Source organism: Stegodyphus dumicola, chromosome 3 (genome assembly GCF_044657685.1).
Source record: "Stegodyphus dumicola isolate Sdum_Otavi_A_Nest chromosome 3, ASM4465768v1".
In the NCBI taxonomy this organism is placed as follows: Eukaryota; Metazoa; Arthropoda; class Arachnida; order Araneae; family Eresidae; genus Stegodyphus; species Stegodyphus dumicola.
In genome coordinates this window covers 73,141,078-74,294,510 of record NC_140770.1, presented here as the reverse complement: position 1 = coordinate 74,294,510, position 1,153,433 = coordinate 73,141,078, and the positions used below count along the sequence as shown (strand labels likewise).

At 32.3% G+C, this 1,153,433-nt stretch overlaps 1 pseudogene across 1 annotated transcript; it reads left to right on the top strand.

Moving 5' to 3' along the window:
• The first annotated feature begins 439,423 nt into the window (after window positions 1-439,423).
• Window positions 439,424-1,116,847, top strand: LOC118195081 (5-hydroxytryptamine receptor pseudogene; annotated as a pseudogene). Its single transcript, XR_015040225.1, has 6 exons — window positions 439,424-439,557; window positions 616,207-616,255; window positions 750,163-750,228; window positions 882,528-885,598; window positions 989,942-990,216; window positions 1,112,423-1,116,847. The product of XR_015040225.1 is annotated as a 5-hydroxytryptamine receptor pseudogene (transcript).
• The last annotated feature ends 36,586 nt before the right edge of the window (window positions 1,116,848-1,153,433 follow it).

The window sequence follows — 1,153,433 nt, the reverse complement described above, 5'->3', positions numbered from 1 at the left end:
GTTTCATGTTTCTCATTAATTTTATTTATGCGCAATACATATTTTGCAGACGGGGGAATTGCATTTTATGACATTTATCAGCTAAGCTATGCAGATATTTTCCCGGTTATAATATAGAATGCTTTATCGTGACTGCTTTACATTACATTATAAACTGCGGATTAATTTATCCACAAATTATTTATTTCTTGCATCCACACTAAGAGTAAGAGGGTCAAGGTTTATGCAAAATATCATAATGAAATAAATGCTTAATTTTTGTCAAAGGTATACCTGATATATTCTTTAATGCATCTTTCTCTAGATTACAAATTAATATAAACATAAAATTGTGGAAAATATTTAGCATAAACTACAAACAACGTAAAACCTGAGAAGATTTAATAGGTTTTATATGTTTGAAAATAATATAAATTTAACGCAAATTTTATCAAAATCACAAAATTGAGTTCAAAATAGCAGACGTTTTCAGTCATTTTGGATTCGTGTAACTTTTCTAAAAATAATGCATTAAAAATACCATGAGCGAAATTATCAGATATTCCTATAATTTTGTAATGTTGCTTGATGATTTACTGTCGTAAATTACTTCAAGCCGTGTGTTCCCACGATGTATTTCCTCGAAATATAGAAAAATATCTTATATTTGTGTTCAAGAATGTAAGGTTAGTTTTTTTAAAGATTAATTAAAACACTTATGGATCTCACTTGCAAGCTAGAGTTTCGTCTTCTTGTACATAAAAAAGCAAGTGCTAGTGAATGGGAATTTAGAAATGCATTTGCCATTAATCAAAAATATGTAGAAATTTAAAAAAAAAATCTCATAGAAGAAATTTTATGGCATTTGGACCAAAAGGTATAGAAATACACTTAAAATGTAGGAAATTTATATCGTCTTATTAGGAAAACACTATGATATCACCATCATTTGAAGCATTAGCTGACAGAAAAGCGCATGTCCATGTAATCAAGCAGTATAAAAGACGTTTACTATCTATTTCTGGTAATTTATGCTTCAAGATAGGGAGTTTGACAACGGCCAAACAGTAAAAGCTTTAACCTTGTGAAGAGCCTTGCGTAGCGCTCGTTATCAGATGTGATTAGAATAATAATGATCGGAGGTGAGAAACAATAAAAGACAAATTGTAGACTAACACTGATACCAGGGGAAATGAAAAATATTCTTTTAGTTTAAAGACAGCAAAAAGCAAAAGGCCGAGATCAATGACAGTTACCATATGCTTTTAATGAGTAATATTGGACAGCATTTAGTATTCAGGATATAGCAGAAAATATGACACGATTTCAAGAGGTAATAGAGAGATAGCATTTTATCTGTTACAGTCCGTATATACCAGTATTATTTAAGTATCTTGCATTAGAATGGAAGAATAACAACGGGATTCTTTAAAGGTGATTTCTGTACGATTAAGGCTTAACTATTATTGCGTGAGTACGGGTTCGTAAGAGACTGAATGCACACAGGTCCAATGATAAAATTTATTTTATCAAAAGAACACTTCAGAGTTCTGGAACATTTCACAGAAATACTCGCACAGGTGTTCACACTATCACAGAGTACAATTAGTAATTACACTGCAAACTACTAAAAACATTAAACACAACGCTGTGCAAAGAGCATCTAAAAGACGAAGCTTTCACGGATATCTCAATACTCCGATGACGTTCTGAACTAACAACTCAAAACATCAACCGAGAGCATATGCTATCTTCGGTCTTATATAGTTTACACCCGCCCGCCGAGGTATTTCTAGTACTTTCTGCTCCTCGAAATTACTGGAAGGCCTATGAGGTCCGAATATAGTTACAGAGCATCAATTAGAATTATTCAGTTAAATATACATTATTATAAATTACAGTTATACAGGGACACACCAAAATGTCGCCAAATGGTCGCGGGAGTTTTGTGACTTCTTGCCAAATTTGGCTACACAAATTAGTCGCCAAAACCTTTGCTAGCTTGGTGTTATCTCACCACATTAGCGAAGATAGCCATTTACTCAATATTAAATTGACTTGTCCCTATATTCTTATTTTTTCGGCATAGGATCTTTTCTCTCAGCTTTTCATGTTTATACGGAAAAATACAAAGATTTCGCTTATAATTTCACTAAAATTGTCTATATATGTACGAAATTCGTAACAGTATGCTTCGATGGTGCAAAAAATTGAAAAGTTGGCGATACTGCGTCTTACACTTCTAACAGTACATATGTTTAAACTCACTCGCGTTTTTGACATACTGTGACTGTGTTAAAATCAATAAGATGAGAATGTTTGAGAGGAATGCATGCGGACAATACCAGTTAAAATCCTAAAGTATGTGAAGAATATTTGTAAGATCCATGATGACTTGAAAACTCACCCTAAAATGGACCACACTTAATAAATTTAATGAGCGTTTCTGTGATGCAGCAAATTTTTCAGAAGTTCTTATTAATGAAATCATTTTAGCAGATAATTTGATCAGACCGTTTGTTAACCATACATCTAGCGATCACAACTTCGTAATCTCAACGTTAAATTGTTTTCTTGAGCGGCGTGACTTTTGTGTCTCATAGCTTTCCATTAGATTCGCACACATGCAGTAGAGGAGACAATGGTCTTTCCATTTTTATATCACTTTCCTCACAGCTTTTGGAGTTTCAGGTCAAAGTCATGTGCCCTCAAAGGTTTAATTTTTCTATCAAGCTTACTAAGGTCCCTTCTGAGGATACATAAGCAACTTAATCCGTATCATTACCCATTCAATCCTCAGAATCAGAACTAGTGATGAACTATGATTATAATGCTTCAGTTTAGCTTCGCCATTCAGAAACATAAATATTGAGCGAAATATTCAATTACCATAGATTTCCAATATTCGCAAGATATATGCTCACATTTGGGCAAATGAATTTCATGTTGGGTAATCTTAATAACTCAAATGAGGAAATTAATATAGACAACGAATACCTACAATCAATAAATATATTATTACCAATACTGCACATAACTACTTAATATGAAACAAAGATGGTAGTTGAATATAATACTAATAGACATTTGCTTCCTTGATATCTTTATTATATTTATGAAAAAATATAGATCCTGCCTAATAAAGCGATATCAAGTGAAACATCAAAGAAAGAAAATATCTTTTTATCATGGAAAGATTTTGTCAGCAGAAATCCTTGAGTTCTTTCAATATGATTTAGCTTTCTTTCAGAAGGGACACAACTGATTTTATCTAATAAATGAGTTCCACATTAAGATGCTTTACTTTCTCTAGTGATGAAAACGTTAATCTATTACAGCATCCATTATTAATCGTATTATGCAAAATATTCTAATACAACTCAGAATTTATGATCTCTATCTGAGATCATATATAGAATCCTGAATTTTGTCTACACAGTTATTTTGAGAGTTTTTTCATTAGTAATAATTACTTCATAGAAATTATCAACAAAACAACTAAATTTAAGTTGCATATAACTGTTGTGATAGATGCCCTTATTTCAGGTATCATTCGGGAGAATTTTTATTGATATTTGAATCATAATTCGAAACAACTAATGCATTCATCTCTAAAATAGTCTCTGTACGTTTATATACATTTTCTCTTTCTTTTGTTTCGCAAAGCTTCTTTTGATCTCTCACGGATGAAATTTTAGCTTATAATAATCTCGGTCAACTTTCATGCTATTTTTATCTTTAATTTTAAAATGCCTTCGTGACTGTTAATACTAGCAAATTGCTTTAAAACAAGAAAATTTATTTCGTACATCTTTACCTAAATAATTTCAGTATTAGAACGCTTATTCTTTGCAATAAATTAAAATATGTTTTTCCATTATTTACTAAATTTTTAGAGGATTTGGTATAAGAATTTTCATATCTAACATTTAATGTGTTAAAAGGCAATCAACTCTCCGTTCTCGAAGGTTCTGCATTCATTAGATGGGGATCACGCATTTTTCCATTTCCGAAAGGAAAAACCGTTAAAATCGTTCTTTCTCATTCTCTCTATTTCTGGAATGTTCTCTGCTTAAGGGAGCTTAATATTTGAGATAATTGTTTAATTACCACAGATTTCCGATATTCACAAGATATATGATCACATTTGAGCAAATGAATTTCGTGCTGGTAATCTTAATACCTCAAATGCGGGCATTAATATAGACAACGAATGCCTGCAATCAATAAATATATTGTTGCGTTATTTTCTTCCTTCACGTTCGTATGGGGTTCGTAGATTTGGAGTAAATAACGACGACACTTGATGAAGTATCGAAACACACTTTTTACCAATATTCTCAGGGCAGTTCCAAAATCACTTTTACAGTCGTCGAAGTGTTTTAAACACGCTGGAACGTTCAGCGACACAGCCTTCAGGCAACAACGGTGGAGACAGCTTCACTGCAAAACACCAGAGTACAGCTTCCGACTCTGTTTGGTAGTTCTCGGAACGCCACGTACTCTCGAGACTCTCCACGCGATGGTCTCGACGATATACAAGAGTATAGCTCTCGACTCAGCACAGTCTAAGAAAAACTCGACTGTGCACTAAATCGCGATGCACTAAAAGACTCTCTCGATGCACTCGACGACCAACTCGGCGTTAGATTTTGAGACACTCCCTCAATGACTGATTATCAGCTCGCTAGAAGAGGCACACACACTAACTGACTGAGGATCAGCAGGGTTTATATAGGTTTCAGCTTGTGTTCGAGAACATTGTGGGCTAAACTAGTAAAAATTCGTTCTAGAAGGTTCTCCATCCGTCCATGGTATATCGCCAATTTTGTAGCCAAATGGGCGATTTATCGTCAAATGGAGCAACCTTAAATCTGCTTTGCGGGGAAGCCATCTTACCGCGTCTGTACATTTCGTAACAATATCATTGCCAATATTGCCCACAACTACTTAATATGGTGTGGTGTGTATTTAATTATGGCAAAGCACACGAGGGCTATCTGCCTAAAGGGAGGGATGCCTTTCCTGGAGGACTTTCTAAGGGAAACTGGCTCGTATACACGTTACACATGGGGAAAACCACGAAAACGCCCATGCAGCCAGCCCGTTCGCGGGATTCGAACCTCAGACCGAACTACCAGTGTTCAGCGTCTTTACCGCTCGGCCGCTGGTGGGCCCTACTTAATATGGAACGATGAGATGATAATGATGATAATTAATGAGATGATAATAATAAAGCTTTGCTTAAACTTTGCCTTACTAATAAACCTTTGCCTAAACTTCAAATATTATAATTATCGTTTGCTTTTACAGTTATATGTAAACAGTTAGAAACCAGATCTTCCAATTAAAAATTACAATAAATAATGTTATGAATTGCACTTATGATTAAAAATAACATAACAAATCCTCTTTCAGTTAAATAATAAAATATTACAAAGTACTATAACCGTTACTATATGATTAACTACAATGATCCATTGTAGTAAACACAACAAAAATAAGGGAAACTGAGTGAGGAATAACTAGCAGTTTGTCAAATTCTATACCTAAACTTCAAGTCCCCCAACGAGAAAAATTTTGAGTATATTAACTTGAAATGAGAAGTATGGATAAGACAACTTAGTACTCCAAAAGATAATCTGACATCTGCTTTATGGACATAGTTTCATTAGCGTAAACGAGTAAATTTAACGTGGCTTCTGTCTTTATGTCTCTCATTAATTACTGTGCAAATAATTTAATTGTGTACGAAAAAAAAGCGAAACATTATTTAACAAGAAATAAAGAAAATCAGAAATGCATTGGACCTTTTCAGAAGAAAAATCAAGAGAGTTAAATCTAGAAATAAGACAAGAAACAAGATCGAAACAGAAGTATAATTTCACAGATATCGATAATTCCAAAAAGAATTACCAAAGAATACCTACAAGATAAATTAATTTATTATATACCAAAACATACGAGAACTAAAATTCTAACCAACTGGAAGAAGTTGCAGATTTTTTAATAAAATAAAAAGCATATGGCTAAAAGCTATGAAAGGAGGATGAGGCTTGAAAAAGAAAAATCATGAGAACTACTCGATTCTTGAGAGGAAAAGGGAGTCATAGAAAGACACTAGACATTTAAACAAAATATGGTACTGTAGGAAAAATGAATCGTTCTTTTTTAATAATAAATATCTTTTTATATTTGAGTTCAAAAATGTTTGTAGGCAAAAGATTTCTCTAGAAATTTTAAAAGAGAGCTATATTGTTCTTATTCAGTGGAAGTATAAAATGTACGTATCTAAATACATATGTTAAATGCGAATGATTAAACTGGATGAATTCAAAAAGAAGAGAAGACTTATTATTTTTAAAATACTTAATAATATATACTTAAAAATTATTTAAAACTCAAGAATTCAGAAATAGAATCTGATTATTCTTCCTCTTGTCCGCAAGTATATTAGTGGGAAAATAAATCATGCTTTATTTCCTAAATTAGTTTACTGAATATTTGACAAAAATTAATATAGCAATGTTTTAGTTTTAATGTATAGAATAGTATAATTCTCTTCATCGCAACTTTCATCTTTGTCTCACACATCAGAGAATATCCTATGGGTATTTTATTTTCTGACAGTGATTGGTAGTATTTCAGGCCGTTTTACGATTTGCAGAAATCCTGAATCCACTGCACATTCAGGAAGGAAAATACCTTTTCCACTTTTGTATTATATCATCGAACACTGAAAATGAGTTTTCACATTGTCAATAACTCCAAATTCTGATCTGCATGTGTGCACCTTTCAAAGAAACAAGTCTATTTTTCCGAGACTATTTCATATCTCAGTTCTCTTTATTCTTGTTGATACAACAAAGTATATCAGAACTGAAAATTTATCAGAAAATACAGAATGATATATTGAAATACCTTTGTTCCAGGAATGCTATTATCTTTGTTATCCCTTTTCCAATAGAAGCCATATATGCTTCATAAAATGTTTCCATTTCAGCAGGAAATTTCGTATACTATTAATCGACAACACACCATCCATTTTCTGTCAAAAAATGCATATAACTTTTAGAGATATATTATTCTTCTTTCTTCGTTCTTTCAACTCAAGTGTGGTCTTCAAAATTACGATGAATTATATTGGACTGTTACCAACATTCCGAAGTATTGTCTTTGAAACACACTCATTAAACTATGCAGAAAAGATATATCCTTGCGACATTCTAAAAGAGAATTATCACATTTTTGGTGTTCGTTACGTTGAGAAAAAGAATGATTTCATACAATTTTAACTAAACAGAAAAGGTAATCACATCGTTTAAAAAAGATTTGACAATAATCCTTGTGCTCTTTTTTCACAAATTTTCAAAAGTCGTTTAAATACTTCATGCATGCAGTAGATATCGAGAAGCAATTTAACAATTTAATGAATATGCAAGGAATGTTTTCTTCTTTACCTAGTGTACTTTCGTGACGCAATTGGAAGTACGTCCATCTAGTATAGAAAGATCTGGAGAAAACATCTTGTTAAGGTCATCGCTGATTTTTCATGTTTACTATTTCAATAAATACCTCATCGTTCTACAAGACGAACGAGCTAAATGTGGTTAATGATAATTCGTCACCACCTACATTTTCAGGCTGGGTTCTCTCCTCTTCGGTCGTCCATTAAGTAGGTGAGAATTTTAAAATGTTGTGTTTCCTTACCTCGAGCCTTCGTGGTGTATTTAGATGTCTGTCTGGCTAACACCGGAAGGTCCGGAATTAGACTTTCGGCGAGGGCATCGCTGTTTTTTCACGTTTCCTGATTCGAGAATATTAATAGTCTGTGTAATTGTACTTCCCATATTAACACTTCAACGTCCATACATTTTTCTATATGAACTATATGAGCAGAGTACAGATATCTAACTGATTCACATTCTCCAATACATTTTCTGTACCAAGTTCTTCTAAGTTTGTATTAGCAATGAAGGGAGAAAATAGACATCTTTGGCCGTTTCTTTTCCTTTCAAGGTAGTAAATCAATACTCTGTTATATTAAAGTTTTTACACGTCGAAGTTAATCCAGATAAGCTATTTGTGAGGTTCTAGTTATGTAAAAGTTTATATCAGTGTCCGCTAGTCCTCACTAAACTGACTACTGAGTTATCGCTCTAATCTGAATTAAGATGATTAAGTCCTGTGAAGGTCAAATTATATTTTTATTAAATCTTTCAATTTGAGAAAAACCATCATTTCTGCTTTCAAAGAAAACTTCGTCACTTATTGTGTTTTAAGTAACTTATGTTGAAATTCAAATTCGAGATAACGTAGTCGCATGACTACACAAAATGAATGTTTAAGCTGGCTTAAATATTGCAACTACGTGCATTTAATGTCGGCTAGCAAAATAGATGAAACCTGAATAATCTCTGGCAGAGCTGGCGAGAGGATGTAAACTACAGGTAAGTGCGCAAAATCTCTAAAACGTTCAAAGCTCTAGACTTAAAAACTCAAACAAGTAATATAAGGTCGTGTGAGGATTACGGAAAGAGATTATAATAAAGGTTTAAATAATAATAATTAGTTAATTAATATAAAATACATATAAATTTTACTGCCATATTTAGTTGTACAATGCTAAACATTTTTTAAATGTTGAGATTACTATCATCAGTAGCAATACCAAAATACTGGAAATCTGGCAAACCATCGCATGATTATTTGTAGTGTTAGGAGCATATGGAATTTGATATTCCTACCCTTTACTTCTTTTGAACGTAAAACGTTTTGCTATTTCAAAATCGTGAAAGCGTTTGCCGTTCAGCCTAATTAAATGCAGTAATTTGAAAGACATATGATATTTAAGAGTCCATTAAAATGTCGCTAATTCTGCACGTTTTACTACTCCATGATTTTTGGCACAAAATTTTTGTCCAGCCTTTATGAAGCTCCTGCAGCTTCCATGCTTTGCACTGTCTAAGGATATGTCTGTTTCCTGCCATGTGCAATGGAAAGTTAACACTTATGCGCTTTATAGTGTCATTTTGGTTCAAGACATCGAAGTTACCGATAGAATTTATTTCTCAAATTTTCTGTTTCAGTCGACACCAGCAGTGTTTCCAAAATCGTATGCGGAAGTATAAGCGAAATACTTTTGCATAGACGACATTGCGATCGTCAGTTGGTGTTTAACACGGCTGTTGCTGAGCCCTGCCTCCTTATCCATCTTCATTGCTTGATAATTTACATCTTAAAACAATTTCAGCATTCAAATTTCTATTCGATTTATTGCTGATGCAGGCTTTGAAAAAATTATTGAAGTTTGAATATTGTGGTTGCAGCATAAAATTTAGTATATATTAGTTGCTCAAACTTTCAACCAAATATAAGAGGCAAAGAATTCCTTCCTCATGATATAATCAGAACAAAAATTTCAAATTACCCATTATTTCAAAGAATAATTTGAATTTATGTCTTAACTCTAAACCTTTGCCAGTAACATATCTTCTTGAACACCAGAAGGACCTCGTGTGGAAAAGACGCAATCAGTGGCATACATCTTATACGAATCAAAATTACTTGAATGGCCGGGCGTTTGTTCCCCTGATTAAAGTCGCTAATTCAGTTGTTTGATCCAAAGCATTTATAGGAAATAAAACGTGAGGACGACGCTGTGGTCTTTTTTTGCATTAAATTCTTCTCAGCCGTAGGAAAGAAATACGCATTTTGTTCCAAATATGACGGGAGCCTCATTTGCATAACATGCATAGTTATATCATCCAATAAACCTTCAGCGATTAAAACATCTCAGTTTCCGCCATACTGGGAGAAGCGTATGATATGATCTAAATCCTTCGGTTTTTTCCTTTTCTTATCATTTCAAGTGCTACGACAAAAGTAGCTTCCATAAACTTATGTTTAAGAATACAGTTTCTGACTTCATTCATTTAAGAGGGTTTCCATTACGTTCAAATAAGAATTTATTCTCATTTTGTTTTAACAGTGATCATTCTGCGAATGTTGCTTCAAACACTGTTGGCCTACAGCAGGTATGCAGCGAAAATATACAGAGAGCGGGTATGCCATTATATATATATATATATTAGTAAAATTAGAATACTATTGAATATTGAGATGCGTATACAATCTTCGGGGATAAAAAGAAACTTATGAAATTGACTGTTTACAAAAGTAAATTTTCAACCGAGGTTGAGAAATTGCGAACCCACTTGGAGAGTAATTAGTTTATTTGAGAGCAAGAAACATAAAGATTCATCAGTGCTCCCCACTTGAATTTCGGGCATTTAGATTGCTAGTCTGACGTACTTTTTAATTACATTACGAAAGCAAACGGTAAAGAAGGGGAAAGTTCCGTACACATTTAAAGATGGAATTAACGGACATTCATTGCAATTCAACAAAAAAGCAAAATTTCTTTAAGAGTATAACCCTGAGGTTTACAAATATTTATTTGCGCCGTTCCCGAAAACCGGAAATTTTCATCGTATGTGATTTCCATGCCCGGTAGCATGCATGAATTGAACAAGTTTTCTCATTTATTAAAAGACAGAAGTCTGTAGCAATATCTAGGTTAGCAGACATTCATCTGATCTCTGTTTTGTAAATAAATAATGCGAGCAGCAAGTCTCTAGATACCCGACAGCTGCTGCTGGAAAATGAAGCCGGATGTCGGAAAAGAAACAATAAATGTTTACTATTCTGAATTCCTTATATTCCTTTTATTTAAAGAAGCTATAGTATTAGACAAGATTTTTATGTACTTATTCATTTTTAATTACTTAATTGAGTACGAAAATCACATTTTTTTCTTCTTGCGTTCCGCACTATTGGACTATTTCGATTACTTGAGTTTGACATACGTGGTTTAGAATTCCACAGAATTTGCTAGAAGTAAACACGGCTGATTTTCCTTTCTAGTAATGATTGTGTAGACGTGAAATTCGTCGTGATTCAAAATGGACGTGAATCCATTTTGAATATATGAATCATGGTGCATTTCTTTTTTTGCAGTCCTGAGGTCTCCTTTATGAAAAAGTAAACATTAAAAAATATGATAAAAGCGTGTGTTTTTTTTTTTCGAAATGACACTCGAGAGGAATGCGAATGACATTGTTGCAAAAGAAATGCACAGTTACGAATGATCACAAATTAGATAATAATTGACCAGTACGGAGAAAAACAAATGTGTAAGCACAAGTATGGGTATGAAACATTTCACTCTGCTTTTGAAAAAAGAGAGCGTTGTAACAGCATTAGAATGCTATAGTAAGAATGCGTACAGAAAATCAAGCGATCAAACATTAGTGATTCGATTAAAATCTATGTTTTTTTTTTTGGATTTGTGAATCTGATTACCTCCGCATAACAGAAATTCCATTATATGAATTAATATTTTATAAACCAAGAACCTATTACAGAAAAATGAGTTAGTTTCCAAAAGTAAACAAAATAAATTATTGCTATTTAATCACTAAATATATTTATTAGAATTACTATTTATTTTCAGTTAGGAAATTTTCATCTCATCTTGTGCATGTTTTCATATTCTCTTGTGTATGATATGCATATTTAATCAGTTACAAAGGTCAACAATTTGAAAATAAAAACATGTTGATTTGGGAACATGTATTGTTTCAAGATCAAAAGCGGAAAAAATCTGCCATTCGGTACCTTTAAGAAGCGATTTTCCAGTCATTTGGGCCAGTCGGTGGCCGAAATGTTTTCTGAACAATGACTGAAGAGTGGTATTTCAACCCGGGACAAATTCCGGTGAATGGGCTAACACCATGGACAATTAATTTAGTGGCTCTCTCCATGTATAACGTAGACAACAGGAATTTGTTTAGAAACTTCTGCAAGGAAACATTTTTCTTAGCAGATAGCCCTTGCCTACTTTTCATAAGCAGACACTCCTGTGTATCGAACAAAAAATGTCGTATTAGCTGGTTGGCAGTTTATTTTTCAATACCTACTGAGCATGCGAAAAGTTCTTATATGTGTAACATAAAGGTCCTTACAATTTAATAAAATGCCACGTAAGTATATAGTGAGTTATACTGAAGAGGTTGGAATATGTCACTTTGTATTATGTAATTTATGCTTCTCAAACTCCCTTGTGAAATTTTTTCTAACATTTGAGATGCTCCAGATGTGCATGTTTCACTTAAGCACTGGTTACATAAAACACTCTTTAGAAAAAAAAATACAAACTAAATGCACAAAAATGCAAAATAAATGAAAAACTGACATACACCAAATTACGAAGGAATTTCAACATTTTAGTTAACAAAATACTATTTTATTTCTTTCATACAGTTTATCCCATTTTTATAGCTCATTTACGGTTCTTTGTGACATGATATGTCGTTTTATAGAGATTTTTGGTCAATATTCTTTTTTATGTTTATAATGTTTAATAATTCAGAAAAAAGAGTTATTTACAACGCAATAATTAACAATGTTCATGAATATTTTAAACAGTTAATTAATTGCATATTCTACCAACAAATTATTCGCAACATTTTTTAAAGGCTAATTGTTAAATTGATGATTGATAACGAATGATAATGGCACATTGAAAGATTGTCACAAATAACAAAAGGAATTAACATACAATAAATTATTCATACGAAAATACAGGCTTCTTTGTTATATTACGTCTAACAATAACATATTTTACTGTAGACATCTGTATTGAATTATGTATACGTGTAAATCTCTTTTCATTTGTAGTTTGAAAGTTGTGTTCGAATATATCTGATCAGTTTTAATGCCGAAGTCTAAATTTCCAGAACACTTTTGCTGTTATTTATGACACAGGAATTGTTCTATGATCACCAGTGCGTGCCTGAGGATTACCACAGGGCTAAAGAAGAAAAGAAAAATTGACAGGTTGAAACGACCCACAAATTGACATCGTAGATCAAAATCATAGCTCTATAACAAATGACATCTCGGAAAAAGAAAAAGTATCGGGGAAAAGTTAAGTAATGGGATTTTCTTGACAGCAAGTAGGAAGGCAATGACCTTACATAATAAACTTCATTTTCGCCCTACAGCTCTATTTCCATTACTTCAAAAAAGAGTTTACTATTAAAAATTCCAAGAAATTAAAAAAGAATTAAATATATAAATGTACAGCAAGTTATTAAAATTGCTGTTATTTCACGTTTAGCTTACAGCTTAACATGTGAAGGAGGTGGTAGGTAAACAATATTATTAGGACGACTTCTTTAAGAATTTATTCCCAGAACTTCAGTATGGAAAACATAAAATGAGATATTTGAGATGAAACTTTTGTTGCTTTTTAGCCCAAAGGGATGGTAGCCCAGGAAGGCTATTCGTTTCGAAAAGGCATTTTGTGGCTATTCTATATAAACGGCGAAACACTTTTTAAGTTGTTGCCACCAAACGTAACCGCCCTGTAGAACATTCAAACAAATTAAATAATGAAGAATCTGCATGAATGCATGTATGTTTCTCACATTCTAAAAAAAGGCGGTACCTAGAGCCCTCGAATTTTAAATAACGAGCATAGGCACCTGGACGCTCGAATTTGTTTTATTATTTCATATTTTAAATATTCTATTTCATATTTTGATTTTTTTCATTTTTTCATTTTTGATTAACAAACTCAGTGATTTCAAAGCGCGCAATGACAACACTGTTCGGGAAAAAAAAAAAATATTTTCAGCGCCTGAGACTATATATCGGAAATTCTAAAGATAATCTGTTTTTAACTATTTTTATACAAATACTCTCGAAACTTGTATGTGTATGTAAATAAAAAAAAAGCTCTCTGAAAGCTTTCAGATTCCTTTTTAATACTTATCTCACTTGTGTGATTGTAACATCAGAAGAAACCCACGGAATTTATCGTGGCAAGGAGTGCAAGACTGAGCCTGTCGTTGCCTGTATGCATCATACAGGTGACAGTACGACTTTGCTTAGTTCCGTCCCCAGGTTTGATGGAAAACACACCGGGGGACGGGTCCGAGGGTCTTCCACCCTTCTTCTCTTACCATCGAACTCTTGAGAGGACTTTCGGCTTGTTGTATATTTAGAGAGGCCCCCATGATGCACAGACACTATACACTTACAAACATCGATGCCTTCTCGGGGATTCGAACCTAGGCTTTTCGGTATGGCAATCAGGTCGCTAACCACAGTTCCGTTTGGTCTGTTGAAATGTTTAAATTAACAACGAAAAGCATTTAAAGGGAAACATAATATGATATCTTACCACTAGATAATAACAGCACATGATTAATAACACACTTTGTAACAGAACTATTTAACTGTAATCGAGCTATTTTATTGAACGACATGAACTATTTAACTGTAGCCGAACTATTTTATTGAAACGCCATCTAGTGGCGAAGAGAAAACACGGCAGTCGACTTCCAGCCGCCATGATGATAGGTTACCATGTACTAGGAATCTCTGTAATTCTAATGTTTGATTTTCCATTCAATATATGTTTCATTTTTATGCATATTTGTTTTGTTTGTAACCGTTCCTGTGTGCCCTGTTAATAAATACCTCTAAAGCTAGCAGGCATTAGTCTCTATTGAGGAGCGGCTGCATCACAACCTTTGGTATTTACCAAAGAAAAGAGTTAATTTTTTATGATATAATTATAGTTCTCTGAGTAGAATTCTTACAAAGGAAGTTTGAAATAAACAGTTTCTCAGAAATGGATGACAAAGATTTCTATTTTGACCGACCAGTTAAAAAATAATACGCTGTGAAATCTAGTTTTAGAAATTGGTTGTGTGTATAGTAAAGAATATGAAAAAACTGTAACCGTATCAACGTTATAGCCCTTAAAATCTCATTTCATCACATATGTTAGCAACCATACCAGCTTAGCTTTCATTTAAATTGATATCCTTATATGTAAAATTCTTGCAAGCTAGAGTTTGACAGCAAAGCTTCTATCATTTTCTCCTCTTGTAAAAATGGTCTCAAAAATCTCCATTCCAGAATTTAAGACGCATATCTATCTTAAGTGACATTTGGATTCAGCTCTCAAAATATTTTCGTTTATTGGACTATGGCAATGCATGCTAGGCTATCTGCCAATGGGGGGGGGGTCAAACTTTCACAGAAGACATTCTAAATAAAGTTCTCTTTTATTTATATTTTGCGCGGGATAATCCTCGAAAGCTCCCGTGCAAACAGTTTATTTTCAATGATATCTGGTAGAACTCATACTGCTCGATGATATTATTCATTTAGCTACTTATAACTTATAAACTTAGGCCTCAAAATATTAAAATAAAAATATGTCAAGAAATTTTAAGTTACTTGTGGAGTTTAGTTTGTTTGCTTGATTAATTAAACTAGTGAAACCATTCGTTTTTTATTTACTTGCAGAACATTATAAAAATGTAATATTCTTTCACTTTTCATTAAAACGTGTTACATAACCACATGTTATCTAAATAGCTAATATATTTGATTTTTTTCTTAGCTGCTACTTGAAGTTCGAAGACTTATCTTTCAAGGAAACTTTTGTAACCAAAGGTTTGAAAAATATCATCATGATGAACAGAGGTTTTGTCTGATTTATAGAATATTTTATTTAAAATGAATCACTTGACGAATTTTAATAAATATTCTAGATTCAAATATCTTATCATTTATGTTTTCTTACGTTTTAGTGGGGTGCTAATTTTGCTTTGTTACTGATGCTTATTAACATAACATTAAATTAATAATATTTCTTTCTTTAAGGAAATAAGAAATATTTTTGAAGCATTTGATACTTTGAAATATGCTTTATCATTCTGAGGATTTAATTTTTGGAGAAACTTCTAATATTTTGAATCTGAAATGCTCTGAAGTGTCATAGATCACAGTGGTCCTGTTTAAACGCATACGCGAAACGCACTTTTATAAGGGTGTTAAAAATCTTTTAGATAACCAATATTAATTTATTTGACAAGTGGTTTGGATTTTTTCAATAGAAACATTTTACTATTAATTTCGGGTAAAGTGAAAACACTTAAAAATCATGTAATCACTTTATCATGTAATACGACTTTTAAAATTATATTTCTTACACGCATATATAACATCGTAATTTGATACTAGTTTAGTTGAATAGCTGAAAGGAGATTTAACACCTCTAGAGGTATAATTATATTTTGATATCAAAAACGTCTATAAACATACGTTTATATTAGTGAATTATAAAACGTCGCGATGTAATTAAGATGTTAACACCCATTTAGAATGAAAACATATTGATATCAATTTCAGTAAAGCTTCCAGTGATAGATTTTAAGACTGCTTCCCGTCCTGAGTTAGATTTTAAGATGTTGATCAAATATGATGGATGCCGGTATGTGTTACTACTATGAATATTGGTTTTACGACAGAAGGTGTGTATTAAAACCTATCGTAAATACTATGACAGTAATAATACATTTACATGAAATTTAAGTTCAAACTGCAAAGAAGTTGCCAAAGAAATACATGTGAAGAACAAGTGAAATGTTAAAACTGGGTTTATTTTGGTCTGAATGAACTTGTATAAATCTGTTTTGAACTTGAAAGCACTAATTATTATAAAGGCTTCTTAGACCATCTAAGAAACATTGTGCAGAATAATGGATATCATAACAATGTTGTGTGTCATACCTTTATTTGGGTATGGCAGTATCGATAAAATAAAAACATTCCGATATGTTCTCGTCCATTTTATTATCTGGATCTGATGTTGTTCAAATAATGGCTCTATCTTAAAGCTGAAATGACTACAAAAAGGTAAACGTTTTGCATCGATTTATAAAGTCAGCTCAGCCGAAATGATGCATTTTAAAACATTCCGGGAAGAAAATTTCAATAAATGTTGCAAGAAGTGACAAGAATGATCGAGTAGATGTGTTAGAAGAGACAGATAATATTCTGAAAGGAATTAAGTAAGTGCACAAATTCCATTTTATTTAAACATACAGAATATTTTTATCACATTATTATTTACGTGTCATCAGTATAATCATTTATTGGAAAAATTTGCTGAGGTTGCCTTTAGAATAAAAGTTTCGCTTCATACAATTCAAAGCGTGTTTAAAATTATCTTGTTTCAGTGCTACATATAGAAATCAACCAATAAACTTATTTTATATCAAAACGTTTCTCATGCAATTCTGTTTTCGGTCATTATATATAAGTAGTAGTAACAAAGTCTATATTTTAAGTAACGATTACATGGGCATAGAAAACTTTCTTACTAAATTCAATTATTTAATTGTCTTAGGTGCACTTCCCCTCTTTTAAGAGAAATGTTTTTTATTGTGCTTTTATAGCTTTAAATTGAATATAGTTGTTCATTTATTACATTAAAACATTTCAAATTACGTATACATCTATTATATTAAAACAAATGCAAAATAATAATAGTAATAACAAAAAGAAAAGGATTAAAAAATAAGCAAGAGTTATAATAGAAGAATTCATGCATATCATAGCTTACACTCAACAGAGAAAAGCAAAGAAAGAATAAATGTAGAAAACATTTATAAAACATAATTAAACGGGATGCAAAGAATAAGAATGAGAGAAGATAATATGGCTCTTGAAACTAAACAGACTCATATATTAATAACAAGGATAGGGGAAAACATGCACTAGATTGTTATTTAAGTTATAGTCTGAGTTAATTTCAGTTTCTTGTCTTAGAATACCCTGATTAATGTTTCAAATTATTTATTTCAACTTAATATATACAAATGAGTATACATAGCCATTTTAGTATTTTCAAGTGAAATCGCATGTTTTAAGAATTTGCTTTTTTTAAGGCATAAACCATATTTTACGGCATTCGTAAATGGAAAACTGAATAAAAATATACATTTATTTTTTATGTTATAGATTTTCTAATCCATCTCATTAAGATATGAGCTTTCTCTTCTAAACCTTATTTGGTTTATGGACTTTCATCCTTTACATCTGTCTATTTTTTTAAATATTAAACATCTGCGTATTTACTACTTATTTATTCGTCTAAATTCCTTAAAATCATATTTTATATATACATATGTGTGTATGAATATATAATAAGATTAAATTTCCAAGTATGTATATATATACAGAAATTTCCAAGTGTGTATATATATACAGAAATATATATACAAAAATTTATCCTTATATTTATCTAAGAATGATATTCAAAGTTAAAAATACTTATGCATGCTGGTGGCGCTACTACACCTGTAAGTGTTAACAGTAGGCATTTGATATTCCTCTTTTGCTTTCGTCGTAAGAATTAGCATATTCCTCTCTTCTGCTCCTGGTGTAGGAGATAGCACATTCTCCAAGCATTTTGGACATCCATGTTTCGAATTTTAGTGATTGTACGGCTTACTTTTCATGATTCGAAAATCTAACAGTTCATAGTGCGAACTAAAATATACTGGGAAATAATTTCTCCCCATTTGCATTTATTCGACGGAGTTCCGTATTCATATATACGGGAAGAATGTAAGGAGTTATCGCACTTCCTGTGCCGGTTCGTACGGACAGTGACAATAACTCAGCTAATAGTTAGAAAATCTGTGTTTCAAATTCCAACTCATGCATGGTTGATATTTGTTGTTTTCCTACTTCGAAAAACACACTAGCCTCAACAACGTGAAAGGTAATAATGCAAAAATGTTAAAACGCGGCTGGCTTCCCGCATGCAGTCTAAAGCAATTATCAGTCCCAAGTAGCACAGCAACGTCGTAACGACGTTGCAAAAACGTTGCAATATGTCGTTTTTAAGACGCCCATATGTCTGTGAAATTCAACTGTTTTGCAGTCGTTGCAAAGACGCCTTTATTGCGTCCTTGTAGATTAGGTTTTTGTCGCATAGACGTCGTTATTGCGTCTTTCGCAGGTCATATTTTGGCTGTAAAAGCATCGTATCACGACGTTTTAAAGAAGCCTAAATGGTCGTAAAATTCCATTTTTTTTGCAACAGTTGTTAAAATGTCGTTATCCTGTTCTTGTGTTACATATTGATTTATGCAGAAAAATTAGCTTAATAGCTAAAACATTTTTCTTCTTTTTTAAAATTTTGTATTCATTGTATTTATCTAAAGTTTAAATATTTTATCATTTCCTGAAAACTAGAAGATAATATATTTTTTTCTTTTGACTAAATATGCATACTTAATAATAGCCTTAATTATTTTCAGTACTTTAAACTATATTTTTTAAATAACTTAAATTCTAAATTACGATTATTTAAGATTTCACCATTATTTCCCTTAAGTGAGAAGAGTAATTATGAAAGTGTTTATTATAAATATATAACATTAATAGCAGGGTCCCCGACTATGGATCAGTTTATCACGAGGGTTCTTTGTCTAGAAAACACGTTTTAGGCAGACCTAGAGTTACAACATATGCGAGAAACCGTTATTTAGCTCTTTCGGCCGAAAGCAGGAGTAACATTACTGTACCTCAGCACATGACAGATTATTTAGTGGTAACAATAACAGGAACAAGAATCTCAGCTACTACAGTGCGCAGACGCTTGCACAATGCAGGTCTGTTTGCAAGACGGCCAGTTCTTTGTGTCCCCTTGACCCAAGGACACAGAGGTGCACGTATGGAAACATAAGTTGGGCAAGAAAATACGTTTCCTGGACCAGTTAACAATGGTCGTCTGTCACAAACGAGTCCAAGTTCACATTGGAGAGAAATTCAGATCGTCAGATGATCTGGTGGGAACAAGGCACGAGATACAACCTATCCCACATTGTGGAAAGGTATAGTTACAGGAGGTGGGGAATAATGATTTGGGTTGGGATCTCCCTCGGTGGTCACACTTACCTGCATTCGTTGCTTGCAGGAACTTTGACTGTTGTGAGATATCGACATGGGATCCTTGATCAATATATCCGCCCATATGCAGCTGCTATTGGTCCTGGATTTCTTCTGATGAACGACAATGCTCGACCGCAACGAACTCGGTTTGCTAAAGAAAATCTTGATTGTCACAGTATGGAGTGGATGGAATGGCCAGCTCATTTCCCAGACCTGAATTTGACAGAGTATCTTTGGGACTACTTCAGGAGACCGGTTGCTGCCTTAAGTCTTCCTCCAAGATCGTTGGATGAGCTTGAACAAGAATTGCTTCCCATTTCACTGACGGACAACTTAATTGACAGCATGCAACGTCGTTGCCGCCAATGTATTGCAGCTAGCGGTGGAACACTTCTTATCAAAACCCATTTTTGTAATGTTACCACTCAATTTTTCCTCAAAAATCTATGATGTACTGTTCTTCCATGAGGGCAATTTTTTTTTTAGTTCATGTTTCTGTTGAACTTTAGAAACATTCTATGTCGCATTCGTTAAAAGACTGCTTCTTAGTGAACATGCCCTGTGAAGTTCTTGTTTCTATGTTATGTTACTTCATTCTTAAATTAGACATACATGCTATTCCTTAAATTTTGGAGTACAGTGTATATACAGGGTGCTCCATCAAGACGGCCCAAATTTTGCACAGCCGAATTCCTTGTTTCAAATATAATAAAATGCTCAAATAACTGTACATATATGACCCATAGTTTTGGAGACAACTGCGAAAGAAACATATGACGTCAAATACGTAACATCGCCTATAATGGTTCTAGCATGATAAATCCTGTACTTGACTGGCTAGACCGCTGGATTGGATGTGAAAGTCTGGTTTTATGGCCGCTATGATCGCCAAGTCTGATACATCTGCATGACTTCTTATGAGATCAAATGAAAGAATTTTCTATAAAGTCTTATCAAATTTGTCTACCTACTTACTATAGAAAGCCACTGAGTTACTCTTCTTCATGCTGCTTGTACTTTGGTGGACGCCATGCTATTGCAACAAGTGGAGTCAGCCATTCTACGCTCGCTCCTACATGATTTCATATGGGTGACATCTTTCAATGTAAAGGTAAGTCGTATCCAGATACGACATCATACTTTTTCTTTCGCTACAGTTCTTCGGGCATATTTTCTCTATTCGAAGCTACCCTATATATATGATACTTCTGTGTGGATGATGACTAGAGGATTCCAATTAAAGAACTGCATAGAAAAATGGATGACACATTGAAGGGAGACGGAAACTGAACACATAATTTTATTTCGTAATTAAACAATTTCACATATTACCTCAGGCGCAATGTACACCGCAAAATTTTGAAAACTTACATTTTTTTTCCTTTGAGAACATACAGACTCCCCGTGCACCACATATGTACAACACGGGGCTTACAGAAGTAAGTTAACTAGAACATTAAAGATTACATGTATAAATAAACATTAAAAATTACATGCATAAATAAAGCGAACAAAAGCAGAGAACAGCAGTCTGGACTTCACGAAAACAGATAAATTCACTGGCCAAGTCACTCCGAACATTTTCAAATCGTTCTGTAAGCATAATCTAGGGCCATCAAATGTAGGGCACGAGAAAATCAAATGTTCCACATCCTGAGGAACTCTTTTTGAACATTCACATAAATTGTTTGATCGTAGATTAAAACGAAACAGATAGCTTGCAAATTTACCGTGACCACATAAAAACTGAGACACTTTAAAATTTAACGAGAGGAAAGACTCGGAATTCAGTCTATGGTAAATAGAAGGAAGGAACTTTTTGGTGACTTCCGCATTACAAGATGAAATGTATTCCTCATTCCACATAGCTAAAAGCTTTTTATAATGAAAGGACTTCCAATAACTCTTTGGAATGCTAATGTTGATATCAATGGGTAAATTTAAGGCATCTTTAGCTAAGAAATCAGCTCTTTCATTTCCGTAGAAACCATGATGAGCACGCACATAAGCAAAGAAGATATCAATACCTCTAATTCTAAGTGAACTAACATTTACTAGGGTTTCGATAACTAATTTATCGCAGCTGGTAATACTGTTCAAAAGTTGAAGAGAAGGAAGAGAATCAGAACAAATAAGGTACGTTGAGGATGCTGTCTCATGATCCTGGATCCACTTGACGGCAAGATAAATGCACAGAAGTTCTGCTTGAAAAACTGTACATTCATTCCGTATACGGTGTCTAAGAAAACAAATCTCGGAATTGCCTTCAAAAAGAACAAATGCAAGGCCAACCTTGTTGTTCATCTTGCTGCCATCTGTAAAGAAAACCAGATGAAAATTTATTTCAGCAGTCTCTTTATAATCGCAAAAATTTATGGGTTCTAAAGAAGCGGGATGAGGAAGATCAGTGAAGGGGACAATTCCATTAATACAGTCTTCCGAAGCATGAGTTGCCAATGACTCAAAAATATTATTCTTATATGCAATTTCAAAATCAATAGGCGGAACTCCTGCAAGAACAAAAGTAGCCTCATAGCTTAAGGTTCTATAACCACTAATAAAAGAAGAAGAATTCTCCGTTGAATCTTTCTTAAATTTCTTTTGTTAACCTTCTTGGCAAGAACATGTTCCCAAGCACGACAGCCGTACGAAATGAAAGGTACAATACACTGCTTATACATGAGTTTCTTAACATCGTAGCTTACTCCAAAAGTATTTTTGGCAATTCGGTGAAAGCCATTAATAATTTTTTCACATTTAGCAGAAAGGAATTCAATGTGCTTTTTCCATGTTAATTTTTGGTCAAGAATGACACCAAGATATTTAACATTTTCTACAAATTCCAACGGAGAATTATCGAGCATCAAAGAAGCAATATTTTGTTCATCAAACGTACTGGGAACAAGCATAACTTTACTTTTTGAAGGATTGAAAGTGAGTTTATGAGAAATCGCCCAACTGGAGACAAAATCTAGAACTTCTTGTGCTCTCAAAAGAATGTTATTCAAAATCCTTCCTTGGAAAATTAATAGTAAGTCGTCTGCAAACGCAATTTTTAAACAACCGTCGAGATGACTTGAAAGATCATTTATGATTATGTTCCAAAGAGTAGGTCAGGATACAGAGCCTTGAGGACAGCCTTTTTCTAGAGAATAAACCTTAGCTTCGTTCCCAAGCTGAAGCTCAGCAGTCCTCTCGTTCAAGAAGCTTTTAAGAAGGTTATAGATATTATGTGGTATACCAGCATCTTTTAAAATTTTTAAGATAGATGGCCACCAAGCATTATCAAAAGCTCCTTTGAAATCCAGGAAAATAAGAAGTGTAGTATACTTCATTTTCTTTGCACACTGCAAGATATTACAAAGGCGAATAATGGCGTCTTCAGCGGACTTCCGAGGAGTAAATCCGAACTGAGAATCATTATAAAAGCATTTTTGTCTCAAATACCAATTTATTCTGTTAATGAAGAGAGTTTCAAGACATTTTCCCAAAGTAGGCAAAAGACTAATGCATCTAATATTATCAAGATAAGGGGTTCTTGTATCTAACGTTTTAGGAATCAAAACAACCCGAGCTCTCTTCCATTGTGCTGGAAAAACTGCTAATTGTAAACAAAGGTTGAAAAGTTTGTGTAGAAATGTGCTATCCACCGCATGAAAGTGCTGTATCATTTCATTAGAAAGAGAGTCAAGCCCAGGTGATTTGTTCTTCTTGAGATTTTTAATAACACTGTTAACTTCTGAAGTAGAGAACAGACAGTCCATAAAAGAAATATAAGGTCCATCAGACTCAGTGCGCATAGTTCTATGAGAATTTCTATCATCACGCGCATTATCTCTTGGGAAATTCTTTGTCATTATAGCAACAATTGTATCACTCAAACTCGAAGTAACACTGCCATCCGGAAGTTTAATTCCCGAAATCTCAATCCTTTTCGCAAAATTGGTCTTGACCCCATACTTATATATAGATTTCCAGACATTGTGAACAGTAATAGTTGATAGAAAATTTCTCCACGACTCAAGCTTAGCATTAGCTAATTTAGCCTTGTACTTATGCCGCAATTCGAAATATTTAATTTTATAAATATTTTTAAGAAGACAGTTTCTTTCTCTCTGGAATCTACGCCTAGCAGCATTTACATGCTTTCTATAACAATCAATTTCCTTAGACCACCAAGGGACCCCATTCTTCTTACTTTTCTTCATCGGAATTGAATGTAAAGCACAATTAAAAACAACGGTAGAAAGTCTGTTTACAACATTTTCTAATGCAATACAATCAGAGCAACTGTTAAGAAGGATATTCAAGTTACACAATTCTCTCTTACAAAGTTCAGTAAATAAAAACCAGTTCGCTCTTTTTAAATTAAAAGTACACAAATTAGAAGATATAATCGGACGGCATAAAACAAGTTCAAAGATAATCATTTTATGGTCAGAAAGAGAATCTTCCTCAGAGATATCCCAACCTTGAACGTATGGCAGCAGTCCTAAGCTACAAAGCGTAAGGTCAATATAACTCGAGCCTTGAGTGGAACAGACAGTAGGTCCGCGATTTTCATTAAGTAGAAACAAATGATTCGCACTAATAAAATCACTAAGTTTCGTTCCCCTAGCATCAGTAATAGGACTATGCCAAATCGCTGATTTGCTATTCGAATCCATACCACATAAAAAATTGCATGGTTTCTTCATCGTTAAAATTTGTGAAATTTTTAATAGTTCTATGTCAATATTAGTTTGGGGCTCGAAATAAGCGGAACAAATAGTCAAGTCAGATCCATTGATTTTTATATCTAAAACAACAGTATCATAAACTGTATGATTTAAGTCCAAAAAAGGAGAAAGATTCTGGTTGCGAACAATAACAGCAGACTTGACAACTTCTGCTTCGGAATCATAGTAAACTTTATATTTTATTGGAAAGCCAGGAACAACACCTTTATAAAAGTGCGGCTCCTGAATCAGTGCGACATCAGTGTCATTTGCCTCCATATATAAAATAAGTTGCTGAGTAGCAAGTTTTGATTTGTGCAAATTTATTTGTACAAAAGAAACAGACAAATTGTCGGACTTACCCATAATAAATTTTTGAAGCTGCAAGATTCATCATAAATGTATGGCTGGGGCAAGTTCCAGAAAATGGCTTATGATTTACATCAACTTTCTTAGATGCATTTTTCGTCTTTTTATTAAATCTTATGCAATTAATACACACTTGCACTTCTTTTTTATCACATTCTGAACTCTTATGCTCACCAGAGCAGCAATAACAAGCCAAGGGATTTCTGCAATCAAGACTTCTGTGGTAGCCTAAACATTTAAAACATCTATTTAAAACAACAAAATCTTCAGCTTTACACATATTCCACATCACTTTAATACGCCCAAAATTTAAAATACGCTTGCGCACAGAAGGATGCACCTCAATAACCACGCTTCTCTCACGTTGAAACTTTTTTAAAGTAAAGCGAACTTTAACGTCTTTCCAAGTCTCTTCATTCACGGTAATTTCAGGATTTTGTTCTTCAATAATTTTTAACAGTTCATCATTACTAATGCTGTTTGGCACATTTTTAAGTAAAACTGTAGGATATTTTCGTCTTGGAATAGAGGGATTCAAAATAGATGAGTCTTCCTGCAAAGCAGTAAGCAGTTTTTCTTTATCATATTCCGAAGCACATTTCACCATTACTTTATTGTTATGAACTGTTCGAATATTGCTAATTCCAATTTTATGTTTCCGAGGGTTGATTTCAGCTTTAAGGAGCTTTTTAACTTCATCAGATGTACAGTTTTGGGCACTCACAAAAACACAGCAATCTGAATCAGTCTGATTTGTCCCAACAGATGGCGCCACAGCATTAGCATACGATTTCGTTTGCATGACTGAATTCAATAAGCTTTCTTTACAAGCTTCACGAAAATTTACAGATTTAATATGCTCAACATACCTAGTAATCAAACTTTTAATCTCACCCAAAGCCTTCTTCGCATCATCACGAATCTGTGGATTCATATTGCATTTCGATACGATGGCCGATTCCACCTTTTGAAGCTCATTGTCCAGAGCTGCATAGAACTCGTCACCATCACAATCCGCCATGTTGGCGTTTATCGAAAACTTACATTATCCGACAATCTAGGCAAAGCAACACGTATAAGCAGCAGCAAGCAGAGTAGGGTAAAAACAAATGACGTACGCAAAAGTACCAGTGATATTTATAGTTAATTTTTTTTACACCGATTGGCTGAAGATATATTTCATTGCCGTATGATTACATAAACGTGAAACGGATTAATTTCCAGATGGCGCACTTTAGATTCGCATATTAATTCTTTCTAGGATAGGAAGGCTATGTAGCCCAATTAAAGTTAATAATTTTGCATTTCATATTTTTTTTATCTTCCATATCCCCCCTTCAAAGAGAAAATGGCTCAGCGATAGAAGAGCCTGTTTATAAAAAGCATTAGAGAGTTAGCAAAACAAAACATATATAATTTTTAAAGAAAAATACAATTTTTATCAAAATTCTCAACAAAGCATTTTAACCAATGAAGGCAAATTTTAGAATTCTGAAATTTTTAGGCCCTTATTCTTTTAGGCCGTTTGCAAGAAGTAATTAAAAAAGTACCCGCTTCTTGAATATCTTTACTTCAGTAACATAAAGTATTTACTTTCAGAAGTCTTGAAAAATGTTTTACAGAAACACTTGTATTCAATATAAAACCCAAACATTTCCTTATTGTAAAGAATGTAAAATGAACTTTAAACATTCAAAATATAAAAACAGTAAGAAAATACAATGCGACAATGAAATGAGTTTTATTAAAATGGGCAGGTCATCACAAAGCGAATCATCGTAAATATAGCTGCTGAATGTGAGATGCTTAAAAAAACAGCAAGTAAAAACCTCCGTTGTCATATGCAAGATAACTGTCATTAGCAATGTATAAATAGAATAAAGTTAATAATTTTAATGTTTGGCTACACAATTCTTCATATTACATAATGAATATAGAAACATAAGTATACAAAAATTCAAACTCAATTTAAGACAGATAACTTGTTAGTTCAAGTTCGATCCTACATATTTAGTGATTGAAAAGAACTTTTCCATTACTATACAATAATAATAATAATAATAATAATAATAATAATAATAATAATAATAATAAATGAATGAAGCCAGACTGAGAGAAAATGAAATTTAAAATTAATTCACAATAACTTTAGAATCTTCATAATCATATATGTTCCAGGAAGGAAGGCTTTTCAAAACTTTACACTCAATATCACAAATATAAATGTTTTAAATAATTACAAATAAATTACAAAATTTTATACTTAATTTTCATCATTATAATTTTCGTTTTAACATAACTATGGGTGCGACAAAAGCTTAAAAATTCTAGGTGTACTTGCCATATTTTTAAATAACAGAAGATACAGCTTCACGTCGAGGCATGAGCAAGCCAGGCAATAGCGAGCAGAGGAAAAGGGTTTACGTAATAGGAGCAGTGGTATTTATAGACATATTTTCTTTAATCTGATTGGCTCAAAAAATGCCACATTCGGACATGATTATAACACGAAACGGATTAATTTTCAGATGACGCAGTTCAGATTCATGTATTAAAGGGGACACAGCCAAATTAAAGTAAGCAATTTTGAGTTCCCTATTTTCCTCTTATATATATATATAAACGTGTGTGTGTAAGTATAAAACACTGTTGCCACGATAACAAAATGACAATAATTGCAACATTTATATCAGCCCTTATATGTTTCCTTTCCTTTATTTATTCTTTACATAATGTGACGTAGGTAAATTTTATAATTTGTGTAACTCCCGGAACATGTGGATATTCTAAATTGCTGCATCAATCTATGTCATAAGAAAGTAATGCCCACCAAAAATTATAAGACTGTGAAGTAAAAATTCGTTTCGAATCTTCAATTTCAGTTTCAGTGTCTTCATCACATTTGCGTCCTGACCGCATAATATTAAAGGAATATATTCTCTAGAAAAACGCTTAGCTCAGCAGCTAGCAGCTGCTTCCCTCAGTCATCGCCTCCACGTTTATCTGATTCGAATAAATTATCACACACACACATCTACATACATACATACATACATACATACATACATATATATATAGAATATATATATATATATATATATACACACTCACGTTTGTGAAAATTGCAACACCAAGAAGGAATCGTCATAATTGAATGCAATTTAATACACAGTTGAGTGGTAGTGGTACAAATAAATGATTAAATGTTCAAAGCAAACAAACAAGAACAAGAGATCAGAATCAGTATTTTGTGTGGCCACCACGCGCCGCAATAAGTGCTGCTACACGTCGTGGCATGGAGTCAAACAAAGTTTGAATGTCTGACTGAGGAAGAGCATTCCATATCGTTTGTACGCGTACCCAAAGTTCGTCTGCAGACGCAACAGGACGAGGATCACGAGCAAGACGCCGACCAATGACATCCCACACATGTTCAATTGGCGACATATCCGGGGAACACGCAGGCCAAGGAAGAAGCTGTACCTGCTGCGCTGCAAAGAAGGATTTAACAATCCGAGCAGTATGAGGGCGGGCATTGTCCTGTTGAAATACAGCGCCTGGCAAGCTTTGAAGTAAGGGAACAGCTTCGGGCTGTAGAACTTCACGCATATACCGGTTGCTGTTCAGATTGCCCACAATTCGTAGCAATTGAGATCGTCTATGATATGTTATGGCGCCCCAGACCATAACTCCGGGTGTTCGTCCACTGTGGCGTTCGATAATGCACTCCGGAAGGTGGCGTTCACCGGCATAGCGTCTGACACGAATGCGGCCATCATGGTACCACAAATTAAAGCGGGATTCGTCAGAAAACACGACATGCTGCCAATCAGCACGCCAGTCTCTATGCTGATTGGCCCATTGTAGCCGCAGGCGGCGATGATCGTGCGTTAGGGGGATCCTGTATAAAGGAGTCCGTGCGCGCAGTCCACACTGCAGCAGACGTCTAAGAATTGATGAAGCACACAATGAAACACCTGTAGCTATTGACCACAGTGCTGCCAATTGTCTAGAGGAAGCTGTACGGTCCGTCCGCGCCATGCGGACCAGGTGTCTATCATCGCGAGTTGACGTCACATTTCGGGGTCCACTCCCGGATTTCCAAGTTGTCCGACTGTGAGAACATTGTGGCTACATCGATTATTGTATCGTTATCACGCGCGAGCACGTGCGTCGAAAGGTATAAATACTGGAAGGACTGGTTTGTCTCTCTCTCTCTTTTTCGTTTTTCCCCGCTTGCTGGCTGATGTCGTTTTAGCGAGTGTGTGGTTCTTCGGGCCACACACACTCAGCAGTCGCCATTTGTTCCTGTCTAATTTTGCCGAGAAAGAAGCAGAATGAAGAAATCCAGTACTTAAAGTAAAAGTTTGATTTGTGAATAATATGATATACGCACAAGTGTGTGGAATTTGTGAATAAAATAAACGCGCAAGCAGAATATAAATAACTGTTCGACTTCAAGATGTGATTGACCAGCAATGTGTCACCACGTGCGACGTGTGTCAAAATCATATGAATGTAAAAGGAAAAAAGAAGAGCTTATAAGTGTGTAACCAGACAGCGCGATAATATGAAGATAGAATGGATCAAGTCTCAACCGCAAAATTATTCGATGGAACAGGATTGCGCGAATAGTCACGCGTCGGCACTCCACGGACATTCCATTTGAGTTATCGCATTGCGAGTATCTAAGTTATGATATTTTAGTATGTATATGTGTGTGTTAAATGTGTCTTATTTAATCCAGAAAGTATGTGTATTAAAATAAATATGAGATTGGAAAAAGAAAATATTCGGCTCATGCATGCATCAGTGGGTAAGTCTTGTTAATCTATTTAGTAATGATTAAGCAATGTACTAAACACCAAATTTTAGTTTAAGTATTTACGCAAAATTAATTTGTACTTGATATTCTTAGTATCGACACTTTATACGATCACGGCCAGCAACACCACATTTATGGTGCCGTGACCAGGATTATAATAATAAAGGCACATTATGGTGCCGTGACAAAAAAAAAAAAAAAAAAAAAAAAAAAAAGAAAAAAAATGGGAAATTAAGTTTTAACTGTTTCATTTCAGGTAGAGAACCATTTTATGCTTATGCCTAAAAATATAACTACACATGTGATCCCAGTTTGATAATTGCTTAAATATTTTGAATTTTGTGATGATGTCTGATATCAAATAGGTGAATATTAGTAATGATTGGATAAAATTTTGAATTTGGTGTTTATCTGATATGAATCATTAAGAAAAAGTTGAAAATTGCATATGTAAAAAAATATATATATATATATAGAATTCTATATGACTGTTTCCTGCTAATGTGAAATAATTGAATGATAAAAATAGATATGTGAAAATGGTAATATCAATTCAAAATTGGTCAGTATTTAAGAAATTATTCCTGAATGTATATCATATCGTGTGGTAAGGAGTATGTAATAACTTGTATCCATGTGAAAAATTTCGATAAGTTACAATAGTGTATTTATGAATGTACTATACATTAGAAGTAATAATAATAGTAATTTAGAATGGTACTAAAGTATAGTAAATTGATTCAGAATGGCTAAGAAAAATAATGTAATGAATATGAGTCTGGCTACTGCTCTGCCTACTTTTTCAGGGGAGCATGACGAAAATATAACGTTTTTTTTAGATCAGTTATGCCAAATGGCAAATTTAGAGAACTGGAATGAGAACAGAAAAAGTTTGGTGTTAAAAATTCAATTGAGGGGTAAAGCATTAAAATTTGTAATTGATAATGAATCGTGTAAAGATATGTCATTTGATGATTTAAAAGCGTTACTAAGTAAAAAATTTGCAAAATCTCAGTCATTTGACACAATTCAAAATAACTTTAACTCAATTAGACAGACCCCAGATCAGTCAGTCGAGGACTTAGCGGAAAAAGTGAATACTTATGCCACAAAATATTTTGGGTGCTATCCTAGTTCGAGTGAAGAGGTACATAACCTCACTCAAAAAGCAATGCTTTCAAAATTCTTAGAAGCTCTCAGACCAGATTTAAGACTGGAGGTTAAAAAACTAGGACCTATTGATTTTGCTACTGCTGTTAAACAGGCAAAGAACATAGAAAAAGCATTGGAGGATTCTGGAAATAGCTCACAGACACATGATTTTTCACCTGAATTAAATACATTAATTATGCAACAAATGCAAAATAATAGAGCCATTGAGGATTTGTCAAAAAAATTCAATGAAATTTTACCTAATGGTAGTGTAAACCATGTAACTAGCCTAGAAAATAATGCTACACAAAGTAGTAGTAATAGAGAGTCTTGTCATATTTGCCAACAGAATCATTGGACTACAGAGTGTCCTTATTTTCCTTCAAACAATAATTTTCAATATTATAGACAGGATAGAAACAACCAGAGAAGAAATTTTTATAGGGGTAACTTTATCAATAGAAGGAATAGATATAATAGTCGCTATGCTTTCACGCAAGGTAATAGACTACAGAACAGTAATAGAAATAGGCCACAATACAGAAGATACAATACTCGTACAAATAATTTAAACTAATGAAGGGTACTTGCAGATCTCCCAGATACACGAAGTATTACTCAAGTGCCCATAAAAAAATTTGGGGGAAACAAGACAAAATAAAAAAAGTAAGGAACTCAAATAGGCTAAATACACATGAAAGATTCCGACACAAAATTAAAGAAAGTAATGAACAAAAATTGGTAGCTTCTTGCCAGACTAATAGTATCACAGAATTACCAGTAATAGAAATCAAATTTGGCGACTTTGTGGTAGAAGCATTACTTGATACAGGTGCAAATTTAAGCTTAATACAGCCAGACACCTTGCAAGTGATAAAAAATTACACAAAGATTCATTACTTAAGCAGATCTGTAAGAATACATACGCTAAATAATGCTACTATCCCATATGTATCTGCTGTAAACTTAAAATTTCGTTTAGGAAATAAATGGCTTGCCAACCAATTTTTTGTTACACAACATAATTGGAACACAAATTATCAAATGATTTTAGGGTATGATTTCATTCAAAAAAATAAGATACTTATAGATGCAGATAAAAGTCAGTTAATCATTGATAACACATATTTTGATCTTTTGGACAAAAGAAAAAACTGTACTAATATTAATGCAAAAAAGGTAGACAAGAATAGTAGACCAGAGGAGTCTGGTATTGTAAGAGTAGTGTTGAATACCAGAATTGCACCAAATACAGCAGAGATAGTAAAGTTAAGCATTCCAATTAATATGCAGAAAGAAAAGCAGATAATGTTCTCACCAGACAGGCGAAAAGTGGGCAAGATAGGTGTGACTGATTCAATTCATGAGATAAGTGACAGGCAATATATATTCACCATAATTGAAAACAATTCCAATGCCGCAATTATTCTAAGAAAGGGTGAAAAGATTGGTAAGGTATATAAAGTCGAAGAAAAACAATTTGAAAAACCTAGAGAGCAACAAAATTTGCAGATTAACCATATAACTTTAAAAGAAATTAAACAATTAAGAAAGGAGGAATTAAGCCCAGATGATTTTGATTTAAGTCATTTAGAAGCAGAACAAAAAAATAAGATGATTGAAATGCTCATGAAAAATTCAGCTGTGTTTTCAAAATCTTACACCACTCTGGGTGAGACCGATGCTGTGGTGCTACAATTTAATTTATTACATAACTTTCCAATTCAAACTAGACCATACACTATTCCTCGCATTGCTAAAAATATGCCCAAGAGGAGATAGCCAAATTGTTAGAAGCAGGTATTATAGAGCCATCGACATCGAGTTACAGTTTTCCAGTAATTTTTGTCAAAAAGAAAGCACCACCTAATACTGATCCTAGCAAATTAAAATTTAGAATGGCAGTAGATTATAGATTGTTAAATTGCATAACTGAATCATATCAAATATGTCTACCTAAGATTTCAGATATTTTGCATAATATAGCAGGTAAAAGTTATTATTGTGTGCTAGATCTTAAGTCAGCATTTTTTTCAAATAAAGTTAGATCAGAAAGATAAAGAAAAATTAGCCTTTTGCACGGAACTTGGCAATTTTCAACCAACTCGGTTACCTTTTGGTGCAAAAAATTCATCTGCTTATTTCCATACTCTAATATCAAAATGTTTAGGTGAATTGCAGGGTCCAAATTTACAATATTTTCTAGATGACATAATTGTTGCAGCTAACAGTATAAATGAACTAGTAATTATTTTACAAAAGGTGTTTGACAAGTTAAAAAAATTTAACATTAGACCCAGCCAAATTGCAGTTATGTAAACAAGAGATTACGTATTTAGGTTTTTCGGTTAATAAGAATGGTTTTGCTCCTTCAGAGGAGAATATTCAGAAAGTAGCCAAATTTCCTAGGCCAAGAAATGTGAAAGAGGTTCAAACATTCATAGGCATGGTAAATTATTTTCGACACTTAATTTTTAATTATGCAGAAATTGTCAAGCCAATAGTAAATTTAACAAGAAAGAATATACCATTCGTGTGGAACCAGAGATGCCAAAATGCATTAGATAAAATACAAGAATTAATTTTAGAAAAACCCACAATAAAAAACATAGAAAATGATAAACCTTTATATTTAGTAACCGATGCTTCTAGATCAGCCATTTGTGGCATATTAATGCAAAAAACTGATGAAAAGTTTTTCCCAGTACAATTTTACTCAAAAATTTTAACACCTGCTGAGGCTAGATATCCTTCAATTAGGAGAGAACTTTATGCAATCTTCAGATCAGTAAAGCAATTTCACGAACATCTGTATGGGAAAAAATTTATAATATTAACGGATGCTAAACCTCTGACTTTCCTTATTAGTCTTAACAAACAGCCAGATATTGTAGCACGTTGGTTGTTATATTTACAGGAATTTCAATACACGATGGAGCATATTCCTGGTTTAAAAAACCCAGCAGACTACTTGTCAAGAGTTTCAGAGGATGTAGTGGTAAACAATGTAAATATATTTAAGACCAATGATAATTTGTCTATTCAAAACATAATTAGTAAACAGCAAAGTGATCCAGACATAAAATCAATTATAAAAAAATTACAGGACAACCACAAAGAAAGTGTAGAACAATATTTTATTGATAGTCATACAGATGTAGTAATGATAAAATTAAAACCTGTAAATATGAGAAAGAAAGACAGAAGTATCCAGAATAAAATTCTAATTCCTAAGGCATTAATTAAAGATGTATTACAGACAGTTCATGCGCCTCACTTTGGTATTCAAAAGACATATGAGTTTGTAAAGGCAAAGTATTATTGGAAAGGTATGTACAGCGATACGAAAAGTTTTGTAGAAAATTGTTCAGATTGCTTACAAAATAAGTCTAGACCTCACAACACTCTGCCACGTCTAATTCCTAAGAAAGATCTTGCTCCTGGAGAGATGATAGCTATAGACATAGTTGGTAAACTGCCAAGATCCATAGATAATAAGTTTTATGTACTCACTATCATTGATCATTATTCCAGATATTTGGAAACAGTTCCGTTAAACAACTGCACTTCTCAATCCATCATAAAATCTTTAAATGATTATTTTGCCAGATTTGGCATTCCAAAAATTTTGTTATCAGACAACGGTTCCTATTTTTGTTCCACAGAATTTACTCAATTTTTAAAATCGCTTAAAATAGAACACAGAAAAAGTTCAATTTATTATCCGCAGTCCAATGGGTTGATTGAAAGAGTTCACAGGGTAATGAAAGAATCAATTGCAGCAATATCAAACAAAATATTTGAATGGCCACAAAAAGTACTGATGTTTAAACTGTATTATAATAATGCTAAACATTCTGTAACTCAATTTTCACCAGCAGAACTATTTTTCGGTAGAACATTAAATACTCCCATAGATAGCAATGATCCTCTTAAATTAGCAGAAGATTTCCAGGAATATTCCAAAAGAATAAAGGAACAATTGAGTAGAGATAAGCAACAAGTAAAATTAAATGAGGATGAATACTTTAATTGTGCAAAAAAATATTTGAAAGGGAGAAAAATTCCAGAATTGAAATCAGGGGATAAAGTTTTTATGCAGGAATTTACTGATCGAAGGGTGCTACATCCAAAATACAAGGGGCCATATGAGATCATTAAAAAGCTACGAAATGACAATTATATAATACAATTAGAGAATAAAACCACTAAAGTTCACGTAAGTAAATTGTTTTTACAAAAGCCTTCAAGAGTAGATTCAACACAAAATGAGGATTAGGAGTATAACACAATTGTTAATTGTAGATCAGCAAATCAAAAAAAAAAATGTAAAGACATTGTGATTATGATTAGAATGTAGCATGTGTACAAGCTAGATATTGAATGATGATCATGTGTGGTATGGATCAATTTAGTGTAATAAAGCGCTAATTGCACGATTTTGGTAGAGTTGGCTGGTCCATATACCAGAAGAATTGAATTGTACTATGCAGGGTCTCATTGATTACTAGGTAGCAAAAAAAAAAAAAAAAAAAAAAAAAAAAAAAAAAAAAAAAAAAGAGTGTGGTTCAAATCTCCTTGTCTTACTGCTGAATCAAATTGAAGGTATGTAATTTAATAGTGGATCTAATACAAATGTAGCTTGTAACAATGTCATGACATATTGGTATATGAAATGTATATGTAAAATGAATATGATCAAATGATAAAAGTAGCTATGTAATGAAATAGTGAATGTGATTCTAAAATGTAAAGAATGAAATAAGGTAAACAATGGTGAAGAGGAGTTCCATCAAAATTGATAATGTAAATGTTCTTTGTTTAAGTGATTGATTGGATATTTAATCATATGTGAATTGTAAATTATGTGTCTTAAGTGCCAAATTTTCAGGCCTGGAATCGCATCTGTGGTGATATTTTAGGAAAGAGTAGACATGCATGAGACGTAAAAGAAGAATACTAATGTAAAAAATATATATCACAAAATGTTTAAAATGCTGTGTTTTTTTTTTCAAGCAATGTGAAATATTAACGTGAAATATGTATGATAGTGCATACAAAGCTTAACTGTGTTCATAGAATGAGGAATGTATGGAGTGCCAACGAAATGATAAACTGCAGTGCCTTTGCAAATGATGTAAAGATTGGTGTGAAATGCAGACGCAAGTTCAAGTGTGTCCAGCAGAGATGGATTTCATTTGTCCACTGATGGGACAAATTTTTTTTTTCTTCGGCCGAAGGGAATGTGAGAACATTGTGGCTACATCGATTATTGTATCGTTATCACGCGCGAGCACGTGCGTCGAAAGGTATAAATACTGGAAGGACTGGTTTGTCTCTCTCTCTCTTTTTCGTTTTTCCCCGCTTGCTGGCTGACGTCGTTTTAGCGAGTGTGTGGTTCTTCGGGCCACACACACTCAGCAGTCGCCATTTGTTCCTGTCTAATTTTGCCGAGAAAGAAGCAGAATGAAGAAATCCAGTACTTAAAGTAAAAGTTTGATTTGTGAATAATATGATATACGCACAAGTGTGTGGAATTTGTGAATAAAATAAACGCGCAAGCAGAATATAAATAACTGTTCGACTTCAAGATGGGATTGACCAGCAATGTGTCACCACGTGCGACGTGTGTCAAAATCATATGAATGTAAAAGGAAAAAAGAAGAGCTTATAAGTGTGCAACCAGACAGCGCGATAATATGAAGATAGAATGGATCAAGTCTCAACCGCAAAATTATTCGATGGAACAGGATTGCGCGAATAGTCACGCGTCGGCACTCCACGGACATTCCATTTGAGTTATCGCATTGCGAGTATCTAAGTTATGATATTTTAGTATGTATATGTGTGTGTTAAATGTGTCTTATTTAATCCAGAAAGTATGTGTATTAAAATAAATATGAGATTGGAAAAAGAAAATATTCGGCTCATGCATGCATCAGTGGGTAAGTCTTGTTAATCTATTTAGTAATGATTAAGCAATGTACTAAACACCAAATTTTAGTTTAAGTATTTACGCAAAATTAATTTGTACTTGATATTCTTAGTATCGACACTTTATACGATCACGGCCAGCAACACCACACCGACATTCGTCCGTCCACTGCTACCAAACGCGCATCACTGTGCTGCTGTTACGCTGCACACGAGAGGCTACTGCACGATACGACAATCCAGCTTCACGAAGGCCGATGATTCTCCCTCGTTCAAACTCTGTAAGTTGTTCAAATCTCGCTCTCTTTCGTCGACGAGGCATAAGTACAGATTGAGTTAACGTTTACCACTAGCAGATAACCACCGATAACCATACACGCCTCGCTACAGCCGTCTATTTATTCGGATCCATCAGCCGTTCAGAGGGCGCTGCTCAGCATACGCATGCGCTACGGATTTGCAATTCTAATCATTTGCATATCATGCGCTACTTTGCATTTCCTGAAAATTTCAGCTCACTCGCGTAAGTCCTTCATGGTGTTGCAATTTTCACAAACGTGAGTGTATATATATATATATATAGAAAATATATATATATATATATAGAAAATATATATATATATATAGAAAATATATATATATATATATAGAAAATATATATATATATATAGAAAATATATATATATATATATATATAGAAAATATATATATATATATATATATATAGAAAATATATATATATATATATATAGAATATATATATATATATATATAGAAAATATAGAAATAAAATATAGAAAATATACATATATATATATATATGGTCACTTTTATTATATATATATATAACAAAAGTGACCATCTGTTGTACCAGGAAGGCGCAATTTAATAATAATGTGAAGCAAAAACTTGGAAATCAAATTCGAAAGAGAAATAAATTAATGCAAAAACATAATAAGAATGTAAGCAAAAGTTGACATTTCCTTGGTTTTTGTAAAGGATCAGGAAGAAAAAAATATTAAAAGACCTGTGTTTGTGAATTATATCTAGATAAATTGCAAAAGGAAAGTAATCAAATGAAAATACTCGCTTTTTACATCAAAGTAAAAATAATCAAATAATTATATTTATACATTTAACATTAAGATTATTTTACTGTTCTAATGCATATATATGTATCTGCACGTATTTACTGTCTCGCAATACATGCAAACTTCTGATAAACGCGAAGCTGTATGATTTCTTTCGTGAGTTGACCATTTCCTAGCATCACCTTTCAGCTACAACCGAAAGATTTTCTACTCAAAAAGATGCCGAGTGAACAATCAGTGAAGCTGCAAAATCAGCAGATGTTTCCCCAAAGGCTTTTTTTTATGTATTTCTTTGGATTCCGTGGCAAGAAAGATACCTTATGCTGCAAAGCTCATTAGGAGCAGAACCTTTGTTTCTGCCTTTCTCAGTCACTAACATTCACGCCCTGAGTGATTCTGATCTTGCGTAAGAACTTCTAGTATCCACTTTTCAATTTGTTACATGTTCGAGTTGAACATCTTGCATTCAAGATTTTATTTTGAATATCCGAAAAAGATCTTTTAACGGAATTTGAAACCTGTGTTATCTTTGTCTTGATAATATTCTTAGAATTTATGCTTGCCTAAAAAAGTTTGTTACTCCTAACAATCTCAGTTTAAAATTAAACTTTAATAACAGATTACTTTAACTAAACCAGCCTTTTTTCTTCAAAATCTATATATCCCATAGCTTGTGTTTTAACCGCACGAAGTAAACTTCTTCAAGATATTGTTTCCGATTTTCGGATGTGTGCAGAAAAAAAAATAGAATTATTGCCTCTTGAGAGAAATTTGGAAATCGAATTATAAAATGGACTTACTTTACATGATTATCTGAAATATTGAATAAATTTCATTTGTACAATATTAACCCTTTCAGTCCTGAGTTTTTTGAAACGCTGGCGGAAAAAGTATCTAGAAAATATTTTTTATAAGTGTTAGAAGAACTCCCTTCCGGATTGGATATAGAGGTTAAAGATTCCGATCAACTGTTGTTTTGACAAGATGATTTTTGGAATTTGCTTCTCCGATATTTGCCAGAACTGGCTCGTTATCCGAGCAGAGGGAGCCTATTATCTCGATGACGAAAAGAAAGTTTACCTTACAGAGAATGTGCAAGATCTCATGTCTCCTATTTGTGATCTCATCTGTATTTGGTAACCTCGGGTACATATAGCTAGACAAGATTGTGTAGCATAAAATCAGGGATTTCACGTCAATTTACCGTAGATCTGCTTGGTAGATAATTACAGTTACTGTTGCAAATTGGTTCAGTCTTAAACTCTGCTGTCCAGTGGTTTACAAAGTGAGCACAAGATGGCTTTTCCATATGGAAGGTTCACATAGACCTTGACCATCTCAAATCCTTTGCTGTTATCTGTACCTACTAAACAAGGATTCAGGATGCGCTTCATGTAAAGAAATATAGTTTTTCCTCTACATCATAGCCGATAACATCTTGATGCAGATTATTTATCAAGTTTAAGACTATGGCATAGCGAAAGATGTGTGTCGATAATTATGGCGATACGGGCGTCTGCTTCTTAGTTGAAGTCATCATAAAGTTCTTGCAATTTCGAAATGAGGTTGCATACGTTCAAAAGCGTGATCTTGACAGGGAAACTGTTTCTCAACAGGTGTCTATCCATCATTGGCAGTATTGACCACTCCTTGGGCTGTGGATTCATAAGTATGTTTTAAAATTCGAGCTAAGTGCTATATTGAATTGCATTTAAGGTGCTATACCAAGGCACTAAAGGTACCTACCGATCATTAGCGTTTCTAATTTTTAGCGCTAAAAAGGGATGTATCTTACACATAATAGGGATCTCATATCTTATTGATGACAAGCATTTCCTCGTAGGTTTTAGGACATAATTTTCGAAAAGGGGAGCAGAGCCTGCTGTGTTTTTATAGAAAATGATAGGTGGAACAAAGCGAACCCGAAAGTATGGCCATCTCTCGAGAAAAATAGTAACGAAATGTGAAAAATTAAGATATTGTAATTCTAAAAGTGTTCGGAAAGAGTGGATTGAAATTAATGTTATTAATTAAGTAAGATTTTGCGAATGAGGAAACCTCGAAGAAATGCAATTCACCAACTGAATAAGCTTTATGGACAAGGACCCTAGTAGAAGACCCTAGTCAAAACTATGATTTAGCTACATTTAGCTATGTAAATATGTTTATTTGCTCTTTTCAAACATAAGATTCATTGACACGAAATCTGCTTGAAAAAACTTGACACAAAGTTTTACCGCTCTTTTAATTTCGCCCATATGTCTGAAATCACACTAATAACCACTGAAATAACCCTGATATGCATGATATTTTCCAAGAATTAAAATAAAAGGGAACGAATTTTATTCTTAGATGAGAAGGTGACCGGAAGTTTTGGAGAATCTGTGCAATTTTATGATTGATAGAACATAGTCCACGGAACACAACCACGATGGAATTTTGATAGTTTCAGACGGTTAATGTCAGTGTGGTTTCGGGTGTATCGCCCAAATAAAAGAGCATTAAAACTACTCGTTAAGGAAACTTATGTCAGAGACATGAAAAAAATAATGCATAGCTAATTATATTAGACAAATAATCGTAATTCTGATTTTGGACCTACAAATGTTATTCATAAATCTTCTTCAATAGGTGAGTTGAATTTCCTTGAAGCAATTCACATTTCCAATTTTTTTTATTTAATCATATCAATTTAAATTTTTCACATTTTATTACTACTGTCTTCGACAAATCGCGCTACTTAATGCCCGTTCCACCCATTATTTTCGATAAAAATATGGTCCTCATTATCCAAAAAAATTAAGCAGCAGTTATCGGAACCTGCACTTGGGAGGGTGACCACTTCACGTACCTCTAACTTTGATTCTGTGCATTATCGATTCCATATAATGAACTCTACACAGTGTATGTATGTAAGTATTTATTTTATCCGTTTTACAATCGTCTTCCACATTCTATTTTCTATTGTAACTGCATTTACTTGTGTATTTACTACTCTGAAGGACTTCGTATGATTTTACTAAAATCAAGCAGAAATTCGCAGGATTTCCACCTGAGTGGATGAGCATATTACGTGACTTTGAACCTTTGTATTTTAAAGATGCGCGTTTTAATATTGAACGCTACATGATGTAAATATGTAATTACCTTTAAAGACAGGTTCAAGCATAATATTTTATGACTTTTTTTCGTTTGTTACTTTATATATATTACTTATATTTGTGCATATATTTTACTTTTCTGCATTGATCTTAGAACTCTACTCAGATAATCAGATGTCATATTATGCATACCTGAAAACCGGTCACATTTCTCTTCCACACTTGCTACTCTATCCTACTCGACCCACATTCTGGATTAGTATACTTGAATCGCCGTAGAGTCATCAAGATAGCTGGAACATATCCTGCGTAATGCACGAGAATCGCGGCGATCAATGACAGTTAAGGATCCTTTTTCTATAACTAATTTTTTCCCTTATGATGTGTGATAAACTTTCGTTCAAAATCTGCGCCATAATAAAGTTGCTGTTTTGCATAATTTTGAGTCCCATTTATATATTTAACTAACCAGAACGCTGGTGGGAATTATATCACATGAGGTGAAATTTTCTGTTGAGAAATAATTTTCTTGATAATATCAATAGGAAAAGGTGTAGAGTCATTAGGCTATTTGAAGCTGATGTGAAAAATTTGCAATGTCATTGAGGACACTCGAACCTGGAACTCTCGAATACAAGACGAGCGTGCTAACCGTTACACCGCGAAGGCATGCAGAAAGGAGGGATAAAATACACTCATCCTTTTAAAGGGCGACTGGTAATTAGGGGACTCAGTCGCAGAATTCTAATGGTAAGGAATTGTCTTGCACCACCGTTTTTTAATACGGGCGCCAATGTAGAGTCACTAGGTTTTTTTTTTCTGAAGCAGGAAAATTGCAAAATGAGCAATGCACTCGCCGGGACTCGACCTAGACCCTCGACTACTCTTCGAATGTGCTAATCGTTACACAACGAAGGCATGCAGAAAGGGGGGAAATACCTTATAATGGAATTAGCGATCTTGGCAATTTATAAGTAATTAAATATTATTTCTTTATACCACCATAGAGAAAAATTTCTACGTACCTCCGATAAGTTAGTTTTGAAAAGATTTGAAATAGTAGATAAATATGAATTTTTAAAGAAGCTTTTTACCTTACCCTTTAAACATTTCATTTTCAAATTTTTCTGTTTTTCCTATTTAAAAATGCTTGCATCCTAAAAACATAACTAGAGTTTGTTAGCAAATAAAAAAATCATGTCTCATAAAAATTTCTTCTTGATTTCATATAATGTAAAAGCATTGCTCACCAAATTCCAGGAAAGGATACTGCTAAACGTTTAGAAATTAGGCATCTAGAATTTAATTTCTGAAGTTTCAAAATTGATGAATAAATTTCACTTGCACAACTTTTACTCAAACAAGCATATTTGGATTTCCAAAATAATTGTTACCACCAGTCTCAAGAATTAGACATGTGAAGATCTCAAATCCCATTTTCGTTGATTTTATGTGAAGTATTATGAATTAAAATTATCTAAAACTTTAAATTTTCCAGTTTAATATTTAAACTTCTGTGTTGTTGATACTTATGATCTGTTTGATATTAATGATGGAAATTTAGCTATAGCTCATCGAGGCATGAATTCCATTAATACTATTATTCATTTCGCTTTTGATTTTTAGACATGCGATTTCCTTTCTTTCTTCGACATCCTGGTCTCACGTAATATATCTAAGTTTATTATTTCGCGAAGACAGGCCTTCACAGTTTTGATTCCGCGTTCCCATCTACTGTGGGGCAAAAGAAGGCGGCTGAAAATGCTATAAAATTTACCTGTTTCGGTGGTGATCTCTTTCTTATTATCTTAACTTTTATCTTTCTTTGGATAAACTTCGTAAATGTAGTTGTGCAAAAGGTGTTTTGGGTGACATTTTCTCTGCTCGATTCTGCATGACATTTTCAGTAGCAAGTTTCTGTGACTCTTCATGAAATTATTCCTTTGTTTAATAACTTAACTGCATTAGCATTCATCCATCACGAAGTCTGTATTCATTGTCGAGTACCTTGCTAGAATTCATTATCGAGTACCTTCCTACCTAAATTTGACCTTATGCCTGATTTTGAATCGGCTAGGGGGGCGGGGATGTGCCCATATCTTTACCTTGCTAGAATGAAGGAATTTTCCGTAAATTTAGAAGGACGCTAGAGGTAAGTTCTTTGAAGCATTATTCACTTCGGAAACAGAAGAAGAGATACGGCTGATAAACCAAGCAATATCTTTCAGTTAAAAATTTGCTAGGCAGTTTTAATCCTTACCGCTTGGAGAATCGTATTACGATTCTCTAAGTGTTTAGGCGTTTCGTCGATAACTAATTAATGACTTTCATGATGTATTAAGATGTTTACTTCTTTACTATGTCTAATTCTTCACTCGTGAGTGTCATTCATCTTTAAAGCGGTGTTGCCATTTTTATTTTCGGAGTGATTGGATATGTGGTTAAATTCTTAATGCAAATTACGATTCTGAATAAATGTTAATTTCACATGCGACAGATGCTACCTTTTTTTGCACTATTTGAGGTTTTTGGCATAGGTAAATTGAAGTTAATCCATTACTAATTTGGGTTAATACGGTACTCCAAGTAAAATCTATTTCTCTTCTATCTGGATTTTGTTGATCACAACGCAGCCATAGAAAAATAACAATTATCGCTTAATAAAGATAAATAATGATTTTTTAATACTTTGATAATTCCCGGCATCATACCCATCTTAATTCCCTACTACATCTTCATAATAATCCTTCATCAGTCTGCGTTCCACTCACTTCAAAGTATATCATTCTGTTAAATAAAAGTTGGCTTCACGTTATTCTAACTTTTTCAATTCAATCAAAATGTGTTACTACAAGAACATGAATAAATTTCACATTAGTCAAATCAAATCAAGAACTCCGTTTGCAATTGACAAAATTTCCGCATCTTACTTCATTGACGAAGCAGTTGAGAAAACGTTTTCTCAAAACTAGAAAAAGGCATTCTTTTGTTCCGAGCGATTATGAGAATTCGGTAGTTTTCTTTTCTTTTTTTCTGTTAGTTATAAAATTGCACATATATTACATATAAATTTAGCTCTTATGCCTTCTCTTCTCCTGCATATAATATCCGTTGTATGATCTAAAATATCTGCAATATTCTTTTTAATGTCCTTAATATATAAAGATCACACAAAGAGAACTTTGAAATTTTACGCTAAAAAGTATCAGTCTTTAAGTTTGGAAAACCGAAACTTGTAAATCCTGCACATTGCCTTTCATTGCCGGACTGAAAGTCATATTTTCCGTTTTCATGTAGATAAAACTTCTTTTCTCGATGAATTAGCTATCTAGGAGGCATTTCTTATTCATAAAAATGTTGATTTTTGCTAGTGATCGCAATTCTAATCTGTATTTACCTATAGATTTTCAAGAACTTATTCTCCCAAGTTGATTTTCTTTCATGCTTCGATCAATAGATGGTGCCAGTGACTGCGTTTTCTACGATTTAGCCAGAATATTCTTGAAACTTTTATCAGTACTTTTCAGGCAGACACACATTTATCTCTCTTCTTTTTTATTCTCGCAGTGAGGGACTCTATTTTTTGAAGCTATAATCCTGCACGTTTAATGATTTTACGTCGATTTTCATTGCTTATCATCACTGTCTTTAACATGACTATGGAGTTGGTTATATATTCCTAACTAACAATTTTCATGTCAATAGCTCATGCATGCATTTTTGCACATATTACGTATTCTGAATGTACGAAAAGCTACATGTATGTGACTTTGTGTTGTATGCAATTAGTATATACTTAATGAGTTAAATCTGTTCAACACGAAGAATATATTCACAAGTTCTTTATAAAAGATGCATCTGCCAAAGAATCAACAGCATTTGTAGTTTAAAGTATAATTTAAGCTTAAAGTATAATTTAAAATCATTCTTTTCTTGTTTAAAGTGTAGCTGAATTATTAAAGTGTCTGCACTACTAAACACCATTGCCTTATAGTGTAACACTTTTGAGCGAATTAGTAGTTTAAAAAGAGTTTGCAAATTCAACCAAACGTTATAAGTGAAATGCGATAACATGCGTTACCGGTAATTCAGTTTTCGGTAATTTTCCATGAGGAATGAATAATAAAATAGGTAAAGTATAAATATTAAATCAACTTCTGAAAAATCACGTAAAATTTCATATTGCTACTTAACACAAAAATGAATAATTTGCTTTAAAAAAAGATATACATTTTATATTTTTTTAACTTTGCATTATTACCTTGGGATGACTGAAAATTTTAAATTAAACTTCTTAGTCGAAGGAGTCTGAGTTGGATTTTTTTAGAAATGTGCGAAAGGTCCCTTGTGAACAAATACCCTATAGATAGGAAATCGCTTCAGAATTTGAAATTGGCTATTTGCCACTCTCAAACAGTAAAGATTTCTCCTTTTTTTCCAGGCGCCCAGTATAATAAGATATGATCAAAATTCCATACTACTTTGGTAAAAACTAATGAAATGAGAACGGGTAGAAAAGAAATTTATCTCCTCGAAATTGCTTTGGGTTTTTAAAAATAAGACCTCTCGATAGCGTGAATGTCGAATTACTTTTCGGCTTCTGATATAATGATAGAATAGATTTCGGGATATTTTTTTCCCTTTTCAGATTCGCTTTCCATGATTAGGGATAGGTTGAGTTCAATCGATACAGTCTTAGACTTGAGAACTTTTAAAAGGCTATATTGGGTTTTGGAGTATAGTACTCCCTCGTTGAAATGCACAGAAAGAGACAGGTATTAACAAATTTTGCAAGAAGGCACGTATTAAAGTGAAAGAAATATATTAACTGAATTAAAATCTGTTCCTGTATTATCTGCAAATTATCTGTAATTATCTGTAAATATTATTTACAGATGAATTTAACAAGGGTATGAATACTTAATAAATAAAGCGTTACGATATATTATGTAAACCTTTACAAAGTACACTGCTTATCACACACAAAGGCAATGTATAACGATATTGTACATATTAGTAAATTGAAATCATATCAAACTTCTACACACATTTGCTTATTTAACACACATGTTAGGCTTTGAATAATCAGTATTTTGTTGTAATTTGTATTATTTTAGGATTGTTTGGGTGACAATCTGGTAATAGCCGATATGATACTCTTACAAGCTCATTGTCTTGTATTGCTTTTATATGTGTTCAATATTATCTCTTCTCAAAATCATTAGCTCTCCAAGAATGAAATCAATTTTCTATAATCATAACACATACACCTGAAAATCGTAGATAGACTAGAATAGGCTATTAAAGCTTGTGAAATCAAACTTGAAGCATCAAGATTACGATTAAAACAGTGAGTACATCGGAAATAAATGGAATTTTTTTTTATATTATTAGAGAATGCAACGCTTAATAAATTTTTCGCATATATCGCAATATTGTTTCATACCCTGTGCAAGATGGTTAACCAGAATTTTAGGGATATAAGTTCCACGGGAATCATATCATAAAATCCTACGAAAGGAATTCTGTATATAACCGTAAGCAGTATCATATAAATTTTCAATGGAATACATTGCAGATGATTTATCTGACGGATTTATTAGCTCAATATTTTCGATTCTAAGAAATTAATTTAGAATTTTTTTTCGCACATTACTTGCTTTGAAATCGTTGAGACTGTTAATCGAAAATTCCTTAAATTTTTGCAAAATTTGAAATGCATAATAAAATACTTAAAAGCAGCATATCTTCAGAATTTCCGATAGACAGTCTCATTCGCTAGAGATAAAAGTGTTTTATTGCGTATAGTATTGCCAAGGCTATCTGAGAATCATTGAGTTTTTTTAAACCAAAACTTATTAAAGTTTACAAACTATGAAATATATAATGGAAAAACGTTCGAAATACAAACTTCGGGCTTCCAAGTGCCCATTATCGGATGGAGGACTATGTTAATCAAACATTGATGGCTCTAGGTACCCTTGTTTTTTGAGAATGCGAGAAACATACATGCATTCATGAATTTTTTTGTTATTTAATTCTTTTAAATATAAAACAGGGCGATAATATTTGGTGGCAACAATTTGAAAAATGAAACGAACATTTATAATCCATTTCCCTTTTCAAATGTTTCCCACCCCAGACAGACGCAAAATGCAGTTTCAAGACTAATAGCCCTTCTGAGGTAACGTTGCTTTCAGCTAAAAATTTTATTGTTGAATGCGAAATTTCAGAAACGATAACTAAATTTTTCTTTATGTTTCATTTCATCGTAATGGTTACTTAAATTGTATTCTGCTTGAACTAATAGTTCCTTAATAAAATTAAAACATATAATTTCCTTTTCTTGTAATATCTTAGAAATGCATTTATCTCCATTTATCTTGAGAAATACATCCTTCACCGTCCACTATTCTTTTACCATTTGCTAAAGACATAGCTTGCAGTTATTCTCTTAATTAAAATCTTTGTTTTAATTTGATTTACAGCTTTAATGTAAAGAGCTGAATTCTCATAGGAAAACATCACTCAATATTTATGCACGATCGCTATTAATATAACGTAAATACAACAAAAAGAATAAATAAACAGATTTTAAGATATATTAGTTTCTCTCCGTTTGTCTAGTAATATAAAAAACCCTGCATCCAGTCATAACCAACTAGCGACTTAGTCAAGCAAAATATATATCAGAAGTACCAACTCAACAGAAAATCGGAAATATCAAAATACGGAAGTGTAACGGAAGCGCAAAGCACACTAGGGTTATCTGCCTAAGGAAGAGGGATGCCTTCTTGGAGGTCTTTCTAAGGGAAATATCTGTAAAGCGGCTTGCATAAAAGTTACAGATGAAGAAAAGCATGGAAACGCCCATGCAGCTAACCCGTGCGCCTGGATTCGAACCCAGGTAGGAGCTACCTTTGTTCAGCGATTTTACCGCTCGGTCGCTGGTGGGCTCTGAAAAGTCTTTCAGTCACACGGCATTTAGATGCACACATGCAGAGATCAAATCCCCCAACTTATTTATTCTATTTCCTTTTCCCTTCAATAGCAGAAGCCATACCTTTATGTCTTTTAAATTATAAACACCACTTTAAAAAAATATATCTGAAATGCATTTAGGGCCATGTAAAACTGCTTGAGGTTGGATGCATCTGCCAGCTTGGCTTGAGCCAACTGCCTTACAGTGTAATTTTTGGATTACTCTCCTTATCGGATATGAGATACAATTTTTTTCTTTTAACATATAGATTAACATTAAAATCAGGTTAAATGGTACTTTATGAAAGAGGTAAAAATACATTAATTAGAAGAAGCTCCTAAATGTAAATAACAATTTCACAGTAAAATTATGTCTTAGTAAGTACTTAACTCATATTTTTCTTACATTTAACTTATCTTTAGAAACTGCGAAACAGAACAGCGCAAGATATTTTTCAACCGAGGGGAAATATTTATGTGGTATTTTGCTACAATTCGTAACTGTGAAAAATTCCATTCGTGCATTATTTCTTCAGAATCTGTTTTAACTGCCATGGAAAGATGAAACTTAAATATTTCTATGAATCATTTTTCCGACTTTCAGAATTTAACCACAAAATATCACACATCTAGTCCACAACAGTTAGTGAAGGTTGATTAAATTAGATAATTTTACTTTAGTTGCTATCAAGAAGCTTTCAGATAAGAAAATTTTGGTTAATGCAATTTTATAGAAATAAATATTGAACATAAAGATGGAGCTGATAAAAATAAATTTTAATAAAATAAATGGATATATTACGCCCAAAGGGACGTTTTCTCATTTACATACATCTACATGTTTCAAAAGCATGGACTAATGCCCGTTTGGGCTAAAAAAATTATAAGCAGCATATTCTTAGAATTTCAGATAGACAGTCTTGCGCGCTGGGGACAGAAATGTTTTTCCGCACAGTTGTTGGCACTGTTAGCTTTAAAATCATTGAGTTTGTTAATAAAAATGTCGTTAAAATTTTACAATAAATGAAATAGACAGTAAAACAAGTTCGAAATCCCAAATTCCGGTTACCAGGGGCCCATATTCAGATAGAGGACTACGTTATTCAAAATTTGATTGCTCTAAGTGCCGTTGTTTTTTCACAATTCAATGCATGCAAATTCTTCATCTCTTAATTTTTTTAAATATAATACAGGACGATAATATTTGGTGCCAACAATTTGAGAGTGAAAGAGACAGTTATAGTGAACCGACATTAAATGCCGTCTTGAGAACAATAGCCCTTCTGGACTAATGTCATTCTCAAATAAGACTTACGGATGTATTTGTTACATTTTTATACTTCTTACTCTCATAAAACATAGTTATATATTTACTTATCTAAATGAAATCATATTTTGCAGTTAATCTGAGAAAAAAATAACTTAGAAAAGAAACAAAATTAACACATCTATTTATGGAGTAGAATTACAGTTTTCCTGTTCAAAATTCATTGCAGTACATCCTTATCCATTCTACCATACTGCGGAATTAGAATTTAGGTTTTTAAAATTATGAGAAAGAGAATAATTATTATTAAATATCCATTTGTCAAATCATATGTTTCGTGATGAAACAAAACTGTTGTAAAAATATTAAAATAGATGGTTAAAATAGTTTGATTGTTTCCATTAACATTGATTTTTATTTATTTATTTACCTTAGGTAAGACCTGAAGATGACAGGCGATTGAGCTACAAATATTTTACACTAAGTCTTTTCATCATGCGATTTCTTTCGTTTGTTGAGTCAGAATATAATAAAATTTGAAAAAATAATGGCCTTTTCCTTCCACCCTACAGCGCGCACGGACGAACTCACTCGCAAATATATATATGTAATGTTTTTAAGCATAGAAGAGGAATCACCTTGTAGTGGTTGCGGCTTACAGATGAAGATAACAAAACATGAACTTGACGAACTAACAGTCTTTATTTTCACGCATATAAAATCATCTCAGTAGATATTTATCCAATTATAATGAAATATGATAAATTGCTATGTACCCGTACATTGGTTTTTCAAAATTAAGACGCATTCATTTAAAAGCGAGGAGATATTAGCAAGCTGGCAGAATAATGCCGTAATTAGCTCTCCAGAGGTAAGTACGAAAGTTATACGAAAGTAGGTGTGATTCTAGAGACAACCGATGATTGGTTAATATTAGTTTTAATTGCCCTTTTCTAGTGGCGTTACATAACGTAGAAATATCTCGAATTTGGGAGAACAGATGAATTTAGGAGGAGATTACCAAATCTAGAATGTTAATTTTGAGGTCGCCAATTATTTTTAAGGCAGCCATCATATTTTGTTATATCATATTTATATAAACAGCGTGATTAAAAAATATCTGGCAAAAATGGAAAGCCAGATACAGATAAAATACAGGGATAAATACAGGGAAATAAGCAGATTATTTAGATCGAAGTGCATACGGCAATGTCATGTGCAGGTGGTATTTGAGTTATAGCGCAATAGGTAAGATCTTATTGCTGACATGAATAGGCATTCCCCGAGTGGTTTATATTTTGTATGAACATCGTGTTGATACGAAGAGATTTCAGTTTGTTATTGAAGTATTTTGGTTTTCCTCTGCCATTCCTTCATATCACAATAACCTGCTTCAGGATTTATATATGCATCTTATAAGATGTTTTCTTTTCGACAAGCCGTTTGAGCTAAAAAAGAACTCTTTTTAGGTACACAAACATTGCAAATACCTTTCAGTATGGGTGTGTTGTTTGTAGAAATCATTTCATACGAATGTTTAGTGATTGTTTTTTATTTCCATATTAAATACTATCCCATTTAAAATGTCCTTTTTGATTGTATAATAGGTATAACGACCCATTTTTTATTCTTTCAGCCTTGTGAAATTTGGAATTTCGTCTAAATGCCCTATTATATTTTTATCACATACATTATTTTTAGTTTTAAGATCTCTATTTTTTAGTCAACATATGTAATTTTTATATGCTGTTTCATTCACTCTATTTATCCGCTCATACACTTCGTTATAATTTAAATTAGGATTTCGTCTCGTTTTGTCTCGTAAAAGTTGCGTAACAGATCCTATAAACGAGTGTCCAGGTTTCAGAAGGTGAATTGTTAATTAAATTATTAATGATGAATTTTCCCTTCTTCTTTTATGTAGCAGGAAAGCATTCTAGTAGACATTCAAGTTCTTCTTTCTCAGATACTTTTTATGGGTGACAGAACTGTAAATCTTTAATAAATTCTCGCTCTTTTATCAAAACTTAATCCTGTGTCTTGGTATTAGTTTTCAAAGAATTTAAGAGAGATGTATTAAGTATGTTTATATGCATCTTTCTTTCTGAAAAATTTAACGATTTATCTAGAATTTCGATTATTTTTGATAAAATACTTAATGCAGGTGAAGAGGAAAGAACGAAGGCAAACAAGGAACTTGCGCTAAACAAAAATTCAGAGACTGATAATGATAAACTGACATCATTACAAACTTCATAACTCTTGCGATTAAACGTATAAACAATATTCCAGTTTGTTTTCCACTTTTATAGAGTTAAAATGTCTTCAGTAACCCACTTTAGGTTTTCCTTAAGTCAAACATGACGGTGGTATTTTTTATAACACTTATTATATATTTTCCTAAATTTTTCCCTTGTTAATTTCCCTATAATTTCTCTCGGAATCTGTTGCATTTCTTGCGATTATAACTCAAAATAATATGGAATAATTACATTTTATCCATATTTTCTTTAGGAATTCTGTAATAGCCTTGAGCTAGATAAATCAAGCATGCGCTCTAGTGTCTATTGAAAGAGTGTGATTTTTTAATACTTGTCTGATCTTCAGTAACGCAATCAATGGTAAAATATTATGCTTTTTTATTCGGGTCTAAATCTTGTAATTGCACAAATTTATCCGTTGAAAGGTATTATTTGTTATATTTATTATGTTTTTGTAATATATTATGTTTTGTTATATTTATTATGTATTTATTATGTTTTGTAACTCTTTTGTCAGTTTTTATCGGTGGTAAAATTAATAAGTTCCCATTGAATACTTTCGAAACTTTTAAATTTCCAATTAAATCCGTATATTTACCTTCATGAATATTTTAGCACATATGTAAAACGTTTCATAATTAAAAAGTCTCCTCAGTAAAAAATTCGTTAAAACATTTGTTTCCTCCGATCCAAGTATTTCTACAATCACGAGTCTGAAAGGGTATATGGGTGTTGGAGCTTTTTAATTCAGATCTGAATTCTTTTCTTCTTCATCATAATTTGTAATTTTTATCAGTTAAAGAGGGAGAAAGTTTTGCATGACGAAAATTTTACTTGGTGGTAAATGAGCGAGCGATCCTAAAAAGATTTAAGAAAAATTTAAATTGAAAGAAAAGCTAGCTGTTTGCATAAATTATGCTCTCTAGGCCAACACTCAAGTTTAAATGACGCTCTTTTTAGAATATTATAAGGTATTTCTCCCGCTTTCATAATGTGCTTTCGTAGTGTAGTGGTCTGCACGCTCGGCGAGTATTCGAGAGGTCCGTGGTTTGATTCCCGGCATTGCTCATTTTTCAAGTCTCCTGCTTCAAAATACCTAATGTCTCTACAATATTAGATTGAGTTTAGGGTGTCTTGGAGGTCTAATGAGTCAGAGTTGCTAACATTTGACTGCGGGCAGGTTTAGGGTTAGGTGGTAGAATTATGCCACTAATAGAAAATACACTGTCTCGATCTTAAACTTCATTTCTTCTGGAAATCGATGGGGGAAGAGAACTTATTCATGGAATAAATAAGTGGCATGATGATGTATATAAATTTAAATGAAATGTTTAAATAAAAATAAGAAAATGTAAAGTTATATAAAATGTTTTGAAATTTTTTTGTTAAATTTCTTTTCCTTCCAGATGTCTGGAAGGACCTGAGTTGCTGGCATGTTGCATTTTGATGAGGATAAAGCTCTTTGTATTTTAAAAGGTAAAACTTTTTATTGCATTTAAAATTTAACTTTATTTTAAGAGGCTGGCTCTGAGTTCTTAGAAAGTTCGTAACTAGGTTGTTATGGACCTGCTTTGCTTTCAGATCACACTTTCTTGGCAAAATGCAAATCGTCTAGCGTGCGTGTATTCAAAAATTAGGTAGAAAGAAGTTAGTATTTAAGGATAGGTTTTGGAAGGTGAAATGAGAAAGCGTTTTGCCTTCCTGAAGGCTAGGTTGCTACTTTTGATTTTCTCGATTAGATTTATGTGGCTTTGAGCTATTCTTGCCATTAAATTGTTTACGTCGATTTGTTTCGAGTCAGAGCCATGTTGCGCGCTATAGTTAAAGTGTGAAGCTGTTAAATTAAATTAAATTTTATTTAATTTAACCGATACACTACGAAGGTATGCTGTAAAGAGGCACAAAATACCATATACTCCGATGGGGTCTGACCATAAGACCAACTTGTTTGGTGAGGCGGGTCGAGCTGCGTCCAGTTCTGGTACCTTATATACTTATCCTTTTAAAGGGTTACTGGGGATTAGGGGACCCAATTGACAACTCTTAGGGGTAAAGAATCATCATTCACTACCTGTTTAGTTTACGAGCCACTGTAGAGACATTTAGATTATTTAGATGCAAGAGAGAGGAAAAATGTGCAATGCCCTGACCGGAACTCGAACCTGGTTTTCTCGAATCTATTATGAAAATACCTCATAACAAGAGCTGGAGGACCTTTATACTCTACGACATTTTAGCATTTTCAATATTTTGAAATACTTTTTGTTGAGAGACAGGGCATGCGGATGCAAAATCAGTTTAAGTTCAACTCCTGCGAATTTAAGTTCTGATGCCACAGGAATAAAACCCTTAAAGGTGAATCTGAGGCTAAGGATGAAGAATGCACTTTTTGTAGAAGTAGACACACACTTATTTCTTATCGTAAAATTTTTCAGTGTCAAAGAAATTAGCTACTATGTAATTTCTCTTTTGCAAAAGCCTTAGAGTTAAAGATGTCTAATAATAGAAGATTATTGGCGGCTGTTCTGCCTCTATAGAAATCACTCCGTTATAGCGATATTATGCTGTCTTTCCAAAATAATACACTATACGATGGTTTACCATTTTTCAATTATCTTGCAGACACAGTTGATAACAGCAATCTGTCAATAGTTAGAAGGACTCTTTGTAAATCTTTTCGGCTTATCTATGGGAATGACTACAAATTTCTTTCATGTACTGGAAAAAATAAGCTTCTTTCATATTCGATTGTAAAGTGCGACAAAGGCAGTCAGTGATTTACTGAGGAGATGCTTTAGCATTTCATAACTGATGCCATGGGTACCTGGGCTAAATGTATGCGTTTGCCAGGAAGCTCCTTTCAGCTTAAGCATGCTAAAATGACCGTTGTAAGGTTCCGAATTTGAATCATTTAATACAAAGGGAAATTACTCAGAGTGTAGCTTGAAAGGAAAAAAGTGATGGCGGATACTTGCTGCCACTTGAAACAGCAGCAAAGGTATAATCGATAGCTAGTACGTCTTTCCGTGGTGCTAATCACTCAGCCATCGTTCTAGAAAAACGGAAGCGGTCCTTCATATGTTCCGCACCCTTTTCTATCTTTTCTCCAAACTCGTTTACATGGCTAAGAGGGCGTTATTAAGGATATATAGAAGATCCATGAACCTGTCTGGCTCTGATGTTTTATTTTTCCTACATTCGCTTTCGAAGTTTTGAAGGCAATGAGGTTTGGTAAAGGGGGTAGCTACGAAAAACTCTTCAAGTTTTTCTCTTTTATTCCACAGTTTCCTAGGACTCACAGTTCCATTTAGTTTTGAATATTTCGACAATATTCCTCATTTCATGGGTATAGGGGCTGATCTGCTTGCAGAATTGTATCAGTAACTGATGTTCATTGTAGCATCATCGATAGGCACAACGTTTACTATTTCCTTCCTGAGCACTGTACCAACTGAAAAGAGTTCCCATTCTGCCCTAGCAAGTATAAAATGAGCATATATTGGCATGGGTTTTACTCTTTCTCGTGCGAGAGATACAAGAATGGTAAAGGGATCGCTATTTTAAGGATCATTCCGAACATTAAAACTACAAAATGACGAGATAGATTGTGAGCATATCGCAATATTGAGAACATGGATATCCTCATATGCTCATAAAAGTAAGTATTCTGTTCTTTATTTTGTAGACAATGACGTCTCCAATCATTTGTTCAATTTGCCTATCTCAAGGATTCATGTCCTTACCTCTCCAATGTGGACTCTGCGTACTAAGAATCCCTGTAATGAGAAAGGAATTCAGACAACTGCTCTCTAAGGTCATCCGAATTTCCTTGATTAATGTTGTCGTTTGGAGGAAATAGACAAAACAACTGAAACCAACATAAGCAAGATTTTTGCATAGCTACAACTTAAAGGGATGTTACCAAATGTAGTTTAATCGACGGATTGTGGAGTGAGGTAAGGAGCCTTAAGTGTCCAGGATCACACTAAACTAACAGATTAGCTTTCCGTGTGAAAGAATAACCTTGAAGCTTTGTTAGTTATTGAGGTTTCTGTATCGTTTCTTGTCCTCATGATTGCCACAACTATGTTCCTCATGATTGCCACAACTGTGCTTATACATTGGCACTCAGGGATTCATTGTGCTTATGAACAGTGAATGCCTGAGTGCCAATGTATAAGGAGTTACTGAACTTCTCCATGCATGCTTTTCGGATAACATATCTAGCTAGCGTTTGGAAGATCAGTAATTCAAATTATGGTGACAGCATAGCTGATTTTTTGTGGTTCATTTTACGGAAGATTTAATGTCTCTGCAAGGGCATACGGACTAAACATATAATACGCGATTATTCTTAACCACTTACAACTGATTCAACGTATCTTTTTCCAGTCCACAGTCGCTCTTTATGTGGCGCAAACTGTAACAATTTTTTTCTACGTGCATGTTTTCGTTGTGTAAAGGTTAGCAAGTCCAGCTAGATAATGGGAAATCGAGGGTAGAATCCAACGAAGATACCTTATTTTTAGCGTTTTTCGCTCCGAAAAAACAACAAGTGTCTCAATTGAGTTAAAAACAAATAACAGTCATTTTACAGTTTTTCAAACATTTTTAGAAACATGTATTATAAATTAGGTGGATAATTGCATTTTGTGCAACATCTGTTCGGCAGCAATTAACCTGAATAACACTCGACAAACAGGCGAATATGACGTACCTTGTATTCAGCAAGCAGATTATTCGTATGCTATCTAATGACAGATTTGAAAACATTAAATAGAAAATATATCAATAATCATACACGGAGTTAACTTCTAATTTAGCTTCATGGATTTTGTTGACTTTTAATCAAGTTATCAAGTTTCATGCAAAGACAGAAGTCTTAATCAACATCCTGAACATAATGTTTAAACAGTAGGAAACAGAGAATTTCCCTTTTCCAAGGTAGATAGATAGAAAGAATAGAAAGAATTTTAATTAAGATACGTGAAAAAAATTTTGAGTTTCTACATATTCTGAATAAAGCGACTGATGGCAGAAGATTACTTTAATAACAGTGTTGAGGTTTTAGTAATAGGAACAACTCTCTTTAAATGTTTTTTTTTAAAGAAGAGGGAACAGCGAAAATATAGTAATAATAAAAGCTGGAATTTTAATAACAAAGGTTTTTATGAAGCTAAAAATAAAATATTTCACATAAGCTTTTAATAATATTTGTGCTTTTCTTCCCAAAAAACGTCTGGGGTTTCTAAGTTTATTTCTTCGGGTGAAAATAAGGTATAGTATTAGTTTTAAGATTAATTATCTCTTAAACTACCATGAGGTATTTAACAGTTTTAATGTTTTCGATAAATAACTATAAACTAAGAGCATCAATATGAAACATATGTTCAAAAGACGAATTATTATGTAAAATTAGCTAAAATTTTGTATAAATGTTATGGTGAAATATGGTTAGTTCTGAAATCTTCTGAAAATGACAAGATGTTTTTAAAAAATATTAAGCAAACTTATTTAATGCCTTTTATACAACATGATGATGGATTATGTTGATTATAATTGCGAAATTATCCTGAAAATTGTGAAACACGGATAAACAAATAAATCAGATGCAAATGCATGCATACTTGTAACATTTCTTTACGAGTTAGATTAAATCAGTAAGAGTTTTGTTTTCTTTTCAGTCAAAAGAGACTTTGTCCCTGAGGGACTATTGTTTTCGTTTTGCGATTTTGCAACGAATCCCTCTGAATGTTCATTTACTTTTCAAACTGCTGCCACCAAATATTACCGACCTGTATCACATTTGAAGAAATTAAATAATGAAGAATCTACATAAATATCTGTATGTTTCTCGCATTGTGATAAAACAACGGTACCTACAGCCATCAAATTTTGAATGATGTAATCCTACTGTGAATATGGGCATCTGGAAGCCCAAATTTGAAATTTATATTTTTTTATTATCAATTTCATATTTTGTAAAATTTTAACGAATTTTTGATTAAAAAAATAAAGGATTTCAAAGTGAGCAATATCAACGTTCTACAGAAGAAAGATTTTTATCTCCAGCGCGAGAGACTGTGTATCGGAAATTCTAAAGATATGCTCAATTTAAAATTATTTTGCGATATTGCTCCTGAGCTGAATTTTATGGTTTAAATTCGAAAAACATAACATTTAATAAATAAAGGTAACACACAAAATGTTAAATAAAAGCCCCTTTATACGTTATTTAAAATCTGAAAACCTTCGGATTTTCTTTTTTTTTCTTTTCATATTTTAAATAACTTCAAAGTAACTGAAGAAATCCATGCATTTTAACTTTAGAGATGAATTACTTAAATGAATCAAGTAATGAAATTGAATTTTGATGTCTCCAATGTGGAGTAAAGTAATTCATCTTTAAATAAATTTAGAGATGAAGTACTTTATGAATAAAATGACACAGATTTTTGAATCAATTCTGTTTAGATTTGGTAAGGCTATTTTACTTTATTTAGCATCTATTGAATTAAAACAAATAGTAATAATTGGCCTGTAATATTAAATGCTGGAATTGAATGTAAGGATTTTTAGTCATATATGATAATTATTGTATTTTTTTAATTATTATATCCGGAGACATAATCACATATGAAAGTTTATGGGAATAAAAAGTGAACAGGTCAGATAGTCCGCTTCACCTGACATTCTTGAACACACGGCAACACTGGTCTAACTTCTAAATGCCCATACACCCTGATACATATATATAAGAAATTTAGAACTAATATTTCACAAAGACCAGAAATTGAAATTCATAATTAATAAATTTCAAATAATCATAGAAATGCAACAATAAATTAAAACATTTTAAAACCAAAACATTTCATACAGGCAAAGACACTCTTAAAAATTATGAAATTTAAAGAAAAGTGAACAAAAACAGAAGAGGAATTCAATCAATCTCAGTATCACTTCATCAGGGTGGGGAGGAACTTTGAAATTAATTGAAATCTCTCTTCTACAAACATCCTTGCTGTCTTCTATCCAGAATTAGCAGATGAACTATTTCAATGCACTTAAATTACATTTATAATAGTTCCTCCGAAAATTCTGGCCCTTCCCCAAGGGAAGGGAAACAAATAATTTCTAATTATAAACATTAGAATAATCTTAAAAAAAGAGAATTCTATCCCTTTAAAAGAATTGAAAACGAAAGTGAAAAACAAATGTGAAAAAACAAAATACTTCAGTGAAAAAATTATAAATTTCAATTTCTGAGCTTTGTGAAATATTAGTTTTAAATTTCTTATGTTTTATCTATTGTATTTATCTTGTTATTTATTAAATAAATATAATGATTGTTAAAGTGGCGACGCCATATTTGTATTATGTAACCGTTGCTCAGCAACGTGAGATATTGTTTTAAAATGATAATTCTGAAGTTTTTACCAGCTAGTAGTATGAATGTTTTGCCACTAAAGAATTTCTTCAAATTATCTATCTCCGTGAACTAGAAATAAAATGTATGTTCTAATAAGAAGATTGCCTGTTATATATATATATATACAGGAATGAAAATGTTAGAGTTAGACGGTTATTCATAAATACATTTTGCTCATACATTTTCATTCTAATTTCTATGAATTTTCCCGAGAAAATGTTATTGAAAATAATTATGATATTCAAGAAATCTTCTGTAATCTAATAAGCTTCTAATTTTTTAAATATGTTATTTAAAATTCGTAAATTTGTGCCGTTTCTTCTTAAAGTTACTCAAGATATAGTTTCCAAAGAGACAGATATTTTAAAACTAGCAGTAAATTACTTTTTTAGCAGTTCTAGAAGACAAATTTGACTTTATAAAAATAATAATTATTATTATATGTTTGACCTTAGAAATACGCGTATTATTATATTGTTTCTTTTCTTTTGACTAGTATAAATGTTGTAAGAAAATGTTGAGATCCTGGCGGCATCATTATTCCTGCAGTCACCTTCAACGTCGCCTTAATCTCTAAATTGCTTCTGCATTACGGAAGCATTCTTAAAATGTTTCAAGAACTTATCTCGACGGATTTGGAATAACATGCGAGTTGATTCTTGGAAAAAAAATATGTCGCATTTAGAGTGCATGAATTAATTACCTATGGTAGCGAGTTGCCTCAAGAATTATTATTCTAGGAACATTCGGATATGCGATTTGTTCCTTTTCCCCACTTTTCCATGTTTTGAATTTGCCTACCAGGTTACACTGGCTCATTTCCAGGAATTTTGTCTTTATTTTTAAGAGTTTTTAGATAGAAAGTAAAATATATTTTTAATTTTATCAAATTATAAAGCAAAGATTTAAGAATCTTACGAGTTAGAATTAATTTAGGATACAGAAAAGAAAATCTTAAATACTGGTAAAATAAACCCAAGCGAGAGCCAGCAGTTTTAACAAACTCCATTAGATTGTCACTGGACTTTTCGATCCTTATATAATTGTAGAAAAATTTCAAAATTCGTAAATAATCTAGAAATTTTTAATGAATAGCAAGTGAGAATATATAGATTACTGACCAGCAGTACCTCCAAAATAAACTCACTGTAAATATTTACGGGACATTTGAAGAGATGAATTTCAAATCAACAGTTTGCGTGTCAAGGCCATTTCGGTAAATAGTTCGAAGCTGTTTACAGTAGCTGAAACTTTAATTCTCCATTAATACTGAAACGATTTAGAATCTTCTGAAACTCCTTAAGTCGAAAACCTTCGTATTGCACATCATCTTTAGCGGCTGAAAAATATAACAATTGTTTAAAGACTTACTGGAAAATTAATATTCTGAATTATTTATTCATATTCTAAATATTTTATTATTTTGTTACTTACTTTTGTGCAGAAGTAATTAATTTGACTTATTGATGTTATCAAGTATTTATTTACTTTAATTCATAATTAATAACAAAAGTTTTTGTAAAGATTTTTATCCTCTTGTTAAACTCTCAGATGACTCTGCTGTTGTACTCATTTCTGCTAACTTATTACTTTTTGTCTTTTCATCTATATTATTAATCATCATTTTCTTCGCACTTAATGCTGTATAAAATTCAACCGAAGAATTGCAACATATGTTTATAAATCCCACTGCAGTGGTAAATGTTGTTACATTGCATTTTTATATTCTTTCAGTCTTTCTCAGTTCATAGTTTAGTTTTCTTAGTAAACCAGATTGCAAAATACTTTTTTTGTCTTTTTATTAAGAACGTTTTGCGTGTTATCTTAATTTATTAATTATCCCACTCTTCGCAATTACGCCACATAAAATTTGTTTCAAAAGCAAAATAAATAAAAAAAATATTTAAAAGCAGCATATCGTTAGAATTTTTGGTAAACAGTCTCGAGCGCTGCAGATAAAAATGTTCTATTCCGTACAGTGTTTCCACTGCTCGCTTTCAGACAGTTGAGTCTTTTAATGAAAACTTCTTTAAAGTTTTATCAAATATGGAATAGATGGTAAAACAAAATCGAAAATTCAAAATTCAGCCTTCCAGGTGCATATGTTCGGGTAGTGAACTAAGTTCTTCAAAATTTGATGGATCTACTTAGGTTCGTTTTTCCACAATGCGAGGAATATGCATACATGTATGATCCTTCATTATTTAATTTCTTTAAAAATAATACAGAGTGATAATATTTGGTGGTTACAATTTAAAAAGTGATTCGCCTTTCGTAGTGAATCAACGCAGAATTCCATTTCGATACTAGTAGCTCCTTTTGGGCTAGTAAAAAATGTAAAACGTTTTTTGACATAATATCAGATCAATGAACTAAAACGGAAAAATAATTCTTTAACCTTCATAAAAAACAATGTGATTGGTCACGTAAAATTATGAATGATTATTTCATTGGTCTTAGGAAACTAAAAATAAAATTGTAGACAATGGGGGATTTTAAATCAAAATAGGCAAATAAATTTAACTATTCGAATAGATGATGACTTCATTTAACATCGTTTATAGGTTTGCCACCTACATTCAATTACTATTTTAATAAAATTCAAATATGGGGGCTATATAATTTTATTATTAGTCACGCAGGACGAAGTATATTACGATAATTAAAAAAGTATTTGTTAGATTTTGGAGAATTGAACTAATATGGCACTATTTTTGTGAAAATTTATATATTCGATTTTATACTTTTTTGTATAAGGAATGCGGGAAAATACAAATAAAAAAAAATACTGCTTGCTGAGCTTCGGAAAATTACTTTTAAATTTTCTCTAACCAGAGAGATAACGAAAACTAAGTACACATGATGTAGTACCTCTTATTTAAGGTTTCCCACTCAACAAATCAGGCGTAATCAATGGGGTAATTTATATACATTCAAATTTCTGTTTGATTCAGAAAATCCAAATTTATTATCCTATAAAACTGCTAATAATGCGAGATTAAATCTTTTGACGCGAACTTCATCCTTAGCAAATAAATAAATTAAATTTAAAAATTAAATAATAAAAATAAAAAAGTATATTATATATATGAAAGTTTTCATATTTCGTATTACGCCCAAAGGGGCGTATATATATGAAAGTTTTCATGTTTCGTATTACTCCCAAAGGGGCGTTTTTTAACGTTTTGTGGGTTACCTTTATTTATTAAATATCATGTTCTCCGCATTTGAAGCATAAAATTCAATTCAACAGCAATATCACAAAACAATTTTAAAAAAGCATATCTTTATAATTTCCGATACACAGTCTAGCGCGGCTGGAAATATTTTTTTCCCCGTTCAGTGTTGCCATTTTTTGCTTTGAAATCTCCGAATTTATTAATAAAAAATTTTGTTAAAATTTTAGAAAATAGGATTAAGATAATGAAACACATTCTAAATTTGGGCATCGAGATGCCTATATTCGAGTAGAGGACGGTGTTATTCAGAATTTGATAGCTCTAGGTACCGTTGTTTTTTCCCAGTGCAAGAAACATAACTACAATCATGCAGATTCGTCATTAATTAACTTCTTTAAATATAATGCAGGGTTGTAATATCTGGTGGCATCAATTTGAAAACTGAAACACCGTTTATAGTTAACCAACGCAAAATGCCCAAACGAAATTAATAGCCCTTCAGGACAAATTGTAACTTTCGGCTAAAAAAATTGAAAATTTACCAAAAGTATGTGGAAAATTACGATTTGTCCGATGCTGCAAAGATTAAAATTCTGCACAGATTAGTTTGTGGGCTAATCAAGAACATGTAAAATACAATTCAAAACTAAATAAAGTAGATTTATATCGGAGCGGAAAACAACTCCTGAGGAATAGTCTGTTGTGAAAGCAATAGCACAGTTTTGAAAAATTTCGAGAAAGCTGCATTAGCAAAATATTGCAAAAAATTAACTTAAATTAATTAAGAAAGATATACTAGAAATAAGCAAACAGACAAGTACTACGAGGCGTATTCGAAAACTAAGTACCGTTTTGAAAAAAAAAAAAAAAAAACCAAAAAAATAGTAAAACAATTTTTTCGAATCCAATTTTATTTTTACATGAAAATACATGTCTTAAACTATTTTTCAACATAGTTTCCGCCAATGATCAAACACTTGTCATAGCGGGTGACCAGTTTTTGTATACCATCGTCAAAGAAAGTTCCCGCCAGTTTCGATAACCACGACTCCACAGCATTTTTCGTGTCATCGTCAGTTCCAAAGCGCTTCTTGTGCAGGAACAAGTGATAGTTGGAAGGCGCCAAGTCCGTGCTGTACGGCGGGTGATCGAACTGCTCCCAATGAAATTGTCGAATTAACGATTGAGTGACACCAGCAGTATGGGGCCGAGCATTGTTATGGAGCAACACAATTCCTTTACTGAGCATTCCTCTTCGTTTGTTTTGAATGTCACGCCTTAGTTTTGTTAAAGTCTCACAATATCGTGCCGCATTAATGGTTTCACTTCTGGGGAAAAATTCAGTAAGCAAAACGCCTTTCCTATCCCAGAAGACAGTGCACATGATTTTTTGTGATGACATTGTCACTTTGAACTTTTGTTTTTTCGGAGAATGAGTGCGTCTCCACTCCATCGATTGTTGTTTCGATCCTGGTGTGAAATGACACACCCAAGTTTCATCACCTGTCACAATTTGGTTTAAAAAGTTTTCTCCCTCATCACTGTACCGCGTGAGAAATGTCAGGGCACTACCAAGTCGCTTTGTTTTATGAACATTAGTGAGCATTTTTGGAACCCAACGGCAACACAGTTTGCGATAATTCAAGCGGTCAGACACAATTTCGAACAAAACAGTACGTGAAATTTGCGGAAATGCCTCTGAAAGAGTTGTCATTGTGAAGCGTCTGTTCTCATGAATTGCTTCATCAACTTTCCTTACCAAATCATCGGTGACAACAGAAGGCCGACCACTCCGAGCCTCGGCGTGGACATTTGTTCGACCTGCATTAAACATTCTTACCCACTTTCTCACAATTCCATCACTTATCGCGTATTCACCGTAAACTTCTGTCACTTGACGATAAATTTCGGCCGGTTTAATATTCCTCGAGTTCAAAAATTTAATCACGGCACGAATCTCACAGTCAGAGGGAGAACTAATTGTCTTAAACATTTTGAATATGCACAGCAAATTGAAACCACAACATAGATAGTGATAGGGATAGTGATAGTGATGGAGGACGTGGCCACCACCCCTTTACTATTAAGTTAATTAGCATATAGGACCACGTCCGCCCTTAAACAGAGTAAAGCCAGAGAGGCCACATGGGAGGCTTGCACAAGGCGCCCAAACCCAACGCTTGGACCATCCGGTTGGCAGTTCCTCGAACCAAATGCCACCGGGTAGATACCCGTCCAAAGTGCCCGGGTCCAGTGTCCAGTGATTATTGAATCTTCAAAAATAGCATTGTACATGGCTAAACAAGGGCAGATATACATTAGTAGCTATTTACATGCTTCTGTTAATATATATTTGCTGATATGCAATCCAGCACTGTTACATACATATACTTTCTAAATACCTACATGACATTACCTTAATTTGCTTTGGAATAATAAGATAGAGCTAGTATATACACCTAGCACAATAATAATAACAACAACAACAACAACAACAACAACAACAACAACAACACCAACAACAACACCAACAACAACACCAACAACAACACCAACACCAACAACAACAACAACAACAACAACAACACCAACAACAACAACACCAACAACAACAACACCAACAACAACAACACCACCAACAACAACACCAACAACAACAACACCAACAACAACAACACCAACAACAACAACACCAACAACACCAACAACAACAACACCAACAACAACAACACCAACAACAACAACACCAACAACAACAACACCAACAACAACAACACCAACAACAACAACAACAACACCAACAACAACAACAACAACAACACCAACAACAACACCAACAACAACAACACCAACAACACCAACACCAACAACACCAACACCAACAACACCAACACCAACAACACCAACACCAACAACACCAACACCAACAACACCAACACCAACAACACCAACACCACCAACACCAACACCACCAACATCAACACCACCAACACCAACACCACCAACACCAACACCACCAACACCAACACCAACACCACCAACACCAACACCACCAACACCAACACCAACAACAACAGCAGCAACAGCAGCAACAGCACCAACACCACCAACACCAACACCACCAACACCAACACCACCAACACCAACACCACCAACACCAACACCACCAACACCACCAACACCAACACCACCAACACCACCAACACCAACAGCAGCAACAGCAGCAGCAGCAGCAGCAGCAACAGCAACAGCAACAGCAACAACAACAACAACACCAACACCAACACCAACACCAACACCACCAACACCAACACCACCAACACCAACACCACCAACACCAACACCACCAACACCAACAACACCAACAACAACAACAACAGGACACGCTTGCTTACACTATATACACACATCGCAGACATATCTAGATTACTTATGCTTGAATGATACTGATTTACATTGAAATTAGCTGATATACTGACCAGTTATATTTATACATGGCATAAGTCTGGACCTATGTCCATTACCTTATCTACTATATGAGTAATTTTGTTGGTCTGGTGTCGCTGCTTGATTATAAATCTGTTGAATGCCTCCCTGTTCGTTTGCGGGAACGGAATGTGCATTCCTTCCGTGAGAGGACATTTGTGAACGTAGTGTTCTGCTGTGCCCAGATCGCCGCAGCAGCACTGATCTGAATTGGAGATTCCAAATCTCTCGAAATATACTGGAAAGGGCCCATGCCCTGTGATATAGTATACCATTTGTGGCCGTGTAACCAGTAGTTCTTTATCTACTTTAGGCAGAAATATATGTGCTCGGCGGCCTGTGTCTTCGTTGTCCCACGCTTGAGCTATGGCACGCAGATTTCGTTTTAAATGAGAAACCGGCCATGGGATTTGTACTGGGACTGCTTCGACGTTATGGGCTGCTTCTTTTGCAAGCCGATCTGCAGTCTCATTACCATGATTCCTGATTTGGGCTTTCGTCCATTCTAGATTAATTTTTAATTCTTTATGAGCACGGAGGTATTCCTTAATAGCTGCTATTATTGGAGAACTGTGGGTGGGGTTAAAGATGGCGTATAACGTGGACAGGCTGTCTGTTATTATGTAACTATTGTATAACCTCTGCTGAATTATCGCTTGCAGTGCATAGCTTATAGCTGTGGCCTCGCTTTGGAAGACACTATTGTGCGCTTCCAAATGCCCCTTCCATTGGCTTACTATTCTACCCTCTTTAAGTGCTGCATATGCACAGCCCACACTGTCGTCTATCTTAGATCCATCCGTATAATAAGTAACATCTATGTTCGTGGATCTTGTGGTCTGCTTTAGGTTGACATTAACACCTCGTCCTTGCAAAGACGGGTGCCTGTCAAGGCTGATGACTGCTCTTTCGAGGTTATCTGCAGTAAACACCTCTTCGTCAAATTGCGTTGTTTGGCCGAGTTGCTTGATTATCTGGTACGTAGCTTCCTTCTCAACACTAATGGACAAGGGTAGTATGCCTGCCAGGACTGCCAGTACATTGGTCGGGGAAGTTCTAAATGCTCTCGTGATATTTAATAAAAATGGCCGTTGGATGCTTTGCAAATGCTTTACTTTTCTGCCCTGCATCGGTAAGGCCCAGACAGCTGCTCCATATGTCACGATCTTCTCAGTGACAGTGTTATAGAGGATCTTGAGGATATGGGGGTTGAGACCCCAGCGATATCCTTTCATCATCTTTGTGCTGCTGAGCGATGCTTGCTGTGCGCTGTTTTAGGGAGAGCACATGCGTTATCCAATTCAGATTGTCATCAAATATTATTCCCAAGTATTTGAGTTCTTGCTTGATTGCAAGTCGTTTCCCATTGAGCGTGATGCGTGGTTGTCGCGTTAAGGAGCCTCCCTTTTATGGAATCAATAAAACTTGGGATTTTCTTCGGCAATTTTCAACTTCAGCGTTGCACATCGCTCCTGAAAGAGGTCGCAGGATTCTTGGCAGTTTCTTTGCAATTGCTCTCTAGTGGGGCCTTGTACTATTAGTGCCGTGTCATTGGCATATGCAACTATTTTCGTGTGACTTGGCCACGGCTGTGTAAGTATACTATTGTACGTTATGTTCCATAGGAAGGGTCCCGCGCAGGAACCCTGCGGACATCCCCTTGTTTGATTATTTTGTAGTATGCCACTGTTATGCTGCAGAATTAGTTTTCGTTCTGCGAGATAGTTCTCCAGTGTCCGATAGATATTCCGTGGACAGCATGAGTTCCTTAGTGTCCCTAGAATTGCCGGCCACCACAACGTGTCAAAGGCACTTTTGAGGTCGACTGAGATGAACGCGGTGTGATGACCGGACAATCTGTTTTGTAGGAAACATTCTTTAACCTTCATGAGAGCATGAACTGTGGATCTGCCTGTGCGGAACCCATATTGATCCTCGCTCAGGTAATTACTAGAGTGCAAGTGATGTCGGAGCCTGTTCACTAGCAACTTTTCAAATGTTTTACCAAGGGCTGATAGTAAGCATATTGGTCTGTAGGCATCCGCTCTTCTCGGATCCTTGTTCTTTTTAAGGAATAGAATTACTTGGCCGATCTTGAAGCACCTGAGAAACGTGCCGGTACCTAGTAGCTTGTTGAACAGCTGTCGAAATAGATTGATATTCGAACGCACAATGAGTTTAATTATACGATAGTCTACTCCGTCCGGCCCAGGTGCTTTCTTTTGCGGTAGGCACTTTAAGACGTGCAATATTTCTTCTTTTGTGAAACAAGCATCTTCTGCAGTATCAATGTCCGAGGTAACATATCGGATTATTCTATGTGCTTGCGTGTCTTCGGAAGGGTCTTCTGTGGCGAAGACCGCCTTCACGATTTCTGCAAGCATGGTCTCTGTGAGTTTATTGGAGATCTCTGGAACAGGTAGCAGAACCACAACATAGAGCAACCAAAATGACGACAATTGAAAGTCAGTGAACAAGAAAAACTAGTGCGCATGCGCGGGACGCTTACCACAGCGCTGCGACGGTGCTAGAATGAAACGGCACTTAGTTTCCGAATACGCTCCATGTATTAAATAAAACTATTTACAAATATTTTCATAGCCTGAAATCGTACATCAAATCAATTTGGAAGAGAAACATGCTGAACTAATATGGAAAGAAAACAGGTTTAGAATATGTTATAAATTCGAATAATCACTATCGATACCGTGGGCTTTCAGACAAAGGCAACCACTGCATTCTTTTCTCTTTGTTCTGCCCATTACTTTCTATTTAAAATGGTAGTCTCTTCTTCACGCTTTGCAACATTTTTGGCATTAAAGTGGGTGGCCTTTCGTATTACCTTCGAAATACTGAATAACTTCCAGAGACTTCCAAATTAAGGCCAATCTAAGGTTGCATTTTTGCCTAATTTTAAAAGTGCAATGAGTAATTTCAAGGCCATTAGAACGGCATAAGAGTAAGGATTTAAGTAATAGTAATACAGTAATAATACGAAAATGTACACTAGTAACACATTTATAAGCAATGTAGTAAATAACCAGATATTCGTTTTGATCAAAACACGTGCCTTTTAAGCAATTCGCTTTTACGTCAAACACGAAAGTTTTATTCTTTTGCTCATCGATAAGTATAAAGTTTTGAGCTGCGATTGTTGCTATACTCGAATAATTCCTGAATATGTCAAAGAAACCTATTTTTGCATGAAAAGAAGAAATTATGCAAACGCATTCATATTTCAGAATTTTCTGCTTTCAGGTACTTTTATTTGAACACTTTCGCCTTTCAGCTCTTCGATCGTATTCAAAGATATGGGATAATGTGAATTATTCATGAAACCTTCATTTTCCAAAAGACGAAAACTTTTTTTCAATCATGAAAACATAGTTCACTATTGAAATCAACTAGGATATTTAGAGTAGAAATGTATTGCTGCCTGTCTGATGCTTGACTGACAAAGAAGTATTTCAAATGATTGTAATATCCTCTTATTCAGTTTTTATAAGTGCTGAAAAAAATTCAAAATTTTAATTTGTTTCGTTTTTTTACATGAAAAATTACATAATACTACTTTAGCATGTATAAAGTTCTAAAAAAATATTGAGAATAAGATCGAAATTGTAATAATATCAATTTAAAAGAAAACAAAAAATCTTAAATATTTCAAATTTTAGTGGTCATCCTCTAGGTTTTGTTATGTTTTTTTAAGCTGTTGCTAAATTCCGCAGTCTAGTCAGGTCTTGAACTTACAGTAGGTGTAAAATGGGAGTTCTTCATCAGCGGAACATGATTTATGGCTAGTGACGTCATACAGAGGGAGTGGCCAGAGGAAACGTCATCATTGACAACAGATGGCACAGAAAATGACGTCACGAGTAGAGGTGAGTTGTTACAGGCTTTTAACAATGCATTTTATTATTTCCGCTTTACTTACACTATCACCCTTTGTGATGCACTATACTTTAAACTGTATTATGCCTGTACTGTAACACTGTAAACAATGTATACATGGTTTTCTGCATATACACAACATTCCTGAATAAATATGGATAAATGAGATAAATATATGTATATACATATGTTCTATATAAAAAGATATTTGCAAATTTTTCGATTTCTTAGCTTTCTGAAATTCTTCAAAGCATGTCGTACCTTTTTGATAGAAGCACAAACCAACTTTGCAGGTTTTGAATACAAAATTTGTTTTGTGCGGTTTCTTGTTCCGTGCAACAATATGTTTAGAATTCCAAGTAAAAACTTGAGGCTGCGTAAAGGAGCCTGGGTAAGATGGATCATCAACCTTCTCAACAATTAAATGAGTTTAATCCTACATATCACAATAGAATTACACAAGTGTTTCAGGAGCATATATCTCAGTATCGCTGTTATCTTCATGCTCTGATTCAGAATAAGAGGGTAACTCATGAATCACTTTTGCGCTTCGTAAAGAGTTAGACCTCTGCTCGCCATTTATGGAAAATTAATAATAAAAAATTCACTTTAATTAAAACTAACAGTAAAGAAAAATAAGCTATAAGATATACATATACAAAAAACATCTACACAATTATTGTAAATAAACGGGAATCAGACTAAACTGCGACAGCAAAAAATTCGCGCAGCTTTGAGTAAAGATGACTCGAGTTACTGATAAAATTCCCGCCTGAAAACTACTCACAAAAATTTCAAAATACCCATATCAGGGCTTTCATAGCACAAACCTCACCTCGCCCCTCAAGACTGCTTTGTTTGAATTTATTCTCCCATAACAATGGAAATAGAAAACATATACAGCAGATGTTTTCTCCTAAGACAGGTGTTGTGATGCGTAATAGCATGAGATCGCTGCTGAATTCGCAGTGTTCCCGCTAATCGAACACTCCGTTTTATTCAATGATTCTGTGCATGCTTTTTGTATGAAAAATGGATATATATATATATATATATATATATATATATAACAAATAATATAGAGTACAGACATCAAAATTATACAGAAATGTTTTTGCAAAGAAATTTTTTTGTATCACCAAAAAAAAAAAAAAAATATAGAAAATTACTAGAAAATGAGTGGATTTTAATAACACATCATAAATGAAAATTCTGGGTCTGCTTGTGATATGCTGCCATCGACTATTTAAGACGAGAAGTTTGAAGTATATTATAAAGGCATTTTTATCCATTTATGGTTGAATTTAACGGTTTCAGAAGCGATTTAAGTTGGGTGTTCCACGTAGTGGAAAACTGAGCAACAAAGGCATAAGAATGGAAAATGCAGATTCTTCATTATTTAATTTCTTTAAAAATTATACAAACCATATTATTTGGGAGAACAATGTGAAAAGTGATACCCATTTTATAGTGAACCGAAATAAAATCCAATTTCGAGATTAATAGCGAATTTTGGGCTATTACGTGCATATGTTTAAGAGATCTATGGTATCAGACTGTTTGAGAGACTTAAATTTAGTTTCTTATACACTGGTCTTGCACTTTTGCTTCCAATTAAAATTGTCTTAAAATAAGAAAAGATATACAACTTTACGAAAACACTTATAACACTAACGGTAACGGTAACCTGTAAATGCAAAGTATCTTTTTATATGACTGTTGTTGAATAAAAAATGCTGTTCAAGCTTGTGCTTCAGACATTTACATGCAGCATCTAAAGCACCAGGAAGCCAGATACATTGTTACTAATTGGTGTTTAGACATGCAGAGCTATTACTCTTAAAACGAACAACTTTTATTTTGCAACTTTACTCTATATCTCATAAATATCTGGCTGAATTAGCACAGCAATACACATTGATAATTTATCTAATCAGTAAATTCATTCTCGTATATCTTCGACATTTTGACCGATATTTCATGAACAAAACGAATTTAGATATCCTTACTGATAGAAAGAGTTTTCATAGTATTATGCGGCTTATTTTGAGAAAATTTTCGGTTTGAAATGCATGTCTAGAATTCGATAATTAATGAAGTAAAGACTCCAATCGCATTTTTTTAACATCCTCTTTGCGATGCAGAATATATAAAATGTATGCAAATCTTTCTTCTTTATGCTATAGAATTAAAAATATTGTGAAAGTTTACTATACTCATTTATCTTAACAGCCTAATTTTGCAGACTATTTCTTACCAAATCTCCCGTATACTGTATTTCTGATTTAATCTGTCATATTGCTAAAACATGATTAGATTTTCATTAGGAAACAACCCTATCGGGCCGCCACATGAAAATTAAATAAAGATCATTTTAAAATATTCACAGTAGATGATATAAAACGTGGTTACAATTAAAGTTCCACTTTGAAATGTTTATAAAATGAAAACTGCTGTATCGAATGTTATCAAACTTGGTGATAATGTAAAGGAGGTTATGAGAATTTATTTTCCGCGAAAAAAAAAGTTTAAAATCTTATTACCAGGGAGAAAATGACGCTGTACGCAATATTGTTAAACGAAATAGGAGACGAAGACATCGGTTTAAAATGTGTTTAATCATTTCTGAAAGATGTTACAAAGCAGGTTCAATGCGACCTTCACCATTTTCCGAAAGCAAGCTAAATCCTATTGCTGCATTCTCAACAGAAGCTGTTAGCATATCAGGAGAAATGTTACCGACATGTCGGTATAGCGCATCTTTCAATTCCGCAAAATCGTTTAGATTACCAACAATAAACAGTTACAAGCCAATGTGATTTTGTTTAACCCCATAAACAGTTTCGTTTTAGAAATGACTAAAAACGTTTTAACCGATATCTTCATGTCTTAGGGCCGAATTCAGGCTTCTAAAATCGCAAATTAGCGATCTGTAAGAAAAGAATTTCCGGAATGCTCGCACTTTTGCGAGCGATTTGCGATCTCACATTTTCTATTTGCTAATCTGTGGTTTTCACCGACGGATTTCTCCGTTACACTGATGGAGCACTTGACTTTTATCGCCTTTAAATTTTAATTTTCTTTAGATTAACGTTCCTTAAAGATATGCAACATGTTAAACCGTGTAAACGGTTAAGTTTGATTACAACCCTTATTTCATTTAACAATATTGAATGCAGCGCCATTTTGACCTGGCAGTGAGTTTCTGAACTTTTCTTTTTATCGTGGAGAAAAAATTCCCATGAAATCCTTTACACGATTATCAAGTTTGAAAAAATTTCGTTCAATAGTTTTCCTACTATGACCATTCCAGAGGTAAACTTTTATTATATCCACCCTGTATTTTATTTTTAAACAATTACTGCCATATTCTTGTGTAACATATTAGCTAATTTAATTTGATGTTTAATTTTTCCAACTGATTAACTTTTAATGTAAGGTGGTTTTTATTTAAATTGGTATTATTATTTTACACTTTGAATTTATTTATTGTTTTTAAGATTTTAAGTGCTGAGATTTAGGATATGAGTTGTGACTGTTTAACTAATAGGGTAATTGGCGATGATTTCTCTTTTAAAACTTTCAAGAAGAAAAACTTACTATTTAATTTCTGTTTGAAACCTCAATTCGTAACTTTTAAGTTTCATTTAATTTTATTCTTTTGAACTAATTGAGGTTTGATTTGTTTGGTTATAGAGATTTTTAACCTTAATGATTATAATTTTAAATTTTGATTTTTGTGTTAATAACTAATGATGTTTAAACTTAATTGTTTTGCGAAATTTAATTTACTTTTTTCCAGTTCTTCCTGCAAAATTAAAGAATCTTTTGTTTATGGCTGAGCTAACTGTGTCTGAATTCTAGATTTTGCCTGGAATATTCTTATCAATTTTTTCGAAGGGAGAATTTTACTTCTGGATGATATTTTCGAGGATATGAAATGTAGAATATCTTACGGCTGTTCGAAAGTGGGGCTTGACTGTAAGGCTATCAAATACATTATATTATGATGCGTTCAAGGATAGGGGAGACGTTTTATGAGTTCAGCTTTTGACTTGGTAAGAGTAGGCTGTGATGAGGCTAAAGAATGCAATAACTTTAAGTGGAAACTTGAAGACATACTGTTTCGGGTGGAGCAGGTTCGGTTGTTGGCATTTGTTTTAAGGACGGAATATAGAAAATTGTTAAAAGAATCAATTTTAGCCAATTTCTGGTAGACCGTTTCGGAAGCATCCCTGAAGATGCTACTATTTTCTACCAGAGGACGGTGACTCTCTTGAATTTGCCTGATATTAAAGTGGTGAGTTCCTCGACTCAGAGGAAATCGTCGTAGTTGTGCAAGAGAAGAATCATAGATATCCTGGCTTTTGAGTGAAGAAAGAAGGAATGATGGATGTGGCAATAAGGAAAGGAAGAAGAATACTTTTGCACATTTTGCACATTTCCACCAATATTAATTTTTATGATTTTCTCCTTGTTTAGATACTTGTGTCGGAACCTTTGTTTTCCGTGTGATGATATTCCTCTCTAGAAAGAAAAGGTCATCCAAGAATCTTCTAGAAATTTAAACATGTAATTAGAAATGGGCATGATAAGAATTCCCAGTAATATGCTGGTCAGTTTAATTTGAAAAAAAAATTGCATAGTTAAAAAATTGTATTTCCTTTATAGTGGAAAAATGTTTTAGCAAAATTTGAATTCATTTATTCTTTTTACCTGGTGTTAACCGTATCAGTTGTTTGCTTTTCGATTTATTTAACGCAAATATTTTCAGAAACATAAATTACTTGGTGCCCACCGCACTTTTATTTTTTTTCCAGTTGTTTAACTGTTGCCTGTACTATTTCAGAAATCATGATACGTTTTGCAGTAAATTTTAAAGGTAAGAATTTGTAAAGAAACTAAAAATTGGGGATGCCCCCCCCAATGTTTATTAAGGTATGTGAATTTTGATTTTGTTATGAACTATACCTGCAATAGCTAAACGCATTGTCTTCTTTCATATTATAACATTATGTCGCTTATATTATAACTGAGGCTGTAAACAATATCATCAAAAGAACTAAATAAATATTTTTAAAATTAAATTAAAACAAGCTTGTTCATTCAATTTGTTTAGTTTTACACAATTCATTTATTTAGAGTGGACTACAGAGCGTGTTCATACAGTTTTGTAACGATTTTACAAAGATTTATATGTAAACAACCTTAAGATTTTATTTTCCAATATGTTAAATCTGATAGTCTTTCTGTTGACTTATCATATTACATCTTGATTTCTAAGATAAAAGTCAATTCCTTAAAACATCAAGGTTGATTTTATTCTACTCCTCCTTCACAATCTCTCCGAGTCCATCCAATCTTTTGAGATATTCCTTATAAAGAGCTTGTTTTAAAATTTTAAATGCACAGTAATCCATAGGAGACACATCAAGGGACTTAGGTTGGTCGCATTTAAAGGGAATAGTTTCAATTCCGGTTTCATTTTCCAATTTTTGAAAAAAAAAAAAAAAAAAAAAATAGAGCAGTTGATTTAGAGGTATGGGTTGGAGCCTTGCCCTGATGATGGAACATAACAGAATGATTGGATAAAGAGATGGAACTTCTTTAAAAACAGATTTTTAAATTTTTTCCTACTTTCCATATTTTAGGTTTAGCTTTATAAGAGAATCTAGTAACAACCATAAAACCTTTCCTTGTTTTTTCTGAACCACTATATTAAGTATTTTGCTCCTCTTTTTCGGTGGTAAATGGATCTTTTCCTTGCAATCAGATAAGTAAATCCAAATCTCATCAATTGTACTATATATTTCCATTTTTCACCTCGAAGTAATTTTCATACAGCAATCTGTACATAGTCTTATACTAAGAAACATATTTACGCTATGTTTCGGCGTCAGGCGATGAACATCATGTTTTGTTTTTCATTTTGATTTGCTTTAAATCATATTTTACAATTTTTTTCACAGTTCCTACAGAGATATTTAACGATTTTGCAATAGATCTTTAGGGGCCTGTATTTTCCTTTAAAACATGAGACTTTAAATTTAGTAAAAGCTGCACATACCTTTGTTGGAAATGCATTTTGTTTTTGAAATTTTCCCAGTCAGATGTAAACTTGGACTTTTTTCCTTTCATGATAATTATGGCACTTATGTTACGTGTAGAAAAATTAAAACCATGCTTAGCGCAGAAATATAGCCTTCGATCCACTGTTTATTTTTCAGCGACATTTTAAAGAAAATGACATTTTTAATGCTGCAGAGTATTAAATCTTATTCCAATTTGATGCCAAACACCTTTGTATTTTAAAATTAATATTAAAATTCATGGAAAAAATCAAAATTCTTACAAAAATGTGTAACCACCCTTCGTATTTACTGGGCTATAGCATCTACATTATTTTTCACAACGCAATGCTTTATTTATGTTATAATTTTCGGGCACCTATTACTTGCGTTTGAATTGCTTCGTGTTTTATGTTTATTGCACACTGCTAAGAACTATAACAATATTCAAGAAAATTGCCTGTAAAAGAATGATCAACGATTTTCCTCATACAATGGGCATACACTTCTTATGTCAACCATGAGACTGAGAAGACTTTCCTCCCATGTGTAATGTGGATACGAGCCAGTTTTCTTTAGAAAGTCCTCTACAAAGATAGCTAGTCCTCGAGCGCTTTTCCATAACCAAGTAAACTATAAATATGATAAAGGCTTAATTTAAAAGTCAATTCTGAATTAGTGACATCTAAATTAATACTTGTTCGGTGTGTTATTTTATCTTAATAGTTAAGGCTGCTTACAAGTCTTTCTTATAGCTTTTAGGAGGTGCATCTGATGCACATATTTCTCGAAGAAGTAAACGTGGAACTAAAGAAATAAAAAGCTCAGTTTGAGTTTCATAACCTTAGCAAAAGTTTTGTTTCATAGAATGTCGAAATTTATGTGCTTCAAAGCATGCACGATCATTTGTCGGTGCATACTAACAGTCACATAGCACACTAGTTCACTAACGAAACTTTTGAACTTCTAGCCAAGGCGAAAAGCGATAAACGCAAATACAAACATAAGAGAAAAACTTTGAAATCGGAAAGCTGCTGGAAGAGAAAGTATGGATGCTCAGGAACTAAATAGTTTCTTTTCCTGTACCTGAGTTTATCGAATTATTCTGTAAATGCTTTTTCGGCCAACTTACCTGATTTGTTCGAATGGTACGTAGCTAAAGCGAAATGACAATGGATAGTGTGCAACTCATATGCTTTCAACAGACACTGGAGTCTATTGGTTTCCAAAAGCACTAAGATCTTCAAGTTCAGTGAATGTATATAAACATTTGATTTCAGTCGTGGTGGAATACACAAATTTGTTTCGAAGGTCTTTAACTATTATATTGGCTATATTAGTCCTTTATTAAGACCATCTATCATGCAGATAGCAAGCATGACCAGAATCATTTAAGAAATACCGTTTGTCTTCCTATGATTATGGAATCATCTCGTCTGAAAGTTTATCGAGACTTTACATCGTGTATTACTGGCAAGCCACCCATTGAAAAGTTTGGAAGAAATGGAAAATATTTAATTATTCCTTCAAATCTAAAGGAAAAGGATCACGTGAATGAAATATTGCAATCACTATTAGAATCAAACATAAATGAATAGAAAACTAAAATATTAAAAGATGTAAATCCAGAAACAAAGATTACATATCACTGCACCAACAATAAATTATATGTACCTTATAATTTAAGAATCACAAAAGAGTGAAACGTATGATAACATTCAATGGAAATTCAAATATTATTATACTAATAAAAGAATTATTTTTTGCAATTTTGTTTTCATTATTTTTTTTCAAATTTTATTTTAATAGATTTGTAAAAGAGAAAGATAATCCTATGCGCTCTATTTCCCAGCCGCAGAAGAAACTAAATTTAAAAATAATAGTAGAGATATTTAAACTTTATCTACATGCGTTAGATTTATTGTCCAACTTATTACTTTCAAAATGGCAGCGTACTATGCTATTTATAACATATAATTATTTTAATGAATTCAATCTTCCTAAATTTCATACAGAAGGTTTCGCGATGTTTATCTCATAGCGGTAGACTGATATTCTTAGTCACTGTAGTGGCATGATGGTAAGGATGGTGGCTGCCATAGCCAGGCCCAGATTCGATTCGCGGAAAGAGCTTGGATATTTGCAAGACTATAGTGTCTTTGTACCATAGCGGTACTTAAAATACTGTGGAAAGAAAAATTCTCTCGAGAGGCTAGAGGGAGCGGACGAGAAATGGGAGACACTTTCCCGTTTCACGCAGATTCTCCTTTAAATCTGGAGCGGAACTAGAAAAATTAGTACTAGGGTGACAATACTAATCCTGCGGCATACCTTCCGTCTTGGCCACAACAAAATTCGTGGATTTAAATCAAATGTTGTTTGTAGTAGTGAAGCAAATCACAATGGAAAATGTTCGAAGTAATTGTGGCGCATCTGTTTTAATAATCAGCGCTTTCTCAAATCGATATAAAAGTATGATAGTGTAATTAAATATGATCCTGACATAACTTCTCTCATATGTTTTATTTTTATTACCTTTCGCATTACGTTTTCTAAGCCAATGTGATATTTTAACCATAGATTGGAGAAATTCACTAAATCATATTTAATTCAGAAAAATCTAGCACATTGTTTCATTAAGCAATCTTTTCAGAATTTTCTCAACGTTCCGGAAATAAAGAGCCATTTTACTTCAAGTCATGAAATATTCTGCGGGCTAAATATAAAAACACAGGCTCCTAATGTATCGAAATATTTCAGATCACGTACTTCTAGTAATGGAACGGGCTCTTAAGATCAACTACCGGTTCCTCTTACGTGATCAAGTGAGCTCAATGAGATCTATTAAAGCTTTGAACCCAAGAGCTTAATCAAAATTTTATTGTGCAAAGCACATTTAACATCATCTTAAATAAGAATGCATTCTGTTATTATGGGAAAGATTTATGCTACTCCTGGAATAAATATCTATTGATCGGAAAGAATGGGACACCTGAAATATGAGAGTAGCTTTTAAAATATATCTTAAAACATTTAGCATCTTACGAATGCGAAGAAAGTAGTAGACTGCTTAGAATAACTTTTGAAAGACAGTAGAATGTTCAAATGCAATAAATTTCATCGTGCTGAATATATTTAATTGAGGTTATGTATACACGTTGTTAGAATGCTGTAGGATCTGTTCAACTTTGGATAATTCTAATAATTATGTTTTAAATAATATCATACTGAACAGCAAAGAAGTTGGTTAACAGTAAAAAAAATGTAATAAAAAGAAATATTACAAGGAAAGTAGTATAAGATAATAAATTTACTGAATCAACACTTTGCAAACTGACTTAAAATTTAATTAACAACTAAAGCTTCCTTCGTAAATTTCAGTTATTAGAAAAAATGTTTAGGACTCGTAAAATAAACTAACTTTCAGTTATAGAGTGTTGGCATGTTTTGTCAAAAGGTGACAGCATACCTTTATTTTTAACCGCTAAATAAGTCCATTTGCAAGATAAACACAAGTAAAAACATACCGTTGGAATCAATATATTCTGAAAGTCTTCTGTACTGTTTGCTCGTTTTACGGCAATATTGCAACTCACTTTGGGCCTTTTTGAATATTTGCTAAATTTACTGATTCTAGGTAAAGATGTCTGATAGAAAATGAAAGGGAAAATCAGAATAATTCTCATGTAACAAAATTTTACTTCGCACTATTTGTGAGATTAAAGAATTCACTATGAAGAAAAAAAATCTGTGAAATAAAAGTTCGATTTTTCAAATTAAAGAGTGTTATCTTAAGATAAGTTATCAAATTTAAAGCTAATGACTGAAAGTTAAAAAGGAAGTCCATGTTAGAGAATTCATTGCAGATACTGAGATTTCATGCTCGATATGAAGGCGAAAAAGTATTTTTACACTAATGCTAATTCAAGAAAAAACTATTATCAGTATCATGAGTGGTACATTTAGGCACGAGTGGTCATTTTCAGATACTTTTCAAATCCAGTTTCTTATATAAGTAATTTAAACTGATTAACAATTTTACTAATTCAATTTATTTGCATGGGGAGCATGTCTTCGTCTCGAATCTAGTTCAAGTCTGCTTTAACTTCAAACAAAAAATATGTGATCCTTCAATGACTTCAACGGACTGTTGAAGTTTCAAAGTTTGGTTCGATATATCTGATGTCATAAGAAAAAAATAGATCACTTTATGAAATGGTGTCAAAATTAATTGGTAGGTCACTCATGCACACACACACGCACACAAATTAGTATTTCCATATCTGGCAATTAATAAAAAATCTGCCTTGGACGATCAAATATGAACGAGTCTTTACTAGTTGAGCTTTAGATATTTATATGTTCTGGGGCAGTTAAGGGGTCGTTAGTTGTATATGTCTTTAGGCAGTTAGGTGGGGTGGTTAAGTCTATAATAAGTAAACTACACCAGCCGGCTTGCTCCGTGCGATATTTAGTATCCTTTGCGGTGAACGAGAGTGCAACGAGTTCATACAAGGCCGTGAGGCTTAAGCAAGGTTACGAATCAAGGCTAACCCTGCCGTCCTCGCACCAGTGCGACTAATGGAGGCATTTCAAGTGTTCGTGAGCATATTGCATGTGATCGACGCTGCACAGTGTTTCAAATATCGGAAGAACTCCGTATTAGCTATGGAAGTGTCCAATCAGCTATTAGAACGCTGTTGGAGTTCAGAACAATCTCAGCTCGTTAGGTTCCAATCGTTGTTCTGCGATGATGATCAAAATGCTGCACGAGTTACCATTTCTCAGTGGCTTCAAATTCGCTCTGAAGAAGAAGCTTTTTTGCATAAAGTTGTTATCTGTAACATGGGTGCGAATACAACGAAATATGGGTGCATCATTACACTCCCCAACAAGCATGGAGTAGAGAAGAAAACCCCAGTAAAGCCAAAATTCGATTATCTCGGGAAACTGTTGGCCATGGATTTTCGGGACGGGGTTCCCTATTGGTGCATTTCTAACACTGGCGCATCCTGATACTGTGGTCTCTTGAATAAAGTTAGACTTCAGTATCGACGCAAAAGACGAAGTTGTCCCTTCCACGGGGTGTTGATCCTCTACGGCAAAGCTAGACCCTCTACAATAGGTGCAACGCAACGGGAACTGATGCAAGTTCACTGGAAAACGCTTTATCATTCACCTTACAGCCAAGATTTATCGCCATGAGATTATCAGATCTTTGGACCCTTCAAAGAAGCTCTTGTAGACAAGCGATTGGAGTCCAAATATTAAGTGGAAACATTCGTATGCAGCTGGTTAGATACCCGTCCAAATTCACTCTACGAGAACGGAATGAAAAAATTGAGAAAGTATTGGGAAAAATGTATCATAAAAGGAGGATATTATTTAGAAAAATTAATTTGTAGACATGTAAATGTTTCCTATAAAATAAATTTTTCTAAACAAAACTTGTTTGATTCACCCTCATAATTTTAAAACTATCATATTTAGAGTTAATTGTAATTATAATGTGAAATTACTTGATTTAGTTTTCGTTTTTGAATCAAATTCACAATACTGTAAAAGTTTTATTATATAAATTACACAGTATTAACGTTATGGCTCATATACAATTCTCCAACTGGATATCTTCATATAAAATGCATATTTATGATTAGAATTGGTTACGTTAATGTTAAATTGTTTCTTCTTTAATGGTGAATCAATTTCTAAATGCTTCTTCATTATTATTATACTTCACCTTTTTAAGCATTTTATTGCATTCAGTTTTTTCTGTGCAAAGAATTTATAGAATCTCAATTTTCCCGTATGATACCAGCTGTAGATTCTCATAAACTAACGCCTGGTAGACGCTAATTTGGCTATATCTACTCAGTATGTTTCGAATAATATTCGCCTCTCTTCAGTCCTTCAGTACACAGCATTATACATTTACCGCTCGGCACGGAAAGTATGAATCGGAAAATTTCTCCAGTAGAGAATAAAGTTACAATATTATCAGGAGTATCGAGCAGATTGCTGACTCCAGTCTATATATTCTCCAGTAAAGAATGAAGAGAGTTAGGTAAAAAAATTTGCGAAGTCGGGGACTTTCGGAATATAAAAGGTGAAGAAAATTTCATATCTAATCTGCCTTATTCAGTGAGAATGCATTTATTTCTCCCAAGATATGAATGGTTTCAAAGCAAATGTGCAATAATTCTTGTAATGATTATCTTAAATATTGCAAAAGATCTAGAGCAGCGGTTCTCAATCTTTTGACTAATGAGTACCATCGAAACAAAAACTAAACAAATTGTAGTACCACCACTGTATTTTACAATGACTATTTTTCCATTTTTCAATAGAAACATTAAAAAAAATATTTTTCCATTTTATACACTGTGTAATTGCAAGTGTTTTCAGTAACCAAAGTTCAGTTTTTAATATAACATGTCCAAAACACAATAGTGTTTGGACTTGGGTAAAATCTTACTCCGTTTCTCTAATTTCGATTTCAAACTCGGGCAGTTTTTAAATTTTGAGGTTCCTATATTTTTAATACGGCATTTTATCAAGTAGTTATCTGATAATTTTCCTTCGGAATTTAGGTTATACTTTTTGGGTTTATGTATTACAGTATTTTCAGATGCAGTCTATTCAAAATTCTTTAGATTACTTTATACTGTCCATTTTTTCAGTACGAAATTCAAATGACTTGAAATCCAGAAATTGTTTCAAAAAGAATTCTTTCTGTGGACCTTGTGAGCTTCTTAAATGGTTTGTGATGAAAGCGCGATTATTTGCTCACACACTACACTTCATAACTCACAAAAGTACCTTCAGTACTGTCTGAAATAAGATTAAGAAAATTCACGGCAACTATCAGAAAAGTTTTCCTGAATGCTGAATTTTACTGAATTACTGAACGTTTTCTGAATTTTTACGCAACATTTCTTGATTCAACGCACTACACTTATAAGGTACTTCTCCCGCCTTCCTAGCGTGCCTTCGTGGTGTAGTGGTCAGCACACTAAGCCGGTATTTCAGAGGTCCGTGGTTCGATTCCTGGCGAAGGCGGTTGCTTTTTTCATCATTACGTCTTTTCCAATTAACCTTATGTCTCTACACACTGAAATGGGAGATTGTCTCACACAGTCTGGGAAAACGTAAGAGTTTCTGAGATTGTTTCTTATTTCATTTTAAACTTCAAACTTTTGCAATGGAGAGTTGTGCTTAGAAACGAGTACAGAATGTTAATCTTAAACTGAATGCAATTATGATTATTAGAAAAAAATAATGATTCATTAAGTAACCGATTGTTTTTATACATTATTATGAAATATTTAAAACATTTTCGTGCAATGAGAACATTTTTTATACTTTCTTGTGTTGTTTTCGGGGGGGGGAACCTTTTAATTTGATAAACAAATAGACAATCCCATTTTACATTCCTCCATTTCATAAAAACTGTTTTCTTCTAGGTCATGATTAATATGTTTTTTTATACAGTAGTTACCCATGCAATATTTTATTTCAGTAGGAACGATTATTTTATAGCTTCAGAGCCAGAAATTCAATTAGAAATTTTCATGAGAGAAATATTATCCTATTTGAAAAGAGAAAATTAGTACCGTCTGTGGCTTGCCAATGAATAAAATCTCGTGAAAAGATATATATCTAGATGTACACTACGTATATCTTCACAAACTAAAATCACGAAAAGTGATAAAAAGACAGAAATATGTAGGTAGTTTTGAGATGATGTGATGATGTCTTTTTGATAATTCATGAAGAGTGTAAAAGTGACAAGTTATCTATAAATAAGATATAATAAATTGAAACTAACGCCATTTTATTAATTCTAGAAATAATTATCTTCCTGATCTATTAATTAGTAACGGTATTATGAAATATCAAATTAATGAGACATAAAAATTGAAACTTGAATTTTTATGTTTTTAACTATTAACATGATAGCTTTTCTTTTATTATTCGTTTTATTCTTGCACAAGTAGATGGTATGTACGTAAGGAATTATCGCATTACCTCGTGTGCACTATTTTGGTGTAATTGGCTAGCAGATTAGATACGAAATGGGAAGATCTACAGTTCGAAGATCGGGAAAGCCACAGTAAAAATTTACATCAGCAACAAAGAAAAAAAAAATTGATAGTCTCTACAGAGACAATCGAGATAAAATGTGCTCAGTGGTTACTCGTTATCATTTCAATTTGGCCAACTAGGTCTCATCTGTCTACCTAATGTATCTTTAAGCGAGGCAGAATATATGGAATTATCCCATTCCTTTTGCGCATATTCTCACGTTCTAGAATTCTCACCATCTAGAATATTCATTGTGTAGGTATATTAACATGTTCAGTTAACCAATAAAAGGTCCATAGCTCGAATCCCGAAAGAGTACAAGTGATTTCTCACATTTTAATGCTCCCAAAATATATTCCTTGGAGTGTGTGCGACTTAAAACGAATCGGGGGTATTTCTTCATTATTCTGATTTGGCGAACTAAGTTTCGAGCTTCTCTTCCTTTTATGGGTGGTGGTGGGTGGGGAGAGATTAAAGAAGTTATCATACTTTCCCATGCATACTCTGAAGGGTTTTAATTATTTTTTACCAATAGTTACTTTAATTTGTGTGGCTTTCCCCTCGTTAGCATCGCCAGCATGTAAATGAGTTAGGGAGAGTATTTAAAATGTTGCAGCGAAACGTTTAGTCAGAGCGTAATTTCTCGATTGTGAGTGCACGCTACTACTTTCTTCCAGCTGTTAGTCTTAATATCGGCTCCGCATTCTTGCCGTCGAATTATTAATATACCCATATAGGTTCTATGTCAACCTGTTAGTTCAGATTTAATTGTGTAGTCTTGCACTACTCTTCACCTTTAAATTTAGTGTTATATTATCCTTTAAGTTCTCACCGCATGTGATCGCTGTTCGTATGCACTTTAGTCCTTGGCGTCTGTAAATTATATTGTATTCAATAAATGATCTTTTACGCCCTTCCCCTGGTTATGTTCATCTTCCGGCCTGTGTAAGAATTCGCAAGGATCACCATTAAGGTGGATATCTAGTTGCATTTTTTATGATAGCTAAACGAGTTATATCTTACGACTCTCGTGGTGCAACTTCTTAAAAAGCCCAGATAAAGACTGAAAGATATATGGTTGAAATCCAGACGAGTATACAGTTGATTTTTCGTTTCCTGCTCTGAAAATCTTACTGCTATCCACATGAAAGTAAAATTAAAAAACAATCTGAAATGTTTCAGATTTTAAATTACATCCAAAGGCGCGTGTTTTAAACATTTTTGTGTGTTACCTTTATTTATTAAATATCATTTTCTTAGCACTTAAACCACAAAATTCAGTTCAAGAGAAGTATCGCAAAATAATTTTAAAATGAGCATATCTATAGAATTTCCGATACACAGTCTCGCGCCCTGGAGATTAAAATGATTTTTCTGTACAACTTGCCATTGCTCGCTTTGAAATCCTTGAGTGTGTTAATCAAAAATTCGTTCAAGGTTTACAAAAAATGAAATACAGACTTTGTTCTTGAGAACACATAAGAAATTTATAAAATTATGTAAAATATTTTGTGTAATTTATTCTTATAAATTAGACTGTTTATCTTCCAGCTAATTTAAAATTACGTGGAAGGTATATCTTTACTTGAACTATGAAGCGACTAAGTTCAACTTGGATCAATAACTACACACGAAAAGGGTAAAAATACATTTTTATTCAACTCAACAAATATGTACAGATGGCACTGCTAGTGCTTACAGGGCCTCGCCAATATTTTTAGAGGCTACTCAAAACATAAAACATGAAATTACAACTTATCCTAATTTGAATAATCAGCCGAAGCTGCACAGAACTATTTAAAAGCGCAGGTGGCTCTTGGCCCTATACTACCGTCGTAGACTAAGCGGCAATAAATATCAGAGCCATAAAATAGCAAGCTTACGTAAAAGAGAAACAAGGTGGCCGAAAGGCAGGACACGCTCGGTATGAAGTAACTCAGATACCGGCTTCAATAGTAGCTTTCTACACTACTTTGCATAATGCGAGAAACTAAAGTCTCATTCTGGCAAGAAAGCTTGGGTTTAAAATGTGAGATTTAGGAAAGGTTGCTTCCGAAATAAAATTAACCGCTAATAAAATTAAATAAAACCCCACAAATAAAAAAGCAGACTTTTTATGTAGCATGATTACGAATATATATGCATATTTTTGGTTATATTAAAGTATTACATGTTTCTTCTCCATAGTATATGCACTCAGTAGGAGCCCGTTAAATTGTGATCACGTTTATCCACGGCGGTTTTGATACAATTCCGAATGGTAACATTAGATGATGAGTAGTTGCCTTGAACTAAAAAGCATCAGCTTTGTATAATAAACTTTATTGTTATTCTAAAAGATGAAATATTTAAGAGAAAAATTGCCTGCAGCGCAGTGCGGCTAAGAACGCTATTCTACTGAAACATAAACATGAACAACTGTTGCCACTCACACAAACTTAATAGTAAATAAAGCACGTTGCCAGTAACAAGATTATTGCAAAAATCATAACATAAAATTAAGCAGTGAGGAAATAAAATATACAAAGAAAAAAAGAAATGCAAATATTAAATATGCATCCAACATTAACTCCCACCCTTGCCATTGCATTAACAATAGATCATTCCCGATGCAATGGCAATGGTAAAAGTTTTACTATAGGTCTTTTAAAATAACCATTATCAGTTTTTACTGTAACAACTCTAACAATGCCATCCTTTCCTGGATGGATTTCAACAATGCGACCTAAAGGCCAAACACCAGGAGGCATGTTGTCCTCCTTAATTAATACAATATCACCTACAGACAAATTTGGAAGTTGTTGCTTCCATTTGTATCTTTGTTGTAAGGAATTTAAATACTCCTTATAATATCTCTTCCAAAAGCCTTGTTTCATTCGCTGTAATAATTCCCATCGTTTTAATAAAGTGGGTTTGGAAATATTAGAAAAATCCTGTTCTGGGATGCTAGTAAGAACATCCCCAGTTAAAAAATGTGATGGAGTCAAAGCATCTAAATTACCTACATCATTGTGATTAGTTTTAGATAAGGGGCGTGAATTTAACACAGCTTCAATTTGAGTTAGTAAAGTAGTTAATTCTTCAAATGTTAACTTTGTCTCTCCTATCATTCTTTTCAAATGAAATTTTATGATCCCTGATGCCCACAAACCACCAAAGTGGGGAGAAGCAGGTGGAATAATTTTCCATTCCATAGTATTTTCAGCCAAATAATTTAAAATCAATTCATTGCTGTTAAGTGAAAGTAGCAGAGTTTGCAATTCGGACAATTTTCTTTTTGCGCCAACAAAGTTCGTACCATTATCCGAAAATAAGTATCGAGGTGTACCACGCCTCGATACAAATCGCCTAAGAGCAGCAATGAAAGAATCTGCAGTTAAGTCGCTAACTACCTCAATATGGTAAGCTTTGGTAGCTAGACATACAAACAAAGCTATATAACCTTTAGTGGTCTTAAAGCAACTACCTTTGTAACATTTCAAAATTACAGGACCGGCATAATCAATACCTGTGCTAAAAAATGGTCTCTCAAGTATTACTCTTTGTTTTGGCAAGTTTCCCATTAACTGATTATTAGATGACAATTTATATCTGTGACAAACAATACATTTATGGATAAAAGATTGAATAAGTTTCTTACCATTTACAATCCAATAGCTTTGCTTTAAAATGTTAGCTAGTAAACTGGGCCCTGCATGCATATAAGTTACATGATATTGTTTAACAAGCAACAAAGCAATCCTGTGTTGACCTGGTATAATTATGGGATGCTTAGCATTGAATGACAAGTCAGAATTTTGCAGCCTACCTCCCACCCGTAAAACACCATCATCTTCTAGAAAAAGGAAAAAGTGAGCTTAAAACACTTTTAGGACTTAAAGATGAATTATTTTTGAGATCCTTTATATCTTTATGGAAGTGCACAAACTGGATCCATTTAATGATCAACTTCATAGCTGCTTGCCTTTCATTAGATGAAGGTACTACTGCAGGACTTTTTAACCTATTATATTCCGAACCAAAGACCCGTTCTTTACACCTAGAAATAAATCTTAAACAAAAAGAAATTACATTAACTATTTTAGATAAAGAAGAACAGTTCTGAAATAAATTGTCCAGAGTGTCATTAGTCAAATAAGCTGTTGTACAAAAAATTGATTTTGTCCTTTGTTCAGTTAAGACAGTTGCATCACTGTTAGTCTCATTACTGACAGAACATTGTAGAGGCCACTTTGAACTGTCGAACGCTAAGAATAATGGCCCATGCCACCATAGGGATATGTTCGGTAGAACTTTAGGATCGATTCCTCTAGAAGGAAGATCGGCAGGATTCTGTTTCGACGAAATATAGCTCCACTGTTGATAGGGAATAGCATCTAATATTTCTGAAGTCCTGTTTGCCACAAAAAGCTTCCATTTTCGAGGATGAGCTGCTAACCGACAGAGAACAACCTTAGAGTCAGTCCAAGCGTGAAAGGAAATTTCAGTACTGGAGAAGGCTTTACGGACAGCTTTGATTAATCTGGCAAGGAGCAATGCACCTAGGAGTTCCAGTCTAGGTATGGACACTTGTTTAATGGGAGCAACTTTGGTTTTAGCAACCACCAAATTGACTTCATTTCTGTCGTGAGATGTTGGTTGAACACAGTAGATAACAGCAGCGTAAGCAGATTCTGACGCGTCACAAAAACCATGCAGATAGATGTGGTTAGACGTAGTTTGAAGCCACCTTGAAATTTTAACATTTTTGAGAGCCTTAAGATCTTCTTGAAGTCGCTGCAACTTCTCTTCCCATTCTTTAGGCAGTGGGGCATCCCAGTCAAGTTTTAAAAACCACAATTGCTGATAAAATATTTTCAACTTGACTGTACATGGTGATAGCAAGCCAAGAGGATCAAAGATTTTAGAAGATTGAGAAATGAACCTTCTTTTAGTAATTTCAGTCCCCAAATCCATAGAAATGTTAAATAAAAATACGTCTTCTGTAGAGTTCCAAAACAGCCCTAAAGTCTTGGCACATTCATCTGAGTGAACTTCCAGGTCACCTTCTCCATGATTATCAATGGATAAATTTTCGAGAAGCTTTGAGCAGTTTGATCTCCATTTCCTTAAATTAAATCCACGTTTCTCTAATAGCTGTGAAAGCTTAGAACATAGGTCAACTGCTTCCTCTAAATTGTTTGCTCCAGATAAACAATCATCTACATAGAAATCATTTTTAAGAACGGAAGATACATGAGGATGATCCTGTTCTGCATCCAAAGCAATTTGCCACAAACAGCGTGTTGCTAAAAATGGTGCAGATGCAGTGCCATATGTAACTGTACATAATTTATATGTCTGCATTTTTGAATTAACAGATTCTCTCCAAACAATTCTTTGTAAATGTTGATCCTCATTATCTACTAAAATCTGGCGGTAAATTTTTTCTATGTCAGCAGAAAAAGCTATTTTATGTATACAAAAGTTGAGCAATATTGAAAATATATCTCGTTGTAGTGTTGCACCTACCCCTAAAACAGAGTTCAAAGAAACTGAATTTTTAGGTTTACATGAACCGTCAAATACTACACGAAGTTTAGTGGTAGAGCTACTTGGTTTAACAACAGCATGATGCGGTAGATAATATACTTGCTTATTTTCTTCATTCTCAACAACTGGAACCATATGATTTAAAGTTTCGTATTCTTGCATGAACTCCTTGTATTGCCTACAAAGTTCTTTATCTAAATCAAATTTTCTTTCCATGTATAGAAGACGAGAAATAGCCAAAGTTTTGGAGTCGCCTAACTCTTCAGCATTACTGAAAATGGGCAGTCGGACAACAAATCTGCCATTTCCGTTTACTCGATAATTTTCTTTAAAATGCTTCTCACAAAACTCTTCTTCAATCGTTGATTTCTGATTTTGGAACGTTAATTCTTCCAACTCCCAAAAACGCTTAAGTGTTGCATCGACGTTATCCTCAATATGTAAACTAATGCGAATAACACTAATGGGATGCGGAGTATTGCCTTCTGTTTTAATTCTGCCTGATACAACCCAACCAAAAATAGTATTTTGCGCAATTACATTTTTATAGCCAACAATCTGCCCTGGCTGAAGCAGAGAAAAGAAATAGTCAGCTCCAATTATCATGTCTATTTGTTTGGGCGTACTGAAATTCGGATCTGCAAGATTAATTGAATTCAAATAATCAAGGTCCTTGCTATCTTGCAAATCAATCTTTACTGAAGGCAAATGCGAAGTTAATTTTTTAAGAATATATGCTTGTATTAAAACACCATTTTTTTTCAACTCAGATTTCGGAAACAATTTTACATTTACATAACCACGAGTCAAAGCTGCTTCAGAATCACCAAGTCCCTTTACGCAAATACGGGCATTTTGTCTGCGTATATTTAATTGTCGAATAAATGATTCACTGATGAAAGAAGCTTCACTTCCACTGTCAAAAAGAATGATACATTCGTGACCTTGACCAGCAGAATCGTAAATTATTACTGCCGCCGTTGGTAAAAATGAAGCACTCTGACCCTGAATAGAAAAACTCGAAATATTATTTTGTTCGTCTGAATTAGAAATTTGTTCATCAGATGGAGATGAATTTGACACAACTACGTTATTACTTTTAATATCTTCATGCAGTAAAGTATGGTGTTTTGCTTTGCAAATAGAACACACATTCTGCGATGAACAAAATTTTAATTGATGATTTCCGAAACAATTGAAGCATAATAAATTCTTGCGAATGATATTTTTCCTAGTCGTAATATCTGCACCTTTAAATTTATAACACTTTGATAAAAAATGAGAACCATTGCAATGCTGACATTTTAGAACAGAATTTTTATTATTATGTGAAACATTCTTCGAAACAGAGCACTGATTTTTATGCGATACTCGCTTTTCAGTATTATGAGTGTTTAACATTTCAAGTGAAACACATCTTGAGTTTAAGAATTCCAAAAAACATTCTAAGGTAGGAAATTCTTCTTCACCATTTTTTTGTGACCATAAATGGCGCATTTCCGGATCGACTTTTTCTAACAAAAAATAAATTAGCCAAACATCTCTAGACGAAGCCTTTTCGCCAAGAGATTTTAATCCACGGATAACTTCATCAGATGTATCAGATAGTTTTCTTAGATTAACAGAATCAGCGCTAGTAATTTTGGGTTGCTCAAGAAATGTTCTGACAAGCGACATTACAATTTGATTTTTTCTATCATAACGATTCATCAGTTTATCCCAAGCCTCATCATATGTAGCTTCGGAAATCGGAATGTGCTTAATAATAGCAGCTGGTTCGTCTTTTAAAAGTCCTATCAAATATTGGAATTTCTGAATTTTTGCTAATGACTGATTGGTATGAACTGTCGCCATGTACAGATCTTTAAAATTAAGCCAATCAGTATATTTACCATTGAAACTCGGAATGTTTAAACGCGGAAGTTTAAAGCTAGCCTCAACTGCAGTGGGATTTGAAATCAAAACATTCCTGGCCGTTACGGATTCAATGGCGGATTGATACATTACTTTCGTTTCAAAATATTTAGCTTCGAATTCAGCAATTTCAGAAGCTTCTTCGGGTAAAGCAGCATCATATTGATCAAATTCTTTAAATATTTGTTCAATTCTTTCTAATCGTGCTTTTAATTCCGTTAAACTTAACTGATTACTGAAACTATTGTGAAGCCGCGTTAGGGTAGATTTCGTTCGTCCTCTTAATCTTTTAAGATCAGATTCACTTAATTCTGTCATTATTACCATGAATAATGATTAATAAGCACAAATAACTTCAACAAGATACTTAAGCAGCAAAAAATATTTCCGCTTATCTTTCTGACGTCACGCAGACGATTCGCAGTACCAGTACTTAAAAGTTCGTTAAACACGGTTCTAAAGCATATAATAATAACACATTAAATAGCATTAAATGCCTCACCTGGGGAACCAAATAGTTGCCTTGAACTAAAAAGCATCAGCTTTGTATAATAACTTTATTGTTATTCTAAAAGATGAAATATTTAAGAGAAAAATTGCCTGCAGCGCAGTGCGGCTAAGAACGCTATTCTACTGAAACATAAACATGAACAACTGTTGCCACTCACACAAACTTAATAGTAAATAAAGCACGTTGCCAGTAACAAGATTATTGCAAAAATCATAACATAAAATTAAGCAGTGAGGAAATAAAATATACAAAGAAAAAAAGAAATGCAAATATTAAATATGCATCCAACAATGAGAAAAAAATTCTCTCAAGCCAGCAATAAAATTTAACTGATTTAATGTAAGCAAAAACATATAAAGGTTTATTAGTGTTGCCATTGCTCGCTTTGAAATCGTTGAGTTTGTTAATCAAAAATTCATTTAAGTTTTACTAAATATGAAAGAGATAATAAAACAAATTACAAATTACAAATTTGTGCTTCCAGATGCACATATTCGAGTGAAGGACTACGTTATTCAAAATATGATGTCCAAATTTTTAACAGTTTAGGAAAAATGTTGTTACTAGTAAACTGTATGCAAAAGTTATGTAAAAGTTCATTTATGAACTGTGTCTAAGGTTTCAAGAAATTGGCCGATGTTGTACCTTAATCTTAATATTAGGAGGGCGCTCCTAATATCAGTATGTAGGGTTTATATTTATTTTAATTAACATTTATTTAAAGTTTAAGCTATCTTTCCTGTCAAGCCTTTACTTTCCCCTAGAATTGCCAATGCCAGAGTATGCAAATTGTGGTAGAACGCGCAGTATATTCAAATTTTAGCAGAAGTAAGTTGAGTTTAAATAGAAGGGAAACGAGTTTGTAAATGTGATTCTTGAATCGCTAACGTGAAGGTTGCTAGGTAGAAATTTAAGAACCGCGCTTTTCAGCCTGTGTGCCTATCTCGACAGTTCGCTGAATTATTCAACTTCTTAACCAGTAAGCTCGCTAAATCTCAGCTATATTTTAGAACGCGATTAGATTAGTTACGATTTCAGAGCCTCGTAGGTAGTGATCTAGTTGTTTATTCATCCTGTCATTAATTTTTAGTTTCACATTTCTGTTTTTGTTAAACCGCCGGGTCGGCGTAGTTTGTGAGCGTCAAGTGAACGCAGCTTTTTTTTTTTTAAGTGGAATAAACAGGGCTTTAAACCCTTCTTACGTGTTTGTGTAAATTTACAGTTCATAGCAGTCACTACCACAGTTGCTGACAAGTTGGGGCCACTCAATACTTCAGGTATTTATAAAGAATTCACCGATTTCATTTTAAATATTTTAAGAAAGTATATGATATGATGTGCTTGTTCTTGAAAGCTCCTGATAGATATCTTCTTCTATCGACATCTTCGGTCTGAAGAAAAGAGATCTGTGTCAGATTGTCTGATCATTCTCGAAACCAACAAAGTTAACAAAAATTTGCACAAAACTAAACAAATTCTATATTTTGCCTATTTTTTTAAAAGATTTTACTAAAATAAAAACTAAGCAATTTTCTGATTTAAACCCGTACTTGGTGATATTTTTCAGTCATTTCGCAGTTTACATTTATTTTGACCTTAATTGGAGAATTTAATTTGACATGAGAAATTTATTATACAACAATTGATAACATTAACCGAATTGCTGATCAAAATAGGCAATGTATATCCTATGTTTTTGTGTGCAAACGAGCTGAACATCAGCACTTAAATAACAATATCCGAATGATAAAATTAACCTCTATTACAATAAATGACGTCTTCCATAACTTCATATAATAAATAATAATATTAAAATATGACATAATTGTTAAGAACTATTACCACTGTTCTTAATACCAATGAATTATGACATTTTTAAAAGCTTATTTCCCTCTTTTCGTATTTATTGTCAACTACACCAAAGTTAATATACATCTATTTAAATCCTCTCGTACCTAATTATTGCTGACGCATAAAATGTTTAATTATTTTGATCTTAATTAAAACTAGCTGTGACAGCAAGTAATTTCAGAAAAGAGCGTCAGTATGATTTATTTATTTCTTAATAGTCTTATTGGCTGTCTCGCAAAAATTCCGTAATGATATTTTTTACAAAACTCCAGAACACTCATTTTTTCTCATTCGTTTTTAATCTTAAGGATATAGCATATATTTATTTAAAGAATTTAATTAAACACGCTTCTATAATCCCCATCTCATCATCTGGTGATAAAAATCTGATTAAGTACTTGCGGTACGCTTTTTAATTTAATCTTTATTAAAACCCAACAGTCATCTTTATTAAAAATGAAGACATTTTAGATTATAGTATGGATTCCGTATTTAAAACCTTTGAAATATTCCGGCGTCATTTAAAATGCTAATGCTTTGATGTCCATGAAAACTGATTTTGTAACATTTTCACTTTAACAATAAAATGTTGTTTGAATTTGAAATGCATATATAAATATAAGACATGTAAACAAACACTAAAATCTTCAACAAAACAAATCACATTTTTTGCAGTTTATCATACTGTTAGTTCAAAGAGAATGCAAAGAGAGTTAAGCTTAGGAATGATTAAAATTTACCCAAAGAATTAGCAAACAGAAATATATAATAAAAATGCATGCAATAAACCTGAAAAAAATCAATTGATAATCTTTTTGTAACAGCAGGAGCGTATTTAATATTTCAGGCTTGAGAAAAGAAAAAGAATAAAATGGACTAAATAAAAGATGAAACAATGAAAAAGAAATCAAAGGCAACACACACACATACGAAGATATAAATTTCTAGTAATGAAAAAGTGAATCGTGGTGGTTAAATTGTTCATTAAAGTAGACCTGTGTAATAATGAATATGGTGGGCCCGCAATAACCCAGAAATACTTGATAACGTACAGGATGAAATGTGTGATCTGAAAAAAAAATGGAATTAAAATAACTTACCCCCAAATAATACACTTCAAATAATGTGAATTAAGAGAAATTTATTATATCTTGACATCGTGAAATTTTAAATTAATACCACTATAAATCAAAAAAACATCGCCAGACAGAAGATAATAGACTGTGGTAATGCAACTGCAGTACATGTTAGTCCTACCATTTTGAATCCTAACCTTTCGTACAAGAAATGCGTAATATTCCAATCAAGTAACTCCTAGTTCATCTTCGTTAAGCAAAGTTTCATGATAACAAAAATCAATTTTTATAACGGAGGAAATTGAGTTGACTGGTTATTCCAATATATTTTTGAAGAAACACAATGCGAATTCCGCACTATTAGGAAGGTGCAACACGTGCACATGAAGTCCTTTCGAGGATATTTCAAGTAGTAGAATATCATCAATTTACTGCAGAAGTCAGCATCTAGATAAATTTAGTTGAATCTTCAGTGCTAATTTCTATTTTCTAGGCAAAATGCATTCACTTCAAACTATATGGAGATAGTCGTCAGAAAGGCACGAAAAAGAACAAAATTGCAGACACGCGTCATCCGCGGTGAGAACGGCCAGAAACCGTCCTATACCTTCGGAGAACAGCAGAAGAGAGAAAACCGGTTGTAGTGGTCAATCTCGCTCTGTCACCGAGCGGTCGCAGTGAACAGACTTGATGTCGAATAAATGTGGAGGCTTGCCTGCACAACCTGCATGGCTACGACAAAGTGTGGTTTTGTTAGAACTATAGATAAAGCAAAATAGTCAAGTAGCTCGAATACAATTGTAAAAAAACTCTAAATCATCAATACTATGTATTTTGACACCTCTCATCAGCTCTAACAAAACACTTCTCCTCAGCTCTCAGCAAAATTATGAAATTGTCGGTAATTAGCGATGTACAGTTCAGATGGTATCTACTTTTATTATCTCATTAATGACTATTCAAAGTTATCATATCTAATGAAGCCTTTGTAGACTTCGCTCAGTAGAGTATCGAGATGATTAATATAGTTTTGCAATAGTACATGAAACTCGTCTTGTAAAGACATTACGTTAATTGGAAGCAGAAAAGATGAAAAATCTGCAACCGCCTTCGCCGGGAATCGAACCATGGACCTCTTAAATACCCGCTCAGTGTGCAGAACCACTACACCACGAAAGCACGCTAGGGAAGTAGGTGGTGTGGTGTGGTGGTGTATTTAAATATGGCAAAGCACACTAGGGCTATCTGCCTAAGGGGAGGGATGCCTTCGTGGAGGACTTTCTAAGGGAAACTGGCTCGAATACACGTTACACTTGGGAAAACCACGAAAACACCCATGCAGGCAGCCCGTTCGCGGGATTCGAACCTCGGATCGAACTACCATTGTTCAGCGACTTTACCGCTCGGCCGCTGGTGGGTCTAGGGAAGTAGGAGAAATACCTTATAGTCTAAGTTTTGTGACTAGGGAAAGGTTTTTACCATAAGGTAGATGTTTGCTTGGATGATTTTTACCATAAGGTAGATGCTAGATACCCACTAAGCATACCATAGTCATGCTGAATCATATTCCTGCGATGTATAATTCTCCTAATTGCATTGTTAAATTTAATTTTTTTCTGAGGTCCTGTATGTTAAAAATTAACAGTTTAATACAAAATGTAGGGAAGGATATCAAATATATTCATTAACTAAAAAAACATGTGTTTAAATTGATACTAATTTGAAAAGACTTATGTTTAAAAACTAGCAAATTAATTTTTTCCCTGCAGGTGAACTGAATAAAATTTTGCTAAGAAAGTTAATTAGCAGCTTTAAAATAGCTCCTAAATTCTTCCTCCTAAAACCTTGCTCTTAAATTCTTGTTTTCACATTATGAACGTTTCTTTATTTGCATCCAAGAGACGGAATACAGGATAATACTAAATAATTCATAAAATCTGGGATCTATTTAAACAAAATAAGATAGTACTATTACAGAAACGACTTATTTGGTGATTAAAAATATAAACTAGTTTTTATGCTCAATTTATAGAATTACAGCACGACACTTTTACGATACAGCCTAAAGTAAAGTGCAAAATAAATACCCGGAAATTTTTATTACCGCAAATCATTGCACCTCATTAGGGAAGAGAAGCTGCTCTCATTAACATGAGACTACTAATTGAAAGTTTATCTACTTAATTATTGCGTTTGAAATTAAATTGAATCATAAAACATTTAATATTTAACTTTACATTTAAAAGCTTTTAGTAAATTAGGGTAAATGTTTCCGGATTCTATAAATATCTACAGCTAATTTAAAGCAACTTCTAATGAAATTCAGATGACAGGTTTTGATGCCTCAACATTGTAATTAAATTTTAAAGGCAGAAAATATATTTAATCTGTTTCCGAATAAAAAATCTATATCTGCTTTAGAACTGAAAGAAATACCCAAATTAATATATTTAAAAAGTTTCAATATCTTCATTTATTTATAATCTTCTCAGCCTTCCAATCATGTCATAAATAATAGAAACTATACGTGTGATATTATTAGAATTTATGGCTATTACCATCATAATCCTGGAACAGAATACACATTGAGAGTAAAAATTTTAGAACAACATTTTAGAGCAGTAGTTCTCAAATTGTGTTACGGATAATCCCAGAGGTGCGCAAGAGGTTTCCAGGAAATACTGAGCCAGCTGTCAAGGAAGATCTCAGAAAAAAGATAGCCATTTATGCCATGGACTTTTTGATATACATTGGAATCTCGAGATACGAGCACCTCTATATAAGAGAAATTCGAGATACGAGGAAATATGAGCGAATCATTTGTCTCTAAATACGAGCATTGACTCGAATAACGAGCAATGCGCCAGGCGTGTTGGTATGCATGGCGCTATTTCCCTATCAGGGTCGACTTGAGGAATCCCCTTGTCAGATCACTTGGTGTTCTTTGAACGTATTTGCGCGCATGTGAGTTAACCGTTTTTTACATTTAACGTGAAAATAATTATTTCACGATATCTCTCGAAAAGATTATTGCCTCAGATAGTGCTGCAAAGAAAAAGAAGGAAGCCACGACCGTTTAAATTAAGAAAGAAATCATAGATAAACATAAGCGGGGTGTAAGAGTGATGGAATTTCGACATCGAAAATCTACACTATTCTGAAGAAGCAGAAAGAAATTAAGAAACTTGATGTAGGCAAAGGAGTTATCGTTACTTCCAAGCACCGTTCAAATCCCTAGAAAATGTTAAGAAGCTGTTGTTGGTATGGATTAACCAGAAGCAGTTAAAGGTTCGGTGTCGGAAGCTATCATAAATGTAAACTACGGTTTACCTGTAAACTACGGTTAATAAATAACACTGGTAAATAATATTATAAATGTAAACTACGGTTTACATTTATAATATTATTTATGAAATAATATTATAAATGAAACTACGGTTTACATTTATAATATTATTTACCAGTGTTATTCATTAAAAAAATTGATTTTTATGTTGATTTCCATTATTTTCAATAGGAAAGTTTGTTTCTGGATATGAGAAATTCGCTGTCTGAGCTCAATGCAGGAAGGAATTAAACTCGTATCTTGAGGTTCCACTCTATAAAATAACCATGCTGGGCTAAATTGGGAGTCGTACTCGGTCATGAATTAAGACCTACACAAGCAGCTATCAGAAATCTATTATATACAGCTTACTGCAGAGTTCGTCAGCGAAAGAGTGATTGAGACCATTGAATAATGAATGGTAGTTCAACACGAATTTGAATACTGCAAACTTAATGGTTGCGTGACTATTTTTGTGGTTTTCTTCCTTGAAAGATGAATACAAGCCAGTTTCCCCTTAAACTTTTCCAAGTATCCCTCTCGTATCAGACATCTCTCGCGTGACTTGCCTTAAAATAATATCATACAACTAACCTCCCGTAGAAAATCATTCCGGTATTAACTCTTTAAGATACAGAACTAAGATTAAAATTTTATAGGTTAATGTTAAAAATTCACAACGTCAAAATTCTTAGATATCATAATCCTAAGTGCATCACCTAATTGCAATTTTTTCCTTATTTCTCGGCAATTTAGTTTTAATAGACTGTATGTGTATGGAAATATAGTCCGAAGAATATTAAATTAATATAGCAGATTTTTTCACTGATTAATTACGTTCGGAACAGTTCATTTGGAGTTCGAATAGACCAATGTTATTTACAAAAATCCTCGAACTACAGAATTAGTGTTTTAGCATAATTTCGGCTTGTAATAGCTGCAAATGTTTAAGTTTATGACACGAATAAAACTTGATGTGTTAAAATTATATACTCTTAAAATATACACAAGAAACGTCAAAACTTTAATATCCTCCGTATAGTAGAAAGAACGTACACAATACGTATAAAAAGTTCTTTTATTCAGATGGAAGAGTTATAAGGTATTTTCTCCCCCCTTACCGTGTGGTGAAATTGGATAGTACTTCCGGCTGGATATCCAAACAATAAATCTACAAAAAGCTATCAAAATGTTTTTTTATACGTAATTAAATTTAAAAAAAAATTGAGGATTTTTGAATGGCTATTGTCAATCAAATTCGTAAAGCCAGAATACATTAAATTATTACAGCTACTTAAATGCACAGAATTAAGCAAAAAAGCAAACTTAGACTGCTTAAAACTCTATTGATTTTTAAAAGAAATTTGCCATAGATTCAGGTTCTTTACAGGAAAGCTACTTCTGAGAAAGTCAGTTCCCTAAGGGATAATTTTCTTGTTTGCAAATCACTCGAAAGAAAAGACGGTCAAATTTGTCCGTTAGAAAATGGGTAACTGGCAGCCAGAAAGAGGATTTATAGGAAAACTTCTGAACAAAGAAACCTTAGGTAAAAATACAGTAACACCTTCTTTTTAGTTTTTCCCTATCGTAAACATAGAAAGTTACTTATTTTCTTGCTTACTAATTAGATGAATCGGTTTAGAACTCACTGAGAACCCGATTCAAATGAAAGGACGATACTTTGTCAAAAATATTCTTTTGTGCATATTTTACTCATATTTTGTGGTAATAGCAAGCAGATACGGAATTAAGAAAAAACCAATAGATTTTGACGAAAATGGTGTTCGTATTGCGACGTGAAGACAAAAGTTTCTGGAAAACGTCTTCCTTCTTCCTTTTCGACTACATATCTTTTAGAACTATTCTTGGACCAGTGAACCTCAACAAATTCAGATTTAGGGAAACTCCTTCCTGCGAGTGCAAAGCATGGAGGTCTTACCTTTCTCACCTCCATGGTGCAAAGAGGTGGGCGACACTGACTGTTATTACTTTCATTGAGTTAATACAAGAGTCTGTCAGTTAAAGATACCAACGGACCGTGCCTGGACAACATGGATGTCCAACACATTAAAAGAACGTTTTCAACCCAAAGGGGCGGTAGAGAAGAATGGCTATTAGTCTCAAAACGGCATTTTGTGGCATTTCACTATAAATGGCGAATCACTTTTGGAATTGTTGCCACCAAATGTTATCGCCATGTATTATATTTAAAGAAATTAAATATGAAGAATCTGCATGAATGTACGTATGTTTCGCGCATTGTGAAAAAACGGTGGTACCTAGAGTTATCAAATTTTCAATAACGTAATCCTCCACCTAAACAACCTAAACATGGGCAGCTGGAAGCCGGAATTTTGATTTCGCTATTGTTTTATTATCTATTTCATATTTTTTTAAACTTAAACACATTTCTCATTAACAAACTCAACGATTTCAAACCGATCAATGGCAACACTGTACGAAAAAAAAAACATTTTAATTTCCAGCGCACGATACTGTCGATTGGAAATTTAAAAAATATACTGCTTTTAAATATATTGTAGTATTGCTGTTGAAATAAATTTTATGTGGTGTAAGTGCGAAGAACACAATATGTAATTAATAAAGTTAAATACATAAAACGTTAAAAAATGTCACTTTGAGTGTAATGTAAAATCGGAAATCTTTCAGATTGTCTTTTTTTCTTTAATTTTTTATTTCCCTTACATTTTTATAGAATTTTAGCATTAAGTCTTAAACTATCAGTGAATAGGGGCAAAATGCATATTCAAATGCTTACGTTTCTAACTTACTGGTAAGTACAGTAGAATCTGGTAAGTACAGTAGAACGTGAACTGGATCTTTTGCAAAGATTAGTATTATTTAGTAGTAATTATTTCCTTTCTGGACAAAACCATATTCGATTATAATAGTAAGCAGTATAGAATATAGATGTAACTAATAAGAGTGCTTTCTTATGTACTGTTTCCTAACGATACGGTTTCTATTGCATATCACAATAATATTTTGTATTTATCTGCTTATATATATTTCCTGCATCTATGTGTTATTGCTTGTATGTTCGCATTTTCGTGCCTCTGTAATGCATCTGTATGATACTGATTTAGTAAATTAGCTGATTTTACTTATATTTTGCAATGGAGTTTGTAGAATTACCATTACGGTTTCATAACGCTAATGGACTTTAGGAAATACTTTTATTTGCAGCCTAACAGTGGGGTACTTTGTTTATTACTAGATTATTATTAGTATCGTTTTGTCTATGTTAAGACGGATAGTAAATTTCCCCGCTGAGATGGTACATATTTCCATTTGTTCGCCTCCATAGTCCGAAGAAATTTCATCGGCTCACACACTCATTCACTCACCTGATTAATTCTGGAATCACATTAATTATACTTTTGAACCAGCGCTAGCTTTTTTCAATTTAACACAAAAAAAGAAAAAGAATTACAGAGTGACTAAAGCAAAAAATAAAATTGTAAAGAAAATAAATGGACAGAGCAAAGAGGAAATAAAAGCAGTTTCTGTTATCGACTAAAATTGTTCCTAAATCCGAAGTCTTAGGTATTGTATGCTTCTAAAAGTGTTGGAGAAAAATAGATTAGAATTAGTTCACTACATTAACTACAGAAGTTTACTTTCTTTTAAGGTAAACACATCCTCAAAAGTTTATCCTCTTGGTAAAAAGAAGGTAAACATCTGAGGATATGAAAAGCCTCAAGCAAATTTAGCTTTGTTAATGACATTAATTTATAGAGTCTAGTATTTTCTGCTAACTGCAAACTTCTGACAGACTTGACGCGAATAATCGCTAAGTTACAAGAAAACAAAAGTTTTAACAAAATTTGTTATCTAATCGAAATAGAAAATAAATGCACGATTAGTGCTTAGAAATCTGCCAACCACTTGTGGCGATGTAACTTAAAATAACAAAAAATTCAAATTTAAAATTTAGTAACTAAGGATTACATAAATCATTTAACGCACTTTGGATCAAATTCTCACCCGCGAAATATTTAAATGTCGACAATTGCAGTGCAAACCCAATGAATGTAATCTTAACCGCGCTAGCAGAAACCTAGTAACTTGTCCTCGAGAGGCAGATACATGCACTGTCTTACAATCCGAAACGCTTACCTTAAATACTCTCGAACTAATTTGCACTGCACTAGGGAAATGAAAAGTGAAGTGACAGTAAAGATCTAAAAACTAAAATAGCTGGTTTTTCAAAATAATAACAACCTTACAATTTTCAATTCCGACTTTTCAAACGCTTTCAAAATCCTATGGTCTGTTAGTTTTAATTAACATTATCTGTAATGTGGAAGGTATACTTAAATGATATATTTTCTAAGGGAAGCTAGTTTTTATTCGTTTCATACATAAGAAAACCATAACAAATATCTAAATATTATTGTTGTCCCGCGAAAAGAATCTTTAAGTAAAGAGCAATCATTGCAACCGGAAAAAGAACTAGCGCTATGCACAGACATAGCTTTTGAAAAAATGTGAGAAGTGAAGCAAATAAAAGATATAGTTATCTTAATCTGAACTGAGATTGAATTCATTAAACCCTTAAAACTACAGGGACACAATAAAACGGTATTCGTCTGTTTAAAATAAAAATTCCTTGAGAAAAATGAATTTGTGATAGAAGAGTGATTTTTAATACGATCACAAAAATATAATTTTAGGAAACATTAAACTTCATACATAATTTAAATGAACCTCAAACGCGTTTTTGATATTTTGTATCAAAAGTAATCCATGTAAAAAAAGACTATTTGCTGAAAAAATGGAGTCCTGATGTGAATGTTGCGTTTTGAATTCTTGTATGAAAAATGCAAGGTAATGTCTAGTCTTTCTCAAAAATGGGAAAATAATTTTTAAATAATACTTTAAGATTGCGTAGTTTCTTGTTGCCCTTAAAACTGTTTATGATAATGACAAATAATTGTCATATTTTGAGTCAGCGAAAGGGAAATCTACTGGAAACAATTAAGTAAGTTACAGGAGCAAATTTTTAAATGCAGAACTACGTAATTAATTTTTCTTAAATTTTTAATAACATATAACATAAGTTATATGGCATACGTCTGGTACCCCATTTACAAATTGTGCTGAGTTTTTTCCACGCCGATTGCCGAGCATTTGTTTAGAGGCAATTCGCAAGGTGTAAAAGAAATCTATGAGCATTTATCTGTCTCGTGACAGAGAACGTTTATTACAGTGGAACAAAATGGCTAGAACGATGCACCCGTGAGAAGGAGGACACAGAAAAATAATTTTTCCTTACATAGGAGTCTTAATTCAGACGTTGGAATTCAGTCAACTAACTGTACGGAATGTAAAGTCATGTTTTTCCACACAAAATTATATTTTGAAAACCATGCTTTCTTGTAATTATAATTTAGCATTTCAAATATGCATGCGGATAGCTTTTGATTAATCTCATATCTTTTTAACATAAAAGCAAGCACATTGTGTAACAAAATCAATTGTGCACATTAGTTTTATTTACATCAAAGATAAGGTATTTAGTTCCTTAAAATGTTTTTATATAAAATACCAAATGAAAACTTCAAGCTTTAGATCTGTCCATCTTTGTGTCTGAAGTAAAATACGGTATGTTATTTTAAATATAAGTAAACCTAATATCTTAACATGAATATGAAGGCCCTTCGATGCAATGCTGGTTAGGAAGAGCATATTAAATGATAATAAACAAACCTGTGTTTTTGCTCGAATGTGAAACGAAATCTGTCGTGCCATAATTTCATTCTTTGATAAAAAAAATTAATAGACTTTATGAATTAAAAATTTACTAAGCTTCAAATAGTCATTAACGTCACCATCGAAAAGTCTTTATCCTTCAGAGATAAATTCAAATTTAATAGCTTAAAATTATTTTTTTAAAGAATGAAAATATATTCGCCGCTATGTCAAATGAAACATATGTATTTGAAAATTAATTTTCAGTTTTCTCACTTTTTGAGTCATTTATAATCTCTTTTGAAAATATCTGTTTTAAATTTCGTGGATAAACTGTCTACTTCTAAGGAGTGCCTTTACAATCTCAATAAAGTAATTATATGGACGACGATTGGTGTGATGTCTTCAAAAGTGCAAAAATTTCTTTCGAAAGAATAATGGAAAGCGCTAAAACTAATGAATTCATTAACAATCAAAGAAGAAAAATAAACTTTTGATTCATTGGTTAAACGCAGTGGCACAATTTCACTAATGAGCTGCGTTATTTTTACGGCCGAAAATGAAGAAGTGTTAACAAATTTACACTTGGGATGCAATCTCATTAGAACAGCTTAATTTAGTTCTTACCCAATGTCCCGTTCTTGGTTTTCAAAGAAAAACAAAAATCTCTGTGGAAAAGCGAGAATAGCAAATGTATGATTACAATTTCATTTTTTTTCCCTTTCTTTTTCATAAGCACACTGCATTGATGTTTTACTTACAGATCAAATACAATTTCTGTATTTTTTTTAAATGAAATTAAGGTCAAGAAAGACAGCGAAAACATCATGCAAATGGAAGCTCTAACAGGAAAACGGTCTGGGCAAGTGTTTCCGATACTATATTAGGTAAAACGAAGTCATGTGGAGTCATTAGGTAATTAGTCTGGAACAGAAGTACAGGAAAAATGTGCAACACCCCCCTCTGAAGCTTGAACTCCGGACTTCCCGATAGCTAGACGGAGGTGTTTCTAATTGCACCACGAATGAGCGCGGTAAGATGGAGAAAAACCTTATATTGTTTCTCTGAAACTGTTGCTTTTTTAATTTTGGAATTGATCGCTTAACGATTATAATGCCACACGTAATTTTTTTTAATTCGTTTTTCGAATTTCATGGTGCTATAGAACTGTTAAATACTAGAAATATGCATTCCCTCTACGTGTGCAGGCTACTCATATCGTCATAATGCTTATTTATTAATGGTTTTAATTCATATGTGTTTCTTTGAAAATTACTTAAATAATTTAACTGCAATTTCTTCCGATGGAGCTGATATCATGTTAGGAAGAAAATGAATCATTGTATTCCTGTAAAAATTTCATAACACTATTATATGGTGCTGTTATAAATTGCAGTTAGCATTAGAAAATTTGATAAGCTATATTAATGAAATTATTTATTTTGAAATATTTCTTGATGAATTATATGCTTTTTATCACCCGTCCCTCTAAAATTAACGAAACTTATATGAGCTTGGACTTTGAGCTCTAGCAGATAATTTATTAACAGCGTTTTCCTTTGCGGAGGAACTATTTTAGCTAAAGGCAAATATTTTGCTTCGAAATATAAAGGCATATATTTCTCGAAACCGAAAGCTGAAAGTGTAATTTTTAAAACATCTAGGATTGCTCATCAACGTACCATACAACTATCATATATTATCATTTGGGGATTTTGATATTTCTTTTAATCGGAAGTAAAATTTTCCGTTAAAAATGGACATTTTATTTCTATAGGATAAAGTACGACCACTTTGCTAAACGTTTCACGGCTCGCCACTGATTGCAAATAGAAAGCTACTAGTATGTCCATCTACAAGCTTTTTTTCGGGGGCCTGTTTCCCATGAAGAGGTAATTTCAGCAAGGTCATAGTGGTCAATGTTAACATCTGTTTCTCTACAGCACAAGAATTTTTCATTTTCATGGATCAAGAACGTTTCCACGGTCATGGTATTCGTCATGGAATATGAATATTCACCTTTATCTTCAACCGTAAAAAACTTCCTTTTATTATGTCTAAAGACGACTTAAATTTTATAGTTCTTTACTTGTGCTACCCTGTCTTTTCATGTATTATCTTGTACAGCAACAAAGACAAAAGTTAATAAATTTGTAGCAGATTTAGAAATTCCTGGAGAATAACTATTAATTAAGGCGAAAAATTTCCAGAAAATTGTTTAACATTTCTTGATCTTAATTCAATTTCTCGTTAAAAAGCTCTTTAAAAAATATTTCTTTTATTTAAAACAACAATATACAAATTTTGAAATAACGTTATTTCCTTTTTTGAAGTGCAGTTCTGTCCTGAAATTCAACGCCTATAACTTACGTTTAAAGGATTGAATTTGCATTTTGGACTACCTGGTTTTCAGTCAAAGCAGAAGTATTTGAAAATTTATAAGCAAGTTTAAATATCTGATATACGAATGGTACTTTTTTCGGTTGTGGGAGTGCATTTTATACCACATTAACTGGAAAACTTAAACTGGAAAGGAATTTTAAGATACTTTTCTGAATACATTATCCAAAACAATGTTTTCTCGCCAAGAATAAACCGCAAAGCTCTAATTTACATGCATTGTTAAAGGATTTAAAATCAGTTATGATATCCACGTATGTTAAATTTGCAACAAACCGAAACACAGTTTGCTAAAAGCAATTTATGTAAATAAAGTCATTTCAGTCTTCAGCACTAACTTTAGATATCATACATACCATGAATTATTCAATGCGAAATCTCATTACTTTATTCTGGCAACTGTGTGATTGATTAACCTAAATCTATGACGTCAGTTACTTATTCTGTTACGCCTTGATATTTTTTTTTCTGTTCATCAGAAGCAAAGAGGAATTATTTTACTTTATCTTTTCCTTGTTGCATATTCCTTCTGTTACATTTCTACCATAATACAACCAACGCTCTGTTTTCAGAGATAACAATGAATGTTCGAAAGCTATTGTTTTAAATCATTTATCATTTTCATGGATCTGCTGGATTGAGTCACTGCACTCTAGGGAAACATAAATTAGAATTAGCTTTGTATTACGATTTGCGGCGTTTAGCTCAGAAATTTAAGACATGTTTTCTTTGAAATATATTTCAGACTTAAAGGACAATGCTGAAAAAATAAAGATGCATAGACGTGCTTAGACCTGAGTTATTGTCTGTGCGTAAAGTGAAATACCGTCATTCTTCAATTCAAATGCTTTGAGAGAAAAATACGTACTGCTGTTGTAAGATTTTTACTGTCTGTCTACATGACATACTATATCTAACAGATTTGCCATGAACTGAGTACCGTATTTCATTGTATTTATAGCTTTAAGATATATTACAAGCAAATTGTTACTTTTAGTACTAAACTTTAATGATTCCGAGGTCAGAAAAGCTAAAATTTTATATTTCATTTTTTTCTTTCTGGTTTTGTTCCTTGATAGTTCGAAAATTGTGCGAGGGATAAAAATAAATTTAACTACCTATCAAGTTGTCTCACCATGTATTTCAGGGTTAATTTGCTTTGGCTTCGCTGAAACATTCCACGTTCGATCTCTCGATTTAAAATCTAATGGAAGATTTATTTTTAAATTTCTAATCCGCAATTATCTTCTCTTGAAAGCGTCTTTAAAACATGAAACTAAATAATTAGATAAACTAAATAGTTTTTCATTCTTGATTTGCAATAAAAATTCAGATTTTGGGAAGACAAAGTCTAGAAATTAAACATACTATTTTCATATTTCATATGTACTTGCCCGTGAATAGCTTTAGAAACTTTAATATTTATATACGCAGAGGAAAACCAATCCGCTTATTCTTGTCTAGCCCAGTTTCGTTTGGGATCTTATTTGGAAAAGTTCAGCTCAAAAAGAGATATTTTATGAAAACCTATCCTAAAAATGAAATATGTTTTATAGTCATTTTATAACGTATTTCTCCTGCCTTCATAGCAGGCCTTCGTAGTGTAGTGTTGTTATGAATTTATTAGATATAATTATTGCTTTGTACAATTATCACGTATTAATTTATTGTGAATAAGGAATTTGTAATGTTCTTATTTAAGAATAAGTGTTTAATATAACGTTTTGTATAAACCTTTCGTTCGATTACGGCAAATCTCTGTTAGGTTGGCAGACAGCTAAAAGGCGAGTTCTTATTTCTCACGGAGCGGTCAATTTGCAGCGAACTGCAATTTCTTCTTCTTTTCTTTCAGGAAGGTTTGAATACGTGTTTCGGGTTTGAGGCGAAAAAGTATTTCGGCTTTTCTGAGGTGGAAAACTGTGTGATATATTTATTACCTACTGATGTCGCAAGTTTGACTGAATTACGATTGAAAACGTTCTTGTGGTTGCGCAGGAAAGAAAGGTTTGTCATCTTGAAAGAGAGTTCTGAATTTTCTTCGAACTTTGATCGTTGTTTATTGCCTCTGTTCAAGTTGGCTAGGAGAACATCAAGTTTTGTTTAAGATTGGTTAATTTTAATTTTCTAAATGTTTCAGCCAAAAGTGAATTTAGAGGTGAATACGTTTCTAGTGAATAGTGAATACGCTTTTAGCGTCAACCGAGGTTTCTTAAGCAATTGTACGAGAGGCAGGAGCGAGGATAACGCAGTTTTTTTTGAACGAGTCCTTACCAACTCTTCTGAAAGGGATCAGGAAAAAAAATGCGGCGGCCCCTCGGCGGTCGACCGTGGTTTGAAGTTAAAAGATATTACTGCGTTCCCTTGGTTCTGGATTCGGGGACCTATCCGAGCTCGTGCGGGCTCTGTTTTCAGAGTGATAGGCAGCGGTGAAAGTTTTTTCCTGTCCTACTACATATTGTTTTGGATTTCGTCACTGTGTTTATTTCCTTGTTGAAAGAGATATATATTTACTGACGAAAATATGGGAAAAGGGAGTGGCTTATTTTCCAGTTATAATTCCAAAAGTTCACGCTGAAGATACAGATTAGTGCTGAGATTATGGACTGTCGTCATCTCCACTTGACTGTTTGCCTGCCTTTATCCACATCGTCAGCATGATCATTTTGTGAACATCATAAGGACGATCTTCGTATTTCTTGAAGGCGTTGCTTCACCCTCTAGGATGCCACTGAAGAAATGTAAAGAACGAATATTTCTCCTACAGCTTACCTTATTCGACTCGAGTTTTTGGATGATTGGTCAAGGAGTATCAGTTCAAAGGCCATTTTTATGTGGTTTTCGAAAACCTCTATGCTGAGCGGGCAAGATTCTTTTATGAACACATGTGTTTCAAAAGTTGTGAGTTTTTTTAAATTTTTCTTTTGCTTTTCCTTTAATAATTATCCTTAGCACTTTGGAATGACAGCTAAGCTTGAGCTGTCATTTTTATATAGATGAAAATTTGAATATGTGCTGTTAATCAATTAATAGTTGAGAAAGTGATTTTTATATTTTTTAATGTTTAATTGTCATGAGCTATAATTTAAATTAATTAGAGGGAAAATAAATATATCTCTGACGTAATTGTAATTTCAGTATTATATCAAGTAATTTAATTGATTACTAAATGTCAGAGGATAAATTGTTCCACACTCTAAATGTGAATTATTGATTATTGATAATGACAGATAAGCCATCAAATGAGAAAATTATAAGTAATTTTTTAGATAATGTTTTTAAGGGTAGTCTATCTTAAATTATAATATTTGGGAATATTAAATAACTGTTTTATTAATTTAATTATTGTATGTTTTATTTTGAGTTTCATTTGGGGTCTACTGTCAGTCACCCATGTGATCCTTTCGGAAAACATGGTTAGTTGTATTCGATGCTGGGTAAATCTTATTATGGTAGTAGAAAATTTAATTTTAAGTGTTTTGTGACTATACGATCGGCTTAGCTAATTTATTTGAACTGGTGATTAGACTTCTTTAGTGTGGGATAATATCTACCCTAGTGTTTTGAAGAGCTCTGTGGAGTATTTTAATTGTAATGTGTTTTATGGCTATTTCTAGATTTGTATTGAAATTTATATGTTTTCAGGGTGGAGATTTGAATTAGTTTAATTTTAGTGAGAGATATCAGATTGACGAATTAGTTGCGAAATGCCTTTCTACATTTTGTTTTAATAAATAATATTTGAGATTCACGAATGTGTTGTGGAAATGCATTTTACAGTTTTGATAAATAATATTTGATTCTAACAAAACACCAGGGAAAATTTTATCTATTAATTCTTTAATTTAAAGAGTTGAGAGTGGTCTGTTAAACTTAATTTTTCTCTGGTGTTGATTTGGGTGAATTTTCTTTAACTTAAAATATAAGGTATTTCTCCCGCCTTCTTGACATGCCTTCGTGGTGGGCGGGTCTGCACGCTGGGCGCGTATTCCAGAGGTCCTCGGTCGGCGTTGCTAATTTTTCACTTCTCTTGCTTCCAAAAAAATCCTAATGCCTCTACAAAAGTAGTTTTGTATTTAAAAAAAAAAAAAAAAAAAAAAAAAAAAACTTATTAAGTTAAGGAAGAGTTTTACTTATCAGAGTAATCGTAGTTAGTAGGTTTTTTTTTTGGGGGGGGGGGTCGACTAAGAAGTCAATTGAAAAGTTTATTGTAAAAGTAATTTTAACGTTTTTGTCTATCTAACTGTGTTCAGCGCGCTCGACGCGTATTCGATAGGCCAGTGGTTCGAGTCCCAACGAGGGTATTGCTCATTTTTAACGTCTCCTTGCTTCCAAAAAATCCTGATGTCTCTACAGTGGCGCCCGAAATGAAAAGGTGGCGGATGATGATTCTCCATCACCAGGATTGGCGATTGGGACCCCTAATCCCCAGTCGCCCTTTAAAAGGAGGAGTATATAAGGTATTTCTCCTGCTTCTTTGTATGCCTTCCTAGCGTAGTGGTCAACACGGTCGAGCTTATTCGACAGGCCCGTTGTTCGAGTCCTAGCGAGGGCATTGCTCCTGTTTCATCTCGCCTGCTTTGAAATTGCCTAATGTCTCTGCAGCTTAAAAGATTTTTAACACATGAATCTTAAACAATGAACGTTATCACATCAATACGCGTGCGTAAAAGTATGGTTAAAATATCAGTTTGTAAAACTGTGAGAATATATCTAGCCAGAAAGCAAGTTTTACATAGTTATACACACACATACTTTGTGTATTATAATGTAAAAGAGGCAAACTGATAATGAAAAAGTTTGCATTTCACTTAGCTTGATTAAATTTTAACCTAAAATCTAACCTTCTTAATTAATATTCTTAAAAGCATTATTTCTAGGTAAGGAGAAAATTCGGCGCTTCTAGAATTGAATTACAAAAATACAAAAGCATGGAACTTTATGTCAGTTAAAACTGGAAATATGTCTAAGATCAAAGCTTGCGAAAGTAAAGGTCTGACTCTTGTGGATACGAGTGTGTGCGTGCGGTTATATATATATTTATATATATAATATAAATAAGGTAATAAGGGACCTTACTAAAACTAACAATGGGGGGCAATTAATCAACAGGGGAATTCTAAGTAAAGCATAAAATATGAATTAAGTTTATTTAAAAAAATATACATTTTTTCATCAAAAGTTCTTAAAAGTTTAAATCATTATAATTACCCATTTGAGGTAAATTACAATTGCAAATCATATAAATAAAATCATTAGTAATTAAAGGTTTTATAGAACAATCAAAATTTCAAATTAAAAATATAATATCACTTCAATTAGGAAGCAAACAGTTTACAAAATACGACTAGATATTTACCATTTTACAGGTAAACAGTTTTTGAATCAAGTAAACATTCCGAATAATTCAATAATGATGTGCATTTTATACTTATCATGGTATTTTAGCATAAATGCGTATACTGGTTGATGTTTTAGTACCTTATATTCTGTAAATTTACTTAGTGACTGATATTTTAGTACGTTATACAATGTAGTATTTTATCAAGACTAATTCTCTATTAAAATATCAAGGACAGCACATACAAAGCAGCGCAATGAACGCGAGATGAACGCCTTGTTGGAGAAAATTTTCAGAAAGACTAGTTTGACTTGAGTTACGCATGGAAAGCAAACGGATCTTTAATGTTGACATCAAAACACGTTGAAGATAAACGGAAAATAAATTATTCTGCTTTTCGGTGACATTATTGATGGATTACACATGGAAGCATAAAAGCAGAGATTTGTGCTATCTGTTGGTATGACAGGAGACAGGAACGGATGAGGCTGTCGGGAATTCGGGAAATTTTCTGAGGAACCGGTGTCTGTAGAGCATCTTCGTCGCCTGATATGGATAATTTGAAAATGAATGACATATTCACCATAATTGTAGGTTTCATGCGGTTAAATGCGGTCGTTGAAGCTTTTATTCCTAGATTGCGTTTATTCCTAGATTTGCAAAATTATTCCTGCTGTTTGTAAATAAAATTAATAAAAAATTCCTTAAATTTAAGGATAAGGAATAGTGGCATATTTTTAGATGCATTCTGAAAACTAAATATACTAAATCTCTGTCTACAAGGTAATTCTTTGACTTTCTGAATGTCCGTGAGAAATTAGAGGAGTCTGAAAAAAGCTCCGTTTGTGGATTAGTTGTATAAAACGGAAATTTGTTTCACCATTTGAAACTTTAAAATCCTTTATAGGTGAAAAATAGTTTCGTTACTCGAAACGAATTATGCAGTGACATATGTTCTCATTCTAAGGTCACAATATGAAACTTATTTTGCAAATGTTAAATATAACGAATTTGCATAAGTCATTGATTCCTTCTTTTGCGGTATTGAAAAACCGCAAACCTCTTAATGAATGAAAAACAAAAGTTAGTTGAACTCTAGTTAACATCAGATTAAAAACTGAATTCCTAGTAAAATGTATCGTTGATTTCTGGACTTAATTATGTTGATTTCTGGACTTAATTATGTTGATTTCTGGACTTAATTTCTGGATTATTAATGAAAATGAAATATAGGGATCTGTACAATGGTTCTTCAAAAATTATAAATCAATTTCTGTATAGGTATCTGTGTAAGAAACGATTTTGATAATTAACTTAAATAAATGTAAAGGACAATCTCAACTTAGTGCTAGACTGAGACATAAGCTTATCAACATACATCAGACCATAGAACAGCTGTGGAAGAACCGGCAGGCTCATCTAAGTCATTAATATGAGTACCAACAATTATTCAGCTTTTCATGAAGGAAATAAAGTTTATCCAACCACTAAAACCCTTGAATTATTAAAAATAAATATAACGTTTCTTAAATAAACTTCGTTTATTAATACCAATATAATATTTGAATTTTAAGTAACTGCAACTTAAAAATATAAGTATATTGGTAGTAATATATGATAAAGATTACTTTAGAAAGGGACAATAGTAAAGTGTTCTGCAGAAAATCATAATATATAAAAGAGATCACCTTTTGAAAACAGTTTGAGAAAAGCTGTTCTAAACTTTCTAATCTCGTCGTCTTTAGCTTTTCGGAAATCCATAACTGTTGGATCAAATTCTTTTCTCCATAACATAAAAGCAAATAATTTTCATGTCCGAACACACTGAGAATTTCATAACGGTACCTTACGATAAATTTCCCGTCACCTTTATGCAATTCGGTAATTCTTCGTCAAGATAAATATTTTCACATGGACGTTCGGGCATCCTGGCGAACAATAGTCAATTTGCTGTAAATTCCCAGCACTTCTTTGGAAACTGACTGCGCCGGTCAGTTCGATACCATCCGCTGCTGATTGGAGAACACTAATCTCTTAATTTCCTGCCCAAACGGATCACGTATGTATATTGATATGATTTACATAGTTAGTTTTCTTCATTTTAAAAATTCTTTATTTTATTAGACAGAGGTGGGAGGGTTAATCTGTTTATCCATAAAGCATGAACATTGCAATTCGAGGATACAGCCGATATGGATTGATCCTTTGCATATAAAGGTTATCCATCCCTTGAATAGACGTATTAAATCTGACAAATATTAGGGAAAGCAGCAATGCCACTTAACAAGGTGATTAGAATCAACATCGCTCATGCTTTTCTTTTTCTTTTTCCCTTTCAAAAAATGTAAGAGTCCTTTATTATTTTACACATCACCCGACATATATTCCTAGATTCCCGTGTGTTTTAAACTTAATGGAAATGGTATAATGGCCTTTTGTCTCTAACACAGAGCATCGATCTGATAATTATCGACAGCATGTGTGGCATCCTTGGCTAAAGCATCCGCCCTCTCGGTGTTGCCTCGAAATTTTACAATAGTTTTTTGATTAGCAGGAGAACTTTATTTAAAGTGACTTGATCAAGTGTTTTAACCACGTAATATTTTCTGGGAATTTATTTAATTTACTTAACAGTTCATTTTGAAGCAATTTTTCCTGTCGCTCTTCCTTTCAACTCACGCTTTCTTACCAGCATGTAAATGATCTAGCCATTGATAAGTGATTCAAATGAGGTAGTGATGTAGAAAGAAGTTAATATTTAAAGGAAGGTTTTAAAAGATGAATATGGAGCGTGTTCTGCCTGTTTGAAGGCCACGTTGCTGCCTTTGATTTACTACCCATTAATTAGATTTCTGTGACCTTGAGTGCTTCATGCCATTAAGCTTGTTTACGCCGACTTTTATGAGTCAGAGGCAACTAAACTTATAAGGTATTTCTCCCGCCTTCGTAGCATGCCTTCGTAGTGTACTGGTCGGAGCGTATTCGAGAGGCCCATGTTTCGAGTCCCGGCTAAGGCGTTGCTCCTTTTTTATCTCTCCTGCTTCGAAATAACCTAATGTCTCTACAGTCAAACCCGGACTAAAAGGGTGGTGGATGATGATTCTCCACACCCAGGATTTGGCGACTGGGTTCCCTAAAAACCCCAGTCGCCCTTTTAAAGGAAGAGTATATAAAGAATTTCTCCCGCCTCCTTAGCAAGCCTTCATAGTGTAGTGGTCAGCACGCTGGGCGCGTATTCCAGAGGACCGTGGTTCGATTCCCGGCGAGGGCGTTGCTCATTAGTTTATGCTACCAAAGTATACGAGATATTCTAACCTTTTCTCAAATTTTTGTAAGATCTGTCTTTATCGAACAAAAAGTCAATTTTTACACTCAGTTCAATAATTATTAGTTCTTTGAACCCTAAGCAATAAATAATTTCTAGACAACTCTACATTATATGTAGTATGCAACCTAGTTAATAATGTTTTAACGTGGCCAAGAAAACCTTCTAAGAAACTTTTTCTCCCCATGATGCAAAAAGTAAAAGTCAATGAATTAACAAAAACTATGAAAAATGCTCAAACTTATCTCTAGTCCTATTTGTTTTCATAACGTATGTCGCTCTTTCGTGAATTTTCTGTTCAATGAGGAACCTAAAATAAAGTAATCCAGGGAACGAGACTCTATAAATCAAACAGAACATTCATTATACTAAACATAAGGTAGCGTTACGTAAAACAAAAGAAAATTAAAGGAAGTGGTCCACACCTCTGCGTGACCTATAGTAAATCTAGGAATAGGCTTTCTGGAGCAATAGTAATAATGGCATAGCTGAGTGATTATTTGTAATTACTAGTAAAAAGCTTAATTTTGCAGCTTCGAATAGCTGGAGAGCGATATACAGGTACCGCTTCCAAGAGGCTCTCCATTACTAGGTATAACTTCCATGCAACACTCTACCAAGTACAAAAGTGCTCAAAATAAAGAAAATTATCCTTATTTTGGGGATGAATTGATGTTTTGAGTTACACAGTTTGTCTTTTAAATACTGGTCCTCTCCAAGAATCAAACACTACACTGTGCAGAGAAAGAAATAGCAATTATACTGAGTCAATCATACCCCACCAAACTCATCTGTCAGGAAATCCGTTTTCTTGATAATCTCACGCACTTATACACTGCTAGTCATTCTAAATGGAACACCAGAAAGGGATGATCTAACGAACGTCAAAATCACACGAAAAGAATAAGATTTTGGTATATGCAAATGATTAGTATTTCAGCGCATTTAGACGACGTTGGTGGGAGAAACGACACTTGAAGCACCTCATAAAAGAAAAGTGGTCTAGGGGATTTCTTATTCGGAACGAGTTTTATAAGGTCGAAGTTTGACCATAATATCGTCTTATACCTCGAATAATAAAAAAAAAATGCTTACCAGCAAGTGTCTGAATTCGATAGAGGCAGGATCGTTGCCTATCGCTAATGTAAATTATCGTTTCATGATGTCGCACATCGCAATGATCGACATCCAAACACCAAACACAGTCATCAGAATGCACTACATGCAAGATCTTAACGCCCTCCCATGACTAACGCCCGGGAGGAAACACATATTGCGAAATAAGCCGTGAAAATCCGTATAACCATATCAGAGACCATTAGTGAGCAAACGGGCATGTTTGCAGCACGCCAAGTATCCTCTCGTACAGAGTGTCGACGTTTGCAGCAGCGTGAACTAACATCACGGTGACCAATACTTCGACTTCTGGTAACAATGCAGCTTAGAGTAAGACGGCGACTCTGGTGCGTCGAAGGACAAAGCTGGATACAGGAGTGGCATAATGTCGTCGTTTCAGACGAGTCACGGTTCTGCTTGCAGTATTCCGATGGCCGTACACGTGTCTGGAGACTCCGAGAAGACCGCACGTCGCCTGCTTGTATTTGATGTCGGAATAGGGTCTCTACACCCTGGTGTGAAAGTTTTGGCAGCCATTGGATACACGACACACCCATCTCTAGTTCGGATTGACGGTAATGTGTACGCAGATGGGTACATTTCTAACATCTTACTTGCAATAGGTTTACCTTATCTTCGTGTTCTGACCTTCCTCGATACACAGGGTATTCGATTGCTGCTCTGGACTGTGAGGTCTCTAGAACTGTCACCCATTGAAGACATCTGGTCATGTGTTGCTGAGAGACTAGCTCGACACCGTTCTCCTACTAATACGGTTGATGAAGTGTGGCATAGACTTGAAACAGCATAGAATGAGTTGCCCTTTTCCATCATCCAAGCCCAGTTTGACTCCATGCCTGACATGGTAAGTGCCGTTTTAGCTGCCAGGGGTGGCTAAAACGGCACTTAATTTTCTTAAAGTAATTTCTAATAATTTCGCCCCTTCTAAACCCTTAAAATGCTTACAAATTTAATAATTTTGGCCATACTGTTTACGTACAATAAATATCTTTTTTGTATTTGTTTTCGTTCAAGGTGTTGCAATTTTAATGCCCAGCAGCGTAGTTAAATGAGGACTTTATATTGCTGACACATGATATATGAATATAGATGAAAACTTTGAAGAATCAAAAAAGGAAACTTATTTTTAAGAATTAATTTTAGGGTAGGTATGTACTGTTTATCAATTAAACGGTTTTGGATAACTTACTTTCGTTGTTAAATTATATTTTTCGTTGTACCGATATTACTCTGACAATGTTATTTTTTACTTGGTAACCGGAATCAGTGCGATTAGGAGATATTTCTCTCTGTTTTGCTTGTTCTCTCTTTTGGATTGCCATTTGTTATTTTTAAGCGGTGAAAAGAGAATCTCTCTTTTATTTTCATTATGCTGTAACATTACTGAATCTTGAGTGATCATGATCACAGCTGGAACTGGTTATGCGCAATGCGGAATTTGTGCAATTGTTTGATTTTTTAATATGCGTATGTGTGTGTCTGTGTGAAACAGATCACTGTGTACATCTAGAGAGCAACAAAGCAAAAACTGGAAAAGGGATTTTCTTGAAACATAAGAGCTTTATATTTTTAATGCCTAATACAATTCCTAATAATTAAAATTTTTTATTTAAAACTGCTAACTTTTTATAGGTTTGTAATATTTGCGGACATACGATAAATATCGATAGTTTGAGAATTTTTTTTAAATAGTCTCCAACTTGTATATAAGTAAATTTTGGCACTTTTTTGCGTCCAGACATTTAAAGCTAAATGCTGTGATGTTTATATAATTCTTCATATTTTATTTTTGTTTGTTTGTTTAAATGTTTCACTTACTGTAGAACAGTAACATCATTCCTCTGATACTTTCCATATGCGTTGAAAGTTTGCATAATTTTTCAGTCATCATTCATGAACTCTTAGCGGAAACCATGCGCTTTAAATATGAAGATCATTTCTATACGATTTTCATTATTATTATTTTAATGGGAAATTACTTTCTTCTGTTTGAAAAAAAGTCTGTGAAGGTTTCGCAAGTCGCTCTACATAGTGGCAGCATGCGTTAACTTTAAATTTTGGTGCACTGAAACTGGAAATTTTGTCTTTTCTTCAGTTGGCTGAATTGATTCTTTTAATTAAATTAATTAAGTTTTGTAAAAATTAAAAAAAAATTATCACGAAAATTATTTTTAAAACTACTTTTAACTGCATCTGGAGTCTTAAGTTTTTTTTGTATATTACAATTTTTAATGAAGACTGCAGTTAGATCCAAGATCTCCTTTGATATGTTTTCTCTTGGGAAGACAAACAACGGGTTTATTTTGTTTTCTATGAGCCGTACCTGGTTGCATCGAGTCATTTATCGATCCTCCTCCGTTTAGGTATTAATCTTGAAACTCCCCAAATCTAAACCTTTTAATAACTCTTTCATTATTTTATTAAACATAAAATACCATCAACTGAGAAGTATTTTTACTTGCGATGATTTTGTTACTTCAGAAATTCACTGCTCAAATCTCCAGGAAAATTCTATCTCTTCTTCCAATTTTCTTTCTTCTTCCCCGCTGTTTTCAAATAGAATGTTAGACGAGGTCATGGGCTCATGAATTACTTGAGAAACTATTTTTGGATAAGTATGAATTGCATTTTAAAGACTACTGCATGTTATGCACTTTTTTCTCTCTGGGACTGTAGTAGGATGAGAACTGAAGTGAAATGATTTGTTCTGCAAGACTCGTTAAACCTGTAATATTTTCGGTTTATTTCTCTATAATACATTTATTTGGGATAGAAAAATTATCCTGAAAATAAAAAGAACAGACCTGAATAGAAATATATTGTTCCAGGCTTGATCTTCTCGAAACTGGAATCGGAGGCGAATTGACAGGTTGAAAAAATACCATCCTGAATCGTCCATCCTGAAGTCCGAAGAGGCCTTTAAAATCATTAATAAATTTTTAAAAATCACAAACACATCTTGCATCTTGAAAGAAGAGTCTAACAACATTCAGGCAAGGAGCAACTTTCCATTTCGTAAATAACAACTAATTTCTAAGCTTCAGTGCTATTTTTGAGAGAGTACTTCTTATATTCAGCCAAATTCTCATCCTAAGTAATTTTTGTTTCTATGATTTGAAAAATATATTAAAATTTAGATTTACACTTAAGCGTATGAAATGTCGATTTTGTTTTTAGGAAAAAATACCGTTTAAGAAATTGTTGGCTTATGAGGCATGCTTTTTTCATTCTTTATTAAGTGAAAACAACGTTTCTACTAATAAAAGATAGTAATAAATGTAAATCTCAGAGACAAAAGGTCTTGGAAATTAATGATGAATGTCGAAATATGCATTCATTAAATCATTTGTATACTTGATAACTTGTTTCACAAAATGGCTCTAAATATGAATTTTATTTCCTTTCTCTTTACGATAGTAAATAATTTCGTTTTACAACAATAATAACAAGCAATTGAAATTTCATTTTAAATATGAATAACTTGCAGATACGTCTTGAGAAGCTTAAAACAATTATATAATATTCTAGGATCCAAACCTTGGTAATGAGCTACATAAGAGGATTTCTGAGAGATTACAAGTGCTTAATTATTAATGCGAAATCCCGTAATATATAGTCGCATAACAAGGTTATGGAACGTAATTCGAGAAAGCATATTAACATTAATAATCCATGATACTTCATACATTTAATGCATGGAGATAGGTTAAGACAGAAAACAACCTTGAGTATCGGGGGCACTTCCTTTCTATTTAGCTCGCATATCTAATCGTCTACTTCGCTATCAATTATGTGCAGCTATCAGCCCAGAGTTCTAAACAAACATTTAAGTGTATAACAAATAAGAATAGGATGTAGCTAATGCAAGAACATTTCCTTTTCTAGAAACAAATTCAAATATGAAATGTTTTAAGAAGTAGTCATTAAAGCAACCCATGTTCTTTGGTTTGATTTGAAAAATTTTAAAGTAAAATAGAGATTTCTTTGTAGGTGAAAGACACGTTGGTCTGAACTAAGAGAAATCTCGAAGGCTTGATAGAAGATACCAAAGTAAGTCAAAGAAATCAATCCAAGCAGTTTTATGTGGGTCTAATTAGATAAAGTAATATACAAAATATCATTATTTGTGATATGTCATTCATTTAACACAACTAAGGCGTTTAGGTACATTAAGGCGTTTAGTACAGTTTTATTAAATAATCCTAAGTTAGAATACATATGAAATCTTTATTTAACAAGTTGTAGAATTTACTTAACTCAAGGAAAACACAAATTAAAATAATCAGTCTTCACAAACATTTAAATTGAAATGTTGATAAAAGAACTTACAAGAGACTCATTCATAATTTTTAAATACATTCAGGCTTACCTGTTAGGCAATAATATCAGGAGTATATTCCAAAACGAAGATAACATGGCTGAAAACAAAATCTGAGGTTTAAATACAAAATCTTTTAAAGATGTGTGCATGAAAATATATGAATAACCTTTTCTCGCCAATACATCGTTTAGAGCTTGTTTTTTTTTTTTTTTTTTTTTTTTTTTTTTTTTTTGACACTACCGAGGTTCATTATACAAAAGTGACACTAATTTATTACAACAATTTGTCAAATAACTTGAATTTGTTAATTAAATAAAGGTACAACATTCATGGTCTATAATGATATAATCAGATAACAGTTATATAAACAACTAAAGCTTTGCTACGCTGTACATTCAGGATAGTACAACGGTCAAAATGTTATGTGAGATCGTTGCAATGATTTTCTTATCCCGTTTCATTAGCTTTATAAAGCGAACTGAAGCTTTCAAATTATATCCTCTACAGTTTTTCCCCAAAGAGGGTTTTAACATATTTTCACTACAAATGCGATATGTTTAATATAAGATAACTAAGCGGAAGCTTCAATTTTGTTGCAATTACGAAAACGTTCACATTTGTAGATTTTCCTTTTTAAGAGGGAATTTAGAAAGTAGGTTATAATTACATCGGGTGGCTGTCTATCCCTCAGCTGTTTGCAGCACAAGTCAGATAAGGCGTCTGAATCTTGGACAGGATAGAACTTCTTATGTCTTTCCTAATTTTTATTTTAATAACAGGACATTTCTATGATGACAGATTGGGAGTAGTATTCAGCTAATATATTCCACATATCTTCAGTAGTACGTTCTAAATTATTTCTTTGTCTTCGGCTACTAAAATCTAAATACAGATCTTTCTGACCCGTAGCACCTTTTATTACTCAATACTTTATTATTCTCTTACATATTTTCTAATGTGCCAGTAGAAGGGAACGGAAGATGTAAACAAAACATAAACCGTTTTAATATAAATAACAGGAAATGTTTTGTAAAAATATAAGTTTTCATTTCACATTTTCATTTTTCAACAAAATTCTTTCATATAGTGTTTAACTGCTAATTAATTTAAATTAAATTCTGTTCTCAACTACCTTTCGATTAACTTTATTTCGAGGTTAATTAAGCTATAGATAATCTAACTAAATTTAACTTTTTAATGTATAAATATCAGTGCGATGAAAGAATTAAAACTGCTAATAATTAAATAGAAGACTACCTGAATAAAGGTTTTAAAAAATATTCAAATATTTACTTAATATCGTTATTAAATCGCATTTTCGAAGTGAAGCTTTCAGTCTTTTTATATATTACAAATTACATGAAATACTTGAAAATTTTGCCAAGTAGTGATTGATCATTTATGCTTTTGTACCTCAACAATATGGTATATGGTTTCTTCAAGAAATTAAAACAAAATAAAATTCAACACCTGAAAAATACGTAAATATAGAAATGAAATTAGCATTGCCTGACGGATCGCTGCTGTAACTAAAGTTTATAAAAGTACTGCTACTTTCATTATCCTTTCATGTTTCCATTTGAAAACGTCTCATAGTAATTTACAAACAACATGCTTTTTTATGCAGATGTTGAAAAGATAAAATAGTTCGAAATCCAAAAACGTATATCCCAGATTTCTCAACCGAAACTGAATGACATGCAATATTAAAACATTTCACAGTTATTGCCGAATTGCAGACGAAAGCAAAGAGTAGATACTGCACTAAAAGCACAGGCTTTTAAAATTATTAAAATGCTGCTTATAATTTTAAATAATTTCCTCTTCATTAAGTTTTACTCATACTCTCGAATACAACAAAGCGAGTTGAATTTATTTAAAAAATTAAGTTATGAAATTTACAATCTGAATGTTACTGTCTTATTTATTATCTGTAATAGTTTTACCGTTAAAAGTAATGATAGAAAAAATAGCATAAATATAAATTATTATTATCATATAGGGAACGCTTTTAACCCCATATTTTAGTTTATGCGATCCAATGAAATGTTTGGGAATGAATCATTAATTACGTAGCAAGTAAAGGAAGAAATCCAGACTAATAATTAGGACAAATAAGCAAACATTATTGTCAAACTGAAAAATCTGCTTCTCTCAACTATTCATTAAGTATTTATGTTTATCTATTCATTTGATTTGTAATCAATAATAGTCTTACCATTTCGATCTGAGACACTCTATGAAAAAGAATGATTTAAAATCTTAAATCTTGCGGTAATTGAGAATTTGCTAAATATTAAACTTATGGCAATACAAACCATCAGACAGCTGAATAGAAAACGCAAAACGGAAAATACAAAGTAATAAATAGACAGAAAACAATTTTCAAAGAATGCGAGTGCCAATAATTGTATTTCAAAATATAAAATTCAGGGAAATTCAAATGGTATTTTTACAAAAGGTTTCAGAGTAAAAGCAAACAATTAAACGAATTCGGAAAAATAATTAAAAGTTTTTAACGAAAAGCGAAGTTTTGAACATTCTTTTAAAAGATTTTAGCTATAAAAGAGAGTGTGTAGCCACAAAGAAATTGCTTAGTTTCTTTTTTGTATTATTCATTTTATTGAAACAAATCCAAGGAATATTTTTCTGCGCTCGGAATCCGAATTCGTTTGACTGCTTAGAATTTCTATTATTTCCTTTTTGGAATTCTTCAGTCATTTAAAGAACTCTACATATTTTTAAAGTCGTAAAAACCTTACATTCTTCGTATAGAAAGGTTTGTATCAAAAAATATTTCAATAGAAGTTTCGGCTCATTGAAACTACAAAGTAAATATGCAAAAGTATTCGTCTAGGTTTTTGTCTATAGTTATTTACAAATTTTGTATTCATATAATCTATCCAAGAAAGGTTATGAATTTAATGTTTTAAAAGTGAAAATTACTTAATAGTGTAATAAAATAATTTAATAGTATAACCCAATTTCCTTCAAGTGCGTCTCCTAGCGGCTACAGGAAGGAATACAGAGTTCTATAAATAATAAGCAAACAATGAATGAAATATAACCACTGCAAGACAGATTTCAGAAAATGGTAGATGGCAGCAAAAAGGAAAAGTTAAAAAAAATTAAGAAACAGCAACTGATATAACAGAAAAAAGAATTGTTATGGACACCACATGACTTCCTTGCACGACAATTATATACATTTTTTGCGGTATTTCATTTAAACTATTACTTCTCGCTAAAGCAAAAAATACATTAAAATCAAAGCATCGTCATTAAAAAATTGTAAAATACAGTAAAGCCGAAAACACTAAATTTAGTTAAAAACAGTTAAAAACATTTTGCAGTTACAGTTAGAATTTCTATGCAGAAACAGACAATTCTCCCAACGAGCAGAAAGACAAAATTTTCGGGTCGCAAAAATTTGAAGTTTACTTTTAGTCTCATTAGACAGAGAGACACATAAGTTTGTGAACCAACTGAGTTAATTCGCTATAATACTACGCTTTTCAAATGTAAACAAATTAGCATCAATTTAGGCTTAACTCTATTTACGCTTTTAAAGTGTTAATAATTCTACAAATATTGCATGCAAGTTAACTAAAAATATTAACCGGAACATAAGAACAGCATTAGTCAATAACGTAAATAACAAACATCATTTCCTAGCATATAATAATAAAAAACAGAGCTCAACGAGCCGGGTAAGAGGGTGGGTATATATATTTATATATAAGTTAAAAGAAAATTCCTAGTTCGTACGCCAAAAAGTTGCTTAGATACTGTGGTTCCTTGACAATATGAATGTAAGTAAAATAAAGTGCAATGAAAGGTGTAAATATAAAAGATCAACTAAACAATAAAAACACTTGAATATTTACAAATAAAATTCAATACTAATTGTAAGTAATATGCTGATCAAAGTAAGGCATATTTTAAACATTAGAATTAAAGTGTGACAAAAGACTTAAGTAACAATATAAAAACAAAGAAGCGCTAAATGGTAGATTAGCTCAATTCGAATCTCAGTAAGGACTCTTCAGGGGAAATTTGTTTTAATTATTTTCGAATCCAGCTAACTCAATATCGCGTTTCGCCGAAACAGACAATTGAAACTGTATACGAAACTTCTTTTTAAATATTAAGTGAAAACACTTAGTCATAAACTTTAGTCTCAATTCTCTGTTCCAAATTCCCGACGCGTCCGCTTGAAGAAACACATTAAGGTGTAATAATAACTATACATAATTGACCGGTAATGCCAATGTACAGAATAAAATAAATAGCGATTTTCTTTTAGTAAAAAAATACAAGATTTTATGGGAAGACCTACTAGCTTATAGAATTTAAACTTTGCGAATGTACCAAAAATTAAATTTAAAATTTACAATTTATAATAAAACAAAGAAAACTAAAAAGGTTTTTGAAAGGGTCTTGCTAAGACCAAAAATCAGTTCTCTTTTCTTTAATTATATATATATATATATGTTTGTGTAGTGAAGCAATCTTAGAAGTAATCAACAAAGTGGAATGCTGAAATGTTGATCCATAATGAACAGGATACTGGCTAAAGAGCCAGATTGAATCCAATTTATTTAAGTAAGCATGTTGCGCCCACAAATAATTTGGCACATCATTCGTGCCTATTTCAAAATATTTATATTTTTGATAATTTTGCAGTAAGAAGACAGTAGCATGTAGCAAGTGCATTCTGTTCAGGATGAAATCTTAGTTCAGATTACGTTAGTTTTGGTTCTCAATGCATTTTGATTAGACAATCAATAACTGATGTAAAATTATTATTGGCTGTTTGAGTTTAGTTCCATATACACCATCAGTCTTATGCAAGAGTCAAATGACATGGATTAGTCTCGAAATCATGCAGTGTAAAAAAAGATTCTGATTTTTAGAATACAGAAGGGAAATACCAAATGAAGCACTAAAGGGCTATTGATAATTTTAATTACAAATGATCTTTTACAGATTTACTTCTATTTTATACACACACACACACATCCACACATATATGCGTTTAGTGAAGTTGATTGCAACACAAAACGGAGGTGCACAACTAGATGTTGTAGCTGTCCTATACGCAATAGTTAAACGTTCTACGGCTAAACGACTTTGAGGTATGCGCTATACATAAACACTTACGGACAGATATCTCGAAAAATTCCCTTCTGAATCCATTTTAAATCCATTTACAATTCCCGAAGAGTCCTTTATCTTGTACGTACTTACATATGTCACACAAAAAAATCTCGTTAAAATGGATTCAAGATTACAATATTCGTTTTACTTTACAAGATAGTAAAAAGAAAAAAACAATATTTTAACGATGCTGAAGTGTACAAACAGTACTTTATATGTGTCAACAGTGGGGCAGGTATTGCGTAGATGTTTTGTCTTCTGGCTTTAGACTTTTGCATGTCTGGTAATTATTTCTTTTATGATGTGAATTTGAAATGTGAAGGCATTTTAACAATAGAATTTCCTGTTGTAATGCTAATACACATACCTTTAGAGTAATGCCAGTTTTGAAGGACAAGAATAAAATATTTAAGAAGCTACAACGCTTACAATATTTGCAGCCTGGGTTGTAGTGGTACATAAATGAAAGTGTCCAACGTAATAATTAGCACGAATAGTAAGCAATATACCACTGATTGAAGTTGGAGCTCAGTCCTGCATTACGAAACCATTGTTGCTGCGGTTTTGAAGGCAATAAAAGTTTTAGTGCTTAACGTGAGAGAGATATATCTTCCTTCTTTGGATCGAATTGCAAACTCCAGACATTGCTCCTCATTCTTGATTCTGATAAAGTATTAAAATCATGAATAAAAATATTGGTTGGAGCAATAAAAAATCTATCAACTTATTTTTAGCATTTTAAATAACAGAATACTCGAGAATTCTATTAAGAGTTTATATCTTTCAAAAGATTATACTTAATCCGAACACAAGACGCTTCACTTCGCAGTTTTTGGATTTCAGCCAATACAACTCTTTCACCATAGATATATATTTGTTGAAGTCTTTTATACATCTAGTTCTCTTGGGTACACAATGGAGACGAGCCTGATAAATAGAAACTCTTATTTCTCTTTTTATATCTTTAGTGCTGGAATGGGCTTTAGCGTTGAATTAAATATTGGAATCACAAGAACTAAGCTGAATTTTTGAACACTTGTTTCTCGGCTGTACATCGAGAAAAGATCTAATATTATTCCGAATATTTTCGAGGCTTTCCAGACATTCTTTACACGTAGCAATGAAATTCAAATTTAAAAAAAGACAACTTTATAAAAATTACAGTTTAAGGAATTTCACATCTAAGTAGTTAATAAATGTCCTCGTGAGGACAACTTAAGGTAACAAAAATGAAATATATTTTTTCGTATATGGAAGCATATAAAACAAATAAAGAACTGAAAAAATTATATCTAAATTAGTAAATTTTTTGAAGGTTTAAATCTGCTTTAGTTTACAGGCGCAAACTTCCAAACTGGAGATTAAAATTTTTCTAATAAAAATGTTGAGAACAGATTCTATATTAAAAAACATAAAATTAAAAAAAAATTTCTTAAAAATGATGATATCGTGTCATTAACATTTTTTTGCTGGAGACGTGAAAAATTAGCAATGTCCACACCAGGACTTGAATCTGGTGCTCTCGAATATGTGCCGAGCGTGCTACCGTTACACGACAGCATACTGGAAGGAGGCATAAAATGCCTTACATACTGCCCCTTTTAAAGTACAACTGAGGATTAGATGACTCAATCTCCAAATCATGGTGATGAAGAATTATTGTTCACCACTTTCTAGTTTAGGAACCACTGTAGAGTCATTAAGGTTTTTTGAAGCAATAGTACATAAAAAATGTGTCAGACTCGGTCCTCTCGAATGTACGCCATGTGTGCTACCGTTATACGATTAAGCAAGCTGAAAGGAGGGAGAAAAATGGCTTATAAAGCATTAAAATGTCCATGGAATTTTTTTTAAATGAGAATAAGTATAAAATGACTTTTTTGACGACTTTCACTATTTTTAACAACACGATGGTAAAATATCAAATTTAAGAAAATATATAGTAACGACAAATTCTGTGTTAATGAAATTTTATGCCCGGAATAGGACAAGTTATAAAAATTTTATTTTTTGAATAGAAAAAGTATATTTAAACATAAACAACAAGCTTATATTTAAACATCAGCAATAAGCTTATATTTACATTTAAATATAAGCAACAAGGATCAAATGAGGGCAATTCGAATTAATAATATAAAAGCCCACATGCATATCATTATCGTTTGGAAAGAGCCTTTGAAAATTGATGACTAAGCTTTGAAAATCTAAATAGTCATCGTGAGATGAGAAATTGAAACCTATCACAAGATAGACACTTTTATTTATCATAGAGTAGACTTTTATTTATTTTAGGATTAGAAACTTGATAGAGACTTCTATTACTTCTTTTATTTCAGCTACTTTTGTAAACGTAACAAGAGGAACCATCAAATTCATTTCTATGGCAACTTTACAGCCGTTATTATCAGTTGTGTATAACATACTCAGATTTTTGTTCCCTTCAAATTCCAGTTCAACTTTAAAGCCTGTAATAACTTTTCTGTATTCGTCAAAGAAGTTAAACAAAGTTTCAAGGGTGTATAAACATTTACAGCTTGAAGGTGCTTTGTAAAATCGAAACTGCCTGCAAAATTTTGGTTGTGTTTGTAATTTAGTTTTGTCAGTCTTACACATTTTAGTAACATCTGATAACCTTTTTACATTTTCATTAGTTCCAGAATAACTTGGAAAAAAAAAAGCGTTTGTATGGTCGGATATATCTTTGGGTAGTAAAACGATGTGGTAGTCTAAGAATTCGAATAATCTCTACTGAAGCAATTTAAGCTCTGGGCTTGTAACATGAGAGATGTCGCTGCGCATCCCAGGATTTCCAGGGGCAACGTAGAAGTAGCAAAATTTGCCTAACCCGCGATTTCCCGCGGGGATGAATTTTTGCCGTCTATTTAACTGTACAACCCCTCCTTTCCCCGTTCGAGGTTTCCTTTCGGCTTTTCTGTGATGTTTAATTGTTTATTTAGATGTGGGCTAACAGATTGCGTTGGTTGTCCACATTTCTGCCATATATACAAGAATATGTAATGTAGCATTATGAGCGCGCTTTTCAGGGCTCTGAGATATCTGGCAGGAAGCGTTTCGCGCGTGGATATAACCTATATTCCTGACAATACTTCCGACACTGATAGAAGTTCTGACTCTGATTTCATGTATATTGTAGATAGTTATAGCGAAACTGATGAGCATGTCTCGCATTCCTCTGCTGGTAGTGATGAATCTGAAAATTCAGTTTCTATTGAAAACGTTCAACAGTGGTGCAAAATTCATATATATGTTTTGATTGATTGAAAAAATTGATATATATATATATATATAATATATAGTATATATGTCTTACCTTGGTATTGTATTAAAATAAATCATAATTTAACCAATATTAATTTTCAAAATTTTTCTTTTATATCATTATTCTTCAATTTTAGTATTCTGACAACCTTTTTCTATGATCTAATTCTATATTAGAAAAAACTCTTACAAAAAGTTTTTGCATATTTTAACTCTAAAATATATGTAGATCTTAAATATCTTATAAAAATACGCAATTTTTCAATCTATTTTGATAAAAAGTACGCAGGGAGAGGGTTACTGATTTTTCTCTATTATTTCATCCTATTTTTAAACACTCGTTTAAATCAAAAATATTTCATTAACAAATGTTACCTGATCATTCAGCTGGTTTTTACGATTTAAGGATTTAAAGTCTCTGATTTAAAAAAAAAAAAAAAAAAAAAAAAAACCTATTTGAAAACAGCAAACAATCATCTGAATTCTTCAATTTTTTATATTTAAAATTATTTATATCTCAAATGTAATAATCGTATCAGTCAAATCAGAGATACTTTCCGGTTACTTCGAAATAAAATGTGGCTTATAAATTTCTAAACCTTTACCTGTAATCGAGAGCATATCTATAACTATACTATCAAATGATTTAGTTTTTTCTAATGTTACATTGACAATTTCGGCTTAAAAGTCTTTAAGAAACCTCTACTTTGAATCTTTTTACTCCTGCTATAATATCTATGAGGAAACATTTATAGAAAAGAAACACTAAAAAAAATATAAATATAACTAAAACTAAAATAAGACGAAAATTAGAATAAAAAATATATAAATTAATTATAAAATAATTAAATTAAAACTAAAACTGCTATAAAATTACAACTAAAAATGAAGTTATAAATATCTTTAAATATCATCTTTCTTCAATTTCAGATTCAAACATTAAACAGCATTGCACTTCTTGTTCAGGTTTTAATAACTCTTTCTTTTTATTTGTAATTTCCATGGTTATGATTTTAATTTCTACATATTTTATATTAAAGAATGTAGGCTTATCAAACATTTCTACAATTTGACTCCCTGATGGAAAGTATTTGTTTATTTATGAAAGAACAACATCCGATGTCTTACTGTTCATTAAAGCTACTTTGGTATTATCGCAGTGAATGTAGATATTGTCATTTCCGTTTGTTATGTCGCGGATGTATTATTCTCCGGCCTATTCGCCTTCTTTATAAATTTACAGTGTACTTTCAGATAAATCTATTTTATATCTGGTCAATAATTTGATATTATATCGATGTCTAGCTCTTAGGGCGCTAAACAGAATGGGTAGTTCATATTTCTCTGTTTTTTCTTCAACTTTGTTGGTCCACCAGCGGCCGAGCGGTAACGTCGCTGAACACTGGTAGTTCGGTCCGAGGTTCGAATTCCACGAACGGGCTGGTTGCATGGGTGTTTCCGTGGTTTTCTCCATGTGTAACGTGTATACGAGCAAGTGTCCCTTAAAAATCTTCCACGAAGGCATACTTCCCTTAAGGCAGATAGCCCTCGAGTGCTTTGCCGTAATCTAATAAACAAAAACCAAACTTCAACTTCATTAACGAAATAACCTTCTAAATATTCATTATCTCTGTAATAGTGTTATTTACATATGGAATAAAGAAATCAAACCACTGAAATCCATCAAAGTATTTAGAAAATCTATAACTGTTATTTCCATTTATATTGGCGATTTCTTAAGCATCTTCCTTGCTGTTCTTTTATTATATAAATTTTATATTACACTGGTCATCATTAATTAACGAAAAATCACAAAAATGGCGATTACTGAATGTAGAAACATGACAATTACTCGATGCAGTTACATGTAGAAATTAGTGAAACTGACCCACCGTTTACAACTCATAGCAAGGTATGAAATAATATGAAAAGAAATTACGAGGCAATTATGGTGTCATAGATATTAGCATATGTGCAAAATGAACAAATCGGATGTCGCAGTTTGATATAATGCAGTTCAGTCTGGAGTATGATTTTCCCTAGAAGCGATACAAGAGATACAGCTGCGATGCTGTCAGTTAAGCAAGAGCCATAGCTCTTGAAAAAGCAGCTGCAAGAGTGGAAAGGGTCTGAAGAGGTTGGATTGACAGTAGCTATAAGTCTTTAAAAACCATCCTAAACATGGTCGATAGAATTTAGGCCCAGTGATCGAGCTTGCCACTCCAAGCTCTGAATTGTTTGCTGCTGAAGATAAACATTCACGATGCAAGCCCTGTGCAGAATAGGGTTGTCATCTTTTAGCAGAAAATTAGAACTTATTGACCCGGGTTAAGGGCCCACATAATCATTAAGGATGTTATCTCTATAAATATGAGTATTCTTGGCTACACGTGGAAAGACCTTGTGATACTTCTTTGGCGAAATGAAGCAACTCCAACGATGGAACACAGCAATAACTTTTATTTAACACTAAAAAAAAAAAAAAAATGGCGACATACAAACAAGAAGAGAAAACATATTCTAACATTTAAAAATAATTTACATTCTTCGTGCGAGAGTCGCACGTGGCACTCGAGTCTGGTTTCAAATATTGCCATTCACAAATACCTTAATGTTCATCTATTTGAATTATTTAAACTACAAGATTTTAATATTATTTAAAGCTGTTACAACCTGGATGTCTGTGAATCCACGAAAGATATAATACCCCAAACAACTCACACAACCGAAACCCTTTTGTATGCTTTTCATTCTTTTTCTCTCTTGCTTATATTTTAGGATTGTTCATTTTTAGCGAAATAAAATTCGCGTTATGCAAATTGTAATTTACATCATGCAAAAATTTCTTTCGCTATAATGATAAAAATAAAAAATTATGACCAAGAAGAAAAGATTACAGATCCGATCTGAGTCGAGGAAAACAAAAGTTATAATGAGTTTACTCTGGAAAATTTTAAGATAAATTATATACACATTCTTTGTCAGAAAAGTTCCAGGACAAAGATTGTAAAAAATAGAAAGTTGCATTTTACCAAGTAATGATCTTAGCTGTCATCAAAGCAGTCTCTTTGACTATGTACACACAACACACAACTGCCAAAGTTTCTAGAGGTCTTCGAAGCAAGCAGGGAAATCTTCAGCAGTGATATTTTCAAGGTCATTTGTCACAGCTCGTTGAATGTCTGCAGTAATCTTGATGAAGCTTTCCTTTCAGCCATCTTTACACTCCCGGAAACAAGAAAAAATCACATCACAATAACATTTGAAACAAATGTGGGATCACTTCTGACTCTATCCAATAGTTTTGCAGAAATTCTTCGTCTTTCTGTTCATCTGTTAGTGTCTTACATTAAGTTTCCGTTTCCCTAAATCTTCGCGTAAAATCTCATGACAAACATGACGATTCAAATTCAGTTCTAATATCATACGCACAGTTACACGACAGTCTTCTTGAAATAACTGCCTTACACGCTCCCAGTTTCCATCGGTATGTTCTATAGACGAGCGACCATCTCTGGGATTGTCTTGTACTGAATCTCTGCCTTCATGAAATCTTTGGCAATCAAAAACACGATTTCTTGAAAGTGCCTCGTCTACATTATGCTTTCTTAATCACGTTCCACGTTTCACTATAGGTTTTCGCAAGCTTTACTAGAACTTAATATTCATGCTTTGCTCACAATCAGCATCCATTGCGTCACCTTACTGACTGTGACAATAATCCGAACAGTGTGTTGCTAAGCACAGCCCTGCCCCCTAGTAAGTTTGCGCAAAAACATAGCGTAGGTTATGTCAAGTAAGTATACAAACCATTTGCTCTTTTTTGGTACTGCAAACTCATAAATAAAGAAAAATTATCCAGGAACTTTTCTCATAAAGGATGTACGTACTGAAAATATTCATAAATATAGATATTAGTATTTAATTGAAAAATTTAAAAGATTCGAAGGTATTCGAAGAGACGATATAAATTTTACAACCGATAAAATTTTACAAAAATAACTGTTATGAAACTGCATTACATATAACAAACATTCTTTGCAACAGATGACTTAGAAGAATTTGTGCAATTAGAAAATTTAGATGGGAATAAAAAATATAACTGTATAAGATGATTCTCTTGCTGATGATCAGACAAGTCATACTTTTCCGGCAGACACAAAAACGGGTCCATTAATTATCTAACTAAAGCGTGTTACAGCGTTCATAAAGAAATGAGAATTAACACTAATTATTTTATATTTTTTAATTTACAAATGAAAGAAATGAAACAAATTATGAGAGAAATTGATGGGAAATTAACAAGAGCAACATTTAGTGAAATGTGTCATAGATGTACTAAAGAACTTATTGTAATGTCATTATGTTCGATTTAAAAAAAGTCAAATAGATTACAGATGAGACGAGACAAATTAACATGAGAAATAGAAATTAATTTAATGCTATAAGAATGAAAAAGGAATTAGAAGCCCCGTTATACATTTATCGCAAGAGTTACAAAGTTTATAATGGTATCAGTTTATGGTTCTTCAGTCCCTAAATTTTTATTTAAAGCAAGTTTCTAATCCGCCTTCGAGTTTTGCCTTTTGTTGCATTCAGTATTGTAGCGGAAATTCTTATAATTCTAGTTAAATTGTTAAACACTTCAGAAAAAATAGGAAGAGGAATATGAGCACAGTTATAAACCTTATGAACCTCTGAAAGCAATGGTAGAGGAAGAAATTTTAGTAAAAGAGCGAGAATTTATTAAAAATGTACCATTTTCTCAACTGAAAGGTCTCTAAAGCCTGAAAATGAAACATTGAAGGCTTCTGACATTTTTATACTGTATAAATGAAGAAAGAAAACGATGTCATTAATAAACAAATGAACCATTCAACTTTTTAAATGCATTTGCCTGGGCGCAGAAAGCAGTCTCTTTGGCTATCTACACACAACTGAGCCTGGGACTCAGCTTTTATGGGACTAAACGAGATAAAATTCTGATTTAGCTTATAAAAATGGTCTAAGCCCATAAACAGAGTGGACGAAACAACATACAAATACGATGTGATACGATGTGTGGTATTTAAAAAATAGGGATACGAAAACTACAAATAATGCATATGATTAAAGTATGATAGAAGATTTGGACACAATTCCAAATCCCACATTTCGTAGAAGAATAGAAAGTAGGTCGTTAGAAAAAAGCAAAACGAATTTGGGAATAGGATATTGTCTGAAATACAAATAAAAAACAAAAAACAAAAAATTCGCATGAAACCATTTCTAGAAACAAAAAACATATATTGGATGTCAACTTGCGATGTTTCTGGCTCTAAAATTAATCACGTTTCTAAATAAAACGGCTTCTCAAAAACAAAATAATCAAAATTAGCTCAATATGTATATTATAACTCTCAAACAAGATAAAGGGCATGCAAGGATTGTAGAGGAAAATAAAAATGCCTTAAAAAGAAACTGAAACCTTCGTCTCAAAAGAGAAACTGAAACCTTTTTTAACAAGATAACTTATACTAAATATAAACCACACATTAGAAATTTTAGAAAGCGAAGAATATATGTTTCCAGCATTCAGAATGCCTAGAGCAATGACGGAAAGAAAATATATTATATCTGAAGCCTTTTAATAAACAAATATAATGTAGGAACCAATTATTATTTATAAACCATAATTGATTGTTTTAGTAAGAATGCATGGAATATTGCAATAAACAGGAAAACAAATTAAAAAGGCGTTTAGAACGACTTTTAAAGAACGAATTCCCACGAGGATACAGACCAATAATGGTACAACGGTTATCAATAAAAATACTTAACCATAGTTTTGAGATAATAATATTAATTGGTGCTCTGCATAAAATGTAGAAATCAAATGTGAGATAGACGAGAGACTTAACAAACGTTGAAAGAAATCATTAGGATATATTTAGATACAAATGGCACTAAACGATATATAGAAGAGTTAGCTAAAAATTATAATAATTCGCATCACTGATCTCTGAAAATGACACTTTAGAAGTATTTTCTTAAGATAACGAAGCTGTAGCTTATAAACATTTGCACGAGTCTATAGAAATTAAAATACAGAAATTGAAAATTGGCGATACTGGGCGAATTCTAAATTTAAACTTGCTTTCACTAGAGGGTACTAAGTTTGGTTGATGGCCAATCCACTTAACCGACACAAGCCGGTTTTATAAGGCTCTAGAGAACAACGCCTAACCAGGGGGCATGATTTGCTCCTTTACTAAAGGGTATGATACTACATTTACAGAAGAGCTTTTTATTATTTTTCTAGGTTTAAACGTGGATCCTAGTAGTAAAAGATTGTAAGATTTGAATAATGAGGAAATTAAAGGAATTTTTTTATGAAAAGGAATTAGTTAACTATGATAGAAAAGATGAAATTTATAAAACTAAGTAATTAATAAAGGGAAAAGGAAAGAAACTGTTTTTCAAATGGAAAAGTTATCCAGAATATTTCAATTCCTGTACTGATGAAAGAAATCATTTAAATAAATTTCTTAAATCTCTTAAAATAATAAAACTATTTTACATTCTGAAAAATACTTTTATTGCTTTATATATTTAATTTTTTAAAGTTTATTTAGATTTTTATCTTCACGCTTTTTAGAAATATTTATAAAATTTTTCATTTTTAAAAAAAAATTTCTCCTTTTTTTAATATTTAATTTTTAAGACCTTGTAGAGATATTAAGTTATTCCGAAGCAGGAGACGTGAAAAATGAGCAACGCCCTCGCCAGAACTCGAATCACGGACCTCTCTAATACGCGCTGAGCGTGCTGACCACTACATCACGAAGACATGCTAAGAAGGCGGGAGAAATACCTTATAACCATTTTATTAAAAAAAATTGAAACTTCCTTAAAGTGTCCTCGTGAGATTAATAATGTTTTTAATGCAGAATTTTCTTACCATTTTACTGGAAAATATTTAATCTCCAATTTAAAATCCTTTGGTCCTTTTATTTGGAATCTTTTTATAAATAATTTGCTTTGTAATTTGAGAAAATTCCAGAAATCGCTAACCAAATCGCTTTTGCAGATGATTTACATGTTATTGTGTAATGCAAGAACATTAATGAAGCCAGTGCTCATTCTCAGAATACTTTAAACTATAATTTTTCTGATTGGTCAAAGCACTGCAAGCTTGAATATATGCTTTCAAAGTTGAAAGTTATGATGATACACAAAAACTCAGTGTTGTTTTCTAAACTTTCTTTAACTCTTGGGAGTGCAGTAAATTGAGTATTGAAGAAGTACAGTAAATTAAATATTTAGGAATTTTTGTGGGAAATAAATTAAATTACATATTTTTTATATTTTCAGTAAGAGTGAGAAAGTTTTAGGTTTACTGCAAATTTCAAAGAACACTTATGGGATTAAAAGAGATGCTCTCAAACTGATTTATAATCAGGACTCATTTCCTATGCCATAATAGCTTGGAAAATTATTTAAGGAAGGAAATAAACTTCTTAGAATGGTTCAAATATTTCTCCTCTCCGCATTATTCGTGGTTACAGGACTGATAGTTTTGAGGCTACATTATTTATTTCTGGTCTTCCGCTTATTGATTTTATAATCTTAAAGGATCTGGATGTTAGAGATAGACTATCTAATAACAACCCTTGCGATACTTTCATTTTTAAATTTGCCTCATCCTTCAGATAGAAACTCTGTGACAGTTGTTATTCACGACAATAACGCTTTTCAAGAATATAGAATTATTTGTTTCGGTAGTAAGTTAAATGGAAAGGCTCTCTTTGCATTTGTTACTTATGAAGATGGCAGGGAGAATACAGCTGTTCAGTATAGGATACCAGATGTAATTTCTGTTTTCAAGTCGAGCTTCTGAGCTTAAATCTTCCCATTAAATGGTTACAAAACTCTCTTCGTAAGAATGAGACTTCTAATATCTCATTTGCACAGATCCACTTTTTTCTGTCTCTCTTCAACGTGACACACTATGAACTGACAAAATCTTGGCGGAAATTCAGTCTATACTACATGCGACTGGACATATCTCAGATATTCATTTTATCCATGTTCGAGGCCACAGTGGATTTTCGCGATAATGAAAAGGCTGGACATGTGGCTAAGCATGCGACAACATTATTGATTTAATGTTGTCTTCTCCCAAGACTTGTTGGAAGCATATGGCTTGGGGAAAAACCGTGCTTGACTGGAATGCTAAAATTCTTACTTCTTCGAAGGCCCAATGGACAAGGAGATTTTTACCACGTGTTTTCAACCACTTATTTTCAACCGGATTGTAAATTTACTCAGATTTTGATCGATCATGGCTGTTCAGTTTAAAAAATGTTTATACCTTATTTTATCATTTTCTATAGATGGCGCTGCTGATATTTCTAAATATGTTGCTAGCCGAAAGTCCTCTCGAGAGGTTGGAGATAAGGTAAAGGGGATGGGAAATCCTCGGACCCTTTCCCTGGGGTGCTCTTGATCAAAATTGGGGGCAGAACTGAGCAAAGTCATACTCTCATCTGTATGGTGCTCAAGGCTCTTGCAAACGACAGGCGCAATTTTGCACTCCTTGCCACGATGAACTTCGTGGCTTTGTTCTGCTGTTGGTTCCAGAAAATTGAGATAAGTAAAAACAACAGATTTGAAATATTGCAAAATTACTATCACTTATAATGTATTACAAATGGGTAGCATTTTTTAACTCTAATTTCATTTCTATTAAAGAAGTTCGGAATATGAATACATGCATGGGATAACTCTTACCGTCTTCCGTGTTTTTGTTTGCAATTATTAAAATAATAATTTTACAATGATTGTTTGATTTTATTGTAAAAGTTAAATTAAAATTTGTTGAAATAAATTCAAACCTTTTATATGAATTAACATGTGAGGTATTCAATGTAATTCTGAAATATTCTAACTAATTCATGTTAATCAAACAAAAAATACATAACGAAAAAAGAGCTAGTACTATTCTTACGAAATTTAATCCATATTTTACAGCTCATAAACGTACTTATGAAACGTACTTATGTACGCTCATACGTACTTATGAATGAGAAATTTATGGGTGGGAGGAAAATCACCTCTAGAATTCATCTCTTTCTTTTTTAATTTTATTTGATGGATTTAGAAATTTTGCGTCTTAAATTAAAGCCTATATTTTGCATTAATTACATATACTTAATACATTTTGGTTGAACATCTTATTTATTATGCGTAAAATATTTAAGCTCTGAATGTTACTTTGCTGTCTACAAATAGCTGTTGTGTATATGTTGATTGTGTATCGTAGTATAAATGCATATCGCATACAAAAGTACCAATTTACTGTTTAATTTGCTAACGACATGCACAATATTTGCCATGAAGTATTCGCCGGAGTAACTGTAACAGAAAGAAATATTCTTTTCTTTCGTACTATGTTTGTCTGTATCACTGATTCTTATTGGAATCAGCGTTATAAAACCTTAAAATTTAGTTAAACGATTTAAGATATTCCCAAAAAGAGAAGTACATTAAAAAAAAAAAAAAAAAAAAAGGCTAGTTGCGCGTCGTAATTTTGGTGAGGTACGATAAATAAAGTTTTAATACTTTATAAATCAAAATTAAGACATCTTTTAAATAATCCTTAGCATATTTTCAAAAATGGCTTTATTTCTTCTAATTTTGCAAAACAGAGGGGAGAGAATATATAGCATTTTTCTATTATAAATGTGTTTTTAAGATACAATTTTTAAAAATTTTGATTTATAATTTAAAAGCGTACATAGCATTTCAACCTAAAACAATAATTCGTTCGACACCCAATTAGCACTGACAGTTATAATTTTACAGATCTGAAATTATCAGAAAATCCTAAATAAAGCAATTCAATGAAACTAAAAATAAATACGTTTTATTTTTAAAATGATTCTTTCTGCCCTTCACTAGTCTGAAACTATAATGCATCTAAGATACTAATGTGATCTCATATTTTTCATAAATCTCTATAATCAGGTCCTTCACAAATTTATTTCAAATATGACATTATTATTTGTGTTCGATTAAACAATCTAATTTGTGACTTTAAATAAAAGCATTCACTTTAATTTTATCTAAGAAAAGAAATCATACAAATATATCTATATGAAACATAACTGAGAAGTATTGAATTGATTATATATGATTGATGATGAGTATTATATATATATATATGATAACATAAATTATTTTTAAAGCTCTTAAAATTCTAATGCTTCACGAAGTCCCTTTACAAATTTGGCTTCTTTGAAAACTTAATATCAAATAATCTAGTACTGGAACATCTACATTCAAGGAAAATATATATTTCTTACTTGAAATGCTTGAAATTTGAAATGATCTTACACAATAAAAATATAACAGAAATGATCTTTAATTTCTATACCTGCCAAATGTAAACTTCGAATTATATAAAATTTGAATTAAACAGTATGAAAGAAAAATTAGAACGTCACGTTGAGTACAGTCAAATTGTTTTGTCTTACAAATTTGGCCTCTTTGAAAACTCAATATCAAATAATCTAGTACTGGAACATCTACATTCAAGGAAAATTTATATTTCTTACTCGAAATGCTTGAAATTTGAAATGATCTTACACAATAAAAATATAACAGAAATGATCTTTAATTTCAATACCAGCCAAATGTAAACTTCGAATTATATAAAATTTGAATTAAACAGTATAAAAGAAAAACTAGAACGTCACATTGAGTACAGTCAAATTGTTTTGTCTTTCAATTCATGCAATAATGAATCGATTAGAAAATGGAACTTCATTTTCTTTCCTTTCGGAAATCAGAATTGTAATTTACCTTTACTCTCCTTTTGAAAATAAAAAAATTGTAATAATTTAACCTACCAGTGGCATTTGAATCATATGGAAAGTTTCAACACTAGTACATTTTATTTTAATCAAAATTGTGTAATACTTATATGAGATTTAAAGAAAATTTCTTTGTAAAAATAGCATGATACATGGCTTTAAAAATACTTTATTAATTTCAGTTAGTTAACAAATTTTTACTAAGTAAAGTTCACGAAATAGTAAAAATACATTGAGAACAATTGATCAAACAGCATCCATTCTATGAATATTCTCGGAACTCTAGAGAAGTATCAAAATATAAGTTTAAAGCATATTTTTAATGTCTTTCTAATTATTATAAGCAGTATATAAATATAATTTGGAATATAAATGGAAGAACATTCACTGCATGGATTATCACTGCATGGATCCTATATTGCTCAGACACTGTTTAGCCCGGAAAGGAAAAAAAAGCCTTATCATTAATGCATAAATTAATGCAATGCATAATGGATATCCTTAATGCATAAATTAATGCAATTTAGTGACGTTAGTAATCACATATTTTTTAAGGCATGACAATTCTGATTGTTTCGTAGCTCAAAACAAAATAGAATTTACGCAGTGATATTTGAAGTCTATGCAATATCCTATTTTTAAAAGAATGTTTTATTAGAATAATGAGCTACTAAAAATCGATATGCATCTTAATTGTATTATGATACTGCCGCAAATTTTTAGTAAACTATTTATTGACTGAAAAACAACAATTATTATTGACGTAAAATATAATTAAAATTAATAATTAAATATTAATTAAATTAAAAAATACGTTTTTAGTACCAAATCACATAAACCTCAGATATAAAATATCGCTTTAAACATTTTACCTTTGCGCAACTGTTTTCTATAAAAATTTGGTTATGAATGGAATTTTATCGCAATAAAAACTATCATACAAATACTTTGAAAGGTATGCGGGGTTATACAGAAGATAATAATTATTGCACCGGATGAGCCAAATAAATTAATATGCAGTATATTTACAGAAAATACACCATATTATATTTGCGATATATATATTACGTGGTGTTGTATTTTGTAGGGGCAAAAGGTGAGCGAATTATTTATCTTTCATTTTAAATGTGACTGACGTGCTTGAACTTACGAGATTAGCCAAGATGATGCTTAACATGCAGTAGGAAATTAGAACTAAAACATGGGCGGCTGCTTACCAGATTGCCTTGAACAGTGATTTGGAACATTGGATCTTGAGCTTGAATATTGGAGTTTGAACTTGAACATGTGAGTTTTAAGGCAGGAAGAAATGGAAGAAAATAAATGCTTATAATTGGAGACATCCCGCAGAAGAACACCTTCTAAAAGGGTTTCCAATAACACCTCGATAAGAGCTGTGGAAGCCTTCCAAACAGCAAGCAGTTCGAGGTAATGAGTCTAGTCGGTAAGACTGTACACTATTTCGCTTCCCCTATCCAACGTACTATCATCACACCATGCGATCATATATATAGCAATGTTTTTGACGCATAATGATATATATGGCATGATCATATACACATCAGTAGGATAATATTGTTACGTTATTTACTTCCTTCACGTTCTTACGGGGTTCATAGATTTGTTGTGAATAACGACGGCACTTGATGAAATATCGAAACACACTTTATTTACCAATATTTCTCAGGGCAGCTCCAAAATCACTTTTACAGTCGTCGAACTGTTATAAACACGCTGACACGTTCAGCGACACAACCTTCACACTGTCAGGCAATAACGGAGGAGACAGCTTCACTGCAAAGCACCAGAGTACAGCTTCTAACTGTGTTTGGTCGTTCTCGGAACTCCCGTACTCTCGAGATGCACTCGACGATACACAAGAGTATAGCTCTCGACTCAGCACAGTCTAAAACAAAACTCGACGATGCACTAACTCGCGATGCACTAAAAGACTCTCTCGATGCACTCGACGACCAACTCGGCGCTAGACTTCGAGACACTCGCTCAATGACTATCAGCTCGGTAGACAAGGCACACACACTAACTGACTGCGGACCAGCAGGGTTTATATAGCTTTCGGCTTGTGTTCGAGAACATTCTAGGCTAAACCGGTAAGAATTCGTTCCAGAAGGTTCTCCATCCATTCATGGCATATCCCCAATTTTGTCACCAAATGTCGCCAAATGGGCGATTTCTCGTCAAATGTTACAACCCTTCTTTCTCTTGCCATTTTATGACAACCCTAAAACTGCTTTGCGGGAAAGCCATCTTACCGCGTCTGTACATTTTGAAGCATGATCATATATGCAACATATATATGTATAGTATATGCATTTTGACTGACGCATGGTCATATAACCATGTATTTATTTCACTACTTTCTTGACTAGTTTACTTTTCATTTTAAATAGGCTAAGTTCAAAATAGTTCAATAATATAATTCGCTTAACGTAAATAATGTGTTTTGTGAAATTAAATTTTCTATAATTTTAAAATAAAAATCATAATTATTTTTGAAGCTTTCAAAATAAATATCAATTTCTATCCGAAAATGAAATTAATTCTAATTCATAATAACAGTAAAAATTATCATCTTGGATGCTAAAGATGAAATTTATTCACAAGTAAAATGCATTTGAACGTAGCCTGACAGCATATATTTCAAAATCAGAGATTAATCTATCATTCTAATGTAATAAACATTGAAGCTTGAATTATATTCATCGACCGACAAAGTTTCGTCATCAGTCACATATATTTACTTCCCTCATGGTAATTATAACCTAATGCAGGGAGAATTCGTTCCGTAATTGGCCGTACACTCTCGATAATCAGATAGGCTTGTTAATGGTGATAGTAACTAATCTATTCCTTTACTCCTGTTGGAGATTTTAACAATCTTCTTACAGCCGAGACCAAAGTGGCGATTATGTGAGTTCTTTGTTTGCACTTGCAGCAAAGCGGGCAGAAGTAAATGAATACTTAATTTGCTTTGGGAGGACTTTTCTCCCATGCATAGCAGTCATTTGTTATTCTTAAGTAGTGGGAGTTTAAGTCTCTTTTTGACATGACCTGCATTTTCTTAGACAAATGAGCTCTTTAGGGCATGCGAGATTTTGAAACATAGCGTTTAGTAAAGAAGTGCCAGTTCCGAATTGCCTGAGCGAAAATTATTTCACTTTTGCATAAGTAACTTTGAATGCTTCTACCTATTAAGTAAAATGCCTAGAAGTGGAAATGTCACGTGTTTTAAGGTACGTAGGAGAATTTGTCGTTGTCACAAACCAGAGAAAATTAACATACTTGCTTGAATTCCATTGAGAAATGAGACTAATTTTAACATAAGTAAAAGCTTTTCGTTTCTGAGATTTTGTGCTGTTATGTCATGGATAAATCATGGTATGTTTCTTGCATTTATATTAATGAGATTAAAGACCGATTTTGATAATATTAGCTTCAGGCCCCAGAGAGCCAAGTACCGAATGATTCGCTAAATAGTTTTTTTTCAATTCCCTTGTATTTATGTTCTCCAAACCTTCAAACATTTTAACGAAGCAATTTATCTTGAATTTACCAATGAATTCTCTAAGTGAATGATAATGTATTTGAAAAGAGGCAAAATGTTTGAGAAAATATAATTTCCATTATTTATTCACAGAATCAAACTATAACAATGATTGAAGAAATCATTGCAATTAATGAATGAGTTGAATTTGATGGTGGATGATGCAGATGATGTTAAAGAATAAATGGATTTAACTATAAATAATTTAAATGCAACACTCTTCTTGAAATTTAGTATAAAAGATGCTCATATTGAGAAATAGCAAATATTTCACGGAAAAAGAAACAGCAAATATAAATGGAATATTTCCAAAATAAAGAAAGATAAAGAAGATAAATTTCCAAAAGAGCAAGAAAATATTTGATTGAAATTTTCACATATTGAAATCCTTTAAGCATCAAGTAATGGATGTGGATTCAAGTGGTAATTGAAGCACGTTGATTTCCAGGTTTTATAGGTTTTGTTTTATTTGATTATGGTAAAGCACTCGAAGGGTATCTGTCTAAATGGAGGATTGTCTTCGTGGAAGAGGTTCTAAGGTAAATAGGCTGATATACACGTTACACATGACAAAAACCACGAAGAAAACCTATGCAGCCAGTCCGTTAGCAAGGATTTGAACCCCGGTGTGAACTACTAGTTTCGACCCTTTTTTTGGTAAGCTCTGTTGGGTTGAAAGAGACCAGTTTGCTTATGCTCATAAAATTTATTCTGATATAAAAAAGAGGACATAGAAAGGGGGAAAAAAACTAAACTTTTTTAAACGACTCTTCATAATTTTTTTCATATTTTCTTTGCACCGTACCAGCGCTTCTCAACCTTTTTTGCACCGTACCTCTTCACCACTATCTAGAAGTTCATCACCACTCCTTTCCAAAAACTTAAAAAATACATATATATTGCTATAGATTTATTTTAACGTGTTTTGTTTTAATTGCAAAGTGTAGAAAATACTGATGAATACCAAAATTTGAGTAAAATTAGCTTTTCTATATTCATAAATAAAATTAAATACTGAACAGCGTGACCACATTCCTCTCCCTGAAAGTATGAAATTCCTACGTAGGAGGAACTCTCCCGTGGTTGCACTAGACGTAAAGCGCTTACAACAAACAAAATAATTGTATTTTCCCTTTTTTTACTTACTTATTTACTTTAATTCTGAATTGCTTTAACTTGATTGTGCTAAGGTATTTTTTTACTTAGTTCGCGAACTTTTATTCAGGCTGCAAGAACTATTTTAATCAACACGTCATTGCTTCGATTAATATCTGTCCTGCACTTCTAAACATTTAAATATAAAACAGTGAGGAATGTCAACTTCGGCCAGCCTTTGTGTTGTTACCGCATGAGAAGTATTTTGACCAACTGATGAGTTTGAGGTTTAATTGAATATTAATTAATAATCGTTCAAGTGGCTCAACCAAGCACACATATCCAAATTAAAACTTCTAAACAGCAGGTAACTGCACTCACTATTGCTTATCGTTCAGCGAGAAGCAGAAGTAATTTTTAGTTTAGTTCTTCATTTCAAGCTGAAGTCAAAAATAAGACTTTAGTTTATTTATCTGTATTGTATTTACTTAGTCTTCTGGTATTATTAATTGAAGAAAGGAGGAAAATCCGTCGAGGAGTCTACAGGTTTATACTCATATTTCGAATATGCCAAGTAGAGTTTAACCTTGCAGCGTAATGCTTTTGATTAAATTTATTAGTAGTGGGAGTAAACACTAGAAAGCAACCCAAGTAGCACACGACGTTACAACGACGTTGCAAACTGGTCCGAGAGGTTGCAAAGTGATCGTGGTAACTTTTACGACGTCTTTACAACGTTGCGAAGACGCAAAATATTTGCCGTTGCATCTTGGCAATTTGTCGACGTAGCTGAAACGTCATGATATGACCGCTTTTAGACGTGGTCGTTTTAGCATTTTTTTTAGTTCATCAGCATTATTTTTAGAATGAAAAGGAACTAAATCTGCCCTTTCAAGAATCTGAAGTCCGCATAAGATTTACTTTGCAATGTTGCATTACTTTATTTCATCTAAATATATTTATCTAAGGTAGATTCATCTAATCAAATGTAAATTTAATATAAATAATTTTTATTTCTTAAATTTAATTAGTACTAAAAAATACGTGCTAAATAATTGTTTAAAATTTTGTTAAAATAATTAATACTTAAAATATTCTTATAAATATTATAGCAAAATATTTAAAAATGAAACTAATCTATAAAGTAAGTTATCAAATTATGCATTTTATATAATTTAAAAGAATCGTATTTCCGAAATCAATGCAAATCACATGTTAGCAATTATTTCACTACTGAATATGACTTTATTTCTGATTTTTTAAGTAAGGACGAATTCAAGGCAATCCAATATATATGGCGGAAGGAGATGCAGACCTGTACGTTATTTACTGGATGCTTAATAAGCGAACATCTCGAGATTTGCGCGCTTTGACTAGCAGCCAATTTCGAAAAACTGCGCAATTAATTCAGATTCTAGCAGTTCTTTCAAGTCATTAGGTAAAGATGCCATCTGTAAGGCGTTTGAACAGATTTACTTCATGTTTCAAATTGAATCAAGCAGTTACTGATATAAATAATATTGCTTATATTAAAAGTAAATGTAATGCACTGTCAATCAAAGAACGCATTGTGAATCTTCTCAATGTTCTGTATCCACTTACTTCAACTACCTTCAGCGAGTGAAATTATCTTGAGAATGATGAATTTGTGCTTATTTTGTGAGTGTATCTAGTGTTCGTGAAACAGTGTCTTTGTGGTCTATAATGATGTGTGGAATAAAGTATTCGTGAAATAGTGTCTTTGTGGTCTATAATGGTGTTTGGAATAAAGTATTCGTGAAATAGTGTCTCCGTGGAAATAGTGTCTATCTCCAATCGCTGTGTTTCCAACGGTGCAATATTTGGATAAACGTATTAGCTTTGTGCTTCGGCTATAACGTCTTAAGTGCTATATCGCATATCATTCATATTAATCGATTATTGTGTTCATATTGAAAAGTTGGCTTTCATAATTAATTCGTATAAAGCCAAAAATAACATACAACGGTAAGCCACTTTCTGGTTTTGCTTAAAATGCAATCAATACAGAAGCAACAACAATTGAAGCTGTTATGGTATGTTCATTATTTTCAAAATACAAAGAAATTATTGGTATTTTGAAACTGTACTGTATTTACAAATACAGTTTCTGTACTGGTAAACTTAAAATGACTGCTGAAGATGAAATAGATTTATGTATTATATAAGAAATTCATTAATTATTAAAATTAATAATAATCCACATTCTATAGTATATTGTCTTCTGTACAGTATGCAGAAAAGGTTCATGATTTTAAAGTGTATTAGATGTATGATCAAAAAACTAGTGTTAAAGAAATATTAGCATTTCTATGAAATATTGTAATCTATAATAAGTCTATATATATTATAAATAATATTGCGTCTTCGCAACGTTGTAAAGACGTCGTAAAAGTTACCACGATCACTTTGCAACCTCTCGGACCAGTTTGCAACGTCGTTGTAACGTCGTGTGCTACTTGGGTTGCTTTCTAGTGTTTACTATAATTATGTGATATTTAATTGTGTAATATTAAAAACACTAATATTAAAACACTAAACACTAATTTTTTATTGATTGCAAATTGCAGTTTTATTACTTTTCGTTTGGTATATATTCTTCCAAACACTATGCAATTCGTGTTTTTTTTTTTTTTTTTTATTTTTATTTATTTTTTTTTATTGCCGTTATGTATGTTTATTAGATTGTCTCAATAAATGAATGTTGGAAATCAGGTTTTATTTTTTATTAAATTTAAGTATATTCTATTGCCGTTATGTATGTTTATTAGATTATCTCAATAAATGAATGTTGGAAATTTAGATTTTAGTTTTTATTAAATTCAAGTGTATTCTTTTTTCTTCGCTTACTTTTTAAGTGCTTGTGATAACAAAGAAATTCATAATAAATTAAAACAAAAAGTTTCATCGTGTGCTGTTTAACGAAGTACTTACTTTAACGTTCTTACTTACTATCGTTTACTATATTATTTCAATTATTTCTGTACAGTAACAAAAAGGAAACTTATTGATTATAAAAAGTGCATGAAATAATCATTGTAATCCCTCACTATTCTAAACTGTAGAAATTAAAATTAATTAAACACATTAACATATGATAAAAAGAAATGGTGTTAAGAATCATCAGCATTACTAGTAAATACTGCAATCCATAGTTATTGCACTTTTAATTGTTTACTATTTAAAAAACAGAAATATTTTTTATTAATTGGAAATTTTTCTTCTGTTACCTTCTTTCACTACTAGTTTCAAACACTACTAGTTCATATTTTTTGTTAAATAGTGCTGTCATGTATGTTGTTTGTTAGGTTAATATTTCATTTTAGATATGAATATGGGAAGTTATTAGATTTAGGTATATTTTTGATCACATTTATTAACTACTTTCTACTGTCTTTCATTTGCATATCTTAGAGATATAGAAGTTAATGGTTATATTTTTTACTCTGAAACGCGAATAAATTTATTTACACTTGAGTTCAGGTAAAATACTAATTATGTAACCGCTTCCTAATTTATCATAACCGGGGAAATTCTCAATGTCTCTGAGATTTAACAGAAATAAATGTGATAATGCTGTTATCAGAAAAGTTTTTTTTTACCCACATATATATCTTTAATTTTATTTATGTCCAACGGAGTTTTATTTACTTAAAACCTACTATTAATGTTATATATTTATAATAACGACGTTCATAAGTACTGACATTTAAGGAAAAAAATGACGAAATCTTAAATAATCGTAACTTAGAATTTAAGTTATTTAAAAAATATAGTTTAAAGTACAGAAAATATTTAAGGCTATTATTATATGCATACTTAGTCTAAAGAGAAATTTAAAAACTTTAAAGTACTGAAAATAATTAAGGCTATTATTAATTATGCATATTTAGTCTAAAGAGGAAATATTGTATTATCTTCTGGTTTTCAGGAAATGATATAATATTTAAACTTTAGAAAAATACAAGAAATACAAAAAATAAAAAATATATATATATATTAATTATTGAGCTTATTTTTCTGCATAAATCAATATGTAACACAATGACATAATAGTGACATTTTCCCAACTATTGCAAAAAGGTGGAATTTTTCAAACATTTAGGCGTCTTTAAGACGACGTGATATGATGCTTTCACAGCCAACACAGCCAAAATATCACCTGCAAAAGACGCAATAACGACGTCTATGCGATAAAAACCTCATCTACAAAGACGTAATAAGGACGTCTTTTCAACTGTTGCAAAACAGTGGATGTTCGCAGACATCTGGGCGTCTTAAAGACGACATAGTGCAACGTTTTTGCAGCGACATCCGAACGACGTTGCTGTGCTACTTAGGAAATTTTTCAACCGTTACAAATTATTGATGGCCCATACATACAATTAAGGAATAACATGAGGGAAACAAGTACTTTGTACAATATAATTAAAATGTGTTTCGCTATGTTTGCAATCGATCAGTAATGTCTCGAAAAAGTCATATATCTACTAGAACAAAAAGTTTCAACTTGGAAGAAAAATAATAAAACAGCGAAACGCAAAAGAAATGTTGAAAAGCAAAACTAACTAAAAGAATAAAAACAATTGCGGCCTTTGGGAAATGTTAAACTGATCTAACAAATTCTGTGACACTTGGTTACCATGTTCTTTGCAGCTGTTGTCATTGATGGCCGATGCCTCAGTTGTGGCTGTTACAGCCATACTGCATTGGCGACGCGATTATGGTCTTCAATCACAGCTTTTATCTTCCTCTAAATTTCACTCCAGCTGAAAGTAGCTACAGCACACACGATAGGGAACTACTCGCTATCTGCTGCGCTGTTAGACATTTTCAACATAATCTTGAGGGTAAAAGATTTTACAATATATACAGATCATTGTCCTCTAATATTTTTGTTTAGAAAAAATTCAGGTTCTGCATCAAACAGTCAAATTAGGCAAATGAATTATATTGCCTAATTTAGTACTGACATAAAATAGGTTTTTCGACCATAAAATGACACTGATACAAATTACTGTCATTAAAAAGCTGGATGTAACAAGTTATGCACACATTGTTGAATTTTAGTATAATGATCCCGAACTGAATCATCTGCTGTATACTGAAAGTAGCTCATTTAAAACTACAAAATATGGAATTGCTTCTTGGTATAAATATATACTGTGGTATTTATGTACAAATTATGTGCGGCATTTAGAGAAATGACACCGGTACCAACATCAGCTCACGTTAACAATACATATTTCGTGCACCTAGCTTTAGAGTCATGCACTCACGTGTTTGGTAGGCACGTTGCACCGAGCCCACCATTGAGCCCCCGTATGATGGACCATTTAACGTAGTAAAAGGGTTTAATAAAAATTTTACACTTCTCATTAAAGAAAAGGAATCAATGATTGACATATCGATCACCTGAAACCAGTAGTTTTGGTTTCAGACACTCCAGCGTCCGTTACCGTTCCTCAGCAGAAGCAGATTCTTACAGTAAATCCATCAGGCACCACGGCTGAAACATCTGTGCCAGCGAACCACACAAACCAGTGTATACTACTGATTCTAGCAGATGTATCAAGTTTAACTTCAGGTATCTCTGATATCTTGTACTCTTTCGTGGAGACTTACCACTTATAAACTTTTTTTGTCTGCTCGTGGCCGGTGTCTGGCCGCTGCTCGTTGGTTAATGTTTAAATATTTAACCTCTTTCGAGATGTGATTTCCTTTTTGAATTGTTAAACAAAATTAATTTTAGCTGATAGTTGAAGTTTTTGTGATTCTTAAATTTTTTCTGATGACTTTCTAATGGAGTTTAATGCCAGTAATATATCGCCCTATCTCTTTCTAATTTGCAGCAGGGGTTAAAGTAAATTTTATGTTGTTTTCGGCACTAATTACATTTCATCAGAATAACCTTGGTCCTACTCGTAATTGTGACATATAAACTACTCTCAAACAGACACATTTATTAGCTCACAGGAGCGTTAGCTCAGAAGGACTACTAATTTTGTTTTTTCATTTTGCGTCGATTCACTTTAAATGTCCGTATCACTTTTCACTTGTTATATTTAAAGAAATTAAATAATGAAGAATCTGCATAAGTGTATGTATGTTTCTCGTAGTTTGATAAAACAGCTGTAGCTAGAGCCATCAAATTTTGTAAAACGTATGTCTCACCCCAAATAGGGGCATCTGGAACCCAAATTTGGAATTTGATTTATTATCTATTTAATATTTTGTAAAGAATATGTGAGTTTTTGATTAGGAAATTCAACGATTTCAAAGACAGCAATGGCAACATTGTACGAAAAAAAAAACATTTTTTTTCCTCCAGCGCGCGAAACTGTTTGTCTGAAATTCTAAAGATATGTTCTTTTAAATATTTTGCGATATTGCTATTGGATTGATTTTATGGTTTAAATACGAAGAATATGATATTTAATAAATAAAGGTTACGCACAAAACGTTAAAGGAACCTTTAGCGTAATATAAAATCGGAAAGCTTTAAAATTTTTATTATATTTTATTTTTAACTTTTTATTTTCATTATTTTTATCTTTAAGAGGGTTAATTTTAAAGTTTTTTAATGAAATTAATGGAAAATACTGTAGAAGTGCTTTGTTTAACATCTCTAATGTTGCTGTTGTTTTCTCCATACAACATGGAACAATGGTTATCAGAGCCTACTCCAAAGAGAAATTGGACTTCTGTTTTCCGCCCCCAATTTTAAGGAAGAGCACCGTTTCTTTTACCACCAATCAACAAGAGAGGACTTTTGGCTCGCTGCCTATTTCGCGTGCGCCATACCGCACTACACATTTACAAACATCCATGTCTTCTCCGGGATTCGAACCCGGGTCCTTCGGTAACGTAGTAGGCTGCAACCAATTCTGCATGGATATATCTATACCTGGGTCGGAAGCCAAATCAGCGGTTTACCTCCCCTAACCACTATACCGTCTGGGCGACTAATATCTCTGATGAATAATGTATTTATTAATGAAGACATTTGTAGCAATATCTGATTTTAAACTGCCTGGAAATCTAATTTTTCAGACCAGAAAGATTAATCTGTTTATCAAAATAACGCAAATAATAAATGAATAAAACATTAGTTCAAAATATATCGATTGGCTGAATAATGAAATTTGTTAAAACTATCGTTCAGTGTCATTAAACGATTTCTAATTATGAAATATCTCTTTCCATATAGATAGTACGATGGAAATAAGCTTACTTTTCTTACATAATTAGTGTCTAATATGGAGCGAGCAATAAAACGAAGAAAATTAAGAGTTCGATTAAAATGATTAATGATAACAAAAATGAAGATCTCATTTTTCTTGCCTGAAATCTAAACAATAATCCGCTGACAAGCGCTATATTACTTAAGAAAAATTGGAAAATTATAATAAGTGTGTTGGGTTGCAAGAACTCGAAGAACGTAAATAGTGTAATTATCGGTTTAATTCGCCGATGTAAATTTATGTTCCCTGCCTCCAGTAATGTTGCGCATAAACGCATTTAAAATAGATATCAGAGCATTTTAAAACACAATATGCTTTTTTATTTATATTCTTCTTTGTATTAAGTACTTGAAATAATTTAATACTTATATAAATTATATGGTTCTCTGAATGAATTGCCAAACTTGTGAATGATTAGTATATTTTTTCCAATATTTTGCAAAGCATTAAGGATTTAATTCTGTTAGTTTCTTAATTAAATTTATAGTATCGTCAGCTACGCCATGTCATTATTGAATCGAGGAATTCTTAATGCATTTATATTGGAAATGGAAGCAATTGTAGAAACTCACTATTGTAGTTCTTTTTTGTTTAAGTAGAGACACGTTCCACAATTTAATATCTTATGAGCTTAAACATTTCGCTTTATAAATCATATTTGAAGTAAATGAGGACATTTTGCTGGTAGTTATTTTGCTGTTAGAAAGCTCGCTACCAAATTATGCAATTAATTTTCTGTTGCTCTTTTATAAATGGTATAGTTAAGAAACTGAAATGGAATAATATGTTGTTAATTTTTAAAGAAATTTGATCTCCACAAAAGGAAAAAAAAAAGATTTCAACAACGGGAAAATTCATCTGCTTGCCCCATTTCGCTAAAAATATGTGATATAAGGTAAACACAATCAAAAATAATAATGAATGATTATCATCAAAATGTTAATACAGATTTGTGATTATTATTATTAACGTAAAATAATGTGAGTAATTAGAAAATTAATAAATATGATAGACACCGTTTAGCAATCAGCAACACCGGCCTCTTTTTTTAATAATGAAAACCTTTTTAACCTAGCCGCCCAGTCAGTATAGTTGTCAGAGAAGCTGACTGCGATTCCTAAGAGCCTGGGTTCGAATCCTGGAGAAGGCATGGTTGCAAATGTCCGTCCCTTAATAGGAAAGGCGGTGGTGGCCCACCTATTAGGTGCCTTCATAATAACGAGACCACCACATCCAGCCTTGTATAGATTCCATTAACATGAAAATATTTCTAACAGAAAGAAAGTGTTTTTTTTATTTATTTAGTTATAATAAAGTTCAAAATGTTGTTTTTGTGAAAAAAAATAAAGCACCTTCTAAAGCAAACTGGATTGTATTACATGGAGTAAACATGAAGGCGGCCACCCAGCCAGCCTATTCGCGGGGAGTCAAACTACGGTTATTCAGACCGGTAGTATTTGGCCACAACTGGGTGCTAATATTTTCTTGATTCAAGACAAAACTGTGCAGTTGTTAAAAACTGAAAATTAAGGAAACATTGTTACATTTAGAATTAACAGGAAAATTTTTTTTTGAAAAAAAACGTTTCCTTTCTGCTTTAAAAAAAATACAATACAGGTTCAAAATGTAACATAACTTCTAGATTAACACATTTATTACCTAATCGTACATATTAGAGCATATTTTACTTATTACTAATGCATTATACATTTGTTTAGTTGTTGTATTTAGGTACTTTAAGCAAAGCAGTAGATATCCACTTTTCTGAAGAAGGATTTATTGCTGGATGAAGTTTTAAAGTAAGCCAACTTGTCACATATCCAAATACCCATGGAAACTTCATTTGATCGAGTAGAACCAAAGTTAAACGAATAACAAATTGGTGCAAAATTAGGAAAGAGGAGCTATGGAAAATAATTGTAGTTTAAGGTAGATTTTATATGAAACTCTATATCGATTTCAAGAACACCTTGCACAGCCCCTGTCGTTTGAGGCCAAGAAACTGGATTTTAGGCCATTATACATTATGCATTATACATTTGTTTAGTTGTATTTATGTACTTTAAGCAAAGCAGTATATATCCACTTTTCTGAAGAAGGATTTATTGCTGGATGAAGTTTTAAAGTAAGCCAACTTGTCACATAACCAAATACCCATGGAAACTTCATTTGATCGAGTAGAACCAAAGTTAAACGAATAACAAATTGGTGCAAAATTAGGAAAGAGGAGCTATGGAAAATAATTGTAGTTTAAGGTAGATTTTATATGAAACTCTATATCGATTTCAAGAACACCTTGCACAGCCCCTGTCGTTTGAGGCCAAGAAACTGGATTTTAGGCCGAAGCCAAGAACCAAACAAATAGCTAATGCACGAACCAGAAGCGTAAAGCCATCTACTCAGTAAAACGGAAAGCAAAATATAATGTAAAACTAAGATACTAGAATTTAAAAAATTTTGAGACTGCTGAGATAACGATTAAAGCACATATGCAGTACAATATTTTGGAAATTAACTCAAATAAATAAATCTTCAGTAATCAGGTGTAAAAGAGTGATGCTAAGCCCCAGAGAAAAACAAAGCAAGAATTTATTCACAAACACCTGCATGATGATGATTATAGTAATTCACTACTATAATCAGATATTAAGGGGTGTTGGAAACCCCTATATCGACAATGTTAAATTCACCATTTTCGATGTACCTTTTCTCAAATTCTGCTGTATATACAAGCTTGAAATTTTTTGTGTAATTAACGTATACCTATCTGATTATAATAAAATGAACTTTTGAAGCATTTTGAATTTTAGAGTACTTACAGAATATTTTGTTAGGCATAGTCAAATTTAGCACTTCTCTCACACGCAAAAAAAAGTTTTAATTTTTTTCCCCTTAATTTATCCCAAAAAGACTGAAGTGAATTAGTCAGGCTGCAAAATAATACACTAGAACTGTTTGACTGAGGGAACTTATAAAATGGATTACTTTCCATTTTCTTTTGTTAAAAGTACTTCATGTGGTAAACGTAGAACATTCAAAAGAAGAAAGCCTCCAAGGGGACTTTTTGGATATTTGTGCATTTTAGTTTTAAAGGCGTGGTAGAAGCAGATTTAGTAATGTTCATCAAAGTTAAAACTGTTTGCCTACATGGCGCCAAGCTAAAAATGTTTAAATTATCAAATTAAAGGCATTGAAATAATCGGAAAATGGAAGGCTAAAAAAGGAAACTTTCCTTGTCTAGAATTATAATAGGAAAGTTTATCGTTAATTTTGCAAGATCAGATCTTTTAGCTTTGGCATTTTACTCTAAAATGAAGAAAATTATAACTGAAATATGCAATCGCATATAATTAATATTTCTGAGCAGAGTTTAAGTAATGAAATTAATTTTTTTGTTCAGTCATGTTTAAAATGTTTTCTTTTTTAGTTGATTTAATCCAGATACGACATGTTTTTGTTCAAGTATTTTTTTCTCAGGAATTAAAAACGTTCTGCGAATACACATAAAACGTTAATACTTGTAAACTTTTCTAATAAAGAAAAAATTTAAAATGAGTAGTTTTTTTAATCTAATTCTATCAGCATAAATTTCAATACTTTTTCTACCTTTCTAATAAGAACCTCAAATGAATGGCTCAGCTAGATTAAATGGGATTTAAAGACATATCCGTACATTTGGGAGCTTTACGTTGAAGCTCAGAAAAATAAAAAAATTAGAATGCTATAAGTAGAATTAATACATCGACTTTTTCAAGCTGCAACTAATTAAAAATGTTGTATATTTTTTTGTGAAATTTAATACGCGTCTTCAATTTCACCCGTACCAATTAACATTTTTAAGTGAATTTTTTTGAGCAAATTAGTTTTAACATGCATGATTTCACTATTTAAACGATTAAAAGAAACTAAAACATTTAAAATACACATAAAAAGTAAAAGATATATTCCCCAGTTAATTTAATTTGTTTATCGCTGACATCGCATTCGGCAGTTTTAAGTAATTTAAAATTCAGATCAACATTAAGCAGTAAAATTAAAAAAATTAACTCTCAGCAAAGCTGTATATTTTACAATGCAATTTTCTTCTAATAAAGTTAGAAAATGTCGGCAGATACTAAATAATTAAAATATATAAGTTAAGGTAATTTATACAGCATCTCAATTACATTTAAAATATTCCTTATAAACAGCATTCAGAGAAAAAGAAAATACAGTGAAATTGTCCTCCTCTTCCCTACACGACAATCTCTAAAAATGAGCAGTATTTTTAGAATGTAAAGATACAACGGCATTAGTATTTCTTATAGCATTCTATGAGGCCACCGTTCCGTAACACGACTTAATAGACATTTAATCTCTAATATGGCGACTACAAACATATTCGAACTAAATCCAACTAACAGATAAATCAGACCTTTCCGCTCTTATTATTATTAATGCGTTCCGCCCTAAGACACTAGACGAAAAGGAGGCATACCTTCATGGAGGACATTCTAAAGAAAATCGGCTCGTATTTAACATGTTACAAATGGAGGGACACGAAAACTTCCATGGAGCCAGCCTGTTCGCGGGATTTTAACCTCGAACCGAACTACCAGCATTGAAGGATTTTACCGGTCGGCCGTTAGTGGGCCTTTCGCTTTTTATTGCAATCTCAAAAATGATAGTATACTGATCAAAGTAGATAATCATTATTTCAAAGCGGTTTGTCTTGCTATATACGGCAAAGCGCACGAGGTTTATAAATATAAATATTCATATATATATATATATATATATATATATATATATATATTCATCATACATTATATATATTCGTCGCATAATTTCTCATATATAAAATTTGCTCGGTAAACAGTTTTCGTTATAGGATTTTTCACATATGTACATGCGAACACTTAATTTTCTGCGCGAGCAGTCGACATTATTTAATAAACAAGTGCTGAAATGATGCTAAAAGCAATTTGTCTCTTTTTCTGATGGTGTACCAAACTGTCATTTTGATTTCGAAAATGGCAATTTGATGCATGTCTATGCATGCTTTTTACCAAATAAACTTCGTAACTCTTAAGCGAATGGCATTATATTCAAATGTTTTCAAATAAAAAAAGTATTAAGTTTAGAAACATAGTTAGAAGTTGCAAGATAGTTTACGTTAATTAACAAAACACTATGATTTAAAACTTTACTATAACTTCTTCTTTCCTTAAGCCTTTTCTAAAGTGCAAATGAGGGTAATATTATTTAATGCGGAAGTTTTTGAATATTATAGATATAGTGCTTTTCGTAGCGATCCTTGCAGCTTTATTTTCTGCGATCAATCTCTACGACTTAAGGGGGCTTATACACCTTAAACCCCGTATGATTTTCGAATATGTGACTGTTGCAAGAATTGGGATATTTTATTTATTTTAAAAGCGATTACTTCCAACTTTTTATAGCTGACTGGATAATATAGCTGCTTTAGGAACTACTAACCAGAAAGTTTGCGTTGCCACAAATATTTTTGTAATTTAATCCGCTTTGTGACAAAATATTTCGTCAAGTTTCCACTTTGAGCGCATGATATTTTAAAAATGCCCAATGGTACATACTTGAACTTTGATGGAATTCTTTATATGGGCACTATCTTCTAACTGAACCAAAAATATGGTGAATATTTTAATATTAAAAAATTTTATGCACGAAAACATTACAGATTTTTTTAATAAAATACATTTTATAAACTCAATTCCAAATAAAATAAAAAAATAACATGAAATTCTTAGAATTGTTGGTTCACAGTAGTTTTCAAATGCTAGAAAAGCTACATATTAAATATGGAATTAAATTATGCAACAGAATGTTTTAAACCGTGCGCGCAAGGTGGAAACATGACGAAAAATTTTGTAACAAAGTAAATTAAATTATAAAAATATTTGTGGCAACACAAACTTTCTGATTACTATTTCAGAAAGCAGCTATATTATGTAGCCAGCTGTAAAATGTTGGAAGTCATTGCTGTTAAATTAAATAAGTCATCCCAATTCTTGCAACAGTCACATATTCGAAGATTTTATGGGTTTTAAGGTGTATGAGTCCCCTTAAGACTCTGGCTTTAAACGTTTGCTATCCGATGTTAAACTGCGCTATTATATAAGGTATTTCTCCCCCTTTCATAGTGTGCCTTCGTGGTGTAGTGGTTTTGCACGCTGGGCCGGTATTCCAGAGGTCGATGGTTAGATTCCCTTCGAAGGCGTTGCTAATTTTTCATCTTTCCGGCCTCCAAAAATATACCTAATGTCTCTACGTGGTGGATACCCGAAGGTACAGGAGTATTGCGTGCAGGCATAAGTTCTGTTTTTCGTTGATTTCAAGGTTAAATAAAAATATTATTTTAAACTTTCACAAAACTTTATCCAACTATTTCGGACGAATCATTAAAGATACTGAAGATATCTTTAGATACCTTGTAGAGACATTAGATTATTTCGAAGTAGGAGACATGAAAATTGAGCAATGCCCTTGCCGGGACTCCAACCTCGGACTTCTCGAATACGCGCCAAGTGTGCAGGATATTACACCACAAAGGCATGCTAAGAAGGTGGGAGGAAAACGTGCTCTCTCTTTAAAGCGCCGTTCCCACTGGGGTTTATCTGACCTAACGGAGTCAGTTCCATGTGTCGACTAGCTCCGCTGCGCTTGCAGTTCAGATTTTTCAACTTGCTGTCCTATGGGGAAAAACTGGTTTTGGAGATGGGTCGACTACGTTAGTTGTGTTCGTTAGCTCAGATAAATCCCAGTGGGAACGGCCCTTTAAAGGGCGACTGGGGATTACGGGATCCAATCAACAATTCCTGGTGGTGGAGAATCATCACCTACCACTTTTTTTGGGTGCCAGTGTAGAGACATTAGGATTTTTGAAGCAGGAAGACGTGAAAAATGAACAACGTCCCTTTCTAGGACTCGAACCTCTGACCTGTCGAATACGCGCAGAGTGTGCTGACCATTATACCACGAAGGCATGCTAAGGATGTGGTAGATATATCTTATAACTTTTGTCAACGAGATAAACAGTCTTCGACAGAAGAATATTTTAACATATCAAGAGCGTGTCTTAAATGTTAGTACTGAAAAAAATTTATGAAGTAAAGTTCTTTGGCTTTTTAACCTTACATGAAAGATCCATTTTCAACATTTTATAATAGACTATTTTATAATATCAGCTGTAAAGTAACTTATATATTCACGTATTTGTTTGATACAGGTTTCGCTACTTATTACCGTAATTTTTGATTTTGTCAATATAACACTAGCTGTAGTCAACATGCCATACATATTCTTCAGTTTTTTTATTTTTTTTACCAGCCCCCCCTCAAATGCTATGAAATCTATTATGTGAATCATTAATCACTGTCACTGATTCGCTATTATCTAAGATAATCTCCACAGAATCCCAAATTTATCCAGAATCATAAATCGTTCTTTAAAGGAGCGTTCACATAATGGTTTAGTTGTCACAACTGACATCGTATGACATGACATCGTAACTAACATTAACGATGTCACAACTGACATCGTCGTAAGGCATAAAAGTCACCAGTTTCAGTCACACTTGTGACACAAGGTCTAATCATAACCCATCACAGAAGCTAAAATTTGCGCATGCGTGAATCTGCAGCTGACACAAATAGCATGTCGATTGGATGCCGGTTCGTGTTTGTTCCACTGTGATTGACTGATTTATATTCTGTCTTGGAGTAAAGTTTATTAGTTTTCGAACATTTAGACAAAAACCTTACATCATTTTGAGTGACCTAGCAAAGACTAGTTACCTAACAATAAAGTTCGTCTTATATCATTTGTGACTGTGTAGCGACATTAGGTTATTTAGAAGCAGAAGAGAGGAAAAATGAGCACTGTCCTCGTCGGGACTTGAAACCCGAGCCTTTTGAATACCCGCCGAGTGTGTTGACCATTACACCACTAAGACATGCTAAGAAGGTTGGAGAAATACCATATATACGCACCCTTTTAAAGGGCGACTGGGTATTAGGAGACCCAAACACCAAATTCTTGTTGTGGAGAATCATCATTTACCACCTTTTATTTTATTTCTATCGCCATTGTAGAGAAATTAGATTATTTGAAGGAGGAGAGATGAAAAATGCTAAGGTGGGATAAATACCTTATAACTGTAAAATGTTCCATTAATAAGCGCATACTTTGCTTGATACTTTTTAACAACGCTTTTTTTTTAAATATGAAAGAAGAGAAGAAAGCCATTATTAAATTAAAAATTAAGTAATATTTAAATTAATTTTGTATAATTTTGATCACCTTTCAGTAAAAGACATATTTCACTTTTATGGAAAATTGCGTATAATTTCTATAAAAATCATTATTAATCACATAAGTCTTCATTAAGAATCTTCTATGATAAAACATATAAGAAAACCCATCACGGAAAATTAATCGGGATATCTATTCCCAATTTGTACACCTTCTGGAATATTTTAATTAAATTGAATAATTTTGTAACTATTCTAGACTTTCTATGTAATCAAATATGAACTGTTTTCTGGTAGGTATGCTGTAAATGACATGACATCAGAACTGAGTGCAAAGATACAATGTATTTAGACGACCTCTGGTTTAGTTTGGTAAATCACAGCTGAAGGACTAGAGGAAATGTAATCTTTCTAGTGAAGAAATGGCGTTCGAAGACAATGGACATCATAAGAACATATCAAACGAAGAATATAGCAAATGCGAATGCAAGAAGTCTTTTTATTTTCTCCAGCGAAATAAAAAAAGTGTTTGCTTATAAAATTCCATTCAGTTATTTTAAAATATGATGGAATCAAGATGCGTTGAAGTGTTTTATTGCTCTATTAAATATTGTATTGACCAGTGTAAATGAGCATACATCAGAGTCAAATGCTTTCAATCAGTGGCGGAAATTTCAATCAGCAGCATTTCTGTCAGTCATACTTTAGACTCTTTTAACGCAAACCAACTCTGTTCAATACCAGTTTCTGTCCATGAGTTATGACCAATATCAAAATGTCATCGCAATAACATCGCACTCATGAACCATTCACTAACAGTCGAGAGTGCTGCATCTTTGTTCGATAATGCTTTTGCCTGCCATAATTACTGTGAATGTTCAGGCGAGATTGCAGAGACTGAATTATGCATTCAGCCTCTAGGTTTGCTGTATCAAGATGCATAATTGAAGTTTTCATCGATAGCTTGAACAGTTTTGGTAAATTAACGTTTTAAATTAACGTTTAATTAACGTTTGGTAAATTAACGATAGTTCTAAAACTATCCATTACATTGCAATTCTAAACTAAACAACTTAACACAAACATTGAGTTATTGATTTCAGGCAGTTATGAAAATAATAATACGATGGTTCACGTTTAATAAAATATGCAATTTACATATTTAATCATTCGCTGCGTTGCAAATGTAGAACAGATTATTGTCTTGTAGCAGAATATATCTTCTTCAAGAAGAAAAAAATTGATTAACAACGTCAAAAATAAAGAAAGACTCCCCCTCCCTCTTCAGAACAGAAAATTGTTAAGGAATTTGGAACGTGAACCTGAGTTACATTATAAATTCAAGTGTCAAGGAATATCCTAGAATCTAGAAGTCCATAAATTCAAAAATCAAAAAGTTGTGCAAAGTTACAAATTTGTGATAATGTGTTGATATTTGAGAGATCTGCCTAGAACTGCTTTTTTTTACTTATATCTAGATATTGGAAGGTTATAAATCAATGATCTCTACAAATTAACCTAGAAGATTATATTTCTAATATAAGATTACATTGCCTTAAATAAGAATCAGGAATATAATCCAATGAATTCTTTTTTCCATTGACACAGAATTATTTGCGTAGAAATCCTGTACAGAAATGTTTGCGTGGAATAGCAGGTTTAATAACATTAATTTTCTTTCCAGGCAATGCTATATGAAATTAAATTATATAAGGTATTTCACATGAATTATCAAAATGAACTTTTATAATAAATTACAGAATTTTTTCCCTAAAAGACTGAATGTTTGTAATGAATTATTATTACGAATATTAACGATAAATCAATTGCATTTTGATGCTTTACAGAACCAGAAACAGAATTTCAGAATTCCTCTGTGCTGTCAATTAATATATTACATAAGAAATGAAAATTCTAATTTCTGATTTTCAGCAAAATATACGAAGGTAATCTGCTTAATTTGTCTTCGAGAATTGACTGATATCATACCAGGGTTGCAAAACTTTCCATAAAAATCCAGTGAATGCTGACAATTTCAGTTTAATTATATAGGGTGGTCGCGATCATGAGCACAGACATGCATTCGCCATTCGGGCCGATTTATTGGCGAAATAGGGTGAATGGACATCAATCATGTCTTAGGGAATTTTTTCTTACTCATATTTTTCCCTTGTTAGTTTCACTGTGTTCAAAGAACAGACACTTAAGGAGGCAGAAAATTACTTTTAAATAATCTAAGATTGGCACTATTTGTAATTAATTGTTTTATTACATCGTATTTTATTTTGTGCATTTGCATATTTATTCGTATATCGGGAAACATAATGTGTGTTTTTATAACTTAATTTGGCTATTTATACATAATTGTATGATAAAATACAATAAATAATTATTGTTATACAATAATTATCATTACAATTATTTACTTATTGTATTGTTGTTCCGTGACTCCTGGCTCGTAATAGATTGAATGTCCACCGGTGAGATGATAGGTTAATAAAATGTATTCTATCAAAATAAAATACTTCCTCAAAAGTCCCCAAAGTTTCAGCAGAAATACTCATACGGGTGCCCGCAGTATCACACAGTAAATTCAAACTACTAAATATATTAAACGCAACTCAATACAAAGCGCATCTAAAGAGAAAGCTAAACTGGAAATATTTCCGACCTCACGCTAAATCAACAAATCACAACAACAATAACGAAATAACTAAGAGCAGATGCTCTCTCTCTGGCCTCACATAGTTTTCAACGGGCCACCGAGATATTTCTAGTAATTTTTGCTTCTGGAAACTACCGGAGGGCAATATGAGTGTCGATTTACGGTTACAGATAATATAGTGGTCAATTACATTTATTCAATTTTAATACCTATTAGGGTGATACAGGGACCGCAGCAAAGATGTCGCCAAATTATCACTACGTTTAACGAATTGTGGGATTTCTCGCCAATTAACGAGATACCTATTTACTCAATGTAAATTAAACTTGCCCCTGTATTCTTAATTATCTGGGTTAACTGCTCTTTTCGAGTTACATTACGAAGCAAAATACAATTTCACATATAATTGCACTAAAATCCTCTATGTACAAAATTCGTAACATTTCCCCCTTCCCAATGACTGCACGTCTCGGGCAGTACAATCCCTGGATAAGAGGCCATACTTACAACTACAGGGAATCAGTGCAATACTAAAACATTAATTTCAGTAAATAACATAAAACAAAACAAATATTAAATCAATAAATGAGTGCACAAATTTATAGACAAATAGAGCCATGGGCGTATACTATGTACATTCTATGGACTACATACTATGATCATAGCAAGAAGCTAGCCTGTTACAATGAATGACTTTAGGATTAGTGTTCGATGCCTCACGGATGCAAACATGACTTCGTTCAACCTGTTTAGGACTGTGTAAGAACCATCTTTGGGTGAGTATAGTTTAGGAGGAAATCTTTTCGAGTCAGATTACACAACAAAACCTTGTCTCTTTCATTTAATCGATGTTCTTTAGCTCTCTTGTATGCATATAACCTTATTGGTTATGCGCTATTAACTTTACTACTGTAGATCGCGTTTCGAATCGGGTCTTTATCTTCTTCGTCGCCAAAATGACTCGCTCTCGTTCGAAATGATGCATCATTTCAAACCGTGCTCGGAAATCTTGGATGCTCTCCTTAGGCAATAAAGCCTCATCCGGAGGGCGACCTTACAAGAGATCACAAGGGAGACAAAGGTCATGGCCGAAGAACATCTGACATGGGGAATAGCCGGTAGTCTCGTGGACAGCACTGCGGTAAACCAGTAAAAACAGTTGTAACATTTGTCCCAGTCCTTTTGGTTACTGGAAACAACCAGGAAAACGTTATTAAGGATGGTTCAATTAAACTTCTCTACCATACAGTCTAACAGGGGAAGAACGGTGTCGTTTGGGTTTTGTCAATACCGAGAAGCATATAAAATTCTTTAATTACAGCCCAGGGAAAATTTATTCCTTGATCGTAATGTAACTGAAGAGGTACTCCGAATCTGAAACTCCAGTGCTATATTATTACCTCTGCCACCATGACAGTCTCTTGATCATAACCAGGATACGCTTCAGGTCTTTTGGTGAAATAATCAATGACAAAGAAAATATATTTGTTGCCAACAACACTTCGTGGCAGAAGTCCCAGGATGTCAAAAGCGATACGTTCAATAGGCGCTCCTACACTGTAATGTTGTAGCTTCTCTCGGGTGCGTATATTTTGTCCTTTCCGACCCGCACAGGCATGGTAATTTCGGAACCCATTTTGCAAGTCATCCTTTGTGTTTTACAGGCGAGACTCTATCGAACTTTCAGCAACGTCTTAATTATTCCGAAGTGGCCTCCTGCAGGGCTGCTCTGTAGTTCTTTAAGGATTTCCGGGATCCAGGATCTTGGTAGTATTAGCGGCCATCAGACAGCTTATCTATCAGATTAGAATTTCAGGTACAAGACTCCGTTTCGAATATGGAGTAAGTCCCACAGAGCCTAATACTGCTTTGTCGTAGGTCTATAGATCGAAATGTCCTTCCAGGTATGTTTACTGTTTGAAGACCGTATTAAGTCAATATAAAGTTGCCGTCTTCCAACTTCTCTTTCCGGATCGATTTTTCACTTCGTGGGTCTCGATGAGCCGTTGTTGGCTTGTCGTGCAACCGGATTAAGCAGCTCGTATTTCGCTTCGACACTGGAACAATATCGGAAGATTTCTGGGCAGGGTCTTCTAGAAGTGCGTCTGTGTTTCCATGTGATGATCCCTTCTAATGACGTAGCGTTATGGCATGTTCCTGGAGTCTCTGTGTCCACCTGCCTTTTTGGGCTTCAGGGCTCTTGAAACTTAATAGCCAGGTCAGCTATACATGATCTGTACGAAACATGAGTTTTCTGTAATAGGAATAACGATGGAAATGGAATACTATGGCGAGCAACTCTTTCCTCGTCACATTGTAATTCCTCTCCGGTTTAGACAGACACATGCTCCTGTAGGCCACAACTCGTTTTTGACCGTTTATTTCTTGGGACAAAACTGCACCGATACTCATTGCCCCCATCCGTGTCGAGTATAGATAGTTTCTCGAGATGAGGATACGTCAGGATTAGAGCAGTTATTAAAGTAAACTTCAGTTTTAATTTAGAAGTGAAACAACAAAAATCAGTGATATATTTGTAAATTTTCACAGAGCAAACAAATAAGCCTGTTTGCAAATCCTGTAATTTAGGAAAAGTAACACGTCCAACAAATATTAATTTACAAGTCAAACAACAAAAATCAGCGTTATATTTGCAAATTTTCACTGAAAATAGACTTGCCTGATATCATTATTATCACTTGAGATTAAATTCATAAATCAGTTAATAAGTTAATAAGCCTTATTTTTCTGGCTTTTTCAAGCATTTCATGTTACATTATACAAAAGATACTATATTTTCACTAAAATTATTTACATAAATTCATATTTAGGAGCAATATACTGTTTTAAGATTTACTTTTATCTAGCCTTACAGTATTGTCAATTAGTTGAATACATAGAATATAGAAATAAGAACAGTGAATCGGCTATTAAGGCATTTCGCAGTACTTAGTTTATTTAGAGACTATGCTTATTTTATTTAGGAACTGCACTTATTTTATTTGAGAATCGTTTATTTAGGAACTGTTAAAGAACTAATGAAAGTTGTAATTAAACTTGCGATACCATAATCAAAAACGGTTATTAATTCAATTTTAAATTAAATTTAATTTTAATTTGTAAAGAGAAGGTTGCATGCAGTAATTATCCATCTTTAATATTTAAATAAATAAACAGATATTTAAATTCGAGTTTAGTTTTAGATCAGGACTGGTTATTTGTTTCAGTATCTATGGTAAATTGCAAAAGCTGCTGTCCAAACACTTCATTTATTTTGTTGTACTTTTGAATCTGTTTGCTTTGGCAGATTTGGTGGTGTTTTAATATTAGCATGATTGTAAATGGTTTGACAAAATATTATTTTTAATAGGACGTTAAAAACTGCACCGATTACGCTTATGTAATATAAACCTAAATAGAGGGTTATTTGACCTTGGTTCTATGCTTCATTTCAGTCCAATGGAAAAAGAAGTCTGAATCAAAATACTAAGTATAAAATATTACTGCAGTTTATGCTTAGGATACTAAAGTTAATGTTTCAATTTTCTTCTCAGTTATCGAATATTTTAAACTTTCACAAAATGCTAGAAATTAAATGTATATCATAAAACTTTTCACACATGACATATGATAAATTTTGCTCTGCAAAAAACTTAAAATATAACTTTTTGTGAATGGAAATATAGCAATATTTTATGCTCGTAATACCAATTTATACAGTAATATTTCACTGCATACGTGATGGTAGTATTCCCGTACAGTGCTACGTTAGCTTCGAAAAGTATGCATTACTTCTCTTTTCTGTCAAAGCATTATTTTATTTTAAGCTCTTTTCCCTCTCATCTATCTTTACTGCATACCGCAAGTGAAATCTTTCTACTATATGAAAAGCAATTTTAGAAATTTTCGATGCAGCAGCGATAAAACATTTCTTCTACATCCCATTTTCCTTGTCAGAAAATACGGGTTGCTTTTGCATATATATCAATAAAATTTTATAATACAGTTTTGAATCTTGAGAACAAACATTGTTCACTTCAGTTTTAAATCATATAATATTTCCAAATATTGATTACTCTAGGGACAATGACAAGTTAAGAATTTCCGAATTTCTAGTATTATTATTGAAATATTGAGACGTTCTTCTTTTCCGCTCACTGAATGTTGCTGGTAGAACAAACTGCCTTCTCATTACAAACACGAGAATCTTAATAAGTTAAATGGGTTTTCCTCTACAATAATCTTTATCTATTATAATAAAAAGATTTTTCTTTATTTGTTTGCTTTGCTTTGTGTATAGACAGCTAGATCCAACGTTAAGAAAACTGGCTTGCATTTTGATCAAGCGAGAGAGGTGCGATATCGAAGTGAGTTTTTCAAAACTCAATTCAAATCTTTTTATTCGCTGTCGAAACGGTTTGTTGTAGGATTTACTCTCATATCTTGGATTAAATAACTGTTAATATACTCAGATTTTAATTGGAGCCATAGTGTGGTGAAAATTTTTGTATGTAGTAAAAATACTTGTATATTTTAATTTCTTATGTAATGAAAATGTGTTAATTTCTGTAGGCTATGAGAAATATTTAATATAATTATTCAGGTGTATAAGTGATAACCAAATTTTGAATATCAATTTTATCAGCGATGAAATTATAACAGTGATTAAGAGTACATCACGTTGTTTCCGCAATAACCCGAATGATAGGGATAAAATATGTGACCTACGGAGGATAGCAAAATAAAGTACTTACCCCAGACGTTGTGACAGTTGAAGAAGAAAATACAAGTTATTCGTTAATTCGTTCAAAAATTTACTCTATTTATCTTTCCTATCAAAAATTTTTATTGCTGAGCTCACACAAATAAACAAGAAAATTAAATAATCAGATCATAACTATAGTCCTAATATAAATACAGAGCGTCCACTCGTTTATCGATACACTACAGAGCACTATCCATTTGCATCACTTTCTATAAATCACGAAAAACCTGGAATCGAAGATATATGTAGACCAGAAATATACTTATCTTGAAATTTCTTTTGATTTTGAAGCTTCTACCAGTGAATTAATTTGGAGCACTGCACCACGTGGCGATAGAAAATGGATGAGTCTTAAATTGCACAATGAGATCGTTCATGATTCTTGCTAAAAAAACATCATTCCACCCAGGATGAATTTTCAGCAACTGCATAGAGAATGAATATATTCAATAAAAAACTACAGTTGGCTTTCTATAAATCAGAATCCATATCATCGGACTTTTCAGGAAAGTTACACGTGCATCATGAAACGAGGTCGTAGGTGAAGAGACAGTCAGTGAAGAGACAGGCCGAAGCCCGTCCTTCACCCTTGAACTCCCAGCAGCAAAAAAGGAGAAACCGGTCCAACAACTGCCACCAAGGGCTTGGACGAAACGATGACGATTCTTGAAGCGATAGTTTGATGATAGATGCCGGCTTGCTAGCACACATAGACACAAAAACATTTAAGAATGTTTGTTTCGAGTTTCTAGGCTAATTGTCCAATATTTGGCGATTTTTTAAATATTATTATTTAAATTATTGTATTATTATTTAAATATTATTAATTTTTAAATTTTAAATATTGCTCAATTTCTTTTTACCATTATGAGTCCATTACTTTAAATTTCAACATAAAATAATTCATCTGTTAAAATACTTGGAATTTTAACAGGATATAAAACGTATTCTTCTCCTTTGTTTTAAAAGAAAAGTTATAAATTTAATTAGTAGGTTAAACCGAATAATTAATTTATTTAAATACTTAATAATATGATTTCAAAGAGACGAGAGGTTATTTTCCTTTAATCAAAACCCAGATTCTGTGCTTTGGAATTGTTGGAAGGCGAATTCACGTCACCTTCATATTCCCATATTTCATGATGTTATAAACCCACTTTTTTCCCGTTACTGTAAAACTTATTTGCAGAGACTTTAGGTTTGCTATTTATATGCCATTTATTAGGTGTTCTCCCATCAGCACCACATTTTAATATAAGATTTTAATTATATTATCGCTACACGTAACATACACTGCAGAACAGCAATTTCGTTGTCACTTGTTTTTGACTAACGTTTGGCTTCTGAAATGAAACATAACCTCAGTTTTTGTCTATCAGGTCAACTTTGTAAGCTACAAGATACTTTCTCATTGTTTTAAAAATCATGCAAATATGCATATTATGGAATATAAATGGGTTAAATTTTGTCATACAAATAGTAATTTCTTTTTGCCTTGGTTTTTATCTCAGTTTCGTACATCACATCTACCTTGGTTTCTACCACTGTTTCGCACATCCTACCTACCTTGGTTTCGTGCCTTCATAACCTTCAAATCTTGGTGAAATCGTTCACCCTGCTTATCACTGACTACAAAATGTTTCGTAAAATTATGCAATCTGAAGCAATTGTTAAAAAATTCAGTTTAATGCTCATGTTGCATATTTGATACTCGTGCTTACAAATGTACTAATATTTGTCCTTAACTGGAAATAGTAACAAAATTGCATGTAACAATACAAATCGATGTTGTTTAAGTACATACGACACGAACTGGCAGAGACAGACAGAAAATAATTCAGTTCATATGAAAATAAAAACTAAGCACTGCTTGCTAACATTGTAAACAAACAAAAATCGGTCTTTACGTCGAAATGCGCTTCGGTATATCAGAGCGAACCACAACGTATTACTACAGTGTCGCAAACGTGAGGAAATAGTCCAGAGAAGTATGCACCTTTCTCTAGTCACACGTAAGGTGCCATTCATTCGGCGCTAACTGAGAGTTTGTGTCAGCCATTAGGAGAGCAGTAGTAATTACTGTGAGCCATGCTCTGTGTCGTGAAGAGTGGGAGCACTCACATAAGGTGTATAGAAAGATGCGGTAGAAGAAAACTAACTACATTTATGAAATCAGCATGTCTGTTTTACTTTGAAACAGTTGAAACATCGAACTGAACAGAAACTGTGTTACAAGCTGTTCCCGAGTGCTATAATTTAGAATAGCTTTTGCAGTTAGTCTTCATTTTTACATTATTAACTTCATATGTTCTTGAAGAATTTTTTTTTAATTTTAGGTTTAATAAATCCATAAAATTTAATTTACTGACATTTAGAAGTACTTGATGGCAAACTATTTTTTCCACGTTATATATATATTTATGCAAATGGATTTCATGCGAATTGTATATAAAAGTTATTTCAAAATTTGATTTTCTTAATTTTATTAATATGCATATTATATTCTTTTCTGCTGGTTAAAAACAGATTTCTTACTTTTTAATATTTTTTTTGTAATTAATTTAATTAAACATCTTGTCATACTTCCTTCTCGACATAAATTTAGCGAATTACTGGTGAAAGAACTTCAGATTTCTTACCTTCATGCTGGCCCTTCTTTATTATCACACCTCATCAGGCAATCTTACTGGATAATTGGAGGAAAGAGACTGATACGCAGTTGTGTCAACCATTGCTTAATATGTCATCGATTTAAAGCTGCTTCAAATCCGCAATTGATGGGTGACTTACCTGAACATCGTGTGACTTTGGAACGACCTTTCTACGCATCTGGTGTGGATTACGCTGGTCCTATTACCATGAAATTTAATAAAGCTCGTGGTTCTAAAACAAAGAAAGGCTATATAGCTCTGTTTGTTTGCTTGTCGACTAAAGCTGTGTATATAGAATCAGTCAGTGACCTGACTGCAGATTCGTTTATTGCGGCACTTAGACGTTTCATTTCACGTCGCGGTGCGCCACGGCACATTCACAGTGACAACGGTACCAATTTTGTAGGAGCATGCCGAAAACTACAAGAACTAAGTCAGATTTGGTCTTCCTTGTATGCAACAGAATCGGTTTCCCGAGAACTAACTAAGTCATCTATTGAATGGCATTTTATACCGCCTGCTTCGCCCCACTTCGGTGGAATATGGGAAGCCGGCATCCGCTCAGCGAAATTTCATCTGAGAAGAGTATTGAAAGAGACTTTTTCAACTTACGAAGAGTTGTCAACACTACTTACCCAGATCGAGACTATTTCCAATTCACGTCCACTTACTCACGTGAACGATACTGATATTGACTCTATTAATGTTTTAACCCCTTCTCATTTTATTACTGGTGATACTTTGACTTCCTTTCCAGAAACACATCAGTCCGTGGTTCTTGTCATCGAAGATGGATCTCCACCTTTAGCTTGGCCTATAGGACGGATCATCGATGTCCATCCGGGCAAGGACGGATTAGTTCGCGTAGCTACAGTCAAGACTAAAACTGACTAATTAATAAACTTTCACCTTTGCCTGTGTATCAGGGCTAAACCTGATAGGGTGGGAGTATGTTCACTTCCGCGCCTATCGAATTAGTTTCTACCTTTTCGTTGCCCTGCGTTGGCAACACACTTTTGAGATTTGTCGTTCGTAGAATTCGGTCGCTAAAAGCGTAGCTGACCTATAACTGTTGTAATTCCTATTTTATGCTTATCTGTACTCCTGAATTATTACTAAATGTTTCGTGTGAATGTTATATTATTAAATGTCTTCAGTTTGATTTAAACACACCAAGAGTCGTTGAATTTATTAAGGAAATTTAAAACCGAAACTGCATCATCCATGTCGGCGCCATTCTAACACAGGAACGTAAACGTGCATATTATATTCTCTTCTGTTGGTTAAAAACAGATTTCTTATTTTTTAATATTTTTTTATTATTAATCTCACTTTTCTAAACACATTTTTGCTTTAGATGCATCAACATTAACAGAATCTTAGGAATCTTAATAGAAAAAACAAAAATTTCTTTCAGAATTGTTAATTACGAAAAATAACATTACTTGGGATTTTTAGGTATATATATATATAATGAAGTTTCAATGAAGACAGGGTTAGAAAAAATTATTCTAAAGGCCGATATTATGATTTAGATTGACATTAAAATATTCATTTTACGTTTTGTTTTAAAAAACATAGAGGTTTTCATCGTTTATTATGTTTAAAAAAAAAGTAATTTTCGTCATTACTATGAAGTTTAATTTTTTATCAACAATAAAAAAGTTTAAATAATTTGTAAAATAATCTGTTTCTTATACAACATAGATTTGATGGAAACAAAGATGGAAGAAACATACTTAAGTTTGTTTTATACGTATATTCAGTTATTTAAGCTATATATATATATATATACGTATACATAAGTATGTCTTACACTTAAGTATGTTTTTTCCATCTTTTAGTGCTGACTATTTTCCCTTAGTAATTTTATGAGCTTCCCTGATACTCTGTTCTTCATGAGCAAATAGTTTACCTTCCTCTTTCTCCTTTGAAAATAAGTACATTGTAAGTGCATTGCCTGAATGTAAAATGCTTTAATTTCTAGTATCTTTCCAAAATTTAATTTGTATTATTATTTATATGGCATATAACAAAATGATTATTTTTAATTAAATTTGTGAAAATCATAATATTTTATATTGTACATACAGCTGAAATAACAAGAATTTCAGAAGTCACCTAAACAATCTTACCATTCTAAAACTTAGAGAGAATCTCTTCATTAGGAATATATTTGTTTAAAAAGTTTATAGAGAATAAAAATAAATAACAGTTTAAAGTATTAACATTCAATGAAAAGCATTTTTTTTAAATATTTCAATCAACATGCTGTTCAGGTTTCGAAATCCAACTATTTAATTTTACTCGTGTCAGCAGCTTGAAGATATTAAGACTGATAAATCACTGAAATATATCTTTTATATTTTTGCCTTAATACACTAAAATTATTCCTCTTTTTAATGTATCACTTTAAAACTGTATGAACAAAAATGAGATTTTTTAATAACTTATTTAAATTTCGATGTATAATTTATATCATGGATCCTTTCATCTTTCCAAGATCATTAGTAAGAACACATGATATTGATGTTGTTTCTCATTATTTAGTACAAATATTCATGTTTCTTTTAAAGAAAGTTGTAAAATAAAATTGTTTTTCAAAAACGTTTGACCAATACTCAATAATTTATAAGAGTAAAATTATTATTATTATTCAGAAGTTATTTTTTAAATTGTATTGAGAGTTGAAAGAATACTTTATGAAGTAACTTAATCGAGTTAATATTTCTACAGCATACTATTTTATATGGCTTAAATGACTGAATGATTGAACTAAATATGTTTAGGAAAATTTTTAGATATTGTTTTTACTCCTATAACTTACTGATATGCTGAAGATTGAGATTGAATGAACAAAAGGTACAACAGAGTACTGGAGCGTACTTATAAAAGTTATTTTTTAATTAATTCCATGCATTAATTTTATATACTGCGATATTTATGAATAAATGAAAAACAATATACTCCTGGAGGACACCAAACATTACAAATCTGATCTCTAGAGATGTTTCATACAGTTTTATTGTAGATATGAGCTAGAAAATTGTTACGTTTCTCCAGCTTATAGCAAATATAAAACTATCATACTTCAGATTTCAATTTGTTAGCGATAATATTTCTTCTCGCTACTTCCATGGAAGTCCAAAAGAAGTACATTTTGAAGAGTTTTGGAGATTCCCAAAAGAAATAGAATAGAAAGCTCTAGTTTTGTGCATTTCATTTAACTTTTTTCCAGAATGAGAAAAATACAATTTTAGGTTTCCTGCTGAAAGAATTGTTTCAGGATCATGCTATACTTTTTTATGTTTTCAAGATTTTGAGCTTCTGACACAAAATAAATTCCTTCCAACACACAACGCTAACTTTCAAAAATGCGTCCAATAATGCAAAGACGGTGGAAAAGCCAGAACAATGGAAAATTTAAATTGGACTTTCATATTCGCTTTCCGGGGGAATACCTAGAGTTTTATGCTAACCAGGATGGAATGATAGAATGGTGAATTTCAAAACGAACCCTTAAAAGTGAATTTTCCAGAGTCTGATGGTTACGTTTCCTTTTGTTTCAGTAAGAATAGTTTTTTTCTATTCGCTTAGTAAAAAAATATTGAAAGTTTCCAGACAGTTCAAATTTTCAAACAAACTCAAAGAAAATCACAATAATTTGCATAAAAATAAGAAAATAGCATTGGTTGACTGGTAACTGTAAAGCAATACCATCATACAATATGCTGACCTTTTTCAGCTTTTTTTATGTTATTTTCACACCTTTAAACGTAAAAAATAATATAGTGAAATCCTTACATTTATTATTATATTGTTTTAGCTACATCTGTTGCTTTTTCTTTTGAGATTAAATTACTGTTCAGATTTATTTATTTGTTTCCTTTGAGACATACTGGATGCTTTTTCCTTTCAGATTAAATTTTTAAATGAACTCATTTAAGTAAAGCTAAATGATAAAGATTTCGATTGTTCTTTCAATATTGCTTTAATTTTAAATGTTTTGTCAGATATTATTGAAGAAATTATTGACAGTTTTATATAGGATAATTAAAACATCGTTTCTGCTTACCTTGGATTATAACAACAAATTAAGAAAGAACGCACTCAGCAAAGGGAACATGGAACAATATTCATTTATTTGTGCCTGCCGTAGATCGTTTTTAGAGCACATCATTTTATGTGCCACACATTGCTCACTACAGATAAAGTATTCGAACTAAATATTGGAACGAATATTAGCACTAATCGTTTAAAATTCTTGTAGATAACAAAATTCTTGTTAGAATATTTAGGAACAACATTCTTCATCCTCTGTTTGTAAAAACGTGTATTTTTTTATTCAGGACAAACAATGATTTCCAATTACCCTTTACACTAAATGCAAGAATAGGTCCAGGTTTACAGTATTATATTTCTCTGAACAATTATCGATTTCAAGTTACTGGCCTTTTTTCACCAAAGATCATTATCTGAGGTTTCAGTGCATGTTTTGTCGCAATTTCTGAACTTTCGACACAAGTATTTTACATAAAATGTTACACTTTGATCATGGTTTATTTTCTATTTTAAAATGTACATCGAACCTGATTTATTTTCATCTAAGTGATTTTAATCTTCATCAGCTAGAAATCAGCATACGTTTGCTTCTTTTCAGACATAAAAGCCAGAATTCTTCCATTCAATGTAATTTCGCTTTCGTAGAGAATTTAATTGATTTATTAATCAAAGAATTTTTGCAACAGACGTTTCACTAAATTCTTATGATATTTTAATTTAATTTTGAAGAATCATGGTATGGAAGGAAACTCTAAAATCCCGATCTTAAAGAATGATTTTGATGATGAAGATACGAACAGCCGACTCAGCTCATGGCCATCCTTGGAAATATATAGCAATAAATTCCACGTCTGCGTGGCAAATATGAACAACTTTTTTATTCTATATCATGGGCCTAGTCAGATTGAAAAAGCTTAACATAGTTTTGGTAACTAAAGTAAAGATAGAAAGGAAGCGACTAGTACTTGTCTGGATATCTACCTGAGAACATGTCGCTCGCTACTGTACTACTGTAACTCTTGCTTCATTTATTATCATTTCAGTTAATGTTCTGCCTTCAGTTTTAATTCTATTCTCCATGTTTACTGCCTATTTGCAATCTAAAAAAAATTTAATTTCACTTAACTTCCTTTCTTAAAAATTTATTACTACTCATTTAAGTCCTTCTATTTTTTTAAAATTTTATGTGGTCTTAAAAATCCTTAGTCTCTCTCCTCTCCCAAATGCACACCACTTATAAATATATTCATTGCACCACCTGTTCTATTAGAATAACTACGGAAGTCACGTGCACTAAAGCTTTGCTGGAGAATTTACTAGATATCAACATTATTAATGGAATACTATGTTTAAGTCATATTTTTATGGATTCTTGTTAATTAAGCTTGGAACTGAATTACTTACCCTTGGAATTCTTGTTAATTACCTTTGGAAAGACCTATTCGAGCATAGAAATCTTTCAGAGACAGGCTTGTTTAAGAGAATCATTTCAATCTTAATCAAAATGCTGTATTCGCTTCATCGGATCTCAATTATCACTATTATTAAATAACGTATTAAAATTATTGTTTTCACCCAAAGATATTTCGCACATTTTAACTCAAAGGAAACCAAGCATCAATTTCAATTCATTGCTTTTTTGCCAGAATTAATATTTACTTTTTAGAGTGTAAATTTGTCACCATTTCAGATTATGCTCATTTACTTCTAATTTAAAACTTCTTATTTAGAATTTATTCTGTTTGACACATTCTTCAGGACTTCTATAAACAGCGAATGAAGTCTTAAATTTTTTTGGATAAAGAATATTTCTTCCACGTGGTATTGTGAGATTGCTCTCCTGATGACCCACATTTCACGCAAATGTATTTTGAGGTTAAAAGACTGCCTTTTAAAGCTTACTGTAAAAAGGAAAGTTTTCATCCATCGCAATCCATTCATAGATTCATGTACCCACATTCCCATTTTCTCATTTATACAAAGTCGTAAAAATGAATATTAAAGCTATATTTACCATTTTTATGGATCGGCTTACTGAAAATTCCGCTCTGATTTTCACCACATTGTTTCTTCCATTTCAAATATACTTTCTGCTTCTTTATTCATTGTCGAAACGAAAATTTTATAGCTTTTGTAGATTTATTCATCCCAATTGGTCCACACTCAAACTTTCCATTATTCATCCTCAAAGCTACACCCTACTACTTAGTAACATATTTTTGTGAAAGGATAAGCTGCTTGTTAAGCTACGAGTGTTAACTGATGTACGAAACGATTTAGCGCTGTTACAAATCGGATAAAATTTATTCTCTTGTTGCGTTAGCCCATAAAAGCAAAGTGGAAGTTTTGTTATGCAGAAACAAAACTATCGAATTAATGAGCATTAAATACACAGTAAATTGAATCTCACTTCAATAAGTGGAAGGATAAGCAAGCGAGAAGAAAACATCTTATTTTACGGAGGAAAAGGCGATTTTTTTCTCATTTTCCTGTTTCTGAATGAGTAAGACATTTTTAAACTAAGATAAACATTTTTCAGCCTACTTATGCTTTCAGCGCCATTTGCTTTTTATAGAAAAGATTAAGGTTTATTCCGTAATACAAATCATCTACATTCCTTTTTGTTATAAATATCCTGATCTTCAGTTTCCATTTTTTGTTATAAATATCTTCATCAGTTTTTCCTATTCATCTTTTCTCTTATAAATGTAGAATTTGACTTAATTCACAGCATGAGAGCACGAAGTAATAGTTAAATGGTTTATTTAATAGAAAGAAATAAAAGTAAATAAAGATGAAGTTAACGGTATGCAGGATTAACATAATGATGTAAAGGCATAACATCGAAAGCACAATTAAAGTTCATAAACTCTTGAAGACGTGTGAGCCGTCTGCTCACGTCTGCCTTCCACTCTCGACCAGGTCTCAGCGCTGTCTGGGATGATTCTTACTGCGCTGGGCTGTGATGGTATACTGATGACGTCATAACGGGCAATTCTCATTCAGCATTGGACGGTATGATTTCCCACAGCTTCGGCCAGCCTGAAGAGGCATCGTCCTCGATGTCTGTTGAATAGACATCACCATCATGTACCTGCAAAGATAATAAAAAAAAAGAAAAAGAAAAAAGAGAGTATCAGGTCCTTAGGTTTTGAGCTGATACAAGCATGGAATCAATTTGACCATGGCTTCATATGGTCAGCCGCAGTAGATGTCAAATTTGGTCCTTCATGGCATCCTACTTTCTCGACTTCATATCTATCATTTGATCGAACAGCTATGATTTTATACGGTCCATGAAACTTAGGTCGTAGTTTCAAACCAGTCCCATATTGAGTTCTCTGAATGGCTACCAAGTCACCAATCTTGTATAGTTTCGGTTTCTTACGTTTCTTGTTGAATTGTTTTCGATTCTCTTCTTGTATCTTCAAAATGTTGTTTTTCGCATCTTCTCTCATTTCATCACGTTCTTGCATCAATTGTTTTAGATATTCTTCATTCAATATCTCACTAATTCTCAAATCTTCTTTATTCTTCATTTTCGTGCCTATGAGAAGCTCAAACGGTGAATATTTTGTACTTCTCGTAGTTGTACTGTTGATTATTCTCTGAACATCTGAAACATATTTAAACCATTTCGTTGAATCTTCATGTGATAATTTTGACAAAACAGGAATCAAAATTCTATGAATTCGCTCAATTTGTTCGTTACCTCTTGGAATACCGGTAGTAATTTTGACATGTTCTATTCCTTCTTCAGTACAATAAGCTAAAAATTCTTTCGATGCAAAGGCACTACCTCGATCTGAAATGATTCTGGCTGGATTTCCAAATACAGTCTGTTGTTGCTTCAATTTTGAAATAACTTCTTGCGTAGTTGGTGATTTCACTGGATAGAACCAAGTAAATTTCGTAAAAGCGTCGACAACAGTTAGAATGTGTTGGTTTCTCTTGTTCGTCGATGGAAGAGGTCCAATAAAGTCGATATGATACGTACTCAAAGGAACGTTTTCTTTTGGTACAGGATGAAGAAATCCTTCTGCTTTTCCTTGCTTCTTGTTGTACAGTATACATTCTATACAGTTAGCAATTACTTTTTCAACTTTACATTTCAGTCTGGGAATATAGAATTCTTGCTCTACAGCATTCACGGTTTTATCTACAGCAAAGTGACCTTTTTTATGTACCTTCTGTATGATTTCGTTCTGTAAGGATTCTGGCACTACTAGAAGATCTTTACCATTTTCAAATTTGTACAAAATATCATTTCTCACGAAGAATCCATTTTCTTCTCCCTTCTCAACTAAATTCTTGATTAATTTCACATGTTCATCTTCATTCTGTTGTTGTACTAACCGAATCTTCTCAGTTACATCGGATGTGTATGATGTTAAAATTAAAGCATTTCTACTTAAAGCATCAGCATGTTTCATTTGGCTTCCTGAACGATGTACAATTTCGTAATCGAATTCTTCAATAAACATTGCCCATCTTGCAATTTTAGGAGTTAAATCTTTCTTATCTAAAGTTTTCTGAAAAGCACTACAATCAGTTACAATTTTGAATTTAGTCTCTAACAAATAGTTTCGAAATTTCTTCAGAGCTTCTATTACTGCAAGGGCTTCTAATTCGTAACTACAGAGTTTCTCTTGCTGCGGTGAAGTCTTCTTACTCATATACTGGATTGGGTGATAATTACCATCATCAGACAATTGGAGTAATACCGCACCAAAGCCTTGACTACTAGCATCAGTATGAAGTTCTAATGGATATCCTTGCCTAAATATGTGTAGAACAGGTGCCTGAGAGAGAATTTCTTTTAGTCTGCAAAATGCTTCCTGTTGTTCGGAATCGAACTTAAAACCAATACCTTTTCTAAGCAAGTCACTAAGAGGTTTAGCTATTTTAGCATACTGAGGAATGAATTTACGAAAATATCCCGTTAGTCCTAAAAAGCTTTGTAGTTGTTTACAGTTACGCGGTTGTGGAAAGTTTCGAACAGCAGCAGTTTTGGAAGGTGATGGTCGAATAGTTCCGTTTTCAATTACATGTCCCAAAAATTCAATTTTACGTTTTAAGAATTGGCACTTTTTGAAATTTATTTGTAATCCATACTCCGAAGCAGTTTTGAATACTCTTTCGAATTTGTCTAAACATTCAACTTCATCATTAGCCGGTATGACTATATCATCCATATAAATAATTAGTACACCTTCATTTAGCAAGTCACGAAATACTGAATAAATGTACCTTTGAAAAACATTTGGGACTAATACATAAACCAAAAGGAGCTTTAAGAAATTCGTAGATACCATTATGTGTTACAAACGCGGTATATTTGGTGCAATTTTCGTCTATGTCTACATGGAAAAAGCCATTTTTCAAATCTAGTGTCGTGAAGACTTTTGACTGTTCTAAGCGATCAAGTACTTCCGGAATTAAAGGCAGTGGAAATTTGTCTTTAATAATCTTCTTATTCAATTTCCGATAATCTATACATAAACGTTTCGAATTATTACGCTTGTTACACAAAACAATAGGCGCCGAATAATTAGAATTGCTAGGCTTTATTATGCCCTCTTTCAACCATTCCTTAATTTGATCGTCAACAATTTTTTGTTCCGCGAAAGACATGTATCTTCTATTTTGACAGACAGGAATATCATCGCATAAATTTATTTGCATCTTGAAGTCAGATTGTCTATTTTTCCGAGGCTGGTACGAATTAATTAAATTACACAGTCTTTCTTTATGTTCTGCATTTGAAATATGCGATAAATCAATCTCGTTGACAGAAATAGCATTCACCAGATGTGAAAGGTAATTAAACGTCGAGCTACTTCCGCTTTCGGGACTTTTGTTTACATTAACAGAGACGCCAGACGATCGCGAAGGATCATAAGCATTCTTCAATGAGATAGCAATATTCAAATTTCCCATAACGCAACGAACGTTAGAATTTCGATATGACTCAGCAGTTATCAAGTTTACATTACTTTTATTCCGATGAGAAATTATTTGAAGGCCATTCTCGGTAAAAGAGAAGTTAAACTGATTCAATACATCTAAACCTAATACAATTTGATTACATAATGACTTAACAACATAAATTTTCGTACGAAGTAAAAAACTATCAATTGAAATATCAGAAATAAAAAAAGCCGATAGGGTACGTTTGTTTTGATTCAATTCCGTTTAATGTGATATCACTACAATTTAAATTAGGAGAACCAATCTGCTTGTGTAACTCTACGCTGCATATCGTTACATCTGAACCAGTGTCAACTAGACTATCAACTAAATGATTATTTATTTCTACAGTCTTCATAATTCTATCCTTGTCACAAATTCGTTGTATTAAAGCTGCTTGATGTGTCTCGGTGGTCTGATCTGGACAGTCCGTTGAATAATGCCCGAACTTCTTACATTTTATACATTTTACACCCTTCGATTTGTTTACACAATGCTTAGAATAATGCCCAAATTCCTAGCAATTAAAACATTTGACCTTATTAACGTTAGATTGATTTCGGTTTGATGACGAAAGCTTACTTCTATCTTTAACTTGAGTGTCTACTTTCGGTTTCGGATTTTTAAACTTATCATTGTCCGATCTCATTTTATCATAAATTTTAAGCCTTTGTTTAAATTCAGATATTGTTCCGCAACCATATAGTATAGTTTTCCTAACCACAGAATCGGGAATACCATCAATAACATATTTAATTAATGAAGCATCTTCAATGTTACCTCGCGAACACATTTCTTTCATTTTCAAAAAATACTCATCTAAAGATTCATTAGGCATTAATTTACGTTTACATAACATTTCATGCAACTCAGCAGAATTAAAAGCTTTACCATATTCAGATTTCAAAAGCTTTTTTAACTTACACCAGTCATTAACTTTAGGTTCACTCTGAATAAATAGTTTCGCTTTACCTTTTAATGATCTTTTAGCAAAAACTAATTTATGCAAATCACTCAATTTCAAAGAGTTTATAACATCTTCAAATTCATCAATCCATTTATCAACATTTTCATATGCATTACCAGAAAAAGGATTAACAATACTTTCAATATCAGAAAAACTAAGATGAGGTTTAAAATGATCTTGAATTGGAAGCTGCATAGTGTTGTTTACTTGAGATTCGTTAAAACCAGGATTGTCTCTTTGATTATCCTCAAGCATTACTTCAGAAATTTTATTAATAGTTTCATCTTCAATATCACTATTTTCTTCATGCAAAATATTTTCAAATAATACAGATAAATCACATAGGAAAGAGACAATTCGGGTTACGACTTCCGTTTTTGAACCTTTTGAATTTTTGCACAGTACATTGCAAATTTTAATTAACTCATTCAAAGTAAAACTATTCTGCACTGCATCTATTTTCTTATTAAATTCTTCAGAATCTGGTTTAAATATAAAGCCAGAAAATTCATGTAATCTTTTCCGGTTATTTCGATCTCCATCAGTATTAAAAATAAGCTTATGCAAACTTTTGATTTCAGAACTTTTACTGTTCTTTAAAGCTGCTTCCAATTCTGGAATTTCTACTAATTTCATATTGGAAAGAAAGTTTTGTACTCACCCGACAGATGATCGTCGTCAATTGGGTAATCACACTTTATACGAGTAATCCAATAAATCGAATAACTTGTGACAACAGTTCACTCAGTTCACAGTTCAAAGCACAGTTCTACTACTCGAACATTTTGGAATTCGAGGCCGCACGGTTGGTCGCCATATTTTTTTGTAGAATTTGACTTAATTCACAGCATGAGAGCACGAAGTAATAGTTAAATGGTTTATTTAATAGAAAGAAATAAAAGTAAATAAAGATGAAGTTAACGGTATGCAGGATTAACATAATGATGTAAAGGCATAACATCGAAAGCACAATTAAAGTTCATAAACTCTTGAAGACGTGTGAGCCGTCTGCTCACGTCTGCCTTCCACTCTCGACCAGGTCTCAGCGCTGTCTGGGATGATTCTTACTGCGCTGGGCTGTGATGGTATACTGATGACGTCATAACGGGCAATTCTCATTCAGCATTGGACGGTATGATTTCCCACATAAATATCTTCATTATTCCTGTTTAGCTGAATGCATGGTATTCATTCCGCAAAGAAAAAGGAGTCGAGGATGACATAGAAAATTCATCTCTATGATTCATGGCTATCATTTTTACATGCTCAAGTTACGGTACTTCCTTAGTTTCGTACTTCTGAAAAAATCACGAGCTACATTCTCGTGTGATGCCTTTTTCAGAATAAATAATTTTCACCTTAACTGCGATATCGTGACATGATGTTAAATGAGAATGGCAGTGAGATTCATGTTGTCTGCAGAAGTAAAAGAATCACTGATCGATATCTATACTGCACTTTGTGTTGTCCTTCAAGAACATAGAACTTCGTTGTTACTCTTAAGCGAACTATGTTCGCTCAGTGTTTTAAGTGAATTTATTGAAAAGCAATCCAAAATAACTAGGAAACACAGGTTAAAAAGTAACTTTATGGATATATATTTCTTGTCTTATACTGAAGTCAAATATAATTCTTATGTAGTGTTACTATTACCGAATTTAGCGAACTTTCTATTTGGCGCACATTCTACTTGAGATAGAAAATGTGAATTAACTTATTTCATTATCAGTTCCGTCTTTATGCGCATATTACCTAGACATCAGTCTTAGCCTAAACACTTGAACTATGGGTTAAGCATTTATTATGTAACATATCGCACTTTTTTCAACTTCCACTCTCTCTTTTGTTTTTCTTTTTGGTATAATGAACTGTTGTATAGTAAGTTTCTATACGAGGTATTACTCATATCAGTTATTACAAATTTCGATTACACAACTCTTTTATGATTTAATTAAGGTGTAACATATTTATTTTTGTGGATAAGGTTACCGTAAGAGAGGTTTAAAGTCAGTTCTTCAATTTTTGTCATTAACTCGGGCGGAGAGGTCAGAATTTTGAGTAATATTGAAATATAAAAATACTATATATCGTTGCTTGTATTTTAAATTTATACAATTTAAGCAGCAAACTTTTACCCTTTTTAAATTTTTCAGATGTGGTTAAATTCTTTGGGTAGCTAAAAATTGTCATTCTTTTAGCGTCTTTTGTTTAAAGATGACTGCTGCTTCCTGTCTTGTGGTGCGGTGAATTGCGCGGGAAAAAGGATTGCTGTTAATTTCAGGGTAAACGTGGCGGAGACGGGGTTGATGTATGATTTTTTCCTTGAACTACTGAGGAAAAAAGTGAGTTTTTTTTTTTTTTTTTTTTTTTGGTACTGTTTTATTCTTGGCGTTAAGAAGGAGTGATTCTCCTCAGTTTTAGTGATTTTGTAGGCATGTGATGCCTGTATGGATTAAAAACGGACTGCAAGGAACTTCCCGGAGGTGTAATTAATAGTGTATCGATTATTATTGCACTGTGATAAGATCGCATACATGTTTTTTGTCTAGAATGAATGATTTAAGAATGCAAATGAGATTAATTTCTCTTTCAGATCAGTGGTGAAATCCTGGTGCAATGAGGTACCTTTGTTAATGAATCCAGTTGAAGTCTTGAAGGTTACTACAAGGGACAAAGTGGTAAAAGAAGGTCATCAGGGTCAGAATATGGACATCTTTGTTATGTGCGACTGAAAGAATCTCCCTTCCCCAGGAGTTCAGCGCAGGTAACGACACAGGGAGATATAAAAGGTTTCTCCTAAGAAGAGCGAGGACTTTCCTGCTGGAGCTATGGGCATATTGGCCCGCTAGAAATACTCCTCGTGTATAATGTTAGTAGTGATAGAGCATTTTTCCTGTTAACAAAATTCTGAAATTACGGGACTGAATGTATCCAAGTCGCTCATCGTCTGGATATGCACTTGTTAATGTTTCTATTTTATTAAAAGTCATATTATTGCTATAACTTGAATCAAAAGTTCCTTTCAACTCTGTGTTACAACTCTGGGTTTTGTGTAGCGGTTTCTGCCACTACACCTCATAATATATATATAGTCTTTAATAAACTCTTAGCGTGGATAAAAATTAAGGGGTGTTTGCTTGAACTCATGCCTATTTTTTATTGTGCTCCCATAACTCTTGCAACCAAGGGTTTGTTATTTTTAACACAACGCAATTTTAAGTTTACAAAAATTCTGGATTCCGATATACTTGAAGTGAGATGACTTATTGTTAAGAGATGAGGTTAAATCCTCTGATTGATTCTTTACAGGATTTACCCACTAGATTACGTCTCGAACCAACTGATTCAAGGTACCATCACTTTTCTCCTAAGGGGTTTTGTTGATAACGCCCCAACCGGTAGTTAATCAACTTGTTTGTTGCCGTAAGCAAGGTATACACAAAATTAACTGCGGTTGCTTTTGTCAAACTGGTTTATAGGAACACACAGTGGCATTTCCTGCATTTTGTTTCACATTTAAAGAAGCTACAATGAGATAATTTTTCACCTTCCTTATTTCAAATCGCGCTTGTCATATTACGTATTTATTGTACAGTGTATTACATTAGATAACGATTATTACATTAGATTACGTTAGAGTAAGATCAAGAATAAGTCTTAGAAATCTGTGCTTCGAAATTCGCATCAGATAACTCAATCCAAAGTAACTTTCTCCACATTTTTCCAATAATTTTACTTCTTCCGATTACTTTTTGTCCTTGGTACTCGAACGCTTAAGAACATTATTTTTCCCCTGCACAGACACACACATATATCGCATAGCTTTGGTTTTATGAAATTTATAAGTTACGCTAGGTAATTAGGAGAAACAGAACAATTAGGAGAAGCAGAACGGAAAAATTAATGGAAAGAAAGAAATATTAACACTTTTCATGGAAAACGAAAAAATTAATTGCTTTGATGAATTACTAATAAATGTTGACATCAAAATTAGAGAAACTGTGAAATAATACGAAATTTATTACCTATAAAAATTCGCATCAGCTGTTTGTTATGTTTTTACGTTTTTCTCCACCTCCATGCATTCAAAAATGCTTGGTTTAATCCTATACGGTACACTCGGGATTTGGCGACATTGACATTACAAATGTTTTAGCGAGCCCGATAAATATTTTTTTGTAAATATAATCCTGTGAACATTGTTCGTAATTCTATTCGGTTGAAATAATTCTTCTAGGCCACTTAAAAAACAATTCTACTAAATTATCAGAAGAACCGTCGAAAGGTTTAATGCACTCGTATAAGATGCTGAAAGTTACACTGCATTGCTCTTCAACCGAGGACATTCCATGTACATTATTTACTGGATACTTATATAAACGAACATCTCGAGGTTTTACGCGCTTTGGCTAGCTGCCAAATTTGAAGTTGTTAACTGCGTAATTGCTTGAGATTCCAGCAGATCTTTCAAATAATTTGGTAAAGTGCCATCTGTAAGACGTTTGAAAAGACTAACTTCATGTTCGAAATTGAATAAAGCAATGGCTGATCTAAATAATATTGCTTATATTAAAAGTTAATGTGACGCAATGTCAATCAAAGAACGCACTGTGAATCTTTTAATTGTTCTGTCCGTATACACTAACTTCAACTGCCTTCAGCGAGTGAAGTTGCATTGCTATGAGCTCCTGTTTGGAAGCCTCTGAACTGAGGAGAAATCATAGTGAGAATGCGGAATGAGAATGATTTACAAGAAGACACAAAAATTTTGGATACACTATTAAGAAAGTATCGAATACAACGTGCGACAATGCTAATCGTGAACATAGTGTTCGTGAAATAGTGTTCTGTTTTGGTGTTTTATGCGTTACCGGTGGATTATTTCACAAGTGCACATCTGTGTAGCCACAGAGGGAGTGGCTTCTAGGATGGACCAATCAGCATCTAGTAATATTTCTGTCATGTCTCATGACATTTCACGTGCTTTAAGATGTGCAAGATGGTTGAAAATATTCTGCCACACAATTTTCTGTACAAAATAATTAAAGCATCGTCGATAGCTTCTGAAACTTTTCATTGCGAAATTGGATCAAATATAGGAAATTATGAAAATTTGACTACCTGGTTGAAATAAATACAAACACATGTTGGTTACTTAGCAAAAATATGGATGCGAAATATTATTGAAGTGGTAAAGAACATGAAGAAAGAAATATGTGATAAACATCTGAGCCCAAATGCAATCTTTACATAAAACTATGCGTATGAGAAAATATTTACACCAATTATATATTTTTGCGTGCGTACGGGTTCGTTATGAAATGAATGCACATGTCCGATGAAAACTGAACAAAATTTATTATTTTTACAACAAAAATGCTTACATTTCCTCAGATATTCGTTCGGTATTATATCGCAGTAGTTATCTGTTAACTACTCAAAAGTTCTTCAAAACAGCTAAAGAATGCTAATCCGCATATTCGCTACAGTCAACAAGAGCAGTTTTTTAAACAAACTCTTAAAACAACAACAGACTAACTAACTAAAATCCATTGAATGGAAAACGAAATCGAGTGAATGGTTAGGCGGCATTTAGTAGCCTCTGCTACTTTAACCGTCTCTTTTGGAGATATGCCCTAAGGCGTTGGGAAGAATTAAAAATTAAGGTGATTTACACCGCACCTACAAAGGTGAAGCAGGAACATGTGCTAATGCACGTGAGTTGGTCAAGTAGACTTTGAAGAAGGAGGGTTCAAGTATCTGGCCGCTGTACAAGCTGTGATGTATCTTCACTAGTATGAAGAAAGATGATACGTCGAGGCCAGTCACGTGGGTGGTCACCCACCCAAGTACTGACTCCGAGCTCTGCTGCTGTAAACAGGGGAACCTGTATGTTGAAAAAGTGAAAAGAAATCGTAAACATAGTGAAATTCCCTCAAATGCTTCTAAGCTGGTGATTACTCTTCACTTTCAGCAAATCTCATCAGTGTCATGGCTGCTTTGAACCCGGCAGTAAACTTCTCAGCCGTGGTTTTTGCAGCGCGGATCTTCTCAACGTGCTCAACCATACTTTTCAGAATTTTTTTTTTGATTTTAGGATCTTGGATACAGTTTATGATATCCTTGTACTCTGTGGGTGGGTTTTCCAATTTTTACCTTACTCTATCACTGTAGAGAGGTTTCATCTGGGTTTTAGTGGTGTCTTCCTCTGTTTCGATGAATTTCGGAAAATCTGCCGGCGTAGGGATCTTAGTTGCTGGCTTCGCCTGCTGCTTCTTTGCTTCATATCGCTTCTTGTACACGGGGCAACCCCTGTATGAACTTACATGCGGTAGTGAGCAGAAGAGTTAGGTTTTTCTTCTGTCTTTAGAGGGCATTCTTTACTTCTATGGTGCTGTCCACACTTGCAGCATCGCTCAGGATTTGAGCAAAGATGTTGCGAATGTCCATATTCTTGACATCTATGAATTACGCGTTTTTTCGGGGCAAACTTCTCTATCTTGACATTAACACTTAACATATTGTTGAGTCCATGAATTGCCCGTCCTTCCTTCGTTTTCTTCAGCTCCAACAGGAAAATCGGAAGTTTCTCGATAGCGTCTCCTCTTCGTCTGGAAAACTGCTTGACTTTACTTATCGGGAATTTCCTTCTCTCCAGATCTGCCTGGATTATTTCTTCCTTCATCGTCGATGGGAGGCCCTTAAGAAAACCTTAATAGGTTTTTCGCTGAGTAACTGGAAAGTATGAAATGGTATATTTCTTTTCTGCAAAACCAGACTTGCTTTTCTGTAACCGTCTACTGACTTTAAATTAACATATAGTAGTTTCATTTTCATATTGGTTTCGAATTCTTCATTGCAGGTATTGATAAGGATTTCATGAATTTTAGGCCAATCCACTTCGCTTTGCTGGAAAACTATTGGGGGTGGAGTTTTCTCTTTTTCGGCTCCTCCATCTTCTTCCACACCTTCTACTTCACTTAGCTGCTCAAATCGATTTTCCGTCATAACTTCCATTGGAGCTTCGTTTTCTGATACTTTCGCGGTTTTCTTAGGAGAAATCCATTCTTGTTCCCTGTTGTCTGTTCCTCTTTCAGTTATCTGCCCTGGATAAAATTTTTTCGTGAATGTCTCTACATCCATATCACCCTTAGTTCTTTTATGAAAGTAATTGCAAATTACGTCAAATCCAAATTTCGCAATCTGGTCCCGGATTTCTTCTTCAGAACATGACTTGAATTTTGGGATGTCCTCATCATTTCCCATTGATAAATCTTCTGGTGTCTGTTCATCAGTAGCTTCTCCATTCGGTGTTTGAATGTCTCTTTTTTTCCTTACCAGGTTTAACATCTTTCTTCTTACTTGGTTGTTCGCTTTCCGTATCTGACATAGTTTTCGCCTTTTTCGCTTTACTTTTCTTTTCTTTGGCCATAAGGATGAAATCTTTCTTCAATGGATATGTCTTGTTGGTTTTGGACGAACGCTCGCTTCGGTAGTCCTCTTCATCAGAACTATCGAGTGGTGTCCTATAAAAGGACATTTTTGTTTTTCGGTTTCGCAAATCAATGACTTATTTGTAGACACAAAAATTTTTGACAACAGCATACGTTTAGAATTCCCAGTAGACTTCATATTATGTCCTCGAATTTGCATTGAATGGAGAGGTTTTCCTCCTTTTTATATGATTTTAAATTGCGCGTGAGAATTTTCTGGAACTTTCTCGAAATCAAAAAGAGATATTTATTTATTAAATGTTAAATGCACGTGCTCTCGTATTTCTAATTTTCCGGCTTAGCTTTCCTATAATATTCGTCACGCGCTACACTGCACGGGGAATACAACAATTTAATTTATTATTCAACTAACATTGGCTATTTAAATACCAAATACGTAACAATATGTAAATAGAATTCAGCACTTTTTATCGCAGTCTATATGAAAAAAGATGTTCTATAATAATAACCAATGCAGACTTTTATTTAAAGTGAACTTTACTAATTTGCCTTCTTATACATTTAGCGTGTTAAATTTCATATTTAATAACTGCTCACTCTTAAATGTACTTTCTACACAAGAAATACTCATCAAACAGAGTGAATTTATCGTATTCACAACGAGTATATTCAATTTATTCACATATAATTTTTGATGTTAACAATGGATATAATCAGTTCATGTGTATTCTGAATCGTACACTTTAAAAATCTAAAGAATGCAAGCACTGAAATAAGAAAACACTAGATTCATTGTAACACTTTCAGTCATTCTCAGCTCAATTAAGAAATACATACACTTGAATTCTCTTAATCCGCATAATATGCTGTGAACCTAATATTAATGTGTGATAAAAATCGCGAAACTGAAATGTCAGCGATTAATCAAATTCAGAAACGAAAGCACTACGAGATTTTCTACTATTACGCCATATATATATAACTGCTAAACAAATACAAATTAAAACGTAAATTAAAACTCACATGCACGAAGATTTAGAGTCACAAGAGCAATAAATAGCAGCTCATTAGTCCGTTTTCGAAACCCCTCCCTCAGTGGCTACGCTGATGTGCAATTGTGAAATATGCTTACCGGTGATTAAAGAGTTACATGGTAGTGATCTCCAATCTTCTGTGGTTCCAGCGGTGCAATATTTGGATACCCTAATTAGCGGTGTGCTTCGGTTATAACGTTCTAAATCCTATATCGTATATCATTCATATTAATCGATTATTGTGTTTATAAAGAAAGGTTGATACTCAGAATTAATTCATATGAAACCAAAATTAACATACAATGGTAAGGCACTTTCTGGTTTTGCTAAAAATGCAATCAATGCAGAAGCAACAAAAATTCAAGCTGTTATGGTATATTCATTATTTTCAAAATACAAGGGAATTATTGGACTGGTACCAGTACTTAATATGACTGCTGAAGGTGAATTAGATATATGTAATAACAAGAAGCAATACATTAAAATTAATAATAATGCACATTCTATAGTATGTTGTCTTTGTAGAGTATGCAGAAAAGGTTAATGATTTTAAAGAGTGTATGATATGTATGATCCAATAAAATAGTGTTAAGGAAACATTAGCATTTCTATGAAATACTGTAATCTGTAATTATGTGATATTTAATTTGTTTAATATTAAAAAACACTAAAAATTTTTATTGCTTGCAAATTGCAGTTTTATTACCTTTCGTTTGGTATCTATTCTTCCAAACACTATGTAATTCGCGTTTTTTTAAATATTGCTGTTATGTATGTTTATTAGATTATCTCAATAAATGAATGTTGGAAATTAGGTTTTATTTTTTATTAAAATTAAGTATATTCTATTTTCTTCGCTTACTTTTTATGTGCATGTAATAACAAAGAAACTCATAATAAATAGAAAAAAGTTCCATCGTGTGCTATTTAACGAAAATTTTACTTTAACGTACTTAGCTTACTATCGTATACTATATTATTTAAATTATTTCTGTAGAGTATCAAAAGGAAAGTTATTAATAATAAAAAGTGCATGAAATAATCATTATAATCTCTACCACTCTTCTAAAATGTAGAAACTAAAAAAAGTAAATACATTAACATATGGATGAAAAAAAATTGTGTTCATCAGCATTACTAGAAACATCAGCATTACTAGTAAATACTGCAATCCATAATTATTGAACTTTTAATAGCTTACTGTTTAGAAAACAGAATAAGATTTTATTAATTGGAAATTTTCGTTCTGTTGCCCTCCTGCTGCTATTTATACTTTCAAACACTGTTGGTTCATGCTTTTTCTTAAATAGTGCTGTCATGTAGTTGTTTGTTAGGTTTTTATTTCAATTTATATATAAATATGGATTTTTTTTGTTTATCATGACAGGGGTAATTTTCAATTACTCTTGAGATTTAACAAAAATAATTCTGATAATGCTGTTATAATCAGACACGTTCTTTATTTTACCCACATATGTATCTTTACCTTTATATATGTCTAATTGAGTTTTGTTTAATTAAGACACAATAACACGCCGAACAAACACTAATTCAGAAGTCAAACAGCAAAAATCAGAGTTATATTTTCAAATTTTCACAGGACTAGTTTCGATGGCTTTACAGAACCACCATAATCAGCTGCAAAAGCGCAAATGAACGACATAGGATATAATGATCAGATAAGATAAGTAAGCTGGATAGAAAATAAGCTAGTGGCGCCATCCTTTGATGAAACCAGAAATAAAACATAATTTCTTTAAAGGCCGAAGGCAAAGATGGATTGGAATTAGGATCGTTAACTAGAACAGAGAGATTTTTTGAATGTGAGATGCCTCTAGAAAATCCAGTTCTCCAATGAAAGATGTTTTTTGAATAATTTTGGCAGCAGAAAACTTGAAAGTGTGATTTTGGGACCAACAATGTTGAGCAACAGAAGACTTCTGTGTTTCCTTTCTTCTAACATATACCTCATGTTCCTATCTTGCCTCATGTTATATCTTTTCCTATCTTGTTCATTTGCAGGTTTTGCAGCTGAGGATGGTGGTTCGGTAAAACCATCGAAACTAGTCCTATGAAAATTTTGAAAATATAACGCCGATTTTTGTTGTTTGACTTCTGAATTAGTATTCGTTCGGCGTGTTATTGTGTCTTAATTAGGCATACCATTGTTAGCGATGTATATATAGGAAAATGGTGCGCCTTAGAATGGATGACATGCAATAATTATATAACAAGGCAAGACGTATTTAATCTTAACATACTACTTAGTACCTGCATTTTTGCATTTTTTAATCATAATCTACTAAGAGAAAAACTATTAACTCGCTACCATGATAAACATAGTTAGATTCCAAAAACTGAAAATATTGAAATAAAATGTCAGATATAATGTGTTTCCTTTTTTCTAACATATGCCTCATGTTCCTTGGCGCGAAATTTGAAGGCTGTCATAGTTTGGCCAACGTCAATTAAACCACACTGGCAAGGAATCATGTAAATACCCCAGGAATTCATATCCGGATTGGGGTCCTTGTGTATGGAACTAGGAATTTTATTCATGAGAGAATAAACGACCCGAAAGTTAAATTTCTGCAAAATACAGGGTGATATTTTTTAAAGTGACAGTGTTTGGAGCGCCCTGTAGCGCGATCTAATAGCCGAAATGGCATCAAACTTGGTATTTAGACTAATCAAGACATGGGATATCAAGACATACAATCGTACAGTTAAATTATTAAAGTTTATTTACTACATTAACTTCCCCGGTGAGGAATTAGACCACATTCACATTCTGTGCACAACATTCTCCACAGCCGTATGTAACATATCACAAGGAATATTCCGCACTGTCTTTGTTATGTTGTCCTTTAGAATAGATAAATTTGATACTCCAACAGCATAAACTTCAGATTTCAAATAACCCCAGAGCCAAAAATCGCATGGCGGAAGATCAGGGGAACGAGGCGGCCATGCAGCTGGAAAACTGCGACTTATGACTATCATCAATGAAGTTTTGGCGCAACAGCTGCTTTACCTTATTACTAATGTGTGGCAGACCACCATCCTGCATAAAGATTGTCTGTTGGAGACGGTTTCTTTGCTAAATTTGTGGAATAACAAACGTTTGCAGCATTTCGTGGTACCTTTCTGCATTTATGGTGCACGTTTGGGATCCTGTCGGAGTGATGGTCTCAAAAAAGAATGGCCCGATTACGAATTCGGCTGTGAAACCACACCAAACAGTGACTTTTGGGGAATTTAATGGGATTTCGTAATGTGGGGCTTTTGGGGAATTTAATGGGATTTCGTATTCACGGTGTGGGGCTTCTCAGAAGCTCAAATTCGGCTATTTTGTGTGTTTACAGACCCATTGAGATAAAAATGGCACTCATCTCCCCACAGAATGTGCCATGGGAAAGCATCATCAATTCCTACCCAGGCCAGAAACGATAGAGCGAATATCACTCGCTTATCATAATCACTTGGTTTCAGTTCATGCAAACGGTTGATTTTGTAGGGGTAAAATCCACTAACGCGCAGACAGTTGCCACATCAGTTATTACATCTTCTGATACTGGTTTAGTCCTCTCCCAGCGCGAATGATCAGTGACTCCGTTTCCACGAACTTCATAATCATTTCTCATCAAGACCATTCAGCGATAAACGCCCCTTTCGTCATTTTTTTCTCTCACGAAGAGCTGCGGATGCATTACATTGATTCATGTAATACAGCTTCACCAGTAACGCACGTTCCGGTGATGTGAGACTCATGTCCACTGGAGCTCGTTTACTTCAGCTGAGATTATTTGGCGGAGCTGTCTACTACTTGCTTTTATACTTCCTATTGCTGGCGCTGTCATCGCACAACATTTGCATTTTTCTTTGATACCCGTGTTTTATGCTAATTCTCGTTATTGTAAGCTACAGCAGCGCCACAAAATGCCCTAGCGGTGATTTTTGGAAGGAAGTTTCTTTTTATGGAATGCTTTTCCCCATGTCTTGATTAGTCTAAATACCAAGTTTGGCGCCATTTCGGCTATTAGATCGTGCTACAAGGCGCTCCAAACACTCTCACTTTAAAAATGATCACACCTATGTGCAACTTTATAGCTAATTGATGGAAAGAAGGGAACGACAACAGAATTTTTATAATCTCCTAAAACAAGAGTGTGCCATTTAGTGTCTTGAGAATTTTTTAACTGCTTGATTAATAATGTTGGGTGAAAAGCCCCTGTCAACAGCTATTGCTTTTAAATAATTTAGTTCTTCATCAAGGCATAGTTTGGATGAGCAAACTTGAAGAGCACGGAAAACGTTTTCCGACAACAATAAGGCTAAAGGCAAAGATGGTATGGTTCCTCAACGTAGACGATACTTTTACCCTATTTGAAGGTTATAAAAATGATTTATATAAATCTCTTTCAACAATGAATTTCACTGATTCTGCTATTCAGTTCACTTTTGAACTTGAGACATGCAATTCTCGACCGTTCCTCAACATTCTGGTCACACGTAACACATCCAACTTCAGTACTACGGTTTACCGTAAATCTGCATTGGTTTGCTTTCAACCACAATTTAAATCATGTCATCCGACTAAAAAAAAGTTATTTTCATTTTATTCCTATGTTTTCCGTGCTCTCCAAGTTTGCTCATCCAAACTATGCCTTGATGAAGAACTAAATTATTTAAAAGCGATAGCTGTTGACAGGGGCTTTTCACCCAACATTATTAATCAAGCAGTTAAAAATTTCTCATCTAAACACACTAAAATGCACTTTCTTGTTTTAGGAGATTATAAAAAATATGTTGTCCTTCCCTTCTTTCCATCAATTAGCTGTAAAGTTGCACATATCTAGCAGAAATTTAACTTTCGGGTCGTTTATTCTCATATCAATAAAATTCCTAGTTCCATACTCAAGGATCTTATTCCGGATATGAGTTCCTGGGGTATTTATAGGATTCCTCACCAGTGCTTTTTAATTTACATTGGCCAAAATAAGAGAGCCTTAAAATTTCGCGTCAAGGAACATGAGGCATATGTTCATATGAAAAGAGGAGGAGAACAAGGAGGAGAAAAGGAACATGAGGCATATGAAAAAAGGAAACACAGAGGTCTTCTGTTGCTCAACATTGTTGGTCCGAAAATCACACTTTCAAGTTTTCTGCTGCCAAAATTATTCAAAAAACATCTTCCATTGGAGAACTGGATTTTCTAGAGGCATTTCACATTCAAAAAAATCTCGCTGTTCTAGTTAACGATCCTAATTCCAATCCATCTTTGCCTTCGGCCTTTAAAGAAATTATGTTTTAGTTCTGGTTTCATCAAAAGACGGCGCGACTAGCTTATTTTCTATCCAGGCTTTCTTATCTTATCTGATCATTATATCCTATCTCGTTCATTTGCGCTTTTGCAGCTGGCGATGGTGGTTCGGTAAAACGACCAAAAATAGTCCTGTTAAAATTTGAAAATAAAACGCTGATTTTTGTTGTTTGACTTCTGAATTAGAGTTTTATTTACTTAAAACCTACTATTAATGTTATATATTTATCATAACCACTTTCATATTTACTCTCACTTAAGGGAAAAATGATGAAATCTTAAATAATTGTAACTTAGAATTTAAGTTATTTAAAAATATAGCTTAAGGTACTGAAAACAATTAAGGCTATAATTAATGATGCATATTTAGTCTAAGGAGAAATTAAAAAATATACGGCTGAAAGTAGGGAAAATAATTAAGGCTATTTTTAATTATGCATATTTAATCTAAAGAGAAAAAAGTGTAGAAAAATACAGGGAATGCAAAATTTAAAAAAAAATGAAGAAAAATATATTAGTTATTAAGCTTATTTTTCTGCATAAATCAATATGTAACACAAGGACATAATAACGACGTTTTCACAACTGTTGCAAAAAGGTAGAATTTTGTGAACATTTAGGCGTTATCAAGACGTCGTGATACGATGCTTTCACAACTAAAATGCGAAAGACGCAATAACGACGTCTATGCGACAGAAACCTCATCTACAAAGACGTAATAAACACATTTTTGCAACGGTTGAAAAACAGTGGAGTTTCGCGGACATCTGGGCGTCTTAAAGTCTAAAGCGTGTTATATTGCAATGTTTTTGCAACATGACTCGCAACCAGTCTGCAAGTCAGTTGATATTGACTGATCTAGAAATGTGTATGGATATGTATTATATGTAAGATAAAGAATGTGTAAATCAAAATTATAATTTAAACTAACAGTGCCTCTTAATTCCCCTTTCCTATTCTAAAAAAGAAATACCTTTTTCTGTACTGCGTCATTTCTAGATCTGACCATATCTTTTAAGACTTGCATAACGCTAATATTTCATTTCATCTTAATACCTTAACAAACGAAACAATAAATCATTTTACTGACTCATGTTTGATGTGAAATATGTATATCTCTTTTATATTTTGGTTATAATGTACGTTTCCACAATAATTTTAATATTAATTCCTACAGTCGTATACATACAGACAAACCCGTCTTGGTTATAAAATATAAGAAATAAATTAAAATAGATTTTTGAGACAAAAAGTTTTACTAACATGTTAGAGTGACAGTTAAAACAAATACAACAGAACACAAACACTGTAGCTCTCAGAAAATTCAGAACAAACGTTCAATTCAAATTGTAATATTACCGTATTTACAGGAGTTTTCCTTCCTTTTATTACTAATTTTATAGTCCAAAAATAAAGAGGAGAAAATTATACAAATAATTTAATTTCCAAAGGACGCTGCTACAATAAAACGTAACAAATAAAAAGTAGTCATGGATAAATTACAGGTAAATATCATAATATTATTTCTTCAAAAGAAGCCTAGATTCCAATAAGAATACATAATATTATTAATTAAGATAATTTTATTTTCGCTTCCCGGTAACTTGAAAGTCCCACATTAGTATTGCTTCCTCTGCTACCTCTTAGACTTTAAATCATCCATAAACACTTAGAGAATTTGTATGTGAAGTTGACTCAGGGAAATCGTAGATTGAATGCCAGTTAATGTTTGTTTCGCTATAATTAGTCGGTTCTTATATTAAGCCGGTATAGGGTTCAACTGTTATAAAGGAAATGTTCAGTATGATCTTCGTAGGTAGTTTGAAAATTTAGAGCAGCTAGTTATCTAAAGGAACTGAGGAAGGAAAAATTAGGGAACGATTCTTGCAATTTTCGAAGCATTTCAGAGCTTCAACTCGGTTTTAAAAGATTTCGCTAAGCAGTTGTAGTGAAAGTAGTTGAAATCGGTACTTCATTAACAGGTAGCTATATAAACGTAATTTGTCAGCAATAATATGTACAGAATATAGAGCATATATAGAGTAATTTGCCAACAGAAATTTTCTCTGGAACTCAAGAAAGTTAGTAGTTAAATGCAATAATTAATTTTCGCCCTGGTTAGACTTGTCAGAAATTAGGCAAAATTGCAAGGTAACTGGGATAAATAACCTGAAATTTTATTTATCGTTTATTTAATTTTTTATATTTATTTAGCATCAGTTCCTTAGCATCATAGAAAAGGATCTATGAAATACATCGACCTAATTGTGCACATACAACATAGGCAAACAAATTTTATATTTGATTTCGAATTTATGGATATTTCATCGTTGCTGATAGTCGCAGTAACTCTGCTGCAATTAATTATTCGTGCGCGTTTCATGTAGTTTATTCTGTTATTTCGCAGAGGAATGTTGTTTAAGTATGTTGATCCATTTTTGATTTGTATATATTCCTTTTCAGAGATTAATAATAATAAAATACATATAAATAAAATTTCTCTTACATAAAGGCTCAAAATTTTTACAACAGAAACATATATCAAAGCTACATTTTTCCTTTTAAATTCAAAATATCATAAAAATTGCAACAAAATAATCAAAGTAAATTCTTTATATTATAATTATTATTTTCAAAGAGAACTGTCATGTTAGCATGGCGTTAAAGTCATTAGTTAGCATGGCATCATTTAAAATGTTGTCTAGAAGCAAATCGTTGCGAGAGGCTCATGGTGGGGAAAGAGAGACAAGAGATCGGTCTTTCGTAGTGTTACAATCAAAACTGGGGTTCAGAATCCTCTTTCTTACGGGCGTAAAGCGGTTGTTCTCTCTATTGCATCCTGGATAACGTTCTCAAAGATAAAATGGCTAAATGGTAGAAGAGTTTGGTCATTCGTAAAGATAGATTCTCAAAGTTTCAACATTAGTTTCACGAAGAGCTGCTCCGTTTCCTTATATACATCTGTATACTGATAAAATACATTAAAATTTAGTGTGAGTTATTCCATGTTTCTTGGAATGCGTTTTACCTATTATTGAATATTAACCCATTTTATCCCAATTTATTTATTTTGTTCAAATTTGAAAAGAATGATATTTTCTAAGGTTAATTAAACCTAGAGAAACTAAATATAACAAAATTAGAATTTTTTTTATATTTTATATAAGAAATATAGCTCGTCCTCTAAATAGGACATTGGGATAAAGGGGATAAAATTTGCAATTACTAATTTTTAGTGTTCTCTTCAATGACGAAAAGTGACTTCCGTGTACAAATTTTACTTTATTCGACTAATACTTCCTTATTTACAAGATAGTTCACCAGTATTCACTTTTCAGATGAATTTCACTCTAAGCTTGATGGAAAGGTCCAAAGCAAACCTGACAAAGTGTTTTGTCACATTTGCCCCAGTATGTTTTTGGTGTTTTCCTTTGCAGCTCACTCTTTGAAAACGACGATGTTTTTCTCGCTTTAGTAAAAAATTACCAACACTATATTTACGAATGTCTTCTTTTGCATCAGAAGGTACAGTCCAGATCCTAGGTGTACCTTTTGTTCTTATCGCAGTTTCTTTTAGATAAACTGTTGCTACAGCTCTTCGGAACTCCTTCAAGTTTAGAGCTTCATTTTTGTTCAGAGTTTTGTGAATTATCCAGGCGTTTACCATAACCATATCCAGCGAACGTATAAAAAGTGGTCAGTACCACATTTTCCCACGAAATTTAATGGAAAAAAGTCCAGCCAACCAGTAGTGGTGATTTACACCGCCCATATGTTTGTTGTAAGAATTAATCAAATTCGGCATCTTTACGATAACTTTATCTTTGTGTTCTCTCACTCGCTTCTTCAGATCAAAGAATGGTTCTAAAGTGCTGAAATTTTTAGCAACATTGACAGTATATTATCATTCAATCGCACCAGTAAAATCTCAGATTTCTCGCCAAATTCAAAATCAGACGTGCCTCTTCCTTTCTTCCGCATAGACTTCTAAAGGAAACTCGTGGTTTATTCGATTTTGCGCGTATGGTTACTGTAGCTCGGAATCCCTGTTCACCAAGACTTTTCAAAAGATAAATGTTAGTAAAAAATTTTACCAAAATATAAAGTGTAGCTTGAAGGATTCATAATATTCTGTGCTAGTTTTATCACAAACCGAGTACCAAGAGAAGTATCATTTCTCGCATCAGATTCTTTACCGCATCTGACCAGTAGTCAAGTTCGCAGGTATTTTAATGATAACCAGTTAGAAGCAAAATTACGATAAAAACACATAGTTCGTTGGCAGTGGTCAAGAAATCGTGTTCGTTTTTTACATCTGTTGCATATCGCAGAGTTTCTTTTACATTGAGATCGTATACTTTACTGGAATAAAACTGCTCAAAAAGCTCTGATAGAGTTTTATTTTTCAATGCAGTTTCCATCTGCTTGAACAAGCACTTGCAATTAATTCATCCTGTGTTTTTCATTTTGTATATTGTGGTGATTTATTCTTTATCCAAGATGATTGGTGTCTTTTAGCTTTTTTTCTACTCTTTGTTGTGGAAACACTAGAGCTTGTGGACGGTTCAGGCTGGAAACAATCTTCAGTTATAACCTACAGAGACCCAGAAACATCGGTTACAATAATATCACCAGTATTTACTTCATTCTCATCCCCTTCATCTTCGTCAGTTAGTTCACTGGCATCTGGTGGTAACACAGCAATTTCAACTTCACTCTCATCTGAATCTAAACTATTTAATAGTTCTAATGCTTCCTCTAACTTCAGAAACCTTTTCACTGACATAAATCAGCAGGGCTGAAACACTAGAATTTTTTTACTCTTATTTATAAAGAGGGAAAGAACGCGTCAATTGCATACTTATCGTCTCATTGTCCTATTTAGAGGACAGTTAAAAACAATGTGCTAAATCTCTTCTAATAACAATAAAGCTTTCATCAACCACCAGGATGATAAGGAAAGACTACTTTCACATACAAAATGCCCAACCGAGTGTCCAAAGTAAACTGAAAACGAATTCTGTAACCACGAAGATATGATACAAACCACGCCCACTAATGCGATGAATAATCAAAATGTCCAGAGGAAGTAGGAGGGAGCGAGACACATAACTCACGCTAGCAGATGCTGATACATATCCCTACATATTCCAGCTGGCAAAATATTCGCACCAAGCAAATACTGATTTCTACATGCTATTTTTCAGCTGTCCTTTAAATAGGACAGTGGGATAAAATGGGTTAAAAAAATTATCACTTTAAAGAGATTCATTGAACTGAGTTATAAAGTTATCATTGGCTGGGTGCAAGAGGAAGCATAAAAAATAGAAATAGAAATATTAACACCAAAAATTAATTTTCGTTTATTTAACTTATTTATATTTCTTTCTTAATCCTGAGTAAGCTGTCTGAAATTCCCAAAACACTTTGAATTCCATATTTCCTAGCACAGTTGTTAACACGTTCATTAGCACCCGGTTTTGAATTTTTTTAAATATACGCATATTCTTCTTTTTTGTCAATATGTTCAGAGAATGAGCTGCCGTAAACTTCTGTAAGCTGCCTTAAAATGTTGTTGTCCACTAAGTGATTGTTTTCATTTTCCCAGATTACTGGCAAACACCAACCTTCCCAGATTACTGGCAAAGGTCACGCTGAATATATCTCTCCAAACTGTTCAACTCTATACTAGCTTAATACAAGAACCAACCAATCGAAACAGGCAAACACACAGTAAACTATAATTTCGCTAAGCCATTTGAACATTCAGATTCCTTAATTATTTACGGATGAATTAAAGCTTAAGGAAAACAAAGACAGCAAATGGACGAGATTCAAATTACAGGGCAGTAGAAATAAAGATATCTTATTAGATAATATTACTATGTAATCTTATCGGAATGTAAGTTCATTTTGAAGATATAATATTACTATAAATACCTGAAGTTTATCCATGACAGCTTTTCATTTTTTATGTTCTTACTACAACCTGTCGTAATAGAATTATTCGCATAATTTACTCATCTTGATTTGAAAATTAGTAAAAACAAGGGAAGAAGTAAGGTAGGTGGAATTACCAACAATACAGTGTAAAATAGTAATATTTGGTGCAGCATACCACTATAATGTATATGTTATCGTGAAAGACTGAAATTGGAGAATGTCGACCGGAGAATGTTAACATTCACCAAATACGTTGGTGAAAAATCGAATATTGCACTACATTCTTGTATATTCGGACTCTCACCGGTGTATGTCGACAATCACAGATATGCTCTGGTGTAAGTAGAAAAGAGAGGTCATAAAGTGCCATAATAGTTTAAGTTGTTGCAATAAATAAGATTTGAATCACATAATTTAGTAAGTTTTTTATTCCTGTTATTTTATTTTCTCATTTAGAACGTGCTTAATTATATTATTTTACTTTCTCATTTTGAATGTATTGTGTGCTTTAGGTTCTCATGATCTTAAGTTCTTATTTCAAGTCTCAAGTGCGTTTATTCGCGACTGAATTACGGAGAAGAAAATATAATATTGTTATATGTTCAACATTCACCATTAGTACATGGTGAATGTCGACAATGACCGGTGCAAGTCAGAAATAAGAGTATTTGGAAAATATTTCGGACCATACACCAAGAGACTATGCGAATGTTGACATTCACCGGTGAAATTCGACATTCTCCAGATTTCAGTCTTTCACCGTAACATATATACTAATAATGCTCAGCTTTTCTCCAGAATACTTAGATGCAATATGAATTCTTCACGTGCTGTTTGCTTACTCCCGATCATTTTTCAGACATTTTTTCATCCCTATTTAAATTCACAAAGAAGTTTCATGTCATTTATTTTACATAATTCTGTTAAAATTCCCAATCTCAGAGCAATTTTCCTTGGATTAAATACACGAAGAATGAATGATTCTGAGCTCTTGCAACCTGAAACTCTTACTGACTTTACATCCCAGAGATATACTGAATGTATAATACATTATCAGCGAAAACTGTTAAGACCTCCGCCTCACTGAAGAACGACCAGCGTTATTCCGATCTCTGACAGGAAAAGTAACTTACGACTTCATCGATTTGTCTATGCTATTAACCTGTTCGCTTGGGAAAAATTCGATAACCGAATAACCTAACTCGCTTTCTCATCAACTGAAGTTAATGGGTAACAACATAGCTTTACTTCCTTTTAATGTTTCCCATGCACAGAGCTGAACATTTCTCTTGCGAATTTGTCAGTCTGCCAATAATCGATAGTTTCAAAGAGAATATTTAAAGACCAATATAATAGCGGGGGGTATCTACGAAGGTCCTTGTCCGTACTTTCATTCTATAAGCTGTTTATTCAATGCCTGGGAAAATGTAAAGCGAATGTCATCTAAGTTAACAGTTTAATTTATCAGAACTTTTAATCCAGAATAAAAGTTTCATCTTCTTTCAGATTTCGCAGTATGTTGTTTCAGATAGTTTTTATTAAAAAGAAACAATAACTAAAATAGTTTTAGGAGAAATAAATGTAAAACAGAAATACGTTTCTGGATAAAAAATTTTCTTTTTGCCTGTGTAATGAATAACTAAAAGAGCATTTTGGGAAAAGAAAGAATTGTCGAAGATCCAACAGAAATGGAGACATCCTTTACAAAATCCTTTTTAATCATCCTCATTACCTGCATGCTCCCGAGTTCATCCCAAGCAAAATCCTGACATTTTTGGATATTTTTGTCTTTTCTGCAAATATCCCCCTCTCTGCAGAAGTGATAACTGACCTCTCCTCGCATCACGTACCGGGAATAATTTACACAGGCATCTACAAAGAACGAAAGCGAAAACATCAGAAAAATATTGAATAGTTTGCCTTTCGTGAGAAAACATCCTCCTCCTCACAATTGCCGTCGCATCCCCCTCTGAATTTGATGAAAAAACTAGTTCCAAAATGGAAACAATTATTTTTAATCTTTTCTATACATGCATCTGAAACGTCCGTATATACGGATTCCTGTTGGACTAGATTTCCTTCCCCTGCCACGTTTAATGCTATAAAGTTAGCAATAACCTATATAAATGCTATGATTACCTCTCCCTTGGAGATCTATGCGTTTTCACCCACTGTATACAGTATACCTTGAGGGTAGGATTGCAAGTGCAAGCATCAATAGCTAAGCGTTGACGCTAAATGTAAGAGATATAAGGTGCTTCAAATAAGAAAGCTACTTTCGTCGATTCAAAAGAATGATTCGTATCAATAAGCTTTGCGCTAGTGTAATGGGGGAAAGCATCTGGTAGAAAATCGACGCAGGATTTCGGGAGACCTGCCAATATCTGAATGCATGGGCGATAGGGGCGACTTCGCTGTCAGTGAGCTAAAATACGTTTTAAAATCTGAAGGTGCGTTCATTTCGGTGTTTATTACCTCATCCTTGAACTGAATACGACTTTATTCTCTACAGAGACACCATCTGTGCTTTGTTACAAGCAACTGGCGACCAAGAGCAAGTTTTTGCATGTTTTAGAAAAAGATTCTCAAAGCCGAAGAAAAACTGCCTTATCACAAGAAAAAGATATATTTGCAATTGTGGAGGTATTTCTATTACTACATTTTAGACAAAGCTTTCCTATCAACTTTTTATCAACTTGCACTTGTCCGACCGCAATTTCGTGCTGCGTACTAATCAGTTCATAGCATAATTTCAAAAAACCTGGAGTGTAAGATGGTTAAACAGGTAGACCGTTTAATTGGATTATGACATGGAAAGTCGAAAGAACGCATAGGAACGTTGATCCACTTCAAAGACCTTGTGCAGAAAATGCAAAAACTGTTTGAAAAGAGAGGAAGAATATGGTTAAAAGTCTCGGTAATCAAACTAATTAAATTAACAGACTCCGTAATATCAGAGACTGATAGTCAGATTCAGATGGAATATCCTGAATTGAGGACATTAGTGAAGATAATAGGAACAACTAATGGAAAACCTAGCTGATAAATAATGACAAGGGCTTTTTATTCCGAGGATAAAGGGATATTGGGCTTTGTGGTATTCACTTCACCTGCGAATTAATTGACAAAATCAGAATAGATGTGAAAATCTGTAATGGATGCGGAGCTCGAACAAGCCTACAAACAAGTATATGAAGAAGATTACAGCCCATTAATGCAGAATTATCAGTCAAAATGATTGCTCTGGATATTTCAGGTCCTTTTCTTCACAGATCTAAAGGCAATAAGTATATAGTAGCTGTTATGGACTACTTTAGTACGTAGCCGGAAATTTATACCATCCCTGATGAATAAGCTTTAAGGGCCAATGACTCTTACTATTCACTGGAGCCAAAACACAAACTAAAAAGCTGTAATATTTAAACCATAATGTAGAATTGTCAACGTGGAAAAAAACTGAAATAACACATTTTGTATCCATGCTTTGAAGTTGGAGTAAAATAAATTTTGGAAACTGGCCCATGATGCTCTTTCACAAGTTTCCTGTCATACTTGTGAACCGATCATTCGCGCTTTGAAGCAATTACTCTTTCATTCACAGGGACATTTATCATGAAATTTTCCAAATGACTGAAATTATCTCAAGTTCAATTAATTGTATTCAAGAAAATACAAGATATTATGAATTGGTGCACGCATATTTGTAAAATGATTGAAGAAGACCTGCAGATGACAAATTTAGGAACTCATAAGTCTAACATAGTCCAAATAATATTAATGAACATAGTTTTTATTTTTACATTTTGTTTTTTATTTTCGTTAATTTATTTATTTTTTTTTTTTGCTAATATACCATATTATCGGAAATATTTACATTTTGTTCATTAGGTTATATCGATGTAGGAACGTTAAATATGTTCAGTGTCTTCACCGGACGTCTTTAATACGCATCGACCTTGCTACCAGTTACACCACGAAGGCACGCGGAAGAGGCGAAAAATATCTTATATACTTTTTTTTATTTTGTTACATTGGTTTGGAAGTATATCTATCTATATAGATATACAGCTCTTAAGAAAGTCCAAAAAGAATTCTTAAAATTAAGTTTAAAAAAACACTTTAGTTTCGATTTGACCTTTCAATTTTATCAATTATGTAGATATATAAGTATATAGATAGATACATAGAAGGAGCCTGCGTGAGAGGGAAAGAGGGTGAGTGTCTGTGAATGCAGTATATACATATAAATAGTATATATATATATGTGTAGGTATAAATTAGTACGGTTTTTAAAACAGAGAAGGAGAATTAAAGGGTTATCATTAGTTTAAATTATAAATTTGATTTACATATTTTTTATCTTACATATCCCCCCTCCAAAGAGAAAAGGCTTGGCGATAAAAAATATGTAAATCAAAATTATAATTTAAACTAACGATAACCCTTTAATTCTCCACCTCTGTTTTAAAAATCGTAATAATTTCTCTGGATTACGTCATTTCTAGACCATTGCATTTTGCATAGCGCTGATGACGTAATAATTGGGAACTGAAACTTTAATCAAAACTTTAAAACCTCAAAACAAAAATTCTTTCTTCATGTGCTTCCATACTGGATAACTTCGCTCTTTAGCTGCTGTCTCTATAGTGCTTGTACGCAATTTCGCTGGTTCGCTTCCTATTGCAATATTATAAAAAATGTAAATGTTCTTGAATAGGCACGACTAGAGGTGCCTAACAAACTGTGGCCACATGCAAATAAAAATGGAATTAAAAGTGCCTCTTCAAGTCTTTTAGATATTACGAAGTCAACATATTAGCATATTACACAATCAGAATTCTTCCTCTTCGTAATGGATCTACCATCTATCCTATATAGCTACTACGCGTCGACGCTGGTCTGTTTCTTGCTGTTATTCATCTAGCAAATTTATTCGTCTATTCTTGTTATTATATCTATATCTATATATATATATATATATGCAATAGTAACAATTTGTCTAAATATTTGTTAAGTAGTTATTTCTAAAGCCGTGTACTATTTAATATTTCGATTGCGGTATATTTTTGTATTTAACGTATGTGAAAACGAAAGAGGAAGAGTATCTTTGACTGCAGAATATATGAAAGCTGATATATATTATCAGTCTTTGTAAAGATTTGTTAAAGTAGTTATTTCTAATGCCGTGTATTATTTAATATTTCGATTACAGTATATTTTGTATTTAATGTAATACAAAGTTTTCCGATACTTTTCATACGTGTATGTTTAGTGGATTTTATTTCCGTTCGCCTGAGCAGTTCAGTTTTCTCTTTTTGATAAGCAAAACTAATGCCTTGGGAAATATGCTGCTCGGAATTTCGAGCTTGGTATTTCCAGTCTAGTGATTTTGATTCCCTTAACTTGGATCAATATCATCGTCTGATCCATCAATTATTTTGGCAGATTGTTAGATGTTATCTGCCTTAAAAGAGGTATCATAAAAGATAATCAATGTACAAAGACCCAAATTTGAAATGCGAAGGAGTGTATAATGTAAGAAAATGCAGATTATCCTCGGTAATATGGACTGATGACATCACCATAACTCAAAATGCCACTAAAACGGTTGGCTGCATCATTTAGAGACGGCAAATGTTGTATATAAAATATGTCGTCAATTTACATAATACGCTATCTTCTTTAAGTATTTTTCCACACCTTAGTGAATTTAATGGTATATAAAAGCAACAAAGAATATTTCACTGTTACACCATTTATTACGCAGGGAATGCTTACAGTAGATTTAAGGATAAAGTTGAGGCGCTACTTAAGTTACATTTTAATATAAATGGAATATCGCATGTTGTCATAAAAATAAATATAAGAAAGTTAACAAAATACGATTTCAAATATATTTCGCAACTTCACAATTTTTGAAAATGTCTTTAGATAATTTTTCAGCATTTTTAGATTGCAGAGTTTTGATTACAATTCTCTGAAATCGTCTCAAATTCACAATTTTCTGAAATCGTCTCAAAATTAATAGCTGTAATATATTTCTGCTGTTCAACTTGCAGAAAGCAAATACATCTGTCAAAGTTTTAATGAAATCAGCTGTTGAAACTTGGTTGGACACGTGCTTTCAAGTCAGAAGGAAACTTTAGAAATTGACGCGATTATAAGATTAAGTGGTGTTTTGAAGGCATTTAAACTATCTGTATAACCCTTGTACAGACTTTTGAGTTTTCGCCTCAGTTGTCATTACAAAGTTTTCAGAGATAAAAATTACTGTTATATACTCAAAAGTTCGTGCTTTTAATACAGAATTTTGTTTAATCGGAACTCGGTTAGTTAGAACTCTAGAACAACTGATTAAGAATTAGAAATCATAATTCTAATTAAAAAGACTACATTATTGTTATGATTATTATTTTATAAACATAAATCTTTGTCTGTTACTTGTATTTTAAAAGTTGAACTATATAACCTAAAGGAGGATCAAGAGTGCGAAACAATTCCAAGAATATAGGTTTTGAAGAACTGGTAAGTGGAAATGTAAATTGATTTAATGGAACTGTTCCACTCTGCACCAAAGCAAAAGAATTGCTGCATTCTATAAACCTTAATAGTAAAAACCTGTCATATAAATTAGAGTTCTTTAATCAAATACCAAAAAATAACTGAATTTTTACGGCGTTTTTGAAGTTTAGACAGAATGATAGCTTTCAAATTAGTTTATGATTAAAAATTAATGTTAATTAATTAATGTTTAAAATAAATTAAATAACTAAATGTTAATTAATGTTTAAAAATACAAAATGTGTTTTTTAAATGTTCGATCTGATAGCCTTTTTTCTGGGGTAGTCTGCGTTGTGATGTTTATGACAGAAGGCCTTTTTTTTAATTTCCGGGAGCATTGATTGCCGTTCCTTTTCCACTACTCTCCAGAGATCATTAATCGTGGTGGGGCATCGCTTAAAAATCTCTTCATGGGAGCAAAGGCAAAATTAGTCCAGAAGTTAAACCAGCCCGTAGGCCCAAAGGAGACTTTTCAGGAATACGTAGTAAAGGTATATATGGATTACCTATATCAGTCTTCATCTTTCAAGGAATGCAGTGGTCGTTTTTGAAGTGTAACTTGTTGCTCTGTATTGATGAGATTTCCCTCTTTGAAAATCATTGGGATAAAGAAATGGAATAACTTTTGTAAACAACGGGCGTAAAACGTTTTCTTGATAATACGTCGAGTTGATGTGAACATCTTTCTTCCATTCTCCTTATTGCTAATTTCCTATTATAAGAGAATCCATTATAAATTCCTTGCCTAAACTTTCTTTACATTGACGGAACCAGATTTGTACATAGTTTCGCAATGTATTTCCATTTATTTCTTATTAAATAGTTTTTCATAGTAGGTTCTAGAAAATATTATGCTTTGAGGCACGCGCCTCGGCAGAAGCTGCTTATGAATTTTTAGCTTTTTTAAGTTGTTCACATGTAGAGTCATTAGATTCGTTTGAAGCGGGAGACAAAAATGAGCAATGCTCTCTCCGGGACTCAAATCTAGACCTCTCGCATACGAGCCGACTGTGCTACCTTTACACCACGAAGTCATGCAGAAAGGAAGGGGAAAACGGCGAGTAAGGATTAGGAGACCCAGTCGCCAAATCCTGGCGGTGAAGAATCATCATCCACCACATTTTAGGTCGGGCGCTACTGTAGACACATTTGAATTATTATTATTATTATTATTATTTTCAGGAGATGTGAAAAATGTGCAATGCCCTCGCCGGGACGAGAACATGGACCTCTCGAATATGCCCCGAGCGTGCTACCTTTATACCACGAAAGCATGCAGAAGAGAGGGAGAAAATACCGTATAAACGTACGTTTATTATTAAGTTTATTGTTCATACAGATGCATTTAAAAGACATTGAAACTGATTTCTGCACAAAATTTTGCTTATTGTCAACGATTTAAGTATAGAAACATTAGAAACGGTACGCACCTTTTTCAAGTATCCGTTTGGAATTTTCTTTCCTTATACAAGTACTTTACTAGCGTTTGATCCCATTGCGATTTATAGTGTTGCTTAGTTTGCATTTAGAATGTTTAATATGAAGTTTTTCGAAACGTTTTTAATTTTAGAACAGGACTATTTCTCATAAAAAAGGCAAAATCATATACTTCAATCCACAGCTTGTTTACACGCGATATTTCGAAAAAAGAATATATTTCAAAGTACCAGATTATATTTCCACTGCAAATAATAAGTGTTTTCACAAACGGATTTTCTTCAAAACATTTGGTTTTTTATTGTTTACAAAAATCTTTCAAAATACTTGAAAGCACCGACTTTAGCTGGAGACACGAATGAGCTTGAGGTGTAAATAGTCTAATAGTAGTAATTTTAATAGTCATTTAAGAAGCGATTTATAAATACTTCATCGAATCATCACAAGCCCCATTGTTCTTAGGAAAGATTATACAATCTTGCGTATTTTTCTTCTCCTCAAAATATGTCGACAAAGTGCTCATTTTTAATGAATAATTACGCTATTGGGAAAGAAATCACTTAAATGGAAAACAGTAAAGTAAAGTATTTGTAGTGTAATTTTAAAAAAATAATTTCGAAGGTCTGTAATCAGAATTCATTTTTTAAATTAACCGACCTGTAAAAGATATCGTTATACCAGAATTTCAAATTTTTATGATTGATTTATAGCTTAAATATGTAGCTGCGCACTTCATATTTCATATTCCTACTTAATCTTATTCTGAAACAACATATGTACTAGACGTCTACCTTAAAAGCAAGAAAAGTGAGTTTTATTTTCGAAAATATGTACTTTCTGACGGAAATGTTTCAGCAAAACATGCAAATGCGTTTTTTACCTATGATGTGTGTGTTTTTGAAATGCTTAAAGTTTCCACTTGTTTTGACGTCTTTCGAAAATAGAGAGCTTGCTCTTATTCGATAAACAAAAGCATAAGTTAGATTTTGTTTCCTAAAATGTTGAGATTTGCATGAAACGTAAGATTTTTTCACTTGATGTGTAACATGTTCATATTTTTCACTCCAAATGCTCGAAGACCATAATTTTTCTTGTATACAAATTTAACGCATTCCAATTCTTTTGCTAAGCGCATAATAAAATGAAACTACGATTTAAAATTTTTATTCTTGTAGTAACCAGGGAGTTCAAGAAATGCGGTAGTGAAAGCGGTTAATTACCTTGGCACAAAACCTAAAATGTTATATGTCAAACGTATGATCTTTATATCCTCTATTTTTTTCATTTCAGAATAAGATTTCACAAGCGCTTAAAATAGTTAATTCATGTTATGATAAAATCATGAAACAAAACGCAATGAAAACCATCTGAAATAATAAATTGATGGATATTACTTTCTGCTGGTATGAGAAGGTGCATAAAATTCACAAGATGAAACTATAAAACTTGTTAAAATCAGAATACATATAGGTATTTAAAATCATTTCTAATTAAACAGTAAAAAATAGTCTCCTTGATTGAAATATTCAAACAAATTAGTATTTACGTCTTCACCAGTTAAAAAGATAAGACTTGCATCAGGACCATTAAAACACTTAACAAAGACTGCTAAAATATGGACATTCGACCAAAATGTGTTGTACCGACACAGACACCCGGCGGCTTACATAGCTTACTCAGATATTGTCCGAAACCCACATTAGTCTGGGACAAGCAGCTCCTGATTCTTCAAGAGCACCATATCGGAAGTTCATTTAGAGATTTTTTTATATAACTACATGCCAACATTGATTCACTAAAGTATCAGTATAACTCTTTCGTTAGGACACATGTTGATGCGCTCAGGTAAATTGAAACCTACCTTCATATGCAGATTTTTTAACTAGACCGGAATTTTATTCTTTGTTGTAAAACTGTAAATTATTGCCCTTAAATTGATTTAAATATAATACCGAATTATATTTTAAAGCATGCATGCTATGTATTTTTATCTTATCTGAATTTCTTCTGAGTTTAGTTGAAATACAAATACTGGGTTTGAAATTAAAGATGGAAGATATTTTGCCAGGCTTGTAAATTTCCATATGAATTGAAAGTTCAATACATTACCTCTTGCAAACGTTTTTCCTATGGACCTTTTTTATAGTTGCCTACACCAATAATATAATATCCGTTGCAACGCAAATATTTTAATTTATTGAATTTTAGAATAATGCTATTGTAACGCAAATATTTTGATTTATTGAATTTTAGAATAATGCTATTGTATGCCACGTTCTGACAATATCATATGTATTGGTAATAGTTGAGAATAAATTGAGTTGTTATGGTAAATTTCAGGGGTTTAAAAACATAAATTTCATTGCACAATTATTTATATGTCTCTTCACTTGGCTATGAGTTATTTCACTTGTCTAACATTATAACATTAGAGCAGTTATCGTGGCCAAGGCGCAAACCGTACGTTACGGTTAAACTCGTCCCAGTGCTTCGGAATACCAGTTTTATGCTTTTATATTTTTATTTTGTTTTTAATTTCTGCTTAATGACCTACTATATTATCCAAATTATTTTATATTTGTAATATTCAGAATTTTCCTGTGCAAAACAATTGGTGTTCTGCTGTTACAATTACAAGAAATAAATCCTCCGCGTTTTCTACGCAGTTTTATTTTTTTGTTTATTTTGGCTTACATTTCGTATGTTGTTTTATATGTGAGTGGACAGATGTGTTTATTATTTAGACACATTCTGCTGATAAAACATTTTTAAAATTTTAACAAATTTATGCCTCCGATACTGATTATTTAGAACTTCAGGTTTTTTTTTTCAAATTTAATATACCCACTCCGGCATGTAGGGGTTGGACTGAAAAAAACAGAAATTCCTTTGATTAATTTTCTATTGTTCTATTTTCTGTGGTTAATAATATGTGGGGTTATCAGTTCAGAAACAAGCTGGAACATTTATTTCTGTCTCTGCAATAACACTGATGATGGAGCGACCAGGGAAGTAAATAACATTTATCCTTTATGCTTTTTTTTCTACTGTTTTCATTTTTATTTTGCACTGCTTTTGTATCTTTTCATGAATTCTGTCACTCTGCTTCTGGATGCCGATTTTCATGGTTTGCTCCATGGTGGAATTGAACATTTTATCTAAAGTTTTTAATTTGCAATTTTAATGATTTCAGGTAGTGTAAATTGGTAAAATATTTAATACATTTTATAAGATATCTCATGAAATCCAAACAAAAACCCCTAAAAACTGCGTTTGTTGCTTTTAAATTCGTTTGTATGTTACTCTGTAACAAATTAAAGTTGAAAGTTAAATATCCAACCTTTATTGAATGGCAACACACTGTATCGTGAAAGATATTATTTGTAAAAGAGGTTGCCAAAATGGAGAGAAAAATGTTTTATTTCAAACAGCGTTGCCGCTCTTGTAAATATTTGAGTTTGTTAATCAAAATATCATTAAATTAGTACTATATATGAAATGACTAAAAGTATTTTTTTTACTGACAATGGCATCACATTGCTCTTAAGTAGCTGAGTTTGTTAGTTAAACTAAAAGATAAAATAAATATTTTCCATTTCATTGAATGGCAAGAGTTTGCCAAAATGGAGAGAAAAATGTTTTATTTCAAACAGTGTCGCCGCTCTTGCAAACATTTGAGTTTCTTAATCAAAATATCATTAAATTAGTACAAAATATGAAATGACTAAAAACCAAAATTTGGAATTCAAAATTCAGACTTCAAGCTCTATATGTTTCGTTAAGAACTATTTGTCTTCAAAATTTGGTGGCTGTAAGAGCCGTCTTTTTTCCACAATCAAAGGAACATACATATACATATAGATTCTTCATTACTTAATAGCAGGTATTGTCACCAGCTTGTGAAATACTTTCTCATTGGATACTCAGTAATTAAACGAATAATCATTTCAAATAAATGCAAATTGAATAATAAACAATAACAAATTTTATATCTAAACGTAAAAGTGTTTCTTTGTTTGTAAAACTAAATCAACACTGTGTTGAATTTTGTCAGCAAGTGCAGTTTGTACATGAAATATATATATATATATATATATATTGTAAAGCATATATAAATCTATCTATCTCTCTCTATATACATATATATATATATATATATATATATGAAGAAGATGAATTCGTAATATAACTTCTTTTTATGTGTTACATACTTAAAACAAATGCAGAAATTTAATGGCATGATCGACTACAAATGTAGTATTTCATAGTTTAAATATTCAAAAAACGAATTGCTCAACGGACAACAAGGCAAAAGTTTCTCGTGTCCAGGCGTCGTAATTGAGATTGATAACGAAGAATAACGAAACAGTTACTTAAAAGTTTAAGGTTAAAAATGTTTGAAGTCTTGATAACTTAATGTTTGTTTTCTAAAAGAAAGCGATCTCTTTAACACAAAATTATCTGAATGAAAGGAGAATCCTTCAATACACTGTTAACAGTTGCTTTACAATTAGCTTCTTCCCATAATTGAGGGTTACAAAATCTTTAGTTGAAGGACTTAAAAGAGAAGTTATAGAACTAGGGATAAGTAAAACTTACGTAACCACGTTTTAGCCATTTTTTATTGATGTGAAGCCTGCCTTTCATGTATTGTGAATATAATTTTCCAGTAAAGAACAGGGTAAATTTAAACAGTAAATAACAAAGAAAAATTTAGAAATTTATCTTAAGTAAACATTAAAGTTGCTTCAAAAAGTACTTGAAGTACAATGTAGAAGGCGAAGCTGTCTTAATTTGAAAAATATTACAGCTTTCTACTTATTTTCTTGTATAAAAAGAAATTCCGAGTAATTTAACAAGTGGTAACAAAATTCATTGTGATAAAATTGTACTTTCAATTTTCCCCTCTTTATTAAAACAAAAATATGTGTCTGCTTACGTCTAACGCTTGCTCATGCACATAATTGAGTAAATGTAAGCAGTCCATAAAAATGTATATAGTTTTTTAATCCTAAGGTTGTGCGAATAAGGAAAGAAACTTGTTGCCTCCTAAAATCTTCAAATAGATTCCCTGATGAAGATTGCATTGAATTAATTCAAAAATCTTTCTTAGAATTTTGAGTTAAAAAACTGTCACTCTTAGCAGTTCTGTAACTATTGTTACTAGACTTGATTGTTGGCATCACACGGATGCATTAAGAAAATGTTTGTCAAAATTGTATAAATTTTGTAATCCTTCCCAAGTCTTTCTCATACCCGTTAATTTGCAAAACCTAACATCTGGATAGCATTGAACGTTTGGATTGGATTGGATTGGATTACTTTAAGTATGGCAAAGCACACTAGGGCTATCTGCCTAAGGGGAGGGATGACTTCGTGGAGGACTTTCTAAGGGGAACTGGCTCGTATACACGTTACAAATGAAGAAAACCACGAAAACACCCATGCAGCCAGCCCGTTCACGGGATTCGAACCTCGGACCGAACTACCAGTGTTCAGCGACTTTATCGCTCGGCCGCTGGTGGGCCCATTGAACGTTTGGAAAATAGGCGATGGTATTTCGACTAGCTGTGACGGTAAATAAATCAAACATACCTGAATGCTATGCCTTTGTATAACAAATGTCAAACAATTTCTGCACTATAATTATAAAACATGCTTTCGATTTGTGAAGGGGTTGTACAAGCGCTGATCAGTAATTCTAGAATTCAAAAGAATTAATTAATTGAAAAAGCTTATATAAATGTATATCCATAGATGAACACACAGCAAATGAGAACGAAGAAAAATTTAATGAAGGCAAATTAATTTATGATGAAATTTTAGTCCCATAAACATTTTTCAAGATGTCCCGAAAGATGTGTAATAAGCGACAACTGCTCCGACAATTTATTCTGCAACGTGCAATAGAAATGCCGCCTTTTTTTGATTTACTTAGTTGTAAGTTTAAAGTAAGCTATTGAGAATTTGTGAATTTTACAAACAACACATGCACATACACACACGCATATATATATATATATATATATATATATATATATAATAAGAGTTTATAATTAAATCAATTAAGGTGGCTAATCAAATAATAGTAAAAAATATTGCAAAATTAAAAACAAAAACAAAACAAAAATATAATTTTTTAAATTTTGATTTATATTCTTCTTGTTCGGTAGTTTACTAGCTTTATTGATGTAATTATTACCTAATGATTCCACAATCATGCTGCGCGACATTAATAAATTATAATTCCTAAACTCTATTATAAATTCGAAAACTTCATAGCGTACATGCTGATCCATAAAGAAGAAGAAAACTGGTAATCGTATACGTGCAGTAAAAAGCAGCTTGAAACTGTGGCGAATTTAAGTATTCCTTTTTATTTTGTTGATCAAACATTCTCATAAGACAACATAAAAAATTTGAAAACAATAAGCAGGTCTGTTTCATAATTTACTAGATTTTTGAAGAGAGCAAGCGTTAGCATAATATCTAAAGCTTAGATCTAGTTAGCAGGAGTTGGAGAAGAGAAATGTATAACGTTTAGGATAAAAACTTCAGAGTTAAAAAAAAAAAAAAAAAAAAAAAAAAAATTAAAGAGAAATTTTAAATTACGTCCAAAGGAGCGTTTTATTATCATTTTGCGTATTACCTTTATTTATTAAATAGCACTTTCTTCGCACTTAAACAATAAAATTCAGTTCAAGAGCAATATCGCAAAATAGTTTTAAATTGAGCATATCTTTAGAATTTCCGATAGAGTCTCGCGCGCTGGAGATAAAAAATGTTTTTTTCTGTACAACGTTGCCATTGCTCGCTTTGAAATACTTGAGTTTGTTAATCAAAATTCGTTAAAGGTTTACAAAATATGGAATCGATAACAAAACAAATTCCAAATTTCAAATTATGTCTTCCACATGCCCATATTCGCAGTAGGATTACCTCATTCAAAACTGGATGACCCTAGGTACCATTGTTTTATCCCATTTCGAGAAACATACATACATTTATGCAAATTCTTCATTAAATTTCTTTTAATTTTATTTAATTTTACAATTTAATTTAATTAGTCCCTCAGGGACAAAGCTCCTTTGGACTAAAAAAAAATTTGAAAACGTTCACGTTTTACATTACACCCAATTGGGCTTTTTTAACTTCTTGTGTGTTGCCTTTAATTATTAAATATCATGTTCTTTGCACTTAAAGCATAAAATTCAATGCAGCAGCAGTATCGGAAAATAATTTTAAAATGAGCATGTCTTTAGAGTTTCCGATACACAGTTCCACGCGATGGAGATAAAAAGTCCCCCCCCCCTATTGCTCGCTTTTAAATGAATTTGTTAATCAAAAATTCGTTAAAGTTTTACAAAATATGAAATCGATAATAAAACAAATTTCAATTTCCAGATTTGAGCTTTCAGATGCCCATATTCGGTGGAGGATTACGTTATTCAAAATTTTATGGCTCTATGTACCGTTGTTTTATCACATTGCGAAAAATATACTCACATTTATGCAGATCATTCATTATTGAATTTCTTCAAATATAATGCAGAACTCTAACATTTGATTGCAACAGTTTGAAAAGTGAAAAGGAGATTTATAGTGAACCAACGTAAAATCGCTAAAGGAAAGCAATAGTCATTCAGGCCCCTTTGGACTAAAACGTTTAATCAAAATTTAGATTTACGAATTTTTTATCTTACACGCACATACATAGAAATATCTATATAGATAGCATCAGAACATGAAAAATATGTGATAAACCTGTGAATTGAAATATGCAAAAGTAGAATAATAAATAAGACAAGACCCTTTGAGTTTCACCCTTTGACATAAACCCTTGGTGTTTCCTCTCATTAGACATGCTATGCATGACACACAGTCAATCATTACTAATCATGCTTTTGAGGGTACATCTTAAACTTCTGTAACGCAAGAAAACGTAAACAATTTATACTGCCAACGCAAAGCTGAAAATTATTGATTATAAGACAAAACTATAATGTTAACATCAGAAGCCTTTTATAATTAAAAGTTGTTAACTTAAACTATTGAAAGCTAGTAAAAGCTGTTAAGGTAAATGCTAAAATATGAGTTTAAAGCCTACATGACTTAAAAAAAAAGTGAAAAAGGATTCACGATATACGAATTTGTATTGCATTATACGTCAACAACATTATGATACTTAATTTTAATGATGCATTTATTTACATAATAGCAAACATGAAACTAGAATCTTTTAATTCAATAACAATGAAAGGTATGCAAAACAAAATATTTAAACAACCAATAGAGATGAAACAAAACTATAACTGCGCTTTTAATTTCTTATGAATTTCGTAACCTCTGCACACTTTTCATGCTTCTATGCACTATGTTCATTTCTTCTCTAGCCAATTACGATTACATTAATCTCTGAAAAGTAAGATAATCATTAAAGTACTATTTTGAAATCTGTTAAGGCAAAAGGCATAAGTCTTGTGACAGTTCAGCTTAGTGTGTTTATTGAATGCCAAGTATAAGAAAATGCTCTGTTTGAGACATTTGCCGCCCTCATTTACCATCGACATTTCGTCTTCATCATCACTGACAAACTCAAAATTTTCATCACATGTATAACCGCGGATAATGAAAATGCTGTTTCAACATATTTGATTTGACGCAGATATTCAAGATTTTATTCGGAAACACAGCTTAGCTTCTACTACTTACATTATTCCATAGGCATTGCGGATATTTGCATAACCTTTTTAAACTTCTCCCCTTTTATTTACATACTTTATAGCCACATAAAAGTATACATTTTCGCAGAAAACATTTTAGTACCAGATTCTAGATGCTGTATTCATAAAACTTTTCGAAAATCCTCTCTTTGAGGCTATAGATATGTTGTGTTATGTGTCAAAAGAATGATTGAGCTGATGGATTTAGAAGGCTTTTTGAAATGGAGGTAAACTTAGTTTATGAGAATATTTTATAAGTATTTTTATTAAGGCGAAATTCTGTTTAAAATAATGCCACAGCAGGAGTATTTGTATTTTAACACACTCAAACATTGATATTTCCCGTAAACAAATTCTAGTGTCAAAATACGCTTTCTTACCCCCATCTGAAAGAATAATTAAATATATTTTGAGAGTATAATAAAGGAGAATATATTTTACTTTAAATTTAAAAATTAAAATAGAAAACTGTACAATAAAAAAATCATATAAACAATTTTAGAAAATCCGTTTCATTAATGATAATTATGGAAGTGTAAGCAATATATTTAAGGCCGAATTTCCGTTTGGTTCTTTTAAACTCCACGAAACCGCAAGTCAGTAGCATTTTTCCAAAATAATGTTTAGGCATAATCTTTAGCTGCAACAAAGAGAGAATGATGATTAAATGGCATATAAATCAGAATAAACATTTTCTAAAAAAATCCGAAAGTTTTCAAATTTTATATTACGCGCAAAGAGGCCTTTTTCTAACGTTTGGTGTGTTACTTTTATTTATTACTCGTAAATATCATGTTCTTCGCACTTAAACTATAAAATTAAATTCAACAGAAAACTCACACAAAAATTTTAAAACAGCATGTCTTTAGGATTTCCCATACACAGTCTCGCACCTTGGAGATAATTTTTTATCCGTACAGTGGAAAACTATTTATCTGTTATTGTAAAATTATTGCCATGGTTAGTTTAAAATCGTTAGGTTTTTAATCAAAAACTGATAAACTCTTTACAAAGCATGAAATACATAATAAAGCAAATTCCAGATTCCATGTTTGGGCTTCTTAATTATTTAATTTCTTTGAATATAATACAGGGCTCTAAAATTTGGTAGTAACAATTTAAAAAGTTATTCGTCGTTTATAGCAAATTAATTTAAAATGCCAAAACGAAATTAATAGCACTTTTGGGCTAACACCCTTTGGGATAATAATCCAGTTTCTGAAAACAATTAAGTTACGTTTTAGCATACTATAGCAAAACTAATAATATTTTGAAAATATTAATTTTCTTTGGAAGGAACATATCAGTTTCGTAAATTTAACAACAACGATTTTTTATGATTTCAAAATGTTCGTCCTATGTCCTGTGTGGAGTGCCTATTATTTTTTATGTGTAGTATAATTATATACGTAATTACAAAAACATTTTATGTTATTAGGGTTTCAAATGCTATTAATGTATTTCCAGTAACAAAGTGTTTGGCAAGCTACATAGCTACTTCAAAGAGGAATACCTTTCTGTGCCCGAAGGCACTCTAAGTGAAATAGACAAGAAATTGCAATAAAAGGTAGTTACCGTTAATTGAAAGTTCGAACTATATGAAGTTACTTTCATTTTACTCTTTAAAGTGAATACATAACAGCTTTAAGTTAGTTTAGTAAGTAATAAAAAATTAATTTCAGGACAAACAATTTTATATTTTATATTTGGAAAGAACTTTTTTGAAAACCGTGAATAAAAAATTCTTTGCAAGCCATCAGAAGTATTGTTTTCAAGACATTTAGATCCGAATGATTATCTGCCAGATCATGATTTCGTGATTCTCAGGCGAAATAATATTAATAATATTTGGAAAATTATCCGAAACGAAATTCCAAACCTATGGAAAGGTGCTGATAATGGCAGTAACTTCAGAATATATCTTACCTAATAAATTGCTTTGACAATATGCATAATATACCAGATTTTTTTATATTTTTTACTATTAGTTTTTTAAATATTACGTGCTCCCCCCTTAGGCACAACACGCAAAGGGAGGGATGCCCCGTGGAGGTCTTTTTAAAGGAAACTGGCTCGTATCCATGTTACACATGGGGAAAACCACAAAAACGCCCATGCAGCCAGCTCGTTCACCGGAGTTTGAACCCCAGACCGAACTACCAGCGTTCAACGGCTTTTATCGCTCGGCCGCTAATGGCCATTATTTTGCTATTAATACATATTTTCTTCGCATATTAAACATTCAGTTCTCAAGAGCATTGAATTGTTAAATCTTCAACGGAATCGATCCCGGTTCGTGCAATAATTCTGCAACTTACTCTTCAGATTACAAAATCCGCACAGAATTTCATTTTATATTGGCGTTAATATCGAAAGTTTGAATTTTTTTCCGATTTCAATGTTTTTTTTAATTTAATAAGGTATATAATATTTTTTTATTCTTTGATCATCATTTATTTGATCCTTCTTTACTCCTGTGCAAAGATTAGGTATCTTTCTTACTGGAAATAACAATAATTTTAAATATGCGCATGCCAGTCAGATGTCATTATTAAAAATATGGAAATTTTGGAAATTAACTAGAAATTGCCAATTCATTACGCTTTAAATTACTGCAACTCACCCGAGAGATAAGGAAAAAGTGTCTTAGAAATGATAAATGCTAACGAGGACCAATTTAGACGATTTGAAACATATTTTATAAATTCTGTATTTAAAATTATATTTAAAGATTGCCAGAAGCATCGTTAACGATTGCTAAATATTCCAACTGAAGAGGAGAAATAACAACCAAAGTATAGTTTAAAGTCTTTTCAGTTGACTGTCAATTTATGAAGCTGTAGGAAACCAGAAGTGCATAAATTAAGTGTAATTACCCACGCAGTCTGAACTTTGAAGCATAGTTTCAGAGACGTAGGAGGAAATGAAAGTGGCTTTTCCTTTTTACAATTTCCTCCTACTAATTTCTGCCTTTCAATTAGAAATGTTTCAAAATTCATGGCTTTAGGGTAGCAAATTCTAAATCAACGTCTTTATTTTAAGTGATAAATGTTTCAAGAAATTGCTTATATAAATATACTAAGCAAATATTACAGAACAGAAATGGACGCAAAAACAAAAATATTGGAGAACGTATTTTTTATTATGCTAAAATTAAACTGAATTTTCTTCATTAATCAAATAGTTACAAAATGCTTTAATATTTTAAACATAATTTCAAAGTTTAATTTTATGCTTTAATTGAATATATTATAAAATTTTAGTTTCTGGATTTAGTAATAGTATAATCTGATCAATAGTGCAGAGATTTTTGTTTTCAAGATTTCTGAACTATTTTAGACTGTAGTTGTTGAGTCCTTCATCGTTTCTGTAGATTTAACGTATTTATCCACTACAATCACTTCACTATAACCGCACATTAAACTACTATTAATGAAAAATAAAAAGAAAATAGTTTCGAAGTTAAAAGTACATTCCGCAATCTTTATTCAAAAGTAACACTATAAATATGCAACTTCATGTATAAATAACCTCAAGCCTCCGTTACTAAGCTTATCCTTTAACGTGTGTAATATCAAAATAGAACAGGATTCCTAAAACTTGCTTGAAGATTGGGCAAAATTTTGAAACGAATTAGGTAAAATTTGAAATTAATTAGGCAAAATTAATTAGGTACAATCGAGTAAAATATTCTTGTAAATTCTGCATTTTAGCGATGAGTTTGCAATATGCTGCCAATATGGCCCATTTCTCGCAGGCAGGCCGCCATCAACATATTTGATGGCAGCCTGCTTGCGAGAAATTGTAGAAGAAGATCAGTTTACAACCACTGGAGAGCTTGCTAAGGAGTTAGATGTTAATACCATGTTCATTACTCGCGCTGTGCAAGTTCAATAGCTGAATGCCGCATGAGTTGACTCAAGCAGATATGGACAGACGTTTTTCGAACCGGCACGAAATAGCTTGAATATTAACGCAAGGACAAAATATTGAACCGGATAGATACTGGTGTGAATGAGACGCCCCTTTTTGGATCATAAGATCACTTTGTGATTAGGCGGGTTGGGGCGTTCTAGCAATCCTAGACACTTGTGATAAAATGTGAACTTAGTTTGTTGTGCGCCCGGTGAGCGCGTTGGCAGCGTCGCAAAACGCAATTTGACTAATAAAAGAATCGTGCTTTGTACCAGGTGGGACGACCGTAGTATTATCCATAAACAGTATCTCGAAAAAAGTAAACCTTTAACTGTAAGATGTATAAAGAGAAGCTCATCGGCTAGAATCTATACGGATTCGAATGGTATCTCGAATAAGTGCTTTATGTCTGTGATCTCAAGATTAACTTTCTAGAACTTTTTAAACTGAAATGCCTTCTAATGCACTGGAGATCTGTAGTCACAAAATGAAGAAGTTAAGATCACTAAGATCCCATTTTTGCTACCTTGTTATATAATTTGTCTCTTTTTTTACTTGTCATATACTATATATCATTCTTAATACTTATTAAAGCTTCAAAGTATTTACGTATGAAATCTTAGTACTCAGTGCAACAGATAATTTCAGAATCTATAAGGGAAAAACGGAGGGTATAATTGTTTATTTTTTCGCCAATATATTCAATAAAATTAAAGACCACTAAGGTGATAGTTAACAAATATTCAACACAGACGTACAAATACATAGATACTGTCAGCAAATAGTAAAACTGATTTCCGTTACAGTAGTGACTGATACTGTTTAGTGATACCTCAGACAAATGAACTTACAGTGAACAATTACTGACCATTCAACTTATCTGCCCTTCGTAGAGTAATCGGAGAGAGAAGATACTTATAGGAATTTTCAGATTTTGCTTCTTTTGGACTTACCAAATGGACACTTAATCTCGAATCTTCGAACAATTTCAACAATTTTGGAAATATTTCACTGTACGTCCTAAAGGACGGTTTAACAGAAACATGGTACAACTATTTTTATCAATGATATCTATTACCAACTGAAAATTTCCTACACTAGAGCAAAAAATACGCAACAGAGAAAAACATTCATTATAGGCATACACAGAGAATAACTATTTTGAGAAATTTACAAGAATAAAATTTTTATGTTGATTTAATCAAATATACTCTTACGATTTCTTTTAGAATATGCGTTTTAAGATTGAAACCTTATAAGAGTTGAAAATTTTGTGATTTGAAGTCAGAAACATGACACTTTGCCGAATTTAAATAACAAAGTCCCTCTATATTCGTAAAATTTAGAAAACGTATCAAATAAAGTATTATTTTATACCACTTAGAAATGCTGCATCGAAAATCATCTAGCATGTCAAGAATGAGACTGTTAATGCATATTATCTTTAACACGCGATTTCCGGTCAAAAGTTCCAAATGTAAACTTTTCAGAAAATTAATCGATTTTATTTGGGACAGTCTGCATATATTTGGCAACGTTTGCAGCAATGTTAGCAATGTCTTTCCTCATCATCTCAAAAGGAAGGAAAAAAATCTTTTCATACATCACAACAGAGACATCGCTGTTTTATTGTTCATAAATAAACATCGTGCTTGAATACCAAAGGAAACCGACAAACTTATTTCTCGTAAAATTGTATTTCCCTGAGTAAATGAGAATTTGGTTTTAGTCAGTTACAGTTTAGCTTTTTAGAGTTAATACATTACTCATAGTACAATTATAATTACCAGTGTTATGTCCGATTAGGTGCTAGCAATATTTTGAAAGTCACACAACTCAGGAATTGAAATTCTGAATGTGAATACATCATTCACTTAGATCCAAGAATTTACTTGCGATCGATATTTCTAGTTCCTAAAACAGATGTTTAAAAATTTATGAATACCTAAGCAATAATACATAGCATCAATTTTCACTGAAACTTCATCTTCTGATAATACCCATAAGAGAAAATGGATTTTACTTTAAAATATCTAAATTTAACATTAAATAAAACTAACACCGTAATGAACCACTTCAGTAATAAAATATTTTATCAACTCCTTAAAATTGATAACGAACCCTTTAAAATGCATGTTTCTGTATATTTTATTCAGAAAATTATGAAAAATATCCTATTAGATTGTTAAATTAAACTTTATTAAACTTGTAAAAGGAATGATCACGATATGCTCAGAATGTAAAGAGATTGAATTTTTGACGCCCAGTAGGAGGCTAAAGAGGCGGTGTTTGCGGGAGGTACTGGTTGTGAGGGCTGTCAGCTGCAGAGTTTGGTGGAAGTCAGTCGCCCTTGAGCCTTTCCAGCGCACAGATTGCTCGTGAAGCAGACACGCTTTTGAAAAATGGCGTTAAGTTTTCGGAATGCACCGGAGTGTCGTGCAGCGATACGTCATATGTTGTGTGTAAAATTAACAAATCGGCAACTGAGAAGCTTGACATGACACAAGAAGCTTACGGGAAGAATTCTTTGTCCAAGCGTCAAGTGTTTAGGTGTCTATAATTAAAGCGCTTTTGGACACTGATCGTAGGATGTGTGTCCGAATGATTGCAGAGATGTTGGAACTTACAAAATTAATTGATTGTTCATCAAATCGGCAGAGAAGAACTTCAAATGCGAAAATTTGTGTCCTTTTAGTTGCCAGAAATTTGACCGACGGACAGAAAAAAAAAGTCATGAGTCGATTTCGCGTGAATTTTTGGAGTATGCTACAAGTGACCTTAAATTTTTGAAGCCAGTGATTACCGGTGATGAAAGAGGGATTTTTCAGTATGATTCTGTAAAAAGACACAGAGTGCAGAGAGTCAAAATTTTCAATCTCCTGGTCAAAAGAAGGCTCGAGTGAGCAAATCAATAAAGTATATGCTAATGCCTTCTTTAAAACCAAGAGAATAGTGCATAAAAATTTCATGCCAACCGGATAGGCAGTTAATGCAGATTTTTACAAGGAAGTCTTTCAACGGTTGAGGCATCAAATTACGCGCGTCTGCCTGGACAATTGGATTCTGCACCACTATAATGCACCGGTCCACACTTCAAAGTGACTCAATTTCTGGCAAAACACAACGTCATAATTCTGCTCCAACCACCGTAAAGCCCCGATCAGTCACTATCAAAACTTTTTTTCTATTCCCTCGGTTAAAAATCCAGATTAAGAGATCATCGTTTTGACAATCCTGAGAATTTGCAGAAAAAAGTAACGCACGTTCTGAACATTCCAGTTGAAGACTTCCATGTGAGCATCAGTGAATGGCAGGGTCACTGGCAACGGTGTGTTAATGCAGGAGGAGGCTAATCCGTAGAATATTAAATGTCTGTAAAATTATCTTCAGTGAGTTTTATGAAATCAGTCTCATTACTTTCTGGGCAAACCCTATAGCATCAAAGAATTTGTCAAAGAAACATTTAAAATTCGGATTTATTTTGTCTTTAATCATCCCTACTTAATGGGACTTGGTACCCCAAAATCGACGAACGATTAACGAATTTCAGTTTTCTTCTGGAAAAATACCTTAATACCCTTACTATACTGAAGAGAAATTTTGAAATGAGCTGACCGTAACAAATGGTATAAAAAGGTTTTTAAAAATCTTGACAGCCCTTTAAATGCCACACTCGCTCAGTGTTTATTTTTTTTTTAATTTTTAATTTTTTCAGTAACTTACTAAAAATCAGTGTAAATGAAAAGGAATGTATTTAAATATGATCCCAAATATCAACAAACCCTGTTTATGTGTATAAACTGATTTATTTAAATAGAAATTGAAGTTGCAAATTTTTTTCATCTTTAAACTGGCAAGTTTATATATTTATATTGAGCTCAGCAAATAATTTTATGTGTATTATCAGTCAACTTTGCTATGCTTATTCAAAAATTGAAATTATTTGTGATGAGACACGAACAGAAAGAGGTGGTGTAATGAAAGTTATCACGTTTCTTACTGTAGCATTATTGAAATAGTACTGGAACAAACATTAAACTCTTTAATTAATTGAAATGCGCATAAATTAATTTAAAATTGCAATTTATATACTGGAACAAATACCTAAAATAAGAGAAGAAATCATATAGGCTACTGAGTGGTTTTAAATAAAATGTTTTATGTCTGTTAAAATTTCAAATTTTGCTTTTTGAAAAAATGAATAAAACGGCAAATTTATATTAATATTAATATTGATTATAATTGTTTTATGAAACATATTATAATTAATTAATGCATTAAAATTGTTTTGAACGTATTTTAAAAAACAAAAACAGGCAAAGAAAATTCTACTTGCATTTTATGATTTTTGCAATATTTCTAGCCAAATAAGGTTTTAAACAAGAGCTTGTAATTTACGTTTATATTAATCACTTGAGGAGTATTAGGTTTTATGTTATATACTTATATATTGAAATTCAGTAATAAAATTTCTAAAAAATTTGAAATGAATATTTTATGAAGATTCAGAGAGTTTACATTCTTTAAACTGCGTTTTCTAAGTTTGCAATTTTTCAAAATATCCTTTTATTTAAAGTCCTAAAACGTGGATTAATATTTAATATTTTTATTATTTTGCTTATTTAAAATTATATACTTGATAAAAACAAGGATGGGTTTGAAAAATAGTGAAAAAAATAATTATTGAAAGTGAAAATCTGATTACGATCATATTTTTTTATATAAAAATTTTCTTTTTATTTTTTTTTCTCAGAAACCTTTCATTAAATACAAAAATCAATCCTTAACGTTCACTTTCAGAATACTTTAATAAATACAAAAAAAATTTGGGTCAAAAACATTGAAAATTGGGGGAGAATAAGGAACTTTTACTTTTTGAATGTTTTTTCAAAAAATTTAAATTATAAAACATTACTAGCAAAAAGTATTTTTTTCAGCTTAAAATCATTTTATTTTATAAAACCGATTAATACTATTCATAAAAAGTAGATGAAAGTTCTGAAATAACACTTAAAAAGAATTTAAAAAATCAAATGGTACCAAGTAACTTGGTTTCAATTACATAAGACATATCATTAACTACATCAAATAAATAAATTACTCCTGTGTACAGTACTCAAAAATATCAGCACGTACTCAATATAGTATTTTAATGGTCTGTAAGGGATAATTTATTTTCACCAATAGTAATTTAAAATAACGGAACACACTGTATTTCATCATAACCATTATTATATTTTCCTTAACTAGGTAAGGAACGTCAAAGGTATAGAAGATAACGCTTAGGTTGAAAATTATCAAAGTGAGTTTGAAGTGAATATGCCCGAATTAAGGTCCCTACAACACGGTTTTACTATTTTTACAATGATGTATGTTAGTCTGTGTTTTTGTGTATGTGTGACAATTTCTTCGCCCACGATAGCTCTTATATCAAGTTTCCAAAGATTTAAATTTTCCATATTTAAGCTTTCTGCATTTCTATAAAAAGTTGATAAGATTTGGGGTAAAATAAGACAACCAGAAAGGGTACTTAACTTACAAGCCATAACAGGTTAATAAAAACTGTATTAAAATCTAATCCAAAGCTTTTCAATTTTAGTATTTAAGATTTTTACATCAATGGGATCAACATATTTGATTTTGGCTAAAACTGATAAATCGAAACTGATACTATAGTAGAAGCTATGGACATATTTTTTCGCGAACATATATTATGATAAAAATCCAAAACTTCTCAGATTTGATATTTAAAACTCGTATATGCGTAAACGATGCATATACAATCATAGTTGAGAAAAACATACTAGACTTTGATCATATATGATAAATCGGAGATGGGAATTTACTTGGAATTCTTAACATATTTTCAAGCACTCATATAAAGTAGTGATTAGATTTTGGGTAAAATTAGACACCTAGAAGTGGTACTTTGCATGAAGTCGATAACGGTTTTTAATGGTCAACCGGAAATGGTTATTTACTTGAAACCTATAACAGTTTTTAATGAACATCTGTATTAAATATAATCCAAAATTTTACAATTTTAGCATTTTAGATTATTTTCATTAATACATAATTTAATTAATTAAAACTTAACTCAATTATGCAATTTATTTTATTAATGAGGACAATATATCAGATTTTAGCTGAAGTTCATAAACCGAAAGGACCGAGCAGATCGTCGTAAAAAATGTGGTATTAAAACAGGTATGTGATTGCGAATAACATGTTGTATTTATAAGTATCAAATATGGTATTGGAATTACGCTAAATTCAACGAGAATAAATTAAATATTAAAACGAACTGTCGGTTTTTAATTATTAAATACATTGCTCTCGCTATGAAGCAATCACATGCATTACCCTCAATTTTCAATTTCACGTTTTTCTCCCTTTGTGGCGAATCACTTTTCAAATAAAAAGTTGCTGTCATCGCTACGTATTATTTAAAAGAAATAATAAAGCAAATATAAGCAACACAACGGACATAAAAATATATGGCAACACTTAATACTCTCTTGGTAATTCTAAAGACATGTTTCTTTCAAAGATTTTGGGGCTTCGTTGTTGAATTTTATATGGGGGTATGTGCGAAGAAAATGTCATTAATTAAATAAAACTAATAAGAGACAAATAAAACGTGCATCATCTTAATTAAGGAAACTGAATACTGATATCATGAATGAAAACAAGGTTGAAAAAATGTACAGGAAAGCTTAACACTTTATCTCAGAGGTTCTCAACTGGAGTGGAAATTCTCACAGAGGGGATTTCATAGTTTCAGTGGGTTAAGTATTGTGGTCAGGTTATTTTTAGCTATTAAATGTTGTGTTTCAGTTTATTGAATATAAAAAAAACTACTCTTATGCAAGTTTGGGTATTTGCCAACATTTTAAAATTTAATTTATAAACTTCATTAAAATATTCTAAATTAAATAAATGCATATATGTATTTTTCGAATTAAGGAAAGGAGGTGAGGTGATCGTCTAATGATGAAGTAAACAGCTTGAGGACGACTGCTTTATTGGGAATTCTAAATATATGCTGCCTTTAAAAATTGGTGATTGTTAAGTGATTTTTTTTAATACAGAACATTGTGTAACTACAGGATATACTGCGATGAATACAAAATTTTCAAATCAAACCGCGAGAACGGATGTGTACATGGGCACCCATAGTTATCCTTTTCCATTTTATGGGAGAACTGAAGAATAAAAAATTAATAGTTTTTATAATTAACACTGAGCCATAAAATTTATGAACAATATTAAATTTGTATTTCCAAGCGATCGACCAGATGTAATACCTTACTTAATTCTCGTTGCTATTTGCAAAATGGAACTGGCGAGAGATTATGTCTTGGCTATATCAGATACTTAATGTTTCAAATGACTCTGTTCGGATTTTTATTAAAAGTTGTAAAGAAGTGATTTTGATTGGGAAACAAATTCAAAACAGTCGCCTCACAGGAGTAGCTTGCAGGACTCCTTCATCAAAGCAACAGATCAGTTTCAGAGGATTATGCTTGAGGGGTGTTGGAACCCCAAAATTTTCAAAAAGTTGTGATTTCGAATTTTTGCATTTTCAAATTCTCTACACTTTTATCTTTCTAAAAATACCATTCTTTAATCTCTATGAAAATTAGAGCTGTAAAAAAATCTAGTTTTAATATGTCATCGACTGCTTTGATCAATGAGGATTTTTACATAAAAACGCGTTTTTCTCCAAACGTGATTTTTTTATACTCGATGTACCTTTTCTCAGTAACTACTGCTTACAGGTATCTAAACGTTTTATGCTTACTTATTAGGTTTTCTAATACTTACTGAAATGAGCATTTTGTGATAAATTTAAAATTAAAGAATTAAAAAGTTTTTTGTGTGAGAAAAGTGCTAAATTTTACTATGCCTAACAAAATATTCTGTAAATTACTCTAAAATTCAAAATGTTTCAAAAGCTCATTTCAGTATAGTCAAATAGGTATACTTTAATTACACAAAAAATTTCAAGCGTGTATCTACAGCAGATTTTGAGAAAAGGTACATCGAAAATGACCAATTTAACATTGTCAGTATAGGGGTTTCCAGTACCCCTTGAGTTAATAACCATATCATAGTAATTAATGCAATTATTAGTGAAGAATACAATATAAGTGAATGGGCATTTCTTAATCCTTTTATATGAAACATATTAATTTCTTTAAAGAATTTGTTTTTTATGTGGTAATTGCAAATAGTTTAATGAAAGTGTCTTCATATTTCAAAATTCCTCTTCTTAAAGCTGAACTTATTTACTCTCATGATTTTTGTATCATATATATGTAATGATAGCACAAGATATTTGAATACTCGATAACATCCAACTTTTAGAATCATAAATTTGCAGATACTATTTTACAGAAATCCAGCTGAGGAATAAATGTTCTATTGAGATTAGTAGCACGTAATATAATCCTGTACGACTAATAAATGTAAGATTAACAAACTTTTCGAATTGCTGATGTAGGAACCCTACGACGTAGATATGTAGAAATACTGATGGCGTAGACACTTGATGCTTAGATAAGGTCACCAGACATCCCGCCTTTGGCGGAACAGTCCCGATTTTTAACAATTTTGTCCCACGTCCCGCGGCGTTTTAAAATTATCCCGATTTTTGGAAAGAATGCACTACAAGCTAGGGAACGGCGGAAGAATACGGTTTTTTCGGCGGCCATATGGCTACTTCGCCAGGATATGAGTCTTACACTATTTTTGTTAATTTTATAAAGTTAAATTTTAATAATAACTAATAATTGTTGACAACTAATTATTGAGAACTGCTTTATCAAAGTTCGCATCGTTGATCAGTTGTTAGAATTCGACCACCATTGTTTGGACTTAATGGCAAATTTTGGTATTGTCAATGACGAAAACATTTTGCAACTGCCTCTCAGACGATACACATCGTACTGCGTGCTAGTGCTAGTTAAACAAGTGATGTCAACAAATCAGCTATTCAAGTAATTTAGGTACGTAATCTATTTATTTATTTCATAAGCACATAAATTTTCTTGAATTTAGCAGACAGTACTCTTATTATTTATATTTTATAATGGCAGCAAAAGGTCTAGCGTCGGCCTCGAAAGTGATGCTTATGACTTATATTAAGGCAAATTCGATGAAAAATAATACAATTTAGTATTTTTATTATTTAGAAAGAAATATAGGATTAAAATTTAAATAGTTTTGAAAATATAGTTACTTTATAACAAACAATTTAATTTTAAACTAAGAATAAAATTTGTTTATGTAATTATGTACCTATTTACTGTGTTTTAAACAATATATATAGATAAAAATTTATAATACAATTTATAATAAATTACTTCTTTAGATTTTTAACATAATGGGTAAAAACAGAAGATGTAAATTCAAAGATGATCTAAGAAGTGAATTTCCTTTTGTTAAAAAAACTGAAAGCGATTACGTGCTAAATGTGAGAAACGTAATGGTGAATTTTCTATTTCGCCCGGCTGGAAGAATGATATTTCAGAGCACTCGGGGACACAGAAACATAAAAAATATTTAAATGCTACTGCATCTTCCTCGAAAATTCAGTAATTCTTTCAGAAAACAATTTATGGAGACGAAGAAATGAAATTAGCATTAGCAGAAGTACTTATGTCTTTTCATGCTAATATGCTAATAATCACAATCACTCTTTCAGATCTTGTACATCAGAAATTGTCCAAAAGTTATTCAACAAAAAACAACAGCAATCTACTAAAAGAATTCACTCAAATGAGAAATATGCCAAAGAATAAAATAATACTATACGTAATTTTTTAATGTATTATAATTGTAAATTGTACTTATGTTAAAATTTAAAAACGTATATTCCCATACTAGTTTCACGTTCTATTTTTCTTCATAGCATTCCCGCTTTAGCAATGTTAAAATCTGGTCACCTTATGCTTAGAGCGTCCATCCATTTTGATGAAGAAACAGTTGAGCCGAATCAAATTCCACATTTATTTAAATTTAAATTTTGTACCCATAATTCACTTGGCACTCCAAACGTGCCTATTTCCAGAAAAATTTTGATACTATTGTGATATAAGCGATCATTGCAACGCATAGATGATTGCAGCAAAGCGTCTTAACAGGATGAAAGCAGAAGCCAGAAGAGAGATAGTGTCGCAGTAGTAATGCGAAGGAAGAAGGGAGGGAGGCTAAAGTTTCAGTTTTAAGTTTTGGTTTACAATTTGGTGATTGGTCAAGAGACATCTACATTAAGCGTTACGTAAGACTGCATGATTAATTTGAATGGCGCAGTTTTGCCTTATGGCGCTATTTCTAAGACAGAAAGAGGAAGTTACGAAATTAAATAAGAAGTAAAAGAGGTTATAGCCAGTTAAAATTAGAAGTTTGCTTTCATATTTTTTACCTTACATATATATTTTTATTTTACTGAGAATTTTGCATTAGATATTTTAAAATGCACAAGGGTACAGCATCTGAACAACATGAACAGCTTAAACAACATCTGAAACTGCAGTTTAAGTTTATACAAATGAAGCAAACTAACTTAAGACTGTAAATTTTTAAACTACGTTCTAAACATTTCACTAACAACAATTCTTTCAGTTACAAAGCTCTTGACGCGTTACATACAATGTTCTATGCAATCAAAAATTTTATTGGTGTTAAAAAATTCAAAAAATCAAATCTTATAATACATTACATTAACGTATATCTGCAAGCGCACGAAAAACGTTATGTCAATAATGAATAAACTAATCAATCCTTTCCTTACTACGTGGCATGGCAGATTGATATATTTCATAAAATATAGTATTATGCAACGTAGTAGTATGCAAAGGCCATATTTGGAAACATTTTGTTACGAATAATGCATGATTCCATTACTTGGTGACTCACACAAGCTTGCCAGTTTGCCAAATCTGTTTTAGCTTTTCTACGAAATGCGTCTAATAAGCACTGATCTTTTAGAAAAGTTTTTCGGGAGTGTAAGAGGGTCAGTGTGTTAGAAAAGTAATATATTGTGATCATGTTTATGAATTTTTGCACTGTAAAAATTTTAATTAAAGAAACATTATTCAATTTTTACATTATCGGTGGTTATTTTTCTACGTAAAGCGAAATCGTAAATATTTGATCTATATCTTTATTAATATCGACACTATTTTCATATTAAATATCCTATATAATTAACATAATTTTCTTCTGTTATAATATAATTTTGAGATAAAACTGTATTACAGTAAATTTAAAACCTGCAGAAGTTTTTCAAAACACTAAATCCAGAAATTCTTTGTACTAACATTTCTTTTCTCCTCTGTTGTTTACTTTTAAAAAAATAAACATGAAACTTTATCCCCGTGATTTTAGATTTTGTTTTGTTTCGATCATGTCTTTAAGAGGATTTTTCTAGTCTATTTTTAGAAGGAAAATAAAGACTTTACTTGTTTTATTACTTTGAATTCAGCTCACGTGTTTATGAATAAAATAATAAATTTTAGAATGATAGCCAAGGCTATCCCTTACTGCTTAAATATCCGAAGCGTTCCCTCCAACGTATTTATTCTTTACATTTTCTTTAAAGCTTTAGTGATACAAAGCGTGTTAGGAATAGTAAACAACTTTACATGTCTGTAGTAGCGAGTAAAGGAATGATGTAAGTTTTTAAGGTTACAAGACACTTAATCAGAGGCAACGTATGGTATGCGTTTCTCTGGGAGGTATGAGATGAGTTATTTATCGAAACGCAAAAACATTATCAGTAATGCCGGAAGACAAAACATGTTATAAAGAATGAATACTGATGATGTCTACATCACTGAATAAAAGGAAAGGTAACTGCCAAATTTTGAATATGGTCTTTAATAACCGAAATGTGTACATAGAATGAAAATAAGGTAGAAGGAATAAAAGAAATTAGTTGCAACTTAGCTGGATATTTCACGATTTCTTATACATTCTGTTTTGCTCAGTTTTCTCTCAACCTCTTTCGTATAAAACGTTTGGCAACCAACTATAATTTCAATACTGACCCTTTTCTTTTGTTACAGTTGTGAAATCCAAACAAGTTTCAGTGTGGGGTTTGTTTAAAATTTTTATCCTTTAGGTTTTTTAAGTATTCTTTATATAAAAATGGATATGCAATTAAAAAGTAGATTACTACAGTGAATTGAAAATGCTGTGGATGATCGCTTTGATTTGGCATATGCACTACTCAATTCCAACTTCCACGGAGTAGCTGGGTCTAATAATCTAGTATTTTATAAAGTTGTGACTGGTAAGGTATAGTTTGACGGAAGTACGAAGTAGCGAAGTAACCATCTCCCCAAACGGAAAGAATATTCTGATAAATATTTAAATTATGGATTTTCGTTAATAGGAGATGCAAACAGCCTCAATCATATTTGTGTATTTATACAGGCATATTTTATCTCAAGTGGAAGAATAAAATCTTCATTATTTTTGCGTCATTTGAAAAACCGAACACCCTGATTAGAAATATGAAGGAACGAGTGGCAAGGCATTAAAATGTTTTATAACATTTTCATACAATAAGTTTATGAAAGAGTATTCTTATCTTATGTATTAATATTAATACATCAGAAGATGTATCTTATGATTTAAAATTTTACCTTTCCATGTTTGATTCTGACTTGAAAATGTTGAAATTAGTAAAACAGACACAAAAGATTCAAAGGTCATATAAAAAATTAGGACTGAGCAAAAAATCCAATCTACCTTTCTAATGTTGTTGCTAAACCCTTCCTTCTCCAATCTAAATAATTGTTCTAATTGCATAAATCATGGGTTATACTGAGTAACATAATGTGTATTACTCAGCATGTGATGTACGTATGATATTTATATGTATTATACATACATCGCTAGTACCGTACTGAATTGCAAATCTTTGAGAGTGTCTTCATATATAGTGAATAAATAAGCGAATTCCAAGCATTTCCAAAATTTTTGAGCATTTTAATGTTTTTGGAACAGCGTTAAGTTGTTTCAGTAACATTCAGAGCTTTCTAGGGTAAGGGTTAAAATTAGTTCCACACTGACTCATGGGAAATAGTGTCCTGCTATCAATCGATCCGCAGATCAAATGCAGTTCTGGATAGGATTACGTTCATTACGCGAGCACTACTAATGGTTCCATTAAAGGATTTACAACAACATTTAAACTGCCATTGGTTTCAAAATGCGTATCGAAATCTATTGACGCCTTCATAAATTCTCCTATTTAAATTTAAGCTGTGAAGAAATAAAACAAGGAAAATATTTTTTCACCCATAGTTCACTTCGCAGTAAAAGGAATTTTCTTAAACGAAGTGAGGAGGATGATTGGATTTCAAATCCTTTCATTGAAGATTTCCTTAATGTGGCCTCAAAGTTACTGTTTCTGAGATAGAGCAGTTTAATGATTGTGTTTTTAAGATCTCATTCATTGACAGTTTAGCAGTATTATGGAATTAAAATAATGTAATTGCAAGATATCGTGTTTGATTATTGGCTAAATAGGATCAGAGATAGTTCCGATGGGGAGTTTGAGAATTTATAACCATTAATTACAAAGTGATATTGAAGGATATGTGATAGAAAAAAGTTGGAATCCACTGGTCAGGCATTAATTAAATATCTTTGATTTGTGAAATAACAGTTTTTATTTTATAATGTATTTCTCCCGTCTTCCTAGCATGCCAGGTTTTCACGCTGGACGCGTATTCCAGAGGTCCGTGGTTCGATTCCCGACGAAGACGTTGTTCATTTTTCAATCTCTCTTGCTTCCAAAAACCCCTAATATCTCTACAACTTCCACTATTTACACTAATAAATAACGGATTAAAAATGAGATATTATATTCAAATAATTTATAAATATTGCATAATTCTCCTTTAACTCTTTCGGATCGGTAGAGAACAAAATCTGCTCCTCTCAAACATTTGAACTCCCGTACCCACCAATTTTCGTTGGGGTGCATTTCCTTCACATATGCCAAGTAGAATGTTACAGTGTTAACATTAACCCATTTAGCTGAAGCGATTACATCTGCCTCCGGGATCTTTATGCGGTTTCCCTTTAGGGCAGGATTCCAACTACAAACATCAATAGCTAAACGTTTACGGTAAACAAAAGAGTGGGAATGGGCATTCAAATAAGAAATCTACTTTTAATCGCTTCAAAAGAATGATTGCTACGACATTTAACAACTCCCGAAAACAATAAGCCATGCACTAACGTAATGGAGGAAAGCATCAGGAAGAAGAGGGGCCCAGGCATTCGGGCACTCTAACCATGTCTGAATGCACAGGCATTTCAGACGGGTTCGCTCTTAAAAATGTTAAATTAAGTATGTGAAAAAGAAATACAATATTTTACCATTACATGAGTTTTTTAATATTAATATTTTGTCTTAAAACAGTGAAGTTTTCAGATTTTGATATTATTATAATTCCAGGAAAACTTCTAAACTATTTTTAGTTAGAAAATAATAAGCGCATGTGTTTAAGTAAAATTGTAAAAGCTGTCGAAACATTTTTATATCATTTTGCAAAGTAAAAGAGTTTTGCAATCACGAAAAATTTCGGGTATCATATATCAATGGAATATTCATTTTGGCCGCTACCAAATCCACTTTGAGTACTTCTTTCTAGGGTGTTTGTACGCACGAACAGAATGAAGGGCTCTTATCTCCCAAATGGATTGTAGAATGGATTCAAAATGAATAAAAAAGTAGTTTTTTTCGTTACATCTTCTTAAGCACGTATGTATGTGTGCATATATTTTGCATAACTCAAAAATGATTAGCCAAAGAACGCTGAAATTTCACAAATGAGACTGCTACAACATCTAGGTGTGCATCTCTCTTTTTCATTGCAATCGGTAGCACCAAACGTATCCAGTCCTTACAATCAATTAAGTTCAGCAAAAAATGCGTTTAATTAATTATGCTGTACAAGTCATGTGGTGTCCACATCAGATTTTTTAACTATGAAAATTCGTATATTTCAGGCTATTATAGATCATAGAAATGTTTTGATTTCTAATGTCATCTATCATAAATTTCGTTTCTATAAACATATCTATAGATATGAATAAACGTTTTTAAAATGAGAACTGTCAAGTCTAAACATCAATGTGTGCATATTATATGTAATATTAATAGTTAATGGAGAGACTAATGCATTTTTCCATCGACGTATGATATGTAAGATATTATTAATATTACTTTATTGACTACGATGTTCTGTAGAGCAAATAAAATGGAAATAAACTAAGCTATGGAGCTTCTTGTCAGTTTACAACAGCATCATGTCTTAAGATTAAGACGAGATTACAATAGCAAATTGTACAAACCTACACACATATTAGACCGGAGTAGAAAACTATCTAACTTCTCAATATTTCCTGGCTTTTTAAAATCTTCTGCAACTCTATCACTACTCTACTAAGGACGTACACAGCTAAACAGCAGAATAACGGAACAGGAAAAGGCATTGAATTTTACGCGTCAGCACAGTTAAAATTAGGATGTAATATTTACCGTACTTTTCCAATCAGCTCAAGCTAAGGTTACATCTTAGTTTCAACTGTGCTTTGCAGTTCACCGCATCTCGTCCGAGCAGTATCGTGACTAGCACTCTGACCGGCAGAGGTTTTCGCTAAGAAAGCACAAATTCCCCAAAACTACTAACTTGAATTTAATGTAAAAATTTTCGCGGCATTTTACACCTGGATATGTGCACTTTTAATATATTGCCATAATTTCTTTGACATATTTTAATATGCATGTATATATACGTTCTTACATATATTACGAAAATTATTCTAGGTCGCATATACGGCCTTGCCGGTTAGAGGGATAGACAAGCAACATCGTATAGAAATTAATGAGAAAAACATAAATCATATATGTCACAAATGAAAATTAATGAATTATAGTAACATATTGCATTATTAATTTAAAGTAATAGATAAATAAAAATTGTAAAAAGCATTTTTTAATTAATGCAGTAGTAATTACATTTAGTTATATTAGTAATAAGTATATTTAGTAATATCCTTTTTCACACTGCTGAAGATTCATCATTGAGAGATTTTCTCACTTATTATTTATATTAGCTTTATCTGCAAGAGGCATTTGAAAATGCTTCGCATTTGCATTATTAGTACGTTTGTACTTTTATATGTTGCATGCAATTGTAGTTCCCCAGATCTCATTTTGTAAATAACTTTCACGTACCCACATGAAATCATTTTATGCATCAAAGTGAGCTCATAATGATTTTTCAAGATATTCAAGCAAATAGTTAATAGTTCCGGAAACCTCGTTTTGTGGTCTTCTGAAATTACTTCAATAAACGAATGTAAACATATATTATAGAATAGTACATTATAAAACAATTGTATATGAAAGCTTATTAATGCTATTACACAAAAAGTCAATGCTGCCATTTAGTGATATCTTTATGCATGAACATCTGCTTATGTCGAGATAATTAAATGTATCATTTAGATTACCACAGAAGATACTAAAAACTGTTCGAAGAATAAATCTAGAATTGTGTAAGTATAAAAGTAAATAACAGAAAAACTTGCGAATCTCAGTTTTTTGATTTCCCGATAGATGTAAGATTTAACTTTACTTTGAGAAAACAAGAAAAAGCTTTCTTACTACAAGAATAGAATTTCAAACAGAAGCCTACGCAGTGATCTTTCGAAAGAACAGAGGATGGAAGAAAATTTACGAAGCAAGGCTTACAAACTTTTGTTTTGGAATCACGGTATATTTTTTAAAGTTTTAAAAAAGAAACTGTTCAACTTTTGAAGTTAAAAAAACTTATTTCTGTCGTAGGGGGGGATGTTGAAAGAGTAAATCATACACATAAGTTCTTAGGTATTATCGTGTAACAACGAAAAACGTATTTATAGAAAAATATACCAGTCATTATTAACTTCTTAAATCTCTACATAATAGTGTCTTTTACAATGTAGCCAAGTGCAAGATTTTTTGATTGATCGCTTTGTTCATGTTAGAAAATTCATATTAATTTTGTATATGGTTAATAACAGAAATTTAATACGTTATAAAATACTTTTAAATGTTAGTAAATAATAGTTTCTAGAATATTTTTGAAAACATTACTTTTATTCGTTTAGCTGCAGAAAATTGATACCATTGAAACACTTAACAATGGTAAAAAGTTGAGAGATATCATTAAATAAAATCTATTTATTTCAAAACAAAATGTTGCATATTTAATAGTACCTAATATCTAAAAATCCCTCAAAATACTTTTATACTCTGGAATTCTCGTTTTCAGATTCTTAATGTAGAGTATGTTAGTTTTCTGTAATAATTTTCTACTTCTCAACAACATCTTGTGCAACCTCAGTACAACATTCTCGAAAACGCGCCGTTTTGCAAAATCTGCTTATTTCTGTCGTCCATATCTGCCCATACATTTTTACCACATATTAATCTATATAAAGTAAGAGAGAGTGAGCGATAGGCTGATTACAAATGAGGCTTAATGTCATTACTATATGTATATAACATATTTTCTCACGTGTTTACTTCCAAAATGTAATAAATATTCCCACAGTTTTCCTCTTTCAATTTTTATGATGGATTTGTCTCTTTAATGACTGTTTTTGGCTATTAACAAACTCTCGCTTACTACTTGAGAAGGTCGCACCAACACTTTCCTTTTCAGCTGTTGAACTTTATGCCAGTCTAATACAAAAACCGACAAATCACAGAGAAGCAAACATAAACTGACATTCAGTCTACGATTTTTCACTGAATCAGCAGCGCATTCACCTTCTCTAATTAATTGTGGAAGCTTAAAAGAAACAACAATCGAACTGTGTTATAGGGAAGTAGAAATGATGATATCTTATTTGATATTTTAATACTAACATTACGACATGTTCTTACCAAAATAAGAGCTGTTTCTTTTAAAGAAATAATGTTGCTATAGCCCATGAATATTTTTCATTTATTATGTTCTATTAAACAATGCAAATCTTTGTAGAAAATGATATCAATATTTGTTTGCATGTCAATTTATTCGATAAATGTAGTGATGAGTAAATGAGTTCATATATAGTTCTTATAAAAGTGTTTCCCATCTAAATGAAATCTTGAGCAATTAATATCTTTCGCATTAGAGCCGATCTCATTAATTATTTAATATGGGCTACATTTCTGTATTACTAAGATGGAATTCCGAATGCATGAGATAAAATTAGTTTTCGTAATAGTAAAGTTGTTGTAAATCTATCTGGGGAAAAATAAAACTGATTTTAAAATTTAGTTAAATTAAATTAAAATTAACGCAAAATTAAAAACTGAAAATCTGGAACTGAGAATTACAAGGATGTTTAATCTCACACTTTGTTTGTCAAATTTTCTATCTGTGTATAAAAACAAACAGTTTTTACGAGGAATAATATTTTTCTCTTTTACACGGGCATTAAATTCAGGAAAATGTATTGTTTTGATGATAAAATTGCACATTTTTTTCACTTATTCGCTTTTCACATATATAGCAAAGTTGGGAGAACAACTTAGAGAGAAATTAATGAATATTGCTTTGGTATTTGTTAATTAAATTTTAAGAATTTGCGATTATAAATCATTCTTCAAACTATTTATGTACAAAGAGAAATGAAAAATTGCGCATATGGTGCGCAGCAACGTTTAGAAAATTGAAATATATTATTAATGTTTAAAACCAATTCCCATGTCACTGGAACGAGCCCGTTAATGACCGAGTAAATAAATGTAACAGAACACTGGCAGAATTGGCTGCCTAGCAGATTGAATGACATTTTACTATTACATAACGTGAAAACAAGTTTGCTTATAAATTAACTAGCCGATTTATTTCTTAGTATTGTTAACTGAATCTTTACAGTTTTGGTAATTAATATCTCTGTAAAATATATAAGATAAATGTCCATAATGCTGATTTTTGATGAATTAATATATAATATAGTCATAGTTTGGAAACTATTATCTTTTGTCAATATTATTCTTCATCAGCTTATATTTTACAGTGTATTACTGTTTTGAAAAGGAACATACGGAATTTATTATAATTCTCTTTAAGTATAAATAATGTGCATTATTTCTATATAATAAAAGCTATTTGAAAATATTATACTGCGATGAATTTTGTTTAAATGGTTTTATTTAACATTGTATTTGTCTGCTGGGTGAAATTTGAATCTAATTTTTAATCCTCTTCTATCGACGGCATTTTCCAGAATTTTTCACATATTTTTATAATGATAATGCAATATTTAATATGGATATTCTCCAAATTTTAAAATTTATTCATCTACCGGGAGATGAATTATTCTCGAATATCATTAGTTGAGAGTCAAACTATTCTACAGAAATTTTCGATTTTAGCTGTAGGGATGGATAACAAAAAATAATGTGGCAAATGAAAACGTCTTGGAATTTTTGACATAATTTTTCAAATTCTGGAAATTTTAAAAAAGAAATTTTTATCTATTGTACAGTTTTTACCAGCATTCTATATTTTAATTAAAAAGATTTAATTATTCATTATTGACAGTCTCGGAATAATAATATAAGATCCCTAATCAACCATAAATTTAAATCTTAAACGTGATATGTGTCATAGCATAGATCGGCAGGCAATAACAGAAAAATTTGGCATCTACTATCCCGGTAAAAAGGAATAATTGTTCTGCATTCAAAGGGCTTTTTTTCTTTCTTTATTATATTTTCCGCATTTTATTGATTAAAAGTTTGAAATCTACATACATAAAGAAGAGTGTTCGTCCATTTGCATTTTATGCAAATCTGAAGTTGTATTTCGATCTTAATGCAGTTTGGCTCAATTGATCTTCAAAGCAAGAGGAAAGCCATTGTCTACATAAGGTTTAGAAATACCACCCCACAGGGTTCACTGTGCGAGTTTGATGAATTTTTGATTAAAAGCTTTGTGTTTTAACAGTGATTAAAATTCTACTCTGCGAGGAGTAGTATATTTATGTCTAAAATTTATTGAGAAAACTCCTTTATATAAAAGAAATATGTTGCCCCTAGACAAAACGGCATATATTTGTTTTTCGAATTTAATAAAAAAACTCATTTAACAGAAATATATTGCCCCTCTCTTCGAATTAAAATATGTTATAACCTTTCACGTGTCTACACGTTATTGTTCAGCGAAGAACAAGATATTTAATTTTTATTTCGAATTTCTCTTAATAATTAGCAATCTTAGCGATTTAAAAGCAATATGAGGAAATTTTGCAAAGTTTCAAAATCATAAGAAGGTCACTGCCTATATACGAAAAACCACACTACGGTGTCCACACTCGGAAAGTTTATAGTAAATTACAAAATCTTTAAAACCATCATAAGTTCATAGTTCCTAATAACATGTAGAGTTTTGCCATAAATTTTTTGTTTGTTACATTATTCGTATTTGCTGTATTATTTCTTTAAAAAAAAGATGCTGCCACCAAATATTTTTGGAATGTGTCATTTCTTTAGAATTAATACATTGCGTTGCGATAATATAATAACCCTTCATAGGAAACGATCCGGAGAAATAAGAAGAGAGCCTAAGTTCCAGATCAGCCCACCATATGTGTAATTGACGACATTAGCAGTGTCTACATTATGCATGCAACTAATCTTAATGCTGCGTACTTGAGCTGCTGTACCACATGCTATATGACTGTACGCATTTGTACTCAATTGGAGCATTCTATTGTCGCCAGGACTAGCCAAAACTCTTTACGGAATATTGCAATTTGTAGCGGAATTTATACAGTTACTTCGGAAGCTGGGTATTTCGGACATGTGGTTATTAAAGAGACTCTGTCAAGACACTGACTGTGCTGAATGAGGATTTAGCAATGTTTTGTTGTGATTCTGTGTTTACAGAGAATGTTTACTTGAGAAGTCAGTGATAACTTGGATATAAGAAGTTAATCTGATGCATTATACTGAACAATATCAAATAGGTATATTAATGTACATCATATGTGCTGTTCACATATTTGCAAAATTCCTGTGTAGTATGTAGTAGTCACTTGTATTAATCATTTATGTATGGTTCGCTTACGCTGCTTCATAACTGAAGGTGATGCTGAGAAAGATTAATCAGTACTTAGAGTTGGAAATTTATGTGTTCATTGAAAAACATGTGCGGTTCATTTATACACAGAGCACCGTTTTATCTGCTTGGCATTTCACGTGAGTTTTTGTATGCATTGAAGCTATTTAGTTAACAATTGTATCAGCAACAAGAAAACAAATCAGCAGTGCCTGCTCTTTTGTGCTTCGCTTTAAGTAGGAAGTTTTATATCTCCATCAAGAATTATTTTTCCTTGAGCCTTAAATGTAGAGAACGTGTGAAACACATATATCGAAGTCCCTAGGAAAAGGTTAATGATGTAAAAGTGTTCGAGGAACAGCCCACCAGCGGCCGAGCGGTAAAGTCGCTGAACACTGGTAGTTCGGTCCGAGGTTCGAATCCCGCGAACGGGCTGGCTGCATGGGCGTTTTCGTGGTTTTCCCCATGTGTAACGTGTATACGAGCCAGTTTCCCTTAGAAAGTCCTCCACGAAAGGCATCCCTCCCCTTAGGCAGATAGCCCTAGTGTGCTTTGCCGTATTCTCAATACACACACACACACACATGTTCGAGGAACAACTGTGTGAAAGCTGTCCGGAAGCAGACAGGAAAACGGATTGCTTGAAAATAATCAAATGAACATTGACAAAGATTCTTGATACGCACCTCCCAAAGCAACCTACTAATATTTTTTGCCATGACATTATAAGGTATTTTGTCCGCCTTCTTAGCGAGCCTTTGTGGTGTAGTGGTCTGAACTCTCAGCGCGTAATTGACAGGTCCGCGGTTCGATTGCCGGCGAAGGCGTTGCATATTTTTCATCTCTCCGGCCTCAAAATAGCCTAATGAATCTACAACATGAGCTCCATCAAATCCACAAAGCCTTAAATCCTTTTAAGCAAAGTTATTATCAGAGATGCACAAAGCGATAATTCAGACCTTATCTTGGGTTACAGAGCGGAAATTTTAACCTAGAATGCGTACTTCTTCAAGACAAATATATTTCTATTAACGGTAAAGGTATCTTGCAGCTTGTACAAGCAGCATAACATGGTAATTGGCAGATAGTGCTAGATAAGTACATTTGGAGGGAAAGGAATTGCGACATTAATGCTCTCTGAACATTTGGCTGAAAATAATAGACCTCTGTTAGTCACAGAACAGAAGCAAACCTTTGACACCTTTCAATGTCATTCAGGCTGGAAATGGTGACGTTGTTTCTTTGACGCACCAGGAGGACTAGAGAAAATAATTTTTTAAATACTTACCTGGGAGATATTCGCCAAACAAGTTATATTGCCTTGGCTATGGCATTTTCGAGGGTAACAACAGCGCTATTGATTGGCTGTTGTAGGGCTTTCACTTTTTAAACTTCGAACCTGCATGTTTCAAATCGCTTCATTTGCAAGTTTAGAAAATTCTCTGGGTCAAGCTCAAGTAGTGAAAACTGACAGTTTGGGACGAATGCACTAAGATCCAATATTGCACTTTGCATGACACACGTGGAAACCGGGTACTCGTGGGCTATGTTTCCTCGTTCTGGTAGAATTATTTTCGACAAATTGTCTGTGATTCCCTGCTCAAGACCAGTGGATGAACGTAATGCCTGTCGTAAGTATTTGCCTTTTTGAGACAACGGCAAAATTAATCTCAAGACAAATACAATAGCATACTTACGAATAAAGAAACATATTCAGGTAAGTTTTACACAACACTTGTTATCATTTGGCAATGCAGAATTTAATGTCAACTCTACTGCTCGTCAGACTTTGTTTCAGATTTTTGCAATATGGTAAAGTCTGTCGACGACCTAATAGCTTAAGTTTCTTTCAGAAATGTAGGAGAAAATTACAACTCGCAGCGATAGCTGTGTGAAACTGCCATTTTAGTGCCAAAAACAGCAGCTTTAAATATGTTAAAAATCTTTTACTTAGCATTCTTCCCCATTCTTCCATTTTTTCGTCTGTTGATTCAGTAATGGATACAGAGCAAGCTGTGCATTACCTGATATAGTTTAAATTTGTATAATCTTCCAGGAATACCACTAAACAAACTGATAAATAAAAGATCTTTATCATTTTATTAGATAGCATAGACTGGCTGAAACTACACGAAGTAAAAAACATCACCGCAAAGAATATATTATCGAATATCATAGAGACCATCATCATCACGGGCAATATCGAAGATAAAGGCGTATTCATTCCTTGTGTTCCACTGATATCCAGTGATTCAAATATGACTTTCAGTTTCAAGCAATTGCAGTTTACAACCCGGATTGCATTCCTGGGAGTATCAACAAGGCACAGAGGAGTTTGTGTAGGAGGTATTAATATGGAAACAACAAATTTTTTACATGACAAGTAATACGTGGCTTGCTCAAGAGTCAGCAGGCGTGTTCAAGAGTCGTCTTTGTTATTTAACTTCCGATGAATAGGAAAATGACAGTGAGTACTCCTATGTTTTGCAATAAAATAAGGAACAAAATAAGGAATAAAATTTTTGTCTAAAAATGTGTTAAATATTGTTCGACCGCAGTAAAATATTTCGCAACTCCTATTGCACCAAAATAAAAAGAAAATCATTGTATACCTGCAATTTCAAGAAACTGCGCTCCACCTTCTGAGTGAAAACCTTTTTTACGTACGTAACACGTGAGTATTTTGGAGTATTTCAACTTGTTATTTAAAATAAAATTTTGCTACTCCAGTATATTTATTTGACTATTTCGCGTATTTGTGTGGATTTTATGTATATTTCTATCACTGATTTAGTATTATTGGTTAAAACTATATTAAATTTATCAAAGATAACAAAAATAATTTTAAATCATTATTAATTAAAGACAAACTTTATTTGAATACTATTTAATCAAAAAACTATTACATCTAGTTCATGTAATTTACACGGCAGCATTTACTGTTAAGTAATTGGTATTTATTCATAATTCAATTAGACACAATGTGTGCCATTAATGTACACTGCGGAAAAAAATGGGACATTTCATATCTCCCGTTCTAACTGGGGCGATTGACAAAATTCATGTTGTGTTTTTCATATGTCCAAAGCGCGACTGGTATATATAGTACATTTACATATAGCATTGTTCTAACATAGGTATTTTGACACAAAATTAGACTTTTTCTGAAATAACATATCAATGTTTTTCCATATTTCGATTCTACGACTCAAATTATGCCTAGATATTAAATTTTGTAAGTTTTGATGCGAAATTTACGGAGAAATTCACAAATTAATCTTGCCACACTTTTTTCAGTTCGCGCCAAGAATACTTCGGTTGGCGAACTTCTTAATATATGCAATTAATTTTCCTTTCCCTACGATTATGCCGAAGCGTAAGAAAGGCAGCTCGTTCCTACCGTTTTACATTGTGCATGAGTGGAAAAATAGTCACATCGTTTGTACTTTCATATCATTTTAGCAAAGTGTCTAAACCACATTTGATGTTTTATCGCTTTCACCAAATATGCCAAATTTCAAAACGCGCCAATATATAAATTCGCGTATATCTTCGTAAATTTTGAATAAAAATTCTAATTTTTTGCAGATATGCTTAGAAATAATATGTCTACTTTAAGATGATTGCAAAAATTTTATAGATTATAATTCAAAACGTTTTTTGAAAAATTTATAAAAATGATTTAAAAATATAAATTTTAAAAATAAATCATAAAGAATGGGTGAATTTTATTTGGAATGAACCTGAATTTCGAAATGCGAAGGGAAGAATCAAATACATTCAATAAAAAAGAGATGTTATTAAATATATACAAGATTTAATTAATGAATTGAAATATGGAAAACATTGTCATCTTGTTTCCGAAAATGTCTGATTTTGTGTCAAAATACCTATATTAGAACAATGCTGTATATAAATCTAATACATATCCTAAATTGCGCTTTCGAGACATGAAAAATGCAAATTGAATTTTGTCAATCGGCCCAGAAGAACGTGAGATATCGAACTGTCCCATTTTTTTTCGCAGTCTACGTGATCATATTAATTTGTTAATGTTTCCACTATTTATTCGTAGCATTATCCAAATTTACAGCAGCTGAGTGATTAAAACTAATGAGTATAAACATGCTAAGCATTAGTTCTATTGTAAATAGGGTATTTTTGCAGATTTCGCAACGGTGCATCGTAAATGCGATAGAGCTTGCTTCGCAGAAGTCTCCACGAACGTATCTGCCGAAATCAACATTTAGACCCTTATTGTTAATGGTAATAATATATTTATCTACTCTTAGAGCTTATATTACGGACAATGCTATACAGATTCGAATATAATGCACGCATTGCGATTGAATGTAAGGATATGTAACGATGTTAGTCATTTTTTTCTACCTTACTCCAATTTAAATATCGCATCTTCAGACATTTTACTTTTTTTGCCATGGGGATAGCTTCAAACTAAAAACTGTGGCTTTTCGAATACTGGAGAGTGTCACAATCTTCGAATGTATTTGAGTTATTCTGTTTAGCATTTGGAATAAAATAATTCGTTTACATATTTTATTAATATTTAACTAAGAACCCACTAGCCATGAGAGATGGGCTTAAGTTAGAATCCCAGAAAGAGTACTGAGGGATTGCACAATTGCGCATGCAGACTTTAAAATGCCTTTGAGCCGAAAGTTTCCTACAAGAGCTCATGATACAAAGCTGTAACAGAGTCCTCCATCAAAAGTGGATTGGAAATAAATGAATTAATACTGTCACCTTACAAGCTGCTAAAAGTTTTAGTCTGAAACAGACGTTTCATAGACCAAATTAAAACTATGTTCAGATCAGTAGTTTTAGACACAACCACAGCAACTTAGTTTAAGTTAGTGTTACATGGCTTTTTAGGAAGGACACCATAACAATATTAAATTTTCTGAACAACCTAACCTAACTCAAATAAACTAGCATTGCGTTGTGTTTGAAAATCGAAAATACCCTCGTGTTGACAACTCGTGAAAAGTCAGGTATAAGGTAAAATAAAACATACAATTAATTATTCCAATGAAACATGACATTTATTAATAAAGAGAAATTATGTAAATTCAAAAACCATTAAAATGATACTGAGAAAAATCTTCACTTAAAAAAAAAGCATTTTTATGGATTTATACCCGGGTTAAAAAAAACGTAGGATATAAAATATAATTTGTTATTACACTTATTACTATTTAGTTTAACATTTTTCAGAATCTATTATTCCTTCTTAATCAATTACATAAATTGTTTCATGAGGGTTATTTTCTAAAAACATTTAGTAGAACAAATTATTTTTCAACAGATTGCACGTAAAATTAATTATATAAGAACGAAAAACAACTTTTAACAAAATTCCCTGAAGGAATTTCGCACTTAACTGAATTAATATAAGAAGAAATGGCTTAAATGTACCAACTTAGCACTAATTCGATTCTTCAGTAAATATTACTTAATCTAGGTGACTTTTAATAATCATTAACTTTAAACAAAATATTTTCTATCCTAGAATCTTAGTTAACTTAAAAAAATTCTTATCATCTCATAAGTTACCATTAACTTAAACTCTTTGAAATTATTGCATGAGTTAAACAATCATTACTCTTAACAAGTTAGTCAATCAATCCATATTTTCAATTTAATCGATGCAAGGAAGATTAGCTATTGAAAGTGAACTTAGTTTAAACAAAATTAAAATGGAAACTACATTTATATGTACGACTGGCGAGAGGCATCAAAGACATGATCGGAACTGGACTCAGATGGAATAGTCCGAATGAATAGCCTTCGCAAATGGACAGGGGCTGATAGTGTCCGTAAACTTCTCGCAGCTTAAGGGTGAAGATGGAGCCGGAAGCATCGGCATTGAAGAAGGTCATCTCCAGTTGATAAAACTTGAGAGGCAGTATATGGAGTCTGACGGATTCAGGAACTGACATTAGGAGATCAGAAATACTCATTTGAAGTGTAGACAATTATGCTCCTTGATGAAGATTGAGAGTTAGCGTATGGAGTCTGAAGGATTCATGAACTGAGATTCGAAGATCGGGAATACTCATTGAAGTCTCTACAATTAAATGTCTAACTTTAAAATTTGTAGAGATACCCCTTTACCGGGAGTATCATACCAAGATCACCTGATAGCAGACAAACGGTTGAAAGTAGCATTTTTGTTTTTCTATGAACGGTGCTGCGAATTTACTCATGAGCCAAACAAACGGTTTTCTGACCAAAGCCACGAGAACGCAAGCAGGTGCCTACCATCGCTAAATTTTACTGCAAGCGAAAACCATGTTGATGGGCCTCAAGCAAATAGAGGCGAACGAAGGAGCCGAAGCAAGACAGAAACAACAGAAATCAAAGCGAAGTCACAAGTGCGAAATCCAGAAAATGCATCTGCATATAGATGTGACAGGACTGCCATATTGGCTAACATAGGCCTGAAAAGATAAAAAATCCAGTTGTTAAAACCACCGCCTTACGCTATGCAAAATTTCTTCCTTTTTTCAAGCGTTGATCTGAAAATAAACTGAATACTCGCCAAATTCACGCTAAGTCTAGCGCCAAGCCTGGAACAGGTGCAAGTCAAAGATGATGAACCTAAATATCTCTCCGCCGCAAATCACCTACAGCGTAGGCCAAGAACCAGAAATTCTGTTAAAAATGAGCTTTTCTAACACTTTTTCACCCACTATTTTTACAGACAATGATATTGTAAATTTTCGTTAAATAAATTATCATAACTTCAAATCTGTTTAAGCTAGAATCATGCAAGTGATCTCAAATTAAAGAGCTAAATTTTCTGCTTCTATTGGTATTACATAACAATGGTTAAACTTAGATTAATTCATATAAAATCAGTTTTATAACTTAAAAATTCACCCAATTCCATTGTGTGTTTCAGCAGGTTTACAAGTGACGAGTGAAACGAATTTGCCAAATCTTTCGTACAAAAATCCCAATTAAAATTAAACCAATTCAGTACAAATATTAATTAAAATACATGTTGTGTAGCATAAATTTAGAATATTAATTAATTAAATTTTTAATAAGCTGTAATTAAAATAATTAAGTGAATTTGCTACAGAACTTAAAATATATTACAGCGAATTTTATTGCCAGAAAACATCTTTATATATAAATGCGGTATTTTTACTAAATTTATAATTAAAAACATAATTTTATTTGGACATTATTGTTATTATTTTTCCCACTTCATTTTTTAAAATTTAAATGAAATTTCGATTTATTTTGTAATAGGTATGTATCACAAGAAGACACAGAAAAAATCAAGATTTAAAGATAAGTATATTTCAGCATTTTACATACAGATCAAATCTTAACTGAGTATCGAAGATACAGCTAAGACGAATTCATCCGATGATTAATGATATTGCCATCACTCATGGAACCTGAATTCCAGCAAATATTGCTTACTTGATTTTCTTTGATGTCTGAAGCTATGTTTTAATATTTCCTGCAGTAGCACTTCTTCAGGTAGTGTAAAGGAAAGTTGTCTTCCCTGTTATTTATAAAATACCACTATTTTTATTATCTTTATTGAATTAGCCGAGCGGAAAGAATTTCGAAAAGGCAGTGCCTGTAGCATTAAGTGGAAGGATTTAGCTTTTCGCCCTTGCTATACTCTGAAGACACGAAGAATTTGACGAGAAAATGCACCTGTCAAAAAGTTACGGAAGTGTCAAAACAAAGAGTAAGAAGGCAGAAGCATCTCATAATGCGCAAAAGTAGAAGAATCCCATAAAACTTACTTGAATTTGATTTGAGCACGAATGCGAACCACAATAGTAAAGCTTATCGATCTTTCTGATTTCATGTTAGGATGTCAAAGATGTTACCGTAGAGATCACTGTTTTATGGCAGTTTTCATAGCTTCGTCACTACTTTTTGATCATTTCAATTTTTCTTTGTATAAAGGTTTATTCAAAATTCCCAACATTAGGTTCATCAGTCAAACAAGTGCAACGTGCACTTCAGCAATTTTATTACTTTGGAATAGTTCAAAGTACTTTCTGCTTTCTAATTTTCTTAAAATTAAAGGTTTAGAATGATGGTACATCAAAAATACGTCAATGAATTCACCTGTTCAAAATATATCCAAATTCATTTTAGTTTACCTCATTTTGTTTATATGAAAAGGACTTACTGTCACTCTGTTACTGTAGCTATTTCTCTTTCTATCAATCTTTTGGTTGCTACATACGTTGATTTTAATGCCATGTATCTTCTTTCATTATTGTTCATCAGTTTGAGAAAATATTTTATTGTGTCACATAAAATATATTAACTTTTATAAGTGCCATTTTGTCTTTTGAATTTTAATTATCTTATTAATAATGAAACTTTAAAATAATACAATTCATTAAATGAATTTATCGTATAAAAGTAATAAAAATACCAGAAATAAATTGCTTTGATCCTTCAATTTAAATCGGCTAATTTTATTTTCGCAATACTCAGAGGACCGCATTTTTTCAAATACTGAATTTCTTCTATATTACGTATGCACACACACAAAAGAAAAAAAATAATATCAAATTTAGTTTTAAATTTTAATCTGTAAATAAGTATTTTATAGCGAATAGCGATATCATAATCATAATATGATATGGGATAATGATAATAATCATAATAATATCATAATAATAATTAGTAATCGTAATAATATGGGATAATCATAATGAGAATGATCATAATATGATATGGGATACTGTGGGATAATGATATGGACGCACATATAGCTCTCAAAAGTCCTCTCAAATATATTTTACTCCCAAATGCATTATGATTAAATAATTTTACATTTGCTGAAAATTATTATAATTCCATTCTTTAGTTCGTTATAAAGATCAAAGAGAGGTATGCTAATTTATACGATAAACTAATTTGCTGAATTGCATATTTTTTTAATGTAATTGTTCTGATAATGGTAGATTTCTGCTAACGAATAGATAGTTAACTTACTAACTAGATTCTCCCAGTTCTAAATATAATATTTTTGTAGCCGGACACATAAAGAATCAGTAATGAATTTTCCGGCTTCGAATTCTAGACCTTCTGATGCAAGTTGCAAATATTTCTAACAGGAAAGGAAGGAGAAATTTCCTTACATTTTCCCCGTCATAAACGCTAGGTGGGAAAGGAGGGATCTATTTGCCAAATCTAGGTAACGTCGAATTATTATCTACAACATTTTAGTCGGGAATAACTCTAAAGCCAGTTTTGAAGCAGGAAGGGCGAGAGAAGGAGCTTTACTCTCCATGGCTTCGACATCTGGATCTTTGACTGCTTTCTGGACATGGATACTGTTACACCACGAAGAAATGCAGTGAGGAATGAGAAAATCTATTATTTGCTTTGCTTGCATAATTTCTATTTTTCGGAGGAATTTAGCTATCAGTCTATCAGGGATATGTATGAAATTCCCCATTTTACTGTACACATACAATATGGAATACAAAGAGTTTCACACAATTTCGATATACAAATATTGTTATAACATACGGTGACTTACTATAGCTTAAACAATTTTTAAATCCTTCATAGAGTTTCAGTACAAGGAATTCAAAAATAGATAGAGTTCTGAGACACGTATAATAACTGCTTTTAGAATTGCAGCAAAGTACATTTGTTACTTAAACTGAGCTGAACCCTTGGAGCTATTTATTGGAGAATTTAGAGAATATCCTTGTTGAAAAAGAAAGTATGTGCTAATAAATTAAAATCAATTATGATATTCTGTACTTAAAAAAACTATATGTATAAATTATATAAAAATTATGTGAAAGAAATATACGTATAAATTAAATAAAACGAAAACAATTGACAAATATTTAATAAAGTGAATAAAATTCATATTATTTGCTACAAGGATTAGTTCTCTGAACATATACATATGAGTAATTTATACGTAAAAAGTAGTAATGTGTAGGTATATAACAGTGATTATTTATATGATTTTCATTGTTTTAATGTACTGCTGATTTCATTAGGTTCAATAAGTTACTATTAATATAAAGATTAGAGTATTGCGTGGTTGACTCTTTTTATTTTTTGTATTTTATCTGCCAGCAGCAAGGTTTGGCTTTGAAATTCTTGTTAGACACCATTCCTTAACAAAAATGCAACTAATATAGTGCCATGGCAATCAAGAATCCATATAAGCACCCATTCCTTGTATTTCTTTTATGATCAACAGGCATTGAAAAGAGATCAGCATATGCACCGGTGGGAAACGAAATTCCAACATCAAGAAGGAGCTATACGAGATAAAAGAAATTTGGGATGTTTGGTTTGCACATATGGAAAGATGATGTCTTTTTAGATTTCGACCTACATGAATCGATGTGAGGTTAGTACCGCCCTATGAACGTGCAAATCACATTTGCTATAAATATGTGATTAAAACTTCCTATGCTTTATTGATCTTCCGGAGTAGATACCTGACAGCGATTTGAGTGAAGAATGCCTTTAAGGAGATGATGAAATTCGTATCAATAGCTTATTGAGTTTAACAACCCTTTAATAATGTAGGAGAAGCTGGATTTTTTTCCGGGTAATGCAGAAAAACTGACAGGGATGTATGCGGGTGTTGGCAGCAGTGGACTCGGCAAAAGGTACTGACTTAAGAAGGTCGGGCTCCATCTGCACACATGCGTACCACTTATTCAAAGAGAAGACCATCATATTCATATACACCGTATGTCTATGTCGCACATCACTACATCTGGTTCAGACATTCGAGATTTTGTTGGCACCAGGGTATCACAGCGAATAGCAAATCAATTATTTGATGGACTGCTCCAAGCTAAACGCCCTGTGGCAGCCTTACTACTAAATCCAGTCACCATCACCTGTGACTTCAATGGTGTCAAGCTAAAGCTTGTTCGAGGGCGAAGCGGAGAGCTGCTGTGTGCTCAGATGGGAGCAGTTTCGGTCTTCGTGAAAGCCAGCGGAAAGCCTGGGAACAAGCTGTCTCCGACATAGACGTATTAGACCTACAACAGATGTCAGCTTTAGGGTCCAATTTCTTATGACAACAGGAACGCTCTCGTCGTTAACCCACACACCTTGTCTGCACGATAGAATGGGGATTACACTTGTTCTAATATTCTTGAGCAATAATACAAAAGACAATTTAGAGCAGGATAATGCTCTTTTTCTGCTATTAGCCGACATGCTCTACAAAACGTGAATATGTTGCCTTATCCTGCGAAACCACCGTCGTTCTCCCATTAAACACATATGGAGCGTGACTAAACAATATATATACAGCGTCATACACAAACAGCGTGGACCATTGTTGATTTGACAGACCAAGTACAACAGACGTGGAACTCCATCCCATAAATTGGCGTACGGGCCTGTATGACACAATGCATAAGCATTTGCGTGCTTGCATTCAACATCGTGGCAACTGTACTGGCTATTACTGTGCCAATTTTCACGCTTGATGATAGGAATCTTTTCGCTCATACTTTTACCAATGACCTTAAACTATTATTCAAATAAATATGTTAGCTAGATTTACTTTGCCTACATTTTGTTCCTCAGAATGCATTTGCTCTTAGTGTGAGTGCATTTCTCATCAGTTTATGTTTTTTAATTCTTTACATACTGACATTCACCTATTTTTTAATTTATGATTTCGGATAAGCCAATAGGAACCTAGCACAAAATTTATTTCTGGATGTGTGCTTGCTAGTTTTGCTAGCAGGTCACGCGATTCATTCAGCTTATCTTTAACTTGTTTCAATTCAGTCTTCTCTACACTATTCTTAACACGTATTCTAAAAGCTCGTTCTAGCTTTAATGCTCCTTTAGTTTATAAGTGTATATTGCTTCAGATAACGTAAGGGTGGATTAATGTTTTCTTGAATAGGATCTTAAAGACAAAATTTCAAAAAGCTTAATTATTAGCCTATATTTATTATTTGTACTATTATTACTCGCAACACTGACAGACAACTGCCCTCTGAAAACCATTCAGATCAATATTCCATAGCAGTAAATGTCTGGGATTTACCAGATAGTGCCTGAAGTTAAGATAGCAGACCTTCAATATTCATTCATCATTCTGTATAGTGCAGCCAAGCCAATAAGTATTATAAAATGAACTAACATATATATTGCACCAAGGGGTATGGGTATTAGATTATGTAAAAGCACTTTAACAAAATCACTTCAGAAATGAAATTAATGTAAAATACATAAGATTATCAATATGTAATAATAGCACATTTATGTGAGTAGTAGTACAGGAAAGTTATATGCACATTATAGAATTGAGCAATACATTACAGATATTACAATTTAAAATTCATAAGATTAAAATAATCTAAAATTACTAAAAAGTATATTTGCACGGTAGAGTATCTTATGTTTTCAATCCGATAAATTCTTTTCCATCATGAATATATTGTTTATCTAACATTGCTAATAACGTTAAATTAGTATCTATGAATTCATTTATGACATTTACTTTGCCCCCAAATGAACAATATCTTGAATTCATTCAGTCATTGGTGATTAGAGCAGATTTTTATAAAATTTCACTATACTTCATTCTGCATTCTAGTCATGGTTTGTTTGCTTAAATACGTCCAAAGGCAAAATGATCATTTAATTACCTCCGTAGAATTTCCAAAGAAATTGGCCCGTATTTATTCAGGTTTTAATACATGACAAAACTCTATAGGAATGTAATGCTGGTTTTTTATACGTTTCGACAGCAAATGATGACTTAAAAATTCTACATAAACTGAAATAAGAATTGGAAATGTAAAATTAAAGAAATTGGCTCTTCTAAAACAAATATGTCAGTTCATATTACTGGGTAGTATGCGAATTAACCGTCAACATACTTATCGGCTTTAATAGTTTTTCCCCTTTCAGAAATTTATTTTCAAAAACAGTATTAGATGATATTAATTTTAGCAAGTCTCTTGAAAACTAGTTATTAATAGTATTTCCTACAATATATTTAATAAAAATTGAAAAAAAAAAAGAATATCCAACTTAAAAAAAAGTTAGGCTTTGAAAAGTATCCGTCAATGAAATGCGAAATTCCCTATAGAGGTTAAAATTTTTAATGAGTAATGATCCCATTGCACCTTCCCCTATTTAAAATCACGTGGAGAATTTAAATAATCTAACCATCCGAGGAACGAGACGCTGTCTAGACAGGTTTTTAGAAATAAAAATATATGTCGATATTTGAAGGATGAAAAACGTAAGTACCACAAAAAAGACGTTTATGAAAATTTAAATTGCTGCTTTTCAAAACAACAAAAAAAGCTAACATTTGACATCCCTAATTTAATTAATTTCACATAGATTCGCATATAGAATGTGCGCAGGTTACTGTAGTGTAATAATTTTCAGTAACTCAGTTTTGTAAAATATGAGCTTGCTGTCATTAGTATCAAATTAAAATACAATTTACATTTTGATTTTTCATGGTATACATTTATCATTTTCAGAATGTCACGTTGAACAGACATTAGGATTTCTGGAAGCAAGAGAGATAGAAAAATTAGCAAGGCCTTCGCCGTGAATAGAGCCGCGGACCTCTGGAATTCGCGCCCAGCGTGCAGACCACCACACCGCGAAGGCATGCCAGGAAGGCTGGTGAAATACCGTATAAGGTCAACAAATTTAAACCATCAAATTTGGCCCCATTTAAACATATGCTCTGAGAAGATTGGACAGTGTGTCCTGCAAACATTACGTTTTTAATACAATAGGCATGATAATTGATTAGAAATGCTTTTCGGGAATGCCCAAGGCCAATAGTCATCTAATCGCTCATTTTGTCACGTTTCTTAGGGTACATCGCAGATATATCGCAACCGGGAAGACGGAAAGAGGCACACTTACCTTACGTAGGTTCAGGTTAGTAGCTTATCTTCACTATCTGTTATATTATCCACTCAATGCACACTTTATTTTATTTAGAAGTTTATTTCTCTCTCCATACTGTCTCAAACTAAAATTAAAAAACTTCTAAATTGATAAAACAAGTTAAATGTAAATAATGTCTAGTTTGTTCACGCAAAAATAACAGCTTCAGCAGTAGTGAAACTATCCAGCCTCTAAAGATTTGGTCTACTTACAATTTCATGTATTTTATAAATGTTTTATTTTGTCATTTAAGATTAATTTCTGAAAATTAATTTTAATGAATTTTAAGATTTTATGAAATAATTTTGAAAAGATGTTTCGATTTGCATATCTTTAAAATCTTGTACACATCGCACAACGCTTGCCAAATGTCACAGCTGTGGCGCTAATCTAAGGTATGCGACGACTCACATACTCACAAATTCTTCATATTATGCTAACAACAGTAAAAATTACAGATAATTGCGTTTGAGCAAAATACATACTATAATGTGGCTTAAATATATAACTGCAAAATGTGAACATTTTATGGAGAGTTTTAAGTTGAAATACAAAAGGAAATTTTAGCTGTATATAATTCAAAAGGAACTTAAAATATTGTGAATGTAATGGTTAAACAAATTCATTTAACCATTTCCAAATCTGTAAGTTGTATGAGCTAAATGTGTCTAAAGTTGAATATTTATTGGAAATTACAGAACGAAATTTCAACTGCCCATTTTTTAAAAATATATGAGCACTCTTTTAACTTCGTAATTTACTTTATTTGAAGACATACTAAACAAATTGTATACCAACTGTTGAAAATTTCAACGAAGCATCCAAGTGATTATGGCAAGTTGAATTTCGTCATTATAATTTCTATAACGTTAGGTCTCGGAAAAATTTATTTATATAAGAAATAACTTTACCGCCTATACAGTTCTTATAGTTAATTTTACATAAACATCACTTTAGTGTAATAAGAGTTTAACTGGAATGCTTTAAATTTTCATGAAGAAAGTTAATAAGCTTTAATGCACAGATATATAGCTTTATTTACTTCTACAAAGCAACGGAAAGTTGCAGAAATGTTCATTAAAATGGGAAGTTCTGTTTAGTAATAAAATACATTTTGGCACAATTTCATTAAATATACCGCGCACTTTAAATTAGTAAAATAAAATGTGTAATACTGTATAATTAAAATAAAAAAATAATAATAATATGCCAAGATTTCAGTCGATAATATTTCATAAAATTTTTTAAATCACCATTTTTTGTATTTTATACGATGCCTTGGGTCGTGTAGTGGCTGTAGAACACTAACATCTACGTAGAAACTAAACATGTGTGTTTGAACCCCACATAAAATTATAAACATAAAATTTGAATGTACTTGTGATATCCTGCTTCCTTTCTTGAGGTTATAATATCGGACTGCACCGCATGGTAGGTCCTGGTCGAAGTTGTTTATGGTAACATGGTTAAATGGCCGATTGTTCCGGTGATCCAGACAAATGCCTTCGATGAAGTATCCAGTCAATGAATATGAAACAATATGTTATTTAGTTTTTATTATTGCATAACATGTGTCCTTATTCAGCTCTTTTGAATTATTTTAAATTGTAGGTGTGGAAACAATAGAAATTAGAAATAATTTAAAATTCGAAAGTATTACTTAAATTAAAGTCTTAATTCGAAATTACTTTTATAATTACTAATATTTCAAGATAAACTTTATTTGCTTATTTCATAATTATTATTCACATTAGTTTAATCGTTATTTTGTAACTAACTAAGGTAATCTGTTATACTAATTTTAGAAATATTTTTAATTACTTATAGATTACAGCTATATAATCAGGAAATTTGATGCTTGCATTTGAATTATAAAGTATTTGTTTAAAGACAAAGTTGAATAACTAGCAAGATGTGAATGCAGCCAAATAATAACATGCCGTTAAAACTTTACACAAATTTCTTTCGCATAATGTACACATTTTTTTTTTTTGCTATAATTAGATAGTACTGCAATATAAAGGACAGAAAGCGAAAATTTCTAACTGTAACCTATTTCGACTGATTAAGAGTTAAACTTTAAGTACAAATTTATAATTGAATGTTATCAATTTAACATGAATATGAGTTTCACTTACATTATTTTAAATACCTGCAAGTGACCGCTTTCTATTTGGAAGGATATATGATGCCATTTGTTAAATGCAAAGCGTTAATAAGAACGTTATTTTAGCATTCGTAGGAATTGCCACCCTTTGAAGGGCACCGGTATATAATATATACCGGTTGTTTGTTAATTTTTTAACCTCCGAGAAAATGCTAATTTTCTCCACCAAAAGCTATAGTCGTAAGTGTCTAGTGTTTCCTTTCGATTCTAAATGGCAGCTTCACCCTATAAATGCTCAATATTTTGAAGTTATAAAATTAATATACCTCGTTCCAAGGTATCATGTCTGAAAGATTGATAAATTCTATTGGAGGGAAAGAAAAAATTAAAAATCTGCATGACGTACTCATGCTGAATCTTATATATTTACTTCATTTGAGTTAGAAGAGATCAGTCAACAGAAGATTATTTATACGATTTTAAAACTGGTATATGACATATACTAATTATATATAATTTTGTACCATTCCCATACATATATTCGTATCTGCAGTGTTTATTTTCATTTATATTTTTTTCCTGTATTCAGAACTCAACATTTTGTAACTGTATATATATTAACTGGTGCATAACTGTTATCTCTACTTTAGCGTTAATATATATTAACAAAGTTTGTATAATAAGTATAATCAACCATACATAATGTTCAGTAATTCCTGTAATTATCATACAAAATGTGCGTGACCATGTAAGAGTTCAAGTCATTCAGAACTATTCAAGTATTCAGAACTCAACATTTTGTAACTGTATATATATTAACTGGTGCATAACTGTTATCTCTACTTTAGCGTTAATATATATTAACAAAGTTTGTATAATAAGTATAATCAACCATACATAATGTTCAGTAATTCCTGTAATTATCATACAAAATGTGCGTGACCATGTAAGAGTTCAAGTAAAAAATTCTGGGAAAACATTTTTTTGAAAGAATCGATAAATACCGTCTGATCCTCTGTCACCTTCTACGGCGAGGAGCAGCGGATAGTAGAAGGTTGCTGCAGGAATAACAGTAATGCTGTGAGGCTTTTCTAAGTCAGTAGGGTAGGCGGCCATTCCTTGTAGAGTTTCGGGTGTTCTCTCTCAAATTTGGGGTGGAGCTGCACAGTTAGTGCGTAGAGCTAGTGGGACTGTACCTACAATCTACAAGCTACCCAGTTAAAAGGCTTGTACCTGAACAACCTATGGTGAAATTCTAGTGCCTTACCCACTTGTACCTGTTGCTTTCAAGTGCCATCTCGGAATACGAAAAACAGTCTAGAGTCTAAGAGAAGCTATTTAAAGATTTGTAACTGAATATGCCGAGTCCTGTAACACTTGCCAACTAATTAACGATATTAATTATAGTCCAGCAGAGTACCTAAATACCATGAAAGTAATGTCTCCTAAAGAAATCGTAGGAGTTGATCTGTGTGTCCTTATCTAAATAGTGAATATATATGCAGACTTTTGCACATGATTGTTGATCATTTTTCGATGTGGGACAAGCAGACAAGCGTCCGTAAAACTGTTGCATGTTCCGTTTTTAAACTTTATTAGAATGTGAACGTGGAATAACTAACCTCAGACAGTAGACCATAATGCATAATTGAAAGTTTTCATGAAACGGTGAACGGGTTTTGAAATAAAGTATTTTAATATGATCCCTTGTCGACCGCAGTCAGATACCGCAAAGCTTGTAAACAGAAGTATAGCTAAATTATCCGAAGCTATATGAGAAATTATTACCAACGCTCAGATAGGTGTTGCTATGAACTTTCTATAATGTATTTCTATTATTATCTATGAAAGACCTGAAGAAAACCTAAGCTTCGTAAGAAAAACAAGGTTGTAAGATTAAATCTATTTAACATTGAGGTAAACGGCTATCTCGCTAAACTGGCGAGATAGGGCTAAGCCAGAGATGATTTTGGCGAATAATTTTTGTAGCCAAAAGTTGCCAGTCTTTCCGAGGATTTGGCGACACTTTCAACCTGTCCTCGTATAACTATAATTGGCCCGATGCTTTTGTAATTCTAACTGTATTCGGCTGTATGTAACTGCAATTGTATATGCGTCAGTATTTGATTCGTTGGTATGTTTTTTATTGAAATTACAGTTTTAGTATTCTGACATTTTTTAGTTTTAGGTATAACTCTCTGTCTGTACTGCCCGGAATCTGCAATCCTTGCGAAGAATGTAATATAATGGATTTTGAATTCTGTAATATGAACGACTTCAAGAAATACAAAGCTGTGCCAGAAAACTAAGTTTACAAGGGTTAATAGCATTTTTAATACGGCTAAATGGCTATCTCGCAGCATTGGCAAGAAATTTCCAAGTTGGCGATTATTTTGGCAACAACTTTTTGTCGCTAAATTTGAAGAGAAGTCACCAGGCCTTTCGACTATTTGGTGATATCCTGGTCTGGTCCCTGTATAACTGTAATTTGCTAGTGTAATTGAATAACTGTAATTGATCCCAATGTGTAACTATAAATGAATCTGGCACTTAAACGTAACTTTTAACCGTATATGCCGTTCTGTAATTTGGAGAAATGGAAGGTATTGGTGATTTCTCCGGCGGCCAGGGGAAACAAATTAAGGATGGAGAATGCATCAGTTTTCGGTTTTAAGTTCAGAGTATTGAAATTAATTTTTGCGAGCATCGCTTTTTATACGATTTTTGCATTGCGTTGTATGTAACGTTTTTAGTAGTTTGAAGTGATAACTACTAATTGTGCTCTGTTATGCTGAGGAGAACTGTACGAGTACGTTTTAGAACATTCCAGACTTATAAAATGTTTCTTTTGGGTAAATACGTATTATTAAGCTATCGTCGGTTCTGCGTACATTCAATCCATTACGAAGCCGGTTTCACGTAACAATAACCACTGATAAAACGTCGGCTAAATTACTTCTTCATAGGAAGTTGATTAAGCCTTTCGATGAACTCTTTTTTGTTGACAAATGATCGATACATCCTCCATAAGACTTTGCAATCTTAATTCGGACTATTATATTACTAGATTGACAAGGCTATGACTCGCTTGTCAACAATGACAAGCGATGATTCATAGTCTAGTAGGATCTTAAGGAAATTGTTTTAATATTGTAAACAGTCAAAACCCTACCAAATTCTTTATTCCGAATTAACGGATAGTTATAGCTGACTGCTAACTTAAAACGAAAGGTATGGGTTTCCTGTTCTCACGTAAGACCTTGGCTGTAACTGTCACTATTCCCTTTCCTCCGTGGCTGAATTAACGGTCGACCTCATAGCCTCATAGCATCACTTTGCAGGCAATCATCTAAATGAGCAATGGTTTCCTCCACATCTTTTCATGAAGGCTTAACCAACAAATTTTCGGCCCTTAGGGTACATAACAATGTTTTCTACTTATAAACAATAAAAACAGCTTTTCGGAGAAAGCAATATATGCAGATTTTACAGATGACTTTCGGATAAGTACCGGAGACGTTACCTTTAATATTAGTTTTTCTTCTGAACTCCGACTGTTGCAATGTTCGGCTGTCATACGAAAGAACAATACCTATGCATTTAATTTATCATAAATTTTTAAAAGATTCAATTCAGATAAAAATCCACGGATGGCATCACAATAAGTATGATATGTTGTAACATATCTATAATATCCGTCAGCAGAAATTATTACGGCTGTTATCTAATGAATTTCATTAGCCCGATCATTTGAAAGAATAAAAAGCTAAAAGAATGATGATTTAATGTACTTATAATGCTTAGGAATGGTTTTCATATTTGAACAAGCAGAAAATAATAAATAGATTAAGCCGGAAAATTTTCGGGTAAGTCAAGAGAGAAAAATACCAAAGAGGGATTAATAACAAACAGTAATTTAACAGCTAAACTTTATTTGCTAAGTATAAAAAATCATTTTTTAATTGTTGCTCTATGTTATCACCTCCTACTGCCGTATACATGTTCCACGTCCCAAAAGTTTCGTAATCCCATGAGTAGAAAAATGAAAGCGTTTTGGCTGCATAGCATAAACTATCGTGCACAATGTCAACCACTTGCTCATTTGATTTGATTTTTTTCTGCCCTGAATTTTTTCTCAAGTTCATGGATAGGATTAAAGCCCAATGATGATAAAACTGGACTTATATCGATTTTTAAGGTATGAATATATCTGACGTGGAATGATGAATTTGTTGGTCAAAGTTCTTACAATGATTTCTTTTGGAAAATATTTTGAAACTCCTGCTCCAAACTGTTTGGTGGAAATAACAGAAAAGACAGAGAGAGAAAGTACAAAGATATCGAAAAGCTCAAAAATCAGCTAAATTGATTATTATAAACTTAATTGCAGTTCTAATAACTTCACCGTCTATCGCTAGATGGGACTGTAATGATCCTTCCCGTTATTTCTTCCACCGTCATATTATATCTGGATTAGTGACTTTTTCTCTTTCTAGGCAGATATGTCGTTTTACCAAAGAAAGAGACATTTTGTTGTTGATTAGTATTTTAGTGTTATCTTCATGTTGAATTGCATTTAAAACAATAGTAAATAACCCAAAGTATCAAAACGTCATTATACAGTTTATTATGCTTTTTGAAGTCGATGAACATGAGTGTGGTGACTTCGTGGTTTAATAAGGCACCATTTAGCAAGACGAAACAAACATTTATTAAATATATAATTCAAAGCATAATATAATAGTTACTCAGAGCAGTACGTCGCTCCTACCGCATAGTACAATCTACTACCTTCCTCTTCCGAGGCTAACATGCAACTCTTAATAAATACATTAACCCTTCTCGAAGAAGAGCTACCTGCGCCAAGCATGCTCTGTTGATCGCCAAACAGTCGCCAGATATCACACCCCCGTCGTAAGATTGTTGTTGATATTATTTACAAATCAATCAGCAATTTGGAAACTAAAATCTAGCAACTGTTTGTTGCTAGATCAACAACAACATCAACGTGAAAAAGAAAAAAAACTACATATACTTTTATACATTCTATCCTAATTTTCAAATCTCAATTACTATAGACATACCTCAATTTACTACATAAACATAGATAACACATTTTTATATATAAACAAATATAAATCATTTTTAACTTCACTTGTTCCGAACCTTATTATTATTGTAACAATTTATCAATTCTTAATTCAAAGAAACCAAGTTGATATTTTCTTTTATAAACATGTTAAAATATACCCTAGTATTATTCCAATGATGACAGTAAAATTATTAAGTTTCTTATATATATATAAAATTATATTCTTAACATTCCTTTTAATTAATGATGCTGCAGCATGATTTAAATCCTTGGGAGACAAATATCTAAATTTACCACTTACCTCGAATATTTGTTATCCAATAATTTCTCTATCTATTTCAAATTACATAAACATCTTATTTGCACAAAATTGTAAAATGATTATGAAAAGCAAAGAAAACTATCTAATTATTAATTATACAAAATGTTCGTGAATAATGTTCAAAGTTCACAAGTGGGAAGTCTGGATAATGCATCCGCGTTTGACAGTTTTTTTCCAGGGCAATGTTCTATTTCGAGATTATATTTCTGCAAAGCTATGGCCCATCGTTGTAATTTGGACGATTGCGGAGCATTTCTCACTATAAAGGCTAGAGGATTATGATCAGTCACAATTTTCACTGATGAACCGAATATCCAAGGTTCAAACTTCTTCAATGCCCATACTATAGCATAAGCTTCTCGCTCTATAGTCGGCCAGCTCTGTTGAGGTTTCGATAATTTCTTGCTCGCGTAGCAGATGGGAAACTGCTTCTCTCCCCTTTGCTGTGACAAACATGCACCTATTCCGATTTGGGATGCATCAGAATGAATGACAAACGGATCCTGCAGTGTTGGGGTGATCAGCTCCGTTAACATCGCTAATCGTTCCTTCAGTTGTTGAAATGTTGACTCATGAATTTCTTTCCATTCGAGTATTTCCGGTTGTTTATTTTTCGTGAGTTCTGTGAGTGGGTAGGCGATCTCTGCATACCCTGGGATATAATCGCGATAATAATTACATAATCCTAACAGACTTTTAAGATCTCTTTTCGTTTTCGGCGTTTCCAGCTTCTTGATTGCCTCTATTTTCTCGGGATCTGGTTGATGTTTTCCTGATCCAATGATGTGTCCTAAATATTTAATTTGAGGTTTTGCAAACGAAAATTTCTTCGAATTGATAGTAAATCCAAGTGACTCTAGTTTGGTAAAAACTTTATCCAGATGTTGGAGATGAGTGTCGAAATCCGTGGAAAATATAGCTATGTCATCAATATAGGCTCTTGAAAATTGTTGAAATTCTTTCAGCGCGTTATTCATTACTCTCTGAAAAGTTGCTGCTGCGTTCCTTAATCCAAAGGGTAGCACTTTAAACTGATATTGACCTCGATGAGTTTTGAAGGATGTGTACTCTTTACTTTGTTCCTCCATGGGAATTGCCCAATATCCTTTCAGCAAATCTAAAGTTGTTATGACGTTGGCTCTTCCTATACTGTACATTAAATCAATGGCATTTTGCATAGGAAAGTCATCTGGCTTCGTCACTGCATTCAAAGCTCGATAATCTAAGCACAATCTGATATCTCCATTTTTTTTGCTTACACAAACTACTGGATGAGCTATTTCTGCATTACTTTCTTCTATTAGTCCCGATTTCAATAATTCTTCTACTTCTTCATCGACCTTGGGTTTCAATGCTTCAGGAATCCTATAAATGTAAGGTTTCTTCCTCTCCATATTGGGTATTAATCTAATTTTATCAGCTTCAACTTTAGCTATTTTCAGCTTTCCGGTGAATAGTGCTCGGTGTTTGTTGATAAGAGCTATCAATTTTCTTCTCTGCTGCGGATTCAAATTTTCTAAATTCAGATTTGCATCTATTTTAAAATCTTCCAGGGGGGTCGAGAGATCTTTTCCTGGTAAAGTTATAATTTCTCCAAATTCTTCTTCATTTTCAAATATCACTCCAACTGCATTGACACTAGCTTGTAATTTTCTAATTTTATTTGCATGAACATGTTTGATCTTTCCATCAGGTAGTTTTACTTTATAGGAATGAGGTGGGCAATGATTCACGATTTCTCCTGGACCAGTCCATCGTGCATAGTGTTTGTTATTTGAATCTGGTATGAGTAAATAAACTTGTTCTCCGATTTTGAAATTTTTTGGTATTGATCTCCGATTAAAGTAGTCAGCATATTTTTGTTGTTTATCACTTGCAATTAAATTGGCTTGTTCGGCTGCTTGTTCTAACCTTATTTTTAAAAGTTGTAAGTAATCCACTGCCGATTCACTTAGATTAGGTGGTATAGGTATTTCTCCTGACCATGAAGACTTCAGTACTGCTAAAGGACCTCTTGGTTGTCTTCCATACATCAGCTGAAATGGTGAGACACCCGTGGTGCAGTTTGGTACTTCTCTGTATGCAAAGAGCAGGTATGGGATGTGCTTATCCCAATTCGAAGGATCAGTCCTGATGACATGATGTAACATTTGCTTGAAGGACTTGTTCCATCTTTCTACTAATCCATTTGAAGCACTGTAAGCAGGTGTAGAGAACCTAGGGTGAGAACCTAGTCTTTTCTGGAATTCTTTAGTTAATTTTGAAACGAAGTTACTTCCGTTGTCACTAGCTATTGTATTAGGGATTCCTGTTCTCATGAAAATCTCCAAAAGCGCGTCGCAAGTGGCTTTTGCTGTCAAGCTTCTCAGTGGAATGGCTTCTGGCCATCGGGAATGTTGATCTACCAGACATAACACATATTTATGTTTCCTAGCAGAGGAAGGTTCAATAGGTCCAATAATGTCGATGTTAACTGTTTCGAAAGGTAATCCTGGCCTTCTGACCGGTGTGATGGGAATCTTGTCAGATCGCTTTTCTGGACTTTTCAACTGACAATCTTTGCACGTTTTACAAAAGGTTTCAACATCTTGTGCTAATCCAGGCCAATAAAATGAATATCGTATTCGCTCCTTTGTTTTTCTTATCCCAAGATGTGCACCGAAAATGGAACTATGTGCTAATTCCAACACTTGTGCTCTTCTACTAAGTGGAAGCACTAACTGAAAAACATTCTGTCCTAATATTTTTTCTTGGTGATGTAAAAGATGATCAATAAATAAATAATTTCCTTTTTTTTTATTGCTAGCTTCCATGCTTCTCTCAGCGAGGGACAGTTAACTTGCTCTTCGCGTAGGCGTTCAGCAGACGATAAGTCTGTGTTTACATAAACACTCGCCTTCTTGACTTCCTCCTCTTCGTTTTTCTCCTCCATAAGCATTAGCGGGGGGGAATCGACGCTGTCGTTTGACTGTGCATTGGCGAATAAAGTTTGTAAGTTTTCGCTTCCGTAATTATTTCTTTCTGCGTTTGGTTCTTCTGCCGCAGGATTAATCAACAGTTCGTATATTTCTGGAGTTATTAGGCAAGGCACATTTAGCTTATCAGTCACTGCAATTAATGTATCCACAAAATTAAATATATTGCTTCCATGATCTTTATGGTAAATAGGTACACGGCAAACTTTTGCTTCAATTGGTTGTCCGAAAGCAGGTGTTAGCAATATTTTACCTCCTTCTCTCTCCTCTAAATTTGGAATGAGCGATGAATGTACGATCGTTATCTGCGTTCCAGAGTCTACGATAGCTTCGATTTTCTCAGAGTTAATAAAAATATCTACTTTTTGCAGTGGTTGAACGATGCGTTCTGCGAATTCAGATCGTAGATGGGATGAGTCTACTTTAGCTACGATGGCTTCTTCTTTTGATGTTCTGTTTGAATTTTTTTGAGTTTTGGAATCATCCTTTCCCTTCTCATTTACTGCAGTTTCGTTCTTTCTTCTTTTGTCTGGACAATCTCTCGCGATGTGTTGATAATTTCCACAAATATAACATTCTTTTCTTCTCGCGTGAAATCTTTCGTGTTTTGGATATTCTTTTCTCATGGGTGGTGGAATATATTTGTCGTGTGCACATGTTGTATCCAGGAATCTCGGTGATCGCTTAATTCCATTTCGAACTTCGTCGAAAGATTTTCCTTTGGCCGTGAAATAAATATCACATTCTGTAGCTAATTCTTGAGGCTTCAGCCATTTATTTCCTTGGCGTATTGCGACGTGTGCAGCTGTTTCTTCATCTAATGCTTGGAATAATTTATCGGAAATAATTAACTCCTTGAGTGTTTCGAAATCCTTTACTTCTCTTGACTTGCAGTAATAGTCCCATGTAGCTGTTAGTCTTGAAGCGAACTGGATATGCGTTTCGCCGGAATAACGTTTAGTTTTTCTGAAGTTTTCTAAACAGATTTGAGGAGTAGGTTGATATTCCTTCAGAACAAGAGTTTTCACTTTTTCGTAATTTTGCAGATCTTCCTCCTTTATATAAACAAGAACATTTGAAGCTTTTTCTCCAATTAATTTCAATAATATTTCTGATTTGTATTCTTCAGGAACCTTCTTGTGCTTAAATGCTCTTTCGATAGAATCGAAAAATATATTCCATTCTTCTGCTCTCTTCGGTACTGGTATAGTCAGTGTTTCTACTCCTTTGATCAGCTTGTCCAGGGAAATTTCGGTTTCTCGTTCTGTGTTTTGTATTAAAGGTGTTGGACTTCTACTTCCTTCATTTTGAGTTGCTCGAATCTTCGCTAGTTCTATTTCGTGTTCTCTTTCTGTTCTTATTCTTTCTTCTTCCATTTGCATTCTTTCCATTTCTTCTTTTCTTTTTCTATTCTCCACTGTAGTAATCAGAATTTCTTTCACGAAATCAGCATCTTCGATGTATTCCTTGCTATTCTGTAGTTTGTGTTTCAGTTCTACCAGCTTCAAATCTGGGGATGCTTCTTCGCCAATTTCCAATAGAACTGTTACTAAATCCTCTTTCTTTGCGTTTTTGAACATTTTCTTCTATTTCCCTTTAGAATCAACCCTTTCAAACTCTCGATTAAATAATTCTCACGTTTTTACTCTCTTTTGCAAATGAACACTTCTTTCGTTAGTTAGGCTTAACTTTACGCCTCTTCCGTTTTCAACGCTCTAAGCTTCTAACCTCTCTGGTTTTCTCGTAAGAGAGCGTGTTGTGATGACTTCATGGTTTAATAAGGCACCATTTAGCAAGACGAAACAAACATTTATTAAATATATAATTCAAAGCATAATATAATAGTTACTCAGAGCAGTACGTCGCTCCTACCGCATAGTACAATCTACTACCTTCCTCTTCCGAGGCTAACATGCAACTCTTAATAAATACATTAACCCTTCTCGAAGAAGAGCTACCTGCGCCAAGCATGCTCTGTTGATCGCCAAACAGTCGCCAGATATCACAATGAGTCTTGGTTCCAGCGATACTATGCCACTTGTCACATATGAAATGAAACCATACAGTATGCTTTTTGTCATCAATTATATAGTAGGTGTTTCCAGTGTATAATTTTGAAAGTAACATGTCCCAGATTTGAAAATTTGTCATCAAGACGTACCTTAAATATTTGATGGACATTTACGAACTCCACTCATCAATGAGCTCATCGCACTGCACTTACGCACCGCAGTCGGCACAAACAAACACTGTTCGCTTTACAGATTTACGACTGACAGATATGGCAGATATTTGGGAAGAAAGAATTTCTTAATCTCGCAACAGCCGAAGGGTTAACTACAGGTCCGTATAAAGAATTCGCGTTCACTGAAGACCTCAAAGGAATATTAGGACTGCGGTTAACACCAGCACACCAATGCTTCACAAAGTAGCCTCAAATATGCTAAAAGATCGCGTGTACATATTTCTGAACAGAGCTTCCATTTTGGGAATATTCTGTACAGATATGATTTTATGTGGTATTTGTTGGACGGAAAGCAACAATCATTAATAATAAGTATTCTCTATGTAATTTCTGAATAAGCCACGGAATTTACGTGTTTACTCTATGCGAGCCATTGTGGTCTTCCTTAGCACAACTATTGACAAATTTAAACATGTACGTGTTTCCTCAGAGAATCATGAGTGGGTTAGGCTGTAAGAACGAAACATATAAATTCCTATTAATATATGAATATCCTATGTGCCTTTGAATTTTGAAAGAAAACTTTACTGTAATGAGCATTGAGAAAGAAAAACAATACGAAAAAAGGTAAACAAATTAGGTATTGATATACTAGGGGTATAGAGTGAGATTAAAGGGAATACTAAAATTATTATCCTAGAATCTAATATTGCGGCATAATTTACTTTTATACTCTACATCCCTAAATGCATATTGATTTCTTTATGAATGCAGATATTCATAAATGAGTGAATAAAAATGAATAATTCATCTACAGCCAATGTAAATGGAATCTTATTACCTTAATCAAATTTTAAGTGGAGTAATAATTTAAAATATATTTCGACTGACAAGAAGCATCTCGACAAAATAACATTTTGAAATATATTTTGATTGACAAGAAACATCTCGACAAAATAACATTTTGAATTATTACTGCTGGTAATTAAGAAATAACGGCCATTAACGGATCATAAGTTACGTTCACAATACTTTAAAGAAATGATATGATATAATTTTTTTTCAAATAACTTTAAAGAAATAATGTTCAATAATATCCAAATATCTCTAACTCTACACTAATATCTAAATATTTCTAAAGCTACTGCTTTAAAAAACATGTGTGATTTTTTTACGGTATAATGCATGCATTAGAAAAAGAAATCCGTACTGCGGTTTGCGAAATTTGGAGTTTTACAGTTTTTGATTAATCGTCATTTAATAAATCTGCCTCCTTCTCTGAAAAACAAGTAATCCACTAACTCATCTAAAATCAGTAGTTATATGTTTCATAGATGGTGAAGCTGTAACAAACATGCCAGGCATGTTAAATAAGGGAACTTTGCTGGTAATTTAGTGGTTTATAAATTAATATAGTTCATACACATTTCAATTATTTGAATTATATTTAAAAATGTATTGCAGTATGTGTGTTTCAGCTTTATGTGAAAAAATACAGTTTAAAAATGCGATTTTTCTCCGTATCTGCTGATGATTCATATATAGAAGCAAATACATTTATAAATATGTTTGCTCCTGCATGTAGGAACATATAGCCCGTACCTGATTATACATTTACATAATTTATATAACCTGTTTCTGTTAAATTATGCATGTGTTGAAGTAGGACTTAAGGCCACCTGAAGAAATAAATGAGCCTAAATAGATTGTAATATCAATGAACATTTTTAATGACAGAGATTATCTTAAACATAGTTGCATACAGCAGAGAAAAAGGCGAAGAAGTAAGAATGGTATACATATACATACATACGTAATAAACAGTTACGTCATCATTCATCACCGCGCGGATAAACGCGAACGGCGCATGCGTCAGGAGAAGCTCTCTTAAGCTAAACGTCGTATTATAATTTATGATACAACAATCCCCCTTTCGACGTTTGGCGGCTGAAAAAAATAAACATTAATCATTTATAGTTATTCCAATTAATTTACAGCACTTAGAATGTTTCGAAGCAGTCAATGTTTTTGTCAGTACATCAGCAGGCATTTTCTCTGTTGGCACATATTTAACGTCTATTTCATTTCTTTCATAAATTTCACGAATGAAATGATGTCTAATATCTATGTGTTTAGTGCGTGAGTGATAAACAGCATTTTTCATAAGCTTCTGTGCACCTTGATTATCACAATATATAATGGTTGGATAATCAGCAGTAAAATTTAATTCTTTAAGAAAACGACGTAAATAAACTGCTTCTTTGGCACTTTCTGAAAGACTGATGTACTCTGCTTCAGTGCTTGATAATGCAACAGTTTGTTGCATTCGTGATTCCCATATTATCGGATTTCCAGCTAGCTTGAATAGGTAACCTGTATACGATTTTCTAGTATTAACATCAGACGCCCAGTCGGCATCGGTATATCCAATAAGTGCTTTTCCAGTCTTTCGAAATTTTAAACAATAATTTTTAGTTCCTTTTAAGTATCGAAGAACGCGCTTTGCAGCCAACCAGTGTAATTTTCCAGGATTGTTATTAAATTGGCTCAGGTGACTGACGGCATATGTAATATCCGAACACAGAAAACAGTAAACACAGAAAGATACATAAGCGAACCAATTAGACGGCGATAAGGTACATTGTTCATTTCTTCCTTTTCAGTTTCAGAAGGACACATTTTACTTAATTTTATACTAGGATCTAAAGGAGTTGCTACTGGTTTTGCATCTTGCATATTAAACCTTCGTAGAATATTATCAATATATTTCTGCTGAGATAAACTAATAGAATTATTATTTACATCTTGATTAAATTCTATTCCAAGACAATAATGAAGTTTGCCTAAATCTTTAACATGAAATTCTTTAGAAAGATAACCTTTAATTTCAGTATATAAATCACAGCTATTTGTTGCTATTATTAAGTCATCCACATATAAAATTAGAATTAACTCACCTTGAGATGTTTTCATCCTGTATACACACTTATCTGATTGTAATGGTTGTAATCCAAAGTTTTTGAGTTTTTTGTCTAATTTTTCATACCACTGTCTTCCACTTTGTTTCAAACCATAAAGAGACTTTTGCAAAGCATAAACATAATCAGGATTATTTTGGTCTTCAAAACCTTTAGCTTGTTCCATGAAAATTTCTTCTTTTAAATCTCCGTTAACATAAGCCATAACAAAATCTAGTTGATATAACATAAGGTCTTGTTCAGCACTGTATGCAATCACAGTTCTTATAGAGCTTGCTCTGGCTACTGGAGCAAATGTTTCATTAAAATCAATTCCAGGTTCCTGTGCAAATCCTCTAGCAACCAATCGAGCTTTTCTCTTTTGAACTGTTCCATCTGCATTATATTTCGTTCTAAGAACCCAGCGACATCCTATTACCTTTTTGTTGTGTGGTCGCTTTACTAATTTCCATGCACCATTTTTAACAAGTGCTTCATACTCACTTTGCATAGCCTTATGCCATTCTTCAGCATAACTTCCATTTAATGCTTCTTCTAATGTCGGATTTGTATCTTCTTCAGCAATTTGTGCTTCTTCCTTTTCTATGTTTATATTGTGGTACTCCTTTTTTGGTCTTCCTGGCTTCCCAGTCTTGACTTTCTTTGGACGACCTGGCCCCCTTTTAATCTGCATTTCAGGTAGTGCTTCGGAATCAGAATCTTCATTATCAGATGATTCAGCAGATGATTCTGCCACATTTGAGGGGTCTTCTGTTATTTCATCAGCCGATATTTGATTTACATTCAGAGGTTCTTCCTTCTTTTTATCAGGAATATTTTCGAGAAATAAAACTTCTAAATCTTTATCATAATTAATAGAGTTTTCAAATTCATCAATGAATCTAACATCTCGGCTTATAACGATTTTTCTGGAATTTTTATTCCACAGCCTGTATGCTTTCGATTCATTTGAGTATCCTACAAATATATGTTCTTCTGAACGAGGATCGAATTTCCCTTTAGACCTTTTATTAAGTACAAAACATTTCTGTCCGAATACTTTGAAGTGAGATACAGTTGGCTTGATGCCAAAAAATAATTCATAAGGTGTTTTGTTTACTCCCAGGCTTCGATTTGGGCAACGATTACGAATATAAACAGCACAGTTCAAGGCTTCAGCCCAAAAGGATTGGGGAAGATTACTTTGTAGTAACAAACATCTGGCCATTTCAGTTAAAGTGCGGTTCATGCGTTCAGCTCTCGAATTCTGTTGAGGAGTCATTGGTGCAGAGAATTCTCGTTTAATCCCGCATTCTTGAATATATTTATTAAATTCTTCTCCGCGATATTCGAGACCGTTATCAGTCCGAAGGATTTTTATTTTCTTTCCTAGACGATTTTCGACCGCAGCTTTGTATTTAATGAATGCATTTTTCACTTCATCTTTAGTTTTAAGAAAACTGACTTCGACATAACGCGATTTGTCGTCTATGAAAGTAACAAAATAACGCGAACCAGCATGGGATGGGACTCTCATAGGTCCACACAAATCTGAGTGAATCAAGTACAGTAATTCATCACTTTGAAATTTTGATTCTTTTTGAAAAGGTTGCACAGTTTGTTTACCTCTGATACAGACTTTGCAGTCTTTTAGAGATTCAGTGTTATTAAAATTTAAATTTCTAACCATGTTATCAGACTTAAGTCTTTTCAAATCAGACTCATTTAAATGACCTAATTTAAGATGCCACTTTACAAAATCACTTACCTGTGCTATTGCAGCTGTTTCAGTGCTTGGATGTATATAATAAAGATCACCATGACGAATAGCCTGCACTAGTATAGATCCATTTGGTTCTATTATTCTAGCATGTCGTTCTGTAAAAATCACTGAACGATTATTTGCAGTAGCTTTAGATGTTGACAGCAAATTACATTTTAATTCCGGAACACATAACACATTTTTGAGCGTAAGTTTAATTGTCTTATTTCCGTTAGGTACTGTTATAAGGACAGTTCCAATTCCTGTAATTTTTGATGTTTTGTCAACTGCTAACTTTATGGTTGAATTCGTTCGAGGGTGAAATTCTGAAAATAACCTTCTGTCATTGCACATGTGAGATGTACAGCCACTATCTAAGCACCATGAGGAGGTCTTCTGATAAGCATTGTTTACTGCTAAACTAATCTGCTCTTCATAATTAGAAGCCATCATAGAACCTTGATTTCCCTTATTTGATTGCGCATATTTTCTATCAGCTAATTTCTTTCTGCATTCAGATGCCTTGTGCCCAATTTTCGAGCAGTAATTACACTTCAAGTTCCGAAAATTTCTTTCAGCTGGAAAATTTTTTTTGAATTTACCTTCCATTTTTCATTTTTCTTCTGTTCTTGATTTCTTCTTTTATAATCAGTATAGTATGCATTCTGTGAATCTTGAGATGTTTTCCCTTTTCTTGCTTCCCATTCTTCTAACATTTTGATTTTCAAAGATTCGGGACTAGGTAACTGATCTCTTGATTCGATGGCGCATCTAAAATTTTCAAAATTTTCTGGAATACTGTAGAGCAGAAGAATCGATAATAAATCATCAGCTATGTCAATTTCCATTTGTTTAAGCTTATCAACTATTTCGAAGAAATTATTCAAATGTTCAGACATCGTTTCGCTTTCCGCCATTTTTCTAAATAAAAGCTGTTTTAATAATGTAGCCTTCTTCGCAGGTCCTTTCGATTCATATACTGATTTGAGTTTATTCCACACAGCATTTGATGTCACACAATGCTTTATATGACACAGTTCACTAGGATTAATAGCAAGAATTATATCTGCGCGAGCTTTTTGATCAGCTTGGAGCCATTTCTTTTCGTCTTCGGTTCCTTCAGCAGGTTTTAGCACTTTACCGGTTACATAATCCCAATGGTCGTTTTTAATCAATACTGCTTCTATTTGTAATTTCCAACTGTCAAAATTATCTTTTCCGAGCTTTTCTATAGTAGTCAAATGCGACATAATGTAATACAGTCTCTCACAGCCAAAAAAACAAGATTGAGCGCTATAAAAATAGGCTTAACTGAACGCTGATCAGTTCTTACCGTTGATTAGACGTAACAGTTCTTGTACTGAATTAGGCTTAAGAGTTCAATGCTCGAAAACTTCAAAATGTTCATTTTAAAATGAGTATTTTGCTAATTAGGCACAGTTGAAACGTTCCTGGGCCCATAACCATTGAAGAAATAAATGAGCCTAAATAGATTGTAATATCAATGAACATTTTTAATGACAGAGATTATCTTAAACATAGTTGCATACAGCAGAGAAAAAGGCGAAGAAGTAAGAATGGTATACATATACATACATACGTAATAAACAGTTACGTCATCATTCATCACCGCGCGGATAAACGCGAACGGCGCATGCGTCAGGAGAAGCTCTCTTAAGCTATACGTCGTATTATAATTTATGATACAACACCACCATAAGCCTTGTGACAAAAATAATTAATTTGATAGTTATCTGTTCTCACATGAAATAAAAGAACAACTCCCAGAATTGTTAAAAATGTACTATACTCGGTGTACAGCTGTTTATTTACGTACAGTGTCTAACGATCTGTCGTCGTATAAGACTTTAACGATTCGGTGAATAGAGTATATAATTTAATACAATCATTTCAAACTGGCAGCCCGCGGACCGCATTCGGCATCGATAGCAATTTTATGATATCCAAGAAGATATTTCAATTATGAATATGTTTCAAATACAGTGTTACAGAATTTTTAGATTTTCAATTATTTAAAGCTCGAATACGCAATGACTGCCACCAACTGCCTTAAATGCTCTTCCATTGCTCTTCTCATTGGCATTCAATCCCACTACTGACGCCAAACAGTCTTGTGTGCGGAAGGTTTCGTAACATTACAAATTTTATTAATTTTTATTCGTACTTGTCAAAATATAAACAACTTCATCTACGAATTGTTCCTTTAAGGATAATCTTTTTGTTCGGAAATATATTTATAAGTCAACAGTGTTTTTCACACACTTGAAAATTAATAAGAAAAAAATCGACCTATAAGCATCTGTAATCTTTGATGAAGATAATTTCTAGTAACTTCTTTTGAAGGCTACAAAATTTATCAAAATGAAACCCGGTCAAGCATTAAGAAATAGTAATAAATAAATAATAATTGTTTAGATACAAACAATAAATATTTGTACTTATATGTCGAAGAAGATAACAAATAACAAGATGTAATCAACAAAAATATCTTGCAGTACCAAACTTGAGCTTTCAGATACAAAAAAAAGTATGATTCTTTTTTTTCCTTTTGCGATATGATTATTATTTTTATTTATATATGTTTAGAAAAGTACTTAATAAATCAAACATAAAAATTTATTTAAAATGTTTTTATTTCATTAAAAACTTCCGACCGATCAGCTGTTTGCAGATCGTGCATGCGGCCCGTGAGAAATTTGAGTTGAATATACTAATTTGGTAAACGAAGTTAAATTCTTTATATGATATAAAACTAGCCACACACACTTATAGTAGCTAACCAAAGTGGGGCAGATTTCTAAATTGATGTTTTGATTTAAAAAAAAAAAATGTTACATAAAAGGGAAATTTAACACGGAAAAGTTTTCTGCAAGCTTTTGTTCAAGTTTCTTGTGGCTTGAACTTATGCAGAGATTTCAAATCGAACTTAAATAAAGTTTATTTTCGAATTAAATTATCGATTAAAGTTATTAAAGAAACTGGTTTCTAATTATAAAAATCAATATGACGTCAGGAGCCTATAACTGGTGCCAAGAACTTGTGACTTGGAATGTTGATTTTAAAGTTAAAATGCCTGAATACGATAAAAATGTTGAAGATACTGCACAGGAACTGTGTAAGGTAAGTGACAAAATTCCTCCATTATGGTTGGATCGTCCAGAAATCTGGTTTTCCAAGTTGAGGCTCAGTTTTACTAAATGGATTTGCTTCGGAAAAAAACAAATTTAACTACTTAGTATCAAAACAGTTAGAACTCAAATATATTGAGAACATCTGGAACATTGTTTGCTAAATATTCAGAATCCAAAACAAGGTTTCTGGATTTATTTAAGAAAAGTGAAAATACTCGAATTAAAAAACTTCTTACAGAAATCGATTTAAGAAACTTAAAACCCAATCAATTATTACAAAAATTAAAATGCGTTGCAACGTCGGATCTGTCCGAAAAGTTAATCAAAACTTTATGGTTGGAGAAATTTTCGGATTGTACGCTTAATATAATACTTGTTAGTGACAAAGAACTTGTCACCAAGTTCGCTGATAAAATTTCAGATATGACATCTTCTAATCAGATTGTGTACCAACAAGTAGTAATTGCTGGAATACAGAACTGGTAATTAAAATTCAATCCCTTGAACAGCGAGTTGTCGAAATGACTGTACATCATATATCAAGACTACGATTTAGGAACGACTCTCAGTCCCGCAGACGATCTCGATGTACTTCTAGGAAAAGATTTAATCCGAAAGAAAAATATTGTTTGGCTAATCTTTGGAATATAGTAACAGGTAGTTTAACGACATTTTGGTAAGGCGATAAAGGTTACTAGCTGGGACTTTAGCAATAATCTGAGAAGTACACAGTTCGAATCCCAGATTATATTGTCTCAGAGAAATGAGAGATCATGAGACATGTCATGTGATATTTTCCGGAAAATTCCGATCGTGATTTTAGGTAATAACCACTTAGAAAAAATTTCGATGCTAAAGTGCAGAATCGCCCACTTATTTGTTTGGCGTTTTTTACAAGAGTAAGAAGAATTGGATTTTTGTCAATTTTCTTTGACTTCTTAAGTGAAAATAGGTCGATGTGTAATTGGATAAAGGCAAGCGTGTGCGCAATGCCATATTTGTGCAATTCTGGGATGTTTTTTACTACCTTGTACGAAGTAAAAAGGAAGTATTGTAATCGCGAAAAGTTTCAGGCAGCATATTTCAACGAAAATATCCATTTTGACCGCTTTCGAATCCAATTTAACGATGTTTTCGCGTGATATCTAGACGTAAGGACAGAATAAAATACTCTTTTCCTTCAAAAAAATTATAAAACTGCTTTAAAATTAATTCTGAAGAGAATTTTTCGGGGCGTCTGTACGAACGTGTACGTACGTTCGCCCGTACGTACGTATCTCGCATAACTCAAAAAGAGTAGCCTCAGAACGTTGAAATTTTGGATGTAGGACTGCTATAACATGTAGATGTGCACCTCGTATTTTGGTTGCAATCAGCCGCACCAAACGTATATAAATATATTTAGATATATATCCACTCTATTACCCGGCTCAGTAATCTCAGTTTCTTTACTCTTATATGTTTGTAAATTGCACATTTTTTTCTTTAAAAATGACTGAATTATATTGCTTTTATCTTCCGGTTAAGGATTTTATGCCTTTAGTAAATCTGTGTGCAATATTTTTAGAATTATCAGCAATTTTAAAGTTGTTTAATTGCCGCTTAGCCTGTTTTTAATGGCGGCCATTGATGTTTACATTTGAAACAGGAGACTAGTGGATTTGTTGCCAATCTAGAGAAACTTAGCCTCGCAACAACAAAGATAACGCATTCATTTATTATTTACAATTAAATCATGCTTAATACTTTCTGGAATTTTTTCGAGGAAATAAGCGTTTGAGATTTACTTCGTAATTTTTAATATAGATATTTTGAGTTATGTATATTTGCCTTCTCGCGACGTGAGAACTGAATTAATTAAATGAGAAATACTCAATCGTCTGTAAAAAAATGTTTCTTTTTTGTTTTGTTTGATTAATTTTTTATACATAGTTAGTTCTAGCTTTATTATAGTATTTGAATAGAACATGTGGCAACGATTAGATAATTCTTTAAATGATATACATTTTGTGCATTCTGAGTTATAATATGAATGAAATATAATACTGTTAAGTAAACCTAGCGCCAGATGTCGCTATGGTAAACAAAGTGAATTTTAAAGAATGCATTTATTATATTGTGGTTTATGCGCTGTCGGCGAAGTAGGTTTAATTCAAACTAATAAGTTTAAATAAAATGCAAGAAAAAATGCGTATAATTTAATATTCCGTACAATGAAGTCCTGTGGTGTACACATCAGATTTTTTAAGTGAAAATAGGTCGACGTGTACATGGATACCGCGTATGTGCAATTCTTAAAAACGCGCAAAGCAATGAGCGATTCTGCACTTTCTCCCAATTTCACATCTAATCTTCGTCACGGTTAAGCCCTTTTGTTCAATAAAAGTGCTAGCATAAGCGCAATTCGGCTAGCAGATTGTTGGAAAAAATGTTGAGTAAAAAAAAAAAAATTTTTTTACATCGTCAAAACAAAATGAGGTCCGAAAAAAAAACAAGCAGGTTGCTGTAGCAGATTTGGTCGCCAAAAATTTGCCAAGTTATCATAATCCGAAGATTCACCTATTGTTTTTATTATTTCCGTTTTGGCAACAAATGTCATCAGGATAAATGTGCAGCCTTGCAGTTCGTCAGCTGATAGGTCATCCAATCAGGGAAATGACAATGCGTAGTAGAGAAGGCGGCAAGCTCTACTGTAGATAATGTTACACAGTGGCGCCAATTTCGCCTATTTATCAGAGATAAAAAATTAAAAATTCATTTCTTAGTGGGCCCACCAGCGGCCGAGCGGTAAAGTCGCTGAACACTGGTAGTTCGGTACGAGGTTCGAATCCCGCGAACGGGCTGCCTGCATCGTTTTCGTGGTTTCCCCATGTGCAACGTGTATATAAGCCAGTTACCCTTAGAAAGTCCTCCACGAAGGCATCCCTCCCCTTAGGCAGATAGCCCTCGAGGCTTTGCCATAATCCCACTCACGCACACACGCACACATTTCTTAGTGGATAGTGCTGCAGACGTTAGCATTTTACGCGCTTCAACACAAGAAAAACAATCCGGGGATTTCAAGTTGTATTCAGCGAATGGTATCGAAATCGAAACATATGGTATAAAAATGTTAACATTTGATTTGGGACTTGAACGTGAATTCCAATTTCCATTTATAGTGGCCAAAATTAATATATTTTAGTAGCTGATTTTCTTAGCAAATCTAAATTCATCATTGATTTAATTTGGCAAAAGACTGATTGTTGGAGTAACGCAACTAAAGGTAACTGGCGAAGTTGCTTCTATCAGTGAAAACAGTGAGATCGGTACAGTAAGCCATGCAACAAAATTTCATAATCTTCTAACACAATACCCAGACTTATGCAAGCCAAATTTGTTTTCATCAGGTTTAAAACATAATGATCAACATCATATTATAACACATGGTCAACCTGTGCATTCTAAAGGAAGACAATTGGATCCTCGAAAGCTTGCAGTAGTTAAGCAAGAGTTCTAATTCATGTTGCACAATAGCATAATAAGACCCTCAAGTTCTTTTTTTTCAATGGGCAAGTATTCTTCATGTGATACGTTTTGCCCATGTGGAGATTATTGACAGCTAAACCATAGAACAGGTCTTGATAGATATCCTATTCTTAGGATAGAGGAATTCCATCATATTTTAAAGTGTACAAATATTTATTCCAAAAGTGTGGTACAAATATTTGTTATTAAGTGCCCATTTCCGAAGAAAACAGATGTAAAACTACTCTTTTTATTCCGTTTGGATTATACAAATTTATTGTCATGAGCTTTTGCTTGGGAAATGCACCAGTAACTTTTCAAAGGTTATAAGTACTGTTCTGTCTTGTGTAAATTTCGCTTTTCTTTACTTAAATGACATTCTGATAGCATCTATTAGCGAAGAACAACACAGAATCCATTTGAAGCTAGTCTTTGAAAGATTATATGTCTATTGACTCCCCATTAACGTTTCCAAATACATCTTTGGCACATAAGAAATATAATAGTTAGGTTATTTAATTATTACTCAAGGTTCAAGAAATTTAGCTGACAAAGTCCAAACTATTGTTAAGGGGTATCAGCAACCCTATACCGAGAATGTTAAATTGGCCATTGTACCTTTTTTCAAAATCTGCTGTACATACACTCTTGAAATATTTTGTGTAATTAAAGTATACCTATCGGATCATATTGAAATGAGCTTTTGAAACACTTTGAATTTTAGAATAATTTACAGAATATTTTGTTAGGCATAGTAAAATTGAGCACTTTTCTCACACAAAATTTTTATTCTTAGTTTATCACAAAAAGCTCATTTCAGTAAATATTAGGAAACCTAATAAATAAGCAATAAAAATTTTAGATACCTGTGATCTGTAGTTCCTGAGAAAAGGTACATCCAGTATAAAAAACTCACGTTCCGAGATACGTGATTTTTTTATACTGGATGTAAAAATCCCCATTTATCAAAGCATTCGATGACAAATTAAACCTCGATTTCTTACAGTTCTAATTTTCATAGAAATTAAAGGATGGTACTTTTATAACGGTAAAAGTGTAGAGAATTTGAAATGCAAAAATCCGAAATCAGCATTTTCTGAAGATGTTTGGGTTCCAACACCCCTTAATTACTAGCTTCCAACAACCATTCACGAACTCAGAACTCTCGTAAGCCATATTAAATTTTATCGGCGATATTTAAAAAATGCATCAAAAATCCAATCTCTCCTACGCGACTAACTTAAAGGAACCTGGAAAAAAGATAAACGGAAAATTCAGTGGACAGATGAAGCTAAGGAACAATTTCAGCGATGCAAAGATGATTTAGTCAATACAACACGCTTATCATTCCCGAATGATAAACTATCTCTGTCCTTATATAAAGATGCTTCAGACTCGGCGATTGGAACAATACTTCAACAATTTGAAGATAAAGAATGGAAACCTATTGCATTTCATTCCAAAAAACTAAACGAAGCACAAAAGCATTACAGTACTTATGATGGAGAGTTACTAGGAATTTACCTCTCTATCAAATACTTCAAATTTTTACTGGAAGGAAGAACTTTTAAAATATTCACATACCATAAACCCATAATCTTTGCATTTAAACAAAGGCCAGAAAAAGCATCATCTCGTCAACTTGTACATTTTCAATACATTTCTCAATTTTCAACTGATGTACAGCACTTAGAAGGTCGAGACAACATCATTACAGATACATAATATAGAACTAAAGAAATTTCTCTGAACGACTATGATAAAATTGCAGATGAACAAATTATGGATAAAGAATTTAAAAATTTTAAGACATCAGCAATTTCCTTGAAATTCAAGCAGTATACACTACCTTCTGGGAAACCATTGTGGTGTGAAACTTCAACAACATCAACGAATAATATCAGAGCATACATTCCTGACAGTTATCGCAAGCTAATATTTAAAATATTTCGTCAAATGCATTACGCAGCCCATTCTGGCATTAAGTTACCTGTAAAGATTTTATCGTCTAAATTTATTTGGCCAAGTATCCGTAAAGATGTGCAGCTTTGGACTTGCATGGCTTGCCAGAAAAGTAAAATTAATCGGCACAGAAAATCAAGTTTTCCTGATTTTCAACTGCCTTCAGAAATATTTTGTGACATGCATATCGATCTTATTAGACTCCTTCCACCATCAAATGGGAATATTAACTGCCTCACGTGCACTGCCCGGAACTCTAGCTGGATGGAAGTGATTCCGTTTAACAACAATTCAGCAGACACAGTTGCCAAAGCAATTTATTCTAACTTGATTTGATGATTTGGTACGCCATGTCGCTTAGCCACAGATTGTGGACCGCAGTTTAGTTCAGAGTTGTTCAACAACCTATCAGAAATGTGTGGAATAAAATTACAACATACAACGGCTTACCATTCCTAAGCAAATAGGAAGGTCAAGCGCCTCCATAGATCTCTCAAGATTGCACTTATCCCACATAATAGCCTGGCCTTGAGTGAAGCACTTCCAACTGTTCTTCTTGGCCTACGTACAGCTATGCAAGAAGACTCTGCATACACCATTACACAAATTGTTTATAGACAAAATATACAATAACCAGGAGAAATGTTCCAAGATAGCACAACTCCTACACCACCTGATATCTTTGTCAAGCAGCTAAAAAAATATGGAACAAATTGGATCAAGAACACTATCCGATAAATATATCCAAACCTTGGTACCTTGATGACTACGTACCCAGCATAGAGAAACTTGTCTGGATGAAGCCAGGTTAATAAGCATTTCTTTTAATGAGGAGATGTGGAAGGCTTGCGTGCAGTTCTTTTTCAGGGCCTGTAGAAAGCTCATGCTGTCAGTGTAGAAGCTGATGGATGGAAAATTGGTGATATTCAAAGATATATTAAAATTCTTCTAAAAACACAACAACAATTAACTTGCTGTAGTAATAATAGAAAACATTTGAAGGGTAGCTATTGATCTAGCAGCTGAAGTTAAATGACCATACTAGACAAGTTATTGCTACATCTCAAGACACTCACATATTGAGAAGTTTTAAACAACCTTTGTATTCAATCTTGAATATAAAATATAAAAGACACGATTTGTGCTGCAGATAAATCGTGGCAATAAATTAAACAACAACAATCAAATTAGTTTAAATGCTGATAAATAACTAAGCTGATTTAATAAACTAAGCTGGGCTGAATATTTTATCGACGTGAAAGTCTAAAATCTCGGCGCTCGAGAGAAGGTAAAAGCCAAAATAAGCACTTTTTAAATAGAGCTGGGGAAACTTTTAACAGCGGGGACAAAATACCAGAAACTCTCTAAGATTCAAAAATACTTAGAATAAAGAAACGAGAATTATACTGCGAAAAAAAAATAAAAAAATAAAAAAGGACAGTTCTGTATCTCCCGTTATACAGGGCCGATTGACGAGATTCAACTTGCGTTTTTATGTCTCGAAAGCGCGACTATGTTATATATATTAGATTTATATATATCACTGTTTTAGTATGGGTATTTTGACAAAAAATCGGACTTTTTCTGAAAGGATATGCAACATTTTTTCCATATTTCGATTCTAGGACTTAAATTGTGCCAAATTGCCAAGTTTTGTAAAAATTCGCACGAGTAGTCTTTAAAAAATTAGCTCTCAGAATTTTAGCTCCTCAATATTAAATGAATTTGATATAAATTTATTAATATCTCTTTTTTATTAAACTTATTTGATTCTTCCTTTCATATTTCGAAAATTCGCCTATTTTTTATAATTTATTTCTTAAATTTACATTTTTTTTTATAAATTTTATAAAAACTCCAATTATAATTTATAACATTTTTACCATCATCTTGTAGAGATATTAGGGTTTTTTGGAAGCCAGAGAGATGAAAAATATGCAACCGCATTCGCCGGTAATCGAACCACGGACCTCTGGAATACCAGCCCAGCGTGCTGCCGTTACACCACGAAGGCACGCTAGGTAAGTGGGAGAAATAACTTATATATTCCCCTTTTTAAAGGGCGACTAGGGTTTTAGGAGACATTAGGGTTTTAGGAGACATTGGGAAGTGGGAGAAATAACTTATAATCTTAAAGTAGATGTATTTCTAAGCATACCTGCAAAAAATTACAGTTTTTTAATTCAAATCTTCCGAAGATATACGTGAATTTATGTATTGGAGCGTTTTGAAATTTTATATATTTATTGAAAGCGATAATAATATCAAATGTCTTTTAGGCACTTAATTTTTTTAAATATATTTTTAAATATATTATATTTTAAATATATAAATTATAAATTTCATATCATTTTAAATAATTTTTTAAAATGATATGAAAGTACAAACGATGTGACTATTTTCCCTCTGTAAAAAGCTGGGACGCCATGCCTTTTTTTTCCGCTCCTGCATAATGGAAGGAAAATGAAAACAGGTTGCCATATCTATTGAGAAGATCGCCAAGTGAATTATTTATGGCGTGCAAATGGATAAAAATGCGTCAAGTTAAATTTTTTAATTTCTCCGTAAAATTTTACAAAATTTAATATTTAGGTATAATTTGAGTCGTAGAATCGAAATATTAAAACAAAAATGGTATGTTATTTCAGAAAAAGTCACATTTTGTGTCAAAATACCTATGTTAGAACAACGCTATATATAAATCTAATATATATCCTAAGTCACGCTTTCGAGATATAAAAAACGCAATTTGAATTTCGTCAATCGGGCCAGTATAAGGGGAGATATATAACTGTTCCTTCTTCTTCTTCTTTTTTTTTTTTTTTTTTTTTTTTCGAAGTGTACATTTTATAATACGAGAATACCTTATTAAAACGACTAACCGAAATCTGGAATTTTTTTTTTCCTGTAGTAAAGAAAACTAGACTGGGTCTTGATTTGATCTGATACTTACGAGATAAGATGCGCCGAATTAAATGTTTTTTCATTCTTTAGTCCAAAGGGGCGATCTGCCCAGAAGTACTATTAATTTCGTTTTGGGATTGCGTTGATTAAGTACAAGTGTTTTTTTACTTTCAAATTATTGCCAACAAATATTAGAGTCATTTATTATATTCAAAGAAATTAAATAATGAAGAATCTGCATAAATGTATGCATATTTCTCGCATTGTGATAAAATTTTGAATAACGTTATCCTCCTGCGAATATGGGCATCCGGAAGCCCAAATAAGTTTGGAATTTGGAATTTGTTTTATTATCGATTTCATATTTTGTAAACCTTTAACGAATTTTTGATTAACAAACTCGGGGATTTCAGAGCGAGCAATGGCAACGTTGAACAGAAAAAAACATTTTTTATCTCCAGTGATAGAGACTGTGTATCGAAAATTCTAAAGATATGCTCATTTTAAAATTATTTTGCAATATTGCTATTGAACTGAATTTTATGGTTAAGTACGAAGAACATGATATTTTATAAATAAATGTAACACACAAAATGTTTAATAAAAAGTCCCTTTGGACGTAATTTAAAATCTGAAATCTTTTATAATTTTTATATATATTTTTTTTTTAATTTGAACAGTTTTTGTGGAATTTGACAAAAAATCTGAACTATCTTTACTATATCTGAAGAACATATTTTTCCCACGAAGCTTCCTAAATCGTGTGCTAAAATATCAGCGATAGAACCTGCAAGTAAAGCAACCCATGAATAAATATGGTATTACATTTTGCTATTTACTAAAAGTACAGATATTATTATATTACTCGCACTTTTTGAATGATACAAATAAATATATATTCTAAAAAGGCATTTATGAAAATATTTTAAGCTTTTGCTAATTAAAAATCATATTGCTCTAATGAACATTACCATAAAAGCTGTCTCTCAGAACTCTCCCCACACATGATAACTATAAGGAACGATTAATAATAAATTGACTCTGAGACAGACTCATGCCAAACTCTGCTTAATCATGATCTCAACAATTTTGGATACTTCCTTTTTAGTTAGAGCGAATGTCAACGACAATCACCTGCAAAGTCATATCCAATCATTTTGCCTTGAAAGGAATGCCTTCGTCGAATCATTATTCCCCAACCTCTGTCACACATCATAGTCAAAGCAAGATTTGCTACAGGGGAAAAGGGGAAAGAGAAATACCGATAAAAATGAAGAATTTATTTCGCAAAGTTTGACATTTGGATGAAAACTATTTCAATAATCATTGTTACCCGTCATAATTTATAACGATGATTTCATTGGCGGTTAAATGAACTAAAGTTATTTGTCGAAGCAGTAAATACGTTTCAACTTCTGTTTCAAAAATTGAATGATTTAATAAATAAACATTTTTAGGTGATAAACATTGTGACAAATTTCATCTTATATTTTTCAATTTTCTAAAGTTATAAAAGGAATAGGTATTGAAGTTTTTTTTTAAATAAAAGTATGATTTCCACATGAAATTAAAATACTTTCAAGTAATATTCAAAATTAAGATCTGATCACACTGCGCTCTTGATGCCGTTGAACCACGTAAGAAAAATACCTGGATATGAATTCAAATGAACTCACTGATAACTTCGGAAAATCTTTTGTTTATCCAATAAGAGCACTTGCTTATTGAGCATTTGCCACTCCCAAGGCCAGAAGTTGTGGCCCTTTTACTTTGGAAGCACCTAATAAGCGGCCACCTTTACAACCATATCTTTTCCGGGATTCGAACGCAGGCCATTCGGTATCGCAACTGGCTTACCTAACCACTGCACCGTCTGCTTGGCCTTTCTAAAACTCTGAGAATAAAAAACTTTACAACCTTGCGGTGTATGGTGGTTTGGGTAGTAGATATTTTGGATCATAAACTAAAAGTTAAGTTTATATGTGGCAGACCAGATTCAATATTTCTAAGCCCAAGTTTAAAAAATCTGATGTGTACACCACATGAATTCCTTGTATGGAATATTAAATTATACGCATACTTTCTTGCATTTCATTTAAACTTATTGGATTGAATTAAATCTACTTCGCTGACAGCGTATAAACCACAATAGAATCAATGCATTCTTTAAAATTCAAATTTTTTTACCATAGCGACACTCTGGCGCTAGATTCACTTAACAGTATTAATAATTATATAACATTTAACTTATATAATAATTGCATAACGGAAACTAAGTTAACTGTTATATAATCCAATAATTATATAACAGTTAACTTATATATTTCGTTAATATTATAACTCATAATGCACAAAATTTATATCATTTAAAGAATAAAATTATCTAATTGCTGCCACATGTTCTATTTAAATACTATAATAAAGCTAGAATGATGTATAAAAGAAATTAAGCAAACAAAACAAAAAAGAAACAGTTTTTCACAGACGATTGAGCATTTCTCATTGAATTAATTCAATTCTCCCTTCGCGAAAAGGCAAAAATACATAAAAACTCAAAATATCTGTATTAAAAATTACGAAGTAAATCTTAAACACCTATTTCCTCGAAAAATTCCAGAAAGAATTAAGCATGATTTAATTGGCAATAATAAATGAATGCGTTATCTTTGTTGTTGCGAAGCTACGTTTCTCTAGATTGGTAACAAATCCACTAGTCTCCTGTTTGAAATGTAAACATCAATGGCCGCCATGGAAAAAAGGCTTAGCGGCACTTAGACAACTTTAAATTTGTTGATAATTCTAAAAATATTGCATACAGATTTACTAAAGGCATAAAAACCTTAACCGGAAGATAAAAACAACATAATACAATCATTTTTAAAGCGAAAAATGTACAATTTACCAACATATAAGAGTAAAGAAACTGAGATCACTGAGCCGGGTAACAGAGTGGATATATATATATATATAAATATATTTATATACGTTTGGTGCGACCGATTGCAACCAAAATACGAGGTGCACATCTACATGTTATAGCAGTCCTATATACAAAATTTCAACTCGCTTTTTGAGGCTACTCGCTTTTTGAGTTATGCGAAATACGTACCTACGTACGTTCGTACGTACACACGTACGTACATACGTTCGTACAGACCCCACGAAAAATTCTCTTCAGAATCAATTTTAAAGTTTTATCATTTTTTTGAAGGAAAAGAGTATTTTATTCTGTCCTTACGTACAGATATCACGTAAAAGCATCGTTAAATTGCATTCTATATCAGTGAAAATGGATATTTTCGTTGAAATATTCTGCCTGAAACATTTCGCGATTACAATACTTCCTTTTTACTTCGTACAAGGAAGTAAAAATAGCAGATTTATAAAATCAAGTGATTTAATAAAATACTCTTATAAATGTTGAGATAAAAACATATGTAAAATTCACATGATTTGAGACGTGAAACAAGGATAAAATCATAAAACATGAGATACATTAAAATGGACAGTAACAAAACATTGAGAAACATCTTAAACATTAAATCAAATTAAGACCCGCATCTTTCAGGCACTGAAATAAATTGTATTGACCTCTTTTACGAACATTCAGTCAAGAAATACGTCCCAGTTTCTAAAATGCTTCAGCTGGAGTTTTTTAAGATTAGGTTACTGAATTAAAAACTGAAAAACTAATGAAACAACATAACAGTTAGGGCAAATAGATTCACTCTCGGATTTTAAAAGAGAATTATGCGCAACTTTACAACGACCAGTTCTAAGACGAGGTTAAAATTACTTTCTCCCCCTCATCTCCAGTAACCTTCCGATATTCTACTCATATTTGAGCTTTCAACACTATTTACTTACGGGAAAATTGCATAAAAATTGCTGCCACTTATTTATGATTTTGCTTCTGATCATCATGTTGATATGTCTGAGAGGAACAAGCCGAGTACAGAATTACAGAGTAGATTTTTCTGTAATGTATACTAGCTTCTACATCCCCATATATACTAATGGCTTAATACCCATATATTCCGCAACCACTAAAGAATTTGACATTTGCGTATAGTTAAATTCCAGTGAATGTTCTTCCAGTGAATGAAAATGTGTTGTTCTTCTGGACAATTTAACATTACGCGAATATGTACAGTAAAATGCCAAAATATGTGACCAAGAGAAGAAAGCAGTGGTGTTAAAAAAGTGATGCATTGTTATTTGCTCTTTATAACACTCTTCAATTTCAGCGCTTTTAAGTTAGCTAAAAGATTTGGAATTATTAATAAATTTTTATTAAATCTGATCACATGTTTCGAATTTTCACCAAAGATGTTTATATTTCAAAAGATTACTTTTTATCACTAAATTTACATTTATTTTATATATAAGATTTACTTAATTCATTTTCTTTCGCAAATAACTGAATGATAAAAATAATGTGTGCTATGACAAAATAAACATGGATAAAAAATTTTCAATGGAGTTTAATTTTAGGAAATGTTCTTGTATATTTACAAATTTTGTTTTAAATTTAAATTAATCATTAATACATTTTTAGATCTTTAACAATTTGAGATTGTTCGTATTGAAACCAATAATTGGCTAAGCAGTGTTCTTGTTCAATTAGCACGTTAAAAAAAAAAAAAAAAAAAAAAAAAAAAACTCCTGTTCTATTCTAGATATGAATGGAGTGTTAGATACACTTTGATGTAAAAATATAGTTCTTTTGATGAAAAGGAATCAATCTTTCCTTGAAGACATATTATATCTTACAACATAAATTTTTATCATAGTATTATAACAACAATCATACTTTTGTCCTCCTCTATGTTAGTATCTTATCTGACCAACAGTAGTTTGGGAGAAATTATCAGTCGAAGTTCACAAAAAGGATGTGATGGTTCGCAAATAATTAACAAGATAACCATGTCATTTTTCAGGATTAGCAGGTCCATATAGTGCATACGGATATGCCCATTTTTGAAACGCACGAACACAAAATACACATAGAACATACACAGCAAATCATTTTCCCCCATCAGTTGATATATGGCAGTTTGAAAAAAAATCATTCACTTAAAACTACAATAAACCAGAGTTCTGTAAGCAAGAAATGTTACTTTTCTCTTTTCTTAAATATTTGTAGATATTTATTAAAATTTCAAAAACATGTTATTAATGAAATAAACATTTAAAAAGGGTGTCAAAATGTGAAAATTTGATACATTTGCAATTTATAATTTTTTTAATTTTGAAATCGGATTTACTAGTTTTATTAAAGTAAAATATAAAACTGTAATTAAATTCCCTATCTAAAAAACAGAACTTGGAATATGTAGCTTTCTTCTCACAGTAATAAATTTTCTTTTAAAAATATCTCTTTCTTTCAAATTAATGACTGAGAAAAAATGTTTCATAATGAAAAAAGGATTTGGGTTAAAACATTCAACATAATTCAAATTGTTTCTTATGGCTTGTTAATTTGTTACATAAAAAAGGTGACGTGTAGCAATTTGCATAATAGCATTTTATTCTCTTTTCTTCTCACGTCATAAAATTCATAAAAAGAATTCCCTTGAATAGAATATCAAAAGAAATCCCCGAGGTTAAACACAGAGAGCAGTAAAATTTAAAAATTAGACATCAAAGAAGCAATTCAAACAAGAGAGCAAAAGTTTCATTTTAATAAAAAATATTGATATGAAAGACAACATTTCTTTCAACCCATGAATATCAATCACATACGTATTAATATTAATGCATCTTCTCAAAATTTAAGTAATTCAACTATTTAAACCCAAATGAACGTAATATTTTTCGTGAAAAGTATGTTTATACGAAAGCTTAATGAATGTTTTAATATGCAATTTTTCCTTCGTTACATTTTCCAAACTTTTATACTTTGATTAGGAGGTGAATTATTGTCATAGAGCTGGGAATAGCTTCCGTTTTTAATTTCCGTTAGTAATGCATTAATATGATGCAGTATTTAGATTAATTCTCAAAAGAAATTCAGCATGTAACTGAATGTACTTATATATTTTGCTTTTAATTTTGGGAGTAGTTCATATTTTTTTTATCTACTCAGTTACTAAATTTAAAAACATGTCAGACAGGAAAATTCTTGTTTGTTTTGTGTAATTATTTGAAACTTTTCTGCTTTGATACACTTGAATATCAGATCCATAATTTACTCACTTTGCTAAGATTTGCAGCAACTTTATAATGATAACAAAATCTACTTCTAGTATTTCAGCTCTAAGTATAGTTTGTTTCAGTAAATGAGAAACTCATGGGACTAAATGTATCCAGGACGAGAGAAAAATATTATTTCTTAGATTCACAGAGTGTAAAAATATAATTATGAAAGATTTTAGGAAGTAAGAATGCGCTTTTATATAACGCCTAGTGTTTTACGGATATTTTTATGCCTAAGTCAGTGCTCCGCAACCTTTTCTCACCTGCGACGCACAAAAAATCTTTCTGGAATTTCGTGGCACACCAAAGAGTTCCGAGTTATCAAGGAAGTGCCGAAAAAATTTAAATGCTGACACACTTACAATCACACACACAACCACACAACAGTGAAATATATAAAAACATTTAAAATAGACATTATTAAGGGAAAAAATTGTCATTGTGTATTAAATACATGATAAAAAATTGCAAAATGTCAAATACATGTATTTGTTTGCGGCACACCTATATCCTACTCATGGCACACCAGTGTGCCGCGGCACACCGGTTGCGGAGCACTGGCCTAAGTTACGCGTTTATGAGAGAGAATATTTATTTATGAGAGTTATGAGTTTATGAGAGAGAATTGAAATTAAGATCTATGTCAGTTTCACTATAGGTACCAGTTTGCTTTGGAGATATTAATTTTAGATTTCTTTGAAATATTAATGTCTAAATCAATATAAAATATTTTGCTAATTCTTTTAATTTCAATATTTTGGGCCAATTCAATATTTTTAATTTCAATATTTCAGTTTTTGCAGTCATTAATTTTAGGTTCAATAGAGTCTTTCAAACATGATCTGACAAGTGTGTTCTGGATAAAAAGATGAAGTATTAAAACATCATTGATAAGTAAATAAATTATTATGTAGTATGTAACTATTTTATTATGTATTTATATACTGCATAATAAATTTGAAATAACAAGTTGAAATTTAATTTTGAAATAAAACTAATGTCTTTTCATTTTCTCCGTTCTCAAATTTTATTTAGAATTCAGTCAGTCAACCAGTGCATTGTGTTTTGATTTACGCAGTAAGGAATTTGTATTGTGAATTTAAAACATGAAAAAGTGATTCTATACTGCGTCTCTTTCTTCAAAACCACTGATAACAGCAATAAATTATTTCACTACATTTGAAAATTCCCAACAATGCATAAAGATGAGTGGAGATGAATTGTATATTTACATTTTGGTTATATGTATTTTAGCACGCTTAAGGAATACAGTTACTGCATTGAAGGTTTTGAAGCATTTTCGGAGAGTTGCTGTTATTCCCCGCAAATTTAGAAGAAAATGTGTCAGTCAGGCTTTTCAACTCATTCGTGGAACGCAACTGAGAGTTCATAACTGGAGTAAAGATATGATTACTGGATTGGTGTGTAAGCAAATTGTCTTTCCTGCACAGATTTAACATCAAACATGGTGCTGAAGAAAGTGGTCGATGTAATAAACCATTCTTGTGTAATTAAGACACAATAACATGCCGCACAAATACTAATTCAGAAGTCAAACAACAAAAATCAGCGTTATATTTTCAAATTTTCACAGGACTAGTTTCGATGGATTTACCGAACCACCATCCTCAACAGCGAAAGCACAAACGAACGAGATATTATATAATGATTAGATAAGACAAGAAAACCTAGACAGAAAATAAGCCAGTGGCGCCATCTGTTGATGAAACCAGAACTAAAACATAATTTCTTTAAAGGCCGAAGGCAAAAATCGATTGGAATTAGGATCATTAACTATAACAGAAAGATTTTTTTGAATGTGAAATGCCTCTAGAAAATCCAGTTCTCCAATGGAAGATGTTTTTGAATAATATTGGCAGCAGAAAATTGAAAGTGTGATTTTCGGACCAACAATGTTGAGCAACAGAAGACTTCTGTGTTTCCTTTTTTCTAACATATGCCTCATGTTCCTTGACGCGAAATTTTAAGGCTCTCTTAGTTTGGCCAATGTAAATTAAACCACACTTGTAGGAATTCTTTAAATACCCCAAGAATTCATATCCGGAATGGAGTCCTTGAGTATGGAACTCGGAATTTTATTGATGGGAGGAAAAACGACTCGAAAGTTAAATTTCTGCAAAATATGTGCAACTTTATAGCTAAATGATGGAAAGAAGGGAATGACAACAGTTTTTATAATCTCCTAAAACAAAAGTGTGCCTTTTAGTATGTTGAGATGAGAATTTTTTAACTGCTTGTATAATAATGTTGGGTGAAAAGCCCTGCCAATAGCCATTGCTTTTAAATAATTTAGTTCTTCACCAAGGGATGGTTTGGAGGAGCAAACTTGAAGAGCACACGGAAAACATAGGAATTGAAATAAAGCTAAATTTTGTTTAGTCAGATGATATCATTTAAAGTGTGGTGGAAGGTAAACCGAGGAAGGTTTACGGTAAGCCGTAGTACTGAAGTTGGATGTGTTACGTGTGACCAGAATGTCGAGAAACGGAAGAGAATTGCAAGTCTCAAGTTCAAAAGTGAACTGAATAGCAGGATCAACAGAATTCATTGTTGAAAGAACTTTATTTAAATCATCTTTATTACCTTCAAACAGGGGACTGAGAGGGCTTCCCATGGCTAATCCCTCAGTTTGCTTGTAATATTTATTTTTGAAAACAAAATGTTTTTGTTTCAAATAGAGTTGAGTGAGAGAAATTAGCTCATCAATTTCGATGCAAGAGAAATGAAATTCGCGAAGTCTGGTTTCTAGACATCTTAATGCATCCTCCACTGGGACATTGGTGAATAATGATTTTACATCAAAAGAAACCTTGAGTAAATTTCTAGGAGAAATGTTTTTAACCTTTTTTGCAAACTCTATTGAATTTTTATGGTGTAAATGTTATTGTCTAATAGAGTTGAAAATCTAGAAACTAAATATTTAGCTAACGGATTCGATGCAGTACCTAAATTCGATACAATAGGGCGGAAAGGAATTGCACTTTTATGAAGTTTGGGAAGAGCATATAATTTGGCACAATTCGTAACAGATGGGATAAGCGAATGTTTTAAGTTGCTTGAAATGATTTGTGAAGATTTGACCGCAGTTTTTATTTTTGACAGGTCCGAAGGTGAAGGATCTTTAGGGGTCGGATTATATGGTCCTTCGTTTAAGAGTTTAGTGACACCATCGATGTAAGTGTTCTTATCCATGACGACTATCTGACCACCTTTGTCGCCCTAAAAATGATAATATCCGGGTTAGAATGAATTTTGCGCATTGTATCGCTTTCTCTCTCAATTATATTTGGTTTTAAAGGTTCATTATTGAATTTCACGTTATGAGCAATAAGAGGCCTAATCATTTCTTTCTGTGAATCTGAAACTTTACTGAACTTGAACTTTTTCGATAGGAGCCAAAATCTTTGGAATCGAGGGTTTACAAGTTTGTAAGAAGTTAAAATTATATTATAGAATTCTCTCTTGTACTTCGGATAAACTAACATTAGAAATATTAACTATTGGCTTAATGTTTACAATGGGAAGATTTTTTGAACTACTTGAACTGGAAGACTGTAAAAGAAGTTTTTCGAATTTAACTGCAAGGGTGTTTTTATGACGGTTAACTGCATTCTCCGTTTTAGACCAAGACGTTTGTTTAAGGGCAATGAATTTTGGATATGAATTAGCGAGTTCCAGATGAAGCTTATAGAGCTCATGCTCAATTTTGGACAATTGTTGACGTGTATCCCTTACGATGGATCGAAGTAAGGCAAGTTGGCAAATTAACAGAATTCTTGAAACGCGACTGGATGTTTTTTGATTACATTTGATTTGAATAAAATTGGGGATCAATTTTTACTTCCTTGTACGACGTAAAAAGGAAGTATTGTAATCTGGAAAAGTTTCAGGCAGCATATTTCAACAAAAATATCCATTTTGACCGCTATCGAATGCAATTTAACGATGTTTTTGCGTGATATCTATAGGGAAGGACAGAATAAAATACTCTTTTCCTTCAAAAAATTATAAAACTGCTTTAAAATTAATTCTGAAGAGAATTTTTCGAGGTGTATGTACGAACGTATGTACGTACGTACGTATCTCACATAACTCAAAAACGAGTAGCCTCAGAACGTTGAAATTTTGTATATAGGACTGCTATAATAGATGTGCACCTCGTATTTTGGTTGCAATCGGTCGCACCAAACGTATATAAATATATTTATATATATATATATATCCACTCTGTTACCCGGCTCAGTGATCTCAGTTTCTTTACTCTTATATGTTGGTAAATTGTACATTTTTTGCTTAAAAAAGGATTGTATTATATTGTTTTTATCTTCCGGTTAAGGTTTTTATGCCTTTTATAAATTTGTATGCAATATTTTGAGAATTATCAATCATTTTAAAGTTGTCTAAGTGCCGCAAGCCTTTTTTATATGGCGGCCATTGTTGTTTACATTTGGAACAGAGACTAGTGGAATTGTTGCCAGTCTAGAGAAACTTAGCTTCGCAACAATAAAGATAACGCATTCATTTATTATTGCCAATTAAATCATGCTTAATTCTTTCTGGAATTTTTTCGAGGAAATAAGTTTTTAAGATTTACTTCGTAGTTTTTAATATAGATATTTCGAGTTTTAATGCATTTTTGCCTTCTCGCGAAATGAGAACTGAATTAATTCAATGAGAAATACTCAATCGTCTGGGAAAAACTGTTTCTTTTTTGTTTTGTTTGCTTAATTTCTTTTATACATCATTCTAGCTTTATTATAATATTTGAATAGAACATGTGGCAACGATCAGATAATTCTATTCTTTAAATGATATAAATTTTGTGCATTATGAGCTATAATATGAATGAAATATATAAGTTAATTGTTATATAATTATTGATTATATAAATGTTATCCTAGTTTTCGTTATATAATTATAAGTTAACTGTCATATAATTATTAATACTGTTAAGTGAATCTAGCGCCAGAGTGTTGCTATGGTAAACAAATACTAGAGTGAATTTTAAAGAATGCATTTATTCTATTGTGGTTTATGTGGTGTCGGCGAAGTAGATTTAATTCAATCCAATATGTTTAAATGTAATGAAGAAAAAATACGTATAATTTAATATTCCGTACAAGGAAGTCATGTGGTGTACACATCAGATTTTTTACATTTACACTTAAGTAAAAAGTCAAGTTGATTCAGGAATTATTGCCATTTCAGGCATAATTTGGTGAAACGATTAACGGATGAGGGCATGATAGGTTCTAAACCTCTTGATCATGCAAGGATACACAGTATTTATCATACTTAGATTCTTACAATCAGCGCATAGTTACAAGTAACCTAAATATAGTCAATGACGTATCATAGGGACATCTGATAAAAAAAAGCATCAAATTTAGGCCTACTTACCAATTTTAAGAAGCCTTTTTGTTTTAAAATTATTGAAAATAACCTTGATGATTTCCTGTTTAACAAGTAGCTGCAAAACTAAGTTCGCCAACGGAAATTCTTAGAATGGAAAACTTCAGTTTAAGAAACGGTCAACTTAGGCCTGAATAAATTTCCTTAAAGGAAAATGTTTTTGGCCTAAGCTCAAAAAGAAAATTTTTATATTAAAACAAAATTTCTAATTACCAAATACACAAGACAAGTCATAATTTTAGCATCATATGTAAATTATTCTGTTGTAACTTTTTGAATCTGAACTACAAGAGTTATATACAATATAGGAAAGAATAACAATAGAACAATTTTAATGACTGTTATGTCGCGAATTTCAATTACTAATATGTGTTTCAAGTCACTATTATTCTAATATTTTTATTTGTATACATGTGTATTTTAATCTGGAAAAAAAGTATTCTTAAGCTCTTAAGTTTTTACTTAACTCATTATTCTTGAGTTGGAAGTGTGACAAAGGCGAGAGACGGTTGCGAGGACACACATCTGGTTTATTGGTTATAGCCTTTTACTAACAATGGAGGCAGTAGCGCCCTTTTAACTCTTGGCGTGTGAAACGGAAATCGCTTTCCTTTCGCTTTGTTAAAGTTTGCAGTTTTCTTACTTCAAGACAGTGGGAGGTGTACTAAGTTAGATAATTGGATGCTCGTAAAAGCTAGTTTCGCTTGTTAGTTGGGGGGTCTATTTCTTTTTCTCACGTTATGAGTGCAGATGTTTTTCGGATTGCATTGTCAGATTTTCTGGTGTTTGATTCGTCATGGGTGTGTCATTTTCTCAATTCAGATAACGTAAAATTCCGGGATTGGTATGATTTAATTTTATGATTTTTTTGAAAGCCTATGAACTCACAGAGGCGGAGAAACCGAGATTTCCTGGGTGCTTGCACCAGGCTAGAGATGATTCTGTTTCCTGATTCTTTCAAGCTAAGAGTAAGAAGAGGAGTGGGGGCTTGACCCCTTGCGTGTCTTGCTCTTGCGGGCGCCGGCTATTGCGTTGGATTTGGAGACATTTGAGTTGCGAAGATGTAAGGCAGTAAAAGAAAAAGTTCGGTGCGGCTTTGCCTCCTGCGGGAGGCTTGCGATTCGGTCTGAGGCGAGATTTCTCGCCGCTTTCCCGCTGATGAGAATTTGTTCGCACGGAGAAAGTGCTCTACGCACAATTTGATTTTACCGTTTCATCGTGTATTTTGTTATCTTTGAATTGTCATGTTAGAGGCTTTCCAGTTAGAATTGTTCGTCATAGACAGGAGAGATTGGTTACAATTAAGAAGTTTGTGCCAAAAGTGCTCTACCCAAAATTTAGTTTCGCCGCTTCATCGTGTATTTTGGAGAACATGAATAGTCATGTTTGAGACATTCCAGTTGAAGAAATTTGTCATGAGATACAGATTTGTTCCAGAAGGAGGTATCATGCTTCCCTTGTTCCTGAGATCAATGGACGCTTCTGAAAGTGTTTTGACAGAAAAAAGATTGGACACTAAGATGTTTTCTTTCGGAAATTGTCTCTCACTTAATGGACATATTTAAGGCGGTTCCTGACTCAATGGACACTTCTGAAAGTGTTTTGAAAAAAAAAAATTGTTTTAGCTCATTTCCAAGTGTATTGGACACTAAAGATTCTTCAATCCAGAAAACTGTCTTCCATCTGTGAGTGATTTTTAAATTTGTCTACCTCTCTATCTTTTCAAATTACTTAAACGAAAATTATTTATTTTATATATGTAAACTACTAAATGATTAGAATATTTTGAATAATGACTAATTAATTTAAAGTCTGTAAAGGAAGGTTTAAAGATTTGTTTTACCGGCTTAATTAGTGAGCTATTGAACGTCAAAAATAGTAAACTTACAAATTAATATGAGTATGTTAATTTTGGAATGAGATATGTGTTATTTTCTATTTAAGGTATATTAATTTTTGTAAGCTGTAAATGCGTGTGACATTATGTGTTACTTTTCAGAGTAAAAATATGTTGTAGGATACTGATCAGTTATCCATTATTTAATTATATAATATATTCAAGAATTTAATAAATGTGTGTTTAAAATTAAATTGCATTTGTGTATTTATGTAGCGTATAATTTACTGCGGTCTGTCATGTCCCTCCATTTGTTTGAGCCGGGAGGCTTTTAAGAAACATGGAGTTTAATTGAATTTGGAGTTATTGATATTTCCTTTTGCATAGGTTACTCACAACGCAAACCTCAAAGTTAAATTGTACTATACCACTATACGATTAATTGATATATATGATATACTATTGTTTATTTGATTGATCTTTTAATTATTAAGAATTAGATTTACTATACGAATGTTTATAAGAATGTCGAAATGATATATGAATATTATAAATTAGATTTTGAATGTGAATTATTTGATTTTTTTTTTTTTTTTTTTTTTTTTTTGGTTAATTTATCCGGCACCACAGTCAGTCAGTTAAGTTTAAGTTATAAAGGAATAAGGTATTAAAACAGCAACATAAATTTTTACTGTATAACATTGGTGCCGTGACCAGGATGACTGGCAGACCAACACATAAAAATTTTCAGATATAACATGACCATCTAGCATGTCACAAAAGCTTTAAATGTCAATTAATTTTTAATTAGTATATTTTCTAACTTATAAGCTCGACCTAACTTTCGAAAGTTACCAGTCAACACCAGATTTATAACTAATGGTACCAGAAACCACAATAAATGGAGTAGAATACAATCTTTCTGTTACATTTTTTTCTCTTAAAAAACTTATTTATGTATTCCTTATTTTGAAAATAATAAACGCCACTTCTTTTAGACTATCAATAACCACTTCCTAGTGCTTAAAAGTGTTCAGAATACTGAATTGCAAAATATCGATAGCTGTGATTAACAACCTTTATACAGTATAGCATCTAGTGGTTTTCACAAGCGTAATCTAATGACACTCTAGAAGACTGTGGGAAGAATTAAGTACGAAAAAAATCCAAAGAATGGTACAAAGAACCCTTTATTAACTCAATATAATCACAGACGGCGCCGATTCATGCTTACAGAAGCGAAAACTTTTGCTTAACTAAGAAAAGGTAAAGATGAACTTAAAATTAAATGTAGTAAGTTTAGCCTATCGTCTCGCAAGATACTTTAACGCGAAGAATGGCTCTGACTCGTAAAATCCGGCGTAACAAGTCTAATGGCCAGAAGCGCTAAACGCCAAAGAAATCTAATCACTAGTAAATCAAGATAGCAACGGGGTTTTCAGGCAGGCATAACTCCCTCTAAAATCACCTTCCAGAATCTTCCCTTAAATACTACCTCGTAATACATGCGTGTTAGCTTATTAACATTATGGCAAGAAAGCTTGGGTTAAAAAACAAGAGTTAAGGTAAAGTTTCATTATGCCACTTAAAGAAATTTACAACAGTTAGTTACATATAATAATTTACAACAGTATATATTATAATATAATAATTACAAAAGCATTCTATTACTTTCACTAATTTCAAGATATGCTACCTATTTTGGATCTTAACAAGTGGAAGGAATATCTTAATTGCTCCCTGTTTAATAATTACATAAAATTTCGTAATACTATTTATCCTCAAGATAATAGCATTCCATTGGGAACCAATGATTCAACTTATTTACTAGAGAATACAACGTTCATTTTCTGCGGACTTTCTTAAGATCGGAAGGAGAAATATCCAGATTAAATTACAGATTTACGGCCCTCTTATTGTTTTGACTCACTCTTCTTTTATCTTACACATATAGATGCATAGACAGAAATAGAGTACTTTATAGACACATTAGGTATTTTTTAAAAGCAAGAGAGATGAAAAATGAGCAAATACCTGATATGGTACTCCCTCTTTTAAAGAGCGACTGGGAATTAGGGGACCCAATCGCCAAATCCTGGGGGTGGAGATTCATCATCCACCACCCTTTTCGGGCGCCACTGAAGAGACATTAGGTATGTTTTTGAAAGCAGGAGAGATGAAAAATTGGAACGCCTTCTCCGAGAGTCGAACCACTTTTCTCTCAAATACGCGTCGAGTGTACAGGCCACTACACTACGAATGCGGGAGAACTACCTTACAACTTAAGCAAAAATTATTAAGTTACCTTTCAATCTCATTCAATAATTCTTACTGCATATCGTCTGCTATATATATCTAAACTTTCTGTTTCAAATATATTAGGATATAATGTGCTATTTGGAATCCATCGCTATATGAGGTCAGCATTTTAAATTGCTTAATATTTGCTGGAAATATATAGAAATCGAATATTTGAACCCTGAATTGAGGTATGCAGCTCAGGTGAGCCAATAACAAAACAAGTTATTGAAATAACGAAGCAGGACTGTACTCAAACATCAAGTGAGGTTATATCCTAATGTTTACTGAGTAATGCATAAATCCACTATGAAACGCAGAGACAGAAGATCCCTATTTGGCCACGTTTACAACTGAATGAGTGAGTGATCTGCGCAGAATTGATAAAAAGTGGATCTGACAATTTGGTAAGTTAAATTAGAGTTAATAATAATAATGATGAAAAGAAAAATCTGAAAGGTTGCGGATTTTAAATTGCGTCCAAAAGGGCGTTTTTTAAACATTTTGTGTGTTGCTTTTATTTATTACATATCATATTCTTCGCACTTAAACCATAAAATTCAGTTCAGGAGCAATATCGTAAAATAATTTTAAAATGAGCATATCTTTAGAATTTCCGAAACCCAGTCTCATTCGCTGGAGATAAAAATGTTTTTTTTCTGTACAAAGTTGCCATTGCTCGATTTGAAATCCTTGAGCTTGTTAATCAAAAATTCGTTAATGTTTTACAAAACATAAAATCTATAATAAAACAATAAATTCTACAATTCGAATTTGGGCTACCAGATGCCCATATTCGGGTGGAAACTTTCAATATTAAAAATTAGATGGCCCTAGGTAACGTTGTTTTCTCACAATTCGAAAAACATATATACATTTATGCAGATTCTTCATTATTTAATATCTTTAAATGCAATACAGGGCGATAACGCTTGGTGGGAACAATTTGAAAAGTGAAACAACGCTTTTAGTGAATCAGCGCAAAATGCAAAAACGGAATTAATAGTCCTTCTTGGCAATTTGCCTCTTTGGATTAATAATAATAATAAAATCCTTTCTCGGAGTAATGTATATATTGCTCATAAACTACTTATACTAGGTTTAAAATTTAACTTCAAACGGAAAACTACCCAAATCTCATGTCAAAAATTACCTATAAATTAAACAATCTTCAGATCCCAAATATAAATTCCATTAAGGGCACAATTAGTCTGAAAGAATTCCAAAAGAAATTTCGATGAACAGAGTCTTTTAATACCTAACTTCATTAAAGGGAAGTCAATAGTTTCATAATATTATCCTCTGTTAGTTCAATATATATAATCCAATTCTTTAACGAATGATTAAGCATATTTTTATAGATGATGGTACATGTTATTATCTTTCACACTGTCGAAGAAAAAACGGAAAGTGGATTTTTCTAATAAGTTCTTTTTTGTATAAATATACGTAAAAAGACATTTAGAAATGATTTTTATATAAGCAAAAATTTTTATATAAGCAAAAATTTAATGCAACTTCCTGTTGCATAAAGTTTATATATTAAAAATTTCCATTAAGCCATTTTAAGAAAAGTTTAATTTCACGGAAAATAAAAGCATTCGTTTTTTTCATCTGCCATCAAATATCTCGAAACAACATTTGGAATCTTCGTAACTAAAAGTAATATTCTGCGTTTTTCCATTGCGACGCAGTTTGATCACTTGAAGCCGACTTGAGTGGATTGGAGAATCCATTAGCAAAATTAATGCTTTAGCATCCCTTTCTGAAGCAAGTTTCTTGCAAAAAGTATGTGCCTAAAAAGGAAATGGCGTAAGACTCCGTGATGTTACTTTGTTCAGAGAGGATGAATCCACACTGATATTTAATTTCATTAATTGCATAAAATTTTATACATATCATATCATAAAAGGAAGCGTGTTTAAACAGTGGCTTCTATACTCCTGCGGTAATCTAAACATACCATGCTTTTTCTTTTCATTTTCTTGATGAAATTTTAAGTTAAATTTGCTACTTTTGCTACCTTTGCGTTTTACAAGTATTTGCTGAGCGCCCTGTTTATCAAGAATCTCTCTAAGATGAATACTAGGGGTTTTGAAAACGTATATAAAGATCAGTATTGAATATTATCTTGCTGAGACTGTCACATGCACTGAAGATAAGAATCAGATAGAGCATTTAATACCCATCGTAAATATGCTCATATGTTCATTGCAAATTAAGTCTGATGCCGCTTTGTGCAATAATTGTTTTACCTTGAATACTTTTATAAAAATAGTAATATTTAAATTCATAGGAATGTTAATTTTATCGTTGGTTCATTTGTATGAGCTTCTAAACGTTAAATAGCAAATATCGATAAAGGATACATTTCTGAACAATACTGAACATCATAACGAAGTAATAATAACAATGAAAAAAATCTGAAATCTTTCACATTTATTACGTCCAAAGGTGCGTTTTTTAACCTTTATATACTTTATATATATATTACCTTTATACCTTTAAAGGTAACACATATATGGTTATTACCTATCTGTAATAAATATCATGTCTTACCTTTATATAAACCTTTACATATTTAAATATCATGTGTGTTACATTTAGATATTAAATATCATGCTATTTGCACTTAAACTACATGAAATTCAATTCAACATCAATATCACAAAATATTTTAAAACAGTGTATCTTTGGAATTTTAGATAAGCAGTCACTCCCGATGGGGATAAAGATGTTTTCTTCTCGTACAATGTAACCATCGCTCGCGTTGATATTGAGTTTGTGAATCAAAAATTCGTCAAAGTTGTACAAAATATGAAATAGATAATCAAACAAATTTGAAATTCAAAATTCAGGCTTCCAGGTGCCCATGTTCGGGTGGAAGATTACTTTATTGAAACTTTCCTGGCTCTATGTACAGTCACTTTTTTCACAATTCGAGAAATACGCGTACATTATTTAATTTCTTTAAATATAATATAGGGCGATAATATTTGATGGCGACAATTTAAAAATCGGTACGCCGTTTAAAGTGAGCTGACCCAAAATACCATAATAGTAACTTAAAATGTAATCAAGACCTAAATTTGGTTTATTTTTTCTTTTCCAATTTTCATTTTTACTTCTATAGACAATATCTAATGTCTAAGGAACCGTTCCGAATGCTTACTCGCTTTATGTACTGTCACCAACATACCAAAATTATGCAATGTAAATATGGATATATTTTAACGAAGTGTAGTCGTATCCTTTACCAAAATTACGCTTTTCTACTAGCGCAAAAATAATTAGATGAATGTTTTTGATTCACTAACGTAAAACGAGTTGAAGGGTATCTACATAAAGAATGGTATGCCCTCGTGGAGGATTTTATAACGGAAACCGGCTATGAGAACATGTAATGCATGACAAAAAAGGGAACGGCCAGTGTAGCTGGCCAGTTCGCTAAGATTTGAACCGGAGTTCAAATCTTAGCGAATTGGTGTTCAGCAATTTTACTCATTCAGCCATTAGTGGGTTGGTTATTATTTGACCGTTCTGCTAAAGATTATGTATATTGTTGTTACTTATGCTCACTTGTCTGACGTAGTCAGCCTAAGCCCACGAAATTCCTCGTGACAAGGAACGCTAGATTACTCCAGCCGTTGGCAATAGCCTTCAGCACCTAACAGGTGACAGTGCAATTTGGCTCAGTTCCCCCCTCAGTTTTGATGGAGAGCAACTCGGGGAACGGGTTCAAGTGTCTGCCACCCCACTCCCTTTCCACCAAACCACACGAGAGGACTTTCGGCTAGCTGCATATTTAGAGTGCCCCATGCCGCACAGACACTATACATTTACAAACATCCATGCCTTCCCCGGGATTTAAACTCAGGCCCTTCGGCACGGAAGTCAGCGACGCTAACTACTAAAAATTATCCGTATGTGTACGAAATTCGTAACAATATAATATGCGCAGGTGGGTGCCAGTTGGGCGCCAAAGATTATGTATTCATTTTGTATGTTGTTATGGTGAACTCTACTGCGAAGGTGAATTTGAACTATGGTTATAGTAAAAAATAACAAACAAAATAATATTATAGTAGGTAGTTTCCTAACTTTATTTTTAAATATTTTGTAATAAATACAGCGATACTCGCTTACTCTGAATTTTTAGCCCTCTTTACTGCATCATGTTCATTCTTACATGTCTTTCCAGGAAAAATATGTAGTGAACATTCAGTAGAACATACTACTCTAATCTGAGATATATTTAGGTTAAAATTAACTTAGCGAGGCAAAAAATGAGTTATCTAGCTACTTCAGAACTGAATAATGGACTTTAAACGGATTGACACTTTTAGTCATTCATTGGCACAATGAAAAACAAAATCACATTTTCTGATAAAATTACATTTACGGGCCAATTTAATGATACTCCAATTTAATTATATCCACTTTCTGCATCAAATTTAAAGACATTATTTTATTATTTTACAAATTAAGTGATTTTTTTAGCTTAAAAATGTATTCACTGCATTAATTATATTAACTTACGCGTCGATTTATTTTGCGAGGTATTTTGGATTTAAAACGTGAGAGTTACTGCAGTTTTATAAATCAGGATGTCTCTATATTTATAAACCATTTGGCACATTTAATTCCTCGCTTATATTTGACATTACTTTTAAAGTAACATCACGTGAATTACTAAATATCGATTTTATATTCCATAACATATGTAGATACTGCTATGAAAATACCCGGAACATACATGAAATTTAACCCGAATCCAAAATGCTCATATTGATGTTCAGCAGCGGCAAACAACAAAATTCTACATTAATGATGATTTCAGTTGAAAAGGAAGTTTATGTACAGCAATCAATATATTATTTAAACACGAACATTCTAAGCTATTTAATGATTCGGAACTTATTTTTAAACAAAAATACATTAAATTCAGGTTAGGATATTGATTATTTGAAAGACCTTAATATATGTATTATTCACGGGTTTTTCTACCGAAATAGAAGTAAGCGATCCGGAAATAACCCTAGTATGGGTTGTGCTATAAAGCATTTAGTAGAAATAACTTTAGCATTGAATTTACATGTGGAAGTTGCACTGACGTATTATCTAAGCTACATGACCCAATACTTCTAATGGATATTTTTTTACTTAACCTTTTACCACAAATATCGTATTTTTCTGTTATTATTCAAATATGTAATACATATTTTTTGTTCACAAACGCATAATTAATATTTTGTTCCTTTTCTTTGAAAAAGCTTTAAGCTTCTTCTGACCCAGGTTTATGAAGCTATTTTAAATATTAAAACATCAATAAAATTACTACTTTGAGCTCACTATGTATTGTTGTATATATTTTCCATCAATTTGATCATGATGGTCTGGTATTTATTTCCATATAGATTTTTTAAACTGCTCACAAACCAAAGCAGTAATCACTTAGAATGCAGTCCAGTTGCACTAAGCCGAATAACTGCATTGAATAACTGACTGCAATGAATACCTTCAATGCAGTCAATTTTTATAGGGCTGCCTTTCAGAAATCTTCGAGAAAAATCGCTGCTAGGATTTCGAAAATGTGTTTTCCGAAAACTTACAGAATGTCGACGAGCTGGCAACAAAAATTTATGCTAGTACTTAAACTTCATACTAAGTGTCTCTGAAATTAAATGAGCTAAGTTTGTAATTTAAACTTCGATGTATTTAGAATTACGAGACCAAAACAATAAATAATACATGAGATAAACGCTTAAGTTGTCTTAAAACGCAAAACTCAAGTAACCTAAGTGGTCGAAAATTTAACTTGTGTAAAACAGCTAAACTTGTTTCTTGTTCAAACTCAATAAAGACACCTATGCATGTTATATTGTTACGAATTTCCTACACATACGGATAATTTTACTAATGAAATTATTGTATTTCCTGATTGATGTAACATGAAAACCTAAAGAAGCGAAGCTTATCGGTAAAGTAAGATAGGGGCAAGTCTATTTAATATTCTTACGAATTTTGTATGTAGATAGAGGATTTTAGTGCAATTATATGTGAAATTGTTGTATTTTTCTGGACAATGTAAAGCGAAACATTTAAAGACAAAAGCTATTCCGGAAAAGTAGGAATACAGGGACAAGTCCGTTTAACATTGAATAAATGGGTATCTCTGTAATTTGGCGAGATAATGCCAAACTGACAACTGTTTTGGAGAACTATTTTGTCGCCAAATTTGGAGACATTTTGGCCTGGTCTCTATATCACTACAACAGGTACTGTAATTCATTAAATGTAATTCGTCAGTATATTATCTGTAACCGTAATTCGACCCTCATATTTCTTTCTAGTAATTTCGAGAAGCAGAAAGTACTAGAAATATCTCGGTGGCCGGTTGAAAACTCCGGCCTTATGTAGTTTTCACTCAACACTCAGTTGTTGGTGTAGTTAATGTTGCGAGTTGTTAGTTCAGCATGAGATTGGAGATATTTCCAGGTTAGCGTTTCCTTTTAGATGCGCTTTTCATTGCGTCGTGCTCAACTTTCTGAGTACTCTGAAGCGTAACTACTGATACTCTGTGATAGTGTGAACACCAGTACGAGTATTTCTGCGGAAAATTCCGGAACTCTGAAACCCGTCATCGGACGTGACTGCATTCAATTTATTATGAACCCGTACGCACGCAACAGTATTAAGTAAATGGTTATCTTACTAATTTGGGGAGATGTCGCCAAGCCGACAACGGTTTTGGCGACACATTTGCGAGATAGCCATTTGCTAAATGTTAAATACAAATGCCAATATGTTCATGCTTTCCCGGAAAGCTTCTCAGCTTTAGATTTAAACAGAGAGGCACAACAATTTCCCGTATATTGAGAAAGTTCATGGAAGTATAAAATATGGTAGAGAAATGCATATAAATATACTACGAATTAACTTTCATAATGCGGGAAACATATCAAAAATTATTTTAAATAAGGCGTATCATTTATTTGACAAGGTGTTATTATTACGGCAGTGACAAAATTTCCTTAAAATATCGAAATGGCAAAATGTCATTTAACATCTATGTAATCACTTAATTAATTGCCATTGAGATAAGTATTTGCATTCTTGATAATTACTCTTTTAACTAGATAATAATTTTAAAATGTTCGATTTGTTTCATAATGTAACTTTACCCTATTTAATTGAGAAGTTTTGAATATCTGAATGATCCATACAATTAAGTTTTAGTTCGAAGTTTCCTTTCCTCACATTTTAGTATTTTAGGTTTATAGAAAGGAGTTAAATATCAGAAAAGCATACTTTAAATTTCCTATTTGTTTAAGTGTGAAAACTATAATGTTCAGCATGCGATTAACACGACTTTGCAATTGCTTGAAAGTACATTTATTTCGTAAAACTTCAGACTGAATTTTGTCTTAGGGTTTTTTTTTTTTTTTTTTTTTTTTTTTTTAAAGCATATTTTGAGACATGAGAAGTCTGAAATATGTACAATGCCCTCACAAAGAATTGAACTCTGGAGCCCTTGAATACGCGTCGAGTCTGATTCGAGTTACACTACGAAGTCATGATTGGAGGAGAGTATAAACACCTTATATATTTCCCCTTTTATAGGGCGACTGGGAATTAGGCGACTCAGTCGACAAATCCTGGTGGTGACGAATTATCATCCACCGCCTTTTAGTTCAGGTGCTACTATAACTTTCCTTAAGGTTGGCTGTCGTAAAATATACGTTCTGCCAAAAAAGTCAGAATTAGGTGTAAATAACCCTTTATTAACTCAAATAAAGGGTAAAAGTAGGCACCCACTCTTTGCAATCAAAATCCAACACTTGTGGCCTAACACTAAAGGTTAGGAATAACTTAAACGGCTTCAACGGCTAACTATCGCGCAAGTTGGCTCTGACTCGAAAGTCGGCGTAAACAAGTCTAATGGCAAGAAAAACTTAACGCCATAGAATTCTAATCTCTGAATGAGGGTTTTTAAAATTTGTGCCATAATAGTTTAAGTTGTTGCAATAAATAAGATTTGAATCACATAATTTAGTAAGTTTTTATTACTGTTATTTTATTTTCTCATTTAGAACGTACTGTATAATTCAGTAAGTTTTTAACTTCTATTATTTTCTTTTCTCATTTTGAATGTATTGTGTGTTTTAGGTTCTCATGTTCTTAAGTTCTTATTTCAAGTCTCAAGTACGTTTATTCGCGACTGAATTACGTAGAAGAAAAAATAATATTGTTATATGTTCAACATTCACCATTAGTACATGGTGAATGCCGACATTGAAGTCAGAAATAAGAGTATTTGGAAAATATTTCGGTCATACACCAAAAGACTATGTGAATGTTGACATTCACCGGTGAAAGTCGACATTATCCAGATTTCGGTGTTTCACCGTAATATATACATAAATTACAAGTTTTTATTTAAAACTTTCTCTGGCCAGAAATATTGCAAAAAAAATCATGAAGTAGGATTTTTCTTTGCTTGGTTCTGTAAAACACGTCTAAGCAAATTTAATGTATGAATTAAATACGATATACTTTCTATAAATGCTAAAAGATTTATAAACAATATTAAAAATATTAATTTGTCGTTTTAATCACTTTTACAAAAAGCAAAATTTGAAATTTGAACATTTCCTTTAAAATCGCTCAGCAACGTATTTGATTTCTCCTCTTCATTTAGCCATTTGTTGTCGTATATAAATTGCATTTAAAATTATTTAAAGAATTTAATGTTATTTAACGGACGATTGTCAGGAACCCGATAACTTTTACTACGCCACCTCTTTCTGTTCATGTTTTATTACTAATAATTTAAATTTTTGAAGAAGCATAGTAAAATGCAAAACTGTCTGATAATACGCATATAAATACTATTTGCTGAGCTGAATATACATGTATATATGTATATATATATATGAATATATATGGAGATATATATACATGTACCTGCCAAATTAAAAGTGGGAGAATATTTTTTCCAACTTTACTTGGTATTTAAATTTATTAGTTTATACATATAAACAGAATTTACTAATAGTTGCAGTCATATTTAATTGCACTCTTCTTCTTTTACACTAATTTTTAGTAAGTTACGGAAACAATTAAAAAGAAAAAAAGATAAACACTGAAAGGGTGCGACATTAGAAGGATTGTTAAAATTTTTTAAAGCTTTTTTATGTGATTTATTTCGTCAGTACTTTTCAATGTTTCTGTTCAGTGTAGTAAGTTTATTAAGGTACTTGTTTAGCAGCAAATTGAAATATCGGATATTTCATCGGATAAGGGTACTAAGTCCCCTTATGTTTTAGAGATGAACAAGAAAAAAAATTCACGTTAAAATAAATAAGTGATGACGGACGAAAATAAAGTACATGCTACGTAGTTTTAAATTTAAAATATTGGCAAAAAACCTCTTCGCAGTACATTTAGTCAACATTTTCAGTTTTGTTTTAAATTATTACAAAAATAATATTGATATAGAGGATTATACAGTTTATTTTATCTGAAAGTATTGAGGCGATCTCCAGCTGTGTCTTTCCCAAAAATTAAACAAATTAATTTTGGTATGAGGATACTTATGTTTTGTTCTTGCAGGAGAGGATCGCCTGTTAAATTATTAAAACAGGTTTGCAAAGTAATTTATTGTTAGTATCAGTAAAAATTTTTAGTGATTGTTTTTATCTATCTTTAATTTTCAAAACGTATGCTGAATGCTCAATCATTTCATATAAACTGAGACTCATGCTGCTATAAAACAATATGTAATAATAAGGTTATGATTTGCTTGATATTATTATCTTCAAAGGACATTCTAAGGCAGATCTTTTATATATTTACGATGCTGTTAATTATCGATATATCTAATCACTTCTTGTATTATAGAATCTAAACAAATGTCATAATCAGTTTAATTTAATTTTCACTATTTTGTGAAAGGAAACAATTCATAATAGTACTAGTAAAAGTAATATGAAAGGATTCAGATTCTAAATGGCAACACACAAGTGTTCTTTTAAAGCATATTATGGTTTATCAGTAGGGATTATCAATAGACATGGTCTAGGTGAATTAATAAAACATTTTCTAAGATATTAGATAAACAAACATTTAGACAAACATAGGAACATTATATATCTTATGTGTATTTGAAAAATTAAATAGTGTATAAAGCAATTCTATAAAAATATGTTATGCTTTGAATTTAAATACATTATGAATCAAATAAACCATATTGAAAAGTTAAAAAAAAATTGGGGATGATAATATATTAAATCATTGGGATATGACTTTGAGTAAAAATTTGGAAAAAAAAGTGAAATTCTTCAAATTTTATATTACGCCTAATGCGACTTTTTTCAGCTACACAGATATAGACGTTTTGAAAGCATTTGGACTAAAAATGTAGCATTTCGTTAGAATTTCTCACAGTCTCGCGCGATGGAGATAAAAATTTTTCTTTCTTTTTTCCAGTACAACATTGCCATTGCTAAATCTTTGCCTCTGTTGATCGCAAATTCTTTAACGGTTTACATACTATGGAATAGGCAATAAAACAAGTTAAAAATTCGACCTTCCAGGTTTCCATATTCGGGTAGAAGACTATGCTATTCAAAACATGATGGCTAGGTATCGTTGTTTTTAACGGTGCTAGAAACATACACACATTTATGCAGGCACTTCATTAGTTTATTTCCTTAAATAAAATATATAGCGATAATATATGGTGGCAACAATTTGAAAAGTGTAACGAGCAGTAAACAGACGCAAAATGCCATTTCGATACTAATAGCCTTTTTTAGCTAATGCCCTGTTTGGCTAATAAAAAAGAAAGAGATAAAAGAGGAAAAACTGAAATAGCTTATATTTTAACGCTCGTCCGAAAGGGTTTCTTAAGGTTTTTCTGTGCGCTCATTGAGTTCGAAATCTAGCAGTGCGATAGCTCGCAGATACTCCTACTATCAAATTTCTTGTCTTTTTGGCTTTATTATTAAACATTGTTTTCTTCGCACTTACGCGATGTGCAGGGTTTCTAATTTTTTCAGTCTTTTCTCAGTTTATCATATCAAATATAGTAAGATCATACCGCATCATATAGTATGACAGATTGCAAAACTTTTTATATTTTTTATTATTAAGGTTTTGTGTGTAAAACTTATTAGTTAAATATCATGTTCTTCGCACTTACGCCACATAAAATTCAAGTGAATTCGCAAAATATTTAAAGACAGAATATCCTCGGAATTTCCGATACACAGTCTCGCAAGCTGGAGATATCGGTGCTTTAATTTGTTTGGTGTTGCCACTGAGCGCTTTCAAATCGTTGAGTTTGTAAAATGTTCATAAAAATTTTCTAAAATATGAAATTTGAAATTCAAAATTAAAACCTCGGGCTGCCAAGTGCACATGTTCGGTTGTTATTCAAAAACTGATTGCTTTAGGTACCATCTTTTTTTTTTTATTATACGAGGAACAATCATACATAAATGCAAATACTTCATTATTAAACTCTTTTTAAAAATAATACGAGGCGATAATATTTGGTAAAACAATTTGAAAAGCGATACGCCGTTAGAATATAAAGGAAAATTCCATTTTGAAAATAATAGCCCCTTTTGAGCTAATAGTTGTTACTTATGTGAAAAAAAGAATAAGGCATGTGATTTGAATGCATTTTGAAATATAAATATGTCATAAAATCCTCATTACATTATTATTGCCATGGAATTCTGTAAAATCAGTCAAGAAATGTTGATTTTACGGGGAGGTATTTTATTCTTCACAACAATCGAAGCTATGTGCTAATATTTGCATTACCTCTTGGGAAATACTGCTAGAATGAACTGCTGGCGATAAAATAGTTTCTGGTCCCTATGAATTGGAAACGAATTTCTTGCGATCATAAAGAAAGATCTACTGCATTCACCTAGCATTTTATGTTTGCTAAAACCACAAAAATGTCCTTCAAGGGCTTATGGAACTTTTACATGAACTAGCACTTAGTAAATGGGAAAATAGGAGGTGGTAAATGTGATCAAATTTCTGGATTAAGTAACTTTCTGTGAGTCACGCAGCCGGAGAAAGTGAATCTGGTGTACTGAATTTTGATAAAAAATTTTAGATTTATCAAAAGAAATTGTTATTCTTCCACAAATTCTTTAATGGATATTCTAAAATTCTAATAGAGTTTATTATTCATAAAATAAAATTATGCAAGAATAGAGTAGAGAATTAATTCAACAAAGAGTAGAAAATATCTGAATAAAATTATTTAAGCTTTTAAACACTTTTTTTTAAATCATTTGATGAAAAGTCTTAAATTAAGAAATGAAATAACTTTTTGTTCCCCCAATTAATATAGCCATGATTCCTCCCAAATAGCAAAGCTAGTTTTGAAGACAGATAATCATAATTAGTTTATTAAGTGAGGTATACTTCTTTGCACCATTTTATTGAGTTTTCCAAGTTTTTTTCTTCTGCCATATATTTAATATCTGAGACGATGCTTCTAATTTGCTGAAACGCATTTCCTTTAACTCATTATCTTTATTAATACGCCTCATTATCGAGCCACCATATTTAAAAAATTAATTAAATAAGTTTAAGAAAATTACGGCAAGAGTTTGACAGTTCTCGTAATATTCTCTCATTGATTCCTATAATTTTAAGTTGCTATACAATTTTAAATTAGCAAGTTTTATCGTTTTTGCGATTTTTTTTAAATTTCCGTTTCTTTCGATGTATTTTAATACAATGCCTTAGAAAACAAATTACAAAAATATTAAATTAGACATCATGATTTTATGTAAACGTTTGTACATGATCACGTTTAAAGTCACGTTTAAAATCACACTAAAATCACGTTTAAAGTCAGTACATGATAAACTGTTACTCGAAAACTATATATTCTTTATAGGATATATAATTGTACTGAATTATTTGAATTTAAATTTCATATATGATGTGTAATGTTTCTGACATATGATAGATTACGATTGTATCCATTAACCACAGCATTATGCTATTTATATTTGCGAATGAAGCTATGGTCGTTAATCACAGAACCGTACTACTCAGGAAAATTCTACAGTTGTAGCACGATATTACGTTTGTCATCAATTTGAGTTTCCCACTCAAACAAGTTCAGAACACTTACGCCAAGATTCATATTTTGTATATTGCATAGCGAACTTTAAGGTAGAAGTAAATTTTCTGGTAACGGATTTCTTTCTAGACGATATTTGACACTGGGAGTTGAATGATTTGTTCACTCGTAAAGGAATTCCTAAGACTTTTATTTGAAAACATTAGTCGGCATTAAAAACAGTTCCAACGGCAGGTTTTAGCATATATCTTTCTATGTTGTTGTTGTACTGTTCATGAAGTTCTTGGTTGAAGAGTGGTTGAAAGAGCCTCGCGGAGATTGTACTTGTATATTTGTTTTTATGTTATTATTTATTATTTCTGATTGATCACTATTTATCGTTACAGAAGAGAAGAAAAATTAAATTGTATTCTAAATAACGTTATTAAAACAATACTTAAATTCTGCATTCAATTATAATTAACAGAATTTTGAAGAACAGAATTCAGGTTTGCAATCACTATAATGAAGGAACATTTTCTCTTAACCCTTCGGAACATGGTATATTTTGTCATAGCTTCTCTACTTCATGGCATACGCAATTAGTGTCAACACTTTAAGCAAATTTATACGTGTTACGTTAATAAAATATATTGAATTTTGATACTTATGATACAATAAGTATCAAAACTTAATATATTTCATTATATTAAAGAATATATGTATATAAATTTCATCATATTACTGGAGTTTATAAGCTAAACACTTTCCTTTGCTGTAATATTTATGAAAAAATCGTTATATATTTTGTGCAGTTTTAATAGCTATTTACTATCTTAAATATTCAGTCATGTATGACATAAATAATATAATGTTATATGAAAATATAGTATTTATAATTAAGTATCACCGAACAAAATGTTATGAAATAAAATTTCAATTTTGATAACTGACAAAAGTCAAGTTTTATTTGTCATTGTTATAGTTAATGACATATTTGCTTACCACATGAGGAAATACTTGTGTTACAGTTTGCTTCTAAAATTTCAATTTATAAAAATCTAAATTTTTAATAGCCAAACCGATACAGGTAAGGTAAATTACTCTGCCTTATTATTTTAAATATGCGACAGCAAAATTGAAATCTTCAGAATTCAGTATTAATTTATATATTTTTATTGTCACTAAAGTCAAATGTAAAATATTATCAGCTAATCTAAAGGTATAATTTGTTCAATAAAAACAGCTAAATTTTATCATTTTATTCAACAAATTAATTTTAACGAAATCTACTGTTTATTATTAGAATATTCTTAATCATTTTCATCGGTGATGGTTTGATGAAAGAAGCATTTTTGTCAGTATCCAGAGCATTATATGTATGAAAAGTTATTAGTTTAAACCTTGTAATTATATTTATTACACCACCAGGAGCAGTTTATCTGTTAACATCATAAATATTTACTTTATAGGGTAAAGTTGCTATCGATGGACCGGCTCCTTCGTTGAGTCTCCTTCATTATTTTTTAGTTATTGACAATAGGCGCTACCCGTTGACTGACTTATACTACAGTAAGTCTGAAACCGTAATCTAGACTGGGAATTGCTCTACGCTCTAAAAATTTTGCTTTACAAGAAGGTAAGGTTATTGTACTTTTTTTTTCTAATTTATGAATGTAAAAAATATATAGATATCAGTGAGACGTTAATTGTGTTTTATTTGTTACTGATAACATTTTAAACTCTTTTAAATCCGTGTTATTTGTCTATTAACAGTAGTGGTTTACTTTGTTATAACCAAGTCGCGGCCGTATATACATACCGACTGCTAGCTGCCTTCAATGAGCCAGCCTGCATTTTGTGAAAGGGCTGGTGACCCAACCATAGAAACCATCTCGAAGCTAGTATTTTGTAACTATTCAAGTTGAAGAATAAAATGACTCTACATCTTATTTAGTAAAAAGCTACCAGGAATAATTAAATCTATAATTAGATAATGATCTTATTTTGTTTGCTATAAAAATAATTATAAGCTAGTAATCTAATTTTAATCTAAAGCGGAGTATCCTTAATTCGTGTGTAAAATGAATATTTTATTGAAATTATCGCACAGGTTTTCATTCTTCTTGCGTAATTTATTTAATTGCGTAATTTATGCTTCAAATTATATCAGCACAATGAATAGATTAAGGAATGTGCAAAGTGCAGAAATTAAGAAGTTCAATGGTTGGGTAAGTGTAATTCCTACTGTTATGTTATCAGCAAGAAGTTTCAATAATGCACGCTTGTTAGAGAATTTACAGTTTAGACAACAGAAAGCTGACATTAAATTTATGATTCACATTACGTACTTTTGCTATATGACAATTGCTTTGTGCTTTTCCGTCGTATATCTCTGATTATGATGTTAACCTTATAAAATCGACGGCACCTTACATTCGGTTAGTGTTATGTTCTAGATGCCGATAGGAATCATATATGGTAAATAGGAGAAAGATAATTCGGGTCTTGCACTTGACTCAGTGCGAAATCGTGACCTGGGCGTGAATGCTACTGCCAGAAATTTTGATATTCCAAGAGCAGCCTTGCAGAGACATTTAAACAAAACAAGTTGTTTTGTATTGAACCATAAAACATTATAGGTGGAACGCATGATCTACACGAAAAAGTGGAATATGCACTAGTGTCGCATGTCATTCCAAGGCTGTAGGATTCATTGCCAGCGGAGAATGAGGCTGTACTACATCAGATTGTTGCGCATTTACCGCTGGATAGTATGTACCACCACTTCGAATTTACAAACGTACATGTTCTGCAGAAGGATTACAAGGTAGAGCTCCACGAGAAACAATTTTTGAGCACAATCCCGAAAGTGGATTCATATATAAAGACGTATTTTTATGGTGGTAAAACATTTCATCAAAACGGTTAACCCTACTAAGGCGAAAAAAGTTTTACTCCTTCTAGATAGACATCGTACCGATATCTGAAATCTGTAAGCATTAGAAATTGCTCTAGAAAATAGTATAATTAAGCTTTCACTTTTGGATCACACCATCCATAGACTGCAACCCTCAACGTTTCGTTCATTAAGTCATTGAACAGTTATTACATCAATGAAATGGAGAAGTTTCTACAAAACCTACGGAAAGAAGGGAAATTAGAAGTTATCACACAGTTCCATATAGAAAAATTGTTTGGGAAACCGTATAGAAAAACAGCAACAGTAGAACGGCAATTAAGGATTTTGATAAAACAGGAGTTTGGTTGATGGACGAGATGTATTTGAAGAATCTCATTTTGTTGCAGCAGTACAGTTTGGAACAAATGATTTTCATGTTGAGAAGTTTTTGACATAAGCCTAACTGCTTCCAATAATGGATTGTCACATGAAATGCAGGCTTCTTATAGAAAATATGTTGCAACCACCAATGGAACAGAATCCGAACTGCTTCCAGCTGGTGCATCAACATTATTGTGAAAAGTTAAAGATTTTTTAGGTTTAATTGCTCCGATTCCATGTAAATTCTTAGTTGGAAAAGGCTTAAACCCCAGAAACAATATTTATAACAAGTAGCCCATGCAAGCAGATTCTGTAAGAGGCTGAAAAATAAGAAAGAACATGTACCACTGTGAAAAGACGACATCAAAGTTTCGGAGCGGAGAAGACAGCAAAGCCTAAACTTTTATTGCCTTCAGTAAATAGGTCTATCAATTCCGAGGAGGATTCATGGTTTTGTTCTATCTGTCGTGATGACTTCAAGGAAGACTTGATCCAATCGTGTAAAGTGTGCTGGTCTCAGAAAGGGGATCAAAATGTACTAATACGAAAAAGGCAACTGAACTCATAAAGAACGTTTAATTGATGCAGTAATTCGAGTAGATTTATAGCCTAATATTAAAAGTAAACTTAATATTTATTTTATGTTATTTGAAATTTTTCATGTTATCGTTAGTATTATTTCAAGTTATCGTTAGTGTTATTTCAAGTTATCGTTATACTAGACCTAACTATAAACAATCCTCAAATTCTCATTTTAGTAAAGTGTTTAATCAACAAAACTCAATGTTATTTCGTAGATTTTCACAGTAGGTCTATTTTCTGATTATAAAGATTAAATTAAAATCCAACTCTTTATTGCTTGTGAATAATGCCAATTTATCAGTATGTTTTAATGCATTTTCAGTGGTCTGTGTTAGTTTCTAATCAGCATTTGGTATTCATTAATCATGCTCAAAACAGTTTTAAACATTTTACTGACTTGTATTAAGATGATACTGTATTAAAACAGGTGACAGGTGAGAGCAGGTCCGGACACCCGGACGGCTTACATAGACTAGTCGGGTATCGTCCGCAACCCGCAACTATCTGAAGCTACACTCCGAAAACAATACAAGGGCAAAGTACATGGCCATACAAGGGCAAAATATGTATTAAATAAACAAGGCAACAAGGGCAAAATATGTAAAAATACTGTATTAAAACAATAGCTCCCGGCATATTCATATAAACTCGCCGCTTCAATGAAGGCGACCGGTTTCTTCATCGGACTAGTGGCATATACAGTGGTAGCCAAAATTGTAGACACTTTTGGAAATTTTTCTGTCTTTGAACTTTGTATGCTTATAGAAAATGTTACGTTTCGAAAAATGCGAACTTGTATATATCATTTTAAAGAGAATTTATTACTGAATTCAATACAAAACACAAAATTCAATTATTTGCAATACAAAAAAAGTTATATGTACTTTAATATAAAAAAACTCAGTTATGAAGTGGTTTGTTATGTCTAGCTTTTCTGGCCAATCACTGTTCTTGTTCTGAGAACGAATCATATGTTAGTAACTGCCAGTAGAAGCTCACATCATGTTTACACTTGAAACAATTCCTTATTTTGCTTTCTTCTGTAGAAGGAGGACCTGTTTCTTATACATTGCAATTACAAGTAGGAATTTTTGTAAAAATTTTTAATATTTAGTCAAGAAGCAATGACATCAAATAAAAGAGTAGATTGGACACCTAGAAAGAGATGTAATATTATTTTGTTACGAGAAAGTGGTCTTTCCTATGCTGAAATTGCAAGACAGTTGGGTGGTTCAGTGACTACATCTGGAGTCCGAAAGTTTTGTTTACGATATCAGGAGACAAATTCAATAAAAAACAAAGAAGGAAAAGGCCGAAAAAGGTGCACCACATTTATTGATGACAGAAGAATAAAAAGACTATATCTCCAAGATAGAAAAATGTCATCAGCGGCCATCACAAGTGATCTGAATGATGCTGGTGTTTCTTTCAGTTCAAGAACAATCAGGAGAAGATTAACAGATGTTGGACTGAGAGGTAGAATTCCACGAAAAAATCCTTATCTTAATTTTCAGCAACGAAAAAAAGACTACAGTTGGCAAAGGAACACATTAATTGGGCAGATGATCAGTGGTCACAAGTTATATGGATGTGATGAAACTAAGATATCGTTATTCGGTAATGATAGGCGAAAATATGTAAGACGTAGAATAGGAGAAGAGCTACATCCTGACTGCATTTGAGCAACTGTGAAGAACCCAGTTAGTGTTATGATTTGGTCATGCATGTCAGCAGATGGTATTGGTCGCCTTCATGTCATCGATGGGACACTGAATGCCAGAAAATACATTGACACTATTCTAGAACCAAAACTTCTACCTTCCATCAGAGATCTCTTTCCCAACAATGCTTCGTTTATTTTTCAGCAGGATTCTGCTCCCTGCCACATGGCCAAAATATCGAAAGAGTGGTTTCGTACAAAGAGCATTAAATTGTTGTCATGGCAAAGAAACAGTCCTGACCTCAATCCTATCGAAAATTTGTGGCACCGTTTGAAAAATCTTGTCCGTATGAGGCGCCCATCAAATAAAAGGGAACTAATTGAGGCTATAATTGTTTCCTGGCATCATGTAATAACGTAAGAAGAGCTTAAAACTCTTGTCAGCTCAATGAAACGTCGATGTGAAGCTGTAATCAGAAATAAAGGGTAGCCTACTAAGTACTGATAACTCACTGCAATCATCACTATCTAATGTATATCGATAACTATTATCGTTTAACTTTTTTTGTATTGCAAATAATTGAATTTTGAGTTTTGTATTGAATTCAGTAATAAATTCTGTTTACAATGATATATACAATTTTGCATTTTGTGAAAATTAACATTTTCTATAAGCATACAAAGTTCAAAAACATAAAAATTTCCAAAAGTGTCCACAATTTTAGCCACCACTGTATATTTATTTTTCTAATATTTACTGAACACTTCATAATTATAACATCTATTCCTAGATATGTGTAGTATGGAAAGTAATATTTATATTAACATGTACGAAATTGTAAAACTGGAAAACCTGACGATTTTAAGGATCATTTTATAAAAGTATCTCATTGATAACAACGTTCCCGTCCATCAACGCATCACTTTAGTATGGTTCCTATTTTGTTTAATCTACTTTCCCAATTCCTTTTGTTTAGTAATTAGTTATCGAAAGAACAATAGCTTCTTTAGATAAATTAATTAAATAATTTCTAAATGCACCGAAGAATATTCTTTTCATGTTTCCATTCCTCCATTCATTCAAAAAATGAAACTATGCAAGAAACTAGCCAAGGCCGTTATATGAAAAGAAAGGCTTCTTTTCGGGACTACAAATGAAGTATGAACGTAAATTAGTTTCTAGCTTTGACAAATTTTAGTCTTTCGTTTGAATAGACGATATTAAGATGAGAGATATGGTGGAAATAACCGTTGTATTGCAGGCGGAAAAATATCCAAGCAGTGGAAACTACTGTTTTAAAGCATCCCAACATTGTTGACATTAAATCTCGCTTTTTATTTAGAATGATGTTTGTTTCGAATATTATAAGAATTATTTGCACGAAGGCGTATTTTCGAATAGCATAATAGTAACACTTTTCAGCTAAGTCACTAAATAACATTTGCAACAAAATTTACTCTGGAATGAAACCTTTGCTCAAATTTAACTTCTCGGATATCAAAATATACACGAGAAATATTTTGTTTTTCCTGTCTGTTTCAAACTGCAACTCTCATGGAGGACGCTCTAAGGGAAACTGGCTCGTATACCCGTTATACATGCGGAAAACCACGAAAACGCCCATGCAGCCAGCCCGTTCGCGTTATTCGAACCTCGGACAGAACTACCAGTGTTCAGCGACTTTACAGCTCGGCCACTGGTGGGCCCCCGTCAAACAGTTGAAAACATCGAGGGATTTAAAAACAATTGCTAAAAATTAAGAATTTGAGTTATAAATTTCTATTCCTGCTTAAATCGAATTAAAAGAAATACACACGCATACTCCACCACATTACTTTGTCATTGACAAACATTTTGTGTACAGAACCTGAACTCGATAGCTTATGAGGTCAACAATCGGTGGCAAAATCCCACCCTCAGTGAAACGACGAGTTAAATAAATAATAATTTAAAATATATAAAATTTTTCTTGTTGAAAGGAAAAGTTTGATTCTGGCAACATGTTTTATTTTCAAGAAGCACTTTAATAAATAAACTTTCGACTATTTTCCTTGTTAACTAAAAACGCCATTTAACATTCAATGTTCATCATTTTCTGTAAATATTTAGCGATAAATTGAATAGTCTGTTAAAGTATTTTACTTAATGAATTCATTATGAAAATTAAATAATGCCTCTCATTTTCCGTCCTTTTTTTCGAAATATAAATGTAACTCAGAGAGGAATAATAATAATAATAATAATAAATTTGCTTAATGTTTCTTCAATACCAACACCTGTTTCCAAAAACAATATCACTAATATTAATAAAGGCAGAAACATAATCATAAAGTTAATTCATTTTAGCATGAGCATTGAATTTAACTAAAAAAACTTTAGATCGTTTAGATGAATTAACGTTTAAAGCGCAACAGCTGTAACGTTTATGCTAAAATACTGGTTATTCGGCATTAGGATCCACAGTCCAAAAAATGAGAATCTGCTGCTAGGAATTGCAAAGTTATCTTCATTATAAAAATCTGAATCTTTATTCTTAAATATTGCATATTGTGTCAAAAAGAGAAATATTTTGGAGACAAGTACAGCAGATTAAGAGTTACTTTACTGTAATCTGCAAATAAGGAAGGGAATGAAAAACTGAAACTTTTAGTTACAGGAAAGAGCACACATCCATGGTATTTTAGAGGTATTAAATGACTAGAAGAAGACTTCGATTTTGGCAAGAACTCACAGATGACCTCAGATACTTTTGAATAGTGGCTGAAGTATTTAGATAAATATATGACTCTACATAAACGTAAAAATACTCTGGTGATAGACAATTGCAGTGCTAACCCTCAAAGTATATAAAATAAATACAAAAATGATATAGTTTATTCTCTCATCCAAATGCACATCATCGGCTGAGCGGTATGTTCGCTATATACTCCTAGTTCGGTCCGGGCTTGGAATCCCTGCCAACGAAGTGACTTTAAGGCTTTTTGTGTTTTCCCATGTGTAACCTGTTTACGAGTCAGTTTCCCTTAGAAAGATCTTCCACGAATACAACCCTCCACTAATTGTAAACCAGCTTTCAGCCAAATACCGGTGCGGAAATGCAGTCTATGGATCTTCCGGAATAAAAAGTATTAAGACGCATTATAGCAAAAGAAATTTGAAGAAAGTACTAATGGAAACTGCGAGCAAGGAAACTCTGCGTGTAATAAATTTCAGTGACCAGAAAAAGTAATGAACAATTACAAGATTACTTAAGAACTGTTGTTCCTAACAACCAAACCAACCAAGTTAACTTATAATTCCTCGAAACGTATTTATCTAATTTTTATATGTAACTTTGATCACATTTTAACCCTTTGCGGCATGGTGTGACCGGTCTAAGCACAACTAAAAATTTCCTTTTGTACGCACAGAAAAATTCATGGAAAACGATTTATAGGTGACTATAGGTTATTCTGAACCTTCTTGATTTAAAGTAGATGGCAGCTAAACACAAACCCGTCCATGTAATTTAGCCACGTTTAGTTTTTAAAGACACTTATTTTTCAAAGAAATCTTCCAAGTTCTTTTTTTAGGGTATAAAAGGAATTGCTTGAAAAGAAATTTCTATGTTATGTTTTGGCTGTATGCTGATCTCTTTATTCTATATTCGTTTTAAATCGTTACCTTGAAATCTTGCGTAAAATCGAACGGCGAACCTCAGGTGTTCTCAGATGGAGCTCACCTAGAAACTAGGAGAACTGAGAAACTGTATTCTTTGTTTCTCCGCATCTCATCGGTCAGTTCATTGACAACAGAAAGGTGGGTCCACATTCTGTGTATCATTTCCTGTTTTTCTCTTTCTTCTTTTCTCTGTCTCCTTTTTTTTAGGGGGGGGGGACTTAACATTCAATGTTCATCATTTTCTGTAGATATTTAGCGATAAATTGAATAGTCTGTTAAATTGAATAGTCTTAAATCACTAGAAGAAGACTTCGATTTTGGCAAGAACTGTAGATATTTAGCGATAAATTTGTTTGTTGGTTATCAACTAACAAATTGTTGGGGATGATTTTCTGAAGGTGAAAGGTAATTTTATCAGTTAGCTGTTTAAATTTTCACTAGAGCAGTTCTCTTTTTCTCTTTTGCTTTCGTTCAAAGTTTCGCTAGCTCTACGTTTTATAGTTTTGAGTTGTAGATTTTTATTTAATTTTATTTTATAGTTTATAATTTATAATTGTAGATATAATATTAGTTTATTTTTCGAATTTTTAACTATTTTCCAAACGGATCGGAGAGGGCTGACATTTTCTGAAGCACTGAAAATGCTACACGAATTGCTTTCAGATGGTGAATCTGATACGGATCCTGGTACATGTGCAAAAAATGCAATATTGGGTTGTGCATTTTCACAGGTGGTGTCACAGGTCCAGGAATATCACTTGAGACTAGTCGAATGAAGAGACACTCATGACGTACTATTTTCAGTGTCATTTGTGAACAAAGATCACTTGGACACGCCTTAACCTAGTTGCGTTCATTTAGGTAGATTTCGCTACCATTATTTGACGTCAGGAATCTTTTAATATCTCATATAGCCATTATCCAATGAAGCAGTGCATTCACATGAACGGCAACGAATTTGAATATAACCAATTCACTATTAACTGGGAACGGATTCAGGCTTTGTCTCAAAAAGACAAAGTCTTATTACTGCGGAACAATGAAAAAATTATTATCGCAGACCTTCAAAACAGAGTAAATGTTTTGCAAGAAATGTCAAAAAGAGAATAAAATGAATGATCAACAGCAATAGCCGGTGATATCACATATTTATTAAAAGATCTTCAGTTTGCATAAATTTTAAAGAAGTTTGTTTATTGCAGTTGCTTTCATAAATATTTGTGTCGCAAAATTAAACCTTGTATGGAATATTTGTTTAAACAATGGAAAAAAGTTTCATCTAGTGTTTATTGAAATATCAGCAACAGTACTTGAGAATTTATTTCTAGATTTTCAGGCAAAAAAAATTAGATAGTTATATCAAACGAAAAATTTGCATAATTTAACATTTAGTCTCGATTAACAGCGTGTTGTGTTGTCTTGAGGCGGAGATGATCTCAGTTACTGCAGATAACCGAAATTGTACTGTATATTCATTAGATTGAAATTCGCATGGAATCTAAATACGTAGTTGCGATTTTGAACTACCAGTCTCAAATATTAGCATAGTGATGATCTATTACTAAATATTGATGTTTCTAAATTGGGGGAAAGACAAACATACGATATGAGCCTCTCATGCAGAAATTAGCATTACATTACCTTGCTCATCTGCCATTTTCAGCTGTCATCGAAACACAGAATGATGAAGTCATTAATTTCAATATGAATCCTTATTCAAATCTGCAACTAAGAAATCGTTAATTTTTAACGAACTGTTGCCTTAAATTGTGGATTTACAAAGGTAATCCAGCATAACTGGGAGAGTGAAAAGGCATTATTAAACGATGCTTTTTATGCTGTCTTAAACGCCTGTCTGGTCTACAGGCAGAGTACTATAACGGCTGCCTCTGACGGCTTTCAGTATTATTGAAGGTATTCTTCTTATTATTATGTTCTTCTGCAGCTGATGTGCCAACTTTAATATATAACGGAAAAAATATTGCATTATAATTTATTAAACAATTTATGATTTTTATTTTTATGCGGTTTTAACCACTAAACAGTTCCTAAAACTCAGTTGTTCATGTATGCATGCACAATAATACTTGACTGCACAAACATTGCATCCGCGATAAGAGTCAAAAGAGCCTATAGGTAAATGTAGTGTTGTAAATGAATGAGATCGAAGAAAGGATGGTCCAAAGGCACAGTAATCTTGTTTCAAGTTTATGTACTCATGTCAACGCTAGTGAGTTCGAAGTGATGTTATCAAAGTAAATAAATATATCTATTGCTATATTACAAATATAGATTCAGAAAATTATATAATCTAAATGATATCAGCACACAAATGATTTTCTAAGATATCTTACTACCGTGCTAAACGTTATACTTATATAATTATAAAGTATTTTCTCCCTTCTTTTTGCATGCCTTGATGGTGTAATTGGAAGCATACTCGATGCGTATTCGAGGCGTCCAGCGTTCGAGTCGAAGTAAGAGCATCGCACATTTTTCACCTCTCCTGCTTCTCCAACATTTTTTTTAAAAATAACTTTAATGACTCTACAGGTGAAGCAAGAACTATAAAAAAAAGTATGATGGATGATAATTCGTCACCACCAGGTTTTGACGATTGGGTCCCCTCATCCCCAGTCGCTCTTTAAAAGGTTAAGTATACTATAAGGTTTTCTCTCCCTCCTATCCACATACCTGCGTGGTGTAATTGGAGGCATGCATGACGCGTATTCGAGATTTCCAGGATTCGAGTCCCGGAAACGGCATTACACATTTTCCATGCCACCTGCTTTAAAAAAAAATAATGACTTTAAAGTGACGCTCGATTTAGCGACTGTGTTTCCTATCCCCAGCCGCTCTTTTACAATTTTAGGTTCTGTATAAGGTATTTTTTCGATAAGGTTGTATATAAGGTATTTTGTCGCTTCCTTTTGAATGCCTTCGTAGGGCAATTGGAAGCATACTCGTCGTATATTTGAGAGGTCCAGGGTTCGAATCCTGGTAAGAGCAGTGTACATTTTTTACCTCCCCTGTTTCAAAGTAACTTAATAACTCTATAATGATTAAAAGTCCAGTGTTTATGTGCAGTAAATTTTATATGTTAAATATTTTATTGCCCTGGAGTTCATGAAACTGCAATTTGAAATATATATAAATGAAATTAAAACACTTTTACGAAATTACTTTTCTCAATGTCAACATAGGACTCAAGAAAGGTTAACAACGTGATTGTCAAAAATATAAAATTCAGATCATAGGGGCAGCTTTCAATAAGTTACTATTTTATTACTTTTAGATGCTTTCGGGTAGGAGTCAAAACCATTTATGTAGAGTGCAATGAGGTTGTTAAGTGAATTGTTGTTAACTTAACAACCTTTACAAATTAATATGGCTGCTGTCACAGATTTTGAGAATAGGATGGATTAGATTAGTCTACATAAACCTTACGATAAAGCTTCGAAATTTTACTTAAAATTTATCGTCGTAATTAAATCAAAGATACTTTTAATTCTGAGGGGCTTTTCCAACTCATTCCGTTTAAATAAAGCCCGCAATGTCCGACGTATTTACTTGAGGGCTTTCTCTGCATTTCATGAGTTCTCTTACTTCATTAAGGGAAGAGAATTGCCTCAGTTTTGCTTCGCATTTAGCTGCTTAATCGAAGGTCTTATTAAGCTGGCTAATTTTCTTTCCTTTATTCTGGAACTTAGCTCTATGGAGCTACTGTAATCAAAAGGTAGCCTAAGGTTATATGAAAGAGAATGATTCAATCGATGGTCATTATTGTTTTACAGTTTTAATAATATTTTGAAATGTAGGAACAAATTTAATCAATGCGCTCTTATTCTATTTAAAATAATTAAAGCACGGGTGGAAGCAATTAGGAAATTCTACATTTTGATTGTATTAGAAGTAATGTTGTTGTAAACTATTCAATAAAGGGCTCGTAATTGCATTTAAATGCAATTCGAATAATTCACATTGCGAAATATGTACGCCCTGGAAGCTTTCACGAAGAAACTCGTAGTTAAATAAAAACACTATTCTTAAACCAATATGATTCGGTATATTTTCAATCAGAGAAATTCTAATAATTTAGAGACAAAAGAGCATAATTGCAGTCTCCGAGCTTCTACCGGCATTCTGATAATTTAAGCCTTAAAATACTTATTCGTCAACATCGAAAAGTTTTCAGCTCTAAATAAGAGAACTTATGATTTTTTTAAAATAGTTTTGATCCTTTATTTTCCAATAAAAAGCGAAAATTAAACACGTAATTTAATGTATTATGTCATTTAAAATTTTGTATTTTAAACAAATTTCAGACGTTTAACAGAACGGATTAAACATTAATTTGATAATATTTTATATTTAAAAAATTTATAAAGCTCAAAGATCAATTTTAAAACAAAGATGAATTATTCTTAATCCTGATTTTATTATTTGTGCATTATCGCTTTTCATCCATAGAGCTTAATATTTGGGTTCTGACAATCGTAGAAGAATTTTACTTACGCATCGTTCATTAAGGTTAAGTTAAAGCAAAATCTCATTGAAACAGCAATTATAAAAATGTTTGGTGAAATGCTCGAACCAAACATAATCTAAAGAAAATTAGCCAACCAGTCGGCAGAGTGGCAAAGACTGCTAAAGCCTGGCTGTTTGACCCTGAGGTCTCATCCCGGTAAATGGGCGGCTGTTTAGGTTTACCTCATCTGGGTAACGCTGAATGTAAGTTTCGCTTCTCCACAAAGGTCTCTCTCCTCACAGACCTATAGCTCTTGCGTGATTTGTCGTATTTTCACAAACAAAAGCAAATTTTCTCAACCATTGCTTCCTTATCCCTATGCCCACTAATGGTATTACCAATAAAACTGTTGAATTCTACTAGATAGAGTAGAGCTTTTTTTTATTGGAGCGAAGTGTCTTAAGGCGTGGCTGTTTTAGTGGTTCGGCAGGGTGTTTTCAGTGCTTTCCTTATCTGACAAAAACAAACGACGAATCACTTTTCAAACTGTTGCCACCAAATGTTACAGTCCCGCATTATACTTCATAAAATTAGGTAACGAATAATCTGCATAAATGTATCTATATTTCTCGCATTGTGATAAAACAAGGTATATAGAGCCATCGAATTTTGAATGACGTAATCCTCCTACGAATATGGGCATGTGGAAGACCAAATTTGAAATTTGAAATTTGTTTTATTATCTATTTCATATTTTAACTTTATATTAACTTTTATTTATATTTATTTTATTTTATATTAAACTTTAATGAATTTTTGAGTAAAAAACTCAACGATTTAAAAGCGAGCAATGGCAACACTCTACGGGGAAAAAAACCTTTTTATCTCCAGCACGCGGAACTGTGTATCGGAATTTCTAAAGATATGCTCATTTTAAAATTCTTTTGCGACATTGCTATTGAGCTAAATTTTATGGTTTAAGTACAAAGAACATAATATTTAATAAATAAAGTAACACACAAAGCGTTAAAAAAACGCTCCTTTGGACGTAATTTAAAATCTGAAACCTTTCATATATATATATATATATATATATATATATATATATATATATTTTTTTTTACATTTTTTCGTTTCTAATTTATGAAGCTGATGGTGGTCTATAATTTATCATTCTATTCATCTCTTGTAATGCTTTATTATTTCAAGGAACCTCTCCAGTTAGTTTCGAGCAGTCCAGTTGTTCAATTAGTATTCCATGTAAGGATTTCACACGACTCAAGGCGACATATACTTGACCTACTGCGAAGAGTTTTCGTCTTAGATATATTACTGCATAATCTACAGTGTTCTTTATTTATAAGGGACGTATTAAAAGGTTATATTTTAAACATATATTATTATCCCGTTAACAAAAATATGGTGAGAATTTTCGCTACGTAATGGGGCATTAATTACATCCGCTTCATCCAACTTTTTAAAACAATTTTCCATACACTTTAAAAATCTTTAGAACTCTGTCTTGCTGCTTCTACTTATTTTTTGTTAAATATTAGAATCCCATTTATCACAGTCATGTACTATTATTTATAAGTTGTTCTAAAATTAATTTTTGCAGCACGTGAGAATTTCTTATCAACGGTCATTATTTATTTGTAAGTCTTATAATATATTCAACAAAAAAGCCTATTTTTAATTCCGATAAGCAGGAATAAATAAGTAGGAATTGACTTTAAAATGTGAAAACACTGAATTACCATCAAGTGTCATCTATTACAAGTTTACAAAATGTACTTAAACTTGACTGGATGAATGAAAAGTATTTTATTAATTATTGAAAATGGAAAATTTGAACAAGATATAGGGAGAATGTGAGCTATTATTAGGAATTTAAAAAAGCTGTTTCTCTTAGATATTTCTCCACAGAGATACTCTCTGCTTAATTAAATAGCCCTCATATACGTTTTCATAAGCAGCTTAAGAAATCCCATTTGTTCTCTGTAAGCAAGAAAAAAATTATAGGTTCTTCAAAACATAATTAAAATTAAACGTATAGTATATAATTGTATATAATATAATTTTTAATATATATGTACAGGTTTGATTAGATTTAAATGTTATTTTAAGGATTAGGCATGAGTAATTTTTCAGAATGGCTGCTTAAAAGCATCCAGCATCTCTTGCATATCTCTAATCATTCATGATATTCATTTGCTCAAATTTCTGTCGAGAAGTTTAACGGACGACCTCCATTCGTTACCAATGATATTTTTTATCAAAATTTGGAGAAAGCTGCGTAACCACGCAGCTCCGATAGGTATAGCTACGATACGTAAGCTTGCCTGTAATATGCTCAAAGCCTTAGACGGACATAGGTGTTCTTCTTGGCCACGATGGAGTCAGAGACATTATCTAGACTGTATTTAGAACCAGAGAATTAGCCTCATCACGCAAGAACATCATTTTGTACGAAATTTGATTAAATGTTGTAAGAACATGTAAGATTTTCACTAGTGTATTTCTCTGTTACTGTAGAAATTGAGGAATCTTAAGAACTAGTTAGCGAATAATCGCTTAAGTTCGTGTGACAAGAAACAACAAGATGGAAGGGTAACTAATCCTTTATTATTCCAATAAGATTTGACAAAACTCCGTCTTGTAGTGTAGAATCAAAGCCGACACTTGGGGTTGAACTTAAGAGACTGAGAATTAAACTAAAACTGAGATTAACTAAAGAAATATAGCCAAAGCTATCAAGATTCTGGACTAGTTGGCCCCTTAACTCTATTTGACTACGAAGCTTATCAAGGGCCTGCGTACGGCCGAGCGTAATAACAGCTTTGTGAGAGAGAGAGAGAGAGGCCAAAAGGCAGACGCCCGTAAATCAGAAACTCTGATTCTCTCTCGCTAAGACCAAAGAACTTCGCGGTTAAATACCGCTCTTCCTCATTATGTATTCAGACGTGATTCTAAAACTACGTTCTGGCCGGAAGTAGTAAGTTGAAGTTAAGAATTTGACAGGAAAGAAACTTTAACTTAAAATTTAACTGTTAATAATATTAACATAATCCTTAAAAACACTATATTGTACGAAATTTTCAGAAAACTACTTAGCATAATTCATTAAAGTCAGTTTTCAATGAAATTATCTACAAACTTTGAAGATGATCGAGTCAGTCGCCTTCTAGTAGAGATGGAGAGTTCCCTCCGGAACTGATTCAAAGACTAATTAACTTAACTGAGAGAATGATCTCCGATTCAGCGAAAACGAAAGGGTAGTACTTTAACAGTTCACAGAGAGCTCTTATTGGGAATCGGGACAAAAATTTCATTCCTCTTATGTAAACACTAACATTCTTTCCTTTATTATTTACCGTAAACGTATCTGTCTATTTTATGTCTGTATGTGTGTAGGTTGTATGTGTATATATGTATGCTTTTGGTCTGCTTGTGTTCCGTGTAGTATTTAAAATACAAAACATTAAATAAACCGACGCATCTCAACGAACCTGACCACCCCTGTTAGCATGAGTTATTCTCACCTGGATGTGCGAGACTCTGTTCAAAGTACATAGGTTATAAGTGCCCAGTTACCTGTCTTCGCTCCAGTGCTACATCTTTAGTCGCAGATCTGGGCCTTTCGGTTGTCTTGATTATTCGCTGATTTCGTCGCTTCTTCCCTAACAGCTTATCGAGCGTTCATTATTAACCGCAGATCTGGCTCCTGCGGAGTCTTGATTATTTGTTATTTTCACTTCCTCGGAGCTCTTACTTTGAGTTCCATTTGAATTCTTTGAATACTGTGTCATAGTATAGCTATGTATATTAGGTATTATCTTTTTTGTACACTATTAACACAAAATAATAAATTATAATTTTTATTTATTTACTTATTTTACTAACGTCTTGTAGTCAAGAGCTGTGAATATCTCTTAATCTTCTTTAAAATTGGTATATATTTATAAACATAAATTCTTTCATATAATGTATCTTTTCAAGGGTGCGGAACAAAATGTCGACCCTGCTGCATAGAAGAACCTCGAGCGATATTTGGGGTTATTTTGTCAAATTAGATAAAAAGAGGAAAATGCCGATATTGTCAACAGACAATTTCCTCTTCTTTGGGATATGCATCCAATCTGAAAATTTATTTTTACATTGTGTTTTGTATTAGCAACAAATTATCAGTTACAGTAATAGTATAGTGTAATCTTTAACAAAATTAAGTTCAGTTTTTATTATTTAACTTCTTTAGCATTTTCGTATTAAAGAATTTTGTTGTTGTTTTATGTAGAAAGTGAATCTCAAAATTGCAATTGAAAGAAATCTGTCCAGGGAGTGAGCTGTTTGCTTGAGTTAATTCCACCGATCCCACTCCTTGATTGACTGTTTCTGCTTTTTCCCCATCTTTGCACATCGTTCTTCATCCATGCCTGTTCCAAGTGCCTTCAGCAAGGTCACTGTTAGTGAGCGGTGAATCATTCATAAAACAAAAACTGATTCACTGCAGTGAGGGAACGGTTCCGATTTGATACCATAACGGAGTAGTTTTGCCCATCTCTAGTTTCTACTCGGATATTTATCAGCCTTCACAATGGATGTTTTCACAATCTTAAATGGTTCCAAACAAGGATACATTTCAAGGGGAAATTTTTGTCAAAAAAAAACAAAAAGGAACGCAGGCAGATAGCCCTCTTCTCTATTACTTAAATAAGAAATGTCAGTCCGATTTAAATCAAAAGAAGATGGGACTGTGCTTGAAAGATTCATGTATAAGACTGGATGATTGCGGTAGATCGTGATATTATTCCTTTTTTCTGATATATAACACAAAGAATGTCATTGCATTCATGAAAAAATCTGCTAAGTGAAATTTAAAAAATAAAAATACGTGGTTATGAATGTAGAAGGGCACGTTACAAAAGCTAAATTCCAAAATTATTAAGTCGCGTAAGTAAATACTATTGTTTACTACTACTACTAATAATAATACCTTATCTAAAAGACGACAAAAATTAATAACAAATTGGTCTAAGTACTATTACATATTAAATATTGAAAGAATACATTTTTCGGATATCAAGGAGTACTTGCCTTTAGCATGCACAACAAAAACCGAATGTATTCTGTTTATTTTTACTTTCTTTTTTTTTAAAAGACTACATATACAGTGACTTCCATCTGGGGAAGTTATGACTTTATTGAAGTCATTTTAAGAGAAAATGATTCGTATCTCCGTTGCACAAAGGAAAATCTCCAAAAATTACGCAAAAAGCCCTTTGATCAGGCTTTGAACGCAAACCGAATTACTAATCTTCAGAGACCTTTACTACTCGGTCGCTTGTGGATTGAGGGCATTTTTTGAAAATTCAGAATGATAATATTACTATTTTATATAATATTGTTTAGGCCCGAAAGGAAATTTTCCCATGTGGGCTATCAGTCTCGAAATGGGATTTTACATCGTTGAATACCCGCTTGCATCAATTTTCAAATAGTTACACCAAATATTATCGTCGTGTATTATTTTTAAGGAAACTAAATAATGAATAATTTCCATTTATGTGTGTAGGTATGTATGGAAATTACTCGCATTGTGAGAAACAACAGTACTTAGGGCCATGAAATTTTGAATAATGTAATACTCCACCCAAACGGGCGCACATGGAAAACCGAATTTTAATTTCGAATTTAATATTTTATATTTTGAAAATTACTAATGAAATTTTGATTAACAAACTCAGCGATTTGAAACCGAGAACTGTAGGTGTTTACGTACCTCGTATCAAAATGGCGCCGACATGGATGACGCAGTTTCAACTTTGATTATACTTAATAAATTCAGCCACTCTCGGTCTATTTCAACCAAACTGAATACATTTAATAATATAACATTCACACGCAAACATTTAGTAATAATTCAGAAGTACAGATAAGCATAAAATAATAATTACAACCGTTACAGGCCAGCTACGTTTATCAGGTTCAATGTTTCTTCTAACCTTCTTCGGAAACATACAATGACCTGACTAGAACAGAGAGCTTACTAAAGCTATGTTCACTAATTGTAGTAAGTAGACAGGATACAGACGAAGGGTATACAAAACCCTTTATTTTTTTCTTTATATACAATGACTTCCGTACTTCGGAATACAATGACCCTCCACTCGGGGTCTAACTTAAAAGATATCAAAATAAAACTAAACTCTAATTTAACTTTAGAATAAGATTGGCCTTATAATAACAGAAAGCGTATGTAGCACAGAGACTGTGAACACTACAATACGTTTAATTTATCAAGAGGATTAAAACCTCTGGCCTGGAAGGCAAAGTAGCAACTGCGTAACTTCTAAGGTAAGCGGCCTGCTTCGAACTCACGGCTTCCTCTCTTCTGCTTGGCAAAAAGGCCACACTTAAATACTTGGCGTTCGCCAGACAACTTTGCATAAACTCCTTCACGCTTATAATTCTGGCCGGAAGTAGAAAATAAGAAGTGATAGTAAAGATTTAAAATAAAATAAACGTTAGTAAAACTTAAGATCCTTACATACTTCCCGCCAGAGTTAAATAGTTTGAAACTGAGGTCTAAAACGACCTTGTTGAAAACTTTTAGCTCTAGAAACTAACGCGAGGCCAAACTTTTACAAACATAACTTAGCTAGAAACTAGAAAATTTTAAAAGAAAGAAATTTGTTACAATAGCAGCTCCCGGAATATACAACAATCTTTTTTCTTTTTCATCTGTACTGCATCAAAACAGGAGCTTTATTCAATTCTGGTTCCTTCCAGAGATCTGGAAGGAAAACTAGTTTAATGAAATGTTACAGAATGACATTGCAAATAACATATAGAATATACTTTTCTTAACATTCTTATTTCATTCATGACTATTTTAATTATCTCTCCCCGTGCTCTCTGACATGTGTTGTAAAAACACCAAACACGAATGTGTTTCTGTCTATGTGTTCAACACTTCCTCCTACAATCAAAACACTAACGTGTTAAAATTCAACATACGAGACCTCTTAACACACCCTAATTACAACTCTAGACCCTGAGGTACTATTCTGAAAGTGGCTAACTCTAAAGTGTAGCGTCAGAGAGCCTAACTACATCATTCAACCTTTAACACATATTCACCATGATTTAATCTTTACAGTCACACGAATAACAAATTTTTTAACATTACTTTCACTTTTACCATATCACGTTATTTCTAAACATTCAAAATAACAGTTCACATGTATACAAGAACATATCAAGATGCCGTTAATTTTCCACATTTGAAAACATACATTAGTAGTACATTGTTAACTTCTATTCTTTTCAAAGCAAGTGTCAATTCTTTCTACATTGAAATAATACTACATTTCAAAAAGTCTTTCAGACTAAAACTTCTTTCTTGTTAGAATGTTTTAAATAAAATTTATACAATTTAAGTCTTTATACAACGCTATTATACATCAACTTTAGTTTTACGCGCGAGTAATTGAAAAACATAATAAGAAAATCGGTCACAACTCATTTCTCGCCCTTTTGGCGATAAAGGTAGACCTCGCATGAGGTAAAACTTCTTCAAATCTGCCACTTGCAGTAAGAATGAAAGATTAACTTAAGTTTGTAAAGTAACACAAAATTTTACTTATCTTTGTAATATTCAGACATCCTTTTCTGGGCCCAGTCTTTAAAGGTGCTGCAAACCGTAGCTTGGTTGATCCTCCTTCTTGTACGGGCTCGCCCTTCAGTGCTTTCCTCTGGAAGCTTCCGTTTTTCACCACTACGGCCACCCTTGAACATCTTCCTTCTGTCCTCTGCTTGTGGTCTTGGCCGCTTGAAGGCAGCTGGTCTTGGTGGAACCGGGAAACTTCTGTCGTGATCCTGCTTGGACCTCGTTGTTGGCCGTTCAAATTTTTCTTGTACTTTTTCCTCCGCCGCTGATGGCCCTTCCGCAGTTCGGCGACTTTTGCTGCGGAGAGTTCTGTCGGATGAGTCAATCTTCCGTTTCACAGCCGGGTTATAGTTGCCGTCCTTTCTCCCGGTCTTTTCCACATACGTCGTCCTTCTCCCTTCTTCATTCTGGGGGTGTTCGTGAACTCTGTTTTTTGGACGGTGGAACGGCTTCTTTTTCTTTGTACCTTCAATTTTTCCGCGGGGCAATTTTCTTTTCACTTGCTTCTGTCTCTCATTGGCTTGCCCTTGTACTTGTCGTTTTCCCACCTCTGGAACTTGTACCTGCGGTGTCTGCCGTACCGGATCCTGCAAAAGATCTGAAAAGATTTGCATTTTATTACGGTCATAGAATGGTTTTATCTGGTCAATGTTTGCGGAACAGGTTTCACCATTTCTTGCCTTTAATACTACAACAGCGTGAGTTATTTTTTCTATAACATATGGTCCTTCAAAGCGTGGGAAAAATTTGGCAGTTTTATCTTCTGGTGCTGAAGAAAGTGAATGCTTAATTTTTAGTACTTCATCCCCTACTTTATAAGTTACTCCCCGTCGTTTCAAGTCATAATACAATTTTTGTTTTCTTTGTGCTACTTCTGTATTCTTTTTTGCTTCTTTTATTAGTTTTTCTATATCACCCATTTTAAATTCTGGGGCTCTTTGTTGCACATAAAATAGTTTATCTAACGGTGTTATAATCTTTCTGCCTAGAAATAACTCAGCAGGAGTTTTTCCCGTTGTATCATGTTTTGCGGTCCTAAGGGCGAAAGCAAATTCATTGACATAGTTATCCCAGCTTTTATGAAAATTTTTAACATAACTACGGATAATTTTCACTATATTTCTGTTGACCCGTTCCGCTATATTTGATTGCGGCCGATACGGGACCATTTTTAAATGACGTATGCCCAGTTTTTGGCACATGTCTTCAAATATATTACTTACAAATTGAGGACCATTATCCGATATAACTTTTAGGGGCGCCCCGTATTTTAAAATATATTTATTTAAAATAGAATCGGTAACTAATTTCGCGGAGGCTCGTTTTAAGGGAACAATTTCGGTCCATTTACTAAAATGATCAACTATAACAAGGAGATAGCGACTTTTGTTTAACTGACTTTTTGGGAAAGGGCCCAATAAATCGATACCGATTATTTCATTTGGAAATTCGGATTTAATACTATTTAGAAACCCGGCCGGGCGGAAATTAATATAATTAACGGCTTGACATGTTGGGCAGGACTGGACATACGCCCTTGTTAACTTTTGCAGTTCAGGAAAGTAGACTGCCTCGCGTACGCGTTGAGTAGTTTTTCGAATACCAGCATGAGAAGCTAAAGGGCTGTCATGGAGCTCTTGCAGGATATTTAATCTAAGACTAGCTGGGATAACAGGTCGAAATTCGTTGTTGGAATTCGTAGTTTTTGTATAAAATAATAGACCATCTATTAGTTCGTAATGGGCCGCCCTATTTCTTATCGCCACAATATCTTGGTGGCTAAAATTTTCAGGATCCTTCAAATACTCATAAATACTTCCAAACTCAGGATCCTTACCCAGTTCGGTTATTACAGTTTCTCGGGAATTTATTGTACACGCTGTCAGCATTGCAACTTTTACGGTATTACCCTGTTCGTCTAATTTAATTCGTGACAGGGCATCTGCTACGATATTTTCCTTTCCGGGGGTATGCTTGATTACCAGATTATATTCTTGCAGCTTGAGTGCCCATCTTATTAACCTTGGGGATAAATTTTTTCCAGAGTACAATCTAGTTACCGCCGCATGATCAGAATATACTGTTATCGGCGCCTTTCCAAAATAGACTCGGAACTTTTGCACTGCTAACAGAACTGCAAGTGCCTCTCTCTCGGTCGCGGAATAGTTTCTTTGTGTTTGATTTAAAGTTCGGCTAAAAAATGCTACTGGCTGCTGATTTTGCGAAAGTACCGCTCCTACCGCATAATCCGAAGCATCCGCTGAAATTTCTAAATTTTCATCCTTTTCAGGAAATTTCAACACAGGGGCTTGCGTTAATGCTTGTTTTAATTTTTCGAAAGCACTATTGGCTTCGGCCGTCCACGAGAATCTTGCCTTTTTCCTTTTTAATTTTAACAATGGCTCAGCGATAGCCGCAAAATCTTTTATAAAGGACCTATAATATGAACAAAGTCCTAGAAAAGAAGAGAGCTTCTTTGCCGTGTTTGGAGTCGGATACTTTTGTACAGCGATTATTTTTGATTCATCTGTCTCGATCCCTTTTTGCGATATTTTGTAACCTAAATATTTTAATTCAGGGGCTGCAAATTTGCATTTTTCGACATTAACTTTTAGACCGGCCTCATTTAATAAAGAAAACACCTGTCTTAAATCCTGTATATGTTGGTCGAGATTATCACTAGTAATAATGATATCATCTAAATAGATAAATGTGGACTTTCCAAGAACAGGTCTTAACACAATGTCCATGCATCGCTGAAATGTTGCTGGGGCGCCTGAAAGGCCAAACGGCATTCGCAAAAATGCATAAGTGCCAGACTTGGTTATAAAAGCAGTCTTAGGCACGTCCTCAGGCCTGATCCCTATTTGAAAATAACCATTCGTTAAGTCTAAAGTTGTCATAAATTTGGTTGATTTTATGTTCCTTAAAATTTCTTCTATAATCGGTAACGGATATACCGGATATTTCGTTATGGAATTTAATTTACGGTAATCAATAGCGAATCTCCACCTTTTTGGATGCTCCAAAGGATAATCATTATTTTTCTTACATAAAACCACCGGACTAGCATAACTACTTGAGATAGGCGTTACGATCTTTTTACGTAGCATATCGGTAATATGCCATTCTATAATTTTTTCCTTATTCTTATCATACCGGTATGGTTTTTGACGAACCGGCAATGCATCTCCGGTGTCAATACTATGGTTAGTAACCTGGGTAAATCCTGGAATATCACTAAATAAGGAAGCAAATTCACTTACCACTTGTCGGATTCTATCTTGCTCGTCATTAGGCAGGTGGTCGAGATTTACCCTTGGCGGTTCAACCTTTTCTACACGCACTGGCTTCATCGTCAGCTTAAGAGACGCTTCATTAAAATCCAGTGTAGCTTGTGCGTCTGAAAGAAAGTCTATTCCTAGTATTAAGTGTGCTTGCAAATTCTTTACTATAAAAAACATCACCTTTACTTGTTCGTCCTTGATACGGATGTACAAAGGTACTTTACCTACGCACTTACATTGTTCTCCTTGCGCCGCTAATACTGTTGTATTATCCGCATTATATATGCGGTATTTGCGAAAATACTTTCTAAAAAAGACTTCTGCCACACAGGAACACTGCGCGCCGGTATCCAGGAGTGCGGTGGCCGGGATATTATTTACCAAGACTTCAATCTTCGGAAGAGTTAAATTTTTCACCATTACTGTATTTAACTTGTAGGAAGAGGGGTTTTCGTGGCCTTCGGATTTCCGCACCCTCTCGTCAGCAGAAATCCGTTTTAGTTTAAATTATTTTTTCTTTCGGTGCTTTCCTTCTTTCTCCACTGGCCTTGAGACTTTTTTCCTGGGTTGCTATTGAACTGTCGACGTTCGCCGGCTGTTTTTGAATGCTCGGGTTTCCTTGCCCACTGATTCGCTTTTTCTCCGTAGCCATGTGCTTGAGTTTGCTGTAGTCTTGGCGTACCAAATTGGTTTCGCTGTTGATATTGGCGTCTTCTTTCGACGTCCGCCGTTCTTCTACTTTCAAACTGGATTGCTAGCTCAAATAATTTTTCCAGTGTAGTCGGATTTCTCAATTCAATAAAGTCTTGCACTTGGGGTAGTAACCTCGGCAAAATCACTTGAATTATTTCAGGATCCGGACGGTTTCCATACAAGAGCTTGAAAACGTGAATTTTTCTTAAAATAAAGCTCGAGAGGTTTTCGATTCTTTGTTGATATATACTGAAAAGTTCTGTTTCTAATTTCGCACGATCCCTTACAACAGGGAAGGCTTTTAGTAGGGCAGTCTTGTAATTTTCGTAGGTATAGGTGGGACTTCCTGCTTGACCCAAGAGACTTCTGCCGATACATTTGAACCAGTTAAGCGCTTGGCCCCTCAAAGCGCTGGTAGCTAAGGTAACTTTTTGAAACTCGTGCACGGGGTAGAGCATGAAGTGGTCATCCAATTTTTCCAAAAAACTGGTTACCTGTGAGTTTCCATTAAACGTTGCTTCTGGTTTCATCGAAGCGCGCATGGTCTGGACAATATACCCAAATCCTTCCAGGGCGGCAGCTGGCATTTCTGGATTCTGAGCTGTTTCTGCAGGCAGCACAGGTTCTTCTTGAAACTCGGCCATGGCTATTCTTCGTCGGGCGCCACTATCAGGTTCAATGTTTCTTCTAACCTTCTTCGGAAACATACAATGACCTGACTAGAACAGAGAGCTTACTAAAGCTATGTTCACTAATTGTAGTAAGTAGACAGGATACAGACGAAGGGTATACAAAACCCTTTATTTTTTTCTTTATATACAATGACTTCCGTACTTCGGAATACAATGACCCTCCACTCGGGGTCTAACTTAAAAGATATCAAAATAAAACTAAACTCTAATTTAACTTTAGAATAAGATTGGCCTTATAATAACAGAAAGCGTATGTAGCACAGAGACTGTGAACACTACAATACGTTTAATTTATCAAGAGGATTAAAACCTCTGGCCTGGAAGGCAAAGTAGCAACTGCGTAACTTCTAAGGTAAGCGGCCTGCTTCGAACTCACGGCTTCCTCTCTTCTGCTTGGCAAAAAGGCCACACTTAAATACTTGGCGTTCGCCAGACAACTTTGCATAAACTCCTTCACGCTTATAATTCTGGCCGGAAGTAGAAAATAAGAAGTGATAGTAAAGATTTAAAATAAAATAAACGTTAGTAAAACTTAAGATCCTTACACGTTTTTAGCGACCGAATCCTACGAACGACAAATCTCAAAAGCATGCTGCCAACGCAGGGCAACGAAAAGGTAGAAATTAATTCGATAGGCGTGGCAGTGAACATACTCCCACCCTATCAGGTTTAGTCCTGATACACAGATAACGGTGAAAGTTTATTAATTTCTCTTTTGAAAACACCAGTTTTAGTTTTGACAGTGGCTACGCGAGCTAAGCCGTCCTTGCCCGGATGGACATCGATAATCCGTCCAATAGGCCAAGCTAGCGGTGAAGATCCATCTTCGATGATAAGAACCACCGTGTCGATTTTTAGATTGGGTCTGTTGTACTGCCACTTAGATCTCTGCTGAAGCGAAGTCAAGTATTCATTTTTCCATCGCTTCCAGAATCCCAGACGTAGATTCTGTACAAGTTCCCACCTAGAACTCCTTGTGCGTAAAGTCTGATGGCTCTCTGGAAAGGAAGTTAAAGTATCACCTGTAATGAAATGAGAAGGGATTAAAACATTAATACAGTCAATATCAGTATCGTTCACGTAAGTAAGTGGACGTGAATTCAAAATAGCCTCGATCTGGGTAAGTAGTGTTGACAACTCTTCGTAGGTTAAAATAGTCTCTTTCAATACTCTTCTCAGATGAAATTTCCCTGAGCGAATGCCGGCTTCCCATATTCCTCCGAAGTGGGGCGAAGCAGGCGGTATAAAATGCCATTCAATAGATGACTTAGTTAGTTCTCGGGAAACCGATTCCGTTGCATACAAGGAAGACCAAATCTGATTTAGTTCTTGTAGTTTTCGGCATGCTCCCACAAAATTGGTACCGTTGTCACTGTAAATGTGCCGTGGTGCACCGCGACGTGAAATGAAACGTCTAAGTGCAGCGATAAACGAGTCTGCCGTCAGGTCACTGACTGCTTCTATATGCACAGCTTTAGTTGACAAGCAAACAAACAGAGCTATATAGCCTTTCGTTGTTTTAGAGCCACGACCCTTATTAAATTTCATGGTAATAGGACCAGCGTAATCCACACCAGATGCGTAAAAAGGTCGTTCCAAAGTCACACGATGTTCAAGTAAGTCACCCATCAATTGCGGATTTGAAGCAGCTTTAAATCGATGACATATTAAGCAATGGTTGACACAACTGCGTATCAGTTTCTTTCCTCCAATTATCCAGTAAGATTGTCTGATGAGGTGTGATAATAAAGAAGGACCAGCATGAAGGTAAGTAACATGAAGTTCTTTCACTAGTAATTCGCTAAATTTATGTCGAGAAGGAAGTATGACAGCATGTTTGATGTTAAATGCTAAAGATGAATTTCGAAGACGTCCTCCCACCCGTAAGAGACTTTCTTTATCTACGAATGGATACAAAGAACGTAGTTGGCTCTTCTTGGGTAAAGGTTTCTCTTCTTTAATACATTGTAAATCATCTTTGAAATGATGATTCTGAATCCAATGAATAATGAAATTTTCTGCTACTCGAATCTCTAGAAATGTTAGCGGCATAAGGCAGCTGGAGTTAATGCCACTAAGTGAAATGTTCTGAGTAACATGATGCTTCTTGCAATTAGTAATAAATCTTTGGCAGTAAGCCAGAATACGAACAATTTTACAACGCGAAGAATAATGCTCAAACAAATTAGCTAATAAATCATTCGATTCACGTATATGAGAAATAAAAATAGGATCAGATCTTTGTTCGGCCTTTACTTCAGCATCATCTTCAGATTTTAATTCATATTCAGGCCATTTTTCCTCTTCCTGACGCAACCATGGTGGACCATTCCACCACAAAGTACAATTTGGTAGGAGTTGAGGTTCAATACCACGAGAAGCAATGTCTGCAGGATTCTGTTTAGAGGGAACATGATTCCAATGTTTAATAGGTATCACTTCTATGATTTAAGATGTTCTGTTTGCCACAAAAGTTTTCCACTTACGTGGATGAGCTGATAGCCAAGACAGAACTACCTTGGAATCCGTCCACGCAAAGATTTCAAAATAAAACTTCTTTAAAATGTTCAATAGAGATCGCATTAATTTGGTCAACAAATACGCAGCACAGAGTTCTAATCGAGGAATGGATACTTGCTTTATAGGCGCGACTTTAGTCTGATACCAAAAGATTAACCTTAACCGTACCATTGCACCTTTGGCGACAGTAAATGGCTGCTGCATAAGCCTGCGAAGATGCATAAGAAAATCCACGTAGTTGGATAACACTGTCCGTTGTAAGTATGACACATCTCGGAATTTCACAATTATTGATTTGACTGAATGTCTCTTGAAATTTAAACCAATCATCTGAGATATGCTGGGGAACAACTGAATCCCAGTCGCCTTTAACTAACCATAGTTTTTGATAGAATATTTTAATCAATATAGTGCAAGGAGATAAGAGACCTAAAGGATCGAAAATGCGAGCAGATTCTGCTAATATGCGTCTTTTTGTTATAGGTGCGTTGATGTGCAGTGTAGCTTTAAAACTGAAGGTATCAGTAGTTGAATTCCAAAAAAGTCCTAAGACTTTCGAACTCGAATTAGAAGATATCTCAAAATCAGAATTCAATGAACAATGTTCCTTAAATTCAGTTAAGAATTCTACAGAATTTGAATTCCACTTCCTCAAATCGAAACCACGTGCATGCAAAATTGAAGATATTTTCTTGCAGACAAATACTGCATCATCAACTGTATTTGCACCCGACAATAAGTCGTCCATATACATATCCTCTTGCAATATACGAGATACATCTGATTCCTCTTTAGACTCTAAAGCTATCTGCTTCAGACATCGAGTTGCTAAAAATGAAGCAGAGGAAAGACCATAAGTAACTGTTTTCAACTTGTACGTGCGCATTTTATCACTGGAATTGTATCGCCAAAGTATTAATTGATAATTCTGATCTTCAGGGGCTAACATCACCTGACGATACATCTTCTCCACATCGGCTGTGAAAACAATTTTAGGAAATCGAAAATTAATCAAAATCTCAAAAATATCTCTTTGTAATTTCGGACCTATCCCTAAAAGAGAATTCAATGATATACCATTTTCAGATTTGCAGGATGCATCAAAAACTACTCTTAATTTTGTCGTTGTGCTAGAAGGTTTAATTACCGCATGATGAGGAAGATAAAACTTTTCTGTATCCGATCTGTTAGATAAATCATCATTAATAACGGTCATATGTCCTAAATGTTCATATTCACGTATGAAATCTTTATACTGTTTTTCAAATTCCGGATTATCTTTGAATTTTCGTTCCATTGAACGCAACCTAGAAATTGCTGCCGGTTTTGAATCACCCAACTTCAAATGCGATTTATAAAATGGAAGTTTTACAACAAATCGCCCATCTGAATTAACAGCATGAGTGTTTTGAAAATGTGATTCGCAAAATTGTTCCTCAGGTGTCAGAAATTCCTTCTTCCCAACATCGACAATATCCTCCATTTCCCAGAAACGTTTAAGTTCGTAATCAATATTTATATTATCCTCTAATTTTATGAAGTGTGCATTTGCTGTTTTTGGGCCTTCCATATTATTTCCGACCTTCCCAGCAACCACCCAACCGAAAATTCTATTTTGAGCTACAGACTCATTTTTCGAACCATATATTTGGCCACATCTTAAAACTGAGAAAAAATAATCAGCTCCTAAAATCAAATCAATTTCTTTGGGTTGAGCAAAATTCGGATCCGCTAACGGAATAGATTTAATGTATTCTATATGCTTTACATTAATCACTTGTTCCGGCAATGGCAAAGTTAACCTATCCAAAATGTATGCGTTAACATCAATTACTTGATTATTTACCTTTGACTGAATTTTAAAGTCAACAAAACGAGTTTGGGAAGCTGGCACTCCGCCAATTCCACGCAAAAGTAACCTTTGAGTTTTTCTTTTTAATCCTAGTCTTCGAACAGCTCGTTCAGAAATAAACGAACTTTCACTTCCGGAATCCAATAATAATCTAATTTCGATAGCTTCGCCACTGGATGAAAATGCGAGTGCGAGAACTGTAGGCAAAATCGCCGAGTTGCAATTTTGAATCGTATTACTGACAACTACCTGACCTTGACCCTCGCATGATTCATTCGAAATTCGCTCTGGAGTGCTTTCGTTTTCATTTGGCGCTTTTAAGAGCTGTACGTTGTTAGCTTTAATATCTTCATGCAACAAACTATTATGTGTTTTTGAATTACACAAATTACACTTCAACTGTGAATTACAGTTTTTGATTAGATGTGAATTTAAACATAAAAAACACAATCCTCGTTTCCATACAAAGTTCTTTCTAGCAGTAACATCCAAATTCTTAAATTTAACGCATGAAGTCCGTTACATTTCGAACATTTAGTATTACTAAATTTAGAATTCTGTAATGTTTTAGAACTAACATTACTATTTTTATCAACAACTTTAGCTTCCGCTTCTTTATTTATGATAATTTCGAGAGAAGAACACCTTAAATTTAAAAATTCAAAAAATGATTCCAATGTAGGAAAATCATCTTCCGCTGTTTTCTGTGCCCATAACTTTCGAGTTTCTGAATCTACCTTTTGAAGCAACATAAATATTAACCATGGATCCCTAGAAGTTGCTTTGTCACCAAGAGCTTTTAAACCTCTGATAACTTCATCAGAAGTATCAGCTAATTGCCGTAAATTAACATTATCAACCTGTGAAATACATTTTTGATCCATAAATGTTTTAATTAACAATTGTACGATTTGTTTCTTTTTATCGTACCTAGCGAGCAATTTTGCCCATGCTTCTTCATAAGAATTATTTGATAATGGAATATGTTTAATTATAGAAGCTGGTTCATCAGCAAGTGATCCGATTAAATACTGAAATTTCTGTATATTCGATAAAGAAGTATTATGCACTGTTGCAACAAACAAATCTTTAAAATTCATCCAGTCATTAAAGTTACCCGAAAAAATAGGAATATTCAACTTAGGTAACTTAAAGTTACTAATATTAGAATTTCCTGTAACATTTGGCAAATTAGCCACATTTAATACATCTAATAAATTTTGATACTGAAGTTTCAAACTAAAACACTTCGATTCAAAATCTTCAATTTCTGACTGTTCTTCTGGTAATTGGGCATCAAATTTATCAAAATCTGAATAAATCCTCTCTAAGCGCTCCAGATGCAAAATTACTTCATTTTTAGATAAATCGGAAGAAATAGTATTCTGAAGCCTTGTGAAGGCCGCTTTTGCCCTACCACGCAATCTAATGACAGTAGCTTGATCCATAATAAGTAATCGAAGTATTCAAGTTCAAAATTAAAATCAATACAAAATAGATATAAAACTTCAAGAATCAAATTTAGATGTAAATCGAACTAAAAAATCATCACTTATCTGTATTTTAACTGCTGACGAATTCTTGATATGATCTCGTCGGCGTGCCTCCAAATGATGTTTACGTTCCTCGTATCAGAATGGCGCCGACATGGATGACGCAGTTTCAACTTTGATTATACTTAATAAATTCAGCCACTCTCGGTCTATTTCAACCAAACTGAATACATTTAATAATATAACATTCACACGTAAACATTTAGTAATAATTCAGAAGTACAGATAAGCATAAAATAATAATTACAACCGTTACAGGCCAGCTACGTTTTTAGCGACCGAATCCTACGAACGACAAATCTCAAAAGCATGTTGCCAACGCAGGGCAACGAAAAGGTAGAAATTAATTCGATAGGCGTGGCAGTGAACAGTAGGGAATAAAATATTTTTATCTGTAGCGCGCAAAACTATATTTCAGAAATACTAATGATATGTTGTTTTCAAATATTTAACACTGCATCGGGAATTCTAACTAATGCTGCTTATAAAATTTTCTTAATTTCGCTGTTGAATTGTATATAAAAAGTGAGAAGAAAATGCTTAATAATTACGTTAAAAAACAAAACGAAATGGGTTAGCAGGAGTGAGTGCAACAATCTTATTTCAATGAAATTTTGGTCGCTCTCTTATCCGTTTGAACGATGTTCTTCCGTGACATCTGTACACAGAACAAAAGATTCCTTTTATTCTAGAACGGACAGGAAAATAGATCGAGAAGAGATTTTTTTTCGTGACTTCTGTATTCACGTGTAACTCAAAAACGCGTAAATCATATAGTAGCCATAGAAAGTTGAAAATTTTGTATATTGGATTGCAATTACATGCAACTGTCCACCTCTCGTTTTCGTTGCAATTGGCCGCACCAAACGTACATAAATATATCTAAATATATTCGCACTTTTTTCCATCTTTTATGTTGGTAAACAGTGCATGTTTCGCTTTGTGATTGAATTGTCCTGTTCTTATGTTTCGGTTAAGGTTTTTATGCCTTTAGTTAATCCGCATGCAATAATTGTAGAATTATCAACAATTTAGACGTTTCAGAGGTGCTTAGTTTACGAGGGCGCCATTTTGGTTTAATTTGAAAAATTTTTGTAGAACAGTGATATAAGTCAGTTGGTGCACCAACTTCAATGTCTTTGACCAAAAGTTAAGTTTCAATTTTGTGCGCCAAGTATTTTGTCTTCCAGCCCACTGATCGAATTGCTTCTTTTTTCGTAGAAACTCTAATTTTAACTGTAAAAACTTTTTTTTAACGTTTTATTTAGTGTTTTAGTTTTTCTTTTTTTTTTTTTTTTTGTATGTGTTTTACAATGTCTAATGAAGATTCAGTGTTTATGTATTTTTACCTTGCAACAAAGTGATAACTGAATTGATTGAATTAGAAATATATCTCTAATGATACTCGGGAAAATAAGCTTAAATGAAATGCAGCAAAATCCGTGTATAATTTAATAAGCCGTACAAGGATGTTGTGTGGTGCACACATCAGATATTTGTTTTCTTAAATTCCGACAACCTGCGGTAAAGGATACCACTGACTGTATATTGCTGTGTGGATACCAGCTGGTCTAAAGGATCCAAACTACCAGAATATTTTAGAGACCTATGATTCTTTTTAATTTTTTTAAAGGAATTATCATGCTCGATTAATTGGTGCGTCTCATCTGATGAAGAGTTAATAGTACAATTAAATGAATTATAACAAATCAATCCCCATTTAAAATAGAAAGAGGTATTTGAGAACGTTTTTCCCATTTTTTTGTTTGTTTTTGTTTGTTTTTTGCATATGGGTTGTATAAAGTTGCAAACATATCAGTACCTTCAATAATATTAAAATTAATTTAATTATGTAATTGTTACTTTTTGCATTCTAACAAAATAATCCATCTTTTTGGATATATAATGATTTTCTAAATATTTTAAGTACACTTGTATATATGTGAAAATGTGTAATTGTTCTCATATATACAGCTACATTATTCAACTTCTAATCTAAGTATTTAAATATACAGTCTAAAAATAAAATTAAACAGTCTAAAATTTCATTAGACATAAATTAAATTTTAATTCGATAAATCATCTCAAACATAGAAATACACATTGCTCTTGAAATTAATTCTCTTTCAAGTCACTGCAAAGATATGAAAATAAAATATAATGTAGATCGTATTGACTAAAAAATTTCCATTTTCGACATGTTTTAGTTTCTTTACCCCTACTTTTAAACTAATAAGTCTGCTAAGGCTATAAAAGCGCTATCTCCTACATGCATTTTATGGCAAATGTGTATAAAACCAAATAAAAGGCACATTTTATCTTGTAGTGTATTTTTTTCCATTACAGTAACATCTACTTTCCTCGGAATTATACTTCTGCGTCTTATTACTACACCGCCCAATGTATGTCTTTGTGGGATGAATGAGTTGTTTATTCCTCATTTATCTTCCATTATTGTACAGGACAATATCATGTAACATTTATATCATGTAACATTCCCATACCTCATGTTACTTATGTCCTGTCGTAAAACTTCATGTACGTAAAGCGATAAGGAAAGAAATAGCTTGCCCAACGCGTTATGATAAAAATTTCCCTCTATCCAACTTAAAGCGAGAAGAAAATAGTCATTTAGTAATCTCTTGTCATTACCTCAAATGACCATTACATAATAATTTACTTTAGACTTATTAGGTAAACTACAGGACAAAGGATTAATGACTTTGCAAGCATTAAGTTTCTCAGCGTAACTTATTTTACCTTTGCATTCACTTAAGACGACATAACAAAATGTTTTTGACTTAACGCTTTTGGATGGATACGTCATTATTAGCATAAGTAAATTTATATTGTAGCTTATATTCAAATTACCGCATTTTCCTGCGTGTAACGCTAACCCTTCTATAACGCGCTCTCTAATTTCAAGCTAATGTTTTTAATTTTGCAATGCTCTTATCTATTGAGGTCACTTATTCGAAGATTTGCCCTAGCCTTTCAAACAATGGTATACCCAACTGACAAGCGATAAGCGTAACAATACGTGTGTGGGTTAAATGCTTGAGGGAATAAATATTCCCGTAAGGAGTGTGGATTGTATTCAATGCACATGTCCAAAAGAATGCTATTGTAGGGTTTCGAGAAAAGGGGGATATAATTCAGAGTAAGAATGCACTTCCATCCTGAACGAATTCGTGGAATAAGGATTTAGATTTTTTCTCTTTCTGTAGTTATTCGAAGCCGTTATCTTGAAGTGAAAAACGCGTTAGTAAATTGCATGTGCTTTATACAGAAAACATTAGACATGAATTAAGTTTTCCTTTTAGCTGTAAATATGGCTCCTGCGAAAAGAATCACAGTGTTTGCTGATTTAAAATGCAAAGCTATTCATTATGCGAACGAAAATGGAAATCGTACTGTAGCATGGATGTTTGGTTTGGCTGAAAGGTGGAACGGGGGATGATTATTATTTATTTATAGATAGTAACGATGATGGTGAATATGAAACAGAATTCGACGATGGCCTAAAGATATAACGGAGGGCGAATATGATGAACTTTTCATGTAATCCGATAAGGAAAATTTATAAGTTCATAAGGTATGTATGTTTTATACAAACAGCACTTAGTTTTATATATATATATATGAAATATTGTATGATCTTGAATTTAGTGCGAAATTGAGTTATTATATACATATATATATAGAGAGAGAGAGAGAATTCCAATTTTTTATTGTCATTCGGTGATTCCTTATTATTAAATCTATTATTTTCATACCCGGCATATAACGCGCCCCCGTAAATTTCGATCTTATTTTTTGTATTGAAAGTGTGCGGTATACTCCGGAATATACGACATTCATGTTACTAATAAAGATACCATGTTACTGATGAAGATTCGTTTTACTGATGAAGATGCTTTGGACTTCAACTGCTGCAGCTACTTCTGAGAGCAGTTTGTTCGTTAATATTGCAAAAGTAGGGTACATAGATTTGTTCCGTTCGATTGTGTATAACAGTCCGAAATAGTGTTCTGCATTACCTCCTAATTCACACATTATGCTTTTATGTGGATTTGTCTAGTATTAAGTTGTTATAAGTAAATACTGTTTTGTGTTTGAGTTTATAATTGATGCATTAAAATTGCATTGGTCATAAAATATAAAATATCTTATCTAAAAATTCTTTCATTCATTTAAATCTTTACTAATGTAAAAAAGGCCCAGATGTAACATCACAGCTAAACTGATGGCAAAACGTTAATTTTTTTTTAAATGATCTGTAGAGATAATCATGATTACATTTATTTTCGAATTATACATTTATTACAGGCATTCAGGGAAATCTCGAAGAAAACAAATGACAAATGAAAATTCATAATAAGTATTAGTAGTAAACAATTGAAGTAGAAGATTCAACTTATCCGATGCTTTCGAATTCCACCTTTCTTAAGACGCATAGCATATTTACCGGCCCACCAGCGGCCGAGCGGTAAAGTCGCTGAACACTGGTAGTTCGGTCCGAGGTTCGAATCCCGCGAACGGGCTGGCTGCATGGGTGTTTTCGTGGTTTTCCCCATGTGTAACGTGTATACGAGCCAGTTTCCCTTAAAAAGTCCTCCACGAAAGGCATCCCTCCCCTTAGGCAGATAGCCCTAGTGTGCTTTGCCATAATTAAATACACCAAACACCATATTTACCATTTTTAAGAAATAATTAGAGTAAATTTTAAAAAAAATGTTTCAACCAATAACCCTTGTGATTGGAAGTTCTAAGATACTATAAACCCACTCATGAAAGTTATCTAGAAATTGCCTAATTATACTAGACATATTGCATAAATAATAAATATATGCTTGGTAGTATTTTCATAATATTATATAAAACTCTATTTACAGAAAATATATTACCTTCATCCTGGTATTTTACAATGTACATTTTTGTATAATGAGTGTGGAAATTAAAAATCTGGATCAGAGATATGTCAGAAGTTTGTAACTTTAATACATGCAGCAGCATTTTAATACACGAAAATGAAAATAGAATGCATCCAATCACCATTTCTTCCCGCATTCTTGATCTATGTCTGGTCCCATAACCATTATAGGATTACTAATCGTTAGAGTCATGGAACGTTGTAGATTTAGAACACTGTTTTATTTCAATAACGTCTTGTATTACAACACAGGGAGTGTACTGGGGATGTGAGGGGTGCCCTGCACGTCGCAAATAAAGAAACAAATCGAGGTAGTCTAAGCAATAAGCAAAGATAGCTTCTTGAAACAACAAAATAATAGTTTTTGTAAATTTCTAGTACATATTCATATTACCATCGGAAACGTAAAAGTAAATGCACTCATTGAAAAATATATCAAGAAAGTCTTTTGAAAGGCACACTTTGAATTTTTTGTGGACTGCTATAGATACAGTTTATTTTCCATTTTTGGTCTACCAGCTGCCGAGCGATAAAATCGCTGAACACTGGAAGTTCTAACCTGGGTTAGATTCCAGGCGAACAGGCTTGCTGCATGAGCGTTTTCGTGGTTATTCCCCATGTGTAAAGTGTATACGAGTCAGTTTCCCTACGAAGTCATCCCTCCCCCCTTAGGCAGGTAAACCTAGTGTGTTTTGCCATGTTCTACCAAACCAACAAACTCTCTTTTTGACGTTCTTTTGAATCGTGAGCATCAAACCGTCCAAAAGAGCATAAAGATCTGTTATACCAAGTCTAAACTGACTAAGTCAAGAACTCTAACATTATATACGCAATTATAATTACATATCAGAGACTAATGTCTAAAATGATTAAACACTTTACACGCAACTTTTGTAAACGAATATTGTTTTTAATTCGCAGAGAAATGCTAATCTTTTTTTATGTTTAGCTTTATATAAGTAAAAGAATACAAAAGAGCTCGTTATTATGGAATTAAAAATAGTAAATAAATCTCTTTTTCTAAAAACAATGACCTAAATAAAACAAAACACAGCTGCTTAAAAAGTAATGAATTTGTGTGAAGAAAAGCTTATTGTTTGAAATGAAATCATCAAAAGATGTAATGTTCTTAAAAGTTAAATTGTGACCTCAAAGACCAAAAAAAAAAAAAAAAAAAAAAAAAATGAAAGTTTAAATGACTAAGAAAAAAAATATCTGATAAGAAGATAAAATTTAAGTGAATGGTTGTAAAATTTTAACATAAATTTAAAGGTTTTTCAAATATTATATCTTACCAAAAGAATTGCTCTTCCTAATAATTTTCGAAAGCAGTCATAAATTATTGAGCGAATTCAAATAACGAAAAATAAGTTAGTTAAATTAAAGTAGACATTTGATTATGTATGGAATTATACAGCAATTCAAGCAGACTTTTCTAAATTTTTTGACTTTTAAAGCACTCAATAAGCGTTTCCTTTATGCATCGTCTATTTTCAATATCTCTCTACCAGTTCGCAGAATTTTGGGTACTGTTTTACTGACTTCCGCAATTCGTTATTTAAGTTCATAAAACAAGGGTTTTTAGCTCCCTGTATAAACGTGTAAAATCCTCTTCCCCTTTTTAAACCATATGTATGTAAAGAAGTCATCAAATGATAACTTTAGAATTAGATAATAAAAGTCATCAAATGATAAAAAGTTACAACCCTAAGTTTTTAATTCAAAATTTCCCAAAAGACAACGTTAAAGCCGCAGGTTATGTAGCAGTGTTGAATTGAAAGAGCGGATTCCAAAAGTCCTTAAACACATTTGCACATAAATTTAATTCCTTGTTTATAGTAACAAAAGTAATGTACATGCAAAGTTTAAATATACGGTTTCTACTGTATCATCAGTATGATTGTCATAACAGCTGTGAATACAGAGATGACACGAATATTATAAAACTTAAAGGTAACATTATTGTATAAGTAATTGAATGTAAAAATGCTAACTGATTTTATTCAATTACCACTCCTACCAAAAAATAAAAATATAGCTTTATTAAATTTTCTGCACGCATTTTACGAAAGGTTAATTTATCTTCAAAAGTTACATAAAACTGAATTTTTTACAGGAAGTAACTATTTTTGTTTATATTATATGTAACAAATTAAGTCTATAGAGCAAATGTTAGAATGCAGGACATTTTTACTTCTAAAAAGAAAAGAAACCAGAGTGTCTAAAAGGAAGATTTATTCTTATCGCAGGGATAATTATACTTTGCAATTACAACAATATTTATTTTTATACCTGTTACATTTCTCACGGCTCTGAAAGAAATAATTATTTTGCTTAAATTACTACCATGTGCAGCATATATTTTCATTCCTTTTAATGTCTATGGTAACATTGTTGAGTGTTTAGAAATGCAGGAATCTGGTAAATTGATCAATATGGAAATTTAAAAGAAAAGAAGTAAATCAAATACCATTTTTTCTAATTCGAAAATAATGCTTTGAAACTAGGATCTGGTTTTTTCTGCTTTATTCAGCCAAATTTATTTAAATATTATTTTAATTTTAAAATTAAATGTTTGAACTATCATATTTGTTTGTACTTTCAAGTTGAATTTTATATAGACGATTAATTGTGATAGAAACACCCAGTAACAAATACGTTCTTCCCAATTAATGACAAAATTGTTGTATTTCTCAAACAGTTTGTAAAGAATTATTGCATTTTCCTATATTTCGTCGCGGTTGACTCAACAAAGTGATAAATTGATAATTCCTCAGCTGAAGTCCAGAGGGGGCTTTTTCCTGTTTACGGGCTTCATAAAAACATCAATAGTCTCTACAAATTATAACTAATCCGGTTTTATTTAAATATTAAAATATACGTTTCTGGTTAACTCCAATACGATTTCTTCGTGTTTCCAAAAGCGTACCACGATGCTTACACAGAAGATGTTAAACATATTCTTCTTGAGTGTGTTAGCAATGGTCTAACAGAGGAAGATATTTTAGGCTATTTCAGAGGACCTTGTCTGTATCTTAACGACCACTTTTTCTTGAACTTCTACGGGCTAAAGAGGCAATTTCTGTCTTTCTGAAGTTCATTTCTATGTAGACTTTATAGTTTTTTAAATTTAATTAATTTTTTTTTCATTTTCTATATTTTTCTTTCTAGAATTGTATTACTTCTGTTTACTTATTTTTTTTTTCATTTTCCTATATTTTTCTTTCTAGAATTATACTACTTCTGTTTATTTATAATATAACTTATTTGAGTAAGACTTGTAGTACACTTTTTCAAATACTAAGAGATGGAATTAGAATTAACAATAAATAACGGAAATTTAAAAAAATTAATTTTTGAAGAAGCTATTAAAACATTTTTGCTTACTTCAAACAGAAGTTTATATTAATTGCTAATGGTTAGGCGAGCAACCAGTAACATACATGCTCTTCTTAATTAGTGAGAAATAATTGTTTTCCTTAACTGGTTTCTAAGGAAATATTGCAGCTCCCCATGCATGCAATTGTGGCGCTATAGTTTTGCGCATCCAGCTATTAAAGCAAAAAATCCGCGGTTTAAATTCTGTGAAGGCACAATTGACTTCTCTCGCGTTTTTTAACTCCGAAATATTTTAATGTTATTTACAGATTTACTAATTACGTACGTTAGTATAAAACCGAAATAATATATTTTTGATTACACATATAAAATTCTGGCTTTAATCCAGTCTGTATTTTTACTTTCATCAAAAAAAAAAAAAAAAAAAAAAAAGAACTTAATTTAACGTTTGTATCCCGTACGTTGAACTACTGATAGCATCGTGTAGTTGTAAAAGTATATAATATATAATATCGCTTCATGTCACATATTTATGGATGATCATAAATTTTTAGAAACAATAGTACACGGAGATTTATTAATATATTCATCAAAATCTTCTTTTCATTATATAATGAAAACCTTCATGTATTTTCAATAATGAATATAATTTGTAACTAAAGTGTGAAATCTGTGTAATCGTTCCTGGTGAGCTACAATAAATTTTGCACTGGAAATTCATTTCTGTTTAAGATTGTTGACCTGGCTTTCATTGAACAGAGAAATTACTTTGTCATTATTATTAAGAAGACAATAAATTTTTCCTTTTTTCTTCATGAATTTCCGAAGATAAGATGAAATGTCATTTAAAGGACACTGAAAGGATGACATGACACTGTAATTTTTAATAATAATTTATTAACATGAGTTTTGAATCAAATAAGTTTGAAGATAAATAAATAAGTACTTCAAAGTTAGTAGATAAATGTTATTTAGTTATTCTTTACCCTTTAATTTCATTTCTGGTTCCAGGTCTCCTGAACATATTACGGTAAAATTCATCACAAGTCTGTGCTTTTCTGTAAGGACTCCAAGGTTAATTATCTGATCTGCTTTCTTTTGATAAATGATTGTATTCAACTGATTCTTTAACAGCAAAATACGTTTCTACTTACATTCTACACAGTCTATTACGCTTCAGTGGGTAAAGCCATTAAACACACGGGTCCAAAGCTGTTCACAATTCCCTGCACACTTTGGCTATCCTAAGGGAAACAAACCGGTTGCGCAGGTCTTTCAGCACTTCCCGTGGCATGTAACATAAATTCAAGCCTGATAAATGCTCTTAGTGTAAACCGTAGAGAGGTACATTCCTTTAATAAATGAAAGTCGAAGTTTTAGTGTGATTACATTATCAATGCACTTCTTATATCATCAGTTTCATTTTGTAAATATTTGAAGCATGTGTTGAAATTCATAAATTAAAAAAAAAAATTGAGTCATATATTCTTTAACCTCAACGAGGGATAACCAATAATAACCAGCGACTGATAACCAATTTATGGAAAGTGTTAGGATTGATAAGCAACATCAATATGTTTTGAAGAGAAATGTTCTTGTGTTCAGTTATATAAGATATATAAAAAATCATTCACTTTTGAAATAATATATACCGTTTTATATATACTAGCTATCTGCCATAAGAACGCTGCTTGGACAGAATGTCTGTCGTTATTTTTTGCTGTAGAAAAGAAGCCCTAATTCATTTTTCAGAAATGTGTCTTGAAATAATGCATTTAAGTTTGATATCTTTCTGTATTTAGTGAAAAATTGACGATATGCACTTTTTTCGTTTTGGCTTTGAGTAAAGTACTTATGTTACAATATGTTTTTCTGTCTTTCACGTAATCATCATTTGCCTATAACAAAATAGCAATAAAACTTTAATCTAACTCCCCCCTACAAGGCTGCTAACTACAGCGACCGCGTTCAGTTAGAAAACGAGATTCACTGCCGAGAGTGAGTCTCGTGATAGTCAAACTGTGCACTTGCTCAGCCTTTTTAACATTTACGGAAGCATTGGCAGAACACCTCTCTTCGTGTCTGACATACCTTGACCGTCTCATGCGCCTTCTGATACCTTCAATTGTCTGGAATTATTAACCATGGAAGCTGTAATCTTTATGTTCTAAATCATTATTTTTAATAAGTACTGGATACCGGATGTATGATGTGATTCCACGATATACCGTAATAGATAAACTCTAGATCTTTTGGAAAGCTGCAGTTGCTCATTTCCTCAACCTTTCTTTGTAAACACTTATAAAACTTGAAAATTTTATTTTTGTTTGTTTTAGGGTTAGTTAGTACGGGTTAGTTAGCACCTGTTGACCTGTGGTGCACCGCTGGTGAACCCATCTTTTACCTGTACCTACTGATAAAAGTGAAAAGGGGGATTAGAATATGAGAAATTTAGTAAATAAAGTAGTTATTGCGTAACCGGTTTCTGCTTTTTATCATAGCACTCCATTCATGTATTTCTCTATACAGAATACACTAACGCTGTCTGTAACAACTAAACTCAAATCTTACAATTTCCTCCAATGGGATTAGACTTCTCCAGATGTTTTGAACAAAAAGGAGTATAAAAGTCATTCTCGTTTTGTAGATTTTTATGAAAACTCCTTGATTACTTGAAAACTCCCTGGAAACTTCAAAACTCCTTTGTTATTTTGTTATATTAAATATTGCTCTCGTGAAGAAAATTGATTCAATTTTCGTTATGTTATAATTATTATTGCGTTATTAAATTTGTAATTTATAGAATATAGGTACCCGGCTTTGCTCAGGGAATTGATATAAGATTGTGTGGTAGTTGGAATAATAGGGTAAACTTCCAAATATAAGTGGTAAAATATTTTATTGAAAACATATTCTATCTGTATATAATATTTGTTTCAAACAACATTTTTCAGCATGTTATCCGGGGTATATATGATAGAATTTTCGAATTTCCTACTCAAGAACAAACTACATATAACTGACCGTGAGAACGTGAGTCTTTGAGGTTGATGCCATAATGTTTCAAAGTTCGTCCTTTCACTTTGTTAATTGTAAAACTAGAGGCTAATTTGATTGGAAATTGCAGTTTTTTAAATTAGAATGACAGTTCAGTAGATATCAGTGGTATTCTGGGAATAAATACTGTGGGACCTTTGTCCTTTCCAGTTATAAGTTCGGCTTCGATGATGTTACTCGATAGCTCTTTGACGGCCGTCCTTGTTCCATTACATTGTTTTGATGAGTTGAGATTTCTGAGTAGTCTCATCGGAGATCCAGTTTTCAGTCGAAGATAGTGTAATGGCATACCTAATATTTGCAAAGAGTAAAAATTCTGTAGGGAAGTTAACAATTTCTTCAACGTTTACCCTCCTGTCAATCTATTTGTATATTCTCTCTTCAATGGGAATTATCTTTTTAATAATAAAGGTGTTATCGTTGATAATAAGCAAAATCCCATCACTTCATAGTTTTCTCTCAAGTTTTATAATGTTCTGTCAATTGCTTCGAGTGATTTTTATGTGCCATTGTGCATTCGCCTCAGAAGATTATTTTCGCTTGTTTTAAAAGTTTACCTCATCCAGATGCTCTTGATAATTTACTTACCAGGAATTGTTCTTCGGCCATATTCAAAGGTAGTTGTAGGGAGGAATGGGCAGTTCGTCCTCCTGCCATAAGTGTGGCGGCAACGCCAGATGATGCCAGTGCAAGTGCGATGTGTTATTTAGCACATATTTCTTCCAAGAATAGATTTATTAGAAACGTTTTCCCGTTGCCGCCTGGTGCCCATCCAAGTAAAAATTTCCGACAGTGTTGTTGTTAATCTGGGTCCGGGATAATGTTACGCTTTTTTTTTTAATTATCATTGAGCATTGGTTTGCTGTGAGCAATATGTTGAAGTAGTTCGTTGATACTGTAGCGAATTTCCTTTGTAATTTCGAAGCTTAGCACACTGAAAACATCTTGTCGTGTTGTTGGCATCCAAAGTTGTACTTTGTTCTTTTTTATTGTTAAACATTTATGAATATGGCGAATGAATGTTTCATTGAAGATGTGAATCGGATATTCAGTTCTGGATGAGCTTGTTGGATTTGGCACAGTATGTCATCACGCTCTTTGAAGGAGTCCCACAGCTATTTTCGATTCGATGGGTTACATGTTGTTAGAATTATGGCGAATATGTCTCTGATTTGTTCAGCTGAGGTTGCTAACGAGGCTTGTTGTAGTGTTAATTTCCAGTGGTTGTAGTTTTCCTGTAGTAAAGGCATGCTTCTCTATACGTCTGACATAGGCAATCGTCAACAGTCTTGAGATCTGTGAAATTTGTTAATCCTTGTATTTCGTGTAGCAGCATCCAGGGATAGAAACATTTGGTGTTTTTTTGATGTATGGTGTATACTCAGCCTAGCGCTTTATTTTTCATGATTCCTTAATGTGCCTCCACTGAATTTTTTTGTTTTCGCCGTTGAAAAATTTTTCTTGTTGTGTTCCAAGTATAATAGTAGGGGACGTCGACATATAGTAATGTTTTCTCGAATGGATCCGTTTGGAATAGTTGGAAAAAAGCTGTTAATGTTGTGCTCTTAAGTGGTAAACTTACAATTATTCTCGCAGTGTCTTTTGTGAAGTAAACTATCTGCCCATTATTCAAATGTCCTGTTGGATGTTGCATAGTTGGTTGGTGCCCATGTATGGGAAAAATGGAAGTCTTCCACGATACTTCCTTACTATTGATGGATCTTCTCATTTGGCACACGAGGATCTCGTCATTTTTGTTTTGTTGTTCGCTGTTTTTGGCTATTTCAAATACTGATATGTCACTGCCTTTGTTCACATACTTACAGATATATTTCATAGATTTCCATGAATTGCAATATTCTGCGTTTTTATGTGCTTGGAACATTTTGGAAAGTAGTGGGATATGTTGTACTACCCTAGATTACCTATTTCTTTCGTCTCTGGCTCATATTTGTATTTTTCCTGTGAAGCCATGGTTTTTAGCTGATCGTCTTCTGTATTTCGGATAGCCATCATCTCCGGTTTGTGTGTCGTTCAAGTATGATTTTGGGTATTTTTTGTACATTTTCCATCATTCATACATGATGAATTGGGATTTAATGGCCCGCATGCTCCGTGAGTCATGTTTTCACAACTTAGTTGTACAGTTCTGAGTCTTCTAGTGGATTGGGAAATTCAACTTTGATGATTTTATCGATATCCGTGGGATAAATTCTGTCGTGTAGCCATATGAGATTGTGTGAGTGAGGCAGTAATCGTTCTCGCCATTAGATTATTTACATTGCGCAAAAAAATAAAAATATAAAAACATAAAATAAATAAATAAAGGACAGTTCTATCCTACTGGGCAATTGACGAAATTCAATTTGCGTTTTTCATGTCTCGAAAGCGCGACTTACGACATGTATTAGATGTATATATTGCATCATTCTAATATAGGTACTTAAGTAATATTCTAATATAGGTGACACAAAATAGAACTTTTTCTGAAATTGCATACCAATTTTTTTCCATATTTCGATTCTAGGACTTAAATTCTGCCAAACTGCCACATTTTGTAAAAATCGTATGAGTAGTTTTTAAGAATTAGCTCTCAAAATTGTAGCACCTCAATGCTAATTGAGTTTGATATTTATTTATTAATCTCTCTGTTTTTATTAAACTTATTTCATTCTTCCTTTCACATTTCGAAATTCAGGTTCATTCTAAGTAAAATTGACCCATTTTTATGATTTATTTAAAAAATTTGTATTCTTAAATAATTTTCATACATTTTTCAAAAACATTTTAATTATAATCTATAAAACTTTTATGATCTTCTTAAAGTAGACGTATTTCTAAGCACATTTTCAAAAAATTACAGATTTTTATTTAAAATTTCGGAAGATATACGTGAATTTATGTATTGGCGAGTTTTAAAATTTGGCATATTTGTTTAAAGCGATAAAACATCAAATATAGTTTAGCAATTATGCTAAAATTATTTGAAATTAGCAACGGTGTCACTTTTCTTCCGCTCATGCACAATGTGAAAAGTTAGGAATGATGTGCTTTTTTTCCAGCTTCGGCGTAATAGAAGGGAGAGGAAAATGGGTTTCCTTGTATTAAGAAGTTCGCCAAATGAATTATTCTTGACGCAAACTGAAAAAAAAATCCACCAAGATAAATTTTTGAATTTCTCTGTAAGTTTGTCACCAAATTTTGCAAAATGTAATATCCAGGCATAATTTGAGTCGTAGAATCGAAATGTGTAAAAAAAATCGGTATGTTATTTCAGAAAAAGTCCGATTTTGTGTCAAAATACCTATGCTAGACTAATGCGATACATAAATCTAATATATATCTTAAGAAATGCTTTCGAGATGTGAAAAATGCAATTTGAATTTTGTTAATCGGCCCAGTAGAACGGGAGATATAGAACTCCCCCTTTTTTTTCGCAGCATACATCCAGCATTTATGGTTTCAAAGATGTGGTATTTTGCTATGACTTCAATAAGTCTCATTTGTGTTTATCGTAAAACTCAGGAAATTATGTCGTGACGATCCATGGAGTCTGTATGTTTATTGTTCTTTGATTTCTGGCCACAATGAATTGCATGTGAATGCTATGAAGAGGTTAGGTCGCCCATATTTTCTTAAGGGGGCTCATACACCTTAAACCCCTTATGATCTTCGAATATGCGACTATTGCAAGAATTGGGATATTTTATTTATTTTAAAAGCAATTACTTCCAACCTTTTACAGCTGACTGCATAATATAGCTGATTTGGAAACGAGTAACCAGAAAGTTTGTGTTGCCACAAATATTTTTGTAATTTAATCCTATTTGTGACAAAATATTTCGCTATGTTTCCACCTTGCGCGCATGATGTTTTAAAAATGGCTAATCTTGCATACTTGAAATTAGATAGAATTCTTTATATGGGCACTATTTTCTAACTGAACTAAAAATCTGATGAATATTTTAATACTGAAAAATTTTATGGACGAAAACATTACAGATATTTTTAATAAAATACATTTTATAAACTCAACTCAAAATAAAATAAAAAATTTAACATGAAATTATTAGAATTTTAGGTTCACAGTAGTTACCAAATGTTATAAAAGCTATATATTATATATGGAATTAAATTATGCAACATAATGTTTTAAACTGTATGCGCAAGGTGGAAACATGACGACAAATTTTGTCACAAAGCGAATTAAATTATAAAAATATTTGTGGCAACACAAACTTTCTAATTACTCTTTCAGAAAGCAGCTATATTATGTAGTCAGCTGTAAAAAATTGGAAGTAATTCCTTTTAAAATAAATAATTTATCCCAATTCTTGCAACAGTCACATATTCGAAGATCTTACGGGTGTATGAGTCCCCTTAAGAAGGTAATGGTATTTTGAGTGCATTTGTGCATGGTCTTGGATTTTCTATGTAAGATGACGGTAAGATTACGATTGTTCCAATGTCGTCAATGTTTCTGTCATTTATGATCGTGTTACGAAGGTGGATGTATTCTTCCGTGCTTCTGATTCAGCCTTATAGAAAGTATCCGTTCCGCTTCTATTTTTGGCATACGTATCTGCCATCATAATTGTTGGAATAAATAGCTAGTGTTGAGACTGTCTTTGTATGTTTCATTGTCTATGATCATTAAGCGGTAAGCATATAACTCCATTTTAAAGTGCCTTTATTGTTTGTTTCTATGCCTATTTCGGGATGGAGTTCTTTTCACATTAAAATGATAATTGTCCTCTCCACGTAGAAAGATTAATGAATATTGTAGGGCATCATATGAACGGTGTATTTCACCACTGTGTTGAAGTTCTTCTCTTCTTCGCTGTACAATTATGTCACAGCTTGTGGTTTCATTGTCCACAATTACAATGGCTACTTCGGCTATCTGAAGTGCATTAAATCGATGTTCATGTTCTCCAGGTGGTCTCTTGTCAGCTCGAATTATAACTTTATAGTCATTAGAAATCATTCGACCTAGTGTTGTTTTGAATATGTGAATAAGTTGATTGTATTTGTGTAAGATCCTCTGTACACCTTAGATTATTTCTCTTCTCAACCTAATGATGTTTGTGCACCGCTGATCATTTTCTCTTTCTTCATTTCCGATGAAATATACTTGCAGAAATGCGTTGGGTAGTGGTAGTGATGAACTCATTTTGTCAAATAATATGACTTTTTTTCTCATTTTACATTCAAGGACAAATGAGACAAATTTGTTGAATATGTCTTCTCCTTGGATGGAAAAACATAAAGGATTTTATCTCTGTTAGTGTTGATCGACGTTACAACGACAGAAATCATTTCGAACCAAGCGCTGTACACTTTTATATTTGGAAGATAGTGTTTTGAAGTTTCCCAAGTAATTTAATATAGAAATTCCTGCGAAAGTGCTTCCAGTAGTGATAATTGATTTTTTCCATTCGTGCAACAGATTCATGGTGTTTCTCTGCTAAATGTTTTCGCATTGCAAAATTGGCAGATGTTATCCATTCTTCTGATTACGACATGTTTATGTTTGTTATATTCTTTCGTCGGGTCATAATGGAATGTTTCATCTGTTAGGTTGTACTGTTTACTTGTCCTAGCAGGGTGTTATTTTCATGGGTGGCTTGCGTTGGAGGCTTTTATTATACGATTGTGTCGCAAATTCTTAATTCTTCAATTCGTTCATTTCGTTCTTTGGTTACTTTGCTTCTCACGGCGTTCATTCTCCTTCGTTAGAAACGTTAACGTGCTTCGCACTCTTCGACTGTTTCGTTTTCTCGCTGTTTTTTTTTTTTTTTTTTTGTTTTGTTTTTGTTTTGTTTTGTTTTCGCCGTTTTGCCTTAGAATTGGCAAGATCTCATCCTCATTTACGTTTGAGCATTCTATAAAATATAAACCAAGTCAACATTTTATTCAAAAATACACTAAGTACACTTTACACACCTTTCACACATTTTAATATTTATATTCAATCACTGCATCACTTTGATCACTCACACTTCACCGTTTGTTTTAATTCACTCACTGCACTTCACTGATAAGAAACTGACGCTTCCACCCACGGATTTCGCTTTATATACCCCTACCAGCGGATAGTCACGATATTCTGAAATGTTCTAGAACATTCCAGATGATTCCTGAACATTCCACAGAATTGCAGAATGTTTCGGGATTTTACGGAATGTGGAATGCTCTTGAATGCTCTGGCCTGTTCTAGAAGTTTCTAGAGGGCAAACCTTCCAGCCCTTATATTTTCAAAAGCAAAGTTAAGTTAAAAACAGGAACCTTCTTCAGTAATGGGCCATTTATCGCTACCTCACCATATAACTAACTGCCTTTAATCGTACCGAGACTTGTTTCTGAGTTTTAGCGGTACGCTTATTATACACTTACTTTATAGATACATTAATTAGCTTTAGTAGTCTGTATTTATTCTCCCGTTTTGAGATTTAGAACGAAAAAACAGTTAATTAATGGAAACAATTTTTGAGAAATGTTTGAGAAATTGTATAAGTATTTCATTAGAACAATTCACTCTAATGCAAATTTAATTTCATGTGATTAGCTTCATTGTTTCACTCTATTGAAATTATATTTTCATACTTCATTGTTTCACTCCAAGAGAAATTATGTTTTCCAGATTGCATATTTACTTGCATAAAATGATTTCACATTTCTGAGCGGGGAAATTACTAATCGATGCCCAAATCAAAATACGTTTTCGTCATTTTCATAGAATTACCGCAAAGAATTTTGATTTCTTTCTTTTCCCTTATTTTTATGCCTTCTGCGTTGTCAAGATTAATAATGGTGTATTTAATTCTGATAATGGATGAACTGCGCTAAATAAAAACATTTTCCTTCATTTTGCCGTGCAGCGAAATCGGCAAAAAAAGACCAATATTTGTCTACATCAGTATACTGAACTACAATTTTATTCATTGTTTGATGCATGATTAATAAGATTTGTGAAATGATTTATGGACTTGATAAATTCGGAAAGTCAGCGCTTTTTCTTTACTCAGAGAAAGCAAATTATGTTCTCCTATTTATTTATATCTCACTGAGAAATAAAAATAAAACATCATAAATTTGATATCGGAATAAAAAGTTATCAATTGAGTTATTACAAATATGGGAAAGTAAGTCCTTATTTTATGTTACGTAAAGATGATGAAGACATTAGTTCGATAAGATATTTTATTTTTTAACCATGTATAAATTTTAAGGAATTTTCATTCTCCTTTTTGCATGCCTTTCGTGGTGTAATGGTAGTAAATTCGAGAGGTCCAGGTTCGAGTCCCGGCGAGGACATTGCTTATTTTTCACGTTCCAAGCATCAAAACAAGCTAATGACTCTACAGTGGCGTCCGAATTAAAATTGATGGTGGATGATGATTCTTCATCACCAGGATTTGACGAACAGTTCCCCTAATTCCCAGTAGTCCTTTAAAAGGCAGAATATAAAAGGTATGGTTTTGTTCCTTTCTGCATGCCTTCGTAGTGAAATGACAGCACACTCGGTGTTTATTCGAGAGGTCCAGGTTCGAATCCCGGCGTAGGAACTACTCATTTCTCATGTAGTTCTTCTTTAAAAAAACTAATGCCTCTACAGAAATCTATATTTATATAAATACTATAGCAAAATATTTCGCGTGTTTATAAGTATCACGTGCATATAAATATAAGTTTAATTTTTCATAATGTTGTTTGACATATAAATTTAACTTATAATGTAAGTTTTAGAATTAGCAGATATTTTTGAAAACCAGAAAATCGGAGTAGTACTTAATTATGCCTTTCTCTTCGCAAAGATTCAAACTCCGAATCTTTTGATTGCCATTCAGACATTCTATCAATTACATCAAGATAGAACGCACGATGAAGATAAAAATTTCGAAACTGTAAGGACCTAACAGCATAGAACTACTTATGAAGTATTCGGAGTAATATTTACTTTACAGTGTTTACAATATGTGTATTAATAGTTCTCTATTTCAATATATGATAATTTATGGTGCAGTAATCCTTAAATCCAATTTTGGTCACAAAAGATTTAAACATAATATAATAAGAATTTTATACACATTATTTTTCTTTGGGACTATCATTGAATCTTCTCATATGGTAGAAATACAATCACCTACTCTGCGCGTTCGGCATCCCGTGCTTTCTATTTATAGAGACAGCTGCATAAACATTAAGAAAGATGATGTGCCTATGAAATCTATGTATACTGTACGAAATTTATTCATTAGAAAATAACGTAAATATAACTTCAGAATGGTTACCGCACAATGGATTTCATTTCTGCAATTCCAGCTGACTTTAGATAAACTGCACACAAATTTTATAAATGCTTGATCAGTCATAACAAAATTAATAGGTAACCATAACAGAAGTAAAAGAAGTTTTTAGCGTTTCAGCATTATATTTAGATCACGACATAAAATAACTGGATCTTCTGCAGGTACCATCGTCAGTTGCAGACAAGTATTCCTCTTGTAACGAGTCAATGGCTACAAATTGATATGCTATTTAATTTTTATAAGAATAATTCAAACCACGTGTGAGTCTAGCAAAGAATTAAATAACCGCATTTAAGTGCTCCTCTTCTAACGAGACAATAGCAATTGACCGGGCTCAGTTTTTACAATAACAATAATTTAAACAACATATGACTCTAGCAAAGACTTAAAGGACATATTTAATATTAATAATAAGTTTCTTTTCATTTGTTAATTTTTTGTCATTAGAATAACAGAAGATAGCTTTTAGGTCAGCTGAATACTGTTCTTACCTTACAAACTTCGTTCTTCTATAAAAGAAAGATAGAACAAGAACAGAAAATCTTAGTTTTATTCAGTTGTTTTAGAATTTCTTACTAGAAAATGAACTTGTTAAGACGTGTAAAGGAAAATAGAGAAAAGAAAAAAGGGGTATTTGCTTCATTTGGTTACGCAAACAATATTCTTGAGTTTTTCTTTGGCTCTTAGATTTTGAGCTTTTTAGTGTTATCTCTAGAGGACCAGAACTTGAAATGAAGAAACTGTAATTTCCCAAGAGCCTTACATTTACTCAAGCTCTTTTTCCTGACTAATATCCCTTGTTTGTTTTGTAAAGCCGTGTTCCCAACTTTGCTCCAGGATTTATGGTGCGTTACTGAAGAAACTTTACCAGATCATGTAAAATGTTTAATACTGTGTTCATTATGTAAAAAAAAAAATAATGGTGTTTGTTTTATGTTTCCTAGTGTGTAATGATCTCATTAGCAATTACAGATGGAAATAAACACAGCTCAGAATGAATTACTAGCTTACAGACAATGACGGCAATCAGAGAATATCATAGTAAGAATAAACTAATTGGTAATCAAAATACAGGATGTAGATTAAATTGTTCATCCCCGATTTGATCAAAATGTCTTTGTCACAAAATTTATTCAATGAATTTATGAAATTACACTATTGACTCAATTACGTTTCAATCATTTTTCATTTGGAGCAAGTCTTAATTTTTTTAATGCATAGGTATGCACCGAACCTGTTGATGCCACGGGCTCCGTTATGTTCTGTCAGCTAACAATAATTACGGAGAGTGACCCATAAGGAATCGCATGTAATCATGTAACTGATACATTTTTCCTCTGCGAGGAAACAATTCTTTTCAAACAAATCAAGATAAGTTGCTAGTTTACACTAATGAATCCAAATAATATTTTTTAGTTTTATGAAGCTTTATTGCTCTCCGCAAGCAATCTTTTGACATAATAATATGGAACTGCAAATAACAGGAAATGGGCTATCAATCAAGCAGGAACAGGTCGCAACGACTGGATGAGTGTATTAATAAAATACTTTTGTAAAAGTTAAACACGGTGACTAATTTGAGTTTTATAGGTAGTGATACCCTAAGTACTGAAACTTATCGTGTCAAATATTTTAAGAGTTCATCTAAAGCATTTTCTTTTGGTTTACAGTACACGTGGTATTTTCTTTTGGTTTACAGTTACAGTATTAATAGACTGCATGGTAAATAATTTATCCAAGAACGTCGTAGATAGATTTCCCGGAAGCTTCCAAAATTGTGTATGAATACCAGATTGTCTTCATTTACATCCAAACATTTAAGGATATACCCTTAAATAATTTAAAGCAAAATATTCTAATATGCTTTCCACTTTCAATTTGAAATAAGTCCTAATACAAGTTTACGTGATATAACGTTATACAACTAAACACAAATTGTGCCATTTAAGAAGTTCCCTGAAAAATTTCTCTCTTCAGAAATTTCTTACTTTGTCATTTTTAGCAACACTCTGAAGTTTACAATGAAAAAATATACATGCATTCGCTACTAGCCCCCTATAATAGTTATTATTAAAACGGGCAAATAAATTTATAAATAATGACTTAATGAATTCAGAAGTGTAATTTCACGGTCTAGCTAGTAAGTAATTACAATAGAGATGAAAAGCAAACTTTTATTGATTTTAAATCTCTTATTGTGTTAATCAATAACAGGCATTTTATATTTGAAAGGGAAATTAAATACTTTACACTTTGTCGAATGGTAACACAGTGACGCGTGGAAAATTAATTTGTTTTTTACAGTGGGAATATATTTCTTTTAGATCGCCTAGTTTCGTAGATAAAAAAAAAGATTTTGTAGATTTAAATGAAAAATATGTGTCGCTTAGTCGAGTAGCTAGAAGGACATTTCTTTTAACTCGAGGAATTTTCTGGTTAAATTTGAAACATAATATTACGATTTGTCGAGTGGCAATGTATTTCTTTTTAATTGCTGAGTTTGTCAACTAAAAACGAATTAAATTCGGAAAAAATATGAATAAATAAAACAGAAATTCGAAATTAAAAATTCAAACCGCAAAGTGCACATATTCGGATGGAGGACTATGTGTATTTTTTTAATTTGTTGTCTATAGGAGCCGTTATTTTTCCACAATGCAAGAAGCATGCATACATGTTACATACATACATACATACATACATACATACATACATATGTACAAACAGATTTTGGGCATTTAATAACAGAGGTTATAGAACAGCTGCGTCAAATTATTATCCCCTCAAGTTATTTGCTTTCTTAATGGTAGAAATGAAATCATTAATGAAATGAAGAGAATTTTTAAGTAGCTTCAGTATTTATTCTTTTCATGATATACATGAAATCTATGACATTTGAAAACAACGCAGTTAGCATAAACGCAAATATATCATAAATATAGTAACCCCACTCAAAAATACTGCTATAAATTTGGAATTGTAAATTTTTGTTGTCCGCTAGACGCTAAGGTCCTTTTACGAATCTACACACACACATATATATATAATAAAATTTTCGTAAATTAAAAGAAAAGGAATCTTACTTCTTTTTTCATATTTTTATATAGAAGATACAGATTAAATCGTATCTTGAGTTCCGAATAAAGGAAATTAACATGTCTATACAATAATATGTGTATGAACAGGTTGTACGCTTAATGCGTTAAGATAGTATCTTGCTTACGGAGGAGAAACGCAATAAGAAGGTTCTACCAGAGATGCCACAGAACGGATCATGTCACGTAAAAATATAACCTAACAGTGCAGTGATCAAACTTGTCTTCGGATATTTTGAAAAATTAACCGAACGATAATAATAAAGGATGAGAAAAATATCCTTCAAATAATAAACGATGAGAATTTAGCAAATTAAACAAAAATATGAAGAAATATATAAATAGGTATTTTCATAGCGTTCTAATTAAGAAAATGCAAAAGTTTGCCTATGAACTGTCCATGGTGTCTTTAATGCACAAGCTCATTTATGAACTGTTCATAAGGTTTCTGGAAATTGTTTGACCTATGCTTCAAACATAACATTCACATTCGGAAGGCATCCCTCACTGAATGCGAATATACCAGCCTAAATTTTTAAATTAAGCAAAAATGCAATCATAGCTTTTCGTAGATATTGTCAGGGATTTTTTTTCACATTGTAAAGAAAAAGGTTTTCTAGAACTTTTCCTGCTTCTGAAGAAGAAAAACTTGTACGTGATTGCCCTTAAATTTCATAGCCTTATTAAAAATTTATGACAAACAAAGGTTGCTTTCTTGCCTACGTTTAAATGTTGACTGAAATAGAAACCAAGAGATTGAACCCCTCACTTGATGACATTTCTCTGTCACTTGGAAATGTTTATAATGTATTTGCCTCTTTTTGGCTAATTTATATATTATTTGGTGATTTTACTTCAGTTGGAAAAATTATTGTAAAGTAATGCGATCATATTAAACGAATTATTGGAATAAGATATGCATTTTCTATGTTTTCATATGTAAATGGAAGGGACTTCGACAAATCGATAACAAAATTCAAAGCGATCACATTAAGCGATGTCTACTATATATGCATAATATCTTTCCTTGCTATGTTAGTATAAGAGTTAGTCTATTAAATTATATAAATTGTATTTAAAGTTCAACCGCTTAAATATATGTCCTCCAAGATTTTCTCTAATTATTGACAAACCACATAGTTACGAGTAAAAACATCTTTATCTTCCATTTCAGTTTAAGAGCAACTTATAAAACAAATATTACGTTCTTGTACTACCATATGGTTTACATTTTTTGACCAGAGGAAAGGAAGTAATATTATTAAAAAAGCATAATAATGTTTACTCGATATACACTTTTAAAGTCTATTTTTATCACTAATGACAAATTTTTTGTTATTTCATCGAAATTAATCTTCTCATGTTGCTCCAATTTAGATGGAAATTAGTTATTTAAAAAAATTAAAAACATTAACTTAAATGTTATGCCAACAAATAGAAACGCTCGGTTCCGATTTCTATCAAATGTACAGCAGGAAATTTTAAATTTCTGCATTAAAATTACCGCATGTCTCTAGAACCTGTTGTCAAATTCATCCAATTAAAAGTGTCAGTTAATTTCATATATTTTCTTTATATCAATGGACTGATAGCTTAAATAATAAACTCTAATTAATTTGAAGTCTGGGTAGACATCTTAGACTGATCGATGAATTTTTGTCTGTTTTTAACTTTGAAGCTAGTAACACATACCGATTACCACAAATGTAAAACCAATTAAAACATCTATTTTTTAATTTGGCTTAAAGTTACAAAAAGTAAATGTTTAACACAAATTTAACTGAGTCGATTAATAAATCTGATTTTTAGGATCTTTTAAACAAAAATATTTTAATTATTTACCAAACAGTATTAAATTAAAAAATAAGAACCAGGGTCTTACGTTAAGATTAATATATACCAACGCTAAATTCACCAACAATCAGCACAGCGCTCATGGTCTATGTTTTCAAAGCTGTCTGACTTAAACTAGATGCTTGTTCGTTATTTAAACTTAATTAGTTTGTGAAGAAATAAATAAGCCTAAATAGATTGTAATATCAATGAACATTTTTAATGACAGAAATTAACTTAAACATAGTTGCGTACAGCAGAGCAAAAAAGGCGAAGAAGTAAGAATGGTATACATATACATACATACGTAATAAACAGTTACGTCATCATTCATCACCGCGCGGATAAACGCGAACGGCGCATGCGTCAGGAGAAGCTCTCTTAAGCTAAACGTCGTATTATAATTTATGATACAACAATCCCCCTTTCGACGTTTGGCGGCTGAAAAAAAAATAAACATTAATCATTTACAGTTATTCCAATAAATTTACAGCACTTAGAATGTTTCGAAGCAGTCAATGTTTTTGTCAGTACATCAGCAGGCATTTTCTCTGATGGCACATATTTAACGTCTATTTCATTTCTTTCATAAATTTCACGAATGAAATGATGTCTAATATCTATGTGTTTAGTGCGTGAGTGATAAACAGCATTTTTCATAAGCTTTTGTGCACCTTGATTATCACAATATATAACGGTTGGATAATCAGCAGTAAAATTTAATTCTTTAAGAAAACGACGTAAATAAACTGCTTCTTTGGCACTTTCTGAAAGACTGATGTACTCTGCTTCAGTACTTGATAATGCAACAGTTTGTTGCTTTCGTGATTCCCATGTTATCGGATTTCCAGCTAGCTTGAATAGGTAACCTGTATACGATTTTCTAGTATTAACATCAGACGCCCAGTCGGCATCGGTATATCCAATAAGTGCTTTTCCAGTCTTTCGGAATTTTAAACAATAATTTTTAGTTCCTTTTAAGTATCGAAGAACGCGCTTTGCAGCCAACCAGTGTAATTTTCCAGGATTGTTATTAAATTGGCTCAGGTGACTGACGGCATATGTAATATCCGGCCTAGTAAACACAGAAAGATACATAAGCGAACCAATTAGACGGCGATAAGGTACATTGTTCATTTCTTCCTTTTCAGTTTCAGAAGGACACATTTTACTTAATTTTATACTAGGATCTAAAGGAGTTGCTACTGGTTTTGCATCTTGCATATTAAACCTTCGTAGAATATTATCAACATATTTCTGCTGAGATAAACTAATAGAATTATTATTTACATCTTGATTAAATTCTATTCCAAGACAATAATGAAGTTTGCCTAAATCTTTAACATGAAATTCTTTAGAAAGATAACCTTTAAGTTCAGCATATAAATCACAGCTATTTGTTGCTATTATTAAGTCATCAACATATAAAATTAGAATTAACTCACCTTGAGATGTTTTCATCCTGTATACACACTTATCTGATTGTAATGGTTGTAATCCAAAGTTTTTGAGTTTTTTGTCTAATTTTTTATACCACTGTCTTCCACTTTGTTTCAAACCATAAAGAGACTTTTGCAAAGCATAAACATAATCAGGATTATTTTGGTCTTCAAAACCTTTAGCTTGTTCCATGAAAATTTCTTCTTTTAAATCTCCGTTAACATAAGCCATAACAAAATCTAGTTGATATAACATAAGGTCTTGTTCAGCACTGTATGCAATCACAGTTCTTATAGAACTTGCTCTGGCTACTGGAGCAAAGGTTTCATTAAAATCAATTCCAGGCTCCTGTGCAAATCCTCTAGCAACCAATCGAGCTTTTCTCTTTTGAACTGTTCCATCTGCATTATATTTCGTTCTAAGAACCCAGCGACATCCTATTACCTTTTTGTTGTGTGGTCGCTTTACTAATTTCCATGCACCATTTTTAACAAGTGTTTCATACTCACTTTGCATAGCCTTATGCCATTCTTCAGCATAACTTCCATTTAATGCTTCTTCTAATGTCGGATTTGTATCTTCTTCAGCAATTTGTGCTTCTTCCTTTTCTATGTTTATATTGTGGTACTCCTTTTTTGGTCTTCCTGGCTTCCCAGTCTTGACTTTCTTTGGACGACCTGCTCCCCTTTTAATCTGCATTTCAGGTAGTGCTTCGGAATCAGAATCTTCATTATCAGATGATTCAGCAGATGCTTCTCCCATATTTGAGGGGTCTTCTGTTATTTCATCAGCCGATATTTGATTTACATTCAGAGGTTCTTTCTTCTTTTTATCAGGAATATTTTCGAGAAATAAAACTTCTAAATCTTTATCATAATTAGTACAGTTTTCAAATTCATCAATGAATCTAACATCTCGGCTTATAACGATTTTTCTGGAATTTTTATTCCACAGCCTGTATGCTTTCGATTCATTTGAGTATCCTACAAATATATGTTCTTCTGAACAAGGATCGAATTTCCCTTTAGACCTTTTATTAAGTACAAAACATTTTTGTCCGAATACTTTGAAGTGAGATACAGTTGGCTTGATGCCAAAAAATAATTCATAAGGTGTTTTGTTTACTCCCAGGCTTCGATTCGGGCAACGATTACGAATATAAACAGCACAGTTCAAGGCTTCAGCCCAAAAGGATTGAGGAAGATTACTTTGTAGTAACAAACATCTGGCCATTTCAGTTAAAGTGCGGTTCATGCGTTCAGCTCTCGAATTCTGTTGATGAGTCATTGGTGCAGAGAATTCTCGTTTAATTCCGCATTCTTGAATATATTTATTAAATTCTTCTCCGCGATATTCGAGACCGTTATCAGTCCGAAGGATTTTTATTTTCTTTCCTAGACGATTTTCGACCGCAGCTTTGTATTTAATGAATGCCTTTTTCACTTCATCTTTAGTTTTAAGAAAACTGACTTCGACATAACGCGATTTGTCGTCTATGAAAGTAACAAAATAACGCGAACCAGCATGGGATGGGACTCTCATAGGTCCACACAAATCTGAGTGAATCAAGTTCAGTAATTCATTACTTTGAAATTTTGATTCTTTTTGAAAAGGTTGCACAGTTTGTTTACCTCGGATACAGACTTTGCAGTCTTTTAGAGATTCAGTGTTATTAAAATTTAAATTTCTAACCATGTTATCAGACTTAAGTCTTTTCAAATCAGACTCATTTAAATGGCCTAATTTAAGATGCCACTTTACAAAATCACTTACCTGTGCTATTGCAGCTGTTTCAGTGCTTGGATGTATATAATAAAGATCACCATGACGAATAGCCTGCACTAGTATAGATCCATTTGGTTCTATTATTCTAGCATGTCGTTCTGTAAAAATCACTGAACGATTATTTGTAGTAGCTTTAGATGTTGACAGCAAATTACATTTTAATTCCGGAACACATAACACATTTTTGAGCGTAAGTTTAATTGTCTTATTTCCGTTAGGTACTGTGATAAGGACAGTTCCAATTCCTGTAATTTTTGATGTTTTGTCAACTGCTAACTTTATGGTTGAATTCGTTTGAGGGTGAAATTCTGAAAATAACCTTCTGTCATTGCACATGTGAGATGTACAGCCACTATCTAAGCACCATGAGGAGGTCTTCTGATAAGCATTGTTTACTGCTAAACTAATCTGCTCTTCATAATTAGAAGCCATCATAGAACCTTGATTTCCCCTATTTGATTGTGCATATTTTCTATCAGCTATTTTCTTTCTGCATTCAGATGCCTTGTGCCCAATTTTCGAGCAGTAATTACACTTCAAGTTTCGAAAATTTCTTTCAGCTGGAAAATTTTTGTTTGAATTTACCTTCCATTTTTCATTTTTCTTCTGTTCTTGATTTCTTCTTTTATAATCAGTATAGTATGCATTCTGTGAATCTTGAGATGTTTTCCCTTTTCTTGCTTCCCATTCTTCTAACATTTTGATTTTCAAAGATTCGGGACTAGGTAACTGATCTCTTGATTCGATGGCGCATCTAAAATTTTCAAAATTTTCTGGAATACTATAGAGCAGAAGAATCGATAATAAATCATCAGCTATGTCAATTTCCATTTGTTTAAGCTTATCAACTATTTCGAAGAAATTATTCAAATGTTCAGACATCGTTTCGCTTTCCACCATTTTTCTAAATAAAAGCTGTTTTAATAATGTAGCCTTCTTCGCAGGTCCTTTCGATTCATATACGGCTTTGAGTTTATTCCACACAACATTTGATGTCACACAATGCTTTATATGACACAGTTCACTAGGATTAATAGCAAGAATTATATCTGCGCGAGCTTTTTGATCAGCTTGGAGCCATTTCTTTTCGTCTTCGGTTCCTTCAGCAGGTTTTAGCACTTTACCGGTTACATAATCCCAATGGTCGTTTTTAATCAATACTGCTTCTATTTGTAATTTCCAACTGTCAAAATTATCTTTTCCGAGCTTTTCTATAGTAGTCAAATGCGACATAATGTAATACAGTCTCTCACAGCCAAATAAAAAAAAAAACAAGATTGAGCGCTATAAAAATAGGCTTAACTGAACGCTGATCAGTTCTTACCGTTGATTAGACGTAACAGTTCTTGCACTGAATTAGGCTTAAGAGTTCAATGCTCGAAAACTTCAAAATGTTCATTTTAAAATAAATATTTTGATAATTAGGCACAGTTGAAACGTTCCTGGGCCCATAACCATTGAAGAAATAAATAAGCCTAAATAGATTGTAATATCAATGAACATTTTTAATGACAGAAATTAACTTAAACATAGTTGCGTACAGCAGAGCAAAAAAGGCGAAGAAGTAAGAATGGTATACATATACATACATACGTAATAAACAGTTACGTCATCATTCATCACCGCGCGGATAAACGCGAACGGCGCATGCGTCAGGAGAAGCTCTCTTAAGCTAAACGTCGTATTATAATTTATGATACAACAGTTTGTATTTCTGGTGGAGTTGACGGAAATCAGCAATGCAGAAATAATTTAACATACAAAATAATGTTCTAATGTTCTAATTAAAATACACCTTACAGCTTCAACGGAAGATTTAATCGTAAATAATGCTATAACATTGTTTCCCATTATTGCAATACCTATAAATATCATAACTCGACCTTAGATGGAGGAAGGGATATTATTCCCCATGTACGCTTTAAGATTTAATGCAAGGAGATATTTGTCTGCGAGCACGGAGATACGTTCCTGGGTATATTGTTCTCCAGAAAAACATGCGATGCAGATGTTGAGCTTCGAATCTCATGCTTCAGTATCTTTGGATGTAATTGATTTCTGATGGAAAAATGAGCAAACACTATTAATATGATCAATCAGGTTTTAAGCTAAACATTATTCAAATTAATCACTGATTGAAGATAATGTTTTTTGAAGTACAGATCAGTAATGAAGTTATAATATAAGACACACTTTTCTACAGAGAGAAAATTTTTGAATGACAATTTTGGTTACTTTCTACATTAAATAATATCAATTATATTCCACAGGAGAACCATAGCTGATTATCAGTGCTGGCATGAATCCGGCTGGCTTGAAGTAGGTCAGTCTATAGAACATTACGTTGTTTTCTTTAATCTTGAAAAAACTCTATAATATTTTGCCTTAGAGAAAATGGTCTTGAAAAGGCCTCTACGAAGGCATCCCTTCTCATATGCAAACAGCCCTCGAATTACTTTGCCTTAATTAACCTAACCTTAAGAAAACGTGGGAAGTTGTCCAGAAACATGTTTTTTATTGTCCAATGGTTACTGCTGGCTGTGATGATTAGTGCGTGGCTTTATTACCTAAGCAGAATCAACAAGTGTCAGTGTCAGCTGAAAGAGTAACTGTTTACTATAACAGTTAAATGAAGTGAGTACCTGGAACTACAGTGTGACGAAGACTACGTGTGAAAGGTTTGTAAGTAACTTATTACCCTTCAAAAGTCAAAGCCCCAGAAACGTGCTTGTAGTAGAATTAACAGCAGGCGAATTAGAACACAACTAAACATTCCTAAATACAGTTTACCGATAAGTCAAGGTTTGAGCTGGAATTTATAATAAACCTGTGAATGCCTAGGAAGAGGATACAATGATAAAACCAGTGTTAAATCTGAACCGTGTAGGAAGTCCAATGTAATGGGCTTGGCTTTCGTTAGCTATTGTTCCAATCTGTACAATTTTATAGAAAAAACTCAGAGGTATCGAGACGAGACCTTGACATAGTTGTGAGATTACACACTGGGCACAGAAGCTAAATTTTGCCAATGCAGTGATCCAGGCTGAGCTTCAGTTAGAGCAGCATTTCACTACAGCATTCTAGATAGTCACGAATTAACCATATATTCCAGCTCAGCGTTAAGTCTCCACTTTTATACGGGGCTGGGAATTCGGAACACCGTAGTCAAGCAGATTCAGAGAATGCTACTCTCATTGTCGGAAATTATCAGACTAGAGCTCTAATGAGTTTTGTGCACACAATGGATTACACGTCAATGAAAAATAAGACGAAACTGCCAAATTGGCAGCCACGGATGACTATACGTGGATACTCTACATACCATGTCCGAAGTCGCACATGAAATGACCACTAGAGTCCTATTGATGGAGAAGTGGCAAAAGTTTCTGTGATACTGACGACTGAGATTATACAATTACCTACCCAAGATCAGACATAAATTACGCAGTGGTTCTTCTGAGATAACACAATTCTTGACGGGACACGACCCATACATGAATTATTTATTTCGTTTCGCTTTTAGGAACAGTGCGCAATGCATATGTTGAGGGGTTTGAGACGCAGACCATTATATTTTTGACTGGCCAGAAACAGATGCATTCCATCAGCCGAAAACAAGCATGTATGGGCAAATAACATCTGCTGCAACACATACGCGCTCCGATGTATCCAGCAATATACTAGACATTCCAATCATCTAAATAGCTAGAAGGCATCCTGCCATAGCTAAGGGCAGTAAAAAGTATCAGTATCTATGGACAACAGATTTATAAAATATACGAGTATTGGAATATAATAGACTATAATAGTATTGTGCTGTATTATAATTGTATTATACCGCTATATATATGTACACTGAACAAAAAAACAAAAAAAAAAGGGGGAGGGGACAGTTCTATATCCCCGTTCCATTAGGCGGGAACTTGACCCTTGACGAAAAACGCAACTTGACGAAATTCAAGTTGCGTTTTTCATGTCTCGAAAGCCCGACTTAGAATATGTATTAGATTTATATAAAGCATTGTTCTAATATAGGTATTTTGGCACAAAATCGGACTTTTTCGGAAATAACATATCCATTTTTTTCAATATTTCGATGTACGACTCAAATTATGCCAAAGTACCAAGTTTTATAAAAATCGCACATGTAGTTTTTAAATAATTAGCTCTCAAAATTTTAGCTCTTCTATGTCAATTGAGTTTGGTATATATTTATTAATCTTTCATATTTTATTAAACTTATTTGATTCTTTCATTCACATTTCGAAATTCAGGTTCATTCCAAATAAAATTAACCCATTTTTTATGATTTATTTTTTAAATTTGTATTTTTAAAAAAAATTATAAATTTTTTTGTACAATTTTGTACAATTTTCGTAAATTTCTCAAATTTTATATCTCAGTTTTAAGACAAATCATTATCCTTAATTAAAATTTAATATTGAAAAATTTCTGAGCAATTTTTAAATCCCCTTTCCTAACATCAAAACTAACAGTTTTTTTAAAATTCTACACTACGCCATTTCTCGAATATATGCATTGTGTTATGTAGCACTTCACATAAATTTTGCCACTGAACAGTGCTGAGAGTGTAAATGAAATCATATTGAGTAATATTCAAATTAAAGGCTGCTAATAATAAATCCTAACAAAATTATAGAAACATTTGTACTTGAAAATGAAGAAACTGCTGAGCTATTTACCGAACCAAAATAATTCTTCTCCCGTTGTGTTTGATTTTAAAATATGAAAAAAATGCATGCCCTAAATTCAATCTAACGGGCAAGATCACTTTTTATTAATTCAGTTTCACTGACTAGATATGCTAAAATAAATTTTTAAAACCTGACCATCAACTGCTTTCTGATTAAAAATGCTGTATTACAAAGATTGTTTCCTACCATTTTCTCGATGTGTTATTATATACACGCACGAATTTTTAAGTATCGCTTTTTTAGTCATTGTCAAATAAAACAACTATAATTCCTTTTTAAGATTATATCCAAAAATATTGTAGAGCATCTTTTGTTCGCCTTTCAACTATCCTTCATGTTCTTAATGTTCGGCTTCAATGATCTTAAATGAGTATTAATAAAGAATATATAAATTAATTTTTTAAGAAATTGAAGTAAATCATTACATATATTCTTATGGTCAACTCTTCAGCACTTTAATTTGATAATTTCGAGTTTGACTGTTGGCAAGAAAATATTGAGTCTCTTTGCAATGCTCGTTCAAAAAGCTCTTATTTCTACACTTGGAAGCAGAAATATAGTAGTGAAGGATAATTCGCTAATTGGGTATATATTGTTGAACTGCAGATTATCTACCTTCTTTCAGTCGCTTTTAGATGTGTGGGAAAGATGTAAGAAATTGAAGGCAGATGTCAGAAATGAAGGAAATTTCTAGATTATGGTTTTTGGTGTAAAATTGTGCTCATATGGGAACTTTAATGTCTCGACTTCGACTCTAAAATATCAGCTTCAACTAGCTATGTTTTGAGGTTTAAGACTTACTTTAATTTTTCACATCTCCTTAATTTCAAACTGCTCGCATTTAACGCGTAAATGTGTAACGTGTGAAAAGAGTTATTAGAGATAAAAAGTAACAGGATTAAATGATTTATCTTCTCTATCATGAATATAGCTACAGTATGAGTGCTATGTGAAATTCCTAGAGAAATTGTTCACTCGTTGACAGCAATATTGGAGAACTGTATTATTTCGTTAAATAATCATAATTAAATATGTGCAGATCCAGTTACTCTAAATAGTAACACTCAAACCGAATGGCTAGAAAGCGGATAAGATAGTTAAACATCTCTACTAGAAATGTGTATTAAAGTTAGACTTAAGTATTTATTAAAAGTTTTGTATTTTCTGTTTGAGCTATGTTATACTATTCTATAGTTTGAATTATGGACGTAAACGGGGTATAATTCATATGTATACTTACAAAATTATTGAAGCTCACAGAAACTCGATATTTATTTTAAATGGAGTTACTGACAAAGAATGAAACAGGAATCTGAATGTCGTACCAGAGGATTTAGTAAGGTTTTTCATGCTGTCGCTAAGCATCGCAGGTTACCAAGGTGATCTTGGAGTCATTACTGTTAGAACAATATTTTTGTATCGTTTTCTTTGCCCTTGCACTTCATAAAATTCAAGACGAAACTTAATAAATATTCAAAAACAGCATATATTTAATATTCCGATAAAGAGTTAAGGCTTGTTATACATTTTTTTAAATATTCGCTTTATTTATTCTTTGACAGCTAGCCGCTCGAGTGGGCATTCGCCTAAAAGAATTATTATAAAAACATAATATTGATTTCAATGAGTCCATTTATTATCATTTCATAAAAATATTATATTAATATATTATATTTATAGTTATACATCTCATAATTTAAATGCATTTTCATTTAAGTCAATCACTTTAAAAAGTAGAAAAAAAATTTTTAAGACCTGCATTTATTGCTTTTCTCTCACTTGGTTTATTATTCAGCGAGATAAAGATGAAATTTGAAATTTAATTATCTAATGTTTTACTAAATGGCAGCACGCTAATACCTGTATATTATATGTATTTTATTCGAATCAGTGGCAACGCATTGTTTTCGAACAGCCGAATTTGTAAATTAAAACTAATGATAAATATCTGACATTTCACGCAATGACAAGAAACTGTCTTGTTGGAGATAAAAATGGTTTATTTTAAGTGTTGCTTTGAAATAGCCCTGTGTTAGGTGCCGTCGTTTTTACACAATGCATGGAGCATGTATGTACAGATTATTTATTTTTTTAAATAATACACCGCAGTAACATTTGGTGGCTGCAATTTTAAAAGTAATTTGGGCACACAAAATTTATTTCCATTAATTGGTAATATTTCCGATTTGTCTTTGATAATTACCTTAATTCAATAAATGCTTTATAATTTTTTAACACTTCAGTTCAATAATGATCGATTTTATGGATCACATTTTATGGCCATAGCATCAATTCATAACATTGACTTCAGTTTCACATAAATATACTAATTATCATCTGATTCCAGGATATCTAGTGCCAAATGCATGAATTTCAGTAACGACTTGCTGTAAACTCTTCAGCACGCACACATTCACTCAAATGAACATCCTAATTTAAAGATGTGCCATTACGAAAAGTGGATGTAGCGAGATATCCAAAATTTGACATTCATTATAATATCTACCCTTTATACCCGCTTCCGAAAACTTTCCCAATTATAATCAGAGGCACTCACTCTGAAGTGAAATTGCGCAAGGAAGACTATCCGGGTTGTGGTGTGGAATTCCAACACGTGGGAGTAGGACGATTACAGTTTAGCAGTAAAGCTGCTTAAGTTATCGAGATCATTAATGTTGTAATCATATCATGGCTCTTGATATTCTTTGGAATTACTAGACTTTTGCTGTGCAGTAGAGTTGTAGTGTACTGGCTGTATCTTAGATAGTTTTGACAAAATCTCTATCTACAACAATATAAATTCATAAAATTATAAAGTGAATTCATAAACGTTTTATTGATCATCTTTTCTAAATACATGCAACAGTTATTACTGAATTAACAAAAAGAACACTCAGTCTCGAAAGCTAAGGATTTCTATAAAACTGTTTAAGAATATGCTCACCTAAAAATACGTAAGTAAATAAACTAACTGAGGATCGATAATTTACACATAGATATTTTTAAGTGTTTTTTTTAATATAATAATTTTTGAAAATGCAGATTTAGCAATGAGTGCATGTTTTGTTGCTCTCTAAATTTTTCAAAGGAATGTTTTTTTCAATTTTTAAATGTTAGACGCTGTGGTGTCAAATATAAAATACATATGAGCAGAATTCTGTAAAATCTGAAGTTTAAGATTTTTAGTCATTATTTTTTCATTCGATAATGTGTATTACTTATTATTATTGACATGGTTATTTTCACTCGGTACAATTAGCATTCGAATACGCTGGTTGTAATGCAGAGAAAATTTCAACTTGAACTCGCAACTTGTCAACAGGTCGCCTCTTTATTCTAAACCTAGTCACAGGTATGTAATAAATCTCTTTACCTCAAAGATTCAGCTAATAATAATGTTATGTTTTACAAACATAAACCTTAATTAACCAACAAAAGTAAATGAAAGTATAATTTTGCTTCTGATAACTTAGTAGTTTTTACACTCTACGTACTCTATATCGCACGTTTGCCTTTATTTGTGAACCATATTGCCTGCAATATGCCTCCTTGTTCTCCCAAATAGTTAATACTGTAAAAATATGCTCTAAAATCATGGGATGTACCATTTCCAGCGCTTATAATCTATAAGTATGTGAATTATACTTAAATTTAAATGATCGTCTGCAGTTCCACGATTGTGCTTTTACTAGAATAAGAAAGCAAAAAAGTACGGGACTTTACTTCAACTACTTTTGTTATGCCATTTCGAAACGAGTTCCGTTCAATATGGTGGTTCCTACCCTGAATATCCTCCGGACTCCGGACCTTACTTCGGAAAGTAGCAAAAGTGTTCCATGCTCACTGGCCATCTCTTGGCATAAAATCATAAATATTCTTGAATTTAAACTCGACTTTTAATAAAATTAACAATTTTCACAGCTTGACGTAAACAATTTTCAGGTTTTCGGCGATTGAATGAGAAGAGCAGTGAGTAAATTTAGTTTCATTTGCGATTTCTTTATTTGAAAAGTAATAACTGAATGCTTTCCTGCTAAAGCCCGAGCTCCGTCATTGAATATGGCAATGCACTTATTCCAAGTAACATTGTTCTTAGACATAAAATTGTCAATTACTTTGAAAATTTAATTTGCAGTTGCTCTATTATGAAAAGATTCACAAAATATTCTTCGGCAATTCGTTTATTTTCTTCGAAACGTATGTAAATTAATAATTTAATTAATAAATTAATAGTTGAACTAACATATGTAAACTAATAAAATTCGTTATATGGGTACTTTCATTGAACTGCAATGCGAAATACTCACTGTATTTTATTTTTGAAATAAGCGTCTCTTTTATGGGAGTTGCCATTTCATGAATTACTATACTATAGTTACCATATCATTTGATAACGGAATAGAGAAAGCAAATTGACGTAAAAAATTATTCTAATTGAAAATAGAGCAATATGAGTCCGGAAATAGTGGCGAGATAAAGTGCAGACATTCTAATAAATCGATCAACTCTGAAAGAATTAATGTTATCCTATTATCTTTCATAGGAACATATTTTTACTTTCTATTAAATACAACATCCGTTTCTATCACTACTTTTAAAAATATCTTTTATGACAAATTTTGTTATGCATATGGCTAAAAGAATATTTGTGAAAACGAAAACGGATTATTTTGCTAAATTGTATGAGTGGCTATTGATCTTGAGCAAAGCTCAGATCGGATAAATTTCCAAGTATTAGAGAAAAACACTTACACAGAATGTTGGGATATTTCATTTTTAAATTTAATTGTTAAAAATATTTTGTTTCTTTGCATACTACCTATTTTTCTCTTGCGTACCACCGGTTAAAAATCGCTGACTTAGATGATTTTACGCATAACTGTATTATTGGCGACATTGAAGAAGCGCGAATAATAATGGGATTTCGATATCAGCCACAGTATTGTTTCAGAGCTTTGGAAATCATTTTAAACAAATGGAATATGTAGGAAATGTCACGGCAGTTGCCATGTTCACACTGCGATACCTGCAGAAGATATGTACATAGTGATGTAGACAAAAAGAACCGCCGCAAACAGCTATTGAGGTAGAAAATCAGTTACTTGCTGCTACTGACAAGTGATTCTCGGGGAAAACTACAGCCAGACGTTTGCATTAAGAAGGATTATACGTCCACCGTCCTGTTATGTGCATTCTAATGTTCAGACAGCAACGTACCGTTCGTTTACAATGGTATCGCGAGAGTCGTAATTGGGCTCAAAAGAACTGGGCTTGTGTACTATTCTTAGATGAGACTATGTTGAGTCTGTTACTGGATTATTGACGCCGACTGAACTAGCATGAGAGTGATACTGCTTATCGTCCACAAAATGCCCAGGAAAGGATCGGTGTGCGAGATGCAGCTTCATGGTATGGGAAGGCAATTATTTATTGCATAGACTTTATTTGTAAATGAGACATAATATATGGCAATGTAAAAATTTAAGAATTATTAACAAATACTAGACAAGGGCGGACGTTGGCAGAACCGATTAACCGTAATGGTAGAGAGATGGTGCCCACGTCCTCTGTTACTATTACCACTCTGGGTCGGCAATATGATCAATTTGGCCGCATGTCCCTACATATGGTTGCAGATGGGGCTATACTGGCGAACGTTAAATTAATGATGTTCTACTGCCTCATGTTCGCATGGTCCGTAGTGCTGTCGGTGATAAATTTGTTTTCCAACAATCATCGAACAGTTGTTATCCAGGAGTATCTATTCCGCGAGGATACTCAATGCCCCGTAAGGCTGGCATATTCCCTAGATCTGAATCCTAATGAAAATGTTTGGGATGCTTTGGGAAGAAGTTGTGCTGGACGAAAATAAACCCCCAATAAACATCCCCATCCCTGCAGTGATAGAGGAATAGGGCAAATTACCCCAACAGCTACTGGATAATAAATTGCAAAGTATCACACAGCGTGTGGAATATTACATCGCATTCTATGGAATCATATCGAGAATTGACATATTAAGCAACAGTGCCTGCGGGTGGTAATTATATTTTTTTTTACTTTTACATATTTAATGCAATATGGTAATTTTATCCCTAGAACACTTTACAAACACAGCACACAATTCTGTTAAATGAACTCAAACGTTATCAACAGTTTTGTCAAGGCTAAGATAAGCTTTGCGTAGTGATAAAAATAGCACCATTGCACAAATGGTTTACGAAAAACCTATCAGGTTAGCTGGAGAATTTTTAGACAAACCAAAAGATATCATGAATACCGGAACCTTTGCTAAAGAACTATAGAAAAAAAATGGAACTGTGAAAAACCACTAGAAACTCGCCAACATTCTTGTCAAAAAGGTTTTGGCCATAAGGACTTGCATAATTGTACACATGTTTTCATACGTGTTGATAGAGTTCGAAAAACCATTAGTATCTCTTTATGATGGATGTTTTTCAGTTGTGAAAACACACGACATATATTTCACTGTGACAATTAAAGGCAGGGATGTCAATATATAAGTAGACCGATTAAAATCAGCATACTTGCTGTTAACTGAAGTGAACTCTCCTCATCACAAGAAATCAGATAGTGCGCAAATATTACCTAAAGAAAATACGACTGTACATCAAGAAACTGAAAAACAACAGTCAAACTTGCCAGACAAAGATGTTCAGAAAAAAATACTACATACTTTGGTACACATGTGAGGTTTTCAGCATGTTACAAAGATTAACTGCATGCTATTCGTTATTGTTCTTTATTATATATATTATATTATATATAATCATATTATTATACATATATATATATATATATATAAAGGATAACTGAACTGAATGTTGTTCGCTATTGTTATTTCATATTAATTTCATATTTATATATACATTACCCTTTCACGTTTGTATACATTGCATGGATACTGAAGTTTTTGATATTTTTATTGAAATTGTAAACTGCATCATAACTGGAAAGGAGTGATGTAGCAGCTCTCTGTACATACAATATTATCTTTGTTGTCAATAAGTTTAGTTTTTCTAGAATGGCAACAAGTATAAATAACAAGAAAAAGTTTGTTGCTAAATGTGTTTCTTTATTATTGTGAATTAAAATATACTTAATCCATTCTGGAATTATCATTTAATTTATTAAATTATCCCATGTATTGATTGTACGTCCGGTCAACGACAGTCTAAAAAGATAATATCTTATATTTTTCTAGACTTACAGTTTTAAATGTAAGCAACCATAATAATTTTAAAATAATAATAAATTTTGTCCTTTATTTGAAACTATGCTTTTTCTGTTTAATTAATTTATCTGCTCTTTCTCTGTAACTAACATATTATCCAAAGATATCATATTTAAAAAGATAGTCTGGACGAAAACAAGACGTCTGATAAGAATGAAAATACTTTTATATATATAGATAAAGCTAGTATATTTAAAAAAAGTATATAAATTCTCAGCGAAAGAAAAAGAAATACACAGTCTAGACTAAATCTTGCAAGATGTACGACTTTGAATAATGGAAAGCCAAACAGACCAAGAAGGATTTAGAAGGAAATTAATAATTTCGTAAATTGTTGCAGATATGGAAACTATTGTGAAGTAAAGAAAATAGTTGTAGATAGGGAAGAAGTCGCTGTATCTACATTAGAAAACGGAACTGGTTAAGTGAAGTAGATAATATTTATGGAAACGAATGTAATTTTTCAGAGAAAAATATAATTAAGTATTACCACAAAACTATCATCAAACTTACATCAGATTTTTCTGAAAATCAGAAAGATCCACTGTAAATGGATGTTTTTAAGAAACCGTTGTAAGTTATTTCTCCTTCCTTACCCCGTGCTTTCATGGTGTAATAGGAAGCCAGCAGTTGTTAAGTTCAAATCCCGGGTATGGGTATTACACGATGATTGTTCACCACCAGGATTTGGCGATTGGGTCCCCTAAAACCCCAGTCGCCCTTTAAAAGGGGGAGTATATAATGTATTTCTCCCGCCTTCCTAGCGTGCTCTCGTGGTGTAGTGATTCTGTACGTTAAGCCGATATTCCAGAGGTCCGTGGTTCGATTCCTGACGAAGGCGACTGCTCACCTTTCAAGTCTCCTGCTTCAAAATTTCTTAATGTCGCTACAAACAAAAAGTATGTAAATTATTGCAATTGCAACAAATTATTTGTCATAAAAGTTTTAATAGTAATATTTTACAACCTGTGATGCAATGCACAAAGGCATTTTTAAATATTAACATCAAGTAAACAAACAATCTACATGGGAACATCAAACATATAAAATATTTTTTAGACTTTCTGCGTAACATTAAATTCAAAAATTCGTAAAAGAGATACCGCAGTAAGGAGTGTTGAATTTATGCATTTGAAATAGTTGCAACATTTGCTTTCATCAATTCTTATTTTCATCAATTCGAAGTTTCAGTAGCAAACATTACCTCATATAATTTAATTTTCACCGTGTACTAAATATAATAATAAAATAAAATAAAGAAAGATTGCAACAGCATAAAACTGTACTTTAATTTATTATTAAAGTATATCAACTGATTGTATAAACATGTAAAAAGATATTTTGATGTTTTCATTACGGGAACTTCAGGTTGTGGTAAATTAGAGACTGCTGACACTTAAATTTAATTAAATATTTTTTGCAAGGGTAATGAGCATGAAAATTATACAAAATAATGAAAACTTACTTATTGAGCAATCTTTCTTTTCTTCCTTCCTTAAAAAATGTAAATATCTCCTCATTGCTTTAATTTATTAATTAACTTAAGAATCAGGTGGTATAAATGTTATCATAACTGGTTCAAAACCCGAGCAAAACCCTGTAGGTAACCAGATTTTGTTTTGTCATAAAAATTGGTTTGGAGATTTTGGCATAAAAATTGGAAGTTTTCAACCTTATGCCCCCTTTTTATAAGTGTCCATCAATCAACTGCCATTTTGTAAAGCTTGATTTAACAATATATGACATTGTGTTTTGTATTTTGAGTACTCTAGGAGTTTGAATATTATGCCGTCTATTCAGTTGTACCTGTTTAGATAAACTTCTTTCTAGTGTTTAACTGTCTTCTTTATAGTGTTTTTCTAGTGCAATCTTTTTTCCTGTTTTAAGTAATTGCTTTGATGCTGCTCCTTTAATTGGTCACATAAGGTGAATGCCTTGCTCCCTTTACCTTTGGCAAGCCTTGGTAAAACAATGTAATGAATAAATTTCAAGAAATTAATATTTTTATTCGTTTATATGCAAATAGTGTGAATTATTTTATTTTAGTCTAAAGAATATCAATATGAAATTTAGTTTTAAATATACTTGACAGGTTTAAAATATAACGTAACATTTTAAGAATGGAAGATATAAAAGCTAAATTTTTAATTAAACAATATTATTTCAATCCAAAACATTTCACACTATATTATAAAGAAAACTTTTAACAACCATTTAGACATTAATATAAATAATTATTGTACTGCAACCCCCATTTTATTCAAGGATTACGAATACCGAAGAACATATCCTGAAGTAGCATGTACTAATAGATGGGAACCGCGTATTCAGTATTTCATAAATACATGTGTTATGTTTTGGTTTACAATCTGTTTGTCAGTCGAACCACTCACTTCATCAAATTTTCAAAGACCAAGTTTAAATTAGTATTTCTCAAAATCTCAGTTGTCTGCAACTATATTGTTACGAATTTTGTACATATGTAAATAATTTTACTGAAATTATACGTGAAATTGCAGTATTGTTTTGGTCTAATGTAACATAGAAATCTAAAGAATCGAAGCTTTGCCGGAAAGATAAGAATACAGAGGCAAGTCTATGTAACATTGAGTAAGCGGTTATCTCGCTTAATTGGCTGAATACCTGCAAGCTGGAGATGCTTTTGACGACTAATTTTTGTCTCTAATTTGACGAGAAATCGCCGAACATTTTGCGACATATTGCTCCTTGTATAACTTCAATTTTTACTGTGACTACATAAATGTAATTGATTTCTATACATAACTGTAACCATATCTGGCTCTCGTATGCGTTTCAGCAATTTCAAGAAGTGGATGGCACTAGAGTTTTCAGGGCGACCGTGGAAAACTGTATTTTGCATTGCGTTGTGTTCAACGTTCTTAGTAATTTGAAGTCTAACTACTGACTATTCTCTGTGATACTGTGAAGAGCTGTACGAGGTTTTGTGAACCCTGAAGTGTTTTGGTGAAATAAATCTTGTTAAGCTGTTATGGGTTCTATGTGCATTCAATCTATTGCTAGCCCGAAAGCACGCAATGTTTTTTTTCTGGTCCACGGAAGTGAGCGTGAGCTTGAAACACACTTATGACACGAAAACCTGTTGCATGTGTACGAGTCCGTAACAGATTGAATGAACACAGAACCGATGATAGCTTGATAAATGTTATTTTACCAAAAGAAAATTTTCTCAAAAGGAAATCTGTAAATTTCCACAAAAGTATTCGTACAACTATTCACAGTATCACAGAGTACAATTAGTAGTTACATTTCAAGCTACTTAGAACATTAAACACAAAGTAATGCAAAGCGCATCTAAAGAGCGAAGTTAACATGGAGATAACTCCGTATTCAGAACTCACGATGAACTAAACAGCTGAGAAATGATGCTCTCTCTGGTCTTACATAGTTTTCCGTCGGCCGCCGAGAAATACCTAGTGCCATCCACTTCTCGAAATTTCTAGAAAAATTTACGATAGCACGATATAATTGCAATTACGCATAGGAATCAATTACATTTATTCAATCACAATACCAATTACAATTATACAAGGTTCCGACCAAAATGTCTCCATGTTTACCGACGTTTGGCGAATTCTTGCCAAATTTAAAAAAAAAAAAAAAAAAAAAAAATTAATGTTCGCTATCCTTACCAGCTTGGCGATATCTCGCAAATCTAGCGAGAGAAAATTACTCAATGTAAAATAGTCTTGCCCCCCCCCGTATTCTTATTTTTCCGGCAAAGCTTCGCTTCTTTAGATACTTATGTTACATTATATAAAGAAATAGTGCAATTTCACTAAAACGCATTATTTACATAGATACAAATTCGTGACAGTATATATTTATTTTCAACATTTATGTTCAACTATTCCGGATTTAGCCGAAAATTTTTAACTGGATTGTTAATTAAGTGGACTCTGTTTAAAACTGTTGTTTGTTTATTATGAAACGATAGAAAATATTATCAGCACCAACTTGAATACTGATTTAATTTGCGTATCCAAATAAACTCTTCACATTAAACTGCTCAAAATACAGTAAATTGTTGATAATGCTTTTTTTTTTTTTTTTCGATTTTTAGAATGTTTTAATCTTATTTCCTCTGTTTTTTAAGTCTCCGGTAAACTGTGATTTGCTATAACTCGGTATATCGGGGGTTTATTACATCTGTTGAATTAGGAAATCAAAGCAAAATGAAAGCAACAATTACTGATTGATATTTCATATCACGTTTTCAATATGTCATTAGATATTACTTCAAAATCTTCTGAAAACTGGCATTAAAACGCCCAAGTGCTTTATAGCAAATTATTCATTATATCAGTAAAAAATACTCCCATTTAAGAAACTAAGTTCAAGTGCAATTCATTTTATGTATTTAAATGAAGAAATATTCATTATTATTTATTAACCAAATTGCAATTTTTACCATTTTGAAATGGCAAGCTTATAAAAATTATTTACATAAAAGCTCAGTTACATGAAAGCATTTTTTGCCCCTAAAAGTTTTAAACTTTCCGTTAAGAAAGCAATGGTTTTAGAATTTCATAGATAAAGAAAAAATAAAACATTACTTGAAATAAAATCTAATATGCAAGCTGCTACCCAAACATGTAATGTTAATGGAACCAAAGATACTCAGTAGTGAGCAGAAGAGAGTACTCGAAACTATTGATTCAGAGATGATAAATAATGCATAAATATTAACAACGAGTTTTTATGATTATCTGTGCATTATTTGCTTAATAATCTGTGCGTTATTTGCATTATTTGCTTTATGTCTAGACAGAAAATGTTGAATTTCACATACCTGAGAACTCTATTTAAAGAAGAGTAAGGACGTAAGGACTTTTACAAATTTAATACAAATGCACCGTTAATGAAACAATTATGCAAAAAGGTCCAATTTTTCGATTATTTGCGTAAACGTAAAGCAATTCCAGGATACCTTAGAGAATATACGCACAAAAAACTTCCCTGAAGGAACCAGATTTATTATCCAAACATTGCACAAATTTCTAAATTGAAAATCGATTTTCGCAGTTCTCTTATGAAAATATCGCTATAGTATTATTAGGAAAATATTTATATTATTATACTACTCTTAAATAATTTAAATTTAACTGTCTCAATGTCATATTTTACTTGCTACATTCAGGCTGCTTATATATTTTGGGTGACAATATATATAAAACTTTAGATTTCAGACTTCTAACTGGACGTTAATAATCCCAGTGTTCAAAATTCGCATTAGAACATGTCTGCTTATATATACTAGATTTCATTTAGATTTTTTATTTAAAACAAAAGAAACATTCTTTTAGAAATTCAAATATAATATTAAATGAGCAGTAAATAATAAACAATATAAGAAACGTTAAAGTAGCCCTGAAAGAAAATCTTATTAATCCAAACAGGCTTTAGCCTGAATGGGCTATGGTTAGTCTGGAAAATGAATAAATGGCAAACGAGACTTCAACAATAAAATATGATGTTGAACTGATTAATCAGAAAAATATATAAATAAAGCAATAATAATCTGAAATTATAATGATTAAGATTATAATGTATTTTCTCTCAGCATATCTTCGTGGTGTAACGATAGCACACTCGGCGCGAATTCGAGAGGTCAGTTTCGAGCCCCGAGAACAGCATTTCACATTTTTCACGTCTACGGCATCAAAAGCTCTGACGACTAATATAATAATATTATTATATAATAAATATTCGATAAATAATGTAATGGAATGTGAAACGGAATACGTATGATGCATAAAGTATTAATTCCTAACACCAAAAGAATAGATTTGACCTCTGAATCAATTGCTTCTCTTAATTTTTCTGCCAAACTGCTTTTAGAAAAGAAACTATTCAGAGTGAATTTGATAATGTATTTTTTACATAAATAATTTGTATGTAAAGGTTTTTAAATTTCCAAAGTGTTAGTTTTTTATGGACTTTAATATTTCAGTAATAAAATAACTAGCTTATGAAAATAAACACTACGCTTGCACAGTTTAATGATTCCCTTACAACTAACGTAATTCAAGTTCCGAAGATAGTTTCTGACAACAAATAAAACAAATTATGACTTCTACTTATTTTACAGAAGACTTGCTTTACTTGTTTTCTAAGTACATAGTTTCGTAAACGTAATAACAGTTTTCTGGTGTAGGAAATGATAGCAAAGGAAGTAAGAGCGTGATATGACAACTGATTTATGCCAAAACCAGTCTACGTAGAAAATTATCTTCTCTGCCATGTTTTCTTCTTTCGGAACTTCGTCTCCTTCTAGAGATGATATTCGCCTGACAGAAATAGAGCTGTTTGTGGCTGATCGTAAAATCAGCTTGCCTTGTCTGATCGTTTGAGCGCAGCTAATGCTTTTCTCCTAAACTTGTTTGAAGACGTGCTGATTTGCTCTTTATTTGTATGTTGATAGCATTTTATCCCCGGTAATATATTTAAGACTATTTGACGTATCCACAGAACATTTTTATATTTCTTTGCAGAGTATACCCATAAATATTCTACCTCACAGTATTTTATGAAAAGTATAATTTTAAAAAGTAGGCATGGCTGTAATACCCCTTCAGACATTCAGGATAAAATGCTTTTTATGAATATTTTTGTGGTTACAACGTATATATTTTTAACTTGTTAAAAGCAACTAATTATTCTTTTCAGAAACTTTTAAACTATGAAATAAATGTTTCTCTTTTTATCAAAAAATTATGCCAATAACAGAGCATGTAAAGAAGCAATAACAGACTGTTTTTTTTTCAAACACAGCTACTAGAAATTGTAACGATTTGCGTTGCTAGGCTGCTGATAACCAGTAAGGAACGTAAAGAAACCTCGGCATAAAATACGCTCGCTTGAAGACGCACGCGCTTGAAATTTTCTGTTTTCCTGCAGGTGTGAATAATAAAGTTTTGTTGCTCAACTAAAATGATAAAATTTCTGTAAAATCTTCATTACAATATCTCTGTTCAGTTACAGATTTATGGTATAAAATTAAATGTAAACAATGGTAAGTTATGGGTGAGTATAAGAATTCTGCTGAAAAAAAAAGCTATGATATTACAGACTGTCACTTAGATTAAAAACTCGGTAAAATACTCATTATGATTTTGATATTTACAAGCAAAAGACCCTAATTATTAAGCATAAATTCATAGTGATATTCAGGATTGAATTTTCTAATTTACGTAAAGTTTCATAAAAACTCATAAGTGAACATTTTAAGCGCCTGTGTGGTATAAAACTATAAAAGCAAATGCTGTCAATGGTTAACGATTTCGGGCATTGTAAAGCAATATATGTTGATGAAACGTGTTTAGACCTTTATGAATGCAAATATTTATCAATGTACCTCCTCGAAGTTTGAGCAAAATGTAATGTAAAATTTTTAATTTTAACTAACTAAAGCAAAATGAATATTTAACAGATTAGAATTGCATTTTACGAGAGTTATGCTAAGATAAAAAAATTAATCTTCCTCCAGAGAACACTCCAACAGACACCGGTAATAAATTTTATAATAAACTACTTTTAGAAAAACACTTGGCATTCTTCTTTTGTGTTTCGCATTACATATCCTGAAACTTTTATCTTCGTAAGGGAAATCAGCAATTACATTTTCATAAGCTTTGCATAAATATCAAAATGACCATATTTCGTTTCAAAATTTTGCATTTAGGTTTGACTGATTAAACATTTGTTTATGCAGTCGTTTGAATCAGCCTCGTTTGACGAAATAACAGAGGGCATTTGGTTGGAAACAAAATAACAATGAAATAAGTATATTCTATTTGAACTGTCAGTACACTGAGCCAAAAAAAAGGGAGGGCAGTTCTATATCTCCAGTTCTACTGGGCTGATTGGGGGAATAATTTGTGTTTTTTATGTTTCGAATGCACGACTTTCGATATATATTAGATTTATATATATCCATTAATCAAACATAAGAATTTTGACACAAAATTGGACTTTTTATGAAATGACATACCGACGTTTTTTCCATATTTCGATTCTACGACTCAAATTATGCCTAAATATTAATTTATGTAAAATTTGGTGCGAAATTTACAGAAAAATTCAAAACTTTATCTTAGCGCAATTTTTTGAGTTTGTGCCAAGAATAACTTACTTGACGAACTTCTTAATTTATAGCGATCTATTTTTCTTTCCTTTCTTTCATTGTAAATGATCGAAAAAACGGTCATCGTTCATACTTTCAAATAATTTTAACAAAGTGCGCATGACACAGTTCCGTTATTATAGAATATAATGAATATGCAAATTTCAAAAAGCGTCAATATGTAAATTCACATATATCTTAGGAAATTTTGAATAAAAAATTATTTTTTGCAGATATGCTTAGAAATACATCGACTTTAAGATGATAGTAAAAATGCTATAATTCAAATTGTTCTTCGAAAATTGCATAAAAATTAAATACAAATTTTAAAAATAAATCATAAAAAACGGTGAATTTTTTAGATTTTGAAATGTGAAAGGAAGAATCAAATACGTTTAATAGAAAAAGATATATTAGTAAATATATATCAAATTCAATTTACATTGAGGAGCTAAACATTTGAGAGATAATTTTTTTAAAAATTCTCGTGCGAGTTTTATAAAACTTGACAGTTTGGCATACTTTGAGTGGTAGAATCGAAATATGGAAACACGTTGGCATGCCATTTAAGAAAAGTCCGATTTTGTGTCAAAATACCTAAATTAGAACTAGGCTATATATAAATCCTAAGTCGCGGTTTCGAGACATAAAAAACGCAAGTTTAATTTCATCAATCGGCCCAGTAAAACAGGAGAAATAGAACTGTCCATTTTTTAACGCAATGTACAAGTACTACATTCTTCTTTATGTTTGTAGTAAGAGGATAAAGAAATTATAAATACTAACTAGAGAGATTAAAAATATTGAAATATTTAAAATACCTGCATCCTGAGCAGAGGATAAGACCATTGGATATTAGTATTTTTCCTCTACAAACAGATTAACTTCGTGCAAAGTTTTGTGGGTTCCCATCTAAGTTGTTTAAAAACGTCAACACAAAAGCATCCTACTCCTTAGATAGACCTCATATGCTTGGCCGGAAGACATTCTACATTAATAATTACTACATTGATTCAATGGCGGCAACATTACTGGTAAGTATTTTAAATAATATCAAATAATAGCCAAAGAGACGTTTTTGAGGTATTTGAGGTTTTGAAGTACTAACAACCTCATTGCGCTACGTTTAGAAAAATCATTGAATCATTAATAAAGTTCATAAAATAATTAAAAAAATAATGGAAGATTGAAACGTAACATTGATTTTAAAAGAAAAGCAAATCTGTTGAAAATAATAAACTCATTTCTAAGTGAACGTTGCATTCAAACCCTTAACGACTGCAATGAGAAAAATTACAGTTTTATGCATTTTCTTTTATGTATTTTGTGTATAAATACTGAAAACATTGCTCCCTTTTTACAGAAGAAACTACTGGCTTATTTTATGATTTAATGATGCTTTTGTAGTTGTATATATTAAATTATTATACAGCAATGCTCCTTTTCTACAGAAGAAACTGAGGCTTATTTTATGATTTAATGATGCTTTTGCAGTTGTATATAGTAAATTATTATACAGCATTTCAAAATCTAAAATGAATATCGTTATCAATTACATATTAAATTGGTTTGTTTAAATTCAATAAAATTTGACATCTTCAACCATTATGTATTAAATTGGTTTGTTTCTATATTTAGTCAAGCAAGGAAGTTTTCTTTAAATTCTGGAAATTTCTTTCTCAGGTTTTGTTTAGTAAATTCACTATCGTCAATAATGTAAATCAATACCTTAACTACTCCAAAAGCTAAGAGTTCTTTTTGCAAAAGGTGATTTTTCAGTGTATGAGATAAAGTGAGTGAGAATATTACTTCCACATGGCGGCTAATACTTTTTCGCAAAAAGATTCATAAAACATTTAACCTTATCTGTAATAAAATTCATATGTATAAGCCATTAAACGTTCAGTGGAGAATATTCATTATAAAATAAGCTAAAGACTATTACTTAATTCACAGAAATTTTACTTTTGAAATGGTTATAACACAGAGGGTCAGAGGGTGTTTAGACATTTTTAGATCAACTTAGATAAAGATTTAACAAAAGGCAAATGTTCTGGAATAAAAATTTCTGGCAGCAACTAAATTAATTGAAATGCGATATATCGTCTGCTACTTTAAAATTTATTCATCTTTTAAACTGTCGCCTGTAAACAAGCTGTGGATTGAAGGCTATGTTTTTTAGCTTTTCTAGAGAAATACTCCGATTCAGTAATTCAGAAACGCTGTGATATTAAGCTTTCTAATAAAAAATAAGTATCATTGTTAACTGGAAAGGAAACTCCTGTCTACATGGAAAGAACGTCTACACGGAAAGAAGACTCTAAGCAAATAACTGAAAAAGATACGCATGTTTACTAATGCTTCTAAAGTTAAGTCGCTGCTACTAAGAGAAATTCTGCCTAATAGAAATCAATTCCAAAGTGTTTAAATACATCTGTAGCAACAATAAATAATAAAACTAATGAAACAAGATTTACAATTTAAAGGAAACTAAAGAATATAATGTTTACTAGCTTTTGCGGAGGCATGTGGATCAACGCAGAACAATTTGTAGAACCCTGTATGAACACTGCTTGGCAGGAGATAAAAGGCATTGTTGCCCTTGAACATACATTGTGGCCCTTGAAGAAGCCTGGGTTTTACCTGAAAAAGTGAAATAACAAACATATAAACTACTTATTTTCGAAACTGAAGATAACAAAATTTACAAACCTAGTTCCGTCAATTCAGAGGGAATTTTAGTACGAGGTTTATGATGATGTTGTTACAATGAAAAATTAAAAGTAAGAGGAATGGAAAAAAATGTTAAATTCAACTCAATATACTACTATCAAAAGAAAGCCTAAAGAATAATTCTATTTCTTTATCCCAATGGGTCTTCATAAAGTGACGTTTCTTCAAGATAAAGCATCAAGCTATTTTAAAAATTTCGCGAAAACAATGAAGACGTACAAATATAGCATGTATACATTTTTAATGTATTCCTGCTACGTCAACAGACATTTAACTTATGAGCTATTGAAAAGAGCTATTTCTGAGCACAAACCCACCACTAATTTACGTTGTAGAAGGGGAATGGAAGTCAATACCCCTTTAATTTTTACAAGAAGCCCTTCTATTATGGATATCAAGATGAAGACTTATAGTCCAGGATAAAAGACAACTAAAGCCTGCTTTATGTTCTTCATTAACTTGGAATTGGAAAAATTGGAAATTGAATCTGAAAGTTTAATTTATGAATTACTAACATATGCAAAGCAACTAGTGCGTTTTAGCTAGGTGAAATACAGAATCAGTAATTTATATGACAATTTTTATCATAATCATGGAATTTTTAGATGCGCGAGTGGTAATCAGATATAAGACTGTAAACATCAAATTCACAATGTTATCTGTAGAAACTAGAATTTTAAGAAGCATTTAGGATTTATAGCATGAGTCAAAAAGGGTGGAAAATTTGGACAGGATAAAGAGATCCATAAGTACACCCAGATATGTAAAATGAATGAACGACTTGGCAGAACTGACTGCATAATTAGAAAAAAATGATAACTTAGGACTATCATACTAACTTTAAATCATACGATAGTTGTTCGCATGCAATTCCTTTCAAAGCGTATTTGTTATAATTACAACTAGAAACTATATTATTGCCTTTTAATAGTTACATTTTCATTATTTATAGAAGCATAACATGCGAGCATACAGACCTCTTTCATGCAGCCTTCTGCGTGCTATCGTGGCTGATACTTTCCTTTCTATAGCAGAAATAAGCGGGTATTTAACCCTTTAACTGCTTAAGACGTGTTTAAACGTTTTTGGAATTTCTTTAAAAATGCTTAAGACGTCTTTACACGAATTTCAAATCGCACGAAAAGTGCTTAAGACGTGTATACACGAAGCCCGAATTTCGCGAAGATTGCTTAAGACGTGTTTAGACGACGCGATCTGGTCTTCCTTCCTCTACCTTTCTGCAGGCGGCTGTCAGTTGACACAAAGGTCTTAATAGGGTGTGAAGTCTGTTTGAAAAGAGCACTTTAGGAAAAAGTCCTTAGAGTGAAGTATCTTTGTCAGACAGCAGGTATGTATTATCTGTGTGCCGACTAAAAGTTTGCGAAAGAAGATAAATCGTTTTACAACTGTTTGCCTTGTGGTACTTTATACAAATGAAAGTCAAACAGGATCCGACGTTGTTATAGTACATTGCCGAATTTTAGTAGAAACAAGAAAAAATAAGAATTGTAACTGATGACACCTTTATGCCTATATGTTATAGAATCAAATATTTTATTTTTGTATTGAAAAATGATTACAATTTCTGATTCGTCAGGAAAAAATATAAAATGTTGCAACCAGCTTTCTTGTTTGCCTTCGTATTTCAAATGCGCGTTATTATAATGGTATATTCTTCTTTTTACTTTCTTAAATGTTAAAACTGTGCTTTCAGCATGCCTGAGTTTTGTACTCGTATGTGTGGCTCTATGCTCCGTAGAAATGGCGAACTGACATATAAAAATTATATGAATGTTGAAAGGAAGATATTCTACTTGAAACTTCAACTAAATGGAATAAATGAATACGCCGAAGGAATTTCTAGAGATATTTGTTTTATAAATTTTATTATTAAGATTTTAAATCCAAAATGTTTTGAAATCTAAAGAAAAAATATGTAATCCTTGAAACATTTTTGGAAAGAAATCTATCGATATAAAATCTCTTAAAATTAATGGAGTGTAAATTAATTAAAACAGTTAGTGTACGAAAGGGTTAGATATAGTCCGCACAAAAAATTACAGTCAGAAGATCAATTATTTAAAGATATAAATTAATTACATTAAAAGAATTTAAAATAAATTAACATCTGTCCAAATGTCAATGCTAACAGCAATAGCACGAATGAAAGTTATTCTTTAAATTCCGAACTTAATTCATCCGTCGGTACGCAATGATTGTGTCTTTGCGATTACTTTTTTTATAGATACTACAAAAGGCCGCCAACGAAGTAGCGGTAAAATCGTTGAATACTAATAGTTTGAAGCGGGTTCAAATACTGACGAATGCATTGTCTGCATACCAGTTTTAGCGAATGTTTGCTGCCCATGTTTAATGTGAATATGAGCCAATTTTAGTTAGCTTTTCATGATGATGTGCCTTGACTACGAGTCCTCGCTCGGGTTGTGTTTGGTTTGGCTTGTTAGATTATTAAGCACGTGAAGGCGATCTGTCTAAGGGGAGGTATGCTTTCGTGACAGATTTTCTAAGGGAAACAATCTCGCACTACAAAAAGTTAAAACCATAAAAACGCCCATGCATTCCCAGCGACAGACATTCCCAGCGAAATACATTACAAAAAAATTATCTATGTAGAATTAATGTATATTCCGTTTTTTATTTTAATTTATCAGTGTTTTTACACATCATTTTATCAGTGTAAGTTATATCGAGTTTTAGTTGTGTTCGATATAAGAATTTTATTTGGTTTATATAAATCCGATTCGTTTAATAATATTATATTTATTAAATACTATTTATTAGGTTTCCAAATCTGTCAAACCCAATCAATGGCCTCTTGGCTAAGATATCTGATTATCGCTATTTCGACTCATATTCGAACCCAAACAAACGAACTGGTTGAATTTTGTGATTTCTCCTATGTGTAACATGAACATGAGTACGTTTTACTTAGAAAGTTGTCCATGGAGACATTCATTGCCTTCGGCTGATAGATCTCGTTTCCTTTGCCATACTCAAAAAATTTAAAAATATTTCAAAAAGACTAACAGATGAATATAACAAAATAAAATTAAGTAAATGCATATAAGAAAATAAATTAAGTAAATGCATATAAAAAAACTGAAGTAAATGTATATAACGAAAAAAAAAATGAGGTAAAAACAAATTTTCAATAATTTTTCAATACAGTAGATTTTAAATTGCTTGTTTTCAAATTTTATTTCATTTTTATGTTTGTACTAATATACAGTGTATGTGTGCGAAAGTGTGCTTGTTCGGCATATCCATATATATTAATTAAATAAATCTGATTTGAAAATGCATGCACTAACGCGCTATTCTCGTAATTTGAAAAAGACTAAAGTATTGTCTGAGAAAAATATTTATAAAGAAAATTAAATTTCGTCTCCTTACTCGGTGGTGTGTAAAAAATTTAAATAAGCTTATTAATTTTTTCTTCTTTATTAAAAACAAATTAGTTTCTTTTCATCTATATATGAAAAATAACAAAATCTTGCTGTCAGAATGGAAATTCTTAAAAATATAAAACTCGTTTTTTTCGAACAAAAGTTTCTGAGAAATTTCTCTAGGTCAGCAGGTAGTAACAGGACCACTGACTGCTTTGTTTGAAAAACCCGATGAAGTAGATGATTTTACCCCCAAAAGGTTTTCTTTAACAAAGCAGATGCGGTCCAAATGGCTTTGCTGAGAAGCGTTCGTATTTGAATAGCTTGAAGCATTGTTCCCGAAGCAATCAGTCAGACAGCAATAAAATTTGTTATATACTCGTATATTTCTCTCTCTGTGAGTTCTTGAAATCTTGGAATGGGTGAAAGTTTATTTTGTTTTACATATATAAGGAAACTGCATGTAAAGCAAAATAATTCAAGGCACCCATTGTATGTTAATCATTGTACGTCCCCACAGCTCTTCGGTTGGGTATTAAGAAAAGAAATTCCTATACTGCTTTTGTATTACTTGTATAGTGAAAGATTTGAAAAAAAATAGCTTCATATGAAAAGTTTTTCTCCGATGAACGAATACAGCTGAAACATGTTTCTATCTTCAAGTATATCCACAAAACATGAAATAGTATTGTACTCTTTTGTATTCTATTGCATTTTTATATTACTTCGTGTTAAATTTTTTTATTCTTAAATTTTTCTCTCTCTTTTCTTATAACACACAAGTACTCTTTCAAATATGGCTGACCTATGAACCTAAATTTTTATACTATAAAATTTTATATAAAAATTAGCCGTAATCATTAGACACAGCTTTGTGTATATTATATTCTTGAATACATGCCTGCAATTAATACTAAGAATACTATTGATAAAATTCGTGATATAATTAATAATGAAAATACTGTTTAAGCTAAAAACCGATTTGAATCTTTTTTTTTCATTATAGGGTAACATGAGCCAAACAATTTTCGTTAGAAATATACAATTATGCTAACTTGACACATCAGATAGAAAATATTTTATCCTCATCATCGGCTATGATAAAAGATTTTTACGCTTAAGATTTTGGATTATGATAAAGCACACAGGACCTATTTGTCTAAGGGAAAGGAAGTCTTCAGGGTAGATTTTTTTTTGTGGGAAACAACCTGTTAATTCACAATCAATTGTACTTATGAAAAACCCGTAAACCCCCCATGCAACCGCTAGAATTTACCGGTGCTCAGCTATCTTACCGCTTGGAGACTAGTTGGCTTTCTGAACTTACGCAATATCTATCTGAATTTGAATATTTGCATAAAAAACGAGCAAAATAAAATTACACATTGTAAATAGCGCATTTTACTGAAATCAAACTTTCTTTGAAACAGGAAAATTAATTGTAAGGAATAAGATGTATGCATTTAATTAAACGGCGGGCAATAACAGCGCTGATCATATGTTTCGTATAGGAAATCATTTTCTTCGTGTTATCGTATAACAGAAAATATCCACAGATTATATTTTACAGTTTTTAAGAAGTCATGGGTTATCTGCTTTAAGAGAACACCTTCGTGGGCAATTTTCTAAATAAAATTGGCTTGAATTCACGTTACGCATCGGGAAAATCATAAAGACCACAACCAGCTAAACTGTTCGGTTGCCAACAACAAACTACCAACACCTAGCAATCTTATTCACTCAACTATAGTGAACTTAAACTAATGTTTGTATATTATTAGTAGTATTAAAATAACGAAAATATTTATTCTAATAAAAATTTTTGTTTGAATATCCTCCCTAGTAAGGTATTTCCTTTGGTTGAAGAATTGTCAACAATAAATGCTATGTTCAAACAAGACATTTATTTAGAGCAAAATGCTTCCAAAATGTATGCTGGGATCCCTAGAAAAAATATCGCCGGAAAATATATCTCCGAAAAAATATTTAATTATTCATATTCTTATGATTAATTATTAAATAATTAATAATAATTATTAAATAATTAATAACTTTTATAATTATTAAATGAAATGCTTATTTATAGTTTACCAAATGTACAGCAACACTCTTTCTTTACAAAAATACCATATTGAATAAATTATATTGTAAGCTAATAATTAACAACATTGCTTTGTTTAAATAATTAAGATACAACAACAAGCCGAACAAACATTAAATTGGAAGTCAAACAACAAAAATCAGCGTTATATTTTCAAATTTTTACAATTTTCATTATATCTTATCTCGTTCATTTGCGCTTTTGCAGCTGATGATGATGGTTCAGTAAAACCATCGAAACTAGTCCTGTGAAAATTTGAAAATATAACGTTGATTTTTGTTCTTTGACTTCCAAATTAATTGCTTTGTTTGTTATTAATATGTCTCATCTTTCCTATTTCAGATAATATTTACTAGTGTTTCTTGGACAGGAAAGCAAGAATATTTAATTTGAATCAATAAATTTATGATACACTGAAAACGGTTTCAAGTTATAATTCCCTTTTCTGAATATCTTAAATGTATATGAAAAAGTAAAATGCAGATTTAATATTAATATTTTCACCCTTAAAAAACACCCAAATGTTTCGTTTATTACTCTCTTAAAACTACGTAATAATTAAGGAAAAAAGAAATTATTTAAAATAATTATTAGTTGCCTACAGTGTAAGAATATAGGAAAATGCTGAAGGTTTTAAAGATTTTTAATTAATGACAAAAATACAGAAAATTGGAAATAATACGAAATGTTTCAGCAATATCTCAGAAGGAATGAAAGTTGCACCAGATATTTGTCAGAATATAATTTTAGTGATAGCAGTTTAATCAGTCTGCATTGAAATTCCGGTGATAACCAGTGACATACAGATTTAGGTTACTTAGGTTAAAAATGCGTAATAATTTAAAATTTAACCGGATAAATTTTAAAACCAATTTATTTGAAAACTAGCAGCTTCGCTGCGAGCCTTCGTCTAGCTTTTAAATGTACCGGAAAAATGGCTGAAGGGAACTCCAAACGTTAAATTTAAAAACTGCGTAGGATTTTACTCTGCTGAACAACTTCATAAAAAAAAGTTATTACGTGCAACAAAATTACAATGAAATAAGCAATATCCCTTAATACAAATATTAATTATCCTAATAAATAAATTAACCAAATTCCCTTTGCAAAATCTTAAGAACTCAAATGGCATAAAGGAGGTTAAGTACTTTGTTTCCTAAAAAAATCAGTCAAAACTTTTCAATATCTTAAAAACAGTGAAATGAGCAATAAATAAAATAAAGCAATGCAAAAAACAAAAAATTCTGAAAAGCAAATCATAATTAATGATATTTTATCTTATGCTTTCAAGGGAAAAAATTACAATGAAATAAGCTATATCTCTTAATACAAATATTAATTATCCTAATTAAAAAATTAACCAACTTTCCGTAGAAGAACAAAAATCATGCAAAACTTTCAATATCTTATAAACAGTGAAATAAGCAAAAAATAACATGAAAGCAACTCAAAAAACATAAAATTCCGCGCAGAATTTTACTCCACAGAACAACTTTATCAAAAAAAAATCAATAAAAGTATATTATATTTATATAAAAATGAAAATGAAATATACCAATCTCTTAAAAACAGTAACATAAGAAATATGATGAAAAATTGTTGCCAAACAGATATTTCTAAAAGAATGAAACTATTCAAAATGATGCGATTTCATCAAAAATCTATCAACAACAATAAGACAGGAAAATTGTTGCCGAAATCACATTTTTAAAGATGTGAGATGTGAGAAGTGTACTCGGAAGCTTCATTTAAAAAATCTTTTAAAAATACAAAATATTATCATTTTTCCAAAAATTTTTTTGTAAAAGCATTCGCAAGGATGAAAGTTTAACGTGTCCAAAAATCAAAGAAAAATAAACTGTACATTTTTAAAAATAAACTTTTTTAGAAAAAATCCCATTGAAAAAGTGTTCAGCTCCCTCTGTTAAATAAATTCGTATTTAATCGATTTATTGAAACACGAAATTTATTTTAAGTTCGTAAAATAGCTAAGTGCCTACGTTTCATGACGATGTGAAAATGGAGTGTGTAGAGTAAAATCTCGCTTTCCTATAGCCCATTATGTTTCAAAATGACACGATTTAGTCACAAAACATGAAATAAAAAAAAAATTCGAATTCGAATTTCGAAAAAATCGCTTCGAAGTGCACTGGCTCTTGTGTAGATGTACCTACTATGTACCAAATTTCGTAACCGTGGGTCTATTAGCTTACGCGCAGCGCGAACGAAAGGCACACACGTAGACAGACCCTTTCTTTTATTATATGTAGAGAAGATATGTAGAGATAAGATTGTTTAAGGGAAGGAAACTTTTAAGTTTCGCAGCTGTACCCTGACCCTTAAGACGGTCATCACGGAGAGTCTAGCCTTTTGCAATTCTCTTGAGAGCTCACATCTACCGAACAATATCTAGTGTAATCTATCTCACTTAGCGGAATCATTGAAGTAAAATTCTGGGAGGGATGGGAAATAACAAAAGAACTGCTTGACAATTTTCAGAGGTTTAGGGTTATTTTCGCGACATTTTACGGGAAGTTCGGTCCAAAACTAGCGACAGTTTTAAAGGTATTCGCAGAAAATCACTCGACAGGCTAAGGGTTCTATCCAGTTGTAACATGTAGTTGCAAATCCTGGTTATCAACTGAAGTGTTCTCTTGGCCTACAACTGATAGGTCATCGAGAAACTAAAACGGTAGTTAAAAATTGGTTAGACAACAGGCTTATCATAAGCCTGTCAACATTTAGCCATCCTGCAAAGTCAGATTGTCGTTAATCTGTTCTAATCAAACTATGCTTCTATAACACAGTTCTTGCGGCAAATGTCGGCTTGAACTCGTTTTTTACACTTTGGCTATCTTGAGATAGCTTAATATACCTTCTTTGACTGAATAGCGATCAGCTCTTAAGCAGTCGTTCTGAGCTGCTCTTAAAGCTGTATCATATTCCCGTAAAGCTATAATATCGTAAAGCTGTAATATAATATCAAATATAATAGCTATAGTATTTTGTATAACTCTACTTAACCCTTTCCGGGACGCTACCTTTTAAAGTCTGAGTTTTGATTAAAAAAAGTAGGCAGTCTAATTTGGTCTAGAGGAGTACACAAGTAAAATTTTGTGAAGATAGAACTTATCGTTTTAATTCTGTGGGTGTGCCCAGAGTGGCAAACTGATTAAATAGAGCTTCGAAAAAAGTGCTGAAACGAGTATTGTTGTCAATGAACTGACCGATGAGCTTCTGAGAAACAAAGAATACAAAATCAGTTGTCCTAGATTATAGGTGAGCCCGGTCTGGGCACACCTAGGGTTCGCCGTTTAATTTTAAGCAAGATTTCAAGGTAAAAATTTAAAACTAATATAGAATAAGGAGATTAGTATACAGCCAAAAAATAACATAGAAATTTATTTTCAAACAATTCTTTTTATACCCTAAAAAATCTGGAAGGTTTGTTTGAAAAATGAGGGTCTTAAAAACTAAACATGGCTAAAATATATGGACTGGTTTGTGTTGAGCTGCCATCTACTATAAATAAAGAAGGTTCAGAGTAACCTATAGTAACCTATAAATCCTTTTCATTCAATTTTGTGTACTTACAGAAGAAAAATTTTTAGGTGTGTCCAGACCGGACACACTGTGCCGCAAAGTGTTAATGCAACTTCCTTTTATTTGTAACATATCGAAAGTTCAAGAATTTCTAACTACGTTTAGCCAATTTATCATTGATTTTCAGTTTTTGACTCAACTTTTGGAAATAGTGTAGTTGTAACAAATATTATACAGGCTGGGCCAAATTAGACCTACCAATGTTAAACACAAATAACTTTTTTGGTTTTTGATATAATTATTTTTTTTTCTTTTGTAGGTTATAATTGAATTCTTGAAAATTTATTATGGAACTATACAGTACAAAACAACGCGTTGAAGTTATCGAGTTTTTCTATTCTTGTCAACGATCAACTGTTATGACACAGCGTAAACATCGGCAATATTTTAATTCAAGATCAGTTCCCACATCTTTCATGATTAGGAGTTTGATCGGTCGTTTTGAGGAACTGAGTTCAGTGGCGTACCGTCCTGAAAGAGGTGCCCATCGAAACATTCGCACTGAAGACAACGTGGAAACTGTACCACAGAGTGTTGTAGATGATCGATCTGTCTCTGTATGGAGATATTTAAAAGACAGAGTGTATGTTAATAAACCAAAGGTTATTAGACAGCTGAAGCAAAATATTCGAGACGAAATACTGAGCCTTCGACCAGAAAATTTACGTGGTGTAATGGAAAACGCGTTAAAAAGATCCAATCTCTGTATCGCGAGAAATGTTGGACATTTGTCTGATGTCATATTTCATACATAATTTCCATAAACTATATTTAGTGCATAAAAACCATTAATCAAAATAAATGATTATTAGAAGAGTTACCCGTGTTTAAAATTAGTAGGTCTTATTCCCCCCCCGTATTAGCATCAACATATATCTGTACATAATGTCAGAGTGGTCTTAAATGTAATACCACCCATTATATCCTAGGCATTGTGCTCAATTTCTTAATGACTAACTGTAAATCTATAAGATGATAAAGATAAATGTTACAGTTACAAAATTCCAATCAATTCTGTTTTTATTTAAGAATATTCTTCATCTAATTTCCCAAGTTATTCCTAAAGTTAATAAGCTAAACTTGGACAATAAATTTTAGAAGTGTTTTAAATTCCCATTTTTATTGATATATATAAGATGCATTGCAAAGATATTATATCGCAAATTTTGCGTATGTATATGCATCAATATGTGTATGTTACTTTGCTTTTTCTTAGGAATTTGTGAAGATAAGCAAAATATTTATTGATTAATTTTGCTTTAGATATAAATGACGCATAAGAAATAAATTATTTCATTAGAAGTTAATGATACTTATATTTAAGACCCTGCTGTCTTTAAATATGAACAGGTTTCGAATGAGATAAAGCTTCGTACTCAAGAGATAAAAACTAGTCATTTGACATAAGCGAAGAAGTAGGGGAATTCTCTTTGTAATGGATTCGGGTCGGAATGCTCATCTTTCATTCTTACCTATTAAAGTTATAAACGTTTCCGCATATTATTATATCTGAAACTTCCATAAATTGGGTTATATAAATTTCCATAAATTTTGCATCGGCGAATAGCCTAATAAACCAAGTTACGTTTCTCAAACTCTGTTCGTCTCTGCTTGACTAAATTGACAGCCACTTGAATACATGTACTGCATACAGTTAGCGACAAACCTGTAGAGTCAGAAACTGAGTTTGTTGTAGTTTTGTGGATAACCATTGTAATTTATTCATAACCTAAATTGAGGCTATGTGTTTCTATTGCATTCGTTTCACTGAATCTTCACTCAGGCACTATTAAATGATGAATATATTTCAACATAGCATTTTGACAAAGAACACACTTTCTATGATATTACCTGATGGTTTTGAAGAAATAATTACAACAGAAATATGTCTTTGCATGTAAATAATTATTACGAAATTCCATAATTTATATCTTAATGTAAATTCTGTGGCCGGAAAATTCGTCTGGAAAAACTTTCAAATTTTTTAAAAGAAAAATTATTTTACACTCAGATGTATATTTTGCTGTAAAACATTATAACGTGCACTTGAGATAATCGATAACTATCTCACATATAACGAATGAAATTAATAGCAAGCAACAAAAGAAAAAATTGAAGTTGGTACATAAACGTGCAGAATGCGAAACTTATAATTTTATGTACATGTAAGATGAAAAATACGTAAAGAAAAAGATGTAATTATAATTACTAAGAAGCATTTAACTTTTCATTTTAATTGAAGTTAAAGCTTTCTAAATTGCATCATTTCAAAATTAATTGCCGTCATATGACTTTTGTATAAAGCTGATGAAGCAGATGATTTTGGAAAACGAAACTTAACCAAAGAGTTATAATTTCAAATTTTAGAGACTTATTAGATAACCAATGAAAAATATCAAAATCAGAAATAAATCATTATAATTGAATTCAGTCTCAAATATCAAAATCAGAAATAAATCATTATAATTGAATTCAGTCTCAAATATCAAAATCAGAAATAAATCATTATAATTGAATTCAGTCTCAAATATCAAAATCAGAAATAAATCATTATAATTGAATTCAGTCTCAAATATCAAAATCAGAAATAAATCATTATAATTGAATTCAGTCTCAAATATCAAAATCAGAAATAAATCATTATAATTGAATTCAGTCTCAAATATCAAAATCAGAAATAAATCATTATAATTGAATTCAGTCTCAAATATCAAAATCAGAAATAAATCATTATAATTGAATTCAGTCTCAAATATCAAAATCAGAAATAAATCATTATAATTGAATTCAGTCTCAAATATCAAAATCAGAAATAAATCATTATAATTGAATTCAGTCTCAAATATCAAAATCAGAAATAAATCATTATAATTGAATTCAGTCTCAAATATCAAAATCAGAAATAAATCATTATAATTGAATTCAGTCTCAAATATCAAAATCAGAAATAAATCATTATAATTGAATTCAGTCTCAAATATCAAAATCAGAAATAAATCATTATAATTGAATTCAGTCTCAAATATCAAAATCAGAAATAAATCATTATAATTGAATTCAGTCTCAAATATCAAAATCAGAAATAAATCATTATAATTGAATTCAGTCTCAAATATCAAAATCAGAAATAAATCATTATAATTGAATTCAGTCTCAAATACACTTGCTTTCCATTTTCTTGCTAGTTAAAACTCAGCGTCGCTGCTTCTCTTCTTACAGCAAGAAAAGCTTTAGCATTGCGGAAAGTTTATTTATGATTTCCTATTAAAATGTTTCGCTAATGAGAAATAAAAAGAAATATTAAATTCACCTATGTGCGCTCTCCTTTATTATGCATCTGCAACGCATCAAGCATCATATTTATTCAGTGAATGTAAATTATTATTATTTAGATTATTATGATTTTTGAATATATATATGTAATATGGCACTTTTTCATGAAGCATAGAAGGCTCTTCCCGAGAATCGACGAGGTTGAATGAGAACAGAGGAAGATCCAACGGTAAGAAGGTTTTTAACAACGTAAATACGATGAGTTTAAATTATTAACTTTCATTCCCTTTTAGTATAACAAATATCATCTTGTGTGTATATTATTAATGTTCCTTTTTTTCATCTGTATATGTAGCACCATATTTTAAAACCATCATTAAATATATGAATGAAATATTCGTCTGCATATTTTAATGTATTTATACATGGAAAGCTTCCTACTTTATTCAATGAATTAAAGTTTAGAAAAATGATTCTACATTTGGGCCCCAACACAGAATGGACTTGGATACAAGAGCAACAGCAAATATGGAATTTTGAACTTAGCATTTACAATGTTGAATCAATCTTAAATCTGTAAATTTACATTTTATTTACTCATACTATTGTTTGTAAGACTAGTGAACTATACTTTGAATTCATAACTATTCTGAGAGTTTGTGGAACATTAAGAATTAATATCATGAGGTCTCTTAGATTTTGACATCCAACTGTGTTTGACCTTCAGGTAACAGGCAAATAAAATCTAATGTAACGTTTAGACAACAACGATTATAGGCCTGGTTGAAGCTGAAATTCTGAACTCTTTTATTGAGTCTAGAGACAGTTTACATAACGATGGAAAAAGGCAGATTCAAAAGATCCGACAAAAAAATCAAAACCTTACAATTGAAGTATACAATTCCCTTATAAAGATAAAATTAATGATATGGTAGCTATCAAGCGCATCCAACTACGACCAGGTACAAAAATAAAATCTAAATTTTTAGGTTAATCAAAAATCATCAGAGTGACACTTAACGACGTATGAAACGCAGAGAAAGCTGGATTTACAGAACAACCTTTAAAGATAAGTACCGGTTCCCAATATTTGAAACAATGGACAGATATCCTGATTTGACCAATAGGCTATTACTTTAAAGATGCAGATAAAGAATTTAAAAACTGCTTTCAAGAAGAATCAGGGTGTTTAAAGATGAAATATACTAAAAATGGGGACTCATGGAAATCGATAAACAAGAAGACGCGCATTTACAAAGACATACTTAGACGGATGATTTCAGGTGATGTTTAAGAAGGTGCAAGAGGAAGAGATATTCAAGCAAACTAGTAAAGTCGAATGGAGAGTGAAAGACTATTGAACATGCAAAATAATTATCTCTGATATAGTGAATAAAGATGTCTGTAGAAAACATCTAAGATGACTTTATTTTAATCCAATCTAAATTAGTCTTCGGCTCTTTTTTATTTTTCAAATTTCTAGACCAAATTCATGTATTACAGCGTGTGAGGACACATGCCATCAGGATAGGAAAGTATGATATTGCATCTTCAATGAAGCACAGAGACATTCCCTCCATTCGAAGAGTTTGAAAGAGAACAGAAGAAGACGCAGTAGTAAGAAATCAGGTAACAAGGTAAAGATGACAAACAAACAAAGAGGTTTAATTTTCTTTGAGTGTAAAAGTTATAGCCCTGTATACAAATTCATGTTTATATTTTCTTCTATGCGAGTATTACCTCCTTAAAACCATTATTAAATATTCAGGTTAAATATTCATCTGGAATTTTGTAAGTATTCATCCTTGGACATTGACAAGTCTTCAGTCTTTATTCAATGTAAGGTGTTATACAAAATGAGATTCTGCATAACAGAACTGTTTTTAACGAAATGTAAAAACATTCTAAAAAAACTAAATTTATAATTTTACTTTATTAAATATGCATCAAAACATCAGTCTAAAGTGTAAAGATTGATATCTATAAGAAATTTCTGATGATTATAACTGTACAAATCAAATAAATGTATTGACAGTTAAATATTAAAAATTTAGACTAGTATTTATTTCAGTAACTCCGATGTTGTGATTAGGCACTAAACAACTTAATTTTAATCTAAACCAAAAAACCGGAGACACCATAGTTCTGCAGTTTACTAGCTGTCGGCTGGCAAACAAAATTTGCCAAATGATTCTACCAACATGGAAAATTCTGCCACCTAATCATAGTCACATGACCTGACATACAAGCGTATAATATCAAAGAGAAAGCCCCAATCTGTTCATTCTCTTATTTACTTCAACAGCAGTCGCCGCATATGAACTCAGTTCATATCTGTATGGCCCTTAAAATTTTAGCATTGTATTTGCGACAAATGCATAGATAAAATATATTCAACGCCGAGAATTTGAGACCAGAGAAGTAGATCACTCAATTCAGTGCTTTAATTTTTTTCAAAATTGTATATAAAAATAAATGTTAAAACTCAACTCAATTATGATATCTGTCAGAAATCTAAAGTATGGTGATATGAATTTGGATAAGAATATTAAAAGTAAATTATGAATGTCATAATAAATTACTTTCTAAATAGTGAATGAATTTCCCTTGGTACTTCTTTCCACGTGTCTAATTTCAAGAATTTCTAAATAGTTTTAAAAATTATAATATATATATATATATATATATATATATATATACATATTGGGTGAGTGCAAAAGTTCTACCCTTTTTCGGATATGCAAATTTGCAATCGAATTGATGTCACAGATGACATTGTAATGACGAAAATCATTCATGTGGACCAATCAAACGTGTGGATGCCTCACATAGAAATGCATCGTGTCTTGCATAGTTAATTATCCAAAAAATCTCAGAAGGTGTAATATGAAAAAACGAGAAGGAGCATGTACGACACTGTTTGCTATATGAGTTCGATAAAAATAGTACGGCAGCCGCGAATTTTGTCAAGTTTACGGGAGGATGCAATAGACGAAATCACATGTAGTCGATGGTTTCGTAAATTTAGGAAAGGAGACAGAAGCTGCCAAGTTCAGGTTAGGAGTGGACGGGCATCACACATTGGAGAAGACGATATTGACCAAGCCATAAGGCGCAACCTGAACCCAACCCTGCAAGAATTAGCAGAGTTCTTCAGCATACACCAAACAGTGGTCGAGAGGCGGCTGGTTAAGTTGAGTTTTGCGAGAAAGTCGGATCGTTGGTTTCCACATAACCTGACAACTAATCAACAGGATGACCCAATAGCCACCTGTGTTTCCTTGTTTTCCCGTTACAAAAACGACCCATTCTTGAACGAATTGTGGCAAGAGATAAGAATTGGGTTATGTACCGTAACATAAAGCGTCGTAAGAGTGTGTGTCGCCCTTCTGATCCGCCTGGATCGACATTGAAAGTTGAACTTCATTCCAAGAAGATTGAGTGTGTGGTGGGATGTGCAAGGAATAATTCCCTGGGAGGTCTTGCCACTCAACCAAACCATCACTGCTGCCTTCTACTGTCTACAGTTAGACAGATTGCATTCAAATTTGGTTGCAAAGCGGCAAGGTCTCATCAATCGTCGCGGTGTCATCCTTCATCATGATAATGCCAGACTACATGCTGCTATCATCAATTGCCAAAAGTTACTCGGCTTTGATTGGGAGGTTTTACCCCATCCTCCCTATTCTCCTGACTTGGCACCAACTGAGTATCAGCTATTTCGTCCGTTGAACAATTCCTTTCATCAGAAAATCTTTGATGATATTGATGCTGTGAAAACTGCCATCCAAGACTTTTTTGACTCGAAAGCACCCGAATTTTACCGCCGTGGAATTCATCTCTTACCAAAAAAATGGCAAGAGGTCACAGATAACAATAGGGACTATGCACAATAATAGGTACTGTTCATTTTGCGTTTATTTGCTCTTCTTTATGGGTGATGAAAACGAGTAGAACTTTTGCCCTTATCCAATATATAAGATAAAAATATGTGCATCAGCATTATAATTTAATTTAGTAATAGTCCTTTAATTCCTCATTTTAGATTTGGATATTTCCACTTTGTATTCTCAAAATATTAACAATTGTGGCACATTATTATTTCTTAAAAATGCTTAAATTTTGAAGAAGTAAAAGCAGGATTTCTATCACTTAAAATTTTCTTTGGTACTTGAATTTTAAAAATTTGTCTTAATCAGTTTATATCAGTAGCTACACTTTTAGATGGAAAACTCTATGTATAACGCGTAGCATGATCTATAATAATGTGAATATATTTCCTAGTAGAATTACAGTAGTTTACACCATAAATAGGCAATACTTCAAAAGGTTCACTTATAAGGCATTTCTCCCGCTTTCCTAGCGTGCCTTCGTGGTGTAGTGGTTCTGCACGCTGGGACCGGTATTCCAGAGGTCCGTGGTTCGATTCCCGGCGAAGGCAGTTGCTATTTTCATCTTTCCTGCTTTCAAAAGGTATACCTAATGTATCTACAGTGGAGCCTTAACTAAAAGTGTGTTGGATGAGGTTTGTCCACACCGAAGATTCGGCGATTGGCTCCCCTAAAAACCCCAGTCGCCCTTTAAAAAGGGGAGTATATAAAGTATTTCTCCCGCTTTCTTAGCGTGCCTTCGTGGTGTAAGGGTTTTGCACACTGGGCCGGTATTGCAGAGGTCCGTGGTTCGATTCCCGGCGAAGGCGGTTGCTCATTTTTCATCTTGCCTGCTTCCGAAATAAACTTAATGTCTGTACACACTTACAGACGGTAAGGCTTGCATTAAACCAAATTTCTTTTATTTACTTTCCTGTGTTTATTAAGTTATAAATTCCATTTTACATTGCTTTACAATTAAGAAAAAATGGATAATTTAGATGTGTTAAATATTTAATTTTAATTCAAATATCAGGAATATTTAAAAGAATATTTTGGTTTTATATTGACAACTATTTTTACAAAACGCTTTTAAGCTAAGGATTGTAAAATATTATGATTATGATTGTGATATTCAAGCAAAGACTTAACTGTGAACTTTTGCAGATATTTCCTTAAAACATTAGGATGTTCTTTACAGTATTTTAACAGAAAATTTAACTTACAGTCTTTCAAAATGACAATAGAATTTTCAATATATTAAAAATCATATTTAGAAGATTCTATTACTTAAAAAAATTATTTACATAAAATTTCTTTGATTTGTTTTCACTATTCCCTTGCTTCGCTAATGCTTCAATGCTTTAGCTAAAAAGGGTTTTCTGTCGCCAAGCCTTTTTCTCTTTGAAGAGGGGAATATGTGAAATAAAAAATATGTAAATCACATTATTATTTAAGTTAGTAATATTCTCTTAATTTCTCATTTTTAAATTGGGTATTTCTTCTCGGTAATACATATTAGTAGTAACTTTCCTAAAAGTGTCATTTCTATATTAATCTATGCCACAGAGTTTGCATAGAGCTCCTGATATAGCTAATTCAGAACTTTAACTCAAAATTTTAAAAACTGAAACCTGTCTGACCTAAATCAAAACTTTCCTCTTGGCGATCTTTTATATTGCATAAATGCGCAATTTTAGCTTCAGCTTCTGTGCTGCTTAAATGCTATTTCATTATATTCTCTTCCTATCGCAGTAGTATAAAAAATGTATATGTTCTGGAAATAGGCACGATTAAAGTGCCAAGTAAATTGTGACCACAAATGTCAATTTAAATAAAAATGGAATTTAATCTACCTCGACAGCCATGTTTTCTATTCGCTATTGATTAATGAAAATAATTCTGTGGAGTCATAAAACTTCCTCTTTAATATAGATCTACTACGTTCTGTGAATTGTACGTGGATTGCAATTGGTATTTCTGAATCTCAGTGTTCCTACGTCAGTAATTCAAAATTTGCTGTCATTACATATATAGTATGTATATATGTTAATTTAAAAACAGTTTACACTCAGTTGAACATTAGACATTAAACTTTCGGCTTTCTTATATTTATGTACTGCAGTTTAAATGAATGAGTGCAAAACACCAATTCATTTCTCATCGACATGATTAGCATTTATTGAATACCTAGAAGAGCATTATCGCAAGCACGAGTTACGACAATTCAAATTCAATGAAGACAAATCTGTATAAATTTATTAAAAGAGATAATTTTGCGAGAGCAATGTGTCTTGGAGAATCCGAGATCACAGAAAGTTTCGTACAAAGAACACCAAAGTTCTTTCCACTAAACGTTTACCATTACCATGCAAGAAAAGTCCGGTTGTAAGTAAAATTTGTCAAGTGTTTTAGAGAATGGGAGTTGATGCGTTTTTTCAGATTTCTGCGGGATGATGTATCCTTTGACGGACAGTCCAACAGCGTCCGAATGCAAAGACCACTAAAAACATTTGTGCAAAGTCCTGCACATTTTAGAGGTAGATAACCAGAATTATTACCGCAATCCTCATAATCAAGAACAATGCAGACCATTTTTGTGTAAGATTTACCTTTTCATTACAATCGATTCTTCAGCAAGAGGAAACATACTGATAAGCTATTCTGTTCTGAAAAGTTAAAATGTATATCAACGCGAATGTGAAATAATTTTTTATCTTAAAGTTTTTATAACTTTTGAAATCAATGTAAAACTCGATTGCTTCATTAATCGCTAGAAAAAACGAACTCACCCTTTTTTGAGAAATGTTTGACGCGTTAATCAAAATGCCAAATATAAAAGAATCCCAGGGCAGTAACATCCATAAAATTGTAAGACTATGTAAGCACACGTTTTCCAATATCACTTTTGTGATTAGCTGGCAGTTATATTTAACTGATAGTTTATTTTAACTGATGGTCGTTTTTAGAAAGAAATAATTACTTTATGTGTTTAAGACTTATTACTTTCTCTCTAAAGTAATATCAGTTTACCATGAAGTCTCATCTACATATAGCTCTAAACCTAAAAGATTCTTTATATAGCCACATTTTCGTAGTCGTAGAAGGTCAGTAAATATTTACATATTTTTCTACTGAGAGTTGGTGATTAGCAAATGCAACTATAATAAATTTAGATTATTAGAGTGCCGTGTTACAACAACACAAGTATACGCGAAAACCACTTTAGGTTTATCATTCAAGTGTTATTATCCGAGCCCTATAATGATATCTAGTAAATCAATTCTATTTTACTCCAGTTATTTTCCTATGGAATTTGAATTACAGACAAAATATTGTTTAGTGTTTTCTTAGATTTCTCTATTTTTATCTGAACTGTTGTTAGATAATATTATTCTGTTTATCATTGAGGACAAATTTGACTAACTGGTCGTTCCTGACTGACTTGAATCACTAAATGAAATACACTTATATCACAACCTTGAAGGGCGAGGGCATTATATATTTTTCATGTCTCCTGCTTTAAAAAACATCTAGTCACTACAAGTGGCTCTCGAACTAAAAGGCGGTTGAATGATAATTCGTCACCACCAGGACGGGATGACTGGGTATCCTGATTCCCAGTTGCCTTTTAAAGAGGAGAGTATATAAGGTGTTTCCTCTCGTCTTTCCGCATGCCTTCGTAGTGTTATTAGAAGCATTCTCGACGCATATTAGAGAGGTCTAGGGTTCGAGCTCTCGCAAGGGCATTGCATATTTTAAATTTTAAAATCGCATTCAGGGGTATTACATAAATGATTTGCGTTTGATAAGCGAATTTATAGCTTTTCTGCGCATCAAAAATGGAACATCAGTTTTGAAAGAGTTATCTGGTATTAACACATTGCGTTATAAGAGCTTCTTTGAAGATTAGTTTTAGAACATAAATGCTTAAGAAAATTATTATGAAAGATGTTTTACAACAGAAATGCTTTCCTAACACGATATCGTTTTCAGATATTCATATTCTATAAAACCTTAGCAAGTTGCAAAATAAAGCTTAACCAACTTGTAACAAATTTTACTGTAACAAAATTTATTTCAAAATTTTGAATATTTCTAATTTAGGAGGATTATGTGAATGCGTCTAAAGTAATAAAGATTAATAACATATTTTTTTGTCGTTTAAAAGATTATAATTTATTTATGAGGAAATTCTTTTGGCATACCACTTGATATAAAAGTTTTAATTAAATACTGACAGACTGGTGTCGCAAATCACAAAAATTACAAAATAATGTCGCATATTGCAAAGGAATATGACCAAATAGTATACAAGAGATAAACATTAACTTCGAATTATTCCAACTCATTTATTAATCGATTCGTCAGTGTAAGTTGGAAATGACATTAGATTCTCAGATTGTGAAATTAAATATCTCGGTCGAGATTTATTGCACAGGAGTGAAACATTTTAATTTTTTAGTACAAAAATTATTTCCCTAACCATAAACATAGGAACCGGAGGATCGTATAAAAGTTTCAATTACACTGAATTCCTAGTTTTTGAAAATACCAAACTTGATTATAAGCCTCGTTTAAAATGTTTTTTGTATTTAGAATTACAGGTTTACAACCAATGGTTGCAAAATTAAGGCTTTTGTGAGAGGTTATAACGTATTCCTCCCACCTCCTTAGTAGTCTTAGTAGTGTAGTGGTCAGCACGTTCGCTGCGTATTCGAGAGGCCCGTGGTTCGATTCTCGGCGACGGCATTGCTCATTTTTCATCTCTCCTGTTACGAAAAAAATCCTAATATCTCTACAGTGGCGCCCGAACTAAAACGGTAGGTCGATGATTCTTCTCCGCCATTAGGATTTGGCGATCGGGTCCCCTAATCCCAAGTCGCGCTTTAAAAGGGGAGTACATAAGGTTTTTCTCCCGCCTTCCTGCGTGTCTTCGTGTTGTGGTGGTCTGCACGCTGGGAAGGTATTCCAGAGGTACGTGGTTCGATTCCCGGCGAAGGCGTCGCTAATTCTTCATCTCTCCTCTTTCGAAATACCCTAATGACTCTACAAGGTATATAATATACCCGCTATATAACAAACCAAAGAATGAGCAAAAGTAGTATAATATCAGACATCGTTTTGTTTACTGTCGCTAGAGAAATGCATTCTAAATATAAAACTTTCACAGTTTTAACCTAACCAGTATCTAAAACCTTAAATAAGTGAATATTTAATGCAGTGTGTGTTTCCTCTAGTCTTAATGACGAAAATCTGAGAATGAAATGAAATTTTTCTATACTGGCGTTCACGAATTTTCAATTACTTTTAATACTGGTATAAAAAGTATTTATTTAATTTTTAAAATTCGCCTATAGATTTTCTTGCTTTTGAGTAAAAGTAATCTTTCTTCTAATAACAGAAATGACTATAAGTAAGCAAGTGAAATGCACTACAATTAAGGAAGATTTAAGTACACTTAAAACATGCTCTTTGAAAATGCATAAAACACTATGTTCCGTCTAAACATTAAACTTAAAAAAGTACCTTTTACTCAGGTCAGGAGAAGGCAAAACACTATTATTTTGACCCACAACGTCTAGTACTAGAGTAATACTGCTAGACTGCTTAACTATGTTTTATCCAGACTGGTAGATCTCCTCATTAATTCATAAAAAAGGCTGTATGCTACGGTATTTTCATATATTACTGTAGCAACCAAACTTAAAGTCACTAGCATTTGCATTCTTTACCAAAGCATACAGGACAAAAATAAAACATTTTTCATTAATGACTCTTTTGATATGAATTTATAAAATGTCAGTTTAATGTATATTAATAAATAACGTAATAAATATAAAGCCGGGGTCTTAACACAAGTCATTTTATGCGAGAACATCAAAATTAGAAAACGCAAAAGTATTTAAGCCTCTCGTTTATAAAAAAAAGTAGGTAGTTTGTACATTTTTAAGCACGTACGAATGAAATTAAAATCTGTATGTTAACATTACACATAAAATTACTGCATGTCCGTAATTGAATTAAATGTAAACAAACTTTTATGAAAGGGAACATGCAAAGAGCTTACTATATTCAACAATTTGTAGATTTTATTCAAGTTGCAGAGATATTATGTATTTTTTGAAAGCAGGCAAGATGAAAAATTAGCAACGCCATCATCATCCACCACCATTTTAGTTCGGGCGCCACTATAGAGACATTAGACATTTTTTGGAAGCAGGCAAGATGAAAAATTAGCAACGCCTTCGCCGGGAATCGAACCACGGAGCTCTGAAATACCGGCCCCAGTGTGCAGAACCACTACACCACGAAGACACGCTAGGAAGGCGGGAGAAATACCTTATAATTTGATCATGAATATTTTTATAACATAAATTTGCATTATATAAAATTCTAAATTACTTCTAAATATAAATTTATAAATAATAAATAACATTTATCCCTTCGTATAATAAAAATTTTAATTTCATAAATTAGCAAGTCATATAAGTTTTTTTTAAATGCGAGTGCATATTCTTTCTTTTAAGCATGTAATATTTTAAATAAAACTCTAACCATCAGCAATTAAATACATATAAGGCCAAGTCTCCCATTTCGTGATGATGGTTCTTCAGAATCATTTTCACGCCGAGTGAAGATGAGGCCTGACGATTTTAACGACCATAGCGAGAACTTAGGAGTTGGGAACCGAAGCGACAGGTTGCCATTTCTCAGTCTTCTTGTCTGCACGGCTCTTCTTTTTTTCCTTCCAGAATAAATGATGAAGCGATGTTAATTTCGAGAGACTTTTTTTTCTGCCGCGAGATGATAATGAGAAGAAAAAAGAAACTTCTAAAATTCCATTATGATAAAGAGTTCGAGGGAAGACTTCTTCGATAAGAATTTTAAGGCTAAATTTTTTTTAGATCTAATACGAGGAGTCAAGGTTGTAGCTATTTTGCTATACTTCTAATACCTATCTTTTGCGACTGAAGATTAAGCACTATCTCTTTGAAAAAAAAAAAATTGAAACTAAAATGAGGATCATTTCTTCACTCACTCTACTATAAATTTGCCCAAATGGTAGTTTTTGTAATAGATGTCAGGGAAATTTCCGATATGTAGGCATGCAGATCCAATGTTGAATTGGAGCTATATTCAGTTTAAGTTGGCGCAATGTTTCTTCGTATATCCTGGGAACTAATTCTCTGTTTTCATTATTTCTGCAATAATTCTTAAATTTCATCCGAAGTATTGAATTTTAAGTATTCATCATGGATTGTTAATTATTGAAAATATTACGCTTATTGCACCTTTAGATATGCTTATGTTGTATTCTAGTAGAAGGTTCTATATATGAATGATATTTTTGTATTCATGATTCTAGCACTGTAATAGCAACTCTCATAAGTACAATCACAAAGTACAGACGAATCAGCGTTTTCCTTTAAGAAAGGAAAACAAGCTTTCCCTTTCAAGATGTTTTGAAATCATGTCTGGAAATTAACTTCTGTTCTCAAGATAAAATTTTAATTAAGGGCTCTAAGACTGCAGACGGTACACTCAGTGCTTTCTAAACAAAGATGGGAAATAACCATATTTTTAATTATTAATCAGAGTGTGAAACATCAGTTATCTCTCTTTAAAGAAGATTTATTTGTAAATCTAAAAGTGGTAAACTGAGCTCTTGGTAGAAATGAAAGAACAAAATACGCACAGAACATGAGCTACATGAGATGCATATCTAGTATTCAAACTAATAAAATTAGAATCTTTAGAACCAGTAAAAGCATTAAAAGTAAATCAAATTATTAAAATATTCAAACTAATAAAAGTAACGTCTTGATTTATGCTACCAGAGAATTTCTTAGTAGCCATGGACTAATCACTCTGCAGCAGATCATAGCCGACGTAGGGCAGGAGAGAAAAGAATTGGAGGATATCTTAGCAAGTATAAATAGCAATATACGTGCACTTGGTTACAGGGTATGTAACCAACCAGGAGTCAGCGCTGAAAGTAGAAGTCAAAATAAGTGTGGCTAATGTCTGGCAAATTTTATTCCGACATTATCAAACAGACCAGATCGGTTCTAAATCTGACACGATATTGTCCAAAGATAAATCTTCCTCAAGATTTTATCATGATAATTCTTTTATCAAGGTTTATCAAGAATATTGTGTAAAACCTGCATATACATTAATTATGTACATTAAGCATTTGCGTCATATATCTACAATCAATATGTACGTAAATAAAATTTACAAACTTTTACAAATTTACAAATTATTTAACGAAATTACAAATTTTATGGGCTGACTAAAATATCACTCTAGTACGTATACGTCAAATTATTAAATACAATATCAACAATTTTCTTTTTGAATTGTATTTCTCTATTAAATAAAATCATAATTTTAACTCTCAAAACTTTAAGTGTATAAAAGGTATTACGATATTGATATATATTAGGAAAATGACGTTTATTTAGTGTTGACAACATGTATAGACTAATCAGTTGGCGATTCAGGATTGCATACACTTTGAAAGAGAGCATATTTAATGTAATTGGGACAAATATGCAGGCTACAAACTATTACATTTTCAAAAACATGTTAAAACGTTTTACAGTATGTTGCATATAACTAGCTTCTTATTAATATTATACGATTCATCTGCTTAAAGCTATCACCTAAAGCTTTCTAACAAATTATTATATACACAATGTTATGTTTATTTATTTTGAAAATTTCTATGTATATAAGACTTGAAAGTGCTGAACTAAATTTGAATATCCATTAAAAATGCATTTTTAAAATGTCTGTTTCCAAACGAATAATGTATACGTTCATTATAAATCTTCTTTAAAGAGAGATAATTGATGTTTCACACTCTGATTAATAATTAAAAATATGGTTATTTCCCATCTTTGTTTAGAAAGCACTGAGTGTACCGTCTGCAGTCTTAGAGCCCTTTGGCAATTTCAAGTTATATTCTACCTCCGGCTGATAAAGGCATTATGGTTACGTCTTGTAGAATGGGCTTTCGCCGATGGAATTACTTTTCATTGTGTTGCGAAGTTAACAAATTAGGAGTTTCAAAACTTATAACCTTAACTCAACTGAGTTACGGTGCCGGGCAAACTAACTAAAAACAATCAAATTCATAATATATCATAAGAGCAATCGTATAGTATTAGTACAATAAAGCGTTGGGAGGAAACTAAGTAAAAAGGAAAGTCAATAACTCCAAATCCAATAAAGCTCCATGTTTCTTAAAAGCCACCCGGCTCAAACAAATGGAGGGACATGACAGACCACGAAAAAATACTATACTCACAAAAGATAAATACAATGCAATACAGATGCAATTATATTTTAAACAAACACATTTATTAATTCTTGAATATTTCTTACTAAATAATGGATAACTGATTAATCAATCCTACCACATATTTTTCCTTTGACCTCCGATGAACCGTTGTCGAAAACCGCACCGCGCCGAATACTCCTCGCGGATTTAAAATGATTCGCTTTCCACGCTGCGTTCATAATAGCAAGGAGTTCGCAAAGCATAAAGAAGAAGTTACCAGACACAATCAGTGCTAAAGGTTGTCGGTAAAGTACTCTTGGCATACTCTTTATTGTAAATCTTTCTAGAAGAAAATGATCTTCTAGTAGGCTAGTCAAAGCAATCCCGACCCGCTTGGGTCGTAGCCCGCTGCAGGGCGAAAGCCACCGTGCACTCTTACGAGACTTAAAATGCTGCAACTCAAATCACTCCATACCGCTGCGAAATCTGAATCAACAGCCGGCGCTATGCCGTCAAAGGGGAAGCCCAGTTGCCGCTATCTGCTTTTGAGCTCAAAATTAGAATCAGAATCAAGGCTAAAGACTAACATGGTACAAGCTCCGAGGTAAACTTGGTCTCTCCGCCCCACCCCCGAAAATTTCCCAGGCTTACAAAAAATCATGAAAATTATAACTCACTAACCCTATAATGTTACTTTTTCTTTAACTAAGATTTTTCACCCACTCAACGAATCAAAAATAGACAATCCGGAATATGCAGTCCTGACCATCTGTACTGCGGGAAAAACGCGAGAAGTAGATCCCCCAGCTAACAAGCGTAAACTAGCGATAAGAGAATCCAATTACCTAAGCCCACTGAAAGAAACATTGCAAATATAACAAAGCAAAAGCAATTGAACATGAGAAAGCCGAGTTACGATTTTCGTTTCAGCGCCATTAGTAAGGCCCCCAGATAAAAAAACGACAACATCGTAACTACTTCCACTGTTAGTAAAAGGCCATAAACCAGGTGTCTCCTCGCAACCGTTGTTGTCTTTGTTACACTACAATTTCAAGAACTACCAGATAAATAAGGATTTAACAATTTAAGAATACTCTTTTTACCAGATTAAAATATACATGAGTACAAATAAAAATACTAGAATAATGATAACGTAAAACAAACATTAATATAATTAAAATTCGCTGCATAACAATTGTGAATGATCCAGTACGTTGCATCATGAGTCGTAACTTCTGCTTATAACCTTAAGATGTTTAGCTGGAGGTGCCGTCTTGCATTTCCCAGATGTAGGGATTTAAGACTAAGTGTTGTACGTTTGGGCGCGGTCCTCTATATTCTCGTCATTAAGTATACTGTGAAGATTTGCAACCTGATGATGTTTCTGACTTTATGTGGATTTAATGTTATACGCAAGCTAATGCATAGGTGTTTCGTACCATTTGAAGCAGACTTTGGCACTGCCAAGATGTTTTATCTTTCAAATAGACTACATGCGGAATACAACTGAATTTATCTTCTAAGATAATGTCAAGGTATTTTAACATATTAATCCTGACTGAATACTAAGAACTTTGAACACTGGAGACCTCATTAGTGTTTTGAGTTTTAAAAATACCGCGACAACAATTTTATCCCGTTTCAATGCAAGCTTATGCTAGGAGCGTCATTTTGCTACACGCTTGTATGAGAGTTACCATTATTGCGAAAGGCAGATGCTTATACTGCTGATTTCTAGACATTTTATCTCAAAATTACCCGAAACTGTACTTACTTAAGGCTCATTTTATAATGCATTTGTAAGAGAAATACAATTCTGCTGTTTTTCTTCGTGGTGCAAATTTAATAAACAACAATTTTATTTTATTCCTAGTACTTTCTTCATATTATATTTATATTTCAGTTAAATGCAATTTATTTATTTGTGAAGAATATTCTTCTAAATGACCAAGGACCAAGTAAGGGTTCTATTACGGGACTCTTATCCCCACATCGTCAAAACATTATCTTTACCACCAAAAAGAGGGTTACGCAAAGAGGTAAATTTAGTACCAAAATGTTAATTTAACAAAAAGAGTAACTGCCTTCCACAGTGAAAAAAGGCAAAAACGCTGAAGGACTTAATTTGGTAATTTTGGTGTCGAATAAGGGCCAGAACCAATTTGGAGGCGTTACATCATGAAATTTGAAAAGCACCTGTTTCCTTGATCAATGGCCATGTGGTGTTAACAACACGAGAGCGGAAACACTCGCGAAAAACTTCATGTCGCAAGTGCTTCGGGTCTGGGGGAGGGAAAAAGCGGGAACTATTTAGGCGAGTTTGAATCAAAGAGACACGGCCAGCAATGCCTCTGGGGAGAAACTTTTATAAATATAATAAGATTATATTAACTTTACGTGTTATGATAACAAATGAGCAAGCATTAAGTTCTCTTAAAGAGATTAAATTTAAATTAAGTAATCCTTGCACTAGAACCTTTTTAAGAAGGGAACAAAAATGTGCTTAGAGCCTGATAACAACCGCTTACGGTTGAAAGAAGATTGCTCGATTACGGGACAAAGAGAGAGTGACCCTGAGGGAAGCTGAAAGATCAGCGAATTCACTCAGGCGGGGGGAGGGAAGCGAACGAGCGTATTGAAACTTTTGAGGCGCCTGGTCTGCATAACAACGCCTCTTGGGAAAACGAAGCGCATTATATGCGTTCTCCAGATTAGCTCTGGGTCTCTTTTTTGACGATGCAATTCCCGGTTAATAGACAGGGAGGCTGTGGAGTACGGGGTTTCCGACCGAAGGAATCTTTTGGAAAACGTTAGCCGAAAGTCGCTGTTTAACCCTTTGACGCGCGCGATAATATTTTTATAATTTTTTTAACTAAAACTCTAGAAATTGAATATTATGATCCTAGAGACAAATAATATATGAATTTAAAAAAATCTACTCTTGCCCATTGTTTTGTGGGTGGTGGTCGCACTGTGAAACCACCGCGTGTCTAGGACTTTGAAACGTACTTAGGAAGTAGGGAAAAAAAAACTTACTTTTATCCGTGCGCGTTTCCAATAAATGACGAAATTTACGAATTTTTTTTAAAAAATGCATGTAAAACTGCATAATATATATATTTTTTACATTATTTTACAAACTAAATCGTCAGAAAAAATTAAAAAATAAACATTTATGTAATTTTTCTATAGCAGTGAAAGTATAAGTACCTACATAATAAGAACGTTTGGCTACATGGATTAAAAGAAAAATAAGGATAAAAAAAGACTTAAAGTTTTTTTTTTTTTTTTTTAAATTTTAAAGAACAAATATTTTTTGTGACACTGTTGAAAGCATGTTTTGTCTTTTTGGTGCATGCATAGACCCACATTGCACGTTTCGCACATGTATCTTCTTCTATGATGTTTCTTCCTTGTGCTACAAAATGTACACTGATTGGATCTAAATTTTACTGGTATATGTCCACCGTTATTTAGTTTCTTTTCATCTGGCACGTGAAATTTGTGGTTTTTTTTATGTTAATGTGGGGGGGCTTGGTCGTTTTGGCTTTGGTACGGATCATTCGTTTCCCATTCATACTTATTTTATTCGTATTTCGTCTCAAAATATTCAGAAAATACTTTTAATTTAAACAAAACTTTACGCGATTTCTATTTTTAAATTAAATTTAAACCACAGGAAATATTTTATAAAATCACAATACTAGCTTGTGGAGCAAGTGTGTTGAGGTCAGAGGAAAGTCTCTGGAAAAGAAAGACCTTTTTACTGGGCTGGTGCATGTGTTGTTTAGTAATAAAATAACTCTGTGATTTCAAAACTCCTTATATATATCCGGGTAAAAATAAACATTTCTATTTGAGAAGCAAGCAGACGCCATTGTGAAGAGCAGTGGTTTCAAGGCGCGACCACTGAACTCTAGAGCATTGTGCACAATGCTCTAGTGGAGCTGTGGTCGCGCCCTGAAACCACAAAGCAAATGCCAAATACATATAGAGGGTTTTTTATATATGCAGTTTAATTATTGCTATTTTTTATTGTTTATGATCATGATGTGCGATGAAAAACTTTTGAAATTAAAAGTTGTTTATATTAATAAAAGAAAGTTATTTTGTCTCATTGGAAACGAATTTGAAAAAGGCATCCAATTTGAAGAACTAAGACCTAAAACATGTATGATTCTGTAGTCATTTTGTGTTATTTAGAGGTAAAAGATCAGTAATCAATTGATATTCACTCAAAAATTTCGGAAGGAAGAGGAGGAAAAAATTCGAAAATTGATGGTTTCAAGGCGCGACCACCGCGCGTCAAAGGGATAAAGCGATTTATGGGGAGAATTTTGGCTGCTTTATGAATGTCCTCGTTCGTAACAAACCAAGGAGCTTTATAAATTTGCCGTAGCATAATGTTCTGAAACATTTGTATATGTTTCCTGTTAGTAATTGCTGGTGTGCCCCAAACCGGGCTAGCATATGTCAGAATTTGGCCTTATCATTGATTTATAGAGCAAAGTACTGTTTTTCATGGACAGGTCTCTATTTCTAGAGAAAAAAGGCAGTAATTGGGTTTTGACAACCTTCGCATTGGAAATTGTTTTTTGAATGTGAGGTTGCCAAGTTCATTTTGAATCAAGTATCACTCCTAGATACTTATAGGTAGGAACCCAGGGAATTGGTTCTCCGAAGAACTGCAAATTAGGTAAATTTGTGAAAGTACTTTGGATAAATAAAGTGGCAGCACATTTAGTGACAATAATTTTGATCTTCCACAGTCCGAGCCACAGCTCTAGGCTTGAAAGATAATTCTTCAGTGCAGAAATTACCGTGGAGGTGTTGGAATGCTGGTTCATGATGGCTGTGTCGTCCACATATAAAGCTAGATCGACATTAGGTTTCTTCTAAATGATACGCTTTCTTGGAACACTGTAAAGTTCACTTTTCTATTTTCATTGTTTATTATAGCAGCACATTTTATTTTTATGTAAAGGGATTTGGTGATGATACTTGCATGCAATAAATGTCTATTTTGATGCATAGGTTGGTTTAATCATTTACTACGTTGCCGCGATCTACTTAGCTGAAACTGATAAGTTTATCTCATTCTCCCGGAAAGACTGAGATAACAGTAATATAGAAATACAGTTTAATATTTTTATTAACAGTTGTATTACTATATTTCTATTTTCTTTATTTCATAAAAATACGTAAATTACACAATATATGATTAAAAACTCAGTCTATCTTTAACCTTTCATTCCTTTCCTTTCACATATCAGGTTTAAAACTATTCCAATTTTAGAAGAAAGTGAATATCCCTCCGAAAATATTTTGCACTAATGTAAATTTGTTTACTTGCTTTTTGTTTGTTATATATAAGTTTTCTTTCAAATTACATGCACTAAAGTGCTAGATTAACTATACTAATATCCATCCTTTTAAAACAAACAAAAACTATTATAATTATCTTATATTTTACTTAATTTTTTGTGAAGTATATAACTGAAGCGGTATTTTATAATTTAAAATATATTTCTACCAGATCCTAGTTCTTTAACGAGTTTACTTTACGGCTTAATTTTAAATTATTCGTTTACTTATTTATTTAATATTTGATATATTAATATCTTCAAATCAGATTGCTTCAATTTTCCAATAAAATTTGGCTTTAAATTTATTTAAACAAACAAACAGAGTGCAATGATCTTTTAGACCAATTTCTTGTAACCTAAAGAATTCAAATAAAACCTTTTAATGCAATATTATCTATGATAATAAGTTATCATAAACAAAATTAAAATTTCTATATGAGTACTTTGCAAAAGCCCCCTTACTATATGAGTATTCTATTAAAATATGCATGCATTGTAAAAGAGTGAAAAATTTGTTGACAATTTCTATTGAAGAAATGAAGAATAAACCAGAGATGGAGAGTTAGAAAAAAATCTTGTGTTTACTGCTGAAAACAATGATGATGCATTTTCCAGATTTTAATTTAACCACCAGTATTTAACTCTTCAATTTTTATAAAAAATTCAGTGTCGAGTAAAGAAACGAATTTAGAAAAAAGCTGAAAGAAATGTTTTTGTCACATATATACCGAAGAAGATTTAGAAGTAAATAAAAAGAGAACATAGAGATATTTATGTTAATATTTTTTTGCAAAATACTCACTTTACGCAAAATACGTACTAGTACGCAATTGTTTTTCTTTAACATTTGACAGCGATATGTACTAATAATGTAGTATTATATGTACCATAATATTAAAATTGCATACTGAAATTACTAAAGAAATTTCCCGATCGTTAACTTAATTTATTATAAATTAAATATTTTATATATCAATATGCTGGAACATATAATCTCTAGCTTTATATATTACCTTTATTTTACTTGAATCTGAGTATAACAATTTGCAACATTCCTTTAAATTATCTAAGTTAAAAAATCCTCAGTCATAGCATGTGACGAGGAAATTGGTAGTCCAGAAAAACGTATATTTGCTAAAAAACGAATTTTATATACCTTCAAAGTATTTTAATGTTGAAAAATTACTTAAAGTTTAAATTTTCGAGACGAAAGAAGACAAAGCGAATTAACATTCGTTAACATTGATTCTGTCATAAAATTTTAGAATTTAATATTTATCAGGTCCGCTTTTTGTAACAAAACGTTATTTTTAAATCCGTTTACTACTTAAATAAAATCACCTATATTATTATTTCGAAAATCAAACTTGAAATTTTCATTTCTAAAAAATGCCGCATTTCAAATTTTCCTTAAAAAGAACGTTACTAAAACAACACAAAAAACAATCTGGAATAAAATTTTGTACATTTTATAAATTTTTATCATAATGGCTAAAGAAATGAAAGCATTCTGAATTATAAACATTATATGCTAGAGGAAGAATACATCGGAAGAAAGAAGCCTTAAACTTGACAATATGGAAATGAAAATTATCTTATTTAAATCAATTCAAATTCTGACGATTATTACAAACCATTATACGCAAAATTTCAGAAAAAATATCACAGATAAAAGGTTAAATAAACCTTCCCTTTGTCTTGTATTTTGAATGGAATAGGTCACCATACAGGCGCCTAAGCACTGTTTACTTCTGCAATTTGGCTTTAACAGTAGTATGCCCCTGTTATGTTGTTTCTACGGATGTGTAACTCCTACGCTAAGGAAAATACAATTACAGTACTAGAAACTAAATTCTGTATTTGCAGCTTGATTCTAGTTCCAGTACTCTGTTAAAATTTGTACCTGAAGTAGAATATTATTATTGTTAATTAATTACAGTATTATTGTTCAATAATGGCAATACTATTGTTTAATAATTATAAAATTATTGTTTAATAATTTTTTGGCTTTTTCACCTTAGAAATACTTTTGCATTTTGCTTTGTTTCCTCTTTCTCTTCCCAAACACTTAACGTTTTGTATTTAAGCTTTTATTAGCAGTTGTCATTTCCCCCATTATGAACTAAGAAGTTGTGCAAACTAACAGCCCCTTTCTATAGGGCGGCACTGATATTCTTCCCCAATAGGAATGTCTTTGAGTATTGTTGTAGATTTCTGTAAAAATGAAGTAATGATTTTAATTGCAGTGGATTTAATAAGACTACATTGTGTAGTTTTGTATTTACAAAACAGTTCAGTTTCGCTTGGTTTCAACGATAATAGCCCTTTATACATAAACATAATTGTATTTATTGCATTTCATGTCATGCACACTGTTCTATTATTAACGCCCCATTGCTATATTAAGCATCATCTAGCATATATCATACTTCCTGGTAATATTTTGTTAAATCCTTTACATTCTTTTCGCAGTACTTTGTCAAATGGTAACTTCATCAAATTCACACGTTGTTTCCACAGGCTCCATTTACAGAGCGCAGGTCTGAATGTGTTCCGTTAATGTTGTCTCAGCAATTAACTGAATGTGTTTGATAAGTTCCCTTCAACTAGTAACATATTAAGAGATAAAACATTATGCAATTAAATCTTTGAGGCTGAGATAAAAAGCGAATAAAACAGTCAGAGGCAAACTCTTGCTTGTCTAAAAGGTTTATGATTTTTTGGTCAGCAGGAGCATCAAACTCCAATTTTGAAGGCTAGATCCTTGTCGTCAAACAAATTTCGAGTGCTGCTTCCAAGGACTATATAAACGTGCAGTTCTTGATTCTAGGCTCAAAGGGCTTTACAAGATTCAGATTCATACTCTGAATTTGTGACTTTCAAGGGCAGAGCTAAGTATTATTGGAAGCTCTGAAATCAAATTCTTTTTATTCATCTAAAGTGCAAAATCAACGTCTTTGAAAAGAAGAAGGACAAATCGTAGGTTATTACACTGTCTTAGAATGTTCATAGGTACAAAGGTTTAGACAAACTGTAAAGGAAATCGGCAAATATTCCGCGGAACTAGATGACAGTGCAAGAACTGAAGCAAAATCGCAGTGCTACCACAAGTGTGGTCCTTCTGTCATAAGTAAAAATGAAATTTGCCACAGATGATGCAGCCATGTCTAACTTGCGAAGAGGCTCTGATATGGCGTACCATAGGCAAAGACCTAGGCAAACGACTTCGCATTTGTTTTGGGTGAAGATACTTGTGCATAATGCAGTATATTATGTAACAGTACTAAGCCGCAACAAAAACTGTGGTACACACACTGCAGGGCTGAATTAGATTTTCTTAGTGAAACTTCCAGAATTGTCTACAGCAATTTCCATACAATGCTCTGAAGAGCACTAAAGCCACCGCCTGCATTTCACAGAGGCTGTGTGGCAGCTCTACGCATATAAAACAAATAAAAATGAATTTAAATAAATAAAAGAAATAATCTGGAAATAACATTCTGAACGGGAAATTGTCAAATTCAGTTTCGCATATCTAGCAGCCAACCAGTCATTTATTACAGAACTAGGTATGTAATCGTGTTGCTTATGATACAAAATATACGAAAACAAATGTTTTGCCATCTATAACACGTTTCTCGACTTACGTTTAACTCCTCATATAGTAGGGAAAGAGCGGTAGAAAAACGCCAAATCCGTCCCGTGGGATGCTCGCAATTTTAATTGGGTCGGAGCTGCATAGTTAGTGAAACTAGATTACACTTGTACGACTAGTAGTGTAACTTTGGGTGTCCCGCCTGCTTATACTCACACCTATTGCCCGGTATGCTGGAAGTCGAAGTTTTCGTAAGATAATGTTTCTATGATTTATATTTCATTTACTTTGATTAATTTGACCAACTTTCATGGAAAGATGAAGTATAAGAGATATATTTTAATTCATTGTAGAGCCATTAGATTACTTCGAAGAAGGAGAAATGAAAAATGAACAATGCTTTCTCCGGGATTCGAGCTACGGCCTCTCGAATACGCGTCGAGTGTGCTGACCACTACACCACGAAGGCATGCTAAGAAGGCTGGAAAAGTACTTTATAATATAATTTTGATAATAATAATTTCGATATTTTATATAATTTAAATGTGAAACGGTTTCTAACTACAAATTTGTAACAGAGGATTTCTCCTAAGTCATGTACGTTTAAGTCCTTTAATGGAATCGACATTTAATGTAATTTAAATGTGAAAAATGTGAAAAACATTTTAACTAAAACTCCTCAACAGAAGAACCTCTCCTAAGTCATATACACTTTAGTGCTTTAGTTACATTTTGTTATTTGCTTGCGTTTACTAGAATAATGAATGAAAATTTGAAAGCAGTCCGGCAATTTAAACATAACTTCGTCTTCGACAGCTAAGAAATGAATAAAACACGAATGTTACTGGTAAAAGAAATCAAAAGAAACTAAAGCTTTTAATCTATCTGTTAAGTTAAAAAGAGAACCGAATGAAATACAAATTTAGTATTTTAGAGACAGATTTTAAATAGATACGTATTACATCGCTACATCTTAAATGATTGATGTGATAAATAACTTCAGAAATAAATTTTATAGAATGTTTTTTCAGTATTAATTTTGTTCTTAATTTATTTTATTTTATTTTGTAATATGAAGTGGACAAATTGTGAGAACCAAACACGTAAACAAAAAATTTACAATTTTGATAAATGCTATCATTAATATAACTTTAAATATAAATCAAAAATCCTTTAAAAGTGCACATCATTTGTTTTTTAATAATGAAAACGTTATCATTTTAATCGTTATCATAAATAATTTATATTTGATAATATTTGAAAAGCAACTTTGATATGTTATCTTTTGCAACACTGTTATGTTTTCTTTTGCAACTGTTGTGTAGCGAATTTAATTTAATTAAGTGATTCATAAAAATCAAAATTTTAATTTGTAATTATTCAAAATTTGAGCTACACAAGTTTGGTTATATTCTTTTTGGGCGTATTAATTCTAGTGTAATATATTTTGGCTTTCCGAGTTTACGCAAACTGCGTCTTCATTCTTGTACACGCAAACAATGGATAAGTATTTCTTTCTACGTAATAAACTCAGTTTTTCGTGTCAAAAATTAATTTGATTTCTTAGTATTTAATATCATTAGTTGCAGAAAAATTAGCTCTTTAATTTGGCATAACTTTCATTTTTCTAACTTTAATTGCTTTTCAGTTATGAGCTTTAATTAGTTTTCTTCGTTTCGCTTGTGATTTAGTTAAAGGGGGATGAAATGCCTTCTTTCCGGTTGAAAAGTCACTTTTTGCGAGTTTTCAGCGTTCTTTCGTTGGGACCCTTGCAGGGTTGTTGAAATTCCTAATTTCCCTCGGTCGCAGGTGGTGTTTATTTGGCGAGGGTTTGGCGACATAGATTTTCCGTTGCGGTTTCAAAATAGTGGTTTTGGCGAGTTTGATAACATGAGGGTATTCTGTGGTTGCAACTATTTCAACTTTCGGCGAAAAATGAGTTGCGCCAACTTGGCAGTCCGGCGCTCTCCCTTTTAACGGGTTGTTTTGTGGGACGAGCGCACTTTTGCACTTTTTACACTTTTTGCACTTTCTGACACTTCTTTTGCCCTTTGAATTGGCCGGAGACGACAGCTGACTCCGACGAAGAAAATGGAGCTTCGCCCCGATAGACCTACGGGCCTCTTGGCTAAGCGCTGTGAGCGCGGGCCGTAGGTATGGGCATCTATGTCTTCAAAAAAAAAAATCGAAATTCTTTCATCAGTTTTTGTTGTGTGTGTTTGTGTATCTCAAGAAAAATATACAGAAGTAAATTTCTAGAAAAATGATGCGCACCTTTGATTCGTCGCTTCACTCGGAACCAGAGCGTTAATTTACAACCGTTGCTTTTGGAACCTCATTTGCTCATCCTAAAATCTACTAGAACTTCAAGGCTACCGTAATGAATAATTTACAACCGTTGCTTTTGGAACCTCATTTGTTCATCCTAAAATCTACTAGAACTTCTAGGCTACCGTAATGAATCCAGACTGTTCGACGAACATTTTTTTTCCATTCAACTGGCTGCCAGCATTCCTCATGAGCTTCGATGAATTTCTTTTGTTTGATGCTCCTTTTGCTCTTGGAACAGATAAGTTCTTTTCTTTTTTTGGTTAATTCTTGGTCAGTTAAATATTATAGATTTCTGCAGTTAAAATGATTGAATTAACTTAATTTGTTAATTTGTTGAACCCTAAATTTTTTTTTTGTAGTTGATAACTTTATCCTAACTCTATAGAAATCATTTTTCTTTGGTGTATCAATCAAGTAAAAGCATTAAATGGAATAAAGATTTATAACCTTATTAAAATTATTGTAACTTAACTTAATGGTTAAGAAAATTAAGTTCTTCAGGAAATTATTTACTTGAATGTTTTTTTGAATTACTCATTGGTGAGGTTGATTTGAAATAGTGCTTGTATTAGAGCATTCTTGTTTCTCAGGACGAACTTGTTGGTAGAATAGTAAATGTGTCATTACTTATCTTTATCCGGTTAAACCATACTTAATTAATCTAAGAAAAAAAAATTAAATAATAAAAATTGTTATGTGCAATAATAGTATTTAAATGATGATATTGAGTGCAATATTAAGCAATAATTTTTGTTGTATTGAGGAATTCTGTGTGAAGTGGAAAGTCTAACTTGTTAAATTTTTTTTTATTTTCTCCCCGGGGAGGGTAATGTTCTTAAATTTATAGTTTATTTTGGTATGTTTTACCAGATTTGCAATATTAAATTTAATAGTATTTACAAGGATGTTAAAAAAATAATTACTTGGAAATGTTTGATGTGTAAAACAATAGTTCAAATTTTGTTGAATATATTTTGATATTTTTTCAACTAATGGATATATATTTATATATAATTGGCATTAATAGTTAAATAAATAAGTTTTCTAGATCATTCAAAGGTTAAATTTTTGCGTGTGTGCCCATGATTTTCACCCGTCTCATTCTCAAATTGATTTCAGGGTTAATCCGAAAACACAACGCAAATGTACAGGGCTTATTAATATTAGTATGTTACTGTTGTTGAAAAATTTTAAGTGTTATGTCAACAGAGTAGGAAACCTTTTGGATACCAGACCTTTTGGACACCATAACATTTTTTGGTACCATGACTTTTCTCCATAACATAATATGTTATCATGAAAAGTCACGGTACCAATAATGTTATAGTGAAAAATCACATGGTACCAAAATTGTTATGGTTTCCTACTCTGTTGACATAACACTTAAAATTTTTCAACAACAGTAACATACTAATACGAGGCCCTGTACATTTGCGTTGTGTTTTCGGATTAACCCTGAAATCAATTTGAGAATGAGACGGGTGAAAATCATGGGCACACACGCAAAAATTTAACCTTTGAATGATCTAGAAAACTTATTTATTTAACTATTAATGCCAATTATATATAAATATATATCCATTAGTTGAAAAAAATATCAAAATATATTCAACAAAATTTGAACTATTGTTTTACACATCAAACATTTCCAAGTAATTATTTTTTTAACATCCTTGTAATTACTATTAAATTTAATATTGCAAATCTGGTAAAACATACCAAAATAAACTATAAATTTAAGAACATTACCCTTCCCGGGGAGAAAATAAAAAAAAAATTTAACAAGTTACACTTTCCACTTCACACAGAATTCCTCAATACAACAAAAATTATTGCTTAATATTGCACTCAATATCATCATTTAAATACTATTATTGCACATAACAATTTTTATTATTTAATTTTTTTTTCTTAGATTAATTAAATATGGTTTAACCGGATAAAGATAAGTAATGACACATTTACTATTCTACCAACAAGTTCGTCCTGAGAAACAAGAATGCTCTAATACAAGCACTATTTCAAATCAACCTCACCAATGAGTAATTCAAAAAAACATTCAAGTAAATAATTTCCTGAAGAACTTAATTTTCTTAACCATTAAGTTAAGTTACAATAATTTTAATAAGGTTATAAATCTTTATTCCATTTAATGCTTTTACTTGATTGATACACCAAAGAAAAATGATTTCTATAGAGTTAGGATAAAGTTATCAACTACAAAAAAAAATTTAGGGTTCAACAAATTAACAAATTAAGTTAATTCAATCATTTTAACTGCAGAAATCTATAATATTTAACTGACCAAGAATTAACCAAAAAAAGAAAAGAACTTATCTGTTCCAAGAGCAAAAGGAGCATCAAACAAAAGAAATCCATCGAAGCTCATGAGGAATGCTGGCAGCCAGTTGAATGGAAAAAAAATGTTCGTCGAACAGTCTGGATTCATTACGGTAGCCTAGAAGTTCTAGTAGATTTTAGGATGAACAAATGAGGTTCCAAAAGCAACGGTTGTAAATTATTCATTACGGTAGCCTTGAAGTTCTAGTAGATTTTAGTATGAGCAAATGAGGTTCCGAAAGCAACGGTTGTAAATTAACGCTGTGGTTCCGAGTGAAGCAACGAATCAAAGGTGCGCATCATTTTTCTAGAAATTTACTTCTGTATATTTTTCTTGAGATACACAAACACACACAACAAAAACTGATGAAAGAATTTCGATTTTTTTTTTTTTTTGAAGACATAGATGCCCATACCTACGGCCCGCGCTCACAGCGCTTAGTCAAGAGGCCCGTAGGTCTATCGGGGCGAAGCTCCATTTTCTTCGTCGGAGTCAGATGTCGCCTCCGGCCAATTCAAAGGGCAAAAGAAGTGTCAGAAAGTGCAAAAAGTGTAAAAAGTGCAAAAGTGCGCTCGTCCCACAAAAGAACCCGTTAAAAGGGAGAGCGCCGTACTGCCAAGTTGGCGCAACTCATTTTTCGCCGAAAGTTGAAATAGTTGCAACCACAGCATACCCTCATGTTATCAAACTCGCCAAAACCACTATTTTGAAACCGCAACGGAAAATCTATGTCGCCAAACCCTCGCCAAATAAACACCACCTGCGACCGGGGGAAATTAGGAATTTCAACAACCCTGCAAGGGTCCCAACGAAAGAACGCTGAAAACTCGCAAAAAGTGACTTTTCAACCGGAAAGAAGGCATTTCATCCCCCTTTAACTAAATCACAAGCGAAACGAAGAAAACTAATTAAAGCTCATAACTGAAAAGCAATTAAAGTTAGAAAAATGAAAGTTATGCCAAATTAAAGAGCTAATTTTTCTGCAACTAATGATATTAAATACTAAGAAATCAAATTAATTTTTGACACGAAAAACTGAGTTTATTACGTAGAAAGAAATACTTATCCATTGTTTGCGTGTACAAGAATGAAGACGCAGTTTGCGTAAACTCGGAAAGCCAAAATATATTACACTAGAATTAATACGCCCAAAAAGAATATAACCAAACTTGTGTAGCTCAAATTTTGAATAATTACAAATTAAAATTTTGATTTTTATGAATCACTTAATTAAATTAAATTCGCTACACAACACAACACTGTTATGTTTTCTTTTGCAACAATTTATTTGTGAGTATATATTTAACTTTATTATATTTGTTTATCTTGAAAGGTTTTTATGCAAGTTAATTATATCAAAATTTGTTATAACATTATTTATTTCAATTTCATACAATAAATAACTTTAACGCAATTATATATTTATTTCATGCATATTCGTATATTATTATCATTTAAATGAATTCTTAATTTTATTTTATTCATTACTTTTAATTACTATTTATTCCTATTTTCTTGTATGTACATTCGACTTTAGTATGAAATATTAGTATTACGTGCAGGTCAAAAACAGGTATTTAACCTAATATAATTTCAGTTGTTTGAACTCACTGAAATAACATAATCAGAAGAGATTGTTGGAAACTTTACTATCAGCCCAAATCTGAGAGCCTTATTCATTTCTGGAATTGGATTCCAATTGTTGAAGGATTCCAATTGTTGAAACTCGGATAAAACTTTGGCAAAAAATAAAATTCTCACCAAGGCATAAAGAACTAACTGTGCATAACACGTTCAAAAGATTTAAAAAATCGAACATAACTTTGAAGGTTTGAAAAAATTATTTAAGTGACTATAAAAGACATTATTTAATACTGGAGCAAATCTTACGAACTCAGAAAAACACTAAAATTATTTTGTTGTGGTTAAAAGGCCATATATTTAGATTGAAAAGCATAACGATTGGTATAATGTAAAAAAGAAGAACGTTTGTAAAATATTTATTGATATTTTACTACACTTCAATGGCTGTTATTGAATTTTGTTTTCACCATTATGATTAGTTTTGTTAAAAACATTTATAGTTACAATATTACTGGGTATTTTTTGTGAAAAATGAGAAATATTTGAATGATCTTTTTCAGGTATGTTTAAGAGAAGAAATAATTTTCTATATTAATGAAAAAGCGCTACAATATGTCCGTAAGTGACTAGAACATGTCATTCACATAGAACGTGTTCAGTGGTTATTTCTAATATCATTAAAAGGTAATTAATACAAAAAGTGATAAAAAAATTAAAGTCATTAATAGTTCAGAATGTGATGCATTTTGACGCCTAGAAAGATTATATAGTGCTAAAGAAGCTATGAGACTATAACAATATAAGAGTGTGTCAAAAATTTGATTTTAGCTTCAAATCCATGACTTGTATGTAGGAAAATTTGTTTTATCATACACAGTAGTCAACGGAATTTCACAAAGCGAAGAATAGTCTAATGTATTAGCTAAAAATTATATAAACGTTTTACCTTGTGCAGTTACAAAAATGTGTGAACAGTCGTAAAAGAAATTTCAAACCAATGAATAAAAGATGGAGTGGAGCTGATTGAAGCTTTATTCAAAAATGGCATGACGTAAATTTTAAAGAATTCCAAATATGCAACTCTTTAATTGAATGTATGCCTAAACGCAGCAGAATGTATAGAAAAGCAATAAGATTTCTGAGTATTTAATTACTATTAATAGAATGCTCTATATGTATTAACAAGCTAAATAACTTAAAAATTCTTCTATGAGTCTAATAATTTTATCTCATTCTGCGTTTGTAATATGATTTACTAAACGAAACGACGTCATTCTAATTAATTCCTGCATAAGCGACTTTATATTATGTTTTATGTGCAGTTTTTTATGCAGCTGTTATTAAATGTGATTACGCATAACGAATAAAAAACATAAAAAATCACGTATAACGAGCGTTAATTCGTATAGAAATATATACTTTACAAGACGATCAGTTCAGAAAATTCACCTACACGTGAAGGGTTATTTGAACTGCAACTTTTGAAAGATGCTTCAGAATCACACAGAAGATGCTTCAGATTCTGTTATTCTGCCTCTTGTTCACTCTATGATTTTGTGACTAACATAGTTTCACATTTAGCTAGTGCAGGTACGATATGAAGTTAATTCTAAACAGCATAAACACAATAGTAAAAATTTAGCAGTTGATAGTGCAAATTCAGTTCAGCTACTAGTATAAAGAAGTTACTAGCAAAAGTACTTTACAAATTTGCGACCAGTAAATAAAAATGATGTTCTTGAAATCAGTACCGAAGGCAAAATATTACACAGCTTGAAACTTTTAAGAGCTGTATATTTATTTTTAATTTTAGGTAATATAAAATGAAATAATACAGAATGCAAAGTTATCAGTTTTATCATGATTCATTTTAACTTCTGATAAAAAAATTAAAGAATCTGAACTTTATAATATTTTAATCATTATTAAGAGATAATTATGTGAACTATATTAATATAATAATATTATACTTTCAAGAACTAGTTATTACTTTAAATATATCGGAAGGCTTGTGTTATTTTAGAAAATCAGAATATACCTGCTCTGTAAAATTGCCTTTCCCTCGAAACTGAGCACTAGATAGCGCTGTGGTCGTTTGATTTTGCGCCTTTCTTCTGCTGGCTGAGTAAAATGACAGGTTGGAGGCGCCGGTTGAACATTTGTAGAAGAGCTTTTCAGAGCAATGGTTGGCTTAGAATGACTATCGAAAACTTTTGAGAGCCAATGAGATGCGCGCATACAGACCACAGTGAACCACAGCTTCTTTAAGAGCGCATTCAGAAAAGATATTTCCAGGTAAGCTTACTTCCTTCTGTTACTCTAATTAACTCTTTAAACTGGCTTTTAAAGTTTATTTATTGCGCTCATTTCTTATTTAGAATTTTTCAAAAAACTGAATTTTAGTTTCGATTCTTAAAAGTCGGATGAAGATACTCAGTAAATTTTTCCAGTTATGGTTTTTAAAAAGAAAATATTAAATTAATTTGAATGTATCTGTTTCAAATTTATTCTGTAAGAGATTACAATTTGTGCAGAGTTTCAGAAAAAAAAATAAATCAGTCCACTTCTGAATTCACCCGCATCTTCTCGAATTCCAAGTATTTGTCATTTGTTTCGCAACTCATTTACTTGTTGATTTAGCCTTTTCATGTTTTTCACATGTGTTTTAAGTCAAAAGTAGTTTATGTACATAGCATCTTATTCCGCATAAGATTCTCTGATAATATAACACATCATCCTTTGAAATATATACATTCGAAATTCTATCATTCTTTGAAATATATCCATTCGAAAGTTAGCTGCAAATATTTTTGTAAATACAATTCTTTGTCGAACTATTATTTACTATTTTGAGAAATTAGAAATTTTGTACATCAATTACACTGTTGAGTAATTTTTATATTTATGATGTTGATTTTAATCATTAAAGTGTGGAACCAAGTGTAAACTATTCAAGAGCAACATTTATTCCATTTTACTTTTACGGATATTTTTAAACGCATATGAATAATGGAACAGCCGTAGTTCAGTACATTCAAATATTTTATAAAAATGGTGCAATAAAAGCAACATGAAATATTCTCTTCCTTTATCCACTCTGTAATTAACAAAGTATTGATAAATAATTACGCGCATGATGTAATTGAAAATAAGTATTTTTTATTATTTTTAAAAATTATTTAATTCTAAAAATTAAATAATTATACATTCTGATGAAATATTTGCTATTATATAAGTTATGTTTTTATTATTGAATACATTATGGGTTCGATTTACAATTACACTAAGAGTTAAGAATATTACTATCATTTAAGCTTTTTTAAGAATACATTCACTGGTATATATTTGCTTATTTACAACGTGATCAGTAGAGATAATTTCTACATTCTTCATTTTTCCATTTGTTATATCTTTAACACTGAAGTTCCTGAGAAAGAAAAATCACTGCCATTTCTTAATAGCGTCGAACACATAATAATAATTATTTTTATCACTGCTATTATGAGGCCTTTCGTTTGAAGTGTCTCTAAGAGAAATTGCTATGGTTTTGCTATTGATTGCACGACAATTAAATTCTTAGCTAAACTTTTTCCTTTCATTCATATTTTCTACTATAGATAAAAAATAATTTTTTTAACTCTTGGTCATTAATCGAACTATATACGAATTATACAAACATAACATTGCATAACAGTAAAAAATTAAAACAATAAAATTGAATTTATAAAACATAATCACACTGAATTTAAATAACATACAATTAGATAAATCGCATGCTACAAATGTAGATTTTTATAAATTGTTTCTCATATAATTCTTAATACGGCTTCTGAACAGATGATTCAAAAATGTGTTTATTATTATTATCATATCATGAAACTTGTAAAATGTCGAAAAAGCTGAAGGTAGCTGCAGTGCTTATTTCTTTAATTAGTGACGCTAAGCATGTATATCCATTTGCAAATTTGTTTCAATCTAAGGTATTTTATTTCGTGAAAGAGTTTCAAGAATATGAGGGGAACGTTTTGCAAGTGAAAATTTATTATTTTTTTAACGTTTCCACAAAAGGAAAGAAGAAAAGTTTTTAATAAATAAAATATTCTTTATATTTTTGTAAAATGAGTGAAAAACGTTCCATAGACCGTGCTCAAGTAAGACAAATACCCGGTTTTTAACTCTCTTTATGTAAATGGATATATGCGATATTTTTCCAAGTACAAAATTGTTTTAAATGAAGCAGATATTTATTCTTACAATATATTATAAGGTGTCGCTTTCCAGAATGCCTTCGTTTTGTAACGGTAGCACATATGGCCCATATTCGAGAGGTCCAGGTGAGGACACTGCACATTTTTCATGTCTCCTGCTTCTTTAAAAAAAAATAAATAAAAAAAATAACAATGAATCTACAGTGGCGCTTGAACTAAAAGGTGGTGAACGATAATTCGTCACTACCAGGATTTGGGGATTGGGTCCGCTCCTCACCAGTCGTCCTTTAAAAAGGGGGATATAGAAGATATTTTCTCCTTTTTCCCAGCAAGTCTTCGTGGTATAACGGTAGCGCATTCTCCCGTATTCGAGAGGTCCAGCTTCGTTTCCCGGCGAGGTAATTGCACATTTTTCAGGTCTTCTGCTTGAAAACAACATAATGAATTTACAATTTTAGGTGCCGAAGGTAGGTCAAACAAAAACCTAAGAAAAACATAAAGTAATATAATTAGCCTAAAAATGAAGGAATCTGTACTTTTAACTCAATGCGTCGTTTTCATACAAATTATAGTGATTTGAATTCATTTTTTGCATTAAGTCTTCCGCATTCCTACATTTAGCAATCCACATGGGCCTCTCATTTCTGCGTTTCTCTAGAATATTCTGTAAAAATAATCAAGGATATATATATTATATATGTCATATACATATTATATATACCGTATATACACGCGTGTAAGTCGATACCGCGTATAAGTCGACCCCCCCCACTTCGACATAAGAAAATCGTAGAAAAAACGAAACCCACGTATAAGTCGACCCCCACTTCCGAAATCGATCGAGAAACTTCGAAAAAAAAATTAAGTACTACATTTATTCAAAAATCATCTGAGAAAAAAGTAAATATACGATAAAAATACCTTGGTAAATAAAAAAATCAAAATCCTTCAACGTCGAATTCATGGTCAGATTCGCCAAACTTTTCATAGAACTCTTCTGTCGTCATTGGCTCGTCATCATACATTATTGCGTGGGCTAGTTTTTAAATTTTGACGTGTACGCCTGTTAACAAAAGTATTTCATGAATGAACAATAACTATTATAACGTCTTATACGTACGTAAAAACTATCTGTATTTCTCTTTTCTTGGCGTGTAGGCGAAACTTTTTTATTGCTCGATATTGATCGGTTGTTCGGGGGCCGAAAATTCTTTGGTTTAATCGAAACTTACTTTAGTTAAAGTATGAAACTATGTGATAAGTTCGTCACATAATTTAAGTCATGAAATTACTTCAAGTAAGTGACTTATTTGATAAGTCGTCCAATTTGAGTGCGGGAAGAAAACAACTGCATTATATAAAGAAATTTTTGAACTTCCGATTCTTTAAATTTTTTATGGCCCCGCGTTAAGTGTATTTCTAAAACAATGTGTGTATTTCTAAAACAATGGGCATGGTCGGATTATACCTTTCAACTGCTCACCTTGCCAGGTTATTCTGTAAAATGTGCATTTCTGAGCGCCCTCTTTAAACAGAGTATTTAAAAGAGCTTTCTTGGTAACAACAACCAGGATTTATACCACAAAATTTTTGCTTCAGCTTTTCTGTTCACATTATATAAGGAACGAATAATATGACAAGTGAATATAATGTACAACGTAAGAATTTTAGGAAATTCGAAGAATGCTAAAAAATTTCAAGTATTTTAAATGTAAGCTCAAAGCTTATATGCAAAATGTGCAACGATAAAGATAACACGTAATTAAAGAAATACTTGTAGAAAAGATAATAATTTTATCCCGAAAATAGAGAATATTTTCAGGAGCGATCGCGGGCTAAACCTTCGTATTTTGTGATCTGTGATTTAGGTTAAGTTTCGGGTCCTAAATCTAAATCAAATTATTTGATCAAAAATTATGGTTTAAAACTGTATGAAAACATTTCTAAAAATATCAAGTAGACATAAAACAATTACCCGGTTACGCACCATGCTGTTAAGCTGCATATTATAAAACGCAGATTTTAATAATTAGAACAGATATTAATAATTAGAACCTAAAAATATTTAACTGATATTAATAGTTAGATTCTAATAAAATTCTAACAATATTATTCACTAAAACGTAAAATTAAAATTTCCATTTAAGAGGACAGTTTTCTTCACATATTGTAAACGTTTTTCTCTTTCTCCTTTTTCTCACCTAGCCTTTCTGTTTTTAACGTAACATCCTCTGGTCTGCTTGATCGAACAGTGGTCAAGTGGACAAAGCCTCAAAAAGCTGGTTAGTTCTCGTAGTGTTTTATTTCTATGGGGATCAACCAATCTGTATGGTTTTTCAGATTTTTCGCGTTAACACATATATAGCCCATTTTTCCTTAGAAATACTTAAAGAATTTTCACTTACATTACCCTCATATCAAAAACGTAGTTCTTAAGAGCTTTTTGGAAGTATTGTATAATTCACTCTGTTATTCTTTCATGCTACTGAAAGAAATAGCGATTAGAGACTAAAGACTTAAATTAGTGCTTTTATGTATTTTACCTTTGCCCTTGATAAGAGAAATGGTTTCTTAACTTTAATTAAATTTATCTATTAGTGAAAACAGAAAATTTTGTTGCTTTGGTAATTCTTCCAATACTCAAAAGTTTTTAGAGAACTTTTTATATAAAATTAACGCAAAAAAAAAGTTGTTTGAATTCTTTAAAATTATAGCCCAGCATTCTGTTAATTGGATCTGATATTTTTAATAAAATTCTATTAGTTGGTTCTACAAACTTTATATAAAATTCTATGTCTGGGGACTTCAGAAACTAAACAAATTTTTATAGAAGCTTTGAACATATCTCTATAAAATCTCTATACATAACTCTAAAAAGCTCTACTTAAAATTTTATAGAATACTCTAAAAGATCTTTGACATATAGCTTAACGTAACGTTGGGCTATAATCCTAAAGGATTCTATATAAATTTAACATTGGATTTTTTAATAGGAAAAAATATTTTAGAATTCAAATACATATCATGGTTGAATACCCTATGTATATTATTTAGAAAATAATAAATTACCAATGATTTTATATTAAAAATAGCCTTTTTCTCCCATAAGGTTTAGAAAGAGTTCGCTTTATAGCTATGTGATTCCAAGACTGAATCGCGCTAGAAAAGACTATCAGTTTTCCAGTGATAGTACCGAAGTTTCACTACTTTACAAGGAAAGTGAGATACCTAGAATTGGATTATTTTCCAAATATATTTCGCTTATCCGTGATGGAATAATCAAAGTACTAAGTTGAAAAATAATTTACGATTATTTCCTAATGATTACATATAATCATTATATTATTTCCTTGACACATTATTAAATTAAATTGTAATAATGTTAGTAAATAAAAAATATAATATTTATAACTATTGAAGTTGTCCACCTATTGCCTCTTTACGTAAATTTGCGATAAAACAGGCTTACTTCAAGATTCGCCAGGTAAATACTGTTAAGACTAGATATGTAATACGTGATTATTCCCAATAGTAGAAATGAAATTTAATGCTACCTATTCATTCCAGATAAAGTATTTTCATTTCACAGTTTTAAAACGTATTATGGACTAAAGTTTTCCGTTTCATTAACGTGTTTCTTTGTGTTTCTGAAATTGTTTTCAAGATGATGGAACCACAGAGATTTTATGAATACATGAGTTTTCCTTAGTTTCATAATGGCGGAAACGTTTTGCGTATAAATTTAAATATAACTCAAATCATATGCAAAAGTGATGCTATTTGTTATCATAAATAGGAAACAGAAGGTTTATTAGTGTAGATGAAAAATATTTAACTTTCTCTGGCTTAACTTTTGTAAGCTAGGTAAAAAACTGTTTAAGGAATGTTATGTGGCAAAGAAATCTTTTTAAATTAGATTTAATTCCTTAGATTTTTAAATGAAATAAAATTGTTAAAATATAAAATGTTTTCAGCTACAAATTTTAGTTGTTTTCCTCGTTAAATTAAAATATGTAATTATTGCGCTAAAAAGTCCTTTCTGACTATTCAACATTTACACTAAACACTTACATTTTTATCTCAGTGAATTTTTTCCTCTAAATGATCCGAAAAGAAATCTTTTATTATACTTAATTAAGATTTTAAGAGTTTAAATTACATTGTACCAATTAGTGTTGATTTAGAAGAACGCCATTTTATATGGAATGGAAAGTGTCTATTTTTAATTATGATTAAGAAACAGTTCATAAAGCATTATTTTATCATAATCGTTTCAGTTAAAAAATATTAATAATTGTGCTTGATTAGACAAACACTAATTGTGTTATTTCGTTTTTTTAGTTCTGTTAATCAACTGAAGGAACTATAAATAGAAAAATAATTGTAAATATTATTCTGCTAATGCATTACTTAGAACATAAAATCAATATTCACTAGTACTTTTTAATAAAAACAACTATATTTTCTGCTTTTAACTTTTTAAAATCATTTAGCATATTTATCCGATTAAAAAGGCAAATGACGAATATATGAAAATAATAATTATAGAATATAAAGACAGAATATAATTAGAACTTCTATTTCTTTTGGTCAATATTTTCTTTGAAAATATGACAGTTTTCTTTTTCTCAGTTAAAGAGTACTTTCACTGACTCTATATTTTTTATACTTCAGAATATTGTACCTTTTGTTCATGTCATACTGAAACTTTCGTAAATTGTACGTTCGTAAAACGTAACGATTTTAATATAACTTGCTCTTTGTAACTCAATGGTAACTGAGTATTCAAGACACCGGAAGGCTAGAAATCCACCCGATCTTTGGCTTTAGAGGAATGAACACATATGTAATGAAATTGTTTTAATTTTCCTTATGTGTAAAGAGATTATGAGCCAGTTCCTGTTAGAAATCCTTAAGAGAAAACAACCTTTTCCTTGGAAAGAGAATCTTCTCCAGTTTGACTCTAATCAGTAAACCAAACAAGCGACTCTCATTTCTTATAAACACACTATAATGTTTCCTCAATGGCTGAAAATTTGCGTTGAGATAATTTATCAGAAAAGGCCAAACCCATTGATTTTTGAACAGTATTAAAGTCGAGAAAATTTGCTCAGGGTGCACTGCAGTGGAGTGGACAGACAGATATGGCACCCACAAGAAAAGCGGAAAATCACATATCACAAACCAAAGTCCGATTCGAACATCTCTTAGAGTTCGGATCAGCAATCAGCCCCAGCTAGAGGGCGATCATGCACAGGTCACATCATCTGTTTTATTAAAACACGAATCAACAAACTGAGCGCTAAATTAATTTTCGTAATTAGATAAATGTCATTCAATTATTTTATTCATTCAGGTAAACGTTAACTGTGATAGTGAAGGAAATTATTTTCCTTAACTATTTCCTAGGACAAAGACTTCAGAATAAATGCTTAAAATATTTTACTGAGCTTTCATAAAAAAACGAAAGTATAAGACAGTTTTTTTTATCATTTGAACGATCTGTGAGTTGTGCTTCATCTTCTCTTGAACACGATCGAAATAAAGCGTTATTTTATTTTCAATATTCTTGTTACCATGACAAGAATAACTAAAGCTTAATTAAAATTATAATTAAAATATAATTTAAAATGGACACATTATTTATTTATTTTATGTCCCTTACAGTTACTTTAGCAATTTAAATGTGAAATGTTTGATTTAAGGAATAATTTATAAGTGTTATGTTTTCAACTAGAAAGTAAGCATTGTTAGCACAAAATATTTCGAAATTTTAACTAACATTCTCGAGATCGAGTCTGCATAGCATAATCTAAAATAGTTTAAAAAAATCACAAAATGTGTATTGTAAAAATTCACGATCAGCCAATCTTTTACTATCAAGAAGTTAGTATCATAACTACTAATATAAAAAAGACCTTCCCTTTAGACTTTCAATTTTACTGATTATTGTGAATATTCGAAATCACTTCCAATATTATAATTTTAAGTGGTGTTATTATTATTTTGAAATAATGATGGCAAGAAGTTATTATTATTTACGTATTTGTTTTCAGATAGCCTTATTAAATATTTATTCTAGGAGACCAAACTTTATCTCAAGAATAGATTTTATTTCAAAACTACTATAAAAAGTTTTTTCCACAGTCAACCACTTAAATATTTCCTAATATTATTTAACAATAAATGCACCATTATAAAAATGATTTTGATTAAAATTAGAAATATTCTCATATAACTTTATATGTTATTAAAAACTCAGCTACATTCTGGAGGATTTATGCAGAATAGAAACCAAAATCGATGGAGATAAGTATATGTGGATAAAAAGTTATTGAATAACTGAAAATACACTATGTGTCATAAAATAATCCTACATTTATTTATGCTGTCTCATGTTTAAGGAAACTATAAAATTATTACAGAAGAATAAAACATCCTCCTAATTTATTTTTATGTAAAAGTGGATTCGAGTCTGAAAAGATGAAAGCATCTGAGTACGGGACTGCTTTTGACAATGAAACATGAATGTCTCAAAATTTCTAATTTAAATTAAATACAGAAGGCTACATAATTTAAGATTCCTATTATTTGAACATATACTCTAACCTCGGTTTTCTTGAAACAAATAATATTTGTAAACCGTAATGTGTAAAATAGTTTTCGAATATAAGTTCCTTTTAATACTTTTAATTTCAGTACCAAGTATTATTCGTATTGAATGCGATCAGTGTTAGAACTTGTAATCGACTTATGAGTTTAAAAGCAATTTTCCCATTAAAATAATTTTAAAATATTATTATTTCAATTAAAGTGAATACTGCATTGTTCATTTTAAACGAACAGAAATTTATTTTCAAGCATTAAATAATTTATTATACTTTGAAAAACATTTATTAGATCATCACGCTTGATAAATCAATGTGCAGCTTATATCGCTGTCTTCCATTCAGCATCGTGACTAAACTCCGCGGAAGAGGTGACACAAAATTTCAAAATATTTGCCAATTCGAATAGCAAACGTTTTCCAATTTTGCGAAAGTTTTGCAATCTATAAAATTTTGTCCCGGCAAAATTAACAATAGGGTACAAGCGGATAAGGGTGCAAGCAGTTCTTGGCAAGAATATGCACAAGGTAGTAAGAACTTTAGTTCGTTTGCGCATTTCAGACTTGCACAAAGCTGATTCTTTAAGTGTTGCATTGCAGTAAGCTATAAGACAGGGATGGGCAAACGTTTTCGGTCGCGGGCCAAAAATCGAAAAAAAAAAAAAGTTTGGCGGGCCAAGATGCATTTTTCTCAAATTTTAAAAACAATATAAAAGTATTAAAATTTAAATATATTAATGAGATGAATGAAATTGCGATTTAATAAAAGTTCCTTATACTGAGGTTCGATGTGAGATGTACTGATTCTAAGGAACGAGGCTAAATGCCCATCTGTCAGTCTACTGAAATAATTCTTTGTAAGGTTTATAGTTGAAAACACTTGTTCACGTATATAAGATGAAGCAAACATAGCACTGATTTTCTGGGTGTGATATATTAAATTTGCGAAATATCTTCTGAATGCTTACATGAATAAATCGGGCTCAGTCCCCGCAAAACCGCTGAACACTGGTAGTTTGGTCAAACTTTGGAATATCACCGAACGGGCTGCCTGCATGCCTGTTTTCATGATTTTCCGCATGTGTAACGTTTATGAAGTATCTTGTGAGTGCATACGTGAATAAAGCGGGGGTAGAACACTGGTAATTTGGTCCAAATTTCGAATCCCGTCGTACGGGCTGGTCCATGGGTGTTTTCGTGATTTTCTGCATGTGTATCGTGTATGCAGCATCTTCTGGATGCAAAAGTGAATAAAGCTGTCGCAGCCCGCGCAAAACCGCTGATCACTGGTAGTTCAGTCCAACCTTCGAAACCCGGTGAGCGGGCTGGCTGCATGGGTGTTTTCGTGATTTTCCGCATGTGTATAATGCTGGCGGGTTTGCTCGCAAGCAATCAAGTGACCTAGCAATATCTTGTGGATGCATACGTGAATAAAGCGATCGCTCCACGAAGGCATCCCTCAAATTAGGTAGCGGGCGTCAGCCCGCTCAGCTGGCGGGCTTGCCCGTTGGTCTTTAATTTAAATCCTATACGCCCTTGCACGTAGTCGCTTCTCAATGTGCTGCCATTCAGCAAAATTAAAAGCTTTAATTCAATTCCCAAATTTAATTACTGTATTACTGATTAACGAACTGAGCGATTTGAAAAAAATAAATTCAACACTGATTACCATTTAAATCTTTATTTTTCTGTACTGAATGAGTCTGACAGATACAATTTAAAACACATATAATATGTAATAGATAGTCTTAAAAAAGTCTTCCCCGATGTATGAACTCCCAGCGGTCTATCCGCTCAACTAGTTGAAATGAAATTCCAGATATTGTTGTCTGAAGGTATGCGCTCAAGATTATGAGGATTCAGGACAACAGAGATCTCACGGTTGCAGTTACGGTTGAGTGGAACACCCATTGTTTTCCCCCACAAATTGATCTCCTCATTTAAAATTCATGAATGGCATTGACACACATATGATGAAAACTGCCGCGCAAAAATTTGCAAAGAAGACCATCGTATAATACAAAGGACAAAGCAAGATATGGGGAGGCAAAATCTTTTATTGGAATTACAAGCCAAAGTGTGTCCACTTTCGCCGTCAATCACGCATTGTATGCGAGAGATTGCTGATAGCAATGATGAACGTAACATCACAGGAGTAATCTGTATTGCTGCATATTTAATTATATTTAAATTCTAATAATTCTTCTGGATTGGTGTGTTCACTTAAGATTTCAGAAAACACCAGAGCCAGAAATTCATCGGAATAAATTAAATCGGTCGGTGAATCGCGGTGGCCACGAAACTGCGATGTTACGGGAGATGAATGCAGCCATCTCCTACTTTTGGAGTAATCTTCAGTCTAAGATGTTCGCATCAAATCCTTGAGATTTGTCAGAACTGAAAGATGCAATAAAACGTGAAATTATATGCATTATTCCTTCTACGATGTTACATTCGTCATTGTTGTCAATAACCTCCCTCATGCAATGTGTTATTTTCTGCGAACGTAGTCACGTTGAAAACATGTAATTCTAATAGAAGTTTTTTCCCCTCTGGTCCCTTGTGTTGTCATAGGTACTTTTCTTCTTTGTAAATATTCTACGCCCGCAATTTCGTCATACCTAAATCTTTCCAACACCATTTACGGTTTTTGATACGCTAATCAATTTGCGCAGGAAAAACCTGGGTGTTACCATTAGAAAATTTTGAATTGTTATAAATCTAACCGTAACCGTGAGACCTTTATTGCTTTAAATTGATTAAATTTATTATAATCTCGAGCTCACACCTTTAAAATAACAACATCTGCAATTTCATTCTAATTGGGGCCCACCAGCGGCCGAGCGGTAAAGACGCTGAGCACTGGTAGTTCGGTTAGAGGTTCGAATCCCACGAACGGGCTATCTGCATGGGCGTTTTCGTGGTTTTCCCCATGTGTAACGTGTATACGAGCCAGTTTCCCTTAGAAAGTCCTCCACGAAGGCATCCCTCCCCTTAGGCAGAAAGCCCTCGTGTGCTTTGCCATAATTAAATACACCAACACCAACACCATTCTAATTGGTTGAGAACATAAGCAGCTAGGAGCTCATATATCGAAGTTTTTTGGTGACCTCTCTGTAAGAAATTATAACTTTTATGAAATTCTCAGGTTTCTTATAACATATTTTTGACACTATTTGTTATATACAGAATCATTGTATTTAAAATGTTTCTTGATGTTTTATAATTTGTTTTCAGTACTTTTAGTAGTTTATTTAATATTTTTTATATAAAATTTATCTTAAATGTATTTGATGTAAATCTTCAGATTGAGATTCTTTAATTCTTCAGATTCTGTAATGAAATCTTCAGACTGAGGTTTCCTTTCGATAGCTCTATTAAATGTTCTTCATGAAATTAAAAAAAAAAAAAATTATAGTGGCGAGACATTCCCTAAAACTCAAAAGTATGTTTCTTGTCTTTGCTTCTGACGTGCATAATATATATGCGCATGCAATATTTCGAAGCCTCTAAGCCTGAATATAAATCATATGCGATGGGAAGTACCGACTTCTAATTCATGGTTATGATAGTGATAATAATCACGATCGTGAAAGTAACATAAATATTTTTGTGACATAATATGCTGTACTACATACCATGCAATGTACCGAAGTACAGTATAGTATGTCACAAAAATATTTATGTTACTACCACTATCATGATTCTATGTTTTGTGAGCCTTTCACTCTGTTAAATATCCTAGTTTAAGAAGTAAAGTTTTCAAATGTGTGTTTTGAAATCAATAACATCATCCAGTTAAAAAACTTTAAGACTAGCTGCATGTTATCTTTTTTCTTCGTTTTTAAATTAGCTTGGTGGTGAAAACGAATAATTTTAACCATTCTGTTTACGTAAAATTTGGGATTTTAAAACAAAGTTTTCCCTGATGCAATTACTTGATAGAAAGATAGTTAACATGCCTCATATGTTAAAGAATACATTGTATTTCATATAAATTGCCTACTGGTTAATTTAAATGCGTCTTATTTTTTTTATTCGTAGCTTTGTATTAATATTTGCTTAAAATTTCGTATATTATTTATTAATACTTTTATTTTCATGTCTTTTTATAATTTTATTATGTATTTTGTATCATATTTTATTTCTTTTCAAATATTTATAGCTTATAATGAAGAAATGATTCGTAAAGTAAAATAATAAGAGTTTAGTTATTTTTTCTTTTACTTTCTTACTCTCAATTAGAAGCCAAGTACTATTTTCTTCAGATTTAGATTTATTTAAAACAACAGGCTACGCATAACTTTTATTTAACTATGACTTCATGTTGAAGGCTGCACGCAACATGTTTCTGTTCGTTGTTAGACTGCCTCTATAAAGGCGTACATTTTAACACCAGGAATCAAACAAAGTTAAAATTGAATTTTCCCTGTTCAAAAACTGGAACACTTCTTTTATATGCCTGATACATTGCCAGCAGGTAATAGTTTCTTTGACAATATAAGATACAAAATCTTGAATTCATAAGCTTAAATTTTTATTTCATTTATTGAATCTCAGAAAAAAATCTTGTGCAATATAATTTACAAGAAATTTCCTCTATTCATTGCTGTATTTTAGTAATTTCATATTTCCTTAATTTCAAGAGTTTCGTTAACTTTAGAAAGCTATTTTTAAATAAAAGAAAATCTATGAGTTTAAGTTGTGATACAAACTTGGGAGCCTAAGTTGAGAAAATAACGGAGCTGTAAATTATCGCATATAAAAATGTATACTGCTATTGATCTTTCATAAGCTCTGCATTTTTTGTAAAGGCCATTCGTTGGATTCTATTATTAATGAACAAGATACGACAGCTTGTAAATAATTTACTTTTTAACACTCTCTATTGAAAAGAAAGAGGCCAGGGTTTGGAAACACCCATGGCAATAAAAATTATGTGGACTGCCTATTTATATCGAGTAAGCATATCTAAACAAAGTTGTTTGTTTATCTCTCAAAGCGTACATTTTAGCAAATAAATTGTTTTAACAATCAGAAGCAGAAACAGTCTTTCATATATTTCAATATATGCATTTGAAATAAAGTGAACTTGCATTTTAAATTGTCAGGAAGGAATGCTTATAGAAATTAATGTTACAATTGCAGAAATTAGGAGTGAATTGCAGAACGTTTATCTCAAGAAATCTCTATAAATGAAACTAAGCTTCTCCCTGATAATGTTTACTTCTACAGTAAAACTGCAGTGACTGAATTAGTTTATTAGAAGAATTATTATAAGGAATAGCAGAGGAGCGCATAAAATTCTTACGGTTATTTCTTTCTTTAGTAGATAAATATGAAAGCGTATTTGAAATATTAACTCACGAAAAGATAAGGATAAAATATTAAAAGCATTTTTAAAGTATTCGTTAAGTGAAATATTTATAAATACTAGAAATAAAATAAGGTAATACCATAGAGTGAATATTAAAAGCCAGTTATTTCTCTAATATAAACACTTATAGCAAATAATGCAAACGGTGGTTAGCGAAGCCGGCTTTGATATCGTTTGGCCCTTGCTCAAATCCTGAATCATAGACGTTTGTCAATTATTCTGTACTTTCTACAGTAAGGTGTGCTTAAATCCTTGAAAACCATACGACCCTCTAGAGAATTAAAAAGTACGATTACATTATGACGTTCTCGTGTATAACACGCTTAGATTCCATCCACCGAGGTCTTCTGGATGAAAATTAGGACGAGATGTGCAAAACCATAACTCCAAGATATTCATGTCTTCGGCCATAATAAATTCGTACATCAGATCTGTATTTGGCCATGGTATTTGCATCTAAGAAGGTAATGTTAACTTTATTATTATTGTTGAGATTTCGAAACTCTTTTGCCAGTTCATCTGCATCCTCGTTACCTCTGATGCTTGACATGCCCTGGAAACCATTGAATAATGCAGACTTTATCTAACTTTGAAGCTCATTTAGGCGAAAGAGGATCCTGTCTGTAATCAAGGAGATTCTATCAAGGATTGCCAGTAAATCTGCCTTTGAGTCACAAAAGATAACGAGCCCTTCTGCTTGCTCAGAAGTAGAAGAGATCTACACATGTTAAGTGTCTCCGCTATTGCCTAGAAGCTGGCAACTGGAGTTACAGAAGACTTTGAGTCATAGAAGATAACGAGCCTTTCTGCTTGCTCAGAAATGAAAGAGATCTATATATGTTAAGTGTCTCCGCTATTGCCAGAAGCTCGGAAGTCGAGTTAGAGCCTACCGGTCCAGCATCAATTTTGTGCTGATGCGTAGTATCGCCTGGAGTAGTCAGAAATACTCCAGAACCTCCATTAGTGATTGTTCATTAGATGAACCATCTATATAAACATATGCAATGTTTTTTGAATACTTATTTGATTAAACATATGCAATGTTTTTTTAATGTTATTTGTTTATTTGAATATTGTTCAACGGTCCTGATCCCTTTCTATTTAATTATATCAACCAATTATTTTTATTGCATACCAAGAAATCTAATAACACATTCCGTAAGAAATAATTACAGTAACTGGTAGCACACCTAACTAAGTTTGGAAACTTCTGTTTCCGAATCTGGGCGAGGACATAGGTAATTGAAGTTTCTGCTAATAATAATAATAATAATAATAATAATAACTAATAAATCTGCAAAGGCGCCCCCAAGAATGGGGTCAACGATAAATTTACACCATCTGGATTTGTCCGATTCAATAGCAGTTATTGCCTTCTCCGTGTGTGCTCTCATGGTGTAACTGGTAACATGACCACCTAGGAATCGGAAAATCCGTGGATCGAACGCTGGCGACGATGTAGATGGTATTTCCTGGTCCGAAAACCAAAAAACCTCTACAATTCAATAAAACTAAATAAATAATAATATAAACTTTATAGTTAATTCTGAAACGTGCAAGTAATTTGCATTTTATTAGCGAACTAGCGGTAAACTAGCAAACAACTCAAGCAATCTGTATCACTGCCTTTTACGAAAGATGTTTCAGTGAATAGAAACGCCGTCTAGTGTTAGGGAAAAGGTGTTTGTTTCTTTCCTGAATGTTTATTGGTCTTGCATAACTTCAAACTTCCTGATTTATCAAAAAAATAATAATATTTACTTTGTCGTAAAATACATTTCCCGTATTTCAAGTAATTTTCAAACCGATGATTTTATTCCAATCCTCAGTTATCATTATTTCCGGTTATTGAACAAAAAATTTAAAAAAGAAAACCTGAAAGTTCAGATTTTATATTACGCCCCAAAGTGCTTTTTTATATATACAGACACGTACACGTTTCGAGAGCATTTGGGCTAACGCCATTTTAGGCTAAACGTATTTAAAAATAGCGTATCTTTAGAATTCCCGACAGACAGTATCGCGCGCTGGAGATAGAATTTTTTTATTCCCTGCAGTGTTGCCTCTGCTCGCTTTAAAACTGTTAAGATTTTTTAATCAAAAGTTCGTTCAAGTTTAATAAAATATGAAATAGACAATAAAACAAATTCCAAATTCGGGGTATAAGGTGCCCGTGTTCCGGTGAAAGACTATATTATTCAAAATTTGATGACTCTAGGTACAGTTATTTTATCACATTGTGAGAAACATACATACATTCATGCAGATTCATCATTTTTTATTTTCTTTAAATATAATACAGGGTGATAATATTTGGCGTCAAAAATATGAAAAGTGATTGATACAGCCTTTTATAATGATTCGACGCAAAATACCGTTTCGAGAACAATAGCCCTTTTGGGCTAATAAAGCTGTCCTATACCAGATGTGAAAGATATATCAGAAATGTCTTTAATTGATTAAAAGAATACTGCATGTATTTAAAAAATTATTAGTTCAGTATTACCAATGAAATACATTTCAATTCAGGTAAACTAAGCATATTATTAAAAATTAAAAAGTTATAAATTACTGAGAAATGCAGTAATTACTTTTAACGAAATCAGTTTACTGAACGATTACTGATTAAACTAGAAAAATCATAATGTTTTCCTATTTCCTTTCCAATCGGCTTCTTGTAATAATTGAGAGTAGATCCTGCTAGCCAATCTAGAGATCCAGAATTCGAATGGCGGCGAAAGTATTGCTGATTTTTATATATTTGTTTCGCAATACATAAAAAATAGGACTTTATATGATTATATATTGACTAGTAAGAACATTTGTTAAGGTGATTATTAGAATTCGAATTTTTAAAATTTTCTATTGCGAGATTTCAGCTTTCGTATCTTTCAGAGTTTAGAGAATAAACTGTAAATGGAAGGCTTTTAAAAATTAAAATTCACCATTTCCAAACATAGTGTGTCGTTAAAGCAACATTTATTAATTCATGGAATAGTTACATTAGTCCAAAATTGAATTAATCAGGTAGTAGCAAGGAAATTTAAATAGGAATCGCTTGAGTTAGGAAAACGTGATAATAATTCAAATCCTAAAAATTATTTAACATTCAAATTTATGTATTCAGAACATAATTTTCTCTGGATTAGAGAAATTGTTCTGAATTAAAACATGAGGAGATTATTTTCTTCGCGAGTGAAAACACAGTCGTGAAGTTAGCATTTCTTTAAAATGTAATCTATGTTATGATCGAAAGCATATTTTTATTAAGTATATATAAGTTATTTCTCCCGCTTTCTTTGCATGCCTTCGTGGTGTAGTGGTCAGCAAGCTCAGATATATCTCCAAAGTATTTTTAGCTGTTCACCAAACTAAAATATCACATTCGTGAAAGGAGATATAATGACACAGATGGTGTGAAAGAGCAGCTATGGGAAGTTTAGTGGGCAAACCCTCTGATCACTCACTATGGGACATAGATTTACTTAATAAGTGAAGATGGATATTGAATGTGTATTGAGGCATAAGAAGAACATAACTGGAATTTAATTGTAAAACTTTCTCTTTCTCTTTTAGAAACATATCCGTCTCGAAATCGTTGCTCTAAGTTATTCATTGAAGTGATAAATAGCAATATATAGGACAGGACTAGTTTCATATGCCTTACTTGCTTCGAAATAATGAAATAAGAGCACAAGTTCACTGACAGCTCGATCTTACACTTCTGTTATAAGTAATAAAGATGTAACAAAGTTTGTTTCATTGCACAACAACAGGAAGTTTCTTCATACACTATAAAACATTCTTTTCCAAATACTAAGTATGTGGTATAAGCTGCTATTGATTGCAATTATGATATATCGCCGTGGAGACCAGTCAGCAAAAAATACTTTTGTGATAAAAGCGAAAAAATTACGTTAAAATAATTTTCTTTGTACTTTTAAAATTAACTGCGGTCATTGCAGGACTAGTCTCCATACCTTGTTAGAGTTTGCTGCATAAGCATTTGTTTCTGTTAATTAAATTCGCTGAAAATAATTGCAGATCTTTCCTGATGGAAATGCATTACAGATGATTAAAGGCTAAGGGAACTCAAAGCTTTTCTCATTATCCGATCATTACTGCTTTGGAATGTTACACTCACTGATAGTTAAAATTGAGCTTATTTCACCACTTCCGTGAACTAGAACTTGAGTAGATTCTTTGAGCACTGAAGAGTTTAAGAGAAGCTTGTTATGTTACTTTACATTGTTACTTTTTTCTACATCTTGAAGCAATATTAAGCATAGAAAGGTAATTGGATGGTATTATCAAATTAGATATGACTAGCATTACTGCAATGCACTTGCATTGATGAATTCACTATATTTTCTTGTATAAAATGCGTAAATTATGAATTTACACCTTAAAATTATTCTGTTTGTTTACTTCTTTTCATGCCAAATTTATTGAAATACATTCCTGCATATTTTCTCTGTGAATGTGTGTATAGATTAAACAGTGCGAGATTGAAACAGAATTAGAATACATGCCAGATATTTTTGAAGCATTATTTTTACAAACGTTTCAATTTTTTTTATTTTATTTATTTATGTATTTTGAAATTTTTACTTCAAAATCGTCACTACTATCAATCTGGGTTTTATTTTACTCATTTATACTAATGGCTAAAATTGTTATTCTTGTGAATTTAATTAAGAAAGAGTACGTATTTTTTTGCTCCTACTTCAGAATACTCCTATTTCGAAACCTAACAATGACATTTTAGAAAAATCTTTTTTAGAATATTAGAAAAGCCTTCTGAATCAACAAATAAATGTATTGGATTGGATTGGATTATTTAATTATGGCAAAGCACACGAGGGCTATCTGCCTAAATGGAGGGATGCCTTCGTGGAGGACTTTCTAAGGGAAACTGGCTCGTATACACGTTACGCATGGGGAAAACCACGAAAATGCCCATGCAGCCAGCCCGTTCGCGAGATTCGAACCTCAGACCGAACTACCAGTGTTCAGCGTCTTTACCGCTCGGCTGCTGGTAGGCCAAATAAATGGAGAAAAATATTAATTCTCTATTATATGTTGATTAGACAAACAGCTACTTGATTTGGGTAGCTGCTGTTAGGAAGGACAGAAAGAATGACAAAACGTACGTAGATAGGAACTAAATCTACTTTGTTAGAAAGCCTTCTTTCAACTTTCAGCAATTTGAAATATAAATATAAAGATGTAATAAATCGAAGTTACTTTTGCTGGCTTATTTTTTTTACTAGATATGATGACGTTTGACGGATAACTCTTAAAAGTTTTAATTTATATCTCATGCCGTACATATTCAGTTGCCACTCGTCTAGGCAATTAAAAAAGAATCATCATAAAATTTTAGGGTTATTTTTTATTTTAATGTGTTAGTGTTATAAAATATACAATGTTTAATGGCATTTATCGTTCAAATTAAGCTTTTCATAATTTCGTTCGTTACTTCAAACTCTGTCCTGTTATATTCACGATCTACCTCTATTTCAAATTCAGTCATACCAATGCTGCATATTAAACGCCCCTTTTAATGAAAACAATAACAAGTGTAATCAAAACTTAAATTGCATTTAAGTACAAGTTTAATTTTTAAATGTTTTCTACAATTAGAAATCTTATTCGTGTCAAAAATTAAGCAGGCTTTGTTAGAAATGTAGACTAAACGATTAAACGAGTTAACCAAACAGAGTAACATACATTTCACGTAAATTACTCTCTACTATGGATTAAATTGTTTATTATAGAAATAGATTAGTGTTGTTGATTATAGATTCAAGAATACAATTCTCATACTGCAAATTTATAACTTACCGCAATGCAAAAGTTTTTTTCTTTTACATTTTCTTGTAATCCCTGTAACTTATAGTGCTGTTGGTGCTACCGTTGTTGAATAAGGACAGTTTATACTACAAAAGAGTTCATCTGATTAAGACCTGAACGGTGAAAATAATTCACAATCATAGAAGTAGGATAGTATAAAAAAAACATTCTTCCGCATCTTGAAGTGTGCTATGACACGTAACCACCAAGTCATTGCGAAAATTTCAAATTGCTGGCATATTAGATGACGATCAATGAAATTTCGAACACAATTGAGACTTTCCGTATAAAGACGTACAGCACTAAATCCACAATGACTCAACATGACACATGCAAGATAACGTCTTCCAAAGTTATCATGGAACAAAATATTTCCAACAAAATTGATTACACAGGATTCAGAAAAGCTGAGTTACATATCACAGAATTAAATGAATATTTTGGTTCTTATTCAGTCATTGCACAGATGAGTTCACTTAAAATGGAACTATGAATATGAAAATTAGACCTTAAATCAATGGTGTAATGTGAAAAATGTCCGCATGAGTTTCTAGGACACTGCGTATATTTTTTCTTGGTTTATCATTATACAGAGATAATAGAAATGCCCCTCCTAACATCCAGAAAAGAAACCAGCTTCGAATTTATTCGCATTTCTGGCAGCTAGCACGATGTGGAACGAAGGGTTAAATCTATTTTTTAAATAAGTGTCGTGAATCTGTAACTCATATCTGTGGACGATTAAGATTTGGTAACTGGTTTCAGTGTATCATTGGTTTTCTTCAAAGTAACGGTATCTAAATAATCTAGTCATAAACAAATATTCGGGTATTAATTCCCTTATGAGTTCACTCCCTCACTAAATTCACTTATGAGTTCACTCACTATCACTTGTGATTTCTCCAGTTGAAAAAGAGATGATGTTTTAAAGAGACAAAAGTGCATCCTGCCACCAATCAACAAAGACAAGTCTATAGCTGAAAACTTAACAAAGGCAGCATTTCTTGCCAATATAATCATTGCGAATTTTATGAAGAAAGAAATACTGATGGTACATTACTGCATGAAGTGACATTAATGCTCTAAATACACATGTTTCAACACCGAAAATTAAAATTTTTGCATAATTACTGCATGGCATTTCTTTTCACTGTTGTTAGTCTTATCTCAGAGAAGCATACTAACTCTCACTGAAAAATGTCATCATGCTGAAAAATGTGCAATGCTTTCGCAGGGATTAGAGGTCCTGACCTTCCGAATACGCGTCGAGAATGCGCTTCCGAAAACGTGTCGAAAATACGCTTCCGAATACGCTTCTAGTTACAGCTTGATGGCATGCCGAAAGGAGACTAATATATACCTCTCCCTTTTAGAAGGCGACTGGGTATTAGGAAGCCCAATCACCGAAACCTGATGGGGACGTATTATCGTCTGCCACCTTTGGGTTCAGGTGCCACTCGTAGAGTTTATTAGGGTTTTTACACGTCAAGAAACTGAAGAAATTCGCAATGCCCTCCTTGCAGAGATTTGAACTCCATAACTTCCGTATACGGGCCAAGCGTGCTTTTAATTACAGCATAAAGGCATGCGAAGAGGTATGAGAAAGTACTCTGTCAACAAATATATTTCTACTATACAGTACTTATTCGCGTATACATAAATTAAACAATGTACACCTCGCAAAAAAGGAGGCACAGTTCTATATCTTTATTTTAATTGTTTGTGTTGCATTGCCTCTTCAAATTTTCTATTTGTTCATTCGAAATGAGCATTTTAAATATATTTATTAACATAGATTTTCCATGATTTGATTTTATTTATTTGAAATGCGTGTTTTTCGGAACAATACTTTGTGTCCCAGATTACGATGCATCTGAAAACTGCATATATTAAAAGAGAAAATACAGTAAAGTACAGTTGACACGCCTTTCAATGTTCCGTTCAGAAAAGATATACAAATGAGAAAGATGTATAACCGACATTTTAACTTAGGATGACTTGCATATATTGCTTTAAAGCTTTAACATTGTACTCATTATTGCTTTACACAATTTTATCATTCTACATTTAGTTTCTTAAAATGTTATTCATATTTCAGTCAAATATTTTATTTTTGAAATCGCAAGAATAAAATATCATAAGATTAAAAATATTCAAATTTAAAAAAAAGTACTAAATTTTCTGCAAAAATGTATTTTTTCTTCTTAATGGCTTGCTCTTTTTCTTCAGGCGTTCTGCAAGTATATTAAAAAGCATCCAACTTTTCGAAACATCTTGGCATTTCTGACATTCATTTTAAATAAAGTTATCGCCTTCCATTTCATAAAGGCCAACAAACGGCCGAGCCGTAAAATCACTGAACACTGGTAGTTCACTCCGGGGTTCGAATCCCGCCGAACGGGCTGGTTACATGGGCGTTTTCGTGGTTTTTCTCATTATAACGTGTATGTTAGCTGGTACCTTAGAAAATTTTTCACGAAGGCATCCCTCCTTTTAGCGCAGATAGCCCTGCTTCGCCTTAACTTAATAATGCAATTCAATCCATTTCATCAGTACTTGGTCTGAGCCTTTATCAGTCTTTGGAGGCTAAGCCTTTTAACGCATGAGATGAAAGGAAATACTGATCTCATAAAGAGGGAAAACGTCTTTAGGTGACATCCACATACATCACTGGATAAATTCCTGAATATTCAAATAATTTGACCAAGAAATCATGGGATTCTCCGTTTACGATGATATGATGTTCTATAAAGCAATTTAAATTTATACAAACATATAGTCGAAAACCAGTCGCTCTTCACTTTAATCTGCAATGATATTGTTTTTGTTTTTTCCGTAGGCACAAGCTCAATTGATGGTATTTGCTGGTGTACACGCCCAAGTGTTTTCTCTTTGAACACCCAAATCCCTTGAAGTATTCTGAAAGTAGTATATTCAAAAGCATCCAACTTTTGGAAACACCTTGGTATTTCTGACATCCAAATTCCCATTCAAATTTTTCCCTAATTTTCTTCTTTCCTTTTATATTTATTTTCTGTGCTCACCACAAGAAAATTAAGATTTTCGATTGTTACACTTCTATAAATTTTGCAGTCTTGTCATTTTTTAAAAAATATTAATTACATCAACTTCGTTTCAGTTGAAGACATCTTTTCATTTTCTAGGCATTTTAACTATAAATAAAGTTTAAAGCAAAGTGCAAAGAATAAATATTTTAATTAAAAGATTTTTTGTTAAATGACAAAGGAATAGAACAGTCCAGCAATGTTTATTCTGTACCACTGAGGAACCCTATTATTATATCGGCTACAAACAATCTAAATCATATTAAAGATTATGTTTTTTATACTATCTATAACACGAGAGAAAATTAGTTACTTAAAATATTCTTTCGACGAGGATTAATGTAAGCATTTATATATGTAATTTTTAAAGCTGGGACATGGTCCAAACTATCAACGTCCTGTTTGCTTAAAAATATTGTGAAAATAAGCATAAAACGAACTTTCTCAGTTTTAGACAAATCAATTTAAATGCAGTCAAAGTAAAAGACGATAACACAACGAAGGTAAAAATTTACTCTTACAAATATTTAAAAAAAAAGAAGAAAGAAGAAAATTTTAAAAAAGTTCAAATTTCAATAATATATATAATTTAAAAAAATAGCTTTTAATATAGTACTAATAAGTATTTTTTACGCATCACTGAGGGAAAAATTTCATATAATTAATTCTTTCTAAAAATTTATTTGAAATTTAAGGTTAAAAATAGCTGTGGCAATTCATTGTAACAAAAATCCATAAACCACATTTGGCGTTATTATCGCTCAGAAAAAAATATGCCAAATTTCAAAACGCGAAAATATGTAAATTCGTGTATATCTTAGAAAATTTTGAATAAAAAACTCCAATTTTTTGAAGGTATGCTTAGAACTACACCTTCTTTAAGATGATGGTAAAAATTTTATAGGTTATAATTCAAAATCTTTTTCGAAAAAATTATAAAATTTATTTAAAAAAATAAATTAAAAAATAAAACACAAAAATATGGGTGAATTTTATATGAATGAATTTCGAAATATGAAAGGAAAAATCAAAAACTTTAACCTCTTCGTCGTCCGTAACGCGTCTAGAGCGTTCAAGTGAAACTTCCGCAGGGCGGCCGTAACTCGCCTCAATCGTTCTTCTATTTTAAAACTTCTAAAAGTTTAAAACGCTTTCTAAATGTTTACTTGTTTGAGTTTTTATTTTTGTTTGTTTTAATACCTCCTAGAGTGTAGCACTAATCAGGCATTCTATTTCTAATTGAATTTGCCCCGGGTTTTATGAATATTCACGCCATTTTGCATAAGATACAAGACAGTGAGAGGTGGCTTCAACGTCTACTCAGCAGAAAAGGAGAAAAAATGAGGTTGTGAATTGGAAAGACAAGAAGGATATACGTTTGATGAGTACAGTCTATAATAACTCGATGATTGATGTTGGAACAAGGAAAAGAACTGTAAAAAAATAATAATTGTAAAAGATTACAACAACAAAATGGGAGGAGTGAACCGCCTGGATCAGATGTTATCAAATTATCCTGCTGTTAGAAATAAGCAGCGATATTATTATTTTTCCATTATGCTTTATTTCCTTATAATATTACTTAATATTCATTGACATTCATACACTACGAAAGTTATGTATGGAAAGTTATGATGTACAGATAGAACAACATTACACGCTACGAAAACCAGACGACCGCTGGGGGGAAATTTTCGAGGACAGGAGAGGATGGCGAAAGGGTTAATGAAAAAAGAGATATTAGTAAATATATGCCAAATTCAATTAACATTGAGGAGCAAAAATTTTCAGAGCTAATTTTTTTTTTAAAAAAACTACTCGTACGATTTTTACAAAACTTGGCAGTCTGGCATAATTTGAGTCGTAGAATCAAAATATGTGAAACAATTCGTATGTTATTTCAGAAAAAGTCCGATTTTGAGTCAAAATACCTATGTTAGAATAATGCGATATATAAATCTAATGTATATACTAAGTCGCTTTTACGAGACATGAAAAACTCAATTTGAATTTTGTCAATCTCGGCCCAGTAGAGATATAGAACTGTCCTTTTTTTCCCATGTGAGGAAATAAATATTAAGATTCATTATAGTTGTCTTTGTTGGTAGTATAGTCTTATTTTAGCCATACGGATTTACTTTATTCATCATTTTATAAGTTTGCCACTAAAATTATTTTTAAAAGACAAATGTCATACATCGTTATATTTATGATTAATTAGGAACAACCAGAGTTTTCTAAAGATGCTGGAGAAATATTTTATTACAGCACTCGAATATTTCACGACCAATATCTAAGATCTGGCATGAAACTTTTCCGAAACGTGAACTGAAAATCACAGACGGGAAGTAAGGAACCGGGAAATCAATCCTCATAACAATCAGATTAACTAAGTGCAGTGGTAATTGATACGGATGTATCCACTAGAGTGTCGGGAGAAATTATTCGGGAATTTCCTGCAATTCGAGAGCATTTACAAACTTGACTAAAAATGTTCCCCCGATCAGAGAATATTAACTACATTAATCTCTTTGCATACATACAGGAAAACGAGATTAAATATGCTATATTCGATAAGTAATGCCATTAAATAAACATATGAATGACCTATTTTCCCCTTTGCCTTTTCCTTTCTTTCACTCCGAGAATTTGATTTTCGATGTCATTTTGAAGTTTAGTAAGAGTTCACTTGATATGCTCGCGGTACGTTAAGTATCTAAAGTAGCTTTTTTTTAAAGTATCAATTTCGTTTTCCAAATAATACTAAATACTCGTTTTCCTTTTTATGAATTGGTATCAAGATCATAAGTGATTTTTGAATTCATATATTCACGTTAATGCTTCAGAACTATAAGTTTTTAGAATTTGAAGCCATATATCGTATTTAAGGCTTTCAGAAATTGAAATGACGTGTTTGCTCAATGCATTTTTAAAAGCAACTCTAAGGAATTAAGAAGTACCTTTGTGCAAGAAGCAGTAAAGCCACTTAAGTAATTTTTTCATCTCCATTCTTCATTTAACTTTATATTTTGCTTTCGTTTATATATTTCGTTTCCTTATATATCATTTCACTGAAATTTCATTAAAGGCAGAAGGAAGTCAATTAACTTTAAGCACATATCATTGCTTAGCTGTAAGGATAAGCTCCATAAACAAGACCGCTCACTCTAGGGTTTATCTGAGCTAATGAAGACACCTGTCACAGTTGGCATAGCTCTACGGTGCTGGGCGAAAAAAACAGTTTCTTCGGTTGAAAAATTTCAACTTTACATATAGCTGAGACATTCGACACATGTAACCGACTCCGTTATTTCGGATAAATGCTAGTACGGATGGCCTATGCTACGGGCTTGAGAAGACCCGCTAGGATTCAAGTAATGTAAAATCAAGCAAAAAGTAAAACACGCTTTTTCATTCTGACTCCTGGAAAAATTTTAACGATAAGCTACGCGTATCCAATAGTGATAGTTTAGGAATGTGGAGCGGAAGAACATAAGCTCAACAAACTCTTTTCTGCATTCGTGGCAAATAATATAGAGTCAGTGTATTTCGTCAATGTTTAATAAGGGGGGCAAAACAGAATAAGGCCGATAGTTAAAACAGAAACTGGTTTGCTTAAGTAACTCTTCATCGCAAGCAATATACTTTTTTTCTTCTTTTCGAATGCCGGACACTTGGGTATTCTAGGCGTTGGCCCAATACTGAGGCCGGAAGTAATGGTCACTTTATTGTGGAAGCGCCTATTGTGGAGGGTTACTGTTCCTTCTTATCAAGAGATAGATAATTAACTCTCTCTCTCTCTCTCTCTCTCTATATATATATATATATATATGTATATAATATTACCCTTTTGGCGAAGGAGAGGAAATCAATTCAGGTTTAGTCATGGTCGAAACAACTGCTGCGAAGATAATTAGACATTATGGCGTAGTGTATGGTGGGATTTTAGAAGAAGCACGACCAGCTTGATAGTTAAACATAATTTATTCTTGAATGACAAATTTCTCAATGCATAACTGTTAGAAAACTAGGCCTGCTAAACGCCCCCCATAATTTTAGATCTACAATTACATTTTAATTAATAGTGAATATCTAACAGAGGCTGAGCGAAAATCTGTCAGCAGGCAGGCGGAGGTGAAAAAGAGAGAGAGAATACGCAGTTAGAATCTAATTATACTATTTAGGTGCAGAAAGTATTCTAAGCTATGATTGGTTAATTTTTAGTTACTTGTTTTAAGCGGCGTTATGTAACATGGAAAGATCTCAAGTTTGGAAGAACAAATTTGGAATTTAGGAAGAAGAACATAAAATCTAGAATCGTTAATTTTAATATCGTCAATTATTCTTAAAGCAGCCATCGTATTTTTGATATCTTACATATGTACACACACACACACACACACTGACCAAAGAATTAGAAACTTTTGAGATTTTCATTTCAATGCGTTCTCGGGTATGCAATTTTTTATGACCTGGGTTATACGTGGTTATGATATAAGTAATGTGTAAGAGTTAATGATTGAAGTAAAATGGAAAAAATAACAGATCTTTCACCATTTGAAAAAGGGCTTACTGTTGGTGCCGGTTTAGCACGGGCTTCGATTTTGAAGACAGAAAATTTTAGTGGGTTCTCAAACGTACCCATATCAAAGGTTTTCAAAAGTTGGAATCTGAACCCACAGTCCTTCTCTAGAAGACATAACTGCGGTTCAAGCCCAGCTTTCCAAGAGAGTGATCGGCCTCGTTTCCAACTAACTGTACGGCAGAACAGGGACTCTACTGTGCTTCAACTGACACAAATCGTCAATCAAGGCTCTTCCCAATTGATTTCTGCTCGAAAAATTGCAGGGGATAGAAATGCATAGTCGATATCTGTGAGAAAACCACACATTTCTGCCCAGCATGCAGGAATTCGTTTGCAGTAGTGTCAGGAAATAAGACACTGGACATCTGAGGATTGGAAACGGGTAAAGTGGACGGATGAATCACGCTAGCCTTTATTTTGCACTGATGGAAGATGTCGAATTTGGCAAGAACCCCACGAAGCCATGAATACATTTACTCGCACTGTGCAAGGGCCTGGTGCGAGTATCAATATATAGGACATATTCTGCTGGCATGGGAGGGGTGTTGTGGTGTTCCTCGAGGGTAAATAAATAGCCATGAGGTATCTAGATATACTGTGAGATCAAGTACACCCTGCAATGTTGCATATTTAACCTGGTGACGACGTTTACTTCAGGGAAGATAATACAACTAAACATCGTGATAGAAGTACTCAAAATTTATTCGCTGAACATCAGTCTGATTTATAACACCTACCCTAGCCACCGCATAGCCCTATCTTAACCCCATAAAAAATTGTGTGGGATATGGTGAAACGACGTGCCCGACAGTACTCTCCTATTCTACCTAATTTTAATGATCTAAAAAGCTGCATAGCCAATGCATGGTATTCTCTGGACTTAAGCATGTAGTCTTGATGCCCAAATAAATCAGAGCAGTTATCCGTATAAAAGGTGGTCCAATAAAATATTGATCGTTTCCTAATTCATTGGCAAGTGTATGTATATATGCATTGTATCTCAAAAAAATTGCATCTCTCGCCAATAGACAAAATGCAGGAATGACCATTGACTTGAGTCTGTGTATGAGGATGCATGATAGAGAACTGCGATTCATTGTATGCATTGTATTATTTAATATGTCATCGTTTACTTTGCTTTTAATTTATTATTAACAGCACTGAAAGTTAAAATATAGTTTAAGCAATCAGCATGAAAGAAAGATATATCATTGTAGAAAATAGTGATAAACATTAACTTGACATATTGCAACATGGACTATTTGACTTTAGAGAAGGATTTTCGCTTCTTTTTGTTCAATTCCAATATTTTCGTCCTAAAATTGTTTCAACTTACCGTTCAATGTAAATGTAGAAGTCCTTTATAAATAAAATAATTGTAATACATATTTGTATATTATTTCAATTTATTCACTCAAATAGTCAAGAAAGTGAAACATATATTCGGTACTCTTTACTTATTCTTATTTAATGTTTTAATGCATCAAACCCCGGCGAGTCCTAATTGAAACATTAAACTAAGAATAATTAAAATTTATTCTGACATTTAATTTTTTTAAAACTGAATGAAGGACAACTGAATAATGTTTTTATTGCTATAAAAATTAAATTGATGAAATTTAAAACTTTTTTTTTAGTCCAAAGGGATTTGAATCCCGAAGGACTATTAGTTTCGTTTTGGCATTTTGCGTCGGACTCATAAATGTCGGTTCACTTTTCAAACTGTTGCCACAAAATGTTAGAGTCCTGCATTATATTTGAAGAAATTAAATAATGAAAAATCTGCATAAATGTATGTATATTTCTCGTATTGTGATAAAACAACGGTACATAGAGTCATCGAATTTTGAATAACGTAATCCTCCAACGAATATGAGCATGTGGAAGACCAAATTTGAAATTTGAAATTTGTTTTATGATCGATTTCCTATTTTTTAAAGCTTTGACGAATTTTTGATTAACAAACTGAAGGATTTCAAAGCGAGCAATGGCAACGTTGTGCAGAAAAAACATTTTTATCTCCAGCGCGTGAGTCTCTGTATCGGAAATTCTAAAGATATGCTCGTTTTAAAACTATTTTGCTATATTGCTGTTGCACTGGATCTTATGGTTTAAGTGCGAGGAACATGATATTTAATAAAGAAAGGTAACACACAAAATGTTAAAAAACGCCCCTTTGTACGTAATTTAAAATCTGAAACATTTCAGATTTTTTTTTTTTTTTTTTTTTTTTGCAAGAGTGTTTCAATGTTTACGATAGCTTAATCTTTTCCTTTTTCTTAAAAAAATGTTTTGTTATATATATACATATTTAGCGCGATCAGCACGTTCTTACTCCTGTTATGTAGACATGGTGCCCTGTTTCCAATGGCAAGATAAAAATAAATTTAACAAATTTACATTAACGGAATAATAAATAATCCAGGTACGAAAATGTATACTGCAAATTACATTCAATCAGATAAATTTATATCACTATTAGGGGAAGCTTTTATAGCTGCTTCCTTTCCTAAAAGACAACTTCTCTCTTTTCGCAGATCGGAAAGTGAAGGCAAGGTAGAGAGAAAACATTTCATTCTGGTGCCCCAGCATGAAGATGCTAGCAATTTATTGAAATCAGTTTTCACTCGAATAAATCACTCTTTATGAAACTACTATCACCTTTACGTTCGAATGTTATTATAAAGCAAACGAAAACCCTTCTTGTACACCTGTGTTTGGATTGAAAGCGCATTTATGAAGAATTTTTGGTTTTCTTTCCCAAGTTAAATTCTGATTTGCTTAGCAGTATTACGTTTTTGCTTTGCAGTTCTGTATTGATCTCAAAAAGTGCTAGACGTTCAAAATCTTAAAAACAACCTTGTATTTAGCGTGGGTATAATGAAACGCTCAATCGATTTCGAGGGCAGCTAAAGGTCCTTCCTCATCAGGAGAAAGAAGTACTTAGAAAGAAGAAAATAAAGGAGTCACAGAAACACGTGGTCCTTATCAGCACTGCACGTGGTTATAACTAGATTTTTAATCAGAGTTGCACTGGCCGCCTACTTTTACTGAGCCAGGATATCTTATCAAAGTAGTATCTGATCAAAGTAAAAGTAGGCGGCCAGTGCAACTCTGATTAAAAATCTAATTATAACCACGTGCAGTTCTGATAAGGACCACGTGTTTCTGTGACTCCTTTATTTTCTTCTTTCTAAGTATTTCTTTCTCCAGATGAGGAGGGACCTTTAGCTGCCCTCGAAATCAATTGAGCGTTTCATTATACCTACGCTAAATACAAGGTTGTTTTTACGATTTTGATTGTCACATTAGCGTGTTTCTCTTCTAGTCGAGTGCTAGACGTATTAATTTATTCAGATTGTTAAAGAGCTTGCGTGCAGTAAAATCGGTTTTAAACAAAAATAAGGGGATTTATATGATATCAGTGATCATGGAAGGAGACAACTCTGTTTTCAATTATTTTATTATTTAACTTTTATAGATAATTACTTCTATAAAAAAATTAATAATCTGAAACTTTTAAGTTTTTTAATTACAGCCAAAGAGGCGTTTTTAACGCTTTGTGTGTTACTTTATTTATTATATATCATGTTCTACGTACTCAAACTATAAAATTCAGTTCAACAGCAATATCGCAAATTAATTTTAAAATGACCGTATCTTTAGAATTTCCAATACAGAACCTCGCGCGCTTGAGACAATTTTTTTCCCTACAGTGTTGCCACTGCTCGCTTTAAAATCATTTAGTTTTTTTTTAATCAAAAATTCGTTGAAGTGTAACAAAATCTGAAATCGATAATAAAAGAAATTTCGAATTCAAATTAGAGCTTCCACATGTCCATATTCTATGGAAGAATACGTTATTCAAATTTTGATGGTTCTAGGTACCGTTGTTTTATCACAATGCTAGAAACATACATAAATTTATGCAGATTCTTCATTATTTAATTTCTTTAAATATAAGACAGGTCGATAATATATGGTGGCAACAATTTAAAAAGTGATACAGCCTTTCAAAACTTTCTACGCAAAATACCAAAACGAAATTAATAGTCCTTCATGGACTAATAATTAATAAAATATGGCTTTGGAATATTTTAGTGAAATGCGAATGGTGAGATCTCTGTCCGTGTAATATACTCACTTATGTGTATATTGCTCATTATGCCTGACACAGATACTCTTATTCCGATGGTATAATAAATCTTAAAAAGTAAACACTTATTATTCTATTATTACTAACTATTATACTTTTATTCTATTGTTAACTATAATATTCTATTATTACTTATTATTCTATTCTATTACTCTATTATTAACTATAATATTCTATTATTAAAATTATTCCCATTTATTTATCTCATGAACTGCGAAATATGTAAGTATGCCTATAGCTGTATTATAATTTAACGCGTATCCTTCAGTTAAAATGAAAATCATTCTATCTTAAATTTATTAGATTTTAAAACTTCTTTTTGTCTTAGATAAGTGTCAAAAATTCTTATTTATTATATACATAAGCATCTTCTTCATTATGAAATACATAACAGGTTAGTTAAAGATAATGTATGCCGAAATTAGTTTTGCCTAATTAAATATTTACCGAATGTGAAATTTAGCATTTCCTAATTAAGTTTGTAGAACTTGAATTGGAGACATATCTTAGAAACTTATTTGAGTTGGTATTTTAGGTAGTAAGCATATTTAATCCTGAAAATGTTTATAACTACTTCAGCAGTTAGTGCCTCACTTCCATGAGGCTTCATTTAAAGCTAATAAGCTTTAACAACTTACTATTTTCTTGTTCGTTTATTTTTTGTTTTTATTTTATATTTGTGGTGCGGAATAATATCTTCACTTTCACGTCTAGAATCATAAATTTCGGTGTTTCTGGCCATGTAACTGCAATGAGTACGAGCGAATGTATTTTAAATGTTTCTCATTAATATTTATAGCAACAGCTTTCAACAGCTTAGAATATGTCTCTAGTGTACATTATTCAAACGGACCATTTAGTTTTCTTTTTTAAGTTAATTTTGTTAATACATGTTTCAGCATAAAATTCTCTTAATTTTGGAACTCATTTTCATTTATTAGTAAATGGAAAGAAATGTCCGTTTTCATTCCTCTTTTTTTCTGGCCCATTACCATTTTGCTATTTAAAACATCTTTATTTTTTCATTATTTTTCCTTGAAATAACAAATGCTAAATGTTTTGGGTAGAAAAATACTAATAACATATTTTTGCCTCAGTAGAAATGTGTATATAAAAGAGACACACACTATGTAAAATAAACATTTCCTATGGAGAAAACATTAAATCGGAATAGATATTATGCAAAACTCAACTTGAGTTTCTTATGATGCTATTATTAGCTTTTGTTTAATTTCTCTTGGTGCACTTTCCTTCCCGGACACAAAACGAATACTTAAAAGATTAATTTTTCAATGAATGATAAAGAAACGAAAGAAAGATCCTCAGTGTTGTAATACATTTAAAAATTATGAATATTAATCAAAGAAAATTTATAATACAGTCATTAGAAATGATTTCAGATTATGAGTACTGACACCTCGTATAGTACAATGCTATAGATCCGCCTGTATAATTAATTAACTTATTTAATGCTGTATAACTTTGTTTAAAGGCAGTAAAATAGGTATATACGCAATAAATAAATTTAAAGATGATTGACGTAGAGGTGATGCTTGGTGATATATTTAAAAAGGAGATGTCCTGGATACATGAAAATGTAGCTTTCACAGATCGCTTTTATTGAAGCTTAGCTCCGTAGAAAAACATAATGAAGCACTTACATGCACAAACATTCTTCATATGTTCTACAGAATTAAATGCAACGATTGAAACGAAGTAGCAGATGGCATTTAAACCGCACAGAAAGGCAGAGAAGAAGAAATGTGCAGATTCCAATATGAAGCTTATGCTAAGAATAATACAATATTATTTTATTTAATTGCCGTTAGTTAATTAATGTTTGAGTTTCAAAATGTTATTATTTTATTAGTTAAAGGACGTTTAAGGTAAGTAAGTACATATATAATGGAGGTTATATAATATCATGAAACAGAGATTAATTTCACTCAGTTTAAAAAGATTTATTATAAACATAATAATAATTAAGATTTATTATATACTTTTAAGATAATAAGAGGAAATGGTCAAAGTAAAAAAGGTTGTTTCAAATTACAATTAGTACTTTATTTTATGTATTCCTCATAGTAAACATATACACACACGCACGCATGTATATATATATATATATATATATATATATATATATATAACTATTTAACTATGTAATTTGAAAGATATTGCACATAGAAGTTAGGGTTACTTATAAATTCATTAGAGCATACCTTTAAAAACTAATAATTATTGTTGACTCCATGAAAAATCTGACCTTTCATAACTTGTGCAAAGGGCATTAGCCCTTCTTGTCAAAACCGCCAACAATTAAGGATATCTGATTATATTTTGTCTACCTTGTCTCCTTGACTGTACCAAGAATAATTGCAGCTTTTAGTCCAGTTCTGCTAGCTCTGGGTTTACGAACAAACAGAGAAAAATAGAGCAATATTGTGCGATTAGACCTCTGTACTATGCCGCCCGACTGTGGGTGTAAATCTGTGGTTTGAATCTTTTCTAAGCCGAGAATTCTACATAGACCTTTATTCCTGGCAGATATGAAATTTGGTCTTGGTTAGAGTAAATAAAATGAGGCTCTGAAAATCATCAAATCCTGTTTTCAGCTAAGAATTCTGCTACAGTTGAAGTTTGTTAATAAGTGATAGGGCAAATTACAGATCATTAACAACAGCCGTCTATGATAATTAAGATTTTTTATTATTAGTTACACAAGATAACGATAAGAGAATATCCGATAAGCGATCGTTTTGAATATAACAACCTAGCGCTGTAATTTTCCTCGGTTTTGTGTTTGATGGACTCTTCGTGACTTAAAGTATCACAGGATTTGCATGACGTTTCTCAATTTTGGTTGCCTTGTCCCGTTCAGAAACATTGTGGCGGGTAGTCCTTACACAAAAATGTCTTCGAAAATCTTATACCGAAACAGGTAGTAACTTATTCCTTGTCTTCAAATGTTTTGTGAAAATTTCTTGTTTACACTAGTGCAATATGCTATCAAATAGAAACTAAGCAATATAATATTTTTTTTTGTTTATTTAAAACGTGATGTGAGGAATAACTCTCGATAAATAACTTTGGAATTAAGCTAGATATGCTCGCTTTTTGTTGAAGATGTCCAGATTGAAAATTCGAGATTATAAGTTGATCAACGAAGGCCGGATCCAGACATTAAAGCTTTAAAATTTAAAATTTTGGGAAATGAATGGGCTTTTCGACTCTATAGCCTCTTTGTTGAAGAGGGGCCACGGAAATCTACGATCCGCAAAACCTTTCAAGGTGTTGGTGTTAGAAAAAAAGGTAGGCATGTCCTTTAAGCGGCAAGGCCGTATATATATATGGCCTAGAATATTTTTGTGACATCTGTAAGAACGTTTATATATGTGCATATTAAAATATGTCAAAGAAATTAAGGCACTATATCAAAAGTACACAAATCTAGGTATGAAATACCAGCAGAAGTTTTACATTAAAATAAAAAAAATAATTTGTTCTCATAGTATTTTGGGGAAATTTGTGATTTCTTAGAGGAAACCGTGGCCGCCCAGGGGGTTAAAAGAGAAAGGTTTGTCTGAGTTCTTCTGTAACCTCATGTATTTACCAGCGTTCAGGCAAGGTAAAGGCAAGAGAAGTTCCCTGACCTCACGCATGATTTTTCATACGATTATTCTGATTAATAAGAGTAAGCAATACAATAAGCTCAGTAAAACCACATATAGACAGTTACCTAAAAGGAGGCATATGTTCCATTTAGATCAAATTTAGGTTCAGATATATAGCTGATTTGATTTTCAGTAAAGCTTACGAAGACCGTATAAGTCCCTATATAAGTCTGAAATGGAGCTTTTGTTTTCCCAACGGTAGATTGTGAACAATTACAAAATGTAACCCAGTCCATTAATCTATGCAAGGTTGGATGTGGTGGTCTCTTTAACATGGAGGCACATAATAGGTGGGCCGCCATCGCTTTTCCTATGAAGGAGCGGACTGTTACAACCATGCCTTCTCCGGGATTCTAAACTAGGCCCCTCGGAATCGCAGTCAGCTTCCCTGACCACTATACCGACTGGGCGGCCTGAAATAGAGCTTAGACATTCTAAGATTGCCTAATCCCCATCTCAGAATTAAACAAGAGCTTCCCATAGGAAGCAATCCTAGGCGCTTATATTCCTGTTCTCTTTCAAGTGCCCTCTTTTCGTAAAGATCGAATGGAAGAAAATATGTAGGTCTTGTCCAAGATTAAATCTTTATACCCAACATCATGTACAGTTGACATCTGCTGATAACCGACCCAAATATTAAAATGATTTAGATGTTTTAAAATTTGTCTAAAACCGATTTGACTTATATAGATGTTCTGAAACACTCAACTGCATTTTAAGAACGTACGTATTACATTAAAAGAAGGTATAAGCACAACAAAACATTTAATTGCATCGAGTGTTTAAAATTACAGAAAAATTAACTGCGTATTTGATGCCTAAGTGCCTGATAAAAATTGCCTGAGTATGTCAGAGAAATTTCTAATAGGTGTGCCTTGTGCAGTTGCTATTCCTCTACAATACATCAAAACGATCTGAATCAATATTGTTTCATATATTTTTTATTATAAGGAATATTGTAATATTATATATATTATAAAGGACTAAATTTGATTCAGAGGAAAAAGATATTTCATTCATGTTAAATATTCAAAAAGCCAAATTTTATTACATTTTTTTTTTTAACTTTTTGTTATGAATGTCTTGAAGCATTAATTACAAAGGCACTAACTCTTATAGCACTAAATGAAGGAAAAAATCGGAAAGAATTTTATACATACGGGTAACCATAAAACTAGAGGAGAGGATTAGCCATAAAATAAGCTTTAATGATCTGCTTTCTTTATTGACATACCTACAAACATGAAACTGCGATAGGTCCCCAACTCATCAACGATTTTTATCCTTGCCTTTCCCCCCCAAAACTCTTAATGACGTAAGTGGCACGAATTCCCAAGACAGGACTCAACACCATAGCACGTTTTTGAGGTCGACTGCGTTGCTAGATCGAAGGCAGCTGCAAGTTGACGCTGACTTAATGGGCCTTTAACTTCCAAAGTTTAAAAATAAAAAAGTCTCCCTTTTCGAAAATAAGAAAAGCAGAACTGAAAGAGTAAAAGAAATCGATTGTGGATGTTTTCGATATTTTTCAATGTAATCGATTATTGCCTGTCAGTTGAGAATGAAGGTGTTCTTTTCTATCTATCGTTATGCTAAAATCAGCGTAGAAAAAATTGCGTTTGTACTTTGATTCGGAAATCGATGTGAAGTAAGAATTCCAACCAGCGTGAGGTTCAATATTTTTTATAGGAAACACGAATGATTTAGAAATATCTGTTAAGTTCGTTTAGGGACATCATATTAATTTCGCGCTAACTATTGGAAATTTAAATTTATTTACCAAATTAAAAGTTTTCGATATATCTGAAGAATAAGGGCATTAGTTGATAATTAAAAATATTTTCTGCAAGAAGTAATGGTATCGATATCACCTCTAAATATTACGTGGTTTTATGCATAGGTTATATGAATGTTTAGAAGGCCGGATAATATGTTTCATTATCTTATTATTGTAAACAGTCTGTAAATGGTATATTATTACTAGAATTTTAAGTTTTTTAAATGTTGTATCTTCTTTACTTTCAAAGTACAACTTTTCGAACTTTTTCCATTCTTTCTTAAGTATTTTTTTTTTCTTTTTAGAGTGCAATTTTTATTTTTATTTTAAAGACTTTCCCTTTTACGTGGTACTTTTAAGTGACCACGGACAAATTAAATTTTCCTCAATCTAACCTAAAATATGAATTGCGTTGTGTGAAAAATGGAACAACCCTTATTTCTATTTAATACTGGTAAAAAGGTCATGTGAAATAATACATAGTAAATAAAACATACAAATGTTATCCAATGAAATGCATGGAATTTATTCATCTAAATCGTTTTAAAATTTAAAAAAATATTCTGTGGAGAAAAAAAAATACTTTCTCCCGGGAGAAATTAAAAAAAAAAAGAAAAATTTAATTGCATATCATAGCCTTTTCAGTTTAATATTATCTTAGAACTCGCTTATAATCTATTTGATCAAATTTACTTCATTAAAGGTATTTATAAAAAGTTTTGCAGAACAAAATATTAATCAACATATTGCACATTTAGAAAAAAAAACACAACATTAACACAATTTTTAGAAGGATCACCAACATTCAACTTATAACATACAAGCAGTCGTTTTTTTTAATTTATAACTATTGCACTAATTTATTTCTTCCAATGAATTTTTACTTAGTAGCAGAAAGGGGAATATAAAAATCTCAATCTCAGAAAATTAACTGCATTTAAGAACATTAGCAAGATTTTATTTTTCTTTAAGTTAACTTAAAATTGTCTTAACATCATTTCGTTAACAAGGAAAAACTCCATAGGTACTGGATAGAACAACTATTCTCTTAAACTGATCAAATTATCCAGAAAACCTAAACTTTCCTTCTAACTTAGTAAAGAAACAAAATTTTAATTTCTCAATTAATTAAGGCTGAAAGTGACACTATTGTTCGAATAGATTATGCCTAAACAAAAAATTTTAAAAAAAACGACTTATCTTCCTTTCCGGTTGCGTTCAGGATAATTCATAATGGCTGAACTCTTGAAGACAACAAACTAAGTAACAAGATCGTCGCCACAAGCACCAGCAAACTGGAGAATCTGACTTCAATGGTGACCGTCGTCCGAGAAGTGAGACTGGATATCCTCTCTTCAGCAGGTCAGAAGGAACTAAACCGGAACGTTAGATGGAAAAAAAATGTCCGGTTAAGAACTCCCGCAGCCGACAGGTGAAGGCGGAGACGAATGCATTTTTCTTAGACGATAAAAATGACAGCTTATTAATCTAATAGGCGAATGCATATTTTCTGTAACTGAAGTTAAATGATTTATGATGATCCCATTTGGCGGAAGCATAATTACTGAAGTTAGATGACGAAGAGGCTATTCTAAAATTTTCTCCTTGAGTAAACGATATCAGCAAGCTTAGTAATTAACAGATTCATACTTTAGTTGTAATAGGTCAACGTAATTAATGACTAAGCAAAAAAATGATCTCAGGATTAAGACACGAGAAGCAAAGCTGGCGCCTCTCATCTCTGAGGTCAGAAGGCAGGTCCCACCGAACTGAGAGCAGCAAGCAATTTCTCCTTTTTCCAAAGCTTTAAACTAATCACAAATTGAAACGTCGCCAAACGGCAAACCTAAACTCACAACACCTGAAATCCCTTATCATGAAAGCAAGACAGTTAAAAATCTTGCTAAAAGCTGTGTTTTCCAAGTTCCTCCCCCATTTACAAAAAATACGAAATTGCAAAAACTTAGTTAAATAATTTACTGTATCTTAAAATCTGTTAAAGCTAGATTCTTGAAAGGGTCTTTAAACTGAACAGCTAATTTTTCTGCTTCCAGTGGTTACGTTATGAATAGGTAAACTAACTTAAGTAGTATAAAATCAAAATTATTACGTAGAAAAGCACCTGGTTCCATTGCGTGTTCAGCGCATTCACAGAAAAATGAGTGAAAAGAACATAAAATTCTTAAGTACCAGAAACCCCCAATTAAAGTGAAACAAATTAGCAGACATTAAATAAAATACACATCGATTTATTAAATAAAATAAATCGGGAGTGAAAATTTCAGTTTTCTTATTTAAGTACCTTTTATATTTGATATATATCTCTATTTGTGAAAATGTAGAAAGTATAAGGAGTTTTATTTTGCACTGCTAATAGAGCGTTAAACGAATTTCAATAATATATGCTTTTTCATAATTCATTTCTAAATCATTTTTACGATGAAAATAATTACTTAGAATCACTAAGCTTTTATGCTTGCAACTGAACACAAAATAAAAGACAAGCTTTCTTCAGAATAAGCCTTAACGGAATTCCTCATTACTGATGTTTCCTTTGTGTTGTTTGAATAAATCATTTCAGCGTTTACAACAGATGACTCAATTACTTATTGTATAATATTAGTGTACGTGAAATACATAAGCATGTACTATTGCACCAACCAATTACACGATTTTGCTTGATGTAAGGAACTGATCATCTCTAAATAAAATTAAAACGTGAATTTTTAATAAATACATTTTCTTTCACATCCAAGTGTAATTGAATGTAAATTATTACAGTAAAGGTTTATGCTAATGGTTTACAAATATTAAATGATTAAAATCGCTTATAAAGGAAAATTGTAAGAAAGTAATTTTTCTCTTTAAAAAGAAAAAAAAGTATTATTCTTATATGTTTTAGGAATACACTAGTGATTTTAAAAGATTAGGCCATTTCTAATGTTTAGTTATTAGGAGTCATTAAGTTATTTTGAGGCAGGAATATAGGAAAAATGAGCAATGCCCTTCCGGGATTCGAACCTGGACCTGCCACTGATTCACCCTATGGTAAAGATACAGTTCTCGCGTCTTCCGTCAGTGGAATGGAATGGAACCTGGACCTGCCGAATACGCACCAAATGTTCTACAGCTACACCACGAAAGCCTGATGGAAGGTGAGAGAAGGTATCCTTTTTGAAGGGCGACTGTGGATTAGGGGATCCAGTCGCCAAATTCTGGTGGAGACGAATTATTGCCAACCACCTTGTTCAGGCGCCACTATAAAATCATTAGGTTATCTTGAGGCAGAAGTATATGAAAAATGAGCGTTGAGATTCGAATCGGGACCTCTCGAATACCCGCCGAGTATGCTACCGTTACACCACGAGAGGGCATGCTTAACGGAGAGAGAAAATATCGTATAAAAGTTAGTTTTTGCATAAATCGTAGTCTGTTCTGTTTAGTCTTACTTGAGTATGTGTGAGGAAGGATGACAATTGTCTAATAATTAACATCAGTCTGTTTTAAAATTAGTAATCAGACTTCCAGATGTATTAAAAGTATTTGATATACAGGCAATAAAATAAATTCGCTTTGCATGTTTTAGAAATATATTTTTATATTATACTCTAATAACTAACTTCATTACTTTCATATGGCAAATGTTAGTAGATATTTTCACAATTCTATTACAAAAGAGGAATTCCAGAAAAAGATGCGAGAGAAGAATTTGTATAATTAAAGACAGTCAGTCATCAGACTCCTTGAAACCTATTCTCATTCCACAACATGCTTCAAAAGGTTGCACTACTAAATGTCTGCTGCATGGTTGGTCGTAGACTCAGAGTTTCAGTGTAAGAAATCCTTTATAAAAGGTAGGATTTCAGACTTCGACAGCTTTGGTTCCAGGATAATTTCGAATTAAAAAAAATATGCTTTAAATTCTTATGCGGACTTTTTGAATGCAAACGTTTTTAGAAGCGAGCATTTTGCACTAGAATTCACCAAAATCGATCATATGATAAAATTTATTCGATATATCACAAATCGAAATTTATATCATACTTACGGAAGATTTTTACTGAGAAATAGGAAAATGTTTTGAAAGAAATTGAATTTGGTTTCAAAAGAGAACGGCATTTATAATATTACATGAAATAAGATATTTTATGTCAAATACAAGCCAGAAGAAAGAGATATTTTCTCACTTAAAATTATGAAACTGTTAATGCACTTTTTTAAAATTAATTTAAAATGTAAACTGAATTTTTCTTTTCTTTGTTAGTCTAGAACAAACATACATACAGGTGGATATTATGAAAACCGAAAAAAATTATGGTTAAGTTTTTAGTGTAGTGTAAAAAAAGCATTGTAAAGTGTTAAAATTGTGCGAAAAGGCTAAATTGAATAAAATATCGATTGAATGGAACAGGTTTTCTTTCCAGATGAGCTTTCTTATAATCTATTTGCTTAAATATTAAATCTCTGGGCTAAAATTTCGTGTAGCAAAATCTTTCGAGAAATACAGTAAAATTTAATTGTTTAAAATGAAATGACTTCATATCATCAGACTTGGATATACTTTTGGACTTATATGGCTTTAAGCCATCCAAGTCCAAAAGTAACATTTCAAGTCTGAATTTCCAAATTCTAATTTAGAACTCAAACATTTTCAAAACATTTTTGCTTTAAATTTTAAAATGAATGTAGGAAAATATGGTAAAATTAATAAAAAAGATCAATAACGTTAATCACTGGCAAATGAATGTCTTTCCTAACTGATAAATATTGAGATCAGGATTTCCCGTAACTAAATTCTCGAAATTAAATTTCTTTCATAAATATTCTTTACCAAAATAGAAAGAAATGTTATTAATTATACGTTTTTCAAATTAAACATTCTGAGTGACTCTAAGCTATAGCTGTCTTACTTTACAATACGTTTGTATAAGTTTCGATATTTTTATCTAAATTCTATTCATGGCATCAGCCGTTTTTTCTTTTTATTAGACTGTCTATTATTCATTGGAATTAATTCACAATTATAATAATTATTACTTCATAAATTCAATATTTTTATACTTTAATTAAAATAAAATTGAGTTAATAAAAATCAGGTGTAAGGAAGACTGTATATGTGTGCATTTGTGTAAGCGATACCACCAACGCTGATATAATATATGTATTGTTATTTTAACGTCACAGTCAATCTATGTTGGTAAAAAATGTGTTTAAAAATTAAGTTGAGCTCAACTGCTAGAAATCAGCTTCCGAATTCTGCTAGTAATGTAATTAATAAACGTTTTATTTAAACAAAAGCTGTCGTTACTTTCTTGTTAAAACGGTCACCGTATAAGATCTTTTCATTATGTGAAATTGTCATGTTACAGACTGGGAGAAGATTTACAGTAGACGTTAACGATAAATTGTAAAAATGTTTATACTGCGTGCTGTGGGTCATTTAAGTATATTATCTGGCACGACATTCCCAATATTTAACTATGAACGAACTTATGCGACATATGTACCAAAACTTAATGACTGAATTTAAAAGCGTTTACACTATGTGCGGAATTACCATTCAATTATTTTACCTATCTTATTCGTGAAAACAACTTAATATAGTACTCATAACTTTTAAAAGCTTTAAATATTGATTATTTTGCCATAAACTCGCCTTTACTTGAAATACAAAGTCACTCACAATATCTGACACACCCAAAGCCACCCGATTCAGTTATATTTAGTATCATATTTCCGTTGCTGCAGTGATCTCCAAATTATACTACGATACGCTATTCATCATACCTGGATGTTTATTTTCAACAATATAAATCTGGTTTCTTTAAGTTATAGGAACGGAAAATACTGCTACGGGCAGGAGAAATTTCTAGATTCAAATGAATCAGTATACTGCAACTGCATTCTTGTGTAATTGAAGTACTTTGAGTCAACTACTATTTAATGGGTTATAATTCCCTAAGTTAATGTCAGTTTCAGTTGGTAATCTGTTACTTTGCTCAGATTGTAAGTTTCCTTAGTATGCGGGTATTTTCATTCTATATACTACATGCAACTGGAATAAAGTTTTAAACAGCGATTTCTCTGAATGTAAACTATGATCTCAATCAAAGCTTTATACTTTTCGTTTGAATCTTCACGTTGATGCAATGTTCTGTCTTTAACAAATTAAGCAATTCATAGAAGAAAAATGTTTCTGAATTTCAAATAACATTATAATAACTGCCTTTAGAAATAAAATTCATATTTTATAAATTTCTCGTCTTACAAATTAAAAGCAGGTTTGATAAAATATTAAATGATTCAAGCAACAGAACGGATATTTTTCTAGCGTGTTGCTGAAGCCAGTATAAAAGATATTTTCCTTCTTATCTAATCTAATAAAATAACTTATATTTTAATAATACAGGTGGCGCGTATTAACCACAAAGGCGCAGTTGGGTGATTTTTTACAGATCAGGTAACAGTTACTTAACGAGGTGGGTAGAAGTTTGGGGTTTAAGCGTTTATTTTTAAAGCATTTTCAAAGTATCGATATTTATCATAAGTCAGCAGACATTAACACAATATAAAAAGAAAAAAAATTTTTAGCATTTAAAATATAAATTTTAATTATTAAACAAGGATTACGTAATACATTAAAAAATAAAACTTTTGCATTCTTTTAAAATCTTTCCATAATTTTCGCTTCAAAATCAACAGATTAAATGGGACTTGCCATCTTGAAACCTCGGTAACACCGGCTCAAACGCATCTTATCTTTGTTCCCTACAGAAAGTTTGCGGCAAAATTCTGTATTCCTGCAGAAATTTTATTTCTTAAGTTTGTTGCGAGCGTATTTATCTGAAGAATGGTTATGCACGAAGTTGTCAGAGTGTGGCAACTTCCATTATGATGATTGTAAAAACTAATTACATGTAAGTACATGTTGGTAACATGTAACTACCAAGTAGGTTACAAATTACGAAATTAGAATCACTTTTTCTGACTGCTAAACTTCATTTCAATCTTTTTCTTATTTAGAAGCATGAAAAAATCACTTTGAAAATATTTTTCTCGTGTATTCAGCATCGGTGTCATTACGTGATTACTAAATGATGTTAGTCAAAGAATTACTCTTATATTCCACATTTCTGAATGAAATGGAGTGTTTCCCATAAGAAATATTATTTAGCCTGAAGATCATTGCTTTTTCTTACGAGTAAATGGGGAGAATGTGTTTGACTATATGCAACATTTATAACATAAAGCAGCTACATGTACGATTCTAATTAGAACACCTGATTACGTTTAATTTTATTATTAATTATGCAGATATTGAAAATTTGTAATATAATGTAGGTCAAAGGAATTACAACTATACGTCCTTCAGTATGCCATTTTATTATGATTTGAGGTACTGGTAGTTAGTACTCTATCCATTAATCGAAAATCTTAACTGGAGAACTCAGTTAATTTATAAATAATATACTTTGATATATTATGGCCCAAACCATACACGTTGCTTAAACGAAAATGCAAAGGATTACAATAAAGAGCACACATTAGCTATCATTAGTAGCAATATTGTAAAATATTGTAAATATTATATTAATCCAATATTGTAAAATCTGCGTTGTGTCATATTACTTATAAAATTTCTTTCTTGAAAAAGTCACGTTCATTGCTTTATCCTCAATAACAGAATTTCAATTTACCAGGGATTCTAAGAATTTGATTATCATATATTTTATAGCTGAGTGAGTAAGATGAATATGGAGGTCCTGTAAACAAATTACTGTAGAATCCCAAATCTTTACATTGACCATACCTGAATAATAATAATAATTAAAGGGAACTTATTTTGAAATAATTTCTGATTCCCTTTATGGGTGTTAAACATTGTTGATGCATGCCTTTAACCAGACAGACCCAAAAGAAAGTATATAGCACAATTAGTCATATTAGAGGGAATTTTGTCAAGTTTTACATTAAAAAAAAAGGAAGTGACTTCAATCTCATTGTTCGAAAACATTTATCAGGAATCTATATTTGGCTTCCACAATTAAATGTTAAATTTATGTATTTTAAGGGTAAGTTTAGTTTTGGATTATTCACAGCTGCGTGAATTGGCTTTGCATTGATTCCTGACTGTAATGAATCTATGATAATCGGGTAGGAAAGCAATTAATTCTGTAACGGTTTTGACTCCAACAAATTCTAAAAGCCAGGCCTGTGAAGAAAGCATTTTGTTGATTATTAGCACTAGAGGTGCTACCAGTCTCGAACGTTGCTCTTTTTGTCCCTATCACTAATGAGTCTTCATCATTTTTCAAATATTTCCACCTGATGAATTTCCACCACATCATGTATTCTTTTTAAAGAAATTTTACAACGAATATAAAATTATATATGGCAACACAAATAAAACGATGTTTCAACCAAATGTTACCTTTAAAATATATTATTTTTAAATAAATACACAGCGAATACAACTTACCGCAACATAAATAAAAGCATATTGCAACCAAATGCTTTCTCTATGTATTATTCATTAAGAAATAATACAGCGAATATAAAAATATATTGCAAAATGTAACGCTTTATCATGAATCATAAAGTTAATACAAAATATTTTCTTCTTAATATACATGCGCCATTTACCGATTTATTTAAAATTTTCTATGCAATTTATTCTACTTGTTATTTCACAAACTAAGCGATTTAAAAGGAATAAACACAATCCTTTATCGCTTTTAATTAGTAGATAAGCCTGCAAAATGACACTAGTTAGATTTATTATAGGCATTCTTTCTTCTTAAAGTAACTATTTTTGGTGGCTTTTGTTCCTTGAAAAGTCAAATGGACAGCATGTGTGTTTCAATGCAAAAGTGAGATTCGAAAAAAAATAGCCATTCTGGGGTAAACAATGTATGGCAACACTTCACACAGAATCAGGAATTTTAAAGTTATGCTGTTTTAAAAAATTTTGTTATTTTGCTGTCGAAATTTATGAGGCATAAGTGATGTTTAGTAACAAAGCTGAAAAGACAAAAAAACGTTCTGTCAGAAGGAGTGAGTCCAAGAACAAATACATAAACTGCGAGCTCAACGAAAACAGAAAAAAAAAACTGTGATGTGTCTTTAAAATCTCAATCCTTTAAGATTGTCCTTCTTTCTTTTTTTGTAATTATTATGTGAGGCATCATATTATTATTATTATTATTAGTATATAAGTTAACAGATAATATGCCAGATCATGTAGCAGCTCTGCTCAATTATGCTGAAAGAAAAGTATTGAATTCAGATTTAAATCAGAACACAGTTATATGTAATATATTTTTTTAAGAAAGGTTTATGAGAAAAAGATTTTTTTGTTCATCTGAGAAAAATAAATTATTCGTGTATAAAATTATTGAGGATATCTTAAACATTATTTGGTAATGTTTCTTTTATTATAAACGATTTTATTTCTAATTACATTTTTACATAATTTACATTTTGCTTTTCAAAGTGATTTTCTTATACAGTAAAATAGAAGCTATAATTTTGGTAAACAATTTCAGAAACATAGTACAGTTAAGTTAGTTGCGTTAAAATTCACGATAATTAACATGCTTCATTATTGCAAGTATAATAAACAACGTCGTTGTTACTGTCATTGTTCTATATCCACCTTTAGAACATGCTGTGTAATTATTTAGGATTTTGAATAAGACATTAAACTACAACATCTGTTTTAACACTGGAACTACCGATGATTAATGGGCATCATTTCTACCAAGGGGGAAAATCCGTCATTTTGACCGATTAGTTGTCCTACAGCTAAACAGCAGCAGCTGTACTACCAAGTAAACTATAGCGATACGGATTTGTAGTGAGCAGGTTTTTTTCTTCTTTTTTTTTAACCGTGTACTATTATCTTTTTATTTTTATCGAAAAAAAATAGTATCATAATCTTTTAAAAGGAATTACGTTGATTTAATGGTTTAAATGCAAAGTTTCTTGCAAAAAATAACTAAAAGAATCTTTCATTCTTTAACATTTTACTGAAAGAGTGAATAATGTAAATGTACTTTTACATATGAAAAACGGTTTCAGATTTTTACTTCTGAAATACAAAGAAGTGCTGGAGAAAAAACTGGTAATAAAAGATAAATCTTTTAAGCTTCAGTAAGCTTGTTTAAATATTTACCTTATGCTCAACACTTTTTTTACAAGCATAATATTCGGGCGAATTGCCAAGGAAAAAACTATTACAGCTAAACACAGATCGCATATACATTAAAGAGTATAAAATAGCAGCCACACTAGTAACCTGTCAAACTAAATGCTTCATAAATCACAGTAAGACGTAAAATATTCGTAGCACATCTTTCACTTTTAAAAAAGATTTAGTAAGCACTTTTCCACAATATTAATGTTGAATCTGTAAAATATTAAGTATATCAAAAGAAAAGAATATTCACTTGTGAGGAATATAATCACAATATGACTTCTATTTGTAAAATCTAAATCCACCAGTTATGCTACGCTTTAAAATTAATCTGCATGCTAAATAAGTATTTACGACAGATTTATATATAAAGATATACAGATTAAAATTTTCGTGTATAGTTTAACAGAACTTTTCAGTTAAACTGAAAATTTATTTAAACAGAAACCTTTGTTAATTAAAATGTGTATCATGTTAACAAAATTTAATTAAATAGAAAGCAACAGACAATTCTTCAAACCTGAATAAAAAATTAAAAAATAATAAATACAAATTTAAAAAACAAAAAAGTAAAAATTATAAAGGCTTTCAGATTTTATATTATGGACAAAGGGGCATTTTTTGAACGTTTTCTGTTATACCTTTACTTCTTAAATATCATGTTCTTCGCACTTAAACCCTAAAATTCAACTTTACGGCAATGTCAAAAATATTTAAAAAAGCGTATCTTTAGCCTTTATCGCCTTTAACATACATAGTCTCGCGTGATAGAAAAAATAGTGCTTTTTTCCGCGCAGTGAGGCCATTACTGGCTTTGGAATCATTCAGTTTCTTAATCAAAAATCGTTAAATGTTTACAAAATATGAAATAGAGTTTAAAACAAATTCCTAATTTGGGCTTCCAGATGCCCATATTCCAGTGAAGGACTACGTTTTCAATATTTGATGACATTAGGTACCGTTGTTTTTTCACAGTGTTAGAAACATTCATACAGTCATTCTGATTCTTTACTACTTAATTCCTTTAAATATAATGCAGGGTTATAATATTCGGTAGCAAAGATGTCTATATTAAGAAAAAGTTGCCTGAGAATATAATTTCGGAATTATACACTTCGGATAACTAATCTCTTGTACTATACCTATCAATAGACTTCTAAAAGATGCACTGAAAAGAAATGTAGAACCCGAAACTTTAACGAGGAATAAAATTTCCGTCCAGCATTTTTAGGTAACTCGTTAAGGATATATGAATTAATATCACGAATAAATGGTGAAAATTATGAAATATACCAATTTGCGCAGCAGCTTAGAAAATCTCGAAACAAGGAGAATAATCATCGAGAAAAAAAACTGATGAGAAAGAAAACTATAAGAAAGCGAATTTATGCATAAATCCTTTCGACATTTACAAAACTGTGCATTCAGAACTTTTTTGTTGGCAATTTTTCAAAAGCTTTCATGCGTTTTAAAGTTATACATTGCAGTGCCAAAGCCTTTGTCTGGTACTACTTCAGTGACGCATCAAGTATCAAAGACCTAAAGAAGAATCCTGAAGACCTGAAAAAAACTAAAAGTACCTCTTCCTGTAGAAAATTATGCAGTTTTATAGCTTTAATTTCATTTACATCGATATTTCATATATTCACTATAAGTATAAAATTACACTTTAAATGTATTTTAGCACAATATTTAAGAAACTTGAAAGATAAACAAAGTAAGAACAGTAGATATTATTACTAATAATAAAATCTGCCAAATTACTCATTAATGCCTCTTCTTTCGGAACAAAAATAAAATAAAACTTCTATTCCAAACATATACATCTTCCAATTCTTATTTTCTAATTTGAAAGGCGACTGCTTTAAACTATATGGCCAACGCAAATTCCATAATATTTACATTAACCAATGTTTAATAGGAAATTAAAGTATAGTGATTAATTTAAAGTTTCTAAAATTTCTCATTAAATTCAAAATTACTTATTGACTTTTTAAAATCGCTTACATTCTAAGTTTAAGTGCTTTTTTTCGTATAGTAATAGATGAATTTCTAGAGCAGTAAAGCAGTTCTGTGAGATTAGAAACACTATATTTAAAAATTTCCTTTTTGTAAGATCATTACGAAGAGGGCAATTTAATTAAACCCGAAGATCCCATTTATCACATTTTTGTGCCTCATATGTGATCACGCATAATTAATTAATAGAACGGAAAACCTGCTTAATTATCCTTATATATTACAAAAATCTATGTTCGTGACTAATATTGTCGGATTAAAAGGGTCGGCCATTTCTTATACATTTAAGATGAGCTCCAAGATAATTTTGTTCATTAATACGCTCACTTTTACAAATCTAGCAGATCATACTTTAATTTTCTCCTATATTATAAATTAGAATAAAATTAGCACATATGCTCTAGTTATACTAATTTGGAAATACAAGTATTAGTTTCTTTTTTAACTTTACTTCCTTTTAATTTCTAGAAACAGATAAATTTTTGCCGTTAATTTCAATACGTTTATCGAAATGAAACATTCCGAAAAAGTCTAATGTTTGAGAACCGCACCAGAAAAGCCGTTAAATTTATGTAATTTGTATGTATTTTTGCTTAAAAAATTGTTTATAATTTGAGTTCATTTACGTTTCGTGTTTTGCATTACAATATACTGGCTTTTAATTAATTTGTTTTCCGTTTTCTTATCTTCTCTTTTATTGTATATATATATATATATATATATATATATATATATATATATTCGTAATATTTTCAATTTGCGTATCATAAGTGAATATTCAGTTGCTTAATTAGCTTACAATTTACTACTCTATTTAACTATGTGTTTTTATACATCAGATCTTTGGAATTTTGTAAATATAACTTGTAGATTTATAGATATCCTCTGTAGACCTTGGTGAGAACCAGGCCGGTAATATTTGTGAATATTTCGTCATTATTTATGTAGTGTTCTAAAAGCTCTGCTTCGAAAGTGCTTAACATTATAAGCGATATGACTAAATAATTCCAGCTATCTCTTCCCTCTCTCTCGTCCTATTACTCTCTGTTCGCCTTTACATGTAAAAACCTACGAATTACTTGGAGATGTATTTCTTCCTTTTCGAAATATGTAAAAGAGGCCTATTGATGTTGGGTAAACCTCTGTTTTTAAAACTCTTTTATTTACTAAAACTAAATAGGCGGTATTCTTTTGTTGGCTCAAGTATAACATTTTCAAAGTGTTCATACTGTTTCTGTATATTTATCTTTTTCCTTCGTTTGTGTTATTCTAAAACTACAATAAAGAACCAAGTTTAGTTGGCCAACTTTCCAATAATTAACTTTAAGTTACAAAATACTACATCATTTTATTTTCAAAACTCTACGGTGTAGGGGTTCATTTGTTTGAGAACTGGAAGAGTAGTAACTGAACAGAAGAAGAATTCAAAGTACCCTTTATTACACTCTTTAAAATTTACAATGCGTCAACTCGATGTTAACACACTACGCCTCTTTTCGGGCGGTAACTGAAATCACAGAACTAAACTAAGAATTGGAAGATATGCACAAGTAGTAAAACTACGCTACAAGGCTCAGATAATTTTTGTTTCTTAAACCCGAGTCAGAACTAGTGGCAGCAAGTAAATGAAGTTATGCCACGAAACCCCGCTATAACTCCGGGAACAGAATCTTACGCAATAGAGGTGACGCCAATAGGCTCTCTCTAACTTTCCTACTGAACCTCGGTTTTCTTCACAAAGTAAAATCTGCATTCCTTCGCGCACGCTACCAAATTTAAATGTTCTGGCATTGACAATTTTGGGAATGAAGGCTTATAGGAGAGCTTAAAACTAAAACTTAACTTGTTAATTAAAAATAAATATAAAGTCCTACAGCAGTTTTGCAATATATAAGCAAATATAAATAGCATCGATATTCCTTTAACACTATTCATGCACATTTCAAAATGTTGCAAAATTACGCAACATCCAGTTTTTCTCTCAAAAAAAGACCGAATCAGAAAACACTGCTTTAGAATTATTTTTTCAATGTTTGTAACATACATTTCACCCCTCAAATAAGCTTTAGTTAAGATCATCATTCAGACATATTTTTGAATGCCCACTTGGAGTTTAGAATCAATGTACGAGGGCTTTTGAACGAACAGGCGTGTTTCTGATTATTTGGAATATTTACTATTCAATACCTCGTGTGTTGTAACGAACGCACTTATTGCATTTACATGAAATAAAGAAATAGTCATTGAATTTTGTGTCTACAATATTTTATCGTTTATCTGTGATCCATTAGTCTTAACAGTTGTTGCCACTCTTTTTGTAACTTTTCATTAACACTTGATTTAAGAATAGATTTAAAGGGAATAATGTTTTTGATCCTAAACAAGATGAGTATAAAAATATATTTCTTGAATAGCAAGAAAGAAACCGTGGATGACTCCCGTTATAAAAATCACACAGTTTTCGGCAAAGAAGCATTTCAAAACGTTCGAAAACGGAGATCAGAATACGACTATCAGTAGGTAGACGATAGAAATACTAGAACTAGATACTAAGATCAGATTGGCAGTCAGCATTTCTTGTACTGGATCACATCATCTATAAAGATACCGCTGACAGAAGGCTAAACGTTTTGGGTTTTCGCAGGGATAATATCCACGCATTTACTTTTATAATGGCATCACAGTGAAACAAATCCCCAGAAGATTTCAAGGTATTAGAATATAGGATGGATTATTTCCTTCAGCGACATGAATATCTCTAAAAGGAAGAGCAAGAAGATGAACTTTGTGAAACATAGCCTACAACAGATCTTGATTTGGATGAAAACTTTATATGACAAAATCACTGTTAGCTATATTTTCAATGCACTGCAAACTAATTACGGTAATAAGAAATGCTAATTTACCTAAAACTCTATTCGTAAATTTGAGAAATTAGATCCAATTTTTCTGCGTGAAATTCAGTTGTCAGAAATTTAGTCCAAATTTCGAGATTTGATGTTTTATGAGAATGTTCCAGAAAGAAATGACATGACTGAATGTAAATTTTTGTGCAAGAACCAATGAATAAATGTAAATTTCTGTATATGAACAATAGTAATTTCTTAAATCTATGAATAAATGCAGATTGTTGTAAATATGTAAAGGGCAATTGCTGGGCATGAAAAATATATCCCCTGAAATTAAGTCCCAATGCCTTTCTTAAGGCAAGACATAAAGCAAGATTAGACTTAGTTTACACTAAATATTGCAGTACTTAATCCCCAGGATTATCATGTTAAGGGTATAAGTGTTTCAAAGCTTACGAAGTTTTAAGATTACATTGTCCAATTAATTAGACCATTAATTTCTATAGCAATAAAAATATATATCCTCTAGGTTATTCACTCCATTTGTTGGCTTTGGTTTAGAGAAGTTAAATGATATAATACTTCTAATAAAAAAAGAAATAATATTTGACGGAATAATAAAAACCAAAAGCAATGAAAATTCTAAAACCAAAATTTGAGAATTGGAGTTTGTGTAATGACGCATTATATTACAAACGTTGTCAAAATTTATTTAAATTTAGCGAATTTGAAATGACGGCGGTATTGCCACGAAAACCCGCAGATTTGGTATTGGCACGAAAGGTATTGCCACGAAAACCCGCAGAAAGATCAGTTAATTGTAATAACCTTACAATTAACTGATCTTCGAAACATAAGTGTTTTTGAATTAATAATTTCATTTTGCAAATAATCTTAGAATAAATAGAAGTATTCTTATTAATTGTATGGTAGTTACTAAATTTATTATAAAAATGAATAAGTAACGCAGTATTAGATCAAGCATAAAACAACACTTGTTTCGTAGTATTTTCAATGTTTATTTTTTCCTCTTCTTTTACCTTAGCAGGTCGTGTTAAAGTACATGTTTTTAACAAATCTAATATGCCTCTCCTATATACTTTCAAAGGAACATTTGAGGTCATAAACCTATCAATCAAAATATCACGCATTTAGATAGGTTTACCTACATATTATTTTGCATAAATGAAAGAATTTCAGAGTTATGTATTAGATATGTCATCAATAGAAGTGTCCATAATTTTATCTACAACGTAAATAAATTATCCTAAAAAAGAACTATCGCATCTTATTGAGCGTGCTCTCATTGTGTAAGTAATTATCGCCTCCAACTAGAAATTTGAGGACCCATAATGCGAATTGCATCAAAAGAATAACTGATTTATCAAGTTTCCTGCTTCCAAAAACTATAGCATCGCACATACTAAAATGTAGTAGAAAATAATTCGTCGCTACCTGGATTTAAGTCTTCAGGTTTCGTGTCTCTCCCTTCAGTCGCCCTTTCATAGGCCAAGAATATAAGGAATTTTCGTATTCCCTCCCCCCCCCGTACTTCGTATGTTAATGATTGACAGATCTAGCTGGCATTGTTAAGTCCGTAATTCATATTGCGTGGACGCAAAATTAATTTGTCATGTTCTTTACTGGGAAAAACTTAATTTCGTCTTCACTCTTAGCTCTTTTATCGATATTGAACGGTATAGAAAAAGTAGTGATAGTTAAAACAATAAAATATAAACAAAAATTCATATGAAATACCTTATAAAATTATCTTTTTGAATTATATTCAGTTAGAACTTAATTCCTTGTATTTGCAATCCCGGATACAATATTCGTATTACGTTACATCTTTTATTTCTTTAAGACAATATATTTTTAAAAATTACATTACTTTACACCATACAGTTAGTTCACTGCAATTCTACAAAGGAGCTGTTTTCTCTGAACATGCTTGGCTTCTTTTACTCTTACAGCTTTCTGCGCTAGGTTTCACTCGCGTAATATTTATTGACGTTTCTATGTCATATAGCTCTATTTATACCTTCCGTTCTCATAAAATGTGCCATTAATAAGATGCGTACAACTCCGTTTTTATTTCTAAAACGTATTTCAGCAAAGCAAAATAAAATCCTTTTACCCGGGAGGTAAAATTTATTTGCTCTTCTGTCAAGCATTAAAAATGCATTATTTTGAAAAAGTATTTCACGCTTTACAACAGGGGACATCCAATGAATTTACCAAGTTGTTTTGCTGTTGCTATTGAAAGCTAGTGCTATGTTTTCGATATGATGCAGAAATTGTATCCTGTGAAAACATTTTTATTTTCGATGTCTTTCTTTATATTTTTATAGCTTTCGATAAAAAAAAATTTCGTTAACTCATAAAAACTAAAAACTATTATTTAAAGTTTAGTAATGGTTTTCTATTGACATTTTCCTTTCAAAAGCTGATTTATTTTTTAAAATTTATTTCAAAACAAAAACTTAATGCTTCTAATTTTTAAGCAATTTTATTTTGCTTGATAAACAAAAATTTTTTTCCTGTCTTCACACTTCATAGTATCACAAGTTTAGGAAGAGGAATTTAAATAGAGCAATCAATACAGTGCTCTTCATATTTCAGGTTTTATTTCATATAAAGAACTCAATGTATATCGGTATCAACATTAGTTTTATCAGCGCATATTTTAAAGTGATAATTCAAAACAAGATTTAGTTAGAAACCCTGCAATTTTGGAGATTTATGCAGTTTTTAATGTCAATTGTAACGCAAACACCCATATGACGAGGAATGTGGTAACTTATAAATCAATTAGAAAAGTGTATTTTTGACAAACCTGTGAGTTGTTTTTTTTTTTTTTTTTTTTTTTTGGTAAAATTATGGTTACTGTCAGACAAATCTCAGATCGGTAAAATGATTTCTTACAATCGATTAAAAAATAATCGAAAATGAGAATTATTTCCGTATAACAAACTGACTATTTTCAAAAGAAAATGAACTAACCACTACATGTCCTCAGAAACGTAGCATGCATTTTGTGGAAACAAGTAGAAGTAGAAACTATCTCTGTAGAGACATCATAAGAAACTGAGGTCATGATGTACCTAACTAACTGTTTAGCTTCTGCCCCAATTTAGAAGAACTCAGAGAGATAACATCCCAGGAAGCAGTTTAAGAGTCTTCCGCCACCTTTCTTCTCGTGAATTTTGGCTCGCTGTGTTTTTTGAGTTCCCGCTTGCCGTAGAGATATTATAAGCTTACAAGCAACCATGCCTTTCCTCAGATTCGAAAAAAAGCTCTTCTGTACGGCAGTCACTGTCAGAAACCACTATCGCGTTTGGGAGGCATTTTGCAGACGCAGTTTCACAAAATGAGTAGCCTCCACAAATTATAGTAAGGTTGTTGAAAAGTACTAACATCTCATCAAGATCGTTTACGTTCCTGATTTTGTAAGTAAACAGCAGCTAGATATTTCTTTATGAGATCGCCGGTACCTCTAAAATCAAAATATTCAAGCCAAACGTGCTTTTCCTCAGTTCCTATCAAAAAATAGACTTACGAGAATTGTAAGTAATCTTAGATACTTTTAGGCCTACATTGCTTAGTGCCGCTAAAATTATTTTCTGAGAATACAGAAAGAGGCCCATGTTCTGTTCTCTGAGTTGAGATATAGAAACTTATATTTAAAGTAGTTTTGCTTAAAGGGACCATAGAATATCTTTTTTCGATCCAGATAACAGAAACGGATTTCTACAGAAAGAAAGAGAATCTGAACTTCAAGTAGTATTAAACTAGATGGCTCTTCGTTTATGAAGAAGCAAAACATTAAAAGCATTTGGTCGCTGCACTATGTTTCAAATATTTCAGGCATACATCCAAATTGCATTCATTTTCATGAATGATAGCATTACGTGACGAAAGATTAGTCTAACATTACTTGAAGAGTAAGACATTGACCAGAGAATGTAATTAACAACATCACTACAGCTAAATACAATAAAACAATTGTTACTTAAGTTAAAAAGAGTTATTAGGACCCACAATGGTTGTCTTTGGACAATCTATGTATTAAAATCCGTTCTTGTGAAAGAGATTTGTAGATTCTGTGTAATATATCATGAAACTTATGAGATTTTTTTGGGAATTCCGCATAACCACCCTTGGTCTCATTGTACTGGAACGCCGAGTTTTCCGAAATTTGCATATCTCAGTTTAGTCATGCACTTATTTATTTATTTATTTTGGATTTTATCATTTCCCCTTATAGCATGAAATATACTTATACCAAATTCTATTGAAATTCCTTAATTATTTTCTATTAATTATCTAATTATTGATTATTACTTTAATTTTAGAGTGTTGTATAGCTGCCAAAATAAAAAACTGTAGGTACTATACCTCTTAAATAAATTTCTGTTAATCAACTTGATTTTATCAAAACGTTCAAATGAAGCTATGCAGTAGTTGTTAAGTTGAGTTATCATCAGCACAAGAATTAATAGCACTAAGACCGATAAATAATAACTAAAAGCTTATTTCTACTCCAGTATTGGTATAACTTAAAATAATGTTGAAAAAGTGTTTAATGAATCGCTAGTAAGCATATGCAAACCTTTGTAAATACTTGCCAAGGGCCATAAAATAACTTACAATCACAACAAAAATTCACCTTTAATCTTTTATTTGACAAAGTACAGCTATTCATATTTATCGTATATCGTAGGAGCACCTTCCAGAAAGTTAGGACAACTCTTTGAAACAAGAACTAATCTTACTAGCTGTACCATGGTAAGTTACATTTAAAAATTCGTGATATTTAAAGTTGATTTCCCGTTGCTGAGAATTACACAAAACTTTTAATCAGAAGAATTACTGCAACGGAATCCAAGAAGAATGGCGAAGTGTAAAGATTTAATTTAATTGTTAGGAAATGAACAAAGTTGTCACAATATCGCCAGTCTGAAGTAATTTTTTTTTAATTTAGAAAATCCCTGTACAGACGTCCTTACATACTTCTCCTTCCTTACTTATGAACGGGATGAGAAATTTCTTTCCAAAACAAATAAATAAGAATAATTTATTGATTAATAATTTATAATGATATAATAATTAAATTAATAATCAGAGAATTAATAAACAAATCGCAAGGTATAAGGGCTTCTTTGGCAGACTATAATTTAGAGGCGAAACTAATTGTTTATGCGGTCACTTACGAATATCGTTACCTTTGCCTTAAACTTGTAATTCGATAATGAGTTAATAATTTAACTTGGTAACATATTGTGAAGTCAGATAATATCATGGTTTTCTACCGTCATTACATGACATTACATGAGTTAATAATTTAACTTCGTAACATATTGTGAGGTCAGATAAAATCATGGTTTTCTACCGTCATTACATCATCATTCTTCAACCCCAAAACTCCCATCCCCAGTAAATAAGACATTTGCGCAAGATTAGATTCATGTTTAATCATGCTAATATGTTTTCTATTTTCTTCTCAACGAATTTTACATCAACAATGAAAACAGTAGTTTCTGCGAATTTTCATTTTAGTACTATTTTGTTATTATTCTCTATATTGTATGATATTTATTATTATTATTATTATTATTATTGCTACTGTTGTCATTATTGTTATTATATTATTATTATTATTATTATTATTATTATTGCTACTGTTGTCATTATTGTTATTATATTATTATTATTATTATCTCAAACGGACAGTTTTCCCAGAAGGGCTGTTAATTTCATTTTGGCATTTTGCGATGGGTCACTATAAATACGTTTCACTTTTCAAATTTTTGCCGCCAAATATTAGAACCCTGCATCACAGTTAAAGAAAACAAATGATGAAGAACTTGCGTGAATATATATATATGCTTCTCGCACTGTGAAAAAACAATGGTACTTATGAGACATCAAATTTTGAATAACGTAGTCCTCCACTGGAATATGGGCATCTGGAAGCCTAAATTTATAATTTGTTTTATTATCTATTTCATTTGTAATATATTGTAAAATTTGTAATATATTGTCATATTTTGTAAAGCTTTAACGAATTTTTGATTAACAAACTCAACGATTTCAAATCGAGCGATGGCAATACTGTACGAAAAAAAAAAAAAAAAAAAAAAAAGCATTTTTATTCCCAGTACGCGAGACTGTGTATCGAAAATTCTAAAGATATGCCAATTTTAAAATTATTTTGTGATATTGCTGCTGAATTGAATTTTAATGCTTAGGTACAAAGAACATGATATTTAACAAATAAAGGTAACACACAACGTTAAATTAAAAATATTAAAAATTACATTACGCCTAGAAGAACTTTTTTTAACATTTTTCTTGTGTTACCTTTTTGTGTTCGTACTTAAACCACAAAATTCAATCCAACTGCATATCGCAAAATGATTTTAAAATGAGCATATCTTAGAATTTCCGATACACAGTCTCGCGCGCTGGAGATCAAAATGCTTTTCTTTCTCGTACAGTGTTGCCATTCGTTGCTTTGAAATCCTTGAGTTTGTTAATCACAAATTCATTGAAGTGTTACAAAATATGAAATCGATAATAAAATAACTTTCAAATTCCAAATTAGGGCTTCCGGATACCCGTATTCGGTGGAAGATTATGTTATTCAAAATTTGATGGCCCTTGGTACCGTTGTTTTATTACAATGCGAGAAACATACATACCTTTATGCAGATTTTTCATTATTTAATTTCTTTAAATATAACACAGAGCTCTAATATTTGGTGGCAACAATTTGAAAAGTGAACTGACATTTATAGTAAACCAACTGAAAATGCCAAAATGAAATTAATAACCCTTCTGGGTTAACGCTGTTTGGACTAAAAAACGCCTGTTTGGGCGTAATATAAAATATGAAAGTTCTGAGATATTTTATTTATGTTAATTTTATATACCAACAAATTACTTATGAACTGCGGTAATTTATGTTCTCATTTTTATTATTATTATTATTACTTATACTACTACTACCGATACATGCAGGATTTATCAAAAGATAGGTCACATGCAAATATGAAGTAAAGAAATTTTCAGAAAAGTATATCGTTCTTAAGTTGGGAGCCCCGAGTATGCAGATATCAGTATAGTAATTAAAAGTGAACTATATAAATTTGAGGCTTCGGAAATTTTAATAGCGTATTTTTATCCTTATAAAATGTATGAGATTTTTTTTTATTTTCATTTTAGTTTAATTTACATTTTTTATGAGATCTCACTCTCAAACATTCTGTAAAAGAAGGAGAATATTTTCCTGAAACCAGTTTCCTTATTTAACTCTTTTTATAAAAACCGCTAAATCGCTAACTTTTGAAAAGGAAAAAGTTGAAATAACTCGTTTGACATTCCACGCGACTGTTGCTTTAACATTCTTCCCTTCCATTCTTTTATTTCGCTTTTAAATATCTTTGGCTTTCCTATATCTAAGAAACAAATTTGCTTTCTTTTCTTTCATTCTTAACGCTTCTTTAGTTATTTTGATTTAAAATATCAGACGTAATTGGAAACTATTAATTCTTCGACGTGACTGTACATGAATAAAACAAATTATTACTTTTGTGTAAAGTTGTTTTCACTAACTGTTTCCTAATACAATATTTATAAAAGTAGAAAAATAATTTCAGCACTGATAATAATGAAAATAGGGTAACATACGGAAATATACTAACTGGTATGACTAAAAGTACTGATCATAATTCCATAAAATATAAGATTTCATTTTATTGATCAGCATGTATTATATTCATTTAAACCGTATCTCTTATGCGTGCAATGCACATACGCCAACTTTGTTTTTCAGTTTCCGAAAAGATTTAAATTTCTTGAGAGTCGTAAAACATTTTCTTGATTGCTTCTAGAGATCCTAAGCAGTGAACAAGAAACACTATTTAGGAAATATGAATGACATATAGTGTTACGTCAAATAAATGTAGTTTACAGATAGTAATTTGTTAACCATTTAGTTAAATATTCACTGTAAAATGGGTAGTTGCATTATTGCAGTGTAAAATTTAGAGCTTTCTTACCACAGCCACATCGTTTCCTATGAAATGCTTCATGCACATGCCGCAAAACATTTAAATAATTTTCTTTGTTACAGTAGAAATTCATGACGCTTCTTAATGATAATAACTAGTTTTAAGAAAAACTCGCGTTTACGAAGCTGCTAATAGGCTAAGTGAACATATCGTTGCTTTTGCAGTAAAAGTCTCCATTTTTAAAACAATTCGAGGTGCGTCAGATCGCATGATGATTGTTTAGAAATTCTTCACAAATTGAAAATGATATAGAAGCATGTTCAATGATATCCCTAAGGCAACGATCGTTAAGAACCAAATTTCTAACTTAAGCAAGTTAGAAACTTGCTTAAGTATATTAGTGTTAGTTAAAGTGGACAGTCTACAAAAGCGAAGTTCTTCTTTGACGCATTTTTTGCCATGTTAAATCATCTTATATCATTCAGCAACGCCTGAATTTGATAAAATATTATCCTCGGATTGTTTTTGAAATATTTTGTGTTTTGTTATTCATTATTCTAAAAACTTTATTAATTAAGAATGAATTTATTTGCAAATAATGAAAGATTGTTACCAAATGCCTATGAAAATTGAAACAGCAACTGAAAACCCTTTGCAAGAAAACCCACACAATTAAATCTTGCAAGAATCATTCCAGATAATTTTTAAGACATATCTAATCTAATCCACGTATGGTGGTTTACATATATATTTTATGTTTTTTTCCAAATGATTTAATTTCATCTTAATTTATAAAACCGCTATCCATATTTTATGGGCTAATACTTGGTTGAAAATAAGCTATGAATTTAATAGTACCTGAATGCAGTGCTGGAATTCCGTGACGATTTTGCTAACCACAAAGCTCTCAGATCCCAGCAACCGATTCTCATAGACAAAGATATAATTTTTAAGTTTTACCTTGAATTATGAACCTGTAGATATTTTATGTAAACTCTTCTTATGTGCGAGGGAGGCGTTTCCAGGTCAGTTGCAGGAATTATACCTTTAAGTTGATTCTTCCCTCTGTACCCCTATGAGGATTTCTTTTTTAATTAGACATCATGTGTAACATCATGTGTGTAATAACTTCCCTCTTGAAATATACGCCAGTTACCTTAATTCGCTAAAAACGTTCCACTGAGATATCCTGATCCACTTACCATTTAATCTCAGCGTGTGTGACTTTTACACGTCTACAATAAAAATAGGGCATAATCTTTCAGGTACATTTTTATGGAATTAATAATGTTGTTGTTGCTGTTACTGATTTTAACTTGTTAGCTATCAGGCTAGATCAGATCAAAAACCGTTAACAAATCCAAAACGAAGGTTGTGTCTCTTAATAGGTCCTCTTTTACACGTCCCATTAACTATTACTATTAATAAGTACTATTAATACCTAACAATATTAAAGAACACCAAAAAATATTATATTTATGGCATAACTCATACAATATTTTTTCCAAAGATTCATTTTGATTTATCGGAAAATTTTGAAACTATACTAAACCCTGGGCAACCAAATTTAATTATTTCCAATTTTTCGATAATGAATATTTAAGTTTTAAACGTAACAATTTAAACTGTAGCTAGAACAATACTAAAATATAATGCAGTTCATAGTACTGCTAACAATGGGCCTAAAATAATTAGAATTGTAACAGCATTGAACATTTGGTTAGTGAGACACTGATACCCTGATGACCGGTTTGGTTGCGCGAGAAGTTTCGTGGTTTTCGAGAATACGAGCTTGGTTTTCTTTCAAAGCAATCCACGACGTATTCCGTCTCCTTAGGCAAGCAATCAGCAGGTATTTTAATCTAAACTAAGCAATGTAAATTCTGAAATTTATTTAACTTTCAGTAAAGCATGTAGTAATGTCTTAAGTATTTAATTTATTAAATAAAAAAAAATTACTGGATTTTAGGTAATGAATCGTATAAAAAGAGGAAACGCTTTCTTATAAAATAGCATGCAATAGTTGTTACCTCTTCTTAGGTTTACAGATTACTCAATTATTGATGTAACTTTGCTGGCCTATTAGCACCTTTAAGTATCTTAAATTAGAATTAATTAATACTGACACGAGTATTTGCTTAATGAAGCATCGGTAGCCAATTTCTCTGAATGAATAATTTCCCAGGAGTTTCAGAATTCAGTTAAGAGTTACTTAGAGCAATTCCCATTCAAACTGAGATTACCCGGTCTTATTTGCTGAAGTTTCTTGTAGTTCAAAATCTAATTTTATTGTTTAATTCTCTTAATTTCTGAGTGTATAAATACTAATAAGAAAATAATGTTACCGATGGATAAATGACAACATTTAAAGAAATAATTCTCCGCATAAAATTAAGAGTTTCAGGAAATATTTCGAGATGTAGAATTTCACCTTAATAAACCAAAGAGTATATTTTTTACGCAGAGTCTTTATTTGATCAAGGTAAAGGAAGGAATAATCGGGAAAAACCCTCAAGTATCAGATTTCATTGGAAATATCCATTTTGACCATTCCCGGATCGGTTAGAATAATTTTTTTTGCGTGACATCTTCACGTACAGGAGCTCCTTTTTACAAAACGGAATGTAAAATGGATTTATAATGGAATAAAAATTAAATTTTTCGTAACATCTATACTCGTGTATGTATCGATGCATGTACCTCGCATAACTGAAAAACGAAATCTAACTTTTAATGCGATCTCCCGGTTCCTATACTTATATCTGAAAAGGTTTCATACTCCTTATGAAAAACTCAAATTATAAGAAGTCTAATTTCCGTATTACAAAAATTAACCGAGATATTTAATTTCAAAATTTTCAATTTTTATAATATTTTCTTATTAATTATGTTATAATAATTCAAAGAAATAAATTTTAATGAAGTGCAGCAAAAACTGTGCACAATTTTATAGGCCGTACAAGGAAGTCATGTAGTGTGCACATCAGATTTATTTTTTAAAAACCATTCGACTTTTGATCCTGCAATCAACGTCGTTAGTATAAAACCAAAATTCCCATCGATAACTAAGTCCACTAGCTTCCAAATGGTACGATTCCTGAACACTAGTAGCTCAATCCGGGCTAGCTGCATGTAAATTTTGTGGTCTTCCACTTGTGAAAACGAGTCAGTTTCTTATTAAAAGACAACCACGAAGGTATTCCTATTTTTATACAGATAGTCCTCTTAGGCTTTACTAACCCGATCCATATTTCACTGTATTTTAGGTTCACAAATTTTCTTTGTTAAGTAGCACGTTTTTATAAACGATCCTTCCAAATCTTACTATAATATCAATAACAGCAAACATTGGAGCATGATTTTATTATATAACAAATTCTACAAATTCCAAATCCTACAAATTCAAAGGTATGTTGAGCAAATGTTTTTTCTCGTAATTTCTCGTAGTTCTTAAGCCTAGCAAAACCAAGAAATAATTCAAATTGGCAAGTTCTAATATTGATTTCAGAAGAGGTTTACCTTGTTGTATATGTTTCGAGTAAACTTTTCAAGGAAGGGAATTTTAAAATTAATTAATTATGAAAAAAGGCAGTTTTTAAAAGGCTTAAAACTAAACAAAATCTAAAATTTGAGGACAATTTTCGTTTCCAAGAATCTTTCTTGAAGTTCGCAAAAATAATCGTTCAAATCTTCGCTGCTATAAATTTAATATTTTATCTGTGACACTTCTTTAACATATACGATGCTTAAATTACAACTAACAAATTTAGCAGCTTATGCTAATTACTCTAAGACTCAACTATTACTTAAATACTGACTGCATTCAAATAGAAGAAGATTATTAAAAGTAATTTTATTCCTTAATTTCTTCAGTAAGGTATAATTTTTTAACTTACATCATTCAGTAAATCAGTCTGATCATACAGGAAATCAAATCAGATGCTAAAAATACATTAGAAATAAATAGAATTTTCAGACGTCAACCATAAAATGTATTAGAAAAGTATGTCATATTTATTTTTTACGTTAAATTTCACATTTTACGTATTAAACTCCTATATTTGTATATAGTAAATCTAAAAGAAATAAAAAGCAAATAGTACATCGTTTATACATTTACCATTCAGCTTAATATACGATGAGAAAATACGTAGCTCAAATAATATGCTTACACTTCTCTATGTCCATGAGATTCGGAGTCATGAATTTTTGAAACTTCATTCATTTTTAAAATCAGCGCATACCACAGGAGACTGTCACCTGAAAAATAACTGCGAAGAAAAGGCGTTGACATTGTATCATAAGTGGGATTCTGTCAAAATTTCATACTGTTTGCACTTAACATTATCTGTTGACTGAAATAACGAATGCTACCTACTTGTCTATTCTTCTTTCGTTTTTGGAATTCTCCTAAAGCTGAAGATATTCCCACAGACTTTCGTGATTCATTACATGATGTCACAGATGTGATATTTAATGTCGGGAAATTTTCTTCCGTCACTGCAACTATCTTTGAATTTGTTTCTTGCTTTAGACGTATTTGATTTCATAGGTCCATAAAACATACAAGTGAGTTAGACATTGAAAAGGATAATTTAAAATACAACATGAAGTTTCAGAACTATAAACAACTATTTACTGTTAATTGAAATTACTGTTAATTTCTGCTATTTGAAATTAAATGCCCAAAGGTAATGCTAGAAATTAACAAAAATTATATAAAATCTTTCTCTGAAATTATATACCGAAATATTTACTTCATATTTTATAAATACTGAATAATAAACATATGTGTCTCTTCATACACATTTGTTATATCCATACAGCATGAAAATATACGTAAATAATTAAGACGAAGAGTGATTTAAAAAGATTATTAACAATGTACAGTCATTAAGTTGTTTTGAAGCAGGAGACATGAAAAGGTTAGCAGACCTCTTGCCATACTCGAACCTGGATCTCTCGAATACGCTCCAAATGAGCTACGAAGGCATACTGGAAGCAACGATAAAGTGCATTATAACAAAAAATAAATGGTGCCATTTATTTCATTTTAGAGCAGTCACTGAAAATGTTAAATGTCTGAAATATTTATCAAAAGAATTTTGTGGTTGCTATTATTATTATTCTGCTATTTTTTTCTTAAACCGTCTTAGCTTCTCTCAAGGGATGAAATTTAGAGATTGCTCTTACGATAGCAACCGATATATGTTCCGTGCGATGAAATTTCGAAGATACAAATCGCTAACAGCCACCAATTAAAAACTTCCCAAATGTTATCCATAGATTAAAGCAGTTATGTAAACTTTGTTTTTACTCACACATTATTTTTCATGTTAATCCTTCTCTGTACCTTCTATTTCTTCCATCAACCTTCACCAAAATGCAGATTATGTCGTCAAGTTTAAATAGTGTGCGATGCTGTATTTAAGAACAGACTAGTGTGGCAACTAGCTCAATACCCGATCAGGATGAGAGAAGCCGCTTTCTTCAATGGAATTAAAAAAAAAAAAAGCTTAGTAGTGTGTCCTCCGAGAACTGACCACTCTAAATGAGGGGAACATTGAAAGAAGGATCAGAATATGAAAACAAATTGCATGTTGTGGACTGTTTAAAGTAAGGGCAACACCTTTCACTATTATAGTACACTGTAGGGAAAAAAACAGTTCTATATCTCCCGTTCTACTGACCCTGTCCTACTGACGAAATTCAACTTAACGTTTTTCATGTCTCGAAAGCGCGACTTAGTATATGTATTAGATTTATATATAGCATTATTCTAATAAAGGTATTTTGATGCAAGTTTGGATTTTTTCTAAAGGAACATACCAGTTTTTTTCCATATTTCAGGTGTATGCCAAACTACCAAGTTTTGTAGAAATCGCACGAGTAGTTTTTAAAAATTATCCGTCAAAATTTTAGTCCCTGAATGTTAATTGAGTTTGGTATATATGTATTAATAATTCTTTTTTTTAAACTTATTTTATTCTTCCTTTCACATTTCGACATAATTTGAGTCGTAGAATTGAAATATGAAAACAAAATCCGTATGTCATTTCAGAAAAAGTCCGATTTTGTGTCAAAATACCTACGTTAGAACAATGCTATATATAAATCTAATATATATCTAATCTATATATCCTAAACCACTTTTCGAAACATGAAAAATGCAATTTGAATTTTGTCAATTGGCCCAGTAGAACGGGAAATATAGAACTGTCTTTTTTTTTTTTTTTTAGCAGTGTACATTTTAAACAGATATACGTATTAAGGACATGGTATGGACACAGGTACAGATGTAAAGCCCAATTTGAACAAATACATTACAAATCATGAAATACATTAAATGTGTACTGGATTATCCAAAATATTAAACATAATTAGAAAACGAAACAAAAAAACAAAATATTAATTATATAAATTATATTAATACACGTACAGAGTGGGCTGATGACGGCATATTGTCCAAGGAAAGAAGTCACTCCAAGCTGTCAGCAATGCTCTTAGCAAGACTAGTGCAATCTCAAATGTGGCTTAGCGCATATTAATGCTTAATGTTAATTGCAGCTGGTCTTTTGAAATGTGAATTCGTTGTTGTGTGGGCAATCATACAGAGAGTGATCTGGATCACTAGTACTGCTACAAATAAATTGGTCGCTGTCTCTTAGACCACATCTGTGAAGATAGGACATATGTAGGCCGTGCCCTGTCAGATATTCTGTGAAGAGCGAAGTGCAGCCATATAAATTCTGGTCTATTTTTGAAGAAATTTATAATCTTCTGTCTTTGGTGCTCGGCTCCCAGTAAGTTTGCATTGTTTCATTAATTTACATTTTAGCATGGTTTTCAGGTGTGAGTGCGGAAGGGTCACATTAATGATATTCACATGGGGTTCGTTAGCTGAGCTTTTCGCAATTGCATCTGTTGCTTCATTTCCTTTAATCCCTGTATGGGCTGGAGCCAATTGAAGCTTGGACGTCATACTTACAGGAATCGAAATTAATAGTTTTTATATGTCTTTGAGTATGGAATGTCCACTGCTACCGTCCTGGATGATCTGTAGCTTGACATTTAGTCTTGTGTATTACTTTACACATTCCATTGCTAATAATAAAGTCCCAGAGCCGCTTTTAGGGATGTACGTTTTTCCTGAAACACTGAGATATTAGGATAAAGCTTCTTACCCCAGGAATAGATTATTAAAAGAAGAAATGGTCCATTTTACACCAAGCACTGCCAGTTCCGAACTCTCCTTTGGAGCCATCAATATAGACTGCAGATGATTGTAATGGAAATGGAGGATTACAAATTGCTTCTATAATCGAAGTCTGCAGTGTGGCAAGGAGAGTGGGCAATATCATTCTCGCAGTCCAAGGATACACACACACACACACACACACACACACACATATATATATATATATATATATACTATCTTACTCCAAATCGTAACGTCTTGTTTTTGTCGAATCGCTTTTCCCATAGCACTCTCTATCTGTACTACCAAGGGCAGGGGTGGAAGACCAGACAATACATTTAATGCAGTTGTTAGAGAGGTATGGAATCCTCAGAAGATGACCAGAAGAAATGGTCTTTGCGCCGAGTTCAATGCTTTCTGCATTTTTATCGTGACATTGACGCCCCATATGGAAACGCCATGAAGTGCTATGCCCTCAGCGACGGTGCCATACCATACCTTGAGCATCTGCGACGAGACATTCCAGCTAGGAGTCTTAGCTGACATCTATGCTGGTGAGGAGGAAAAATACAGGGTAGACGGAAGTCCTCTCGAGACATTTGGTGGTGTGAAATGAAAGACAGGAAACACACCGATTCTCCAACTCGTTGATCAAAAATTGAAGAGAAGGTGTATAGTTAGATCAGCGGAATATACTTGTATAACCAGCGGATATACAAGTATATTCCGCTGATCAAATATCTGTATAACCTGATCGGGATAGTGGTTGCATTGCTGGCTTCTGAATCACAGAATCTGGTTCGAACTCCGGAGAATGGTGGATTTTTTAATCGACTAAAAGTTCGCTTGATTGGTTTGGTGATAGGAGAAAAGAGGGAGACATTGTCGGATTCATCCCTGGGGATGTTCTGCATCAAAAATTAGTTTGGAAGGCATGTATAGTGCTGCAGGCCTATACCTGTGCAATGAATACCACCCACTTCATTATCGTCTTCTCCTGCTGTCATATCCTGTATGTTGGTGAAAGATTTTGTTGTTAAAGATTAGATTTAGAATCCTATTTTTAGAGCGAATCAATAGGCAAAATCTAGAAATCGTATAAAATTAATTAAAGTAATTGTTGTAATGAAAAATTCAGATACTTTTATGAACTATCACAGTGAAAAAAGTATTTTCATGCATTTCACGACTGCTTTTGTTGAACCCCAACTGTCTCAAGGAATCAGGCTTACTGGAGTTTTGAGCTGATTGATTAGCAAAATTTTCAACACTTCCAGAAAATATTTTGCAGCACTTATTTATTGACTCAGAATACGCTTAATGTTAATAAAAAAGATAGCGCCATGTGTTCCGAAAACTAACGTGATTACCATCGAATTGTTTTTATGATCTTTCAAAAAATACTGATGATTCCCTTCGATGCTTCCATTTACTGCTTCTTTTTCATTTTAGTGATCCCATTATAAATGAAAACTTTCTTTACTATGAATGGACTGATTATAGCACCAACATAAAACTTTGGAAATTCTGGATAGAGTGAATTTTCTTATGGCAGTTATCACACCTGAAAAGGTAAAGAAAGGAAACAGATGGAAAGCTAAATTACTTACACAAATATATGACTTCGTTTCTAGGCCGTGAAGTCTTACTATTCCAAAAATAGATTTACCCTTTTTCTTTGAGTGAACTGTGGAACAATATCAAATATAGCCCTAAATCGTTTTGAGGAGTACTTCCCCTCAACATTATGCCAGAAATTAAAGTAGAAAGTACTACGGGTTCTACAACTGAAACAGGGTGGAAATGAGAGGGCCATTTTTCATCTCAGAGCAGTTCGAACAAAAACTCCTGTACACCAGAAACATCCGGTACCCCTACAAATTAAATAAAATTACTTATCCATGCGAGAAGAATCCTCAGACAATATACCAACAGCATGCATAAGTGGTTCAAAGATTGGTGACAAGGAGGGACATTGGGTATATATATTAATATACTTTTGGTGCACCCGATTGCAACAAAAAATGAGATGTACAACTACATCTTGCAGAGTCCCATAAATAAAATTTCAAAGTTTTACTATTTTGAGTTATGTGAGACACATACATACGTACCTACGTACTAACGTCACGGAAAAATCTTATCTGAATCACTTTTAAATCCATTTTACAATCCGTTTTGGAAAAAAAGAGTTCTTTATTCTGTCCTTACATTCAAATGTCAAGCAAAATAATTATTCAAATGGATTTGAAAGAGACTATATTTTCTTTAAAATATGATACTCGAAATTTTTCGCGATTGCAATTACTATTCGCGATTACTTTGTGCACGGAAGTCAAAAATGATGATTTTTGCGGAAAGAAGTAGCATAAAGTAAATTGACATTAAATAATTTTTATGGTACAAAAAAATTTTTATAATGTATCTCCAATTATTGTGGTGTAAAAAATTTTGAAAAACTCTAATTTTATCTTCTTAAAATTTTCAGTATTTTATGTAACGATTCAAGATAATAAAACTGAGGATTGTTCCAGTTCTCAATTTGCCATTAAAATGATTTAATACAAAATAAGAAGATGAGAATTTAGCTGTCGGGTTTACTGCTTTATCTCATATAAGTTACTCTGGCTTATGCTTTCATCAACAACTTCAAATTAAATCTCAGTAAATAAAGTACACTTAATTTCCTGCAAAATGGGATATATTTTGCTGGCTTTTAAAGTATCATGTTCTAATAAATTGACTTTATGTCGCCCAACATCTTTATTGGATCAGTTGAAAGGTCAATCATCCCATATCTATGTAACATGATAAATGACAAAACTAAAATAAAGGTTTACCCGACATTGTGGGCTATAAATCACTAAACTCTGATATGAAGAGAGAATACTAACATTAATCTTTCTGATCAATATCGAGTAAAATTCCTAGATTGCAACGTAAGCATGTCGTTATTCCATTTTGCACGAAATTTTATCTCGGTTCTTACTTTAATCGAAAGACGCTTTCATTCCTTCAACGATTTAAAAGAAAACTGTTGTAATTCTTTTTATATGTGATATGCCGTGGACTTAATATATGGAAGACTATTTCGTGTTCTTATTTGAGAAGATTAATGTAAGTCATATAATATCAGGCAAGAAAGAAGGATTTATTTTTAAGCCTATGTCAATTTTTTTTTAATCCAATCAATTTTATATGAATATGAAACAAATTTTCCTAGCACTAGTAAAAGGTTAGCACGCATAACATACTAAAATAGTTTTTAATGATGCAAAGGAATGAACCGTCTATAAATTAGGATATATTTTTTAGAGTTTTCTTAACATCGCGCTGCGTGTGACACTGCTTGGTTTACATAAGGCAAATTAATGAGCATTTTCTTTGCTTGATTCAATTAACATGTTACAGTTGTAGAGACATTAGTTTTTTTTTGGGGGGGAGAAGCAGGCAAGATGAAAAATGAGCAATCGCCTTTGCCGGGAATCGAACCACGAACCTCTGGAATACTGACCCAGCATATAGAACCACTACACCACGAAGACACGCTAGGAAGGCGGGAGAAATACCTTATACAGTAAATAAGAGTTTAATTAGACCCTGCAAAGCTTATTGATAACTTTCAGGCATGCGTATTAACTGCAGCATCGGAATGTTTTATCTGAAATTTGGGGCCACCTGCGGCCGAGCGGTAGACTCTCTGAACACTCGTAGCTCTATCCGAGTTTCCAATCTCGAACGGGTTGGCTGCGTGGCATTTTCGTGGTTTTCTCCATACGTAATGTGTATACGAACCAGTTTTCCTTAGAAAGTCCTCCGCGAAGGCATCCCTTCCCTTAGGCAGATTGTGCTCGAGGCTTTACCGTAACCACATATATAATATGTGTGATTTTGTTAGTTCAAGACAATGAGCAGCAAAATCAGTTATATTGCAATAAACCTGTAAAGTTTACTTACTGTTTTATTACATGAAATGTGTAAAGTTTTTTAAAAGGTACGTAAAGTTTTTTAAAAGCTGTGTGTTTGAACGTTGAGTAGGTATCATGATTATGCGCTAACTTCTCGTTTTTCACGTTTTGTATCCCTCAGTCTTGTATTTGTATATAATCATGCAAATTATATCAGCATTAAAAATGACACCCGAATTAAAGATGTACGTGAACTTAACTGCCTACCATTTGTTAAAAGTACGAAGAAATAATTTGCTCATAATGGAATCCAGTGCTTAAATTAGGGGTAAAAAAACATTTAGTAAAAATTTCGAACTGTAGGCTAAGTACGTTTAACTTCAAACAGAGAAAATTAATTTAGTAAATGTGAAAGCAACAAAAGGCAAAGCAAAGCAATAGTAACAGTAAACGGTTTTCCTTATTAAATTCGTTTCGGAAATAAATGTACTATAATAGTACAATTATAGTCAGCTTACTTCATTAAGCTACTTCTAAGTCAGCTTACTTCTACTAAGTCAGCTTACTTCATTAGTACATTATAGTCAGCTTTGTCAGCTTACTTCAGCCTTACACATCTTAATAATATTAACTAAATTCATTATATTGAATACTTTTCTGCTGCCATCATGATTAATAAAATATATGATAATGTTTTTTGTTACCGAATGAAAAGCCTATGAATTGCAAATATTTTTAAAGTTTTGCATATTTACACCAATCTGAACCCTTTTCTGTTACATGCAGTTTAATGAAAAGCATTTTCATAGTTAAAGGGAAAAAGAATGCTTTTAAAATATTAGAGATATTAAAATTTATAACTGAGCTGAGAGTCTGCCGAAGTTGTCTTATTCGGCTTTCGCAATTAATTTTAAGTAAAAGAGTTTCATTAAAATATATTTTTTAATATCTCTAAATATAAAGGCAAATAATTTCATGAAATACGTCACTGACACATTTAGAAAACGTTAATGAGCTTATAAAAAAGGGAATTAAAAAAAAGCGTCGCCAAACTTCTTCTGAATGAAAAATTTCTGAAAGCCAGCGAGGGTTGAAAAGATTTTTTACAGCGCATAACATTTTAAAACTTATTTAAAAGTTTGAAATTCTTTCCAAAAAAATTATTTTGCAACATCTTTTTTGATTCTAGCAAAGGCGAGCATAAACAATAACCGTATCCCTTTGAGTATAAGGCGTTTATTGACCCTAAAATGTTTACAAAATGAACTCTTGAAAAACACAATAAGAAAGCTTAATGTGTACCAAAGGCTACTATTATAATGAATTTAGAATTATAATAAATTTAAATGAAAAGATATGTATTATCATTTGAAATTCATAATTTTTATCTGCTGACTACTTATAAGGTATTTTGACCCTCCTTCCAACTTGCTTTCGTGGTGTAACGTTTGCTTAGTCCGCGTGTAATTCAGAGGTCCAGGTTCGAGTTCCGAGGAGGGCATTGGCTCATTTTCATGTCTTCTGCATCAAAATAACCTAATGACTGTACATACTAAATATTTTTCTACAACTTATAGAATTTTCGAAGTTTTATGTTTAGCATGAATTCTAAAATAAAAAGAGCCATTTGAATGAAAGATTAAGATAGACTTTATCATGAACTCAAAAGGAATGTAGGAAAACCCTACAACTATCGTTATCTATATGTATTGTTCGCCATTATTGTTCCCAAATAATACTCCACATAAGATAGAGGCCCACCAGCGGCCGAGCGGTAAAGTCGCTGAGCACTGGTAGTTCTGTCCGAGGTTCGAATCCCGCGAACGGGCTGTCTGCATGGGCATTTTCGTGGTTTTCCCCATGTTTAACGAGTATACAAACCAGTTTCCCTTAGAAAGTCCTCCACGAAGGCATCCCTCCCCTTAGGTAGAAAGCCCTAGTGTGCTTTGCCATAATTAAATACACCACACCACATAAGATATTATGAATTTTCACACAGTTCCCCGAAAAACAGTCTTATCGCATTTATCTTTGGCGAATCCCGCTTCTGGCGTCAAATGGTGACACTAGACTGAAATCATTTGAATTTTTGTTTTCAAATTATCCGTGTAGATTCATTTGAGAAAAAAATTAAACTGAAGAACTCATTTGGTCAAATGAAATCAAATGAAAGAGAAGCATACCAGTGCTAATGGAAAAATAGAAATCTCATTTTGGCATATATTTTTGAATATAACTCTATCGATGTCAAAGGTGATCAGACACGGCTCCCTGTTATCCTCTCCAGGAGCAATTACATCTTTTTCTCATTAATTAGTCTTTACTCTATTAACCTTATAATGCATTAATATAATACTTTCCCCTCATGCCTGAGTTCTTGTTATTAGCGTCATTTCCAAATGTTACCTTGACAAGTGGCACTAAGCTAATTTCTATTAGTTTTTATTAATTTATTCCTGTTAGTTTTCAACAGTTTCAGGATTAGTTTTCAGATATAGAGAATATGGAGAGTATGGAGAAGAAAGTAGTTAAAAATCTATAAGAGAAACTGCTGAACTGTCCCGAGACTTGAGAGAGCATTGCAAAATTGCAAAACGTGTCTCTGTGTATAATGTATAATCAACGCAAACCATGAAAAATTTCGAAGTCTGGAAAAATTGTATTTTCATTTAAGACAAAATTTTGCTAAAAGCAATGGGCAATTTATAACGTTTCCTCGAAAAGTAAATTTTAATACAGAAAATTCTTAATAAAAGTAATATATGTTAATTTTTGCAATATGCTACATTTTTCTGCATAATCTTATAATTGCACAATCTTATAATTGACGCAATTTCTAGTACATTCCCGCCATAGTTTTAAGAAGCATTTCTTTCAAAGATCGCTTTTTTTGCTTACCAATTTCAGCATGAAGCAGCGCAATTTATATTATGTTCATCATATGAGCAAAGCTTGGGCAAAATTGGATCGAATTTCAGCGAAACTGGAGTGAGCTTTAATTTGTTAATTTGTTTTATATGAATTGTTATACTATATTCATATATATATAACAGTACATATAAAACAAATATAAAGATATATATATATAACAATACCTATAATACAAACGTATATAGAACAATACATATGAAACAAATTAACAAGTTAATGCTTAATTATTGCAAATTGTCAATAGATCTTTAAATTTACTAATTTCAAGCACCTCTACCCTTCGACTTACGTGTCCTTACCTATAGTAACCGCAATGAGAAAACTTTTGCCCGGTCCTTTGCAGGATTAAACAAAAAGGTCTGAAATTATAAAAACTCCGACCACGTTATACTCACGCTTTTTTACTGCTTACTCTTAGTAGCTAAAGGATAGCGCTTGCTATTGGCTGCATTTATTCATTATTAAAAATGAAACGTATCACAATCAAGTTGTGGGGGCTCAGACTGTATTAATAATAAAGTGCCATGCTGTAGAACGATCGATAATTAATATACATATTTGATCCTCAAGTTATTTTGTAATTCTTCAAAAGTTCCCGTCATCTTACGTAATCAATATTTCAGTGATCTTCTAACTGCAGTTCACTCGCAACCGCAAAATAATTGACATCTTTTCTAGGCAGGCACTCATCTAACATCAAATTATCTACAATAAGCTAAATTATCATCACTTACATATAAATCTTTTATGTTAACGATTCGTATAAAAGACTAATTACAGTGAAGTTAAAACGTAATTTGTATAATTAGAATGTGTCTTTAGTTCTATTTTCAGTCTGTTGTTTTAGTATCGAATACCTCTTTTGGAAATTTAAGGACTTAAGATATCTAAGATTGGGCTTTTAATTTTCTACAAAGACTATTTAAAACTTAGTACAGAGAAATCTAAATCTCTGGTTTTTTTCAATAAACTGGAAGAAAGGAAAATAACGATAGATACTGGAAAATCATTTGAGAAAATATTATATGTTTTAAACAGAATATATATATATATATATATATACTAAATACTGAAATCTACTAAAACTGATATGCATTACGTTGGAGACACGATACTTACTTCATTTAAGAGATGAAAAGATAAACCTTGTGAGCTTTTGAAGTCAGGAAATGCTTATACAACAGTCACAGGAATGATTTATGCAGTATCTGAGGCACGTAATAAGAAGTAAATTATACGTATTTCAGCTTTCAGGGTATATAAAAGTAGGATCAAGATAACTAAACCTTGACAGAAAGATGCCTTATCCTCGGTGTTTCCTGTTTCGCAGATACACACAAAAGTATTTCTAGTTTATTTGAATTTGAAACAAAAGCAAATAAAAACATCATCGAATCTATAGATTTTAATTTTGAGGTCACGTCTTTCTTTTCATGTGTTGCGGTGATAAAGTATAATTCCTTAAAATTTCTGCCCAAATATCTTGCCTTATTCTTTATTTTTTTTTTTTTTTTGGATCTTTAAGGGTAATAGCTTATGCTGCAAGACTCGAATCTTTTGCCATTAACAACTTAAATCCTTTGCTGCTTGACGCTAATATAGATATATGTTACGAAATAACAAAGGATTTAAGTTAAGATCCTTCAAAATACCACTTTCAGTTCGTCGGAAAAAAACGGTAAGGAAGATTTGCGCTGTAGCAGCAAAATACTTAACTATACTTTTGCGTCTAGATATAACTTGAAATGAATCCTGAATGATTCAATGCTTAGACTTCTTTTAATCCTATTGTCTTCAACTGAGTATACATTTTAAGGCTTGTACTTTGTGATCATCTTAGAAATGCGTATATTTTTATGTTCAAGTCGGATTAAAAATCAAGGTATTAACTTTCATTCCATTTTCGCTTTTATCCTTAATATTAATTGCTGTTTCAAAATATCTATTTAAATATGCGAAAGAATTCAATTTAGTCTATATCGCCTCAAAATCCAACAGTTTCTTTTGTATAGAAATTTAATCCATAGTTTAATATGCCTTAGATCTTATGATTGTCTCAGAGTTGTGAAAGACTGACATGAGGAGCGTTTTCAATAAATGCTGGCGGGTATTACTTCACTCTTAAGTTATAGCCTTATACAAAAATGGGCTATTGCTGTGGAGTATTTCTACTTTAACCTATAAATTTTCTGTAACAGAAGATCCGCAGACCACAGAATAATGTTTTGGAGGGAGTTTCTTATAAAAGGTCCAGACATCATTCCCTTTAAGAAAAGAGCCTTCGAGTGCTTTGTCATAATCAAAAGAATAAACTTATATATTTGAATAGTAATATTGGAATACATTATTTCCTGAGTATTTAACAAAGAATCTCTCTATTAATCCATTGCAATGTCTCGAACTCACACCGGATAAAAAGGCTTTAAAATGCAACAACAGAGATCTGTATTTTAAAGCATATTCTTTGATATAAATTTATTGAATAAATGGTGCAGAATGAGTAGTTTTAGTTAGTTTCTGCATCGAACAGTTGAAAATGTATCGACTTGAAGAAATATAATTTCATGTAGAATTACTTAGTGGTCTTATCTCTATTTTTAAACTAGACATGGACCACCATCATACATTTGCAGAGAAGCCTTTGCACGTAAGCACAAAAGTTAATCATTAACACTTATACAGTAATATATTAGCATACAATTTTTAAACGAAGAGTTTAAAATACAGAGTGAAAGCAAACATTGTTACTTCATTTGATTTACTCTATTTTCTGTAATACGTTAACATTTATGTTTCTAACCCAATTCTTCCAAAATGATGAAAATGTGAATTCAAAAGAACTAAAAAAATTGTATTTGAAGATTATTTAAGGTATATTATTTCTGCGGGCGCTAAAACTTTCTTCTTTAAGTAGGTAAAAATTCCAAATTAATACTGTTGCTTTTTCTTGTTATACTATGTTATATTGTTTTTCTCTTAAACTAAAGTGCAAAATCTTCCAATCGTAAAGACAATCACATAACTTATTGTTCTGTTCATCATTTAGCACCATATATTTGAATTTATAGCCAGATTTTTAATAAAAATTTTCATATGTCTGTCTTTATATATACAAATTAAAAAGTATAACTGAAACAAGTTCCGATGTCTGCAGAAATATGTATCATACATTCAAATCCAACATGCATGTGAAATACGTATTCAACACGCTCTACTAAGTCGGTTTTGGAGAGGGGTGTAGAAACCTGAGAAAGATATATCCTTGTAAGTAGGCAGAGAGATGCACGCAGTGACTGTTTCAGAGTTGTAATTCGTGCACTTTAATATTAAAAAAGACTGAAAATTTCTTTTTACATAAATTATCACTCCACCACCGTGATGACTGATGTGGTCGCAGGGATAATTAAGATAATTAGGGAATGCTCAGATTGTGACAAGCCTGTGCATGAGTGTCGGAAATTAAACCAATAACGATATCATGGTTGACTAAAACGTTCTAAACGTCAGATGAGGAGGCCATTGGTGTTCCATACAACTAATCTGATGGGTGTGTTCGTGTGGATGTAATTATCTATGAACAGATTTATTAGAATTTGAGTATTAAGATAGATTAGAACTGTTGGAAGTAAATTGTTTAAAAAGAATCGGAATGCCTGCCTCTTTAATGAGAGTGACAAACGTTTCCAAATCGCCAAGCACTTCTTGCTTGGCCTCGGTCATGAATTCTGGTGATAAGCCACTATTTAGTGCTTGTGCATGTGACCTGTTCGCAACAAACCTATCTGCATAGGTTTTTGTTAGCGGGGCAGGCTTTTGCTTTGGAAATTTGTCATATCCTCTATAATTGGCAGTGTGGACGACTTGCATGCAGTTAGCACACTTGGACAGCTCATTTATATCTTTTTTGCTCGTAAACGATTCATAAGACTCTCCGCACTTCACACGGCGGGGTTCATGGTGGCAATTTGCCTTCGCATGATGGAATCCTTGGCAGCGATAACACTGCAAGGGTCCCGCACGGCATTTATATCTCTGCACTTGTATTTTCATAACACAGATGAAACTTTCGTCGCAGATACATTTACTGCGCTTAACTTTGTAAAGCATGACGAGAAAAAGCGGAAGTTTAACAACTTCACCATTTCTACGGCGAATCTTTTGATTAACACGCATTACATTATATCCCACTGAAAAGTGTTCCTCTAAGATTTCTTCAGGTTGAATATAAGATGACATTTTTCTAATTAAAGCTTTGATGAATTTATTTTCTGGGAGTGGGTACTAATGAAAGAAGACGCCTTCGTCATTCAGAACTTTCGTAACTTCTTTGTAGATTGATTGGAGTTTAGTCTGGATCTTAACGCCTCCTTGATTGTTGGCCATAATAATCATGCTGCCAGGTGAAGTTATGTCTTGAAAGGAGCGAGGAAATGTGTAGTACTCTTATAGCATTTTATTATTATAGCGCTCTTACAGCAACTACTAATATTATAGCGAGCCAATGCGTATCCAGTTATGGGGTGGTTTTCGTTCTCATATATTTTGATTGGTTGTCAGTAAGTGCAGAGCGGCACCATTTGAAGTCTGGTTGAGTGACGTATCTATATTTTCAGCCATGTCTTGATTAATAGGATGGGAATCCACCGGTGATGGATTAGAATTTTCAGTAGTAGCTAGGGTAGCTGGTTTACTGGTCGGTTTACGAGATTTTCGGGTGATATCCCTCCAAGGGCTTCCATCATTAGACTGAACTTTCAGCATCTAAGGCTTTATACTTCATTACAACATCCTCTGAGTTAGCCAGATTTTGTGAACGTCGGGTATTTACGTCACTGGCAGGCAGTGTTAGAAATTCATCAGCATTTTCACTTTTCTGAAAGGTGTTAAACTTCATATTAAATACCGGTTCTACTTCATTTACATGAAACGCCATACTGAAATCTCATTCTGGCACGGAGTAGTAAGTGGAAAACAAGAATTTAAAGGATTTCAAAATTTAAAATGACTGTACGCAAATTAAAATAATTCCTATAATTCATTGAATAATTAATTACAATGCGAGAAGTGTACTTTAAAGCAATAAAAAAAATCGACCAAGATTTTAAATTTTTCATTTGCGCTTACAATATCCAACAGTCTTAAATAAAACTTGTTCAAAAAACCATATCTAATCATTTCTATAATTAAAGATGTTACAAGCATTTAAAATATGTAAAAAACAGAAACATTTACATTAAAAGTTCAAAGAAGTTTGTGGTACATTTTAATTGTAACTGCCAATTCACTGATTACGATTTATTTGATATTTCGAAAGCGTTTCCTAAGGCTGATCTATTTTGTCTTCTGAAATAATCTACAACTCTTATTCTATACCATAATATAGATACATGATATAGTCATAAAACTAAAAATAAAGCAAAACGAACAAAGCCATCTGAGGATATTCTTTCAAAATGTTGTCTATTTATTAAAGATTAGGTAGCACAGAACTATCCAGATAAATTTATGGTAAAACGCTAAGGTCAATGAGAATATCTAAAGTTTAATTTGGAAACATTATAAGGTATTTCTCCCGCCTTGTTAGTGAGACTTCGTGGTGTAGTGGTCTGCACGCTCAGTGGGTACTTGAGAGGTCCTCGGTTCGAATCCCGTAATTGAGATGTCAGCGGTTCGATTCCCGGCGAAAGCGTTGCTAATTTTTCCTCTTACCGGCTTCCAAAAATACCTAATAAGGCTACAACATTAACCAAACTAAGTGTTTCTTTTGAGAGAACAGGGAGAATCCTATTCCTTTTTGCCCCTACGGCTGAAAAACTTGTTCAACATGGCTTTGCAACAGCATTCAAAGACATTTACTAGCTTGAAAAATAGAAATAACCAAAAATTATATAAAACACTAAGAGATAATTTGGGTATAAAAAATGATTAAACATAAGCTGAGGGTTAATTTGAATATGTTCGAAGATGTAATCACATGGTTTCTATCAGCATCTTGGAATCATACAGCAGATCTTAATAATGTATTTTTAAAAGTTTTAAATTATGATATCGTTTAAAGAAAGTAAAACTTTTGCAAGAACCAGGGGAATAATATTTAAAAATTCTAATTTGCCATATTAACAAAAATGGATACCCAAATATTTGTGTCGATGTTTTGTAATTAATTTAATGCAAAACTTAGTATGAAATATTGAAAATTAGAGTTTAAGCAACATTTTGAATTTTTACTTAAATAATCGACTATTTGTTTAAATCACCTTTGATTTAAAAGAAACTTAATTTTCTGCATATGCTTTATTAATTTATATAATAACATATATATGTACAAAATGTCAGAAAAATTTACAAAAAGAGTTTTTAGAGCCCAATGCTTAGTTGAGTGATAACATAATGTTTAATTAAAAAAATGAATCGATTTTCAAGACAGTGAAATAGACGGTGTTAAAATTACGTGAGATAATAATGTTAAAAACATGATCTAGATATTATTTGGGATTAAATATAAACTGTCGTATTTACTTGACTATTAAAAATGTTCTTGGAAAAATAACAGAGCAAACGAGCTTGGGGAATACAGCGGATACTTTTTCAGAAAACTTCTTCTACTCATTGTGTAAGTTTGTTACAGAATTATAAGTCCTTGCGCATTAATATTTCATTTATTAAAGCAATGCATTAGGAATCCCAATTCCGCCTACGCAAGTTTGTATTTCAAACTCCAATTAAAAACTTTTCCTCACTGCAAATACTTGACACATATCTTTAGGGATTTATTCAAATCTCAGAATTGTTTCAAATTTTTTCATGCTCTTTAGTTATTTTAAGATTTCGCAATTTCCTGCAATTATATCTTACGTACGCAAGTGTCAATACAGAAATTTTACTAAGCGAAGCTGCGGAGAATCTTCCATTGAAATGTATAATTTGATCTTCGTTTCTCATAAATTTATGTTTCTGAAATATGAGTTTTTTTTTCTTTTCATTTTAGAAACGTACCTATTTATTTATTAAATAATAAAATCATACATTACTTTTTGGTTCGGAAGCGGTTATATCATTCAATAGAATCTTATCAGAAAATAAAATTTTGCATCTACTCGAATACAAATTACCCACTGAAAAGTAATTCCCGGTTAAAAATCTAGCGCTGAAAAGTGGTAACTTATAATGAAAAATGCATTATCTGTAATAATTTTGAAATATTGTTATGGTTGAATTCCCAGACGCTTGTTCAATTTAACATATTGCGTATATTTCAGTATAAATCACTCAGCTATAATACCTTAGGGTTTTGTATTAGCATTCCATTATTCGTACCTTCAGCCAAATAAAATATACTTAAGTGGTAACTACGAGATAATGTTTCAACTATTGTAGATACCATCATGAATACCACTAATTATGTTATGCTTTGGGGAAGTGTATTACATCCGGTGCATTTTTTAGCAGAATGTTCAAGGCAAATCTTTCAAAGCCGAAACAGGAATTAGAGTCACATAAATTAAAGAATCTTTGAGACGATATTTTACGCAAAGGAACAATTAGGTATCAATAAATCTGAAACGAGTTTATTTGTTTGGATATGACAGTACATATGAGCGTTGTCTCTTTATGGAAGGGATACTCCTTAAAGAATTTTTTCCTGTAAAGAATACCCAGTAAAGAATTAATGTAATAATTTTAGAAAAAAGAAAACAGAATGGAACACTTAAAAAATTTATACCCAAGACTTACTTTGAAAACAATGTTATATGATTTGAGAAATGCATATTTAATTTAACAGTGGCCAACAGGCATGATATTGTATATATATTATAATTTTGAATAAAAAAATAATTTTTCGCATGTTGTTCTCATCTAATGGAAATCACCCCTCTTTTCACAATTCAATATTTTAGAGTTACGGTTACATTTTTGAGTGCCCATCAACGGCCGAACGATAAAGTCGCTGAACGCTGGTAGTTCCGTCCGAGGTTCGAATCTCGCGTATGAGCTGGATGTATGGGCATTTTCATGTTTTTTTCTATGTGTAACGTGTATATCAGAAAGCTTCCCTCCATGAAAGCATACGTTCCTTATGACAGCCCTCGAGGCTTTACCATAATCACATGAACCAGACTACATTTTTGACAAATTCCCCTCGCCACTCTTAAAGATTACTTTTTACACTCCAAACATCACAGTTGACAGTTGACATCAGAATCTGGACACCCGTGCGGCTTACTTACACTGTTCGGGTCTAGTCGATACTTATACTATTCGGGTTCCGCAACTATCTGGGGCAACACCTCATGGGTCCTATAAGGACATACATTGATCCTGTATACATGCTTACATAGTTCATAATATATGCTTATAGTTACATAGTTCATAATATATGCTTACATAGTTACATAGTTCATAGTACATGCTTATATGCAAGTAGTTCATAATACATAGATCTTTCATAACACGTGCTTACATAGTTCATACATATACATGCTTACATAGTTCATAGTTCATACTTGCTTACATAGTTCATAATATATTGAGCCTGTTACATAATTCATACATAGTTCATAATAATTTTCATTGGACATAATACATACATGTTTCATAATATATACAGTGGGCCGTAATACATACATGTTTCATAATATATACAGTGGGGCGTAATACATACATGTTTCATAATATATACAGTGGGCCGTAATACATACATGTTTCATAATAGTATATACAGTGGGCCGTAATACATACATGTTTCATAATTCCAAACATCACAGTTATCTGCACTAAATAGCGTATGCATTTATAAGGTAAATACAATAAAACTTACATGGTGGAGTAATTAAAACCGCTCAGTACCGGCACTTCGACCTCGTTTCGATGTCTGGCGAACGGGCTGGCTGCATGTTTGGTTTTTATGGTTTTTTCCATGCGAAATGTGAGTACGAGCTAATTTTCCTTTGAACGTCGTCCATGAAAGCATCACTTTGCATAAGCAGATAGCACTCGTAGGCTTTGTCATATTCAAACAATCTAGCCTAACATCCTAAATGAAGAAGGGAGCGGAAATGTCCCCATTATTATATGTGTTTTTAGTTGCATTCCAATCTGTGGCGACTTATAGATAAAATCGTGAAATAGTTTACTTTAAGGTCAATTTTAAACCATGTCTTTTTAGGATTCGTTTGCAGTAAAGAAAGCGCAGTAACATTTCTACGCAAATATAGTACTTCGTAGCTAGAACTCTACAGGAAGCAATTGCTTTTAATTTATTCTTAAAGCGCGAAGTTACACTAGAGAAAAATGACAAAAACATTTTGTATGCAGATTTATTCATTACTTTTTAGTATAAAATCTAAATGAGACGTAAAATATTGATGTAGCAAGAGTGTTGGCAATAAATAATTTTTTATTATTATGGTTTTCTTTTATTAACAATACTAGATTGCATAAAGTAGGTTGAGAAAATTTGTGAATAACATACGATGAAATGTAGATAAAAATATGCCGTGTTAGTTGTACTTGTAAGTACCATAAGATTAAATTTAGATGACGATGGCATGTTAATTGAAAAGTATTTATCCCTTGATTTACATAATGGTCAAGTATGCTTATCCATGAGATTAATTCTGGTAGTTATACCTTTCATATCGTACCATAAATATAAGAGCGTAGGTAGTTTTAATACTAATTATAAAAATGTGTATATCTATCATATCTCAGTAAAAACACTTTTGCGTAATTACTTTCTATAAAAACAGAAATGGAAGAAACACATTAAAAATAGTTATTTTTAGCATGAAAATATTTTGAGAGTATATCGTTTTAAAGTAAGCTTCCACTGAAGCGTATTGTGCATAAAAAGTACAATATGGTAATGCATAATAAAACTTTGATAGCAGTGTTGCAAATCCCTTAGGATTGCTTAAGGAAACAATCCATCATGGATGTCATCATGGATGTATTTTATTGCTTTTCCACTGCAACTGATTTCCCAGCAGGATAATTTTAAGAAAAGGCAAATATTGCTTCTGAAAATGAAAATGCAATGTTTCGTGTTACGGAAGTCATTACCAATATCAAAAACTGCACCTTTAAAAATATCCTATTTTCATGAGAACAATCATTAAAGTACAAATCATGTCAAAACTATTCTTTTCAGTTTAGAATATTTTATAGAAAGGCAAATTTCCTGATATATATTCCTATTTATATTTGATAGTTTAACAACTAGGTTATTTAGAATTTTAAGCAGTCTGTAGCCCTGAGTAGATAAATCAATTATTTTAGCTCGTATAGAGAACTTTCCTGTGAATAGTGTTTCTCTTTTTTTTTCGCATGCAAGTCTAGTTTTGTGATAAATATTAATTTCTAGATCATGTTATTAAGACTAAATTGTACGTGGGTTTGGAAGATATTATTTAAAATATTGCCCAAAACCTGTTTTTCGGAAATATAGCTATTCAATTAACTTTGAATAACTAACCGTGTTTTAATGAATGAATGAAATTTGAAATTTTTGTTTGATAGTATGTACAGCCATTAAAGAATTCCTTAACATTTCAAAGCGACAAAATTTGAAACTGTAATTAAATTCAACATTGGTTAAGTAAATTAATGGTTGGGTACCTGAATAAAAATTTTATTTTCAAGTAACTTAGCTTAGACCGAAGCAATCCAAATTTTATGTACTGCTTAAATACATGTTGGATCATTTCTTCCTCTGCTTAACTAGTAATTCAAGAATAAGCTCAAAATAAATTCTTTCTCATATGGAGCAAATGTTTTCATAATAGCTGCCTTTATTTGTTTAATTAAGATATAGTAAATAAATGCGCATTATTCTAGATGAAATTTATTAAAATATTTTAAATAAATATATTAAGAATAATAACTTAGCAATTAATTTTTCTGATGCACCGGGAATGCTCACAGAAAACTCCTTCATATAATATTCAATCTACTTTACTCATTCTCAACTTAATAGTATAGTCCATTCGGTAGTGAAACCATGAAATACTGGTAGTTTCCATAAGTTTAATAGGCTGGTAACCAAGAGCCTCCATATGTACGGAATAGAACCATTTTATAGTTATGGCACGTGTATTTTGTTATTTTAATAACATTCCTATTTTGCATTGATGTTATTAACGTTTTAAAATATACTTTACAGTATAGTTGAACACAATATACGTATAATTGTGTGTTTAGTGTCATCCAAAAAATACGATTATTTCTGAATGAGTTTTAATCATACCCACACGCATAAGCATAAAAGCTGCTGCAGCTGTACTTAAAGTTATTGAATGTATAAATGGAAACACTGGTCTGATTTCTCAAGGAAAGTGTCACGAAAGAGACATTCATCCTTTTCACCTTGTCGCACGCAGGGGACTAGCAACTTTCTTTACTGCTATCTTTATAACGCCATTATGATTACAAAAACAGTGCATGCGCATTTTACTTTAGCAGCAAAAATTGTCTTTACTTTTTGTTTCATACAGAAAATTATGATATACGAGCTACAAAGTCTGAGCTTATGGTTTATATGTAAGTGCATTTTAATCATTCTAGATTAATCGTTAAATCGTTTTTATAGAATTTTTAAAAAAAATGTATATTTACGTGTATGTGTACACCAGATGATACATATTATATATATATATATGTATGTATTTATATGTATACATATAATTATATAAAATTGTTGTAAAGATTCATTCATAAGCAAAGCTAGAATTTTCGAATAATTTAAAAAGCTTCATCAATTATACACGCTTTTTTTCCAAGTTAAAAACCCTTAAAAGGAAATGTAAAATTTATTCTCGCTAGAAATTTTGAAATTATTTACAACATGCGAATATTTTCTGATTTTTTTTTCATTTACGCAGTTATTTACTTTAAATTTTATTAAGTATCTATATTACTTAAGAAATTTAGAACAATAAAATTAAGTTTCAATTTCGAAGCTTAATAAAATGCGCATTGCGCAAAGAATGTTAAACTGTATTTAGCTTTTAAGAGAAAGTTGATACCCATTGTAATGTGGTTTATCTCTTAGGTAATACATTATTTAGAGAGGAATGAAAGGGATTTTAATTGTCAAATGAGTTAGTTAAGTACACTTTAGTTTGATGTTGCGAATGTAGCGGCCAGATTAAATTGGATTATTCTAAAAATATTAGCAGTAAATTTACACTACATTCATCAGTGATTAATGACCAATATAATGAGGGATTTAATTTATTGTAACTCACTTGCGTATGAATGGATATATAGGTATGATGACTAGGTTCGTATGTTCTCCATGTCTATTCGATGTAGAAGACTCTGAGAATTAAGTATAATTTTACTCCATTTAATTACCTTTGCCTGCACATTTAATCTTTGGCTAATGTCACTACATGTTCAGAAGGCTTAACAACGTTGTCATATATATTGAGCATTATTAAGTATTTGGTAAGCATTGTTGCCAAATACATTATAGCCATAGCGAAGTTGAATTGTAAATAATGAATTTTATAAAGATATTCTGAAATATGTTTTACTTGATTCATTGAGTAATTGTATGTATAACAACTATTTTTAGAAGATAAATTTATTTATTCTTATCAGTTTTAAGTAATCGTATCGTTAATATCAAACTGGTAATAAATAGCTAATAGAATATAAGATACATGCTAGTAAATGACTCCAAATCATTTCAAATAACAATCCTATAAAAAACCTTTGGTGTGTTTTTTATTCAAATGTAGCTAAAACGACGTCTAATGTTATGGAAATTGTATATACAAATGCAATTGGCGGGAATGGAAAGTTAAATTGAAGACAAAAAGACAGAAACGTAAAATGAATTCTTGCTGTTTTAAAAGTTAAAAAAGTTCTAATCAAGAATTAATTGCAGAAGTCTAATATTATTGTCTCAAAAACCTTCAAAATTTGATAGTTTAATGATTTTGTTCTAGCACAAGTAGTACAATAATATTTCAAATAATTTTACTATTTAATTACTATGTAAAATATCTATATATACGATAGATTAGTTTTAATTGAATTTCAGCCTTTTGCGCATCCATTTATTCACACATTCAGTCTTTATCACCCTAACAAGTTTAAAATGTTTTTTGTGTGTCAAAGCAACTGAGAAGGAAGATTTATTGTGTTACTTTAGGAATTTAAAATACTCTTGTTGGTACTAGACAAAATTATCATTTAGTTCACGAAATACACAAAATCTGTTACCAAACATTTTTCAAGTTTTAACGATTACCTTAGTTGTTTATAATTAAAATATACGATACGTTATAGCGGATACGATACATAAATAAGATATGTCAGTAGAGAGACTTATGGATAGATCTATGCGAAACTGACTTGTATCTGCTGCGTACATTGAAAACCTATATGCAGCTACAACTTTTTAAGTTCTAGAAAGAGAATCCATAGGGAATTAATTAACATAGCTTAGATCTTTAATCCTCAACCGCTGGTGAACCTGTGAACCCATACAATTTACTTCGGAAAATGGTTTAAACTTAGGTATCGATGAATACGTTTCAGTGTTGCTTAGAAGAGATTCAAAGTCAGATACAACTGTATTGATTTCGAAGTGAGCTGCAAGTTCTCTTCTTCAAGGAGAGAGCGTATTCAGCGTAAGAGAGAGTCAAAAAGCCATATAAATATATCAATCATATTTTTATACAAATATCAATCATATTTTATACAAAATAATAAATTAGAATATAAAACGTTTTGATGTTTTGAGCAAAATTAGTTGGAATTAATACCAATAATAAAAGTAGCTAAATTTTATTAATACGGAAGGCTTCGAAGAAGTATTTCTCCGGAGTCAACCAGAGATGTTGTTTTACAAAATGGAAATGATTTCCCTTCAAATGGAGAGCTTTTGTGAATTATTTTTGTACAAAGCGCAGACTAATTTTGCTTCTTGTGGAAGAGACGGAATCCACTACAAGGCCGATTTTTGCAAGCATTTTAATATACTTATTTAGCATTAAAAGTTTTTTTTCATAATTATGATTTTAATAATCTTTCCTACACACTTACTGACTTACTGATAGTAAGATTACAGTAGCCTAAAAGATAATCGTTACACATTTTAGTAGGCTATTTGTTTCATTAATAAGGTTTCACTTTTTTTTTCCTTTGAGAACATACAGACTCCCCGTGCACCACATATGTACAACACGGGGCTTACAGAAGTAAGTTTACTTTAAAGTTATATTAAAGTAATTAGTGTTGTTTGTCTTTCGGATACGTAAATTAAATCGGTAAGAGAAACAAAAAGAGCAGATTGTATAGAATGGAAGAATAAATATGATTAGAAATAAAGAAAATAAGTTACTACTGCATTTCAATAGTAGTCAATGAAAAATCCAAAATTAATGAGTGCGCAGATGATTTTTTTTTTGAAACAAAGTAATTTACTCTTAACAGATGATTTAAAATTTTCTTTGTAAAATCTGGACTGCGTAAAGATGAATTACACATAGTATTTATGGATTAAAAAACGCCCAAATACTATAAATATCGTGAGCCTTTTTTTTGTGTTTTCCATAGACTCGTTTGTTCTATGCTAATAATTCGGGATAACAATTTCTCTATTATTCTGTAGTAAAAAAAAATATTTTTTTTCAAATTGTCTAATCACTCTGAAACACAGTTAATCAGTTCCCACTAAATTAGGAATTGAGTGCAGTGAATTAAAACTTTGGTACGTGAAATTTCGATATCTTGTTGAGACGAGTTTCTACTCGCCCTTGCATTAGTCAAGTTCTGAATATATAAAACACTCTAAATGTAAACACTGTATATGAATGACAAAAATGTATAGTGATTCCATGCAATATGTCTTGTTCATAAATTTAATTCAAATAATCATCATCAATCATCGAAATCTTTAAAATGACGAAATTATAGTACTTAGTCATTATATGAATTAAAATCATATTTTTTTCTATAAATTGATGAAAATACTACGCAAACGAAATTAAAATCTTATTAAAACAAAAGGGATAAACTCTTTGTTTTTTTTCTCAAGTGAATTTAGAATAATATAATATTTTATGTTGAAAGCAGTGTATTAGTTAATATATCATTCAACAATCTATTCATAATATATATACATTTAGCATATTGGATGTATTTAATCATTCACCTTTCAGCATATTGTATAGTTCTAAACTTTAAACAACAGTTCTATACTTTTATATGGCCCTTCTTTCAAAAGTGCTTTCTAAACTTATTCCTGAATAATTATTGAGATGAGTTCTGCTTGGAGCAAGTCAAAATGAAATAAATTGCCAAAGGTTCTGAGGTCAAATTTGATCTGTAGCTCGAGGCCTTCACTACCTCGGCGACATAGTTTCGTGTTCGATAAATAAATATTCATAAAGTAAAGTGACTCAGAAGCTTCCATATTTTGTGCATTTACATACTTAAGTTGGCAACATTCTCTCAGGAAATCGAAGTCGAATGTAAAGGCAAACTTTCGTTAAAAGTAAGATATAGAGTTCTGTATTAACCGATTAATTTCAAATCTTTGTCAATTTCTCCTGAAAGACAAGTAATTTCAACCGGCTGTGTAGTTGTACATCATCAAAACTTTTCTGTCTATAAAATCTCATTATGCACACAAAACCCTCTTTATTAAATGGTAGCTACGTTAGATGTATTGGGTTTATATCAAATACATACTTAAAATTAAAAATTAGCATTCTTGTGAAAATAGGATGATATAATTTTGAACTCTGTAAGTAATATGAAACTTCGATTTCCTTGCATTCCACAGTCTATGTTTTAAAATTTTACTAGGTATTTGTTTAATGGTTATTGCTATTTCTAAGTCTTGTGCATCTAAAAACACTTTAAAAAAAGATATTTCAATGCATAAAAATGAGCTTTGCTGTAAATTTAATTTAGCTCTAATCTGAAAACTGCTGAAGAATTCAAATTCTTCATAGCTTTCTGAAGGTAAAAAAATTTTAAGTATTTTGAATATTTAGCTGCTTCCGTAAATATTCAATATCGAGGGATATTTTAAAATATCACCTAATAAGATGATAATTTATTAATAAATTTTGTTAATATTTTTCTGCAAATATTTCTTAAAATATAAATAAAAATGATCACGTTTAGTTATTTTAGTAATGGTTTAAAGGTGCTTACGTACTATCTCAATAACGGAGAAACTGCCACCAACCAGAGCGATTTAGTGCCAGTTATGGGTGGCGGGACTTCACAACACACTCATATCATCTGCACTTTTGTTTTATGTAACTCCTATTGATTCTTGATAAGCCGCGATTTGTTTCTATAAGCAAGAGCATAAATTAACTGTTACTGATGTATTTTTTCTTCCACTTTTTGAAACAAAAATTCTAAGGCTCTAGATTCAGATATATCTTATACAGAGAATGAACATCTGCGGAATGGGAAAAAGAACACTGGATACGGCCAGAAAAACAACTATAAAAGTTTGAACCAATCTTTTGCAGGATGTCTGGGATCGTTACTTCCTGCAAACATAATTAGCGATGTGTACATTTAAACAGACCTTCTAACAAAACAGTAAAAATCAACGGAAGCCGTTTTCCGAAACCCAAAATTACAGCGGATCGAATACTTTGGAAGCAGTGACTATTTGTCGGATTGGTACAGAGAGACTAACGAATGCTTTATTGTTAGAGCAGCAAATGCATAATAGTGTAGCTCAGAATTCCAAAGTGACGATTGGCGCAAATTTGGCGGGTTTTTCCCCAATTTTAACAGTACTATGATTGCCAACTTTCATGGTTGAAGGGATAATACTAAGAACCGTTTCGTCTGTTAATATTTATATTTGTTTACTAAGTTTAATGTCATATAAAAATCTTTAAATTAGATATATAAAAATTAATACAGTGAAACTATTCAACTTAAAGTATCTACTAATATTCAGCAAGGGAAAAGGCTAAATTTGCCAAATCTAAATTTCCTATCAGAACCAAAGTAAAAGTCAAAGAAAAATATCTATTAATAGTATTTATTTTATTTTGTAATAGTATACAAGTATGAAATGTGTTCCCATAGCATTTTCGTTAAATGTAATATAGTATAGTGTTTTAATCATTATAAAGTAGAATTTTAAGTTTATATCTGCAGTGATTTTTAATGCTTTACGATTGTTATTTTTGTATGGAATTTGAACGTCACTTTTTTTCATTTTGCTTTGTGAGAAGGTTCTTACAAAAAAGGTTTTCCAACCTTAGACTCTCGACGTTTCTTCCAAAATATGTATATATATATGTATTTACTCATTTAGAAATACGTGATAGTTAACACCTTAGTTATTAACATTCTGTAAATGGGCAAAGTGTGAATGATTTGGCGATACAGTACTATTTAACGAAATTCAAAATTTTAAAAATGCAGGCTTTAAAATTTGGAAAGCGCCAAGTTTATCGATTTACATAATGAAAACACAGAAAATGAACGGGATGGATCCTAGCAGAGCCCACACCCCTGGCACGCCCACTTATATCGAGCATATCGATGTGTACATAGACACATCGATACGCGGGAGTATGCAAGGGAGTGTGCAATGCCAAATTTGTACAATTCTCTGATCTTTTTTTAAGTGAAAATAGGTCTATGTGTACATGGATACCAATTTTGTGCAATTCTTTGACTTGTTATTTTCAAGTTGGTGATTTTGAGAAACACGCGAAACAGTGGATGATTCTGCACTTTCCCCTTTTGTCGCCAAGGATGTTGGCTAGCCTAGGATTTTACCAATGAACGAACAGAAAAAAAAAATCTTAAGAAACATATTTTGGTTATCAATACTGAATAACTTAAATGAGAGGTTAAATAGAATGTGATAAAACATATGCTGACGTATTCAGTGCATAGCAGAAATAAAGTGCAGTTAACCCCTTAAATGATAACTCAAAGTAATAAATTTTATTCTGCAGTCGTAAGCTGTCACAGTATGATGAAAAACCTGTACAAAAACGTTTTATGGTTAGCGTTTTTAATTTGAAGAACCAGAGTTTAAAATTAACTGTGCGGGAAAGATAGGTATAATTTGGAAGAGCCGATGTTAGTGCTGTGTACATTTTACACCGACTGTTTAATAATAAATTTTAAAATAATACATAAAATGAGCTACTGTTTCTAACATAATGTTACGTTTTCGTAAATGATCCAAGTTTTTTTATGCGCATTTATTTATAATCATTTCATTACCTGCATACTAATTGGGAGAATTCTACTATTGCTTCTACTAATAAGGAGAATTCTACTAATTGGGAGAATTCTACTAATTGGGAGAATTCTACTATTGTAATAACAGCTTTATAAAGTTAGGCAAAAAGAAGATTGACGTAATTTTAAACATATATGGCAGTTTGTTTCTTATTGCTTAACTTAGTTTGGCTGCCCTTGAAATCGATAGATTTATTCAGAATTTCTGCTACTCTAAGGTTTCTTTTGTTCCTAATTATAAATTTTACATTCGAGTTTTTCTCTTTCGATTCGATATAATAATATATTTTTGAAATAATTTTCTAACTTATACTCACATCCGCATCACATACATTATTTTTAAATAGATACAATATGCAAAATCATTATCTTAAATTTCACAAACTAACTTTACTCACGAAATTTAAAGAAAATGTTTAATTTTTTAAAGAGGATGCTAAAGAGGGAGGCCCTTTTCATGCGAAATTATTTGCTCCGCTATCTCTGGTTTTTACTTTTCACCGTTTTAAAATTTTAATTCTTTAAATTCTGATACAAAATTTCTTCTAGATGTCGCTCAGATTTTTTGCAGTTAAGGAAATATTCTAATTTTTTTCTTTTTTTTTTCCATTGTGTTATTTCAATATAATTTTTTTAAGAATATTGCGTTTCCTCCCAATTATCAGTTTATCCAATTATGTTTATCTTTACAGTTAGGGCATTAAAAGAAATTTTCATCTTTATGTATAAGTTATATTTTAATATCAGTTTCATTTGATTTATTATTAACATCTTCATTTCGTTTGTGGGCTCCAAAAGGAGTTTTCTTCGTATTTAATTCATGTAAATCTTTCAAAAATACTCTCCACTATTTTTTCTCTTGTCACCAAATTTTCCGTTTTACTTTTCCTACCGTGCATAGTAAATTTACTTTCGGCGCAGCACAGGATTTCAACAGTATTTTCTGGAGCAATCAAACAAGCGATTTTTTCATGTCATTTTCATAATCACTGCGTACACAATGTCTGCTGGAACATTTTCCATCACTAGAGAACAAAAGCTGAAAGTCGTAATAATGGTGCAGTTGCTCTGTTGATGGTCTCCTGTCTGCAGCAACATTTTGTGTTCTCTGATACATTCATTTTTTTTCTCAAAAGCAATCTTTTCTTAAGCGACAAAAACATGTGAGCGATATCTATAAATATACTTGCATCAGAAAGTCAAAAATTTAAATTTTAAAGTGGAGAAGCTTAAAAAGCAAAAATAGCTCAGCTTCCTTTCTGTCCTTTCTGTTTAGAGCCCCTTTTGGAGGGAAATTTATGAGGTATTTTGGTAGGCCTAAGGCAACGAAATTGCATTATTATATTTCTTTAAATGTTATGTACGTGGTATATATATATATATATATATATATATATATAAGCTAGAAACAGCGCGTCTGTTCAGATAAAGAGTATGTTTTTCAGTCCCTGAATGCCGAGAGAGTAGCAAGGGTCCTCAGCCGAAGTGAATTTTGAAAAAAGATTTCTTACTGGTGAAGAGCTAAAAACCTCGAAGGGAAGATTAACATTTATTTATTTTTAGGGGTATATGGAGGCGACAGCTTCGTAGAAAAGATGCAAAAAGGAGTTCAATAGTACATATATTAAGGCACTTCTGGCTTGCTTAAAAAAAAAAAAAGAAAAGAAAAGAAAAAAAACTGATTACGCGATACTGAGGGATAATCTCTGAAAGTCAGACTGCAAGTAAATTTACATAACCTGTCCTTAACATATAGTTATACACTCTCAATCCCTTAGTAGCATCCACTAAGTCCACTCTATATCTAGATTTAAACAAATTATACTTATGTCTAGGTAAACAACAGAAAATTCGAAATGTGTAAAAGACCCTTCTAATAACAATTCAATATAGTTGAACAAAAGGCACGTCTAGTATTACAAAACAGTTAGCATTTATAGAGTAACTTAAAAATAAGGTATTTCAAATTAAATAAAGTTAAATCATAAGATAGCTCAAAGGGAACACACAAATGATTAGCGCGCAATTAGGGTTAAACCTGTGCAGGCGTAAAAAGCATCATTGGCAAGAATAACAGATAAAACAACGCAGAAGAGACTGCTAGCGTAGGATATCAACTAGAAACATCGCCTTCAGCAGTCTGAACACACTCTGTCTGAATTATCTAAGACCCCCCTTTAAATAATATCTCTTTCTACCTCACTTAAAAACGCGCGAGCAAAAATTTGCATTCTGGCAGGAAAATGGAAAAGGAGAAATGACAGTGTAGGTACTGAACATAAAGTAACTGATTAATTACAGTAAATAAACACTTTACACATTCAATTAAAATTCTTAACGCTAGTCATTGAGAGGAGTAGCCCTCCCCATTATGCTAAATATCACTTGAGACTGCCTGTTTGTTACTTCATAGACAGAACTACTCGCCCATAACCTTACACCTTGTAACAGTCGGAAGCAGATTTTTTAACTCGCGCACTAAATACCAGTGCGGAATAGTCTCTTTATAATAATTCGTGGACAGGAACACTCACCTGGATCCTCACAAATCAATCAGCAGTCGATATTTTAAGTCGCTAAAGATGGAATTTAAATGCTGACGGCCATTTATACTTCTTTCAGTCAATAAGGAACCGTCTCGAAAAGAGTTTCGGTTAATTATCACTTTTGAAATCGGAAATTCAGTCTTTCTTCACGTTACACACATTGCGGTAAGATCACATAACTCCCTCGTCTCATTTTGTTTCCAGGGGATTTATGTGTTCACGTCCTTCTCCTTCATCATTACTCAAGGTTAGGCGTCGACAACTTCTTTTAGCTACTGGTCAAAATCAGCCAAAGTATGTGAATTAAGGAGACATTTCGGGTCAGTAGCATTTTCATTTTAGAACTGTCTTTCTTGGTGAATATTAAGATAGATTTTATTGAGAAAATAATTACAATAGGCTTTAAGCTTTAAACATTAAAGTTAAAATTCCAATTCTAATGATTATAAAAACAAACATGAAACTGAAAGAAATTTATTTTTCTCTTCGCCATTAATGTCTTCCCTGGTTCAGAACTTATGACGTCAACTTAGTCAAGTATAGCTTATAGATAATTGTCATAATACGAATAGAAGCATTTGAATTTTCGGTAGTTAAGCTTCCCCTGTTCTAACATAAAATAAATCTCAGGTGTGAAAGTATTTGCTCACATTTATAAAGTTACGAAATGCCCAGCTGCGGTAAAGTAGCTTCCCTCAAAGCAAATTTACGGTTGCCATAAAGTGGCAATGAAAGGCAGGGTCCCCAGATTTGGGTCGAAATCTTCTATTTGATGACAGAATTGGCCATATGCCAAAGACGGAGAGAGAGCATTCTAGAACGAATTCTTACCGGTTTTCCTGAGAACGTTCTCGAAGACAGGTCAAATACCCTACCTGTACACGGAGTAAGGAAGTATCTGAAGTATTATAAGTTCAGTAGTAGTGTCTTGAGTTCAGAGATCAGTTCCAGAGCGATCAATCGAGTCAGGAGCTGTACTTTAGTGCTTTGCTGAGAAGCTGTCTTCACCGTTGTAGCTTGAAGGATGTGTTTCTGATTGCTTCATCGTGTTTATTGTACTCTTTTGACGGCTGTAAACGTGTCTTTAGAACTATGCTGTGTAATACTGACGAATAAATTGCCTTTTTATTCTTTATGATGTGTTGTAATCAATCACTCCAAATCACGGACCTGTAGAGCGCATCGACAGGTGTCAGAAAGGGGATTTGGAAGTGAATGCCAGTGACCTGCGTGCAGGAGAAGCCACGGCGGAGGAAATGAACGCTTTGATGGACCTGTTAGCCGAGATGAAATCCGTACAAGAAGAGATCAAAGGCAGACAAGAAGAGATGAAGGCTGAGATCAAGAGCGAAATAAAATCAAGGCAAGAAGAAATAAAATACCGACAAGAAAACATGCAAGAGCAAATCCAGAGGAAAGAAGTGGAGCAAAACAAGTTTAAAGAGAAAATTGTAGCCAACATAGAAGATGTGGAAATGACAATAGTGGCATCTGAAGAATTGAAGGATGAAGAAATGAGGAAGGTAGCTACTGAACTGTCTGAGAAACATCAAGAAATGAAGGATGAAACATCTAACGAGATTAAATAAAACGAACTATAAGATGAAGAAAAGAAAGATGGGAAAAAACTTTTGACTCTCAAGTGTCTGAAGTTGAAATGGAAGAAAGTGATAATACTGTTTTTAAGGATAATATTGTTTGTAAGACAACTTAATGAAAAGCCTGAGACTGAAATTCATTCTAAACTTTAATTTACATAATGTAAAATTATTATGTGGTTAATTTATTTATATAACTTTTAAATAGTCTAAATATTTATTTCATTCACCTTGTTTATTTGTTTTGATACCTTTTGAATTTGGCTTCTAAACAAGGATTGTACTGTCCGGGATGTGTAGTCCTTGGGTTCGGGCGGTATTACGAAATGTCTCGCTGCTGTAATAAAACGGTTTCCCTGGAAGAGGGTTTAGGGTTGCCAGAAAGTGGCAAGGAAAGGCAATGTTGCCAGATTTGGCGCGAAATCTTCCATTTAACAACAAAATTGATGATATGCCATGGGCGGAGTGAGAACATTCTTGAACGAATTCTTACCATTTTTCCCGAGAATGTTTTCGAAAGCAGGTCAAAAAATATATATAACCTACCTGTACGCGGAGTATAAGAGTATCTACAGTATACCGAGTTCAGTACTAGTGTGAGTTCAAAAATGAGTTCGAAAACGATCGACCGAGTCGACAGTTGTAGTGTTTTGCCGTGAACCTGTTTTCACTGTTGTAGCCTGAAGGCTGCGTTGCTGATTGTTTCAGCCTGTTTATCGTTGGTTTTCGAATTCGGCTTTGGAATTATGTGTAATACTGTGACATAAAATGCGTTTTGATTCTTCGTCAAGTGCTGATACCAATCACTCCAAATCCACGAACCCGTAGAACACAACAATAATTTTAAAGGAATGCGGACAAAATGACGAACTCTTTTGTTTTGAATTATCGATTACAGACGTGTGTTGCCAAATTTATCGGTTTCCCCTAGAAATTATGTTACAGTATTTTAAATGCATGTTCGATACAGCAACATTGCAATCGAACAAAAATGTTATTTTTATTTATTTTCTATTTATTTGTTTATACGCTAAGCTCGGTTAATATTTATGTTTTATAATTTATTTTTTATGCATTATAATTTATTTTGGGCACTCATGGGGTTACTTTAAATTGTGAAAAGGGGTCACTACGTAATTCGTAGGTCATAGTGTTATATTGAAAAAGAAATTTAAGTTTGTATTTTAATACTTTATTCCATTATAAATTAAACTTAACTGACTCACTGTGGTGCCAGAAAAATTAACAAAAAAAAATTAAAAATCAAAATCAGATAATTCACATTCAAAAACTATTTCATAATATTCATATATCATTTCGACATTCTTATAAATATTCGTATAGTAAATCTATCAATAAATCAAATCAATCAATCGTATATCATATCTATCAATCAATCGTATAGTGGTATAGTACAATTTAACTTTTAGGTTTGCGTTGTGAGTAACCTATGTAAAGGGAAAATCAATAACTCCAAATTCAATTAAACTCCATGTTTCTTAAAGGCCTCCCGGCTCAAACAAATGGAGGGACCTGACAGACCACAGAAACTACACTAAATTAAACAAATGAAACATAAAATACATATCAAACACATATATTAATTTCTAGAATATTCAAACATATGATAACTAGGTAAACTGATCAGTCCCCTACAAATTAACCTTAAGATGTAAATTAACATATATATCATTTTAAATCTTATACTCATGTTAGGTGTACTAATTTTTTTTAACATTACATAACTCACAATTTAGGTATATATATATACCTAAATTGTGTAAAACGTATACAATAAATATACGGTTGTACCGTATATTAATATAGTATCATTACTCGGTTACAATTTAAATACAAAAGACAGAAAAAAAATTCACTCACAGGGTGAAGTTCATACATTCAACTCCTATGCCATGATCGACTGATTTATATGGAGTGCTGATAGTTCAACAGATCGTCCTACTCATTGCGTTGACCATTCGAAGAGATCGAGAATGCCATCATCGACGGATTAATACGGAGTTTTAGACAGTTCAACAGATCGTCCCGCGTCCAAAGTTTACTCGAGCACCACATTATTCCTGCTGTCCTTTATTCACAAAATCATCGTTAATGGAGGCAGACAGTTCTTGCGAATTTTAAAGATGACTTGGTTGCAACACCATTGAAGCTGTCCTTACAATAAATAAATTCCAGAGCATGGAATGATGAAAAAAAAATCGACGCAGCTGGCACAGGCAGAATAAACAGCAATGCACACCTTAGAAGGGTCCTACACGAGTCTCTTTCATTCTGGAAGCCCCGAAACTCACCATAAGCGTAGAGCACCTTTGGAACAAAATCTAATTAGGAAGTCAAAGCCGGTAAAAACAGGAATACCGCATCAGGATGTCAGGATCACCAAGAGAATCTGCCGAACAGTTCTTGGGATAAGAGAAATCGAAATTCTTCTGCTGAGCTCTATGCCTTATACCAACGCAAATTCTCGCCAGCTAAAAGCCGAGAGAAACCTCATACCCTCTGCCGGCTGTTCACGCGGCTCGCGAGAAGCAAGACCCGAAGGGTCAAGCCCCCACTTTTTCTCCTCTTACTCTTCTTAAAAATCAGAATCAGAATTGAACTCTAGCCTGGTGCAAGCACCCAGGAAAACTCGGTTTCTCCGCCTCTGTGAGTTTATAGGCTTTCAAAAAAATCATAAAATTAAATCTTACCAATCCCGGAATTTTAAGTTATCTAAATTGAGAAAATGACACACCCATGACGAATCAAACACCAGAAAATCTGACAATGCAATCCGAAAAACATCTGCACTCATAACGTGAGAAAAAAAATAGACCCCCCAACTAACAAGTGAAACTAAGCTTTTACGAAAATCCAATTACCAGCCACCCCCACTGTCTTGAAGTAATAAAACTGCAAACTTACAAAGCTACAGGAAAGCAACTTCCGTTTCACACGCATGAGCTAAAAGGGCGACATTTTTAGTGAAACGGCCATAAACCAGATGTGTGTCCTCGCAACCGTCTCTCGCCTTTGTTACAATTCCTATTCAAGAACAACAAGTTAAACAACACCTTAAGAGCCTAAGAATACTTCTTTTTCCAGATTAAAATACACATGAATACAAATAAAAATATTAGAATAATAATGACTTAAAACACATATTAATAATTTAAACTCGCTACATAACATATTCCCCCACGCACCAGGGAAAAAAAATTTTTGAGCATCAATTTTTTTTTTTTTTTTCAAAACAAAACAAAACAAAACAGCATTTCAAAATAGTACCAAGTTAAGTGCCATACAAATAATCCATTCAAAACTAGTTGTCACGGAGAGCAGTGATAAAAAAAAATTAAAATTCAATTACAAAGCACAAAGTTTAAATCAATTAAATTCAAAATCTAATTCAAACTCGAATAACCAATTAAACAGCAGCAGGAGTGAAGTGTCACAAAAAAAATCCATTTGCAAAGCAAGCTAACAAAAGTACAGAAACCACAAAAAAAAAATCACAAGTGAGTGAAAATTACACCTTAACAAATCAGTCAACCAACAGTGACACACACAAAAAAAATCATAAATGAATTAAACACTGAACTGAACTAGAAGTTGAAACAAACGGAGAACACCCCTAGGAACGGAAAAGAGAAACTTGATCAAAAAAAATTTAAGCCGAAAGAAACTAGTGTGCACCTAGAAGCAAAAAGGGGAAAAAAATAATTTAGACAAACTTACTTGGAAACAAGGAAATTAAAATTCGGACCAGCCGAAAAATCCTTAAAAACAAAACACTATTGTGTCAAGAACTCGAAACCGAAACCAAAAGAAATTCACCAAATGCAGACAACTCCTAGAGCAAACCAGTTGTAAATACTGAGAAAAACCTTTACTAATCTTTCAAGAAAACAAAACTAACACTCTTAAAAAAATCAAATTTATAAACAGTTCAAGCTCAAACCAAAAAAAAAAAAAAAAAAAAAAAAAAAAATCAAATTCCGAAAATAGCCAAAATGAATCCAACAAAACAGAACTGAAGCAGGTTACACACAGAATTTACACGTAAACAAGAAGGTGCCCAACAAAAGGTTTGCCACAATTTTTAAAGAAAACAATGCTGCCCCAATGTTCTCAAAGTCTAGATCCTGGAGAGTAATTAAAGAAGATGAAGAGTATGCATTGCACTCTAGGTAGCAATCGTAAGCATGACTACTTCACAACAAAACTACAAAACTGCAGGCACAAAAATGCAAAAGCAGACAAGAAGGAAGTGTTTACACAAAAAAAAATCTCAACTCAAAATCTCAAAATCCATAAATCTCACAAAACCCAATTCTATATTTCTCCTTAAACCACTTCAAAACAAAACTCCTTGAAATACACTAAGCCTCAAGAGCAATCACAAATTTTTCAGTAACCACACAGTATAACCAGAAACCAGAAAAGAAAAAGTTTTTGAACGACAACCAACTTGAAAACAGAAACTCAGTACAAAACCCAGTGGAGTTAATCACTCTTAAAAATCTCAAAATCGAATCAAAATACTTCTCAAATCTTCACAACACTAAACTCACATAAGTAATTTCTCCTTCCACAAAATCAAGTTTAACTTCTCAAAACAAATTTCACTTCCACTAGTATCCAAGTTTAAATTTCCAAACACATTTCACATCCACTTTTAAATTTACTACAACACTGCAACGAGTTCAGCCAAAGAAAAAAAAAATTAAATTCAAAATCAAAACAATAAGCTATTAAGCTCAAAAATTGACAAACAAAAAAAAAATTTAGATCACTGTTAAAACAAATGTCACACCACTCACTAGGAAACTCACTAAAATCTACCATTAAAACACTTGAAAAAAATAGACAACAGTAAGAGTAAAAAGCAAAAATAATATCTTTTAACTACATTTCCAAAGTTTCAAACAAAACCAGCTCTACCTTTCCAAAAAAAAAAAAAAAATCTTTGTTTTTCCAAAATTCACAATTCAAAATTTTGCTGTAAAATGCAAAACTCTCTATTCTACTGTCTTCACACATTCTCAGACAGCAATAAATGTTCACAGAATTCACAAACTAAGTAGAAAATTAATTACTCAAACTCAGAAAAGCTAAACAAGAAACTTCACTCCCGCTGAAAACTAACTTCCAAAAAAAAAAATTCACTCAATCCCTAAGTAAACTATCACTGGTCCCGCGCAACTTTACAAATCTAACCAAAATTAACTTTAAGAAACAAACATTTCAGATTTTTCCAAAAATAAATTCAAAAATAAAAATTTTAACTGAATTCTATTAGGCACAAATTCCACAAAATCTATTAACACACTGCAAGAAGTTTAAAAAAACAAAATACTATTTCTCAAACACAAAAAAAATGCTGCTCTGACATTAAATCAATTAATTAAAATTAGAAATCTACAAAGCAATTATTTAAAGTGCAATTAGCAAAATCAACACATTAACACAAATGCAATTCTCACCAAAACTTTAAACTAAAAGATAAATGGATCAAACATCTAGGTGAGCGCAAAAAAAATTTCATCATTTATGATCAAAACTGTAATATTCATACACATAAAAACAAAATAGAAATCAAATATAAAATAATACTCACATAATGTACACAAAAAATTTTAGTGGTCTGGCAGTCGCGAGGGTCACGGCACCATTGTTATATTGAAAAAAATTTTTGTTTGTATTTTTAAATACCATTTAACTTTGGACTTTGACTGATGGTGCCGGACAAAAATATCATAATCAAAATCAAATATCAAATAATTCACATTCAAAAACTATTTCATAATATTCATATATCATTTCGACATTCTTATAAATATTCGTATAGTAAATCTATCAATCAATCAAATCAATCAATCGTATATCATATCTATCAATCAATCGTATAGTGGTATAGTACAATTTAACTTTTAGGTTTGCGTTATGAGTAACCTATGTAAAGGGAAAATCAATAACTCCAAATTCAATTAAACTCCATGTTTCTTAAAGGCCTCCCGGCTCAAACAAATGGAGGGACCTGACAGACCACAGAAACTACACTAAATTAAACAAATGAAACATAAAATACATATCAAACACATTTATTAATTTCTAGAATATTCAAACATATGATAACTAGGTAAACTGATCAGTCCCCTACAAATTAACCTTAAGATGTAAATTAACATATATATCATTTTAAATCTTATACTCATGTTAGGTGTACTAATTTTTTTTAACATTACATAACTCACAATTTAGGCGGTTGTACCGTATATTAATATAGTATCATTACTCGGTTACAATTTAAATACAAAAGACAGAAAAAAAATTCACTCACAGGGTGAAGTTCATACATTCAACTCCTATGCCATCATCGACTGATTTATATGGAGTGCTGATAGTTCAACAGATCGTCCTACTCATTGCGTTGACCATTCGAAGAGATCGAGAATGCCATCATCGACGGATTAATACGGAGTTTTAGACAGTTCAACAGATCGTCCCGCGTCCAAAGTTTACTCGAGCACCACATTATTCCTGCTGTCCTTTATTCACAAAATCATCGTTAATGGAGGCAGACAGTTCTTGCGAATTTTAAAGATGACTTGGTTGCAACACCATTGAAGCTGTCCTTACAATAAATAAATTCCAGAGCATGGAATGATGAAAAAAAAATCGACGCAGCTGGCACAGGCAGAATAAACAGCAATGCACACCTTAGAAGGGTCCTACACGAGTCTCTTTCATTCTGGAAGCCCCGAAACTCACCATAAGCGTAGAGCACCTTTGGAACAAAATCTAATTAGGAAGTCAAAGCCGGTAAAAACAGGAATACCGCATCAGGATGTCAGGATCACCAAGAGAATCTGCCGAACAGTTCTTGGGATAAGAGAAATCGAAATTCTTCTGCTGAGCTCTATGCCTTATACCAACGCAAATTCTCGCCAGCTAAAAGCCGAGAGAAACCTCATACCCTCTGCCGGCTGTTCACGCGGCTCGCGAGAAGCAAGACCCGAAGGGTCAAGCCCCCACTTTTTCTCCTCTTACTCTTCTTGAAAATCAGAATCAGAATTGAACTCTAGCCTGGTGCAAGCACCCAGGAAAACTCGGTTTCTCCGCCTCTGTGAGTTCATAGGCTTTCAAAAAAATCATAAATTTAAATCTTACCAATCCCGGAATTTTAAGTTATCTAAATTGAGAAAATGACACACCCATGACGAATCAAACACCAGAAAATCTGACAATGCAATCCGAAAAACATCTGCACTCATAACGTGAGAAAAAAAATAGACCCCCCAACTAACAAGTGAAACTAAGCTTTTACGAAAATCCAATTACCAGCCACCTCCACTGTCTTGAAGTAATAAAACTGCAAACTTACAAAGCGACAGGAAAGCAACTTCCGTTTCACACGCATGAGCTAAAAGGGCGACATTTTTAGTGAAACGGCCATAAACCAGATGTGTGTCCTCGCAACCGTCTCTCGCCTTTGTTACAATTTCTATTCAAGAACAACAAGTTAAACAACACCTTAAGAGCCTAAGAATACTTCTTTTTCCAGATTAAAATACACATGAATACAAATAAAAATATTAGAATAATAATGACTTAAAACACATATTAATAATTTAAACTCGCTACATAACATATTCCCCCACGCACGAGGGAAAAAAAATTTTTGAGCATCAAATTTTTTTTTTTTTTTCAAAACAAAACAAAACAAAACAGCATTTCAAAATAGTACCAAGTTAAGTGCCATACAAATAATCCATTCAAAACTAGTTGTCACGGAGAGCAGTGATAAAAAAAAATTAAAATTCAATTACAAAGCACAAAGTTTAAATCAATTAAATTCAAAATCTAATTCAAACTCGAATAACCAATTAAACAGCAGCAGGAGTGAAGTGTCACAAAAAAAATCCATTTGCAAAGCAAGCTAACAAAAGTACAGAAACCACAAAAAAAAATCACAAGTGAGTGAAAATTACACCTTAACAAATCAGTCAACCAACAGTGACACACAAAAAAAAAAAATCATAAATGAATTAAACACTGAACTGAACTAGAAGTTGAAACAAACGGAGAACACCCCTAGGAACGGAAAAGAGAAACTTGATCAAAAAAAATTTAAGCCGAAAGAAACTAGTGTGCACCTAGAAGCAAAAAGGGGAAAAAAATAATTTAGACAAACTTACTTGGAAACAAGGAAATTAAAATTCGGACCAGCCGAAAAATCCTTAAAAACAAAACACTATTGTGTCAAGAACTCGAAACCGAAACCAAAAGAAATTCACCAAATGCAGACAACTCCTAGAGCAAACCAGTTGTAAATACTGAGAAAAACCTTTACTAATCTTTCAAGAAAACAAAACTAACACTCTTAAAAAAATCAAATTTATAAACAGTTCAAGCTCAAACCAAAAAAAAAAAAAAAAAAAAAAAAATCAAATTCCGAAAATAGCCAAAATGAATCCAACAAAACAGAACTGAAGCAGGTTACACACAGAATTTACACGTAAACAAGAAGGTGCCCAACAAAAGGTTTGCCACAATTTTTAAAGAAAACAATGCTGCCCCAATGTTCTCAAAGTCTAGATCCTGGAGAGTAATTAAAGAAGATGAAGAGTATGCATTGCACTCTAGGTAGCAATCGTAAGCATGACTACTTCACAACAAAACTACAAAACTGCAGGCACAAAAATGCAAAAGCAGACAAGAGGGAAGTGTTTACACAAAAAAAAAATCTCAACTCAAAATCTCAAAATCCATAAATCTCACAAAACCCAATTCTATATTTCTCCTTAAACCACTTCAAAACAAAACTCCTTGAAATACACTAAGCCTCAAGATCAATCACAAATTTTTCAGTAACCACACAGTATAACCAGAAACCAGAAAAGAAAAAGTTTTTGAACGACAACCAACTTGAAAACAGAAACTCAGTACAAAACCCAGTGGAGTTAATCACTCTTAAAAATCTCAAAATCGAATCAAAATACTTCTCAAATCTTCACAACACTAAACTCACATAAGTAATTTCTCCTTCCACAAAATCAAGTTTAACTTCTCAAAACAAATTTCACTTCCACTAGTATCCAAGTTTAAATTTCCAAACACATTTCACATCCACTTTTAAATTTACTACAACACTGCAACGAGTTCAGCCAAAGAAAAAAAAAATTAAATTCAAAATCAAAACAATAAGCTATTAAGCTCAAAAATTGACAAACAAAAAAAAAATTTAGATCACTGTTAAAACAAATGTCACACCACTCACTAGGAAACTCACTAAAATCTACCATTAAAACACTTGAAAAAAATAGACAACAGTAAGAGTAAAAAGCAAAAATAATATCTTTTAACTACATTTCCAAAGTTTCAAACAAAACCAGCTCTACCTTTCCAAAAAAAAAAAAAAAAAAAATCTTTGTTTTTCCAAAATTCACAATTCAAAATTTTGCTGTAAAATGCAAAACTCTCTATTCTACTGTCTTCACACATTCTCAGACAGCAATAAATGTTCACAGAATTCACAAACTAAGTAGAAAATTAATTACTCAAACTCAGAAAAGCTAAACAAGAAACTTCACTCCCGCTGAAAACTAACTTCCAAAAAAAAAATTCACTCAATCCCTAAGTAAACTATCACTGGTCCCGCGCAACTTTACAAATCTAACCAAAATTAACTTTAAGAAACAAACATTTCAGATTTTTCCAAAAATAAATTCAAAAATAAAAATTTTAACTGAATTCTATTAGGCACAAATTCCACAAAATCTATTAACACACTGCAAGAAGTTTAAAAAAACAAAATACTATTTCTCAAACACAAAAAAAATGCTGCTCTGACATTAAATCAATTAATTAAAATTAGAAATCTACAAAGCAATTATTTAAAGTGCAATTAGCAAAATCAACACATTAACACAAATGCAATTCTCACCAAAACTTTAAACTAAAAGATAAATGGATCAAACATCTAGGTGAGCGCAAAAAAAAATTTCATCATTTATGATCAAAACTGTAATATTCATACACATAAAAACAAAATAGAAATCAAATATAAAATAATACTCAAATAATGTACACAAAAAATTTTATAGTGGTCTGGCAGTCGCGAGGGTCACGGCACCATTGTTATATTGAAAAAAATTTTTGTTTGTATTTTTAAATACCATTTAACTTTGGACTTTGACTGATGGTGCCGGACAAAAATATCATAATCAAAATCAAATATCAAATAATTCACATTCAAAAACTATTTCATAATATTCATATATCATTTCGACATTCTTATAAATATTCGTATAGTAAATCTATCAATCAATCAAATCAATCAATCGTATATCATATCTATCAATCAATCGTATAGTGGTATAGTACAATTTAACTTTTAGGTTTGCGTTGTGAGTAACCTATGTAAAGGGAAAATCAATAACTCCAAATTCAATTAAACTCCATGTTTCTTAAAGGCCTCCCGGCTCAAACAAATGGAGGGACCTGACAGACCACAGAAACTACACTAAATTAAACAAATGAAACATAAAATACATATCAAACACATTTATTAATTTCTAGAATATTCAAACATATGATAACTAGGTAAACTGATCAGTCCCCTACAAATTAACCTTAAGATGTAAATTAACATATATATCATTTTAAATCTTATACTCATGTTAGGTGTACTAATTTTTTTTAACATTACATAACTCACAATTTAGGCGGTTGTACCGTATATTAATATAGTATCATTACTCGGTTACAATTTAAATACAAAAGACAGAAAAAAAATTCACTCACAGGGTGAAGTTCATACATTCAACTCCTATGCCATCATCGACTGATTTATATGGAGTGCTGATAGTTCAACAGATCGTCCTACTCATTGCGTTGACCATTCGAAGAGATCGAGAATGCCATCATCGACGGATTAATACGGATTTTAGACAGTTCAACAGATCGTCCCGCGTCCAAAGTTTACTCGAGCACCACATTATTCCTGCTGTCCTTTATTCACAAAATCATCGTTAATGGAGGCAGACAGTTCTTGCGAATTTTAAAGATGACTTGGTTGCAACACCATTGAAGCTGTCCTTACAATAAATAAATTCCAGAGCATGGAATGATGAAAAAAAATCGACGCAGCTGGCACAGGCAGAATAAACAGCAATGCACACCTTAGAAGGGTCCTACACGAGTCTCTTTCATTCTGAAAGCCCCGAAACTCACCATAAGCGTAGAGCACCTTTGGAACAAAATCTAATTAGGAAGTCAAAGCCGGTAAAAACAGGAATACCGCATCAGGATGTCAGGATCACCAAGAGAATCTGCCGAACAATTCTTGGGATAAGAGAAATCGAAATTCTTCTGCTGAGCTCTATGCCTTATACCCTCTATGCCTTATTTCTGAAGTCCCTCTAAATGTTTCTATGCAACTGATCATCTTCCACGAGACCAATATGTATTCCATAGATTTTCCGTCTGTCTCTCACTTGCTCAAGAACCATCATCAAATTTCTCTCATCTCTCTTTTCTATTACCACACTCTCCACGTTTATTTTTCCACAAATTTTAAAAAATAATTTCCACCCTGCGTAAGGATATCTGTTCAAACCGCACGTCCATACGTTCACGTATCTCTCTCCGGGTCGCTTATGTCAATAAGCAACACAAAGTTTCTTCTTCTCTGCAACAGACACCAAAAGGCGAAAGGATCCTTCTCGGAATCTAATTGTTTAATGTTTACTGTTTAATGTTAAATGCGCTTGCATCTTTCTGCTCATATCCTTATTTCATCGGACTGTTCTGTGAACATTTATAATTATCACTGAAACCCTAATCCTTGCGTAGCAATTCGCTGAGTTTAAATATTTTTTATCCATTTCTGTAAGCCGAAAAATTTATCAAAGCACACACCATTAGCAGTTTTTCGGAATTTTGATAGTTCTAGAAATTATACAAGTAACGACAAAGAATAATAATATTTACTTACAGTTATAAGTATAAATGTAATGTGATTATTGTACATTAGAGGACTTTCGAGTCTTGCGATACAAGAATTTTCATGATTTCCTTTGGCTGAAGTCGGATAATTTTTACCCACAAATACTCATCCAAATGTTCGAGGATCTAAAATGTGCTTACTAATTACTTATCTCGACAACACACCATCCAAAATCAGTCTTAAAATAAAAAGTTTTCATTTTGAATTTCGCATTTTATTCGACTTTCTTAAAAAATGCAAGCAACATTTCCTAACCGTATTCAGTATGTAACTGCTGGAAATCTTCCTTGCTAAAATGGATTACTAATAGGTATTTTAATAGCATAAAATTTCAGTTCGCAAGATTAAAATAAAATTTAGTTTGTAAAAGTTTGCCTTTATTTGACCTCGATAACAGTTAAACTGAAAAATGCTTTTTAGCACATCATATTTTTATTCTCCAGCTGCACAGCTAATTCGTAGCTCACCGCTTTACTCTCTCTCTACATTCGGATATTTTGTTGCTATCAACAGTAAGCAAAATATAATTATTCCTACTATTGATCTGCATATCTGGTTTTTGTCTGGCTGTCAGGAAATTAATTGTTGATCGAAAGAGTGGTCTGGAAGATTTACTGAGCACAAATAAATGTAATTATCAAAGACTGATATTTATAAATACTTCCAACGAAAAAATCTAATTATCACAATTTCCACCTATTTGCATAAGCGATCATTTAACGTAGGAAATTTTGTACCTCTTCGAAGACATAACCATAGTTATTAATAATATAGTATTTAAAATCCTAAGAGAGAGAAGTTGTTTAGTTTATGCATTGTCGGTACCATTCGTTTTTTATAACAAGTGCATGATAATACTCAGATTCTTTCCATTTCTGAGCCATTAAACTCTAACTTGAAGAACCACTTTCAAATGGTTAGCTTATGATTCATTATGTAAATGAGACAATTTTAGATAGAACAGAAAGCAAGAAAATATATAAATATCAAATTTCTTTCCAAGTTAGAAGATGTATGTATGGGTTTTTTAAAATAGTATTTGAAAATGTGGTGAAAGTCTTCCGTTGAATGCAAAAAACGTATGCGGACGAGACTAGTCATTTCCGTTTAGAGAGTTACTAGTTTTATTATTTTATTGAAAATGATTCCGATATTTTCACAATATGATTATTTAATGAAAAGATATATTGAGATACTATTTTATTTTAAAATCTTACCCTTTCCTAATTTATATACATTGCTTCTAAGAAACACTTCAATGGGGACCGAGTGGTTAAGAACGCTAAATACTGGTAGTTTGACCAGGGCTCGAATGCAGTCTAATGGGCTGACTTCACAGCTAACCATCGTGGCTTTCGACTCCAAGCGCAAAGTGAGTACGAGCTAGTTTTCCTCAGACCACGAAGGCAGATATTCCTCGTATGCTTTGTCAGATTTAAATAATCTAGCTTCTAGCAAACAAATTAAAGGCTGAGACCCAAAACTAAAGTGTTTGGTGCATTATCCTTTTTGTTGTTGTTGCTGTTTGCTTAGAAATGTCAATACATCATACGACAGTAGATGAAATGATGCGTCCACTATCGAATGAATAAAGAATAATTTACTGATTTATTAAAATTACTTCCATTGTCACCTTAATAAATGAATATAGCTGAATTTTTTTGGGATGAGTTTCTTTTAGTATCTGAAGTCTGAAATTAAGATATTAACTTCTAAGCCACATATCTAACAAATGCATTCCAATAGCGAATTTATATAGACTTCTAAACAGTATAGGTGCTGCTATATTCCATCAGTGGCTTTAAGTGTTTATCAGCAGCTCTTAAGTGTTTAAATATTTTTCTGATCGAATTAAAAGCAACTTTCTCTTTTATTTTTCTTTTGAGTCATTTTTAAGGCAAGAAGCTGAAATTCAAAATTTACTTTTTGAACTCTACATTTTCTTTTTTTTTTTTTTTTGTGACGTTTTTATTGATAAAGAAAAATAGAGATTACAATTATAAATTATTTAACTATCTGAAACTTTTATATATTTGTTTTTAGACGCAGTATTAATTCCAAATGAATACTAATTTATTTCTTCAGTTCTTCGTTTTGTGCGTATCTTAAATTATTATACATAACCAATTCCAGGAACCATTTGGAGAAACGTAGTTGTCAAAATGTAAAATCTTTCCTTCGTAGCTATAGATTGTCAATAACATGTGAGTAATTACCTCCGACCCATGCGTGCTTCATGAATATACATGGGATGGAAAATTACCAATTAAGTTTTGCATTTTAGTAGCTTGTCCAGACCTGGTCATATACATTATGGACAAATAAGTAATTTTCCGTTTAGCTGTCATGATCATCAAAGATAACTTTCGAATAAACATCTTTTTCATATTGCTGTAATCGTTTTCATTCGTTACATTTCTTTTTTTCCCATTTGGAAGAAAAATTAGAAGATGCTGATCCAAATAGATATAAAGCTGAAATTACAAAGGGCATTTGTTTCACGCTAATTCTGAGTGCTGGACGCTAATATCTTCTATTGAAGTATCTCTAAACCTATTTTTTCATGTTAGAATCACATGAAATATTTTTAAATTCATTTTTTTCAAAGATAGTCTTCAGTGGAAATTATTGTGCCACATAACCCAAATTGCTATATGAATCGAATTTGTGTAAAGGCTTCACGTAGGATATTTCAAGAAGCACTGTTTAAGTTACACTTATCCAAACTCCCAGGGTGATGATATAAAAATATTAAGAGCGTTACGCCATTCAGATAATTTAGTATCTAAGTAAACATCTGTTGATTTTAATTACAAAATTCAATTCAAATCAAAATAAATCATAGTATGTACTGTAATATCTATGGCGTTGGCATTGCAGACCTTTTGTACACCAGATTCTGGAAATCATGCAGATACGTATAGAGTTACTTCTTAGAACTCGTTTGCAACACCAGTAAATCCTCGCAGCTAGCTCATTTGTATATGCCTGATATCGAAGTAGTATAAGAACTACAAGAACTTGAAGATCTACAAGTGCGTCGTAATTTTCAGCCATTGTGATTTTGATTTTATGTTTGTTCACGGCTGAATTGGATTTCAGGCATAAATTCTGTGAAATTCACGAAATGAACTTAATTTCGGAATTTCTAGGACATTACTGACGGGAAAAATTGTTTTTTTCACAATGGTTAAGTTTTTAAACCGTAGTCATTTTCAGTTTACATAGAAACAGTTTTGTTTAAGCTGTAAATTACGTTTGAAAGAGTGATGAAAGGATATGAATTTATGACTTTCCGAAGTGAATTTTTCAATGATATAAGCATTTTTCAATTTCAACTAAATGCAAATTACATGCCGTCTCGAATACGCCAGAAATGTTTTAACCATCTATTTTTTAACTATCCACATAATTCATTTCATTTCACATCTTTCAAAATAATATTTTAAAACTTCGTAGGCATATAATCTTTCTTCATAATTTTGTAGAAAATTTCTTTTCAGAAAAATAAATTTAAAATTCCTTTGAGTATTCTAGTAATTAAAAATTTAATTTTATTCATAACTATTATGCATCTCAAACTCTGTATTTAAAACTATTTTAAACTTAGTTTTTTTTATTTTTAAATCAATTATGAGCATGACATACTTTTTAAAACTCTGTAAAGAACTTGATGCACTTCACAAGCCTCAAAAGTATCCCTTTTTTTCTTTAGCCTTTTCACTGAAATTTGAACGTGCTTTTACTTAATTAAGAAAAAATATCATACTTTGAATAAAATAGTCTTCTCATTCCGGGAGAATTATAACGACAAATGATTATCTTAAATCTTCGAGCGACAGTGTTTTCGAATGCACTGAAAAATGATTTATGGTTAATGTGATAATGATGATAATCAATGATTGATGATATGATAAAGATTAATGTATCTTTTAGGGACATTATTTAACATGCTATTTTTTATATATGTTGATTTTCCTTTTATTTTAGAATAGTAATGTGGAAATTGAAATTTGATTTTAATGTGCCTAGCATTCTAAGAACCATAAACTCATCAAGCACTCTTCGAGAAACCTTAAGTGATTAGTTACTTTACATAAAATACAAAATAAAGATTACTATTTATAGTTTAACAGACTGGGTAGATTAATTAATTTTATGTATTTATGTAGATATTTCTGCTTTTAACTGATTTATCACTTCAATACAGTAAAAATACTATCTGGATTCGAGACATCTAAACACCCGCTTGTTTATTCCTTGAACAAATGCAGTCAAGCTTACCTTTAATTTTCCTAAGTGTTTATAATTCTTTCATTGATTTAAATAATATAAGTAGATGATAAGAACATTGCATATTTTAAGAAAATAATTAATTTTATTTTGATAAATGTGCACGTCGAGCAGATTGGCTTATACTAGGGTAACTCTTAAATTCTTGGGAGCCTCTAAATGGTAAAAGTTAATCTTAGGAAATTTTAAAAAAGATTTGCAAAGTAGTTCCCTCCAATATCAATGCACTTTTCTAGACGAATTTCTTAAAGCTTAACTGCTTCATTCCATCCATTCTTAGAACCGATGAAAAATACATTTTTATATCCTCATTAATCTCATCTTAGTAATAAAACGAAGGTCACGTCAGTGCTAATTTAGATAAAAATAAGTAATGAAAAGTCACATATCATATGCATTTTTGTTCAAGACATTCAATTATCAATCCTGCTGAATGAAGACGTGCATTATCATGGTGAAGCCTAACCTCCTAATTTTCACTTCTTAAAGAATTTATGAGGGTGAACTAATTAACTTAGTGGTTAACCAATTAGCTGTACCTGTCTTAACTTCCTTTAACTATATTACTTTCACCACTCTTGTACTTCTGAAGAAAACGGGATACATTATACATTTCGCCATAGACGATTTACGGTCATTTTCAAACACCCATACTTTTACTTGCTTGTGATAGATGTCAAAAAAACGGTACGTCCGTTTCATCCCCAGTTATGATTTTATAAATAATGCGATTTTTACTATCACTAAAAACATTTATGGTTTCCTTATTGATTCTGACACTCTCTGCCTTTTGGTCTGCTGTTAATTTATGAAGGACTCAACGGCAGACTAAATTTTTCGTATGCATTTCTTAACGAATAATTGCATGTATAACTTCGGATTTAACATTAAATTCCTTCTATAGCGTTTGATAGGTAAAGAGCTTGTCGCTGATTGACCTTTTTTGTATACGCGACACATTTTATGGTACTACAGCTGACAAAAGTCTTCATGTGCACTCTTCATCTAGGAGAGAATTTCAACCACTGCGAGATTTTAAAACCATCTGAATAGAGTGCCAAGAGCTGAACTTCATTTCCATATGTTAACTGTAGATATCAAAAGTATTCTTTTTGATTTAGCTCCACTTTAAAATCATACAAGATCACAGTGCAATAGTGGTCTCGCGTCAGCTCCAATTTCCTTTCAAAATTTATTCCGCAATAAATCAATTTCAGTTGTTGCCATACATTTTCCTCAGCGCACATAAAAGGGTTATAATTTACGCATCTAAAAATAATTTTCTTTTAGCGCATATTGTCTGTCCCTGTTTTAATTTCAGAGTTGTTTACGTAATATTTGGCTAGTATATTATTTAAAAACAGCATTGGAAAGGCGCTAGAATGTTGTATTTGTTTAACCAATTATTTCTATCCTGGTTGTTACGATAACTTAGCAATATGTACATCTTTGAGCAAAATTAAGAGAATTTGCAAACTATATCTACTTTTATGAAATGTATTGAGTCAAAGATACTATTTATGCCTTCAAAGAATGATTCAAATATTCATAATGGAATACGTAATTGTACACGCGCGTGTCTGCGGAACTGTGATTGTAGAGGGGCTGAAAGCACATGAAGGGTTTTCGACAATTTATTTACTCATATCCGTTCATGACATTCGCATTCTTTATCGTAAAAATTGGGTAATTTTTAAAGTATCAGGTAACACGTGTAACCACGAAAGTATGGATTATGAAATGAGGTGGGGAATTGTAGGTAGTTTGGAGGGAGGCCAATTATAGATACAGATGGCTACAGAGCTCAATGTAAGGCTTATTGACATGTAAGGTTTTACGACTGCTTAGTGCCATCTGCAGTTTGTGGAATCAGTTTCAGAACACAGATTCCATATCAAAAAGACATGACATGGACAAGGTCGCCTAAGATCCACAACTAGGTATGAGGATATTTATTTAGCACTTTCAACGCGGCGACACAGGATTGCTACAGAGTCATAGCTCACACATGAGCAGTATGATTCCGTTGTGTGTCTACCGTTGCCTGAAGGCTTTTTGAGGTAGGACTGTATAACAGAAGACCCGCTGTTTGCGTCCTGCTCACTGCATCGCAAAAACCAAAAGTGGTTAGCATGGAGTAGACAACATGCTCCTTGAATTAGGCTTCAGTGGGGCACCGTGCCTTTTACCTGGAGAGAGAATGGAACATGTTATCATCTCTCTCTAATCAGGGAAAAAGATCATTATGCTGGTGAAAGTGTAACATTTTGATCAGGCATTATGTTGGACGGTCGCTCAGCCCTGAATATTTTGAGAAAGGCTCCCTGACTGCTATGAGGTTATAGAGTTCTTCACTTTCATCTTATTAAATGTAATGTTGAGGAACCTAGTGAACTGATAAAGCGAATAATCGCTTAAGTCCAAGAACAGAAACGTAAACTACAGAAGGAATAATTACCCTTTATTTACTCCAAATAAAGATTAACAGTCGGACCCTCTCTCAGGGTGTACAGCAGAACCTCCCCTTGGGCTTAAAATGTAAGAAATAGGAACTAATTAATGACTAACTAAAAGGATTTAACCGAAGCTAGCACAATTCTAAACTAGTTGGCCTATAATTAGCCAGAAAACTATCAAAAGGTGCGATATACGGACGAGCGTAATAACAGCTTAGAAAGGTAAACGCGAAAACCAAAGGCAAGCGCGCGCTATTCAGGAATCCTTATCTCTCTCTGCTGAAATCAGTTAAACTTGAGTTAAATACTACTCTACCTTTTATTTTCATTTAACGCGATTCTAAAAACTCATTATGGTAGGAAGTTGTAAGCTGAAGCTAGGTAGAGACATAAAAGAGGCATAAACGTAAAATAACTGTTATGAAATTAAAATTTACAAGTTTTACAGAAAAGACCTGAGAATCCTATTTTCGACTTTTCAGGGGCTCAGTTAATACTGGTTCTCTGTTAATGGAAGACAACGTTCTTCCACATAAATTCGTTGGTTGACGATTACCTGGAAAGTGAGCATATTCCCGGCATTGATTGGCTAACCAGATGTCCTGATCTTGACACTTTACAGAATGTCTAAGCTACACTTGAAGCAACTTCATCTCGCCATCCTCTTCCGAGAATCATCCTGGAGTTGAAATCTGCTTTGCTACAAGAATGGGATCAACTGCTACTAGGATTCATAAAATACCGGCTGTTCAATACGCAGTCACGCTGTCTGGCTGAAAGAGGACACTACCCCATTTTAGACTCACTTGATATCTGAACGTATATTTTGGGCGTCCCTGCACTATGATGACATTGATCACTCATTAATGCACAAAAATCAAGCGTATACTGATATTCATTATTCACTGGTAATCATGGGTACTTAAAATTGTTTCTGAATGCTACATCCCTTCCTATGCATATTCCTTACAAATTTCATTAAAATCTGTCCACTAGGCTTCCAGAAATTCAGTATAATGTGCAACTTCTCTTAATTTTGCTCACGAGTATATTATTTGTTAGATTTTAATTATATTATTTTTGTTAAAAAAGATTTTCTTCTGATTTAAAAGAAAATTTAAAATGCATCTGGTTTTATGAAGATGAAAACAATTCCATGTATTTTAATAAAATAAAAATACTGTATCAGTTTATTATTGTATCAATTACAATTTGTTAAATACTACATCAAATACTATAAGTCTTTTTAAATGAAAGTGAGTTTCGTTTTTAATATCTTTTAAAATTACAGTTCTGATTTGAGGCAATTAAAAATAATATGGCTTTTCACTATTGTCAAAAATTACGTAATGTATGATTTAGCTTATTGGTGCTACTATCGCTACACGACATTCTGTGTCTTTGAAATGGGGGAGGGTCCTTCGTGGCTTTATCTACCTCATGAAATGTGGCCTATCGCTTAAGATATTACATGTGAAGAGGAAGTAAACAGAGAACAAATGAAGAAAATCGTATCCTCTATGTTAACTGGAGTGAGCACTTTACTAAATTCTCATCTTGTGAATTATAAAAAAGCAGTAAATATCATGGGTTGAATAAGGAGATTTGTCTACAATTGTCGACATAAGCAAGAAAAGAAAAGAGGGAATCTCAGTGTATCTGATATCGATGAAGCAGGGAAAACAATAGTGTATTTAATACAAGAATCTTTCGGTGGGTTAAGAGATAAACGATTACAATCTTTGGACACATTCCCTGATCATGGAATTATACGATTGAAATCAGCTGTACTCAGAAGAGATGATCATGAAGAATTTATAACGCCAGCAATTTTACCAGCAGAACATCCACTTGTGAAAAGTTTGGTGTTAGAAGATCACCAGAGAAATGGGCATGCTCGTTTCTCATATACTTTCAATTCTTTAAGACAGAAATACTTGCTTCTCTGCGGAAGGAGAACCGGAGACACGGAGTCATTATTAATTGTCGAGTCACTTTGCTATGATAAAAATACCTCATGTGGACGGCACATGACATTCTTTTACGGCCCCTTACATTTTTGCTGCATTTCATTTAAACTTTCTTCTGCAAATTATTCTAACTTAATTAACCTATTCCTCAAGGCAAGTTGAAAATGACACCAAAAATTGCGAATTTGGATTTTGCATATCCCAATGAATTTTTGTACTACGGGAGTCAAATTTCTGTAATTATAAGTGTAATTGATAATATTATTTGTTTGAATTTTTATTTGGAAGAGCTGTTTAAAAGCAAATACTAATTATAATACTTGAATTTTAAGGAAAAAACTGAAAAAACATCCAAAAGGAAAGAAAATGTGAACGAGCAGTTTTAAAGAATTTCCTATTTCCGTAAGGGAGAATGCGTGATCCTCATCTAATGAATGCAGAACATTCGAGAACGGGGTATTAATTGCTTTTTAAGGGAAACAAACTTGTCCTATGAAATTAGACAGTGGCCTTGAATAGAACGTGTTGCCTTGTTTGGATATAACGACAAAACCCGGTGACGAAAAAATTCACTTAGAAAGGTAACCGAAGGAAAAGAACGACGGCAAAATCGAAGGGTGTTTTAAAGAAGAACCGGGCCCGGTCTTGCTGTGAAAAGGAGAAGGAAGCTTGCGTAGCTGAATCCGGAAAAAACGATTTCCCCCGATCCCGCGTTTCGAACTGACAGTATTTTTCAAGATAAATCTATCCTTTCTACTGCGTACGGCGTCAGTTTCTGACAAAATGGAATTCTTCAGAAGAAGCTCCGTTGCACCCTCATCATGAAAATTTCCCCTCTCCAATACTACTAATACCATTTACAAAGTTAATTAAAAGATTCAACTTCATCATCGGGATTAAGATCTGCATACTCGGCTGAGTTATTACACGTAACAATAAGAACTATCTATGTTGTAGGATTCATTTGTATGGGATCACATCATAGGATAAAATATTATCTTAAGGTAAGTGCTTAAATCTTATGTAATACGAAGAGGATTTTGCATGAAAATATTTAAATGCGTTGTATCACATTTAATATTGCTGCCGCCAAATATTATTGTCTATATTACATTTAAAAATTAAATAATGAAGAACCTGCGTGAATGTATGTATATTTCTCGCATATTGAAAAAACAACCGTACCTATAGCCATTAATTTTTAAATAACGTGGTCCTCAAACTAACTTAGTAACGAACATGGGCACCTGGAAGACCGAATTATAAATTTCAAATTTTTTTATTATCTCTTTCACATTTTGTAAATTTTAATGAAATTTTGATTAATAAACTCAACGATTTTAAAGCGAGAAGTTGCAACACTGTACGGAATAAAATATTTATGTCCTCAAGGCGCGAGTCTGTCTATAGGAAATTCTGAATATATGGTATTTTCAAACATTTTACGATTTTATTGTTGAATCGAATTTCATGCGGGCAAGCGTCAAGAACGTGATATTTAAGAAATAATGTAAACACACAAAACAGCTATAATAAAAAGATAAAAAGTGTTTTGCTAATAGCAGTCCCATATACAAAATTGCAACGTCCTATGTCTAATCGCGTTTGAGTTATGCGAGGTACAGATACATACATACATTCATGCGTACGTACGTAGAGACGTCACGAAAAACTACCTTCTGGATTCATTTGAAATCCATTTTATAATTCGTTTTGGAGAAAAGCAAGCTTTTTATTCTGTCCATTCTGTCACGCGAAAATGTTGTCCAAATGGATTAGGGAACAGACAAAATGGATATTTCCGTCGAAATATGATATCTGAATTTTTTCACAATTACAATACATTTCTTACTCCGTACAAGGAAGTAAAAAGATAAAACAACGTCAATTGAAGATGAAGTTTCCAGGAAATTTTGCTTCCCCATAAAAGGCAATATATTCCTGTTACCTTCCATATTCTCTTAATCGGAACAACACGTTCGACATTTCCAATAAAGTAACTGCAATTTAAAATCATTTGTTCAATTTCTGCTTTACTTTTGGAATAATCACAATCCCCGTTTTTTTCTGATAATCTCCATAAAAATCAAAATTGAAATTTAATCTTTGATTATTTCAATGCCAAGCGGTTAACATTAATATTGTTTTTACGGGTTATACAAATAATAATAAGCACGTTCTTTTACTAAAAAAAAAAATAAATAAGAATTTTAAATAGCACCTATGTTGAATTAATTGTCATCTAATTACTCAAAATGACGTAACACTCCTCTCTTTTAATTCCGTACACAGCCATGCTAATTTGAGTCACACAAACAGCTTAAAAGGACTGGAGTTGAGTAACTCAACTCTCCCAGATGCAGCAGGTAGCATAATACGATGTCGTATGTAAGAGGTACATGTATATATTGCAAGTAACTGTTTTAAAAAGAAACTATCCCATAAATTTTTTCTCTCGTTAAAATTCGCTGAGTTTCAACTACTAAAGTTTACATTACGACATAATACCCGCACAAAAAAAGCAATGTTTTTAATACTTGGTCGATTCATGTATCACATATATCAACAAAAACGTATCTCTTAAGAACCACCAGGCATTAGAATTTTGAAAGAGATATTTTAAGTTTTCTTTTTAAACCGCATAAATTCCCCTGCCGCCGTTCCATAATGACATAAATGGATAATGGAGCACGGAAAATGCTTTTAAGACCTGACCATTTAGATAAATGACGATGAATAATAATAGTATGAAAGTAATAAATGCTTGAAGGCACATCTCATGAAAATGTATGAATAAAAATAAAACAGCAATACCATTTAAGTAAAAAATCACATCCGTATTTAAAACTGTTATTTTAGTAGTTCAAATGCATTTATATTTTGTAAACGCTTAAGAAATTCGTAGTACCTTCGTGTTATTAAATATTGCAAAAGAAATGGATATGTATATATATAGGCGGATATTTTATAGCTATTATTAAATGAAGTAAATGGACAGTAAACGTAAACTGCATTCAGTGCTTTCTTGAATTGATTTTAGGAATACATAAATTTTATTACTCAGGAATATGGACTACCACTCACATTGCGGTGATATTAGGTTTACCGGCAATAAACTAGTGAACTGTAAGGTTCCTCAAATCTTCCACGATTCTAAATTTATGATAGTGCATGTTAATCATTACAATTTAATTCACTGAGCATATAACAATTGTGTCTTAATTCGGAAATCTAAATTGTTAGACTTCGGTTGTAAGGATCCTAAGTTTTACTAACGTTTATTTTATTTTAAATCTTTACTATCACTTCTTATTTTCTACTTCCGGCCAGAATTAAAAGCTTTAACTTATTTATGCAAATTTGTCTTGCTAACGCCAAGTACTTAAATTGTGGCTTTTTGCCAAGCAAGAGAGAGGAAGGAGGTATTAGAAGCAGGCCGCTTGCCATAGTAGTTTTACTCGGTTGCTGGTTGCCTTCAAGGCCAGAGGTTTAGTCCTCTTGATAATTAGTTACAAATAATTTCCAACGTATCGTAGTTTTAGCAGCTCTCTGTACTACATACGGATTTTGTTAAATAACGGCGGAATCTTAAAGTTAGGCACTTGTATATTAATCCAAAGTTAGTTTTAGTTAGAGTTTTAGTTAGTAGTTTTATATTCTTACGTTCAGACCACAAGTGGTTGGTCTCTGTATTCCGAAGTTCCGGAAATCTCTGTAAAGATAGAAAAAATAAAGGGTTTCGTATACCCTTCCTGTGTGTATTGTCTACTTCACAATTTACTGAACATAGCTTTAGTAAGCTCCCTGTTCCGAGTCAGAACAGTTCATGTTTCCAAAGCAAGTAAAGAGGAACACAAGTCCTGATACGGTGGCCACATAGTTATTTTTTCATGTACTGTAACTAATTAAACACAATTCTTTCATGGATACATGTGGCGTAGTGGATAACATATTATTATGGCAAACTAAGGACCTGCGTTCAATTCTTGACGAAGACCCAGTGATTGCAATAAATATTCCGTTAAAGCATTGTCTAATATCTATACAGTGATGCTGGAATTAAAACGTGGTAAATCATAATTTGTTTCCAACTTGGATTTTCTTTTCAACTTAGTCACCTTCTTAAGTTGGAGGGAATTGTAAGAAAATACATACGCTTTTCCCATGTATTTTTATGATGTAAAGTTCTGCGTTTCACTCTGATATCTTAAAACTCCTATTAAACTCCCTTAAAACTCTGATATCTTAAATCCTGTTCTGCAACTCGAGAAAGTAAAGTGAATTTTGTAAGGATACCAGTTGAATATGTAATATTTTGTATGTTCTAAGTGAGCACTTTGGGCTTGATGAGCTATCTTCTCTGTTGTACAAAAAAAAAAAAAAAAAAAAAAAAAAAAATGATGAGTATTCAATGCAATTAAATCCTTGGTGTTCACCATTTTAGACTAAACATCACACTGACATTCAATATGTTTCATGTGATTACGATTATACTCACTCGTTGACTTTAGAAGTGATATTTATATATATTGCTCTGTATAATTTTATCTGAAGATCTACATGAGCAATCTAAAGGTCTACGCTATTTAACTAATTTCTAAAACTTAAACTCGTGGCTTCTGTGACCTGTTATTCTAGAAATATTTAGTTGTGGATCTTCTATAAATAGCACTTCAGTGAAGCACACAAAATAACGTTTGGAAAAAATCTTTTATATGATTTCAATCTAAGTAGGCTTGTGATACTCTTGTTATATTTATACGATAAATATGAAATACGCTTATGCATGTCCGAATTATCTATTTATGTACAACGAAATTTAGTACGTATCGATATTAATTAGTACATTAGTTAATATCTTAAATGCGTTAAGAAAAGAGCTGAGAATAGTGCCTATAGTTTTTACTCTTCCAGGTAGTAATAAATTATAGTTTGCGCAGTTTTTAGTGCAGAAGGGGCTAAAATCACAAATCACTCTAAATGGCGAAACACGTTTTTAAAGAAATTTAATTTATGAAGAATCGGCATGTTTATATATATGACTACGTTTGCATGTATGTATATATGTTGCTCATATTGACAGAAAACATCTGTAACTAGAACCATCGAGTTTTGAATAACGCAGTCCTCCACCAGAAAATTTGCTTCTGGAAGCACGAACTTTGAATTTCCAATTTTATATTTCATATTTTGTAAACCCTTAATGAATTGTTGATTAAAAAGCTCATTGATTTGAAAGGGAGTAATGCCAACACTATACGGCATAAAAAAATTTTCATCACCAACTCCAAAAACTGTCTATCGGAAATTCTAAAGATACGCTTCCTAAAACCTTTCTAAAGATACTTGTTTAAAGATTTTGTAATTTTGCAGTTGAAATAAATTTTATGTGGCGTAAGTGGGAGGGACGTGATATTTAATAAACAAAGTTAACAAGCAAAACTTGAGAAAAACGTTTTGCAAGCATTTTACTAAGAAAATTGAACATTGATAAGATGACCTAAGAATATACTTTAAAGCATACTTTAGAGTTCAATACTTCAAAATCTGGAAAACATTCATTGGATTGGATTGGATTATTTAATTATGGCAAAGCACACGAGGTCTAAAGGGAGAGATGCCTTCGTGGGGGACTTTCTAAGGGAAACTAGCTCGTATACACGTTACGCATGGAATGGTTAAGCAGGAGTGAGTATTACAGCAGACTGGTAGACTGCGATCTAAGTGCGTAAAATACCTTCAACACACTTTTACCTAATCCTTTTAGGTGATCTTTAAAATCTGATCCCTTTCATTTTTTTCAGACATAAATTCCATGAAATTAGCTTAATTGTCTTAGAACGAAATAACTTTCCTTGTATGGAAAACATTTATTAATCTTAAAAGAATGAAACAATCCTTTTTATCATTTGGTTAAAAAGTACTTTTGATTCAAAGGGTTCAAAATAAATTATGTGAGTTAAAATTTGTTTGAAATTAGTTTTCGCAACAATTTCTTTAGTATGTGTTAACTTAATAATTCGGATTTGGTGAACTTTAATGAACCTTTTTAAAAACTCGGTTGCACATTTCAATGGAAAACATAGTTTCTACAACGATGTAGTAACGTTTTATTATAGTTAAAAAAATTTTTGTTATTATGAGTAGTTCACTTAATATCTCCTCAGGTAAAAGAAAAACAATTAATTAAAATTTTGCTTGAATAGCGGGACGTTTTCGGATCGTATACTTTCAATATGTAGAACATTTTCTGTGCTGATGAAGATATCAGATTTTTTAAAACAAATATATGAGCCATTTCCTTTCACTAAAACGGCATTCATTCATACTACACTAAATTATGAAAATTTGCAATCTCGATTTTAGATATAATAAAATTTAACACCAGTTTTTCATTATTTTATTACGTTCTTCAAAACGTAATGTTTTATTTAAGAATTATTACTGAATTTTAGAAACATTTTGAATTTCATTGCATCATATTTAATCAACAATGTTAGAGAACAAGAGTAAGGCCTGAAGAATTATTGGTAATATAAACAGAAAATTGAAATCTTGGTAAAATGAGAACTTATAATTTGAATTTTAGTATACTCTCCTTGAGGTAAAGGGTTGCAGGCAAAGTCAGCGGTTACAGTTTAAATACCGGAGTGAATATAATTATTTTGAAAGCAGCATGTTTAGTCAGAATCTATCTCAAGTAATGTCAACTGCTTTTATGTGAAGCTCCAACAGTGAATCATTATTTAAAACCACTGAGTACGGGCAGCTGCCTCCTTTTCAACAGGTGCAACTTCAACTACCGTCAATGTACCATTAGAAAAATTATTTTCTCATGTTCAAAACACAAAAGAATTTTGCTTTAAAACATTACTCGGGAAAATATTCTCTGTAGAACAGTGTGTCATATAGAGTTTGAGCTCGAAACAAAGGTTAGGTCTAATTAAAAAGTTAAATTTTTAATTTAGAAACCGAACGTTTTAGTAAAACACATACACACAGAAATAAAAAAGGAGTTTTTGTGAAGCTTTTTTTATGAATTCTGGGTATAAATGGGGAAGTTTTGTACAGAAATATTTCCAAAACAATAAGAAATAATAAAATATTTTAATACGGTTTATTTCTAATGACTACCCAGGCGACATGGTTCGGAAAACGAGCATATTGATTTGAGTATATGAGCATATTATAGGCATTTTCCTCAAAAATATGTTTTTTATATGTTTTTCCTCAAATATATGTCAAAAATATGTTTTGGAGTAATAATTTTTAATTTTAATCATATATATAAAAACAAATCTGAAAAGTTTCAGATTTTTAATGAAGTCCAAAGGGGCGTTTTTTAAAATTTTTGTTTGTTGCCTTTATTTATTAAATATCGTGTTTGCACTTAAACCATAAAATTCAGTTCAGCAGCAATGTCGCAAAATAATTTTTAAATGAGATTATCCGAATTTCCGATATACAGTTCCGTGCGCTGGAGATAAAAAGGTCCCCCCCCCCCGTGGAGTGTTGCCATTGCTCACTTTTAAATCGTTGAGTTTGTTACTCACAAATTTGTTAAAGTTTTACAAAATAGGAAATCGATCATAAAATAAAATCCGAATTTCAAATTTGGTCTTCCACATGTCCATATTCGTAGAAAATGCAAAACCAAACTACAGCTAATAGAATAACCTGCACACAGTTGCTACCGCGTAATTGGCTCTTATCTAATAATCACCGGCGTAACCTAAAAGGCAAGTAACAAGCACGGCCGTAAACTAGTAAGCTTTAACTCATACAACAACGTGGATGAAAGGTAGAACACGCTCTTCCTTTTACTCAAGTACCTCAGACTTCAAGTTAATTAGTTGCTCCTCTATTCTAGAGCGTGATAGAGCGTGAAACTGTAGACGCATTGCGGCAGGAAAGCGTAAGTAGAAAAATGAGGAAGTAACGGAAAGCTGAGTTGAAAATAAAAATAACTATTAGTAAAATGAAGTAAAACTCTACAAAGTAAAGGATTGATATTTTTATACTGAAGATAATCCATGTATTTTGGAAGAGGCTGACTTCTTGAAAAACACTTATTTTCAATAATATAACCGTTTAACAATGAGTGCTTAAGAATTTGTAGTAGCAAATCGGCATCAATCACTTTTACTTTATTTTCTTTTCTGCAGTTTCACAAAGGAGCATTTAAATTATGTTGTGTCATTTATATTTTTTATGGAGAGTAAATTAAATTTTATATCCTGCCTTTTACCTTCTAAACGATTTAAGTAACACATCCGCATTTATTAGGAAAAACACCTGAAATAATATGTAAAAACTTTTATTTTCGTATTTTTAGCAATCTTAACGTATTTCTTTAACTAATTAATAAAATTATGTGAAACAAATAGAACAGCATGAACATAGATTTCAAGTACGTATTTATTATCAAATCTATTTTTGATTTGCTAATATATTATTTTCATTTCAAAACAAATATCAATTTTATTTTAGTACAATTAATAAACAAATATTGCATAATTTTTTATAAATATTCAATTATTTACATGTTTTATCCCTTTACTCATGACTAAAAATTCATAGGTATAAACTGAGAATTCTTAACCTTGAGAGCCATTGCTCACTTTTAAATCGTTGAGTTTGTTACTCAAAAATTCGTTAAAGTTTTACAAAATAGGAAATCGATTATAAAATAAAATCCAAATTTCAAATTTTGTCTTCCACATGCCCATATTCGTAGGAGGATTACGTCATTCAAAATTCGATGGCTCTATGTATCGGTGTTTTATCACAATGTGAGATATATACATACATTTATGCAGATTTTTCATTATTTAATTTCTTCAAATATGATGCAGGACTCTAACATTTGGTGGCTACAGTTTGAAAATTGAAGCGAACATTTTTAGTGATTCAACGCAAAATCGAATAACAAAAACAATAGTCATCCAGGGACAACCCCCTTTGAACTAATAAATAAATAAATAAATAAACTAACGATTTATCAAAAAAATATTTAAATTATAGAGAAAGAATATGTTTTAGGATCATTCTTAGATAGAAAAATGCATGATCAATTTACTAAAAAGTCATAAAAAGATCAGAATCATAGTAAATTAAAACTTGAATTTAAAGCATAGTTTTAAGCATTTTTCTGTAATGTTTTGTATATCCTCCATGAAAATTGTTTTAAAATTATAATTCTATTCATACGAATCTTTCTAAATCTTGCGACAACAGTCCGAATGCTGAAGACCTCTGATTCTAGAACCACTGTTAATCGGATAAGGGGATTTACCGAAATTAACCTTTTATCTCTATATACCAATGTGGGAGGGTAAATACACAGATTGGAATGCATGGAATTCCTGCGTTACTGTTTATACAATTTGCTGAAATATATTAGGCCTGGAATGCTTAGGAATGTGTACATATATTGGTGCAACAACCCGTGGAATTTGCATCAACTCTAACCGAAATTTGAATCAGTTCTCGTGTCGAAAACGTAATCACCAGGATCAACATAGCCGTTGTTAGAATATTAAGTTAAGAATTTATTATATTGTGATAATTGTATGCATTATAAATGACAAAGATAAACTTTCTTTTAGCATTTTTATAATTAGAGGCAAATGTATTTCTTGTGTAATTCACGCTATGTGTCATATTTCGGCATAATCTGTGTATTATAAATATACAAGATATGTCATAGTCTTATCATTTACGTGTTATAACTTTAATAATTCAAGGTCTCAAATGATAAGAAAGAACAGTAAATCATATATTTGTCTGCTCGTTGCAGCATATAAAACTCCCTTTCAGTTAATATTTTCTATATCTATAAACATGTCAATACTAAAGAATGAGAATCTCTGAAACATATTTGAATGCTAACGTCTAGAAATCATAAATATATTTTATTGAGGTTATACTCATTACCTGCTCTGCCCTTAGGCACTACTTTGAAAGGGAGTGATGCCCCGTGGAGGTCTTTTGAGGGAAACTGGCTCATACCCATGTTACACATGGGTAAAACTACGAAAATATCCATGCAGCCAGCCCGTTCACCAGGACATGAAACCTGAACAGAACTACCAGTCTTTAGTGACTTTTTTACCGCTCGACACCTGGCGGGATATTTTATTGAGTTATGACATAAGCCTCAATTTTATTAGTTTTCTGATAAAACGGATTCGAGTGAAGAAATAGAAATACAGTATACTTCATATTTCGTAATAGTTGACTAAAATGATGTAAATGATTAAAAACAAGTATATAAATGAAATCAGGGCTCTTTTATTCCTCAGGTTTAGATGCTTAGAACTGAAATATATTTTATTAACTTAAAGCGACATAAATCGAAAGTAATAAAAATGAGATTCTTAAATAATAAAAAAGGAGATACTACGATTTTATTCGATGTACATATAGTGCGCTTAGGGGGGGAGGGTGTTTCGTTCACAGTATTGAAGTACTGCTCGATGAGGCATGATTCGTTCTCTGCCTCTGCAGAAAAATTCGTTTAGTATGTAGTGATTTACGAAGTATTATATCTATGGGATTCTTTGGTTTAATCAAAAGGAAATTTTATTTATGAAACACAACTACAGGCTTAGTGAAATGGTTTGACATTTGTTACCTCTTACAGTATATGTGCATGTTTATTGTTTTCTTTACGTTTGAGGGTGTTTCCGTAGCAATCGCCGTTATTATAATATACCAGTGTGTTTTTCAAAATAACCTGCCAATTTTTATATTTATTTATTTATTCTGTACTAACTGCTCTTTTATCCTATTCTGTAAGGCTACATTATGGCACATTTCCTTATTTATTAGAGATTATCATATGACCGTTTGAATAGCTAAAACGTTGGTATTATTTTTTATCCCTTTTGTCTGCGCCGGCGCAACATTAAGTTAGATGTCATTGTGTAATATTATCTCATCTAAAGTATATTTCTTAAGTATCATGCTTAAATTTCTGTCTTACTACTTTTTACTTTTTGACAATGCAGTTGCATTGGCACTACTTCAAAAAGCCGTTAATGATCATTAACTATATTGTAATTTTAATTACCTATTATTGACAGCTGTATGTTGATCTACTGTATAATGCTAACTCTACCTGCTGTAAATCATTAATGAATAATTGCCGAACCTGACCTTGGGCGACGGTTGGCAAACTGCGGACCGCTGGCAGACTACGATTAATGACGACATTTCATACATGATACTTTATATCTAAAGATATTCCAGTCCAATATATTTTTAACTTTTCTTGCTTTTAAATATTTCTTAAGCACCGTATATATAATAAACTGAAATTTTCACAAACATTTACATCATTAATAAAATTGCTAAGAGACGTTTGTTATGGCATGCATTATGCATGTGACTACAGAGCTTCTAAAGTTCATCTATAATTTCAGCCCTTAAGTAATACAGTTATTTATTTCTAACAACTGCACTGTGAAATGACAGTTCCTTCTGTCTTGGTATTTCACCCTTTCCTACAACAACTGCTATCATTTGATTAATCTGTAGATTTAATAACTCATACTTAGTTAAAATTTTTAAAAAATCATTATTTTGAAAGTATACTAAATGCATCCACTTTTCTGTTTCTTTTATGATTTACATTAATGCTTCTTTTAATTGTTTCAAATAACTCAGAAATTGCAGTATATATTTAACATAAGAGGTTATAAGTATATGATAAGACTAGATCTACATGCTATATATAGATAGATTTGTATGTTTTTATGCAAATATGTATGAAGTAACCACGTTCCATTTCAGTTTGCACAAGTGCAGAGTTTATCTTATTTAACACTTTACTTTTTATGTTAATTCTTTCCTTTAATTGCTCTTTCTTCAGTTAGTCTCACCAGAATATAGAGATAATTTGGCAATCAGCAGTAAAAGTGTTTATGTCGTGTAACGCACACCTATCACAGAGCTAATTCCAAACAGTCTTTTATTATTTTAGTTTATACCCAGAACTTAGAAAAACGTAGAGCTGCATTGTTTAGATATATCCATTTATTGCATTCTAAACATTTAAGAAACTGTATTCCGCAAACCTGGTAATGGAGATGAATAAGTTTGATTAATTTATATTTGTGCTTAATGCGTGGGAATGTAAATAAACTTTTAGCTTAATTTCACTATTTGTTTACATTTTTTAGTATACTAAATTTTGTTAAGTGTCTTTTTTAAGAAGGAAAGACACAAAAACACAATAATTAAATTTTCCTAACCTAAACAAAAAATTGAGTTGTGTATTAGCCGTAAATACCCTCATCTGTAGACTGGTGAATGTATGGAGAAAGATAAAATAAAATCATACCATAAGATCTTCCAGAAAAAATGTCATTTTTATTTAAAAAGACATTAGTTAACTTCAAAATTTTCAAAGGGATAAAAAAAATATTAATAAAAAGATTTTATTTACTTTACCTGGGTAAAATCAAAAAAATAAATAAATAAATAAATAAAACATATGATATAATATAAAATTTGATATTGCACTACTATTCAGTTTACGGTTTCATATCTATTATACTCTATTCGTAAATTACATAGATTTTGATTTAACAAAGGTTACTTGATAACGCTATGGCATAACAAATGTAATATCATCAATATTGCACATATAAAATTAATTAGCCAAAATACAGAACAATTTTAACAAATTTCTAGGAGTAAACCAAAATTAAATCCTTTATTTTCTAACAAGGTATTTCTGGTAAGCTTAGCATGGATAACTAATATTCTCTCACAAATTACCAAACAAATCGGATTATTTAACTTAACAGGGTTGAAAAAAACTAAGAAAGAAGTGTATTATGACTTATCTGTATGAATGAGGAACGATATTGCAGTCATACGGGATTAATATCAACTGGTTACCATGATCTTATTTATGTATATTGCTCAGGCAGGCGACGAACAGGAACTTAGCATCAGAGACAGATCCAGATATAAGTGGATAGAAATGTCCGATAACTGCGGCACTCAAAGATGGAGAATGAGACGCTAACACCAAGACATCACCCAGAAGAACTCACGCTGAGAGACAACGAACGGAGCCCGAAGTTCTATGGAACACAGGATCTTTCGGGAAGGCAGCTCATGCAAACAGCAGGAGAAAAACTAAATTTTTTTCGTAAATCAAGCAGCTGGCAAAGTCGATGAGGTGACTGAATTTTTGGACGATAAGCTTCGCTGGATCGAAAACTGAATCCGATGATACATTTTAACGAATCAAACAGATGCTGGCTATGAAGGAAAACGTTGAATTTTCTGTTAGAATATCATTTTGAAGAAATTGCTGCAGTTTGGCAACGCAGCAATATCTCGGACCGAGGCCACTAGAATCTGCGTCTTCGCCATTCATACTGTGAACCTCAGGGAACAGAGGCCAAGCAAAAAAAAAAAAAAAAAAAAAATGCTCTTCCAAAAATGCAAGTCACTTACAGGAACGAGGTCAAGAAGCCCCGAATTCCATTTTTCCATTCCATTTCCCTCTGTTATACTGGACTTAGCCTGCGTGGATTGCAGGCTTTTTCCAGTTGTTGTCCAATATGGGTTCCTGGAAGTACAAAAAACAGAACAAAGGTGTCGCAGAGACAAGACGTGAAAGTAAGGGAAAATGCGACACTTTGCCACGAAAGAGTGTAATATCGTGAGGTGGTGTAAAATACAAACCAGATACAAATATGCATAAAAGTTGAAATGATGAAATTCAAAAATAAAATATAGTTATTCAAATAGAAGTTCCATAATTGAATCTTGGTTAAATATGAGTATTTACAAAATATACAATATTAGCGTAGAAAACTAAGTCAAAAGTGGAGCCATTTCATGTGATGGCTAGGGGTTCACGCCATTGGCTGGGGCGGTAAACTTGTGAAAAAACTTTTTTTTTTTTTTTTTTTTATTTGGCATTTAAATAATGAAAACCTATTTTTCTCTAATGATAAGAGTCCTAGTCAATGGATTTCACAAGAATGTTTCACTAACAGTTCGTGAAATTGCTGCAAAGTCCAAAATTTATGAGCACTGGGCGTGGCTTAGCACAGAGTTCCTCAGTCTCAGTAGTGCTCAGTTGACAGAAAATATGCAGTTATAAATAGCTTATTGAGGAATATATACACATTGAATAGAATAAAAATTAAGTAATAAATTAAAATAATCAGTAAAATATGTATAGATATGTGCAGTCATTGCAGTAGCACTGAGTAATCCAAAGCAGAGATTAAAATTTTCAAAGTCCTAGGTCACGTGAGGGTCACCCTCCCGTACTGTGGCTTCGACGAATGCTGCTTGGTTTTGGGAGAATAAGTAGGATGATTATCGTCTGCATTTAATGAAAATGCAGCAAACGGGCGTAGAAATTGGTCCTCTGCAAGGATCTCATAGTTGAGGGTTTGAAAAAAGTTTAGCTGACTGCAGTTAAATGCTTTTTGAAAACAGTTTTCGCTGCTCTTGTGCAGGAAATCTTTTAAGGTGTCAATACGTAGATCACTATGCAACACAGAGTTCCTTACATAGTAAGGGGCATTTGTAGCGATTCTCAAGAATTTATTTTGCACAATTTGCAGTTTATTAATGTCGCCGGGTTTTGACGCAGTCCATGCAGAAGATGCATGGGTAGGAGACAATGATTTTCAGGGCTTGATTCCTGACATTGTTTATGTGCGGTGTCCAGGTAAGCTTTTCATTAATAGTGACCCCGAGGTATTTGGCCTGGCGAACTATGGGAACAGTTTCATTAAACAGGTGAAGTTTGTTATTTACAGGGCGGCTTCGTTTTCTTCTTCTGATGAGCAATAGTTGTGATTTACTTGCATTAATTTTGATCTTCCATTTACTACATCAGTTTCCGATGTATGGAATAAACTTCTGTAGGACTTTGATGGCGTGGTTGAGGTTAGCTTATTTCACGGCAATAGCCGTGTCGTCGGCATAGCAGGCAAGATGGAGTTGGTAGAGGTAATTTTGGAAAAATCAGCAGCATAGAAAATATACATTACAGGATCCAAAACACTGCCTTGAAGGATGTCGCTTTTAATTTTCCTTCCAATGGAGAGAGAATCGTTGACACAGACTTTAAAGTTTCTCTCAGTGATGAACGAGTGAAGGATGCGAAGTACTTCGGGTTCAAAGTTGTAGCTCATTAGTTTGATAATTAATCCCTGATGCCAGACGCGGTCGAAGGCTCCCCGAATTCCCGCGAAGACAACCCCTTTTAGATGTGACGGGACAGCCACCTTGGCTAAACGTCCCGCCCAAAAAGGTGAAAAAAAAACAAAACAAAAAAAAAAAAAAAACTAGTTGCCGAAAACCCTCGCCTTAAGCCATGCAAAATTTCTACTTTTTCCGCAACGTTGAACTAAAGGCGAAATTCAATTCTCGCCAAATACGCGCCAAGCAAAGCCGCACCCCCCCCCAAAAAAAAACACCTGCATGTCAAAACTGGCAACCATACCCGCTCCCTCAAGAAGACTTGTTTCAAGTCTAAAAGAACGCACATTTTTTTCGTTAAAAGTGAATTCTTCCCCCTTTTAAGCCAAATAATGGATTTTGCAAGCTTTACGTTAATTAAATGGCTATAACACTTAAATTATGTTGAAGGTAGAATTATGAAAGTAGCCTCAAATTAAAGTGCTAATTTTTCTGCATCTATTGATATTAAATTTTAAGGGTTTTACTTAAGTCACGAAAATCCTAGTTTATTACGAGAAAATTTACCAAGATCCATTGTGTGAAAAATCGTGAATACAAGCAAGAATGAATGAGGCTAGCTAAAAGTTTGTGTGCAAGCTCAGATAAATAATTGACCAAACAATACCAATAATTTATTGAACAAATACATGTTGTGTAGCATAAATATAGAATAACTAATAATTAAATTCTGATAGTTGAAATTAGATTAATTACGTTAATTTGCTACACAAGAATTTTAGAATACAGTGCATAGAACAGGAAGTTAAAACGAGGTGCAGTTAAAAGGTCCATTAGATTTCTACTTATAAATATAAATATAAATTTTAATTTATTCATGCAAAGAAATTGTACTTAATTTATATATGTAAATATAGATATAAATATTCCAAATTATTTCTCATTTCATGTTGAAGCCCATGTAGAATATCAATATATAGCAACAGTTTCACATAAATATACAGAGCAATCAACTGGTAGAATTCTTCTTTTGTTGATAGACCAACCTAAACATTTAGAGATTAAGGCATTGGTTATGCAGCTGAGGCTTCAGCAAATATTTTTCCCGAGAAGCCTAAAGCATTCTATCTGAAAAGGATCGAAAAATTCCAGCTTCTGGCCCAATCTTGCCCTTTATCATTATCTTGGGGTTAAAGTACCTCTAAGTCCACAGTAATTGAATTAAAGATACTGTAAAATAAATATCCATATCTAATGAAAGGTATTTTTTATTGTTTTTTGAATTTCTTCGAAAAATATATATCAAGATATGAAGAAACAGAAATCCATACATCATGAATTTGCATAACACTTAAAACCACGTGAAAAGCTACATTCTATCTATGCTTTCTCGCAATAGTATAGTGTATTAAAATCCTAAAATTATTGATTGGAAAATGTCTTTTCATGTATGATTTTATGTTATCACGAAAAAGACACACAAATTCATCACCAGTGGTTTAATGGCTAAAATCACTGAATGCTAGTAATTCAAACATGCTCAAATGTAGACGAACGGGTTTGTCTACATGTTGTGTTTTCGTGGTTTATCTCTGTGCGACATGTATACAAGGCAACTTTCCTTGGAACGTTCTAAACGAAGACACCCGTCCCCTTATGGAAAAAAACCTCGTGTGCTTGTCATATTCAAATAATTTAGCCTAACCTAAAATAACTTAACCTTCAAGCGACTTATAATGGCAATTTTAAAAACTAATTGCTAGTTCGTAAAAATGTTTGTTATTGAAAGGTAGAATTTGCTTCAATTCTCAGCTAAGTATTTTTAAATATATGAAAAAGTTAAACCAAAGTCTCCAAAAACTTATAGAAAATTTTTTCTCATCTTGAATTTAATTTTGTCCGAATGCATTTTATTGTTTAGTTTAAAAGGAAATTCCTTTGAATGTAACGCGCCTACAATTTAATACAGCATTGTTTCTTCAAACAGATTTGCCATCAGTTTATAATAAAAAGCTCACACATTTAGTTATTACATTGAAATGTTTCTAAATATTAATTTAAATGTTTTTATTAAGTTTAATTAAAGCTAATTTAAACGTTTGTATTTGAATGAATTACTATTGAGTATTTTCTCTTTTCTTGACGAAAAACATCTATGCAACAAAAATCATTACAACATAAACTTATTCCAGTATGCAATATAACACTTTCTAAAGTTTTGATTTTAATTAATAATTAATGTTTTATTTAATCTACTCTACTGACTTTCCCTTTTTTAGGAAATATCATTTCCTTGTAAGAGAAAAATGTAATGTAACACAAATTAAAGCAGAAACTTGAAATAAAAATATTATTCATTGATTGATTATTACTGCTTTTCTGTTTCTGAACTCATATTGTCAAAAAATTATCATGATATCTCCCCGATATTACGACTTAAAATTAAGTACAACAAATAAGGTGAATAATGTAAAACTACCTGTTGTTAATAACCGAGTTTTAATTAAGCAAATTTTAGCAAGGGCAGTGAAAGTGGACAGGTGTTCCTCCTGTAAAAGGAAGTTTTCTGTGAATGTAATTATTGCTATTACACTGGCTGTTTCGGAAGGTCTGTAGTAAGATATAGTCTTATATAGACTTAGTTTGCGAAAGCTCAAATTTCCTACAAATAAATTTTGCTACGGAAATAATATTATTTGAAGTAATGTCCACCTATCCTACATAGTGTGTTAACTGCTTTAAAATACAAGGAATCAGTAATTTTTCAAACAGAATGACGCAGTGTCACATCAAACTAATTTTGCATAACATGATAAGTTAAATATTAGACAAAAACAAAAGTGGACATTTACACTTAACCTCTCTGGTTCATTATTCATCAAATGTATCATATTTTGTTGAGCATATTTTTCCGTTAATATGGCTAAAGGAAGGGATTATTAAAAATGCATAAAAATTGAATGTCACGACGGCAAAACGCCAGTGAAATATTATAAGGTAAATAATCTTAAGTATATGCGCTACTGCTGCAATAACCCTAATGAAAGAATGTAACGATAAGTGTACTTGCAATTGTGTCTGCAATAACCCAAATGGAAGAATGTTACGATAATATTGTGGTGTGCCTTAATAACCTAAGATTAAGAAAAGTGAAATTGACTTACCCAATGTACCAAAATGTACTCACATATTTCACCTATGAAAAACCTGTTTTATTTCAGTCCTAAAACTGTAGCGGAAATATAGATAAATATCTGGTCACAAGGAACTCGCATAACTCGAGTTACCATCACTTTTACGAGTTCATCATAGAGCTTCACAAAAAGGAAAAGTGAAAATCTCGAGACTTCCCAAAATTCACTAGTTGAATATCTATGCTATGCTAGCGGAAAAATCTATGACTTGATACGATGAAAAATATCCGGATATTTTTATTATAATGGCCATTCTCGTACACAGGTATAAAGGATAAAAATCACATGATTTATTAATTATTTCTTAATTTTGTTAATTTTCACATGATTTGTTAATTTTATGTTTTTAAAGGAAACGAAGAATTATAAGCATAAATGGGTCATTTATAAAAAAGGTCGTTTATAAAAATAATATGACGTATAAAACGGAGGAAAAAGATGGATATTTTTGTTCAAATACATGTGGAGGGAACACGTCATATATACAAGTGATGTGTACTGATAACGTAGTGCAAAATATTAGTTAAGTGATAAAATTACACATCAGCTTTGTTCAGTGAAACATTAATAAATTTTGTCAAAGGCATCGTCAGTTTTTAATCAAAATTGTGAAATTTCCTTAAATAAATTATCCATTGCTATAGCAACTTAGCATTGGAAAATGATGGTAAAACATATTATACCGTTTATTGTAAAGTAATTTCTATAAATAAAATAGTAAAAGACTTAGGAAAGCATTTAAATCCATATTAATCTTAGCTCGGTGTTTTTTGCCAATATTCTGAATGAAAAGCAATTTGTTTTACTACAATGTAATAATAATAAAAACTGTTTAAAAATGCTAAAAAGTTACGAAAATATGTGATCATATTAAATATAAGTTTAGTTTTTTTCCGATGTTTTGAGTTCAAAGCAATTCAGTAATTGTTTTAGCACCAAGCAATGGTGATAAAAGCCATTTTAGAGCTTTTTGAGAAATCAATTTTTCTGAAAATAAAATGTGAACAGCCTATAAGAATTTTCCACTAATTACGATCAAATGCTTTCACTAGACGTTTAAAAACTAAGATCAGAATCCATACTGGTTAAACTTTTATCTCGTGTCTCGCGTATAAATTCATGCATCATCTATTTTATCTTCCTACATGGCCCTGAAACTTCAAGTAATTAATAAATGACAAGGTCGGATAGTCTGAAAATTTAATGATGCTCCATAATTAGGTATGCACAACGTAATTTTTAACATTCGATAATTAAGTTCGCATTCCTATATAAGTCGGATATTTTAAAAAGTACAGTTTCCCGGCAACTGTACAAAAATGCTGAAAATTTGTGTTTTTAAAGGTTATAATCCAAAAATGATTGGAGCGGGTGTTTTTTCGCTAGTAATTTTATGTATCACGGTGACACATATACCTTCTGCTTTTAAGATGTAGATGTTAAATATTTTTTTAATATTCTGCTGAAAGGATTTGCTTTTGTGTGGAAGAAGTTTGTGAGCAATATTCTATATTTTTGAATGTTTTCATTACGCGTTAGATGCAGATTTATCTGCATTCCGTTAAATATATTTTAAATATTCTGATAGGTTTGATTATTTAAGACTAATGCACACTAAATTCCATCTAAATTGGCAGCTTTTTAACCTCCCTCGTATTTACTCGCAAACTCGCTCGAATTTACATTACGCTTGTTGAAAGCAAGAAAATATTCATACAAACAAGTCCGTTTGTTGGGATTTGAACCGGGTCCGAACAACTAATGTTTACCTTCTTTATTTGCACAGCCACTAGTAGGTCCTCACATAACTGTGAATAAACGTTCAGTTACATATTAATCTCGTGTCCCACATCTTCACACATTCACCTGTCATTGTTTAGCCAAATGTTACGGTGTCAAATGTTATGGTGTAAATCATCATATGCGTCTAGAACACTAAATGTTTCTTCGACTTTTACATTACAACATAATATCATTGCAGCACTTCTATGAAGTACTTCATATAAGAAATTTGGTAGTTTGGGTACAGTAATTTTGCTTATTGAGCTGCAAAATTTGAAAAACAAGCTAAAAAGGAAATTCTTATGCTGTTTCTTAAACACAAATATGTGATACTGTGGTTCCAGCGTATAATTTTTTAATACTATGTAAATATAAATTGCAATTACGATAAGTTTAAATACAAGAGGTATGAAATTCTAAACAAGAAAACTGGCAAATAAAAAGTGAATTTAAAACTCAAATCAAATTTGAATGTTAAAAAATGTTTATGAAAGTTTAAACAATCCTTAAACATTTTAAAATAAACACAAAATTATTTAAAACACTAGCAAAATTAATAAGAAGCGGTAAATGATAAATTAGTCTAATTCGAATCTCATTACGGACTTTTCAAATGAAATACGCAATGAGCTTCGAATCCAGCTAATTCCATAACGCTTTTCGTCAAAACATGAAAAACTGAGACTGAACACGAAAACATTTTTTGACTATTAAACCGATACAACTACCTAATATAACTAAAGTCTCAATTTTTTTGTTTCATTTCTCGACGCGTCCGCTGGTTAAAATTATATATATAAGGGAATCTTGTAGTTTGAAAATAATAATAAAATCAGTTATTCATATAACCATTTTATGGGGTACATGTGATCTTTATTTTAACTGAAAGATACTTCATGTGTCTCAATAGTTTGCTCTTCAGAACTTTGTGGTAGTTCCACACTAGGCTGTCTTTGAGTATACGACGTAGGTTGAAGCTCTCTGTGAGAAAGGTGCCTCTTTGTGCTCTTTCTTGTCAATGGACTCTAAAACATGGAATGAGCTAATGTCCAGTAACTCTAGAAATGTATAGGTCACTGATTCTGAAAAAAGTCTATTCTGAAACACAAATCAACGTACTGGAGATATTTCTTAGTTTAATATTTAATCTCGTTGAGTACTTTTGCAGATAAGTAACTGATATGTCTAACCTGTTATAAATAATAATAACAAATCACTGGAGGAATAAGTATCCAGGAGTGAAAGGTTTGTAGAAATATTTTTATAAGATATCGATCAGAAATCTATGAATTTATGATTTGAACATACTTACAGATTGATCGTAATATTGATCATAATATATATCCAGATGCTAATTATAATTTTAGTTTGCCTATGATTAAAATGTATAGCGATTTTGATGTGTTTGTCTATAACATTTATCTCTTATATTTATGGCTCCATTCGTGAAACAATATGAATTTTAAGAAAATGGGATATGGGAATATTTTTGAACTTATATCACCTTTTGAGAATCTATTACTGAATAATGCAGTTTCAGTCATAATTAGATACGATGTATTTTTCATTAAAGAAATAAAATTGAACATTGAATGCTTTGACACGACATTATCAGTATATCAATAATAGGTATTGATAAATAAATTCGCTGAAGCATAATTCGCGAAAAATGTGCCATTAAAATTCATTACAGTTTGTACTGATTTCTGATAAACGAATATTAATATTAATTGTTAAAGAAAAGATGCAATTGCATTTCTCCGAAAATGGCTAATGAATTTGTTCAAAAGAATGAGAAAATAAAATCTTTTAAATCTAATTTTAGAAAATGATTTTAATTATGTAAAGTTCAATAATTCATTGTTCTAGGTTAGAAGCTAAACGAGGTTAAACACCCCTTTTTCAATATTAACGGAAATCTCTAATATAAATATATCCTTAAATAAATAAAGTCAGAATGAGAAGTAAGTATAATCTCCAGCATAAATCGTTATTATAAATTATCTGAAGAATCTAAATTTACTCACTCCTCCGACTGAAAAACTAAAATAAAAGCTAGAATAAAAAGAGCTATTAGAATTGAGCGATAAATAAAAGTCAATAATGAAATTCTTGAAGAGCTTCCTTATCGTCCAAACCTAATTACACAGATAACAGAAAAGCTTAATTCATAACTGAAAGAGAGGATTATTCAAACATTTAATTGAAAATTAACTTCTGCTTCTTTTTGTACCCTAGGAACTTCGAATGCACTTAATCGTTATTTAGCATTCGTTGGGATAGAATTTGTTTTTAGCTCAATATTTTCATAAAGAAATTTTGTATGTTTTAAAATCTATTTATATATATATATATATGTCATATTTTGGCAGTCGGGATTTTTGAAGAATCACAAAAATCACTTGATAATACAGATATAGCTTTATTACTTGTTGCATTTCACAATAGGGACCCACAATTTTGATGATGCATCCCACAATTTTGATGATGGCGCATTACATTTTTAATGTAAAGCAGTGAAGCAAGAGGCGTCCTTTATCAAGCAAGCATAGGTAGAGAAAGAGGGAGGGAGTAGGATTGCCACGATATTTATAGTAAAATATTTCGTTAATCTGATTAGCTAAAACTTATAGGCAATGCAGTAGTTTCAAGATGACATAATGCGGAATACGTTTTCGGATATGGCGCAGTTTAGAGAAAGTTATTACTAGAGACAGAGTACCCAAATTAAAAATGAACAATAAGAGGCATTTTAAATTATAATTTTGATTTGCATTTTTTATCTTACATATATCTATATATATATAGAGAGATAGATAGATATACATATTCAATTATCTTCTAATTTATTTCTTATTTCTTGCCATTTTCCCCCTCTTCCAATTTTTAACATTTGTGGTAAATATATTCTGTATTTTTTATTCAAGAAACACATTTAAAAACCACATGAAGATTAAAAGTTTTATTACAGGAAACTTAAGATGACAAGTAATAGTTAGGTTAAAAAAATTGATAAAAGAAATATTAAATGATTTTAGAATCTATCATTAAAAGTAAAAGAAATACAAATAGAATAGAACAATAAAAAAAATCTTTGCGACAAATAGAATATTTTTCCATGCGATCGCTGTCAGAACATTAATGCCAGATCAAGTATCCGTCTAGTTGGCCCCAGGATTCATGTTTACTGTAATTTCACTTTAGCATGCTTAAAGGATTCTCATTACATATTAATCTAGCCTCTATAATTTACTTTAAAAGGAAATAATATATCCGAGAACTTAAAGTTACAATGAATTGAAAACAAATGTGGTTGTTGCGTGCTTAAGTATCAAGTATTCCGCTTAAAATTACAATTTAACGAAGGCATTTTATTACTACACTATAGAAAGTTTGCTAATTAATGTAGAATACATCAGGAAACTGAAACATGTTTACTTTTTTATCTTAAACATTGAACTGCATTTCATTCAAACTTTACCTCATTATCTTGCTCTCCTATTTAAATATATTTTCTGGAAACAGCTCTAAGTTTTGTATTTTGCCAAATACCATAAACTGCAGTATGCTTTTGCATAAAAATGCTTTTTAACGGAGGATAATAAATTTAATGACATATTTTCTTTTGTTAAAGGAAACCATCGTAAGATGAGCTTCTCTTAAAGTGCTTTGATTCGACGGACTTCTTTTAATCATCATGTAGAACGAGCTTTAGAATTTTCATGATATCTATGAACGTGAACGTGATGTAGACGAAGAAGGAAATTGCCAATTTTAACAAGAATAAGTCCTGTTAAAGAAACATCGGTTTAAATATTTTTGAAGATTTAAAGCCAATGAAAATAGTGAAACACCACTTTATTATTCTAGTAATGATAATTTAAGACATACCTTTATTTACTAATTTCACTGTTTTAACTTCACTTCTTTTGTTGCTTAAGTATTAGTGTGCAGTCTTTACTAATTTGTTGGAACGAAATATAGAAATGGCATTACATACGATTGATTGGCTCTCATTAGAGTGAAATAGAAAAGCAAGTGTGTGTTTATTGATCATAAAAAAACTGATTACGTAAGGTAATACTTTTAAGCGTCTGATGTGTAACAAGGCAGCATTTGTGGAAATATGCAAAAGGTAATCATTTTATAATATTAACAAAGATAATTTTAATCAGAGCATTAAATCTCATCTCCGCAACTCCAGCCATGCGGAGACAATCCCCTGAAGCGTGCAGTATCAGCTGTTTGATTTAATTATAACAATTTGCTTATTTACGCTCTTTATAGTTCTTGATTTAAATTCTGTTAAACTAAAAAATAAGTAACAAAACGTTTTTCTTGTTTGTTTAGACGATATTAATATCAAAAACCTATCAGAAGCATAAATTAGTCTTCTATATACTTCTTCTAAGTACAGGTTGCATGGCTATGCAATTGCTGGGTAATCCTAGTCTTCTTGAATGTTCAATATAAAGCTTCTTGAATATTTAATATAAGGTCCAAATCTTTGACCTTTTGGCAAGACATTCATTTGCAGAGTAGAAAAGATGTCGACAGGAATAAAATCCGCGAAATGACATGAGTTATTGAACAATGACTTTTTCTTCTGTGCCAAAGGGTTTGGACAGTTGCTTTATACCTTGGACAGCTGTTATTAATGTTCCATGCTACAGACCCAGTCACTGAATTCAGTTACATCTTATCCACTGTGAAACTGTACATATCAAGGTTTGTAATGATCAATCTCAATGGATGTAGAGTTTTCATTTAATTTTATTGAATCTTTTCAACATTATCCTCAGTTTGACCAGTTATGAGACACATTTTATAGGATCATCCATTTAATCTTCTCCGTTATCATAGATTTTATGACGTGAAATGAAGACAAAGCATGGCAAAAGGTTTCATTACTACAGGCATTTGACAGACTTTTTGGAATTTCTGAAAGTATATTTCTGTGTTTTATGCGAATCTAATTGAAGTCTTCGTTCTGTTTTTCAATCTGTGACAAGCGTACAGACCACGGTGTAAATTTAAAAGTTGTAACCATTTAATATAACATAACACCAAAACAGACACCGGATTTATCGGATACCCATCACTTATTATCTAATACGTATGCCAAATGACAGATTTCAGAGTTTATCTTGTTATAGTGTTATTATCTTGAACCTTAATAAACGTACTGTATGTATCCACAGCTAGAATATTTTAACAGAGATTGTATTTTTATTAATATGATGATTTTAATGATAATATATTGCGCATATTCTGTGTATACAACAATATATTTAGCCTACCTTTTGATGGTCGTCAACGAGCTCAGCTCGCATTCCAGTTAAGCATGGCAGTGGGCGCAAACGAAAACAGCTTCATATAGGTATTGGGCGTATTTGGAAAGCAAGAATTGTTTAATCTCGCGACAACAGCAGTATATTTTTTATGAATGCTGGAATCACGATGAGAAGGTCATCCCTACGCTCGTCACCTATTATAAATGACTCCAAAATATGTAGCCTTCTTCATAAAAATGATCACAGAAGAAAAATCATCCAAATAAAGGAATATAGTAGAAAATACAAGCACAGATGTACGTCATATTCAATGAAGAATACTCTATCTGAAAACAGATTCCAATATGCTCAACTATTTTCCTCTCCATTGTTTTCAAACTGATTGCACTTATAAATTGCACTAAGTCATAAGATTTCTGGTGAAATTTACTCCTATTTTCATACATTCGTATATACTTTATTTCAAATACGAAATTATGTGTTATAAAAACGTAAAACAATGATGCATTTTTCTGCTCTCCATCATCAACTGTTTATTCATTTTGCTTATCATCGGGCAGAGAATAACACACTGCTGATGTTTGGCGACCTTACAATCGCACGCCATACACAGAGTTTCATAGATGTGGGTGTACATGTTAGTGGAAATGCGATTAATCCGATGTTATACCGGTGCTCGAAAATATCTAAAAAAAATTTAAAGGCAGATAGAAGAAACTGAAATTAACAGATTTTAAAACGGAACTGTTATGGCAAAAAGAAATGTTTATAATGAGTACAAAGTTTTCTTAATGTAAATAGAGCGACTGAAAAATGTGTAAAATGTTAAAATTCCTATTTTATATCACATTAAGATTTAATTAAAAACACATAAATATGAATTTTTGCGTCACTTAAAATATTTTGTTTTAATTTTAAGTCCATATCTATGAATAATGGTTGCGAACTTTAAAGCCGAAAAAGCACTTCTGTGGGCATACTCTATGCACACAAACGCATATATAAATCTTAATCAGTCAACAAATTTTAACTAAATGAGATTTCGAACATGAAACGTATCTAAAAGCTACATATGGTGCAAATGTTGAAAGAAAATTAGCATTATATTACAATAAAAAATATAAAATAATTCAATTCACTTCCAAAAAAATTAAATTGTAACATGGTATAGAACTTCTGCAGCTACATTTTTTGCATATGTTGCCTTTTCTAAACTTATGTTCTGATTATTAAATATCGTTTTCTATTCAGAATGCTTCCCACTCTAGAGCTAAATCATCGAGTAAAGCCTTAAAGATATAATTGCCACATAAATTAAACACATATAGGATATAGGATTACGTTAAAAATGTTTACAAAAGGCGGATACCCCTTTATTTTCAAGAAATAATCAGTGCAAAATTATCATTATCCATTTCAATTAAGGGTGTAAAATCTCTTCGCAGATACTGCTGCGAACAAGCAGAGTATTGTTTGCAGTACTGATTAATAAACATGAATATGAAAAAATATATATTTTAAGCTATATATATATATAATATTAAAATAAGATTAATTATGACATAAATAATTGCGAAGTGATAATAATTTACTCAAAGGGTAATAAGTTAGTCATATCACCATTTCCAGAATGCTAAATTTGATAGAAAAATATGCAGATATTATGAAACCTTGAATGCATTCCTATTTCAGTTTAATGCATATAGTAATCAATATCAGTCTATTTGTAATATTATTTAGTCCTAAAGAACCCACAAATATGTTAATTTTTTAAAATGTATTATTCTACATTTTACGTAACTCTCATCCCTCTTACGGCAATTAACATAGGCATCCCACATCCTTGGGTCTGGACTCGAACTCCGAAGAATATACTAATGTTTTTAAATATATAAGACTTTTGTAGTGAAGAAATAAATACTTACATTTCATAGAATTAAAAGTGTCTCGATAGGTTGTGGATAGGGGAAAAGGGGAACATGTCACTTGGATCTGTCTCCTGGGGGTTCCTCGATGAAAACTGGGCTAAAGTTCGCAAAGACATAGCGTTGTAATTAGGAGTCCACGTCCTTGGTGAGGCCTTAGACATCTAATTGGCGTTTTCTCTCCTTTGCCTTATCCGTGAGTCTTTCCGGGGGCTATACGTCTGAGTATGGAGATTAAGGAAACGACAATGTGCATCTTTACGTGATCCAACACTCAATACACGACATTTTGTTATCAATGCTGTATCTGATTTGTGGGAATTGTTGCACCAAGATCAATATTTAGTTCTGAGAAATATGGAATTTTTCATATTTGGCAGTATTTATATATGTGATGAAAGTTGTTTTTTCTACGGGGGATTACAAATCAGAATCAAGAAACAGATTAAATGATACTTCATGGCCAAACACACCCAGCTCTAAAAAATGAGAAAAGTCTCTTGTAAGAAATTTTGACAAATACAGGTACTAAAGGATGTTCTCTATAGTGTTTTTAAATATATTATGTTATTGCAGCTGAAAGGATAGGGGAAGAAGGATGTGGAAGCCTTGTATTCCCCTGCCTTTGAAATTTTCTCGATCAAAATTTAGATGGGACTTGGCATAACTCATACCGTGACTTACAATTTGCCTTATTCTTCAGGTAAAGACAAAGGCTTTCTCTCTCTTGGCTATAAGAAACATTCATAGATCTATTTAGATCAGATCCGGAGGATAAGCAATAACATATTTTAAAACTCGATGTAATATTCTTTTTTGTTTTTAAATGTTTTAGAAGTGCTTTTTATGTGCGAATCTTTTGATGTTGATAGAGAGTCTTCGTGTGCTTTCTCGTAATCAAATAATCGTTAATTATTTTCATATTCTATTATGAATTTTGTATATTTGATAGTAATCTTTCAGAAAGAATGTATTAAATGGCTTGTTTTCTGCTAAAGTTTTAAGATTTCTTACTTTCAGTGACAGGACATTTCAGGTGAAAACTTAAACAAACATATGCTGCAACTAATGTTCTTAGCACTAATAAATCTCCATTACATTATAACATTGTAGTGACATCAGTATTCTGCTGTACAGAATATTAAAATTTTCGGATCAGAAAGCGTAAGTCACCAAGATTCGAACTCTAGATCTTCCTGCTTATTAACATCACGAGAGCACAAAAGGGAAAATCCCTTATGTGTCTTTAACGGATGAGTGAGATGAGGGATGTAATTTGTCATAATCAAATTGTCCTTAATTTCTTGCATTTGTATTATGAACTTCGAATATCTGAGAGTAATTTGCACTTTTGTTTCCTGCTGAAGTTTTAAGATTCCTTATGAACTTTCAATGACCGAACATTTCAGATTAACCCTTTGGCAAATATATGTTCTAATTATTATACTCAGAATTACACGGTGTCGGAGGCCAGCCCATGTTTGTTCGAGGACTACTGTAAGACTATTATTTTCTTCAGAGAAGAAAATGTGAGAATATCACCTGCGTCCTCACCGAAATTCGAAACACGGATCTTCCACTTACAAACTGGTCGTGCTAACCATTTAACCGGGAGAACATATTCGGGAAAATTCGATAAATCATCTTACTTTAAATAAGTTTGAATGACATTCTCATCCTTTCTTTCGTTTTTGCATAGGGATAAAAAACAGAACCAACTAACATTTCTAAGACTTTGTGAGCAAAATACAAAGCAGAGACTTTTCTCAAACATTATTTAAACATACGTAATGATGACATGAAAGTACCTATTGTTACGTGACTTGAAACTAGATTTATTTTCTTTCTGAACAGGAGTTAAATATAAACACATAAATCTGCGGCAAAGAGTATGAGAGATTTTAAATCTCATACATCCATTCTTTATGGATTGTATGTTTTGTTTAAAGAATTTTTCAAGATACAAACTGTATGCAGTTTCGTGAAAAATTACGTTTCTGAAAGCGATTAAGAAATTTAATATTCTTAGAATGGGCTATACTGAAACTATTTTCTTTTCTTCAATAAAAGACTATCTAATAATTTTGTGCATCTCCAAATCAGATGATGGTGGTTCAGTGAGTTTACTAATTTTAACACTTTTACATTTTAAACAATATTTTAATTACTATATACAGAGCGTATTCTTAGGCCGCCGCCTTCAACATGAACAAACTTTATTCTCTACAACTAAGCGAGCAACAGCGCCCTCTAGCCTTTTTCTTCAAATTACACAACACTCCCCACCTGAACTCGGTGGAGAGTTCATCTTTCAATAATATATTCTAGAATATTCAATTAATATTTCGACAATAAATCCTGGAGAAATGGGTAAATATAACAAACATGCATACATAATTAGAAGCACATAAAATTTTACAAAACATTAAATGATACCTATCAGCAAGGTCAGGAGAATCAAACCTAAAAATACAAAATACAAACATTAGTTGAGTTCCATATTATATAACAATTGTATAGGCCTTTTTAAGGTACCAGTAGGTGTTTTAATTATGCAAGATCTTATTTTACCATCTCTGCCTGGCATTAATTCCAAAATTTTACCTATTGTCCAAAGATTTCTGGGATGTTTGTCGTCATGAATCAAGACAATATCGTTGATTTTAAACTGAGATGCGTTAGAGTGTGGAGGACAAATATTGGCAGATCTCAGATTAAAAAGATACTCTGATCTCCAACGCTTCCAAAAATGATTTAAAATATCTTGATGGTATTTATATCGTTTAATAATTGAATTTCTTGACCCAGTCAAATTATTTGATGTTATTTTATTAGCAGGCAGAGATAGCAATCATCTACCAACCAGAAAATGAGAGGGTGTTAGTGGAGAAGGTTCATTGGGATCGGTAAACACGTAGGTAATTGGTCTACAATTAATCATTGCCTGGATTTCAAGCTCTTTCACAGTAAGGGATGCTCGACCAATAATTTTTCTCAAGCTGGATTTTATGGTTCGTACCATACGCTCCCAAAACCCTCCCCACCATGGACCCCTCTCAATAATAAATTTCCAATTTATGCCTCTAGCAGAAAATAATTCTTTCACAGATGAGTCACTCAAAGTTTTAAAAATATGTTTTAGTTCTTTATCAGCTCTTTTAAAAGTCTTGGCATTATCGGAGTACACGGTGGTACACAGTCCTCGGCGAGCTAAAAATCTTCGGAAAGCTAGCAAAAAACTTTCAGTGCTGAGATCAGTTACTATCTCTATATGTAAGGCACGAGTGACCGCACACGTTAACAACAGCATGTAAACTTTACCTTGCCTGTCTTTCGTAAAAAATGGACCGGCGAAGTCCAACCCGGTCACAGCAAATGGAGGCGCCTCTTGGATTCTGTCTGGAGGAAGTGGAGCGATATCCTGTACCCCAGGACGAGCACTATATCGTTTGCATATCACACATTTTCTGATGATAGTCTTAACACGCTGTCTTCCCTTAATGATCCAATATTTGTCTCTGATCTGAGTTAGTGTCGAATTAACTCCAGCATGGAATACTCTTTCATGCGAGTCCATGATGATCAACTCGGTAAACTTGCATTTTGAGGGTAATAGAATAGGATGTTTTAAATTCTCGTGACAGTCTGCAAATTGAATGCGACCTTTCAACCGAAGAATTCCCTCCTCATCAAGCCTTGGATTAAGGGAGTAGATGGAAGAATCGAGAATTGATTTTTTATTTGATAACTTAATTATTTCCGCTTGATACGATTCTCGTTGCGTAATTTTTACCCAATAATGTTCAGCTGCTTTAATCTCAAAAGCACTTAAAGGTCCATTCTCTGTAGACCTTTTCCGAAGCCTCCCAATAAATCTAAATACATAGGCAGTAATTCGAAGTAATTTTCCTAAAGAACTGAATTTTTCTATATGCAAAATTGGGGATTCATTGTTAATTACAGGTGCAGTCAAAATAATACTTTTTCTTAACTCCAACGATTCTGAATTTGGTTTTAATTTCTTTTGTTTTGGAAAGTTTTCAATAGGAAAACGTAACCAGTGTGGCCCATGCCACCACAGATCATTCTTAACTAGTGACTGAGCACTAATTCCTCGAGTTAGTAAATCGGAAGGATTTTGTTTCCCTTCGCAATGGTTCCACAATTTTTTGTTGCATATACTCTATATTTCTGTAACACGATTGGCGATAAATGGTTTCCAATTATTTGGCGAACCTTTAATCCAAGTAATGGCGATTTCGGAATCACTCCAAAAATAAACATCCTCAATTAAATCACCAAACAATTTTTTCAAATATTTATACATTCGAGCAGCCACGAGTGCTCCCATTAACTCTAAACGAGGAAGCGTGATTGATCTTAAAGGTGCAACTCTGCATTTCGACAGGATAAAGGAAGTTTTAATTTTAGAATCACTCGTACAATATCTGAAATATGCGATGGTCCCATATGCTTTAGGACTAGCGTCCGAAAATAGGTGAAGGCTTATATTCATTGGATCATCATCAAAGAAATTTCGCTGTATCGATATTTCAGTTAAATCATTAAGTTCCTCCCGCCAAATGTTGAATTTGTCCTTAATCTTTGCAGGAAGGACCTCATCCCAGTCAGAACCGGAACACCAGATTTCTTGCATAATAATTTTCGCCCGAATAACAAAGGGTGCAATAAATCCAAATGGATCGTATATTTGGGCGATACTTTGCAAAGTAGCAAAATCGTTTCCAGTAGAAAAGTCAATTAAATTTTTTAAATTTAACTTTATATTGTCTTCAATGGAATTCCAAATCATGCCTAAGAAATTCGATTCACTAGTTAATTTGTTATCTGATTCCTTAATCCCATTTAAGACCCATAAATCGTTTAATGTTTTAGAATTAGTTCTTAATTTTCTGAAATTCATCCCAGCATCCTTAAATATGTTAACCGCATCTACAGATAACCGATATGCATCTTCAACCGTTCCTGCTCCAAAATATAGGTCATCGACATAGACAGAAGAATTTAACATTTGGAAACTGTCCGGCATTTTATCTTTATATTTTCGAATGTGATATTTTATAGTGGCGGCCAAAATGAAAGGAGATATAGTCAAACCGAAAGCTACGCGACACATTTGCATAATCTTAAAGGAGTCATTATTTTCATTAAACCAAAGAAATTTTAGAAATTTTCTATCACCTTCAGCAATTCCTATCATCGAAAAGGCTTTTTCAACGTCTCCACAAAACGCTATCTTAAACTTACGAAAATTTAACATAATGTCTAGTATATTTGGATTTAGATTAGGTCCCGATTCAAGGCAGTGATTTAACGAATTCGTGTCCTCTGTCCTTGAGCTAGCATCGTACACAATTCTTACCTTAGTAGTTTCACTAGGTCGTATCACTGCTCGGTGAGGCATAAAATATCCCAAATTTGTATCATTATTTGGACATTCCTCCACAATTCCTTCTAATATCTGGTTCTCAATTATATTTTTATATTCCTGAAAAATCTCCGGAGTTTTACTTAGTTTATTGCGAAGGTTTGCGAATCGTTTCTTAGCTACCTCAAAATTATTTCCTAAATTATTTGGACTGTATTTCCAGATTAAATTTGCCTCATATCTTCCGTTTTTAAACTGCAAATTTCTTTCAAACTGGTCTACTATTTCGCAGTCAATATCGGAATAATCATCAGAATCATTAATTCCCATATGTTCTAATTCCCAAAAACCTTTTAAATCTTTCAACACAACAGTGTTTGTCATTACCGCTAAATTTTCAGAACAATTTTTGTTTGTTTTATTTTTCTCGATTCCTGCGGCAACCCAACCAAGCACAGAGCTGACTGCGTACAACCCTTCAGATATTTTAATTCTTTCAGAATAAACTACATTCCAGAATTCATCCCCTCCAATTAATATCTCAACATCTATGTTATTTTTTCTTGCGCAGTCGGCGATCTGCAACCCCATATGCTCCATGAAGTCTGCAATTTGTTTACTAGGCACACTGATGGACGCCGAGGAAATAACATCCGAAATCAAACATTCAATTTTTATTTTATTATTTTGTTTCCAATTCTGAATTTCGATTTCAACGACCGGATAGGAATGATTCATTGCCTTCGTCGCACCAAATGAATAAACAGAAAGTCTTTCATAACGGATTGGAGTAAGTTTTAAATGGTCGGCCAATTTTTTCGTTATAAAGGATCTGTGACTGCCTTGATCAAGAATTAATCTAGTTAATTTTGATTTATACTTAGAACAAGCATAAACTCTACAAGTTTGTAATAATATTTCCCTGGCATTACAGTCATTATTATTATCACATTGAGGAACAGAAGCAATCAATTTTAAGTTTTGAACTTTATTTCTTTCCTCAGAATTCAAAGTCAGAGATTCAGTTTCATTTTTGGAATAACCTTGTTCCAACTTTTTGTTTACAAGGGATTTATTAGTACAAATCGATTCATTGTGATACATACCGCCACATTTATTACATTTAGTTTTATTTCTGCACCTTTTTGAAGTATGGAATTTTTTAAAACAAGAAAAGCAGCGGTTTTCGGATCTTAGTTTCTTTAATTTATCAGAAACATTCACTTCGCATTTAAATGACTCGTGCAAATTATCACAAAAGATGCATTTTCGGTTAACTGCAGTATGAAATGCAGCCGTGGGTGTATTTTTTTACATATTTTCTAGTTTCATATTTTGATTGATCGACTCGCGGAGGCACAGGATTTTTCCTTTCGCTTAATACTAGATTTGAAACTTCCCTGCATTCTATTTCCGTTTTAATAAATTGTGTTAATTCCGAAACTTCAACTTTATCTTTCGATCGTCTTTGCCGATTAAATTCCAAAACTAAATCGTCCGGAATTAATTTTAATAATATTGGAATTAATAAATGTCCATATGAGCCAGAAGTTACTTCTAAAGTTTCCAAATTACGAATCGAAACTTCTAATTCGTCATATAATTTACGTAAAGCCTTTACTTTAGCAGAATTTTTAACGGCTTCTAAATTGAGAATTTTATTCATGAATGAATTAATGATCAGGTCTTTTCGACCATATCTGTCCTTTAGTAATGCTACACAACTATCATAATTACTTTCTGTTAACTCAAAGCCTGACACAACATTCGAAGCTTGTCCCGTTAAGAATGTTTTTAAGTATACAAATTTTTGTATTTTTGAAAGCGTTTCGTTTTTATGTATCGAATTTTCGAAACTATTCCAAAATTCATTCCATTGTTTGGGGTCTCCCCAAAATTTATCAATCATTAATTTTGGTAATTTCAGCGTACTATTCCCACTATAACTGGAACTTACATGCAAAATTCCATTACCACTAGACTGGTTTAAATCAGAACTTAGGGGATTCCTCGCTGGCGGTACTGCGGTAACCGCACCTAGAAACTGCTTAATTTGACTACAAGCAATCATACATTTGTCATTGTATTCTTCGCTTATACTACAATCTTCTTCAATTAAGTTAACATCAATTAACTCTTGTATTTCATCATCAAGCTTTCTCAAATTATTTTTCTTTTCGGTTAATAATTCAAACAATTCTCGTAATTCTTTAATCAAATTTTCATCCCCTTCAATTTTTAATTTATCTTCAATCACTTTAATTAACCTAGTAACAGACGATCTCAATGTGGAACGTTTACGTTTCAATCTATCTAACTTCTCTTCCATTTTATTTAATTTAAATACACCCACGACAGCAATAATAAATACTTACTAATGTACTACAAATAATCACTAAATAATTAATTTAAGATTTCCCTACCTTTATTTGGAATTCCATTCTCACTTGAATATGAAATATCCATTGAAATCGAAACACTTGGATCGAACACCTAAAATCTTCACAAAGCCTTAATTCCTTACGCCGATGCACCATCTAATAATTTTGTGCATCTCCAAATCAGATGATGGTGGTTCAGTGAGTTTACTAATTTTAACACTTTTACATTTTAAACAATATTTTAATTACTATATACAGAGCGTATTCTTAGGCCGCCGCCTTCAACATGAACAAACTTTATTCTCTCCAACTAAGCGAGCAACAGCGCCCTCTAGCCTTTTTCTTCAAATTACACAACAGACTATAAAGGAGGCTTACATAAAAATATTTCTAAAGAATCTATTTTCATATATATTCTTGTGTTGGTTTGAAATAAGCTATAAAAATGTCCTCCTTAACCTAATTTACAGAGGAAATTTTACATGTTAATAATTCTTATAATAAAAACAGTATTTATTATTGCAGGAAATACGCTTTTGTAATAACACAAGCAGTAAGTATCACTGTATTATGATAGAGAAAGTAAATTTATTTTATAAATAATGTTGAATATTCATTTTTATGCTTATAATTTCAGTGATAACAATGCACTGCATTTTATATACTTGCAATAACATCAGACTTTTATACTTTTTCTAGCAAGATTTTGTTTCCCTAATCCGAAATGAAAATAAATATCTATATTTCACATTAACATTTGCATTTCACACACACATATAAAACACAAAGGTATATTTATTAAAATATTGCATTAATAGTTTTTATTTATCGAAAATGGCCTGGCGAATTGTTAACATAGTGATAAAAGAAAATTCCAAGATTTCATTTTTATCTACTTAAATGCTTCATTGTTAAACAAAGAAGTGTTATAAATTTTAAGTATGTATATGAAAGTTATCAAATTGTGGATGACATTGATTCAGTTTAGATATGTTGTTCTTTAAAATATTCAGAAAACTTATATGGAACTTAACGTTCTGATAGAAATAAAAATCCTACAATTTATTTGCAGCACACATTCCATACATCATTTAACCGTGAGTATACAGAGGATTGTTTATGAGATTTCTTTTCTCTGGACTCTCACCTTTCATATAATAATCACTTTGAGATAATAGAATTAATTTTAAGCAACTGGAATAAATAAACTTACACATTCAATACATCCAAACTTTTAATAACTTGTAGCGGTTAAATTTTCTGAAAATCTAACACTTCAAATTACAGAGCAGAATAAATGTTATAAAGGCTTTAATTACAAAAAAATTAATTACTAAGCAAGAGGTTAAATAAATAGATTATATAGATGTACATATATTATGATATTAAATATATTAAGAATATTTAATGCAAATTTTATCCGTACACTATATTTATCAGTGTTACATTTTATCCGTAACGTATCCCAAAAAATTTTTTCCTCGAAAATTAAGTTGTAATTTATAAGTCAAACAACACAAATCAGCGTTATATTTGACAGCAAATATCTAAAGCTGATTTTTGTTGTCTAACTTTCAAATTAATATTTGATCGGCGTGTTATTTTAATCTGAATTAAATTATAGTTCGAATATATTACAAATGGAATGAAGACAGTTCATCTAGATCAAACTTCCAAACCTTCTGTGAAACAAAATATATGTGCGTACTATGTGGCATGTTTTCCTTCGAAATAAAGAGCGTTATTGATTTTGTTGTGGTACTAATCACTTAATAAGTAGGGTTGTAATTTTCACGGAGTAGAAAAGTAAACTCCGTCTGGCTGTGCTGCGAAGTAAGTAAGAAAAATTCTAGCAGTGATCACGACATAGAATTTACGTTGACATCTTCGGGATGTATTTCTAGATCAAGGATTTAGGATAAGGGAGTCCATTACTGATAGGAAACAATAATTTTAATAAGCAATATGTAGCTAAATAAAAATTATGTATTTGAATTTAAATGTGTATGTCTGGAAACGTATTTGACATCGTTATTTAATATCAAGATTATCATTTAATTACACGGAGTTTTATAGATCGTTCGGTATTGCTTTTCGGCAATGACCATAAAAAGAGGGAGATTTTACATAACTTAGAGAAATTTTCATTCTCCACCAATATTCAAAATTATTACTACATATATATATATATATTATATATATATATATATATTTTATAAACATCATATTAATAATAATTAAATTAATTTATAATATTATACATATATATATATATATATATATATATATATATATATATATATAATTTATTTCCTAAACAGTATTGATTAATTGATTATATTATCTCCTAAGTTTAATTAAAGTAGAATTATTTTAAAAGTGTGCATCCATACTGGTAAGTTATATTTTGAAAGATGTTTTGAAGTAATTTGAAAGCAAAATGTTAATAATGTTTTAACGGGGACTGGAGTTAAATCATCACGAAGAATAAAATTTCAATTGTAAAAGGAAAAATTAAAACATGTAATCATTGTCATTGATCGGAAATTAGTTGACTTTTCAAGGGGAACAAACCAACTCCCGTTCAATGAACAATAATTGACAAAAATACGTAAATACGAAAGTGTTTCGTCTTTACTCGAGTTATAAGTTAAAGCCAAACCGGCAATTCTAGTCAGGCCAAAGTCAACTAATTTCCGATCAATGACATGAAAAGTCAACTAATTTCCGATCAATGACAATGATTACATGTTTTAATTTTTCCTTTTACAATTGAAATTTTATTCTTCGTGATGATTTAACTCCAGTCCCCGTTAAAACATTATTAACATTTTGCTTTCAAATTACTTCAAAACATCTTTCAAAATATAACTTACCAGTATGGATGCACACTTTTAAAATAATTCTACTTTAATTAAACTTAGGAGATAATATAATCAATTAATCAATACTGTTTAGGAAATAAATTATTATTAACTAACTTTGCAGCAATTGCGCAAGTAATAATAACTTGTATTCGCACTAAATGGATTTAAGATCATACATCATTTGATATATATATATATATATATACAGTTCGTCCTTCCTTTTTTTATGTTGGTATTATATATATATATATATACGTGTGTATAAAATGTGTATGTGTATATATACACTTATATATAAGCACATTTTTTAGACCTACAAATCAAATTATTTTTAATATAAAACTGGGAGTATTTTTTAAAGTTTTTAAACAATAGTTTGTCTGTATACACTCACAAGAGTTAATACTATTGGTGAAATTTACTTTAAATATTGACGACAGGTTATAAGCTATTTCTCTCGTCTTCTTGGCATGTCTTCGTGGCATAATGGCCAGCATACTCGTGGCGTATTCGGGAAGTCCGAGTTTCGAGTCCCGGTGAGGGCATTGCTCATTTTTAATGTCTCCAGCTTCTAAATAACGTAATGTCTCTACAGTGGCACGCGGACTAAAAAGAGTGGTGGGTACCAGGTTTCCAATTCTCCAAACCCAGTATTTGGCGACTGTATGCCATAATGCCCAGACTTCCTTTAAAAAGGGGGTTGTATTTAACGCATTTCTCCCGCTTTTTATGTTCTACTTCGAAATAACCTAATGTCTCTAAAACGTTACATAAAATAATGCACACAAATTGAAAAATTACAAATTTAATTATCTGAAAATTCACAGTATGTTCTTATACGTAATAAAAACATAAAAATGCTTTAAGCATCTGAGTTTCTTATTATGTTTATTTGCATATTGAAGCACTATTTCATATATAATCACAATAAACTGAATTCAAATAATGAAATGATAGGAGTTGAAATTTGCATGGAATTTCATATTTAGTTACAAAAGCTCTTCTGTTAGAAATACCATAATTGGAAATTTTGTGTAAATACAACGTTTAAGCAATCAAAAGTTCCTAAAATTAAAATCGCCTGGTTCAGAGAAATCATCAGTGTGAATCACAGAGTTAAGAAAATTCACGCTTTTATGTAATCTTACTTAAATAAATTACTCTAGTAAGTCTTCTAAGCACATTGTTTTCTTAAATATTATAAATATCTTGATGGGTTTGATAACAAGTAAACTTCTTTTTCACGCGCAACTTGATATTTGTGTAAAATGGTTATAAAGAAACACTTTATATGTATTTCAGGTGATTTAAAGTAAACAGTTTTCTGAAACACAAATTTAGAAACACAATCTGGGTCTTTAAGTGGCAGACACTTACCATTACATTAGGTCTAAAGGGAATTTTTACGTAGGGTTTGCTTTAAAATTCTTAAAAAAATCAAAACTTGATATAAAAGTATTAAAATTTCGATTTTATGAATAATTCAAATGTGACTTTTTAATGCACGCAGAAAACTCTATCAGAGCTATAACGAAATATGTGATAAAAAATATTCTGAATATTTTAACTGAATGAGAGCAAAATTTTCCCTCTTAATGTACTAAAAATATTTTTGTCACGTTTCAGAGCCGCTTTAGGATAACATAATTAATGTAATATTTGCGATTAAAGAATCACTACTAATAAAAATGGAAGGAGATTAAATTATAGAATAAATAAGTTTCCTTGCCTATTCTCTGAATTTCATTCTGCAGTATGGCAGGCATTTTAACTTAAAATATCCAAAATACCGTGTCATCCAATATTAATCTCTAGGCTAAGAACTTAGCCCACCTAACGAATGTATATAACGGGAGACATCAATGCAAATGAGCCGCAAGAGTGTAAAAAAGACTCTTCGTTGAACTCGTACCAAATCAAGCGTAGATCCCTGCGTACTTATTGCATTATACCCTACAGTTTCTGAATTTTAATCAAGGATATTAGCATTCATATGACATCTAGAGATGCGTGCAAGGTCACTGTGATGTAAATGCGGGAGGAAACCAACTTAGATAAACCACACTGCTTCTGCATATTTATCATTTTAGTCTCTGTAATTTCCTTTCTTTGGGATTTGCGGAGAAAAGGTGCAATTACCATAAGGCTTCTGTGTTATTAATAGCAGATTGAAATTGTTTTTTCATTATCACCTTTTAGCTGAGACATTGCGAAGATAAAATGCGAAATGTCACGTCATTTGGAAGATTTTAGGCTTTGTGAGTCGTAAACACCGCTGTCAACTGCTCTTAAAAAATAACTATTCATGCAAATTGAGCGGAGAATTTTATTAATTGGCTTGATTCTCTCTCCTTCTTGCTGACGTCACCGCGTAATGCTTGCATTATTTATGCATCAGGCGTTGTTAAGGAAGGATTTTGTATTTGCATTTTGTTAACAAGTATATGTTCTTTCATGATCCAAACGTGGAAATTTTGTGAAAGTGTTCGGTTAATATTACGAAATATTCATGAAACTGGTTTCACGGTTAAATATATTTCATGTCAAATCAATTATTCACTTTTAAAGAATTCAACAAGTATTTTACGCAGTATTAAATTTCTTGCATTTACTGCAAATGAAACAAAGCATAACGAGTGGAACATATATAAATGTCTAAAATCTGAAACCGCTTGACATGTAATATATTAAATGTTATTTATTATTATTTGCAAGAGGGACATTGTCACGACGTAAGAGGGGCATTGCAAGAGCGGCCTATATTTTTAAATACAATCGCTGCTATTTGATCCTATCGGACGGGAAAGTCCGCGGACCTACCACTACAAAAGGTCGCTCGAAAGCTGGAGAGAGGATGTTAAAGAAGGCAGTTATGGTAGACGATAATTTAAAATAATAATAAAAATGATATACACTACTCTGGACATAGTAAATGGATAAGAGACGGAGACAGAATGATTTTTAAAACAAAGTTAGAAAATTAATTCCTTACATATCATGAAGACAACCCTCCGAGTTACGATATTGCAACTGATTTACAGAACATAGATCCGATATTCAGTCAGATATTTTCGAGCGTCATTTCCATAATAAAAACAAATAATAACTTAAAACGATTCAGCCTATCTAATGTCTCGTTGTATTATGTATTATATCTGCATTATGCTTCTCGGAATGATAAAAGTAATTTTTAATGACTTGGATGTCCATTCTATTTTGGAAAATAAAGCGCGGAGGTAAATACCTCAGCGATTACTTTTTTGGGTGTTATGCGGTATCGAATGAGAACTGACTGTGCATTCTCACACTGATTTATCGAAATCTGTATGCTTAAGAATAGCGAAGACCTGTAATAAATTAATTGTAAAAAATTAATCTCAGATACTCCCTTATCAGAAATATTTAGTGCGATATCCCTTCTGTACACTGTAAAGGTAAATCATTATATACTTTGGTCATAGCTGCAGGTTAAATATCTTTCCGAAACTAGTTTCAATTTAGTAGAACGTTCATGGCAGAAAAGGAGTAGTAGTTTTTCTTCCTGGATGACCTTTGAACTGTTTAATAGAATTAAATCCGTGCGAAGCAGTTGAATATTTCTTTGTTCTATACCATCTCCTTTAAGATACTTGATAATTAGTCGTACTCGATCACAATGATTGATTTACTATAGCTTTAATGAAAAGCATGGCCAATTAATCCGGTAACTATTGTGATTGTCCTAAGCATTTACATTTCCATGATGCAGCGCACAAAATGCATTTCCTATCCAAAGATTTGATTTAGAAATAGTAGCGGATCAATAATATGTAGTTTGTGACTATAATTTCAGATTTTTCAAATATTTGTGATGTGTATATTTATATGTGTAATAATTTTGATGCCTAGTAGTGGTACCTTAGGTGGAATGCCGACACGAATGAATTTTGAAAAAGCCTCAATTTTTATTTCATGCATAAAAAAACATTTTACTAAATATTTATCTAATCATCATGAAATACAGTAAATCCTATATATACTGATTTTAAAAGTAAGACGTAGGCATTTGAGAAGCGAAGCAGCGCAGTGTTTCCAGAACGGCAGTTTGGGAAAGGAAGAATGACGTAATTAATTCGCCAGCGGTATTTATACCGAGAAGATGCGGAATATACGCTAAGCTATGATTGGTTAACTTTGAGTTTTAGTTTCATTTTTGAACCAATGTTATATGACATGGAAGGATCTCGAATTTGGAATTTTAGGGGGAAAATGAAGAATGACGACGGAATGAGAATTTTAGATGAATTTAGGATTAGAGCACTGAATCTAGAATAGTTAATTTTGAGGTCGCCAATTATTTTTAAGCAGCTATCGTATTTTGTTGTATCTTACACACACACATATATGTTCATTATATATATATTTGAAAGCAATGATGTAAGAACACTGAGATGTAGATGCGCAGAAATACTGATGGCGTAGATACTTGTTGCATATTTGAACAGGAAAGGAGTCGAGGCGGATTAAATTACTTTTTATTTAAATTCGCATTTGTAGCCACAATTCACTTGACGCTCCAATAGTATTTCCAATGCAATTTTGATACTATTGCTATAGAAGCGAACATAGATGATTCCAGCAGCGTCTTAACAGGATGACAGCGTAAGCGAGAAAGGAAGAGTGTCGCAGTAGTAATGAAGAGGGAGAAGGGAGCGAGTCAAAGTTTGGGTTTACAATGACTTTTATTGGGCAAGAAATACTTGCATTAAGCGGTACGTAAGATCGCATGATTAATTTGAATGACGCAGTTTAGTCTTATGGCCCTGTTTCTGATACAGAGAGAGGAAGTCCCCCGAATTAAATAAAAAATAAGAGAACTTATAGCCAATTAAATTTAGAACTTTTCTTTCGTATTTTTATCTTGCATATATATATGTGTCTGTCTGTGTATGATGATTCTTTGTAGGCACTTAATGATTCTTAATTGCGCGTATAGACTATAGCTGTGTACGTGTGGAAGATGGCATACCATAAAGAAAAGCTTTAACAAAGGTGGCGTTGATCCATACACAGTTTTATTTCGTAATTAAACAAGTTCACAAATCATCATGGGCACGATATGCATCCCACACAATTTTGAAAGCTTACATTCCAAGATAATGGAGGAAAAAATAGAGGAGCAAGAACGCATCTAAGCAGCAAGGAAAACAGTAGCAGTGGTAGTCATAGATAAAAATTTCTTTAATCTGATTGGCTGAGAGTTCATCACATTGTGGAATGATTGCATAAACAGGAAATGGATTAATTTTTAAATGATGCACTTTAGATTCATGCATGTTTTTAAGAACTGAAAGGGACGTACCCAAATTAAAGTTAGTAATTTTGAGTTTCATATTTTTATCTTACATATTTTTTATATATCTATCTATCAATCTGTCTATCTATATCTTTCTGTTTATCTCTCTTGTATCTACCTCCGTGTGCATGCGTGCGTGATTGCGTACGCATGTGTATGCGGTCAATCTTTATTGCTTTTACATCAGGCGATATGTTGTCTATTCCAACGTAACCGGACTGAAACCCTATAAGCCTAACATGAAAAGACTTCCGTAATAAAGAATGTAAATTGAGTCAATCGATGTCATTTCCTTTCATTTTGTGCAATATATTTCTTAATAACCAAAGAAGATGTATTTCAAGTTCAATATTTGCAAAAAAATTCTTATGAACATAATTGTAAATCTAAGAAGCTATGCCGTCAATTTTTCCCTTTATATCGCATTTGCTGTGTTTTTATATAAATTAACATTTTGCAGGAATTGGATATTTTGTAATCGAATTTTCCTTTGCATTCCCTCATGCTATAAGTGATTATCACATCTTGATAGTAAGTGGATGAATCCAAATGAGGCCATAATAGTTGTTAATACTTTTCGCTTTAAATAAATTTAATAATCACCACACTAGCGTTTCAAGGCTTTGATGTGGACGTTAACTTTTGAAGCTTTGGCTTTGATCAACTGGTTCTCGTACTTTTCTCTACCCATCCTTGCACACGGTTAGAATGTAAAAAATTTTTGCATTTCTTCCTCTGTGCTCTCATAGTATAAATCGTTAGCACATTCAGTCAGAAACTGAAAATTCCGCTATTTGAATCACGACATGGGCACACATAATACGTAATTTTTTTATATATAAAAGAGAAAAACAAAGGAAACAAAACTAGTAATGTGCATAACTTTCTTATGTATATACTATGTTTGCAGCTTTTTCTTTAGCCTCACCTTTCCAGATAATCCTTTTTTGTCGAGAACCAGTTAATAATATTCAAATTCAATTTTTCACAATTTGAAGGATCAAATCTGAGTGCATACATTATCAGCTCCGTCTGGAATACAATTATATAAATGTAAAAGTACAGCGACTAGCGTTTAATATCAATTTTAAGAAGATTATAAGGTAATATCTATATTTAAATAGCTATGTTTACAAATCAATAACGTATGCTTTTCCTGATGTCAGGAATAAAATTTTTATAATTATTAAGACATATTCATGAAATATTTCAATACAGCAGAAGTCTATCTTAATATTACTTGTTTTAAAAGAAATGCAAAATATTAATTTATTAGAATGTACTTTGCAATAATTTGTATCTACACAATAAACAGTCGAATTATTTTGCGTCTTTAATCGTTTCGGTTCGTGATTTAATTACAACAAATTATTTCATTATGCAGACCAATTTTTATGCAGCTTATATTAATTACTCAAAAAAGAAGTTATATTTATTAAAGATATCACATTTATAATTTCTCATATTATAAAAATCATTTATATCGAATACACATCATTTATATCGAATTCACATCATATGGTTTAAGTCTGAGTTATCTTCGCCTAAATCTTGGATTTTATTTTATTTCCATTTTCAAAACCTAAACGTTTGTTTCAACTCAACTGCAAATTTTACAAATTTTATTTTCTAAAAATAAAAGAAATATTTAATGGGAATAAATTTCGTTTTCATAAAATTAATTTGAATCATTTTAATAAAAGTTGAATCTTTAAGGGGAAAAATAAACTTTTTGGGTCTCAAAATTAAATTAGGCAAAATGCCTAATAGACATAGGAAAAAATCATACATACGAAAAAATTTTGTATATTGCAGAATTTGTTTCTTTTTTCCTAACGCAGAGGAACCTGCTCCTGATGGCTCTTGAAATTAATTATGATGCTTGACTTTTGATTCGAACCTAAGCCAAATAATATAAGGTTACTGTTTTGCTTTATTTTAAGTATCACAATGGAGTGTTTCTCTTCTCTATTAACCTTTCAGATAATAAATTCACTTACACTAGTACATCAAATCATGAACTTCAAACATTAAAATCTCATGCATATCACAGTGATGAAAATATGCGTTTAGTACTTTTGAATAAAGTTTGAAACCCACATGTCCAAATCTGTCAACATTCTCCTATATATTTCCCCCGTTTTATGATGAAACATAAATCATTCAAAGTGTCAAACTGTACGTTGCAGGAAATCTCACAACCATAAATTTCTAGGGTTTATTCCTCGTTTAACTTACTTGGCATTAACTAAAAGAGATGGAGATATATTCGCAAATTTTGCAAATTTCGTTCACTTTTCCTGATGATGTCGTTAACTGTAGTTGACTTCGAGAACATTATTTAAACGCCAAGTGCCCTGGAAGGTCAAATGCATCCTCCCAAAACTTCCATTAAGGATTTGTTTGTATTACTTCATGCTTTGCATGCAAATGCTATTATTTAAAAGGACAAGAACTTTGCAAGGGAAACGCTAGATTGGGAGTGTTGACAATGTGTTGCATATTTTCACTTCTCCTGTAATTAAGCTGGCTGAAGAAAATGAAAGCTGTTTTATCATATATGTGTGAGAATGGCAAAGAACTTTAACCAGTTACATAATGAAGTAATCGCATTAGCATAGCATTTTTCAAAGTATTCAGCTGAAGATTATTTATTCAGTATTTTCGAATTTGCAAAATGTGTAATATAACTCTTTAGAAAATTTGTAAGGTATATTTTAATTTTATAACATTTATTTTAATTTTAAAGCCCTTTTCTATCAATTCTTGTTTCCACGTGCATCTCCGTACCAGAATGATTTTTTAGAATTGCCTTGGATGCAAGTGAGTTAGAAGAAGTATTTAAGAAAGGTTCAACTTACATCGAGAGAGAGAGAGTGCTAGGAACCCGTAAGTAGCGCGTGTTTGCCATCGGGCTACGTCACGTTTGAAGCTCTTACGCTTGCCGTATATTACGTGCCTTTTGATATCCGCCGGCTAGTTTAAATTAAGGTCCAACTACGTTAGATACCTGTGTTTAGCTTCGGCTAAGTCTCCTTTAGCTAATTATAGATTAATTTCTTATTTCTTATTCTGAGTCAAAGCCCAAGTAGAGGCTTCCTGTAAGCCCGAGAGACGGAGCCTACTTTCTTTCTTTCCACCGACAGCGAGGCAGCCGGTCCACTGGGTAGTTAGCATATCGGTCAGGTAGCCCCGCTGACGGAAATAACTTGATCAAAATAACACACTTATATGTACATATTGTGCTCAAGACGACTGCTGGGGGCAGTGCAAACAAATGCTGGACGAAGACGATAGTGCAGTGATGGAAAAAGGGTGCATTGCGGGTGAGAAGAACAATTTCAGTTATATATTTACAGAGTTATGGATAGGTGGTTACAAAAGACATCCACAACGTGAACAATAAATGAGTACAGTGCAATACATGAGCAGAAAGGGCCTACTGTTATTATTATTATTTGAGTGAAATAAAGGGTATTTAACCCTTCTCGAATCTGTGTCTTAGTCGTTCGGAACTCAGCGATAGGTCGCTGATTTTCTCGACGTTCATCGTAGACAAAAGGAGTGAGAAACCCTACAGACATGAAACTAATGTCTATTACTCTTTCGTCTATCTGTTTAAAAATCAACAACTCCAACTACCTGTATATTTATTAGATAGTTTTATAGAAAGCACTTCGAAAGCTGAGAGTGAGAACAATTGTGCATTAATTTTCAAAATCAGCAAAATGCTCTAAAAAGCATCAAATTTCATAGAGACGAATATTTTATACCAATCCACGAGGTAGTTACACATTTCATAGAAATGATTATTTTATATAAAAGCATGTGATATCACCGTGAATCACATGCTAGGTAATTAGAAAAATTTCTAACTCTTAGGTATTACGACTTCCAGGTGATTAATATCTAAATCACATCAATAATTACAAATAAGAACAACATTGTCTGTTTTAGTAATTCTAACTTATAAAGATTACTTTTACGCTCGTTTTTCCTTGCAAATATACTCTAACGAAAATATTTTCCGACAGCAACATCTCAAATAGGGCTATTTGGAAGGCACTAGTTAATATAGTCTTGTTAACAGAGAGCATCTACTCTATAATGCATTGTAAAGAAATACTGTGAATGAAATACAACAACCAAATATGAGTTAACTGTTTGTATTTATTCTGAGCTGGCACTAATGCAGCGTATAAGAACGTAAAAGCAAAATGAATTTCTTGGTCCATAACATAGAAGACACGCTTATGAAGAATAATTGCATGGATACGAAATTGTAATGTGAATGTACAATTAGATTGTTCTGTGAAGCAGCGCGTAAATTAAAATTTTTTTAAATGTATTTAATCTAGAAATTTGCAAACCTCTGTAATTTTCCTTCAGCATAATCGAGCTAAATGTGTTTAATTTCTATTAACAGCTTTTTTTAAACTGACAATATGTAAATTTCGTTATCAATTTTTATATAAATCCATAATATTCAGATTACCTTGTCAGCACTCATGCAAATTTAATTATTTTGTCTCCAAATATTACCTCTTAATTTCTACCTTTGGATCAAGGCATTGTTTCTCTTTTAAACACTATTGTCTTCAACGAAATATTCAACATCTGCTTGCATTATTAAACAAAAAAATTAAGATTCAAAACTAAAGGCTCCGGAAATTTAAATCTTCTTCATCTGGCTTCTGATGTCTTGGGAATTAATTTACATTTCATTATAAAATGTTTATGCACTAACGGTTTTATTGTAAAATAAGTATACTTTCGCAAAAGTGATTTTAAGCATATTATTTCAACAATAGGCTATAAATTCCACAAACTCAGAAGTTAATTACCATAATTTGATGGTTTTAAGAATGGTATTTGAAATAAATTGTCTGTTAGGGTTTTCTACAAGGTTAACGGCGATTTTTAGAAACTTTAGTACTTTTGGTCTGAAATCGTATTTTAAATACTAAAATTCGAAATTAAAGTGGTTAAATGTGTGAAAAAAAATGAACACAGAAAAATCTGCTGAAAATAATTCTTCAGCGGTTACAGATTCCGCATAGGCCATTTTATGTTAAATTAAATTTACTGATCAAAACACAAGAGCTGTCTTCCTAAATGGAAGGAGACCTTTGTGCTCATTCTGAGGGAATTTGGCCCTTACTGAAGCGTTACACACGAGGAAATACACACTGCATGAAAACCCTCCTGTAGTCTGGATTTTAATCTGCATTGACCAACCGGTAGTCACCAGTTTCAATCATTCAGCCACTGGTTAGCCATCTCAATAAAAGAAATTTTCATACAGGAAGAGTATATTCCTGAAACGGATAATAAAACTTTAGACACATTTAGCACTTAATTTTAATTAATAAATAAAGTCCTTTTTTAGTCCAAATCGGCGTTATTAGTTATTAGCTGAAAACAGAGAAACAAAACAGAGAAAAAACAGAGGTACTTACAGTTATCAAATTTTCAATAATGTAGTCCTCCACCGGAACATGGGCACTTGGAAGCGCGAATTTGGAATTTGTTTTACTGGCTATTTCATATTTTGAAAATCTTTAACGCATTTTTGATTAAAAAAACTCAACAGTGTCAAAGCGAGCAGTGGCAAAATTATAGAGTAAAATATTTTTATCTCCCGTGCGTGAGACAGTCTAAAGGAAATTCTAAAGTTATGCTGGTTTTAAATACTTTTAAGCCCAATGTGGCGTTAGCTCAAATGCTGTCGAAATATGCATGTGTCTGTAAATGAAAATAACGCCCATTTGGGAGTAATATAAAATCTGAAAGCTTTCAGCTTTAATTAATTAATTAATTATTAATTAATTTTTTTAAATATAAGATACGCTTCCGTGCTTTTATTGTTGTTTTGTTTTCGAAGCGTCTGATGCAGAACTTAGCTACGTTTCTTAGGTATTGTTGCGATCCCTTTCTGCTGTACAAATAAGAATTGCGTTTGACGTATTACAATGTATAAGTTCTTAAGAAAATACATTTCATTAACTTACAGAACACCATTAATGTCTTTACAGTGAAATATATCCAATTAACGCCCGAAATATTACATAATGCAATAATAGCATGTTTTGTGTACCTGTACAAGAGCGTTTTCGGCAACAAGAGTCATATGCCACAAAAAAAAACATACAGGTATTAAATAAATAATACAGATTATTCGCTGCTAATATTATGTGGAAATGATATATTCTCAAAAATTAACTTCGAAATAAAAATTCTTAAACATAACATAAAATTTAAACGCTAATTATTCCTTTGAATAATATGTTTATAATATTTGAAAAAAATTAAATTCAAAAATAAATAATTTTACTTTCGAACATTAACTATGCAATAAACAAAGATAACACATTACAGCAACTACACTTGAAACTTCCCTTTATGAAGTACACGTATAATTATTTAAAACTCCACTTCCCTCAAGCCTGAACTTGAAAACATATTGTACGCGTAACAGTCTGAAGTCAACCAAATCATGAGAGATAGGATTATTGCTTTCGACATAAAATGCCAATTCTTCTCACCAAATTATGACTAAATGAGAATTTAAGACAACTAAGTAAAAGATGATAATAAAAATTTTTTTTTGGCATAGCAAGAGGTTTTTTTTTTTTTTTTTTAATTATGGCAAAGCACACCAGGGCTATCTGCCTAACGGAAGGGACGCCTTCGTGGAGGACTTTCTAAGAGAAACTGACTTGTATACACGTTACACATAGGGCCCATGCAGCCAGCCCGTTCGCGGGATTCGAACCTCGGACTGAACTACAATTCAGCGATTGTACCGCTCGGCCGCTGGTTGGCATAAATGAAAAATTAAATATAAATTTAGGAACTGGTGTTTGATGTTAATAGATTAATTGACGGGCTTTGCTGCGTAGATTATTGTGAAATGTATTGATTGATATAAATACCTTCAAAAAAAAAAAAGATCTTTCGCACAGAATCTTACAGAATTTGAATTAAAAGAAATAATGGCAAGCTTGGACATGGAAACTTGTAACACATTTGCATAAATTAAAAATTAAAAGCAATTCTAGTTTTATTCTAACATAACAAAATTGCATGAAAATATTAATAACTTATTTTTAGCATTTAAAAACTTATAAATTATTTGTGTGAAAATTCTTTCGACGTCACATAAATAATAAAATTATTAATCAAAGGACATTATACACTAAGGAAAGCATAAAATAATATTACTGAGTGACATTAAAGAGAAAATTCAGTCTCGAATTATTATAAATACGTTTTAATCATCCCTTGGAAGAAAGCTGAAAAAGATTTTTAGAAAAAGGTCTCCATTTTTAAATTAAATGTTCCAGTGTTCAGCGACTTTACCGCTCGGCCGCTGGTCGCCAACATAGCAAAAGATACTATTGCAATTTTGTGTAAAAATATCAGTTATCGACCGTTTAAAATGATTGTCACTGTGGAAGATTCAGTATTTCCTGTAAAATGAAAGATTTGTAGAAAGATTAAATCCTATAGATTCCAGAATGCGACCAAACTCGATAGATTAATTATAGTGTTGTTCCTGAATAAGAAGAAAATCAAAATGTATTCAAGAAGACCATTGCCTAATTTCGTTGTTCCGTTTGGCGGTTTGGTAAAATTTGTGTGCATATTTTTTTGGGTAATTTGTATTACATTCAACTTAAATTTAGTTTCTTTTCTAAAACTGAATATACCTAAAATCTCGTTCATCGGGGACGAAAGTAAAATTATTTATTTTTTAATTTCATTTTTTTTCAAATCTTATAAATATATTATTCAATGGAATAATTAGCGTTTAAATTTTACGCTTTGCTGAAGTTTAATTATACTAGTTCATTTTTACATAAGCTTAAATGTGAATATAACTCAGAAGTTTTAAAATTTGCCTGATGTTTAATTATTTATAAATTTCAATCCATTTCAATTTCAACAAATTTCTCCATTATTTATTCATAATTTAAATATATATACAAAGTAAAATCTCCGTTTAATGTTCATTCATTCATCCCATGTTCAGTTCGGAATAAACCACATGCAGAAACCAAAAAACAGGAGCACAATAGTAAACTGAAAGAAATATGCGTAAACTATGTCAAAACTAAAAATAAAAATGCAATTTTTATCTTTCGCTGCATCGTTATCAGTGGGTTGGTGCAACAAAATAAATAAATAAGTAAAACAACTTGCTTCGGAACCGATTTTTTTACTTGGTATTTGTTTCTACCTACACACATATATACCCACATATATAACAATTACGTGATCGCCTGCTTCTTTAATTTAAGAAGTGGCATTAGTCGTTCTTTAATTGTTCTAAATTTCAGTTTTACTTTAATCAAGCGCTGAAACTATGCGATGAATTTTTCTTGTTAGACTACTTTTATTAAGAACTTTAATCTGCCAAAAATGCATTCCCAATAAACACGCCTTCAGATATTTTCATTTCCTCCTTTTCTAGACCTTTCAATCCAAAATACTTTCTTTTGAAGAATTTTGATGTTTTTAATTGAAAATTTAATTAGTTTGGTGATATGTTCTCTACTGTTGTTATCTTAATCTTTTAGGTTTCATTTTATTTCCGTTTAAAAATAAAGACATTGCATTTTTCATTAGCCTCCATTTTCATATAGCATCACAATAATCTTTTTTAAACTATCTATATATTGTTTTTGCTAACAGGCTATAACATTTTCGCAATTTCTTCTATTTCCTTAATCATTCCTTTTAAAACATTTTTGAATGTTGAGTTTCTCCAGTTTCCTCCTTCACATTAAAGGTCTGTTTCTTATTTCTGATGTGGTACCTAAATTATTTTCGTAATTTTTTAGCGTATATTTTAGTTCTACACGGTGACTGTTACTGGTCCAGAAGGTAACATTAAATTTCTTACGTTTTATTACGAATCGGAAAACTGTTTCGTTGGTTGCAGTTTATTTCTTATGTTAGATTGTTTTCTGATAGCATGCATATTTTTGTGTACTAAAGACTAAAACAGTAAGCATTTGAGTTAAGTGAGCCCAAAACTCAATTATCCATAACAATTGAACTCACCAATAAAAATTAAGAAGTGGTCTTTCTTCCGCCACTTTTTTAATTTTTTACTTTAACTTATAGAGTCTCCTATTCTTGGTAGCATAAACTACAATCTCTGAAAGACTGTATCAGGATTTATCCCCAGGTCTTAATTACAACAGAAAGTCAGGAGAAGGGTGTAAAGAATCCTTTATTCATTCACTATAGTATCACAGATGACCCCCACCTTGGCTAACACAAAGCCAACACTTCTGGCTTAACTCAAAACAGGTAACGATGAGCTTTAAATAAAATGTAGAAAATTTAGCTTAACGACTCGAAGAATAATTTATTGCGCAGGAAGGCTCTGACTCGTAGATTTCGGCTGAAATAAGCATATTGGCTAGAAGCACTCAACGCCACAGGAATCTAATCGCTAACAATTCAAAACAGCTACGTCGCTTTCAAGCAGTCATAACACGCTCTCTCTAATTAAAATCACCTTCCAAAAGCCTTCCCTTATACAGCACTTTTATCTAACTGATTTAAACGCACTCGCGCTAGCATATTAAAACTCTGGCAAGAAGGCGTGGGAGGAAACGAGACTCAAAGGATGGTTGCTTTAACTAACAATTTTTTTAATTAAAAATAATATTAAAACTAAACTTGCTTATTCTTTACGGTATCATTTGGCAAAAAAAGACTATTTAAATTTTTAGTTTATATTCTTTGTTATCCTAAGATTACTTTTTAAACGCCCTCTTTAGTGCATAAGTCTTACTGAAATCCCCTTGTGTGACATTTACTACCATTTCTTAGAGAGGTATAAGAGCACTAATCACACCGTAATCAGAATGGTTAATACATTATTTGAGAAAAGAATTTTTAGGACAATGCGAAATGTTACAATAAATGGTACGTTCATTTAATTAAAAGGAAGAAGCAAAAACAAACTCATAATCATCAATTTTGCTTGTAACCAATTGCCCTACATTAAAGATAATTTTCATGTGTATGAAAAATGGCACTTTCTTTGAAGATGATGTTTTGAAATTATTTTATTAGTTGTATTTTTAGCATGCACTTACTTTTCTTAATGCATAGTTCAATAATATTAATAAATCACATATTAATCTTGAGATATGTATTTTGCTCTGAAATTAACAATTATTTATTCAATTCTTCACTAATATTATCTTCATACAGACTTCAGAAGAGTAATGGGTTTGAGGGAAAACCTTCCTGTATAAGACATTTATTTCATTACGAAAAGATGCCCTGACATTAAAAAAAACTTTTTAAAATACCCTTTTAAGCAGAGTAGAACATTTTAAAATTGTTTTTCAATTATTCCTCAGTTGTATTTCTAAGGAAAGGAAGAGTTCATCTGAAGTTACGATATTTAAACGATTAAATTATCTTTCTTTAATTATTTTTGGTATTCTATGCTCAAAGATATAAAATGTCTTCAATTACGGTGGATAATCTTTAGGAGACGGCTTGGGTAGTCGGGTCTATTCATTCTTTGATATAAATATAAAAACGTAATCCACATTTAAATGTGCGTTTGGATTCGTAATACGTTTAAAAACAGCGAGCGCAGGTTTTCCTTTCCTTACTTCTTTGATAATTTTATCTTAAATTCTATCTCATTTCTCTGTCAAAAGCAGGAAAAAACAAATATATCTATTCTAGGCAAATTACAGATCAAGTGTAAACATGCATAAAAAATTAATTTTGATTGAGTCTGATTTTATCTGCAATATGTTTGCTTCAGGGAATTATCCTGAAACATTTACAAATAATAAAATGTAATAAAGTAAAATAGACAATAATTTTTATTATTTTGAGTATATTATTTTATTATTTTGAGTATATTATTTTATTATTTTGAGTAATTGATTTTTTGAAGTATAAATGAAATACCGTTTGCAGGTGAGTAGCAACAGAATTCAAACTGAAAACTAACCTTCGTATTCTCCCACCATCAGACAGAAGCTATATTAGAGGAATATTTCATATTTATTTGTAGCATTTTATTTCCACCAAATTTCATACGCATTTCGAGGCGAAAACATTTAATAATCATGTTTAATAACTATGCAATATTACAAAATGTTGGTTCCATTTCATGACTGCAAACGTGTCTTTTATCGATTATGTGAATGGATAGACATTTTTATCAATGATCTTTGAAAGAAATTCAAATGAACATTATAAACGTATTTTAAATACTATCATTGCTGTTATATATATATATATATAACATTGAAATTTCTGGTTATGGTAACGTTAATTACTTCATTGTAAAACTACGGTTAGAAAATTTCGATTAGATATAATTGAGCTTCAACTGAGCTAGATGAACTAATTCCTCATTTAAAGACTGTGTAAATGTTTTCCATTAGCTGATGTTTTAGTTTGAAATAATCAACCACATCTAATCGCAATGCTGTAATCAAGAAAAGAGAGAAAACAGAAAGCGGAAAAACCTAATTCCATAGATTATTCACCGAACACGTTTTCTTCCTTATTTTACCAAAAGGTATACATAAAGTTTATGATAAATTAACGCTTTCAAAATCTTAATTTATATCTTGTAACGTTACTAGTTGTGATTAATATAATAATGTATTTAATGTTGTTTAATTTTATATCCCCATTTAAAATTTTTCTAACTTTAAGTCGCGGTTTTTTGAAAATTAACTCAGCTACTCATTCGCGTTCTTCGCAGTTAGCATTATTTTCAGTTTCAATATTGCACTGCTTCTGAAAGATTTATGCTTATTTCTAACCAAGAGGCCTAAAACTGACTATCAACTTTAAATTAGGTTTAAGTGAGATTAATTTTAAATTATATGACAGAGTTAATGAGTTAGAGAACATAATATGCTCTGTTGCAGAATAGTTGAAATGTAAATTTCGGTTTAAATATTCGTTTCTAAGATGGATTTAATGTATTTTGATAAATCGTTAATGTTTATAAATTAAATGAAATTAGAACATTTCGAAAACAGAAATCATAGAACAAATTGATTTACCAAAATATGGAAAGTCATACTGCTCTCTATATATTTACCCATTTCATAAGGTATAATAATGACTTTTTTGTTATAACTACATAAAGTTACTTGGAAAATACTTTATACATATACGTGCTTAAAGTGAAATTTTCATAATGTTTCTAAAACTTTGTAACTTTGTAGAGACATTAGGTATATTTTTGAGGCGGAGAGAGGAAACGTTAGCAGCCGCCTTCGCCGGAAATCGAACCACGGACCTCTGGAATAACGGCCCAGCGTGCAGAACCACTACACCACACGTACGAAAGCGGGAGACATACCTTATAACTTGCTCAAACTAATATATATTTTATACTTATTCGCAAAATATTGCGTAGATATTAGCGTATAATAATGCAAATTTAAAGCATAGTTTTGTTATTATGATTTAATCACACTGAACAAAATTGACGTTTAAATTACAAAGTTGAAAAGGCATTCCAATTGAAATTAATTTAAACCAATAACTATCTAACGAATGCATCATTAATATTATCGTGTTTACTGATAATCAGATGCGCTTTATCTGGAATACACAACCTGCAGCATTTCCCGAATCTACCCACAAAGCATGTTGCAGAAAGTAGAGCTTTTCTTTAAATTAGTTGCGCATTTCCTTTTTCAAAATTGTTTACATTGTACATTCTCCATATATTATGCAGTTCATATTCTGTTCGTGTCATTTAAATCTGCCAGTTGCTAATTGCTTGCTACGGTAATGTATAATGGGAAAACATATACATGCCATATGTAAAGTTGAAATTTATTAGTAATAATGTGACCTAGACACTATCTCTTCGTACCTACTTTTATGTCAGACATTTTTGTACTATATAAGTAGCACTATTATTAAAGAAGACAGAACATCATAAATCATAAAGAAAAATTAAACCATAAGGCACAAGCCGTGTTTTATGTAATGTTGTACACATATACACATATATAAATGGAGGCACAATTCTTTTGCCTCCATTTTTCTTTCTGAGCAACACTTAGTTACAGGAATTTGTGATAAAATGCTTACTTTTGAACATATGGTTTGCGATTATATAAGAACATTTACAGATATATCATGAAGAGAATGTTTATTATTCCTATTACTTTCACTTATCCATTTCCTTCCTTTTTTACATTTTATTATATTCATTTTATGGCTTCAAACGTCATTCCGTCCACATTCTTTGTAACTAACCGAGAAAACTGCATTCTTTCGTTTCGCTTTTAATCACGATTTTTTAAAAGGAATTTTAATTTAATGAACATTCAAAGACTTTTAGTCAATTCTTTGAGCGTATTTTCTATTTATGATGTACATAAAATCCAGAATCAAATTAAAGTTTCATTTGTAGAAATTTAGTAATGCCTCCTTCTTTTAAATATAATGAATGAGTCCTTTAATGAAACACACAGCTGCGAGATACAAATTGGGGCAATCATAGGATACGAACATTTTGTTAATTTACAATCTTCATCGTTTTTAAATCTTCATCATTTTTAAATATAATGAATGAGTCCTTTAATGAAACACACAGCTGCGAGATACAAATTGGGGCAATCATAGGATACGAACATTTTGTTAATTTACAATCTTCATCGTTTTTAAATCTTCATCATTTTTAAATATAATGAATGAGTCCTTTAATGAAACACACAGCTGCGAGATACAAATTGGGGCAATCATAGGATACGAACATTTTGTTAATTTACAATCTTCATCGTTTTTAAATCTTCATCATTTTTAAATATAATGAATGAGTCCTTTAATGAAACACACAGCTGCGAGATACAAATTGGGGCAATCATAGGATACGAACATTTTGTTAATTTACAATCTTCATCGTTTTTAAATCTTCATCATTTTTAAATATAATGAATGAGTCCTTTAATGAAACACACAGCTGCGAGATACAAATTGGGGCAATCATAGGATACGAACATTTTGTTAATTTACAATCTTCATCGTTTTTAAATCTTCATCATTTTTAAATATAATGAATGAGTCCTTTAATGAAACACACAGCTGCGAGATACAAATTGGGGCAATCATAGGATACGAACATTTTGTTAATTTACAATCTTCATCGTTTTTAAATCTTCATCATTTTTAAATATAATGAATGAGTCCTTTAATGAAACACACAGCTGCGAGATACAAATTGGAGCAATCATAGGATACGAACATTTTGTTAATTTACAATCTTCATCGTTTTTAAATCTTCATCATTTTTAAATATAATGAATGAGTCCTTTAATGAAACACACAGCTGCGAGATACAAATTGGGGCAATCATAGGATACGAACATTTTGTTAATTTACAATCTTCATCGTTAGTAAACTATGCAAAATCACCAAATGAAGCTAGGTATAAGTAGCAGTTTGTTTGTCTAATCGAGTAAGACAAATGTGGGGCAGATAACTGCTTTAGGAAGAATACCATCATGAAGAATTTTTAAAGGAAACTAGTTGGTGTTTACTTTTGACGTGGAGAAATCCTTAAACCACTCCATTCACTGGAAAACGATACTGGCTGTAAAAAAATAAAAAAAATAAAAAAATAAAAAAAAAATTAACAATCATATAAATTTGGTCGCTGACGGGTTCTGTCTTAAATTCTTTCCATTCTTTCCTTGAATTCAGGAATAATTCAGTGTTCGATTGGCTTTAGTTTTGTAAAAGGTTTGTAAAGAATTAGATGAGTCTAAAATAAAAAGATATTATTATCTACTTAAGATATAAAATTTTGCGGAGACCAGCTTCAGATTCCTTCCAAATTTATAAACATTTATCTATAAAACTCATGTTAGTTTTTAATTACTATTTTATAAATTTTTATCTGATGTGTATCTATTTTAATTGTTTCGCATTTATATAACATAAAGCTGTCGTAGTACATGTAAAACTAAATTTCGTGAGCAATTATGTTTAATCTATTTGAAATATTTAAGCATCATATTTAAAATGTACTCTTTATAATTAAGAAGAAGGTTATTGAGTTGTAGTAAAACAGACAAGAGGTATCTGTATATGTCGCAACCAAGTTTGGTCGAGGTAACCAAAATATGAAGTAGTATTTCCTAACAATTTTCCATTACCATAAAATTTTCTAAAATATTATCGGATTGAGTATTTACATTTTCAAGGACACTAGAAAAAACGCTAAGACCTCATTCGGAATTTTAAGAAAACCTAGTGAATGCAACAGTCAGTCACTAATCGTATCCAAGAATGCCAAACGCTATAATTTAAATATTACAATCCATTTTATTTCAGTTTTTAGGACCTAAAATTTTTAATTAAAATTTGTGTTCTGTTCATTATTTAATTAAGCGCGAAAGAATATATCTTCAAGTGAAAATGCAATACCTTTAAGCTGTCAGTAACATTAAAATATTGTATTAAATTTTCTCTCCGATGTTGGTATTGAATGAGAGGCATTTCTCAATTAAACAATTTTTATACAAATTATTTTATACAATTGCGCAAGCAAACTACCAGTTCAATTTTTGCTCTTTTAGACCTCAGAATTTTATCTAGTTTTCTAGCAGTTTAGTAAACGCAGGTGGCAATTTTCAAGTTGAGTAGAAACTTTCTGATTTTCTACCTAAATGTCCATCAAAAATGTTCCGACTGCTGGGTAAAAACTGATTCGTGTAGTAATAAATTCCTAATACTGCTAGTACAAACTATGCTATTCAAAAGAAAAAGTTGACGGATTACATTATCAAAGAAAATAAAACGTAATGGCATACACTCATTGTTATCAGTTGATATCAATGTTTGCGACTGTTTGGGAATATTTAGATATCAGACATATTTGTTTCTTTGCGCATAATAGCATGTACATGTTTGTACGTGCATCCATAAATGATATTGTATGCAGATATTCATGTATATGTATAATATATAAGAAAAATAGTGCTTTACAATGTATTTCTTTCTTCTTGCAGATCAGTTTTAAAATCAGTCTATCTTCTCAAACGTTGTATGAAGAACGTGGTAAGTATAAGAATTTAAATTTATTTAGATTTTCAAAGATCATGTATAAATATATATATCCGTTACTTATGGACGAATGTTCGTTTTATATATTTGCATAGCTAAAAGAAGCAGGTTTAACGAGTCAGAAAATAACAGGTGGTTATTAATTTTGCAACAAAAGACTTCTTTTGTTTCCATTTTCAGAGTTCAAACCTAACTTTAATCATACAATTTTGTAAAAAATGCCTTAACCTTCCTATTGCCTTCGCTTTAACCGTTTTCTAGTAAATGTATTTTATAATATAGTATCTAAAAATGTTGAAGACGAAGCACTACAAAAGCGTTCACATTTTGATAAAATGGAGACAATAAGTTCTTCCCATGTTCCTATAATCACTCATTTCAGTAATCTAAAGCTAAGCTGATTTAAATATGTGTTTAATGGCTGATACAGATAAGGTTTCTTTGCTGATGGGAAGCGATATACAAATCCCCATGAATAACGAATATTTTAGTCTTAAAAGCTGAATATAAAACCTAGATTTGTGAACGTAAATCTCATACTGATTTATAAACTCGATACATTATTTAAAGCGTTCCTTTATCTCGTATATTTAGAAATGAAGTATATTAAAACTAAAATATTTTATGAGTAATATCTTATTTGATAATTAAATATTATTAACAAAGATATTAATAACTGCAATTAATGTTTAAAATATATTTTGTAAAAATAATAAAACTAGAGAGAAATATAGAGAAAAACATTTAATTCATTTTTAATACATCTGTATAAGAAACTGGTAGCTAAAGTTTATCAGTGTGATAAATAAACATGTTATTTCTAGCTGTTATTCTTACACTTCTTTATGGTAATCACACTCATGGAGCCAAAGCAGCATAAAACTCGTAAAGCAGCATTTCTTAATATTTTTGATAAGTGGAACCATTTTTAATATCCATTTTATCGTGGGACCCCTGGTTTCCTTCAATAGCATGGTTTTAATGAAATACCCTGTAAACGGATTTTATATGCAACATTATTATCGCAGATATACTTAATATTAGGCCTTTAGTATATAAAGTGGACTTCTCATATCAAGTTCGACATCAAGTCTGTTGCGGTATCAAGTTTTTGTCAATAAATAAACTGGGAACCCTTTTCATGTAACTGCTCATGATAAAAATGCCATCATTGATCTTTTTTGACAAATTTGGATATTCAGCTTGTAAACTGCAACAGAATTCCACTAACAACATCAATTTTAATTTCTCATGCTACGATGACTATGATATAATTTGTAAAAAAATTCTTATTCTGTTGATATGGTCGAAGTTTGCGCATTGTCAATAAATGGGGTTCTAATCCACAATTAATTTTGATAGTTAATCTGCTGTTCATTTGAAAAATATTGATTAAAAGCTTCACCCAAACCTTTCAGGTGCTAAATAATATTTTTGATAAATGTCTTCCCTATTTCAACCCCTTCCTTTTCTGAAAGATCTTTCACTGTTGGGAAGCATTCAAAGTCATTGGTCACAAATTGTCCAAAATTGTATATTTTTCTTAAAATTGTTTTGCGAGCAGTAAATACATTTATTTATTCGAGTCGAAGTTAAACCACTAAATTGTAGTGAGATGTCCACTATTCTTTGTAAACCTATTACTTAAATGGACAATTCTAAGCAGCCAACTTTTATTAAATAATTGACATTTCAATTCGAAACTGTGTTCTGAAAGAAAGCAGCACCTCGTCCGGTAGCTCAAAAATACCGGTTAGTATCATTTATCAAGATAAAAATCTGAAGGAAAGATGTTATGTACGTACACTTCCCATGCCTTCATATAGCATTTTAAATAAACAATTATTTAGTGTCTGAGATGTTATGAAGTTAATGAACTTAAAGTATTAAGAGAATTAATGATATTAAGAACTTTCTTATAGTCGGCGGATAATTTTTCGCAGCCAAATGCGTGCCTGTGCGTCATGCAGTGGCCACTAGATTTTAGCTATATTTTTAACAAGCCGTACAGCCCAATTAATTATGCCACTTATGGTTTTCGCTGCATCGTTACAAATGTTTCCCCCATACTATTTGTGTATGCAATCATCGAAAAATAAATGTTTGTCCGCTATCCTATTTGGATTGCCTTATAATTTACAGTCTGGTCAAAATAGGTTATGTTTCTTGCTTCTAATCTTATGGAAGAGTATGTATGATATAATTTTACAATAACTAGTAAAATATATCAATAACTAGTAAAATATATCAAGTAAAAAAAGTCAATCAATTAATATTTTATAAGAACATTATACCAACAAGTGAATATTATCCTGGCTACTCGTAGCAACATTATATTCGAGTATACAGGTTTTCACTGTATTTTTAAAACTGAGGAATTTAACTGTATTTCTAGATGGTGAAATCCCCCTTGAGTAACGATCAATAAATAAATTTACCAGAGAATAACCGGTAACTGGTTCCTATTCCCCAATGCCCCCTTCTGTAAATACCAAACATTATCTCCTCAGCACCATCACACCCGGTGACGTAGTAATTACAATGACTATTCCTATTAAATGAAGACTATATTCATATTTTTATTTTAGTAAAGACATTAATTTGTATTGTTTTTTCAAGTTACTTTTTTGAGAAAGTTACGAAAAAAACTACATAAGTTTCGCTGAACCATTGGGTGATCTACGTTGAACCTAGGGTACCGTGGAACACAGTTTAAAAAATTATTGGCTGAAAGTACCCCTCAGATAGTATTCTATTCATTTTTTTGGATTAGTGTTAGCACAATGAAGCCATGTTTAAGGAAAAGCTCAGATCTAAGTCAAGGCAAAAGCAAAATTAAATGTTGTAGCCGCTTGCAAAAATAAACGTAAAGGTTAAATTCAAATGCAAGTCTGTTATATAGGTAGCTTATTGTGTCATAAGTTTTGGTGACTACGAAATCTGTACTTGTTTTTCAAGGACTTGTTATTTTTCTAGCTAAGCAATTGTCGGGAATACCTAAACCCATCTCTCATTCTAATCCTCTCCTCTGCGAATGTGTTTCATGAGAGTGTTCCTTACCTTCACTCGAAGTTTGAATATGTAGTTTCGAGACACACTATATTTTCTTTCTATGTTAGTAATTTTAACTTTATTTAAACGATCAAAATTTGATTTTAGGGTTTGCAGGATAGGGCGTTTAGCAAAGTATTTAATTTTTTCTGCTGTTTTCCGTTAGAGTTATGTTTATTCCTATTTTTAAAAATTTTTTAATTTATTTATATGCAGAAATTTTTTTAGAATAACAGCAACGTTTATATCTCGGACATAAATAGCTTTCATAAGCAAATATTTTTTTTATATTAGTGAAATATGGTTTCTCAAAATATCAGATAAATTTTTCGAAGACCTGGTTAATTTCACAGTTCAAAGAACTAAACTGGTGAGCACTGATTCAAAGATACACCATCGTTTTTTAAAATCTCAACATTAAGCAGAAAATGACATAAGTCTGCATAACAACGTATCTCTAACATTAACATAGCATATTCATATTAAGAAATTTAAAATCAGTGACAACGCTATCATCGACAAGTTCAGAAATTCAGTCCAAATTTCAAATCTGGGAGTATTATCGGGGAGGTCGTTGCAAACGCTCAATGAATTTTACGGAACAATCAAATATTCATTTCGTTTACAAATGGACTAATTTAAATAATTATATATCTTCACATAAAATGGAATAATTGCAAAATGGAAGACATGCGCAGTCTAAGAAATGCAAACCATGCATTGCTTCTAGCAATCTCTCGTGGATAAAACACGGCAGATTAGAAGGTAGAAAATGCAAATATGTGATGTATTCCATGTCTTAAATTGAAATTTGAATGATCATTAAATGTAAGTTATTTTTCCGTACACAAAAATGTCTTAACAGTAAAAAAGGAACATACAAACACAAACAAATATTTATAAATACAAATTGGAAAAGTATAGTTCAAGTTACTAGAAAATATTAAATTCCACAAAGTCATTTTGATTTAAGTACGCTATGTATCTTCTCTTGTATTCTTTTCACTATGCTTCTGAAGTAAAATGTTACTGGTATCAGCACAGACAAATTATTTTCACAGAAGGTAGTGTGATTTATACCGCTTTTATCAATAGACGTAGCACCAGTAACAAGGGAAAACAAATAATGTACAGTGGATCGAAGAAAGCATTCTGGAGGGAAAATTATTGGAAAGAAAATTTCAGTTACTGTGTAAGAGAAACAGATGCTCTCAATCCTCACAATACCACCAAGCCGATTGTTCAAGTGTATCTAAGCATCTGATATCACCACTTTGATGTCTTTACGCGATCATAAGGAAGTTTTGCTATTGGAATTGAACGGTGAAATGGAATGTTGTTACATTTCTAGTAAAACAAAACTAAAACAAATATTTCTAGGAGTCTGCAGCCAATAAAATCTTTAAAAAATAGATTGTTAGGAAGTTGAAGATCGTTGAATTTTGCTAATTATATATTTAATAAAGTTCCTAATTTTAGTAAAACCTAAACCGCAAACGACTCCCATGCGACGAAATTGCGCGAAACATTTAATTTAAAAATGGAGACTTTTTTTTTTTTTAAATCTTTTTCAGCTTTCTTCCAATGTATGATTAAAACGTATTTATAATAATTCGAGACTGAATTTTCTCTTTAATGTCACTCAGTAATTTTATTTTATGCTTTCCTTAGTGTATAATGTCCTTTGATTAATAATTTTATTATTCATGTTACGTCGAAATAATTTTCACAGAAATAATTTATAAGTTTTTAAATGCTAAAAATAAGTAATTAATATTTTCATGCAATTTTGTTATGTTAGAATAAAACTAGAATTGCTTTTAATTTTTAATTTATGCAAATGTGTTACAAGTTTCCATGTCCAAGCTTGCCATTATTTCTTTTAATTCAAATTCTGTAAGATTCTGTGCGAAAGATCTTTTTTTGAAGGGATTTATATCAATCAATACATTTCACAATAATCTACGCAGCAATGCCCGTCAATTAATCTATTAACATCAAACACCTTTCCTAAATTTATATTTAATTTTTCATTTATGCCGACCAGCGGCCGAGCGGTAAAATCGCTGAACACTGGTAGTTCGGTCCGAGGTTCGAATTTTGCGAACGGGCTGGCTACATGGGTGTTTTCGTGGTTTTCAACATGTGTAACATGTATACGAGCCAGTTCCCTTAGAAAGTTCTCCACGAAGGCATCCCTCCCCTTAGGCAGATAGCCCTAGTGTGTTTTGCCATAATTAAATACACCACACCATTTTTCATTTATGCACTAATGTAAACATTTCACAGCTGGTATATAACAAACGAACGTAATCTATACCTTTAAAATCAAATATTTCGGTCACTTTCTGTCGTACGAGAATAAATTATTTTTGTTTTATTTTTTGAATAATTATGAACGCTCACTAAATATAACTACAAGATTGGAATTGCCGCATAAAGAGGTAACTTTCTTAAACATATTTTTAAAACTTCAAAAAGTATCATTGCATGAATACTATTTTCTTATTAAAATATTTTTCTAAATGAAACTGCATTCTCTTTTGTAAATGGAGCTTATGACCAACGGTTTCGAAAACAAAAGCAACATGAAGAGGTTTATTAACACGTGTTACAATAAACTCGCACATCTGCTGCATGAAAACACATTTTTTACTTCATTGCAAGACGAATTAATGTCTCATGTGTCCCCCTTCTCCGCAGACTTCCATGTCCTGTAATTAGAATCTCATATTGGTCATTTTTTTAAAATGGTGATCGAGATGTCACTAAAATCGAAACAGAATCACGGTCAAAAAAATTTCCTCGCCGAGATTCTTTGCAAATTTTGCGCTATTTAAAACAGAATAACGAACTCCTTTAATCAAAGCCATATTTGCATTGCTATTTTTTCTAAGACTGTTAATTACTAAAACATTTAAGAGTTGTGTGAGGAAATTTTGAATTATTGACAGTTTTGGAGAAATTGTTGAAACTCATTAAGAAAGTTGAAATTGACAGTTGAACATGAAGTTACAACTCATTAAAACAGTGAGATGAAATATCAGCCAGTTAAACAAATGCCTGTGAGACACAAGTTGCGATGCAACTGACACTGAAGTCAGTATTAAATTACAATATCTAGATATTAGACCTCAACGATCTAGATATTATATCTAGATCTCAACGGTTCCAAAATTAACAATTTCCTAGTATGCATAATTTCATGGTATTCATATAATAATGTATATTGGGAAAATATTTTGATTTTTTCAAATCCTCAAAATATAATTTTTGAGAATTTCATTATATCAAAATATACTAGAGCTAATTTCTTAAGGAAATATACGGCTTCGCGAAGTTTTTAGTAGGAAATCTGAATCGTATTCATATTATCATGTGAAAAGCAACGGAACCATACATGAAACCAACTGTTCCTTGGGACTTGAAATAGGATCGAACTACGAGTGAAATCCGCTCCGGCACTGACTAGCCTTTGATTGTTGAAATTAGAAACAATTAAATATGTATTTTGAAAAATAAATTCAAATAGATCCATTAAATACTTCTATATTCATAGATTATTACATCAGTGTAAATCATGGGCAATACTGCATCTTATTAAACCATGTAGGTAAGTTATTTTTTACCTTAACAGGATATTACACAATGGAAATTAAGTTATACGTATGATAAAAAATGACTAGACTATGTACTTTGTTAGGGATGCTGACGTAAATGACTTCTTTTGTTGCGAATCCTATTTGTTATACACGTGAAAAGCATTAAAACACATTACCCAATTTACATATCTAACCAAATTCATATTTACACAATCACAAGTAGCCACAATAAAAATTTTACAATACATTTTAATACATTTAAATATTACACAATATATATTAATAAATTTTTATACTTCTCACACGATTCCACAGATTTATAAATTTTAAAATTTTAGTATTATTATAATCGCAAGCTATATGAATTACTAAGAAAAACTTCTGTAGATTCATAACCTTCATTCCGGCTGAAGAAGCAAGATACATATATAGTTATTTCATTCCCTTTTCTAAGAATTTTTTGCAATTCATTTATGTCTCTTCTTTATTGCAAAGTTTACCGTTCATTTTTTTATAGGAACACATGTGAAGTCTTAGGAAAGTACTGCTTTTTTTATTTGAGTCTGTATTTAATCAAATTCTCTCCAGCTTTCTTTCAGTGAAAGGGAAAAAGAGTAAGCATCCTTTTAATGAAACGGAGTAAAATATTAAAAGGACAACATTAATTGTTGTTTTTAAAGCCTTAAGGGTAAAGATATTTCAATTTAATACATCTCGTTTCGTCAAAATTTTTACAAATGCTCTTCTAATAAAGAAATACTTACCGTATATACCCGCGTATAAGTCGAGATATTTTGAACAAAAAAAAAGACTTCAAAGTGGTGGAGTCGACTTATACGCGGGGTCATAAAAAACTAAAAGAATCGGAAGTTAAAAAATTTCTTTATATAATGCAGTTGTTTTCTTCCCGCACTCAAATTGGACGACTTATCAAATAAGTCACTTACTTGAAGTAATTTCATGACTTAAATTATGTGACGAACTAATTACAGAGTTTCATACTTTAACTAGAGTAAGTTTCGATTAAACCAAAGAATTTTCGGCTCCCGAACAACCGATCAATATCGAGCAATAAAAAAGTTTCGCCAACACACCAAGAAAAGAGAAATGCAGATAGTTTTTAGGTACGTATAAGTCTTTATAATAGTTATTGTTCATTCATGAAATACTTTTGTTAACAGGCTTACACGTCAAAATTTAAAAAAATAGCCCACGCAATAACTGAACAGTTTTGAATATTTCTTTTAACTTTTAAAAAGGGAAAATGCAGAACTAGACGGCACGGAAGATGATGCTGTTTTTGAAAGTGAAAATGACGACGAAGGCTCTAGTAGTGATTGTAACAATACAGAGTTCGAGACTGAAAATATGTATGATGACGAGCCAATGACGACAGAAGAGTTCTATGAAATGTTTGGCGAATCTGACCATGAATCGGACGTTGAAGGATTTTGATTTTGTTTATTTACCAAGGTATTTTTTATCGTATATTTACTTTTTTTTCTCAGATGATTTTGAATAAATGTGGTACTTAAAAAATTTTTTTCGAAGTTTCTCGATCGAATCGGGGGGTCGACTTATACGCGGGTTTCTTATTTTCTACGAATTTTTTATGTCGAAGTGGGGGGTCGACTTATACGCGGTATCGACTTATACGCGGGTATATACAGTATTTATTTTTCTTTAAATAACTAAGTTTAGATTCGGACTACTTACTCCCTTGTTTCAAAACTATGTAATTTAAATATTATAGATAAAAAAGTCAATTTACCTGTATTTGAAGACATTACGACTTTAAATACTACATGAGGAGTTCAGTTTCACTATTAGATTACATTCTTGAAACAATCTCAAGAATTCGTTTTTAACCAATAAGAAATAAAGTTTTTTGAAGCGAAGTGAAGAATCTGTAATTTAAAGAAATGGCCACTTTTTCTCCTTTAAGAAAGCGTGTTAAGTTCAAGCATTCGTGAAACAATTATCGGAAGAAAGTTTTTGTCATTTTTATTTTATTTTACTTCCTTTTTTGTATTTTATTTTTGTGTTTTTTGGACAAGAATCGTTTTTGTACAGAATCCGACGCCCGCAAAAAATAAAGCTTCCGTTTCAGCGATTCCAAAATAAATGATTAGTGGCATTTGCTCGGAAGTTCGCTATCCGTAATAAAAACACATAAAAAACTAATATGTCATTGAAGGGATTAAGGCAAATTTGTGGTCTAATCCTTTAAGGTATTAAAAGATACCGTTAAGAATTTCTTCAGTTTGAACATCCTGCAGAAAATCAACTTTTACGCTGATCCAATGATATTTTTTATTCAAAACGAAACTTTCCTTATTTTTTTCCTCATACATAAAGATATTTTTACTGTTTAAACAATTATCGTTTACTTTTCTTTGCTTAACTACGGAAATATGAACCCCCTTTTCTGCTTCTATGCAGTTTGTCAGAATTTTTTTTTATTTATATCTATTATTTATTTTCTATTACTTCTAAACTGTTTTGCAAGTAGGCTTTGATTAAAATACTTTTGTTTTGAACGTTATTGTTACTGTTTCGTTCAAGTTATGGCTAAAGAACTCAACAGACATAGATTATTTCACAATTGCGTGCAGATTTGTATTTCATATATGTATATGCTTTCATCTTCAGTAGGTGCCGTAGGCAACCTAGTTAAAGCGAAAAATATCTAAAATGTCCTCATATAAAATTACCACATCTTCACAACGTAAAGATTGTATTGCTGATATTAAAATAATTGTACGTTTCTTAATATTTTAATAACCTGTAAGCCTATTCTCAATTTTTAATTTAAGACTTTCTCAAACAATTTTCATTGCAGTTTTGAAACTGCGTTTGATTTTTCTCTCAATTTCTGAAACATTCGACTTGTTGATATTTTTAATGGGGGGGGGGAAGTGAGTTCTTTGTCTTCTTAAATTTTTTTAAACTACGTGTGAAGTAAAACTATCTGCGTTACAAATGCGCTGCATATTTTGGACAGCGTCTGCATCTTACCATATGCTGATTTCCTCAGTGGGCGTAAGTTCCGTTTCATCTTTAATCAGAAGATTGCACTCGCATTTCCCCGCTCCTTTAAGGTAGCACAAATGGTTCTATCAGGTGATCTGATTCGGTATGAAATGCTAACAACTTTAAACGATTTTACTGATCTATATAAGTATCGCTCTTTATTCTATCTAGAAAGTTGGGATAAAATTTCTAATATTGCATGCTCAATAATTTACTTTATTTATTAGCCCAAAAGGACAATTCGCGCAGAAGGGCTACTAATTTGGTTTTGGCATTTTGTGTTGGTTCACTATAAATGCAGGTTCCCTTTTCAAATAGTTGCCACCAAATATTACAGCCCTGTATTATATTTAAAGAAATTAAATAATGAAGAATCTGCGTAAATGTGTGTATGTTTCTCGCATTGTGATAAATCAATGGTATTTAGAGCCACGAAATTTTGATTAACGTACGTCTCCACCCGAAAAGGGGCATCTGGAAGCCCAAATTTGAAATAAGGAATTTGTTTTATTATCTATTTCCTATTTTGTTTTGATAAAAAACTCAACGATTTCAAAGCGAGTAATAACAATACTGTACGAAGGGGAAAAAAAAAAAAAAAAAAAAAAAAAAAAAAAACATTTTTAGCTTCAGCGCGCAAGACTGTGTATCGAAAATTCTAAAGATAGGCTCTTTTAAATATTTTGTGATATTGCTATTGAATTGAATTTTATGCTTTATTTGCGATGAACATGATATTTAGTAAATAAAAGTAACACACAAACAAGTCCTTTTGGGCGAAATATAAAATCTGAAAGCTTTCAGACTTTTTTAATTTTTTTCTTAATATCATGTAATATTTTATTCATTTCGTGATCAAGTTCAAAAGTTAACAATTAAATGCTTTCTTAGCATACACTAAATGAGACGTGCTAAACAAAATTTATCAGTAAAGTGCAGTATTGCTTTTATGAATAAATTTCAATATTCCTACCACAATTTCTCATAGGAAATGTGTTTCATATAATTCTTGATTTGAGAATTAGTATTGATGGCTACTCTTTTAACTATCAAGAATTTAATATGCACTTGAGTATCCAAACTATAAGACAGATCCATATTTTGAACATGGATCAGTTTTGCCTGTGGTTTACAGTAAAAGTCAGAAACTGTTTATAAAAGGCCGTTCTTGGAAGAGATAGTTTTTTCTGTGGTTAGTGTGAAAGTGCCTAAGACGAAAGATTTGAGTGATTTTGAAAGAGGTATGAGCACAGGTAGAACAAGATTTGGTTCCTCTGAAGCAGCTTATGCTTTATGCTTTTTTCTTGAAACAATTCCTTGGGTATTTAGAGATTAACAGTTCATTATAACATTTCAGGCACTAGAACAGTTTTAGTTCGAAAATTATGATGAATAGAAGAGATGCCTGGTGGCTGGGACGAAACAATCTGCAGCAACAGTAGTGCAGCAATTTTCAATGCAATTCCTGTGCATCATATATCATAAGAAAACACAACAGAACGAACTTTACAATGGAAGGTTTTAAAAAGCAGCAGATGTTCAAGGATTGTTAAACTATCTCTGATAAGCATGAAACCACGGTTGCTATGGGCCCATGAGCTCTTATTCATTTTCAGCTCCATCATGCAGGTGACGGGATCAGAAAATCGAGCAAAGAAAACAAATTCAGGGACTCTTGTTGTCTAAAATCAGTTGTTCATGTTACGGAAAATTTGTTTCTGGTATACCTTTCTGGAGGACAATGTATCCCTTGACATTTTGGTAACAGTTATCAACACAGCTGACATTCAGTATCGCTGCCTATCATTATACACATTTTATAGCTCCGATACAATAGTCACGTTCAAAATGATAATTCGCCTTGTTGCCACTGAGCGAATGAAATCAAACTTGTTTGGAAATCATTATTCGAAGTTCACAGTGTTTCCGTAGCCAGTTCACTAACCTCCGTTCTCTTCAGTACTTGTGGAACTAAGTAGAGATATTCTTACAGAACTTGGTAATGCCACTATCATATTTTAACTAAATTAGACCTGTCTATATCAGCATGGTCTAATACTCGTCAAGAATGATATCATCACTGCTCAGTTCATACCCAGAAATAAATTAGATATTATCAAAATTAAAGGTTGTCTAATACGTGATTAGTGATTAGCTGTAACATTTTAGCCATTCAGGGTAAATTATTCTATATGTTCATGTGTCAAAGGAATTAACAAAGTTTGGGTGTCAAAGTAATTAACATTATTCACTAATCTACATCTCGTTGCAATGTATTAAGGAACTAATGATCTCTCAAATGAATTCCATAACTGAAGGCACTGCAACATGTTCTTCTATCGAGTTTGATAGCTGCACCTCTTATGACGTATAGCAAGTTTCATTTTAATTCCTGGTATTCTTCGAAGGCAGGTTAAGTAGAATATATTTGTATTAATTGCTTGAAGAAATGCAATTATCATCTTGAGATCTTTCGAATATAGCAGGTTAAGATAATGAATGTTTGAAAAGGTGTCTGTAAATATGTGTGGTACTGTGACTATCGAAAAACAAAGATTATACGATTTCAGAATTTAATGTTTACTAGGTAAGACTCCAATGAATTTTACAAAGCACTATGGAAAGTTTTTGATAATCAGGCGATGAATTATAATACTATCTTTCCTTCCGACATACCAAACCTACAAGATGATGGAAAGCCTTGAGGAACTAATTTATCAGCGATGAAAGAAGTATGATACTTTTAACAACAGGTATCTGGCTTGAATCTTGTGGAAGAAAATGCCAAGTTGTAATAGCTGCAAAAAACTGGGTATAACTCATTTTGACCAAAACGATTCGAAATGAAATAGATGTGTGCGGTTGGTTCCCTATTGCTTTATGTAACTTATGTGAAGGTTTGATAATAAACGTGAAAAATCTATCTGGACTAACTGGAGGAAACACAGAGTAGATCTAGAGTTGAAATCTCAATTAGTTCAATGAAAGAGTCCATCTTCTCCGCGGACATCATCAAATTCGACATGCACAATTATAGATGAAGTAAATTTTGATCCTAGTCTATTATTACCAAACATATGATAATGACCATTATTAGTATTTTAATATGAAAAAAGTGTTGCAGCATATTATAGCATGTGGTTATAAAAATTGCCAAAAACCCCGGGAAAAAATAGTTAATTTGCTTAAGAATGGACATGAGAAAGCTGCGATAGATTTTCTTATAAGTGAGAAGGTTTTACCTTATTTATCGCACTGGTTATATATATATATGTACTCCAATTCTAAAGAGCCCCGATATGATCTGCATTTTTCCTCACTGAAAGAAGTTTTGTCACCAATAACGCACTTCATCGGAGGACAGTATTTTAGAATAAGCTGTACATTTTCTGAGGCATTAGATAGTGCCATTTAGTTACATAGATGAAATATAAGGATACACTGTCGGAAATAAAAAAACCAGAAAGAAAAAAAAAACTAGTGCATTATTCTTAAATGACCTTCTCATTTCTCTTTTGTGCTATTCAGTTAACTATTACCTGCTCAAAAATTAAAATAACCGTTGAGTAATTCGCAGAAATGGAAATTTATTGTTTAGTTCATTACTCTGACAATTTGCACACGATGGACAGTTTGATATCGATTGTAATGTATAGATCTAATATAATTTAAAAAATTAAATTAACAAAGAATAAAGAATTCTATTGCAGGATTCCTGTTTCAAAACGAAAACTACTGTTTGTTGCATGCGGGTCGCATTTAATTGGACGAAAGTATCATTCAGACCGCAAGTCACGGTTTAAGTGCTTGAGAGCCGCTGCCGTTTAATTATGCCTGGCATATGGCATTATATACAGCTTTTATGTTTTGCAATAATAGTGGAAATATCCGAATTACTATAATTTGTATACGGCCCGGCCAGCACGGTCGGCACGTATGGAGAGATCCGTAGTTCGAAATCCGGCGAGGGCATTGCTCATTTTTCATCCGTCATGTTTCAAAAAACATAATGTCTCTACAGTGGCGCCCGAAGCTTACAGGCCATCCAGGGCGGCCGCAGTAGACATCCCATTGTCAGAGATATGCAAAAACTGTTATTTTTGATTCCTGCAAGTTTGAGGCCCCAGATATAATGGGTTACAGCCCATACGGGGATTAAAGGAAATGAAGAAGCGGATATGATTGCCGAAAGGTGCAGCCAATCAACCCGTCGTGAGTAGCATTGATGTGCCTCTTACGCACTCATATCTGAAAACTACTCTCAAATGTGAACTAATGAAGCAGTAGCAAAACTACTGGGAGACAAGCACCACAAACAGAAGACTATATGATTTCCAACCAAACGTTAACCACAATTTAAATAGCAGCTCTTCGCACCTCACACAGCATCTGACAGGGCATAGCCCATATATGTTGTATCTTCACAGATTTCGCCTAAGAGACCGTGACCAATGTATTTGTTGCAATACTGGTAACCCAGATCACAATCTGTCTGACTTCTCGCACACAGGGAATTCACATTTAAAAAGACCAACTTCAATCAATATGCTGGTGTTATATGAACATCACATAATATAATTTACAAATGTATTATTTGCTTCTTAACATCATTTCTGTGTAATTTCTATAATCAATGTTCATACCAAAATTTGTAGTAGGAAAATGTATGGGTAACATAACTAAGCTTTCAACCAATACTGTATCATAGTGTAACATAAACAATAAAACAATTCTAAATTTCAGAAAATTTGCATTGTGTTGCTAAGCCCATTCTATGACTAAGGTCCAGTGTAAAAGAATTAATTATAATAATTACAACAAGATAAGTAAAATCAAACTAACGTTTATTTTTGGTGAAAAGGATATTAGGTTACAATTCTGATAGAGTCATTACACTCACTATTTACGTTACAATTATTACGAGGTGGCTGCATAATGAGCATAGCTGAAGAACACAAAAATATGAAACATACCTTTAAAAAAAACAGGGTCAGAGGGGACCCCGCAACTTTAAGGAAAGAATGGAATTCACACAAAAATCTTGAAACTTAACATGTAGTAGGACTTAGGCATCTTTACTAGGCCTTGCAGCATATCTGTTGAAAAGAAAGGGTAGAAGTTAGCGAAATAAATAAAATCAACCAATGATAACAACGACGAGGTCTGGCTCCGATTTTCCGCCCAAAGCAGCAATTCCGTCAGGAAGGTTTGATACGTCTAACCTCTATAGACCATTTCTGAGAGGATAACGGATCACTTCATTTTTCCTTCTCGGCTTAGCATATGGGGTAGGACGTATTTTCCTTGCAGCTCTCGGGGTCTGCCAGGCAGAAGATAGAAGAAGGTCTCATCTTGTCGCTGCAGCTGCGTCAAGCGTCAGAAAATAAAGGTGTCATCGAAAATCCTTTCCTCCTCTTACCTCGAAAACACTGCGCAGCCACTTTAATAGCTGGCGCGTTTTTTGAAAATTTGGCGTAGAAGTTGATCAACAGGGAGCCAAGTCCAGCAACCTAAACAGAGAAATCTTCACGGGAAGGGGTTTCCCGACTCCCAGAAGAGCCAGTTAGCGCAGTTTAATCATTCGGCCTCCAAGGCTACACCAATGTGTCAACAATCTTCGCAGCCAAAAACAGGGGGTGGATATCTAGCCTCGCATCAAGATCCAAGTCGACCATGTAAAGCTTCCTACCCAACGATTATTTCCCCCCTCCTCTAAATACGCTGTAGAACCTCTCCCTGCTCGCCTGTCCAGCAAAACAGGGTCCTCTTTTCGGGAAACACCAGATGGTGTATACATCCAACACGTCAGCCGCACATATGGTTTTTCGCTTGGGCGAAATAATTTCGGGGTGCTGTAATCCTCTGATAAGGGTTTCCGAGAATGAATTCCAAGCCGACGGTTGGGGTGTGAAAATTTTCAGAACTAAGTCAACATAAATGACTTTGGGAAATTTAAAATTAAACTACTAATTACACAATAATATAATTTATAAAAAAATGTCAGCACTATATAAATTGTTTCTTCAGCAGCATTTTAAGTATACACACTTATTATCCAGACTGAGATTCAATTACAATCGAATTACCTTACCACCACTCAGAAGATATGAATTCGATTAACTTTAATAGAAAGAGGGGTAAAAATTAAGTTACCTTAAGTTCAGGAAAATTTAACACACCAAAAGTGCAGCAACAAAGCTTTAAAATATGTTAAAAGTTAAACAACCTTAAGGGTCAAAACAACAAGATACAAACCCCAAAAATCTTAAGTCCCTAAACTCAAATTAAAATTAATCACCTTCAACTCAAGAAAACTTTTAAAGCAACCAAACCTAAAATTTACAAAAGTTAAAGTTTAAACTTATAACCAACTTTAAACTACTAACGCAAAAAAAATTAGAACTTCAATTACAGATCAAAACTGAAATAGTAAGCAAAACTTAAGCTTGAAAACAATAGCGATTAATACATAACACTAGCATGGTTCAAGAACACAATTAAGAATAAATATGCGCTCAGCCGCATTAGAGACTGCACTACCACTGCTAAAAGCATTACTGACAGCCTGGATTGACCTTTTTCCTTGGACACCGTGTCGTCAGCAGCCCGCTCTGAACATATATTAATTTACTTAATGTTTTTTTTTTTTTTTTTTTTTTTTTTTTTTTTTTTTTTTTTGTGGTTGTTGTTGTTGTTTTTTGTTTTTGCTGTTTTTTAATTATATTTAATATTATGATTAATCCAGAAGTCAGTTAATGTATTCCACAATTTGTAATGTATTTGATCATCTTTACATCTGTACCGGATTATTATAGCACATCCTTAATATAACTGTATGCCTAGCATGTACCATAATATCCGCTTAGTTTCAGCAGTCCCCACCGTGCACCTTGTTTCCATGTTCTGGTCCATATTTCAATGTTCCTCGTTTCCTCGTCATATTACATTCCCCGGAGGACACAGTACTAAGCTCCTTATTTATATTTATTTATATTATTTATAATTCCATCGACGGGATCAAACAGGCTGAAAAGCACCTAATCCAGAGGGCCAGCTTCTCCGTCGATGGCGAAAAGAAAGAAAAGTGGAGGCCGAACTAAGAACGGTGGTGGATGATGATTCTCCACCACTAGGATATGGCGATTAAGTACCCTAATCCTCAGTCGCCCTTTAAAAGGGGGAGTATATAAGGTATTTTCCCGCCTTCTTAGCATGTCTTCGTGGTCGCGTACCGAGAGGTCCATGGTTCAAGTCCGGCGAGAGCATTGCTCATTTATCCTCTCTCCTGTTTTAAAATAACTTAATGTCTCTACAAGATATTCGATATTTCATAAGAATCACTTAAGGCAGAAATAGGCTTTACTCAACATTGTTTCTGTGTCATCCATTTGTTTTTGTTATCATTAGTTTAAATTTCGGTTATAAGAATGCTAATAAATTTTTCATCTTCATTTTGTAATCACAATTGATATAATGGTCACAGTAATTTTTATTATGAGTACTAAAAGGAGATTTTTTAATTGATAATTTTTTGGGCTTCTCAAGACTAAAAATTATCGTTTTTAAAACGATAAATCATGAATACAGAATGTCTTTCGGTTATAATAAACTAGGGAAATGAAATAATATGGGACCGGAAACATCGTATCGAACTAAAACTATGATCAACAGAGGAAAGCCAACAACTAGATCTTGAACTTATTTTTGAAAGTATAAATATTCTTATACAAGTTTATTTTAAAATCGCTCTTAATTTGGAATACATTTATATATTCCCGTTGAAAGCTATTTCACTATGAGCTCTTTATAAATATATTAAGATAAGTTTCAGCTGAAGTACTCACTAACACAAAAGTTGTTAAATTCGGAACTTTAAATGTAATTTTCAAAATAATTCTTGAAGCACTCTACTGTCAGTGCAACTTCTCTTAAACTGAAGAATAATTTTTATAAATATCGCTATGCAACTCAAAGATACAATCATGTTAAGGAAATACAGCTATATTAAGGACAGTTTTTTCTCCAGATTTTTATATCTCATTTTTGCTTCTTTCGTTTGAACGGTAGAATTTAAATCAAATCTTAACGAACTCACTCCTTATAATTATATGTCTATATATATATTAAGGATATATATTAAGGATATATATAGCGTACGGAGAGAAACAGCATAAATATAGCATAGAAATTTCTGTTTATAATGCTAAAATCAGCAAAAATATTAGGATAACTACGGCGCACGCAAAGAAGCAGCATAATAAACAAATATTTATGAATAGTGGAAGAGAAAAATCACTAACTTGAAATCATAAATGCTATTATTAAACATAACATGAAACCTTCGTTATAGTGAGAACGTTTTCGTTATAGTGAGAATATATATATATATATATATATATACGCTCAATATGTTTTTGTTATTCAGAAATGTTTCAAAGCTCATGAATACGTATTAAGGATAAAATATAAATGCAAACATTTGTCGAAGGAAAAAATTATTCCCTCAAAGCGGGTCAAAAAAAAATCAACTAGAACGTTCAGAATTTAAAATGGAATTTAGGCAGCTATAAAACGGAAAATACGAAAGAAGAAATTTGAAAAAAGAGGAAAACGTTTTGATGTCACTTTTTGTTGTATTACGTCAATGTTAGACCCATAATTTCATATTATATAACTTTTCACGTATTTACTTTTGATGATTTTAAAGTTTCCTAAGTTCGAATATAAAGCAGTATTTTTAAGAGCGTCCTCTAATCTTTCGAGAATAATATTTATCATTTTAAAATGTTTTAATTTAAAGCAGTTATTTTTATAATTGTACAGTAACATACTCACACGAGGAATAAAATTAATTTAACTACAATCAGCAACCAGATGTTAAAACACTCGGTTTCCTGTGGAAGGATATTTGTACTTATCTCCAAGAATGTTCTGTAGAAGGGATAGCGTTTCTGTTTCCAAGATCTCACCAATGTACCGCTGACTGTCAGCAGTATCTGTGAATCATAGGCACGAATGAATCAGGAATGAAATATGATACGACCTCAAATTTTGACACTGATGTGGCAGTACTAGAGGCTTTGTAATGGTAAGTTTTACAAATGTCATTCTCAAGTATTTGAACAAACGAAGGGTAATTAGACGAAATGGGTTCAAGAATTATACCGAGACTGGTTGTAAAAGAAGATTTGCATCCGTTTGGAATTTTCTGTCTTCAGTGTTTGCACTACTGATGTCCATGTTCTCTGTGTTACATAGTCAAAGAAATCACAGCAATGAACAGCGAGTTATAAGCACTCGCTGCAGAACTCATTGGCGAAGGTTGTTGATAACCATCGCCCGATATATCACTTTCGTCCATTTTTGTGTCATGTATACTACGTGCTTGGTTTCCCGTTCTCTTCAGATAGTTGCGACTTGGCTGTAAGAGCTCTAGATAACTCTCATCTATTGCCTCGCCCCTTCTTCTGCCACTGGTCTCACCTAAAGATATGCTGCCAGCTGTTTTCAAACTGATTCAAAGGATCGATTCACTTTACTGAGTCAGTGAATTGTGAATCGGCAAAAATTATTAGTACTTTCTTCGAGAACTCATATTGAAAGCACATCAGGAAATCTCTATTGTCATTTTAGAGAAGAACAAAATATTTCTTCCTCTATTCTAAAAATGAATTAAGCTTCTTTTTGTTCATTTCCCGACTTTTTTAACAATGTTTATTCCAGAACATTATTTATTGGTTCTATGCAGAAAGGTGGTCTTAGTAAATCTCAAAAGATCACTTCAAAGTAATCAGTTCAATGAGTTTGCGAATGTCTATTCACCCGATCTCACTCCTCGTTCGATTCTTTTCACACTTCAATTCATCCCGATCTCCTTCATCAGGAATATCATTAAGGGGCAATGAGTTGCAAGTAAACAGGCTCAGTTCAGTGAGTTCTTATCTGATGCCATTTAAGAGCAGTTTTACGCTCTTAAATGGCATCAGATTCCACATCACTTTTAAACTAAAGTAACTGATGTATCTTGTCAGATTCAGATACATCAGAAACTGTTGTATCTGACATGATACATCAGCTGATGCATCATATCAGATACATCAGTTTCGCTTTCCACATGTGCATTTCTGAACTGGCGTTTCTCACAAAATGAGCAGAAGGTAAGATATGGGCATTCCTCATTCCACGAAACTGCATTATGAGTTCCTTCGACCCTTAGAACTAAGCACAGAGGTTCAATTTCCGCCCTCTCTCCTTGGAGAGAAGGACGCATCGCCTTAAGCGACACTGGTCGTCAGATTTGCTACCTGCCAGTCGCTCGGGCTGCCCATCGCAGTGGGACATTACCCAGTGAACCCAAGGGCGCTACCCCAGCTTTACTAGGACCCCCACCAGACCACCAGGATGGCCAATGAGTGACCTATCCGGGGCCTCCAGAACCACTAGGTGCATAAATTTTATACCCCGGTGGCCGAGACTGCCTAGGTACAGATCCTAGCCAGTAGCTTCGCAGCGTTCTCTACGTCGACCATCGGGGGGAGAAGAGTAGAAGGTAAAGTTTCAGAATTCATACTTTTTCTATTCGGCTAGTTTCTCTAACGTTTCATCATAACAAAACAATATATTAATGGGCGAATACCTGCAGGTAGAATATACATACATATATATATATATATATATATATATGCGCTCAATTTTTAAATGGGACACCCTGTATATAAATCTGTACTCAGGAATAAGGTGTGAATCATAATAAATAAAATTACGTGTAAAGAAAAATGTAACAAGCGGTTTAAAGTTGCTTCAGCTCCAGAAAAGATTAAAAACAATGAACGAATGAATTATGTGCTATTATTAAATGATACTATTTAATATAGTCTGAATTTAATATAATCTGAATGAATTATTAACTGCTGTTATGATAATGCATTCTGATTCTCGTAAACGCAATGTAAAATATGAGTGTACTCTTACAAGTAACAGTTTGTACACCAAAGAACATAAACTTACATTTTAGAGTGCAAAGTTTCTTTTTTTTTTTTTTTTTTTTCCCGAAATGTTTCCATCTGAAACTGAAATGTCATTTATAAATCACAGGTAACTAACAAAAACAGAAGTATTAACTCTCTCTCAGTCAATTCATCCTCTGAGAAAAAGAAACGAAATCACGATATTGAGCAGAAACAATATTTTTTACAACCACGTTGGGAACGTGCCCAATACCATTTGTGTCATTATACCTTTCTCATTACCTTAAATGTTCCAGAAATTTATCGATAAACTCTAATTACATCCCGCATTTCTTGGTCCATGAAAAATATGTTTCAGTTATCTTTTTCTTTCCATTCTGGGCTTTGGAAACAAATGTGACAGCGAGTATTAAAAGACATTTCTGTTTTTTATTTCAATTCCCTTTGCGATCATTCTGAAAGTTAGAAATAATATTTATCTCGTTATTCACTTTTATTCCACTAACATAATAAAAGTAATGTTGTTCCGATTTAATGTCTTCGGCTTATTAAACGAGATCATGAGGATCAAAATCAGTTTTCGCTTATCTAATCACCGAATTTTTCTTTTGAACAGCATGGCAATAGTAATTAACATGTTTATAATAAAAACAAAACATAGTTTAAGTAACGACATTAAGAGACGTAACTTTAAAATATGCTACTTTAAGCCATTTTTAAATATTGTTTCAAAGTATTTTCGATTTTAATGAAGGGCAATAGTATTTAAATTATTATTATTTACTTCTAAATGCTCTTCTGGATTGCAAATAATAATTAACTACCTTAACATAATAACAAATATCTTTACAAAATCTGATAAAAAATTCAATTTTGCACAGTTGCACTTTTAATCTTGATATATTTTTTGTAATTACATTTCCTTATAGGATTGGAAAATGTTGTATTTATATTTATTATTTTAAAAATTCCGTTTCTGAAGTGCTTTAGCTTAAATTAAAATGACTGAAACCCGAAAGAATGGAAATTTTTATGTTGCGTAATAAATATCACAAATAAAATAAAACATGTTTAAATCTAAACAACTGTTCAATTGAAATATACATTTTTATCTCGTGAAAACTTATTTAAATTGCATCTAAATAAATATCGCAGGAAAAGCAATTATATTTATTTCAAAGTAGATAAATATTTAAATTTTTATAGCTCATTGTTCCTTTTTATGATTCTAGTTGTTTAAAGAAACTCATTATATCTTTTATCTTAAATACGTTTAAATGTTTTCGCCTATTTTGGGGTCTCTAATGAAAAGGCAATAGTTGTGAAAAATTCGTCTAAAAGCTTATCCAAATAATAAAAGTATTTTCCTTTCAAAACACCTAATAGCAGAAGAGCACTTTTTTCATAAACATAATACCTGCATTATCTACTCAAAACGTTCTTTGTATTAGTCTTGGAAATTGACGTTTAGAATAATTTTTAATAATCGTGAATCTAATGCAGTGATAAATAATTTAAACTCTATTTAAAAACTGAGTGATTGTTCTTATAAATTATCTAAGCTGAAGATAGGGAAAATATTAATATTATTATTATTACCTGTTTTCTCGTAATTGTGTCCTACAATAAAAATTGTCTTTTTAAAGTAAAATATTACATTTATTTATATTTTCCTTTTTTTATCAAAAATGTTCATGAAATATATTCAAAGATGAAAAACATAAGTTCTTAGAAATTCTCCTCATCCTTCATTTTATAAGAAAATTTCATTAAAAACAATTTTTCATGCTGTTTTAAAAAAAATTTTTTAACATCTTGGTCAGATGAGTTTTGTTAGCGCAGTTTGTCTAATCAGAGAGCAGATTTTCCTCAGCAAGAGATACGGAAATTCAACCGTATTTTCAGGTGGATTCGGATTACAGATCTCTCCTAACTGCCAATTATTGGTGTGAACCACTTACACCACATTAGCATGTATGAAGGAACGCAATTAATTCCCTATATTTGCCCCTATTTAAAGTGCGACTGAGGCGAGACACGAGAACCAGTCAACCAAATCCAATTGGTGACATTTGCATTTTTCTAAATGTAAAATATGAAAAATAATCTGTGCCCTTGCTGGGATTCTAATCGCACATATAGAGTTGCCAGCATATTAATCACTTAGTTAATAAGAGAACATGTTGAGAAATGTAGTAATTCCTTATAAATAGATCATTACGCCGTGAAGATACACATATTGTTTAAGAACTATACGAAATCAATGTTTCTATCAAAATGGCTTGCAAATAAAGGTTCGGTGTACACGCAGCGAACTACTTTGAATGCTATTTCGATTTACTTTAAACCTGTATATAGCTGCATCATATTATTATAGTGATAATAAATCGTACGAAACACAGTAAAATCTGATTGCAATCGTCGAGTTACAGACAGCTATTGTTTCAAAATAACATATCAGTGGCATTATAAGCGACATATTTTAAGTTTATTTCAAGCTACTATGACATTAAAGTTAACGAACGGTGAAAAATAATCATTCTAAATAAATCGTTGCTTCATAGTAGAACGATGATATTATGGCTGGTCAGGTACAATATTTTCTTCCTTTCAGATGTTGTACATTAAAAATGACATTAACAGTTTTAACATTTTGCTTTTAATACAATTTAGAATTTAATTAATATTATTTTTAGTTTAAGATTTCAATTAAATATTTATAGTACAGAAGTAAACGATAATTATTTAGTTAATATTTTTTTAAATACTCTTACGAGTAAATAGTTTCTAATATTTATTTGGAAGTATGCAAAATTTATTGAAATGTTCTAGTAATGCGCATCCAATATTTCTTCATATTTATAAAGGCATATATATGTAATTACTTTTTCCACAATAATAATGTAGAAAAATAAATGCGGTATTTTAAACAACTAAAGCTTTTGTGAAAGGGCAAATAGGAAACAATTTTCGAAGTAATTTTATTGCATGTAGGTGTAGTATTACATTAAAACTGTTCTGAATTAGCACTAAATTGTTTTCCTTCTTTCTATCACAGTTCATTTTATTTATTTGCAAATTCGTATTATGTAATTAGATTATTATATAAAGTATATGTGAAAAATTACTAAAATGCGTAATTAGATAATTAAAAAACTGCTGCAAAGTTTGAAATCTTTCATAGATATTCTTTGCAAATAAATTAATTTTAACATGGTATAAAAAAAATCGGTACTTTTCCGTTTTGCAGGCGCAGGCGATAAATTCGCCAATACTGGCATAACTGGTGCCAAATGGAATATCCCTCGCTGGTAACCTTTTACGCCTCATTTTCAAAACAAGTAGCAGCCGTTTCTTACCAGATTGATTGTTTCTCTCAATACCGGCATATAATTACATAGCATTTTAAGTCAATTATTTAAGTAAATTAGGAATGGAATCACACCGCTCACCCGAAGGCAAAAATATAGAAAAGGCATATAGAAATATAGAACGTCAAGAGTTCAATTCATCAATTCTAATGAAAATAGCAGTAGCGAAAGAGAACTGCGGTTTCACATAATATCTGAGCAAGCTATTCGTAGGAATTGAAATAATTCTTGCATTTAAACTTGTATTCCAAATGAAGATTTAACATGAAATCAATGTAGATAATTACTGAGAGAATTAAATTTTTGTAGCGTAGTTTACGTGAGATGAGATCACTTGGGGTCACGTTATATGAACCGTCGAATCAGGATGTTGAACCATGAAAGCGTAGTAAATTCTTAAGGGGTATCAGAAATCCCTATACCGACAATGTTAAATTGGCCATTTTCGATGTACCTTTTCTCCAAATCTGCTGTAGATACACGCTTGAAATTTTTTGTGTAATTAAAGTATACCTATTTAATTATACTGAAATGAGCGTTTGAAAGATTTTGAATTTTAGAGTAATTTACAGAATATTTTGTTAGGCATAGTAAAATTTAGCACTTTTCTCACACAAAAAACTTTTTCAAATTTTTTATTCTAAGTTTATTACAAAACGCTCATTTCAATAAATATAAGGAAACCTAATAAATAAGCCATAAACATTTTAGATACCTGTAAGCAGTAGTTCCTGAGAAAAGGTACATCGAGTATAAAAAATCACGTATGGAGAAAAACGCATTTTTATGTAAAAATCCTCATTGATCAAAGCAGTCGATGGCATTTTAAAACTAGATATTTTTACAGTTCTAATTTTCATAGAGATTAGAGAATGGTATTTTTAGAAAGATAAAAATGTAGAGAATTTGAAAATGCAAAAATCCAAAATCACAATTTTTAGAAGATTTTGGGGTTCCAACACCCCTTAAATAAATTTCGTTTTACAAATTGTCTTTATTTATTGCCTTTTTACAAAATTCTAAGCGATATTAAAATGCTTATGCCTTCAAAATAAAAAGTTCTTAGAACTAACATCTGTTAACATTTTTATGTGTATACTGTATGTTGTCGCCAGTAAAGATTTCCGCCGGCGAAACGGGAAAGTACCAAAAATACTCATTACACTGACGGGTCTTATGAATAAGAGAAATAAATATCAAACTATTCCATAAAAAATGAAGTAAACTCAAAGAGCTAAAAATAGCGTTTAAAAATATATTAATTTTCAAAAATCCTATTTTTAATATTGAAAAACCTACAGACAAATATTTAAGCTTTAAAATACTCTGTCTTGTTAAAAAATGGCCTGAAAGTTAAGATTATGGGATTCTCAAATATTCAGAGCTTAATGTTTCTTTAATATTAAACTAAACCATACGATAAAGAAACAATATATATACCTTTCGTCGTTTCACAAGATTCGCGATTTAATTACTAATCGTTTTTATTATCCGAAGCGAATTAACGAAACATTGGAAAAACTTTACTTCCTTATAAAGAGTCATTTCCTTCCACACGAGAAAACGTTTTGTGTGTTACCTTTATTTATTAAATATCATATTCTACGTACTCAAACTATAAAATTCAGTTCAACAGCAATATCGCAAATTAATTTTAAAACGAGCATATCTTCAGAATTTCCGATAGAGAGTCTTGCGCGCTTCTTTTTCGTACAGTGTTATTATTGTTCGCTTTGAAATCGTTTAGTTTTTTAATCAAAAATTTGTTGAAGTGTTACAAATATGAAATCGATAATAAAAGAAATTTCAAATTCAAATTAGGGCTTCCACATGCTCATATTCTATGGAAGATTACGTAATTTAAATTTTTATGGCTCTGGGTACCATTGTTTTTTCATAATGCGAAAACCATACATACATTTATGCAGATTTTTCATTATTTAATTTCTTTAAATATAAGACATATATATATGGTGGCAACGATTTGAAAAGTGATACAACGTTTTAAAGTTTTCAATGCAAAATGCCAAAACGAAATTAATAGTCCTTCAGAGCAAATTGCCCCTTTGGACTAATAAACAAAATCACAATCCTCCATGATCCTCACAATCAAATACACTATCAATCACAATCGATTCAAATACTTTCTAAATGCTCAAAATGCAGTACATTAATCTAAGGTCATAGGTGATGTTAAAAATTTCGTTTAGAGTATAAATTACGTAGTGTGCTCGAGAGATTAGATGTATTATTTAGCTGCTATATTATAACCACGGCGTATGTTACAGATATTTTCAAACATGATGGATTCAAGACCAGTCATAAACATTGATAGGTAAAAGCATATCCATGCAAAGAAGGGTCATAAGTTACTTGAAGTCAAAAATAAGTAAGGTATAAAATGCAGCTAAAGCTTTATTTTATTTCTAATTATCCATGACAGGAAAATCGTTCTTCAACTACATCTAAACTTACTATAATCGATGAGGAAGAGAACTGTAAAAGATCCTAGCATGTTAATTTGCTATTGCATTCCCCTGTGAGTTTTCTCCTTATGTACTTAATGAAATCCTTAATTACGTTAAGCACGCACTGTTCTTTACAACAGTGGTTTTAGGGTTAACTAATCAATGGCAAATGTCACTGAATTATCATGTTTCCCAAGTTATAATAGTCTTCGAAGGGGGAAATCGAATATGTATCGATTGCGAGCCAATTCGAATATATTAAGTACACGGGAAGCTGTGCCAGTTTGAATATAGATAAGTCAGATTCAATTTCAACATGCGTGGGTAATTTCAGTAAAAGGAATATAGAAATATAGGTAGGAGCCATTAATTGAACTTTCTGTAACCTGATGTCCAACTTGGTAAATAATGTGAGTGACTTGCTTGAATTCTCATGTAGTCAAACAAATATAGCAGTAAATGATATGTCAGTTAGTAATGTAAATAAATTTTACGACATTTAATCCTTACAATAATTTATAATTCCCTGTTTATTTCATTTTTAATTGGAAGAACTTATTTCTAATTATTTACAGAAATCTCTAATACAGATAAAAATATGTTAGTAATAATCATTATATATCAGTAGGTACTAACTATCCCACGAGAAGGAAATTCATTCATTGTCACTATGACCGAAAACCGTAAGAAATTCGATTGATGGATACGTTCTCACGGAAAGGCAATTTTTCTTCGTCGTAAGATCCAAACTCCTCTTTCACGACCTTTCTATATTCTCTGAACCGGAGCAACATTATCGACATTTCCAAAAACGGTACTGCAAGTTAAAATCACACTTTCAGTTCTTTTCTTTCTTTTGGAATATTCCTATCCCCTGTTTCTGTTCTGATAATCTCTATACAAATCATCTTTTAGCTTTATAGATTGAGCAATTGAATGCCAGGTAGTTCATATTATTTGCCTTATAGATTTGTGTAATTGTTAGAAATACGATTAAAACTTAAATAAATAAAGAATTATAAATTACCATTCAAATGAAAAGTCACAAAGCTGACTAAAATGACATAGTGCAAGGCGAATATAAAACATTTATTGGTTTGAATGAAAATCAAACCAAATGTGAAAATATCTTAATTCGATGCTACTTTTTTTTAGTTATTAATTATGTTTGTAAACGTATTTCTTTTTTATGAATTTCGACGATTTCCTTAAAGACCTCCCTGAGGTTAATTTTAGCTAATAAATTGTTAAGATTCTAGCTAAATTAACTTTACTTTGCTGACTAGATCTTTACTTGAACTGTGAAGCGATTAGTCATTAAGTTCAAACGGTGTCGATAAGAATATGTGGGAAAAGAGCCTCTTATTCAACTCAAAAAGGAATTTACACACGACACTCCTGGTGCCTACAAACTTAGCCAATACTTTTGGTTGTAACACAGAATAGAAATGTAAAATTAAAACTATATTAAAAAATCAACCGAAGCTGCATAGAGATAATTAACACGAGTCGGCTCCTAAACCTACCACCGACGTACACAAACCGACTATTAATATGCACAGCCGTAAATAGCAAACTTAAATCTGCGAAACATGGCCAAACGGCAAAACACTCTCCGTCTGAAGTAACTCGCACATCAGCTGAAATATCTTTCTACCTTACTTTGCATAACATGCGAAACTGAAATATGATTCTGTCAGAAAGTGGAAATGAGGGAAGCTGGAAAAGATAAATACTGAACAAAATTGGTTAGTTTAAAACTAAATTATTCTTTACAAAGTCATTTTTATAGTATTCCTTTTCTGTAACTTTTGTTTCGTATGTCAGCCATCACCAGAATGCAAATTAGAGTAATTTCGAATACAAAGTAATTTTTTTTTTCGTTAAAAAGAAAGTTTTGGATAAGCGCCCCAAAGCTTGTCCTTAATGGTTCTTAACCACCTATCTTTTGCCGATATAACTTTAGAGTTGCTAGCACGAAAGCCTAAAAATAGTGGATAGGTAAAACTGGTGTGCTATGTTCTGTAGTGCATATTTAAGCCCCGGAGCTCCTAAAATAGCAAATAACTTTGCAAAAGTTTTGATAAATTTTAATTGTATTTAAAGAATTAATTTTAAGTCTCCTTATTGTTAAACTTTATCTACATCTATCTAATATATAATCATGGAATTCCAGATTTTTAGTTAAGTAATGAATGCAGAAATTCGTCGAATCCACAGAAAGTTAAAATTATGCTTAATAATAAATTAGGTTCAATAATGTGGTAAACACTTTATTAAGAATACTTTCGGTGTTTTTCATACTGTAACATTATTTCAACGTTTTTTGATTGGTTGGTGGGATATTAAAATATCAACGATGAAATGTCACTGAATCGATATAGTAATGACTTTGTTTTCCTCTCTGAATAAATGAAATAAATAATTTACTTGTAACATTGATTTTGAAAATCGTTATGAATTATTTCTTCTAAAATCAATGCACAATAAATGCCTATTATCCTACTTGTTGCAACGTCGCATGATAAGCTTCTGATTCAAATATTGTGCATACAGTGGTTAAAAACAAGTAGTGTGCCTTTAGAACAGTAATGTATAAAATATCAAATTCTGTTCCTGGCAACGTGGTGTCAAAACATAATGCACTTAAGCCGCCTTACCTATGAGTTAGAAATCGCCAAACTCATTAAGCTGTGGATATCTCTTTCATTGTCTTGACACCTCATTTACAACTTTTCTATGGTTTCATTCTTAAACCTGATTTTCTTTCAAATCTCAGTATTTTCATATCGTTAGTTATTTCATTCATTTGTATGTTATTCTTCGTAAGTTATGTGCGCGAAATTACCACAGTGTTCACATAATACTGGTGACTGAAACCGAGGAAAAAGTAGATCTGAGGCTTGATTAAAACCTGAAGCATGTGCCCGAAGTACCAATAGAAGATCGATTGCTAGGAAACTAAAATTGAAAGAATGTCTGAGAACACAGAGTTATTTCGGGGCAATATAGAAAATGAAAAATTAAAAAGTGGCTGGACAGGTGCTAAGCTACTAGCCACATTCTTATCTAATTACTAAATCTTATCTCGTTTATTTCCGCTTTGACAGCTGAGGTTGATAGTTCAGGTTCAGGTGGAAATGTAGTGGGACACCCAATGTTTACTATAAGTAATGCAGGTATAGTCCCACTACACTTCGGTTGAGAGTCCTGTGACATCGAAACTAGTCCTGTGACAATTTGCAAGGATTACACTGACTTTTGTTGTTTGACTTTTAAATTAATACTTGTTCGGCGTGTTATTGTATCTTATTCAGTTTCTTATAAGTTATATTATTTAAATGAATTGTTAACAGTTTTTAACTTTAATGGTAAATTCTTCCAAGTGTTAGAATCTATTCGAGTTAACATTTTGTTATATATTTTTTTTTCTGGAATTTCACATGTAGCCAGTAAAATTACTCTTAAAGCTGCATATTTTATATCACTTAAACAAGGTACATTCAATGATCGTCAAGAAAAGTATGAAAACAGAATCCCGTATTTTACCCTTATGTTAAAATATAATTAAAACTGATTTAAAAAAGCCTCCGAATTATTTATCCTTTCATTTTGAAGGACTGATGTTCTAGTAAAATGAAAAAAAATATTGCCGAGTGAGGGTAAGACTTGACAAAATCTTCATGCGAAAATGATCTAGAAGAATAGAAAACAGTTATATCTTGAATAATTAGGTCTTTGATTTATTAAGTAAATCAGCGAATACTGCATGTCGTGAATTTACGATGAAATAATATTACATCAGTTTTTCCCTACCGTCGCCTTAAAATAGTAGACTTACCCTAGCTGCTCAGCTTAAAATATTTTAAACTGTTAAACTGAAATTTCTATATCCAAATGGTATTCCTTGTAACTCTTTTGATCTTTATATTATTTTCTGAAATTTAATAACATCTATTTATTAGCACCAAAGGGCGTAAGCACAGAAGGGCTATTAATTTCAAAACGGCCTTTTGCGTCGATTCGCTTTTCAAACTATTGCCACCAAATATTATCGCCATGTTTTATATTTAAAGAAACCAAATAATGAAGAATCTTCATGAGTGTAGGAATGTTTCTCGCATTGTTAAAAAAATGACGATACGTAGAGCCATCAAATTTTGTCTAACGTAATCCTCCAACCGAGCATTGGGCACACGTAAGACTGAATTTTGAATTTCCAATTATATATTTTATACTTTGTAAGCCTTTAATAAATTTTTCATCAGGATACTCAACGATTTGAAAGCGAGCAGTGGCAACACTGTACGGAAAAAGATATTTTCATCATCAGCTCACAAGATTGTCTATCGGAAATTCTAAAGATATGCTGTTTTTAATTATTTTGTGATTTTGCTGTTAAATTAAATTTTATGTGGCGTAACTGCGAGGGTCATGGTAGTTAACAAACAAAACTAATTTTAAAACAAATTAATAAACAATTTCGAATTTGTTTTATTATCTGTTTCAAATTTTGTAAAACTTTAACGAAATTTTCTACAGTTTAAGTTTATTTGAAAATTTGAAGTTTGCATGAAACTGGATGCTATATATTTCCAAATAAACTTAAATAGTAAAGACTTCGAGGGAAAGCCTGAAGATTTTATATTTCAGTCTTTAATGTGCTCTTACTTTTGGAGCGCTACTTTTCTATAGATTCAGCAGTAACATAAGATTTGTTTTACGTATTACTCCAACTGTTTCGTTGAGAGGCTAAACAGAAAATAAAAAAGAGAAAAAAGGAAAAGTAAAAAGGAAAGGGAAAAAAGCAATCAATTTTTAAAGAATTATTGGTATTTTATATTAATGTTCTTTATCGTGTGCGTTTTTGTTTCAAACAAAAATTATGGTCTGCTTAAAATGCATATCGAATTCGCTTCTGCAAATTCAAATCTAAAAGGTGAAATTGAATCCTCTTATCTTCTGCCTGGCTGTGCCCTTTCATCGATTATAGTGGTATCGTGAGGCATCTTGTAAGCTTTTATGTTTAGCTCCCTAGTTGCTAGGTAACATAATGTTATAGCTAGTACTTTTTTAGCCGAATGGATCCCACGAGATAGAGTTTATCTGATCATTTCTTCTTCGCTTTAACTCCAATTAAAGTAAATTTGTATGTTATCTGATACTAGAACTCACTGATACTAGAAGGTCCTTGTTTACCTTATTATAGTCTTCCGCAATTTTTTGCCTGCATATAATGAATAAAACTTTACCATTTTATCCTTTCATCAATTTCTCCGAGTTAGGTTTATTTTTATTTTTGAAAGACTGCCTTTTAATCATGAAAATTTCTATTCCTAGATTAAAGAGAGAAATCATTTTACGTTTGCTATTGGAATTAATATAGGATTTTTATTGTGCTATGCGTTATTTCGCATGTTTCTAGGTATTCTATAATTTGTCCTCCATTTGTACTTGATCAGTAATTTTTCAGTTTGTTCTTTAATAATAATTTTCTAGGCCTTTCATTTTAGAGAAAATAAGGAACGACTTCTAGTTCAAAGGATATGAATTTAATAAGAGACTTACTAATACGCAAACACATCTACCGCGACTGTTACTAAACCAGAAGTTACAGAAAACTTATTCTAACTATTAATATTTTATTACTGTATGACTATACGACGCTTAGTACTATTCAGTAATTCGTTAAATGTGCCTGGATTGATAAGTCAAATAACTAGTGATTAAATCAACGACTACCACACAAGAAGTACCCTTAAGATAAAAGTGACACACCGCATCAGTGGGTACGAGTGTGACTTTGAGTGGTAAAGCCGTGAAGAAACACTAAGCGAATTTAACGTAAACCTGTCTAACTACTTGCGTTGTGAATTTGGTTTGAACAACCCGGCAAGTCATATGCACACAATTTTAAAATATTAATAAATTCACTCCACACATCTTACTTTTTAAACTACATTCTGAACTGTATTTTTAAGCTATTATATGCAAAATAGGAACAAGTTAGGTTATTTTCTCTACTCTCCCGGAAGGTGAAAAATTCAATTCAATAATAAAAACATTAATATAAATCAGTAATTTAGCTAACGTTAATCACTCACATTCCAATAATTAATGGAGTTTTCAATTACTAAAATAATTTTGTAACAAAAGGTAATTGATACTTCTATTAAAATCTATTTTAACTGCACTTAACATTTTAAGAGCTCAAAAATCCAGTGGGGTAACCCAACCGCCGGTAGCACAAGTAATTAGGCAGAAACTATTTTTAAATATTTACACAAATTACCAACTAAACAAACGCAGAAAATTTAATGAAAACAATTTAGTACAGCAGTACTCCAATATTAAGCAAATAACATCATCACCCGGGCATTCCCATCCTAAAAATAAAATATTGCACTTAAACAGAGGAAGAGGTCACGCATTGAAACCGAGATCCAATTAAAGTCTTAATTCAAACACTATTGCAAATAATTTTTGATTAATAAAATTCATTTAACATCTTAAGTATTTCTACACCCACTTTCTTATAACTTAAATATCTTTTCCCTTTCACTTTAAGATTATTGACATCAATTTTCAAAGTTACAAATTAACCTAATTAAAAAAGTGGTGCGATTAATCTAATTTAACCAATCCGCGCACCGCTGCTAATTCCTACAGAGAAATGGGTGACGATAAACATGAGTCCCAGCGGACTGAAGAGCTGCAGATAACCGACGCACCTATAGAAAGAAGTTATTTTACATAATTTTTTCCATCTTCATTCTTTTACCGGGCGTGAGCAAATTCTTCCCCACTCAGTCACGATGAAAACGAGCAACTACTTGAAATGAGGGAACGAGAGCTCTCCGAGAGCTTTTTTTACACTAAACAGCCCCCACATTCCTAAAAGAGCCAATTCCCTCAATTTGGGGAGAAACACCTCTCCAAAACACCAAGAAGAAAATTACACTAAAAAAAAAAATTACAAAAAATTGCACATTTTTTCCCCTCAGTAGTTCAAATAAAGTTAACGCGTCAATGCTGGTCAGACCCCCTACTCGTCAAGTTGACCCTGAAATAGTAACAATAAAATCCAGCGCAATTCCCCCCTTCGCTGGACAGGAAACGGGAGTGACATTGTCACATACGCTATTTCAACACCCAGAAAATTTTAACCAGATTAACAGAATTTAGACGATTAATTGGGCGTAACTCCAAATCTAATAATGGTATTTTAACAAAAGTAGAGTCATAAGAAAGATAATTTTTTTTCTGCTTAAGTAGTTAAGTTTCATATATATCAAGCAATGATATTAAGTATGTTTATATCGCAATATTACGCAGAAATCTGACCAGATGCATTTGTCTCGATGCCCGAGTACGCGACGCAAAATTGAAGAACAGAGTTTGATCTTTGCTCACAAAACCCAGTTCATTAAATTGAATAACTAATACATAGATTAAATAAAAATAAGCGTCGTATAGTCGAAATTTTGAATAACTGATAAGTAATATTTTATATAGATTTAATTAATTAGAATTAATTTAATAGACTTTTAACTGAATGCACAACAGCACTTTCATACAATTGCTCAACTCCGTCATTGTATTTATCTTTTAGAATAGCTTTTAACTCTAAGTATGGTTCCATGAATCTGTTCAGTGTCATTAAAACAATAACCTGAGACTTCAATATAGAAAAGACAGTGTAGTATTTTCTTAGCTGATGAACTTCTTAGCTGATGTAGTATTTTCTTAGCTGAGTGGGTGAGTAGCAGCTGTGTTAGATTTTATTGCTAGAAACCGCTTGATAATAATGAAATTATGTGATGGCACATTATCGTGTAGCAGCATTAGACTGTTCGATTGCACTTTTGAAGGCCTAACGAATTAAATTCTTTTCATAAATCTGTCCATTACGTCTTTATAAAATATGGAGTTCGCAGTCTGTCTCCTAGAAGGCATTCTTCATAAATGTTTCCTTCTTCAATCTAAATAAGCCACGAACATAATCTTTGCTCAAGGTTTCTGGAACGAATTGCCGTAAATGCTCCCTTACTCCACCATATGATGGCCTTTTTATTTCAGGATGATAAGCAAAACATCAAATTTACAATCCAGTTATACTCCGTTTGAAATAAAATGAATTGTTATGTCTGACGTTTGGATCAATTAATAACATGCAAAAATTCTATCATCTTTTTTTATGCAATGAAGGAAAAATGAAAACAATTTTTGCTCTCCTTTTCTAAGACGTTTCACAGCAATTTTATAGAATTGACTTTCACTGAAACTGTTTACATCACTTATCGCTCGAAGAGATAGCTCTAAGGATGACCAATTATTAGTTCATTCTAAGCACTTTTTCGGATAAAGCAAGCTATTAATTGCACAGAAAAGTCTATGCAATCTATACGCAGAAGATAGGAATAAAAGTTTATTTGTTATAGGAAAAAATACTGGAAACTAGTGCTAGATCAATTTCTTGGAATTTATCCAAAAATTAGTCCTAACTTTGAAGCTGTGCAGTGTATGTACAGAGTGATGAATAAAAAAGGAAATAAAATCCTAGACGTTACGAAGGCGTTAAATGGACCCATGCAATGGGCAATGAAAATAAGTGAGCTGTACTCATGAAGAAACCAAATTACTCAGTGAGGAAAATATTGAGCAGCAATGTAAAGTATGATATCCATTCGTTTCCATTTAATTAATAAACCCGATGTAATAGTTAATTAAATATTTTCAAAATGTTTAGCCGTGTAATGTAACTTTCTTTAGAAAGACAACATTGAGGTGTCTGATACATTTAAAAAACTAAAATACTTTTATACACAATTTCGATTTTTTTTCAAGAACGTTAAAACAGGTCCCATGTAAAAATTCGTTTTAGAACCATAGTAATGGGGAAAAAAACGCTTCTAAGCTTTTGTCATTAAAACAGTCAATGGCATTTCTGTAAAACTTGATTCAAATTTATAGTTATGCAAAAGAGAAACATAAACTTATTAGTACATTTGTGTGTATATTTATTTATTTTAAGAAAGTAGTGTGATTACAAGATCCCTGAAAAATTCATTTTTAATTTAGATTTCATAAAAATATGACTTTCCTGTTTGCGCGAATGACTTCTCTAAGCTGAATGATTAGATTTTCAAGGAGTTGTCATTACTTGTTTAAACACTAAATTTAAATTAAATAATAAAGTATTGTGTTTCTGATACAATAATCTTTATAATTAAATTTGAAATTACAAGAAAATATCGACTCGTGTCTCAAATAAAATTGTCATCGTATGTATAAACAGGGTGTCCCGTAAATGCTACGACAAAGTTCTGGGGGAGGTAGGCCACGTCATAAGGATTAAAAATTGCATAGGAACCCATGCCCGGAAATGTCAGGAGTAAGTGGTAGCAGAAGTATAAGATGGAAAAGGAAACGAGAGGGTGATTAATTTGAAACATTTACTGGGCATAAATACAAATGGTGTACGACAGCTTGAATGTTACAACAGATGCTCGAAGTTTGCACCATCAGACGCCAAACATGTTTACACCGGCGGAGCATTGATTGCTGGGCATGTTCAAACAAACCGGATTTGATTGTAGCAGGTGCACATGGAAGTCTTGCCTCAAGATCCATTTCAGACACAACAGGATCGTGATACACGACACTTTTGATGTTTCCCCACAAAACGAAATGAAGGCTCGATAAATACAGTGAGCGTTTGGCCAGAGAACTCTTCACCACACCCAATCCATCGATGCGGGAATAATATGTTGAAATGGCTACAAAACATCCAATCCAAAATGAGAAGACATCCCATAATGTTGGAACCACATTGTTACGCCTCACATTTGGTGGAACATTGTTAAGCAAACCGAAAGGAACCTGCTCCAGAAAGATCAAATAGTTCACGGCATTCAATCTAGATTGTAAAAGGTACGGCCCCAGTAAGCAGTCGCTGACCAAACCCACGCATTAACTTTGAAACGTTGTTGTCTCGCGTGGTGCCTCACACTGTGGGGGGTTCTCTTGAACCCACAAATGCTGGTTCTGGTGATTAAATAGGTCATCCCTGTTGAATGTGGCCTCCTCCATGAACAACACATAAGCTGGAAAATTAACATCCCGACCACTTTCTTGCAGAAACTACTTTGCGAAACGCACACGTTCAGAATGGTCATCGGCAAGCAACAACTGAGCCCTTGGGAGACGAAAAGCATGGAAAGACTCGACGTTTAAGAGACGCTGGACACTAGTGTGACACATTCTTAATTGAGAAGAAATGGAACGTATGATGGTCCTTGGATTACTCTCCAACGTATCCAACACGCTTGCTTCCCTAACGACCGAACGTGTCGACAGTGGCCTGACCACTATCGACTCGTTTGGTCGTTATTACGATCTATTAGCACTCTCCTGTAACCCACCTACTGGCAGCGTAAAATGACGTTCCTGAGCATGGTTTCCTATGCAATTCTTAATCCTTATGATGTGCCCTAATTCTTCAAGAAGTTTCTCGCAACATTTACGGGGCACCCTGTATATGTACCATATTTACTCACACATTTATCCTCTTTTTCTACTAATTTCACCGCTTGAATAGCTTGAATATTACATTATGTATGTCAAAGGACTTACCAGTTTCAATGACATACCTGTTACCTAAGCAAAATACTTTCGTATTTGCACAATCATTTTATAAGGTATTTCTCCCGCCTTCCTAGCGTGCCTTCGTGGTGTAACGGTAGCACGCTGGGCCGGTATTCCTGAGGTCCGTGGTTCGATTCCCGGCGAAGGCGGTTGCGTATTTTTCATCTTGTTCAAAAAAATACCTAATTTCTCTACAGTGGCGTGCAAACTAAAAGGGTAGTGGATGATGATTCTGTCCACCCAGGATTTTGCGACTGGTTCTCCTAAAATCCCAGTTGCCCTTTGAAAGGGGAAGTATGTAAAGTATTTCTCCCACCTTCTTGGCATGCCTTCGTGATGTGGTGGTCTTGACGCAGAGCCGGTATTCCAGACGTCCGGGGTTCGATTCTCGGCGAAGGCGATTGCTTATTTTTCGTCTTACCTGCTTCCAAAAAATACCTAATGTCTCTACAATTTTACACGTATTCTAAATCAGAAAAATACGCTGAAACGCCGAGGGGTAAAAGTACTCGAGAGGGAAACCTGCGAGTAATTACAGTATACGTATATTCACTTTGTTTTCTAATTTGTTAAGGAAGTTCTACAATTATAAACCCAAAATTCCTTTCCATTACATAATTTTTTTTAAATTTTTGACTCAGTAATTAAAGAAAGTAAGAAACGAGGCATTCAAAGATATGTTTAGGAATTCTTTGCGCAGTATTGTAATTTGAAAAGTAAACTGATAGTTTCTCTATTTTTTGATGAAGGTACTAACTTTCTTCAAAGAACAATAGTCCCTTGCGGAGTAGAAATACGTTCAGAAAAAGACAATGAGAAATACTGACAATAAAAAAGAGAACGAGACAAGGTAAGAACACGAAAGGAATATAAAGATCTAGTGAAAAGGCGGATGTAATTTTATTTTTTCCCATGAGGTTTGTAAGTACTGCAGTTTACTTTCCGAGTTTGCGTGAGAGTACGGATCTGACTTTGTTCTGAATTTCTTTTTGACTCAGAGAGCTGATTTAAAAAATATCTAAACTTGTATTCGTATTTAATATTATAAGAATGAAAGGTTAAAGAACTCGAGAGCATCGATAAAAAAAGTTAAACATACTTATCTACTGCCATTTTGTGGTATAAAAGTTTCATCAAATGTTACAGAAGAATGATTAAATACTTTAGAATAAATTAAAAGAATGATATTCAAAAAGATAAGGAAACGTAACAGGAATGGTATCACGCAGGCCTCAAACTGCTTGATATCAGAAAACGATATTGAAAAAAATTTAATAGAGAATTAGGAAATGAAGACACACACTCACACATAAACACACACAAAAAGAATCAGCGACAGGTGAATGGTTTATTTGGGTATGGCATAAGAGGGTTATCTGTCTAAGGAGATGAATACTTTCGTGGAGGAATTTTAAGCAATTTTGGCAAGTATTCGCGTTACACCTGAGATAAACTACGTAAAATGGCTATGCAGAGAGCTCTCTTCCCTGGATTTGAGTCTGGAACGAACAACCAATATTCAGCAGCCACTCAGCCACTGTTTGAGCATGAAGCGTGTGATCACCAGAAATTTCCTCATGAGTATTTTTCTGACTCACGACAATGCTGGACAGACGTCAGCAAAGGTATTTTAAATGTATGACGATATGTTTACATTACATTAATATTTCAATGTTTTAAAATTAATTATTATAATGATAATATGAATAAATACAAGCTATAAATTTAATTTGTTTGAAAGATTTTGTTGTGTTTAATCTTCGGAAACATTTGTTTTCGTAGTTTCGTATTTTTGTATTTAGCTATTAAACATAACTGCAAATTCATCAATATTTAAAAACCGAAGTTTAGATACTACATTTGGTATACACATTTTCCTTGAAATAAAAATAAATCAAGAAACGACCATATGTTTATATATTTTAACGTGTCTAATTCATAGTTGATCAAATTTTTATTTTTTATTCTGATGAAATAAGAGTGTCGTATTACTACTATATATTATTGACTATATTTTAATTTCATTGTATTAAATGCAGAACGGGGAAAATAAGTAAATGTTACTGTTTACATGCAAAAATCTGAAAGAGACAGACGCACACATATGTGTACAGTGGTACCTCGATATACGAGTGCCCTAATACACGAGTGATGAGATACGAGCCACCGAGCGAGCGATATTTTGCTTTGAGATGAGAGCAAGATTTGAGATACGAGGAATCATGCGCTGGAATCAAACGCTGCACTCGACACCAACATGCGCGCACAACATGCGCTCGCATGTTGGTGTCGTGTGCAGCGTCTAACTTTCTCCCACCTCAGACTAGACTTGTTTCTCTGGGAAAATCCGTGGGTCTGGAGGTGAATGAGAGAAATGTGACCGAATTCGTCGAGGAACAGTCTCAGGAACTGACAACCAAGGAGTTACACGATCTAGTACATTCGCAGCAGCATACGGTGGTTCAACGAAAAATAAGTTTTGAAGAGAAGCCAGAGATGGAAAAGGTTATCCCTACAAGAGATATAAAGGAGATCTTGGGAATGCAGGAGAAAATTGTAGGGTTCGTGGATGAAAATCACCCCGAAAAAGTTGCAACTGGTCGTGCATCGGAGTTGTTCAACGAAACTTGCCTAACTCATTTCCGCAATATCCTGAAAGGGAGGAAGAAACAAACCTCCTTGGACAATTTTTTTAAACGATCTGCAGGTAAAAATGAGTAAAGCGTGACAAAGAAAGCGAAGATCAGTGAAGAAAATTAAGCGCTTCCGTAAGCACTTCACTTTTTCTTTTAATTATGTTTTTATAGAATATGTATTTGTTATTTATAAATAAATGTTTCTTCTTGTAAATACATTTTTCTTATTCAAAAACACTTAACAGAAACAACTGAGGTGGTGTTTTGGGAGCTGGAACGGATAGCATTTCAATTAATTTCTATGGCCAAAACTGTTTTGAGATACGAGCAGTTTGACATACGAGCAAGGTTACGGAACGAATTAAACTCGTATGTCGAGGTACCACTGTATATATATATGTGTGTGTGTGTGTTATATTGAAGAGGAAGAACTCCGATCGCGTTGTATGCTAATGTGTTGACTTGGTAATATCTAAGAAACTTGGCAGTCGAGGCAGTTTTAATTCCATTTTTGTTTCCAGTTGATATTTATGGCTACAGTCAGTTGGTACCTTAGTCGTGCCTATTCACAGAATATTTACATTTTTGATACTTTTAAGATAGGAAGCGAGCACAGCGAAACAGCGACCAAGCAACACAGAAGTTCAAGCTAAAGTGCGTAGTTATGCAAGATAGAAGAACACGAAGACAAAGCTTTGGGTTTGAGTTAAAAGTTTCAGTTCCCAATTGTTACGTCATCAGCCCTGCAAAATGGAATGACGCAGTCGAGAGAAGTTATTACGATTTTTAGAATCGAAAGAGAGAATTAAAAGGAATTAGGTTGTTAGTTTAAAGTATAATTTTGATTTAAATATTTTTGTATATATATATATATATATATATATATATAGTGTATATAAGTTTGAAGCGTTAAACAAAAGATATAATTTTGCGGGCAATTTTATTGCACTTTGTATTTTTACAGTTTCATGCACTGTGTTCTTAAGATTTTCTTTAATCACTCCCGCTTTTTACTTTTCTTCATTTACATTTAATCGGTTTTTGTAACCATTTCCCGGAGATAAAAATAGATTCGCCTTTATATTTTTGTAACTAAATTTATATTTAATTTACGTTCCGACTTATTATATATATATATATATATATATATATATATATATATATAATATTGTAAGCAATTGTATAACTTAATTTGAAGAACAATTTGCCGAAGGGATAAAAATTAGAAATTCTTTTACAAGTACATTTTATAAACGTAAACTTGAAGTGTCTTCTGTTAATAGAAATATGAGAAAATAAAGATACATTTCAATGAATTTGCACAGAGCCTTTTAATGAACCTAAAGTATAGTGATACATCGGAAATTTGATTGAATCAAGCAGGCATTATATTATGATATAATTTAAAAATGAAAGGTTTCGACATCTGAGATTAAAACAATGATAATTCCGATTACAAATACAAATAGGGTGCTTTTAGTTTTGAGGTAATAAATATCATTTTGCCACTCGCTCGACCTCACTGAACGCTTAAATATTTTCGATTCCCATAAAATTTCAAATGCTGTCTGTATTCCATATATAAGTTATATTTCTACAGAAAGAAATGTTGTGATACACTCTCATGTTTCAAAGTTCTTTTCTAGTCAATTTAATTGCATTCAGATTAACTATTTCATTTGTCCAAATGTGTCGCTGATGATTTCATATGCCCTTGCATTAATCTTCCCAATTTTCAATATTCTACAGTAAAGCATTGAAAATATTTCAGCATCTTAACACTAACAACTAGTTTATTGTAACTACAAAAGTTCTGAAGTAGCAGTGAGAAATAGATATGTCATAATATATTAATAATAAACAAATACATGAAACTCTTAATAATTAATTTCATTAGTTCAAATTTAATAAATACAGTTAATCATTACAAAATTATTATTACTTAATTTATTACTGTTTATAAAAAATTAATTCATAATTATAAAAATCTTCAAAATTTTTTCGGGGCGAAAAATATAAATGTTTTATTGATCCAAAAATTATCTTCTGTATTATTGGTCACTTTTTGTATTCGCTGATTTACAGCATTAAATATTCCTTAGATAGTTAATATGATTTGGGTTCTTTGTTAATTGCAGGAGCACTGTTATAATTTCTTTCTTTTCGTACAAAACAACCCTACCCATATTAAGCAATTAGACATTCGTCTGGTGAAATACCAAACATGGTTTTGGCGGCTTACCTTCAATCGACATCTGTTAAGTCTACGTAGCGGTTCTCAACCGATGGTACGCGTATCACTGGTGGTACGCGAAAGAAAAATAAGTGGCATGCAAAGAAATAAAGAATTTTTAACTATTAAATTCAAAAATTAAGACCCTAACATCCTGATTGAGATTTTTCTCTAACACTGGTAAATTTATGCGATCTGAGCTTTGTTCAAGAGTGGTGGTGGTAGTAGTACTTTGTAGTGGTGATACTAAAGGTTTTCAATTTTTGTTTAGATGGTACGCGTTAGTCAAAAGGATGAGAACCGCTGGTCTACAGCATTCGCAGTTCTCGTAATATGTTAAAGCTGTGAAGTGCTGTATGCTCAAAAGATAAACGAGTCGGTGAGAACATGTATGTTGAACCTGAAAAATGAGAACAACATGAACAATTTGTGTTTGCTTATTTAAATGAGTTGCTACTTATATTAGGTTGGTAAGAAAGTAATTTCGCTTTGCAGAAATAGATTGCTTTATTCTCGTTTTGTTATTCTTCTGTTAATCTGATACGTTTTTTCTGTTGAAATTTGGCAGCTGACACTTTAGTTTGATATCGAAACAAATTCCGTGTATTTTTGTTTCCAGCTAGTAGTTTACGGTCAGTTTTAACATGAGATGCAAATATAAACATTTTCGACATTTTTTACATTTTTTATTTTTATAAAGGTAAGAAATGGCTGAGACTTGCAAAGAGATATGTGAAATTTATGGTGTTGATTGCCGATTGCCTGACAAAACATGCGTTAGTTAAAATTTAGAATTAGTTAAAAAGTTTAGTTCAGGAGATTTTTCACTTGAAGTTGAGCCGACCATTTGAAGTTCATGATCAGAAAATTAAAGCCATGACTGAACTGAATGGTCATATAACTGCGTGAATAATTGCAAAAAGATTACGTGTAGCTCACACAAGATTACACATATATTTATCAACCACATAAGAGGTCTTCGATTCGTTAAGAAGCGTAATGGTTATTCATTAAGGTTCCGCAGGTGTTGAAAGAAATTCACTTGACGACGCAAATAAATATTTGCGATAGGCATTTCAAACGTAAACCAATCAACCCTTGTTGAAATGAATAATAACTGGTACTGAAAATTGGATCGGCTACAGCAGTAATCGAAAGTCATCATGGTCCAAGCATGACGAATCATCACAAATTCATATCGAAAGCTAAATTGCATTTGAAAACGTCATACTGCCAATTTTGTGAGATTACGAAGCTGTTCCAACCTGCCAGTTTACTATCAAAACGTATGAAAATGGAAGAAACAATCAAAATGAAAATGCAAGAATTGGCAAATTGCAAAGGAATCGTATTCCACCACGACAATGTGGCGCCTCATACATCGTTAGAAATGCGCACGAAATTAGTGGTGTTTGATCAAGTGAAGTTGCATCCCCATATAACCGCGACTTTGCACCATCGCATTTTCATTTACTTAATAAAGTTTACAAAATGGTAAAAATTTCAGAAATAACGATGACCTCAAATTTCACTTGATTGAGGTTTTTTTGCTGATAAATACCAGATATTCTATGAGCGCGAAATCATGAACTTACCAAAAAGACAATAAAAGGTCATCGAACAGAGTGGTAGATATTTGACTGATTAAAGTGCATTTTTTGTTTGGAAAATATTGAATTGTCTTCACAGTAAAAAACCGAAATTACTTTCTTTCCAACCCGATAGCTTCTTATTAATTTAGAGGCTACTAATGCCAGTTAATTGCTAGATATGCTTTTTCATTTAAATAAATACTCCTTCAGGATCAGAACGGTATAAAAATAATATTTAAAACAATGGAAGGATTCGAAATCCAGTTCCGATTGCAACAGTCCCACTTTTAAGTATATTAATTTATTGAGGAGGCATGCCAAGAGAATATTATGTAAACGAAAAAAAAAACTATGTGGCATCATTTTCTCAGAAGACTTTCAAAATATGCTTTCAGATTTAACAAATTCATTTCATCATAACATAGATTAGCCTGTAATAATGAAAACATAAATTATAGAATTGAATCATGTTCATAAATTAACGAAAATTAAAGTACTTGAGTTTTATGAAGAAGAAAAATGTTTAGGCCTTTGCGAGTATTTTTTGTTGATTTTTATGAAAACATGTATATTTGCAAGTAACCGCATTTTAGAGCAATATATATGTAGGATATAAAAATTATGCTATACAGGGGTAAAGTAAACAGCTTTTCAATAACAAACATTTCATTAATTTCAGAAGAATAACAAACATTTCATTAATTTCAGAAGAATAACAAACATTTCATTAGATTCATTTGATTTATATATAATACACTTTTCGCAATCATATACAGGATATAAGATGTATTGGCAAATTAATAAACAGGTTCAATATTTATATTAAAGAACTCTACGTTCAATCTTTTAAATAAATATTCAAATTAAAACGTAAAATTATTTTAATCGCCCGCAATAATAAGATAGATCACACTACGTTTCGTTAAAAATAAAAAAGCTCTCTGTGTAACAAATAACTCATCTTTGTTGGATAATACACCCCAGAAACTCCGAAAAGTTGAGCGCCCTTTCTTTATCATTTAGAAAGCAACCCTCGGTAAAGTATACTCCATTTTAAGGAGCTTCGGAGGAATTTTGGAGTATTTTTTAATATATATATATATATATATATATATTTGTTTAAAGTGACTGTAGAGTTGGAAAAGTAAAATTTTAATATATAGTTAGAATGTTTCATACTGTTCTACCTTCACAAATTATATTACATTAATCAACTACATATAAATATGCATTTTGATATTACAATAAAAATTTCGAACTAATGCCTAACTTATTTAAAATAAAATTTAAATCATTTTCTTTTCTTATTATGTTATAAATGAGTCACAATAAAGCTTCTGAGTTGTTAAACGCTTGAAACTATAAGTAGCAAACTTTGTTCAACTAATATTATAGTATCAAAGTGAACTTGACAACATTTAAACTAAATTCGTTCAAGATCTATTATAACAAAATGAAAGTTACTTCATAGTCTCTGTTCTGAGACTGTGAGTAAGAATGTTTAATTTCAAATTATTTTATTTCCTGCGCTTAATGCAGAGAACTACTGAAAGTGATAAATGGTCAAGTGACTTCAAATGACATATCAGTTAAACCTTCACATAAATTAAATACATTTAACAAAGGTCTTACTAAGAGATTTAATCACTTTGAAGTGAGGTAGTTATTTTATTGTATTGCACTACTTGGAAAGGATTCTACCCAGATTTCCCTTAATTTAGAATAATCTAGCTGTCATACAAACATAACATTCAGAAGATTTTAAATCGTAGTTATGTAATAGATTTAAATCACAGGAACTGGAGTTTAAGTAAGAAACACTGCATGATTATATGTATACTGGTTGATAATGACCAAGCATCCTTACTGAATTACCTTACAAATTAATATAAATAGGCAAAGGTAATAGTGTAACTTAGAAGATTTATGAAACTTCAAGATGGACTAAGGTAGTGTTACAGAGCCAGCTTCGACATAGTCAAACAATAATCCAAAGATCATTGTGTTTTAAATTCAGATTGATATCAAGATATTTCCGAACTATAAATTATCATTTGCTCTTGTATTCTATCAATTTCCCTTGTGTATCGCATTCATGATCTCGTTAACCGATTGCCCAAATGAATAAGTAATTGTTTCACTATTAAAAATATACTTTATCCAACTTTTCGCCATTCTACGCCTCGTGGGATTGCTCGGATTTTATCTCATGAGAGTGGTTAGACTAGCAGCTGTCTTGTGCGAAGGATATGACTTCCGCTCCGATTTGACTGCGTGCCTTATTGGTTTCCGTTGCCATCTCCCATGTCAAAACTCTTAATGGCCACGAGCTCTCTCTTTGGCAGAGCTGTTCGTTACTCGTTAATTGTGACGTCAGCTTTTCGAACGTCCTCTTTTCGCTTTCTCTTGTTCCTTACGGCTTTGACATTAATTGTGATTCTGAATTTCGGTGCTTATAGGACTTGACATTTCTGCGAAGAACTGTCTCACAATTTATTCTAGGGAGATTTATTTTCATTCTTAAGGAAAGAATCTCGGAACGTCGCAAAGAGATTAAAATGTAGGCAAGATTCATTCTATAATATATTTCCTACCCTGCATTTGTTACATTGGTGGGTCCAGGAAGGAGTTCAATGTTAACTTTATTATTACCAGAACAAAACTTTCTTTGGTTTACCAGAACAAAACTTTTGGTTTCAAGACAAAACATATCATTTGAATGTATCATTTGTATATCATTTGAATTTTAAAGTGAAAATTTAATTTACCTGCCAAATTAATAAGAATATACAAATTAATAAAAATGAATAGAAATAAGGTTTAGAATTTATTATTTTATTTTACTTGCTTATTTATTTTAAGTTTGAAAATATTAATGCCTAAACTTTAAACTAAAAGAATAATTACAACTTAGAACTGACGCTTTTGAAATCTTAATATTGCAGTCATTAAGACTACTTTTTAACCTTATTTTTGACACTATTGAAATGATGATTAAAATATAAGGCAGATTCAAATTAAAAGTTCTTCTTTCTTGGTACTTACGTACTTCTTATTTTTACTTGCTTACTTTGTATTAGGTATTTATCAGAGTGGGAAACTATCAATAACACCGATGTCTTTGCCGAGATTCGAACTCTAGATCTTCTGATTACTAGCCAAACGTGGTTCCAATCACACATCAAAAGCATAAGGCGAAAAATCAGAAATTTTCTCAGAACCTAACAAGTATTATGGACAGTTTTTCAGTATATCCGACAGCGTAATATTCATTATGCGACATGATTTAATTCAATAGTTTTAAATATGGTGGAATTACTTCTAACATGAATATAGTTCACCACAGACTGAAGTAAAAATTACTGTTTTAAAAGTACCAAATGTGGGAAGAAGAATGGACAACAATAAATATAGGAAGACAATTACATCAAGTAGCACCTCATGTAAATGATACATGTACAATGGTCAATGGTTTTATGAACAGCTTTTTAACTGGACGTGAGCCATTTTCCACATACTTTTTCAGATTCAACATCTCAAACTCTGAGCAATGTGTATGTGGAAATAAAGGTGATCCAATCCATTATATTACTCAATGTCCCTTAACAAAGTCAAATCACATTAAATTGCCTAATTCAAATATCAATGCCTTCCTTCGTTTTGCAATTACCGACAAACATTTAGAAAATAAAATAGAAAATACAATCAAATATCTATCTTCAATAGGCAAAAATTTATGTGAGCACTAAAGTAATTAATGTCAAAACTCATTTTTGAAGCTGCAATTCATCTAAAACATTTATTACTTAATTATCTTAAAAACAAACTCTTGCAATAATAATGATATAGTAAAAAAAAGAAAAAGAAGAGGAAGAAGATACAGATTCATATAATAAACTTTATCTCAAGGAACTATTATGAACTGTTATAAATTATGACTGTTAGCCTACTATTATTATACCTATTATAACTTCTATAATTATATCTAATAGATATGATATCAATCAAAATATCGATATACTATTTATACTGTTATATTATGGGTTATATTATACTATGTACTATTTTGAATATTAATTTTAAAAATAAACCGAAGCGTAGTGGGACGATACCTACATTACTTATAGTAAACATTGGGTGTCCCACTACATTTCCACCTGAACCTGTTTTAAAAGTACCTGAAAAAATAATTTTACATTTTTCAATGTATTGGCCAGCTATTCCAGCATCAAGATCGAAGCATAATTGCAGAGATAACGAGACACATTTGCGTGCTTTCCTGCAAAGCTCATTTTAAATGATATTAAGTACCTTGATAATCGCTTGCTTAAAATCTTCGATTTTTGAAATGTCATGAGCATATACTTTTGAGCTAAAGTAGCCTTAGAAAGAGAAATTTACCGGTGTTAAATCAGCAGAGAAATATACTGATGTTAATATACTGATGTTGTCCATTTAGTTCATACGAAACAGCTGTGTTCTTCAAAGCTAATTTCTAGCTCCATGTAGAGAGTAGATTATCGCTAAAAGACTCCATGCAGACCCACGACTTATCTCCCTGTCTCCGACTTCTAGGAAAAGTTACTACGAACTCTAAAGAAGGCTTGAAATAAACCTTTTATTAGAACTTAACATTTTACACAGTTTATGTATAAGTCACCACCGCTTGCGTACTTTAACATTACATACATACAAGCGCAGTTTAAAGTACGCAGTTCACACAGTGTGGTCCTCCTCTTTGGCTAAGCTTTGACTCAGGTCCTCTAATCACGCAAGAAACTACGACTAGTAAAATGCTCCAGGTAATTTAAGAAGTTGGCGTAAATAGAAAGATGAGCAGTCGTTCATAAAAGCTCTGCCTTAGTTTCAGAAACTATGTTCTTATATACTATTAAAACTAATTTGGATCCCAGTGGAAGCCGAAGAAAGTGACAGAAAAGAAAAAATTAATATAAGAATAGATTAATAAATGTCAGACCTTACAAAGTGACTGAGGTCTATTGATCTAACAAGCGAAGGAAAACATCTAATCACCCGCAAACATAAAATGCATATTAAGTAGAGCAACCTACCTGCTGTTACCACATGCGCTTACTATGCGCTATTAAATTCTAAACTATCCTAATATATCTTTTTCTCTGCTCTGTTCTGTCACTTTATTCGTGTACATTAAAAGAAGTTGCATATTGTAATTTGTAATGCGTAAAATCAATATGAAATGTAAATATGAAAATATATGTTTGCATTGTAAAGACATTAGGTTAATTGGAAAAGCCGGAGAGATGGAAAATTAGCAATTGCCTTCTCCGGGAATCGAACCACGGACCTCTGGAATACTGGCCCAACGTGCAGAACCATTACACTACGAAGGCACGCTAGGAAGGCGGGAGAAATACGTTATAGCATCATGTAAAATGTAATTATCTGACATATTAAGGAGTTATCATTATGACATACTAGGCAGTAACATCCAAATTATATTTTTTAAATATGAAATTAATCAGTAGCAGGAATTTAGGAACGCATAGTAAGCAGAAAGTCTTATGCGTCTTCACGCTGCTTTATTCTTTTCGCATGGTTGAAAAATGTAAAGAAATTGGGTTATATAAGTGGAAATGTGTAGTTTGGTAAAGATGTAATAAGATTATGAATCTGTATTTACCATTTGTAAAATAGGATTTTGTGTTTTACTTGTTGTAATAATCTGTGTATCTTTGTTGTATAATCTACTTTTCCACAGGATTTAGGTGATAAAATCTGATAACGGAATAGCCTCTTGTCTCCTGATTTACTGTATAGTTACCACATGCTTTAGAAAATATTTCATACTATTCATATATTTCATAATATACATATTTTGCTCATACTTATTTTTCAGCGTTTTCGTTTCTGTCCACTTATTTATCTCTAACATTTCTTTCGGCATTTGACGTGATTCTTTCTTTATCAAAAATCTTGCTTAAATTACTCCAACTTATTGTTACCAACACAGATCCCGAAGGCCTAAATTAAAGCGGCTTCTACCGTTTTATTTTCCTTTAATCGGTGGCAACTTGGATAAAAACGTCGCACCAGCTACTTTATAGTTAATAAATTAATTGCAATTTTTGTTATATCATACGCTGTCTTGCTAAATACGTCTATCATCTTAAGGACGATGAGTTTTTAACCTGTATTCAAAATGCCATAATATACCTAATAATGTTTAAATATGTGCATCTGTCTAATGCTAACCGATTCATTTGCTTTTTAGTTTTTAGTAGAATTTTCCCCCAAAATTCATTTTAAAATAGCATTAAGGTTTGAAAAAGCATTTGTAAAATTATCTTGAACATATTTTTTTTTAATAATGAGGACACAGGAAAGTTTTCGCAAACAATTAGTGAAATACAAATGCTTAAATACCCATTTAAAGTTTATTACTTTTTCAACTAGAATTTAGTAAATCTGAATACATGTAATTTGATTCTAAATATATTATCTTAGCTGAAATCAATTTACCTTTGATCTACATATTCGACAGAACTTTGAACTAAAATGTCACTTCCCTATCTTATACAAAGACATCTAATATTGCCTGTAGAAAACATTTCATCCGTGAAAGGTACTCTTACGATTATTTATCACGTTCTCTTAAACCATACATTTGTGGAACACTACAGTTATTATCTGTCTAGTTATTCTGCCATTACTTTCCTACATTCCTTTCAAGTCATTGAAAGAAATATCATTGCATTCAGTTTTTTGTGTAATCTGTACTTATTCAATATACACACATATGTAATTTTTTACTGATAGCTTTTTAGCTATTTATGTTAATTGTACATTTTCCTAACATAGGCTTTCTTGTATAGTTTTTCTTTGCTTAATACTAAGTTTTACATTTACAAAATTGCAAGAGCGTAGGAAAAAGGAACAGTATAATTGAGACATACTTTATTAAGTTTGATTTTTCTATTAGTGAAATTACGCTTTCACTCTATTATTGTCTTCTATTATTATCTGACGAAACGCGCTAACGGTTTTAGCTTAATTCGAGTTTTGAGCCGCCTTTCCCTTTATAAATCCGACTTAAACCTCGGGTTGGGCTAATTTATCATTTGTTGCAGTTCTTTGTACCTATTTACTGTGTATTTGAAATGTTTTTAATTATTTGAGAGCATCATTTTAAAATCATTAAAAATTTTGTATTAAAATTTATTAGTTTATTTTTCAACTCTTTTTGATTTTGAAGTTATCTCGTTTTTCAATTTTTACATTAAGGTTTTACTTGATAACTTAGACTTCTTTAGTACTGTTTGTTGTTTTTATATGATGTAACTATTTTTCTCGGGAACTTCAGTGCCAAATATACTTTTTAGCAATAGCTTTTAAACATTCCTCTTCTTCTCAAATATTTTTAAAATTTTGTAGCTCAATTCGCAAACTTCTTGACCACTAAAGTCTCACTTATTCATGTCATCTTTCTACTTTCGTATATATATATACGAATGCGATATATATATTGCGTTTCATGATTTTACTTCTTTTTCTGTAAAAGACTGATCGAATTAAATGATGAAATTTTTGCTATTGTTTAATCAAGAAAAAACGCAACCAGACCGGTCTAAATATTTCATTGCTATTTTTAAACATATTTTCTTTTTGCAAAAACGCGCTCTAGGCGTCTTCAGAGGATTATAAAACAAAACAATGGAAGGGAAAGAAATTTAATTATATTTAGACTCATGTTTTGCATAATTCTTTAGAGCCGTTTCTTTCTCACGTCATCCATTATTTCCAAATTATATAAAAATCCGTACTTTGCTTTAAATTTTTATTCTCTTTCGATTTCGAAGTCCTTTATTTTTACCCTTACATCCTTCTCCAACCAGGAAGAGGTTTCCAGTCTCTAAACGATTTTAGCACTTGACTCGGTTTAGCTTCAACTTAACTAACTCAATTAGAAAATTATTGCATTTTTATTGTAGTGTTTACAGCTAAAATATAGTGCATTGATGCTAATGTAAATTGTGAGCAAATTTTAATCTTTTTAAACGCAATTTTATGACAACAATAATAAATTATTTATTACTTGGCTATGCTATCAGATAATCAAATTAAACTTTAGATGCTTGAAATCTGATTTTTTAAACGAGTACGTATGACATGCCCATTTCTATCATGAGTTATATCATTTGATTACTTTATATTCAGTGTTCCTAGTTTTCAGTAGAGATGCTCTAAAGCGCATATACTCGCTTCATAAAAAAACGAAACTCATTGTTACTTTAAACGTTTTATTGCAAAAAACTTTGCCTAGACTACATTACAGGTGGCGATACCTATATTCGTGAAACTGTAAGAAAGAATAGCACGCATATATTTAAACCTTATTCGAAAAGTCGAACTAATATCCTTGATTTTAAGCTAACAGTCAGCCTCCGCTAAGCACTAGAACCCATTCACAGCCCCTAGTTAGTGGTACTGATGGCTGATTAGAGGGTTTCATATTTAATGAGTTGTTTCTATTTGTTTTATGGAGTGTTATCATAAGTACTAAGACTTTCTGTGAAAATTTTGCTGAATATTTAAACTCTTATTTTTCATTTTCATTAATTTCAGTAACATAACCTAAAATATTACCAGGAATTAATAATTTGTTATTTTCGAATTAAGATATGTGATTCAGAACCTCCTAGCTGATTTTGCTTTCAAAAGTAAATTGATCGATTTTTGACTGGAATCTTTATTAACGTATAAAAGTATAAAAGTGGTTGTTTTTCTGTTGGTAAATCCGTCAAATTGCAGACCGCGTTATAAAGTATCAAATACCTTTAACCTATTTTCTGGAGAAGATTTTGTACATTCGTTTTCATTTACGTTTTCATGTTCTTCATCATCATTCCTCGCTGGCTGGCTGTAATTTTTTATGCCCATATATATGTCGATTTCGGTAGGAATTTCTGATATCTCAATATCTTTCATTATCAATAAATGATTTTGTAATTGCTAATTATGTTTTAATCCTTAGAAGGTCCAATTCTTCTCAAACATATTTCCTTAAATAACCGAAACACCTGAAATTATATGTCAGATTCACGGCAATTTCTTTCCCCAGTTCACTAATGAACTAAGGATTTCAAATGATATCGTTTCTGGTTCCTAACAAAGGAGCTGTCATTAGCTTCTAAGCGTCTACTAAGTCATTTTTAGCCTAAAGATAAGGAACAAAACGCCACCTCAGGCTATTGCGCGCTTTAGGAGGAGTATAAAAACCGAGCATTCAATCTCGGCTGTTTGGGCGGCCATTCGTCGTTTGAATGAAAGTCTATCTCGAGAGCTTTAGTCTTGAAAAAGTTAATTTTTCTTTATCTTTCAGCTGCATTCACATAGCTCTTCATCTCTCCCTTCGTCTTCGCTGACACTAATATTAACAATACTAGCAGCAGTCTTAATGATCAAGCCAGCTTTTATGAAGCAACTGCAAACCAGTCTTTTCAGTGACATCCTAATTCTATACATTTGTAATTTCAAATTCGCAGTTCACATAAAGTTACTACACATAAAAACTGATTAATATCATCTCCCATTAAGGCTTTCTTCTAAATTATATTTTGGTTATGATCTATAGGCTTCAATTTTTGTAGGAACTTTTGTATTTGTAGGAAAGAAAAACAACCTTAATATTTATATATTACTCTTTTATATCTCGAGGGTGAGCAATGAAGTTTCTGTTGCTCGAACATTTATTTTTCGTTTCTGTACATGTATTAATCTAAATTTTGGCGGCACGTTTCAAAAATATGTGAGGCCATTCATGAGTTCTTTTTGAAATCCTAAACTACTTCCATTGATTTAAAGCTTCTAATATATCTTGGATTTGTTACTTCTCCTATAAGTAAATGTTTCAATTTTTGATTTCATTCAGTATTTGCATATCGCAGTAAAGTAACTCTAACTTTGCTGTGCTTGCCCCCAAAGTACAGCAAAGCTAGAATTTCTCGTTTTTTAATGTAAATGTTTTCTGCGCTAAGTTTGTTAAAATAAGTAAGTTCGTGGGCCTTGAAAATATATTTTCCCTACTATATTTCCAAGATTTATTTTAGTTTTCGATCTTTCCATATGTCCATCTTCATTCTCCATTAGCATCTTTGCTTTCTTCATACCTGACTCATGCATCTTTGCCTTTTTTTTTTTTAATTTCTCTAGCCATCTATTGCTCGTATGAAATTCCCTCTGCTCTAAATATTTGTAAAATTACGTAGCTTTTTTCCAATTCAATAGTCTTGATATCAGTACATTTTCCCTCTTACTATTAGCAGCCATTTTAGCATTGCTTCATCAACGTCTTCATAAACGCACATTTTCTTATGTCCGGCACTTGGATCGGTAAATAATAACTTGGCGAAACTTTGCTCTGTATTTTCAGGACTGTCGATAAACTAATTTTTCAAATTGCTGAATTATATAGCAATGTCTTTCTTCTTCACACCTTTGCCCTTTTCATCGAGAATTAGTATTTTTCTTTGATGTTTCGTTTGGAGATTTTTTATGCAATACACAACTAACTATAAAAAGCTGTAGAGTATTAAACCACAAAGGAGTAGAAATATAAATAACAACGTACAACTATTGCTTAGCACTCAGTTGGTTTGCAAAACAGGAATGGTTGGGAAATATTTAATAACAGGTTTGGTAGATGCTTACTCATTTTAGAATCTCCCTGCCCTATCTTCATTTCTGATGTGAAATGGATTGTGACAACAGATAACGAGCCATCTGCTTTCCTTTAGACAACAGTTGCACGCACTTATGTCACAACAAATGAATAAATAATTTTAAAAGAGAAAGGAAAATCTCGAAACATATTCATTCCAATAGTTAATTATATCTTTATACTCCTCTATTTGGAGTATTTTATGCAATAAATTTCACGTTCGGGCAGAACCCAACAACAAACTTCGCTAAATAGGGAAATTTGTAAATCAGAGTTTTCGTTAAGTGGAGATTTGATTTTACTTCCTTATTCACACCCAAAAGCGTAATTTTGGGCAACTGAAAGTACTTTGTTGTTTACTAAATTACCTAAAGAAAAAGAGAAAATTTTTCTGTCAAAGAAGCACCTTGGCTCGTAATCCCTATGCGCGTCTGAATATATCCAGCAAAAGCACATGTTCAGGTATCCAGCAAGCTTATGTGTCACTGCCAGTATGTAGAGAATATTATTCATGTTCAAAATGAGTCCAATGGCGGAGCTCAACAGTCGCCATACTGCAACCTCAGCTTAACCGATCGTTCTGTCATTGGTGCAAAAGCTAACGAACACAAAAGCAAGTTAAATCAAGGATATTCTTTGTGTTCTCTCGTGGCTAAATAGAGTGTGTTTTATGCTACAAGAAATGGAAGCATATGCGAAATTTTCTTTAATGATATCTGTGGAAACATGTGAAATACTCATCCAAATTCCACATAAATAACTTTTCTTGAATAGCTTCGGTAAAAATTATGATATATTTGTGATATATACTTTCTGTTAATGCAATTTTTTGGTTTTCCATATCAAAAGGACCAGATAATTCTTAACATACATGTGCACAAAAGCACATGAAGCATTTTATAGTCAGAAGGAGGATGTTACTTTGGACAAATTCAGGATGCTCATTTCTTAAAGAAAGCAAGTCGGCTATTATTAGTAGCAGTTTTATTAAAACTGATTAAAGCATCATTTTTCTGTTAAAAAGATACAAATATTTCTTTTACTTACTTGTATATACTCAGTATAGAAACTTTATTTGTATAAAGTTTCTATACTGAGTACATTTAACATTGGTTAACTGTACAACCATTTATTAAGTAGAGATTATTTAAAAAATTCATTATTTAAAAAAAAAATTTCTTTTTTGCATATTTATCGTTTAAAAACTGCTTTGATACCTAGATAGTTTTCCCGTTTTTCCGGAAAATCTCACCTTTTGTGAGGTTAGGATATTTGTGCCTCTGCGCTAATCTATTGAATGCATTACCTAATGTAATTTTGTGATGTAGGAAAATACTGAAAACACTAACTAAATTTTAGTGGTCAACACGACCAACAAACTTCGTACAGCAGCAGCTTTCCAAATTACGGACTTAGCAGAGAAAACTGAAAATTGTTATTGCCATCTAAACATGCTTAATTCCAAGATTTATTATCTCAAGCTGCTGCAGTCGCTCTTCAATCTTCTCTGAAGACTGGAGTCAAATCAACATCGACAGCGGTGTTATTCCCTTCTTACGATAAACATAAATGCTAACTGAAATTGAAACTACCAATATATCTCTGTTACCAACAATGGAGACAAAAAACGTTGTGATTCCAATCCCAGACCTTTGATATGATAATAAATGACCTCTTATTCACCTGCCAGTTTTAGTTCTGTTCATTCTTCTTCCTTTCCCAGCATGTTTGAGATAATAAATCAGATGCAATATACTTTGATAAAATGAATCAATATACTTTGATTATTTAAAATACGTTTTTGATATTATTATGTATTAAAGATATGTCATCGCTATTATTATTATTATTAAACGGATGCCATTTTTATTACAAATTTTATTTTAATTATTATTTTTTGAAATGTGTGAAGTTTGAAAACAATTTAGTATAATTTTGTTCAGTATAGTAAATAATTAGTTAAATTTTTTAATTGATTAAAAATGCGCTAATCAAAATAGTAAATAAGAACACTTTTTAGTGAAATATTATTTACACTATTTTAATTATATCAAGTACTTTCACAAAATTATGATACAAAGCATTCTATCAAAGATCTAGAACTTAATGATGAAGAAATAATCTTGTCTCTAATTACATCTGTAGAGAAGAAATCTATTGTTCAAAATCTGTTAGAGTGGAAGTACTTTGATAATGGTCATTTTTTAATAAATATATTTGTTTTTTTAATATGGATTAGCTAGGAATTTAAGTAGTTTTAACACGAAGCCTTTAACACAACAATACAATAGTGTCCATCACGTAAAGCAGTATGTAATGTAATCATCTTTAAACTAACGTTTCAGGAATGATATTGAAAATCTGATAACAGAAATCAATAATATTGTGATTTAAACTCTTCATAGAAAACATGTAACTTGTGAAAATCGTGTAATTAAAATGTTAGCAATATTATGATTTCAATTCTTCATAGAAATCGTGTAATTAAAATGTTATTTATAATATCTTCTAAGCACTAATAATGTCCTGTGTACAGAAATTCTTTTCTTGAATACTATCATCAACAAAAGTAATCTATTGAATATTTTCTCACAGAGTAGAAAAGCGTGACATGGAATATAGTACAAGAAAAATAATTACGTCTGAATTCCTCCATGCTTCTGCTTTCCTGATTTGACAATCGATATGACAAAGGTTTGACAATCGATTAATTTTGTCTGCGTTATGAATTCGGTATTTAAATCTAAATAACGATTCAAGAGGAGCTACACAATATTTTGTACTTACCGATATTCAGCGTTTCCTTCTTTTCGCACCTTTTCGGTTAACACAGTGTCTTAGTGAAAATATAACTTTATTTCAGTGGTAATCACTGAGGTAAACCGGAAGTTTTATTAAATGACGAGATTATTTCGCCACGTCTATAAATATGTTTCATATTCAGCATCATTGTTTGAATGATTTTCGAGTTAATAATTAATAATTGTTAACGGGTTCAAGGATTTTAAAATAGCAAGAAACATCTTATTTAGTGAAACAAAAATTACAATGAATGCAAATGTCTGTTTCAGAGAACTTTGTTTTATACGACAATTTTATCCGTTGCTCAAATCTGGATTAAAAAGAAAGATCTATATTAATAGTCTTTCTTTACTTTCAAAACTATTTCATCTTCGATTTTGTTTGTAAATAGCTCAGCTTTTATATTTCATTTTGAATTTTTTAAGTTAAAATTTATCTAAACCAAATTCACAGCAATGGCATTTTCTAGTGCTTGCTGAATTACTTGGGCAAGCAGATTTAATCACTCATCTCTTGCAAGTTCTCGTATTTAATGTTTTAAACATTCCTATCTTCAAAAAATATAAATATAAAGGCATGCTTGTTGGCAATTCTTATTGCTTGTGCTATTACGTTATTTAAAACTAAATATTAAACATGTTAATGCCATATTTCACCTATGATAAAATTTCTTTGAGGAAAGGGATTGATCGACTCTCCTTTATTAATGATAGTCATTCACATTTATAAGCGTTGACATATTTCCTAGAAAACTCATCTTTCGTGCTTTGTCCTGATTACAATCAGGTTGTTTCTCCCATCTTCCGTGCGAAGGAACTATCTTTCAAGAAAATGATTTCGAGTATAGAAAACTATTCAAATTTGCAATTATAATGCAATCAAGTAGAAATGTTAAACTGTGTCACTTCGGAGAAGTAAACCCATTCTTTTTGAGTGAACGAAATGCAGTTAAGAGGATTAATTAGGCATATGTTTTCAGAACATTTCTAAGATTCGTGTTTTAAAATATACAAATTCCATGAATACGATATTCCATTTACACACTGATATAGGTACTATAGGAAATTCACATTATTAGGGAATTTTTGAAATTTTTTCAATAAACAGAGAAATTATTATATTCCTACTGAATATTAAAATGTAATAACAATAACTTTCTTCAGTAAACCCGTATCATTTGAAATATCTGTTTCTAAATACAATGCATGCAATGAAATTTCATTACTTTTATTCGTAAACTACACATTCCGTCAAAATACTAACATTATTTTGCTTTTATTTACTTAAATATATCTTTGCCAATTTCATAAATAAAATTGTATCTGTTTGCCTGCAAATGGAATCCCATCTTCTTGCGTGATTATCTGCTTACTTTGCGTTCTTGTATTATTGGGTTTATGCCTTTATATAACTTAAGAGAAATAATTCCCAAAATAATAGAAATCGGCACTTTATGTCAGTATGAATACCGTCATTATGAACGAAGGTGTTAAAGCAGCTTTTCCTGAAATTTATTTTGAAGAAAGGCCCACTTTCACACGTTAGAGTGGTCTAAAAGCCACTTCATTCTTCTACCTCTCGAAATAATTGTTTTAATATATGTTGCTACCGTTATACATTACTTAAAAAAAAACAGTTACTGCATATTCCGGCGGAAAATGCTCACTTTTACTACGAAAACTATGATCGAAATTTAAGGGTGCGAATTATACACCGGAAATACATAGATTTAAAAATAAGGAAAAAACAAGATAAAAAATTTAGATTTCTGTATATAACCTAAATGCTGTTTATTTGAAAGAAAATGACTAACCTTATGAACTTAAAAATTTTCGACAACATGAGAAGTTCGTTATATTTGTCTTCCATTATACCTTCAGGCACAAAGAAATTAAACGTTTTTGCAAAACATTTCTTATCAACAGTTTCACACAGTTTTCATCCATCCATCCTTTCTGGTACACATGAATGATGATTCATTTTCGTTCCTTTAACATGAATTGTTTTATTTCCCGTCATATCAAAATTTACTGGTGCTTCATCCATATTTCCAATATGTTACAGTAAAATACTTTTTGCTTTCCTATATCAATAATATTTTTCTGAAAACTTCTGAATTTCGTGTCCAAACCTTTAGGAAGCTTTTTCGAAACTTCTCTTTTTTTCTCGTAGAATTATATTGTTCCGTGTCATAAATCGACTACTGTTATAAAGCTTAAAGTTGCCTTAAAGTTTCATTTTCATTTGCATTCTTTTTTATTCGCTTTAAGGCAAATAAACGTCCGCTGTTTCTTATTAAGATTAATCTATTCTTGTGATTTTATAGGATCACAGAATCTTGTGATATTATAGGACCCAGTTTGCAGCACTTTATTCTAGGATAGGCTATTTTGTTGGTTGCTTCGTTCTGAAATATAGGTACACGTTATACTCCGGAAGGTGTGGTACTTCAAACTTATTTAATTCGACATCGATATAAGTAACAAAAGAACATTTATGTTCATTTTTAATAATTTATGGATTTAGAGTTTAAATATCGTTTAGAAATAAATGCTGGTACTCAAATTGGGGAGGTGAATGAGCACGACAATTCTTGCACAGCTGTCCTATGTTGGGATGTATATTGTTAAGCTTTAATCTGAGATCGGCACATATATTTAGTCGATTATTTGAGTTAGTGACGAAAACCTTTTCTCACATAAATACTCAAAAACAGACCGCTTTATAATTTTTAAAATCCAAATTTACAGTTTACTATATTCGTTTCTATTGTTAACCAGCCTTGCGGCGCCAGGTATGCAACGAAAGAATGGCAAGTGACACCACAATTACAATCTTTTAATTTCCTCTTTTGTCGCAAACACTACAGCGTGGGAAGTCCATAGACGAGGTAACTAGAAAAAACAAAAATAAAATGTCAATCTTGGCAGAAAAGGTGATAGGTGAATTTCATACATAATTTCTAAATTTTGAGAATTTCAGATATAGTGTGGCCCAAGCATTTAAGTTGCTTGAATTTTTCTCCATTTTTAGAAATTTTACGAGGATTACACGGCCAGACTTCGAGGACTACAAAGTGAGAAACACTGAGTTAAAGAAAATGCCACAGTGTCCTTCTTATGTTGCATTCTAATTTAGCCCTTCCTCAAGACACCAGTGTGATATATGTACTAAAATAAAAATGTGTATTAAACTAGTGCTTTATTTATGAAATGTAGATTAATGTCTTTTCAAGTGCAAGGAAAGAAACATCACTTGAAAAAATATTTCTTTTGATATTAATAAAATAATGCCAGTGAAATAATAACTTTTTAACAATATCTTTACAACCGTCTTTACAGCATGTAAAATTTCATTTTGATCAAAGCCTGTAGATACATTAGAATTTTTTAAAAGCAAGAGACTTGAAAAATGAGCAAACGACGTCGCCGGGAATCGAACCGCGAACCTCTGGAATATGCGCCCTACATCCAGACCACCACATCACGAAGGCATGCCAAGAAGGCGGAACAAATACCTTATATACTCCCTCTTTTAAAGGGTGACTGGTATTTTTAGAGGACCCAGTCGCCAAATCCTGGGTGGAGAGAATCATCATCCACCACACTTTTAGTTCGGACGCTATTGTAGATACATTAGGATTTTTGGAAGCAGAATATAAATAATTATCAACGCTTTCGCCAGAATACCCGCCCAGCGTGCAGACCACCACACCACGAAGGCATGCCAAGAAGGAGGGAGAAATACCTTATAAGCCTACTGCCTAAAATTTCATTTTAAAATCCTTATTTTGTGAGTAACCTTTCTTATTGTATGGAACATCCAGCTTTTCGACTATTTCCAAAGCACTGCTTGATGGAAGGGAATGATTCATGGGCTAGTCCATTACAGTAGTAACAAGATCCTTTATTATTTGTGGTGAGGTAGAATTCTTTCTTTTCTGGCAAAAAATATTCCCTAATCATCTAATCATTCATCTATGTCCTAATAAGGAATCTTAGGCGTGCTTGCTAAAATATTTGAGTTTACTTTAAAGTAGTTTACTAATGTAGTTTTTCTGATAAATTCTGTGAAGGAGAAACATAGAAGTTTTGGATTCGTTTCAGTTATATGTTATGCGCTTTCCATCGTATGGCCTGCAATAGATTATTAAATCCAATATGTTTCCCAAAGAATCACACGAGAACGGTTTTTTTAAAACTTTAAATGAAAATTCTCACATATATGAAGAACGCAAAACGTTTGATTCATTTGGTTGGAAAAATATGATCTTGCTATTTTGATTTAAACATTGTATCATTGAGATCTTGGGCCGCTTCATTTGAAAATGGTCTGCTTAATCATACCAGAGACATCCACATGTGCTCACCCAAGTAATTACAATGCAAAGTTGAAAATCGTTGATTGTTGAAAAAATTCATTTAACTGTTGAGAAAGAGAGTTTCATGTTAGGAAGTGCACCTAGAAAAAATATATGAAGTGACATCATCAAGGACAGTGTAGTTCATGTTGCAGTATAGAGGAAAGAAAGCATTTTCTGATTATTCTACAAAATTTATCATATAGGGAATTTAAGCAAAAAAACCTTATTTGTCTATTATGGTAGAATTTTTCTATTAGGGTAGAATTATGGTATTTTCCAGATTTCTTATCCTCTTACTCTGTCATTCTTGCTTAATGCTTATCGAGATAATTTTTGGAGTCAACGTTTTTAAAAAAATTCAAGTTATCCAAAATAACGCGAACTTCAATCTGTAAGCTATATCAAAAAAGGAAGTCTGCCAATATTTGCAATATCGTTAGTAACAAGTATGTATGTCTCCATGGATGTTAATAAGAAGTCGACTAATTAATCATTTTTACATTTGAAATACAACTGCTTTGCAAACATATTCTACGAATATTCTTCACATAGGGTAATGGTGAGCTTAAAATAGATGCCGAGAATAGTTAAAATTTGATTAACTTTAAACGAATATTTTTCTGTTACTTTGCCAGAAAACGTATGTCATAAGAACATTTAATTATTATTAATTAATTTGCTATATTTGTGATATTTAAATAATATAACCTCTATGGTAAGATTTTTAAAATTCAACCAAAAGAAAGATTGACACCTTACAGTGGAATAATTCGGTTGTTATTCAAATAACCCTTGAAAATAGCGATACAGATGGAGCTTAAGACCAATTGTTTTCTATACCTGTAATCAATATGCAGCGTATACCTAAGGTGCTACTGCTTATCTAGATTTGAAATGTATGAAACCCTTATATATTTTAAAAGAATACCAATTGAATCACGTACAATATGTCTGGAGAGGTTCTCCAAATGTTTGTATCTCCGTCTTTTCTCTGGTGAAAATTCCGTATCGTGCACATCGCCTGTCCATTAATAAAATACAATTTCGCATCCCTGTCCCATGTCACGTATCTCTCCACAATGGACGACATCAGAGTCTGTTCTCCAGGAGAAAAAGATGTGTGAGGGGGGTTTATTTTTTTAGATGGTCATGCATATGGTAAGCAAGAGTGGATGTAGCAGAGGGATGGATGAGAATGTATCCTCTACATCACAGACACTGAGAAGAAGAAAGCAGAGCGGCATACGGATTTGACATTTTTTTGCCTTTTTCACCTTGCATCGTATTTTCTCGGCTGACGCCAGCAGAAAAACGTTTCTGTGATTTGTTATGTTTTTATTGTCTCCCAGCGACCAAGAAAATGTGAATCTAAAAACCTTTGAGAGGTACTAGAATCTTACCAAAAAGAGTATTTGTTGGTCACTCGAGTATCTGGAAAAATTTATTATTGTTAAGAGATGTACTACAACTGCAAACGGAATACTTCGTTCCTGTTAGGAAGATATCTTTAAGTAATTCTTTTCAGGTTGCTAGAAATGATAAGTCCTGTCAATGTTCATGGAGGAACAAAAAAAAAATATTTGTATGTTTTAATTATTTATTTAGTTACAACGTAAGCTGGTTTAGTTTAGATGAAAATCGCCAAGCAATTAACTTCTCTTAATTTACTTCATATGTATATTCGAAAAGAAAAATATTTAATCGTACTGCATGCTCCTTATTGAAATGTAATTATGCATAAATGCTAAGAAAGAACGTCTAATGGACATCACACATTATTGAATTCGAATGAGAATTAAATATCTCTTCGAATTATCGCTTCTAAATTTAGCCAATATTTTGCATCTAGAATAGTACAGAATTTATCTTGTATAGACTATACCCATGTTGAAGCTATTTTAAATGGGGTTTGGGGGGAGTAATACGGAAACTATTGGTACAATGAATATAACAAGTTATAGAGTCTTCAATATTTATCGATTCCTGAAACCTGAAAAATGTGCAATACCCATGCCAAGATCCGAACTCAGGACCTTCCGAATACACGTTGAACGTGCTTCCAGTTACACCACTAAGGTATGTAGAAAGGAGGTATAAAATGCCTTATACACTCTCCTTTTAAAGAGCAACTGAGAATTAGGGTACCCAGTCGCCAAATCCTGATGGTGAAGAATTATCATCCACCACCTTTTTAGTTTAGGCGCTACTTGTAAGGTATTTTAGAATTTTTCCATGTAAGGAGACTGAAAAAACCCGCAGTATCCTCATCGGGATTCGAACTCCAAAACTGTAGAAGATGCGTCGAGTGTGCTTGCATGAAGGTATGCCTAAATGAAGGCATACCTCATAAAGTAAGCAGATGTATACTACTATCCATAAATAGATTTGTGATTGCACAAACTAGTTGTCTAAGGTGAAAATCAGCGACTTATCTTGTTATTAAGTTACGATTTATCTTGATATATATTTTTTGATGTTGGCTTTGCATCAACCTACACATGACAGCTAAATTATTCAAATATCAGACTGTGAAAATTACTGAAAATTAATTTGCATGAACAAACCTATGATGCCAACATTTTTAACATGAGCTGCATTTTTAATTGTTTGTAATTAAACCATTCACGTTGTAAAGCTTTTATTTTAACTAATCAGCTTCTGTCATAAATTATGCAAGGATTTGTTTTTGTATCTCAAGTAAGCATTGTTCGTCAGTTGAAAATTTAATGCGTCTTGAAGAAAGGAGAGCGAATATTTAAAGATAGAAATATGTTCGTACAAAGTATCCCAGTTTAGAGGTCTTGGAAAGTGCTTGTCTGTTTTCTGTTTGCTATGAAACTGAAATATCAAACAGAACCGTAATCAGTTGAGGCAACGTCTCTACTTAGCAAGTTGATTTTGATTTGATTGGCAAGTTGATTAGTCAAATGATCAGCTAAATCATCCATCCATTCGACAATTGCTGAATACTTTATGTAAAATAATGGTAATTGTTAGCCTAATCGTTTCGTAATTATGAATTAGGCTTTGCAATATGCAGCAGAACTCAAACACTATACTAAACACTTTTGTAACTATGCAAGAGGAATAAATACTTTTATTTTAGCATTTTATTTTCGTTAGTTAATTAAACATAGGTAAGCTTCATCAGCTTCTAAGAAGTCTACCATTCAAATGAAAGTTAATGTGTTTAAAAAAAATTATAGATTAGAAGATTCCTTCTTCGTGTCCAGCCCTTATGTATGTCTAATTCCTCTGTTTCCTCTACGTTTTTCTTTAATCGTTTTTATTTCTATATATAAAGATGTTTAATATTAATTCAGTTGAGATAAAATCCCTATAGGAATATATATTTAATGTTACTTTATCTATCGTAAATCAGTATATACTAAGTGTGTATGTGTGTGTGAATAAACATGTGTGAATGAATTTTTATTCGTATGTATGTTGAACATGTAAGTTGCCCTTTCAAGGCACCAAAATGTTAAGTGCCTTTTTAGGAAAGACATTCTAACACATTTAATTTTCCTAGCTGCCTAATCTAGACAAAATAATTTTTCTCACTGCGTTGTTATTAGCCTTAAAGACCGTAATTCTGTCGACTGGTGAGTGTCAGTAATAAAGTTAAATAAAACTTACCATTCATTTCATTCAATAATAAAAATGTGAAGTTTTTTTCCAAAGTAGTATTGCATCTAATAGGTTAAATATCTTAGAGCATAATATGGCTATTATACTCAGTTAAAATAAACAAACCCTCCCCGGGGAGATAAAAGCAATTTTCTTTAACAAACAGGGTAACCATTTTTCAGAACAATAATTATTAACACTGGGTATTTAAGAACTCTTTCAGATTTAGAAGCAAAGTACTTAATCATAACACATTTTCAATTAACGTAATAATGCTAGGATGACCGGGTAAAAATTAGAGTACAGATATTTTATAAGCAGAAAATCATTCTAACGATGGTTTCTAAGAACTATTAATTGCACAAAATACCGGAAGGGATATGAGATACAAATTTTATATTGCACAGATTTAATTTCTTATCCAAATTTTACTTCATTGGCAGATAGGAATAGAAAACACCTATCTCAGACATTATTTAGATTCCTACTTAGACAATAAAAACTTTACGTTTGTGATTATTATCATTTACATGGAAGAAACTCCATGGGCACTGGATAGAACCACAATTTTCTTAAACGGATAAAATTTTACATGGCTAAACTCTACAACTCCTTAAGTTAGAAAAGGATAAATTATTCTTTTATTAAGCTGAAAACTTCCTGAAAACTTTTAACCAAACAAAAATAAAATTTTTAACTTATCTTGCTGCTTCGATAAGGCGCCCAGAATTTTCATCGGAAGCCGACAGGGACTGAAAGCGAGAACTCAGAAGTCGCCCTCAAGGATCCAGGGAATAAACTATGGGCACGACCATCAAACAGCGTGGATTCAAACGATGAAAACTTGCATAATTCTTTGACGGACGAAGATAAACCATAAAGGAGGAGTCAGGGTCTACAAAATGCAGGAAGGTGTCCTTGAAAAAGTTTCAGCAGCTAAAAAGGTAATCGTCGACGGAACCATCAGCATCGCCATTTGAAGAGACAGAAGAAAGTCTATGAAGACTTCAAATTCCAAGGATGTTGTTGGCAGGAAATCTTGAATCGGATACAAAATCATCCTAACCGGAGTTTGATGGACAGCATATGGTGATAAAAGAAACATTGATGTATAATTGTTGTGAACACAGTGCTTTGAAGCCAAGATTATTCATCTCGGAAGTCTCTGTTGCAGATATTGAAGAAAATATATCGACGGTTAATGCGACAATGTCTTCTTAATAGAAACAGTTACAGCAAGTGAGAAAGTTAGCGGTTCTCGGGCCAAGGCCCCGAGTAGAAGGTTTTCGTCTCTCATCGCTGCTCCTAAGACGCAAGCAGTATGCATATTGCGGACCTTCACGCAAAACGGAACGAAACGACGAGCCGATACGAGATGGAATGAAAGCGAAGATCCAAGAGAGCGCAATCAGAAAATGTAGCTGCTTATAGATGTGACAAGACTGCCATATTGGCTAACACACTCCCAAAAAGGTGAAAAAAAACAGTTGTTAAAAACCACCGCTATGCAAAATTTCTTCTTCTTTTCATACTTTGAACAAAAACGAACTTGATTCTCACCAAATTCACGCCAAACCAAGGCCACGCCTAAAACAAACTGCGAGGTCAAAGCTGGCACTCCTACAGTTTCCCCACCGGAAATCACCTCCAGTGTCAACAGAAGAACAAGAAATTCTGTTAAAAACTTGTCTTACTAACGTTTTTTCCTCAGAAATTTTTGCACAATGACATTGCTAATTTCTGTTAAATTAATTGCTATAACTTAAAATCTATTAAAGCTAGAATCATGAAAATGATCTCGAATTACAGAGCTAATATTTCTGCTTCTATTTATTTTAATTAACAAGAGTTAAACATGAATTAAATTATATAAAATAAAGTTTATTAGAAATTCACCCAATTCCATTGTGTGTTTTAGCGCGTTTGCAAGCAGCGAGTGAAAAGAAGTTACCAATCTTTCGTACAAAAACTCCAATTAAAATTAAACCAAATCAGTACAAATATTAACAAAAATACACGTTGCGTAGCATAAATTTAGAATATTAATTAATATAATTCGTAATAAGCTGTAATTAAAGTAATTAAGTGAATTTGCTACACAACATCCCTCCCGTTGTCGGGAGAAAATTCTGGATTGCCAAAAATTTTTAGACGCAGAGACAATGGAAAAGGTTTAAACGTAATCAAAACCCAGAGAGCTGTCATCAAAATGAAAACAAAACCAAAACAAGGCTCATGTATACAAGTAAACAAAAAGTCCACGGAGATCAGTGATACAACATAGCTTCAGAACCAACACGACCAAAACAGGAACCTGGAACTTTAAACCAAAACTTTAAGTGTAAACAATTGTACTAAAACACCAAATGAAAAAAAAATTAATCTTAATCACAATGTCAAAAAAAATCAAGCAGTCAAAATCAACCCCAGTGAGTGCACACGAAAAAAAATTCCACAGCTGAACTGAAGCAGGTCATACCACACACATAAAATTTCCACGTAAACAAGAAAGTGTCCAAGAAAAGGGTTTGCCACAATTTAGAAGCAAACCAAACTGCATCATGGTTCAAAAAGAAGTGAGTCACAACGAAGAACAGTTGCTATTCATACCTTTCACTGACATGAAGAAACATAGAGCCATCAAACCATATCCATGTAAGTCGGGTAGGTAAAGCAATTTAATGAACAATACTTGCAATTCAATGCGTTCCCTAAACAAACCACCAGAAAAGTTAAAAATGTTCTCGGAATCCACGTTTAGTAAAAAGGTGATATACCGAAATAAGACTGTAATGAAACAAACACAACTGCAATGAACGACACAAAATAGTTCTCAAAACAAGTCTAGTTTCTAGAGAATAATCGTGTTCTGAAAGTGAAGAGTATGCATTGCACTCTAGGTAGCAATCGAAAGCATGACAACTTCACAACAAGACTACAAAACTGCAGGCACAGAAATGCAAAAACTCACATGAGGCAAGTGTTTACAACAAAAAAAAAAAAAAGTCTCAAACTCAAAATCTGAAAATCCACAAATCTCAATTCTATACTCTTCTGAAATCACTACAAAACAAAACTCGTAGAAATACAATAAGCCTCTAGAGCAATCACAATTTGTCAGTAACCACACAGCTTCAACCAGAAAAGCAGAGAGAAAAAAAATTGAAAGACAACCAACTTCAACACAGAAACTCAATACAAAACTCAATGGAGTTCATTGCTCTTAAAATCTCAAAATCAAATCAAAATTCTTCTCAAATTCTCCACAACACTCGGATAACTCGCATAAGTAAATTCTAATTCCACAAAATCAAGTTTATTTACTCTAAACAAATTTCACTTCCAATGTTAAGTTTAATCAACACTCCAACAGGTTCAACCAAAAATCAAATCCAACGAGGCAGTGTACTCTGTGCTTCCGTGAAAGAGTTCCAGCGATAAGCCAGTAAGAAGAGAGACCAGATACAAGTGTAGAACGTCAGGTACCACTCTGTGCTTCCGTGAAAGAGATTCCAGCGATAAGCCAGTAAGAAGAGAGACCAGATACAAGTGTAGAACGTCAGGTACCACTCTGTGCTTCCGTGAAAGAGATTCCAGCGATAAGCCAGTAAGAAGAGAGACCAGATACAAGTGTAGAACGTCAGGTACCACTCTGTGCTGTCCCTTGTTTCAAAAACTATCATACAAAGATTAATATTTAACATTTTTTCGTTTGCCCGAGATAACTCGGGATAGTAAACTAATATTAAAAATAAATGCTTTTACACCTTCAAAAAATTAAAAATTCAACTTCAAACTTACATATTTTGATTTGTTTCGTTTTGTTGTATTTAATAATAAAATAAAAAAATGTGATGATTTTTTGCAATTTTTTTCAAAAAGATTTGTAAGGGAAGCGGTTAATTAATTAAATTTGTAATAAGCTGTAATTAAAATAATTAAGTGAATTTGCTACACAACAAACATATATACGACTCAAAATTCAATCACGACTTACACTGAATACAAACTGAGGACGTATATATTCAGTGGAAGTCTAGAATACAAACTGTTTCTCTGACAGAGAACAAGTTCAATAATTAATTGCCATTTTACATAATATTGCTTGAAATAGCTTAAAATGTATGTTCTAAAAGTGTAACTTTGTATTTTAAAATTTATTAACTATGATTAGGTATTATGTATACCGTTACTGAATATCTATTAATTTGCGTTCTTAGTTAGTCTCTTGCAAATGATCTATTGTATCAAAAGGACTGAACACAGGTTTAATATTGCCGAGAATAATTTAATAAGTGGACATGAAAGAGGACGTTATGTATTACATTATTTGCTGACGTTATATATGAGATCGGTTAAATGTTCTAAAATAAATCACAGTTTGTACCCATGATCATTCATGCCTTCAGGGTCGGTTGGATGTTCTCGAATAAATAAGGTTTCCCCTCATGTTCGTTCGAGTTTGATTAGCGCCAAGAAGTGGCTTCATAATGTTGCTTCGAATTATCATCCCTTCCGAAATATTACTAAATGGTGATAAAATTATAGGCAGGTCATATTTTAATTATCTGGGCATTAGTCATTTAATGAGATCTTAGTAATGCAACACATACTTTCCTGCATAGATAGAGGAGAATCTAAATTTAAATGGCTTTTAAGAAATCGTTTTTCGATGGATCCTAGAGAGCAGTATTCCAATAGATCCAATAGATCTTTCGAAAGTAAATTCAAATATCCAGATTTTACTTAAATTTTAGTACTAAGCCGGGAAAATCCGTTAATGAAGACTAAGATAACAACCAAACTTTCTAAAAACAAATGCTATCCCTCAAAACAGGCTTAATTTATTTGAATTACTTTCATACTAAATATATAATTAAATGCGAAATGTGCTGTAACAATTCACTGAGCAAAGACTTTTTTCATTTTCGTACGTAGTTCATGCATTTTACATAGTTTCATAACAATATTTTTGAAGCAAGCGTATACACGATGTTCTCAAATATAAATTTAGGTAAAATTAAACCTTAAGATGGTATTTGGTTTGATAGAACGCTATATCATTTTTCAGAATGTTAGGCACAAATATCGCATCTTCAAAGAGGAAATTAATATTTCTGAGACCATTATCAAAAGTTAATCAAGTAAGTGAAATAAATTGAACTACTGTAAAAAGTACAATGAAAGTCAAAAATAAAAATACAGTACTAAGATACTGAAAAAACAACAATTGGAATTAATATCATAATGTATATAGATTTTAGTGAATGTGGAAGGCCTTTAACGTAAGGCTGAGTTAAGTTTATGCTTTATTTAATTTAACAAAAATCACATTTAAAATTTTCTGACAAATTAAGAAAAATTGGATTATTTTGTTAAATGGTAGAGCTTAAGCTTTCGAAAATAAAATTTATACCTTTAACAAATAGATCTGCTAGAGTCTTGTATTAAATTCTAAGTTAATACATAATGCTTTGTGAAGACTGCTTTAGGAATTCTGAAACGGATTTAAAACTTGTAGCAGGACAAAACTCGCTTTACTGGACGAGCAGTGTGCTTAATAATAACAGTGCGTTTTAATATAAATACTTGAGACATTTCATGGGTTAGAAATAAACTTGTTATAATTAAGACGGCTGTTTAATGCACCAATATATTTAAAGCATAAATATAAATTTTAAAACATGAAGATATACGAAAACTTCTAAGTTTATCTGTTAAATTTTAAAAGATTTTTATTACCACGAAATTACAGATTTAAAAAAGAAAATAATAAATTAATAAAATTACATAAAATGCATACATATCATAGAATTTGACTTCTGGAACTACAGAATTTAATAGACAAAAACACCATACCTAGAAAAAAACTATGTACACCTACAGAATTTTACTTTAGGACTTCTAAAGCAATTTTTTTAGAGGAGAAAATATCTTCCGCAACAATGGCAATCTAAAGTGTAATATGTTTGTAACATTTCAACATGTGTTAAAATATATTGTATAGAGCTTTAACTATTGTTACCTACATCATATTGTGTGGAAATATATTATAATTTAGTTTTTATATAAAATTTTTGATACTATATATGCATATATATATGAGACGGCTCAGCAGCCGACGTGATAAAACCCTAGTTGACCGGCCGCTTCATGATTGATAGGGAGGTTGGCAGAGATACAATTATAGTATGTGCTGGGAAAACGTAAAATGCTTTTTGTGCTGAAGTTCCTTGAATCTTACTGTTTCAATAAATGAAAATATACTCTTGCTACAGTTTTATTTTCAAATTTTAAGAAATAATTTTAAAGTTTTAAGGAATTTAGAAGCTTACAAATGAAGTTGTCTTTAAAATTATTTGCGTCTGTTCTCTTCAAATTTTTTTTTCTTTATTAACGTTTTTCAAATTGATCTGTTATAGAAGTTTAAATTGTTATCTTTAAAAAAATGTTGTGTCACAAACGATTATGTAGCCTGAAATAATTTTTATATGATACATTTCTTAAATGGAACTATAGTTTTATCATCAGTTACTCAAAATATTCACATGCAATGAAAACTTTTTAGTCTGTTATGTAAGTATTAGCTTATCCTTAATTTGTATACAGGCTATCCATTTTAGTTCATCTCTTGTTATTTATCTTTCATTAAGATATTGACACTTTTAAAAGTTCTCTATAAATTACTTCATTCTTTTCTTTTTTTATCCGTTTTCCAGACGCATAGAAAAATTTTATTAGATAAAATGCGAGTTCTTAGAATGTTATTGCGGAATTTTAGATCACCCAGTTGTTAATATCATTACCCAGCTATATTTGTGTTCCTCATAAATGGCTCGTACATAGCAATCAGAGTATTGTGAAACGCATACCTGTATTCTATAATGCTGTCAATTCTCAATATTTTTTTTAAATATTTGTGTGCAAAAATGCCTTATAGGATAACATTCAGATGCAATCTTTGAAATTTAATAAGATTTCAGACGTTTCATTTTTTCCTAATGAGATTATTAGTCATTGCTTGGTCTCTAATACATTATACAGCATCTTTTGAATTACTGCTGTAAAGCAGGTTTCATAGCTATCAAATTGTAGTCTTACTGATATGACTGAAAGAGTACGAGGAAAGTCATACCTGCAAAGGTTGAATATATATGCTTACTGAGCATAGATATCAGCCTCTAATTCTTTTCCCGAAAACGTCTTGTTGGAAATGTTTTAATAAGAACCAATTTACGATCATATAATAAAGCCAAAATAACAGTAATTTATTCAATTTTTATGGGTCCACCACAGACTGAAAACACAGTGACACCATAGTGGCTGAAACCAAATGCAACAATAAAGATTTTCACCTGTTTTTATTCCTGGATATTAAGATAATTTATTGCATATGGTTTTTAGAGATTCTTCATGTGTAATGTAATATAAATACAAGATAATTTGCCTTTTCAAATCTGCCAAACTATTCTTCAGTGTAGCTATCAATCTCTTAAGCGCTTTTCCCATTAAAATACTGAATCCAAACCTTTTTGGCGTTTAAATGCACTAGGATGGAATAAGCGCAACAGTAGGAGGTTTTCACCGGTTTTTCTTCTTGGATATTCCGAGAATTGGTTGTATATGTTTCATAGAGAACCTCTATGTGTAATGTAATCTAAATACGAGATATTTTGCTTTCTAAAATCTGCCTTCAGTGTATTTATATGTCTCCACTACACTTTTCCTATTAAATAACTGAATCTAAATTTTTTATCCCTTTAAAACAATAGGCTGAAAATAACGCTACGAATATCAGTAACTATGACAACGCGTGAGTTAAAGTAAATAAGCTTTCGACAAATATACACAAAAACAAATAAAATAAGCAAGTGAGCAATCTTTGAGCTGCACTTCAATATTTTACTGTATTTGAATACTTTAAATAAAAAATGCCATACTTTACGCACTTTTCAAAATTTCTTGATATATACTACAGGAATCTGCAAAGTTGTAGCATCACTGCACATTTTATAGCTGCAACTTTATATTGGCATTGTAGTTTCCCAAACTTATATCCAACAAATAAAATTCTTTTTCACTGAAATGTGCCTATTTCTCTCTGTTTTAAGTAAAATTTCTCTATATAGAGTTGCACATCCCTTGATAACAGAAAATTCTATTTTCCGTCTTCTCCAGTCGTTCTCCAGTCTCCAGACTCAGGTCTTTGTGCTTTCTTTGTCAATCCCTTTACCTTATTTTATAGAACACGTATCACAAAAATCTTACCTAATATATATTTCAAGGAAGTGCCTCTTGCTTTCTTTACAATCCTTATTAAATTTAGATCAGGTACCTTATAAAATTTAGATAAATTCATTTCAGAGTAATTCTTATTCGTATCTAATGTACACTGACTTTATAGGTTTCGTCTTTTTCTGAATAAAGTCTTACAAAATATCCCGCCTTTTGTAAAAGTGATATTGACTGTATTAGTATTTTGTTTGTAAACAATAGGTAATCCTTCAGTGTTTATTCCATCTTGTTTAAGCGCCCGATTTCAAGATCCCTTTTAAAGTAACATTGTCTTCGTAGAATATCAATGTTATGTAGCTTTTAGGAAAACAATGTTCATTCTTTTTCTTTATTAAATTTTAACAATGAATGAAGTACAAGCTGTTAAAAAAGTAGACAGAAATTTCCTTAGAAGCTTTATAAGAACTGGGTTCTCTGTTATGTTTGATAGATGTTTAATTATATGCAAACCTAATAAAAAACAACATGACTGTAGTAGGTTGATATTATGCTGTAAACTATAAAAATATTGATTAGGTTTTATTTCACAATGCATAAATGATTGTACACAAAGTTCTGTAATTATTTTAATTATTTTGTCTTTCATTATTTTACCTTTTGCACTTGCAGTATTTTCATATTAATGTAGAAGCGTTTTAAGTGAAACCAATATTACCCCCATTTCCATAAATTAAGCTAAAAATTCAAAATTCTTAATAAGGTATATAACGCTTATTCTAAATTTTAAGAAATAAAGAAAGAAGCTACTAATAGCCCATTTAACTTTATTTTATCCTTAAAGAACTTCTACATATTTTCACAAATGAACAAGGAATTATGATCTCAGTTCCACTGAAACTCAGTGAAGCTTTATCAAAGCGCTGCTTTATGGTGAATGCAGTAGAAGTTCTAATGCTGAAGTGCTTAGTCAAAAGCCGAAAGAGGAAGATCGAGTATTTCCTTTTTCTCAGCCCACCAGCAGCCGATCGGTAAAGTCGTTGAACACTGGTAGTTTCGTTCGAGATTCTAATCTAGCCAACAGGCGGCTGCATAGGCGTTGTCGTGGTTTCCCGCCATGTTTAAAGTGTATACGAGCCAGTTGCCCTCAAAAGTCCTCTACGAAGGCATCCTTCCTCTTAGACAGATAGCCCTCGAAGCTTTACCGCAATTATATAAACCAAATCAATCTTTTTCTCTCGCGTTAGACGAAAACGAAGGGGAGACTTTGTCATTAACGAGACTAATATGCGGGAAAACTTAAGCATATTTGGAAATTATTAACATTTGGAATGTAACAGATGGCTAAACATTTTGTATCTTCCAGATTTTCAAATCTATTAAAAGTAGTTCTCAAATAGTTCTTGAGAGTTGCAATAAAAATCAAATTTCCAAAGGATGAATATTTTTAGTTTTTATTTGAACAGTGAAATAATGGTTCACAACTAATGATCTAACCAGTACATTCTGACATCAGTTCATTCATTTACTTTATCAACTCTGCTTCAACAGTTATATTATTTTTAGCTGTGTTTAGACAAAATAATTCATAATGGGACTGGAAACCACAATGAAGCCTCCAGTCCCAATTTAAATTCCCAAGTTTTAATTATTCATATTGCAGAATGATTCCAGGCATTAAAATTAGCTGAGAAACAACCTTGTATTTGACGACGATTTAGACAAAAAACTCAATCGATTTCAGAGGCACAATTTGCAGGCGTATAGAGAACACAAAGATTGGACAAATCATCAATAGAATCATATGCAGAGTGAAAACTGATCCTCGTCCATTTGATAGGGACAGAGTGTAACACGCTTTTATCCCACTAACGTCAGGAAAGCAGGCGGTTGAGAAAGTCCTGGCATGCTCCTGTGGTAAGGCATTATGATGAAATGAGGGACATTGCTCCATATTTTTGACAAAGGTTCACTGACCAGATGGTTACCATAAGAATGTTATCCTCCCCAAAGTGCATCTTTTTCGGGGTGCCTTTGGTCCTGACTTTCTTTTTATGGATAACAATAAACGGTCACACAAGACTCATGCTTTTGAGATGCTCCTAAAAAGTGAAAATATCTACACAATACACACAGCATGTTCCCTGATTTAAATCCAATTGAACAAATTTGGGTTTCTTTAGGGAGATGCCTGGCGACATGGTTGTACCCTTCGGAGAACACCAGATAACTGAAAGAGATACTTTTGAAAGAATGAAAACTCTTAACCCAAGAAATGTTAGATAATCTGGTGTTGAGGATCGATAGACTGTGCAATGTAACCATTGCAATTTGGGAAAGCCATATCACTTACTAAGACTTTTTGGTTTGTTGTTCTAGCTCTTGTTTTTTGTGCTATTGTCATTCTGTCAATAAAAGTTTTTATATTCATTCCGTAATGTAACGTATTCATTTTTTCCTACGCGTCCTACTATTTTGTTTTCTACTACACTTTCCTTATCCTTTTAATTTCCTTGTGTCTCTGTAGTATGAATTTAATGCCTCTCAGTAATGCAAAATATGGAAACACTGCTTTTCTAGAAATTATTTATTCAATGCTTTTTACCAAACCTTTCAGCAACCAGTTTAATTATGCGATGCTATGGTACTTTGTCAAGAGATAGTTATTTCGCTATGTTAAATTCCCTTTGCGTTAAAAATCTTTAAAAAAAATAACAGTAGCTTTACTTACCTTGTGTTGACTCTTAAACAAATAAGTAGATTTCATATTCTAAACTTTCTAAGAGTGTCAACCTCTTTGCCTTGTGACTTGCTTTGCCAATAATTGGTATTGTATTACTATATTTGTATTTTAAATAACTACGCTGAAAATTAAAATTGCATTTCCAGAGCAAAACTCTTTATATAAAATTTAAGTATTACACTCTAAGATTATAATGTATACTACATAAGCATATATATTATATATTATAATTAAAAACACATTCGTACATCTATGAATATAAAACATAGCTATTGTCTTAATAAAAATCTGATGTTATACGCACGACTTTCTTTGTACAAGAATATTAAATTATACGCATTTTTTCCTGCATTTCATTTAAACTTATTGAATTGAATTAAATTTACTTCGTCGATAGCCTATAAACCGCAATAGAATAAATGTGCTTTTTAAAATTCACTATTTATATTTACTATAGCGGTACTCTGGCCCTAGGTTCACTTAAGAGCGTTACAATTCATTCATTTTATAACACAGAATGCACAAAAATTATATCGTTTGAATAATTATCTAATCGTTGCTACATGTTCTATTCAAATACTATATTAAACCTAAAACGATGTATGAAAGAAATAAACAAATAAAAATAAATAATTGAACAAATAAAAAATAAGCAGTTTTCCACAGACGATTCAGCGCTGTTTACCTAATGCGCATGCGCTACTCCTAAACATTCTCCTCTGTCCAAAGCAGACTGTCGACAGTATTTTCTGCTAATATGAAACACTTATTTCTTCGAATTTCATTAAACATGTATTTCTCATTCAATTAATTCAATTCGCAATTCGCAACAAGGCAAAAGTAATAAAAACTCAAAATATCTTCATTAAAAAATTGAAAGATGTAGAAAAACATGACACATAAAATACAGTTAAAATTTAAAAACTAATTTAATTTTTTTAATTTATATTTAAAAATTTTAAAAATTAAAATTAAAAAAAAAATTCTAACAATAAAATTACAGTTTCTACACAAAAGCAAGCAATTCGGTCAGAGGGCAAGAAGACATATTTTTCGGTGCACAAAACAGAAAGTTTACTTTTGGTCTCACTTGACAAAAAGACACCGAAGGCATAGAAACTGATTTAATTTTTTATGGACGCTACTCTGAGTTAGTATATGAGTTATTTAATAATTTAAATGATAATTCCAGAATGGATTAAGCACAATTTGATTCGCAATAATAAAAGAAAACATTACTTTGTTGTTGAGTTTGTAGCGATCTCGAGATCATCACAACGCTCGCAAATTTGAAAGAGTTGGAATTCTTGAACATAGTGCAACGGAGCTATTTTGGGCTAGCGGTAAAAATTTCTACTCTAAATAACCGACTTAGGTTCGGGTCCCGTCATGCAATGCAGCACTTCTCACTGGTGTTAATAGATGGCCACGCAAGCAAGCAACTACCAATGCTTCACCGAACCACGTGTTAGCTATAAGTTTTTCTAAATTGGCAACAAATCAACTATTCTGCTAAGTTTCAGATGTAAACAAATATGACTGGTATGGTAAAAACATTACGCTTAGCCGCACTTAAGAAGCTTTTAAATTGTTGATGATTCTACAACTGCAACACGCAGGTAAACTAAAGGCATAAAAACCTTAACCGCAGATAAGAACAACATAATTTAATCATTTTTAAATCAAAAAATGCACATTTTAAAAACACATTCGAGTCAATAAAAGAATTCATCATACGAAAGTTTACATGAGATGTAGTAGGTAGTTATAAATTTCACTATCCAACCTTCAAAATGGCGTAAAAAAAGGATTACATTTATATACACACATACAGGCTGCAGGTTTTACAAGAAAATTAATCAGATGAAAAATCGGGAAGAACTTTATTTGTCTTTGTAATTCTGAAGAAACTGATAAAAGCTCACCTTTCTTTGTGAAGATTATTTTCTCAGAAGATGTAATTTTCCACTTATCAGGATGTATGAACAGACACATTGTTATAATGTGAGATTCATTGGTCCCTATGTGCATGTGGAACATATCAAAAACGTTATCAAATTCAATATTTGTATGTTTTAATGCATGATAATGTCCCAGGGTCATTCTTTTTCAAGGACCAAACGGGTACAGGAAACATGTTCTCGAGCATAAAAAATTTTGTTCAGTTCTCCAATTTCATCATTTACAATCGGCAGGGATACTACAACTTGAGTCGTATTAAAGCCGGTAAGAAGGTACATTAATTTGCTTGATAAGAAATTCTTTTCTAACCGGATATGGTAGATTAATGCCATAGCCAACCCATTACCCAACTGATTACCTAGTCAGATTGGCGATATATCAGAGAGTTAGTATATTCTGACTACATACATGCTATCTACTATAAGAGCTCAAGTGAAATACTGGAACTGCAATTGCCATCTGTAATTCCACAGATGTTACAAAAGTACTGGGTTATACACTGTATGTAGACACTGTATGCTCCGTGAAACGAACGAAGCCGATGTGGAGCTGTATTGCTTTGTAATTCCTTCCAATAAACTTGTTGAAATTTCCTTTAACTGTATAGTTTATTTCTCAATATTTCAAATAACACTATAAAATCTATCATTTCGAAGACACTGTGTATGTGCATAAACGCATTTCAAGAATAAGTTACACATTCATTCAGGAATAAATGTATCATACATAATTCAGGAATAAATGTATCATACATAATTCAGGAATAAATGTATCATACATAATTCAGGAATAAATGTATCATACATAATTCAGGAATAAATTATCATACATAATAAATTCAGAAAAAATATATGATACGTCGTATATATAAAGACAAAATTAACTTGGGTGATCCAAGCTCATAATAACCTAGTTTCCTGATTACCTCCAAATTTCCTGAAATTTTATCGTTAATCTGGTGATGCAATAAGAAAGATGATTTCTTATAACTGACACAATATGAATCTAGCCTTTTTAGGTAGCATAAAATAAAATCTGAAGTTTAAAAGGCAATTGATAAATTTTTTACTATATCTTGTCAGTACCACAGCAAACGGGAAAGAGTGTAAACGACACTTTGTTTAAGTAACATTTAACATCCTGCATCACCTCATGCTTACAGAAGCCTACCGTTTTTGATTAAATCAAAAGCAATGGATGAACTAGAATAGAAGAGAAAATGTGGCAATCAAAATCGCAATAACAACCTAACCTTGTATTTGGCGTACATATATTAAAACACTCAATCGATTTCGAGGGCAGCTAAAAGTCCCTCCTGATCAGGAGAACGAAATTACTAAAAACTGGGAAAAAGAAGAAAAAATAAAGTATGTGTGAAATGGAACTAGGCTTAGGGAATTCCATTTCACACATACTGAAATAGATGAGTTGGCTTCCCTTACTAAAGTCTCTCTAAGTCAAACCCACTTTGTTTACCAAAATGAATATTTTCGTCAAATTGAAGGATTAGCTATGGGTAATCCTCTCAGTCCTGTACTTCCTGACATTTATATGCACTATTTCGAGGTGAAATTATTTGATAAACTATCTTTTCGTCTCTGGATTCGGTATGTAGACGCGCTTTTTGATAGTAATAAAGAAGATTTATCCGAGATTTTAACTATTATAAATTCAATTGATCCAGCCATCCAATTCACTCTTGAAATTGAATCCAACAATTCCCTCCCCTTCCTTGATATTCTTATAATCAGCAATGAAATTGATTTTAGCACTACTATGTATCGTAGACCCTTTGCAGTTTGTTTACCACTCCATGCTAAGTCATCCCACCCTGTTAAGCAAAAAATGGCTTCTTTTCACTATTATGTATTTCGAAGTTTGTTCCTCCGAATCTTTGTCTATCAATGAGAGAGCAATTGCCATTGACCGAGGATTTTCTCCCGTGATCATTGATAAAGTCGTTAAATTTTTTTTTTTTCAAAGAAGACATTCCACTTTTAGAAATAATATTGATGACCTTGTCGTCCTTCCATTTTATCCTTCTGTTAGTTATAAAGTTGTTTCTTCCCTATCAATAAAATTCACGGTTCGAATCTAAAAGATTGCGTTTCTGACTTTCGTTCTGGGAATTTATAGTATATCGTGTCAGCGTGACTTGAGATATATTGGCCAAACAAACAGGGCGTTAATGTTTTGTATCAGGGAACATGAATCTTATGTCCGAAAAGGGGAAATTAACAAGTCTTCAAAAGCATCATAGTTGGAAATTAAATCATAATTTTGAATTTGGATCTGCAAAAATTATCCAAAAGGCTTCTTCCTTTAGTGAATTGGATTTTCTTGAGGCTTTTCATATTCACAAAGATTTAGCATGTTTGGTGAATGAGTTTAAGTCCAATCCAGTCCTTCCTAACCTTTTTAAAATTCTATTAACATAATTCTTGTTTATTATTTTTGCCGATAGATGGCGTTGCCTCCTCGCGCATGGTACAACCGGAGGGTATAAAAAGCCATTCCAGAGGTTAAAGATGTTCTGGAAAACTATGTGTATTCCTGGCTTCATTCTTCGGGGCTCATTATATCCCAAGGCTTACTTCTCCTATGGAAATTACTAATATTATTAGATATCTCAACATCAAAAAAGCCTTGGAAGTGATCAAATTACTAATAAAATGCTTCGTAACCTTAACTAGAAATCTTATCAGTAAATTCGCTAGTATTCTCAACGCTTGTCTTACTCTCAACTAGTTCCCTGATCCTTGGAAGCAAGCCAAGATCTTTCTTCTTCCCAAACCGGGTAAAGATGTGACCAAGCCTGATGGCTAACGTCCAATCAGTTTGTTATCCAGCCTTGGTAAAATTTATGGAAGAATTATTCTCACAAGATCGGAACCTTTTCTTCACCTGCTACCTAATGATCACTACGGATTCAGAAAAAACCTCAGTACTACTCGACAACTAGTACGAATTGTAGAATTTGTGGGATCTGCATTCCATAACAAGCAAAGTGTTGTGCTCCTTATGCTGGACGTGTCAAAAGCCTTTGACCGCGTCTGGCATGAGGGACTCGTCTTCAAGCTTATCAACTTGGGACTTCCCAGAGAACTCATTCTTCTGATCTTCTCCTTTCTTCGTCGCTCAAGAAAATGAAAAATCCAATTCAAAACCTATAAGATCCAGTGTCCCACAAGGAAGTATTCTCGGTCCAGTGCTATATCTTTTCTACATATCAGATTTTCCTCACCCTGGTTTGGAAATATACTCTCTGTTAGCCTGTTATGTCGACAATACGGCGATTGCAATTAAATCCATCCAAGCTAATCACGCAATAGACAAAATGCAAAATTACCTCTATGCCGTAGAAGACTGGTGCGTACAAATTGGCGCGTAAAAATCAATGCTAGCAAGTCATAACTTTTAATTCTTAGCAAAGTGCTATATCTTTTCTACATATCAGATTTTCCTCACCCTGGTTTGGAAATATACTCTCTGTTAGCCTGTTATGCCGACAATACGGCGATTGCAATTAAATCCATCCAAAATAATCACGCAATAGACAAAATTCAAAATTACCTCTATGCCGTAGAAGACTGGTGCGTACAAATTGGCGCGTAAAAATCAATGCTAGCAAGTCATAACTTTTAATTCTTAGCAAAACTAAGAAAAACATTCTTTTTAAAGATCTCTACGTTTTTCAGGAAGCTGTTCCTCTGGTTACAAAGGCCAAATACTTAGAAATTATTTTGAACCAAAGGCTCAAACAGTCTAACCACATTAATATTGTCAAGAGCAAAGCCATGGGCATAATATGCAGATTTCTCCCGGTCATTGGAAAATATTCAAATCTTAGCTTGCGTACCAAAAAACATGTATATACCACTTGCATTCGACCGATACTTCATTATGCTGCTCCTGCTTGGAACACGGTCACTCAAACTCAACTGCATCAATTACAAGTAGTGCAAAACAAATTTCTGCGCATTATTACTGATTCACACTATCTTATCCGCAATAAACTTTTACGCAGAGTTTCAAACCTTGATACGATTTCAGATTACATCAGAAGATCTAATGAAAAATTCTTCAACAAAGCTGTGCAATGTGACTTTGTTAATTACTCCCAAGTCTTTAATTATGAAATTCTCTTCGAAGATAGAATCGACATACCACTTGCAGCTCACACCTTCATGGGAGGAGACAACAACTTTTTCACTTAGCTCCTCGATTGGTAGCTGTTTATACTTCCAATGCATCTGATTTTGATTGAAGTTCTTCTGTAGCTTAAATATTATTCTTGGAGATTGATAAAAATAATGCTGTGAGATTCTTCGCATTGTGATGATATAGTAGTGTTGTTAATAGGTTACTTAGGGTGTTGTTGAGTTGCTGTAGTGTATTGCGTTGAATAATTGTATTAAAATTGTGTTGTATAGTTGTATTGTATTGTGTTGTATTCAGCACTGTTGATTGAGGTTGTTTAGTTGTATTTGAATTTGTCATTGGAACTATTGATGTAGTGTATCTTCTCATATTGTTATCATTGATTTGCATTGTCTTGAGTCCTCCTTGAAAGCTATGATCGCTCGTCAAGTTTTGCGAACTTGTCCGATTGGATTGTCTTGCTCCTTTTGGTACTTCTCTTCTTTCCCTTTTCTCCGTTTTCTCATCTGAGATTTTCTCCACATCCGGATTTCTTTATGTCAAGTGCCTTTGGACTTTAATTCTGAAAGCGGCAACATTGCTCTTCCCAATAGCTCGGTCAATTATAGAGTCTAAGTGCTTTCCATAGAGCCAGGACTTGGGAGGGTGGTCTCCCATTCGACTTGTGCCTTAGGACTTGCTACTAATTTCTCCAGATTATAATGCTTTCCTGAGACTTCGAGGTTCAGACTTGGTGCGTGAATGTGCAATTGCATCTCGTTCCCTATTTTTTGACTTGGCTGATTTTCTTTGCGTTTTAGTCTATGTGTTAATTGTTTGATCAGATAGCCTGGCTCAATAAAACTAGGCGGCCAGTGTAACTCTGTTTCAAAATCCGGTTACGACCACTTGCAGTGTTGATAACGACCACGTGTTTTGTTACTCCTTTGCCGATGCTTTATTTTTTCTTCTTTTTTCCCCTTTCTAGTAATTTAGTTCTCCAGAAGAGGGGTTATTACAAGAGAATTATTCTCCTGATGAGGAGAGACCTTTAGCTGCCCTGGAAATCGATTGTTTTAATAGATGTACGCCAAATACGTGGTTGCTATTGCGATTTTGATTACAATGGATGAAGTAAAACTAAAACATTTATGGCTTGACGGCTTTACAATACAACTAACGTGCAAGCTGTCTCTAACCGAAGTCTGCGTAAACAAGCGAAAGGGCAAGAATAACTCGACGCCGAAGAATATTAATTGCTAAAGAAATCAAAGTTAGCAACGGGACCATCAGGAAGGCAGAGCACCTGTAAAATCTGATTCACACTCTAAAACCTTCCTTTAAGTACTCTCTACGTCTGCCTCATTTTTGATTAATGTGCTAGCTAGAAATTCACATTGTAGCAAAGAAATGGAATTAGGCTGATAGCATGGCACAGGAACATAAAATAGCTGGTTAGTTACATATTTAAATAATACTTTGTAATGTGGTGATGCTAACAAAGCAGCCTGCACAGGAAAATTGCATAAGATTCTTTACTTAGCCGGTACAATACCATAAAAGCAATAACTTTGCATAAATTAGAAAAACGTCCAGTTTTACGACAACCGAAAACAACAAAATGTGTTACCATTGTTTACATTTATGATTTTATCGGTAGCCTTTATACAAGGCAAATTGATCATATTAAACTTGTTTACAATTGTATGTAATTTTATTCTTTAACTTGTAATTTTAACTTAATAAATAACTTTCCTATCAAACCTCACTTCGTTTCCCTGCTAGAATACAATTTTCCAGCACGTGCAATAATAAAATTACGTAGAGTGAAAAAAGTATTTAAGGGAAAGGTTTGGGAAGGTGAAACCAGACCCTGTGCTGTCTGCTTGAAGGCCACGTTGAGAACTTTGAACCTCTAGATAGTTCGTATTCTGTGCGATTGAATTAATCTTACCACTACGTATGTTTACGCTGACTATCACGGCAGAGCCAGCTTACACGATATTTAACTTGTGAAGTCGTAAGGCTATATTTAACTTTATTAATTTTGAAGTTATTCATTACTTTTTGATTTAAGCAAAATGTGTCGGCGTTTTGTAAGTACAAAGTTGATGCCCTCTGCTAATTTATCTGAGTTAATAAAGAGTTTTACATATCCTTCTCCTGACTTCGAAGTATTAAATGATTTCAACATGTCCTGCATTTTATGACAGCTAAAAATACACCACTTTGCAAAGTTACTCTGTGTATTAGTTTTTAAGAATTAAAGCATTGCATAAATATCTATGAATGAGTATTTTTCTTTGATTCCATATAATAATGAATTCATTGATGAATAAGAATATATTAAAACTGCTACGCTACCATATGATCTCACAGCATTGTTAATATATAAAATCTTTAATACAAAATGACCACAGCTGTCATCTTGGTTTCTAAGTGGTCGAGCAGCATTGATCCATATACGGCTATGTGTATTAATTGTAAGATTCTGTCTAAGATATTGAATAAAACACGAATTTGGCTAGTTTCTCTACTTTGAATTCTGTCAGTTACATTTAATGCAGAATATGTAACAAGATAATGGGACTTAAAGATGCAGTAGTGCAGTTTGCTTAGAATTCACGATGTTGGATTATAGAAGACGAATGATTTATTGTAGAAAGTTAGAGAAATTTAATTAAGAGGCTAATAATAGGGAAGAATACAGAATTACTTACAGCACTTTCCTATGAGAGAATATGCTCCCTTCTCATTAATGATTTATGAGACTGTATAACCAAAGAAGATGAGTTTTATGTATAGAATTAGTATGACGGGAAATACTTTAGGAAGGAATGCGCTCATATGAGAAAATTATACAGTAATAGACTAATCTTACTATGTTCGAATGTATTCGAAATTAATGTATTATTAAAGTAACTGCTACCTTTGTCAAAATTTTTGCACCTTCATTTCATAACGTCTGACTTCGTATTAAAATAATTATATTATGTTAACTTATTACAACAACGTTAATTATTTATATTTGCTTTCTCTTTTTTACTTTATTGGGCACTTTTTAATTTTTAATCTCCGCATCTCTTTTTATATTTTTAAGCTTTTAATTTTTACTTATTAATATGTTGCTACAACTCACAAAAAAGGGAAAATTTAAGATTAGGTGTTATATTTCCATCTAATACCCCTTTCCGAATTTAATAGAATAATCAAAAAGGTAATTTTAACTATTTTAAAATTTATTAATAATTTCATGCGTTTGAACGTAATAATAAATTCTTATAAATTTGAGATATCTAAAGCTATCCAAGAATATCTTTGTATACAGTGCAAAAATTCATCCAAGAATACTCCTTGTTCATTTGGAAGAGGTCCAAAAGGATTCTAAAAGTTTCTAAAAGATTTTAAAAAATAACCACAGTTTTTTTGGCAGGAAAACATTTTCAAGCCCCTTGTTTTGGGTATTTCCATATTTGATAGAATTTTAATATTTAGTAAAGCAATATACGTTAACTCTGGGAGGAGGTTGACTTACTTGGAGTTGGAATTGTTAGTCTATGTGCACAAACAAAACAATTAATTTGTACGTGAACAAACTTTTTACACTTTACATTGTTACTTTTTACACTTACTTTACTTTGGAAATATGTTCATTTTATAGATACAAATATAAAATGAACATATTTCCAAAATTTTTAAAGAGAAAAGAAGGGCCTAGCACTTAGTTAACCCAATTTATGTTTCCGGTCAGCATGTCATTAGTCTTAACTGCGTCATCCATCTTAACTGCGTCATCTCGAAATTACGTTTCCCTTCATCTTTGCAGCACAATAACGTTGAGTTCCAGAAAACTTCGATTCTTAAATATATAGTTAGTATAGTTTGTTTAAAGGCTCATAAATATTTTACAAATTAAGTCAAATATTTATGGTTTTCTTAACTCATAGATATCACGAATTCGTTAAAAGTAACCGAACGAAAAAAACTAAAATGAAAAAATTAGGAAAGATACGAATGTTCTTCATTTTTTAAGTGCAGAGTCGAAAGAAATGTTCTAATGTTAAATATCGTATGGTGCTATTGAAATAAGAATGTAAGAAAAACTTTCTTGAAACCAAATAAAAAAAGTTTATTCAGTCTTCCTTTTGTTTTTCGTTTCTTAAGGCCCAAAACGGAAATTTACACATTTTTACCAATTTTAAAATGTCTGTTTCCCGTAAAGCAAGAGACATTTGATATTTGTAATAAGAAAGCAATGTAGATATCTATAATTCGGTATATGTCCGAATACAGGGTGTCCCATATATATTGATACAAACTTTAGGGGCAGATAGGTACGTCAATTGCATAACAACCGATGACCGCGAACGTCATTCTACCCCGCAAGGTTGCGCTGTTTAAGAGGGATGTTTAAAATGTTTGTTGCGCTGTTTAAGAGGGATGTTTAAAATGTTTGTTGCGCTGTTTAAGAGGGATGTTTAAAATGTTTGTTGCGCTGTTTAAGAGGGATGTTTAAAATGTTTGGGCTGTTTTGATCGGCAAGTCGGCGACCGCTTAGCCTGTTGCCATCACTTATGACGTCGGGAAATTATCCTATCTTTTTTAAACAGACAGTTCTACCATGGGGTGCCTCCCCATCATGTAAATTGTGTTCGAAGACATCTGGGTGTGTCGTTTGGTTAAGAATGGATTGTGCATATGAATATGTAACCTTGCTCCACGTTCTCTGGATATGAGCAGCCTTGATTTATTTCTTTAAGGAGTACTTAAGGTTATTGTGTATGAAACATTTGTCGAGTCTGAAGGAATCCGGTTGTAATAATCATCTGCGCTGCTGCAGATATCGAAGCGGTTTTGAGCGTGTACGGAAATTCATGGTCCATCTGTGTAACGCATGCGCTAGCTTGTAATAGTGGAGACTTTGAACACGTTTTGCAGCATTTTGAAATGATATCATTTAATGCAATAATATGTCAAATTTAACAGAAATAGATACTTTTGATAATATTGGGCATATATCTTATCATTTCTTATACTCCTGATATCACTTTACAGTGACATCTTGGGCTGCTATGCGTTTCTCAGTCCTTTTGACTTTTCCTATCAGCTCTTAAAATTTTTATTAATTTTCATGCAACATCCTGCATAAGAAAATAATTCTCGTTCTGGAAAAAAAAAACTGCGTAGCTTAATGGTTAAAAATCTTAAAAGAGATTATGGCTTTCCCTTTCAACAAACGTGTAGCATGTTTCAAACTAACAGCAATTAAGTTTAGAAATTAAGAACTTCCAGAAAGTCAATTCAAGTGGAAATCTTCAAATTAAGAGTAATGGAAGAACGTTTATACGTATTGTAAAGATGTGGGGTATGTATCATTAAAAATTTATAATATACAAGTGTAATTTATTTATCTAAATATGAGCATATAAATGCAGAGAAACAGAATCAAATTTGAGCAGCAATAACTTTTAAATGATTGAAACTGTGCATATACAAATAGTTAATGGTAGTTAAATCATTATAAAATTTAATGTATTTATATATCTTTTTAAGGCAATGAAGGTATAAGAGTCCTGGGAGGTTTTTAAATAATTTTTACTGATGCCTGATCTTAACAAAATGCATAATTTGTGCGTAAACATTTCACCACTTATAGGTAGTAGATATCAGAAATTTGAGTTTATAAATTTAAAAGAATTCGCGCGTGATTTAATTTCGGTTAACAAAGTTACTGATGCTGGTTAACTGAGTGAGATAGTAGAGCTGGGTGAGTGAAAGTTCAACTGGGAATGTTGCTGTAAAAATCTCTATATCTAAAACTTCAAAAACCTTCATCTTAAATTGTCGTAATTCGTTTGATTCGTGGTGACAGTATAGATCCACAATAAAATGGTTTAAATAACATAAACTGTACACTGTCATGAAAACAAATTATTTCAAGAATGAGAGTTTTTTAATGGCTTGACACTGGTAAAATGAATTATAAGTCAAATGTTTAAGTTCACATTCATGCTATTTTGTTACGACATATTATTTTTACTTTAAATTCAATATTAGCATTATTCCTATCCAGAATTAATAGAATTATGCAAACTTTGTAGAGACATTAGGTTATTTCGAAGCAGGAGACATGAAAAATGAGCAATGCCCTCGCCGGGATTCGAACCTCCCACCTCTCGAATACGCGCCAAGCGTGCTGACCACGAAGTCATGCTAAGAAGGCAGGAGAAGTACCTTAATTGTAACACATCTATCACATATATTTCATTTTTAAGAAAGTATAATAAATTAGTTAACAAGTAAGAAAGTATAATAAATTAGTTAACAACTATTTCAACTAAATAATAGAAAATACTGTATGACTCTGTGCCAACCAAACTCCTTCCGTCTTTATAAATGGTAAAAAAACTATTACTCAAAGGAAAGGTATGATAATATTAAATATAAAATTCTGCTAAACTACACTTTAGATCGAATTATTTTATAGAACATCTGTATTAGTTTTGTAAAAGTATAGCATGACTGCTCTTTCAATGAACTCCCATTTTTCTTTAAAGAAGAAAGAATCTCTGCCCATCATTCTTGAAATTGACATTAGTTTTCTGAAAATCGAAAGCTCGTCTAAGGACTAACTTTGCCCTTAGTTAACTCTAAACTTTGCCCTCTTTGGTATAGGAAATACGTATTTCATATTTTACTTATTAATAAAATATCTGTAATTTAGAATGTTTCAAGCAGAAGAAGCAGATTTTGTTTCGAAACTTACTTCAGAATACGTTTGTTAGTTAAAGCAAAGCAAATAAGGCTCAGTATTCTGATAAGTTCAGCATAACAACAGTTTCTCATTAGTGCATTCGATAAATAGAACTATACAGCATGAAAACGTTAATGTTACGTTGTGCTTTTGGTCTCTCATTCAGCCGGATTCGAATTCTTATGATATTTGTTTGTATACAATCGTCAAAGAGAGCACGTACACTGCTCTGCCACGTTATAATAACTTCTGACGCAAATTGTGGCAACAGTTATTTCATAACTATTCAGCAACTAGGAAATATTTCATAGATTTGCCTATCATTTTAAAGCACATTGCATTCCATTGACTCTAATTTTGAGGTCTGCAGCTCAAAACAATTATCACTTTGATGTTAGATTGAGTATGGATTTTGGGATTATAATTTTTTTATTTATTTTTTATGGCAAAACAAACTAGGCTTCTTTCTACCTAAGGAAATGAATGTTCACATTAATGACATTTTAAATGTAAATGCATTCGCATTCATGTTATAACGCAGAAAAATAACGAAACCAATCGTGAAACCTTCTCATCCCTCAGAAGTCGAATTCAGAAGTTTCATTTAATCTGTTCGGCAGTTGGTAAACACAATTATCGCACAAAAAATGATTATCGCTTTAATATATGTATAAAACTAATGAGCACCGATTTGATGGGGTCACCACTGTAGGCATTGTCATGATTTCGATCACGTATTATACGGTACATTTTATATTGCAAACAATTCGTTCTTTTAGAAGACGTAATATCTGCTCAATTTTTATTAATATTTGCAACATTCTGTAACTAATTTTTACTGTATAAATATTTCTTTATCACCGCAAGTCTTCAAAGAAATGAAACTGAAATACACTCATGTCCATAAATTAAGGATAATTCGGAGTCACGCTGAAATCGAACTCTAAAATAAATATATCACCTGTAAAATCACTACACATATCTTCAAGAATCATATGCAAATTTCAGGAAGTAACCAGGTGACACCGATGGTACGTCACAATGACGAGAGTGTAAGAGAGTGATATATAAGGAATACAGGCAAAGAAGTAAAATTGTTCGCGGGCGCTTTATAAGCATTTCAGAGCAATAACCGAATAGTTATGACACAAAAGACGCATTTGGAGGATTTTTTACGTGGTAGAATTATCAGCCGTCTGAAATGGGGCGTACCCGAGTGGAAGTATCAGACGAACTTGGAATTGCCCAGAGTGTCATCTCCAGGCTTTGGCAACGAATCCAAGATGATGGTAATGTGAGTAGACATTACAGCACAGGTTACAATGCCGAATGAGGACCGGTATTTAGCAGTTACTGCCAAAAGAAACAGGCAAAGCACAGCCTCAGACCTGTCTAGCCCGCTCTCTTCAGCCACTGGTATGACAATTTCAAGGCAGACCGTGTACAGACGCTTATGGCAGATTGGTCTATATACTCGTAGACCTGTCAGATGCGTTCCACTTACTGCAACTCACTGTCGCCTGCGGTTAGCCTGGAGTAGAGAGCATGCATTGTGGACACCGCAACAGTGGGCTTGTGGGATGTTTTCCTACGAGCCCAGGTTTAGCTTGCAGTCTGATTCTCGCCGAATTTTCATATGGAGACCTCCAGATACTCGTTATCACCAAGAAAACATCATTGAACGAGACCGTTACGGTGGTGCAGGAGTGCTCGTTTGGGGTGGAATTATTCTGGGTTCCTGACTGCATGCAGAACTGACCTGCATGTTCAAATTGGAACTATGATAAGCCAAATCTATCGGGACGTCATTCTATAACAACATGTACGTTTGTTTCGGGGCGCCATGGGCGCACAATTTGTGTTTATGGATGACAACGCCCGTCCTCACCGTGCAAACATCGTAAGCGAATTCCTTCAATAGGGGTATATCACCCGTATGGACTGGTCAGCATTCTCACGAGACTTGAATCCAATAGAGCACGTGTGGGTCATGCTTGGTCGACGAGTTGCAGCCTGTCAACCTCCTGCTAGATGTCTACCGGAATTTCGCAGAGCATTGCTTTTTGAGTGGTGTAATATCCCCCAAGATCAGATCGATAATTTGATACTCAGCATGCCTAGGCGTTGTACGGACTGTATTGCATCGTCTGGGAGACATACAATGTATTAACAATCATACCAACCATGTAATATTGTTTTTTTGTAAATAGGTTTTTTTTTTTTTTTTGTAATTTGCTCCAGGGAGAAAAAATCGCTAATTTTTTTAATAATATCAAACATATAGCATCTGCTTTTGCTCTTTACTTGTTGTTTAATAAATGAGCTTTACAAATAAGTCAAATTTGGTTTGCTTTTAACTCTTCCTTTGCTTGATTTTGCATTATCCTTAATTTATGGACATGAGTGTAGATTTGAACCACCGACCTTCAAACTACTGAGCCCCCCATTTACTCTACAGTACTTGACAAGGCAGTATTTACAGGACAAGGTACAATTTTAGGTTAAACGAAAAGTGATATAGCAGGTACTGGGCATTCTATTATGTTAAAAAATTTCTTCTAAACTTCTGTTTCATTTACTTAACTTCCAGCATCTCTTTAAGGCCTTATATTAATAGAATACACATTCTGGAAAAACAGTAAATGGTTCTGAGGTATAGTTGGAAAACAAAAAGAAGGTATCACTTAAACGGTTTTCATATAAAATATGCAGAGATTTTTTAATTAATTAAAAGTCTGCACCTATAAACATGTTAAGTGTTTTAATATCAATTATTCCGATTTGATAACAGCTTAAACTTATCAAAACTGCTTATATGTGAGTTGTATTTAATGTTCTTTAGTCCAAACTAAATCTCATCTCAACCTTGAAGTTTTAAATGAAGACAAAATGAAAATAAAATATTTTTCAATTTTGTATATTATTTTGTATGTAACGAGTTACCTGATGTCTGCAAACCTTTCTCACAAACATAAATTTTATGATTTAAAAATACTTTTAAATAAGAGGTTCTTGGCAATTTGTTTTTATGTTTTGTGAAGCTAGATTTTTTTAACGTAACTGAAAAAAAATTTAGATTTATGTGCCGTACTTTGTGTGTGTGAGTGCATGCGAATAAAACTACAGAAAAATATTTTAGGAAATATCTAAGCCGAAACAGCTTTTATTTCACCTTTGATGGGATATTCTCCATCAATAATGATTTTCAGTTCAATCTACCAGATTGCAAAACACATCACTGATCTTGCCAACGCGCGCTCAGGGGTGAATGCAAAATTGCATTTCTTTAGCTTGAAGGCACTGTAGACTCCAACTTCAAAAATCACTACATCTATCTTCTATGAGAGAATGTGTAATTACTCATACGTATAATGTGAGAGAAAGTCTAAATATTCATACATTCGAATTTTGTATTAAGAATGCTACTAAAATATTACTTTTCACTAGTCTGTTAAAAATAAATATTGAAGTAGAAAGTGCAATCAGCAATTAATTTGTGCTACTTATTATATACTGATTTTCTTTATTTGATTAGTATTAAACAGAATGTATTTTTCTTAAATTTGCTTTAAATATTATATATAATAGCACAATATCAATTTTAAATAACAGAGACTATTATACATCACAGTTCCAGATTTATTTGTTTACCACTACATTATAAAAATTTATTTTCCTCACGCAGGGCGTATGTATCATATATAACATATTTAATATTACAGCTCAGATCAAATAATTTTATTAATTTAACGCACACACGTATTTACGTCGGGACTTAAAGATACAGGAGCTAATGATAATGATCCAACCAGCTATCGATTACTCTTTCATTATGCGGGTTGGATAGCCAGGCTCATCTGAATTCCCTTTCAACGCCATTTGTTTCTTAACGGAAGCTACAATTTATGGCGTGAAGGTAAAATTACGTTCGCGATCTCAAAGAGGAATGGTATGGATGTACTTCTCTTTACACATCACTAAGCCTCCGGATTGAACAAATTTATTATTAACACGATAATGGCATACGATATTATTGGCTTTCATTATCATCTTCGGTTGCGACTCTGGGTTTAGGTATTTCTATTTTAATTTGGTATCTATTATTGAAAAATGTCCTTCAGTTATTCATTAATACCTTGCTACTGATTTCCTCATCTTAGTTATTGAAGCTTTAATCGAAAAGTGTAAAATGCTTGAGAACTATATTTTTTTTCATTTCATTTTAAAATTAAATTGAGGCACATTTTTATTTACAATGCTTTTGAGACGTCTTTGTGTACTTAAGTAACGATGTTTGAAATACCTTTAGTGAAGCCATTTCGAAATATTTGGAAATGTATTTCAAATTACGTTAAGCTACCATGATTCATTCATCATCTAATCATCTGGCAAGTACTGCCATTCGGACAACACACAGCAATGCCCCATACTGGTGACTGAAAACAGTAGGTTATCGTGTCTAATGGACATCACAGTTTATGACGATCATGTTTGATAATCACCTGAATCCTTCGGTTACCGTTACAGTGCCCTTCAGTTTTATTTAATTTTAAGAATTTAATTAAATTTACTTCTTTGATCTGTGCTAGTTAAATTATGCGTTAATCATTAGTAAACGCATGTCGTCACCATCCAGTAAGTACACCAACATGTTTGATGGGTACAGTGTCCTTAAATTGAATAATTCTGAGTGAAATTTTTCTGTTTTATTCTTTTCAAAAGGTTGTGGTATTCCACTTCTCAGACTAATAAGAACGATTATTAATAAAACGATAATAACGTATTGCTATATCCATTTCATACACTAATTAGAGTTTGCATAGAAATTTGACCAATTTTCGCTAGTTTGATTATGTGTTCACAAGGTAGACAAATGATTGCCTGTGATATGTTGTGAGGTTTAACCATTTATGTGAGGCTTGTTTATTTTTAACTAATAATTCATTTTAAGTTTGACTTTCCCATTACTCTCTTTTCACGCCAGAATGTAAATGAAATAAGGACAGTTTATTCATATAAAGGTAGAATGAAGTGCTATTTATTTAAGCAAGAGTTTTGGAAGTTAGTTTTAGAGGGTGTCTGTCTATTGCAAGCCACGTTATGCTGTGATTATTAGCGGCTTGCGTTAGCGGTGTTGATGTGTTCTCGCCGTTAGGGTTGTCTTGCCGGTTTAGTACAAACCAGAGCTCTTCCTGCGCGTTTAAGTATTCTGTGAGCACTTGAGCTAATCTACTACACCTTGAAGTTATTATTTGTTACTTATTTCTGTTAAGCCACAAGTGCTGGTTTCCTGTGTCATTTGTTAATTTTATGCTGGAATAAAAGGGACTTATACACCCTTCTTCTGATCTCTGTTTAGTTTCACAAGACTAGACTATAATTCTTCAAGAGGCCTTTTCAACGTTTATGTTCCCAAAGAGACATAGACTTCATTATATTACATTCCTAATCTGCTAAAATAATTACCAGAATATAAACATAGCGTTAATTATTCTGGTACGTGTAAATTATCTTTGCTGAAAATAAATTAAAAAGTCCCGAAAACCAATTTAAAGTAACGCATGATGATTTTTATGACATTAGGAGGTAATTATATAGTTTATAAATATTGTAATTTAAGTTTGAAATCAGTAGAATATTTTCCATCGTTTATTTGTAAACTTAAGCTTAACAGTTATTATCTTTACTAAAAATTAAAGAGCAGCATTTATACAAATTAAAAAAAGAAAGCTCTCATGTTTCAGATTTTATGCAATATATTCCCAATATATGAAACTCAATTTTTTGTTTCTGCTTTATACAAACCTTGTAGTTAATATACAAAATCATTATTTTAATGGGATACATGACTAATTTGATTGTATTTTTTAATATATATAGGCTATTATAGAGATATTCTTATTTAAAAATTGGAAAAAGGTGCAACCATAGTTTGGGTAGATTTTGAAAAAAAGTGTTGATTTTGAAAGCCATCAGACGTAAGTCCTTTATCTGGATCTCAGTTTGACATAGATTTACGAGATCTTAGTTTCGCACAGACTTGGGAACGAAAATATTTTTTTCTCTAAAATCTACGCCAGAATTAGTTCGCTTTTTTCTTCCTCCCTAACTTAAAATTTTATTTTGATGTGTTTCTAGTTCATTTCATATAATCTCGGGTTTCTTTTCATGTATACCTCTTGTTCAAGCATTTACACTTTTGCTTTTATTATTAATTATTATTATTTTTATAATTACAGCTATTAGCGACTCTGAAAATGTTATCATGCTTTCTCCTTCCAGTTTTACTTATTTCAAGGCTATTTTACTCAACTCAAATTTTTACCGTTTTACTTCCTTCGTCTCTATTCAGTAAATAAAAGAACTCAAACAGAATATCTTTCAAGAATGTCATTATTGAATGTGTTAACAACTGTAGTTTAAAAAATGCAAGGGTTGCAAAAATAATTCATAATGGATCATATAATTCAGATATTGATATTTCTAATGGAAACTCAGAGAGAAATATTTAATTAATGTACCACACAGCTCTTACAGATAAACTTAAATGACGTAAAATAAGTAACTAAAACGTATAATAACAATGCGCTTGAAAATAAAGGAATCTAATAGTATAAGAAAGCAACAGAGAGTCAGTTTCAAGCAAAAATTAAAACAAAAGACAAAACAAGCGTTAAAAAAACTCATATTTGTATTTGAACCTGGAAAGTAAAATACATAGATAGTCCGAGTCTTGATAAATGGATTCTTTATCCCAAAGTGGTGAAAAGATACCAGATAAGTGAATTAATACTTTGTAATCAGTAATATTATAATTCATTAGTTTGTTTAGTTTTTTGCCATCTCCTCTTTCTGAAAGGTTTTTGCATTAGAAACATCACGTACTTTACTTATTCAGAATGATAGTTCAGTATTATGATTAGTTTAGTTTCATAAACATAAACACGGCTGTCAAAAGTTATACGTCAATGTGTAATCAATAAATATTGGTAAGAAATCTGCATATGCTAATATCAGTCATTCTGATCCTGAATCAGATATCTAGTGTCGGAAAGATCGCATCAGAATTCCAGATTCAGCAGCACTTGCAGGATTGTTTCATATGGTCATATCATGAGCGGACTGAGATTAGATTAAATATGGCTAGACATGAAGTAGGGAAATTTGTGTTTATCAGATGTGTAGGAAGCTATGTCATGTTAATGGCGAATAATTAGATCATCAAGTTTTTCAATTAGTAACTCAGTAACACAATTGAATATTGGCCCGTAAAATATAATGTAACTTAAATCCAACTTTCTCCTTCATGCTCTGTGCGTCATACCTCTTTGGCTTCAACAGTGGGAGATGGCGATAATGATACCCAGGCATCAAACATTATTGCATATATGAGCTAATAAAGCTAATGAGCTAATGAGCTTCTTTTTAGTGCAGTGAGCACTAAAAAGAAGGAAGAAAGTCCACTGAATTATGACTTCCTTTTCTGGATTAATACTAATGACAGGGCTTAAAAACATCAAACTGTTATTTCCTAACTGCATAGGAGAAAATTTGCATGCGGTGTTAATGATGCTTTGGTTTAGGAATGTTACGTAAGTTAGTTATGGTTTTGGAAAGTTATTTTAGTAAATGTGTTAGTTAGTAATATCCCATAAACATAGGCACAGAACATTTCTCCAGAGCAGAATACTCTCTTCCAAAACAGTACATTGTCATGGGACATATTGAGCTACCGTATTGCCTTGACATTCCGCATATCCTTACTTAACTCATTTGAGAAACTATATGTTGGAATAATGTGTGAATGCTGATATGATTTCTCTAAGGAATACACATGTCCTGATGGAGTTGTTTCAGAGGAAAGGAAGGAATTATAAAAGATTCCAGAACTTGTGAAATTTTGCCTTAAAAGCATGTGAGTGTATGTGCATGGACTGGTAGTTTCGTGCAAATTTAGCTTATATGTACACACAAAGAGCACTCTGAATATATTAAGAACTGCAAGCTAAATTTTCACTCAACTACCATTCTATGTACTTACGCTCACACGTGTTGAAGGCCAAATTTAACAAGTTCTGGACTGCTTTATAATTCCTTCCTTTCCTCTGAAATACATATATATACAATGTAATTAACAGTTACTTCTCTTGTAAAAGTTTCTCGAATATTTTCAGCTTAGTTTATTTTATTTTTTAAAATCAAAGGAATACTATCTTAAATAGTTTAAATTTTGCAAAATACGAACTATTCGCACACGTTTAGACAATTTTGCTTTGTCGTATAAAAACTATTCTGCTTGGAACTTTTTTTAATTGCAACTATATTTTTTAAAGTATAAATTATCGTATGCTACTTGGCAGTTTTATCTTTATGCAAAATGTCGGTTGTAAAGAAAACCGACAGAATGAAGAAGAAAGGAACAATACAAGAAAGAAACAATGGATGGAAGGCTATATTTGTGTTCTTTTGAAGAAAATTATTCGTATCTAGTTATTTAAATACGTTGCGAAAGACATGGGTTTTCGAAATCTAAAGCTACCATAGGTAATGCTGTCAACAAGAAAAGAAAAAAAGGTCACAATTTAGCTTCAAGTGAAAAACATTTTCTAAATACATATAAGGAAAAACAAAATGTTCTCAGTTTTGCAAAAGTAAGATCTTCAATGTGAAACGGAAATCCGCTAAATGAAAGAATAGCTGCGAAATCATAAAAATACTCATGTCATCTGTAAACAAAGTGATTTGAATCTCAAAAGAGCGGAAAAACATAATGTGCATCGTCTTTCTCCACGGCATATTGCCGAATGCAGAACGCGCTGCAGAATTCTTTTTGAGAAACATTTATCTGGACAAAAATGGAAATATGTTGTCACAATAGATGAATCTTGGGCGTACTTAAATGACGGTAATAAAAATATTTCCATTTATTATCATCAAAATGGAGAACAAAAGTCTTAAAACGTAGTTCAAGGAATCTAAAGAAAGTTTTTCTAAGGGATTTATGATTATTACTTGTTTTCCATGTAATCGCAAATTAAAATAAAAGAAAGTGGAGAAAAATGTTAAGATCAACTTCCCATATTTTATGTATTTTATATCAAATATGCTATTTTATACCCTATTTTCGCACATTTTATACCCAATTTTTAAATATGAAATACCTTCTCTTTACGCACAGTGTGATCAATCAGTAGAATTGCATAAAGACTTAACAAGCAGCGATACGTCAAAATCCAGTGTTAAATTTCTGGAAACAATTGAACAAGAAACGGGTATCAAGGTCATACCCTTCACTCATATCCCTAGTCAATCTCCTGATCTATCACCAATGGATTTTTGCGCTTTTGTACTTTTAAAAAGTGGGTTGTCTAAACGTCGACCTACAACCTTCTTAGACTTTGGAAAGCTGTTCTCGAGCAATGGGATAAAATACCTCTTACAATACGACGAAAGATTTTATTGTCTTGGAAATTACGGCGTATAAAGATAGTAAAAAATAAGGGTTATCTAATAGAACATCTAAAACATAAAGGTTTCGGGTGAAATATTTCTGTAAATACAAAGGAATTCGTCTAAAAAATGTGCGAACAGCCACTTTATATGTAATCTTTTAAAACATAAGAGTCTTCTTTCTTAAATAAAGGAAGAATAATTATAAACTATTCTTATGATTAATTAAGAAATTTCCAAATGTATAAAAAAGAAAAATAAATTTGTGACTATTGCTTGCTTCAAGAAGGTATCTATTTTTTGGCAAACATTATTGATTATTCAATTAGAGAATCACATCTTCTGCACATTATCTCTATTTAACAAGTCCAAGTAATTTTTGTTTACGACGCATAGCGGATTAAGAATCTCCAGTTCAGGATTTCGCTCTCAACGAATTAAAACGAATCTTCGCAGTTAGATCAACCACAGTATTAGAAGACACAAGTAAATGTTTAATGTTTTGAAATCTTTGGGGACTTAACAGTAATTAAATTTCTGACGTTTTAATTAGTTCCCCATAGTACCGATACTAATTTTCCGACGTTTTGTGGAATGAGTTCTCCGTAAATGCTGTTAAAAGAGATGTGGCGCAAAGAATGGCATTCGATGTGGAAACTTAATGCTCATTAAAATGATATATTCACAAATGCGTAAACTGTTCATTTGGAACGCAATTATAAGACTGAGGTAAATAATAGCAGAATTTTGTGATTTCAACTTAGCTTGTAATGTTATTTGATTTACTGTCTCAAGGAATACTTGTGATTTCTAATGTATCATTTCCATTTCAGAAGAGAGGATATTAAAATCTTTATATCTAACGTTTTGCTTTCGAATTTGTGATTTGGAAGTACATCATCAAACCTGCAAATATACGATCAGAGAATAATTTCTGCGTTTCGAGATAATTTGAGGGTAAAATTGGTTAAAATCAAAAGTAACATTTTTTAAATGTAATAAAAAATAAAGTTCACATTTTAAATTCGTTATTATTAGCGGAAAAGCACTGCGTTATATTTGAAATTTATTCTATAAAAAACTGATATTATAATTTAATCACATGTCTGTGTTCTCGAATAAGAAAAAAAGGCATTACTTTTAAATTACATAAATATTTTAAATAACTATCTTAATTCTTTATAATCAGTTGTAATTGGTAAATATAAAATTAAGCAAAATGGCAGCTTTAGGCTTAAGTTTCTCTTTAATAAAAGGTTGCTAGGAGAAAACAAAAGTGTGATTCTGGGTAACGGAGACCTAACGGATGCAAGCGAAATTGTTTTGCTTCTGAAGAAAGATGAAGTATGTCAATTCAACCAACTAATTCAGAGAGTGTTATTTAAAGCTTATCTACGATTATATTTCTTTAAACATAACTTTCAATTTCACACTCACGTGTTTTTGTTGCATACAGTGAAATATATTGTTACGAATTTTGTATTTAATTTGCTATTTTTAATAGAATTGTTATTAAATTGTTTCAATTCCCCGTGCAATGCTGCACGCGACTTATTTAAAGAGAAAGCTACGCCGGAAAAATTAAAAGCATTTGAGCACACGCATTTAATAAATAGTATCTCGTAATTGCACGCTTTTACTTTTCGAGAAAATAAGAGCATATGCTCGTGCGTGATTTAAGAAAGCTGATAAAAGGAGGAATACCTACCTCTCAATGAGTTTTGTTTAGAAAACTGCTGTTGTTTACTGTAGCGAATTCACGGGGAAATCGGATTAGCTTTCTCTACGTTTCTCTATTTTGAATTAGTTCTGTTGAACGTTTTTAGCAGTTTAAAAGATAACTACTGTGAGCTATTGGGATATTGTACGAATATCTGAGGAAGTTTAATCATTTTGTTGTGTATGTTGTGATAATAATAAATTTTATTCATTTTTCATCGGACTTGTGCATTCACTTCATAACGAACCGTACGCACGCAACAATATTTAGTATACGATATGATTCTTGTGATAAACCCCAAATAAGAAAATCTGGATAAGAATTTTCGGTAAAATAAAGGGTGCTACTTTGGTAGACGGTTGCACGGATTTTGGTGCTTTTTGGAGATTTGTTTTTCGCGAGAGATACGACTTATGGTAAACCCATTGCTAGACAAGTTATTTATGGTAACCGATACTTTATTGTCATTTTATTTAAAAAATAATGCATTTTATTATGCATAAATTCCGTGCTTTAAATATTATTTATGACTTCTAAAAATAAAAATGAATTTAATTTTGCATTTTTATTTGAAATAAAAATTTTATTGTTTATGATATTTTATGGAATTTTATGTTGTGAATGATGTAATGAATGACGTCACATTATTTTAAAAGTAATTTGTTTTAATATCTATAAATTTAATCTAATGTTTTAAACATTCTTTATGGCTGTTAAATATTAAAATACAATTTAATTTTGCATTTTTTTAAATATAATTGTATTATGAATGATTATTTAAATAATTTTAATTCTATGCGTGATGTAATCAGCTCCCTGATTGGTTACTGAATATTTGTGCATTACCGCGCCATTTTAAAATTTTGTTATACATCTCTTCGAATTCCTCAGATTTCAAAGCGAATGGATGTATCCATTTCGAAGATGAATGTTGTTATTGGTAATTACCAAGAGTTATTGGCATCGGAATAAAAAAATTGCCATTTGAGACCTTATTTTGGCCAACCTGGCTTTCCTAATCAAAGATTTATTTATTGTTACAAGGATCAGAGGAAATTTATTTCAAATTTTTGGAGGAAACCTCGCTAATTGCTTCTTCAATGAAGTGCGAGAGATGTGGATCACAGATGAAGATCGTTTTCTTTTTCTGGTACTTATCAATATACGACAGGTAAAATACTTTTAAAAAATTTAAATACATATTTTGCACTTTATAATTATATACTTCAATTTTTATTAAAAATTAATACACTGTTTTCAAAAATTCCTGAGATATTTATTGCCACATATGTTTTAATGGTTAAAATTCCATAAGCGGGGTAAGTTGGCGCCAAACTATTTTGGCCTTAAAAATTTGGCGAAATTTTTAGGCGCACTAAATGAAAGCACTAAATTGTGATTTTTAAACTTAAGCATAATAGTAACTTTTAAATTTTGCAGTAGTGAAACGCCGTTATTTTATGTAAACAGAATAGTAAAATGAGATGATAAAATACTAGATGAGTAAAACAAAGTCCAACAGCTTTGCAAGTAAAAGCATAGTCCTATATAGGTGCTACTTTGGTAGACGGTTGCACGGATTTGGGCGATTTTTTCGCTATTATTCTTTTCGCGAGTAATACAACTTATGGTAAACCCATTGCTGGATAAGTTATTTATGGTAACCGATACTTTGTTGTCATTTTATTTAAAAAATAATGTGTTTTATTGTACATAAATTCCGTGTTTTTAATATTATTTATGGCTTCTAAATATTAAACATCAATTTAATTTTGCACTTTTTATTTGAAAAAAAAAATTATTGTTTATCATATTTTATGAAATTTTATGTTGTGGGTGATGTAATCAATGACGTCACCTTACTTTAAAAGTAATTGGTTTTAATATGTATAAATTTAATCTAATGTTTTAAATAATATTTATGGATGTTAAATATTAAAATACAATTTAATTTTGCATTTTTTAAAAAAATGATTTTATTATGTATGGATATTTAAATAATTTTAATTCTAGACGTAATGTAATAAGCTCTCTGATTGGTTATAGAATATTTGTGCATTTCCGCGCCATTTTAAAATTTAATTCATATCGAATTCCTTCAAAGATGAATGTTGTTATTGGTACGTACTAAGAATCATTGGTATCGGAATCAAAAAATTGTCCTTTGTACTTCAGGTAGGGGCGGTTAAAGGATCTTCGAAATCTTAAAAAAATTACCTATTATTGGAGGGGGGTTTCAAATTTTTTTGTTATTTTTAATCATCATGATCCATTAATTTGGCTCTAAATTGCTTTATTCTATTTATAAATTTTTGTTGTTGTTTTTTTAATTTTTTTATTCCTGCCCTTGATATTACATTTTTCAAATTTTTTTCATTGATATTTAAATTATGATTCCGATTTTTTTGTGGTACTTATCAATAAACGACAGGTTAAATGACTCAAAAAAATGTAAGTACATATTTTTCTTTTATTTTATAATTGTATACTTCAATTTTTGTTAAAAAATTAATACACTATTTTCAAAAATTGCTGAGATAATTATTGTCACATATGTTTTAATGTTAATTATATTTTATATTACGTATTTTAAAGTATTTGAATTTAGTGATATTTTAATTCTTTTAAATGTTGGTATAAGGTTTTTAATTCGATATTCAATTTAAGTAATATTTTAATCTAATTAAACATTGGCACAATGTTTTATAGCGGTGTTTTTATTCTGAAAATAATAATAACCTTACTTTAGTATTTTATACTCATAGTAAATGTATTTAATTACATTTGCCTGCCATCTTAAAAAACGACATTTTCAACAAAAATTAATCCATTACTTTTAACGATATTTATTTTTTTTAAGTTTCGATTACTTTACTATGCGTAAAAACAGCGTTTTTCAAGATGGCTGACCATTGTAAAAACCGCGCCAACGTAAATCGCCAAAAATCCGTGCAACCGTCTACCAAAGTAGTACCCCTATATATATGTAATTTATCATAAAATAGTAGAATGAACAATTCTTGTAAATAATTATTGAGTAAATAAATGTATACACTTATCAGATCAGAGCACTGCGAAGTCAATTTTAAACGTAAACAGAATAGCAAATTATGCCCATTCAGCATCATAAACTAACTAAAATATTCAAGTTACTATCGTCGTGGAATTCAGCAAACTAAACAACTTTCGTTCAAAGTTTAAATATTCCACATGTTTCGATTGCCATATGCAAGAAACAAAACTAAAAAAAAAAAATAACTAAATAAAATTAAATGAAAACATTCATAAATTATAAACTTCATGTCATATGAAATCCAACATTCTCCCACCAACAACAGATTAACCTTCTGCAAATATTTATATAAATATAATATTAAACATATATATAACAATAATATTAAACAGTAAAACTTTTAAAAACAAACACAGTATTTCAAAATTGAATTTCAAAAAAAAATCTGACTACACTAAATTCGCGCTCTTACAGTTACTGAAATAAAGCTCTAGGTTTGCCACAAGAAAACATACAGCCGGAAACCACAACCAAATTAAAATCGTGCCAAATAAAAAACTCTCGCCAAGCTTAGCGCTCACCCCGATTATGGAATTTTAACCGTTTTAATGTTAAATAATTATATCCTGTAAAACTTATTCTAAAGGATTTGAATTTAAGTAATTGAAAAAATTTAACTCTTTTAAACGTTGGTATGATGTTTTTAATTCAATATTCAATTTAAATAATATTTTATTCCAATTAAATGTTGGCGCAATGGTTTTATAGCGGTGTTTTTATTCTATTATATGAAAGTAATAATATAACCTTATTTTAGCATTTTATACTCTTATTAAATGTATTTATTTACATTTGCCAGCCATCTTAAAAAACAACGTTTTCAACAAAAAATCAATCCATTATTGTTAACGATATTTATTTTTTTAAAGTTTCGAATACTTTACTGTGCGTGAAATACGTAACAGCATTTTTCAAGATGGCTGACGACTGTAAAAACCGCGCCAACAATTGCGCCAACGTAAATCGCCAAAAATCCGTGCAACCGTCTATCAATGTAGCACCAAATAAAGCATTTTATTTTCAAAGTTTTGAAATGAAACTCACAAAATCGTATAAATTTCCCACATTTCTCCGCACTTGCTCTCCTCACTTAAATGGTCAGTACGTTCAGCTGATAAGTGAAATACGTGTTTAGAAGCCCGGTGACGGCACTGTTGATTTTTCATACTTCCTGGTTCGAAAAATCTGAATAGTTATCTTAAAAGCGCTCAATATAAAACATGATAAATAGCCACATGATTTCATCGACTGGATTTCGTGCCTTTCCGCAGTCTTGTTTTTGTGTGGAGGAAAATGTAATAAATTATCATATTCCTCATCAGTTCTCTCTTGATGCAAATGAATCATATCTAACTATCATTTGGAAGATCCATGGTTTTAATACTGGTAAGGGACTAATTTTTCTTAGGCTACATTGCCTTGTTTATTTACATTTTACGCCTTAGAAATTTCTAACGCTGAAGAGCACCAAACCTGCATCCAGTAAAATAATCAAAATAAAAAATAAAAAATTACAAGTCTTATTGAATACCACATGGTATAGATAGTACTTCATAAATTTATTACAAGCGGTATTGTATAAACAGATAGTATTTTACATAACATTTGCGGCTTTCAATGAAATGCCATGTATCTGAACGTAGCTTAATATATAAATCAGTATCGAATGTTTTAAGCAAAACAGCATCTTTTTGAATTTCACTGATACTTAGCATGTCGAATTAGAATTGTCTTAAAGGATCGGATTTTTTTTTTTTTTTTTAATGGATTTAGCATTCATGTGAACAATACTTTGCTCCTTTAGGAAAGGCTGCTTTCGTCAGCAAACTGTCTTATTTTATTTTTACCATTCGCTTTTCAGTCAGGATTTTCCTTTCGGCAGATAAAATGGAAAGAGTCTTAAAAACACATCTTTTCTTTTAAATCATTTTTCTTTGCTTATTTTAAAGTCTTAATGTTATTCTAGAAATTTTACTAGAGGAGAAATTGTCTAGAAAAGATTTTGGTTTCTTTCAACAAACTTCATGTTTTCTTTTTGTTGTCTTTGTTTCGTGCTGAATGCTTCAGCATTTGCTTCATTGTTGAATCCGTTCAGTGCGTTAAGTCCAATGGATTTCTTTGTCTGTAGAACGCTTTTTGAAGTCATACATATCATTTTTCTTAGACTTTATTCTACAGTCACAGCTTTTTAAGTTCTTTGTGTTTTAAAAGAGATTTTGGGTAAGACGGCTTTTTCAATTCCTGTTATATTAAATTTTTTTCTTCCTCTTTCATTTATTTTCTCAACCACCTGATTCGTCCCATTTATAAATGATACAAGTAATATATATCTTAAATTGTTGACGTTTTACCTTCTACTTAATTGTCTCGAACCGTTTTATTTTCATTTAAGATTTTCAAATACCATTAAATGATCATTACAGGAAAATGTTTTAATGAATTTTAGAGAAAATACATAAAAGTGATTACATGGACATTTTATTTTTCCAGTCTGAAGATTTACTATATTATGTGAAAAGAGGATTAGTTTCTTCCGATAGGTTAACCGTTGAATGAGCAATATGCTTTTAATATATATCTCAATAAGTGATATAACAAATCTCACAAATTTTGCTTCAAATGATATTTAAACCAATGAAGGAGATTATTTTCAAAACCACGGCTGTATATTATGTACTGTAGAACACACAAAAATTACAGAAATGATAGTTAATTCATATATTAATAAATAAATCCTTTAGAAATTTCTTTAAATTGAAATTATAAGTATTCTAAATGCATACAGCAAATGAAAAGAGCAACGTAACAGTAAATCCAAAGAGCTCACCAAATGCAAACTTATGAATTATGGAACGTTTCCATTCTAAAATTAAAAACGTAACTTTGCTTATGAAAAGAAAGAAAAGGAATATTTTAAATTTAAACTTTAAATTATAATTCATTTATAAGCTTCTTTTTGTTGTATAAATCATAATCAAATGACAACAAGAATTAGATTCTTCAAATTTCATAAATTTATAGAAAACATTCGTCGTTAAATGTTTTCATTTAAATTTGCAATAAAATGCAATTATTTCATTGTATTATTTTAATTTTAGATTTTTTTTTTTTTCATTTTGATGGTTAAATACCAAAATAGTCAAAACCTTTAAAGATAGTGTAACATTTTAGGAGACAATCATTGGAACTAAGAAGAATAGAATGAAATTAAATTCATTAGCTTCTGACTTCAAATAATAATATTTTCAGAGACTAAGACCTTATAATTTTGCATTCCCAATTCAGTTCTAAAGTGCTCTTATGAAGAAAAACTAGAAATTCAGTCAGTGCATAAGTCCGTGCTGTTCTGATTTGCGATGGACACACTGCACTCTGAAGCTTTCGTTTTTCGTTATTCAATTGTTTCCCTTCTGTTTGAAGTCCGGTCGTTGCGCTAGAGCTTGTTTATTGTTAAAAGTTCTTTTTGGTCATTTTTAAGTCTAATCAGAATAGAGAGTCAAGCAGAGAAAAATTAACACTTACGATACGTTTATGGCTCCTTCTAATTACCATTTCTCCCGGCGTCCGTTTAACAACATTCAGAGACAGGATATTCATGATGAAACTTCTCTTAGCAAGTGACTAGCAGATTTCTTCAACACTAACGACAACAGTTTTAGAGGAGAGGCATTGATTGACAAAGATGGTGATTACGTCACAGAGTAAATGATTGAGTGATTGTTGATATATGACGTAATGTATTGCTGTTTGCTACAGCGTATTTTTTTGTTTTGAACTCTGTTGGTAAGAGAGAAAAACGTTACTAAAAGACGAGGTAAGCAAGAACTTTGTAACATAATAGGTCCCTTTCTAATCAAAGAAGTCAAAATATTTTCCAAATACCTTTAGCTTCAATTTCGACATCACGCCAAATCCCTAAAAGACACTTTAACTCCGTTTGCACTAAAATCCGATTACTCCTGGAAAATGTAATTTCTTTGCATTTTTTGTATAGAGCAATTGCTATTGCTTTCCTTAGAGCGTATGCTAAACCCTGCAACAACAAAATTAAAGTGCTGCAGGCATGACCTTCCACTACTTTTTTGAACAGAGGAGTATGTATTAGTGTTGTACGATTTACTCGGCTAAATGATTCAAAGAACCAAATCTCTTTGCTGAGTAATGATGATTCTACAAAACTAAGCGACAGAGCTCTTGTTTGAAGTTTGCTAGGATAGTTCAATTCCCATTTTTTATCCCCAAACTTTATTGTTAGTCCTATGTAGAAAGTAGGTTTTAGGGGATCTAAAAACTATATTTGAAAGATATCAACTGATGAAGTTAACGGTTCCATTGAGTAGATTCGTCCGATCCCATTCCTCGTTCAATTTGTTTCGCTATTCTCTCCGTTCTCGCACACCCCTCTTGATACATTCCTCTTTCCAGATCTTATCCATCAAATTTACTGTTAGTGAGCGATGAGCTATAGAAAATAACCGATTAAATTCAATGAGCGAATGGGTTTTGCCAGCCTTTTCTATACTTCAGATTGTCCAAAATTGAATGGCAGGCCAGTCTCTATTAATAATATAAAACATTCTGAAAAAGTACTTTCTTTCACAGTATTTCTTCAAAAATATGGTGATTTCGGATAGCATCTTGAAATTTTTAAATATTCCAAATCGTTTAGCTTTTTTCTTTGATATATGCAATAATTAATAAGAGTAATGGGCATCAGTTGATGATGAAAAGTTAAAATATCATTTATTTCAATTTCAGTTTGCAAAGTAATAAATGAAATGCACCACTTCGCTATTTACATAAATAATTAAAACTGAATTGAATTTTAATCTAAATTAATTTCAGTCTAAAATCTTCTAACAAATACTACCATTAAATGCGATACTGTAGGAAAAGGAGCCTAGCTAATTTCGTTCCTTCTAATTTCAATTCCATTTCTGATTTTACTGATTTCTAAATTAAACGGAAAGTGGTTATATATCCTGTTATCCAAACTTCAATTAGAATTTCCAAACAGTAACTGCCAATTAAAGTTATGTGACATTCAATTACACTTTGACAACCACTTCTCAGTTACCTTTTTCACTTAATAGCAGAGTATAGTAAACGGAATAGTAAATTCTTAATTGTACTCTCGATATTTAAATTAGCAATAACAAGTATATAAACTCTCATTCTCGTAAACAATCGAATTTTATGTCCAATAGCTGTGAAGAACTGACAATAAGAAAACAAAAAAAACGCAGTATCTGGCTATCAAAATTTAATAACAATTAACCTAACCATATTAAAGTTTAATTCGTGAACAACTTATTGCTGATATCTAAATTACTTTAAAGTAATTTTAAACCAATCAGTAATTTCTACACTTGTCATTTTCCCTGAAAATTATTTTTTCATATTTTTATTAGTTATCTCATTATAATTCTAATTAACTCTGCTCGGAATTGCGTGAGTAGTTTCTCTTTCTTTACACGAAAGGCTAGAGAATTGAATCGATCTATTTATATAAACAGGTATTCTCGCCTTTTTGCATAAGCAATCGCAGTTAAAAAATACAAGTATCAATTAACGTCAACAAACACTTTTGTTTTAATGAGGTTATAAATTCTCTAAACAGTCACATTAAGTAAGGAATCCTATTATCTTCACATGTCTATATTTACCTGGAGTTTTGTACATCTTCGCGTCTGTCTCAGCTAATTATTGGTATAATATTTTCTTAATTCATTGCTATTAAAAGTCAATTTTCCTAATTCAGTTAATTTATTTAACATTCACCAAACATTGTCATGCTAAAAACATAAGTTTATTTGTTTAACAATCCATTTTAATTAATTGATCATAGAAATGCCTTAGTGAAATCAGGAAATCATTCACCTAATTTTAACAATATTATGAAATTAATTATATGCAATGAAATATTCTCAAATTTTTATACTACACGTTTGAAAACAAAGGCAATGAGCTAAGAGCAAATACAAAAAATAAATAAATAGCACTTGAAATTTAGATTTTGGAGCTTCCTATAGCATCAAATAATTTTATGCTAAAATGTTTGGGAATCGCTGAGCACTATTAAAATGCCATGTGTAATGTAAGAATGTAATAACCAATGTAAGGTTTTTCTGTGTATTCCTTGTAGAGACTTTAGAAATTTTTTGGAAGCAGGAAATGTGAAAAATGAGCAACGCTTTTGCCGGGAATCGAACCACAGACTTCTGACACACGCACCTAGCGTGCAGACAACTACACCATGAAGGCACGCTAAGAAGGCGGGAGAAACACCTTACATCCTAAATATGTGAGATTAATACACAAGTAGTGTCATATATCAAAGAGAATCGAAAGTTCATAATTGTATGTACTGCAAACATTTGTCTGGCGTTGAGACAAATTAAAGCAGCAAAAGATGCCTGTAAAATGTGTTTACTTTAATAAATAAGGAAATATAAATTTCCTTTTCAAAATGTAATTTTCAAATTACACGATGAGAAATCTGGCACCTGAAAGATGTTGGTGGGGAAGAGGTTGAGCTATGAGATGTACAAAGGAAGAATGGCATTAGATTTCGATCAACTTGTCTTAGAGGGAACAGAATATGAGGATGATACCTGCTTACCATTTGCTATAAGATGTACTGCAGACTTTTACCTGTGTAAATAATTTAGGTAAAATACGTAACGATTACGTGCCTCCGTCCATCGCAATGTTGAGTGTGGGCCATGCTATGACCAGCTTCAAGCATGCATTTTGAGTGCACTTATTTCCTTGTCATCTGAGAAAGCTTGTCAATTTCATTACTAGTTTGAGTATTAGTTCAAATATATTTCTCGCTTTTATTAATTGAAATCAATCCTCACTTTATTCTTTTTTATAACACACTGGCTTTTACTATAAACTATAATTATAGTTTTTAACCCAGGTTAAAGCACTTTTAACGTAGCACATATTTTATGTTAGTATAGTTCGTTTTAATTACTCTACAAGGATATTTTCGTTCCTCTTTTATATTATTCATTTAATTTATGTTTGGCAGTTTTAGATGGCAATTCTTAGAGTTTTTAGCTTTTCTTGTTGCTCGTATTATATAGGTACAGATCTTTTAGAGCTTCATCTATTCTTGCTTGGCGTATCATGACCAAGCACGTTATGCAAGATAAACCACCACTATTATCAACCTCTTTTATTTTTGTATGAAATTTTTATTAATTTGTCATTACATTTGCTAATATTCTTAATTTAAAATTTCTTATTAATAGTTTCCCTAATTAAATGGTACTCTAAGTAATTAAGACACAATAACACGCCGAATAAATACTAATTCAGAAGTCAAACAACAAAAATCAGCGTTATACCTACAAAATTTTCACAGGATTAGTTTCGATGGTTTTACCGAACCATCATCTTCAGCTGCAAAACCGCAAATGAACAAGATAGGAAATAATGATTAGATAAGATAAGAAAGCCTGGACAAGAATAAGCAAGTGGCGCCATCTGTTGGCGAAACCAGAACTAAAACATAATTTCTCTAAAAGCCGAAGGCAAATTTGGATTGGAATTAGGATCGTTAACTAGAACAGAAAGATTTTTATGAATGTGAAATGCCTCTAGAAAATCCAGTTCTCCAATGGAAGATGTTTTTTGAATAATTTTGGCAGCAGAAAAATTGAAAGTGTGATTTTCGGACCAACAATGTTGAGCAACAGAAGACTTCTGTGTTTCCTTTTTTCTAACATATGCCTCATGTTCTTTGACGCGAAATTTTAAGGCTCTCCTAGTTTGGCCAATGTAAATTAAACCACACTGGCAAGGAATCCTATAAATACCCCAGGAATTCATATCCGGAATGGGGTCCTTGAGTATAGAAGTTGGAATTTTATTGATGGGAGAATAAACAACCCGAAAGTTAAACTTCTGCAAAATATGTGCAACTTTATAGCTAATTGATGGAAAGAAGGGAATGACAACAGAATTTTTATAATCTCCTAAAATAAGAGTGTGGCTTTTAGTGTGTTGAGATGAGAATTTTTTAACTGCTTGATTAATAATGTTGGGTGAAAAGCCATGAAGGCCAAAATTATTCAAAAAACATCTTCCATTGGAGAACTGGATTTTCTAGAGGCATTTCACATTCATAAAAATCTTTCTGTTCTAGTTAACGATCCTAATTCCAATCCAAATTTGCCTTCGGCTTTTAGAGAAATTATGTTTTAGTTCTGGTTTCGCCAACAGATGGCGCCACTTGCTTATTCTTGTCCAGGCTTTCTTATCTTATCTAATCATTATTTCCTATCTTGTTCATTTGCGGTTTTGCAGCTGAAGATGATGGTTCGATAAAACCATCGAAACTAGTCCTGTGAAAATTTTGTAGGTATAACGCTGATTTTTGTTGTTTGACTTCTGAATTGGTACTCTAAGTAATCGGAAATCGTCTCAAAATAATACATTTCTTCTAAATTTTTAAAATCATATTAAATATTTCCTCACACTCTATTTAGCTGCAATTTAAAATTTACTGATTAATTTTGTTTTTATTTTTTGAAATGATTTTCGCGTTCTATTATTTATTTAGAAGAAAAAGGTTAACTTTGTAAAAAGATTCCCATACAGCGGGCACTTGCCTAATCAGCGCTGGCCACTCCCAAGGCCAGAAACGATGGCCATTTTATTGGGAAACACCCAATAGGCGGCCACCGTTGACTCCTACGAATGGGGCCCACCAACAGCCGAAAGGTAAAGTCCGCTGAACACTGGCAGTTCTATTTCCCTTAGAAAGTCCTCCACGAAGGTATTTCACCCCTTAGGCAGATAGCCCTCGATGCTCTGTCGTAATCACATAAACCAAACCTAACCAACCTATGAAGGCGCGAACAATTACAACCACGCTTTCTCGAAGATTCAAAACTGGGCCCTTCGGTACTGCAGTAGGCTTCCCTAACCACTATACCGGTTAGGCGGCTTGTAAGAAGATGTGTTCTTGTTTATAAACACCCTAGCACATATTTTTCAGTAAAACATTAATTTCTGCTGTACGTTCAGGAATCTAATTTCTAGAACTTCACTGCTAAATTACTAGTAACTAATCTAAATTTTAAATATATTTAATTATTTAATTATGATTTATAATAGTTCCAGGTCTTGAAATTTAGAAGGAATCTAAAGTGCCTAAAATCTCTTAGTAATTATAAATAATATAGTATAATTTTTTCACTAAAATAAACTATATAAAAATAAATTTCTTTCACGCAATAATTAAGCGAAATAAGAAAAATAATGAACTTAAGTGTTTTAATACATGATCGGCAGCACCGGCTAGTAAACGATTGAGGTTTGAAAGATTTTTTCTAAACATAGATTTCTCCCTTTGGATCTCTGAAAAAGACTTTTGATATTTTCTATTAAAAAAATTCTAAAGTTTATTAATGAAAAGCAAGGGAAAAAATCATGCATGTCCTTCCATCCTAAATCCCTTTGTCAGTTTAGTCTATATTCGCAAGTGAAAAGAATTTAGGAAAATCCTTTTTGCTACTAAAAAAGAATGTTGTTTGAAAGATATTTTCCCTTCGGTATTAGAGGATTTGTATAGGCATTCAAGAAAGAAGTAGGGAAAAAAATAATACTCTTTTGTTGTTAAAAAAAATTGCAATATTTTTATGGTGGAACAAGGAGGGGGAAATAAATCAATAATTAATTATGTATTTACTGTAAACACTTTCAAATTTTAAAAAAGTTTAATACATTGTTACAGGTATTAAATTAATTTCCTTTCACCCTTTAGTTTAAGGCTACGAATTTACAGTACTAGTCATAAGTATATTTTTAATGATAAATCTATAGATGTTTAATTTAAAAGAACGTACGTTTGGAGGAAGGCTTTACCGCAAATACTTTTTAAATAATTAATTTTATTTTAAAATTCAAATGACTGAAATATTTATGCTTAGACTGCGAAACAATTTAGATATCAATTCTATAAATATATAAAATAGTCCAATCAACAACAAAGATGATGGAATCGCTGAGTACCAGTGGCCCGGGTTCAAATCCCGACCAACGGGCTACTTTCATTGTCTTCTTTGATAACTTTATACATAGCATCAATACGAACCAGCTTTCGTCAGAACAGTTTTGTCAGAACAGTCTGACAAAACTTTCTGGTTCATTTTCATGCAAGAAAGCTGCAATAGTGCACTTTAAGATACAGTTTAATATGTCCTTTTCATAATCAATTGTCCACCCCAATATTTTCATTACTCATTTATTCATTTATATTTTCATATTATTCTCAATATTTTCATTATTTCTGTTCATACTGTATATGTCATTTGAGTTATTTTATAGAGGCTTTTAGAGCGTATAGAATATTAGATATAAAACCCCAACTATATATTTATTCATAATAATTTCTATCCAACTATGTATAAAGAATGCTTGCAACTTAACATTTTTCTACGTTATATTTTCTTTTTTCTTAATTATGTATTTCTGCGCATGCATTTTAATCGATAAGGTACAGCCATCCCTTTGAAGAATTATCCTGCATTATCCATAAATTGGTAATAACATTATTCTGACAGTTTCAAGAGCAAAAATGTGTATTATTGTGCTTGTAAACTGAACAATGTTGACTTTCGTATGCTAAAGGGAGAAGCACATTCCTGAATATAACTGAAATGTTTATGGTTTGGTTTTGGTTTATTTAATTATGGCAAAGCACACAAGGGCTATCTGCGTAAGGATAGGGATGCCCTCGTGGAGGACTTTCTAAGGAAAACTGGCTCGTATACACGTTACACATAGGGAAAACCACGAAAACGCCCATGCAGCCAGCCCGTTCGCGGGATACGAACCTCGGACCGAACTACCAGTGTTAAGCGACTTTACCGCTCGGCCGCTGGTGAGCGAAATGTTTATGTATTATTTTGATTATTATATTATGCAACTAATTATAATCTAACGTAACACAATATTACCTTTAAGTTTATAATTAAAAATATTAACGGTCCAAAACTAATTGAATTAAGTCTATTGAACTAAAGTCTTTTGTGTATTAATTTGCAGTTTTATTGTGTTTAATTCTTAAAATATAGATGATAAAAATGAGCCAAAAATGACCTCACAGTTATAATCCCGATTCTTGTTAATGCTTTCAGGCGAAAATTTGAGCGTTTAGGAATTTTCTGAAGTGAGTGGTTTATTTTTATCTTAAAATATTGATTGAGTCTTTCAATTAGTTTAAGGACATAATTTCCATTTTTTATTCATCGTTAAAAGAATTCATCTGACAATGAATGATACCTGTGGGAAGAATGCATATTAATTTCACATTTCCTGATTCGCATAATGACTGCTGTTTCTTATTTTGGTTAAAAGCTTTTCATATACACAGCTTGGCTTTTTTTTTTATTTTTTTATTTTTCATAGATAAAGGTTGTTAAATTTTCTGCTTATTTATGACGAAATTACATACCGCGGCTGTATATTATGTTTGTGAATAATTGTTCGTTATATATTTTTGAAAGCCAATATTTTTTAACGTCCACAAGTTCGTATTTTAGATGTTTCTTTGTATTTTTTATTTTTGCAAAACCTTACTGCAGTTTGATATGATAGTATAGATGCAGCATGTTTCTCAATGGATATAGAATCTCGTTCTTTATAATAATGTGCTGTTGTGCTTTAATTGAAATGTTTTATAAAACAGGCTGCAACTTCACATTAGAATATTCATTTATGTTTTCCTATATTCCTAATATATCTCTTTTTTTCACTAGGTTCTTGTATTCATTTAGATATAAATCTATATAGGACATTCTTTGAGCAACTAGTTTAACATATATGAAAATAAAGCAAAAATAAGATCCTATTTTATTAGTTCAATTATAGTTAGTTCAATTATAGCTAAATAAAACAAAATTAATTCCTGGCATTCAAAATTAAAATAATTTCAAACTAAAAGGAGTACCTAAGTGGTAACAAAAAATATACTTTAAATTTCACCAACAGCACTCTAGTATAATACTAAACTAAGGAAATCTATGAATATCTCTATTTACATAATTTCAGACAGGTCTGTGACGTATTCTTTCGGATTATTTCTTACTTCAGTTATTTATAAATTAGCTCTATGCTGAAACAACTGGACTATGTGCAATCCAATCTCTATTTCATTCGAATGATCTTTTTCTTCTTTTATTTACTACCAGCATTAAGCATCCAGGATTAAATTGTACTCATCATAGCTTCCGCTTTTTCTTAAAATATTCTTCTTTAAACTGTAGGAATATTTTCAAAACTTAAAACAACTTAAACTAAAACATATAAAATGTTATAAACCTATTTTATATATTATGTGAAAGATATTATAACTCAGTAAGAAATCTGCGATGATCGAAAAGTATCGGAAAATGTCAATTGATTTAAAATATCAATGTATTACAAAAGTTTTGATCTTTTTTGTTTGCTTAAAACCATACTCAAAGATTTTGAGAAGTTACCACGACATTTATAGATATCTGAAAACAACTTCTATTCCATTTCCTTTCGTCGTTTGCTAATGAACTAGTAGTTTGTTCTTTTCCCATCCTTAGCCGTTTCGTTTTTTGGATCGCCACGTTGGACGATTTTATTATTGGGAACTTTATTCGGAATTCTCGGAAGCTTTTCTCATTCAACATTCGTTAGTTATTTTTAACATTCTGTTTTATAATTTTTAATGTATAACTCTTTCTAAATATTCTACTATATGGTTATATCACAAGCTAATTTTCTATTTCTTTAGCTTCTATCACTTAAAAAATGTTTTATTGCTGTTTATGAAGCTCTGTATTTTAAACATTTTTGACTTTTACCCTGCTATTTTATATCTTGGTATTTATAACCTCTTATACTTTTCCTATTTGGTTTAATAAGCCATTAGATAGAGCATTGTAAGATATGAAGATTATGAATGTTATAATACGTCTATAATTCCGTAAATACAAAGGTCTGCAAATTTATACAGATAAATATAACCTTAAATCTTCACTTCGTTTTACCAAAATTATGCGTAAATTTTAGTTAGCACCATCTTTTGCACATTTTACTAAACATGTGTAAACTCTTTTTCTAAAAATTTAAAATTAAGTATGAATTATAACATCTTCATTTGAAAATTTCTAATTTTTCAAGTAATCATGATGAATGTTGATCAATAACTGAAAATATTCTTTTCGTCTCAGTTTTTCAGTTTCACCCATTCCGATAACTTTAGTAGTGTTAACACTAATTTCATAGTTAATATCTGTAATAATAAATTTTCGGAGGATCAGATGAAAGCATTAAAATAAATCTTCAGTTTTAAATTTGTTTTTCTTTCTTTTCGCTAACAGATACGTGACGATTCACTTAGTTTTAGCACATCAGCCGAAAAAAATAATTATCTGTAACGCAGTGTCTTAAATGCACATGGTTAGAACAGAGACTTTGCTGAATACACATAACACATATAATCCAACTGCCAAAGATAAAGTAAACTACTGAACAAAATTTTGACAAATTTCTAACAGTTAATGATCGAAAGGGAGGATTTGTAAACACAAAGAAATAAACAAATTTATGCAATAAATAAAATAATAAATAAATTACATAAAACGAATGAATGTGAACATACAGAAGTTTAGTTGTGGAAAAATATAGTATATAACAAAATACAGTTGGTTTATAATTAAACTAGTAGTAATTAATAAAACAAGTAATGAATCATTTTTGCTAGTAATTAAACACGATGTGATTAAAAAAAACAGAGGGAAACTCAGTTAATTACTCAAAGCAGTGATTAACTATATTTGCAGAGATTTCAAACAAATGAATAAATGGGTATATTACGGAATTATAATACTCAAAAACTCAAACTCAAAAACAGTAAATTTAAAATTTTTATGTACAAATAATTCGATTTCATAATAGAGAAGGACAGGCAAAAATGAAAAAACAAAATCGCAGTGGTAAAATTCTCACAGATAATATTCAGTGAGTGGCATGATGCAAATAAGAGAGCAGAGAATTGAAAAAAATGCATGTAGCAATAAAAAAATAACAGAGAGAATACAGTAAACTGCATTAATTAGTGCTGAATTAAATAGTAGTGGGTCTTAATGTTTATTACGCAGTAAACGACTAATGAAGTGAATAGATGTAACAAAAAAGTTCAAGGGAGTGTAAAAACCCTTGAAAGGAGTTGACTTTACAACTCCCTTGAAGGGAGTTGTAAAGTTCAACCCAAGGATGAAATTTTTAGTGTTTGTTTACAGGAAGTATTTTAATACAGAATGTTGGAAATAGATTGGTTACTTTTACACATTCTTGTATGAATTCGAGAGCAATATCATTTTTAAATGTATTGTCCGCCCATGCTGTTACATTTTCATCCTCAGAGATGACGTTTGGCGGTATTTGTGCACATGACAACATAGTGGTTGAGATCTCCAACCATTCCACAATCACACTAATCATTAAAACATACGCCATACAGTTAAGCAGCTTATAAATGGACCATGACAGGACTAAATACCGAGTGAAATGTGAAGAGCAACTGAGTAGTTGTTTTCTAATTCGTAAGAAGACCCGTAAAGGTGCCACTGATTGACAAGTGTGTAATTCTTGCATGAGTTGGAACCCATTAAAGTTTCGATCTGAGACTGATTGGCATGGCAATCAGTCTGAGACCGATCATATTGCAATGAGTTGGCTTTAGACCTTTGATACGAGAATATGCCTCTACGTCATATTATGGTTTACGGACTAGAGACAGGGTCTGTGTAAATCTTGTGTTAGTGGCTATCAAATTATGAAAAATCTAAAGCGACCTTGACCGCTGAGAATTCAGCCTGAACAGCCAGGTTCCTGATGCTGAGTTTACCCTTCTAGACCATTACCTTTTTATCACCATCCATAATAGAATAGGCACTGCCCGTCCCCTGCTCTCCTTTAGATCCCTAAGTGTAGATTTCCCTGGCATCCAGTGTGATTGGGGTGCTGCATATGTTCATAAACGTGACAAATTTGGCAGGATGGCATAGAAGATTGTGTAAAATCCTCTCAAGCAAGCAAATGAGACATTTCATGATGTAGCGGCTTCCATTTATCTTAAGACGCGGCCTATAGTGCTTTCGTATTGCACTGTTAAGGGCAGTGATGGAATTTCTGCAAGTGCAATCCGCCTTTTAATTAATCAAAAGGTTAAATGTAATAGCTAATCATTCGTCTATAATCTCACCTAAAAGCAAAACAAGGCTGTACGTGAAATTCATGGTTATCCAAGCATTATTATTTCCAAAATCCATTACCCTGGATAGAGATAAATACACATATTCTGATTGAGTCACAAAAGGTAAAGGTGAAGGTCAGTAAAAAGTGATGTTATGGTTTCTTTGTTGTTAAATCAGTGTCTCCTAATGTTGGAGTTAAGGGAGCATCAAAATATCCTGAAACCAGAAATACCGTTCCACACAGTCTTGATATTGTAATTATCCGCAATGAATTGGATTTCAAGACTACTATTTGTTTGCTTATTTACCTCCCCAAGCCAAATCCTATTGTACTGCTAAACAAAAGTGAGTATGTTTATATTCTTATACATATAACGCTTTCAGAGATCGTCCTTCCTTTGCTTTCACATCAACTCGATAACTTGAAATTGGTTGCCCCTGACAGATTTTTTCCACGGTCATTGATAAAACACTTATAATCGTCTTATAATCAAAGAACACTCCCCGATATTAGAAATAGTATTAATAACCTCAGTTTCAAAATTAGTCAGAGTGTTTTTCTCCCTATTAGTAAAATTCGCTGTTCGATTCTGAGAGGTTTCCTCCTTAACCTTATAAGGTATTTCTCCCGCCTCTTTTTCATGCCTTCGTGGTGTGGTGGTCTGCACGCTGGAAGCGTATTCCAGAGGTCCGCGGTTCGATTCCCGGCGAAGGCGTTGCTCATTTTTCATCTTGTCTGCTTCCAAAAATATCTAATGTCTCTACAACCTTACTTCTTAAAGAATTAATAGGATATCTTATTAGTATGCTTTGTCATGCATGGGAAAAAATAAAATAGAATTAAAATTATCGTCAAGCAACACGAATCTTATATGTGAAAAGAGGAAATAAGTAAATCTTCAACAGTTTATCATAGTTGGACACTTAATCAAAATTTTGTCTTTGGCTCCGAGAAAATTAAACCTCATGGGTTCACGCTTTAAAAGTACGCGTACGGCAATCCAGATGTACTTCAACCCTACAGGAGATAATCTTCTTGTTGAGGTAGGAATCACTATCTCGAAGCTAGTGATCTTTTCTCTTCTCCTTTTACCCTCTCCTTAGGTTTTATTTTTCCTTTCATTTCTCCCTTATAATTTGCTCTTTGGGGAATGAGGCTCATTGTGAGATGTCTTTGCTAATCTTTTGTGCCTGGCTTATAATGGTGAGAAATCTTCCTGTTCGCTTACCATGATTCGTCCAATTTAATAGGAAGCCCTCGCCATTGAAAGGACTAGGTGCTGTTTCTTGCACACTGCTTTTTCATCTGCTTCAGTTAGGCACTTTGCTGTTCGCGCTAGTCTCAATCGGCCTGTCACTAGACCTTAGTGTTGGTTTAGGTACAAGGTCTTGGAAGTTCCTGCTTTCGGGAAATTTGACTGTGGGCTTTATTTAGCATATACGCCCAGCTACCTGCCACACAGGTATCTTTATTCTCTTGTTGACTCCATAGTGTGCGAGGCAGTCGGACGTGAATCGTTATTTTTTTCAAAATAGTTTTTCCAAAGCTCTCAGATATTAAAAACGTTAGTGAGTCAAAATATAGAAAATAACAACTATTAATCTGAATGATTTAAAAATTGCTCCTTGTAGAAAGGAACAATTCCTAGTAATTAGTAGCTCAAATAATGAACTACAGAAAGTGCCAACTTTTGCTATTCATGAATACCGAGATGAACCTAAGACCATTAAGCGGTTATTGTCAGGCGATTTATTAGTTGAATGTGTTACCGCATTTCTGTCGGCAGCTCTTCTGATATTAAAACAAATTAGTCTCATAAACATAAACGTGAGAGCTCACAAGACATTAAACGTTAGTAGCAGTGTCATTTTGAAGATAAATCTCTTATCTATATCAGAAAAGGAAATTCTGTCTGAACTCTGTGATCAAAATGTCTGCCCAGCTAAGTGGATGAAGGAAAGTCAATTACAGCAAATGCATGCAACCTTGATCTTCTACTTGCTTTATATGCCTAAAGATATAAAGGCAAATATTAATTGCTCTGTAACGCTATACAAGCACACTAGTATTTCCAGTGACAACGTTTAGTTCATTCAAAAATAGCCTGTCTTGGGGTCAACGTATGTGCTCCTTGCTATGTGATAGTGACCATCTAACATTTTCAAAATTGTGCCATTTTGCTCCGTCTTTTCTTTCTGTATAAAGTTCTTGCCCTCTGATCATTTCGTTCCTCCTGAAGAACATGGACATTTGTCTGATCGCCCTTGAAATCGAGAGTTTTCTAAACATTTTGCTAATTGAACTAATTGAATGAATTTAAAAGTAATCCGTTTAATAATTACTTTTAAATGCTATCATATAATTTAGAACTTATCACTTTAAAATGTTGGCTTTTTTTATCTTATAGTCTAGCTATCACACGTATTTCAAAATCTGTACGCTGCTTGTCTGTTTTTAAATTTGTTTCTTCGTTTGCATTAGGATGTTGTGGATGGAGGAACAGATCGTATAGCATCATTTTTTCAAGCGAATTTCTTTTACGTCTATAATAGCACAGTCAATATCTGGCTGTATATCGAAAGCTCAGACTTAGCAAGACATGCATTATGCATTGGCGTATTGGGTGCCCAGTTTAGGGCTGAACTATAAATTATCATTAGATTATAGTCACTCTAACGTTAAGTATGCATTCTTTTATGTTGAACATTCAGCTTTACATCCGTGAGATTTTGGGTGTTACTCTGACATTGATTTACCAATCACAATTATTTCGTTATCCAATCTTCCAATTTCAAAGCATTGTTAAGCTTTTGGATAAAGAGAATGAAAGCATAGCTTTTGCCTAAAATTTTCCTGTACGTAACTTGTTATTCAAAATGCGTTTATGTATCATATATGGTGAATTATATTTATCTTAAACAGTACATTCTGATATGCATAATTATTACTTTTATATTCATTTTGTCATAGGCTTCTTTACTTTTAAACTAATTCCTTCATACAAAATCATTATGCTTTTATTTTAATGTTCTGATATAAAACTGTAAATTCAATACTGTTTTCTTGATAATGTTAATTTAAAAGTAATCTTATTCATTTAGCTTATTTTGCTAGTAATAATTTTCTTGTTCATTTAATATTATTTTTCTTGACACACTGCGTTTATATTCATATTCTCATTTGAAAAGGTAAGTTTCATTGAGAGTGATAGCATTTTAGAAGATAAATAGCATGATAGTACATTATTGTTATTTTTATGACGACTTTTATTTTAAACTTATCAGGTTCAGTATTCCGCCTTACTTGCTTGGGGAACATTCCAGAACCTGACTCGGAACAGGGAGCTTACTAAAGCTATGTTCAATAAATGTGGGAAGTAGACAAGATACACAGGAAGGGTATACGAAACCCTTTATTTTTCACTCTTTACAATAATTTCCGGACTTCGGAATACATAGACCAACTACTTGTGGTCTGAACGTAAGAATATAAAAAAATTAACTAAACTTTAACTTAACTTTGGAATAACAAACAAGGGCCTACGTGGAAGATTGGCCGTATATTAACAGGAAGCCGTATGGAGTACAGAGAACTGTTAACACTACAATACGTTTAAAATTATTAAGAGGATTAAACCTCTGGCCTGGAAGGCAACCAGCAACCGAGTGAAAACTGCTAAGGCAAGCGGCCTGCTTCTACTAACTCCTTCCTCTCTCTTGCTTGGCAAAAAGCCACAACTTAAGTACTTGGCGTTCGCCAGACAAATTTGCATAAACAAGTTAAAGCTTTTAATTCTGGCCGAGAGTAGAAAATAAGAAGTGATAGTAAAGATTTAAAATAAAATAAACGTTAGTAAAACTTAAGATCCTTACAAACTTACTAAAACATAAAAACAAACAGTTGATTATTAGCGTATGTCCATGAATAAGAATTATGGTTGAAGCTCTAAACAGTGTTCTAAGCTAATTATCCGTTGCATTTACTTATAATTCAGGAATCGAATAATTTGTATACTGCAAAAAACCAGAATCACATTACTGGTAAATTCAGTTTCTCCATGTGTGCCCAAACTATGATTAATTTTGTAGCGTTTTGCTGTTATCACTAATTAGAAGTTGAGTATTATGTCACTTTAATGTGTGCTAACATGCATAGTTAAATAGTAGGAAAATAGCATTGTTTTAAGAAATTACCCTAAGTTTTTCAATCTTCAAAGCGGAATTAAACTCCAAGGAATAATTAAAAAAAATGTCTATTAGTGGTAAGATTTTAGATTTTTTCATCAGTCTTGGTGTTTCTCCAAATATCGTGTATTAAAATAAGCTTCAGTTCAATCCTCTACTTTTTCTTTTTCGGAGACATTTTACCCGCACAGCGATTAATAAAGGGAAAGGTAATGCAGTAGACGCATAAGAATATTAGCCGAAAAACGTTTATTGGATCACGACAAGAAATGATCTAGTGAATGCTAAGTGCTCTCACATAAATTCTACTTTGCTATCACGTTTCATATTTTCCCCAGATTGTATACTAATTAGTTCGAAAATAATTGGTCTGGTCAAAAATTGGCAACCACACATTACAGAGGATAAATTTTCTTATGAAAAGGTGGAAGAAGTTTGGCTGTATTCCCATTTTAGATACTTTTCATTTAATCCCTTGTTAAGCCTTTAGTTTCAGTAAAGTCTGTCTGTTAAGAGTTTTCGGAAATGAGGTAATTAGAAACATCGTCAAAATACTTCATTATGTTTTATTTCATATGTTAAATAAGCTATATTTTCTGTTAGGAGGTCGATAATAATAGGTTTTCTTTTTTTAAGATTATTTAATATCAACTACGCGATTTGCGCAACTTCTTTCCGGGTAGCTATAACGCCACTAGCAAAGTTGTAATCTGGTATTAGGAGGAGAAGAATTTTCAAATAAAAGTTGTTTTTATTTTACGTAAGATGAGATGGAAGTGTAACGCAGGATAGCAATGCATGATTCACTCTGCAGCATAAGCAAAACATAAAAAGTGGCTGTCTTAGTTTATATGGTTTATAACATAACAAAAGTAGTCTTTAGAACCTTAGCAAGATTATAGTAAGATGAAGATTTGTTCTGGTTTCTAGCGTATGTATAATACTAGCGTCGACTCTTGAACTGTATCAGAAACACCTTTTCTTCCACTTAGAAAATCTGACAATACCAGTGACTATATCGATGCACTACATCTCGCTAAATGCTACGAATAATTGCCACGCAACACTAGGGCGGTCAGCGGTCGGTACAGAAAATCCACATTCAGCTCAGAAACAGACAGCAACGATAACTGTAGACTTGAAGACGTGTATCACAGTATTGAAAGTTTACAAAGAAGTACTTTTCGGTCCTTACGTGTTAACCCAACCAGCTTTGCTCTGTTTGGCGATTTATTACGTATAAAAATTTAAAAGCTTCTTATATAGTGCATATTGGTTGCTTTGGCGATTTTTTTTGAAAAGATTCCCAAAGTATTGATACTTATCGGAAGTTGACAAACATTTTCAACATATGAATATGCAATTTATTTCAACACCTTCAAATGCAACTTTTAATTATTAAGTAAGGATTACGCGGTGCATTAAAAATAAAATATTACATTCATTTCCAAATCTTTCTGTAATTATTTTGTGTTCTTACCAAATACACAGCAATCTCTTTTCATAAAGAGTCGTCAGAGACGAATTACACGTCATATAATTGAACACGTAAGCCTCGGCAGCATCGACTATCTACCAAACTAATCTCCTTGTTGTTTCCTTTAAAGATTTTGCAGTACAATTATATATTCCTGCAGAAATTTCACCAAAGTTTTTCCCATTGCTGGCAAATTCCACAAGACATATTTTAAGATTAAGTCAAAAAATATCACGGTTTATGTATGAAAACCATCACAACAAAAAAGAATGCATACTACAGTGGAGATATTGCTTAACTAAATGGCTTGACTGAGAATGGATGCCAGAGTTTGGTACATTCTGATAATTTGGCGACTTGGACTAAAGCGTTTGCGATAAAATGTAAATACCCAGTTTCTTACAGCTGGTCCTTCTTAAATCATAATGCTTCATGACATCACTTTCAGCTCTGTGGCAAGCTGGAAATACAAATATCCAACATAAATCAAGATCATTATTCATAATATATGAAGGAACAAATATGTGTGTGAAGCAAATATAGTTCAGGACGACTGAATCAAAATGGGACAACACTTAACAAGTTTCGGCAAGCAGGAATAGCGTAACTGTAACAAATTTCTAAAGCATGCGAAAAGACGCTATATTCACATACCCTAATAATTGTAGTGTACTATTTTTTAATTAAAATTTTAATCTTAATTAGACCTTCGAAATTTAGTTAGAATTAAGAACAGAAGATAAAGCATCTGTGTAATATCTGTAACATTTGCATCCTGTAACATCTGTGTGATATACATTGCACCATAAGAACGCATGGAGAATGCAGTGAATTCTTTGTATTTCGCACCACTTAAAGGGCAATTGGGAAAATACAGAACGACCTCCATTTGGCCTGGTGACGAGTTATTATCCATACTTTCAATCTGACGCCAAAAATTGAAACTTATGGGGTCTAGAAAAGATATATATTTGAAATACAAGTGGATATTCACACAAAATCCAGCATGGTACCTTTAGTGCCCTAGATCAGTAAACTCAGCCTTAACTGCATGTGGAAGATAACTGTTGAATCCTTGCATTACCTCCATTATCGAAAGATTGGAAAAAGACTGGATTAATTCTAATAAACCAATCAAATTTGCGACTAGTTTCCGTCCACCACCTTAGTTTGAAAAGCAAAAACAGAGAGCATTAGGATATTGGTAGTACAATAATTGAAATTCAACTGTACCTCTTATCTAGCACTGAGCAAGGAATGTCAAAAAAGCTGACATGGCGCGTTTGTCTTTACACGGCAAGATTACGTGGAAGATATGCTTTTAATTCTTTATGATGCTAGATTTTAAGGTACAGTTGAAATCGATTCCGCTGTAGTAAATCTGAAATATACATCCGAAATCGATTAAAGAGGACCTAGATCTCTTATCATAAAAGATTCAGTTCCACTGAAAAATTAAGAAGCTCACGACAAAGACCTATGATAAAACAAAACAAATTTTCTACCTGCAACACCCTTTGCATTCACTTAAATCAGTTAGTTTCAGTGAGTTATTTTTTGGAATGTTATTTAGCCTTATTTTCCAGTATGATGTCAGCTCAGAGGCAAAGATCTATTTTGCGACTACAGCGCCCTATTTGCTGAGTAAATTTTTAAAATATGCACGTATTTTGTGCATGATAAATGCATTATATACTTTTTCCACTGCAGCAGCCGTCTGAAATCATGATTAGTACTAGATTTCGAAAACGAAAATTCACGAATGGATTGAATGAGCTGGATTATTTAGATTATAGCAGAACACTCGAGGACTATCTCCCAAAGTGTCGGGATTCCTTCGCGGAGGACATTATAAAAGAAACTAACTCGATTCATGTCAAATTGGGAAATTCAACTCTAGTACAGTGTTCCCGTTTCCCTTCCCTAAAAATTAAACGGAATTTATGGAGTGGATATTTGAATTTTATACGGAAACGCTTTATGCACTGTCAATATTCATGACTTCAAAAGCAAAAACTGATTACATAAATTAACTTTAAATAAATATTTTTTCTAATAAGTTTTACTAATAAAATGTATTTTTAGAATATATTCCATGTAATTATTTTCATTCCTCAAATCACTCAATGATGCGAAAAAATTCATTTTTGGGGATTATCCTTCTTTAGGCCTGCAGTCTGGCATATTTAATAATCTGAGATTGTTAAAGTCCCAAACGTGCCTGATTATCGGACTTTTAGTGTAAGAATACTTTCGAAGGCATATTACCTCACATTTCTGTCTCTACAGTCAGAAATCGTTTAAGAGACTTGTAGTGCATATCTTGAAGGTGAGCTAAGTATATTCATGAGCATAAAGGTTGATGTATGTTAGTTCATGTAAATATTACTAAAACATGCATTTGATAAATTAATTCTACTAGGATGTGTTTAGTAATTACGGAAAGATCTCATTTTAAAAGGAGAAAAACTGTATTCAAATGCTCTTGTATATTAACTTCTATAAATATGATAATATTCCTTGACGACACATGCTAACAAACTTTTCCTTTGGGGGTCGGTACCATAATGTTTCAAAACAGTTTGAAGGGAAAATATGAAAGCATTAGATCAAAAGTCTGATAAGAGCTGCATAAATTTCACTGCAGTTTAAGTTTTACGTGATTCTGGTTCTACTTTCTCTCTTAGTAGTTTATCTTCAGTCAGTAAATATGCATAGATATAAAATTTTGAACGTGCAAAGTATAATACTTGCGTGACATTCTACAATGTCCGTAGCTTCCAAACTAATATGTATAAAACTTAATGAGAAAAAAGACGAAATTTAACCTACAACTAAGCAAATTTTTTAAAAGGTGACCTAGTTTCTGATTAATGTATATAAATAAAAATTACTTATGAGCACGAGTTGCCGAGTTTATTCAAAAGATAGCCAAATTATCACTCTTTATAGTAACTTGGCAGAATAATTTACGTATAAAAAACGCAAAATGCAAATTTGAATTGTTAAATATCCTATAAGGTATTTTCTCCCTTCTTTCTACGTGCCTTCGTGGTGTAAATGACAGCACTTCCAGGGCGTAATCAGGAGACCCAGACTTCGAATCCCGGGGAGACAAAAGCACATTTCTTCAATTTTCTAATTCTGTAACATCAAAAAATTCTAAATGAATCTACAAGTAGCCCTCGAACTAAAAGGTGGTGGACGATACTTCCGTCACCACCATGATTTGATAATTGGGTCCCCTCCATCCCCAATGGCTCTTTAAAAGGGGAAGTAAATATAAGGTAGTTTCTTCGTCCTTTCTGCGTGTCATCGTGTTGTGACTAGTAATACGACCGACTCATAATCGGGATATCTCTGTAAATATCCGTATATGTACTGTAAAATGCTAAGCTGCACTCTATTAATTTAAACTTACCGCACGAAAAAATTCATTGCATGGTTCTTATCTTTGTTTAATTACACATAGGAACAGCTGAATGAGTGATCTAATTGGTCTGTAGGCGCAGCAATAAGTCAAATAATATCCGCTATAATTCTTACTTAATCAGTGTCTCATTTCCTGCTACGGCAGTTTTATACTACAATAGTGATTGTAAAGAATGAATGTATACATATATTCAAAGAGAACTCAAAATTTTAACTGGTTTATAGAACTGAAAACAGAACATTGCAAAGTTTCTAAGAATAATTATTTTACATATTTAGAACATAGCGTTAATAAATATCAGAATTTTTCCTTTCCATCTCCAGAGTTACATCACTTCAATATCGATAAATCCAAGAAAGTATTAATATCATTACACGAACAATTATCTTTCCTCTTTCAGCAGTATCTGCTAAGAACATCTCTCAAATATCACTGGTTAGGAAAAAGCATCAGGGGAAAATTAGGGAAAACAAGCTGAAATGCTAAACTACTGGATAAAAACAAAACTATGCTTAATGGAACGCAAGATAACATAACAAAAGCAATACACTGGATAACAAGAAAGTTACACATGGCAGAATATTTGTTCACTCTTAGACTAAAAGGATGGAGAATAGAAGAAGTAATTATAGAGAGTTTACGCGCCCAGAATCAACACAGGAATTCTAACGTCTGGCTAATATGGATCATCATTAAATAACATTTCGCTCTTTTCTTCGAGAGGATTTTCAGTATTAAGGAGAGAAAGCGTTATATGAAAGAAATTTTGCTTGTATATAGTTGTTTATTTCATTAGTAAAAATAATTACCATATGAAAATGTAATAGACATTATATCCAAATAACAGACTAAAGATCAATCAAATATATTTAAGATAAATTATTTTGTGTGCAATAAATTTATTTAAAACAAATTAAATATGAAAAGTAAAATATAAAGAATTTTTGTTACACTTTCCTTTGAATTTCTTCTCCATTGCGAAGTTCATGATTTATATCGCTCATTCTGAGATATATATCTATCTTTTCCTAGAATAAAGCAACTTAAACTACTGTTAACAATATGTCTACCTAATGGTTGTTCAAGATGTTAACTTAAGTCAGCAAGTTATCGCCCTGATTACAATCATTAAAAATTCAACAAAACTTTATTTTTCCATGCGTGGAGGGTTATAAATAAAGTGGAAAAGTCAAAGAAAGAAGATAAATTCAAACGTTGATTATTTCTTGACAAAGCATTTAGGTGACCTGCCTTAAATATTACAATTACAGAAAATCAGATTATCTCAAGCAAAATAATTATCTGTTTAGTCAACTAATTACTGCAAAGTTGTTTAGTAGCATCTAGTGACAAATGTGAATCCCTGCGACCTCCGATATATACTACTTCTTCTAAAATAAACTGGTGTTTATCCTCACCGTCTGCGCAATAAACAAATGCAGCATGGTTAAGACAATGATCAATTAACATTATTGAGATTTTTAGACTGCTTTGTTTATCTTGCGAGAATCCTGTTACAGTAATTTCATCGATGCTGAATGAACAAATATGAAACGAAAATGCATACAATTAGGTTTGTAACTGGTATCAATTCGGTGAAGGTAGATGAGAAATATTTGATGCTACTTTACCTCAATGAATATTCAGTTAGATAATCATTTGTGATAGAATAAAACAAATCTTTTTAAATTGCCTTAATTTTGAATAGAAATTACAAATAATCGTCTTCTAAAATTTTTCAGTTCACTGTTTGTGTTGCCGATAGTTTTCCTAGGTTTCTAGGTAATTCGAGTAATGTATTTAACTAAGACTTAAAGGAAAGTCATCTCTTCATAAACTGATAATTAAGTCACTGTAGATGTTTTATTAATGTGTAAGGTTTTCAAAATGCTACTAAAGGAAGATTAATTCAATATATTTTATAATAGCCTAACTTTTGCTTCTACGAGTTTACTGAACATTTAACTGTAATAAACAGTATTAGTGAATATTTCTTCAAAAATATCTATTGAATACGTATTCTATAAAATTAAGTCCATATATTCAAATGTGGCTCCATTTTGCCGAAAGTTGCTTTGTTAAACCATGACTTGTCAAAAGCGCTCTAGCCCATAAAACGGTCGACAGCCCGGACTAATCAAAGAACCAAAGTGTACCAGTTTTCTAAGTTCGTAAATAATTTCGTACATAGGATATTCAAAATCCCCCTGAAATTTTGAAAAAGCCAATTTCCCTTGAAAAAGCCAATTCCATCAGAAAAGACCGTCTGATCATGCAGGGCATATTTTAAGCAAAAGTGGCAAAGAAGCAGGCATTCAAATTGAAAGTTAGCACGACAGATATAACTATCAAATCGGTCATTGCTTCACTCGTCAATTTTGAAAATGGCATCCTAGAAAATAGTAGTAAAAACACGCATAGCAAAACATGCTACTGAAATTAATGTTTAGGTCTGAGAAAAATGCAAAATTTTTGAATTTCTCACCTTCTTAAAATACAAACAAAATAGCAATCATGAATAATATATTTAAAATGCATATGCCTAACATTAAATGATGGGTGATGACATTCATAATTACGAGGCTGAATAATTAATAGAACTTAACTGGAAGTAAGCTGTATATTTAATTTATTTAACTACAAATTTTGTATTTGCTGTTTATAAATTATTTATCGTTTTCTATCAAAATCTTTATTCATCTAAGCTCAGTCTTTAGAAACTATATTTTTAATCTAATAGTTATTTCCCTGTCCCCTTCCGTCTTTCGGTCATTATTTTCAAAATTGTATGGTTCTGATTAGTCTCCAGCCCCAAACCAATGCCTGAATTGCGTGTTCTACTTACAGCCACTCCTGTCTCTCTGGCGCCAGCACATGACCAGTAGCGGCGCTCTGTGCACTTCTTGTTTCTCATCCTACAAGCCCTACTCTCCAGATCAGTTCAAAACACTTTCTGTGATGATTGCCTGATATCACGTTTTCCAAACTACTGCTAAGATTGCTATCGTTTAATTTGAACTCCTGCTCCAGACTTAAATTGCCCATTGTATTTTTATTAGTTTGTTTCTTTTTGTACTAGTCGATGTGTTTGATTAATGGCCACCTTATCTCATAGAACTGGCGTAGGTGTTTTCTCCATCATCTCCTCAATGCAATGCTAGCCATAAGACAAGTTGTGGTTAGCAATGTAAGTAGTTCTACTCAGGATGGGTCTCCTGCCCAGTCGCCTGTTTAATCGTGACTCGCTCACCTCAGTCGATCTATTCGTATCAATAGCAGTTGTTTTCTGCCATCAACTGAACACCTGTCGCGCTTCTAAAATTACAGCTCTGCATGTTCATTAAAGAATTAACAGATAATTAAGGAAAATGCAGCTTTGATAACCCTTACATATACAGATTGATGTACGGTTTATTTCTACCCGTAAAAAACCTTGCTTTCAAGGTTCTTTAAAACAATCCTTAAAAACTACTAACTGTTAAATGTAACGTTGCAGTAGAACAGAAAAATTTCAGTAGCCGGTTTTTCTGTCGTAACATCTATTAGCAGTTTCTTTCCAATAAATATTATAGTTCACAACAACAATTTAGTATGCAACGAATGTCATTTCAATTCGACATTTCAATTTCTTATTTAATTAATTTTTATTTAACGTACTCATGGTTAAAATGATCCTGCATTCTGTTTTAAGCCTTTATTCTAGTTTCACAAAAACACTACACGCACCGCTATCCTCTTCTTTTCGATGTTTCGTTCTTAATTTTTTTCATTTGTAAGCAATATTTATATTCGTATAGTACTTTTCCCACCTTACCTATTTCCCCATGCCTTAAAAGTTTTAAAGGTTATTAATTTTATACTATATGTATTCAAAAACATACGTAACGTTTGCAATAACGGGAAAAAAGGCTTACTGAAAGTTATGCACACTTTTTGGGTACCAAATTTAATTTTCAACAATTTTTTACACTATTTGCACATTTTAACGATTTTATGTTTGTAATGTTTTGGTCACTGTCTTGTCAAAGAAGCAGAATGTTTTGCATATCACAGTATAAATTACTTATCTGTAACCCTAAAAAGTATTTGAAAGCCATAATGCTAGGAAAAATATTTTGTTTTATTTGAGGAACAATATTGCTAAATGTAAACTCCAATGACTAACCTTTAATTATCTTGAGTAACCTTGATTTTTGATTTCAAAGATCAAAATCGCATTCTTAAAATATATTTTAATACAGTTCTGTTTGTGAACGTATCCGTAAAAGGTCCTCGTGGATTACTCTTATTGTTGAAAACCAATTTCTTTCTTAAATCCCTATCTTCTGGTTTCAAATAACTCAATCGTCGCATTTTTTAAGACAGAAAGTATAAAATGGCTTTTGCTTCTAACAGTGTGAAATTTTTTTGCCACCGTGGGAATTCTATTGAGAACAGAAAGATAAGTTAAAGGTCTGAAAAAATAATCTTTGAAAATCTTTGCCTCATTTTCATTTGTGAGGCAGGAAAGTAATTTTATATTAAATTTTAAGATTCTAAATAAATGCGATTACCGAAACTTCCAAACCTAAATGCGTTAATTAAATAAAATTCCTATCTTTGTTATCAATAAGCTGATACACTGAATTAATGTCACTTAAAATGGCAATATGTTACGATAGTGAGTAACTGTGACTTTTATTCCAATGTTGTACTAAAATTTCTTCAATTCTGATAACGATTTTTATTGCATAATTTCAAGTTTGCGATCTGGATTTTCATTAAGATCATAAATATAAAATCTAGTAATATCTAAGGTAAATTTATTAATGACTATAAATAATTCGGACCATTAATTATTTAAAATATCATTATAAGATAAATAATAATTTTTTCTCACTAGGAAGAATTACAGTTCATAGCTGACTTATCTACTTTTCATTCATAACACGCAATAAAAGTATTACATTTAACAAATTATTAGTTAATAGTGAAAATAGTTAAATTTAGGGTAAAGTAGATAACACTAGAAGACTTGATTTCAAATTACAAATAAAATAATTATAAAAATCTTGTTTTGAATGACAGAGACGACAGCCAATAAAAGAAATCATGTCCCGCTTCATTATTTTACACACATAAACAATAAATGTAAAATAACGGAAGAGATTATACTACATGGTTTGATATAAAAGAAATGTAGATAAAACAACTGAGTATTTTAATTGTTCCTAAAGAGCAAGATGCATTATTTCCCCTTACAACAGTATTTTGAATAAATGTTGATGTGGCCAAGGTAGTCTTAATTGTTTCGAAACACATTCATTAAATGAATAATATTTTACTATCACTACAAAACAATGCGCAGATATTTTCTGAAAGTTTCTCATGTGAATATCGTAGAATAATGTTTAAATCTCAACAGTCTTTAAGTAGATCACTATTTTAAAACTAATTCTTTCGAATATTATTAAAACATATTCATTACATAAATTACAAAAAAATATCTTTTCCAATTTTGCAGTTTACAAATGGGGAACAGTTAAACTGTTTTTGTATTTGTTATAAAATGCAAAGCAATTAAATTATTTCTGTGTTTTTTATATTATGTATATTTTATTTTTATGTTTATTAAAATTTATTAACGAAAAACAAAAATTTTGTGATTTTGAAATATCATTTTAACATTAAAATCTTTATTGCAATTCTGGAATAAAATTTTAATAAGTAAATATACCCTATATCATTATATAATGCGTTTATTTATTTTATACAGAATGCTTAAATTAACTTGCAACGAAGATATAATTTGCAAACGAATAAAACCGACAATTTAAATATTAGTTTAGTATCTCTGTGATCAAAAAATATTTAATTATCTTTCTTGTTCAGAACAATTTCTTTAGTACTGCAAGTTATAGGAATGAACATATACTACATATTATATGCTGCAGTTTTGTACAGTTCGCCTGTAATGCTAAGGAAAACTGATAAGATATGAAACACAAATATGCATATTTTTACTTTCATTTTATCAGCTGTATTTTAAACTCCTAAGTCTGTAAACTTAGGAGTAGTTTTAATTACATTCACAAAGTCCGATCAGGGGAGGGGATTTGGAAAGTTGAAGTTCAAGATATCTAATAACCACTGAATATTCATAGAGTTAACGAAAGATGCGTTTGTCATCTAGTATTCTCAGCCGTGTTTAATGGGAAAGTGGGTCATGGCGTTTGAAATACCTCCACTTAATTATTTGCTTTTAAAGCAGCTTAAGTATGTAATATAAATATCCACATTTGTAATTATTAAGCCAAATTTATGTAGTTATTACTGTTTGCCAACAATTTATAGTATGTAATGTTAATATTATGTTATTTACCTCGTTCATTCATTTTTATTTTTTAGGAAACCCAAAAGGAAAAATTCCAGGAAGTAAAAGAAACGAAAACTGTGCCCTCTGAATTCCATTGAGTAAGTGTTTTTTAATTTGGTACGCTATGACTTTCCGTAACCACTCGAACTATTTTAATTGAAAACAGTTCTAAAATTCTTTCAATGAAATAATGAAATGTGTGCGCTTAATACCATCTAAATATAACATCGTATCGACAACCTTCCTTATGCGGCTTTTAATTTCACGACCGTAAATCGTGTATACTTTAAGTTGTAAAAATGTTTCAAATGACGCAAATATTCATATTTTGAGATCTTTAAATTAAAGAATTTTTTCATTTAACTTAATCCAACCTTTTATGCGGTCCCTAGAGTTACATAGGAAATATTTATACTTGCTGTTAAAAAAAATCTGAAATGTTTGAGTTCCGTACGACAAAACTGACCTGAGTATTTGATGATTTGAAATTTAAGATCATATTCACATACACAAATTGGAAAGTAAAATGTTTGAGCTGACTAGTAACTAAAATTAATATATATCAGTTTAAAAACATTTTTATGCTATTAATAGTTTAAGTCACAAAGATTGCATTGGGAAAGTATTGAGCAATATAAAAGTTTACAAAAATGAGATCCCAGAATCATAGAATTTTAGAAAACATTGGTAAGCTTCAATAATGGCACATAATAAATTCATAATAGTTTTGCAATAATTAAAAATGAAAAATATTTCTAGTTTAAAAAATTTTTGTGAAGTTATTAAATAACTCTTTTAGAGTACTAATATGAGAGAGACCATTATAAACTCTTCAGAGTATAAGAACATTAACTGCATGAGAATATTGAAACATATTCATAGTACTTGAAGATGTACAAGTTACTTGTCTTAAAATCACTTCGGGATGCTATATGTAATAAAATTTTAAATTATAAAACGTAACATGTTAGCAGTTATAAACGAATAACAATGAAGGACATTTAAAACTAAAAATTCAATCTGGAATTATTTAAATTTATATTTAAACCAATTCCTCAACAAAAGAATAAAATTTCCTAAATTAAAATTAAATGCATCATTAAATTTTTGTGGTACGAGAGTGGCACTTTTTTGTACATTATATTTCATAGTGAGAATAAAAGTCTCCTAGTCATAACTGTAGGTATCGGAGGAACGTATAAAAACTATATTTTTTAAATTATATGAAACTGCTTTTTAAATATCAAAATGTAAATAATTATGCCATTTAAAACTTTTTATAGTTAGAAGTATATGTCAACGAAAAATTTATCGCTTTTATGAGAATAAAGGCTACATAAGGATTTTTTCGGACATAATGAGATTTCATAAATTTGAAATAACGTGTATTTGAAGTCTCGGGTCATTTGTTCTAATTATGTGCAGCGACTGTTAAAGAGCTTTTACATTACAGAAAACAAGATGACGCCAATTAATGCAATGCGGATCCTTAAACAGGGGATGTATTTAACTAAAATTAAGACTTTAAAACGCTCTTACTAATTAAGTTAGAAATTTATTCTAATTAAATTTCATTTGTTAATAATTTTCCTCATATTATATGTCTTACATATATATGTGATATTTTAGCAGCCGCGGACACATGAATGACGAGGCTTTGCATCAAAGTCCAGGCATTTCTGTAGCAAAGTGTTAAGGCGGAATCCAAATGACGAGATTGAGAAATGAGAAATTTAGCTTTTAATTGCACATCTTTATTAAATAGATTTAATTCAATTTTCACCGTTTATCATGCTTTACTTCATATGAAATTCTCCAAATTACATATTCAATAGTGGTTTAAACTAAGTACGATTGAATTTAAATTTTCTGCGTCATCAGTATTTCTAACAAGGAAAGATAAGTTAAGCAGCAGCGTGATGTATAGCATAGGAGGAGAGACGAGGTTCTGTCCGCAAAATGGCGCACATTCGTTATTTATAGTAGCTGTTACGTAATAGGCTAGAATGTTCTCGAAGGTACTGGTCTAGGGGTAGATGCTAAATTGCGGTAAGTTAGAGGTTGCCTGTTCGCGTAGAGCAAAGCCATCGTATTTTTCATATTTTACATTATATATATTGTTACGAAATGTACAGGCTCGGTAAGATGGCTTCCCCACAAAGCAGTTTTAGAGTTGCCATAAAATGGTAAAGGAAGGCAGGGTTGCCACATTTGGAGGGAAATCGACCATTTGGCGACAAAATTGACGATATGTCATGGACGAATGGAGAACCTTCTGGAACGAATTCTTACCGGTTTAGCCCAGAATGTTCTCGAACACAAGCCTAAAGCTATATAATCCCTGCTGGTACGCGGAGAGTCAGTTGGTATCGAGTTGGTGTCTCGTCTAGCGAATCAATCCCTGCGGAGTCGATCGAGTTGACAGCCGGGCAGCGAGTGCCGAGTGGGTCGTCGAGTGCACCGAGTGGGTCGCGGTTAGTACATTGTCGAGAGAGCGTGTAAGCTCCGGGAACGACTGAACCGAAGAGTCGGGAGCTGTGCTCTGTGTGTCGTCGACTGCATCGCGAGTTGTAGCGTACGGAGCCTCGAGAATACGTGGAGTTCCGAGAACGACCGAGCGGAGTCAGAAGCTGCACTTTAGTGCTTTGCCGTGAAGCTGTCTCCCCCGTGATAGCCTGATAACCTAGAGGCTGTGTCGCTGATCGTGTCAGCGTGTTTATAGTGGTTCATCGACTACTGTAAAAACGTATTTTGGAGTTGTCCTGACAATGCTGGCCAATAAAGTGTGTTTCAATACTTCATCAGGTAGTATTGTCATTATTCACTCCAAATCCTCTCACGAACCCCGTACGAACATAAAGGAAGAAAATAACATAACAACTGGTGTCAGAAGAAAAATACCGTAACAGTATATATATATATTGAGTTCGGCATTCATGCACACAGTTTCCTTTAGCATCGTCCGTTCTGACCTCGAGCGCCGTCACAGGTACGTTTTCAGTCAAAAGGATACCAGACCTTGAATCGAAGAGTTTATATGTATTTTATAACGTGCTCCGCCATTAGGCACACGGCACGTTCCTCAGTCAAACGAATACGAGGCCTTACGTCCACGGAGTTTTGCGAGGCCTTATGTCCACGGAGTTTGCACGTATTTTATTACACGCTCCGCCATTTGTCACTAAAAACGATGGATGCCCCATAGAAGACGTTTTTAGGGAAACTGGCACATGGGAAATACCACACGGAAACGCCCATGCAGATAGCCCGTTCCCTGAGATTCGAACCTCGGACTGAACCACCAGTGTTTAGCGGGTTTTATTTGACAGAATTTGACGTCTCATACGATCATGTAGGAGCTAGGTCCTTTATATACGAACATGTAGGAGCTAGGGACTGCCATTAAAGCGGCCTCTGCAAAAACTGGCCAAGTTTATCTTAATTTTTAAAGTTAGACTTTTAAATGTCGCCAGAGAATTCTCAGTAACACATACTGTTTTCATATCTTCGCAAATAAAAGTAATATATAGTATATATATATATTGTTGCGAACACATAAATTGTTAAACAGCATTGAAACCACAGCTAACACGAACTTTAATTTAAAAGCTACAGTGATTGCTTCTGCATATTACATTTTATTGAGAAGAAGTATCAAAATGCTAAAACATTATGTTACCCTCGAGAAAATGAAAAGATAAAGAGAATTGTAAGAAAACATGTGCAGTCTATGTTACTACAAAGCTTCATCAAGGTCTTAGATTTTGTTTTTAATGTAGATGATGTAAGGCAGAAGAAACAGAATTAGGAATTTTGCAGTCAAATTAACACAAGAAATTTAAATTCTATTTTATTTATGATAATTTTGGCAAAATTATCAGTTGTGGAAAAACTTTTTAAGAATTCAGATAAATTTTTCTTGGGCAGACTGGCGTGATGCTATATCTTGCAACACACGTTTATAATATGAAAATAAACGAAGAATATTATTCGTCGCTGAATGGCAACACCAATTATTTATGCCTGATATGAATTTATCGACAATGAATTAAAATATACATTTCAGGAAATGCAAAATTATTTTATAATCCATACCTTTCGAATAACCGATTAGGTGTTGACTCAGGTCAATCTGGATTTTTTTAGTTCTTCAGTAATATGTTTTGTAACGATTCCAGGGATACGATAAATTAGACACTAATGGTGCAATGTTCGCTACATATGAATTATTACCTTGACTAATTTTATTATACCTGCCAGTTTGCTCAATTTATTTTCTTCACGAAAATTTAACTAACATTCTGTTTCACATCTCACTTCTAAATTCAGAGTATGGTTATTAAGTGAATTTTAGTTTTCACGCAGAAATCTGGCTTCTTAACAAAAAACTAAAATTCATCTTAGGATAACGAAGAATAAAACCTAGGACACATAAGGAAAAACGAAAAGGCTGAAACTTAAGAGCAATTAACTAAAAATTCACGTAAATAAGATTATCTAACAAACATTAATTCTAATAGAACGGAAAAACTGTATAATAGTATTCTTATCATCGGGAGAAGAGTTATATTATTATTAAGTATTTAACTTCGTATTTCTAATCCAACATATTAAAGTTTTCTCCACTAAGAGACAATGAAAATAGCGCATATGTAGCAGACGAAGACTTTTTACGCTTTTCAAATTCGAAAATGCATGTATGAAAAGATGATTTTATATATTACTGGCAATAATATAAACCTCTTATTATTTAAAATTATAAAACTCTTTTCCTAAGATTAGAATATATTAAATTTTCGTATTTCAAGCTGATATATAAATTAACAGATGCAATTTAAGGATTAGAGTAGATTTGAAATAAAATTCCTATGAGTTTCAGGAATTATTAGAAACATTTTTGCCAATATGTTTGCAAAAATATTTTACGCCTAAAAAGTAAAGTCTTATTAACAAGAAATAAAGGTTTGGTTTTTATGAGATTTATATTATTACGGCAAAGCCTCAAAGGTTATTTACCTAAGCGGAGAGATACCTTCGGGGAGGACTTCTAAGGGCAACTGGCTCGTACATACGTTACACATGGGGAAAACAACGAAAGCGCCCATGAAGCGAGCGCGTTCGCTTGATTTTAACCTCAAACCGAACTAGTAGTGTTCAGAGACTTTACCGCTCATCTACTGGTGGAAACAGAGACTCATGAATAAGGTATAAAAATGACATTTTACTCTGATCTCTCTCGAAATCGACAGAATTTTGTTTAATGTCTGAGTCAAGCCAAGGTTGTATGTTTGGCTTAATTTTGAAGTTTATATTCATGTTTTTCTCATCCAATAAATATGACAGTGGTAAAAACAAACATACTGCAGAGGAAAATCATTTGTTTTGTCACAGCACAGAAAAGGGATAGGTCGTCAATCAAACGAACACACGTAAATTTACATTTGACTAGTATTTTTACGTAATTAAAAAGGTTTCTAAGAACAAAAATTTACAGAAAACTGTGAGAAATAAAATTTCGCTCTCTGTTTAAACTCTGGAAAATATTAATCCTTTCTTTATTCAAGTTATATATCAATCCTTTTCAAGTTCATTAGAATTTCTGTCGTTATCAGTTTTAAAATAAATAAGATCGCCTGATAAAATTTCGAATTCTTAAACTAATCAATAGTTCTTCCTTAATTTTCCTATTTAACAAGTATAACGACGTTATCTTGCAATAAATCTCACTAAGTAGTAAATATAAATATGTTTTGTTGGACAAAATCATTATTAAAATTTATATTAACTTTATCAATACTGTGTATTTTGCATGTATCAAACAAAAAGTACTTCAAATGAGCGACTATTATGTAAACTAAAATGCGCATAGTTTTATATCCATTTTTGCTCCCTTGTACGAAATAAAGGAAGAATTGTAATTGCAAAATTTTAGGTTATCATATTTCAAAGCAAATATTCATTTTGACCGTTTAATATACGTTTTGACTATTTTTTTCTGTAAAGCCTGTATGTACGGTCAGAATAACGAACTCTTTTTTTTTCTGAAAGAACGGAAAAATGGATTTAAAAAGAATTAAAAATGGATTTTTCATAACGTATGTACATAGCATGCTATTTTGCAAATATTTAAAAAAAATAATTTAAGGCTGTAATATTCTTTTACTCTTTACCTTTCTTTGTAAAATATCAAATCCTCTTTGAATTTTTTCCTTAAAAAGAAGAGAAAATGATATCAATTTATGTCTTTCGTAAAAACCAAATTTCAAAAGCGAATGTTCGGAACACGGAGGAGACACGTATCATCAATCAAGTAAAAGCCTCTTCTTGGTAACATATTTCATCTAATATGTAATCATCTTATTTTATTATGTAATAAATTTTGTTACCAAGGAAGGAATCACGAACTCTTTTATTGCAAAATATTTCATCTTCGAAGCAAGGAAATTGGGAGATATTTGCTTGTTAATTTTTCAAAGATATTGTTGAATATTTTCTAAAAATTTCAAATATTTTCGATATAAAAACACTTTTTTATAAAAGATTAATTTATCACAGAAAATATTTGTGCACTATTCTGCAGCCTATGATCATACAGAGTGTTAAGTTCCTAATGAGAATTTAAACCTTTAACTCAAATTTCAATCTGTTTTGAAAATAGTTGTATAAGGTATTTCTCCCGACTTCTTAGCATGTCTTCGTAATATAATGGTCAGCACACTGCGGCGTGTATCGAGAGGTCTGTATACCATAGTCCGTTATAGCAGACCTTGACCCATAACAAGAGAACAAAATGAGTACCACAGTTCTTCACTGCTATGAAAAGGAAATAAAACAATTGATTTGATCGCATATGTTATATCGGAATTTGCGGAGTGTAATCAAATTTACGGATGGAAATCGGCTAGCGAAAAGCTAGCACAGAATAATTTTAATTCTCAGAACTAGTCGATAAAATAACATAACGGTCAGTTTCACTGTCAAACTATCTCTCTAACATTCAAGAACTCAGTTCTCATCCTGGTGAGAGTCAAAGAAAATCAGTGGGTTATTTAACTCTACCTAAACCTTCTAAGTTTTATCCTTGAAGCAGTATCTTTTTACGTAGCTCCTTCAGACATTAAATAAAATCTGAACAGTTTATTTTATAGCAGAATTTATGTAATAACAAAGAAGAGAAAAGCGGACATCCATTTTAACAATTTAAAACTTAAAATTTACGTATTTCTCTAGTATTAAAAAAGAAAATAAAGAAAAGGATTATCTAAGTAAAATATTGAAAATAGGGAAGTTGCATCATTTCTTGGCAGTGGAGTATAATATTGCTTTATTATTTCTGGTTATTTGTGGTTTTCATATGAATTCCATCTGGTAAAAGGATTTCACTTTCAATTTTGCTGATGTTGCCATATCAGACGGTTTAGTAATTAGCGGAAGCTGACTGCTATGCCGACAACGATGATGTGGAGTCGATATCTTGATAAGACTTTACTATATGTGTGTTGAAATCGTGTGTTTGCAATGCCATATCGGTACCATCTATGATTTGCCTGTGGTAATGTTTTCGATAAAGGGTTGATGAGATGACGATTAGTCGGTCATAATTTCATACGAATCCTTAATAGACGTATTTGATCATTAAAGGAAAGAAATGTTTCCAGTAGGATTATAAAGCATTGTATAACTACTTTCAATTCCATTAAGGGTTTTCTCGTCATGTGCGAGGTTAGCTCTCCCATCTAACTCTTATAAGATCCATTCTTCGAAACCAGCAAAACACACTTCATTTTTTGTATTTCCTACTTCAGAAAAGCAAACAGAATCTATAAATTTTCGAACATCGTTTTTAAAAGGATTAATTATGAGTAATTTCTATAATCTTTAATGGAAATTTGTAAAAAAAAAAACCACTATTTACAGATTATTCAAACCAAGATTAAAAATTTATTTCAGGCAAGTCCCTTCAAAGGAAAATGGCAGATCGAAGAAAGATAGAATGTGACAAGCACCATAAAAAAATGAATAAAGCATTATAGCATAAAATAATATTAACTATGAAAACTACCGTCATATTTAGTTTTTAAATACTATGCTATACATTACAGAGCAGGTTTTTCAAGTACAAAAGTATTTTATCATTAAATATTTTAGAAAGTTACCATCATATCTCTTATTAGCAGTTTCTTAACGTAAAATGAGTTTGAAAATCTTTCTAATTGTTCTGCCCAACTAAGTTTTATATCTCTTGAGGTAAGAAAGAAATATTTTCTCCAAAATTCCTTATCTTGTGACAGAATGTCACAGTTAACATTGTGTTTACTTACCTTTACTTTTGTCTTACAATTCTCAAAAAGTTTTTTGCTTTTCATTACAACAGTATGTAAACTTACTCCGTCTTCATTTCGTTTCAAATCATGTTACTTAATTTATGCAATAAGAATACAGGAAATTAGATTTCTGAAAGCATGAAATTTTAACTATATCTTTTTCTTACAATCAGCATTACATATGAAATTGAATATAATACTAAGTAACCAGAGAATCTTTATTTTAAAATTGTACTAAATGATTTTAAATTGCACAAATTAAATGATTTATCCCTAATTTTGATAATTTATATTTTCTGTGTAAATGTGTTTTTCTCGTTTTCTACTTCTATGGCGAACGTAAAGGCAAAACTTCCATAATTGCCTTTACGTCCGCCGTTGTTTTATTTGAATGGAGTACAAAGCAAAAAATTTAATCATAATTGCAATAACATGTTAAATAACTAATGTATTTTTATTTGATATTCTTTCAATTTTTCCCATTCTGTGCTCAAATGTCCGTCCTGTCCGTCATCCATATTTATACTTTCACTTCCTAAAGTGTGTAATTTCAAAATTAGTTGTTATCATATGATTTTTATTTAATAATAAGGACGCGCAAGCTTTCATTATAAAAGAAATTAATCGAAAAATCTAAATTCTCTTTCGATTATGTTACATTCCTTTATTTAATTAGAATCTTTTTTGCTAATGAAAGCTATTAAGCACTCAAATTGGAAAGAGATTTAGAGCTCATTCATTCAGGCTCTGATTCATTCCACTTCTAGTCTCTGCTTGCGTCTGATAGCCTTCAGAAACCAGTTGCAATGAACGCTTGAAATCTACAAATATATTAACTTGCATTGTATTTTCTTCTGCTGCCACAAGTGCTTCAAATATAAAGCATTGAAAGTGTAGTGTTTGCGATGAAACGAGAGTATAACTAAGATCATTATTAACATCTTTAATATTCATCTTTAAAATTGTTTATTCTCATCCTGCCAGACCATCAAAGATTTATGACGTCTATCAGTATGCCTAATTTTGGCATTAAAGTAAAACAATATTACATGCTGTCGAAAATTTACATGTCCAGTTCTTACTGTAACTACAAAACCATTCCATCCTTCCTTATGGTAGTAGAGTTTGTCGGGTATCTGTTGTAGCTAGAAGATTGTAGAGTTCCTCACTTTGTAAATGCTAAGTTACAATTGAACGTGAAGAATCTTAAGAACTGATAAGCGAATAATCGCTTGAGTTTGTGTGACAGGAAACAACAAGATGGAAGGGTAAATAACCCTTTATTATTCAAATAAAATTTAACAGAACTCCGTCTTGGAGTGTACAATAAAAGCCGACACTTGGGCTTGAACTTAAGAGGCTAAGAATTAAACTAAAACCAATCTAAACTAAAGAGATGTAGCCAAAGCTATCAAGATTCTAACCGAGTTGGCTCCTTAACGCTAATTGACTGAGAAGCTATCAAGGGCCTAAATAAAGTACGGACATGCGCAATAATAGCTTACGAGAGAGTAGCCTAAAAAGGCGCACGCGTGCAGACAGTATACCTGCTAACTCTCTCTCTAAGACCGAAGAGCTTCGCGGTTAAATACCACTCTTTCTCATTGTGTATTCAGACGCGATTCTAAAACTACGTCCTGGGCGAAAGTAGTAAGTTGAAGTTAAGAATCGACAGGAAAGGAACTTTAACTTAAAATTTAACTGTTAATAAAATTAACATAATTCTTACTAACTTATGTTCTGAAAATCTTAATAGATAGATAAGGAATCATTTCTACGACGTACGCAACTTACAAAACACTGAGAAACTTAAAATAACCTTTTTATTTAGACTAGTTAGAAGTTAAAAAGAAAATATACAACTTGTGCTACAGACAAAACATCCACTTTTTGTGGATATTTAAAGTAACATAATAAAAATTAAATTCATACTTAGAAACGTAGTCTAAGACTGCACATAGAACAGACAAAATTATGCTTGTTCAGAATATAACCGGTGCGTATTTTAAAACATTGACTAGCGAGGTGTTAAAGCTGGAATAATTTTAAACAAAGCTGGCGAGACACCTCGACGGGGTTACGAATCTAAGTTATAATCTAAAGAATCAAATCCATCAACTTAAAAACACACAGCTCTAATTTGCATTTCAGGGAGAAATACAGAAAGGAAAAGTTAGACTAAAGCCTTAACTCACAATAATTAGTTAATTAGTATAAGATACCATACCAGTTTATCATGCAGGTTTGATTCAGCAACTGCAGTTTTTGAATGATTCGTCACATTTCTAAATTGAGTGTAGAAATTTTTCAGTTTCATTGGAGCCGCTGGTACCATTACTATTCAATAATATATATTCATTGTATATTAATATGATCAATATGATTATTTTTTCATTTATCTTGGTTTTCGATTTTCTTGTGTCCCGCTTACAATCAGCATCATGTAAACTAAATCAAATACGATTCTTCAGAATTTTTCTTTGTCAAATTTTGTCATTCTTGATTGGAGTAAATGCATGATAAAATTCTTTGCGGAAGTTATTGCTTACCATCATCTCGAAGACCAAAACTGTTCGGAATTTCGATGGCCATCTAAGAAAAGGATCATCACTTGTACATAATAAGACTAAGCTGATTTAAACACTTTCCTGAAGAAATAGTGCTTAATAATCAACTGCAGATGCATGATACCAGTATTAGAAAACTAATTATGTTAATAAGCTTTCAGTTTACAGTCATATTCGCCACGTGACGTTTCTTAGTAAACAAACACGGAATTTAAATGTAATGCACTTAGGGAAAAAGTGTCAATACAAAAAATATTTCTGTACCTTAATCAGCTAAAACGTTCTTTATCAGGCAATCAAAATTATGACCGAGGTATTAATTAGATATCATAGGGATTATATGAAAACTAGCAACGTAAACTTCAATTCAAATAAATAATAAGAGTAGCTACGTATATTAAAAGACTTCGAAGGTAAGCTTTTTGCAGCTACCTTCTAATATCAATGCAGAAGTTATAGCTCATCTTCCCCATTTAAATAATAGAAATATTAAAGCTTGATGTTTTGCATGTAACTGAAATTGAGTATTGTGAACCCTGAATTAAACTAAAGAACTGAACTAAAGAAAGAAAGCTTGTTGGTTCTGTATTTTTTCGTCAGGTTAAAAAGATATCAGACAGGCAATTTGACGATTTTTGAGGAAGATTTTTATATTAATAATGTATAATCATTGTTTAGTAAATGTTTAGTAATGTTTAATCACTTATTAATAATGTATAATCATTGTTTAGTAGTTTAGTAATGCGTAATCATTGATTAATAATGTATAATCATTGTTTAATAGTGCGGTTGATATGATTAATTTTTTTATTTATCTTGGTTTTCGATTTCTTTGTGTCAGCTTATAATCAGCATCAGTTAAAAATAGAATAAAGTTGGCACTTCAAAATTTTCTTTGCCAGATTTCTGTTTTTTTTTCCAAAATGCAAGAATATTATAGCACTGACATTTTCTCTAAGGCATAGTTTATGTAATAATTTTAAATTGTATTCTTTCATTAAAAATATTTCAAGTGGCTAAAAGTAAAGTTGCCTGAATGTCTACCTTATTTCATGCATTAAACTGAAATCACAATCTTAAAAATCAACCATTTAAACTATATTCAGTCGCCCAATCGTTTTGAATTATGTAAATAACAAACGTGGAAAGAATAAAGTATTCTACGACAAAAATGTATTTTTTTCATTTCCAGGATATATCACAAAAACTTATTTATAATTAGCCTGCAACTCCTACCATTTAAAATCTGAAATGCGTGAAACGTAAAGAGCTGAAACTGATATAAAATATCAAATTCTTCTTGATGTAATATTTTCTTGTTTATTCCCTAAATCTTTATTACTTAAAGAGAATAAAATCTGCCATTACGAAATATCACTGATTCGAATTTTCGGACCGCAAATTAAACTTCTCGAAATTGTTTTCAAATTAGAATCTTTCTAAAATGTCATTTCAGACCATTAATTAACGCTGAAGTTCTAACCCTTTCTTTTTCATGAGATGAGTTTCAAAATAAAAGTCATGATGAGATAATTAAAGTACAATTAATAGAAAGTTTGAAGCGATGACATAGAGATTATAGAAATTAAAATCTTCTGCACATAATGAATTTAAAATGAGAATGTTTGATGAAGATTAAGGAGAAACTTTAAATTTATTTATTGCCATCTGATAAGAAGTTACTGCAAGAATATATTTCTATGGTATATGAAGTGCAATTTAATAGTCTTCCGTTTTTATGTTTTCACTGAATGTGAAATCCCATTAATCTCAGTTACTTGTTTTGGAGAGGGTTAAATAATTAATTATTCTCAGTCGAAAAATTTTATTTATTCACTGAGCTAACATACTTTAAATTTATTAGGGCAGTGTTTTAAATTATTTTTAAGAAAACTGTTTGAAATTCTTAGTTTATTTGTATTTTTGGTAGCTGAAAACAATTCTGAAAGCTCTCCTCTTTCCTTAGTATAAATTACAAAATACGAATTCATTTTACTTGGTTAGTAAATGACATATATAAAACGTTTATTTAAGCTTATTGAGTCCTTAATCTGTCACACGAGCTGAAATGATGATGCAGATGCCTTGTCGCTCTCGGAGAGACAAAGGTATACCATAAAACAATACCTTCGTAATTGCACTAATAACTGAATGTCTAGTCTTGTAAATCTAAAGCTGATTTTGCATTACTCAGCTTTCTACAGTATACAAAAGAGTTGGAAATAGTTTATTAGCTCCATGCAGACTAGAAGATAAATTATTCCTATCCCTTACGAAATCTAGTCCACGTCAAGAGACTATAATACAAGAGAGGTTCAGCGGTTAGTTTCTACTCAACCAATACATACCTGAACCACCACCTGCAGTTATTAAAGTGATCAAGAATAACAACAAGAGAAATAAGAACAGTATGAGTAGAACTTCATCGTCGATAAAACACAAGCTTTTTAGTATATCATATTCTATATCTTGCACTGGATGGCTATACAAATCTGGGGCAAAGACCTGCAGAGACAAACAAGGCCATTTTTCTGAGTACCTACTGTGATTAGGTGTCACTCAAAAATTTGCATTCATGCTCCATACTTTTAATTTATATATATATATATATATATATATATATATTATTTTAATATTAGTTTTAAAGTTGGTTCAATTTTCTTAGCAAGAGGGGTTACAAAAATTGTTCTTCTTTTCCTCTTATTAATGTTTTGTGTGTTAATTTTAATTATTAAATATCACGTTTTTCACACTTATGCCACATAACATTCAATTCATTTGCAAAATGGTAAAATATTTAAGAACAGCATATCTTTAGAATTTGCAATACAGAGTCTCGCGAGCTGGAGATAAAAATGTTTTATTTCGTACACTGTTGCCAATAGTCTCCTTCAAATCACTTAGCCTATTAATTAGAAATTGAGGATTTAGAAAAAAGAGAAGTTTTAGAAGTTTTAGAAAATATGCATTAAATAATAAAAAATATATAATATCATTCTATGAAATTATTGAATATTTTTAATCAGCTAGAACATGAACTAAATGCATTTTTATTATATTAATCAATCCGATTTAAAAGTAAGAAACGAATATTTATATATATTATATATAATATATTAAGATTTACATCTATTGCTTTCAGTACCTTAGTTTGTTAATTCCTAAAAAATTCAGATTTAAAAATATATAGCTCACGTTTTGCCGAATAGAATAGACTCAAATGAAAAGTGCAACGACGCATTTACAGCGATTGGACAAGCTAATAGCCTTTTGGGAATGACAATAATTAAATTCAAGCCATAGTTACTGTTGTATATCCTTTCTTCTAAGATAATGTTTTAAAGTTTCTGGACAAAACAAATAAAAATCTTCACATTTTAAACTCCAGAGAAAACGGTGTATATGCCCAAGATTCGATGCTGCGAAAAGTTTCCACAGCTGTACTACACAGCTGTGGAAACCGATGTCATCAGGGTCATTGGCTACTGATCAATTTATAAGGGGAGCATTTGAAAAAGAAACGTGACTTTCTAAATAAGCATTTTGGTGACTAATGCCAGTGTTATTATTATGTTAGAACAAAATTATGTTGCTTTAAAATCAGGACCGTTGAGCTGTGTAGATCTATTCTACTTAGCTTAGCTGGTTTTGATTCTTCAGGCTCTCTACCTTATGAATTCCTATCAGTCTTATTTTGATATTTTGACGGAAGTATGTTCTTAGCTAATTTATTCCTTCTTCTTTCGAGGCTATTCGTGAAGTCCATTGGATTTCAATAAGAACCAATTAAGCGATATCTCAGAAACGGAAAATCTCCTTCGCCTAACCATCTGGTCAATTAAATTCCCATTAGTGAAATCCGAATAAAATGATGGTACAGAAGGCTGCGTAATAAGGCTTCTTGAAATTTCTGAATTATCTCTTGGGAAGCAATGATAAATTAGCGACAGTAGTAGGAATTCGGCTGTAGAAATGTCTCTGGAAAGGATTTAAGAATTAAATTGTTTCTTCTTCATCGCAGAGAAGTCATTTCCATCAAAGATGGAATATTTCTTGATTGGAAATATTTTCTGCGAATTATTCAGATTTCCTCTGTTCCGTGTCCACTCTTTCGAAGAATTTGCGCTATAATATATTAAGAAATAATTGGCCTCTTACATACATCATATTACATACTAAATTTTTAATACGTTGAATGAAATTTCCATTTCTTGTCACTGCGAATTTAATGATTTTTTACAATATTTTCTCTTCCTCATTAACTTTGCAAAAGTCTTAACGTCATTCTGAATGTCAAGAGATGATAGTTTATAAACTTGGCTGCGAACAAATTTGAAAACAAGAATTTTAATTTATACATATATCTTAAATGACGGTGCTTATAGGATATCAAACAAAATTATGATTGCTATAGAATATAATAGAATATTTATTTGCCTTTTAGAAGCAAAGACAAAAAAGGAACAGCCTTTCAAAGCATGAAGTGAAAAAAGCAATATATATTTAAATATTTACACAAAATCTTTTCAATATGCTGAGACAAAAGGCATATATTTTATGTTTACACAGAATGCTTCCAATACGAACAGAAGTTCTACTAGATTCACAGAACATTCTTAAGCGGTATTAACTTCCCATCGTAATCGTATTTTATATTTAGAAAAAATTGGGTACTTTGGGTTTTATTTCGGTATTTAAATTTTGAGCATAAATGAGCTATCCTATCAGGGTATGCACATATTATAGCTTTATATTTCATAATCATATTTCTTAAACATAAAGTATCGTTTATGTTAGCAGCCATTTCAATGACAGTAATCCAATGTCTAGTCAATTATAGAAGTAAAACCTTGAAAGTACTTGGTTCGTGAACGATCCTTCAAATGTTGGCGTTTATTTCTTCTGCTACTGACCATATCCTTTATTCTACTCGTGACCTTTTGCAGCTAAGAAAAAGAGCTGATATAATAAACGTTTGAATAGATTTGTATTAGTACAATAAAAAAATATCAAAACAAGTGAAATTTCTTCATTAAGAATGTTAAAGACTAAAATTAATATGGTTGAAGGATGGAAGTCTGATTCGACACAAATGACTAGATCAAATTCAAAAGAATCATAAAATTGACATTACTTACATCATAAAGTATATTTCTCACGCCTCCGTGGTACAATGGTCAGCACTTCGTATTCGAGAGGTCCAAGGTTCGAGTCCTGGCGAGGGACTGCACTCTTTCACGTTTCCTACTTCAAAATAACCAAATGTCTCTACAGTACTATTTACCTCAAATTAGTACACGTAAGTAAAAAATTGAATATTTTCAACTCTTATGTCATGGACTTTGTCCCTTGAACTATGTATTAATACAACGCCAGTGCTTGGCAATAGTGAACTCTTGTTGTTGTCTTATAATAACTAAGTCACAGTAGGAATACCTTTCTGTTTTCTTTTTTTCTTATTCTCATTTACTCTAGGAACAATTTACAGAATACTGTGTAGATGACAACGGAAATGTAGGATTGTTTTCGTATTGAAATCATGGCTTATATTGTGGTACATTATATAAGTCATGATTTTAGTACGTTACTTCAAGTTGTTTATAATTCACTTAGTCTTAGTTGGTGTGTTAGTGGCGTTAGGATGCTCCTGGATAAGTACATTTCTGGATTAATTAATTATCAAATAGCAAATAAAAAAACATTTCGCAGACGAATCATCGCATAATTTGATCCCTTTAGGACATGAGAAAATTAATTCAGATTGATCATCATTTCTCTATTTAGAACATACGTATGGATGTTCGATCTGCATGACTTAATTGCATATTTTAGTTATTAACATAATTAAATTTTTGATGCGGGAATAAATTTTGAGTCGTTTTCAAAAAATAACTAGCACTCCATATATTAATAAACAAACTACAAAGTGTTTTGGTGACAAATGAAATATACAAGGAATCTGATTCTTTAATATTCAAAATGTGGATTAGTTATTGCGATACTTTCGTTTATGCTATTATGAAGCCATGAATTAGGAATTAACAAAGCATTTCCTGGTTAGATTAAGTGTTGTCAGACATTTTTTAATTAAAGTAGTATGAGAAGAATCGAAAAGTCTCAAAACAGCACATGGTTTCAGAGATCTGTGATATTTGTGACGTCAAATAAGTGCCGTATGTTCAGGTGACCTTTAAAGTCTTCACAAATACAAACTCTATTGCTTAAGTTATGGACTGCATTTCGATTCCTAATTACATTAATTATGATTCTTGTTTTTCACGAAAATGTTTAGGGCTATATTGCTAATTTTCCATTGATCGAATATCTGCTTCTTCTTTTAATTAATTCTCAGTTAATTTAGATTTTTATTTTAATATTCATTCTCTCATATCCCTTGTTTCCACAAAATTATGTTGCTATAGCTATTGTACTTCCATTTCTCTGATTTCGTTGTTCAGTTATTTTAATTCATTTGAGCTTTATTTTAATCGTTAATGCTTATTAAATCTATGTTCTTTCACTGTTAAATGTCTTTGCGTTAGGAAACAAGACGGTGATTTGATTTTTAATTCATTTTGATTGTTTAGTTCTTAGAAATCAGGACTTGATTTTATATCTCTCTCTGTTTGAATATACAATATATGACGCACAGGTTACAAACTGATTCTGAGAAAAAGTTTGAAAAAACAACATTTGTTCAGAAATAAAATCATCTGTATTAGTATTAGGTACATAATACTGTTTTATACTTTTTCGCAATATTTTTACTTTTATTACTATAGTTTTTAAGGAACTGCCATATTTATCAATACTAAATGCAATATTTGTTTTGTGAATTCAAACGAAAAATTTTAAATCGTCTTTTGTACTACGGGCAAACAATTCAAGTACAGAGTTTTTTTTACAATATTTTAGAAATAATTTTTAAAATTCCTTATATCTTTCCCACCTAAGCAGAATTTTCTGCATACAAACGAAAACAAATTACTAACGTATAAGCTAAATAAACAAATAAAATTGTCGTTTGTACATAATATTTACATTTTATTACTTTTTACAGAAGAAGGAAAGATTGTGTAAAACATGATGTCTTGAACTTTTATAGATACAATGAGAAAATAATTCCAATTATGTCTTAACTTCTGAAGTTAGTAGGTTAGTTATGAAGGTAGTCATGTCTTAACTTCTGAAGTTATAACTCTATTTTCCATAGATAGTATGCATTCGTTTTAAATATATTTCATTTTAAACCTGATCAAGTAGCATTTGAAATAAAATACATCATAGAACAAACAGAGTGAATAATAAGACAACCACTTCCGATTTCGGATAATTTTGATTTTCTTTCAAAATAATTTAGAGCCAATGTTAATTTATACTCCTATAAATAGAGGTCGTTTTCAGGAGTGGTTGCTCCGAAACAATTTAGTGCAAACATATTGCACTATATTGTGAAGTTATCTTATTTCGTATTACACTATATTGTGAAGTTATCTTATTTCGTATTACACTATATTGTGAAGTTATCTTATTTCGTATTACACTATATTGTGAAGTTATCTTATTTCGTATTACACTATATTGTGAAGTTATCTTATTTCGTATTACACTATATTGTGAAGTTATCTTATTTCGTATTACACTATATTGTGAAGTTATCTTATTTCGTATCTGCCATTTATTTTCGTATATAAATTCATTTCATATTTCTTTCTTAAGGCATAGCGGTGAAGCAACTATAAATTTCTTGAATCATGTAATCTAGATTAGATGGTAATTTTTTAAACGAATGTGAAATAACCAAGTGCAGAGAAGGGCAGATGTATTTCATTAAAACCAAATTAGGGATATCTTCCTTCAGTAATGTAAAAAGCGAATGCTTTGTTCCACATATATTAAATGTTCCATCAGTTCTAAGAGCAAAGCTATTTCTTGAATTAGCGAGTATAAAAGAGAGAAAAACCAGAGTCAGTACCAGGTTGTACGAGTATAAAGTCATCTTAATTTAACATCATTTTTCTGGGAAAACTTATTTTATACATACACACACAATGCATTATTTGTAGTCTCTATAACTTCAACCAGTTTGAAAAATTGTGTCGCTGTATTTGATGTTTCATTAAAATAGTGTACAGGTAAACATATATCATTGCAACTTGGAAGATCTGTAAACTCCTCTAGTATAACACAAAATGAGGATGTATAAATATTAATTACTTGTTCTTTGCGCGGTTTAGAGAAATGACTTTCTTTATCAGTGGTGTGTATTTTTCCTATGTAAACATCTCAGATGGTGAAACTGATAGCGTTTCTATCTTAGAATTTCAATCAAATGGTCGATTGACCGTAAATATGCATGGCAAGCAACAAATACAGAAAATTGTAATTCAAAGTCACTTATTCTGTTCACATTTTCAAATGAAGTTTTTAAGCCACTCTGAGGCATGATTTATTGAGAGCTTTGTTTATGCTTTGAAGAAGTACTGTGCTTCATTAAACCAGTTTTGCGTACACTTAGTTCACATTTACCCAACTTGCAATGAGTTTTAGTCTTGTCTGTTTTCATTCTTTCTAGCCAGTTCTTAATCATGAATATTTTAAGCCAAACATCTTGAAAGACGATGTTAAATGTTTTCACGTTACTCACAATTCACACTTTAGTTACCACAGCAACTGTAATTCGACTGCCCGCCTACCCCAGATCTCCAAACGATAAAGCAAAGTAATTAATCAAACACTTTAAAATATCCTTGACTAGCGCTGAAAACTGTTTGCACCTTCTCTATGATCTCAAGGCTACAAAATGCAGACTTTTATTAAATCCTAGATATTTTTATTATAAACTGATATTAATCTATATTTTATTTTAAAATATAAGCGTTTTACGATATATCAGAAAATTTTTAAAGTCGCAAAAAAAGCACAAGAAAATGATGGAATAGCAAACATTTCCCCAAATTGCATACCCCTACATTTTAGTAGCGCTTGTTGTCAAAGTAGCAAACTTGCAAAAAAACGCACGATGCTGAAACACTGGTTAAATTTGCAGATCTCTATGAGATGTATGATCTAAGCCTATTAAATTCAAAAGTGTCGAGATAGATTAAACTTAAAATTAAATCTATCTTCTTGGATTTCATTTTAGGAACTATTTTGTATATTATCTACGCTAACGATTTCCCGGTCTACAAGATGACCACAGCATGCTTTTTGCCTGTTACGCCGATGATACGGCGATTCTCGCCAAATCTAAGCTCCCTAATCATGCCATCTCAGGGATTCAAAACAAGATCCCCGCCATTGAAGACTGGTGTCATAAATCCAGCCAAATCCGAAGTGATTCTCATCAGGAAATTCAAGAGATTTGACCCCCATCACTTCCCGGATCATTATCTTTAATACCGACATTCCGATGGTGCGCATCGCCAAATATCTGGGTGTTACACTAAACTCTACCTTCACATGATCAAACCATATCAGGAACGTTAAAGGAAAAACACTGTCCAAAAATAATTTTTAAAAAACTCCCTCAGCTAATGAAACTTCTTTCAAAACTAATATGAACCCGACGGACTGAAAAATGTCCTTTAGTTGTTACTGGGCCTGCAAAATTTATCAAATTTATTTTTCACACGTTGTAGAGAAATGTTATGTTATTATAGGAGTTTGAACCATAGCTGAGCCACATCGAGTTTTCTATACATATTTAATTCTATTATACATAATTTCAGTTGGACAATAAAAATACACTGTGCTGTAAATCGTTAAGTAGGGAAGGAGAAATAAATAGTGAATCTGGCAGCGAAAACCTAAGCCTTCAAAAGAAAGTTTTTCAATACTATGGTTTACAACAATAATTATATTAAATATTCGCCAGTATAAATTTTCATATTGAATGCATTTTACACAAAGTGGGGGTTGCAGAGATATAAATGCTATTCCCAATCTTCGCTACTACAGATGGCCAGAAAATGGCTAGTAGATGCCAGACAGATGGTGAACAAGTAGCCTCAGAGCAGCAGCAGTGACCAGCATCCAGAAAACAAGATGGCAATTACCAGTAGCCGGTGGCATACAATGGGTGCGGGAAATAGGATTTAAGTCTCCAATCCAAGTTATATGCTTTCTCATCTTATAATCGTATTTATTCAATTATGCTTCTTAAATTTTATTTGTGTTTCGAACATAAACAAGCACTAAACCAATTTTCTATCCTTTAGATATAATGAACGAAATCATTTTTAGATTAAGTGAATAATTAATTTCAAAGATATGGCAGGATTTAGTATAATTTCAAGCAAGTGTATTAATCTGAAAATACGATTTCTCAGTCTGATAAAGTTGACGCATGACTTAACGCTTAGCGATGTTTCTGTAAGCAGAGGTAAAATTCTGGGCGACTGGTCTAATATTAATCTATGAATCATATATTTTTCTCATTAAAAGCACCAAATAATGTTATTGATTTTATATAAGTATGTGTGTGTGTGTGATTATGGTAAAGCCTCGAGGGCTATCTGCCTAAGAGGAGGGATGCCTTCGTGGAGGACTTTCTAAGGGAAACTGTCTCGTATACGCTATATAAGTATGTAATGAATTCCAGAGCTGCAAATAATGGTTGGTTACTGAGAATTCTGTATACAAACCGGAAGCAATCAGAAAATCCATAAAACTTTTCTGATAGTATTAGAAACCTTAAGCAACAAAAGACACCCTTGCATGCAAAGATTATCATAGCTGATGTTTAAAAGCAAGCCAGCCTCTTAACATGGTTGAAATAATATTATTAAAAAGTTATTTCAATTTCAATTTTAAGAAACTAAATGCTTTCGTTTCAGACATCATTGTGGTATATTGTTAAACATTTTCAGCTTGCAAATTGGAAGGTCTTAAGTTCGATTCCCGGCGAAAGCTTAATTTTCTTCTCAGAACGTTTCTGCTTAGGAAACAAAAATTTGAAAACAAACACACACAAAAAAAACCGAGACATTATAGTGTACTTGAGCTATAATATAACAGAGGATAAATCATCAACACTTTTAACTATTTGATCGACTGGATTACGTCTTTTGCATTAGTCATCTTCCAAATCGGAAAGCGTGTACAGAATAAAAGGCTGTCTTCCGTGTGTCTTTGGAGTATAATAGTCAGTACATCCATCTCGTATAGTCGACTGTTCCAAGTTCAATGCCGACGAGACCATACTTGAATTTTTTTTCCTTAATTTATACTCACAGAAATTCATACACTGAAAAAATAGCTGCATTAGGGAAATCAGAGCAATTATATTGCGATGACTAAGGTGAAAATGTTTGAATAAGAATTAATATTCTTTTTAAATCAAGATTGAATAAAGTATCTGTTGGGAATTTGGTAGGTATACTCCGTTGGCATTTCATTAAACAAATCATTGTCTTTCAACAACTTTATTCAAAGAGAAAAAAAAAAAAAAAAAACTTGCTGAAGCTTAGGATCCCGTATGCGTAATTTACGAACTAGTTTTATCAAAGGAATTTAAAACAAACTTGCCCGCCAAAGTTGCCTTTATAAATCCCCTAATCGTTTTAAACCCTTGTTGTATTAATTGGTCTCTTGTCACCAGTGAATTTAACACAAATTCATCCTCCAGTTTCATCTGCAAAAATTCCTTAACTATCTTGTACGCTTGTATTTTCTCAAGTGGGAACACTATTTAAGAAGTTAATCAATCATCTGATTTACTAGACTTTTAGGTGGATACATCGGACGTCTTTTTATTAGATTACTGCTTTGATATGAAGGAAGGAAATTTTATCATCTTTGAAATTTAATGCTTTCTATTTTAAACAAAAGTTTTATTATCAGTTTAGCGTACGGTGCTTTATCTTAATTAAAATAAGTAATTAATAAACTCTACAATTTAATTGCTAAAAACATTATTGAAATTTTTACTACAGGTTTTCCTACAGGGCATCTGTTAATGCACTCACACATTTTAAAGAGATATAACTTCTGCACTTTCAGTACAACTGGTTTTAATAACCATTCCATTTATATATTATCTGTATATTATTGATTATTTTGTCATATTAAAACTGCACATAACCCTCAGTATTTGATGGAAATGGTATGTTTATTATTGAACTATTATTATTTGACTACAAAAAACTTGGTGAAACATTATTGAATTTGTGAGGTTATTAATTCTGATTTTTTCTAGCATGCCTTATTTTCTTTTATGCGCTTCCTAGTCGTTCACTGTAAACGAAAAAAAATGGCGCAATCAATCTACGTTAGAGACGTATGCGCGTTATTTGAATACTTATCGACCAAAGAGTAAGTTTGTTACTATTAACTACAAAACTATTTGAGGAAAAAAATAGGTAATTCATTTGAGTTGTAGGTATGTGTGCTATATTTGACCATACAAATGTATCGACCAAACAGTACATTTGCTATTGTTGACTACAGAAAGCTGTCTGGAACATCATTGATTATACAGGAACTTAATATTTCTAATTCAAACAAATTGTATTATTGTTGCGAAATGCCCAGCGGCTGCGCGGTAAGATAGCTTCCCCGAAAAGCGGGTTGAAAGCGAAGCTTTTGGAGAAGCTTTGTTTTCAACGTAGGTAAACGTTTTCAGCGTAGGTCAACTCAAGAACATTTTGATGGGAGATCCCATCAAGAGGGCCTTGGTAAACGGCGGGCTCAAGGTTGCCAGAAATTGGCAGGAAAAAGCAGGGTTGCCAGATCTTCTGCTAAATCGCCCATTTGGGGATATCTGGAGAAAAATTGGTGATAGGCCAATTTGATTGCTGCTCATAGACGGAGCGAGAAGGTTCTAAAACGCATTTTTAGCGGCTTTCTCAGAAATATTCCTGAATGTAGGTTAAAGCTATACATACTCTACCTGTCTGGAGAGAAAGTAGTATCTTGACTTCCGAGATTAGCTTCAGAGTGATCGTGAGCGAGCTGTACTTTAGTGCTTTGCCGTAAAGCTGTCTTCATCATTACAGTTTGAAGGCTGTGTTGTTGATCGATTCATCGGCAGCAGTGTTTCTGCGAATCTAGACGTGTCTTTGGAAATGTAATGTGTAATATTGCTTTCTGGCGAATAAATTGTGTTTTGATGCTTCATCAAGTGTTATCATCAAATCCACCAACTCAAATCCAACAACAATCAATTATCATCAAATCCAACCAAGCGCAAAAATAATGTTGCATTCTAACATTATTTTTGCGCATCTCCTGCTAGCTCACTCTTGAACAGCGGTAGGCAAAAGCCAATCCATGGGCCTAACGTTACCCTCTTACTTTCTTGATCGGTTCGTAAGGAAATCCTGAGCTTTCATCTATTTCGTACCCGATTTTGCACGCAAACTATCGAAATCAGCAGCACAAATGCACATTTATTATTACAGTATATAAGTGTTATTACAATGTATATGTGCATATATAAGCATGATTATAACAGAGGTCAAGTTAAACTGAGAACACTAGACACGCTAGAGTGAATGAGCATCCTCCGAAGAATATCGTTGTGTCATTTCTAGCAACTTTCATATCGAAATTAAACAATGAAATAAGAATATTTTGAGATAAAAGAAAGACCTTCTGGCCCATAACTAAAAGTATTTGCCCACCTCTGCTCTAGAAGAAAATTTATAGGTAAATGTGAGCTGCTAGCGTGTGCTCCATATTCCAACATCCATCGACTAAAGAAAAAAACCATCCAGTCATTCGCGAACACCATTTCCAAAGATTTGACAAACGTCGTTATTGAAAACTATGCAATGAAGTTAGAGATCCGCTATTATGATCAACGCTAAGCTTTAATGTTGATGTATTGGAGACATGGTGCATATAATAGTACCGCCAGCAGCTCAGATGTAAGTTTCTGGCCCTGATGAATTCACTCAGGAAACATTTTATGTAACAATTCATCTTTTTAGAGTTTATTATTTTTATAATAATGCGAAAAAGCAAAACTAATTTACAAAAATATTTCGGTAGTTGAAACATTAAATAGATCATGATACTGTCATCTAAAATCGAATATTCTACCGTAGAAAAAAAATCGCTCAGTGAATCAAATTAAATTCAAAATTGTTTTATTTACTTAATATAGAATCTAATAAAAACATTCCTAAATTCTAACAAAACAAATATCATTTTTTAGATTACGATTGCAAAATTTGTGTGCTACGTTTGAAATCTTTATCGACAAAATTTCTTAAATCAAGATACAAAAATGAAAAACAAAATATGTAAACTTTTATTTGGAAGAATTTCAGTGCAGTAATATTTTAGTTCTTAAACAAAATCTTCCCGTAATATTTATTTGTATGTACTGGTTTACAAAGTAAAGCTCTCACTGAAAATTAGCAATTTTCGGAAAAGTAGTTGAATTTGATTGGCTAAAAACTGGTGCGGATGTAGATTGTCAGCAAGCAACTATCGAATGTTTCAGCCAGTCACGACTAACTGTCAGAACACATGCAAATTAGGTAATCATTTGCATGTGTGCGTTGGAGACGCCAATCATTTTGAGGAATTTGAGAAGGTTCATTTAAATGCTGATACGAATATTTTATAATTTTATAGTATAATTTTTGATGATATTCCTGTTTCTATGACTGAAAGAGGACAAATTGCAGAAAGTAAATGCTGGTGGGAATTCCAACACCTTGCACCATTATTCAAGGACGTTGCAGGTTTCTTTGGTGTTGATCATTTTGTAATTTCTCGAATGTGGAAACCATACCAAAAATGTCAAACAGTTGTTTGGGGACCTGTGTCTGATCCTCTAGAAGATCGAAATATTGATTTAGTATCTGTGTAGAATCGACAAGCGACTTTCTTAACTGTTACGTCCTTGGTTGCAGGGTCAGTTTGTTTAAGATAAAATCTGCCAGTACTGTGCGTCGAAGGCCTCACATGAAAGGACTGCAAGTCGCTGTACGAAGTGTTTGCGTGATGTCATATGTCACATGTCATCGTAGAGCTTACGAAAATTTCAAAAAAAAAAAAAATGTATATAGTGCTTGTTTTCTTTCATGCATAAACACATTTGTTACCTTCACTTCCAGTATGGTGTTAAGCAGAGCTTTACCTCTCAATTTTGTTTTAAATTTATTGTCGAATGCTTACTATTTGGAAGCCAATGTGTTTAATGAGAAAATTAACTCAACATTCAGCTAAAATATTATGTGAATTCACAGCTGAACTTTCTTTATGGCAGTATGATGGCATATAAAATTTAAGAGAAGAAATTGTAAATAAAATCAATTTTTTCTTAATTAAAGTACCTTTGTTTATGATATTCAGATTAAGGCAGTATGATGGCATGCTGTTATAACAGAAAAGAATGAAAGTAATTTTAAACGATGAAAATGATATTCTAATTAAGATGCTTTTGTTGCAGTATTTATATCTGTAATTATATTTTTTTTATCAAAAGAACACTGGAATTCACAAAATGTATAATCGGATTCATTCAATGTTCTAAGATTTCATAGTTCATAGTAATTTAGCTACTCCTGTGTAGCTTAGAGTCATACAACTTAATACAACAGAAACCATTCGTACAGAATAAGACTAAATTTGTAATTATTTAGTTACATACAGATCTGGTCATCTTATCAAAAGTGTTAAGCAACGCTTTTCAATAATTCTTTTAGTAATAAAATTTTTCCATACGATCTTTTCACTTTTCTTGGAAAAGAGGTTTACAATTCGTTGCATAGATTTATTTATTTATAAACGCCAGCTTTACATACTTGAAAAGAATCACCGAATCACTCTTAATCCATTTCGAATTATTTTTTGCTTTAAAGCTAAATTTTTTATAAAAGTATATACGTTTTAAAAGAGTAACTATGTAGTACATTTCCTGCATATATATTAATTTCTTACTAAAATGTATGCATCATAATTTTCCCTGAAATTTTATTTGTTTGAATGAAAATTTGTCTTTAAATATTAAAATCATATTTGCTATTTTAAATTTATGTCCTAATTTTATTCACCAGAAGCCCTTCGTAAATTCCAATGATTTTTTGCTATTTGATGAACAAACATTTAAACATCAAATCATTAATATAGAGTTGACAAATCATTAATACAGAGAGTTATCAAATCGTTAATATAGACTTAATTAAGACCAATCTGGTTTCTTCTGGTTCGACCGTATTTGGTTCGTGAGAGTTAGATGTAGAAGCAGGCTATTTTTAATAATAAATAACTTTTTTCATACTACTTCATCAAATGTCAAGACCATCCAACATTAAGTAAGTACGTAAAGTTGCTTTTGCAAGTAATATATTGAAAGCCTCAAATGTTTCTGAATTTGCATTAGCCATACTGGATGATAATAAATTAAATGTAATATTGTTTCCTGCAAGATAATCAATCATTATTATGATGACCACTAATAAGAGTGTGTGTATGTGTGTGTGTATTTAATTATGGCAAAGCACACTAGGGCTATCTGCCTAAGAGGAGGGATGCCTTTCGTGGAGGACTTTCTAAGGGAAACTGGCTCGTATCCACTAATAAGAGATACAAAAGGCTATGACAGATTTAAAATACAGAAAGCTTCAATAAAAATCAACCCTATTTACATTATACAATAAATTACATGTTTCTGAAGCTTTCATCTGGGAGTAATAGACACACTGCTACTACGTCTTTCATAATCGGAAGTCATAGATTTCCGTGACAAAATGCAGAAAATTCCTTGGAGTTCTAGAAAGTGTTGTAAGCTCAAAATCTGTATCACAAGACCATTTTTGTTTCTAAGAAGAAAGGCGAAAAAAAAGAAATCAGCATTCGGGTTTTGGTTTGTGCTATGGTCTAAAGAAGCATAATTTTAATTTTGAACAATACAAAGACTTTTCCCGACACAGCTATTTATCCTAAGTTTGCAGGACGTATTAAATACTTTAAAAATTGATCATGTATATATTCATATAGCTTACGACTCAAAAGTTCTCTGGTATGCCAAATCAGATATACGATTAGAAAACAATAATTTATGTTCCTAAACGTTTGTCTTTTATTTAGTTGATGATGAAGAAGGCGATTATGTTCACTCCCTGAAAGTGCTGCCGGTAAAATAAAACCTACGGCAGTTAACAAATTTCAGAGATCTTTAATTAGCTGTATTTATGAATTTTTGCATTATTGAAAACGTTCATAGGTGATTTTCATCTTCTCTCTTTTACGTATCAGTAACGCCAAACATCTTCCTCCAGCGAGTGAGCCTACATGCCATCTTTAGTACCTGTTATTTGTAATATTTTGACTGATCGCATTGTCTACCTGCACTGGGAATGTTAAACTCAAAGTTCTACATTTTTGTGCTATTTTCGCTTACTGCCATTTCTTAGTTTGCGTTCTATGCTCGGAAGAGCCAAACTTCTTCCAGGAAAATTACTATTTAATTGCTTCTTAAATTCAATACATTAATTATTTTGCTCTATTTATTAATTATGTTATAGCAGTTATTATACTCGTTTCTGCATTTTATATTGTTATAATCATTGATATTATTATTTATATTTGTATACATTCACTTCCATTTACATTAGATCGCTTGTTAAGCCAGAAAAAGATAAAACCCTTTTTCCAAGTAAATTAAATTGCTTCTTGAATTTACTCAATGTATTATTCTTTCTCTACCTATATTACTTATATTTCGGCAATACTACACAAATTACATTACATCAAAGCATCTGTTAGAGATTGAGATTCGACGAAAAGATAGTGAAGTGTAATTAATTATAACAATGTTTATTAATAAACTTAATAATCACAGGAGACATAAGGAAAGAGTCGCCCGTTCTTATTAGCTATTTATTACATTATGCGTGGCGCAAGAGCCAAGAAGAACAACCACTCTGCTCGCGGTGTACAGGTGTTCTGGTTATTTTTTAACAGAAGTGTCGCAGGGCTCTTTGTACTATTATTTCAATGCAACATAACTGCAAAAGTATAATATTAATAATATATAATACACGTATTACATAATATTAAAAATGAAAATATCCGTTACGACATTAATTCATTCTGTGCTATTATAATAGAATAAATAGCAAAACTTTCATACAGTTATAAAATTGATCATAATTTGATATACATCTTTTAGAAGTGTCTGTAGGAGTTCTTTCCGGAGCCATTCTGAAATTTCCGTCAGGTCCGGTTAAAACTTGTTGTACATGACATGTAACCCATTTAAAACGAGGCAGATTATTTTCCTTGATTAGAGCAAGTGGACCAGGGTTTACTCTGGCTTTCGCAAACTGCCATTGATTGAGTTCCTGTAAATGATTAAGGTAATCTCGATGCCCTTTCTTTTTTCAAATTGACTGAACTATCTTGGTAGATTTTTTTCCATGAGTCACCCTGGCTCCCGATTTAGAGGTGTTCTGATAATTTTTAGAAGAGGTGTCACAGCACCCTCTAGTACGATGAACGTTATAAGATAGGACGAGGCAGAATAGTATCCCTTGCATACTATTTATACGCATTTATACACATCCATTTGTTTTAATATTGCACATTTAAAGAGAGGAACTGCAAAAAGAATTAATTTATGAATTATTGCATTTCCTATGTATGGTAATCTAAGCAAAATTTACGTTTCAGAATTACTAATGTAAAGTTTTAGTCACATTTTTAAAAATAAAACAGCAATACGTTTCATTCGCTTCGAGTGAGAAAAATATTAAGTGCTTTCTACTTGAATGCTAAATTAATCAAGCAAGCTTAAGATTTATTTATGTTTAGTTATTATTTTAAATAGAAGTGAATAAGTCTAATCTTAAAATAGCTGGCGTCACTTTCGGTCTCTTTGACTTTATAATTTAAATACAAATGATAACTCTTTTAAATGGCTTAATAAACCGGCTCCATCACCCGCGGCTTCTAGGCTGCGCGCTAACATTTAGAAAATACAAATCGGTGTATAGGATCAGAGACAAACAACGGTGAATTTCCGCAGGTCTTTCTCTAAATTTCAAATTCTCTAACTATTCAAACACAATATAATTTTTATTCTGGTGATGGCTGGCTGAAGAAATAAAAAGTACCGGAAAGAACTGATATAAAAATAACATGTTACCTAAAATAAATCTTACACTGTTTTGAAAAACAAGAACTTAAAATTTCTGGATGCTTCGTGATTGGATACTTACGGCTGTTATGTGCAAATTTTCTGTAAGAGTTCTAATAAAAAAATATTTAACATGAAATATATCATTTGAAATCTGATAAGTATTGAGATCAGAAAATGAATTATTTTCTGAATTTAAAAAAAAAATAGAAGTTTTTAGAATTAATAGTGTAAATTATATGTTTTTATGTTTATTTATTTAGCAAATGTGAATTTTTTGTGTTATAGTATTAATAATATCATAGGCTTAAAAGCACGTATTCGGATATTAAACAATAACTATTGATTTGAATCTTTCGTTTAAATTTAACTATCCCATCCTTCTGACAGAATGCACATAAGTTCCTTTCTATTCCAGTTTCATTACGAAAATTAATTCATCTCTTCTTTCTGTGCTAAGCCGAAAAGTATTGTTTTTGTATGAATAGAAATAAAATCCACTCTGTACGGACACAAGAAACAAATTAATTACTATGATTTATCTCCATCTGCTGATAGTTTAGTTTTTCGTAAAGAAGTGCATTTAGCAAATTAAATGTTACGAAAAGAACAGAAATTAAAATGTCGTACTCATTAAGTGCATTTTAAATCAATGCTACTTCATGGTAATATGTTTAAAGATATACTTTTGGCTGCATATTAAATCTAATCTTTTCCGTAACATACGCTACTGTTTTAAAAAAAAATGTGAGTGTATTTGATAAATATTAAGAAATAATTATTGAAAAATAAGTGCCAAAATTTTTAAATCTATTTATTTTGGAATACCTTATAAGGTATTTCTCCTGCCTTCCTAGCATGTCTTCGTGGTGTGGTGGTCTGCACCACGAAGGCGTTTCTCATTTTTCAAGTCTCCTGCTTCCAAAAATTATCTAATGTCTCTACAACCTTTTCAATACTTTTCAAATTTAAATGAATACATTTAACCTTTTATGAGTGTACGCACAGGAAGTTTTGTACAAATCTCAAGTGTCATGGTCAAAATTTCTAATTTTGATAAGTTGTCTTTTTTTTAATTTTTAATTATTTGTGAAAATATATTGCTTTAAAACATGTAAGCAAATTATTAAAAAAAGTTCCCATACATAAAACGAAAAAAAATACAATAAATGAGCAATTCAGTCCAAATTTCTCCGCAATTCTCATATGAAAAATCATCTTTACGTAAGTTTCAAGAAAAAGTAATCATAATGATAGTAAAAAAAATAAATCAAATTTTCGGTTTAAGTTTTCTAAAACTTTATGAATTCTAAATCTATAATAGATATGTAAATGCATTTGGTTGTAGCACAAAGTTTTTCCATTTAGTTTTGATTATATAGTTAATACAAAGTAAAAATTCTTTTTCATATCTTGAATTTAAGAAGGCTTAATGTTTCTTTATGTTATGCATTTCAAGGCTTTTCTTAAAAATGCTTTCAATTTTTTCTTTCTAAAAAATGCTTTCAATTTCAATTTTAAAACTGTAGACCATATGGTGAAAATGGATTAAAGGTTCTATTTTTCGGGATGCTTATTTCTAAAGATGTAAAACTTCACAAACCAGAAATGAGCAAAACTAAATGAGATTCTCTGGTTCCTTAATGATAGCCTCCCAGTTAGAACCTCCTTTCGGTGTTGCAGCTAAAAGTCATCTATCTCTTTACTTCAGTTAAGAAGAGCCTTACTCCTTATGATGCGTTTTAAAATAAATGACTGAATGCAACAGTTTTAAAGAAAGTTTCGTTAGAAGTCTGCTCCTGAAACTTTTCAAGTGAGGCAAAGATGTGTACCTAATGCCCAAAACAATTCAGATATATTAAAATATACTTTTATTCTGCAGATGTTATTTTATGAAGGTTCAAAATATAACTTTCGTTAATGTGCAATATGAATAAAACTGAATTCAAAAGCTTATACTCTGGCACTTAGTTTAGTAGTTTCCAGTTTTATCTATGTGGGTTTCTGCAGCTGATTAAATGTGAAGAGTATTTTTGCATTTTCTGCACTTCGTACTAAAATACGTTTCTGTATAAATTCCAAAGATTCTGACAACATACAAAGAAGAACTGAAAATATGAAATATACTTTCTACAAGCGCTTCCGTTTCAGAACATATTTTATCCATCTGTTCATTAAAAACACTTTACGCATGGAATTGGCACCTTAAGTGTTTAAACCTCAAACTACAAAATTTTATTGTATCCAAGTCATTAAGATGATGCATCATCATGGGCAGAATTGATAAACAGGATATTTGTATCTTAACTTCGAAAGAAAAATTTAAAGAACCAAGAACAGCCGTAAATAATTAGCCCCAGCTTCGATTTGATAAAACAATTTAAGCTCTAAAACTGCACAGCTGTAGATCAATAAACACATATTAATATCGACATAAATATTCATTTTTATGTAAGTCTCTAAGTACTACATTCACATATTAAATTCACAATAAATATACAAATAATGACTTTACAATAATCGCAAAACTAAAAACCTTAATGAATACTCACATTCAAAAATTCAGATTTTCATAATCATCTCTACATACTAAGAAGAGGTGAAGAGTACGTATATAACCAGATATCAGCACAAACTATAGAGATACGGTATAGTATTCGTCGTTAAGAGTTCATAGTGCTTACCGAGAAAACTGTCCGCTCTGGTAATTAACGAATATATAACACGCATCATCTCCATAGTCAGAAGCTTAGGTTTTACGTCTGTTGAGGTCGGGAGTTTACACTCTCACGTCCATATCCGAGATCATATGCCAATCATCCGTCTTCTAACGCATTTTTATTGATAATCATTTACGGAGTCTTAAATTCAGCACTTCGCTGCACCCGACATGTCGTAGGTAAGATCATTGCTTATTCATCGTACCCGGATGTAAATATTTACTTCCTTCACTCATTAAAGAACAATCTCTGAGAGTTTCGGTTAATCATCACAGTTGTAGTCATGAATTCGGTACTTCTTAAAGTTGACACATAGTGACAAGAACACAGAACATATTGTTGCATTTTCTTCTTGGAAGAACTGTACGTTCACGTTTTCCTTTCAGCATAGTCTAAATCATTCAATAGATCTAACATATCAAGTTCAATAAGTCTTCTTTAGATTTTTCTTTTATCTCGCAGATGTTTGAGAATCATCACTGCATTGCTATGATCTTTGTCCTCATTTCTAACACACCTTAGCATCAATTACCATTTCCTCTTTTTTTGTTCTCCTTCATTTTTGCTCAACATCTCAGCCAAATAAAAAGCAAAAAGTATCTTTTTCGGCAGTATTTTTATTATTAAACTCCTAAACTAATTAAAAGCCATTGTCTAATGCAAAATGTCTTAATTAAACTTATTTGGTAAATCACAGTTCTTCACAACATTCTTCGAGCCACTTATAGCCGCAGAGCAATTAAAATTATACACCAGATATTTTTCTCTATTTCACTCTAAGACATGGTGACTACTCATCTTCAAAACGACCCGACGAGTTGTCTCTTAAGAAAATAATAAATCTAGTAGACAGTCTGTCGACCTTTTATTTCCATCACAGTCCAGGGGTCATGTAAACAATAAAATGACACCATATTTTTTATCAAGCTTTTTAGCTTTTTTTCAAAGTTTTAAAACCGTTGACATCCCCCAAAGAAGTAATTTCAACTTTTGTTTCAAGGTTTTTCCACAGTTCACGCGTAAGAAACACTTCTTTCGAATCACACGTTTTTTTCTTTTAAGCACTCCACTGCAGATCACTTTGCTCATTAAGGCAAAAGAAGGCGTTCTTTCTCTCTGCAACAAACATAGAAAACGAAAATGATGTTTTATTCCCAGTACAATTCTTTAATTTTCATCGGTGCTTGCATCTTACCGTTTATACTTATATATCTCGAAATTCCTCACAAGAAATCAAAAAATATATATATACAGCATTTAGAATTAACCCATTACAGCATTTATAAGCAAGAATATCTACACAATACTTTCATAATTAACACTATTTACATACTTGTATAACTACTGTTATTTAAATTCGAAAATTACATTCAAAATTCTAATTTATATTATTTTGGTTGACGAAGCAATCACGAAGTGTTACTCTAAACTTTGGCTTATGATTACGAAATCGGACAACTTCATTTTTTAGAAATTAAGCTAATACACTATGAGATAGGGAAAAATGTTCCCACCTGTAGAGTTCTGCACTGTTGTTTAAATACTGAATTTTTATTCAATACGCAAATCCATATACTTAAGTTGTTTTAATAATTTGAGCTTGGTATTACACAGTGACTTGTTAAATGAAAACCTAAGATACTTATATTAGAATATTACATCATTGTGCATACTGATGACTGTAACCTGTGTCATTGTTTAAAAGGTCAGCAAAAGTTTTTGGTTATTTGGGATAAAATTTTTAAATATTAAATTTTCTATTTGTGTGCTCTCATTAAAATATTGAATTTTTACCTTTAATGTTATGCTATGCAGGGCAGAAAATGTAAAGTTTCCGCTGAATATTAATATATTTCTTTAAGTTGAAGTTCTTTACCATTGCATAAATCTTTAAGAGAAATACATACCTGCTGAAAAGTCTACATCATTCATTCTTATTTTGTTAAACTTAGCTTTTCAAATAATTCGCAATACCAAGAATGCTTAAAAATTTCTGCGATTTTTGATAAAATATTTCTCTATTTGTTAACCAGCCAATCATGAGAAATAAACTTTTAATACAAATGTTGTATATATTATGGTTTATGTTGAAATATTTTTTCACAAGGAAAACATTTCAAACATCAATATTTCTGTAAATCCCTTTGATTTAAACTGTGACATAACCGCAGATAAAATGAGGAATGTTTAAAGATATAATATTTCGCATAGAACGCATGCTAATAGGTAGTAAGTTCATATCTTTTCCTTTACATGTAAATAAATACATTATTAAGGAAACTTTTGAGAGATTATTCTTTTTTCTGAATGTAAATATCTATCTATGTTTAAAAGGAACATAGATATTCTTGGTTCTCAATAAATTCCTCTAAATATCTAATTTTTCAGATTTTTACTTTGTCTGAAATTAATTCAAATTTAAAATGTCTTGAATTTTAGCGTTTTGTTTCATAGTAAAGGTAACCATTCAAAAGTAACATTACTACTAATTTTATCCAACTTCCAGATATCCAGAGTTACAGTTATTCGAACTGATTTTTCTATTTTCTAGTCTATGTAAAATTATTAATATACAAATTGTTTCTTTTCTAAGCATAGACTAAACAAATCTGAAACCTTGCCATATCTGTCTTCAAGCAAGAACACAATATGTAGCCCGAATAAATTCACTTGTTTTCTATTATCGTGACAAAATTACACGCTAAAGAGTGTAAATTGCTTTGTTTAGCATGCAATTGTTTTTTAATTCTTGAGGAAAAAGTGGCACTTTTTTTTCTTAAATATAAGTTATATCTGTATATTTGTTGGAGTTATATACAGTGAATAAAAAATAAAATCCTCTTTCTGCGTTATACTAAATGAGCACTCAGGTAATGAATAAAAAGTAAAATAACACTTAGCTAGATTTCTCGAATACTGGTTGCAATTCGTATTAGTCCAGTTATTATGTTACATTTCCTTCTTGTACACTGCCACTCAGACGAGAAAGTGATTAGTGACTCTGACTGCCTAACCGAAGGTCCCAGGTTCGAATCATGCGAAACACATGGATGTAATATGTCCATCCCTTTATAGGAGGCAAAGGTGGCCCACCCATTAGGTGCCTCCATACTAAGGAGAACACAGCTTTCGGGCTTAGTAGTGGCCGATGCTTATAAACGGTTACGGCTTGCCACTGAAATAAAAAAATGCGATATTTCTATTTTACAATACGTTTTCGACCTTTAAGAGTAATATTTACTTACTTTCAACCTTTAAGAGTAATAATTACTCACAACCGCATTTTCATTTGCGGTTTTACAGCTGAGGATGGTGGTTCGGTAAAACCATCGAAACTAGTCCTGTGAAAATTTTGTAATATTTATTTGTCAAATCTGCAGAGTAATGGCTGCAATCGATATGTCTTTCAAGCTAATGTTTACTGTCAATTTTTCTTCATTGAACCATATTTAGAGATACGCTCAATGATGAAAGCAGAGTAACATCTTTCCGTGTAGTAAGATGCCTTTTAATTTTCATTTTTTTCATCTTTTTTGGGGTATGGGAAAGCTTTCAAATTATCTCGGTTATATCTTGAACCTAAATATATATGTATTTTAATAACAACTTAAATTTCTAATCTGGATTTCTCCAATAATCGGAAATTGTTTTAATTGCTACTTTTTGACATTCTAATTATATGTTAGAAGTATATGTTTTTATATACTATTTTGGTATGCATAAATATGTGATAGCAATAGTTAAATATCACTCTTTAATTATAATAGATAAATCCATCTAAAGGAAATAAAACCAACGAAACGGTAAATATCGCGTGAAGCAGGTGATCTCGTTTGGTAAAATACTGCTTAAAATAGTAAAAATAAAAATTCCAAGAAAGTACAATAAGATATGTATGCTGTAACTTAAAATTATGCTTAAGGTTTCAGCTACTATGAATAAATAAATCACTTCTCTCTAATTTAAATTTGTATTTATACCCAAACAAAAATATGGCATTTAAGACGAAAAATATTATCTAAGGAGATAAATAGGACGGCGTAAAATAAATACTCTTTCGATCAGCTACGATCAGCATTTTCATTTAGAAAAGGAGAACTATCAGCAAGCACGGGAAAAAGTGCCACACTGCAAGATTTCTAGGAAATTTGCCACTCTTTTAGAAATAGTTAAAAAGCCAGTTTTCGAAAACCTTAATGAGCAAATCGATTAAAGTTAGAAGAAACGCAAGAACTGCTAGAAAGGTGCATGGAAAGAGAGGAGATAGGACAAATTCTTGCGGACATGCAATTAATCCATAACAGAAGTGCTTATTTCTGCGAAACATGCACTATTATCACAAACATCGTGAGAAATGTATTTAAGTAACAGCAAGAAAGCTAAAGTATGTTATTCACTTTTATAAAAGCCTGAAAGTATTTTATTCAGTATTAATAAGACGAAAATCCCTTTGTTGAGAAATAAAGTATTCATTAAACTTAAACTTACGCAATATAAATATTTTGCTCTTTTCGTGCCTGGCTTCATCAGATTGCCATAGCGTGTATTTCCTTGCTTCTGTTTGTAATAGTAACACTATAAATAGGTACAAATCCAGTGCACCTCCCAGTTGTGTAACAAAGCTTATTTATAATCTAATAACCACTGACCATTTTTTTGTATGCTCGCGCTGAGAGGTTTACTGCGTGAGTACGAGTTCGTAGTAAATTTAATGCATACAGAACCGATTATAGATTTAATATAAAAATTATTTTCTAAAAAAAAAGAACCTACTTTGCTGATCTGGAACTTTTAACAAAAGTACTCGTACACCTTTTCTCAGTATAACGAAGCACAAACAGTACTTACCATTTCAAACTGCTAAGAAGTTTTAAAAGAAGACTATGTACAAAGTCTCAATGTGTAACCTCTTTGATCTCTCATGACTCTGAGCTAAGCTCTGAATTAAAATTTGAGCTAAATTCAGAACTCATGCTCTCTTCGGTCTTATATAGTTTTGCCCCGTCTGCCAAGAAATTTCCAATACCTTCGATTTCTCAAATTCCTGGAAGGCATTATACTGTGACTTAAAACGAGATACTGTTAGTTACTCAGGCACTGGGACCAGTTACAGTTATACAGGGATTTTCTCAAATTCCTGGAAGGCATATGCTGTGACATAAAACGAGATACTTAGGCAATGGGACCAGTTACAGTTATACAGGGACTGGACCAAAATGTCTCCAAAGGATAGCCAAGTCTGGCGACTTTTCACGGTTTCTCGCCAAATTTGGTGACCAAGATTAGTCTCCGAAGCCATTATCAGCTTGGCGATATATCGGCAGTTTTTTCAGATAGCCATTCATGGTCCTGTAACCTTATTTTTTCGGCGAAGCTTCACAAATGAGGCCTTTCATATTACAATATACAACAGATACTACAATTTTAAGCCCAATTTCATTAATATTATTTAATATATACAAAATTCTTAATATTGCTCACTTCTCAAAGACTGCATGTATCGGGTAGTACGATTTCTAAACGGAAAGCTATACTACAACTAAAGAAAATCAATTTAATTCTAAAACAATAGTTTCAATAAATAACACATAACAAATCAAAAACTAAATGAATAAATAAATGCATTAATTAATATATATATATATATATATATATATATATATATATATATACATATATACATATATACAGAGGGCCATGGTCTTAGTATACTATTGTCCTTATTATGCACTATATGCCTGTATACGATGTATATCCTGTATGCATTGCATATATATATATATATATAGATATAGATATAGATATAGATACACTATGGAAGCCTATGTACACGGTTTTAATAAGGGGCTAGACTGTCGTAATTCTTAATCATCGAATTTAAGCTTAGAAGTTGATGATCTACGGATCTGAACTACGACGTCGCCCAGTCTGTTTAATACAGTGTAAATACCGTCTGTGTGACTGAAGTTTAGTGGTAAGTTCCTGCCCTCGAATCGGATTCCATAACCTCATCTTGTCACTTTCGTTGAATCGACCTCCTGTAGCTCTCGTGTTGTATCCGGTCTTCATCTTCTCCGTCGCCAAGTTGAGCCGTCCTCATGCAAAGTTGTGCATCACTTCATACCGTGCCTGGAGATCTTGAAAGTACTTCTCAGGCGATGAAGGCGCATTCGGAGGACGACCAAACAGCAGTTTACAAAGCAGACGCAGGTTAACACTAAGGAGTATCTGAAATGGGAAATAGCCGGTTGTCATGCAGGCATCAGTGCGATAGACCAGTGAGGATAGAGACAAATTTTGCTCCCATTCTTGTTGGTTTCTGGAATTCATCAGCGTGATTTTTTAAGGATCATTCGATTAAAACATTTTACCATTCCGTCTGACTGTGGATGCAAGGTATTGTTTGCATTTTGTTTACTCTGAGTATTTTATATAAATCTTTAATTACTGCCGACATAAATTTCTTGCTTGATTGGAATGTAACAGATGAGGCACTCCAAATCTTAAAATCCAATACTGTATCATTAGCCTCTTGATTAGAGACAGGATTCACCTCCGGTCACTTTGTTAAAGTAATCAACAACAAGGATGATATTTTTGTTTTCGTCAGCAGTTCGTTTCAGAAATACTAACATGTCAAATGCGTTCAAAAGACGTTCCTACATTGTAACGTTGCAACTTCTCTCGACTGCGTTTCTTCGGTCCTTTCCGAACAGTACGGCTATCGCAAGATTAGCACCGGTTTTTCAAGTCAGCCCTTGCTTTCCTCCGTTAAAAGCGCTATCAAACTCTACGCAAAGTCTTCATTATTCCGAAATGATCTCCTGTTAGACTGCTGTATAGTTCCTTAAGGATGTCCAAGATCCGGGATCTTGGAAGTATGAGCTGCGATCGGAATATCTTTCGATCATCCGATTCGAACTTTTGGTGTAAAACGATGTTTTGAATATGGAGTGAGTTCCAAAGAGCCCGAAATTTCTTTGTTGTATACTCTAGATTAAAACATCCAGCCAAGCAGCTTTTCTATTTGAAGACTCTGTTAGTTCAATTATGGGTTTAGTGTCACCGTCTTCCAGTTGATCTTTTCTGACTTCTGCCTCATTCCTTGGGTCTGGATATAATGATGCTGAAATCGCAACTTCACGTATGACCGGATTAAGTAGCTTTTATTTCGCTTCGATCCTTTAACAATATCGGCTGGAGCAGGTATTTTCTGTCGTAGAGGTAATGGATTTAGCTATGGTGAGCAAATCGTTTCTTGTTATACAGGACTTCCTCTTCGGTTTTGATAGACACGTCTCTAGTATTCGGAGACATATTTTAACTATTTATTTCTTGGGACAGAATAGCACAGACGCTTTCATTGCTCCCATACATGTTAAAAATAAATAGTTTATCGAGCTCAAAGCCTTTTTCAGTTTGTTTAATACATCCTCACATGCTTTTGTCCACAAGGCGCGTACTATCTGTTAGAATGTATAGCTGTTTTTTGAAGAAACGTCCTTCACAAGTGTCCTACTATAGTAGCTGCAAATGCCAAGAAAATTCCTCAGCTGATGGGTACTTTCGAGGCGTCTTCACTGTCGAAACTTCTTCTGGATCTGTACACACACCTTCGATAGAAATGACACGTTCGAGGTAAGTCACTTCCTGTCTAAAGAATTTGGCTTGACTTAACTCTAGACTGGCTTCATTGAGTCTCTGAAGCACCTTTTTAAGATTTTCTACATGTTCTTCAAAATTTTTCAGAACAATGTTGATATCATTCAGACATATCAAACAAGCTTCATTGGAAAAATCCCTTAGCACGGTCTCTATGAGGCTTTCGAATATTGCTGGTGCTTCATATAATTCATACGTCATTCCCATAAATGCCAAAGTTCTTATCCGGTAGTAAATACCGTCTTTTCTCGTTCAGAAGGGTGTATCCCTACCTGTCAATATCCATTCTTTAAACCAAGTGTTGAAAACCATTTGCTTCCAAAAAGAGGGTCCAGAATTTTGTCAAATCTAGAAAGAGGGTAGCTGTCTTCCTTCGTAACGTCGTTCAGCCGACGATAGTCAACCCAAAATCTAGTTGAGCTACCGCTCTTTTTTGACGATGGGATAGTATGAATTTAGAATTCAAACAAAAATCCCTCGACGCTTATTCAGGAGGTCCAGGGTTCGAGTTCAGGCAATGGCATTGCCCATTCGTCTCTTCTTTAGCATGAAAAATCTTAATAAAAGCTTAATTAGTGTACATTTGTACTGTGCATAAAGTTATTGTACCTGTGTTTGAATGTATTGATGTGTTATGATAAAGGATAGATAAGCAGAAATGTTTAAAAACATGTTCATGTATTTTATACTTTGCTTTAAACTTTATTTTTTAGTTAATATAATATAATTACAATCTTCTACATATTAATGAAGACTGATAATTTTCTATATTTGACATGGCAACGCTTTATAAAAATAAATAAATTTAACATAGAAATTCTTACAATATAAATTTTACAAAGTATTTAGACAGCATAAAAACAATTGAATTATACCTTAACGTTTCTATTTCCTTAATCGAACTCTCTGATTAATAGGAAAGATTTTATGATCCTTAGGGATAAATGCATAGAGATTTCACTTTCAGAACTCTCCACATTTATTTTCTTTGATGAAAAGAAATCCCAAGACGACGATAGATAACATCTTTTCACTTGCAAGCTTAAAGCCTCTTTCCAGATGACGCTCAAATCACTGATCATTTGAAGATTTTTATCACTAAAAATTTTTTTCCAGAAAGCTTTAATTTTTTTTCGGAGATCATTAATGGAGAACAATACTTTTTGAATATCTGTTGTAAAGGAAATTTCGTTTCTATTTTAAAAACGTGGTGCGGAAGTAAAGAAGTTTTAATGTATGTTCTTTTATTCTCGAGATATAACTTGTTTTGATTCTTAATGATTTTCAGATCACCTTTGTAGCTATTTTTGTTATATTCCAGTAGATTTGGTTTGAGTTATTCGAGGCATTTTCAATTGTTTTATGGGATCTATGCTATGTGTTCTTTAAAAGTATTCATGCATGAAACTGCGTATATCCAGATTTCGTAAAGTATATAACGAAAAAAAATTTTAAACGATTTTTCTTCAAAAAACCACAATAAAAGCAAATAAAATACTAGTTACAGATTTAGCATTTATGAAGTGAATTTCTATTACCCTAAAAGTTCAGTTTGGTGTAAATATGATTATGATAATGTAAATGATGTGCATGTATGCGTACGGGATAGTGTAAATATGTCAGAATAAGAATAATAAATGTTCTACGTATCGAAAAAGCATTCTAGGAATACGTAAGAATATTTTATTGAACTCAGAAGAGGATTTAATACTTTCCGCTCAAGATGCTCATATTCGCAGTAGGATTACGTCATTCAAAATTTGATGTCTCTAGGTACTGTTGTTTTATCACAATGCGAAAATTCTTAATTATTTAATTTCTTTAAATATAATACAGGGCAACAATGTGAAAAGTGAAACGCCACAAAACATTAAAACGAAATAATGGCCCTTCTGGGCTAACGCTCTTTGCTTTAATAATAAAAGAACATATAATTTCATTCTATGAAAATGCTGAATGTTTTTATTTGGATAGATCATGAATTAAATGCTTTTTATTACTTAGATCAATCCCATTGATAAGTAAGAAAATAATATTTCTAAGAACTGTATCTCCTGTTTTCAAATAGTTTAGTTTGTTAATCTACAGGAAACAGATTCAGGTTGAAAGATCTTACAGTTTTCCAAATGGCAACAGACTCGAATGAATATGGAAATGAAGTGTTTAAAGTGATTCGACACAAAATCTCATTTTGAGACCATTAGCAGTTTTGATATTAAAATTAATAAAAGAAGGAAATTATTACTTTAAATTAAAGAACGAAAAGAAAAGATTTAAAGATGGAGATAAAGTTTGTAGTTACTGATTTATTTATTTAAAAATACCAAAATGCCTTCTCCTTGGATGACAAAATTCTGGTAATAATGCTTCATGTCTATGTTATGATTATCATTTCTTAATATAATTATGTTGCTAACTGCACGGTTAATCTTTATTAGCTTCTTCTTTTTAAATTCAAAGATTTCAGGTTAGATTTCATGGGGTTGCTAGAAGTTTGTAGAAGAAATCATAAAGGTGATCAAAGTAAACAAGAAACATAAAAGTTTTACGAAAAATGAAACAATTTTTCTATGTGAAATGTGAAATCGGCGTTAAACGTGAAAAAATGTAAGTTCCGAATTTTAAGTTTCGCCTTATTTTTAATTTAGATAAAAATTAATAAAACACATAGATAATATATAATTTTAAACGTATATCTATAATGTGCTTTTATTGCCGTCATGCTGAAAATAGCAAATAAGATATATTTGCTAGTATATTATTTACTTATAGTGTGTAATAGTTTCTTGTCTAAGCTTTTTCTCACATTCACCGCTTGTCCCTCCATCTGAACGATCGATCAATATCCCGCTGTATTATACGACATGTTTTTTTAACTTTTTCATCTGTCTTATGATAGCGTAAGTTTAATTATTTGATACAGAAACTGCTTTAACAACGCACTATAACAGACAACTTCGTACCAAGTATTCCAAAAATAAAATTACTTTGTTTTACTAAAAAAAGGTTTTAAGATATTTTTAATTAAAAAAATCAATTATTCGGATACTTAAAAAATTATTTTATGAATAATTGATAAATGTTCTTGATGAGTGATAAAATTAAAGAACGAAAACATTTTCCATTTTATAAAATAAGGGAAAGAATCATTCAAAAACTGTTAATGACAATTAACGTTTAACAGTAGTATTAATGATGTTTTGTCTCTTTTAGTTTTATCTTCTAATATTCAATTATTTAATTATTTCTTAAAGTAATTTTCAATTTCTAGAATTACTGATCTTCCGATGTCGAATGGATTTTCTCCATTTTTCCACAAAATTAGTATATTTTAAGGGGATTAAAGAATTTCTTCTACCAAATCATTCTTGTACATTCATGTATAACTTCCCAAAAGAAAGGAAAGGGATTTTAATTTTGATATATATATTTAAAATACACACGCAACAATCAAATGAAGACGTTGCAACTTATGTTACGTGCGTGTCTCTGGAAAATTTTCAATTATGTTGAAACTGTGTTCTGTTACATGTATACGTAAATCAACTTCAGATATAAAAATTGTTTTATTTAGAAATTTGTCATGAGTACTTCTTAATAATTTAACCATTTTTTTTAAATAATTTAAGCAATTATGACAGTATTATAAGTTCAATACATGTTTAAAATTTTAATATTGATTGTTTAACAGAATGTTTCATCTAGTGTTCACTAAGAACAATATGCAGCCAAAGATATTTTAATAGCAGAGCTCTTTATTTAATAGTCATTAGCTAACACCATTACTAAGGACAGAAATGGTGTCCATTTCATTATGGAAGCAACTAATAGTGGCCACCACTGCCTTCTGTGAAGGGACGGATAGTTACAACGTTGCCTTCTTGGGATTAGAAACCGGGCCCATCGCTACGGAAGTCAGAGTCACTACCACTATACCGACTGGGCGGTAAACAGCAGCCTGAGATATACATACAAAAGGTGGTGTGGTGTGTTGTATTTAATTATGGCAAAGCACACTAGGGCTATCTGCCTAAGGGGAGGGATGCCTTTCGTGGAGGACTTTCTAAGGGAAACTGGCTCGTATACACGTTACACATGGGGAAAACCACGAAAACGCCCATGCAGCCAGCTCGTTCGCGGGATTCGAACCTCAGACCGAACTAGCAGTGTTCAGCGTCTTTACCGCTCGGCCGCTACATACAAAAGGTATTAGCATGTTCTGTTTAACAAACATTCAAGAATTCCTTTAACTTGGATTGCTTAGGTCACATACTGAAGCAAAAATTCAATTATGGGCCACCAGTAGTCAATCGAATAAAATTATGGTTCACTGGTTTGACTAGGATTCAAATTCTGATAAATGAGCGGCATGCATAGATATTCTCGATATTTTCCGATGTGCAATGGGACTACTAGCTTATCTTTTAGAAGCGCTTCTACAAAGGCATCCCTCCAATTAGGCAAATAATTTTAGACAGCTTTGAGGTATCATTGTGTTCTATATTTGCTGAATTGGTTATTTCTAATTTTAGTTTATTTATCAGTGCTAAATGAAAAACCTAAATTTTATTATTCAACGCTATGTTCGAAATGCTGTGTGATATATGACGATAGGCTGTCAGAATACAAAAATTTGAAATCTAGACATGTTCATGTTAGTGTGGATCTGTATGTGATACTTGGTTACTGGAAAGACGATCAACTCCTGGATAATACTGATAGAAAAAGATAAACATTCTACATGAGTATGCTACGGATGGTCCTTAAAAATAAGATCAAATTTAAAGTGACAGAATGTTCTCAAAGCTCGGAACAAGAAAATTTCACCAGTTAAAGAAACATAATTTTAAAAATTAAAATAAGAAACTTTACTTAGAGTACATAATTTTTCAGATAATTAATATTGTTAATTTAAGATTTTCACTTGTTCACGTGTTACAGTAAAACCACCTAAAATGACCCCACGTATTGAAACAATAATCAAATTTATGATAACATTTCATAAAAATTAAATTTATTAATTGCATCTTTTCGTTCCCACTTAATTTTCTTTGTTTTCGTTCTGTTTCAACATGACCTTTGCAAGTTATCTTAATTATTGGAAATTTTTGTTTTTATACTTACAGTATGATATAAAACTACTTTAAAATCACTAACTTTGCAATCAAAAGTAAATTACATAATATGTATCACAACCATAGTACCAGAAAGTGATTAAAATGAAAATAAACGTTAGATATATTTAATATCCTCATACTTGTAGTTTTGTTATATATTTATTTGTATTTTACATTTTGGTAGTTCTATTTATACATATTTAATTTTATCATTTTCAGAGCTTTATTTAATATTTATTTAATAATCTTATCTTCGCAATTTTGCTATTTATTTTTATTATTTTCATTTCTTGAATTTTTTGTATATTTTTTACTATTCTCATTTCTACAGTTTTATTTAATATTTACTCTAGAATCTTTTTTCAGTTATCATCTCTGTAGTTATGCTATCATATTGCGCAATTGAAAACGGAAAATGGAAAATGAGCAAAATAAATAGGAAGCAGAAGGAAAAAAGGTTTTTTTTCTTTGTTCAGCTCTATCGAGTGAGGTTTCAGTCGGAAGCAAAATAAATCAGATTACTCGAGATCAAGTCAACAAGAACAAAAAGAAGCAAACTCACTCAAAAGAAGAAGTGGATTAAATAAGACCTTCTGCCCTGGAAGAGATATTTGATTAATCAAAACGAAAAGAATGGGCTACGCAATAAATGAATTAAATATTCAGATTCATATTTGGAATTGCATTTAAATAAAAGTATTATGTTTAGGCGATTTTTCATCTTTTCTAAAATATTCAAAAATACATTTATCACAAGAAACTGTATTAGATTCTGTTGTTACAAAGAGAGTAACTAAAAGAAATATAAAAGTTAGTGATGAGAACTCGCTTAGTGAACATGAAAGTATACATTATTGAGATTTTGACAGTACAACTTTCCTGGCTGCTAGATTTTCAACCACGTTTTGCTCACGATCTCTTTGATCATACATGCCTTTTGTCTTTGTCATAAGAAGTATTAAGTGAAATGTAAAAGAATTTAAGGAATATAGTAAAATAAGAAAATATTTTTTTAAAACTAAATTGTCTCGCTAGATTAGACATTAAAGACAGAATGAATCCTTATTTATGTACAACACGTTCCAAGAATAATAAATAACGCTATATAAAACAGGATATTTATGTAGCATGCTGAATCATGGTTAAGTTTGTAGGGTTTAAATTTATTTTAACTAACATTTATTTTAAGTTTAAACTATCTTTCCTGTCAAGCCTTACTTTCCCCTGGAACTGCCAATGCCAGAGTATGTAAATTTTAGTAGAACGCGCAAGGATTCAAATTGTCAGCGGAAGTATTCTGATTTAAATAGAAAGGAAACGAGTTCGAGGTGTGATATTCTTACTTCACGAGCGCGGAGGTAGTTGGCCAGAAATTGAAGAACCCCGCGTTTCGGCCTGTGTGCTTGCCTGGAAGTAGGTTAATCGTTCAAGTGATCTTCAAGTTTGCTGAATTAGCAGCGGTATTGTAAAACGCGGTGAGTTAGTTAGTTTTAGAGAGCCTCGTAGTTAGAGTCTTGTCTTTAGTTTCTTTTCAGGTTATTATTTTTTTTGACCGCTGAGTTGGCGCAGTTTGTGAGCGTCAAGAGCACGCACTTGTAATTTATTACGTTGAATAAAGAGGGACTTAAACCCTTAACAAGACTCTGCCTTTTATCCAGTTTTCACAGTCACCTCTTGGTTGCGTGCAAGTTGGAGGCGCGCAACGCTACAAGTTTAGTAAATAATTATTCAGAGACAACATCAAGCAAATTTTCTGCATAATAATCTACATTACCCACTGCATTAATAAATAACGAAACAAAATATATTGCAAATTTGAACACAATCAGTCTTGCCGTTATCAAAGTTAATGATTCTGATATTTTAATTTAATCCGCCAGTGAGGGCTAAGAAATTAAGAAGTGCAATGTATCATTGTTAATTATGATATGCTGCTTCAAGTGAATAATAACAGAAATAAAAACCATTCACTTTCCTATTATTAATAAAACTGTAGTAATTTCCAAGTATACACTTTTAGTATAATATGTTTTAGTATAATGACTGTCGCGTTTTAGTATTCTGATTACATACAGAATCCTAGAAGTAAGACAATGTGCTGATTAGTTGGTTATTTAAGATTGGCAACGCACCCGAGAACTATCATCCGTTTAGGATTTCTTCAAGTCTTTGCAGTGAATTTCCGAAGCAATGCAAGAAACTACGGTGAAATTTCGGCAGTAATACAGAATTTTGCTGAAAAATTTTCTAAAGGGGACAAACAGGAAATGAGTATTTCTATATAGCCGTTGTTGCTGAAGATTACATGAAACCAGTTCTTTGAATTTTTTTTAAGTGAAAACAGATCACTGTGTACTTCAGGAAAAGAATAACCCCCCCCCCAAAAAAAAAGATTGCAGTAAGATTCTAAGAAGAATAACAACCTACCCCAACATGACACCAACATGGCTTTCACCCAGTTCATTTTCACTTCATTTATTTTCTCAACTTTTACAAAATCCTTTTATATATGAGACCAAAATATTAGTATTACCAGCATCTACTAGTTCTTCCAAACCCGATAATGAGTCTGTATGTATATTAATATATGTTTTTACAAACACGTTTTCATCAATCCAGTTAAGAGCGAATATGGTAGCAGGAAACTCGGCTTAAAAAAAACAGAATTGTAAGTTCAAATCCAATTTCATCACAGACTCTTTCTATACCAAACAAGTAAACCACATATACTACACCAATTCCATTGTCATAGTCTGAACTAAGGTTGAGCCTGAGGTTAAAGTGTTAATTAATATTTTTGTGGCAACCTATTTAGTATGTAAGACATTAAAATTTAACAAATTTTAACTGGAACTCATTTTAACACTGAAAAACATATTTTTAACCCAAAATAAGTCACATATTCTCGGACTATTTATAACTGAGAATGCTTATCAGTATATTTATGACAAATGGTATAGAGGTGCGAGCTGAGATTACTGACGGATTCTCATTAAAGTGAGACTAAAAGTAAAACTACAATGAGAATCTCATATCACGAAATGACAGTTTAGATATGTAGGAAAACGGTATTCGGCATGTTTGACGCAGCTATGTTACGAATTGTTGCCACTAAATTTATGTTAGAAAACTTAGAAAAAGTTAAGCAGTTTTCCTTTTTCTCCTTCACTCCCTTCCCTCTATGCCTCTTTGATCCGAACCTCAAAGAACAAATCAGCGGCTGGTCGGGAATGACCGGATAAGAATGTCTCTCACATGCATTAGTGTGAAACCTATTCTTTCAATTCCAAAAAACAGACATTATAAGATTTAAGTAGTGGCCAAAACCAATCTTACTTGTATAAAATATATTTTAAAAGTGTCGTGTATAATTAATTGCAATTTCCGAAGTAAACAGAAATGCTGGTATAGAAACTAGATCACTGGTTATATCAAGAACGATGTTTCTTTTTGAAGTTTCTAGAACTGCTAAAATAGTCTGAAAGATTCTAAAATAGGGTAGTGAAATGCATTTTTTAATCTAGTTAATTATACAAAAACATTTTTAGTATTTTAATAAACGGTTTCAACTTCTTCAATATATTTATTTCACTTGCCTTAGGATTTTCATCTCTTTTTAGCCCGAAGGGGTAGTTTGTTAATAAGGGTTATTAATTTCGTTTTGGCATTTTACGTTGATTCATGATAGACAGCGAAACACTTTATAAATTGTTGCCAGAAAATATTAGATCCCTGTATTATACTTAAAGAATTAAATAATGACGAATCTGCATAAATGTATCCATGTTTCTCTCATTGTAATAAAACAACGGTACCTAGAGTCACCAAATTTTAAATAAGGTTCTTCTCCACCCGAATATGGGCATCTGGAAGCCCAAATTTGGAATTTGTTTTATTATCTATTTCATATTTTATAAAGCATTTATGAGTTTTTAATTAAGAAACTCAACGATTTCAAAGCAAGAAATGGCAATACTTTACGGAAAAAAAAATTATCTCTAGCGCGTGACATTGTGTTTCGGAAATTCTAAAAATATGCTTTTTTTAATATTTTGTGATATTGCTGTTTAATTGAACTTTATGTTTAAGAACATATTTAATAAATAAAGGTAACACACAAAAAGTTAAAAAAACGTCCCTTTGGGCGTAATATTAAATTTGAAAGCTTTCAGATTTTTTTCTTCTTCATTTATTTGTGATGTGAACTTGAGATGCGTGTGCTTTTTGATTTCTCATGAATGAATTTAAAGTTAGCTATTTATTGAAGAAGTGAAGATGTATATTTTGAATCGGTAATTCTTGCATTTAAGACACTAAGGCGCAAGCAGGTTTTTCTTCTTATAAGTTGTAATTTATAATCTAGTTTCTTTCACTAATTGTAAGTTTTCATCTGTTCCGTAGTTTTCTCTAGGTAGAAGTTATAAAATAAAAGAAAACCTTAAAGTTTTTACTAGCTTCCGCAACACCTTAAACAAACAAAAAATGAAAATACCCAACTCAAAAACAGTTTCTTTGCAACTTTTTGTAGAAATTCAGGAATGTAATAAAACTATCGTGTATTTGTTATTTTAACACGTCTTAAAGTAACTAATTTTTGTCGCGTTATGCAGGTTATATATTACCCAGATAGGAAGGAAACTATAAAGGATTTAAATTAAACAGTTAAACAGATTTTAACAGACTAATTTATTGTTCAAAACAGTAGCAACTTAAGTTAGTACATTTTTCTTAATTTAATAAAAACAATTTTGCAGATTTTTTGTATTAATTAGCATACAGTGATTCAATAACTTAACACGTACTGCAAAATAATTTGTTTCAATAAAAAAAATTTGTTATGCTTTTGAACACTTCTCAAATTCAGTTTATTTTTATGTTTTCATTATATTTAAACAATCTTCAACAGCACATAAATGTATACCAAAGCTGCATTTTATAACGTTTTCAGCTTGTAGAAATTGAAGCCAATCCATAGCTTCTAAGGTTCTTAGGGATTCAGAATGTCAGTGTAATTTTCTGAACTTCTTCTTTTACCAGAAATGTATCCCTGTTCAGAAAGCTATATTATGCTGAAACGGTTCTCAGTTATTATGTATGATATTTTCTTCCTTCTTTCCGCGTGCCTTCGTTGTGTAATTGGAAGTATACTCGGCGCGTACTCGAGAGGTCCATGGTTCGAGTTTCGGCGAGGGCATTGCGTATTTTTCAAGTTCCTGCATCGATATAACCTAATGACTTAAATTATAATAAATTAATTTCCTGTAATAGCATGCTATCATAATCTGCATCTACATATCGTCCATGTTTCTTATTTCTAATTTTTAATTAATATTAGATATTTCTGTTTTTGTAAAATGCTGAGTGAATACTTTACTCAAAGAGAGATGGATTCATGTTGACTAAAGTGGGTACCGTTTTCGCGATGAAATGTTTTTCTATGTAGTGTAGTTCCTTAAACGTAACTGAATCTTGACAAAAGTCACGTTATTCTAACTTTCGATTTATTCTTGCATCCAATCACATTACTAGTATATAATCAGAATAAAGTATTACATTCAAGCAATATACAGTGGGAACTTGGATCACTTAGCTAATAAATTGGTTCATAAGCAAATTATCTGTGGATAAAAAAGGTCTTGGATGACGAACTGTGTTTCGAGTTCAGCAGCAAATGTTCCAGAATGTACTGAATAGAAGTCAGATCGATCAGATGGTAAAGTTACGAATTACGAATCAAGTCAACAGCAAATGAATCAAAATGTTTTGATGTAATCGCGGACAAAAAATGAACGCTCAAGGACGTAGAAAGCTTTTATTTATTTATTTACTTATTTATTTATCTTTTGCTTAACTCTCATTAACGAAGCGTGTGGTTTAAGAAATTTTAAAGAAGATTATGCAGGCGGAGACATTCAGGTCTTTATCACTGAGATTTTTTTCCCTTATCTATGATGTTAGACCTGTTGACACACAGGTAAAACCATGTCATGGACGCTAATGGTAAAGAGGACAATGAATTTCCTCAAAACCATAAAAATGAGTTTAAGAAGAAAGAATTGGAGCACTTTCAGAAGCAGTGATTTTGAAAGTAATGCCTTCAATGAAAGAGAAGGAAAATGATCATAGTTATTTGATTCATAAAATGTTTGCAACATGTGTTAAGGTGGAAGATTTCTATTGCAGTATTACCCTCCTGATAAAGCAAGAGCAAGATATAATAGCACAAAGAGTTCAATGACAAAGCCGTTTCTCACTTAGATACATTTTGAAACGTAAACAGCAACAAATCGCATAGAACAAATTTTGAATGAAACAGACGCCTGGCATGTCTCAACCAGAGTCGACTAGTGAACGAGTGAGTAATGGCAAAAAATAGGTAAAAGCAGATGCTCCAGAAAAACCTTATGTTTGTATGGAAGGGGTTTCCTGCTCTAAATAATATCAATTCTTTTCTTTCTCTTCTGCATCGCTTTATTTACGTTTAAACCGTCCGCTCTGCTTAATTCAGTGTTCTAAAATTATTGTTATGTTAATTTTCAAATTCAACATTATGTTATATTTTCGTCTTATTTTTGTGTTTATCTTTCTTCCTTCAGATTTATTAGTTTCACTGATTTTATGTTATGAACATATGTACAACATATTGTTGTAAAGTTTAAGCAGTTATCTGCTGTCCAGGAATGTATTTATCTATTTTACATTAATTCCTGTGGGGAAAATAATTTCGGTTTATATTACGAATATTTCGGATGATAAACCGTCTTCAGAAATGAATTATATCTGTGAACCGAGGTTTCAGTCTATTTCAAAGATACTGTATCTCAGTTAATTCTTTGATATACTATGATTTTTGGTAGCAATGTATGTAAATTAGAATTGCTCTTACATGTGATATTTGGCTATACTAACCAGTTAACTGTGATTGACGAGTATACTCGTCATGGAGAAGCGGCACAATTTTGTGTATTGACGAGTATACTCGTCATTCGTATAATGAAATGGAAAGATAAGAGGGAGGTTTATTTAGTAAGACTGTACATAATGACGACGTAATAGAAAGAGGGAAAAGAAAAATAATAACAAAGAAATTGGAGCTAATGATTGATTATAATAAAAAAATGGGTAGAGTGGATATGAGAGATGGAATTATCATAGAGTACTCCACAGCAAGAAAACGATTAAAAAAGTACTAAAAAAAGATATTTCTCCATTTCTTAGACATTATGTGTCTGAATACATTCATATTATATAAAAAAAAATAATGGAACGTTATCGCGTATCAACTTTTTGCTCAAATTTATTGAAGACACTTTTGAGACGTATCCAATTGAAAGAAATAAATCGGCACAAATTCGGCCACTTAGACCTAATATAAGCCAATTAGGCGGGACTCATGTTCCGGATTATATACCCGAAACATCGAAAAAAACACAACCTTACGCGAAGGTGTTCACATTGCTACAAACGTAGGATCAGGAAGGAATCTCGTTACTGATGTTCGATTTGCAAAATTCCATTGTGTATGGTACCCTGTTTTGCTGAATATCACTCCACAGCAGGAATTCAAATTCTTACTTTTATATGTATAATATTTAATTTAATTTATTGCGTTTTTAGTTTAATATGTATGTAATATATGTGGGATTTACTTTCAAAAGAACATGGTAGAACACGACTTAAGCATAATTATTGCTTTATTTTTACTAATATTAAATAAATGAAATGAAAGATAAAAAGTAAGAGTTAATAATTCAAGTGGTGATCTCATGATGAAACAGGATTCATGACTAGCACACAGTCCTCAATAAATACATTTAAGGGCCCGTCTACCCTAATATGGCTAACTATAGACAATAGACAAGCATCTTGGAGGATCTGCAGACCGTCTGCCCGCTTATTCCATCTCAAAATATCCGCTCTGCGCTTGGAAGCGTCTCGTCTCCAGCACTTCCAACGATCGTTTGCTGTTCTGAAAGCTGCGCTACGTCATGATGCCTTTCTGACTTGAAGTGAATTTTTCAACTCTGCAAGACATCATGAAAATGGAGTCGAAGAATCTACCTCTACATCCGGCTAATGACTTGACAACATAAATTTTCGTACGAAGTGAAAAACCATCAATTAAAATATCAGAAATAAAAAGAAATAAAAAAGCCAATGGGATACGTTTCTTTTGCCTCGATACCGAACAATGTAATATCGCTAAAATTTAAACTTGGAGACCAATTTACTTATGCAACTCTACACTGCATATTGTAACATCTGAGCCAGCGTCAACTAGACTGTTAAATAAATGATCATTTTTATAGTCTTCATAATTCTACCGTTGTCTGGGATTCGCTGCACTAAAGATGTTTGCTTCTCGGTGTTCTGGTTTTGACAGTCAGTCGATTTATGCCCAAACTTTATACATTTAAAACATTTTACCCCACTCGATTTGTTTTCGCACTGAGGCGATTTATGACCCAATTCATCGCAACTAAAACACTTCACTTTATTTACGTTAGATTGATTTCGGTTTGATAACGCAAGCTTACTTCTATCTTTAATTTGAGTGTCCACTTTCGGTTTCGAATTTTTAAACTTATCATTGTCCGATCTCATTTTATCATAAATTTTTAGCCTTGTTTAAATTCAGGTATTGTTTCGCAACCACATAGTATAGTTTTCCTCAACACCGAATCGGGAATACCATCTATGACATATTTAATTAATGAAGCATCTTCAATCCTCGCGAACACATTTCTTTCATTTTCAAAAAATACTCATCTAAAGATTCATTAGGCATTAATTTATGCTTACATAACATTTCATGCAATTCAGCTGAATTAAAAGCTTTGCCAAATTCAGATTTCAAAGGTTTTTTAAACTTACACCAGTCATTAACTTTATGTTCACTCTGAATAAATAGTTTTGCTTTACCTTTTAATGATCTTTTAGCAAATACTAATTTATGCAAATCACTCAATTTCAAACATTTTATGACATTTTCAAATTCACCAATCCATTTATGAACATTTTCATATGCATTGCCAGAAAAAGGATTAACAATACTTTCAATATCCGAAAAGTTAAGATTAGGTTTAAAATATTCTTGAATTGGAAGCTGCATAATGTTATTTATTTGAGACTCATTAAAACTCATTATATGGCTAACTATAGACAATAGACAAGCATCTTGGATGATCTGCGGACCGTCTGCCCGCTTATTCCATCTCAAAATATCCGCTCTGCGTTTGAACGTGTCTCGTCTCCAGCACTTCTAAAGGCCGTTTATTGCTCTGCAAGCTTCACTACGTCATAATGCCTTGCTGAGTTGAAATAGAAGTAAATGGAGTCGAAGAATCTATCTCCACATATATGCTTATGATAACCAAATAAGTAAATATTAGTAATAAAATTTTCAATTTTATAAAATAAACCCATCTTTTTCATCAAATATCTTACCAGCGCAATTAACTCTGACAAATATACTCATCATGGCGACATAAAACGGTGCGAACTCTTAAACGAGGGCGCTACAGTTAACTGGTTAAGCCAGTTGCTAACTTCTACCTACTAACAACAAAAAGATGTACAAATATTGTCAGCGTGAAATTTACCACAGCACAATGCATTCTTTCCCTTAAAATATGTTGTTTCAGAAGTTGTGGGGCTTCCTTAAGTACGAGGTACATTTGCATTATCTGGTTTTACTAAATTGAAATAAGAAGGAAAGTGAAACGCAAATTGCTTAATTAAACTGAAACATTTTACTGCAGGTTAAAACTCTTTAATTGCGAAAGTGATCTTTAAAGCAGTTTTGTACTGCAGTCATATATCTTGCGCGTATACCATAATGTAATGTAAGTAAACTTCAATATAAAAAATTCTTTGAATTAATTAACTTGCACATTGAGTTTAATGCGTATACAATTTATAAAACAAAACTGAGAAACCTAACAAGATATATAAACTCAAGCCAAAAATGCTTAATTATTACCACTACATTTTTACAACCAGAAGCTGTGTAAAAGAAAAATCGCGTATCATTTCTATTAGGAAAAAAAAAAGTGTAATCACACTTTATGCATGCAAATTGTGGGTAAATCTAATTTAATTAAGCTGGTGTAAAAATCTGGGAAAACAAAAGAAAACAATTACTTTACGAAACAAACTTGTAAAACGAGAACGACTTAATGCTGCATGCAAAGCTGGAAGTTCTTTTATAATTTTATAAGCGGTGCTAAGACTTGTAACCGCTTAGCATAATCGTCAGATTCAATACAAAAAAAATTGTATTATCCGTATTTCCTGAAAAGAAAGCCATGTGCTTATTATCATAACAGAAAATAAAAATAAAATAGAGGAAAACTCTTAATGTAAACTTTTCCAGAGTGTTTGTTCTTTTATTATTATTATTATTATTATTATTATTATTATTATTATTATTATTATGCAAGGTTGGCAAGTACTTAATGCTGTATATCTTTTAATAATAAATAAATATCTTTGTTCCTTATCCCGTATTTGTTCATTCTATTTTATTTAATTTATGTTTCCTAAATTTAGGGCGCAATTCTGAAGTAATTGTGACTGCTATAATTCTTTCGAAAGATTTACATTAAAATGTAATATTAGATCTCAGAATAACTTCGAAGTCCCGAGGATGAAATCTAATTCTTTACATTTTACGACGTAAGAAAGTTGATCCTACCTTAACATTACTGTGGGACAGCAATTATGCTGTTTCTTAATTTATTTTCAAACTTTATAATAATAATACTCATATCGTTTCCTAATAATATTGTTAATAATACTTATCCTTATTATTATTATTTTATCGCATGTAATTGTTCCAGTCAACTGCAGCACTTTAACACATATAAAGCTGTTACGCAATTTCATGGAAGTCAACTCCTCTATCCAACAGTGTATAAATCTAATAGCGGTTGTACAAATATTAGGTATTTTTTGAAAGTGATTGATTGGAAGTGATCAAGATGAAAGCATGCGAAGAAGGTGAGAGAAATACCTCGTAAGGTGATGAACGATATTCTGGAACTGATGAACCAATTTCTAACCAATTCCAGTTTGTTGCGTTGTGACTTATCTCACTTGTCTGAGAGTAGCACCAGAACAAGCCCACGAAATTCATCGTGCAAGGAGTGCAAGATGGCACCTGTCGTTGGCAAGATAGCACCATACAGGTGACAAACAACTTCGCTCAATTCCGCCCCCAATTTTGATGGAAAGCACTCCGGGGAGACGGGTCCAAATGTCTCCCACCTCCCTATTCCCCTACTACCAACCTTTCGAGGGGAATTTCGGCTCGCCGCGTAATTTGCAGTGCCCCCATACCTCATAAATACTATACATTTAGAAACATCAATACCTTCTCCAGGATTCGAACCCAGACCTTTCGGTGCGGTAAGGTCGCTAACTACTGTCCCGGTTGGGCAGTCATTTCCAATTTAATTTATATTAAAATTGTTTTTTTTAGCTTTATTTCAGAGATTTGATAACATTTTTAGTGTTTTACTGGCCTATGCTGAAATTGCTTTCATTCGATTAGGCATGCCCACTCCTTCAGAGTTAAATTTAAAATGCCCATTTTGATTCTTTTCATTACGAATCAAAAGTGGTCATACAGAGTTTATTTTGATAATATATATTTGTAAGGAAATGTTTTTGGATGCTGTATAGTGATGCATAGAACATTCTCTAATTATTCAAATATTAAACTGAATAATATAACTGAGTCTAGAAGCAAATTCCTTTTATATTTTTGTATTATGATCTCTCATCAAATGATCTAGAGTCACGCAAATCTGATTAAAATATTTCACGTGGGACACTCAAACCTTAGAAATAGAAAACTTAGAAAATTAAATAGCTATCACCAGTGATGTGCTGTAGAATTTCCATGTCTCATCTATCTCTTTCTTCACTAAATAACGGGAAAAGGAAATATTTTTTTCAATAAACATGCACTAAATAATGACTGACTCGTTTTAGCGTATAATTCGAAATACTATATGAAATAGAATTGAAGCGAGATGCGTCTGCCCATAACTTATTTCCACGATTTGATTTTAGCGTAGTAATGTAATAAATATTGAATGCCATCAAAAGTTTTAAACTAGTTTTTGTTGAAATATTTTAAGCTTCCATAAGTATTTTATGGCTGTTGAATGAAATTCCGTTGCTCGAAAAAGTCAATAAGAATGTAATAAAACATTCGCTTTTAATGCTAGATGACTGTTTTCGCTTGCCACTTAGTGAGGCGAGAAGAAGCAGGAAATTTGAAATGATTCGCAAACTGCAAAACCCTTGTGCAGTAAGATCGATGTTTAATATGATCGATGTTTGTTTACAAAAGAATAAAGAACAAATTTTAAGCCCGAGAAATTAAAAAAAGTAAACAAAAGTTTGTCTTTGAAACTCAGATAACGTTCGCCTTTTGAAGATTATGGGTGTGTAGTTAATCTGAAATTTAGAACTGAAATGACTTGCGAATTTTTGCAAACTGTTTGGTAATTTACTTATAAATATATGCACTTTTAATTGTATTAACCTGTTAAAAATGTCGCACTATATACCACTAAATATTGTTTTTAAAAATAAGGTAAATTGTTTACATAATCGGTATAAAATCCTTAATAATTCCTCGAAACCGAAAACGTAGCCAAATAAAAGAATGATGATTGACTCCTATTAGCTTATATGAGTAATCGTGGTATGTTGTAATTTGAATGAAAGTGTCAAACAATATTTATTTTTTTTTCAGGTCTATCCCTCAATATAGTGTAAATGAATTTGTGAATTTCATAAAATGCATTCTTGAAGAGAAGCCAAAACAAACTTTTCAGAACACGTAGTAAAGCATCACATTTTCTTAGTTCTCTAATGTTGCGCATTGTTTATAAAAACAAAGCTGTTCTTTCTGTTATTTATTAAACTTTAATATTCCTTTGTTTAACAAAATTTGCTATAAAACTTCAGCAACGTTCAACAACATTGTGCCTTTTTTGGAGTAATATTCTTCCATAATATACTAATACTCAACATAATTTTCCAAAATGCATAATCTAAAAGCTCTATAGAGTGTACCTGTGACATCTGCAGAAAATGTATTCAAAATTAATCAAAATTTTAAAAAATTATTTTTGCTCTAACATCGCTTCAGCGTTTCATTAAAATCACGACTCTACCTGTTTAGTTATTTTCAAATCCAGAAAGCAAGAAATGCATATTGTTTAGAAAATATCTGAAAATAATTGTTCGTGAATTGTACCTTCACTTTTCTGAAACTACATAAAAAAACAAATCATTAAATACATTCTTCTTGAAGCAAGAGGATTTTTATATTCATGGTTTTGACATGATAGTAACGATGTATAATATTCTTGCAAAATATTATGCTCTCTCATTATTTGGTTTATAATTAGTATGCGCAATAAAAAAATTAAAATTAAATTGTTCTAAAATTAACAAAGCTTGCTAAAACCTGTACAAGGTTCTCGGAAAGTATCTAGCAAATATGTAAAAGCAGATAGAGGAGACCGAAACAAGTAGATTTTATTGCAGAATATATGCGCCAAAATGGCTCTTTGAAGTGGTGCAGAGAGATATTGAGCGTAAAATAAAAGCGTTCAACTGGCGTAAATTGTCATTCTCCGTGCGGTTTTGGAGCAGTATGCAACGCTAAATGAATGCGAAGTTCGCTGGTATGAATTATACTTATGGGGCTGGTATGAATTATACTTATTAAACTGATGTACAGTTAACGATTTTCATGTAGTACCTCACGTGAGCAGCTGCTTCCTTTCCATCTCTAGCCCTACAGATAAAATGCCTGTCGGCTTTCCGGTAACGATATTGTATCATACGAAATTTGAACAGGTAATGACAATTCATACGAGCAGAACTCCTTTATCTCCTGATTAATAACGCTATGTACCATGTGTTAGACAAATTCACATAAAATTGACTGATGCATGTCACCAGTAGTTAAGGCTGCTTTGGTAGTTCCTTATAAAGGCCTCCGTTCCTTGTTTAAAGGCAACTGGCCTTTTGAACTGCTCTCTACACTCCATTTATGTAAAAATCATTAACTGCACTCCATGTATATATATATAACAATAAAATAATTATATTAAAAAATTAAAAGGTGTGAGCCTTCAAACTTTATATTGCATGAGGAGGGTATGAGAAACACATAACAGAAGTAAAAACAGGGCCTCTGTTTAAAATCAGCACTCCCTCACACACTCTATCTTTACATGAAATTAATCTTTTTTTTTTTTTTTTTTTTTAATTTTTAGTATTTTTATTTTCATTAGAAATGTACTCAATATTTTAACCATTATTTATTTTCTACATAAACACAGTTTTATATTGGTTTTTCTGTGCAGGTTTTTCAAAATTAACTCGTTCATAAAACACATCAAAATTCTTAAAATTCAAATTTTCAAACAATAATCTCATTTCTCATTATTACAACAGTCATTTCAATAACCTTCCCTCAATAAAACAATTATAAATTTTAAATTCGTTATTTAATTATGTAAAATGTAATTAGGAAAAACTAAATTTTTTGGTATCATAAAATTTTAATCATTTCATAAAAGTAATGCTAAATTTTTTAAAATCTAATATTAACAATATTAGATGCCTGAATTTCAAAGCAGTACTTAATTAAAAATGACTTACTTCATGGTAATGAAAAACGTTTAGCATATATCAGTTACAAAATAGCATTAAATAAACTCACAAAATTTTTAAATTAAAAACCATATCGGAAATATTCTTTTTAAACAATCCTTTTTGCTTTTGAAAATCTATAGAATTAAATTTCAGGAATGTTGCACTAAATTTATATGCAAAATTTAAAATCCCTTGCATAATTCTCATTGTTGCACCTCTGAAGGAACGTCATTTAATTTAGCCGATAAAATAACTGAAGAATAAAGATCGAAGATCGATGCCGCGCACTGAAAACGGATATAGATGAAACATCAGCCTAAGAACCTTAAGCCACTTGTTAATATATTAATATGGATGATTTTCATTTTAATTCCAACTTAAATTATTGCTAGTTATAAAGCAGAGGGAGATTGCAAGTTTAATCAGTAAAAACCAGGGCAAAACGATATTCTTCTTCTTTCATTTCCTTGCTAGACAATTTAAGCCTTTTAACCCGCAATCTAATTCCGTAGACTAATGTTCAATCAAGCAGGGATCATTTTGCATAAGCTCGAGTCCGATTGCGCCATTATTGTAATAAGATAACTTGGTGGAAGAAAGTTGCAACGGAGTGGCTTAGTCAAAGGCGTAGTTAGAAAGATAACACTCGAAGACTGACTGGGTAAATTCCACATATAATTTTATTATTCTTTTATAATTCTGATCACTATGGGTTAGCTATGCATCTCACAATTTTATACAGCTTACATTTCTTAAACCAATGGACGAAAACTGGAAAGGTAAACTCTGGGTGACCAACGGCAAAACGATGCGGCGAAATGAAGCAGAAGAGAAAGAGAGAATTGCGACGTAATTACCTGTTATACAGAATTCCATTTCAGATACCATGACAGATTAATGTTCAGATGTAGGGTTCAGATTTCATCCATAAGTGCGCATCAAAACTGCAGGGAGTATAGTTAGAAAATTTTTCATTTTTAGTATAAAGACGGAAGTTATTAATTTATTATTTGAAAGATAAGTATTTTATATTTTACATATATATCATATTTAATATATACGGTAGAAAGAGATTGGAAGAAAGAGAGAGAATTGTTTTTTCGTTTCCATTCATAAAACTGCGACTTGTGTTTCAGTCTCTCCTGTATAAGTTCTGCGTTTTATATTGCATTTCAAAAATTATTTTCATTTTTGTGTTTGATCAGCTGTTGCTGAATTCGATTTTAAGAAGATACACAATGCTTAATTAGAAGTTTCTGATGAATAATTTTAATCATGATCATTTTTTAATACCCAGAAAAAAAAGTTTTTTGAGAAAAACTGAAATCCGTGTCAAATAACTTTAAAACCAAATTTATGACTTTACTATGTGAGAAAGCATCAGAACAACAGTAAAAATCGCTATTTCATAAAAGTATTATGCCATTACTATAATTTTTTTAATCCATATTCATTTACTTCTGTTTTCAATAAATTTCTTTGAGAGAAGTAGCTGTCTTGGAAAATTAGAAATTTAGTTCACCAGTTGCACTTCCTGAACTCCAAAATTTAATCCATGTGTTATTTTTATATTTTACTTTAGTTGAATCATCTAGCCTCTAATTCATTTTTTTTTTTTTTGCTAAAATATTTCACTGGTTATTCTATAAAGTATTTCTCTCACCTTCTCGGCGTGCATTCGTGGTGTAGTGGTCTGCACGCTGGGCTCGTATTCCAGAGGTCCGTGGTTCGATTCCCGGCGAAGGTTTGGTCATTTTTCAAGTCTCTTATTTCCAAAATAATACCACTAAATACTAAGAAACTTAATCTAATTATAAAATTTTACTAATAATCTTCATCTTATATGTTGTTCAAAGCTCAGATTACAAATCACATTTCTGTAATAGGGCAATTCGTAGTACTTCAAAATTTAAACCTTACACAATATTGGAAAAATTCACATAATGCACTTTAATAGATGTAGCAGCGTTTTAAATGTCAAGCTACGCAGCGCGTGGACAGTAAAATTACAGGATATTTGATCTTAGTTTTTGATCGTCATAACTCGATGGTTACTATGAAGAAAGGAATTTCTAGCTATCATTTCGTGCTTCACAGTTAATATGCCTCCTTTCTTCATTCATACTATTCTTCAAATTAGGCTGTGAAAATTTTCGGAATTATCACTATGATTTGCTAGCTGCGAGATCACTCAGTTTTGTGTCATAAATTACATTCATTGCCCTTTTCACTACGTATTCCTTCCTCCCTACGTATTAATTGACAGACCATTCTTATTTCGGTCTTCTGCTTGCATTTCCTCAGTGTAATCAATCTACTGCTGGTCTCAGTTTCCTTTTGTCTTTTCCTACCTCGGAAAAAACGTGTACACGTGAAATGTAAAACCTATTCCATTATTTCTTTCTTGATGCTGCCCTATTCCTGTATGGATCGTCAAAGCTTCTTATAACTACAGAACCTGTGCTTGATCCTCGATGCTGCCGAATTCCTATGTGTCATAATTCCTATGTGTATGTAAGTCTTGTGTTCTTCTTCCTAAACGTTTTCAAATTCTGTTCCACAATGCTTTTCTCTTTGTGACTACAAATCTTGTTTCTTATCTTGAAAATTTTTATCTGTCCATATATGTAATTCGAAGGTGTTGAGAATATGTCACCATTTGTTCAAATTCCAGACCAGGCACTTTTCCAGACACTTTCCCGTTTGCTTTTGACTTATAGTGGGAGAATTTTCTTGAGCGTCATATGTAGTTGTTTTGATATATACTACTTTATGTAGAAAATTTGTTGCTTTCATCATATAATACTTTGTAATTTCAATCATACTATTTGTTACCAACTGGCTTCTTTGTTCTCATATTCTACTCCGTTATTTCCAGCATTACTATATATGATTCCTCATACTTGACATTACACTTGTCAATGTTTTGTTGATGGAAGAGCGAAAAGGAATATTTAATTTTCAAATCATTATCCATGATGGTGGTAAAATATTCTCGCCATTTCAGATCATAAAACTAGTTTTGTTTGGCCCAATCCTTATCTGATGTTTCTGGTGCTTCATCAATCAATTGCTACATATACTTCTGGCAAAACAGTGATTTTCTTTTTTGAACATATAATAATTTGCTTAATGGCATAGTTACCTTTCGCTATTTTTACAATCAACTGCAGATGTCTTATCAATGTTTCTGTGTATCACGAACCATGAGGTATAAGCTAATTTATCTGGTTGTCTGTCTCAACTGTTATGATACTGTTTCACTTGGCAACGAATAATTTGAACAATAATTTTGTTTACTCGCATAACAGCGCTGGAATTTGCACCATATGGTATTATATGTTTATGCTTAACTTCCAGTTATACACAAAAAAATTACTTACAGAAATAGTACTTTTCAGAAATATTGTTTGAAAACTGCAATACACTTTCCGAATGTAATTTTAGTTGAGTATCTATAATTTTAAGCTATATTTCTTTAGTAACATTTGCTTTTGCAGACTCACGACGTACAGGAATTATTTCATTCCATTTGAAACGTGATCTCCTCTTTCTAATGAAGAACAATTTTGTTTTTTATTTAAAGTTATGAATCTAAAAATCGTGCCCTCAAAACGTTTAAATATTTAGGTTTTACATACCATTTCAGTAACAAGCTGGCAGGAAATGTAAGTATTTGCTGTTCTGACATTGAAAAGTTCTAGACAAATAGCTGTGGAATAGTCAACAATGAAATATTGTAACTCGGGAAATAAAATAGCTTTTCTCATTCTTTAAATTCTTTTAAACACATCGAGTATACAGCATTTGAAAGGTTTTTTACATTTACAATTAGTTAAAGGCAGAATATGAATCACAATTGTTGTAATGAGTTTCTTTACTATTTCGTCGCTCTTGTTACTGATACCTTTGGTTGGAATTATCTTGATGGATCAGAAGTCGTAAGATAAGCCTGATATTTTGTTACTTAGTTTTAGACTGACACTTTAGTCAGAATATATTTGAGCCTTTGATAGGTTTGCTTTAATTGTGTTTAGGGCAAGGTAGCATTTTTATTTCTGTTTAAATTGCTTACCAAAAACGCAATGAATAAATTTTATAACTGCAACTTAGTATAACTATCATAATCACAGCGTGTATTGCTAACTCGACAAAATATAGTTAATGAGTTATTTCAGAAGTTTTTATTTTTTTACAAATGGCGGGCACTGGCCTATAATGTCATTGGCCACTATTAAGGACAGAAGCGATGACCATTTTATTATGGAGTCACCTAATAGGCGGCCATCGTCACCTCCTATGAAGGGGCAGACAATTTTGCACCCATGCCTTCTCCGGTATTCGAACCCGAGCCCGTTGGTATTGCAGTCAGGCTCCCCAAACCACTATACCGTCTGGGCAGCTTGCTTCAGAAGTTAGAAAAATACAAATCACCCGAAACGCTAGGATATAGTTTCAAGAAAGTGAATTTAAGATAAACTGGTAGCTAAATTCTACATCAGAAATTTATTTAGATCATGTTAAATCTTCTAATAACTGCTATATTTATGATAATTCGGATCACATTTATTTGAATACAAGAAACAGCAGTGTGTCTTAGTTTTAAAACTTATATTGAATAAAATATTTTCACATATCGTGTATTGGTCTCCCTGGGCTTTAACTAAATTCATTCGGTATGCTTTAAATAGTTTTAAACTTCTAAGCAAAAGGTATTTTTTACCTATTACAATATTTTTCACGACCGCTCTCTGATGTTTCTTAGTTGTTATTCCATTCTGCAAGAAATGTAACAACATGTCCCATCACAGTTGTATTCAGAAATACTGTAGAAAAATTATTACCACACTGGGATGCTTGACCTCACCCGTGTGTACCTTATCAACTTGAATTCTTTCAGGGCCGTTCTTGCCAACCAAACGCTTTCTTCCCAGCTTCAATTTTCTCCGCTTTTCTTTTTTTTATAGTCCTTTTTCTTTCACTCCTCATATTGAATCATCTTTCTGGTTGTCGAAAACTATTGCCATAACTTACTAAATTCCTTCTGACCTAACCATTTGTTTTTCTTGCTTTTTTTCACTTCTATATCTAACATAATTTGTTGCTGAATGAAAGATATTTTTATTTAAACATGTAAAACGTGCAAATGTTATATCATTATAGCATAATAGAAATTCATACGTGATAATTACTACTGAACATCGTTTCTGTGAAATAACATTTGTCAGTGTCCATACTAGATTATGAGGTAGGTAACTGTGTGTTATAAGTAACATAACAGAACATTTCAACCAATATTGTATCAATAACATACTAAGTATGTGAGCAGTTATCATAGTGTAACATAAGAACAAAATATGCAAACAATTCTAAATTTCAAAGATGCGTTGTGTAAAAGCAAAACCCATTCTATTTTTAAGGTCCAGTGTAAGGAATTAAATACAATAATTACAAGGCTAGGTAGGTAAAATCAATCTAACGTTTATTTAAGAGCAAATTTCTTTATGAATAATATACATTTTTAACAAGGGTGGCGGCAGGTTACCTTTACACTGAAGAAACAAATATTACATACCTGCAATACAATTTTTACATTTACACCATTCGAAGACATCGCACATTTATTGGTTCTTGGAACAATTACTTCGGTAGAGGTTTCTGTAAAGAAAACAAATCATAATTAATAATGAGAAATATTTTCGGAGGCCAGGCTCTCCGTCCCATACCCGTTTCCGTCCGGCAGGACTCCGGTCATCACCAAGATGTTGGCCATTCTGCAATTCAGGTGCTACCACTGCGTCCGTCGGGCAAGTTGTCTAATTTCTTAGTCTGCCATGGCACGCCGTCGGCTGGTCCCCTCTCTGCATCTTGGAAGTCATCGAGAACAGCAAAAATGATTTCCTTGGCCCCTTCCTTCAAAGTAACGTGTTATTCAAAATGGTTTCCTCGTCTCCTCTCCTCCCGAAAACACTGCGCAGCCACTTTAATAACGCCTCTTTCTGAAAACTTGGCGTAGGTGTTGAACAGCAAGGAAGCCAAAACCAGCAACCCAATGCGAGGAATCTTCACGGGAAGGGGGTTTCCCGACTACCAGAAGAGCCGTTTTTCGCTATTTCATCATTCAACTTCCAAGGCCACACCAATGTGTCATCAGATCTGCAGACGAAACCAGGGGGGGAAGAAACTAGCCTCGCTCGAGGTCCCAGTCGATAATGCAAAGCTTTTAACTCAACGAAAATTTTTCCCCACCATAACGTATGCTGTAGAACATCTCCATGTTCGCCTGTCCAGCAAAACAGGGTCCTCTTTTCGTGAAACACCATATGGTGTATCCATCCAGCACTTCACCCCCCACATGTGTTTTTTCGTTTGGAAGGAAGGAATTTCGAGGTGTAGTAAAACCGCTGATAAGAGTTTCAGAGAATGAAATCCAAACCGAGGGCAAGGGTGAAAAATCTCTGAACCAAGTTAATACAAAAATGACTTTGGGAAATTAAAAAATGAAGCTACTAATTACACAACATTATAATTCATAATAAAAAAGTCAGCACTGTAAAAATTTTTTCTTCAGCCACAATTAAAGTATACACACATATTATCCAAATTGAAATACAAATACAATAAATGTTTCCTACCGCGAGTCAGAAAATATGTATTCGTTTAACTTTAAAAGAAAGAGGGATACAAATTAAGTTACTAAAGGTTAAGAAAAAAAAATTTAACACACCAAAAGTGCAGCAACAAAGCTTTAAAAATAATTAAAGTTAAAAGTTAAACAACCTTAAGGGTCAAAACAACAAGATACATAAACCAAAAATCTTAAGTCCCTAAACTCAAATTAAAATTAAACAACTTCAACTCAAGAAAACTTTTAAAGCAACCTAACCAAAAATATAAAGTTTACAAAAGTTACAATTTAAACTTACAACCAACTTTAAACAACAAAAAAATTAGAACTTCAATTACAAATCAAAACCGAAATAATAAGCAAAACAACTTAAGCTAGAAAATAAAACGATTAATACATAACACAAATTTCTAGCGAGACTTACTGTAATATTACAGCCTATTTAAGATGAATTTAGCAATGCTAACCCTTTTCTTTAAACCTGACGCCAACACTACTCCAAAACGAAAAACGTTTATTTTAAAGCAGATTCGAAACAAAAATTTAGGGACCGAGTACAGAATAGAGAGTAGGGGTGAATAGAGCGTATCTAAAACGAATGCACAATGGACAGAACTGAATATATTTTATTGAAAAGGTACTTGATTATACATCACTTGTTGATTAGCTGGTCAGAGATTGGAGCATGAAAAGATACAAAAGTAGAATTACAAAAAGACAAAACAGTAATTAACCTCATTACAATAACAGTAACTATATCGAAACTGGAAAATGGAATAACATACGACTCCACTAAGCAGTAAAAAATGAAACACTATCATGTCCGATCTCCAATTCTTTTAGAAAGTTAACATAATAAGTTTTTCTCATAACATTTTTACTATTCTTTTCATTGATAAAAATGTAATCCCGCTATTGTTTGATTGTAAAAACTGAAAAATAAAAATAAAATCCAATAGCAGAAATAGAGGACTAAAATAATGATTTTGTTCCGGACCTATTTTAAAACGTACGCACTGTTTATTTAGGAGTCCCCAGCCGGATACCTGAACTCTTGCTCCCATCAATAAAACGTAACGCGAAACACAGATCCATCGAAACTTTCATTATCTTCATCATAATTGTAAATGCATCCGCTAATCACCTAATTCTTCTAATGGGTCGATTACCTCCTGATGGTCAAATCATGTTAAAACTAAAGTGCTCTTTATCGCCTCTTTTAGATTTTAGATTTGTCAGTGCCAGTTTGTATTTTTGCAAATATCTTCTCAGAATAGCTTTATTAACAAACATTTCATACAATACTCCTTAAAACAGCAGCTCTATTCACAAAAAAAATTTTAATACCACTAATTTATAAACAAAATTTAGGACAACATTTCCTTCAATACGTTGCCTAATTAATTGCATACCCTTTAAAACACAAGTTCAGTCTATCAATTAGGGACTTTACTACATTAGAGTCTGAAGTTATTGCTTTCAACTCAAATTCTTCATTTGCCAAGTGTCTTGAGAAAGCTATCTACGTCCATGTCAACGAGAGTTATTACTTGAAGAAGAAGTAAAGACCTACCAATCAAAAATAACTAAAAGTACATTATATCACAGCTTGTAAACAAATTAAAAATTGCACATCATGAATCTTTATTAGTTTGTTTACTTATGACAAAATACATAACTGACCTCCAGCTTCTAAAGCTGTTAAATCTAGCACCGTTAGATACACGAAAATTCCTATCATACAATATTAACTCCTAGCACGTGATCTTTGAGTCACGAATGCCAAAACGTGCAAGAAAGACTTCATTCAACTACGAGAGAATTTCGATAAGATATCGATCTTCTATGGGTCAGCATGAATTTTCAAGTAAGAATCATCAGTATTCAGTTTCGAGATTTCCATAGACTCCTGGATTGAACAAATTATTGTGATGGAAGCAGAGATAAAATATAAGATAGCTATGTTTTCTAAACTCGCTCGCCATGACTGAAAAGAGACATTTCTTCCTTTCTCCCCTTTTTTTCGTCTCACAAACGAAAATTCACTCACGTTGAATCGTCATTCAAAAATCTTGTATTAGTAGTCAATATTATATTACAGGAATTTTCAGATTTCTAATGGCGTCAGATTTGCCAGTTTTACAGTATGGAGGACAAGTGTGTATTCTGTCGCAAGTAAGTAAACCAATAAGGTTTTATGTTAGCATTTATTTTTTATTTGATTATAAGCTGTGACATTAGTAAACATTCAGTTCTTTTTACTTCATTATTGGCCTTTATTTCTTGTTCAAATAATAACTCGCTTTTACATAGATGTGGCTAGATTTTCTAAGATACCAGACAAAATAGAACTTGAGATCAAAGTAGCAACAGCCGTCTGTCAACAAATCCGAATGTAGAGTATGTGAAAGTTCAGTTAGTTAACAGATTACAGTCGTGTTCTAAAGGCTATGTACTTGTAAGTTGTTACTTAAGTAACAACTTGCATACCAGTGAAAATGTACATAACAGTTTTGAAATAAGTTTCGTATTAACTTACGTATTATAAATTATGGGTATTCATTTTTTATATTTGTGAAAAGAGATGCTACTTTAAGATATATTGTATAAAATTGTTGTTAATTGATATATATTGAGTAGATATTTGTAAAAAAGCAAATCGACACTAACAAAAAAGTCTAAAAGAAATGAAAACAACCATATTATTTAATACAATTTGAGGTTAGAGATAGTTGACACATTAGAAGAATTTGCGCGATTTACGGATACATTTACAACGATGGTGAACCCAAACTCAAGTTTCGATGCATTTGGATTTGCGTTAAGCATTATTTGTAAATTACAAAAATCATTTGCTCCGGAATTCCAAAAGGAAATAGTTGTGTGACTTCGAGTTAAAAGAACTGGCTTAATACTGCTAAAGACAATATGCAAATACAAATTTTAACTATTTGGTAGTAATAAAACTTAATTTTATAAAATGAAATATCATATTTGTAAAGTACCTAAATATTATGCCAACGATAAATGCAGAAATTATTCGATAACTTTTATCTGTATTCTTATCTGAACTGCCTTTTATTCTTTTATAGAGCTCTGCGAAATGTGCTTTGTCTTGTGTAAGGTTAGGTTATTTGAATATGGAAAAGCCACGTGGATTATTTCTCTTAGAAGGGGATGCGTTTGCGGAGAATCCCATGATTTGCAGATCACATAGATTGGTTATTTTGATTATGATTGATGACTGGATTTGCTTTCTTGTTGTAATTTACTGATGACTTTTGACTGGTGGATAAATGTATCTGGAATTAGATCACGTAATTTACGAAAAGTACACGAGTTACAAACCAATTTTATTCCAAGCATCTCCAGAAATATAATCCGAAGATCTTTTTCCTTCTTTCATTACTACCAGCCTCTCGACATATTTTAAATGCCTACATGCTGAGAAAATGCATACGTCATACGCATTCGTGAATTTTAGTACTGGAACTTGAACTCAGTGATGTAGGAATATAACAGCCCACGATAACCACTATATCGTCTAGGACAGTAGAATATATTTGTGTTTTTGAAAATAAATTTGCTGTGAATAACACAGCTCACAGATATAATACTTATTTTCACAACAACTGCTCACAGATATAATATTCACTTACTGCTCACAGATATAATATTCACTTACTGCTCACAGATATAATATTCACTTACTGCCCACAGATATAATATTCACTTACTGCTCACAGATATAATATTTACATTCACAACAACTGCTCACAAATATAATACTTACTTTCAGATATATGTAACTGTATTCAATGTTATAGAAGTAAGAATTTTTGGAATTTTAAAATTAAATTAAAAGTATATCTTTAATGACTTATTTAATCTGAGGATTTCTAGATGTGACGAAATCAAAATTGAAAAAAACTGACTATTTCAAAAGTTTTTAGTTTGGTTCTTTAAATTTGTTTTCTATAATTAATGATTGAATAATATTACTAAATAATGTTACGAATTTGGTATTTAAAAAGCTAATGTTATTTCAATTATAAATTAAATGGTTTTATTTCTCGCGCAGTGCAGCGCGTGACGAATATTAAAAGAAAGCTAAGCCGGAAAATTGAAAATACAAGAGCGCGTGCATTAAATAAATAAATATCTCTTTTTGATTTCGAGAAAGTACTGGAAAATTCTAGCGCGTGATTTTAAAATCTTATAAAAGGAGGAAAACATCTCAGTTTGTAGTAGTTGCTTAGTTTGTTGTTGTTTAGAAAATACTGTTGTTGATTGTAGCGAATTTGCGGATTAGCGTTCTTTAGCTGTTTTGAATTACGTTCTATTGGACATTTGAGTAGTTAAAAGAAAACTACTGTGAGATATTGTAATACTGCATGATAATTTGAGAAAATTTAAGCATTTTTGTTGTGATAATAATAAATTTTTGTTCATTTTTCATCGGACTTGTGCATTCATTTCGTAACGAATCCGTACGCACGCAACAATAAATTTGCTACTTTATGTGTTGCGCATTATTTGAACAAATTCATTCTAATAATGTATTTATTAAATTCATAGTGGTATTCATATATTTGTGAATGTCTAGTACAATAACTTTAATTTAATTTCAACTAATTGTAAATTGCAGTTACTATTTTTTAAGTTTCAAGCCACATTATATCAATTCAATTCCAGCAAAAAAACTGAATAAATTACTTTTTTGTCTCTTTCCAAGTGATTTCTTCTCTGATGTAATAATTTGTTTTTACAAATTTTACTACCGATTTAATATATTGCCAGATTCTTATTACGCATGCAATTATAATCACTGACACGGATCGAAGACTTGATGAAAAAATATGTATATTATTCAGCATGCAGTCTATTTGTAGACTGCAAAATTATCTTGGGCTATCCTGTAGTATTACAGAGCAGCATTTAATAGACAGAGGAACGAATGAACTGCAAAAATGACGCTCACCTTGATCCTCATCTATATTAGGCTATGCGACCTATGTGAAATAAATTTCACAATGAAAACTCTAAATTAGTTTCGGCTTTAATTACAGCGAAAATGTGTCTAGACGCATTTCTGTGAGAGCGTATAACCGTACGTTCTTTACCATATAATTAGATAACAAAAAGTAAATAGAGTCTGTTACGCATGATAGGCGTACTAATCTGGAAGACATTAATTTGAATGCCGTACCTTACAAGTGCAATTAGAGCTAGGTTTTGAAAATAAAAGAAGGGGAGGTAAACAGATATTAGATACGTGACATTCTAAACAAGTGACGTGAGAATTTAATTAAGTCATTAATAAACGTTTACGAATTTTTTTGAAGATGTCTAAAATTTTCAATTAAATTTATCTAAATTTGCATGAAAACTTTTAATATGCTCCGAATACAAAATGAAAAGACTGCAAATAATTGTATATTATTTATTACAGGGTGTTTCTAGCTTATATTTTTTATTTACATTTCTTTCTTTCTTATTAGGATTAAATGGTTAGTAATTTTATATTTTCCCGTAATTATTGAACAAATGTTTATGTATTTATTTGCCTCTGTGCATCTTAGTCACCGAAAAATACTTTACATCTTCTTCCTAGTTAGAACTATTTTAATATTTTAAATCTGATAACTCGTCAAACTCACTGAAGCATGATTATTGTGGTATTGGGATTAAAATAACAAATATGATCGAAGGTGAGAACAACTTTGTAACTAAGAAAAATATTTCCTTTTTTAAGTGAATTGTATTTTTTGGAGATCGTTCATTACAGGAATATGTTGTGACTTCGTCGAAAACAAATATTTAATCGGACACACTTTTAATCTTCTTTTAAAAATAAACCTGAACATATTAATTTTATTCAGAGCTTTCTGGGGATTTATTTAATTTATTTAAGAGTTATTTTATGTTGAAGTATGTTTCCTACTGCCCTTACTTTTAATTCACACTTTCCTTCCAGAATGCAAACACGCGTGTATTCAAATAGGGTAAAAAGAAGTTAGTATATAAGGAAAGGATTTGGAAGGGGATCTCAGAGCGTGTTCCGCCTACCTGAAGTCCACCTTGCTATCTTTGAGTTTCTAGCAATAAGATTTTTGTGATGTTGAACTATTTTGGCTTTAGGTTTGTTTACGTCAACATTTTCAAATCAAAACCAGCTGTTAACAACAAGCTGTTCAACAAGTCAGAGCCAGCTTGCGCGATAATTAATCTGTGAAGTCGTTAAAATAACTTCATTTAATTTTAAGTAATTCATTACCTAATTCAGAAGTCAAACAACAAAAATCAGCGTTATATTTTCAAAATTTTCACAGGACTAGTTTCGAGGATTTACCGAACCACCATAATAATGATTAGATAAGATAAGAAAGCCTGGACAAGATTAAGCAAGAAGCGCCATCTGTTGGTGAAACCAGAACTAAAACATAGTTTCTTTAAAGGCCGATGGCAAAGTTGGATTGGAATTAGGATCATTAACTAGAACAGAAAGATTTTTTTGAATGTGAAATGCCTCTAGAAAATCGAGTTCTCCAATGGAAGATGTCTTTTGAATAATTTTGGCATCAGAAAAATTGAAAGTGTGAAAGTGTCAAGCAACATGAGGCATATCTTAGAAAAAAGGAAACACAGAAGTCTTCTGTTGCTCAACATTGTTGGTCCGAAAATCACACTTTCAATTTTTCTGCTGCCAAAATTATTCAAAAAACATCTTCCATTGGAGAACTGGATTTTCTAGAGACATTTCACATTCAAAAAAATGTTTCTGTTCTAGTTAACGATCCTAATTCCAATCCATTTTTACTTTCTGCCTTTAAAGAAATTATGTCTTAGTTCTGGTTTCCTCAACAGATGGCACCACTTGCTTATTTGTCCAGGCTTTTTTATCTTATCTAATCATTATATCCTATCTCGTTCATTTGCGGTTTTGCGGCTGAGGATGGTGGTTTGGTAAAACCATCGAAACTAGTCCTGTGAAAATTTTTAAAATATAACGCTGATTTTTGTTGTTTGACTTCTGAATTAGTATTTGTTCGGCGTGTTATTGTGTCTTAATTCATTACCTTTTGATGTAAGTCAAAAGTGCTGGCTTATGTAAGATAATAAAGAGTTTTTTTAACCCCCTTCTCCTGATGTTACACAACCTTAATGGTTATTCACTAAACAGTCTTCTAACGGTGAGCGCAGTTTATGATACCAAGCATACGAGACGTTACAGCTTTCTTTTAGACACTCAGTTTCTGAATATTATTGAATATGCAGCTAGAATAGAAAAGCAAGCTGCCTTCCAAAATATAGAAAAACGTATGGCTTCAAAGAAAACTAAATACAGTAAAACTAAATTTTTGAAATTATATTCATATCTCATATTCCAGGTTGCAAGACAAGTAATGACCACATAGATTAGGCCGACTGACACTGGTAGCTCGATCTGAAATCAAACCCCAGTGAGCGGTAGATTGCATGCATGTTTTTACAATTTTCGAGTGTGACTATGGATTTTCCTGCGTGAATATGAGCATTTACCCCTAGAACGTTCTCCATGATGGTATCTATTCATTTTAACAGTTAGTCATAGTGCCTTTGTTTTCCAAATCCAATAAATTATATCGAATCCTCGCTTTAAAAAGTTTTCGAGGTTTTATAAAATCTCTTATCAAATACAATAGGTAACAAAATCCATAGCAAAGAGCTGATTTCAGAATTTGATTGTTTATTTCAAATATTGCTTTTGAATAATCTGTTCAAATTCAGTGTGTAGGCTTAAGGAAAACAACTGCAAATAAACTATATATGTGAACTTCAAAGTAATTAATTGCATCACACAAAAAATAGGTTTTGATTCATGGAAATTATTTTCTTAAGAACGGTATTATTCACCTCTTCGGAAATGGCCTGTGAAATATTTGGTAATGTTGTAGTATTTATAATTGTGAAATACCTCAAGCTTCCATAAAACTATCAAATTAAAATCCAAGAACAAAGCTAAGTAAAATTCGGGGAAGACATATTTGATATTGGGATAACATTGTCAAATATTCTGAGGATAACAATAGAAATGCGAATAAATGTCAGATCACTAGTAAAATATTTTTCAACCTCACAGCTTTCACGTTAAATGACAATTAAAGGGAAAAATAGAGTTTAACAATAAATAACCAAAAACATTTTTCGCTTTTACAAATTATGATTAAGTAAATAAGTAATAATATCAATGTTTTTAGCATTGAATTGCATGAAACAGTTGTACGAAACCTATAAAAGTGAACCTCTGAATACTTTTGATTAGGTGATATTGATTAATTTGAATGCATCATTATCTACCTATAAAATAGATGTTAAAGAATAATGTATAGAAATGCTGTTAAGAACTGCCATGCAAAATTCAGAAAATGTCGAAAATAATTATTCCAAATTCTTGAAATGTTTAAAATTGCGATTTTTCTTGAAATACCGAATCCAAATGTCCTTCAGATTGTTATTAAGCCCATATCATACGTAAAAGGAATAAATATTGAGCATTTCAAACCTAACATAAAAAGAATGGAATGAAAATCCTTGTCAGTTTCCTTAGTGAACATCCATGAAAGGGTTAAATTTCCATTAATTTTCGATGGTATATTAATCTCAAAGCGAAGAATTATTTAAATTCTAAGAATTCTTTGATCGAATTCCAGTCAAAAGATGAATTAACAAATCATTTCCGTTTACGCAGAGTGTTAATCAAAATTACCATTTGTGGCTGATAACGAAATAACATGCAATCGATGTTGTAGATACGTTAGATTACATTTAGAATGGTATAAATGCGTAACTTTCAGTCTTGCCTTTCGATTTATAGAGGTATTTATTTGTTAATGGTCTTAGATAGCTTTTACGTTCACGAATTAATAAGAAATGTGAATAATAACATTCAATTTGATATCTGGTGCTTATATTTTTAGTAATCATCATTTCAGAACCGTACCTAAGTCTGCATTGATCGCATTGATAACTTAAGAGGAAAGCTTTCTTTCATTCCCAAGGAATTAAACTTTAATGAGTCTGAATTATCTCATTCTTATTTCATTCCGAATAAGAAAAAGAACGATGACAATGTATTATTTCCAATGTCGATTCCTTCTCATGTGTAAGTTTTACTGATAGCTGAGTTTCTTAAATTTCCATAATTTACTCAAAACTCTTTGCCAGTTTTTTTATCATTTGTGAAAACAATTTTTAATTAATGATTTCGAAATTACACAGGCTAGTTAATGCCATTTTGAGCGATTGAAAATCTGAATAGTATAAGGATTAAACTCTGGTATTAGAAGAAATCTGGTGTTAGGTACCAGTGTTGCGGAAACTCATAATCCAAGCTCCAGTGATCCCGGGAGAATCTTAAAAGCACTTATTTTCATAATAATTTATTAAATTTTTGATGCGGAAATTGCATTGAACACACAGAAACCTCAACGTTTCAAATTCAGTTGACTAAAATGTCACTGGAACAGCATTTCAGCACACTGAGTAGCATAAAGTCAATACATTTATCAGTATAATGATTGTGTGGCTGTACAGACTTTTACAATATTTAAAAAGATAAATTTAAGGAAGTAATTCTGCCCTCACTGGAATTCGATACTTAGACCTTCCAGCTGCCCGCTGGGTATAAGAAACACTTACCCCATGAAAGCACGCACCAGGGAAAATGCTGATTCCTTATATTTTGCCCCGGTCTTAAACAGCGACAAGGAAGAAGCACGAGATCCATGGATCTAATCCACGTGACACCATAATTCGAAATGAGGTAAATGATAATTCGTAACCATTTCAATTAGGTTGAATGTGTTTCATGCTTCTTTCCAGTCGCTCAATAAATCGAAGAACATAAAACATTATTGCATTTCTCCGTGCGTGTTTTTGTGTAGCCAATTCAAATAATTTGCGTCAACTGCATAATTCTGGGGCCTCCCACAAGCTGCATCTTGATGGACTATCATTTTTTAATTTATATTTTCTAGAACACGTTTTAAATTATTATATACATTATTACCACTAATAATTTTGTTTTGAAAGTAAAACGTACAGGCACATATGTAATATATTCTGCATATTACAAAGTTATGTACAATTACAAATTAACAATTACAAAGTTATGTAATTTTCCATTTACAAATACAATTCAAACGTATCAAAAAAAAAATCTGATGAGGCTCTTTATTCCCCAAGTTATACTCCAGAAGAAGAACTTCAGAAGAAAACTGTTTTTTAAATTTCTATATTTCGTATCAGTGAATTAAGTAACATTCCCTAAACATGCGACCAATTAATTTTTTTATTCAAATTCATTTCCCTGGGCTTTTTAATAACGCATAGCGTTTCCTTTATAATTTACTGTAGTTAATACTGGCTAATTATATTCCTTCCATTTGAGTTACTTCATTGACATGACTAAGAATATTGTATCAAAGCACAAGTGACAAAGAAAATTTTGGTGCTCAGATTTTTTTTAGCAAAATAGCTGTGTCACTGAAACAAAGCTATCTCTTTTTAATGTTTTGAGCTCTTCTAAAACTTAATTCCTCCTAAATTCGTACCTAACAGATTTACTGTATTTGACGGCATATAAGACGAACTCTTATTTAGAAGGCCACACACAAGGAAACAAATTCAATAGTCCGCGCGAAAGCGCGGTACCAGAATAACTTAAAATATGGAATGACTTTAATCACTTTAATCACAATCATGAAATTAGACTTTAATCACTTTCAAAACCATAAAAATCCTTTTCACTATCGTCATCATCGAAAACGAGAATATCGTCATCAATACTGTTTCCGTCATCGCTAGTATCACCTTCTTCGAATAAGGCGTCGTCTTCTGTTCCGTCAATAGTATTACTGATTCCGCACTTCTTAAAAGACTTAACCTATGACCGAGCTGAAAAGAAGTTTTAATGCTAGTATTTTTTCTTCATAATCTACTGGCATTTTCTGTGCAATAGTGTGTGCGTATTGATAAGCCTTGCCTTTTCATGAACCTGTAGCACTAGCCCTGAGACCCTGAAAAGTTCTAATTCCCATGTTTTTCTGCAAATCCTTTGGCCTCATTGATTATCATTTTGGTTGAAACACTTATCTCAGATTTTCTCTTATCTATCACCCACATTTTTACGGCATTTTCAAGTTCAGGCCAAGATGGAGCTGGGCATCGAAGGTATGTTTTTGTTTTTTAGCAGTCTTCAGTTGATCTTCCTGCGGTCGCCAAGTGCGTATCATTTTTTGGGTTGGTGGTGGACCGAAATGCCTTGCTGCTGCTCTGTTTCCATGCACTTTGGCGTAGTTTAACACTCCTAGTTTATACTGAATTATATAGCTTAATCTCTTGGTTCCTGTAGTCATATTTTCCAGGGTATTTTTTAAAACAAATAGTTTTAAGCACCGATACCGACACATGTGTCGGCTGAGTCAAAGAAAGTCTGTGTAAAGAAGGAAAGGCTCCATAGACGACCGTCGGACCTGTTCGATGTTCGACATCAGCTTCGAGCTTTGGCGCTATTTGGCCACAGATATTTTACGCATACGCAAAATAATTATGGCAGATGTAGAAAAAGTTATGTGTATCTAGATCTTTATCCGGGCTAAAAATAGCACTCAGTATTGAAAGTTAACCTGTGTCCTTCACGTATAAGACGCAGGTAACTTTTTTTAGATCAAATTTAGGAAAAAAAGTGCGTCTTATATGCCGTCAAATACGATAATATTTTGAATTCTCATTTATTGTCTAATTTCATATAATAATTTCTGTGTCAGTTGCATATAACCAGTACGAATTTTTCTGTTTCATAGATGCAGAAAACAAAGTAAGCAATCGCCCTCCCTTCCCCATCGAAACAAATTGCCACAATTTTTGAAAATTTAACAGCATCATTAACTTCTAAATTTAAAATAATCTTTTGAGTCTATTATGCATTCAGAATAATTGAGATTTTGATATTTTTCTTCTGTTGTATGTAATTGGTTAATAAATCTTGTGATGTAATTGGATTGCTGTAAGTAGATTTAAGTAGCTTTGAAAGGCCTGTAGTTAGATGTTTAACCAGAGCACAGTTCAAAATGCCCAATAAGTCTCTAAAATAGAATGTAGAGAGGCATAAAATTTCATATGCAATATTTGTTTCGAAAATAAATGTAGAAAAATAGGAAGTTCCTATTTGGAAGAACAATGAAATCTGGAATATAATAAATAAAATATTTACTGTCTAATCTCTAAATTTAACATCTAACTTTCTCATCTAATTGAAAATATAATATCGCAAAATTACTATTTAATTTTCTATTATTATTTTTAATAAAACATTTAATAACTAAGTTCTCATGCAAATAGTAATAATGACTTATATGATATTATTTTAGACGACCGTACAACAGATACCCCGAATTTCGTCTCATTTATCTCGCAGCCAGTCTTACAAGATTTAACCTCACTTTCCTACAATTAAAATTTCCAACAATTAACGTCGTGGCTAAGTTTTATGCTCACAGAAAGAAAGTACACACAAACAGAAACTCCCAAACAGAAAGGAAGCATGAAAGATTACTACTTGTTTCTTGTACAAGAAAATTCTTCTCCAATAGCAATTCGATTCACCAGCATTGAAGGTCAATGCTTTCTAGTGTTCTTGCTGGAGTAGATAAATTCTTTCTAGCCGAAGATCGAAAGGTATTGTTGTTGTACCAAGATCTCCTAAACACTTTGCGAAGCACGTTCCTGCACTTGGAAAGAAATAAAAGAATAGCTGGTTAGGTGTTAAAAGCTGCGGATGAAATGAGCCAAAAGAGAAGTTCTACTATGCTTGTTTTCATTTTATTAACCGAGGAAATTCTGATGCGATATCACCTAGTTTTTCGTTTATATTATTAAAAATTATGCATGTATTTAATGAGCCTTGTTAGTAAGTTTTATAAAATTTCCCTTTTTCTCCATTTCTAATATCTGAATATTTTTATTTCTTTCTCATTATGTCAAACTATTAATTTCATTTCTCCTAGCGTTAATTTTATTTTTTTCTTTTATATTTTAAATAGAGCAAATTTTCCGTATATTTTGTGACCAGGTATTTTTCTACAAGGCAATATTGCACCTCGTTTCATTGTAACATTATATTTTAAAACATTTAGAACACTACAAGAGAAAATTTCAACGATTGCTTTTATTTCGACCTTGTTAACTGAGATTTTGTTGTATCTAATCTAATCTGTAAAAAGTATCAGTTTAAAATAAAATAAGCCAAAAATAAAATATTTCATTCATAAATTTGCATAAAACGAGTAAAATCTTCGATAAAATTTAATAAAATTCCAAATTAATAAGTTTTAGAACTTTATAGAGCATTAAGTTGATTTTACTTATTGTTTTTCATTGCTTAGAAAAAGCGTTAAATGCCAATTTTTATGAAAATATTTAAATATGTAATTACTTTCAATACTACGAATTCAGACACTTGTCGTGAACATTAATTGCAACATTGACATCATTTAAACATAAGACCGCATTAAAAAATCTAGTTGACACATTTTTTAACTTTATTTCCTTTGCTTACATTAGCAAAACAACTTTCAAAAGGCTACATAATTAGATCTTGGTCCTAAAATGTTTATAAGGTATTTTTTTAAAGGAAACGCCGCTTGAGAAGCTTTCACAGAAAACTGAAAAAAATTGTCTCTCAGTTGATAAGCACAATTAAGGTGTTCTTTGGTACAAAACTAAACTGCATTTTTTTTTTTTTTTTTTTTTTTTTTTTTTTTTTGTGTGTGTGTGTGTGTTTTGTTTTTTTATGAAACAAAATAATGAGATTCCGAAAACACAACTGAACGATAAAATCTACCTTCGGCACATTCTAAGAAAACAACGGAAGCGAAATTTCATTCTTGAATTATTTTGCATTATTATTTGTTGGCTAATTTTTAGCTTTCAACGATGTAAAGTACTTCTTGGTTACGAATTTTGTACATAGACATATGATTTAGTGCAGTTATGTGTGAAATTGTTATATTTTTCTGTCTATTGTAATGCGAAACAAATTATAAAAGAAAGCTATGACGGAAAAGTGGGAATACAGGGGCAAGACCATTTAACATTGAGTAAATGGGTATCTCCGTAATTTGGCAATGATGTCGCCAAGCTGGTTTTAGCGAATTATTTTGCCGCCAAATTTAACGAGAAATCGCCAAAATTTGCCATTTGGTGATATTTTAGTTCAGTCCCTGTATCACCACAATAGGTATTGTGATTTAATAAATGTAATTGATCACTATATTAGCAGTAACCGTAGTACGACTCTCGTTTTGCTTTTCATTAATTTCGAGAAGCAGAAAGTACTAGAAATATCTCGGAGGTCCTCAAAAAACTATATAAGGCCGGCGAGAGAGAATCTGCTTTCGCTGTTTCACTTTGTATTCTGTCCTCCGGACACACTCATGCATTTGCTATACCTGCAGTGTACTTATTAATTCATGACAGCCGGTATATAGCTTGCTATCTGCAAGCTATACACGGCAATAATGGGAAAAGTAAAGGAAATCTGCTCTCAGTTGTTTAGTTAGCTGTTGTTTTTATTGATAGTTCAGAGTGAGATCGGATTAGCTTAGTCTTTAGATGCGCTTTGTATTGCATTGATTTTAACGCCATCTGATGGCAGAAAATGTAAAAAAAAAATGAAGGGTTAAGTTAGTAGAATTTAAAGCCATTAAAGGCAAGACTGGATTGACTAAACAGGATAAATTTTTATGAATGGAAAAAGCTTTAATAAAATCCAATTCCCTAATAGAACCAGTTTTCTGGATAATTTTAGCAAAACCAAAATCAAAATTGTGGTCGAATTTCCAACTATGATTAGCTATTGAAGATTTGTTAATTTCGCCTTTTCGGACGTAAGATTCATGTTCCTTTATGCGAAACCTTAATGCTCTTTTTGTTTGGCCAATATAACTTAAACCACATTCACACGATATGCTACAAATTCCCCAAGAATTAAAGTCAGAAATAGAATCTTTAAGAGCCGAACCTCGGATTTTATTTGAGAGAAAACAACTTGAAAATTAAATTTGTGTAAAATCCGTGCAATTTTGTAACAGATAAAAGGCTGAAATGGAAGCACAACAAGGTTATTAATGTTATTTCTAACATCAGAATGTAATCTTAGATAGCACGATGAGAACTTTCGAACAGCTTTGTCAATGACTACGGGAGAAAATCCTCGGTCAAGGGCAACAGATCTTAAATAACTGAGTTCATTAGCAAGAATATATTCTGAGAAACAAACTTTGAGAGCTCAAAAAATACATAATAAAAAAAAGAAGCCATTTTTTACTTAGCCAGGTTACATGACGTAGCATGGGGAGGTAAACAAACAAAAAACTGTTTACGGTAAACAGTTGTGCTGAAATTAAATCCATTGCGGATTATAAGAATGTCAAGGAAGGGCAGTGTATTATCAGATTCAGTCTCAAAAGTGAACTGGATGGCTAGATCAATCGAATTTATAACAGATAAAATTTGGGGTAAGTGATAAGGATGACTTACCCTAGATTTGTTGTCGATTTGCCTATTTTATTTTCCGAGTCGGCGTGTTTTACTTGCCTCTTACCTGTAGGTAGGTAGGAACGGGGAGCACGGGCACTGTCCCTTTACCATAATGGTTAATCGGTATGGCACCGTGCCCACCACTGTCTAGAGCCAATGTGTAGGAGCCAAATTTGCGCCCAGCACCAAAAGCCGAGGCCCAACGCTCGGACCATCCAGAGGGCAGTCAAACTGACCAAAAGCGCCCTCCACACAACGCTCACCCAACCGTCCAGGCATTAGTACATATGATAGCAAATACTGAGATTCTCTGACGATTATAATACAATGTGCAATTGGTATATAATGAAATTGCAATTATAAATAAATACAACTCCAATAGTACAATATCAATGTAAAAAGTAAGATATAATTACAAATGCAAATATTTCGTGAACCATAAGTGCAAAATAATAGTAAGTTAAAGGACTACTGCTTCAAATATTAGTACATATGATAACATACTGAAATTCTCTGACAATTATAATACAATGATCAATTGGTACATAATAAGATTGTAAATACAAATAGACTGTATAATACAATACAAGTCGAACAGTACAATATAATGCAAACACGAGTATGTAATTACAAATGTTAATATTTCATGAACCATCAGTGCAAAACAATACTAAGTTAAAGGACTATGTATATCAATGCAAAACGTAAAGTTAAAGAGTAGTAGTATACAATGTTAGATATAGATATACTATACAAAAGAAAGTCATATTCGTACAACAGAATGGTATTGCAATTTAAATACCAACAGTATTAAAATATAATTATAATAATAAACTAAAATAAAAATCCGAACATATGACCAATACAAAAGCAAAATGTTATTCTTAAAATATCTATGCAATGCATATTCAAATACAGTCAGTAGATATATACTGATATAATTATAAATGCATAACAAGTTAAAGACATATCGAGAAAACAACCCAATACAATCGATAAGATCTAAACAATACAAATTCAAATACTAAAATAATCCAGATATTAATAGAAAAGTAAATGCATATATCAAATGGTACTTCTAACAAAGATAAATAATATATATATATATGTAAACATTCTTATTGAACAAAATTCAACGAAGATTCAATGAGACAAATCCCAATCCAAGCATGTGATAAGTTGACATATGGGAATAGTAGATTAACACTAACATGTATGCGTACAATATAATAAAATTGTAAATTATGTTACCAAGCACAAGTCAGTACCATAGGAATGAAGTATTTTCATAATTTTGATCAGTTTTTTAACTAAGTATTTTTGTTTAATTAAAAACTTACAAAATGCACGAGTGTTAGTATTTGATATGGGAATGTGATAATCTTGTGTAATAGGACACTGAGTCACATAATGTTCAGGATTTCCAAGTTCACCACATACACACATATCAGTATTTGAAATCCCATGTCGATAATAGTAAACTGGATAGGGTCCATGCCCTGTAATATAACGTACCAAATGATGATTGGTAACCTGTCTATGTATATCAACATATGAAATATGAAAATAAGTACGACGACCTGTGTCGGAGTCATCCCAGTTTGTTTGCCACGCAGAAATAGTCTTGAGTAAAATTTCCTTTTTAAAATACGAAATTGGCCGTTTTACCATTAGGTTTTCAATTTCACCAATATGATCAATACGTTTTTGGGCAGCTATTTTTGCAAAGAAGTCTGCTTGGATATTGCCAATGTTATCTGCATGACCTTTTGTCCAGGCCATCAGTATTTTAGAATTTCCGGACATGAGCAATTCCTGCTGAATGGCAGAGATAATAGGCGAAGAATGCCTTGGATTTTTAATTGCAAAAAGAGATGAAAGGCTATCCGTTATTATTATACCTTCCATCTCGCCGGTTTGTTTAAGATATTGAACAGCTTTAAGAATAGCCATCGCTTCTGCTTGAAAAACGCTGTTTTCAGCAGTAAGATGTCCTAACCATTTAAATATTTGGTCTTCATTGTGATAAGCCACAAGGGCACAACCAGTTTGTTGTTCAATTTTCGAACCATCAGTGAATATCTGTAAGTGAGGTAGTTGTGGCAAATTGTCACATTTCAAAAAGACATTGAGTCCATATCCTTGTTGAGCAGGATGATTATCCAAATGCTGTGTTTGCTTTTCATAGTTGGTTGGAAGAAATATGTCATCATGAAAATTTACAGATTGCTGCAATTGGCGAACTGTTTGATAAGCTGCCTCCTGTAGAGTGTGTAGAGGCAATGGAATAATGCCTGCAAGCACAGTCAAGGCATTAGAAGAAGTTGTACAAAAAGCGCGGGTAATCTGTAATACAAAGGGTCGTTGTAAGCTTTGCAATAGTCTGGCCTTACGACCCTGCATAGGGTCGGCCCAGACTGCAGCTGCATATATAATCATCTTCTCGATTACAGTTTGATATAATATTTTTTGTATGTACGGACTAATACCCCAATTGTGTCCATACATACGGCGAAGATTAGTTGCAATGATAGTTGTTCTTCTTTTCAATTCCTGCAGATGCAAAATCCAATTTAATTTCTCATCAAATACTATACCGAGAAATTTGAGCTGCCTTTTAATACCAATTCTGGTACCATTTATTGTAATTCTCGGTCGTCGATTTAAAGATTTTCCTTTCTTTGGGACAAGGAGAATGGTTGACTTTGAAGAGGAAATTGTAAGTTTGATATTATTACATAACTCATAAAAAAGATTACAAGTTTCTGTGGAGTTAATTTGCAGTTCATCTCTTGTTCGCCCTGTGACAACAAAAGCTGTGTCATCAGCATAAGCATATAAACGGGTATGTGCTGGCCAAGTGGAGGATAGAACATAATTAAATGTTACATTCCACAAATCAGGGCCAGCACAGGAACCCTGGGGACAGCCACGATTTTGTATCTTGGTTATTACTTCCCGGTTAGTTAAATACATTAATTTTCGTTCAGATAGATAACTTCTAAATACCAAGAATATATTCTTAGGGCAATGAGCTTTTCTTAATGATTCCAGAATTGCTGGCCACCACAGCGTATCAAAAGCATTTTGAAGATCAATACTAATGAAAGCGCTGTGGTGACCACTGATTCTATTAGATTGCAAATCATTAACAATCTTTGACAATACCTGAACAGTGGATCTACCAGGTCGAAAACCAAACTGATTATCAGACAAAAAGTTTTGCACATGCAAATGATGTTTTAAGCGTAAAACAATTATTCTCTCATATACCTTACCCAATGCAGAGAGTAAGCATATGGGTCTGTATGATGCAGGATTATGTGGGTCTCGACCCTGTTTTAGGAATAAGACCACTCTGCCAATTTTAAAAGCCCTAGGAAAAAGTCCTAAATGGAAAAGTTTGTTGAAGAAGTCCTTGAAGAAATAAGGATGAGAATTAATAGTTGCTCGGATGATAACATAATCAATTCCATCTGGCCCTGGCGCCCGTTTTTTAGGAAGATTTCGTATTGTAGTTTTAATTTCGTCTAAAGTTATATCTTGATCGTCTGTAGTATCAGGAACTGTTAAGTTATTTCTAATTTCTGTCTGGAAATGAGAATCTGTGGAAGGATCATCAGATGGAAACACGGTGGTTAAAATTGATTCTATTGTGTCTTGTGTTGGGTGCTCAGTCGAAGTAGAAGATGCTATTAGATGAGTTTGCGAAGGTTGAAAAATTTTTGTCCTTGCAATTTTGTAAGGAAGTCCATATGGATCATGATTTTGAGTGCAATATTGCTTCCATGCTGTTAATTTAGATTGAATAATCATGCGTTTATAAATTGCTTTTTCTGTTTGATAATGTTACAAAGTATTTGAGGTGATACCATTTCGACGGTCAGATTTTAATTTTCTTCTAAGCGCTCGACATTTCTGTTGTTGAGTTCTTAATTCACCGTTCCACCAATGGAGAGCTGAAAGTTTTTTATTTGTTTTCCTTGGAAGAAGATCTTGACAAATATCTTGGATTGTAGTTAAAACCAAGTCCGTAAATTGTTCCAAGGCAGCTGGAGTTGTTTGCAAAGATAGTTGTCTTCTCAGTTGGTTCAATTTTCCTCTAATTTTTCTCGTAAATTGACGATATTTACGACCTGGGAGATTATATCTAATGAGAATAGGAACTGAGCCATTGTTGGTTATTTCAAACGTAATGAATTTATGGTCCGATAAACTTATTTCATCATGAATAGTCCAGTTATGAACCAAATGTGCAGTATTTGCTTTAGTAAAAGTTAAGTCAGGCCATCCAATAGCATATGTTCTATCAAAGGTAGGCGCAGAGTCTGGTGAGTTAAAAAGCACATAATTTTTTGAAGATATAAAATCCTCCAATAGGCGACCTTTAGGATCAGTTGTTGTATAACCCCATGCTATTGAATGGGCATTAAAGTCCCCACTGATGATTTGGTGTTTATTACCAATAATGCGAAGATTCTCTTCTAAAAAGGCAATAACTGGGGTAATGTCATCCGTAGGAGGAGAATAAATTGAATAAATAACAACTATTAAATTTCGAATTTCTAAAACTACAGCAACTTGATCTCTATTAATTGATAAAATTGAGGGAGAGATTTGTGTATTACAGTTAATAATTGCTGCACGTGGAGGTGCTAAAGTGTCTGCCTTGGAGAAAGTTGTCCAAAGAAGAGGAAAACCAGCAACTTGACCGTCTCTAGTGTACGGCTCCTGGGCCAATATGAGATCAATGTGATTTCTTAATGCAAATTCTATTGTCTGTGCTGTAGCTGCCCGAGATCTCTGCATGTTTATTTGTAAGCATCTAAATGATTGCAAAGCACTCTGTGATACATGAATCGCACCTTTAGACATATGTGGTATTCTGGCGCATTCGTTCGACTTGTTTCTGATAGCAAAAGCATGCGTTGGAGTTGGCGGTATGATCAACTGGGACTGGGTTTCTGGAATTCTTGTTTGCGTCGAGACAATTGATGCAGGCTGCAAAATCCGAGGAACAGTCTCGGGAGTCATGTTCACCGGCACAGTACGTGCAGTAGAAGTTGCTGCGACATTCCCGCTGCAAATGTCCAAATCGCTGACATTTATAACATCTCTTGATGTTAAAATGTTCTGTGATTTTGTGAGACTGCCATCCAATATGGAGTTTGGGGTATCGCATAATTGTATTGAAAGCTGCGGGCTTACATTGGAAGATCCACTTAACATTTTTCTTTTCTTTTAATCGAAAAAGAGGTTTTATGTCTTCTGTGTCTAAACCAAATTCAGTAAGAAATGCTTCCCCTAAATCCTCTTGAGGAAGATCTGTAGGAATGTTATGAATGGCTAGTAAAGGATTTTTTAATGTTGGTTGCTTGATAGTAACTAGTGAGGAAGCTCTCTCAGATGTTAAGGTATCTTTTAGTTTCTTCTTATCTGACTCTGTTGAACAGACAACAGCAAGACCACCCTTTTTAATTGAACGTATAGCAGTTACCTGAGCTCCAATTTTTGGAAGTGGGAACTCCTTAGCAAGTTTATCCTTCAATTTACGACTAGTTGTCGTATGTTTTGGATATATTAGCAACGTCGGTTGAGGAGCTGCTGGAAGGATGGAATGCTGCACTGCAGCAGCGTAAGAATAGCCTGCGAGTGGAGTTGGCAAATTTACTGTATCTTGCACAGGAAATGAGATATCTGAAGCCTGTTTATGATGGACAAGTTCACAACAAATAACAGTCGAGGTATTGCTACCAGTATCAGTTGTGGGAGGCTTAGGTACAAAATCTGGGCCTTCTTCAGCTAATTGCTTGAAGGCGTCTAAGGATTTACAAAGAGGTTCTCTTAAATTTGAGGGAAGGACAAATTTGCTTCCTTTATATGTTACTGCTATAGTATGGATAGTTTCATATAATACCTTTATTTTTTCATGATAAGAAATGTCTGAATATATCAATGTAAATGGATCCAAATCACTTATTGAAGGAGTTTGATTACTATCAACAGGTATTACAGAAGGGCGAGACATTTTACAAAAAGTAATGTAGCATAAACACCATTAAACATATATATTAATCAGCTGTATAATGAGTAAAGATAAAATTGTACCACAGAATTATGCAATTCAACAAGAAGTATAAAGAACAAAATAATATAAGTAAATTTACCAATACTGCATAATAACAACAATATTTAAACATAAAGTATATTAAAACATCAATTAAAATGATTTAAAACAGTTTAAACATTAATTACTGTTACAATAATACATATAGATAGTATTCAACACTTGTCGAAATCAGAGTGAAAGTGTCGTAATAACACTCGTCATCGAGTTCAAATAACGACGAAATATAGGGCAATTCAACAGAGTCAAAATTATTGCAATTTCAAAGCGTCTAAGCCAGAAGGACGAACCCTTTGGCACTATTAAATATTTAGCTTGAGAATATAGGTTTCATAGTAAAATGATTGCAGACCAATTAATAGAACAATAGAATTTTCAGTAAAAAGATCAAGTCCGAAGATACAATAGTTAGCAATAAAAGAACTGTACAGAATAATAGATCATGAAAAAAATACCTTTTTCCCGAAAACCAGGTAAGCCTAGGTGCAACTGGAGGTAAGATATGATTTTTTCAAAATTACACACCAATTTCGGGACTTAGAAATAATTGAGCACTTTTCTTAGCCCTACCAGGGCACCACGTGGTAAGCTGGCGGAAGGCGATCGTAGCAATGGCGGCATCACATATGAACAAAAGTCCGGCACTTTTGCAGCGGCCTAGAATCCTTTGTTTTCGGCAGTAAAACACTAATAACTAGAGAAATACTTGGTGCACACGCAAAAATGATATATCCTCGGATGCAGCGTATATTCACACACAATTTAAAACAAACAATACACTTCCGGCGGCACTTTTTCCACCAAAAATCTCAAAAATACAGGAGCGAATCGAAACGACGTCTGTCCTCGATGAGGGTCCACACGGCTCTGCCTCTTACCTGTACGAGTATTTCCGCAGAAAGTTCCAGAACTTTGAAGTGTTTCTGTTGATAAAATAAAAATTTTATTAACTTATGATCTGACCTGTGCGCATTCAAACTATTATGAACTCGTAAACAATCAGGACAAGCATGGTTAAGTCAAACATATGAAATCTGTCACATTAAATACCTTAAAGAAATTAGTGTTAGTTTCCAAGTAACTAGACATCGTAAAGCACGTTGGAATTACATGTTCTAAGGAATGCCTTTATCAGTAGCTTAACAACTTAATAGAGCTTTAAAACATAAAATAGGCATTGTGATAAAATCCAAAAACGAAACTCTTTTCTATTTATCAACATTTTCATCATTAAACTTCTTAAAATTGTACTAAAATATCGAACAAAATTAAAGTACCTGTATATAAACAGCACCTAGAATATACGCTAATCGAATACGAATTTGCCTAATATGAATTTACCTAATAGCTTAAAGGCAAAATTAGTTTCCTTTAAATGAATTTGACTAACATTTATCGTAAGTAGAAATGTATCCACTTTTTTCTTTTCTTTTCTCCTTGAAAATAAAATTAAAATTTTATTATTTTCCCAAAATATCCATAAAGAATCCGTCATCTCTTTAATCGTTTTCAGTACGCCAAACTTTCCGAAACCATGTATTGATCTCGAGCCTTTTACACTTAATCTTCCCAATACTATTTGAATAAAATGTCGCTTATCTTTCCCAATTTTTCAATACCTAATGATCATAAAAATATTTCTTTACGAAAAATAAAGTATAGAAGAATTCAAGCCTGTTTTAGTTCAGATTATGAAACTTCTATTCTTCCGCTTGATATTAGATGTTGATTTTTATTGACTTCTTAAATAAATGTATAACGTTGCGCACCTCTAACTAGCACGCAACCAAGAGGTGACTGTGAAAGCTTGTATAAACCACAGAGTCTTATAAAGGGTTTAAGTCCCTTTTTATTCAACGTACTAATTTACAATTGCGTTCTTTTGACGCTTACAAACGGTGCCAACTCGGCAGTCAAAATAAAAATAAAAACCTGAAAAGAAATTAAAGACAATATTCTAACTACGAGGCTCTCTAAAATAACTAACTCACCGGCGTTTTACAATACGGCTGCTAATTCAGCAGACTTGAAGCTCACTGGAACAATTGCAACTACTTCCCGCCAAGCACATAGGCCGCAACGCGGGGTTTTTCAAATCTCTATAACTACCTCCGCGCTCGCTAAGTAAGAATAACTCTCTCTCACCGAACTTGTTTCCTTCTATTTAAATCATACTACTTCCGCTGATAATTTGAATGCTTGCGCGTTCTACTCAAATTTACATATTCTGGCATTGGCAGTTCCAGGGGAAAGTAAGGATTGACAGGAAAGATAGTTTAAACTTAAAATAAATGTTAGTTAAAATAAATATAAACCCTACATTTGCCGCTGCCAGAATTTGGAAAACTTGGAAGCAGGTTCTACAAACGACCTGTTGTAAGTTTATCTAATTCTGAACTAACTGGCGAAAGCCTCGTTTACACAAAAATAATCTTATGTAACAATTAAAATTCTCTTACTCTTTACAAAGGTTTCTTCTTACAGCAACTTTTCCTGGACTTCATCAATCAATCTTGGTCTTTCCTTCCAGCATCTGGAAGGAATAAGTATCAGTATCTTTCTACATACATTATAATTTACACTTTCTTGACACAATAAATTTTTGTTTTTAACGTTTCGTTTTTCTTAGTTATTGCTTACTTCACATTCATTCAATTTTTCAAGCATTAATTTAACTTTACCCTGGCTCTCCACCGTGTGTGGTGTCAAACGGGAATATTCGTGTTTTAGTCTTACAACACTTCCCCTAACCACCATGATTTGTTAGAATTCAACAACCAAATAGACACACCTTACTCGACATTCTACAACTCAATGAGCTACTTTAATATTCTTAAAAATTCAAATGTAGGTGGAGAACCCTACAAAACACATTCATTCTAACTTCCCCCTCATTCATCTTTTAAACATGCAGGCTTTCGCTCTAAAGCATGACTTTACAGTTTAATACTTAAATTTTGACTTCATTGCTTTTAAGCATTCACTTTTAGCATCTACAATTTTATGCTTCTAGACTAAATTCTACTTTTACATAACATGCAAGTATTTACATACATTTACAAAAGTTTAATACATATGCTTTTTACAATTTACCATAAAATGAATAAGAGAAATAAATTTTTACTTTACTCAATCTTCGCCAAGCTGGCGGCACTGAAACTAAAATTCTTATTAGTACATACAAGAATACGAAGTTATTTTTATCTCCGTCCAAATTTTGGCTTTAACATAACAGAATTAGTCTTTCGACCAACAGAAAATGCTTGTTTTTAGCTTTTACACTTAAAGAAAATAATACTTTTGCCTTAGCTAAATAAAGTAAAACAAAACTAAGTCTCAACCGAGACATATTGACTTTCGTCAAAACATAGAACTTCGTACTTATGCATAACATTTCGGAACAAAAGAGAAAAATATTTATAGAAGGTTTTAACTTATCTTTGAGTTTTCGATGCTTGAAACTCCGTCATCCGTTTTTGACAAAATTGATCCCAAGTTAGAGGTGTCATGGATGTCAATCTTCTCCTTGTTGATCTCCAATTGTCGTCCCCGTTGTTCTTTCTTTTGCGTCCTCTACATGCTGGCCTCTTGACCGAGTAATCGTCTGGTTGTTGGCTTTTGCGTTTCTGCCTGGGACGGCTGGTCTTGACGTCCTCCGGTCTGGAGTCCTTGAATTTCTTCTGTTCCTCGTACTTCTGTGCTTCCTGTTGGCGTTTCAGTTTCCGGAACGGCGGCCTTGCTGGCAGCTGACTCTGTGGCCGTGTGCGCGTTCTTCTTGATGTGTAATTCCTCCTGCCATCCTTTGTAGGTGGTGTTTTTCTTTTTACCACGGTTTCTTTACCCGGTTCATCTGTACTTTTGATTTTCTTAAACGCCGGAGTTTGATAATCATTTTTTCTTTTTGATACCGACGTCCGGGTTGTAGAAGTGCTAGGTCTCTCTTCAGTTCTCCGTTTCTTGGGTGGTGGAATAGTTGTTGCAGTCTCTGGCCCTTCTATTTCGTTTAGACTTGAGTCCTGCAAGAAACTTTTAAGGATTTCAAAATCATTGGGATTATAGTATTTTTTCACCTGGTCGGGACTTGCTTTACAGATTTCCCCTCTCTCGTTTTTAAGATATAAAACTACTCCTTTGATTTCCTGAATTACATAGGGGCCTTCAAACTTTGGAGCTAGCTTTGCCATAAAATTGTCTGGGGCACTTGATAAAGAAAATTTCCGTTTCAATACTTTATCACCAACTTTAAAATCTGCTTCACGGCGTTTTTTATCGTAGTAAATTTTCTGCCTATTTCTTGCCGTATCCGAGGTTTTAAGCGCCTGATCAATTAGTTTTTGCACGTCCTTTTGTTTGAATTCCTGCTCTCTTTGTTGCACAAAGAATAATTTATCTAAAGGCGTAATTAACTTTCTGCCTAAAAATAATTCTGCTGGAGTTTTTCCCGTAGTATCATGATGTGCCGTTCTTAAAGCATAAGCTAATTCATTTATGTAGCCATCCCAGCGCTTGTGATATGTGCTAACGTAACTGCGAATTATTTTTACAATGTTTTTATTAACTCTTTCTGCTATGTTAGCCTGTGGTCTATACGGAACCATTTTGATATGGCGTATATCAAGTCCATTGCATATGTTTTCAAATATTTGACTAATGAATTGTTTTCCGTTATCGCTAATGACTTTTATCGGTGCACCGTATTTTAAAATGTATCTGTGTAAGAATGCATCTGCGACTGTTTTGGCTGACGCGCGTTTAAGTGGAACAATTTCTATCCATTTTGAAAAATGATCTACTATTACTAAAAGAAAACGATTTTTATTTAACTCGCTCTGGGGGAAGGGACCAAGGAGATCTATGCCTAAAATTTCATTCGGAAATGTAGCGCGAATGCTATTTAAGTACCCGGCCGGGCTGTAATTAATATCATTTATTAACTGACATTGATTGCAGGACCTGACATACGCCGTTACTATTTTGTATAATTGCGGGAAATATACCGCCTCGCGTACCCTTTTTAAAGTCTTTCTGACCCCGAGGTGACCCGCTGTTTTTTATTCGTGCAACTCCCTCAAAATGCTTAATCGAAGCGAGGCTGGGATGACTGGCTTATACTCAAGATTTTCGTTCGTTGTTTTCGTATAGAATAATAAATTATCTATTATTTCATAGTTTTTTGCTCTATTTCTTATCGCATCGATATCTGTATGCTCAAAGCCTTCGGGGTCTTTCAAATAAGCATAGATATTTCCAAATTCAGGATCAGCTTTCAGTTCAGTAATAACCGTATCTCTAGAATCTAAAATTTTTGAAGTCAACACAGCGCATTTAAGTTCATTACCTTCCTCGTCCAGTTTTATACGAGAAAGTGCGTCAGCTACATTGTTTTCCTTACCCGGTTTATATTTTATTGTGATATTATATTCTTGGAGTTTTAAAGCGCATCTTATTAACCTGGGCGTTAGGTTTTTTCCCGAGTAAAGTCTACCAACAGCCGCATGATCCGAAAAGACAGTTACTGGCGATTTGCCGAAATAAACTCGAAATTTGTGTACAGCCATTAATACGGCTAATGTTTCTCTTTCTGTAGCTGTATAATTCCTTTGTGTTTGATTCAATGTTTTACTAAAAAATGCCAGCGGATGGTTATTTTGCATAAGAACCGCACCCACCGCATAGTCTGATGCATCTGCCGCAATTTCCAGGTTTTCGTCCCCCTCAGGGAATTTTAAAACAGGGGCATTAATAAGCGCTTCTTTTAATCTTTCAAAAGCTGTGTTAGCTTCAGCTGTCCACGTAAATTTACTCTTTTTTCTTTTGATTACTAAGAGTGGTTCAACAATATTAGCGAAATCTCTTATGAAAGATCGATAGTAAGAACATAGTCCGAGGAAAGACGAAAGTTTCTTGGCGGTGTTGGGCGGTGGGAAATTCTTAATAGCTTTTATTTTTGAATCTTGCGTTTCTATACCCTTTTGCGAAATTTTATAACCGAGATATTTAAGTTCTTTAGTTGCGAACTTGCATTTTGAGGCGTTAATTGTAAGACCGGCCTCTTTTAATAATTTAAAAACTTGTTCGAGATCACTAATGTGTTGTTCCAACGTACTACTCGTTATAATTATATCATCTAGATAAATTAAAGTTGATTTTCCTAGGACAGGCTTTAGAACAATGTCCATAGCTCTCTGGAATGTTGACGGGGCCCCACACAACCCAAAAGGCATGCGTAAAAATGCATAAGTGCCCGATTTTGTTATAAACGCGGTTTGATGTATATCTTCGGGTCTCATAGCTATTTGATAGTAGCCAGACGTTAAGTCCAAAGTAGACATATATCTTGTCGATTTGATCTGTCTAATGATCTCGTCTATAACCGGCAAAGGGTAAACTGGGAATTTAGTTATGCTATTTAGTTTTCTATAATCGATAGCAAACCTCCAAGCCCTTTTATCCGAAGGAGGAAACTCGTTCTTTTTCCTACATAGTACAACTGGACTCGCGTATTCACTATTTATGGGCGTTATTATTTTATTCTTTAACATCTCATGAATATGTTCTTCGATGATTACGTCTTTTTGTTTGTCATAGCGGTAAGGTTTAGTCCTACAAGGTTTTTTCGGCATTTAATTGAATCTTGTGAGTTACAATCTGACAGTTTCCCGGTTTTTTTGAAAACAAATGAGAAAAATTACTCACCACTTGCTGTATTGCTTTACTTTCCTGGTCATTCAAATGGCTAAGGTCCAATTCAGGTGTCTCCACCGGTTCCACCACCCTCTGGTCCATCTCCAGCACCACGGAACTATCTTGAAAATTTAATTTGGCCCTCGCGGCCCTTAAAAAGTCCATACCTAAAATAAGAGAGTGTTGGAGGTGTTTCACCACAAAAATTAATACTTTGAGATTTTCCTCTTTTACCTGTACGTTTAATGCTACTTTCCCGATGCAGTGACATGTTTTTCCTTGCGCCGCTATAATTTCCGTATTTCTGGTTTTAAAGAGTCGTATCCTATAAAAATTCTTTTTGAAGAACTTTTCACTCATGAAATTGCCTTCTGCCCCTGTATCGATGAGGGCTTCTACTGGTACATCGCCAACCAGGACTTGTATAATTGGTAGCTGTGAGTTTTTTACGATGACTGTATTTAGATGTCTATTTGAGGGTTTTTCTAAAACTTCCGGGGTCTGGACCCTCCCTTTCACAGGCCCCTCTAGTCGTTTAAAGCTTTCCTTTCAATCTGTGTCTTCTGGGTACGCGGATGCTTATTTTCAAATTTTCTTTTTGGGCCTTGCCCTTCAAGTTTCGATGCGTTAGCTTGATAGTTCTTTCCCCCATATGAGCGATTTCCATTTCTTGTTTCCTCCTTCCTTCTGGTACTTTGAGAATATGTTTCCCCTCTCGCTCTTTCCGCGATTCTGCGATTTTGAAACTTCACCGCCAATTCGAAAAGTTCCTGCAATGTGGTTGGGTTTCTAATTTCAAAGTAGTCTTGGACAGCGGGTAACAATCTTGGTAATATTATTTCAATAATCTCCGCATCGGGTTTTTTCCCATACAACATATCCGTTAGCTTGATTTTTCGTAAAATAAAGTCCGTCAATTGTGCTGTATCCCGTTGATAGAAACTATATAGCTCGGCTTCCAGCCGTGCGCGATCTTTCACTATGGGGAAGGCCTTTACTAACGATTTTTTGAAATTTTCAAAAGTATACGTCGGGCTTCCAAATTCACCTAGAAGAAATTTGCCTATATTTTTCCACCATAGCGCGGCCTGTCCTCTTAGTACTGATGTGGCGATAGCAACTTTTTGTCTTTCGGGCACAGGATAGAGCTGAAAGTGGTTTTCTATACCTTCTAAAAATACGGACACCGAATTTTTTCCGTCGAAATAGACGTTTGGCTTGATTGATGCTCTCAAAGTCTGGACCAGGTATCCAAATCCTTCTAACTGCGTTGTCATTTCTTGGTGTTGTCCAGCGGCTTCCATCCAGTTTTCGGCCATTTCAGTTCGATAAGTGTTCGGGCGCCAATATAACGTTGCGCGCCTCTAACTAGCACGCAACCAAGAGGTGACTGTGAAAGCTTGTATAAACCACAGAGTCTTATAAAGGGTTTAAGTCCCTTTTTATTCAACGTACTAATTTACAATTGCGTTCTCTTGACGCTTACAAACGGTGCCAACTCGGCAGTCAAAATAAAAATAAAAACCTGAAAAGAAATTAAAGACAATATTCTAACTACGAGGCTCTCTCAAATAACTAACTCACCGCGTTTTACAATACGGCTGCTAATTCAGCAGACTTGAAGCTCACTGGAACAATTGCAACTACTTCCCGCCAAGCACATAGGCCGCAACGCGGGGTTTTTCAAATCTCTATAACTACCTCCGCGCTCGCTAAGTAAGAATAACTCTCTCTCACCGAACTTGTTTCCTTCTATTTAAATCATACTACTTCCGCTGATAATTTGAATGCTTGCGCGTTCTACTCAAATTTACATATTCTGGCATTGGCAGTTCCAGGGGAAAGTAAGGATTGACAGGAAAGATAGTTTAAACGTAAAATAAATGTTAGTTAAAATAAATATAAACCCTACAAATGTATTAAATGTTCATATTTTAATGTTTTTTGTTTTATGAATATATGTTTCAAAGAGTGACGTTTTCTGGTTTCTTTAAAAATTCCTCTAAGTAAAATCATAAAAAACAAAAACTTTTAATTAAAAAAAACTGAATAAACGAATTTGGGACATTTATAATAATCTTTGTGATGCAGGTTTGAGTAAATGAGAAAACCTTCCGTTCTTTGAAATTTAGGTTAAGTGAAGATATCGATATTTTAAACAACAAGAAGTGAATAAGAATACACCATAACTGTCCATTACTTTAATATTATTATAGTCTTAACTATCAATTTTAAGACGCCAAAGATATTCTTCGTATTAATTTGCCCCAATTTGGGGATTTCTTAGAAATTTTCAAAGTGGCTCTGCTTATCAAACTAGTAAACTAATGAACGTACACACTTCCCCCCCCCCCAAAAAAGACGTCAGCTCGAGATTTCCTTTTCTGTGGGGCTGATTTGTGAAATTTAACTTGAAATTTTCATGTGTCGAAAACGCGACTTAGGATATATATTAGATTTATATATAACAGAGTTCTAACGTAGGTGTTTTGGCACAAAATCAGACTTTTTCTGAAATGACATAGCTATTTTTTCCGCACTTCGATTCTACGGCTGAAATTATGCTTAAACATTACTTTTTTTTTTTTTTTTTAATTTGGTGAGAAATTTATATTGGCGCACTTTTTTCAATTTGCTCCAGGGATAATTGATATGGCGAAATCTCTTAATTTATCTAATCCATTTTCCTTTTCGTTTTTCCCACTGTGTACGAACGGAAAAAAAGTACATTTTTCATTCTTTAAATAATTTTAACGAAGTGCGTAAAGCGAATTTGGCATTGTAATAAATACAATAATATAAACATATAAATTCACGTATAAATTAAACATAAATACGTAAATTGACGTATAACTAATAATAAATACATAAATTCAAGGTTATCTCAGAAATTTTAAATAAAAAACACTTACTAAGTCGCGCTTTCGAGAATTAAAAACGCAAGTTAAATTTCATCAATCGGCTTAGTAGAACGGTAAATATAAAACTATCTTCCCCCTTTGCGCGATGTACCCTGCGTAAAAAAAAAAAAAAAAAAAAAAAACGACAGTTCTATGTCTCCCGTTCTACTGGGCCGATTTACGAAATTCAAACTGCGTTTTTTATGTCTCGAAAGCTCGACTTAGGATATGTATTAGATTTATAAATAGAATTATTTTAATATAGGTATTTTGAAACAAAATCGGACTTTTCTGAAATGACATGCCAATGTTTTTCATATTTCGATTCTACGACTCAAATTATGCTTAAATATTAAATTTTGTAAAATTTGGTGCGAAATTTAGGGAGAAATTCAAAAATTTATCATGGCCCTTTTTTTCCGTTTGTGCCAAAATTAATTCACTTGGCGAACTTCTTAATATATAGCAGCCTATTTTCCTTTTCATTTTTACATTGCGCATGAGCTGAAATAAAGTCATATCGTTCCTACTTTCAAATAATTTTAACAAAGCGCCTAATCCGCATTTGATGTTATTATCGCTTTCAACAAATGTGCCAAATTTAAGAACGCTCCAATGTATAAATTCACGTATAGCTTATAAGACCTACCTCTACTTTTCCACATACTTAGATCCTACAATGAACCTGGCGAATTCTCGCACAGGCATGAATTAAATACCAGCACAGAAAAAAGGTGCAAAATAACCATTTATTAAATCACAATAATTTAACAGAAAAGCACGGACTTCGTGCGATACAAAACACCGTTCACTTGCGGCGGCACTAAACGTAGACTATAATATAAATCAAATCTGAAAAATAAACGAGTGTAAGAACGCACTTCAAAATTACGCCTAAGGGGTGGGCTCACAGAAATCTAACCAGCGTGATACTAAACTGATAAGGCCAAGATGCTTACTAGCGTGACCACGAAATTACAACGAAACGCGCGATTGGCTAGCGAATTACGCTGTGAATAAACTGAGATAATTACACGTTTAAATAGCACTTCATTTAACTTTAAATTTACATCCTGGCGAGAGAATGTGAGGGGAAGTTGAGATGTTGAGAACAGGAAAACTTAAAATAAATTTGTTATGCAAAATAACGAAAACTTACTTGATTCTTCCTTTCGCATTTCGAAATTTAGGTTCATTCCAAAGGAAATTCGCCTTTTTTATGATTTATTTTTAAAATTTGCATTTTAAAATAATGTTTATAAATTTATAAACAAGCTTAGGAAATTTTGAATAAAAAACACTAATTTTTGCAGGTATGCTTAGAAATGCATTTACTTTAAGAAGATGGTCAAAATTTTATAGCTTATAATTTAAATTTTTTTCGAAAAATTTAAAAAAAAAGGAGAAATTAAAAATATATATCAAATTCAACTAACATGGAAGAGCTAAAATTTTGAGACCTACGTTTTTCAAAACTACTAGTGTGAATTTTACAGTTTGTCATAATTTGAGGCTTAGAATCGAAATATGGAAAACAATTGGTATATCATTTCAGAAAAAGTCCGATTTTGTGTCAAAATACCAATATAAGAATAATGTTATTTATAAATCTAATTCATATCTTAAATTGAGTTTTTGAGACATGAAGGATGCAAGCTGAATTTCGTTAATCGGTAGATTGGAAGATATAGGAACTGTATCATTTTTTTGCAGTGTGCATTTACTCCTTTCTCTCTCACCAAGTATGGAAAACTATCTCTCATTAACTATGATCAATTACTCTAAGTAGTATTTTAATTTGTGTTGAACGTTGTGGTTGTGAAAAAAAGAGGCTTTGATGAAACTTTCTAGATTTCCAACTGCAGGATGTTTTAAGTTTTTTTTCAAATTACTTATATATTGCTGCATTGACTAATTTAAACAAAGTCTAATAAGCAAAACAGCTAGAATATTTTAACCATTTTACAGTAGGAAGTCATGTTTACATTTTACCAAAGAATAACAAAACATCTCGTTTCATCAAATAAGTATACAACTTAATTGTATTATTATTCTCGCAATTGCATGCACAGTTCTCATAGTTGAGACAATATCAACACAAATGAAACTTAATCCTTTCCTAGCTTCAAATTTTTAGGCCCATTTGTTAGTTTGTAACATCTGTATTCGGATGCTCAAGGGATTGTTATAAATTAGCCTTGCAAGATTTCCTTCTTTGACAGATGTATTTTCAAAGAAAAGACAATTTCCTCTCTTGACTGCTGAAATGAGATTTTGTAGATTCTGCCGACTTAAAATTGGAGTTACTAGGTACGTTTATGCATAATTCAATTACAATTTCATTCGCTTAAGCGGATTTTCCTCTTTTAAATAAAGAAGAAGCACCGCTGAAAGAGATTTTGTATAGCAATGCATTCCTGTATTTTAATTTTCTGTTTTACTTCTAGGGATATAACTGGCAGTTGCATCTAATTTGTAGTCTAATACAGCAAACTCTTTTCATAATATTAAATTAAAGAATTTCGTTCTTCCTGTCGAAATATTTTAATCAAAAAAATATATATTTCATCCAAGAAGCATTTTTTTAATTGAATTTACCTCAAATGTGTATAATGTGTAGTTACAATAGCCTAAACTAATCTATGTTTTTTATGCTTATTGCATCAAAAACATCATGAATCGTAACTTTAAAGCTTTTTAAAACATTCGTGAGCAATAGCTTTGAAACTAAAGTTCTGTGTTGTTTTAATTAATAAAATTGACTAAACAAATTTTTGTACACTGTGATTTTTACAGCGCCTATTAAAGGTAAAATGTATATTAATGTCATAGCAATAAACGATATTTAATCCTCATACTCGTTTTGGAAAATGAATTAAGTCTACCTCAAACTGTGTTTATCTTTGAAACCAATTTCTAATACTCTGTTGAAGGATTATTTACGGCGTACTCTAACTGAAATTTGTATTAATAATGAAATAATGAAATAATTAGTTTTTCTGTACTTAATTTGGTATATTGATTGTATTTTTTCACTTACTGTTTATATTAAAAAAAGAAAACAAACATTTTACTTGTTATAAATTGTACTGATTTAGCCCTTCGATACACATTTTAAGCTGAATCTGACACTTTTCTCATTTTCTTTGATATTCAGATTCCCCAATTTGATTTCGGCACTATTGACTTTGACAAGTCATATCAAAATATTCTTCTATTACAGACTCATCAAAATTCTTCTATCAAAATATTCTTCTATTACAGACAACTGCAATACATTTATTATCAACTAATATTTTCTTTCTAGCAGCAATACAATTCCTATTCTCCGAAACTTCAAGTCATTTACTCACAAATCTGTAAAATTAACTGCTCGGCTGTTTTAAAGATCACGTTTGTAATACTAACTATTGAGAAATATATAACGTTCTTTGTCACTGAAGATAAATATTCATACGAACTAAGAATGCATAAAAATGTTTCATTTTAATGAAGATCAATTAAGTTCAAATGAGGCGTGTTGCATCAGAAGATCGCTTTTAACTGATAAGTTAAATCTGGAGTTAAAAAGGAAAAATTTTGCCAGAAAAAGAATTTTTGGACTGTTAGATTTTGCTTTGAGTTAGATGAGAGGTTAATAATATGAAGAAAAAAAAGAAGGGAAAGAAATTTGCGAATAATAACTAGTAGAAGTTTGTGAAAATAGAGGTGAGACATGACAGTAATTTGATGAGGATTCTCGAGCATGGGCGAGATAAATGAAAAATTACTGAAGACTTATCGGCTTTGTAGAAGATGATCAGCTGTGTTGAATGATTTAGAGTAAGTGAAAAAGAAGGAACAGAGCAAAAAATCCCCTGAGAAGAATATGTGTAGTGTGCTTTTCCCGATGTGCACGACGCAACGAAATACCAATTTTATGACTCCAAAAGCAATGATCAACCGAACTATATCTTTATGACTGTTCTTGAATGAGAGAATAAAGTAAAATGGTGTGTGAATATTCATATTCCTGTTTTAGCGTCTTCGAATATAGGCTTCTCGCAACAACTGATGATATACGTTGTATTCCTTTTTACGAAGTATTACCGACAGACTCTTCCGGACGGTTACAAACTGTTGACTTCGAATATCAGCTTCCAAGTGACGACTTGCAAAGATTGCGTTCAGTGTTCCTGTCAACGAAGCTGTTATTTAACGTGATGGAGGAAACGTCTGAACAATAACGAACAGTATGAAAAAACCTCTAAGTGACTGTGTTAAGATAGGTAACTCTAATTCATCTGCGGTCTGACTCTCCGAGTGTTATCCTTCAGAATTGCGTAAGTTTGTTTTAAATTCCAGATTCCCGAAGTATATTATGTAATTACCACTTCCTTGTTATGTAAATCTTAATTTTTGAATGTAAATATTCATTCAGAAAGTTAGGACAAAGTTTTTATTTGTATGTAGATTGCGACTTCAATATGTTGCTGTGGTTCTTAGGGACTTGTATAAAAAATTAATATTTTTGTAGCTGGAATTATGTGTCTATCTAGGATTACGTTTTCCGTCCGGTATAGTACAGTTAAAGAACTGTAAATTTTGTATGTTAATTGAACCTAGAGTTAATTTTTGCGGCTCTATTTGGTTGTGTCAAAAACGTTTTTGAATAATACTATGTACGTTTATTTTGGTAAACATGAGGTGTAACTTTGAATGAGAAATTCCTCAATGCTTAAAAGGAGAAGGGTAGATTACTCAGATAATCCTTTTCTGGTAATCCTTATTCTCAACAGAGTCACAGAAAACGTGCTGGGCAGTTTTAAGAATATGACAAAAACGATGATTACGATAAAATGATTTGTGATCTCCAGCCAGCACGTGCTTTATCGAATGAACATACTAGAGCACCTTCAATTACATGCCTTGTTTTTGGACTAACGTAAATAATAACTCCATAATACAGAGGTATCGAATAGAACCTCAAGGTGGCAAGAAAAATAGAGCAAATTATCATAACCTATAAAATTTTATCATTTGAATAATTTTTATATTTTGGTTTAAGAGTTAATCATTGTTTTCAACAGTTTCGGGAAGATTATACCAAATGCTAAGTTGCTAATCGTTGCTGATGTCAGTTTCCATACTTAATAGCTGTTTTTTTAACAATGATAAACTGGTTAATCTGCAATAAATTTTCATTATTATACTACAAACTGAACTCACATTTTAAAACAACCAAGCTAATGATGCAGTAATAATAGATTAATTTCAGCTTCGATCTGACCTTGAATTCATATATCATCTCCTATTTTGTAATCCATGAGATTCTCCTTCATCATATTTTTGTGATTAATGGTTCTAAAAGTGAAGTCATGTTTCCGATACTGAACTATAGATTTTCTAACCATGTTTCAAAAATTCAGACGGATGAATTGTGTAGCTGCATCATTTATCAAATAAAATGAAGAATAATTGTATTAAAGCAAACTAAAGTATTCGAGAAAGCGATTTACCATGGAATCTATTACGATTGCTGAGGGAACTGAGGTGCAGGCACAAGAAAAGGCACATTTTATGCTTTAGCAGATTTTGCGAATGTTTTATTTATCACCTGAGATAGATATGCTCTTGAGCTCTGTTTGGCACATGGCTGTAGTTTATTGGATCAAAGTCACGCGAGTTCTGCGATATGAGTGAATATGCAGCATTTGTTTTTTCGGAAATGGTCCGTGACAGAACGCAAAGTTCCTACATGGCATTTATTCAGACTTCTAAAAGTGTTGAATATGCTACGTCTTCATAAATATGCATTTAGAAGATTTGTTTATACCCAACTGAAGCATGCCTACAGAAACTACATAATTTCATTGGAGCATTTTTTAATATTTTCTCACGATGCTCTAGATTTATGCTTTTAAGTATTGCATACAAATTTATTTGCATTCAAATAATATTGAACAACATGCTAATTTTAGAAAAATTGCTTTTGTCATTTACGTATACTATTTCATAATTTGCTTTATTTAAACCCATTATATGCTTTCAGTGTTTTTGTAAGCATTCAATTCATATTTGGATGCTCATTTGTAATATAATGCTACTGTATGCATAATGCGAAAGTAAACACATTTGCTTAATTTTATGTGTCAGTTTTTCAGAATGTTTTGTTTATAACTGCTTCCAGATTTTTATAATCCAGCATTACGGAAAAGGAACGATAAGCATGAATAATGAACATATTTATCTTCATAAAAGTGATTCTGCGTTTTCTGCAAAGGTATTATTATGCTATTGTATGCAATTCAAATTTGTTTTTATATATATTACTTCAGATGGAAGTATCATTTTGCTTTCGGTTTTTCGTGTTACAAAGTGCTCATTTTGCCTGCTTTAAAAACAAATTCTAAAAAGAGAAATTTTATACGTCAGTTTTAATAAAAGTAGTTGTTAGCAGTAGAAAACGAAAATTATTTTATTTTCTTGATTTTTAGCTAAAACTGATTGCATTAAAAATTCTCAAAATGTTGTTTTTTAAATACAATATCTATACATTTTATGTTTTTGACGTATTCCTTGCATATGCTGTGTATTTCACGCTTCTTCTTCAATCTGCATACAAGTTGCTTACATCACGCTCTCTTTAATGCATTTCTGCTTTTATTTGCTTATGAGCATCTAATCTATTCGTTCTGTACTCAGTTCTGATCCAACAAATTAATTCTCATTCATAATGCTCAGGTTTATTTTGTGTTATATTAATAATTAGCTCTTAGCTAAAAATGTAATGTTATTATTTCAAGTCATACACTCATTTTTTGTAAAAAAAAATTATTTTTAAATCGAAAGGTGGATTTCCATAGACAGTCAAACTACGTTACGACCATCTTAAGTATATTGATGATGAGAGGATAGAGTAATTTGAAGATGTTGATTCATCAAACACTAGCAGTGCTACTGCCCTTGGGACTGGTTGTCTATATGTCTTTTGCAGAGCACTAATGTAAACTTGCTTAACTCTTACCAAGATTCTCCCATCAATAAAATTCCGAGTTTCATACTCAAGGACCCCGTTCCGGATATGAATTCCTGTGGTATTTATAGGATTCCTAGCCAGTGTGGTTTAATTTACATTGGCCAAACTAAGAGATCCTTAAAATCTCGCGTCAAGAAACATGAGGCATATGTTAGAAAAAAGGAAACACAAACAAACAAAAATCTTTCTGTTCTAGTTAACAATCCTAATTCCAATCCATCTTTGCCTTCCGCCTTTAAAGAAACTATGTTTTAGTTCTGGTTTCACCAACAGATGGCGCCACTTGCTTAATCATGTCCAGGCTTTCTTATCTTATCTAATCATTATTATGGTGGTTCGGTAAATCATCGAAAATAGTCCTGTGAAAATTTTGAAAATATTGCGCTGATTTTTGCTGTCTGACTTATGAATTAGTATTTGTTCGGCGTGTTATTGTGTCTTAATTATATACCTTCTTGTTATACAGAATTTCAGAAGTTAATAAATATTCACCGATAGCTGGAAAATTGTGTACGGCTGTACTTGCAAATAAATATAAATAGTAATTTAATAACTAATGAACTGAAATTTAAATGCAACGTAACAATTTGCTCATAAATGATTTAGTTGTTGAATCTTTTTCAGTCAATGCATTTTGTCCTTTTAGAAAAGATTTCACTTAAAGTATAATAATTGAAACTTAAATAAAAAAAAACAGCGTTGAAACTGAAGAAGCAGTGTATAATTAAAAGTGTAATTAAGGAAGTTAAAATTTCTTGGGTTCTCGTTAGTAAATTCATCTTGGTCATGAACCTTCAGGTACATTTCAAAATTACCTCTCAAATGGTTTCGCGAGTGTGTATGTGATTAACAAATCGCTCGGTATAAGATGACGTGGGAAAAAAAAGCACAAATGCATGTTCGATGACATAAAATAATTAAAATAATCATTTTAGAAGAAGCTACTAAAATGATACTTTCAAAGAAGATAGTGTATGTTACCGCCTACCTACTAACAGCCTATATATAGTATGATTTCAACTTAATAATCCTTAAATAAGTTTGTAATACAAAAAAATGTGTACAACTTGAGTTGAGTATGGACTGCAAATTCAGGAGAAAAATGTATTTATTGAAGCTGTATTGAAATTTGCTGTAATTTCTTAATTGCTTGAAATAATTACATCAAACAGCTTCTGTAAGCATCTCGAGAATATGAATTAGTCAAAAAATCTCATTAAGCATGTGGATGGCAAAATCAATACGCAGAAAGAGTTCATAACATTGTGATTTTTGTAATCAATTTATCATTTCATAGACAAAGGATTTTATTTCATGTTTCACAAGGACAATTATAACAGTACAGTTATCATAAGTTAAAAAACCTCGTGTTGTATTAGCCATAGATTAATAATTCTTGTGCTGTGAGACTCAAATTGCTCAGGTCGATTACACGTAAAGCATTACAATCGGATTATATGAATTTGTAGTTTACACAACGCCACCGACTTGTGTTTTCGTGAATGTACTTTAAGTTATAGTTAACTTTAATATCTAACATCACTGTACAACTTCAAGTCACGTTTCCGTCACAAAATTAAATAATTTTCATAAAAAAGAATTACATTTAAACAACACCCTTAGATTATTTTCTTAATTCAGTTATTAAAAATTTCTTGTATGCTTTAAAAAATATTCTTATATGTAAAATTTAATAAATTTAGAGATACCTCAATTTATTCACATTACAAATACGAAAAAGTCAATTTATTCACTATACAAATAACGGCACATTTTTGATAAGGAGAAAAAAATTTTGTTCTTTATTGAAGTTCTTTATTGATTTAATTTTTATTTCAGTACTTGTAATTACCCATTACAAATACTAAAATAAACCTACATATCAAAAGAAATTGGTTCAAATACTCTAAAACTCTGTCATATACTTTTAATCTTTAAAGCAGTTCCAGGTTCAATGGAGTTGATTTGGTTTGATTTAGTTTAATTATTTCAAATCACTCGATTGCTATCTGCCCTTTGGCAGAGGGGTGCCTTCACGGAGGACTTTCTAAGGGAAATTGGCTTATATACCACTAAAACGCCCATGATGACAGTCTGTTTGTTGTGATTAGAACACCGTATCGAACTATCAGTGTTTAGAAAATGTATAGCCCAGCTGCTTGTTGGTCTTCAATGGAACTGTTCCAGACTTTAGCTCATAGCCAGGCTTACGAATTAGTAAGCACGGAAAGTTTATACGCTTCCAATTATTTCAAGCACCAGTTTTACAGCAATAAACTTTGTATCTAAGACCATCTGTTAATTATTAGAAAATTAATCAAGAATTGTTTCTGAAAATTTTCTTTCCTGTAATAAGTAGAATTAACATCCATTTTAAAAATTTACAATGCACGATTTTTTTTAATTTACTGTGTTTATTTCTGCGTCATTATGTCCTATAAATTTGCATTTGTGTGTCCTAACGAATTTAAATTTAATCTCATAAATGACTAATCTGTTACGAAATGGCCAAAAAAGCATGTATTTTATTAAAGCTTTAAAATATTACGTTAGTTAAAATAAGAATAAAGTGCACAAGATCGCTGCAGTGGTTTTAAATATATCACTGAAAATTCTTTCAATAGTGATTAATTTCTTTAATTTTCTTTTCTAGAATACCCGCCGTAAATATAGAACTTCAACAGTAAAAATGATCTTTTACTGATGAGCGTATCTAGCGTTTGATAAAAAACTCTACACTGAATTCTCACATATTGCATCATAAATTCTTTCACTGAATTAATGATTAGAAAAGATTACTTGGATAGAATCACTATTCTATATGCAATCGGACATTAACATCTCGAATCTCCAGAAAAAGAAAGACATTAAAATAAAGAGTTTTTCAGCTAAGAAGACTTTAATTTCTGGTAAGATTTAAACTAAAAATGTATACCAAGATAAAGACTTAAGTTTTTGCATCGAGAATATAAACTTTAGAAGTAGTAGTTATAATACACGATAGAAATTTGAAATTCTTCTTCAGTTTTACCAACGTTGAAGCATATTTAACGGAAACGATACTTTAAGAGATAAATGGTTACTGTTTAAGTCTTTCCAAAATTCGACAAATTTCTGTAAAACAAAAATTTAGGCAAATAAGTGATGTCTAGGATTTTTAAAAGACTCTAAAAATGGTGCGAAATTTTTTCACATTTTCTTCTGTTTTTTAACAGTTACATTTTTATAAAATTCTTATAATGAATTATTCTTCATCATTGTCGTATGATAAAAAAATATATTTTCTACAATCTTCTACAATTTTGGCCTCTGTTTAAAATAAAATACGAACATAAAGAATCCATTTCCAGTAAAATGAGGTTCTCGGAATCTTTGAGTTGATCTTACGAAAATAGCGAGACAAAAAATTAATGCTCTTCCTGTTTTGGAAGTTTTGCTTTATAGAAGACAAAAACAAAGCAAATTATCACCAATAACAACTTAAATTTAGGAATTACCGAATGAACTAGTTCTCAAGAGTTTACTCACTATTTTCAGGAGGAAAACGTAATGGTTCAGCTGTTTGTTTATTTCTCGGAGAAGGTAATCGAAATTTCGAAATGATGTGAGTTTTAAAGAAAATACTTCTAGATAGCTATATAAAAATACATTAATTTACTGCTTTCATTTTAATATCGATAGATTTGAGATAAAGATGATACTGAAAATATTGAGAGTAGTTTAGATTATACGAAAGTTTTTGTAACAGGAAAGATTGTCATGAGCTAACAGAGTATGGCAAAAGTAACAATTTTCGAAATATAATTTAATGCGTTGTGGAATGTGGAATGTGAACGCTGAAACACAGTAAATACGAAGAATATGGAAAACGAAATTTCTTTCTTACTCTGGTTATTTTTAAGAAATCATGTTTGGCATTTAACAGAATTGTTCAAATGAACGAGCTCTAACTGCTTTTAGAGAATGAAACTAGGATAAGAGATATCCGAACAACAAAGGACTCACGCACGGATTCATCGAGTTTAAACCCTTGTTTAATTCCTCCCCTAAACTGGCTTATGTTAGGTTATTTGAACATAGCAAAACGTAAGAGGGCTACCTGCATAAGTGGGGAATGACTTTATAAGAGAAACTGGCTCATTCCCTCGTTGAAGATAAAGAAACCAAACAGAAAACCAACATGCAGCCAGTTCGTTCACGTTGGTTTAACCCAAGTCAATCTACCATAATTCAGTGGTCTTAACCATCTGACCACTGGTGGAGTATTTACTAAACTGGGAGTATTTATGTAGTTCCGCATTTCCATTGTATTATGGGTCTGCTTTCCACCATGCTTGAATTATATGTAAGCAAGGACACTTGTCAATTAGGCGATCATGGATGATCCTTACATATACATACTTGGCAATTCTTGTAAATATCCTTTATTAAAGCGATTTTTCGTTTTCCATATTTTTCTACGTAATGTATATCCACGTTCACATTTCATATTTCATCACGTATTATGTTATGAAAAATGTTCCTTTTCCCATTTTCTATCGCTCCTTAAATCTGCAACTCTGTTTCCTGCTACCACCTATATTTTAATGATGGAAGGAAAGGTGAAAAGTCAAGAAATATTTTAATGTCCTTTACTACTCTTCTTCGAAACTCATCTGAAAATTCGACATTCTAAAAAATTTGTCTACTTTTATCTAGCCCTCAGCATCTCATGTGTTTAATGTTCGATAAATTATGATGTATTCAGTTATGTCAATTCCGTTAAAAATTTAATAAACTTATAAACATGTAATTCTGCACCACTAATGTAACGTAAATGTAAACAAGCATTTTCATAAACTTATAACACACCCACACGCAGCATACATATATATATATCGTTGTGAAATAAATACATAAAGTTAGCATACACTTTTAACAATGTCTACAGCCAAACCGTTGCAAAGAAATAGTTACCCTTTCTTAAAAGTTAATGAGATCAACTAAACATCGAAATTTTCTGCTTTTACGAATTAAGTACCTTAAGCTAGAGGATGCGAAATAAATAAACGGGAAATTTATGGTGCAGAAAATAAAGCAGGTTAAAAAATTCATTCATCGACTGCAGCTGCCGTTACAAGAAAATAAAAAAGTCAATTCCCTTTTGGTGTTTTGCCAAAAGAAGGAATTAACCTCCAGTTCCCCTCTCCATCTCATGAGAAAACAATTTTTCCCTCTTATTTATTGCGTTATTTTATTGCGAGAGATCTGTTAGCTAAATGAGGTTTTAATTTGAAATCAGTACTTTTCTTCAACTCATCACATTCTGATAAGATAAAAGATTTAAGCACGAGAGACGCGAGAGGTAAATTGCCCGTATGTACTTAGACCCTTTTCTTTATACCGCGCATCGAGGAATAATTTGTTCTGCATCTTTTTACTAAGCAAAATGTTTCACATCAATTTTCTTTATCTTTTGTGTTTCATACGTACTTTTTCCCCTCTAAAATCAACTATCTTGGTGGTTTTATTTCAGTTAGAGTAGTTTTTCCAGATACGTATTCATTTAACAGAAAAAAAAGAGCTTAAAAATATTTAATCATATTTTTGCCTTGTCACCTATCTGATATTACTGAAGTAATAGCACTGTGTATGAAAAATGTTTAAATAAATAGTAATCATAATAAAGATATTTAGCTGAACCTTTTTCTTGTAATTTCTTATTATACAAATTTTTACTGTTCATGCTATAAGTAATTAAATATGTTCCACGACTCCAAACAGATTTGACGCTCATCGTAGGTGACGTTCAGTATTGATACTTCTTTATGTTGTCTGAAATAACTGCCATTTTCATAGCTGGAGATCTTGCAAAGGTGGTCTCCTCGACAATGTATAGTGTAGTTAAATTTTAAATAACTATATCAAACCTCTTTTTAAGAAATGGAAGCATGAATTTGATATTATGACTTCACTAAACTTCAGAACAAGGATTATGGTGCATATTTATGTCTTGAGGCTTTGAATAATAAGCACAAAATGTGGCCTGTTTAAATACTCTGAGAAAGTCAGATATATATCATTTTAAGCTATCCTGATTATTAATTACTACCGTGAATAAGTGTACTCGACAGTGCACTGGAACTTTTTTTTATTAGAGATGGAATTGCTCGTACCATTAATGCATCAAAGAGCGTTGGGAGTTTAGTTTCTCCAGACATTTAGCCCATTATTTTTACCTTGTCTGGACTTGAAAACCCCGCAGTTTGTAATAAGCGAAGAGGAGAGAAGAAATACGAAGTAGTCGATTGCTTAAAGTCTCGTGAGGCTTTATGATGATTTGTGGACATTTGAAACCATTTATATTATTTAGCTTATGAAACATAACACGAAAGCTATTTGCCTACCAAAGTTATGTCTTCGTGACATCTTTTATGTAAAACTAACTCTCATTACACAAGGAGGGAAACGAGAACATTCTCATGAAGTCAGCCGGTTTTCCCAGAATTTTAATCTAAATCGAACTAGATTGCTGAGTTTTCTTAATTTGAAATGGAAGATCTATGATTCAAACTGTTGAATACATAACTCGTAAAACGTTGACTGAATAACCTGTTAATATTATTCTTTTTTCATTTGTTTTAGGCAAAAATGTATTTAGAATGATTTGTAAAAATTTAATTACATGAAGGAATGTAATTTCACACATTTATTTTTATCTTTGAACCAGCGTACTGATGGTTTCTTCGAGAATGTTAATATTTTGATCGGTATTCTTACGGAAACGTGGCTCACAGATAGGCTATGCTGAAATGAAATCTAATTATATTACATAATTGTAAATAGATTAAAAAGACTCCCAATGTTTTTCTATTTTATCTTGTTACATTTTTTGTTTCGAGATAGATGATACTGACTGACTGTAAAATTTTAATACATTGCACGAAAAGAAATTCTGATAAAGTACGTAAACATACTGGTGGATTTCAGCAGAGCTCATAATTCTAGATTACAACATCAGCTCTTCATTCTTATAGTTTTATGCCACATTTTAATACAGTTAAAATATTTAAAACTATCCCATATATTCATATACATGCTGAAAACAAGTTTCTGGATTTGAGTTTATGAATTCTTAATAAACGTATAAACATAGACTCACTAGCGGCGTCGTGAAACGGATAAGAACACTGAAATTGATTTTCAATTCCCTGCAATTGGATTCTGCATGAAAATTTTTGTAGTTTTTCTATCTGTAACATGCATTTAAAATTAGAAAGTCTTTCCCAAATCAACATTTCCCCTCAGACAGATAGCACTCGTGCATTTTGCCATAATTTAATAAATTTTAATCCAAATCTGAGGGCACATTTGGCATATTCTTATCGATTTCTTTTACTTCTGTAAAGCATACTAATATATAAATAACTGTATTTCCTTTTGTTCATTTATGATTTAAATATATATCATGAGTATACAGGCTTCACAAAATTTGTTACAAATCTAATTATGATGAAATTATCTGCTTCATTTGTACCCTAATAAAACAATACACATACTTTCACTGCAGGCATCCTAATTGTGATGAATAAAAGATAAAAAATTCCAATCATGTTAATCTCTTCTTAACGTCTCTGTGCGACAACGATAAAACTTTTAACAACCACTTGAAAAGAGATTGGACATAACAACGAAAAACAAAATTTTTTAACCTTTTACGTCTTTTTCCCTTGACTAACGGATTTTACGAGCAATGGATAATGCTTTTGATTTCGAAGTCATTTTATTGGGCATTTGGGAAATTCGTTAACTGCTTGTTCCTTTTCCAGGAAAGTCCACTGAACACTTATATAGTAGACTTCCTATTACCCAGACAGCGGATTAACTGGGCTGCTTATTAAGCAGGCTCTATCTAAGAAAAATGTTAAGTCTGTTTGTTGTGAAAAGATGGAAGAATTACTACCACAAATCTTCAAAATAAAGGAAGCTGTTTACGGGAAATACAAATTAGAAACGAAGAACGTATGAAATAGCACCAGTGAAAACAGATGATGTTATAATATTTTTTCACTAACTTTCGTAATCTGTAATATATAACATGTTAAATTATCCACAAAAAATAAATTGCCCAATCGTAAAATTAAATCAAGTGTACTACCATTAATTTTGCATTTTACGTTGACTCTCTCAGAAATACTATTATAGTGAAAACAAAAAACATCGAGCAGATGACCCCCGATAATGAGTAATTGAGAGGTGCTATTAGCTTCATCTCTTTAACCATAGCTCTTGTTTGTTGGTTCTCCGGATTTCTATAAAACCCATGCCACTTATGAACATTGATTGTTTCAATGTGTCAAGTATACTTAAGGCTCATCAGTGATACTATTTTAAGATGTTTATTTTAAGTTTTTATGTTTTGTCTTATCGATTGCTTGAAAGGGCAAGACGTCAATTTGCAAGAAAAAAACACCAGTCTTATATATATATGTGTATATACTATGTAACCAAAGCTCTGTAGAAGCAAAATGTTAAAAACAACTATTTTAAGCGCATTTGAACGCAAAGATATCGTTTAAATTCTGTTGTGTCGTAAATATTGTTTTTCAGTGTCATTTATAGCTTTCCTTCATTTCTAATGATGCTTATTCTGCCATTGTTTGCAATGCGATTTTTTATTTGAGTACCAATTTAATTTAAATTAAGTAAATTTGTCATACAGAATAAACTGCTCGAAATACAGATAAACTCTAAATAGCAATTATCTTTTAATTGCGTTGATGTTTACGTTTCTTTCCAGTGCTTTTTAAATGTGATTTTGCATTAACTGTTCACATCATCCCTAGAATTACCCCATTTAATCAAAGGTCTACAGCACTGAAATTTAGTTTGAGGTGAACCTTTGAAATGAAACTTTTCTTTTGAAATTCTTCTATTTTATATGGATTTTAAATATAAATATAATGTTAGGATAAACTCTATTGTCTTATGACTCTTCGTAAATTTATTTTTCTTGATTCAGTGAGTGCTCTGTAAGATGACCGTCAATTGTTCCAGATAATTTTCTTTGGTCTTCTATGGAGGTGGTCGTCTTAAAGTGTTGCTACTCGATAGTGGTTTTTATTGATACTCTCAGAAATTCTGTGCATTTTACAGGTGGTTGCCTTAAAGAGGAAGTTTTAGTGATAACGTTTACTATATTTACCTGCTTATTGCTTAACAAAGACATTATTTCACATAGAGAGCATTAGAAGGTGTCAAAAATGCTAATTGATATGCTGAATACAGTAATCAGTAGGAACTACTGAAAATAGTAGGTTTTATGCTATCTACCTTCCTTTAGTTACGTAATTTCTCTTTCTTCTGATTATTCTGACCAGTTGTTGCGTTTTTCCTATTCTTTAATTCTTCTTCTGATACCAGTTGTTACGTTATTTTCTTACTTCACGTTCGTACGGGGTTCGTATGGATTTGGAGTGAATAACGACGACACTGGATGAAGTATCGAAACACACTTTATTTATCAATATTAATCAGGACAGTTCGAAAACACGTTTTACAGTCGTCGAAGATCTACTATAAACACACTGGAGCAATCAGCGACACAGCCTTCAGGTTATCAGGCTATCACAGTGGAGACAGCTTCCTGCAAAGTGTTATGTAGAGAAATTACCGGATAGCGTTATCAAAATTAGGTGAATGATTTTATGATTTATGGAAATTTAAATTTTATTTTGATTCTGAATTATTTAATTTAAGGCTTTAATTTTGGGGAAAAACAGATGCTTCTGGGAATATTATTTAGTTTAAAAGAGTATTATTTATTTTCCTCTATTTGCAAATCTTGTACAAACTTTTATTCTTTGTGAAAGAAGCAGGGAAAGGGAGGCAATTTTCGCCAAGTCATGATTTCGCGCGCTTTAGAATGTTCGAGAAAGAATTTTCATTGTTAGTTGACCTTAAGAGAGGAAAGTACGTGACGGAAAGGTCAAAGGTTGCTATTTGTCTTTCAATGTAAGTCATTCAGGTTTTTGGCGATTGAGGGTCCGGTTGTTGGCTAAGTGAAGAAGGGCGCGCATGCGCGATCACCCTTATTTCCGCATTCTGGAGTTGAAAACGAAGATTTTGCCATAATTAAGGGGGCGATAAGTGAAGCCATAGTGGGAGCCCGTTTTGGGAAGGAGACGAAGGAAATTCGAGTTGGATACACACTTACACACTTACTTTTGGCTGACTCTCGGACTGACTCGCTGATTTTTGGGCTTGCTGGACAAAATTTAAGTGACTCCGAGAGGTGTTTTCCGGCGGGGAGCGGCAAATATGCTCCCCGGCCGCGTTTTGGTTAAGAGGCGAGACTCTCTTACACACTTACTCTGGACTCGCTTAGGCACTCACTGCTTGGATTCGCTGACTTTCGGGCTTGACGGACTTGTTGACGGAGACTGAGAAAAAACTTGTGGGTGTTGCGAAGGAGAAAGGAAAAGATTTAGTCGGCATCGAGCAGTGCTTCCGGCGGGGAGCGGCAATTATGCTCCCCGGCCACGGGTTTTCTCAAAAATGCGAAGAAAAAAAAACTGTTGAGCGAATAACAAAAAAATTAACAGAGACTTGGGTCTCTATCTGTATCGGCAAAAGTCAGGACGATGTCCTCTGAACTCCGACTTGAAAACAGAAGGAATTATGTCACCTTAGTCAACTGGAAGCCTGCGTTAGCCGTTCTCTAAAATGCCGAGCTTAATTGTCTACGTTTTCCTTGGTGGAGCTTAGAGTCTGGGCAGACAGCCGTGCGGTGTAAGCTGTTCTCTTGCTTCCAGTGGGAATAATTTTCTTCTATGGAAAACAGTAGCAGGCGTAAGATATGGAAAACAGTAGCAGGCTTAATATTAAAGCCTTTTTAAAATTTTCTTTTAAATAAGTTAAGTGCCCTTATCTGTAGTTTTTTTCTGTGGGTAATTATTAATACAATCCGAAAAAATTACCTATATTTTTTTAAAGAAATTGTACAATAATATCAGATTCATATAAATTGTACAATAATATCAGATTCATATAAATTGTACAATAATATCAGATGACGGTATAGCTGATGTAATTTATTGTCGTGCCGTTCGAGTCTCTGTCTTGCGGATTTGCCAAGTGACGTAAGGATAGAGCTAAGATATGAGCTCTCCTCCACTTCAAGATGCCCACTCAAGATAAGTATTATTTTTTTGGTGTGTTGGAACTTTAGGCAAGTTTTTCCAAAAACGTCCTTAGCAGTAAAAACAACGTCGAATCTAAAATTTAACTCTCAGGCCATAAATTGTTTCCCTTTCCTTTCTTTTAAATCACCAGACAAACCTTAAGTTTTTTTATGAATTTAAATGAACAGACTCTCAGATGAGGTTAAGATTTTTCTTATTGTGTTGTAATTGAATAAACTGATATTTAATCTGGAACCTCTTACAGTATGTTTTCTTTATATATTTAATATGAACTTTTCCTTTATATCTTGTATATGTTTTATGTTTTCGATCCTCTCACGGCGCGGTCCCGGAATGCATTTTTTTTCACAACGCAAAAAAATGCTGTACACGTTTCACTATACGATCACTCCCTTTAACGGCAAGTAGTTTCATATTTAACATTTAACAATATAGGAATTTCAGATATAACATGGTACCTAGAAGTAAAGCTATTTAACCTTGGTGTCGAAACTTCTTCTTCATAACAAAAGCACCCGACTCTGCTTTCCGATTCTCAAGCTCATCAATTCTTTTTCTGTATACAGCTCCCGAATCTGCTTGATCGTTCTCGGAACTCCACGTACTCTCGAGACTCTCCACGCTACAACTCGCGATGCACTCGACGACACACGAGCAAAGCTCCTGACTCTTCGGTTCAGTCTTTTCCGGAGCTCAACACGCTTTCTCGACGATGCACTAACCGCGATACACTAACAAACTCCTTCAGTGGACTCAACGACCCACTCGGCACTAGCTGCCCGGCAGGGATTAACTCGCTAGACGAGGCTCACACACTCTCGATGAGAGACACACTCTCCCTCTCGATGAAGCACACTTTCTGACTGCGGACCAGCAGGGTTTATATAGCTTTCGGCTTGTGTTCGAGAACATTCTGGACTAAATTCGTTCCAGAAGGTTCTCCAACCGTCCATGGTATATCGTCAATTTTGTCGCCAAATAAGCTATTTCTCGCCAAATGAGGCAACCTTGCCCTCCTTGCTATTTTATGGCAACCCTAAAACTGCTTTGCGGGGAAGCCATCTCACCGCGCCTTGACATTTCGTAACACTTTTAACTACTGAATTTTATTTAATACGTATGAAATTTAATGATGTTCTTTCCTTTTGTCTTCGACATGTAATAGTCACCATACACCCCATCAAGTTAGCAAGTTTGACAGTCTGAAGTTCGATAGAATTTTTTAGACATTCTGTTTCTAAAAATATTCACTGTACAAATTTTAACAGCGAAATTACTTAATTTCTTTCAGTTTTATGTACAGAAATCTCTTTGCATACAATATGCTTGTTTTAGTACAAAATTAGTTAGAAGTCTACATATGTATGTCGGAACCACGAATAATCAAATCACTGGTTAACTAAAGCAATAGAGGGAAATAAAACTGAATTACTAATTCCAGTCATCTGCTTTAATCCATGACAGAGAATAACTAAGTACAATTAAATGCAATATTGTCCAGTATTTATAAATCAACTTTTTTTCATTGTTTCATATATTAAATATTATTTCATGTTTTACAATGAAATCTGTGTCTCAGGATGTATTGTGACCATGGGATGATTTTGATGTCCTCTAATTAGCTCATCAAATGCTTGCGCGATAGCTCTTAAGCATTTTGTGCGGAGTAGAAAGCAGGAACTTTGATACATATAGTAAATAGAATATATCACCCAGTTTTGTTTAGCAGTGAGTTAGAGGCATTCTTTTTCTGCCTTCAACTGCAAAAACAATGCCCATGGGTTAATCGACAAAGAGCCTTTCCAGAAGGATCCGAATTCTAACTAGATTAAATAAAGGATGTATTACTACTGCCCGCTTCATAAAGTATGTTAAATACACTTTAAACCGTTCATTGCAGTGTAGAGTCTATTACGTTCGTTGAAGTATGAAACATGAAAAATTGGCAATGCTTTCCCCAGGATTCGAGCTCCGGACCTCCCGACTGCTAGCCGGTACTGCTTCCAATTACACCATAAAACCGCGCCATAAGGAGGGAGAAAAAGCTTTCAGCAGAATGGACATGATTTATAATTTTTATTTGAAAATTTATCAATTAATAAACTCAAACGTGGTATTCCTGAAATTAGCCAACTTCCTTTTATTGCCATAAATCATCTATACAATGACAAAATAATCTTACTCGAACTGAGAAATTATCCTTGCATTATTTGTGAAGTTTCCTCAAAAATGATAAAAATAAGCATATGAGATTCAGCTATTAAAATGAAATAGCGATTATCACTGCTTGCAATTTTTTGTTGTTGTTGTTTGTTTCTTTATCAAGAAAGTAGCAAGAATATCAATATATTATTGAAAAATGCCTGATTTTCGGTATACAAACCATTAACCATGTGCTGTAAATGTTATTTAGCTAACTTCTTTACTAGTAGGAGTATATAAGCATAAAATCTTATCTTTAAATTTACTACTCAATCAGATTACGAATCCGTTTGGACTGATTAGGACATGGATCATCTTCCCGTTTCCATGTTCCTGAAGAATATACAGACACTTGACCATGAGGTTTACTTCGCGTATCAATGTTTTTTGGATAAATGTGGTAAATGTAAGGAAACCTCAATACTTATTTTACATTTAATCGCATCTGCTTGCCATTTATTATGGAACGAGTCTCAGTGGCGAAAAATCAAGTAACGCAATACATTTAAACAAAGAGCAATAGCAAAAATTAGAAAAAAATGCAACGCTACTTTGAATAATTTATAACCGTCAGATTTCTGACTCTGTATCAGTGTATCAGTTTATACCTCTGAGTAGTAATTCATTTCCTTGCTTTTTGGATTTTGCTGTTAGCTATTTTTTCCGTCTTTAAAAAGTGGTCAGGATGCAAAGCTTTTTAATTTAAGAATATGAATCTGATATTATTGTACAATTTCTTTAAAAAAATATACGTAATTTTTTCGGATTGTATTAATAATTACCCACAGAAAAAAACTACAGATAAGGGCACTTAACTTATTTAAAAGAAAATTTTAAAAAGGCTTTAATATTCTTTAAAATAATCTATCAAGTTAATTAAATTAAATCTTTTAAAAATTATAGTACTTATCGAAGTATGATGTTTAACTAAAACATTTTATAAAAAAGAACAAAATATCTGGTATCGTTTCAGAGTTCTACATATTGTTTTATAAGATTGTAGAGTCATTAGGTTATTTCGAAGCAGGAGAAAGGAAAAATGAGCAATTTCCTCAGCGGAACTCGAACCTCGGACTTCTCGAATGCGCGCCGAGCGTGTTGACTATTACACCAGGAAGGCATGCAGAAAGGAGACAGAAAATACCTTATATACTCCCCCTTTTAAAGGGCAACTGGTGATTAAGAAACCCAATCTCCAGGTACTGGTGATGAAGAATCATCATCCACCGCCATTTAGTTCGGACGCCACTATACAGTCATTAGGTTATTTCGAAGCAGAAGAAATAAAAATAAGCAATTCCCTTGCCGGGACTCAAACCTCGGACCTCCTTAATACGCGTCGAGAGTGCAGAAAGCATGCAGAAGGCAGAAAGGCAGAAAAGGAGGCAGAAAATACCTTACAAAGTAAAAAAGATTAGATTAGTTTTGAATTTCGCTTGAATTAATTAAACTCATAATGCAGTTCAATCATCTGCCTTCTGAAATCCAAAGTGTCAGTTATCGGATTAACTTTTTTATCCTTCTAAAACTACTAAAATTCATATTTGTTGTTATTTACGTAATTCAATGATTTTCACTGATTAAATGAGAAACTAGGAAGCGTATGTACTTTTAAGAAATTATTAATTAACTTACATGAATGTGTTCAACGTGTAAATTAGACTACGCATGGGTTCTGAATAATGGGGGGAATTCTTCCCTCCTCGTCATATTTTCAGGAAAAATTGCAATCAACATGAATATTTAGTTTATTAATATATAAAACTGCTTTTATTCATGTTTTCGATATTTATGAACTTTGGATTTTGAAAGATATGTGATCTTTTTATCCCAGTTGAAATAGAAATGAAATGTGTGCTTATGCAAATGATAAAATGTAAATTTGTTTAAATCGGACGGTTTTAGCTAAATGGGCTAAAAGGTAAAACAATTCATTTTTAGCTATCATAATATTCTCGGACACGTGGGCCTAAACATAAAACCTGTTATGAATGGTGAAGTTTTTAAATTAAAGTTCTGAGCATTTGAACGAAATAAACATAATCGTTCTTACGTATTATTTTTATGTCAACCTTTCTACTGTTCATAAGCTTTTACTGAAATCATATAGAATAGATTCTTATGGGTTACTTAAGCTTTTACTTTTAGTCACGTATGACCCCTGATATTATGATAACACAAATAAATTCTTCTCTCTTATGCATTTAACTAACACTGTGAAACTTAGATTGCTTGTGGCTAATAGCTTAAGTGCCCAAAACCAGGCATTCCTAAAAATAAACACATTGTTTATATATTTCATTGTTTTTCTAGGGGGAATGATGAATAAAGAAAATTCTTATCCCTGAATGTCGTGAAATTATTTCCTCTAAACGGCACAACTAGTGCATAATGTCCCTTTCTTTCAAGGTACAGTCTGAAAATAAAACTGAAAATAAAATCAGTGTGAAAGTAAAACATTAGATTTTATGCATTTGAATTTTCCTTTGATATATTATATTTATAAACTATTTGCGTTACCTGCCTCGCAATCTCTGTTCGCAGTGAACCGATCGATTTTGCAAAATTCGCCACTTTCAATATCTTGCACTGTAAAATCTGTACAGCTTTATTTAGAAGATTATTTTCCAATTTATCTGACGATGCAAAAACCAATATTCTGCAGCGAGAGATTTCGATCAGTGATGCAAAAAGATGTAAAATATTGCTTCACTTTCAAACTATGCAAATGAAATTGGAAACTTAGCGACGTTTCCATAGACAAAACATTCTCATAAAATTTTGTATACTATTTCGTGAAACTTTCCAATTGGAAATAAATACATGTCTAAGTTGGTATTTCAAAGCATAAGATTTGTAACCATCTTTTTGTACATCATGTTTATACTTGTACGCATAATATTTAAAATAATGAAATATTAGTAAAAGACACTTGTGAATTGACATGTTTTTATGAAACTTTTAGAAGTTACACTGCTTCAAAAATGTATTTTTAATGCTTTAGCAAAAGCCACACATAGGACTGACAGAAATGGTTTAAAATGGTGATATAAGTAGTTAGAAATATTGTTTGATTTACTGAATCACAGCAAAGCACGGGAGAGTTATCTGTGCCTTCGTGTATTTTTTTCCTGGAATCGAACACAGGCCGAAACACCATGTTTAAGCGATTTTGCCGCCCAGCAGTTGGCGGCTCTTAAAAATATGGGAACATTTATATAATATAATGATAAAAATATAGATTAGTTTCTACCAAAAACGGAACAGTTGGCTGCATGAGTGAATATAATTTCCTGATTTCCTTTATACGTATTTTAAATTTTAGTATCCCTCAAAAAGCTCTTCACTCGTATATCCCTACTAAGAATATCATAATTAATTAACTGACTAGTAACCATGAAGTAAAATGCCAAAGTTATACGACTATAATATATAAATTTCATTTGCTATTATGTAACATTACTTTTACACGTTATTGTTAATGAATACATTGAATTCGAAAACTCCGAGGTTATTTTTATCTACATAATATTTTTTAAATAATTTCCAATAAATAAAAAACACTCATTTATATCGCAGTAAATATGTATTTGGTCTACAGAAAAAGACAACCTAACCTTTCATATTTTTTTAATATCAATGCAGACTGCAATCTAAGTCAGTTATATATTGCCTTTCGGTAGGCAGTTCCTTCCTTCTTTAATTTGATGCTGAAACTTTTGAAAGATTTCAGAGTATGAAAGCTTAAAATGCGAATTGGACATTCATTAAAACATTGCTAAAAAATAAATAACTCGTGAACATTTCGTTAATTTCTTATCGATATAAAAAAATTAATATCATTATTTCCTTAGGTTATGTTAATAAATTTGTTAACAACAATTTAATTGATACCTTATTGTAAAGCATCAGCCTCAAATTGTTCACAAAGCAAGGATTTAATGCATGTCCTTGTCTGTCAAGAATAGAGGAAGCTAGTCAATACGACAGTTAATAGATAACGGAATTTGGAATGTTAGGAAGAGACGTATCCGTGTTATTCTAACAGACCCTCATCACATTGAATGATATGGTTATCTCTTAGGGTACTAAATCAGATTTTCTGGGAGCATTCACTGTACTTCTGACAACATTTGAACTTCACTTTCTCATAGAGAAATTCTATTAAAATCCTTTGGATCTCGATAATGTTCTATCAGTAGCACGTATCAGTCTTTTGATATATTTTAATGAAACATTCATTGCATAAATTGCTTAATATACATGTTTTTCTGAATATAGAAACAATCATGAATATGCTGATATATTTTCATTATTTTTTCTACAATTCGCATTATTTTAGAAAATTTATTATTTAGTATTTTCATTACAGAGCAAATTTAGCAAAAAGCGCAAACGTGTCTAATACTACAGAATATTCAATATATGATACTATTAGAAGAAAATAAATGTATTTTATAATCAGATCTTTTTAAACACAAACGTTAGTGACATGTAAACTGGCATAGTTATAAAAGGTAGATTCTCAGTACTTTATTGGCATATTTATATAAAATATCTTGTTGCACATTTTATGCAAATAGAGAAAATCTTAAATGAGGAAAGACAGATTTTCCCGCAGTAGTCGATTAACTTCACGTGATGAAAGGGATGCTTTCGTGGAAAACTTTCTAAAGGGAACTAGCTAGTTTTTAAATTGTACTTAAGACAAATTACGAACTCTCACTGAGTTTGTTCATTTTTCCGGAAACTGAATACGGAGCGAGCTATTGGTGTTCAGTATCTTACCTACTGTCACTAATTATAGCAATCTGACGTATTTTATAATTATTTTACATTGTAATTACATCAATTATAGCAACTGCACTAGTTATTCTATTACAGCAATCTTTCCGCGCGTACTTTTTTTATTTAGTGCTTAGTTCAACTTACTTTAGTACTTACGCTTAAACAAATAACAGACATTAAATGTAAACAAAATTTGCCTTTTAAATGAAAACGTGATATTAAAATGTTTTCAAAATGAAATGCATTGTTATTTTCTTTCCTTATTTTATGTAAGTAATCTTGAACATGGAAAGATGTACGAAAAACGTAAGAGCAGTTTGCATTCATTTATTATTTATGCACACCCACATATTGACGAGTTGATTTATTTTAAGCAATAAAATGTATTCTCTTTCGATTGTTATGACGCATAACATTCTTCGATATTTAAAAACGTGGTACTCCGTTTTGCTTCTTAATCTACTTATCTAGATGTATCTATTCTTTTACTCATGTCAAAATAGCAGAAATCTTGCAGGAAGACACATATTGGTTTACTCATTGTAACTCTTAAAAATGTTTCGGTTATTTATAGAAGAAAAAGAATATACACCAAAATGCCAAAATGATTGCATGTTCAGGTGCAGCATTATTAATAATAATTTTTATTTTAAATAACCAAGCTCAGTATACTGAGAATTCTACAGTTATACAATTATGTTTCACTTACGTTATCTTTATTTTTATCTAAATCCCTCATCGCTTGTTTCGTAAAAATGAGAGTTTTGCTGAATTACACTATTACTTTCTGATTTAAGGAATTCCGAATTCAATGTTTATCATACAGGAAATTTTTATACATAGAAATTTGTATTCTACATCTATGGATACTACAGAAGAAAAATCGAAAAGCAATTGTTGTGTAAGATAGTCATTATCATTCGTAATACGTGCGGTTACTTGGAAAAATTTTCCTCAAACCTGCAAATAAATAACCCTTATATATGTTCGTAGCTTTAGTGAATACATTGAAACTTTCATCTGTAATCCTTCTAGCTACTTGCCCAAATTCTCTTTAAATTTGCAAATAACTAATCCTTCAATATTTGTTTGCAGCTTCTATGAATACTCGCAATTGTTTGAATGGCCTTTGCTTTTTTCATGGAAGAAGGAATATCTTTTAAGCAGAGAACGCAAACATTTTCTCCTGTCAAACAGATTTCAATCTAAAGATTTCTCTCCTGCTGCAGCTGAGATATCCTCATTAGCATATTCCAAGAATTTGAGTTTTTTCTGAAGTCTTCACTTATAAACAGTGCACTATTTCCTTTTTCCCTAACACACAATAAAATGTTACAGTGATGCAGAAATATCCCCGATGCTGTCGTTTTAGTTAGTTGTTCATTCTGTAAGCATCACTTTTATTAGATAGCCTTCAATGATGCATTCATTCTGTATTATTTCTAAGGTGAGAAACTACATACTGAAAAGGTTTTAATTTGGCTGTCTAATTTCTCGCTTTGTTAGGTTCTTTGTGAAGCTGTTAATAGTTGTGTGGAATTTGGTTAGTAGCAAAAAGTAGCATTTTATTGTATATAATTCTATCAAGCATATTTTAATTCAGATTACTGATAAACTATTGCATTGTATTATATGTATTCGTAGATTTTAATTCACATATTACGGTAGCTGAGTTTGATGAAAATAAGTGCTAAATATATCGTATGTTTAATATAAAAAACTGTTTTTCGTAATATTATTTCAGAGTCTTTCTTTTTCGAAACACCAGTTCTTTCATCTGCTCTGAAGTAGATATGATGTAGAAAATAATACCGTAAATAAGCTTAACAAATTTTTCTTCAGCACAATTTTCACGTTTAACGAAGGTTTGAGGCACAAATATTTCTAAATCGCTGTTCATGAATATATACAATTTCGTACAGATATGCATAAATGTCGAGATAAAGATCGGCAAAACATGTGTGGGTCTGAGACTGCGTATTTCTTAAACAACCAATTTTCTTAAAAAGCAAAGCATTCCAAAGAATTATTTTAATATTTTCTTCTCCTTATATTTCAATTGCAGAATATTTTGCCCAGTTCGCGAAATGAGATGTTTTTCATTCACTTTTATCACGGATTTTTAAACAACACATCTGTAAGGTTTATCCTAAATTTTAACAGTTACCTTTAGATAAAGCTATTTTCCTATCCCTCCTAATTTAAGCTTACAATTTCCTACCAGAATGTGTTTTTTGAATCGGGATTAATGCAAATCAGTAAGATTGATATTTAAGCCGCTGTTCCGCTGACTTCGTTAGAGAGCCAGAGTTTTTCACTAGCACGCATTTGCCTGTTGGCTACACTCTCTCTAAGCTATTACTACGCTCGACCGTATCTCAGGCTCTTGATACCTTCGCCAGTCTAGTTGATATTTAGGGGCCACGTACTTAGAATTTTGATAGCTTCGGTTATATCTTTTTTAGTTCAGTTTCATTTTTTATTACTTGAGTTCAAGCCCAAGTGGAGGCTTTGCTGTACGCTCTGAGAAAGGAGCCGACTGTTCAATTCTTATTTTGAGAAATAAAGGGTAATTAACCCTTTTTGAGTTTTACGTATCTGTTTCTGAACTAAAGCGAATATTCGCTTACCTTTCACAAGGTTCCTACATATTTAGCCGTTAGATAACATGTTGAAACCCCACACATCTAACAGAACAGCCATTCTATAACTTAGCATTTTTTTCTGAATCGTCGGCCTTTTCTTTTAATTTATGACCTCTAAGTTTTCCTAATTATTCGATTTAGAAAATAAAAATGATGCCGCAGACAACTTAGAGCTATATAGGAGTTCTTTTAAAATGACAAAAAACGAGATCGAAATAATTCAATTTCCTTAATTAACAATTGCATGATTGGCAGTTCTTTTCCATTAGGAGTTAATTGTTAAGAACCAGAAAAGATACTAAGTAAATTCTGTATTTTGGTGTCCATAATATGAATGAAACAGGAATCAAACCAAGATGCCAAAAAAGATGCTAAGTAAATTCTATATTTTGGTGTCCATAATATGAATGAAACAGAAATAACTCTAATATATGCTTTTTAATATATATTCATGCTCCTGTGTCTAAGGCATCTCAAAATGAGGTCTGTCATCTCCAAAGCTGCTTTACAAGTTTTCAAAAAAAAAAAAAAAATACTTGTCTTGCAATGATCGGATGTTACTCGAGCGGGCTTATATCAAAAGACTAATGAAGGTTGCATTTGGGAATAGTTCAAAACAAGTCTTTTTTTCTCGTTTGCGTTAGCACAACTATTGATCAGTTAGCTCTAGTACTCCAATAGGATTAACTCTGGTAGCAACTTAAGAAGATAGATTAAAACGAAAGGGATGGCAAAACTTTTATGTTTATGTGCAATTAGGGAGGTTCAGGTAAAATTAAGGGGAACATAATGCAATTAATGTCGATTATGATATGTGAATGAGGAATACAATATATGGCAGCAATCGGCATTATCTTCCTATTCGGGCTGTATTTAAAAGGTCCAGACCCTGGTAATAAGCTATTTCCTTGTCTAATCATCTTGAATATTTACCAATTTAAAATCAATATTAGGTTCATTTTGATTTTAAAATTTAAAATATATATGTTCAACAGAAATGGGAAAGATTTATGTAAACTACTGCGTGTGGATTACTTTTCCCGTAAGATATAAAAACTTTACTTTTTTGCTTTAAAAACTTTTGTATCTCAAAACACTCCTCAAGTAAAAATTGTGTTCAAGGAACAATATTATATTCACACAAAATTTAATCTTATCAAACTCATGTATACATAAATTTAAATAATTATTAAACCAAAATCGAAACCTTCAACTGTAAAGTGCATCAAGAAATTACAGACGTTCTAAATAAAAAGGTAGAAAATAACTTGAATAGTGAATATTAACTGCTATAAAAGAATTAAAAATTAATTAGACATAAAATATTTTAGCCAATAATCGAAACTTTCGCAGAAATGATTTTTACTATGGAGATGTTGAAATATTTTATACATTTTGAGATACTTAATTAAAAGTTAAGAACAACAACAATTATATCTATTATGTTGGTTTAATTTATATTCTATGCACTATTTTTAATTTGATCTGCAGTAATAATTCAATTTAAAGTAACTTTAAAGTTTAAAGTGTCATAATTGAATGCTGCCTAAAATCACTTTTGTGACTTATCACAATGCAAAGTGACTTATCACAATGCAAAAACACAATGCAAAGTGTTTTTGGAAACTCAACTATTCAATTTTAATAAATAAAGTTTTCAAATTTGTAAACTTTATGATTTACAAAAATAGAAATAAATGTTATAAAAGTGTATAATTTATTCTCGAATTTGAAACAAATAAAAATTTCAGAAAAAATTCTTTGACATTAAGATGATTATCTAAACACAAAAAGGTTTAAAATAAATACGTAAATAGAGAAATTCTTACAAATAAAGCAAAATATATACAATTCAAAAATAAATTTTGTTTTTTTACTTAGAAATCTCATTTCAACTTAAAAGGAATTTAATGAGTTTATTTAATAGTTTCCAGAAATTTTACTTCTAGGGATACTACAGTGCCTTATGTATCGCAACATACGTAACAACCTAAATCGAAAAAAAAAGTAATTTACTTTTAAATTAAGATCAGGAACTTTCAGTGAACTGTAAATTGGTTTCATGTTAATAGCAAATTAGCTTTTTATTACCACATAATAAAAATCTTTCCCTGTTCAATCATTGTTAAGTTCCTTAATAGCACTTAGGTGGCTACTTTTACTCCCATAACAGCCTCAATTAAGAATAAAAAGGTCATCAAAGTTTCACCTAAATGTGCTCCAGACATGTTTTAGTTCATTCTTTAACGTACATTTAAACACAGTATAAACTAAAAGCATTCTTCTCTTCAGGAGATGGATTTTGTCTCGAAAAAGAAAGCACTTGGAATGAGAAACTACCATCTCCAAAGAATTTTAATATAATCTAAATTGAAAAGACTGCTTTTCTTGAAGATAAACTATTTCAGAAACACACTGATGGGGCATGCAGGAGAAAACGTGTTGCTAACTTTTCTCTAATGTTAAACTCCAAACTCTTTGGAAACGAAATTAGGAAGAACTGAAGCAGAAAATTGCAGTAGAGTTGAAAAGACCAATTAATTGTGGATGAAATAAGTCGATTAGAAACGGAAAATCATTTGCGTCACATAGATGTTAAGAATCGACTTCAAATCGCCTTTTGAAAATCTAGATTTAAGAAACAATAATCAACTGTTAGAATAAAAATTAAAGTTCGGTATACAGAAAGAGATATCAAATTTTGCAATTAAATAAGGAAATATGAATTTTGTAATGTGAAGGATTTTTTCCTTTACTTTGACATTTATTTATAGCATTGGTGTTGAAAGCATACTTAGCAGAATCTTTCTAAAGCTTTTGCAGCGTAACGTTAGGTTACGCTACCATAAATGCATCATCCATTTGCTTCGTGAAGTGTTTCTCCTGCGTGAAATGTAAATCTTTTAACTTGTCTTTTACTTGTTCCGTTATAAACTTATAAATGAGCTATTTATTTATAAAATGAGCAATTTTAATAACTTAAGTACCAGATTTATGTTTCATTAAATTTCGCAAAATAATCGTTTTAAATATAACATTGATAAGACACCTGATATCAAGTAGTAGTAGCTCCCAGTACATATCATACCACATAGCAGGATTAAAAAGGGCTAAGTAATTTGTGAATCAGTAAATGAATGTTTAATGTTTTTTACAGTGTAAGAGGTTAGCATGTTCAGATAAAAACTAAAATATCTACTATTAGAATCTCAGCGAGGACACAGTTAAATTTTCACTTTTCTTCTCCGAAAGTCTTAATAGAACGTAAAGACATTATGTGTTTTTGAAGCAGGAGAAGAGACAAATGTGCACTGCCCTCCCCGGTACTCGAACCTGGGCCTCTCGAATACACGCCGAGTGTTTTACCGTTACACCACAAAGGCATGCGGAAAAGAGGGAGAAAATACCTTATGTACTCCTTCTTTTAAAGAGCGACTGTGGGGATTATTGGGGATCATTGGACTAAAGGTACAGTGCTCGCGTCTTCCGTCAATGGAATGGAATGGAATGGGGATTATTGGACACAATCGCCAAATCCTGGTGATGAAGAATCATCATTCACCACCCTTTGGTGCAGGCATCACTGTAGAGACATTAGGTATTTTTGAAGTAGGAGAAGAGACAAATGTACAATGCATTCGCCGGGTTTCGAACCTGGACCTCTCGGTTACGCGCCGAGTGTTCTACCGTTATATCACGAAGGCGGAAGGGAGGGAGAAAATACTTTTTAAGTCTTTAAATTGACGCCCCCAACTATAACATTTGTTGGTAGGTAATTTGTCGCCAGTTGGATATGGTCGACTGAGCCTGGAGTTACTTCCTTAGTCGTTCTTAAATGAGGAAAAATGTATAAATATTGTGTTCCTCTTTGCATGCTCTAATCGCCTGTATGGTTTGACCCATCTAGCAAGTAGGATATTTGGCGTTCTAATCCCGGTGGGAATACAATTGATTTTTCATGTTTCTTCCAAAGAAATCCCTAATATTATGCACTAATTAACCTTGAAAATTCATAAACTAGTTTTGCTTTCATATTCCGAATATATCTTCCATAACTGAGTTAAATAAATCCATTACTTCGAATTTATTTCATCTAATTCAGATCATGTTAGCAATTCAATAGTGCAATATGATTCATTTACACTGCATTACAAGGTTTATAGTCGAAATATATAACTTGCTTATTATTATGCTCTTTAACCACGCATGCTTTCTTCCCATTGAGCTAAAATCGTAGGGAACTAGGTTTAATTAATTAAAAATTTCACTATGATTTCTTAGTGAACTGAAGTTCATTAACTCTTGAGAAAAATAAATATCGTTTCCTATGTTTAAAAGAAAAAATACACTTGATGAATAATGAAGAAGGCATTCATTATGAAGGTAAACAATTTAATGTTTATCGCAGATGTATTATGCCTTCATTGCATCACATTTCCATTTAATGTCACTTTTATGAGATGTCAAGTCCTATTACTAAGTTTTCGTTGCCATGTATTCTCCAAAAAAAATCTCATTCTTGGTTATATGAAATACGTCAAAACTTAATTAAAAAGCACTCAAGCAACGCATAAATTGAGCAGCGCCATCTGTTAACAATTAAAAAAGGAAAAGCTGTCTATCAAAATCAAAGATATGTTCAAAAGAAGAAGACATTTTTTAACGTTAGTTAATTCTTTGTTATTCAGTGTGCTGATATGAAGCTTTCTTTTCATGCAATATTTTTAAACGAATTTTTTAAAAATTTATTCCATAAGTTATTCACTTTCAAAAAATAATATACTCCCAAATTGTACTTTTTAAATATTTCCTTCACTTAAATATTGTCCCTTTTTTCATAATTTCATGTTCATTATTTTTCTCTCTATCTAGCTCCGAGCTCTTAATATAAGCATAGATTTTTATGCATTATTCATATTTCATATTCCTTCTTTTTCCAATATTTTTATCTAAGCAAGAACCAAGCTGTTCAGAGATTATGATATCATAGTTCAAACGACATTTTCTTTGTTAAAATTGCATAAAAAGGCCAATCCTTTTATAAAGGATTAACATATTAAAATAAGTATCTAAGCTTTGTAGCCTGGGCGATTTCTTATATTAAAATAATTTTTCCGTCCTGAGCTCGAAAAATGTTACCCCTTTCAGAACTTGAAATAAAAGAAGAGCAAGGCGACTACAGACGTAAAAACCTTTATTAGTGCATGACTTCTTTTATATACTTTAGCGTGAAATCATCTTTAAAACTTTATTTCATCATATACTTTTAAATATAATATCAATCTGTCAATATTAAATCAGTATACCTTTAGGCATAATATCAATTTTAAATCATTATTATTTTGTGTCAAAAAATTTTGATTTCATACATAAAATCATTTACTTTCAGCTGGTCTTACACATTATCATTGTAATGTGCCCTTTTATCAAACTTTTACAGAAGCATGTTGTGTGAAAACGGTGTTTTCAGATATTTATATTTCTTAAAAGTTTCAGTTTCTGTTATTTGGTTACAAATATTATTGTTATTTATGTGAAAATATTAGAATTTTCCTTTTCTCAGAACTGCAAATGCCATCATATTAAGCAGGTGAAATTTTTCCTAATTACTGAGTATAAGCTCTATATTTGAGGTTTGATTACGTACAATGAAAAAATAGAAAAAAAATTGGAGCGCAAAACAAAGTGTCGACACAAAGATGATCCTATGCAAAACACAATGAAAAATAATAAGTAGGGCAATTTCTCAGACTCAGAATCAATGAAATTTTAAAAAATTATATTTAAGGAAACAAGACGGCAGCTAATACTGAGTAGTTCCACAGAACTCACGTATATGCATGATAGATGTATTTAAGTTCATACCATCTCCTGCAATTAATCAACTTTCTAAGGAGGTGTTCGACAGTTTCAGACTGGCAGCTGATCTTGTTCAAATATTTTTCGATGAGATCAGTACAATTTTTTACACTGCATGCTAAAATACAGTTTTAAGAATATCCAAAATAAGACACAGGTAATATAAACTGGAGAATATCTTTCACTTAGTGCAGATCTGTAAGATTCCAAAATTTTTGTCCTAATATATATACTTATAATTACAAAAAATGTATTTTAAATTAAACAAAATCTCCTGATTTCATGTTTTAGGATGTTTTATCATCCGTTTCCTGCTGAGTGATTATTTTGAAATCTATGGAAATGTGAGATATATCACATCTGCATATGATATTTCTTATTTATTAGCAGCATACTAGTATTAGCAGCAGTCGTTAATTATACACCTAAATTACAATAATGTAATTCATATTTCTAAATACACATGGAAGATTTTATTTAGATAGATGCTTCGTAAGTTTCAAATGCTTACAAATGTCTTTTTAAGATATTTCCTTTTTTATATACATGCATGCCTTATTTCGTTTTAAGCAAAAATTTCTAACATAATTTTTCTTTCTTTTTCCAGGACGGGAGTCACAAAGCAATCTACGTATGAAGAATATAATTTATTAAAGATTTCTGTCATTTATATGATAATAACTGTGTTGTAGTAACATTATTGGAATTGAAATATAAGTCCAATATATTTTCACTCGGTGTCTGGTTAAATATCAATCCAGTGTTGAAAATCAATGAATATGTTGATATGAAAAAAATAAATTCAGATTTATATAAAATAATATCATCCGTTTCCTGCTGAGTGATTATTTTGCAATCTATGAAATGTGAGATATTATCATATCTGCATATGATATTTCTTATTTATTAGCAGCATACAATATTATTACAGCAGTCGTTAACTATATGCCTAAATTACAATAACAGATCATTCATCGACACTTCGAAATGTAAAATCTAAAGTCTAAATAAAAGCATAAAATGAAATATGATATTATGATGAATTCTCAGATAATGAAGAAAAACACTAACGCTGATTTCAACGTATCAGTTATGAACGTTTCATCAATTTAATGCACAGTTTTACTTCAAAAAGCACCATTAATTAATAACACGCTTAGGAATAAAAACAATTTTCAGTTATGAAGAACATATCTCTTGATCACGAGGTAAAATCTGATACATATTACAGGAATTTCACTGTCGTTGAAGCAGAATCAACAACTGAAATAATATGGTTCATCCTTATATGTCTTGCACTTGGAATCCTTATTAGTGCGACAATTATAGGCAACGTTTTCGTCATGGTAGCTATTGTAAAAGACAGAAATTTGAACAACTTGAGTAACTATTTAGTGTTTTCTTTGGCCCTTGCAGATTTGCTTGTGGCGTTGCTTGTAATGCCAATTGGTGCTGTGTATGAAGTGAAGAAAGAATGGAGCATGGGACCAGCTCTTTGTGACTTATGGACTTCTTGTGATGTTCTTTGTTGCACAGCTTCCATATTACATCTCTTAGCGATAGCAGTGGATAGATACTGGGCCGTCACTAATGTAGACTACGCCAGAAATCGCTGCAAAAAGCGAATTTACACTGCAATTTTTCTAGTCTGGGCCATATCTTTTACCGTGTCCATTGCACCCATATTCGGTTGGAAAGATCCCGAATTTAATTACAGAATAGAGATTGAGAAAAGGTGCTTAGTAAGTCAGGATTTAGGATATCAAGTCTTCGCAACTTGCTCCAGCTTCTACGTTCCCCTGATCATGATACTCATTCTTTATTCTAGAATTTTCCAAGAAGCTCGGAATCGAATCCGTAGGAGACCTGGTGCTGCAAGTCAAGCCATGCTTCTTGTACAAAGACCTCCTCCGGCATTGACAGATTCTAAGCGCAGCTGTAATTCCCCAACTCCAAGTTTCGATCCACCTTCTTACGTTGTGGATACAACATTATCGTGTCAGCTGGAGGATAGTACTACAATACAGTCACAAACAGTGAATGGTATCCAATCATCTAAACAGACAAGTAATTCTCAAGTTTCTTCTTCTAGTGGTGGGGCAATGGGACGTTTACTTCACATTGGAAAAAGAGAGAAAAAACCAGAAAATAATTTAGCTAAACGTGAGAAAAAAGCTGCTAAAACTCTTGCCATAATAACTGGCGTCTTTGTGATGTGCTGGCTACCATTCTTTATCATGGCTTTATTACTACCTCTCTGCAACGACTGCGAACCGAATTTTGCAATTTTTAGCGTATTTCTTTGGTTAGGTTATGCTAATTCTATGCTCAATCCCATAATCTATACTATTTTCAGTCCAGATTTTCGAAGTGCATTTCGAAAGTTACTCTGTTCCTTTAATCGAACACAACGACCTTCTCTGTAAGAGATAAAAGACAAGAACTTGAACTCTAGAAGATATTAAATGACGGACACGATTACATTAAATGGACAAACTCTCTACACGTTTCTCATATTATGAATGTTATAGAAAAGTGGTTTTCTGTAAAAGTCATAAAAACTATTAATACGATTGCACGAATATAATAACAAGACCAATATGTTGTCGTAGTTAATCAAATTATCATTCTTCTCAGTTGTTCAAATTCATGCTGCTAATAGTAGGCAACATTAGCTTAAAGGTCTGAGAAGTTACTCATTTAATAAATTTTGCTACTCTTAAAACATTTTAAAAACCAGATCTTGAAGTATATTAACCTAACGAGATCTATATCGAAATTTTCCAGTTCAATTTTAAGACTCAGGCTTGTAATAGGAATTCAAAAATATAAATTTCCTTCTACTACATATCGATAAATTAAAATATGCTATCAAGGTTTTTTTAATTTGTGTGATAATCATGATTATTTTCTTATTTAAAGCTATCATATTTAAGCTCTTTAAGAAAACTTGGCACAAGCTAAATTAACATTTAAATTAGCTGCAATATGAAACTGAAATTTTCAAAATTATCCCTACAGAAGCAAACGAATATTTGTACTTCGAAACCAAGATGAAAGAAATACAAACAGCTTTAGTGTAAATAAATATAATTATGATACGTGGCATATACATATGGAAAATATGTGTTAAAGAAAATGTTCCATGCACTGACATAAAGACATTTAAACTGGAAGTTGAATACCTTGGCTAATTTTAATGAGATATTCTAAGGTCAACACATTTCAAACCAATAACAAGTGCAAAATTTCTTTACTAATAAAAGGCACGGTCTTATAAAAGATCTCAAGCATCAGAGACGCTCGTGTTTATAAATCAAAGTAGAAGCTTTATGTGTCTGCAAACCGTGTTATAAATTGAATTTTCAACGTCTTTATTTTTATCTTAACAATGATTTATTCCATTTTTTGAAAATGCATGAAATTGTCAATCGTGAATATTACATGTTTTTACTCTGTGTGTGGAAGCTTCATTCTAAAATGGTTATCAATTGAACGTACTGAAAATGGTACATATGCTCAATAACATACGTATTATAAATAAAACTCGCAAAGCATCCATTGATATTTGATGTTATATGATCTGTTGTACATATCCAGCCCTAGATATATTCTAAGAAGCATTTAAGGAAATGTCAAGATAAGAAAAATGCTTATTCATACACTTTCAACAGGAAGGTGAGTAAAATTATCTTCATCTGCTAAACTTATACCTAATATTCTTTTTTTTGTCTTAATATATCTTTTCATGATTAAATATCGAACTTGTTATTTGACATATACTATTCACCAAATTTCTATTAACTTATTTGGGTGTATCGTATTTTATATCGCTCGCTGTGAAGTAAACTTTTGAATTCTCAATGCTGGGTCTGCAAAGTTTGGGTTGTGTAATGTTCCTTTGTAACGTTTAATGCTGAATTCGAAAACGACGTTCCTTTTTTCCCAATCACATCAGGGTTTATCGGAAATCTCAACTTTAAAATTTTTTAAAAGTCCAAACATTGCTAAACATAAGACCTTAAAATAGACTAAAATAGACTTAAATCGTTTTTTTCATAAAATTTATTCTCTATTTTGGCTTATACTAAGACAATTTACGTAAAATACACACTTTCATTTTATGCGTCAAAGTTTCCTTGGACCTTTCCTGCTCTACTTGTGCTTTTATGTTCTTGATGAGGTTTATTTCGGTGCAACATTCAGCAATAGTGAATCATCATCAAAGCAGTCCATTATCCTTGATACCTTCTTATCATTTATTTGATTACTTGATGAGATCTCTCACCCATCTTTTCACTAACGGTATCCTGATTTTCAGAAAAATAACCCAATCAAATTATCATCATCAACAACTTAACTTGAATTCAGGTAGTGAACCTTTATAGTCTTATAAAACAACCTAGATTTTTGCACTTCCCTACAGTATGTTCTGAACGAATGTTTTAAAGTTCGGATCTTTTTTATTGCCCAAAAACTCGCTTACTACGTCTTTAAAGACTCCGCAGGATTCTTTTTCAGAAAATTTCATTTGTTTCCCAAAATTACCATCTTTAAGAACCACTCTAATGCCAGCATAAGTAAAGACACCTTCTTTTGGTTTGATGGTTGATAAGGCTTGAAATTTGCCATGCATGTATTTAAAACATTGACCTTCTTCTGGTATGGCTTTGACGATTGCTTCTTCAAGCTTAACTTGATATTCTGAGGTGGGAGGAGAACTTTATGCGGATCTATCAGAGCTTTTCGGAGCACAGTTTTGATTCTAGATTCTAATGAAGCCTTTTTGGCCAATCTTTCTTTAACCTAAGATTACCTTGGTCACTGCTATGCCATTCGCACAAAAAAGAAGGAAACATTGTGTACCCCCTTGCTGTTTGTTCTTGGAGAATTTGAGACTGCAACACATAATCCAGTTCTGATCATCGTATTTAATCCTATCGAGAATGAATTCCAAATCTTCGAAACGCTCTATTAAATGGAAGGAATGTCCGAAGAGCCCAATGTACCTTTAACAATTAGAACACAATTAATGGGAAAATGAGACTCATTTGTATCAATTTTCATCAGAAAACTGAAGGGGGTCAGTTGGACCCCTCCCCATCTCTCATCAGAGCACTCAAATCCCTTGCTATGAGAAGGTTTAGCATAAACCACAAAAGAGGGATAAATTATAAGGAAAAAAACGGTATGTCTGTTTTAATTTCTCATATGTTAGCAATTTTTTATCTTTTTAACAATTTTGAAATCTGCGAAATCCGACAAGGCAGTTCTGGATTCAGCATTACAAAATATATAAGAATCAATTATCAGTTATTAAAAAACGCAAATTACAATTTAACTACAGATTAACTACAGATACAATACAACTATAGATTTAAATACAAAAACTTTCAATAAATACTAAAATGTGTTCTACTTAATTGCCTGCTTAATTATTGCTGTGTTTAAATGAAAGAAGTGCACAATATTCTTTGCATCGTTATTTCTCCTGTGAGAATGAATTTAGCGATACGTTTCCATCTCTTTAATAAGGGATGATATTAAAATTAATTCTGTATATTTATATTAAAATAAACGCTTCATACTAACATTGAAAAGTGTTTTATATATTCAAATATTATATTTTCTTCTAAAATAAAGTGTTGAAAATAATTGTCCTGAAAAGACTGTTAAAATATTACTATAGACATTTTCTATCAATAGCTTTCTTATTCTGAATTGTCTATTCTAACAGAAATAGCTATTCATATAAATGTGACATATACATGGCTAAAATAACAATGCTGTACCATATGGTTTAAGACATATTTGCAGGAGATGAAGGTCTCAAGAAATGAACTGAAAATCAGGTTTGCTGAATTTTTAATAAAGTACTTTAATTAATCATATATTATTTTATCCTATACCTAGCTGTAATTTCCAATTTTTGAAGTGAAATAAAAGAGATTTTATTTGAAAAATCATATTTGTATATATATATAAGGTATATATATATATATATATATATAAGGTACCTGTAGTTAATGCAATGTCCATTTCTTTATAGTTCTATATGTCATAACGTAATCGTAAATCCTATTTTCAGGATCCAATAGACGTCTTCCAGACACTTGGAAAAAGTCCATATTAGTTTACACTCTTACAATGATTCTCTACTAATAATCTATAGACACTTGGCTGCAGGCCCATAGATAAGTAGTGGTAGACAGGCCTGTATCTCAAAGACCCAAACTTTTAGGGGTCTTAGATAGTCTGTCACATTTTTGCTGTTAATAATAGATATGATACAAAACAAACGTAAGTTTATTATTCTTCTTTCTGTTCCTTTACATGGATAAAGCTATTCTAATTTTATAAATTTAGTTTTCCATATGTAGTGCAACAGAGTGTTTAATCGCTTAGCTAATAGAAAAATTATATAACACGTAAGCCGAAACTCAAAGCAAATCTTTGAAAGGCTAAATCGGGATCTGATCTATGTCCATGTTCTGTATTTTTTCTTTAATAAAACATAAATATCCTTAATTGAAAAACTGTTCAAAAGTTATCCCTTTAGTTTGAAATGTTTTTAATATATTGTATGTTATCCGGTTGCTCTGAAACAATCAAAAAGCTCACTATTGAATGAATTCTTAAAATATTTTTCTTCCTTACACAAGGTAATTTAAAAACGCATTTATGATTTAAGATGAGTAACATTTCGTACTTTTTACAGCACATTACATTTATGTAAGTTACGGAAGTTTCAGTGTACCAGCAAAACGTTGATGTAGAAAGCTATGTTATCTAAGCCAGAAATGGCCAACAAGTTGATTAGGAAAGGATTTTTGGTCGATCACAGCCGACAAAATATGATTTAAACGCGTAAACGCAACCTAATTTATCTACAAAATAGTAAGTTAAGAAAAAATATAATTTATAAATCTCAAAGCTCAATTAAGAGTACAACATATGTTTTTTAAAATGCCAATGTGAAAATCACAAGCAATGGCTATTGCCTCATTCATTGTAAGCGTGTAGAATGTTTAAAATGTCAAGAGAACAGGTAGATGGCAACACATTTCGAAGAAAAAGGTCCACCTTATATATATATATATATATGTGCGTGTGTGTGTAAAGACATAAAGTAAGAAATTTAGAACTTGATCACAATGACCAAAAATTGAAATTTATAATTAATAAATTTCAAGTAATCCTATAAATGTAGATAAGAATTTAAAAAGTGTTAAAAACCAAAACTTTTCAAACAAGTAATATCCCAATTCAAACAATTAAAGAAATTTAAAGAAAAACGAACATAATGGAAGAGGAGTTCAATCAACTTCAATGCCACTTCGTCATTAGGAAGAACACTGAAATCATTTGAAATCTCTCTTCCACAAAACCCCTTGATATGCTATATCCAGAGTTAGCCGATGAACCATTTCAATGAATTTTAATTATAATAGTTCCCTCGAAAATTCTGTGCCCTCCCTGAAGCAAGAAAAAAAAGTAAATTCTAGTTAAAATCTTGAACCTTAAATAAAGATAATTGTAGTTAAAAGAATGGAAATATAAGTGAAAAAATTCAAATCAAAATTTTACATTTAAGCAAAAAGCACATAGTCCGAGGAATTTAAAACTTACGTGAAATTATAAAACTTTAGTTAAAAGATAGGCATGTTTATATTTTGTTTAGAAAAAATTGTTTTGTAATTATACAGAATGATGATCTAAATTAATTGACTGACTTCATGTTAGATCCGACACAATGGATGGTTCGAACTTACGGTTTTCCCATTTGAAATTAATGCAAATTTTGCCTGAAATATGCGCAATCAACCATGTCTGCTATGGGTTCTTATAACAAGCACCAAGGTGTCCTTTCAAGGCAGTCCACTTACAATCAAACTAAACTGTCTATCGAGAGACCATTTTGTCCAATTTCTTTTGTAACTAACAGCTAAGTAAAATACCGAAACGTTACATTCTGGATAAGTAATGCATTATAAAAAATGTGAAGCATATGTGACAAGTGTTTTGCTTTTTTAATAAATGGACTTCATAGCTTTCCAAATAACCAGTATCCTATATATTGTATGCAGTTTTGGTCTTCGAACTGGATGGTCGGAACATTTTGGGCCCACGTTTCCGTAGTTTTGGAAATAAACCACAAGACAGTACTAGTGTTTATTTCATGTGAATGTGGAATACTGAAAAACGGGCATAACCCGATAAACCGTTTCAAAGGTAATTTATGAAATCTCTGAATGACAGAATTAAGGAATGAATTTGAGAGTGGGAAGAATTTGTCAAAATAGAAAACTAAAATTAACATTTGCGCCATATTATGTTATAAGAGTTTCGGAAAGGATTCAATGCTAAAATCGCGGAACAAAATCTGAGACTTGTGTGGCTATGCTCTTAGCACAGTAAGAAACCGGTTTTACACGATTTGAGATACTTACATTGCCTAGGAGATTGAAGCTTGGTTTCAGACAGACTTCCACAAAATGCATACACTAATGTGTAATCTAAGAGAAAGTATTTCAGCTTAAGATATTGGTTAGAACCTTAAAATTGGAAATTTCCCTGCATTTCGCCATTTATAGAAACATGAAATCACTTCCAAGCTCAATATATGGTTTTGAATTATTTGAAGGAAACGAATAGGCTAGATTATGTCCCTGCGTATTTTCTCAGTTTGACTCCATGGAAAAAAGAGCTGTTTCTAGATAGAGTCGTAACAGACGATGAAATATGGATCTTTTACATAACGATGAATTGAAAAAGAGCTTAAACCTGAGCAAGTGAATTTTCAGAACTCAGTACAAGAATTGCTTTTCATCTGATGAAGGTATTGCTGTCTGTCTGGTGGGATTACCCGGAATTATTTTTTGCTGTGCTTCTCTCATTTTTCGACACGCTTCCGTTGAACAAGTACAATAAGCATTTCTTCTCTTCTCGTTGTTATTAATTTCCTTTCTTTCATGATGTCATTCACAATAGGAATATGGGAATATCTTTCTAAAAATCTTTTTCATATGCATCTGGTATGAGAGCACTCGGATGTATTTTTTCCAGTTACCCTATTCGAGTTTAATTCCCTCTAAAACGTTTTCAAATAACTATGCTTAAAAAGAGATTCGCAACGATTAATTTTGTTTGTATTCAGTTTCATCTTCCAGGAAAAGCGTTTCCCTGAATATATAAAACAAATACAGATACCTATCTGTATTTGTTATTTGTAATAATATACCAAAACTGAATACAGATAGGTAGACATTCTCAGTAGAACCTTGATATCAGACATTCTCAGTAGTTACCTTGATATCTTAAAGAATGCATGCCGTGAACTTTTCATTGAAGAAAACATTCGTTTAACATTTGTCCACAATCTTGAATAGCCTTGACATTTTATCTCTTGTGGAGACATTGAAAATGGATATTCTAAAGCAAATTTAGTTAGAATTTCTTGTCACATATAATACTTATATGTAAACTTGGTGCACTGCATTTAGCACTTGCTATTCTGCGTTCGTAATTTTTTTAAATAAAGGCATCTGAAATTCGAGGAAATATTTCGAATAACCTTAATTCATATTTATTTCTCACCAGTATTATTGGAATAATATTTGATAAATAATTAGGAAAATTTGCATTTTGAAATGCAAGCTAGTTAACTGTGCAATTACATTTCGAACTGAGAGATTATTTTGACGCAAAGAGATGTATTAGACTGAAATCTAAAGCTTGTTGAAATTTATTCTGTAGTGAATAAAACATACTGTAGTTTCAGCTACAATAAGAGATTTACAAAACAATTCCGTTTCGTTTCTATTATTTCAAATGTTTTACAAATATAAAGGAACTTCTCTTAAACGCACTTTTGATTTTTTAATAGAAGTCATATCAAACAGCAGCCTCAAGTATAAGAAATAAATCGCATGAAGAAAGCTCAGAAGTTTTAATTTATTACTGAAATACAAATATATAAAATGCGTAATGATACAGATTAATTTAAGAGGTAACGTAAGTATAAGAAATGTTTGAAAAAATCAATAGTATCGGACACGGCTTGAAAAAACGTGAAAAGAAATTCTGGAAACAAATTACTACATTAATTAGAAACATTGTACAAGTTAATGTAAAGACGTAATTCAAGTCGAAATGAAGGAAGCTTAACTGATTAAGATTTCTAAAAAAGTGAAATTACATCCGGAGGAGCAAGAGTATATTAAAGAAGAAAATTAGTAACACGAGGAGTGAAACATGCTTTCAAAAAAGCAATGATGAAGGTGAAAGTAATTATCATTTCACTAATTTAATTTATTTGTGAAATATGGAAAAAGTAATTTTCCAAATATTTTGTGAGAAATTTTAGGCTATTTCTCCGTAAAATTTACTTACATTGTTTTTTAGTTAGTTTATGTCAATAGATAGGTAGATGTTGCAAGGTGAAAACCGTAACTTTAAAGAGGATATTTTGACACTCGGATGATAATTGAATACATTGGACTAAAATCCCTGTGTAAATGTATTTTCTATATCAATGAGAACGATTTGCAAGTATTGATTATTGTTTCGAATAAATGTACTGGAACAGGGCAAAATATTAAACACAATAAATATGAACTCACTGGAAGTAGGGTTTACTAGTGAGTGGACCATGAGTCTCACTCAAGAGTTGAAGTTTTCTAGATTGGAAACGTGCTAAAAGCTAAACATTCTGTTCGAAAATGTATTTAATCGTGCATGATACCCCAGTCAGTACTTTGAACAAACTGGATGGAAAACAAGTTTTCTTGGCAGATTTCTGCAATGAAGTTTTAAGAACTAGTGGCCAGTTCAGCATATTCTCCAAAGAACTGTTTTTTGCTCGTTCTTGTTGCAGTTCACTAAATTTTGAATTTAATCTGTACATCTAAAACCAAACAAAAATTAGTAATAAAGTAAATGTATTTTTGTTTGTTTGTTTGTTAGAGTTAGCTTTTGAGAAAGTGACGTTATAACAAATAAAATGTAAATAAATAGATTAAAGATATTTAAGCTACACGGTTTTAGTTATAAGTATTAGAAAAGTTTTTTCTTTTAATTTCCAATGGTTAGGCAAAATTTGCAAAGAACTAAAATCTTACAAGCAAAAGTTGCAAAAATAGAACTAAAACCAAAAAGACCGAAGTCATTGTCTAAGAAGTGCTCTTGCGTCCCAGTATCTCAACTCCTCCGTAAGACAACAAAGAGTCCCAAACCGAAGCAGGTGGGCCCTGTCCATTTCTTCTCCAAAATAAAAAAATGGGCAAATAGGATCGCTTGAAATGCCCGTGCGGTGCAGATGGGTAACAAGGCAGTCATGCCCTGTAGACAGACGGAAAGATGCAAGAAGGATTTATTATTCTCCAACTTTTTAAGGCTGTACGAATCTGCAGATCTCTTAAGATACTAGACGTAAATAAACTTTTTAAAAACAGTTTAGTCCTCCAATAATAAAGGGCTGTATTAGGATATTGTAGCAAGCTGTCACCTCATTTCGAAAGTAAGTCCGCTTGTTCATTGCCCTAAAGGCCACAATGGCAAGGCACCCACTGGAGAACCTTTAAAGTGAGATTTCTCAAGAAATCTTGACATTGCAAAATTTCATGTGTTAATGGGTGTTAATGAACAGGATATAAGTATTAAATGTAATGTTAAGAGTGAACCAAGCGCACCCCTAAATGCATCCTGTTAGACGCTTAAGAATGCTAAGTCCATTTGAAATACGTTCAGTAAGCTGCTCAACATGAAGCTTCCAACTAAATTTATCATAAAAAGTCATTCCGAGATAAATAAAGTTTTCCGTCCTGGTAATAAAAGTATTTAGGTACTTTAATTGTAGACTAAACATTTCATGCGTTAGACAAAAATACTGAGAAGCTGTCTTTCCCAAATGTACAGTCATATTATTTTCTTCACATCAATTCGAGAACACCTACAGGGTTTTACTTAATTGGCTTTCAATAAGTTTTTTGCACCATGTTTTGGAATCTCGGTCTAAGTTACCAAATCAGCAGTAAATAGTATACAATTAATACCAGGTGTTGATTTAAGAGAAGGACCTAGACGTATATAAATTTTAAACAGAGTGCAGCTACTATAACTTCTGCCTGAGGAAGTCCAGTTTGTAAATTAAAACATTTGAAGGAGGAATCTTCAAACTTTAACCTGCATGCCCTCTGGCTTGTGAAAGACTTAATCCAATTAAATAATTTTGATGAAGCAGCAAGGAGCTTCTAGCAGAGCTTTTCCCTCCAGACAGAATCATAAGCCCCCTTAACGTCAATATAAATAGTTGTCGAAATGTTTCTGTCATCCAAAGCATCCTTAATAAATTGGCTGAATTTTGTCACATGGTCACACGTTGACCTATTCCTTCGAGAACCAGCCTGTTCTACATTTAAAATGTTATATTCCTCAATATACTAGTTCAAACGATTACCACAAGTCTTTCCATAGTTTTTTCAATACTACTCGTAAGCGAGATGGGCCTATAGCTATTCAGTTGTCCGGGATTTTTATTTTTCTTTAGGACTGGAATAATAATAGAGCTTCTCCAATGTGCTGAAATATAGCCTGACACTTGATTAAAGACATTCAATACTGTTTTTCTGACCTCATTGCCCCAAAGCATAAGAAACTCTGTATAGATATAATCCACACAAAGAAAATTCCTCCATTTTTAAGCGTTTAAGTCCCAGTTCTTGTGCAATAAGTTAAGTTCCAATTCTTGTGCACTAAAGGAAAAGTAAAAATTAGAAAAGTAAAAATATTTCAGTTATCATAATACTCTCTTTCATATGTGACTAAATATTAAACTGTGCTTTGTATCAATCAATAGGTAGTAACTACTGACAGCTGAACCCTTCATATGGAACTGAGATCGAACAATGAGGTTTTTAACCACAACACCTTTATATTAAAGTAGTATTAATACATCGTTGGAGCTGGAATTACCACTGCTACTAGCACCAGAATTATCCAATAAATGATTCTCGTTAATGTACAAGAATTCTAGTTACGGGATCTTGAAAGATTCCCATGTCGTTATTTTTCATCTGTGCCTACTAATTCTGGGAGAGCTCAATTTTCCTGTTTGCTGCCTTCCTTGGATGTAAAAGCCATTCCTTAGATTCCTTCTCCCAAACTGAACTCTGATTTTCTGACATTCGTCCTTATAACAGTAGGTGCATAACTCACCATTGACAGTTAATAAAACAGGCACGTGAAAGATAAACTGGCTGAGTAAAAAGTTCCTAAAATGACTCTATTGATAGAAAAGATAAGAAGAGTCAACTAGGCAAGAAGTAAGTACGATTGTACTAAAAAAAGTAAATTAGCGCAAAGTGCTGCTAAATTTAAATGAAGTAGAAAAGTAAGGTGTGTTTCCAACTCATCGGGTAAAAAGACATGAATTCTACCAAGTATTGTAATATATAAAAATAGCAAAGTAAAAATCTAAGATTCTAAGACCTATATTTATCTTTAAAGTATAAATTAAAAATTAAGAAAGTAAATTTACAAGTATTGCTCTCAATTGTTTGGAGCTTCATAACAGAACTTGTCAAGGGAAAAGAGCTGTGAAACTCTATACCTGGTGGATTAATTAGATAGCCAAGACACGTTTCGTTCCGACTAATTCATTGAGACAAGCGTAGTACTTAATCAATTAGTCAACGAATTAGTACAATTAAGCGTCTCATTGAACTGCCTCTTTACCCTACTTGTCTTAACTCTACAACATAAAAATATGAATTGTGAACTAGATTTTTAAATTTATATAAAAACAAGTTTTAAAAATTGCTGTAAAATTATGACACATAAATTGAAAAATCTGTGAACACATGAAAAGGTCTTAATGTAAAAAGTAAATAAAAGGAAAAATTACAATGTAAAGTAAAAAGGCAAATGCAAGTGATTAGTCTCAGTTAAAGTAATTGAAAGAGACAGTCCTATTTACGACTTAAAAAAGGAGCGTCTCGAAAAAGATTGAAGAAAACGTTTTTTAGAAAAAGTGCAGATTGTAATAGAACGTGAGTACAATGCAAGTGAAAGTACATACCCTGCTTAAGTTTGATCCTCATATGGTTCGAAATAATCACCTTACAGTGCAGTGATATGTCCCTACGAGTCTAAAATCATCATCTGCTTCGAAATAATCACCTCACAGAGCAATGCGCACGTCTCAATATTCTTGCAACGCTGGTGTAAGTCCTGGAAGAAATTTTACATAACGAAAACCGTAACGTTTTGCGATTACCACAGGATCTTGCCAAAGTCGTAAACACAACAACAATATGTGCAATGTCACTGATCGTCCCCCGACGTTCCGCTTGCGAACATTCCGAATTCGTTCCACATTTTTTAGGATGATGATCGTGGAAGTACCTCTAGATATCTCGTAGTCTTCAAGGCTCGTTTTCAGCCTCTTTCTTCAAAATATGACATACAACTTATTGCCGAACCATGTACCATTCCTCTGCGGCCGATTTTACTAGGTTAAAGCGGAATTTCACATTTACTCTTGTTCCACCTTTGTTTTCATGATGCAATTGTAGATTATTACACAAGTAATAACAAAACAACCATTATAATGATTTCCGGTGCTAACAAAATTGTTTTCTAACACGCTTTATCAAGATCAAAGATCACTGTAGCTGCTAACGCAACCCTATTTTGATATTTATTGGAGTGCTACAGAGCTAGTCTGGAAATGTTTGATTCCATGGTGTACGTTTACGTTGTCGAGATGTGCCCGTGCGATCAATGTTATACAGTAAAGAGGCACTACATAGTGCGGACAGAAGATGAACTGGTTTTAGTCTAATATAAGCCCTCATCTCCGATGGTTTGAGCTCTATTGCGTGTATTAGCTCTATAATGATCCCAATTATCCATGTAATAAGATATGATCAAAGGAACCACAATTGATTCAATGACCTATTTACGGTTTCGTCTTAAAACCGCCTGAGATTTTGAAGAAACGCATTAATTTAATAGCTAAAATGCTTCTCATAGCTATATACGGAAAACAAAATTCCATTTTCATATAAGTCCGCCGTCATACGAAAAACATTGCCAGAGAAATATGAACTAAATGTTCGAAGACCATATATAAATACTATTAAGAGCAATTACATAAGTTATATTTTCGAATACGAATTCCTAAACTAGAGTTTTTACTTTACAAATGTTTTGATTTAGTAATTCCATATTAAGCGTTACATAAGTTCTAAGTTTCGAAATTTTATGCACCATAAAGTTTTTCTCAAATTTTATTCAGCCCTAGATTAATGCTTCTAACATTTCTTTTCAGCAGGTCAACAGAATTGAAATCACAAAATGTTTTCAGTTGCTTTCAAAGCGAAATACGAATACTGAAGTTCGACAAATTTTTAAACAATCTTTGTCTGTATGATCTTTTGTTTATTTGACAAACTACATGAGAGTTATTCCTCTGCCTAAGAAAAGGATGCCATCATAAAAGCTTTATAGAAATTACTTTGCATTTACCTTCTACGTCTGGAAAATCATAGAAACACTCATGTAAGCAACCTATTGGCTCAGATTCACACCCGGGTCGAAATACCAATGTTCAGCTGTTTGTATACTGGTGTTCCTAAAATCTTTAATAAGGTAAAGAACAGTTCAGTAACTGAAACGTTCTTCGAAGACGTACCAATAAAAATTTTGATTTCATACACTTTTCTAAGTTCTATTTAGAATTTGATATTATTAAAATCCTATCAGCATTACCAAAGCCAGCTTCATTTAATTCACTTCGTAAAATGGAGACATGTATCAAAGATTGATGTCTCAAGAGGTATTTAATTGGACAATTTAAAATACCTTATAAATAGGTTGAACAACTTATGGGAATGAAAAATAACTCCATAGCGTTCAAAGATGAAGAATGACCACTATCATTTCTTAGCAGATTCATTGCGAATTTAACCTCTGTCTGTAACAGATGCAATTTGTATGATAATACTTCGGACTCTTTTTAGAGAACCATTCAAAAACCTAAAGCTGGAAAAAATAAATAAGTAGAGAATTTATAACGTAAAAATATCATTATTTTCTGATTTTTGAAAGCAGTTCTACTTCCGTTTGTGAACAGAGTACTACAAGCACTTTGCAAAATGGAACTTCGATTCGAGAAATGGTAGTTGGTTATTTTGAACTATATCCCTGCTTAAATTGAGAAAGCTTTAAATACTATGCTCCTGTCAACCTTGCATACGTGTGGGTGTTGTATTCCTACTTTCCTTACCTATTTACGTTGTGCACCTACTATAAACGTCTACAATTTTATTTCTAATGCTTTCAGTGGAGATGTTTAAAAATTTGCGTTCTTCCTATTGTGCTTAATAATAAACTAGGTTTGGGTAAACATTTTCAGTCACTTCTATAAGCACCAGAAAAGCCTGGGTATCTTCCGACAAAAAAGCAAAATGCTTTGTAAATTAGCCTGGAGAGAGGAACGGGAACAGAGAAGAGAAAAATTTTCATCTTTTTTTTAACCTTCATTTTTTGCTTTTGTTAGGCTTTTAAAAGAGTGAGGGGGTGCAGCGGGTGACAGTGTACTTCTTGCAAGGATAGAAATGCAAAGAAAAAATAATAATAATATTTATTCGTAAAAGAACGAAACACAATAAAAATAGCGATAGGAGTATTCTGCAAAATCCAAAACGGGAAGAATGAGGAAGTTTATCTAAAAACTCAGAGAAAAGCCTTTACATAGGGAATTCTGTATTTCCTTATCTGCACAAAAAACTCCTCAATGGAAAAAAACCGGAAAGAGGAAAATTGAGCTCCAATCTTTGCATTGTGAATGTGATCGCTTAGAAAGGCGAAATGCGTAGCCCGTATCATAACATGTGTACAAAGCCTTCTTTCGCTATTCGCGTATTTTACGCGTCTTTTGGCTTTTGAAGTCTAGATAATTTTCTTTCAATTTTCAACACGAATACCAACGACACGTTTTTTATCTCTGCAGACGTGAAATGATAACGGATTTTCTATGTTTCTTTTTAAGCAACTACTTATTTTTCTATGATGACTTTGACTAACTGTTTTACATACTGTTAGCCATATGACAATAACTTGAGTGCGTAAAGTCTATGTTTAGTCAAAATGCTTGTAAAATTTTGCTCCGCTTTGTGTGTAAAGAAAATCGAATTTCAAAACCATTCAGCAAAATAAGTCTTTTATGTACGAGGGTAAGTTGAAAAATAAGTTTCCCCTGTCGACTGTGGTCAGAGTTGTGTATGAAAGTCAAAAAATAGAATGATACATTAAAGATATGACATACCTTTATTTTTCCTCATAGGTACCAAGTACATTGAGACATTTGTCATATCGCTTGATAAGCTTCAAAAAGCCCTCCAGGAAAAAGTCAGGGCTTTGCATATGGAAGAAGCGTTGAACGGCTTGTTTCACTTCAGTATTGCTTCAAAAGCGTCTTTCCCCCATATTTTTCTTCATAGCCGGAAACAGATGGAAGTCCTTGTTGCGAGATCAGGACTGTATGGCGGATGGTGTAGGCGCTCCAAACCAAGAGTTGCAATATGGTTTTGCGATGCCGTCGACGAATGTGGTCTGGCATTGTCATCCAAAGCAGAACGCCATATGTGAGAAGGCTGGGCCGCTTTTTCCGAATCGCCTCTTTCAATTTTGACAGGGTGTCACAGTAGCGCGTAGCATTGATGGTTCCAACCTCCAAAAAGTCCAGCAACAAAACTCCTTGGGCGTCCCAGAAAACTGTGAGGAGCACTTTACCTGCAGAGGGAGTTGTCTTGAACTTCTTTCGGACAGGTGATGACGGATGTTTCCACTCCATAGATGCGGCCTTCGATTCTGGCGTGAAATGGTGGACCCACGTTTCATCCCCCGTCACAATCCGAAACAGAAAGTCATTGCCATCTTCATGGTAACGCACGAGATGTTCCAGGCTGACCCCCATGCGTTGTTCCTTGTGTGTCGTGTGTCGAGGTCTATTGTTGGGGCACCCATCGTGCTGACACTTTTCTGTATCGAAGAATGTCGTGGATGATGTTTTGAGCTCGCTCATGTGAGATTCCAAGTTCTTCCGCTACTTCATCGATGGTGATACGCCGGTTCGCTCTACTCATGTCATCCACCTTCCTGACATTTGCATCTGTAGTGGCCGTGCGCGTCCGTCCAGCTCTCGGTATGTCCTCCACTTGCTGACGTCCATCACTGAATGTGCGACACCATCTCCGCACCATTTGCTTCGACATCACACCTGGCCCATAGACTTCCACGAGGCGGTTTTGAATTTCTGTTCCTGATACTCCACGTGCCCATTCATAGCGGATAACCGCTCTCACTTCCTCCTTTGACCACGAATTCAAAACGCACCTTCTCTCCATACCTACCGCCTTTCGCCCATAGCCGTTCAAAGCTTCTTCCATATGCAAAGCCCTGATTTTTTCCTGGAGGGCTTTTTGAAGCTTATCAAGCGATATGACAAATGTCTCAATGTACTTGGTACCTATGTGGAAAAATAAAGGTATGTCATATCTTTAATGTCTCATTCTATTTTTTGACTTTCATACACAACTCTGACCACAGTCGACAGGGGAAACTTATTTTTCAACTTACCTACGTATATATCTCTTCCTTTTAGCATAAACGTCGAAAAACAACGTCGAAAAACGCACGCAGTTTCGCAATATTTTTCTAATACAGAAAGTTTTCCAACACAAAAATAAAAAATCTGATGTGTACACCACATGACTTTTTTGTAGGTAATATAAAATTATACGCATTTTTATTGCATTTCATTTAAGCTTTACTGCATTGAATTAAATCTACTTCGTCGATAGCGCATAAAACACTACAGAATAAATGCACCCTTTAAATTCACTATATTTTTTACCATAACGACACTCTGGTGCTAGGTTCACTTAACAGCGTTACATTCCATTCATATTATAACTCAACTTCAACTTATAAACCCCAAAAGTTTAATTTTACCGGCTCACTGCGAATGAAGCCTAAAAGGCGCATGACGATAAGAGTTTCCTGGCATGTCATTTTTTAACTTAGAGAAATCGGAGAAGGCTGGAAAAGAAACGGCCACAAACCAAAAAGGGCGAAGCAAAGCGAGATATCATCAAAAGTCACTGTAATCTGGTGCCATCTGTCGAGTCTAAATTTAACTATTTCAGTCATCTTACATAAGGAGATGGAAAATTAAACATCCATTCCGTCTAGAAGTTCAACTAAGCACAGAGCTAGCTTGAATTTTTCCGCTGCAGTCATCGTTTTCTTGAATTGCTCTACAAACGTAAGTAATCTGTTGACGACGCATTTAATTTTGTTAAAGTCCATTTCTAAGAGTTCAGGAGAATCTTCCGGTACGTTAGGCTCAGGAGAAAAAACTTTCAGTAATGAAACAGCTTTGTTACAGTCCTCGGGTGGCTTAGGAGATTTCCGATCAGCAGTGCGATTATTACGAATTTTAGGATACAATTCACAACCTTTAAAAGAGGCCACGTGATTTTTACCACATCGGACACAAGTGGGTTTGTCATCTTTCGAAGTACATGTACATGGGAGTACATTTATACGTGAGATTGCCTTTGCCACAGATTAATGTTGTTGATTATTACAAAACATTTGTCCATGGCCAAAACGTTGACATCTAAAACACATCATGTAGCTACGATTGCTACGGTATTTTTGGGTACTCAATCTAAGATTTAAGAATGTTCGCTTCTTGTAAATGCTACGTCCAGTGTCATCTCTTTTAAGGGGGTGAAGAAACAGGTAGCTTCGTCATCATTGGTTTTCTTAGTGAGTTGGGTAACCTTCAAAACAAGATAGCCAGCTTCGCAAAGTTTAGTTTTGATTTCATCAGTACTGGAGCCTTTGGTTAATCCTCTTGTCACAACTTTGATCGGAGTATCGGCTTTTGTTCTAGAAGTACCAAACTGAACTTTGTTTTTCATGAATACCGCAAAAGCTCCATCACGATTAAGAGCAGAATCAAAGGTAATGATGAGTTTTTATCTGGTATGAGTACCAGTAAAATTTTTGACACCGTGTCTCGAAAACAAAGTTTTTATTTCTTTCCAAATAACCTCCGGCCTTGGACATATAATAGGTGATAGTCTTTTCTTTATACAGTCAGCAACAGAATCCTTAGGAGATTAAAAGATGCTGTCAGCTTTGGTTGATGGAGCTTCCATGCAATCCATTTTATCATCTGAATCGGGAACAGAATTAAAAACTTAGAATTTATTCGGCGTAGAAGTAGAATTTCTTCTCAATGGAGAGGTTGTTTTCAGTGGAGGTTTAGAACTCGTATGAGTTGTAGTCTTTTTTGTACATTTTGAAGGTGTAATCCAACCGTTTCTTCATTAGATTCTTTATTACTTGTAGTAGCTAAGCTTGGAGGCTTGAGAGACTTCTTGTATTTCTTTCTTTTTCGGGAAGAAGAGTCATCAGTAGTTTTATGTTCCTAATTCTGAGAAAAATCAGAATTAGTGTTTCCCATCTTCTTAGCTTCAGATTCAATGAAATGAACAATGTTCAGACCTTCATTTTTCAGCATCTTTTTTAATTTAGCGAAAGCAAGCTGGTGCTTGTCTTCAGATGCATGTCTTCCAGCTTGCCAGCCTTTAATGCATTTTGAAGATCACCAAGTTCTTTAAGTGAAGCTGAAGTTGAACATCAGTTGAAGAGGCTATTTATTATTATCCATCACCCATCGGATAAGTTTCTTTCCAGCGAACTCAACATCTGTTTCTAAAGTAGTAATAATCATGATGAATAAAAATGCGCGAAGTACACGACAAAAGCGTCGTGAATAAAATACGTGGATTAAAACCAAGTGGAGCTTCAAACTGAGTAACCTTCACTAATGAAGACCAAACTGAAATCTCATATTATAACTCTCATTTTATAACTCTCATTTTTAACTCTCATTTTATAACTCAGAATATCATATTATAACTCAGAATGCACAGTATTTATATCATTTGAAGAATTAACTAATCGTCGCCACATAGTCTATTCAAATACTATAATAAATCTAAAGCGAAGTTTAAAAGAAATGAAGCAAACAAAACAAAAAAGAAACAGTTTTTCACAGACGATTGAGTACTTCTCATTCAATTAATTCAGTTCTCACTTCGCCACAAGGCAAAAATACATAAAAACTCAAAATATCTCTACTAAAAATTACTAATTTTACGTACTCTTTAAACTTCACTATATTTGTTTACCATAGCGACACTCTGACGCTAGGTTCACTTAACTGCGTTATATTTCGTTCATATTATAACTCAAAATGCACAAAATTTATATCATTTGAAGAATTATCTAATCGTTGCCAACTGCTCTGTTCAAATACTATAATAAATCTAGAACGATGCATAAAAGAAATTAAGCAAACAAAACAAAAATGAAACAGTTTTTCACAGACGATTCAGTATTTTTCATTCAATTAATTCAGCTCTCACTCCGTAACATGGCAAAAATACATAAAGATTCAAAATATCTATATTAAAAATTACGAAGTAAATCTTAAACACTTATTTCCTCGAATACAGAATGGATAAAGCTTGATTTAATTCGCAATAATAAAAAAGGCGTTATCTTTGTTATTCCGAAGCTTAGTTTCTCTAGATTGGCAACAAATCTGCTATTCTGCTAAAATTCAAATGTAAAAAAACATGCAAACAGGATCGCCATGGCAGAAATAAATAGGCTTAGCCGCATTTAAAAAGGTTTTAAATTATTGATAATTCTACAAATACTGCATGTAGATTTGCTAAAGGCATAAAACCCTTAACTGGAAGATAAGAACAACATAGTTCAATCATTTTTAAAACAAAAAATGCACAATTTACAAACATATAAGAAAAAGAAACTGATATCACTGAGCCGAGTAATGGAGTGGATATATATGCACTCTCTTGCAAAAAAAAATCGAAGCACCATGAAGTAACTGGTTGTTTTTGATGAAATTGAATATGCGCATAGCTCATACACAGATAATAAAATGATTAAAAAATCAAGGTCATAGTACCTATTAACAGCTCACATTCCCTCAATTGAGTGTTCAAACTAGTAGTTGGTCGAACCGCCCCTGGCGGCAATGCATGCTTGAATTCGTCGAGGCAAGGAGTGGTAGAGGTTCCTAATATCATCCTGCGACACATTCTGCCAGGTATTCATCAGTGGTCGCTCCAGATCTGCGATATTTTGTGGTGCCCTAATCTGGTGGCCTACCATGCCCCACACATGCTCGATTGGTTAAAGGTTTGCTGACCTTGCTGGGCAAGAAAGAGTATCAACCGCACGGAGACAGTCCAGAGATATGCGAGCGGTATGTGGCCTGGCCTTATCTTGTTAGAAAATGGCCCCAGAATGGCGTGCCATTAAGAGGAATGCAACCCTCCGCAGGATGGTATCAACTTATCGTTGAGCTCTTAAAGATGTACGGAGGATGACGAAAGATGACCTTCTGTCATAAGAAATAGCGTCCCACCCCCATCACGTACTAAGGCAAACATTCATAACCCCATTGTTGGGCTTAGCAGTAAAAGGCTGATTGGGGCAGCTGGTCAGGTCCTTACAAGACACGAACACGGTGGTCATCTGCTTCAAGAGGGATTCATCGCTGAACACTATACGATGCCAGTCTGATGGCAGCCATGATGATCGGCTGCGACGCCACACCAGGCGACTCCACTGATTTTGTGGAGTCAAAGGCAAATGTCTTAGAGGCCTCTGTGAACATAATCAGACAAGCGCGGTGAGATGGTGGACGGTACCAAGGGAAGTATAGCCGTGGCTGCAGTGCTTTGAATATTCAACAATGATACCGTTGGGGCATTCAGGCCTGGCGAACAATCATGCTATCTTGCCTCGCATTTGTGCTTCTTGGCTTTCCAGAGCCTTCATTTCGTCTCCAATTTCCATGTAGCAACCATTGCTGCCAATATCTTTGCACAGCAGTGTCTGTACGCTGCAAGGGCTGATCTATTGCTCGGTATGACCACCCAGCTTCACGTAACCATACAATGCGGCCACGTTCGAAGTCATTTAGTTGTCTGTAAGGTCTTCGATGTTGTCGTAATGGCATCTTTAGTTGCTTCTTTACGGAATTACAATGGCAGCAATAAAAAAAGATAAATTTTCCGCCTCTGTTACTGGTTTTATACTTTGCGCTGTGATCGCAATTACTGTTCATTTGCCTTGGAACTTTTAATCATTTGCATGTTCGATCAAGATGTTTTTGCATACCAAATGTCGTCACGATCACAAAAATCAGTCCTTCTTGGTGTTCCGATATTTTGCAAAAGAGTTTATACATATATTTGTATACTTTTGGTGCTGCCGAACGCAACCAAAATACGAAGTGCTCATCTACATGTTGTAGCAGTCCTATATACAAAATTTCAACGTTCTGAGGCTACTCGTTTTTAAGTTATGCGAAATACGTACGTACGCACGCACAGACTCCACGAAAAATTCTCTTCAGAATTCGTTTTAAATCAATTTTATAACTTTTTTGAGGAATCAGTCTTATAAATTTACAAAGTATTTCTCCCGCCTTCCTAGCATGCCTTCATAATGTAATGGTCAGCACGCTCGGAGTATATTCGAGAAGCGAGTGTTTCGAGTCCCGGCGCAGACGTTGCTCATTTTTCATCTCTCCTGCTTCGAAACAACCTAATGTCTCTACAGCGGCGCCCGAACTAAAAGGGTTGTGGATAATGATTCTCCACTCCAGGACTTGGCGACTAGGTCCCTTAATCCCAATTCGTCCTTTGAAAGGTGGAGTATATAAGGTATTTCTCCCGCCTTCTTAGCACGCCTTCATAGTGTAGTGGTTCGCACGCGCGACGCATATTCGAGAGGTTAGTGGTTCGAGCCCTGGTGAAGGCGTTGCTCACTTTTCATCTCTCCTGCTTCGAAATAATCTAATGTTTCTACAAATCATAAAAGTCAGCTCATTGTTCTTTTTTTGAAAACGCTAAGCGGAAAATATCTTAAATGTCTAGCAACCTAATTAATATAAATGAGATATATTGCCTTTATGTAAAAAAAAAAAGATTTTAAATGTATGTAGGCGTTAAGTAGAAAATGTAGTGTTAAAGTTTGAAGCTATGTTATTAGAGTTTTGATAGCATAATATCAATTCGATAACCAAAAAATGAAAAACCTCTATATTTGAATGTGAAAATGTGTGTCTAAAGGTAACTAATACTCAACACTTTTAGAATAAATTTTAGAAGTTAATGATAAGGTGACTTCGCTTCGCATCATTGGAGAAAGTCATAAGGGAGATGAGAAAATTCTGCGATATTTGAAATATGTTTATTTACTGGAATGTGTCTGGGGAAACATTTATCATTCATAAGACAAAGTGGTGCAACATGAACATTTACTGTTTCGAAAACGTTCGTAATAATTTAACTTTCTGAGAAGCTGTACTTTTTGGAGCCATTCATGAAATAACGTATATACATCGCATCTATTACGTTTATTTGCATAACAATTCCTTTCATTTTTCATTTCTGTAGACTTTATTGTGGTTGGTATAAAATATGTTAACAACATTCTTTACTTCTGTACCTTCTATACCTTTTAGACTTTATTTTAACCATCATAATGAACTCTAGATCATTAAATAAACTAAAGATCAAAATATCAAGAAGAATGTAATATATGCAAAAAGCAAGCAATCTCTCTTGTAAGATGGAAGAAACATTCATTCTCTAAAACATAGATCAGAGTCAATATCACTGCGTTCTACAAAAATACAGATTTCTTTTCGTTGCAAATAAAGACAAACAGAACTGTTACGTAGAAAAAAAAAACGTTAGAACTAAATTACTTTTTACACTCACTTAAACTGACTACTACTTGATACCGCGACAAAAAAAATAATAACTAAAACTAAACTTAGTACTTATTACTCTCAATAAAAGAAACTCATTCTTAACTCATTAAATCAAAGAAAAAAATACTATCCTCCTTGATATTTTGTTAGAATCAAAGATTTTTTATTAAAACCAAAATGCGAAAAGGCATTTCCGCAACAAAATCATTAACACACTAAAATAAAAATAATTTATATCTCCAACCTGAAAACATATAATTTTCCATACAATTCTAGAGATAGCCCTAAAACACTTTACATTTAAAATACCATTCAAAACTCTTCAAAACACCAGGAAAAATAAATCTCACACCAAAGAAGTCCACTCATCAATTCCAAATAAATTAATAAAGCCGATCGTAAGTCACCAACACTTAAGACTGATTTTCTACTACCCAGGTTCGAATTGGAGTAAAACCATGTGTCCGTAAAGAACACATGGGTGACCTACAGTAGAACACAATTAAAACTCAAAAGAAACATACAATAATTAAATAATAAACACATTTATTAAAATATTAAAATTTTAAATAGCTGGCCAGACTACCCCTACAAAACATTATCATTTCAATCCCATTTTAATCAATTCAATCAAATTTGAATTTTAATCAATTCAAATCATACCAAAATCATATTGAAACATGTCCGAGTTATTAATCCTTTTTAAACAGGTACTCAAGAAATTTAAAATCATGTATGAAGCTAATTTAGAATAAATCATATTTCTTTCACCTGTGACACATCAGTATATTTATCTTCGGTCACATTGAAATTAAATGAACATAGCAATTAAACATTAAAACAAAAATTCACTTCCTCAAAATAGTTCAATTATAACTTCTGATAATTAAACGTTAATAAAAATAAAAATCACTTAAAAATCACTTTCTCAGCTATAAATTGGGTAAACACCAAAATATTCGGAATTTTAATCTTTATAAAAATGTCAGCTAAAGTTTTAGAATTTAACACTTCCAAAATCCTAACGATTACTTAAATAAAAAAAAGGCAAAAAAATGAAAATAACAAAAATTTCACTCATTGTTGGATTATCGATCTCTAAAACCCAAAATATGAAGACTCTCAAGTAGAAACAATATTCATTTGATACCTTAATTAGTTGACATAACCACAATCAATCTGGCAATTGTTCGAGACAGTCACAGTTTGCTATTTCAGCGCTGTCCAAAAACAAGTCTGAAGACACTTCCAGTCAAAAAACAATGTTCAATCAATACCTAATATTTGATACAACCACAGTCTGATGAAGATACGAGACACTCAGTTTGGCAAACAGACAACTGGAGACAGCAGACCACGGCAGATATCAGGAGATGACGACTTCACTCTTTTCATAGTTTCCAAAGTAAACTGGAACTTCAGCGCGAGCAATTCAGTCACGATTCACGCGAGCAATTCAGTCAATTCTATCACGATGAGAGTCCGCACGGGCTCGGACGGGTCACCGCAGTCAGAACCAAGTGGACGCGGTAATATCCCTTAACTGCAACCCTCGGCAGACACCCGAAGGGTCTCCGCGTTTTCAAGGAATCAAACCCGCTGAAAAATCTGCTAAACAAAATCTGCCAAAATCTGCTCCTGCCTCTCGTGCAACGGCTTAAGAAAACTCGGTAGACACTCACAAAGAAACCCCTCTAATTCAACATTGGCTCAAAAATAAAAAAAACTCAAAACTAAAATTTAAAAATTAGACAATCTTAAGCAAAATTTCACCCTCTAGCCAATAAGAACTGAGGTAATAAATATCGAAGAAAGTTCGAAGAAATTCAGAACTCTCTACAAGATGACAGACCCTTTCTTTCCCACGCAACAGAGGAATGTTTTCAATCGTAATTACGTTAAACTTGCGACATCCGTAGGTAATAAATATGTCACCCAGTTCTCTAATTCAGATAAAGCCCAGATAAAGCCGAAATTCTTTCTCTCCTTCACACCCTAAACACGTGGTCAACCCGCGAAAAATAAGAGGGAAAATGCAGCTTGGCAGTCTGACCCCTGACCCCCACAAAAAGCTGACTCCCGCGCCCTTTTAATTGTAATACATCTTCAGCCAAACTTAAAAGAGCTTTGCCGTAATTGAATGAAAAGTTTAAACAATACTAAATATTAAAACAATACTAAATATTAAACTTTAATTCTTAAATACGAACATTACAAATTTACTTGTTTACAGTAAAATAATATGTAATAATTGTATACAACAAAATAATACATAACAGAACTGGTTTATCACGTATAGCATTTTTCAAAAAGGTCTGCTACAAATTATCTTCTAATTAACACAAACTAGACATACATTCCCATTAGAGGATTCTCAGAAACAGGTACAGAATATCATGTAAACAGTTGCAACAAAGTGAATCTGAGATTTATGCAAATATTTTTTCCAATGGCAAAAGCTTATACGAATATGAAACCTGATATTTGATATGGTCCTCAATGAATAAAAACTCAGTTAGCAAAGCATATATTTTCATGCTATATTCGAAGAAATATTAAATAATTTCAGGGGACCATTTGAAAATTTAATAATGAATTCCATTTTCTAGGCCTTAAGAGAGAAGGGCTAATTCTTAGAGCTTTCCCTGTAAACAAGAAGTGAGGAGTGAGGACGTATTCATGCTGGCACTGGCTGCAACTCGCACCAAAGAAATAAACGTTTTAAATTTGAAAAAACAGACTTAAAAATAGTGCGTAAAAAGAAGCTTTAATTTAGAAGAGATGTTATTAATATATGCATTTATAATGTTTAAAAAATTAAGAATAATTATTTATCAATTTCAACATAATATATAAAATACGCTACGTTTTCTTAAAAGTTGTAGTTCCCCTCTCGTGCATTTATTATTAAATCTTGAAGAAATAAAACTATGGAATTCATTATCTTTTCTTCATCTGCATAACCTTGCAAGTGAGAGAATTCTATTACTCTTTCTAAGATAGCTATACTATTTTTAAAGATAGGCAAAAAAAAAACTTTAGTTTGGCATAGTTTTGAATATATATGAAACTTTTTCCTGCAGCTAAAGAAAAGGAACTTAGTTTGACTGCCCTTGAAATAGATAGTTTTATTCAAAATTTAATCTAATATAAGATTGCTTTTTTCACCTAATTATAAATTTTCCATTGACGTGTTTGTCTTCCTAATTGATATAATAACAGCTATTTTAAAAAATAATTGTCTAACTTATGTTTATATGCATGCACTAAATTTAAATAAATACAAGATCGTTGTCCTAAGTTTTTTACAAAACAGTTTTGCTCACAGTGTGTAATGAAAATTACTGACTCTATTAACATAGGGAAAAGCAGGCAGATCTTTTTTATACAGAATTATTTTGAACGTTTTATACGATTACTAATTACCTAAAATGCTGAGCTAACTTTGGTTTTTACAAATTATCAATACATTCTTGTTTTTATTTGCAGTTAGGGTATTCAGCAATATTATCATCATCATTTGGGAATTCTATTTTAAAATCATTCGTATTTGATTTTTTATTCCTATCATAATTTTCGTAATTGGCCTCAAAATGGCTCTGCTTTGTACACCATAGCTTAGCATGTACACCACAGTTTGTAAAAAAAGTTTAAAACATTTCTCCTAGAAATTTACTTATTGTTTATTTTGATGTAAAATCATTATTTACCAATATTCCAGTGGAGGGTGCATTAAGATGTCTAGGAACCAGACTTTGTGAATTTCATTTCTCTTGCATCTAAATTGAGACGTTAATTTCCCTCACTCAACTCCGTTTGAAACAAACGCATTTTATTTTCTAAAATAAGTATTGCAAGCAAACTGAGGGATTAGCCATGGGAAGACTCCTCAGTTCCATCCTGGCTGATATCCATATGCATTATTATGAATCAAAATTATTTGAAACTTTATATTTCCCGATATGGTTCCGCTACGTAGACGATACTTTTACCCTGTTTGACGGTAATCAAGATGATTTAAACAAAGTCCTTTTAACAATGAATTCCATTGACCCTGCTATTCAGTTCACTTTTGAACTTGAGACATGCAATTCTTTTCCGTTCCTCGACATTTTGGTCACACGTAACACATCCAACTTCAGTACTAAGGTTTACCGTAAACCTTCATGGGTTTGCCTTCCAGCACACTTCAGATCATATCATCCGACTAAACAAAAGTTAGCTTCTACAAACAAAATTATTCAAAATCATCTTCCATTGGTGAATTAGGTTTTCTAGAAGCGTTTCACTTTCAATTCACATTCAATCAAAACCTCTTTCTGTTCTAGTTAACGATCTTAATTCCAATCCATTTTTTCCTTCAGTTTTCAGGAAAGTTATGTTTTAGTTCTCGTCTCATCAATAGATAGTGCCAGTAGCTTAACTCTTGTCCAGCAATTCTTATTTTATCACTATGTCTTATCTCGTTCATTTGCGCTTTGGTAGCTGAGAGGTTGATGGTTCTGTAAAACCATCGAAATTAGCCTTGTGAAAATTTGCATGTATAACGCTGATTTTTGTTGCCTGAATTCTAAATTAATACCTTATAAAATGTTAAAATCAATAATCAGGCTGTGATAAGTAAATTTATTAATTAGCAAATACCATATCTGTAGGCGGTACTTTTAAAACAGTAAATATGAAAGGATAATCATTAAAAATTAACCCGAATAGAGCTTTATATTTGGTTTGCAATATCACCTTAAACATGAAAAAAATTTTTAAAATGTAGCTCATTACAGAGTTCTATTTTTCTAATTTTTTTACAGTTAAACAGTTATTAGTTAGAGTAAATAAAATAGAAGCCACCATTATTGAATTTTCTAGATTAAACTTTAAAGAAGTGAAACATAATAAGCAATTTTTGTGAGTTTCAAATAATATCCTGAAATAAATTCTGTTAATAATAATGTAGTGTCTAGCTTTCTAAGAACCACACTGCTTAAGGCATAAATGTAAAACCAATTTCCCAGTAAAATCCACAGTTATTGTAATTTTATTAAGTGCTATACAGTATGTTAAACCGTTTCAAATGCCTTCAGGCACAATAAACCTCTTTCATTTAAAACATGTACAAATCAATGAAACAGCTCCCGAATTTGATGTACACGACTGCTGTAAGTAAAACAAAAGCTCTGTATTTTAATTTACACCAAGTTACGAAGAAATAGTTTATATAATTCTAAAATTCTAAAATGGAAGTATTGCGAAATGGAGATATTGCGAAAATCTTTTACAAACCATATCAGTAATAATATCTCAAAAACTGCCTCAAAACTTGGATGACTTTAGAACAGAGAGTGGTAAAATGAATGAATATAAACTGTCAGGTATAGAGCGAACAACTTAATTAATCATTTCATTGGCAGATATTTGCTTTTGTTGTCGAGAGAAAATTAAATTATTGTTTCTGGATTACGTTACTACACTTGGTGCAAGGCAATAAAGGGTCATTTATGAAACAGAATTACAGACGTGTTATGATATAATAATCTACATGAGCAGTGTTCAGCTCTCTTGAGGAAAGATGTTTATGCGATGACAATATCCTAACGATAGTTGTTATGATTCATTTATTCAATATCTGTATTTATCCTAATGCATTTCTGTTGGTCATTTATATAATATCATCATCACCTGAACAATCGCAATCTTTTGGCGTCTTGAACAATAATGATTATCAATCTTTTGGCGTCTTGAACAATAATGATTATTTTTATTCCTTTATGGCAGAAATTTAAATCACAAGATCAGTGAAATATTTGAAATTATTAATTTAATAACTGACTGTGGAGACAATAATTTTAAAGTGCTCCTCCATCTTTTTTACTATTCAAGACATTTTTAGAGACATGATCAAAAATGTTAGCGATTTTCCGTTATTTTCCGTTAAATATTTGTGAATACTGCTAGAATTTCTATTTTAGAACACCTTTCTTTTGCCTATTGCCCTTAATGGAAAATCATCATTTCAGCCCTCTTTTGACATTTACACATTTCGCGAAAACGGAAAACAAAAAGTCTTGTAAACGGTCTGTTGTGTTTCTCCGTTTCATTTTCCCCATTTAGTTTAGCTGTTTGAAAACAAAGCATTGATTTATTCACTGTACTTTAAAATTTTTTACACGTTAAAAATCATCTAGTCCTGTTAATATATCAAAAGCATATCTTTAACCATGAATACTAACTAAAATAATTTAAAAATATAACGAAATCGGTAATGTAACTCAGTATTATTATTCTTTTTGGTGTTTAAATTAAAAAGAACTAGTACTTTTGTATTTTGAATATTCCTTTCTTTTTTACATTAATTAAACCTTTTTCATGTTTTCATATTTCATGTTTTTTTTTCATTTATCTCCTAGTTAACATTTCGCATTTCTTGCATAATATAAGAATATTTCTTATTTTTATTTCTTGCAGTATTTGTTGTTTAACACAGATTTAAAGCTAATCTTCACAACTTGCAATTTTATGCAATCAAATTGATTAAAGCTGAAGACAATTCCTTAATTTTCAAACATTTTATTTCTTTCATAATGTGATATATATGAAAAAAAAAAAGAAAACGCAAGATTGTCAGGACCTGTGTTTCTCTTTATTTGCGTTGGAAACATGAATTATCCTGAATAGGAAACAGGGAGCTTACTCAAGCTATGTTCAAGAAGGTGTGAAGTAGATAACACAAGCAGGAAGGGTATACGAAACCCTTTATTTTCAATACTTTACAGGTATTTCCGAACTTCGAAATACAGAGACCAACCACTTGTGGTCTGAACGTAAGAATATAAAAACTACTAACTATAACTAAAAGCTAACTTTGAATTAGTATACAAATGCCTAGCACTAAGACTGGCCTTTATTTAAAAAAGATACGTATGTAGTACGCCGAGCTGCTAAAACTACGATACGTCTGCAAATATAAAGAGAGCTAAACCTCTGGCCTTAAAGGCAACCAGCAACCGAGTGAAAACTCGTAAAATTACAAAAATTACAGTGGCAAGCGGCTTACTTCCTAAAACTCCTTCTCTCTCCCGCTTGGCGAAAAGCCACAACTTAAGTACTCGGGCGTTAGCAAGACAATTTTCATAAGCAAGTTAAAGCATTTAATTCTGGCCGGAAGTAGAAAATAAGAAGTGATAGTACAGTTCTAAAATAAAATAAACTTTAGTAAAACTTAGGATCCTTACAAGATTAAGAGTTACGATTTTAGAAGTGGTATGGAAATTTACCCTTTAAAAGTCTAAAATTAAGCAAAACGCAAGAGATCTGCTTACGGCTACAGGTGCAGTTAAACTGTTATAATTTAGGTATAGTTACAGTAAATGCACAGTGGAATACTTTTGAATAATATTATTCGTCATAAAAATACAGTGATTTTTAAAGCAAATAACAGAATATTGTTTCAAATTTGAAAACTCTGGAAATAGAAATAAAAAAGAACTGAATTATTATAATAATATAATTATTAGTGTTATTATTAGAGGACTGAAACTTACAGAGAAACTAGAACAACTTTTCTCTCGAGGAATGACTTTAAAAAAACCGCTAGAAAATGTTGATTGAGGGAAAAAAACCTGATAGCTTTAAAAAGACCTACAGAGCTCGAAACCTACAGAGCGATTAGTAGTTCTTTACTCGCACTTTATCTAACTGATATATTCATTCTATACTTCGCCCATCTTGGAGAGTTGTTATTGTTTTCAATTTCATAAAACCGCATGCAACATAAATAAATGTTGTTGCCAATCGACAGTAAATAGAATCTTTCATTCATCTTCGGCATTACGTGTAGCCATTTCCTGAATATTGTTTACATATAATACTGCTATGAATAATTTTATAAGTGTGTGATAAATTATACGCCTACAAATTCATTTTATCGCAGCTTCTTTATCCAAATTTTGCAACAAGTGTTATTTTACATCAAGAGTGTCATCAATAAAATAGATCCCTAACATTTTGCAATAGGCTGAATTGCTGTTGTCTAATTGCAAAATTTCTAATGCTGCGTCTTGTATACGTTATTGTGTGACACATAGAAGGTGTATATGTCACACAGCGCGTGATATAGGGCGCCGTTCAGACACGAGGCGGGTTCTTTTCGTGCGTTCACCATAACAGGAAAATAATCTTCATTAGCTTTGAAACTTTACCCACTAATTTATTACACATAACGGTACACAATATTCCACAAAACGAAATCACTGTTATCCATAAAAAAATGCAATATAAAGCGCGCAAAAACATGTTTTAGTGTTATCCATAAAAAAATGCAATATAAAGCGCGCAAAAACATGTTTTAGTTATCTCCTTTCAAACGGCATGCTTGCCAGTGCACTCCAAAAGTTCCCAAGTCTCCTCGTCACCCCACCTGTCTGACTCGACCGGTTTTTCCAGTTAGCTAAGTCACTTCCTTCAATTGTCTTTCAGCCTCGAGGAGGAAAAAGTTCCGGAAAAGTCTTCCGCTAGGGAAAGTAACTTCACAATAGGCAATCATTATTAGCATAGTAATAGAATAGGCAGCCATTATTAGCACAAAACGCAATCCCGCAGTCCCACCACAACGTCTTAAAAAGGGGCAGCCGGACCTATGAGTCAGTACGCAAGCAGAAATTGTTCCGTGTAATTCGAGATAGCTAAAGTGGAAAGCGTGAGCCCAAGACACCATTTGCAAGATTAAACGCGTTCGAGAGCTGTCATGATGCTGCAAGCTGGTTATCGTAGTGTCATAAATAGGCGTAGGAATTGTTACAGAAAGGAATCGAATCCCTATCGAAAACGTGGATCTGGATGATAGAGGATTACCACAACGCCAGACGATCGGTTCTTGTTGCTACGTGCAAGACACCGTTAATCACAAACAGCAATACAATTGGTGTCGCATTCTCTCTGCTGGTGCAGAATTGCTCATATTCCTCTAAACTTTGTCGCGTCGACAGCGCGAAGATCAAGTGTATGCTCGACGACCTGTGGTTTGCATTCCTTTGTCTATATCGATGAGTCTTAATTTAACATTCATGTTTAACTGCGTGATTTTTGGTAGGTCGTTACGGTCGTCCGATATTGCGACGAAATTTGGCACCCTCCTGTGCATCCTTCTATCGCTGCAATGAATACTAAACACAATCATTAGGGACAATAATGCCCACCCGCATAAAATTTAAGTGGTGCAGATTTTGCAGTGGCCTTTTAGATCACCAGACATGAATCCCATAGAGTATGTGTTGGACATGTTGGACCGATGGATAGCAGGTCGCAGTGTGTCGCCAGGCACAACTCATGAGCTCCGGCATCCACTACTACACGTTGTTGTTGAATTGGCGTTGCTGTTCCAAAAAGCGATCAACGATAATATAAGCAGCTTACCTCACCGTTGTCAAGCATACATTTTAGATACCTGTTATTAGCATGACGTTTCCATTACAGATTCTTCCAACCCATTTGGTCTTTCGTGATGTGATGGTCGCAGTACATTTGTTTTTGTATGTCTTTCATTTACGGTTTGCTGTGTGGTCTAGAAATGGCAGACCAACCTCTTGGATCCATTTCACGCACATCCATTAAATAGTTACTGTTTTGTTCCGTGTTGCGTCTTTCTTGCTTACTTTTAGCAGGTGTCTAATAAATAAGCACTTTTGTGAAGCTGAAGCCGAAAGTAACACATTATTAACGAAGGTCAAAGCCAAATTTTAGCGGAATTCGTAAGAAACCAAATTCTAACGGAGTAAGTTTTGATCAATGTTTAGGTATTCCGAAGCAAGCATTTATCAATATCATAAACACTACTGACTATTAAATAACATTTACTAAAATGAATGATCAACTATAAGTGTCTTTACGTATAGTGGTTGAAATCTCATTTAATAGTTGTTCTGCTAATTAATATTATTAGATTTTGATAGTTGAAGAGGCTAAGACGACGTAATCTGTGAGAGTGCATGTCTTATGCTTCTAATTAGTCCAAATCTCCGAATAATCATAGCCATTCTTCGGGAGATTTGAATGCAGGTACGTATATTCGAAGTCATAACCACATTATCACATTTTGGAAAATACATTTAATCTTCTCAAATGTCATAATAAGAAGTACTTGGGAAGTATAGACATTACAGCATCGCATTCAGATACTAATCGATATAAATATATCGTTCATTCACAACCATCCAATTATCATAGAATTGAATTACCGCTCTATTTACGCTAAAAGCTAAAATTTATTTCCTTTATTTGTTCTTTTCATTGTGTTTAATGCATCGCAAATAGTATAAAAAATGCAAAATTCGAAGCAATGCGTCTATACAAATATCTCCCTCTTGATCCTGAGGCAAAATGAAAGTGGAAGCTACTAACCTTTAATCTATTAGCTTCTAGTTCTGAATTCAAGTGAACATAATTATTGAAGTCTCTGATAATTAAGATCAGTTTCCTTTAAATTACTAGTATGGTTATTAGCTTTTACTATGTAATAAGCATTGCGTACGTGTGAATGCCTCACGGCAAACAAATGATATTTAAGTTGCTTAGGATGTATTCACTCTCATGAACCTTTGTGTAGCTTCACATTTCAGTATGCGTACTTTTTATACAGATACCACTAAACCGCCCAAAACAAATGGGGAAGTTCTATATATCCCGTTCTACTGGGCCGATTCACAAAATTCAAATTGCGTTTTTCATGTCTCGAAAGCGCGACTGGGGATATTTTTTCCATATTTCGATTCTAAGACTCAAATTATGCCTAGATAATAAATTTTGTAAAATTTGGTGCGAAATTTACGGAGAAATTCAAAAATATATCTTGGCGAAATTTTTTTCAGTTTGCTACAAGAATAATTCACTTAGCGAACTTCTTATAATATGTGGCAACCAATTTTCCTTACCGTTCCATTATGCGGGAGCGGAAAAAAGGCACCTCGTTCCTATGCTTTTACATTGTAGATGAGCGGAAAATTAGTCACATAGTTTATACTTCCAAATAATTTTAGCAAAGTGTCTAAACAACATTTGATGTTTTATCGCTTTCAACAAATATGCCAGATTTAAAAACTCTACAATATGTAAATTCATGTATATCTTAGAAATTTTTGAACAAAAAACTATAATTTTTTGCAGGTATGCTTAGAAATACACCTACTTTAAGATGATGGTAAAAATTTTATAGGTTATAATTCAACATGTTTTTCGAAAAATTTATAAAAATTATTTAAAAATCGAAATTTAAAAAATAAAACACAAAAATGGGTAAATTTTATTTGAAATGAACCTAAATTTCGAAATGTGAAAGGAAAAACCAAAAAGGTTTAATATAAAAAGAGATATTAATTAATATTCAAAATTCAATTAACATTGAGGAGCTAACATTTTGAGAGCCAATATTTTAAAACCTACTCGTACGAGTTTTACAAAACTTAGCATTCTGGCGTAATTTGAGTCGTAGAATTGAAATATGGAAAAAATCCTATTTTGTGTCAAAATACCTATATTACAACGATGCTATATATAAATCTAATATACATATCCTAAGTCGCGCTTTCGGGACATGAAAAACGCAAGTTTAATTTCATCAATCGGCTCAGTGGAACGGGAGATATAGAACTGTCCCATTTTTTTTAGGAGTGTACATATATAGTTATTGATTTTGAAATAAAATGCTTTTTAGTCATGTACAGGTCTGTAATATTTTTAGAGTGAATTATGATCACGAGTGAGTGGATCAAATATATTGCGCATTAACATGCATTAACATTTTGTTTGTGTTCATGTAATGATAAGATGACAAAGTTTTCCTTTGTGACAGAAGTTTAACATAAGATGCTACACAGCGAGACAGCACTAAGCTTTCTACAGTACATACCACATATTGGAATTAAATGTTTTTATTTAGGCTGGGGTGCTCGTTCGTGTGAATATTGAAAGCCACAGTCTAATTTTCTGACAGCTGATTTACATTTTAATAACCACTTCACATGTGTTCTCTAGGATCCGAAAGTTATGTAAGGCGTTTCAATTAGTTTAACTGCAGCTTACGATTAGTGTACTGAAAGACGGTCTGATTGCAAGAATTAAGAGCCAGTCTGTTTAGAAAAAATCAGGATTTTTCTGAAGCCTCGGCGATTATCTTTTGCCGTTTGAGGCTTTGAACTGATTTATAATTATTAGCTGAGAAGAGAATGAGATATTTTGTTTGAGAAATTTTGTAGTACTTGTAATTTTTCGAAGCAGGTCGTCGTTAAACGAATTATTAGTCCAAAGGGGCTTTATGTCTGAAGGACTATTGTTTTCGTTTAGCGATTTTGCGTTGAATCACTATAAATGTCCGTTTCACTTTTCAAACTGTTGCCACCAAATGTTAGCGTCCTGCATTATATTTGAAGAAAATAAATAATGAAAAATTTGCATAAATGTATGTCTATTTCTCGCATTGTGATAAAACAACGGTACATAGAGCCATCGAATTTTGAATGGTGTAATCTTCCTACGAATAAAGGCATGTGGAAGACCAAATTTGAAATTTGGGATTTGTTTCATTATCGATTTCATATTTTGTAAATCTTTAATGAATTTTTGAGTAACAAACTCAACGATTTAAAAGCGAGCGATGGCAACACTCTAAGGGGGGAACCCTTTTTATCTCCAGGGCGCGGAACTGCGTATCGGAAACTTTAAAGATAGGTATTTTTTTAAATTATTTTGCGTGACATTGCTATTGAACTGAATTTTATGATTTAAGTTCAAATAACATGATATTTAATAAATAAAGGTAACACACAAAACGTTCAAAACGCCACTCTGGACATAATTTAAAATCTGAAACATTTCATTTTTTTTTTTTTTTTTTTTTTTTTTTAAATTTTTCCGAAGTATTTTCATTTTTGTCCAGAAACTGTCGAACTCTGCAGTTGCAAAATCTGGTTTTAGTTGTAACCCTGAAAAATAGCCAAATAAAGTACTTACTGAATTCGTGTGCAAAGCCGAAAACTTGCGTACAGTAAAGATGTAATTCTGCAAGAAATGCCATTCGGTTTCCCTGCTTGAAGATAATTTTAAGATTTAAAATTTTTAATTTTAAGATTTAAGATTTAAGATAACGTTTTATTTAAATACAAAGTTTTTAGCCTCTTTGATGGGCATCTCCTTAACAATATTTAAACATTCATCACGAGCGAACCTAAACCTTTGTGCATATACTGTATACATCTGACTCCTATAACAAAATCTACGACAGTTACAATATTTTCTCGCTTTTATTTCCACTCAAAGTATTTAAGAAGTTTTTCTTTTAGCTTTTTTGAATTCATGTAGAGCATAGTTGCTCTTTTTAAAGACATTTCCTTTATCTATCGACTTTTGGGACAGTTTTATGCTTGTGCTTTATTTATACAAGCAATAGTACTTTGCGACTGTTGGTCACTTAGTCGATGTACGAAATTAACAAAGGTGTGAAACGGAAACGGCTGGCAACTTAAAAAGATTTCAAGTGCTACTAACAGCCATGCCTTGGAATGAATCGCAGACTAATATCGGCAAATTCAAAAGGTAGATAGAATAGTAGAAATGCAGATGAAACGTAAATAGTCACAGAAGTTGCTTGGCTTCAAAGTACAGGATTAAAGCTGTGCAGTTCGAACAGCAAAGAAAATTGGCATTAATAATCTGATTAAAAAAGGTGCATTATTTTCTGTGGAAAGCCTTTCACTTACGCAAAGACAAAATATTCATTTTATAATGTCATATTGCAACTGACAGTGAATATCATCACATCAAATATTTCTGTACATCAATATTTGTTAGATAATTTTTATTTCGGCTAAGAATGTTTTTTCTGATAGTTAAAAATAAGCGTAATGACAGAAGATTGCGTTTTCCCTAACATATTTTTATAACTTAAGAAATAATTTTGTGAAGTGCGAGTCTGAATGTCAAATTTTTAAATTATGTCATAGTTTCAGTTTTTATTCGTAAGCTCAAGCTCTTTATCTCTTTTCTACTAATTAGAATGTAATTTTTACCTTTCTAATTTATGTTTGTTTTTGCTTCTTTCCTTCCATTGCATTAATATTTTTTCTCCTAAATTGGTCTTTATAAATAATTTCATATTTTAATTCATGGCATTTTGTTTCGTATGTAATTGTCGCTGAAATTTTGCTTCAGTAACTCTGATCTTCTTGTTTAATTCTTTACCATAGATTTCGTGTTATTTTATGTACGCTAAACCTTCATTTTTATTCCGTTTTTTTTTTTCTACCGCAAGAAAATTTCTTTTTAGAATAGATATTTCGTTTTCACTTTAGTTTTTTGACTCATAGGTTAATTGACTTTTTTCTCTCTCCCGTAAAGTTGAGAAATTATTTTGTTTTATGTATCCCCATTTTAAACTGTTTATGAATACTTTGATCTTTTTCAATATATTCCCGAACTGTGTACATAATCACATACCATAACTGCTATAAAAATTGTCATTTTATAATGGAATAAAATGTAATGAGGTTTTGCTGTTCATAATGCTTCTCGTAAAAAATGATGAAATTATTTTATTCAAAAATTACCTGTCGTATTACATAGTCTTTCTTTTTCCTTAAAACGAAAATCACTATTTCAAATCTTAAATTAATTAAATTATTGCAAACTCGCTTTTATTTTCGAAATTCTATTTAGTTCCTTTTAATACTTGATATCAAATTTCACAGATAATTCAAAGCTCATAATTAGTTTTTTATGTCAAATTATTTCCAGTATCACACTTCAACCAAAAAACGTGGAACTTTCGTGAAAGTAAAATTAAGTATATAATAGTTAAAGCATTTGTATGAAATTATTCGTATTAAGGCAAGCATGGTAAACTATTTATGTGATTCCTAGCATAAAATATTTTCTAACATTAATATAATTAGATAATTACATCTTAAAATTTAAAACATTATGCAGCTTATTTTGAACCTTTCTACAAAAATATTGGTTCTAAAGATCAAAGGTTTACAACTGCTGTATCAAACAGAGACAACAATCATAAAATTAGGTTCTTCTAACAACCAAATGTTTTTATTTCACGAAGCAGATTTGGGTGAAAGTTTACACTTGGTCGCTTCTTGATATTTTTGGTTAATTTAATGATTCCTAGAATGGAGCAAAAAAGCTGTGTTTCCAAGATGGTTGTCACCTAAAAGAACGCCGAAAAAAGTATATTACAAAGACAACGAAAGTACTCACCTCGGGTGTTTTGGGGTAGGTCTCTTCTTCAGCGTCAGATGCGTGATGCACATACATAATGCAAATCAGGAAGTCCCAGAATTGATCCTTCTCCTTCTTATATCGAATATATATATATATATATACATTCTTATTATCCTTCGTCCTTACATCGAAACTGAGACAGCCATCAGAAAATAAGATCTCTTTTAACAACCTAAATTTTATTTTTATTTCAGCAAATTTTCATTTGATTTCGACAAACAATTTTGACAAACTTTCTTTCATTTTAAACAAAGTTTCGTTTTAAACGATGAAAGACGATTAAATAGATTTGAAACGCTGAGAATATTTTATTAATTCACAACCAAAATGCGGCAAAATGAATTAATTCTGACTTCACCTAAAAAACCACGGGCCTCATATGTTTCTCAAAAATCGTTCAGGAGGCATGAGGAATATACCGACAAATTAATGAAAGTGTAAGCCCATATCACAATAAATTCAAAAATGCAAACTAGTGCAATGATATTTTGAGGATATTAACTACTTATGTAAATTAATTTATTATATTTATAAGACCAAATTTAAGTAATAAATGATATTTCAAAGAACAATACATTTAAAGTAAAATTGTGAAACAACATTAAAAGCAACAAATTAATGCACTTTAGGTCTCTGTCTAATAAATTATATATATATATATATATATATATATATATATATATATATATATATATATCTTGTTATATATATAATTATATATATCTTGTTATATATATAATTATATATATCCTCTTATAATTTATTAAGTTATAAGAGGAAAACAGGCTTTATTTGACTGTCATTTAATATCAGGATTTTACGAATACATTTGAAATTTTTGAAAATAACATTTGAATTTTAGAGCGTTTGCTACTTTATTTTATGTTGGCATCAACTTACCTGCAAACTTGGAAACACAATAGAAGAACTGCAGTCAGACATAAGAACTATCTATAACTATTTTGTTAGCAAAAATTCAGCTATTTACGTAAAGGTACTTTAGGTAATGTTAAGTAAATGTACTTAAAGTAGCTAAGTCTCTAAAGAAGGCTTCAGCGTCGAATCATTGTTAATGCATTGTTTCACTTTCATTCGAGCCCATTGCCATTCGGCAAAATGTAAAATATTTATCTTTCAAATTACACCTGTCTGTTGTGTTTTAACAAACTAAGCTATTTGAAAGCAATAGATGCAAGTCTTAAGAATATTGTTTTCTTTTATATCGGATTGATTTAAATAATAAAAATGCATTTCATTCATAATATATATAATTAAACATATTGAATATTTTCATAGAATGACATTATATTTTTTAGCATTTATTTCATATTTTGAAATCCTTTAATGAATTTTCGATTAATATACTCAACGATTTGAAAGCGAGCAGTGGAAAAGCCGTAGGAATAAAACATTTTTATCTCCCGAGCGCGAAACTCTCTATCGGAAGCTCTAAAGATGCTGTTTTTAAATATTTTGTGACTTTTCTATTGAGCTGAATGTTATATGGCATAGGTGTGAAAACCTTTTTTAATAAATAAAGTGAATACACAAAATGTTAATGATCAAAAGGCAAAAAACTGCATTGTAAGCCATCTTACTAAGAAAATTGAACACTGATATAATAAACTAAGAAAAGGATTTGGCTTGGTTTGGTTTATTTAATTGCGGCGAAGCACATGAGAGCTATCTGCCTAAGGAACATGGATGCGTTCGTGGAGGCATATTTAAGAGAAACTGGCTCGTATTCACGATATACATGGAAAAATGCCTATGCAGTCAGCCCTTTCGCCGGGATCGGAATCCCAGACCGAACTACCAGTATTCGTCTGCTGATGGGCGAACTGACAAAAGAATGAAAAATATACTCAAATATGTGCCAACTCAGGAAATTCTAAACATAAGCTGCTTTCAAGATTTTTGTGATTTTGCTTTGAAGTGAATACATCGTAAATGTGAAAAAAACTATGCTAAATAATTTAATAATAAAGCTAAAAAGATAAAAAAAAAAAGTGGGTAGCATCTGGGAATACAACAGCAGAATGGCAGACTGAGAGCTCCGTGAGAGAGTAATAAACTTTAACAAATCCTTTTGAGTGAGCAAATTTTTTAGCGGACTATTTTTATTCTAAGTTTAGTCACATAAAAAAAGTATTTATAATGCTTCACAGCATTCCATATTCATGGCATCTCTTTCTGGAAGTACGCATATTTGGAAATAATTTGTTTTCTGCATGAAACATATAAATATAAAATAACAGCAAACCTTTCAAACTGGTGCAGTGCTTTCTCCGTATCCGTTATTAATCTTAATCCTTTCCAGATCCTTATATGTATAACAAATTAGCTTTAAAAAATCATGATGTTATTATTATTATACTGTTTAATAACAAAATATAAATTCGGAGGGTAAATTATGTATAGTAGATAAATGAAGATGATTTACATAAAACATGAAAACACGGTAATGTACATAAATGTTTTTCTGCTATCAAGATCAAAGGCAATTTTCAACAGGCTGTAAAGTCTTTGATTTTTACTTGGTAATTAGTTTTACCCTCTTCGCAACATTAGCCGAATTAATAGTATTTTATTTTCACAATCGTGGACATCATCACACTTGGCATACGGTATGTAATAGCCAACTCCCGATTGCGCATGCCATCTTCATACTTTAAATAAGCTCTTTTTTCATTTTTATTGGTGATCCTAACAATTATTTTCTTTGCTTGACTCTTCTCATTAACGAAATCGAGTAGCAGTCGAAACAAATATCGTATATCAAGCAACGCTTTTTGCATTCAAACGGACGTATACCAAAGCAGTCGTATATCGAGGTACCGCTGTATTTTAAATATAATCTACAACCAGAATACAAGGTGATTGCAATTCGTATATTTACTGCCATAAACTTCACGTAGCAATCACGCGTATCTGGGAAGAAAGAATATCTTAAACTGGCAAACGCCGAAGGCTTAATTAGGAATAATATTAAAGAATAAAAGTAAAATCTTTAGTTTTATGACATTAAATTAAAGAACATTTCTCAAGTTAAACGTAAAGCATATAATTTGCACAAAGCATCTGAAATGTCAGCTCACGTATAAACACCATTTTGCAAATTAATAGGCATCAATAAAAATTTAAAATTGGCTACAACTGTGCATATGGTTAACATAATAATCATTTGGAAACAAATTATTGTATATTTATTGGGGATGGATGTCCTAGAATTATCTACACTTGCAGTAATAGTCCTATAATTATCTACACTTGAAGCAGCTTTGAGTAGATTGGTAGATAGGGAACCCTTAGGTAGATAACCCTCGTGGGCTCTGCCATAATCTAAGCCATTCAATCAATCTAAGAATCAACTGTTGCAGAAGGAAGCGTGTAAGTTAAATTAAAACTTTTATGTTTCACACAGTGATGACGCATGCCGAAGTTTGTTCGTAGATTACCGTTGCTTTCTTCCTCCAGTTCCATGGAAACCGTCCATGGAATCATCACATTCACCAGTATTCTACGTAGGTTCAACTTTCACTATTAGAGGTCTTATTTATTTTGCCATTGGTGAGCCTGCAGATTAAAATACTTTCTATTTATTAACCAAGAAATGTTTACAAAGTTCTGTACGATCTAATCTTTATAACATGCAATATCTAATTGCTGTATTAGTTAGGTTTCTTCGTATCTTTATTTAATGACGCAAACCTTATTGTTGCTAACCGTCAGTACTACTGAGAAAGGTTTTCACTAAAGTCGAACGTTAATTTCCAGATACTAAATTCCAACCTCTATCTGTCATAGACTCTTTCATTACAATCTAAAGCATATAATATCGCATTTCGCTAGTCATTTTTTGTTCTTCACACTTCTCTGTCAAAAGATGTGTTCCATGTCTATATTTCAATGAGGTGTATAAAATCTATTTATATCTCGCAATAAACACAGGAAACGTCATTTACTAGTAGGAGCTTCCGAATTCTTTTGACAAGCAGGCGGTTGTTACGCAATTCCACCATCAGAAGTCAGTCAGGAAGCAATCGCTTTCGTCTGGTTCTCCGCCATGACTCTGGTAATCACGAATGAACGTTCGACCCCCTTCTCTCCATACTCCATCCTACACAATCACACACTCACGCATTCTCCTCGGCGAGATTCCTTACGCGTCAATTAATCGAAATCGGGGTGAAAAGAATTCTTTCCGAATATAATCGGATAAAGAATTTTTCCGATTCTAATGGAGAGACCCTTTTTTTATTCTCTTTCCTGCATGTATTCTAATTGTGGGTCGAATGGAAGTATTCCGCGTCTTGTTTACATTGATTTCCGTGTTGAATAAATATTAAGTCTCATAAAGTGAATAAAGTTCTTTCAATGCTAGGAAAAGAATAATCTTTCTACAATTGCTTCTTTCATAAACGCTATAGTTATTCGTAACCGTATCGTGACTTTGGGGACGCAAATATTAAATTGAATAAATATTTGTTCCGTATTTAAATAACCATCTGCTATATTGAAAAGATTATTGTGTTTTCATCTTTTTCAAAGCATTGATATTATCTGTTTCGTTGATTTATAACACTGCGATGAAGATTTCTATATTAAATAAATATTTACTGAAACTGCAATATACTCGAATATTTTCCATATCTTATGAGAAAGTGTGATTTATAGAACAATGCATAAATTTGACCCTCTTTTTCAGTAATATTTAACAATCTGAAAACAGCAGTTGTGTGAAAACAAAACTTTTGATTGCCTCGTTGAAATTTTTCTTATTTAAATTTATTTCCAAGACACGTTAACCAATAAAGCAAATAATATCAAAGATCAATAACTACAATAGCACTGAGATGTTCATTTCAAACTTCTAACCTTTTTAATCTGATTGGTTTTAGCGGAGTTGTAAATAACTGCTCATTGATTTTCATCGACACTATAAGGTTATTTAATTAACCAATTGTTTTTATCTCCTTTCTTTTACGTATTTTTTATTTTTATTATTATTTATTTTTACTTTTTCTCCATCGACCTTATCGACCTAATATAATTTAAGTCTGTATTGTAAGTGTAACTAATTTCCAAAGAGCATATATTGACAACGCAAGTAATCTATTTACCTTGCGATTCAACCTTTCTCTCTACCATATTCAAAGTCAACCTGTTTCCCAGATCTAAGCCCTCTGGATTAGTTTATTATACTGATTTAGATTTGTATCCCGACAGTCTCGGCTCTGGTGGCACAAAATACACGAGTCCTTTCCTACTTAACACCTAGCTGCCTAGATAATGTGGAGGCTAATCATTCAGAAATATCCACTCTTCTGCAAGCTCTACGCCCTTCGTGGTGCGTCTGAAGTTGTTTACGCATTTGTAGAACGCCTTCGAGGCCATTTATCTAATGTTTAAATTTCAAAGATTAATTTTAAATGTTTGACGTTATAACACTTTTTCTATGTCTGCATCGTAATTTCCATCATAAAAGTACTTTTTATAAAGTTTTTAGGATCTTGATTTTCATTCTTCCTCCACTATTTTTCAGAGTCTATGAATCGTGGTGAGTGTGCGCTTAAAAATAGCTCCTTTCAGGAGAGCACAGACACTATATTCCATAGCTGAAACGTCAGGGAACTTCACGGGAGTACTTAGAAAGCTATATATGCACAAGGCTTCATTTTTACTAGGAATGCAGCGGTACTCTTCGAAGTATAATTTACTGCTTTGTGTTAAAGACGTTTATTATATGAAAGTCAATGCACTGAAGAAATGGAATTTCTGTCAATATAGGATGTAAAACTTTCTCTTCATAGTACTTTGGTTTATTTTAGCATTTTTTTCATGCTTCTTATTTTTTAATTTCCCTTTGTAAGAGAATCCTGAAACAGTCATTGTCACCACAGACAATTTGTTCTGTAGACAGAACTTGGTAATGAAACTCTTCAGTCTCTCGATGTTTTTCTCTCAACGAGGATTCTGGTTTTAAAGAAATCTTCAATTCATCTTCACACAAAATGAGTGTGATTATCTTTAAGCTTCATTGAATCGGGAGAACTCATCCCACAGCATAGAATCAGGATCATGCATCCAACAGCACGGAATCGGGATGATTCATCCAACAGCATAGAATTGGGATGATTCTCTTCAAACTTCATGGAATTGAGATGACTCATCCAACAACACTAAATCAGGATGATTCATATAACAGCATAGAATATGAATGACTCATCCAATAACAGGAAATCAGAATTATTGATCCAACAGCATAGAATCGGGATGATTCTGTTCCAACTTCATTGAATCAAGAGCTCTCATTCAGCAGTATAGAATTAGGATCACTTTCATCCTACTTCATTGAATCGCGATGATTCGTTTAATTGCTTAGAATCAAGAAGATACTTGAAAAGTTTACTGTATAGGGTTGGACCTTTCTCTGGTTTGAAAAAACTCTTGAATTCTTAAATACTGTTTGTTCTTTAACCGGATAAATCATTCGGGTCCTTCTTGGGCTGCCAATTCATAACCAGGGAGCCATACATCTAAGCTTTTTTAGCATCTATTGTTTTACGTCAGTTACTGTTTTTCCTAAAAATATTTTTTAAATTTTATTTTTCCATTGCCATTTACGATTTTAGAAAATCTGTCGAGCCGTGATTAGGCGCATGAAAGCCGTGAGCTTATAACCTTATTTTTGTTCCAGTCATTTAGATAAACTCACGTTCCATCAAGGGTCACAATGTATTTCCTTTATTCTCCTCCTAAACAGTTTTCATACAGGGTTCTAAAAATTGTTCTGCGTTGCGCACTTATTTCGCAAAATCTGTGAACATTATGCTTTTTAGCATTTTCAAGCTGCAAATCTTGGCTTGTTATTTTATTTATTTTTGCTACAGATGTCTCTAAGACTTTGCAATTAATTTCTGCATCGGCGAATTTTCTCTTATTACCAATGATTTAAATTTAGAAACATTATAAATCATACATACTTTTTTCGGATATTCGTTTGGAGTGTTCTTTTCATATTACTGGCGGTTTTTCCCTTTTCGATTAGTAATGCTGTTTATTTTACTCTTCGAAATTTTAATTCAGCCTCCTGGCGTTAAGCTGGAAACTGACTGCAAGTTAAATTGTTGATTGTTGGGAATGCTGATTGCAATTATAATAGATGTTGAAGCACGCATAGCAGATCCGTAATGAAGGATAAACTTGGAAGTCGTGTAGATGCAATAATACGCAGATTTAAATCACATTATTTTTCATTTAAAGATTTTGTGGCCACAAACAATGGCAGACTAATCGTGCCAGTTCTAGAACGTAATAGTTATATTATTGATACTGTTTCAATACGAAGATAAGTGGCAATTCCTATTTTTAAAACACTATGAGCAATTCTTATTTTTAAAACACAACGGAGAAATACCCAAAGAAGAATGAAGAGAATACTGATAATTTAAGTTATAATTTTTGCGCATTTTGTTATCCTACATATATATATATAAAACTTTTGAATTTAAAGCCACTCGACGATGGTTATGCTGTCTAAAGTAAAGAAAGCACACATTACAACGCATAAATTGTAAATTAATGCCGCAACCTAATTCAAATAAGAACATAATCAAAATAAAGAAATTAAAATAATAATCGTTCTGGTATTTTTCAAATAGTATTGGTATATTTTGGTATATTTAATTATGGCAAAGCACACGAGGGCTATCTGCCTAAAGGGAGGGATGCCTTTCATGGAGGACTTTCTAAGGGAAACTGGCTCGTATACACGTTACACATGGGGAAAACCACGAAAACGCCCATGCAGCCAGCCCGTTTGCGGGATTCGAACCTCAGACCGAACTACCAGTGTTCAGCGTCTTTACCGCTCGGCCGCTGGTGGGCTTTTTCAAATAGTAATAGAGAGAATTATCAATAGAACCACGTTTCTAAATTATATCTGAATTTATTGCTATGAAACGGAATAAAGCTAAAATTGTAAAATAAACGATTAATTCCGATATCTTTTCTTTCACAGCTTAACGACCTTAAGCAGATTAAAATTTAGACTAATTCTAATTTATTCGCAATGATTTCGCAGTATTTGGAGTTGCTTTAATCTTTTTTTAATAAAGAATCTTTCATCTGATATTGTTGTTTACTGAATATATATAGAAATAGATACGTGTAGTTAACTATACAAGGTAAGAAATAAGTGGTCTCGAAACTGTAATTTTTTCAATAAAATGGTATTCTGATAAAGAAAGATAATCTTCTAATATGTTGTGAATGAAATTAAATCATTGCACCTGATGTTTCTTAATTTAATAAGAACGCATGTTTTATAGTTAAATCCTAACCTCTTTCCAGCACATTACTATCCACATAACATGCATGTCTATAGAAAAGAATTTTTCTGAAGAGAACAATCGTTGGTAATAAGAATAATCATTGGTAAATAAACAAATCAAGACTGGGCATTAATTGTTGCGAATAAATTATCTTTATTCATTAATGTAATTTATGTACATTGTTTAATATTTCCATTGTGGTGTTTAAGAAAGCGATGAGCTTTGCATTCTGATCTTTATTCGAAACTAAAGATAACATGAAACCGCTCCATTTTAAAAACTGCTTTTCTATATTAAAACTTGTTTTACTGATAAATTTTATGTTTCGCAGGCATTTTTCTAAGCTGCAGAAAAATGCTTCTGGAAATATGTTTTCCGATTATAAATTTTTAAATTTTGTCTAGAAGTATTAGTAGGAAGATCAATGTCACATCTATTTTTAGAGAGAGGAATGTTCTTAAATAAAGATCAATAATATCTAGGAATGTTTCATTTATACTCTTGGGTAATCATGCGCATTTGGATCATCATTCGTATTTCAGTCAAAATTATACGGATTTTTACCTGTATTTTAGTTGTTTCCTCAAAATATATTTCATGTTTGCAACTCAAGCGTAAAGAAGAAACTAATTTTTTTTTTTTTTTTCAAAGGACTCGAAATTAAGAAAGCAGAAACTTCGCTTGTATATTGTATCTTATAAGAAATATATTTTTCTGTTTTAAGCCCAAGGGGGTAATTTGCCCAGAAAGCCTATTAATTTCTTTTTTGGCATTTCGCATTGATTCACTATAAACGACAAATCACTTTTTAAATCGTTGCCGCCAAATATTAGAGCCCTGTAATATATTTAAAGAAATTAAACAATGAAGAATCTGCATGAGTGTATGTATGTTTTCCCACCGTGACAAAATGATGGTACTTATAACTATCCAATTTTGAATATCATAATCCTCCACCCGAATACGGACATCTGGAAGCCGAAACTTAGAATTTGTTTTATTAACTATTTCATATTTTGTAAAGCATTTGTGAGTTTTTGATTAAGAATCTCAGCGGTTTCAAAGCGAGCAATGGCAACACTGCAACAGAGGGGGAAAAACGTTTTTATCTTCAGGGAGCTAGACTGTGTATCGGAAATTCTAAAGATATGCTCTTTTAATTATTTTGTGATATTGCTGTTGAATTAAATTTTATATTTTAAGTGCGAAGAACATGATATGTAATAAATAAAGGTAACACACGAAACATTAAAAAAAGTTCCTTTGGGGGAGGGGGTAATATAAAATCTGAAAGCTTTCAAATTTTCTTTTTTCTTTTCTTTAATTTTTTTTATTTTTCTGTACTTCTTAACACCAATTTCGGTATTTTTTTAAATCAAAAAACAAATATTACATAGCAACTATTCTAATCACAATTCATGGAAAACATATTGTATATATATTGTAAGTATATATATAAATATTTTTCATGATACAGTGCAAAATCGTATATAATTATAGTGAATCCAAAGTCCATAGACTCTTCTTAACTACAATTCTGGTATAAAAGTTTAAATCCTTCTTTGATTTCATTCTAAAAATTCAAATAAAAATTATCAAGAACGAAGAATAAATATAGTAATGTGTAGTATTTTATGTAGGTGAAAGAAAGCGTTTAGCAAACAAACTTATATTTATTTTTATCATCGCTAATATTATGGGTATCAATGACAAGCATTAAACTTTGACGGGTGAATCAATGGTTATAACCTCATGTCAATACATTCTTTGATGTTCCGTTCACCTGCGGTAATGGAATCGTATATTACTTGAAATTTCAGGTTTTGTTACCTATCTAGAAAGCAAATGCACGCTGTAATGGTGTTTCTGAATTATACTAATATTCTGTAGAATGTGTTACTTCTTAGCTGTCGAATAGATAATACGCGCATGGCATGCAATGCAGAGATTAAGAAATAACTAATGTAAGATTTTCACTCTCCTTCCCATATAAATATCTGCTTGGATAAATTGTAGATTTATATGATTCAAGAAAATGTTAATAAAATAAAATAAATGCATTTTAATTTTCAAGAGTCTTTTTGCATTTTTGAAGAAAATTAAAATGATGATAATAATAATAATCTGTTGTAAATTTTGAATTTAGTGTCAGTCAAAAAGGTTTATGGTCATGAAAGGTAGTTAAGTAGAATTAAAGAGAAATTTTAAACTCTTGCAATAAACCCTTGTCGAACGCGGTGATTGCATCATTAAAATGTTTTGTTACGATACAAAATGTTTTGATGTACCGAAGTTTAATATTCTAAGCGTAAAAGTAGTAAGTACTATTACCTTTTTATTTCACCCAATTGTATTTTTTAAAATGATATTCTAGTTTCAAACTTATGAATCTTATAAACAGAGCCAACAAAAGAAATGAAACTTTAACAATAAATAAGTACTGTAACTAAATAATTGCGTTGTGTTCTAAAATCGCGAAAACTACTTTGGTCAATAAGAGTGAATGGTGGCAATGAACAAAAATAATAAGGTTAACTCATTAGTTTAAATCAGTCCTGTAGTTTATTTACTAAAAGCACTTCAACTCAAATAATACAATTAAATCCGCATTCTTACGCTTACAAGCATTGAAGCTTTCTCAGGGATTAGACTCTGGGACCAGTGATACCACATCTAGCAAAACTAACTATCCAGTGTGGCTCAAATTATTTGTAAAAAAAATATCTGATGTGGACATTACACGACTTCCTTGTCTACTTGTTAAATTTTACTTTTCTTTTTTTTTTCTGAATTTCATTTAAAATTTTGCTGAACTTCATTTAAAATTTCTTTCATTTAAAATTTTGCTGAACTTCATTTAAAATTTCTTTCCTTTAATTATTCTAACTTAATTAACCAATACCTTAAGGTAAGCTGAAAATGGCATAAAAAATTTGCAAATTTTGGAAATAAAATATCCCGCTCAACTTTTGTACATAACGAGTGTAAACTCAAATTTAAGTATAGGAAACGGTAGTTATATATCATTATTTTCCCTAAATTATTTTTTTTTAATTTGAAATTTTCAAAACATGAATATTTCTATTATTTTAAACACTTCTGTAATTGAAAGTATATAATACCTATGGCCACCAACGATTGCGAAAATAAAGACCGTGTAAGGACACTTAAGCTGGGTAAGGCGAGTAGGTATATAGATGTGTGTGTTTGTGTGTTTTCACTTTAGATACTGCCTATTGCAATGAAAACAGGTGGTGCACAAATAGATGTTATAGTAGACTCACATACAAAATTTCAACGTTCTACGGCTAATCACATTTGAGTTATGCGAGAAGGATATTTACATACCTACCTGCATTTTTATTATTATTTATGAATTTAACATTACCTTGGGTCTTAAATACAGCAATTATTTTTTTGGGGGGGGGCGAGTTCGCGAAACCGCAAAGAAAGGCGACTTTTGTGGAGATACGTATTATCAGAAAGCACCGAAATTTGAAAATGAATTTCATAACTTCTCTAGTCTTGCAGATACATGTTTTTATAACTCGATATTTTTCCTATTTTGCAGCCGAAGGCAACGATCGTTTATCAAACATCCTTTGAAAATCATCTAATAAATGATCTAATAACCTATTGAAATTTTAGAAAAAAGCAGTTTCAGGTTGGAGCGGATATCGAATACAATTCTGCTGATTTTGAGGCGATCGAGCATCGGTGCCTGTTCTTCAGAAACAAAAAAATTTTGCGAAGGTGAGAGCAGTAATAACTCATACATAGGGAAACTCAGTGGGCTGTGCAAAGAGTATACGCATTTAGCTACTAATTGAGACAAACAGTAATGAAACGTGAAAAAATAAAATATTAGCTTTTAACTAAAGTTTAATTTTCAAAATTCACATCTATGTAGTTAAACTTCCGCGCTAGATTTCTTATATATCGATTATCTTCTATGGAGTTTTCAAATTCTTTATAAATTTGATATTATTATTTATATACTGATTAGTCAGAGGATTTCATATTAACTTTGAAATTCTTCTTTGTGCCTCCCACTGCTCAATATTTTGGAGATACACTTGTGATAAAAAAAAATTAGTCAGAATGTACCGCACTAATAAATATCTTCTAAAAATATCAATAATAGTTTAATTATTTCTTGATCATTTTCACATTTTCAAAGATGTTTCGTTTGCCATATTGGCATTAATTCGTTATTTTCACAATCTACGTATTTTGAATGAAATACGATAACTGATATGCGTACATTTTTCCGTAAGTGCGTTGCATGTTTTGTTGTTACTTATCTCTCTTATCTGACCCCACCCTTGAAATTCATCATGGTAAGGAGATCAAGATTGCGCCTGCCGTTAGCTAGAGGCTTGAGCATCATACAGGAGACAGTACGACTTCGATCAATTCGGCCCCAGTTTTGATGGAGAGAATAGATCCACTCCCACTCTTTTCCTCTATCACCAACCTCTCGAGAGGACTTTCGGGCTTGCCATGTATTTAGAGTGCCTCCATATCACTAAGACACTATACATTTACAAAATCCATGCCTGCTCCGGAATTTGGTTTGCATAAATTTCATTAGAAAATTGAAAATTAGAGAAGAAGCCTGATTTTCTATTTTGTGAAAATAATATTTCGTAATTCATTTTCTTTCAAACATCATATTTCTGTGCCTTGTCTCTCTTTACACTGATAATTTAATATGACAACGAGCAAATAAAGTCATAATCAGCTCTCCGAGTTCGGTCGCTCTATCTACTCTATCAGCTTAACATGTTATAAAAATCACATAAATCTTATTAGTTAGTTATTTCTCAATTATCATTGAATGTGTATAATTTTTAAATCCAGTTTAGTTTAGTATTTAATTTTATAACTAAACAGTTATTTTTATATTTATTGTAGCCTTATTGTATTAGTTTTCATTTATTTGTGTAATCTAATCGTTTAAATGTCATAATTTAATCAAAACTATCGAATACTTCCCCTACCTCAAAGTCTGTTTCATTTTCTTAATTTATCTTACATTTGCCTTTCTTTCCATTATTAATCTTTCTCAATCAATTCTAAATATGTAACACAGAGCAATATCAAAAATTCAACCCATTTCTTTGACATGACGGTCTAAAGAACAAGTTTATACTTAAGGCTTTCTGCCTTGGTCTCTTTAATCCACACTTAAGTAATCATTTTCTCATTGTAACGACTCTCTTTTTTTCACGCTTAATCTCTCAATTAAATTCCAAAGTAAGACTTTCACTTTTCCTTGAGATAACAATTCCAGCGTATGGCCACTCACTTTCTTATTTGCAGTTTACTCACAAATACTTAGGAATAAACTCGGCTGTCCAAAGCTTCTGAAGTTCCGTTTTTCAGTTCCAATCAGCTTCTAATTTCCTAATTTCCTAGACCACTGAGCTTCCATCATTAAACCCCATTTATTTCCCGTGTCAATCCTCAAATTACCTTTGTGCGCTCTATACACTAAAACTAAGACCGTCATTTTCTTTATTACTCTTTACTTCATTCCTTATCTTCTTCCTAATGCTACCTTTTCCTAATGTTACAGCTTCTTTACTCTTTATAGTTACAAAGCAATTCTCTTCAAGATTCTTATTTAAGCAAGAGGTTTCATGCGTCAAGAAAAATTTCACTTGAATTACATTATTTCGGAATTATATTCTAGCTATCTTAGCATACAGTGGTCTTCTCTCTCCTTTCCGCAGGAAATCGTGTTGTAAGTGGAAGCATAATCTACACGTATTCGAGGGGTTCGAGTCTTGGTGAGGGTATTGCATATTTTGTATACCTCCCGCTTCAAAATAAAATAGTTATGCCGAACTAAAAAGTGGTGGACGAAACTTCGTCAATATCAGGATTTGGCGATTGGGTTCCTAATCCCCATTCGCCCTCTAAAAGGAGAGCACATAAGGTATTTTCTCTCTCTTTTCCGTATGTCTTCGTGATGTAATTTGAAGAATACTCAACGCATATTCGAGAGGTCTAAGTTCGAGTTCTGCGCTCATGGCGCATTTTTCACATCTTCTGCTTCAAAATAACCTGATGACTTTACATGTTTAATACACAATTTTTGTTAATACATCATGTTTTCCTCGCATTTATGGGTGCATTCAGTTGTGTATGCACATGCTAAGTTAAATAAAAGTAAATTCATAGCAAGAAACTTTCTCTTGTAATTTCATATGTAAGCATTTTAAAATGCAAACACTTGTTAATTATTGTAGCACTTTCCCTACCTTTATGAACTTTTATGCAAATCTGAGCTTCAATAAATAGTATAAGTTAATTGTTGAAAACAACATAACAAAGAAATTAAATATTTCTTGATTACCGAAAATTCAGTCATTTTTAATATAGTAAAAAGATTTTTTTCTTACAGAGATCTGTGTGACTATCATACACTGTTTTGTTAAACTAAAAAACATGTAACCAATTACTGGAAAGAACATTATCGCAGTTTTTTCTCTAATTCTTTATGATTGTCATAGTTAGCACATAACAGCTACCAAACAGAGATTTTTCAGGTTTTAAAACAACCTTCTAATTCAGCATCTGTGCCATTCTGAAAATCTCGACTCTTTTACATGTCTGATGTTTCTGGACTTATTTCAGCCTAGCTTTCTTTCATCAATAATATCCAAAATATTTACAAAGGTAATTGTGTCTGTGTTGTATTGCAGTACTTAGTAAAGTAGTAAATTAAGCCTTGTTGCTGCTCTCTAGACTAGGGTTCAACTCTTGGACAACATTTGAACGTTTATGATATTTACTACTTAACTTCTGTTGTAGATCCTAGTCATATTCTTGATACTGACAAGATGAAATGATAAGTGGTTCGTTAGTAACATGGCAAATGCGCAAAATGGGGAAATACGATTATGGGTACTTATAAGGACATGGATGATAATATAGTTTTGTTTAAATAACTTGGAAAGCAAAAAAATCCTTATCATTGGTTATCTAAAACCGGTGTTTAGGTTCAAAAGCTCCCAAGTCTTAAGTTAAAGTAACTCTGAGAGATGTTGCTCATCACTGGCAAAATAAAGGTTACACCAGTCCTCGGTGAAAATATGGTGCAGAATTATTTTCACCTCATACCAAAAACATTTCAAATCATTGTACACTTTAATTCTTAAATGCACTAAAAACTGCAATGCATTTCCTCCATATCTAATTCTTCTTCATGCTTAATTCTTTATTGTATTTATTCTTCTCCATAATTAATTATTTAATGCATTAATTTTTCTCAAGAATTAATTCTTTAATGTATTAATTCTTAAGCATAATTAATTCTTTAATGTATTAATTCTTTAATATATTAATTCTTATCCATAATTAGTTATCTAATGCATTAATTCTTCTCCATAATTAAATCTTTAATGCATTAATTCTTAAACGATCTTATGCGCAATATCATTGCTTCTCAGTAGGATTTTTGCGTTAAGTAAGACGCTTTCAAGCTTATAACCATAATCTCTTTGTGCTTTTTGGCATATAAGCCATTACTGAATTTAGAAAACAGTTAAGGATATCCATGTCTTAGATTGCTCAATTACTGTTCCTTCTTTTCTCAGAGTTTTAGTTTTGAACCTCTAAACTGTTTTCTTTCTATGATATATGCTTTTTGCTTAATCTTTCTTCATGCATTAATTTCAGTGTTGAGTAATACTGCACTTAACCATACACAGGAATTTATGTTATATTTCGTTTGGTGACCACTCTTAGCTACTTGGATTTTGGTAATATGATATCAATTAGAAACATGCAAAACCTACCATTGATTTCATCAGCCAAAACACACGGCACTGTTAAGTTTATAAATACACACTTGTATAATTTATGGGTTAACTGTTTACAATACATTTTTCACACTGTAGAAAAATGTTTTTAAAAAATACGATTTTGCCATATTTTCGATCTCTACAGACATCTTTCTGAGATTTTTTTCGTCTTCCTCATCATCCATCTACTTAATATTTTAAAATTGTAGTACAGTTTTCATAACAAATTATATTTTTATATAATTAAATCAGTAGAAATTAACAGTAATGCGTTAGTAGATCATGTTTGAAATTCTACCTCAAATGCAGAATTAGTTGAATTATTTGCAGGGTTACTCAGATATTTATCTGTGCAATTTTTAAATTGAAATTGATCATATTTTAAAATTAAAGCTTGTTAAGAAAATTAATTTACATTTTAATGAATTACCAAACCTATATATACGCAATGTGATTTCAGTAGTAAATTTAATTTCTTTTATTTAATATTAATTCTTAGAAAAACTGCTTTCTTTTCACAGTTACTATTCCTTTTATATTTACTTTTATTAGTCCAAAGGGGCTTTGTCCCTGAAAGATTATTGTTTTCGTTTTGCGATTTTGCGTTGAATCACTATAAATGTCCGTTTCACTTTTCAAACTGTTGCCACCAAACGTTAGAGTCCTGCATTTTATTTGAAGAAATTAAATAATGAAAAATCTGCATAAATGTATGTCTATTTCTTCCACTGTGATAAAACAATAGTACATAGAGCCATCAAATTTTGAATGATGTAATCCTCCTACGATTATGGGCATGTGGAAGACCAAAGTTGAAATCTAGAATTCGTTTTATTATCGATTTCATATTTTGTAAAACTTTAACGAATTTTTGTTTAACAAATTCAAGGATTTCAAAGCGAGCAGCGGCAACACTCTACAGTTGAAAACAACCCTTTTATCTCCAGCGCCGCGGAACTGTGTATTGGAAGTTCTACGATATGCTCATTTTAAAATTATTTGGCGACATTGCTATTGAACTGAATTTTATGTTTTATGTGAAAAGATCATGATATTTAATAAATAAAGGTAACACACTAAACGTTAAAAAAACGCCCTTTTAACGTAATTTAAGATCTGAAACCTTTGAAATTTTTTTAGGTTTTATTCTGGGTATTTAATTCATAACTATTGCCCGATGAGTTTCAGAATGAAGATAATTTAGTGTTATGTACAAACTACTCTACCAAATGTTATGTAGAAAATTGGTTTCCGAGTTGTGACATTTTAAATATATATAAAAAATTAAATTCATTTAAATTTAAAACAAATATGGTTAATGATTAATTTGTATAGTGGTTAGATTTGTCTATTCCAATAGAAAGGGTAAAATTTTAACGTAAAATATTCGAACAACCCTACAATGGAACTTTGAATTAAAAACCTTAATATTTTTAATTAAACTTATAATTAAAAAAATGACGTAACAAGAGATTATCATTTTGTTTTTTAGTTTAGGCAGAGTTTTACGAATTAAATCACAAAAGACTTTTTGATGACTGCAAGATGATATTTTGCTACGTGCATGGTCTGATACATGTAGCGAAATATCATCCTTTGATTGCACCTAAGAATCCTTTGATTGCACCTAAGAATTAGTTTTGACTAGACAGCCTTATTACGTCGAATCAACCAATCTTTTTATAAAATTCATTGGAGCATAACACTATTTTTCCATCTTTGGTAAGTTTTGTCTTTGACATCTACTTTAAGTGAATCATAGCTTAACTCAAAAATAAACCAGATACTAAAAACTCAAAATTAAATTTATTTAAACGCTCCTAAAGATACGGTCTTTACCTCCTAATATTAGGGCATATTTGTGGTCTTGCTATTACTGACAAAAAAATGTATGAAATTGAATTCTGATTCTAAAGGATCCGTGTTTATAGCAATAAATATATACTCGGCCTCTAAGCTTCCATCTGATTAAACATGAATATGCTGCTTTGACATCAAAGACAGAACGAAGCTAGAAACATGAGAGAAGATTCCCCTATAGTTAAAGCCTAGCTTTAATTCTGTATGAAATTTTTTGCCCTGCTCTTTAAAGATGCTCCTCAAAAAGGCTTACAATTTCCTTATTTTAAAACTTAAACACTTTTACTCATAGTTATTGGCACTTTCAAAGTTTTTTTGCAATTTAAAAATTTTAAGTCATTATTTTCATAAAAAAGTAAACATTTGCTCCATTTATATCTTTGTGTCCTACCCAGTTGATGATCTAATCTAAACAATGTAGTTTCACAAAACCTTTACACATGTTCATTTATCTAACGCTTTCTGTAACCCACTTTTTTATGCAAGAGATAATTACTTTTGCTTACTCATTTTAATACTAGCACCACCTTCTATCCCTTGCCGCTCTTCTTCACATCTCTTTTTGTTCAACATCCTGAAGTACTGCAATATGACTGCATATACGAATTAACAGAAACCAAACCACACGTTGAAGTGTAAGAGATTTTGTATCCTGGGATGCTATCAACTATCTCTAGTGGCATAACTGTAAATTATGGCGGTAAACTGAAAAGTTTCTCAATCATGGGAACTGCCTGCCAGATCACAGAGTATAGAAAATGCTACAACTTGTTATTATATACGACAAAAAATACGGAAAAGTTACTTGCAAACTTTCAGGCTATTTGCACCATAAATCAGTACTCTTGCGGTAAACGCCTATCTAACAGGCTCTCGACTTCAATATTTTTCTAACTCAATTTAACTGAATTTAAATGTCACTTACTACTGTAAGCTATTCCACAGTTTTAGACAGCTTCAACAATTAAACAGGTTTAGGATGATGCTATAGCAAGGAAACTACATCTGATTCATTAAAATCAAAACTTCAATAGAAACTGTGCTGTAAATCTTAGCGAATATATTAGCTATGCGCATGATTCATTTTTATTTAGCCACTTATTTGCATATTCTAGAATGAAAGAGAGTTTTTTGAACTAAAAATCGATAAAAGAATGATAAATGAATAAACCACATTTTTTTATTATTATAAACTTGTTTACTGCATGCTTCTATGAAGGCAAAGATTAAAATGGTAGCACTATTTCCATTTTTAATGATTCTTTTTTATGTCAATGTTTCTTTTAGATAATAAAACTTTCTTTTAGATAATAAACTAATGCTTGTGCTTGAGATTGCTTAGTCTGTATTAATATTCTCACGTTTTCCTCTTAAATATGTAGTTACATATTAGTTAATGTGATGCAAACATTCAAATATAGGGAACACATTACTGTCTGAAACTTGTAATATTTTTCAAAATAAGATAATTTAATTTTAAACTAATATCGTTTAAAGATTTTAATTTGAACCTTTCAAATTTCCTTCCAAGTACTTCTTTTAAAATACATTGTCTAACAAAGTCCATAAAATGCTGACGCTGCGAATCATAATACAATTGTACGGCCCTTTCTTTTCTGTTAGAGAGTTCTTTTCGCAAAGAATGTAAATCAGAATCAAAAATTACACCCATGAAATTCGAAGAAAGTTCTTTTTTCGATTTTCTAATCTGATTACATCGAAAACTTTTTAAAAGACGAACTCCTTTTCAAAAAAGTCAAAATTTAGCAGGCTTTTAGATTATATTTTTATCTAAAAATTTTAGTCATTCCTTAAACGTATTTTTATTTCAACTCGTATTCAGATGTTTTCAGAAATGTGATCGCGAATTCTTTATTGTGAGATAGGTGCAATAAATAATTTTAAAAAACTGAAATAGTAAACCAAACTTAAAAGTATAAATTACGTTAAATCGGGTTACGAGTAGTCCTAGTTTTTTCTTATTATTTACCACTAAACGTCTAAGCATTTTAGCAATGAGGCTGAGCATTTCTGTCTTTGGTTTATGAAATTAATTTTCACCAAAATAAATTCCATCAGAAATATTAATTGTTTCGTTTCTCACTGAATAACGGAAACTGAAACTGCACCTGAAACGTTCAATGCAGTTTGTAAAGAAAAGCGCCACAGAATTCCCAATACAAACATCCCAACATCTCAAAGTTCGTTATACAACGTGCTTGTATATAATTGCAAGATAATAACGCTAAGGAAACACTCTCATCAACTCGGTCTGCTTTATCACTCAAAATTAAATTCTTGAAACTTATTGCTTTTAGGCATAGTGATTCCAATTGCTTTTATAAACTATTCCGTCCAACCAAGGTCCGTGGTATGTGATTAAACTTAAGCAGACACGTCCACAATGGGGCGAATTCCCACTGGATGATTTCTCTCTCGACATTTCCGAGGGTATAAGTGCAAAAATATTCAATTTCTTAAAACATAATTATATTTGGTTTAATTATTTATACCCTAGCTACCAGATAAAATCGTGTAAGAGTACTCCTAAGTGGAAGTAATGTCAAAAGCCACACAACAGTTGTTTGCATATTGAAAGATTGAATGAAGAATGAAGAAAAATATCTATAATCATCTACATCAGACAACAGTTTTTATTGCAATTAAAATTATGGAGATAAAACATTTAGAGATACATGATTGCAGAATTTTATCATTACCATTGAATTTTAATTTTGAAACAATAATACTATACACGATAATTATACTTAGGAATTACGTAACATACAGCATTAGAAGCACATTTTATAGCTATAGTGATGATATAAATGTTAATCATTCTTGGATGAAACTATTATGAAATGAAGAATATTCCGAATAATATTTTTGTTTCTCTGAAGAGCAGCGTACATTTTTATAATACGAGATATGAATTAAAGTTTAGGTTAACCTAGTTGAATATGATAAAGCACAAAGGCTATCTACCTCAGGGAAGGGACGCCTTCCTGGAAAATTTTGTGAGAGAATCTCATGTTACACCTATTCACTTTACATATATTCACGTTACCCATGAAGCTACAAATCCCAATTGTACAACATAAAAATGGATTATCTTCTCACCTCAGAAGAAGAGGTATCATTGGAGATGCCAATCGTACATAGGCTTGGGAGTTTCCTGTCCCAAGGCATCAGTAACTCTATAAACGGCTGTAATACTCTCTCATACTGTTCGAGCAAGACAATCCCAATACCAAATCGCCGAGCCAAGGGAAATTACCACTAACGAGTATATCTCTGTGGATGTGATGTTTATATGTACTACGAAGTTCCGCTCAAGCCACCTGTGTTGGAAACTACCAACGGCTTGATGGCTGAGATACCAACCATACAGCCAGCCCTTTTCTCTTGGTAATGAACCCGAGGCGAAATACCAGTATTCAGCACTTTTAATCATTCGGCCACACGTGGATCCTATATTAATTTAATCTTATGCCTCGTTGATAGACAAAAATTTCTTTCTTTGTTCGAACTCGAATTTTGCAGTGAGTAAGTAGTATTGAATACAATAACACTTGATTTCACATGTTAACAAGTACCAATCTGAAGAACTAAAACATAGAAATTTGAATTTTTCACTTTTCTTAACAAACGTATTGCAATAGTAAAATTCTTTACATCACGGTATCTTTATGTCATCCCTAAAAGCTATTTAAATATGCATGCAACCTACTTCAGCTTCTGCTAACAGTTACAAGAGAAGTTAAAAAGTAAACCCAAGTGCATATCATATTCGTTGCCAGAAAAGAAATATCTAAATAACTCCGTTTCCTATATTATGAGACAACAAAATAATACACTTAATAATAAAAAATAGCATTTTATCTTATTTCGTTGTCGATATTTAAAACGAAGTAAATATTTCACTCTAACGAGAGATCCTGGTAGTAATAAACAGTTAAGGTACCATCTCAAGATAATTTTCTGCTTTCATTCACCGTCTTTGGTGTTACTGAATATGGTGCTTAATATATTCCTTTGCTATTAGTTTTCTTTCTTTTCTTACATCTTATTGACGTCCACAGATATAATAGAGTTATCATATTTATGCAAATGCAAAATTAGCAGGTATGAGAGAAAATTAATATATCGTACGCTCTGCTGCCCTAAATAAGCTGACGAATACTATGGAAATTAGTTTGCTATCATAAACTCTATAGAATTCAGTGTGAGTTTATGATAGAATACCATAACTCGGTTTGGTTCAGTTATGAATACAATTTAAATATGATTCCAAACTGTTCTGTTCTGTTTTCGTCTAGCTTGCTTTTAATTAGGAAGTACGCTATTTACACTTCCTGAAACTTTTCCTTGCAGTCTCAATGCAATTATTTCACATTCCAGACATCCGTATACTCTACTAGTTTGCATACGATGCAGTTTCTATCACAATTTGACTGAATCATTATATGAAGAATATAGGAACGTATAGCAATTCTACTTGGTGAAGTAAAATTGTGTATTTGAAGAAAGTATGTTGATGGTTTAAATCAATTTTTTTAACTAACTTCAGTGAAATTTAATTTCTTAGTATTCTCTGCTTGCATGATTTTGAAACTCGAGTATATTTATTTAATATAGAATAAATATTATTCATTGCAGCTTTTGTCGTTATTGTTGTTTATTGTGAAATTTTAGATACATCGAAATTTAATAAGAAAATAAAAATTTAATTAATTATTTTTAAACAAACTGTAGATTTCAACCAATGAATCATCACGTAGCCATCTAATTTTTACCCATAATGCTGACCATCGTAACAGTTGAGTATTGATACCATTTCCTACAAAATAATAATACGGAAACTAGTCTTAAAGCTCATTATGTTCAAGTTCAAAAAAAATGTCCAACAATTTATTATATCTGATAGCTATGTTTCAATTTAACTTTATGAGGAATTTTAAAACATACAGTTTTTAAGAGATTTTTAAAAAAATGTTTCTATTAGAATGAGTTAATTTTTTTATTTTGTAAATATGAACATTTGTATTTTGAAATGACATGTTTATCTGCAGTAATAAAAGATAAAAAGATGTATTTTACCACAAAAAAAAGTGAAAGCTGAAATCATAAAATACTTTAGGTCTTTCTGTTCAAAAGTACAATAAGCATAAACATACAGAAAGTTAAAGATAGTACACAGGGAAAATTTAATAGTCAAGCTTTAAGAGTGGTTAAGGCGGGAAGAAATAAACCATTTTTAAACAGTAATGCTTAATGTAATTCAAAATATTTCTAGTGAAAATTCATGCTTCGCTGTGTCAATGCATGGTCAACGAGGCTGCTCAAAAATGCATTGCTCTCGATGAATTTTATGACATGTTTTTGTCATAGATTTCGGGGTTTCGCTCTCGCATGCAATTATTTTTAGTTAACCTTGGAGAAAAAAGTGAATGAATGATTACTCTATTTGATCACGCTACCTAGAACGAAAGCCTGTCTTCTGAATGTCTCTTATAGCATGGTATTGTCATTCGCACGCAAAGATTTTTAGTTAACCCCAGAGGAAGAAGTCGGTGGGTGATGACGTGGTTTGCTCATGTTGGTCCAAAATCCTTTCGATGACTCTTATACATGTTATCGTCATAGGCTACAAGGCTGTCGCACACAATGCTTTTTTGGTTAACCTCAGATGAATAAGCAAATGGATGATAGGTGATTTGATCGCGCTTCTCTAAAAGAAAGCTTTTCCCCCCTGAACATGAATACTAGAGTAACAATAATTCGTACTACACAACGCCATTTCTGACAAATAGTGCTTCCTAGCTCAAACGGATGGAGTCTGCGGCCTGCATTTTCCTATCTGAGTAAATTGTTTGGTTTGTCTTACCCATAAAGTTTATCTATGAACTTTTGGATCAGCCTAAGTTAACACTCAAAATACTTTGTTAGTTTTTATGCTATGTGTTCACATACTAAAGAGTGGGCAAGTTAAATTAATCAAACATTCTGAAAAGATTTACGGATATGTAATCTCTTCGGAAAGCAGTAAATATCCATTATTTTATGCAAATATTACATTGTAACTTTTATTTAGAATAGTAAACTTTTCTTCACAAAGAAATATAAATATATAATGTAATTAAATGAAACACGTTTTACTAATAAATGTTCAGATGCGTAAAGGAAATGGAAAAGACCTGGCGTTTTAGTAGATAAATTTTACGCCCTGTAAATATGAGGTATATATAAAAATTACTTTTTAATTATATTTTATACAGATAGTAGAGATAAAAATTACTCTTTTATCATATTTTGATAAGAAGGCAGAAATTCCTTGTTAAGGTGGCAGAAATCATGATAAGATGTAGCCAAATACATATATATAAATTCAGAGATATAGACATGCACTTGATTTTTCTATTGAGGTTTTACAGATCTTATCATTTATTTTAAAATTTATAAACTGACTGCCTTTTTACGTAAAGGTAAGTCTTAATTTTATCTTAACTGCATCGTTACAATGTATTTACTTTGCATTATAAATCTTTTTTGGTTAACTCTTATCCATGTTTAATAGTCACAAAATTTAGGCGATCACTGCAGATCAACTTTCTTACTATGCTAACATATTTCTTAGCGTTCTAGAAAGGTAACTTGAAGTAACGATTAAATTTAAATGATAACACCTAAATTTACTGATTATGGTTAAACGTTTATTGTTGTTATCCAGTCCTGCTTAACCGAAATTGTTAGTAAAAAAAACGCTAAATTTATTACCTTCTGCTATTCCCTATTCAACGGTTTTAAACAGTTTAGATCTTAAAATGATGAAAAGTTCATAACGAAAAAAAAGAAGTCTTTAACAAATTTTATGCAAAAATACTGAATTGTTAAATCTTTGTCTAGGATATAGGTCTTCAACTCGAGGCCCGCGTGCCACGTGTGGCCCACTGAAGGCATTTTAGTAAAACATTTGAATTTGAAGAAAAATTGAAGAATTTTAAGAAATTTTTATTTTAAGAAAAATTGCGTTGTCGTAACAAAACTTTTTTCTCTTATTCTTAATATTCACAACATATTAATGACATGCCTGATATTGCTTGAGATAAACTTTTCTCAAAATGAAGAATTTTTTAAAAATTTCACTTTATCTTAGGTAAATTTAAAAATAAAAAATTTGATTACGCATAAAATCTCAATTCCATAAAAAGGGTAGATTCTTATCTCTAACAGGTTTGCAACAGATGTCAATACTTCATTATACCTTGAGCGTGCCGCTCAAGATGCCGCATGAGTTTAGTGATGAAAAATGGTTGAGAGACTTTGCGTTTCTTGTCTGTATTACAGGTCATCTCAAGGGTTTGAACTACCGCTTACTAGGAAAAGATCTACTTGTTCATAATTTTTATTGCTTTGTGAAAGCTTTTGAGACAAAATTAATCCTATGGGAACGTCAGTTGCTGAATAAGAATTCCACTTACTTTCTAAAATTGATGGAGTGTGTGAAGAACTCTACAACATGAAATTCAAATAATTATGTCCAATACATTTCAAATTTGAAAGAGGAATTCAAAAGCAGATGTTCCGATTTTCGTGAAAATGAAATTTTTATGAGAATATTCTCCTTTCCATTTTCACTAGACGTTGGAAGTGTTCCGCCTGAACTTCAATTAGAATTTATAGATTTTCAGTGCGACTCTGCAGTAAAATGCAGGTTACTTGAAAATCCTACATTATTCATTTTTATTCGAAGTACGTGGCCAAAGACTCCAGGAATTAGTAAACATGCACTCTGCATGTCTTCTATCTTTTTCAGTACCCACATATGTGAACAGCTTTTTGTAAAATGAAAATCCTAGAATCGAAAACAAGAACACGGCTGACAGACATTTGGAGGAAACTTTACGAATTGCAACAACACAGATTAAAACTAAAGTAATTACCATCTCCCGCTAGTAATGTACGTTTTTTCTTCTTTTTTATTGCAATTACATTTTCTAACATCGTTCTGAACAATCATCTTTACTTTTTTTTTCATAGTTAAGGAAAAAGTTGAAAAACATTTTAATTCGATTTCCATTTAACTTTTTGGAACCAATGTATATAATTATAAATCTGTAACACTATCTCTTCGCTTAGAATCAACTGCAGTCTTGCAAAAAAAACCTTCCTTTTTACTTCCTTGTACGAAGTAAAAAGGAAGTGTTGTAATCGCGAAAAGTTTCAGGCAGCATATTTCAACGAAAATACCCATTTTGACCGCTATTGAATGCAATTTAACGATGTTTTCCCGTGATATCTGTACGTAGGGACAGAATAAAAGACTCGTTTCCTTCAAAAAAATTATAAAACTGCTTTAAGATTAATTCTGAAGAGAATTTTTCGTGGCGTCTGTACGAACGTATGTACGTACGTGCGTACGTACGTATCTAGCATAACTCAAAAACGAGTAGCCTCAGAACGTTGAAATTTTGTATATAGGACTGCTATAACATGTAGATGTGCACCTCGTATTTTGGTTGCAATCGGCCGCACCAAACGTATATAAATACTATATTTATATATATATCCACTTTGTTACTCGGCACAGTGATCTCAGTTTCTTTACTCTTATAGTTTTGTAAATTGTACATTTTTTGCTTTAAAAATGATTGAATTATGTTGTTCTTATCTTCCGGTTAAGGTTTTTATGCCTTTCGTAATTCTGGAAGCAATGTTTGTACAATTATCAACAATTTAAAAATCTGTTTAAGTGCGGTTAAATTTTAAATAACATGGCGGACATATTTGTTTACATTTGAAACAGCAGAATAGTAGATTTGTTGCCAATCTAGAGAGACTAAGCTTCGCAACAGCAAAGATAACGTCTTCATTTATTATTGCGAATTAAGTCATGCTTAATCCTTTCTGGAATTTTTTCGACGAAATAAGTGCTTAAGACTGAATTCGTAATTTTTAATATAGATATTTTGAGTTTTTATGTATTTTTGCCTTGTCGCGAAGTGAGAACTGAATTAATTGAATGAAAAATACGGAATCGTCTGTGAGAAACTGTTTCTTTTTTGTTTTGTTTGCTTAATTTCTTTTATGCATCGTTCTAGATTTATTATAGTATTTGAATAGAACAGTTGGCAACGATTCGATAATTCTTCAAATGATATAAATTTTGTGCATTCTGAGTTATAATATGAATGAAATATAATACTGTTAAGTGAACATAGTGCCAGAGTGTCGCTATGTTAAACAAATAGAGTGAATTTTAAAGAGTGCATTTATTCTATTGTGGTTTACGCGCTGTCGGCGAAGTAGATTTAATTAAATCCAATAAGTTTAAAAGAAATGCAAGAAACAAATGCGTATAATTTAATATTCCGTACAAGGAAGTCATGTGGTGTACACATCAGATTTTTTCATAAATGTATTTGAATACATATCTTCCCCTAAATACTTTAAGCGTGTTTCTTTCTATTTTAACGTAATAAGATAATTTGAATTGTATCATAAAATAAAAGTTATCCGAAGTGGCTCCGCTCCTTTTAGTTAAGATAAAATATAGTTAAACTTTTTAAATATTTAGCATATTTAAACGTAACATATTTAAAAGTTTACTCCTCCGTTTTAATGGAAATTTTGTATTTTTTCCGCGGGATACATATATAGCATTCTTCGAGGATTTTCAGTCTTCTAAGAAAGTAATTTTTATACGTCATAATTGAAGATTCCGATGGGAAATAGACATGCAAAGCATGAGTCAATTTTTAATTTTTACATAATAAAGCAGCACATGCTTATTTTACATTAAAAAAGTTCAGACAACAGCATACTCCTCAATTCTCTGAAAATAAAAACAACTCAAATTTATAATTTTCGACACATGGATGTCATTAAAAGTTGCGGCTTTTAATCACATTAAAATACTTGCAAAATATGCAACTTACTTCAGAAGAACGCGAAATTCTATTGTATCTTACAGAAACATTGTTTATAAGTTGAAAAGTACTGCCTGCATTGTCGTGAGCATAGAAACACTGCTGAAGTCTAAGTCAAACAAAGCGTATATGCAACTATATTTTAATACAGAATTAAATATTGTAGTCCTGAAACATTATATACTACAAGTACTCGTGTTTGAATGTCTAAAGGACTTATATAGAACTTCATTTATATTATTTTTACTTTCTTTCACTCTCTTTGGAAAGATTAAGTATAATTCCATCTAATTGTTTTCAATTAATTGATCTCTGAGTACAAATTAACCTTTAGTTGGGATATTACATTCGAATCTCAAGAATCTTGATAAACATCTTAGACACGAAGACACTGATCTTCTCGATTTTTTCCTGCTTTTGAATCCTAGCCTAAAAGGACATGTAACTGTTTTAATTAAAAACTTTGGAAAGATTAATTTATTGACGTCGAATAGAAGGTGTTATGAGAAAAAGACTGGCATTGTTGCAGTTTCGTCGGCATAAGGATCAACAGTGTCATTCAATATCACAGAAGTGTTTAGTACATCAATAAGCTCTTATGGTAAATAAGTTTAGAACTTTTCTAATATCCGGTAAAGAATTTAGTGTTATACGTTTAGTGTTTACCTGCGTAAATTCTCGAAATAATCCTTCTCTTTCTACACTTGCTTTGATTCAAAATGATTCTAGAAAATCTGAAATGTCTGAAGTATTATTGAAATACACTTTCCACATTATGGTAAACAAATGAACCTCAGTTTTAATTATATTTGTCATTTATTAAATTTTATTTGTACCTTCTTAATAAACATAGGAGTATTTTTAAAAGGTATTTTCTTAAATTCATTTTTCACTGCACACACATAAGTTTTAGATTCTGCTTTGATTTTTTAATTTTAATTAAAACTCATACTGTTGCTTCTTCTTCCTCCCATTTTACTTATTATTATTTCTTTATTGATAATAAGTATTCGAAAGATGAGATATTCTAAAATTGTTTAGGATTTGGATTCGGGTTCAAGAAAATTTAAGATTCGCCCTGCCTCTAGTTTCTAGAATTTCCCGCATTTTTAGTTAAGGAAACGTACTTACTGCCTGAGTTAATGAAAAGACTCATATACTTTACGTGATGGTATATTTATATTCATTTGCTGCATCCACTTGTGTCTGCACCTAATTTGTGGGAATTACCTTTTATTATGGAATTATCTGAATGTTTTAATTTTTTAAACATTCTGAATCAATTTCATGTGCAATACAAACATAATAGTTCTTGATTTTAGTTTCTCACTCGTCATTCTTTTCCGTAATCATTTTCAGTGAAGTAATGATAATAATTTCCATATTCTCAATGTGGCTGAATACCAAACAAAGTTAAATTTCCTTTGAAATTTCTTATTTATTTATTGAACAAATGTTTCTATTCTAGTAAAATTACTCTACTTTATGAAATAGCTCCCTTCCAGTAATATTTTCTTGAACTCCCTATCATACGAATAACAATGATGCCGGAAATACCAACTCTGTGCACTATATTCTTGTTTCCTGGTGTTTATTGTTATGATGCCCAAAGCTTTCATAAGACATACCTTCGAACAATAGTGATGATGATCTCTCTGAGGGACGAATCCTTTGTTACTTCCTCCAAGTTCCATTGTTTGAAGCAAAGCGACTTAGAGGCAATGGCTGTATGAGCTTTCTGTACACCAAGTGGAATGGAAGGAAATGGAAGACGATTCTAGTTTCAACACATCCCCGTATTTCGAGGAAAATGTTTGTTACGTTCCAGAACTGAAATGTGAAAGCTTTATTTCAGCTCTTTTATTAGAAATCCCATACAAATGACTTTTGCAGACTAAATTTCCATGAGCTGTTAGCAATTCGGATCACGTATTTATTGTATGGAATATATATATATATATATATATATATATATATATTTTGAATAATGTATGATTCATAGTCAAAGATTGCGTTTCTGATATTAATTCAGACTGTTCAAGAGATAATCTGTGAGATACTGGAACAGAAAAATAATGAACAATATAGATGTTTAATTTTTATTTTTGTTTAATTAATAAATCCTATTATCCATAATACAAAATGTTTTGTATTTTCTTTCCTGGTGACGTATTTTTAATTAAAGTCAACTTCTTCATTATCTAAATGAAATATTACAATAGGGAAATTTTCGAAATATGCAACTTCTAAATTTTAAATCGACATAAGTTTTAACTTCACTTGTAAACATTATTTTAATATGAAATGCGATGGCTTCATAAAATACATTTTTTACATAAAATATAGTTTTTTCATTTAAAGTACAAATTGAACAAGTTTTAAAACTATAGGGGTTATAAATTTAAATCTATCTATAGGAAGCCTAAAACCCTATAGGGCTCTAAACCCTATAGGTAAAGCTAAAACAATACAACCTAAACAATTTCTATGTCAAATATTTGCGATTTTCAAAAACGTATTTTGAGATTTCTTAAGAATTGCATGTATTTTGTATATTCAGTGATAACATTCATAGAAACGCTGGCATGAAATTAAACACTGTTCACTCATATACCACCATTAACTCGCATAACTCACATACACTTAAGTTAATACATTTATCACATTTATCAACCACAATTCAAAAGTCATAAAACTTCAGCTTTGTTTAGTGTATATAAAGAATTTCTTTCCTTTTTAGATGCTATGAAGCCCATTTGCAGAGGATGAATATTTCTATAATCTCTCAAATCTGCTTTATGCAAATGAAACTGAAATTTAACAATTTTAAATAACGCCTAAATTAAATTTAAATAAAGATAATCTTCGTTATCCGTTTCTTAAGTAAAATTATGTTACTACTATAAAATTTTCAAATTTCTTACCATGTTTTCAATTCATATCATTATTTTAAATAGAACATATGCATAATAAATGCATGAGTAAGAATGTTAAAACATTGAATTTAATGTTGCAGAATATGTAATTTCGATTATATGCGAATGGTAAAAAGAGCCGATAAATTCAGGTATTAGTTTTAAAATTAAAATTTTCACATTAATAAATGACTCTCTTAAAATATGTTAAATTTTCACTAAAACCGTATACACTGATGTAGAGTTCTTGGCTTAACATTTTTGCTCTCGGCACAGGCCTAATGGAATTCTCTATCGCCTATAACCGTAGAGCTTTGAACACCATTGTAAACCGAAGCATTTGTTTGTTGACATGACTAGTAAGAAGTAACAATTCTATAAAATCTGCTTTTGATAATAATAACAGAATTCCAACGCATAATATTTAATTTTGTTTCTGTATGAGGATTTTCGTGATTATGATGCAATTAAAATAAAAATAGAAAATGAGACAAAATAAAGCATTATAAACGATCATACATTAAAATTATTTTTGTTTTTTGACTGAATGAAAAATTGATCGAGTTATGGTAGTTGATTAATGTAAAGCATACGAGGACTAAGTGACTAAGGGAATAGATGTTTTCTTGGAGAACTTTCGAAGAGAAACTAATTCCTGTTCGCTTAATACAGGGAGGAAACTACAAAAATTTCCATGCAGCCTGTCCTTTCGTCACTTTTGAATCCAGGTTAAACTGCCAGTGTTCGGCAATAAACTTGGTTACTTATGGGCCATTAGCAGCCTTGAAGATATTTAGCAATAAACAAAAAGTAGCAGATTTTTATTTTTAGTTCTATCATAATACATCTGGATGTAAAAGTTTCTATGTTATTATTCCACAGAGGAAACTAACTTCACATGTATTAAACTAACATTTCGTAATTTATTTTCCATTTGAATATGGTTTTTATTTTTCTCTTTAAACAACTTTAGCTCGGCTTTTATAATATATTCATGCTTTTAAAATAAATAACATCTTCTAAACAGGATTTTTCGTTTGTTTGCATATGTATGAGAAATATGTCTTATAAAATCCAGTTCCATAAAAAAGTTAATGTATAGAGAAAATGTTTTCATACGTTCCTCCTATAATTTTGCAATTTATTATGCTTTCAGATTACATCAGACGTAATGATTAAAAGCTCAGTTTTTTAATGTAATACAGGAAAGAAATTCCTGCGTTTTAAAAAATCGATCGCATTTTATCCACTTCTATAAATGCGTTTGAAATATTTATGATTGTTAGGCTCGTCTGCAAACGCGACCCGAGGGATTCTGCGAAAGTAAAATCAAAGCAATTGGTTTGTCTTATGCATTAGTTTTTTCTTTCCACTCAGTTGAATATATTTCGCATGAAATATTTCGCCATTTTAAAACTGATAAATTTTCATTAAGAATATGAGTTCCTTAAATGCTTGGTATTTTCTATTCATTTTATTCCCTCTCTCTTTTTAACTTAACTGAAACTTCTTCCAAAGCTATTTAAAAATTAAATTTAATAAAGTACTTATTTATTCATTACAGTCACAATGCTTTATTAATTCTAGTGTTCTAAATTAAAACCAGAGGAAATATGTTTTGTTTCAAAGTAATGCTGTAAGGATTATCAAAGAAGTATTTATTATTGTTTTCATGTTTTAACTGCCTATGCTATTAGCATCATAGTAATCACAACAGAGTCAGGTTTCTTTCAAATGTCTTTTTATAATTTATTATTACTTAAGGTTATTTTAGTTTCGAATTAAATTCAAACTTAAGCTGGATTATTAATCTTTGCGTGTAATCCTTTTACTTCCATTGTTATTTTCTTTCGTTAACTTAGAAATAGCCACTGTTCGTTAAATATACATTCAGTAACTTACTTAATAAAATATACAACCGACTTTGGTTTAAAAAATGTAAAAATAAAAATATTACCATGGCTATAATGCATAACATACATAGCATAAAGGTAATGCCTAAAACAATGGTTTACATGCATTTATGTAGATTTAAATGGAGATAAAAAATAACAGTTTCAATAGGAATGTTTTGTTAACGTTTTCATGTCGCATTAAGAAATTTAAATGCGTATAATTTTTTATTACGAATATTACTTTTAAATATCCATTGCATTTGACAGCAAGATTGTATTGGATTATTTAACTAAGTTAGATGGGATGCACATATAATGGCTGATTATTGTTGTTGCACCAAGCGAGAATGACCATAGAATAAACCCTCCAGAAAAAGCAACAAGCGAATATTTTTACCTAATATTGTATGTTTACCGTTTAATTTTAAAAAACTTTACTATTTGTATGGATAAAATTTAACTTGCAGTAATTAAACATAGCCTTTTTATGAGCAAAACTATTCTGTACTTTTCTATTTCGTTTTCGCAGGTGGCAAAGTAGCCAAAAATGATACAACCGACGCCAAACGGTATATCCCAGCTATTACCCTTTTACCGCCACATTTTCAAAACAAGTCTCGGCAATTTTTTATCAGTCACGTCGTTTTCCTAATATGTCAAAAATAGATGAAAAATCAATGAAAATTTGGGATTTGCCTGGAACAGACTAAGAATCTGTCAAATTCTTTTAAGCAAAATGCGTTTTGACTAAAACTGCTACTTGCATGAAATGAAATTGTATTAATTGTATTTCGGAGACGAAATTCAGTGGCACTGCAGTCTATGCCACGCCGTGTGGCAGCTTGCATCCAGGCTAGAGGTCCTCATCACCTTATTGAGCTCGTACACCTTATTAAGTGAAACACCTTATGCATCGTTACAGTGTAACTGTATAACTCTGAAATAAATCATTCAATTGTTCTGAAAATTTAATGATTTTCTCTTCTGTATATATACTTTCTATCCAGCAATTTTTGTCTCCATCGGACGACTCCTTCTTGGTACGTCAATTTTTTGGTTATAGAGTGTATATTTCATGAATTTCTAGCTATATCGTGGAACATTAAGTCAGAACTGTAAATAATCGGTTTTCGTTTGCTATAAAATTGTTAGGAATTTAAAATAAAACATTTATGGGGATGCAGCCTGATTCAACGTAGCATGAAACGTAACATATGTATAATATATAATTCATATATGTATAAAAATTATTCGGTTGACTTTTAAAACTTTTAATGCTTCATTAGAGTTGTGTATAAACGTTTTTCTTATTAAAAATCAAAATGATTTTTAAATTATGTCGTAAAAAGGGTAACAGAATAAATGCAAAAAGAAAAAGCGAAGACTTGCTAAGGAATCAAGCAGACAAATAAGTTTATTAAATACTCTCTATTATATGAATTATTACTTTTATGCTAGTGAAGAATAAAAAGTTGAAGAAACTTCTTACTTTGAAGACCTGCCAAGATAACACTTACAGTGTTTAAACTAGTGAAAACTAATATTATTTCATTTTCTAAAGCTAAAAATAATTCAAAGATTCAAAGTTCGACCAAATTACTTTTTACGACATAATTTGAAAAAATAAAAAAAAGAACACTTGCAATTCAAAAATATCAAATTTCTCTCTAGAAAGAAGAATTAAACATTTAAAAATATGTATGAAAAATTAGAAACTCAGGAAAAGACATAAATATTTCGCTTTTATTATTAAATAAAAACTTACTGTTGAATAAATTTGAAATAAAGTGCTAAACAAAATTGAATTTCAGTTTTGAAAGTTCTCTTTGCTGCTCCATTTCATTTAGGAAGTAAAATGGCGTAATTAATATTATCATAAAAAAACACTGATTTTATTTTAGATGTAGATGAGAGAGAATACTATAGTTATGTAATTTGCAAAATACTGCTTTTATGGTGATATTTATAGACCTATGTTATTTATAACTGTAGAAGTATACATTAGAACGGTTCAAATAATTTTTCAGAGTTAATTTACATCGTATTGAGCAACATTTTTTATAATATTGAAAGTAAAGGAAATACCTTATGCATCGTCAAATAACAAAATAATTTAATGGATTAACTTACCGAGAAAATGTTTTCATCGTGTTATCTTTTCTCTATAAGGTATTTAATAAAAATAGTACGTAAGTTAATTAGGTATCTCTTTTTTAATTTAACCAGAAAATCTTAAGAGGTCAGTTTAAATTTCCTTAAGTCTACTTGGAAAATCCACCGCTTATACGTTGCATTCAAATTATCCCAAGATAGAAATTATGAATTATGTATGATAAGTCTCTATTTTTATCTTTTTATTAAAGATTAGAACACAGATAATTTATGCTGTGTGATATTTTTGTACTTTATCTTATGAAATTTAGATTGAATAATAAGATAATATTTATTATGAATTTTTAAGACATCTATTTATGGTTCATGAAGTTTTGGTTATCTCCGGAGAGGACCTTCTTAGGAAAACTGCCTGTCAGTGATTTATACATAAAAGATTTATCCTGTTCAAGATTCATGGAATTTTTGAAGTAATTTATTAATAATGAAGCTATATATATATATATATATATATATATATATATACAGGGATGATTTATTACTAAGGGTATATTAATAAAACTATGAATTCGCAACAAAGGCAAGTTACGAATAATGTAATAACCATTTATTTTTAACCTTTAAGTTTCTGAAGCACTTTACGTGAATATTTTGGACATATAAAACATGGAAAACCAATTTTATATATGAAGGTTAATAAATACTGTAAAAACATTATATAGTAAATGATTTTTAACAATTTCAAAATCATTCACTAAACGTACTTATTAGAACATCCATTCAATGAAATTTTCCTCTTTGATTTTCATTTTAGCTTAACCCTTTCCTTTTTAAGTCGAACGTGAAATCCCATATAATGTAACAATCGTTTTATTACTGCCAACCATCTATTACCAAGCATCATAAAATAATAACAGGTTAAAAATTTAACCAAATTTTTGGAAATGCATGCTTAGGAAGAGTTTATTTTCTAAAAACGTATTTAACCCTAAGAGGTTTTGAAAATCAAATTTCACAATTTAACGAAATCACACATATTTTACTAATAATTGTGTTAATTCTTGTTCAATTGCAGTCTGTGGCAAGGAAATAATATTAAAATACTTATTAGTAAATATAACTCGGCTTTACAAATCTTAACTTAGTGACAGTTAATCCTACCGTGTCCGGTAGTAATGAAATTCAGGTGCAATTGAAGGTCACATAAACATCGCCAGTGTACTAATCCAGCCTGAAAGGATTCGAGAATGAAACTCAGCAGATTTTACATCTAAAATTAAACGGCATTTACTGACTCTATTATCCAGAACTGCCTTCAAAGTTCATAAAATGTTAACGAAATTACTTGCCAGTATTGAGCCGCAGATAATTAATTTACTGCTGTATAGAAAGATACCTTCCATAGAGCGCTGCTGCCTAATTGCTAGATCTCCTCGTATTCTTTACGTTCTTAAACATCAATTAAATTTGCATAATACTGAAGCAAATTAAGCTGAAAAGTAGCCGAGACGGAAAATAAACAAAAAGATACCTTTCTAATGCAAACTAAAATTTGTATTATTAAAACTTTGTTTACAAGTGAAATAAAGCCAATCTCTAATTCGAGGTTGAAATACATGGCTCTCAAAAATGTGCCCATCAATTTTAATCGATAAGAGATGCGCCTGTAAATATTTAGTACTGCGGTTCGCAAACTATGCGTCGCGGCACCTTTGGACTGAGAAATATTTCAGTACTTTTATAGATTCATAATTATCCTTTGTAGTTTTAGTAATAGACCATCGATGTTTGGGGCTGTGCCCTACACAAATCCTCAGCTTATCAAATAAAATATTAATTTTACTGAAATTACGTCCATAGATTTCTCTGCATTCGAGGCATTTTCAGAACCAGAGCTTCATCTGAATTTACATCTAGAGAAAGAAATTTTGTTACGCTGTCTTCGGCGTTACAGTAATGAAATAATTCGACAGCAGGGAACTAATGGCTTTTGTCTGACGTTAAATGATAAGTGGTCCATGTGCAGCATCACTTCCAACTGCAGAAGTGGATTTTTTGTCAATCCTTTTGGCAAAAAAAATATTGTAAAAAAATTAATATGGAACGAGAAATTAAGCGGCTAAGTACACTTTGCTTCCAATATTCCATAAAATGTGTAATAGAAAAATGTTGGCCATTCCGCTTATTTCTATTCATTTACTCAAAAATATGATCCTTCAAAATACATATTTACGCAGTACATTTTATAAAAATTGTTTTCTGAAAACACTTATATCATTAATTTTTAAATTTTTTCATTCTAACCACAGCAATTTTATATCGCGGCTATTAGATAGATGGGTCTAGGACTTTTCGCCGTCGCCATTTCACCGTGGCCGTTTCACCGTCGGGACGTTTCGCCGTTGGGATGTTTCGCTGTCGAGACGTTTCGCCGTCAAGACATTTATCTTTACATGATTGTATTTTATCTTGCAGCATTATATTCGTATTAAATTTATTTAGTTAATAATTCTGTTAGCTTTTGCATACTTAATAAAGGTTGTTTTTAATATATATAGTTATTTACAAGTATGAGATATAAAGAAATTACTCATAGTAAGTTGGAAAATTATGTCAGTATCAAAGAGAACTGTGGCTAAACTTCTCATGTAACAGAAGTTATGATACCATTACACGCCAAACGACTACTAATTTAGAGGTCAAACAACAAAAATCAGCGTAATATTTTCAAATTTTCACAGGATTAGTTTTGATGGTTTTTACCGAACTATCATTCCTCAGCTGCAAAACAGCAAATGAACGAGATAAGATATTGTGATTTTCTTATCTTTTCTCAACTAATCACAATATCTTATTTTGTTCATTTGCGCTTTTGCAGCTGAGAATGATGGTTCGATAAAACCATCGAAATTAGTTCTGTGAAAATTTGAAAATATTATGCTGATTTCTTTTGTTTGACTTCTAAATTAGAACAGAAGTTTATATTACCGATTTGAAAATTATGCAGGTACAATATTTACATGATTCGTCAAACTTTCTTGAAATTTTAATCGGCTAGTTCAGAGAAATTACTCGTAGAAGCAGGAAATTCTTCCCATTTTTATGAAATCCGAATGGAAAACGGAATTACTTTGGAATCTTGTTAGCACACCTTAATCTCTTAAATTTAATATGTTCATGTGTAACGGTGTATTTGTATGAAAATGTACATAAAAGCTTTTTATATAATATTCTTAAATTATTAAACTAAACAGTTATTAATTTAAATCAATATAATATGGCAAGATATAATGCAGTCCTGTAAAGAAAAATATGTCTTGACGGCGAAACGTCCCGAGGTGAAACGGCCCGACGGCAAAACAGCCACGTCGAAATGGCCATGGCGAATAGTCCCATTACCTAGGTAGATTTATGCTTTAACGTTAAGCATCATGGAAAAACCTTTGCTACAGCAAAGGCGTTGTGAACTAAAAATCTTTCGAAGTCACTGACTTCTTCCATTACCTGTGTCCCAGTGCAGTATTTTTACTTTTATTAACCACTTTGTGCCAGACATCCTTTATACTATTGGAGGGTGTAAAGTACTCTTTTGGAACAAAAAAACAGAAGGAAAAACAAGATTCAAATATGAGTTTAATAAAATCATCTCATCATTTACTCATTATGTAATAAAAGAAGTACTTATACTTACATAATCGATTCCCAATAGCAACTCAACGATTTTTTTCTTTTTCTCTAAAACCTTCAACTGTGATACTTCACAAGATTTTTAATAAAAACTAAAAGATGCGCCCAAGTTCCTAAGAAACTTAAAGCAGATTTCCTTATTAGATATCTGAAGTTATAGTTATATATTTATACCTTATAAATTTACCTGGAAGATTAAATTACAGAAATTGATCTCAGTATAAGATATTCTGAAAAGATAGTGATTAAATAAAGCGTATCTTATGTAAACCCTCTTGTAATGTTAATAGATTTAAAAACTTTAATTTTAAAAAATTCCAATATTTATTTGCAGGAATATTTTTTTAAAAAATTGCTTGAAGGGATACAAATAATTGGAACAATTCACTTGAAATTAATATTAACTAATGAAGCTTAATGCTTGGCAATGCTTATATTATATAAACTTATTGTTTTTCATTTGATAAGGCACTACTAATCAAATTCCCAATTACAGTCACAGGATTAAGAACTTCGAAAGAAACTACTTCGAAGTGCTCATTGTTTTCAGTGTGTGTATTTCTGTCCTGACAAAATAGAAAGTACTCCCATTTGAGTGAAATATTTGTTGCAAGTATCGTGTACAAGCGATCCAATAAAATAATCTTGGTTTTAAATAATTAAGCCTTTTATTTATTTAATAAGCACACATGTCTCCACGTCGCCTTAACTTGCAAAGAAGAAATATCAAACATTTTTTTTTCTCTACCGCACGGTTTTGCCATTCCGAATAGCCCATTTTTAAATATAAGATTTTACTTTTTGTATGCTTAATTTCAGGGGCTCTAATGCTTGAACTAGTTGGTCTGTTATTACTACTTAGCTTAAAATTGTTGCAAATGTTAAATTGAAATCTTCGTTAATAGATTTGATTGCAGTTTCTTTCTAAAAGTATAATTTTTGCCCATTTTAGTTTTTTAAATATTTTTAATTCTGAAACGTTAATGACGCTCTCTTAGAGTTGTTACACCATATCCGAAGTTTTTACAGTGTATTTGTTTTCACATTAGTATTTGAAGTAGCTTTTACGATGCTCAATTTAATTTAAAACAAAAACAAAATTTGTTGCTAAGGGTGTGCTTTTGCGACCGCACAATGCTATGATTTTGTTCCTCGCCCTTTAGGACATTTTCCGCAACACTTTTATGCATTCAAAATATATGGCACATTTTTTTTATTTATGAGTCACATAAGGAACCGGGGAATATTATTATATTAATCTCCGGTTTTTAGTCAGAAAAATGAATTTAAGTTTATACAAAATTAATGAGTATCGAAGTTTGTGCGTACTCATACATCAGCCATTCAAAATATAAAGACAATAAACAAACCATTTTTACTGGAAGAGGCAAAAATGGCGATAGAAAATGCACAGTAATCGAAAGAAACCGGAGATTGGCGAAAGTTGGGGATGGGAAATTGCACATTTTGATAATCAATCATTTCACCACCGCCAAAGTACCCCCTCGCCAAAGAGCTACTTGCATTTGCCTGATGGATAGGGCGCATAAAGCACGTCATTCATTTTCTGCAACCGATATTTATCCGCTTTAGATATGAAACTGTCGACGTCAGAACCAACTCTGTAACCCGGGAGTTACGAAATATCTTTTTATATTTTTTCCAGATGAGAATGTTTAAGGAGGTGATGGAACTGTTTTTTCCCCTCCAGTTCGATTACATTAATTACTTCAAAATTCGCCGGAACTTATTCCAAATTGCACATGATATACAGTATAATATAGCATTTGTCACTTAATGTGACCGAACTTAATGCTTTCATCTTGTTACTGTAATAGGGAAATACGGCTTTTTTCAGTTCTAAATTCAAAACTAAGCCTTCGATTATTGTAGTTAATCACTAATTTTGCTTTTCGTTATCAGGCTGGAAAGTTGGTTCGCGAAAGCATGTCTACGGAAAACACACGAAGAAATTGACTCAGACTTTAACACCGTTTTACTGATGACTGTAATAATGGTGCAGTGTTAATATTAATGTTAAATAAAATTAACTGGCGTGAATGGAGATACAGGTTTCCCTGGTGAAGAAACTTAAATTTGAGATAAATAGATTAATTTTTTTACATTTTTAACTATTCATAAAAATAAGTTTACCTGATATTACTTCGTAAAGAATTATTTTTTAAGTGTCGGCAAATTAGCTCCTGCTTATGATCAACTCACTAATGCCTACTTCAAAATTCAACATTTTTTTTTCAATTCCTGTTGAATTATAACCAAAGCAAGAATTTACAAACTAAAGAGTTATTAGCTTATCTTCAATAACTCATAGCACTTTAGGCAGCTTTCCTTGAAATATACAGTAATCAAAATCAACCGATAAGAATCAACCAAGACGCCTGGTTTTATTCACAGGTAATCACCGTCTGAGGGCCATAGCAATCTCCGGTGGCAACGGTAATGGACGCAGGCTGCGAAAAATGTTAAATTCTTCTAAACAGATCCAGCTAGTACTGAAGACAGCAATGTAATAACACTTTGTATCAATGTAGTAGTACTTTGCTCAATAAAGCATCAGCTGGAATTACAATTTGCTAGTAATTTAACTTTCTTTACTACTGTACGTGTTTCTTTGCTTCTGCATACTCTTTACTTTTACATAACATTCTGCTCTGAGCAACTATATTTGGCTGAATCAAAGAGAGGACAGCACGGTGTTTACATTTTCAGCTGCTAGCAAAACTTGAAAGAGCTGCCACAAAATTATTTCCACATTTCCTACTTAAAAGTAAATACAGCAATTAAAATTCCAATATCTTGTAGTAGCTGCTATTTTCCAAATGACTGGATGCTTGTGATATAATACTCGTTGGAAATAGTAAATAAGCATTGTTCATTCAGTTGTATTATCACTGAAAACATTGCACAGAGTTACCCGGAATCTGCGACCTAGTTTCACTTATTAATATTTTTAAAGTATTGAAAGTGTTATTGAATTTACTAAGATAGAGCTCCAGCGATTGCTATATATTCACTTAACTAACTGAAAGCAGTTAGTTAACTCCAGCAATTGCTACATATTCACTTAACTAACTAAAAGCAGCCACCGTGATAAGATAACAGATAAGTTCTAGCTCTTAACACTACTGCTTCAATTATGCTACAACACTAGCAGCCATCTGGTATTTCGGATGAGCTATCGCAGTAGCAAAAGTTAAGTACCTTGAACCTAAAACGCCAGAAATTAAGCAAAATTAAACTGGTTTTTACTTCACGCAAATTTTTTTCAACCATTAAGCACTTGCAGAGTTGATTTCTAGTAAGGCATCATTGATGAATCAATCGATCATCAATCACAACATTAGAAAGAACATTACCTAGACTGAATATACGAATATAGGTGGCAATTATTCTTGATCAAAGGAGGGAGCAGATGGAAGAACGAGTAGGCTTGACAAGACAGTCGAAGCCGCATTCCCAATTTAAACTTAGTATACATTTTCCTGATGATCACAATGATGACTGGAGGTACAATTCATAGACTCTAAATAATTAAAACCTGAATACTCTCAAGCGTTTTCTGCTGCTTTCTGGAAAGCAAATGCTGATATCCAAATTTATTAGTAACCAGTGAGCATCTACACTTTAACAATAGTCAGAACTTCCTGTTCTCAAAGAATAGATTAGTTTTGCTAAATTTCCACCACTTCCCAGCCTGCAAAAGGGAAATTTTACTTGCCGAAAATGTCCGTCAGTTTCCAATCAGATTTCGTTGCTCTTAAAGTTTAAATTGTACAAAGTAATAGTTCATCTAAGTAGCTCTAGAATTTTCAAAGTTGTTTATCGTAATATTAATTCACACAAATAACTACTGTACGTTTTAACGCAATGCGACCTTTAAGTTTGAATACTTTAGAGATTGTTATGTTAGACAGAAAACTTAAAGTGAGATAAATTGACATTTAATTTAAAACGATAATTTTTTAATTTAGTTGTGTAATAGTAGCGTATTTATGAACTGAGAATCCCACTTCATCTCGGCTTTTGCGAATCTAATATCGAGTATGCTTATACCACTTGTTTCTAAATGGTTTGGGACTCCATGAAATAGAGATCATACACAACTGTGACTTGCATGATTGCCATAAACTTGTTTCAATGATTTAATAAAATAAACAAAATTCTAACATTGCTTTGGACAGCTGAATAAAAAGCATTTCTTGTGATATTATATAATAACACATTTTATATTATATATAACACATTTTTCAATTTGTACTTTAGTGAAACGCTAATAAAGTTCTTATTTTTTAATATTCCCCTTTCCCAAAATTTAACTTTATTTTCTGATTTTTACTTTAACTCAGTTCAAAGAATTTTCTTATTATTCGAAATTAAACAAACAAATTCAAAATCTTTACTCCTTAAGCACACCATGCTAATTTACATATTATCGCTGTCTATCAACTGTAATTTCCTTTTTTATGTTGATCACTTCTAAAACGATGTAAGAAGCTTTAAATTACAAAAAATGGTTTGAAATGGAATGTTATAAAGTTGTTCTAAATCGTGTAAATTTGTTTAAGTAGTATAGATTTTTAATTCACTTTTTATATTTTTGCATGCTTTCTGTGTCTGTTAATGCTGGATGCAAATTTTTGTTTCTAATTTAAATTTTCTGCGTTCTCTGCATTTCTTTCATACCTTCGAATCGCTGTAGATCTTTGAACTTGTCTATCTGAATTGGCTGGATTTTTAAATTTAGCAAGTCAAATATTCTTTCTTTTGTGGCAGAGTGGTTAAATTTAATCTACTTCAATATTGTAAATTTATCCTAACATGAGGATAGCTACCATAAAACTTTCTTATACAAAATTTGAAGTGTCAAAATTTTTTTCAAAATATAACGGTGTTACATTTTATTATGAAATGTCTGTAGCCAAATTAGATGTATATGTGAAAACAATTGTACGCTTATTTTAGCAATCATTTTGAAAACAATTGTTGTATGTACGACAAATCACCACTTGATATGCAGGCCAGAAGAAATGCGAACTTGTCTGTAAGAGGAAGATTTTTATTGGGACACAGTTTCAATTGAATACCAGTTATATGCATCAACTTACATCCCATTTAAGTAATCAGCATATTACATAGCGTGCAACACATATTACATACATTATAAAATGTATACAACATATTGCATTCTATAGGATTTGGTATTCATCAACGAACGCTGGTATTACTATATTCCAATAGCATAAAAATGTACGTTATCTGGACCATTAGTCATACTGCAGTTAGATGAAGGATGACTCAATGATATGGTATTATGAGTTACTTAGAAAAGATGATTTTAGAGATGATGATGATTTTTTTAGAGATGACTACATAAAGCATACGGATGCATGCTGTTAAGAAACTGCTTGGAAGTTGATTGGTAGTTCTGTTATGGTGAGAGATGTTTTTCTTTAGGATGAATATTGTGTTGAAGATTTCTTAACAGTGGAGACATTTCAGACCATTTACTCCTTTTTATGAATGGCATTTTTCCCGATGCTTGTACTAGGAGGATATTTTAACGCCCCTCCCACGAGATGCAGCACAAGGAGAAGCAAGTGGATTTTGCTACCTTCCCCACTTGGCCTTTCCCTTCTCTCCATAGAATATGTTGTGGTCTCAAGCAGACCCTACATACCACCTTTCAGAGACTCTCAACAAAAATATTGCACCGTGGATGCCAATAGAAAATGTTTGCCTTGATATATCCTAGCAAATGTTCTAGTACAACATCATTGATTAAATATCACTCTGAGTATCGTAATTATTTGAAGCATAGAGAAACTAATATTGTTAGCTAGTTTTGCCCAATTTTGTTACTTCACTTTATTTTATTTAAAGTTATAAGGGGAAATAAACTATACTGCCATCTTCCTGCATATCATTCTGTTTAAACAAAACTGTTTATTGGAATTATATATGACGATTTAACTGATTATTTAATATAGCACATAAATATTGAATTTGAATAAACTATCACTAAACGAAACAAGGTGTCAGCTTATTTCAAACATAAGTATAATACTACCAGAAATAGTTGAACATCTAACTGCGCTTCGACATTTTAAATCTTATCCAAAATATATTCGTTTTAAATAATTGATTCGGACCTCATTAAAAAAATATATTATCCATTATTTAAATGAATTTCACTTTGAGCTGTGACCTCATTAAATTAACTTAACAAATAAGTTTATTTGAAAACATATGCGCTGTGATATTTCGTTTAGAGAGCGGAATAAATTAATTTACTACTCAATTACTATTTGATTAGACGAAAAATTATCTATTAGAAAGCAAATATTTGCTTTATTTAGTAAATCGATACAGATTTAAATTTTCCCGTGCTCTTCTTTTCTTTTTTAAGTTGTGTTGCCAAATTAAAACTGTTTCACTACAGCGATCATGTAATTACCTAGATTAATACAATTTTTGTTATATACTTAAGATATATGCCCTGAAAAATTCTTTATAAATACTGAAATTTATTATTATTTCAAGTCACTATATAATAAATATAAATAAAACTGAAATAAAACCTTCATCTTTAGCGCAATGGGCGTTAGCCCAGGAGTGCTATTAATTTCGTTTTAGCATTTGAAAACTTTAAATATCGGTTCATTTTTCAATTTCTTGCCGCCAAATATTATCGCCCTATGTTATATTTAAGAAAATTAAATAATGAAGAATCTGCATAAATGTATGCTTGATTCTCGCATTCTGCTAAAACTACGATACTTAGAGCCATCAGATTTTAGATTTTAGATTTTTTACATCAGATTTTTCGCCCATATTATTTTTGCCCAAATTTGAAATATGGATTTTGTTTTATTACCCATTTCATATTTTGAAAAGCTTTAACGAATTTTTGATTAACAACTTAAGGATTTCAAAGCGAGCAATGGCAATGTTGTACCAAAAAACATTTTTATCTCCAGCGCGTAAGACAGTCCAACGCTATCGTAAATTCTAAAGATATGCTCAGTTTAAAATTATTTTGCGATATTGCTCTTGAACTGAATTTTATGGTTTAAGTGCGAAGAACATGATATTTAATAAATAAAGCCAACAGACAAAATGTTAAAAAAACGCCCCTTTGAACGTAATTTAAAATCTGAAACCTTTCAGATTTTTATATTGTGTCTTTTGTTTTTACTTTTGAAGTTTAAAAAAGACACCGTTTGTTTTGCTTAAAATTCTCTTTACGAAATCATTTGAAATCTATGTATTTGAAACAGACTCGATATTACTAAACTAAAAGGAGATTTTTTTTTTATTTTTAACGTAAATATCGAAGAAATGAACAAAAGACTCATCAGCAGACTTTGGCTTCCTGCCAAGTTTCCAATAAATCTGCTGGTTTAAACTCGGCTTAAACCTAAAAGCTATTAAAACTGAAATACAAACCATACAACCCAATTCTAAGAGCAAAATTAAAAGTTAAAAAATGTCTTATAAAAGCGATTAAAAGCAAAATAGAGATTATACGTCACGTAAATGTTAACTGAATAACCATTCTGAAATCCATTTTCGAAAAATGTCAAGGGCAAAAATTTAATTAAGAGTACCAAATTTCATTATTTAATGAACGTGATAGCTTCGTATTCCAAAGGGATAAAGGGATAATATCCAACCACAAAACTGAATTACATCATTAAAGCAAATTCAAAGAAACATTTTCGAAAATAATGAATTTCTAACAGAATTTAAAAGTAGTTTTCGTTTAGATATGATTTTAAATAACAAAGTAAGTACTTAAATTCGGTGTTCTTTTCTTCGAGTTTGACTGACTGTCCATTAAATTAACAACACTTCATACTTAAGCACTTTCTTTAATCCTTTATCTGCAAGTAAAAGCAATTTGCATGTAAGTACTATATTTTTATAATCCATCGCTACTCAGTTATAAGCTTTAAATGAAACAAACATAACTAAAAATTTTCATGCTAACAATACATTAAACTTTAAACAAATTATCCTACATACGTTTATGCTTTTTTAATTCTGTATTATTTCTCTGTAACACACTTTTCTCTTTAAAATTAATTGTTTTCAACTTTTATCTTCTAAACACAGCATTCAGAGCCTTTTACCATATATTCAAACAATCGCAGTATTGCTTATGGTATGGAAAAATTCAGTTTAACTATCCAAGACTCCACTTTATTCAAGGCGAAATTTAATTGTAACGCATTATTAATTATATTTTATTTAATCTTTGACGTGAGTTTTACACGTATTACACTCAGCGCACGAAAGTTTCGCGCGTTTGTGAGTTTTTCTTACTAAGTAGCAAAAAAATTCTACACCTCATTTATTGGATGTTGAGACAAAATAGCGATGAACAACTCCATTCTGTAAATTACAATATCACTGTAAATGCTGATAATTTCTCATTGAATAAACAATAAATGTAATGTGTTTCAAATCGTATAGTTAGCTATGTTATTAAACGAACGATTCTGTATTAAAGTACACGGTGTTAGAAACAGCTTTTTACTAATTAAACGCGCTGGAAATGTTTATAAATTTATCCAAAGCTTGCAGTACAGTTTTAATTTAAAAGTTAAAGTTAAAATGTTACGGCTACAAAGGATGGTATTAGAAAATGGCTGCTTGGTGAGACAAATGGAAAAGAAATTAAAAACTTTGAACGTCACTTACCAAATAGCGCAGATGATAAATGACAGGATAACGTAAAGTGACGTAACTGTTTGAACTTTTTCAACGACTCTTCTAAAGACATTTCTAATATCAAGAGAATAAACAGAATAATATTCTTAAGACAATTTTAATGTATTACTAAGTTATTTTTTGGCATATTTTAAATTTTTATTTTTAATCTTAATGCAAGAGAAACCATTTATTACGATAATGCAGTTTCACTTGAAATTATTGCATATATTTTGTAATAAATGAAAATGATAAACCATAAATATAAGTATAAATGCATGCATTGTTTTGCTATTATGTAGAATTAAACATTCTAATTGTGAGGAGGAAAACATAAATGTTTTATTGCGCATATAAACAATCATAACTGTATTTATTTAACATATGAAACTCAAATACAATATATAATCGAAAACCTCCTTTTCCTTTCCACGTTTAGTCACACCTCGAACATTCGAAGTTGCGCTCTATTCAACTGAGATTACAACGCAAATCTGATTGATATCCCTTTTATGTTTTTAAATAACTACTCTGTTCGATATTGACTGTCACATCATTGGTCCCTGAATTCGAATCCCGAAAGAGTCGTGGGTATTTGGGATATTTATAGTTTGGGATATTTATAGTATATATACCTTATGTTTATGGCTAATATCTCTCACCCTCTATGGTGCACTCTGGGTAGTTCTCTTGAAGAGGCTTAACTACTCATGGATTCGGGGATTCCGGGCATTCGAAGTGTCCAGCCATTCAGGAAAATGTCATAGGATATTGTCAAAGGATATTGTCAAAGAATACCAAAGTCGGTCATAATAATGAGGTACTTCTAGGGTTACGTAATAGTCATTATAATAGTATTACAAATAAGCTAAATGAAATGATTTTTATGCTGAAAGGCGCAAGCTCATATAATCGTATTATTCTATACTTTTCGTTTAACTCACATAAAAACGTTTTCTAATAACACAATAGAATTTTTCATGAAAAAAACGTATTTTAGTTTACAATCCACTCAATTTCTATGGATATTTCTCGTGTAAGCTTCGCAGTAAAATTTAACAACCAACAACAAATTCTAATCGCAAGGAGCATTATCATAAATATTTGAAAAAGCTTTCACTTATGAGATCTACACTTTTCGACACGATGATTAATTTGAGAATATGATACGCACCGTTAACTGTGACTGGTTCGACTCAAGTGAATTTATCAACGTCATAAAAATGGATGAGAAACTTCCCTAATTGAAAATATTTCTCATAACTAGCCTCCCTCCAATAATACTAATAAATACACGCTTTTTAATGGCAAACACGGGGAAGATATTAGGCCATTAAAGGTTATATATTTGGCACATAAAGATGTTTCCTCATTCATAATTGCTACTTTGAAGCATTAACGATTCATAGAAAGCTTGCGAAAACCCTTATTTTGTATCTTGAGCAAGCATCTTTATTGCCTATTTCTAAGCTACTTACAAAATCTGGAGCCGAAGAGTCAATTTTAAATGATGCTCTAAAGAAATTTCTTAGTCGTAAATCAGTGAAACATACTTACTCAGAAAAGGTCATTATGTTATCATATAAGCAATGATTGACTCCTATAAAAACTATGTTAAATTTCTGTGTATCCGTTTATATGTTTATTACAAGCTGATTATATGTGTGTTTAGACCTGTATAAAAGGTATTGTTTACTGATGTACAAGACTTTATTTGAATTAATGATCATAAAAGATATACATAAGGCAAATGGTTTCTTGATTAAAATAGAAAACATATAAAATGAAGATTAAAATTTCGAAGTATTTGCTTCTCGTAATAGTTTTAAAAACAATAGTTTATTAGATATACAAAGATTACTTTGTAAAGGTACTTAATAGACTGAAAATCTATTTAAAATTACTTTACTGTTTTTTAAAATTACTTTTTGTTTAAAATTACTGCCTGAGTCTGTACTTTTTGATTTTACCCAGTGCTATAAAAACAACTGCGCATGCAATAGAAACCAAACGTAATCTCTTTCGGATTAATATTAATAAGCGCAAAGCATATCAGGACTAAATTAGTGCCACTGGTATTCAGAGATCGCATGTTATTGCTTCTTTTAGTTTTAGAGACTCGTAAGTCTTTCGAAACGGGAAAATGTACAAAATCAATTATGCCTTCAGTGGGATCCGAATCAGAGTTCTTCCATTTGGTAACTGAAAGAAGAAAGCAGCTGAGTAGTCTAGATTTCGTATCTTTCTACATAATGTGTTGCCTGCTTAATCTTTAATACATATTTATGATGCACTGACCTTCCGCAAGCTATTTCCAAGCTTCATTGGAAAAGAAGCAGATTATGACTTTTTATCGCAGTCCTCATTATTATTAATTTATTTGAATGCTTCAAACATTACTTGGAGTCAATAATTTTAGCTATACCTTCATTGTCCTACTCTGTTTTTCATTTTCAGTGCACTGTTCAATTAGTTAAATGAGAGTTTGAATAACTTTCGAAAACTAGCTGTATTTGTAACTTTTTACAGACGAGAAAGAGGTTTCGCCTATGTACGATAGAACCTTCCGCAAACAGTTAATAATTGTACTCATCTTTAAACTAATATAAGTCTTCTCGGTGACGTGAATTCTTTTAAAACTGCTTACGTCAGCGTTCCCCGATCTGTGGTCTGTAGATAACAAATGATTCTCAAAGGTCTGCCATTGAGGTCTTCCTAGATTCCCCCCCAAAAAAAAATTAAATTCAAGTTAACTGCGAATACCAAACTACGGTTGAAATTCTCGGATTCTGGAAATTACACATGTAAATCATTGACCAGCTTTTCTCTAAAAATTGACATTTTCTAATATTTATTTACCGGTTACTTTACCTATGGGCTTTCTACTCTAGTCTTAGTAACAAAAGGAGGATTTAAAGCCCTATGATTGTTGTACTTCTTAACCAGCATATCTCCACACATAGAATAACCAGGCAAAGAATCGCCAGGTTCATCTATCTTATTAATATCAGTATTAATATTTATTTAATTTTTAGTTAATGAGGTAAAGATTAACCTTGAATTATTAAAATCTTGCTAACTTAAATATTTAATACCAATGTAATTTGAATTGGAGCAACCGGCTGCATTATATGCGTTTTAACACTCACATGTGTAATTCATTAAACATAGAGGGTAAAGAGGGTAAAATTAAATGAATTATAATTCATCGTGTTTTAAAAATATAAGTCTACTGGTATAGCATATGATTAAAAAAATTACTTCCTAAGAGGGTAAGAGTAAGGTGGTAGACTGAACATTCTAAGTAGACTCAACTTAGAAAAAGTATGAGAAATTCTGTATGCGATTGTGTTCGATAGCGTGGGTGTATCAGTGTAGGCATATCAGTTGTATTTTTCGACTTGCGAATATTCTAGCTTACAATGAGTTTATCAAGAGGTAAGGCCTTTTTAAATCCAAAACCACCTCGGATATAAACAAAACATTATCTTTTACAAAATAAAGATCAATGTAAAAGAAGAAAGCTAATATTTTACATAAAATAAGAATCATTCTAACAATATCAGTCTCTTCATTCGCTAAAAAAATTAAATATAAGCTATTTTAAGTCAGAGAAGTTACTTGAATGCAACGCAAAACTTTCGAATTCTTTTCAGTTTATTACAACGAGAAAATGTTTATTGAATTACAAATATGAGTGTTAAAACGCATATAACGCAGCTGGTTGCTCCAAATTGGTTTTGAAATGAAACAGAAATGAATTTCTGGCGAAAAGATAGTTTGCATGTTAAAAATAACTTAATTCAGAATAAACTGGAAATGAGATACGGTTGTTGTAGGTAACCAGAGTTTGGTTTGTGAGTAATTACTCAACATTTACGAAATGCTTTAAAGCTTTCTTTTCATCGCTTAAGACGGTCGTGGTAATAAACATGCCCAACTTCTTCATAGTTACCACATTGGCCAAAAGAAATTTGCATCACGCTGTCATTGATATTGGAGGTTTATGCTATCTTTACCGCTGTTCTCAATTTGTCGTATGCATCTAAATTGCTGAGTTTTATCTTTATTTTATAACTACAATATTTATTCCTTATTTTATTTATTTCTGCCTTATATATAAAATTAAAATTTATTTCAATTTAACATTATTGCTCAAACAAAGGTTTGGCTGCTGAATTTGTACTATTATAAGAAGTACAATTTACTTTGAGGCTTAAATACTTAAATTTTGTTAATTATCTAAATTTTCTAAAATAAAAATTTTATTTAGATTATTTATTGCTTCATTATTATTTGCCAAGTTTGAAGCATTTTTTAAAATTCCCACTATTAGCTTACACTCTCCTTATATCTTGTTCAAATTTTCAGTCCTTAATAAAAAAATACTTTTTATTCATCTACTCAAGTTCAAATACACTTTTTTAAACTTGTAGTGTATGACACTTGATGTTAATACAGTTTTTTCTCCTATTAAAAATGTTTTTTAAGTTTGATTTTTTTTTAATTTGTCTTTGTTGACATAAGTAGGAATTCAAGAAAAAAACTTTTATATTACTTGTTTATTGTGACTTCCATAATCCGTCTTGTTATTTAAGTAAACATAGCTAACAGAAATAATAAACTCCTTTCATTAATATCGTTAATGTGTTTGATAATATTTTATCAATGTATGATTTTAAAATACTAAAAGTTATTCTGCACAATTTAAAACTGCTTATTTAGGTATTTCATCAGATCAGCAAGGGAAAATCGAAAGAATAATGATACTTAGTAAGATAGTAATTATAAAAAATATATACGATGATTTAATCCCTATCTTAAGAACAGAAATGAGCTTATTAACTCCGTGCATATTCAGTAAGGAGTTCTGAAATATTAGTTGGTATCATTTTCTCTTACCTAATGATTCATTATATTCTCAATTGATTAAACTATCTTTATAACTGCTTTAATTCGCAAAGATTACTTTGTATTATTAAACAAAATCATTTCACAAAACACATTTGACTTTTTTGCTAGCACCAACTGGTACAAAGATCCGAAACAATGATATCATATGAAAGCAAAGTATAAACATGACAATTCTTTTGTCAAAAGCATCAGGAAATTGCTGCATGTCAGAAGCGTCCAGAAAAGCACTTAAACAGTTAAAAGCTTTTCTGATATCCATGTCTTATTTTTTGTCATATAAATTTTATACTCTCAAAACATTATCACTATTTTATTTTATCTGTACTCATATCTATTCCTTAACATTGCGAAGAACACATATGCTCACAATGGCTTGTTTGCGCTTTGTATAGTACTGATTGTAACTTAACGATGCTTGGTTGACATAAATCTTTCCTCGGGATTAATTTTAATCACTGCCGTTCGGTATTAAGCCTCTAGTTAATTAGAAATTTTAAAATACTTTACGGAGATTAATTATGTAAGGTACTCAGATGGTATTCTTTTTTGCCTTAAAAAAGGTTAAATGCATTTCAAATTACAAACTAGGCACATTAACCCCCAAAAAAATAATATGTACCAATAAAGGTCAAATTTTTTATTCATTATTTCTGAGAAAGAAAAAAAACCTGCGTCTGATAGACGTTGATACTGATAGACCTTTGTTCACAATCAACGCCAAACTGAAGTTGCTTTTTTGTGGCATGTTTCTTTTTCACTTCATATCACCATGTTTCTGATTTATGTTATATTTTGTTACTAGTTGAATTCGACATCAGTAATTTCACTGTGAGGGCTGCGTATCTATTTTTATGCTGATTCCCAAGTTATGTAGCCAGCTTGATATCACAAAATCTGCCTGTAAGAAATCTAAATGTGCATTAAATTCTACTTAAAATCTGTCTGACGTTAGGGATAGTTTTAACCTAAACTATGACTACAGAGAATATTTTAAAGCAATCAGGTATTCAAGATTACAAAACGTTGTCCGTGTTTTTCATGTTTCATTTCTACTTTTCGAAAGTAGTTAGAAAGCAAATAACTAAACAAATGATCTATGACTCTATTTTTTTTTTTATTTTTATCTAGAACTGTTAGTTCATAATTTGAAATTATTTCCCTTCTGAACACTTTTTACTAATGACTATTATTAAACATTAAGTACTAATTCCTATTACTAATTATTAGCTACTGTAATTAAAACACTATTTACTAATTTACTTAATTAACACTATTAATTACTTTCTGTATAGATAAATGGATGGATTTTTTTCATCCTTTATCTATCCAGAAAACATAAAAGGCTTGAGACTAAAATTATGCTTCTTCAGAAGTTAAAAGCATAAATAAAAAGTGTTAAATTTTAGACAGAAAGCAAGATTTCTGCATCAATTACGAGAAACAAAAAAAAATTTCATGTTTTCCTAATTCCCTTTACTTTGTTAATATGTTCGGTGTATTTAGTAAAAATAAAAATTTCATACCTATTTTAAAACGACTACAGATCACGTCGAAATTTGAAGAAATTAAATGTGTTGAAGTGTGTAAAAAGAACTGCTGTCATGGGTAATATATACAGAGATTTCCTTAGAATTTCTTCATAAAGAAACAAAACTTTTGTGTACACTGGTAATTATTTTCCTTTCGCTACTTAAATTACTTAAACGGTGAACAAAACAAAAAAAGCTTAAAATCAGGTTTGTTTTGTAAACATATCTTAAGTTAAAGCTTTCCTTTTTCTTTATACTTAAGTATTAAGAAACAGCGAAAAGAACGCTCAGTTTGAAGATGAAAGAAGTGTTGCTTTCTTAGTAACCATTGCTTTAATCAAGAAATATATCATCAAAAATATTATGCATACCAAGGTTAGACTAGGTTAGGTTATTTAATTACGGCAAAGCCTGGAGGGCTATCTGCCTAATTATGCATCCCAAAAAACAAAATATTTTAATACTTAAGTATATTGTCAAGAAAGTCAGTATTAAAGTCTATCCAATCTGGAAATGATAACAGAATGCTATGTCATCTAGAGCATCAAATTGCAATACACAGTACAGCCACTGGCATCGTCCATTAAATTCCTCCTTTTATAAACTGAATTATCATCTCCAGCCATTTAAAAATTATCATGCTAGATTTTTTTCACGGTCCAAAATGCAACCTTAAATAGTTGATAACATGGAGAAGTAGTAAAGGTGGGTCAAAATAGCAAATATTTGTGAACCAGGCAGTCCTAGAAACACGGCGACACTTAATGGCATATACAACGTTGTTCACAACATCTCCCCATTTAGTAATTATGGCTAGCGTATTAGAGTGCAGCATGTTATCACGATCAAAGGATATTCCAAGAATAGTTGCTTGGAGCTATCTCAAGGTAATTAATAGATGATATAGTCTCGTTCCATTGGCACACAGAATTACCACATGTATCGGTCAATTTAAAGAAGCTACACAGCTCTGAAAGCGGAAATCTCAGGAAGACTCTTAGACAGGAATTGCTCTTAGACAAACAATATAGCTTTATATAAATTTACAATAAAAGGCTCTAAATGAACATTGTAGCATGCACAGCAGGAATATCCATAATATCTGTACAATTATGGTTTAGCAAACATATCATTTTCGAGAAACCGTTAACAGTGCATAGTCCTGGAGATTGTCTGATTTCACAGAATGTGATCTCTCTTTGTGGGCTCAACGAAAGAGAGACGTTGATCGTACTCAACCTGTTGTGACTGAATGAAGTCCAGAGGACACCGTTATAATGTTACGTTATGTCATGCAAATATATCTCACAAACTGCAAGAATGACCGAAGAGAAGGATGTCTTCTGTCCGAAGTTACCTTCAGGAAATAGCTTAACAGTACAAAATAATAATATACCTTGTACTAGTCTTTGGCTTCCCAAAATGCTTCCAAAATGTGTGTTTCTCTTCATTAATCTCTCCTTCAAACTTCCACATACTTCTGAACCATACAATATTTAGGTAGCATAAAATTATACTCTAGAAAGATTGTTGTTAATAAAGTCACGTTAACTCCGAAGATAATCGAAGACAATAAACGCTTTGATAATCTCTGACTAGAAATAGCACAAAATCAGCAATTTTCTAACGAGTCACTACATATTTCATAGAATGCTCATTTTATATATTCAAAGCCATTCTACTCTCCAGTTTTCATGTAAGATAGAAATTACGATAATTTTTTAATGTTCGTTTATTCTGTTTAAACATAAATAAGCTGGTTTCGGACTTTCGTAAAATTTTGTTATGTTTCGTTTTAGGTTAATAATAATTATTACGATTTTTCATAAATAATGCCGTCTATTGTTACACCAAGCACAGGGACTTCACAGCTGTTTTCGTGAGATTTATCAACTATTTCAAATTCTTGTATATTGCGCAAAGCAAATGGGTCAGTTCTATACTTGGGTTCAGTAGAACGAAAGCTATAGAACTGCCCCCTCACCTCCCTTTTTTTATGCAGTGTACCTTAACAGAAATAATTCTGGCATTTTTAATTATTTTTAAAAAGTATACAAATATTAAATATGTCATTCAGTTTTACATTTCTTTAATATTAAACATTGAATTTTATATGGCTGTTAACTTTCCTTATGATGTCACGGCAGACTCGACTGATAAGCTTCATTTTGCTTTATGTGATTAATATCATCGGTTACATGTTCCTGAAAAACAAACTGCATTACAATAAAAAAACTTTGTTTCATTTTCTTTTTTTTTATGAATTTCAATTCTAACAAATTGATTTCCTATCTCTGGAAACCTATTTAGTTTAAAATTGCTAACCACAATAAAATTATGCTTATGTTACTTTGATATCATTCAAAATCTTTAGAAAAAGTAATAATAAAAAAAACATCTTATTTTGTTTAAATACGCCATAAATTTTTGCCTATCATAAAAGCACTATAAATTCTTTCTTCAGTAAAAGTTTCCAAAGAGAGTTTGCTGAGATGTAAAAATGGATGAACTCTCTCGTCAACAGCCTGTTACTTAATTTAACTTTTTTCACTCCTTCATCGATTAAAGAAAAGGATAAAGCATAAAAATTAGAATGACACAGAGGCTGCATACATTTGGTTTCTACCCATATAAGCCTGGAAGTTGAGCGGCTAATTGTAAAGCAATAAACCAAACGGATCGGAAGTTTTAAAAAGATAGCAAAACATAAATAAATATACAAATGCTTTATATGGTTTTCTTAACGCATTGCTCAGCTCAAAAAAGAAGTACATGGGCTACAGCAAGTGATTTAGTCGCCCAGGCTCTCTTAATGTTCTCCGGGTTGTTTATCCTCTACTATCGGTTTCTTTTTTCACATAATCAAATGTTGCTATAATCTATGCTTTCACAGAGAACTAATTGTTTATTATATTCAGTCAAAAGTGTTGCTTTTATAACTTCTTTATAAAACGAATATTCTAATATACTAAGTTTTTTTTAAATGATCGATGTTATTTTTGATAAACATAAATACTTATCAATTAATAATATTTTGATTTGATATATATCATGCAGAAACAAACCTTAAATTTTAGTATGCTAACAAATTTTGATTATTGTGTTTTCTGAAATTTAACAACGTTATCAAAGTTTTATTATTGTGTTATCTTAACCAATATACTTCCTTCAAGCTGATTCGGAATTAATAGATCCGATGAAATTGTGTCCCCAGACGTAGAATGGCATGTGTTTTTAAGAAGCTAATTTCAAGTTCTGTCATAATGCACCCTATTAGTGTTTCGCAACTCATAACTATCTTCATAGGTCTTAGATTTTAAGTTATAAGATATTTTATAGAGTAATATTAGACATGTTGATTCGTGCTACTTTTGCCAACGAACTTACATGAACTCTAATCTCTACATGGACAGGTAGACATAGTAAGAAATAATATGGCAGATGAAATTAAATGAATGGATAATGAATACGTGACAGTAGCAGCTGTTATACAATTATGAAATAAGAAAGGATAATGATTATTTCTACATCGACATGTAGAGATGATAAGAGAGTATATGGTGGTTGAAATATGACAAGAATTTGATTGATGTTTTGATATCTTTTCTGTAGAAACTTAAGGAAAATGCATAAAAAACTTATAACAGAAAATTGTATAATTTTCCTCTTATTTCATATATTACTTATCATGTTCTATGCGTAAATTCCAAACACAGGTTCCTTTAAAATCAGTCCACTCATTTTGAATATCTTAAAATTTCAACAATAGCAACAATCAATTTCCCAGACACACTTTTTAAGCAGTCTTAATAATTTTCGCGTTGGTAGTTGCAGGATAAGCCTGATACCTCTTAAGTACCCTTTATTTAAACTTGCTGTGCTTCACACAACTTGGCACTTAATTGGAAGTCTTAAATTCTAAAAAGAAAAATCACAGCTAAAATTTAGCTAAAACTTTATTAATATTGAATGTTTTAGGTGGACGTAAAATTTACCGAACCTTATTCAGGACTTGCAAGATTTTAAAAATAGAAACTATTACATATATACAAAACAATGGCCAATATACCCGGCTTCAACTAGGCGCCACTTCTAAGCTTAGCCATTAGCAAATGCAAGAAAACACTCAATAAATCCAAATCACAAGCAGATGGGCAGTTCGTGGGCTAAATTGGTTTCCAGCTGCATTTTCAAAGTTATCTTTCTAAAAAATATACTTGCTCACTATTATACTGCTACTAATTTGCATTTTGGCCAAACTGGCAAGAGATTCAAAGGCTACAGAATGAAAATTAACACATTACATAAAATACACTTTCTCTCAATAAATCACTTGTTAAAAGAAGATTCCATTTAGCATATATGTGCTAATTGTAAACCTCTTTAACAAACTTAAAGTCACTCTAATTTATATGAATAAAATGCATCTTAGAAATCAATTTTAGAGATCGAATTACGTCATATTGTTTCTATTTATGTGCATTTAGGTTGTCCCATGCACTTGATTTCATGTATAACTTTCATGAAGCGTGTTCTTAATCCAAATGATTCTCAAAGTATGCCACCTATGGTTACATCCGCAAGCTTGATCCAACCTGTAATACCTTGCTGTCATTGAGGTCATTAAGTCAGATGTTTAATGGGATAAGAAGATGTCAAGACTGTCATATGTTCTCACTTTTACTCGATTTAAGTGTCACCTTTGATTTTCTTCTTATCACATGAGCTTTTTTTCTAAACAGAATATCCACAGCAAATTGATGATACCCCGCATTATAACCTGATATGGTTAAATATTAGACGCTGCTGACAGCCAGATCAGAATGCTGAAGTATTACATTCGAGTTGAAATACTTATTAATTTTAATAACTATAATACCATATTAATAATGTTATATTTCTAACTCATATCCTTCCTTCAATTCTTACTTTTTTTCACTTTACTTTTATAAAGATTAAATTACAATAAATTAATTTAGTTAACCAGTTAATTTAATTTTAAAATATATTTTTTCATTTTAAATAGATTTTTAACACAGCTCCGTTTACTTGCATCCTACAAGCTTACATGTGACATACAGTAGTAAATTATGACCGATTTTAACAGATATTTTATTATAACGTTTATATATATATATATATATGAGTTAACCAATTTTAACCGATATTTTATATACATATAACGGATTTTAAATATATTATATATACATATATATATATATAACATGTTTATATATATATATACATATATATAATATCCATTAAAATCCTCTTTTACCTCTCCTTTTCTTATCACTCTATATACATAGAAGATTCCTAAGATTAGATCATACAACATTTATATATATATATATATATATATATATATATATAATATCCATTAAAATCCCTTTTACCTCTCCTTTTCTTATCATTCTATATACATACACATATATATATTTTTTAAACACATTTTTACATAGATATAATTATTTGTATACGGTTAAAATCTGAATTCTTTCAAATTCGAGAGCAATAATCCCTTTTGTGTTTAAAATGAATATAAAAAATAATACTAAGAGAACAAAATTTATAATATAAAAACAATAATAATAATTAATAATAATAATATAATTTTTAATATTATAATAATTAATAATAATGAAATAATAATATAATTTATAATATAAAATTTATAATAATAATAATAGTTAAGCTAAATAGTAAAAAATTAAAATGAAAAATACGTTACTAGAAAAGGAAAGCTTTTTAGTCTTTAAATTTTTAGAATAAATTGATAGCCAAGATGCACATAAGTAACTTAAAATAGCTGAAAGATCTTTTACTGGACTTAGTAAACACAAACTAGAATAATATAGTTAACATCCTCGGTTTCATTAGCGCAATCCCTTTAGTCTAAATCTCTTAAAATAATTTTTAAATAATTTATGTCTGACGACATTTGAATCTGGATAAAGTTTACCAAAAATTAATTAATTTTTATTGGAGAGAAAAGTATGCAAAGAAAAGTGTTTCAAACTTTGTGCGGCTTTGAAAGTCTAAGGTACTATTTTTTCAGTGCAAATAAAATCTTTTCTGTAAGCATTCTTACAGCTAAATACAGCATACAATAGTATAACTGCTTAATTTTAAGCTTAAACAGTCTTAATCAAATCAGTTAGCGGTTAAAATGAAACTGATATTTTTGGCTAGATCTTAAACTTCCGGCAGCATTTTAATTTTCTATAATTTAGGGCATGAAGAATAGAAACATGTACTAAATACATAAGCATAAAATGTTTGGTTTGTTTTATTTTGATTATGGCAAAGCGTTCTAGGGCTATCTTTCTGAGGGAAAGGATGTCTTCGTGGAGGACCTTTTAAAGGAAACAGGCTCGTATGCACGTTACACATGGAGAAAACCACGAAAATGCAGATGCAGCCAGCGACAGGCACTTTGCCCGGATTGGAACTACTAATGCCGAGACAGAACTACGAGTCGTACTAGTGCTCAGAGATTTTATCTCTCGGCCGCTAGACGGGCATGAGCATAACATATTCATAATAGTTATTCGAATCTCGCGAATGGGCTGGCTGCATGGGTGCTTTCGTGGTTTTGCCCATGTGTAACGTGTATACGAACCAGTTTTCCTTAGAAAGTCCTCCACGAAGGCATCCCTCCACTTAGGTAGATAGCCCTAGTGTGCTTTGCCATAATTAAATACACCACTACCACCACCATAATAATTAATAATTCTCGAACATCTAAAATTTATGAAAATCTTCCTCTCAGTGCTTAGAAGTCCTTGTCTACCTTATAAGCCTCTACTACCTTAGATATACGAGTACCTTAGATAAATACTTCTTTAGAATTGTGGAAATCTACCTTAGAAAGACCTTACCTATCTTATAAATGTATAAGAACTGGCATCTAGCTTTTAAAAACGTAAATAAAAACACTCATAGATTTCAACAATAAAAGAATCTATTAAATTTAATAGCTGTAAATTAATTAAGAAATTTAACCTGGAACGAAAATACATGAATCTGTTTTTATAAGAAGAAATAATGTTGAAAATACCTAGGAAACGTGAAGACAAAATATGTAAAGGACAACTCTTTAGCATTGAGAAAGAGGAGGTAGTTAGTAAGCAATGAAACATACTAAAGAAGATTTATCTAGATTTCTTTAACCATCGATACTATCTTCCTTTGGTATATCCTACAGAATACTGTCAAATTCTACCATCCATTAACTGTGATTTGCAGCAAGATTTGAAAAAGTCTTAAGACGCAAAATAAGACGCAAAAAGCTTTTTCAAAATACGAATCAAATCTTTTTCAAAATACAAATGCTGTATAGTCTTCCATAAATGGAGAAACGGAGGATTTAAAGTAGATAATAATCACAATGCAATTTTTTATATTGGCCTATATTTTTTAATATTTTTTAGTGGGATTATACTTCGCAGACATCTTATTGCGGATTTTAGACTTATAATAAAAAATTATAATCTTATTTATTTGTTTTCAAACTTATACAAAGCTTTGTTAGCAAAATATATCTCTCGCTTTGTATATATTAACTCTTTAGCTAAAATTAAAGTTCCAGCTTCAGTGATATATTTGATACAAAATGCTATAAATCTTCGGCTAATTTAAATTAATTAATCTTTAGTAATCTAAATTTTAAAAAATCTTAGGTTTATACTATAAATAATTTTTTTAATTTATTTTAAGGATTAAACTTTAGAATATTTTCTATATTCTTAATAATAGTACTTTCTGAGTATCTCCCTTCATCTCTTTGCTGTTCTTTGGATGTTCATTTATGATTTTTATTATTAAAAGCAGTAAATCAGAGTACTCTTTTAAAAGACTATATATATAATATAATTATGTTATCCGTTTCAAAGGTTTGTTAAAGCAATCATAGCAATTTCTATATTTAAAAAAGGCATATAATTATTCTTCTCATAATAATATTTTGTTGACAAATATCAGTTATAAAATGTTAGAATATTTACTTTCCATTTTATAAAATATAGCTATTCAGTATTTCGACGCGAGTGACTAAAAAGTAACAAATAAAAAAGTACTAAAATCCAAAACATGCTGATGAAAACATTGGAATTCATTTAAATTACAGGGGAAATAAAAATACCAAAATTATAATAAATAAAATTTTAAAAAGTCTAAAAAGAGTTCAGATTTTAACGTTCACCCAAAAGGTTTACTTAAGGTTTTCTACTTTTTGAGCTCGAAGTCTACCAGTATGCTGTTGCACTGCTGCTAACCCATTTCTTTTTGTCCTTTTAGCTTAATTACTTAACATCATTTTCTTCGTATTTCCACCATATGCAATTCAACAGCAAAAACCCAAACTTTTAAAAGCAGCATATGTTTTAGAATTCCCGATGTTAAGTGTTGGCATACATTTTTCTATTTCTTTTTCAATATTCCCTCGATTCATCATATTATAGTTCAGTTTTCTTGTAAGATGGCTCGCAAACCTTTAATAGTTTCTGTGTTGAATTTATTAAATAAGTATCATGTTCTTCGTACTTACTCCACATGAAATTCAATTTAACAGCAAAACCATAAAATATTTTTCGGCGTATCTTTAAAATTTCCGACATACAGTCTCGCGAGCTGGAAATAAAAATGTTTCATTGCGTACAATGTCGCCTCTGCTTGATTTCAAATCATTGAGTGTGTTATCGAAAATCCATTGTAAAGTTTTACAAAATATGCATCCAGGCGCGCATGATCGGGTGGAGAACTACGTGATTCAAAATTTGATGACCCTAGATACCGTGATTTTTTCACACTGCTAGGAACATACATACATACACACATACATGTGGATTCTTCGTTACTTAATTACTTTAATAATAATATAGAGTGATAATATTTGGTGCCAAAAATTTGAAAAGTGATACAACCCTTTATAGTGGACGATTCAAAATCCCGTTTCAAGATTAAAAGCCCGCCCTTTTGGAATTAAAAGGAAGAAAAAAAGATGTTTATTAATGCGCTAACTAGTTTAAATCTTCAACATTTTGGTAGTATTCGGGTTCTTCAACCTTCTTACTAAATAACATATAAAAATATATTAGTAATATAAAAAAGAAAAGAAAATACTTAAAACACAGCGGAGGATTAGGATTTGTAATAAATAATGACATTCCTTCTCGTATCTGCTCCTGCTATAAGTGTCTAACACATTCAGCTGATAAGTAAAACATCCGTGGCTAAATGCCTGCACAAATGATTTTTCATGATTTTGAGCCTGAAATGGCCTGTGTAATATCGCTGGCATCTAAACCTGGTACCAAATGCGTTTCACCACCTAGATTTGGTTGATTAAATCTGGTGATTTTTGCAAGTCACTCTTTAAGTGAGAGGCTAAGCAAGGGATTATAGCAATCTGCTGTGCGTTCTTTCGTAATTTAAGTCGTTAACTCATTCGGCTATAGTCTGTTGCTTTAGAATAGGCATTTTAAACCCGTTTCCAACCTTCCCTATTTGCGATCATAAGGCGTGTCGTTATCCCATTTCCTCCATATCATCTGAGACTGCAGATGAAGTCAGCCTTTATTCGTGCGCTTTTCAGGAAGCGAAATGGAAGTGGAAAGAAGAAACAGCCTTTAAAAGCGACTTAAATCATCTGCTACAGCTGTGGTTCTTAAGGCTACGAGGCAAGTCGGATAGCGGAAAAACAGTCTTAAAGTTCCTGTTTTTAAAGTAATAGATTATAGCAAGATGAAGATCCGTGGTTTGAATTCCGCAGAAAGCAGAGGATTTTCTATATATTGTGCTATAAAATGTCTCGCATTCTTCTACTTGTGCTCCCATGGTGTGAGTGGCTGAACTTGAATAGCTCGGCGGCGGAACAGTCAGCTTTTCCCATTCTCTATTTCCCAGTGTCCAGTATCCAGTGGTGTCTGCACATTGTAATGTAGGGGTAGATCATTGCCTTGCTTTAAAAGAAAAATTAAGTGTTACTTGCTATTTCTGCTTTACATACTACTATATGGAAACTTAACACGGAGTCATCTTTTTTAACTTTCTGATTTAAAGCCACCTCTTATAAAATAAAATTTCATAATAGTGATTTTTTTATCATGAGTTTGTGTGCTGATTTCTTCACGAAGCTTTTATCATACATCATAACAAACTATAATTCTTGTTTGAATTCTAATCTTAATACAAAATTATTTTGCGATTTAAGGTAGTCTGTTACTAATTTTTTTTTTTTTTTTTTCAGATCTTGTTTTTTCCTACGTTTTGTTTTAATTTTACACGAAAATTTATCTATTAATGTAGAAGTAAAACAAGATCTTAAAAGCATATATTTTTAATTGAAATATATTTCTCAATTAAAAATATCCTTCTTTTTACAATACATTTTATCTTAATCTCAAAGTCTAACAGGCCGAAAATACCTGCAGACCCAAAAAGTCGCTAGAAATCTCTTGCATTAAAAATTCCTTTTCGAATGCGCTTCTTGTTTCAAAAACATGGCAAACTGCCAAAAAGAAAGTTTTCTTTGATTACGGAGCTGATCCATTGCACCATACCGTAAGTAAAAACGTTACGTAACGTCATATGTAGCCTAAGCTAGAGTTTTTGATCTTTCCTTGTATCACGCTGTGTTTTTGTTCGCCTTGCACAATTTATTTAGCCTTTGCTTTAGACTTTAAAATATCATTTTCAAACATATTAAATAATAGTATTGTATCAAATAATGTGCTGATTATATTATTAGCATTGTGAGCGTGTAAAAGAGTATTTGCACAAAACATCAACACCATGAGAATCTGTTTGAGCATATTTTACACATGAAATAAACTTTCACATGACAATTATTTTGGTTACGTTGTAGAGACTTTAGCATTTTTTATGCTGAGAAACGTGAAAAATGAGCAATGCCCTCAACGGGACTCGAACCACTCGAATACGCGCCGAGTGTCCTGCCATTACACCACGAAGGCATGATAAGAAGGCGGAAAAAATACGTTATAACGTAATAACTTTTAATAAAGCTATTAAGGAATTAAATTTTTATATAGGCTTAGCACAAAAAAAACATGTCTGTGGGAATAGTGTTTGGTAAAGTCGGATTATAGGCAATAAATCTCTATCCTCGTTGGATCAAAATTACACGTAATAATATTCATGAAATTATGGAAAATTTAACCTTTTACAATAATTTCTCTAGCAACAGAGTTACTAAAAAGTACTTGGTAGAAATTCATTTCTTTAGAATTATTGGCTTCAATTATCATATTATATAAAGGATAAAATTAGGAAATTTGTGTTTAATTTATACGGAACCTGTGTAACTATTTCTGGCCTTCAAAACTAAGTCAGACTTTTTATAACATGTATACAGGCAATTTAGTCTTCCATAGAAATAATGACAACCCTGAAGAAGGTCTAAAAAAATTTATTTTTTAAATTTTATTAGAACATGTATTTAAAAATTAATATAGTTCATGTAGTAAAAATATGTCACCGCTTGTTGCTAAATTTAATAAAACATAACAGTAAAGCAATTAAAATATAAATTTCACGTGATAAAGTCCTGTTGTCAGCTTTGGCTCAGGCCCTGAATTTACGTGAGCAAACACAGCTAGTAAGAAAGTTAAAGCCGATCTAAACAACTCTGGGAGCTAAGTGTAAACAGCACGCAGATCAGCCTTCACTGCTAAAGCTTCTTCTTAACTTTAAGAACTCTGTTCTTTTATAAGTTCATTAAATTTGCATCCTGGTAGGAGCGGATGACATTAGTCGTAAAAATAAAAGATAATGAGTCTTTTCTTCAAGTAAAAATGGTTAACATTCCATGGCTTTGATAGTTTGACAGATTTAAGACGAAATTCCTCAATATAAGGTTTATTCCTAGAAGATTTTTTAAGGTATGGAACTAACTCGAACTCCGAACAAAGTCTGTGTAAAATATTTAAACTTCGTATACTTTTACTAAAAACGTTTTAGGTAACTAAACTTTTATTTCATCCGTTCCACAACCATTTGTCTACAAGCAATCGCTCAAGAGATATTTATGTGTCTACAATTTTAGAAATACTTGTCTAGTTTTATCATTTGATAAAGCTAGACATATTTGACGGTAAACAGCTTGAATAAACAAATATTTCTAGATTTAGAAAGTATATAATTTTTTATTTTTTATTCAAAAAAGCAAAGCTTTTCCTTTGTGACGTATTTATTGCATTAGTCATTGCAACAGAGGGAACATCTGTCAAACTGTTTTATTGATGACTGACTTTTTAAGGGCGAGCAGCCTGATGGACTTCATCTAATGTCTGCTGACCAGGAGAAGTAAATAATAAGAACAATATAAACACGTTATTTATATGGCCCATTTAAATTCTCGGTTAAATTTTGGCTTTTCTAGAATAAAATCGACGAAATTTCTCTAGGGAGTTATCATATTGTCTTATGATGCACTGAAATTTACTGCTTAACTCTAAGAAAATTTAAGACTATTATAGACCATTTAAAACTATTTATATATTGTTATATAAACTTTATATACTATTTAGATAATGATATATTTATTATACTATTGTATCTATACTATTACATTAATACTATTACAATTTATTTAAGACCATTTTGTCGTACATTCCTGAAGTCGTGTACCTTTAGCAAACACGAAAATGATTTCCGATAAATTTTAAAATGATTGACGTTTCGAAACAATATCCAAATTTAATAAATAGCCCCTTCCAGTGTGTTTGATCTAAGTTTTTATCTTTCTTTCGAATCGCCGAAGATTGGATCCAATCGCTGAATCCTGTTGTTGACGAATTATTGTCCACCACCTTTTAGTTCGAGCGCCACTATAAAGATTTTAGGTTTTCTTGAAGCAAGAGATGTGAAAAATGGACAGTAGCCTTGCGGAGTGTCGAACCTGAACCTCTCAAATACGCGCCGAGTGTCCTGCCGTTACACTACGAAGGCATGCTGGAAGGAGAGAGAAAAAGCCTTCTAATATGTCTACAGACGTTTTGGGGATCACACTTTTTTATCATCATAATTGGTCTTGTTGTAAAGACATACTGGAACAGATAGGGTTGCTAGCATTCTTGAGCCGCTGGATGTGCGAATACCAGTCTTCTCTTATAAATATTTATACATTCGCCTGTAAAATAAGAAAACTTAACGGTATCTGCCTCTCGGTTCCTCTATCCAATTAGAGAACAATTTCTTCACGTTTAAAATCGGAATCAGACTTGGACTGGGTCAACTGACTGGTCTGTCAGCATGCTCATCTTTCATACTTTCAATAATGCAAACTTTATCCTATTATTATATCGCATTGAGTGTCAAAATAGATAGATTTATATCCCTAGCTGTTGTTCATATAATATTCCTGTATTCATTCATAACAATTATTGTCAACTTTTAATCTATATTAATTGTAGTTTTTTAGATTTATTACCAGCGTATTTAGATTTTAAGGGATTAATCAATTTCAAGGGTAAATAAATAATTAATGGTGATAAACAATTTACTAAAGTAACTTTATGAATATTGTTTCAATGCAAGAAGAATGTTTCCGGTAAAGAAAGAATTATTTACAAAGTTCTTATTTCTGTTTGTTAGATTTCAGTTTGAATATTGCTGCTTTCCTCCGAGCTCAGAAAAATAGAAACCTTCGAAATTATTATTTCATCAGCTTTTGATTTGCAATATATACGGTGGTATCACGCGTAGCAAAAGTGATCCATTCAGTGATGTCTTTCATTATGCTGGACAGTAATTCCTACAGATTATTGTGAAGGTTATGGTGTTTTTTCCTTGAATCCGGCTTTAGGTCTCACAATATCGTGTAAAAGGAATTTCAGAGCATATAAAAACCACCGCCAATATTAGAATTGCTAGGAATTTAATAGTTTATTAATCTGGATAATAGTTTATTAATTATGAAAATATTTACATGTGTTACTTAAGTACATCGCCACACAGTTTATTTCAGTTTAAATCTTTCACTGGAGAGAGAAACCTCAACCGTCCTTTACGTTCCTGCATGTGTGCTTTTGTTTTGTTTTGTTTTTCGTAGATATCTATATTTCAAAACTTCATCTAACATAGTCTTCCTTTTCTTCTAGATGGTCTTGAAGAACTGCATAGTTTTGTCATTGAACAGCTCAGCCATTCTGTTCATCTCTGTTTATTGGGATGTTACTGATTGCTTGAAACCTGAATCCCTTAAGCAACTTCCGTTTTAAGACATCTGAGATGAATCTAATTTCCACTTCTTCTGAAGGTCCTTGGCAGTTATAATAAGCATGGACTCTTTGTATTGGTCATCCTCCTCATCAAAAGAAACTTCTCTCGGGTTTCGCAGTGCTCTTGGTAAAGATGGAAATGCAGTTCTTTAGCGGTAATGTAATATTAATATATGTTTATTTTTCCGATACTTTGCTCGCTTTCTTTATGCACAGTCATTGTTTTTGTATTAATGTGCTGTTAAAATAAAAATTCCAAGAAATTTAGCTTTAAATTTAATGTGGCACAATCCGCATGTGCTTCATAATGGGGCGGGCAGAGCTTTTTATGCAGGATATTTTTCACTGAGAGCTGGCCTTCCTTACGCGAAACGTTTGTTATACGAGTCATTCGTTATGCGAGGTAGCAGTTATGGGTTAGTTAAGAGTAGTAGTTATTTGAGATAGGTATTTGACTATGTGTTTTATAAATACGACTTAAAAACACACTCTTCCTAAATATGTTAGGTAACGCCACATGTGTGAAACAAAAAAGACTAACTTTAACTATATTGAAGTATTATATTAAATAACCACTGTAAGGATCGCCGTAAATATTTCTAGACAAAACATATTCCTCCAACATTTTTTATTTGCCACCGAAACAAGATTCAAGGCTGTCTCAAAAAATCGATCAAGAATACAAACTGGTTGAATCGAGCCTAACAGACAGGACTTCCTCGCAAGAATGGTTTTCTGAGAATTTTGGCCGCGCATAGAGAAACAACACATTATATAATAATCTATATAACAGTGTTTTGTTTACTTCATGTGTTTTATTTACAGAGTGGTCATAAAAACAGTTTCCTAATGCATGCACCCTAGCGGCCTATCCGCTCAACGAATTGAAATGAAATTTTTGATATTGTTACTTGAAGGTATGCACTCGAGGTTATGATTATTTGAAACAATAGATTACGGTTAGAATGAAAATATTTTGAAATCTTTTAACGGCAACCCCCCCGTTTTTCTTGCGCAACTTGATTAGCGCGTTGAAAACCACAAGCAGCGTTGGAACGATACACGTATGACGAAAATTGCCAGTATAAAACATTTGTAGGTAACTATATCTTAAATTTGAAGTATCACGAATCAACAGTGTCTTTTTATCGAACTGGAGATTAAAACAAACCAGAATCGTTGCAAAAGCTATAGTTGCACAATTGCCAGGAATCGAACCAACTAGTTTGTATTCGTCCTGATCGTTGCTTTCAGTCTGCCATCACTTAAACCTCGAGTTTTGCTTTGGAAGCAAAGAAAAGGAAATTTTAGGAATACGTTTAGTTATTACGTAGTATTACGTAGTACATTTAGTTATTACGTAGTATAGTAGTTAAGTATTTACGTATTTGCAACTACATTAATATTTCTTTAATACCTGTACAATTAATCCTTTGCTTTAGTTACAATGTTTAAATAAACGCTGGCAAGTTTTCTAGCTTTAATCTTCCAGTTTTCTTTTCTAAATAAATCTTTCTTGTCAAAATATACCTATGACCTATTACATTCTTTGAATCATAAATGTTAAGCTTAAAGTTTGCATTGAGGAATATGCTTTGATGGATGTTTTAGATCCGTAAAATGCTTGATTCAAAATAGTTGACTCTTATGAAAGCCAAAATTAATACTATCCGCGGTATCGTAAGTATGTGGTGTTATAGGCAACTGATGACTATCGGAAGTGCAATTTTTATTTTATTCCACTATAACTGTTAGCATTTCAGTCTCTGGAAAAAATTTTTAAATATAGAATTCGATGTTTATTCAGTAGTAATTAAGCCAGTTTTCTATGAGTCAAAAGTTTATTCACTGACAATTTAGGGCGAATGGGAATAATGACATCTGAAATTGCTTTCTCATATGCTTTAACGTTGCTCTGAATTTATTCTTATTATTTGTAATTAATATTATAAAATTAAACATCTTTGCCTTTATCTTTTCGAAGATTCTCTAAAGATAAAATTACAAAGTAAAAAACTGCGTCGGAGCTGAATCCTCAATTTATCTGTTGTTTAGCTAAAAGTCTTTCAAAGAACTAAGTTAACTGAAAGAAGCAGATCTGTCTTTTTTCACTTTAAAAAAATGAATAAATAATGCACTGGCGTGCAAAATAGCGACAGAAACTCCAAAGAACAATTCGTAGAGTAAACGTAAATGACCGTAAAAATCCATAATGTTAGGGAGTTGATAAAAAAGATTTTAAAACTCCGTGGATGTAAAGTATAAAGAACTCTGTGGATCGGAAATACGAAAGTGAACCCTGCCGTGAGGCTTAACAAAATGGCACGACGAACAACGGGAAATAACGTTAGACGAGAAAAATAAAAAAAATATGTACATGTACGTATATTTACATAGAAGCATTGTTTTGAATTTTGCTTTTTCAATAACCCCACATACTTAGTTTTCCGTCTACAGGGCAGAAGAAAATAAAAAGAAAAAGAAGAAAAGGAATTTTTTTTTCAATGAGTTACTTATTGATGGAAGTAGCTTTTATATCATACACTAGCAAAATACACTTACCGGTTTTTCTTGCTCAACGAAGCTAACTAAAGTGCGAATACGTAGAATTATGCAAAATAAATTTTTCAAATCCCGTTGTTGGAAAGTAATGAGGTAAACAAAGTGGAGAGCGATTCTGCAAATAATCCGCTAAAAGGACTTCGATTTTCTAATAGCTTGTTTAGGCAGGGATGTAAATTCTTATATTTTTTTTTTCAAAAAGCCCGAAAGCCTGATTTATGGATTTTTCTCTTTTTTTAGTTCTAAGAGCATAATGTTCATCTTTTTTCACATTTTACTATGGTTAAAAATAAGCTAATTTTCCTGTAAAGGAAAAGTTCTAATTTTTATTTTCATTGACGTTTACTATGAATGAAAAAACTTGAATATTGTCTGGAATTCATGCTTTTGTTATACCAATCGAGTTGCAATTAATTTTAAAGATTTTAGAACCCGCAATTCTTTTTAATTAACTAAACTGCACGATAACAAAAAGAGGAGTACTGTAACATTAGAGCGAGGAAAACTGTATTTGTGATGCAAAACAACAAAAAACAGCAACGTTAATTGCGATAACTTTAGTTGAGAAAACAACTTTAGTGGTCGATTATCATGTTACTCTAAATCAATTATAATTAATTCCGGATTTATGGCGATAATATCGGAGAATAAGTCTACATTATTTTGAAACCGTGATTAATCCAAGGGCAGTGAAAGAACATGCAGGGAAGAAGAATAACTTATGTTACTATTAACAGAAAAATGTTATCAATAATATGTCTGTATTTTCAAGTAATTTATTCCAAATAATAAGTACATTTTGTTACGTAAATTAAACCAGTATTTAAAATAAATTTGAATATGCTTCAGAACAAAAGGAACAATGTATTTTGGCATTATTCCTTATGATTCCTAGGAGCTCACCAGCATCCGAGCGGTAAAGTCGCTGCACACTGGTAGTTCGGTCCGGGATTTGAATCCTGGTGGACGGGCTGGTTGTATGTGCGTTTTCGTGGTTCTTCCCGTGTGTAACGTGCATACAAACTAGTTTCCCTCCGAAATCCCTCCACGAAGGCATCCCTCTCTTTAAGCAGATAGGCCTTGAGTGCTTTGCCATAGTCAAAGAAACCAAACTAAACGTTACATTACCTAAAAGTCAATGGGAAATGGATAATTTAATGCCTTATACTCAATTTAAAATTGAACAATTTACGTTGAAGGTATGATTTAACAGTGTTTTTTAACTCCGATTACAACAGTTGAATTACGCATTGTTTAGGAGAAAAGTATCTCCCAAACTGTTGTTATTTTAAATGGCTGATCACTTCCATCTTACAGCATTCGTCAGGAATGGCCAGTGAACACTGGTCATTTAGCCGTCTCATCTCCCATAATGTTGTCAAAGTGTACAAAGAGCGAGATCAATTTTACACCCACGAAAATAAAGAAATGTCTGTCCTAATTTTGACAGAGAATACTCCGGTTTGGATGAATCGGAATCTTTCCCACTTCTCTTTCCCTTACTGCCAGGCCTTTTGAAAAGACTTTCAGCTGAATAGTATTTTAAATGCCCCTTATGACGCACAGATAGAATATATTTACAAACATCCAAGTTTTCTCAGAGATTCGAAACCAGTCCGTCGATATAACAGCCAGCAATGACAACCACTATACTGATCAGTGCGGCATTTCCTACATTCTATAACACCCTATCAGTGTGGTTATTTCACAAAAGATTTAGAGAATGTTTTATACTAATAATCGGAATATAAATGTTTCCATCCTTCTATAATAAATTAATTTAACTCATTTTAGTAGGGGTCCGATCAATAATCGGTTAATAACTCTCCCATTTAATCGAGCTTCGACTAAATGAGAGCGAACTAAATTTTAGAATCCTTCCCAGACTTTAGCTACAAGTAACCCTTACTTAAATCTTCAAAAGAAAAGTTAAAAAGTTAGTGACATTAATACACTAGAAAGAGAGAAACTGTATTTTGAGATTCTTTAAGTCAAATAATGTGAGATTTTAAACGTTTCAAAATATGAAAACCTAATTAAAAAAATTTGTGTTTTCAACTCTAGATTATAGTGTTCAATATCTCTTAACAGAAATACGTAGCTCAATAGCTAATAGAATAGTTGCTTAGCTTGAAAAACTAGGCCCACCAGCGGCCGAGCGGTAAAGTCGCTGAACACTGGTAGTTCGGTCCGAGGTTCGAATCCCGCGAACGGGCTGGCTGCATGGGCGTTTTCGTGGTTTCCCCATGTGTAACGTGTATGCGAGCCAGTTTCCCTTAGAAAGTCCTCCACGAAGGCATCCCTCCCCTTAGGCAGATAGCCCTAGTGTGCTTTGCCATAATTAAATACACCAACATACACACCTAGCTTGAAAAACTACTGTTAAAAAATTTATTAACCTTTAAATGTAATTAAGCAACTATTCCAATAACCTGAAGCTTCAGTTCTTACTTAAAATATATGAGGCCAGTCTAACGATTCTCGAAACAATGATTTATTGTTCTAATTAATTTTATTAGAAATAATTGCAAAGTATGTGCTCAGAAGGAAATGATTTTGATTTTCATTCTTTAAATGCCCTTGATTCTTATCACTTCGACATAAATCTATACAGAAACCTTCGAAAAGACATATTTTCCTTCCTAAGTACTTTAAATCAATCCTCTTAAAATTAAGTAGAAAGTTTTGTAAAATATTGATACTTAAATATTTAGTTTACAAGAGAAAAGAAATAGATTAATATGCTTGCCATTTTTGTCCTCATGAAATAATGCTCTTCTACAGCGTAGTTTCAGGAATTTAAAGAATCGGTAGAGGCTACTTATTGTGCCAGGAAGAGTGTGATTGATACAGAGTGGAACAAAATCAGTAAGATATCTGATGCAGTAAACGAACTGCCTACATTGACTGCCTACATACAGTATAATCGTAAGTGATCGATATATTTTCTGACATCTTTTTAAATCAGCCATTCAAGTTCAAATGCATCATCAATCAAGTGTTGATGAAGTGGTAAAGAAATTCCTATCCATAAATGGAAGTTCTAAAAGTAATACATTTTTTCTTTCGAAAAGAAATGATTAGCGTTACAAATCCCACTTTACAATTTTAGCCCTTACAAATCTTTCTCTAGGTATATCAATCTCACTAGCTAGTTTTTTACTGTCTCACATGAATTCTTCTTTTTAAGGAACTTGAATTTATTCGTAAATAAATGGTCATATCAAGTAAAAATAACGGGAGTATGAATTGGTAGTAGACTTCAAAGATCCACGATTTAACTTAACAATTGTACAACTGAAAAAATGACAAATAAAACTTCTGACTTACTGACAGACAAAGAAATCTATTCGATAAGATTAAACCTAATAGATGTTAAACTACACCTCTTAACGTCTTTGTGCTTAAACTTACTCACTACTTCGCCCTTACTTGAATCTAAACTCCAAAGCATTTATAAGAGGCAAATCTGAACTAAACGTTTTAATAAAAGCTACATCTTATGGTAAAACTTAAAATGCAACAAAACTTACCACCGCTACTTACAGTGTCATTCAAGTATACTCGTGTGCAAAATTAAGAGAATTTACATATTATGTCTAATTTCTAAAACCCTAATTGCATTTCAGTCACTCTCCAGCTCACAGATACGCCGAAAATCAGTGTTTATGTTGAATTTCTACTCATTTATAAAACGGATGGGGCTCCGCTGAAGTCTCTTCCAAGGCGCGTGATGTTTGCATCATGCTAAACGCTCTCTTTTGTGCGGGGCAATGACTGGTACGCAAACAGCGTGTCTTCTGGCATATAGACCTGTCTTGTGAAGCACTCGATCAACTGTAGACAATTAAACTCGGTTTCCAGTTGCAGCATACAGCTCACGTTAAAGCTGTGAAGCTGTAAGAGTCCTGTACCACCGCACTGAAAGTGCCAAATAACGATCCTCATTCATCGACCTTGTCCGGGTCTTCTCGGTTTGTATCCAGTGTCCTGAAACTGTTTTCACAAATTGCAGGCTACACTAGGCATTACGTTGAGCTCTGTAGCCACCTGCGCTGGTGGTTGTCCTGTCTCCAATTTACTGACAGTTCCCCATCCCATTCCTATACATTCATGGCTATACATTACATGATCATATGGTGATTACATAATGATCTATACATTCATGGCTACTCATTTTACGGGATATCATGTAACTGCGTGAAACACAGTAAATTTTATGAAGAAGTACGAGCACACAAATCGCCGAAAACCTATCCTCCGCATATGTTCCCTACACAAACACAACTCCGAAGACACGCACGTGTACGCTTAAGTGTTCGACTCTGAATATTTAAATAGTTCTTCAGTGGCATAATTAATACCTTTAGTTAAATACCTTTCGTAAACATAGGCATAATTTGCAAATTGTTTTGCAAAGTTTCTACTTTGCAAGTTACCAAATAGAAAATCACTCACCAAAACCCGCCGTATCAGCACTCAAGTGAGAGTCTCAAGGTAGACAGCGTTTTGACGAGTTACCTAAACTCTGTTTCTCTCTAAATTACAAATTTGATCGTTGTTTAAATTTAACCTAGTTTGCATTTTAGTGGAGCCCGATGGTGCACTGGTTAGCGTACCAGAGGCTCGGAGCCCATGCCATAAGCTAGGAAAGGTTGACTCAGACTTTCATCCTTCGAATGGGTCGATAAAATGAATACCAAGTTCGCTTGGGGGCTAAACATTGCAGTCCCTTTGACAAGCTCTGTCTAGGGTATATATTCATGCACCTCGGGGCCCACGGTCAAGAAAGCAGATATCAGGGCACTGCAGGCCATGCAGTCCCTTAGGACTATTGCGCCAATAATGTTTTTAGTGAAGGCTGATGGTTGTCCTAGAAAGTATAGGAAAGAACTAACGAAAATATAACATATTAGATAAACTAAACGTTATAATACATAATATAATGACTCTAATCTCTGCTTACATATCTGATTTCATCTGAAGAAATAGTTTAGTTTGGCAAACTCTCGCTCAACTATGAAGATTTATTTTCTGACACTATTTAATTTTAACAGCAAATAATTAGCTATTCATATAGCATTGAGCAATCGCATATTATAATATAGGCTACTGACACCTTTGCACTCTTTTAATTGATATACAAGCGATTAGAAAAAATAGCAGAATATCTGAATTGCAGACTTATGATTCTAGTTTAAGACCTATCATTTTAGTTGACTCAAAGATCTGCGATTTAGTTTAATAAATAAAGCAAATGAGCAGTTTTGTAGATGTACTTGCATTATGTTGAAAATTGTTATTTATTATTTGTTACTTTAGCACTTAGTTCCTTCGCGAATTCTTTTTGTTACATTTGGACCAGTTTCAAACACACTGCTTGACTTTTCTTCAATTTTTATGTTTGTTTTTTCACCATTTGGGGCCAGTTGCTTCTTCAGTCAGTATCAGTTATATTACACTGACTCATTTAGCTTAGTATCAGTTACTTTAATACAGGTATCGGAAACTTATTACCCGCAGATCTCCGAGTGACCCATTCCATAATTTCAAATGAACCACTTTAGTTCCGAAAAAAAGGTGTAATATATAAAACTAAATCATGAAGAGTAAACATGAAACGAGCACTTAAAGAGTTCATAAAAAATCAACCCAAAAAAAATACTAACAACACCATTTTTGTTTGATTACAAAGCTACAGTAAATAAATGTATTTTTAAAACATAATTTCAAAGAGAAATCGATACGTTTGGCAATGCAAATCCATAATCCACAATTCTAAAAAATTGGCTTTGCCATTTGTTCACATCAGCCTCATATTATAAATGTGAGTATATATTTTCATATGTGAAATTTATTTTAAGTAAGAAAAGAAGCAGCTTAATTGCCTAAAATTCAAATACTTGTATTTGTTTTAAGACGACTAACTATAAACCAGGCTTGACTAAATTGAAATCACAAGTCATCAGGCCAGTCAATGATATCGAAGAGGAAATGAAGTTCATACAGTCATGTTTTTTATAATCATAATTAGTATTACAATTTGTATTTTTATGTTAAAAGCGTGTCGTAATTTTTTTCTCAATAAATTTATCTTATTACTCATGAAGAAAAACTGTTCTAAAATGAAAATACCTGTGACAAAAAACGTCTTCATAATAGAGACATTTCGGTTGATTTTGACCCGCAGCCAAAACCGGTTGTCGACGCTAGCTTTAATATATAACTTAAGCTTAACTGAAAACGATGATAAATAGTTTGTTTGTGGAAGAAGTAAGTAACTACTTTTTTTCACGTTTTCAGACTATTGTTTATGTAGCCTACACATTTGTTAAAATAATCCTCCCATCCAAGAAAATTTGAACAAATAAACTATCGCCTGCTATTAAACGGTTCTCTTCCTGAGATTTATTTTCGTCCAAAGTGAGTTATAAAAATTAAATTATATATTTAATTTTTGTAAATGTGTAAAACCTGCACAACGTTTGAACTCTCTAAAAGTAATAATTGATTCTTCCTGGTTGTTAACGTCTTTCAGTAGAGCTTCAAGGGGAAAAACTTCTTCAAGAACAATTTATCACTATTTTAGATTATAGCAAAGCACATGAGAGCCGCCTTTCAGGAGAAATACTTTGTATAGAATGTTTTAAGAGAAAGTGGATCGTATTCATGTTCCACGAAAAACTACGAAAGAACTGCAAAAACTCGTATATCGACACCCTGTTCGATAGGGTTTAAATCCGTGCCGAATTACCGGTGTTAAGCAAATTTGCAATTAAATCACTGGTGGGTTCTTTCAAAGAAGATTAGAAAAAAGTAACTTTCATAAATTTGTAATTCGAGAACAAAACACAACATTCTTAGGTACTGCTAATGAATTGTAGTTGGATTATATACTAAGTAGAATGTTCAATGAATAGTTTAATGAAAGAAAGTACTCTGATAATTTATGTTTGCTGCAGAGCCCGTGGAAAATATTTGGTTTTCATATTTCCAGTAAAATCAAGCTGTAAAATGATTGCTGGTACAAAAAAGTATTATAAGATTTTACGTAAACAAATAATAAACATAACAAAAGGGAAATAGTAAGAGTGATACTCAGGAACACTGATCACGCAGAGAAATCATAGTTACATTTCAGAGGTAAGTGAAAATGATTATACTATTACATAACCATTCTAGATTAAATCTAAACTGAGTTTGCTCAAGGGTACACGTAATATTATACTATTTCATTCTAAGTGCATTGTAAACAAATTTCGCTAGCAGTGGAGCACTTCCATTCATGGAGTTGATTACAGTATTGAATCATTTTCCCCCATTGTTACGTAATTTAAGGACTTTCGTTGTTAGTAATTGTTTTTGGAAAAAAGGGAGATTACATTTACATAAACAGCAATTCTCTACTGTTCCTATATTTATTTGCTTGCAAATAAATATTAATTAATTTTAAGAAATTATTAAGCTTAAATTTGCAATCCCCTTCAAGCAAGTGATATTTAATTAGCAAATCAAAATTTACCTTTTTTGCAAAATTATTGGTTAAAATATGCTGCATTTATTTTATACCATGTTTTTCCTGCTTTTTTAATTATTTTATGGAAATTTTCATGAAAACTCCTTACTAAATAAAAGTTATCTCTATTTTTAAACCACCAGGCTTTGTCTTTACAAAACGTCGCATTTCGCGTAATTGCATATTTATTTTCTTTGCATTTCTTTGCCCTTCAGATATATTTAGTGATTTTATAAAAACCAGTTTGTAATTAGGAATATTTAACTATATCATGCGGTGTTTAAATGAAAAAATACTGCTAAAAATCTTTTGAAACATTATAGATTTCTTTTTCTTTTATACAAAGCTTTCTCTGATAATGTGAGAAAAGCCTCTGTACATAAGACAACTTTCGTAAATAAATAAGAATTATATAGAATTACCAAGAATAACAAAGTACAGAGTACGTTAATTCCTTAGTACTTTTCACCCAAATCCCTAAACTCTAATACGAGAGACTATTCCCTAGCAATTCATTTCGGCGTAGACTCACTAATAGGATAGGCCATCTAATTAACCTCCGTGGCACACAAATGCATCGTGAACAGTTAAATGTCGTAAGCACCGGAACTTTGAACGCGCGCTAAACTTAATCACTTGGACAGCTCCTCAGTCAGGTCGGATCAGACTGCTTCCCAAGACAATAACTCAAATTTATTCGCCAAGCAATTTCGCATGAAGAACCGTCTAGAATATTGTGAATTTTACATCTAAGGATCGGAGAAAGTAATCTAAGTAACAATTGCGGTTAATAAAAGTAATAATTCTGTGTAAATTGAAATATGTGTTGCTTCGGGGTGAAATAAAAATTTTATATACTATTTTTAAAAACCCTATTTTCAAACAATTATTCCATCTTCCAATGTTTTCATATTTCAAATGTAGGAGCGTAGAATTAAACAGCAATAACATGATCTGTTCCTGATCTGTAGCGTAAAACCGGCTACAACATTGACCATTGACTCAAAATCACGGTTAATACAAGGCAGTTAAAAAACGCAGGAAGAGGAATAATGAATATTATAATTAATTATTAACTATTACAGTACTACAATACTATTAGCAGCTCATCTCAGTTCTCTAGCATTTTATTCAGGAAAATTAATATATTAGGTTCTGTAAATTAAATTAGTATTCAAAGCAAAAACAATGCAAAGAAAATAACGGAAGATAAACATTTTTTTTAAATGGAAAATTAAGTTATAAATCTCATTAAAGCATAATATTTACAAGAAAACTTCAAGAAACAAAATCACTGAAGACAATAAACAGGAGCAAAGAGCTGAAAGAGAACTTGCACAACAGCATTTCTCATACGAGTTCAAACTCATTTAGAACGTGAATTAAGCGTTTCTGTTTTTTACTTACTTTTTTCCGTAATGCGCCTGTACTAACGTACGTATGTATCTCACATAACTCACAAACGATTATCAGTAAAACATTGAAAGCTCATATATATGTATACAAACACCCATCCGCTTACCCGCTTCAAATTTTTTCCGAGCTTTTAATTTCGCAATCATTGGTCGTAGTCATATATTTCCAATAATAAAAGTTTTTTAAATGACGAAAATAGTCATGATATGGCGATATCAAATTTAATAAAATTCGTTTTGAACAAATAACAAAATATAAAAATATATAATAACAATTTATATAAGTAATGTAATTAGTTAACAGTGTATATAGTTATGCATGAATTAGTCTAACAATTAATATAAACAACATTTAATATCAGTTTAATTATTGTCAATATCAAACAATATTTAATATCAGTTTATTTTCATAAATATCTAACAATACTTAATGTTAGTTTATAAGGTTTTCCTCCCATCTTCTTAGCGTGAATTCATGGTGTAGTGGTCTGCATGCTGGGCGCGTCCGTGGTTCGATTTCCCTCGAGGGCGTTGCTCATTTTTCATGCCCCTGCTTCAAAAAAAAAACCTAATGTCTCTACAGCGGCGCTCGAACTGAAAGGGTGGTTGATGATGATTCTCCCTACACAGGATTTGGCGATTGGGTCCCCTAAAACCCCAGTCGCCCTTTAAAAGGTGGAGTATATAAGGTATTTTTCCCGCCTTCTTAGAGTGCCTTTGTGGTGTAGTGCTCTGCTTGCTGAGTGAGTATTCCAGGCAAGGGCATTGCTCATTTTTCATGACTCATGCTTCCAAAAAAAAAAAAATGCCTAATGTTTCTACAAATTTTTGTTGCTCTAAAAGGAATATTTAAGAGGCCATACAAAGACGTTGTGTGGTGTTCACATCAAATTTATATTGCAAATTGCTTATAGTTTGGATTATGCAGATTTTGTTTTGTATTAGAGCAGCTCCTATGTTTTTTGACGTCATCTATTATTACTACTGTTAGTTTCCGCTTCCGCATTTTTTTTTTATTATTATTTTTTCTATTTTTAGTAGGAAGTTTTGTTTTACGCAAATAGTTTATAATAATAATATATCCATCATTCTGCCGTAAAAGAAATTTAATTTAAAGAAAGGCCCAATTTGTTAGCAATCTGCTCAGCTGGTCCCGTCTTAATTGGGAGTTGACATTCCTAAATTTGAAGTTGATGTGATTAAGTACTTTCTTAAATATAATTTACTTTAGGGGTGGTAATTTTTTTCCGAAATTCTCATATGTCCAAAGTAAAATTTGTCAAAATTTAGCATTTATCATAATTTTATACAGAACCTTCAACAGTTGTAATTTGCATTGTTCAGAGCTACACATACCTATTATATATTGCATTAATCCATTTCATGTGTAAACAAAAATAATGAGAAATATGAATATTTTATGCTTTACTCTTTGTTCAAATAACACGCTTTATCTTGTTCCAAAAATTATAGATGTATATTCTTATCACGTTATTCCAAAAATTATAAGTCCATAAAACATTTTAATATCTTTTTAAATTACTTTTTATCTTGTATTTTAAATTTATGCCAAAAACTATCTTATTCCACAGGTTATAGATTATAAAATATTTTAAACTCTTGCAAAACAGTAACACGATCCTTTGAATAAAATCCTGTTGGTGTTACGAAAGGAAATGTGGTGAATCATTTACTTGCTGTACTTATTATTTTCAAGTGTACTGATTATTTTTTAAATATAACCTACTTTGTCAGTTTCAGTAGAATTCAAGATGATACTTTTCTTCATGAATACAAAATTTTCTTTTTGGATTGCTGAAAATGGAAATATGATTTCAGAAAGCATGTGGTTTCATAGTAGTCTGCATCTGAAATTATGTAAGAGTGATTTCAAAAAGAGTTCTGTGAATATTCTTCTGATGAGCCTTTTCTGAAGGCAGTGTTTGTAAAAGACATTTAATGAAAATTATCTCATATTCACGTTACCAGTACGGATCATTAGCCGATGCAACCAGCCTATTCGCTTAAAAATAGATCCATGTAGAACTACCTACATGAAACATTTAACGTTCTTATTCACAGAGCACCTACTAGGCCATACACTGGTTTTCTACAACTTATATACGTAGGCTACTTTGAAATAAATAAGTTTATAACTGCGCGAATCCACTTTATATGAATTATTTTTAATAATATTTTGAAATCTTGTTTGAAAATTTATGGAATTTGGAAAATTAGCAAACAAACAAAGTAGCCTACGAATATCAATGGACTTGAGAAAATTGAACTTGCGACGGATGCATAAAATGTAAGCACAGAGAAATATCTCGAGGCAATTACTACTTTAAAATGACTATTAATTGCCACGTATTTTGAAAATAAAACTACATTAAATTATCAAACATTACGCCTACTATGACCGAGTAGAGAGCACCACTGTACACAGGTAACCCGGTTCGAATATGTTTGGGCATTTTTCCTAGGGGGTTCCATGTATAGTGGCTGTAAATAATAATAACAATTAATTTTTAAGCCTTCATTTTGGACTAAAGGTATCATGTACTGATTTTAAAGGACAACCAAATTATGTTACACCTTGATTAGTTACAAATGTGTATTTTAATTGATGTAGTAGGGAACATATAATAACTTCCAGACTACGTTGGCACTTAAGAACAAAACAATCTTTTGTCTTGTTCTCAAGCTGGCTTTAGAAATTACCACTCAACAGTGCAACATATTGTTTTCCTTAGTGTGAGAAAGGAAATTTCTCACACTACGCAGTTCATCATCATCGTAACATTAATCCTAATCGCAGAACTGCACGTGCATATATAAACACTAGTCAAATGGGTTTCTCTCTCACTTATGAATATTCTTCGAGAGGTGTAATTGGAGCAGCTCATCTGAACAAGTTCGTGAGTATATTTTTGATTACTATGCTTTCATTATGGACATTGTCTTGTACATCGGTAGGATAGTTTGACTAAATAAAAATGGATGAGATAAATGATTTAGCAGTCGCTAATAAGCGCGATATTGTTGAGAATATTCCTAAAAATGGCACGATTGAAGATGGCACGAGAAATTTTATGAACTTTCATTCTGTTAATAGACTACAAACATTAGCAAAATTCTTGGTACATATATCTGCGTAAAAGTTAGGGAAAATGCTTAGTAACGATATTCAGAATGTTCTTGTTCTGTAGCTGTGTATCTTTTCATCTTTTGACTGGACATGATCTCCTTTATACTTGATAATTCTCCAGTGTGTTTTTCACAACGTTAGGCAACGTGTGGACAAAAAGCATTTAAATACTTGCTCTGCACTTAAATGATTAAATATTGTCACTCAGAAATACTGAGAAGCATGACGGCGAAAAAAAACTTAAGTGCAAAACACATGCATTTATAAATAAATAATTAGTTAATTTTTTTATTTAGTGAAATTTATTTTTAAATGAAAGATTAAAGAATTTTGTCGCAACACACAAAAGTCGGATATTGGTATCTGATCATACTACAAAAAATATATTTTTCTTTAATTAAAGTTAAAATTGAAATAGTTTTTCAACTATTTGATTTACTAAAAAAATTAGTTGCTTTTACATTTTCTAAGATTTATCTCAACAGATCGTGCTGTATTGCCTTAAGAAAACGAATGTCATTTAACTCAGATTTTCTATTGTTGAATAGATTCGTTACTCATTCTTATTTAGTTAAATACACAAATCAAAGTTTTTATTTACCCACATCTCATCAAGAATTTTATGGTGAAAATGAACCAAAAAAGTATAAAAAGTTTCAGATTTTAAATTACGTCCAAAGGGGCGTTTTCTGTGTTACCTCTATTCATTAAATATCATGTTCTTCGCACTTAAACCATAAAATTCAATTCAAGAGCAATATCGCAAAATAATTTTAAATTGAGCATATCTTTAAAATTTCCAATACACAGTCTTGCGCGCTGGAGATAAAAATGTTTTTTTTCTGTACAACGTTGCCATGGCTCGCTTTGAAACCCTTGAGTGTGTTAATCACAAATTTGTTAAATTTTTGCAAAATATGAAATCGATAATAAAACGAATTCCAAATTTGGGTTTCCAGATGCCCGTATTTGCAGTAGGATTACGTCATTCAAAATTGGATGGCTCTAGGTACCGTTGTTTTATCACAATGCGAGAAACACACATACATTTATGCAGATTTTTTATTATTTAATTTCTTCAAATATAATACAGGGTGATAATATTTGATGACAACAGTTTGAAAAGTAAAACGGACATTCAAGCGATTCGAAGCAAAATCGCAAAACGAAAACAACAATCCCTCAGGGATTAAAAATGTTAGTTTTTATGGCTTTACTGTTAAAATTGATCTTAATTTATACTATCCTACCGCGCGAGGTCTGTCTACCTGATGGGAGATATAGTTGTGGAAGACTTTCTAAGAGAAACCTAGTTGTATTCAATTTACACTTGGGGAAACGGGCAATATATCCATGCAGCCCATCTGCTCCCTGGGATTGAACCTGAGTGAACTATGAGTGTTCAGCGTTATTAAAAAGAAATTTGAGATTTTATATTCTTAAATCATAATTAAATTCTGTCACAAATGTTTAAAGTTTTTTACTTTCATGATGGATTTTCATTATGACATTTAGAAATTTTTAAACAGCAAATGAATCTGAAATGCAATTTTATGTCGTACTCAAAACCTATATAACTTTTGTTAAAACCTTGCTCTTATTTTCACATGGAAGATACATTGTTTACCTTTCAGAAAAACTTGCAACGTATTATGGAATTTAATGCTTGGAAATAAAAGGTTTCATTGTTTCTTTGAAGAGGTAAATGAATAATGCACTTCATAAATATTTAAACTCGACAGCGAAGAGTAAGCATGATTGGTGAGCAGTTACTAACATCACACTGCCAACTTAAAACGCACCTTCGTAAATCAAATCTGGAAGAAATATAGCCAGAAAAATCTCTTAAATATTTGGCAGTGAATCAAAAACCTAACAAAAAAAATCACTGGTATTCTTCACCGTCTAAGCCGATAAGTAAATTCAGGTACAGAAGTTTCTGAAAAGACTTTTATCTGTTTTGAAATTTGATATTTGGAAAATTTACATCTTTATCCCATTCTGGTCTGGACCTTCACTGTCATATTTCAAATGCCATTGCCATTGTGTAATCCACATACTTTCTATTATTTGAATTGTTTGTTTTTATTATTTACGAGTTTTGGCGCGCTGTGATTTGGGATGGCGTGGAATTTAAATCGCATATTTGCGAAAAATTCAGTTCCGCTACGGAATTGCCTTTTGAATCTATAAAATACTTAATAAAAATAGCGGTATCTTAATTTAGATTTAACATGAAATTTTTGGATTTCTCATCTATATGAATTTTCTTAGAATGAATATTTCCTAATTACTACCTTTCTGTAATGAAAAATAAGCTGATTTAAAGGAGCTGATTAAAATGAGCTGATTATTTGATGAAATAAAAAATGAGCTGATTGGTATGGGGATGCTGTTTAAGGGCAGGAATGCTCTCTGGAGGATATTATAATAAAAAACTGGTTATCAGGCTTATTTTAGCTAATACATTATTTTTATGTGAATTGTTTTCTGTAATTTCTCTGGAAAATTAATAGCGAGTGAATTTGTAGTTTAGAATTAATAGTTTGCAGAGTCTGTTTATTGCCTGAGTCGTCCACCTATGAGCCTATCTATTTTTTGTAATGATGTTTATATTTACTAGCTCTTCGGCTTAATATTAACAGCCATTTGAGCCGTTTTAAGAATGTTTTTAAAGTTATGCGTATTTAAATATTTGTATTTTTATTACCCCACAACTATCGATGGTTGCGTTTCTGTCAAACTTCTCTTAAGTAAGATTCATTTAAAAGTTAATTAGTTTTAAATGTACAGTATTGCACATTGGTGAACGTAAGAAAAATTTTCTTAACTATATATAACAGTACAGCGAAGCAAAAGCCAGACTATATAGTATTTGTCCATGCAGTAACTCTACTATCAATCCCGCTTAATGACAACATCATTGGTAACCAGTAAGTATCCTGCAGGTGAAAACCTATAATAAATCAGAAATTTCACTTCAGGTCCTTGAAGATAAAACTTTCACTTGTATGCTTTGAACTGAAACTTTTAATAAGGGTTTTTATCTGTTTCTAATTTAAAAGCCAACATGATCGGAGACAGTCTACGTCTGTTAACGATTTATTCATCTCATGAAATGTTTAATTACATTATGCACGAGGAAATGAAACCTTCATGAATCTTCGACTTCTAGTTTGATTCTAACCATTTCTATGGCATCATTTTATTAATTATCATATCATTCTAACCTTGCTATTATTCATGTTTAATGGTAGTGTAATACCATCATCTCTAACGTTTGGCTAGAAGTGACAAAAAGCTTTTCATAACATTTTTCTAAAACTTAAGCTGATTTTTCTCTAAACCATTATTATGAGAAATGGCTTACTGAAATATTTTGGTTTCTTTTGTCATTTACGTACTATATTGTTACAGTAATCATGCAATTTTATAAAGCTGCCGTAAACTTGGGTTCGATGAATAGGTCAAAGAGCATTAAATTGGTATCTTGCAAATACTTTTGCACTTAGCATTTCAATATTTCTGAAGCTTCGAAGAAGATAGGTTAGGTTATTATAATACAAAGAACACGAGGGCTATCTGCATAAACACATGGATGGCTTCGGTTAGGCTTTCTCAGGCAAAGTGGCTCGTTCCCACGTTGCATATAAGGGAAACCGGGAAAAACATCCATGCAGTGTCAGCGCCTAAGACTGAATTTAAATCGAACTACCAAAATATGGAGGTGTTAACCCCGAGGCGTCACCTGGGGTTGATTCCACATCTTCAAAAATCTATATTCAAAACAGATTACAGAAAAAATTATATTACGGTTGTTCAGTTTGTGCAATCTCATTAAATACAAGAAAAATTTTAACTGCAAGCATTCCAACTGCTCTTAACATACATAACTAGAGGATACAGGACTACATTGAACGGCAGCTTTAAATGCATTGACAGAAATTCCACCCCTAATTCTTTACAACAGAAAAGAAGCAATAAAAGACAAAGTACTCCTCCTGTGTAAAAAATTTAATGTTTATAAAGATTTAAGAATTCAGACATCAGATAATGAAATTTCAGAATACTCCTACGAAATTCATTCATTAAAATATCCAAATATCTATGTTAAGTTCAAAATGGGAAACAAAATTGAAGAACAACCTAAGACAGAAATTTATACAGATGTTTCAAAATATCATTATAAAGTAGGATGTGCGATAGTTACAGATCGAAGACAACAGCAATCTAATATATTTTAATTTCATCAAAAATGCCAAAATTCAGTATTTCAAGCGGAAAAATTTGCGATAAAAAATGTTAGCAACTTCAGCATAAAGAAAAATGTGCAAAAAATAAAAATTAAAACAGACTCACTTCCTACAATGCATGCAAAAGCCAATAAAACTAAGAAATCTCTCATTATAAAGAAAGCATAACAAATTCAATCTAAAACCCACAGACAAAAATGATAATAGAATGGATTAAAGTACATACTAGTAATGTTGGAAATGATGAAGCTGATGTAAATGCTAAAACACCATCATACAATATCAATATACAAGAAATAAACATCCCACTCCTAAAACCCTCGTTAAAGCAAGAATTATTACTAAAATAGAAACAATAGTACTATAATATCCTACAAGGAAGAAAGACATTCAAATTTATATAAACGCTCAGAAAATATGAAATTAGTTCAAGTCGCCTTTTGCCCATATATTTTGATGAACGAAACTTCTCTCAATCAGACACCAATCTATGCGGGGTCGAGCGGCCCTGTGCCCAACAATAGAACTACTGCATTTAGAAAAAAAAAAATCAAAACATAGAAAGATTGCCTAAAATATACAATTAAAAATTCAACACTTAAGGAAGAAAATTAAAAAAATAGTTGAAATTTAGCTTCAAAAGGTGACAATTCCTGCTTCATGGTTTGATAAATAATTGGTGCCCCTTATATTTCTGCTATACCTATACCTAGGTGAAATAGGCTGTTTTTAACGTAAATGTAGCTCCATTCGCTGCAGAACGAGAAACGAGAGGTTAAAATGCCACTAATATATTGTAAAATGCTACAAACCTTCATCTTCTTTAAGCCTAAATACTTAAAGATTCGCTGAATGCAGAAACTAGCTTAATTGGAATAATGAGAATTCCAGAAAGTCTGGTTTTCATTTCTCGCATTACTTCAGATCTAAGCGGAAGTTTGATGATTTCATCATTTCATTTCAGTCCACTCTGCAAATTCTGCTTTATTAATTGTTTAAAAAGCAAATTTGTGACCGTTCCTCTTACACCAAAGATACCTTCAGAATAAAATTTATTGTACTGCAATTATTATTTATACTTTAAAAGCTGCACATGAGTTCTTAGAAAATATATAATATCACATTGATGGAATTATTTAGTTTATTAAAATATAATAAATACTATTGAAATTACAAAAGAATAATAAATGTAATAGTCATTAATAAGTAAATAATTTGGGAATCATAGACTTATTAATGCATAAGCGTTAATAAGATAATAAATGCTTTAAAGACATTAATGAATAATAAGTAATTAGTTTTCGAAATGGCGCATTATATCTGATCTTTTACAGTGTTTTATGCTTCGCTGCTGAAACACTCTTAAGAACTATATCTTTCTTGAGTTTACGGAAGACCGCCAAACGTTTGAGCTATAACCTTTCTCAAATGGCACATACTTTCTATCGCCACTGCTCCATTTGCAACTATATTCCATCGGTCTACATATCAGTTGTTCACATCTGAAGTCCATCTCTAATATTTTTTATTATGCATTGTGTTACTTTTTATGACAGTACTCATTTATTCAATACAATCGCGAACTATATCACCTGAGATATATTTACAGTAAGTTCAGACGGCATATTTTATTTAAAATTTAGTTGTGAAAGAATAGATTTGCTTGCTTTCTTGCTGCTCAGAATAGGTCATCCGTAATCAAATTTTATAAGTTTAACAGTTATTTTATTCAAATTACTGAATATTTGTAACTCAGCTGTCCCAATATCTCCGACCGAATTCCTTTAGCAAATGGTTTGAAAATGATTAGTACTTCGACGAACATAAACGGACATTATTATTTATAATACAATAACACTCTCTAAGACAACTGCTCTCCAACCCATCCGAGAATGTCAAATATGCAGTACTGTGACTACAAAAATATTTAATTTCGCTGCTAAATTAAAATTCTTTGCAAGCTATGTAAGTCTAAAAGTTATAATACCGGTTTTTGTTGTATGAATAAAATTGTTGTTATGAAAACATAGTTAATTATTGATTCAATGTACACTGCCTTTCAAACGTTAAGGAACAGCATACTTTCGTGTCTAATTTGAGAATGAAGCAACATAGAAACAAGAAAACAAGAAATTTAGAAGACTTATTCAGTAAACAATTCTTTTATCATTGCAATATAGAACATTTCTAAACTTCAACACAAACGAATTACAACAAAAGCGTTCACTCTTGGCAGAGAAATCCAGTCTTGGATAAATAGTAATCACACTTTTTGAAGAAACATATGACGATAACTTTAGAAAAATGGGTTCTAATAAGAAAAATGTCCATCCCTAGCTGCAATACATTATCGTCAGCGACGTTCCATGCTACCAATTAAGTTGTCGTTCAGTGAAATGGGAAGCAACGACCAGACATGAAGTAATCCTTGTTCAAACTCATAACGACCTTGGAGGAGATATTAAAGTACCAACCTTTCTCTCACCGTAGTCCCAGAGATGCTGTATCGGATTCAGGTCTGGGAATTGAGGTTGCTACTCCATCTTCTCCATAAGGTGACTCTCACATTCTTCAGTAACCCGAGCTCGCTGCTGTCGCGCATTATCCTATAAATCTAGAACTAATAGCAGTGGTATATTGGGAAGACATATTGTTCAAGAATATAGTCTCCATATCTCACACTGGTCAAAGTTCCTCCATGGAATGCATGCAGGTCAATGTGACCACCAAAAGAGATCACGACCCAAACTATAATTCACGACCTCTGTAACTGTGTGTTTCCACAATGTGGGATTAGTTTTTTCTGGTGCATTGTTCCCACCAGATCAGCTGATGACCTGAATTACTCTCCATTGTGAACCTGGACTCATCTGTGAAAAGAACAGACTCCCATTATTGATCGGTCCAGAAGACTTAACAAAATAAAATGTAAATTATCTTAACGGCTACACAGACAGATAAACATGCAAGTTGGCTTAGGCCTAATACCGTGGTGACCAGCCAAATGCAAGAATAAAGTAATGCCGCATCTATACTGCTTTCAGCAGAACCAATTAGCGAATGTGGCCTTCAGCAGTCGGAACACGCTCTGATTTTACCATGCAAAACCTTCCTTTAAATGCTATCTCTTTTCTAACTCATTTTAATACTGGCGAACTAGAAATTAGCTTTTTGGTAGGAAAAGGGACAACCAGAAACATAGCAAAGAAAATTAACATAAGATAACTAGTTAGAACAATAAATAAACCCTTATACCATTTTTCATCTTAAATTATTTTAACTTTTTTGCCTCCTTTTATCCTAGCTAAGCATAGCTGTAGTATTTTCATCATCTTTTCGTTATGCTGTAATTTTCTCGGTTTACATCTAATTGCCATTCTTATAGATGCTGTTATTTTGTTTATGCTTCTTTACTCGTGTAATTTTACATGTAAAAGGTTAAACCATTTGCAAAATCGCACAGGCATACATCGAATTATTGCAAATAGAATTCCGATCACGCAGAATAAAGTGAGTTAAACTGGATTATTTAATATAGGGCAGTGGTCGTCAAACTCTGTCAGTTCACAGAATAATTAGAACTAAAAAGAGTTTTTCAGAGAATCTCATCCCATTTTTAGAAAAATGTATCTTAAAATAATAAAATAACATTTAAAGTAGATCAATATACCATAGATACTTAAGCTAAAGACAATTAAAGAAAAGTATTAAATTTTTATTAAAATATTTTAAAACAAAATTAATGTAATATATTCATTAACTCGTGCTTCAGATGTCACCTACCCTTGCATTATAGTTAGTGACTGGGGTGTGCTTACATTTCAAAGATAACTAAATATTTTTAATCTTCTTTTTTATTATTATTAATAAACACTAATGAACTTGTGTGAGAACTTTATAGATTTCTTTTCGAATATTCTTTGACTTGCAATACCCCGGAGCTTGATAATGAGGTTCTGAAGAACACAGTTTGAAGACCATTGATCTAGACAAAGGACAGAAGGGTTTTCTGCCTATGCGCTAATTCAGTTTAAGTGCTTATCAGCATAAAATGCGTCAGGTTACAAGATTCTAGCTAAACTAAAGTTAGTTCTAAGATAGATCTTTACTGGAACTCTGAAACGACCGTTCGCTAAGTTCCACTTGTACCAGTAACTACACAGGGAACGGGTAAAAAGACAATTTTATTCAATTCAAGAACAATATATACAGTTCGCACTCCTAGTGCTTACAGGACCTCAGCAATGCTTTTGGCGGCAACTCAAAATAGAAATGTAAAATTTAAACTAATCCTAAGGTGAATAAATCAGGTGAAGATGTACAGAGATATTTTAAACGACCACCGACGTCGACTAACTGGCAATTAATATGCACGGCCGTAAACGAGCAACCTTAAGTAGCAGAGAAACAACGCAGCAGAAAGGTAGAACACACTCTCTCTCAAGTAACTCAGACACCAGTCTAAACAGTAGCTTTCTAAACTACTTTGCATAATACACAAAATTAATAATATATTCTGATAAAAAAGCTTGGTTTCAAAATAGGAGATACAGAAAGGTTTGCTTCCAAATTAAAATTAACTGTTCATAAAAATAAAAAACCCCACAAGGTTATTTATTTATATTGTCAAAGGCATAGAACTTCTATATTAATACTACATGTATGCACACTGTAGAAATTACCGTCTTTCGCTTTCTTATCATTAGTGCTTTCATTTTCCTATGAGAACCTTCTTCTGATTTGTTAACTTTGCTGTTTAAATCACTAGGATGCTTTTCATATGGCCTTTTTTGATTTTCAACATCTTTTTAGTCTAAAGGGGCTTTGTCTCTGAAGGACTATTGTTTTCGTTTTGCGATTTTGAGTTGAATCACCGTAAATGTCCGTTTCACTTTCCAAACCGTTGCCACCAAATGTTAGAGTCCTGCATTATATTTGAAGAAATTAAATAATGAGAAATCTGCATAAATGTATGTATATTTCTCGCATTGTGATAAAACAACGGTACATAGAGCCATCGAATTTTGAATGACGAAATTCTTTTACGAATATGGGCATGTGGAAGACAAAATTTGAAATTTTGAATTTGTTTTATTATCGATTTCATATTTTGCAAAAATTTAACAAATTTGTGATTAGCACACTCAAGGGTTTCAAAGCGAGCCATGGCAACGTTGTACAGAAAAAAAAAAAAACATTTTTATCTCCAGCGCGCGGAACTGTGTATCGGAAATTCTAAAGATAAGCTCAATTTCAAATTACGATTAGTTCAATAGCGACATTGCTATTGAACTGAATTTTATGGTTTAAGTGCAAAGAACATGATATTTAATAAATAAAAGTAACACACAAAGCGTTAAACAAATGCCCCTTTGGATGTAATTTAAAATCTGAAACATTTCAGATTATTTTGTTTTGTTTTCTCATCCTTGTTTTAAACTTTTATTTAAAATGAACAATCAGCAACTATTCTTTCTGAGGTAAATGTATAATTGTTAATATTTCTGATTTAAATACATGTTAGAAAAATGGTGCCACAGTTAACGTGGTTCAGTTAAATATGTAAAATTTATAAAAGTTCTGTAATGTCAAACACTACAATACTCACTTCAAAGATTGTGTTGTGACATTTAATATGTATTCAGTTTTAATCTTGCCCTGGATTACAAAACCTAGTGGTGGGTATCTGCCTGTGATTAGCCTTTCATATCTATGATTGATTGCGAGCAAATGGTGTTCTGCAATGTTTTTTCACAGAATGAAATTAACAGAACTGTATTTTTAACGAAACTCTTCTTTCAATCTCAACTGAATTTTTTGCTAGGACTAAAAACCGATCTATTATTTATATTTACAACTATAAATTAAAAATCTAATTTATTTTCATGCCTCTTAAATTTTTATGAATTTTTTTAATCATCCTAGCTAAGACAATACCGATCATCATCTTGATTATGCACAGTCACTAAGTTATCGTCAAGCAGCACACGTGAAAAATGTTCAGTGCCCTCGCCGAGGCTCGAAATCTGGACCTCTGTTTCCAATTCCAACACGATGACATGCACAAAGAAGGGAGAAAATAACCTACAATTACATAAATATTATTCCTTTTCGTGTGAACTGCGAGTTCACAAAAAAGTTCACAATTACCCGTTCTCAGTCTAGAGGTTGAACTACTAAGATTCCGCATTCCTTTCTTAAGTCAAATATTCAAAATAAAATTTTAGACAACTAATAAATACTAATTAAGAGGTCAAACAACATAAATTAGCGTTATATTTACAAAATTTTCACCATCCTTAGCTGCAAAACCGCAAATGAACAAGATAGGAAATAATGATTAGATAAGATAAGAAAGCCTGAACAAGAATAAGCAAGTGACGCCATCTGTTGGTGAAACCAGAACTAAAACATAATTTCTTTAAAGGCCAAAGGCAAAGATGGATTGGAATTAGGATCGTTAACTAGGACAGAAAGAATTTTATGAATGTGAAATGCCTCTAGAAAATCCAGTTCTCCAATGGAAGATTTTTTTTGAATAATTTTGGGAGCAGAAAAATTGAAAGTGTGATTTGCGGACCAACAATGTTGAGCAACAGAAGACTTCTGTGTTTCCTTTTTTCTAACATATGCCTCATGTTCCTTGACGCGAAATTTTAAGGCTCTCTTAGTTTGGCCAATGTAAATTAAACCACACTGGCAAGGAATCCTATAAATACCCCAGGAATTCATATCCGGAATGGGGTCCTTGAGTATGGAACTCGTAATTTTATTGATGGGAGAATAAACAACCCGAAAGTTAAATTTCTGCAAAATATGTGCAACTTTATAGCTAATTGATGGAAAGAAGGGAATGACAACAGAATTTTTATAATCTCCCAAAACAAGAGTGTGCCTTTTAGTGTGTTGAGAGGAGAATTTTTTAACTGCTTGATTAACAATGTTGGGTTAAAAGCCCCTGTCAATAGCTATTGCTTTTAAATAATTTAGTTCTTCATCAAGGGCTAGTTTGGAGGAGCAAACTTGAAGAGCACGGAAAACTTAGGAATAAAATGAAGCTAACTTTTGTTTAGTCGGATGACATGATTTAAAGTGTGGTGGAAGGCAAACCTATGAACGTTTACGGTAAACCGTAGTACTGAAGTTGGATGTGTTACGTGTGACCAGAATGTCGAGAAACGGAAGAGAATTGCAAGTCTCAAGTTCAAAAGTGAACTAAATAGCAGGATCAATAGAATTCATTGTTGAAAGAACTTTATTTAAATCATCTTTATTACCTTCAAACAATGTAAAAGTATTGTCTACGTAGCGGAACCATGCCAGGAAGTTTAAAGTTTCAAACAATTTTGATTCATAATAATGCATGTAGATATCAGCCAATATGGGACTGAGGGAGCTTCCCATGGCTAATCCCTCAGTTTGCTTGTAATATTTATTTTGGAAAACAAAATGTATTTGTTTCAAACAGAGTTGAGTGAGAGAAATTAGCTCATCAATTTCGATGCAAGATAAATGAAATTCGCGAAATCTGGTTTCTAGACATCTTAACTGCTAGACTTTCTAGACCTGTTTGAAGGTAATAAAGATGACTTAAATAAAGTTCTTTCAACAATGAATTCTATTGATCCTGCTATTCAGTTCACTTTTGAACTTGAGACTTGCAATTCTCTTCCGTTTCTCGACATTCTGGTCACACGTAACACATCCAACTTCAGTACTACGGTTTACCGGAAACGTTCATCGGTTTGCCTTCCACCACACTTTAAAATCATGTCATCCGACTAAACAAAAGTTAGCTTCATTTTATTCCTAAGTTTTCCGTGCTCTTCAAGTTTGCTCCTCCAAACTAGCCCTTGATGAAGAACTAAATTATTTAAAAGCAATAGCTATTGACAGGGGCTTTTAACCCAACATTGTTAATCAAGCAGTTAAAAAATTCTCATCTCAACACACTAAAAGGCACACTCTTGTTTTAGGAGATTATAAAAATTCTGTTGTCATTCCCTTCTTTCCATCAATTAGCTATAATGTTGCACATATTTTGCAGAAATTTAACTTTCGGGTTGTTTATTCTCCTATCAATAAAATTCCGAGTTCCATACTCAAGGACCCCATTCCGGATATGAATTCCTGGGGTATTTATAGGATTCCTTTCCAGTGTGGTTTAATTTACATTGGCCAAACTAAGAGAGCCTTAAAATTTCGCGTCAAGGAACATGAGGCATATGTTAGAAAAAAGGAAACACAGAAGTTTTCTGTTGCTCAACATTGTTGGTCCGCAAATCACACTTTCAATTTTTCTGCTCCCAAAATTATTCAAAAAAAAATCTTCCATTGGAGAACTGGATTTTCTAGAGGCATTTCACATTCATAAAAATCTTTCTGTCCTAGTTAACGATCCTAATTCCAATCCATCTTTGCCTTTGGCCTTTAAAGAAATTGTGTTTTAGTTCTGGTTTCACCAACAGATGGCGCCACTTGCTTATTCTTGTTCAGGCTTTCTTATCTTATCTAATCATTATTTCCTATCTTGTTCATTTGCGGTTTTGCAGCTGAGGATGGTGGTTCGGTAAAACCATCGAATCTAGTCCTGTGAAAATTTTGTAAATATAACGCTGATTTATGTTGTTTGACTTCTGAATTAGTATTTATTCGGCGTGTTATTGTGTGTTAACTAATAAATACGTTGAATAAATTTCAGAGTTTATTTCTAGTGTTTTTTTTTTTTTTTTTTTTTTTTTTGTATTTTCACAAAGAAAGAAAAATTCAGATAAAAAAATATGTAGGGAAAGTTACTCTTTTTTGTGCTTTTCAAATGCAAATATCCCCTGCAAGTAATATTTAATATTAATAAATCTGATAATAGGGTTTTACTGTGGATATAACCATATATTTTCAGTTACTAAATATAGCACTGGAATAAAGTCTCACTCAGATACAAAGAAAAGAAAATCTGTAAGCTGAAAACTTCAGATTTAACTTCAACAGTTCACTAAATTACTTCGTAGTTAAAACTGTTAAAAGTTACTAAATTCATGTTGAAATGTAATGAAAACAATCTGCTAAAAGACTAACATCATTGCAAAAGTCGTTTATACAACAATACTGTATTGATGCATTTCAGCAAGAACAAGAATCTCGTTAGGTAAGTAGATTTACAGGAAATCTCTCCAAGTGAACTACTGCTCAGTTCTACAGCCAAAAGTATTCAGACACCAAAAAAAAAGTAAGATAACAACTGAGGCATTTTAAGCTCCTTTGAAAGCTTTAAAAATTAATTTAGTTTAATTATCTTCAGTGAAGCTCACTATAAGGTACTAAAAAAATATCAAATTTAGGCACTGTAATATGTTTTAATCAGAAGAATTTACATATAAGATTTAATATGAAAGAAACCCACGGTTTCTCAAAACGAAACGATTTCCGCCAACAGAATTAAAAGTGGCACATTAAACTGAACAGATTAAACTAAACTTCTCTCTTTCTCGCTCTCTCTGACGCGTCTGCCTATAAAATAATGACTGTTGCATGCTTAAATATTTTGATATTGAGGAAGTATATTTTGCAAATATGAATTCTAAGTTAATTTTTTAAAGTTTCTAAACAAAGTGACTGGACGTCCTAAAATCATTGCAGGGCATAATGAAAGACTATCTTGCCATCATATTACTATGAAATCTGGCTGTCATCATTTTAAATTAGTAGATACATCCATAACTTCATCTGAACTGGAAGTCTGGAAGTTAGGTGTAGGAAAGGTAATCGTTTTTGATAGTTGCCAAACTCTAAAGCTTAAGTGGCAGATAAACTGTTAGATTCATGTCTCCAGGCAAACTATAAATTCAAGATCGTACTGAAATGGCTTAAGAGCCCAAACGCCACTGAATAAACCTTTCATTAATAAACACAGTTCACTAGGAGGAAGGGGCACCCAGACATGGCACTGCCGGAGGGCAGCCTTATGCGGTTAATCTTCCCAACTCCTAGAGGCGATCCAAAGAGTCATAACCTCCCCGGTCAACCCAGGGGGACAGTAGTCTGGGTACACTAGGCAAGTGCTGGACGGATATGCATCCACCTAAATATAATCTAATACCGCTTGCTGGACATCGACCGTCCCTCAGAGTTCACCAAGGGAAGCCATACCCCCAAGGACAACATTGATATCAAACCATATTTAGCGTCTCCACAGCTAAGCGGCAGACAAGACAGTAACATATGCTCCATGGCGAAACTAAACCTACTACCGAATAAACGATGGTTCTGTCCTGTGAAAAATGTAAATTTTTCCCCAGAAGTCGACTCTATCTGGATACTGACCCAGCCAGAACAACGGTATTGCTCACAGTCGACCCCTGGGGTATTAACAAACACAGATTGACTTGCAACAATAACCATACAATCCTGTATGATGGACTAAGGATCAATGTAACTTTGAGTGAACAACGTAACGTTGAGTGATTAAACAACGCTTTCTTTGGCACCCAAATATTGAAATACATTTGTAAGACGCCCCACCATTAGGAATAATTTAAGTCATACTATACTACACTGATATTAAAGCATCTACTGCAGTTGGGATTATGTTTTAAAACAATGTTTATGTTCTTCGGGATGATAACGCATCATGGCACTGAACACGTTAGTGAACAGATGGTTTACTTTTAAATCAATATGAAAATTTCAGTAACCTGCCCAATCGCAAGATTTTAATACAATTGAATACATTTTAATCATATTGAAGTTAAAAATTCACTGAAAGAATCCTGCCAAAATCAGAACAAATTGAAGCTGTATTTTATGCTGGTGGCACCTAATTTCGATAAATGACTTCGGGAGACTTGTGAATATTATGCCAAAGCGATGTGCATTGGTAATTAAACGCAAAGTATTCTAACTATATAACCGTCCTTCTATAAACACAAATGCTGACTAGCTCAAAAATATTTATTAACAGAGCATAGAAACCATTACAAAAAAATATATACATCAAAACAGAGCACACACCAGAAACTTAACATTTAGAATTAACGTTCGAGTCACGGAAACATAATATTGGTCAACCTATCCTCACTGAAGCTGGAGATTGACTGCTTAAGTGGTTCTCGCTAGATTGTATTGGATAAAATAGTTGTGTTACATACAAATAATTCTGTTACAACTAAATATTAAAAATCTATTTAAATTGAAACATATTTAAAATTCATAGATAGATGTAAAATGTTTGACATTCTGTAATTTTACTTTATCATATTTTGAAATCTAAAAATCTTTAAAGACTTAAAACATGTGTCAATATGGATTTTACAGTTTTTCTTCCTTTCCTTGGCAATAATATTTACAATTATTTACAATAAGATTGCTATTTTAAAGCTTATAAAACTATTAAATTTTGTATAAAACACCTTTAAATTGCTATGTTATGTATTAGCATTTAGAATAATTTTAAAGCACTAACATATAAATTATTAGATATACAAAATGCATGCGTTCATGAAGTATTGCAGAATTTAAAGCTGTAAATGTATGGACTTAATAAATAGGAAGTTTCATATGGAACTGTACTCGTTAGTCTTATACCAATGTAAAAGATAATATTCCTAAATGCTAAAATGAGAGAAGAAAATGACCTTAACAGTTTCGTGATAGTAGAACCTCTATGGCTGTGAAGTATGGCAGAGTATATTTAGACTCATAACTACCGTTCTGCTACATTAATTACTAACATCCAAGCATGAAATTTATAGTCTTTTAATGTTTTTTTCCGAAATGACACAAATAAGAGGTAATTTTAAAGGTTTATTATGTAAAGTTACACCACACCCATAAGCTTGGCACTCACTTTCGAGAAAAAAATGCTCGAATTAATGTACAAGGACACATTTCTGAATCTAATAAATATATATATATGCATATATATATTTATTAGATTCAATTATATGTATATACCACAATGCACTTTACGAACGTGTAAAAACAAATTGGTCTAAAACCATTATATACTAAACCGAAATTCAGAAGTAATTATAAATATAGAGAAAAAAGTCTATTTGTTTTAATTGTCAGTGTACATAATATAAAATTCTATGGTTTTTTCCCTTATATAAAGCTCTGTTGTTCTATGAATTCTTAGTTTAAATTTGATTTGCTTAGATATTGTGTTAAAGGAGATTGCAATTATTAATATTATAAAGGAATTGCCTTACTTTGATTCCAATTTAATAAAAAATTTAAATGCTTTAAGTTTACTTTACTTACTTTATATATATATATATATATATATATGCAAAAGGAAATATAAAAATAGGCTAAAAAATTCTTAAACCCGTCCTGCGCTATAGCTGCAGGATTGAAACTTAAAGCATTTAAATTTTTTATTAAATTGGAATCAAAGTAAGGCAATTCCTTTATAATATTAATATCTGCAATCTCCTTTAACACAATATCTAAGCAAATCAAATTTAAACTAAGAATTCATAGAACCACAGAACTTTACATTAGGGAAAAAACCATAGAATTTTATATTATGTACACTGACAATTAAAACAAATGGACTTTTTTCTCTTTATTTATAATTACTTCTGAATTTCGGTTTAGTATATAATGGTTTTAGACCAATTTGTTTTTTAATGGTAAGTTTGCATAATATAAATTTCTATTATTTTATATATATATTCATATTTTCACAATGTTGTTTTATTCTTTTTTCCAAGTGTTTTGAAAATTCTGATACATTTGAGATTCGAGTATTCGGGTTTATATGAATTTTAAAGTCTTAAATGAAAATTTAATGGAATCGTTTTTTCGTTTTTTGATCTGAAATGAACCAGGAGAACGAAATATAGTTTCTAAACATATTAATCGACTTTTATGAAACTTTAATTCATTGTTCCCTGATAAGTTCTGAATTGGAGGCTCAATAAAAGGAAATTAAGCTTTATTTGTATAATTTTGTATATTCTTCCTTTCGCATTCATATTTTTCGAGTTTGTTGTACTATGAATTCTTATTTTAAATTTGATTTGTTTAGATATTTTGTTAAACCTCTTATACAAGTTTGCAATTATTTATATTATAAAGGAATTGTCTTGCGATTCCAGTTTAATAGTAATTTTTGGATGCTTTAAATTTATATATATATATATATATATATATATATAATGGCAACACAGCTGAAAAAACGCTACGCAACAAAACCAAAGAATACCTCGTATACCACACGTAAACTACATACCTACCTTACCTCTCAGCAAAAAAACTCGTCCTGCCTACGTCACGCGCATGCGGAGTGACGCGAAGAACGAATCCTTGTATTAGCTCGCGGTCTAAAGTAAGTGTTGTCAGGATGTTTTCAAAACAAGAACAACGATATTGGATAAAAATTGAATGTGCCAGAGGTCGTACAGCACAACAGTGTCATCAAGGGCTTCAAGAGGCTTCCGGGGAATCTGCATTGCCTTACAGAACCGTAGCAAGATGGGTGAAAGCATTCAATGAAGGACGCCAAAACGTGGCAGACATGCTGCGGCCGGGTCGTCGGAGTGTCAGAAATGCAGACGTGCAAGCTGTTGCCGCACTAATGGACAGTGATCGCCGCCAAACGATTCGTCAGTTGGTCGGACAAACAGGATTAGCGCATACGACTGTGCTGCACATTCTGAAGGAACGCCTGTCCATGAGAAAAATTGCTTCACGATGGGTTCCACATCAATTGACGGAAATGCAGAAATGGCTACGATACGATGCTGCCCGAACCCACCTGGAGCGCTATGAGCGCAAAGGAGATGCTTTTTTACGCCATATCATTACACTGGATGAGATTTGGGCCCGATCGTACCAGCCAGAATTGAAACTCCAATCAAACGAATGGCGTAATCACGGGTCACCACGACGTTCGAAATTTCGTCAGAACCCCAGCAATGTGAAAGTTATGGTGATTCTCGTGTACGACTGTGATGGTGTCATCCTAACGCATACCGTTCCCCCACAGCAGACCGTCACTGCGCAGTATTACTGCTCATTTTTGGAGCACAATCTCCGACCAGCTTTGAGAAAAAAACGGCGACACTTTCTGAAGAACGCTCCTCTCATTTTGCATGACAATGCTCGGCCGCATGCAGCGCAAGCTGTGACTGATTTGTTCAAGCAATGGGTCTGGGAAGTGTTTTACCATCCACCATACTCCCCAGATCTAAGCCGTTGTGACTATGACTTAATTCCTAAGATGAAGGAACCACTTCGTGGCACTCGCTTCCAAACTGTTCCTGAGATTCTTGCGGCAGTAGACCGGTCAATTCAAACTATCAACAAAACTGGCGCTGCTACAGGTATTCTGCGACTTCCACATCGTTGGAAACGGGTTGTACACAATGATGGCGACTATATTGAAGGACTGTAAAACATGGTGACATGAATCACTTTTGTTTTCCTTGTAAATAAATAGTTGCCACTATTAAAGTTCCAACCCTCGTATATTTCGCATTTGTATATATATATATATATATAAATGCGAAAATATGTTTACATTAGTTGAAGCAGATAAAGATATCGGTACACTAAAAAATCACTAAATATGCTCTTAAGCAGTATACTAAAATTACAATAAATCAATTATAAACCAGCCAGAAATTATAATAAATATATATATAAATTATATATTTATATATTATTATATATATAAATATGTATAATGTATAGTATACATTGTGGTATATACATGTTTATACATATATGTATATACCACAATGCACTTTACTAACGTGTATCACATTCTATAGATTTAATGATCAAATTTAAATATATTATAATTTCTGGCTGGTTTATAATTGATTTATTGTAATTTTAGTTTACTGCTTAAGAGCATATTTAGTGATTTTTTAGTGTACCGATATCTTTATCTGCTTCAACTAATGTAAACATATTTTCGCATTTTTCCCTAATGAATGGAAAAGAATTTCCGAAATGTATTATAACTTTAAAATCCATTGCAAATTAGAAAGTATTATAACTTTAAAATCCATTGCAAATTAGAAAGTTTCCGACAACCTTCATCCTGTTCTTCATGATAGTTACCGAAAAACGTTCTTCCAACATACATGTATTTTCAGCTTTCTTAAAACTATTTTTTAATAAAAATTTAATTTTTATTAATTCTGTGTGAGTCGTACAGAAAAATATAAAAATTAAGTTTTAATCTCCAGAATTCCATAACATAAGAAATAAACATTGTTTACGGTTACTTCAAACTTAGAATAATAATTCAAGGTAAACATCTTTCGAATCTCTTCATATCCGGAAACGATTAACATTTCTAGATAGCTCAGTTAGTAATAAAACGTATACGTGGATTGAAAGCCTTGAATTCACATTTCAAGAAATACAAGGTCCTCATAGAGTTTCTTTCCTAAATTTAACTTTTTAAATCACATTTAAGAGCCGAAAAGATGCATTTTAGATTTGAATAATTTTTATACAATATTAATAATTTTCAAAATCACGTTGTTTATAAGCTAAATAATAAAAAATATTAATTAATAAAATATCTCAATTATTTTAGTATCACTTATTATTTATGCAGACAATTCATACAGAAAATTAAACTATCCCTAGGAAGTTTAGACATACCGCGAGACAACTCGTCTCGTTTCAGGAAGAATAAATTCTCCTTCGACATATTTTACCTTCCTGATTTATGCTGTACTACCTATGCAAAATCTCGCACGTGTGTTATCATGCTCATGAAACTACATATGTCATCATCCGTTTCTTCATATCAAATCATCAGCACAGCGATAAATCTATACATTTCTGAAATCGTTGCTTCAATAAAAAAGCTTTTCAAGATTTTCTTTTTTGAAAAATTTTAGTTTGTTGCACAGAAAATCCTGTTTAAAAAGCATTCCGCTTATGAAGTTTATTTTACCTCCCAAACATTTTCCTTTTAGATAATATTAAATTTTCTTATATAAAATGCTTTATCTTTAAAGATTTTCCCCACTTATGAAGTTCGCACTAATCTTTCGGAAACTTCTCCGGTCGGCGGAAAATAGACTCTCATCCTTATTTTTTAAATTCTTATTGAAGGCACAGGGGAAATAAAATTTTTTCCTTAGTTTGAACTAGAAACGAAAATCATTAATCCTGTTTCAGAATAGTGATGGCTTTTTTCTTTTATTCTCAGCGCCTCTTGACTGACCACATATCATTCGCGTTCCTCATAATGGATAGCAAAGACTCCTAGGCCCAATTAACATTTTAAGATGGTGCGAAAGGCCACTACGTTTCTGTCTATTTTCTTTCATTTTTCTTTTACACTATGTAACATGACATAGAGGACCGATTAGAACTTTTCTTTCTCTTTTTTTTTTCTTTTTTTAAGGAATTTAAAACTCTATCGTCCAGTTCTAAGACAATAGCTAATTTTCCCCAAAAATAAAATGAGCATTTTAGTTTACGTTAATTGAAGATCTGAAGAGAATTATATCAGAAAATCTGTAACACAATTAACTAAAATTTAATGTACTAAAAGTAGTACATTTAAAGTAATTTAGTTAAAATTAAATGTAACAAAAATTTAATGTCTCTTACTACCAGATCCTTACTACCAGATCTCTAGTGATTATTTTGCCTGGCAAGTAGTTAAAATACCCTCATTCAGCACGAACACCAAGCACTTACAAACATCCAACCCTTCTCCAGCATTCGAATCACTATACTTCAAGAAATTTCCCGTGTTTACTAATTAGCCCAAATAGCGTTTACCAAGAATAGCTGTTAGTCTCAAAACGGGATTCTGCAAAATCTGAATCACTTTTAAAATTGTTGCCAACAAATACTATCTCCCTGTATTATATTTAAAGAAATTAAATAATAAAGAATCCATGAACGTAATGTATGTTTATCGCATTGTGAAAAACGACGATATCTAGATACATCAAATTTTGAATAACGCAGCCCGCCACCCGAATGTGAGCACCTAGAAGCTCTTGGAATTTCGAATTTGTTTTGTTATATACTTCATATTTTATAAACCTTTAAAGAATTTTTGATTAAAAACTCAACGATTTAAAAGCGAGCAGTGGAAACACTGTACGCGGTAAGACATTTTTATCTCCAGCGCACGAGACTGTCTATCGCAAATTCTAAAGATATGCTGCTTTTAAATATTTTCAGCCCAAAGTGGCGTCAGCCCAAATGCTCTCGAAACGTGTATGTATTTTTAAATGAAAAAACTCCCGTTTGGGCGTAATATAAAATCTGAAAACTTTCATAATTTTTTTCTGTTTCGTTCCTGGGAAAATTTCTGAAGAGGATTCTACTGCACTTCTGTGACGTATAGAATCAAAATTATAATGTATCTTTTACATAAAGTATACATAAGTCTCTTACATAGCACATTAACAAAATTCTTATAAAAAGGCATTTAAATGAAAGCGTTTAGATTCATGTTTCTGGTGATTTAAAATATTACAGATTCGAAAGCAGATTTAAAATTCCTTGCTCTAGAAAGAAACGTTTCCTATTTCTCTAATGTTTAATGAATAACGCTGAAGAACTATTTTGAATGGAGGATTTTGATTTTAGAACTTTTCTCTTCAGCGCACTTTTCAAACTGTAAATGAGTTAATTGCGAGAATTTTTTTATCCGTAACATCTTAAAAAGGAAACTGAATTGACAAATCTTTTAATGGTAGACTAAAGCTCCGTACGATGTAAATAATTATATTTAAACGCAGTTAAGACATGCTAGTTGTTTTTGCGGTGCTGCAAGCCCTTTCACTCATTGCAATCAAGAGCTTCTGAAGCTCAGGTGCATTCGGTTTGCAACAGAGGTTTTTCAGTCTTTTCCTTATTAATTACTTCAGAATTTCAACTTTTGAACGACATTTAATTCTGCGAAATGCTTCACTATATAACATTAATAGATCGCATGCTTATGAAACCTAACTTAAAAGCTTCATTTAAAATTGTCTGCGACAATTCAGAAAACTAATAGGACATTAAATTATAACGAACGCATGATTGAAAAAGGAGAATAATTAAATATTTACAAAACATGTCGTGATTCAAAATAAGCCCGTGTCGTGCAATGCTCCTTTCCTAGCTCTTGTGCAAAGGTTTTATCTCCTTTCTTTTTAATTGGATGTATATCTACCGTTCTAGCCGAAAGGCATCCTCTGCTTGATTACGTAACACTAAATATGAATTTTAACGCAATAGAGTCGCACTTCTATCCAACTTATTCAGGCGAGGTACTAGTCTTCAAAGAGGATGCGAAACCTAATCACATTTTATGAATCTGAAAAAAGCGTTAATGATAGGCACTTTTTGTTTACTCCTCATTCTCAGCAATCAAGATACAAGGCCGAGCTCAGATTACATTGTAGATAACATACAACGGTTGGATTATCTGATGTATTATTGTGCTGCAGGAATTACAGACCTAAGAACAGAATAATTCAGATAGTGTTTGTTTTTACAAAGCAAAGATTTATGTTGCCAAATTTTAATTCCTATTATCAATTATTAAAAGTATAAAAATTTGACAGGACAGAACAGGAACAAGTACAGGGGCACCACGCCATCGCCATTGACAAAATTGGTATACCCTCTCTAGTGTACCGCCCCTTCCACAGGGGACCTGATTACGGTAAACATAAGACATAGCACTAGAAACATATAGGACATAGCACTAGCAACATATAGGACATAGCACAACATACTTACACATAGGACACAGCACTAACATACTGTTACAGATTGTTTACAATGCAAGAAGTTATGTTTATTATAGAGCTTGTTTGTTTTGCTTAACATATGGTTTATAATACTTAGGGTGTTATATTTGAAGTATGTATTGAATGTTGTAGTGCGGTAATTAGGTAGGTAGTGTTTCATTTGTTCCAAGTTCAATGTTCTGAGTTTAGTGGTCCGTGGGTGAACTACTTTGACATGTATTTTGATATTATTGCATTTGATGCACTGTTCAGCTGTTTCAGTTCACATGTGAAATTGATACGTTATACCTAGTGTAGATTCTGCAACCTGTTTAAGGTGGTGTTTGATGAGTTGAAGGCAGCCTTGTGACGATACACTTCTCCTCTTGTGGAGTATGTGAACACTTTACCAGTGACACAATGGCATAGTTCCAGTGGATGCAGGCACAGGTACGATATATGATATAAATTGATAGCTCGCATTTTAGCCAGTTATTTTAGAGGATAGTTATTATGAGATACAGTTTTTGAGATCACGTTGCCGTTAGGTGGTTGGTGTTTGTTTCTCATTTTGGGGAGCACAACTCGAGTCCATATTGGTGTAGTGTGTCTATTGACTTTCGAAGGTTGTCATACACATTTCTCCTCTTGATTACAAATCTTAGGAATTTATTCCGGAGTTCATGGGATGGCGCACATGGTATGTTGTAGTCAAGGGACATTGTAGGATGTAGTGATCGGAGTCGCCCATCTCCCCACATACAGATACATTTGTTGAAGAGAGATTTCTTGCGCAGAAGTATGTGGGGAATGGACCATGACCGGAGATAAATTGTGTGAGGAAATAGTTGGAGATTATGCGTTCTTAAAAATTTGACAAGGTAAAACTTTTCTAAGATCAAACCTAGGGCATTCAAATATGATGTTGATTATTCAATTTCCGTAGTATACATAATGCGAATCGCCCAGCCGGCATAGTGGTTAATGACGCTGACTGCCGTATAGGAGGCATGGATGATTTTAAGTGTTAAGCGTCTGTTGTAAACGGGCACGAAAGCTTAACAGTTAGCTAGGTTCAGCAATACGTCAGTTGCATTTCATACTACAGAAATGCTTACCTTCTACCTACCTGTACCAACCTATAGTGACTAAAATTCAGTATATTATACGCTCTGAAATTATAATTGTTAAAAGAAAGTTTTTTCTGCTATGTATAAAATTCATATGTCGGAGGGGAGGCATAGTGCAACTCGTGAGCAACGTATTGCTCTCTCAGGTAAGTTATGCGCTGTTATGCAAGTAGAATATATGTATGAAATATGGTAAACTAAAACTACACAATTGTCCAAAAAGAGGTAATTAATGTATTTCATTTCTTTTTTCAAGGTGATCAATTCAAATCTTTCTTTTCAAATCTTTCCATTTGAAACCTGTTTCTGTACTTTTAATGGATTTTATAAAATCTAATTGCGGTTCTCGAACTTTCCCTAATTCCAACTGATGGCTCTTAAGAGGTTATCACATCTAGCGACGGTCTCTGCTAGACGGAACTTTTCTGAGAAACGAGATTCTGGTATCACTGGTTTAAACGGTAGGACTTCTAGAAAAAAAGAGCCCCGTTGGAAGCGAAGTCCCGCCTAGCTATGGAAATGATGTTCCGGCTACGCGGGACTTTTGAAACCTCGCCGAAAATGTTTCGGCTGCAGCTCTGCCCCGAGTAGAGATCAACCAATCAAACAAAAGTTCTGCTTATGAAGGATCATGTGATCCCAGTCTCAGCGATACTCGATTAACGTTCTGCGTTCAAGTCTTTGTAGTAAGTGAAAATGGTAACCTAGCTACGTGTGTTTCCTGGAATTGTGCGGGTTACGAGAAGAGTTCTTTTCAAGTCCCTCGTAGACGAAACATAATGTGATTGACTCTACTGGCATCAAGTGTGGCCACCCCTGTTACATATTTTAGTCTTTAACATAAAATTTCTTATTAAATTTTAAGAGGAAAATAACAGTTTGTTAATTAATAAATAATAGATTTTTAAGAGAAAATATATAGTTTCTTAATTGTCCCTAATATCTGACGATTATATTGACGGTTTGATTTGATAGCATGCAGCGTTTGTTTAACTTAAAATATCAGCAGAATAACAAAGTTAATATTTAATGCTTGCATTAGTTAGAATACCAAAAGATTTGTCCCGTTGTTCTTCTTTCTTTTTAGCTATAAAAAAACTAAAACCTTCTCTTAATATATGATAGTATTTCCGTTATGACCATTAATAAACATGTATATATGAAAAGCTGTTTTAAACATTTTAGAAACTACTGTTTTCATCTGAACATTCAAAGCATCTGTACGGTGAATATTGCAGAATTAAACAATTTAGAGTGAGCATGATGCGTTATTATCATTAATAAAAAGTAAATGAATCATATTTTGGTTTCTTTTTAGTTTGTTCAATTAATTTTACTAAATTGTATTCATTAAATTTCGAATGAACTTAAGCAGTTGCAAGAAAATTATATGGAATCCAAATATTACTTATTTTTTTGGCATACAATCACTTATTTAGAACGAATTTACGTAAAAAGAGTAGCAGTAATAGCTGATAGAATCAAATTGTCTTCTTCAGAAAAAATTACATATATAGCTTCCAATCATCTTATCGTTTCTTCTTAAGACTGTGTCATTACTCAAAGGTACATTTTTCCATTATTTTGATCGGTAGTTTATGTAGCATAGTCTATAATACATCCTTTATGGATTGGTAGATTTAGCTCTTCCCCAGCAGAATGTAGTTTCCTTGATCTTGCACTAAGTAAAGCAATATTATAAGAAGGAAGCAAACCAAAGTCATTTTTTGGATACTGTTGAAAAAAAAAAAGTCAGTGTGTACTATTTAAGAAACTTATTTTTGGGTTCTTGAATGTAATGCAAATTTCTGTTCTTTTTATCCTGATGGACTTTTGATAGATTTTCTTGGAGTCTATAAAGATTCATAGCTTCATCTGAGTAAATGTTTTGGCGTATTAGACATACTGGGCAAGTTTATTTAAAGAAGACTAGCTGAAACCATATTTCAAATACACAATATTGTACTGCTTGCATTTTTGTCTTAGGATCAGACGTGGTAACGACATATGGATTGAAGATATGTATTTATTTTAAGAAATAAAATTTAAATTATTTTTCAATCTAAGTATATTTAACCTAAATGTTTTCAAAAGGATTCTGTAACTGTACTCTTTTAAAGTTGGAATATTCGTAATAATTTTTCTAACAAATATAGCTTCCTTTAACCCTTTTCTTCTCAGGATATTTTTAAATTTTGCAGTTAAAAAAAGTATTTTTAATATGATAGTTCATGTGTAAGGTAAAAGTAAAATTCGCAGTTTAATCAAACGTTTAAAATAAAATCGTTAAAAGAATTTTATGAAGTATTAAAACATACTCGTTAATTTTTTTAACTTTAAATAGTTCATATTTTTGCTGATATAACTTTTACTGAAAAAAAATAAACCTGCAGAAGAAAATTAGAAATCCTGCTAAATTCATATATAAGAGTCGTAAAATATATATGTGTGTACATAATCATACTTCGAGAATAAAGTCAAAGGCTGCTGATTTTAAATGTTGGATATCTGTAGAAAACATGACTAAGATCAAAATAAAATGCACTGTTATAATCAAAATTCGGAAGTAAGATCATTTAAATAATTTTATATTACATTAAAATGCAATTAAACCTCCGAACTACTTCCTAATGAAATTTTAATTGTGCATTTTATTAGAACTTCAATCGTTACATACCTGTTCATCAAACGATGAAAGATGATTTAAAATAAAAGTAAATGAAATTTAAATGGAAATTTAAACAGCATTGCTTCCAACTAAAGATAGCTTTCATAGTTAGCAGTACGTTGCTTTCATAGTGTGTAGAAATAGCTTTCATAGTTAGCAGTACGTTGCTTTCAAAGTGTGTAGAAATAGCTTTCATAGTTAGCAGTGTATTTTATACAGAATTCTAAAGGCAAAAATAAGTATTATGCTCTTACGTTTCACACAACTTTGAGTATGTTTCAGAATTATGTAGCTGCAAGTAAAAGTAAAAAAAAAAAAAAAAGTATGTGTGATTACATGTTATAGGAATTATATCTTTATTGAATTTAATGACATATATGGTGAATCCTGAATTAATTAACACATATATTCATGAATTTAGTTCTTTAAAGACTGATAAATCGAATCCTTCCTGCTTTGATCTCCAATTAGATCTTCGTTCAAGCCATTTGTAGCTTCCTGCTTTTCACAATGACATCCACTCTGTGCAGCTTCGAACTACTTCGATGAAGGTAGTGTAACAGCTGGTCGGAGCATGAATGGAGATTAAATGCATTCAGTGAGAGAAGCTACTCTTCTGTTAGTGAACTACAAGATGTCTATTTCTCTCGGATGATTAGACTGGACGCTTGCATTGTATCGCGAATTAATGAACTTATGATAAATTAAAACAGAGAGAGGCAATCATTCGTGACTAGTACATGTATAGATAAATGGAATACATGGCCCACAGAGTCATATGATGTCATCCTTTCACTTCGACGCACATCTGCTCCTCTGTTGCTCTGCAAATGTGCTTAAGAGATTACTCTTCCTTGAGCATTTTTAAGCGAGATGGAACAAAAACACCCAATACAAAATTTAAAATTAGACAAAAATTAAACTTAAATTGGCTTACGTTTTCAGCAAAATGTTATTGATCGCAAATCAGATCGGACATGGGTCTCTCTTCTTCAAGGGTAATACATTTTTGAAAATGAATGAATAAATAAAAATTAAAAATTCCATTTTCAAACTTCTTTTGCTCTTGAAGAAGAGAGAACTGTGTCTAATCTGCCGAGCAATCCAAGAGATTGGCCTTGAATTATATTCAAATCAGCGCCAATTTAAAGTTGTTCTTATTTTTATTTTTATTTTTAGATTTATGAAGACTTTATTCTAGTAATTAATTACACCTTTAACTCGGCTTTTATTCAAATATTTTTATGTACTGCCATTTATTTAATGTACTCGCAGTGCTGAGCTTCAATTTCTTAAACATAAATTACCAAAATACACTTTAAATTTGTACACTGTGCATTATACGTAACAATATTGTCTATTAAATTCAAACGTATTTGGCATTTGTTAATTTCGCATATTAAATTCAAAAGTATTCTGCATTTTTTAATTTCACGAACGCCTTAGAATTAGTATCGTTTCTTTATTCAATTATATTTAATTTTCAAGTATTCAGCCTTTTGTCTTTTACTATTAAATGCTTCAACTACTGGTAAATAGCTATTATTCCCTATATTTCTACACATACCTATTGTTAAATGCTATGTTTTATATTGTCTAAAACATAGGCGTTGTTTAAATATGCAATTAACCAATGCTTTTAACAAAGATTAATTAACAATTCTAAATTTCAATTTCACGATGTTAAGTATTTATCAATGCATGTAATTTAACAAAGCTTTTAAACTTTTCTTGAGTCAGTAAGCAGAAGATAAATTCCTCTGCAAAACTTCTTATTCGCTTGTAATAAAATCATTGTGTAAATTTTACGTCACCAGACTAAGGAAATATTTACTCCTTGCGCATACTAATGTTTACAAAAAGCACACATATGTTTAAGGTTAAAATTTTACTATGTAAAAGTGCTTTTAATTATTTGTTAAATGCCGAAAAGACATTATGGACACTACGTGTCATTTCACAACTTATTAAATTTACCTTTTACTGTCTCCAAGACTATATTAGGCTAAATATCGCTTCAGATCAGTGGTCTGAAAAATCAAATTACATTCCAGCCGAATGCACGATTTGAAGCAGCTAGCTTATAATTAAAATTTTCAGTTTTATTTACTAAATGTATATCAAACATAAATAAACAGTAATAATAATGTCGCAAAGGAAAAAGATTCAACTTTTTTAATTTTCTACCTTTAATCAAAAAACTGGTGTTTACAGGAAATTTATATCGTTATATTTTGTAATTAAAACGTATGAACAGCTAAATATTAAACTTTCAGGCTGACACTTAGTTCAAATAATTCTAATATGTTCAGATAACAACTAAATAAGCTACTTAATCTAAAAATAAACAAATTCTGTTGGCGTATTTAATTATGGCAAAGCACACTAGGGCTATCTGCCGAAGGGGATGGATGCCTGCGTGGAGGACTTTCTAAGGGAAACTGGCTCGTATACACGTTACACATGGGGAAAACCACGAAAACACCCATGCAGCCAGCCCGTTCGCGGGATTCGAACCTCGGACCGAACTACCAGTGTTCAGCGACTTTACCGCTCGGCCGCTGGTGGGCATTAAACAAACTCTGAAAATCTTCCCAAGAGAGACAAAATTTGAGAATAAATAATGGTAACTTCTTATCTTTCTTTTATTTACTAATTTTTTCCTTTCCTCAAGCAGAAAAATACATATTAATTCATGTAAATAGTTTTAAACTTCTTTATTTCTTACTGAAATTTTCTGATAAATATTTCATGGCATTTCGATTTTGATAAAGTTTGTAAGCTTGGAAAAAAAATTACTGGAAATAATCTGTACCACGAATTGTAGATGTTTATGTATCAGTCTGGCTCTTTTTTTTTTTTATTTATTAATATTCAACTGTGGAAAAACGTAGTACGCAAATAAATGCGTTTCCAAACAAAGCGATTGTTCTTATTTGAAAAACCTCATAACTGAGGAAGTTAACTTTGACAAGAGCTAAAAGATAGGTTAATTCTTCGGTGAATCTTCGATGAGATTTATATCACAGTGTAAATTAGTTAACAGTATGTTTACATATTGTAGGACGTCATTTACGTTCATTTTTTGGCAATGTAATTAAGTAACATTGGACCCAAAAAGATTAAATTCTTCAGCTTTTATTCAAATTAATGCCATAATAGTGCTAATTAATTTAAAGGAAATATATTCGTGGATCGTGTGAAGTTCCTTCGTGACCGCCAATTTGAACAAGTAATCAGGTACTTGAGATTAATATGATTTAAAGTATTCATTGAATTAACTTGTTTTTAATAAACTAATGATACTTCTTATTAAATTTATTCACTGCCGTCTTAGTTACAAAGAAAAGGTATTCTCGGTCCTATCACTTAATTACCCCTTCTTCCAGCAAATGAAATAAAAGTTACACATACTTGTCTTATCTTTTAGCAGCTGGTGCCTCAGAGAGAGCAACTAATTTCTGAGAGGAAGACTTCTGCATTCCTCATACTAGCCGAAGATAGCTTGTGCATAATACTGAAAGATACGAAAAGAAGTCATAAGACAAAATAATGAAAAGAAGTGATACAGAGAAAATATAAAAAACTTTACGGTCTGAAAATTCATATAACAGTCTAATATCCTGAAGTTTTAGCAAGTATAATTTCAGAAAAAGAACATAAAATCTTGTATTCAAAATATGCTACTTAATAAAGAAAATCAAAATGGTAAACTACAAATTCGCTTTAAGACCATTTCGTCGTAAATTAACTTCACGTAGGGTTTTTTTCAATTATATAATAAATTAAGTACTTAATTATTCAATATGTAGCTATGCATTTGTTTCACTGTATCGTTTACGCATCAAATTTGCATCAAGTATTTCACTCAATAGGTAATATTTTCTGCTTTTTCAGTACCAGAAATTCAGGAAACGGAAAGCCTTAAGAAGTTTTCCTTTAGAGGCATTTAAACCTTACAAAATTTACCTTACAAATTTGCAGTAAAACTTTACAATCTATCAAGGAAAAGGGCATATTTAATGCTCATATCGATAGCCCTCCATTGTACATTCACATTTTTAAAAATTTAACTTTGTCCTACTGTTTCCGCTTGTTTATAACGTTACGTATTAATTAAAAAAATAGTGAACATGTAATTTAATACTTTTTATTTAAATCCCTACTACTAAAATATGTCCGCGTCTGTTTGTCTGTAGCATTCCACCTCTGGAACGATGGGGAGTTGAGTTTCGAGAAAGGTACCCCCGGATTCCAAAATTTTGTCGGAAAAAATTTCGACCATTTTCATTTTCGTACGTCTACAGACGAGATATCAATTAAAAACTCGGAAAATGCTAACTTTCGCGCTCAAATTTCCGAATAGCAACAATTTCGTGCTTCGGAGATAAAAATTTTCCTTTTTTTCGAAAAGTGTTGCCATTGTTCACTTTCAAATCGTAGAGTTTGTTAATAAAAAAATTTGTAAGTTTTACAAAATATGAAATAAAAATAGATTTACCAAACATTATTATTATATAAAAATTTTCCTTTTTTCGAAAAGTGTTGCCACTGTTCACTTTCAAATCGTGGAGTTTGTTAATAAAAAATTTGTAAGCTTTACAAAATATGAAATAAAAATAGCTTTACCAAACATTATTATTACGTAAGGTCATAGTTGACGTTGAAGAAAGCACTCGATTGTATGTGACGTCATTGTATGTCGAAAATGTTTCGTTAACGTCAGCATTTTAGATAAATAGCTACTGCTGGCAACTTCCTTGTTTCAGGTTAGGATAATTGATACTATATGTTATTGCCACGTTAATTCTTTTATTCATATTGAGAAAATGTTGTTATGTTACATTAAATTTAAATCATGACGTCGTTTGTAAATGTATTATCCTGATGAGTCAAAAGTTTTCATTTTCTAGTTTGGCAACAAAAATGTATTACTTCAAAGCGGCAATTTGCCCAGAAGGACTATTAATTTTGCTCTGGCATTTTGAGTCGATTCACGATAAGCGTTGCTTCACTTTTCAAATTGTTGCCACCAAATATTAGAGCCCTGTATTATATTTAAAAAAATAAATGATGAAGAATCTGCATGAATGTATGTATGTTTCTCGCAATGTGATAAAACAACGGTACCTAGAGCCATCAAAATTTGAATAACGTAATCTTCCATAGAATATGGGCTCTGGAAGCCTTAATTTGAATTCAAAATTTTTTATTATCGATTTCATATTTTGCAACACTTCAACGAATTTTTGATTAACAAACTAAACGATTTGAAAGCGAGCAATGGCAACACTGTACGGAAAAAAAAACATTTTCATCTCCAAAGCGCGAGATTGTGTATCGAAAATTCTAAAAATATGCTTCATTTTAAAATTATTTTGCGATATTGCTGTTGAACAGAATTTTAGGGTTTAAGTGCGAAAAACATGATGTTTAATAAATAAGGGTAAAACACAAAATGTTGAGTTATTTAAAATCTGAAACAATTCAGTTTTTTTTTTTTTTATTATTTTATTTTATTTTATTTTTTTTTTTTATTTATTTTTTTTTATTGGTTGTTGTTTGGAAATAATGAACTAATTTCATTCATAGTGAAATGTTTTTATACATTTTTATTTCAGGTGCGCATAGAACATATAAATTTTGCTTTGGCCATAGCCCGCTAGCCTCTAATATATTTTTATCAACAAAGTAAGAAATTTCATATCAGCTTACTAATATTGTATTATTTCTTTGTCGTTTCTTCTGGGTAAATATTTTCCAGGAGATCTGACAGATTTCATTTGCGATTATTATACAGCCTGACGACAAAAGACTATACCCAACCTTTATTTTTTATATATATACGATTTGGAAAACGAATGATGCACGCATTCGTGTTCTGGTACTTTTTTAATTTAAAGAAATATGAAAATTGTGTAATCTAACTTTTACACGTTGCTTTATCATTTGCATATATATTAATAAAGCAAAACGTTAGTCTCCTGTATTACAAAAATTGACAGAGGTATTTAATTTTAAAATTTGCGTCTTTGACGTCCATTTTCAGTTTGCATTGGAGAAGTCGGTTAAAAAAATTACAACAATTTTAAATCGATTTATCTCCCTTAAATGCCTGTGTTATTATTTTGCAATTTACTAGGGTTTTTGATTAATAATTTTGTTAAAGTTAGTATGCCGAAAGAATTTTCACTTAAGTGATTTATATATTTTCTAAAATACCTTATATATATTTTCTTGAAGTTCTAGTATTTTAGAATCATAATCTGGTAATCGAACAAAAAGTTCGTATTTTTCATTTTCAATTAATGCAAATAATATTACGATTTGGCTATGTTCCAATATTGAAACCTGCCAATGCTTTCTAGAATCCAAATTCTAAAAGATTCAGCGTTTTAAAAACAAGTTAGATAGATCGACTTTTTTCACAAGAAGCAGTATAGAAATTTCTGTCATATAATCTCTTAACATCACATACCTTTCTAAGTCGATGTTTTATATTTAGTTACGTACAAATGCAAGCATTTTGCTCTTCAATTTGTATACGGTCCTTGAATATGATCTCCGATTTTAACATCAAATATATATATCGGTCAATTTTTGCCTTAGGATAGTCACATTCATTTTTGATATTTCGCTTTTATAGCAAGTGAAAAATTTTCCTAAATATGTGTACAGAAACCGGAGGAAAGTATTAAATTTTCTGTTTCGCAATATTTTAATTAAATCATTTAAATTTAAAAATACCGAAACATGAATATTTTCGTGATTTAAAGCGATTTTTTAAATGGAAATATATGCATTTAAAAAATCGTTTAAAAAATCTAGGACTAACGACTGCGAAAATCAAAGCCGGGTGAGGACTTATGTGAACACAGGTGTATAACAATACAAAAGTGTTTTCATTATTTGTATTATATTTTTAATACCCTTGTCTACCCACTATTTCTCTGTATTCCTCATAACCCTCTAAATCTATGTGAATGTTTTTCAAATACCTCTCTGGTGACGTAGGTTTCCTTGTATTTAAGTAAATTTCTGTTTTCCATTATTGCTTATGAATACATATCCATTTCACCGCAAATGATGCCTTCGCTGTAACCTTTTTTTTTTTTTTTTTTTTTTTTTTTTTTTTTTTTTTCACTGAAAATTCAGGTTTTGATTTTCTATGCTGAAGAATTATCAATGAAACTTCTAAAATAGCAAGAAATTACCCGTTAATTATTAATAGCACAAACAATCATACACTTTATTTAAGATAATATTTTGTGAGTTATTGTATAATACAAGAAAGAGACTTCATTTATTACAACAGTAACTTCTTAAGATACTATTATAATTAATTTAGACTGAGAAAAGTAAATGTTTTTAAGAAATTCGAAATGAGAGAAAACACTGTCTTTAATTGAACACTGTCTTTAATCAAACACTGTAAACTATTTATTTGAATGTATGTACATACTTTTGCGTATATGAAAAAACGCATTCAGAAAATTATAGATATTAATAACCCCAAACTTGAAAACAAACTTTCTGGGCAGTTTCTGATTGGTCCCAACCGATTTCTTGGTGACCTTTTTCTTGGGAACTGGCAATAATTGTTTGTTTCTAAATCATTACAAAAGACTGGTACTAAGTTCATAATCAATAATAAAATGAAGGACATTTTTAAAAACTGCAGATACTGTGAAAAACCATCAAAGATCTGTGTGATCGATGTTTTTTCCAGAAAGCGAACAAGTTTCAGTTATGGGTTTTAGAACTGTTAAAGCAGTCCAACTTTTTCTTTCTCATTTAGACGATAAATTCCACACATTCTTGTGAAGTTTCCGTGAACTAACTTAATCCAACCTTTAAGTCTATGAGAAAAATTTCCACCCAGCATTTACTAGAAATTTGGATGGTTAAAATAAACGCAGAAAAAGCACAAAATCAAATAATTAAAATTTATCGGATATTCTCCTTGAAATACACAAGTTTACTTCCGATGTTCTGGGATGACATATAGCACATTAACACGAACACTATCTATGTACAAATTAATTCTATCTTAACACCTGGCTCGCTAAATTTCACGGATTAATTATTTGATAAACAATATTCAAATAACTAACTCACCAGATCAAAGGCTATCCTCTCGCGTTGGTTACAACGCATATGTAGTTTGTTTCAAAGTTATAAGGTATTTCTCCCGCCTTTTTAGCATGCCTTCGTGGGGTAATGGTCAGTACGCTTGACGCGTATTCCAGAGTTCCGTGGTTCGAGTTTCGGCGAGGACATTGCTCATTTTTCATTTCTCCTGCTTTGAAATAACTAATGTCTCTACAAAGTGACGGTCAACGCTAGCCCTTTTACCTTAGCTTCGATTCTTAATCAATTTAGAGTCTGCTTCAAGTATACAAAAATAAGAGTGTAGAGCAGATTTTAACAAAAATATGTTTGTTAATATAAATCTTGCAGTGTTACGTTATGACGAATTCATTGCACGACCAAACAAATTATTATGACCAAAGTAAATGTTTTTCAAGAAACAACTAATCAGCGGCACGATGGTCAAGTATAAATAGTATAAATCTATATGTACTCAAACACAGGGGTGTACACGCATGTGCATGTTGACTACTGTCGCCTAATAGTCGAACATTACGAAACATACGACAGTTCTAATGAATTTTGAAGCTAGGTATGCGGATGAACAGAAAGTAACAATTTTTGTAATAGATATGAAGAGATTACAGATTTTCTTAAGATTATGGACGTTTTTTTAAATCTCTGCAAATCTTCAAACATTTTCCAACGTAGTACTGGAACAATTCACAGTATAACCAGAGAAACACACTTTAAATTCGCTTTGTTCATTGATTAACACCATACATCCAAATATAAACACTTATATATATATATATATATATATATATATGCTTATTAGATAGATACTTTGTAAGGTATTTCTCCCTCCTTCTTAGCATGCCTTCGTAGTTTAGTGGTCTGCACGCTGGGCGCGTATTAAAGAGGTCAGTGGTTCGATTCTCGCCGACGGTGCTGCTCCTTTTCCCTCCCTCCTTTTTCCAATTAACCTAATGACTCTACAGTGGCGCCCGAACTAAAAGGGTGGTGTATGATGATTTCTCCACACCCAGAATTTGGCGATTGGGTCCCCTAAACCCCAGTCGCCCTTTAAAAAGGGGGAGTCTATAAGGTATTTCTCCTGCCTTCTTAGCATTCCTTCGTAGTGTAGTGGTCTGCACGCTGGGCGCGCGTTCTAGAGGTCCGTGGTTCGATTCCCGGTCAGGGCGATTGCTCATTTTACATCTCTCCTGTTTCCAATTAACCTAATGACTCTACAACTTATACTTTTAAATACATATATATAATATGACTTTAGTGTACATGTAAATATATATATATATATATATATGCTCAAAAGGTCATCTATAACCGTAGTTTACAGTCGATTTGGGTAACATAAAATTTTATTTTTCAAACAGGATACAACCTTTAGCCTTTAAATATCATTGTAATCAACAGCCTATGTATTATGTGATCACCCTCCTGATTTTCAAAGGAAATTCCTCATTGAATTTCAAAAATATGGGTGAAATGCTTAGTTCTAAACTCCAAATCGTAGTTATGTATGCTAAGTGATTTATCGGAATACTTTCTTTGATCAGACCCATAGCATAACGAAATCGTTCGTAATAGTTGAACAGATCGAAGTTCAAAGCGTTAAAATATTCCCTTTACGTTGAATTCTTGCGAAACTTCGAATTTGAATCTTCGGAAAGAAATTCAAATGCATGAATTTGATGTTCGATCTCGATAAATAGGGTGGCTGACTTCAAGTCTAATGTGCTGTATATATAAGCGATCGTATGCTCGCTCTCTCTGCCTATTTTGCCTTTCTATTTGAACTGCTTTCTTTCTCAAATTCGCAAGCTCGAGAATATATGAAGCAGAAATTTCTTGCTATAAGTGTCGCTTGTTCGCTTCAATCTTAAATGCTGAATAGGTGTTTTTGTGTAACAGAATAATTATCTGAATCAAATATCATGAAAGAATAGTATTTAATAAAATAGTGTTCATAAAATGATATGTTCGTAAAAACATAAATACATTTTATAAGGACACAAAACCTCACTTTAGAGGTGAAGAAACTAGAAATAGGTATTTGATGATATCATTATAACAGACATATCGCAAAAGAGACGTTGGCAATTTATTATTGCTACTTAAAAGATTCGTTATTTTGAGGCATGGTTATATCGTTAATGATTTAGCTACTTTTCCATTCCTATTATAAGGACAGAAAAACTTGTTCAAACTTCCACTTGCGCTCTTTCCATCAGGCACTTCAATTTCTTCATTTCTTCACAATAGCAACACTTTGATATAGTTAGACTGATAAAGTTGAATTTCGGTAACTTAGGTAAAGTTGAACTACAAGGAAGCTGCAGTCATCGATGAATTTTTAATTTTTTAATTTATTCTAATTTTTAAGCTTAATTTTGTAAAGTTATTAGGGTTTTTATTTCAGATTAGGAGACCTGAAAATTGTGCTGTACTCTCGCTAGGCTTCTCACTGGGGTTCGAATTTCGAACCTCCCGATTACCAGTTGAACGTATTTTCAAGTTCATAATGAAGGCACACAGTAAGAATGAATAAGTACCTTATATTCTCCCCTACTTAAAGGACGACCTAATAGCCAAATCCTGATGCTGGCGAATTGTCATCCACTACCTTTTTTTTTAGTTCGAGAAAACTGTAGAGTTGTTAGGTTTATATTTGGGAGCGTGAGACATAAAATCTGTGTAATGCTCTTCATGGGATTCGAACTCCAAACCTCCCGATGGGCAGTAAGGCGTGCTTCCATTCCAGTAATACTGGGAAGGCACATGATAAAGAGGACGAACGTCCTTACAGTTCCTTCATTTCTTTACTTCTATGTACTCCAAAGAGGACTTTTAATGGGCCTTCATAGATACTTTCGTATTGCGCCTAGGAAAAGTAATGAAAGTTCCCAAGAAACTAGCTTACAGCTCGCAAAATCACATCCAGTTTAACATATCTGCTTCGGTTTCAAAAAATGTAATTCTCCAAATAGAAAAACAAACTTCTTGGTTACGAAATTAGAACCTTAATTTTCCAAAAAGATTATTATTAAAATATAAAATTTACTGTTAAATTATAAAAATATACATTAATTTTAGTTATTCGACTCTGGTTAAGTTTAAGATTAAGATGCGAACGTGAATGCTAGTATTATTTTATTGTAAAGTGATTTGTTCTATATGGATGTCGTTTAAACTACATTACCAGTCACTTTCAATGCAACTTATAATTCGCACAATTTCATTGAAAGAAATACAGATTCAAGAGAAATTATGTACCATGCCATTATTTTTTGAGCCTATGATATTCAAAGAAACGCTATGGTCAGATTTAGAACAAGGCTATGTACTCATATAAAGTTAAGCTGATTTTCTGTATTGATGTTTGTCAAATGTTGTACATTTGACCTATGAGAATTCTTCTAAATTCTGTAATCTAAACTTCAAGTGATAAATTTTCAACTGGTTGTTACTTAAGTTGTATTCTACTTTAATTAGATGATAGGAAATAACTTAACATATTGCCTGTCATTGCACGCTGTTATGTAAATTTACTTAATAAAGTAATTAGTTTAATAAATTAATTAGTTCTTGTAAAATGAAATATTTAAGTTATAAAATCAAGTTAATATTCTCTTTATGAAAAGTACGGGCGCAATTATTTTATTTTGCTGGAACGCAGTAAATTATATCCGTAGTATTAGCAAGTAGTTTTACTTGACTTCATTATTTAGTTCTATAACATCCAGCAAAATCGGCCAGCTTTGCTTAAAATACATTTAGAAATTTCTGACTTTAAATCTGTTTAATCAGGAGATAAACAAGAACACAAATCTGGACAACTCTTTATCTTCAAATTTCAATTTATTTTACGATGTCAGAGTTTTTACATTGAAAAAAAACTTTGCTTATCGTAAATTTTCTGAATAGATGGTTATTAAGTCCGAACGATGTTTCCCCATGAATTTTATTGTTATGTTAAAATGTAGTATTTTTGATGGCAGAAATGATTTTAAGTGGTACTTTTCAATTTTTACATCACATTTCTAGAGAATGCTCTGCAAGGATATTTACTTGACATCCACCTGTGCACATTTTGCTATTCTGTGATGCACAAGGTCTTTAATTTATCAGACCCACAGATGTACAAATATCCCGCTCTAAGAGAGGTTGATACTGTCATAAGATTTTTACCTTCAGAGCAACACTATACGATTCTTAATAAGTTGAGTGATTTAAAAGCAACCTACTAAACTATAGAGAGTGTCACGTCAAGAAGAATCGAGTACAAAAAAAAATTTTTTAATTTATGTATGTTTTTATTTCTGTACAAGCTTTTATAGCTATTGGACACTACAGCCTGTTTCAGCTGGAAATAAATGAAAAACAAAGTACTTAAACAGAATTCTGTTTTGCATATTTTATATTCGCCTGTATTCAGCCACTGAAAGAAATTCTGCTAAAATAAATTTTACATCATTCAGTGCTGGTTTCTTGCTCTGAATACACATACTTCTTAATAATAAGTTATTTGCATTATTTTTAATAGTATCTCAAACTGTATTAATTTATAACACGTCTAATTTTTGTGATTTTTTTTGTGTGTTTTTAAACAATAGTTAATTCTTTACATTACTATTATTATTATTATTATTATTATTTTATCTTAAATTAGTTTAATTTATAGCACTAATTTTATGATTTTTAAAAATATACTAACTGACCTATTTTGATGGATATTTGCATTACTATTTTAATTAATAAAATATGTTTGCACTACTATTTTAATTAATAAAATATGCTTGCACTACTATTTTAATTAATAAAATGTAGTTTTTTTATATTAGGTGCTGTTATAATTATAACTTCCCAGTTTTTACATCACACTGCTAGATATTGCTCTACAAGGGTATTTCTCTTACATCCGATAATGCAAATTGTGCCATTCATTTGCGCTCAAAATCTTTAATTTATCAGCCTCACGATTACTACTAGTTACCTAACTAGTTACAGAGTAATCATTACCGGTGTAAAATATCTTTCATAGAATCCAGTCTTAAAAGGTCTACAGTCGCAAGTTTTATTTGCTTATATTTTTAAAACGTGTAATTTCAAAACTTTTTTATTGTGTTTTTAAGTGCTCCAAATATTTTAACGAAAAGCTCTGTCCCTTTCTTTTCGCAGCTCTTCTTAATTTTTTTATTTTGTACTTCTCAGTTTGTTCCGAATCCCACACAAATGCGCGTGTGCGAATATACACACACATAATTTAATTTAATAGGATTAGTATCCAATAAGAGCATTTTCAGAATTACTGTGCAATATTCTTCTTCCATTTTTAAACTTTTGACTCTTTATTTTCGCTCTGTACTGTCATCCAATTTTAATCTGCTTAGTCCAAATTAATGGTTCTATTTTTAAACGTTATTTAAGATATTACCTTATTTTGATCAGGCTTTACATTTCAGAATTTCTTGTCGCTTACAAAAATAAGCTTTCCTCCTCTTGGATTTATAGATATCTACTTGATTATAAGGCTTAAAGAAGTCTGTGTTTCCTAGGATTAAGGGTTTTTCTAATATCGGATGGAATAATAAAATATAATCCCCTTCGTATATATTCTATGAAATTTCTGAATATTTGTTAAAACAATTTCCAGAAAACTTCAAATATGAGAGTATTTTAAAAGATTTATATTTGGTATACCAAATTCATATGCTCGTCTTTTGTTTAAAATTATGGCAGTTCTTAAAGTGCAGCATTATTCTAAATCCCCACATTAATTTCGGGAAACGAGGTACGTCTAAGTGATTTCTAACTGGGATTTCTTCTGTTTCATATTTATTCATTGTTCAATTTTGCATTAAAACAATTAGGCTCATTATTTTGCCACTTGTTCCCGTAATCTAAAATATAAAAAATTGTCTAATTTTTTCTAATGGCAGATCCTTCACGCATAATTGTTTTCACATCACAATTAATTTGTTTTATAATGCATGACTCCAAAACATTAATAAATTGCTAATAAAAAAGCCTTGATTTTTCTATACTCTTATTCGGTGTCTAACCACGTTCCAGTTATAGAATGATCTAATTCAGTTTTACTTAATTTAAATTGCGCTCATTAACTTTAAAAACATTAGTGGAAGTAACGACATTTGGCAACACCTGAGCAATTCGAACATGCCAATGCCAAACCCAAATTTTAAACAGGAAATATTAAAGATATCCAGAGGCTTATTGTATCCATGAAAATGATATTCATTTTTTTCGGTTCCGATAATGGCTATATATGATAATTACAGCGACATCAGTTGTGAAGGTTGTACCGCCGTAAAATATATGACCATTGTACCTTAGAAGTACCCAGGCTTCTCAAAAGCAATTTCATGCTAATGCACTGCAAGAATTCTAGAAATAATCATACCAGCTTTCAGCAGGAAAAGTACGATCATATATGGAACTTTGACGAGAGAAGTCTCCACAAGATTTGTCTTGACAGCATATGGATCGAAAGGTGCAGATCAAAAAGCGAACTAACGATAATCATGTAGTCCCACTACTGAGATTTAAGGATATCATTGAAAACTGATGGAACACATCGTCCCAGATCCCATGCTACAAAAGGCTGATATGCTATTAGTATACTCCCATCTACTGGTATTGTGTTTTACTTACTGTCCAGAACTTCAAAACCTTGTTTTAATATAATGGCACCATATTACCTGGAAAAAGAAAACTATAAATTTTCTATAGAAGCTTATAGGCGAATATGATGACAAATAATATAAAGAAACCATAAATTCATCCTGAAAGGTACTTAGCTTCCAGGTGGCAACGGCTCTGTGAAGGAGTTTAAAACCTTTTTATGGAATACGTAACATCTCAAAGTGTGTCTACGAAACGTCTGTGTGCTGTCAAAATACTATTTAATTAGCTTAGGTTTTCATTAACTTTCATGCATCCTGAAAGTAGATGTTTATCTCAACACTGCATTACTTCAGCCCATTAACTAGGTACGCCTAGAGAAACACTCATTAAGTTCTAAATTATTCACTAGCATTCACGATTCTTCTATTAGAACCTACTATTTATTCTCTCTGGAATGTTACTGAGCTAGCTATGAGACTTCTAAATTAGGAGGTCGCAATTTAGCGAGAGCTTTCAACAAACAAATGACCTGTCTTCCAATATCTTCTGTAATTTCTTTTCATCTGGTTAAACTGATGCTTTGCTATATACACGCTCTCTTTTCGTCTGCAAGAGGAATGGCATTCTTCTACAGATCTGTCTAATCTTCTAGATGTTCACTGTAATTCTTTAATACCATATGCTTTTGTATATAATTTAAAATTCTACATATTTAATAATATTATATATATTGAATATAATTTAAAATTCTACATATACATCTATAATCTACATTGAATTATATGCTGTTTTGTTACTACGTGTATAAACTTATGGGAAGGATAAATTACTCAAAGATAAATCGGATCACATAACATTGCAGGGTCGAAACGAACCCTTCATGTGCAAAATGTGCCGAAAACACGAGAAATGAAACTGTAACGTATAAATGGAAAATATCTTTTCAATCACAATTCTTTTCAACTCATCAAAGTGTAACAATTTCGATATTATAGAAGGCCACAGCAGGTACTCGAAGATTTTGCCCCGAGCTACAAAACAAGTCTGACATAGGCGTCGCATGATTCATAGATTTTAAATAGTCCGGAAGCCTATCGCAAGACCACAGCAGCTAATGAAATGCGTGCGACAAAAATCGCCTCACTGTCCATAAGTGTCTCGTAGACTAAATTTTCATGAGCTCCCAAAGAAATCTTTGAGTGAGGGCAGAACCGGTTAGAATGAAGGGCAATGAATGGGACCATCACTACCAGCCCATTGTTATCTACATATCGCATGTATGTGCACCCTGGGACACCCTTCACGTTGGAACCACCTTAAGGTATTACTTTATTTTGATCAGGCCAAAAAATATCTTATAGCACCCTTCGCCCAAATGAACAGGCAAGACTTATCAAGTGGCCGCTCGTAATGCTGGATCAAACATTGACAGAAAACTGATGCTGTGCTGCACTCGTTCATGAGCGTTCCGCCTATACATGTGAGTTATGTGCATTGTAGTAACCTTCCCTAGTGAAGTATTCCTAGTCTGTGAATAAATCGAAAAAAAAAGGAAAATGTGGTCCACCCCACACTCTTCTACAGATACCATTAAGCAAAAGGGACCCTAGTCATCAGATGGTAGCTGCTGTATGACGCTCATGGTACGCATGCAATTGATTCGACACCATAATGAGTAGCGATTTCTCGTTCAAGGGAGTGTCTTCCAGATGGGGAAGTATCATCTTCGATTTCGAGGGTCTATGGTGCGTGTCCCGAAGAAACCCGTTTCGCATAACCTCAAATCGGATCACATGGTCTGTAGAGGCTTGTCCTCTACAGTCAGCAGCTTAATATGCTATTTGCATACTCCAAACGCTACCTACTAACTCCACATCCGCCTATCCTAGTACCTGTGAGAACTAACTGTAATAAGTAATGGCATAACAGATCGTTGAACAGCTACAATGATTCTTAAATGAAATATAGCTTTAGAACTCCATTTTAAGGACTGTATTTAGTACTGTATTTTATTTTATTTATTAATAATTGTATTGGGTCAAATCAATTCTAATAGGATAGTATTTAGGATTTAAATTAGGACTGTATTTAAGATTATATGTTTTAGGACTAAATCTTTAGTGTCACTCCATCGCATGGTATGCATGCAATTGATCATAAAACAGATCAACTTCAAATTTTCAATAGACAACTTCATCAGTGTACCAAGGCAACCATGTAAATTTAACTAACTTAACTTTTCCATGAACTAAATAAATACTGAAGCTAATATTTGGTGAAGTGCTCTTTGTGCACTGGACGGCACCTCTGCCAGCTTTTGTGGTTTTGTAGACTTGCGCGTGGCTGAGCATCTAGCGGATGCTCACAGCATACATTGTGTGAGTGTGCTCAAACTGGGTAGTGGACAGAATCGTTATTTGGTGGCTAATTGGTGACGGACTGTGGATTCTTCCAATCTACATGCGCTGGAAAAATGAATGACGGTTTTCCTGCTCGGTGGCTTTACCCATTTCTCCGGGACTCTCTGTATTATTTTCTGATTGCGTTTCTGACCATGAGCCTATTTAATCCCAAATTATCTTTGAAAAGCCTGCCCCTCCAAGAATTTTTTTCACAGTGTAACAGATAACCCCATATGTTTCTATACTTAGAGTTACAAATTATGCAAGCTTTTAGAAAGGATACCTGCTTGAGAAGCGCATTAAATTAGGAATGAAAGGAAATGTTTTTCTATATATTTAATATACTATAACATCCATTAGACAAAGAAATTCGGGATTTAAACTCAGTTTGATTCCCGAAAAATGCTACCTTAAAATAGCATACGTCTAATACGCCAACAATTCTTATCCGATGTTCAGAGATTCTCTTGCCTGCTCTCCAGCTTCTTCCATCTCTCTCTTGATCTCTCTTTCTGAGTGAAGGAAGAACGAATGCTGGGTAGGAAAAAATGGTCTAAACATTCTAGAAAATTTCTAAAAAAACCTTCTTTGGATGTTATGAAGTTAATTTTTATGTCACAGAGAAACTTGATGCGATGAAAACTCATTTAGCTGTAATTCCGGAAGTTTTAGTTTTAGTATATAATTTTCAGCTCTTAGATGTTTCTATTAAAGAATTTATGAAAGAAAAGATAAAATGCTTGATGTGATTCTAATAGGAAGTAGGAAGAAACCTAATATTCCAAACACGAAGCAGTGAAATGTGGAAAATCTCATAAAATCATTTGGATTTACTAATGTTGTTAAATCCTCTATAAGTGTGATCAATCGTTTAAAGACACTGAGTGGTAGTTCGTTTTCTGAGATTTCTTCAGAAAAAAAAGAAATCTTCTGAGGTTCTGAAAGGAAAACTGTTGATAAATAAAACATTCAAGGGAATAATCTCGTTTTTTGAGTACATGTGCTTTTTTTCTTTATATTTTTTCCGTGCCCAAATATGTTTTGTACCAAAAAAGATTTTTCACATCCTTTATGTGAAATTTTCATAATAATATTGTTGAAAATTAAAGACATTCCTCCCATGTGTCCCTGAAAAGCAGTGGTCAAAGTCTCTGGTTCGATTTCCGGCGAACGTATGATTAGTTTCTCAAGATTTCCTTGCTAAAAAATAACCAAACGTATTTTCAATATGTTTATAAATATTGATTGTAAAAATTAAATGAGAGAAACCCAACAACACTAAAGTAGATAAATGAATAAAATGACACTCAAAAATACTATAATTATTAAGAAAAGCAATAGAACAATTAATAATTTCATTTTATACATTTCAGAACAGCTATGGAATTCTCAGTGGAATACTAAGGTCCAAAAATATTTTAATTACAGCTGCTTATTAAATAAACATCCTACATTGTATTATTCTTAACATACAATTATCCAAATTCTTATATATAATATTTCGTTTTATTTATTTAAAAAAGCAGAAGAATAAAAATTATTTTACGTTCTACTGCGCTTTTAGATATAACCTTTCAATTTTTCAAATTATACGTAAATATATATATACCGGTTATTTTGAAATGCATTTCGTTCTATTACCTGTTGCCTTTCCCATTTTGCTATATTCAGAGTTGAACTACATTTGACTGCGTATGTCAAGTTGCTAGCCAGATATATCAAATATCCATCAGAATATATTAAAATGTGCTACTGTAACATTAAGTTGCTCGGGGAAAATCAAAGTGACTGACAGCTTGAGAAATCGTGTAAACAGAAGGCTTAAACTAATTTACACTATCCCATCACATTTCAGAAATAATATTCAATTTCTGAGAATTTTTTTTTTTTTTTCGTTTCAGCTTTTTATTTTCATTTTGCAAGGAATATATCTATGCCAAAAAACGATTTATTCTCTTACGTGTTTTATTCTCTTTCTTTTATAAGTTTGCCAGAGATTAAATTATCTCGGTTTAATTTTAAAATAAATTTTATTATCTTTAAGATTAAAGAATCATCTTAAATATTTATCAACAGATAAAAGGAAAAAACCTTTTTAATATCGATTCGTAATATAATTATTTAACTCAGTTAGATATTTTATTAAAGCCATGCAATGATTTAGCTTTATCTAAATACTTTACTTTGATCAATCTATCCAGGACTATTAGACCGAGAGTGGATTATTTAGTGAAAGGGTTACAGGGAATAGGCTTTTACTCGCATTAAAAATGAGACAAATTAAGGAAACTACATGCATTTTCTCTGTTCAACTGTCAGGAAATCAGGACGAAGTATTAGGACTTAAAACTCTCATCGGTCTGGTCACTGGTGACACAAAATACATAAATAATTTTTCTGTATACGTTAACTATCTTTGGATAGTTATTTAAACAAATGCAGTTTGTTTTTCGCGCTTCGTTTTTCGTTTCATAGCCGTTAACCATCGGTCATTTAGCCATCTCATCACAGAGGATACTGCCCAGCATTTATCACAGATTTGGGAGCGAATTACACCGTGAAACCCCGGTCACTTCATCTCCGTTTTGGTACAGAATAACCGTGTGCTAGATTATATATTTTTCCCTCTTTCCTTTTAACTACCGCCAAACTTCTCATGAGAACTTTTGTTAACAAGTACACTACCCTCCAAAAGTTAAGGAACAGCATACTTTTTAAAGCTCGCAATTACAAAATTTTAGTAAACGTTTACATTCACAGTTCATATGCATGACAATAACGAAGTTTCAGAAAATATGTGCTAAAAGAATAGTTACCACTTTTATTTTATAGCAATGAATACTTATATAGGAGTTGGAATAAAAAAATGCAAAAATTGTAATTCTTGTTCACGAGTCTTGATCTTCAATTGTTATTATAGTTTCGTGGACAATATCCAGAAGAGCCGCTTAATGTCCAAAAGAAGTCGTCTTGTAGTGTTTTTCACCGCCTATGGAATCAGTTTGAATACGAGGATTATGTTATAAGGTATTTCTCCCGCCGCCTTCCTAGCGTGTTGTCGTGGTTCTGCACGCTGGGCAGTTATTCCAGAGGTCCGTGGTTCGATTCCCGGCGAAGGCGGTTGCTAATTTTTCATCTCTCTGGCTTTTTTAATCAACCTAATGTCGCTCGAACTAAAAGGGCGTTGGATGATGATTCTCCTCACCCAGGATTTGGCGATTGAGTCCTCTAAAAACCCCAATCGCTCTTTAAAAGGGGGAGTATGTAAGATATTTCTCCCGCCTTTCTAGCGTGCCTTCGTGGTGTAGTGATTCTCCACTGGTGGTTCTGGGTCGGCATACCAGAGGTCCGCGGTTCGATTCCCGGCGAAGGCGTTGCTAATTTTTCAATTCTCCTGCTTCCAAAATATAACTAATGTCTCTACAATGTGTCTAGAAGACATGTTCCAAGCAGACCTAGGGCCCACCAGTGGCCGAGCGGTAAAGACGCTGAACACTGGTAGTTCGGTCCGAGGTTCGAATCCCGCGAACGGGCTGGCTGCATGGGCGTTTTCGTGGTTTTCCCCATGTGTAACGTGTATACGAGCTAGTTTCCCTTAGAAAGTCCTCCACGAAGGCATCCCTCCCTTTAGGCAGATAGCCCTCGTGTGCTTTGCCGTAATTGAATAATCCAATCCAATCCAAGCAGACCTAGAGTTACAACACCTACGGTAGACTGTTATATAACTCTTTGAGAATGAATAACATTAATATGTCTCAGCTCATGACAGATCATTTAGTGGCAATAGAAACAGGAATCTCAGCTACTAAAGTGCGCAGACGCCTGCACAATACAGGTCTGTATGCAAGACAACCAGTTGTTTGTGTCCCTTTCAGCCAAGGGTCCTGAGGTGCCCGTTTATGTTGGGCAAGAGAACACGTCTCCTGGACCAGTCAACAATGAGCAGTGTATTTTAAAGTCCCCCATGCCGCTGCCGTACAGACACTGTACACTTATAAACATACAAGGCTTCACCGGGATTCGAACCGGCGTCCAGTGATAGGACAGGCCAGCATCGCTTACCACTATCTGATCAATTTTAGTTTATTGGTAACCAAAATTTTTGGAATATATTACCCAAAATATTTCTCTAAAATCCTGAAAGCAACTTATTACATACTTCAGTTTTTGGCTTGCAAAATGTAACTCCTAAACAATTTCGAGATTGATGCTTTTGTATTATTAGTTTTATACCGTTAAAATATCTTTTAGGATTGCTTAACTACCTTAAACACTCATGTTAATCGTTTTCCCAAAACGCTTTTTCAGAACTGACAAAAAGTTTTGCTATTATACATCCATTGTCACTAACATCTGCTCCTTCGATTACTATTCTTTCTAAAATGTATCTCCGGAAAGGGATAAACTCTCTGCGAGTGGGGTCTCATTAAGCTTCATTACAAATAGTTAAATTAAGTCGTTTTTGATCATTTTATTGTCTAATCTCAAAATATTATTCCATGCTTCTGAAGTCATTTTCTCAAACTTTCTTAATTCAAGAAATTTATAAAACTATAATCCTTACTTTAGAACCTCATCTACACACTTTGAAAAATAAACATTGAAAGCATCGAATTTATATAATATTGTTTATATTTATGTGCAAGAGTTAATAGGAAACCATTTGATTTTGTTGCAGACAAGTGTAATAAGGAAATATTCAAAACAAAAAAATACGTGAGTAATTAAAAGATTGAGTTATGATATCTGTCCCGAAAAGGTGAAACTTTTATATTTATGTAGCTTTAAATATTAATCCTAGACACATACGTCCAGTTACTGGGGTTTAAGAATTTTAGAATCATTTAAGAAAATAAATTTGTGAAACCAGATAAACAAAAGTGAAGAAATTCCTGGCAAAAAAAATCTCTATATTATCGTTTTATAAAGAATTATTGCGTGGTCCCCCCCCATACAAGTACTCCTGTAGTGTTAATGATTAGATTGTTCAATCGGCAAGTGGAATATTTGATGTTTCAATCCCAGCGAGACTACAAATAATTTTTGTCTTTTCTTGAACTTAAGATATTAATAACATAAATAGGATAAAGTAAAAAAAAGCTATTTCAAAGGAAAAAGAAATTGTATACATTTAACTGGTGAAACAAATATGAGAAATAGATATGCTGTTGCCAATGGCATGATAGGAGTACCTGAATATAATAGTCTGGTAACAATTCTGTCACTCAATTTAAGCATATTTCAAACGTTAACTCAGAATGTACGATTACATTCTCCCCATATGTACTCTTTTCACGTAAGTGGTATCATTTCGAGCTGGCAGCTAGAATATCATTGGTTTGAGTCCCAGTAAGGATAAATATCATGTATACTAAATAAAAATCTTAACGTCGCTACAGTGACGCCCGAACTAAAATGGAATGTATGATAAGTCGAAGGGTTCAGTCGATTGAGTCTCGTGCTTCTTCTCAGTCGCATTTTAAATGGAGGAGAATGTAAAGAAATGCAGCACATCCAGCTGGCATTCAAGAGACCCATTACATATCAAGCCAGATTTGATTTACTGGCTCTTCTGCCTTTGTCCTGTCGTCCTTTGAGTGCGGAAGAATATAAGTAACAAAAGCATTCCCTCGTGCAAACTTTTATGAGGTAAGTGAGAATATTTAGTCGGCAACCAGAAACTTTACGTATCAATTCCGTTGCTCCATGGAGAGTGTAACAAAATTCAGTAGAATATTTTATCACTTGAACATTCCTAATTTGTAACCTATTAAATTCGCAGAAATATTTAATTACTAATTTTCTGTCTGTAGCCGTTTTTTCTATGCTTGTATCTGAACTAAGTTCAAATATTACTTTCCATTTTTGTCTGAGCTGGGTGACGTAAGATCAATCTTCTCTAGTATTTTAAACTTATAGGAGCACAGTTTTAATTACTGATTCTTGAGAGCTTATGCCAGTTATACCTTAACATACACAAGGGAATTACTTATGCAATGTCTGAAAGTTACAAATAATGTAAATGAAAGAGGTATTTTTCGTCTTTATGTCGGTTAACAGTTACCTTCGTAGAAGAGTTTTAGCTGTGAGTATGTTTTTTCCTATTCATGAAAAATTAAAACGAAAGGTTCTATACAGATTGTTACTCCAACGATTGCAGTATTTATGTAAAAGTTTAGAACTACATGCATTAATTCTGTATTCACTTTTTAGACTTAACAAACAAAGACTCAGCCTCTTTACATTTTACCTCAAAAGAAAAGACTTCGCTGCAATGCATAATTTAGGTTCCGTACTATAAACATTTCAAAACAATCGATTCTCCTAAACAAATAGTTTTTTACTTTTGCTCCCTTGTTCTAGTTTCTCTTTTCGTCTGACTTTTGAAATCATTTACTCTTAAACTGAAATGAAATATATCGCGGCTATCGAATGCTTAATTGTTATTCTCCAATCGACGCAAATAAATTTCTAGTAAAGTGTCAATATCAAGACATAAATTCTTCACATTTGTTATAGCTTCATATTGTTCGAACTGCCTTTTAACATAACTGAATTTATTAATGTATATAGATTTATTAGGTTTTCCCCCCAAAGTAAAATCAAAAATCAATTATGCTTTCACCGGGATCCCAGCCACCTTTCTCACACTTCTCAGCTTTATCCCACAACAGCACACACAAAAGAAGGCGATCATTCTTTGCATTTTCCACCACTTAAAGGCGTTTAGGGAGAGGCCTGAGACTTAGTCGATTAACCCAGGTATTCATGCATTATCGTTCGCCACAATTTAATTCGTGTGCCACTGTAGTGACTATTACGTTTTCCAAAGCAAAAAATCTTAAAATGTACTGTGCTTTCCTGTAATTCGAATCATGAATCTTCTACTTGCTATCTGAACACGCTAACCACTTATGCATCTATAAACACGAATGGGGGATGTGACAATATCTCACAGATATTCACTTCTCTACTCCATTATTATTAACGGCTGATATCTGCTTATACACAAAGCAATAACCCTAATATCAAAGTGTTACAAGATTTAAAACGAAACCCTATTTATATGAATAAATTTTCGTTTCAGATAATGCTTAAAAAGGTTTTTTTTTTTTTTTTTTTTTTTTTTTTTTTTTTTTTTTTTTTTTTTTTTTTGAAACGAAATGGTAATGGCTCATTTTTTAATGCATTAGTTTAGTGCATTTTTTTTTCATTAACTAAATCTTCAAATTTTCTTTTTCAGTTTTTTTTTTTTTTTTTTTTTTTTTTTTTTTTTTTTTTTTTTGTTGTTATTTGTTTGTTTGTTTCTATTTCAGTTATTCACTCGAACTATATATGCCTACCTACCTTTTGAATTATTTTGATGTATATAAAAAATATGTAAATCAAAATTCTAAGCTTAATTTGCTGTATTCCCTCAACTCTGTATTTCAGTTTAGTTATTTCCCCTTTATATTCTAAAAGTAGTAACTACTTATAATAAACCTCCTTAAACTGCGTTATTTAAAAATTAGTCCATGCTATTAATTGATGTCATGTGATCACTCAAGCACTTACGTAGAGCCTTTTCAGCAAATCATTTGAGTTTGGAAACACAAACTTTTTATTAGCCAATAGACGTTAAATGAGAATAAAATCTAAATCATTCTGAAGAAAGTTTTCATCCGGGATACGTCACATTCTCTCTCTCTCGCTTCCGTTCCGGCAAACTATTTGCTCTGCAATGCTGCATTACTTTTAGTACATCGAAATTAATTGTTACGAAGATAGAATGCAGCTTGTCCCCGTTACTATGAGTAACGGCACAAACTTTATAAGAATATATAGATAGAATAGAGATATTAAGAGTGAGTTTTTCAAAAATGAAAAAATATTAAATCGACCACCACGACTACGACTGCTCTAACTTCTTCAGTACAACTTTTCTACTCATCTCCATATCATAACCTTCTACATCACTACACACCTATTTTCTCCCTCTTTTCGGCATGCTTTCGTGGTGTAACAGTAGCACACTCGGCACGTATTCGAGAGGTCCAGGCTCGAGTCTCCGCGAAGAGGATATTGTATATTTTTCACATCTTCTGCTTCCAAAAAGTGCTAATGACTCCACAACACACACACACACGTATTCAAGATAAAAAATATGTAAATCAAAATTATAATTTATACTAGCGATAAGCCTTTAATTTCCTCTCTCTATTCTGTATTATTATATTCACTTTCCCCTATCTATTATCTAAATAATAATATCTAGTTCATTAAGATTACTTAACCTATGCATTAATATTAATTAATTAGAATCTAACCTAACCTAACTCATAGGTTAGGTTAAATTCACCCTGCCTGCTCCCGTGCTTTTGCAGTTAGTTTGAGTGCTCAAAGGTAGAGAATAGTGGCTATTAGAGACCAGGTGCATAGCACAATAGTGAACGATTGGTTGAACAACGTTGGCTAGCGTGTTCGCGGGAAATGCTGCATATATCACTTTAATATCCTGACGAAGGACCTCCAGTATAACCGATTTCGTGCATTATTGGATGTCTTCAAGATCCTTAAGGCTATTTTGATTTCTCGATCATATATCATACGTCACATATTACAATCATAAGATTACTGACATGTGTTGAACAATCACTGTACTGGACACTGTAAAAATAATTCAGCTTCAAAACTAATACGATCTGTTACAGCCCGATATAAATTTCTGACGAACTTTGTATATTCTATCTTCTTCTTTTATAAAGTAACTACCGTATTTGACGGCGTATGAGACGCACTTTTTTTCTCTGAAAATATGTCTTAAAAACGGAGTGCGTCTTATACCTCGATAGTCAATTTTTGATTACATTCATTTCTGGAAATTTCCTCTATTCAGAATTATGCGATTGTTTCCTTGCGAAATGTGGGAATATTACAGTTACGTAGAGCTCAGTGAACACGCATGCGCTATCATCGACGATCATAGCTGAGTTTTCTTAAACGTTCCAATTTTTGTGAACTAATTTTAAATGTGTGAAATTTCTACTGTTCAGTTTTCTTCGCCGACAACGAATACCCTCATTTCTTGGATAAAGGCGCATGCTAGCATTCAAGGTAATGAGGAAACAGACAGGCTATCAAAAGAAGCAGCTCACAATATCGATGCTCAAAGAGTTATAACCTAACTCCCGTGGTCTCACCTTAAAAAAGTGGCAAGGACAGCAACTCAGCACCAGTGGCAATGGGAATCGGACACTACCGAACAAAGCAGAAGGACCTATGAATACTACCATAAAGTTTCGCCAAACCATCTTTAGTCATCCCCACAAATAAAGAGTTTTGTGACGTGGCACAGGCTTTTCCTCTCCTATTACTATGAGCGAGGAATTGCAAATACCGAAAGATATGTCTGTGGAGCCATGGGCAAACCAGACCATTACTTGACCCAATGCCCTCTAATCGCACTGTGGCATGTGCAGCTTCCGGAACGCATATTTCACAAGTGCACATCTGCGCAGCCACTGAGGAAGGGGTTTCGGAAATGGACCAATGAGCTGCTATTGCTCTGGTGACGCTAAATCTTCGTGCATGTGAGCGTATGTTGTTGACGTTTTAATTTGCATTTGTTTCGCAGTTATAAATATATGGCGTAATAGTAGAAATCTTGTAGTGCTTTCGTTTTCTGAGTTTCTGATTAATCGCTGACATTTCACTAAGAGATTTTTATCACGCATTAATATTTTGATTGATGTTCACGGCATATTATGTGGATTAAGAGAATTCAAGTGTATATTTTTTTAATTTAGATGAGACTGGCTGAAAGTGTTACAATGAATCTAGTGTTTTCTTATTTCAGTGCATTCTTTTGATTTTTAAAGTGTAAGATTCAGAACACATATGATCTGATTATATCCATTGTTAAAATTAAAAGTTATATGTGAATAAATTGAATATACTCGTTGTGAATAAGATAAATTCACTCTGCTTGATGCGTATTTCTTGTGTAGACAGTTCACTTAAGAGTGAGCAGTTATTAAATGTGAAATTTAACACACTAAATGTATACGAATGCAAATTAGTAAATTTCACTTTGACTAAAATTCTGCTTTGGTTATTAGTATAGAGCATCTTTTTCATATAGACTGCAATAAAAAGTTCTGACTTCTATTTACATATATAACTGGTGAAAATATTTTTCTCATATGCATAGTTTTATGTAGATTGCATTTGGGCTCAGATGTTTATCACATATTTCTTTCTTTATCTTATTTACAACTTATTAAGTAATATTTCACATCGATATTTTTGCGAAGTATCCAACATGTGTTTGTATTTATTTCAACTAGGTAGTGAAATCTTCATAATTGCCTATATTTGATCTAACTTCCCAATGAAAAGTTTCAGAAGCAATCGACGATCCTTTAATTATTTTTTACAAAACATTGCGTGGCAGAATATTTTCAACCATCTTGCTTAAATCTCAAAGCACGCGAAAGGTCATGTGACATGACAGAAATATTACTGGATGCTGATTGGTCCATCCTAGAAGCCACTTCCTCGGTGGCTACACAGATATGCACTTGTGAAATATGCTTCCGGAATAGGCAGTTTCTCATAAGCGTTATCTGATCAAAGAGAGCATTTCGCAGCAAAATATGCAAGATAATGCAGAAACTTGAGGAATTGGGAACAGACTTATGCAGTGCGGAATAGATCCCAGTCAATATCTCTCTCTCTCGTTTTTTCCTTGCAGATTTAGTAGAGATCCAGCATTGCGCAAGTACTGTATATACGTGTGATTGCGTAAGCTAAAGAACATGGAAACAGAGCTGCAGAGAGGGATTTCGGGTCAACTGATAAAATGATAAGAACTTGATGGAATCAGGAAGAGGATCTAAAAAAAGACGCTCACAATAAACATTACCTACGAAGGGGAAGTACACAAGGGCTTGAACTTGAGGCCGAGCTAAATACTTGAATTTTAGACCACAGAAAAGCGATTTGACGGTCTCTACAAAAAATGATTATTCATCAAGTGAACGCGATAGCGACTGATAGAAAAATTGCCAATTTTGCTGGATCAACATCATGGTGTTCAAGATTCATGAAGAGAAACCACCTATGCATGCGGACTAAAACAAAAATATTGCAAAAGATGCCAGGCGAATATGAAAAAAATAATTATTGAATTTCATCGATTCGTCATTAATGCACGAAAACGAGAAAATTTTGAACTTGCACAAATAGTAAAGATGGGCGAGGTTCCTCTGACTTTGATGTGCCCTCAAACGAAACTGTAGATTCCAAAGGCACAAAAAGTATTACTGTTAAAATTTCAAGACACGAAAAACCTAACTACACGTTTGTTTTATCCTACTGTTCTGATGGGACAAAATTGCTCCCACTAATGATTATTAATAAAAAGACACTATCCAAAGAAAATTGACTAAAGGTGTGTTTATATATGTTCACGCTAAAGGTTAGACGGATGGAGGAGAAATGAAGTTATGGATAAATAAAATTTGGTCGAGGAACGCTAGCGGGCTGTTGAAAAAAACCTGTCCTACTGGTATGGAATCAGTTTCGTTCTCAAATAATAGAAGATGTTAAAAATAAACTCAAGAAATTGGAAACTCAGTTAGCTGTAATTAAAGAAGGCCTAACTAGTCAGCTTCAACCTTTAGAAGTCGAAATTAATCAACCATTTAAAAGATTTATGAAGGAGAAGTGGAATATCTAGATGCAGTCTTCAAATGTTGAGGTTACACCACCAGGAAGAAGGAAGAGGCCTAGCATTTCGCAAGTTTGTGAATGGGTCAAAGCTTCACGGGATGTTGTGAAAACAGAGATAATGGTTAAATCGTTTAAGAAGTGGGGCATTAACAATTGCACTGGATGTTATAGAGAACAATTTGTTGTATGAGGACTCAAATACTGATTTAAAAGAGATTTCAAGTGGCTCTTCATTTAGCTCTGGAGATGAGTGTCTGGGTTTTGAGGAAGAAGATTAAAAGGTGTTCTTTTCCAGATAGATTGGATATTTGCAGAAAGTATTACTTTGTATTTGTATTACTTTATATTTAAAATACTGCAAATTTATTATAATGATCAGTGATGAAGTTTTATCCTTCAAAATTGTGTATAAAAAAGGGGCTGCGTCTTATAGGCTGGTGCTTGTTATATGCCGGCAAATACGGTAATTAATTTCGCAGGATTTTTTGTGATATTAATAGTATCAAAATAAGAGCTTTGAGGTTTTTACCTATTTAAGTGAAGAAGCGTAATATATATAGATATATAGCGTACTATATTATATATATTTTTTATGTATTCAATATTGTTTATATATATTACAAAGAGGTAAATATGTACATTCGATATATATATATATATATATATGTATACAAACACTCGCACATATATATATATTACGTTCAATAGGCTTTTCATTATCACATGTTCATACTAATAATATCATAAACTAGAGGGCGGAAAGTTCAAAGAAGTTCTGTTAGACGTGTCACAGCTGGATAGATGCAAGAGAATTTCAGGACCTCATATATGCTAGAAAGACAGAAACTGTTTATTGGCTTCTAAAAATGAGTAGCAAAACTGTCGAAACTGTAGTATTTGTAGGAAAAACCAATTATCGGGGAAGCCTGTATAAACATCGTCTGGTAAACTCGAGACGAACGAGACGTCAAGAGAAAGTTCCTGAGACTCAGCTGCATCGAAAACTGAAAAAGAATTCCTTTGAAGGCTCGTTCTTATGAAACATCTTGCGAATCTTGCAGTGAGCTTACGAAAGATAATATAATTTTGCCACAACATCTTATGCTTATAATATGCGTTTTATAAGTATTTATTTAGACCACTCTGTACCGCTGGGGTTAGAATATGCTACAATCGTTTAGTTTTCAAATTACATTCGTTTACTAATTTCAACTATTCTTAAAACTTTTCATGAAAAATGATTGCAATAGGAAAATTTCTGTACAGCAAGATCCCCAAATCTTTTGCCGATCGGCTCCTTGAAGAATTTCTCAAATTTTATCGAACTCTTTTATTTAAATTACATACGATTTTTAGATTGTATATTTTAAAGTGATTACTATTTCTGGATTGCACATGTAGCATACTAATTTCGTAAATGCTACGCGACATTCATGTAAAATGAAAGAAATGATAATTTCTTTTATTAGGAAATACCAAATTTTATGAAAATTGGGGGGAAAAAGTGTGCCGAGTCCAATTTTGACCACAGTTTTGTTACGTAGAAATGATGTTTTAAGAAATCGTATATCTGAAAATTTAGAGAAAAATAAAAAAAATATTTCAAAAACAAATTTCTAATTACTCTTTAAACTTTTTTTAAGTCATATGCAAAAAATACCACTATAAAGTGAAAACAAAATTATAAATTATACCTTAAATAAACTATATTAAAGTGATAGATTTCAGTTTGATAACAATGTCACAGTCGATTTCATTGCAATTATTTGAATTTTTACAATAAACAAGAAGTGCAATTAATGAATTTTATCTTGTTTTATGCAAAACATAATTATGTAATTACTTAATATATAAAATGAAACATTACGCACAAGATAATTCAAAAACACTGAAAAATGCAAAGACAATGTAGAGGAGGGATCGAAATAAATAGAATTGTGAGTCAGAAATGACACCTTGAGGTCACTGTTGACAGGTAGCTGTTGAAAAGTAGTTAAAAGAAATTTGCTGGCATAAATCTTCATTCCCTGTGCGGATTTAGAATATTATGGAATGCAAAATGATGGCGGAGCCCATCGAGATACATTTTACCTAGGAGGCTGCGGCAACACGAAAATGCTGCTGAAGGAAATTGCAGAAAATGATTCACAAATACCTCTTTTGAGCACCTGCTTCGTTTCCAGATGCTATCCTACCAAAAATGTGCATGTCGGTGTGTTCCGTATTCGAATAGCGATGCATAACTTTTGAAGTCCGCGCAGGAAACAATAATTTCAGGCAACAAAATGCTTTTATCTACCCTTCAAGAGCAACTAGTACCACCTCAAAGCGTTATTTCGCTCACATATTTCATTACAAAATATGTTTATAGTATCACAACCCCTTGGGCTCTACTTTGGAAACCTCTGCTCTAGAGCGTCTACTATCTTTTTAATGCTTAGTATTTGTAGACCATTATTCTTCTTATAATTAGAAATATGAATGATAATGTTTGTGTCGCCCAGGTAGTATAGTGGTCAGGGCAGCTAACTGCGATGCCGAAGGGCCTGGGTTCGAATCCCGGAGAAGGCATGGTTGTAACTGTCCGTCCCTTCATAGGAAAAGCGATGGTGGCCCACCTATTAGGTGCCTCCATAATAAAGAGACCACCACATTCGGCCTTGTATAGATTAATGGACTGAGTTACATTTGTAATTGTTCACAATCTGCCATTAGAAAAAACGATAATGTTTGTTAAATGATGTTAGTGTGCGTTTTCTCAGTTTACAATAATATGGCATTTGGATGTGATCTCCTTAAAATTTTACAAATTATATTATGTGATCATCCATGTGCCACTCATTCGCCTGGGTAACTAACGCCACTGCAATAAATATAGAAAGCTTAAAGCCTCCTGCATAGTAAGGTCTCAGAGAGTTGCCAGTTCGCAAAATATTATGAAGATTTTTTATTTATTTTTCATATTTAATCAATCAGCGATTTCTTGACATACAGGGAAATTTAAAAACCATAAAAGCATTTCTTAATAACTTAAAGATTAACTTTAGTTTTAATAACATATCTAATTAATATACATTAAGACATATTTAATTTATGTTATTTCCAACTGATAGTATTTAATATCACTTGCACTTTTATTGTATTTTATAAAAAAACGCTTATAACGCCATACATTACTTATTCGTTAACGAAGAATATTGTCCATTTCTCCTTTCAGGAAGATATCCTTCGTGAGCTTTACCATAATCAAATAAACCAAACCGAATCTTCCCACCCTCTCCTTCTATGTCTTTCAGTTAAATGTTTCGTTATTTATTCAGTATACTTCATCTCTAATTTATTAGTTTTCCCCTATATATTAGCTTACTTTTCTCATATCCATACCACATTTAATAAGAGTTTTAATGATTGTGTTGTTTATAGCATAACATGGTCTTCTGTCACTTAATGATGCGTTTAGTTACTTATCAATTTTCCAAACTTGTGTTTCTTACTTTATTTTCTTACGAAATATTTTAGAAATTGTATTTTTGCTGTCTAACATAGTCCTTTCTTTTTCTAAAGATGACTATCGTGAATCGTAAGAGTTTAATATTTATGCACCTAATACTTTGCTCCACCCATTTCTGATAGGTCGTCAGAGATAACAGATTTCTTGTACAATTCTTCTTGTGAATGAATTGTGATGTTATAAATCTCTTATTTGAGTCAGCCTCACGATGTCATTTTTGCTATTCGCCTTCGTAGTCCTTCTTTTGAGAAATATAAAGCATATTTCATATTTATATACTTTGAGTCATTTATACTTTGCCACACGACGTCGATGACAAAGTTGATATTTGTTCAGCGAAAATAATAATAAAATAGAATTTTGTAGCATTATCAGTCGGTTTACGGTTTCTTCATTCCTACAGGAAAAATAAGCCTATTTCCGAAGTTCTGGTACTTTTCAGACGCAGATGTGGTGTTTATTTTCAAATACAAATAAAAGCTTGAGGTTCTTTGGCTTTTTATTAAGTGAAACTGGATTTGTACTTTGAGGACATTTGCTATAAAAATATCGAGTTCGAAATTTATTTTTTGTCTGTGACATTCTCTTCCGTAAAAACTGCAAGTATCATAGGCTTATTTGTTTAAACAGAATGGAACGTCTGTTTTTCTTTTCCCTTATTTGGCGTAAAGCTGACATTTTTACTGCAAGGCATTATGCTTGAAGAGGCTGCATAAACAAACCTTTGATGCAATAGATATATAACCATACAGAACTATATAAAATCATATGAAAAAGAAAACTGAATACTTCAAATTCTGCTTTTTATATTCATTGCGTTTTGTCTCCACAGATAAAAAGGGCAAAAAAGGAGTTATTTCCAAACTGTTTTTTTGTTACAAAAACTAGTAAAATCTGATTATTTCAGTGTTATACAAAATATTCCTTGTTAAAAATTTTAAAGGTATATATGGATGATAATGATATGGATGCACTGATAATGATATATGGAGACTGACGTTATTTGGAAAGGGGAAAAAACTTAATAAAGAGTGTTGGAGTAATGTACGTAAAGCTGGCAATATGCATTTCTGACTCTGCACGTGCCAAATGAAGTTAAACGAAGAATATTAGCATAAACAGCTCTTTCCCATATCCATAATAGTTTTTTCTTGTGATTACAGATCTATATTTTGACCCTTATTCATTCTTAGCTTTTAAAGGACTTGGTTCTTAGTGATTTCTCTACCAATTTTCCGTCATTAGATGGTATTACGTATTTCGTTTCTTATCACTTTGAAGTACTTTCACGAATGTTTTCGATCCACGTCTTGACCTTGATTCATGATTCTGAATCTCAGTTTCGTAATAACAGACAAAGAAGAAAATACAGCTGGACCATAAAAATGTTCATACAGTTTTAAGTGCATACAGCAGTTCTCATTATCAGTTTTCATTCTCTTTCGAACAGACTCAGTTCCTCTTGTCTATGTGTAACATTTTTAACAAGTAAAGAATTCTAATATATTTCGAATAACTATTTTTCATTAAAAAATGCATATAGTCGCTTACATCCATTCTTGTATAAATCACATATTAAAATGAACTTGACTTTTATACGTTTGACTCCTAGAGCACAAAAAAACTAAATCATAACATCAATAAAAGCAATAATTTACTATATTCTTAGAATGAATAAATATTTTTTTAAGTTTAGAGCTTGATTCTACTTCTTAACTCTTGTTGATAAGTAATTTAAGATTAATGAAGGAAAAATAAAACATATCTGTAATTTTAATAAATTTATTTCACAAGTGCTTATATATATAAAAATATGATTTTCCTGTTTTTGATTAAATCACACTGTAAAGTTCTTCATTTCCGATATGCTCAATAGATCGGCTGATATTCAAAATGGGGGGGGCGGTATCAGATAAAGAAACGTTTATTGTGCGATGGATAGAAAATGCAAAATCTTTATTGAAACAACTGCTCAGAGTTACTAAAGAAGCATCTATCTCATCGTCACAAAATGATGAAACAGTTTGATAAGACAGGATGATTATGTAAAGAGAAAAGCGGAGAACAGTTATTTGGCAACAACGAAATGGGGGGAAATATTCCCGTGACTTACCTGCGAAGCACTGATAATGATTGATACATCATGCCATAAGATCCTTATAAGTTCCTTATGGCATGATAGATACATCATGCCATAAGGAGAGTGTTACACAAGTGTTTGCAGTTTTCACATGATACAGGCATTTAAATTTACCGACATATCAAAATGGAGAGATTCTTTGCTTAGATTTCTAGAGTATACGAAGAAGAATGTAAATTGAAGTTGGGTAGTTTTGTGGACAGACTCGTATTAACTGATGAAGACAGCCAAGTTTCACTTATGCGGCATAGTAAAACCGTTTGCCACACTGGAGGGTGAATATGATTACCTGGCGTTGAACGTTTTCCATGTCATAACCAGACGAAGTATATTAAAGTCTAACATTAAATGGTCTTTTACCTGGCATGTTGTCTGAGTGATGGTTGTCTCAGTCGGAAGAAGAGATAATCAATTTTATTTTTCTGCAAGACTGTACTTCGCCACATTGGTATGATAGACACATGATTATCTCAATAAGAATCGTCTAAAACTCTACACTAGCCGTGCAGATCGCATGTTGCGCCAATGATATTCTGCTCTTCCAGTTTACCCGATTTAGCGCCTTAACAGCTTTTAATTTTGAGCTTAAAGTCCGTTTGCTTCACTTTATCATGAATAAGATTATCTGATATTCAATGTTTTCCGTATCATAAGCAGTTGCAGTCCGCACTGTTCGAGGGTTGTTGCCTCAGTCGGAAGATGAAGTAAACGACTCATTTTCCTGCAAAACGGCGTATCTCCACGCTATACACATTCAGCCAGCTCTAAAATCTGGACTGACCGTGCTAAGTAGAATATTGGGGCATTCATATCTTGTATCCTACAGGTTACCAGGATATTCAATTACACCGACTACTTGCAGTGAGAACTTAAGATTAAATTAACAGTAACTAAAATGGCAAATAGTAGTGCTGGACTACTTAAAACTAACAGGCTGACTCAGAAATCTATTTCGGAGATAAGGCGTATGAGCAACTCCGAATAACAGCAGGAAGGGCAAAATAGCAACGTGCGCTATGCTAGCGAATTCACGCTATGACTAACTTTCTCTTTTCGCCCGCTTAAATACTCTTCTTCACCGTAACTTAATTAGCATCCTGGAGAGGAAATGCGAGCGGAAATTAAAGAGTTCAGAAAGGATAGCAAAAATTAGCATAATTAGTTATTCAAACTAATTAAACCCAACAATATTATTAGCTAGTTCTAGAAAATTATTAATTACTAATACCTTCATGATTTTTGACTCATTAAAACTAAGAAAGTTTTTAATTTTGTTAAAACATGATGAATATTTTATTAACTAAATCTTTTGTAACGTGAATTCAGATCAGTTTCCCTTAAAATGTTCTTCTTGAAGACATTCCTTCACTCATGAAAACATGCCTTGCATACTTTGCAGTAACCCATGTAGCACAGTCCGAGTGTTGGAATTGTTTCGTAAAATTCTCTATCTTGTTCTGAGAAACTTTATATCTGGAAGTACATGGTAAGATCAATATTTAGTAAAATAAAGCTTATACTTACCTTTTTTGAACATATTGGGGAGACAGAAACTGAATTACTAAGTTTTGTAGACTGAGTGAGTTTATCTCAACTAGATCTAAATCCAATACATTAGTATTGGATTTAGATATTTAGGGCGATGATTAATTTCTACTTAACCTTCTAGTCGATATTTCACCTATTTTTTCTCTTGATCTAGGAGACACATCTAACAGTTCTGTCGTACTTTCCTGGTACGATTTTCTTTCTGCTTTCATACCCCTTTTTGGACTACTTGCTAAAAAGAAAAATGAAACTTAGGCGTCTGTGATGGCATCTAAATTTTACACTGACATGTTCCTCTTAAGCTTACAGAAATGTTTTTAAAATCTTAGAAACTCAGTGCAGAGAAAACTATTTTATTTATTGTATATGGAATGTTTAGCTGGTGAGACTTTTATGGAAAGAGTATTAAACGTACTGGAGTCTTTCTGGTCTTATAGTGTTACTGGTTCACTTTAAACTAGAATTTTGGTTTAGTAATCTTAATTACAATTGGAAAATGGATCGCAAATGAAACAAAATTAGCACTTGTAAATATTTGCTTCGCTTTGCCTTTTCTAAGCTTCAAGGAAACATCGAAAAAGAGGAAAGCAAAATGCAAAGATATCTGAACTTTTTCATTTCGTTCTCGTATTCCTACCACTCTTACACGAATTCCATCTTACACATTTATTGTGAATAAATTTTCAAATGCCAAAAATGAAAGACAGAATATCTGTGAATCATATGAAATAACTAATTATACATGATCTTTCTCTTTCAGAAAGGCGAAATTAACCATCTTGACTTTAGAAAACATGCCATCTGGGAAGACTGTTTAAAAATAGCTCACACAATTAACAGAGAGTAGAAAGGTTTATTCAAAAAAAAAAAATAAACTTTTAGATGAGAGTACAATAAGCCTCCCCCAACTCACAGTTCACAAAAGAACTCAAAACTACTTTAGGCTTGGAAAAATTAGTTTCTTTGTGCACGTCCGACGCGCTGAATATTACAGAATACACTGAGAGCACAATGCATAAGTGACGCAGAAAGAAAACATAAAAGATCTCAGAGACTGGCAGAAAGGGAAAGACGAAAATGAAATCTCTCCCCGAACTAGAAACATGGCTGTTAAATCTTGCCTTAGATTCCGCTTTATGTGACATTTCTGCGCTTCAACTTCACAAAGAAGAAAAATCTCGTACATTCACGAAAGAAAAGCGAATATCTTAAAGCTCCAAAGACAAGCCGAAACGTCGACAATAATTGCAGTTATGACCGTAACGGGTGTGGCAGCCGCTGACTGGCTATCTACTTTTGATGACAATAGCCCACGACAGACGTGGATCATTTATCAATAGCCTCCCTCTGCATACAACATTTCTTAATTTTCTTTTGAAGTCACGATACGGAACTGAAAATGTTACCTTATATTAGTTTATTCCAGACAGCGTGAAGCTTAATGAATTGATGAAAGGGCCAAATTTCTATTCTTATTGTATGTGCATGAATGGAGTGAATTGCTTTTAATTTCTTACATTTCTACCGTGTCTTTGTTTCGAGAATAGGTCAAGGATCACATTTCGTATAATTAATGGGTTCGTATTAATATCCTCTGGTGGTAAAAAACTGTATGGATGTGTAATTATATCCAATCTGCTGCTCTTGGTAAAGCTTTGTGTGTGGGGTAAAATTAAAAATCTGATTGTGACATAGATTGAAATTACTAGGTATAAAACTTGTACTTCCCGCTTTTATTAGTATCTTTTGTATTTTTGCTATTTAGTTTTTTCAAAAACTCAGAAGGCTTTTATTATTTATAAGCAGTTTTTATGACTCTTTTTCAACACAATGTCCTCTTTTCTTTGTTTTAAGATATAATGAAATTTCAAGAAAAGCATAAAATAGAAAGCCAGTACAATAAACATTATTCTGAAGGAAAATGCACTTCTTTTATGCTTGTGGCATATATAATGATTCTGCTTTCATTAATTAGACTTATCAATTTTTTTTATTTATCTACACCAAAAATAAATTCTTTCATTTTGTTAATTTTATTATATGCCTCATATGCAAAATTATCTAGGAAATTAAAAAAAGATCGCTAATCATTCCAATCTACCAATGCTTAAAGCTTGCGACATATAGTTAGTGTATAAGGTCTCCATTGTGTTTTCATTTTCTTTTTTTTTTTTTTTTTTTTTTTTTTTTTTTTTTTTTTTTCACAACATCTTTCATACTTTTTTATGAAAAATACGCTTTAGTTATTTATATGGTATGTATGGAAATTTCAGCTTTCACGTTTCAAATAAATTGCGTATTAAAGGTCTAGAACACAATGTTTCAATTAGAAAATGTCTTCTTTTTTAAAGCACTTAAGTTTCCAAACAATAAGAGAGCATATATTATATAAGAAGATAAAATTTTACCTCGGAATAGTTGTAAAAACTAATAGTGAATCAACTTATTTTTAAAGAAAATATTCAGATTTAGTAAGAACGTGCAGATATCCTTCCACATTTTCTTAAAGTGTAGTAATCCGCATATCCATTTAAGAAATGGAAGATTCCATGATCGATTTCCGGGGGAGGAAGACTTCGGTTTTCAAGATTTCTGCTGCTATAAGAATTGTTAGAAAGGCGTGGTTAATTTTCAACTATTTATGCATACAAATAAGCTAATGATTTTACAGCATAACTTAAGGCATAATCTATCTTCAGTTATGGGTAAAATGTATTCACATTCACTTTTATATTTACTAAATTGAATGATTTATAGCAATATTAGCAACAAAACCTCAACAGCCTCAGTAAATCAAGTAGAAAAATTGCATTCTTTAACCATCCAATTTAACTTATTTGTGTTTTTAAATTACCAGACTTTAGAGAACGCTAACAAAATCTGCTGTTACCACTGCAGTGTCACTCCTATTTATGGTGGTTAGCAGAGGATTACCACGCCACTGGATTTGCATAGAACCGTAAATGAAGTAAAAGACATTTTAGTGTCTTCGTGGAATAAGGGTACTTGAAACTGAAATAGCCGAATTCTTCTCGAGTCGTTGGTGGTAGGAGAGGAGAGCCACGAAATGCTAAAATTCTATCCTCCCTGTGTATTCCTGATGAAAATTAATATGGAGCTAGTAATGTAACTCTTATGGACATTTTTAATTAAATAATCTAATTTAGATCATTCCTTTCTACAACAAAGAACGTATGAATTAAGAATACTTTTCCAATTCTCAAAAGTTTAAAGTTAATTTCTGGAATCAATGAAATTTTAAACACGTATGAAATTTATTACAAAGGGAAATATTTTAAAGGAAGCTGATTCATCTTCGAGATACACCTGGAAAAAGAACCATGGAAGTTTCATAACTTTTCAGTTACTAAAAACATTTCTCCGGTCATCCACAAGCTACTATTAGATTCAACCAAAAGTTGCTAAAGCAGTAAGTCAGGTGTAATATATCTTGTAATTCTGTCACTACTGCCTTCAACCATTCAAATCCGATAAGTATTTCATTAATTATACTCTGCCGAAATCGTGGTCCCACTCACCGTCTTTTTTAATCCCTAGGTTCCTCAACACTCCGCTACAAGCAACATCTTGTGTTTTGGAATGGAAAGTTCGAAAGTGGAATCGGGATTTCAAATTACTTCTACTAGATCACGTTTGTTAGGAAAGTTGTTACCCATAATACAGTGTGGTACATTACATTATTTTTTCTGGAACAAATTTTATAGTAAAGATTTAAATGGCTGTTCAGAATGAATCCCTTTTGTTGCATCTATTTGTATATGATGCTCCATCACGGTGGGATTCATTCTGAACAGCCATTTTTTATTCTTACTTATGTTGAAAAAAATTCAAACAAATTAAAAAACCTAGCGTAGGAAACTGTCATTAGGGGAATAAATACATCACGGGACGTCCTATGTTTATTCTTATTTTGGAACAAATCAGTCAATGCTTTTTCTCCCTTCCAGCCGAGGCCAATATGTTTAATATCAGCACTTTAAGCTTATTCACATCGTAACAGTGAAAATATTGCCCTAGATCGAATTAAAACGGATTATTTTTTCTCTATAAGCTACATTAGAGAGGAAAATTCACTTTTTAAAGCTCACGAATATCGCAAAAATGTTGACAAAAAAAAGTCAGCTCTTAACGACAGCAGCAAAAACTGCCTAAAAATAGAACTCGAAACTTCTCTCAAAAAAAAAGAAATCTCGTAAAGCTTGATTTTTTGGAAAAACTGAGTTTCTTTCAAACGATCTCACTTTTGGGGGGCTCAAACGAGACAAACGACAACCGAGTAAAAGAGCAGGAGGTTGGGTATTAGGAGCATTCTGAAGGGCGGAAATGGAATTCCAGACTTGAATTCTTCCAAGAAATCGTCTGCTGCTTTATCAGAAGAATGGCAAAAATTCGAATGGACTACCGTTCTACCAGGGCGGAATGCGTTTCATGAATGCAAGAAGTTTTTCTGCATGAAATATAGATCTGTGTCTACGCGGCATTTGCTATTCGTGGAAGGTTGCACTGGTGTTCCGATGCGCTACTTTACTTGAATAGCAAATACATTTTTCTTACGGCGGTATATATGTGAGTAAATTGAATAAATATTTTTAATCTTTGAAAAAAATTCGATTTCTTTTTTAACATGTGAAACACTTTTCCCGGTGGTTTTGTTTTCATTTCTCTCCAATCACGTCCGATGCAAACAAAAATGAAATTGTTGCCAATCCACGCAATAAAAGATCCTCCATTTCCCTTCCAAATTTTAAACATTGCATTGGCTTTCGGTGCGAAGTAACGTGAGTCATTTATGTACGATATAGGCTTCACGACAGCAGATTGTAAAGACTTTTGTGAATCTTTAATCATAATTTAAAGAGAATTCTGACGCCATTAAATGCGTATACCTACACTGCACAGCTTGTAAACCAATCTTTTGGAATATATACCGCATACGTTAAAAGTTAACAAATCATGATAATGAAAACGTTTTGTAATTATGTAAATTATAATTACCTACATGTTTTTTTTTTCATTTTTCCCTTTTTTCTTTATTTTAGTTTATTTTATATAACTAATAATTTTTTTATTATATCTTTATATGCGCATATTCAGGTTTTTTTATAATGTTTCACTTTCTCCTATTTATATTTTATTACATCGCAATTATTTCCAAGTTTCTCTTTTTTTATTTTATTTAAAATACAATTGACAAACTTCTCTATTTGTGTCATTTTACGTTAAAAAACAAAAGTAGAAGCAAACACTCCAACTTTTAAAATTTAGATGCTAACACAGCTGCCTTGTTTATATTTCGAGTGTTGTACTTACACAAAGACTCATTTTTTTTTTTTTTTTTTTTTTTTTTCATTTTCCATGATATTTAATTTTTAGATGCTATACACAAAATAACAAAATTCGTTTAAGAAACGGTTTTTGAAATATAGCAAAGAAGATTACCATCAAGGCCTGCTTAATTTCACGACACTATATTATTACTCAGTCGCTATGTTTTCTACCTCTTTAAAACTGAGTGCTAAATCGTAGTATTTAAGAGATCTTGCTTCTTAAATATTAGTGCGAAGTTTGTCTTGGATAATGGTAAAATATTGCCCGAAGAGCTTTGGCGTTAAACCAGTCCAAAACACTTTTCTATCAAAAGCAATATAAGCATGCACGTAATACTTGCAATCCAGATCTTGAGGATAAGTACTTTACTTATGGCTCTGACAGAGATATATACAATTATGATTGGCCCTTCTAGAACAATTTGGTTCGTTTTTCGAAGCAAGAATCGTGAAAATTCAGCTTTTTAATCATCGGATTTCAAATTACGAATCTTTCAAACCCCGAATCTTCCCACTGCCATTTGGACATACTACCAGTAATATTTACTTTACGCCATGAATAGAACAGCTGGCCTACTGGGTTAGGTTTGTTTGCTGTAATAATTGAGTTATTAAATCCTAACCGAATGGAACCTTTATGCAAGATCAATCAATTTCCACTTGATCAATGAATTTACTTTTGCGTATTTAACTTTTGGAAAGTAGAGTATTTAAAGCTATTTAAATTGTGTATGTCTATATGATACTATACAATCACTGAAATTGTGTGTCGGGGGACTGAATCATATTATCACCTTAGAATTAATTTGTTTATTCCTTATTTCCGTATTTACATCTTTTGAGTGCAATACTTTATACACCTATTCATCAAACAGAGTTTAAAAAAGTGTGTAAGTTCACGTACTCCCCCTTCCTTCTCCGTTGCCAATGGGAAGGAAACTGATTAACTGAGAATAGAGGAATATATGACGATAATAAGTTTATATAAATTTGGAAAAGAACCAAATGATTCAATCCTAAATACCCAACATCGATTAAATTTATAAAACAATTCGATTGCTTCCTCTCTTTCGCAGCTTTAAACCTTTATCGTAAACAATTAATCATGCGTTAATCTTTTGTCTGTATAGAATCAAAAATGAAGTAAAACTGCTTAAGGATTCCGCGTCTGCGATTATTAATTATAACAATGGACTCAAATGTTCATTTATTGCAGTTGAATCAATTGTAAATTAAATATATTACTTAATATAACAATTATATATAATATTAAGAAAATTTAATACAAAATTTTAATTTTAAAAAAGAACATACTTTTTAGTCTCAATCTATTAACCAGTTACGATTTCAAATATTAGAAATATCAATAACATTCTAGATTCTAGATAACATTCTAGAATCTTACTATTTGTCACATAAATGTTCTATGCCTCGTGCAACAGCAGTTGACAAATCTCATGGGTGATAAATTCGTAGGAGTGTAACGTAAACTAACTGTCCAAATTATTAGGAAAACCACTGCTGAATCCACCAAAATGTAAGCTTGACGCTTCTATAGGAAATCAAGCACCTGAAATAAATTTATTGATTGAACGCTGTGCCTGCTTTATCAAAGAATAGAAAAGCTCTGTAAGATATAACTACTATCGGTTTCTCATCCGTCTCATCCAGATATAAGATAGATAATCTTTTGAAATACTTTCTTTCTCTTTCATAAAAGTCAGTATTTCATTCCATCTACGGATAATAATTGGATTCGGAAAATTAATCTTTCTGTTATACTGTACCTTAGATCGCAAAACCTTCGTGCAGAAATTCTATAAAATTTCAGGTAGACATAAATTTTGAACCCAAATTAAAAAACTCCAGTTTCAAACATATTAAAAACGAGAAGTAATTAATTTTAACTTGATAAACTTGAGCTAGAAATTTGAAACATGTTTTAGATTGAAAATACGAGAAATTCTTTAAGAGACAAAAAAAAGCAACTGTAAAGTTAACTTCGTTATATTTTATTTCTTGCAAATTGAAAAAAAACTGAAATTCATTAAAACTTTCACATACAATCTATAAACTTCAGATTTATTTGAAAAATAAAAATACTAACTGATATTAAATGACAAATTTTTTTCTTTAAATTAAGAAATGTTCTTGTACTTACAGACCATTTTGCTTGGGCATGCAAGACATAAGCTTTTAAAGCTCGCCATGTGATTTCAAACAATACTAGCTTAAAATTAGAGCATCATTTAACTGAAATTGGTCTCTGCACTCATCTTCTACTTTAGTTTCATCCCTAATCACATTAATGTCCAGTGATTGTGAAAGCTATTGCAATTTTCAGATCGATTTAGTAACAAACCATCAGTTTATTATTCATGCAGATGGAAGAGTGCAATATTGTCCTCGAAGATGAAATCGCTATTCCCAAATATGTCAACAAATGAATGAAGTTGTTTTCCAATCCGTGGATCTATATATAGAGCATCATTCAGTTTGCTTTCAAAGATATGCAGTCTATCCTCTCGATGTAATAGTAGTATGAGGCGATGCAGCCTCAGGTCATGAAGATAATACGATGCTATGAGCTTTGGACAATATGTTACGGTTTTAATATTTTATTTCATTGGAGTCTACAAATATCCATGTTTGTTGGATATAAATGAGGTTACTCTTTCGTCTCTCCAGATAATCTTATGATCAGATGATGATTATCTGATGATCAGTGATCCCCAATTCGTCCTGTACAATTACTCTTCTGGTGCCATCTATGACTTTCTTGTTCATTAATGAAACGTTATAAGGAATTCTGCGTGCATGTCCTCGTTGTTTTGTTGTGTCGCGAATTTTTAAGTGTGTTCATGTTTTGTAGCAATCTTTACTTAAGTATTTTTATTTGTAATTCATTTAAATTTGAAAGGCGTTAGCGGGTTATTTGTTTCAACGGTAGGTTTTTGTAACAAGACAGGAAAACCTTTCTCTTGAGCATTTCTTTGAGCGGAAATGACATCTGATTAATGACTTTTACTAACAGTAGAACTGAGGGTAGTATAGTGTTTTTCGTATTTCTTTGCTGATGGGGGTTCTTTCACTAATGGGTAGTAAAGGAAGCTGCAAATTTTGGCCTTTCTCGTCCACTTGCTTTCTCTTTTGTGTATGTTGCAATGGTTAAATAGATCAGTTTCTTCCGGACAGTGGGTGTTCTGTAAATTTTTGGCAGTTGGATTCTTATCTGTTAGATTTTATCCTTTAGCTGAGGGGGGGGCGAGTTGTTTTTCTCACGCGTTCCCGAGTGCATCTGGCCCAGAGTGTTCTTTGTTGTTATGACTATATTTTGATTCGTTTGAAGGGGTGAAATTTCTCAACTAATAATAAGTCTAGGGTTGGTGAAATCTAATTTTATTTTTTAGGTCTATGACTTTTAAAGGGGCGGAGAAACCGACTTATTTCTCGGAGATTGCATGAGGTCAGAAGTCAGACGGATTCGTGTTTCGACGATGTAAAGCAGTAAAAGAGAAAGTGTGCTGGGGCTTGAACCCTTGCGGTGCTTGCGCCGGCGGGTTAGAGAGGAGTTTCTCTCGACTTTTAGCTGATGAGAATTTGCGTTGGCATAAGGAGTAGAGCTCAGCACAAAATATAACTTCGCCACTTCTGAGTAATATTGTTCCGAAAATTGTTAATGGAGATTCTCGAGGTGATCCTGATACAAACTAGAAACTGGTTTACGCTCCTTTGCCTGCTCATTGAATTGGACACTAAAGATCCTTCTAAATTGGACAATTTTCTTGGACATATTTAAGGCGGTTCCTGGCGATTTGAAACATTATTTGACTTTAGTATCCACCTGTGATTCCTAATAATAATGGACGTCTCCGAAAAAATTTTGACAGAAAAAAGAGATCTTAGCTCATTTCCCAGTGGATTGGACAATAAGGATCCTTCAATTCGAAAAATTGTCTCCCATCTGTGAGTGAATCTTTTAAGATTACTTTCTCTCTTCTCTCAGTTTTCTCAAATGAAATAATGGAATAGTTAATAATAATTTATCCACATATATAAATTGTTATTTTTTATATAAATTAAACATTGATAGTTAATAATATTAAGAAGTAATTCAAAATTTTAAGTGAATAACCAGTTATTAGGAGGATTAAAATTTGTTACACCTACTTAGTTTGAGAGTTAGAAAATGTCAACTTTAATTAATGAGACCCAGTTATAATGGAGATTAAAATTTGTTGCACCTACTTAATTTGTGAGTTAGAAAAATGTGAACTTTAATTAATGTGAGTTGTAATTCTGTGTTATTTTACCCAGTTTGAATAAGGTGGTAGGATAACGATCCGTTTATCCAATATATGTTATTATATAGGGTATTTCTAACCTTCTTGGCGTGCCTTCATGGTGTGGTGGTCTGCGCACTGGGCCGGTATTCCAGAAGTCCACGGTTTGATTCCCGGCGAAGGCGTTTTTATTTTTTCATCTTTCCTGCTTCCAAAATACCTAATATCTCTACAATTATATATTCATGAATTAATAAATGTGTTTGTTTTATATTTTTAATTGCATTTGTTTATTTTGTGTGTAATTCACTTTGGTCTGCCAGGTCACTTCATTTTTTTAGCCGTGAGGCTTTTAAGAAACATGGAGCTTTTAGTTAATTTGGGATATTGATTAATTCTTTATAAATTTAGTTGTACTAGCCACGTATACTTTAATTAATTGAATATGATAGTTTCGGTTTAATTGTAAATTATATTTAGGTGCCAGGTTTGTAATTAAACTTATGATTGAGATTTTTTTTTTTTTTTTTTTTTTTTTTTTTATTGGTGGAACTCTTTGATGTTCATGAATATTTCTTCTCTGGTGTTTGTGAGGTTTTGATGTAATGAAAATGAACTTGTTGCTCTTGAGTTACTTAGAGAAATGAGTGAATATGTTTTTAAGTGAACTGAAGTAGCGTTTTGCGTCAAAGATCGTATTCTAATTTTACCCGAGCACCAGGGAAGATTTATTCCTCCTTATCTTTCAGGTTAAGATTTACAGTGCGTGAATTTGCCTTGATTAACTTAATTGATTTTAAGAAATGTTTGCTACTTGTTATTTGAGATAGATCTATCAAACAGTTCCTCCTCCCACTTACACAGCTTAGGATAAAGTTTTCAGTTCAGTCTTAGAGAATTTGATTATCCGGCACCAAGACAGTAAAGGCAGTTAAAGTTAAAATTTTTAAAAGTTAAAACCCTTAATTAAATGTTTCTCATTTAACAATTTTAACAGATTAATTACATCCAGATAGCAAATGCAAGAACCGTGGTTCAAGTACCGACCAGAATGCAAGTTGATTTTTCAAGTTACCCGCTCAAAGAAATATAATAGTGAATAGAAATCTAATAATACACTAGCGTCTGAGCTAGAAATGTGGCCAGTATACCTGCCACCACCTGAGTGTGTTAAACTGAATCTCGCGCTTTTCTTTAGTAGTCAAATTTAAGAGGGTGAGAATTTAAAGAATTGTTGCTTTGCTCTGTGTATGTATTTGTGATACAAACTATTACACATCAAATTAGAATTAGAAAATGCATAATTTGAATCCCGGCAAAGAAGCAAGTTGATGTCACGAGTTTCTCGTTTCCAGAAACAAATAGCTACCAGTCTCTCTAAGGTTTCTTCGACTTTATTTCTTCCAAATTTTAACTTCCTATTTACAGAATAATAGCATGTAACTTTTAGCAATAATATATTTCTAGATGAGAAAATTCATATATATGGGATCGGTATTTACTGTTCTTGATGTCTGTAAATTCACATCAGAGAGTGTTGTCTAGAGGTTTCCAATGAGTTAGTCCGATTTAAAAATAACTTAAATATTTAACGGAAGCACCAATATTACTACAAATAAAATTATAAAATGATTACATCAGTAGATGCAAATAGAGGGATATTATTTACAAGTGTATAAAAGTTGTGCCTTAGAACGTTGAGTCATGGAAGCGTGTTTCATCTTAATCACTTCATAGTCTTAATTGGTGGAATCATCTGTCTTTTATCACCAGAAAAAAAAAGTTTCCTTTCACAGTTTTCAACGCCATTTGAATATTGTGGAAGATGCCATTACACACACGCACACATATATATATATATATAGTTAAAAGAAAATTCCTATTTCATTTGCTGTTTTACAGCTGAGGATGGTGGTTCGGTAAAACCATCGAAACTAGTCCTGTGAAAATTTCGAAAACATAACGCTGATTTTTGTTGTTTAACTTCTGAATTAGTATTTGTTCGGCGTGTTATTGTGTCTTAATCACATAGATCTATTTTCGTTTGTTCTTTTTACTTTAATTAGTATATATATATATTAAGAAAAATTGAGAGTTCAAGGTTTAGAGAACTTTCTTGTCAGACATAATTTTTAAATGCAGTTATTTTTTAAATCTATGCTACTGCTAGGATTCATAATTACAGTTATCGATTCCAAAATTGTTTATCGCGTTAATATTCAGTTGGGAATACTAAACTGATTGCTTTTAGAATCTTTATTCAGCGACAATTACGCAGATTATAATTAATGAAATATGATAGTTTGCTCTGATACTAAATACGCTAACTTATCGCCAACGGTCATCAAACCTTCCTTCGTACCCCCCCCCCTCCACTAAAGATTATTCGTTGACTACAAAAAGGAATAAGTCTGTCTTAAGACAACTGAAACCTGCAAAAATTTTCCGCTATTAGCTCTTGAGATATACATTATTTTCCTAAATTTTCTCCAAAAACTCCGTCTCATTTGCATTAAATGATTGTTGCTTCTAGCAATACGGTTCTTTGATGAAATTAATGTGTGTTTTGGGACGTTTTTCTTCTATGGTTTCACGTGTTATGTAAGGTTTGCACGACATTTGAATCGATCCAAACCACTCATCATTTACTGTTCAGGTACCACTAACTGCACTTTCATTATATCTTTTTCCTATCCTGAGTTACACGTACTAACACACACAAATGACTTAACGATTCCTTTTCAACTAGCATCAGATGCTGCTGTTGCGTGTGAAGTCATAACATTAGGAACCTCTCTATTTCTGCAATTACATTTCGTGTTTTATTGATATTCTTTGTTTGCTTACGCTCAGTTCCTTTAATATATTCTGTTATTTGTCATTTATTCTTAATAACTGTTACTATTGCCAATTTATTCATCCCTTTTTCAGCACGCTTTTGATTCTAAATAATGTGCACTTTTCAAATTATCAAGATGTTCTTTTCAGGAAAAATATCTATCGACTTCTGGGTGATGGCTTTTGGTATTACAATAGTTTGATGTTTATTTTATTGTAAATTTCACATTAAATAATGTTTTAAAGTTTATCTTAAATATTTGCTTGTCAAGTGAAATTATTTTCAATGTTTATACTTCTTAGCTAAACATTTTTACTACATTTCACTTTCATCTATCGCACTGTCGTTTTTCAAGTAACTCATCTATTATGATTACAATGACTTTTAAATTAATCTTCTCATTATTGTTATAATTCTACTTTCAGAAACAAAATTTTAAATGTGTAATTCTTATTCAATACTTTGCGCCATCAAACAAGATTTATTGATCTTAAAACTCTTTCTTGCTACGTGCCTTATCAAACTGCAGGTTTGCAGTGCTTTAAGCTATTAATAGGAAGTTAAAGTTTTCCATTAAAGACGAAAATATGAACGATTTTTTAATACTTACAAAGTTTTATATGCCTAGAAATATATCTACATTAAGGCGATGGCAAAAATTTTATAATTCAAAAATATTTTTTAATTTATAAAAATTATTAAAGAATATAAATTTTAGAAACAATTCAGAAAATACCTGCAAATTTTATATAGGTTGAACTTAAATTTCGAATTGAGAAAAGAGGAATCAAGTGAGTTTAATCAAAACAAGAAATATTGATAAATATATACCGAATTCAATTAACACTGAGGAACTTTGACTGCTGATTTTTTAAAATCCACTAGTATGATTGTTACAAACCTTGGCTTGTTGACATAACTGGAGTCGTAGAAACGAAAGCTGAAAACAATAGCTATGCCATTTCAGAAAAATATAGGATTTTGGGTCAAAATCCTATATTTATATATATATCCTATATATGTCAATACGTTTGTTAGAACAATGCTACCTATAAATTTAATATAGTATATCCGATGTCGCCCTTTAGAGATATGTAAAACGCAAGTTAAATTTCGTCAATCTGCCCAGTAGAACGGAAGATATAAAACTGCCCCTTTTTCGTGCAGGTAATACATTGCTATATAATAACTGCCCCATGATTGACAGATGATATTTAATATTTTTTTGTGTTTCAAATATTTTTGCCCTACAAAAATTCCTCTCGAACGCTTTGAATTTACTTTATTTTAGAATTTTTATAAGCGGGAAATCTCAGTATATTGTAAGCAAAAATAATAGAAAATAAAATAATAATAATGGATTATGAAAGAAATATGGTCAGTCAAGTTACCTAATTTAATTTTCCTAACTGGATTATGACAATAAAATTTTGTTTCGTATTAACAGAGATTTCTGAAATTGGATGTATTGGCAAAAATGAAAATGTAAAAAAATTTTAATTAATTATAAAAACATTTATGTAAAATTATTTTTTAAAATGAAGAAAAAAATAGTCTGCAAAATTTTTTTATGCTTTAATTCCTTTGGAAAAGCTTTTCTTGATATTGGGAAAAGGATTTAAGTTTCTAAGTGTTGTAAACCTTTCGAACAAAAATAAATTCCCTGAAAGGTGTATTATATACTGTCTTTACCATTTGCTTAAGAATTGCAGTTATATAATTTTCAAATCGTTTCTTAAAAACGAAAGTGCAGCTAGAAATCAAACCTAGGACTAACGGGTGCTTTAATATCGGAGCTATCCAGAGATGTTAAGCAGTTCTAAATAATTACTAGTTAAAAGTGATTTAGTCCGCTCTTGAATTATTGACTTGGCCTTGATGTGACCAGTGCATAAAGCTGCACTTTGACTAAAGAAATTCGTCAAAAAGATAACAGTGGTTTATGTTCATTCATAAATTACGTATTGCGATTAAGTCTTGTATTTTTCACCTTTTCTTCTCTTGACAAAGAAACTTCCTCCTTAAATCTACATTAAAAGAATAAAATTAAAAATATTGTCTAGAATTTTAACTTTGTTTGCCATAATCTAATATCTTAAATTTCTGATATATTTCTTTTAAAAGCCTTCAGATTTATAGAGTTATTAAACAATTATTATTGAAACAGTAAAATAATAAAATAACCTTTCTCCCTTATTCAATTGTTCACTACACAAATGTTTGTTTCTCAGTCCCAATTTCATTTTATATGCAGATAAAGCTAAGTAAAGTAAAACTTTTATCACGCAGCTATAATTCCTTTTTATTAAATTGATGAAAGAAATATTGTATTTACCCAAATATTTTTCCTACACATATTTAAGTTTCCTATACAAAGTGCTATAATTTAAAATTAACTTATATTTGGATTAAATGTAAGTAATGATCAGAAGGCTGTGCTTTAAATTTATGATATTTCAGCATATTTCATACTTAATGCTACAAAATCGTTTTAGTCTTAAAAGCTCTCGCTTGAGTTTAGCATCAAAAAAAGTCCACCGCTTAACTCCCAAACTTCTAGATAAGAAATGATTTAGAATCACCTTTTCTTCACGAACTGCTGATCTAAATTGTAATTCGCAGGGCGTTTTAGCTCAGATAACGATGTAGGTAGACGATTTATGTGTCACACGTGTATAAATTATCCGAAAAACTGTTACCCTTTAGTAAAATTGGTTTCACATAAATATCAAGCTGTTTAAATCTGTCTTCTATTTGATTTCGATTATTGGTGGAGAATGTGTATATTATACGCATTTAATTTAATTTAATAGAATCATAAGTTTTCCCACGAAGTGAGTATTTTTAAGAAAAGAGGAAACACTCAAAAAGCAAAATGTTCTTCGTGGATTAGTTATGATCCTGGGTTTAAAATGAATAAACTTCAAACAAAATATGCATTCATTATTATCTTGGGTACTTAAATGAATGAATAAAGTAAACAAATAATAAAATAAATGGGGAAATTTTAATTTCAACTTTCGCATAATATAATATTCAGAGACTGCTCAAATTTTTTATGCTTTAACCACTGAGTATTAAGTTTATTTTGAAAAGACCGTTAGTGTTTTCGCAACAAGAAAGCAATTAAACTATGACCTCAGCGGTATTTTAACCACGTATCTTCCAGTTCCAGTCCCACTCCAATTTCTAGTTGCACTGGCATACACTATAAGAGCTAATGCATTAGAATGAGATAATTCCTTATATTATACCCCATTAAAAGATGACTGTGAACTGGCACGAAACACATCAATAAAATGAAAATTCCAGATGCTAATGAAATATTGTCGATCACATTTTAGTTCTGAACCCATCGGGTTTTTTGAGACAGGGAATAGGAAAATTCAACCCTGCTCTCTCCCGAACTCAAACCATGGAATTTGGAGTCTGTTAAAGGGTGCATGATACCTCCAGCTGGAACGAATCTCTATCTCATGACAAATTCCTTCAACTGGAACGCCTCGAATATGACTAGTCAAGTAGTTCTTCAAAATACAAGATTAAATGGCGAAACTAAATTTTGCGTAGAGCACTTTCGGCACAAGCTTCTAGTTGGAACAAATCTCTACTGTCTATAACACATAATTCTAATTGGAAAGTCTTTAACATGACTGTTCAAAGATCTCAAAATTCACGATGAAACGGTGGAACTAAATTTTGCGTAGAACACTTCCTCCGTTCGAACAAATTCTCATCAGCGGAAAGCCGAGAGAAACCCTACCTCAACCCGCAGGCACAAACCCCCCGCAAGAGGTCAAGCCCCACCACACTTTCTCATTTACTGCTTCATCTTCCCAACTCAAATCTGTCTCCCTTCGAACCTCGTGCAATCTCCGAAAAAAACTCGGTTTCTCCGCCCCTTTAGAGACCATAGGTCCAAAAATGTCTCCTAAAATTAAACTTCACCAACCCTAGACTTATTATTTAAGCGAAAACTACACTCCCACAAACGAATCAAAATCAAGACAAATCTTACAAAGAAACTCCGGACCACCTGCACCCCGAACGTCAGAAATACCAAATGAACCTCCCCCCCCTCCTAGCTAACAACGACCACACTAACAGATTAGCATCAAATTGCCGAAAATTTACAGAACACTGTCCGTAATAAACTGATCTATTTAACCATTGCAACATACATAAAGCAAGAAAGCCAATTAACGACGTCGTTTTACTACCCATTAGTAAAATACCCCCAGCGAAGACATTCTCTGCCATTAAACGGATGTCATTTCCGTTAAAAAAAAATGCTCAAAAGAAAAATTTCCTGTCTTAGTTACAAAACCTACCGATGAAAAAAATAACCGGTTAACGCTTTTAACACTTACAAATACTCTTTATAAATTCAAATTTAAATGAAATACAAATAAAAATACTTAAGTAAAGATTACTTAAAAACCTGAACGCACTTAAAATTAGAGACACCACACTGGGCTGTAACCTGCATTTGAAAGACTCAAAACGAGTCTCTCGCGTCCGTCCAGCAGTCGCTAGATCACAGAGGCTCCATCACGACAATGTGCCGAGCTACACCGCCTTTGCTGTCATGGACTTCCTAACCTAACATCTTCCCCAAATATCCTACAGCTCAGATGTCGCTCCTTCAGACTTCTTTCTTTTCCTCGACTGAAAATCATGAAAGGATGGTACCACGGTTAGGTCCAGGCCTTTTAAGAGGCCGTAACGAAGGAGCTGAAGAACATTCCACTTTCTACGTTCCAGGAAGCCTTCAATGATTGAAAGTGTCGCTGCAAACGCTGTGCTAATGCCGGAAGGGCATATTTTAAAAACTATTAAGTAGCTGTCTCAAAATTGCAAATAAAGTTTCTAAAAACTTTCTGAACAAACCCTGTAGCATATGTATGGATATACTATTTGTTTAGCTTAAAGTTGTTTTGGTTGCCTGTCTATATAACTGCAACATCTATTTATTAACAATACCAGCAACAACTAATTAATCAATATTATATACCTACAGACAATATTTAGCTAGTTTTCTTATTAGTGGTTAGCTCTTCCTAGCGACAAGTGTGTGTGTGTGTGTGTAATTATGGCAAAGCCTCGGGGGCTATCTGCCTAAGAGGAGGGATGCCTTCGTGGAGGACTTTCTAAGGGAAACTGGCTCGTATACACGTTACACATGGGGAAAACCACGAAAACGCCCATGCAGCCAGCCCGTTCGCGGGATTCGAACCTCGGACCGAACTACCAGTGTTCAGCGACTTTACCGCACGGCCGCTGATGGGCCCCTAGCGACAAGTGTCTCCCTAGTTAAGAGCTTCAGGACGATCCGTGGTATATACTACTACTCTTTGTCTCTGGTGCATTTTGCAAACTGAATTAAATGCTCACTTTTAGTTTTTCTACTGTACTTTAAGTTCTCTCATTCTTTATGATTTGAAGACTCTATAAAACCAACTGCAAAATCATTTGGAAATCGAAAGCCTGTGATGATAGACATAGCACAGATTGCTAAAACTCACCCCTTAGTGGCCTGACTGTCTGGCGCCAGCCTCTAATTTGTGACTTATAAAGGGATTTCGCAATAAATTCTTATCTTCGCCTAGTCCACCACTTACTTTTCCACCAGTATCAAAGTATCGCTCCAAATCTCTAGCTTTTTTTTGCCCCGTGTTGTACATATGTGGTGCACGGGGAGTCTGTATGTTCTCAAAGGAAAACAAAAATCTCTAGCTTTTAGATAGCTGTTTAGTGGGAAAATTTTAAGCATCTAGCTACAAACCAGTAGGTCTTGCATTCTAAAACTGCCCAAAATCAGAGCAGCTAAGAACAGAAACCTTTACAGACGCCACCTATCGGTGAACATCGCCGTTAATAACACAGAACTTGTATAAATTATCAACACGTGTATAAATTATTATTAACACGTGTATAAATTATCCGAAAAACTGTTACCCTTTAGTAAAATTGGTTTCACATAAATATCAAGCTGTTTAAATCTGTCTTCTATTTGATTTCGATTATTGGTGGAGAATGTGTATATTATACGCATTTAATTTAATTTAATAGAATCATAAGTTTTCCCACGAAGTGAGTATTTTTAAGAAAAGAGATAGCGCCACGAACTGCCAATGTTTAAAACCAGTGGCCAGGAACGATAGCGCCACGAAACTGCCAATGTTTAAAACCAGTGGCAACAACGCCTTCAGGTGTTTGTATGTATATTGAAAAGATATCGAAAAAATATTTTCTTGATCAAATACTCTTTTTAGATTTTAAGGATTCGTATTAATGGTATTTTGAGAAAACGAAAAAATGTGCTCGTAAGCTTCAAAAATATTCATTAACTCTATTATTTAATAAAAGAATATGAAAAGATTAAGTCTTTGTAATATACATGTACCATTAAGGATTTATTTTCAGTCTTCCTAATAGTTAATGATATGAGATGAGCTGAACTAGTCATTATCTTCAAATTATGAAATAGTTTATTGTCATATTCATTTTTGCTTAATTAACTATTTTAGTTTATGAAATAACTGCGTATTAATTTTGTCCTAGGTAATTTGTATCTAATCACTAAAATCATGTGAGTTTTTTAATCGTTCTGCCTATATTTTCAACAGCTAAATATTTTGGGATTTCTATAAAGCTTAAATATTTAACATAATTTTAGAATTTTGAAACTTATTAAATGTTAAACTAAATCTGAAAAGTAACGGTTTTTTTATTTAATAAAAATTTTTGAATCTGTGGTATTGAGTGAAAATTCTAAATATGTTTCTAAGGGTGAAATATCAAATCATTGTGACTCAGCTGATAAAATTTTTCTCAAACACATATATTACACGGCTGATAAAAATTATATTATTCTGATTCAGGAAAGCGTAGTACAAAACATTTATTTCTAACTTAATGTTCTGAGGACAAAGCAGTAAATATTATTTTTTAAAGATAATGTTGGGAATGGAATGAAGAGATTTATATAATGAATGATTTATATAATTTATATAACGAAATGAAGAGATTTATATAATGTTTCGGTATAACGTGTTAATGCATATAATCTTGTACGTCTCTGATATTTTGCTGGAAATCAAATCATTGTTATCAAAATATAAGCAGAACTTTGAAAACATTGTTTTAAAACCTAATTATGCTCTCAATTTTAAGGTTTCTTTTCGATTATGATAATTATATCAATCTGTTTGCTCACTCTCAATTAAATAATGAAAGTAATAACAGCTTTAAACGAAAGAAAGAAAATAACTGACTGCTTTAAAGAAAGTAAAGAATTTAAAACTTTCACTTCAAAGTAGTGGCTTTAAAAATATTTCTTAGCGCACATGTATTGACTTATCTTTCAGTTGTAATGCTAGAATAAAAGTACTCAAAACAAATACTTCTTGAATATGAATAATAAAAAGGGGGAACAGTCAATGTGAACACACTCAATCGAAAGAGCATTCAGTAGAAAATTTTAAATACATAGTAGAAAGGAAACTTCAGGTTTCGAAATATTCATTTTTGTTTCACTGCAGTAGCACTTAAAGGGACGGGAACCTCATTATTTACGAATTTAAATGTTTACATTTCATTCAGAGTCACCAAATAGAAAATTAAATTTTTTATTGCTTAAAACATTTCAAAGAATAGCCCCATTCATAAACAAAAGAAACCTATATTTAGTCCAAGTTTGCTCTTTTTTAAAGATCTGTGCAAAAGTCAAATAAAAATTTAATGATAGCATTGAGAGTGAAACATATTATTTTGAAATTATTTCTCCGAGCAAAATGTAGAATTTCTTATATGTCATTTCTCTCAATCAAATAACCATAATTTACCAAAATATTTTGTAACCATTCTTGTTGTTTTTCTTATCTAATATTTACTCTGATTTAGTCTTATTGCTTTATATTGGGCAATTCTTTCTAACTCGCATGCGTACTCCAAAGTTTTTAAACAACGAACTTACATCCTTAATTTTCTGATGTTTCTAAAAGTTTAAATACTTTTTCATTAACTCCATTTGCGTATAAGAATGTGTCTGTCTAACGCTGACTAAATTTAAAGTATGCTTTGTATTTTATCATCATTAGCTTCATATTAATCAAGCATGTAAGTCGTTTTAATGAACTTAATTTAATTTTAAATAAGCATGATTTTCCGTATATATATTTGAAATAGTGAAGCTACTGCATGTTGCTCATCACATATAATCGCAAACATTTAATGATTAATTAAAAAATTGTATCAATAAGCAGGTTTTTAATGCAATAAAAATTTGCGGTATAGATATAAATGATCTGTTGATATTTCGTGAAACATCATTATGAAGAGTATAAAATGGTATTTCAAGTTAGGAAAATTATTTAAAGTTTACTAATAAAAAAATTTTGTTTAAACATCGCCCTTCTCTTTGGTTCATGACACATATATTTATTCAGACTACAGTTTTGTATAAATTAAAGAAAGCTTAAATTCTCTGCAATTCCTGCTTGTCACCTCGTTGACTCATCTGTAAAAATTTCGTACTTGTTGGATGCCGCATCTATAGTCGGACGATGGTAAGTGCATCCTTCTATAGTAATTAGCTGATGGTAACACAAAGTATCTTGTTTTAGAGAATTCGATTTTAGTAAGTTTAAATTATAAAGTATACCTAAAATTTTTCCTAGAACTTTCAATAAGTAATCGATCCTTTAATATGTTTATAATGCATGCATTTAGTTGTAATGAATAGGTGAATTTTGTGCAGTAACTTTTAAACAAAATCTCTTTGCGTGTTTTTTATGTATTTATTCGGCAGTTTTCTCCGACATTTCGAAAACGCTTGTGGCATCTTTTACAAGAATTTCCCATACCTGAGTAGAACCTCAGGTAGAAAATGCTTCTTCCTTAGGTTTTCCATAACAGTGGTTTGAGATTATAGCATTTCTAAGTTTGTTATTAATAGTTAATCTTGAGTTACACGCTGGCGTATCTTTTCTTTATATTACATCACATACATTCACTCAAGCCAAAAGGTTATGGAAATTAAGAGCACCCAAAAAGAACTTAAATGCTAGATAGGTTAACTACAGTTTATGTTTAGTAAGGTAAACGCCCATTGTGCTGCAGTGGAGAATTTAGCATGAATATGTATTTATCAGAGTATCTTCGTTAGCAGTTCCAACTTGGAAAACAACTTTAAGTGATTCGTTGGAAAGAACAGGCAGCTGTAGTGTTTATGAGAAACTTGTTCTCCTCAAGTTGAAATACTAAATGATAGATCTCTTAAATTTGTTAAAGATATAATTGAGAAGTTAAGCTATCCTTTTTTTTTTCCTGTACTCTCTAACTTCAAATTTAAACACCAAAAGAATACAAACAAGTAATATAAAAAAAGAAAAAATTTTAAGTCAATTCCTACTTAGATCAACAAAGAAAAATTTTTAAATTAAAAACAAATTTTAAAGTAAGAAAAAAATTTTTAAGTCAAAAATATTTTTAATATGTGAAAAAGCTGTATTAACATCTAGTGTCATCCACTACAAGTTTAAAAAAATGTATTTGAACTTAAATGGATGAATAAAAAGTATTTTATTAACTAATGAAAATTTTAACAAGATATAGAGAGAGTGTGAGCTAATAGTAGGAATTTAATAAAACGCTATTGATTACATAGACAACTAGTCTCTTTGAGAACGTAAGTTGATTTTAGCCAAGGCAATAACTCTCCAACAACAAGGAGATACTTCTACATGAATCACCAAATGGTAGATATATTTCTAAGAATATTTTGCATGGAACGTTTGGTATTTAAGATTTTTTTCCAACAGTCGTACGCATTGCTGGTTAACCATTTGTCAATAATTGTTGAACGCGTCGGCAATTTAGCTGCATTTCACTAAGAATATTGCCTGGGATCCCCTACAGAGGGTGGCCTAATTGCATTCACAAGAAAGGGGAAATTTTGACAGCGAACAACTCGGGAGATGGATCCAAGGCTCTATCATCCCTCTTTCCTTACCAGCAAACTCTCAAATATACTTCCTAGTTACAAGTATTTTAAATTCCCCTGTGCTGCACAGACATTACAAACATTGCAGCTTTCTACGGGATTCGAATCTGGGATCAAGATTAGTTGCTTTCCCTACCGAAATGCCAAACGTACGACGTATACTAAAGCATATCGAACATTTATAAAACATTTGCTTTGTTTTATTAAAATTATTTAAATATGTCAGATTTTGTGTTTATAAAAACCTTCTCATCCATAGTACTGAAATTGCTGAAATTATTTGTTTTCCATAAATGTTTTAACTTAATTATAAATTCATGTCCGGGACCATTATTGAAAGCTGCATAGCATCTACCCTTTTTTTAATTTTCTATATAAAACGCATTAAATTGTTGACTGCACTTTAAAGTCTGTCAGCCTGTTTTTTGTAATGAAACTCGCATCACATTTTAATACATAGTCCATATATATAAAGAATATATATGAATCATAATCTTTGAGTGCTTCATATGTATCCATAAAACATTATTTAAAAATGGAATTCAAACGTAAGGGGACTTGAAATTTACGTAACAAAAAACTAATTACCATCTCTTTTTTAGTCCAAAGGGGCTTTGACGGCGAAGGACTATTGTTTTCGTTTTGCGCTTTTGCTTTTGTTCACTATAAATGTCTGTTTCACTTTTCAAACTGCTGCCACCAAATGTTAGAGTCCTGCATTATATTTGAAAAAAAATTAAATAATGAAAAATCTGCATAAATGTATGTCTATTTCTCGCACTGTGATAAAACAACGGTACCTAAAGCCATCGAATTTTGAATGACGTAATCCTCCTACGAATATGGAAATGTGAAAGCCCAAATTTGAAATTTAGAATTTGTTTTATTATCGATTTCATATTTTGTAAAACTTTAACGAATTTTTGGTTAACAAACTCAAGAATTTCCAAAGCGAGCAATGACAACGTTGTACAGGAAAAAAACCTTTTTATCTCCAGCGCGCGAGTCTCTGTATCGGAAATTTTAGAGATATGCTCATTTTAAAACTATTTTGCGATATTGTTGTTGAACTGAATTTTATGGTTTAAGTACGAAGAACGTGATATTTAATAAATGTAACACACAAAATGTTAAAAAAAGTCCCTTTGGACGTAATTTAAAATCTGAAACCTTCCAGATTTTTTTTCATATGCAGTTCTAAGAGTTTATATCTTAGTACTATTCCAATCAATCGTGATGCATGTTTAAAAGCATAAATTATGCGCATAAATTCTCGATTTCTAAAAGAAAGAAATTGAATTTAAGACGAGGAATGTTGTTCTTGTACGGGTGAATTAACTGCTAAAATATGCTTACTTATGTGTTTTGTTTCTTGTATTACTTTTAATGTTTCATGCATTTTCGAGCTTCTTTCTAAAAGCCTTCAGAAGTTAAAATCTTGAAGCGTTTGTACCTCTGAATCTTTTCAAAGGAAGTTTTCAAAAGATCTGTTCGAGGATCTGTATAGCATCTAATTAAATAAGCAGAAACAAAATGGGACCCTGTTTTCTCGATCAACATCTTTCTTGAATTTATTATTGTACATGTGTCTGAGCGAGAAAGAAAATTTTATCTACTCAAGAACTTTGAAGTTTTCAAAATTTCAAAATTTATAAAGTACTTAGAATTTGTCACTGAATTGTGCTCAGGTTGAAAGCAAGTAAGGCCTTATATGTAAAGTAAGAAGTAAGGATAAGTGTAACAAGCTAAATATTAATGGTAAAGTGTCAAAAATGTAACTGAAATGCAGTTTTGACTACTCATTTAATATTAAGACTATCCGCAAAGCTCGTCTAAGACAAAATATTAAATCTGCGAGTTTTACAAGCTAACAATATTTATTTTTTCTCCTTAAATGTTTCACGTAAGAAACCAAATTTGGAGAAATATCAATAATTTTATGTTACAAGTAATTATCATATAAGTAGCACTATAAAAATAAATTTCACATACAAATAATTATAGCTCAGATTTTTGTCTGTAGCAAAGATCATAGTCAACTTCGGTTGCAACCAGCTATATTATGTATCTTACAGATTCTTAAACTCTGCTTTTAATTTATCTAAGACTAGAATACCAATCTGCTTACCGGCAGTTATAAGAGATTTATTTACAAAAAAGAATAAAAAATATTTCTAGTTTATAATCAACTCGAAAGCTAACATCAGTTCAATCAAATAAATGTTCTTACAGGAGTTAAATTACTTTACGTTTTAACTGTTAAAATGTTTCATAATATTGCATGATACATTACAGAAACCATTTCAGCGTTTATGACATAATTATAAAATATGCTGTAATTTCTTATATTTCTTTTTTAGCAATGAATATTGATTACCTATGTTAAAAATGAAATTAACAGTTCAGTTTAATTTAAATATTCTATTTTTACTGAATAACTATTGAGAAAGGTTTGATGTTTATCAGCCAAATCTTAACGCTGTAAGAGGAAAATACTAACTTTTAGCAAAAGTCTTTTTTTCTTAAATATTTCTTTTTAGTATTTTTAGTGCTGTTAAGTTAAAATTTATTTAGCGAGCTCACGTTCGAAAAATATGATAAATTGCCGACATATCCGAGTCACTACACAAGTCATTTTAGGGCACACTTCTAAGAAATTACTTCAACAGTTACAACAAAATAATTACTTTCTAAGATGTGTTGCCTAATTACGCTTGTGAATCTTCACGTTTGAGGATTCCTGTACAAAATTTCCTTAATATTAAATTACTTCCAGATTAATGTTGTGAAAATTCTCCCAGTTAAACAGCCTTTCGCAGAAGCTTAATAATTTTTCCCGTCGAATCTGTTTATTGTTTTATGTTCTTTTGAACTCCCGCCCCATTCAATGAAGGACACTAAAGGGGTTAACTGGTTCTCTTCATAAAATTTAATTCCTCCATGTAATCCTGTTCTAAAACAATTTTGATATATTTTAATAATATCTTGTGTATAGCTGCTTTTCGAAGTATGCAAAAAGCTTCTTTTATTATATGTAGATTCTTAAATACTATTTGCTGAAAGTCTAAAGCAGGGTTTCTTAAACTTTTTGGTATGGGGAACCCCATAATATTTACGAAAATTTTGTGGGACCCTATAAGCATTGCGCAAATCCGACACACACGTGAGTGAAACTATAAGTTTCATTTGAACTGTATTATTTTGCACTTTTAGGTTAAAGTTTTATTTTTTAAGTAAAATGAACGTTTATGTTATAAAAAATTTCGTCGAAACTTTGTTGTTTTTTCTTTTTGTGTATTGTCTGATCTTTATCTATTTTCAGATACATTATGTAAAAATATTTGGTAATAATAAAATTATGATAATGAATTAAAGAAATATCAAAATTGCTAAAATTTTTGGAGACCCCCCACTTTACTGCAAGTCTCGCGAACCCAAGTGGAGTCGCGACTCCCAGTTTAAAAAACTCTAGTCTAAAGAATCGTATTTGGCAATTTGGACATATATACAAAGCATTTTACATGCATATAAATCTATTTCATTTATTAATGTAGATTATTCCATTGCAAAAACCTCAGAATTATGAAATGTAAAATTTATAAATCTGAGAATGAAATTAATTTTTTACTGCCGAAGTAACATTCTTCTATAACAATCTACGCCTATTCTAACATCTATACCGTGCATTTAACACAAGGAAATAGTTTGAAATTAAACCGGCATTTTCTCTGTCTCTAAAATGTTATCTCATATACGTCAAAAGTTTTGAAGGCACTGAATTTTAAATGACTTTCGAGGTTTACAAGGTAAGACGCAAAGACAGTGAAAAACAGTTATTTTAGATGAAGTTTTTTCTGTTTAAAAGTAGAAAAAAAAACAGTCCTAAGAACTGAATTCTTAGAATATTTGAGAGATTTGGCAAATTGGTTTTTTTGGGAGTCAAGGAGACGAAAAACATTTCGAGTGTGATGCTATGAATACTATGAATTTTATGAAACAATAAAAACGTGCATCACAAAAAAGCATTTGTAAAATTGATGTTTCACAAATGATAATGGTATATACAATGCTGTCTCACTTTTAGTATGAAATATTATAAGCTGAAAATATCACTAAAATCAAAATTCACAAATGGGAACGCTATTAAAAAAAAGAAATATTTGAGAACTGAACCTGAAATATGAAAATAAAATGCAAGTCTGCAGTAAAAAGTTGATACAAACATAAATATAACTTTTAGCACCAACGCGATGCTTCACAAAATAAAATTTTATAAAAGCGTGAGTCCACTATGCATTCGTTTTAAAAATAAATCCCGACATATCCCTTTTTTGAAATAGAAAGCATTGAAGCGATAACTTTCTGTGCATAAATATATAAAAAGAAAATGTTATTTGTTCACCGTTAGACTTTTTCCTCTAAATTTACTGTATTCTCTTTGCCATGTCATTATTGCCACCTGTTATTTTCCGCTTTGCGAGCGGCATGAATCATTTTGCTTTGTACTCCAGAAGGTGCTGATCTATCTCTATCCACGAACAGATTGAATATATTTTGTTCTAGATCATCTCTTTAACTTATTTTTTAGACTAAGCTGAAGAGAGTCTGATGAATATTCATATGTCTCATGCTGTCGGAGAGTTCTTGCAATTTAACGCAGTGCAAGATCACATCTTGTATTATTATCCTGGAACAGATCGTTCTCATCTGTAAAGAAATGTAAGACAATGTATTCGATCTTAAAACCTATCGCGCTGTACCATTGCAGTCGCACCTAGATATAGAGAAATCAAGACTCCAATTTAGCAACAGGGAGATATTTTTCGTAATATACAGACAGTAGCCACTATTTATCTAAATGTAGCAAAGGATTCAAAAATCAATAAACACATGATAACCAGTGCACGAAGTATTTCGATTCATTTTCTTCTAGTCTCCAGCAATTTAATTAGCACATATTTGTGTTCATCTTTATACTTTGATATCTGCCGTCAAACAGGGATAGTGGTTAGCGACGCTGACGACCGTACCGAAGGGTGCGAGTTCGAATCCCGGAGAAGGAATGGATGTTTGCAAATGTATGGTGTCTATGCGGCGTGGGGGCACTCTAAATATGCGGTGAGCCGAAAGTTCTGTCGATAGATTGGTGGTAGGAGAGGAGGGGGGGTGACCCTTGGATTCGTCCCCCGCCAGGATGCTCTCCACCAAAATTGGGAGCGAAACTAAGTAAAGTCGTGTGTGCTTTGCTGTGACTTATCCCACTTGTTTGACAGTAACTTCAGAACATGCCCGTAAAATTCATCGTGGCAAGGAGTTTTAAAGTCATTCAGATTTTTTAATTCTGTAGAAGTGAAAAATGAGCAGTTTCCTCTTCGAAACTCGAACCTGGATTTCTCGAATACGAGCCGCGTGTACTACTGTTACTCCACGAAAGCATGTAGAAAGGTGGGAGAAAATACCTTATAGAGCGAAAGACTGCCCCTGTATTTGGCAAAAAGCCTCGAGCACCATACAGATGACCATATGATTTGCTCAATTCCACCCCCAGTTTTGATGGAGAACGGGTCCAAGGGTCTCTCACCCCTCTTCCCCTACCACCAACCGGTCGAGAGGACTTTCGGCTTACCGCATATTTTGAGTGCCCTCATGCAGCACAGACACTATACATTTACAAACATCCATGCCTTCGCCGGGATTCGAACTGAAGCCCTTCAGTATAGCAGTCAGTGTCGCTAACTACTATCCCGTTTAGGCGGCAATGATTCCTTATTTCTTTCAATCAAAATCACAGGTGTTTATTGGTGTGGCTAAGGGTACTGTCACTTGAACAGCTCTTGCCAAAGACGGGCTCAGTCTTTCACTCCTTGCCAAGATCAGTTTCGTGGTCATCTTTTAATTTTGCTGTCAGACAAGTGAGGTAAGTCGCAACAACAGACTATGATCTTTGACGTGTCAATGTGTCTGATAAGACGTGTAATGTGGCCTATATGTAACTGAGAATTGCATTTTTATGTGAGAGATTGGGTTTCTCACGAGCGATTTCATCACGTCCTCAATTTAGCACACAATTTAATAGCGCTTCTCAATGTAAATTTAATAACAGATCTCTTCAGCCTATCATTTACCACATGAAAATCGTTTACAATAACAAAGATACTGGTTCCATTTGATGTAACAAACAATTCTTACTGTTCAGTACAAAAACATTATTCATATCTATATGGATACTTCCAACGCGAAAAAAATATATTCACACCGGCGGTGTTTTACAGATCTAGGATTCGGTACACATCACTGGTACAACAGTCCCAGTTCAATGTAAATTTGTTTATGTACATAAAGCACTCATAGCTCTAATAAAAATACAGCTTTTATTCATTTTGTTATTAAGCTGTATTGAGATTCTTCTTAATACCAGTTTATCCTTATTCAAATAGCTGGAGGGTAGTTTTGTTATCACGAAATGAATACGTAATTTTTCTTCTCACGGTTTTGATATTTATCTTCACCAAACTTACGTAATTAATGTTTGTCTTTAATTTATTCTCACCTGAGGCATATATATATAAAGAATGTATGAAAGCAATAATCCATTAAGTCATATATATTTGTATAAAAAATGTTTTTGAAAGCTTAAATGCCTTCTTATTAAAATTAGGGAAACATTTCGACCGTAAATGAACACAATTTTTAAAAGAATTTTATGAAGAAAATTATTGTGTGTTTAGTGTATATTTTAAAAGTACCTGAACTGTCCTTTAGCGAAGTTCTTGCAATATTTTTCAATGAATTTCAAAACATTTATGTAATTTATTTATTTATCTGAATACTGAAAGTTTTACAGTGAGATCATGTAAAAAAATTAACGTATGTATAGACTTAATAAAATATTACTCAATGCTGAAATAATTGCAGGATTTGTACAATATAATTATATTAAACGATAAAAGAAGATTACGAAATACATGGTGGTCTTAAGATTTACGAGAATAAAAGCATTTATAGTGATACATCAAGAATATTTCCCTTTCCTACTGAGCCTTATTTAAAATCTTAATAATTCTGTATCAGCAAGGCCTATACTGACAATCAATCCAACCAATCAAGATATACTCCCCTTTCTTTGTTTTCTGCATGACGCTTGCCATCACGATGTTTTCCATTTAAAGTGATGAAACACTTTATAGCATTCTTTTCTGTATTTGCTTCGAAATCTGAGATGCGACTCAAATTTTTTCAAAATGTGCAGAATTTCATGCAAAGAGATGTCAGGGGGTTCGCAACTCTAAACACTTCTCTAACACCAATGCATTTTGCAAATGGCTTGCGAATAATATTTTTTCTCTTGTGTGTTCTCTGTACACTAACACATGGAGATGGCATTTCCTACCCTGAACTGCTACAGGATTCTGATTTGTCTACTTTGCCACCTTCTCTGTTACAGAATTTTGCCCAAACGTGCCTGAGGGAACAAAACATCTAATTTGATAATATCTCGAAACCTTTCAATTTGCTGTCGCATTCTTAATAATTATTATCAGTTAAAAGTTCTGTGACGAGAAAATACTTTTTAAATTTAATTTTCATTAATTTTTAGGCTATGTTGGCCTCGTAACGCAAATTCATGTAAAATCGAAGGTCGTTCAAATATATGTAAAATAAGTCTTCCACTTTAGATATTTTATCGATTGAGCAAACAACCTCACAAATATTATTCAAAATAAATAAAACTTTTGTACACGTATTTTTCAGATTCATATTATTACGAATTTGTACTTAGATAGGTAATTTTAGCGAAACTTTTGTATTTTTCTCTGTAATGTAACGTGAAAAAAATTTAAAGACAAGCAAATGCCAGAAAAGTAAGACTACAGGGACAAGTTCATTTAACTTTGAGTAAATGGGCATCTCGATATTTTATCGAGAAATCGCCAATTAGTCGCCATGTTTGGCGATTTTTAGCTACATTTCGGTCCGTTCCCTGTAAGTACTGTAACTGAATAAATGTAATTGATCGCTACATTAGCTGCAACCGTAATTCTACCCTCGTATTGCCTTCCAGTAATTTCTAGAACCAAAAAATATTAGAAATATCTCGGCGGCCGGGTGACAACTATACAAGGCTGGTGAGAGAGAATGTGCTCTCAGTTGTTGCGGGTTATTAGTTCAGCGTGAGGTCGAAGTATTGGGTTATCTCTCGTTAGCTTTTTGTACATGCGCTTTGCATTCCGTTGTGTTTAACGTTCTTAGTAGTTTGAACCGTAACTACTGATTGTACTCTGTGATACTGTAACACCTGTACGAGTATTTCTGCGGAAATTTCCAGAACTTCGAAGTGTTTCTTTTGATAAAATAAATTTTCTTAACCTATCATCGGACCTGTGTGCATTCAATCTACTACGAACACGTAAGCGCGCAACAATATTAATAAGTTATAATTTTTTTATTTTATGCAAAATCTCGTATTTTAGTCTCACTGGCGTTAATATTAATTCAAATGCACAGAGGTTTTCTTACATTTGTAAACTTGCAGTAAAAAACTGTGAAAGTCGCGATGTTGAACTGTGACATTTTAATAAACTCACTACTTTTAATGAAGTAAAACTAATTTCTGAGGCCTCGGAATAAATTTGAGACTAATTTCTGACTAAACAAAACCAATTCCTCAATACTGTAGCGACAGTAAGGATCCATATCTTAAATAATTTAAATCCTGTAAAGCCAACTCTTACAGAATCTAAATTATTTAACTTATAAAATACAACGAATTTTAAAAAGCCTTCAGATTTTATATCACGCCCAAAGGGACTTTTTTTAACGTTTTGTGTGTTAACTTTATTTATTAAATATCATGTTCTTCGCACTTAAACCATAAAATTCATTTCAATGGCAATATCACAAACTATATAAAGATCATATCGTTAGAATTTCCGATATACAGTCTCGTGCGCTGGAAATAAAAATGTTTTTTTTTCGTACAGTGTTGCCATTGCTCGCTTTGAAATCGTTGAGTTTGTTAATCAAAAACTCATGAATGCTTTACAAGTTGTGAAATAAATAATAAAACAAATTCCAAATTTGGGATTCTAGGTGCCCATATTCGTGTGGAGATGGTCCGCAGCCAGTTAGTGTGTGTGTGTCTCTCATCGAGTGTGTGTCTCGTCTAGCGAGTCAGTCCCTGCACATTATTCAAACTTTGATGGCTCTGTGTGCCGTTGTTTTATCACAATGCGAGAAACATACATTTATGCAGATTCTTCATTATTTATTTTTATTAACTACAATACAGGGCTCTAACATTTGGCGGCAGCAATTTAAAACGTGATTCGTCATTTATAGTGATTTAAAGCAAAATGCCAAAACTAAATTAATAACCCTTCTGAGCTAACGCCCTTTAGGCCAATTTGCTCAGAAATGCTTAAAAACATATTTAGAACAACTTAAAAACATATTTAGGGGGGAAAACAGTTCTTTTTTCCGGGGGAATGGCAAAGGTACTTTTTTGTCTCTTTTTTCGACATTGGCCGCTCCTAAGGCCGAAAGTAACGGCCATTTTATTGTGGAGGCATCTAATAGGTGGCGACAGTTACATCCTATGAATGAGCGAATAGTTACAACCAGACCTTCTCGGGGATTCGAACCAGGACCTATTGGCATCGCAGTCAGGCGACCCTAACCACTATACCAACTGGGAGGCATGACAAAAATAATATATTATATAAGACATTCCATGTAAATATTTGATTTAGACCAAAAAGCAAATGTATAACTTTCCAAAATACAAAAGCACACGATATACTTATTCCACAAATTACTATAATCGTCAAGGTAAGGAATACTAGGCAAAACATTAATTCAAGAAAAACGTCATTGAATAAAACTAATTAAAACGATAGTAAATTGCCAAAATACGTTTAACTTATTGAATAATCAAATTTAATATATATTTCTATAGTATAAAGTTTACTTCTTAATTCTTAACTAAATTACAGATATTTCGGTAAATTCACAGTAAAAATATGAAACATCAAAAATAAATCTACTTCTTTAACTGTTCATCCTAATAAATAGCCCTCATAAAAGTAAAAAAAGAACTTTCAGTTAACTTACCTCATAAAAGTTAGGAAACTCTTACATTTATTAATAGACGTTAATAACAGATACAATAATCCTAATTAACGTTTACGAGAACATTTAGAGTGTAGTAATGAATAAAATAATATCGAGCAGGTCATACAGCTTGTGAATACCTAATTACGTTAAGAGGGTAATTAATGAGTAAAACGGAATTCTATTCCAATATTTCGACAAATGTTTGCCCTTGGAAGGATGGGGTTCACCTCAGTAGCCCGAAGTCATTGGAATAATTTCCTTCGTTAACGTTCCGAATGTCCATTTGCTCTCCCGATTTGTGTTGCTATAAATATTTTAGTATTTCAGCTACGCCCTTCGCAACACAAAATCAACGTATATTTCATTTTTGTGTTACTTTCTTTGTTTCCTTTTACATGATGATCATCTGGTAATGATATCTTGAGGGAAATTAACAGACTCATAATAGATAAGGTTTAGCTTCTCAACCTATCTTGTGTATTGGAATTAATGCCAAATTTGTATATGCTTTGAGGACTGGTCAACATTTTAGTTTAGGAATTATTATTGATAATGCAATTATTCAGTACTTACTATCTTTTATACTTTTTAGTTTAAGGTGCTTATATTTTCTCAAGCCGCCCAGACGGTATAGTGGTTAGGAGAGCTTACTGCGGTACCGAAGGGCCCAGTTTCGAATATCCGCAATTAAGGCATGGATATTTGTAAGTATATAGTGTCTATGAATCATGGGGGCACTCTAAATATATGTCACGCCGAAACCTTTCGCCCCCTCCCCGGGTGATCTCCGTCAAAATTGAGCTGGAATTGAGCAAAGTCGTATTGTCACCTGTATGGTACAACAACAGGCGCAATCTTGCTCTCCTGCCATGATGAAATTGGTGGGCTTGTTCTGATATTACTGTCAGACAAGTGAGAAATAGTCACAACAACATATTTTCTCAAAACGTTTAGCTGTATAGCAGAATCGTCTTCAATATCTGGTGACTTATAATATATGGTAATTTTTGAAAATAACCAGTATTTCGAAATATATATATATAAATTAAATTCCCTTCTCTATTCTAAAAATAGCAACCTCTCTGCACTGAGTCATTTCTAGAGACATCTATGTCATATGGCTCTTACATAATTCTGATGATGTAAATGGAACTAAAACTAAAGTAGGCAATAGTAATTTTACAGCAATATTAACTATCCAATCAAAATGCATTGAGAACCAAAACTAACTCAATCTGGATTAAGATTTCACTCAAAATAAAATTGCAAATAAAATGGAATTAAAACTGCCTCGAATGCCAAGTTTATTAGACATTACGATCTCAACACATTAGCATACTACGTAATCGGAGTTCTTCCTCTTCAGTATGGATCTACGTACGTATCAACAGTGTTCTGTCTTTTTCTTGCTATTATTTTCATATATATAAAATAATTCATGAATATATATATATATATATGTAGATGGTGGTACTACGAGAATGCGAGGCCGCATTCTATCAGGATGGACGAGCAGTTGTGGGATGGCATCGTTCATTATAATCGGATGACGCGACAAGCTGTGAGAATAAATCTTTTACATTTCCGATGATAAAAGTCAGACGATTCCGCCATTAAGACGATGACGCGATTCAAAGATGTTTGCTTATAAAATACCATTCCTTCTCTTCATTTGTAAATAATCTCATCTGTTTCCTTCTACGTATGTAATTACCTTGTAGTTTGTAGCAACTATTCATGTTTCATTAAATATTCAAGTTATTTGTAAATCGGACTAGTTTATTAGCCCTTAGACAGCCACATAAGAAGTAAGTTTACAAACATCATTCCTAGACAGTAAATACCGATTCTACATATATGATGGTGTGTGTATATATAACATTGATATTGAACAGCACCTTTCTAAAGCGATCCTCTCAGAGAAGACTAAAATCATCTGGAATTATAAATGTTCCTGCAGGAATATTCCAGTTAGGAATGCTATTGTTAAATAAATGGAAATGTTTAACACTAAACAAGTATTAAAGTTTGGTACATAAGAGTTTAGAATTTAAACGTTTTTAACTAACATATGCAAAAATATGTTTTCTATTATAATTATACACGATAATTAATTGCTTAGGCTTTCATGAAATAAAGAACATGTAGTATTTTAAGAAAACTGTATTTTATCTTCATTGATGAAAAAAGAAAGTGAAGCAGACAATTGAAATGGGCGTTACGAAGTAAAAATAATTAAATTTTAAAATCCTAACATTTGCATAATTCTTATCTAGTTCTTTTTAAACTACTCGCAATCAGTTAGTTGTTGTAATTGGCGATTTATTTCTTATCTTGTGATTAACTGGGTAAAATAATATATATTTATGATTTTAAAAAATTTTAGTAAACAGAATTAAAACTAAAATTTAAAATTAAAATAAAGATCGAAGTAAAAATGCTTATTCCGCTTGCATACTTTAATTCTTTCACTGTAAGACTTCATACATTCCTCGATATTCTCTTGAAATACTTGTTTGGCTAAGATAAAACCGCTTATTCGAGTACTTAGTTACAGTACAGTTATACGCCTGTTAAACTGATCTTCAATTGTTAAACTGAGTCTCGTAGACTAGCAGAACTGCGCTCTCAACTGAGACGAGGATATAAAGATAAGGAAAATTTTTAAAAAATTAATAAAATCTGAATGGTTTCAGTTTTTAAATTACGTCCAAAGTGACTTTTTTTAACGTTTTGTGTGTTACCTTTATTTATTAAATATCATGTTTTTGGCACTTAAACCATAAAATTCAGTTCAACAGCAATATCGCAAAAATAGTTTTAAATTGAGCATATCTTTGGAATTTCCGATACACAGTCGCACGCGCTGGAGATAAAAATATTTTTTCTGTACGACGTTGCCATTGTTCGCTTTGAAATCCTTGAGTATGTTATTCAAAAATTCGTTAAATATTTACAAAATATGAAATCGATAATAAAACAGATTCCAAATTTCAAATTTGGGCTTTCACATGCCCATATTCGTAGGAGGATTACGTCATTCAAAATTGGATGGTTCTAGGTACCGTTGTTTTATCACAATGCGACTAATATACATACATTTATGCAAATTTTTCATTATTTAATTTATTCAAATATAATGCAGGGTGATAGTATTTGGTGGCAACGATTTAAAAATTGATGCAACCTTTTAAAGTTTTCAACGCAAAATCTCGAAACGAAAACAATAGTCCTTCAGAGACAAAGCACCTTTCGACTAATAAAAACCAATAATTAAAATTTTATAAACTTGTTCTGCTATCTGTTGAATATGTACGCACTGATGTATAATGTCCCACGAAGTTTAAATTATGCTAAGCATCTTTATATATATAAGCGGCTAAAGTGTGTATCGCCGGTAGTTTATTGTTGACACTCGGAAAAATGAGCGCGTAAATTAACGTTTCCGCAGTTTTTAATTAATATCTCGGACGAATAAAGTCGTACGAAGATGAGAACAGTATCGATGGATTTGAAGAATTTTTTGTAATCCGAGGATACGCGTCTCGAATTTCAACACGGCGCCGTTCCGTGGATATTCGAGAAAAAAGAATTTGGCACGTAGCCAAATCTCTGTAATAGGGAAAACCCAAGAACGAACGTGGAAAATGTAGGGAAAACGTAGGGGAAAATTAGTTTTTAATTAATATCTCGGCTAATTAAAGTCCCAAGAAGACGCGAATGGTCAAATGGCGTGCCACGGACCTGCGGAATCCTGCGGTGTGCTTCGCTAAGCCCGGGAGCCAGCCGTTTCGGAGGAGGTGATGTTACTTCACCCCATATATATATGCGGCTTAAGTGTCTGTTTGTCGCCGGTAGTTTATTGGTTGCTTGCGTAACTGTACTAGGCAGTGGGGTGAAGTTGCCACGGCACAGGTTTGCCGTTTCAATTGAGACGTAGAAAATTTCCTGTAAAACTTGTCCTTGCTATGACCATCCATAAGTCTCAAGGCCAAACGCTTAAGCGTGTTCGCATTTTTTTACCTGAGCCTGCATTTGGACACGATCAACTTTATGTTGCCTCTTCAAGAGTTTGTGAAAGAACGGACGTAAAATTAAAAATAATTGATGGTCCTCTACAAGGGCAAGCTTAAAAATGATGGAAAGATCTACACAAGAAATGTTGTGTACAAAGAGATCTTTGACATGTGAATTAACATTTCATTATTTAAATCACCTTTATTGATTGAGCTAGCGGGGGGCTCTTAAGAAATGTACCGCCAGTGGTTTCCTTCATTGCACTCTACTTTAAGCAATTAAGCAAGTAAAAAGGGGAAACCCCGTGGGGTAGTAGGCAAAGGAGCGTCCTCGCCGCCTGCCCTGCGTAATTCAGTTTAAATTAGCAGACACCTTTGCACAAATAATTTTAATTACAATTTATAATATCTAGAACAGCGGTCATTTCGCATTACCGCTGGGCTTTCTAGTACTCATATATGGAATTAGTCTCTAGCAGAATAACTGGTCAGTGTAATGAGATGCTGATCATTAAAAATATTTCATTTGCCAACCATGCTCAATAATCTTTAGAAACCTCTCCACTAAACTAAAAAAAGAAATATCACTTTATTCTAACAATACATTTTAAGCATGATTTTACGTGGAAGCTATTTTAACAATCGAATTTGCTTGAAAACAGAAGAAATCTTTGAGCTTTTATTGCAGTTCTCCGGCGAGTTTCAACTATAAGGGGAGCAACCTCGCTTCGCAAAGTATTCTTCATGATGCCCCTTTATAGCTTAAAATAGGGCATTATCTCTCCGCTATATAGAATGCGTGCCGAGCACAACAACATCATCACTTTTCTCGAGCCGGGCGATAGAATGAATCTCAAATCTGGCGCGCAACAAGAAAACTACCAGATTGCATTATGAATGAGCTACGGTTGCTAGGAGACATACTTTCTGGCAACTCTTGTCTTATCGCTAGAGTGACTACTGGTCTTCCGGTTCAAAATCCGGCAGTTCTAGCGATAGAAGGCTCTCCGAAGCAGCGTGATTGATGCAGACTATAAGTGTATTTGAACTGCTGCAAAGATGAAAAGAATTCAAGAAGAAAAGTCTACTATTCTCACTTTCTGGAATACGCCTCTACTGCTGCATAAGATTAGTTTCTGCAAACATTTTATGAAAGTTTTGCTAAATAAGACTAATTTGCATTTATGTAATTGTACTTAATTACCTTTTATACTAAGGATAAAACATTCAAAACACTCGAGTCCCACAACGCCTGAAAAATATTCATGATTCGACAACTCGAATCTTTACGCTTTTTTCTTCATCCGAATCCTTCAGGTTTCAAACTAGCTTAATTTTCTGGCATCCAATAAAAGTGCTCATTACAAAACGAAAGCAGTTTCAGTTTCAATGTATTGAATCACCAATATTACTTCGTATCAGCTTTGAGTGACACATTTTTAATTTTCTGAACAGAATTAGGAGTTTCACATATAGTATTTATCACTGTTAATTTTTTTAATAACTTTTATCTGCGTAGATTTCTTTTAATTTAGAAAGATTCTAAAAAAAGGTAAAAAAATTCTTAACTCTGTTTCCCAAATATTTTTTAAGACTTTTAATTAAGTTCTTCATTTACTAAATTTCCTTGGCATCCTTTGATTATTTAAATAAAATTGTTCTTAAATCTACTTTTCACTAAAACCCAATTTAAAATTTTATTTTAATTAAAAACTTTTAATATTAAATATTTTTCTTTTTTCTTCTCATTATTATTCTTGTGTGAAAAACTTGAGAGATTCGAGATTTGAAAGCTTCCAGAAACTTTCAGTGTTCAGGTACGGATTCGAGAAAATTTATGATCCATTCCGTTCGTACTTATACAAAAATATTACAATGTAAAGATAATATTGTGCAAGCATTTCTCGTATATAAACTTGAGGTCCTATGATTACTTTCCACGTCGGTTTTTCGATGATCTCATATTTGATTCTGAGCGCGAAGGCACAGTGTATTTTTCAAAATTTCTCGCTAAAATCTTTTTACTTTTGTAATATAGTTATGGACGACTAACAGCTAATCCCTATTTATCCCTCTATATAACTTTAAAAAGCACTAAAATTTCATGAAATTTTGTTATGCAAAAAATAATAGCAAAGAAAGGAAAAGAACAATTTAAAAGAGTTCAGATTTTAACGATCGTCTAGAAGGATTTATTAAGCTTTTTACGCCCTCGCTGAGCTCGCAGTCAACCAGTTTGATGTTACACTCACTCCTGGTAACCCATGTCTTTTTTGTCTTTTTATCTTTATTAAACAGCACTTTTTTCGCACTGACACCATATGCAAATTAACAGCTAAATTACAATAAATTTAAAAGCAGCTTAGCAGCATATCTTTAGAATTTTCAATATAGTGTTAGGTTTTTACATACATTTTTCTATTTTTTTCAGTCTTTCTTCACCATATCAATGTTCAGTTTTCTTAATAAGATGACGTGCATAACTTTTTGGCCTTTTTATCATTAAAGTTTTATGTCTTAAATTTATTAATTAAATATCATATTCTTCGCACTTATGCCACATTTCAAGAGTAAAATCACAAATAACTTTAGAATTGCCGATAGACAGTTTCGCACACTAGAGATAAAAATGTTTCTGTCGTTGCCACTGCTCTCTTTCAAATCTTTGAGTTTGTGAATCAAAAATTCATTAAAGTTTTACAAAATATGGAATATAAAATTGTAAATTCAGAATTCATGCTTTTCTGTGCGCATGGCTGAGGACTCCGTTATTCAGAATTTGATGACTCTAGATACCGTCGTTTTTTCACACTGCGAGGAACATACATACAAACATGCAGATTCTTCATTACTTAATTTCTCTAACTATAATACAGGGCGATAATATTTAGTGGCAGCAATTTGAAAAGTGATACAGCTGTTTATAGTGGACAACCGAAATTCTCATTTCGAGATTTATAGCCCATTCGAGCTAAAGCCCTTTTGGGCTAAAACGTTTTGCAAAGAGAATGCATTTTTGTTGATTATTAACCTGATTAATTATTCGAAATTGATTGAATTACAATTCTACAACTTTCTAATACGAAACTTTCTTCTTCTATACAATATTAAAAAATTCGGCCAGATAATTTAAATATTTTTTTATTTATTGTATGTATTCAGCATATTTATTTTATTTATTAACTAGCTTATTATTACTGATTTTATTTTCAAGCTTCTTTATTACCAAAATTTCTAGAATCTAAAATAAAACCTTCAACTCCAGACTTTCTACAATAAAAACTGTTATAAGAACTAATCCACAAATAAATTTTTCCCAGAAGTAAAATTCCTCCAAGTAATGTAATGTTATAATGTAAAAATAATTAGAGTAAAGAAATCTATATTACTACAAGTACTTTATGAAATTATTTCCAGTATTTTAAAACAAACTCTGCTATTTTTTTTTCAAAGTTTGCTCATTTCTTTGTCTGACTAAGAGTTACAACTAGGTAGACTTTTTAATAACCTTATAATTCATAATATTATTTATTATTATAGTATATTACTACTGACTATTCATCTGCTGTAATAACATTACTTTGTTTTTTATTCCAGTTTATGTAATAGTAAATCTTTGAGAAATAAAGAGGCACAGCAGAGGAAGTGGCCGAAAGATACGTAAAGCCGCTGAGCACTGGTACTTCGATTCGGGCTCGGAAATCCCAATGAACGGGATAGCTGCATAGGAATTTTCGCGGTTTCCTCAAAGTGAATAGAAGCCAGATTTCTTAAAAAAATCTTCCACGAAGGCATCCTCCTTTACGCAGATAGCCCTTAAGTGTTTCGTAATAATCCATATGACATAACCTAAGAAAATTAATTTTTTTAAATAAAACAAAATATAGTGAAACTTTGTTGTAAACTACCTTCGAAAGTAGTCAGTATATCTTACAGCATAAATAAACATCGGCGTTAAATATGGCCTTTCTAAGATAACATCACCATAGAACAGCAGTATCTATCAGAACTCTGAATGATCGGATAAGAGTGAAATTTTACCAGACACACTGTAGTGATGAAGAAGATTTATTGCACCTAATAAATCTGTAAATTTTGTACTTTTTGTAAGTAAACCAAATAACTCTATGCTTTTTTTAAATAAAACAAAATGCAATGAAACATTCATGGTCATCACCTCTTGTTGAAAACTACCTTAGAAAGTAATCAGCATTTTTAGAGCATATAAGTAAACATCAATTTTAAGCATGACCATTCTAAAGTAACATTGGCATGGAACATCAGTATATATTAGAACCTTAAGTCATCGTGTAAAAATGAAATTTTACAGACTTTAGTGATGAGGAACATTTGCTGCACCAAATAAATCTGCAAGGGCTCTAATTTCTTTTGTACTCTTATTTACTTGTGTAAATAAAATAAAAAAGAAAATACTGTTTTACTCTTATTTACTTAATAATAATCTTAATTATTTTTACTCTTATTTAATTATTTTTTAATTATTTTTACTCTTATTTTAATACCTTTTTGTTCTTATTTACTTGAGTGAATAAGAGTAAATGAATGCATTTATTTCGAATGAATGTCACAAAATCAAAAAAATAATAATCTGCAAGGATTCAGATTTAACTGTTCCCAAAAATTCCTTTTTAGAGTTTTATGCGCTTTCGCTAATTTTTTTTTTTTTTTTTTTTTTTTCCCGTCACATTTGATCAGTCTGGTCTTGCGCTTACTTCTGTTGACTATTTATTCTTTTTTTTTTATTATATTCTCCAAATAACGGAAAACAGAACTTTTTATTGGTGACTTCAAGAACTACGAAACTACAGATCACTTGCTATTCTAGAAAGCTCTTCAAGTAAACACTAGCAACTTCACCAGCACGACTGATACGTTTTTCTGACTGATACCGTTATTCTTTTAAGGTTAACCAACGGCGACGTCATGATATTTGTTTATTCTAAAATGATACGGACATTAAAAGTTAATCGATCAAAAAATCAGATTCCAGACTAGCCCCTTAGGGTTAAAAATAAGCTTGAGTTATTTTGGGGAAAATATGCTTGAGTTATTTTGGGGAAAATATGCTTGAGTCCTTTGGGTGTTAAGTAAAACTGTGTAAGTAACTGTTAAGTAACGTAACAAAGTAACGTTAATTGACGTTGAATTTTAGTAAAAGCGCTTTCAACTATTGAATATCAGAATACATCATTCAGAATAAATCATTAAAAATACCTCTACTTAGTGAATCGCTGGAATCGATATTCAATATCGCCTCTTTTAGAAACAATCATTGAAATGTACTTCTACTCAATCAGTCGCTAAAAGTACCTCTATAAAATCAGCGTCAGTTTTTTTTCCTTGCACTTCAGTCTTAATTTTCTTCATTCTGACAAGCGCATTTGTTTTGCCTTATTTATGTATTCTGTTCTGCGCTAATGGTAAAATTTTCTTTCATTATGAAATCTTCCAATGTACGTAAAACATCGAATTATTATTAATTGTGTCATGAACCAGTGATACGAAAAAGCATTGGTCACCGCTCCGAACTAAAATTTTCCATTGTCAAATCTGATAATCATTTTTGTTGAGGAGTTTTAACATAAAGTATCCTAACTCTATATTTAAAGGAATGTTTCAGTCATCTACATGCTAATTTGTAAATAATAGTATTCCTCCTAGAAGTGCGTCACTTCTTTCTTCATAACTTTGCGTTTGAGTTATGGCATGCGTTTGAGTTATGTGCTGATTTATAACTAGAAGGAACCATTGTTTCTGGTTACGATCTGGATTGTTATACGAAATTAATGAGTTATTGATTTATAGATATACACTGGTGTGCAAAAATTAAGGACGAAGTCGAAAAATTAGCATGTCAGCTGAACGAAGAGGCAGAGCGGACAGAAAGACCAATCAGGAGATTAAGTAAGGTGATGTTCGGTAGCACATGCGCAGATATGCAGATAGACGTAATGGGGGAGTGTCTGAGTAGTATAAAGTATGTTGTCGTTGTTTCTGGCAAAGAGATTGCACCTGGCAAAGATCAGTATTTCTGGCAAAGAGATTGCACGCCCTATAGCAGTTAAAATCACACCGAGTTGCTGCCTCAGCGAGAAATGGCGAATAATCAATCTGTTAGACGACATCTGGATGCTTTTACCCGAGGTCGAATCATTGGGAAGCTGCAGGAAGGCCGCAGTGTGACAAGTGTGGTTGCAGAGTTCGGAATTGCTCACAGCATCGTTTCACGACTTTGGAGACAATTTCAAACTACAGGAACAGCTATCCGGGAGTTTAGTAGTGGTCGTCCATGAAGATCCACACCCGCAGATGACCGGTATATTGCCTTACAGGCCAGAAGAAACAGGCGACAGACAGCGGGAGAAATCGCTAGACACACGACACAGGTGACTGGACGACCGATATCGCATTTTACCGTGGCCAGAAGACTGCACGGTGGTGGTCTGTTTGCACGACGCCCTATACAGTGTGTACCTCTAACGCCTCCCCATCGGAGAAGACGTTCTCTGTGGTGCCGGGAACACCGGAATTGGAGAGACAATGAATGGGGACGAGTACTCTTTACAGATGAGAGCAGATTCAGTCTGAGTAGCGATTCTCATAGCATACTCATCTGAAGAGAGCGGAGAAGTCGCAATCATCCCTCGAACATCATTGAAAGGGACAGGTATGGAGGTGGCGGTGTTCTCGTTTGGGGAGGCATCATGCTTGGTAGTCGTACAGACCTTCACATCTTCGACGCAGGTTCAGTCAACGGGACCCGTTATTGTAACGAGATTCTTCTTCCATACGTGCGTCTTTTTAGAGGCGCTATGGGTCCGCAGTTCCTTTTCATGGACGACAACGCTTTATGTCATCGCACAGTAGCTGCCGAACAGCTCTTAGAGAGTGAGGATATTGAACGTATGGATTGGCCGGCACGATCTCCGGATCTCAATCCCATCGAGCATGTATGGGATTTTCTAGGCAGACGCTTGGCAGCTCGTACCTTACCACCAGTAACGATTCCGGAGCTTCGATTGGCGCTGCAAGACGAATGGGCAGCAATGCCTCAACAACTCATTGACACCCTCATTCTCAGCATGGACAGACGCTGCGAAACCTGCCTAGCAGTCAGGGGAGATCATATCCCCTATTAAAGACCGGATGTTTCTTGCTGGACACCCATCACAGGGATGTTTCGGCCTTCAGTCGCATTGTGCTCCATGCTACTTTTTCAATAAAGCTTCTTTTTATCCCTCTGATTTCTCTTTTAGTAAGTGTTGCTTACATTACTCATGTCCTTACGTATTGGGGATCTTACGGTATTAAATGTGTTGATTTGGAAAGCTTTTGTACAAAGTTATATTGAAAAAACCGTCTCGTCCTTAATTTTTGCACACCAGTGTATATTAAAAGTTATATTATTTGTTAAATTAATTTAATATTCAATGAAAAATATCTGTAGTAATTTAAAAGCAAAAACGCGAAATGTAATATAACTTGCACTATTTTCATATTTATAATAAATATTTTACGTTAAATTAGCTTATTCATTTACTGCAGACATAAATTCAGTTGCATGAATGTATTATAGTAATATGATCATTAAACCAGTAAATCTGATGAACATTTTATCAGCTAATAAATGTATTACTACAGCCCATCCAGTATTTGATAATTCGACCCAATTTGATTTTTTTTCCTGACAGCCAATGCATGTTTTGCTACAGAATAAACAGCTTAATTTTTTTATTCGTTTATTGAATTTTATTTAAATAAAGATTAAAATGATAAAATATTTTTACTTTCGAAGAGACAAAAAGAAAAGCAATTTTTTCATTAATGAAATTTTTATTTTTTTTTTTTTACATAAAATCCATGTTTTAGTTAATATATCATATTTTAATTTAAATTATATTTCTTTTGATTTTTACTAAATACTGGAATCAATTAGGAAAATTATTCTTAAATAAAACAGTGAAATTTATTTCAGCTAAAATTAATCTAATATTTTATCTTATATTGCCGCAAAATAAAAGTTTACGGTCCATAAAATAATTAACAGTAAATTTAATTTTGCTTTATCTGGAAAGAATAAGATATTCAACTATTTGAAATCTCTGATAAATGAAATACAACATAAATTATAATGCGTATTGTGATAAAAATTTGCTTATAAATATTTTACTGCATAAAAGAATATGCAGAGAAGAGTTTTATATAATTTATCATGCTGACTTTGTAATTACGTTTCAATTTTATCTTTCAGCTTACAAAGAATTCTGACCGTTCAATGTAACTTATGAGCAGAAGTCTTCAAAGCTTGAAACAATGCCTGCTGTAAAGAGTCCAATGAACGAAAGATGGACACTGAAGCGATGGCTATTAAAGCGTTACAATTTGTGGCTAACGTAAGCAGTCAGATTCCTCTGATAGATATACTCATTATGTAGAATGTTACTTGTATGTTACTTGCTAAAACACAACCTCTTCTAGTAAAAGATGGAATTTTGAAAAGTGTTAATCTTTTAGGAAAGTAAATGTTTCTATTATTAATTAGAACATTCATGGAGTCATTTTATTGCATTGCTCACAATTTTAATATGATTGAAAATCAGTTCATTTATGAGAGTTTCTAACTGATTTATCGATATAAAGGTTTAAAGTATGAAAGCTCAATGTTTAAAATAATATGCGATTAAAAGAGAAAGTACTAAAAATAATTTTCTAAATATGTGAATCTATCTTACATTTGGTATCATTGAAGGCCAGATCAAAAAGCTTAAGAAATACTAATATTTTTTATATATGAAAGTAGATATGGTCAAAATCACTGAATTTTTAGGTGAATTAAGCAAAATGCTTCAAGTTAATAAATATAACACACGAAAGGAGAAAAAAGATACTAAAATTTAACTGACATATGTTACAGAATCTGTAACTATTATGTATCATAATATAAAAGAAAATATTACCATCTGCAGTCATGATTAAATAATTCTTTTCCATATAAAGCGTTTAAACTTCTTTATTTTAAGACAAAAACTTTATTAATCAAGTCTTTATCAAAATTATTTCTTAAAGCAATGCATCTAAGCCGTACTGAAGTTATAAAAAAGAAACAGAAAATGTTTCTGATTTTTAAAAAAGGAATGTCTGAAAAGATTTTTTGATCAGAAAATCTAGCAGCTCAAGTTAATATGAATACGTTACAACGTTAGGATTGAGTAGCAAAATCATTTGATACAGCACATTTAAAGTAATTTATTTTAAAATTGTTAATTTAATATATTTAAAAATTAATCAATTTTAAATTATTAGCTATTAGTTTTGAATCATTTGAAATTTTTTGCAATAGAAGCTATTATTTTTATTATAATTGCGCAACGTTCGAATAAAGCGTGTAAGAAAACTGAGTAACATAATTTAAATTAACTTAAGAAACTAGTCTATACTAAATTTTACTATATTCCATTCTCAAACAATAATACATATTTCAGTTTATGTCAAGATAGATTTTTCAAGAGAAAAATTTGATCAGAAAACAATTCCTTTCAAATTCTAGTGCTTAAAAATTATTATGCCAATTAATATTTATATTTTGATTGGATAATTTTACCTGAAAGAAAACTGCTGCTTTTCATTAACATAAACAAGCACGTTTATTTGTAATATCACAGTCAAATGCAAAATTAAACTCCTTGCCTTTATTGAGAAATAAAGGGATAATAGCTTAAATACTGAATATTTTCTAAAATCTCATGTTGAAACTGTAGAATGTGCAATGCTAAGTTAATGTTACAGAATGACATTTTATTAAACATAAAATTCAAAAGAAAATTCATTTTGCTTCATTATTTTTTTTAAAAAAGCATAATTTTTCATTTCCTTTTTAACAAAGATTTTTCAATTTTTTAATTTTTCAACTTCTGCGAAAATGTTCAGAATTCTCAAATTTGAAGAAAATTCATTTCGAGTTCCGTTTATGCACTGTTATTTTATTTCTAAGACTTCTCAAGTATGTTAATTTTGAGAATATTTAATTTGAAAAATTGTTAATTTTATGCATTTAAAATCAGTGAATTATACATTATTAGCTATCAGTTTTGAAGATATGTAAACACTCTTAAAATATTCTTTTTATCATTATCTTGGTACAAACTTTCCTCCATTAAAACTGACTGATTGATCAAAAATCCTAAATTTCCTAATTAGTCGAAATTCTATTAACGAAATTTAAAATTAAGTCACAGAAGTTATGTCATTAAAAAGTCTTGTTACGAGATTTACATGTGTGCTACAATAAAATTATCCAACGCCTGCAGATCATTTTGTGGCGAAATATAGGCACAAAAATGTCTTCTTAAGTATTTAGGTCGTACAGAAATGAATGAAAAAAATAGCGGAATACAATTTGTTAACAAAAAAGGATAGTACATCAGTTAGAAATAATCCCCGCCCAAGTCAATACACTTCTGCCATCTGGCTGGGTGGTAAGGTAAACCAGTCTGTGGGGGTGTTGGTGCACCACCTACTGACACTTGCATGCAATTCGGCAGAAGATTCAACATGTTGGCCACTTACTGCGTCCTTCATCTTCTCAAACAAGGCGTAGTCCGAGGGGGCCAGATCGGGCGAGTACCGAGGGTGTAGCAACACAGTAAAGTCCAATGCCTCTAGAGTGTCGCGGGTGCTCTGGCTGGTGTGGGGACGTGCGTTGTCGCGCTGCAACAGCACGAGCCGTGCCCATTTGCCCGGACGCCGCTGTTGAATGCGCCGTCGCACCGTTCTGGCAACCTCACAGTACCGATCCCTGTGGATGGTGCATCCAGGCTCCAGCCAGTCCACGAGAAGAATGCCCTGGACATCCCAGCAAACTGCTGCCATTTGTTTCCACGTGTTCAACGCCAGCCTAGGTTTCTTAGGCCTTCGCCACGGCAGTCAGCGACCCTAACCATTCCAACGGTTGGGCAGCTTACCTTTATCTAATTAACTTTTAAAATTCGCTTCGGATTGAAGGTTGAACACGTTCTGTTGTAATAGTAAGGCAAGATTCAACGATGCTTGAACACTTTCTCTTTGTATCCTATAAACTATGAGATTTCCATATGCCGTACATTATAACTCCAAACGGAATGGCAGTGCCCTGCAATGTTTGTTTCAATTGCATAACACGACGTTTCTATAAGTATAGTAATTTTTTTTAAGATCAGGGTATTGTTGAGCGAAACAAATTCACTTTAAATTGATATTTCGCAATAATAGCTACTGCACAATGGACTGGACGGACATAGTACAATATTTTACTTTGCTTTACAAATCAATCTTGATTCTTATGTCTCTCAGTTTACTATAATTTTACTATAGTTCTCGTGAGACAGAATTAACAGAATTTTAATCTCAAATTTTACTTCATGCTTGCAGTCAGTCTAATAAATGTTCTATTCTTCTTCCATCAATTAACCAGTAATATTTTTTCAACTTGTAGCATATTCTGAAATTATTTATAAACATAGCATCACTTACAAATTTAAACTATATTTTATAGTAAAGAACATTGTTATATGTTAATAACATGCAAGAAGTCTATATTTCATTAATATCTAATGGAGTTAAAAGTTCTAATTAATTTGTAACAAATAAAACATTTCGTCTGGTCATTTCTTATATAAAGAGCATATTATCAGAAAACAAAATTAAAAAGGATATTTTAAGCGTCATTGAATAAACAACTACTCTTTGCAAGACAAAAATACAGTTCAACAGAGAAAGAATTTTCCAAAATAAGTTTAGCTGTCATCGGTCATTATCGAAAGAACTTCAGAAAATAACATTAGTAAATAAAAAAGTAAATTAGTAAATAAACTTTAATCTGAAGAATTACGAGTAATTAAAGTTTAATTTTGGTTTTTGCTTTTTAATATAGCTTAACTATTATTTAATTTCTAAGGGGAAAATAAGAATTTATTTAAAAAGGATATTGCACTTTCTTAACATGTGTTTTTGTATTATTAGTCAACTTCTGAACATTGCAGGAATTAGAAATTATACGCTGATTTCTTTAAGTATTTTACATTCTGTGTGCTTCAAGATATTTTTCAGTCTTATTCTACGATATCTCTCTCAACATCTGTATGCCTATTATTTTGAATTTTACGAGATGTTTGGCTGTTGTTCAACTTTCTGAAAATTAAAAATGGCATATAAAAATGTCTGATCTTCTTGAGCTTCAGTTTCAATAGAGTATTGAGCTTTCATACTTTTAATGCAAAGGATTTACTAGGAAATACAAAATGGCAACTGAGCTAAGGGGCTCAAGCTCACTTGTCATTATTCTTAATTTACCTAAAATTTATTAATTTAAACCGAAAATTGTTTTCATAAGCTCTTGTTTTATTTAAACCAAACTCTGTTAATTTAAAAATACTATTATTCCCATTTATGTTACTGATATCTAAAAAGATTATACATTTAATAATGAAAATTTTACATATATGTCGTTCATGAAAGTTCTTAAAATTTTTGCTCAATGTCTCTTGCAGTTACTTATGACTGGTGTGCTTGTAATTGTAAATAATGATGTTTAATCTTCAAGAAATTAGTGTACTTATGATCGTAGTGTAATTGTAACTAACTGTACTTCATTGTAATGTATCTACTGATTCAAGACTCAAATAAATTTTCTGTGTTCTTTTTTGTGTAATTCTTAACTAATTACATAAGTACAGATTAATCTTGTGCACTACATCGTATCTCTATCAATAGTAATAAATAATTTTTGCAAAATTATACATAAATTTAAAGTTAGTCACAAGTTCAGTTAACAGCATACAAGCTCGTACAGTCTGCGCCACACTAAAATCAAGAAACTGCAAAATCGCAGCTTTAAGAAAGAAATGTTTAAAAATTCTACACCAGCTTGAATTTAAGAATATCGAATTACAGATTCCACACATAAATGCTCATGCATTCATCGAATAGATGATTCAATCTCTTGACGTAAAACATTTTAAATTTTCAGAAAATACTTCTCTTCAAAAACAGCAAAATATGGGCATGTAGTAGTTTTCATATTTTTCCGACGGTTTATTACTGAAAACTTCTAAACGATTTTATTGGAAAGCATTTTTCACAAACATTTTTATTTGTTATCACTTCTGAATATGAAAATTTTTCTCAATTCCTTCATTCTTTTTTCACGACCCACTCAAATTTATTTGTCGAAATTACAACGAATTACAACTGTGATAAAAATGGAAATGGAATAATTCCACAAATCAAAAATTCTAAAATTCATTGGTCAAAATTTAATATATTAACTTCAAACTCTTTGATAGCAATGCTCTTACGCTGGCATACTTTTTCCCAGTCTTGGAAATGTATTTTAAAATCATTTACGAAATTCGTTTCAAGACTTTCAGCGAATTTTCTTTTATTCTATTAATATTTAAAACAGTGACCAGGTAATGGCATTTTTAACTATGGAAATGAGTAAAGGTCGAGCGGTTTTATTTCAGGTGAATATGGGACTGTATCTGTGTATTTTTCAACGAAGATACATAGGTAAATGTGAGGAGGTACATATTCGTGATACAAAATCCAGAAGTTTTCTAGCCATAATTTATGCCGTTTTCTACAAACTCCTGATTCTTCGGATTCTTCTACTCCTGATTCTGAAATTCGACGGCTAACGTAGAATTTCTGCTGATGAATGAACTTTTGCTGAGAACTTCCCTGTCATTCATGATAGGATGATAATTGAAGGACAAATTCAGCATCTTGATTGCATTTATGCATTTATCCCAACGTTCTGTCCACTTCTGAAAAACATGTAAAAGCCGGTTTTTTGAGAGCTTTTTCAAAACTGCCTCTGCAGCCTTTACACATTCTTTGTTGCTTGCAAAATGTTTGCCTCGTAATGGTTTCTTAAGTTCAGGAAACAGCCAGAAATCGCATGGAGCGAGATCATGACTGTATGGAGAGTGCGGTAGAATCTCTACGTTGTTCTGCTGCAAAACATCCTATACGCAACGAGCAGTATGTGGTCGGGCAATGTAATGATGCAATAGGAAGCCATTTCGGAGCAATGGACGTTACCTTTGAACGTGCTGTACCATTGTTCGTAGGACATTCGCGTAGTACGAGCTGTTTACGGTATTACCGGGCTCGACAGCATGTTGATACACAATTCCTTCATAATCAAAAAAATTATGGTCATAACTTTACCAGCCGATCTCACAGTTTTTGCTTTCTTGGGAGTAGGCGAAGACGGATGCTTCCATTCACTACTTTGTTGTTTCATAGTGATACAACCAAGCTTCGTCTGCTGTGATGATACGTTTTAAAAAATTGTCGGCTTCTTGTTCCAGTCCTTTTTTCCATTCTGTGCACACATCCATTCTATGCTGCATTTGCTCAGATGTCAACAATTTCGGAATCCATCGCGCGCAAACACGTTTCAGTTGCAAATGTTCTGCCATGACTGAGTGAACACTTCCTACACAAATATTCAAGAGAGCATGCAGCTGACGTACTGTGATTCTGCGGTCTTCCTTGATGATAACCGCAACTGTGTTAATCATTGTCTCTGTGACAGACGTTGAAGGTTGTCTCTTACGTTCACTATGTTCCACATTTTGCCTGCTTTCCTTAAAAGCTTTATGCCAGCAAAAAACACTTACCCTTGCTAATGCTTCGTCGTTGAAAGTTTCAAGTATCATGTCAAAAGTCTCCGATGCTGATTTTTGCAGACGAACACAAAATTTAATCGCATAACGTTATTCCACCAACGCTTCCATTTCGACAACTGGCCGGGTAGGCGCCCGCAAACACGCTTCAGTTTAATCACGTGATACTCAAAAACATGAGCCTGTACACGCCATCTATCGGTAGCTTTTCTAAATACAGACAACAAACTTTTTTATGCCACAGAAATTAACATTACAATGAGTGGTTTCGCGGCAGTAAAATTAGTCTTATTGAACAGCCTAGATCTACTTGTTTAGTAATGTCGTTAATTCTCAGACAATGATCACTAAGCACCAAATCTTTGACCTGACTAAGGTAATGTTTATAAGTGGACAGTTTATCAGAGTTTGGTTCACCATTGGCGCATTCTATAGTTTTCTTAAACATTTTATAACATCCAAAAATTCTTGTTTTTGATAAAGTATTATTCTGAAATGTTGTTTGAAATATTTTAAATTTTTCGATATCAGAAGCTCAATTTAAAAACAATTTTAATGTGTGTTCTTTGCTTAGTTACTGTAACGAACCTGCATTTTTCCATGGCGGCCCGAAGAGGGACACAAAACATCCGGTGGTTCAGTTTTCTAATGCTATTTATTATCCGTTATTTACATATTTACAACTGTCCTATTGTTAGGTGGACTACATTCACAGAAATCATGTTGCCTAATCAAAAACGACATTTCGTTTTTACTTACATGCATTGCGCTACTGCCAAGCAGCGCCCTCTACTTCTCTCTTTACAACAGTTACATTCGCCATTTTGGAAAATCACCAAAGTTAAAATTCTTTGCTCATTGAAGAAAGAATTTATTCGCGAACTCTAAAAGGAAATGAGTTTAGAGATTATTGCCGAAAGTTAATGAAAGTTATACTAAATTCTGAAGAAGTTTTGAAAGCGACATTTTCCGTGTGCTCATCTTAAATTATTCATTTCCAATTCGTTTTAACTACAGTGATGAAGTTTTCACAAATGTGAATGTTTCAAGAAATATGGGTGCACGTTTTGCATCAAAATTTTATTGCATTCTTTAATAGATTATAAAAAAGAAATTGTAACTCTTAATATGAGATTGTAAAAGACTCTTCAGATAACTTTTAACTTCGCTGTAGAAAACGAACGGGATGTTATCTTCTGGTACAGTTGTTTACTTTAAACTTATTATCGAAACAAAATCATATGTCGAGTCAGTACTCTCATTTTCAAAGCGCTGCTTGCAGAGGCAAACCTGAAATTATAGTTAGCTTAAAAATCTGTCTTCGGCAACATAATAAGCTACACAATAACTATAGCTGTAAATTAACACCGAAGAACAGTATTTCCTAATTCTCTCAACGATTTTTCACTTCACAGTAAAATGCCATTTGCACATAGTTAAATCCTTTACCCTCTTCCATTCATCATTATTTAGCAATACATGTAATACCTCAGCTAAATTCCATATACTTCAAAGCAAGGGGGCGTATATTGAAATTTGTTAAACAGCAGAATAAAATTAAATTTAAGATAACTCTTCGTCAGCATATAATAAATCTTAAACTTCAGTCATTTCGATAACAAAATTTAACAGTTTAATTAGTACAGTAGAACGGTCTCAGACTCCAGCTGCTTGTGAGCCGAATGTACGATCTGAAAGTGGATGAAGGGTCGAAATGTGTTTTTTTAATAAAATGAGTTACTTTTTAACAATATAAAAATATTTTAACCAAATTTTAAATTAATAAATATTTATCAAAACATACGTAAACAATAATACTATAAAAACAAAGAAACTTCTGATGGGGTTCAGATATTAACGGTCGACCAAAAAGGTTTGTTAAGTTTCTTTACGCTCTCGCTGAGCTCTCAGTCTACCAGCCTGCTGTTGCCACTCACCCCTGCTAACCCATTTATTTTTGAATTTTAGCTCTATTATTAACACCCACTTTTCCCACACTTACACCAATTCAAAATCAAAATTAAAACAATATTAAAAGCAGCATATATTTAGAATTCCTGTTAAGTGTTGGAATACATTTTTCTGTTTCTTTTTTTTTTTTTTTTTTTTTTTTAATCTTTTATAAGTTTATCATATCAATGTTAAATTTTCTTAGTAACACAGCTCGTAAAACCTTGTATTTATAACCAGCGGAAGTATCCGTTAAGTTAGATTGAGAGTAATGCATATAACAACAGAGAGAACGATACCGCTGTAATCCTTCTCGAATAACAATGCACAAAAAATGATTCATAGTCATTCAGTTTTCAGTCTGATGTGATATAGAACACACATGAAAAATATAGACATAAAAATAAGCTAATTTTCTCTCATTATATCAGCAACAATGCAATGCAGATGTTAATGATTTTAGCCCTCCTAATCAAATGGTCATAAAGGCTCAACTTCCATCCAATATTTCACCTATATTAAATTTCAGTCGATTAAATATGACAAAAAATTTATCATAATGATTAGAAATCAATAACGCGAACAAACAAACAAACACACAAACGGACATTCATTCTTCTTTATATGCATAGATTTTGTAAAATTTACAAATTTTTGATTAACAAACTCTGTGATTTGAAAGCGAGCAGTAGTAACACTTTTCGAAATAAAGCGTTTTCATCTCCAACGCGCGGCCTTGTTGCCACTCGGAAAAATGAGTGTTTTTAGAGTTTTTAATTAATATTTCGGCTGATTAAAGTCGTACGAAGATAGGAATAGCCGAAATGGCTTCCCACGAATTTTCGGAATCGATAATAATGTATTTAATGTTTGGCAATGCTATTTTTATTTCAACGTAAAACTTCTAAATTTTTTATTAACGAACTCTAGGATTTGAAATCGAGCAGTGGCAACAACTTTCGAAATAAAGCAGATTTTCATCTCCAGCTTGCGAGACTGTTCCCAGTCGGAAAAATGAGGACGAAAATTATCGTTTTTCCGAGTTTTTAATTAATATCTCTGATTTTAGTTATTTTGTTTTGGAAAAAGGTGTACGTCGACCTTTTCCAGGAGCCAGAAAAGACTGCGTGACGATAGCTATAGTAGTTTGGTGACGATAGCTAGAGTAGTGACTGAGTTATTAGAAGACAAACACACAGACTTTCTTCTTTATACAGAGAGATTAAAATACCATATTTTAAAATTCTAGCAATAAAATCAATAAGTTGTTATAAACCTTGTTATTATGATCTAAATTTTTGATTTACATTCTGACAACAATTTTGACTTTCATTTTAAGGTATTATGAGATAAAAGAACTAAGACATGATTTACTTTATTTTAGTTATTGTTTGCTTTAGTAGTTACTTGTAGTGACTTTATTCATTATTTACAGCGTTAGCAGTGGCATCACCTTCATCTTGGCAGAGATTGAAGCATTTGCTTTTTCTATTCATTAAAAAAACATAACATTACTAGTTAAAATGTGATACGTTATTGCCTTTAATATTAACTCATATTTAACTATAGAATTCAAACGATTATTTACAAAACACAAATAATAATTTTCGAATACCAATATTTCGAGGAGTACTTTAATTAGAAATTTTACTTAATTGTTACAATAGAAAGAGCGTTTTACTCTTAAATTTAAAAGTTTGATATCATTTTAGCAACTTGCTTCCGCTCTGTCCTACTTTCCGAATTCTTTCGATCCGAAAAGATGTTGTGTGAAGCAGTGGCTGTAAGAAAGGACACTTCAGCTGCGAATTTTTTGCGTTTGTCTTTGCAAAAGAATGGGCATGTAGTTACACTGCAATATAGAAAATAGTTGCATTACGAATAGAAGTGTGGATGCAGTAGAATTGCCCAAAATAATAAATCGAAGAATGCCATCAATGGATCTTTTATTATTAACGTTTTCTAATAATAAATCGAAGAATGCCATCAATGTACCTTTTATTATTAACGTTTTCTGTGTTAAATTTATAAATTAAATATCATGTTCTTCGTATTTACATAAAATTACGTTCAACAGCAAAATGTTAAAATGTTAAAAAACAGCATATCTTTAGAATTTCTAGTCTCACAAAGAGATAAAAATGTTTTATTCCGTACAGTGTTGGCATTACTCGCTTTCAAATTATTGAGTTTATTAATCAAAAATCTATCAAAGTTTATAAAATATGAAATAAAAAATTCGATATTCGAAATTTTGTCTTCCAGGTACACATGTTTGGGTGGAGGACTACGTTTTCAAATTCAAAACTTCAAATCAAACGATGGTACATAACGTCTTTATTCACAGTGCGACGCATACATACGTTTAGATTCTTTATTACTTCATTTCTTTAAAAATAATCCGAGGCTCTAATGTTTGGTGACAGACGTTATAGTGCGTTTATAGAAGCGTTTATAGTAGAAGACGCAAAATTCTATTTCGAGACTATAGCCCATTCGAACTAAAGCCCTAATAATAATAATAATAACATAAAGGCAAAATTAAATTTCTATTTATTTATTATTAGTCCATAGGAGCAATTTGCCCTGAAGGATTATTAATTTCGTCTTGGTATTTTGCGTTGGTTCACTATAAATGTCCGATTCACTTTTCAAATTGTTGCCGCCAAATATTATCGCCCTTTATTGCATTTAAAGAAATTAAATAACGAAGAATCTACATAAATGTATGTATGTCTCTCGCATTGGGATAAAACAACGGTACCTAGAGCCATCCAATTTTGAATAACGTATGTTTGCACCTGGATATTGGCATCTGGAAGCCCAAATTTGGAATTTGTTTTATTATCTATTTCATATTGTGTAAAACTTAACGAATTTTTGATTAACAAACTCGACAATTTTCAAAGCGAGCAATGGCAATACTGTACGCAGTAAAACATTTTTATCTCCAGTGCGAGAGACTGTCTATCGAAAATTCTAAATATATGTCTTTTGTTTTTAAATATTTTCATCCTAAAGTGTCGTTAGCCATTATACTCTCGAAACATGTCTGTAAATGAAAAAAAAGCCCGTAAACTGTACGGAAAAAAAACACTTTTATCTCCAGCGCGCGAGACTCTGTATCGGAAATTCTGAAGATATACTCGTTTTAAAATTATATTGCGCTACTGCTGTTGAACTGAATTTTATAGTTTAAGTGCGAAGAACGTGATGTTTAATAAATAAAGATAATACACCAAACGTTAAAAAAACATGTAATTTAAAATCTTACACATTTCAGATTTTTTTTTATTATTTATTAATTTATTTTCTGTCTGAAATCTCAAAGTTGGTACTTTCAAGAGTATTCTTTTTGTTATAATTCGTAATTCAACCCTGTTATTATAAATTTGATATTTATCTCATGTAACTCCAGTATACTGAATTAACGAGTAAGTAAATAACTGAAACTAAAAGTAAACAAATTATGAACATTTTTAAAGTTGTTTGCTGTCAAAGCACTTGTTAATTTTTAACTCGCGAAATAATCTATTCACAAATAAGTGTTCAAAATTCCAAACAAAACAAAGCACTTTCACTATTGCAAACATTGGCAAAGGCATTTATCTTTTGACAAGTACGAATGAAAGGTAATCAAATTTATGTCTTCAAATTTTCTAATAAGATCACGCTTAAAGGATTTTAGATCACGCTATAAAGTAATCAGTTCCATTTGTTGATTTTCTGGTTCTTTTTATAGATTTTTTTATTCGCGTTCGTTTTTAATGGTATTTGTATTCCGAACCATCAAAAACTTAAAATCTTTTAATATCTTTATTCTTGTAATATTGCTATTAGTTCAAAAGAGACGATAGTCCCGAATGGGATATTAGGCTGGAAACGGTATTTTGTGTTGAATCACTAAACGAACTATCACTTTTCAGATTGTTGAAACCAAATATTATTGCTCTGCACTATATTTAAAGAAATTAAATAATGAAGAATTTGCATGAATACATAAAAGTTTCTCCCAGTGTGAAGAAACAAAAGTACCTACAACCATTAAATTTTGTATAACGTAGTCCTACACCCGAGCATGGGCTTCCGAAAGCCCGAACTTTGAATTTCGATTTTGTTTTGTTATCTATTTCATATCTGTAGAACTTTAACGAATTTTTGATTAGCAAGCTCAACGGTTTCAAAGCGAGAAGTGGCAACTCTGTACAGAAAAAACTTTTTTTATCTCCAGGGTGCGAGACTAAAAATATGCTGTTTTAAAATATTTTGTGATTTTGCCTTTGAATCGAATTTTATGTACCGTAAGCTCCAAGAACATGATACTTAATAAATACAGTAAGCACACAAAATGATAATAATAAAAAGACACAAAAATTAATCAAGCAGTCTCAATAAGAAAATTTAACATTGATATGATGAATTGAGAAAAGACAGAAAAAAAGAGAAAATGTATGTCAATACTTAATACTGCATCGGGAATCCTAAACGTATAGGCTGCTTTTAAAATTTTTGTATTTCTGCTGTTGAATTGCACGTAGCGTAACTTGGAGAAAATGACGTTTAATAATAAAGCTGAAGAGATTTTAAAAAAATTGGTTAGTAGGAATGAATGTAACAGCAGGCTGTTTGACTGTGAGCTTAGCGATAGCGTAAAATACCTTAACAAACCTTCGGGTGGGGGGGGGGACATTTATAATCTGAAACCTTTCAGTTTTCTATATATATATATATATTTCATTTAAAATAAGAAACCAGGATTTAAGAAATAAGCAATGTACGAATTTTTTTATTCTAGTTGTTTTTTTTTCATAACTTCAGTTTAATTTTAAAATATTTCGTACAGAGATACATGTCAGTGATCATTTTATTCTTTCAATGCAGCTCTTTTACTGAGAATATTTAAATCTTCAGTTAAATCAACAAGAAATGCTAAATCTATCATCCATGTGTCATTATCTGACTCGGTGATTTGTGTGTGTCATAAAACGTTTTACTTATTTTATGAAATTTAAAAAAAACTTTTAATACAGCTCCTCAACTTACTTGTTTCACCTGGTTATAATAAAACATTTCTCCCTTTTCGCTTTCAGTTCTTTCAAGCAAAAACTTCTCAGAGCTCGCCCGCGGATAATTTTGATTGTTTCCATAGTATTATTGATTTGCAAACGTTTCCCTAATCATTAGACATTGCAATATAAACTATTTACTGTAATATATAGTGCAAATATTATTCTGAACTAATTTCGTTTCCTAATACTTCTTAATTTTATCGCTACTTCATTTTTTACTAAACGTAGCAGCTCCAGCAGTACTTGAAAATCCAAATTTCAACTTAGTCTATATTTATCTGTAACAATTTTATACTTTTATATCTAATAAAATATTCTGTGCTCCAAATTAGTTTCCAAATAAAAAAATAATAATAAGAAGAAAATCTGATAAGAAGAAGAAGAAATAAGAGGAATAAAATCAGAATTTTATATTACGCCCAAACGGGCGCTTTTTTTTTTTCCTTCACAGACACATACACGTTTCGAGGGCATTTGAGCTAACACCATACTGTGCTAAAAATATTTAAAACCAGCATATCTTTAGAATTTCCAATAGACACTCTCAGGGGGGGTAGAGATAAAAATATTTTCTTTCTTACAGTGTTGCCACTGCTGGCTTTGAAATTATTGAGCTTTTTAATAAAAAGTTTCTTAAAGTTTTACAAAATATGAAATTGACAATAAACACATTCCGAATTCGAGCTTCTAGGTCCCCATGTTCGGGTGGAGGACTATGATATTCAAAACTTAATGACTCTAGGTACCGTTGTTTTTTCACAATGCGAGAAACATACCTGCATTCATGTAGATTTTCCATTATTTAGTTTCTTTATATATAAAATAGGACAATAATATTTGATGGCAACAATTTGAAAAGTGATTCGACGCAAAATGCCGTTCCGAGACTAACAGCTCTTCTAGGCTAACGCCCATTTGGGTTAATGATTCCTCAATTACTTCAAATTCCTCAATAATACATCGTAAATCATTGGCGATTTCATTCGCTACCATGTTGGCTCACAAACTGGTATTTTGAAATAACTACTGTTTTTCATGACACAGAATTTCAGAACACTTAAACTTTAAGCAACATTTAAGGCAATTTGCCACTAAAATTATTTCTATCGTTTTTTCCACGATGAGCAAGAGAACAAAACATGAACTCTTGTTTTATTGAATGCATTTATTTGAATAAAAAATGTATTGTAAGCCAGATTTTAGAAACAGAAATTTTCTTCCTTCAATTTACCTTCCAATATTCCAAAGTTTTTTATGTTTTGTTTTTAACGGTGGCGAAAACTGTATTCTTTTGCAAATGATCCTATACCTTAATTTGCTAAGAATACCACATAAGTATATAATTTTCCTATTCATCTTGAAAAATCCCATCTTCGTCCTTTTTCCTTTTATTATGTGACTTGCAATTTAATCTCTTAATTAAAATCATTGTTACAAACGTACTTATAACTTTAATTCAATGAGTTGAGTTTTTGTAAGAAAGAAGCATTCAAAAGTTATGCACCTTCAGAACGATATGTTTTGATATAATCTGGATCTAACGCCAAGTACAATAAAAGAGGTTTTTAAGCCGTACATTAGTTTGCCTTCATCTTTATAGTAATATACAAGATTGCATTTGATATGGAAACCTAATTTAAGTTGTAAAACTAGAGAGGCTAGCGAGTTTATCGCTATATCTGAAATAACGGGAAATGGATTTGAAAAGGTGTTAAATAGCCTTTTTATTTAATCCTTTAATCCTGAACTTGTAACATAAAAGGTTGGTTCTACAGAAAAGAATCACTATTTATGGCAATGTAAATCAAATAAAAGAGTGAACTAACTTTAAACATTAATGAAGTAGTCTATCGGCTGCTAAAGAATGCAAAGCCGAGATAATTATTTTAGATAGAGTTGGCAAAATTCTACAGTGTTATGTGAGCTCTAGAAACTCTTTCACTAAGATTAAAAACCCCACAGCTTGTATACACTAAAAGTTGATTTGAAGAAGAAAACGTAAACATCAGAGTTATGATAACTAGTTAATTAACATAAAATACGTTACAAATGCAAATGTGCATTCAGCTAACCAACTATAACAGTGACTTAAATTTTATAGTGGCTGAAGGAAAATACATAAAAATAAATAAATAAATGAAATCTGAAAGGTTTCAGATTTTAAATGACGTCCAAAGGGGCGCTTTTTAACATTTTGTGTGTTACCTTTATTTATAAAATATCATGTTCTTCGCACTTAAACCATAAAATTCAGTTCAATAGCAATGTCTCAAAATAATTTTGAGCATATCTTTAGAATTTCCAATACACAGTTCCGCACGCTGAAGATAAAAAGGATTTTTTCCCCGTAGAGTTTTGCCTTTGCTTGCTTTGAAATCCTTGAGTTTTTTAATCAAAAATTCGTTAAAGTTTTACAAAATATGAAAGCAATAATAAAACAAATTCCAAATTTCAAATTTGGTCTTCCACATGCCCATATTCGTAGGAGGATTACGTCCTTCAAAATTGGATGGCTCTAGGTACCGTTCTTTTAACACAATGCGAGAAACATGCATACATTTATGCAGATTCTTCATTATTTAATTTCTTCAAATATAATACAGAGCGATAATATTTGGTGGCAACAGTTTGAAAAGTGAAACGAACATTCATAGTGATTCGAGGCAAAATCGCAAAACGAAAACAATAGTCCCTCGAAGAAAGCTCTTTTGGACTAAAAAATATCAGTTTGATGAGAAAATAAATTAAAATGCCAGAATATCTAGTTTTCCTCAATTGTCAGCTGGAACTAAAATGACTAACTGCCCCCGATGGGGAGTGTTTTCCAACTTTACCCCCAATCACAAGTTTAGGCATATACCTGGCATACTATCATACAATAATAAAGACAAAACCCTTAACCTATTTAATCTTTTCCTCATTCAGGAGCAATTACACATGTAAACTCAGACCATATCTTTATGACTATAACCAATGTATTTAGAACAAATACATAACAGAAATATATTCGAGTGCTGTGTAAAATTGCTTGGGAGACCGGATGCGGTTGGCTGGCCGTTAGTTTAAGAACACGGCTGTAGATATTTTCTTTTTTGATCTCTCCTTAACTGGTCGTGTTTCCAATTAGACTTCTACTCCATACATTACTACTTTAATTTTTCTCTGTGTGTGAAAAATGTAGTCGGAGGGTTAGAATTAAGATTATTTTGATTATGTTAAAGCACTCGAGGATTATTTGCATAAGCGAAATGCTGACTTCATAGAGGATCTGTTTAGGAAAAATTGTTTCGTATTTACGTTACACATGAGGAAATCATGAAAATATTCCTGCAGCTATTCCCTTAGCTAGAATTAAAAATCAAATAACCAGTATTCAGTGGTTTATTATTCGGTCGCTGGTATACCCAACGTACTCAGAGACAACTACACTTAGCTACCTCGTAATACTTCTTTGTTCAGGAAAGTCCAAGTAAAACTGTATGAAAGCGCTGCGAGTAATAGTTTCGGAAGCTCTCAAACTTATGCTTCAATTTATAATTGTAATCTGATTTAAAATTTTACATAGAGACTTCAAATTTAAAATAATTTCCGACTTGGACGATATGGGGGTTAGCGGTGGCTGGCTGTTATTCCAAGCTCGAGGATGTGAGTTAGACTCCTGCATAAGATTTGATTATTGATTTTTCTCCCCTTCTCGCGAGTGCAATAGCAGTCGCCCCGCATAGTGCTCCCTTCGAGTACCCTGTAGTTAGTTGACTCGTATTGCAACTGATTGTTATGTCAGCATATTTCGCAATAAAATCCATAGCAATTTTTGAACATTTTTCTTCACTGAAAAAAATCCTTGAGACGACGTCGTTATCAGTGGCAGCTTTCACTGATAGTAATTAGGAATGTTTCGCTAGGGCTTCCGATTTGGAGGGTAAAGTCACGTGATGTTAATCTAGCATAATGATAGCAGAAAGATACAAGTAGAACATGGGCACAGAGTCACTCTTTCCTGGTGAATGCTTAACCCAGTAATTATCCTACCTTTGGAATTTTAATTTGGTTTACAGATCTAAATATTCTTTCATATGCTTTTGTTTTAATGTTATGGATCGTTCTTTTGTCCGACTTAATGTCCGTCTCATCCAGGCTGATTAATCTGGAATTTACTAATGTTAAATGGTAGTAATTAATTATTAAACTGTTACTCCTCAGTAAGGACAGGTTCTCTATACGTTACGATGTAAGGAAATGTCGCATTCTTTCTTGTGAGGTTCTCGTTATTAAATGATAAACACATCTAGCTAATAAACTAGAAAATCCGTCGTTTTTATCTCGTCGAGGGTGTAGGTAACTCTTCGTATTACTTAATCAGAAACATCTAATGGTTTCTACATTGGCTTTCTAAATTGAATGTGGTAGATATTAATTCATCACCATCTGAATTTAAGCAACTGGGTCTTGTGCCTTTCCCCAATCGCTCTTTAAATGCAGAAGAATGCAAAGAATTATTCCATTTCATTTGTGCTCTCGTGGTGTAGGTTCAGCTATAATATTGAAAAAAAATCTGTTGTTCAAATCCCGATAAAGTCTGCACTGAATTTTCATTTCTGTGGGCCAAACTTCTAGCAGTATATTTCCAATCTGTGAGGCACATGAATAAATAATTATTAGAGGCCAGAAAACTCTTAGCTTTTAAAAATGAGCTTTTAAAAATAAAGAGTTTGCAGTCCATTTTGAAGTATGTGTAAATATAATTTACGTCAGTTTAAAATTTATGTAACTTGCGTTACAATTTTTCACATATGCACTAATTCTTTTCCTGGCAGGAAGGTATGTTGTAGCTTCTAAAGCAGCGTATGCAAATAACAAAAAACAGACTGAAAATTCGACAATACCACTAATCGGTAACATCATTTGCGATAACAAATATCAAAATAATAGTGGCCCGACATTCAGATGTTTCCTTAAAGCTGTGGATGCCTCCCTTGGGAAAAACCCTCACCACGGGTAATGCATTATTCGTCTACCAGATAATGCTACATACCATAATCATTTATGCTTGTTCTGTCAAGGCTTTCGCCTGAGATACAAATATTAAATTCCTCCAGAGAATGCAGAATATTATCAAATAACCCTTGTGTCCGTTATTTACGCGGAATAACACTATTCTCAAAGAGCTGATATAGATATTAGCACACAATATTGTCAGAATTGCTAGGCAGTTTTCCTATAACCTAGACAAGGTTCATAATAAATGAATTCCAATAACCACACGAAACTAATCATCCTAAGATGGGATGTACAACCCTGGAGCTAAGACTCGTATATATAAATATATACGTATATATACTCGTATATAATAAAAATTAAGGAAAGAATGGGTAAATGTCTGTGTGTTCAAACTAGTTGTTATATAAGACTCGTATATATAAATATAAGACTATATAAGACTCATATATATAAATATATATACTCGTATATATAAATATATAATACTATATAAGTCTCGTATATATAAATATATACGAGTCTTATATAGCAACTAGTTTCAACACACAGACATTTACCCATTCTTTCCTTAATTTTTCGCGGTAAACATATCTCATTCAAACTGCAAGTTGTAGCATAAAATAAACGTAGGCGTTTTCTTGAATTCTTGCGTTTTGAGAATAAGGGATTATTCGAAATGACTATCAAAACTTGTTCTTTCAGAAAACGATTGCTTATTGAAATAACAAAGTCATTATTTCTTCTTCGAAATAAACAAAAAAAATTCAAAACACACGAAATAATTCAACTAATTACAATTTAAATTACGCAACGCATGATTTATTCGATACAATTTCTGCATAATTAACGATTGAATCAAAAACTTTGCTTCCCACATTAAAAAAATTAATTGAACTTACAAAATTTTAATTCATTTTCTGATTTAAAGTAGATTATTACTGAAATTAGTGAACATCCACTTATAATTCGAATGAATGATTTAATTTAACTTTTTTTTTTTTTTTTTTTTTTTTTTTTTTTGTTTCCATAAATATTTTAGAAAGGCATAAATTATTTTGCCCTCAAATTAATTAGTAATAATAATGACATTAAAATATAACTTAATATTTTTTATTCAAATTATCTTTGCTTCTGCGTAAAAAAGTACATACCTTATACATGCTAGTTAAGTGGAAATATAAATATCAGGTTCTTAGATTTATCCTCTTTTCCAAAATGTTGCATGCTCTAATGAACTAAAATTTTTAAATTATAGCTAATGACATAGGATATTTTGTTATTTTAAGATACCAGCAATTTCCAGAAAAAAAATAATAAGTTTCCTTCGTATTGCTTTAATAGAAAAGCTGTGTTTTAAAATTACCTTCGTATATCATTTATATAAAAGCCGGAATATTACCTCACGAGGTTTTCATTATAATGGATCTAAAAATGTACAAATGTTATTGAAAGAAATGTAATAGCAATTTAATCATACCTGAAATGTAGGTATTTTATACTATAAAATTTGTATTTGCATTTTTGACTATTCCTGAAATGCATAATATTTTTTAACCTGAAAAAAAATTATTTATCATTTAAACAAATTTTTATTTAATAAAAAATGCATTTGTGGCCAAAATTTTAATGAACAATTAAATTATAAAAAACTGCTACTAATCTTAATCATATGTAGGTATTATAAAAAATTTGATTTTAAAAATTTATTAATTGCTAAAATTTGTGATTTTAAATATGTGTGTATAAATCCATACACTTGTTCGAAAAAAAGCAGGAAAAGCAATTTTATTCTCACAAGTAGACTTAATGGGCTGGACCTTTCTAAATGATATTTAATTAACACGAAAACAGGATTTTCTAAAACATCTTTCGTTTTTGTTAAGAGATTTTAAACAAAAATTTAAGAAAAAAAAATCTGAAGGCCTTTCAGATTTTGTATTACGCCCAAAGGGGCTTTTTTAACGTTTTTTGCGTTACCATTGTTTATTAAATGTAATTTTCTTCGCACTTAAACCCCATAAAGTTCAGTTTGAACAGAAATATCACAAAATATTTCAAAACAGCATATCTTTGTAATTTCCAACAGACAGTCTCGCACATTGGAGATAAAAATGTTTTTTGCTTCCGGCACAGTGTTGCCATCGCTCGCTTTGAAATCGATGAGTTTCTTAATCAAAAATTCGTTAAAGTTTTACAAAATGTGAAATAGATAACAAAAAAATTTCGAAATTCCAAATTCTGGCTGCTAGGTACCCATTTTAAGTGGAGGATTACGGTATTCAGAATTTGATGACTCTAGATACCGTCGGCTTTTCATAATGCGAGAAACATACCTATACTCAAGCAGATTTTGTTTATTTAACTTATTTTAAAATAATACCCCCCCGACGATATTTGGTGGCAACAATTTCAATAGTGATTCAGCCTTTTACAGTAATTTAAAGCAAAATCTCGATTCGATACTAAAAGGCCTTCTGAGTTATCACTCATGTAGACTAAAAAGATAATCCTCAGAAAGTTTCATAAAACTGCTCTTTATTAAACAATTTTTGCTTAAATACAAACATTTCTTAATAAAGCAGAGTTTAAATGTTCTCATTTTTTAAATAAATGTATTTCATTAAAAAATTTGCGCAGATATTTTTACCTAACACTAGTTATAAAAATCTTTAAAGCTCATTTTCGTACCTTTCATATATCTGCATTCCTTTACTTAAATTTAATTTATTTAAAAATATGTGCAGTCATTGTTATCAGTTAAAGAAATCTTTAATACGCATTTTCATATGTCTCATATATCTACACATCTCATTTTAAAATGTGCACATATTTGTACCCAACTCCAGTTACAGAACTCTCTAACATCATTTGCTTCACTTTCTTATAAATTTCCATTAATAACCAAAAACTTTTCATGGCTCAGAACTAATTCTATTACTGTAATCAAGCATATACGAGGTGAATCTTCAAATATGATTCAACTTATTTCGTTTTCAGTGATTATAAATTTATGCAAGATCTAATAATCTTTCATAATCCGGCAATGAATATGTCATTTTTCTCAGACAAGTTAACACTGTTAAGTAGTGTAATTGAAGTCATTCATAGCTAAGAAAGCATATTTCAAAATTTAAGAAAGTGCCATTAAGCAGCAAACATGTTTTGGAAGATTACTTTGAGCTATTAGATTTCTCGATGTCTCAAAGAGTAAAATTAATTAACTTAATAAAATTCGATGTTTCCCTCAATCTTTAAATTAATCACAGCTCCTTTATTTAGCAAAATGCGTCATCTCTTATCATCTCTCACCCCTTTAAAGGATTCAAAGCAAAGTCTAATTCAACAGATTTGACAAGGATCGCTGTTGCGTGTGGACAAATCTGAATACTTCTTTTATAAGTTAAGGATTTAGGTTTTCCGGGAGGTAATAATTAAGCATGCTACATATATTTAATTAACTTCCACTGAAATTGAATCCAAGTAAGCTAATATCTTCTATAAAGGCTTTGAAGATCCATTAGCTATATCTAACAGCTGAAGAGAATTTCAGTTATAATCGCTCGCAGTTCCAACTTTATAAAGAAGGACACTTCACATACATCACTGGTATATCATATTAATAGATAATGATAACCGAGTAAATTCATTCATAGATTTGTACACTTGTTTAAGTAAAACTTGTGATTTATTTGGCTTATGTGATTACGGCAGAGCCTCGTAAGTTATATGCTTAAAAGAAAGATGACTTCGTGGAGCATTTTCTAAGGGAAATTGGCTCATACACACGTAAACGTACACCACCAAAGAGGGTCACTGTCCCATCTAGATTGCTATACATGTGTAACCATCCCGGCGGATACCCTGCAACCCACAGCTAGGTTGGATTAACAAATAAGACGACATTTGTTTATTATCAACAGAATTTTTACAGTGGCAACAATGCCTTTGAATGTAATATAAATGTTTTACAGTGTAACAATGTTAAATTAATTAGTATCTGACATTAAAATACAATGAATAATGAATAATCACAAAATATACAGTGAATAATGAATAATGAATAATCACAATATATTCAGTGAATAATGATATGATAAATGATATATACAATGCAGATATGTAATACATAATAAAATAATAAATAAATAATGATATATACAATGCAGATATGTAATACATATGCACAATAGTTTATAGGTGTATAGTTCATAGTAAGTCCATAGTTGTATAGGTCATAATTATTACAATTCATAGTTCAAAGTTCATAGTAATGTAAATAGTTCATAGTATTGTATAGTTCATTGTTTAATTCAAGTCATAATTTAATAATAGTTCATAGTTCATTCATAGTTATATAACTTATTATATAATGGAGAAACACCAGTCAACTCTATACTGAAGAAGTGAAAAATAAATTCCACTGTTGATAATTTATTTAGTACAGCTTTTTACTGTTATTAAATTGATTTTTTCTCAGCCATATTGTATAGTTGATGATGCCCATATCTTGCAGTAACACCAAAACCATGTGGTCAAAGATTCTCCTTGAACCTTTTGCGCCCACTAAACTTCGTTTTGAATCTCTATTTTGTGTAGTAAGTAAAGGACGCTTCACTATCAAAACTTATTAAAAGATGATCGCTTAGAGATGGAATATCCAGAACTTCCCAGTTACGCATTAGTCTCTATAACTGTGGAGATATCAAAGTAGCATCAGGCCAACCTTGTGCTCTACATGTCTGAAAGCTTGGTGGAGATTCTGGATCGTTAAGTACTACTAATCGGTAGGCTGCTACAAATTCTAAAACAGAGCGCGCTATTGCATCCTCAACATTTTCACCACACAGAGAGCTTGTTGCATAAAAATAGCCATCTAGTGCATAATATTTAGATGAATTAGATTTAATTTCCTGCAGGATGTCTTTAAAGATCCCGCTATGGGAGAAGTAGACGTTAGTTACTATCAATCTAATTTTCCAATATCCAAGGCTATCGAAACTATATTAGCAGTTTTGTTTAGCAAGACAGGTTAAAGGGGCCATGATACACTATTCCTACCTTTTGAGAGTGTGAAACCTGTGCTAGACTTCATGTTGGTATACCTGGTAGATGTCCTCCTGTAAGGTATAGGGTTCTTGAATAAAAATAATGTCCTTTTTATGTTCATACATGAGATTCCTCAAATTAAGCATCGCTGATTTAACATGTTGAGTATTGTATAAGTTTAATCCTTCAAGTTCCTTCGTGATAAAAATTTTGTTTTTATCTCTAGTGGATTCATCTGTTTTATGTAATATGCTATTATGATCGTTGCACTTTGCATTAAACTTCTGTTCAGCTAATTCATTTAGTTCTGTGAGTGGCCTAGTTTCTGAATTGCCAACTTGTAGACCGGACATTTTACAAACTTGGTTTGATGACTTGTATTATAATCAGTACCTAAATGTACTATATTAGAATATTCACAATTGTAACAATTTTCAGATTCTGATGTGCACTCTTGTGTTGAATGATCTTTACTATACTTTACACAAACTGTTGGAGAAATGTATAAGTATTTTTGATGTCAGAAAATCTGACAGTTGTAGCAACGGTTACTTTTTAAAATTCCTTATACGGACACAAGGTGAAGCCAAAGTACAATTTGTTTTGCGTCTTACTGTTGTGAAGATAGCAGATGTCTCTTGGCTCGTATACACGTCACACATGGCGAATACCACGAAAACGCCCATGCAGCCAGCCACATCACGGGATTCAAGCCTCGGAGTAAACTCCCAGTGTTCAGCGACTTTACCATTCGACCACTGGTGAGGATAAAGGCGTGTGAAAAATAATATATTTATGTAATCAAGAGGTAATAATAAATCCAAATACAATTATGAAAGATGTACTATTTATTCTCTAACAGGAAATACATATAAAATCAAAGCAAAAACACAAAATTATCATATTTAAACAAAACCAATTCAACTAAATTAATAAAACTGATATAAAATATAAAAATTTGTTGAGAATTTCTTGGTCTTTTTCCGAGAAGCAGCCTAAACATTGTCAACAGAGAAAAGTGTCTGAATTGTGTCTAGATGATTGTTAATATTAGAAACATTTAAAAAAATTAAAAGAAAAGGCTATTTAATTATAATTTAAAATGGCATTTAGTTATGCATATATAGATATACTTGCGTATTATTCTAACGTTTTTGTACCGTTTCAAATGAATGTTTTAAATTGATTTACATTTTGTAGGGGGATTCTTGACATACATGTGGGTTAGCTAAACTTGGGCATCGAAAACATGTGGCATCGAAAATTTAAGTATAGAAATTTTTAAATTACTATGCATAGTAAGGACAATATCTGATCATTTAGAAAGAGAGTGAACTAAGCTAGCTCTCCCTAATAAGTCATCACTATTTCGCCATCTCTACAATTTTTTATTTTCGGTCATTTTTCTGTGTTATTACTTAAATTTTCGTTTAATTTGCATTTAAATTTTTGCATCTCAATTGAATTTCCTTTTCGGCAACTATTAGCCAGCACTTGAAAGACAATAGTTGATTGGAATTAATGTAGATTTCAATTGTTTTTGCTTAATTGGCATTTTGATAAGAGTATTCCCATTTCATTCATTTGGTTATGTTTATTAAGTCTTTGCAGCCTAGGCGCAGGATCCTTAAACAGTCCTACTTTCCTTTTGTCCTTTTGTTTATATTATTATTTTACACACATATATATAAAATTGAATGGCATTACGTATATGTACTTTGCATTACACAGTATGTAATATGAAGACTGTACATATGTTGTACAGACATTAGGTTAATTGGAAAAGCCGGAGTAATGAAAAATATCCAACCCCCTTCGCTGGCCTCTGGAATCTCGACCCACGGACCTCTGGAATCCCGGCCCAGTGTATTGACCACTACACCACGTAGGCACGCTAGAAAGTCGGAGAAATACCGTATAATGTAAGATAAAAAATAATGCAAATCAAAATTAAAATTTAAACTAGCAGTAACCCTTTAATTCCCCCTCTCTGTTCTAAAAATCGTAATAATACATTTTTTTGTAGTGCGTCTTTTCTAGAGCAATCCATCTTGCGTAACGCTGATGACGCAGCTAACTCGGTACCTGAACTCAAAATTTCGAGAATGAAACCTTTCTAATCAAAACTAAAACCGTCTCTTGATGAGCCTCAATACTGGATAACTGCACACTTCAGCTATCCTGCAGTAAATCTATCAGGTTCAATATTCCGTCTTACTTTCTTCGGGAACATGCAAGGACCCGACTCGGAACAGAGAGCTTACTAAAGCTATGTTCAAAAACTGTGGGAAGTAGACAGGATACACAAGAAGGGTATACAAAACCCTTTATTTTTCTCTATTTACAATAACTTCCGTACTTCGCAATACAAAGACCCACTACTTGTGGACTAAACATAAAAATATAAAAATAAAACTAAACTCTTAACTTTGAAACAATAAACGTGGAAGATTGGTCTTATATTAACAGGAAGCCGTATGTAGTACAGAGAACTGTGAACACTACAATACGTTTAAAGTTATCAAGAGGATTAAACCTCTGGCCTGGAAGGCAACCAGCAACTGAGTAAAACTTTTAAGGAAAGCGGCCTGCTTCGACTAACTGCTTCCTCTCTCTCGCTTGGCAAAAAGCCACAACTTAAATACTTGGCGTTCGCCAGACAAACTTTGCATAAATACATTAACGCTTATAATTCTGGCCGCAAGTAGAAAATAAGAAGTGATAGTAAAGATTTAAAATAAAATAAACGTTAGTAAAACTTAAGATCCTTACATACTTCCCGACGGATTTATTAGTTTGAAACTGAGGTCTAAAACGACCTTGTTGAAAACTTTTAGCTCTAGAATCTAACGCGAGGCCAATCTTTTACAAACATTTTTCGCTAGAAACTAGAAATTTAAAAGAAGGAAATTTGTTTTTACAATAGCAGCTCCCAGGACACACAATTTTTTCATCTGTACTGCATCTAAACAGGAGCTTTTATTCAAATCTGGTTCCTTCCAGAGATCTGGAAGGAAAACTATTTTAATGAAATGTTACACAATGAAATGGCAAGTAACATGTATAATCATATTTCTCTTAACATTCTTATTTCATTCATAACTATTTTAATTATCTCTCCCCGTGCTCTCTGACATGTGTTGTAAAAGAACACCAAACACGAATGTGTTTATGTCTATGTGTTACACACTTCCTCCTACAATCAAAACACTAACGTGTTAAAATTCAACATACCAAGACCTCGTAACACACCCTAATTTCAACTCTAAACCCTGAGGTACTATTCTGAAAGTGGCTAACTCTGAAGTGTAGCGTCAGAGAGCCTAACTACATCATTCAACCTTTAACACATATTCACCATGATTTAGTCTTTTTACAGTCACACGAATAAAAAAAAAATTTTAACATTACTTTCACTTTTACCAATGTCACGGTATTTCTTAACATTTAAAATAACAGTTCACATTGTATATAAGAACATATTAACCTGCCGTTAATTTTACACATTTGAAATCATACATTAGTAGTACATTGTTAACTTCTATTCTTTTCCAAGCAAGTGCCAATTCTTTCTACATTGAAATAATACATTTCAAAAAGTCTTTCAGACTAAAACTTCTTTCTTGCCAGAATGTTTTAAATAATATTTTTACAATAACTTGTACAATATTTAAGTATTTACACATCGCTATTATACATCAACTTTAGTTTTACGCGCGAGTAATTGAAAAACATAATACCAAAATCGGTAACAACTCATTTCTCGCCCTTTTGGCGATAAAGGTAGACCTCGCATGAGGTAAAACTTCTTGAAATCTGCCACTTGCAGTAAGAATGAAAGATTAACTTAAGTTTGCAAAGTAACATAAAATTTTACTTATCTTTGTGATATTCGGACATTCTTTTCTGGGCCCAGTCCTGAAAGATAGTGCAGATTGTTGTTTGATTTATCCTCCTTCTTGTACGGGCTCGCCCTTCAGTGCCTTCCTCTAGATGCTTTCTTTTTCTCCAGTTCGGTCACCCTTGAATACCTTCTTTTCCGCCTCTGCCTGTGGTCTTGGCCGTTTGATGGCAGCTGGTCTTGGCGGAACCGGGAAACTTCTTTCGTGTTCCTGCTTGGACCTCGTTGCTGGCCGTTCAAATTTCCCTTGTAACTTTTCCTCCGCCGCTGGTGGCCCTTCCGCAGTTCGGCGACATTTGCTGCGAAGAGTCCTGTCCGATGAGTAGATCTTCCGTTTTAGAGCCGGGATATAGTTGCCGTCATTTCTCCTCGCTCTCTTTGCATTCGTCGTCCTTCTCCCTTCTTCATTCTGGGGGTGTTCGTGAGCTCTCTTTTCTGGACGGTGGAACGGCTTCTTTTTCTTGTTACCTTCAATTCTCCCGCGGGGAAACTTTCTTTTTACTTGCTCTTGCCTCTTAATGGCTTGCCCTTGTACTTGTCGTTGTTCCACCTCTGGAGCTTGTGCCTGCGGTGTCTGCCGTGCCGTATCCTGCAAAAGATCTTTGAAAATTTGCATTTTATTACGATCATAGTAGGGTTTGATTTGATCAATGTTTGCGGAGCAGGTTTCACCATTTCTAGCTTTTAACACTACTACAGCGTGAGTTATTTTTTCTATGACATATGGTCCTTCAAATCGTGGAAAAAATTTGGCAGTTTTATCTTCTGGTGCTGAAGAAAGTGAATGCTTAATTTTTAATACTTTATCTCCTACATTATAAGTTACTCCCCGTCGTTTCAAATCATAATAGAGCTTCTATTTTCTTTGTGCTACTTCAGTATTCTTTTTTGCTTCTTTAATTAGTTTTTCTATATCACCCATTTTAAATTCTGGGGCTCTTTGTTGCACATAAAATAATTTATCTAACGGCGTTATAATCTTTCTGCCTAAAAATAACTCAGCAGGAGTTTTGCCCGTTGTATCATGTTTTGCGGTCCTAAGGGCGAAAGCAAATTCATTGACATAGTTATCCCAGCTTTTATGAAACTTTTTAACATAACTACGGATAATTTTCACTATATTTCTATTGATCCGTTCCGCTATATTTGATTGCGGCCGATACGGGACCATTTTTAAATGACGTATGCCCAGTTTTCGGCACATGTCTTCAAATACATTACTTACAAATTGAGGACCATTATCCGATATAACTTTTAGGGGCGCCCCGTATTTTAAAATATATTTATTTAAAATAGAATCAGTAACTAATTTCGCGGAGGCTCGTTTTAAGGGAACAATTTCGGTCCACTTACTAAAATGATCAACCATAACAAGGAGATAGCGACTTTTATTTAACTGACTTTTTGGGAAAGGGCCCAATAAATCGATGCCAATTATTTCATTTGGAAATTCGGATTTAATACTATTTAGAAACCCGGCCGGGCGGAAATTAATATAATTAACTGCTTGACATGTTGGGCAGGACTGGACATACGCCCTTGTTAACTTTTGCAGTTCAGGAAAATAGACTGCCTCGCGTACGCGTTGGATAGTTTTTCGAATACCAGCATGAGAAGCTAAAGGGCTGTCATGGAGCTCCTGCAGGATATTTAATCTAAGACTAGCTGGGATAACAGGTCGAAATTCGTTGTTGGAATTCGTAGTTTTTGTATAGAATAATAGACCATCTATTAGTTCGTAATGGGCCGCCCTATTTCTTATCGCCACAATATCTTGGTGGCTAAAATTTTCAGGATCCTTTAAATACTCATAAATGCTTCCAAACTCAGGATCCTTACCCAGTTCGGTTATTACAGTTTCTCGGGAATTTATTGTACATGCTGTGAGCATTGCCACCTTTACAGTATTACCTTCTTCATCTATTTTAATTCTGGATAGGGCATCTGCTACGATATTTTCCTTTCCGGGGGTATGCTTGATTACCAGATTATATTCTTGTAGCTTGAGTGCCCATCTTATTAACCTTGGGGATAAGTTTTTGCCTGAGTACAATCTAGTTACCGCCGCATGATCAGAGTACACTGTTATTGGCGCCTTTCCAAAATAGACTCGGAACTTTTGCACTGCTAACAGAACTGCAAGTGCCTCTCTCTCGGTCGCGGAATAGTTTCTTTGTGTTTGATTTAAAGTTCGGCTAAAAAATGCCACGTGCTGCTGATTTTGCGAAAGTACCCCTCCTACCGCATAATCCGAAGCATCCGCTGAAATTTCTAAATTCTCATCCTTTTCAGGAAATTTCAACACAGGGGCTTGCGTTAATGCTTGTTTTAATTTTTCGAAAGCACTATTGGCTTCGGCCGTCCACGAGAATCTTGCCTTTTTCCTTTTTAATTTTAACAATGGTTCAGCAATGGCTGCAAAATTTTTTATAAAGGACCTATAATATGAACAAAGTCCTAGAAAAGAAGAGAGCTTCTTCGCCGTGTTTGGCGTCGGATACTTTTGTACAGCGATTATTTTTGATTCGTCTGTCTCTATTCCTTTCTGAGATATCTTGTAACCTAAATATTTTAATTCAGGGGCTGCAAATTTGCACTTTTCGACATTAACTTTTAGACCGGCCTCATTTAATAAAGAAAACACCTGTCTTAAATCCTGTACATGTTGGTCGAGATTATCACTAGTAATAATGATATCGTCTAAATAGATAAATGTGGACTTTCCAAGAACAGGTCTTAACACAATGTCCATACATCGCTGAAATGTTGCCGGCGCACCTGAAAGGCCAAACGGCATACGCAAAAATGCATAAGTGCCAGACTTGGTTATAAAAGCAGTCTTAGGCACGTCCTCAGGCCTCACCCCTATTTGAAAATAACCAGTCGTTAAGTCGTCATATATTTGGTGGATGTTATGTTCCTTAGAATTTCTTCAATAATAGGTAACGGATATACCGGATATTTAGTTATGGAGTTTAATTTACGGTAGTCAATCGCGAATCGCCACCTTTTTGGATGTGTCAATGGATAGTCATTATTTTTCTTACATAAAACCACTGGGCTAGCATAACTACTTGAGATGGACGTTATGATCTTTTTACGTAGCATATCGGTGATATGCCATTCTATAATTTTTTCCTTATTCTTATCATACCGGTATGCTTTGTGGCGAACTGACATTGAATCTTCGGTGTCAATACTATGGTTAGTAACCTGAGTAAATCCTGGAATATCACTAAATAACGAAGCAAATTCACTTACCACTTGTCGGATTCTTCCTTGCTCGTCATTAGGCAGGTGGTCAAGATTTAACATCGGCGGTTCAGCCTTTTCTGCACGAACTGGTTTCATCGTCAGCTTAAGGGACACTTCGTTAAAATCCAGCGTTGCTTGTGCCTCTGAAAGAAAATCTATTCCTAAAATAATATGTGCTTGCAGATTCTTTACTATGAAAAACATCACCTTTACTTGTTCGTCCTTGATACGGACATACAGCGGTAATTTACCTATACACTTACATTTTTTCTCCTTTCGCCGCTAACACTGACGTATTATCCGAATTATATATGCGGTATTTCCGAAAATACTTCCTAAAAAAATCTTCTACCACACAGGAACACTGCGCGCCTGTATCCAGGAGTGCGGTGGCTGGGATATTATTCACCAACACTTCAATCTTCGGAAGAGTCAAATTTTTTACCATTACTGTATTTAACTTGAAGGAAGAGGGGTTTTCGTGGCCTTCGGATTTCCGCACCCTCCCGTCAGCAGAAATCCGTTTTAGTTTAAATTATTTTTCATTTCCGTGCTTTCCTTCTTTTTCCACTGGCCTTGAGACTTTTTTCCTGGATTGCTATTGAACTGTCGACGTTCGCCGGCTGTTTTTTGAATGCTCGGGTTTCCTTGCCCACTAATTCGCTTTGCTTCCCTAGCCGTGTGCTTGAGTTTGCTGTAGTCTTGGCGCACCAAATTTGTTTCGCTGTTGATATTGGCGTCTTCTTTCAATGTCCGCCGTTCTTCTACTTTCAAACTGGATTGCTAGCTCAAATAACTTTTCCAGTGTATTCGGATTTCTTAATTCAATAAAGTCTTGCACTTGGGACAGTAACCTCGGCAAAATCACTTGAATTATCTCAGCATCCGGACGGTTTCCATACAAGAGTTTGAAGACGTGAATTTTTCTTAAAATAAAGCTTGAGAGATTTTCGATTCTTTTCTGATATATACTCTAAAGTTCCGTTTCTAATTTCGCAGGATCCCTTACAACAGGGAAGGCTTTTACTAGGGCAGTCTTGAAATTCTCGTAAGTATAGGTGGGACTTCCTGCTTGACCCAAGAGACTTCTGCCTATACATTTGAACCAGTTAAGCGCTTGGCCCCTCAAAGCGCTGGTAGCTAAGGTAACTTTTTGAAATTCGTGCACGGGGTAGAGCATGAAGTGGTCATCCAGTTTTTCCAAAAAACTGGTTACCGGTGAGTTTCCATTAAATGTTGCTTCTGGTTTCATCGAAGCCCGCATGGTCTGGACGATGTAACCAAATCCTTCCAGGGCGGCAGCTGGCATTTCTGGATTCTGAGCCGCTTCTGCAGGCAGCACAGGTTCTTCTTGAAACTCGGCCATGGTTATTCTTCTTCGTTGGGCGCCACTATCAGGTTCAATGTTCCGTCTTACTTTCTTCCGGAACATGCAAGGACCTGACTCGGAACAGCTATGTTCTAAACTGTGGGAAAAACTAAGCTATGTTCTAAAGCTATGTTCAAAAACTGTGGGAAGTAGACAGGATACACAAGAAGGTTATACAAAACCCTTTATTTTTCTCTATTTACAATAACTTCCGTACTTCGGAATACAAAGACCCACTACTTGTGGTCTAAACGTAAAAATATAAAAATAAAAATAAACTCTTAACTTTGAAATAATAAACGTGGAAGATTGGCCTTATATTAACAGGAAGCCGTATGTAGTACAGAGAACTGTGAACACTACAATACGTTTAAAGTTATCAAGAGGATTAAACCTCTGGCCTGGAAGGCAACCAGCAACTGAGTAAAACTTCTAAGGAAAGCGGCCTGCTTCGACTAACTGCTTCCTCTCTCTCGCTTGGCAAAAAGCCACAACTTAAATACTTGGCGTTCGCCAGACAAACTTTGCATAAATACATTAACGCTTATAATTCTGGCCGCAAGTAGAAAATAAGAAGTGATAGTAAAGATTTAAAATAAAATAAACGTTAGTAAAACTTAAGATCCTTACATACTTCCCGACGGAGTTAATTAGTTTGAAACTGAGGTCTAAAACGACCTTGTTGAAAACTTTTAGCTCTAGAATCTAACGCGAGGCCAATCTTTTACAAACATTTTTCGCTAGAAACTAGAAATTTAAAAGAAGGAAATTTGTTTTTACAATAGCAGCTCCCAGGACACACAATTTTTTCATCTGTACTGCATCTAAACAGGAGCTTTTATTCAAATCTGGTTCCTTCCAGAGATCTGGAAGGAAAACTATTTTAATGAAATGTTACACAATGAAATGGCAAGTAACATGTATAATCATATTTCTCTTAACATTCTTATTTCATTCATAACTATTTTAATTATCTCTCCCCGTGCTCTCTGACATGTGTTGTAAAAGAACACCAAACACGAATGTGTTTATGTCTATGTGTTACACACTTCCTCCTACAATCAAAACACTAACGTGTTAAAATTCAACATACCAAGACCTCGTAACACACCCTAATTTCAACTCTAAACCCTGAGGTACTATTCTGAAAGTGGCTAACTCTGAAGTGTAGCGTCAGAGAGCCTAACTACATCATTCAACCTTTAACACATATTCACCATGATTTAGTCTTTTTACAGTCACACGAATAAAAAAAAAATTTTAACATTACTTTCACTTTTACCAATATCACGGTATTTCTTAACATTTAAAATAACAGTTCACATTGTATATAAGAACATATTAACATGCCGTTAATTTTACACATTTGAAAACATACATTAGTAGTACATTGTTAACTTCTATTCTTTTCCAAGCAAGTGCCAATTCTTTCTACATTGAAATAATACATTTCAAAAAGTCTTTCAGACTAAAACTTCTTTCTTGCCAGAATGTTTTAAATAATATTTATACAATAACTTGTACAATATTTAAGTATTTACACATTGCTATTATACATCAACTTTAGTTTTACGCGTGAGTAATTGAAAAACATAATACCAAAATCTGTAACAACTCATTTCTCGCCCTTTTGGCGATAAAGGTAGACCTCGCATGAGGTAAAACTTCTTGAAATCTGCCACTTGCAGTAAGAATGAAAGATTAACTTAAGTTTGCAAAGTAACATAAAATTTTACTTATCTTTGTGATATTCGGACATTCTTTTCTGGGCCCAGTCCTGAAAGATAGTGCAGATTGTTGTTTGATTTATCCTCCTTCTTGTACGGGCTCGCCCTTCAGTGCCTTCCTCTAGATGCTTTCTTTTTCTCCAGTTCGGTCACCCTTGAATACCTTCTTTTCCGCCTCTGCCTGTGGTCTTGGCCGTTTGATGGCAGCTGGTCTTGGCGGAACCGGGAAACTTCTTTCGTGTTCCTGCTTGGACCTCGTTGCTGGCCGTTCAAATTTCCCTTGTAACTTTTCCTCCGCCGCTGGTGGCCCTTCCGCAGTTCGGCGACATTTGCTGCGAAGAGTCCTGTCCGATGAGTAGATCTTCCGTTTTAGAGCCGGGATATAGTTGCCGTCATTTCTCCTCGCTCTCTTTGCATTCGTCGTCCTTCTCCCTTCTTCATTCTGGGGGTGTTCGTGAGCTCTCTTTTCTGGACGGTGGAACGGCTTCTTTTTCTTGTTACCTTCAATTCTCCCGCGGGGAAACTTTCTTTTTACTTGCTCTTGCCTCTTAATGGCTTGCCCTTGTACTTGTCGTTGTTCCACCTCTGGAGCTTGTGCCTGCGGTGTCTGCCGTGCCGTATCCTGCAAAAGATCTTTGAAAATTTGCATTTTATTACGATCATAGTAGGGTTTGATTTGATCAATGTTTGCGGAGCAGGTTTCACCATTTCTAGCTTTTAACACTACTACAGCGTGAGTTATTTTTTCTATGACATATGGTCCTTCAAATCGTGGAAAAAATTTGGCAGTTTTATCTTCTGGTGCTGAAGAAAGTGAATGCTTAATTTTTAATACTTCATCTCCTACATTATAAGTTACTCCCCGTCGTTTCAAATCATAATAGAGCTTCTATTTTCTTTGTGCTACTTCAGTATTCTTTTTTGCTTCTTTAATTAGTTTTTCTATATCACCCATTTTAAATTCTGGGGCTCTTTGTTGCACATAAAATAATTTATCTAACGGCGTTATAATCTTTCTGCCTAAAAATAACTCAGCAGGAGTTTTGCCCGTTGTATCATGTTTTGCGGTCCTAAGGGCGAAAGCAAATTCATTGACATAGTTATCCCAGCTTTTATGAAACTTTTTAACATAACTACGGATAATTTTCACTATATTTCTATTGATCCGTTCCGCTATATTTGATTGCGGCCGATACGGGACCATTTTTAAATGACGTATGCCCAGTTTTTGGCACATGTCTTCAAATACATTACTTACAAATTGAGGACCATTATCCGATATAACTTTTAGGGGCGCCCCGTATTTTAAAATATATTTATTTAAAATAGAATCAGTAACTAATTTCGCGGAGGCTCGTTTTAAGGGAACAATTTCGGTCCACTTACTAAAATGATCAACCATAACAAGGAGATAGCGACTTTTATTTAACTGACTTTTTGGGAAAGGGCCCAATAAATCGATGCCAATTATTTCATTTGGAAATTCGGATTTAATACTATTTAGAAACCCGGCCGGGCGGAAATTAATATAATTAACTGCTTGACATGTTGGGCAGGACTGGACATACGCCCTTGTTAACTTTTGCAGTTCAGGAAAATAGACTGCCTCGCGTACGCGTTGGATAGTTTTTCGAATACCAGCATGAGAAGCTAAAGGGCTGTCATGGAGCTTTTGCAGGATATTTAATCTAAGACTAGCTGGGATAACAGGTCGAAATTCGTTGTTGGAATTCGTAGTTTTTGTATAGAATAATAGACCATCTATTAGTTCGTAATGGGCCGCCCTATTTCTTATCGCCACAATATCTTGGTGGCTAAAATTTTCAGGATCCTTTAAATACTCATAAATGCTTCCAAACTCAGGATCCTTACCCAGTTCGGTTATTACAGTTTCTCGGGAATTTATTGTACATGCTGTGAGCATTGCCACCTTTACAGTATTACCTTCTTCATCTATTTTAATTCTGGATAGGGCATCTGCTACGATATTTTCCTTTCCGGGGGTATGCTTGATTACCAGATTATATTCTTGTAGCTTGAGTGCCCATCTTATTAACCTTGGGGATAAGTTTTTCCCTGAGTACAATCTAGTTACCGCCGCATGATCAGAGTACACTGTTATTGGCGCCTTTCCAAAATAGACTCGGAACTTTTGCACTGCTAACAGAACTGCAAGTGCCTCTCTCTCGGTCGCGGAATAGTTTCTTTGTGTTTGATTTAAAGTTCGGCTAAAAAATGCCACGGGCTGCTGATTTTGCGAAAGTACCGCTCCTACCGCATAATCCGAAGCATCCGCTGAAATTTCTAAATTCTCATCCTTTTCAGGAAATTTCAACACAGGGGCTTGCGTTAATGCTTGTTTTAATTTTTCGAAAGCACTATTGGCTTCGGCCGTCCACGAGAATCTTGCCTTTTTCCTTTTTAATTTTAACAATGGTTCAGCAATGGCTGCAAAATTTTTTATAAAGGACCTATAATATGAACAAAGTCCTAGAAAAGAAGAGAGCTTCTTCGCCGTGTTTGGCGTCGGATACTTTTGTACAGCGATTATTTTTGATTCGTCTGTCTCTATTCCTTTCTGAGATATCTTGTAACCTAAATATTTTAATTCAGGGGCTGCAAATTTGCACTTTTCGACATTAACTTTTAGACCGGCCTCATTTAATAAAGAAAACACCTGTCTTAAATCCTGTACATGTTGGTCGAGATTATCACTAGTAATAATGATATCGTCTAAATAGATAAATGTGGACTTTCCAAGAACAGGTCTTAACACAATGTCCATACATCGCTGAAATGTTGCCGGCGCCCCTGAAAGGCCAAACGGCATACGCAAAAATGCATAAGTGCCAGACTTGGTTATAAAAGCAGTCTTAGGCACGTCCTCAGGCGTCACCCCTATTTAAAAATAACCAGTCGTTAAGTCGTCATATATTTGGTTTATGTTATGTTCCTTAGAATTTCTTCAATAATAGGTAACGGATATACCGGATATTTAGTTATGGAGTTTAATTTACGGTAGTCAATCGCGAATCGCCACCTTTTTTGATGTGTCAATGGATAGTCATTATTTTTCTTACATAAAACCACTGGGCTAGCATAACTACTTGAGATGGACGTTATGATCTTTTAACGTAGCATATCGGTGATATGCCATTCTATAATTTTTTCCTTATTCTTATCATACCGGTATGCTTTGTGGCGAACTGGCATTGAATCTTCGGTGTCAATACTATGGTTAGTAACCTGAGTAAATCCTGGAATATCACTAAATAACGAAGCAAATTCACTTACCACTTGTCGGATTCTTCCTTGCTCGTCATTAGGCAGGTGGTCAAGATTTAACATCGGCGGTTCAGCCTTTTCTGCACGAACTGGTTTCATCGTCAGCTTAAGGTACACTTCGTTAAAATCCAGCGTTGCTTGTGCCTCTGAAAGAAAATCTATTCCTAAAATAATATGTGCTTGCAGATTCTTTACTATGAAAAACATCACCTTTACTTGTTCGTCCTTGATACGGACATACAGCGGTAATTTACCTATACACTTACATTTTTCTCCTTTCGCCGCTAACACTGACGTATTATCCGAATTATATATGCGGTATTTCCGAAAATACTTCCTAAAAAAATCTTCTACCACACAGGAACACTGCGCGCCTGTATCCAGGAGTGCGGTGGCTGGGATATTATTCACCAACACTTCAATCTTCGGAAGAGTCAAATTTTTTACCATTACTGTATTTAACTTGAAGGAAGAGGGGTTTTCGTGGCCTTCGGATTTCCGCACCCTCCCGTCAGCAGAAATCCGTTTTAGTTTAAATTATTTTTCATTTCCGTGCTTTCCTTCTTTTTCCACTGGCCTTGAGACTTTTTTCCTGGATTGCTATTGAACTGTCGACGTTCGCCGGCTGTTTTTTGAATGCTCGGGTTTCCTTGCCCACTAATTCGCTTTGCTTCCCTAGCCGTGTGCTTGAGTTTGCTGTAGTCTTGGCGCACCAAATTTGTTTCGCTGTTGATATTGGCGTCTTCTTTCAATGTCCGCCGTTCTTCTACTTTCAAACTGGATTGCTAGCTCAAATAACTTTTCCAGTGTATTCGGATTTCTTAATTCAATAAAGTCTTGCCCTTGGGACAGTAACCTCGGCAAAATCACTTGAATTATCTCAGCATCCGGACGGTTTCCATACAAGAGTTTGAAGACGTGAATTTTTCTTAAAATAAAGCTTGAGAGATTTTCGATTCTTTTCTGATATATACTCTAAAGTTCCGTTTCTAATTTCGCAGGATCCCTTACAACAGGGAAGGCTTTTACTAGGGCAGTCTTGAAATTCTCGTAAGTATAGGTGGGACTTCCTGCTTGACCCAAGAGACTTCTGCCTATACATTTGAACCAGTTAAGCGCTTGGCCCCTCAAAGCGCTGGTAGCTAAGGTAACTTTTTGAAATTCGTGCACGGGGTAGAGCATGAAGTGGTCATCCAGTTTTTCCAAAAAACTGGTTACCGGTGAGTTTCCATTAAATGTTGCTTCTGGTTTCATCGAAGCCCGCATGGTCTGGACGATGTAACCAAATCCTTCCAGGGCGGCAGCTGGCATTTCTGGATTCTGAGCCGCTTCTGCAGGCAGCACAGGTTCTTCTTGAAACTCGGCCATGGTTATTCTTCTTCGTTGGGCGCCACTATCAGGTTCAATGTTCCGTCTTACTTTCTTCGGGAACATGCAAGGACCTGACTCGGAACAGCTATGTTCTAAACTGTGGGAAAAACTAAGCTATGTTCTAAAGCTATGTAGCTTACTAAAGCTATGTTCAAAAACTGTGGGAAGTAGACAGGATACACAAGAAGGGTATACAAAACCCTTTATTTTTCTCTATTTACAATAACTTCCGTACTTCGGAATACAAAGACCCACTACTTGTGGTCTAAACGTAAAAATATAAAAATAAAAATAAACTCTTAACTTTGAAATAATAAACGTGGAAGATTGGCCTTATATTAACAGGAAGCCGTATGTAGTACAGAGAACTGTGAACACTACAATACGTTTAAAGTTATCAAGAGGATTAAACCTCTGGCCTGGAAGGCAACCAGCAACTGAGTAAAACTTCTAAGGAAAGCGGCCTGCTTCGACTAACTGCTTCCTCTCTCTCGCTTGGCAAAAAGCCACAACTTAAATACTTGGCGTTCGCCAGACAAACTTTGCATAAATACATTAACGCTTATAATTCTGGCCGGAAGTAGAAAATAAGAAGTGATAGTAAAGATTTAAAATAAAATAAACGTTAGTAAAACTTAAGATCCTTACATACTTCCCGACGGAGTTAATTAGTTTGAAACTGAGGTCTAAAACGACCTTGTTGAAAACTTTTAGCTCTAGAATCTAACGCGAGGCCAATCTTTTACAAACATTTTTCGCTAGAAACTAGAAATTTAAAAGAAGGAAATTTGTTTTTACAATAGCAGCTCCCAGGACACACAATTTTTTCATCTGTACTGCATCTAAACAGGAGCTTTTATTCAAATCTGGTTCCTTCCAGAGATCTGGAAGGAAAACTATTTTAATGAAATGTTACACAATGAAATGGCAAGTAACATGTATAATCATATTTCTCTTAACATTCTTATTTCATTCATAACTATTTTAATTATCTCTCCCCGTGCTCTCTGACATGTGTTGTAAAAGAACACCAAACACGAATGTGTTTATGTCTATGTGTTACACACTTCCTCCTACAATCAAAACACTAACGTGTTAAAATTCAACATACCAAGACCTCGTAACACACCCTAATTTCAACTCTAAACCCTGAGGTACTATTCTGAAAGTGGCTAACTCTGAAGTGTAGCGTCAGAGAGCCTAACTACATCATTCAACCTTTAACACATATTCACCATGATTTAGTCTTTTTACAGTCACACGAATAAAAAAAAAATTTTAACATTACTTTCACTTTTACCAATATCACGGTATTTCTTAACATTTAAAATAACAGTTCACATTGTATATAAGAACATATTAACATGCCGTTAATTTTACACATTTGAAAACATACATTAGTAGTACATTGTTAACTTCTATTCTTTTCCAAGCAAGTGCCAATTCTTTCTACATTGAAATAATACATTTCAAAAAGTCTTTCAGACTAAAACTTCTTTCTTGCCAGAATGTTTTAAATAATATTTATACAATAACTTGTACAATATTTAAGTATTTACACATCGCTATTATACATCAACTTTAGTTTTACGCGTGAGTAATTGAAAAACATAATACCAAAATCTGTAACAACTCATTTCTCGCCCTTTTGGCGATAAAGGTAGACCTCGCATGAGGTAAAACTTCTTGAAATCTGCCACTTGCAGTAAGAATGAAAGATTAACTTAAGTTTGCAAAGTAACATAAAATTTTACTTATCTTTGTGATATTCGGACATTCTTTTCTGGGCCCAGTCCTGAAAGATAGTGCAGATTGTTGTTTGATTTATCCTCCTTCTTGTACGGGCTCGCCCTTCAGTGCCTTCCTCTAGATGCTTTCTTTTTCTCCAGTTCGGTCACCCTTGAATACCTTCTTTTCCGCCTCTGCCTGTGGTCTTGGCCGTTTGATGGCAGCTGGTCTTGGCGGAACCGGGAAACTTCTTTCGTGTTCCTGCTTGGACCTCGTTGCTGGCCGTTCAAATTTCCCTTGTAACTTTTCCTCCGCCGCTGGTGGCCCTTCCGCAGTTCGGCGACATTTGCTGCGAAGAGTCCTGTCCGATGAGTAGATCTTCCGTTTTAGAGCCGGGATATAGTTGCCGTCATTTCTCCTCGCTCTCTTTGCATTCGTCGTCCTTCTCCCTTCTTCATTCTGGGGGTGTTCGTGAGCTCTCTTTTCTGGACGGTGGAACGGCTTCTTTTTCTTGTTACCTTCAATTCTCCCGCGGGGAAACTTTCTTTTTACTTGCTCTTGCCTCTTAATGGCTTGCCCTTGTACTTGTCGTTGTTCCACCTCTGGAGCTTGTGCCTGCGGTGTCTGCCGTGCCGTATCCTGCAAAAGATCTTTGAAAATTTGCATTTTATTACGATCATAGTAGGGTTTGATTTGATCAATGTTTGCGGAGCAGGTTTCACCATTTCTAGCTTTTAACACTACTACAGCGTGAGTTATTTTTTCTATGACATATGGTCCTTCAAATCGTGGAAAAAATTTGGCAGTTTTATCTTCTGGTGCTGAAGAAAGTGAATGCTTAATTTTTAATACTTCATCTCCTACATTATAAGTTACTCCCCGTCGTTTCAA